At 42.2% G+C, this 1,153,433-nt stretch overlaps 6 protein-coding genes and 2 non-coding genes across 15 annotated transcripts; 1 reads left to right on the top strand and 7 right to left on the bottom strand.

The window, feature by feature from the left end:
• Positions 1–185,322: 185,322 nt before the first annotated feature.
• UTRN (utrophin) lies at positions 185,323–825,870 on the bottom strand. Of its 3 annotated transcripts, XM_060240558.1 has the most exons (76): positions 825,290–825,870; positions 818,989–819,145; positions 729,962–730,023; positions 714,900–714,992; positions 709,357–709,434; positions 704,300–704,392; positions 701,681–701,853; positions 700,056–700,171; positions 699,269–699,423; positions 686,550–686,750; positions 684,829–685,010; positions 683,122–683,272; positions 681,671–681,790; positions 676,756–676,857; positions 674,286–674,393; positions 673,406–673,585; positions 671,653–671,816; positions 669,534–669,657; positions 668,426–668,513; positions 664,520–664,761; positions 664,205–664,385; positions 662,299–662,447; positions 658,104–658,316; positions 650,051–650,164; positions 640,343–640,489; positions 638,441–638,611; positions 636,818–636,997; positions 636,276–636,410; positions 634,504–634,653; positions 630,666–630,827; positions 630,292–630,420; positions 629,747–629,920; positions 624,287–624,442; positions 623,325–623,495; positions 620,599–620,778; positions 617,881–618,009; positions 617,549–617,719; positions 609,265–609,420; positions 608,226–608,363; positions 605,918–606,046; positions 595,980–596,165; positions 593,593–593,765; positions 587,249–587,399; positions 585,374–585,549; positions 584,331–584,466; positions 582,594–582,743; positions 578,213–578,297; positions 576,680–576,888; positions 572,924–573,041; positions 571,494–571,699; positions 569,571–569,725; positions 549,054–549,243; positions 413,661–413,833; positions 386,317–386,473; positions 346,576–346,705; positions 329,234–329,502; positions 326,777–326,923; positions 322,686–322,764; positions 311,126–311,186; positions 302,939–303,000; positions 297,395–297,469; positions 272,772–272,973; positions 259,835–259,920; positions 258,128–258,285; positions 256,524–256,690; positions 250,046–250,157; positions 234,235–234,371; positions 233,309–233,347; positions 232,915–232,980; positions 230,032–230,097; positions 223,808–223,966; positions 215,950–216,193; positions 199,021–199,128; positions 196,242–196,335; positions 187,622–187,644; positions 185,323–187,284 (listed from the first exon to the last, which is right to left on the bottom strand). In XM_060240558.1, the coding sequence occupies exons 2-76, from the start codon at positions 819,065–819,067 to the stop codon at positions 187,276–187,278; spliced, it is 10,404 nt and encodes a 3,467-aa protein (XP_060096541.1). In that variant the 5' UTR covers positions 819,068–819,145; positions 825,290–825,870; the 3' UTR covers positions 185,323–187,275. The 3 variants fall into 3 exon arrangements, with proteins under 3 accessions (XP_060096541.1, XP_060096523.1, XP_060096531.1); XM_060240540.1 differs by lacking the exons at positions 549,054–549,243; positions 569,571–569,725; positions 571,494–571,699; ... (47 more) ...; positions 818,989–819,145; positions 825,290–825,870 and adding an exon at positions 533,739–534,236; XM_060240548.1 differs by lacking the exons at positions 549,054–549,243; positions 569,571–569,725; positions 571,494–571,699; ... (47 more) ...; positions 818,989–819,145; positions 825,290–825,870 and adding an exon at positions 429,511–429,576.
• A 24,511-nt stretch (positions 825,871–850,381) lies between these two features.
• TRNAL-UAA (transfer RNA leucine (anticodon UAA)) lies at positions 850,382–850,464 on the bottom strand. Its single transcript has one exon. It is a non-coding gene; the product is annotated as a tRNA-Leu (tRNA).
• Positions 850,465–868,681: 18,217 nt separating this feature from the next.
• Positions 868,682–891,581, bottom strand: STX11 (syntaxin 11). Its single transcript, XM_060258926.1, has 2 exons — positions 891,510–891,581; positions 868,682–869,645 (listed from the first exon to the last, which is right to left on the bottom strand). The coding sequence occupies exon 2, from the start codon at positions 869,638–869,640 to the stop codon at positions 868,774–868,776; it is 867 nt and encodes a 288-aa protein (XP_060114909.1). The 5' UTR covers positions 869,641–869,645; positions 891,510–891,581; the 3' UTR covers positions 868,682–868,773.
• Positions 891,582–924,330: 32,749 nt separating this feature from the next.
• On the top strand, positions 924,331–924,646 carry SF3B5 (splicing factor 3b subunit 5). The gene has a single exon (XM_060240515.1). The coding sequence runs from the start codon at positions 924,346–924,348 to the stop codon at positions 924,604–924,606; it is 261 nt and encodes an 86-aa protein (XP_060096498.1). The 5' UTR covers positions 924,331–924,345; the 3' UTR covers positions 924,607–924,646.
• Positions 924,647–926,675: 2,029 nt separating this feature from the next.
• Positions 926,676–942,341, bottom strand: ZC2HC1B (zinc finger C2HC-type containing 1B). The gene is made up of 8 exons (XM_060238472.1): positions 942,317–942,341; positions 942,031–942,095; positions 938,945–939,064; positions 937,692–937,827; positions 936,364–936,494; positions 934,880–934,985; positions 928,257–928,326; positions 926,676–926,833 (listed from the first exon to the last, which is right to left on the bottom strand). The coding sequence occupies exons 1-8, from the start codon at positions 942,339–942,341 to the stop codon at positions 926,809–926,811; spliced, it is 678 nt and encodes a 225-aa protein (XP_060094455.1). The 3' UTR covers positions 926,676–926,808.
• On the bottom strand, positions 933,870–933,936 carry TRNAP-AGG (transfer RNA proline (anticodon AGG)). Its single transcript has one exon. It is a non-coding gene; the product is annotated as a tRNA-Pro (tRNA).
• A 5,914-nt stretch (positions 942,342–948,255) lies between the features above and the next one.
• Positions 948,256–963,339, bottom strand: LTV1 (LTV1 ribosome biogenesis factor). Its single transcript, XM_060240527.1, has 11 exons — positions 963,011–963,339; positions 960,254–960,385; positions 959,672–959,863; positions 957,154–957,241; positions 955,732–955,876; positions 955,187–955,433; positions 951,235–951,362; positions 950,451–950,596; positions 950,126–950,178; positions 949,263–949,463; positions 948,256–948,882 (listed from the first exon to the last, which is right to left on the bottom strand). The coding sequence occupies exons 1-11, from the start codon at positions 963,011–963,013 to the stop codon at positions 948,769–948,771; spliced, it is 1,449 nt and encodes a 482-aa protein (XP_060096510.1). The 5' UTR covers positions 963,014–963,339; the 3' UTR covers positions 948,256–948,768.
• A 6,352-nt stretch (positions 963,340–969,691) lies between these two features.
• Positions 969,692–1,148,716, bottom strand: PHACTR2 (phosphatase and actin regulator 2). 6 transcript variants are annotated; one of them, XM_060240455.1, is made up of 13 exons: positions 1,148,536–1,148,716; positions 1,023,196–1,023,363; positions 1,007,784–1,007,864; positions 1,005,153–1,005,308; positions 999,362–999,598; positions 993,884–994,430; positions 992,764–992,954; positions 985,331–985,487; positions 983,521–983,576; positions 978,430–978,491; positions 974,835–974,976; positions 971,382–971,454; positions 969,692–969,894 (listed from the first exon to the last, which is right to left on the bottom strand). In XM_060240455.1, exons 1-13 carry the CDS (start codon positions 1,148,699–1,148,701, stop codon positions 969,879–969,881), a joined length of 2,052 nt encoding a protein of 683 aa, XP_060096438.1. In that variant the 5' UTR covers positions 1,148,702–1,148,716; the 3' UTR covers positions 969,692–969,878. The 6 variants fall into 6 exon arrangements, with proteins under 6 accessions (XP_060096438.1, XP_060096466.1, XP_060096457.1 ...); XM_060240483.1 differs by lacking the exon at positions 1,148,536–1,148,716 and adding an exon at positions 1,098,247–1,098,381; XM_060240474.1 differs by lacking the exon at positions 1,148,536–1,148,716 and adding an exon at positions 1,053,589–1,054,037.
• Positions 1,148,717–1,153,433: the final 4,717 nt, after the last annotated feature.

Genomic DNA, 1,153,433 nt, shown 5'->3' with positions numbered 1-1,153,433 from the left:
TATAAATTTTAAATTAATTGGTGCAGATTGTGTTTTACCTTGATGTAAACTGCCCTATAATCTGATGTAATCTCTCATGGATTGCTGCCTTGTCGTGGCGAGAGGGCTTGTGTGGTTCAGTGAGGCTGTGGGCTATGCCATGCAGGGCCACCCAAGATGGACAGGTCACAGCTGAGAACCCAAAATAAATGTGATCCACTGGAGAAGGAAATGGCAAACCACTCCAGTATCCTTGCCAAGAAAACCCCATGAACAGAAACAAAAGGTTAATAGATATGGCACTGGAAGATGAGCCCCTCAGGTCAGAAGGTGCCCAATATGCTACTGGGGAACAGCATTCAAGTAACCACAGAAAGAGTGAAGTGGCGGGGCCAAAGCTGAAAGGACGCTCAGCTGTGGATGTGTCTGATGGTGAAAGGAAAGTCCAATGCTGCAGAGAACAATACTGCATCGGAACATGGAATATAAGATCTATGAATCAAGATAAGCTAGATGTAGTCAAACAAGAGATGGCAAGACTAAACATCGACATCTTGGGAATCAGTGAACTAAAATGGATGGGAATGGGTGAATTTAACTCAGAGGATCACTACATCTATTATTGTGGCCAAGATTCCCATAGAAGAAATGGTGTTGCCTTTATAGTTAACAAGAGAGTGAGGAAGGCAGTAATGAGATACAGTCTCAAAAATGACAGAATGATCTCGGTCCATATCCAAGGCAAACCATTCGGTATCACATTAATCCAGGTCTATGCCCCAACCACTGATGCAGAAGAGGCTGAAGTGGACCAGTTCTATGAAGATCTACAACACCTTCTAGAATTAACACCAAAAAAAAATGTCCTCCTCATCATAGGGGACTGGAATTCCGAAGTAGGAAGTCAAAAGGTGACCGGAATAACTGACAAGTTTGGCCTTGGAGAACAAAATGAACCCGGGCAAAGGCTAATAGAGTTTTATCAAGAGAACAAGCTGGTCATAGTGAACACCCTCTTCCAACAACCTAAAAGGTGACTCTACACGTGGACATCACCTGATGAGCAACACAGAAATCAGATTGATTATATACTCTGCAGTCAAAGATGGAGAAGCTCCTTACAGTCAGCAAAAACAAGACCTTGAGCTGACTGCGACTCAGATCACGAGCTACTCATCACAAAATTCAGGCTTAAACTGAAGAAAACTGGGGAAGCCATTAGGCCATTCAGGTTTGACCTTGATCACATCCCTTATGAATATACAGTGGAGGTGAAGAATAGGTTTAAGGAACTAGAGTTGATAGACAGAGTGCCTGCAGAACTATGGACGGAGGTTCATAACAGAAGGCAGCGATCAACACCATCCCAAAGAAAAAGAAATGCAAGAAAGCTAAGTGGCTGTCTGATGCTTTACAAATAGCTGAGGAAAGAAGGAAAGTGAAAGGCAAAGGTGAAAAGGAAAGATTCACCCATGTCAGAACTTGTATCTGTTATGCATGCTGAGCTTGGTGATATTAGCCTAACCGACTCCATATTGTAACTGCCTACTAATCCTATGTCCTTGTAGTCAGGCCTACTAACCAAATGCTTTGCATTTCAAACAAACTGTAACCACTGAAGGGTGACAGATAGCCTCTGGAAAACATCTGTAGGTGTCCTTTGAAGCTAGCCTGCCAGAGCATCACAGCAGGGCTCCTTCCTCCTCCATGGAGATAAGGGACCCTGGGAACAGACAACTGCCTCCCAGAGTGTGAGAAATGGTTTTATTGTTTCTGTTACAACTGCATAAAGAATGTATCGATAGCTGAACCCGTTATCATAGTCAACTTGTGCTTTCCCTGAACACAGTTCTCAATAAATGTCTTATACTTTTGAAACAATGTAATGAGTTTCGTTTGAAGTTCTTCAAGTTCTGACAACCCAACTGAATGCAGATTTCCAGAGAACAGCGAGAGATAAGGAAAACTTCCTGAAGGAACAATGCAAAGCGATAGAGGAAAATAATAGAATGGGAAGGACAAGAGATCTATTCAAGAAGATTGGAGAAGTCAAGGAAACGTTTTGTGCAAAGATGGCCATGATAAAGGACAAAAATGGTAGGGACCTAACAGAAGCAGAAGAGATAAGGAAGAGGTGGCAAGAATACACAGAAGCATTATACAAAAAGGATCTGAATGTCCCAGACAACCATGACATTGAAATCGATGACCTTGAGCCAGACATCCTGGAGTGTGAAGTCAAATGGGCTTTAGAAAGCATTACTAACAACAAAGCGAGTGGAGATGATGGTATCCCAGTTGAGCTACTGAAAGTCCTAAAAGATTATGCTGCTAAAGTGATGAACACTTAAAGTGATGTCAACAAATCTGGAAAACACAAAAGTGGCCACAGGATTGGAAAAGATCAGTTTATATTCCAATCCCAAAGAAGGTAATGCTAAGGAATGTTCAAACTATCGCACCATTGCACTAATTTCACATGCCAGCAAAATCATGTTAAAGATCCTACAAGCGAGGCTTCAGCAATATGTAGATCAGGAACTACCAGAAGTTCAGTCTGGGTTTCAGAGAGGCAGAGGAACTAGAGATCAAATTGCCAATATTTGATGGATTATGGAGAAAGCACAGGAGTATCAGAAAAACGTCTATTTCTGCTTCATTGACTATGCTAAAGCCTTTGATTGTGTGGATCGCAAAAAACTGTGGCAAGTCCTTAAAGAGATGGGAGTACCAGACTACCTCACATGTCTCCTGAGAAACTTGTATAAGGGTCAAGAAGCAACTGTCAGAACAGGATATGGAACAACTGATTGGTTTAGAATAAGAAAAGGAGTTTGACAAGGATGTATATTGTCAAACTGCTGATTTAATTTATATGCAGAGTACATCATGCGGAATGCTGGCCTGAATGAAGAACAAGCTGGAATTAAGATTGCTGCTGGCCTTACAAACATGCCCCCTCCCTACACCTAACTTTCTACTGCAGAAGTTCACTGGGAGAATCTGCTGGGCTTGTTGTATGCCTGCTTTGCTGTTTTCCCCACCATTGAAATCTATGGCAGATGAGGATATCTCATTGAATTAGACCCCTTGGTCCAATCTTTTTGAAACTTTCTTCTTTTGGGAAGAGGCTCCAGCATCTACACTGCAAATGTGGTGCCTCTACCCCAAATGCCTCCCCCCCACCCACAGCCCACTGAATATACCCCAGGAGGTTTACCACTGACTAATAGCCCCATAGAGCATAATAGAGCCAAAACATTAGGGATTCCCAAATTTTACCCAAACTGCAATACAATATTGAAACTGGAATTTGGGTTTTCAAGGCAATACTAAATTTTTAAAACTCCAAACACCTAAAATCCAAAAAAGAAAAATTCTTGCAGATCCCTACTTCTTGCCATTCAAATAATTAACTAACCAAGACCCCCGTGACAGTTTCCAACACCAGAATGCACAAAAAACAACAATACAAAATAATACAGAATAATGAAAAAACAGTGAATTAATCATACATTGTAGGAGACACTGTCAATATGTGAAGACAGAAAATACAGTGCCCAGTGAAGCAAAGCAGAACTTCCATAAACAAAATGTATAACCCAAAATCTTTCTGACACAAATGGTCAGTGAGGGGAGTAGGAGAGCAGCACATAAACAGGAAGGCCATTCATTTCAGACCACAAAGGCAATTAAGAAGGGGAGAGCAGAAAGACTGATGTATAAATCTAAAACACATCATTCTGCAACCGCTACTTGAAAGAAGAAGCAATTTAACTGAGTACAGAGAGTAAGCACATTTTACGGAAACAAAATTAAAGGAAGAAGATTGGACTCTATAATGCTAGCACTTTTTAAGAGTACTAATTACATGAACAAATGAATGAAATGTGTGTCTTTCTCAAGCGGAAGGAGGAAAAACACAGCTGTGAGTATCGCTGTTTACGTATATTAGGCTCTGATCATGTGGTTTGTTGGTGAGCTGCTGCAAACATTCCTGGTGGCTTGCAGTAGCCGGCAGGCAAACCACTGTGTGGGGGCCAACCCATGAAGTGAGGTAGTATACACAACATGATTCACTGCATGGAAATTCCCAATTCACTGTATTTTAAGAAAGAACATGTAAGATCAAGATCAATTTTCTCTACTTCAATATAAAAATAATATTTGATAATTCACTTTTCTTTATAATATCTGCTGATTGAGGTAGATACTTCACACTGTATGGAATGGATGATCTACAATGACTGTTGTCATCTCTTTTTTGATTCCATATTGCCAATTGGTTTGGTCCACCTTATTGCTGTCATTTAATATTCTTTTGTTGCTTCTACAGGATTTTGATATATGTGTTATTCATACACAATTGACACAAAATAACATTTATAGTTTAGTGTTAATCTGAATGAGAAACTTTCAGCATGAAAAAAACAACATGGTACAAAAATATTTGAATGTTCACTTCTCACAAGGGGGAAGCAAAATTGGGATATTCAGTCTAGGAATTCTCAAACACCTACCAGTTCACCTCATGTTCTGTTTGCCAGTAATGAACAGGCAGATGATTTTTCAAGGATTGGTTCAACTGTTTGTTAGCCCACTTGTGGCTGTTCAGAAGATTGCTTCACTGTATTCTGCCCTATACATACAATCAGGGCTTTTTTCTTCTTCTTTTTTGTAGCAGGAACTCCTTTGCATATTAGGCTACATCCCCCTGATGTAGCCAATCTTCCAAGAGCTTACAGGGCTCTTCTTACATCTGTCCTGGGGCCTGTTTTGTTCAACGTCTTTATAAATGATTTGGATGAAGGAATAGAGAGAATAATTACATTTGCAGATGATACTAAATTGGGAGGGGTTGCTAGCACAGTTGAAGACAGAAACAAGATACAGGGTGATCTTGAAAGGCTGAGAAACTGGGCTGAAATCAATAAAATGAATTTTAACAGGGATAAATGTAACGTTCTGCATTTAGGTAGGAAAAATCTAATGCATGGTTGTAGTATGGGGGAGACTTCTCTTAGCAGTAGTATGTGTGAAAATGATCTATGGGTCTTAGTAGACCATATGGTGAACATGAGTCAACAGCGTGATGTGGTGGTTAAAAAGGCAAATGCAATTTTGGGCTGTATCAACAGAAGTATAGTGTCCAGATCACGTGAAGTGATGGTATCACTTTACTCTGCTCTGGTAAGACCTCACCTGGAGTATTGTGTTCAGTTTTGGGCACCACGTTTTAAGAATAGATCCAGAGGAGGGCAACAAAGATGGTGATGGGGCTGAAGACCAAGTCCTAAGAGGAAAAGTTGAAGGAGCTGGGCATGTTTAGTCTGGAGAGGAGGTGGCTTAGAGGTGATATGATCAATATCTTCAAGTACTTGAAGGGCTGTCATATAGAGGATGATGCAGAATTGTTTTCTGTGGCCCCAGAAGGTAGAACCAGAACCAACAGGTTGAAATCAAAAGAGTTTCTGGCTTAACATTAGGAAGAACTTCCTGACCATGAGAACAGTTCCTCAGTGCAACACGCTTCCTCAGGAGGTGGTGGGTTCTCCTTCCTTGGAGGTTTTTAAACAGAGGCTAGATGGCCATCTGCAGGGCAGGCACATGGGAGTAGGCCAACTAGGCAGCCGTCCGGCGCCGCTAACTTCCCAACCTTGCAGAGGCTCTGCAAGGTTGGGAAGAAAGCGGGTGTGCTCAGAGCCAATGGCTTCCCCCCGACTTCACCAAAGCTCCTCATTCCCTGCCCCCTGACTTCGTCGAAGCTCCCCACCCCCATCTCCCAACCTCACTGTTGGCATCCCCCCCCCCCCCGCATCAGCAAAGATCAGTGAGGTGGCATGGCAGCCAACATGCTCAGAGCCTGTCGCTCTGAGTGCATCCAGAGCTTCAGTGAGGCTTCAGTGAGGTCGGGGGGGGGGAGCAGGAAGCGAGTGCACTCAGAGCCAGTGACTCTGAGCATGCCCACTGTCTTCCCCCACTGCCATGCCACCTCACTGATCTTTGCTGACGCGGGGGGGGGGGAATGCCAACAGTGAGGTTGGGAGATGGGGGTGGGGAGCTTCAACGAAGTTGGGGGGCAGGGCCTGATGATGTCACTTTCTTTAAAAAGGGGGGGGGCAGGGAGCAGATTTCGTCCTGGGGCGCTGGAAACCCCAGCACTGGGCCTGGCCATCTGACAGCAATGAGGATCCCGTGAATTTAGGAATTTAGGCATTTGTGAATTTCCTGTATTGTGCAGGGGGTTAGACTAGATGATCCTGGGGGTCCTTTCTAACTCTATGATTCTGTGATCAAGGTTTTCTGGTCTAACATGCAAAGGAATTCCTCCTGCTACAAAAAAAAAAAGCCCTGCATATAGTACAGCACAATTAGTTTTATCATGTGTGCACTTTCTCACATAGCCTCACACAGCATATTGTCTGCTGTTCCGCTCAGCGGGCAATGGTTTAAATAGGTAAATGAACTCAATGCAAAAACCCCATGAAAACCTGTTTGGCAGGCATTCCTGGATGTTTTGCATGAACTGAACAGGCAGGGTGATTTGGTCACATTTGACCAACACCTACAAACACTGTAACAAAGCAGGAGTCAAGTTGCACCTTTAAGACCAACCAATTTTTATTTAGAACATAAGCTTTCATGTGCTCTTAAGCACACTTCATCAGACGAGGAATCCAGCACAGTGAGCAAAGCCATACATAGCTGAGCAGAGCCATACATAGCTGGTAGGCAGTGGCCCAGAATGCAACATGGTACAGATTTAAGAACCAATGACAGTGAAGTAAAATTATCTGGTAGGCAGTGGTTTAGAATGTATTTATATTGACATACTCAAAATAGGGATATTGGCTGTATATCTCATTACATATGCTTTACCCATTTTCACTATATTTTATTGTATTCCTTTTTCCTATGGCAAACTAGAATTATGTTTACATGTTAAAAAGTAAATTAGGTTGGCAAGAACATCACTATCATATGTATTTCTCTTTTAGCTGTATTGACACACTCAAACAGAGACTTTGGTTGCTTATCCCACTACATATATTGAACCCATCTCCCTTTGTCATTAACTGACAATCTCACATTTTGACATACTACTGTTTTGTTGCTTTTGCATGCTCATGCTACTCAGATCAAAGGTTTGCTCAATTTGCTAATTTTACTATTCTGTCATTGTACCATTATGCATTCTAAACCACTGCCTACCAGAAAATTTTACTTCACTGTCATTGGTTCTTAAATCTGTACCATGTTGCATTCTGGGCCACTGCCTACCAGCTATGTATGGCTCTGCTCAGCTATGTACGGCTTTGCTCACTGTGCTGGATTCCTCATCTGATGAAGTGTGCTTAAGAGCACACGAAAGCTTACATTCTAAATAAAAATTGGTTGGTCTTAAAGGTGAAACTTGACTCCTGCTTTGTTCAACTGCTTCAGACCAACACAGCTGCCCACTTGGATCTATCTACAAACTCTCTAAGTTCAACTATTGAACATATTCATGGTGAAATTCACAGCATCCTTAATTCAATCAAACCTCATGCTTGCAAAAATTACATTTCATGGTAGGGCCGTGCCCAGTTATCTTATTCCTAGGGAATGTGCTATCACAGATCCCTTGTAAAATAAGCTAGCATAGAACATTAAAAAAAAATTCATGAATTCTCAGGGTTGAAAGAAATGATCATGTCTGGAGGTAATCTATGACTACTCAATTTCTGATATAAAAGAATTTACATTTTATTATATGTTGGACAATAATGCAAGTTATATAGTTGTTGCAAAGTACTTATAACACAAGCCAACATGTACCAGCAAGGTTCTTTCAGTGTTTATTCTGAAGTCCATTAAATGGAGGAAATCTGTAGAGAATTAAATTGGTTTTTGCTAATTAAGACATTACCAGAAGTTTGGGTTTTTCTCTCTTTCTCTCATGGGTTTATCATTTTACAATATACATAGTGCAGTCGCATTACCAAAATTCTTTTTGTTGTTGGGAATCACTTTTCTTCCTCCTTTTGTTTGGGTTTGTTCGGGTACTTAATTTCTAAGGCAGCTCTAAAGTTTCTGTAAAAACCAAGAGATAACTATAAAAATGCAGAATCGTTTTAAAAGTAGACTTTTGTATGCACTATAACCTTGCACATAAATGCTCCACCAGAATATTGAACATCCTCATATAAATCACTTGTAAGGAATGGAATCTTAAGTAACTTCAAATGAGTTACTGTTAGATTATGGGTACTTAAAGCTGTCTTCATCAGTGTCTCATTCCTTTTGTATCATGACCAATTAATTTAGCTGATATGGACTAAACTACAAGGAAGATTGTGAAATGTAACTCACAGTTCAGCTGCTTAATTTAGCTCTGCTTAATTATTAGCAAATATCCTTCAAATTTGATTGCATTAGCAATACAGCCCAATCATCATGGGTATGGGAGAATCACTCCAGATATATATTTTTTAAATTGAATATATAGAATTAAAAAGAGTCCTTAGGCAATCTCTTGCTGGGGATCTTCAGACATGATTATGCATTATCAAAATATCTCAAAGGTGTTGGGGGACATGGCTGGACTATAACAGTAGGATTATAACAGAAATGGGTGGAGCCTTCCTCCCTAGCTTCCAAACACTGAAGGTGATTCAAAATGGCTACCATTGTACATGGGCTCCTCTGTCCATATGACAGGAATTCCCACAGTGTGTCATTCATTATGCATATTATTGTCAGTTGTGAGTTTAGTTTACAAGTGAAAATGTAAATGAGTGGCAGGGCAGTCTGACCCAGAATTAGGGTGTTGGTTTAAAGTCTATAGACTGGGTGCCTCTGACTAAATGTGCAGTACCTTATGTCAAGGGCAATGAGAATTACATCTTTTTGCAAGCAGAGGAGACTGACACAGCTGTTGCCAACCAGCACATCAAGGTGAAAAGAAGGCAGAGAAGAAAGCATGCATAAGCTGTCAAAAAGAAAAATCCAAATAAATTGGTACTTGTCCTCCATTAACTTTAGTATCTAGCTAACAGAAGATGGAACATTTTACCCTCAATACTTCTCCATGTCATCCTCAGTGTTTGCTTCACTGCTTCAGTCCCTGCTGATTTATGGGCGATTTAAAGATAATGCGGTTCTGCCATTGGCATAAAAATGATTTCTCTCCTCCTACACAACTCAGTATAGTAATGCTAGATGGACAGAAGGCAAAGAAGTTTCAGAAAAGCCATGAGACTGTGCTATACTTAAGAGTTCTAATGATCTTTGAAGGATCTGTGCTGAGCCATCTCACTGACAGAATATCTTCTGATGAAAAACAAAGAACATTCAGTGTGTCACTATCAAATTAGCCCCAGTCAGAGGAGAGTGCCTGGAAAGCTGTGAATTCCATTTAACAAAGCAAGTTCATCAAGGAGTGCTTGCTCATAGTGGCTAAGAATAATAATAACCCATTGGAATAGATATTTATGATTAAAGGTGCTGCACCCATTTAAATCAATGGATGCCTTGCAACTGAATTCTGTGCTATGTATGTGATGCTACTCCATAGCCTACTTTAAAGATGTTCTTACAGAAGCAAAAAAGGAAAAGGAAAGGAAAGATCCCCTATGCAAGCACCAGTCGTTTCTAACTCTGGGGTGACACTGCTTTCACAACGTTTTCATGGCAGACTTTTTACAGGGTGGTTTGCCATTGCCTTCCCCAGTCATCTACACTTTCCCCACAGCAAGCTGGGTACTCATTTTACCAACCTCAGAAGGATGGAAGGCTGAGTCAACCTCAAGCCAGCTACCTGAACCCAGTTTCTGCTGGGATCGAACTCAGGTCAAGAGCAGAGCTTAGGCCTGAAGTACTGCAGCTTTAAAACTCTGTGCCACGGGGCTCAAGATTGCATCCAAAGCTGCTTCTAAGCCTCGTACATGATCACTTGCTTGTTAATCAATTCAGAACACTAGCAGTTCTATAATAACAATTGCTAATGTAGATAGGAATTAATACTTTACTTAGATGCACTTTTTCAAAGAGCATGGGAGAAAAGGATACTTTAAAAGATCCTTATTTCAAGTCTAATAAGATTGTTGAATGTTATGGATAACTTATCAGGATTATGTGTTCTTGAAGATGTACCTTTATATAGATCTATGCAATACAGAAGAACAATTAGAACACAACGGAAAAATGAAGACATAAAAGGAAAAGTATCTGTTCTGTTCTCTCTGTTCTGAATGTATTATAGATCATCTGAGTGCTCCTGATAATTCCATCATCATTTGGACTATAAAAAGTTCGAATTAGAGCTAGAGTGCAAGAACACCTCAAGCCCTTGACAGTATTTTGGGGTCACCAGTGAAAGTCTGCAATATGATAGATGATTCAAGAGTCAGCAGTATAGTTGCTGAGGGCAACTAACAACATTAAGCCTTACTTGACTAAATGCATAACATGTGGAGAGTCAGAAATTGCTATGGGATGCGGTATGAAATGTCCCATAGTTATTCTGGGAGCACTGTTTTCGCACCCTTTTTGCTGGTGGATGCGCGATTTCTAGCTTTTTTCTTTTTCGGAACGTCAGGCTAAGATCGCTATAGCACTATAGCATGATGGTGATGTCTCAAAACAGCACCATCATTGGTATGCCTGGGCTCCATTGAGATGCCTGAGATTGCGGACATGTTTCTGTTTTCTTCTTCCTGGTTGCAATTAAATTTGGAACCAGTGCTCTATCTCTTTGACTTCACAGCAATTGCTCTCTATTTTCAAACTGGAGAACGGACTGCTAATTACCATCACCTGCACCACTTCCATAAGAAGTCTCAATACTGTTGTGATGGAAACCATGACTATTAGAACAATAGAACTAATAGAACAATAGCCTTCCACACAAACCACTCACCAACTACAACCCACAGAAATCTGTGGCTCCCCCCCCCCCTGACATTTATACCTGTTGCAGCTTGGCACAAGTCTCTTTCAAGCCAATAGCCTGCGGCATAGATGGGTTCACATCAGGCTGGGTTAGCAACATCTGTCTCACCAATCACTGTTGGTCTGTTCTCCTGCTGAAACTTGCTGCCCTATGGGCATCCCCTCTCCAGGTGGCAACAGCCCCACCCCCCAAATGTGCCTCAGAGTCACCTACAAACCAATCACATTCCCCTGATTCCTATGTGGGCATGGAAGTGATAGCAACAGGTGACAGACCAATGCCTGGTGCCCTGATCTCCGGCTTGAACTGTGTATCTAATGGGGCACTTGTTACCAAGTGTCAGCAGCAGCAGGCATCTCAGTGGAGCCCAAGCATCCCAATGGTATTGCTATTTTGAAACATTGCTATAGCACTATAGTGATCTTAGCCCGACATTCCAAAAAATGGAGAAATGTTTTGTGATAAGCCTTACTGCAGATGTAAAGAGCTGGAGTGCATGTTTGAGGAGTGCATAAAAGAGACTGTTAGCAAATGTTATGGTTATGATCTCTCTCCCTCTCTCTCTCAGCTATCCACCTTATATTTAGCAATGATTAGAAGTTACTTGCACATTATAAAGTTTGCATCAAACTACATAACTTGCAGTGGCTTTGGTCTCCTTGAAGTTGCCTATTATATTAAATATGCTATGAACCTATTCCTTTCAAAGAATGAAGCTCCACAGACATTAAATTTTAAATTCATCCAGAAACTGTCAACCAGTCATAAAGGCCAGGCTATCAGCCACAACAGTGTCTTTCTGACACTCCCTTTTCTGGAATAAGGCTCTATGGAAAACTGGAAGACTAATGTCTTTAGGATGTGTGACACCTCAGAAAACACATTTATGATTCACTGCTTCTCTTTTTGTAAACACTGGTTCTGGTTCTACACTTAAAACCAAATGCATACAGGCAATAACTCAAGCAGACCACATATCAGAACAGCTGCTCTGTTTCATTATCCAGTGGTTCTTTCCCAGTTGAGAGTATAGAGGGCTGGGAATAGACAGGCTATGACTGGGGTTTCCAATTCTGGGTTGGGAAATTTCTGGAGGTTTTTTGGGGGTAGAACTGGGGGATAATGCTATAGAATCCACACACATAAAGCTGCCTTGTACTGAACCAGTGACGCCTAGGTGTGTGGCCTAATATGTGAATGAATTTCTTAATAAAACTTTGTTGGTCTTAAAAGTGCCACTGGACTCAAACATGTTCAGCTAGAATGTGTGTCTATCTGTCCTTATATCTCAGAGAATGGAGTGATTTCAGATGCCAAATGACAATAGCAGGCAAATGACAATAGCAAGTGAATGACAATAGCAGGCGTGATTGAATTAGACATAATGTGCAGAGGAGCAGTAGGCTTGGAGAAATAAGCATTGGTAATGAGACAGGAAACCTAGGTCTCAATTGACATCTGCTACTCCTCTGCGTATCACACCTAATCCAATCATGCCTGCTGTTGTCATTTGCCTGCTATTGTCATTCAGCATCTGAAATCACTCTACTCTCTAAGGTATAAGGACAGATGGACTCATATTCCCACTGTATCTGAAGAAGTGAGTACTGACTCACAAAAGCTCATACCCTGCCACAAATTTTGTTAGTCTTTAAGGTGCTACTGGACTCTTGCTCTTGTCTATTGCTATAGACTGACTAACATGGCTACCTATTTTGATCCATCTCCAAGAAATTATAGAGGGGAACAGTTGCCAGTAATCCAAGTGCAAACCATGTGCATGTTTATGCCAGTGCACTAAAAGAACTGGTCAGGATTCTCCTGTGTATATTTATTACCTATTATAAGACCTTATGTATGCCATTTTGAAATAAAGGACTTGCAACAGCTAGTCTTTTAGCCAGCAGATACTTTATGGATTATTAATTGACACATCAGTTATCAGCAATCTTAAACTGCAGATTTTCAGTTATGCAAATAGATTTCCCTATATTGGCTAGTTGTTGATCTCTTGCTCTGAATTTAGATGTGATTTGGGTCTTTAATTATAAAAGGTTGCTGACCCCTGCAGTAAGGTATGTGCTATGCTTAATTTTAATTTGTTGCCTGAAGATGGCATACATTACATCTGCAGCAAGTATAAATTGGTTAGAAGAGAAGGCAAGAATGGTACAGCAGCAAGTTTCTGTGTCTTGTCTTATTAGATAAGATGAGAAGTTCTTGGACAGGAGACAGGGTGCACTGCAGTGAGAACAAAAAAAGGAGCAGACAGGCAAGGATGAAGAAGGAATCTGTATGATGGAGAAAACTGCATAGAAGACAGTTATGTCCAGAGCTGGAGGATAAGAAGACATTCTGCATCACTTGAACTAATTAGCCTTTCAGATCTTTCTGATAACAGTGTCTGTTGTGTATCCTTGTAAGTCACAACAGACTGCCATATCATAAGGAAGGTTTTCAGTGTATCATGGACAGAGATGGAAACAAATTAGAATAGGTTTGCAGGAGGGATGCAAAAATGGTCCAATGTCTGGAAAACAAGTAGTAAAAGAAAAAGTTGAAGGAAATGGTATGTTTAGTCTGAGAAAGAGAATTGAGAGAAGACAAGATTAAGCTCATAAGAAATCCAAAGGACAATCACATAGAAGGGACAAAGATTTTTTCACTGTTCCATGTTAGCAGAGCAATAAATAATAAACCAATCTGACACATATTCACACTTCTGAAACATCGTTCATGAATGGGACTGTTTTGCAGTTGAAAGTAGGTTTCAGAAGGTAATGCTGAGGAACTGTTGCTCAGGCCCTTGGCCTTTTGCCTGTGAGGTCCCACGAGGCTTTGTCTTTTCTCCTATGCTCTTTAGCATCTACATGAAACTACTGAGTGAGATCAATCCAGAGATTTGGGTTGAGTTGTCACCAATATGCAGATGACACTCAGCTGTATCTCACATTTCTGGCAGACCTAAAGGAGGCTGCAGAAACCCTTAACTGGTTCCTGGAGGCTGTTTTGGTGTGGATACACACTAATGAACTAGCTTAATCCTGACAAGACAAAAGCACTGTTGGTGGTGGGTGGTCTGACCCAGCATTTAAAGTGCCACTTATTCTGGTGGGAGTTGCACTCCAAGGATCAGGTCTGTAATGAGTGCTGTTGGAGATTTAAAAAAAAAAAAAGACCAAGGCCAATGATACAAGCTAAAGGAGACCACTGTACTTGTACTCTTGTTAAAGAAACAAACACAAGACAAACAGATTCCCCTGAAGAAAGTTGTTGGCAAAATAGGTTGGGAATTTGTACTGAGTAATAAAATCTATTTTTACTTTATTTACACCATCAACTCTGGTCTTATTTTTTATGTTTTATTGGCTAGTGTGGTCCTTTTATTTTCTCCTTGTGAGCGCTTTCAGAACAAAGCCTACTGCTGGATAAATAGATGACAGCTGTGGCCAGGAGTGCCTTTTATCACCTTCATCTGGTTAGCAAGCTGTGGCTTTTCTTGGGCAGGAAAGATCTGGCCACTGCAGTACATGTCCTGGCAGATTAGATTACTGCAATGTGTTCTATGCGGGGCTACCCTTGAAACATGTTTGCTAACTTCAGGTGGTACAGAATGCTGCAGTCAGGATGCTGGCTAGAGAAGGTCATAAAGACCGTATCACTCCATCCTTCATCCATCTAGACTTGCTCTCATTTTTTCCCTAGGCCCAATTCAAGGTGCTGGTATTGAACGTTAAAGCTCTGTATGTCTTGGGACCAGTATACGTGAAGGATTACCTATTTCCATACGAACCTACCTGACAATAATGGTCATCATCTGAAGCCTTGCTTTGGGTGCCCCAGAGAGGGCCTTCTATTTAAGCTTTCTGAGATTAGATAGGTGGTAACCCAAGAGAGGGCCTTCTCAATCATGGCGCCAAAACTATGAAACTCTCTGTCAGTATTTTGTCTGTCATTCTCTCAGTGATCCCTCCTTCTGTGCTATGTTTTTCAATTACTGTTTTTTCCCCCTATGCTTTTAAATATCTGTTTTAGTTTTGGCTTTAATTGTTTTTATGACGTGTTTATTATATGGCTGTTTAACTGTTTGCTGGCTTGGTGGCCCTGATAGATCAGAAACACAGAATATAAATTTTGTAATAGATGTTAAATAAACTGTGTAGATGGTGGAGGCTACCATCAAGCCCCCTCCATTCGTGAGTTATATGTTCAAGATAGCTGAGTAATCAGGGGCAGGGGGTGGGAATTGATTCCAATCAACCAAACTCCAATCGCACAGAGACACAGCTGGGAACCAATGCATCTACTTATTGAATATTATCAGTCATAGAATCTTGAAAGCAAGGCAGATGAATGTGATTCCCACCTGTCTTATTCCAGCAAGGATCTGAGACTTTTAAAGCAGCACTGTCCAACTGCAGGATCATAGATAGAGCTGTCCTTATTGCAGCTTGCTTATGAAAGTGGCAACTGTATTGATCAAGTAGTTGACAGTGAATTAGCTTGCAAAGATGCAAGAAGAAGGCTAAATCAGGAGAAATGTTAACTCCATAGTAGTAGTAGTAGTAGTAGTAAAAGAAGAAGAAGAAGAAGAAGATGATGATGATATTGGATTTATATCCCGCACTCCACTCTGAATCTCAGAGTCTCAGTGGCTTACAATCTCCTTTACTTTCCGTCCCCACAACAGATATCTGGTGACGTAGGTGAGGTAGGTCCTTTCAAGGACAGCTCCGTCAGAGCTATGGCTGACCCAAGGCCATTCCAGCAGCTGCAAGTGGAGGAGTAGGGAATCAAACCTGGTTCTCCCAGATAAGAGTCCACACACTTAACTACTACATCAAACTGGCTATATGTCCACTGATCAAGGCAACTGTTGGTCAATGTTGTGCTATCAGCATGTGGTTGCCAACACTATAAATAGAATCCATCCTGACCTTCCCTCATGTTCAATGACTGCCTGCAACATCCCTAAAGATAGAATAACAGTCATGAGTAATGTTTTGCAGTAGAAGCAAACAGTAAGTAGACTCTATAATTCATGCTCATATTGCTCAGCTCCTCCCTCCCCTTTGGGATTTTCACATGGTGGGATATAATTGTTGGGGGACAGGGTGTAGCAACTAAGCCAATATCTACCAATCCCTTGTAAAGAGATGTAATTGAGCTGAACCTGCATTTTCTTTGAAGTCTTCTCCATTTTGCTAAGATTGTGTAGGGTGATAGAAACCATAAGTGTTTGGCCAGCAGTAGCAAAAGTTACAGTAAAGTGGTAGTAACTTAGAACTCTGGTTGTGCTCAGTCACTTGCAGGCTTGGTTGCACTGGCGTGTCATCATCACACTGCCAGTATGATGATATACAGTTATCATATTGGCAAGACCTTTATCCTCTATGCACTGCCATATTTACTGCTGGTGGCTGTTGAGTGTAAGAGGACTGTTGAAGCAATACACATAGTAGGTACATAGGGAACATGAAGATATGCTTGAAGCAATCACACTTTGCGATATAGGACCCTCCATTGCTTTCACATATGGACCTATTGTCCTTGCATCCCTAGTTAGAAGCATGGAAGCTCCTGTGATGTTTCTGTCTTCAGTGGATGAGCCAGCTGCTGCTCTTCCTGGGCAGAAAAGATGTACAACATACACTGTTGTAGATGACCTGGTAACATCCAGATAAGATTACTGCAATCCATTCTACATGGGACTGGCTGGAAGTTACAGCTGGTACATAATATTGCAGCCAGAATGTTGACTGGAAGATATCCTATGACCCATACCAGTCCAGTCTTGGTCCATCTAGACTGGGTCCCAGTTTGCTTCTGGGCTCAATTCTACATGTTGATACTGACATAAAAAGCCCTATATGGCTTAGAGCCAGCATACCTGAAGGACTGCCTTCTCCCATATGAACACACAAACACATGTACACAGAGGGGCTGTGGCTCAGTAGTAGAGCATCTGCTTGGCATGCAGAAGGTCCCAGATCCAATCCCTGGTATCTCCAGTTAAAAGATCTGGTGGTAGGTGATGTGAAAGGCCTTTGCCTGAGACCTTGGAGAGCCACTGACAGCCTGAGTAAATGATGCTGACTTTGATGGACCAAGGGTCTGATTCAGTATAAGGCAGCTACATGTGTTCATGTGAACCTATCTGTCCACACATGTCATTTTCTGAAGCCCTGCTTTAGGTGTCCTTGCCTGCTGAAACTAGATGGATGGCAACCTGAGAAAGGGCCTTCTCAGATATGGCACCAAAACTTTGGAACTCTCTCCCCAGGGAGATCCATCTGTCTCCTATTGTTGTCATCTACCAGCAAGTGAAGACTTTTTTTGTCTCATTTGACACACCCCAAAAAACGGTTATTGTCCCTCCTCCCTGGTTGTGTTATGTGTTTTTATGGAACTAATTATTTTATATAAACTCTATTTTAAATGATGTTTTATTGTCCTAACTATGTTGCTATTGAAATGTTTTAATGTTTTGATGTTTGTCGCCTTAGGAGAACCTATTTGGGTTAGGGTGGCCAGACCGTCCCGGGCGCCCGGGAATGTCCCGGTTCTGGCCCCCTATTCCCGCATCCCGGGCTGGCTATACCGAGACCATTTAGAGGTCCCGGTTTAGCCAGCCCCGGAGGCGGTGGGCCGCGGGCGCCGGCGGGGAAGGCGGCGAGTGAAGGAGGGAGCGTCCCTGCGCGTGCGCAGGGCCCCTGCGCAAGCGCAGGGACACTCCCTCCCTCACTCGCCGCCTTCCCCGCCCGCGCGCGGGGCCCGGCGGCGGTGGTGGAGGCCTCTTCGTGGCATCTGCTGGTCGCTGGAAGCCCTCCAGAGACTCTGGAGGGCCTCCAGCGACCAGCGGAGGCCGCGGAGCAGCCGGCGCTGGTCCCGGAAGGCCTTCCAGAGACTCTGGAAGGCCTTCCGGGACCAGCGCCGACCAGCGAAGGCCTCTCCGCAGCCTCCGCTGGTCGCTGGGAGCCCTCCAGAGACTCTGGAGGGCCCCCAGCGACCAGCGGAGGCCGCGGAGAGGCCGCGGAGCAGCCGGCGCTGGTCCCGGAAGGCCTTCCAGAGACTCTGGAAGGCCTCCCGGGACCAGCGCCGACCAGCGAAGGCCTCTCCGCGGCCTCCGCTGGTCGCTGGGGGCCCTCCAGAGACTCTGGAGGGCCACCAGCGACCAGCGGAGGCCGCGGAGAGGCCGCGGAGCAGCCGGCGCTGGTCCCGGAAGGCCTTCCAGAGACCCTGGAAGGCCTTCCGGGACCAGCGCCGACCAGCGAAGGCCTCTCCGCGGCCTCCGCTGGTCGCTGGGGGCCCTCCAGAGACTCTGGAGGGCCCCCAGCGACCAGCGGAGGCCGCGGAGCAGCCGGCGCTGGTCCCGGAAGGCCTTCCAGAGACTCTGGAAGGCCTTCCGGGACAGCGCCGACCAGCGAAGGCCTCTCCGCGGCCTCCGCTGGTCGCTGGGGGCCCTCCAGAGACTCTGGAGGGCCCCCAGCGACCAGCGGAGGCCGCGGAGAGGCCGCGGAGCAGCCGGCGCTGGTCCCGGAAGGCCTTCCAGAGACTCTGGAAGGCCTTCCGGGACCAGCGCCAACCAGCGAAGGCCTCTCCGCGGCCTCCGCTGGTCGCTGGGGGCCCTCCAGAGACTCTGGAGGGCCCCCAGCGACCAGCGGAGGCCGCGGAGAGGCTGCGGAGCAGCCGGCGCTGGTCCCGGAAGGCCTTCCAGAGACTCTGGAAGGCCTTCCGGGACCAGCGCCGACCAGCGAAGGCCTCTCCGCGGCCTCCGCTGGTTGCTGGAGGCTTGCCTGGCTGCTGCGCCGCTGCCCGCCCCCGTCCCGCTCAGCTGCTCGGCGGCTGGGCCCTCCAGTGCAGGTGGAGGCCGGGGAGGGCATCGGAGAGTCCGGCGCTGGTCGTTGGAGGCCCTCCAGCGACCAGCGCCGGCCTCTCCGCCGCCGCTGGACTCGCCGCCGCCGCCCGACTCGCCGCCGCCGCTGGACTCTCCGCCGACCGCCACCCTGGAAGCAGGTAAGGGGGCCGAAAGCGGGGGGGGCCTTCCTTTCTTCCCTCCCTCTTCCCTTCTTTCCTTTCTTCCTTTCTTCCTTCCTTCCCTCCCTTCCTTCCCTCCCTTCCTTCCTTCCCTTCCTTCCCTTCCTTCCCTCCCTCCCTCCTCCCTTCCTTCCTTTCTTTCTTCCTTCCCTCCCTTCCTTCCCTCCCTCCCTCCCTCCTCCCTTCCTTCCTTCCTTCCTTCCCTTCCGTTCCCTTCCCTTCCCTCCTCCCTTCCCTTCCCTCCTCCCTTCCCTTCCCTCCTCCCTTCCTTCCCTCCTTATGTTCTTATGTGACACAGAGTGTTGGACTGAATGGGCCACTGGCCTGATCCAACAGGGCTTCTCTTATGTTCTTCTGTGACACAGAGTGTTGGACTGGATGGGCCACTGGCCTGATCCAACAAGGCTTCTCTTATGTTCTTCTGTGACACAGAGTGTTGGACTGGAGGGGCCACTGGCCTGATGCAACAGGGCTTCTCTTATGTTCTTATGTGACCAGAGTGGTGGACTGGATGAGCCATTGGTCTGATGCAACAGGGCTTCTCTTATATTTTTATGTGGCACAGAGTGTTGGACTGGAGGAGCCACTGGCCTGATGCAACAGGGCTTCTCTTATATTCTTATGTGGCACAGAGTGTTGGACTGGAGGGGCCACTGGCCTGATGCAACAGGGCTTCTCTTATGTTCTTATGTGACCAGAGTGGTGGACTGGATGAGCCATTGGTCTGATGCAACAGGGTTTCTCTTATATTTTTATGTGGCACAGAGTGTTGGACTGGAGGGGCCACTGGCCTGATGCAACAGGGCTTCTCTTATATTCTTATGTGGCACAGAGTGTTGGACTGGAGGGGCCACTGGCCTGATGCAACAGGGCTTCTCTTATGTTCTTATGTGACACAAAGTGTTGGACTGGATGGGCCACTGGCCTGATCCAACAAGGCTTCTCTTATGTTCTTCTGTGACACAGAGTGTTGGACTGGAGGGGCCACTGGCCTGATGCAACAGGGCTTCTCTTATGTTCTTATGTGGCACAGAGTGTTGGACTGGAGGGGCCACTGGCCTGATGCAACAGGGCTTCTTTTATGTTCTTATGTGACACAGAGTGTTGGACTGGAGGGGCCACTGGCCTGATGCAACAGGGCTTCACTTATGTTCTTATGTGACACAGACTGTTGGACTGGAGGGGCCATTGGCCTGATCCAACAGGGCTGTAATTGAAAGTTGCACTTACATTGGTCAGCTGTGGCAATCAGATATGAGCCAGTGACCTGGTCTATCTGGCTTGACACGAAATGACTTGAATGCCTGCCAGACCAGTTTATATCAGAGAAGGGGCTTTGGTTCCATGGCAGGGCATGTGCTTGGAATGCAGAGGGTCCCAGGTTCAATCCCTTGCATCTCCAGGTTAAAAAAAACAGCCAGTTAGGTAGTAGGTAATGTGAAAGACCTGTATGCTGCCAGATAATGCTCATAATGGACCAGTGGTCTGATTCAGTATAAGGAAGCTTCATGTGTTCACATATTTTTCAGAACACAGCATTTATTTATGGCTGATTTTTATGAATTTGTCTGATTTAATTGTCTGTTTAAACCGGTTGAAAAATTGCCTCCTGTCCACAGCAAGCAAATATATGAATGTGTCCAGCAGGTGTTCCATAATTATTTCTCATCTGTGCTCTTAAAGCTGCATAGTGCATAGTGAAATCCCTCTTGAATCCTGGAGGCTACACCCTTTGATCTAGCATCAAGCAGAGCTAGGCAATTCCAACACTTCCAACACTACATCTACTTAAAAGCAGAAAGCACACACAGCCTGCTCACAAATTAAATCACCTGCTGACTTACATACCTTTCCTGAAACAAGTGCCACTGAAACCCAGGAGAAATATTTCCAAGTGAATGTGTTTAGATTCTAGAGTCTCTAGTGAGAGAAACTTCTTGACAATAAGAATGAAGAAATGCTCGCACGCCATCAATCCCCACAAACTGTGACACTGGAACCCCACTAAAATTCACATTTCCAGAATCACACAACTGTGAAGTTCTCCATCTTTACATCCTGATGGCCAGCAACACAAGGAGGAAAGTGAAAAACAAGCAGGTTCTCTAATACAGAATCTGTTATCCTGTTTATCACTAGTTAACTAATGTCAACCTGTACTGAGTGCCTTAGCCTTGTTATTTGAGTAACCATTCACCTCGTTATTGAGTAACCAGAAGAGGCTGTGCTATTAAGGTAATAGCCATAGTTTCCAAGTAGGCCTGGATCATTTCAGCTCTTGCTCTAAGAATTTGTCACAATTGCTGTGTGTAATCTGTTACCCATAATACCAGTCTGCCCAGTGTAAACATTGCTCTGAGTACCACAAAGAACTTGGTCAGCTTAGCAAAACTGATTCTAATACATAATGCTATTTTAGGGTTAAATTATATAGCAGGGGTGGTCAAACTGCGACTCAGGAGCTACATGCGGCTCTCAAAGCCCCCACCGCCCTGTTGGCCAGCTTACAGAAGGCATTCCCTTCTCCAAGTCAAGCCAGTCAAGATTCGGGGCTTGGAGAACGCATTTAAAATTGCCTCCCTCATTCCCTCCCTCTTGCTCTATCACTTTCTCTTCCTCATATTCATGTCCTGCGGCTCTCAAACATCTGACATTTATTCTATGTGACTGTTATGTTAAGCAAATTTGGCCACCCCTGTTATAGAGCCTACTTCTACTAGTTAATGCCCCATCTTTCAAAAAAACCATTTTGAATCATTCTACATAGACAGAAAGCAACTGCAAATGCTTTACATAAGAAGCATATAATAATCTTTAATACAAGCAGCAACATAAAGAAATATGTGAAAGTGCCATCCATGCAGGCATCTTTTAAAGTGAAGTGGCCCTGGGATGATTGTGGCTGAACGTTAGTCTTTAAGCTTTGTATTTGAATAAAGGATGTTTCACTGATTTTTCTTTATGAGGATGGGTTGGGGAAATTGTGGAAGAGTGTGGGGATTAGCAGAAACAGCAGAATATGAAGAAAGCAATATTCCTAATGGCCTTCAGTTAGGACCCACAGCAGGTTTACCTCTGGTTGTGCAAAACACATACATACTGTGATTTTTTGTGGTAGAACTACTAGTTTTGTCACAAGTACATGCATTGCGAAACAAGGATCAATATACTTTGTGTTGCTTTTTATATTTGTAATGTTATACTTAATGGGTTTTCGATGCTGAATTGTACAAATGTTAGGCAGATAGCAATTTACCCTGTTTCCCCCTGCTACAAAAACCAGTGTGGGGGGGAAACAGGGAGTTGGGGGAGTGCAAACATGTGCACCAGTGTACAATGTCACTTCCTCTGAAAAAAGGGAAGTTATATCATGACATCTGAGGGCCCCTCTAAGCTTTTCCTCAAACTATATAGTTCAAAACAGAACTTTGGTGTATCCTAGAGCACTGTCTTGACATCATGACATCACTTCAGGGTGGTTTTTTTGGTCAGCAATGGCATTGTATTTGGGGAATAGCCCAGTGCATGTGCTTCCGGCAGGTGGCGCGGGGGAAATGATGTCACAGGAAGTGATGTCGCTTCCTGCTTCCGGCAGGTGGCGCGGGGGAAATGATGTCACAGGAAGTGATGTCGCTTCCTGCTTCCGGCAGGTGGCGCGGGGGAAATGATGTCACAGGAAGTGACATAACTTCCTGTTTCTGGTGGTGGCGTGATGTCACAGGAAGTGGCGTCACTTCCTGTTTCCGGCGGCGCGCGCACTTCGCGCGCGCGCGCCCCTACCTTCCCCCCTTCCCAGGTGTCCCTGGCTGGCCTTCAGACATTATGGCCACCCTATTTTGGGTAGAAAGGTGGAACTGAAATCCTTTGAATTTTTTTTTAAAAAAATGAGAATTGCTTCTGCTATGCCAGGATTGCTACTAGTATAACCTTAGAACTCAGAAACTTTCCAGGTATAATTAGAAAGCCACTGAAAATCTGTAACTTTCTGTTTCTGGACCTAATTTCAATTTTGGGGGAGGAGGGGTTACTCTGACATAGGGGCAGGGACTAAGCCCTGTTCTTCCTCTGATACCTGTGACATGGCCCAGTTGTATGTACATGATGTCAGAGTTATATCAGTGCAGTACTGGCAGGGTCCCAGTTCACCTTGACGCATCTTTATGTTCCCATATATTAGTGTTATGCTGGCATTAGTCTTAGTATCCTAAACCATTGAGAGACATGGCTTAGGACTCTGCTGTTTGTTACTTTCTGTGACCTTAAAAAACATTTCATCAATAAATGGAACATCTAAAAATTTCTAGTGCTACTCCTACATCTATAAATAAATCTAATTCCATATATTTTACTAACAGCTCCATCTAATAGCTGATTTTTCCCAGGGGTAACTATAGTTCACAGATTTTTTTAAAAAGTTTCCTACTTATGATGTTTTATTGCTTCTTAGAAAGTCCTGCACGTTATATTGGCAGCAATATGACCTTCCATCCCTTCATAATAGTATGAAGAAAGATACCTTCAAAACAAGGCATTGCAAAAGGAGTGTCATGAGTTTACAAAAGACTTCAAAACATATTACCTGAAAAAATGTTATATCCTTTTTCAGCAGTAGCACAGGACCACCACTTATTGCTCTAATCAAGTAAAAGAATTATTCTTTAAGCCAAATTGTGCTTTGGCATTCCTTGGAGGCTATGAAGTGCACAGAGAATAAAGACAAGTGAGACTTCACTACCTGCAATGTTATGTCAGTGTAATTTACTTCAGGTCTGATTCCAACATCTCCCATGCCTGTTTGCTGCAAGATAAATATGTCACTTTCCCACACCTTGCCAGGTGTTCTTATCTGTAGGTTATCTTTTCCTTCCACATTTTCAGTTGGAATAAACTAGACTGAAGTAAAGCTATAGTGCAGGGGTGGCCAACAGTAGCTCTCCAGATGTTTTTGCCTACAACTCCCATCAACCCCAGCCAGCATGACCAATGGCTGGGGCTGATGGGAGTTGTAGGCAAAAAACATCTGGAGAGCTACCATTGGCCACCCCTGCTATAGTGCATTATTAAATGAAAAACTGGCCACAGCATTGTTCCATTATTTTGTTCTCTTATGTACACACACAAAGTCACACATACCATTGTTGCATTTGCATCTACTTATTTCTACTTTTATTTGAGCTACTTCAATGCTATGCTTTTTCACTATTGTCCACATGTAGCTACTTCAGTGTGATGCTATTTCAGTTTAGTATTGTCTACATGTACCATTCTGTTGCAAAGCAACCACATTAAAGCAAAGTCATAAATTAATCCCCTCTGTCACCATAAGAATGTGCCTTTCATCAAACATTCTGTTACCAAGGAACAGCAGCTCTATGGCCAAAACCCATTCCCTGTATGGATAAAAAAATCCATACAATAGGGCCTGCCACAACTATGATTTCTCAGTCTACAAATGCAGAGAAACCTCCAGAGTTGCACCTTGTTTTTGTTTTGTTTTTTAACTTAATATAGCAATATCCAAGTTGATAATGACATCTGCACATGTTCAGAAATTATGAGGGGGGGGTGACTGGGGAGAATGTTCTGAGTACAATAGCTATGGTGAGCAAAAGGAAGTTAGGAGTGGGGACAAGCTGGAGGAAGAAGATCCAATGGTGATGGTAGAAACATTAGCAGGAAACCTGGAGCTATGGTGAGTGAAGAATGGTGGTGGAGGGGGGAAAGGGGAGCAGAAAGGTTGAGAAAAAGGCAGCCCTGGTTTCAGGGAAACAGGGAAAGCAGAACAAAATTTGAGCCCAGTGGCACCTTTAAGACCAGCAAAGTTTTGTTTGCAGCATAAGCTTTTGTGTGCATGCACACTTTGTCAGAGTGCTTTTGGAGGAGTCTAGAGCTTGGATTTCCCTTCCCCCATACATCTTTGTGGGTTCTCCTTTGTCATACAGGCTTACATTTAACATCTTATAAAAACCTCAGAAGTAATCAAAAATCCTTCCAATATACAAGGGAATAGAGCTGTTCATCCACAAAAGAACATCTGGTGAAAATGAGCATGCTGCATATAATCATAGGAACAGTTTTCTACCTAAGGGAAGAACTCTTCCTCTGTTGTTGTTTTTTCACTTCTAGAATAATATGGCAATCAAAAAACAAACCAAATCAGCCCTGAGTATGTGAGATGAAAGCACAATCTCAGGAGAATTGCATTTAAAATAAATCAGCACTGTAAAACCAAACTATCATAAGCACAGCACTGGAATTGAAAAATCATATGCTTAAGAAAAACAAAGTAACTGACATAGATTAGTGAGTGAGAATAGTCTACAATCATCAGACTGGGGGAACATGAACAGAAAGACTTCTATCAAAAGCCTTGCATGGATTTTGCCTAACATATTCATATTTTATTTTTCCATATCAGCAAACTCATGCCTCAGGAAAATGAATGCCAGTTTAGAGCTGTACAGTAAAGATAATAATGAGAAGGAAACAGATTCCACCTGCTGCCCATAGTTAACAAGGAAGTCCTTTAAAACAGAGATACTAGCAATAAAACCATGAGAGCTAATAATGACTAAATTAAAAAAAACCTGCCAAATTTAAAAGCTGCCTTCAAAATGCAAGTCGACATGAGCAAACTGTCAGTGGAGTAGAAAAAATTAATAGATATAGCAGTCGTAAGGTCTTACCCATAATGCCTATCATTTTAAAAACCGTTAGTTTCCTGGCAGCCATCTTAATCAAAATTTTCCATATTACTCTTTTTGTGTGTGCATGTATACACACACACAAACAGAACAATCAATCATTCACTATGTAAGTCACCTATTGCAATTAGCCTTCCTTCAGCAATGTTATTTGTTTTGCAGTAATTAATAATGTTGGTTAGTCTTCATTTGACTGAATAAAATCACTGAACAACCTCATCCTCATTAGCATGTGTGACAATTTTTGATTAAAGACATAAGGACACATTTTGTCTGTTTGTATCAATTACCTATCAGTTATTTTAAAGAAAAATGATGGGGGAGGGTCCATTTTTTGTAAGGAGAGAAAATTAGCCTGAGAGTTCTTTCCCATACTGATGTGTTACTGCTGACAGTCTAATTAGCCTCTTTGTATCCTAAAAGGATGGGCAGGGGTGTGAATGGGAAGAAACCAAACCATATTAACGGAGTGACTGACAATGACAGATGAAGGGAGTAGTAAATTAGCATCTGTTTTCTTTGATGCTGCTAACCCAAATGAAGCTTCCAGTTTTTGATATTTCCAATAATTATCACTTGGAGGAGGGTGCAACCCCGATGATATAAATTCATTTGAAGTGCAATGCTAATGGTTCCCATACAGTCTCAAAAAAGGAATCTATCTTGACCTATAAAAGACAACTGGCAGGCACAATAGAAAGAAGAAGTTGCACTGAGACAGCATCTGATATTCTATCCACTTTGCAACAGGCATATCCAGGGGTCATTTTGTAGAAAAATAGGTGGTGGAGCTCATCCAGGGATTGTGTTGGAAATCAGTCCTAAAATGGCTGACTGACTCCATCTTAGTAATAGTAATGTTGTTTCTGCAATGTCATGCTGAGTCATGCTGCATCATGGCCCAGCTGTTACCTGTTACTGAGGTAAGGTGGAATGACCTCACCTGTAATTAGGCTTTGTGCTGACTCACAGAGCTGATGCAACCTCTGGTGAGCTTGCATGATTGATGTGTGTATTTAGGGAAGCTCAGTGAGCTTGCTCTTCCTGCCTGTAAGGATTATGGGTACTGTGAGACTCACCGTCTGGGTGGCAGCGAACACTGCTGGTGTTGATCCTGTGCCACTGTGCTTGGATCGTGCTGTGTATACTTACTGGTGTATCTTACTGTGTATACTTACTGGTGTACTGTTATCTACTAAAGTGTGTACTGATTACTGTGTATGACCTTGGCCTGGCAACAACTCTGAATATTGGATACTGCCATGGTAAATATATTCCACTGTTGAATACAGTTGTCTCTCTTGTCTATTAATTCCTGTGTTTGCCTGTCCCTCTTCTTCAGTGTCTTCTGCTGCGTGCAAATTCTCTAACAGATTGTCATGCACCTGCACCTACTATTCAATGGACAAGGAGGTGGAACTCTCAGAAGGAGGAGGTGGAACTCTCAGAAAGGTTCAGGAACGGTGCTCCTGTGAGCTCCCACTGAATCTGAGGCCTGGGCATATCCCTATTTGCCAACATGGAACAGAAACAATAATTCACATGATGTTAACACAATTTCCATAGAAAAGAAAAGGATTCTTGGCCACTGAGACAGCTCATGGTTATATCAAAAAATGTCCTTCATTAACACAAACACAAAAAAGACATAGTAAGTCAATATTATTCTGAAGCTGAAAGAGAAGATTAATGCAATACATGGAACAAAAATAAAGCCATAAAAGTGGTTTACTATACAGCCAGCAGGGACATGGTATGGTGTAGCATTTAGATCCAGGTTAGGAAGACCTGGATTCAAATCCCTACTCTGGTGATTTGTGTATAGTTCCAAACAAACAGTATTTTGAGTTGTTGTAATTTGTGCCATTGCTAGTTTTAAGCATAGCAGCTAGCTGCAAACTGGAGGAGGAGGAGGAGACTGGATTTATATCTTGCCTTTCATTCAGAGTCCAGAGTGGCTTACAATCTCCTTCCCTTCCTCTCCCCACAACAGATACCCTGTGAGGTAGGTGGGGCTGAGAGAACTCTTGAGAACTGCTCTTGAGAAAACAGCTATGAGATAACTGTGACTGACCCAGTCACCCAGCTGCTGCATGTGGAGGACTGGGGAATCAAACCCGGTTCTCCCAGATTAGAGTCTGCACTCTTAACCATTGCACCAAAATAGCTCTCATATACATCTTGAGGAACACAGCAGGTTTTGGATGATAGACAAGCAAGGAAACAAATCTTTCATCTTCCCCACTACTATCTCTGCAGCAAGATCAAGACAACCAATGAAAGCAACTCTTTGTAAGTTAATTTTCTTTTGGGTAGACTGGACAGATGGCACTGGGGATGACTACAGAAAAGCAGTACAAAAACATGCTTGCATAAAACATTTGTGATGTTACTTGCAAGAATTTTGAATGCTCAATAAAAGCAAACTTTTTTTTCTTTATGCAGCAACCCCAGACTTACCCAGGGACTCTTTTGCGTGTCTGGATGAGGAGGGGGAGAGAGAAGGTGACACTCCTTTGGCTCTTAGGCCAGTGGTATGGTCAAGCAATTGCTGGGCAGGCTGCTGTGACTGTGTGAACCCTCTGTCACCCCCTCCTCCCAGCCTGGCCAATCAGATGCATCCTGATGTTTTCTGGGGAGAGGTGAGTCTTGGCTGGTGGACCTTGCAGAGCCAGTTTTCCTTCATGTCTGCCTGCTAAGCATAAAAGGGCCCCTGCCATCCCATCCGACTGCTTGGCCTCATAGTTTCACTTGGCCTTGTGATTTCAATGCAGGGATCACAGTGTAAATTACATACTGTCCAGAATCTGAAGTTTTGCCCCGGACTACGGACTCAGTCAACCTCCTCCCAAACATGGGCAAACCTGTTGCCACCAGCCCACATAATAACAAAGAGCTGACCAACACACATTCCTCCGGCATGGAACCCCCACTTGATGCCCCACGATGACTGGTTAACACCACTGTTGACACAGATGGAGCTGAGGGAATTCTACCAGCCCCACCCCCCTGTTAAAGAGCCAACTTCTGGGTTAGAGAGCCATAGTATTATAGAATCATGGAGATTGGGGGAGAAGATGGTAGCAGAGGGTGGGGGAGAAGGTGGGAGCGGGGATGAAAATTTAATGTTTGGTATGTGTATACACCAGGAAGGAGGAGCCCATAGCTGGAGATGCCAGAGGGACAGAGAGAGTAAGGAAAGGCTTGGGTGGTGGCTGCAAGGGATTACAGCTGATGTTAACCTCCCTGCAGCCACGGTCTGAGGTGTTGCATACCAACAATAAAGCATGTCCTGGAGCCTCTAAGACCTCCCTCCACCGAACCTGGACCCTCAGGACCTGGCATATACTAAATACAAATAACAACCATTGTGATATATGTTCCCTTCAAAATCTCTCATCCTCTCAGTGCCACTACCAGAGAGCATTTACCAGCATAATTCAGAAGGTTTTTGCATCTGATTAGAGAAGAGATACAGGACTGGCTTCCTCCTAAACTATACACTGAAGTAGCATTGAAAGCATGTGGCTGTTAATCAGGAATGGCTTGCTCCTAGTAAAAATTGCAGAGAGCATTTAGCCAGCAAAATCCAGAAGGCTTGTGCATCTGGTAAGAGAAAAGGTTCGGGACTGGCTTGCTCCTAAATTAATATATGAATTGAAAGCATTTTGCCATTAAAAGGAATGACTTGCTCCTAATATAAATATTGTAGAGAGCATTTTGCCAGTAAAATCCAGAAGGCTTTTGCATCTGGTTAGAGAAGTTCAGGACTATCTTAAGGTCCTAATATAAATATAAACACTTAAGTGGTACTGAGATAAGAGATTTTGAAGAAAATAAAAATGTTGCAGAGAGCATTAACACTGAACTGTAACAAGAGGCTAACTCTGAAGGAAACAGAAATACTACTGAGGAAGTTTTTTTTAAAAAGAAATGAGCCTATATCCAGGTGCTCATTGGATGGAGCTTTCTTGTAATATTGTAATGTTGTTCTTCCTTATAATGTGTACAAAAGATTATATGACTCTTTAAAAGGTTTTACTAAACATTGTTAGCCTGTATATCACAGTGTTTGCTTCTTGTATCATCTACCGACTAGGGCAGACACTTGGGTCTGCAAGGATCATTGCACATCACCTTGGTTGGTGTGAGAGGAATGATCCAGGACTCCTTTTTACCCACTGTTCTTAAAGGAGTCCTTCTTACCTTTTACAGCTTCCATTACTCTGTTTCTTAACCATGCAGGCCTTTTCTTATACCTGTTTGTGCCTTTCCTAACTTGTGGTATATATTTTGTCTGAGCTTCTAGAATTGTAGTTTTAAATAGCCTCCAAGCTTCCCCAAGGGTTTTGACTGTATTTACCTTTCCTTTCAGTTTCCTCTTCACATGCCTCCTCATCTCAGAGAATTTACCCCTTTTAAAGTTAAATGTGGTTGTGCCGGTCTTTTGGGGCAACTCTCTATTTATACAAATGGTGAAATCAATAATGTTATGGTCACTGCTCCCAAGCGGTGCGATCACTTTTACATCTCTCATCAAGTCTTGGGCATTACTTAGGACCAATTTTTTTAAAAAAGTTCTCTTCCCTTCACTGGCAGCTGAAAACTCCTTTGTAATAACATCAGTTGGCTTTGAGCTGCTGTTTGTGGCTCCTTTTCTCAGACATTACAGTGCAGAATTAAGGTTTCTAGGCTGGCTGCTGTGGGAAGGGACTTCTCAGCTTTGGGCTTTATTGTTTGGCATCATACGGGAGGGTTACTCCTTCCAGGCTCTCCCAGCCCCAACGATCGATGGTATTGAATGTGCCAGTCTGGCGTGGGATATCGGAGAGGGGTTGGCAATCTGGGTGGTGTACCGTCCGCCTAACGCACCAGCCAGCGCCTTACCATCCCTGATGGAGGCGATGGCGGGCTGGGCGTTGGAGTACCCAGGGCTTATGGTCATGGGTGACTTCAATGTCCATGCTGACGACGCAGCCTCCAATTGGGAAATGGATCTAGTGTCTTCCATGGTGACACTAGGACTCTCTCAATTTGTTACGACTCCTACGCATCAGGCAGGGCACATACTAGACTTGATCTTTGCGTCCGGGATTCGGGTGAACGATATCGCGATGGAGGCGGTGCCATGGTCGGATCACCTAGCCCTCAAGGCCCATATGGAGACGCTGCCTCAACCCTGTAAGGGCGGAGAGCCTATTTTGGCTCACCCGTGGAGCCTGATGGACCCTTTATGGTTCCAAATGGCTCTACAGGATCCCTGGCCCTCTGGCGATTCCCTTGATGTCCTGGTTGATGCCTGGCAAGATTGGCTATCCAGGGCGATCAACGAGATCGCACCCCGACGCCCTCTGCGCCCTCGTTGAGGCTGGCTCCATGGTATACCTTGGAGTTACGTCAGCTGAAACAAGGGCTCAGACGACTAGAGAGGCAGTGGCGGCACACTCGTGATGAAACGACGAGAACATCCTATAGAACGTTTATGAGGTCTTATGAGATGGCAGTCAAGGCCGCGAAGAAAAATTACTTCGCAGCCAGGATTGCGTCTGCAAATTCTCACCTGGCACAATTGTTTAGAATAATTGGACACTTAACTACACTGCCTCAAGGCAGACCAAATGGCGCACACTAGATTGTGGGGTGCCTCAGGGAGCAGTTCTCTCACCGATGCTATTTAATATCTATATGTGCCCCCTTGCCCAGATTGCCTGGAGGTATGGGCTTGGGTGTCACCAATATGCAGATGACACCCAGCTCTATCTGCTAATGGATGGCCAGCCTGGCTGCATCCCAGGGAATTTGGACCTGGCACTGCAGGCCATGGCAACTAGGCTAAGGCTGTGTGGGTTGAAGCTGAATCCAGTGAAGACAGAAGTCCTTTGCGTGGGTCGGGGCGCTCTGGGGAGGGAAATACCTCTCCCAATTTTTGATGGGTCAGGAGCTTGGGAGTTCTACTGGAGCCTTCACTATCAATGGAGGCCCAGATAGCAGCCACTGCTAAGTCAGCCTTTTTTCATTTAAGGCGGGCAAGGCAGTTGGCCCCTTTCCTAGCGCGCCGGTACCTAGCAATAGTGATTCATGCTACGGTCACCTCGAGACTGGATTACTGTAATGCCCTCTACATGGGGCTGCCTCTGTGCCGAACCCGGAAGCTGCAGCTGGTGCAGAACACAGTGGCTAGGCTGCTACTGGGGCTCCCAAAATGGGAGCACATACAGCCAGGGCTGCGCGGGCTGCACTGGTTGCCAGTTACATACCGGATTCATTACAAAGTGCTGGTTATTACCTTTAAAGCCCTATATGGCTGAGGACCTGCCTACCTGAGGGACCATCTTTCCCCATATGAACCCCAAAGAGCACCTGCTGACTATCCCCGGGCCGAAGGAAGCAAAACTACAGAGTACTCGCATGTGGGCTTTCTCCGTTGTAGCTCCACACCTATGGAACCAGCTCCCGGAAGAAGTGCGGGCCCTGCGGGACTTTGAACAGTTCCGCAGGGCCTGCAAGACCATCCTCTTCAGGATGGCCTATACCGATTAAAAGATAGAGAGACTGCTTAAGTGATTTTTACCATCTGTTAAAATAGCACCAGGATGTTAATTTTATTAATTTTAGAATTTTAATTAAATTGTTAAATTAGCTATTGCTTTTAAATATTATTGTATAACTTACTGTATTGATTTAATGTTGTTAGCCACCCTGAGCCTGCTCCGGCAGGGAGGGCGGGATATAAATAAAATGATTGATTGATTGATTGATCTCATTGATGAAATACAAATTTTATCCTAGCATTTTTCCTGTAGTCTTTGTTGAGCTGAACTCTTGTATTTCTCATCTCCACCCCCCCCCCCCCACCAAACTGGCTATCCCATTCTCATCAGATCTTAGGCGCTAAGCAGAATAGTACATGGATAGGAGACCACTGAGGAAGCCCAGGGTTGCTACACAAAGGCAGGCAGTAGCAAACCACCTCTGAATGTCTCTTGCCGCGAAAATCCTACAGCATCACCATACGTTGGCTGTGACTTTATAGCAATAAAATAAGAATATTTTTTTAAAAAAAATTCCATCACTCTAGAAAAAGTCCATCAAATATCATTATGTGTTTACACTATGCCAACCTTTTCCTAAAGTGAGTGCTTTCAGCAGAAGTCCATTCTGCTCAGCAGTAGTTGTCCTTGTAGTAAACAAAGTGGTGGTTCTGTTTGGTCAGTCAGTTCAGCAAGAAAGAGTCCTGTTTGTTTCTGTGAGTGGAACTTGTTTGCTGGACAGAGAGATAGAAGTTAGTAGAACAGTTAATTGGAAACAGAAGTAGTTGGTGGCCTATTAAAGAATGTGTATGTACTAGAAGAGCTAGGATAGCATTTTTGAAAGCTGTTGAACAGTACATAATGAAATTTATGCAAAGAGATGACAAGGCTTGCTTCCTTACTGAAGTGGTGGGAAACTTTTCTTAGGGGTAGGGAGACCAGACTCTTTGAACCAATTTTCAATTTGTACACCTTTGTCTCTGAATTCTAGTTAAGGCAGCTATACCAACAGTTCTGGATTTGTCTTCATACTCTTCTTCAGCTTTCAGTAGAGCCTTTCTGGACTTCCTCAAACCTTTTGTGTCTCCTTATTTAGGGATGTATGAGGATACTGATCCAACGGGAACTTAAATGAGAAATCCATCTTTTGACATGAATACTTTTCAGAATGAATTCAGGAGTGGCCACATTCTGGGCTAGAAATGGAGAGACCATGGTTTCAGATGCCATGTATCATGGAGGCATTGGAACATATCCAGAGAGAATAAAGCTGGGATTCATGGTGTGTATTTGAACTGGACTGTAGAATCTGTTCTAGAAATTAAAATCCACTCCAGACCTGGACTAGAATATGATAAATTTCTGCCAACTCTGTCCAAATGCTTCCCCTGCTCATTACAATCTCTTTGAGCGTTTTCGCACTGACCTTAATCGGCAGCGACGCCCCTCTTCACCACGCAGGATCTGCGTGGATTTTGCACCAATTGCCGCGGAGCACCCGGAAGAGCCGCAAAGTCCTGCGGCTTTTGTGGCACAAATGCAAACCGCCAAAAACCAGTTTCCATTTGCGCCACAAAAGCCGCGGGACTTTGTGGCTCTTCCGGGTGCTCCGCGGCAATTGGTGCGAAATCCGCGCAGATCCTGCGCGGTGAAGAGGGGCGTCGCTGCCGATTAAGGTCAGTGCGAAAACGCCCTATGTCTCCTTTAACTTTCATTACCCATGTTCCTAATTCCTTCCCTTTCCCTTTGTTTCTCATCCTTATTCATTGTGCTGCACGTGACTATCTCACTGGTCTCTCCAGTAATTCTGACTTTATTTTTCTGCTATTCTTTGTGTAAGGGTCTGCTTTCATCCCTGTTCTGTTTTAGCCATTCCAGACAGTTCAGCAGAAGCAATATAGACTCCATCAGGGCTGGCCCCACCTGGCAGCCAACTATAATCAGTGTTTCAAATGAACACAGACATGAATCTGCCATATACATGAAGGAAAAATATAAGAGGTGCCATTTTTTACTTTTGCCCCCTATATATATATATATATATATATATATATATATATATATATATATATATATATGTATGTATGTATGTAGATCCGGCCCTGAGAACAGGGTCTGAAGGTCAGAGAGGTTAAGCTTAATATGAATAATGTGCATTCAATTATAGTTTACTTAATATAAGATCAAACAATTACTGGCTGGCAGCATAGCCCCTCTTAGAATTGTACCTTCTCAGTGTAACCCTTTTAACTTAAACAAGGGTGGTTCATAACAGTGTTAGTGGACATGGAGTTGTTACACCATTCAAACATGAACTGATACGTAAACATTTTTTTAATTATTCAAAGATATGGAAAACAGTACAAATCATTTTGACTGAAAGAATGTTAAAATAATGATCAAATAATGTACTGAGCATTCCTAAAGTCAGTATGATAGATGAAGTAAGTCTCTGGGCCCTACATACAAATTTCAGGGAGTTCAAGTTTAGAGATGGGCAGGAACTGGGAAAATGGTAGTTCATGTTGGCTCATGGTTCATTTGACTGCATGAACCACGAACTTACATGAACCACCATTTCCCTGAAGTGGTTTGTTTGGTTCATTTGGTTCAGAAGGTGGTAGACCACCCCCTGATGACTAAGAGATGTCAAACTCACCGGGAGTCTTCAGAAAGCTCTCCTTCCCCTACCTACCACGTTTGGTGAAGATTGGATTTGGAATGCCCAAGTTATAGCCTCCCAAACCAGGTGCCCCAGAAAAGCTCAGCTCCAGTTTCAAGTTCAGTCCCTGAAACCACAGCAAAGAACACCTTCCCATCTGGGACAGGTGTTTAAAAGATTGTCCAACTACTCTCACAACAGCTAACCCTTCTCTCTTCATGCTGCAAAGAGAAAGCAGCTGAGCCATGATGTGGTGTTATACTGTATATAATCTGCTCCCATAGAGCAGAATAGTTGCCCTGTGGTTGGCTCACAGAGCTGCCAATCAAGCTGAAGACAACTGCTTTGGGTATTTCTGGGGCTCTCCACAAATCCACCCCTAGTGTTTCCTAGGAATTGATTTAACTGGTGCCAGTCTGTCTGGAAAATGAACTGCAAAAATGAACTACCCAAACCTCCATGGGGAAAAAGGTGATTTCTTTTTGGATTTGGGCATGACAAAACCAAATGAACCAGTTCAAAGCAAACCACAAACTGAGCCAGTTCATTCTTGAACCATTGTTCATTTTTCAGTTCATGCCCATCCCTAATCCATATGCTTTCTCTGGATGAATTGTTAGAAATATCTCTTTATAGCCAGTGTTTAGTTTGGGTGTTTGTGGAGGTCTCTCTTCCTTAGTGTCTCTGGGGAGAACTTTTTCTTACTGCAGGAGAACTCTAATAAACAAAAGAGCCCACTGGTGGCCACTCTTCTGCCAATTTCTCAATTGCTTAACAGGTTGTCTTGTTCTCTGAACAACTGCACTTCTTCAGTAGTAACCTATTACTTCATTTTTTAAAAAAACAACAAAACCCTCATTTTTCTTTCCTCCTGAGGAATAGATCAACTCTTTCTCTTTTGTCCTCAGGCAATCCTACAGAGATCTCTCCAGAAATCTTGCTAGATGAAAAGTAGTGGGTCAAATGCTATAGTGATTCCAGCATAGCTCTTTTATTAGCAAAAAACAAACTGAAAACATACATGGCTAGCCACAATTATACACACACAAACTCCACCCAGAGCAAACCTCCAGCAATAAACAGCCCAATAGAAAAACAGGAATTCAGAACCCTCATTTACATGGATTTCATTCAAATGAATATTACCTAATTGGTTGGCTCACCGAGGGTGGCCACTCTGAGTGTAGTTGCAAGTAGTCGCTCCAACAAAGGGTCTTCATTTGAAGCTCCCAGTACACTACACCCCTCCCCCCTAAGACAGGGTTGGACCTGTTTACATACATAATCCTGCAGATAGCAGGGTGGAGCCCGCACACACTGAGAACGTCTTAATTCATTGCTATCTGTTGGTGAGCAAGAGTCCAGTGGTGCTGACTACACTGGTGTTGGTGCTTCGTTGCTTTCCTCTGCAACGTTGCTTTCCTCTGGGCATGGCATTATTGGTAGAACTGGAACTGGCTGTGAGGCTGTCTCTTCTGCACTGGGTGCTGCTGTGAGTTCCAGTGCACTTGTCACAGGGTTGCCTCTGAATGAAGCCGTCCTCTCTGGCCATCTGTGCCAAAGCTGATCCAGATGATGCCGTAACTTCTGGCCACCAGGTGTAGCCACTCTTTCCAGTCACCCTTTCTACCATTGCTGGCACCCAAGCCAGGCCTTTGCTGTAGCTGGAGGCATAGACCATGTCTCCTGGCTAAAACACTCACACCTCTTTTATTTAGTTAGTTAGTTAGTTTTCTATCCTGCCATCTCCCCAAGTGGACTCAGGGCGGCTAACAATAAATTAAAAACACAATTTGAGGTTATAATTTAAAAACAATAGAATTAACAATTAAAATACATTCATGGTGCTACTTAAGAATTTCCGATATAGGCAGAATCATAACTTTCTGGCTGTGAGGTTGTCTCCAGTTCTGCGGGTTGTGGAGGCCCTCTAGTGATAGGTTCAGGAGCAATCGGTCAAGAGTTGTGGTGAGCCTACTGTTCATTAGCAGCTCTGCTGGGCTGCAACCCATTGTGGAGGGGAACATGATGCTCTGCTGTAACAGGAAAGCAGCCAATCGGGAATGCCAGTCTCCCTGGGCGATCTGGCAGAGACTGATGCCAGATGACATTGTTGGCCACGAAGTGCTAGAACTCTGCTGATGTGAACTGGGTCCTGTTGTCAGACACAATGGTGTCTGAAAGTCTGTGCATTGTGAAAAGATGGCAGAGTGCATGAACAACAATGGTGGTGGACATGGTGGATACCAGAACTACCTCTAACCACTTGGAGAAAGAATCCGCCATGAACAGGAACGTCTGTCCCCAAAAAGGACCAGCAAAGCCTATGTGGAGTCAGGACCATGGTGCACATGCCAACTCCCACAGGCATACTGGAGCTTGAGCCAACCTCTTTTAGGATAAACTGTAAGATGAATTTTGTGGTAATATTTTTGTCTGTTTTCTTTTGCTTTAATGATGTAAAAAGCTGGAAAATTTAATTGAAGTAATAAAATATTATATATATATATAAAAAGATTCCTGGCATGCCTGAGAGGGACAGACCCATTCTTCAATGGCTTTGTCCATGCCAGGCCACCATATGTAGCTGCGAGTGAGCACCTTCATGCTCACGATGCCCGGGTGGCCAACATGCAGTGCCTTCTGTCACAGCTTGGGCAGAATGATGATCCTGTTTCCCCAAAGCAGGCAGCCCTTGTGTACATAAAGTTCATGCTGCCTGGAGCTGAAGGGCTGGAACTCTTAGGCCATGCAGCCCTCCAGCCAGCCCCTCCACACCCAGTTGAGCACACGAGCTAGAGTGCAATCCTTGGCTAAGTGTGCTGCAACATTGGAGGTGCAGAGCAGCAGATGAGGCAGGTCCTTGATCAGGAGGATGCAATGGGCCAGAGATGGATTGACTACAAGGTTGGGAAATGGAAGGCAGATGAGAATGTTGATGTGGCCTAATGCCTTGCCTGACCGGTGCTGAAGCTTGTATGAGTAGGCTGAGAAGAAAACAGTCTACTGCAGCATCCAGGGTGACAGGATCTGTGGCATCTGGTGGTCCAATGCAAAGAGGCCCAGCAACTGCTTGTGGTCTGTTGCGATGATAAAGCTCTGGCTTTACAGGTAGTTGTGGGACTTCTTGACTCCCAGCAATGATCGCCAGGGCTTCCTTGTCGATCTGCGCATAGTTGAACTCTGCAGACAACAGCATCCTGGAGAATTAGGTGATGGGGGCCTCCCATCCATGGGCTTCTTGTGGCTGAGAATGGCCCCAATGCCATACAGTGAGGTGTTGCAAGCAAGGATGAGGAGCTTCCACTTGTCAAAGTGGGTAAGGACACTCTTGGACAATAAGTGTTCCTTTACGTCAGAGAATGCTGCAGCTTCTTTCTGCCCTCAGGCCCAGGGGGCAAAAGATTCCAGAAGCCAATGCAGAGGCTCTGTGAGGGATGCCTTGTTGGGCAAAAAGGCATGACAAAAGTTCAATAGCCCCAGGAAGGACTGCAGCTCCCTCTCGGACTTGGGTGCAGGCACACTGTGGATGACTTGTACCTTGGATGGAGTCAGGTGGATGCCAACTGTGTCCATAAGGAATCCCAGGAATTTGACACTGGGAATGCCAAACTAGCATTTCTCTCACTTTACCTTCAGACCCGCATCCTGTAGCTTGTGGAGAACAGCTCGGAGTCTCTCGGTGAATTCAGCCTCAGAGCTTCCAGCAATCAAGACATCATCAAAATAAGGGATGACGCCCAGAATCCCACAGAGGAAACCTTCCATAAGGCTCTGGAAGATCTTGGGTATGATGTTGACATCAAACCACAAATGCTTGACTTTGAACACACTCCTTTGTGTCACAATCATCTGGTCCTTGGTGGTGGTGTCATCAGTTTGTAGTTGCTGGTAGGCCTGGACAAGATCAGGTTTAGCAAAGACCTTCCCACCATTCAGCAACACCAGGAGGTGGCTCACAAGAGGCACTGGATAGTGTTTTTGCAATGTCTTGTTAACTGTGCACTTGTAGTCTGCACAGATCATAACCATGCCATTAGGCTTGAGCAGCGTGATGATGGGCAACTCCCACTTAACGTGCAGAACTGGCTCCAGGACTCCCTCGTTGATCAATCATTCCAGCTCCTTGTTGACCTTCAACTTGAGTGAAAAGAGGACTCAGCGAGCCTTCAAGCAGATAGGTGCCACAGCTGGGTTGAGGCTGAAGGAGAGACTAACTGGTGTACTTTCCCAAGGAATCATCAAACATAGCGGGGAATTCACTGCAGATGGACATAGCATCAACATGGCTGATCTGTTGGATTCTGGTCACGATGATTTCCAATGGTTGGAACCATTCCAGGTCAAGCAGGCTCTGTAGGCGGCTACAGACAACCACCAAATGAAACAGCCCTTTAAAATCCTTGTAGGCAACATGGAACATGCCAATGCCCAAGGCTAGTACTTAGCAGCCCTGGAAGTCCTTGAGGAGCAAATCGAACAGTTCAAGGCAGTGGCCAGATGACTTGGGGCAGATGCACTGGAACGTACTGAAGGAGATGATGAACAGTGCAGACTCAGAGTCAACTTTCATTTCACAGGGCACATTCTGCATCCTTACTGTCACCTTGATCTTAGTGCACATTGATGGTTGTAATGTCAGAATGGGGATGCCGTTGGTCTTGGCCAGCATGGCAGAACATAGAGATAGGATATGGCAGTCTTAATGGTGAACATAAGTCTTCCTGGACATCGGCAGTGACTTGCATCTTGATCTCGGTGACACGTCACAGGACTGAGTGGAGCAGCAGGTGTGGGTGATGTGCCCATTTTTCCACAGTTCCAGCATTGTGCATCCCAGAACTGGCACATCTTCCTCTGGTAGGACCCTTTGCTGCTGGTTCAAGGAACCCTCTGGAAGGATTGCATCCCCTAGCACTTCCGGCTGGTGACTTCCATGCACAGAACTTCCTCATCATCCATATCCATCGAGGACAAGTCCTCAATGTATCCCTGCTTCAGTCTTGCGAGAAGGAGGTGGGCTGCGTGTCTGGCGGACTTTCATCGAGTGTTCTGCTGCCTTGGCAGTGATGTCCTCCGCATATGCATTCATGAACTTCAGGACTTTCTTCATGAAAAATCATCACTGAAGCTTCTTGTTATGGAGGCCACACACCAAGTGGTCACAAAGAGTCTCCTTGAGGTTGGAGAACTCATACAGACATGCAGCTTTACATAGGATAGTCACGAAAGTGGCGATCAACTCAACCACAGCCTGGTCTTGCTTGTAGAAGGTGTAGCAGTAAGCTATCCTGAAGGGCCAAGGTACAAAGTGGTCTTGAAGTTTGGCCTTGATCACATCAAATGTAACTGCATGGAACTCTTCCAGAGCCATGAAAGCCCAGATGATTTTGAAGGTAGATTACTCACGGATGCTGAGGAATGTGACTTTGGCATATCCAGAATCAGTGCTCTTGTTCACCATGAGAAGAAACTGGAACTGGGAGATGTAGGAGTAGCAATCCTCGGCAGCAGCATCAAACAGTTCAAAATGGCCTTTGGCGGTCTTGTTGACTACCCAATGGAGCACCTAAGTGATTGGGTGCCAGTTGGATGAGGTGACAATTCCCCACCAGCAAGTGATTTTGCTCAGTGATTCAGCTCTGTCCTTGGGGCTGCATACCAAGCAACAGTTCAGTGATTCAGCTCTTGGGGCTGTATACCTAGGCAACATCCCATCCACATCACCAGTGAAAAGTAGTGGGTCAGATGTTATAGTGATTCCAGCATGCCTCTTTATTAGAAAAACCCAACTGAAAACACACATGGCCAGCCGCAATTATAAACCTAAAAACTCCACCCAAAGCACACCTCCAGCAATAAACAATTCAATTAAAAAACAGGCACTCAGAACCCTCATTTGCATGGGTTTCATTCAAATAGATGTTACCTGATTGGCTGGCTCAGCAAGAGTAGCTGATCTGAATGCAGTTGCAAGAAGCCTCTCCAACAAAGGGTCTTCGTTTGAAGCTCCCAGTACTCTACACTAGATGACATTGGGGTGGATCCTACCAATCCACTGAGCAAAGTTTGAAGCCTTCCTTCAGCCTGGGTATCATTCCTCCAACCTAAGTGGGTCTTCCTCTAATGTCAGTATTTCTAAACCAAGACCTACTGTAGAATGGAAAGACTAGAATTGTTTTAATAATAAATAGAACATATATTGAGGGCTTATATCAGTTTTTACATGACAGCCACTTATCTGAATGACTTTAGTTACTGAATGTTTGACTCGACCTTTAGTTTATTTTGTAGTTCTCCATTTGCTATTCTAATCATTGTAAAACTTATAATGCAATAAAAGATAAACATCAGGACACCCTATATGTGATTGCATCGAATTATATAAGAAATATGATCCTAAGCAATATTACTGATACAGTTTTTCTTAATATAGTAGTCCACACCGTTCATTTAATTTTTAAAATTTATTTCAAATTATATCCTGCCCTTCCCCTAAGTGGGTTCAGAGCAGGCTACATCAATACAGTAAAACAATAAAAACAATTACAATATATATTAGACAATAAAACAGTTAAAACAATTTAAATTTATAATATTCCAATCATGGGATGACATTGTGCTGGTTGTAGTATTAATGCCTGATCTGGGAATGGTTGGACCAAAAGTGAGCTATGTAATCTTGGTAGTAACCTAGCATCCAAAGCTGCAACAGGGAGTCCAACTGGTAGATGCCCACCACCTCAACCATAGGACTGGTGGAACAGCTCCATTTTACGGACCCCACAAAACTGTAACAAGTCTTTCAGGGCCCTGATGTTAGCCGTAAGCATTGTTATATCACCTATATGCCCTGTTCATACATGTACTTTATGAAGGGCTTAGCCAGGCTGCACTGCAGCAAGAGCAGCTCACAATTACACTGGGCACTTGTGATATTGGAACTTTGGAAACTCTGTGCTCAACTTGGCACACAGAGAATGGAGTCTGGCCTCACATTGGTCAAGCTGACCCAGCTCTCAGACATGCTGTGACCCCCCCCCCCCCCAAGAACAGCACCTACAAGCCTCTAGCAATACAGAGAAGTAGGCTTCCATCTTATCTCTGACTAAAGTGTGATCCTCAGGCTTGGGAGAAAGCAAGCACCTAGCTAATCTTACCATCCTTTCACCCTGCAGAAAATGCATAAACTAAGAAAAGTCCTTTTCACTTCAACACCTCTGAGTGTTTCTATATCAATATTTCCTACCAATACCCTGTCTCCAACTCCCAATTCTCCTGCTCCACCTCAACTATTAATTGTTTTCTTGCTTCTCTTCAAATAATCTAATCACCTTACTTAGTTTCATTCTTATCCCATCACCATTCTAGAAATGGGCTATCAGCAAATATAAGGCACACTCATCACCCATCACCCGGCTTCCTGAGATCCTTTGCCTGTCTCAGCAAAAGCTAACACAACCCCAGATCTATTCATACATTGTTCCAAGGTACATCCTGACCACTTATGACTCAGGATATATTTTTGCCTACTTAGGGAGGCACTCTGGACATGCTCTGTGTATCTAGTGTTGGTGCCTTCAGACTTGCAACCCCACACTCTTTTGGGGTACCCTCCACAGTAGAGTGCTGGCTGTTCTGCTGCTCTTCTCCATGGACTTCAACCCTTCAGGACAGATAAATATGATTTATTTTTCTCCCCACAAATCAATCTATCTATCTATCTGTCTGTCTGTCTGTCTGTCTGTCTGTCTATTAGAATTATTACCAGTATACACTAAGAGGCATCTCACTCCTAAAGCTCTACCTGAGTCTTGCTTCTGCTAATTCCCCCCATAAAAAAGAGGAGACCTCCCCCCTCTGGGACACATACAGGGCTCTCTGGGGCACATATATATCTATCCAAGGCCACATAGGTCTTTTAAGGTCATCACCAACACCTTGAAGTGACTCTGGTACTCGACTGGTAGCTGGTGCAACTGGCAGAGTACTAGTTGGACTTGTGCCTACATGAGCTTTGCAGTCAGCAGTGCTCTGTGCTTTACACCAACTGAAGTTTCTGGATCAGCCTCAGGGGCAAGCCCACATAGAATGAGTTGCAGTAATCCAGTCTGGAAGTGACCACTACATGGGTCACTGTAGCCAAGTCCTGGGGGGAAAGATAGGGCATCAGCAGCCTGATCTGCCAAAGATGATAAAAAGTAGACCTGAGCCTCCATATAGAGTGAGGCATCCAGGATCACCCCCAAGCTTCTCACTTTCTGGGCCCACACCAATGGCACCCCATCCAGGGTAGGGAGCCTGATCCCTGAATCAACCCCCTCCAGCTCAGGTACAGGAGTTCCATGTTAAAAGGATTTAGCTTCAACTGACTCTGCCATAAGCACTCAGACATGTCCTCCAAAGCCCTGTCCAAACTTTCTGGGGCAGAGTCAGGGCAGCCATCCAACAGCTGATAGAGCCGGGTATCATCAGCATATTACACTCAACACAATAGTACAGAAAAATAACTTTAGCATTCAGAAACATTATTAAACTTTTCAGGTATAATTAGAAAGTCACTGAAAATAGATCACTTTCTGTTCTTGAATTGCATTTCATTTTCCCTTTGGGTACATATGCTTAATCTTTCCTTATTAATATTTATATATTTCTAGTTTCAAAAAGGTGAATGCTTGAAATCTTTTGTTAATTTCTCTCTTTTAATTGTTGCAAGTAAATTACTTGTTTTTCTTCATTTGTGCATGCAGATATCTGTCTGCCTTGTGAGTGCATGTAATGAACACACTTGTTCGTTCTTCATTAGCACCTGTCAGATAAATGCATGAAGCACTTCATTCTTCTTCATTAATGTCATTCTCTTCTGAACAGCAGAGAGCACAATTTGATCTTTTTACATAGTGAGATAAGTCTCTGTTTTTAATAATGAAGTACCCAGCACATTTGAGAACATGGCTAGACTTTTCAACAAGCAATTTAAATAATAAATTAGCAAACTGGGACATAACTCTTTATGTAATATTCACCAATTTGCACAAAGTCCTGATCTATGCAGTGGGGTGGGGGGGGGGACTGTCAGAAGGAATCTGAACTGGTGGTAATCAAGAATCTTGGTGGAAATTCAAGGGCCCATAGTTGAGATCATGCTGGTTAAATGCTGCTTTAATAAGAAAAAAAATCAAAATCTATCAGAGAGCCCAGCATGTTTAATTATATTCTTGTAATGTCCACATGTGTTTCCCAGAATAATAACTGGAAAGTTCATTATCTGTCCAGCATAACTGACAATTGTGGTTCTTGGAAACCAGTTATACATTTGCTCTTGCTAGCTTACCTTTTAACTTTAAAATAAATGACTATAGTAGCCTGATAACCCAATCACAGGACTTGTTGCTCTTACAGTAAAGTCCATAAGACTACTTCATTGGTAGAAAGCCACAACAGGGAAACATTGCACCAGAACCCACACTTGGTATTGCAGAGAAGTAGTCACTGCACTTGCTTCAAGCAACACTCTTCTGCACAAAGCACAAAAGACCAGCAGAAAAGGCAGTATCTGATACCCCCGTGTCCAGGAGGAGTTTAAGGAAGGACAAACTCAAATAATAATTCAGTCATTAAGTATGAATACGGTGTGTGAACACTAAATAAAACAGATTTTTTTTTTAGCAAGGCTTTTTAATTTGTGCATGTGCACTCTTGCACTGACACCAGGAAATTGTGGTGGGGTTCTTTTTGGCAGGGATAGTATGGTGAAGGCAAGCACTACAATGTAAGGCACTGATGATCCTTCTTTTTATTATGCATCACCATAGTTGCCTTGTGTGACGGAACGGCCCTGGTTTGCCTGCCAGACCCCGTTCCCCTTTTTGGAGGGAGCTATTTCTCCTCTGGCCACTTGGGCTCGCTGCCACCACCTGCTCAGTCTAGGGGTTCGGATTGAGAGGAACAGGACTCCCAATCCCCCTCTCCAGCTCTGAGGCCAGGCCTCAAGGTCCTCTGCCACCCTGTACTTGGGTATCACAGAGGCCACAGCACTTCTTCAGGGAACCCCTGGAGGATTGGCACCCTATACAACTATTGGCCTTCCCCCTTTCCCCGGGGCCCCCTTCATAAAGCAGCATGGGGAAGGGGGAAGGCCGGTAGTTGAATAGGGTGCCAATCCTCCAGGGGTTCCCTGAAGAAGTGCTGTGGCCTCTGTGATACCCAAGTACAGGGTGGCAGAGGACCTTGAGGCCTGGCCTCAGAGCTGGAGAGGGGGAGTCCTGTTCCTCTCAGTCCGAACCCCTGGACTGAGCAGGTGGTGGCAGTGAGCCCAAGTGGCCAGAGGAGAAATAGCTCCCTCCAAAAAGGGGAACGGGGTCTGGCAGGCAAACCAGGGCCGTTCCGTCACACCTTGCACTATGCTCCATATTTACTGGAATGGATCCAGTTATGGATAAGAAGGAAGTGGCAATTGTTTTTATATCAAAAGTTACAATTTACATTTACAGAAAGATTTACTCCAGCAGTCATGGTGGTTATCAAGATTGAGGTTAAAGTAGTCAGCTTCTGAGCATACTCCAACAGTGGCTTCACCCTTGACTAGGAATGTTCACACAAATATATCCAGTGCAAAAATATACCCAAGAACAACCTTACTGGTGTTTTTGGTTATATCTGAATCAGAATACACATCAGAGTACCCCTGCCAAAGCCAGTAAATCAAAGCCAATATATTCAGATTTAAACTTTAAAGCTCTCCAAGGTAGCTTCTCCCACCTTTGCAGATTTCCAAGACAACAGGAGGGAGAGGGAAAAGAGGCAGTTGTCACAGGCAAATGGGATCCCACATTAGGATAGAACAGATGTTAGTGTGTGTCCTTGTGTGTATCTGTGTCAGACATCAGTGCCTTACCAGGTCTTCCTGGCTGACTCTGGTTCTGCTGGACTTCTGTGGATTTATAAAGGTTCTGTTAGGACTTGCAAAAGTGTCCTCTACCAGTTTAATTTCTTCTGAGATTCTTTGGTTTGACATTGCTTCTGTTTGTCTTGGCAAATTGACTTCTTTTGTCCAGTCTCAGGGCAACTGGCAGTTGGAGTCAGGTTCTTTCTGGCAGGGATAGCAGAAAGCCTGTTATTGTTGTTGACAATTTTACCCTGCCTTTCTGTCCCATAGGGTTATCAAATTAAAACATACAAATTAAAATATTGGGTGCTTTCACACATGCTAAATAATGCAATTTCAATCCAATTCAGCAATTATTTGCATGTGGATTTTGACATTTCACACAGTAGAATCCAGTTGCAAAGTGCATTGAAAGTGGATTGAAAGGGCACTATTTAGTGTATGTGAAAGCATTGATCTTAAAAGCCATTTAAAACTGATACCAAGATATGTGGCAGGGCCAGATTGATCTTTTCCCTTACCATGATGGTTCTAGATGGAGAGAAAAGGTGCAATCTCCCATTAGTCCTCATTCCTTTGGCTGGTAACAGCGTGTATTTTCTTCTATCTTAGCCAGTACACCAGGAATCCCTAATGTGGTGTTTTTAGAAAGTGGATGGGGCCAAGTGTGGCTTTTGCCCAGCAAGACTTCTGATTGGCCATTGTAGGTTTGATTGGCTATGCAGATTTTTAGAAGCATTGCTTTGGTAGCAGGATGTCCATTGTGCAACTGAAGATAAGATATTTTGTGACTGTTCCCAACGCACTGTATCAGAATTCCCAAAGTGCCCACAGAATCGAAAAGGTTGGGGACCCCTGCAGTATACAATAACTATTTTCCCCTGAGTTGGACATTCCATATAATCAGACTGATGATTTGTTCATAGTTCCAAATGGAACTATTTTGAATGACTTTAAACAATGCCATTGATGGTATTAAGCAACACATGTGAAATCTGGTATCACCTTTAGGAAGCATTCAAGGCAAGATATGAGGATGATAGACTGGCAAATAAAAACTGGTAAACTCAGTACAAAATTAGTGATTGCACAACATACACTATCCCGAGTGCATTACTAAGTGCTGACTGATGAAAGAAAGCTATGCTTCTATATAGAGAGAAATTAGAAATTTCTACTCAAAATGAATCTAGTTGTGACATATGAGTAGATCCTGCGATGGCAGGGCAGCAGCAGGAGAGAGCATACAGCATGACTGGGGAGGAGGGGGGCAGAAGTGATGTGTTGAGATTGGAAAAGCCAACTGACCAGCTGGGAAATTTAAAAGCTGGCTGTGATGAAGTGGGGGAGGCTGCTGGAGTCACAGAAAGGGAGGTGGCAAAAGAACTAGCAGGGAGACCATGAAACAGAAGCCTGACAGGACATGCATTCAAGCAAAGAGCTCTCCAGGGCTGGGCAAGGAGGCCAGGCTGGACACTCAGAAGCTGATTAACAACACATGGGAGAGGCTGAAGCACAGAGAGAGAAGATTAAAAAAGGAAAAACAGGACTGATGGTAAAGAAGAAACAGAATGAGAAAAGGCTGGGGGAAGGAACTAATGAGGACATCGGAAGAGAGACACATGAAGTGTGTCAAGCATCTTGTTTCTTTTATGAAATGCCTGCATTGATAACTGTTTTCCAATGTATCGCACATCAAAGCTATGTAACCTTTGTCTTAGTTCTCACTTGTAGCAAATGCAGGAATGTCCTCTTTGAAGATAAAACCTTCCTGGGAACACTTTCTCAGGCTCAAGTCTGAACCCAGGATGTAGCTAAACTGTCAAGTCTGCAGATTCAATAACGAGTCGATGTAGATACAAAGAAACTAGTTTATTGATACTGGATACTTATGGCCTAAGCCAAGGCTTGAAGAGACTGAAACCATACAGTAAATACATTGCATATAAAGAGTACTTCAAAAGCATTCCTACGGGCAGGGAAATTGTGCAGGGGACATTCACACATAGATGTTACTAATACATTCTCATGTTGATTAGGCGTATTGGCCTTGATGTTTTACCAGGCTCCTACGACTCCCCCCGGGCCTGAGCTGAGAAGGTTCAGATAAGACTTTTCACACATCACCATTTCAAAGCAGGGAGAGTTTCTAAGAAAAGGGAGGGAGAACTGTATAGAGGCACTAGCAACATTTGGTTCTACTTTGGTTCTACCCAGCATGCTCTTTGGTTGAGCCAGAGTCATATTCAGACTTGAAAATAGAAGATAACATAGCAAGCGTGTGAATTTTCTCACACTGGATTAGAATTCCTGAGTTCCCTTTGATGTGCCCCTTAAAGCTGGTACTCTTGAGGTACGATGTATCACTTCCAATCTGCTGCTTATACGAGCACAATGGATTATCAATAAACCAATACTTTGTTTCAAAATCAAGGACTGGTTATTTTGAGATCTAATGCTTGACAAAGTGAGGGAGGTGGTGGCCCATAGTAATTGAATGTGTGCTCTAAACTTGTTGTAATACAAAAGTGTGCAAAGCAGATGGTTATATTTGTGCTGTAACCTGGGATGGTGGTATTGCAAGTTTGGCAGACATCCTGGTCTGAGACCACTGCTAAGGTCACATTAGACAATGGTGAAACCAAGATGCTGTAAAGTTGCCAGTTGCCCCACACCAGGCAATATCAGTTGCTCAAGACTGAGGCATCATTAAATCAGTAAAATATACCATTATCACCAAATTCCAAGGGCACTATGTTTCTATTTCATCAGGAGGTTAAACTGCAAGCTGTTGCAGCTCAAAAAGAACAAAGTGCAGACCTTCAAAAACATGTATTTGCAGCATGAGCATTCATTAATTCCTCTGCCTGGAGAGGTCAAAGACCAGTTCAGGCATTTTCAAAAAGGGTTCAATCAGCATGTAGACAGAGAATTAGGATTATGCCTGTTATTTCCTCCCTAGGCTCACTGGCCTTTATTTGTGAGCAAAGTAGGAAGCTATAGATATAACCTATTTCCTGTGTTATTCATTGTGCAGACTGAGACCATTTTCGCGCACAGCTTACCACGAGGTCACATTCCTGTTCTCTCCACAGCGTCCGTCGGATTTCCCATTATCTGCGCTGAGGTTACAGGAAGTGCTGCAGCTTTTGCGTAGCAAATGTAAACGGCTAAAACCCAGTTTACGTTTGCTGCACAAAAGCCGCAGCACTTCCTGTAACTCCGGCGCAGATAATGGGAAATCCAACAGACGCTGCGGAGAGAACAGGAATGTGACCGCATGGTAAGCTGTGTGCGAAAACAGTCCAGATCAAAATATGGCCCTGATCAGTACATGAATAGCAGGAGCAATTGGTATGATCCAAATTCTCCATTCCTTGCATTGATGTACCCAGATTTAGAAAGCCAGGATAAGGCTTATGTTGCTATCAGACAAACATTATCTGAAAGTTTTCTCAGGATATTAATGTTTTTGTTTCAATATTTTTCAAAAATGAACATATGAAGCTGCCTTATACTGAATCAGACCCTTGGTCCATCAAAGTTAGTATTGTCTTCTCAGACTGGCAGCGGCTCTCCAGGGTCTCAAGCTGAGATTTTTCACACCTATTTGCCTGGACCCTTTTTTGGAGATGCCAGGGATTGAACCTGGGACCTTCTGCTTCCCAAGCAGATACTCTACGACTGAGCCACTGTCCCTGTTGAAGAAGATTTTTATAAATTTTACTAATTATTTTTATATGTTCCCAAAAGTAATTTATTAAAAGGGCAGTCCTGTAAATAAAAACCAGTTTCTCTGTCCTTGTTATATCTTGATTTTAGCTGGGCCATTGACCACCAATATAAAGTAGTATTTTGGGTTCTTAAAATCTCATCTGACTTCAACACACCCGTATTATCTAAAATGTCTTTATACCTTATTATTTCTTTCCGCTTAAACAATCTCTGTTGGGAGAATGCTTCCAGAGGGGCAACCCAATTAGGTATCTTGTAATAAATTTTCCTTTTCAGTTTATTCTAAGTCAAAAGCAAAGATTTTCTTATTAAATGATTTTGAAAGTACTTATGACCAATGCCGTACCATAAAAAAGCATACATTTTGTAAATATTTAAGTATATCTACAGTATATAATGTAAAGTAGTGAGTCTACAGCTTGTATAACAGTGTAAATGTGCTGTCCCCTCAGAATTACGCAACACACAGCCATTAATGTCTAAACTGCTGGCAACAAAATTGAGTACACCCCTAAGTGATAATGTCCAAATGGGGCCCAAGTAGCCGTTTTCCCTCCCTGGTGTCATGTGACTTGTTAGTGGTACAAGGTATCAGGTGTGAAGGGGGAGCAGGTTATCGCTCTCACTCCCTCATACTGGTCACTGGAAATTCCACATGGCACCTCATGCAATGAACTCTCTGAGGATCTGAAAAAATGAATTGTTGCTCTACATAAAGATGGCCTAGGCTATAAGAAGATTGCCAAGATCCTGAAACTGAGCTGCAGCACGGTAACCAAGATCATACAGCGGTTTAACAGGACAGGTTCCACTCAGAAGTGGCCTCACCATGGTTGACCAAAGAAGTTGAGTGCCCGTGCTCAGCATCATATCCAGAGGTTGGCTTTGGGAAATAAATGTCTGAGTGCTGCCAGCATTGCTACAGAGGCTGAAGGGGTGGGGGTCAGCCTGTCAGTGCTCAGACCATACGCCGCACGCTCCATCAAATTAGTCTGCAGGGCTGTTGTCCCAGAAGGAAGCCTCTTCTAAAGATGATGCACAAGAAAGCCCACAAACGGTTTGTGCAGACAAGCAGACTAAGGACATGGATTTCTGGAACCATGTCCTGTGGTCTGATGAGACCAAGATAAACTTATTTGGTTCAGATGGTGTCAAGCGTATGTGGCGGCAACCAGGCGAGGAGTACAAAGACAAGTGTGTCTTGCCTACAGTCAGGCATGGTGGTGAGAATGTCATGGTCTGGGGCTGCATGAGTGCTGCCGGCACTGGGGAGCTACAGTTCATTGCGGGAACCATGAATGCCAACATGTACAGTGACATAAGCAGAGCATGATCCCCTCCCTTTAGAGACTGGGCCGCAGGGCAGTATTTCAACATGATAATGACCCCAAACACATCTCCAAAATGACCACTACCTTGCTAAAGAAGCTGAGGGTAAAGGGATGGACTGGCCAAGCATGTCTCCAGACCTAAACCCTATTGAGCATCTGTGGGGCATCCTGAAACGGAAGATGGAGGTGCGCAAGGTCTCTAACGTCCACCAGTTACATGACATCATCATGGAGGAGTGGAAGAGGACTCCAGTGGCAACTTGTGAAGCTCTGGTGAACTCTATGCCCGAGAGGTTAAGGCAGTGTTGGAAAATAATGGTGGCCACACAAAATATTGACTTTCTCCAGTAGAACACGGCACTTGATCCCGAAAGATTCTACAAACCCTAATGATGTTACCAGCCATGAAAACCTGAAATCTTTGATAAAATATTGACACTTTGAGCCCCATTTGGACATTATCACTTAGGGGTGTACTCACTTTTGTTGCCAGCAATTTAGACATTAATGGCTGTGTGTTGCGTAATTCTGAGGGGACAGCACATTTACGCTGTTATATAAGCTGTAGACTCGCTACTTTACATTGTAACCAAGTGTCATTTCTTCAGTGTTGTCGCATGAAAAGATATACTTAAATATTTACAAAATGTGAGGGGGTGTACTCACTTCTGTGACATACTGTATGCATATCATGTCTACTGTAAAGGCAACATTAGTATATGAATAGAATACTCCCCTTCAAAATCATTGAAGTGGAAGTCTGATGCTGCCCTATCTAATTTACATTTCCATGTACTTTAACTGGAAGAGTCATAGCCTATATACATGAATCTCCCCCACAGTTAATATACTACTCAACTTATTTGTATGTGGCTATCTATAAATCACAACATATAGCATAGGAAGTTTTTCTATATTTCTAAATTACATAATATTGGGAACATGGTTGTTGACCTTTATAAAGTATACCTCATGATTCAAAATACTGAATAACTTGAAAAAAGCTCCAGCAGTACAAAGTATTCAATAAACTTTCATGACAGATTATTCTGTTCATTAATATACTATACATTTTTGTCCATTTTGAAATGGAATAGATATTTTCTAAAATAATTATTTTATAAACATTTTCTGGCTCCCACCCAACAACAGGCCGACCAACCATGCCATTGGGGGGCCTCTTTGCCACCGCATAAGCAACAGGGCACCCTGATAGTTTTGGGTGCTTGCTAATGGCTGGCTCTACTGCCACCCAGGCAATCTTTGCCTTGTGCTTGGTCACCTTTGTCAGTCATCTTTGGACCACCAGTCACTGATCAGGCACTCGAATAATCTTTGGGCAATGGCAACCCACAGTCTTGAGCTTGGGTCTCTAATAATACTAACCCACAGACTGCATGGGATGGTGTGCCAGCTCAGCCTCCTTTGATGCCTTCAGCACCCTGGGGTGGCTGGGGCTATCCATCACCATGGGGTTCATCTTATGCAGTGGTTCCTACTAAGGCATTGCCGTTTGGCAACTTAGTTTTGCCTTTGGGAAATCATTTGCTGCAGGCCACTAAGGACAAAATACGTAGAGATGAATTCATTGACCATTTTTTTCCTGCTATATAGAGAGTTGGAAAAAAAGGACAAGGAGGACCTTGATAGAAAAAAGGAAAAAAATAAGTGTCATAAAGTTGACAGAACCTGGGCTAATTGGGTGCCAGGGTTCATAATCTACACAGGCCTAATTTTGAGGTTGCAGTCCTGAAGGGCTGCTTTTCTATACCAGTATATTGACATCATATACAAGGTTTATACTGGCTTTACCAGCCCTGCCTAGTTACAATATAATGGAGAATTCTTTATGTGGGCTGCCATGAATCCATCCCTTCTGTAGGACTAAATTTAGTCACAACTCTGGCTGCAAGTGATGTCCTCAGTGAGGCCTAATTTGGGTGACCAGCCTGACAGTGGTCATGTGGTTCATCACTTATCAGCTGCATCTGGGTCCTGCAGTACTTCGGGACAGGCAGTTCAACTCTGCTAGCTCTGCTGGGAGTATGGTTCTTAAGGGGTATGCAGCAGAAAGTTGTGCCTGTATAAGCACGAGTGCCCTCTCTGTGGGGGGTGGGTGGGTTGGGGAGTTCCATTCTTTCACAGTGTTCTCAAGGGGGAAACCATATAGAGAACTGCATAGGCAGGGTGGCAGCAGCTCCAACCAACCTGCTGATAAAGGGTCCCAGCCCAATAAGAGTGAGAGTTATTGAAGCTTGGCTTCATAGTTACCCTAAGAGGGAAGATCGAGTTTATTTGTTGAATGGCTTCACATTTGGTTTTAGAATTCCATTTCAAGGTGCTAGAACCCCATTTATGGCCAACAATCTTTAGTCAGTTAAAAGGGACTTCCCCACTGAGAGCCAGTTTGGTGTAGTGGTTAAGTGTGAGGACTCTAATCTGGGAGAACTGGGTTTGATTCCCCACTCCTCCACTTACAGCCGCTGGAATGGTCTTGGGTTAGCCATAGCTATCGCAGTTGTTCTTGAAAGGCAGCTGCTGTGAGAGCCCTCTCAACCCCAACTACCTCACAGGGTGTCTGTTGTGAAGATATAGGAGATTGTAGTAAAAGGTAAAGGTAGTCCCCTGTGCAAGCACCAGTCGTTTCTGACTCTGGGGTGACGTTGCTTTCACAGCAGACTTTTTATGGGGTGGTTTGCAATTGCCTTCCCCAGTCATCTACACTTTCCCCCCAGCAAGCTGGGTACTCATTTTACCGACCTCGGAAGGATGGAAGGCTGAGTCGACCTGGAGCCGGCTACCTGAACCAGCTTTCACTGGGATCAAACTCAGGTCGTGAGCAGAGGGCTCCGACTGCAGTACTGCAGCTTTACTGAAGTGTGGGGTATAAATCTGCAGTCTTCTTCTTCTTCTTCTTCACCAGTACCCAAGCTACAGAATTCCCCTTTGGATATAGTGCCTAAAAAGACACCTGGTGAATACCAGTTAATTCACTACTTATCCTACCCTCGAGGTGAGTCGGTCAATGATTACTTGTAAACTGTGCACATCTTTTGACCAAGCCATGTGCATAGTGCAACTCTGTGGGATGGGTGCTGAGTTGGCAGAATGTGATAGCAAGTAGCCTTCTGCCTCCTTCCTGTGCACCTTCTGTATTTTGAGCTGGGATTTTCCTTTGACGATTCTACATAGACAGGGCCTTTATGGGGTGCTCAGTTTTGAGCACTTTAGTTCCTTTTTGAAATGGGTTTTGGATGACACGACTCAAAACATCACATGCTACTTGGACAATTTTCTGTTTGTATGTTCTCAGGGCACAGGCCAATGTGCACAGCTGCTTGTTGCTTTCACTGAGCTATCTGAGGAACTTGGAGTTCCTTTGACTCATGAAAAAAAAATGAAGGCCATGTCCAGCAGTTTATGTTCCTAGGGGTAGAATTAGACATTCTGTCACAGACATCACACCTGCCAAGGAACAAAATACTGGGTCTTCAAGTTTTGTGTCCCTGAGAAAAGCCATTCTACAGAGTTGGAGCAACTGGTAGGGCACCTTGCTTGCAAAGTGGTGGATCCCAGAAAGGCCTTTTTGCAAAGGCTCTGTGATGCTATGGCTGGATTTTGCCTCCCACACTATAGGATGAGGATTTCCAGTGGGTTATGTGCTGACCTTTTGGTATGGCAGGAGTTTTTAGGCTCCTTCAATGGGGTTGCCTTCTGGAGAGATGAGTTGAAGCTTGAGGCTAAATCACATCCAATGCTGGAGGATTTCAAGGTTTCTGAGTCTACTTTCATGGACATTGGTGCATGGAGGACTTGCCAAATGACTGGATGGCAGCAGGATGCACTAGGGGCCTTATTTACCTTGAATTTTTTCCTATATTGGTAGCAGTTTGGTTGTGGGGGGAGGAACTGGCTGACCACACTGTGCACTTTTGGTGTAATAATTTGGCTGTGGTACATGTCATTAATTCCCTCACATCCAAGTCTTCAAAGGTTATGAGGTTGATCTGTGCTTTTACTCTATGCTGCCTTGGACTTAACATCTTATTTTTTTGCCTGGGGTGGACAATAGGGTGGCTGATGCTCAGTCTCACAAACAGATGGAGAGGTTTCATCAGATTACCCCAGATGCTGATTGTCTTCCAGCAAGGATGCCCCTGGAGCTATGGCTGATTGGAGGGTTGAGGCCAGCAGAGCAATAGGGCTGGTCATCACTCCTAGCACTAGAAGGTCATACAAATGTGCAGTTCGTTTGAAGGGTTTAGAGGTGAAGAAGGGTATCATAAGTATTGGCCTGTTCCAGTTCATTCATGTGCAATACATTTTCATCCATTTTGAAATGGAATAGATGATATTTTCTGTTATAATTATTTTATAAACATATAGGAATACAATTGGAATGCCAGCAAATAGAGGATGTAAATTGGCTTGTAATGAAATCTGATACAAAGATTGGTCTTTTTAAGGTAAGTAAATAATTGTATTTTCAGAAAATCAGTTTTTCAGCTTTAAGTGTTATATCCAGTTTTCACCATTTGATGTCCCAGCAAAAATGATAATTGTATAGGAACAGCAGGTACAATTGCAAAGTAATTAGAGATGATGCTGCATTAATAGACTCTGAAAGAATGATAGAAGCTGGGGGATCAGATATGGAAAAGACGTATCTTGCTAGAAGACAAGAAAGCACTAAATTGACACAGATATATCAAAATATATAGATATATTATTCAGAAACAATCAGCACTGCCATGAGCTAGCTAGGAAAAACAAAGCATGTGCTAAACTCAGAGTAGCTGTTCTGCTTTGCTCTGTGCCCATAAATACTACATAGAGTAATGTTGACAGGTCCAACATCTCTGAGAGCAGGTTGGAAGGGTGTGTGCACCACAAGCACAACAGCAGGCTCTGCCTGAGGTTTCATAGATCAAGGCTTCAAACTACAGCTTCGACATAATATCTCTACTAATGTAGTAGAGTTCCTAATTAAAAGGACACCAATGCCAGAGTCACTAATTACCTCAACAGCCAATTAGGGGAGCCTGTAATTTCCCAGAGAGATTAAAAAATCAATGAAAGAAGAGCAGAGTACAGTTTGATTTAAAGTGGTTTTTAAGTTAATCATTAAGAATACATCTGCCATTCATCATAAAATATAAAATGAGACTTTTTATTTACTTTTTCCTAGATCTAGGCTTATCTGCAGTATTCACAGATGAGGGACAAAGAGGGAGAAAATGCCTATCCTTTTCATCAGCTTTATGACATTTTTGCTAAATAACATACTGAATTATAAAATCTCAGTCCTGAGCCACACAAGAAGGGTATAGCCATTTGAATACTGAACTACAAACAGAAAGGCTTAGTTTCAATTTGTGCTCTGCCATGAAGATCATACCATTGTTTTTTAAAAAGGCTGTTCTGGGTATTAATCAAAAAGTCATCTGAAGAGGGAAGCTTGTTGGTGAACAAAGTTGAATTCCTTTTGCAATAAGACTGTGTTGCATGATTATTAAAGTACAAGCAATGGCTGATCCTTCTTTCCTTCTCAAGACTGCTTGGAAAAAATCCTTTGTACTTGAAGGATCAGCTTCCTGACATTGCTTTAATGTTGACACAAAGAAGGTTTCAAGCAATGTATCCATAGTAAATATTAATGCTATACTTGAAATCATAGCTTCTTTATTGTCTGAGATGCATTTGAAGAAAGACCTGGAAATATAAACAGGCTCTGAGAGCTACACAGCTGGAACTGTCAGAATGCAGATGAAAAGCTTCGATTTCATCAGCCATCTCCAGTCTGATGAGAAAGTCACAATAGTTGCTCTTTACTCAATTTTTGCCATGGATATGAAGAAGCAGAAAGAGCAGGTCCATGCTGGACAACAAATTAAAGATATGCCCTTTAATATTAATGTTGCAGGAGGACTCATTTAAATGAAGGTGATTACATCTCCCGTGAGCCTTTTTACATTCCCAATTGCAGCTGAACATTGTTGTAATTATCTGCGTAATGGTTGGTGTCTGACCTATAAGGCAGTTCCTAACTAGGCAGTCTCAGAATGACAGCTCTTTAACTGGCCTTACATTTTTACACAGTCATGTTTGTTCTTTGTAGAAAGAACCATCTGAGCATAATATTTAAAAACTTCCAGTGAACCAGTAAAAAATAACATTTGCATGGAGATTACTGGGTTTTAAATAATGACCAGATAGAAAAAATAATAATAATTTGACTGACAAGTAATGTCTCTTCTGGGAATTACTTGCCAAGGCAAAGTAATTATGATGCACCATTCATTGATAAGGGGAGTAAGCCTTCAGTTCAATCAACATCTTTCAGCTGACCAGTTTATGCAGCAGACATGACAAGGTTTATAGGATCACAGAGCTCTTCATCAGAGAGCAAAAGTCAGAGTAAAGTAGTATGAGCTAAACTTATATATACAGCCATATTCTATGACTTTGTCAGTATACTAGTAATCAATACTTTAACACATTGCCATTGTTATATGGAGGAAGCTGGAAATAGCATCTATCTGCTGATTTCTCCATATTGGGACATTATTATGAAATACACCTGTAAGGTTCTTCTGTTTGGTATGTCACACACAAATGAGGGGAAACAACCTAAGGGGGCAGAAAAGCAGGTCTATTAAGCTTCCTTAAAATCTATTTTACAAAATCATCCCAATCCTCTGTAATAATAATAATACTTTTTATTTATATCCTGCCCTCCCCGCCGAAGCAGGCTCAGGGCGGCTCACAACATATTAATTCAATATAATACAATAAAATCATATAATTCAATAAATACTACATTATAAAACCATTGTTTAAATCAACATTCCAATTAAAATTAACATTTATAGTGCTAAATTTCAGGTTTTTAATAAATTGATGGCGGAATACAACAGCAGTGAATCTATCGTTAACTCAGCATTCAGCGAAGGCCATCTTAAAAAGAGTAGTCTTGCAGGCCCTGCGGAATTGCTCAAGACTCCGCAGGGCCTGCACTTCATCCGGAAGTTGATTCCACAGGTGTGGAGCTGTGATAGAGAAGGCCCGTTCCCTTGTGTTCTTCAATTTGGCCTCCCTCAGCCCAGGGATGTTCAGCTGGTTCTTTCCCACTGACCTCAGTGCTGTCTGGGGTTCGTATAGGGAGAGACGGTCCCTCAGGTAGGCAGGCCCTCGACCATATAGGGCTTTAAAGGTAATAACCAGCACTTTGTACCGAACCCGGTATGCAACCGGCAGCCAGTGCAGCCTGCGCAACCCCAGCTGTATGTGCTCCCACTTCGGGAGCCCTAACAATAGCCTATCCACTGCGTTCTGCACCAGCTACATCTTCCAGGTTCGGCACAAAGGCAGCCCCATGTAGAGGCCATTACAGTAATCCAGTCTTGAGGTGACCGTTGCATGGATCACTGTTGCTAGGTCCTGGCGCTCGAGGAAGAGAACCAACTGCCTCGCCCGTCTAAGATGAAAAAACACGGACTTGGCAGTGGCCGCTATCTGAGCCTCCATTGACAATGAAGGCTCCAGTAGGACCCCCAAGCTCTTGACCCGGTGTGCTGCTTTCAGTGACACACTGTCAAAAAATGGGAGAGGAATTTCTCCTCCCAGAGCGCCATGACCCAAGCAAAGGACCTCCGTCTTCATTGGATTCAGCTTCAACTCACTCAGCCTGAGCCAACCTGCCACGGCTTGCAGCGCCAGGTCCAGGTTTTTTGGGATGCAGTCAGGCCGGCCATCCATTAGTAGATAGAGCTGGGTGTCATCCGCATATTGATGACACCCCAGCCCATACCTCCAGGCAATCTGGGCAAGGGGGCGCATGTAGATGTTAAATAACATTGGAGAGAGAACTGCTCCCTGCGGCACCCCACAATCTAGCGAGTGCCTCTGGGACAGCTCTCCCCCAATTGCCATCCTTTGTCCCCGTCCATCAAGGAAGGAGGAAAGCCACTGTAAGGCCAACCCCCTGATCCCTGCGTCGGCGAGCCGACAGGTCAGTAACTGATGGTCGACCGTGTTGAACGCGGCCGACAGGTCTAACAACATCAGCACTGCCATGCCGCCTCAATCCAGATGCCACTGGAGATCATCCACCAAGGCGACCAGCACTGTCTCTTTCCCATGGCCTGGGCAGAAGCCGGACTGGTAAGGATCTAAGATGGAAGCGTCATCCAGAAAACCCTGCAACTGTAGCGCTACTGCCCTCTCGATAATTTTACCTAAAAATGGTAAATTTGAGACCAGTTGCTAATTTGCCAATTCGGCCGGGTCTGCTGTACTCTTTTTCAAGAGAGGGCAGACCATAGCCTCTTTCAGAGGTGTTGGAAATTGCCCCTCTGAGAGGGATCTATTTACAATGTCCCGTAAAGGACATGTAAGCTCCCTCTGGCAAGATTTAATCAGCCAAGAGGGGCATGGGTCCAGATCACAAGTTGTTGGATGTACAGTAGAGAGAATTCCATCAACTTCCCCCAGGCTAAGTGTGTCAAAATGATCCAGAACTGAACCAGAAGACAGGCACGGAGCCTCAGGATCTTGTACTGTATCCAATGTGGCGGGAACGTCCTGGCGGAGTGATGTGATTTTATCTGCAAAATTTTTTGCAAAAGCCTCACAGCCTATCTCTAATTCTCTCACATTTGCTCTGCCTTGAGGCAGTGTTGTAAGGTTCCTAATTATATTAAATAATTGTGCTGGGCACAAATTTGCAGATGCAATCCCAGCCGCAAAATAGTCCTTCTTTGCGGCTTTGACTGCCATCTCATAAGACCTCGTAAATGTTCTGTAGGATATTCTCATCACTTTGTCATGAGTATGCCGCCACTGCCTCTCTAGTCGTCTGAGCCCTTGTTTCAACTGCCGTAGCTCCATGGTGTACCATGCAGCCAGCCTCACACGAGGGCGCAGAGGATGTCGGGGTGCGATCTTGTTGGTGGCCCTGGATAGCCAGCCATGCCAAGCCTCAACCAGGTCATAAAGGAAATCGCCAGGGATCCCGCAGGGCCATTTGGAACCGCTCAGGGGCCATCAGACTCCGCGGGTGAGCCAAAATAGGCTCTCCACCCATACAGGGTTGGGGCGGCGCCTTCACACGGGCCTTGAGGGCAAGGTGATCTGACCATGGCACTGCTTCTGCGGCAATATCGTCCACCAAAATCCCAGACGCAAAGATCAAATCTAACATGTGACCAGCCTGGTGTGGGGGAATTGTAACAAATTGGGAGAGTCCCAGTGTCGCCATGGAAAACACTAGGCTTATTGCCAGATTGGAGGCCGTGTCATCGGCATGGACATTGAAATCACGCAGGACCATTAGCCCTGGTTATTCCAATGCCCAGCCTGCCATGGCCTCCATCAGGAATGGTAAGGCACTGGCCGGTGCGTTAGGCGGACGGTACACCAGCCAGATTGCCAACCCCTCCCCAACGTCCCATGCCAGTCCAGCACATTCAATATTATTGATGGTTGGGGCCGGGAGAGCCCAGAAGGAGTAATCCTCCCGTATGAATAGTGCCACCCCTCCCCCCCACCCGCTAGTCCGTGATTGGTGAAAGACTGAGTAACCCAGGGGAGTCATCTGAGAGAGAGCCACCGTCTCCCCATCTTGCACCCAGATCTCAATCACACAAGCCAAGTCCATATTCTGCTTGAGCAGGAACTCCCTAAGGATTGAAGTCTTATTATTTATGGACCTGGCATTACATAACACCAATGACCGAGGCGGATTATTCCTCTTAGCCCCACTACCCGTTACCATCGGGATGGGACGCAGACTGGAAGGAGGCCGAGCACTGTTTCGTCTCCATCTCCTTCCCTTATAATTCTGACTGCTCCCACCGTCATACCTTCCCCTCCCCAGGAGCACTGGAATCCCCAGGTTGGGCATCCACACCTGTGTCCGGTGTGGCCATCGCTAATACCAGGATGACCTCACCCCCACCTATATTATCTTAAAACTTAACCCCCCCACTCCCCACTTCAAAAACCCCAATTGTCCGGCACACTCCTAATTTAATCAATAGTTAATTTAATTAAAAAGACCCACCCTAAAACTCCCCTCTAATTGATTAGCCAAAAAATAGTTAATTTCATCAATAACATATTAATAAATAAATAAATTCCCCCAATTTCAATCCCCAACAATTAATATGTTAAAAAATATATGTATAAATAGATCTGCAGTGCTAAGCAATTAAATAGTATCTAATTAAATAACTAATAACTATTCTAATCCATTTAGTGTATTTTCTTTTAGGCTGTGCAAAAAGATCTCTCATCATTTGTCAAGATGTTCTCCAATAAAACTAAATTTATCTTGGTCTATGAAAATAAAGTCTCCAAATGGAAAAAAAAGTACTTTCATTACTCCATCCCAAAGTGAAGGAGCATACAGTTACTTTTGTCATTTTGATTGGGAAAAATTTCAAAGTGAGAGTTCCATATGACATTGCCAAGCTAGAATTTATCATCAAACTGTATTCTATTCTGCTCCCATATGAACCTACTTGTTCACTCTGGTCATCTTTGGAGGTTTTGCTTTAGCTGTCCCTAACATCTGAGAAAGATAGGTAGTAACTTGAGAAAAGACTTGGTCATGGCACCAAAACTTTGGAACTCCTTCCCCAGGGAGATTCATCTGTCTCCCCTGATCAGTGTCTTCCACCAGCATGTGAAGGTTTTTTGTTTGGTTTGGTAAAACCCCATAATGATTATTTGCCCTCCTCCCTGCTTTTGATACTATTTATGTGTTTTTATCAAATGGTTTTATAACTTTAATTGTTTTTAATTGTTCAAGTTTTTTAAAATGTTCATCACTTTGGGGGGGACCATGATTGGGTAGAAAGGCAACATTAAAACTTTTTAAATAAATAAACGAACAAACAAATGAGTTTTTTCCTCCTACAGGTGATAAACTGGAACCGTGAAGATCTTTGTGAATGAGTGTCTCTGTTCTTATCTGGTGTACACATGGAATTGGAACACTGTACAATTGTATTTACAATTGTAACCCACCCTAATGTGAACAAGAGCCGCCTATTGTTCACTTATATGCAGACATCGTGATCATGAGTTTAGTTGTCAGGGTGCCTGGAGTTTCAACTCACACACATCTGTTCTAAGATGTGGGTTTTACCCACCATTTTCTGAGAGACTTATGTGGATAATAAAAGCCTCAGATTTACAGCAGCACTCTCTATCTCTGAATGGGTGCTAGCTAGGAGTGAAGACAAACTCCCAGCCGCTCCGTGCGTACACAATCTTGGCCGTTGTAGTGGAAGAAGTTGCGCCGCCATGAGCTGTCCAGTCAAGAGGTTTCCAGCCCTTTTCCAGGAAAGCCATGTTCCAAGGCTAACATCACCAGCGACCATTTTCCTGCACAGCCAGACTCCATGATGGAGAAATGAGAGCATCACGTATCCAACAGCTGCTTCAAACATCTGCATAAGGCAATCGTGCTTATTTTAGGCGTGTATCCTGTTGGGACTGCCCAAGCTTTTGTCAAACAGAACCGTAGACAAAAGACAGTGCCCGCCAGAGGAGTAAGAAGAGGAAGAACAGTCTTAATCCAGAGCCAGAGCTATTGTGTAAATTGGGTGTCACCTTAGATATCAATTAGGCTCTCTATTGTCACTTTAGGTAAGTTTGTATAGCTTGGTTTTAATCCCCTCCACCCATGATTCACCCATGCCTTGCCCAAACTGTCACTTTGGAGCCTCCCCTTTTCTGAGGTAATGCACCATGTGATGCAGCATCATGTCCCACCTGACCCCATGTCATAATCCTCTGGACCTCCTACCCCCTAAGGGCTCAAGGTAAACCTTATAACCTCTGACCCAGCACCTCAGAAGTGTGCATCTGACAATACCCCTACCCTGCTATTTAGATACACTCCCCATACCTGATCAGTTGAGGGTCCTTCCCCCATCTTCCTTGTTCGTCGCCCTTGGAGCCTTCCTCTAAGACTACAATAGGTAATTATCACCCTGTTTGTCCATCCCAGTGTTTACCCCTGTACAGTTTCATGCTGTTTTTCCTAGACCTGTATGTGTGTTGTATGATTTTACATCCTTGTATGGTTTTCTTTATTTCATAATAAAATCCCTTGATTATTGGACAACATCTCCTCGTTATTGGGTGACTTCCAAAGGAGACATCTTCTGTATACACAGATCCTTGTTCTCGCTAAAAAGCCTTGTTGCCTACCAAACTAATTCCCCAAACCTAATTTTAGAGCAATTTGGCTAACACTAAGCCTGTTCTAAGGGAAGGGCGGGCTAAAAATCAAATAAATAAATAAATATTTCATGGTCCTTTTCATCCCCCTCCTCCACTTACCTTCCCTCCCCTATTCATCTCCCAAATGAGTTTAATATTTCATTCATAGAAGTGGGCGGTTGCTCATGAAAGCTTGTGCCACATTAATCTGTTAATTTTTAAAGTGCCAAAAAAATCTTTGTACATTTTAATGATTACTATGGAGTCCAGCAGATCCAACCTACTGTTTTTAAAAATCATAACAACAATCTATTTCTTATTTAAAAATGTTTATTCAGCCTCTTCGAAACAGTAAAGAACTAGGTAATAAGATGTATATCCCTCCTAAAGGTTATTATTGCACAGGGGGGAATTAAATCTTGAATATCAGTTTAAAAGCTGTGACAGGAAGTGCAAGAGTCTAGTCATTTATGTTCTGTTTAAAAAATTGTCAGTCGGCGGGGGCGGAGCGTCGCTGGCTCATGGCGGACGCGTTCTGAGGTAGCTCCCAAGCTATCCCCCTGATGTCGAACTCCTAACAGCTCCAGACTTCGTTGCTATAGCCCTTCTAATGGGACAACAAACAAAACATAAGAAGAAATCAAATCCCAAAGGAGGAAAATCTGTGGCTGACTTCTTTAAGCCAGAAACTTCGGAAAAGGTCAGTTTCCCCCTCACTAGATCAGCATCAAAGATGGCCACCAGCAACCCCCCCTCCCCGGCATCGGAACATGAAGAGGAGAGAGCTCCAATATGCAAACGGGACCTGGAGGGTCTAAAGACCGATATACATCGGTTCTTCACAGAATCTATGGAAAACTTCTTAAAACCTATCCAGTCCCGAATGCAAGAACTCTCAGAAGAACTAACAGTCACCGCCAAACTGGCAGAACAAACAGCTGAAGCCGCGCTGGGGCTAAAAGAGGACATCAAAGCAATGAAAAAATACGAGTCCCAGCTGGAGAACAGAATTGCAATACTGGAACAGCGCCATAGAGCCGCCAACCTCAAATTTAGAGGGATAGAGGAGGGGGAGGAAAGAGACTCTGAACTGTCCATATTTATGAACAAATGGCTAACAAAGGCATTAAAAAAGGAGGAGGGAAACTCAACCGCGATCGCGAAGGCACAAAGACTTGGCACAATGGCGACTGCAAGGTACGGGAGGCCACGGGACATACTAGTGACTTTCGTCTCCCCATCAACCAGAGACACGATCTTAAGAGAGGTGAGGCGCCATGGAGCTCTCACCTTTAAAGGCAAAACTGTAATAGCTCTCCTGGATCTACCCCCAGAAGCCCTGGCGAAACGGAGGAAACTCAAGCCCTTCGTCACCAAACTTCACGACGCGAACATACGCTTCAGATGGAGCCCCTCATCCGACATCATAGTTTTCAAAAATGGCGCTCCACTGAAAGCGCACAACAACGAGACCGGAAGAGAAATGCTGAACGCACTGGCCATCAAACTATCTCCAGCCGAAGAAGAAGCCCTAGCCAAAGCAGACGATACCGGAGAAAACCTACCTACTGGACTCTGAATAGCTGTAAAGGGCCCCCTGTGTTAAGCTCGCTGGCGTCGCCTACTCCCGCCGGGCGCCACATCCTTCCAGCGCGCCTTCCAGCAAAGACATCACAGCGACGCCTAAGCAAGGTCGTACGGCCCCTATTATGGTCGAACGCCTCTATTGTAACTAAGTTGAAATCCTTCAGGAAGCCTACCCCTGTTTCAATGGTGCCGAGTGCAAGAAAAGAGTGATTGGTGGTGAGAAAGAATGGGATCTTAGCCTGGAGGGGGATGAGGGTGGGGGGGGAGCGTGTGTGAATGGAGGTGAGAGGGACTGGAGCGTGAATGCAGCGTGAAAGGCGCGGAGCCCCTATCGGGACGGAAGGTGGCCGGCAGGTCGTAGATGCTTTTATCCCCATTAGCGATGTTGAACCCCCACCGCCGCCTGAAGGAAACTTTGTCTGTCGGAGGAGCGAGCGCGGAGGGCAGGGGAGGGAATGAGTGCGAACGGGGAATGTAGGTGTGACTGGTGTCGATCTAGAGACGAAGGAATTCAACCAAAGGCTATCATAGATGTCTTCTCGCCGGCTGGTTTTGCTGGGCCTCCCCGGGGCGCTCCTTCCCTCACCCCCTGGTTTTGCGCTCCTCGCTTGCCTCCCTTCCCCTCGCCCCGGGGCGGGCCCCCTGCTGGGCGCGCCCGCTCGGCTCCCTCGCTGCCCCCCCCGCGCCCTCCGCCGCCGTCCCCCTCTCTCGTGCCCCCAGCCCGGCTGCTCCGATCGGGGGGGCGGCGATCGCCCCCGGCGTGCGCTGCCCGGGCTCCGCCTGCGCGGGAGGGGGGGGGGCGGCGGCGGCGGCCTCCGCTCGGGGGCCGTCGCGGAAGTACACTCGCCTCTGGCCCTTCTGGGCGGGCGGGGCCGGGTTGGCGCGCGCCGGGGGGGGTGGGGGCGGGGGGCGGCGGGCGGCGGGGGGGCGGTGGGCCGGGGGGGCGCGCTCGGGGGGGGCGGCGTGGGGGTGGGGGGTGGGGGGCGGCGGGACGGGGGTGTGGGCGGGGGGGCCCGGGGGGGTGGGGTGGGATCAGCCGGCGGGGAGGGTAGAGAATTGACTGCACCAACAAACTACCTCTTTACTAGTAACGGAGTGAAAAGAAGCATGCTAAATAAGCCTAATACAGAGATGGGCACAAGAAATGTGAGTGAGGGTGGAAGAATGATACGTAGCTATATTGGTATTATAGAAACGCACCATCTAATATGGTAATCCTAAAACCAGGCTACCCTGCAGCTTTAATGCTACATAGCTTGTACGGGAAGACCATAGGGGGCGCTGTACCACAAGGCTTGTTGTCCCAGACCTCACCAGAATACTCAAGAGGACTGGAAAGGTACTTCTACGTATAACTAAAGAGGGGGGGGGCGTGGGAGCCACAATGCAGACTGTGTACACCTATTCGAATTTGATTATTGCTCCCCAACAAGAGCGAAACAGTTTCACTTTAAGGGAGTACACGGAGTACTTCTCCCTTGGTCTCCCAGCTCAGGGAGTGGTGAAACTTCTCCCCTGAAGGGGGGTGGTTGTGATTATTTGCACTAGCTACAAAAAGTGGTATAGTGACCTTTTTAGCAGACCCCCGACCCAGCTGCCTCCAAGCTAAGGGGGCAGAGTTCTGGACCCTAGTGTAAGGGGGGAGAGTAAAGACAGACAATCCCCAACCTAGTAACACATTTCTCTCCCCTCCACAACCAAAGGGGGGCATAGAGTTAGTTAGTTAGTTAGAGTTTAGTTGTTTGTTATTGACCGTTTAATACCCGGGCACCTAGGCCCTGGTAAGCTCAATATAGATACATGGCCGAACACATGAAAATAGCCTCCTGGAATTGCAGGGGATTTCAAAACCCTATAAAACGCAAACGTATCTCTAATTACCTAGAAAAGAAGAAACTCAATATCGTGTGCTTGCAGGAAACTCACATTAAAGAGAAACACATCAGCGTCCTCAAATCACGGTGGTTTGTGCAAACATTCCAAGCTCCCGGTACCTCCAAAGCAAGAGGGGTAGCTATTCTTATCTCTAAAAATACTCCCTTTGTCTGCTCTCAAACCAAACATGACCCAATGGGTAGATTCCTGTTCATCAAAGGCACACTAGATGGAACACCTACCACAATAGCCTCAATCTACGCCCCTAATTCTGGGCAGATTGAGTTCCTCGAAAAAACACTCTTAGAATTGCAAAACTTCCAAGAAGGCGATGTACTAATCGGAGGAGACCTCAACATGATAGCTGACACCATGCTAGATAAATCAAACCACCATAGAGCGTTAAAGGACCAAACCTCCACCTCAAAACTGGGCACGATCCTTAACAACTTTAACTTACTAGACACATGGCGCAATCTACACCCCAAAGCTAGAGACTACTCTTTCTTCTCGCCAGTACATAACTCCTACTCAAGAATTGACTATATACTTGTATCCCAGTCCCTAATCAACAGCATAACATACGCAGACCATGATATTAGAAACATCTCAGACCACTCTATGGTGGAATGCAAATTATCAACCCAGGCTACTGATGGAAAGGGCCCTAGCTGGTCTCTAAACAAGCTTCTACTGTCCAATGAACAGGCATGCCAAAAGATAGAACAACAAATACAGACATACTTCGAGCTTAACACCAACTGCGGGGCCCCTCAAGCGGTCGTATGGGACGCCTTCAAAGCGGTTATGAGAGGCAATCTCATATCTATCTCGGCAGCCTGCAACAAAGCTCGCAAAAAAGCCATAGTAGACCTAAACTTACACATTGCAGAACTCCAACATAGACATCAAATCTATGGGGGGAAAAAAACCTTAAGAAAACTAGACCAAGCTAGAAAGCAACTAGAACTTCTGGAGTCTTCCTCCATACAGAAGTCATCCCTATACCTCAAGCACAGATATGTAACCAAAACTTCAAAATCAATTAGATATCTGAAATTCCGTACAGCCCAAAAAAATCCAACTAACGCTATCTATGCCATAAGAGACGCAAACGGAACCCTCCACTCATCTTCTAAGGAGATCTCAAGGGCCTTTCTTGAATACTATAAAAAGCTTTATGAATCTGGGAAGCCTAATAGTCAGAACATTGAAAACTATCTACGATCAATCAATTTTAACTCAACCCTCACAGCAGAACATGCAGACTTCCTAGATAGGCCGTTCAACCTTACAGAATTAACTACGGCCCTCTCCAAAATTAAAAACAACAAAGCCACTGGCAGGGACGGCTTTCCCTCGGAATTTTATAAGCTATTTAAAACGACTTTATCAAATCCCCTTCTAGAGACTTGTAACACAGTACTGAGGGATGGCCAGCTCCCCTCTAGCTGGGCGGAGTCACGTACGATTCTCATTCCTAAACAAGGCAAGGACAAGCTCAACCCCGCATCTTATAGACCCATCTCAATTTTAAATCACGACTTCAAAATCTTTTCCTCCATGCTGGCGGAGCGGTTAAAAAAAATCATCACACACTACATCCATCCCGACCAAGCTGGCTTTATGCCAGGCCGCTCCATCACGGATAATATCCGCAAAACACTAAATCTGATACACAAGGCAAAGCTGTCCCCATCCCCTTCTCTGATTCTCTCGCTAGACGCTGAGAAAGCCTTTGACAAAGTGGAGGTCAACTACCTAAAGACCCTACTACAACTTATGAACTTTGGCCCAAGCTTTCGTAAAGCTATATCTGCGATATACAGTGCCCCATCGACGCAGATACTTACCAACTCCTTTAGGTCTGAGGACCTGTATCTATGTAGAGGTACCAGACAGGGATGCCCCCTTTCGCCCCTATTATTTGCCCTATCGGTAGAGCCCTTAGCCCACCTTACCAGAACCTCCAGAGAAATCTCAGGCATCCAAGTCGACGAACACGAATATAAAACAAGCCTCTTCGCAGACGATATGGTGTTCTACCTAACCAACCCCTGCACCTCCTTGAGCCACCTCAAAACCAGCCTGGACGAATTCGGCAAACACTCTGGGTTCTCTATAAATTACACTAAATCAGAAATCTATCCTATTAACATTCCTGCAAACCTCCAAGCAACAATAAAATCCTCCCAGCCTTTCAAATGGGTAACAAAGTCATGGAGGCACCTGGGCATCCAAATCCCATTGAAAGTAGAGGAGCTATTCCGAGCCAACTATGGCCCCTTAGCCAGCTCTATGACCGCGTCCTTATCGGCGTGGGCAAAACTCAACTTCTCCCTATTAGAAAAAATAGACCTCCTCAAGTCCTTCCTGCTTCCACGTCTACTGTTCTTATTTCAAAACCTACCAATCCCAATCCCCAAGAAGGAGCTCTCCAAATGGCAAGCACAGTGGTCAGCCTTCCTCTGGAATCACAGGAAACCTAGAATTGCTCTAGCACTATTGACTAGACCATATAACTTGGGAGGGCTGGCCGCCCCCTTAATAGATAAGTACTTCTTGGCTGCACAATTGAGGGTAATTGTCTTATACGCCTCGCCACATCCCCAACCCGCCTGGGTCCAAATTGAAAAGGCAAATCTACCCACCCTACATCTACATGAGTTTATCTGGTCCCCGAGGGCAGACAGAAGGGAGTATCCAATTTCAAACCCATTTCTAAAATTTACTATACAACTCTGGGACCAATGGAGAAACACCATAACACCAGCGTCATCCCCGGTTATGGCATTTCTGGGTCAGTCCTGGTTCCCCCCGGGTAAAGACAAGTCCCAATTCAGAGCCTGGAGGGAGAAAAACATTTTCAAACTAACTGACATCACGATGAATGGAAAATTGTGCACTCACTCCCAGCTGGAAAATAAATTTAAGACCACTATCCCATGGTACCAATATGCACAAATCCACCATGCATTACACCAAGTAATACCCATCGTGATGCAAAATAGACCACTGAACCAAGTAGAGAAGCTAATCAGTAAAGGTAACACCTCTATAAAAGGAGTTATATCTATGATCTACACCCTCTTAAACCAAAAAATGTGGACGAGCCCGTCTACCCAGCAAAACAACTGGCAAAAAGACTGCTCAGTCTCAATCAGTGATGACCAATGGAATCGGCTTTGGATATCGCCTTTATTTAAATCCAAATCACTTTACTTTCGACTCCAAAACTATAAGATATTTGCAAGGTGGTACGCAACCCCCCTAAAACTGTTTAAGGCCAGGGTGAAAGCCGACCCCCTATGCTGGAGGGGGTGTGGGCTACCAGGCTCATTTATCCACTGTTGGTGGGAGTGTCCAAAGATACACAAATTTTGGAAGTCTATCCTGGAAACGACATCCAAAATAATAGGGGTCAGTATCCCTTGCACACCCGCAGTAGTCCTGTTAAACCTATGGCCGGATCAGAAGCTCCCAACCTTGAAACAGGAACTAGTTGCATTGCTTTTCCTAGCAGGCAAAATAACTATAGCCTCATACTGGAAACAACCTGATAGCCCACCACTCCAGAACTGGTGCAAAAAGGTGTGGGATATCTTGATACAGGATAAATTGACAACGGCTATCGCTATGCTAGACAATACCAAAGAGGGAGATTGGTTTCTACAAAAATGGTTTGACTTCCTTAAACACGTGAATAGTGCTGATACTATGTTCGGGAAAATGCCGGCAAAATATGTGAACTTCACAATATATTAACACTGAAGTGGACACAACCTATTGATCACTAACTTTCTGTTGTATTTGCACTCTGCGAGAGATTTCTCTTTGCTGTAAAAACTGTTTAACAACAACGAATGTGACGGCTCATGTAAGGTTATGTCATGGACCCCGTGTTGGGGTGTGTTGTAGTTGTTATTTAAAATGCCAATAAAAATTTAAAAAAAAAAAAAAAAAAAAAAAATTGTCAGTCATACTATAATGGCATGCAAAATTTGCTACTAAAAGACACTGAATATCAAAAGAGACAGAAATGAAGTAAAATATATATAAATTAAGAAATAACAAGAAGCTGAAAGAAGTAAATGTCTGGTCCTCACAAAAATTATTCCTGTTACAGCAATTACCACATATCCAGAAATTATTTTTTTTTAAAATCAGCAGACTTTATTTATTTACTGCTTTTTGCCTGCATTATTTCAGGTGTGTCTCCAGGGGAGATAAAAATATGTGAAGTGTGGCCCATTAGTACAACATCAGTAATGGAAACAACACACCAAATGTTGCCTAATGGGAATTGAATGGAAAGTACAATTTAAAAGCCACTGAAAAGGACAGCCCTGCAGGAGACTGACTGGTTATTGAATTTTCCAAATATACTAGAAAGAAATTGAATCATTTTTTAAACCTAATGTAAGAGGAGTGTTCTCTTTCAGGTGACCTCTTTGATATGATAAGGAATGCTCTAATAATTTGCATGTTCAAATAAGGCCATGAAACAGCCTCTAGTGTACCCCAAGACTGACTAATGGATGTCACTGACAAGAGACTGGTGTAAAAAATCTTTATGAAGGAAAAGTAGGGCAGAGTGAGGCAAACTGACAAAAAAAGAGTAACCTTGGTTTTGAGAAATGTGAAAACAACTGTATATTTTGAACAAGAGTAAGATTTGCTGCCAGTCTGAGAAGAAATATGCAATTTAACTGGCAAATAAACCTTTGGCAAATAAACCTGGCTTACTTTAATTTCAAGGCACACAAAGCATATGTCAGAACTGAATATGATTACCATTTTTTAGAATAAGCTTTTTGATTGAAGAATATTACATCTTTGAGAAAACTGAAATCACACCAAGCATTATCATGTTCAGAACCTTAACTCTGAAACACTGCTTTCAGATAAGCATTACAAATGTCACTTCCTATCATGTCACATTTTAAATTAAAAATACTATTAGTAATACTAACTTTTGTATTTCCTTATGTATTATCCTTCCTTCACAGATATAACACAATTCTGATTTGTATATATATAATTATATTTCTTTTATCATATTGTCTGGCAATGATAATAACCAAAACCACAGGTGTTCAATGGACACATATTTTACAAAAAGTATTAGCCTCAGTGTTGAAGGAGTTAACATTTAACAGCAACCAAAAATGAGGGAGACCTACACAGGGCTGGTTTCTTTTCTTTGCTAAAAGAAATCAGCATTTTCTACTGCAATCTGTATATTGTTAGACTGGTTATATTCCATTGAAGTCAATGGGGTTTATGCAGTTGAACAGTATACAAAATTGAAGCCATTGGCTCTGCTCCAGACTCCCAATTTCTGCTGTGCTGTTGGCTCTTTCCACATATGAATTACTTCCCCAGAATGACTATTTTATGTAGGCTTGGTAATCACCTTATTCTGAAATGGATGCCAAATGAACCGCACTGACCTGTCCATTCTGCCATCACCTGGCACACAGCCCTCTGGGCCATCAATTGTTGGTTGTCTCTTGACACCCAATAATTAGCACATCAATTTCCTGTCTCATATTTCTGGGAAAGGGGGAAGAATGCATTGCACTTGTTTCTTACTTTGTACAAACTGTTTTCTTCATTGGCATATTCATGACTTTTTGCTACCTTTCCCCCACTGAAACTTTCTGACTGGTTCAATGGCAAGTTGCTTGGCTCAGCTAGGTGCAGAAGTTGCAAGCTATAAAACAGAATGAAGTTGAAAGCAACCATGAATATTCATTGAACATGTGCGGGAGACTATAAGGATGCTACAAAAACATCCTGGTGTGAATGGAGACATTGGTTGGGTATATGAACAGTAGGCAGCATAAATATATGGTTCAGGAGTTTTAAATATGAACGAAAGGGAAATTGGTCTATCTTCACTCTTTTTCTTTGCTAAATAGCCAATCAAGCATGTTTTAAGGAGGCATACATTTTCCAAGTGAGTGAAATTGTTTATTTCATTATGACATGATCCACATGTGGAAATTCCAAAGGAAGATTTGGAAACATTTAAATTCTTCACTGTTCAAAGGCTGAACACTGCAATGTTCTAGGCAGTCCGAATTTTACCTCCATATAGATTGTTAGCACACTGTGAGATCTTAAGGTCCCAGATGTGGACTAGATTCTAAAGATTAAATACAGCTATCATTTCTTGGCAGTTTGGACTGAATAAGAGATTGGCAAAATGAGCAGGAGATGAGAAGTAATGGTGCCCATTGGAACTGCAGAGGAGTATGTGACAGGAAGATTTAACTGAACGAAGTGAGAATTAACACAAATCAATGGCATCATCTTAGAGCATAGTCTTGCTCTAACAGGATTCCTATTCATATTATATTAAACTAAAATAACATCAGGGAGCTTTTCATGTAAGGGCATTATTTGACAAGATTATCCTAGTACAAGATATAAAATTAAAACTTCATTCAATTTATATAACAAGTAATCCACTATATAAGAACAAACATTAATATTATATTAGATTTTCTTTTAATTGCATTGGAAAATGGTGTCAGATCCCACTGTTCAGCGTCTTAATCAAGCACATGTTCTGTGTGAAGAAATTGCACAAACCTGAAAGCTTGCTGTGATCTTGGCAGTGGCCTCAGACCAGGGTTCCTGCCAGCCCCATAGCCAAACTTTTTTTTGGGGGGGGGTGGTATTGGGACTGCTGGCAAGGTAGGCTTCCCAATCCCCAGGTCCCAGCGAGGGATCCCCCGGTTTTACAGGCTTCCCCCTGTCCCCAGCCAGCTGGCCAGTCGGGGGAAGCCACTCCCCCACAGCCACCAGTACCTCTAGAGCTCCTGCAGGTTAAGAGAGCCAGTGTGGTGTATTGGTGAAGTGCATGGACTCTTATCTGGGAGAACCGGGTTTGATTCCACACTCCTCCACTTGCACCTGCTGGAATGGCCTTGGGTTAGCCATAGCTATTGCAGAGGTTGTCCTTGAAAGGGCAGCTGCTGTGAGAGCCCTCTCAGCCCCACCCACCTCACAGGGTGTCTTTTGTGGAGGGGAGAAGATAAAGGAGATTGTGAGCCGCTCTGAGTCTCTGATTCAGAGAGAAGAGTGATAAATAAATCTGCAATTCTTCTTCTTCTTCTTCAAACAGGTCCCATTTTAAAATGCCTCTTTGTGTGTGTGTGTGCCTTTTTAAATTTGAGCAGGGAGCAGGAAGTACTGCATGGGGAAGCGTAGAAGCAGAGCTTCTGTTTGTTTTGCTTTCGTTTCACAGAGAGAGAGAGAGCAGCGTAGCCCCTGTAATTGTCAGATGTCGTTGTGGAGGAACTAGACCCAGTGAGTGAGAGAGAGAGAATACTTTTTAGAAGTCTTTGTAGGGGAGGCAGTAATAGTGTGTGTCTGCCTCTGTGCTTGTTTTGCATTGTTTTCAGAGTCTTTGTATAGGAGCCTGCTTATGGGATAGAGGAAAACTCCACCTCTCTCTCTTTTGCTTGCCTTTGTTAGGCTGTGTTAGGCTGAAGAAGTTCCTATGAGTAAGATCACAAAAATATGAGCTTGCAAACTCTATGCATTTTGGCTGCTTTTTGTGTGTTTACACTTTCATTTACTAGAATTGCAGCTGTTGGGGGCTGAAGAAATGATGACTATTCAGGTGAACACTGCTGTATTTTTATGCATTTATTTTGGAAAGTCTCTGGCTCTGCCCCAAAGTCTCCTGCCTCCACCCCCAAAGTCCCCAGATATTTTCTGAATTAGACTTGGCAACCCTACGGCAAGGAGAGAGGGTGAACTTACCATCATTACTGGAAGCTCCATCTGCACAGCAGCTCACCCTGGAGCATTCCAATGGCAGGGGAGACTTGAGCTCAACACACACACACACCCCCGCCCAAGTGGCTCAGGCTCCCATTGAGAAGCTGGCTGCAGAAGCAGGAAGACTCAACAAAAAGCCGTGCCTCCCCCTCCCCTCCTTCTCTGCCAGGATTGCCACATGGCTTTGCTAAGTCTTCCGTCTTCCACAGCTGGAATCAGGAAGACCTGGTGAGGCTGTGTTTAGGCTGCACCTCTCCCTCCACTCCTGTTTGGCCACAGGCAGAAGCAGGAAGACCTGGCAAGCCCACACAGTGATCTTGGTCAAACAGGGGGGGAGGGAAGGCACAAGGTCTTTGAGGAGCATGGCACCCAAAACTGAGGGACCCCCGTTCACACCAGGTAGGTGTTTGGCATCCTGTGAGGGAGTATCACATTCCTAGGCATTCCCATGGCTACAGGCCTGGTTCCTGCCAAATTTGTAGGACCATCCTCCCAGAGTACTCCTAGGCCACTCTAGTACATGTATAACATTTTCCTATGCCCCCCTTCACCTTCCTTTTGCAGCAGGCCTACTGCACACATTCAGCTGCTCAGTACCATCAGACTCTCTCCCAATGTTCTCATCAGCCTGTTCCCCTCCCAGTTTTTTCTTGTGTTCTGCTCAGCCAGTTTCCTTTTACCACACCCAGTCCTGACTTTTCCTTTCAGTCCTCTCACTCCCTGCTTCATCTATCTGCTGGCCTCTCCTTTATGTCATTATACAACTCCTGAGCATCCTGCTGGACCTCCACATGAAGCCTTCAGTGAGCTCTCCACAACCACACTCTGGCCCTGTTCACATAGCGTGTTGAGTCTGTATTAAACTGACCCAGTTCTGATCTGAATATCTTTGTTCCGGATATTATCGATCAGACTGCCATATTGCAATTCGAATCACTCCGCAGTGAAATCATCGAATCACTCTGTGGTAAAACCACCATCTTCTGCTGTCCACATGGCAGCACCATGCAGCTCTCTTATGGCAACTGTAAACCAGATGTGTGAGGCTCCTTTTGCTCTGGAACAGCCTTCAGACATCCAGAAGTTGGTTAATATCACAGCAGAACTATCCAGACAGAGAAAACTACAAGGTGAAACCAGACAACTCAAAAAATACCACAAAGGAGCAGGTAAGAAAATAATCTGGTTTAGAGAAGAATTGGAGGGGGGGGGGTGACAACGATTGGCTACCAGGAGGCAGATGTTGTTGTCTGATCAGCCACTTTTAATCCAGTAGGAAACAGCAGTGACAACTGATTAAACTGTGCATCTGAACAGGCCCTCTCTGTGTCACTCCTGCCCAATGTTTCTTCTGTGGCTGCCAACTCTTCAGCTACATCTCCTTATGCAACTCCAGTAGCCTCCTCTTGCTTCTTGCACAACCAGCCTTTAAACTCTGTAGCTAGCCAGCTAGCTTCCACATTCCCAACAGTATGTCACTTCCAGCCCAATCACCCTCCTTTCATGCTGCATGCCGCCTCTGACTTCACAGGGCCTACTGATGTGTCACATTTGCAATAGATGTTACCCAACAGCAGCTTGAATGTACCTAGTTTCTTCTTATTATTGTCTGGAATTAGTGTGGCAACTTCCCCTGTAATAACTACAAGCCAAAGGAAGAATTATCAGGTGCAACAGGGCTGCAAAACTGAAATCAGATATCAGTATCTCTAGAGTTTTGTTCTGCATGTCATCTTAGTTGCTGCTTTCAGGAAATAGGTGTTGGCTCACCCTCATCTTTACAATAGCATCTTGAAGAGCTGCAGAGGAAGTACAACCTGCCAGAACTGAACCAATGAGAGCTTCGGAGAGCAGCTATCTGACCTCAAAAAGACCTTGCGCACAGTGATACAACTGCAGCCTCTAAGGTTCAGTCTATGCAACTTACCCATAGTCTTTACTGTGCCATTTCAGCCAATCCTAATTCCTGAGTCTTGAAGGTTTGACTTTGTGGTCTTTTCTATGTTTTGGACCACTTGTGGATTCCTGATTTCCAGTCTAACTGTGCTTCTGTCATGACATTTTGTTCCATAGACTATCTGAACATTGTCTTGATTTGGATTTCTCCAGCCCAAGTGACCTTCCATCTCTGTGCTTGGCAGTTATATAATCAAAGTGCCATCTATTATCGTTTAGTAGTTTCTGACTTTCTTGTTGGAAGCATATAGGTTTAATTATACTGACAAATTAAATGGCCCAATTTTCTGAGTTTTCCAATTGGCAGCAGTTGGGTGAGATTCAGCAAAAAACTTGCTGTAGTTGTTCAACAATATGTAACATGGCACTGACAGTCTGCAATAACATAACTAAAACAGTCCTTCTCAGATTGGGAGCAGGGACTCAAAAAGTGGATCATGATGACACGTGGATGGGTCACTAAGCCAGGAAGCAGGAGGAGGAACAGGGAGACAGGGGTCTAAAAAGCTCAATGGCAACTTTGGGCTTACTTCTGCATAAGAACATAAGAGAAGCCATGTTGGATCAGGCCAATGGCCCATCCAGTCCAACATTGTCACACAGTGGTCAAAAAAACAGGTGTCATCCGGAGGTCCACCAGTGAGGCCAGGACACTAGAAGCCCTCCCACTGTTGCCCCCTCCCCAAAGCACCAAGAATACAGAGTTTCATCTATAACTAGTGGCTAATAGCCACTGATTGACCTCTGCTCCATATGTTTATCCAATCCCCTCTTGAAGCAGTCCATGCTTATAGCTGGCACCACCTCCTGTGGCAGAGAATTCCATGTGTTAATCACTCTTTGGATGAAGAAGTACTTCCTTTTATCCATTCTAACCCAAATGCTCTGCAATTTCATTGCGTGTCCATAAGTTCTTGTATTGTGAGGAAACCGGTGGGTGCCATAGAGCAGCTGCAGAGATTGACCACACCCCATTTCATCAAATGAAACCACGAGGGGGGGATGAGCCTATTCAGATATGGCACGGGAGATCTAGCCAATCCGGGAGGTGACTGGCTGGCCAGGTAGGGCAGAAACGCCATTACGGGGTCAGTCTTTCCCAAAGCAAAGTTTCTGGACCTGGCCCTGAGACGGGGTGGATTTGCCCTGTCAGAAAGCTTGCATTGCAAGCTCAATGCAACCAATGCTTTATGATGTATGTAATGGTGCAGATCAGCTTTTGTGTAAATAAAGTCCCAGTTTAATCCATAACTTGTGTGGCGTTTCATTTGAGGGGTGGGTGGGCAAAGGGAGAAAAGTACTTCTTTCTCTACCTTCTCTATCCCACACATAATCTTGTAAACCTCTACCATGTCACCCCTCAGTCAATGTTTCTCCAAGCTAAGGAGCCTCAAGTGCTTTAACCTTTCTTCATAGGGAAAGTGTTCCAACCCTTTAATAATTCTAGTGCCCTTTTCTGCACTTTTTCCAACGTTATAATATCTTTTTTTGAGGTGTAGTGACCAGACTTGTACACAGTATTCCAAATGAGGCTGCACCACCAATTTATACAGGGGCTTCATGATACTGGCTGATTTGTTTTCAATTCCCTTCCTAATAATTCCCAGCATGGCATTAGCCTTTTTTTATTGCAGTCGCACACCGTCTCGACATTTTCAGTGAGTTATCTACCATGACTCCAAGATCTCTCTCTTGGTCAGTCTCCACCAGCTCAGACCCCACAAACATGCATAATGTGTAGATGATCAGGATATTACAACCTAATTTTCTTAAGTGACCACTGTGTCAAGCAGCACACCCAAGCTGCAAACTTGATTTTTAACCCCACCTAAGTCAGGATTGTTCTCACATCCCTAGTCTGCCTTCTATTAACCCAGAGAACCTTTGTCTTTTCAGGCTTAAGTTTCAGCTCATTCACCCTCATCCAGTCCATTACTGACTCCAACAATCAGATTAGAACATCAGCAGCTTCCTCTGCATTACGTGAAAAGAAAGGGAGAGCTTAATTTCATCTGCATATTGGTGACACTTCAGCCCAAACCTGATCTCCACTGCCAGTGACTTCATGTAGATACTAAAAAGTATGGGAGATAAGACTGAACCCTGAGAAACTCCACAGGCTAACAGTCAAGGGGCAGAGCAGGAATCCCCCAGCACTGGCCTCCCAGATAGGACTTGAACCACCTTAACATGATGCCCCTTCGTTCTAATACCAAAAGGAGGCCCAGCAGGATATCATAGTCAATGGAATCAAAACCCACGGAGAAATCCAGCAGAACTAGCAGGGTCACACTCCTCTGTCTAGTTCTGGTTAAAAGTCACTATGTAGTCAGAATCCAGTTCCCTGGGCTTATGCTGTAAGAGACCCTGAACCACACTGAACAGATCTGATGGAAGGTTAAAAAGGTAAAGGTAGTCCCTGTGCAAGCACCAGTCATTTCCAACTCTGGGGTGACATTGCATCATGACGTTTTCACGACAGACTTTTTACGGGGTAGTTTGCCATTGCCTTCCCCAGTCATCTACACTTTACCCCCAGCAAGCTGGGCAACCTTGGAAGGATGGAAGACTGAGTAAACCTTGAGCTGGCTACCTGAACCCAGCTTCCACCAGGATCAAACTCAGGTTGTGAGCATAGATTGGACTGCAGTACTGCAGCTTATCAGTTGTGACAGAGGAATACTGCTTTTTCAATGCCAACAGCACCATTACTCAGACAACAGATGTAACTGCCATCTGTTCACAAAAATTTCCCAATTATTAAGCAAAGGATGAGGGCAAGGTCCTCAGGAAGATCTATGGAATAGGAGGGTGAAAAAAAGATTGCAAATGATGAAATGGAGAGGAGAATGGTGTAGGTCACTGTTGTGAAGAAAACCTAAAACTGAAGTGAGCCACTTTAGGTTGCCATTGTCAAGAAAGGTGGAGTATGAGTGAATTAAATAAATCAATAAATAAGGATTTGCCTATGTGCATTCTGAAAGTGCTTTGGCTGCCACAGAATCAGCTATATTGATCCAACAACCTTTGTACAAGGCATTTGGTATATGGCAACTCCTTAAACTAGAAACTGGCATTATATAGAAATTTGTCTTGTGATAACACTTAAGCAATGTTGATGATATATGGAAGCTATATGAGCATTCTTAATAAATGTATCTGTTCATTTTGGAAAAGTTAGAGCAATCTAGGACTGTTACTGCTTATTTTTTCATAAAACATCTTTGTGAAATCAGAGAGAACTAGGAATAAGGCCCATTGTGAAGAAAAATACAACAGGCTCTAGGCTCTGGGAAAGTGCCCACCACCCTTGCTGTCTTCCCATCCACCCAAGTGAAGGCATTCATTCTCCCACCCCTCCACCCCCACACCTCAAGTGGAGCTGATCTCTGCAATCTGGAGAGCAGTTGTAATTCTGAGTGGTCTCCAGCCCTCACCTGGAGATTGCCAACAATCATTTTCCAGGAGGAAATGGCTGATTTGGAAGGTGCAGTCTATGGCATTGTACGTCTCTGAGGCCCCACCCCTCCTCAAACCCTACTCCAGGCTCCACCCCTCAAATCTCCAGGAATTTCCCAACCTGGAGTTGGCAATCACACTGGTTGTCATAGGGGGCTGCAGCTGAACAGGAGCAAGCAGTGAGACCTTATTAAGTCATGCCAGTCAGGTGGCATCAAGTCACCCAGAGGGCACTGCCAGGCCTAGGGTAGCCAGCCTCCAGGTGGAGCCTGAAGATCTCCTGGGATCACAACTGAACTCCAGACAACAGATCTCTCTCCCCCTGGAGAAAATAACTGCTTTGGAGGGTGGACTCTATGGCATTCTATTCAGTAGAGGGCTCTCCCTTTACTAACAGAAGCAATTTGGTTGCCTAGCAACAGCATCTGGCTAGCAATTTTCTTAGGCTGAGGCAGGAGGGAGGGAGGGGTGACAGGAAAGAGGTTGTCCTTTCTGAAGTTGGTTGACACAGAGAAGTGTCGGAGATTGTCTCTGAGGTAAGACTATTTTGGTGGTTTGTTCAGTGTTCCCGGGCCTGCATTAGGCTGAGGACAGGGGAGTCAGCCAGTGGGAACCCAGAGTGGTGACTGACACATGATGGGCCAATGGTTTGTTGAGTGCACTCATCAGCCAATTGGAGCACTTCATTTGGCCGCCACCATAAGGGAATTGTTATTTATGATTAGGACTGGATACTGAAATGTGTTTTTAAATATTTACTGAGTTTTAGTTTCAAAGTTTGATTTTAATTATTTATGATAGTGATAAAAGTTATTAGTTTTTAAAGTACATTTGATTTTCATTTCTATTTTCAATGGAAAAAACACTTCTGATGGTAACTTGTTTTGTTTTCCACTCAATTAGGATGACAAGAGTCTGCACTCCTGACAAAATTAACCCATTTGGCCAAAGTTCAGACAGACTGGATTAAGGGTCAGTGTTTTATCAGCAATTAAATTCTAGCTTGCAGATCAATTATAGAGAGGCATGACAACACTGGCATTGAAGTGAGTTTTCACTGAATTCCCAGGACCTCTAGCGATGGGTCATAGTGATCAACCCTGCCTTTCCATCAAAGCCATGCTATGTTTTTAGCCCAGCCCAGCTGGCTTCCAGGATTAGATTCAGGATGAGACAAAATCTTTCAAGCGTGGAGTATGTGTTTTGTTCTTGTTTGTATGCTCTATAGTTATTTTAAAAATGAGCCCAGCATTGGCTTAGCCTGGTGGCTCCAACACTGCTTTCTGTGGCCCACCTCATTTGGCAAACTATATTGGTTGGCCAGCTATACTTTGTGAGGCACATGCTGAGGGACTGCTGCTTTGCCCCTTGGCTTCTGGCTGATGGAATATCTCAAGGTTTTATTGCATTGCCCATGCTTTTCAACATTTATGTAAAGCCCCTGAGAGACATCACCTTGAGATTTGGGCTGAGTTGCCATCAACGTACAGATGACATTCAGCTCTGTCTTGCAATATCACCAAGTAATAAACCATCTTACAATTTGCAAAAATATATTACAAGGATTGTGTACAACACATAATAAACAATACAATATTGATATTGTTTATTATGTGTTGAACACAATCTTTGTAATATATTTTTGCAAACTGTAAGACTATGTATTACTTGGTGGCTTTGATCAACCTACTAGTTACACCAAGTGCCCTTCAAGCAGCTGTCTTGCAATACCAGCAGATCCCAGAGAGGCAATGAAAAGTGTGAAGTGGTGCCCGGAGGCAGTTTTTGAATAGATGAGGGCTAACAACCTGATACTTGATCCCAACAAAACAGAAGTGCTACTGGTGGAGGAAAGGTCTGATGGAGGGAATGGGTTATCCCTTATTATGGATGGAGTTGCACTCCCCCTAAAAGAGCAACTTCATAGTTTGGGGGTAATTCTGGCCCTGGGTCACCTGTTGAAAAAACAGTCGGTAGCAGTAGCCAGGGGTGCTTTTCACCAGCTTCAGCTAGTGAGCCAACTGTGACCCTTCCTGGGCAGAAAAGATCTTGCCACTGTGGTCCATGGCTTGGTAACATCTAGATTAGATTACTGCAATGCAATACTCCCTTTAAACTGTGGAGTCTTGTGAGCAAAAATTCTACTTTGTGAGCTACTGGCATTAAAGTTGTGAGCCATTGTGTTATGTATCTGGACTCAAGGGAAGACTTTGGTGTTTCCGCCTGGCTCATTGGAGTCATACGAACTGAGCTTGGGGACTTGGGAACAAAGCGCTGTAGGATTCAAACCCCCGCAGCCCAGGACCAATCACAAGCCCCCACCGGTTTGAATGACATAATAACATGCTTGTGCGGGAACCCAGAGATGTATATAAGTTCGGCCCATGGGCCCCAACACCAGTCTTGTATTGTAACCTTTTACTATGTGATTCCTATTAAAGAGCTTGTTATCACTCACTCCAAGACTCTGCCATGCTTAGAACCCATTATATTATAGTGGCGATGAAGGAGGGATCTGGATGAGCGAGGTCCAGGGCAACCCGGCACCACCAAGTGCACTGAGCTCCAGCGCCAAGTGCACTGAGGCCGCACAACAGGCACCGCCGCCCAGCCCGATCATGGCCACCACGTCCAGATTGCAAAACTCCATTCCGGAGTTCGACATGGCACAGCCCAAGGCCTGGGAAGCCTGGGTCAAAAGACTCAAGTACCACCTTGTGGCACAGCAAATCAAGGATGATGAACATGAAATTAAGAAGGCCATCCTGCTGAGCAACTGCGGCATCGCCACGCTACAGCTAGCGAAGGGCTTGGTCGCACCATAGATGCTCGAGGTGTCATCCTTCAACAAGATCATCGAGGCGCTGACTGGCCATTTCGTCCCAAAGCCTACTCTCCTCACCCAAAAGCTACAGTTCCTCAACAGCTTCCAGGAGCCAAACAAGACCGTAGGAACCTTCCTAGCCCACCTGCGAGACTTGGGCAGGAAGGCGGAGTACAGTGCACAATTGGAAGAGAACCTGCTCGTGAAGTTCACTCACGGCCTCAGGGACGGGAAGGAACATCGGAAAATCGCAACCGAATCAAAGCCAACCTTGGAGAAGGCCCTACAAATAGCCACCGCTGCCGAGGATGCGCAAAAAGAGAAAGCCCGCCAGCCAGGGACCAACACCCACCAGCTGCGACCGGCCACAGAATCAGACGACTCAGACAGGGATGACACCCTCAAGCTGCACCAGGCAACCCAACAAAAGCGTAGGCCACGAGCAACAGAATTGATCACACCCAAGACCTGCGCCAGCTGTGAGGAGCCACACGAATGGAGCACGTGCAAGTTTAGGAACATGACCTGCCACACATGCAAGTTTAGGAACATGCCCTGCCACACAAATTTTAAATTTATCAGAATTTTAATGTTAAATGTAACTTTGTTTTTTGTATAACTGAATGATGTTGTTAGCCGCCCTGAGCCTGCTCCGGCGGGGAGGGCGGGATATAAATAAAATTACCTACCTACCTACCTACCATGTGGGAAGGCTGGGCACATAGCTCAGGTGTGCCGATCGGCGGCACTGTGCCAAGGAAAACTTCCTTGCCAACAGAATGGCCACCACCACGAGGTCACACTAGTGGACGACATCCAGGCACTCACCACTTCAGGGACCCAGGTATGCTAGTTGCCCATTCCCTCCCCAGATAAATACTACGTGACTGTGTTTATGGAAGGCAAGCCCTGCAAAATGGAGGTAGACTCTGGGGCGGGCCAGACGATCATTTTGGCCCACACATTCAGGGAGATGTGCCCCAGGGGGGAAGCTCAATTAAAACCAACCTCATTCCTTGTCCAGGACTTTCAAAAGCAGGAGGCTGCAGTTTGGGGAGTGGGCCTGGTCCACGTTAGGTATGGAAAGTTCAAGGGCAAGCTCCCCCTCATCATGGTGGAGGGCAATCTGTGCAGCCTTCTAGGTTGGTTCTGGTTCCAGGCACTGGGCATCCAAGTGACGGGGATCCATTACACCCCCGTTCAAAGGGACTTTCAAAGGGTGTGCAAAGAGTTCCCTGCGGTTTTTGACGGAACTCTGGGGACATACACCGGGGCTCCCGTAGCCTTACAACTAGACCCCAACGTGCAGCCCATATGGCTGAAGGCCAGGTGAGTGCCACTAGCTCTCAGGCCCAAGATCGAAGAGAAGCTGCACTGCCTCGTGCCCCAAGGGGTTCTGAAACCAGTCACTAATGCAAAGTGGGAGACTCCCATAGTAACCTCAATCAAACCCAATGGCAGCATACGCATCTGCGCTGACTATAAATGCACAATAAATAAGGCGTTGCAAGGCCATGCATACCCCGTTCCAGTGGTGAGCCATGTTCTAGCATCCCTAGCTGTCAAGCATGCGGTTTCAATGACGAGTCGAGCTTGATACAAAACTACGTTTATTGATAGACCGATACTTTCAGTGTAACAGATTCTTGAGAGTGATGCTACAAATACATTGATACAATACTTTTAAGGCTTACTTCAAAAGGATTCCAAAAGGTGGGGGCGAGGGATAGCTCTCACACACAAACTATCATAAATGTCTACATTCTCATGGCGTTATCAGGACTCTGTCCTTGCTTTTCCCAGATGTGTCGCACTCCCTAACAGGAATGTACGGGAAGGTGCTGATTACTTCTTCTCAAGTTAGTTTTGTTTCTCTCAACTTCTACTTTGCAAGCAATAAAGCGAGAAGGGGGAGAGGAAAGAATAACAGGGCTAACAGACCTTGGTCCTCCAAGATATTCCACAGACCAGTGTTATGGAGGACCCTAAAACAATCAATTATCAATGGAATTTTACCATGTTTGACACTAGCGGGAGCAAAAGTCTTAGGGAAACTGGATTTGGCACAAACGTACCAACAGCTCCCTGTGGGCACAGTCACAGCAGAAGCGCAAACTATCGTAACGCACCGGGGGGGCCTTCAAAGTTAGACGCTTGCAGTTCGGGGTCAGCATGGCTCTGGGACTGTTTCAAAATTTAATGGATTCCCTTCTTAAAGGCATCCTCGGGGTACAGCCATTCTTCAACAATGATTGAGGCAGCCACCGAAGACAAATTTGGCAACTGCCTCTGAATGGTGTTACAGAGTTTCGAGGGGGCAGGGTTAAAGATAAAATGGAAAAAATGTGTATTGCGGGTGTCCACCATAGATTTTTTGGGGTACACGGTGGACACAAGCCTTACGGGGTCGGCGCCATGTTGGCCCACAGGCTGCCGGATGGGCGCGAGGTCCCGGTAGCCTATTATTTAAGGACCTTACAAAAACCGGAGCTAAACTACGCTCAAATAGACAAAGATGGCCTGGCTATTGTGGCAGGGGTAAAAAAATTCTACAATTTTTTTTCCCAGGGTTTGGCATCTCAAGATCAGTGGGGGTCCACAGAGCTCACTCTTGTTGGCCCCCACGAACCAGGCGGTTGGAGGGATGCCACAGCTGTGGTGTCCCCAGAAAGACTTTGGAGGAGTCTTCTGATAGCAAAGGTCTCGACAGAAGGCAGAAAAACAGCGGCGGCTGATCTCTGTTCCTTCTGTTTGCCCTGAAGCTCTACCATTGTGGCAGCCATGATGGCAGAAAGAGATGAATACCCGACTGCTTTTTCTTCTCTAACAAGCTTTTACTACAGCATACTTCTACCTTAAACATTGAAATGTTATCCTGCAAGTAAGTCTTTCTCTTTACTACGACCAACTAAGGGATCTTTTGTTATAATGCCAACTGGGAGTATTCAAAAGGAAAAGGCGAAAGGAAGGAGATCCCACCTCCCTTTTTCCCCAAGGGCGGCTTCTGAAAGACAATGAACAAATCTAGCAACCATTAAGAATGCAAATGGGACTGAGTAAGAAATTCAAACAGATTCGGCTCACAATGAAATAAGCTACAATGAGAATATTATTTTACCTTAATACAGTCTGAATAAAAGTCTGACATTTTCAAGAGGAATACTTGTGATATTTGATTTGTATTGAATTGATTACAACTGGACTGTAAGAGAAAAGCACAGAGCTGGAGGTGAATTAGAAAGGCAGATTACTTGGGACTTTGAACTGGCTTTTAACTTTGTTTTTTTTCAGTCTGAGCTAAACCACAGAGAAGATGAAGTCTAAATCTGAAATACGTGATAAAAAAAGATATCATGGTTGACATATCTTCATTAAAGCAAGACGGTTTGGAGACTTTATCAGCTTTAATAAAATGGACATATGCACCAAAGGGAGAAAAAGCAGACTACTTTAAGAAATCCAAATTTTGGAAAGCATTCAGAAAGAAGGGATTATAAACTGTTGCTCTTTCGTCTAACCGGTTAACATGGAATTAATAAAAGGGACTTGTGCGACTTTTAGCGGATTGAAAGGGACAATCGAGACCTATTGAGATGTGTGGCTTTGAAATGGCAATGAGATTTTTAGAATTCAAATGTGTTCTCTCTATTTGTTTTTGGTGCTACAGATTGCATGTTCCCAGAGCTAAACAGAGTAATTAACAGAGGGAAAGTTATATAGGTGTATTATTTTTACCAGGGGTAAAAATAAATAAGGGTGAAAGAGGAGGCTGTTTTTATTTAAGGATTTTCTCCCTTTTATTCTACAAAGGCAAACAGAGCAATTTAATAGAGAGTGAATTATAGAGAATATATGACTTTTTATTTGGAAAACATATATGCAACAATAAGTATGGAAAATTATGTTGCCATTGCATATTAAACTGGTGACCCTTTTCTCTTTCTTTCCAGTTTTTTAAAAGATTATGGAAATGGGAGATACAGTCTCCAAAACCTAATGAAACTAAATATTCAAATACTTAATTCAGATAAGCAATTAGTTTGGGTCAAATTATAAAAGTAGATGCCACAGGTACTTGAAATATTTGAAAGATCTGTTCCTGGTTATTTTTATATTGGTTTTTTGTTTTCTTTTAACAACAGATTCCATTGATATCGAAATAGATAAGCTATGCTATGCTAAATTTTATTTTGGCCTTTTGTTATTCTTATCTTTCCTCTCTTATTTTTGAAATAATTAAAGAAGTATTAAGGTTTAAAGACTATGGCCATCTTCTCTGTTTATGATTATTGTTGTTGATTAAAAAGTTAGTACTTATTGCTAAGCAAGTTAAAACTTACAGAGGGTTTCATTTAGTGGCTGACTTGTTTTGCTTCTCTCAGTGTTGGTAATAAATGAATAGTTTAGATTTATATCATAAGTAATAAACAGTTAAAATATATAACAAAATAATAAGTGTAGGATGTTATGGTTGCATTGAGATAAAATTTTAAACTTACAGGTAGGGAAACTATACATGAGGTTTGTAAGGTAGAAATTTAATAGTTATTTACTGCTTCTTTTTTTCTATTGGTTAATCCTTTCTTTTTTCTTTCTTGCTTCTGTATTCCTGCACTATTTTCCCTCTTTTTATACTGAAATTCAATAAAAAATTTGAAATGATAAAAAAATTCCATGATTACCTGTATGGCCGCCCTTCACGATTTTGACGGACCACAAGCCCCTACTGGGCCTGTTTGCCCCGACCGACAAACTCCCCAAATGCTTTTGCCACAAGTGTTGAGGTGGTCTATCTTCCTGGAGGGTTATCTGTACAACCTTAAGTACCGCCAGGGAAAGTGATGGGTCACGCTGATGCTCTGAGCCACCTGCCGCTGCCCTCCATGGACTCAGACTCAGCCTGGTGTTCCAAATCATGTCACTGGAAGCCCTCCTGGACCACCCGGTGCATGCAAAGGACATTGCCTACTGCTCTTCCAAGGACAAAACTCTCTTCTGAGTTCTGAACTGGGTGTGGAGGGGGTGGCCAGAAGGACAGGTGGTTCTCGGAATTCTCTGCATTTGCATCCCGCTGGGACGAACTGTCTGTGCATAAAGGGTGCCTGTTGTGGGGAAGTAGGGTGGTGGTGCCACTGGTACTACAGCAGCGAGTCCTAACACTGCTGCACGAAAACCATCCGGGAATTGTACACATGAAGGCGCTGGCCCACAGCTATGTATGGTGACCAGGAATTGACAACGCCATTGAATCCTGGATGGCCCGATGTCAGCCATGCCAGGAGACTCGTCCGGCGCTGCTCCACGTCCCGGCCCAACAGTAGGAGTCCACTCGCAAACCCTGGTCCCACCTGCACCTCGACTTCACAGGGCCCTTCCAGTGGCATGTATTCTTCCTTATTGTGGACTCCTACTCCAAATGGCTAGAGGTAGTGCCAGTGGCCTCCACCTCTTCTCAAGTGGCATTAGGGGCACTACGCAGGGTATTCGCCACACATGGCCTCCCTGACACGTTGGTATCGGACAATGGGACGGTCTTCACCTCGACCGAGTTTCAAGATTTCTGTGGCTGAAATGTAATAAGAACATAAGGTCAGCCCCCTTTCACCCAGCCACAAATGACCAAGCGGAAAGAATGGTGCGGGCTACAAAGGAAATGCTCTGCTGAATCATATACAGGGAGTAAGAAGCACACCTCACTGAGTGCCTCTTAGCGCAACATTCCACCCCCAGTACGGTCACCGGCCACAGCCCAGCAGAGCTTCTCATGGGCCAGCAGCTGACAACCCTTCTGGATCGCATGCATTCAGACCGCGCAACTGACCTGCAAAAGGTACCAGAGGCGGTCCAGGCCCCCCCCGGGGGTTCGACACAGGGGACTTAGTATTTGCCAAAAACTTTGGGGGGGACCAGCATGTATACCAGCACAAGTATCCTGAGTACTAGGGGCCGTCATGTACGAAGTCACCTCAGAGAGGGGGTTCACGATAAGGCGACACATTGATCAAATACATGTGCGAGAGGTGCCCGGGGGGAGAGACGAGGACAAGAATGCAACCTCCCCGGTTCCTGCTCATGGCAAAACAATCCCTGAGCCAGAGGAAGCAGAAGAGGAAGCAGATGTTGTTAGCCGCCCTGAGCCTGCCTCGGCGGGGAGGGCGGGATATAAATAAAATTTTATTATTATTATTATTATTATTATTATTAAGAGACAGCAGCTACACCCATGCCAGAACCAGCGGAACAAACGGGACCACCATCAGCGCCAGAAACCTCGGAGGACCCCGTCCAGCCGGCGGATTTCCCCTCAGCACCAGGGCTTCCACCAGCAATGCCAGAAGAAACTGCATCACCGCCAACCCTTGTGCTCAGGCGGTCGACGCGAAAGCACTGCAAGCCCGTGTACCTAAAAGACTATGTCCAATAGGGGCTTGCGAACTAAGGGGGGAGGGATGTTATGTATGTGGACTCAAGGGAAGACTTTGGTGTTTCCACTCATTGGAGCCATATGAACTGAGCTTGGGGACTTGGGAACAAAGGGCTGTAGGATTCAAACCCCCGCAGCCCAGGACCAATCACAAGCCCCCGCTGGTTTGAATGACCCAATAACATGCTTGTGTGGGAACCCAGAGATGTATATAAGTTCGGCCCATGGGCCCCAACACCAGTCTTGTATTGTAACCTTTTACTATGTGATTCCTATTAAATAGCTTGTTATTACTCACTCCGAGACTCTGCCATGCTTAGAACCCACTATATTATACACTGCATAAATTAATTTGCTCTGGGGCCATTTTTCCTGAGCAAAGATAAAAATGTGTGAGCCAGAGGCTAAAAAACTGTGAGCTAGCTCATACTAACTCAGCTTAGAGGAAACATTGCTGCAATGTACTCTACATGGGACTGCCCTTGAAAACTATGAAATAGCAAAGTTTATTGATGGTGAAAACACAAGGGGATTTTTGAGGAATCCCAAAATGACTTTTCCAAATTGGTTGAATGGTAATAAAGCAGCAGATGAAATTCAATATAAAGAATGCGAAGGGTGCTCATCATGAGAAAAGAATCCTAATTTCACATATGCACTAATTGGGTCTGAACTAGTGATGGCAGCCCAGGAAGGTAAATCTTGGAGCGTTTTCGCACTCACCTTCAGCCGGCGCGACGCCCCTCTTCACCGCGCAGGATCTGCGCGGATTTCGCACTTAAAGCCTCGGAGCAGCCGAAAGAGCCGGAAACTCCCGGCGCAAAAGCCATGCAAACGGAAACTGCTTTTTGGCGGTTTACGTTTGCGCCACAAAAGCGCCGGGAGTTTCCGGCTCTTCCGGCTGCTCCGCGGCTTTACGTGCGAAATCCGCACAGATCCTGCACGGTGAAGAGGGGGGTCGCGCCGGCTGAAGGTGAGTGCGAAAATGCCCTTGGAGTTGTATTGAGCAGCTCACGGAAAACACTAAGTTGGTGTGCAGCAGTAATTTTTTTAAATGCAAATTCTAGGCTGTGATTTAGAACTACCAATATAGCAAAGTATAGGCTATTGTACTGCCTCTTTGGGAATACTGTGTACCATTTTGGTGACTATTCTAAAAAGATATTGGCAAGCTGGAAAAAGTCCAGAAAAGGGTAACAAAAATGATCAAGGGGGTGGAGCACTTGCCTATAAGCCAAGGCTGAAGCATCTGCTAGGGTGGGGGGAGCAGTTTAGAAAAAAAAATGACTGAGAGATGAGAAGATAGAAATCTATAAATGCTTGCGCTCTGCCTCTTTCTACTGCCATCTTATGTGACTATGAAAAACAGTTAATGTCTAAGCAGACATCCCTATAAATTATCCATTCCATCCATTTAAGATAGCTAAATCTATAGCTAAATGACCCACAATATCTATAATGAATCATGGTTTGTAACTATCATTTGTGCAGTTTTAGTCTTTATTACATTAGTAGTTTGAAATGTTCTACCATTCAGTTTTAGGTATTTTTACTAGCTGCATTATTCTAAAGGTTGTGTAGGGATAGAAGACTGTTTGAGTTATTCTAAATAAATAAATGTCCTTAGAAAAAGTACATTAGAATCAGTGGATGGCCTTGTTTTAAAATAGCAAACATCAAAAGGATCATTTGTCTATTTACCTGTTTCAGATTTAGACTTTTCACTGTCCTATTGTGACATTCATTAGCCTTGTTCTGGGAACCAAGACACACCTTCTGTTATATTTAAAAGCTTTATCACTATCTTGGCAGGTGTCAACTATTCCTCTTAGCTAGGTTTAGAGATTATTTTACTGATAAATGATTCCCATCAGCTCCCAACACTGCAGCCCACTATTAAAATAATAGCACAGTTTTAAAGGAGAAAATGTAATCCTTACAAGGATAAAATTGCACCCAGTCCATTGATAAATTTACATCATTACGGCATAATGCTATCTGATGCTAAATGTTTGCAGATAGGATCACTTCTGAGCATCCTAATGTGATCTTGTGCTTGAATTGTGAATACTTAGGGCAGCTAATACCTCATTTCTGCAAACTGTGATAGTTTGCTCTTCTCTCAATTTTATAAGGTCAAATGAAACCAAGCTTTACTTTTTCACATCTCTGCCACTGGTTTTCAGATAATTGTTCCTAGTTCAAAGGAATCTTTCATTAGAAGAAAGTAAATGCTTTCACTGAAGGTGGAGGGGTTATTTTATAGGGCAAGTAAACAACAATAATTGGGAACTTGAAATGTTCTTACTTTGAGGGAGAGGGGAGAGAGTTCTTTACTGTAACCTTATATAATGTGCCTGGTTCAACTGTGTTGCCGAAAAGCATTAAAAACAAAAAAGCCAATAATGGATGCGTGAAGAGCGTGAAATTGGACGTTCTTTCCATACTTATCGCCCACATACATATTTCTAACTAATAGAGGCAGTCTACCATTAACTATATATCTATAAATGGAAAAAAACCCTTAAAGAAAACAACTGTAATGTTGATGGTTTTACAGGGAAACTTCATGAAAACTACAAAATTCATTACATGCTATTAAAGAAAATCGAATTCTCTGTAGAGCACCTTCTTGTGCTAATTAAAGAATTCCAGGTCTCCACACACCATGTCTGCTATAGAATAATTTTATTTCAGTTGTTGCAAAAAGGACATTGAAGTTTCCTGTAAATCAAATCTTGAGTAAATCATAAAGAGTTGTCAATAAAAACAGAAGTGCAAAATGGTTTAACTTTCTCTCCCTCAAGGCTTTCAAGAGGTATCAGCAATAAATCTGCTTCTAAATCACAGTAATTTATTAGGCTTCTTAAAAGATATGCTAACTTGATGTTTGAAAATGTGTAAGTAATAATAAAGGGCAAACTTCCTGATTTAATAAGACGGTACTACATTAACAAGATCCTTTGAAAACTACTCAATAAATTAAGTTATTCAGAATCTATTGTAGTACCTTCAAGTATTATCAAATGGAAATATTGAAGGATCCATCATAATGGGCAAACAAAAATATGAATTTCCAGTTAACTGGCAGATGTGATTTCAATGTGATTGTGACTCAGAATGGAGCAGGGAATGAGAATGGTGGTGGAGAGTACTGTCAAGTTGCAGCCAACTTATGGCAACCCATTGGGTTTTCAGTGTAAGAATCAACCATATGCAGCAACCCAAGACTTCCCATCCAAATACTAACCAAGACTGACCTTGCTTAGCTTCTGAGATCTGATAAGATCTGGCCTGAGTTTGTGTATGTGCATATGTGTGTAGAATACCCTCAAGTTGCTAACCTCAGAAGGCTTTTAAGGCAAGAGATTAGACAGAGATGGTTTGTCACAGGGGACAAGATCAGGCTATACCAGGGGTGGGGAACAGTGACTGTCCAGATGTTTTTTTGCCTACAACTCCCATCAGCCCCAGCCAGCATGGCCAATGGCTGGGACTGATGGGAGCTGTAGGCAAAAAAATATCTGGAGAGCCTCTGTTCCCCACTCCTAGGCTATACGATACCATTCCACATCCCCCAGGAACAGAAATACAAGCAAGAAAAGCAATTTTTAAAAAAGATAAATTCCTCACATCACATGGACAGGAACCGTAGTACATACAGGAACATGCCCAGCTTGATTTATTTGTAAGCCCTGTTGAAGGAAATGAGGTTTAAAACAGCTGTGACTGTATTATCCAGTCAGCCTCCCACCTCCTCCCTGTTAACCCCAGGGACTTTTGCCTGATTAGTTTCAAGTTTCTGGATTCTTGGTATGTGGATAAGCTGGATTTGGTGAAGGGAGAATCACACCTGCTAGCACTGCAGGTATTAATCATCCTGGTTTTGTCCTGTACTAACTGTACATTGCGAGAGCTTCAGTCCTTGGTGGGTCACCTGAACTTTGTGTGCTGAGTTGTCATCCTGGCAGGGCTTGGTGTGAGTCACCTCCAGCGCTTCAATGGCACATCACCATATAAATGTGACTAAGGGCATGAAAGAGGACCTTAGGATGTGGTTGGCTTTTCTTTCTAACTATAATGGAATCACCATTTGGCAGATGTCATTGGACTTGACCAGCAGCATCCAGATTTGTTCTGAGATAGTGGGCAGCACTGGCTTTTGGGTGTACTTTAACAGGCATTGGTGTGCCAGCTGGTGACCGCCCGAGTGGGTTGGAACGGGAATTGAATAAGACCTTGCCTTTTTGGAACTGTTTCCCATTTTAGTGGCAGCTGTTATATGGGGTGATAAGTTCTGGAGTTTTCATTTTATTTATACCCACCCTATCCCACAAGTGGGCTCAGGTTGTCTTACAAACAGAAACCCATCAAAACAATAAAAACAATAAAAGCAGTAAAATGATGTATGGCACAATAAAACAGTATCAAAAACCCTTGCTTCATGTCAGACAGATATGGGTACCCCACAAAGCTCCATTGTCCAATTCATATCCAGCAGGGCACAGGAGAAGGGGCCATGAACAGAAGAGGCCAAAAGGATTGAACGTCTACCACATCAATTAAAAGTCTGATGGAAACCAAGACACACCTCCAATTTGCAGAGGCTCTACAGAACTGTAGTCAGGGCCTTGATCTTGAGTGGGACCATGTTTCACCAGATTGGAGCAAGGGCCAAAAAAGCCCTTGCCCTTGTTGAGGCTAATTGGATGTCCTTTGAGCCCAGAGACCACCAGGAATAGGAGGGTGAAATTTTGGTGCAACTATCAGGCAGTTGTGAGGGTGATGAATAAGCAAACCTCATGCTCCAAGCACATGATTGCCTTGTTCAGCATCTGGTATTGGTCTGCCCATCAGCCTACATAACGTTTTCTGCACACCACATATCTAGTATTGATAACAGCATTGTGGATGTCTTGTCTTGCCTCCAGTATGAGAGGTTCTGCAGCTTGGTGCCAGAAGCCAACTGCCCTCCAGACTCATTCCCTGAGGATCTCTGGGAACTTGAGAAAATTTAATAATGCAAGGGCTATTCCACTCTCTTGCTCTGTCAACCTTCTTCTCCTATGCAGCAGCTACCTTGGTCTTCTCGGCCTTCTTAATGGATATCAATGGTCTGGATGCTTGGCCTGTTTCACTGGATTTGGTTATTACATTGCCCACTTGCATGGGCAAAGCCTTGTGCCCAGGACTATCCAAGTGCACATGGCCACCATTACATTTTCTAGCAAAGCTAATGGGTTCCCTGACCCATGCAATACCTCCAAGGCCTGCAAGGCAGTTGAGAGGTGATGGAGGCTCCATCCTAGGGCACCTCAACCTCACAGGTCCTGTCCAAACTAGTTATGAAGCTACCGACCATTTTTGTCACCTTAAAATGCTGTTTTGTACAAAGCAGCCTTCACATTAGCCTTTTTGGGGCTCTGTGGGTGGGAGAACTAGTGACTGGCTCTAGAATAGACACCAGTCACTGCCCTCTGGGGGTTGGTGACCTCTCACTGAGCAGGACCAGAGTCTCCTTAGTCATCAGACAGTCAAAGACTGATCAGCAGGCTCAGGGGACTCATTTAAGCTTGGTCCAGCTCCCTGGGGGTGGCCTATGCCCAGTTTGGGCTCCTCAGGGCTTCTTGGTGATATGTCAACAGAAGCCAGGCTCCCCTATTCATCCACAGGGATGGCTCCTTCCTCATGAATTATCAGTTCACTGTGGTTTTGCAAGCTAACGTGGCCACCTTGGGACTTACCCAGGGGACTTTGGGCCCCACTCTTTCTGGATGGGGGCAGCAACTATAGCTTCCAGTCTGGGCATGACACCTATGCTCAGAGATCTACTGGACTTAAGTATGGCTGCTTCTGGTCCCTGGCATTTAACACGGACTCTTTACCATAGCGGCCCCGTGGCGCAGAGTGGTAAAGCAGCAGTACTGTTGTCTGAACTCTCTGCTCACAACCTGAGTTCAATTCCAGCAGAAGCTGAATTCAGGTAGCCAGCCCAAGGTTGATCAGCCTTCCATCCTTCCAAGGTTGGTAAAATGATTACCCAGCTTGCTGGGGGGAAAGTGTAAAAGACTGGGGAAGGCAATGGCAAACCACCCCATAAAAAGTGCCATGAAAACATTGTGAAAGCAACATCACCCCAGAGTCAGAAACAACTGGTGCATGCAGAGGGGACCTTTTCTTTCCTTTACCATTGACTCCTTCAGTTTGAGGGGTATGACAGCTGTCAGCCTGGATTTGTAGACACAAAATTGTGCATTGGGTGAGCATTTATATTACTATGCTGGGTTGGAGCAGGACCTCACCTGCAAGATAAGGTGGAAGTCACTTGGTTGATGAGTGAGGGATGAAGTGGGATGCCCTTCTCCCTAGGATGTGGTCCCATTTAGTAAACCATGGGGCTCCTGATGTGCTGGTGATATGACTAGTGAGAACAACTTGGGAACCTGCTCTGGCATTAATTTGGTGTACTGGGCCATGGATGACCTGCATACATTGGAGAATGAATTCCCAGCAGTGACTTCTGGTCAGATGGGCTACAGCATCTCAGATGGCGAGGGGCACACTCTGCAGACAAGGTCAAATTGGTGAGGCAGAAGGTGACCAAGTAGCTGGGTAGGATTGTGGAAGCTATGGGAGGCCACTGGATTCATCATCCAGACATTTCAATACTACTAGATGCCCTGTTTCACCCTGATGGAGTTCATTTATATGACTGGGGATGAATATCTGGCAGCATAGCATTAGAGATGCCCTATGCACTTGGCTACAGCTGTAGAAGCATTGGTGGGAGCTGGCAGTCAGAGGCCCAACTATTGTGGGGCCCGATCGATTCTCAGAAAAGCCAACCTCTGTGCCCATTTTCCTGAAACTGTAAATTGGGATAGTATGTAGTTGGGTATAGAGGAATTCTTTGCCTTGCGTGCCTGTCTTGGCCTCTCCCCTTGATGCTGGGGCTGCAAATGGAATTTTGAGTTAGGCAGATTCAGGGCTGAAGTTATTGCGTGTGTTTCTGTGAGCATGACTCCTTTGTTACAAGTTTTAAATTGTGACTGAGCAGGCTTTAGAACCTTATGTCCTCTGTAAAGTTCTTAATGCAGATTTCTTACTTTCTTACCCTTTCGCCCACACAACACTCTGCCAGTAAAGATGGGGGGGGGGGGAGTTTCTAACTTTCCCTTTAATTAAAATGTACTGAGCAAGGCAGCATCACTTCCTACTGGGCATCACTCTGCTGATTTCTGGTAGCAATTTATAATCTGAGTCACTTGCTAGCAGAGACAGAAGTCCCTGAGGCTGACCTCTCTTTTCCCAAGCCAGATTTCACGCTGTTGCATTTTTCCTGTAATAAGACCTAACTTTTAAAAGCAGTTGGAATAGTTGTAAATGGGTTAGATAAATTTATATCCCCATGAGAATACCTATTGCATTCCTGGCCATACTTCTTGAGCATTTGGTTAAAATTTTAATAAACACCCCATTAGATTAGAGCCTGAATTGCTTTCATCTCTAAAAAGCATTGTTGTCATTCTAATAGCTTTTTCTTTAGTTCTATTGCTGAGGGAAAAGAATTTACCAGCATAATAAAAATAATTTCAGAAAATAAACCTTATTTAGCAGACAAATGTTGTTGTTGTTCAGGCTAAAAGATGAAGACACATCACTTAGATAAAAATAAAGAGCTCAAATAGGTGATAGGATTAGATAATAAAGGAACAGCTTCCTCTAAAGTTTCAGGGAATTTGTGACCTTTATTTGGGGAGGATAAATCAGTATTTTACTTCTCCCTATAAGATATCCTTGTTCATTGAATGCTCTTTTCTCCCTCATCCATTTATTTTTCTTCTTGCTTCATTCTTTTCCAATTATTGACTCACTAAGATACTTTAAAAACTATTTCATAACAAACAAAATATATTTCATTGCACATTGTGATTTACAGTAAATGTGACAGTGCTCTGGGTGCAGTGAGCACAGACAGGAAGGAGAAAAAATTAATATTGTCTAAAAGCGAAGGAAGGGACCAGACATATAACATAAAGGCTATACATGAGTTCTCCTTTTTCAAAAAAAATCCAATCAGGTAAGAATGTTATGAGCAAATGCCACATCTGCAGAATGATTGATAAAGGGCAACTTATTGATAGTTTAAAGTCTCCCTAACAAGAATATGTCCATAGATCATACAGAGAATTTGGATTCAAAATCCAATCAGAACAAGAAACAAGGCTAGTTTCCCAAAATACTCTCACTATTCATCCCCAACATGTCATCTCTTGCCTGCCAAAAAGTGTTCACCAGCCTCAGTCTTACAGGCAGCTACCCCTTCACACCTGAGCTTCTTTATAAAGTCTTCAATACCTAATTTATTTAAACTCATTATGTTAGTGCTTGACCTCTAAGGATGTAAATGTTGCAAAATGAATTGCAGGGGGGGGGGGGCGTGGTGTGTGTGATCCACAATGTATTAACATGTCTCTGGGTAGTAACACTGTCATCCAACATTCAACATGAAGGCCACACATTTGGCCAGTAGGTGCAGAGGCTCATTTGACTTGGCATCCTTCCATTGGGTACCCTAAATCTGGATTATCTTCATGTCAATACCTATGCCTATGTCATATTGGGTATAAAAACCCTTGTTTTCTCTGTATTTGGCAGAGAACTGCCTGGTATTCTGGGATTTGTTGCCTTAGCAGTGGTCTCTCTGTTTACCATAATAAACATCAGGTTTTTTTCTTCCTTCTTTGAAAGCCAGTTTGTATTTTCAATATATTTTATTCAGTTTAGAATGAAAGGAATAGGGAGTACGGAAAGGAAAGGGGGAGGGAAGGAAGTTAATCATCTTATTTTCTGCATCATACGTCTATAAACTATTATTCCATTCGTCCATTATTTACATAATCAAACTTACAAAAGTATGAACATTCTGCTAATTTGCACATAATCTTATAATAATACAGGGATAAAAGGCAATATGTAACTTTTATAAAACAAAGATTAGATTGATACATTCAACCAGTCATAAAATGGTTTCCACATGTGCTTTACATCTTTCGTAGACTTCCGCTTTAAAAGAGATGAAATTTCCATTTCCACTGCCTGTAGGATCTTATCTATCTTGCTTCTTTGGTACTTCCTGCTGTTTCCAATTTTGCGCAACCAGAATTCTTGCGGCTGTTATAATATGCATCATCAAATGTCTATTTTCCTTTGTGTAGTCTGTTGAGAGGATATTCAATTAAAAAAACTTCTGGTTTGAATTGAACCTGTGTTTTCAGTATTTTTTCTAACAATTCATGGACCATAATCCAATATTTCTTAATAACATCATAAGTCCACCACATATGATAAAACATGCCCACCTGAGAAATACATTTCCAGCACTTATTTGGGACAGTAATTTACATATTAGAGTTTGTCAGGGGTTATGTACCATCTGTAAAACATGTTATATATTTTTTTTTTCCTTATAGGTGACCGCCCTAGTAAATGTTATATTAAATTTCCATAATGCTTCTCATGCCCCCATTTTGATATTATAACCTAGGTTCTGTGCCAATTTAATCATACAAACTTTAACTTCTTTATCTTGCATCTTCATTTGGAGAAGCAATGAATATTTTTTTAAAAAAATTAAGTGCTGCTGTGGCCCTAATATTATTTTGTCAAATCCTTGTTGTTCAGTGGCAAAACTTACTTTTGTCTTTAGTATAACACGATTCAAGTTGTAGTTTTGTCCACCAATCAAAAGAGACATTGTATACCTTTAATTCTTCTTGTGATTTTAGTTCATTATTGTCCTTTAAGAGATTTTCATATTTAAGTATAATGTTTGGAGTCAGTAATGTCAGTTAGACAAAAGCTTCCATTTGTGAAACCAACTTCGGGATTTTTGTATAAATCTTTGGCTTTAGCTAGTCCCATACCAAACTTAAGCGATTTTCTTATGAGGTGATTTTTAAAACATCTGTGTCCATCTGGTTTCTGATACCACAAAAATGAATGCCATCCTTTCATAAGACCTTCTAAAGTAAGTAATCTATCCTTCAGTAGTATCCAATCTCTCACCCAGGTTAATGCACAGGCTTTGTAATATAATTGCCAGTCCGATAATGCAAATCCAGCTTTTTCTTTGAAGTCTTGTAAAGCTTTCAGTTTTATCCTTGGTTTTTTCTCCTGCCAAATAAACTTTGTGGTTAGTTTATTTAGTTCTTGAAAGAAAGATTTGGGTAACACTATAGGGATAGTTTGGGGAAAAAATAATACCCTTGGTAGTATATTCATTTTGATTGTTGCAATTCTTCCCATAAGAGATATGTTCAGATCTTTCCAAGTCTCCAGATCTGTTATTATTTCCTTCAACAATTTTTCATAATAATCTTTCTATAAATTGCTGACTTTGTTAGAAAGCTGAATGCCAAGGTATTTAACCTTCTTTTCATGCGCAAATCCTATTTCTTGTTGAAGATTTTTTATTTGTTCATCTGTCATTTTTTTTTGTTAAGAATTTAGTTTTTTGGTAATTAATTCTCATTCCTGCCACCTCACCAAAGTGTTAAGATTTGTCTCTAGCTATTTGATAGAACCTTCAGAGTGCTCTAGAATAAAAACCAAATTGTTTGCAAAGGCTCTAAGTTTATACTTTTCACCTCTGATTAAGGTGCCTTTATATTTGTATTCTCTCATCTGATTATTTAATGATTCAGAGTAAGAATAAACAGTAGTGGCAATAGCAGACAACCTTGTCTTGTACCCTTCTGAATTGGAATTGAGTCTGTTAATTCCCCATTTGCAGTCTGGTGAGAATAAATAGTTTGAATTCTCTTTTAAAAATTCATACCACAGTCCATGAATTCAAGTTGTTGCAACATAAATTGCCAATTAACATTATCAAATGCTTTCTCTGCATCCAAGAAGATTAGTGCCATCTGCTTGTCTGGGTGAGTTTCATAATATTCTAGAACATTACATATTACTCAAACATTATCACCCTTATGTCTTTTAGGAAGAAATCCTGCTTGATCCAAATGGATAACTTCAACTAGTACTTTTATTTTATTTATTTATTTTGTACATTTATAGCCCACCCTTTCCCGTGAGGGGCTCAGGGTGGATTCCAACAAGCTAAAACATTAAAACCAACAATAAAACATCAAAATAGTTAAAACAATTAAACCAATGCATTAAGTCAATCTTAAAATGGCATGCATGGTATAAGCACTTGAGGCGTAATTATTGTGGGCAGCCTAAGTTGTCGCAAGATGTCAACAGTATTGGCCCCAAATGAAGTGGCAGTCATTGCTGGGAGGCCAGTTGGATGGTGTAGTAGTGTGAGGATGTTCGCTTGCCTTAACCGTAGACCTCGCAGAACAGCTCCGTTTTACAGGCCCTCCAGAATGGTAACAAATCTGGAAGGGCCCAAATCTCTGTAGGGAGCTGATTCCACCAGATCAGGGCCAGGGCTGAAAAGGCCGTGGCCCTGGTCAAGGCAAGCCAGATGTCCTTTGGGCCAGGGATGGTCAAAAGATGTTGGCTGGCCGATCACAATGGCCTTTGCAGCTCATATAGGGAGAGATGGTCCCTCAGGTATGCCAGTCCCAGGCCGCGCAAGGCTTTAAACATCACTACTAAAACCTTGAAGCAGATCTTGTACTCGATAGGTAGCCAGTGCAGACTGCGCAGCATTGGCCGATAGCTTGCCCGTAAAGGCAATTCAGTAAACAATCGTGCTGCTGCATTCTGCACCAGCTGGAGTTTCCAGATCAGTCCCAAGGGCAAGCCTGTGTAGAGCAAGTTACAGTAGTCCAACCTGGAAGTGATTGTTGCATGGATCACTGTAGCTAAGTCCCGAGGAGCCAGATAGGGTACTAGTTGTTTGGCCTGCCGAAGATGGTAGAAAGCAGATCATGCAACAGCTGTGACCTGGGCCTCCATAGAAACGGTGGCATTGAGTATTACACCCAGACTCCTCACCTTCTGAGCTGGCACAAGAGGTGCGCCATCCAGGGTGGAGAGCTGGTTGCCTAGTCTTGGCCGCCAGTGACTCATGAACAGGGCCTCCATCTTAATTGGATTAAGCTTCAGTCAGCTCAGTTGAAGCCAACCAGCCACTGTTTCCAATGCCCTGGTCAGATGGTTTGGGGCAGAGTCTGACTGGCCATCCATCATCAGATAGAGCTGGGTGGCATCTGCATACTGGTGACATCCCAGCCCAAAACCTCTGGCAATCTGGGCAAGGGGGTGCATGTAGATGTTAAACATCATTGGCAAGAGAATAGCTCTAGTGGATAATGCAGTGAGGTCTGCCAATTGCCACCCTTTGTCCCTGACCATGGAGAAAGGAGGAAAACCACTGTAAGGCTGACCCCTGAACTCCAATGTCGGCAAGGCTTTCTTAACTTTCTTAAAACATTGTCTAAAATAGTTGCAAAAATTGTATAGTCCACATTTAGATAGTTGCAAAAATTGTATAGTCCACATTTAGATAGTTGCAAAAATTGTATAATCCAAATTGGTCTCTAGTTTCTAATCTCTTTTAAGTCTATTGCTTCTTTGGGGATCAAAGAGATAGTAACTTCTTGCCAAAAGATTGGAATTGCACCTTCTTCATCTATTTTGTCCAAAAGGAAGTGAAAAACAATCTTCAAACACTGTAGTATTCTACAGGGATACCATCTGGAGCAGGTGCTTTGCCTTCCTATGCAAAAGCATTTCTATTGCCTCCACCAACTCTTTCGTTGTTATGGGATCATTCAAAACTTTGTGTTGTTCCTCTGAAGGTTTCCGGACTATGCTGAGAAATATAATTTTTCTGAGCTTCTTTATCCATCTGTGTGCTTTTATATAATTTTTTATAGTATTGCTCAATTATCTTTCCCATCTCTTTCTTTGTAAATCTTTCTACATTGTCATATCCTCTAAGTGCTGTAATAATTCATTTTGCATATTCTTTTTTCAGTCCGTATGTCAACCATCTTCCCAGTTTGTTAGCATTTTTAAAGTAATTTTGTTTAGCTAATTTCATCTTCCTTTCTATGTCTTCCATCAATAAAAGGTTTAATTGATGCTGTAGCAATTTTATTTTCATTTGTAATTCTATCCTTTTAGGTTGTGACTTAAGTTCTTTTTCAGTTTCTCTCAATTTCATATTTAAATTTTGACTCTGTTTTAACCTTTCTTTCTTGCGTTTGGAGTATCTGATTCCAAGCCCCTGAAAATGCTTTACTAATATCCCAGACTGTCTGAACAGTCACATCTTGGGTCATATTTTGTTTGAAGAAAAAGTCAAGTTCTTTTTGGTGTCTTGAATGAAATCTTTATCTTTCAGGAGCTGTATATTCAAATGCCACCTTCCTTTTCTCTGAGACTTATTCCATCTGATAGTTAAGGGACTGTGATCTGATATTAGTTTTGGATGAATTTCTATTTGATCCAGATCCTTCATCATATCAGATGTCATCCAACACATGTCAATTCTAGACCAGGATTGATGTCTATGAGAATAGTAGGTGAAATCTTGTGTTGATGGGAATCTGGTTCTCCATGCATCTCCTTTGGATTTCATCCTTGATACTGTTTTTCTATCCAAATCTTTGTTAAAAATAGCATTAAAATCACGAATTAAACAATATTCAGCATAGTCAAGGTCAGCTTCTGATATTAATCAAAGTAGAAGTTAGCTTGGTGATCATTTGGTGCATAAATATTGGTCAACAATATTTTCCCCCTTCTATATCTAGTTCCAAGAACAGCATTCTCCCATCCTCTGAGGTAAATAGAAGTTGTGGATTAAAGTTTGCTTTAATATAGCATGCCACTCAGCCCTTTTTTTGCTTCAGGTCTGAGGCCAAAAATAATATTCCTAGTTTTTTATTTTGCAATAGATGTTGATCCTTTTGAATCAAATGAGTCTCTTGTAGGCAGATTATATCTGCTTTAAATTTGGTTAGGTATGCAAAAGTTTTTTTTTCTTTTTATAGGTGAATTGAGTCCATTTACATTAAGAGAATACTGATTTGTTCCTTGGCCATTATGCTGGATTCTTATCACTACCCTTTTTATCTTTGGTTATTTGAGATCTTGTCTTACATCCTTTTCACCCCTGTACTTGATCTTTTTCATCTTCTGATGAGTCTGATTGACTGATCGCCCTTCCTTCACATGTTCTCATTTACTTTTCTTCTTCTCTTTCCCGGCATATTTCTCAAGAAAGTGTTCCACTTTAAAAATTGAAGTAATTCTGTGTCTTTTCCCTTGAAAGGTAAAGATGAGCCCTTCTGGGGTTAACTAAGTATAAAAGACGTCAGTTCTTGATATTCTTTTCTTTTTTTCCCTCATTGTCCAAGGAATCTCTTTCAGGACTCTCACAGTTTCCCCTCCTACTTTTATTGGTTGAATTTTACTCTGCTTAAGTACAAGGTCTCTTACTTTCTTCCTAGCAAACCTGATATATTCTTCCCTCAGTAAAGCATTCTTCTGGGCAAAGCAGAGGAAACATGAAAAGCTAAGTCAATTTCCTTGTCCATATCCAGATCTTCTTGTATTCTTTCTGAAAATGCCTTCAACATTAACTTAACAAGATCTTCTGATTTATCCTCTGCGGCGGTGAAGGACAGCATGGACAGTAATTCTAGGGCAATGGGTTTATCTCTAGAACTACTGTCCATATTGTCCACCACAGTCCAAATTAAATTAAAAACAGGTTGCTAGATATTGAGCGCCAAGACCTATGCAGTCTGGCTAAGAAAACTTGTTCCCCACTGAGCTTTGAGATCCCTCTTAATACTGGGAAAATGACCTCATATCTATCCATCTTGCAGGTGCCACAGCAGTGTAGAGCTTTTTCCCTTGCAATGCCATGCCCTCTGTCATTCTTTATGGCAGATTTAACAAGACAGCCTACTCAGTCAGATACTGCCTCTGTAAACAAAAATGTGTGGAGTCAATTACTCATATTCTTCTTTACTGTAATTTGTATACACCTCTTCACCACAAGTATTTACATCCTCTTTTAGTTAGCGTGGTTAATTGTTCTGATGCACTTAAGGTCTATATACTTTTGAATGATTCTTCATCTAGTGTCACTGAGAAGGTGGCTACGTTTCTTTACTCTGTTTTAAAGACACATCAGGAGATCTCATAGAAACAATTTATTAGGGGTATGCAAAAGAAAAAAAATTCAGAAATATTCAGATTCAGGGGTATTCGGGGCTAAAAAATACAGGAGGCTGTATATCTCCTAATAGCAGATTCGAAAGCCGAATCTGATTTGGGAGATATATGGCTATTCCCGAATATATGGCCCCATTATACCCTATGGGCCATTGAAATCAATGGCAAAATAGAGTATAATGAAGTGCAAATGGGGGGCAGAGGGTTTGTGCTAGAGGCTCCAAATTTTCAGGGAAGCTTCAGGAGACTCTCTTGTACAGAACTCCCAAGTTTCAAAAAGATTGGACCAAGGGTCCAATTCTGTGGGCACCCAAAGAGGGTGCCCCTATCTCTCCATTATTCTCTATGGGCCATTGAAGTCAATGGCAAAATAGAGTATAATGAAGTGTGGCTGGGGGGCAGGAGGTTTGAGGCAGAGGTCCCAAATTTGCAGGGCAGCTGCAAGGGCCTCTCCCCTACATAACTGCCAAGTCTCAAAAAGTTTGGAGCAGGGGTCCCATTCTAGGGGCACCCAAAAAGGCCCATTTCTCCCAATGCTGGGGAGAAAACAGTTTTCTCACAGTGATGACAATGGGAAAACTGATTCTGGGGAGCAGAGGGTTTGAGCGAGAGCCCCCAAATCTGCAAAGCAGCTTCATGGGCCTCTCCCCCACAGGCAGTGCCATGTCCCCAAGCAGAACCAGTGCCACCGTGCTACTGCCATTGGCACAAAGTACATTAGATCAAACTTAAGAATCTCTCTCAGTCAAAAATTGGGATGCAGGCTCTCTGCAAGGACTGCTGCACAGAACCAGTGCATTGAATGAACTATTGCCATGCAGCAGAGATGGGGCATGAACTTCCTGCATGTCAAGTATCTGCCCACTGAACCACAGCCCCACAGAAGAAATACTTGTGTGGAATCCCTCAACACTCCACGTGTTGTTTGTCACTGAAACTGGAGCACTTGGGTTTTAAAAGAAGCTGATGAAAAAACAAGGCTGCTCAAGGGGAACCTTGACTGAAATGCCAAGTGGCATGCAAATATCACCTCTGCTCTTCTTTTAAAAGCAAGTAACTTGGAAACCTGTCACTGCACTGTGCTTATTCTAGTTCTTTAATGTGTGGCCCAGCTATTACCTTGCATTCTTATAATAGCAATTATTCTACTAGTTACAGCTATTGAGACTAGGGAAGGTAGTTTTGAAAAATGTAATTCTCTTCTGATTACTCTGTTGTGTCACACAAAGGATGGTACTTCATCATAGCGTACAACACTCTTGTAACAGTGCTCTGTGTCAGATGCCTTGGCTAAGGCTTCTATAGCAAATGAAATGAAAAATGAAAATGAAGGCAGACTCCTGGTTAAATGCAATTGCCTGCTTACCAGGCAGCACTTACAAATATGTTGTGCACATGGAAGAGAGGAAAAATTTAAGAGTACACACAATTGGCCAATTTATCTTTGTAACTATATAATTTGAAGGATCATTTAGAAGCTAAAAATTAAATCATACAGTATTTTATTGTTAATGTCCAGTAGTGCTTGACTGCAACCTAAGTCATTTAGTCCTGATATTCAACCTTAAGAATGTGACCTGGAACCTCAAATTGTTGAATACTTATCTGTGATGGACAGACTAGGTTCTGCCTTTCCTTAGGAGGCACCAGTGGAAGCTGATGGAATGTTGGTGAGACATTTGATGAACCATTAATTCAGTTAATGAAAGAAGCAATAAACTTGAGCCAGCATGTAGCAGAACAGCAGTTTGATGCTTACTCAGAGAAAACCCACGTAACAAAGAATTTCAAATGCAAGAGGACCCCCCAGACTAATTGGGTTCCCTTAGAGGAAGCCATTTCAGTGCTAAGTTTTGCTTTCTCCTGCTCCAAAGTAGGAAGAAAAAAGACCCTAAAATGGCTGCCATCCATTTAAATGAAACAGCTGACAGGCAGCTCTGCTCCTCAGCTGCTAGGTTTAAATGGCTGGTCCAGCAGCTCGGGTTTGATATAGCTGAAAGCACCCAAATAAAAGCTGAATAAAATCAGCTTTTGGGGGCTCAGCTATATCGATAGCCAAATATAAACCTCTAATAGACATCAAAGAATTCAGGTTTTTACGGCTGGTAACATCATTAGGGTTTGTAGAATCTTTCGGGATCAAGTGCCGTGTTCTACTGGAGAAAGTTTTCCTTCCAGACGTTTCGTTCTCAGCTGCGGAGAACATCCTCAGTGGCGTTGCAGCCGGAGCAGGCGCTCAGAACTTCTTGGCTGCTGTGCATTGAGTGGTATGCACACTGCTCAATGCACAGCAGCCAAGAAGGTCTGAGCGCCTGCTCCGGCTGCAACGCCACTGAGGATGTTCTCCGCAGCTGAGAACGAAACGTCTGGAAGGAAAACTTTCTCCAGTAGAACACGGCACTTGATCCCGAAAGATTCTACAAATTCTAATAGACAATTTCCACTCATATTGCTTTTGTTGGGGAGTTAATCCCCCTGATGTTTTCTAATTTATTTGATTCTATGCCCTCTTAGATGTATAATGCAACACCTGTCCCAACCTGTCTGTCCCTGTCCTGCCTATAAAGTTTATACCTAGGATTGACTGTATCACATAGATTTTCCAATTCCACTATGTTTCTAAGATACCTACTATATGTAAATTTTCATTGAGCACCAAGCACTCTTCAGCAATGCCAACCTCAGTGCCTCAGCAGAGTGGTGGGGTGCATGGCACCCCAGGCAGGCTCCCTGACCACCACCACCCCCCGCTGCCCACCACCATCACCCCCTGCCACCTCCCACCCTCCCTCTGCAGTGCCAAGCTCCATAACCCCCCCCTTAATCAGAGGAGCATGCTGCTATGAGGACTGGCCCTACTGGCTTTGAGGTGGCCGGCATCTGAGCGTTCTTTGAAGAGCACGCTGGAGGAGGCTTCTCTCCCCTCCTTTCCAGAACTGGAAGTGAGGGGGGAGCAAAATCTCTTCCAGCTTTCTCTTCAAAGAACACACAGATGCCAGTCACCTCAAAGCAACAATCCCTGTTTCCCCTTAACTCTCATGCTCCCTTGACAGTGGTGGGGCTTCCGTTCTTGGAGTGCGACAGATCTAACAAGTCTCTGAGAGTCTTCTCTGTGTGCCTGACTGTCTCTGCTTCTCCAAGTCAGCCACCTTGGCCTCAAGGGTGTGAAATCTGTTCTCTGAGAACTAGGAGCTCCTTGCACTGAGCACACATCCATGACTTCTGTCCAGCTGACAGATAGCCATAAATGTTGCACTAAGTACAATACATTTGATAATCCCAAACCCCCTATATACTTCCGGGGTTGAAGCTTGGTGAGCTGTCCTGTTTCCCTGTGTGGGGCAGACCAGGATCTTTGTTTTTGGACAGAAAAGGCTTTATAAAGCCTACTGTCTACTTTTTCCAGTAAAGAAAATTGTCTATGGCATGCATGTTTATTTCGAGGGGGGTTCACTTTAGCTGACGAATGATCCCAGGAGGGGAGTTTTTTTGGCTTTGAAGATTCCCCCGATGAAGAATTGCATTCTATCACCTACAAAGAATCCTTGGAGTCATTAAATTGACATAAACTCACTAAGGCTTCAACTTCCTATGGACTATAACAACATCTGAGATAAAGTGGACGGGAATAATGAGAGAATAGACGTCGTTAATAAGGTAACGATCCTTATCTGTTACTCCGGGTGCAATTTAAGCTTGTTAAAAGAACTATTTTTCAAAGTGGAAAATCAAGGAGAAGTGGAAGGGAGTAGAAGTGGTTTCTTTGGACTTAAAAGAAAGCAGAAAAGTGCAGAAAAATACTTGCTGTTATGGATTCCTGTGGCTTCGGAAAAAAACCCCAGTCATAACAAAGCTGCAGTCTCTCTCCTCAAAACAGGAAGTGACGCTTTCTGCAATCATTATGAGATTTCAATGCTAGAGAGTCAGGAAGTAAGTGTGGAGAGAAGAGGAGCATCCAAGTATCCGGATACTTGCAAGAGTCAGTAACCATAGAAAAACATTGGAGGCTAATTACAGAAAGGTCAAAATATTTTCACTAAATAACTTGAAAGTGGACTATAAAAGGATTCAATATATATATAAACAATCCCCTAAGGGCTAAATAACATGGACTATGTGCTTGAAATTGGAAAATAAGCCCTAGAGGGTAAAAGGAAAACTTTTTTTAAAAGAGAGGCTTGGAACTTTAAAAATTAATATCTTGAGCTAGGAAGCTTTGAGGATGGCGTTTTTAGGCTTGATGAAAAGGGCATGCTCTGTTCTGTTAAATGCAACTATCAGATTGGGGTTTGAAGATACCAATTAAAAACCCATTATTTGTAATGGGCAATCAGTAATGTCTGAGTAAAAGTTGGAATCAAGAATTACAAGGTTAAGAGCTGCCTTAGTGAGAGAGGGTAAAATGTCTAAACAAGTTTATGTTCAACTGTATGATATGGAAAGAAGAATATTGAAGGCAATGAGTGATTTAATAACTGAAAGTGAGAAGAAATTAACTAAGGAAATAAACTCCAGTGCTGAAGAGGTAAAGAAAGAATTTAAGAAGGAAATTGATGACCTAAGGAAAGAGTCCCAAGCAATAGCTAAAAAGACTGTTGACACAGAAGTGAAAATTAGAGATCAAGATGCCACCATTAAGAAAATGCAAGAAAAAGCAATACTACAAGACTGTAAGTTGATGGAGAATATGATTCGGCTAAGGGGAGTGCCTGAGAATGAACAGGAGGATGTGAAGATTCACATTGTCACAATTACAGCTGAATTTTTGGAAGAAGATCCAGAGGAGATGGAGCATTTATGTGATTATGCATACAGAGTCAATTCAGAGCTTGCCAGAAAGCGGAAACTACCCAGGGATGTAGTGAAACAACTTTGGATAATGATTCAACAGGAGATCTCGAAAATCTTGGGTTATAATATTAGGAGAGCACCAGATGTCTTTCTGGTGGGTTTACAAATGGAAAGCTTTCCGAAGCAAGACAGAACATTGTTGTGGTATTTGCTTTTAGCTGCGAGAACACTGTATGCGCAAATGTGAAAGCAAGATAGAATACCTGAAAAATGGGACTGGGCCTTAAAGGTTCTTAACTGGAGTGAAATGGACAAACTTACTAGAATCTTAAATGACAATAATTTGGAGAAGTTTAAAGAAGACTGGAGTAAATTTCAAAGTTACGTGGAAATATAATGTAGGATGAAGAGTCATTTAGTCATTTATGACAACATTAATTGAACCTTAAATGATAAAGAAGAATTGTGACTATTTAGTTAGTAAGATATAGTTACATGGTAATTATACATATATGAGTTAAGATAAGAATAAGATAGCTGGAATTCCGGAGCTGATTTTATAACTATGAGTTTTGTGCGTAATGAATACCAAGCGAATTATAGAGAAGAGGTTATTGAAAAATTACTTTTTGTATAAAAATTTTATAATGGTGAAAAGATATTTAATAGTGTTTGATAGCATTAATTGAACTTTTAATGATAAAGAGGAATTGTGATATTGTGATAAAAGCATTAGCAGAATATGGTTATTTGGTAAACCTATATGTATGAGAGTTAAGATAAGACTAAGATAGGGGGAACTCTGGAACTGAATCAATAACTATGAGTGTTGTGTTTAATAAGTGCTAAGTGATTATTAGAGAATAGGTTAGTGATTATTAGAGAATAGGTTAGTGAATGATAATTTTTTTTAAAGATTTTACAAGTGTGAATTTACCTTTAATATGCTTTTAATTTGTGTTAAGTACCGGCGGAGGTCATGAATAAGAGTGGGGGGGGGAGGAAAGTATGTAATATGTTGGAGAAATATATTTGAATTTGTAGAGATGAATTTATTTCAATATATTGCAAAATAAAAAGTTTGGTCACAAAAAAAAAAAAAGATAATCCCAAACCCCTGTTGGCATTCTACCTTCATAATTGCTTTCCAGACCTTTTTAATAGATTTCCTATTTATGTAGATGTTGAATAAAATAAAATAAATAGATCTGTTTGTTGAAAGTGTGATTCCCCTTTTAGTGACGTGTAGTGACTAGTGCTTTGGCTTCCTCACCCTGCTGCTAAAATCGCACATCTGCTAAACTCACCTGTCTATTGCAGAGCTTGAATTATATAAACTGATTTCTCCCTAATATTAAATACAGGTCATCCCAGGTTTCAAACATCTTGGTATTATTTAAGCTAATTCATAAGACAAGGTACAGAAATTGAGATATTTCAGCCCTTATAGTCAATAGTATCAGTTTTAGTTGCAATGGAATTAAAGTCATGAGAAAATTAATCTGGGCAAAATATAAAAAACGTTAGACAGCTGTTCCATCACTAGCATTACAAAACAATCATCAAGTGAAGTTATTTAATTCCATGCCATGGAAGGTGTCTGTTACACATGTCCAATAGTTAAAATTCTATTTAAATGGAAAGTACTTTTTTTCCAGTTCAGTTAGCAATCTTATCCATCATACAGATTTCTTCTGTATGATAGAAGCTGCTAGTTCTAGTAAATGCTAATTAAAAATGTATGTTATTATGCCATTTTATAAAACATGCAGAATAACCTTTAGATTCCCCTCTCCAATAGGCCTAGTTTTTCAAATTTAATTTGAAATAATCTCATGACTTGTGGAAATCTACTCAGAGGATGGTGTATGATGTTTACTGTTTCATGGAGCCAGTTGTTTCTTCCCACCAAAGAGACAGAGTAAAGAGGAAGTCTATGCAACAATAGAATAGATAATCTACTTTGATAAATACCATACAAGAAAAAATAAGTTTTAAAGTTTCCAAATAGGAAATACATTCTTATCTGATTTCCCCCTATGTAGCTTCTTTTAAGGTTCAATATGGTAGCATTTGTCTTACCTTAAGGCAGAATATTTATTTATTTATTTATTTAATTCCATTTTTATCCCACCCTTCCCGCCTAGACGGGCTCAGGGTCGCTTACATGGTCATGCAAGTGCATGAGTATAGACATATAGTATGACATAAAAACCATAAAACAGTTTAAAAACATAAAAAATTGACATTTCGGTGCTATAATCTTAATAGAAGCAGCTGTGGTCATAGAGGAAGAATAATTTAGACTTTATAGCCTGACTGACAGAAGGGTATTTTCTGCACTATGTAGGATTTCAAAGAAAAGCATGAAAAGACTGAGTTCAGATGGATGGTGTTGTGTGTGCATACTGTCTTCAAGTCTGCACATAAATTTGGACATTGTGCAACAAGCAGGGCATTTCATACCCATAGCATTGCAACTAGCCTGGCATCCTATTTTCAGTGGCAGCCAATGAGATTCTTCTGGGAAATCCAAATACAAGGTATGAATGTAACAGCCTTCCTGTGATGTTTGCCCAACAGCAACTGCTATTCCAGAGGGTTTCTGCCTCTGAACATCAGGACTCAATTTAATTACTAACTGTAATGAGGTAGAAACAGCTGTTAAACAGAAGAACAGTCCAAACAATTTATTGGGGTTCTATAAACCCCAATCACAGAGGCAAGCAGCTTTTTAGATTTCTCCCCATATCTTTTAAACGGGAATCAATGATTTTAGAAATGCCTAAATGCCAAAAAGAAAAGGTGGATATTCCAAATAGCCGAGTGATACCTATCTTAATTGCATTCTCTTGCTCATAATCCCTTCAGGTGGTTTTAGTAACAAAAAAGTCAGTGTAGCTCCAATTCTTTTTCAATTAAAATTTGAGATTAATTAGCATATTATTTTAGTATTAATGGATTGGCAATTTGTGACTCACTAAAAACATAATGGCTCCCACCATTACCTTTTATGATAATCTCTAATATTAATGTTCCTTGCATCTTCAAAAGGGCCATGGCAATCACTTGCTAAAAGAGATAGGTTTCAGAAAATGATTTTGAGGGCAGAAAACACAGGGACTAAAAAGACCATTTAGTATTTAAGTGGAAGTAGATGTTAAAATCTGGCTCTTCTCCAAGGCCTAATACTTGCTTCTCATCAGCTTTCTCCAAGGATTTGTGGTTAGGGTTATTCCTTCTCCGCTATTATATCCGTTCTTCCCTTGTACAAACTGTGTAAGGACACAGGCATGGATGCTGAGAATTGAATAGATAAGCAAAGGCACATCAGATGTATTCCTGATTTTTTCCATCTACCATAAAACATAGAATGTTAAAGTACACTTTAATTTTGGCTTACAAGGCAAAAATTTTATTTAAATACTTATATTAGAACACTGAATTATTTCCTTGCACTCTTACACTCCTGTTCTTTCCCTTTCTAGCTAACTCATTATAATTTCATGAGTACCCTTTGATGTATGTACTAGACAGAACACAAAATTAAAGGCCATATATTTTGAAAACTTGAAAGAGAAAAGGAACATGCTCTGCCTTGTGACTTTAAGTGTCTCGTCTGCTGACCCTCAGTAACCAGTCTTTTCATGCAGAATATTTCATGGTTTTGACACATGGAGATTCACTGTGTTACTAAAATCAGAATAAAAACATGCAACACAGAATAATTTTCATTTTGTTAACTACTGATGGCTGTCTTGGATTATGAGTAACAAAAAGTGAGAAACACAGTAAATGGATAATGGAACAAAAAACTCTTACCACACTGTGTGTAAACTGTATATGATAAATAAATTGATTATGGAATAAATTTATAGAAAATCACATACAATGCTGTAAATACAGGGCAAACAAATTACAACGGCAAACTCAATTTACAACAGAGAGTCCGCAGTGACACAACTTAATTCATGTTGCATAGAAAACATTGGGACACAGTCCAGTTGTTCAACTAAGAACACAGTGTTGTAGAATAATCCTGGGTATTTCAATCTGCATTTAATTCACATTTCCAGGGAATTCAAGTATGAGGATGATCCCAAAGTATTGTTCCCAACCTCTAGATGTTGGTCCCAGCAATGGGCGAGCCAGCTAACAATAGCCACATTTCACACAGGCTTTATCGAAGTGGGAGCTGATTCTTCAATAATAAACAAAGGTATTTTTTAACAGAAGATCAGAAATTTACTTAAATTGATTTTGCTGCAAGATATTTTACATGTGGCAATGCTCAAAACTCTAAAAGATATTGTTTTCTATGCAACACAGATTATATTGTGTTATTGTGGACTGTCTGTTGTAAATTGAGTATTGGATTTGTAATTTGCTTGCCCTGTATTTACATCACTGTACGTCAAGCTTTTTATAAATTTATTCCCTAATCAAGTTATTTATAATACTTAGTTTACATTAAAAAATTGTGAAATCTTATTCATTTGTGTGGGGGGTTTTTTGTTTCATTATGGCTACCTTGCATTAGGTACCCAGCAGCAAAATAACCAACATATAATTTCAAAAAAGGAGGGAAACCTAAATCAGGGATAAAAACAGGATGGCCAGGCTAAAAGGCAAGTTGAGGTCAGGAAGCAGTAGGTATAAAGTGAATATAACATGATACTGTAGGGTGAGAAAACTGACTGGGACCAAATGGTGCTGAATGGATTCAGCATCACAAGCTCTACATAAGGCTTAAAGATACCTTTTTAGGCAAGGATACGCCTTTAAGTTCCCAGTATAGAAGGACAATGTAGAAGAGGTTTGATAGGCCTTCTGCTCTCAAACTTTTAAAAAGTGGATGATACCAGAATTACAGTAATGCTGTGACAAGGCAACCACCTTAGTATTCACCCACTGAAACAACCACCCTGTTGCTTCGGTTGTCAAAATTTCCCTTCAGCAAATGGCACGGTAGGAACAAGTGAAGATTTAAACACTTTTGCCTGCTGTTGGAAAGGTTCCCTGGCAGATCAAATAAACTTAAATTAGATTATCTTCTGTCAGACAGGAACCACCAAACAACAAGACAGGTGGTTAGGTTTGGTTCCCAAGTGTATAAGGAACACAAAAAGCGAGACAAATAGGCCAAACTGTAAATCTTTTAACAATTTTTAAAGTGACCTTTTAAAATGGTCTAAAGAATTGATTCATAATCTTTTAAATTCTTTTTTACTGTCATAACCCTTAAATTATCAAAATATAACATGCAGATTCTTTGTGGGACTTTTTATAAGGTATTTCTAAGGTTGCTCTAAATGACTAAAATGTTCTGGTCAATGACTAATAATAATAAACTGAACTGAACTGAACAATTTTTGATTTATTTGAACAGACTGGCAGGGAAGGAAAACAATATGTACATAGGGTTTGGGATTAGGAATACGTAGGCAGACAGTAAAAAAAAAACTAAACGTAGAACTATCTCTGAGATTGCTGACTTCATAATAGACAATTTTACACTTAAAGTTGTTTGACTTTGACTGATTTATTTATTTCTGTCAATTTGTAGTCCGCTTTTTCCCATCTTGTTCCAGAATTGGATTAAAACGTTTGGAGCAAGAACACACAGGAACACAATTCAGGCTGGCTTGGTGTCAGGGGCTGTGGCCTAATATGCAAATGAGTTCCTGCTGGGCTTTTTCTACAAAAAAAGCCTCGCACAAAACAATGGTGATGTCAGGGGTGTGGCCTAATATGTAAATGAGCACCTGCTGGGCTTTTTCTACCAACAAAGCCCTCATCCTACGATCTTGAGATTGTGCTCAGTGTTTTCCATTTTGGTTAAGACTAAGGTCTTCCCCAGACCCTTTTTCTTTGGCAAGACTGTTCTTACCTTCCCTTTGAGATAAATAACCTGGGACTTTGGCATTTGAGGGCCTTTCAGTGCCAACTAAAATTCCCTCTCAAGATGTGGTTCTTTGTTTTACACACAGAGACTTAACTTTGGGAACAGGCCTCCACCAGAGTCTCTTGTATATTCTAAGCGACTCCACACTGACACTGACAGACTCCACTTTAATTGGCTTTTCTCACATGACAGAGCGTCTCAAGCAACCACTCCCTTCTCCATCCAGTCCCCAACTCTTCTTCTCTCCAGCTGCTCTCTCCAACTGCCTAATTGACCTCCTTTCTCAACAGTTAACTGCGATTCCCCAATCAGAGTGAGTTCCATTAGCCGTCATTCATTTGCACTGCTTCTAAGCATGGATATGCCTGTGGTGTGTCACAAATGGCAAACCACCATTACATTTAAAAGACAATTATTTTAAGTATAGGAAATGGCCACATCATTAATCACTAATGATGCTGCCAACATCGAACAACAGGTCTCTGTGACATTTGTGTAATAGTATTCCACATAGAACTCATAATAGCGCTGGACACATAGAGCTGAAGGTTGGCATTTTCCTCATGGTACTTCAGTTGGAATGCTCAGACCCCTAGCCATATTCTCACTGGAAGGGTACTTCATTGAGGAAATTCATCTAACTGCAGTGCAAGAAATTAGTAACAACTGAGCATTTTCTGAGATAATACTGAATAGCGAGTATAGTTCAAAATTTGTTGCTATGACTGTTGCTATGGTTAGTTATAAAAACAAGGTAAGTTAGAAGTATAGCTGTATCTTCAGATTCAGGGTTGATTTCTGAAGGGATGCTTTTCCATCCAGTTTTCCTTTTGGGCAACGGGATCTTTCCATCTGTTTCCTTGAACAGTTAGCTACTGCACTTCCTTTTGAACCTTTGCACAGTTAGTGCCTCTTTTAACTAGGCAGAGCTCCTCTTTTACCGCTTCCACATTGACTTAACCCACTTCAATGGTTATTGCCCAGAGAGAATGGTTATTGCCCAGAAATCTCAAAGGGAAATCCATTCATTGGCAGACTTATGGTTATATGAACAAGAATATGGAGCTTTAATAAAACCATCTGGTGTTTTGTGTAGGAGACTGCCACACTGACTGGATCCTACTATAAATATTCAAAATGAGGCTGAGGTGTTCATTTATAATTCTCTCACATTAGTCATAGAAAACTGGGAAAGCTTCATACAGTGGATTCATGATCCTAACTAGCACATCCAATGGCACCAAATAATCACTCACCCATGGCTTGAGCTGTTCTCTCTGCTGCTGTCATTCAATGCACAAATCTGTCTCTTCATGTTGCTATTCTCTTCATTTGTTATCCAACTGCAAAAAAGTATCTGTCATAATAAACTACATTTATGTGACACTTTAACCATGGCAGGGATGCAGAATAAATGCTGAATTCTAAGAATGCAGCAAGTTTAAGCAGGGTGTTACCTAAAGGCAATATGTGATATACATGTAAGAGGCATCTGCTCACTTCGTCAGTATCTAATTTTGTTAGTCTTTAAGATGCTATTGGAGTCAGTTTTCTACAACTACAGACAGACTAACATGGCTATCCATCCTTAAGAATTTTGAGAGCTAGAAAAAACATAAGGCAAAGGAAATAAATCATGTTTGCAGATAAAAATTGGATAACCCACTCAGTAAAATAATCCAGTCTGGTTATTTAGTCCTTCTAATTCTTGAAAGCTGTGTTTGATTTGAAGACATTTTACTTTTATTAGAACTGCTTCTATCTCACCTTTGCATTTATATACTCTTAACTAAGCTTGAACAAATTTGAAAGAAGAATTACTTCCTTAAATCCTGCCAACTGCCATGGACACCATTTAGGTTGCCCCAGAGTATCTTGTCAGACAACCTGATCTCCAAAGAGCTACATTTGACAACAGCTCAAGCCTTGCAAATGGAATCTCTGGGTTCTTTTTGAAGATCGGGTTCCATTATTCAACTGCATTATAGAAGAAGGCAGAATATGAAACATCTAATCACCTAGGAGGGGTGTTTATCTGACAGTTTTATTGCCACTGCGTGCTTCCTCTGCCTCACCCTTTGGAATTTATTTGGTAGCTGATGGGCACTTTTATTGTTGAGAGCAATAGAGGAGCTGACTGTTGGACTTTTCTACTGTGTATTGTTTAGGCTGCTTGTGGACAGCAGTATCAATTATGCTACTATAAGCCTTTGTGCTAACTTTTATTATTTTCTGGCTATAAGTACACAGTGGCATTCTTTATGCTGACTGTAAGACTTCAGTGCTACTTTGTATTGGATTTTGCAGCTTGGAAACTGTATATTGAAAACTGTAAAAAGGTTTTGGGTTGTAACCACCAACTCAATTGTGTTATGGCCATGTTTATCAACAATTATTATTGCAGAAGTACCAAATAGTATGATTAGTATTTCTGAATTTCTGATGTTTTTCCTTTGGCAGTTTTTGTATTGTGAATTCCATATATACTAAGGGTTCCCATAACTGATGACATGGAGAAATGTGGCAATGACACCATGTTCAACTACCACTCCCTTGAAATACATTGCATTTCATTGATTTGAATTTGCCACCAACTCTTTCTAAAATGATGATACATTAAAGTTCATTTCCAATGTAATTCCAGGGTCCACTGGATTTTCAGTGTTCATTTCTTTTTAAGTATTAAAATCTCATCTGCTAAATTTATAAATTGAAAAGTAAACTTAGTTGTGCATTTCCACATTTTTTGCTTCTCTGTCTATTATCTTCAGTTTATGATAGTATCCTTTACATTAAATCTTTTTTTTATTGTCCAAGAACCACATTAGCTAATCTCCCTAGTCCACAGTCTGGATATTGTGTTTTTATTGTATTTTAACCATCTTAGACACTTTAATGGAAATATTGGGTAGAATTTTTAAAAACTAAATAAAGTAATCCTCAAATCATCCAAGCAATTTCTCAGATTTTCATTTCAGGGTGATGTACCAGTTCCTCCATATTGCCATTAAATCCTTAATGGCCTTGACACTGTTTAAAATATTCATAAGTAAAGCAGCTCATTATCAGTATTGATAATGATTATTTATACTTTGATACTCAGGTATGATACTCCCAAAGTAGTCTATCTGGGCACAGAGACCTTAATGGAAAATCCATTCCACATTTTCTTTGCAGCTTTGCAAGCCCAGAATTACTTCCGGCTTCAGTCTGCAAAGACAAGGAGGAAGGAGCTGGGAACTTTGTCAGACTCAGAGCTTCAAAGTCCAGCAGTCAGCTCCTCTATTGCTCTCAACAATAAAAGTGTCCATCAGCTCCCAAGGTGAGAACAGGAGGGGAAGAAAAGAGACCTGCAGGCCTGATTAAAGCCCTGGGAAGGCTGGTTCTGGCCCATGGGCCAGACATTTGACACCCCTGTGACACTCAGTATTGATACTCACTGGTTACAGGAAATGAGTGGAGATGGTGCTTCGCTTATGTTCATCCATCTTGTAATGAAGATGAAGATATTGAATTTATATCCCGCCCTCCACTCCGAAGAGTCTCAGAGCGGCTCACAATCTCCTTTACCTTCCTCCCCCACAATAGACACCCTGTGAGGTGGGTGGGGCTGGAGAGGGCTCTCACAGCAGCTGCCCTTTCAAGGACAACCTCTGCCAGAGCTATGGCTGACCCAAGGCCATAATAGGGTTTTTCCTCCTTTAACTGCAAGGACAATACCATTTGGTTGCTGGCCATCTTCCAATTTTTGACCTATAGTATCATAAAATGAAGAATTCATTGTTTTGAGTATATTATTTCATTGGTCAGATATTTCTGTCTCAATATCTGTGAAATGATTCTCTATGCTGAGCAGTTCTTTTCCCCACTGTAATACTGAGAACTGGCATCTATTTTATGTGCTTGATTTCTGCATATACTGTCTAACAACTTCTAAGGGCAGAGTTGAGCAATTGGCCACAGCCAGTTCAGAAGACAAGCAACAGATCTTCAGATCAGCCACAGATATTACCCCAAAAGGCATGTTTAAATAAAAGGCAAATAGAATATGAGGGGCTAATAAAAGAAAAACAAAAACATAAAAGCAAATAAAATTAGATTATTTCCACCTTCCAAAAAATCATATACTCTGGAATCAAATCAAAGTTCATAGAATCTCCTTGTTCTACACAAATCATACTTGCTCCTTTTATGCAAATGTCTCAGTTTGAAACCTGTTTTTCATTTTATTCTTTAAAACTAGATTTATCTCTCTTTAATTTAATGTCCCCTGAGGGATTAATGTTACAAAAGCAAACATCAGGAGGTAAATTTTCTGTTATAGATTATGGACAGCATAAATACACATGGAGAATAGATAGGAGAACTAACAGTTTAAGAAGGAATTAATCAATAAATAATAAAACAGAGATTACCAGATTTTTATTATAACCCAAGAATAGATAATAAGAAAAATAAATATAGTAGAAACATATGCAGAAATCCTATTGATGTGTTGACAAACCTAGTTTTGATGAGTGGCAGTTCCCAGTAGGTAATCACTAGTACTCATCTGCTCTTTTATATTATCTGTAAAGAAAAAATACAAAATCACATAGTATGTAAACCTTTAAACACAAATTGTGTGTCAATACTGAAAAACTCAGCCACTGTCCTTTTTTAGAAATGTACAGCCATGCAGTAATACATTGGACTTAAAGTGTCTTTGTGAGTTATGTTTTCCTTAATTGTCCCCCTCAAGGGACTCTAGTATTATATTGTGGGGTACAAACTGAGATCAATCCTTGCCATATACTAATTGTCCCAGAATTTGGAAGGCAAGATGCTAGTGTTAATGTAGCTGAAGAGCTGAAAGAGAGTATTAAAACTACTTAGATTTTTATTCCTGGAAACCTGGGAGACATTTCTTCTAGACAGGTACATTTCTGGATTTCTCAGGTGACATATTTTAAACTGATAGGTTTTAGTACTTTGAAAAGTCTTCAGTGCAAATGTAGAACAATATACAAATCAACATAGCACTATAGTTGTTTCACTTGATTTGGACATGTGGTTTTGTGGCATGGTTTCTGGTGGCATGTAGCCATTGCCCCCCCAGTCGGAATGAAGAGGCAGACACAGGAATTGGGATTAAAACCGGGCCGCTTTATTAACACATAACACAGTAACTGGCAGGGGGTGAAACTGAACCAGACAAGCCCTGGGGTCAACACCTGGACCCCGCCTTGTCCAAAGGGCGAGCCACCCTGCCCCCAGCACAAGCCCGCCGTAATCGGGTTGTAGCTGAGCGGCCAGGCCTCCAGCCATCACCTTCTGGGCTGGCATCGATCCCCATGGAAGGATCCAACCAGGTGAGGCTCCGAGTGATCTGCATCACCGCACTGAGCCGTGTAGCCCATCTACGGTTCCTGCAGACCACCGCACCGACGGTGCTAGGCCATACGTGCTCCCCTGGAAAACCCAGTGGCCAAACCCTCCAGCCTGCGACCTTAACAATTACCAATAACAAACTAAACTAACCGGCAGTACAAGGTAGGCAAAAAACACCCCCACAATAGCCAATTGTGTGGAGATGAAAAAATTCCTACCTGGCCCCTAATAAGGCGACCGGCATACGCCTGTACTACCGAAAGGGACGGGTGGGCGGGCAGAGAGCCAAAGGAACTGCCTGCGGAGAGGGCGGGGGCCGGGGCTTATATAGCCCCGGCTCCACGCCTGAAGCAAACCCCGTATGTGGGGTGATGCTGCCCCTCCCTCCTTCCGGGGCGGCAAAGGCGGCCCCAGCCTGAGCGCCGGCAAGCCGGCTTGGCTGGGAGGGCCGGACGTTTTCTGTCTGCCTTTCTACAACACCATCTTTCTGCCGTTCATTTTACTGGCACTAGATCTCTAATTTCAAAGCAAAAGAAAGGTTAAAATGAAGTTGTCCATTTCACTACATTTTTGTTTTGTGGGAAGAGAACCAATATTCATTTAACTTTAAAAATAACAAATTAAATATATACTTTTGCTGCTTCAGTCCTTGGCTCATGGCAATATGCCTCATTCAGAATATCTGTTCTTAATACTAGGGCTTTAGCCATGGCATTAGAGTAGAGGAAAGGGCTAGTGACCATGACAAACTACAGAGTGCACTCCTCTCCCAACTAAATGTAGAGATCCAGCACAGCACAGTTTCAAAAGAAGGGCTTCCTGATTAGAAAGTGATGTTTGCGGAGGTGCTTGAGCCTAGTCATTTCTTTTTCTAGAAATTAAGCACTGCTGCTAGAGTTACCAAATTCCAGGTGGGGTACAACTCACTCTCACATGGTATTACAGCTTCAATTTTTAATTTTGTAATAATGTTGGCTTCTCACCCCTTTAAATGAAAAATGAACAGTGTGTCTGGTCACAACTATACAGCTATACAGTTTTGAACTGTATCATTATTTATCAAAATTATTGCTTAAAACAACAATAATGTGTATTTTTAAAAAGAATGATAATAATACAGAAAGAAAAACAGAGAACAGAGAGAGAGAGTCAGAGAGAGAGAAAGAGTCACTTTTAACAGCATATGGGATTCAAAATCAATATTGCACAACTGTAATGCGGCAGCTTTTGCATTTTATATGAAACTAATGAGAGCTGTATAGGCTTTTTTAGGGGATTACTAGAATGTGGACGTTACAGTAAATTAGGGTTTGTAGAATCTTTCGGGCTCAAGTGCCGTGTTCTACTGGAGAAAGTTTTCCTTCCAGACATTTCGTTCTCAGCTGCGGAGAACATCCTCAGTGGCGTTGCAGCCGGAGCAGGTGCTCTGACCTTCTTGGCTGCTGTGCATTGAGTGAGACCAGGGCTCTCCAGCAGCCCTGGCCTCACTCAATGCACAGCAGCCAAGAAGGTCAGAGCGCCTGCTCCGGCTGCAACGCCACTGAGGATGTTCTCCGCAGCTGAGAACGAAACGTCTGGAAGGAAAACTTTCTCCAGTAGAACACGGCACTTGAGCCCGAAAGATTCTACAAACCAAATCTTTGGTTACAGTAAATGCTTATACACATTATTGTTGTTTTAAGCAATACGCTGTAATACCATTTATGATATGCAGATAGTCACAATTTGCAATGTTATAAGCAAATATTACTAAGGTAGTGTTGTGAATGCCTAACTGCTTAATAAGTACTATACATTGTGTAAAAAATAAAATTTCTTTATTGGGTGATTCATATTGTGGCAAGCACTCTCAGACCACAGAACTAAACTTTTTAAAAAATGTCCATTGCTTTGAAGTGTGAGGGAAACTAATTACTTTAAAACATATAACAAACAGACACAGCCAATACAAACCGGGGCTGCCAACAGCGCTTATAAAAACTTTCCCTCCTCTATTTTCTCCTCATAACAACCCTGTAAGGTTAGGCTGAAAGGGAGAGTGATTAGCCCCAGGTTATGCCCTGAGTCTGTTTGCGAAGAGGGTGGGATATAAAGACAAAGTAAGTAAATAAATAAAAAACAAAATTACCACCTAGCAGGGTATCTTAGCAGAGTGGGGGTTTCAAATTTGGGTCTCCCAGATTCCAGTCTAACACTTTAACCGCTATGACACACTGACTCTAGAAATTGTGCCAGTGGATTTCTCTGAGATGGATATATTTGGAGATCCTTAATAAGAATTATAAGGCTTTTCTTTTTAGGGCAAAGTACAGAAATCTTTTTGTCATTTGCCAAGATTCTTTTGGGTGTATTGTTGAGCCTGCTCCTAGCTTTGGCTTCTGTTTATATCTGTTTGGGTGGGGGACTCAGAAAATATATGGCAACTTGACTCTGAAAATATATTGCATGAGAACCTAATTTCCTCGCTTCTCTCTGTTTATCTTGTCCGGTCTAAGCTATGTCAGCTTTAATAATATCCATATTTTGTCAACATTCTTGTTGAACCGCAGGTGTGTACTCTCCTACGTCTGAGAGGTATACATTTCTACACTTCTCACCATAAAATCACTGGCCTTGAGCAGTTGACCTTTTAGGACAGTTTGTGGGGTTAAATACTTTTGTCTCACAGTTAGCAATATATAAGATCGATCAAATTAGAAGGTGGGAAACAATACCTTGGGAAAGACCAGTTTCCCAGACACAGTTCTGTGAGAACTCTTGTTTTGACAGCCAGAGCTAGATTCTCCAGCCTGGAGACTGGTAACCTCCCTGTGCTTGCAGAGGACGAGAGACAGTTTTCATAATCATCTGAGAACAGGCTGCTGAAACTGTAGGTGTTTGCAATTAATAATTAACGAGGCAGTGTTATTAGAATGGGTTGCAGAACTAGTCATGAATGTCTTTGCAACAGTTCCCCCCCGTAAAACACACTGAGAACATAAGAGCATAAAAGAAGCCATGTTGGATCAGGCCTATGGCCCATCCAATCCAACACTCTGTATCACACAGTGCCCAATATATGTGTGTGTACGTACACACACACACACATATATATAAACTGTGGCTAATAGCCACTGTTGGACCTCTGCTCCATATTTTTATCCAATCCCCTCTTAAAGCAGGCTATGCTTGTAGCTGCCACCACCTCCTGCGGCGGTGAATTCCACATGTTAATCACCACACATTGCCATTCTTAAAAAGGGATCAAGTAAGTAACAGTGACTTTAAGCGTGCACCAAGTTGTGAAACACAAGTTCCAGATCATAATAAGAACATGAGAGAAGCCGTGTTGGATCAGGCCAACACGCTGTATCACACAGTGGCAAAAAAACAAAAAAAAACCCCATGTTCCATCAGAAGGTTCACAAGTGGTGCTAGAAGCCCTTCCACTTTGCCCCCCCAAGCACCAAGAATACAGAGCATCACTGCCCCCAGACTGTTCCAATAAAATGCTGTGGCTAATAGCCGCTGATGGACCTCTGCTCCATATTTTTATCCAATCCCCTCTTGAAGCTGGCTATGCATGTAGCCTCCACCACCTCCCGTGGCAGTGAATTCCACATGTTAATCACCACACATTGCCAATCTTAAAAAGGGATCAAGTAATTAACAGTGACTTTAAGAGTGCACCAAGTTGTGAAACACAAGTTGCAGATCATGATAAGAACATAAGAGAAGCCATGTTGGATCAGGCCAACACTCTGTGTCACACAGTGGCCAATATATATATATACACACACACACACATTGTGGCTAACAGCCTCTGCTCCATATTTTCATCTAACCCCCCCCCCCTCTTGAAGCTGACTACGCTTGTAGCCTCCACCACCTCCTGTGGCGGTGAATTCCACATGTTAATCACCCTTTGGGTGAAGAAGTACTTTCTTTTATTTGTTTTAACCTGACTGATCAGCAATTTCATTGAATGCCCACGAGTTCTTGTATTGTGAGAAAGGGACTTCTTTCTCTGCTTTCTCCATCCCATGCATAATCTTGTAAACCTCTATCGTGTCACCCCGCAGTCGACATTTCTCCGAGCTAAAGAGCCCCAAGCATTTTAACCTTTCTTCATAGGGAAAGTGTTCCAAACCTTTAATCGTTCTAGTTGCACTTTTCTACACTTTTTTCCAATGCTATAATACCCCTTTTGAGGTGCAGTGACCAGAACTGCACACAGTATTCCAAATGAGCCCACACCATCGATTTATACAGGGGGGCATTATGATACCGGCTTTGTTTTCAATCCCCTTCCTAATAATTCCCAGCATGGCGTTGGCCTTTTTTATTGCAATTGCACACTGTCTTGACATTTTCAGTGAGTTATCTACCATGACCCCAAGATCTCTCTCTTGGTCAGTCTCTACCGGTTCACACCCCATCAACTTGTATTTGTAGCCGGGATTCTTGGCCCCAATGTGCATTACTTTGCACTTGGCCACATTGAACCTCATCTGCCACGTTGTCGCCCACTCACCCAGCCTCAACAGACTCCTTTGGAGTGCCTCACAATCCTCTCTGGTTCTCACCACCCTGAACAATTTAGTGTCATCTGCAAACTTGGACACTTTGCTGCTTACTCGCGACTCCGGATCATTAATGAACAAGTTAAAGAGCATGAGTTGTATCAACACGCAACCTGATGCAACCTGATGTTAAAGGGACGTGTTACACGTATAAGGTTAGTCGTGTTCAGTTTTAAAGCCATCATTTTATCCGTTGGGTATGTCTCCTCTCCAAACTATGTCCGCTTAGAACCGTTGCATCTCCACAATTCTCTAAATAACGTCTGTGTTGCAAAACATGCTTTCCCCAAACAATATGAAACCAGCTACACCTGTGGCTGACCCTCCTTTCCACCTTAGGAAACATCCGGCATTCCTTGGGGTGGGCGGATACTTAGCCTCCCATCGGGGACTGTTGCGTCACTCCCCCATAAGAAAACATACGACGTTCATTTTTTATGTGTGCGCGCGCATGTGTGGACAGGGCAGCTGTCACTTTGATGATGATAGGGGCCTCCTTTCTATTACTAACGTGGCTCTGTCTGCTTGCCTCACCCCCCTGCAGCTTTCCTGCCAAGATTTTAAGACACACACACACATTCAGAAACACAAACAGTCGCAAGCCTCTTCTAAACCTGCTGAAGTTTGAAGGCACATGGTGGTTGTTGGGGTGGGGATTCCCCCCACCAGCCAGCTGGCTGGCGGCTGGGAGGAGCCTGAAAAATTGGGGATCCCCCATCTGGACCTGGGAACTGGCAAGACTAGTATCTTGGGCAGTGTGCTTATCACTGCAATGTCTATAGCTTCAATACTGCTTGCCCTGCCATGTCTCATAACAATGCCCACCTCAGGCACCTCTCCACTACCACCTCACTCTGCTGAGTTGCCCAGGGCTCTCTCTTGAGCCCATATCCATTTGGCATTTCCCTTGGATCACAGAAAGTGTTATGTTTGGGCTTGTTTTCTTGTACCTTGCTGAATAGCAACTGACTGGGTGGCATGCCTGGACTTGTTCTCCAAAACACGGTGGGATCTTGGAGTTTAGAAAAATAGACCACTAAGATTGTACAATCAGCAGGCCAATTGAACAGACTGCTACAGACAACCAATAGGATGCCTGGGGTCAGTTTAAACCTGCCAATAGTGGGTGGAGTTTTAGTGTATATAACCAGGCTGAGGTCTGTGTGTTGCATGTTAGTTTTGCTTGAACCAGAATAAAAGGAGCTGATCATTGTGCTTGGTGTCCTCATCCTTACAATTGAAGCCAGTATATAATATTTGCAGACGCAATCTTGGCCGCAAAGTTTCTGGATGATGCTTCCATCTAGACCCACACCAGTCCGGCTTCTGCCTGGGCCATGGGATGGAAACAGTGCTCGTCGCCCTAGTGGATGATCTCCAGCAGCATCTGGACCGAGGCGGTTCGGCAGTGCTGCTGCTGTTAGACCTATTGGCTGTGTTCAATACAGTCAACCACCAGTTACTGACCTGCCGCCTCGCTGACGCAGGGATTCAGGGGCTGGCCTTAAAGTGGCTTTCCTCTTTCCTGGATGGTCAGGGACAAAGGGTGGCAATTGGGGGAGAGCTGTCCCAGAGATACCCACTTAATTGTGGGTTGCTTCAGGGGGCGGTGCTTTCCCTGATGTTGTTTAACATGTACATGTGCCCCCTTGCCCAGATGGCAAGGTATGGGCTGGGTTGCCACCAGTATGCTGATGACACCCAGCTCTATCTACTGATGGACGGCCTGGTGACGTCCCAGAAAATCTGGACCAGGCGCTGCAAGCCATGGCAGGCTGGCTCAGGCAGAGTAGGTTGAAGTTGAATCCAGTGAAGACAGAGGTTCTGTGCCTGAGCCGTGGCAGCCTAGGACGGGAAATTCCCCTACCGGTCTTTGATGGTGCGCCACTGAGAACAGTGCGCAGGGTCAAGAGCCTGGGGGTGCTACTGGAGCCTTCCTTGTCAATGGAGGTCCAGATAGCAGCTGCTGCTAAATCCGCCTTTTTTCATTTGAGACGGGCGAGGCAGTTGGCTCCCTTCCTGGAGCACGATGACCTGGCAACAGTGATCCATGCAATGGTCACCTCGAGGCTAGACTACTGTAATGCCCTCTACATGGGGCTGCCCTTGTGCCAAACCCGGAAACTGCAGCTAGTGCAGAACGCAGCGGCCAGACTGTTAATGGAACTCCCTAAATGGGAGCACATACAGCCTAGGCTGCGGGAACTGCACTGGCTGCAAATTGTGTACCAGATTCGTTACAAGGTGCTGGTTACTACCTTTAAAGCCCTCTATGGCCAAGGACCTGCTACCTTAGGGACCATCTCTCGCCATATGTTCCCCAGAGAATACTGCGCTCCAGCTCGCAAAATCTGCTAACAATCCATGGGCCAAAGGAGGCCAAATCAAAAATGACACGAGAGAGGGCCTTCTCAGTTACAGTTCCCTGCTGGTGGAACCAGTTACCAGAAGAGGTACGGGCCTTGCGGGACCTTAACCAGTTCTGCCGGGCCTGCAAGACCATCCTCTTCCAGCTGGCTTTTTAATGTGGAATTATTATACCATCACTATGTAAAGCTATATTATATCTGTAGCACCAAACTAATCTGTGGTTTTAAATTTTGGTTTTATTGATGTTTTAATGTTCAATTGATGAATAATTGTAAATTTGGCTACTTTATTTTATTTTGTTTTATTATTGTACTATTGTATATTGTATTTTATACTATTTGAGCCGCCCTGAGCCTGCTTCAGCGGGGAGGGAGGGATATAAATTAAAAATTATTATTATTATTATTATTATTATCATCATCATCAAGTTGTTTTCTATTTATGGTGATCTTATGAACTGATGACCTCCAAAACATCCTAACATGAACACGTCTTGCAAACTTGAGGGCTGTGGTTTCCTGGATTGAGTCTATCCATCTCATGCTGAGTCTTCCTCATTGTCTCTTTTCCTGCATTGCTTAGAGGCATACTAATAGAGCACAGATGAAGGGAAAAGACATTTCTACAAGGCGCTAAATTTCTACAAGGCCACTTCAGATCATCACAAACAAAGAAACCCAGCAAGCATCACCTTCAGCTAACTCACAGTTCACTTTTGTCTCCATACAGTCTGCCAGGACTTAATTCTCAGACATGTAAGCAAACTGTCCATCAAGGATGTATCTACAGCCATTAAAACACAATAAGTATTAAATCTCTGATTCCCATCCAGAATCACTTTAGGCAAAACCATAATGAAAGATCATTTGCCATAAATCAAAGAACAAACTCCCAACTTGTTTTGGTGCTGGTTTGAAATCTTACCCACTCCTACTAAAATAAAGAGATGAGCAGGTACTGGATGTCTTTTATTAGAGTTAAAATATCCATTGTATTCAATTTTCTCTTTCATTACACACACCACATCATCTATTTAATGCCCCTCCCCAAAAAAGTAGACACTTGTCAATAACAATCAGCTGACAGAGTTTAAGAAATTTTTGCCTGCTCATGCTAATAATACGCTACAGAAACTGCAGCAATAAACTGCAGCAATATGGGATATACAAGGCCTCTCAGGCAGTGCCAGCATCAGCAGTGGACAGGGTGGGGTTGAGGCCTATCCCTGCCATGAAATTTGTGGGTTTTTTCTCACACTGCAAACTTCACACCACAGTAAAGTGGTGAATGGCAACTTGATTACTTTATGGTGATGGATACTGAACTCTCACCAAGGTGCCAAAGGACAAATTTGCTCTCTCTGTCCACACACATTCCCACGCTTTTTGTTAACAGCTAGCCAGTGTACAGCAAGGACAATTTTCTGGAATTTCTGCATGTCATGGATACAACAGGAAAAGGCCTTGCAGGCATTGTATTCAACAGGGTGACAGAAAAGTGTTGCTTGCTGGTGTGTAATATTTGTGGCCAGTGCTGTGATAAAGTGCTAAAGTTCACAACACCATTTATCTGTCCCCAGCCCAAAGGAAGTCAAGCTGGCTTCAACTACAGCCAGGGTTTTTCCAGCTCTGGCTCCTATGCTATGGAATGGGCTGTCAAAGGAGACCAGGCCCTGTGGGACTTGTTTCAATTCTGTAGAGCCTGTGAGATAGAGCTTTTCCAGATGGCCTTCAGCTAATACCTTGATGCTTCTGGCTAGAGTGTTTGGTCTCCCTGTGGGTCTTTCACAATAAGAATTTTCTGAGATCAGCAGGCCACATGGCCACTATTATGATTAACTGTAGTCTGCTGTATACGACTCCTATTTTATAGTATGGTATATTATTTTATTGATATGTAATTATTTTATTGAATTTACTGTAGTGATTTTAATATTGTTGAATGCTGTTCCAAGCTGTTTCAGGAGAAACGGGATATAAATGTACAGAAATGAATGAATGAATGAATGAACACAAGCCATTGTTCTGGGGCCAGAAGTGTATGTGTGTGGGGAACCCTCAAGCTTTCTTTTAACCACATTCTTCCCACTCTGTTGTATTGGTGCATGCTGCAAACAGTTCAGGTGAGGCAAATTATTTTTTTGTAATATTTCATTGCATGCATTTGTTTTTCTGTTGAGCAACAATATGGGTGTTTTTACATTCAGTTTTGATCCAGAGTTATTGAGTATTCAAATCGCCTGCCACTGTTCCACTTTAATTATTTCCTTTTTACATTTGTGGATTTGCTGCCCTCATTTTGCGGAGCTAGACTTCTGTATTGCAGCTCATGCACAGACTGCTGATGTCAGTTATAGGAACTGCAGAGACATGGTTCTGAGACATCACATTTTATCCTGAAGCCTGATTGCTGCATTCTGCAGGTCTTTCCAATATTTACAGTTTCCTTATTACTCTATGATGTGGATTATTGTGAGCAAAAATTAAATTTTGTGAGATGAGCTATAATCAGGGCAGCCAAAATACTATTGCTTAGTACAGGGATGTATACAATTGCTTAGAAATCATCACCATACAAATGTAAATTGAGGCAAGCAATGAGATGTAAAAATTTCAAGTGCTGTCAATTCTCATGCAAATTGGTGGCACCTTGTGGCTTTCAAAAGGACAGGGAGTAGGGTCTGAAAATACAGAGAAAAATTTCTACAACCATTCATTTGATATGCCTCTTGAGAAATGTACAGATCAAAACTACGTAGTTTCAAGAAAAATGAGGCAACAGCAGAGTCGGCACCCATTTCGCCTAAACAAATGTACATGTTTCGGGAAGCAACAATGCAAGACTGTTGTGAGCATGTTCTGTAGTGTAAAAGGTGAGTTTCCAACAAACTGTCAGTGTAAAAACACCCTTTGCCTAGTAGCATTTGCTGAAACGAATCCTGAAAGGTCAGGATTCTCAGACATCTTAGAATGCTACATGTTGGAGTAGATACTGTCAAATTGGTTTTGCTAGAATTACCATAACTAGTTGAGGCATTATAGGTGCTTTCTCATGGCACACATCTTGATTAGCATTGGTACATAACACAGAGGTTTCTAGCTTGCAAAGGATTCATTCTATATACTCCTGAACCTGCACCAGTCATTTCCCCAGAAAACAATTTCCTAGAGGCACCTTTTTGAGGGGACTGTAACACAGACCCCATAAATCCAATCTTCAACAAATTTGGAGGAAAAGTAGAGGACAGTTAACCAGAGATTCCCTGTATCAGAGAGTCAGCCAGAGATCTTATTCATTTCTAAACCACCAGAACCTGCACCTGTTATTTCTGCTATTTCCCCAGAAAGCACTTTCCTAGGGCACCTTCTTTTAGGGGCTATAACTCAGACCCTGTAAATTCAATCCTCACCAAACTTGGAGGGCAGATAGCAGAGTCAGTTGGAGATCTTCTATGAGCTTTGGTGTCTCTAGCTTTATCAAGAAAAAGAAGAATAAAGAACTGAAAAGGTTGAATGTAAAAAACACCCATGAGCTTCATGAACCTCACAAACCAAACCAGTTCATTTAGCCCCAAAAAGTGTGCAGTCCCCATGTGTGCCTGCAAATGGTTCATAGTTTGCAAACTGGGCATGCCATGAACTGAATTGCATTTTCCTGGTTCATGCCCATCCCTAGACAGTTTTTATTGAGTAACCACTTCACTTTTTAAGAACTCAAGAACTGCCTTGCTAGATGTGATCAAGGTCTATCCAGTCCAGCATTCTGTGCTGAGCAGTGGCCAGCAAAATGCCTCTAGAATCTCATGAACATGGATGAAAGCCATATCTACCTGGTAATCCATATATTTTAGTGGCTCAAAAAAAGTGTTACCGCTAGGGCTTTTTTTGTAGCAGGAACTCCTGAATTTATATAAGCCTTTAATTCTTTCAAAATCTGTTTTCCTACATCTGTTCTTTATTTAAATTTCTTGGAGGATTAACTACACCAGGGGTGTGTGCAGTCAATCAAGTAAGCTGTTCGCAAGCTATGTAGGCTTTGAATGTCAACACCAGCACCCTGAATTGTGCCCAGAAACAGATCAAGAGGCAGCATAGATATACCAAGACTGGAGTGAAATGGGCCCTACAAACCACTCCTGTCAACATCCTGGCTGCAGCATTCTACACCATTTGAAGTTTCCAAACACTATTCAAGTGTTTGCTCACAGAGCACATTGCAGAAATCTAATCTAGATATAGAATATCTTTGACTGAATTTAAATAAAGAACAGATGTAGGAAAACAGATTTTGAAAGAATCAAAGGTTTATATATTAATCAGTATAAACCACTACTGAGCATGGGGGAGAGCAAAAACTATTTTTAAAGTACATGGGTTTTGAGGAAAGGTATGAAAGGTCTTTTAGAGGTGCAGAGATTACAAATCAACAAATTAACATGCAAAATACTCTCCAGACAAATAAAATACTTTGACTTCACAGGAACTTTTTCAGTTTGTTATAATCTTTTATTCCAAAACTTTCACGATAAAGAATAAAGAACTGAAAAGGCTTAAAGGCAAACTAGAGCGAGAAGAACAAAACACTGAGATCAGGGTACAATCAATGGGAGAAAATTTGGTCATTAATATCTCTAATTGGACTGTGAGAAACAAAAAAGGTGAGATAGGTCCAAAACACAGATTCCTTTGACTCAACCACACTATTTTCACTTATTTTCCCCTGTTCAATTTATTTTGTATGATCTTATTAAACAGGTTATGCAATGTTAATCCATGCAATCACCACAACAAATCCTACAACTTCCCCAGGGAGGGAAAGAGAGATTTTTTTGGGGGGGGTGGGAATCGGTTTGCCTGAAAATAAGTGATAACATTAGCAGGGCCATAGCTAGCGTTCTTTATTAGGTGGAGTTCCAGACAGAAGCAAACTCTCCCTAGATCATTGGCACTGGAGAACAACTTAGTCCATAAGAACATAAGAAGAGCCCTGTTGGATCAGACTGATGGTCCATCTAGTCCAGCATCCTGTCTCAGAGTGGCCAACCAATTCCTCTGGACAGCCAACAACAGCACATTAAGGCTGAGTCCTTCCCCTGATGTTGCCTCCTGGCCTTGAGATTCAGAGGTTTAGTGACTGGGGAAAGTGTAAGGTTTCCTTCAGGCACCATGACTAGTAGCCACTAATAGACCCATCCTCCATGATTCTATCTAATCTTTTAAAGCTGTTTATTTCTGTGGCCATAACTACATCCTCTGGCTGCAAATTCCACAGTTTAATCACTTGCTTTGTATTTCTTTTGTCTGTCCTGAATCTACTGCCCATCAGCTTCATTGGATGCCCTTAAATTCTAGTATTTTTGGAGGGGGGGGGATTTCTCTTTTTCAGCTCTCTCCATCTCTCCACATAAATTTATAAACCTCTATCATCTCCTTCCCTTTAGTCATCTATTTTCTAAACTGAAAAGTCCCAGACTCTTCAGCATTTCTTCATAGGGAAGGTGCTCCAATCCTCCCCTATCTAATTAAATAACTAATAACAATTCTAATCCATTTAGTGTATTTTCTTTTAGGCTGTGCAAAAAGATCTCTCATCATTTGTCAAGATGTTCTCCAATAAAACTAAATTTATCTTGGTCTATGAAAATAAAGTCTCCAAATGGAAAAAAAAAGTACTTTCATTACTCCATCCCAAAGTGAAGGAGCATGCAGTTACTTTTGTCATTTTGATTGGGAAAAATTTCAAAGTGAGAGTTCCATATGACATTGCCAAGCTACTAATTTTACCAACCTCGGAAGGATGGAAGGCTGAGTCAACCTGGAGCCAGTTACCTGAACCCAGCTTTTTCTGGGATCGAACTCAGGTCATGAGCAGAGAGTTTGGACTGCAGTACTGCAGCTTTACCACTCTGTACCACTCTGTGCCACAGGGCTCCTTAAACATTTATTAGGTTTATATATTTTACATACTATACATCAGGGCTTTTTTGGTAGCAGGAATTCCTTTGCATATTAGGCCACACACTCCTGAGGTAGCCAGCCCTCCTGGAGTTTACAGTAGGCCTTGTACTAAGAGCCCTGTAAGCTCTTGGAGGATTGGCTACATCAGAGGTGTGTGACCTAATATGCAAAGGAGTTCCTGCTACAAAAAAACCCCTGGTATACACAGTTTTTTGTTTGTCATTCTTTACTGTGTATCTCACTGGTGTGTGGTGTGTTTCCTACACTGATGCATCCTGGCAATGAATGAAGTCTTCTGCCATTCCTGGGTTCAGGACTGGGGATGGAACTTCTGCAGCAAGCCACAGTTCCAGGCCCAGTGAAGGCAACCTAAGTGGAGGCAGCTTCTTGTGGTGCGGGGGGAGGTCAAAGTTATTTGCCTCAACTACCAAAAACCATTGGGCAAGCCTTGAAGATAAAAGCATTGTTTGGAGGAAGTTTACCAAAGTCCTCCAGCCTTCATAATTAAGAAAAAAATCTGTTAATTTCCACAATTTTAGTATTATTGGCTACTTAGTTATACTAAACAGCTTTATTTGTTTAGAAAGGGAAGTTATTAATATTTTTGCTTTTAAGAAAGGCCATTAGAGTTGATTTGTAATTCTCATGAGGGCTTTCCATGAACCAAGGTCAAATTTTGCCTGATCTCCAAAGTCAATTATTTATTCACTTTTTATTTATTTCTTTTTGTAATACTAAAAATATATTAAAAGCTAAACTGTTGGCAAGGCTCCTTATAAAAGAGTATGACTGCAATCCTAATTGATTTCAGTGGGATTGAAATAATGTGGTTTTCGGACTCACCGCCTCTTTCATTTACTCTCTCATATTTCAAAAGCAACAAGTTCAAATCCTATAAGAATTAACTGGTTTTAATTAAAAATACATCAAACAGTCCAAGAGTTAACTAAATCATAACATTTTAAAATTGCAATTAGTTTTATCATTCAAAAATATTTACCATCTAATACAGTTTGTTTTTAGTAGGCAAGCCCTAGAGATATATTTTAGATTTAAATGGGGAGCATAATTTTAAGTCTTTAAGAACAAACTTTTTTTAAAAAAAAATTATCTTTTACCTCAGTTGATTAAAAATAGAAAGAACAGTATATTCCTTTTAGCAAATGTATTTTAAACTCTGCATCTTGTTCTCTCCAAAGGCAGAAACTTGCTAATTCTCTGGTGAGAAGCATAACAGAGAGCCAATATGCTGAGGTGAAAACAGGCCACATAACTCTTTTTTAAAAATCTCTCAGCAGTGTGGTTTAAAAGCTCCTAGCATGAGCATTGCATGCTGGGTGAGCTGTGCCCAGCCCACTTGCCAGTTGAAAAAAAATCAGAAAAATGGTGACATTATTGCCCCTAGCTATTGCCTGGAGGAACATCCACAACATTCATGTATATTGACTCAGTAACCTGGGTTACCACCAGCCAGAAGTGAAAAACACAAAACTCCAGAACTAACTCCAAACAATGTCGTTAATCTCTGAGCCAATTACTACATTTTTCGCTGTTAAACAATTTTATTAATAATATATGGTAACAATATCTGTTTATATCATTACTATCCCTAACCCATATGATATTTTCTAATCCCCCCTCCCTCCATTACTAGACTCCCGCCGAAGTTATATATTTAAGTTCACTTAAAAAGGTACCCTTAACCAATCAAAATTCAATTTCTCCCTTTTCTCATACTCATTATTAAAAAATTGTTCAATGTCTTTTTACATTCCACTCTTTCTCTATATATCCTTTAAATTTCTTCCACTCCCTTTTAAACACTTCCAAATCATAGTCTCTTAAAGTTCTTGTTAACTTGTCCATCTCACTCCACAATAAAACTTTCACAATCCAGTCCCATTTCTCTGGTATTTTTTCTTGTTTCCACAACTGCGCATACAGTGTCCTAGCAGCTGAGAGCAAGTACCAAATTAGAGTTCTATCTTCTTTTGGAATTTTTTCCATTTGTAATCCCAACAGAAAAGTCTCTGCAACTTTCTTAAAATCATATCCCAAAATTTTAGATATTTCTTGTATCATCTGCCAGAACTTTTTCGCTTTTCCACAAGTCCACCACATATGATAAAAAGAACCTTCATGTTTCTTACATTTCCAACATCTATCCAACATCTTTTACTCATCTTTGCCAGTTTTTTTGGAGTCATATACCACCTATACATCATCTTGAAACAGTTCTCTTTATTACTCTGACATGTTGATATTCTCATAAAGTTCTTCCAAAGATATTCCCATGTATCCATCTGTATTTCCTTATTTACATTAATTGCCCATTTAATCATTTGAGATTTTACTACTTCTTCTTCTGTAGACCATTTCAACAGTAATTTATATATTTTCGATATTAATTTTTCATTATCTCCAAACAGAACCTTTTCCAATTCCGTTTGCTCACGTCTAATTCCAACAGATTTAATATCATTCTCCATCAAACTTTTTATTTGTTGCATTTGAAATCAATCATACCTGTTGTTTAACTCTTCGGCAGATTTTAATTCAACTTTATCACCTTGGATCTTTAGCAGTTGATTATATGACAACCCTCTCTCTTCATCAGATTCAACTGTTATTTTTATTACTTCTGCTGGCACTATCCATAACGGCTTTCTTTCATCACCATATTTTTTGTATTTTATTTTTTGTATGTTGATATTCTCATAAAGTTCTTCCAAAGATATTCCCATGTATCCATCTGTATTTCCTTATTTACATTAATTGCCCATTTAATCATTTGAGATTTTACTACTTCTTCTTCTGTAGACCATTTCAACAGTAATTTATATATTTTCGATATTAATTTTTCATTATCTCCAAACAGAACCTTTTCCAATTCCGTTTGCTCACGTCTAATTCCAACAGATTTAATATCATTCTCCATCAAACTTTTTATTTGTTGCATTTGAAATCAATCATACCTGTTGTTTAACTCTTCGGCATATTTTAATTCAACTTTATCACCTTGGATCTTTAGCAGTTGATTATATGACAACCCTCTCTCTTCATCAGATTCAACTGTTATTTTTATTACTTCTGCTGGCACTATCCATAACGGCTTTCTTTCATCACCATATTTTTTGTATTTTATTTTTTGTATGTTGATATTCTCATAAAGTTCTTCCAAAGATATTCCCATGTATCCATCTGTATTTCCTTATTTACATTAATTGCCCATTTAATCATTTGAGATTTTACTACTTCTTCTTCTGTAGACCTTTTCAACAGTAATTTATATATTTTCGATATTAATTTTTCATTATCTCCAAACAGAACCTTTTCCAATTCCGTTTGCTCACGTCTAATTCTAACAGATTTAATATCATTCTCCATCAAACTTTTTATTTGTTGCATTTGAAACCAATCATACCTGTTGTTTAACTCTTCGGCAGATTTTAATTCAACTTTATCACCTTGGATCTTTAGCAGTTGATTATATGACAACCCTCTCTCTTCATCAGATTCAACTGTTATTTTTATTACTTCTGCTGGCACTATCCATAACGGCTTTCTTTCATCACCATATTTTTTGTATTTTATCCATGTATTTAGCAAGTTGTTTCTAATATAATGGTGAGAAAAAAGACCATCCATCTTTTTTTCCCATAGTACATATAAGCATGCCAGCTGAATTTATTTCCATGAGCTTCTAACAATAAAAGCTTTTTATTTAACAGCATCAACCAATCCTTTATCCACGTCAAACAAACTGCATCATGATATAGTCTTAAATCTGGAAGTTGAAATCCTCCCCTCTCTTTAGCATCCATTAAAATTTTCATCTTAATCCTTGTTTTTTTCCCAGCCCATACAAATTCTGAAATCTTCCTTTGCCATTTGTTAAATTTTTTACTATCTTTCACAATTGGAATAGTTTGGAACAAATACATTATTCTTAGCAAAATGTTCATCTTAATTGCAGCAGTCCTACCCAACAAAGACAGATTAAGTCTATTCCATTTCATCTTATCTTCATCCATCTTACGCCATAACTTTTCATAGTTGTTTTTGTACAAATCAATATCCTTCATTGTTATTTCTAGACCTAAATATTTAACTTTAGAAGTGACTTCACATCCCGTCAAACTCTGCAATTCTTTCTGTTTATTTAGTTGCATATTTTTACATAAAAATTTTGATTTCTCTTTATTTATATAGAGTCCTGCTATTTCTCCATATTCTTTTATCTTAGCTAACAACAAAGGTACCACTTGTATCGGATTTTCAGTTATAAACACAATATCGTCTGCAAATGCTTTATATTTGTAAGAAAATCCTCTAATTTTCAATCCTTCTATCTCTTTGTCGTCTTGCATTTGCATTAGCAGAATTTCAAGAGACATTATAAATAACAATGGTGAAAGCGGACATACTTGTATTGTACCTTTGCTCACCTTCATTTCATTTGTAAGATCTGCATTTATACACAATTTTGTGTGTTGTTCCATATATATTGCTTTTGTCATTTTTATAAAATACTTTCCCAGATTCATTTTTTCCATTACTGCAAACATAAAGTCCCAATTCAAATTATCAAAGGCTTTTTCTGCATCTACAAAAAATAATGTCGCCTCTTTTTCTGGATGTTTCTCATAATATTCTACAATATTTACAACAGTTCTTACATTGTCTCTTATTTGCCTTTTAGGGAGAAATCCCGCTTGATCTTCCTTTATAAAATTAATCAAATATTGCTTAAGTCATTCTGCCAAGATTCTTGTATATATCTTATAGTCATTGTTTAATAATGAAATTGGTCTATAATTCTTTACATTTGTGACATCTCTATCTTCCTTGGGAATCAACGAGATTACAGCTTCTTTCCAAGTATTTGGAATTTTCCCTTTTATTCTTATCGTTATTCTTATTGTTCATCAATTTTTGCAATTTTGGTACCATCTCATCTTTGAGAATTTTATAAAATTTAGTTATATATCCATCTGGCCCAGGAGCCTTACCTACTTTTATTACATTTATTGCTGCTTCAATTTCAATTTTTTCTAATGGATCATTCAAAATCTTTTTCATATACTCAGTCAAGGGGGCTATTTTAATATTTCATAAATACTCTTCCATTTTTTCTTTTTTTTATTTTCACACCTTTGAATAAATTAGCATATTATTTAAAAATTCTCTTTTAATTCCTTCTTGGTCTACAATCTCTTTTCCGCTAACCACGATTTTATTGATAATTTTATTTTCTTTCTTTTTCTTCAGTTGTCAAGCTAAATACTTCCCAGGTTTATTCGCACCTTAAAACGATTTTTGTTGCAAACTTTTTAAATTCCATTCTAATTCTTTATTCAACAAATATCTTACTTGGGCTTGTAATATAGTAATTTCCCTTATTAATTTCTTTTTCCCTGGTCTTTTTCTTAGTTCACCTTCTTTTTTCTTTATTTCATTTTGAATGTCCAACATCTGCTTTTCTTTTGTCCTTTTATCTTTATTATTCAATGTAATCAATAGTCCTCTCATTACTGCTTTGAAAGTATCCCAAACTGTCTGGAATTCTATATCATCAGTATCATTTGTTTGGAAAAAAGCTGTAGTTTCTTTTTCTAGAAATGTCACAATGTCCTTATCTTATAGCAAATCCTCATTTATTCTCCATCTTCTTGTTTTCTTTTGCAGTTTTGTAGCCCAAAATATTGGATTATGATCTGCACATACCTTTGGTAGAATCTCTACTTTTCTAGTTATGAGGCCCAAGCTTTTAGAGCCCCATAGCATATCAATTATAGAAAAAGTATTATGTCTTGCTGAAAAGAAAGTATAGTCTCTTAGTTCAGGGTTAAATTTTCTCCAAATATCCTCCAAACTTTTTTGTTTAACCAACTCAAAAAATGATTTTGGCAGTCTCCCTTCGTTATTATTGCTCTTTTGGCCAGACCTATCTATATTGTTTTGTATTGTTCCATTAAAATCACCCATCACCAAGATCTGGTCATAGAACACTTCATCCAACTGTTGATTAATGTCTTTTAAAAAAACATCTTTTGCTCCATTAGGTACATATAGCCCTAATAACAACGTTTTCTTTGCATCCATCATCACTTCCACTGCTATATATCTTCCGTCTTTATCTTTAAATATCAATTTTGGTTCTAATTGTTCTTTAATGTAAAAGACCACATCCCTTTTCTTTTGATCCACCAATGGAAAAAATTCCAACCCCAATTGTTTGTTCCACAAACATTTGTAATCCTTTTGTTGTATATAAACTTCCTGTAAACAAATTCTATTACATTTTTTGCTCTTTAAAATAAGACTGATTTCATCCTTCTCCTACCTTCCTGGGCTGAGATATTGATTTTTAACAGTTTTTGGCAATTTTCCCTTCTTCAAAATGACGATCGCAAATTCTCTATGGTTAAAAATTCCTAGCAAAGACCTTCTTCTTGCTCCTCTCACCTTCAGCTTTTACTTCCTGGTTCACTGAGCCCAGTTCATGTTCTCCAAATATCGCGGTCTTTAAGATGCTTGTCATGTTGATTGAAGTGCACCTTCAGCTTTTACTTCCTGGTTCACTGAGCCTAGTTCACGTTCTCCAAATATCGCGGTCTTTAGGATACTTGTTACGTTGATTGCAAGTGCAGAGCCATAACATCAAGACATACGTCAGTGACCACAGGTATTCAAAACAACTTTTTTCATTCCCAGATTCTATCAAAGTCTTTAATTTAACAGAGTCCAAATTTCAAGTTTCCTCTTCCTCCCCTTTCTTTCTTTGTTATTCGATTTTTCCCACCTTCCAATGTTATTTAGATTAGCTTAGAAAGGTCTCGGAGCAAGAGATCATAATCAAAGTACCTTTAACAGCTATGCCTCTTAAACTTCGGTCTTGTCGCTTCTCAGATGTTTATCAGTCCCAAAAGAGAGTGAGATCCAGACAGGCTTATGCCAATTAAATGGCTCTTTAATCCTTTGTAGATGTTGAACGACGCCACTTTTCTCTGCCGGTCCTCAAAGCTTCAGAAATATCCCCTCCGAGATAAATCATCAGCTGAGGTTAATCGGCTCAAAGTCTTCTGTGCGTAATCCTGGGCAAATCTCTATCTGAGAAATGCAGGCAGGAAGCCCCAAAAGGGCTTCTTTCTACCCTGAACAAAGAATTAAGTTTTCCCCTTATTCAGGAGACGTCAGCTCTGTTGGATTCTCAAACCGGAAGAGTCCCAATTACTACATTTTTGTGTGTGTAGAAGTGAAACAGTTGGCCTAGTTGACATAATTTATTGTGTGAAGCCAGAATAGATTGGATGCAAAATACTCCGAGTGGAGTTCTGCTTACAAAACAAATTTTCCCATCCTGCTGCTGCTCCACATAATAAGGGATGCCTAGGAATAGAACTGGTGAAATGTGAGCTTTGGATCCAATCCAGAATTTTTCAGTGAAACTCAGAAACATCATTTTCATTTAGTAGGCATGCTTAAACTGCATAGATGATACACTTGTAGGTTGTTGAGCGTGGATACAGACTGTTATTTAACACACTGTTGCATATGACAGAATGCATGAGCAGTTCCTCCATAGTCCCCTCCACACACACACACATGCATGCACACAATGTCTGTTAAGGCAAAGTAGGGAGGTGGTGGCAGAACAACAATGTGACATGGCAGGAGCAGTGAGGGGGGCACTGTTCATACCTCTGATTGGCCTCACCACCCACAATCTGCTCAGGACCCCTCTTCCCAGGTGTTCAGTAGGTCTTAACACCATCTTTACATTCTAGATGGAGGACATGCCTCAGGCCAGCTTGTGAGTTTGTAGACAAGGTAAAATATTTCCCCCATGGACTTTCTAGTCCCCAATGCACAGCTATGCATACAGGGATAAACAGTGAAAATTATACTAAGCCGTCAAGAGACTGAGTACCTGTTAAGAGTCTGGTAAGGCTCAAATCCACCCCAGTTCATAAAAATTCAACTTCACTATACTTAAAAAGAAAATTATCTCTGTTAAATTAAACTTTCATTACTAGGGGAGGAAATGCAAAACTTCACTGACAAATTTACAAAATTATTTTAGAATGGCAATTCTCTGCTCACTTGACTTCAGCTCCTTTTCTTGGAAAAGCAAAAGGAAGATTAACAATTTAGCTGCTCTTTAATCATTGAATTGAATTTCTGAATAATTTGCTTACAGGATTTTGGGAAGCTGTTATTGTTCACATATGTATTAGGTGCATCCTCATGCGCTCATGCCTTTTAGATTATTTTACTTCTTTCCAGACTCAGGATCTGAAACTACAGTCTGAAGTTGATCGCTGCTCTAGGGTTAAGTAGAAATGCTATTACCTGTATCTGTAGTTAATACCAGCAGTCAGCATTGGATGGGTGATGACTCAGAGTGGAACACACACTTTGCATGCAAAAGATCTCAGGTTCAACCCCCAGCATTTCCAATTTAAAAAACTCTTGAGTAGCAGGTATTAGAAAAGACCTCTGCATGAGACCCTGGAGAGTCATTGCCAGTCAACATAGACAACACTGAGCTAGATACACTAGAAGTCTGACTGAGTATAAAACAGCTGTCATTCTACAATTAACTACAGTTAATTCCAGAAGAGGTAATTTCTGCCCCAGAAAGTAGGGAGCATGCAATTGCACAGCCATTCCTGGTTGCTCAGCCATAGTGGTTAATAAAAACATTTAAGCAATTGGCAGTATTCACTCTTTGGTCAGCTGGTTGTCTCTCATATTTGCTTCTCTTAAAAATGTTCAGAGAAAAGAGTAGAACTAATTCTGCTGCTTGAACCACCACCAGAGAATTAATCCTCACAACTATTCTGTGAGGAAGACCCAGAAGAACAGCACAGGAAAAAAAGCTTTCAGAAAATGTTATACAAATTTTCTTGTATCAAAACAGAAAGAACACGGAAAAGTTATTAGATTTTTCATCACACTTTGGAGAATCAAACTTAAGTGAAGGCTTCTCTGAGTTCATAAAGATCATTTGAAAAGTTTTTGTTTCAAAGCTACACCCTCATGATTATGATACACTCTATGCCAGGTGTTTCCATCTTGTGCTGGTTCCTAAAAAACAAACCATTATGTTTAATAGTACCTACTGGTGTAGATGGTGGAGCCATTACCGCTATTTTTAGTACAGCCCATGCTTTGTTGAGCTTCATGGCTTCCACAAATGCAAGGTCTTGAGGGAGAACATATTTTGTGCACGACATGAAAACACCCCATTAACATGGAAAACCAAGACTGCTCCACAGAAGGAAGACATGAAATGGCAGCTGTGAATTTAACAATGACACAAACTAATATAGCATGGAACATAAACTCTTGTATTAAAGGAGAAAAAACTCCCATCAGTACAGCCAAATGCCCCCTTAGTGCCACACTCCATTAAAAGATCCCCCAGGACAGGTATTGTGCATTTGGCATTTCCTATGCCTGTAACCTTTGAAGGGATGCTAAAGAAAAAATATTGAAAGGTCCCAGTGCTCTGGCCTTGGCATTCTCAGGGATCAAGCAAGCCACCCTTATTTTTTCAGGAGCTCTGGAAAAGCACTGACAATTCCTATATCACCAAGAGCAGTTGCTTTTGTCTGACAGATGAGAAAACCAACCCTACCATGTGGAGCCATTTCCCTGCTATGCAGGGTCATTCCCTGCTATTTCCGAGCCATTTGCTGGGGTTTAGCCAGAACTTTTCTACTTTCCAGAGCACAGCCAAGTTAGAATAATCTAGACCTATTTCCTAGAAGCACAGAGACGCCTGTCTCTCTGGAAAGAAAAGTATCTTATTGTGTCAGCAAGAGATAGCCAGGAGAGCATCACCCTTGAAAGTCATTGTTACAGAGGGACAAGACCCTTTGGAAACCTACCTTAGGGAAAATTATCGAGCCAAGAGTCCAGATAATACCAGGGAAGGGCCCAATCTGTTCTGTTACCAGCAATGTTTTTAAGTCTCTTATTTTTAATGGGGAAATTAGCTAAGAGACTTGGGCCGAGGTCAGACGCACATAAACTGACGAAATGGGCATGGATGAAAGCCAGATGCATGTCGGATTTTATGTGGTTGTCCAAACATCAACATCTGGCAATGGTCGTTGGCTCGTTCATGTCCCGAACTGCCACGACTGACACACGGACTTTTTTGATAGTACATTAAATCCAGAATAAGAATGCTTCTGACGACTCCCGCGTGTACTTTCTATGTTTGCACGCTACATTGTAGCCGACTCGTCGCAAGCGCACATCCACTTCCCTGTGAGAGCCCACTCCAAATGATATCGTTGCGCCAGCAATTGTTGACTCAGCCTTCCATCCTTCCGAGGTCGGTAAAATGAGTACCCAGCTTGCTGGGGGGGGGGAGTGTAATGACCGGGGAAGGCAATGACAAACCACCCTGTAAAAGGTCTGCTGTGAAAAATTTGTGAAAGCAGCGTCACCCCAGAGTCAAAAACGATTGGTGCTTGCACAGGGGACCTTTCCTAAATGGGAGGGGGGCAGATCACCCACATTTTCTGTCTCCCTGCCAGGGGAGGAGGATGACCCACCTTTGCGATTTCCCAGCCAGGCAGAGAGACAGCAAAGAGCGTTGCTGTGCGCTCCCCCATTTAAACACCACGGTGGGGTGTTTAAATGGGGGGGGGGAGGAAGATCCCGCACCTTTGCTATCTCCCTGCCAGGCAGAGAGACAGCAAAGAGAGTTGCCGTGCACCCCCCCTTTTAAACACCACGGCAGGGTGTTTAAATGGGGGGAGGGGAGGGGAGGAAGATCCTGCACCTTTGCTATCTCCCTGCCAGGCAGAGAGACAGCAAAGAGAGTTGCAGTGCACCCCCCCTTTTAAACACCATGGCAGGGTGTTTAAATGGGGGGGAGGAAGATCCCGCACCTTTGCTATCTCCCCGCTAGGCGGAGAGACAGCAAAGAGAACTCCTGGGCTTCTCTTTCCTTTCCGGGTGTTTAAATGGGGGGGGGGGGCAGATCTCCCACCTTTTCTGGCACCTTTAAAAAAAAAAGCCAAGCACGATATCCCATGGTACTGTGCTTGCGTGAGTGTGGAATGCCATCTCAAAAAATGAGGTCCAGTTGAGCACTCTGATCGACCAGTGACGGGACCCACATGGGATAGAACGGTAGCCTGGCTGTTGTCTTTTCGGGAAATTGGTTGTGCAGATTATAATAGAGGCGTGTTGCAGATGGATTTAATGGTGAGTGTGACCGTACCCCTGGTAGAGCGAATTAGGAGCGAAGGATCTTTGCTTTCAATGATACGGAGTTCGTGTTTTCAGCCAAGAATAGTCCAAGCAGTGGTATTTTATAGTGTTTTGCTCAAATAAATGTAGGTGTTGCGATACAATCATTCCATTACACATAAATAATATAAGCATACACAAAACCTAAGAAATAAAGAGGTGAGATATAGCAAAGGGAAGACACACAGGGCATACTACCTTTCCAGGTGTGCAGAGGTCCATTTGGGGCTTGAAGATGAAGGCATGCACGGCCATGTGCCATGACTGAGAGACCCCCCCTTACTTAGGGTAATGGAGAGGGAACAATCTGGTTACATGGTCTCCAGGCAGAGAGAGAGACATCAAGCATGGCTTGCAGTCCTGTATGTAATCTTTGGAGGGGGTGAGACCAACCCAGAAAAGGGGCTGACTTGTGTGGTGGGTAATGGTCTATTCTGGGTATCTGATTAGGTGCCCACCTTAAGCCAATGAGTAGAGCAGACTCTGGTCACCTGGATGGATCTTCAGGTAACAATAGTGGGCTGATTTAGTAATTTCCTCCCAATAGGTTACAAAAGGTCAGGATATGTGTTAATGGTTTGGGCGGTTCAGCAAAGATACCCCTGGGGAGAAGCAAGCATAGAAAACAAAGAATCTGCCCAGATGTCAGACATTACCATAGCAATAGACAAAGAGAAATTGAGTCACAGAAAAAGCCAAGGAGATGGCTGATTGATCAGTAGCTGAGGATTAGGGTGTGAACAATACTTACCAGCAGTTCCCATGTTATTATGCATCCTGTTTGGGTGGAGGTGTTGGGGGGGGTGGGGGGGTGGAATAGGTGAGACTACACTGAGAGACAGAATTCAGGCGCCAACCAGAACTAGCTCTCGGTAGGATCCGCTTCACTTTAGATGGAGTGTTTTCTTGGCCTGTTTTCTGGTTGAACTCCATTTTGTTGCCCGGAATAGGAGACCCACTCTCTCTCTCTAGGCACTGGGGTTCTCCATTTTATCAGGCAGCACCTCTCAGTAACAGTTCCACCCTCTCAAAACACCTCCAGCACTCACTGAACACACAGAACATGCAGATATATACATGTTCAGCATGACTAGTATGATGCAATGCAGGTGTTAGGAAATATTAGTTTGAACACACTATAAAAGGAGGCAAGCAACAGCAAACGGTTGGCCTTTCTCTGGCTAAGACGAGTTGCTGCCAGCCTAGCCTCTGACCCATGGACATCATAGCAACATGACTTGACAGGACAGGTATACTTTGCTTTCTCTGTGTGTGGCTCTGCAACAAAGATTTTTCTGACTCAGTAGGTGGTAGGACTTGCCTTTGGGAAGACTTGCTGGCAGCGCTCTTCCTATTACTTAATAAACTGTGCTTTAATTGTGAATCTGTTTCTGTGTTTCTTTGGGCAAAGATGAATAGTCTGAACTTCCTAACAGTTCATGATCCTGTCCTCACTGGGTGAGGCCTGATCCAGCTCATTCTCACAGAGGCTGTTACATAATTTGACTGCTTTGAGAATCCCTCTTGGGTGAAAGCATTAACTGATGGGACTATCTGCTGCAGGCCACCCCTATAAGGTAAGGCAGAACACAATTTTTATCTAATACTATAATAATATTTTTTAATTTATATCCCGCCCTCCCTGCCGAAGCAGGCTTAGGGTAGCTTACATAGCATAAAATACAACATTACAATAGTACAATAATAAAATACCCCAATTACATAATAGTTATGTTCCTTAATTAAATATACAATTACGTTAAAAACATCAATTAAACTAACAATTTAAAACCACAATTTAATTTGGTGCTACGATCTTGATATAACACAGTTTTTCAAGACGAAGGTACAATAATTCCACATTAAAAAGCCAGCTGGAAGAGGATGGTCTTGCAGGCCCGGCGGAACTGGTTGAGGTTCCGCAAGGCCCGTACCTCTTCTGGTAACTGGTTCCACCAGTGGGGGGCTGTAATCAAGAAAGCCCTCTCCCTCGTAACTTTCAATTTGGCCTCCTTCGGCCCAGGGATGATCAGCAGATTTTGCGAGCTAGATCTCAGTACTCTCTGGGGAACATATGGGGAGAGACGGTCCCTAAGGTAGGCAGGTCCTCGGCCATATAGGGCTTTAAAGGTAATAACCAGCACCTTGTAACGAATCCGGTACACAATTGGCAGCCAGTGCAGTTCCTGTAGCCTAGGCTATATATGCTCCCACTTAGGGAGTTCCATTAACAGTGTAACTGCTGCATTCTGCACTAGCTGTAGTTTCCGGGTTCGGCACAGCAGCAGCCCCATATAGAGGGCATTACAGTAGTCTAACCTCAAGGTGATCGTTGCATGGATCACTGTTGCCAGGTCATCACGCTCTAGGAAGGGAGCCAACTGCCTCGCCCACCTAAGATGAAAAAGGTAGATTTAGCAGTGGCTGCTATCTGGGCTTCCATTGACAAAGAAGACTCCAGTAGCACCCCCAGGCTCCTGACCCTGCGCACTGTTTTCAGTGGCACACCATCAAAAACTGGTAGGGAAATTTCCCTTTCCAGACTGCCATGGCTCAGGCAAAGGACGTCTATCTTCGCTGGATTCAACTTCAACCTACTCAGCCTAAGCCAACCTGCCATGGCTTGCAACACCAGGTCCAGATTTCTGGGACATCATCAGTCTGGCCGTCCATCAGTAGATAGAGCTGGGTGTCATCAGCGTACTAGTGGCAACCCAGCCCAACCTCCAGGCAATCTGGGCAAGGGGGTGCATGTAGATGTTAAACAACATCAGGGAGAGAACCGCCCCCTGAGGCACCCCACAATTAAGTAAGTACCTCTGGGACAGTTCTCCCCCCAATCGCCACCCTTTGTCCCTGACCATCAAGGAAAGAGGAAAGCCATTGCAAGGCCAGCCCCTGAATCCCTGCGTTGGCGAAGCGGTGGTGGTCAACCATATCGAATGCAGCCAATAGGTCTAACAGCACTGCCAAACCACCTTGATCCAGGTGCCGCTGGAAATCATCCACGAGGGCGACAAGCACTGTCTCCGTTCCATGGCCCAGGTGGAAGCCGGACTGGTGTGGATCTAGGATGGAAGCGTCATCCAGAAAGCTCTGCAATTGTAACGCCACTGCCCTCTCAATAATTTTGCCCAAAAAGGGCAAATTTGAGACCGGCCGGTAATGTGCCAATTTGGTCAGGTCTGATGTAACCTTTTTCAAGAGGGGGCGGACCACAGCCTCTTTAAGAGGTGTTGGAAAAAGACCCTCCGAGAGGGATCTATTTACGATGTCTGTAATAATACTTGCATGCTAGACCAAATATTTGTCACACACAAACCCCCAAGGATTAATCCTCCACTGATATGGTGGAAGTTGCCAATAATTTAAATTATGTAATTTAGACATCCTTATAAAAAACATAGAAAATGTGAATTTATACGGAATCCTTAATGGCTGGGAGGGGAAAGCCATTAAGGAAGCTAGGAGAATACTGTATTTGTTTGACAATAAGTGCTAAATCTACTTTTCCTTTAGTCTACCCATCATGCGATTAAGCCCTAAATTGATCACAAGGAACCATTCCCGTACTGCACAGGAAGGAGAGGGATACCACTGCTAATCATGAACTAAGGGGAAATTTCCATTTACTTCCAAACATACTGGTAGGATGGAAGCCAAGTACTTTTCCACAGCCTTTGTTAATTCAAAGCTTTTATGCAAAGCCTCAAAATATTTTTTCTTTGCCCTTAAAAGCAATCAGTGTTTCATTTGCAGGTGTTTCCCCAGGTCTTCTCTCCCTGCCCATGACTAGGGATGTGTATTCATGTAAAAGTGAGCTGAAAATACGAAAAACTGCCTGCAACACCTTAAGACTCCACTGTAGAGATTCACTGGTTTGACACTGATCCTGTTGGGCTTGCACTGCCATAATGGCACTGAGTTCTGATGGGCTTCTGCACGTTGCAGTTAGACCTGTTAGGCTTGCAGAAGTGCCCGCCATCTTGAGTTTCCACTGTAGAGATTCTCTGGTTTGGGTTTGGTTCTGTTTGGTTTGGGATTACTGAATTCTGGGTTCTGCAATGACTCTGCTGGACTTGTTGGTTTTTCCATGGGAGGTATTTAATGAGTGATTTATTGCTTGCAGTCATGGCTTCTGCCCTGGAAGCAGCTTGAAGGTGTCCCCCCAAGGGGGAATGGTTTAGGACACCCTGCTCAGGGCCCCATGGAATCAGACCCCTTTGTCCAATCTACAAAAAATTTGGGGTTAATTAAAGATATGGCACCAGCAGCAGCTCCACTGTGATTCTGGTGTCTGTACCTTTAAAAACAACATACACCAAGCCAACTGGAAATTTTCCCATGGGAAATAATGGACCGGAATCTGAATACCATACTGGTATTTGAGAATACTGGAAACATCGATTTTGAGTGGTCCAGAATACCTGAATCTGATTTTTTGTTTTTTTGCACAATGCTACTCATGACACATCCATGCCTTGGAATGTTTCCCTTTTCCCTTAAACACATGCAGCTTCCATTGCAGCCACAGGAAAATATACACAATTTTTTACACAAATCTTGCTTCCAGCAGTGCTTAGCCAAGGCTGCCACAGTCCCTCAGTATTCCAGGTACACTTGCAGGATCTACATGGAACATTCTCCACCTTGTCCTATATCTTTAAAGAGCTAAACCAGGCTCCCAGATAAGGATGCCATCTAGACATCGGGGAAGGACGGTGGCTCAGTGGTAGAGCATCTGCTTGGGAAGCAGAAGGTCCCAGGTTCAATCCCCGGCATCTCCAAAAAAGGGTCCAGGCAAATAGGTGTGAAAAACCTCAGCTTGAGACCCTGGAGAGCCGCTGCCAGTCTGAGAAGACAATACTGACTTTGATGGATCAAACGTCTGATTCAGTATAAGGCAGCTTCATATGTTCATAGACCCCATTTGGTCCATTCTGTTCACAAGCATACACTCAAGTTGGTTGCTTAGAGCAGGTGTTCTACTAATATCCTGATCCACTTTGCTCAGCTCCTTGGGTACTCAGTTTACTAGTTATTTGTGTGCCTCTAGCCTATCCTGCCACACCCCACCACCCTACTAGGTATTTATTACATTCTGACAGAGAACAGGTACTTGAAACTGGGCCTTCCCAATCCAACATTCCAACTATCTCTCAGTGAGTCCCTATGTAGAACCGCATAGAGGAATAGTCCACATGCTGCAAAATGCTTCTTAAGTAATTTTATGCATCTCAGTAAGGAAACACCAATGTTGTGAATGGCAACCTTACTTACAAACTTATTTTAAACACCACTGCACAAAAGTAAGCATTAGTTATTCAAATGAAATTTAATTCCAATAATTATGTTTTGGCAGCCCACTGCTTTCTTCCCATTGGTCAATACATGGTCAATCTACCTTTTCTTCAGTGGAAATCCACATACATTAATAATTTCAAAAACCTGCATGTTTTGCAGGTGAAAAGCTTCTATAGTACTTCTGGAAAGCAATGCATAATGAATAGATTTCCATAAAATTAATATAAAGGAAAACATAGCATGCAATCTGAAGATGGATTATACTCACAGAGGAAATTCTTCAGGAAGTGGTCTCTCATATAATGTTATGTGAAATGCCTAGCATGATTATACTTAATGGTTATAAATGTGAACCTGTACAAATCTAGAGATGTTGCAGTAATCTGCCAGGTTCAGTTTCTAATGCAGATACTGTTGCTGCTCTGCACTTACCTTTTGTCCAATTCTATCCAATTTATTTTCCATCAAGAAAAAGGAAATCAGTCTCTGTATGCAAAAACTTTTTCACGAGGCAGGTGGGAAGGAGACCAAAAAAAGCAGATGGATGTGCACCTCAGTGTTCTGGGCTCTGTCTTCTTTATGATTCATAAAGCTAGCATGGGAAAGATCTATGGTAGTTCTATTATATTTCTACACACATATGTAATCAACCCTAACTAAAACGCAATGTCTAACTTTAGCTATGAGTTGCTTTGTGGGTTCCTCTCCTTCAAATATCTTAGCAAAGGAAAAAAATGTAATTGCACTTGTGGCTGAAATGGAAAATTAGCTATTGAAAAAGAAAATGTGTACATTACTAGTTTACATCATACATTCAGAAATCATTTTTTGCAACAGCATGTTGTTCTTAGTATGAAATGATTATCCAATTTTTTTAAAATTATCTTTGAAATTGTTTTTTTTAAATCCTAGCATTTTATGGATCAAAAAGTAGTGTGTGTTTTTTTTAAAAAAAATAATGAACTGATGGCTGATTAGGTCTACAAACTAAATTACACAGCAGAGGAAGGGGGCTAGAAATCCATCCTTAAAACAGCACACATTTTTGAATGCATTTAGTTCTCTGTACACATATTGCCACTGTCAGATAATTGGCAGCAACACTGATGAAGTGTTCCCATGGGGGGGGGGCACTGAATCTAGCCCCTAGTTGCCTTCCAAAGCAGCTAGCTATCAATAGCACTGATTATTTGTCAGAGGATATATACCCTCATACCAATTCCTTGATCACATCTGGAACAACATGTGTTGCATCAATTTTTGTCTGCAATTCTTCATTCAATTTGGGGTGCATTTGTGGAAGCTTGTACATTAGCAATGTAATGCCCACAGTTCTACATTACACATAAGAATAGACAGACTGGCAAGAATTCTGATTGTCAAAAGAATGTGTAATGATAGGGCTTGATTCTTAAGCAGCGACAGTGAAGTCACACTTTAGGAAGGCAACTTCCCTCCTGTGTGTGTGTTTGGGGAGGTCACTGGACCCTCAGGAACAGTATGAGAGTCAACGTGGGATGCTATAGTACAAGGGAAGAATTGGCAAAAATCAGCCTCCCCCCCCTAAACCAAGAGAAATGCTGTTCTATTTAAAACCTTTCTTGTGCCAAAGGAAAGACAGGTTGCTTACCTGTAACTGCAGATCTTTGAGTGGTCATCTGTGCATTCACACTTATGGGATATAGCGCCTGTGCTGATCCCCCGAATTGGTACCTAAAAAGCCCAGGATTTTTCGCACTCGGCACCAGTGGGCATGCGCAGACGTCCCAGTACGCATGCTCACCGGAGCCAGCGTGAGGATCCCGCCATTTCCTTCTTGACCGCTGGAAGCCCCTAACATAGGGAGACCGTCAGCAGTGGGGAAGGAGGGCGGGTAGTGTGAATGCACAGATGACCACTTGAAGATCTACAGTTACCGGTAAGAAACTTGTCTATCTTCTTTGTGGTCTCTGTGCTTCACACTCATGGAAGATTAGCAAGCAAGACATACCATGGAGGTGGGAAGACAGTCAACCAGAAGAAACAGCTTGCAGCACCACAGCTCCCAGACGAGTCCTCTGCTGAGCATGCACATCCAGAGCGTAGTGCTTCATGAAAGCATGCGGAGAGGACCAGGTGGCAGCCTTGCACACATCTGTCAAGGAAACACCCTTCAGGAATGTCACCGACATCGCCATCGCTCTAGTAGAGTGTCCACGAATGGGCCCAGGCAATGGCTTCTTTGCCAGCAAGTAGCACAGTTTAATAGTCTCAGTGAGCCACTTTGAAAGCCGCTGAGATGAAATTCTGGAGCCCAACTTAGGAGCAGCATAAGAAACAAAAAGATGCTGGTCCTGACGAAAATTCTTAGAACAACTCAAATAAAACAGTAATGCACGCTTAACATCCAAAGTGTGCCACCGACATTCCTCATCCGAGGAAGGCGTGGGATAAAACGTGGGTAACCAAACGTCAACTTGAGGTGAAACTGGAAAACCACCTTGGGAAGAAAAGAAACATCAGGAGCCAACGACACTCTGGACTCATGAAAAACTAAATATGGATGGTCACAAGGCATAGCCATGAGCTCCCCTACACGGTGTGCCGACGTGATTGCCACCAGAAAAGCAGTCTTCCAGGACAGAAGCTGTAGAGAACAGGTTGCCATTGGTTCAAATGGAAGCTGAGTCAACCTGTCTAATATTAAAGACAAATCCCACAACCGTGGGGGTGATTTTGACGGGGGATGCAATCTGAGTAGTCCTTTTAGAAACCTCTTCGAATGAGGATAAGCAAAAACTGAATGCCCTTCAACAGACTCATGGTACGCTGATATTGCTGATAAATAAACTTTAACAGAAGAAAAGAAAAGTCCAGCATCCACCAAAGATAACAGAAAGTCAAAAATCACTGATAGACCCACCCGTTTGGGTGAGACTGTAGGGTTAGCCAAAAACTGAAGAAACTTCCCCCACTTCCTGTCATAGGAAGCACAGGTAAACAACTTTCTACTATTTAGAAAGACGTGTTGGACTCTGCTGGAGAACTCACAGGGTCGATGAACCACATCATCAGCTTCAGATGTGATGAAACACGTGTCTGTCCCGGGCCGACAGAAGGTCTGGTTTTGCCAGAAACTGATAAAAAAAAACCCTCGCTAATTGAAGCAAGATCGGGAACCAGTTCTGCCGAGGCCACCACGGTGTCACTAGAATGCACCATGGTCTCTCTCTCGCAATTTTGTTGACAACCCTTGTCAGCAACAGCAGAGGCAGAAACAGATATAGGAACCAATCGTTCCACAGGAACATCAGGCCGTCTCCCAATGACTCTGGATCCGTGCCCCCCCTGGAACAGAACAGAGAACACTTCCGATTCCTGGCTGTGGCAAACACATCCACCTGAGGATACCCCCAGAGCTGAAACACGGGTTGAAGGAAGCACCACTGCATCTCCCACTCGTGCAGAGATGCTGCTCCTCTGCTCAACGAATCTGCCTGCAGATTGAGCACCCCTGGAAGATGCGCAGCCTTCATGTAGATGCCATGCTCCAGGCATTCCATCCACAGTTCTATTGTTAACACACAGAGCCGTCGAGAGACTGTCCCACCCTGCCTGTTGACATAACAAAGGGCTGTAGTATTGTCCGTCAACAGGGCCACTGCCTTCCCCGTCAGAGTAGTGTCACCACTATAACTGCTTCTCAGGTGGTTTGGAAATTCATAAACAAATAGCTTTTCTTATAAACCTTGGTGTCTTTCCTTTGGGTATCCCCTGCCCATGGCAAAATAATGTTCTCTATACTACTACCAAACCTCTGTCAGTCCTTTGCACCCAGTCACCCTAGTTAAAGAATCACTGCTGGGCTCAAGTGATAATGAAAGAGAAGGAACACCTAACCATCACTCCCTGAGGAAATTAGGAACAGATGAAACCTGAAAAGACCAAGTCATGCACTTCGGTTAGTGCTTTAATTGCTCTTTATTTGGCATCTTCTACCAATAGCTCAACAGTACTGTCTGCCTAACAAAAGAGCTCCATTCTAGCACAAGGGGAAGTCTGAAACTATTCAAAAATCAAGGAAAATTGAATTTAAGGAGTAGGAGATGGAGGTGCACAATGAATAATCCCTTGCAAGCTACCAATTCTTCTGTGAGTGTCCCTGATGTAGTAAACAAGATAAAACAAAGCCTATCCTTGCAAAATCACATTTAAAGAACACATTGATTTCTGAACAAACTAGATTGACAGAAAAATCGTTAATAGTAACAGATAAGTTGCAAACACCATTAACTCAAATGATTTTTTTTAAGCTCACCTGAACTTTCACTGCTTCCCAACTGATCCTTAATTAATCTTCTGTCCTGTAATCACTTCTGGAAATTTAATTTGGAGAGGAATATTACCAAGCTTGCTTAGTGCTTGCCACTATGCATGTATTCCTGGACAGATTTTACACCAGTGATCTTAATGAAAGCAATGAGGAACTGGGGGGGAAACTGTAAGCTGCATTATCTTGTCCCCTCTTTCCAGACTTGCTGAAGAGTTACACCCAATGTAAAAATCACACACTATAATGCCTCTCTGAGATACTTGTATATTAGAATCCAAATGAAACAAAGGCCAAAATGTCCAGTCCAAAGCCTACCAAATGCATCATAGAGAAAAGTACAGAGGAAAGAGATTGTTTGGCGTCACAACTATTATGTATTTTTGAGGGGAGGTTATTGCCCTGCAACAGCACACAAATCTCTGACACCACCCTTCCTCCTTTACTAAGCTAATCAAGCCTTAAACATTAATATACAGAAGCACTTGATTTATTGGCAGCTGAATTCTCTGATAGCATTGTTCATGTGTGGTAATACACAATTTTTGTCTATGATGGCTCATTTGCATTTTGCATTCATCAAAAAATAAACAGGTTGAACCATCCATAAACTGCAGAACTTCTGTTTGACAGATTAAAGTACTCATGGCCACAGCATACTGAGAACAATGCTCCTTTATGTTCATTGTTAAACACCAACCCAGGACAGGCAGTTATCTTGGGATAACTAATGGGGATGTGCAAATTTTTGGAGGGGGTTTGGTCTAGTATACTGGATTCCCAAAATATCAGTATTCCAGATATTCCTGAATTCCAAATACCAGTATGATATTCAGATTTGGGTTGTTTTAGGGTTTCTAGATTTTTTGGGCCCATTATTTCCTATGAGAAAATTTTCCAGGTGTCTGTTTTTAAAGGTACATGCATCAAAATTTCAGCAGAGCTGCTGGAGACTGTCATTTAGATAACCACCAAATTTCAAGTTAATTGGACCAAGGGGTCCAATTTTATTGGGCTCCTGAACAGAGTGCCCCCAGCCATTTTCCATTATTTCATGGGGGGGGGGGGAGAAACCCCTGCAAAAAGCCATGTCTGCAGGTAGCAGTCACTGGCTGATAACAGACAGAAAGTTTGAGGTGACCCAGAGATGCCTCAGAAACTGACATGAAAAACCCTTCCAAACACGCACATCTGCCACTCACCCCCATCCTGTACTCACCCCATCCTCTGCCGTCCTCAGAGTGGCTCAAAAAGCTACCACTGTTGAAGTGGTGGCAAATTTCTGAGTCGCACACCAGTCACCTCTTCAGTGTCTGGATGTGAAAGCGAGCATGCGAGGTGTCTTGGTAGTGTGAACCAACCAAGCTGCCCAAGCTTCCAGCTTTTTTCATTTAAAATATTTTGGTTTCAAGCACATAGGAAAAATTGGGAAAAAATAAACCCGAATCAAGCTGCAGCAATGGTGCGCAACAGCTATCTGATTGCACCAAAGTCACTCTGCGGACGGGATGGTTTGTGGGGGAGTGTGTGGACGCTTTGGGATGCTTTTTTGAGCCAGCCCAATTTGGGATGCCTCCGATCTGTCCCAGTGCCCATCTGTTATCAGCCACTGAAGTCCAACAGAGCCATTGCAGAACTCATTGATCCCAGTCGAACCACAAGCAAATGTGCCAAGCCAAACAGAACCGTAATCAAACTAGAGAATCTCTGCAGTGGAAACTGAAGGGGGGGGAGGTTGCAAGTCCAGCACAACCATTTGTGATGTACAGAATGCCCAGCAGAGCCAGTGCCAAACTCCTTTTGAGTTTGGCAGTACAAACTCAAAAGGAATGATGTCAAACCAGAGATTCTCTGCAGTAGAAACTGAAAGGGGATGTGGGGAGGGGGGTTTGCAAGCTCAGGACAACCATTCACAATGAGGGGGAAACCACACCCTGGACTGTGTTCTGAAGGAAAAGCCAGTAGTTTCTTAGCTTTTCTCTATCTCTTCACAGTTATCAATTGTTCTTGTACTTTCCCTATACAATAGCAGCTTCTCTTTCCTATTAATTTCTTGTTTAACAAACCAGTTAACTACATGCAACTTAGTTTCAGAAACTAGCTGGTTTGATCTGGAGTAGGATTAAAGTCCAGTAGCACCTTAGATACAAAGAAGATTTTTCGGGTATAAACTTTTGAAAGTCAAAGTTCACTTTGTCAGATACGAGTAGGAATGACAATCTCCAAGTCTTTATATCTCAGTCAGAAGGTGGGAGGGGTGTTGAACACATACAAGAACAGATCTATATGGACACATCAGAAGAACCTTGACCAAGCATTTTTTAATCTTCTACCCAAAATACAAAATCCTGGTAATCCAGGATTTCTTGTTTTCTCAGATATAGACACCATCACTGTAGGGGTATCTGGAAACATGGGTGCTATTCTAAGACTCAGTGTCATCCAAGTCCCCATTTATGTGTGAGACACCAGAGACTTCCTGAGAAAAGAATGACCTGTTAACAATCTTCCAGGAAACACTATTTTGTTCAGCATGGATGCTGAGTCTCTATATACCAGAAAATGAGCTACAAGCTCTTAGGAACACCATCTCTGACAACACAACAGCTGACCTTGTTATTGAGCTTTACCCATTTGTCCTCACCTGCAACTACTTCAGATTGGTGAAGTTTTATTCCTTCAGAACTATGGTACGGCCATGAGCACTCACATGACACCAAAATATATCTACTTTTTCATGGCTGACCCAGAGTAGCACTTCCTCAGCTCCCATCCGTTAATACCATGTAGTGCACCTACCCAGCGGTTAGACCTCCAGCACTCTCCCGGCTTCCTGGTGGGAGGCTGGTCTGGAAACTCTGACGGAAGGGACACTCTTAGTTAATATTAACAAAATAGGAAGCCAGTCACTCTTGCCACTCTTGTTCATGATAGGCTGCCACCAGGCTTGTTTGGTCCAGAAATGCAGAGCACAGGCCTCCTCTGCTTCCTCTGGGACATTGACCATGAGTACAGGTTTTATCTCCCGAGAGCCAAAAATTTCCCGGGTTCACTCACTGTTAATAGGGCTAAAAGGCAACTGGAAAGCTTCTGCAAACCCCAGACAAACACACCACTCAAGGAAATACTTAATAAAAGTTTATTGACAGTGCAAAGCCATACCAAAATATTATGTGAACAGAAAATAAAAAAGAGACTTCAATTCCCTCTAGCTAAAGTACCTTAGTCATCATAGCATCAGTCATCAGACAAAGTCTTGAAGCACAGCCAGTTTCCAATAGAGACAGTCAGCTTACAGCAGTTCAAAGGCAAATCAAAATATCAGTCCATCCAGCAGTTTCAGGGTTTCCCCAAATAGCAAGAGCACCCTACAGCATCACTGCCACAGGTCTAAGTTTAGACAAAAGAAGGGGAAACTTTCCCTTCTTTTAACCGTTCCTAAAAACCTCTGCCCTGGGCACTAATTGCCACTTAGACCTAACAAATGGATTCAGCTGATCCCAATAAGCTGGTTGGGGAGTTTGAAATATGTAAATAAGAAATTTGACAGATGGAAATGAGAGCTGAATTGACTGATATTCACATGTTCGGCCATTGCACAGGAACCCCCACCCAACTTCAACTATCCAAAGTCCTTGAAAGGACAATCTGAGCCACAGAGTCTGCAGGTGGCCATATCAAACTCAGGAATGTAAACTAATGACTGGGCTTCACAAGAAAGTAAACACCATCTCTCTTCCCTACCAGGGCTTAAAAGGTACAGGCCACAGACTTGGACTAAACAGCAAAACAACAACAAAACCCAGTTACTACAAACCCCCTTATATTTGAGATTTATTGATGATATGTTTATCATCTGAACACATGGGAGAGTTTTCACCAGGTCTACAGCAATTTCCACCCCACCATCAACCTGGCTATGAATCAATCTACACAAGACGTACATTTTCTACCACCACTGTACAAATACATAATGGAAGCATAAAAACTGCCATTTACTAGAACCTACTGATTGCCAAGCATATCTATATGCCTCCAATCACCATCCTAAACACACCAAATGATCCATTGTCTACACCAGGGGTGTCAAACATGCAGTTTGGAGACCGAATCAGCCCCCCAGAGAGCTCCCATCAGGTCCCCAAGCAATTGGCTGTTATCTGCTTCCTTCTTCCTATATCTTGCTTATTTTGCAAGGCTTGCTTAATTGCATAGGAGCTACAGAGCAAAACCTCTATTTTCTCCATTGGCTGAGGCTCCTCCCTTGGGAGGAAAGGGGGAGGAATAGCTTGCTTTGCCAGGCTCTTACAATTGCACAGCAGAGCTACTGAGCCAAGCCTCTCTTCCTTCTATTGGCTAAGGCTCCTCCCCTTATCCCCTGGGGAACTGTTCTGTGTCAATATGCAGAAAGTAAACTACAGAATGGATGATGTCACTTCCAGTGATGTTAGGAGTGTGGCCTAATAAACCTCTCTTCCTTCTATTGGCTAAGGCTCCTCCCTCCATCCCCTGGGGAACGAAGGAAAGAGTCAGAGCTTCCTTTGCCCAGCTCCCTGGATCCCATGGGAGAAATACAAAGAAAGCATATTTAAAACCAATGAGTGCTAACATTTTAAGCATGTTTTAAGTTTTTTAAAGTATATATTTGGGTTTGTCTGTGTTCTTTGTAAAATTTATATCTCTGCTACCTAATTTTAAGTAGGTATCACATGGCCTGGCCCGGCATAGCTCAGCCCAACTCAACATGGCCCGGCCCAACAATGTCTCATTTATGTCAGATCCAGCCCTCATAACAAATGAGTTTGACACCCCTAGTCTACACTACAGCTGTATTTGTTCTGGTCCCTCAGACAGAGATTCTTACCTGCAGGATCTACAACAAACATTTTTGGAATTACAATATTCAGGGCTTTTTTTGAACAGGAATGCAATTTTTGCTGGCTTGGCCAGGGCTCTGGCTCAAAAAAAAAGTCTCCAGCAGAGGGAATGCACTAGGCGGTCATGTGCTCCCAGACTACATGCTCCATCCTCTTGGCTACCTCCAGCCTCCAACAGGCTCATGAAGAGAGCGAGAGATGCAGAGCTACCCATGAATGCCCTCTCCTGGGAGAAGCTGAGCTTGCCACTGCCCACTCCACCACACATGGCCCTCTCTCTGGCTGCGTTTTTTTTGGGGGGGGGGCGGTGAAACAAAGTTTCTTGTTCGGCTGTGTGAGAACACACATCCATGAAATGCAGCTGATGGGACTGTACTGTTCTGTGTCAATATGCAGAAAGTAAACTACAGAATGGATGATGTCACTTCTGGTGATGTTAGGAGTATGGCCTAATATGCAAATGCATTCCTGCTGGGCTTTTTCTACAAAAAAGCCCTGACAATACCTACTTGTTGTAGTAAAGAAACAGATCAACAAAGCCAGAATTATATCAAGGGAAATAAATGAAATAACAACAGGGGAAACAAATGAAATAACAACAGAATACCACTGGTGGTCACTTACAGCTCTCAGATCAAACCAGTTCAATGCATCAATGACCTACAATCTATTCTGACAATTACATTTCTTTCTCACAGATGTTGGGAGGCAAACCTTTCCTTGCCCACAGACAGCCTCCTAACCTTAAACAACTTCTCACCCACAGCCTTCCTAACATGGACACAGACTTCCTAACATGGACACAGACTCTGGGAACAGGCCTGAAACAAACTAAGATGCCAACTCTGTCCCCATATCCACTCTGACAACAATCATTGGATCTAACAACACCAGTCATCCCATTTCAGGTTCATGTGTTCATCTTCCAATGTTATATATGCCTTCAAATGTCAGCAAGGTCCTTCCATTCTCTAGGGTGGAGATTCTACGGGAGATTGCAATGCAAGATTGCTGAACCTGAGTTCAATCACAAGTTCAGAACAATGGACCTCCCCCACCAGGGTTGAATAGTGACATAGGATATTTATCTCACTGGAGATGCTAATTTTCTGACACCAAGTCTTTCCCCTCTGTTCTAACGAAGCTGATAACAACATGCACCATACCACTGCATCCTGGGTTCCTACTTTACAACACTTCTCCCACCTTCTGATTGGGATACACAGACTTATAGATTTCCATTCCTACTTGTATCTGAGCTTTGAATCTCAAAAGCTTATATTCTGAACAACTTGTTGGTGCTAGTGGACTCAAATTTAACTGTTCTACATGTAACTTGTAGAGCTTGCTTACATTTTCATTGCTTTCCTCAGTCTGACTATCTTGTCAATCTTGCTGCAAGTTTCAAATGAGATGTTGGATTTGTGCAAAGTCACATGGTCAAGGAATTTTGCCTTTCTAATATCATCTTCATATTAGTCCTAAAATGACCTCTTTGCAAAAAAACCTCTTATCTTGAATCTCCTATCTGTCATCCAGAGATAACTGGTATCTTCTAGAGAACAATTACCTCCACAACTGCACAGTAATTGCATTCAGAACGGGGATAGTTATTTAAATTTCAATGCATGAAAATAGATATCTGCCCATTGGTGGCTGAAGGACTGTCTTACTACTAGCACATAATCATAGTCTTTGAAAAGATTCTGATTTAGCATCCTTAGCTAAGCAGGTGCATCTGAAATTTACAAGCTGCTCATAATTTTGATTCATAACAGTAACTAGATTTTATGGGGCATGACTTGCTACATTAACTTTCATATATTTAACCATCATCATCTACTATTTAATGCAGATGCAGGAAGTTATGGCATCCAAACACAAGTTTATGGCTGATTACTTTTATATGAAGGGACCTCCCCCTCCAACAGAGTTTCTATGTTTCATTTATGCAGCCAGATGCAGCAATATTTATAATTCACTGCTTTTTGACCAGGACAGTCACAAATCTAGCACTGTGATGTAGAACAGAAACACACTACTGGAATCAGGTTGCAAAATTGCCAGCTAGATTGCGGTTCTTCACCCAGCTTCTCCAGGGTTGCCCTTCACAAAACATTAATAGTCCCGGTGTTGAAACTATATCCATGAAAGAAATTTAGAGATGGGCACGGACCAAATTACAAACCAAAATTCAACATGAACTGGGCCCAGTTTGTGGTTCGTGCCATCCTGCCCCCATGAATGTCCCACAAATCTCCCTGGTGGCTTTTGGAGGCTCATGTGGTTCATTTCAGCAGACACACTGGGGCCAGCAGCAGGGCTTGGAGAAGGCATTTAAACAGAATATGGATCCCTTTAAAAAGCTTTTGCAAGCCACACTATTGCTGAAGAGTGTCTCATAAGTTAACTCAAAAGACATTTAAATGCCTTCTGAGTCCATTTGTGAGTCACTCAATTTAAAGGAACTAACTGTGGCAGCATGACTCACAAGTGAACTCAGAAGGCTTCTGAATTCACTTATGAGTCACACAGCAGTGGCATGGCTTGCAAAAGCCATTTAAAGGGAACCCTTTGAATAGCTTTTGCAAGCCACTCCACATCACAAACCACAGATCTTGAACCAGTTGGTTAAATAGTTCATGGAGGTTTGTGGTTTCCTGGTCCATGCCCATCCCTAGTCTTTAAATACCCACACATTTAAACATTTGAAGAAGAAGATATTGTATTTAAGAAGAAGATATTGGATTTAAAACAGAAACAGAAATGTTGCTTTCTTAGGAGATTCACTAAATGTAAGCAAAACCATAGTATTTTGGTGAACAGTATTATTGCTGTAATAAATGGATGCAATAACATGTAATTTACATGTGAAAGACAGACGTAAAATAATAGAAATAAGCTAACATGCTGAACCAGGGTCCCCAACTTTGAATCTAACTATACTTACAGAATTTTGAGAAAGGGGGGTAGGCATCACCACTAAAGACTGCCATGGAGGAGGAGAGCCAATCACAGACCTAGGAAATTCCACAACTTTGGGGAGGTTCCAAGCCAATTGTGACCCTATGACACAGGAAGCAGATTCACAAATAAGCCCTTCTTCAAGATACAAAAGTTATGTCTCTTCTAAAGCTGTCTGTTTCCTTCCTGTAGAAATGGAGAAAATCTGGGATTGTAGTTAAAATGCAAGCCTTTGCTTTTGGAAGGGGGATAATAAGAATATGTGAAACCGAGGATAATAAACTGAACAGAAACGCAAAACAGATCACTCTAACTGACACAAAGGAGAGCAAGGACAAACATAAATTGACCTACATCTTTTAGAAATTACCATTGGCTGAATAATCATGAGACTATATTAAACAGGCTTTCAGGAAAATTGGATTACATATGAGAAAAGTCCTTCCTTGTTATCTAATGTGTGTACTGTCATACAACAATCCTTCCTCCAGGCCAAACTGCAGGGCACCACAAACAAATCTCTGCTGTTCTAGCAACAGTCCTAAGAAGCATTACGTCTGAAAATAAGCCAATAGAACCATATGCTGTCAAGGTAAAAAATACTGTGCAATTACTCCTTGCTGCTGAAATAGATGATACATCATTGTTAAGGAAACTTGGAAGAGAAAGTGATTTTTTTCTGCTACAGCTAAGGGGAAAATTATTCTTTTTAAATTCATATCAGGACCAAAAATATTCTTCATTTCGAATGTCTGTCTTTCCATGACCAATGAAACAAGTTAATGATGTATTTATATGTATACCACCATGAGTAGGTGGTAACATATACGTAATCCTCTTACATAAAAGATTTGCTGCTCGGGGTTTGTTTCTTTCTCCTTTTTTAATTTTTTTCCCAAGGCACCTAACTTCATGCAACACAGGGCTGCTTCTGAAAATGGCTGTCTTCGCAGAAAGGTTTCTTCTATCTCCCCCCTCCCCCTGTTCAGTTTAGGCAGGCATGATTGTGATGTGCTTTCTTCTGCCCCACTAAACAAGGATGTGAAGCATAGGTTAGGAAACATACTATATAATGAAGTCAAAGGAAAGGGTAAGTGAAACTAGCCATTATGAAAAGGAAGAATTTAACTCGGCTCTGCTGTTTGTCCATGCTGTTTCACCCAAAGTGCAATAAATTGTGGCAAAAACAGAGGGGAGTCTTGTGAATCTCATGAAGTGTCCTTTCTTTTTGCCTCATAATCCAAGCACTGGGCACAGTCTAGTTAACAAGCTGCCTATTCTGAAGTGGCTGAATTTTCTATACAATTGTTTCCAAGCAATTTTATGCAGGGACACAAAAGCTTATACCCAGAATTAAAGTTTGTTGGTATTAAAAGTGCCAGTGGGCTCAAAAATTGTTTGAAAGTATAGTTTGCTATAATTTAATACTCTTATTTTAAAAGAAACATTTGCTCCCAAATTTCTGATTTCATATTTGCCCACTCAAATAGATACATGACACAAATTAGCAGGGGCTCGCTTTCTGCTGTGGGGCAGTTGCCAACACTGTGTAGTGGGGTTTTTGGCTCACTTAGCTAGGTCATTTCTGCTGAGGCAGATTTTATGTGTTAGTGGCTGAGTGCTGAAGCTTCCTATTAATATGCTTGCAGCAGGTTGCTAATGCCATTTAATCTCTATTAGAATATTAAACCAATAAAAGTGTCATTTAAATACCTTTATAAATTCTCATATTTAATTTCCAGGAGTCAGAGCTTAAGTTAACAGCTTAAATTTCTAATTCTGCTTTCTTGGTTGCTATGGTTTCACCACAACCAATATTAACGAACAAATATATGGACTTTAGAAGTTCTATTAAACACAGCAGAAAAGCATGCAAATATGTTTATAAAATACCTGGAGACTACTGCCCTGTTCAAGGAAATATGCCTCACCTCCCAGGGCTGTCCTATCTATTTCATTGGAGGAGGCTATTCTACACACACAAAAGAGATGAAAGCATGTGTTTTCCATTTATGTGAATGGGAACAGCCTGCAAACATTGTACTTCCAGTGTATACAGTAATGCACGTACTGGGCAGTGATCAGGTGTCCAAGTGAGACATGAACTATAACTTGTAGGGTTGCCAACTCCAGGTTGGGAAAGTCCTGTCATCAGGGTCTCCTCTTTTTGTGGGGGAATTAGCATTGGGAGACTTAGGCAGAGCTAATTTGGAGTGGTTTCTAACCAAGTATATACCAAGGTCCAGTTTCAGAAAGAAGACTCCATATTGAAATAGTTTTAAATGTTTACTTGGAAAAATGTGTCGAAATACAATCACACTTGAAGCATTCAAAAATACACACAATCAAGAAAACTAAGAAAATTAGGGGTGAGAAATAGATACGTTGAGGGATTGTTACAGAGGCAATATTATCTGTCTAGAACAGAGGTGGCCGATGGTAGCTCTCCAGATGTTTTTTTGCCTACAACTTCCATCAGCCCCAGCCATTGGCCATGCTGACTGGGGCTGATGGGAGTTGTAGGCAAAAAACATCTGGAGAGCTACCATTGGCCACCCCTAGTCTAGAAGTTCAGATGTCCGTGAGGAAAAATGGAGATGAGGATATGCATGACCAATGTGATAGATCAAAGAGCCCTAATTACTAAGAGTAACGGGGGTACAATCTATCTTGGTGCCCACGGATTGCATGATGGGGCCAAGTTTGCTTTCAGGTTTTCTGTTTGGAGGGGTGGTGTTCCCTCCTGGGAAATGATCAAGTTAATGATTGTTGATGGGCTTTCCAGGGTGTTTTGAATGGATTCCCGGTTTGAAACAAAAGGTGGGAATGGGATCCTGATCAATAATGGTGCAATGTTTGAGATTAATTTTGTCTTGGTTCTCTGGGGAATGAGGCAGGAAGGAAAGGGGTTTGTGCGATGATAGGGGTTTTGTATACATGAGGGGATTAGACATATGCTGCTAGCCAGCTATAGAAATACAGACACTATACCTGGAAGAACCCATTGTTCTTGACATTCCATCTCAGGGTGAGGTGGAAGGGGACCCGAACTATCCTTGAAGGGTGTCTGTTTTGCAACTTTAGACAGAAACCCTTTTCAGAGAGCCTTGGCAGAGAGCTTGTCCTGTTTTTGCAGGATCTCTGGTTCAGGTAAGAACATGGGGGCTCCATTGTTTATTGGGGTACTTCCATGCCTCTTGCCTACAGTCCTGGAAATTCGTTGCTGGATCCTGGGGAGGGAAGGGACTTCAGTAGAGTATATGTCATAGAGTCCATCCTCCAAAGCAGCCATTTTCTCCAGAGGAACTGATCTCTGTAGTCTGAATATCAGTTGTACTTCCAGGAAATTTCTAGCCCCCTAATTATAAGTACAGTGTCCACAATACCCTAGCTGACAGCATTTCCACAACACTTTTGCATGGAGTGTCATGAGAGAAACTGCCAAAGGAAATTAATTGCTTATAGAACAAAAGAGACAGCCAGACAAATATATGCATGAATTAACTCAATGCTCCACCTGACAGTCTTTGCAACAAGCATTTTATCCTAAGAGGGATGGGAGGGAAGAAATTCCCATAGTAGAAAATCTCTTAAAATTAAACATAATGTTAAGGTTGATTTTAGAGATTTGTCGTATCAGCTGACATTTTTTGACCCACAGTTCATCTAAGATGTACAAAAAATGTGGGTAGGAAATCAAACATACATAAAAATCTAGTAGGAACCTGCAGCAGCAAGATCTTGAAATCCTTTCATTCCAATATGATTCTATTAAATGCTATGGAAACCCTTAAATGAAAGGTCTTAGCATGGTGATTGAAGCCATTTAGGATGTTGCCAGAGCAATGGAGGGCCATTCATTTGGGCAAATGGAGCAGTGTCCCACCAGCTCAGCCTGACCCCTCCAGCCTGCCTCCTTAACTGTCCATATCAGAATGCAAGGCATGTTTGTCTTTTTGTCTGTTTAACTCAGCACGGCAAGCAAGTCTCTCCCTACAGAGGCCTTTCCCTCCCATCAATCCAGGAGCATCTGTACTGATACATTAGATCATTGGTCAGGGACCATGTTTTCATGGCTTCCTCTAAGTCTCTGTTTAGTCAGTGGATCTAGAAGAATCCACTGACTGGTCCTCTCAATTTTTGTTGTTTCCCAGTGAGGGGCGAAATATTGTCCAGTCATAAGATTTCATTCATGGTAAATTAAAGGTGTTTTGTACATGTTCTCAATCATCTCATAACATTTCTGATACCTTTCTGAAAAAGCTTACCTTTTGAAACAAAAGGTATTGGGATGCTAAAAATTTCCTTGTTGAAACTAATCTGGTTGGGACTGGTTGTATACAGCTACAAAAAAAAAAAGTAGGGAGGGGAATGACTTCTACAAGTGGCCCAAAACCTCTATGCTTTGCATTACTTTAGAACATCTTATTGAGCTATTGATAACATTGAGAACTATGATGCTTCTAGCCTTCTGTAGTGTGTTAACTAGTGGGGTTTAATGCTGGAGGAAAGCATGTGCCAGAATTTATCTCCTGTATTCAGTATGCCTACTGGTTGTAAACAGCATTGCAAAGGGAGAGGCTGGATTAGATTGGCAGATAGGGATGAGTGAGTAAAGCTGGAAAAAAGTTTCTAGAATGTCTTCTAAATGTATCTGGTGCAAAGGAGGAGGATGGGGACAAAACTAGAATTAGTTGGCTCCACCTATTGTTGATTCTGGCTCCACCTGCCCCCTTCCCTGCCCCCTGCTGCCCCAGTCCTACTGGTAGCGGCCACCACCCCATGGACAGGTCAGTAACAAAAAACTCCCCCTTTCTCCCCTAGCCCTTATATCTTTAGGTTTCTGATGAGAAGGCACAAAGTGAGATGCTTTTCTGCCAGTGTATGCTATTATTATAGCAGCAGGAAGGAATTAGTCACAATATTCACCCACTGAATTTTTGAAGTTAGTCAAGCTGCAGCAGGAAGGTCATAAAAGAGGCGACCTTTACAAAAAAAGATGGCACTTTCATGGAAAAATGAAAATAAAATAAGGCAAGTTGCCTAAAAGTGCAGTTTAAAAAGTCCTCACTGAATAGCAACACTTTGGAGCAGTGTGTGTAGGAGCTGAAAAGAAAATGTAAAGCAATTTTATTTAACCATTTGCACACCCTAAATGTGCCATTGAATTAAAGCGTGACCAATGAGACTTTTATCACTATGTTGCAGTGCAGCTATAAAGGCAACCGTGCTGGCCATAAAGAGCAGGGATTGCTCCAGTTTGCATTCCTGGCCCTATTAAGTTGTCCTAGAATGGCTACACATTAAATACTGTGATAGAATGAATAGATAACTTACCTCTCATAGATTTCTACAATAAACGGCAAGGGAGTAGGTTTCCAAGCTTCTTTATGTGTCATTAAAAACAATGGAACAATAGTTTATTACCATTGTGGAATAGTAAATTGTCCCACGCTATTTGTTTGGGATGTTTTAATTTAAAATTCTTCTGTCATGCCTCAAAAGATGCTAACAGCAGCAGTTTAAAATCAAAATGTAATATAAACTAATCAAATAATCAAACCTAGATACTAATAGTAATCTAAACCACACCAACAGAGACATACACATCAGATACACTACAAAGATAATCAGGGGTCATTTTGTAGAAAAAGCTTTCCAGGAACTCATTAGCATAACTTATTTGCATAAGTTATTTGCATATGCCGCACCGCCTGACATCACCGGAAGTGTGTCAGCAGGCAACACCCACTGCTCAGGCTCCACCCCAAAATCTCCAGGTATTTCCTAACTCAGAGCTGGCAATCTGGAGAAAAATTGCCTGCGCTACAGAAAGCAACTCACTCTTCAAAGTCCTCAATATCTCAGCACCATGATACAGCAATGTGCATCACACAGAAAACAGCAAGAAAAGACTTCCATCAAAACTACATCCTGCAGCAAAAATCCAACTTTCTCTTACTTTCCTGAAGTTTTTGAACTGTGTCTGTTCCTGAGATCCTATTCTGGCATACAAGATCCAGAAGCAGTCACTGGATAAGCAAAAGCAGCTCACCTGTCACAAACAGCCTGGCTCCCATTGCATTCATTCAACAGCTACCACTACAAACTCTTTCACAGAGAGATGTATTTGACAAGCAATAGCTCCTTCATTTTGAGACAAATAGAGGAGGGGAGGGAGAGAGACAGATGAGAGGAAAGACTGAAAGAGGTGGGAATAGAGAGAGAGAATAGATGGAGGAAGGAAGGAGAGACTTGAGGCAGCTTGTAGGGAGGAGGTCTTGGCCACCAATGACTGGCTCTTTGCCTCCTGTGAAGGGGGGGGGGAGGAATTCCCATGAGAAGACAAAGGATGTATGCCAGCCAGAGTTACTTTTGAGGGAGGGAAAGATGGTGGAAAGAAGGCAAGGGGAGATAGAGAAAGGAAGGGAGGGAGTGAGAGAGCCGTCTCACTCTGCACTCCAAACTTTTGTAACTCACATCCCAGGGAGATTATCTGGCTGTTGTTTGCAACAGCTCTTGAAAACAACCCTTTTCTGGAAAGTCTTTTAGGAGTCCACAAAGTCAAGGCTGGTTTCCCTGACTGGGACTCGCCACTTCTTTTTGGCTTACACCATTTTTTTTCATGGTTAATTTTATTTTGCACTAATTTGATTGGTCCAGTAAAAGGCCTTACATTGATTTTGTTCTTGTTTCTGTAACTTTATTTTGCTAGTAGGGCTGTACACACACACATACACACAAAATTCAGTAATATCCAGATACGGAAATATTCAGGGCCAAACTATCCAGAATTCCAAATATTTCTGAATAACACAGATTAAAATAAATACTTTAATCCTGGCCAGGCCAGAGCCATCCCCCCCCCCCCCAGCAACCCAGCCCCCAATAGAAAACCACCCACCAAAAGCAGGAGGAAAACTCAAGGTTTTAAAAAAGTTAAAAATAAAAACCTGCTTCTAATCTGAACAGAAATCCCCGCATAAACACAAAAAAGGAGTCATCTCACCAGATGAAGTCCTCTAGTCCAGTAGTACAGCCAGAAACTCCAGCAGCCAAGTCCGGGCCACAGAGATCAGAGCACTGCCAAAGGGCACAGGAGCTCACTCACAGTCTCTCTATGGCAAGTTGGCAACACAGCAGCAGTAGCAATGGAGATTAGGTTTGCCCTTCCCCCTTCTTTGCTGGAGCAAACAACAGCCCTGAGCCATGGATTTTGCAAAATGCATGGCTGTGATTGGATTAACTGTACTCATTGGATTGTTTTTAATGTTGTTAAGTTTAGTGTTTAATGTTTTATATTGTTAAATTTAAAGGCTTTTAACTACTGTATGTTTTTATAAAATGTTGTTAGCCGCCCTGAGCCTGCCGAGGTGGGGAGGGCGGGATATAAATAAAAATTATTATTATTATTATTATTATTATTATTATTATTATTATTATTATTAGGGGGCCCCTCCTCCTCTTCCCCCAAGCCAGAGGTGGTGGGGCCCGATGAACTAGCTGATACTGTAGCCTGTGAAGCTCTAGCAGTCTGCAACAGCAGACTTGAAGAGACAGAGGACTTCACCATGTGCGTGGCTTTATAAGGTAGTAAATAAATAAATAAATTTTATCTTCTCTCCAGGAACTTCATCCCTATGCGTTCCCCCTGGAAATGAGCCCTGAAGATAATCAATACAACTAAGGTAACTAATGTTGATTGTGTATTTTTTAACTTGAAATATATTATTATGCTGGTAGGTTCAAATTGTTCATAAAGTTTTCATTATCTGTAAATCACCTTGAGCACCTTGGCTAGACAGAGCTATAAATGATTTAAATAAAGCAGCCAACAAGAGCAGTAACAAGGCCCAGAGACTTCCTCTGCAATGACACTCCATAGTCTTGTCAGCACAACTGAAAAAGCCTTGTTTATGTCCCAAGATGCTGTACCTTATTACCCAGTGTGCTTCCTGTCATATGTATTCTTAGACACATGTGGGGCCAGTGTAGCTTAGTGGTTCATTCACAATCAAAGCAGTTTCCTGACAGAATGGACTCCAGTTTGAGACTCTTTTCCAAAGCCACAACCAGTTTGGGGGAATTAAGTTCAGTGGCAGTGGGAAACCTCTTCCCACTTCCACAGCTAAGCTAGCTTGGAAAACTGACACACTTGACAACTGGGGGGACTAGAATATATGATTTAGTGATCTTTACCTGGATATCAGGCAAGACAGTCTAAAAGTGCCTCTAATAGGCTATCAGTAATCTTTTCTAAAGCAACATTTAGAATTTATTGATGGAAAAAGAGGAGTACAGGAATTGAAAAATTGAGCATAAGAACACTGCTTTGTTGTATTTAAAGGGACTGGGACCATAGCCATGGCGAGGCATCTTGTGGCCACCCCCCAACTTTCCAGCCACACACCACAAGTCCCAGTGAGCCTGTGCCTCTCCGACAGTCCAAAAGGTGAGAGGGAGGTCGTTTTCCTACTTCTCTGAATCTCTGATGAGCTAGCTGATACTGATTCAGAGAGAAGGGCGGGGTATAAATCTGCAGTCTTCTTCTTCTGCAGCTGACTTCTAATACCAGGTACTACCAGGTACTAAATGCATTAGAGAGAAAACCTTTTTTTATTTCTCTATTGCTAAGCTATAGAGACTATACTGCACAGTGATATCTTTTTTAAAAAACTTTTTGAATAAACCTTTATATATTATTACAAAGGTCTGCTTTGTGTGCATCTACATTGACGACCCACAGGGCTGGGTGCTGTTCAAGCAGTAAGGCTTGGTGACCCAGGGAACCCAGGCATGAGTCTCTGACAGTCTGTGGGGATACAGTTAGAAAAGTTAGAGACCCTGATCTCCTATATGTGTTACCAGAAATGCTGGGGGTCTCCACTTTTTGATGGAAAAGGTAGCCCTTGGTAGAGCTGTTTTTGGAGCAGGGAAATTTCCACTTATAATATGAAGGTCCAGTATCAGAAGGAAGACTCCAGGGTTAAAATATTTCAAATAGTTTACTAGAAATATATGTAGGAATACAATCACACATAAGCAATCACAATACACACAATCAAGAGGCTAAGGAAATCAGGGGTGAGGAATAGAGTTAGTAAAATGTGGATTGGATCCTGTTACTGTTAGGTGGATCTGTAACTGGTTGACAGGTCACACCCAAAGAATGCTTGTGAATGGTTCCTCATCCTCTTGAAGAGGAGTGACAAGTGGAGTGCCTCAAGGATCTGTCCTGGGGCCTGTTTTGTTCAAAATTATTTGGATGAAGGAATAGAGGGAATGCTTATTAAATCTGCAGATGATACTAAATTCGGAGGGGTTGAAATACAGTAAAAGACAGAAACAGGATACAGGATTATCTTGACAGGCTGGAAAACTGCATTGAAACAAAAAAAATGAATTTTAACAGGGATAAATGTAAAGTTCTGCATTTAGGTAGGAAAAATCCAATACATGATTATACAATGAGGGAGACTTGCCTTAGCAATAGTATGTGCAAAAAGGATCTAAGGGTCTTAGCAGACTATACACTGAACATGAGTCAACAGTGTGATGTGATGGCTAAAAAGACAAATGCAATTTTGTGCTGTATCAACAGAAGTATAGTGTCCAGATCACGTGAAGTGATGGTATCACTTTACTCTGCTCTGGTAAGACCTCAGCTGGAGTATTGTGTTCAGTTTTGGGCACCATATTGTAAGAACGATATAGACAAACTAGAACAGGGACAGAGGAGGGCAATGAAGATGGTGAGGGATCTGGAGACCAAGTCCTATGAAGAAAGGTTGAAGGAACTGGGCATGTTTAGCCTGGAAAGGAGGTGACTGAGAGGTGATATGATCACCATCTTCAAGTCCTTGAAGGGCTGTCATATAGAGGATGGTGTGGAACTGTTTTCTGTGGCCCCAGAAGGTAGGACCAGAACCAATGGGTTGAAATTAAATCAAAAGAGTTTCCAGCTCAACATTAGGAAGAACTTCCTGACCATTAGAGCAGTTTCTCAATGGAACAGGCTTCCTCAGGATGTGGTGGACTCTCCTTCCTTGAAGGTTTTTAAACAGAGGCTAGATGGCCATCTGTCAGCAATGAGGATCCTGTGAATTTAGGGGGAGGTATTTGTGAGTTTCCTGCATTGTGCAGGGGGTTGGACTAGATAACCCATGAGATCCCTTCCAACTCTATGGTTCTATGACTTTTAGGAATTACAGAGGTAATATTTACCTAATCCAGATGTGCAGAAGTCCATGTAGAAATTATATCTAATTTAAAAGTAGATTGAAATATGGAGAATGGAGAGTTAGCCACAACCTACTGAATTCCACTCAGATTTCTTTACCTTTCACATGACTACTAGAGCCTTTTAAAAACAGTTTTCAGTCTGCCCAAATAGTTTTCCATCTACCCAGAAAGACTAGATATGAGATCCACATACCTGTGTGCCACCCTGAGCTGCCCCACTGAACAGTCCACTTTTACCTTAAATGACCAGAGACAGAGCAAGATCTTATGCTGCTTAAAGAACCTCTAAACCCCTTAGATCTCCATGAAACAGCTTTCCCCCCTCTGGTTCTCCATCTCCTTTCAAGTATTCTAAGTGTTCTTTTTTTAAAGGAATAGAAAAAAAATGATTGTACTGTTCTTCCACCTACTTATCCCTGGCCTCAGTCTAATTTACTAGAAGGCAAGTTAAGAACATAAGAAGAGCCAATAGTCCATCAAATCCAGCATCTTGTCTCACACAGTAGCCAACCAATTCCTCTGGACAGCTAACAACAGGGCACAGAAGCTGAGGCCTTCTCTTGACATTCTTCCCAATATGATTCCATCACAATCTAAACAGATCCATTCACATTTTGCAATACAAGAAATCTTTATTTCTGCTCTCAGCATGTCTACATTCTTTTGCAACAATGTGCCCATTTTGCATGCAGTATTCTGAATTTAAGATTTGAATATTTGTATAATTTGCAAAGGGATGATGTAGTGGCAGATAGGAGTAGGGTTGCCAAGTCCAATTTCGGAAATATTTGGGGACTTTGGGGGTGGAGCCAGGAGACTTTGGGGGTGGAGCCAGGAGACACTGGGGTGGAGCTAGGGGGAGGGGGGGACGGATGCCGCCGCCTGTTCTCCGCTCACCGTAGCTGCTCCTCCGAGATGGGCTCAGGCTGAGCCCATCTCGGAGGAGCAGCTAAAATGAAGCCGAGAAGAGGCGGCCCTGCTCTTCCAGCAGTTTCTGCAGGAAACACCGCTAGGCAACTGGGCCTCCGAGGACGGTGTGCGGCCGCAGAAGCCACCCGCCCCGTCTCAGGGAAGCCGCGAAGGCAGCAGAGAAGGGAGGGCGGCAAGGACAACCCACCGGGCCTCGGCAGCTCCATCCCCCCGGCCTCCCTCCCTCCCGTGCCGCGGCGGGGCAGGGCAGGGCGCTCACTCACCTGGGGTTGCTGGGACTTGGGGGGGCGGCGGCGATGGCTGTGCTGCTGGAGGCGGCTGACCACGTGGTTGGTGTAAAGGACGGGCTTGAGGGTGCGCAAGCACTATGGGCGCAACGGGCGGGGCGTGGAGACCTTCTGCTACGGCTGGCCGCAGCGCTCGCGCACCCTCAAGCCCGTCCTTTACACCGACCGCGTGGTCAGCCGCCTCCAGCAGCACAGCCGCCGATGAGGAGCACATGGAGCGCGAGCGCAGGCGGCCCCCTCAACCCCCGCCGGTGATGCTGTTCACCCCCAGCATCTTCCCTGGCAGCCCCCGACGCCGCCAGCAGCAGCAGCAGGAGGACGCCGCTTCTCCCCCCGCTTCCGTTTTTTGGGGGAGCGGGGGAAGAGGCTCAAAAACCTGGGGTCCCCCGCTAGAGCGGGAGGGTTGGGACCCCTAGATAGGAGACATAGGTAAGCAAAGGACATGAACTCTGAGAGAGATTTTCATCTACAAACAAAAATCCCTACTACACTTCCTTAAATATTCAACATTTTGAAAATATGACTAAGGATCTATTATCATAAATTACATCTGTTGCACAGCTAGTGTTACCAACTGGCACATTGGTGGGAAAATATGGAGGGCAGGGATATGCTCTTCAGTGTCATACCAACATGTGACATCACTTCTGGCATCAAAACTGTATTATTAAGCCACAGTGAATCCGAGAGTTTCACATCAGTGCAATGATGTCAATTCCAGTTTTGTGCCGAAGTAATGTCACACATTTGCATGACACTGAATTGTGCCCCATGTTTCCATCACTGGCCTGTCAAACCTAGGCCTCCTAATCAGTCATCCACCCATGCACTCAGAATGCAACGTATAAATGTGGCTATGGCACACTAATCACATACTGACCCACTGTAGGTAAGACTGAAAGAGAATTGCTGATCCAAGATCACCCAGTGACAGTTAGCTTCATGACTGAATGAAGTTTTTGATCAAAATCAAACATTCTAATCACTACATCACACACCCTTTATGAAATAGTAACATTTTAAATGAAATGCATGATCTTAGATTATTTGTATAAATTAAATAGGTGGACATTTATTAGGTATTAAAATATTTATATCCCATGCCTTCCTTCAAGGTGGCTTACAATAATCGTTTTTTAAAAATTCCAGTTGAAAGCAGAAAAAAAAAATTGTAAACCCCAAATCTGATGCCATGTACAAGTCTACATCTTCAGAGGATGGACAACCACTGCTATGATAGAGGTAGAGGGAGATACTTGTGTGAAGACTGATTTTGACTGTGTATGAGGAACCACAAATACAAACAGGTGCTACTTATGTAGTTCCTTGCTAGAGCTTGTAGGTACAATGCCATTTCCTGGTCAGAAAATAACCAATAACATTGTTCAGCTGTTTAAGAGAAGCAGGGGCTTTTTAAAGTTGACTTACTTCGTTCTCCCTGAACATCTGGTTTCTGGTTATTTGACTGCTATTCATCTATGTAATAGATTTATGTTATATATTAGGAATAAGGCCCGTTGTGAAGAAAAATACAACAGGCTCTAGAAGGAGGCTCTGGGTGAGTCCCAGCCTCTCAAGTGAAGGCATTGACTCCCCCCACCTCAAGGAGAGCTGATCCCTGCCATCTAGAGAGAAGTTGCAAATCTGAGTGATTGCCAGTGGTTCCACAGTAGGAAATGGCATTGTACCTCTCTAAGGTCCTATCCCTCCTCAAACCCCACCCTCTCCAGGCTCCACCCCTTAAATCTCCAGGAATCTCCTAACCTGGAGTTGACAATCCTATCTCCTTCCATTTATCTGCCCTCTGACTTCAGGTTTCCATTGCCTTCTCCCTTCCTGCAACCTCTACATAGGAAAAGGACAGTCTTTCTTCACAGAGTGGGGGGGGACAAAGCAGCTTACAGCATTCTCCTCTCCCCCCCCCCCCTTTGATCTGAACAACAACCCCATAAGGCAGGTTAGGCTGAAAGCTTGTGACGGGTCTGGAATCACCCAGTCAGCTTCCACAGCCCTCACCTGGAGACTGGCAACAGTGGTTCCCCAGGAGGAAAGGCCTCTCCCTCAGAGGCCTGAGGTGATACCTTAGGAATTTCTGACCAACCCAGAAACGTATCACTAAAGGCCTCTGGGTGACTTCCCCCCAGCCTTGCTGTCTTCCCACCCAATGAAGGCATTCACTCCCCCCCCCCCCACGGGGAACTGATCTCTGGAAAGGGGGAAGCCTGTTCACCTGCTACTGTGGAACTGGTCCCTCCCTGCCGAGAATGAACATTCCTTTTGTGTCATTGACAAGAAATAACTGCTACTATTTTGTCTCATGAACATGTCTCTCAAGGTTTACTGTTTGCTTCGCACCAGCGTTGTTTGTGTGTGTGGGGAGACGGACTGTCCTGAACTTCCTACAATGGGCCCTGAGCAGACACAGTAGTGATCAGTAAGCCCCCAAGAGAACCTGTCAGCAGACAACTCTCTCCCTCAAAGGTCAGTGGCCTTCTGGTGGGGATCTTGCCTGACACGGCTGGTGGTGGGTGGGGGAGAGCAGAATTAGCCAATGGCATGCCAGAGACAGAGTGTGAGCCAATCTTGTGTAGGCCACATCCAACCAATGAAAATTCTCAGATTTGCCACCTCATTTGGGCTTTTAATTATTACTGATGATGGTATATCTTTTTTAGTCTGCAGGGATCTTTGGGATTCTGACACAATGTGGTAGGTGCAGCCATAAAATGTCTGCCACAGCTTACCTTCAGTCACAAAGTAATGATGCTTGCACTCAGGCCTCAGATTCAGCAGGAGCTCACAGGAGCACAGCTCCTGAACCTTTCTGACGGTTCCCCCTCTTCCTTCCCACCTACCTTGTCCATTGAATAGTAGGTACAGCTTCATAACAATCCCTGGATTAGGAGAGCTGGCAGCCAACCAGCCACCAGGGACTTTGCCATGCCCCCAGCAGCCCTCATTAACTCCTGGAGAAGCCTACACCACCTGTTCCACTTCTTATGTGATTTTGGGCAGCAGGTGGTTGCTGGCCTTTTGACTGGGGGGGTTGCCCAGGAGAGCCGCAGGCAAGTGAGGCCTGCTTGGGTTGGCTGTATCTCTAGCCAGCCCAAGCAGGCCTCACTCACCTGGGGCTCTCCTTTCTTGCATTGGGTTGCTTTTGGCTGGGGGGGGGGTGGCATATGGTAATGAGTTATGCTAATGAGCTCTGCCACCTATTTTTCTACAAAACAACCCCTGCTTTTACAGTACACGCAGTTGCTACCAACATTTTAAAAAAAAAATGTACAGCAAATCAGAAGCCTTGCTGGAGAAAAGCCCCACTTTGCCCTGCCCACTTTGTAAAAACACTTGGTGGGTATTAGGAAAAGTGTTGGCAAATGCCATGGCAGCCACAGTACCACAAGTGCCGTGACATCCTAGTTTATAGATTTAGGACTGTCAAATTATCAGTTTTAATTGGAATGGCTAACACTCAGTTATAAATACTAACATACTTCTGAACAGCTGTGTATCTTCTCTGCAGGGCAAATCAGTTTTCTTCTCTATTTTTTTGCCTTCAGTAATTTAGGTTCTTCTATTAAAAATGTAGGTGATTTTTAATCTACAATTGACATCGTCATTCACTGACTAATACTTTTATCCTAGTTTACATAACTCCAATGTGATTAAATAATATATATTAAACATATGGTTTCTGCCTGTCATGTTTTTAATTAACATTAAGCATCTAGTAATGTTTTCAAGACCAATTAGCTAAGCCCATAATAGAAATAAATTCTTACCAGAAAACTTCTGAATCCAGGTTGCAAGTTTTGCAACTTCAAGTAGAAAAAGTATTTCATAGATATGCTCATCATTTATTACGCTCTTTCAGGATAATGAAGTTTGAGTCCAATAACATCTTTAAGACTAACAAAATTTTATTCACGGTATAAGCTTTTGTATGTAAGCACACTTTGTCAGATACCTTGCTTGCACATGAAAGCTTATACCAGGGGTGGCCGAACTGTGGCTCAGGAGCCATATGTGGCTTTTTCACACATTTTGTGTGGCTCTCAAAGCCCATACCACCCCATTGGCTGGCTTGGAGAAGGCATTTCTCTCTAACTCACTTATCTAAGCCAAGCCAGTTTGGAGAATGCATTTAAAGTTACTTTCTTTCCACCGCTCCCATCTATTTGCCTTCCTTCCTTCCTTCCTTCCTTCCTTCCTTCCTTCCTTCCTTCCTTCCTTCCTTCCTTCCTTCCTTCCTTCCTTCCTTCCTTCTTGTCTTGCGGTTCTCAAACATCTGATGTTCATTCTATGTGGCTCTTATGTTAAGCAAGTTTGGCCACACCTGGCTCATACCTTGAATAAATCTTTGTTGGTCTTAAAGGTGCCACAGGACTCAAACTTTGTTCTGCTGCTTCAGACCAACATAGCTACCCCACCTGACTCTTTCAGGATATGTGCCTTGATAACAATAGATAAAACTATAATAAGAAATTATATCTGAGGTACAATATTTTTGGTGTCATTTTTTTCAGATCTTTATTAGCAGTGAAATGGATGTTGCATTTTGGTTACTGGGATTATTTTTAAAATAGTGGATTATTAATTACATAGCAATTCTAAACTATTTAATTCTAAACAATCTAAGCTACAAATACAAGTTGATGGGGTGTGAACTGGCAGAGACTGACCAAGAGAGAGATCTTGGGGTCGTGGTAGATAACTCACTGAAAATGTCAAGACAGTGTGCAATTGCAATAAAAAAGGCCAACGCCATGCTGGGAATTATTAGGAAGGGAATTGATAAATCAGCCAGTATCATAATGCCCCTGTATAAATCGATGGTGCGGTCTCATTTGGAGTAATGTGCAGTTCCGGTCACCGCACCTCAAAAAGGATATTATAGCATTGGAGAAACGCCGACTGCGGGGTGACATGATAGAGGTTTACAAGATAATGCATGGGATGGAGAAAGTAGAGAATGAAGTCCTTTTCTCCCTTTCTCACAATACAAGAACTGGTGGGCATTCGATGAAATTGCTGAGCAGTCAGATTAAAACGGATAAAAGGAAGTACTTCTTCACCCAAAGGGTGATTAACATGTAGAATTCACTGCCACAGGAGGTGGTGGTGGCTACAAGAATAGCCAGCTTCAAGAGGGGATTGGATAAAAATATGGAGCAGAGGTCCATCAGTGGCTATTAGCCACAGTGTGTGTGTGTATATATATAAATTGTTTTTGGCCACTGTGTGACACAGAGTGTTGGACTCGATGGGCCATTGGCCTGATCCAACATGGCTTCTCTTATGTTCTAATGTTCTTATTTTTGAGTGTGCTGAAAATGGTTACAATCAGGGTCCATAGCCAAACACTATTACCTATCAACTACTTCCCAACTTGTGGGAATCAGAGTCATTCCTGTCTCCATGCTTCCATAGTTCATTCAACTGATTCCCAGGCATGTCTGGGACCAATTTGGTCCTTTCCTTTTAATCTCTAAGGTGACATGGAACAGCCCATAGGAAATAACATCTGGAAGACCTTGCCTCCATAGGAAAAGGAAAGGAAGGGTCCCCTGTGCAAGCACCAGTCGTTTCCAACTCTGGGGTGACGTCGCATCATGGCGTTTTCACGGCAGACTTTTTACAGGGTGGTTTGCCATTGTCTTCCCCAGTCATCTACACTTTACTCCCAGCAAGCTGGGTACTCATTTTACCGACCTCCGAAGGATGGAAGCCTGAGCCGGCTACCTGAAACCAGCTTCTGCTGGAATCGAACTCAGGTTGTGAGCAGAGAGTTCAGACTGCAGTACTGCAGCTTTACCGCTCTGCGTCACGAAGCTTCATTGCCTCCATAGACTTGGTCTAAAAAGTAAAGGTAGTCACCTGTGCAAGCACCAGTCGTTTTCGACTCTGGTGGTCTACCGGACTATAAATTATTGGGTTCAATTGTTCCATAGTGCCTGATCTCTGTACATTTTCTAGCAGCCAGATCTTCCCATTGAAAATAATTGCTTATTAACATTTAAAGAGACCAGATATCAACAAACAGCCATTTGTTGAGATCAGTTTCCTCTTTTTCCCTTCCTCTCTAATCCTGGCCTTCCCCAAACCCTAAACACTCCTGAAATTCTGGGAAATAAATTGTCATTTCTCCCAGAATTTCAGGAGTGTTTGGGTTTATTTCTGAGCTATTTGGGTTTATTTCTGAGCTCAGAATAGCTAATTTCAGAAATATTTTTTGTGTTAGGAATATCGAAATGCACACAAAATGCAAACAAATTCATCTGTAAACAGGTGTGGCAGCAGAAACGGGGACAGAGGGGGCGAGGGAGGAAAAAAAATGAAGCTGGTCCCAGCAAACAGCCATTGGTTGGCACCTGATTCCTTCGAATTTCCTAGGGACAATCTGGCCTGTAGACAAATGAATCCAGGAACTCACCTGCCATTTTCCAGCTCTTGGGGAAGGCCCTGCAACTTCCAGTGCTAGCAGCTGTCAAGCATCGATATTTCTCAATAATCAGTCTTTTGTTATTGAATCAAAAGTTGCTTTATTGTAGAAATTCCATAGCTTTGCCGAGGAAAGAATCCTTGGAAGTAATGACGTATACAGATTTACATAGTTACTTTATAGGATAGCTTCAAAGGATACCATACAGATGCAATTTGAGTCATGGGTTCAAAGGTTACTACAAAGTATCTATTTTATTCCTAAGGAATGCAGGCTATTAAAAACATCTCCCTTTCTCACACTTTCTCTGAGAGCAAATAAGACCTGTCTGTGTGAATCTGGGGGAGAGGCGCATCACACTGTTACCAGCAAGGCTAACCTAAACATCCTTGGGCCAGATGGATTTATTACTTGCCTTAGGTTGTAAAAGAAGGGGGGAGCAGGAGAGGTTGGTGTTCTGCTCTTTGTCTTAGGGTCCATCGTGGCACACAGAAATATGCATGCCTGACAGCAGCTATGTGTGTAACCAAAACTGAGGCTTTTCTGTTCCTTCTAACTTTTCCCCAAGGGGGCAGTATAAAAGCTACTGTATATCCCTTGCAATATAATATGACAGCACCCTGGTTCTCTTTTGGTTCTGTCAAGAAACCTAAGTATTTGTATACTCAATGTCTGTATGTTTATAAGGGTTTCAGGATTTGCACCAGCAGTGTGTCAAAGCTAATAGGCACTTAAGTAGTCCCAGGTTGAGACAAACTGGATGCACCTGGATGCACCTGTCAGCCCACAAATGACATAGATTGTTTAGATCTAGCCTTGACAGGTTAGAATCCAGAGTCAAGGCTAGATGACAGCTTGTAAATTAGATCTTGTCAGTGATTGGCTGACCAATCAGCCAGCCTGGATAAAATCAGGAGCTTCTACTTTTCCAAGCCAGAAGTCTTTTCTAAGAGATCTAGGAGAAGGTAACAGCACAACCAGGTGAATGAGGACGGGACTTTGGAAGACGTCTCTCTGGTGTTGTGAGCCTGACAGCAGAAAAGCGTCAGTAAGTATTAGTTTAGGGAATTAGTCAACTACTACACAGTTCAGTGTAGGGAGATAGGCAAATTGCCTACAGGTTTTGTTTAAATGTTCCTTTGCGCACAGTATGTTTTTTATTGGTTTTTATCATCCCATTTTGTGTTTCCCTTTCCCCTTTATCTTATGAATAAAGTTTGTATATTTTTCTATAGGTTTTGCCTTTTACGTGGTAGACCTGGGACCTGGTAACACCCTGACCAAAAAGAACCTACGTAACATTTTATTAAGTTTATTATTTATATTAGCATGCTTCAGTTCTCACTTGAGTCCACATACATTACATTACTATAAATCAGCAGCTGGGCATTTTAGTAACAATAACAACAACAGCTGTGGGTTCCCCTCTTGTGTGTGTCCTTGACAGGATCAAATGAAGCTCATCCCATTGGCGTAGGCTCAGCTTTTCCCAAAATGATGCCCTGTTCCCATCAAATCTAAACCGATCTTTCCAGCACTACTGTCTTATCCACACAACGAGACTTCTCAAATTAGGGTATCTTGCTGGATCTGAGTGTGGAAAGCTACCATTTAATATCCTACCCGGCAAACTACATTTAGCCCCCAAGCAAGTCTGTCTGCATTTCTGTAGGATACTTAAGAGTACATAAATCACAGCAGAAATAGTGACATGTGTGTGTTTAGATTCTAGTAAAAAGTTTACTAAAAGAATTGGGAAGCATTACATGGGAAATACATATGGTACTTACCTTAAAAGCTGGTACTTACCTTCAAAGTCCTATATGGTCAGGGGCCAGCATACCTTTGGGACTGCCTCTCCCTGTATTAGGCTTCCCAATCCCCAGGTCCCAGTGGGGGATCCCCCAGTTTTACAGGCTTTCCCTGCCCCCAGCCAGCTGGCCGGCAGGGGAAGCCCCGCCTCCACAGCCACCATGCAGCTCTAGATCTTGGGCAGGCTTAGAAACCTGCAAACAGGTCCATTTCAAAATGTGTGTGTGTCTGTGTGCCTTTAAAGTTGAGCAGGAAGTACTTCATGGTAAGGATCAGCAACACAGTCCCTCGGTTTGTTTTGCTTTCATTTCAGAGCAACTAAGTGTGTGGGAGAGAGAGAGAGAGCAGCGTAGCCCCTGTTCTTTTCAGATGTCATTGTGGAGGAACCAGACCCAGTAAGTGTGTGAGTGTGTGTGAGAAAGGGTTGTCAATCCCCAGGTTTGGAGCCCCTCCCCCCCGGCTTTAGGGTCATCAGAAAGTGGCCAGGGGGTGGGGGAGGGAAATGTCCACTGGGCAATTATTCCCTATGGAGAACCATTCCCATAGGGAATAATGAGGAATTGATCCGTGGGTATCGGGGGCTCTGTTTTTTGAGGTAGAGGCACCAAATTTTCAGTGTAGCATCTAGTGCCTCTCCCCAAAATACCCCCCAAAACGATTGGACCAGGGGGTCCAATTCTATGAGTTCCAAAAGAAGGTGCCCCTAGCCTTCATTATTTCCTATGGAAGGAAGGCATTTAAAAACGTGTTCTGTCCCTTTAAATGTGATGGCCAGAACTCCCTTGGATTTTATGATGATATTGGATTTATATCCCGCCCAGCACTCCGAAGAGTCTCAGAGCGGCTCACAATCTCCTTTACCTTCCTCCCCCACAACAGACACCCTGTGAGGTGGGTGGGGCTGAGAGGGCTCTCACAGCAGCTGCCCTTTCAAGGACAACCTCTGCTAGGGCTATGGCTGACCCAAGGCCATTCTAGCAGGTGCAAGTGGAGGAGTGGGGAATCAAACCCGGTTCTCCCAGATAAGAGTCCGCACACTTAACCACTACACCAAACTGGTTTAATTATGCTTGTCGCACCCTTGCTTCTGGCTCCACCCCCAAAGTCCCCTGATATTTCTTGAATTGGATTTGGAACCCTACTGTAGCCAGAGTAGATTTAAGACTCCACTAACCATTTCATATGACCCAGGTCAGGTTGGCCTCCTGATCTGACATGTGGTACACATAGCAACATGAAACTCTCATTCCCAAGCACTGCAGGGCTGGTTTCTGCTCACAAAGATGATGCAGGAGGAGGAGAGATTTCAGCCTTTCTTCCTGTGTCATTTTCTTGAGTCAAAATGAATGCATCACATATAGCCCCCCATTGGGGCAAACAAAGCTCCTGTGACCATTACAGCTTGAGAAAACAATGGAGGAGTCTGGGGCATACTGAAAGTAAGAAACAGCCCTGGAAAACCACCTCCAAAGGAGGAGAGAGATAGGAATAGGCAGTCTGCTTACACAAATGGCAGTGTGCCACCTTACTTACCCCACATGGGGCTTGAAGGGTGTGTGTACTCATCTATCACTATGCATTGGGCTTGAGCATCACTTCCCTCACCATGCAGAGGGCTTGGGAGACTATTGCTGTCCTCAACCATAGGCCTGGTGGAACATCTCTGTCTTACAGGCCCTGCAAAAGGGTAACAAATCTGGCAAAGCCCATACCTCCACAGGGGGCTGATTCCACCAGGTTGGGGCCAGGGCTGAAAAGGCTCTGGCCCTAGTCGAGGCAAGTTGGATGTGCTTAGGGCCAGGGATGACCAAAAGGTGTTGGTTGGCTGATCCTAGCGTTCTTCGGGGCTCATATGGGAAGAGGTGGTCCCGCAGGTATGTCGGTCCCAGGCCACGTAAGGCTTTGAATGTCAATACTAAAACCCTGAAACAGATCTGGTACTCAACCGGTAACTAGTGCAGTGCGTACAGCATCGGTCGGCTGCTTGCCCATACAGACAATCCAGTTAAGAACTGCGCTGCCGCATTTTGCACCAGTTGAAGTTTCCAGATCAGCCTCAGGGGCAAGCCTACACAAAGCGAGTTACAGTAGTCCAACCTGGAAGTGACCATTGCATGGATCACTGTAGCTAGGTCTTGGAATGTCAGATAGGGCATCAGCTGTTTGGCCTGATGCAGATGGTGAAAGGCAGATTGTGCAACTGTTATGACCTGGGCCTCCATAGAAAGGGAGGCATCCAGTGTCCCCCCAGACTCCTCAACTTCTGAGCTGGCACCAAAGGGGTGCCATCTAGGGTGGGTAGTCGGATGCCCAATCCTGGTCCCCCCCATACCCATGTACAGCACCTCCATCTTAGTTGGATTTAGCTTCAGCCAGCTTAACTGCAACCAACCTGCCACGGCTTCCAACGCCCTGGTTAGATGGTCTGAGGCGGCGTCCGAATGGCCGTCCATCAGTAGATAGAGCTGGGTGTCATCTGCATATTGGTGACCACCCAGCCCAAAACCTTGTGCAATCTGGGCAAGAGGGCGCATGTAGATGTTAAACATCATTTAGGGGAGGGACGGTGGCTCAGTGGTAGAGCATCTGCTTGGGAAGCAGAAGGTCCCAGGTTCAATCCCTGGCATCTCCAAAAAAGGGTCCAGGCAAATAGGTGTGAAAAACCTCAGCTTGAGACCCTGGAGAGCCGCTGCCAGTCTGAGAAGACAATACTGACTTTGATGGACCAAGGGTCTGATTCAGTATAAGGCAGCTTCATATGTTCATATATTGGTGAGAGAATAGCTTCCTGAGGCACACCACATTTGAATGGATGCCGCCAAAAGGTCTGCTCACCAATCGCCACCCTTTGTCCCTGACCATGGAGAAAGGAGGAAAGCCACCCCTTAATCTCTGACGTCGGCAAGGCAGATTAAAATCATAATCGACCGTGTCAAATGCTGCTGAGAGATCTAATAACAATAGCAGCACTGACCCGCCTTGATCCAGATGCCTTCTAAGGTAATCTGTGAAGGTGACCAGAGCAGTCTCCATCCCATGACCAGGGCAGAAGCCGGACTAGAAGGGACCAAAAAGATGCATCTTATAAGTTTTGTAATTATGGAAACTGGCAGTGTTGTCATCAGGCAGCATTTCCTTGATGAACATGCTCTCTTCGAGCATATGGACTCTTATGGATTTAAACAAGATGCATACTGGTAAATCCTTGTAGATGACTGCTAAACTGCTAGGAGCTGATTAAGGCAAAGTTTAGTGTGTTTAATGTTAAGTTTTCAAAAATCATACTGGCTATAAATTGCATTTCCTAACAAAATAAAGAACAGTGTATTAGGAATGAATGCTGCTGAGTGCAAGCTAGTGAATTTTAGAGATCATGTTCCAGCTCTGTCACTGAATAAGGGTTTCATATATTCATACTTTCAATATTAATAGCATACTTTAAACCAAGTTCACCAACTGGTGACTTGCATTTAAAATCTGCCACCAGCCAAGATTGATTACTGGCAGTGTGGATTGGTGAAGACAGAAAATGGCATAAAAATATGCACTGATTTACTGAGGTGTATTTTTCTGCTGCATATTTTATTTTCATAAAGGCACCTTGAAGCCTGAAATGCTCCTACACAGGGAACAAGCCTTTAAATGTTGTTTACTTCTAAGATGAAAAACAGCCTTTACTTAAAAGTTAATTTTATTCAGTGTGAAAGTCAGACCATGTAACCAGATTAGAAAAGGGAAGTGTGAGTTTAATATCACAGTTTAATAGCACAGCACCAAAAAAAAAACAACCCTACAACTTCTTTGAGATGTTACTGCAACATATTTCTTTTATTTATCAGAGGGAGAATGTTACAATGTAATATTTAAGTAGTTTTTACATGACAGCAGAGAAGAGGACAGAATTTGCATACAAACATAGGCAGAAAACAATTCATACGTAACCTTTCAGTCATCATAAAAAAGCCACCAAATCTATTACTGAGACCTTTGTTGTTAAGTATTTTTTAAAAGGGATTGGTTCTTGTTTTGTTTTTTGCTTCAATGTAATCCACTAAAGGACAACACATGACAAAAAACATTGACCTGTTTCCAATACTAAATATAAAAAAGGAAAGGAAAAGTGTCTGAGGTAGAAAGGTGGTCATGGCTTTCCTTTTCTGCAAAACTTTTCTTCCTTCTCAAAATATCTATACCAAAATATATTTCTTTCTAGATGAAAAATCCAATATTAACCTCCCATTTCTCCCTTGCTTTTGGCAAAACTCCCTCCCTGCAAAAAAAATAATACTTATCATTTATATAGCACTTTGAACCATCAGAGCATTAAAGATACATTATATAATTTGAGGCTTATAACACTCTGAGAGGTAGCTGTTACCAGCTCTACTTCAGAGATGAGAAAACTGAGTGGTGACATCAGCATCAGGAACTGTAAGCATCACACCAGGACTACAGTTCCTATTTTGATTTCATTATTGATGTGGGATTCTCCACTTGGCATTTTCTTGCAGAAGACAACTGGTCTAAAAATCTCTCCACTTTGCATTTGGGCATAAATGTTAATAAAATCAAAGTGGATTTTCCCTAGTACTATTTAGATACTTAAAAGATGCATATTGCACAAGTGCAACTTGCTGAGTGCAACTTACTGAATTTAATGACCTCATTTGCTTGCACAAATCTACACACTCAATGGTGAAGGAAAAGTGCCCAGTATCTTGTCATAGGCTGTGGCTAACCTTCTCATTAATCTCCCTGCTTTAAAACATGTATGCTAAGGAAGCCATTTGAAAATACACACAAGAAGATGCTGGTTGGAATTTTCCAGACAACTTTTGTGATGTAAGGACAAAACAGACTAAGCAGACTAAGCTTCTCAAGTTATATACATTTCTAAAAGCAAACTCAAATAATAGCAAATCTGGGCTTTTGCATTTGATGATTTAACAAAAAGCCTTAACAAAAAGAATTTGGCACAAAATTAGACCATTGTCTTTCCTGTGTGGATAACCAACATCACATAAATTCAGAATGGTTGTATTAAATAAAATCCAAATGGACATTCACTCACATTACAAGACAAATGAAAGTCCGGGGGGGGGGGGGATACCCTTCTGCATTCAGTTGGGAAAAGAATTCACTAGCATACAATTTTAGTTCCAGTGGTTATTGTAGCTAAATGTCTTGTTAGCTGGAGCATGTACTCCTAGATGGCCATAAAATGATTTTTGTCATAAACTAATAGTATAGTTATGAGAAATTGATATTTGTTCACAGTTTGAAATGAATACTATTAGACTAGATATAAATAAACCAGTGCAGAGCAGTATGTGTGTCAGCAGAGAAGATACTCCAAATTGCAAATGCAAAAAGCTGAGAGGAATGTATAATGTAATGCTTTGCAGCAATATAAAAAATGGATATAAATCCGCACCCCCATTCCTGATACTATATATCATATAAATCAATGGCATATGTATAACCATTTCCAAATACTCTATTGTTTGTTAATTTACAGTTGCATAGAGAGGGAAGGAAAGGGAAAGCAAACACTTTTTTAAAAAAACCACAACATCCTTATCTTTGGGTAATTCAAGTGTTTTCCTATTTGAAGTAAAAACACACAGAGCTAAAGAGTATGTTACAAGGTCCCATGCAGCCATCTGATTACTGGAACTTGTTGTTGGCATTTGTAGAAAAAGGGCTGTATTTGAAATCAGGAAGAACAAGCTGTCTTCAGACTGAAAACTTTACATTGCCTGAATTTAAGAGAAAAAACAGGTACAGCATTACTAACCACAGGTGTCCTTAGATGTGTTATCACCCAACACAAATGTTTAGAGCCCAATTCCAGAAAGGTTTTCATTTTTGACTACATTAAATAAATGGCTAAAAGTGTTATAGCACATTTTAAAGAAAGTTACGTATACCAGAGGAGGGAAGGCGGCATGGTATAGCCCCCATTCATTGAGATCCAATGAATTGTCAGGCATGCCAAACCCACCATCTCATCTAGTTTCTGCTTTGACAAGTCCTAGAAAGCATTATACACACACACACACATATACACAATTTATATATCAATACACATCATACCTGTGGTCTGCCAGCAAGATTTGCTGTAAATAAAAAAATATATATATATTTGCAATAAAATGGGAGCAGTCAAGAATTAAGATAAAAAAACAATTTGTATTTAAAATATGATACCAAAAAATAGCTCACCAGCAGTTTAAGAATATTTTACATTTTACTTCCCGACTTCTTAAATTCTAAATATCTAAACAATCATTTTAATCTTAGACCTTTTTATATCACTCTGCTGTCATAATGCTGTCTGGGTTGCATAATCATGTTAGAATCATGGAATCATATAGTTGGAAGGGCTCTCCAGGTCATCTAGTCCAACACCCTGTACAATGCAGGAAATTCATACATACCTTCCTTGGGCCCCCAGTTACTCCTGCTCCATGCCCAGAAGATGCAACCCGCCTCCCCGGCTTTTTGGCCAAACTGGCCTGGAAAAAATTGCTTCCTGACCCCAAATGGCAATCAGCATTTCATTGATGTGTTAAATAAATTGTTCTAGATTATATTTTCATTTAATTTGCTTCTAGTATGGCTACTATTCTATGTTGTAAAATCTTGAAATGACATTGAATGAAAATATAAGATGAACAGTGCACAGAAGACCTTAAACTCAACACGCTGCAGAGCAAAGGCCAGGATAACAAACAACACTGATGAAAAAACCCTTATTAACCATTGATGATGCACCTACTTTTGAAAGGGGCATTGACTGGTATAGAAGGGATGGTCTTGTTTCAACTTTGTATATGGCATAGAAATTGTTCCCTTTTTCAGATTCAGCCGACCTAGCAATAATAATCCAAGGTACAAAAACCCTGAGACTGAACTATTGTAACTCACTACTTGAAGACTTGCAAGCCTCAACCAGTACAGAATACTGCAGGTAGACTGTTGACAGGGATTAAATATTTTGAATTTATTACTCCAAATTTAAGATCACTACCCTGTCTGCTGATGTCTCTATAAGTGAGAGAGAGGACCTGATGTGTGCAACGGTCATGCTCTTACCTACTTATATAGCCTGGTAGAGGGTGTAGAGGTGAGTGGAAAGGGGTATCACAAATAAGCTTGCTCTTTTTATTTGTACAGTATTTCTGTGAATTTTTTTACCTGTTTTAATGATGCAAGTTGCTTTGGGTCCTATTAATCTGTAGAAAAGTGGGGTATAAATATTTTAAATAAATAAAAATTGCATGTGAAGCTTTGTCAAGTCATTTATTTTAATGGCCACCACAAATAAAATATAATTTGCCCTTTACCACAGTATAGAAGAGTTAAGTCTCTTTCAATTTATAATAGGAGCTGATAAATACTGGCCTAATGACATCAAATGGCATTGCTAGTTTAAAATAAGGCACTCAGATCTGAATTAGAAGTGGGGCATGGGCATTTATCTGTAGCTAGCACTAGACCCTGGGGATCCATTCCAACAAACCAGCTTGTAATTTGCTTTCTAGTTGTGCATAAAGTGTATCCTCTCTGACGTACTTCTTCAAAGAAGGGGAAAACACACGAGAGATAAAGGGAATGTTTAATAGAGTTCAGTACAGACTGGACGATATAATAGGATTTGATTTAATCTTAGTACTTTGCATAAGATTATGCACTTTAAAAGCCTCAGCTTTTACAAATGGCCAATGCATTTACTTTTATGGCCACTGCAGAAGAAGAAGTACAAAATTGTTACTGAACCACAAACAATTGAAAATGTAGTTTCTCATCTATTTTGATATTATGAAATTATGGTTTAAAATGATCAAAACAACAGTTATCCGAAATGACTTCTCCGTAAAGAAGAAAGTTGCATAGTGCTCTGAGGACTGATTTAAATACAAGCAAAGCAAGAGAGAACAACTGTCTGGTTCTTATCTGTCTTTGTGAATGGAAAATGAATGAACAATTAAGAGCTGTAATCAATCATTCCAGTGACATAAATAAGATACAAAGCACTCTTGGACCCATTTCTGAGGGACATTTTCATGCCATATTAGAATCTATGGCTGATAAATGCATAGTTCCTCTACTCTGTTAGCTTAGCCAAGATCTTTCCATACTCATGCAGAAACTATAAATTTAAGAACATCTAAGTATTTCAGCTGTTACTTGTTTGTGTACTAGAAAAAGTAAGTAGAGGCTCATTGTCTACTTTGCAATTGCTATCAAACCTAAAAACCAATGTGCCAAGTGTCATTGTGAGGCCATCCAAGTTCAAAGCAGAAATATCCTATTTCAAAATACAGTGAAATAACTGACAACAACCCACCCACCCCTTAAAAAAAAGAAGAAACAAAAACACAGTTTTGGCTCATCCATGGCTTTACTTTGACCTCTGTTCACTGAGTTATAACTAAAATTATTATTTATTTATTTACTTACTTATTTCATTAATCCCCAGTAGGGACCCAAAGCAGCTTATATTGTTCTCTCCTCTATTTTCTCCTCACAACAACCCTGTGAGATAGGTTAGGCTGAGAGTGAGTGACAGGTCCAAGGCCATGCATCGTTTCCATGGCAGAGGTGGGATTTGAACCTTAGTCTCCCGGATCCTAGTCTGACATTCTAACCACTGCACTACACTACATTAGATGTTTAAATACTCATCTATCATGCCTATTTAAGATCAGAAGAGTGGTTAAATGGGCCCAATCACTGTAAGCTGCAGTACATTCTTGGCTTTATGTCAAAATCATCTCTATGGTCCAATTTAAACACTCCTGAGTTAAACTTATCAAAATTTATACATTTGCACAATGATGATAAAGTGCTCCAAGGTACTATTTTTTTTTAAATTTCTCTAAGAGCAACTGAATGAACAAGGTCTAAGTCTAATTGGATATTTGGAATACTTTATATCACTGATATGGTGGAACAAGGAAGAGGTGCTGACTAGGGGCGTGCAAAATTTTGGTATTTTTTGGATTCAGGTGTACTGACTATTTGGGAAATAATCAGGATTGATGAATTTATTCAGTTCCATTATGCCCTATGGAGACCATATATGTGGGAATATACCTTGGCATATACTTCTACCATATGATGACTTCATGTGTAGCCCTGTTCACAAGTTATCAGTATTATTACTACTACTAGAAATAAGGCCCATGGTGAACAAAAATACAATGGGCTCTAGAAAGAGGCTCCGGGCAAGTGCCCTCTCCCCCTTGGTGTCTTCCCACCCAAGTGAAGGCATTTACTCCCCCCCCCCCATCCTTGGTGGTTTTTTTTGTTTTTTTGAGGCCTGGCTTGGTTGTGTTATTTATTTATTTATTTATTTATATTTTGGCTTATATCTCGCCCTTCCCACCGAAGTGGCTCAGGGCGGCTTACAACACAATAAACCCACATAAATTCAGTTTAAAACATTAACATAATAAGGTTAAAACCATAATTAATAAGACATAAAAAGATAAAAACCAGCGGTCTATTAAATGCATTTTAGTTCCATCCAAAATATTTCACAGTGTCAGTTAGTTGTTGTAGGCCTGCCGGAAGAGGACTGTCTTACAGGCCCTGCGGAACTGCCCTAGGTCCCGCAGGGCCCTCACCTCTTCCGGCAGCTGGTTCCACCAGTAAGGCGCTGTTACCGAGAAGGCCCGATCCCTGGTGGATTTCAGACGGGCCTCCTTTGGCCCGGGGATTACTAACAGGTTTTGTGAACCCGATCGTAGTACTCTCTGGGGAACATGTGGGGAGAGACGGTCCCTAAGGTAGGCAGGTCCTAGGCCATATAGGGCTTTAAAGGTGATGACCAACACCTTGTACCGGACTCAGAATGTTATTGGCAGCCAGTGCAGATCCCGAAGTCCCGACCGAATGTGCTCCCATCTTGGGAGCCCTAATAGCAGCCGGGCAGCGGCATTCTGCACTAACTGCAGCTTCCGGGTTCGGCACAAGGGTAGCCCCATGTAGAGGGCATTACAGTAGTCCAACCTCGAGGTGACTGTGGCATGAATCACTGTTGCTAGGTCGTCGCGTTCCAGGAAAGGGGCCAGCTGCCTCGCCCGCCTAAGATGAAAGAATGTGGACTTGGCAGTGGATGCTATTTGAGCCTCCATTGTCAATGAAGGCTCCAATAGTACCCCCAGACTCCTGACCCTGCACCGCTATCAACGGCGCGCCGTCAAAAACTGGCAGGGAGATTTCCCCGCAGCGACCCAAGCAAAGGACCTCTGTCTTCGCAGGATTCAGCTTTAGCCCACTCAGCCTAAGCCACCTAGCCACTGCTTGTAACGCCCGGTCCAGATTTTCTGGGGTGCAGGCAGGCCGGCCGTCCATAAGTAGATAGAGCTGGGTGTCATCAGCATATTGATGACAGCCCAGCCCATACCTTCGGGTAATCTGGGCAAGGGGGCGCATATAGATGTTAAATAACATCGGGGAAAGTACCGCCCCTTGAGGCACCCTGCAATCAAGCACGTGTCTCCGGGACAGTTCGTCCCCAATCGCCACCCTTTGTCCCCGACCGTCAAGGAAAGAGGAAAGCCATTGCAAGGCCAGCCCCTGAATCCCTGCGTCGGCAAGGCGGCAGGCCAGAAGCCGATGGTCGACCATATCGAACGCTGCCGATAGGTCTAACAACATCAGCACCGCCGAGCCGCCTTGATCCAGATGCCGCTGAAGGTCATCCACCAGGGCGACCAGCACTGTCTCCATCCCATGGCCCGGGCGGAAGCCAGACTGGCAGGAGTCAAGGACAGAAGCGTCCTCCAGGAAACTCTGTAGCTGCAATGCCACTGCCCTCTCAATAAGTTTGCCCAAAAAGGGCAAATTCGAGACCGGCCGATAGTGTGCCAATTCGGCCGGATCTAACATTGTTTTTTTCAAGAGGGGGCGGACCACTGCCTCTTTAAGCGCTGATGGGAAATGTCCCTCCAATAGGGATCTATTTATGATATCCCGTATAGGATATCTTAGCTCCCTCTGGCAGGTCTTAATAAGCCAGGAGGGGCACGGGTCCAATTTACAAGTTGCTGGGCGTGCAGATAGGAGGATCCTGTCAACTTCTTCCAGGCTGAGCGCACTGAAGCCGTCCAGAACACGATCCGAAGACAGGCACGGAGCCTCAGGTTCGCTAACTGTATCTAAGATGGCAGGGAAGTCGGAACGCAGCGATGCGATTTTATCTGCAAAGAAATTCGCAAAAGCCTCACAGCCAATTTCCAATTCATTAGAATTTGATCTGCCCTGTGGCAGTGTTGTAAGAGTCCGAATTGTGTTGAACAGTTGTGCCGGGCGCGAAGTTGCAGACGCAATCTCCGCCGCAAAGTATGTTTTCTTTGCGACCTTGACTGCCATCTCATAGGACTTTATAAACTCACTATAAGATGTTCGAATCGCTTCGTCTCGAGTACGCCGCCACTGCTTCTCTAGTCGTCTGAGTCCCCGTTTCAGGCGCCGCAACTCCTGGTTATACCAAGGTGTCGGCTTTGAACGAGGGCGCAGAGGACGCCTAGGTGCGATCTCATCGATGGCCCCGGCGAGCCTATCGTTCCAAGACTCCACCAGGTCATCGAGGGAATCGCCAGGGGGCCAGGGATCCCGCAGAGCTGTCAGGAACCGTTCTGGGTCCATCAGGCTCCGCGGGCAAGCTAAAATGAGCTTGCCGCCCAAACGGGCTTGGGGTGGGACGTCCACACGAGCCTTAAGGGCATAGTGATCTGACCATGGCACTGCTATAGAAGCAAGATCGTTCACTAAGACTCCCGCCGCGAAGACCAAGTCTAACATGTGTCCCGCCTGGTGAGTGGGTGTCGTAACTACTTGGGAGAGTCCTAGTGTCGCCATGGAAGACACTAGGTCCATCACCTGATTGGAGGTCACGTCATCGGCGTGGACATTGAAGTCACCCAGGATCAAAAGCCTCAGGTGATCCAATGCCCATCCTGCTGCGGCCTCCATCAGGGATAGTAAGGCGCTGGCCGGTGCGTTAGGCGGTCGGTACAACAGCCAGATCGCCAACCCCTCCCCGACATCCCACGCCAGACCGGCACATTCAATGCCCTTGATCTCCGGGGCCGGGAGGGCCCGGAAGGAGTAAGCCTCTCGTATGAACAGAGCCACCCCTCCCCCCCACCCGCTAGTCCATGACTGGTGAAAGACCGAGTATCCCGGGGGCGCCATCTGGGAGAGAGCTACAGTCTCCCCATCGCGCACCCAGGTCTCGGTCACGCATGCCAGGTCCATGTCCTGCTCAAGCAGGAATTCCCGAAGGATGGAGGTCTTATTGTTGATGGACCTGGCATTACATAACACCAGTGACGGAGGCGAGTAATTTCGCCTTGCCCCACTACCTGTCACCATCGGGATGGGATGCAGGCTGGAAGGTGGTCGAGCACTATCTTGTCTCAATCCCCTTCCCTTACATTTCCGCCTGTTCCCACCGTCATACCTTCCCCTCCCCAGGAGTACCGGAATCCCCAGACCAGTCATCTCTTACTGGTATCCACCAGTCCTTCTACTGACAAGATGTTATCTCTTTTCAACCCTCCCAACTCCAATTGGCCTATCAATAAATTACCCACTAATATTCTAATAGTTATTTAATGTAAAATCCTCCCAACCCATCCAATTCACTAGCTAACAATAATAAATTATAAATCCAATTGGCTCCTTAATTAAAACCTTCAATCATTATCCCTCTTTACATTAATTTGCCATAAATAATCCTTTAAATTAGCTAGTCAGTAAAATCAATTTAAATAACCAATAAATTAGTCCAATCTTAATAATTTGGGAGATAGAGTCCAGTGGGTAGGGGGGCACAAATTTATACTAACTAAAGTGCCAGAGACAATAAAGTGCAAATGGTCTTAATAGTCTTAATTAACTAAAGTGCTGTTGTTTTTTAAATAACAGTTATTTTAAGGTGCTGATGACAATAGGGTGCAAATGGTCTTAATGGTATGTCATAGAGTATATGTCTCAAGGTGACCGTTTTCTGTAGAGGAACTGATCAGCTTTCCATCTCCCCCCAATAGCCTCCACCTAGGAAAAGTACAGTAGGGACCAAAGCAGGAGGGAAAGCACCTCAGCAGGGTATAATGACACAGACTTCACCCTGCAAAGCAGCCATATTCTACAGGGGAACTGATCTCTGCCACCTTGGTTGCCTAGCAGCAGCCTCTGACTAGCAGCTTCCCCAGTGATCCAATCCTTGTTTGTCCTGGGGTAAGGCTGAAGGGAAGAGGGAGAGAGGGATTGACAGGAAAGAGGCGACAGCCATGGTGTCTGAGCAAACACTCCTAATGGGGGCAGGCCTTGCTGCCTAGTTGCATTATGATGCCAGCAGTGGCAGCTCCCTGGCTATTTTGGCTGCATGTGCTCTGGAGACTGCATGTGCTGGGAGGCCATCCATGTGGGCTGCTGATGGGGTGATAGAGGCCTGTTGCTGGTGGTGGCTGCAACACCTTTCATGAGGCCTCAGTAGAGCAGCAGCCCTTTTTGAGGCTGGTTGACAGAGAGGATCCAGAAAAGCATCAGAGATGTGTCTGTTTCTGAGGTAAGACTGTTTTGGTGGTTTGTTCAGCATTCCTTGGCCTGCAGTAGGTGGAGGCAGGGGAGTCAGCCAATGGGAGGCCAGAGATGCTGACTGAGCCATAATGGGCCAGTAGTTTATGGAGTGCATGGAGAGCCAATGTGAGAGCGCCATTTGGCCACCACCAGAGGGAAATTATTATCTATGATTACTGTTATTATTGTGAATTGTTATAGCCATATATTTAACTGCTAGATGATGTTCTGCAATTCAAGGGCTAGCCATTCTTGGGAACTGCAGCTGGAACTCAAGATGGTATACACAGGAGCCACCCTGAGCCCGCCTCGGTGGGGAGGGCGGGATATAAATCAAATAAATAAATAAATTAAAAGTTTTCCAATGCAGGTATTGACCATACCCAGACCTGATTATTTAGTGTTAGCAAAGTGCCTTTATCATGTGCCTTCTAAACATTCTCTACAATCTAAGTTTACATCTGATCCAGCTAGCAACAGAAGAAGAAAGCTGGGGCATTGCCTTACAAAGAGTTTTAGTTCTGCTTATAAGGCATTTAGTGAAATCTTTTGCTGTGCTTGTAATATAACAAAAAAAAACCCCATTATTTCTGAAGCAAAAGAATTTGTGATTTTTTAAAAATGCATTACAATGAACAATTTTTTCTGAAGTTGCTTGACTAACGGCCTGTCTGAAAAGGTCAGAAAAGTTCCCAACGTTTTAAAGTTCTGTAAACTATTATGTAAGACAAAATTGTTTAGGAGGATATTTGTATAAAGATAACATAAAGATATCATAAAGATATTATAATGGAATGGTTCTGGAAGGTACTTTTATAAAGGGAACGGGACTGTGTGTTGTGTATAGTATGTATTAGCTATTGGGTGCATGTATTAGCCTGCCCTTACTGCATTGTTTTCTACTTATATAATACTATCTACTGCACTGTTTACCTTACTGTCTCTGAACCTATGCTTAGTTGCAGACCTCTGCAGTCCTAGTCATACAACATTGTTTATCACATGTCTCATTCTATAGGCTGTATCAGTTTGCACTATGTAATACAACCAGAGTTTCAGTGAGAAAATTGGACTGTAAATATAAATAAATAAATAAATAAATAAAAATAATACTTACTGCGACAAGATGGAAATGTGCTGTTGATTTGTTCCATGACATCAGTTAGATCTGTACTGGTATCATGAGGTGGGACTAACAAGTCATCTACACCAGCAAAAATAATCATATGCAATGACTTTAATAATAAAGCAGCAGCATTTTAAAGACTTTGAAAACTGTTTCTACTGTCCTTATCATCAAGGCTTTCACATTTTAAAATATTGTGCAATTTAAAACATCTTTCATTTGATATGTACAAGAAATGCTCATTGTTAAATTGCTAGAAAAAGGTAACAAAAGTTATTGATGTTTAGCTATCATTTCTACATTATAAAATTGTACCTGATACAATACCAAAAAGATTTGCTGTTCAATTATATTCCTAGATCAACTGGAGATTTCCATGGGTGGAAGACATTTATTCTTGAAGAGTATGACTTTTCCTACCCTCCCCCCCTCTTTCCTGCCGCAGTACAAAACATCTACTCAAAATGCCACTTTCAGGGGAAAGAAGACCTCCCCATAAACATCATGTGGGGAGAGTCAGAGGACTGCACTGCAAGGGAGAAGCAGTGAAAAAAATCCCTCACTCCTTCTGTATGCAGAAATCCTACAGGGATTCAAGTAATTATTTTATCAAGCAGTAACAGCCGCAATTACATAAATTACTACACCTCAGAAATTCAGTGTTCACATATAGACACTGATGGGAGGACTTCTGAAAAAGAAACAGTGGCGGAGAGGTAAAAATGATCTGTTGCTATATGCCACAAATCCATGCCCTCATGCTCGCAGGAATTATCCCTGCATGTAGAGAACTGAGCATAGGTGCTGGTCTTCAGACTGCTGGGCCTTTGAGCTTATTTCAAAAAACAGTCCAGTGATTTCCAAAGTTTTCACAAAGTTACTGAAAATTTAGACCAGCAGTAGGTAGGCTTCCTGCTTGGTTTGGTGTAGTGGTTAAGTGCGTGGACTCTTATCTGGGAGACCTGGGTTTGATTCCCCACTCCTCCACTTGCACCTGCTGGAATGGCCTTGGGTTAGCCATAGTTATCACAGGAGTTGTCCTTGCAAGGGCAGCTGCTGGGAGAGCCCTCTCAGCCCCACCCACCTTACAGGGTATCTGTTGTGAGGGAGGAAAATAGATTGTGAGCTGCTCTGAGTGGAGGGTGGAATATAAATCCAATGTCTTCTTCTTCCCAGTAGCACACCTGAACATTGTGCTCAGCATGTGGGGCCAGTGCTTCTCTCAAGGAACCACAGTGATAGTCTGGGACATCTGCAGGGGCTGTTGAGATGGGACAAGCTGATGGTATTGCTTATAGACATTATTACTTCCCAGGTTCATGTAGCCAGCACCTAGCGAAAATGAGACCCCAAAGTGCTGGCAAAACTGCTGAGGCTTGGCTTCCTTCCAGTGCGCTCAGCCAAGAACAACTGTAAGGGCTAGTCACCATTAAGCATTCATGCTGTTGGGTTTATCAGTTTTCTTAGCCTGTGAGTTTTTATAGACCCCTGACCTGGCATGCTAAAAGCAATGTGCTTGTTTTAACTACATTCACGTGTCGCTTTTGGCAGTTAAGAGAACCGTCCTTGGGTGTCTCCCTAATGGATTTCAACTTTCTGGTGCCAATTAGCTAAGCATGTCCTGATTGGCTGATCAGATCATGGGCTGAGGCAAGGACATCTGAAAACATGCCTCACTTGGGGGAGTAGGAGACCAGTTATTCCATCAGCAGCTGCGAAGGGGCAGCTGTTGTCAATCATCCCACAATGTGGACTGCCTGGCACAGGATGGACTTTCTTTTTCCAGCCTGTGGGCAAGAACTGTGTGGTTGACCTGCATCTGATGAGCAACTTATATTTCCTTCACATGTGTCTTAGGAATGCTTCCAGTCCAGCATACACTCTTTGTAACTTGAGCAGTTTAGTAAACTGGAGCTTTTCCTATCTTGTGGTATCTGGAGTTACTTACTGAGAGCTTGCAGAAAACCTCAGAGGAGAACCTGGGGAAGTGAAAATCCTCTGGGAACAGGTCTAGATTCCTTGAGGCTCCTGGCTGGGCCAGGTGGCTGTGGTTTCAGTGCCTGGGAGCAGAAGTAGGGTTCTTTAGGACCATACAAAAACCCTCTTCTCTCCCCTGCCTTTTGTTTGCTAACACACCAAGATCTTCATAGGTAAAACCTGTATTTTTTTCAGAACCCATGAATTAGACACATTTTTAATGTTGTCTCTTCTACCCTCTGTTTGTATTATGTGACACATCACTTAAATTTAGCCAGTAAGTCAAGGATATTCACACTGTTTGGAAGGTGAATCTCTTAAGTCATTCTGTGCAATACATACACCTATTCAAAAATCTTAGGTTTCTCTTTATTGCCAAAATTGAATACACAACAAGGGCCTAAAAATACCAATGTACATTTTGTAATAATTCCAACTTCAATAGAAGCAGAATAGTTCTCAAAGGAATGTTGAACTGAAAGTCAAACTGTTCCCATTTAAACCTTTCTTATAGAACAAATCTAGTACTTATCTTAGATATGATCCAAAGCCCCCCATTAATAAGTTTTTTACATGTTCTCTGTTAATGTTTGGTTCTTGATGTGTATAAGGTTTAAATGGTCAGCACATCATCACATAAACACAGAGACCAAAAAACAAACAGGTGTTTGCCTGGTGTAAAATCCTCCACATCCACCTATACTTTCTTAAAAGGAGCTTGCTTCTAATGTAAAGTCTTTAGAAATCCTTTCACAAATATAACACAACCTTTGGGCTGATCAAGTTACTCACCCGTTTGATTAAATTGTGAACTGGTGTCCTGATCAGGTGAATAGCTGAGTGCAGAATGCTGAGGTGAAGCACAAGAAGAGCCACTATTAATTCTGGAATCTGTGTCCGGCTAAAGATTCAAGATTTAAGAACAAATCAGATTTTCAAAAAAACAGTCCAGTAATTTCCAAAGTTTTCACAAAGTTATTGAAAATTTAGACCAAGGGTGAGCTTCTTGCCTCCCAGCAGCACACCTGAATATCCTGCTCAGCATGCAGGGTCAGTTCTTCACCCAAGGAACCACAGTGGTAGTCTGGGACATCTGCAGGCTAAAAAAATGTATTTAAAAGGTGTCCAACCACACTTGAAAAAATTGATATAATCTATTACCAATGGTTTGGATCCAACTGCACATGAACAGAAGTGTAAAGGGATGGATATTTCCCCATCCTTCCCCCAGAAGTACCATCTGACACATGAAAAGCCAGCTTTCAGAGTTTCGAGATATTTCCTGCACAAAATACCATGAGGCATGGGGAACAGAATCACAGAGTTGGAAGGGACCTCAAGTGTCATCTAGTCAACCCCCTGAACAATGCAGGAAACTCACAAATACCTCCCACTAAATTCACAGGATCCTCACTGCTATCAGATGGCCATCTAGCCTCTGTTTATAAACCTCCAAGGAAGGAGAGCCCACCACCTCCGAGGAAGCCTGTTCCACAGAGGAACTGCTCTAACGGTCAGGAAGTTCTTCCTAGTGTTGAGCCGGAAACTCTTTTGATTTAATTTCAACCCATTGGTTCTGGTCCTACCTTCTGGGGCCACAGAAAACAATTCCACACCATCCTCTATATGACAGCCCTTCAAGTACTTGAAGATGGTGATCATATCACCTCTCAGCCACCTCCTCGCCAGGCTAAACATGCCCAGCTCCTTCAACCTTTCTTCATAGGACTTGGTCTCCAGACCCCTCACCATCTTTGTGGCCCTCCTCTGGACCTGTTCCAGCTTGTCTATATCCTTCTTAAAATGTGGTGCCCAAAACTGAACACAATACTCCAGGTGAGATCTTACCAGAGCAGAGTAAAGCGATACCATCACTTCACATGATCTGGACACTATACGTCTGTTGATACAGCCCAAAATTGCATTTGCCTTTTTAGCCACCACATATGAACATATGAACATATGAAGCTGCCTTATACTGAATCAGACCTTTGGTCCATCAAAGTCAGTATTGTCTTCTCAGACTGGCAGCGGCTCTCCAGGGTCTCAAGCTGAGGTTTTTCACACCTATTTGCCTGGACCCTTTTTTGGAGATGCCAGGGATTGAACTTGGGACCTTCTGCTTCCCAAGCAGATGCTCTACCACTGAGCCACCATCCCTCACATGACTGATGTTCAGCATACGATCCACTAAGACCCTGAGATCCTTTTAGCACATACTACTGCTAAGACAAGTCTCCCTCATCGTATAACCAAGCATTGGATTTTTCCTACCTAAATGCAGAACTTTACATTTATCCCTGTTAAAAAATCATTTTATTGACTGTTTTCCAGCCTGTCAAGATAATCCTGTATCCTGCTTTTTGTTTTCTACTGTATTTGCAACCCCTCCCAATTTAGTATCATTGGCAAATTTAATAAGCATTCCCTCTATTCCTTCATCCAAATCATTTATAAAGATGTTGAACAAAACAGGTCCCAGGACAAATCCTTGAGGCACTCCACTTGTCACCCCTCTCCAAGAGATGAGGAACCATTCACAAGTACTCTTTGGGTGCAATCTGTCAACCAGTTACAGATCCACCTAACAGTAACAGGATCCAAACCAGAATTTACCAACTTGTCAACAAGGAGAGTATGTGGAACCTTATCAAAAGCCTTACTGAAATCAAAATAAATGATGTCTACAGCATTCCCCTGATCCAGCAAGGTAGTCACTTTCTCAAAAAAAGAGATCAGGTTAGTCTGACATAACTTGTTCTTGAGAAACCCATGCTGGCTCTTAGTAATCACAGCCATCCTTTCTAAATGTTCCAGGACTGACTGTTTAATTATTTGTTCAAAAATATTTCCAGGAATAGACATCAAGCTGATGGGTCGGCAGTTACCCGGATCCTCCTTTTCCCCCTTCTTGAAGATGGGGACAACATTCACCCACCTCCAATCTTCTGGCACTTCTCCTGTTCTCCAAGAGTTCTCAAAAATAATAGCCAGAGGCTCAGAAATTTCATCTGCAAGCTCTTTTAGAACCCTTGGATGTAGTTCATCTGGCCCTGAGGACTTAGTTTAGGATGTAGTTCATCTGGCCCTGAGAGCCAGTTTGGTGTAGTGGTTAAGTGTGCGGACTCTTATCAGGGAGAACCGCATTTGATTCCCCACTCCTCCGCTTGCTTCTGCTGGAATGGCCTTGAGTCAGCCATAGCTCTCGCAGGAGTTGTCCTTGAAAAGGCAGCTGCTGTGAGAGCCCTCTCAGCCCCACCCACCTCACAGGGTGTCTGTTGTGGGGGGAGAGGGTCTCTGATTCAGAGAGAAGGGTGGGGTATAAATCTGCAATTATTCTTCTTCTAGTTTCATTTAAAGAAACTAGGTGTTTATGTACTATCCCTATGCTGATCCTAGGTTGAAACTCCATACCCTCTTTATATGTTCTGTTTTTGCCATGTTGAGCACTGTTTTCCTCAGAAGAGATGACTGAGGAAAAGTAGGAATTGAGCAGTTCTGCACTCTTTCCATTACCTGTTACAATTTCACTTTCCTGCCCTCGCAATTGGCCTACCATGTCCTTGCTCTTTTTCCTACTCTGAACATAACCCTTTTTTGTTGTTTTTAGCATCTCTGGCCAGCCTAAGCTCATACTGAGCTTTAGCTTTCCTAACGTTTTCTCTACAAGCACCGGTGATTTGTTCATATTCATCCTTGGTTATAAGGCCCTTCTTCCAGTTCCTAAAGGATTATTTTTTATTTCTCAAGTCTTTAGATAGCTGTTTATGGAGCCACCTCGGCTTCTTTTAGCTTCTTCCATTTTTTCTTCTCATAGGAATTGTCTGTGATCGCGCTTTCAATATTTCGCTTTTAATAAATTCCTGCCCCTCTTGAACCCCCATCTTCCTAAGTATTTCTGACCATGGGATTTTACCCAGCATAGTTCTAAGTTCGCTTTTCTGATTCAGTTAGGAGATTCAGTTAGGAGGAAGAATGAGGAAAAAAAATTGCCCCCTTCCCCTCCACTAGCAAAGCACTTTACTTAAGGTATGCAACATTCTAAATATACTGCTTAAGTTAAAGAGGTTGATCTCTTTGTGCCAGAGCTGTCATGTTCTGACTGTAACAAGTTTCAAGAAGACACATGACTGGTTGTTATGGAAGATAGCTAAGGATCCTTGAGCTTGTGACCCCCTCCTCCCTCCCCCTCAGAAATATATTTTTCAGCAAATCATATTTTTTCATATGTCCTAATCACAAACTATGTGATGACTGCACTTTTCATACTTGTACATGCATCCCTATTCCTAGGAGTTAAAACACACTTTCCTTCCCTTTCTATTTAGCTCAGGAATGTTCCATCCCACAGGATTGGTTTTAGAAGGCTCATTTTTTTTCCTAAGTGTCCCTTCAAAAAAACTTTTTTATTATTACTGGGGGTAGGAAAAGAGATTCTCCCAAGTTCCCTTCTATTGCATCTAATAAAGTGGCAGCTTCATCTACCATTTTAAACTTTTTTTAATCCCTCGGAAATTATCTAACTTCTGTGGGAACTTGTCTGTAAACCTGTTCTAAACCTATTAATTGCTTCAGTTCTTCAAATGACTCAACTTTACTTTTCTCAACCCATCTGTTTAAGGCTCTGCCCAAACTGCAACCTAGCCATGCATACATTTTGCTCTGCTTTCTTTTAATTTCCCTGAAAGCTTTTTTACTTTGTTCAGCAGTCAGTCCAAATCTAAGTTTGACCCTCTCCTTAAAAAGCAAATAATTTGAGGGTTCCTCATCTGTGAGTAAATTTCACTCAGTCCTCCACAAATCTGTAGGTCCAAATAAATATTCTACCATTATCTTGGATCCCAAAATCATGATACTTCCTTCAAAGCTCAAGAGAAATGCCTCCACAATGATAACATGGAAATTTATTTTGTTCCACTGAGATATTTCCCCATCACTATGTGCAAGGGAACAATTCTGTCCTTAGTTTCCTTCATCTTTATATTATACATTTCTCAGCTTCCCCCTCTTGCTGTGCCATTTTAGTCTTTTCCGCCTCAATTCTGGCTAATTCTAATTTTTGTTCTTTTTCAGTATCTGTATCTGTTGTTCTTTCTCAGCTTCAATTCTGGCTTTCTCAGCTTCTATCTTTGCCAGTTCTGTTTTCATTCTCATAATTTCTACCTCCCGACTAGGATTTTCCTCAGAAGTTGTTTCCTCTCCCCAACTATCCTGATGCACCTCTCTAGGTCTACAAGGTGGCCCCATTTCTGACAGGAATTATGTGGTAATTCCTCACAGATTTATAAGATATTTTTCATTTGATGGGATTTCTATCCCACCCATCCTGCCAATGCAGGCTTAGGGTGGGTTACAGACATAAGTAAATTACAATATCACAACAAAAAACGAAATGCACCATGTACAACATACAAATTGTAAAACAGCAAGACAGCAGTATCTCCTTGAGTCTGCTCACTAACATTCAAATTTCAGGGTCATATGAGAACAGGTCTGCACAGATTTACAGCATATTTACAGCAGGAGGGGTTGATGTTACCATATATCCATGGCCTCAATTAAAAGCCTGGCAGAAGAGCTTCATCTTACAGACCCTGCATAACTGTACTAAGTCCTGCAGGGCCCTGATCTCCATGGGGAGCATGTTCCACCAGATTGGAGACAGAGCCAAAAAGACCCTGGCCCGAGTTGAAGTCAGATGGACCTCTTTTAGACTGGGGACTACCAGTCTATATTGATCAGCCGATCTTAAGGCCGTTTGTGGGACATATTGGGAGATGCGATCCCATAGGTATGTTGGTCCCTGACCATTCAGGTCCCTGAAGGTTAACACTAAAACCTTGAACCTGATCCAAAACTCTATCGGCTGCCAGTGCACTCCACAAAGGACCAGCTGAATATGTGCCCATAAAGGCATCACAGACAGCAAGTACAATGCTGCATTCTGCACCAGCTGTAACTTCTGCATTAGACACAAGTGTAGGCCCATGTAGAGCGAGTTACAACAGTCTAATCTGGAAGTGACCATTGCATGGATCACTTTAGCCAAGTTGCAAGAAGAGAGACAGGGAACTAGCTGCCCAACTTGCTGAAGATGGAAAAGGCAGATTTGGCAGCCATTATGACCCGGCATCCAGGACCACAGCTAGGCTCCAGACCCTGGATGCAGGCATTAGATGCCCCATGCAGAGAAAAAAAACAGATTTCTCCACCTAAATGCCTGCTGCTCAGGTACACGACCTCCATCTTTAAAGAAGAAGAAGAAGACTTCAGATTTATATCCCACCCTTCTCTCTGAATCAGAGACTCAGAGCGGCTTACAATCTCCTACATCTTTTCTCCCCACAACAGACATCCTGTGAGATGGGTGGGGCTGAAAGGGCTCTCACAGCAGCTGCCCTTTCAAGGACAACTTCTGCGATAGCTATAGCTATGGCTAACCCAAGGCCATTCCAGCAGGTGCAAGTGGAGGAGTGGGGAATCCAACCCGGTTCTCCCAGATAAGAGTCCGCACACTTAACCACTACACCAAACTGGCTCTCTTGATGGATCCAGTTTCAGCTGGCTCTGCCTCAACCTAGCAGCCATGGCCCCCAACAAGATGTATGGGGCCAAATCTGGCCGTCTATCCATTAACAGCTGGGTGTCATCTGCAGTAGTTGTCTTGAGGTTTTAACAACTCTTTAGGTCTCTAAAGGCCATTTCTAACCATACCAGACTAGGGATATCTACACTCTTCAGAGCTAACTTCCTGTTTAACTGGATAGGGAATTTTCTTCTCGCTCTAGAAGATCTATCCCCTTTCCTTTGCTCGAGTGGGAGACTTTGTCTACTTCCCAAACTTCCTTGCCAACTTTCCCCAGTTCTGTCTGTGTTAAATCTCTCTCAGTAAGGGCTGAATTCTGAAACTGTCAGTACTTGACTCTTCTCACCTAGGGCTGAAATCAGACTGTCAGTCAAGGCAGATATCTGACTGAATCTCTCCTCAGCAAGCAGCTCTCTCTGTTCAGCTGATGCTAATAAGATTGCTTTGAGCTGCTTGTCACTCAAGGTTTTCTTTTTCTGTGAAGAATTAACTAGAGATATGCATTCAGTTTACTTGAATTTTTTTTTAAAAAAAGCACCATAGTATTTTCTAGGTTTTTTAAAGCTGAAAAGAAACTAGAGTTTCTTTTTGACTACTGATATAGGTGAATCCAAATAAAAGCCAATATTATTTGGCTTTTATTCAGGCTCACCTATGAATAAAAGCCTGGGTTCACTCATTTTTTCACACTGTGGTGGTCATGGCGTGGCTTGGATAAGGCATTCCAAAGGCCCTGTTTAATTGCCTTCTCTAAGCCACACCGCTGCACGACTTACTGAGTGAACTAGTTAGAAGGAATTAAATAGATGTCTTTAAATGCCTTTTCCTCCTCCATTTAAAGTAATGAAAGATAGCACACCTTCTTTGGGGGCCATAGATTTGGACTCCCTGGTCCAATCTTTTTAAAACTGGGGAGAGGGGGTTGAGGAGAAGCTCCAGCAGCTATGCTGGAAATTTGGCATCTCTACCTCCCTTTGCATCTAAGAAAGGAAGGAAGGAAGGAAATGACTTCTGCTGCTTAAGATTTGTGAATCAATGACTTCTAAAGGTACAAAAGGAAAGGAAAAGGAAAGGTGCCTCTACCTCAAAAACCAGCTTTCACAGAGCCCCAAATTGATTCTCTTATACCCTTATGGGGGCTAATGGTCCTTCTAGGGTATAATAGAGCTGAAAAAATGTGGGTTTCCTTAATATTTCCTGGGACATTGGGTTTTGGGAATATTGGAAAATACCAATATTTTTCAGGTTCAATATACCGGAACCTGAAAAATGCCATTTTTGAACACCCCTAGAATTAATCCTTCACAGTCTTTTATCTGTTTACACAGCACTTCTAGGCTTTTAAAAGTGCAGCCCATCCTACCCCGCTTCCTTTCAAACCAGAAGTAAACATGGTTTGGAGGGAACAGACCAAGATGTAGTTTGCGACTGAAAGATAATGTCAAACTATAGTTTGCTATGAAATCTGAGCCATATGCAAGGAAATAAGAGAATGGAGCACATGAACCTATCAATTTTCCAAGCTTGCTCCTCCTGTAACAACAGACCACAGGTTGTTGCTTTTATATGATGTTACATCTAGAGCCACAGTTACTTTTCCAGTCAGTTAAATACATATATTACACGCCTGGACAGCAGGGAAGAACATGCTGACTATCCCTGGGCCAAAGGAGGCAAAATTACAGAGTACACGGGCACGGGCCTTCTCTGTTATAGCCCCGTGCCTTTGGAATCAACTTCTGGAGGAAGTACGGGCCCTGCGGAATTTGGACCAATTCCGCAGGGCCTGTAAGACCATTCTTTTCAAGCAGGCTTTTGTAGACGTTGATAGGATGGCTATTTAATCCACCAACGATTTATCTAGTGACCCCTGCCATAATATAAGTGTACAGAATAACATCAGGAAGATCACCGCCGTTTAAACTATGGAACGACCCAGACAGTTGGAACTGGTTTTTAGATGGTTGTTTTAAATTAATGTATAATTTAAATGTTGTTTTAAATCACCTTATATTGTATATTGTATAATTTTATTGAACTGTTGTTAGCCGCCCTGAGCCTGCCTAGGCGGGGAGGGCGGGATATAAATAAAATTTATTATTATTATTATAGTAAAAGTTAATTATATTTTTCTTTAGGTGTCACAAATGTTATACTAGAATATTATTCCCAGTGATGAATATATATTATTTTCTTTTTAACTGGAACTGTGTATTTATTAATTCATGTCCAATGGTATTGCTTCTGTTTTCCTAGTCTAGCTACCTGTCATGGCTTAGCCTAAGACAAGCACTGCTGGGGACTCCTCAGGAGAAAGAGACTCCTGGGGTGAAAAAAGAGCTTTGTGTACCCAGAACAGAACCCACTGAAAATGAAGAGCTGCAGTCTAATCAAGGCTCACAGCCAGCATCTGATTGAGAGCCACCAACACCTAGCCTCAAAGCTGCAAGTGAGACTCAGTTGATTGAGATCAGTCCAGCAGGATCACCTCCAGACGGGCTCAGAAGGAAACTACAAGCAAGACGACAGAGTGCATGGTTCCTGGACCATAGATAGCTGCTTGCGGATGACTGCCTGGGGTAGTTACTCCCAAGCAGCTGGCTGCTAACAAGGGCTTGTTAGGAAGTGCCTACAAAAACCAGTTCTGGGAGCCTGCATGTTATAGAAGCAACAAGTCACTAACCTCTTCACTCTGACTACAGTTCTGAAACTGCTCCTGTGATCCTTGGAATAGCTCTTCACTTTGAATCTGGAATCTTCCTCCCTGCACTTACGAATGACTCAGCAGGAGCTCACAGGAGCATAGCTCCTGAACCTTTCTGACAGCTCCCCCTCTTCCTCCCCACCTATCTTGTCCATTGAATAGTGGGTGCAGCTTAATAACAATCCCTGGATTAGAAGAGCGGGCAGCCACCAGGGGCTATGCCACACCCCCAGCAGCCCTCATTAACCCCTGGAGAAGCCTGCACTACACTTTCTCCGCTCCTTATGTGATTTTGAGCAGCGGGTGGCTTGCTGGCCTTTTGACTGGGGGTGGAGGCCCAGGAGAGCCTCAGGCGAGCAAGGCCTGCTTGGGCTGGCTGGATCTCTAGCCAGCCCAAGCAGGCCTCGCTTGCCTGGGGCTCTCCTTTCTTGCATTGGGTTGCTTTTGGCTAGGAAGGGGGTGGCAAATACCAATGAGTTATACCAGGGGTAACCAAGGGTAGCTCTCCAGATGTTTTTTGCCTACAACTCACATCAGCCCCAGCCAGCATGGCCAATGGCTGGGGCTGATGGGAGTTGTACTCAATAGGTAGCCAGTGCAGTTTACGCAGCACAGCATGGATCCATGTCTTTACAGGTGACGATGTCAACATCAGTGCTGCAGCATTCTGCACCAGCTGGAGTTTCTGAAGGAGGGTCAAGGGCAGCTCCACGTAGAGAGAGTTACAATAATCTAGCCTGGAAGTGACCATTGGATGAGTCACTGTGGCCTGGTCGCGGGGGGCGAGATATGGGACCAACTGTCCGACCTGCCTCAGATGGAAAAAGGCCGATCTGGCAGTGGTCTCCATAGTCAGAGAAGCATCCAGGAATACCCCCAAGCTCTTCACCCTCAACGTGAGCATCAATGGAGCTCCATCAAAGGATGGGAGCTTGATCTCTGATCCCAGCCCCCTGTAACCTAGGCATAGGACCTCCGTCTTAGACGGATTCAATTTCAGCCGGCTCTGTTGCAACCAACCAGCCATGGCTTGCAATGCCCTACCCAGTTCCTCCGGGGCTGAGTCTGGGCGGTCATCCTTCAGCAGATAAGAGCTGGGTGTCATCTGCATATTGATGATACCCCAGCCCATACCTCCGGATAATCTGGGCAAGGGAGTGCATATAGATGTTGAATAACATTGGGGAAAGAACTGATCCCTGCGGCATGCCACACTGTAATGGGTGCTGCTGGAATAATTCACCCCCAAGCACCACCCTCTGTCCCTGCCCTTGGAGAAAGGAGACCAGCCATTGTAGGGCTAGCCCCTGTATTCTACAAAATGACCTCTGGACCTCAGACTATTGGATCATGCTTTCTGTATAATATTCTGAACTGGACTCTACTGTCTTGGTAACTGAACTTTGGACTGGGCTGACTCTGAATTTTAACTTGGACTGACTTTTGAGTCTTGACACTAGGAAGCATTTTTGTGAGTTTTCAACAACATTTATCTGATTATTCGCCTCAGTATATAGAATCTGTTCACCTCTTGAAAATAAAAACAGATTCTGTACACAAACCCTGAGTGTAAAATTCCAAAATAATTAAGTAGCATTTTATAGGCAATAATTTTTTTTCTCAAGATGATTTCAAACAACAATTTTATATTTCACTGTGACTCTCTCACAAAGGAATGGGAGACTTCCAGAGCTTTCATATCATAAAGATTGATCTAGCACTAATGGAAAATATCGTGGGGACATAAAATCCTTAGCCATAAGTTATCATCATCAGCCTCTATTCGTATCTTATTCCCATTAGCACATCTTATTTCAACAAAAGATAAAATACAAAAGATAAATTGAGGTTATAGAACTGGGGGAAGGGAGGATCTGAAGTTTGTCCCTTTTTATGTATTACGAAATTCATGTAATCTACAGAGATTCAGATTTTTCATACAGAATGCCTGAACAGGTATTCACTGTGTCTAGTAGGAAAAGTACTGAAAAAGCAGGTGACACTGTTTCATTATTTCTTTCTCTTTATAATTAACACGTCTTTGTCAAAGCTGCCATATGCCAGCTCTGCTTCACCTCCATGTTTGACATTGTAATCAATCTTTTGGATAAAAATGACAGGAATCCTGACAGCTACTAATCCTTTGGGCTTCTAAAATAAAAATAGCAAGGACACCTGAAACAAGTAAGTTCCTATGTAAAAGAATGTAAAATATTCCTGCTTACAATATTCCATATGGTGTTGTTTATTGCTATAAAAGGGATTTAACAGAAGGGGTTTTTTTACAGAATTTTGAGAGAATTCACCCATCTTGACAGTTTATTAACCTAATCAACATTCTTGAGTCAATAGACCTCAGTAATAAAAACTATTTACAGATGATGCGGAAGCAGGAAAAAACCCTACCTAAGCAGTTAACTTTCAAATTAATATAGTTCTCAAGTTTTAATAATTTCTATCTTACATATTGGACAAAGGGAAAGACAGGTTGCTTACCTGTAACTGTAGATCTTCGAGTGGTCATCTGTGCATTCACACTCATGGGATAGTGCGCCTGCGCCGATCCCCGAATCGGTATCTGAAAAAGCCCGGGATTTTTCCGCGCTCGGCGCCAATGAGCATGCGCAAGCGACCCACTGCGCATGCCCACCAGCGCCCGCGCGGCAATCCCGCCAGTTCCTCCCTGACCGCAGAAAGCCCCTTTACTGAAGAGAGACCGTCAGCAGCGGGGAAGGAGGGCGGGTAGTGTGAATGCACAGATGACCACTCGAAGATCTACAGTTACAGGTAAGCAACCTGTCTATCTTCTTCGTGGTCTCTGTGCCTCACACTCATGGGAGATTAGCAAGCAAAGCATACCTGGAGGCGGGAAGACGGTCAGCCTGAAGAAACAGCTTGCAACACCGCAGCTCCCAACCGAGTCCTCTGCTGAGCATGCACGTCCAGCGCGTAGTGCTTCATGAAGGCATGCGGAGAAGACCAGGTAGCCGCCTTGCAGACATCGGAAAGGGACACACCCTTCAGGAATGCCACCGACGTGGCCATCGCCCTTGTGGAGTGTCCACGAACAGGTCCAGGTAGAGGCTTCTTAGCCAACAAATAACAAAGTCTGATCGTCTCAGTGAGCCATTTGGACAGTCTCTGAGAAGAAATTTTGGACCCTAACTTTGGGGCAGAGTAGGAGACAAAAAGTTGATTGTCCTTACGAAAACCCCGTGAACGGTTTAGATAAAACAGGAGGGCACGCTTAACATCTAACGCGTGCAGTCTGCGTTCCTCATCCGAGGAAGGGCTAGGGTAAAAGGTGGGCAACCAAACCTCTAAGTTAAGGTGAAACTGGGAAACCACTTTCGGGAGAAAAGTAATGTCCGGGGCCAGAGAGACCCCAGCCTCTCTAAAGGCAAGGTATGGGTAGTCACACCGCATCGCTGTGAGCTCCCCTGCACGACGTGCCGAAGTGATGGCAACTAAAAATGCAGTCTTCCAAGACAAAAGTTGCAGGGAACATGTCGCCATAGGCTCAAAGGGGCGACGAGTCAACTTGTCCAGGACCAAAGTCAAGTCCCACAGCTGTGGAGGGGATCTAGACGGGGGATGAAGGCGGAACAATCCCTTCATAAATCTCTTGGACTGCGGGTGAGCAAAGACAGAGTAACCCTCAACTGAATCATGAAAAGCAGAAATAGCTGCTAAATAGACCTTAATGGATGAGAATACCAGCCCCTCATCCACCAAGGACAAAAGAAAGTCAAAAACTGTGGGCAGCCCAACAGTGTCAGGTGACATTGGAGAGTCAACCACAAAGTCACTGAACTTTTTCCACTTCCTCTCGTAAGAGGCACGGGTGGAAGGTTTCCTGCTACTCTGGAGCACTTGCTGAACCCTGGTGGAGAAGTCTAGTGGTCGATGAACCACGCTGTCAGCTTCAGGTGCGGCACGTTGTGATGGAGCACGTGCCCTCCCTGGGCCGACAACAGGTCCGGTTCTGCCGGGAACTGGTAAAAGGTCCCCCTCGACTGCTGGAGCAGAATCGAGAACCAGCCCTGACGGGGCCACCACGGGGTCACCAGAATGCAACGTGGCTTCTCCTGCACTAACTTGTGGACCACCCTCGTTAGCAAAGGTAAGGGCGGGAACATGTACAGGAACCAGCCCTCCCACCGAAGTAGAAGTCCGTCTCCCAAGGAAGCCGGATCCGCACCTCCCCTGGCACAGAACAATGGGCACTTCTTGTTCTGCGCTGTGGCGAAAGCATCCAGCTGTGGGTAGCCCCAGAGTTGGAACACCGGCTCTAGGAACCTCCATTGCAGTTCCCATTCGTGTGGGGAGGCTCCACCCCTGCTGAGAGAGTCCGCCTGTATGTTGAGGACCCCCGGCAGATGTGTAGCTTTTACAAAAATGTCCCACTGGAGACACTCCTCCCAGAGATCCATCGCCAGCGAGCATAGCCTGCGAGACACTGTCCCCCCCTGTCTGTTTATATAGCACAGGGCAGTGGTATTGTCCGTAAGCAATGCCACAGTCTGTCCCACCAGCAGTGGACGGAACGATCGAAGGGCAAAGTGAACTGCTAGCAGTTCCAGGTAGTTTATATGGCACCGGCTCAGTTTCGGTGGCCACTTGCCTCCCACACACAGCTCCTCCAGGTGGGCTCCCCACCCCCACATGGAGGCATCGGTAGCGATGGTTACTGTAGGGGTCGGCAGATGAAAAGGGGCCCCTTGACGGATGTTGCTCTCTGTTCCCCACCATTGCAGGGAGCGGAGAGTCCCGGGTGGAATGGTGAACCTCTTTCGAGGTGAGTCTCTGAGAGGCCGAAAGTGGCGCAAGAACCAAATCTGTAGGCCTCTCATGTGCAGTCTTGCGAAACGTAGCACGCTTGTCGTCGCGGCCATCAACCCCAGCATCCGCTGGAGCTGCTGAGCCGTGCCCCACCGCCGCCTTTGAAGTAGCTGCACCAGATTGATGATGTCCTTCGCTCTCTGCGAAGGGAGGAACGCTCGATGTTGTTGAGTGTCCAACAGAGCCCCTATGAATTGAACTGTCTTTGAGGGAGTGAGATGGGATTTCTCCAGGTTGACTTGCAGCCCCAGGGTGCCAAGAAGACGCAGAGTGGTAGCGATGTGGGTTGTTAGACTCTCCCTCGACTTCGCCACAAGAAGCCAGTCGTCGATGTATGGGAAGACAACGACTCCCTGCAGACGAAGATGGGCAGCCACCACACTCATCAGCTTCGTGAACACCCGAGGAGCAGTAGACAGTCCAAACGGCAGGGCCCTGAATTGGAAGTGACGAGCACCCACTGCAAACCGTAGGAAACGCCTGAACTCGGGATGGATGCTGACATGAAAATAAGCATCCTTGAGGTCCAGGGTCGCCATCCAGTCTCCCTGATTGATGAGGGGCAGGATCGTTTGCAGCGTAGCCATTCTGAACTTCTGGTACAGAATAAATTTGTTCAGACTCCGAAGGTCCATGATAGGCCTTAGGCCCCCGTCCCTTTTGGGAACCAGAAAGTACCGGGAGTAGAAGCCTCCCGTCCTGGCCTCCGGTGGAACTACCTCTATGGCTTGTTTCTGTAGGAGGTTGTTCACCTCCGCCAGCAGAGGTGGGGAAGGGGGAGTGGTGACTACCACGGACTGGTTTGGGGTCTGAACAAACTCTATTTTGTAGCCCTCTTCTATGATGGACAGAGCCCACCTGTCTGTGGAGATCAACTCCCAGGCAGGCAGGAAAGGGCGTAGGCGGATGGATGAATTCCCAACGGGGACGACGACGCGTGCTTGGAAGAAGTCAAACCCCCTGCTTCTGGGAGCGAACCCCCTTCGACTTGCTGGGCGGTTGTGATCCATAACGGTTCCTGCCGTTACCCGAGTAGGGTGATCGCTCGGACTGGGCAGGGCGAGGACGCCATTGCTCAGGAGAGAACTTCTGATAAGGCTTCTTGGTCCAGGGTTTGGACCATTGCTTGGATTTGGAAGCCTTAGGAGCAGATTGGACACCCAAGTTCTTAGAGGTTTTAACACTCTTGTCGAACTCTTGCAGCGCCGAGTCAGTTGTGGTGCTGAAGAGCCCGTCACCCTCGAACAGCAGATCTTCGATGAAGGTCTTAGTGTCCTGGTGGAGTGTGGTAGACCTGAGCCAGGAGTGCCGTCGGATACAGACTGCAGACGTAATCTGTTTGGCCGAGGCTTCAACCATATGTTTTGCTGCGGCCAGTTGTTGTCTGGCCACAGCGAGACCTTCTTTTTGTAGCCTGGTTGCAGCAGCCCTCTTTTCCTCAGTTAACGAGGAAAGGAAGGGGGAAAGTTGTTCCCACACGGCATACTGATATCTAGCCATGCAGGCGGCATAGTTAGACACCTTTATGCCGAGTGCCCCCGCGGAGTAGACCTTGCGGCCCATTCCATCAATCTTCCTCCCTTCTTTGTCCGGTGGGGAGGAGTGGACCTTCCTTGCCTTCGAAGAGGAGGAGACGACCACCGAGTTCGGGCGCGGATGGGTGAACAAGAACTCAGCCCCAGTCTCTTGGACCCTATACATATGGTCCAGCCGTTTCGAAGAGACCGGCGTCGAGGAGGGTCGCGCCCAAGGCTCTTTGACCACCTGGAGGATCACCTTGGTCACTGGCAGGGCAACCGCAGTGGATGTGTTCCTTTGCATTATATCGAACACATTGTCGTCCACTACTGGCTCCGGTTGCGTCACAGGCAGCTTGAGGGTGGCGGCAATCCGCTTCACAAGGTCCCCATAGGACTTCAGATCCTCCGACGGCGAGATCGGAAGATCCTCGGCCGTCTGGGAACCCGGTGAAGGCTCCAATCCCTGGACTTCACTCTCCGACTCCGACGACGAGGAGTCCTTGTGTGTGGAGTGCTCCGAGAGCATCGGGGTCGATTCTCGCGGTGGAAGGATCGGTGGTCTTCGATCCACATCTACCGGAACCAACTGTCGATCCGGGGGAACCGACGCCGACGCAGAGGCCTTCCGAGACCGATGGGATACCCTCGACACCAATGAAAATTGGGATGCTTGCTCCCAATCGTGGTAGTCGTCCGGGTACCAACGACAGGTCTCGTACCGGGAGTAGGGAGGCTGCCACCTGCGTTGCTCCCACAGTGGTATCGGGAAGCGTTGAGGAGGATAGAATGTGTCTCGCCTGACTCGAGGCTTGAACGGTGGGTCGATCACCGGTGCCGACGCATCAACCTCCGAGGTCGATTCGCTTTCGGAGCGACGACGGGAGCCCGAAGATGAAGACCGTTGGGTTAAGTCGATTTCCGGCTCTTGTTCCGACGCCGACAGGCGCTGCTGGTCAGCTGGGCTACGGCGCGGAGGCGTCCGAGGTTTTTTCGGAGGTTTTGCCGACGTCGATGTCGACGCACCGCCCGATGGGGAAGGAGTGCGGGGTCGCTTTCGCTTCTCCTTCGACTTCGCCTTTTTCGGAGGTCGGGTCCCCGAATCCTCCTGGCGCTTTTTAGCGGGCGTATCCACCGCGCCCTCAAGGGAGCGTTTCGTGGAGCCACGCTGTTCCGGCGAGTCCAAAGTCCGTATCGGAGCCGCATCGGCCGATGCGAGCTCCAGGGCCGGGGTTTCGGACGACTTCGGTGCCGATACCTCCATCGGTCGATGGGGTGTAAGCGCCGATTCGATCAGTGCTGCAGATAATCGAGCCGCCCGGTTCTTCCTCGTCTGCTTCGAAAAGCGGAGACAATGCGGACACGAGTCTACTCGGTGGGCCTCTCCCAGGCACAGTAGACACAGGGAATGACCGTCTGGAGGGGCGATCTTCTTCCCACACGCACGACAGCGTTTGAAAAACCCCCAGCGACTTTCCATAGAAAGTAGCCGCAAAAAAACTCCCCAGAACAATCTGAGAGAGAAAAAGAGGAGTGGGGGAAAAGCGCGGGCGAAGCGCCCCGAAGGGCCGTCAGGCGGGCGAACACAAAACGCTTTTTTTTTTTTTTTTTCTAACTAACTAACTAACAACTATGAACTACAACTAACTACTAAACAACAACGGTAAACGGGCTAGAACGAGAAGAAAAGGCGAAGCCAAAAAACTTCTCACCGACCGGGGAAACGGAAAGGTAAACCTCTCAGCGCAGCAGTCAGAAAGGAACTGGCGGGATTGCCGCGCGGGCGCTGGTGGGCATGCGCAGTGGGTCGCTTGCGCATGCTCATTGGCGCCGAGCGCGGAAAAATCCCGGGCTTTTTCAGATACCGATTCGGGGATCGGCGCAGGCGCACTATCCCATGAGTGTGAGGCACAGAGACCACGAAGAAGATCTTAACAAAATTGAAGAATACAAAAATAGGTTTGTTTACAGAAGTTCTGTGAAATAGCATAGAAAACTGAAAATGGATATTTTGAAGAAGAAAAGTACCCACCACCACACACTAAACAACTCTTGTTATCGGGAGTGCTGTACCTGCTCAAGCAGCTGTCGCAGCCGATGAAGCTGAGATTCCAGCTGCTTATTGTGATCTTCTAAAATCTGCATTCTAGCCTCTAGACGACCTTTGTGTTGCCGTAAGAGTTTGGCCTCTGCAATGAGCTCAGCGTCTTCAGATGTGTGCTGAGGTGACACGGCAGAGTCTGGGGGTGAGCTGAGTGCATTTATTCCCCTTCGAAGATGCTGTTCCTTTAACTGCTCATATTCTGCTTGAAGCATCCTAGACCCAGTATTAAAAGAACAAGAATTACTTCTTGGAAGTACATGGCAATGAGTCTGCATTCTGTCAGTGAGTATATCCTATCTTACAGTTGTGGAACTATGTCACAAAATTATTGTATGGGCTAACTCATGCTTCACTTTGGATCACCAAATGAAACATAAGAACATAAGAGAAGCCATGTTGGATCAGGCCAATGGCCCATCCAGTCCAACGCTCTGTTACACAGTGATCAAAAAAACCAGCTACCATCAGGAGGCCAACCAGTGGGGCCAAGACACTAGAAGCCCTCCCACTGTTGCCCCCATCAAGCACCAAAAATACCGAGCATCACTTGCCTCAGACAGTTCCATGTATATCTTGTTTAGACAAGCTTTTAGTGGATAGAGACCAGGAAATTAACTTAAAGGTGGCATCATTTACAGCGCAGGCCATAAGATACCAGAAACAGCTCATAGGTGGAAATAATTATTTTAAACCTAACATTTTAGACTAGAAATTTTGGAAATTATATGCCCAATTTTAAATTGTGTTTTTCTTGAACTGTACATTTTGTAATATGGATGTTATGTTGCTATTTGTTGCTGTTATTTTATGGGTCTTTGACTGTATTAAACATTGATGATGATGATCTATATCTTGTGGCTAGTAGTCACTGAGGGACCATTGCTCCATATGTTTATCCAGTCCCCTCTTGATCTATGCTTGTAGCAGCCAGCACCTATTGTGGCAGTAAATTCAAAGTATTAATCACTCTACAATTCATATAAAGATGCTAACTGTATCTTCTAATGCACCAAATAAGGCTACAATCTTACAACAATTAAAGGGTCCTTATTGTGAAAAGCACCTCAATGCAACTGAGGACTATTTCTCATGTGCATTTATATCACTTGATCACTCTATGTATCAGTTCACACATAATGTATAATATGGTTTAATTAAACCAGGGGTGGGGAATCTCCATCCCGAGGGCCATATGCGGCCCTTGAGGTCACTTGGTGTGGCCCTTGGGGATTGCTGGGCCAAACCAAGCCATGTAGCAGCCTCCCTGGGGCCTGGCTGGCCAGTGAGGGTCGTGGGGCCCAGCTGCACTGTGCAGCAGCCTCCCTGGGGCCTGGCTGTCTGGCTGGCCGGAATTGCTGCAGGTCCTGGAAAAGTTACTGTCACAGTTCAGTTTGCACTTGATTATCCCAGATGGTGTGGCCTAATATGCTAATAAGTGTGTAACCTAATATGCTAATATTAGGGGATGTGGTCTAATATACTATTGAATTCCTGCTGGGCTTTTTCTACAAAAAAGCCCTGGACCTATGCATTTGCCTATGGTGGCGGACCTGGTGTCTGTCTGTGTGTGTGTGTGTGCGCGCGCGCGCCAGATTGGGCTCTCCCTACATGACTTCAAATAGAAAAACAATTATTTGCATTAATTTTGCTGGCCTGAATCATTCTCCCTTGGTGGAGCACTGTTTTTTAAGTTGATAATTTTTTATGGTCCGCGAATGATGTTATAAATATCCATGTGGCCCTTGGCAGAAAAGAGGATCCCCACCCCTAAATTAAACTTACAGTTAATTGACCATCTCAACTTGTGCAACCAATGTTGCTACAGTTCCTCAAACCAGAATATGCTTTATTAACTACTAGGAATAAGGCCTGTTTGTGAGGGAAAATACAACAGGCTCTAAAAAGAGGCTCTGGGTGAATGCACCCCCACCCTTGCTGTCTTCCCACCCATCCAAGGTGGCTGTTTTCTGTAGGGGAACTGATCTGACGTCAGCTTTCCATATCTTCCCCTCTCTCTGCAGCCTCCATCTAGGAAAAGTACAGCCTTTGTCCACAGTGAGGACCAAAGCAGCTTACAGCATTCCCCTCTCTCCCTTTTGATTGGCATGCCAACCCTGTGAGGTAGGTTAGGCTGAAAGTCTGTGTTTGGTTCAAAATCACAGTGTGGAACAAAGCAGGAGAGAAGCAATCTCAGAAGGGTATAATGACAGAGTCCAGCCTGCAAAGCAGCCATTTTCTCCAGGAGATCTGGTCTCTGCCATCTGGAGAGCAGCTGTAATTCTGAGTGATCTCTGGCTCTCACCTGGAGACTGGCAACAATGACTGCCCAGGATGAAATGGCTGGTTTGGAGGGTGGAGTCTATGGTGTACCTGTCTAAGGTTCCCCCTTTCAAACCTCACCCTTTCCAGGCTCCACCCCTCATATCTCCAGGAGTTTCCTAACCTGGAGTTGGCAACCCTATCTCCTTCCCTTTATCTGCCTCTCTGGCTTCAAGTTTCCATATCCTCCCCTCTTTCTGCAGCCTCTACCAAGGAAAAGCAGTCTTTCTCCACAGTGGGTGGGATTCAAAGCAGCTCATGTCATTCTCCTTTCCCCCTTTCAATCTGTACAACAACCCTGTGAGGTAAGTTAGGCTGCAAGTCTGTGAGTGGCCCGAAATCACTCAGTCAGCTTCCACAGCAAGAACCTGGGTCTGGCAGACCCCTAACTCCTATGCTATCCTCAAACTCCTCCACAGAATCTCTAGGAATTTCCCACCAATCTGGAACTGGCAGCCCTAGTCAGGACTGGCCCCAATGAGTACTTCCTCAAAGGCGTTTAGTGATACCTTTCATATCAACAGTCTTTCTCTAATAACATTGTTGGTCTTAAGTACTGGACTTCAATCTCTCTCACTCATTTTCCCTCCCTATCTCTCTCGCTGTATCTGGTCTGCTGCTATGAGGCACTATTTTCCCACCTGTCTCTGGCTGTTTCCCTTCCAGAGAAGGAGAGAGAGGAGCCCTCAGCCAATTGAGGGAATGCTTTCTCTGTCTTTTTCCTTCCTTCTCTCCCAGCCAACCAAGGGAAGGCTTTCTTCTCTCCTCTGCAAAGCAGTGATTCAATCCTTGTCTGTCCTGGAGCTGGAGGATGGGGGTTGCTCTCCATTGATATTGAGTGACAGGAAGCTCAACCAATGGGAGATTAGGTGAACCGTGAACTGTCTGGAGAATTATATTATAGGGGAGATACTTAATCTGTACTGCTATTGTTTACTTCATTTATAGTGCCTCTTGCCTTTCTCACTAAGCCTCAAAATAGATTAGAAAACATAAAAACTATGCAATCAGTCATCACAAGGCATCTGATGAACAATGAAGCAGGACTAGGATTACAAAATTAGGAGACAATGCAGACAAAAATCCCCCTCACTAACAAATGACATACCATGAAGAACGCAGAAAATTGGTCACAAAAGTAGAAGACAGCAAAAGCAAGAAATGTATATTATAAAAAGTACAATAGATTACAATTCTTCTCCATTTATAAAAAGCACAGTCCATTATACCATAGTCCTATTTTTGAAAAAAAAAATGCACTCCTAAATATTTCAGTTTTACACATTCTGTGGAATTAACGGAGAGCAGGATGGCTTGGGACATCTTGTTCATCAGTCTGTAAAATCAGACTCCTTTTGTCCAACCCTTTTCAAACCTGGAGGATTTTCAGATGAGAGGGAAGATTTGCTATCCAACAATGTCTGTCCTATTTTCTGCACAAGCAACTTGCTCCAGACAGACCCCCTATTGTCCTCAATAGGAAAAAAATAGAAATTAGGATGGCTAAGAGTACCTTGTTCAGAAGTGGGGAGCCTTCAGTGGAGAGGAGGTCTTGGCTCTTTGCAAATTTGGTCCAATTTGCTCTATAAATACATACCCATTCCAGACACCCCCCTCCACCCAAGATCCCCTACAGAAAACAGCAGACACATAAATAAAATAAATCCAAGCTGACATAGGGATACCTGAGGATTAAGAATTACGGAATTGGTGGTCCTTCACCCCCAATTTCAAACCCAAATTTTACCAGTTTTTTTTCCAAAATGCACACTGCTAAGGAAGTCAGGAAGATGAATAGATCAATTATGATGCAGTTTTCCTTATCCAAATTCCAGATATGGAGGGGCATGCTTTATCTTTATTTCCACTACATCACTGACTGCCCACATGATTTGACTGTGAAGTGTCAACAAAAGGGATGGAAACTAGTTAAAAGGGTCAAAATCACTGATTTTATTGATTAAAATAAAAAAAAAAACTGGCCAAAACATTACTGAATTTCAGCCTATTGATAAATTAAATTATTTATTTATTACTTTCGTTTTCTATTCCACCCTCTCCGCAAGCAGACTCAGGGTGGCGAATAACCAACTAAAACACAATTTAAGGTTACAATTTAAAAACAGTAAAATTAATAATTAAAATACATTTCATGATGCTACTCAAAATTTCAGTATAGATGGGATCATAGCTTTCTTTCTTCTGGCAGTGATCCTATGGTGATCATAATTCCTCATAAGTGATGTTGCTCAGCAGTAAACTGAACTTAAAGTAATCAAAAATTATCATTATCTGATCTCCACCATTCCCATAGCCAGCAATCGCAAACTTTTTTATTGAAAAAAATATGAAGATAGGACAAGTTTTCATTATTGTACAAAATTTAAGGCAAAAAAGATTCCGTTTTAAAAATAATTGTATACTACGGATAATAAAACAGCAAAAAGGTTTTGGGCTGGAGTGTCATCAGTAAGCTGATGATATCTAGCTTTATCTGTTGATGAATGGCCAGCTGGATACTGCCCCATCAGTTTCGGCTAAGGGGTTGGAAGCCGTGGTGGGATGGTTAAAGCAGAGCTAGCTGAGATTGAATACTACTGAGGTTTTGTGGCTGGGCAGAGAGGATTTTGGGCCGGAGTGCCAACTTCCAGCACTTGATTGCATGCCCTTAATGTTGGCACCAACTGTTGAGGGTATGGGTGTGATTTTGGATGCCTCCTTATCAATAGAGGCCCAGGTCACAAATATTGCCAGACTGGCATTTTTTCAGCTATGCTAGGTCAAACAACTAACCTACTTCCTGTCCCACCCTGACCTAGCCACAGTAATCCATGCAACAGTCTTCCATGTGACTTAACGACAGTGATCCACGCTATGGTCACCTCAAGATTGGATTACTGCAATGCCCTCTACATGGGGCTGCCCTTCTCTCGAACCCGAAAGCTTCAACTAGTGCAGATGTGGCAGCCAGGCTGCTACTGGGACTTCCCTTACAAGAGCACATTCAACCTGGGCTGAAAGCACTGCACTGGTTGCCTATTGCATACTGGGTTCATTTCAAGGTGCTGGTCCTTACCTTTAAGGCTCTATATGGCCAGGGACCTACATACCTTAGGGACTGCCTTTCCTCACATGTTCCCCAGAGAGCACTACGGTCTGGATCACAAAATCTGCTTTCAATCCCCAGCCCCAAGGAGGCCAGGCTCATGACAACTAGAACCAGGGCCTTCTCTGTAGTGGCCCCACGCTGGTGGAACGAGTTGCTGGAAGAAGTTAGGGCCCTGCAAGAGCTCATACAGTTCCACAGGGCCTGTAAGATGGCACTCTTCCACTAGGCAAACTAGATTGCTGGCCACTACAGTCCTCAGGAAACATCTGGACCATCTCTCGCAAGCTGCCCTGTAGCAGCAGTGGAAAGGACAATCTAAGATCTGCCTACAGAGAACATCTTTGAATTTAAGACCAGCTTCCTTAGGTCTTTATGCTTTTTGTGGCAAAATGCCCAATTATCTATCAGACCTAACCACTCCAAGTCATCGCAGGGCATTTATGTTGGCTAGACTAAACGCGTTTCCCTCCAAAGTTTTACAAGGGAGATATCAGCGAGTCCCTTTAGCTGAGACTTTGCTCCTGTGGAGCAAATATCCCTGACTCAATCCAGCATATATTGCTTGATTGTTCTTTATACCATAACCTCCGTAAAGATTTATTTGGCAAGCTTTCTTTTTCTCCAGATTTGTCTATTCTGCCACCCTGTTATTATTTATTGAGTGATACTGAGGGGGTGATTAGTGAGGCTGTGGCAAAATTTCTGGCTGACATCCTTAAATTTAATTCTGACCATGTTTGAATGCATCTGTAAGCTCGGTTTTATTTTGATTTTATCTCCAATGTTTAAATTTTTATATTGTGTATTTTTATCTGAATCTATTATGTCATTAAAGGTTTGATATGGTGATTTAAGACCATAGCATCAAAATATTAACTTTTCTCTGTTTTTAAACTGTTTTATGGTTTTTATGTCTTTTATATGTTTTATACTTATGCATACACATGAGTGTGTAAGCCGCCCTGAGCCCACTTCGGCGGGGAGGGCGGGATATAAGTGGAATTAATTAAATAAATAAATACTGAAACTTGCTCTGTGTGGGCCTGCCCTTGAGGCTGACCCAGAAACTCCAGCTGGTACAGAATGCAACAGTGTGGGCCCTCAAAGGGATCCTGCAAACAGCACACATTTGACCTGTGCAGTGCTGGTTACCAGCTGAGCACTGGATCATGTTTAAGGTTTTGATGCTTACCCTTTTAAGACCCCTGATGGTCTGGGACCCAAGAATCTTCAGGACCACCTCTCATGGTATATCCCCCCAAAGGGCATTACTGTTTACTGTTTGGTGTGGAGAGCCAGTTTGGTGTAGTGGTTAAGTGTGCGGACTCTTATCTGGGAGAACCGGGTTTGATTCCCCACTCCTCCACTTGCACCTGCTAGCATGGCCTTGAGTCAGCCATAGCTCTGGCAGAGTTTGTCCTTGAAAGGGCAGCTGCTGTGAGAGAGCCCTCTCCAGCCCCACCCACCTCACAGGGTGTCTGTTGTGGGGGAGGAAGGTAAAGGAGATTGTGAGCTGCTCTGAGACTCTTCGGAGTGGAGGGCGGGATACAGATTCAATATCTTCTTCATCTTCTAAATCCAATATTTACTGTTAAGAGCTTGCTTGTGGTCAACTAGGGCCAGGGCCTTGACCCCAACCTGGTAGAACCCTCTGCCAAGTAATATATGTGCCATGCGGGACTTGATGCAGTCCTGCAGGGCATGTAAGGCAGAGATGTTCCATCAGACGTTCAGTTGAAGACAGCAATGGAATTCACCTGGCTGGTACTCCCCCCACCCCGCAAGATGGTAGCATAATTAGAAATGTAGATTGCTATGTAAGAAAATTTGACTGATATTTTATTGGAATTGTAATGTTTAACTTTTAACCTATATAACATGTTTATTACTGTACACTGCTGAACCCTGTTTACTGGGAATGGGCACAATAAAAATCAAATTTAATAAAAATAATAAAACATTAAAATCATACACAAAATGATCATTATGAGAACAAAACACAACTACTGTAAGGTAAGATTTATCTTTGCTTTTACTTTTATCTTTGGCTTTTTTGCAGAAAAAAAGAAGTTATTAACTAACTGTTTTGTTTTTCAATAGTTTTCTGCCCTGTAGCCATAAGCATTTTTTATTGTTCTCTTCTTTCCCCCAGAATACAGTAATGAACCCTCTCCCCCAATTTGCATTCACAAACACAAAGAAATACTGACTTTACTGACTAGGTTTAAAAAAAAAAAAAAACCCTGACAAATTAATGACAAAGAGAAAAAACTTTTACTGATTTTACTGACCATTTCCCACCTCTTTATGGCCTTCATACAACCATGTTTCAAATATATAAGCATAGATTAAGATACACTAATGAAACACAGAAGAATCATAAGGAAAGATGTTGGTACCTTTGCTCATCCTCAAGGTCAGCAATGATACGTTCAAGTTCTCCTCGTTCTTCCCTCTCTACTGACTTTAAGATCTGCACTGGACTCTGTGGCTGACTCACAGGTGACTCTCCTCCCAGAGTTTGACAGTACTGCTGAATAAGGGCATGCTCGTCTTCCCTAATAACAAAAAAGCTTGCATAAATATATTTTATATGAACCAAGTATAATTAAATTGATGTCAGTTGTTTAAATAAAACAATAAGTAAAGTCAGGATGAATTTACACAATATATAGACTTATAGTTGAAACCGCACAAGCAGTTGCTTAAAGATGCAGAACTCTGATATCATGAGCTTAAAGGAAGATGAACTTGTTTATCATAAATGATCACATTAATCACTGTTTGAATGGATGATGAGAATTTGCTGTTACTGTCCAAAATTATGTTTCTAAAGTACACATTTATTTATATAGTTATCCCTCAACCCTGTAAGCCTTTACCCATGATGCAGCTTCCAAACAATCAAATCCAAACACAGTGGGTTGGATCCCACAAAACATTCCTCATTGTGCAACAATGTATGCATAGGCTGAAACACAAAAACACTGAAAGTAGCTCTTGTGCTAAGTCAGCTTGACTGTATTTTGCAAGACAAAGCACACAATGTATTTTTGCAAACCCCTCCCCCATAATGACATTCTTCAATCAAATCATATAACATTTCTAATAGCCTTTTGATTTTTGTACACAGTAACACTGCTTTGAAATGAAAACTGAGTGCCTGATTCTACAATAGCTCTTGTGCAATGTCTTGCGCAAAATTTCTCTTCCTGTTTTGTATGAAAGGATCCAAATCACTTAAAGCATAACAATTGTAAAATAAATATGAGGACCAAAAAGAAAAAAAAGTATGCAGTTGGTATGGAATAATAGTGGGACAAAGATACTTGAAGCACAATCTAATCTGATAAACTACTGCTTTTCAACTGAGGTTAACACTGTATGTATGCCCTGCCTTCTCTTCCACCAGTGGCAGCGGTGAGTCAGGCTAATTTAAGTGGCACAGCCTTTATGGCGCCCCAGATTATGGCATTTGGCCTGGTGCTGGTTTGGTTGACGTTCTGGTGTCAAATGAAAACACGTCTTCACTCAGGTTTTCTGTTAATTAGTTTTTGTTTTACTTGGTTTGTGCTTGTTTTGTTGCTTAATAATTTAACCTATCCTCTCCATTTAAGTATTTTACCTTTTCATGTTGTGCTGTTTTGTGGTTGACCATGATTCATTTTAACTGTTTTACTGTTTATATTCTGCCTTTCTTTTAATGCAGGTTTTCAAAGCAGATTTTAATGCTTTGATGTTGTTGTCTTCTATTCATTCATTTGTTTGTTCGTTCATTCATTCATTCTAGGAAGAGTGGCTTTTTACTAGTACAATTTTCTTTTGAATGGATTATGTTATAAACTGCCCCAACAGACTTTGGGATGAAAAATCAGAAATTTACAAAACAAACAAATATTTTATTTATTTTATTTTATCAAATCTATATCCCGCCCTCCCCTAATGGGCTCAGGGCAGCTCTCTCATGTGAACAAATTGAGAGGAATGGACAATAAAGGAATCGTTTTATTTTCAGGTAAACAAAAACAGCACATGTACCTTGTGTTAAGGGGGGTGTATGTGTGAAAAGTTATCCCTGCAATTAGGTACTTTGGATATCTGCATACTCAACTAAAAGCCTTTCTCTGCACAGCTGCTTTCCTAGCAATCAACACAAGATCTTTTAAAAATTTTAATTATGAGCTAATAGAAATCACTTAATCATATCAGACTGAAAAGAAAATACATTTTTAGATTAAACTTGGAAGAAGAAACAGAGAAAGACATAACAAACTACTAGAGGTAACAAGACAGGCAACCATAGATATGGAAGGATTCTATATTATACATGTCAATAATAGCTAGAACGATAAATGCACTACTTCCTTCACAGTCATAGTCAAAAAGATCAAACCACAGTGAACACTATCATAAACATTTCTTTCCATCACACAGTTTCAGATTAGTCAAGGGAGTCGTCATATGGTGATAATGGGCCAAGCACCCACTAGGGAGGCCTCAGGCAACTGCCCAAGTCACCAGAAAGTGAGAGTCCAAGGGCAGCCCCAGCCCTAGCACCACCATTTGGGTCACCAGCCTGGGGCTCATTTTCCTGCTGATGTGGTGGGGAAAAGGGGAGGGGATGCACTGGAACCAGAAGTGATAAGCAATGTTCTAGAAACCCCCAAATATCTGTGGTTTAGAATGGTTCCTAGAATTTCACCCAGACGTTATATCACTTCCTGGCTTAGATGCAATCCTTTCACTTTCCCCCATTGCACTGGAAGGCATTTGAACCCCAAGCAGCTCAGCCAATCGGTTGCTCAGTGTGCTTGCAGGGTTGGATAGACAATGAGGGAATGAGTGGGACAGCTGAAGATGTGAAAGCCCTTAGGCTAGCCCTGATGGTGATCAGAATGAGATGGGGGGGAAACTCCTATTCTGCTGGAAGAGTTTTCCACACTAAGTTTAAAGCAACTATTTTGAAAAACAGTTAAGACCATAAGTCAGAAGCAACCTGACAGCACATAAATACAGGAATAGAAATTGTTAAAGTAAGTTGAGCAAATTCTGTCACATTGACAGGAGAACAACCGAAGAATTACTTAAAACTAAGTTTTGGTTTTGAGTGATCTGAAAATTGTTTGCAAACAACTTGATGAGTATGACTGTGCGTATACACACAAAGGGAGAGAGGGAGGGGAAAACAGACAGGGAAAGGAAGAGAAAAAGAGAGAAATTAGTGTACCTTCCCTTTTACCTATTGGATATTGATTCAGAGCTTTGCTGCTGACAGATAATTCTAGTAGATACAAAGAAGATTTATTGGTCTCAGTATCCCAATATGGATATACTGGGGAAAACTGTCAAGTACAACCATATAAAAATGTTCCCAACAACAGATTCATAACATAACTATTTTATTAAAATATGAGCTAGATTCAGTGTCACTTCTTTTTAATTTAGTGGTTTCCAAGTTAGTCCGGAATATGCAGCTTTCTTATTATCATTCTTCAGTTTACAACACTATTCTCACAAGTATAGCTGATTTTGCTACCACATTGTTATCAGCTGAAATTTTACAGCAGTGGAAGTGTCAATTTAGTTTGAGGACTTTTTATGGTACTTAAAAATTATGAAGAATAAGAATTACTGCTCTGAAACATTTAAATGCATAGAGCCACTGGCAACTTAACACTCAGCTGCTGGGTGAACAAGAAGTGTAGTAAAATAATTTTAAACTGCACTGAAGAATCTGATTACAGTCATCATCTCTGCTAAAAATAAAGATAATCTGAAACAATCTCTTTAAATTATAGACTACAACTATTGCTTTTGAACATCCAGTCATGTCCAAAACAGCATTATTCTAAGGAGCACAGTATAAATATACTGAGGAGGAATTTCAAGTGAGTACATAGAACTGAACTTCAAGGTTATCCTAATTTTTTAAAAACCCATTACTAGAAAACAGTGGTCTTTAGAGTTCATTTCAAATATCAATATTAAGGTGGCTATTAAAGCCTGTGTTATGCAGTTCGTTTGAGGCTGGAACCCGGTTTTTAAACACATGTGCTCATGCACACATACAGACAAACAGGGGTCATTTTGTAGAAAAACAGGTGGTGGAGCTCATCCAGGGATGTTATGCAGCTGCACATACTATTCAATGGACAAGGAGGTGGAACTATTAGAAGGAGGAGGAGGAACTCTCAGAAAGGTTCAGGAGCTGTGCTACTGTGAGCTCCCACTGAATCCGAGGCCTGCAGACACACATCTCCCATGACTTCAGACCCACCTCTAAAGAACAAATTTTCAAATATAAACTTAGGTAAAACTCTTAATTATGGTAGCATCTGCATCAGTTAGTATGAAAAGGGCCCTAGACTCAAAGCAAAGATGATATCAATGCAGCCTGAATAGAAACTATCCCTGATTGCACCTTCTCCAAGATGCATCCAAAATGGGAAATGTCGCTGAGATTTTTGAGAAACTACATGGGGTTTTTATTATTGGCTGTGTAACCATTCATCATTAAATAGATATGTATACTATGTGCAGTATGTGAAGAATAACATTTCATAGAAAAAATCAAGGGAAATAATTCACTTAGCTTCAAACAGAGTAGGTTAATGCTAAATGGTTAGTGTACAGAAAATTTTAATCTCATGCTTCAAATACATTAAATACAGAAAAACTGATTTTCATATCCAGTTTAATCTAACAAAAGAATTGCACACATGATGAAAGTAATTCCTGCCGACATTTGCTGTGCTTTTTCATCACAAACGGATGAAAAATAAAGCATGCAGCATATTTATGCCTTTTAAATGAACCACAAACTTTTGAAAAGTTTCTTCAGGGTGAGTTCATCTTTTATATTAACTACAAGTTTATGTAGAAATAGTGCTGGCTCCCTGTTAAACTGAGAGGCAGTGATGAGCAATTAATAGTATGTCTTGTTTGTCCTGACCTCTGTGGTGAAGGTCACTAACAGTGTAATCCTAAACAGATCTGCTCAGAATTATACTTATGTCTGCTTGATGGGATTGATTACCAGGAAAGTGTTCTTACAATTGTACTGTGAGTATGAGCTTGCCTTCATCTTTTGGCTCCACCTCACAGCATCCTCATTTATCCAATCCTGTCTTCCTTTGGGGAAGGGCAGGATACAAACATGATCAAAATTAGCTGCTATATACTCAAACCTCCAGTAATGTACTGCAAACAATATTAACAAAAAAAAAAAATGCAATCTCATGAATTCAAAGCACAAATTCAAAACTGTTCCTCTCTCCCTTCTACTCCAATGTCTCTTAACTGTTTATATAATCAGCTAAAAATACTTCCCCCCCCAAAAATCCAGCCGCATTAGCAGCAAGGCTGTTTCTAAAGGATGCTAAACAAAGTTTGAATCTACTGGTACCTTTAAGACCAGCAAAGTTTAATCCTGGGTATAAGCTTTCATGTGCATGCACACTTCATCAGATACTATCTACTATATTATCTGAAGTGTGCATGCACATGAAAGCTTATACCCAAAATTAAATGTTGCTGGTCTTAAAGGTGCAATTGGACTCAAAATTTGTTCAGTTATTTTGGACCAACACAGCTACCCATCTGAATCTATCTAAAGGATACTGGCAACCCTAACACATCCCTAACATGTGAACTGCACATCCCTAACATGCGTAGACTCTGGGCGTTCATACTTTTGCAAAATAGGACTGCGTTTCCGAAATGTTAACCATCAACAGAGGCAGAATTTTTCCTTTTATCAAACCTATATTTTACTCATTCTAACCTTATTTGCATTATACATTGCTACCAAAGGAAAATACATGCAAGCACTTATTTCGTAGCTACATCCAGTTTTGAAAACCAGAATTTACACCACAGTGGCAAAAGTATAAGGTTTTATGCTTGTAAAGTAAATGATTTAATATAACTCTCCAGTTCATTATTTTCTCAGATCAAAACATTGTTCTGCTGTTGCCCCTATGCTGGTGCTCAACTTGTGATTGAATATAGAGAAGACAAAATGAAAATGGGTTTTGCATTAAGTAATACAGCATGATAACACTTTTAACACCCACCCACCTCCAAAAGCTAAGAGATGTGTGGCAGGAATCTACTGGCAGGAACTTTCCTTTTAGACTATGTTTTCTGAGCAACAAATGCTGTTTTGCAATAATCCTCTCATCTTTACTAAATTACACCTTCAGCTAATTAACCACCACTAATTTTATATCACTATTATGTATTATCAGTTCGGGTTATTATTATATGTGGCATTATTTTTATTTATTTAAATGTTTATTAGGGTACTTCCCCAGTGCAGAACTCGTATCGTCTTACTCCTGTCCTTGCCAGATTCCACACAGTACAATTTAAAAGAGAGATTCTTTAAAAATTATCTCTGTACAACTTGACTGGCCCTTAACAACAAAGTTCTCATGGAAAAAAGTTCTCTCCAGTCCTTTCCCAAGCCAAAGTTCTTGTAATGCCTCAGGTGTGACCAAGCAACTGGCCTTCCTGAGCCCTGGCTGGAAAGCCTAACTTAATGTAGATCACTAGGAAGTTCTAACTATTACCTACTTGTTGGAATTCTCTCCTACCGATGAACTTATCAGCATCTACTTACACACTTCCTGTGGTGGAACTACCATCTGTAAGAAAGGAACCATTGGTCTGTTCCATCTGGGCTAGCCTAGAAGAGAAATGGGACCTTAGACAAAGAGTAACAAGACCAACCTTCATTCCATTTGAGTCTATTTCACATTAGACATTTCTTCCTTCAATAATTCACACCAAGGAACATGGATTTTTGACTACCTTAGTTTTTATGTTTATCTTATTTAAAATGTAGTAATTTTTTCTGCATCATGTCATCCTTTCTACATAACTACTAACAGATTATTCTCCTAGTTCTTAGTGCTGTTTCATTAAGATCCATCTTCAGCCTCATGTGATAAAACCTTCACACAAGCACATGTCCCCAGTTTTTTCAATTAACTGTACAGCTCAAACTCATAGGGATACAAGCACAACTAAGCTAACATCCTTGCGCTGTGTATGCTCCCACATGGACAAGTAACTGAACTAGGATAATAATGTGGAAATACGTCCCATGGACATCAATAATACCTTTGGAGATAGGAAATATTATACTTCTACCATCATACCATCATACCAAACCTTTAATGGCATAATAGATTCAGATAAAAATACACAGAATATAAAAATTTAAACATTGGAGATAAAATCAAAATAAAACCGAGCTTACAGATACATTCAAACATGGTCAGAATTAAATTTAAGGATGTCAGCCAGAAATTTTGCCACAGCCTCACTAACCACCCCCTCAGTATCACTCAATAAATAATAACAGGGTGGCAGAATAGACAAATCTGGAGAAAAAGAAAGCTTGCCAAATAAATCTTTACGGAGGTTATGGTAAAAAGAACAATCAAGCAATATATGCTGGATTGAGTCAGGGGTATTCGCTCCACAGGAGCAAAGTCTGTCGGCTAAAGGGACTCGCTGATATCTCCCTTGTAAAACTTTGGAGGGAAACGCGTTTAGTCTGGCCAACATAAATGCCCTGCGATGACTTGGAGTGGTTAGGTCTGATAGATAATTGGGCATTTTGCCACAAAAAGCATAAAGACCTAAGGAAGCTGGAGAGCAAGTATAAGGGAGAGTTGGCCGTAATTTCGTTTCCTCCAATTCCCACAGTCTCAGTTTAATACATCTGAAGATATATGACTCTTCAGAGGTAGAAAAATCATCTACCTCTAACCCCAATTGATTATACTTCTATTTAGGGAAATCTGATAGAGAAACAGATGACAGGATAGTCAGATGAAAAAGAAAGTTTACTTTGGAAAGACATTGTATATCCAGTGTACAGTATTTACCATTTTGTTTAAATGAAAACATTTTTATATCACCGTTGACATTAGAAGATCTCATATAAGATGTTGTGAATGCATTTGTTTTGAATGCCTGGACCATATTGTGAATGCCAGGTCTATTAATAAGAAGACCTTGATGCTGCATCAGCTGTGAGGGTTTTGTGAGCTTTTTCAAGGAAAAAGTCTTGTAATCTCCCAGCCAATTCAGATACAGCAAGTGAACTAAAGGCCCTTTGGTCATCTTTGATAGTTTCATTGGGCCCTCCCAGTCGATTAGACAGGATCCTGGGTGCTGTTAGGCTGTCTACATGCCTCTTAGACCTGTGTTCCTCCTGGCTGGTAAAAGTCAGTGGGGAGAGGACATGGGGCCTCCTGGTGGACATTATTAACCTGTCCCTAGATTTAGGGGTCTACCCAGAGGGTTTAAAAGAGGCTGTAGTTGTTCTGCTCCTAAAAAAGCCAACTGGGCCTTTGGATCCTTCCAATTTTTGCCCATTCCTTAATGGGCAAGATGATTGAGAGAGCGGTTGCAGAGCAGCTCCAGAGTTTTCTGAATGACACATCAGACCTGGATCCATTCCAATCTGGTGGTGTCCCAGCTCCCGACTCTTGATGGGATGCCCATAAGACTCGCGTCTACCATTAAGAGTTTGGGTGTGATCCTGGATGCCTCTCTGACAATGGAGGTCCAGGTCACAAATGTTGCCAGACTGGCATTTTTTCAATTGCACCAGGTCAGGCAACTAGCCTTGTACCTGTCCTGCCCCGACCTAGCCTCTGTAATCCATGCAACAGACACCTTTAGGCTGTACTGTAACTTGCTCTATGTGAGCCTACCCTTGAGACTAACCTGGAAACTCCAACTGGCACACAATGCAAAGGCACAGGTCCTTAATAATAATAATAATAATGATAATAAATTTATTTTTATATCCCGCCCTCCCCTGCCAAAGGCAGGCTCAGGGCGGCTAACACGACACGGTATACACCATGATTACAATAAAATACAATATTACTACAGAACAATTAAAATAGATAAATTAAGTTAAACTTAGATAAACAGAATAGACCATTATAAATTACAAGTTCCGGTGCTTACAGGGACATCACACACAGCACATATCCATTCTGTGCTGTGTGAGCTACACTGGCTTTCAGTGGAATACCAGATCAGGTTCAGTTTTTCTGCCCTGGTCCCAACCTGGTGGAACTCTGCCTTATAACATCCATGCCCTGTGGGACCTGCTTCAATTCCATAGGGCTTGCAAGGTAGAGATGTTCCACCAAGCATTTGGTTTAGGACAGTGATGGTTCCATCCTGACACTTCCCCTCCCCCAGTAAGATAGAAGTTACTGTTACTGGTTTTGTGCTATCTTTTGTTGCACTTGTTTATTACTGATTTTTAAATCTGTTCTTAAGAATGTTTTAGTATGTTTTATTTTTATGTTGCATACTGCTCTGAGCCTGACTCTGCTGGGGAAGGGCAGCTGAAAAATCTAATTATATTTATCTTTGTACAACCAAGGAAATAGATTTAAAAGAATATTCCATTCTGTAACCCCAGTCCATTTTCGTGCAATTAAAGTCGTCTTTCCCCCTTGCTTCTTACCTGTTGGCATATTGCTCAATCCTGGAGTGAGTGTCATCATGAAACAGTTGGGGGGATTGGGAAGGGCTACCAAACAAAATAAAAAGGGGGAGGGAAATGAAAAGAAATCAACACTAGTTGACCAACATCTCATTTACAAAAAAAAAAACAGTTTAAGATATTAATAAAGAACCTGATATTTCTGAGGGGTTCATGTAAATATAATAGCAATAACTCAACATTAAAAAAACCCTATTCTTTTGGCAATTTCTACAGTTCATCTCTCATTGGAATAGTTAGGAGATGCAGAGGATCACAATTATTCATGAAAAGGAGCATGAACTAATTTTAATAGAATAAGCAATAGAAATTATTGGAAGAGTGTACCCAGCAGATAAGCACTGCATGTACTTACTCATATTGCTCTGGCCACAAACTAATAAGTGTAATTGGTCTGCAAGAAAAAAGAAAGAAATGTAGAACAAAATTATAACGTGCGAATAGTGGTGGGAATGCACAACTTCTTTATTCTTTTGTCCTCACAGAAACATTACTTTTGTGTTTACTGCTACACAGAAGGAGACTGATATGCAATCTATGAGAGATAGGACACAAGCCTTCGGTAAAAAGAAGAGCAGCAAATAAATCTGAAAACTTCTCCTTTCATCCCACAGCAAAAAATCTTTGTTAACTGAAAGCCTTATGTAATTCTATAAATCACTAGGAATGTCTATCTCTCTCTAGAACACTGAGTTTACAAGACCACTGCTTATCATTGTTAGGTAACAGTTCAGTTTTTCTTTCTCCAGTTTGAATCAATTCAAGTAAGTAGGAATCTTAAAGAGTTTGAAATGTTTGGATACTGTTGAGCAAGAATGGAGTGGAAAGGCTAATTTCAGTAGGTATTACATCAGTGTAATGATGCAATAATATAGACACAAGGTAAACTTTAGAGGAAGATACTGGACCAGACCATCTGACATTACAGCCACCAATATTCTTGTTTTATATAATTATGTTTTGAACTAAAATAGATAAAGTATATTTTTCATTTATTCTTTTTTCAAACAAAGTATAGTAACACTGACCATAAACGATAAGCACATTTACCCTCGTCAATGTATTGAGAAAAATAACTACATGCTTAACTTATTCTTACCCTTTTCAGAAAGACAGCTCGGTTTGTTCAATTGTAACTTAGATTTATCATGAAAAACAACTATCACTGTAACTAAATATTAAGCACACAATTTTCACTCTTATGGACTGCACCAATGCTTGCAGAAGGTTCTTATGACAGAATATTCTGTGCAGAAGAGACTAGTCTGTATTCAAACTTACGTTTCCAGATTGTCACCTTCGAGAACTGTTTGAACTGGCAGGTAGCCAAGCCGAGGGTGTTTAGCAAAATACTTCTTCGATCTGAACTTATTCTTTAGCACCTTGGTGAAATCTCGGACATCTTCTCCTGATGTTGTCTATGAAAAAATTAGAGATCAAATTAAACATACACATTTCTAGTGTTGGCTAATGCCTTATGTTACAATGTCAACTCAAGACCAGTGGCAAAGTACAAATGAAAATTACTTTTAAGAGGTGGTAACTAAAATCAAACTTTTAAAGGCTGAACACAAAATAGATAAGGAAATCAAAAGCCTGCATCTAAATAGAAACCCTATTTCTTTTATTGCTTTTCTAGCTGACCAATATTTAATTTATATAAAATATATACACATTTTTAAAGATTTAAGACTATGACTTGTAACAAAAAAACCTATAAGTAGCATAAGCATAATAACCAACACATTATATTCAAAAGGTACAGGTAAATTAATCACAAACATTAGAAACCTTTTTTTAACGCACAAAGTACTTTATATTTTAGACAGGGTCAGAAGGTGCCAGAGTGTTGTCCTGTCCTGTTACCTGGGATTTCAATTTATCCAGTCTGAGAATGTGGACAGGATTCTTCGAAACCTGCTTTTATGATCCTTGCCTTTCCTGGCTATCTAAATCTGCTGCCAGGCAGGGCCTGGCTGACTGCATCTAAGAGGTATTTAGTTAATCCTCCTCCAGAAGGGGGTAGTTGCCCCAGCCTTGAAAGAGGCTACGGTGCTCCCAAATCTAAAGACGACTAACCTGGACCCAGGAGAGCTCAATAACTATTAACCAGTCTTAACAGACAACCTGTGAGGTAGGTGGGGCTGAGAGAGCTCTCACAGAAGCTGCCTTTTCAAGGACAACTCTGCAAGAGCTATAGCTGACCCAAGGCCATTCCAGCAGCTGCAAGTGGAGGAGTGGGGAATCAAACCCGGTTCTTTCAGATAAGCGTCCACACACTTAACCACTACAGCAAACTGGCTATTTCTTTATGGATTGGGAAGCACTGGTCTGTGGTGGTTCTGGTCCTGCTGGAAGGGTAGATTTCAGAAAGTGGTTCTAGGTACTGCTGCTCAGCCCTTTGGCCTGTGGTTTGGGGGGTTCCACAGGGTTCCATTCTGTCCTCTGTTTAACATCTACACAAAACCACTGGGTGAGGCCACCTTGAGCTGGACTGTCACCAACATGCAGATGATACTCAGCCCAATCTCACACGTCCAGCTGATCCCAGGAAGGCTGTAGAAACCTTCAATGTGGCCTGGAAGAATTTTTGGAGCACATGGGGGAGAATAAAGTAGATCTTAATCCCAACAAAATGAAAGTGCTACTGGTAAGTAGAAGGTCTGACTTAGATTTAAGGTGTCACCAATTCTGGATGAGGTTGCATTCCCCTTAGAGAACAGGTCCATAATCTGGGGGTGCCCTTGGCTCAGTACAACTCTTGGAGAAGCAGGTGGCAGCTGTAGTCAAGAGTCCCTTTTACCAGCTTCAACTGGTTAGCCAGCTGTGGCCTTCCCTGGGCAGGAAAGATCTGGCCATTGTGGTACCTGCTCTGGTTACATCTAGATAAAGATTACTGTGCTCTATGTGGGGCTGCCCTTGAGAAGTGCTTGGAAACTTCAATTGGTGCAGAATGCTGCAGCCAGGATGCTGACTGGAGTGGGCTATACCAGTCCAGTCTATACCAGTCCAGTCTACTTTCGGACTATACCAGTCCAGTCTTCTTCCGTCTGGGTGCAATTCAAGGTACTGGTGCTGATATTTAAAGGCCTATGCAGTTTGGAACCAACATAACTGAAGGACTTCCTACTGCCTTACGAACTTATCTGACCTCTGCAGTCATTTTCTGTGTAAACCAATTTTTATTATTTTTGCAACATATTGAAAAATATACTTCTAACATAACCCAAATATAATCCACCAATATATTACAAATTTTCCTCCCCCCTCACCTCTAACTCATGACCTCCACCGGTATTTAAAATATATAAAAAACATTCTAAAGATAAAATTCATAATTATAGAATCTTCATTAAAAATTACCATTATTTTAACTCTGAAAAAGGTTGTTGTGCTTTATCCTCTACTTAATTCTTATTTATCTAGCTTAAATCACAATATCAATAATCACAATTCTTCTCTTCTCTTTAAAAGTTTAGTTATTGTTGTCAAAAACCACTAAATGTTTCTTCACTTTCCATTGTTTCTCCACATATTTTTGAAACTTCTCCCAGTCTTCTTTAAATTTCTCCAAATTACAGTCTTTTAAGATTCTAGTAAGTTTGTCCATTTCACTCCAGTTTAGTACTTTTAAGACCCAGTCCCATTTTTTCTGGTATTTTGTTTTGCTTCCACAATTGCGTGTACAATGTTTTCACAGCTGAAAGCAAATACCACAACAATGTCCTGTCTCGCTTTGGAAAGCTTTCCATTTGTAATCCCACCAGAAAGACATCCGGTTCTCTCTTAATATTATATCCCAAGATTTTCGAAATCTCTTGCTGAATCATAAGCCAAAATTGTTTCGCCTTTTCGCAAGTCCACCATATATGGTAGAAAGAACCTTCATGTTTTTTACATTTCCAGCACCTATCAGAAGCTTGATTGTTCATTTTTGCTAATTTTTAGGTGTCATATACCACCTATACAGCATTTAAAAACAGTTCTCTTTTATATTATAGCATGTCGATATTCTCATAGAGTTCTTCCATAGGTGTTCCCATGTCTCTATTTGTATTTCCTTGTTAAAGTTTATTGCCCATTTAATCATTTGAGGTTTCACCACCTCCTCTTCTGTAGACCATTTCAGTAACAGTTTATAAGTCCTTGAAATCAATTTTTCATTTTCACCCAACAGCATTTTTTCCATTTCTGTTTGTTCATGCCATATACCAGTATTCCTAATATCATTCTCTACCAAGCTTTTAATTTGTTGCAGTTGAAACCAATTAAACATATCTTGCAACTCTTTGGCCGATTTCAATTCTACTTTGCCTCCATGAATCTTTAGCAGTTGTTTGTATGATACATATTTTTCTTCTTGTATATTTGTAGACAACTTTATAACTTCTGTTGGCACAATCCAAAGTGGTTTTCTCTCATCACCATATTTACTATATTTTTTCCAAGTATTCAACAAGTTTCTTTTTATGTAATGATGTGAGAAAAAACCATCCATCTTTTCCTTCCCATAATACATATAAGCATGCAAACCAAAAACCTTCCTATGGCCTTCTAATGCCAATAATTTTCTGTTAAGTTATACATTCCTTAATCCATACCAGATAAACTGCATCATGGTATAACCTTAAATCAGGTAATTGGAAGCCACCCCTCTCTTTCGCTTATGTCAGAATTTTCATTTTAATTCTTGGTTTTTTGCCCAGCCATACAAATTCTGAAATCTTTCTTTGCCAAAGATTAAATTGTTTCTTATTTTTCACTATTGGGATAGTTTGAAAAGAAACCCATAATTCTTGGTAGAACATTCATTTTAACTGCAGATATTCTCCCCAGCATAGATAAATTCAATTTGTTCCACTTTATCATAGCCTCTTAAATTTTATGCCAAAGCTTTTCATAATTGTTCTTGTATAAATCAATATTTCTCATCGTGATCTCTACACCTAAATATTTAACTTTTGAGGTGACTTCATATCCATTAGCATTTTGTAGCTCTTTCTGTTTGCTTAGTGACAAATGCTAGGGACAGCACTGCTTGCTCCACACGGAGAGGGGCCTAGAAAAGGTGGCCTAAACAAAGCTCGTCTCCTCCACCCCAGTTGGCTAGCCGCGGTCAACGGGCATCCTTACTTGCGGCAAAAAATAACGACAAAGAAAAGGCATGCACCTGCCTCACAAAGTGTGCAAAGACTAAAGCTTGCGTGTTGGAACATCAGAACCATGCTTGACACAGTAGACAGTGGTCACCCTGAACGACGCTCTGCTCTAGTTGCCCACGAACTTCTCAGGTTGAATATCGACATAGCAGCTCTCAGTGAGGTCCGTTTCCCTGAGGAAGGTAGTCTTCAAGAACATGGTGCTGGCTATACCCTCAACTGGTCAGGTAAGTCAAAGGCTGAGAGCCGCCTTTCTGGCGTTGGCTTCATGGTCAGGAACTCCATTGCCTCCAAACTCGAAAACCTGCCAACAGGTCACTCAGATCGCATCATGTCCATGCGCCTCCCACTTCAAAACAAGCGGCATGCAACACTCTTCAGTGTGTATGCCCCAACCCTTCAAGCAGATCCTGCAGAAAAGAACAAGTTCTATGCTGATCTACACAACCTCGTACGGAAGACCCCTATAGAGGACAAGGTGATCATCCTTGGCGACTTCAATGCCAGAGTAGGTAAAGACTCGGAAGCCTGGAAAGGAGTACTTGGCAAACACGGCATTGGCAACTGCAATTGACAACGGGCGCCTCCTGCTAGAATTCTGCATGGAGCACCAGCTCACCATCACCAACACTATCTTCCAGCAGAAGAACAGTCTGAAGACAACCTGGATGCACCCACGGTCCAAGCACTGGCACCTTATCGACTACATTCTGGTGCGCCAGAGAGACCTTCGAGATGTCTTACACACCCGAGTAATGCCCAGTGCAGAATGTCATACGGATCATCGTCTTGTACGCTGCAATCTCCGTCTTCACTTTAAACCCACACCCAGGAGAGGAGGTATCCCTCGGAGGAAGTTTCAGGTTGGCAGTCTCCAGTCAGCCGAAGTTAAAGCTGCCTTCCAGGCAAAACTCCAGTCAAGAATTGAGGACCCCAGTTGCCCCACAGACCCTTCCCCAGAAGCACTCTGGGAACACCTAAAAACTACCATCCTGCAGATCTCTGAAGAAGTCCTCGGGTTCTCCACAAGGAAGAACAAGGACTGGTTTGATGAGAACAATCAAGAGATCCAAGATTTACTGGCAAAAAAGAGATCTGCCTACCAAGCACATCTTGCTCAGCCCTCCTGTCCTGGGAAAAAAGCAACCTTTCGCGCTGTATGTAGCAATCTCCAGTGCAAGCTTCGAGACATTCAGAACGAGTGGTGGACCAAGCTTGCTGAGAGAACCCAGCTGTGTGCAGACACTGGTGATTTAAGAGGGTTCTATGAAGCCCTGAAGGCAGTATATGGTCCATCATATCAGACTCAGAGTCCCTTGCGTAGTGCAGACGGCCAAGTGCTCCTCACAGACAAGGCATCCATATTAAACCGGTGGTCGGAGTATTTTCAGGTTCTCTTCAGTGCCAACCGCGTAGTTCAAGATTCAGCAATTCACCTCACCCCACTTCAACCAGTGAAAACAGAGTTGGATGAGATCCCCACTCTAGAAGAGACTGTTAAAGCCATCAAGCAACTGAAAAGTGGCAAGGCAGCAGGAGTTGATGGAATTCCACCAGAGATCTGGAAGCATGGGGGCACAGTACTACATAGCTCACTTCACAAAGTACTTGTCACCTGCTGGGAACAAGGCAAATTACCACAGGACTTTCGTGATGCAATCATCATCACCCTATACAAGAACAAAGGGGAAAAGTCAGACTGCTCCAACTACCGGGGGATAACCCTGCTCTCCATCGCAGGCAAAATCCTTGCCAGAATACTCCTGAACAGACTGGTGCCCGCCATTGCAGAAGAACTCCTCCCAGAGAGCCAGTGCGGCTTCAGAGCTAACAGGAGCACCACCGACATGGTATTTGTTCTCAGGCAGCTCCAAGAAAAATGCAGGGAACAAAACAAGGCTCTGTATGTGACTTTTGTTGACCTTACCAAAGCTTTCGATACCATTAGCAGGAAAGGCCTGTGGCAAATCTTGGAACATTTAGGATGTCCCCCAAGGTTCCTCAGCATGATCATCCAGCTACACGAAGACCAGCGAGGCCAAGTCAGACACTGCAACGACCTCTCGGAGACCTTCCCAATAGGCACAGGTGTAAAGCAAGGCTGCGTTCTCGCGCCAACTCTCTTTACGATCTTCTTTAGCATGATGCTTCAAAGAGCCGCAGTAGATCTAGATGATGACGATGGTGTCTACATCCGCTATCGCACCGATGGCAGCCTGTTCAACCTGAGGCGACTAAAGGCCCACTCCAAGACAATGGAAAAACTCATCCGAGAGCTACTGTTTGCTGATGATGCTGCACTCGTCTCCCACTCGGTATCAGCTCTGCAGCATATGACATCCTGCTTTGCAGAGGCTGCCAAGCTATTCGGCCTAGAAGTTAGTCTGAAGAAGACAGAAGTTCTCCACCAGCCTGCACCCCAGGAAGATTATCACCCTCCCTGCATCACTGTGGGTGAATCAGTTCTGAAGCCAGTCCAGCAGTTCAGCTACCTGGGGTGCATCATTTTCTCAGATGCTAAGATCGACAAGGAGATTGACAACAGGCTGGCAAAGGCAAACCGTGCCTTTGGCCGACTGCACAAAAGAGTGTGGAGCAACAAGCATCTGAAAAAAAGGCACAAAGATTAATGTTTACAAAGCGGTTGTAATGACAACCCTCATCTACGGCTCCGAATCGTGGGTTTTATACCGTCATCACCTGCGACTCCTTGAGCGCTTTCATCAGCGCTGCCTTCGCACCATCCTCAACATCCACTGGAGTGACTTTGTGACCAACACTGAAGTTCTCCAGCGGGCGGAGGTTACCAGCATCGAGGCACTGCTGTTGAAGACGCAGCTGCGCTGGGCAGGGCATATTTCTAGGATGGAAAACCACCGCCTTCCCAAGATTGCCCTGTATGGCGAACTCTCCACCGGCCATCGAAATAGAGGGGCACCAAAGAAGAGGTACAAGGACTCCTTGAAGAAATCCCTTGGCACCTGTCGCATCAACCATCACCAGTGGTCTGACCAAGCCTCAGATCGCAAAGCATGGAGGCACACCATCCACCAGGCTGTATCTTCTTTTGAGAACGCACGCATAGAAGAAGAAGAAGAAGATATTGGATTTATATCCCGCCCTCCACTCCGAAGAGTCTCAGAGCGGCTCACAATCTCCTTTACCTTCCTCCCCCACAACAGACACCCTGTGAGGTGGGTGGGGCTGGAGAGGGCTCTCACAGCAGCTGCCCTTTCAAGGACAACCTCTGCCAGGGCTATGGCTGACCCAAGGCCATGCTAGCAGGTGCAAGTGGAGGAGTGGGGAATCAAACCCGGTTCTCCCAGATAAGAGTCCGCACACTTAACCACTACACCAAACTGGCTCTCCAGCTGGTCTTGAGGACAAAAGGAGATTGAGGAAGAATCGCACTGCTACAGCACCAACCCTAAATCAGACTTTTCCCTGCAGCCACTGTGGCCGGACCTGCCTGTCCCGCATTGGTCTTGTCAGCCACCAGCAAGCCTGCAGCAGACGTGGACTATTGCACCCTTCTTAAATCTTCGTTCGCGAAGCCAAGCCGAGAGAGAGTGACAAATTCTTACTAAGGATTTTCGATTTTTCTTTGTTTATATAAAAAACCCACCAGTTCATACTTTTTAATTTTATTTAACAACAAGGGTGTCACTTGTAATGGATTTTCATTAATAAACATCACATCGTCCGCAAAGGCCCTATACTTATAGGAAAAACCTTTCAACTTCAATCCCTCTATTTCTTTATCCTCTTCAATTTGCATCAACAAGACCTCTACAGTCATTATAAATAACAACGGAGATAGAGGGCAACCCTGTCTTGTGTCTTTGGTAATTGTCATTTGTTCTGTCAAGTCATCATTCACACAGAGTTTAGCTTGTTGTTCTGTATATATTGCCTTGATCATCCTTATAAAATCACCTCCTAGTTTCATTTTTTCCATCATAGCAAACATAAAGTCCCAATTAAGATTATCAAAAGCTTTTTCTGCATCCGCAAGAAATAAAGCCACCTTTTTCTCTGGATGCTTTCATAATATTCTACAATGTCAATTACTGTTCTAATATTGTCTCTTATTTGCCTTCTGGGGAGAAAACCTGCTTATTCCTCTTGAATAGAAATGTTCAAATGCTGCTAGAATTTTAGCAAATATTTTATAGTCATCATTCAGTAGTGAAATCGGTCTATAATTCTTAACATCCGTGACATCTCTTTCCTCTTTCGGTATCAATGAAATTATTGCTTCTTTCCATGTATTTGGCACCATCCCATCTTGACTAATACTGTTCATCAGTTTTTGAAGTTTAGGTACTAGTACTTCTACCAGAACTTTATAAAATTTTGCTGAGAAGCCGTCGGGACCCGGAGCTTTTCCTAGTTTCATTGAACAAATTGCTGCTTCTATTTCTACTTTTTCAATTGGTTCATTCAAGGTTTTTTCCATGTTTTCTTTTAGGGGTTTCACTTTTATTCTTTGCAGGTAAACTTCTATTTTCTCTTTATTTACTTGTTGACCTTTAAATAGTTTAGCATAAAATTTGTAAAACTCCCTTTTAATTCCGGCTTGATCCACAATGTCTTTACCCTCCGAAAAAATTCTATTTATGAATTTTTTTCTCCCTTTTTTTCTTCAGTTGCCAAGCCAAGTATTTTTTCGGCTTATTAGCGCCTTCAAATGACTTCTGCTGTAGCCTTTTTAAATTCCACCCTACCTCTTTATTCAATAAGTGTCTCAATTGGTTCTGCAAAATAGTAATTTCCCGCAATATTTTCTTTCCCCCGGTCTTTTTTTCAGTTCATTTTCTTTTTTACCTATTTCTATTTGTAAGTCCATCAATTGTTTTTCTTTAGCTCTTTTATCTTTATTGTTCAATGTAATTAGTATTCCTCTCATTACAGCTTTGTACGCGTCCCATACGGTCTGAATTTTAACATCTTGATTTTCATTCATTTGGAAAAAAGCTTTAGTTTCTCTTTCAAGAGCTTTCACTGTTTCTACTTTTTGCAATGTCTTCATTTAACCTCCATCTTCTCGTATTTTTTCTTTCTTTTGCTAACCACATTAATGGATTGTGGTCTGCACCTATTTTTGGAAGAATCTCTATTTTATTAGGTATCAGTCCAAAATCCTTCATGGACCATATCATATCAGTTCTTGAGAAGGAGTTATGCCTTGCTGAAAAAAAAGTATAGTCATGCATTTTAGGATTAAATTTTCTCCATATATCTTCCAGACTTTCTTGCTATGTAAGTTCAAAAAATGACCTTGGTAGCTTACCATCTTTGTTCTTTTTATTTCCAGATCTGTCCAAAAAGTTATTGATAGTTCCATTAAAGTCTCCCATTAGTATTACTTGATCATAAGTCACTTTGTCTAATTGTTGCATTGTCTTTAAAAATCAATTTTGGCTCCAATTCTTTTTTAATATAAAAAACCACTTTCTTTTTTTCTTGAGCTAGTGAAAAAAATTCTTCTCCAAGAGATTTGTTCCATAAAAATTTGTAATCCAATTGCTTAATATGTACTTCTTGTAGACAAACTATATTACATTTCTGTTTTTTAATCCAATGGAAAGTTGCTTTCCTTTTTTGCAGTGAATTAAGTCCATTTACATTCCAAGAAATTAATTTGTAATCCATAATGATTCTTCAATTATTCTGTATCCCCAAACTCTTTATTGTCTGCAAAAAACTTCTCCATGCCTTGAGTATCTATTATTGTCATTCTCAGTCTTTTATACTCAAAGCTAAGACCTTCAGGTAAGATCCATCTGTATCTTATTCCCTTCTCTCTTAGCTTATTTGTCAATTTCTTGAATTGTCTTCTGTCACTAATAACCTTCCTCGGCAGCTCCTTCATTATCCGTACTCTGCTTTCCTCCACAACCATTGGGCTCGCAAATGGTTGACTTAAGATCCTTCCCACCATGTCCCTTGAAGTAAACTTTACTACCACGTCCCTTGGTAACTTGCGCTTTCTAGCAAATTCTGAGTTGACCCTGTATACATAGTCACACAAATGTCCCATCACCTCAGGGTCATCTCCCATAAAGTCAGCAATGATTGTAGCAATGTACTTCTTTAGATCCTCTTGGTCTTTTTCAGGCACTCCCCTTAGGCGAATCATATTCTCCATTAACTTACAATCTTGTAGTATTGCATTATCTTGCATCTTCTTAATAGTAGCATCTTGATCTTTAATTTTAACTTCTATCTCCTCTGTCTTTTTAGCTGTTGCTTGACACTCCTTTCTGAGCTCATCAATCTCTTTTTTAATCTCTTTCTTGACTTCCTCAGCACTGGAGTTTATTTCTTTAACTTCTTCTCACTTCCAGTTATTACATCTTTCATTACCTTCACCAGTCTTGCCTCCATAGCATCCAGTTGTTCTTGAACTTGTTTAGCCATTTTCCCTTCTCCCAACGAGGCTGCTCTTAGATGTGTAACCCTTGGTCCCAGCTTCTGATCAGACATCACTGTGCTCCCATTGCATAAAATGGGTTCTTAGGTTGACCTCACCAAACCACAATCTGATGCCAGATTTCAATACATTAGAGCATGCCCTTTCCAGCAAGCCCCAAATCGCCATCTTCTGAGCTTCCTAGCTCCAGATATTAATTTTTAAAGTTCCTAATTTTTCCAAAATGGCAGCCGCGATATTTCCAAGCCTCTTTTTAAAAAAGTTTTCCTTTTTCCCCTAGGGCATATTATTTATTTTCAAACAAATAGTTCAAGCTGTTTTACCTTTTGGGGATGATTTGTGTCAGTTTTGTAATTTTTTAAAGTCCAGTTCCAATTTATTTTATGTAAAACCTTTGACCTTTCTGTAAAGGTTGCTGATGTTTCTCTATGGTTCCTGGCTCTAGAGAAGACCTGGATGCTTAAAGATTCCTCTTCTTTCAATTCTTACTTCCTGACTCTCTGGCAGTGAAGTCTCGTTCTTGATGGTTGTAGATCCCGCGATAGTTAAAAAAAGTCACTTCCTGTCTCGTATTCAGAGTCTGCAGCTGTGTTATGGCTGGGTTTTTTTTCAAAGCCACAAGAATTCCAAACAATTATTTTTCTGCACTTTTCTGCTTGCTCTTAACTCCAAAAATTCCACTTTTACCCCCTTCCACTTCTCCTTGATTTTATGCTCTTGTAAATAGTTCCAGATCTTAAATCTTTTGTTTTAACAGTCTTAGTTTAGTCCCGTAGTGATAGATAAGAATCTTTTACCTTAACAAAGTCTATTCTTCTTTACATCGTCCACTTTGCCTTCAGATGTTATTATAGTCCATAGAAAGCTGGAATCTTGATGAGTTTGTGTCAATTTAATGACTCCGGAGATTCTTTGTAGACAATGGAATGCAATTCTTCATCGGGGATTCTTCAAAGCAGAAAAGAAACCCCTCCTGGGATCTCTTGTCAGCCAAAGTAAGTCCCCTCAAAATTTTCAAGCATGTCTTAAACAGATTCCTTTACTGGAAAATGTAGGCAGCAGGTGTTAGAATGCCTTGTATGCCCAAAACAAAGATTCCGGTCTGCTCCTCCAGAAAGAAGCAGGTCAGCTCACCATGTTTCAGCCCCGGAAGCCCACCTCTGTAGTCATTTTCAAGCCAAACTTTTGCTAAGTCCGGTTCCCAGAAGACGACTTCCTGACAAACCTCAAATATTGGGTTGGTTGTTGCAGATGGAGCTAGTCTTCTAGGTTGGAAATGCAGCAGCTAGAATACCACTTGCAGCTGGTAAAAGGTGTTCTGGGCAATTTCTGACACTTGGCCAAACAGCACTGACCACTCTGACACTGGAATTTTGCAAGCTAAACTGAAACAGCCTAAGAAAGTAATGTAAACAACACAGCATCCTCAAATGTAATGCCAACTTCTGAAATGGTAACAAAAGGTGTAAAAAAGAAGGCTGCAACCTGTAAATTCTCTCCAGACCCCAATTAGCCTGAAATTACCAAGTTCTTCTTAAGAAAAGGGTACAACTCCCAGCAATCATTTTAACCTATCAAAAACAAAGCAAACAGTGCAGCTAAAATACTGTAATAAGATCCTTCTAGAAAGGATTCATCTTAAAAAATCATGTAACATATTCTTGGCCTTCTTATAAAATGGTCTGTTGTCCTTGTGTTATTTCCAAATAATTCTGGAAGGTTTTAAGATTGGTTTATTGGTTTTTAAGGTGCTGCATGCACAAAATCTATTTCACTTTACTTGACTTATTGCTCTATTTGTTCTTAGCCAGAAATGAAAAGTGCTGAAGTTGACCTTTTTTCAATTCCATAATTTCCCTTTGAGGCTTAAAACTAGACGGTAGCTTTCCCTCTCCCTGCCTTTATACACCTTCACCATGGAGTTCAGTCACTTCTGTTTTGAACTTCATTGTGTTCAAACAACTGAACATTTTAAATTACACAAAGACCTTTTTTAACCTACCTTTCCCTGGTGCTTGAAACTTTATACTAAAGCAGACTTTTAAATAAATGTTCACAATTGCTTTTGTGTTGATTTATTTAAGGGAGCTGACAGGCAATGCAAGTTGCAAGTTATGCAGGGCAGGAATTTTGTAATTAACTCATAATTCCAACAGATTGATCAGTCCATAAATTGCAGTATAAAGCACTGACAAACGCAAATACCTACTGTCTTAGAGAACCAGTCTGGTCTAGTGGTTAAGTGCGCGGACTCTTATCTGGGACAACCAGGTTTGATTCTCCACTCCTACACTTGCAGTTGCTGGAATGGCCTTGAGTCAGTCATAGCTCTCACAGAAGTTGTCCTTAAAAGGGCAGCTTGGTGTAGTGGTTAAGTGCGCTGATTCTTCTCTGGGAAAACCAGGTTTGATTCTCCACTCCTCCACTTGCAGTGGCTGGAATGGCCTTGGGTCAGCCATAGCTCTCATAGAAGTTGTCATTGAAAGGGCAGCTGCTGTGAGAGCCGTCTCAGCCCCACCCACCTCACAGGGTGTCTGTTGTGGGGGAGGAAGATAAAGGAGATTGTGAGCTGCTCTGAGACTCTGAGATTCAGAGTGGAGGGCGGATTATAACTCCAATGTCTTCTTCTTACACATTAGATTGGAATGTATGACTTTGCTTATACAAGTGCATAGCCAATCTACAGCAGAAGGCTCCTTACATTGGGGGAAAAGCTCACCATTCAGTAGTGAAGTAGTATGATCAAAGCTGCCGCCTTGAGAGATATCGAATATCAGTCATGAAATGGAGTATGCCTCAGTATTATTTATGTCATGCTACTGTCTACAATAGAAGGCAGCTGTGGATATAATCCTCAACCACCACCACCATCACCACACTTGTACTGAACACTAAAATAAGGGAATGGTTCCTTCTGCAATAGATGTGATCAGTTTTTAGCGGCTTTGATTCCCTGTATTCCTCTAGATGATGATGATGATGATGATGATATTGGACTTATATCTCACCCTATACTCTGAATCTCAGAGTCTCATAGTGGTCACAATCTCCTTTTACCTTCCCCCTCCCACAACAGACACCCAGTGAGGTAGGTGGGGCTGAGAGAGCTCTCACAGCAGCTGCCCTTTCAAGGACAACTCCTACAAGGCCTTTGGCTGACCCAAGGCCATTCCAGCAGCTGCAAGTGGAGAAGTGGGGAATCAAACCCAGTTCTCCCATATAAAAGTCTGCGCACTTAACCACTATACCAAACTGGCTCTCTAGGTTAATAGGAGTGTGCATTTTTAGCAGTATTTTTTTGGTTTGGGTCTATAGGACCCCCCCCCCCTCAAAAAACAGAAGAAGAAAGAAACAGATTTCCAAACAAATTCCAGATCCCAATACCAGTATTGTATTCAGGTCTGGGTTTGGGGGGGTTTTTTGCAATTCCAATTTTTTTGGGTCCAATAAACCTGAAAAATAGAAAAATGTTCAAAAAGCAAAAACAGGTTAATTTAGCTATAGGGTACTCAAGTATACATCCTGAGAATCCATCTTGCTTTGCTTTCATTTAGAATTTTACTCTTGAAAACAAAACAAGCAACAAATTGCTGTGCTATAGGATAACTCTAGCCAGTTTTCACTGGGATAGACCTTCACTTCTGTGCAGTATTTTTCACATATATATGCTCCCTGAATCTCTTTTTGGGTTCCTGGTATTTTTTAAAATTCAATTTATTCAAACACATCTATGGGTAAACATCACAAAATAAGGCACCCATGCATTAGTAGGAGACTTTATATTCTAACTGTTCTCCCAAAAAAATTGCTAATGCACTGGAATTAAACAAGCTACATCTTGGAGAATATGGGTTGGATCTCACAGACATACAAGAAAGGGGACATCATTTTTCGACTATTCCCCCTGTCCTGTGTCAGTCCTCAAATTCTATCTTCATGGTGTTTCTGGGAGTTCCCTCATCCCACTTTACGCTGCAGTGGGAGAGCAGAGACAGGGAAGTTACATTTCTGTTCATGAAATGTAGATGGGAACCCAACTCTATATATCCAGTGAAGGAAATTAACATTTGCCTAGACACATAGGCTTGTAAATTGTATCCAATGAATGTGAAATGTTATCTATACTGATAGCTCAACTTGTTCAGAATCTGGCAGCCATTTATTGTCAGGGACTAGACAACAAGAACACATCTTGCCTATTTTAAAAGACCTGCATAAGGCTACCAGGTGGTTTCTGAATTCAACTTAAGGTAATAGCATTTGAAGTCTTCCATTGTTTGTAACACACATATTTGAAGGACATGTTTCCATACAGTATAGCTGGTAGACACCTTCCCAATTCAAGACGGCCTACTTGGCAACTGCTAGAGCAGGGGTCGCCAAACTTGCTTAATGCAAGAGCCAGATAGAATAAATGTCAGATGTTTGAGAGCTACAATACATGAATATCAGCAGTACTGGCCCTAGGGCACATGGCACCAGGTGGGCTGTCTGCCCACTGCCCCCCCCCCCTCTGCAGTGCTGCAATGTGGCGCCATGCTCTGCTGCCCCCCTGCACACTCAGAGGAGCACCGCTATGATCAGCCCTACCCGCTTCAACACCTGGGCATCTGAGCGTTCTCTTAAGAGAGTGCTGGAGGAGGCTTCCCCCCTCCCTTTTGGAACCAAAGGGAGGGGGAGAAGCCTCCTCCAGCGCTGTCTTAAGAGACCGCCCAGTTGCCCGGCTGCATTGAAGCGGGTAGGGCTGATCCTAGTGGCACTCCTCTGAACACGGGGGCGGGGGGGGGGGGGGGGAAAGCGCAGTGCTGCATTGTGCTGCACTAGGGAACGGAAGGGAGGGGGGATGGGTTGGGTCTTTTCCAGGATTGTGTGGTCTTTGGAGGTGGACTCAATGCAGCAACCACTATGCAACTTGCTACTACATGATTGGCGTAACTCACCCAGGTCTGGCTGCTTGCTACTATTCAACAGCAGCTACGTCCTAATCACCAATGTGTTTGTAGTAGTTAGATTTTCAGACTAGGATCCACAAAATCCAGGTCTGAATCTCCACTGTAGCTCTGAAACTCACTGTGTAACTTTGTGCCAGTCACATACTTTCAACTTATTATCAAATTAACCTGCCTTACAGGTTGTGAAGATAAAATAGAAGACAGTGATTTAAACTGCTTTGGATAACTGCTAAGGAAACCATGCTATAAAAGAAGTAAATAGTAAATATATCCAAAGGACCTGATGATCACAAGAAACATTTAGAATGAGCCTAAAGTAGATGTCTAAGTTGCAGCATAGGTCCATTTTTGAAGCCATAACATCCTTTACCTGCGTGAAGTTATACTCCATAAAAATGTATTGTTGACTTCAACATTTTAAGCTTGAATTTTTTTAAAAAATAGTTTCTTTATTAAGACAGACCACATGTCAAAGAAAAGAGAAGGGCATAGTATGGAATGTCTAAGAACAATCCATTAGAAAGAGTCAGTAAATCAGTACTCACTGGTATACAATACTCCACCATTGGGTAATGTAATTTATGACCTTTTGCTGTACGACCAGAGAAGAAACAACTCTGGCAGACATCATAGTTAAAATGTTTCAGGCTCCGATACCTGTGGATACAATGGAAGAATGATGAAGCCTTCTATCTGTGGAAGAGTCAAAGCTTTTTGGCTGAACTCCATAGGCTATTCAATTTGATCTAAATCTTTAAATAATCTTAGGCTGGGTCCAGACCAGCAGCTTGGGGCTCATGGGAGGTGTCCCAAATCGGGCCAGCTCACTCCCCTGCAAAGCGTCTGTATCCCGTGTGAGAGGCTCTTTGGTGTGGTCAGAAAGCTGTAGCACACCATCCCCTCAGCTTGTGTTTCTTTCCCCCCATTCATTTCAGTGATCATACGCATATGCACCCATGCACCTATGCGCTTGGAAGCAATGTATATTTTTTTAAAGCCAGAAGTGGCTTGGGGCAGTCTGCCAATCTACCTAACTTGCATGCTGTGGCGTTCCAATGCTGGAAAGGCGGATGGTGTGTGGTGCAAAAAATTTGCTACCACTTCGGAAGTCATAGCTTTTTGAACCATCTCAGAGATGCCTAAGGACAAGGTGAATACGGGAGTGGGATTGGAGGCAGATGATTTTTTGATCCATCTGGGAACCATCCTTGTGTTGGCTTAAAATGCCAGTCTGGACCCAGCCTTTTTGTCTATCTTTGCTACCCTTAGGGTATGTATCATTGCATGCAGTGCTAGTGTGATGTCTTACAACAATGCTACTACATCAAGATATGTGATATTAGATAAAAAGGTAAAGGTAGTCCTCTGTGCAAGCACCAGTCGTTTTTGACTCTGGGGTGATGTTGCTTTCACAACATTTTCATGGCAGACTTTTTATGGAGTGGTTTGACATTGCCTTCCCCAGTCATCTACACTCCCCCCCCCCCCCCAGCAAGCTGAGTACTCATTTTACCGACCTTGGAAGGCTGGAAGGCTGAGTCAACCTTGAGCCAGCTACCTGAACCAGCTTTCACTGGGACTGAACTCAGGTCGAGAGCAGAGGGCTGCGACAGCAGTGCTGCAGCTTTACCACTCTGCACCACGGGGCTCTTTGTTTTAGATAGGTTAAGCTAATAGGTTAAGCTGTCCAATCAAGCAGAAACAAAGGGAGTAACTTTTTAATCATGTGCTTTAAAAGTGTCTTTAAATTCTGGAATCTTTCCACTATCAGAAATAGTATACAAGACTGGGTGCAATCTTTACCAGATTCAGCAAAACTGTTTTAGTACAGTTAGTGCTTTGTACAAATCATTTTAATCATTTATGAGCAAGGCAGAACATGCCACAAAGTATCATTTGACTAGCTTTATGATTATGTTCAGTGGTTTTTGGCAATGCAGACATGTTCTGTGTAACCAGTCACTACACCAGACTATATATGTAATTCTTAGCAAAGTAAAACTTCCATGAAAGTGCTTCATAAAGTGAACTTTACAGAAGCACATTTTAGTAAAAAACTTGCACATATGAATTTGCAGTTGCCAAAAAGAGAACTGTTATATGCACTTCCTTCTTCAGCTACACTACAGTATATCATTTCTTAAAAGCAAGATAGAAAGGTAAGGTATCTATTCTCAGCTATAGCCATGAGCATGACAGAAGTTGTATAAGTGCAAGATAATTTTATATTTATCTATTTTAAATCACATTTCAGATACCTTTCTGAAAACAATTCATTAAAGTGTTAATGATACCATATCCTTCTTAAGCTGAAGATTCCTTATACAAGATGAGGATCAAGAAAAACCAAAATATTTGCCTAAACAATCAGGAGATCTATTTCTGAAGTATTATTGATTCTTGTCTAATGCTTTGTCTGAAGGTGCAAAAAATGTTTCTACCTATTTTCATACAACATTACTGATTCATCTATTTTGACAACTAAGTCAAGCTACCATAGCTTATGGATTGGCCTGACTTCAAGTAATCAGACAAATGTTAGTGAATTTAAGTAAACCATAGTTTTGCCCAATGTCTGAACCATTAACTGAACCATGCCTCCCATGGGAGATTTAGAAGGTTCGTGGACACTTCCTGCCCACTTGGCTTCCCCAGGCACCAAGCAGCTAGAGGGAGCCTGAGGAAGCCAAGGGGAGGCAGTTTACTCTGCCTTCCCTTGAACCCTTAGCCAATCCTGTGGGGAGTGTTCTCCCTGTAGGATGAGCTGTTGAACAGGCTTTGCTGTGCTGCACAGTTAAAACCAGGTAGTGAAGCAGAGACGGCAAAGAAGCTGGTCCTGCAGGGAGACGTCTTTCCACAGGACTGGTTGTTCTACAGGTTCCGCTGGGCTGCCCAAGCTGAGCCCGCATGGAGAGGTCTCTCCAATCTTTCTTTGCTTCCCCAGTCAGCCTGCCAGGGCTAGCTGGTGAAGAGAAGAAAGATTGCTCCATTGCATCCTATGGACCCATAGAATGCAATGGAAAAATTGGGCCACAGCTGCACTGTGACCATAAAAAAGAGATTTAAACTTTAACTCCCTTTTCTGGGGGTCACACCACAGCTGTGTATAAAATGGGTCCATAGGATACAATGGAGAGCTCTTGGGCTGGAGAAGGGAGGGGGTGGCATTTAAATTTCGCCCCCTCCCCCAGCCATAATGAACCATGAATCCCCAAACAAATAGTTCATTGTTTATTCTGTTCATGAAATCAAACAAACCACAAAATGAAATGAACCAATCTTTCCCTTGGTTTGTGCCCATCCCTAGTCTAAACTAAGCCAATGAGTATCCAGCTATACCAACTCTAGATAACTGTCATCTCTCTTGCTACAATGAGCCCAATATTCTTCATTTTTTAAGTTTCATACTGAGGAATTCAAAGATGCTCCTGACCCTGGGATGTACAAAATAATAACAAGTGAATAAGGACACATAGCAGTTCACTCAATAAACTGGTAGAGTTGTATACAGTAAGTATGCATTTATATTCATTAATAACTGACAGTGTTACACATAAAAAATAACTCATCAGACTATTAGTCTTATCAAGGTCAGTAATGTCTACTCTGACTGGCAGTGACTCCCTTTCACATCACCTAGTACCAGATCCTTTTAACGGGAGATGCTGAGGGATGTTTAAACTGAATGGCTGGTGCTGTATCTGAGCCACAGAACAGAAATGATTAACAGCCAGGAAAATATTTTGAAGAAAATTAAAGAATGAGACTTCAACACAGCACAGAAATGTCCTACTAGATTGTAAATAATATATGGTACTGAAACCAGAGGGCAATATGTGCTGTTAAAGATCTTAGCTTCTCTGTCATCGATGCCAGAGTTAAGTTTTATACAAATTATGGCGTTTCATCAACACAAACAATATTCCTTTTCTAATAAATTCTGTAGAGTGAAAAAAAAGGATAGAAGGGATGAGCAGTGCAATATATGTGATTTCAGCAGTCAAATGAAATTAAAAGAATTTTGAACATTAAAAATGCAGGTCATATTCTTTTCCATAGCAGGCTCTGCTTAATACAGTCATACCTGGGGCAGACAGACTACCATCTAGAATTGACCAATTGTTTTAGTCAACTTCAGCCAGTATTGGTGCACTATATAGCTAGATTTAATGTAGATGTCTGCTTTTTTGTTTTCTGATGCATGAATATATGATTATAATTTAGAGGGTTACATTTAGAGATGCTGAACCAGCTGTTTCAATATTTTATGCATAGCCTTCTTTTTATTACCTTCACTGTTATATTATTGGCCGTATAATTCACCTTTACGATTGGATGCTGTGAAATTCAGCATACTGCATATCAAAAGAAAAGTAGCCACCTTCATATTCACTTTGTGCTCTAGATATGTGACTTTTCATCTTTTCTTTTTCTTTTGCTTCAAAAGAGAATGGTGGCAAGTTTTATATACTTTTGTAGAGTAGGTGCCTTTAGCATACATGGATTTTTGCCTTGTAATGAGGGGGTGGGGGAAGCAATCTGAAGGGAAAGACTTGTGGAACCCACCCAAATATAAAGGGCAAATGATCCATTACATGATATCAGGTGTTAATCAGAAATCTACAGTGGTTTCAGGAGTAATAAATCAGTAAGAAGCAAATATAGACCTATAATAAGGCAGTAAGTTAAAGGTTCCTATTCTCTAGAAAACAATAAGATAGAAGTGGAGACAGTAATGCCATAAAACTAGATGCTTTTTATATCGTTATCTGCCTAAAGGAGTGGAGATTCATGCCAGGACATCATACTTTTCAGTTACTTAAAATGATTTAATGGAGAAACCACTTGGAGTTTGTTATTTTGTTTTGGTTTTAACTGAAAATGTTTTTAACTATTATTGCAAGCCACTGTGAGGAAAAGCTGAATATAAATGTTTCAGTTAATAAATACAAACATATCACTTTTATGTGTTTCAATTTTTAGTAAACACTAGAACCTTTGGGAAACATCTTTTGAAATATTAATATACTGAACTCTCTAATGTCTGTAGTAGCTGACAAAATAACTCTTGAAACAATTTATCAATCAAAATATAAATGCTAAGTGAAAAAATGAAAACCATTAAGGCAACAATCTGTGTCATAGATTAGAGAAGAAAAAATAAAAATAGAACTTAAAAAATCTAACAAATCTAACAAAAATCTAACAATCTAACAAAAATCTAAAGTGCCACAAATAGTACATGTAGAAGGAATATATTATGATAGCAGTGCTTAGGTAAGAAGAAGTGGTATGTAATTTAATTACAATACATATGGACTGATGGAAACCCAATCCCCAAAAAGAAAAATATGCCATTCATTCTGAACATGGGTTCTACTGCACCAGCGGAGCAAGACACATCTGAAACACTGTAGGAAAACAACATAAGCAGATCAAAATTCTTACAAAACTGTAGAAGACAGGGAGATAGTATAGGTTATATCAGGGGTGAAAAAAAATGGAAAAGTTTGTTTAACTGTAAGTAGGATGGAAGTCAACTGATGTTCTATCTAATACCAAACACTTAATCAATCAGTCATTTATTACAATCATGGACCAGCAGAATAAAACACATATAAGCAGAGTGGTTACAAGGTTTATATATACAGTTTTCCATTAAGAGAATTTTTTTTAAAAAACAAGACTGTGTCACTAAACTGACACTGTACTTCAGTAGGCTGAAAGATAAACAGAATCTCCCAACTCTGTCTGAGGTTCTAGATTTATTTATGTTATTTAAGTTATTTATAGTCCACTTTTCTCTCAAGGTGGATTACACAGAGTGAGTCAGTACAGTCAACAAAATGGGACATTCAATAGCCAATGCATTAGGATTTTAGAAGTCTGGAGCCACCAGAAAGAATTGAAACATAGCATAAGTATTAACATGACACATTAAGCATATCTGAAAATCACACAGCAGGATACTGCTTACGATAAGCTATACACAGTAATACAGATCACTGTCCTTAATCATTTATTCAAGCAAGTTTGTGAACCATTTTGTACAATGCAACCTATTGCCTGTGCAGAAAAGCTCTCTTCAACCATTTGGTTTTGCACAGTTTTGGGCAAAGCAGGAGAGTGGGAGCTCTTCAGGCAGGCCATTCCATAAGGTAGGAGCCACAATGCAGAAAGTATGTATACCAGTAATTAATTTTGCCCTTTTGCAAGTTAGCACCTGCAGAAGCCCCTGCTGAAATGAGCAAAGTTGTTGTGGCAGAACATAAGAGGAAATAAGAAGAACCAAGGCCATGAAGGGATTTATATTTGATAACCAATACATTAAGCAGAGCCTGGTAACAAATGGGCATCCAATGGAGAGTCCGCAGAATGGGAGTAATATGAATACATCTAGCTTCCAATAACAGCTGAGCTGAGCCATTCCAGACCAGTTGGAGTTTCCAAGTTGATTTTGAGGGAAGACCAATGTACAGTAGCCTAGTCTTGTTACTGTGGCATGGATCCAGGTGGTCAGTCAGCCATATCAAGATAAGGGGCCATCTTATTGGCTAGGCTGAGTTGGGAGAAAGCATTTTTTGCACCTGCATTAACTTGTATGATGACACAGGCCTGTTCCCTCACTCAGACTGAGCTGAAGACTGTGATTATTTGTCACCTCAGAGTTATATTTGTCTTCACCTCAAGACATTTTACTCCTGATTTCACCTGACCTTCTTCTCCTCTACACTGAATAAAATATTTCCCCTAGGTTTTTTCTTCCTTTCTTTATTTTCTTCTTATCTGAAGACATATGACTGTCCCACCCTACTACTTTATTGTATTTTGATGCTTGCTCAGTCCAGAAACTTGAGGGAAGAGACAATATCATCCTCTTAATCAAGATGGGAACACATTCCTGTCATCACTCAACTATTGAGATACAATGTCAGCCAGGAATATGTAGCAGAAACAGGATGTTATAATCCATCAGTTTATTCATTAAACTGTTAGGAAGACACAGCATTTTATTCAGCTTACCTAAAGCCAACTATTGGGCACTCCTTGCAGATGTTGCACTTGGCCTGATGTTTTGCTGTTTCTGCAGCTGCCACTCTGTGCAGAACAGGTAACCACACCATTGATTGAGGCTCCAGATGCATCCAATCTATAAATTGCTTTACACAGATTTCTGGTTTGTTATTGTTCTGATGAATGAGAACAAGATGAAAAAAAAATACTTGAATGTGTATTTCTACATGTTTTACCCCATTACTTTCTAAACAAAGAAACTGCCCCAATCTCAGTCCTTCCCAAATTGGGTAAAACTTTGCTTTTTGCTTGTGTTCATGACAGCTTATGCTAAAAACTACAGGCTAGCAACAAAAACAACCAAAAACATTTAAACCACCCCATACAAGTACAGCACCCAGCAGAAAGATTAACATCCATTAATCACTGAAATGTCTTTCAGAAGATTTTACATTCCCTATTTAATAAATGGGCTTTCCAGTTCTTTCCCAAAAGAACATAGGTTAGATGGCATAACTGAAAAAAGCAAATGGCCTAACTAAACAAGAACAGATCTGTTGGGTCAAAGGGATTCCCAGAAGAGTCCACAAGGTTGACGTATGCTGGAACGGGTTCAGCTCTGTTGGCATGGGTTCAGCTCTGGTGGAAAAGGGCTATAAAGATAAAAACCAGCACTTTCAACTGAACCCAAAGCAATTTCGCAGCCAGTGAAGCTCTGTCTAAGGTTGCCAGTCCCCAGGTCTCAGCAGGGGGTTTCCCCATCCCCAAACAGCTACATTGCTGTATGACATCCCCAACACCATGATATCACTGTACCATGGACATTGCATAGTGATGCACTGCTTTTTTGGCAAACTCTATGGTTCTGAAGGTAAATACCACAGAATTCTGCCCCCAAATCAGTGTCATTTGTGATATCACCTGTGTGATGATGTCACTTTCAGGTGATGTCATCATGGTGGGAAATCCCCCCACAGTGACAGAGAGGGGACCTGGCAACCCTCAGAACAGAATCAGTACTAGCTTGATATACAGATTCACAGTGACGGGGAGGCTGTGCTAATTGAAACCTCTGGACTTCTTTAAAGGCTGCTTCACAAGGAGCATACTATAATATTTAAGCTTGCCGGTTACAGCAGCACAGATTAACTTCTATTACTTTTCACTAGATTATCACTAGTGAAGATGCAAAGATGTATTTTGCATGAGATAGAGAAGTAGATGCACAAGCTGGAACTCAATCTTTGCTCATGTGGAAGCTCCATGAAAATATTGAAGACCCTGTAGATGTAAGAAGCCCCGAAAGCCCAGTCTCAGAAATATCTTTTAAATTATAATCCTTCACATGACATTCCACAAAACAGTAATTATGCTTCTGTGCTACAACTACAAGCCGATTTATTTTTCTCCATCTTTCATAGAGTAATGCCTTTAACAATTATATGGATCACTGATTTACGTGAAACTATAGTTCTACATACCTATTTTTTCCCCTTTAAAAATTGTTGTGTTTCCAAATGCCTAACATGATTTGGGCCTGATAACAGAAAAGCCTGAATATCTCAAGGATGTATTTAAACCTTACAGAATGAAAGTGGGGCTAAATTTATTACCTGCTGAAAACAGCTGCGGACACTAGGTTCAATATTACTGCCTCCGAAAGCAGCTACTTCACCAAGCTGTCGTGGGATTTGGATAGCATCATGAAGCAATAAGCCAAGCTGCCTCTGGTCACACATTTCTGTAGGTCCTGCAATTTCCTTAAAGAGATCTGGAATACATGCAAGAAAGAAGTTTCTCTGTTTATCTTTGTATTAGCAATTTTAGAAGTAGCAATTCCATCCTGCACACAAGCAAAATGTTTCCTGCTTCAAAGTAATTATGACTGTGAAACTCTCATTAAAAATATTCAATTAAACTATTCTTAATAATGGTGTGATTTCACATCTACAATGTCATCAAGCTAACAGGCATTAAGAAACCAACATGGCTCAAAAATACTAGTAAAGCCTCTGAATAAATTCTTTTTACTCCATCTTGAATTATCTAGAATTTTCTAGCATTACACACCAAGTATTGAGAGTGAAAACAGATGCCAACTAGACCTATTTCAGATTGACATTCTGCAAATTAAGAAGCACAAGTGTTGGCTATTAAATCAGGAATTTCCTTAAATCAGGCTATTAAATCAGGAATTTCCATTGCACTGCACTGCATGTTTGATATTGATTAAAATTATTTATGTCCCATCTCTCAATTTAGGTGGTTCTGTCATCGAAAGTAAATCAGTATTAGCTATTTTATTGATCCATTAGCTATATTTGTAGTCCACCTTTCAATCATATTAGCTTCAGATGTGGTTTACAATAAAACAAAGTAAAGTCATCCAAATCTTATCAAAGACAGTTTTTTTTAAAAAAAAGAAAAATAAGATGCAGGGCTTAAAATAAACCAGTTTAAGTCTCCAGTATCAAAAAGCACTGAAACAGTAGCAGATGCTTCCAACAATGTGTGCTCTCTACTTGATCTGAAGCAAAGTACACACCAGAGGCTATACAGCCCATTTAACTGATTTGATGCAGTATAGTGTTCACAATAGGTCCTGAAAGGAATGACATTTACGGTGTAACCTGTCATAAGTCACAATGTAGAACACTCACAAAATAAGGAAAAGTCTGATAATCACCAAGCTTTTGATTTTAAAATAAAGTTTGTTTCACAATATAACATTTTGAAGACCCTTTGCTATATTTTGTGGCATATATAGCTGATGGAATCAATTTTTAACACAAAATTACATGTGATCTTTGTAATAACACCAACTTAAATTCTTGTCAAAGCATGAGTATTATAATGGCTTATTTGTTTCCAGGATGATAAGGATGTTATTCCTACTATGTACAGGAAAATGGTAAAATATATACTTTCACTTACAGAGCTGTGGTTCTAGACCATCACCACAAATTAAAGCAGTACAAGTAGTTTCCATGTGTGAATGGAAACAAATTACCCTTATGTTCACTGGCAATAAAAACAGTCTGAGGAAGTAAGTTCCGGGAGAGTAAATTCTCAGAAAATTCCCAACACAGAGCAGTGATAATAACGCTACATAGAACAATGAATGTTTCAAGCCTTTCTACACAAGCTAGGAAAAACTAGTTTTCTCATTCTCTGCCAGAAGGAGTACCTGAACCTACGTATGTTGCCACAATTAAATGGTTAATGAAATTTAATACAACTACTGTTGTTTTTTTACTAAATTATTGTTAAACTATACACATTCAAAGAAAAAGGGAAGCCCCCTTAACAGTTATACTCACATCTGTACTTCTCCTCTAAAAGGCCCTTAGAAAGAGACATCAAGCCAATCTTTAGGGACTGCACTCTGATTTTTCCAGTACGACCACTAAAATTTTAATAAAAATAATATTAACTATTTGGCAGATTATGGCATAGTTTAATTAAAACAACAAAAGAGTTAGTGAGTATATCTGATACACATTAGTGGCTTATCACATCAATAATTTTCCTTTGCACAGGTTCCTCGGTATATACACTAAATATGTCCATTCTCTACAAACCTTTAATATCAATTATTATGTATTACATATACATAGCATAGCATCACATCATGTTCTAATAATGAAATTCACAAAGTTGCACACAGCTGAGGACCACATTACACAGTATGACAGGGTCTCTGAAGATGTCCAGAGTAAACAGGTTGGTTTATATAGAGAAAGCAATCTTAGTTAAGGCATGTTGGTCCCAGAACTTCTCTTCCAACATCTTTTAGGGCAGATTTCCAAATTACCCTTATGTTCACTGGCAATAAAAGAAGTCTGAGGAAGTAAGTTCTGGGAGAATAAATTCTCAGAAAATTCCTCAAGTTTTACACATATGGCTCCAGATCACAGTCTAACAATGAGCAGCTAATTAAAATTAAAAGCTAATTGAGGTTTCCGGGTTTTGATAATGGCGGATTGAGCTGCTTCTCAGCCGAGGAGCAGACCAGAACCTCTGTTCTGGGCAGAGAAGGTGATCGCAACACCTGCTGCCTACTTCTTCCAGGCAGGGAGAAGGCCAAGATATGCATATCAAGTTCTGAGGGGATTTACTTTGGCTGACGAGGGACTCCAGTGGGGTTCCTTTTTGGCTTTGAAGAGTCCCCCGAGAAGGACTGCATTCAATCATCTACAGAGGATCCCTGAGGTCATTAAGTTGACTTAAATCCATCAAGATTCAAAGCTTCTTTGAGACTGATTAACATCTATTTTTGAAAAGAGCAGTGTGTAGAAGGATATCAGCATTGAAGGTAAAAGATCTATATCTATCACTCCGGGACTAATATAAGACTAATTTAAAATAAAAACAAAGATCTGGATTCAAATATACCATCTTAAATTAAGGAAGATAAACGAGGGGTAAAAATTGGGACTGGTAATATTGGAAGAATAATATTATAAAGGGAAAAACAAATATTGTTTTGAATACCTGTGGTCGGGAGCAGACAACCCCCTCCGAGAAGAAATGCTGACTTGGTGAATACAACACAGGAAATGTCATGGAAATAACACGAGACTTCTTAACCATTGAAAATGAGACTTCATGGCAAGAAAGGAAGGAAGGAGCCATTAAGAGAAGAAAAAATAACAAGCCTCCCAGCCCTCTCTAGGACCTCAAATCATAGAAAAGTACTAGCGGCCATTACAAAAAGGTCAAAATTTTAAAAAATTAATTAAAAGAAAATGGGACATTGAAAAATAGTGTAGCTGGCTGATATTGTTTTTAAAAGGTGAGATTTACTGGATTATATGTTTAGAATCAACTTTGGTGAAGTTTTGGAGAAAAAAGGAAAAAAAACTTTTAAAAAAAACAGAAAAGTCGCGGATGCCATTTTGAAGGATTTTTTAAAAAAAATTAAAATCTGGACTTAGGATCATCAGAGAATGGGGATTTGGGGCTTATATAAAAGGGCATGGTCCAATCTATAAGACTGAGTACTTGAAATTTGAATCTGAGAGGTCAACTTTAGAGCCTATTTAAGCAATGGGCAAACAGTGATGTCTGTGCAAAAACCAGCTACAAAGCAGATCCGAATGAGGGCTGGGTCACTTGAAGAGAAAAAATGGCCAAATGGCAAGATGCAATGGATGCTATGGAAGCAAGATTGGCAAAGATAATAAAGGAATCAAAGAAAGAAAGAAAGAAAGAAAGAAAGAAAGAAAGAAAGAAAGAAAGAAAGAAAGAAAGAAAGAAAGAAAGAAAGAAAGAAAGAAAGAAAGAAAGAAAGAAAGAAAGAACTAAAAAAAAAGACATTGAGTTCAGTGCGGAAGAAATTTAAAAAGAAATTTAAAAAGACACTGAAGATCTTAGAAAAGATTCTCAAGCAGCATTAAAGAAAGTTCAAGAGGTGAAAGATCAAGGTATAAGAATGGACACAGTGGATTCCACTATTCAAAAAATGCAGGAGAAGCATTACTACTAAATTGTAAATTAATGGAAAATCAGGTACGGTTAAGAAGGGTGCCTGAATCTACTGAGACTGACTTAAAGACATATATAATAAAAATTACTGCTGAATTTCTAGAAGAAGACCCAGATGAAACGAACCATTTCTATGACTACATTTACAAGGTATATTCGCAATACGCCAAAAGAAACAAGCTATCAAGAGATGTGGTGGAGAGATTTGTGACAAGAGATATGGTGGGAAAGATTCTGAGTAAACAATTTGAGAGCACACTGGAGGTGGATGGCAGTAGAGTAAGAATCATGAAAGAATTGCCAAGGAAAGTCATCAACGATAGGAGGCTCTATAAAAAGTTGACAGAAAAGTTGAGAGAAAAAGAAATGAGATACAGATGGGAACTCCCAGAGAGCTTAAGTTTTGAATTTAAAGGACGGAGATTTACCATCACAAACACTCAGGAAATGATAAAGTTTTTGGGGCAGCATAAGGACTTTGGGGGAACAGATCAAGAATAAATACCATTATGGATTAAAAAATAATATCTTGGAATGTAAATGGACTTAATTCACCACAAAAAAGAAGGGCAACCTTTCACTGGATTGGGAAACAAAAATGTAACATAATTTGCCTGCAAGAAGTACATATCAAACAAACGGATTATAAATTTTTATGAAACAAACAACTTGGCATGGAATTTTGCTCAATGGCCAAGAAAAAAAAAGAGGCATAGTTTTTTACATCAAACAAGAATTAGATGCAAAATTAATTTTTAAAGATGATAATAGTAGATATATTGCAGTGGAAGTGACATTGAACTACAAAAGAACTTTGTTGTTGGGAATATATGCCCCAAATGGAGCAAAATACTCTTTTTTTTAAAGATATCTTGCAACTAGACCAAGTGGTGCATGAGCAAATATGATAATGGGAGACTTTAATGGCACAGTTAAAAATATTCTGGACAGATCGGGAAAAAAAATAATGAAGGAAAATGACCAAAGTCATTCTTTGAATTGGTGAAACAAGAAAGTTTAGAAGATATTTGGAGGAAGTTAAACCCCAAAGAATGTGACTATACTTATTTTTCAGCAAAGCATAATTCTTTCTCTAAAATTGACATGATATGGACTACAAAAGATCTTGGACTATTAACGAAAAAAATAGGGCTACTTCCTAAAATAAGGGCAAATCACAATCCAATAATGTGGTCTGCAAAGTCAGGGAAAAGGACTCCAAGGTGGCGGATAAATGAAGACTTGCTATGAAAACAGGAGATAGTGGTGTCTCTGGAAAAGGAAACCAAATGCTTCTTCCAAATAAATGAAAATGAGGACACTCAATTTCAAATTGTGTGGGATGCCTATAAAGCAGTAATGAGGGGCATTTTAATTACATTGAACAATAAAGAGAAAAGAGCCAAAAATAAGCAAATGATGGATATTCAGAAAAAAATTGGAAAAAAGGAGAAGGAGCTTAAAAAGCTCCTGGGAAAAAGAAAATTATAAGAGAGATAACAATACTACAAAGCCAACTGAGACATTTACTGAATAAAGAAATGGAATGGAGTTTAAAAAGACTTCAACAGAAATCTTTTGAAGGAGCAAATAAACCTGGAAAATATCTTGCTTGGCAAATGAAAAAAAGAAGGGAGAATAAACTAATTAACAAAATTGTGTCGAAAGGAAAAGATGTTGATCATGAAAGAATTAAAAGGAAATTTTATAAATATTATGCCAAGCTATTTAAAAGTCAAAGCGTAGATAAGAAAGAAATTGATGTGTAACTACAGAAAATCAAGGTAAATTCCTTAACGGAAAATATGGAGGTGTTGAATAAACCAGTTGAGAAAGGAGAAATTGAGGAGGTGATTAATTCAATAAAAATAGGAAAAGCACCTGGTCCATATGGCTTTACAGCAAAATGTTATAAAGTCCTCACGCAGACGTTATTACCAAAACTTCAGAAATTGATAAACATTATAAGAATATCATTAGGGTTTGTAGAATCTTTTGGGCTCAATAATAAGAATAGATGGGAAAATTCTCAATACATGGAAAGAAGCAGTAATTTTTTTTTATTCCAATAGAAGACAGAGATGCTACAAACAAATGTGAAAAATTACAGACCAATTTTATTACTTAACAAAGACTACAAAATATATGCAAGAATTTTAGCAGAACAACTTAAACAGCATTTGAATAGTTTTATTAAAGAAGAGCAAGCAGAATTTCTGCCCAAGAGACAAATTAGAAACAATATTAGAACAGTTATAATAATTGAATACTATGAAAAACACCCTGAGAAAGAAGTAGCATTATTTTTTGCAGACGCTGAGAAAGCATTTGATAATGTGCATTGGGACTTTATATTTGCAGTGATGGAGAAACTGAGACTGGGAGATGACTTTATAAGAATGGTAAAAGCGATATATTTTGAACAATCAGCAAGGCTCTGTATTAATGCAGATTTAACGGAAAAAATGATAATAAATAAAGGAACTAGACAAGGTTGCCCTTTATCTCCATTGATATTTATAATGACTTTAGAGGTTTTCTTAATTCAACTCCAAGACAACAAAGAGATAGAGGGACTGAAAATGAAAGGTTTTTCTTATAAGTACAAAGCATTTGCAGATGATGTGATGTTTATAAATGAGAATCCCACTCATGTAACACCATTGTTGCTTCGTAAGATACAAGAATATGAACTGGCAAGTTTTTATATAAATAAAAAAAAATCGAAAATTATGTGTAAAAATATGTCAAAAGATAAACAGGAAGATCTGCAGAGGTTAACAGAGTGTGAAATTACCTCTAAAGTAAAATACTTAGGGGTGGAAATAACAATGAAAAATATTGATTTGTATAAAAATAATTATGAGAAACTTTGGCATAAGATCGATGGAGATATGATAAAATGGAATAAACGGAATCTGTCTATGTTGGGAAGAATTTCGGCAATTAAGATGAATGTCTTACCGAGAATTATGTTCCTGTTTCAAACAATTCCAATAGTAAAAGACAACGAACAATTTAATAAATGGCAAAGGAAACTTTCAGAATTCGTATGGGCCGGGAAAAAACCAATAATTAAAATGAAAATTTTGACAGATGCGAAAGAAAGGGGCGGATTTCAATTACCTAATTTAAAACTGTATCATTATGCAGTATGCCTGGGGTGGATTAAGGAATGGATGACATTACAAAACAGAAAGCTACAAGCATTAGAAGGTCATGGAAATATTTTTGGGTGGCATGCCTATATGTATTATGGGAAAAATAAGATGGATGGCTTCTTTCACATCACTATATCAGAAGTAATCTGGGGATTCCAGTGCTCCTGAAGAGGGGAAGGTATGACGGTGGGAGCAGACAAATTTATAAGGGAAGGGGGCAGAGACAAAACAGTGTTCGACCTTCCAGTCTGCGTCCCATCCTGACGGTGACAGGTAGTGGGACCAAGAGGAATAGCCCACCTCCGTCATTGGTGTTATGTAACGTCAGGTCCATAAATAATAAGACCTCGATCCTTAGGAAGTTCCTCCTTAAGCAGGATATGGACCTGGCTTGCGTGACCGAGACCTGGCTGCAAGATGGGGAGATGGTGGCGCTCTCCCAGATGACCCCCCCCGGGTTACTCGGTCTTTCACCAATCACGGACTAGTGGGCGGGGGGAGAGGTGGCGCTATTCATACGGGAGGATTACTCCTTCCGGGCTCTCCCGGCCCCGACGATCAATGGTATAGAATGTGCCGGTCTGGCGTGGGATGTGGGGGAGGGGTTGGCGATCTGGCTGGTGTACCGTCCGCCTAATGCACCAGCCAGCGCCTTACCATCCCTGATGGAGGTCGTGGCAGGCTGGGCGTTGGAATACCCAAGGCTTCTTGGTCCTGGGTGATTTCAATGTCCATGCCGATGACGCGGCCTCCAGTCAGGCGATGGGCCTAGTGTCTTCCATGGTGACACTGGGACTCTTCCAATTTGTTACCACTACCACTCATCAGGCAGGACACATGTTAGATTTGGTCTTTGTGGCTGGGGTTTTGGTGGACGGTATTACCACTGAGGCAGTGCCATGGTCGGACCATTTTGCCCTCAAGGCTTGTGTGAATGCGCCGCCCCAACCCTGTACGGGCGGCAAGCCTATTTTGGCTCACCCGCGGAGCCTGATGGACCCTGAGCGGTTCCAAATGGCTTTGCGGGATCCCTGCCCCCCTGGCAATTCCCTTGATGATCTGGTTGAGGTTTGGCATGGCCAGCTATCCAGGGCCATCAATGAGATCGCACCCTGGCGCCTTCTGCGCCCTCGCGTTAAGCGGTCTCCATGGTACACCCCAGAGTTGCGACAGCTGAAACAAGAACTCAGACGGCTAGAGGCAGTGGTGGCATGATGAAGCGACGAGAACATCTTATAGAACGTTTATGAGGTCTTATGAGATGGCAGTTAAAGCCGCAAAGAAGGACTACTTTGTGGCTAAGATTGCGTCTGCAAATTCGCGCCCGGCACAATTATTTAGGATAATTGGGAACCTTAGAACACTGCCTCAGGGCAGATCAAATCTGAGAGAATTAGAGATTGGCTGTGAGGCTTTTGCAAAAATTTTTGCAGACAAAATCACGTCGCTCTGCCATAACCTTCCTGCCACATTGGATACAGTGCAAGAACTCAAGGCTCCATGCCTGTCTTCTGGTTCAGTTTTCGATCACTTTGACATACGTAGCCTGGGGGAAGTTGACGGAATTCTCTACTGTATGCTCAACAACTTGTGATCTGGACCCATGCCCTCTTGGCTGATTAAATCTTGTCAAAGGGAACTTAGATGTCCTATATGGGACATCATAAATAGATCCCTCTCAGAGGGGCGTTTTCCAACACCTCTTAAAGAGGCTATGGTCCGCCCTCCCTTGAAAAAGCGTACAGCAGATCCGCCCGAATTGGCAAATTACCGACCCGTCTCCAATTTACCATTTTTGGGTAAAATTATTGCGAGGACAGTAGTGTTACAGTTGCAGGGCTTTCTGGATGACGCTTCCATCTTAGATCCTTGCCAGTCTGGCTTCCGCCCGGGTCATGAGACGGAGACAGTGTTGGTCGCTTTGGTAGATGACCTCCAGTGGCATCTGGACCAAGGCGGCTTGGCGGTGCTGATGTTGTTAGATCTGTCGGCCATGTTCGACATGGTCGACCATCGGTTACTGACCCACCGGCTTGCCGACATAGGGATCAGGGGGTTGGCCTTACAGTGGCTTTCCTCCTTCCTTGATGGATGGGGACAAAGGGTGGCAATTGGGGGAGAGCTGTCCCAGAGGCACTCACTAGATTGTGGGATGCCACAAGGAGCCGTCCTCTGTCCGATGTTATTTAACATCTATATGCACCCCCTTGCCCAGATTGCCCAGAGGTATGGGCTTGGGTGTCACCAATATGCGGATGACACCCAACTCTATCTGCTAATGGACGGTCAGCCTGACGGCGTCCCACAAAATCTGGACCTAGCTTTGCAAGTCGTGGCAAGTTGGCTCAGGCTGAGTAGGTTGAAGCTGAATCCAACGAAGACGGAGGTCCTTTGCTTGGGTCGTGGCACTCCAGGGAGAGAAATCCCCCTCCCAGTTTTTGATAGTGTGTCACTGAAAGCAGCACACAGAGTCAAGAGCTTGGAGGTTCTACTGAAGCCTTCGTTGTTAATGGAGGCCCAGATAGTGGCCACTGCCAAATCTGCGTTTTTTCATCTGAGACAGGCGAGGCAGTTGGCCCCCTTCCTGGAGCGTCATGACTTAGCAACAGTAATCCATGCAACGGTCACCTTGAGAATGGATTACTGTAATGCTTTCTACATGGGGCTGCCTTTGTGCCGAACCTGTAAGCTGCAGCTGGTGCAGAACACCGCGGCTAGGCTGTTATTAGGGCTCCCGAAGTGGGAGCACATACAGTCGGGGCTGCGTGAGCTGCACTGGCTGCCGGTTGTATATCGGGTTTGTTACAAAGTGCTGGTTATTACCTTTAAAGCCCAATATGGCCGAGGGCCTGTCTACCTTAGGGACCGTCTCTCCTCATATGAGCCCCAGAGAGTATTGAGGTCAGCAGGGAAAAACTGGTTGACAATCCCTGGGCTAAAGGAGGCCAAATTGAAGACCACAGGAGAACGAGGCTTTTTGTTGGTAGCTCCACAGTGGTGGAATCAAGTTCCGGATGAAGTGTGGGCCCTGCAGAGTCTTGATCAATTCCACAGGGCCTGTAAGACCACTCTTTTTAAGATGGCCTTCGCCTAAATATGGAGTTAAGTTAGATCTGCTGTCGATGTTTCCGCCACTAAATTTAGTGAAGGTTTGAGATGCAGCACCATAAGTCTTAATTTTAATGGTTTTATTAATGTATTATTTATTGAATATGAATGTTTTGTTTTATATTGCATATTGTTATATATTGATTTACATGTTGTGAGCCCCCCTGAGCCGACTCAAGAGACCAGACACATAAAGCCCAAGAGGCCAACCTAATTAGAGTTTGAAAAGTGAAGAATATAAGAACTGTGGACCCTGAGATACTTCAGTGAACCTCTGTATTGTAAAGCCTGAACTGTTTAGCAACTGTTATTCATCCAAGATACAAAATAGCCTATGTAAATACATCCCTTCACCCCAGCTGAAGACTGTGTGTAAATAAAAATCTGTGGTTAACCGTTAAGTTCTCTGGTGCCTGAGTATTTGGGAATCAGCAGCAAATCAGCAGAGGTCCCCTACGTACATAGTTATCCATCTATCTGAAAATAAAAGAGAAGCCTGAAGAGACTAGAAATCCTTATTATACCCACCCCCTTTTCTCAGTAGTCGTGAGGTAAAATCAGAAGGAAGAAACAAAGTCTGCAGGAGGGGCTGGGGTGCCATAAGTGGTGCAGGGCGGTCATAACATCTATGACCAACACCGGTTAGTAAGTTCGCAATCTTTTATTTCTTATCAACTGAAGAGTAGTTTACAGGTGAGGAAGCAAAGACAAACTCCAACTGCAACCCAGTTCCTTTCTTTTCCTCCAGTTTTCCTGAGCCAACCACTGGTGTCATTACTAGCCATTCAACTTTCTTCATCTTTGTTCTCCGTCCAGTCATAGATACCCTGTCACAAGCTTTCCTAGTAACAGACTCCTGTATCAGCCTGCAACCTCTCTTCCCCTGCCACAGCTTCCCTTATATCTTTTGCCTACCACCTCCTGTCTTTCTCTAACTGCTTCATCAGGGAACTCTGAACACTTTCCCCATCAGTGCCCTCAGAACACATTGTAGCTACCACCAATTCCTGTGGCAATGAATTCCAGACTAAAATGGATCCAAAAAATCAGTCTCTTAAAATAACCCCAGCAGCTAGGAAGCAACCATCCACTCTAGTACCTTGCCAAAGAATTAAAGACTGGAGACTGGCTTGATGTTCTCCAACACTGTAGGGCTTAGGGAGGTCCTCTCCCCCCACCCAAACAGATCTAATAACTGCCTCCTTGACCACGGGTGGCATAACTCCCGCTCTCACTGAAATATGTGCCACTCCCCTTACCAGCTCAGCCAGAAATATCTGTACTGCACCATTACTTTCTCTTTTGTCCTTTTCCACCTGCTGATCTCCCTGTATCACTCAGCAATCCACTTCCATTTCCCCCCCTGTTCATACCACAATACTGTCTCCTCTTTCTTCTGTACTATCACAATCTCTAAAGTCATCTTTTCTCCATGCACCTCTCAACTCTCATCCCACATTTCTCTGGATTCTTCTTTCATCACTGCCTTCATGTTCCTTAGTGGTATTACTCCCTTATTTTTCCTTGCTGAGGTCCTGCACCAAATATTTTCTCTCTTCTCAAAGCTTGCAAACTGACTGAAATAGGTGTGCTAGATGGAAAGGCTGGGTCACCACCACAGGCTATGAAAAACATATGTGAATTCTACCACAAGTTCACTTGAACAAGTGAGAAGTGGAACACTGACATAATAAAGCAGCCATTTCCCCACCATACTCCTATTTTGTATGGATATGTCTTTAAAGTCTCTGCAAATTTGACAAAGACCACCAAGTATGAACATATGAAATTGTCTCTTCGCTATCACAGGTCAATGGCTTTTATTAAATATGCAATATAAATAAACTATTTTAGGTTAATAATATATTTTAAGGATGTGGTTTTAGTAAAACAATCTGCTAGTGACATCTTCTAAATGAGTCTTCAAGCCTCCAATTGGCAGGAGTAGATATGTAAGAGTTTGCTGTTGTTCATAAAGGGTAGAATGCCCATAAATTATACTTTCAATACTGACTAAAGATGTTTGGAATAAACACCAGATGGGTTTATATTTAAAGCAGGTTTATGTTTAAAATTCAAATATTGATCTATTACATAACCCCCAAGTCCCTGGGGGGGGGGGGGGGAGTTTAAAGTTAAATAGCCATCTCTTGTCTTCATTGACCTAATATGAGGAATAAATGATCCTTGATGTGCTAGAAATACAAAGTACAATAGTTTTTGCTGTCAATTGTTTTTGTTGTATGCCCTACAAAGGCCATAAACATCAGTAAGCATGCCTTACTAAACACAATTCTTCAGTTTCTGAACTAATTAAATTTCAGAATAATGGTATATAAGGAATGGGTGAAATTTGCAGGCAAGTTAATTATTCCTAACATTATATACATGACAATATAAACAACAGACATAGCAAAAGAGACCATCTCAGGCCCTTTTCAAAACTGTCAAGACAACATTTGGAGCCAAAATGATGGTGGTCCAGAATCAAGCAGGTTATGATGTAAAACATACATTAAAATGCTATCTTGTGTACAGTACTTTGGAATTATAGATGTGTTGAATATGGCTTGCACAGAAATAGAAACTCCAGGGATTGCGTACTAGGCAAGAACTGATTGGGAACTGGCGACAGCTGAGATGGACTATCTTTACTGCTTGGTGGCAAATCTAAGGAAGAAGCAAGAAAACACTGGTAGCCATTATATGTTTGGTTGGATACTTCAGGCTGATTTTCTGAACGAGACTAGCTAATGTGAATTTTTACTGTTTACTGTTGTATAAATATTGAGAATATGGTCCAATCTAGATAAGCATAAGCGTGAACTTACAATATTCATATAATATTGGTTATTTTGACTCTATTTTGAACTTATTGAAACACTCTATGGCCTTTCTATTTTTAATGATATATCGACATGCAGAATGTACTATTTTCTTTTTATCTATGTATTGTCTACCTTTGTCCCATTTCTATTCCCATTTCCCCTTCTTTTTATGGAAACTCAATAAAGCTTTAAAATCAGGAATTACAGATATGCCTAAAACTTAAACCTAAAACCCACAATTCCAGCATAGAAATGATAACATAGAGAAGTTTGTCAATTAACATTTTCATTTTTTTCTTTAAGTAATTTTTTTCCTTCTTTGTGAAGTTTCAAATATGAAGATTTCAGCAGCACTATTATCTGGTCATTTAAAATGGTATAAACTTTGATGAAGCTTAATTATGACAATAAGAATCACTCTCTGTCCAAGAAACGTATGTGGAAATAGCATTAACCTATAGTAGATTTTTAAGCTGCAAAAACATGTTTAGTTTTTCTTCAAATTTGTGAATGAGTGGAATTCATAAAAAATAACTACCATTAAAGCAGGACTCAGATTCAGTGGGAGCTCACAGGAGCACAGCTCCTGAACATTTCTGAGAGTTCCACCTCCTTGTCCATTGAATAGTATGTGCAGCTGCATAACAATCCCTGGATGAGCTCCGCCACCTATTTTTTTTACAAAATAACCCCTGCATGAAAGTACTTCCTTTTAAAACTGAATTGTTTAAATTCAAGTTGTTTCATTGTAAAGTAATAGTTGCTGACACGTTTATCTAATTTATATTCTGCTTTAACTGAACTATGAATTTATATATTATATGTAGTGAGCTTATCTCACTGAAGTCTACAATTGATTGATTTCTATTACTTCTACTACTACTTCTACTACAGAGGTAAATAACTGAGATGACCTTAGCTCTAGCCATATCAAATGAGAACTGTGCACTGCAATTATCTTGATACAGTTAGCAACTTTTTAACATGTTAGTTGATGCATTATACAAGCAACATTTGATTGCATTACCTTACCTTTTCATCCCCACCCCCCAAACATGGCATACAAGTAGTTGGAAGAGTTAATATAAGGTAATGGGTGTCTTAGAATTGCAATATGTACATTATAGCTCAGATTCAGCAGAACCATAGAGTTGAAAGGGACCTCCAGGGTCATCTAGTCCAACCCGCTGCATAATGCAAGAAACTCACAAATACCTTTCCCCTGTATGATTCTATCCTGTAAAAAGGACCAAAGCTCTTATAACTATGCTGATTTTCCTTCGAGTGCAGACTTTGTTACATCTCTCTTTAAAGGCCCCAGTCCTTAGAAGGATGCGCAAGGTGTGGGTGGGAGCTCTAGGGACTACAGTGAAAATGGAGAGAGCGAGAGCCATGAACTCATTCCCATTAAGCATTTGTTGGATCCAGCAATTTTTTTTTCTTAAGGGGAAAAATCAAGAACTCTTCAGTTAGAGATTTTCATTCCATAGAAATGCACAATACAGAGCTCAGTGTATATGGAAGTGTTCTAGTTTTGACCATAAAATAGACTCAGCTGTGCTTAGCTCTCATCCTCTTTTCATATATATCAACAGAAACACATTGTTGTGTACACAGACTCATTCTACAAGCCCATGAATGTTGTCTGTTTCATGCTGGCACCCTGTACTTACGTATCATAAACATTCAGCAGCCAATTGAGACACATATCAACACAGAGTGGAACGTTCACCAGTTCTTTGTGCTTTTCTTCCATTCCACTGTAAATTGTAGTGAGACAGCTAACCACATCCTGGACACTGAGGAGCTGGTCATTTTGGTACAACTTGTGCTGTATGAAAGCTTCATTTGTTGCATTTAAGTCCAACAGGTCCACTAGCAAAGGAATAAAACAGAGAAAATACAAATAAATGGCATTTCACTCTGGCAAGGTTTTGTATTTGAACCTAACTCCAAAATATGGCTCAAAAAATCTTTAAAATGTCCCAAGGAAAAAAGAGGGTTACCCCTGAAACTTGCAGAAAAATATTCAATTTAAAAATGGATAAAATAAAACATTTTCCAAAAATAGAACAATTTTCAAATAAAGAGATCTCTTATGATTAACTCACTATATAGCAGCTATTTTGGATTGCTGCCTTATGCAATTTCAGAGACCTGTGGTTGCCTAAATAATATAAAATGGTTGATTCAGAGGTGAGTAGGGGCTGAAACTATGTCTGAAAAATACCTTGTCAGTAATTTTTGGGTATATTTGGAATCTGAAAGGTATCCGGGTGTTTGTTTGTTTGCTTGTGAAAACAAAACAATAAACTTGGATATATTCTGGAATTAACAGGTATATCCAAAAACAGTTGAGAAGCAGGATTAGATTGCTCCCACCTTTCAGCTGTTTGTAAGGCTTCTACTGCAGCCCCTTTACAGTTTAAGGAGACTGCAGAAGACAACCTGAGGATCAACAGTGCAAGTGGGGAGTAGATTACTTCTCACTGGCTCAGCTTTAGGCTGGCTTCAGCCAGGCATCACAAGAAGCCAGCCCTAGGATTAGCTGTGCCCACAAGGAGCCGATTGCTCCCCACTGGTTCACTTTGGCCCCCACTGCTGGCTTTTCCTGAAGCCCAGTTTAAACCAGACTGCATGAGAAGTCAGCCCCAGGCTTTTTTAAAACCATTTTTTTCTTCTCAGGATTACTGGGCCTGAAAAAATTCAGGATTTAAAAAAAATAAATAAATCCTGGATTCCAATACTGTACCAGTATTGGGATTCAGGATTTTTTGAGAATCCTAAAAAAATTTCAGGTTCAATAAACCCAAACTGAAGAATACCAGTAAAAAAAAAATAATTGCACACTCCTAGAGGTGAGTTAGGGGGGAAAGAGGAAAGACAAGAGGAAGCATGGGATCATGAAGCAAAGATGGATAGAGGAAAGATAAATGGATCCGATGGTTCAAAGAAGTGGGAAATGGGGGCTGAAAGGAAGATCTTGAGGAAAAGTGGCAGATGACAGGAAACCGAGAAAGATGAGAGGTGGGAACTTGGGAAGGCAAGGAAGGATGGGGCTGGAAGTGGGAGGGAAGGCTGACATGAGTCCTCAGTTTTTGTTGCATTAACGGTTTCTTGTACAAAAGTGTGAAATTGTACATCAGAAATCCAATAATGTAGTTCTAATGCCAAAGTGATGTTTGATTCTAACAAATGATCATGCCAAATTTTGTAATACGTAATATGTTCATAATGTTCAGCTATATTATGAATAAGCACCATTATTGCTTATTCAATAAAGAACTTATGCCCTCATAAGTTCTTCTCTGGTTCAGAACATTAAATGTGATTCCCTGCATAAGCACTCAGCAGACTCAAAGCCATCTGCTTTTTAGACACATGTGCAGAAATTCTGCAAACTTGTACATGTACTGGCTAATTATGTGAACTTCTAAAATGGCCACATAGTTTAAAAGGAAAGCCATTCCATTCTACATGATCATATACATTGGTCTAAACCACAGAACTGCAGCATCTAGATTCAAATCTATTGCAATAATGCAGAAGACACTAAACAAAATTCTGAGGAAGAAAAATAATGATTTGAATGCACACAGCATTCAGCAGTGTTCATGTGCCAATAATCCAACTGATGGAGATCTCTTAGAAAAAAAGCAACCTTTTCCTGAACACTTATTGAAAGACTTTGTAAATCACTTATTATTATTTCTGGGAAGAGCCTGAAGATTGGTTTCAAATTACTTCATGACCTAGCTATAGCAGTAATGGAAATATACCCATATGCATTGATAGGCATCCCCAAAGAAAGCTCACATTTCAGCTACAAGGTTTCTTTTGGATGGCAACATGAATGGGTGCTGGTGCCAAGAAGTATCTTTAGTTATAACAGCAATTATGAGAAACTAATTATCATCCAGACAATGAGATAGAAGTGAAATAGCTGATCATGAATTTTTCCAAGTAGTCTTAAAGTAATAAAAAGATGCATTTCATGGAATAGAAGAGTTTAAATCAGAAATTGATAGAATAATCTTTCACGAAAAATTGCTGAAAATTTAGCAAAAGGTGATAGGTTTTGGGTATCCTTTTCACTGTATGAATGAATTCACATAATCATGAAGTGTACTTCAGAAGTCCTTGGGTTGTCAACCTCCTTTCTCCCTTCCATTCACTTGCAAAGACTGATGAGATATTCTGGTTTAGAAAAAATCACAATTTGTCATGACAATTAGGCACTTAACAAACTGCGATTTCTTCAGAACCCGAAACAGTAGTCTTTAATTTGAGTTTGTAGGCAAGGAGTTTGTTAAAGCACCCAATTTGGAAGTTAAAGTACAATCTTTCAGTCTCAGCATGGTATGATGGGGAGGGGAGGCAATATGTAACTGCCAATGTTCATGGTGTGACCTGGAGTGTAAGCCTAAATGCCCTAAAAATGAGGTTGGGGAATTATCAGGTGGGCACCTGGCTCACTAGGGATCTTTTACCAATGTATACAAGAACACATGTCCAGAAAAGTAATGCTTAAATATTTGGGACTCTAATTTGGTAAAGTCAATTATAATTTATTGGAGAAAAATACAGACTTCCATACAAGATAAAATACTCATAAAATCACACATACATTCCTAAGAAATATAGATAGATCGATAGGGGAACAATGAGGGTAGACATACAGGGTAATATTTACCTATCATAGCTTCCAAGGAAGGCTCCAATGGTGACAAGAGAGGGTGTGGGTGAGGGGCCCGAAACTGATCAGGAATCGGGGATGGATCTATACAGCGGGGATTGAGATACTGATAGATACACACCCAAGTAAAAGTTGGGTCAGAGGTTAAATAAACTATTGCTGACCCTCAGGGGATGGGAGGAAAAAGGGGCGGTTCTGCAATGACCATAAGGGCTGGACTTATGCAGTAGCCAATGGGGAGTTGATTGGTGACACCTTATTGGGTGTTGGGGCTGACCAATCAACTTGCTGGGTAGGTTGTTACCTGGAGAGGCTTTCATATTGAAAAGTACCCAGGGGAGGCTCCAAAGTTACCACTGTGTAGAAGAATGGGAAAATGACTGTAAAAAGGGGCACTTCAAACAAACACTATGGTGACAACAGGTATTCAAATTGGTGCCTAGGTAACACCCGGTTTAGACAAAAGCCTTGGCACTGGCTGGGGATGGTTGTCCTCTTCTCTAGTCTCCTTCTTGGCACCAGCCTTTGTTCTGGGTTCCGTTGATCAAAGGAAGCGACTGCCGAACATTTAAACAGTCTTTTGGGTTGATGGGTCAACCAAAGGTGACATCCGATGTGGGCGTGAGCCTTTAGTCCTGCTAAAATGGAAGTAAGCCTGTTGGGAAGATGTCTGCATGTGGTATTAGCCTTCCATGGTGGATTCCATGGTCAGTGCTTCATAACCGTTCGCCTGGACAGCTCCCTGGCGGCGCAGCTTCTTCCACTCCATGGCTGATTCTCTGAACGACAGGAAGACGTTCTTTTTGCTTATAGACACTCTATACCGGTTTAGAGTGTCCAGTTACCTCACGACTCTTTGTACAACACAAGTCCTGGAAAGGCATGCTCACACTGTCTGGCCAAACGAGCGTAAGTCACCTTCTCCCGGTGCACTGGCACCCATGATGGTATCTATAATGTTCAGAACAAGGGGGCTTTCCTCACAATTCCCCCCCTCAAGACCTATGTCACCGTCTGGCGACGAGGTCTTGAAATAATATAATGTTCGTAGAAGTTGTTTACAGGCGGCGAATCCACGTAGTGCCAAGTGTCTACTGGGGTGTACCTTCTATCTAAAAAGGGTTGGAGCCGCTAGCCTAAACTACTCAAAAATCATTTTTTGTGTTCCAATGGGCCTCAGGACACTTCCTTAAAAGCCATGATTCGGATGTTGGCTACATTGTATATCACACAGTATTCATAAAAGTACTACATCATCATAAAGGCACAAGTTACAAAAGATCCAAATATTCGGGGTTACATTCAAATTCATACATCCTATAGCTAGGCTAATACAAAGTTCTCCTATCTACTTCTAACTTTTGTTCTTCAGTTTCTTCTTCCCCACCCCCCTCAGTACGTTTATCATTCTGGGGTTGGAAGAGGCTCTCTTGCATATCCTGGCTTGTCGGACGTCTTGTTCTGGAGGGGAGGAGGTAGAGGGCGCCGGGCAACGAGCAACAATCATCCCACACACACACACACACACACCCCAGTATCCCAAGATGCCCAAAGTGAAGCCAGAGCCTCTGCAGAGCATGCTCAATGCGGGGTCTCCGACTCCTTCCGAGTCCATTCGTGTCTAAGTTCACATGGTTTGGGGACACCCTATCCTGAGGGGTCTCTACACATTTATGCAAACAATGGGAGGAAAAAGGATCCTGGAAAAAAATGTACACACTCCTTGTCTTGGGTTTACATGTTTTTGGAAAAAATACACACAATAAGCATAACATCTCCTACATGACCAGGTCCTAAAATGATTTGTTTCTTTTTGCACCCATTCACTCCTATTTGGAAGTGAGTTGGTGTCCATGTATTCAAGCCTTTGAGGCAGTGGGGGTTATGTTCTCCAGAAAGCTCCAGCCATTGAGCTAGCAGCCCGAACCAGGGAGTATGGCACCGAGAGGCCTCTTCCATTGCACTGGGTTCATAAGAACATAAGAGAATCATAAGAACATAAGAGAAGCCATGTTGGATCAGGCCAACGGCCCATCAAGTCCAACACTCTGTGTCACACAGTGGCAAAAATTTTTATATACACACATACACTGTGGCTAATAGCCACTGATGGACCTGTGCTCCATATTTTTATCTAAACCCTTCTTGAAGGTGGCTATACTTGTGGCCGCCACCACCTCCTGTGGCAGTGAATTCCACATGTTAATCACCCTTTGGGTGAAGAAGTACTTCCTTTTATCCGTTTTAACCTGTCTGCTCAGCAATTTCATCGAATGCCCACGAGTTCTTGTATTGTGAGAAAGGGAGAAAAGTACTTCTTTCTCTACTTTCTCCATCCCATGCATTATCTTGTAAACCTCTATCATGTCACCCCGCAGTCGACGTTTCTCCAAGCTAAAGAGTCCCAAGCGTTTCAACCTTTCTTCATAGGGAAAGTGCTCCAGCCCTTTAATCATTCTAGTTGCCCTTCTCTGGACTTTCTCCAATGCTATAATATCCTTTTTGAGGTGCGGCGACCAGAACTGCACACAGTACTCCAAATGAGACCGCACCATCGATTTATACAGGGGCATTATGATACTGGCTGATTTGTTTTCAATTCCCTTCCTAATAATTCCCAGCATGGCGTTGGCCTTTTTTATTGCAAACACACACTGTCTTGACATTTTCAGTGAGTTATCTACCATGACCCCAAGATCTCTCTCTTGGTCAGTCTCTGCCAGTTCACACCCCATCAACTTGTATTTGTAGCTGGGATTCTTGGCCCCAATGTGCATTACTTTGCACTTGGCCACATTGAACCGCATCTGCCACGTTGACGCCCACTCACCCAGCCTCAACAGATCCCTTTGGAGTTCCTCACAATCCTCTCTGGTTCTCACCACCCTGAACAATTTAGTGTCATCCGCAAACTTGGCCACTTCACTGCTCACTCCCAACTCTAAATCATTTATGAACAAGTTAAAGAGCATGGGACCCAGTACCGAGCCCTGCGGCACCCCACTGCTTACCGTCCTCCACTGCAAAGACTGCCCATTTATACTCACTCTCTGCTTCCTATTACTCAGCCAGTTTTTGATCCACAAGAGGACCTGTCCTTTTACTCCATGACTCTCAAGCTTTCTAAGGAGCCTTTGATGAGGAACTTTATCAAAAGCTTTCTGGAAGTCAAGGTAAACAACACCTATTGGGTCTCCTTTGTCCACATGTTTGTTCACCCCCTCAAAGAAATGTAACAGGTTAGTGAGGCAAGATCTTCCCTTGCAGAACCCATGCTGAGTCTTCCTCAATAAGTGGGTTCCTCAAGAAGTGGGTTCGCGGAAGTTAGCTCAATGCACTGCTTTTCCATTTTTAACTAGAGCCTTTGTGACTCTGGAGGGCCCTCTTTTAGGGCCGACTTGGAGTCTCTCCCTGGATGGGAGGGGGAGACTCCCCCTTTACTTGGTGAAAAAAAGAATGGTACATTCCTAGATCCAAGCCGTCACTCAGTCCAAGATCCGTCCCTCCATCAGTCAGTTTTGGCTGGACAGGGGAGGGATCTGGGTTGTCTTATGCTAACCATTTCCTATACATGTGCAGCCATTCCCAGAGTCTACTGGACATAGCTTGATCATAGGCAGGAAAATGCTAATGAATTTCTGCAAAGCATTCTGGTATGTTTATTTCCTTAACCACTTAAACCTGACAGTACAGTGGAAGATATGAGTGGTGGGCATTTTGAGTGGGACTGATACTGCTTGGGGCGGACTTCTCCGAACCCACATAGCAATGGCGGAGGCCTGGCCTCCCTGCCTCTTGCTCCTGGTGGCTCTGTGCTCTTGTCTCACTCTAAAGCACACGCACCACAAAATATACACCACAAACGGTGACAACTAGTTTGGACCCACACTCCTTGGTTCGGACCTCACAATTTCTTCAAAGCCGGCCCTTTTTAAGGGCTGGCACTCTTTTCTCAGTAACAAATAGACTTACAAATAAACATATACGGTCTGAATTACATTTCAGTTACCTCTCCCACACGGGAGATGGCAACAGGCAACCTTCTACTTCATGTATCTTGCTAACTGCTGCCTCTTACTGGCAGACTAGGCGCTCTACTAAGGCGCCACGGAGGGAGTTGCATGCTATGGTCTGGTACCGGAGGAGGAGTTATGTAAATTCTGTTTTGCCCGGCGATAGATTTTTCAGACTTCGGCCAGGGTATATCGATCACATCTACCCTCCAGGACCCTTCTTTGTACATCCATGACACCGGAGCCACTGTACTCAGAGCTTTTGGACATTAACTTTCAATCACTGTGACAGGCAAGAATATTTCTCTGCCTGATCACGCTAGGGATGACCGGGCTAAGCCATTCTTCCCTCCCAGGGGCTCATGTGCGCCATTACAAACTCCAGGTGCCCTTGCACTTTGGCACCTGATGAAGAATCTGTTCTGGCCCTTTGAGACCCCGGAGGAGCGGAACTTTTAGCTGGAGTTCCGTGCTCCGGAGGACAAGTATCACTACCTGCCCTTTTTTAACCCTCAGGGCCGTTTTTACGGCCCGCCCTTCTTTTGATGAAAAATAGAAATGAAACAATCATGACCCGGGGACTCCCTCTCCCAGCTTCCCCGGTCCCTGTGCGTCAGAGCATATGCAGAGCGTGTTTATGCAAATGAGTCTCGATGGGGGCAGGGTGGGAAAAGAGCGCCTGGGTAATTTGTAGAAAGAAAAAGAGAAAAATACCCTTAGGTGTCCATTCCTTTGAGAAAGACTGCTGTCCCCATGACTGTGACTTTGTAACTTCCCCTTGTGCTTATTTCCACCCTCTCTTTAACTTGAAAGTTCGTTGAGGGGCTAGGGCTTTCTGTGGGAAGGCGACTATGCCATTCTTCTGGCTCCCCTTCTCGTCGTCAGGGCTTAATGGGCCGGAACAGTCCTCCGCCAGGTCTCCTTCAGGGCGGCACGGCTGTAAGAAATGTTTAAAAAGGCCCTTGGTTGCCACAGCTGTGCTATAAGACATTCCCTGGAGTCTGCATAGGGGCAGAACAGTTTCTCTCTTAGGTGCCGATCACCCTTGAGAGGTCCAATTTTTTCTCCTGGGCTATCAAGCCCACCCTTTATTTTGTAAAAGTTAGAGAACAGAGAGAGAGGAGGGAGAGATTAAAAAAAACCTGATCGTCCATTCCTATTGCATTGTTAGGTGGGAGGGACTCCATTCACCCTACTCCCTTGCGCCCAGGCCGTGGGTTGGGGCATGTGCAGAGTGTGTTCATGCAAATGGGCCAAAACCCGAGGCAGCCTGGGGGCAAGGAGTACGGCGTGGTTATTCCAGAAAAACAGACCGGACCGCTGATCTCACTTCATGGAACGGGCTATTCCTGAAGGCTTAGGGCCGGTGTAGACAGTTGGTCTCAAAATAGTTTTTTCCTGCTTAACCTCAAAGCGAGTCATTGGATACGGACCGCCCAGGGAGAAACGGCTACGCCATACTTCCTGGTTCGGTTCCCCATATCTAGCCTGGATCCCTTCCGCAGTTATGCGAGCAAGGGCTGCACATCCAGGCGCTCTGTGGGTCAGAACAAATTCTCTGCCAGGTCCTTCCAATGGCACCCCCCCCATGGATGCAACTTCTCCCCCTCTCCATTTCCCTGCTATACTTCAGGGTCATGGATTGCCGGGAGGATTGTAGAGTTGTTTGTTAGATTCCTGGATGGCTCAAAGGGCCAAAACAGCTTCGGTCCAGGAATCAAACGCTGGCCATTGTAGTGATGAGTTACTTTGTGGGACGCTAGCACTCCAAAGCTGCAATTTAAGTCTCCACACCAAGATCCCTCACTAGTTGGGGTACCTGGAGTTTGTTCTACCCATTTTAAATTCCCCCCCCCTTTCCTTCCTACCCCTTAGGGCTGACAAGCCCACCCTTCACTTGGTGAAAGATAGACTTGGGATAAAACTATTAAGGGAAGGTACGCTTAAGGACTTCATTTCCCATTGTCCTTCGCTTCCCTGCCAAGAGCTAGAGCATGTGCAGAGGGGGATCATGCAAATGCCTCAGCCTGTGGGTACCTGGGAGCGGCAAAGTGATAGCTTTTACAAAAACCCCCCTCTTATGTGGGGGTAATAAAAGAAGGGAAGGTTCCCAAAACCTTTGGGTAACGTAGGGAGAACTGATACATGGGGAGGAATTGGTCTGACCTCGGCCTCTTCATGACCTTGTGGTCAGACGCTAGGAGAGGGGCATCGGAGAAAGGGTGGGGAATTTAAGCCTAAGACCGTGCCAGTCCCTTCTGCCGTTGGGCTTGCAGGGCTGCACAACCGGGGTCTCAAAGGGTCAGAGGTTGCACGGCTACTCAGACCTGTGGCCGATTATTGTGTGTTGATCCCGTGACTTCTAAACTTCCCAAGAGTCTGGAGTTTATCTCCCTCTTGCTGGCATACTCTCCGGTTCGGATCCCCCCCCCCCTAACTAGGGCCCTTAGGCCCTTCATTAAAACGTAAAAGACAGATCTTTGGGAAGGGAAAGAAATTCTCGTTGCTGTGCCTCTGCTAATGTGATTCCTCCAGTGGCCGGCCAGGGAATATGCTGCACAATAGGCAACGGGCATTCGTGCTCTTCCCCAGTTACAATAAGACCATAGGGCGAAGGGGAGAATCTGACCAAAAAGCACAAACGTCACTGGCTCTCCTGCAAGATGTAAGTGCCACTAGCTATGCCGTCATCCATGACAAGAGATGCAGTGGAATAGATGCCATTGGCTCAAAGGGGGGTTTCATTAGTTGGCTCAGAGCAAGGGATAAGCTCCATGTGGGTTGCAGTTGACGAATTGGAGGTTGAAGATGTAAAATGACCTTCAGGAAAGCTTTTGTTGCGGAATGGGAGAAGACAGTGTGTCCTTCAATATGAGAATGAAAGGCTGAGATAGCCAAGTGAACCTTTAGGGAGGAACAGGTCAGACCTGAGTTACACAAGGATAAGGTGTAGGTCAGAATTTGAGCTATGGAAGATGATTCAGGAAGAAAATCATGTAAAGCAGCGTACATTGAGAAGCGCTTCCACTTTTGCAAGTAGGACTTTCTAGTGGAAGGTTTTCTGGCATTGAGTAAAACATGTCTGACTTCTGAAGGAAAATGTAGAAACTGATTCTCCAGGCAGTCAGTCGCAGAAGTCCTGGGTCGTGGTGCAGGACTTTGCCATCCTGTTGAGAGAGGAGATCTCAAACCTGAAATACACTGTTTGAGAGAAAGATGAAGGCTTTGTTGAAGTTGAGGAGATGCAACGAGGTAGGTGTATCCCGAACGGCAGTTAGAAAGAAACTGGGTGGGTGGAGCGCCTTCCCCTTGCTCCAGGCATGCGCAGTGGATGCCTGCTCCCCAGACCGAGAGGGAATGCGTGCCAAAATAAACGCCTAGGCTAGCTTTAAATTCTCCGAGGTCGGGTTCATTCCAGGCAGAAAACCCATGTGTGGGACTGCACAGAGACCATGATGAAGAGCCCATTTACTCCTAGTAATTTGTTTCTCCCAACTGCTCTCAGCTCATGCTTTCATTTCACTTTTTAAAACTGCAGACTCTTTTTCAAAATATCCTTCTTGGAAGGAGTCATCCTTTCATCTCTTTTGCATAGTTCTTCAATGTTCTGTTCCCAATGTTGCTTTATTTTGTGTCAGTCACAGTTCTCTCAAGAGCAGTTCTCTCAGCCCCAAAGGGCGTCTGTTGTGGGGAGACGAAGGGAAGGAGATTGTAAGCAACTCAGACTCCAAGTGAAGAGTGGGATATAAATCCAACTCTTCTTCTTCTAAAACTCTTTGTAATTTTCTTACTGAACATATCCTAATCCAGTCCACTTTACTTTTCTCACTCCCAGGACTGCAACGTTTAAACGTTCCATTTCTCATTTTATACCTTGATTCATACTTCTTACATTTAATGTTCCTATTATGTGCGTCAAACAACTTTGGACTTCCTTTTGCATCCATTCTTGTCAACAACTGAGTGTCCTTTTGGCTTTAGCCCAGTTGTGTCATTAAAGAATGGTGCTAGTCATATTTGTCCTCAGCTGTTCCTCAGTAGCTGATTGAGTGCCATTTCATTTCCCAGAACTATATTTTTTTTTTGTTTTGGATTATGTCATCAGTGTTTACCATTGCCTTCTTCAGTGCAGTACTAACTGGGGTGAGCTGAAGTGGCACTGCTGTTGTCTACAAAAGATCCTCCACTAGTGCCACCTTCCACTACTGCTGCTGCCCAGTAGCTACCCTTCAAGAATTTGCCATCCCCATCACAAGTGGAGCTGTCTGTTCTCTTCTGCTGATGTGGCCATTGATCCCTGAAGTGGATGAATACATCTTACTCTGTTGTCTCAGCCATGACCATTCCACTTTGAGTGATTCTGCTAGGAGTTTAGACCTACTTATGGTATTGTTCTTAGCTTCACTGACACACACAAACACCCCCCCATAAGATGTGTAGTCCAAGAGTGGGAATATCATGCTTGATGAAAAAGAAATACGTACCAGAAAACTATATATTTGGAAGATGGGTAGGAAATTTTAGTGGACAGTTCAAAAACAATTTGAGACTTGCAGCTACGTTGTAGTTTCAAACAAGACAATTTTACTCTGAACTTTCAATTTCAACACAAGCCTTTAAAATGGTATTTTGAAGGCAGTTGAAGCTGCTTTCAGGTTTATGACAAAGAACAAGACGAACAAAGAAGCACTGACTTCAAGTGGGTACCCTCCTAAGTATCATGGGATAAGAGAAAGAACCATTTCAATCTACTGTCTCCTCTCCTCTATCACAACCCCCTTGTCTTTTTTCCTAAAATGAAGGCACCAGTTCTTTAGCCTTTCATCAAAGAAAAGGTGTTATGACATCCTGATCACTTTTGTTGCCCTTTTGTAGTTCTGCGATATCAATTTTAGAGATAGGGAAGCCAGATCTATATGCAGCATTCCAGATATGGCTGCATGAAAGATCTGAGGAATTAAGAGTATCAGTTGCTGTGTTTTCAACTCCTTTCTTAATACCCCCCTACAATAAAATAGCTGCAACAGCTGTAGTTGCACACTGAACTATGACCCACAAAATCCATTTCCTGGTCAGTTACCACTAGTGCTGACCCTCACTATTGTATAGTGAATTTACATTAAACTTCAGCTGTATTCCCATCCCTCCCATTTTTTCTATTAGAGTTCCACACAATCTGCTTGGTTTTATCATGGTGAATTGTTTGGTATGATGTGCAAATCTGGCGATTTCATGGTCGATCTCATTCCAAATACTTTATGAACAAACTGAATAGCACCAGTCCTAGATCAGATTCTTGAAAGAATCTCATCTGTTAGTTCCCTCTGTTGTGAAAACTCTATTTAACCCATGCTTCCAGATGTAAATATGGAATGTGTCTGCTGCAACTATCTCTTAGACACCATCAAAGCCAAGCAGTAGTGTAACTTTCATATAGGGAAATTTTTTCCCATAAATTAAATGTAGATAGCTTATAAAGGTGTCAGTCTGGGTAACACTTCAGAAAAGCTAATGCACTAAGGAAAGAAAGTGTCAGATTGAATCACTTACAATAGAGGGTTATCATCTGACTGTTAGACATAACAAATTGCTGTCACAGCTTAACAGAGAAAAACTGCAAGGACAAATCTGAAGTTACAGTCTCAGTGCCTCTGCCAACAACAGGTTCTTCAGCCTTTTGTGCTGTAAGTGTAAAAACTATTATTTTCCTTTAAAACTTCAAGGAGGCAATAGTTTCCAAAAATACCTTAGTTTAAAAAAAAAGCCTTCCCTGGTGAAGCGTAATTTGGTCAAGTGTAGGCCTATGACATGCCTGCCATTCTTGGGCAAGTTAATTGAGTGGATGGGAGTAGAACAACCGCAGACATGCTAGAGTGATGCTTCTGCCTTTTACCCCATGTCATTGGTCTGATTATGAGACAGATAAAACATTAGTCACAGTGACTGATTTCAGATCAGTTAAATATTCTGTATTGACTTTGCTAGATCTATCAGAAGCCACTGACATTTTTCTTTCTTTACATTATTTCTAGCCTACCATTCTCACTGATACTCAAGGTGAATTATATAGTATAAGTCAAATACAGTCAACAAGATGGGAAATCCCCAGACAGCTCCTTAAGGAGTGCTTCCCAGCCGAGAAGCCCCCTCAACTACCCTTCAAACAGAGTTCCCTCTCGAGAAATGAAAGGGAGCTCCGCTTCACTCGGCCATCTTGCCGGAAGTCGCTCCGAAGCCTGGGGGGCTTTCTGGAAGTGGGAGTGGAACGGAGGTTCCGCAACCAGTGCCAGTTCTCCCCCTGACCGCTACCCTATTCAACACCCTGGTGCTGAACTGGGCTGCCAGAGAAGGGGGTGTGGAGAGGAAGCGAAACTCCCTTAAGAACATCCCGAAGTGAGTCTTTTCAGAGGGGCCCTGTTACCTTTGCAAATCAATGCAGACCGACGGCGACCCACGAGAGAGGAAGGCGAGCTGAGAGCGGTGGTTGCTGGAGAGCTGGGGCCGGTGAGCCGCGGCGCGGCTTGTGTGTGCTGGGCGAAGTTGTGAGCAGCTGATGTGGCATGGCGGCTTTGCGACGGCTTGCGGAGGCTTGGTGAGTGAGCGACGGGGAGCGGCGGAGGAGGCGTTGTGACAGCCATGAAGGGGAAGCAGAAGGGGAAGGAGAGAGTTTGGGGGACCAGGAGGAAAAGATCTCTGAGCTCCACGAGACTAAGAGGCTGGTATCGGTGTCGGGGCAAAAGAACTGCGGGAGGAGACAAAGCGACGGGGAAACTGTCTGTAATGGCGGACGTGCTGGAAGTTTTCTTCCAGAAAGAAGAGCGCAGGAGGTGTAGGAGATGAGCCGCGGCAGACTGTATTTCCAAGAATTCTATCCCCCCCCTCTCTTCCCTCTTAATCCAGTTTGTGCCTTTACTGCTTCTATGGCTGCAACAACTTTGTTTTTCACTTTCTTTCGAAGAAGATCAGTTTCTTTCGAAGAGGATTAGTTTTGTCTCCTTGTGTATGGGAGCGTTCTAGGGAAAGGTTTAAAGGGCGAAGCGGCAGTTCTGAGCGGCTTCGGCTGCCCTTCGCTGAAGACTGGGGTTGACGCTGACAAGCACTTGGAATAGAATCAGACGTATAATTGGGTCATTACTTAACCCTTTGGCGTACAAGAGTCAAGGATCGTTTAGATCTCTGAGGAACTTTGGATTTTCTTTGAGCCTTCAGAGTATCAGAACTTTTGGAACTCTAGAAACAAAAATCTTAGAACTTAGAACATGGAAGGAAAGTTAATGGACATCAGTTATTAACAAGGAAGAAGGAAGAAAGAGTAAGAGAGAGAACGACTGTGTAACATTTTATTAATCATTATTCTTGTTTTTTAATAACAGAACTAGTGTTCTTTCTTTTCCATTGTTTTGTTATTACCCCCCCCCCTTCATCACTAATAGCCTACTGTTAAGCTTATATAACTTTGTTACCAAAGTGTTGCCTCAAACGAATTGAACTAAACCTTGCATTTTGTTGTTTTATTGATTATTGGTTGCCCTATTGCCTTATTGAATTGCTGACTGTACTTACTGAATTGCCTTATTGAATACTGATTACTTTATTGTCATATAGATTTATTGAGTTATTGAAATTTGGATATATCCCTTAAAATTGGGTTAAAATTATTAGGTGGGTGGTTGTTGTTGATGAATTAAGGAACTGAGAGTACAGTAAAATAACAAGCAAGACTCTGCTACTATCAACATGACAGAAACAAAGATTAAAAAATATTTGCAAGGCACTCCCCCTGCTGGGGGAAGTAAGGTAGTTCCAGTTTCTGTCAACCAAGATTCTTTGGAAAAACTACAGAATACTGTCACAGCTGGATTCAAACAGAACCAAGAGGCTCTGGATGGGCTGAAAACAGACTTGATGAGTCAGATCAAGAAAACAAATGACCAGTTGGTAGAGTTCCAAAAGCAGCTGTTAGCTAACACACAACAAGTTCATGGTTTAACGGCTAAAGTTGAGAGAATGGAAGATCGAGGTAAACAAACATCCAATATAGTCAGAGAAAACCAAACAGGACTAATGGAGTTGGAAGAACGAGTGATGAGACTGGAAATGGAGAAGGCTGCAACTATTCTCCGCTTTCAAAACCTACCAGAAGAAAAGGAGGAAGACATAATCAGTAAAATTACAGATATTTTAATAGTTGATGAAGAAGAACTATTGGAAGAAGGCCCAAGGGATATCTTTTGGGCCAAAAGAGTGTCTTCAAACTACACAAGAAAATTTAAACTTCCTAGGGAGGTGCATGTGAAGTTTGTCCGTCCAGAAACCACGGAAAGGATTCTGCGAAAAGCAAGAGAATGTGAGATCAATTGGAAGGGAATAAAGATTAAAATTTTGAAAGAGATACCTTGGAGTGTGCGACAACGGAGATTCAAATTCAAGAAATTGTCTACCTGGTTAATGAAACATGACATTCAGTTCAGATGGCTTATTCCGCAAGGCCTCTTTTTCACATTCCAAGCCAAGAGATATAACATCACTACAGAGGCAAAGATGGAAGAATTCTGTGATGAGTTCGTGAAGCGAAATGGATCTGAGTCAGGAGAAGAACAAGAAGTAGAAGGAGCTAAGAAACCTACAGATGACGAGTCTCCTAAAAAGAAACCAGAGAAGGCCAAAACTAGGCTCCAGGGCAGGAAAAACTTAGCTAAGATACCTGGTAGTATTGATCTACCAAAATGAATTCTAAGATGGAAACTAAAATACTTTCTTTGAACGTCAATGGCTTAAATGAACCTGGAAAGAGGAAGAGAACTTTTCAGCAACTGAAAAAATCTGGTGCGCAAATTATCTGTTTGCAAGAAACTCATATTAAGAAAGATAATGGAAAGTATTTGGAAAACAAGAAATTGGGCACTTTATACTCTTCATGTGATCCTGTTAAAAAAGAAGAAGGGGGTAGCTATTTTTGTATCTCATCACATTAAGTCTAGCTGCCTATATTCGGATGAACAAGGAAGAATTATCATAGTCGAGTTGGAATTAAATGGCTTCAAAATAATTCTTGGGAATATTTATGCCCCTAACAAAAACCAGGAAAAATTTTACCAAGCACTATACCTTAAACTTAGAGAATTTGATTCTGACAGGTATTGTATTGTTGGAGATTACAATGCAATATTTGACATCAAAATGGACAAAAAATATGATGATCCCATAAAAAAAAAAGAAGAATCGGAATTTATTTTTAACTCTTTCCTGAAAATGGCTGAAGAATTAAACTTAGTGGATGCCTGGAGAACAAAAATCCGAATACAACAGATTTTACTTTTTACTCGCATTCGCATAAATCCTGGTCCAGAATAGACATGTCATGGGTATCCTTGAGTATGATATTGTCTATCAATCAAGTTGACATTCTCCCTCAATCGTATGCTGATCATAGCCCAATTTTGTTAACTTTTCAGGAACAGTCAAGAAACCCTCGCTGGTCTTTAAATTTGCAAATATTAAAAGAAACTCAATTTTTGGAGGCAGCTAAAAAAGAGATTCAGGAATTCTTCAAACTTAACTTGGAGAAAGATACAAAGATGCCAGTCATATGGGATGCATTCAAGGCCTTTTTCAGAGGAGTTGCTATCAGATATTCAACGAAGAGGAAGAGAGAACAAAGAAAATCTTATAATGAACTTATAACAAAATTGAGCCATTATGAGAAACAACAGAAAACTGGTAACCCAAGGGAGGTAAAGGCCAAAATTATCTCGATCCAACATCAGATAAATATTCTTTTGGCAGAAGAAATTGAGAAGAAATTAAAATGGACAAGACAAAATTATTTTGAAAATGCTAACAAAGTGAGCAGATGGCTGGCCTATAGACTGAAGAAGGAAAAGGAGAAGATGATTATAAAAATGCTGAAAAACAAAGTTAAGGAGGACGTGTTTCAAAATTCTCAAATGAAAGATATTATTCAAAATTTTTACCGGAATTTGTATAAGGAGCAAAAGATCGTACAGCTAAAACAAGAAGATTATATAAATTTTTACTGGAATTTGTATAAGGAGCAAAAGATCGTACAGCTAAAACAAGAAGATTATATAAAGGGAGTCAAAATGAGACGATTAACAAGGGAACAACAAGCAAGTTTGGAGAACCCCATCTCAATCCAGGAAATTGCTGATGTGATTAGAACTAAAAAAAGTAACAAGACTCCAGGTCCAGATGGCCTTCCGATTGAGTTTTTTAGAGCCTTTGAAGATTTATTATTGATACCCTTCAATAAAGTAATTGAGAACACCTATGATACAGGCGAGATCCCAGATTCTTGGAAAGAAGCTCTGATTACGCTCATTCATAAAGAAGGGACTGATGCATCGGAAATTAAAAATTATAGACCAATTTCACTCTTGAATAGCGACTATAAGATCTTTGCAGCAATATTAGCAAACAGATTAAAGAAAGTAATAGCTGGTTTAATTCATGAAGATCAAACGGGCTTTGTCCCAGGACGTCTAATGAACCAGAACGTGAGGCTACTTCTAAATGCGATTGAATATTACAGGGATCACCCTGATAAAGAATTTGCAGGTATCTTAGTCGATGCGGAAAAGGCGTTTGACAATGTTAATTGGAACTTTATTAAAGTGACATTGGCCGCGATTGGTTGTGGTGAAAGATATCGCAGAATGGTCGAAGCGGTTTATTCGAAGCAGGCAGCGAAAGTGAGCTTCAATGGAGTGATGTCCGACTCAATAGAAATAGAACAAGGTACGAGGCAGGGATGCCCGTTATCTCCCTTGCTCTTTATTTTGACGTTAGAACCGTTAATCAAGAAGATTAGAGAAGATCCCCAAATTCAAGGAACTAGGATAAACAACGTGGAATTCAAGACTTTGGCTTTCGCGGACGATTTAGTATTTACTTTGGAACAACCTGTTTCTTCGATAGTTTTTTTGAAACAAAGATTGAGAGAATTTGGAGAAATATCTGATTTTAAACTGAATGTTTCCAAGACTAAAATTTTAGCGAAAAATATGGTGAAAGCCCAAATTGAATCCTTAGAACAACTTTCAGGATTTAAGCATGAAAAAAAGATAAAATATCTCGGAATTTATTTGACAAGTGACTCAAAGACTTTGTATAGAGATAACTATGAAAAAATATTGAAAGAAATCCGCAATGACTTAATTAATTGGAAAGACCTTCAAATATCGTTTTTAGGTAGAATTGCCACAATAAAAATGAACATTCTTCCAAGAATTTTATTTCTCTTCCAAACAATCCCAATTATTTTACCCAAACTATTTTTCCAGCAACTTAATTCTATGACTAAGACGTTTATTTGGCAAGGCAAGAATGCCAGAATAAAATTGAAAGTTCTACAAGATAGTAAACTAAGAGGCGGTCTTGCTCTTCCGGATTGGAACTTGTACTATAAGGCTAGTTGTATTCCCTGGTTAAGAGACTGGTGTAAGCTAGACAATAAAAGATTACTGACCATCGAGGGCGCGGGTCTGGGGGAAGGTTGGCATAATTACATGTGGTATCACACGCCTATAAAGACCGGCCGTTTCCTCAGGCACGAAATAAGAAGATCCTTGTATAAGACTTGGGAAGAAATCAAAGTACATTACACTTATACTCCAAAGTGGCTATCCCCGATAGAAGCCTTGACTCATCCTAATTTGTATAATTGGGATAACCCACAAGATTATGCCTATCTGTTGAATAATCAGAATGAGTTGATTGAGGAAGAGCTCTCTAAGCTAAACTGGTGGTTACAGTGTCAACTGAAATCAAGATTTCAGAAGGACAAGGAAAGGGGCTTTTTGAATAAGCCAATTGAATTGGATCTTATTCTAGAGACTAAAAAGAAGATAATCTCCAAGGTGTATGATTGGTTACTCCAAGTTAAGATGCAAGACGAAGTTGTAAAAGAAGCATGGATCCATTGGCTGAAGGACTTCGGCTACAATATAGCCCTAGATGAATGGGAAAAACTATGGAAACAGAACTTAAAATTAATAAAACCAGCAGATCTCAAAGAAAATTTATATAAAATGGTATATAGATGGTACCTTACACCAGACAGACTGGCTAAAATCTATCCCACATATTCAAACAAATGCTGGAAGTGTCGTGAAGCTAAAGGGTCGTTGTTTCACATTTGGTGGCAATGTAAAGATGCAAGAAAATACTGGACCCAAGTTAATATATGGATTCAAAGAATCTTGAATATACATATTAACCATGTGCCAGAGTTGTATCTCCTGAACATTTGTAGACAAAACTTTCCTATGATAAAACTGAAACTGCTACTGTACATAGTTACTATCGCCAGAATACTTTATGCCAAGTATTGGAAGACTGACAGAATTCCTAACAGAGATGAATTTATTAACAAGCTGTTGGACGCCGCAGAATCTGATTTAATGTCCACAAGATTAAGAGATGGTAATGTCCAAAAATGCCAGGAGGAATGGGACCCTATTTATAAATGGGTTAAAAGTAAAGGTTTTGACATGGAGTAATAATATTTTCCCTTTGTTTTGCAAACCCTCTCCATCTCCTAGTGTGTTTGAGTGGGTGGTTGTATAGTTGTTAGATTTATTATTGTGTTTTGAATGTATTGGGCATTGAAGTGTTATGAATGCTCTGTTTTTTTTCAATGTATTGCGCATTGATGTGTTCTTGAATGTTTTGTGTTTGTAATTTTGATAATGTTGATGGTATTGGTGCTTGTTCTATGTCCATTTCTTGTGTGTCAATGTGTTTTCACTTTTTGTGTGTTAATTCCTTTTCTAATAAAAACCCTTTAAAATTAAAAAAAAAAAACCAAGATGGGAAATCCAACAAACAGTGCAATATGGTTTGGATTGCAGAAATCCGAAAGCAAGCAAAATTCTTAAAACAAAACTGAAAACAACCCTGTAGTCCATTTTATTACACTGATTAGGAAGGACATAAGGGTTACAGACCTGGCACTCCAGAAGATTTGGTCTTTTTCTCTGGCAGGACAGTAGGAGGCACAGAAATGGTTGTCTGGTATCTTAAACCAAGGTGTGCCCCAACGGTTCATTTTGTCACCTATATTGTTTACCATACTCATCAGACCATTAAATGAGAGCCTTGTGAGGAAAAAAACCCTTACAGAACATCGTGATTACCAGCTTGGTTGCCAGAACACCTGGAGTAGTGACTCACACACGTCTGGCCAGAGAGTGTGGGTAAACCTATCCAGGGGCAAAAGGGACTTATGCAGTACAAGCAGCCATAACGATACAAAGGCACTCTAGACTGGTACAAGAGTGCTCACCAGGAGAATGGAAGGCTTCCCGTCGTTCCGTATGACAGCCATCCCAGCATTGGAGCAGAGGAAACTGCGCCGCCAGGAGCTATCCATGCGAACGGTTATGAAGTTTTGACCATGGAATCCACCGTGGAGGGCTAACACCACACACAGCCATCTTCCTACCAGGCTTGACTCCATTCCAGCGAAGCGAATGGCTCACGCACACACCAGATGTCACCTATGCCTGCAAGCAACCCACCCACCTCAGGAGTGGTTAATCGTCCAACCGCCACTTTCTTTGTTTAACGGAACTCTAGACAAAGACTGGTGCCCAGAAGAAGACAGAAGAAGAGGAAGACCATCTTCAGCCAGAGCCAAGTTCCTTTGTATAGACTGGGTGTTACCTAGACCATGATTTGACTCTCTATAGTCATCCTTTTAGATAAATCCAATAGACCTAAGCATCTCCCCACCCAAGTAATCTTTCCATTCTTCTCCCCAACTGTCACTCTGGAGCCTCCCCCTGGTCCATTTCAACCTGAAAGTTCACTCAGGTATCCAGGACAGTCCATTGGTCAGGAGCAAGCACCCAATTAGGTAACACCAATGAACTTCCCATTGGCTATCATAGTAGTCCAGCCCTTATGGTCACTGCGAAGCCTCTCCTTTTTGTGAGGTCACGCACCTCCCATCCCCTAAGGGCTCAAGAGAGTCCTTATAATCTGTGGACTAGCTACCCACAGGTGTGCTTCTAGCAGTATCCCAATTTCCGCTGCATAGATCCATCCCCAATTCTAAGGCCAAGTTTCGGGTCCCTTCTCCCACTTCCTCGCTTGTTGCCATTGGAGCCTTCCTCGAAGACTACGATAGGTAAATATCGCCCTGTTTGTCTACCCATGTGTTCCCCTATCTATCTATTTATTTTCCTTAGGACTGAATGTGTGTTTTGATGAGTATTTTATCTTGTATGGAAGCCTATATTTTTCTTAATAAATTATAATTGTTTTACTTAATTAGAGTCCCTAATATTTTAAGCATTACTTTTCTGGACGTGGAATCCTGTATACACAGGTAAAAAGATCCTGAGTGAACCAGGTGCCCACCTGACAATTCCTCAACCTCGTTTTGAGGGCATTTTGGCTTACAGCCTCTAGAGTTTTGCAACAAGGTGTCATACTTGAACAACTGCCTCTCCTGCTCAGTTTAGCTTCTTTTAGTGGTGCTTTCTGTTTGACATTATTAGACACCAGGAGAAGGGACAGAAGCATGTTATATAATTTTAAATAAATAAATATGCTGATGATACCTAGCTATGTTTTAATTAAACCCTCAAATGTGGCTGTTTGTGTCATAAATCCTGAACAGTTTAGTGTGTGGGACAGCTGAAATTTAGTCCTGACGGTCAGTAGAACTAATATTTTAGAACACTGACCTTCATCCCTTAGATGCCTTCATACCCTAGATGCCTGATTTCTTCTTTTTCTGCATATATGAGCAGTTCTAGACACAAAACTATTTTTTAAAATAAATTCTTTAAAAACATACATACAAAGAGGGGGGGAAATTCAATGGAGTAAGAGAGATAATATTAGACGATAGTAAGTAAAAAGAAAAAATACATATTCCAAGCCCACATAAAATTTATTATAACCTATAACAGTCAATATTCGCTTTCTTGCTCCATTGCTTTGTTGACCCTTTTTGTATGGCTATTGGTATAGCCTTTGCTGCCTTTTTCCTTTACAAACAAAGTCTTGGCAAATAGTATTTTTTTTCCACCTATGTTTGGTTAAGAAACTGTCCTCTTTTTTTGGCTCAGTTGATCAGGTCACATTGATCCACACTTGTAATCTCTACTCTAGATCAATTTCCCCTCTAAGCTCTGCAGTGTTGTGAGCAAAAATTCTACCCCATGAGCAAAAAAATGCTAGTAGCATTAAGGCTGTGAGCAAGTCTACATTTGAGTATTGTGAAAATTAGTTTTTTAGAAGACTACTTCCATAACCTTGTAAAAATCTCAAAATACATTCTTTTAATAGCACCATAATGTTAATTTTTAATATAAATTGATTTAATGATGGTTTTATCTGATTGCAATTATTGTGTATTATGGTTTTACTGTGTATTGTATTTATATGTTGTGAGCCGCCCTGAGCCTGCCTCGGCGGGGAGGGCGGGATATAAATAAAAAAATATTATTATTATTATTAAGTTATATTTAAACTACATTTTAAGAATAATTTAAACAAGTCAAATTCCACTCACCCCAGTCTACTACATTAGTAGATCTGTACTCCGAAGAACAGGTCTGCTAACTCTTCCACTATATTGGTAGACCTGGCCTCTGAAGAACAGGTCTATCCACCCCTTTTCCACTATATTGGTAGACTTGGCCTCAGACTGTCACCCTGTGCTGAGCCTTAGAAAACATAGAACCACTTAAGGAAGGGAACTATTGCAGACTTCTTCGTTTAGGGCAACATGACAACCAGCATTACAAGTATAACAGAGGAGGAACAATCAATGTCAGAACCTTGTCTAACCTAACAAACAGGAAGTTGCTTAAATGTTTTCATCCTGCCCAAACTACTTATTTATTCAAATATTTAAATCCCACTTTTTGCTGTGACTCAAGGCAGCTTACAAATCATACTGAAAAGTGTACTTTTTTGTTGTTCAGTTGCATAGTCGAGTCCAACTCTTTGCAACCGCATGGACCAAGTCACACCAGGCCCTCCGATCTTCCACCATCCTCCGAAGTCTGCTCAAATTTATGTTAGTCACATCAGTAACGCTGTCCAGCCATCTCATCTTTTGCTGTCCCCTTCTTCTTTTGCCTTCTGTCTTTACTAGCATCAGGATTTTCTCCAGTGAGTGCTCCCTTCTCATTTGGTGGCCAAAGTATTTGAGTTTCAGCTTCAGCAGCTAACCTTCCAGGGAACAGTCAGGGTTGATTTCCCTTAGGACTGACTAATTTGATCTTCTTGAAGTCCAAGGGACTCTCAAGAGTCTTCTCCAGCACCACATGATTGTGCAAAAAAAATTTTCTGGCTCCATTGTAGCCTATGGGGACCATTATACTCAATGGCCCCATGGGCTACAATGAAGAATTGATCTGGGTATATCTGGTGGGGTGTGTGCTTTGAGGTAGAGGTGCCAAATTTGCAGCATAATTACTGGGGCCTCTCTTCAAAGACCTCCCAAGTTTCAAAACATTTGGGCCAGGGGTCCAATTCTATAAGGCCCCAGAAGGAGGTTCCCCCATCCTCCATTGTTTTCAATGCGGCTTGTGAGTTGAAGCAGAAATCCCTTGAGCTGGCTGTTAAAATGTTGTGTGCCAGTGCCTCCTAGCACAGTTTAAAGGGAACTATGCTCCTGATTATTCTAATATGCCCTAAGTAAAGTAATCCTAAAGATCAACTCTGAAGCTTTAAGTGGTGCAAAATATGACCGCTCATTTGCTCACTGGGGCATAATTTGATCATAAAGTCACAACATAGAAGCAATTGTGGTGGCTTCCTAGTTACTTCTGGGTTCATTGCTGATTATTACCTACATAAAGCCACTCAGCAATGTCTGACTATTTCTTATCAAGGGTAGGCTGGCTGACCTCAGCACAACCAGTCTTATCTTCACGGTTACTTGGAACAGCCTCACTGATACTGTATATCACATTCCATTTTTATTTAGCCTTTTGGAAAGCCAGTAAAACCTGGCTATTCCAGCATGGTTTCTGCTGATAATCAATGAATTGAAAAATTATCTTATACTGAGATGCTATTAATTACTAAACGTTGACCTAAAATTGTACTAAAACAGACTGCTTAAGTCACGTAGAGTCTTCAGCTGTTTTTACAGTGGGGAAAAGGTGCTGCAATGTATTTCAATGAAGTGGAGGTAAGATAGGTAGATCCTACAAGAGAAGGATTCAAAAACATAACCCATCACTTGCAGTATGAAATAATATAACCCACTAACTGCTGCACCATGTGAGTGATAATAATTTATTGTTGCCGTGAGTATCTCAACATCTTAGCAAATATTTTTCTCCATTTCCTCCTGAATTTTGGTTCTTTGGTGGTGGGGGGGAGAAATTCTACTGTACAAGTTTGTCCTTTCTGCCTTTGCCTATATTTATTCACAACAACAGCTTATGCTCAAAGCAGTTACACCTGAGGAATGAATGACAACTAAGTAAATAGGAATTCATCTTTGGGAATAACATGGTTAAGGCTAGGTATGCTTTGTCTCCTTATCCCTATTAGTTCAGAGAGAAATTAACAAGTGTTGAGAGGAAAAACTTACAACACAATGCTTTTTGTAGTCTCCGGATTTTTATGGCCGTACGGTAAGCAGAGAAACGTACATTGTTCAAATCAGCTGAAATAAGGCAGAAGATAAAATATTAGCATATGTTAAGGAAATATAATTCAACTGCTGGCATCTCAAAATGAAAGAAGATACAGGAAAAGGAATGAACATGACAGCTTCAAAGTACATTTCTGATCAAACGATAGAAGAGGTGATGACCACTTGTTTAAATGCTTCCCCATTCACCCAGGTACTGCTCACTGATAAACAGTGTCCATTCAGTTGAGAGAACATCTTAAAAAAAAAACCCTTGCAGCTGCTTTAAGAGAGAAAATATTTAATTTCTGGGATTCATTTAAAACTCATTTGGAAAACAAATCTTACTTATTAAATATGACAGGTTTCATTGCAGCAATGCCAGCTGAAATACATTCCAAACCTCAGAAATTGACACCAAGTATATTTAATTTGAAAATTAATATTTGATTGCACAGGAAGATAGGCTCCCATGTGTTGATTTGTGTGTGCATGGGTGTGTGAAAGTGTTAAAATATAATCACTATTTAATAAAAACGAAAGCAAAACATTGTTTTAAAGGGTAAATCTCTTAAGACATCATTTAAAACAGGGGTCCCCAACCCCCGGGGTATGGACCGGTACCGGTCCATGGCCTGTTAGCAACCGTGCCGCAGAGACCTTCACCTACTCCATATTTAAAGACCCCCATGGGGGGCAGGGATGAGGGGCAGCCAAAACCCCAGCATCCCCAACCCTACTGGTCCGTGGAAAAATTGTCTTCCACAAAACCGATCCCTGGTGCCAAAAAGGTTGGGGGCCACTGACTTCAGAGAGGTCTGAGAGAGAGCAGAGCAACTCTGAGATAAGCTGAGACAGCTGGGGAAGTTGCTGAGAATTTCTGAGTTTGGTGACTGCTGAAAATTCTGAGTTGTGGTTGCTGGGGAACTGCTGTTTGTTTGGTTGAGTGCGCTGAAGGTGATTGAAAGTGATTGGTGCTGATTGATTAGGAGTGGCTGTGTGCCCCACCCTCTTTGCATTGTTAAGCTAGCTACTCATTTTACCAACCTCGGAAGAATGGAAGGCTGAGTCAACCATGAGCTGACTACCTGAACCCAACTTCCACCGGGATTGAACTCAGGTCGTGAGCAGAGCTTGGACTTCAGTACTGTAGCTTACCACTCTGTGCCATGTGGCTCTTAAAGAACCACAACCTGCCTGCTATTATAAACTCTTTCAAATAAAAATTTAAATTAACTTTGTCCCAAACAATGGGCAAAAAATAAGTCCTTCTAAGGGAGGCCATTGCATAGCCTGGGCACCAGCACGGGCATTTAGCCTGGCTTCCAGATCAGGAACTTGAATGCTAACTGTAACTAATATCTACTGACACCACAACCTAAAGCTATTTAGTTCTTTATAAGTCAATACAACTCTGAATTGCTCTCAGAAATGATCCCAACTCCAACAGATCCTTTAATTGAAACTTTTTACAAGGATTTCTATTATTGGTCAGCATTTGAGCATGAATAGTTGTAAAAGCGTCTCTAAGATGCAAATTTGATCCCAAGGAAGAATACCATCATCTTGTCTGGGAACATCAACTACTTGTCAGCAAATCTATGCCTGAATTGAGTTTCAGCTTCTTAGCACTCATCCAATCCATTACTAGTTCCAGGATGTTTACAATATGCATTGTTACAAGTTAATTAAATGAAAAGGAGTACAACTGAGCACCAACAATGCACAGATGACACAACTGAATGATCTTTTCTAATAGTTTCATGGACATATGACATAGCACAGGAGACAAGATGGAACCCGGAGGTTTAATAGGTCTGTACAGAGCATAAGTGTTCCAATGTCACCTTTTAAGGCAGGGCTACCAAACTCCTGGCCTACCCAGGGCTTCAATCAGACCCGCAGCAATTTTCTCCCCATCCTGTCCTCATGCTTCGAAACTCCGAGGCTGCCAATGATGTTCTCAGGTCCTTCTGCCTTGACTTTGCTGACTTCTGGGCTTGGAAAGCTGCAAGGAAAACATGGAATGGATTTTCCATTAAAGTCTGCACCCAGAGACCTTAATGGAAAATCCATTCCATGTTTTCCTTGCAACTTTGTGATGTAATGTATTTAAATAGAGTGCAGGTAAGACAGTTTAACTTTTTTTGCAGCATTTATGGCCAGCTGAAGCTGCTTGCAAAAATGGTTGATGCTTTGAGTCAGCTTGTCTGTGCTGAATGGACCTGAGAACTGGTGCCTAGTGAGTACTCTAACCTGGGAACTCATAGCCATATTATACTGGAAAGCTATTGTCTATCTGAGTAGACCTGGGGGGCGGGGAAGCTTGCAAAGCCCAGCCATTTAATTTTTCCTAGATTCAGAGCATTTCATATTTTTAGTTTCTGTTGTGATCCTTGTGTTTTTTTCTTCATGTTTCACTTTAAAAATTGCATTGCCAAATCCCAGTATTTTGCCACCTTTCCATTTTAAACTAAATATCTCAAGAGTTTTAAGAATGTTTGTATTTTAAGTTAAAATAATCTCTTTAAGTATGTTTATCTGTATCCTTTATAAAGTTTATATCTGCACTACCTGGCATTCCATTTTATGACATGCATGGCTCAGCCCCACAAAGTCCCATTTGTGTCAGATCTGGCCCTTGTAACAAATGAGTTTGACATCACTGTTCTAAGATCTTCCATGAGTAGGCATACAACTACCAGAGTGAAGTGCTTTTCCAGACAAGTGATCCAGAAAATACTATGATCAATTATCTAAAAATCTAGTGAGAAATTCAAGAACATAAAAAAGGACCATATTCCCCTTTTTCCAGAAAAATTGTCAATCCAGGGTGACCAAGGCAGCTTCAGTCCCAAAGGTGGGGCAGAAACCTGACTGCGATGGTTCAAGAAAATATGGGATGTATCTGCTACAACTATCTCTTAGAAAAATAACTTGTGATATTGTTATGAATTGTAAATGTAATAGTTAATAATCAGCTCAAGACATATTGAAGTGAACTTGTATAGTGAACGTTATGTATTAGCATTATCTATTTCAATGAAAAAGAGGTTAGAAAGTTTTTGCACAATTAACAGATTGATAGAAAAACTTGGTGCATCATTAACGGTATACAGTGAGAGCATCTACTTAAATACAATTTAATAAACCATTACAGTAAGCCACTGTTGCACAGATACAACTCTGGAATCACAGCTAGATAAAAAAAAATTAAAAGGGGGGCAACTCAACTTAAGACATGGCTGTGATTTATGAGGGTCAAGCTGTCAAAATAAATTATTATTAAAAAACGGTTAAAAATGGTCCAAATACCAGACTCTTGGAAATTTGTACATACAGAGATAATAGCTACTTTTGATGAAAGTGACAACACATCCATACACGTTGCATATTTAATACCAGTGCAAAACAATTTGGAGAGTATGAGCCATGAGAGAATATTCCTGGCCTACTGAGTAAACTTTCAGTAATTGTACATCATATGAGAAAGCAACACCAGGCTTGAAAGAAAATATTTTAAAAATAATTTTACTCCTAGATGACTGCTGTTTTATAATAGTAATATTGACCACTGAGGAAGGTCCTTGGGGGCTGAAACGCATATAGTCTATTGATCATGTTATTCATCAATTGTATATGTGTAACTATTATTTCTGTATGTACAAAGTTTCAAGAATTTGATATTTGGACCATTCTTAACCTATTTTATCTTTTACTAATGCGTACATCAGTGTTTCCCAACCTTTTGGATATAGTGGTACCCTTGACCTTGCTCTTATATCTCATGGTACACTTGAGGAAAACACCCATTTTTAAAAAATTGATTTATTTTCTAGTTACATGAGAGACATAATAGTTTATTGCTGTTAAGTTTGTTTATTCATTAATTAATGATGTGAAAATAAATGTAATTCAAACTAATTAAATGAAGACAGAATAGTATGATATTTTAAAATTCTTCAAAGCACACAACAGACGCAAGTTACAACAGTAATGTTAATGAACTGTTCTGAATGTGATTCATAAATGTCCACCAAACTGTAACACAAAAATTTTCAGTGTCAGAACTGATGCTAGTCTGGAATGTGAATATAACACCATCAGACCAGTTTGGGTTCATTCAAATATAACTGGCATCAGAAGAAAGCAAATCTTTAACTGAATGCTTCTTCTAGCCAGTGTAGTCTTTACATTCAAAGTTCCAGTGTGGGTTCTTAAAATCAATATGAGTAGTATGTAGGAAAAAACAGGTTAGCAGTGCAATCCTAAATGGAGTCTCATCCTTCTAAATTCATCGATGTCAGTGGGTTTAGGCTGTGACTGCTTAACAGTATGGTTAGCCCCTGATAGGGTGCACCACAACTTTGCAGCCATTCATCCTAGAGCGGCTACTCCAAAATAAACCTAATTAGAAAACATGTCTAAATACTCTGTGCTATTCTTTCAGATCATTAAAAGTAAATGGGAGCTGAGGAGATGACCTGCCTGGGAGAGTTGTGCTGCAACTTAGTGCAACTCATGGGAGAATCTCTCCCCACACCAATGAGGGAGAGGGTCCATTTTGCACCAGTTTGCCACCCACCATTTTAGGTGCCTTAGAGAAGAGAGGCAGAGCTCTTGCCATCACTTACGAGACTGCCTGCACGGCACCTGCTCTCTGCCTCACCTCCCCGTCCCCTGAACCCACTTATCTCCCAGTAGTCCCAGCTCTGTGCACTTGCCTTGCCTCGCTCCCTCTTACTCCCTCTGTGCAAGTGGAATCACACCCAGCAGCCTCAAGAGCCCTGGCCCCCGAGGTCCACCCAGCCAACTTTCCCCCGCACATCCTCCTCGTGGCACAGAATGTTGCTGAACTTACCAGTCTGCTGTCAACTCAATACTATGGCCGGAGGTCAGTCCAAGGGATGGAGGAGGAGGAAAGGAGTCGAGTGATCTGCCTGGTGGTGTGGCGAAAAAGGGACAGAGGAGCAGGGCATCGGCAGCAGTAGCAGCAGGTGACACATGCTGCTCTGCTCCTTGCCTGCTGCTGATTGGCTCAGTGTGCACAAAAAGAAGGATGCAGAGGAGGTGGGGCAGGCAGAACCTCCTTGTGTATGCATACAGCAGCGCTGCCAACCTTGTGTGCGTGCGTTTTTTTGAGTTTTATTTATTTATTTAGTAGGCTTATATTCCGCCTTTTTCCATAAACGGGCTCAGCCCTGCACCTGACCAGCCTGGTCGGAGGGAGGTGGCAGGTGGAGGGGGTTGGCTGGCATCACAGTACTTCTACATCTCGCAGCACCCCTAGGAAGTGTTCGTGGTACCCCAAGGTACCACAGTACCCTGGTTGGGAATCACTGGTGTACTCCATAATAAATATTTGCATTTTTATGTTATTTTGACAGCTTGACCATCATAAATCACAGCCAGATATGCAGTGAAAAGGTTCTTCAATAACATAATTGGATAAACACTTCAGCTGTTAGTTGTTTTTTTAAATAAAAGTAAAAGCTTGCTTACCTAATGATTGGAAGAGTTCAGTCATTTTCGGGTGATCCCAGCAGGTTGTTTGAGTCCGGTGACTGTGTGAGAAAGAATCATGCATATTTTCAGCCACCAAAGAACAAAGTCCTTTAATCAGCTTTAATACCGATTTACAAACGGACAGGATCCAAGGACCCATGCAACTAGGTCTTCAAAATGAGGGGAAATGGGGACATGCATTTACATTAGTAGTCTCAGAGATAAAACTATAAAGTCAGCTTTTGCTCCTCCCCTACTGGTTTTCTAACTCTGACAATGACAACCTTAAAAGCACATTGAAACTAGTAAGTGAAATATATATTTTAAAAGCAGAGGTTATTTTTTACCCAGTTCAAATAATGGAGCATCAATTGAACTTCTACAATGCAACATTCCATCTTATATGCAGCTTGGCTTCCTCATAATCAAATTGTGGTTTCTGTTATATAAATACCTTATGTTTTGATTCTAGTACTGAGGTTATCCAAAGCTAAATTTGAGCTTTTGGGGTAGCCTGAAGCAGTTTAGAGGTAGATTCTGAGCTTCCTTTTCCAGGGAGCAATTTCTAAACCTTCTGTTTGATGTAGTGGTTAAGTGTGCAGACTCTTATCTGGGAGAACTGGGTTTGATTCTCCACTCCTCCACTTGCAGCTGCTGGAATGGCCTTGAGCCAACCATAGCTCTCATAGAAGTTGTCCTTGAAAGGGCAGCTTCTGGGAGAGCTCTCTCAGCCCCACCTACTTCACAGGATGCCTGTTGTGGGGGAGGAAGGTAAAGGAGATTGTAAGCTGCTCTGAGACTCTGAGCTTCAGAGTGACGGGCAGGGTATAAATCCAATATCATCATCTTCTTTTCAAACTTTTACACCTATTACAGTGACTCTGATATAAAATTTAAGTTTCCTATCTGCATGTAGTGTTTTGAGGCATAATTTGATCTCTGATTTTGAGAAGAATATTTACAAGTATCGTTCTTTTTGCTGTGAAAAAGCTGAAAAATTGGTTATCCATTTTGACTGTTTTGTGTCCTCTCATTTCAAGTGAAAGAACTACCAACTAGAAGAATATTACTCGGAGTTCAAGATCATTCACACTGGCTGCAAGTTTGTTTCCATGCTCAGTTCAAGGTGTGGTCATGTGAAGCTTTGAAGTCCTTCATGACCTGGGATCTGTGATAATTTCTCCACACCATTTATGTGACTATATGCTTTCAGAGGATCTGCAAAAAAGCGCTCTTTCATCGTGCCTTCAGCAGCCCTTAAGTGAAGGCCGAGCCTTCCTTTATTTTATCTACATTTCTTGTTGAGCCCAGTTAAGTGGAAGAAAAGTAAGATATAAATAGTTAAATAATAACTGTTCTGTTTTCATATATTGGTGGTAATTGCTATACCAAATTTCAGGGCACTAGCTTACTGAGAAATACCTCAGCTTGCAAGTTTGTGAAGAATAACACCCTCTCACTCTAACACATACACTTAGTGATATATGTGCACAAAATTACACCCTGTCAAATCAATTTATTTAAAACCAAGTAACTAAACGTCATTATTTTCTCCTGAATGTAAGCATTTCCCCAATATTCCTAACACAAACTACAAATGAAAAATAGCAGCATAGATAGATATATACTCATCTTACAAAGTGACCTTTAACTTTCTCTCATGCTCAGGATCATAGAGTAATTAGTTTAATATGCTACTACACTTTGTTTTATAGCATTCCAAAGCAATGAATATTATAATTTAATCCACCATTTAACCCATCAAGATCTTTTGTATCCAGCCATACTAGTAAGATAAATTTAGCTTTCAAATCTACTGCCATCCATTGCTTAGCTTCTGTTTCTATATATTAATGGTCTAGAAGATTCATCATTCCTGTACAAATTTAAATCTGATTAATTAATTTTACTAGACCTGTTTTATATGACACCCTTAAAATTGTCACTGTGGTCCAATATTATCAAGTGGCAAATTAAGTATGATTTCTCTCAGCTTAACTTTGCGAACGAAGATTTAAGAAAGGTGCAGTAGTCCATGTCTGCTGCAGGCTCGCTGGTGGCTGACAAGACCAATGCGGGACAGGCAGATCCGGCCACAGTGGCTGCAGGGAAAAGTCTGATTTGGGGTTGGTGCTGTAGCAGTACGATTCTTCCTCAATCTCCTTTTGTCCTCAAGACCAGCTATGCGTGCATTCTCAAAGGAAGAGACAGCCTGGTGGATGGTGTGCCTCCATGCTTTGCGATCTGAGGCTAGGTCAGACCACTGGTGATGGTTAATGCAACAGGTACCAAGGGATTTCTTCAAGGAGTCCTTGAACCTCTTCTTCAAGTATGATTTAATGAAGCAGTAAACCATATTTTTTCCTTTTGCTTAAACTTTTTAAAATCTGAAAAAAATGCTTTTTTCCTTCTTTTTAATTTTTTGTAACATTTGCCTGTTGAAGGTTCCAAAGAACTAAGAAACTTGCATGTTTTCTGTCATTTAGACTGGCATCAATAAAAAGTATTACATGATTTTGTTTCTTTTTCTGGATTTTGCATGCATGAATATAGCTGTTTACAACTATGAGAAACTTGGACCACACTGGACTGCGTGGGGAAGGGTGGCCACAGAAATGTGATTTGGTGCAGCAGAGCAGGGTACTAGAATGGAGAAGGAGAGAGCTGAGGCTGGTGGCTGGAGCCTCCCACTGATTCCCAGCTGAAAGTAGAGTCTGGGCTTCTAGGTCTCTCAGGCTTTAGATGTAGAGAGAAAGGGGCTGTGTGCTCCCAGGTCCTTCTCCTTCCATCAAGGAGCTCCTACTGTCTGTCTTTGTGGCCAGAGATGGGGGGAAGCCTCAAACACCTCCTCATTGGCTTGAGGCTGAGAGGGTTTAAATAGGCTCTCAAAGCCTTTACATGCTGCACCCCCTACTGCTTGGGCCAATCAGGCTTCCTCCAGCTGGGACCCCAATCCCTTGTCCTCTTCTGACCAATCAGATTCATGACTGGGTCTCCTCCCCTTGGCTCAATGTGCCCCCCCCATTCCTGCTGGCCAATTGGGCTGCAGAGGTGTGATTGACACAGTCCAGCCAAAACCCCACTAATCATCTGTGCGACAGGCACCAGTCTCTATCATTGAGCAGTCTCTCTGACATGGCCTGTTGGACCTCCTGGGTAAATGGGGACATTAACTGGAATGGGGTGGGATGCCTTGCCCACTCCTGACAACCTTATTCTAGATGTACACTGTAAGTAATTCATAAAATGAAGGAACAAAATTCACCAGGAAGTTATATTATGGGAAACTCAATGAAAAGAAATAGAACTGAGCAGCAGCACACCCATGATCTTTTACAAGTCTAGCAAATTTTAAATGGAGACTCAATTGGAAAAGCAGCAGTAAATTTTGTGCCACATGACAATATTGTCTTTTAAAATTGAATTCCACGGAGATTTTTGAGCACCATATCCATGTACTTCATGACCTATCATGATGTTCAGAAATTAATGCACATGCAGAATTTGTGGATAGAAATGACTCCTTAATCCAATCTTCTGACTGTTACTATGGGGAGAAACAAAAATTAGGAAAATAACATACAGCATGGCCCCAAATGAATCCATATGTTTCCAAGTCTCTGCTGAAAGGCTGATGTAGGGTCGAACTAATCAGAGTGGATTTATAACTAGAGAAAAAATAACATGGGACAACGGAACAGGGTAAGGGTCATCCAAGCACATGGAGATTTCTTTTGATTATATGGTCAGACAACTATCACTTATTACAGATATTCTAAAAACTCATATTTCTATTATGTAACTATGTACGTGGAGGGCCTGACCTGGATAGCCCAGACTAGCCTGATCTCTTCAGATCTCAGAAGCTAATACTAGCTCTGGCTAGTATTTAGATGAGACCTTCAAGGAATAACAGGATAGTGACACAGAGACAGCAATGGCAAACCATTGAAATTGAAAACCCTATGGGGTTACCATAAATTGGCTGTGGCTTGATTGCATGTTCCACCACCAACATGTACATACAGATCTGGTACTCAGAACAGGAATAAATGTAACAATACCTAAGGTTTTAATGCCATATGATTATTATTCTCAAAACTTCAAGAAGCAGAAGGTAATATTCAATTGTACCGTATAGATTTTTTCATAAAGGTAAATATATGTTGTTCATAACATACTCAAGCAGCTATTAAACCACTAAACTGTGTGGAGTTGATATAAACTGATGTACGTTCAAAGACATGGTCTGGTAAATACTACCTTGACTATTCCTTGATTTCTTTATAAACCCAGAGAAATCTGTACTTATTGATTCATAGTAAAATAAAATGCTACTGCTCTCTGTTTCAGAACAAAAAATGCTAATATCTTGAAAACAGTGATTTGCTGATGGGTTGTGCTAGAATTTCCATGTGTAATAAATAGATGTCCTGGAATACATTAAAAATATCAGATTAAGAATTACTGATACATTGTGGTTTGCTCTTTGCTTTTCTGCATTTTGAGTTGAAATACTCCTTTGCTTGAAAAAAGCATTTTACTGATCTAGTATAAGGATCATTCAGTTTCAACAAAGCAGGAGTCAAGGTGCACCTTTAAGATCAACCAAATTTTATTTAGAACGTAAGCTTTCGTGCGCTCTTAAGCACACTTCATCATATGAGGAATTCAGCACAGTGAGCAAAGCCACAGTGGGCTTTGCTCACTGTGCTGGATTCCTCGTCTGATGAAGTATGCTTAAGAGCACACGAAAGCTTACGTTCTAAATAAAATTTGGTTGGTCTTAAAGGTGCAACTTGACTCCTGCTTTGTTCAACTGCTTCAGACCAACACGGCTGCCTGCTTGGATCTATTCAATTTCAAGTAAGTTTTATAGGTTAAGAGTAATTTAGAAAAACTACAAGCAAAGCACAATTCTTAGTAGTTACTTAACAGATCTATTTTATGCAATCTAGAGCAGACTGCTGCTGCTGAGCCCCCCTGCCACGGGCTTAGGACTGCAGTAGGACAGGGCCATTCAGTTGTTCAGTTTCAAGTAAGTTTTATAGGTTAAGAGTAATTTAGAAAAACTACAAGCAATGCACAATTCTTAGTAGTTACTTAACAGATCTATTTTATGCAATCTAGAGCTAACTGCTGCTGAGCCCCCCTGCAACGAGTTTAGGACTGCAGTAGGACAGGGCCATTCAGTTGTTGCCAGCCCGACAGCAGATTCACTTCAATATCAATCAAAAAAGTTGGGGAATTCTTGCAATGAACAGTGTTTTTCTTAAATATATGGGATGGGATAAGGACAAAATTGGCATTTTTCCTGGTTCCCTCTTCGTACAGCATATCCAATTCATTATATTTCTAGTGTTCCTTATCCCCCAGGACCAGCATTTCATGGAGATCAGTGGGCTGCAATGGGAGGAAATGGTAAGAATTCCATTCTACCACTGGAAAATTTGGCCTAGATACAACTCACAGCCTTAACTCATTTTGATTCTTTTCTCATGTAAAAATCCAGAGCAAATTCTAAAAGTTTCCAAAATATGAAAACTGTATTTTTAGAATTTTACTAAAAAACTTAATCTGCAGAAATCAGAAACGTGAAAGTTACGCTAAATGCAATACTACTGTCCAAAAAACTATAGTATTAGACATATTCTTGAAATATAGGGATGGGCACAGACTAGGAAATTTCAGTTTGGTTTGCAAACTGAACCAGAACCAGTTTGAATTTAAAAAGGCTGCTGGGGGCCAAGAGGCTCAAAAATCAGAACAGATCTCTCCAGCTGACTTTCCTCTACATGCCCACCAAGTTTGGTGAAAACTGGACTTTGGAGATCCAAGTTAGAGACCCTCAAACAATGAGTCCCTGGACAGTGCTAAAGAAGCAAATGAAGACAAAGAAGCAGTAGGTGATGATGATGATGATGCTAAATAGATTAGAAGTAATCAGCCAATGTTTAAACTGTCTAACACAACAAAATCGGTATACAGCTAAATTGTTTCTTAAAGTACCTCCCAGATAAACTAACCTGTACACTTCAATATTTTAGGCAAATGTTAACATAATCCAGCACAGCACACACTGTTCTTTGAACTATCCAAGTTCTCTAGCTCAAACTGTACTTTGATCACCTCTAAAGTACACTCTAGAGATCAATCTAAAGTGCATTTTTCCCCAGCAGCTCCCTGCACCCCTGAAAAAACCACTGTCAAGAGTCCAGACTCCTTACAGCAATATGCCTTGCAGAAATATTGGCTAAAAATGTCCTCAATATCACTTTCAGACAAGCTTCTCATCCATTTATAGACCTTTCTCTGCTGGCACATGAGTGAGCGGGAGGTGATTTCTGCAGATGCCCTGTGATACTACCCAATGTTCACAAATGCTTGGGGATCTATAACATAGAATGATTTAAAACTAAACTGATCTTCCAATCTTCCCATGAGAAGAATGAAGATGCATCTAGGAGAGTGAGTACAAAATGAATTCTAACTACTATCAAAGCAAGCTACTGCATGTAAAATAAGCTACTTAATTACACGATATCATCAACAAAGCTTCACTTGGAATAAGATTTATCAAACTGATGAGTAAAGAAATAGGCACAGAAGAAGTCATTTGTAGAGGCAGAGATGACTGATCCTTGGGCAAATTGCTTTAACATTATGAAATGCCATTCATTACAAAAAACACATGGAAATGAAGAATTACAGCATCAGAGTCATCAGAAGAGCATCCTAATCATGAAGAATACAATCTGTAAAAGCATGCCTATAGAACCTTAGAAATTACCTGCCTGCCAAATTCTCTAGGAAACTAGTGCACATTTACTTTATGATACAGGAGAATTTTGCATTCCAAACTCTTGCTCACTTTTCTTAGATAAACAACAGATTTTAAATATTAAGGTAAGAGGTGGTATACAAAGTATAAAACACAAGACCTGGACTCGGGTTATGCTTTTACAGTCAACTAGTGCATCTACAAAGGATTTAACTCCTCAAGATTTAAAAGGCCATTTCTAAACACACGAGACCAGGGATCTCTGCTCTACTCATCAGAGCTATTAATGCTAGGAGAAGTTGAAAGCGGCAGGAAAAGAAGACGACTCAACATGAGATGGAGCTACTCAATAATAGAAGCCATGGCTCTCAGTCTGCAAGACCTGAGAAGGTGATAAATGATAGAATGGTTTCGAGGTCATTTATTCATAGGATCTTCATAAGTCAGAAGCAATTTGATGGCACAAAACGCACACACATAACAGGATTGCACAAAACACACAGCATTGTAAACTAATAACTTTTAATTGCATTTGGAATGATTTAAGCATATTTCTCCACTAAAATCAATAGTTTGTTGGGGTTTTTTGGTTGAGTCATGGTCACAATGTTTGCATTGAAGCTTTAATTTACAATACTCCTTGTGATGTAATGACTGAATAATGGGCATCATACATTTGGGGGGTAGAGCTGTAAAACAGAATGTCTACAGTAAAACAATGAAGAAATATACATATTGTATTGTAAAAGAAGCAGAAAAAGAACGCTACACTGGATATTGTCTCTTCTGTTCCAAATCTTAAACAGGAAAACACTGTCTACATATCCCATTCTTACTTTAATGTAAGTTTCTAAAGATGTTACTAGTGTCTTATTATCCTGGAAGACACACTAACAAAATTTGTGGTAGGGTATGAGCATTCATGAGTCATGAAGAACAACATCTGAAGAAGTGAGTAGTGAGTCATGAAATGCTCATAACCATATCACATTTTTTTAGTCTTTAAGATGCTTCTGGACTCTTATTCTTTTCTAGTATTATCTTGGAAGTCTGTTTTTATTATTCAGGTCTTTTTTCCAGCATATTTTATCAGCATATTTCTAATTTAATGCACAACTGGCATTATTAACTTAATGGCACTTCAGATATGACTAAGTAGGTACTTACTGTAAATATTTGTGAGACAAAGGATTGCTGCTGAGACATGGGTTTTTTGTTTACCATAACTACTTGCACTGAAGAAAAGACGAATCCCATCAAAACACATATACAAGTTCAACTAGAGAGACGAATTATAGTAGCTTTCTGCTTGATAGCATGAGGAGAGGCAGCTGAGAATTAATAGAACTAAAACACTGTACGTTTCTCTAATACAATTACAGCAACAATAAAGGCCAGCTTACTTGATGTAGTAAGGAACTTTGTTATGTGAAACTGATCTCTGCCATGGTAGCTCCACTGAAGCTGTAAAGACAAAAAAAGGATGTAATTATGTAACTGACAGAGACAATATAACTTTGCTTTAAGATTAGACTCAATTGTAGGCAAGCAAAAATCCAATAAACATGCTTTTTAGTCTTCCACCAATACCAGTCTTGTCTATGTAACCTAACTTTAAGATACTGTTACAGATATAGCCAGAAATATAGGGGAGGCAATGAAAGAAACAAATACTGTGATGTACTGGTTAACAATGTTTAATAAAACCATTTAAAAACCTTTCAAATATCTTTTTGTACTTCACTAGAAATAACAATTTCAGTTAACAATATTATCACAGAGGTCCATTCTTACATTCCAATATTACAAGAAAGGTCCTATGAGCACCCAGATATAGATTCATTTCGTCAATAGACTTCCTCAGGAGTAATCCTTCCTGTATTTCTTCCAGGGTTACCAGACTCTTATAACAACCCAATATTAATGCTCTTCTGCAATATCTTCTATCTTAAGTTTTCTCATCCACTCAATGACACTTAAGTGCATATATTTATATTAGGAGCTTTAACCAGTCCAAACTTATTCATTTAACCAGATGCACAAGCCTTCTGTAGTTTGCTGGCCAATAGCTCTCTGCAGACATCATTTAGATTAAAAAGTAGCAAGAATGAACTAACATTTTGTATATATTCTAAGAAGACATTTTAAGTATAAACAGGCTTCATTTTGGGCCAGAGAGGCCCACTGTGCCCACATGGCCCACCATGCTTCTCTGGAAGCTCTCTGTGTCCTCCCTCCCTACCTCCACCTTCCCCTCAGCCTTTGCCTGGCATGGCCACTCCCAGGGCAGTGGTGAGTGGCTGCTCTTTTTTGCAGGGGGTGGGGGTGGCAGACAGAGAGCACCTGGCTGTGCCAGGTCTTCCGCAGCCTCCGGTGGCCGGGAGAGGCCTAGGCCCAGCATGGCATCTCCCAGGGAGGTGGCAGATAGTTGCTCCTTCTTGCAGGTGTGGGGAGGCAACTGGAGAGTGCCTGTGCCATGCCAGGAAATGGCATCAGAATGCTGAAGAGGCTTTCTTTTTACTATTAGAACCAGTATCAGAATGTTGTTAAATCTGTTGTCAGAAAATCTGTGTTGGCAATCAAAATCTTCTTTGGTAAGTCCCGATTCAACAATTACTGAAGTCAGGGTGTGTGGCATATGCAAATGAGCAAATGAGTTATGCTAATGAGCTCCAGCACCTGTTTTTTTCAAAATGACATGAGTATAGATAACCTCGTATGGTGTTTGAAGTTATAACAAGTAGGGCCTGCTCATGCTCCTCATGGTGGGGACTCATTTCCCAAAAACAATTTCTCACCAGGCTCTTTTGCAGTTGCCACTCACTGACTCCCCCTCTACTTTTAATGGTTTGTGAAGGCTTCCTCACCCCTCACCTTGCCAAACATGTGGAGAGCTAGGGAAGCTGTCAAGTATCCCTAGTTGGGGAAGAAATGCAGAGACCCAGAAGCAAGTCAGACAGAGCATGGCCTGCCTCGCCTCCGCTTGCCTCCGCTTGGTATAATGTGTTGTGAGTGTAATCTATGTTTAGAATGTAATATATTTGCTTTAATTTTTTTTTTTTAAAAAAAAGATTAGAATGGAAACAGAGACTCTGTAATAGTATTTACTACTGTACTATACCCAGAATGAGCCTATAGCATTAATGAGGTTCACCTCTGGCTAGGATTTAAATGATCTGGTACAGGAATGCTAACTAGATGCCTAGGGTATCTTAAGTGCACATCTATATATCAATCAGGCCTGACCAGAGTAATCCAGACCAATATGTGTTGCTAATGTGTTTTGCTAAACAGCAGCACTATAAACATATGGATATGGTGCACTTGTAGACATAAGGCTAGTGGTTAAGGGACTATATACAGATGTTAGGACCCACTGGGAAAAGATTTCGAGTGTTCAAGGGGAAGCAATAGTCTGTTCTTGATTTTCTATCACAAACTCTCCGGTAGTCAGTTTAGTCCCTGTTGCAGGCTGAACTATCTGACAGCCAAACATGACCTTGTAATCTCAGACAATGTAGAAAAAAGGTTTCTCCTCTGAGATGGTATCACAAGAGGATCTGAATTCTCTGAATACCAGAGGTTTGTGTAAACCTTGATCAAGCCAAGGCTCTTCAAGGATGAGCTCAGCATGGGAAAGAGCAAGACAACCCAATAACAAAGATATAATATAGTCTTAGAGATTCATGGTCAGACCACTCAGTGTCAAATGGGATATGACAGAGATAAGGAAAAAGAGAACGTATTTCTGTTCTTCAGCAAAGGCTGGCAGACATCCATGGACATAAAAAGAAGCATATAAAGTATGGTCAGCTATGTCAACCCAGCTACAAAAGGCAAAACATGAATTAAAAAAATCCACAATCCAATTTTTTTTAAAAAACACAGAAAATTCAGTCTCATCAGAATATAATATGCACAACAGATGTAATAATTATGAGCTGTCATAGGCTTACTGTCAAATATATTTTTAATGTATTTATGTCATTTATAGTCCTCTTTCTCTTTGAGACTCAACGTAGATTACACAGCAATTCCATGATAGCATTTAAATCAACGAGAGAGGTCTAGGACTGATAGACAATTTAAAAACTAATAAGTCACCAGGCCCAGATGGCACACATCCGAGAGTTCCAGAAGAACTCAAAGGTGAAATTGTGGAACTCCTGACAAAAATATGTACTCTTTCACTAAAATCTGCCTCCATTCCTGAGGACTGGAATATAGCTAATGTCACCCCCATTTTTAAAAAGGGTTCCAGAGGAGATCTGGGAAATTACAGGCCAGTCAGTTTGACTTCAATACCAGGAAAGTTAGTGGAGACTGTTATTAAAGAGAGGATTAGTAGGCACACTGATGAACAAAAATTGTTGAGGAAGACTCAGCATGGGTTCTGTAAGGGAAGATCTTGTCTCACTAACCTGTTAAAAGTTCTTTGAGGGGGTGAACAAACATGTAGACAAAGGGGACTGAATAGATGTTGTTTACCTTAACTTTCAGAAAGGTTTTGATAAAGTTACTCATCAAAAGCTCCTAAGTAAGCTCAAGAGTCATGGGGTAAAAGGACAAGTTCTCTTGTGAATCAAAAACTGCCTAATTAATAGGAAACAGTGAGTATAAATGGGCAATTTTCGCAGTAGAGTGTGGTAAGCAGTGGGGTGCCACAGGGCTCAGTACTGGGTCCAATTGCTTTTAAACATGTTCATTAATGATTTGGAGTTGGGAGTAAGCAGTGAAGTGACTAAGTTTGTGGATGACACTAAATGTTCAGGTTGGTGAGAACCAGAGATTGTGAGGCACTCCAAAAGGATCTGTCGAGGCTGGGCATCAATATGGCAAATGAGGTTCAAAGTGGCCAAGTGCAAGTAATGCACATTGGGGTCAAAAATCCTAACTATAAATACATATTGATGGGATGTGAACTGGAGAAGACTGACCAAGAGAGAGATCTTGGGGTCATGGTAGATAACTCACTGAAAATGTTGAGACAGTGTGCGACTGCAATAAAAAAGGCCAATGCTATGCTGGGAATTATTAGGAAGGGATAGTGCAGCCTTACTTGGAGTACTGTGCACAATTCTGGTCACCACACCTCAAGAAAGATATTATAGCTTTGGAAGAAGTCCAGAAAAGGACAACCAGAATGATTAAAGGGTTGGAACACTGTCCCTATGAAGAAATATTAAAACACTTAGGGCTCTTTAGCTTGGAGAAACGTCGACTGAGGGGTGACGATAGAGGTTTACAAGATTATGCATGGAATAGAGAAGGCAGAGAAAGAAGTACTTTTCTCCCTTTCTTACAATACGGGAACTCGTGGACATGCAATGAAATTGCTGAGCAGTTGGATTAGAACGGATAAAAATAAGTACTTCTTCACCCAAAGGGTGATTAACACATGGAATTCACTGCCACAGGAGGTGGCGGTGGCTACAAGCATAGCCAGCTTCAAGAGGGGATTGAATAAACATATGGAGCAGAGGTCCATATGTATTGTTGGAACTCTCCATCTGGGGCAAGTGATGTTCTGTATTTTAGGTGCTTGGGAGAGGCAACAGTGTGAGGGCTTCTGGTATCCTGGCCCCACTGATGGACCTCCTGATGGCACCTGGGTTTTTTGGCCACTGTGTGACACAGAGTGTTGGACTGGATGAGCCACTGGCCTGATCCACAGTGGCTTCGCTTATGTTCTTATGAATCGGACATCCAATAAACCATGAAATAGAGATTTGGCTTGCAGAAATCTAAAAACAGGGCTGAAACCAAGCTGAAACAAAGAATAAACACTAACATGACACATCTAAAGGTGGAGTGCAGAAATCAGCAGACTCATACTTATAACAATAGAAAGTACATACTAGACCAGTCGTGCAGACCACAGTTCCTATCCCTTTACGAAAGCATCTTTCTGAAACATTTCATTACAGGAATAACAAATATGTAACATTCATACAATTAAAAACATGAAGGTGCTAAATGAAAAAGTAAACACTGGGTCAAGAAAGGAAAAGGTCAACAAACAAGAACACACACACTCCTATTCCAGATTAATGCTGCATCAGACAATAATCTGGTGATGTCCAATAACTAACACACATTGCTTTTAACCTAGTGGTAAGCTCCCACTTCCACTAGCGCCATGGAGCATACTGATAAATATCAGCAACAGAGGGACCAGTCATCACCTGATCATTTAGCAACTGACTGGTAGAAACACCTGGGACAGCTATACCTTCTGAGACAAGTCTAGGGGAAAAAAACGTAAGAGGAATGCCAAGAACAAACCCTAACATGACAAAAAAATTCTTAAAAGGTGACTGAGGCTTGGGGACATTGTCACCACTACCAAGTTATCTTTATAGAAGGAGTCAAATCTAGTAAAAGTTACTGCCTAGAGTTGCCAGTCTCCAGGTAAAGCCTGGAGATCTCTCGCTTTTACAACTGATCTCCAGCTGACAAAGATCAGCCCCCCTGGAGAAAATGGCTGCTTTGAAGGGTGAACTCTATGGCATTGCACCATGCTGAGGTACCACTCCCCAAACCCTGCCATCTCCTGGATCCACCCCAAAGTCTCCAGGTATTTTCTATCCCAGACCTGGCAACCCTATCTCTGCCCAGGGCTGGAAACCGTCATATGCCCCATAATAGGTTAACCCTACATCAGCCAGTCACCCTGCAGTGGCTGATTAATAACCTTCCAAGGGCGGCAGGAACCACCATTGTGTGTTCAGAGGCTCCAAAGAACAAGTAATTGGACACTCTCCCAGATGCCAGGACTATGAACCCTTTATCAACAAAAAACCTTGTCATACTGCACAAGAGAGGTTGCACTTAGCTGGCAGGAAAATCTCCTGCCCATTGCCCAGCAGGATCACAAGAAGGTGTCAAACCCCGAACTAGACTCATATAAGTTAAGAGAGTCATAGAGTCACAGAGTTGGAAGGGGCCATATGGCTATCTAGTCCAACCCTTGCTCAATAAAAGATCAGCCTCTAGAGCATCCCTGACAAGTTTTTGTCCAGTAAGGGGAAGCTTGCCACCTCCCTAGGTAGCTGATTCCACTGTTGAACAACTCTCACTGTAAAAGAGTTTTTCCTAATATCCAGCCAGTGTCAAGTGCCTTCCCATGATATATTGTTATGTGATATGCCTGGGTATTTTGAGCAGAATGTGAAACCGAGTATTATTCATGTTGCTTTGCTCCCCCCACGCTTCGTTTGCTGTTATCTGTATAACATATTATAGAAGACACTCTGCCGACTTGAGACAACACCTCAAGGCCATTGCTAAAGCAAAAGTGATAACCACCTGCATTCCCAGGACATTGGGAGGGAGGGGGATAATCTCCCGCCTAAGATCCCTGCCAAGCTTTCCTGCTATTAATTGAATACGTAACAGTTTTGCAGTATCTATATATACTGGAGCCATATTGCCTAGGGTCTTTAGTCTTAGCAAAAACCTGTAGTGCCTTAAGGACTGTCAGCAATAAACTTGACCTTTTCCATGATTGGTGTGAGTTGCTGAACTGCCAGGGTCTTGACAGCCAGTACCTTCCCACGCTTAATTTAAACCCATTATTGTGAGTCCTCTCCTCTATTGCCAACAAGAACAAGTCCCTGCCCTCCTTTAAGTGATGGCCCTTCAAAGAGAGCAATCATGTATCCCCCCCTCTCAACCGCCTCCTCTCTAGACTGAACATTCCCAAGTTATTCAACCTTTCCTTATAGGGCTTGGTCTTCAGGCCCCTGCTCATTCTCATTGCTCTCCTCTGCACTTGCTCCATTCTGTCCACATCCTTTTGAAGTGAAGCTTCCAGAACTGCACACAATACTCCAGATGAGGCCTGACCAAGGGAATGTACAGCAGGACTATAACACCTTGCAATTTGGATGTTATGCCTCTGTTGATACACCCCAAGATCACATTACCCTTTTTGGTCACTGCATCACACTGACTACTCATATTTAATTTATGGTCTACCCATATCCCAAGATCTTGTTCACACACACTGCTACCCAAAACTCCACATTTTTGTTACCCAGGTATTGAACTCAGCACTAATTCTTGTTAAGTTGCATCTTGTTCAGATCTGCTCACTTTTCCATTGTCTTCACATCTTGTTGAATTCAAATTTTTCTTGTGTGTTTGCTGCTCCTTCCAATTTGGTGTCATCTTCCCCCCATACACACACTTTCATCTAGATCAGGGGTGGCCAATGGTAGCTCTCCAGATGTTTTTGCCTACAACTCCCATCAGCCCCAGTCAGCATGGCCAATGGCTGGGGCTGATGGGAGTTGTAGGCAAAAAACATCTGGAGAGCTACTGTTGGCCACCCCTGATCTAGATCATTTATAAGCATATTAAAAAGTACCAAGCCCAGAACTGAGCCCTGTGGCAATGCACTGGACACCTCCCTCCATTCAGATGAAATGCCACTGACAAATGCTCTTTGAGTGTGGTTCTCCAACAAGTTTTCCATCCACCTAACTATCCTAGAGCAGTCCACAGCCCTCTAATTTACCCATCAGAACATCATGGGTAACTCTGTCAAAACCTTTACTGAAATCCAGGTAAATAACACCAATAGCATTCACTTGATCCAGTAAACTCGTCACTCAATCAAAAAAGGACCTGTTGAGGATAAATCCATTGCGGACTCCCCCAGATCACCAAGCTGTCCTTTAGATGCTTGCAGATTGATCCCTCTAAAATCAGCTCTAGTATCTTCCCTGGGACAGAGATCAGACTGGCTGGTCTGTAGTTTCCTGGGTCCCTCCTCCCTTTTAAAAAGATTGGGATAGCATCTGTCCTCCTCCAGTCTTTTGGCATGTCTCCCATTTCCCAAGAAGTCTGGAAGATGATGGACAAAGGCTCTGCAAGATCTCTAGAAAGTTCTTTGAGCACTCTCAGGTGCATACCATCTAAGCCTGCTTCGGTGGGGAGGGTGGGATATAAATTAAAAATTATTATTATTATACCATCTGGCCCAGGGGATCTGTACTCATTCAATGCAGCCAGGTGCATCTCAGTTACCTCTCTGTCCATGTCAACAAGCAGCCCATATACTGTGTCTTGCCTACTACCATCTCTAGATGAGTCTGTTTTCTTCTTCAAGGAAAAAACTGAGGCGAAATAGGCATTAAGCCTTGTCTGCATTCTCTCAGTCTTGTCACAAGTTTCTCCATTTTCACCCAACAGTGAGCCCATCACCTCTTTTATCTTGCATTTGCTCCTCACATATCTGAAGATTTTTTTTTTGTTGTAGCAAGCCTCCCTGGCCAGCTTTAGCTCACTGGGAGCTTTGGCCTCTCTGATGGTGACTTTCACTGCATAGCAACAAACAGATACTCTTCTGTAGAGGTATGCTTGCCTCTTTTCCTTAAACATTTCCTTTTTCTCTCTTAGCACATCATGGAATTCTATGTTCATCCACATTGGCTTCTTAGATTCCCTACCATGTTTCTTTTTTGTTGGCTTGAGCTTGCAAGAGCTCTTGTTTTTAAGAAAGCCTACCCTTCACTTGGTCTTTTCCCTTCCAGCAGTCTTGCCCATTGAATGAGTCTCGTCATGCCTCTGAGTTTATTAAAGTCTGTCCCACTGTGTGGTTATGAACTTCCTTGGTCCCCCACAGCAACAGGAATTCTAGCAGGACATGGTAACTTCCCCTTAAAGTCCCCACCACCTTCACCTTATCTACCATCTTTTGCCTGTTGGACAATATAACTCAAGTATGGCTGAGCCCCTCAGAGCTTTCTCTACCATTTGATGAATGAAGTTGTTGGCCAGACAGGTCAGGAACATGCATGACCATGGACATTCTAAAGAGTTTGTCTCCCAGCATACATTAGGGAAGTTATTATTATTATTAATTAAATTTATGAATCGCCTCATCCCGGCCAATGTCGGGCTATAGGAGATGTACAACAAAAGGTACACATAAAACCAATAATTTAAACAGTTGCAACCCATTCAAGTAACCCATAACTACAAGGTCATGTTGTTTGGAATACCCTGTCAAGCTGTTCTAGGAGGGCAACATTCACCTCCTCATCTTGGTCAGGAGGTCTGTAGCACAGTTCAAGCCACAATGCTGTTTGTCCTCCCTTCTCTTATCCTCACCCAGATACTTTGCTGGCACCTTTCTCTAGTATCTACCAACAAACAAACCTTCTCCTCACATATAGCACCACTCCACCTTCTCTTCCACCCTTTCAGTTTCTCTTGAACAGCTCGTATCCATCCACTACTATGTTCCAGTCATGGGAATCATCCCACCAAGTCTCTGTAATACCTACTAAATCAAATCCCTCTGCCAGTATTAGAAGCTCATTCTCTTCATTCTTATTGCCCCAGTTTTGGACATTGATGCATAGACTCCTGAAACCCTGCACCTTTGGCTCTGTTGGAACTAGCCCTCCCAGGTGGGCCTCTGTTGTTTGTTCTCCTTCATTTAAATTCCGATGTTGGTCATCTCCTTCCCCTTGTGGTGTCAGTTTAAAGCCCTCTTGATGAATCTCCCAGGTTTCTGCCAAACATATTCTTCCCTGATCTTCACAGGTGAAGTCCACTGCATACTAGTAGGTTGTCATCCATAAAACCTAGCCAATTGTCCCAGAATCCAAATCGCTCCTGCTGGCACCACCAATGCAGCCAGTGGTTCACTTTCATTATTGTCTGCTCCTGTTGTATTCCCCTTCCTATGATAGGAAGGAGTAAAGAGAACACCACCTGCACACCCATTCTCTTTAGCTTCCTTCTGAGAGCATCACTGTCAGTCTTAATGCTTTAAATGGTGTTCATTGTTGTGTTGTTGGTTCCCCCATGAACCATCACTAAATGGGTTTGATGAGTTTCGAGTTCCTATCTATCTATAATATCTTTAATTTTGCCCCTGGCAAGCAACACACCTCTCAGGCCAGGGAGTCAGCTATGACCAACACCTTCCTTTTCCTTCACATGCCATTTCTTTGTATCACCCAGTCCACCTCCCTTTGTTGTGTTTGTGATACTTCCTCTGGCAGTGTTTCAATCTCTACCTTCACCACAAGGGCCTGGAATAAATTCCTTAGTTCTAATGGCTGAGTGATTTCTTGTTCCACACCTTTAGGGTCAGGCTGTAGTGCTCTGAGGAGTCTTGTTAACACAGTCTACCACACTGTTATCCCTTTGACTAGTCTCTCCTTTCTTATACAGGACATCAAGTTAATAAAATCCTCTCCTTCCTTGATTTCATGGAGAGTAATAATCCTTTCTTATAGGCTCCAAGCCTTCTCCTCTAAGAAGTGTAGTCCATCTTGTCCTCTGGGAGGAAGACAAACATGGCACACTCTCCACAAGTCCATGAGCATTCATCATCACTTCCCAAGTGGATTCTTGCACCTAGAAATAACTTGGTGTGTTGATGCACCTTGAAACTCAGAGAACTGACCAAATGGTTACTTGAGCCAAAAGTGGTAAAGCACAAATAATGTAAAATTCTCTTAACTACTGATGGGATCTCCAGGCCCAAGATGATGGGGGGCACCTTTTTGAAACCTGGTAGTTCTTTTGAGGCTCCATAGCTGCACCACAAATTGGTGCCTCTACTTCAACCCCCGCCCCCCAGATCACTGAATATATCCAAGGATAGCGTTACCATTGACTTTAATGGTCCCCATAGGGTATAATAGACCTGAAAAAAATTGAGATTCCTGATTATTACCAGATCCAGATACCATAACGGTATTTGGATTTGGGAATATCAGGACATATCAACATTTTTAAGGCTCAATATACTGGGGGGGGGGGGGGGGAAACATTTTTCCCTGCACACCCCTAGTAAGCATACATACCCTAACTCAGGGGTATCGAACATGCTGCCCGAGGGCCGAATCAGGCCCCTGGAGGGCTCTTATCAGGCCTCCGAGCAACTAGCTGTCGTCTGCTTCCTTCTCCCTCTCTCTTGCCCTCCCACTATATCTCAACTTGCTTTGCAAGGCTTGCTCAATTGCACAGGAGCTACAGAGCAAAACTTCATTTTTCTCCATTGGTTGAGGCATGTACCCCTCCTGGCCCCTGGGGAGGGGAGGAAAAGAGCCAGAGCTTCCTTTGCCCAGTTCCCTGGATCCCATGGGAGAAATACAAAGAAAGCATCTTTAAAACCAACAAGGGCTAATGTTTTAAGCATGTTTTAATTTTTTTTAAAAAATCTTCAGTCGTGTTTGTCTGTGCCCTTTAAAAAGTTTATATCTCTGCTACCTAATCTTAAATAGGTACGCACATGACCCAGCCCAACATAGCCCGGCATGGCCTGACAAGGTCTCATTTATGTCAGATCTGGCCCTCATAACAAATGAGTTCGACACCCCTGCCCTAACTGATGTTGTTCTGGACGATTAGAGCTGGACTATGGAAATACGGGAATGCTGTATGTAATTAAGATTGTAAATAATCTAAACTTGAATATGTTAATTTTTAGAGTCTTTGACTGCTTTTAATTTGTAAGCTGCTGCAATTGTAATGGTCAAAGGCTTTATGCAATAAAATTTTTACTACTACTACTACCCTAAAAAGGTAAAGGTAGTCCCCTGTGCAAGCACCTGTCGTTTCCGACTCTGGGGTGATGTTGCTTTCACAACATTTTCACAGCAGACTTTTTACGGGGTGGTTTGCCATTGCCTTCCCCAGTCATCTACACTTTCCCCCCAGCAAGCTGGGTACTCATTTTACCGACCTCGGAAGGAGGGAAGGCTGAGTCAACCTGAGCCGGCTACCTGAAACTAGCTTCTGCTGGGATCGAACTCAGGTCGTGAGCAGAGAGTTCAGACTGCACTACTGCAGCTTTACCACTCTGCACCATGGGGTACTATTACCCTACTCAGATAAATATAGTAAGTAAAATTTGATGCTATTAAGTACCTCTGTTATCTGCAATTGGGTTCTCTGTCTCTCAAAATCATATTATAAAAAATAACTAACACTTACTGGAAAGAAAATTTTGAGATGAAGGGCCACACTCCCAGTGTGCTTCCTGTAGTTCTTTAAGGCGATCATCTACAGATACCTGTATTTACAAACACAGATAAAAGCAAACAATATTTTCAGCTGATCATGCAAAGCACCCATCCTGATGGACAACTACTTACAACCACTTTTAGCAAATGGCCTTTAGGTATATCAGAGATTATTTTCTGTGTCCGATTTATATATATCTCTAGTTTTTTTAATGTTTAAATATAAGCTAATAATGTTCACCCTGCAAGCAACACAAATCAATAACAAAAATGGTTTTTATAGTAACTAACAATATTCATTGAAATTTCTGCTTTTCTCCCTTCTTCCCTTATCCAAATGTCTGCAGTCAGCAGGCCTCATTTTGATTGTATTGATCTCACAGATGCCTTTACAAGGAACCACTTTGAAGCATGCTGTTTGCTGGTTGTCAAGATGTGCAGATACCCTCCTGTTTTACTAATTAAACTGTACTTGCACATCCAGCAGGAGCCTAACTGCTTAGTCAAATCTGACTTCAAGAGGAGGACTCTGAGGCAACGGCACACTGGATTGGTCCCTGTTCTGGCTTCTCCTATATATTCTTTAAACTCAACGGCCACAATCAGGTAAAAAGTGAGATACAAGGTTTGATTAAAGTTTTGGTAGAATGTATGCTATGTGTTCCCTAAAGGTGTCTTATATGGAAACTTGCTAGAGTAAAGGTATAATTAAGGTAAATAAACATCACTTGTTCCTAGCTATTTGACTAGACAGACAAGACCCAGATGGAAAAGAACAACAAAGGTTTATTTAACAGAAAAAAAGTATTTAACAGGGCAAAAGCTTTGTGAGGATAGTTTCAATACATAGTATGAAACTGGTTTTCAACTTCACCCCCATAGGTTTCCAATTAAAGTAACCAATTTGTAGTCGAGTCTCAATTAACATAAATAAACCTTGAGGAGAGATTTTATTCCCCTTTATCCAGACAGGTTACCTTAGCTTAAAAAGTTTAACTGGAACCTATTTCCTAACAAATTGGATCCTCTCCAGATTTAAAGTTGCTCTTTTAACACAGAGAACTCCTGTCCACATAACCTGTACACATCAGATCTTTAACAGAATGCTTATTTGTTTCACTAGAGCAATGACAGATCTTTAACAGGATGCTTGTTTCACTAAACGTGCTCTCTTCCCTAGGCCAACCCTTAACTAAAAACCAAACAAAAATCTGTTTAAGATGACACAAAGGAACTTCAAAGGAACAGTAAAACAGTTGTTTTACTGCAAAGGAATTTCAAAAACAGAATGGAGAGAGAAATTGCTGAATTACAAATTATTATGAAACTTGGAACAAACACTTCCCCAGGACTGAGCAGGGATATTGGTTTTTTATCTCATTACAGATGCTAAACCCACGCTCACTGAGTATAGTTATACATCCACAGTATTTCAATGTATTTCTCTTTTAGAATAGTGTATCAGAATAATTTTTTGTATTATAAAAATAGGGATATTGGCTGTTTACCTCATTACATATACTTAACCCATTTAAATGGGTTTTTTTGTATTATTTTTTTCTAATGCCAAACTAGAATGTTTACATGTTAAATAGTAAATAAGGTGGACAAGAACATCACTATCCAATGTATTTCTCTTTTAGCTGTATTGACATACACAAATAGGAATATTGGCTGTTTATCTCATTACATATACTAAACCCATCTTCCACTATATTTTAATGTATTTTTCTTCTAATGACAAACTATATGTATGTTACACGTTAAAAGGTAAATTAGTTGGATGGGAAAAACTACTCAGAAAGTAACACCCTCTTTTTGACCCAGGTTTATATAATAGAGCGATTGACAGACATTCTCACATTTTGACATATTACTGTTTTATTACTTTCACATGCTCATGCTACCCAGATCAAAGGTTTGCTCACTTTTTTTTTACTATTCTGTCATTGGATCTTAAATCTGTATCATTTTGCATTCTAAACCACTGCCTACCAGCTATATATAGCCCTGTTCACTGTACCAGATTCCTTGTCTGATGAATTGTGCTTGGAGCACATGAAAGCTTACGTTCTGAATAAAACTCTGTTGGTCTTGAAGGTGAACTTGACTCCTACTTTGTTCTACTGCTTCAGACCAACACGGCTGCCCACTTGGATCTAACTCCTATTCAGAGCCACCAAAATTCTCTGTTTGAGGAAAACCTTTTTTTCTCTTCATCTCTTAAGCTGATGCTGGCTCATTCCTCCCACCTAGAGGAGTTCCAGGGCCTCTGACTGGCTGACAATCACTTACATTTGGGTGAAGCCAAAATCACAATGACTGGTTCAGAGCCTTGGATTTTTGGGCAAGACTGCCATAGCTTCTGCCACAATTGGAATCTGACTAGTATGTTGCAGCAGCTGCTGTGTTTGATTTAGATTTGAGAGTATAGGTTCTAATGCTACCTCTGTTATGATGCTTGGATGAGTCACTCTCAGCTTATTCTTGATTCAATTATCCTACCATACAAGGTTGCTGGAAGATAAACTGAGGCAGATATTAATTAGTCAGAATTGCATATTACTGGAGTTCAAGTTCCCTGGCTTTTGCAAACTTTTTTTTCTTAATCACTAGTTCCAGTAAATACATCTCAGATCATACATGCATTTTAAAAAGCCTAAGTAATACTACATGATAACTTATGTTAAAAGTAAAAATAAAAGAATTGTGGGGACAGGACAATTTAAATGCTGACTTACAAAAATGCTAATAACTTTGATTTGTAATTTATTTATTTATTTATACTTTTATCCCGCCCTCTCTGCAAGTGGACTTAAGAGGCAATCAATTCAGATATCTACAATTACAATTTAAAAATGATAAAATGCAATTTAAAAACATTTTATGGTGCTGTTCAGTTTCAATATAGGCGGGATCTTTCTTTCTTCTAACAGTGATCCTATAATAGGCTTCCCAACCCTCCCGCTCTGGCGGGAGTCCCCTGGGTTTGCAGCCTCATCTCCCGGTCTTCAAGAAGTGGGAAGCGGGGGGTGGGGGGTGGAGGGGGGGGGAGAACATACCTGTAGGCTTCATTATAGAGCTCCTGAGCCGTTTGTAAAATGTCTGCCCCTTTAAGGCTGGGCAGGGAGCAGGAAGGGCTTGGGAGAACAGCCCCGCCCTTTCTTTTGCTTTCGCTTTCACAGCAAGAGTTCTCCGGAAGAAGATCTGGTAAGTGTGTGTGTGTGTGAGAGAGAGAGAGAGAGAGGGAGGGGGCAGGAGATTCTCTGGTTTGGAGGCCCTCCCCCCTTTTAGAAAGCGTGGGGGGGGAGGGAAATGTCTACTGGGCATTCTATTATCCCCTATGGAGAACGATTCCCATAGGGAATAATAGGGAATTCATCCATTGGTATTGGGGGCTCTGGGGGGGCTATTTTTTGAGGTAGAGGCACCAAATTTTTAGTATAACATCTAGTGCCTCTCCCCAAAATACCCCCCAAGTTTCAAAATGATTGGACCAGAGGGTCCAATTCTATGAGCCCCAAAAGATGGTGCCCCTATACTTCATTATTTCCTATGGAAGAAAGGAATTTTAAAAGGTGTGCTGTCCCTTTAAATGTGATGGCCAGAACTCCCTTGGAGTTCAATTATGCTTGTCACATCCTTGTTCTTGGTTCCACCCCCAATGTCTCCTGGCTCCACCCCCAAAGTCTCCTGGCTCCGCCCCCAAAGTCCCCAGATTTTTCTTTAATTGGACTTGGCAACCCTATCCTATAATGATTATTCTGAAGAATAATAAAGAAGATTCTGAAGAATAGAGATTATTCTGAAATATACATTGATAGAAATACTGCTATTATACTGATGTAAAATATGTCTTTGGAGGTTAATTCTGTCACCCTGTGTGAACTGAATTGTAGAAGATAGCAGAAAATGTAGGTTATCAATCAAAAAAGAAAGGGAGAAGGACTTCTTCATTGCATGTAGCTTTTAAAACAGACAGGGAATAATGATAATAGGAAAAAGAAAAAATGACACTGTCTATACCAGGTTCCTAATTTACTGAAGACAAGAAGAGAATACCTGTAAAAGTTTCCAGCGCATATTGAGGTCATCTAGCTGTCGTGATATCTTTAATGATGGATGAAGGTCAAGTGGAGAGAGTTGACTAGATAAATCATTTACTGCTTTAACTTTCAAGTTGATTGGTGCAATTTCTTCCCTAAAAGCCTAGAAAGGTAAACATACACCTATATTTAATGAAACAATTTAAAGAGCAGTCTCATTTCACACAAATCACATATAAACACTCATTTCTTTTCTCTGTGTGATGGTTCTCATCCACTGAATTCCCTCTGATGCTTTATGTGTTACAGTAAACACCAAAAATTTAGTAAATTTGCTACTGTGGGTTGTGAGAGAAAATATCTGAAATCCCCAAAGTTTACTGGGATACAATGAAACCATAAGAAAATTAGAAAGATAATCAATCGAGGTCATTAAAAAGTTCTTGAGACTCAGCAATGTGTTAGAATGTACTGAATCTCAAGATACATTCAAGGCCTCTCATAGCATGCCTAGTGAATTGCACAATGTTTTTGTAAACCATGAAAATTAGGATGAAACAAGAAAAGCATTTGTCATTCTGTTGTATTTCCAGGCAATCAACAGATTTCTCAGCACTCTCCCAACCCCATCACAGTTTCTGGCCATTCAATTCCAACATTCATTTAGCTTTTTGTTTACTAACACGCCCTCATAATCCTCAACAGATGCTGCTGTTTTTCATACACTGAAAACTTAATAAATTCCTTTCTACCTTATTTTACGCAAATGTCATTAAGTACAAAGAACTTCTTAAAGACAGAAAGAAGCATTCTCATCAGTTTACAAAAGCTTTTATGTTTGTATTAAAATTAAAATGAGAAAGGCAGAGGATATACAGCTTTATATCAATAGTGACAAAGATATAAATCAAATTTGACCAAAATCTGTGAGGATATAAATCAAATTTGACTGAGTTCAGTTTACTCAGTATGTGAAAGCAAGAGTGAAACATAGGAAGGGTGTCTTGCATTTTGTGTGATGCTACATTATGGTGCAACAATCCAATCTCTTTTTAACATCTATGAGCTGATGTGCAATAAGCCTGTAGCTCTTTATAGTCCAGTGCTAAAATATCCAGTGACTTCAGAATTGTGTTCTCATTCTCTGCCTTGCAGTTTTTCACAATTCCCAGGTTTGGAGAAGTGCAAAACAGGAAAGCATAACCTTGAGTGGTGCAAGATGTTGCAAGTTTAATCAAATACTTTTAATAGGATGTCAGACTCTGGCATTGGGCTGGAGTCCAGAGCTGTCTCTTTCTCTAGGGTTCCTTTAGTCAAGCTCGCCCTGAGGGAAGAACCTAAGAAAAGAGTGAGGAGGGGAGGTGTTACAGCACTCTCTTCCCTCTCTCACTCTTGCCAGTAGCCTCTCTTTAGTTGCCTTAGATGAAGACTGGCCCTTCCTCCCTGGTTCTCCCAGGATGCAATTGTAAAAGACTGCTTGGGGGCTAGGCAACTCTGGCCTTATCCACTCTCTGTATCCAAGGGGATAGGCCTATGGGAGTGATGAGTCCAAAAGACCCAATTGGCAGCTGCCTACCTGGGATCCCATTTTCCCTGCCCTTCACTGTTTTACTTCTGAACCCCGCTGGCCTAATGAGGTTACTGCAGCCTGCTTCCTGCTCCACAGAAGCCTTCCTGGCTCCCACAAAAGAGGAGGAACGGGCTATCACTTGTGGTGGGTTCTGCTGCTCCTCTTCCACGCTTGTTGCCTCGTCCCTCAGCTATGACCCTTGGGGGTTGTCTGCTGGCTGGCCCAGGCCTGCCTGGCATCTCTGGGCATTGTGGTGAACTGGGAAGCTGCTCCTGCAGCATCGCAGTGGGCTTCTGAGGTCCTCCCTTTGGCATGGTCTGGAGGCTTCTATCTCCTCAGAAGTAAGTGTGGGAGGCAGGAGGTGTTACTCCAGACACAGTTATTTTGTTTCATACCCACAAAGGCACCAGACTTTAAAAGATTATTGCTGTATTTAGAATTCTACTTCCAAAATGGTATCAGAACAGGATAACAAGTATGCAACAAGTTATTCAATCTAATTAAACCCATTAAATGGTCATTTTCCAGTAGGAAATAAGTTCCATAGCTATTCCTGTTGGTTATCACTATTTGCAAACAGCTCTAGGCATTCAGAGAACCAATCCTTTGTGCTGCACAACCTCCCACTAGTCATGCTTTCCTTCCTGCATCTAACCCTCATGCTGCTTTGTTATCCTCCTGTGACCATACTGCCACTAAAATAATTCTGTAAGATTTGTTCAAGATGAAATATAAGAAGTAAGGAAAAACCTGCACATATTATATTGGTTTTCCTAATCTCTGCTGGTCACAGGAATGCCAGGGCACAGATTATGAGCACCTCCTTAAATTTAAGCACATTTTAATATTCCACAAATGCCTTAGTTCAACATATGTTACACTCAAAAGGAGCTTTGTGCTTACTGTCATTTTATCAATGTGATCCTGCAAAGAGTCAACTAGTATCTCTCCAACAGGTTTCAAGCCATTCTGTGCAGTCTCTGCCTCTCTCAAATCAGCATCCACATCATCAATAGAACATTGCAAGTCTTTCAACTTCTCTAGTGCTTTGTCCACTTGTTTCTGCCAGCTGTTGGCACAGGTATTCAGGCTTTCCCATTTCTCTTTCACTTCCACAGACTGCTTACGCATTGCTTTAGCAATCTTCTGGGCTTTTTCTTCAGGAGTCAGTTCTATAATGGACAACATTTCAATGTCAATATTACTGAAGATTGGAAAGAACTGCAATCACATAAAATTGAACAGATTTATGACAACCACATCCTAAGACTACTGCAGCAATTCTCAGCCTTATTTGTGGTACCTGGTGTGCTTTCACAGGTTTTTGAAACTAAACCAAAACAATAAGGATGCCTTTCCAAAACTGTGAAAAATATTCATGGAAATTTTGTTTTACATACATTAGAGAATTGTGTGAAAGAAGCATCAGAACTACCATATAAGCCATCTACTCAACTACCTGACCATTACAGACATCTTCAGAGGTCCTGCTCAGGTGTCTCAGCCTTCTGAAATCAGGCAAATGACAAGCCAGGAGAGAAACGCCTTGGTCATGGCACCAAAACTCTGGAACTATCTTCCAGGAAATGTGTCTGCCCCATTCTGTTGCCATTTTTCACCAGCTGGTGAAGGCTTTTTTGTTTTGTTCAACATTCCCTTAGTGATCCCTCCCTCATGAGCAATAATTCAATTATTATTTGTATGTGTTTGTATGTCTTTTAACTCTGATTTCAGTTTTTTTAATGATCTATGTTGGGGAGGGTAATGGTTTTAAGATGTGATTTTATTATGTATGTTTTAATTTAATTTGTTAGTCTCCTTGGTGGCCCTTATGAGGTGAGAAAGGTGGGATATAAATTTGGTTAAATAAATACTATATGTACCTCTCCACAGTTTTTCCAACAGAGTGATAAAAGAGAGGACATCATGTGGAAAATTTCTCTCCTCTTTGTTACATATCTGGGATAACAAAAGAACAAAACTGTTACTAATTTATCACTATTCTTTTAGATAAAAAATGGTTCAAACCAGATTTACTTGACAAATCTAAACTTGAAGAGAAATTAGGTACAACTCCTTGTTTTGTTCTTTTGTTATCCCGGATATGTAACAAAGAGGAGAGAAATTTGCGTTTTTGGAATGTTCCAAAAAGTTAATGAGTGACCTATTCATTGTAAAAGGACGAAACCAGATTCAAAGTTACAGAGATTCCACAGAAGTTCTAACTAATAAGAAATTTGTTTGCAGTGAGTTTTTTTTGGAGCAACTTTTCATTTCTTTGCCTTATAACAAGCTGAAGTGGTAACATACAGTGTATCCATACTTCGTTATGATTTTCCTCTTTATGTGGTATGAAGTCCATCCATTTCTTAAATGGGACTCTACATTATCATCACTTCACCAGCTGCTCAGAAAGTACAGGCATGTTTATTAATCCATCTATTTGCTAGAGAAGAAAATACAATGTGGACTTTTTGTCAGAAGACTGTAAAGTAGAAAATAACTCAATGTTCCCTTGAGCCAGTATCACCAACTTGAAATAATTTTACCATAGTTACAAAAAGTGTGTGTGTGTGTGGGGGGGGGAAACCTCCACAAAACTGATTTACAGTTGGGTCTTAACCACTAGAAATCCAGTTTTGAGGAAAATATTTTTAGTTCTCAGTAACAGAGAAAATCAAAAGACAAATGTCCAAGTCACTGATAAAAAATTGAAGAAATTAAGAACAGAACCCTGTGGCAGCTCCATTTGAAATATCCTTGGAAACTGAGGTGTTACTGATGATGAATACAACATATGTATAGTTCTCCAAAAGCTGTGAGTCCATCTGACTATCCCACCATCTAACTTGAATTTAACCAGTTTGTAAACAAAAATATCACACAGTTTGCAAACAAATATATTGTGATGCTAAAATAATGATATAAATTCATTGCATTCCCATCATCCACAATCAAAAGAAAAGAGTTAACTTTAATCTGGCAGGATTTACTCTTAACAAATGCATAATGGTTTATACTAATCACAGCAAAAGAATCTAAAAGAGTAGGTAGACACAGAAAACCAAATTTATACACTGTTCGCATGGAATGGAAGTTAAGGAGGCAGACATTAATACAATTTCCATGCTTTGGAAGCATGAATCAAGTCCATGGGAATCCTTAAATTACCGTATTTTTCGCACCATAAGGCGCTCCGGAGGATAGGACGCACCTTACTCCTGGGGGGCGATCCGCTGCCTCTGCCTCCGATCCGGCGCTTCCCCCGCGCCTGCTTGCTTGGCTCCATCTTCTTCAGGCAAGCACTGGGATCGCTCCACGTGGCCCCAGCGCTTCGCAAGCGCCGGCTGCGGAGGGGGCAGCGTGCTTCCTACTTGCCTGTGTCCCTGCCTTCAGCTGTGATGTTTAAAGCAAGCGCTGGGATCGCTCCCTCCCCCCTCCGATCCCAGCGCTTGCTTTAAACATCACAGCTGAAGGCAGGAGCACAGGCAAGTAGGAAGCACCCGCCCCCTCCGCAAACGCAGCGCTTTGCGAGCGCCGGCTGTGGAGAGGGCAGCGTGCTTCCTACTTCCCTGTGTGCCTGCCTTCAGCTGTGATGTTTAAAGCAAGCGCTGGGATCGCTCCCTCCCCCCTCTGATCCCAGCGCTTGCTTTAAACATCACAGCTGAAGGCAGGCACACAGGGAAGTAGGAAGCACGCTGCCCTCGCCACAGCCAGCGCTGGGGCCACGTGGAGCGATCCCAGCACTTGCCTGAAGAAGATGGAGCCAGGCAGGCAGGCGCGGGGAAGCGCCGGATCGGAGGAAGAGGCAGCAGATTGCCCCCCCCCCCCGAAGGTACGTACCTTCGGACTATAAGACGCACACACTTCCCCCACACACACTTTTTTTTGGGGGGGGGGAAGTGCGTCTTATAGTCCGAAAAATACGGTAATTTCATGTTGTTATTGTTAAACTCTGTACCCATCACAATAAAAAGATACTACTTAGTATTCCTTGACCCAAGTATAACATTAAATGGGGTTGCACTTACCTGCAGTTGTTGTACATTAAGTGGTTTTCTATGCAGGCACACAAGGGACTGTAGGGGTATGCAGGCCAGCCTTGAAGGTGAAAATTTCACTAGCTTTCTTTCTAGTGCTTTCTACAGTGCTAGGATCTCACCCTCCCAGCTTATAGCTGATCTTTTTGCTTAAACCAACATGTGACCAAGGGAGCACGCTCCTTCCCTCAGACCATTTACCATTTACAGAGTGAGGCAATGGGCTCCCCCCATCCTGATAAGCAAGCATCTTTGGTGACATGACAGGGAATTCCAAAAGAACAGCCTTTAAATAGGTTGCCCTAGCAGAACCACCATGCCAGGGACCTGTCAATAACATAGGGCAGAGAGAAGCACTTCTGTTAGGAATGGTAGGAAGGATCAAACTGATGGGGGGGAGGGAGGGAGGGAACCCAGTTCTGCAATGATCTCATATGCAGCATAGCAAACTGCACCACCAACAAAGTAAATGCCATCAGGCCCAGAAACCTCTGGATAGGAAAAGCTGATTGGAATCTGCATTTATGAAAGAGCCCAATTTCCATCTGCAATGCCTGGACTCTTGAGTCCAGAAAGAATGCTTTCCCCTAAAGGGAATCTAGAAGAGCCCCTATAAAAATTATGGAGTGGGTTGGTCATAATTTGAATTTCTCTGCCTGTTCACCTTGAGGCCCAAGGAATTTAAGATGGAAAGTGCTAGGGAAACATGGTCAACCAACATAGATTCAGATTGTGTTACTAAACGCCAATTGTCTAAAAACAGGTAGATTGTAAACACTAGCAAGCTAAAGTGTGGCACTACCACTGATATGCATTGAGCAAAGACTCTTGGTGCTGTGACTAACCCAAACTGCAATACTGCACACTGAAAGGGCATCAACACTGCCCCCCCTTGAAAAAAAATGCAGATACCTCTGTCGCTCTGAATGAATGGAGATATGGAAGTATGTATCTTAAATATCCAGTATGGCAAACCAACAGTTCAGCCCATTTCCTTCCATCTTACTTATCTTTGATGAAATAATGGGAATAAAATCCTTGCTGTAGCTCTTCCTGGGGGACAGATTGAATTGCCTGTTTGCCTGGCAACTAGGTGATTTCCTCTCTCAATTCCAGAGGAGGCCTAGGTAGGTAAGGGAAGCGAGGGCTGGATGATGGGGAGAAATTCTAAATAATAACCCAAAATGACTTTGGAGAGAACCCAGGAGTCTTTTGTAATGACCTTCCAGACATCAAAGAGTGTAGCTAACCTTTAATCAAACCTAAGGGATGCAATTGTGTTCATACCAAGTCACTGGAATGTTTTCTCTGTTAGTAAGATTCCTGAACAATTGATTTAGCCTCTTATAGGTTAAGGTTTATTGGATTTATACCCCGCTCTCCCCACCGAAGCAGGCTCAGGGCGGCTTATTTCGAGACTTCTTTTGTTGTCTCTTCTTACCCTGTTGTTGCCCTCCATACTGGGGGTGATAATGAAGCTGGTGGAGAGGCTGATATCAAAATCATGATTGGGAGCAGTGGGAGTGCCTCAGGAAGTACTCAGGTTTGAATGATGACAGCTGGCCTGTAATCCTCAAAGTTTGGGTTGTTAGTTTATTCCTACACCTCTTGTATGGGGATTCATCAGTCTGAGCACTAAACAAGTCCTTCCTGTCAAAAAGAATTTCTTCCATCTTGGCCCATGTTTCAGTAGGAAGGGCAGTTGTATGCAACCAGAGTGTCATCTGAGAAGTACTGCTGAAGCTATAGTCCAGCTAGAGCATTTGACAGCTGTTCATTCAATCTTATACCCTCGGCTTCAAACAACTTTGCTAAGAAGTTTTTATTGTTAGAAAGGGCATGCTAGTATGCAGACAAGAGTTCCCAAAGAAATAACTCATACCATGGCATAATAGCACTATAGCTAGCCACCTGAAAAGCTACAGCCCCCACAGAGTAAACTTTCATGCCTAGACCCCATCTAGCTTCCTCCCATCTTTATCCGATGGTGAGGAATGAGTTCCTCCTGTGGTTGGAAGGCATGACGTCTGCCACTAGGGAATTAGCAGGATGGTACATTCAGTTCTCCTGCTGGACCCTGTACATGTTTTCCAATTTGTGTGCCAAGGCACACAGAGAAGCCCGCCTGGCACAGACAGACTTTGCAGTCTCTAGCAGGCCTTGAAGCATTGGGAAAGCAATCTGATCTGACAAGCTGGAGTATGCCACCTAAAGTATAGGATCTGACAGCTTTGGATCTGAGCAGACAACTGCAAAAATCATCCTGGTCAACCGCTCTGTATAGAGCCTTAAGACTTCCATGAGTGACACTGGCATTGAATTCCCTATCTTCTTGTTTGGGGATGGAGTTAGCATCAGAGTGAATTGGGAATCCCTCCTCAGAGCTGGAGCCATCTGGTGACAGAAGGAGCTCTGATAGAGCTCCTGGTGTTGAAGGGATCACCATCAGATCAGAGTCAACAGCTGCTGAACCACAGGGTGGAACTTTATTTGCTGGATACCTGGAGTGCTCAACTGAAGTAAATGCATAGGGGTTGGAGGGCAGGAATACCAAGGAAATTGCAAGAACACAGTATGGCTTTCACTTCTCCTGGGGCTTTATAACATGGCCTGATAGTGTTGGGTGTCTGATCTCTTGCATGTCATCCTTGGAGGCTCTTAGCTTGCTCAGCATAAGGTGACAAGGTACTGAGAGGAGGGCGAACAACATCATACTCTCAGGCTTCAAATCAAGCACCTTTGGTTAGACAATGGTTAGAAGTTAGACATGCTGGATGAATGTTTTCACTTCTTTGGAGGTGGTTTGGAAGTGCTTCTTGAAACCAAGACCAACCTATGACTATGCCAGGTCTGAGGGAGGAGCTGATGATTCAGTCAACAGAATGAAGGCCTTGAAGAAAAAAATCCCTTCAAAATGAAAATCTCCTCAAAAGACATAAGAACGCCATGGTGGACTGAGGGAAGGAGCCCTCTTCGCCCCTCAGTCACATGTTGGTTTAAGTTGGAAGATCCAATGTGAGCCAGGAGAGGCGGAGTGCTCCTAGAGCTGTAGAAAACTCAAGAAAGAAAGCTACTAAATTTTTCATCTTCACAGTTGGCCTGTGGGTATACATAGTCCCACATCTGCCTGCACAGAAGCCACAAAGATGAACATCCAGTTAGATGAGGTGTTTATAATCTCCTAATTGAATGACACTTTATACACATGCACCTTTTTGATTTTAAAGCTACTAACCTCCAAACTGGCTTTATGATTTTAAAGCTACTAAAAATACTATAATAAAACTGTTTTATGGTGGCTGCCACACATCTTATTTAAATCAGTAATATGCAACCATGCCAGATGGCAATTGATGTAAATAAAGTATATACATGTAAATTACTTGTTATAAATATTTCTTTTATGATTTATGATTTCGTATTTGTAATTAAAGGATGAAACAGATGGTGCATGCTTAATATAAAATGTCATACTCATCAAAATATCCTTTGCTACTACATAATTAATTGCTATTATCAGGGAGATTTTGTGAATATAAACCACATTGCTTCCAAAATCCTTCACATTTGTTGAGTATTTTAAAAATCTCTTTTTAAAATAGTTCTTGATTTGTCCCTGTGTTGTTTAAAATTCTTGCAAAATCAAGAGTTGGTCAACTGTTATATTCTGCTTTTGTAGCTCTGTGGAGATGAATCTACAGGTTGACTGCCTGCAAGGTAGGTAGAATGGGCACAAGTTTGCCCCAGACTTTGCATGATCACAGAATCATTTGCATAGTGGGAACACAGGGAAGAAGTGTCTGCACATACACACCCTTCCCTGTGATCAGTGACACATGGCTTTCCAAATGTTGATGATCATGGAAAGAGAGTATATGTATGCACGTTCTCCACACATTCACACTGTGTAGTTGCCTTATCAATTGTATGAAGGTGAGGGATGAGGCCAATGCACTCTTTCTTGATCTCTTTCCCTGCTTGGTCAGTTAATGTACAAAGTTAGTATGACAATAAGTACTAAGCTAAGAAAGCTATTTGTGCATACCAGGTGTATATGCATACCCACTAGTGTAGGAAAGTAAGTTAAAATGCTCTAAATATTTTTTTAAAAAATCTATGCTACGTAGGTGTTGCTGAACACCCCAAAAACAAATTGTCTACAAAGAGGTAGGGTGGTGTCAGCTACCAAGTTAGGCTCTGAAGTCAAATCTTTCTTGTTGCTCTTTAATGCTTCTATTTATTTATTATACTTTATTTGTATCCAGCCTTTCTTCCATCCCTGAACCCATGTTCTGAGAATTCTAAGCACATGGGATCACTTACAGCAATCTCTGGTTTGTCATATCTTTTAAAACAATTGCTTTATTCTTGCAGTGACCCCCCCCCCTCAAATAATGGCCTTTTGGAACCCTTGTTTATTAATAAGGGAAAATACCAAGATAATAATCTATGAGTATGAGACTCAAATCGTAACTATACCCTTGATGTGAAATTAATTACAATCTTTGAAATGTTCACTTTTATATAAGTATAACAAGCATCAATAAAGTTGAAAGGAATAAGAGCATTTTCAAAATGTTTTATCCTTTAATCTACAAAATCCAGCATCTGACATGACAAGTTTTTATCTGTGTACTGCACAAAGAAGCTGAAAATTCAAAGACAAGAAAAGAGGAAAGCATAGTGCTATTGTCATGGTGAAATCTCTGGGAAATGAAAAATACAGAGCACAATTGCTCTTCAAAAAGGAGGTCTGTCAAATCAAGGAGGTTTAAAGAGTCCATGTAAGTAGAATTAGTTGGTCCAAGTATGAGTTTACGTGACAAGCCTAGTGAAAAGGTGAATTGTATCAGCTAAGTCACATGGTTCAGAATACGTTATTCTTATTTCCTTACGTGGCTAGTCATTTGTTATCAGCTGGGCACAAAAGTTTCCCTCTTCTTTGCTTGAGACATCCTAAACTTCACACCATAGCTTTAACCCACCAATTACAAGACAGCTGGGGGGGGGATCTTTCATTAGTCCTTGCATGGGGTCCTCAGAACCTACTGGCATGAAGCAGAAAGAATCAGATCATAAGAACACTTTTGTTCCTGCTGTTTGCTTCAAAGTATCAGTGTGCTGTCTCCCCAAGGGATGGGATTTTGTCTCATTTTTACTTCAAAGAGAAATCTGTGTGGCATTTTCAGACCTCTTTTCCATAATAGCCATCCAGGAAAAAAAATGAGTAGAGAAGTTTATGTTTGTGTGTGTTAACTGCCATCAAGCAGCTTTCAACTTATGGCAACCCTATGAATTAATAACCTCCAAACTGTCCTATCATTAACAACCTTGCTCAAGTTTACAAAACTGTGATCCATGGCTTCCTTTAGTGAGTCAATCAAACTCATATTGAGCCTTCCTCTTTTCCTGGGGCCTTCAACTTCTATTATTTTCTCTCTCAGGGACTCTTGTCTTAGAATGTGACCAAAGTGCAATAGCTTCAGTTTTATCATTTTAGCTTCTAGTGCGTGTTCAGGCTTGATCAAGAATTCACTTACTTGGGGATTTTTGGCAGTCCATGGTATCCATAAAACTCTTCTCCAACACTACATTTCAAAGGAATCTCTTTTTTTTTCCTGTCAGCTTTCTTCACTGTCCACTTTTCATACCCATACATAGTAATGGGGAATACTATGGCAGGAACCATCTTGATCTTGGTCGCCAGTGACACATCCTCACACTTAAGAATCTCTTCTAGCTCCTTCATGGCAGCCATTCCCAGTCTCAACTGCCTTCTGATTCCTTGAGTTTGTGTGCAATATCCCTTTTAGTTGATGATGGAGCCAAGGAATAGAAAATCTTGAACAGTTTCAATTTCTTCATCCTCAGTCTTAAAGTTGTGTAACTCCCCAGGAATCATTGCTTTTGTCTTCTTAGTGTTCAGCTGTAATCCTGGCTTTGGCACTTTCTTCTTTAACCTTGATCAGTAGTAGTTTCAAGTCTTCACTATTTTCTGCCAGTAATGTGGTATCATCTGCATTTCTCAATGTGTTAATTTTCCTTCTACCAGTTTTCACTCCACCATTTAAATCTCATCCACTTTTCCTTATGATATGCTCTCTATATACAGATTGAACAGACAGGGAGATAAAATACATCCTCATCTGACACCTTTGCCAACTGGAAACCATTCTGTTTCTCCACATTCTGTCCTAACAATAACCTCTTGTCTAAAGTACAGGTTGTGCATCAAAACAGTTGCTGTGGCATACAATATGTCACAGAAGTCAGTATATTTTGTAAATATTTAAGTATATCTTTTCATATGACAATACTGAAGAAATGACACTTGGCTACAATGTAAAGTAGTGAGTCTACAGCTTGTATAGCAGTGTAAATGTGCTGTACCCTTAGAATTACGCAACACACGGCCATTAATGTCTAAACTGCTGCCAACAAAAGTTAGTACACCCCTAAGTGATAATGTCCAAATGGGGCCCAAAGTATCAATATTTTGTGTGGCCACCATTATTTTCCAGCACTGCATTAACCCTCTTGGGCATAGAGTACACCAGAGCTTCACAAGTTGCCACTGGAGTCCTCTTCCACTCCTCCATGATGACGTCATGTAGCTGGTGGATGTTAAAGACTTTGTGCACCTCCACCTTCCATTTCAGGATGCCCCACAGATGCTCAATAGGGTTTAAATCTGGAGACATGCTTGGCCAATCCATCACCTTTACCCTCAGCTTCTTTAGCAAGGCAGTGGTCATTTTGGAGGTGTGTTTGGGGTCGTTATCATGTTGGAATACTGCCCTGTGGCCCAGTCTCCAAAAGGAGGAGATCATGCTCTGCTTCAGTATGTCACAGTACATGTTGGCATTCATGGTTCCCTCAATGAACTGTAGCTCCCCAGTGCTGGCAGCACTCATGCAGTCCCAGACCATGACATTCCCACCACCATGCTTGACTGTAGGCAAGACACACTTGTCTTTGTACTCCTCACCTGGTTGCCGCCACACACGCTTGACACCATCTGAACCAAATAAGTTTATCTTGGTCTCATCGGACCATAGGACAAGGTTCCAGAAATCCATGTCCTTAGTCTGCTTGTCTGCAGCAAACCGTTTGTGGGCCTTCTCGTGCATCATCTTTAGAAGAGGCTTCCTTCTGGGAGGACAGCCCTGCAGACCAATTTGATGCAGCATGCGGTATGGTCTGAGCACTGACAGGCTGACCCCCCCCCCACCCGCTTCAACCTCTGTAGCAATGCTGGCAGCACTCATACGTCTATTTTCCAAAGCCAACCTCTGGATATGACACTGAGCACGGGCACTCAACTTCTTTGGTCGACCATGGCGAGGCTTCTTCTGAGTGGAACTTGTCCTGCTAAACCGCTGTATGGTCTTGGCCACCGTGCTGCAGCTCAGTTTCAGGGTCTTGGCAATCTTATAGCCTAGGCCATTCTTATGTCGAGCAACAATTCATTTTTTCAGATCCTCAGAGAGTTCATTGCCATGAGGTGCCATGTGGAACTTCCAGTGACCAGTATGAGGGAGTGAGAGTGATAACCTGCTTCCCCTTCACACCTCATACCTTGTACCACTAATGAGTCACATGACACCAGGGAGGGAAAACGGCTACTTGGGCCCCATTTGGACATTATCACTTAGGAGTGTACTCACTTTTGTTGCCAGCAGTTTAGACATTAATGGCTGTGTATTGCGTAATTTTGAGGGGACAGCACATTTACACTCTTATACAAGCTGTAGACTCACTACTTTACATTGTAGCCAAATGTCATTTCTTCAGTGTTGTCACATGAAAAGATATACTTAAATATTTACAAAATATGAGGAGGTGTACTCACTTCTGTGACATACTGGATCTATTTCTTTTAAACCAGCCATAGCTTTTCCATGATCTACACAGTCAAAAATTTAGCTGTAATCTATGAAAAACAGGCTACTATTCTTCTGAAATTCTCCCATATGCTCCAGTAACCAACAAAAATTTACAATGAGATCTCTAGTGCATCTTCTTTTCTGAATCCAGTTTGAACGTATCTTCCTTTTTTTGTTGTTCTCTTCTGTTTCTTTACACTGTTTGTTATAGTAGTTTTCTTTGTCTCTGTGTGTAGATCAGTGGAACATTGCTTTTAGACTTCTAATTCTATTTCTGTCACCTTTTACATTTGATTCTCGTTTACCTTTAGCAATTTTATGACTTTCATCAGCCATCCATCAAAGCTTTTCACTTCTTTTAGGAATAGTCTTTGTGCATTCTTCCTTAATAGTATCTCGCGTTTCAACCCCTAATTCCTCTGGTTCATGTTCACTTGAACATAGTAATGCAAATCTGTTTGGTTTTAAAAGTTTTCAGGAATGTTGCTTAGATTATATTTTGACACTATGGATGCTTTGGTGGTTTTTTCATCAGTTTTATACTAATTTTTGATATCAACAGTTCCTGGCACTGTTGCCTCCTGGTCTTGTTTTAGCAGAGAAAATAGAGTTTCTCCACCTTCTGCTTCCAATTGCGTAACCTATTTGATTTCTACTTTGGTGATCTCCACATATATAGTAATCTGTTTGGTCACCTGAAACATTTTTATAATGAACAACCTGCTGTCGTCACAGAATTCTATGAGTCGCTCTCCTGCTTCATTTCATGTTCACAGCCCAAAGCTTCCAACAATATTGCTTTTGTTTCCTACTTTTGAGTTCCAGTCATCTATGATTATCCTTGTGCTCCAGTGACCAACATCTGCTGGTGGTCCCAGGCCCAAGAGAGATCTGACTGTCCTCGACTTGGGCCAAGGCTTTCTCTGTTCTGGCCCAACCTGATGGAACTATCTGCCAATCTCCATCCAGGCCCTGTGGGAATTACTACCATTCCACAAGGCCTGCAAAGCAGAGATGTTCCACCAGGTATTTGGTTGAAGACAGTTATGATTTACATTCGGCACACTCACTTCCGCTCACACTCCCGTGTGTGATAGCGGCACCACCTGGACTTGACATTGTCTTGTTTTTAGTGAATCTGATATGTTTTAGCGCTGTTTAACTTAAGTTTTAACTGTTTTTTAAATGCAGTTTCCTGTAAACTGCCCCGAGCCCAGTCTTCTGGAAGGGTGGTCAAAAATGCAATAAAATAAATAAATACATTACAATGAATCCTAAAATCTACCACCAACAGGAACAACTCTCTGGATTAGGAAATATTAGGAAAAGGACTGAAAATAAAACGGCCACTATTATAATCCCAGAGGGGTTTTTTTTGGGGGGGGGGATTGCCACCTTCTGAGTATGGAGCATGGAGGGGTGTGTGTGGGGGAAATAAATAGTGGTGAATTTCCTGCATTGTGTGACAGGTTGGACTAGATGAACCTGGAGGTTCCTTCCAACCCTATGATTCTATAATGCCCCTGTATAGATTTATGGTGCAGCCTCATCTTGAATACTGTCTACAGTTCTGGTCACTGTATCTCAAAAAAGGACACTGGAGAGCTAGAAAAAGTACAGAGAAGGGAGATCAAGATGATTAGGGGGTTGAAGCACCTTCCCTGTGAGGAAAGACTGAAGAGTCTGGAACTTTGAAAAGTTTAGGGAAGAGATGATTAATGGGGACATGATGGAGGTTTATAAAATTATGAATGGGGTGGAGAGAGCTGACAAAGATAAATTTTTCTTTCTCTCCCAAAATACTAGAACTCGAGGCCATCCAGCGAAGTTCATGGGTAATAGATTCAGGATGGACAAAAGGAAATACTTCTTTATATAAACAGTGATTAGAATGTGGAATTCACTGTCAGAGGATGTAGTGATGGCTACAGGAATAATCAGTTTTAAAAGGGAATTAGACAAATTCATAGATAATAGATCTATCAGTGGATACTTGCCACGGTTAATGAGGCGAACCTTCATGTTCAGAAGCACTAAACCTCTGTATCCCAGAGCCAGGAGGCAACATCAGGGGAAGTTCTCGGGCCTTATGCCCTCTTGTTCGCCCTGCAGAAGAACTGGCTGGCCACTGTGTGAGACAGGATGCTGGATTAGATTGGCCATTGGTCTCATTCGGCAGGGCTCTACTTATGTTTTCTTGAGAGAGAAAAACAGCTTCACATACACACACAAACCTCTTCACCACTTTAAGGTGTGTGTCTGGGGGGGGGGGCGTGTTATGTCATCATGTATTCTTAATTAGGTGTACTAGGTAAACAATTTGAAGCTTCAGGGCCTTCAAAATTGTAGTTTGTTTTAATTCTTTTATAAATATTGTTAATTGTAAAGAAATCAGGTGTTAATTAGGTAATGCAAACTTCAATATCTTAAAATGGAGAAACTTACTAATGCATCAAACCCTAACTTCATAGACTCTATTGTATAAATAGACTCTACTGCATTAATAGATTCAATTGTGTAAATACTACTGATTTCTATCATATGTTATGGAACATATTTTAATATTCGGGAAATATTACACATGCAAAATCCCATTAAAGCTACCTAATGTAGCATGGCATCTTCTTGGGTGTTCAAAACAGCAAGAGTCAAGTTCTAATGAAAGAGCCTAACAAGAACTAGACAAGGAAAAAATATTCATTTCTTTTAACTCAAAATGGGAATACAATAGAAAAACTGAAATACAAGACAAAATATTAAGCTGAAAGTTGGCTGTATGTAATAATGAATTTCCTATAGCACAAGTTGTTCCCAATTAACATACTGTAAAAGTAAGAGAGAACAAAAAGCCCATGATAGTTGATTGAAACACAGTTTTTAAGTGGCACAATATTTTATACTACCTATCACATATGAATGGATCTTTTAAATAAATTAAATGGTGATCAATATTATTAATATCATGCTATCTTATTAAAGGTAAAGGTGTGCAAGCACCAGTCATTTTCGACTCTGGGGTAATGTTGCTTTCACAACGTTTTCATGGCAGGCTTTTTTTTATAGGGTGGTTTGCCATTGCCTTCCCCAGTCATCTACACTTTCCCCCCAGCAAGCTGGGTACTCATTTTACTATCCTTGGAAGGATGGAAGGCTGAGTCAACCTGGAGCCAGCTACCTGAACCAGATTTCGCTGGGATCGAATTCAGGTCGTGAGCAGAGGGCTCCGACTGCAGTACTGCAGCTTTACCATTCTGTGCCATGGGGCTCTCTTATTAGGAAGCATCATTTCAAAATTGTTTTTGTTTTTATTCATTTATACCACTTTTATGCTGCCTTTCCACCCAGCTTAGGGTCCCCACTCCAAGGACAAACAATCAAAATCATTAAAACAGCCTTTAAAAAAATAGAATAAAACAATTAAAAACACCACATACATAGTGAAAACACATACAAAGGAAGGCAAATCAGTTAAATTAACAAATTAAATAGATAAGTCTTCACCCGCTGATGGAACGCAATGACAGAGAGGGACAGATGGATCTCCCTGGAGATAATTTTGGTGACAAGATTGAGAATACTTCTTCTTGGTTTGCCATCCATCTAGTTTTAGAGGTGTGAACACCAAAGAAGAGCCCCTGAAGGTAACTGAAGGTGTCAGGTAGGATCATACAGGAGTAGCCAGTCTTTACACTGTGTTGGTACCAACATATATATGACTTTAAAGTTCAATACCAGCACTTTGAATTGGGCCTGTAAGCTAACTGGTAGCCAATGTAGACAGGACAACACTGAAGTGATGTGGTTTTTTGATCCACTCCAGTTAGTATTCTGGCTGTAGCATTCTGCACCAACTGTAGTTTTTGAACACACTTCAAAGACAGCTCCACATACAGCACACTGCAGTAGATCATTCTAGATGTTATGATGGTATGTACCACAATGGCAAGACTTTCTAAATACAACATAAGAACATAAGAGAAGCCATGTTGGATCAGGCCAACGGCCCATCAAGTCCAACACTCTGTGTCACACAGTGGCAAAAAAATTTATATACACACATACACTGTGGCTAATAGCCACTGATGGACATATGCTCCATATTTTTATCTAAACCCCTCTTGAAGGTGGCTATACTTGTGGCTGCCACCACCTACTGTGGCAGTGAATTCCACATGTTAATCACCCTTTGGGTGAAGAAGTACTTCCTTTTATCCGTTTTAACCTTTCTGCTCAGCAATTTCATCGAATGCCCACGAGTTCTTGTATTGTGAGAAAGGGAGAAAAGTACTTCTTTCTCTACTTTCTCCATCCCATGCATTATCTTGTAAACCTCTATCATGTCACCCCGCAGTCGACGTTTCTCCAAGCTAAAGAGTCCCAAGCGTTTCAACCTTTCTTCATAGGGAAAGTGCTCCAGCCCTTTAATCATTCTAGTTGCCCTTTTCTGGACTTTCTCCAATGCTATAATATCCTTTTTGAGGTGCCGCGACCAGAACTGCACACAGTACTCCAAATGAGACCGCACAATAGGGAAGTACAAATTGTACTACCCTATTGTTTAAGCTGCTAGTCTAACCTGGCATATGGTATATAGACTCAATTTTTTTCTTTACTTTCTATTTATATACTGACCTGACACTTTGACAGAACCCTGTGATCAAAATAAGGGGCAGCCATGTCTTCTGAAATGACTGGGAAAGTATGACAGCATGACTAGTTTGGGATTACAGTTTCAAACTTTTTGATATTTTGAATCTGAATTCTACATCTACCTACAGCTTTTACTTTAATTCTCAAATTGATTCTGCTTTTGGTTTTGAAGCGTGTGGGACTTTGGGATACATGCATCCTTTTTTCAATCCTTCCTTTACAGACTTGACTATATTACAGTTTTCTTAGAAACTGAAATGTCTATTGTATATTAGCTACATCCACTACACAAGAGTTGTTCCTCTTCTAAAAGCAATATTTCAAAAGCAATAGTTCAAACTTGAGAAGCTGCTCCTCTTCTGTAGTGCTAATATACTCCAATTTAATTATCTCAGACTTTCACCTCTAATTTTGCCATTAAATTATTACAACAAAATCATAATATCAATGATCCAGTGACTAAGTGATGGCTTATCTATTTAAATTTCAGCTGTTATGAGCAAGATACTTTTGATGGTCTGGGATACTATGATAGTTGTTAGGGAATGGAAGCCCTCCCCTCCCCTTTGGCTCTTATTGTTAGGTCATAATTGGTTATAAGAAAGTCATGATTTGTAAGCTATCTCAAGAAATCTGGTCAAGAGCATGGGAGGGCAATGTTTTAAATCATTACATAATTTGGTATTTTAGTTATCATGTCTCTACAAACATGTTACACCAACCTGCATTCTCATATTCTCAAGTAATGTTTGCAGTCTTAATTATAGCATCTTCCACAACTACATATAAGAATCTACGGGACCATCTCCTCTGTTATGTCCCCAAGAGAGAGTTGTACTCCTTAGCAATTTGCTGGTGGTTTCTGGCCCCAAAGTCAGCCTGCTGTCCTTGGCCAGGGCTTTTTTGGTCCTGGCTCCAGCCTGGTGGAACTCTGCCAAACACATCAGGGCCCTGTAGGATCTGATGCAATTCTGCTGGGCCTGCAAGGCAGGGATGGTCCACCAAGCCTTTGGTAGAGGACAGTGACAGTTTCCATCTTGGCTGGCACCCTCTCCTGCTATCTACATCTAACTTGCCCACTTCTCCCCCACCTCTGAAGTATCCTGCAGTCAGAACTGGGTTTAATTAGCACCCACCATCTGATTCTTAAAATGTCCTGTTAATGTTTTGTTTTATCTTGTTGCTGTTCTTATGGATACTGTACATCACCATAGCCCTGCAGCATCAGGGATTGGGCAATTCATAAATGCAATAAAAATAATAATAACAACAACAACAACAATAATGATTGAAATTGTCAAGAAGAGAACCTGAATATTGTGTTTATCAAATTTTATAGTAACATAAAATATGCATAAAGAATATTTATAAAAGTACCATTTGTAAAACTCCCTGGCTTCTCAGCAAAAGTCCTAATGTATAATGCACACTAAAATTATCTCCTCCTGATACTACTAAAGCTTTACTTTCTCTAGAAGGCACATTTTAAGTTCCCAGGAACATCTTTTCATCCACTTATAATGATATAGCCTTTCTTGTTGACACATTGCATATGAATCAAAATAATTTGTATTTATTCAACAAAAGCAATATTTTCAACTTGAGAAATTTGGGTATTTCATTTTGTACTCTAAAGTTATTACTAATCTGAAAAATGATAAACACTGACCTGACTTTGAAAGTAAGTTTTTTCTTGGTTCTTCAGGCCCTTCAATTGGTTGATCAGCAAGGAATACTCGTGCTTGGTCTACAGCATTTAGAATAGCTTGCTCTTTATCTTTTAGTTCACGTTGTAGTCCCTTTCCAAAAGAAAAATAAAGCAATCACATGTAAACCACAGGCATATGAAGCTACCCTATGAAGTAAGATCACTGGTTCTCCAAGCTCAGTGCCATCCATTCTTTCCCAGCATTTGCTTCTGAGTCTCTTTAACTGGATATGATAGGAATTAAACCCACAATCAGACACATGCAAAGTGTGTACTCTGTCACTGAGTCACAACGTCTCCCAGCCTAACACTTCAGACAAAAGAAAAAGTAGAAGGCCAGCAGTACCTTTAAGACCAACAATGATTTATTCAGAATGTAAGCTTTCATATGCATGCATACTTCATCAGACAATGGAATGAGATACAGTAAGCAGAGCTACGTATAGGTGGTGGGCAGTGGTTAAGAATGCAAAATGGTACAAGGTTAGAATCCAATGGCAAAATAGTGAAATTAACAAATTGAAAGAAGATTTGGTCTGATTTGGTCTGTGTGGGAAACCAATAAAACAGTAGCATGTCAGAATGGGATAATGATGGTGAGAGTGTCATAAGGCAATACACGCAAGTCTATTAATTGCTCTATTGCAGGAGTGTCAAATATGTGGTGTGGGGGCCAAATCAGGCCCCTGAGCAACTGGCTGTCATCTACTTCCTTCTCCCTATATCTTGCTTCGTTCTGCATCACAGCTTGCTTTGCAAGGCTTGCTCAATTACACAGGAGCTACAGAGCAAAACTTCTATTTTCTCCATTGGCTGAGGCTCCTCCCTTGGGGAGGAAGGGGGGGGAGGCAGAGCTTGATTTCCAGCCTCTCTCAATTGCACAGCAGAGCTACTGAGACAGGCCTCTCTTCCTTCTATTGGTTGAGGCTTCCACCCCCCCCCCCCAGTCCCCTGGGAAAGAAAGGAAAGAGCCACAGCTTCCTTTGTCCAGTTCCCTAGATCCCATGGGAGAAATATAAAGAAAGCACTTTTAAGACCACCGAGTGCTAACGTTTTAAGCATGTTTTAATTTAATTGTGTTTGTGTCCTTTATAAAGTTTATATCTCTGCTACCTAATCTTAAATAGGTACGCATATGGCCCAACCCAACCCGACATGGCCCGGCACAACCCAACATGGCCCAACTCAACAAAGTCTCATTTATGTTAGATCCAGCCCTAATAACAAATGAATTTGACACCCCTGCTCTATTGTTTGCAAGTCTGGGTTAAACTTAGAACATGTCTTTTCCAGAGGTGTTCCTGCCCACCTAATTTACTTTTTAACATGTAACATACATTATGTCCACCTAATTTACTTTTTAACATGTAGCATACTTTATAAACATCATTCTAGTTTGCCATTAGAAAAAATACATAAAATATAGTGGAAGATGGGTTTAGATAAACAGCCAATATCCTTTTTGAGTATGTCAATACAAAAAACATTATTCTGATACATTATTCTAAAAGAGAAATACATTGGAATACTGTGGATCAGGGCTTTTTTTGTAGCAGGAACTCCTTTGCTTTTTAGGCCACACACCCCTGATGTAGCCAATCCTCTTGGAGTTTACAGTAGGCCCTGTACTAAGAGCCCTGTAAGCTCTTGGTGGATTGGCTACATCAGGGGTGCATGGCCTAATATGCAAAGGAGCTCCTGCTACAGAAGACGTTCTGCATCTATAGAGGATAATTAAAATATCCACTACTATCTTCATTTGATTGTAGTTATATCAGAAAATTGTAAGTGATACCAAGTAAAAATGTAAGAGAAAGTTATTCTTTAATGCACCCCCCAAAAAATCTGAAAGGAATTAAAAAGTTATACAAGAACTCAGAATACTATACTCATGCCAGCTTTTGAAACATTTTAAAATTATATTTGAAGAGTAAAAGAAAGAACCAAGTAATGTTGGGCTACACCTGGTTTGTACTAAGCTCTCTTCTATGACTGAGTGCAAAATGTACAAGAGGGCAGCTAGCATTCCAGCACTGGCACTGCTAGGAGCTGTGTGATGAGCCAACTGCCTGTTGTACAACACTGTCAGGTCTTAGGCTTAGTAAAGGACAGAACAATTATTATGAAGAATATATCACCCTTGTTTCATGTGAAGTTTCTGACTTGTGGGAAAGAACAGTTAGTGGCCAGGTAAGAGATTACCTGCCTAGTAATTGTGCAAGATATAAAGCCTGTTCTGGTAGATCAGTGAAACAAATTTTATAACATGGACCTTGCTTTATGCCAGGAATATGGGCACAAACTGATTGATCTATCCACCTTGGTAGAAGTAATTTTAAATTGTTGTATGTCATAAATTTAAAACTCCTCTTAATGGTAAAAACTGAAGCTGAAATTTGATCCCAACAAAACAAAGGTGCTACTGGTGGAAAGGAGAGTCTAAACAAAGTTCAGAATAGCCAAAGGTTACAAACATCAATAGTTATGGACTAAAGTAAACATGTTTATTTTAAAAACAAATAAAAATCTAGTTTTATTCAGAATGTAAGCTTTCGTGTGCATGCACACTTCATCATGAAATGGGGTACAGTGAGCAGAGTTACATATAGCTGGTGGGCAGTGGTTAAGCATGCAAAATAGTACTAAGAATCTATGGCAAAATAGTACCATTAAAAAAATTGAAAGAACAACCAGTTTGGTTTCGATACCATTTGTTGTGTTGGAAAACAGCAAAGTCAATACACATGTCAGAATTGAAGAGTGAGAATGTCACAATGCAGTAAACGCAGTCTGTTAATTGCTCTATAGCTCCTCAAGCCTGAGGAGGACTGAGAACATGTTTTTCTCAGAGGTGTTCCTATCCACCTAGTTTACTTTTTAACATGTAGCATGTATTATAAACATCATTCTAGCATCAGCTGGTGGGCTAGCTGAGGTCATTCCAGAGATAACTACAACATACTCTACCTGGGGCTGCTCCTGAATAGCATCTGGAAACTACAATTAGTACAGAGTGCTGTAGCAAGAATGGTAATTGAAGTGGGTCTTAGGGAACGTATCACTCCAGTCTTGGCTCCCAAACTGCTTTGGGACCAAAGCAATGTTCCCTCTAAGCTGCAGTCTTGTGAGCAAAAATGCTACTTTGTGAGCTACTGGCATTAAAGTTGTGAGCTGCTGCATGAATTAGTGCGCTCTGGGGTCATCCTTCCTGATCTAAGACAAAATTCTGTGAGCTGGAGGCTAAAAATCTGTGAGCTACCTCACACTAACTCAGCTTAGAGGGAACACTGGGCCAAAGTAAGGAGCTGGTATCGACCTTTAAAGCCCTATACAGCTTGGAACCAGCCTACCTGAAGGACTACCTATTCACATAACCACTCTAGTTGTCTTCAGAGTCCTGGCTTCAAAGCACCTTCTTGGTCATAGGGCTGACACTTTGGAACTCTCTCAAGGTCTTCTATCAGCAGGTGAAGACTTTTCTGTTTGACATCCTCTTGCTAAACCTTAATTACCTCCTCCCTGCTTTGTTGTTTGTTGTTTTTTATGTATTTGTATGTTTTATTTGTTTCAAATACATAAAAATCAACAAAGCAGGGAGGAGGTAATACATAAAAGGGAGGGTTTTTTAAAATGCTTGATATGTTTGAATGTTTGCCACCTTGGAAATTCTGAATTGAGTGGAAAGGTGGCAGAGAAATGTTTTAAATAAATAAACAATCTAAATAAATAAATATGACCTAAAATAACATCACTATCAGTGACATGGGACAGTTTTTAGAAGCACTTATTTGGCCTTTTTCATTTTCAAGAAATGAATTAAACACACTGCTCTGTCAGACTGTTTGGCCACACATTTATTTTGCTGGATAGTAAACAGAGATAATAAGACGTGTATACTGTGCAGCAAAAAACTGAAATAGTATTTTATGCCAAAACCACATCTGTAGTACATATGAGAAAATTCTGGTTACGTATTTTATGGTTCTATCAATTTTACAAGCCTGCATTTAACTGAAAATGAGAACTATTAACAGAAAATAAAAATGAGGCAAGAAATTTAAAGACTATGAAAAGGTATGAAATAGCCATTTTATTATTTCATTTTATTTTTTTTATATCAGTAGCATATTTCACAGAGTTTTTTAGTATAATTTTCAGAAAAACAATTTGTTGACATTAACATCCCAGAAGACTTCATGGATAAGGCACAGTGTATTTATATTTTATATAATCTATGTCCATACATGGAATTTGTAACACAGCATGCCCACTTTTTTTTTTAAGGAGGAGGGTGTCCACACAACACTTTTTCTTATTCTGAGCAGGATGCATGTGACTCCCAGGCTTTCTCCCTCAAGCCTAAGCAAAGGAAATGCAGTGTGGCTGTGTGCTCAACTTCTGTGTGGATGCTTTGGACAGGAAAAATCTGGATACTGTGGTATATGCCCTGGCTACTAGATTACAATACTGCAATGTATTTTATATGGAGCTGCCCTTGAAACATGTTTGGAACCTTCAGTTACAGAATGCTGGAGGCGGGAGTATATTATAGGATCCACTGAAGTGGACCGTAGAGACCATGTCACTCCAGTCTTGATCCATCAACACTGACTTAGAATTTGTTTCTTGGCACAATTCAAGGTGCTGGTCTTGGCCTTCAAAGTCCTATATGGTTTGGGAGCAACATATCTGAAAGGATGTCCAAACCCTTATGAACCTACCCAACAGATACAGTAATCTTTGGAAGCTCTACTTTGGGTACCCCTGCCTTCTGGGATTAGGTGGGTAGCAACCTGGAGATGACCAGCTCAGTCATGGCTCTGGAACTGTTTCTTCAGAGAGATCTGTCTGTCCTCCCCTGGTGCTATCTTCCACCACCAGCAGAAGATGTTTTGTTTCATCTTACATTTCCTCAATAATCCCTACTTTCTAACCAATGTTTTATGCTTTGGATGTATTTTAACTCTTTTACACTCTTTTAAAAGTTATTTTAATGAGATATCTTTGCGCTGCAGGTTTATGTTAATGGTTTTATAATTCTATCATGTATATTTTAAATTGTTAGCAGCCTTGGCGGCCACTGGGAGAGTAGAAACAAGGCATACAAATTTTGTAAATAAATAAATAATAAAGTGACGCTCTGCAAAGTGAAGGGGCTGGGATGCAGGGAGAGCAGCCCTGTGTTGCAGGGAAGGGGATGCGAGGAGCTGTTCCCACCTCACTCTGCTCACTACTCCTTTTACAGGGGGGACACCTTTGCTCACACCTGTGTGAAAGCATACATGTACAGAAACGTTTGTTGTTGTTGTTTTAATATTAGAACTTACCAGCAGCGAACTAAAACAACCATTCTTAAATCTAGACATCTTCACCATATATTCTAATAGCAAAGCATGGCCTCATCAGAGCATACTTAAATCCAGAAATTAGAATGGACATGACACATCATCCAATGAATTTGAAAAATACCTCAGGCTTGCAGAAAATCTGAAATCTTTAAAATCTTTTAACAATATATATTGCCTGATTAAAACAAACCCAAACAAATAAAAGCAGTGCCTGCAGCTTTAATAAACAAATAACTTCAGTGGCTGTTTGCAGGCAACCACAGCAGTTTGGCCACCATTCCACACTTGGTTTCTGCTTGGCTTCTGTAAGTATAAGGCAGGCAGAGGGCCTTTTCAGGGCTGTTTAGCATTTGAGGGAGGACTCATTGTGTCCAGGTCTGGCTGCAACCACCAAACAACTTGATACCACTGAACTACCTGTCTCACCAAGGCCTTCCTCCTTGCTGTTCAACAGCAACCACCCCATGAAAATCAGTGTGGTATCATGTTTTCATATGGGAACCTTTAAACCCCATTCTGCTATGATTAACTCAGGCACAAAAATGCACTTTCAATATGGATACAGCAGAAATGGGAAGAGCACATGCAGATAAGAATCCGAAGAACCATGCAACTATGCATACTCAAGGAGATCTTGGGTTTTTATTTTAACTCCTGACCTGGATAGCCAAGGCTAGCCCAATCTCATCAGATCTCAGAAACTAAGTAGGCACAGGCGGCGCGTGGGAGTGGGTTATGTAGGCTGCTGCCTGGCTAAGGGGTGCCGCTAGGTGCCCCCTCCCCACACGCTGTCTGCTGTCCCACCACCCCTTTTGCCTGTCCAAGACCTGGGCAGATGAAAGAGGCAGCAATGTGAGGAAAGGCAGCCTTGGAGCAAGGCAGAGGTGCCATGCCACCTCTTTTGCTTGTCTGGGACTAAAGTGGCAGCACCGCAGCAACCCACCATTTAAATACCCCTGCCAATCAGCTGATCGGTGGGAGTCTTTAAATGGGAGGGCGGAGGCAAAAGCAGCCCCACCTCTCCCCATTTAAAGACCTCCATGAGGGGACAGGGGGCACAGGTGGGGCAGCGGCCTGGGGCAGCAAAAACTCCAGTGTCACCTCTGTAAGTAGGATGGGAGACTACCAAGGAATACCAGGGTTGCTACACAGATCCAGGCAATGGCAAACCACCTCTGAATGTCTCTTGCCTTGAAAATCCTAAAGGGTTGCCAAAAGTCAGCTATGACTTGATGGCGACAGACAGATAGATAGAGAGGATGGATGGATGGATGGATGGATGGATGGATGGATGGATGGATGGATGGATGGATGGATGGATGATAAATGGATGGAAGGATGGATGGATAGATGGACAGATGGACGATAGATGAAAGACAGGCAGGCAGACAGAACCTCTCTATGACACAGGGCTAACTACTTATGAAACTGAGGTCACTTTAAAAAGCCACACTGCATAATGATATGCTGGGGGAATTGGTTTTTTTAATCCAAAATCTCATGAGGCATGTCCAAATCCCTTAGACATACCTAAAGCAGTTCTCCAATTTTCTGACATTGATAAGAGTCAATAGTTTGTTGTTGTTACTGCTGCAGTTCAACTATTTTTCTGGATAAAAGGAATCCATACTGAATTAAACTATGATATTAAAATAAACTTGCAAACCATTATTTTATCTTGGGCCAAGAAATGTGTATTATAAATGAAATCAGACAACAAATTTATTTTAAAAATCCACAATGATTTTGCCATCTATTTTCAAGAGTAGAATTTTCCTACCAAATCCTGAAAAATATAGCTGCTTTATTTTAACTGAGGGAATATATTTGCAATACAATTTCCAACATTTCCTCAAAATGCGTTCCAACAAAACTTTTATTAGAAATAGTTATGTACAGTTTCTGATTGACGTTTGCCATATCACATTTTTATTCCTTTTAGTCATAAATCACAATGCAGGAGCTTCACTTTTTCTATTTTGTAAAGATGTATTGCATATTATGATATAAAACATTCCTAGACAGAACAAAAGCCCACTAACAAAACAAAACAAACGCCTCACAAGTAGTAAGTCATTTGCAGCCTTACACACATTTCCCCAAGGCTTAATGTTGAACAAAAAGGCTACTGAAGGCTGCTAAAAAAATTTGATAGCCAAAGGCAAAGCCATTTTCAATATGAAAACATGGGGGACGGATGAGAAACTGATCTTACCACCTAGATCAGTTTTATTAGGCAACAACACAGTGAAGTAAAAGTACATTTTATTGAAACCTGAATCTGTTTGTTCTCTCACAGGCTTATATCCCAATACAGTCTATTCACACTGGCGTTATACAGAGCCATGCATTGGGGGAATGTATCCTTTTATAGTTCTCAAGCCTCTGGGGTTGTATGACTGAGAAAAAGCATTTTTATATGACTTAAAAGAAAGCAATTCCGTCAGAATGCTTGGTTGTAACACAAAGTCCATGTTATAACGAACTATGCTTTAGAGGGCAATACCAATGAATTCCATCAACAATCCCTCTTTTACGAAGTGAACTGCAAAGTCACCTTGCAAAAAGACTAACATGCACCCCACCAGCTCTCCCTGATTCATCACTTTATGCTCAAGGAAATGCCAGGGAGAAAGGGTATGTTGTGAACCAGCCAGAAAGGGCACCAGCAGTGAGACACACCCCTCCATTCTCATCACAAAAAATAAATCTTTAAATGTGAATCAACAATTTAATTAAAATTCAAGTTCCAAAGTAGAACTAAGAACTTCAAGCATCATATTCATATTATTTTAAAGATTATGCTTATCAATCATTTAACCAGTATATGAAGATTTGTGCAAAAATAAAATTAGTTCATTAGATAATCTATTAACATTCATATACTAGCTTTTTTTTACATGGGCAATAGGATAGCATTGCATACAAGGCTGTAGCCAGGATTTCATGTTTGGTGGGGCCCTCAGCAGCATTTTTTGTTTGGCCCTAAACACTTTCTCCCCTTTTAAAGTAAAGTGACAGCCCGCACCCCTCATTTGTCTAACTCAGCAAACCTTCCAGGAGGGTTTGGCTGCAAGTAGGCTCCCCCCCTCCCATGCCAATCTGAAGCCCCTATAGTAGCAATGCTGCAGTTGTTCAGAGCAGTGGCAAGTAGTGGTAAGCAAAGGGGGCACATTGGAGGCCTTCCAATGGAGGTGCCATACAGATGGAAGGGGAGAAGTTGGAATGGCCTGGCCCCACCTGGGCCCCACTGTAGCTACAGGCCTGATTACATAAATCAGGGGTGACCAAAGGTAGCTCTCCAGATGTTTTTTTGCCTACAGCTCCCATCAGCCCCAGCCATTGGCCATCTGGCTGGGGCTGATGGGAGCTGTAGGCAAAAAACATCTGGAGAGCTACCGTTGGCCACCCCTGGCATAAATGATTCACAAAGTTACTTAGGTACTGTGGTCTACACTAGCTATATAGTTTGCTGCAAATTGGATCCTACTAAGTAATCTTCAACCATTTTATGCATCATATTAACACATGCCTTGCTTCAAAATTCTGTTTTTTAAACTTCTGATTGATTCTACAATCCAAATCCTATTTCATTGTTTACTGAATGTAATCTCATCTGGTTAATTGTATTGGCTCACTCTGTTATCCACCTTGAGTCTCAGTGACAAAGACGGACTATAAATAATGTAAATATATTAAATATATTAAAAATAAGTATAAGCCCTACGTCAATGGTAGAAGTTTTTAATTCACTACCTGTAATGCATTAAGTTATATAAACAACCTAACGTTTGCTATAGTGACACCAGTATTAACACTTTATGAATAAAATCAGATACTGTAGACATCAGACATAGGTCTATCACCATTCACAGCTCAGTGTTGTATCTTACATTAGCACAACAGCCTCTTTCACTGGTCATTATGAAGTACTGGTAAGAAACTGACTGAAGTGCCACCTCCTATTTTTTGCTTCCATTACAAAAGAGAAAGTAGGTGTAAGAAATATATTAATTTCACCCAAGATATTATCTATTATTTCTTCCCATCATGAATAGCTCAGATTAGCTATGCAGGATCTCTCACAGTTACTACTTGGATGGAAGACCACCAAGAAAGATGAAGGTTGCTATGCAGAGGAAGATGAAGGTTGCTATGCAGAGGAAGGCAATGGCAAACCACCTCTGCACATCTGTTGCCTAGAAAAACCTATGTGGGATTGCCATATATTAACTGTAACTTGATGGCACTTAATTATTATTAACAAACTTCACAGGACGTGATTTTTTCTTTAGAAAGTAAAAATATCTGTTGAGTGAATTAAGAAACTCATTTCATAGTCCCTTAAAATGTTTGCAGATACACTGATTCATTTTCAGTTGATATGCCCACTATGCCAATTTCCCAGTGATCCAAGTCTATGATCTACTAATCCATATATGTAACTTAATACTAAATTCTGTGCTGTCCCAGAAGACTGGAGAGTAAAAAATGTTACATTGATTTTTATAAAAGGGGTTCAGAGGGGAACCATGGAATTAAAGGCCAGTTAGCCCAACATGTCTGTCTCAGGCAAATTAGCAGGAATTATAATCAAAGGAAATTGGCTGTGTGATTTCCCCAGGCAGATAAAGCACAGAATATGGCAATTTATGAGCACCATTTTAAAATCACAGTTGGTACAACACTGAGAAGTTTCCTTTTGAGCCATAACAACAATGTGGAAAACCAATTTTCTTCTTTAAATGTAGTTTATCCCTCACTATAATGCCTGCTGATAGCAAAACAAATTTGAGAAAACAAATCTCCTCAGCCTCGGAAAAAAAGGTGAAGAAAAACAGAGAACATCAATGGAGATCCTCTCTTTGCAGTGGCAAAAAAATAATTAAGGCAGTAGCACCCTCCTCCTGGTCACGTGATGCTTTTGGCAGCAAAATGCCAGAAGGATGTGGGGCACTCCTAGTCTGTTAGAAAGCTCTGGAAATCTTTTCCTGCAGCAGTCTTGCACAAACACAGGCCCAATATGGAACTGAAAGAAGCCTACATTAATTTTTAAGTTATTTCAGAACAGGAAACATGTATCCCTTAAGGATGGAAATTAGTAGTGTAAGCACTAAATGCACAAACAAAAGGATAATAACTGAAGGCTGTAGAATAGAAGAAATTAAAATCTATAAAACTATCTGTCCGTCCATCCATCCCAATTGATTTGCTGACAGCAGAACAAAAATAATTATTTAACCTTAGTAATAAGGATTAATGTAAACACATTAAAATTACACAGAATGCCTATATTATTTCCCCCCTAAAACTGTGAAGAATGGTACTGATAATTCTAAATTCAAGATGCATTTTTGTTGCTACATGTATAGATCAGAGGTTCCTCCATGCCTATGAAACCCTCAAAGGGTGGGAAGCTATGACTGAAATCAGATGAGTGGCTTGGCACAGTCTGGCTGTGCCTCTAATTTGGTCTGGTTTTGGTTTTTTCCCCCCATAACAGGACAGTTGTGATCAGACATCAGATGTTGTGTTGATCACCATGGCTACCAGCAGCTCTTCTGTGGCACTGAGCCCGCTGCTGCTGCCTTCCTGCTGGCCTCCCGCTCTGGTCCTATGTGTCCACTTCGCCTCTCTTCACTGTTCTACCTGTCCTGCTGCTACACCTGAGCAGGATTGGCTACTTCACCTACCAGGCCCCACTGGACCTAGTGCTCAGCCCTTCTCTTTCGACAGCATCATTGGGCATAGCGTCAGCCCTGCCACCAGCAGCTGCACTTCCTCATCCACCATCCTGCCCACTTACTCTTGGTATTAAGTGGTATTATTCAAGCCCTGGGCAAATAACTGCTTATGAGCTCATCACTAAAAGAAAAATGACAAAACAGGAAATGAAAGATCAGACATCCCAAAAGGCTTCACTCCTCAAGAGAGCAAACAAACACCAGCAGAAGTGCTGTGAAACTGGTAGGATAACTAAATACTGGGCTTTCTGCAGTGTTGGGGAAGTTGGGGTGAGCACAGGGACCTGATGACTGGGAAATAGAAGACAGATGTGGCTATCTGGATGTGCATGTTAGATCCACTGGGGAGAAGCAACAAAGAAAATTCTCTTCTTTGCATAATACCTCTCTCGGCTTGGCTTCGCGAACGAAGATTTAAGAAGGGTGCAATAGTCCACGTCTGCTGCAGGCTCGCTGGTGGCTGACAAGACCAATGCGGGACAGGCAGGTCCGGCCACAGTGGCTGCAGGGAAAAGTCTGATTTAGGGTTGGTGCTGTAGCAGTGCGATTCTTCCTCAATCTCCTTTTGTCCTCAAGACCAGCTATGTGTGCGTTCTCAAAGGAAGAGACAGCCTGGTGGATGGTGTGCCTCCATGCTTTGCGATCTGAGGCTAGGTCAGACCACTAGTGATGGTTGATGCGACAGGTGCCAAGGGATTTCTTCAAGGAGTCCTTGTACCTCTTCTTTGGTGCCCCTCTATTTCGATGGCCGGTGGAGAGTTCGCCATACAGGGCAATCTTGGGAAGGCGGTGGTTTTCCATCCTAGAAATATGCCCTGCCCAGCGCAGCTGCGTCTTCAGCAGCAGTGCCTCGATGCTGGTAACCTCCGCCCGCTTGAGGACTTCAGTGTTGGTCACAAAGTCACTCCAGTGGATGTTGAGGATGGTGCGAAGGCAGCGCTGATGAAAGCGCTCGAGGAGTCGCAGGTGATGACGGTATAAAACCCACGATTCGGAGCCGTAGATGAGGGTTGTCATCACAACCGCTTTGTAAACATTGATCTTTGTGCCTTTTTTCAGATGCTTGTTGCTCCACACCCTTTTGTGCAGTCGGCCAAATGCACGGTTTGCCTTTGCCAGCCTGTTGTCAATCTCCTTGACACTCCAATATAAAAAGCACAGGACCCCTAATTGTTATTTTGCCCACAAGATTAAGCCTCTTGCTGACTTGTTCAAAAACAACAGTCTTACACTGAACAGCCATGGATAGCTCATGCATGGATCAAAAAGCCCCACAACAATGCAATCCAGGACAACAATATAAGATACACTGCACAGGTTTGTAGAAAAAAATTGAAGAATTAGCCCTGCCCTCCAGGTTAAGCAATGTCTACACATTGGTTTGTTTTTTAAGGAGTATGGGCAGCACACTGGGTGGCCACAACAACACAAAATGCTGCAGGAAAACATAGTGACAGTGCCCACTTCAAGCAGGCAAGAAGGAGAAGCTGGCAACCAGGGATAAAGATGCTGAACAAGAGTAGGAGGAAGAAAGTGGACCTTTCTCTTCTCACCATCTGTTGTCTAATCTCTCTGTCTTTGGGTTGATGCACATATTACTACATGAAATCTGCATGAATTTGCTTTGTATAATGTGCAGTGTTTCCAAGATTCAGATATTTAATAAATCTCAATTTGGGACTAGAAAACACAATAGTGGGAGAATGACAAAGGTCAGAGAGATGAGAGGCTGGGTCATGGGGAAGATGAAAAACAAGCATTAAGCTGCAACGTAACTTGTAAAAGGAGACCACACATCTCTCAAAGGAAGATCCAGCTACCACATTCCTTACACATGCTCATGATAAAAGGGAAGATTGTATCCATGAACCTGAACATTAGATCCTTCTATGGCAGATTAAAAGTAATGTTCATGTATTGTTTAAACCGTTCTGCCAAGATTCTTGTATATATTTTATAGTCATTATTTAATAACAAAATTTGTCTATAATTTGATAAATCTTATAAAGGAAGATCAAGCGGGGTTTTTTCCCAAAAGGCAAATAAGAGACAATATCAGAACTGTTGTAAATATTGTAGAATATTATGAAAGACATCCAGAAAAGGAAGTAGCATTATTCTTTGCGGACGCAGGGAAAGCATTTGACAATTTAAACTGGGATTTTATGTTTGCAGTAATGGAGAAAATGGAGCTAGGAGAAAGCTTTATAAGAATGATAAAAGCAATATATACTGAACAACGTGCAAGGCTATGTATAAATGGTGATCTTACGAAGACTTGATAATTAATAAAGGTACAAGACAAGGTTGTCCACTTTCCCCACTGTTGTTTATAATGACTCTTGAAATATTACTGATGCAAATTCAAGAAGATAAAGAAATAGAAGGATTAAAAGTAAAAGGATTTACTTACAAATACAAAGCATTTGCAGATGATATAATGTTTATAAATGAAAACCCCATACAAGTCACACCTTTGTTGTTAGCCAAAATACAAGAATATGGGGACTTTGTATTAATAAAGAAAAATCAAAACTTCTATGTAAAAATATGCAAATAAATAAGCAAAAAGAATTGCAGAGACTAACAGGCTGTGAAGTTACCTCCAAGGTAAAATATTTGGGTGTGGAGATAACAATGAAGAATATTGATTTGTTCAAAAATAATTATGAGAAGCTATGGCGTAAAATGGATGAAGATATGTTAAACTGGAATAAACTTAATTTGTCACTGTTGGGTAGAATAGCTGCAATTAAAATGAATATTCTACCAAGAATAATGTATTTGTTTCAAACTATTCCGATTGTGAAAGACAGTAAATGATCTAATAGATGGCAAAGAAAAATTTCAGCGTTTGTGTGGGCGGGGAAGAAACCAAGAATTAAAATGAAAATTTTAACAGATGCAGAAGAGAGAGGCGGATTTCAATTACCAGACTTAAAATTATATCATGAAGCAGTTTGCTTAGTATGGATAAAAGAATGGATAATGTTGTTAAACAAAAAACGCTTAGTGTTGGAAGGTCATGGAAATAAATTTGGCTGGCACGCTTATATGTATTATGGGAAAAAAAGATAGATGGCTTTTTCTTTCACCATTATATAAGAAACAGCTTGCTAAATACATGGATGAAATATAAGAAATATGGAGATGAGAGAAAACCGTCATGGATAGTGCCAGCCGAAGTGATAAAAATAACAGCTGAGAAAAGTGGTTGTCATATAATCAACTATTAAAAATACAAAGTGGCAAAATAGAATTGAAAACTGCTGAAGAGCTGAATAATAAATATGATTGGTTTCAAATGCAACAAATAAAGAGCTTGGTGGAGAATGGCATTAAAACTGAAGAAATAAGAAAAGAGCAAACAGAAATGGAAAAAGTTCTGCTTGGAGACAACGAAAAATTAATTTCAAAATTATATAAATTACTTTTAAAATGGTCTACGAAAGATGAAATAGTGAAATCTCAAATGATTGTGGGCAATTAATGTAAATAAATACAGATGGAAACTTGTGAATATTTGTGGAATAACTCTATGAAGCTTTCGATGTGTCATAGTATTAAAGAGAACTGTTTTAAAATGATGTATAGATGGTATATGACTCCTAAGAAATTGGCAAAGATGAATAATAAGATGCCAGACAGATGTTAAAAATGTAAAAAACATGAAGGTTCTTTCTACCATATGTGGTGGACTTGTGAAAGAGCAAAAAAGTATTGGCAGATGATTCAACAAGAAATTTCTAGAATCTTGGAATATGAATTTAAGAAAGTTGCAGAGACTTTTCTGTTGGGATTACAAATGGAAAAATTTCCAAAAGAAGATAGAACTGTGATTTGGTACTTGCTTTCAGCTGCTAGGACATTATATGCGCAGTTGTGGAAGCAAGAAAAAATACCAGAAAAGTGGGACTGGACTTTAAAAATTATGACATGGAGTGAAATGGACAAATTAACAAGAATTTTAAGAGACTATGATTTAGAACTTTTTAAGAGGGAGTAGAAAAGAAGATATGTAGAAAAAGAGTGGAAAATAAAAGGGCATTGGACAATTTTTGATAATGATTAAGTCTTAGAAAAAAGAAGAATATTAATTTTTGTTTTTATTAGTTAAGGGTACCTTTAAATATTAGTACTTTAAGTAAATAACACTGGTGGGGGTCAAGTAACGGGGGGAGGGGTGGGTAGAAAGTAATAAATGGGATAGATAAAAGAAGTTATTAATGATGCAAAAAATATAATTTATTACCATATGTTACCAAATAAAATTGTTTTAAAACTAAAAAGTAATGTTCATGTGATATGCTGGCTACTCAATACCAACAGTTCACAGAATGGTACTAAACAAATTTATAAACAGAGTGGCATTTCCACAGGGCACCAATTTCTTTCAGCTTGAATTCTAATACAAGTTATTTGCCTGGGAGTTGATAAACATTTTTATATGGATCACTAAATTACAAGATACATTATTTTGCCATTTAACTATTTCACCTTCATACTTTTGATTTTATGAGGAGTTTCCCAAGTAATGGGTTTAATAAAACTTATCGGGAAAAACACTCAGTGATGTTAGCTTTTGGTTGCCCTCAATTCTTTTTGTGGGCATGTTGTACTATAAAACATGCGACTAGATCAATTTATACAAATTAGCGTAGTGAAGTTTTGAAGAAAGGTCTCAACTTGTAATAGTAACTCAATAATTGACATTAACTCTGCTTGAAGCACAACAACAGAGTGATTTTCAACTGACATTATGTGGGAAAACATTTAATAAGAAGAGACACTATAAAGGCTCAATTGCAGTGAATGACAGTAAATTGGATTACTACTTGGAAAACACATTTCCATTAAATAAGCTGATATTCAGCAAGTTTGACTGCACAGGTCTACATATTGCTAACAAAAGAAACTTTGTTGAGAACTAACTTACTTCCTTGAGGAAAAGCAGAGTCCAATAGGACTACAACGTCTTTCACACATACTATTTGTCCCAGGTTCAATGCTTTTGGGAAGCATTTTTTTTCTGCTTCCTCATTAGGCTTCCCAACCCCTCCGCCCTGGCGGGGGACCCCAGAATTTGCAGCCCCCTCCCCTGCTCTCCAAAAATATGGAAGCGGGAGGGTGGGGGGAACTGCTTCCCGTGCCGCCGCCGAGTCAGCTGACCAGAGGGGGAAGCCCTGCCCCCAGAGGATTATGGGCAGCTGAGGAAGGCATGATGGGCAGCTGATCCTCTGCTCCGTTGCTGCTGGCCGGGCTTGCCGCCTTGGCGCCCGCAGCCACTCCGCAGGCGACGACGGCTCCAGCCGCATCACCACCCCCCGCGCCCTCGTTTCCTACCACAGGCCGCAGCAGAGCCACTTCGGGAAACCCCCGGCGGAGCGGGCGCTTTTGGAGCTTCAGCTCCCCTTCAGGTAAGGGAGGAGCCTCCCGCCCCGGGGGAGGGGGGGCACAACACGACCCCCTGACCCCCTCGGCTGCCTCGTTCAGAGCTGGGCTCTGATATTAGTTTGGCTGGATGCCGGGTTCCCATCGGCTGGCGGCTTGGGACAGAAGATCACCGTTAACGACGTGACCTTGCTGCCTTTTTATCGCTTCCCGACTCCTTGAGCTCGGTCCATTGCAAGTGGGATCAGGGTGGATTAGGAGGAGAAATCGGGAAACCGCCATTGAGCAACTTTCGTTTCTGGATGGGCCTGCCTGCCTACCTGCTTTTTCTTGCTTGCTTCCTCTTCAACCCTTTAAAGCTTCGTTTCCCTTTTTTGAAGTTTGTGTGATTTCCCCTCTTCCGCCGAGATGCCGACTTCACACATTGTTTCCAAAGAGCGTGAATGCCCAGTTGCAAAATTAATCCTTGGGAATTCCCGAACTTTCACGCGTAGGCGTGTTGTGGTGTTGTCGTTGTGGCTCTGTGTATGTATGTGTGTGATTTTAAATCCGCATATGGTGAGGTGATGCCGATGATGTTTATGATGTCGTTTGATGCCTGTGATGATGACATGCCAGGCCCCCGCCTCCCCCATCCTTTCCCTCTCTGGGGCTAAAAGGCTGAGGGCATTCTGGCGGGGTTAAATGTTAACAAATGATCAGAGGTAGTTTGTGATTGCCTGAAGTGACCCTGGACTTCCTTGGTGGTCTCCCATCCAAGTACTAACCAGGGCTGACCCTGCTTAGCTTCTGAGATCTGCCAAGATCCACATGTCACTTGAGGACTTATCACCAGCTTTAAGAGGGGATTGGATAAAAATATGGAGCAGAGGTCCATCAGTGGCATAATTGTCCATCTTGGAGTTCAATTATGCTTGTCATACCCTTGTTCCTGGCTCCACCCCAATGTCTCCTGGCTCCACCCCCAAAGTCCCCAGATATTTCTTGAATTGGACTTGGCAACCCTATTCCTCATGCACCTCCAGGAATTTCCTCAGCTTTTCTCTTATATTTCTCAAACTTACTTTGCTCTGAAGTTTTGGGAAAGATTGCAGTGAAGCCTGGATGGCTGCTGTGTGGGTGGGAATATCCAGATTTTCTGGTCCACATGGCAAGATTTTTCCTAACCCTCTCCCCACAACAGCCATTTCCTGTGCCACCACAGGAAGCATTTTTTTAAAAATATCAGCACTAAAATATTGTATTGCTATATCGTTATACAGTGTAAGATGTAGCAGTACAGAAATCTCTTAAAAGAAATCACAATACTGATTTCAAGGCCCAGTCAGACACAATTCTGCCTCAACTAATGGTAGGAGAACCCTGCACTCTTCAACTCCCTTTTTGGATTTGGAGCTATCATGGTACAGGTTTTAGATCTGCCCTGCTGGTTTGTTTCACTTGATTTAATTCAACTTGCAGTTTGCAAACCCATTCCTAGTCCTTTTTCTTAACTAACCATGTTGGAAATTTCATTAGATATTGTACCCCACTCTTATTACTACATGATTAAACATAATAGATAGTGCAGTCTACAAACAGAAGTTGGAACTTAAACAGTAGAGGTATGGAGATTTCTGTAATTTTGTAATTCACAAATGCATTGTAAAAAAAAAAAACTATTAGGAACTTTGTCATTAAATGTGTAAACTGAAACAAATCCCTGTTAGCACTATTTATTAACGCTGCTAAAATAGTCCAGCTTTTTCCAAACACATCTTTTTTGGGGAAATAATATATTTGTTATTTATAATATTTCTATGCAGCTTCTCCAGGAAACCCGCTCAAGGCACCTTAATTCTAAGGCTGGTATTTCTAAGTTATCTGAAGGATTTTTTAAAGCCTCATGCAATTATAACATTCTCCCAAAGCATCCGTGTCAGCTATAATATAATATTAAAATTTACCACAAATCATTAAAAACAAATGCCCTGCAAGATTGAATGAAGAAAAATATTTAATCAATAAGACTGTCATTCAGATTACTATGAATTAAGAAAGAATTACTTTAATAGTGATAATTACATATTGTTATCCCAGAATATACGTGTACTTATGCTTTATTAATCTTAAAATGCTTTAGAGTTCTGAAGTGTTTGAACTGAACTGAATGGTATTAAAGAGTTATGAAATTATGAAGTCTAAAAAAGTGACATGGTATGATCTCGTTAATAGCATTTCCAAATCTACCACATATTCTGCATTCTAATAGCAGTATAAATCTCTTTTTCATTCTGTACCAAGAGCAGAAATGAAGGTCTCCTCTTCCTTCAGATCCCTTAAGTCAAACTACCAACCACTCTGCTGTCCAAATATAAGGGTCTTTGAAAACTGCAACTTAGGAGGAAATAAACCTGAATTTGTTTATGCACTAGACTAACATGTGGACACTCTAGCAAACAGAAATTTGACTGAAGGCTTCAGAAAAAGGTTTGTTGTGATATATTAATTCACTTCTGGTTTATGGGGAGGAACAAAGTCTTGTTAACTTGTGGTGATCCAGATTTATGAATAAGTTGAGAAATTTGTAATCATATCACAATGTAACTAGAACACAACCTAAGAAAGGATAGCACCACTATGCACAGTTAAAAGAAACAAGTCCAGAAAACTCTAAAGAGAGTTTACCTATGCAGTATAGACAATCATGCATGCAAACCTAGCTTTCCTTTCCTTCAGTGGAGAAATGCTGCAGCAAAGACGAACATTTGTCTAACTAGCTCATCTATATATATCCCTTTTTTGGGAATCACACTACATGGAAAGTATAAAAATAGATAAAATGTATTAGAAAATAAATACAGTAATTATTGTTATACTATGGGTGCTATCAAACAAGAGATTTGACCTGACCTAGCTATGCCTCCCATTTGAATTAAATGTGCACGATCACACAAGCACATATGCCCTTCAAGCCACACCCATTCTCACCCCATCTCCAGATGCCTCCTATCTGGATTAAAAAGCCACCTGGATCTTCCCGGTAGTTTCCACCTGAATCGCATTTAGGTCGCATATTTGCTGGCTGTCTGAAAGCCGGGTGCAACTCATAAGAGGAAAAGCAGTGTGATCATGCCAAGCCATTTCAGGTGCGTTCGTGGTTTTATTCCCTCTAACCCCACTCCAAGGAGTGCTTCTGCACCTCTCTGCTTGAACACATACACCAGGGGACATTAAAAAAAAAAAAAAACTTTCCATGCTGGGTCTGTGGTTGAGGTGTGCTAGTAGTGTGAATGGCCAACCACAAACCGCTGTCATGATCTGCTGCTTCAACAACGGCTGTCTGATAGCCCAGAAAAGTACCAAACTCAATTGGCATTTTTGGAGCCAAGAGAATATCACGCCAATTTCCCAGTGTGATAGCGCTCCACATGTTGCACAAAAACTGAGTGTAAAGGAATTATCCTTCAGTAGCCTACACATGTATCATGACTGGTTCACTTATACAAACTTCTCATCTGTCTTTCCAAATGGCAGAATCTGCAGTTGCTGTTTTTAAACAGTTCCCCAGGATTCTTATTGCAAGTATTGAACCAGTTTAGGCTTTCATGTTTATTTGCAAGGAAACAGCACATTAGGGAACACAGCTAAACACAGCCAGGAGCAACATTAAAGTAGAAAACATTCACTGAGATTCTAATTTAAATCTTCGAACGCATGAAGTTGCCTTATATGAAGTCAGAAAAGTGGCTAACCTATAGTGCAATCCTAAAAAGGCGGCTTTCTAAATCCATTGGGTTTGTTCTATTTAGGATTACACTGTTAGACTAGATCTAAACAGCTAAATGCACAAGCAGGTTCTTTTCACCAAATAATACCAATCACTTCATTCACCCACCCTATCATTCTGTATATACAAATTAAACTAATGTTTGCATTCTTGGCTTCTTTCCTCCCTCTGAAGAACAGATTCAGATAAAACATTTTGGAGCACAGCACCTTAGGAAGATAGAAGTGACTAACAGCACAATCCTAAGGGGGATGGGGTGGAATTGACTCAGGGAGCTGACTGACCCTAACACCAGTTGTCAGTGCAGGGAACTAGTACTGCTGCGCTGCTCTTTTGTGCTGATGCAGTTCCAGTGCAAACCCCTATGCCAGCATCCATGTGGGTGTTCCAGGGGGTGTGGAATAATAATAATAATACTATAAAGAAAAACACATCCAGAAGTAAATATATCTAAACAATTGAAACTGGGCATTACTTTCTCACGTTATGTGGTTGCTGAAAATTTATGAAGTGGACCATGGATAACTTCTCATGGTGACTGTGCATGTACAACAAAATATACCACTGAAGATTTTGTTGTCCATGTACAGTTACCTTGAGTAGTTATCCATAGCCTACTTCATACATTTTCTGCAACTGCACAATATATGAGAAAGCAACACCTGGCTTCAGTTTTTTATATATATTTACTTCTGGATGTATATTTCTTTATAATAGTATTACTGACCACTGAGGAAGGCCCTTGTGGACAAAATGCATATGGTCCTATTGGTCATTTGATATTTTCAACCCTTGCAGCTGTGCGCCCTACGACTTGTAGGTTGGGCCCGTGCCCGTCTTGGCTTATAAAGTCTAGCCAGACGGGCTGCGTGAACCACTACAAGGTATTATCAACAGGTCCCTGATTGAAGGGATCTTTCCCACACCTCTTAAAGAGGCAGTGGTCCGTCCCCTCTTAAAAAACCCATCAGCAGACCCGGCCATATTGGCTAACTATCAGCCGGTGTCAAACCTTCCCTTTTTGGGTAAGGTTATAGAGCGGGCGGTGGCAATTCAGCTGCAGGGATTCCTGGAGGACACTTCCGCACTGGATCCATTCCAGTCCGGCTTCCGGCCAGGTCATGGGACAGAGACAGTTCTGGTCGCTTTCATAGATGACCTCATGCGACATCTGGATCAGGGCGGCTCTGCAGTGCTGTTATTATTAGATCTGTCAGCCGCTTTTGATACGGTTGACCATCAGCTACTGACTAGCCGCCTTGCCGATGTGGGGATTCAGGGATCTGCCTTACAGTGGCTGACCTCTTTTCTCCAAGATCGGGGACAAAGGGTGGTGATAGGGGAGGAAGCATCCCAGAGGCACTCTCTTAGCTGTGGGGTGCTGCAGGGAGCGGTCCTATCCCTGATGCTATTTAATATCTATATGTGCCCCCTTGCACAGATTGTCAGGAGGTATGGACTGGGCTGCCATCAATACGCGGATGACACCCAGCTCTATCTATTGATGGGTGGCCAGTCTGACTGTACCCTGGAAAAGAACATAGAGATGCAGGGGTATGTCAAACAATGGAACAGCCCTGTTTTCCACGCAAGAGCACACATAGCCCATGCAGAGATGGCAAGGTGCCCCAGCATCTCCTTGGGACAACAGCTGGGTTTTGGGACCTGCCAGAGAGCAGAGTGCAATGTTTGCTTGGATTGATGTTCTCCAGGCACTTATTTCAGTGGGGGGGGGGGGGCACCCAGAAACAGACCTAAGGGATCTCCAGAATTCTCTGGGGAAGAGTGCACACCAATTGGTTTGTATGGATTGGGTTGGCATGAACAAACCAGTTTGAAAGGGCCACCACTAGTGTTTGCCTTGGACAACTCTATTTTGCCATTCCAAGCAGAGCTGGTCAATTTCAGGTGGTCTTTCACTATGTAGGCCTGGAAAGGCTAACTGGATCCAGCAACCTGGCCATGTTTTGGGTATGAGAGCCAGTTTGGTGCAGTGTTTAAGTGTGCAGACTCTTATCTGGGAGAACCAGGTTTGATTCCCCTCTCTTCCACTTGCACCTGCTGGAATGGCCTTGGGTCAGCCATAGCTCTTGCAGAGTTGTCCTTAAAAGGGCAGCTTCTGGGAGACCTCTCTTAGCCTCACCTACCTCATAAGGTGTCTGTTGTGGGGGGAGAAGATAAAGGAGATTGTAAGCTGCTCTAAGACTCTGAGATTCAGAGAGAAGGGTGGGGTATAAATCTAAGGTCTTCTTCTTATGATAATGAGGCGTCAGAGTGAGAAAAAACCATGGAGAATGGACACCATTGGGGGCCACTTGCAAAAAATGCCATGGCTATTGTCTGCAATAGGCTTCTGGATAGGTCTTCTGGTGAAAATGGCTACAATAATTAAAAACACAGCTACTGCAAAGTGGTGTGCATGGACTCAGCTGCCTGTTCTCATCCTGGAGCCAAGTGCCCTTGGAGTTAGGAGCATCCACCCTTCATGAGGTGGGTGCAGAGGATTGCATAGTGGAGGGATCAGCTATCCATATGGATGAGCAAGTTCTTCCATGCCCCAGTGTGGCTGGACACTCAGAAAGATGTCCTTTGCCATCATCAGTAAGTCCACATCCTTTTGTTGTTGGTTTGTTGAGACTCACAGATTCCTAGCTCTGTCACTGTTTTCCCTTCCCCTTTTCAGAGGAAAGTAATACAGTTAAACAAAAGAACTTGAAACCCAGGGTGGGTCATTGAAAGGCACAGCTCTCTGACTGCCCGTGATCCAATGACCATTCTTTCCACACCCACGTATCGGGTGCCCCAGAATGCCCTAAGGATGAACAGGGACTGTAGCCTGTAATTGCTACTACAGTAGTTCACACCTTCATATCCCAAGGGCCATGCCCATGTGCATGGGGATATGGTGCAAACCAGGAGGGGTCATCCCTGACACTAACTTCCCAGTATATGGATGCCATGTTGATGTGGTGGTAACCCTATCCCTGTGAGTTCACTGAGACACCTGGCAAAGTTGGTCTCTTTAAGGGAAGAGGAGCATGCTGCTGACAGCAAATGAGACTCCTACAGTCCCCACCTCACTCTGCCCTCTGTCTTGACTTGGTTCCCTTGCCACTTGATCTGATTAGTCCTGGCTGTCTATCATGCTGCCACTGCCTTGCAATAACACCACCACAAAACACAGAAGAACAGTTGCCACAGACGATACCACAGCAGCACCTAGGAAAAATAAAAATAGCTCAATTATCTCAACCAGCCAACATATCCCCATAGAGAAAGGACTAGCAGCACCACAGTTGCACCACAAATGGCCTCTGCAGCACAGGTGCAGCAGAGGATTGCTCTGCCCCTGTTCATTCTCATGCCTATCAAAACCAGATGATGCAAAACAGAAAGAATGCCAACCAAATATGCAAAATCTATCATTCTGCTAAAATGTCACAACTTAGACAGTAATAGAAAGTTGCTTTTTACATCTTGAGAGAGAACTAGATTTTTAAAAGGAGAGATTAAAAGAGAATATGAACTGTTCAAGTAGATATTTTAACAGGAAGAACTAGGAATAGGGATGGGCATGAACTGGGAAAATGGAAGTTCATCCTCATTTGTGATTTGTGGGATCTCATGAACCCTGAACCTTTATGAACCTTCCAATTTACTGAACCAGTTCATTTTGTGAGATTCATGATGTGATAGAACAGCCCCCTGCAAGCTAGAGATGCTAAAGCAAGTCTCCAGCTGACTGTCCTTTACCTGCTAAAACTAAGATGAAGGGCAAGCACAGTAAGGGCAGCTGATGATGTTAAGCCCAGTGGTGGGGAGGATGGCCAGAGGCATGGAATTTGAGGATCCTAAAGTGCAAAAGAGAGGGACCCTGCAGAATGCCTGGGGATGAAAAGGGGCAGGCAAAGCAAGGATAGCTGATGATGTTAAGCGTTGGGGGGGGGGGGTGCCCAGAAGAGAGGAAGTTGAGGATCCAGGGTCTAAAGTGCAAAAGTGATGGCCCTTTAGGAGGCCTAGAGGGTGAAAAGCTGGAAAATAAAGACAATTGTCAGGCAGAGCAAGGGCAGCTGATGTTAAGCCGGGGGTGGGGGAGGGTGTTGTCCAGAGGAATGGGTCCAAAGGGCAAAAGGGGGGAAGAAATTGAGGGTTCAAAAATCCCACTGAGAGGGTGGGTCTTCAGCCAAGGAACTCACTTACTGAGCCTCTCTGCTTGACTTGGACAAAAAGGTGCCTCAGAACCCTGAGTAAGCACCAAATACCCCCAACTCCACTGTTTTCACACCAAGGAATGACTTCTAGTTCTCTTTCCTCTTTGTCTATATGTCCAAGTGAGCAGCCATGTGCGTCTGAAGCAGTAGAACAAAGTTTGAGACCAGTGGCGCCTTTTGTTGATCTTTAAAGATGCCAATTGTAAATAATCTATAAAGTTCTTGGGGACTAACAGATGTATGAAGTATGGTCTTCAGTGCACATGCTATGATTGCTAACCCTGGCAGACATGAAAGAAATGGCAGTCTATTGGAGAAAACAGAGGATACAACAAGTCTGTGCCTTGATGGCTGCAAAGGGATCTTAACCATCAAGAAGGAACAACAGATCTGGCTGACAGATCACACCCAAAGAGTGCTTGTGAATGGTTTCTCATCTTCTTGGAGAGGAGAGACAAATGGAGTGCTTCAAGGATGTGTCCTGGGGTGTTTGTTCAACATCTTTATAAATCATTTAGATAAAGGAATTGAGGGAATGTTTATTAAATTTGCAGATGAGACTAAATTGGGAGGGGTTGCAAATACAATAGAAAGGATACAGGATGACTTTGGCAGGCTAGAAAACTGCGCAAAAACCAATAAAATGAATTTTAACAGGGATAAATGTGAAGTTCTGCATTTAGATAGGAAAAATCCAATGCATGGTTATATGATGGGGAAGACTTGTCTTGGCAACAGTATGTGTGAAAAGGATCTAGGGGTCTTAGGGGACCATACGCTGAAAATGAGTCAACAGTGTGATGTGGTGGCTAAAAAGGCAAATGCAAAAGTATCTGTCCAGATCATGTGAAGTGATGGCATCACTTTACTCTGTTCTGGTAAGACCTCACCTGGAGCACTGGGTTCAGTTTTGGGCATCACATTTTAAGAAGGATATAGATAAACTGGAATTGGTCCAGAGGAGGGCGACTAAGACATTCTATGAAGAAAGGTTGAGGCAGCTGGGTATGTTTAGCCTGAAGAGGAGATGGCTGAGAGATGATGTGATCATCAGCTTCAAGTACTTGAAGGGCTGTATAGAGGATGGTGCAGAATTGTTTTCTGTGGCCCCAGAAGGTAGGACCAGAACCAATGGGTTGAAATTACATCTGAAGAGTTTCCTGCTCAACAGTAGGAAGAACTTCCTGACAGAGGGGTTTCTCAGTGGAACAGGCTTCCTCGGGAGGTGGTGGGCTCTCCTTCCTTGGAGGTTTATACAGAGGTCAGATGGCCTTCTGACAGCAATGCTGACCCTGTGGATTTAGAGGGAGGTGTTTGTGAATTTCCTGCATTGTGCAGAGGGTTGGACTAGATGACCCTAGGGGTCCCTTCCAACACTATAATTCTATGATTACATTATTTTTATTAATAATACGACTATAAATATTCTTAATATTATAAAATAATATTATTTTAATAATAATCACAAGAACAAAATTTATATCCCTCTTTCAGCCCTCACAGGGGCCACTATAGTGGTTAACCCAGCAAAGCGTACATGATAAAAATCATATTTTAAAGCCATTAAAATCAACCCCCTAATGCACATCATTAAAACAAACTGAAAACAGAATTTAAACATGCACAAGACTTTAAACAACAATTAAAACAATTAACACTTTTAAAGATGTTATTTGGTAGGGCACATACAGTGTCCTATTCATACAGAATGGCTACTGCACATGTCCAGAGGATCTTGAGTATCACACACTCTCAGTAGGTGTATTTGTATACTTTAGAAAAAGACTAAAGACATACGAATACTGGAGCTGAAAGTTTCCTCTGAAAACTTCTAGGATATCCAATTTATATTTCTGATTGCATTCTGCATTGGTGCTAGTTCTGCCAACTATATTACTTGTACTTAGGGCTTTTTTTGTAGAAAAAGCCCAGCAGGAACTCATTAGCATATTAGACCACACCCCCTGACATCACCAGAAGGGTGTCATCCAGCCACACCCATCTCATAGAGTTTATGGTGATTGATGCTGGAAGTTCTAGAGAGAGTAGACACTATAGTCACTTCAGCAGACAAACATCACATGTACCTTAGCTTTAAAGCAGTTTCCAACAGTTACCAGAGGTTGCTATGTTGCTAATTTTTTAAACAAAAAAAAACACAACACTGAGAAACTCAGGAATGTGTGTGTTTAAATTTCTGAACATGCTCTGAGGAATAAAGGAAGCTGACATAGAAGGGTTTTTCATATACCTTCAAAAGGTGGGAAATTAATTATAAAGCAAAAGTATAAAAAGGGGAAATGTCTCATTTAACATCAGAAGCCTCCCCCTCCCCCCCAGCACTCCAGAAAACCTGTGTCTTTTGCTTCTCAAGATTCTGGAATCAATGAGCTTCTAAGGGTACAAAAGGAAAAGGAAATCATAATGCACTAATACCAGTGGAAAACACAAATGTATATGAAAAAAATGAAACCTGAAGGGAGAAATTAATATTTCTAAAAAAGTTATTTGAATATTTGAAACTGTTTTCAAAGACTGACTACCAATAGGAAACTCACTCAGTAAGAAAAGGGGTACCTGAAGGAGATATCTAAATATAACATTTAAAAGAGAGAACATTCACTAGCAGACTACAAATCATCCAAATAGTTGTTCAACTCCTCCCTCCCCAAAGCAAAAGGAAGAAACACAGAGAATAACTGTGACAAGGCGGAATAACCATGTTCAAATCAAACAAAGTCACCCTAAGTATTAAGAACCATTTAAAGCAGAGTGACACAAAGGTCTGAGAAAAGAACTCTGAAGTGGGAAGACAATAATAATGCTAATGATATCAAAAAGAAATAATATAGAAGAAACTTAAGGATAGCTCAAGGAATTAAGACACACACACATATACACAGAGCAGCCAAATAAACACAACAGGCACACAGGAGAGTTGTTGAATGTAACCATGTTTCAAACAAGTTCTTCAGACTAACAAAGGGAAACCAAAGGTCCAAGTTTATTATTTACTCTTTCTAACAGTGCAAACAACTTCTGAAAGGAATATAAAACAAATGGAAGGACTGGGCTAGTTGCTCTTTCTTACAGCTTCAGAGTTCACTGGAAACAGCCATGTTGTTCTGCCGGCTTCCTCTGCCCCCATTCAGGCTCCTACATGCTTAAAGGCACACATACCTTCCAAAAAGGAAGTCCTTCTCAGGCTGCTTCTAGCCTTCTGACTTGGAAAGGTTCATGGTGGCTGTGGGCTTTCCCCGCAGTCCAGCTGGCTGGCGGAGGGGAGGAACCACCAAAACTGGGACCTGGGGACTGGCAAGACTAGGAGGCATAATAATAATAATCACCACAGTTTACAGATCCGATGCATATTAATCCATCTATTTCTTTAGCAAATTCTCTCCACGTTGACGCTAAGTCATGGCAATGTGAACATCGAGGGGAATAGAAATTTATAAACCACAGTTCTCCAGAATTTACAGCAGCATCAAACTCTCCACTGTCCAGTGTTATGATTTCGGGATCGTCAACATAAATCCCAAAATCGTAGCAATAATAGTGCCAGCTTTCATATCCACCTCCTTGCTGGTGATCTTCCAGGCCTTTCTCACCATATTTGTCATACCTTCTGCAGATCTTCATCTTTCAACACTTCATAAGCTCAGTTTATTTTCAAGAAGTTTTCATGTGCTGCTGGGTCATTCTGATTCTTATCAGTATACAACTTCAGTGCCAACTTCTTGAAAGCCTGTCTTATCTCTCTACTTGTGGCTTCTCTACATATTTCAAACAAACTGTAGAAGTCTTGATCAGGGCAAACAAAGGCAATCAGACACACTAAAAGTAAAAGGAAGAAGATTCTTTTAAAGTTTCTGGTGAGTTTTCCTTTGGTTAAGAAATGCTCCATTATGAGTGTCTGGGTAGCACAAATCTGAAGAGTCTCTTTGTGGGATTTTTCACAGTCATAATCCACTGATGTTCAAGTACTTCTCAAAGAAATGCCACCGGTGGCTGCGGCAACAGTGTGTGTGGGTCCCTCCTACTGGCTTTGCTGGGAGGAGGAGGCGGGGGAGGAAACTGGTGTGGAAAAGGAGACGGAGGAGGAGGCGTGCGCGGAGTAAGCTGGGGTGGCGGCAAGAGGGGAAGACCGCAAAGTGCCTGCTTTCTCAAAGTCACACAATTATTATTATCATCATTATTATTTGATGTACAACAGTAAAATCAGTAACATTATATATATATATATATATATATATATATATATATATATATAATCAATTACATTAAAAATTACAAACCCTAATGGCGTTTTTCAAGTGCTCTTACTCAGTTATTGGATCACATCAGGGGTGGGGGGATCCCCCCCAAGTGGGGGTGGAGAGGAAAAGGTGCCAGGATGGCAACCATTGTTGTCTTCATGCAAAGGCTTGGCGGAACATCTCTGCCTTACCGGCCCTGCGAAACTGTAAAAGATCCCACAGGGCCCTGATGTCTTCTGGCAGAGCATTCCACCAAGTTGGGCCAGGACTTGAGAGATGGGCCTCTTGTTTATCTCTAGTCTGAGGAAAGGAATGTGCTGAAATTGGAGAAAAGCTGTGCAAGGAGTCTTGCACCAGGAGCTACAAATGGGGTGAAGGGTTGGTATGCAGAAAGATAAGATAAAGGGAAATTTGGGAGGGGGGAATGTACTTATGGCTTGGGGAATGCGCGGTATTGTTAGATTAGAATGTGAGGGGACCAGCCAATTGGAGGGTCTCACAGGCTTTAGGCTTTTTGCATAAACTATATAATAAGCTGTGCTGCGTCACAGAAGCAGAGTCGGTGGGTGGATTTTTCTCTGCCTTCGACTCTCCATGCATTTCAATTCATGCTTTTCAAATAAACGATCCTTGCTGGACCCAACCGTGTGAGTGTTTACTGTCAGGGGGACAGTTCTTTCTGGGTTAGAGTCCCAGGTCACAACTCTACACGTGTCAGACTGAAAAAGCCCTGGCACTTGTTGAGGACAGCCGGGCCTCTTTCAGGCCAGGGATCACCAGCAGATTTTGACTACTGGAGCACAGTGCCCTTCCAGGGGCACAGTGGAGGAGGCAGTCCCGTAGATATATCCGTCCCAGACTGCTTAAGGCCTTAAAAGTTATAACCAAACCCTTGAATCTGACCTGGTACTCAACTAGCAACCTGTGTAGCTGGCACAGCACAGGTAAAATATGTGCCATCCGTGGCGTTCTTGTCAGGACTTGCGCTGCCGCATTCTGAACCCGTTGGAAGCTTCCAGATCAGACTCAAGGGTAGGCCAGCATAGAGCGAGTTACAGTACTCTAGTCTGGATGTGACTATTGCATGGATTACTGTGGCTAGGTCTGAGCAAGATAGGAGGGGAGCCAGCTGCCGGGCTTGGAGAATTGGAGAAAGCAGACTTGGAGAGGGCAGGCACTTCAAGAGACAGTCCCCTAAGTGCCTGCCTTCTCTCCAAGCCTGCTGGAATGCTCTCTCAGCCAGTCGGAACACTCTTCACCCCGGCAGGAACTCCATTCCTGTGAGTTCTGGCTCAAAAAAAGCCCTGTTTGTACTTACGATCCAGATGTTTAAAGAAACGTGGCATATCATTTCCTATTGCCCCTTAATTCAGCCTGTTTTATGAGTGAATACATTTTTTGGTTCTTACTGCAAAACTGATGTATTTTGGTACTACAAAAAGCTGCATAACAACATTTAGGAAAGAAACAGATTTTTTTTAACTGTGTGCATGGTCCCACCAATGCCTTGCTTATGTTTTATTTATACTAGCTCATATATTTGCCACCAAACCAGCTCTACAACAGACTAGGAGACTAATGGCTTATTATCCAAATTGTGTTATGCAATCACAGGATAGGGAAAGCACCTACCATGGGATAAAGTGGTAATACTGATGACAGAAAGATTATAAAGCTTTATGACGTTAAAACAATTTGGAAAAACATGTATTTATTAATGACTACTATTTTCCAATGTCACTATCTCTTGTGTCTGTAGAGTCTCCATATATAAACTTCTTTACAAAAAAACATAACTGCTCATAATACAACTTAAGGAACAAATTAAGACAACGAATATATTTTTCTAGTGCTCAAGCACATTGTGGTAGCACCCAAATGAATCAAGCAAACAAATTTAAAATTGGATTTAATCATGCTCATTTGCATAGTACTTTTAAAGCAATACTCTAGGGAAACTGAACAGAAGGACAGAACCATTAAATGAACAACATTGAACAAAAAAACTGTCATTTATTTTGAAGTGAGAACAACAAATTAAACTGTAAGAAGTTGCCAAAGATATAACTCCAAGTAATGGAACTAAATACAGCCAAGCGGATGGGCATGATAATTATAACCTAAGAGAGCCACAAAGAACTTGAGGGGAAAGGACTTCCCATTCCCCCTACTTTTGCTTCTTTCCCCTCTCCCCCATCCTTTTGCTCTCTCTCTCTCTCCCCCCTTCCTCTTATTTAATACAGTCTCTCTTTCTTCCTCTCTACCTCTCTTCTCTCTCTTTTTTGCCCTCCCCCACGCTTTTGTCTCTCACTCTCTTTCACCCTCTCCTCCTGAGCTTGGCTGTTGGGCCAGTAACTTATTAGGCTGGTTGCCTGCCAGTAGCACCACTGCAGCTGCTTATCCCTTGTCTGAATGCTCACCTGGCTTACATGGTGGGGAGATGGCAGCAGCTCATACTTCCCCTTGCCCACTCATTGAGGAATGGACGAACTAGCTTCTAATGCAGGGTATGGTGACTCTGTCTCCTGCTGCCCCTCTTCTTGAAGCACTGCCACATCAAAGGTGAGCCACAATAAATGCCCATTCATGCCCCACCCACCAGCTGGAAGAGGAGTGGCAGGACTGGTTTCAATACTCTTGGTGGCTGCTTCTCCCCCACCCACTGCTGCCTCATGGATGGCTCCCCACCCAGCTGGTGGCACCTGTAAGTTAAACTCTGTTGTGGCGGGGGGGGGGGGGGGTGAGAATCGCTTTTGGTGTTAACATATGGAATTTTTTGCAATCCTGAGGGAAACCCTCAAGCTTGGAGGAAAATGTCCCTTTTTTTCAAATGGCAGAAAATCTCCCTTTTCTCAGCATACTGATCAGGAATGAATAAAGAACAAAAATTAGATATTGTCAACAAGTGACTAAAAGTATGCAAAATGTAATACTATATTGTCTGGAAACTGTTTTGGCATCAGGATACTGTTATTATTCTGAAAAAATAACTACTAAAGAACAGCGATAGTCAATACAACTTTATAGGAGACAACATTATTTATTTTATTTACAGAATTTATAACCTGCCCTTCTGACCTGTGAAGGAGCTGACGTCCTTCAATCACATTTTGTGTGATGTGAGAGGGGTGCTACCTGCATCAGCAACTAAACTGATTATCCTTCTTTACTACTGTTTTCATTCTTGTACCCTCTATCCCCAATCATTTGTTTCTGAACATTTGTTTCTTAATAGTTCATTTGATCCATTTGATGCCTATGTGAATTAATAATTATTGCTTGGATAGTAAAACAAAATCACAGTAGTAAATAATAATATGAATAACAATTATTTTAGGATCAAACAAAATAAAATGGAACCACAGATTACCAGTGTCTTTAAAAGCTATTTTTCAGGTATCTCATGTATGGTATACTAGACCCCAATTCAGAACAGGACTATGCTGGTGGGAGAGAGTTCTAATCCTTCATCATTGCAGTTTCATCTACAGAACCACTCCTGCAGGTCTTACAAGGAATATAAATTGGACTAGTAAGATTGTATGGGAGCAGTTTTGATATGCAAAACTGTGGAGGGTGTCAAGAATTGACCTGAATTGAAGTCCAGGTTATATAGACAAACACTTACATACAAGCAGTATGTAAGTGTTTGTCTATATAACCTGGACTTCAATTCAGCAATAGCCTTGGTCTGTAGATGTTTTTTGGATGTGTATCTAGGACATGGTTAAGTCTTTAGGTAGAAACAGCTCTGAATAATATGCACCTGTAAACTGTGCTCACTTGGGAACTGTCAAGACGATATAAGGGAGGGAGACCAAGACAGGTCAGTGCTCGCTCACCCTCCAATCTGTGTCCCATCCCAATGGTGACAGGGAGTAGGGCCAGGAAGAATAACCCGCCTCCGTCATTGGTGTTATGCAATGCCAGGTCCATTAATAATAAGAATTCTGTCCTTCGAGAGTTCCTAATCGAACAGGACATGGACCTGGCATGCGTGACCGAAACTTGGGTCTGAGAGGGAGATAAATTAGCTCTCTCACAAACAGCTCCACCAGGTTATTCAGTCTTTCACCAATCGCACACTAGCGGGCGGGGGGGGGAGGAGTAGCATTATTTGTACGGAGGCTTACTCCTTCAGGGCTCTCCCGGCCCAAAAGATCGAAGGTATTGAATGTGCTGGCTTGGCACTGGAGGCTGGAGAGGGATTGGTGATCTGGCTGGTATACCGTACGCCTAACGCACCAGTCAGTGCCTTACCGTCCCTACTCGAAGCGGCGACGGGCTGGGCGTTGGAGCACCCAAGGCTGGTGATCCTGGGTGACTTCAACGTCCGTGCTGATGACCCGGCCTCTAGTCAGGCGACGGTCCTGGTGTCATCCATGGCAACACTAGGACTCTCTCAGTTTGTTGCAGCCCCCACCCACCAGGCCGGTCACATGTTAGACCTGGTCTTTGCGGCCAGGGTTACGGTGGACGATATAACCACTGAAGTGGAGAGGGATTGGTGATCTGGCTGGTATACCGTACGCCTAACGCACCAGTCAGTGCCTTACCGTCCCTACTCGAAGCGGCGACGGGCTGGGCGTTGGAGCACCCAAGGCTGGTGATCCTGGGTGACTTCAACGTCCGTGCTGATGACCCGGCCTCTAGTCAGGCGACGGTCCTGGTGTCATCCATGGCAACACTAGGACTCTCTCAGTTTGTTGCAGCCCCCACCCACCAGGCCGGTCACATGTTAGACCTGGTCTTTGCGGCCAGGGTTACGGTGGACGATATAACCACTGAAGTGGTGCTGTGGTCGGACCACCTCGCCCTTAGGGCTCGTATAGATATGCCACCCCAAACCTGTTTAGGCGACGAGCCTATTATGGCTCGCCCCCGGAACGGTTCCAATCGGTCCTGCGGGATCCCTGGCCCTCTGGCGATTCCCTCAATGGCCTGGTTGAGATATGGAACGCTCAACTTTCTAGGGCCATTGACGAGATCGCACCTCGACGCCCTCTACAGCCTCGGAGTAGGCTGGCTCCATGGTACACTCCGGAGTTGCGTCAGCTGAAACAAGGTCTCAGATGGCTAGAGAGGCAATGGTGACGCACCCGTGATGAAGTGACAAGAACATCTTATAGGACGTTTATGAGGTCCTATGAGATGGCAATCAAGGCCGCAAAGAAAACATACTTTGCGACCAAGATTGCGTCTGCAAATTCGCGTCCGGCACAATTGTTTAAGATAATTTGGAATCTTACTACATTGCCACAAGGCAAGCCAAATGTTAAGGAATTGGAAATAGGCTGTGAGGCTTTTGCAAAATTTTTTGCAGACAAGGTCCAATCACTCTTTGAGGGGGTGAACAAACATGTGGACAAAGGAGACCCAATAGATGTTGTTTACCTTGACTTCCAGAAAGCTTTTGATAAAGTTCCTCATCAAAGGCTCCTTAGAAAGCTTGAGAGTCATGGAGTAAAAGGACAGGTCTTCTTGTGGATCAAAAACTGGCTGAGTAATAGGAAGCAGAGAGTGAGTATAAATGGGCAGTCTTCGCAGTGGAGGACGGTAAGCAGTGGGGTGCCGCAGGGCTCGGTACTGGGTCCCATGCTCTTTAACTTGTTCATAAATGATTTAGAGTTGGGAGTGAGCAGTGAAGTGGCCAAGTTTGCGGATGACACTAAATTGTTCAGGGTGGTGAGAACCAGAGATCCCAAAGGGATCTGTTGAGGCTGGGTGAGTGGGCGTCAACGTGGCAGATGCGGTTCAATGTGGCCAAGTGCAAAGTAATGCACATTGGGGCCAAGAATCCCAGCTACAAATACAAGTTGATGGGGTGTGAACTGGCAGAGACTGACCAAGAGAGAGATCTTGGGGTCGTGGTAGATAACTCACTGAAAATGTCAAGACAGTGTGCGTTTGCAATAAAAAAGGCCAACGCCATGCTGGGAATTATTAGGAAGGGAATTGAAAACAAATCAGCCAGTGTCATAATGCCCCTGTATAAATCGATGGTGCGGTCTCATTTGGAGTACTGTGTGCAGTTCTGGTCGCCGCACCTCAAAAAGGATATTATAGCATTGGAGAAAGTCCAGAGAAGGGCAACTAGAATGATTAAAGGGCTGGAGCACTTTCCCTATGAAGAAAGGTTGAAACGCTTGGGACTCTTTAGCTTGGAGAAAGGTCGACTGCGGGGTGACATGATAGAGGTTTACAAGATAATGCATGGGATGGAGAAAGTAGAGAAAGAATTACTTTTCTCCCTTTCTCACAATACGAGAACTCGTGGGCATTCGATGAAATTGCTGAGCAGACAGGTTAAAACGGATAAAAGGAAGTACTTCTTCACCCAAAGGGTGATTAACATGTGGAATTCACTGCCACAGGAGGTGGTGGCGGCCACAAGTATAGCCACCTTCAAGAAGGGTTTAGATAAAAATATGGAGCACAGATCCATCAGTGGCTATTAACCACAGTGTATGTGTGTATATAAATTTTTTTGCCACTGTGTGACACAGAGTGTTGGACTTGATGGGCCGTTAGCCTGATCCAACATGGCTTCTCTTATGTTCTTACGTTCTTACTCCGCCATGACTGCCCGGCCATATTAGATACAGTGAGTGAACTCGAGGCTCCGTGCGTGTCTTCTAATTCGACCCTGGACTGCTTTGACCCACTCAGCTTGGAGGAGGTTGACAGAATCCTTGTAACTGCATGCCCTACTACATGCGATCTGGACCCATGCCCCTCCTGGTTAATTAAGGCCTGCCGGGAGGAGTTAGGATGTCCTATACGGGACATCATAAATAGATCTGTTTCGGAGGGCTATTTTCCAATGCCCCTGAAGGAGGCAGTGGTCCGCCCTCTCCTGAAAAAGGTTACATCAGATCCGGCCGAATTGACTCATTACCGGCCGGTCTCAAATTTGCCCTTTTTGGGCAAAATTATCGAGAGGGCTGTGGCGTTGCAGATGCAGGGCTTTCTGGATGACACTTCCACCTTGAATCCATATCAGTCCGGCTTCCTTCCGGGCCACGGGGTGGAGACAGTGTTGGTCGCCCTCATGGATGACCTCCGGCGACATCTGGATCAAAGCGGCTTGGCGGTCTTGCTGTTGCTAGACCTATCGGCTGCGTTCGATATGGTCGATCATCAGCTGCTGACCCGCCGCCTCGCCGACGCAAAAATTCGGGGGCTAGCCTTACAGTGGCTTTCCTCCTTCCTTGAAGGTCGGGGACAAAGGGTGGCGGTTGGAGGAGAGATGTCCCGGAGACACCTACTTAATTGTGGGGTGCCTCAGGGGGCAGTTCTCTCCCCAATGTTGTTTAATATCTTTATGCGCCCCCTTGCCCAGATTGCCTGGAGACATGGGCTGGGTTGCCATCAGTACGCTGATGACACCCAGCTCTATCTATTGATAGGCGGCCGGACCGCTGACACCCCTATAAATTTGGACCGGGCATTGCAGGCCATGGCAGACTGGATCAGGCTGAGTGGGCTGAAGCTGAACCCAGCGAAGAGAGAGGTCCTTTGCATGGATCGCTGCGGGCTGGGAGGGGAGATCTCCCTACCGGCCTTTGACGGTGCGTCACTGATACCAGTGCGCAGGGTCAAAAGCCTGGGAGTGCTACTGGAGTCCTCCCTGACAATGGAGGCACAGATAGCAGCCACTGCGAAATCCGCCTTCTTCCATCTTAGAAGGGCGAGTGTCACAGGCTGGGGCCAGGCCAGGCGAAGTCCAGGGGCAGTCCAAGGTCTGTAGCTGGGTAGCAAGGAGGGTCCAAAGCGCCAAAACCGAATCACAGTCCAGGTATCGTAGGTCAGAGGTTCAGAAGCCGAAGTCAGGGGGTCCAGAAGTCAATGCCAGAGTCAGGGGGTCCAGAAGCCGAAGTCAGAAGCCGAAGTGGATGCTAGTGACTAGTTGCTTCCACAAAGCCTTCTCTCAAAGCCCACAGCTATATAGCCCTCTGCTGTCTGTTGCCCATTTGGGCTAATTGCTGACTCAGAGGGCAGCCAGGATCCTGCTGAGACTCAAGCACCCTCGCTCCTAGAAGGGCCAGAATCCTTTCAAAACTCAGGGCTCAGGGAGCGTCTTGCTCGTGAGCGTGCCGCCCTCCTCCGATCCCTGAGGTCCTGACAAGGCGGTCACGCACACGAGCCACCCGAGAGGGCGAGGCAGGGGGGCTTGGATCCTCTCCAGCAGGAGGCAGGGGCACTGGTGCAGGTCGCTGGGGCACCGTTTCTTCTGCAGGCTCGGCTTCTTCTGCAGGGCCCCCAGCACCCATGACAGCGAGACAGTTGGCCCCCTTCCTAGAACGTAGTGACCCAGCAACAGTGATCCATGCAACGGTCACCTCGAGACTAGACTACTGTAATGCCCTCTACATGGGGCTGCCCTTGTGCCGAACTCAGAAGTTGCAGCTAGTGCAGAATGCGGCGGCCAGGCTGCTACTGGGACTACCTCGGTTGGAACATGTGCGGCCTGGGCTGAAGGAACTGCACTGGCTTCCAATTATATTCCGACTTCGCTACAAGGTGCTGGTTATTACCTTTAAAGCCCTATATGGCCGAGGACCTGCCTACCTTAGGGACCGCCTCTCCCCACATGTTCCCCAGAGAGCACTAAGATCTAGCTCCCAAAGCCTTTTAAGGATCCCTGGACCAAAGGAGGCCAAACTGAAAGTTACAAGGGAGCAGGCCTTCTCCATAATGGCCCCCCCACTGGTGGAATCAACTACCGGAGGAAGTGCGAGCCCTGCAGGACTTTAATCAGTTCCGCAGGGCTTGCAAAACCACCCTCTTTCTGCAAGCATATAAGGAGCCCTGAAAGCGATATCTAGCCATCGGAATACATCTATTGAACATAGCACCTTAATTTATTGTAGTTTTAACTTTTTATGTAACCGTTTTTTTAAATGTACTTATTAACTGTATTTTAAAATTGTTTTATGCGAATCATGGTTATACCATGTCTTGTTAGCCGCCCTGAGCCTGCTTCGGCGGGGAGGGCGGGATACAAATAAAAGTTTATTATTATTATTATTATTATTATTATTATTATTAGTTGACTGACTGTTGCCCATCTAGCTTTAACAGCTAACTTTGACAGTTCTAGATCTAGATGAGCTAAGGTCAATTGTTTAATTAGCTGGGCACAATGGGTGCGGTCACATTCACCATTAAATCCATCTGCAACGCGCCTCTATTATAATCCGCACAACTAATTTCCCGATCAGAAAACAGCCAGGCTACCGTTCTATCCCATGTGGGTCCCGTCGCTGGTCGATCAGAGTGCTCAACCGGACCTCATTTTTTGAGATGGCTTTCCACGCTCGTGCAAGCACAGTACCATGGGATATCGTGCTTGGCTTTTTTTTTTAAAGGTGCCAGAAAAGGTGGGCGATCTGCCCCCCCCCCCTTTAAACACCCGAAAAGGAAAGGGAAGCCCAGGAGTTCTCTTTGCTGTCTCTCTGGCGGGGAGATAGCAAAGGTGTGGGATCTTCCTCCCCCCCATTTAAACACCCTGCCGTGGTGTTTAAATGGGGGGGGGCGCATGGCAACTCTCTTTGCAGGGAGACAGCAAATGTGGGTGATCTTCCCCTTCCCCATTTAGGAAAGGTCCCCTGTGCAAGCACCAGTCGTTTTCAACTCTGGGGTGATGCGGCTTTCACAAAGTTTTTACGGCAGATCTTTTACAGGGTGGTTTGCCATTGCCTTCCCTGGTCATTACACTTCCCCCCCACCAGCAAGCTGGGTACTCATTTTACCGACCTCGGAAGGATGGAAGGCTGAGTCAACAATTGCTGGCGCAATGATATCATTTGGAGCGGGCTCTCGCAGGGAAGCGGATGTGCACTTGCGACAAGTCGGCTACAAGTGCATAATTCTAATTTGGGGTACTACTGAACCCAAAATACAGAAAAAAGATTTTAGTACTGTTCCCATGTTTAAATAGATGGACCAAAATTTATTATCTCCATTTTATAGAAAGGTGGAACTGTAGCACTTTAATCTGTAACCTATAATATTTTAATTGTTTATTTAACTTAATTTGAATGTAATTTAACTATGTATTAATTGTCTTTTATAGTAATGATTGCATTTTATTGTAATCATGGTATATTCCATGTCCTGTGAGCCGCCCTGAGCCCGCCTCGGCGGGGGAGGGCGGGATATAAGAATAAATTTATTATTATTATTTATGGTTTTGTGGGTTTTCACTCCACATTGATGACAGACAAATTTATTCCTCTCCAGCATGAATGGAAAGCAGACTGGCATGTTTTGCAGCAAAGCTGGCTACACACACCAATAAACTGTTCTTTTTCTGTCTCTTTCATGTAATATTTAAGAATTTTCTACAATTTTTTAAAAAATAAAGGTGCCATATGAATAAATACATGAACATTCACATTCTTTGGGAAACATAGCCACCAAGGATTGTGTACTGTGCACAGGCAGCATTGCAGCAAAAGCTGCAGAACCAATTAAGCCATGCTCACCTTATCAGTAGAAATGACTCTGTGACAACCACCATTTAAAACATATCTGTATTTAGCTGGGCAGCTAAGATCTATGTCTCTCTTGAACCTTTGGCGAGCTTGTAAAAGAGAACTTCAGAATAGCCTTTGGCTCAAGAGAATTGTTTTGGGGTGTCTTGAAAGACAACACTCTACGCTGGAGTTTATGTAACTTTTTCAGTTGGTTGTTTTAATTCAGTTATTCTGATCTTATTGTTACTGTCTTTGGTTGCTACGCATTATATGAGAGAAAGATGAGAGATTTATATTTTAAATAAATCCCAGATCTTTCTTTTTACATGTTAATAGAAAACAAAACAGAAATCCATTAATTTTCACAGTTGATTGTCTCTAAGCAGATATAAAAGTTGCATAAAACCCTAATACAGCACACAAAAGATGTATCAGTTTAGAAACTTCTTCTAATGTGTATTATATGGCAAATAATGTACATTAAATGGCAAAAACTCACCTTACAGTGGTCATACTGTTGTTGCAAAGTTGGAACATCTCCACCAATAGGCATTTGCTCTTTTAGCTCTTCATCTTTCAGATTCAGCCATTTGAGAAGCTCTTCCAGTGATGTCAACAATTTATTCCACTTCTCCGCACTTGCCTCCAAGTGAGCCCTACGATAACATACAGAAAATCTTGGATTGCATTAAGGATGTACTACATTTTAAAGGATAAGCCCTACACCAATATGAATTGAGAATGCAAACAGCTGCTCAACTAGTCTACTGAACTCAACAACGTGAAAATTGCACATGCAAAGCAGAACAATCTAATCTGAAAGGGTGCAGTATGTCAATGTGAGAATAATACCTTAATTAATGGTATATCATATATAAAATCCTGTGGCCTAAATATTGAAATGAATGAAGGAAATTCTTATTTTCTATTTTTATTCAGGGTTCTAAACTACAAAAACCCCAGCAAGAACTCATTTGCATAATCAGGTCACACCCCCTGGTGCCAAGCTAACTGGAACTGTATTCCTGTGTGTTCCTGCTCAAAAAATGCCCTGGTTCTAAATACTACAACCCTATGCAAGTTAACAAGTAGCAAAAGTTTATGCTACTTCTGTATCATGTATCGCACTTACCATCAACAGAAAGAAAATGAAATTCTTTAAAATCAGGAGCCCACATTTCTATGAAAGGCTGATATGCAGAATATCAGAGGCACAAAGAAGGTTGAAGTTGACCAGCTGAATACACAAACTGCATAAACCCATATCATTTAATATGTTGCTGAATCAATCATTTTCTCAGCGTTGTGCTGTAATTCAGCTAACAGAACACACTATTAGTGCAACTACTCATAATGCCAGAATCTCTTCTCCCTCTGCGGCCTATTTGCAACTACAGCCAGCAGGAAATGTCATCACATCCTCTCTCTCGGCTTGGCTTCGCGAACGAAGATTTAAGAAGGGTGCAATAGTCCACGTCTGCTGCAGGCTCGCTGGTGGCTGACAAGACCAATGCGGGACAGGCAGGTCCGGCCACAGTGGCTGCAGGGAAAAGTCTGATTTAGGGTTGGTGCTGTAGCAGTGCGATTCTTCCTCAATCTCCTTTTGTCCTCAAGACCAGCTATGCGTGCGTTCTCAAAGGAAGAGACAGCCTGGTGGATGGTGTGTCTCCATGCTTTGCGATCTGAGGCTAGGTCAGACCACTGGTGATGGTTGATGCGACAGGTGCCAAGGGATTTCTTCAAGGAGTCCTTGTACCTCTTCTTTGGTGCCCCTCTATTTCGATGGCCGGTGGAGAGTTCGCCATACAGGGCAATCTTGGGAAGGCGGTGGTTTTCCACCCTAGAAATATGCCCTGCCCAGCGCAGCTGCGTCTTCAGCAGCAGTGCCTCGATACTGGTAACCTCCGCCCGCTTGAGGACTTCAGTGTTGGTCACAAAATCACTCCAGTGGATGTTGAGGATGGTGCGAAGGCAGCGCTGATGAAAGCGCTCGAGGAGTCGCAGGTGATGACGGATGATCACATCCTGACACAAGGAAATTGTTGTACTCTTCTCAGATCACTTTCTATTGTTTCTGTTAGTATGTGATGATGATCACATCCTAACACAAGGAAATTGTTGTACTCTTCTCAGATCACTTTCTATTGTTTCTGTTAGTACACCTAAATGCATTTTAGAGTGTAGATTTGGGTGGTTTCATATTTTATTTATTTTATTCATCTTATACCCCCGCCCTCCCCGCACAGCAGTCTCAGGGTGGGTTACACAAGAAATGAAAAAATAAAATAATTAAAAGAGACTTCAGTTATGACATAGAATAACTAAAAAACAAAGAAAACATTAAACCCAGATTTGAACTAGGCTTAAAAACTCTGACTCGACAGTGATGACCTATCAATCCAGAAATAGAACCTGATCACTGAAATGGGGGGGGGGGGAGGCTGACAGCAAGTGATACCCACTACCTCAATTAAAGGCCAGGTGAAAGAGCTGTGTCTTACAGGCAGGGCCGGTTCACCCACTAGGCAAACTAGGTGGTTGCACTCCGTCGCGCTCCCCCCCATCAGAGCGCTCCGCGCCTGGGCTTATCACCTTCAATGCAGCTGGTGGCAGGCATCTACTCCTTTGAAGAGCCCACAGAAGGAGACTTTGCTCTCCCTCACTTCCGGTTCCTGGAAGGAGGGGAGGAAAGCCTCCTTCCATGAGCTCATTAAAGGAGTTGATGCCGTGCCACAAGCTGCATCGAAGGCAGTAAGCCCAGGCGCAGAGCACTCTGATGGGGGGGGGCGACGGAGCACAGTGCTGCCTTGCAGCACTGCAAAGGGTGGGCAGTGGTGGGGGGCAGCAGCGGGGGAGGGAGGCAGGCAGCCTAACTGCGGCGCCATGCGCCCTTGGGCCAGCACTGCTTACAGGCCCTGCAGAACTGAAACCAGTTCTACAGGGCACAGATCTCCAGTGGCAACTCATTCCACCAGGCAGAGGCCATGGCTGTAAAGGCCATGGTTCTAGCTGAGGCCAGTTGGACTTCTGTGGGGCTAGGGGCCACCAGAGGATGTTGAGTTGCTGATCTTAAGAACCTATAGGGCTCATGTGGGGAGAAGTGGACCCAAAGGTATACTGATTCCTGGCTTTATAGGGCTTTAAAGGTAAGAACTAGCATCTTCATTCACATCCAGTACTTGATAGGCAGCCAGTGCAGTTCACGCAGCACAGGATGGATCTGCACCCGCATGGGCAACAACATCAACATACATGCCACTGTATTCTGCACCAGCTCGAGTTTCTTGACAGGGCCAAGGGCAGCCCCACATAGAGAGAGTTACAATAATCTAACATGGAAGTAATCATGTGGATCACTGTGGCAAGGTCAATGGGGATGAGATATGGGATCAACTGCCTGATCCCCCTCAGATGAAAAAAGGCCAATCTGGGCCGCCATAGTCAAACAGGCATCCAGGAATACTCCCAGGCTCTTCACCCCCAACAGAGGCACCAGTGGAGCCTCATCGAAGGATGGTACCCTGATCTCTGATCCCAATCCCCTATAGCCCAGGCACAGGACATCTGTCTTCAGTGGATTCAGTCTCAGCCAGCTCTGTTGCAACCATCCAGCCACAGCTTGCAATGCCCTACCCAGTTCTTCTGGGGCTGAGCCCAGGTGGCCATCCATTAGCAGACAGAGCTGGGTGTCATCTGCATATTGGTGACACCCCAGTCCATATCTCTGGATGATCTGGGTGAGGGGGCACATGTAGGTGGTAAGTAACATTGGGAAAAGAATTGCTCCCTGTGACACACCACATTCTAATGGTTGCTGCTGGGAGAGTTATCCCCCAAGTTGAGAGGGAGAGTTGTCCCCCAAGTTGCTGCTGGGAGAGTTGTCCCTGAACCTGGAGAAAGGAGACCATCCCCTATAAGGCAAGCCCCCATATCCCTGCATTGATGATGTGGTGGGCCAACACATCATGGTCAACCATATCAAACACTGCCAACAGATCGAGAAGTATCATCAGCGCCAAGCTGCCTTGATCCAGACGCCTTTGGAGATCATCCACCAAGGTGACCAACACCGTCTCTGCCCCATGGGCAGGTTGAAAGCCAGATTGGAAGGGATCCAGAATGTCAGCATCCTACATGAAAGCCTGGAGCTGTGTTGCCACTGCCTTCTCCACTACTTACACAGGGATGGCAAGTTTGAGACTGAGCAGTAGTTTGCAAGGAAAATAGGGTCCAAAGATGGTTTCTTCAGGAGAGTATGGACCACTGCCTCCTTCAAGGCCCTGGCAATGTCCCCATTGATAGGGACAAGTTGATAATCTCTTGTACTGCATGCTTTGACCAGTCACAAAGGGCACGGATCAAAGGGGCAAGTGGTAGGTTTCACAGCTGCCAGGGTCTTGTCCGCTTCATCTTGGGAAAGCAGGCTGAAACAATCCAAAACTGGACCTGAAGATAGTGAAGGGGCTTCCAGTTCCCTTACTGATAATCAGGGGTGTCCAACTCATTTATTATGAGGGCCAGACATAAATGAGACCTCGTCAGGCTGGGTCATGTATGCCATAAAATGTAATGCCAGGTAGCACAGATAAAAGCTTTATAAAGGGCACAGACAAACACAATTAGAGATTTTTAAAACTTAAATAGGACATGCTTAAAACATTAGCACACTTGCAATATTTTGTTTAACAGTCTCTGATAACTGACACAGTATTACTGCATCAAAAACTGGAGACAATGAGCTGTAGCAATCTTGAGTATGCTGTTCAGGTGTTGTTCAGGTATGCATCTGTAAATTGCAAAACTACTTTTAATTTACTGACATTCATTTCAGAAATCTCATGGTCAATGCTTTGATCCTATGACCCAGAGGAAAACATAAAATGACTGGGCATTGTGAGCTTTTCTACATAAGCTGCTTCATCTGCTGGTCAAGAACATGTGAAGGTACCACGGCACAAACTGAGGGCTGTGTGTTTATCTACAAAACTGTAGTCCTCCCTAGAAAAATAACTGCAGATCCTATGAGACAGTGCAGGAACAGAGATACAGGCCATGTACAGTGGTCTGTACCAGCCTACTATCTGAGAAGTCTAAGTTCAAAAGCCCCAAACAATCAAAGGAAATCAAAGGAAAATGGGAAACAAAATCAAAGGAAATGTGCTGGGTAAACTTGGGCTGGACACACACTCTCAGTCTCATCCTGGCTTGCTGTTATTCCTCTTCTCAACAGTTTGCACACTTTCCCATTGAGAAAGACTGGACCATGAGAGCACGAATAAAGATAGAGGCAAACTCAGTTAAACCCATAACAAGCCCTATACACACACACACACACACACACAGAATCTTTCTGTAGCAAGGCAAAAACAAAACCTTCATACCTTCAACAAAATGTCGCTAGTCTTAAAAGTGCTTTCTTTGCATCTCTCCGGACAGAGGGAACTTGGCAAAGGAAGCTCTTTCTCTCCTTCCCCTGGAGATGAGGAGTGGGAAGAGCCTCAGCCACTAGAAGAAAATGAGGATTGGCTCAGCAGCTCTGCAATTTGATTGACTGAGCCTGGAAAACTTAACCACCCTGCAGTGATTACAGAGCTACAGATCCAAGCTCCTCTATTGGCCAAGGATCCTCCTCTCTCCTCCTCCCTTTGGGAAAGGAGAGGGGGGAAAGGGAAAGAGCAAGTAAGGCTGCTTTGCTGGCTGGCGTAGTCCATGAGAAAAACACAAAATGACCAAAGGAAGCAGGAGAGGGAGAAGGAAGCAGACAATGTCCAATTGCTGGCGGGCCTGATTGGATTCCTCTGGGGGACAGATCTGGCCCACGGGCCATACATTTGACACCCCTGATCTAGCAAGTGTCCCGCTTGATGTGTGGGAGTTGAAACAACTTGGGAAAGCCTCAGTGCTGCTATGGATGACACTAGATCCTTAATCTGGGAAGTGGTCACATTCTCGGCATGGACACTGAAGTCTCCCAGAAATAACAGTCTGGGATACCCCAATGCCTAGGCAGATACAGCCTCCATCAGGCAAGGTAGGACACTGACTGGTGTGTTAGTTGGATGGTACACTGTGTCTTCTAGAATGGATGGAAGTATGCATCTATTTAGTGAGAACTGAATATAGACCTCCAATTTAACTCCATCCAGTTGATGATATTTATTTGGTCTAAGACATTTCTTTAGTAAACAACGTTACTTCTACAACATGTTGCGTAGGCTATCGAACAGCCTTTCTTAATCTCCTATTAGCTCAGTATGTAGTAATATATCATACATTTTATTTTTCCTTTAAAAGATTAAGCATTCCAAACTATATGAGCTATGCATATAGTCATTACCGATTCCAGAGATTTGTCATTTAGAGTGTCTTTGACAGGACTTTATCTGTTATCATGTAAAGGCATACCTGGCTTAACTCATACCTCAGACGTAATTGTTGTTTCATTACAAGAAAAAATCTAAGCAAGAATGGTCAGCAACCAAGAAAATCATTTACATAAAGAAAGAAAACTATATAAAAAGAAGTCTGTTTCAAAAGATGGAATAAGAGAATATTTAAAAAATACCCCAATCACGAAGTTGACACCTGATTTTTTAAATCAATAACAATTCAATTCAAGAAATCTTGCAGGCAATTAAAATATAAAAAGGATAAAGAACCAGGCCCATAATGGGCTGACAGCAATGTATCATAAAAACTTTGAAGAGGTCCTTGAAAGGGCAGCTGCTGTGAGAGCCCTCTCAGCCCCATCCACCTCACAGGGTGTTTGTTGTGGGGGGAGATGATAAAGGAGATTGTAAACTGCTTTGAGTCTCTGATTCAGAGAGAAGGGTGGGGTATAAATCTGTAATTCTTCTTCATGATACAATTACAAAAAGTTATGAATGAGATAAAAGACGGAAAGACAGTATTTCAAATGTGACAAGAGGTGTATATAACGTTACTATATAAAGAAAGCAAAGAAACCCAAAGGCTCATGACTATAAATTACTGGCAAGAGACATTTTGTACAAAATTACAAATATATTATTCCAAGTACTGAGATACAACATTCAAAATGTGCAAATAAACATAAACAACTCAATGTGTGTTTTTTCTTTCTTTTTGTACAAACTGGTTTTTGCCAGTAATTTATAGTCTTGAGCCTTTGGGCTTCCTCTTTCTGTGCTTACTATATAAAGAAGGCAGTGATGCAATGCAACCACAGTCATATAGACCTATTTCTTTATTGAATGTAGATTACAAAATGCATACCAAGTTGAATACATATGTATCAAATGGGCATTGTACCCAAGAGGTACATGAAAGATAATATATAATTTATAAAATATAAATTATAAATCCCTCAGCGGGGAGGGTGGGGTATAAATCGAATTCAACATAAACATTAAACATAAACATAATAGACACTACTGAATTTGTGAATAAGGGAAAAAAACCCAGCATTTTTTATTTTTGGATGCAGAGAAAGTATTTGATAATATAACATATCCTTTTCTACTGAATGTACTTCAGAATATGGGCTGTGGTCTGGAATTCTCGAACTGGATGTAAGGCATATACTAAAGCCAACAAGCAAAGACAGATAAATAAATATGCTTGGAATGGCAGAAACCAATAATAAATTTTAAAATAATCTAATCTGAGAAAAAGAGAGGAGGGTTAGAAGTTACAAATATAAAATTATATTATCAAGCAGCAGGTCTGGTTTGGATTGCAGACTGGATTAAAAATCCAAGGCAAGAATAGTAAAATATTTATCAGCAGACACAGATGAAGGTTTACATAATTATTTATGGATAAAGAAATCAACAGTAATGGCGAAATTAACACTTTATTTGAGAAACAGGTCAATTTCAAAATCTGAGGAAAGATGTAGCGTCTATTATGTAAGCAGGAAACAAACTTAGAATGAGAATAGTTTTTAAAATTGTATATAAATGTATTGCAATGCATATAAATGTATTACAATGTAGAAGCAGAATGAGAAGAAGTTATGAATATAAATATGGATTTTGAGCAAAAAACCCCTTATATTTTGAGAGATGCAGTAGACTCTCCTTTAAATTTTGGTATATTAAAAGCTATAGCTAGTGTGAAGAAATGATGAATATGTAACAGAATATGAAGTTAAAGATGAAATTAATAATACAGTTGGAAAACAGACAATGGAATTTGAGATTTAAGATGTTTGAAGTGAGGATTAATGTATTTTATACAAAATGACATTAAAATTATAATGAAGAGAGTGTTGGGGAGATTTTCACTACTGTTTTCTACATTCTTTTCTATCTTGTCTTTTAAAATAAAAATGTACATAAAGACAATAAAATTAAAAGGAAGGAAGGACACACTGCTAGAACATCTGGTATTATGTAGAAAACTAGTGAATTTGATCTCTATGGATAAACAGTGGCACGGCTGTATCCTGCGGCATCTGTATAGACTATGAATATGAACTGTATTGGGAATGTACCCACTTGACCAGACTGACGAAAACCTCTCTATTTATGTGCACTAAAAACCCCATTCTCTGCAAAGTAATTGGTTAACCACCATATGAAACAAGATGCTGGATTAGTTGGACCATAAGTGTAATCCAACAGTGCTCTTATTTTGTTCTTACCATACCACACCTATCTGAGGCTGGCAGAATTTTGATTAAATCAGCCATATGTCTTTCAGCCTTTACTAAAGGTAAGGTACTAGGCAAGAATGGTACTAGTAAGCCTTTATTAAAGGTAAGGTACTTAGGAATTTTGTCACTCCATCCCTGCCTCCCAAGAGACAAAAATTCAGTTTGCCCCTCCCATGTGATCCTGATCTAAACCATGTATCTAATTTTGTAATTTTGTTTGTACACGTATTTATGGGTACTAGGATACACTTCATACATCTGATGAAATAAGCAGTAATCCAAAAACTTCTTACGGAGTTTAAGTGTACACATTGCATAGTGTAAGAGTGCTTTAATTATGAACTAGTATTATTCTCTCTCTCTCTCTCGACTTGACTTCACGAACGAAGATTTAAGAAAGGTGCAGTAGTCTACGTCAGCTGCAGGCTCGCTGGTGGCCAACAAGACCAATGCGGGACAGGCAGGTCCGGCCACAGCAGCTGCAGGGAAAAGTCTGATTTGGGGTTGGTGCTGTAGCAGTACGATTCTTCCTCAATCTCCTTTTGTCCTCAAGACCAGCTATGCGTGCGTTCTCAAAGGAAGAGACAGCCTGGTGGATGGTGTGCCTCCATGCTTTGCGATCTGAGGCTAGGTCAGACTACTGGTGATGGTTAATGCAACAGGTATCTTCAAGGAGTCCTTGTACCTCTTCTTTGATGCCCCTCTATTTCGATGGCCGGTGGAAAGTTCGCCATACAGGGCAAACTTGGGAAGGCGGTGGTTTTCCATCCTGGAGATATGCCCTGCCCAGCGCAGCTGCGTCTTCAACAGCAATGCCTCGATGCTTGTAACCTCCGCCTGCTTGAGGACTTCAGTGTTGGTCACAAAGTCACTCCAGTGGATGTTGAGGATGGTGCGAAGGCAGCGCTGATGAAAGCGCTCAAGGAGTCGCAGGTGATGATGGTATAAAACCCATGATTCGGAGCCGTAGATGAGGGTTGTCATCACAACCGCTTTGTAAACATTGATCTTTGTGCCTTTTTTCAGATGCTTGTTGCTCCACACCCTTTTATGCAGTCGGCCAAATGCACGGTTTGCCTTTGCCAGTCTATTGTCAATCTCCTTGTCGATCTTGGCGTCTGAGATGATGCACCCCAGGTAGCTGAACTGCTGGACTGTCTTCAAAACTGATTCACCCACAGTGATGCAAGGAGGGTGATAATCTTCCTGGGGTGCAGGCTGGTGGAGAACTTCTGTCTTCTTCGGACTAACTTCTAGGCCGAATAGCTTGGCAGCCTCTGCAAAGCAGGACATCATATGCTGCAGAGCTGATACCGAGTGGGAGACAAGTGCAGCATCATCAGCAAACAGTAGCTCTCGGATAAGTTTTTCCATTGTCTTGGAGTGGGCCTTTAGTTGCCTCAGGCTGAACAGGCTGCCATCGGTGCGATAGCGGATGTAGACACCATCGTCATCATCTAAATCTACTGCAGCTCTTTGAAGCATCATGCTAAAGAAGATCTTAAAGAGAGCTGGCGCGAGAACACAGCCTTGCTTTATACCTGTGCCTATTGGGAAGGGCTCCGAGAGATCGTTGCAGTGTCTGACTTGGCCTCGCTGGATGACCATACTGAGGAACCTTGGGGGACATCCTAAATGTTCCAAGATTTGCCACAGGCCGTTCCTGCTAACAGTATCAAAAGCTTTGTTAAGGTCGACAAAAGTCACACATAGACCCTTGTTCTGTTCCCTGCATTTCTCTTGGAGCTGCCTGAGAACAAATACCATGTCGGTGGTGCTCCTGTTAGCTCTGAAACCACACTGGCTCTCTGGGAGAAGTTCTTCTGCAATGGTGGGCACCAGTCTGTTAAGGAGTATTCTAGCAAGGATTTTGCCTGCGATGGAGAGCAGGGTTATCCCCCGGTAGTTGGAGCATTATTACTGTATGCTTAATATCATGACTGCTTGGTTGTACAAGTTATTTTTTCCAGTCTCTCTGATTTCAAATTCACAGTTTCTGTACTTCTTCCAAACACACTCAACAAACCTGTCACTTTGTTAAAGGTCACATTAAAAGCCTGGATGGGCTGTACAGCCAGGTATAGATGCTAAGTCAGTGGCTGTTTGGAGTGTGAGATAGAAGAACCAACACGTTCTTACTTGTGCTTTAGGCCAATTTTGTGTGAAGTTGGGACTAAAATGGAGAGTGGGTTTATTCATATGTACACATGTCTAAAGTACACACATGGTAACATGGTGCTCTGCATATTCTTCAACAGGGCAAGCAAAGTTTTCTAGTGTGTTACACATGACTTGACCACATGGTTATGAAAGAGAGTTGCTTGTTTTCTTTAATTGATTCTGGCTGTGATCTAGGTAACATAGCAACATCAACTTCCCAGATGGAACAGTGTATTTAAGTTACTCCTCAAGCAACATTTTTGACAGAAACAACTTGCCATTCGAAATCTAAAATTGTAGCCTTTGCAAATAGACCCAAGGTACATCATTGGAAGATAAACGATAGGGCTATTGAACAGACACGCTGCTTTAAGTACCCAGGGGTAGTCTTTCAGGCCTCAGGGGCCAGGAAGGCACATGTGGAATATGTCATAACAAGTGCAGCAAAAAGTTCAGGAGCCATAGAGAAATTCTCCGAAGTCCAATTCAAGATGCTGGTTATATCCAAATTCCAAATTCTATTGGACCTCCGGGGGGCAGAACGTGGTGGCTGCAGTTAAGGTCTTTAAGGCCAAGGCCCTCGCCCAAATTCTATATGGAGCACCCTTGAGTATAACACCATATCAGCATCTCTGGTATTTAGCGGAGAAAGTGCAATCAAAGTTCCTTAGGCATATACTACAAGTCCCTCCATGTGCTCCCAACTCATTTATCAGAGTAGAAACGGGTATGGTCACTGTGAAAGCAAGACTGTGGATTGCTGCTATTCTTTACTGGTATAAACTAATGACTCAGCCCACCAGTTTGGCGGGGCTGATAGCAAGAGACGAATTTGTGCCTCCGTGGATTAGAGAAACGGAGTCCAAGTTGGGTTATTATGGACTATCTAAACAATATTTGCTCAACATGGAGTACAATCTGGTCAAACCCTTTCTTAAACAGAGAATCTTGGATGTCGAAAGACAGCATGATTTGAATCAGCTTAAAGGTTATTTACCAGGAATAGAGGAGCTACATAAAATAACACCGATGCCATACTTGCATAATCTTGATAAAGTTGAGTATAGGAGAGCATTTACCCTTCTCAGACTTGATATGTTACCGTCAGCTATTATTGAAGGCAGATACACAGGACAACCATACGAGGAGAGATTGTGTATTTGTGGGGACAAGAAACCGGAAGATAGGGAACATGTATTATTCCAATGTAAATTATATCAGTGTATTAGGGCCGACTATATACTCCCGATCTGTTCCAGTGTCCCTGGGAGAAATATTAGATATCAGCTAGACTAATTATTGGCGGATAGGAATAGGACTAGTGTTCTGGAGGGAAATTATATCATACTGTGCATGTTTTATTCTGATTATTGTTTTACCTGATTGTATTTTATTAAGTTATTTGTATTTAATTTGACTGGTCTATGACCGTATTAAACTTGACTTGACCACATGGTTATGAAAGAGAGTTGCTTGTTTTCTTTAATTGATTCTGGCTGTGATCTAGGTAACATAGCAACATCAACTCCCCAGATGGAACAGTGTATTTAAGTTACTCCTCAAGCAACATTTTTGTCAGAAACAACTTGCCATGTGTGAAAACTGTAAACTAATGTACTACAGAAGGATTTCTTAAAAAGAATGAAATATTCTTACACCTTTCACTTACAGCTCCCTGTCTGAAAGTAATATTCACCAAATAAATCCCAAGCTCAGTTCAGCATGAATATTCAGACAGCAGAGAATCTAGAATGAGAATAAAGATGCATACTGGCCTTCCCGAGCCTAAAGGAACTATTTCTGTGGCCCTGGTTTTTGCAGGGTAAAGACTGCCAGTTGAATGCCTCTTGCTGGCAAAGCAATCTTGATCCCTGGAAATATATTTTTCAGTACTCTCCAGTGGTCTATCTAGCAGCACTTATCTGTAGCTTGTTCTGTCTCTTAAATCTGTACCACTTTATCCAACTGAAAGGAATAAAACCACATTACTCCCGTGCAAAAGGCCAGCACTCTTCTCATACACCATTTGAGGCCACTTCAGCTTGTGTTAAGGGTTTAAGAGGCACATGAGGCATCTGCTAGCTTGGCAGAGAAGGTGAAATAACTGCTTAGTGCTCCTTTCCAGTCAGGGCTGGCGAAAAAGAATTCATGACTAGAAATCTTTATTTCATCAAATGAATCGAGGAATGACCAACTATAAGACCCTAAATGCACACAAAGGAGAATGAGTAAGAGCTATACCCTAGATCTAATATGTGTGAGTTTTCCAGACCTTATATTTCAGGTAAGGCTCAAGGTAACAAGTAATTTATGACAGATGTGAATGAGGCTCTAAGATGAGGGAAAGACAGATACCATTTAGAAGATGGAAAGAGTAAACACAGTATAGCAGAAAGAGAGTCAGGTTTCACCATGGAGACTTGATTTTGCAGCACTGAAGTTTGCTGAGTAACCTTGAACTATCTTCTATATCATTAATCTATCTTGCTGGGTTATTGTGATAATGAGATAATAGCAAAATGTTAAAATGGGATAATAGCATTGTATGCCACCTAGAGTGCAGTGCAGGGCAAGAATAATAAATAGATAAAATAAACACCTAAGGCAACTCCCCCCCCCCTTACCCCTAATTACATGCTTAGAAAGGATTAAAAGCCCATCCACCCCTGTCCAGCCTTTTGCCATAGAACCGGGGAAGTAACAAACAGTTCTCCTCATACCAACACATACACTTCAGACTACAAAAAGATCAGAAGAAAGCAGTTATATTGCAGAAAGCAACTGCAAACAAAACTTATGTTTAGCTGTATACCAAGTCTGATATGCAAGCAATCTTTTGTTGTTCTAAGGATTATTTATTTGTGCATTACTGTTCATATTTCAGTACTTGTAGTGAACTCTCTTATTCTGCTTGAAGCAGCTTGGTGGTTGTCATCTCTGGATTTCACCCACAACAAACACAGTGGATAAATGTAATCTGAACATCTTGTTCCATGGCTATACACAAATTGAACAAACTATAAAGGTATTTTAAACAGGGGTTTTACACACCCTTCATAATAATAATCGATACCTCACCCACAGGATCCCATGTGGAAATTAATGACTGGTTGAAGTAAATGACTTGAGGGCAACTTGAGCCATTTATTTTTCTCAAATGATCATTAATCCCAAAAAAAGACTAAACTGCTCAATTGTTACTGCTAGAACTTTGCAGCTGCTGATTAAAGTATTAACATATAAATGGTTCCTCATCTGTTTCTTGTCGATTTGTGAGGGAGGGTTATGGAAGTTAGACATTAATATTATTTGGTTCAACTACTTACATGTGCCATGCCAACCTTGCAAGCTCTTTCTGAAAAAAGGAGTTGCTCAGTTTGGGTACAGTGACCCACAAATTCTAGCTTTAAGCAAACAACTATTTTATTTTACTGTTAATCTACAATATGCTTGGCTGGGTTTTGAACCCAGATAGCAAACAGCTTCTTCTTTGGATAATCCTCTGAAAACAGCAAAACAAATGTTCCCAATCAAAGTGGTCTGCTACCCTCACAATTAAAACTGGATGCCTAGACTATCAGTGTTGCAGGTAGGCATTTACAATAAGATTCCTCGTAACTGCTGTTTCCAAAACCTATGTATTTGCATCATTTCCATTGTAGTTATGGTTTATATAATTTACATATCACCTCTCCATTAATAATTTCTACCACGGCTTTTTTTTGTAGCAGGAACTGCTTTGCATATTAGGCCACATCCCCATAATTTAGCTAATCCTCCAGGGCCTATTGTAAGCTCTTGAGAGGATTGGCTACATCATGGGGTGTGTGGCCTAATATGCAAAGGAGTTCCTGCTACAAGCCCTGGGTTCTGCTAACAGTCTCCACTGATTCCTTAAAATATAAAATAACACCAACTCTAAAATAAGAATCAACCAATCATAAAACTGTAAAATGACACAACAAAGCAGCAAACAAAACCAAGCTAACCATAAAATCACTATGCAGCAAGTACTAACCAAACAAAAGTGCACATTAGTTAAAAGTCCCCATGACACCTCTACCCAAAACAAATCTAGACAAGATTCCAGATGCAGGGAAAGGGCTGAAGGCATTCCAAAGGCAAGAAGCAAACACTGAGAAGGACTGACTCCTTCTGGCCATCCCCCTCAACAGTGAAGACAAGGATGGGCACAGAGTACCCAAAAAAGGTCCTGTGTAGCTTAACTGCCATGCTTGGGCAAGCCTATACAAGAGTGATTGATCCTTAAAGCACTCTGACTCCAAGACAAGCAACCATTACAGATCTATTACTCATCCTAGCTTTCAGATTCTTAGAATGTCCTATCTTAGTGCTTACTATGTGTTTCACAGTCCTATTAACCTGTCACAGATTTTAACTTTAAATCACTGTTTAGGATGTTTTCACCCAGTAGGCTTGGGCATTTGCTTTTAGGTTCCTGTGTAAATCTGCAAGCATGCATTTTCACTGTTCTAGCTAACTTATAGTTTTCAGCCTTGAAGGATAACTTATGAATAAATGGCTTTATGCCCAGAATAAATCCAAGAACAAATGGAACAGAATTTACAATAATTATTCTTTGAGATGCTCAGAGGTGTCTTACATCATGCCTTTAGAGGTCACAAATCAGAAGGTTTAGTAAAATCATGTGTCAGTCTATGTAATATCATATACCCTTAGGGCTATCATTGAAGAAGATTCAGAAGCTGCAGCTAGTGCAGAATGCTGCAGCTAGACTCCTGGTCAAAGCCAGCTACTAGGAGCATGTATCCCTGACACTTCAGAATTGCACTGGTTACCAATCCACTCCCAAGTCCAATTCAAGATGCTGGTTATATCCGAATTCCAAACCTTTAATGATATAACAATTGCAAATAAGAGTACACAGAATGCCAGAAGTTACATAGGAGATAAAATAAATAAAAAACAGAGATTATTATCAGATTTACATTTAAGAATGTCAGCCAAAAATTTTGCCACAGCCTCCGTAACCTCCCACTCAGTGTCATTCAGTAAATAATGACAGGGTGGCAGAGTAGATGGTTCTGGGGACAAAGAAAGCTTGCAAGATAGTTCCATATGGAGATTATGATATATGGAACAATCAAGCAATATATGCTGAACTGAGTCAGGAATATTAGCTCCACAGGTACAGAGTCTATCACATAAAGGTACTCGATGATATCTCCCCTGTAAGACTTTGGAGGGGAACGTGTTTAGTCTAGCCAACATGATTGCCCTGCGATGACTTGGAATGGTTAAGTCTGATAAATAATGGGGCATTTTACCACAAAAAACATTGAGACCTAAGGATGCTGGGGAGCAGGTATAAGGGTCTGTTGGGCATAGTTTCATTTTCTCCAGCTCCAACAATCTCAGTTTAATATATTTGAAGATATATGACTCATCAGATGTAAGAAAATAGTCAACTGCTATCCCCAACTGGTTAAGTTTGGACATAGGAACTGCTGACCAGGATGAGTTATATAGATCACTTTTCAGACAATCAAGAAGGCTGTTAGGATCCATTCTAAAATGAATTTTGAGCCGGAATTTAAATGTTGCAATCCAGGCTTTTGTCTCCACCAAAGACTGACCCACTTCAGAGGAGAGCACAGTAGGACACACATTTTGGCAAAACAAGAATTTGTCTGAAGAATGAGGCTTGAGTGTCCTCCACTTTCCTATTAAATGCAGAGATCCATATAGGGATACCATAGAGAATTTGGGCTAGTGTTTTAGGTTTGGACTCTTTAATTGCTGCCAGAACTGCCTGGTTGCCCCTTGCAAAGAAATTTTTTTTTATTTGAGCAACTGAACATTTAGCCAAGTTGATGGTCTTGTTACGATGTGGTATCCTGCTTAACTTGTGGTTAAAAGTGATCCCCAAATATTCAAAAAAAAGTTTGCTCAATTGTTGAGTTGCCAATAAACAATCTCTGTGGGTGCCAGCAATTTGAAAAGACTACTACTTTAGATTTGGCATAATTAATAGAGAGTGAATTAGAGTGGCAATAGTCATAGAAGGCATTCAGATACCTTTGCAGGCCCACTCTTGTACCAGAGAGGATGGTAGTATCATCAGCATAAAGTAATACGGGGACCGCTTGGCCTGCTAGTTTGGGTGGATGACCATTCATAGGGTTCAAAAATTGAGCCAGGTCAGTTAGAAATAAGTTAAAAAGATACGGGGCCAGCACGCAACCTTGTTTAACCCTCTTTAACATTGGGATTTTGCTAGTCAGGCCACCACTAGAAGAAAATTTCACTTGGCAAAATGTATTGGAATGAAGTTTCCTCAAAAAAAAAAACAGCAGATGAGGGTCCATTCCCAAGTTTCCTAGCTTAGACCATAGTTGAGCTCTAGCTACTGAATCAAATATACTCTTCAGGTCAATAAAGGCAGCATATAATTTGTTAGTTCCAGTGTGCATATATTTTTCTGCAAGGAAGGCCAAGAGTACAGCAATGGTCCATAGCAGATCTGCCTTTGAAAAAGCCAATTTGTTCAGGACCTATTATGTTATCAAGTTGTATCCAATCAATTAATCGGAGTTCCAAATGTTTGGCATACAACTTGCCCACTATAGACAATAAACTAATGAGGTGGAAATGTTCTGGTAACTCCAACCCCCCTTTTTTGTAGAATGGGATAATTATAGAATCAAGCCAAGAGTCTGAGATGGAACCATGCAGATCAATGAAAGTGAATAGTTTTGCAACGGGCAAGAGCCACCAGTCAGCAAACTTTGTGAAAACCTCCGCAGGAAGGCCATCAGGGCCCGGTGCTTTACCCACTTTTAAACCCTTAAATAAATCACCAATCATCCAGAGTTACTGGATGCCAGACCGGCATTATCAGTAACAACGGGGTTTACTAAGATAGGAGGGGATACACATGGAGTAGCAAATATGTTAGAGAAGTAATCAACCCATGTTTGCACAGAGATAGTTGGGTCAGTAACAGAATTGTTTTTTAGATTACCCAAAATGATTCTGCAGAAGGTCTTATTATCATTAGATATTATTGAGTGGTAAAGTTGGTCCCATTTATTCTGAAAGAAAACTTTCTTTTTAGATGTGATAAGCTCCAAGTAGGCTTTCTTACAAGCAATATAGGCTTTAATTTTTATTGGGTCTTCAGAGTGACAGGACTCTTTAAACAGTGCTCTTAGTTTTTGTTTCCGAGCTAAACAGTCTGTGTCAAACCAGCTAGAGAAATTGGATCTACACAAAATCACGGGTTTAGCTTTGGCACCACAGCAATCAATTAATAATGACAATCCTGAAAGGATTCTATCGTCAGATTCAGCATTTATGATTGAATCCCTTAGTCTGAACAGCGCTTCAGAGCCAAAAAGGAAAGAAAACTCCCTTTCTAGGGCTGGGGACAACTTAATTTTTTAAAAAAATGTTCTCAGAGCCTGTCACAGATTGGGAAGATGATACTGTAATAACCTCCAGATCCAATCTTAAAGATAATATCAAGGGCAGATGGTCACTTTCTGTGCACGAATCTATAGAAATGTTATCAATAGACGGCAAAAGACTGGATGCACCTAAAAAATGATCCTTCACACTGCGCCCCATGAGGGAAAAAAGGTAAAATCAATTGCAGCCGGAAATTTGGAAAGACCATTAAATATTATAACATTATGTGCTATGCAGAATTCAATTAATCTAGGACCTGCCTTGTTGATTAGAAAAGCTTTGGAACAATGGGGCAAACAATTGTAGCGGGAAGGATTCAACTGCTTTAAAACCAAAATGTGAGATCCATTTCTGATTATTACTGCCTATTCGAGCATTAAAATCACCAAAAATCATGAGCTGAGTGGTATGGAATTTCCGAGACAAAGATGTAACATATTCAGAAAATTTCTCCCAAACAGCAACTAACTCCAACTCTCCATTAAAAGGGGCTAGGTAAACATTAATCACAACTAGAGTCAGTGCTGGGGAGGACAACAATAAAGCCTGGGCAAGTGGCGGGCAGGGGTCCAATAGGACCACGGTAAATGGTAAGTTGGATTTCACCAAAGCAGCCAGGCCTGCTATGCAGTGACCTGTAGAGCGAGTTCTGTAGGCAGGGAGATTAAAAACTTTAAAATCCATCAGTCTAAAACTGTCTTCCATCCATGTTCCTGAAGCAAGACACAGTCAAAGGATTTTAAAAAGTCCAAAAAAATCTGAATCATTCACTTTACTCTTCCACCCAGCTATGTTCCAGGAGATAATATGGATATTCTGTGTGGCTTCCCTTGCTGGTAGTTAGTCAAGTATTGGATATCCTTTCTAGCACCCTGGAATCAGTGAAAATACAACCATTATGTTGGGGCGCTCTTAAGCCAGTTAGAGAGACTTCCAAAGTCAAATCAATTAAATCAGCTGATGGGAGACAGGGAGTTGTCAGAAGGATCCATCAGATTTGAATCTAAGGGAGAGGGGTTTATGACAGGGTCATTTAAGAGGCCAGCCATGTAGGGGATTCTAATGCCCTTAGAGTTATAGTTGATTCAGAGAACTGATTTCCCTGGCTCTGTAGACCTTTGCAGCTGCCTTTGTTGTTCTTTTGCAGGAAGGCTCCCAAATGACTGCAGTGGGTCACGTTCTATTGAGACGCTGAGGGAACTGTGCATCACATCCATAGAGGGCTGTACTGATGACATTATCAAACTCATGGTTTGATTTGGATTAACCGGAGCATACTCTAGGTTCCTTAAAACACATCGAAAACTGCTTTGTCACTGAAGGTGAAGCCTTCTTCCAAAGATGAGGATTACTTCGCATACTCCTCGAGGACAGGTTAGGCAGCGGAGCATTAGTTTGAGAGTTAATAAAGGAACACACAGGGAAAACCCCCTTTGACCACAAGTACTTCTTTTGCCTCAAAATTAATGAAGGAATGTTGGGGGATTGAAAAGTAAGCAAAATTCACTGCATTTGAGACCGATCGTTAAGTGATTTGATGGTAATCAAGTCAATTTTGTGATAGTTCATTCACAGAGATGAGATTTAACTAAATGTTTACATCTCCAGCATGGAGTCTTCCCACCATAGGGACAAACTGTGATGCACACCTTATTAGGTTGTAGAAAAACAGGTTGCTTACCTGTAACTGATGATCTTCGAGTGGTCATCTGTGCAGTCACACACATGGGTCTTGCCGCAGGCAACGGATCCATACCTCGGAGCTCCAATAGCTCGCCTATAGCGTTTTTTGGCGCGCTTCCCTCCCGCCCCGGGGAGCAGGCACCGACCGCGCATGCCTGGAGCGGGGGGGGGAGCGGCCATCCCACTCAGTTTCTTCCCTTCCGCCGCCCGGACAACACCAACTTTCTTCTCCAACCCAACTGACCCAGGACAGAGAGCCCTGCATTCCCTGGATGTCAGAAGAGCTTTATCCTTCTATCTTGCTCGTACACAACCTTTCCGTAAGGACCCTAATCTGTTTGTGGCCTACGGTAAACCTCACAAGGGACACAAACTTTCTACCCAGAGGCTATCTAAGTGGGTAGTGAGTGCCATCAGGTTGTGCTACGAACTGGCTAAACAGCCTATACCCGAAGGCCTTAAGGCACACTCTACCAGAGCGGTCTCGACGTCTTCGGCATTCCTACAAGGGGTTTCCCTAGAGGACATTTGTGCTGCTGCATCGTGGTCCTCTCCTTCCACGTTCGTCTCCCATTACGCGTTGGACGTTCGTGCGCTATAGGCGAGCTATTGGAGCTCCGAGGTATTGATCCGTTGCCTGCGGCAAGACCCATGTGTGGGACTGCACAGAGACCACGAAGAAGATCCAATTGTTGCATGTTCATTTTATTGTCCACTATGTCATTAGACTCCTTATAGGAGCCCCGGGGATCCACATCATGTGCTGCAGATGGACACTCCTTTAAAGGGTTTGAAGCTCCGATAGAGGTATCGCCGAACTGGGCTGAGTGAACTTTATTCAATAGCCCTGGCAGTCTCTTTATTTTCAAAGAAAGGTCAAGAATTTGATCTTCCATTCCCTTTAGTTTTTTTAAAAATACACTCCACAGTGCTTGCAATCAGGGTAATTGGGGAGAACTCGTTAGAAGACACAGATCTTTCTTCATTATCACAGCATATTTATGGCTCATGCTGTCTCTGCTGCGCCTTTAAAAACCTCACCCCAGATTGGAGTTGAGTGTCTTCATGGTCAGACATGGTCAATTCTTCCTCTTCTGCTGACTCTAATGCATCATCCAGAGGGGAGAAGCGATTTGATGTTTTAATGGCAAATAACGGCAGAGCAGATTCGGACTTCTTATTTAAAGTAAAAAAGTTTTCTATCTTAGACTGTTTGCCAACTCCTCCACTTCTCTTGGCTGCTTGCCTGAAACCATTAGGAGAATTCAGTTGGCTGGCAATCAGCGCTGTTCTGATAAAATAATATAAATAAAAACAAAAAACAGACACCTAAAGTCTTAAAACTTACAGATATAAGCCACAAGGTCTGCTAAGAATATCTTGACATGTCTTTAAAAGCCAAATTCTGTCAGAGCCAATGCTGTAGCCATCTGCACTCTGCCATCTTGTCTCCGGTTTACCAGATTATCATCCTTTAAAGCCCTCGATGGCTTGGGACTGAGATATCTGAAGATTCATGATGCAGTGCATAAAAATGAAAGCTCAGACCCAGAATTAAACTTGGTTGGTCTTAAAGATGCCGCTGGACTCAAACTTTGTTATAATTCAGTGAAATCTGCCTTTTCTCTTTCTGGCAATGCTCTGGGTAATGTTCTGAAACACAAGCTTTTTTTTCTCCCTAAAAAGTCAACTTAGGGAAAAGAGGAATAACAAGGATCTAGGGGGCTTAGTGAATCAAACACTGAACATGAGTCAACAGTGTGATGCGGTGGCTAAAAAGACAAATGCAATCTTGGGCTGTATCAACAGAAGTATAGTGTCCAGATCACGTGATGTGATGGTATCGCTTTACTCTGCTCTGGTAAGACCTCACCTGGAGTATTGTGTTCAGTTTTGGGCACCACATTTTAAGAAGGATATAGACAAGCTGGAATGGGTCCAGACGACGATGAAGATGGTGAGGCGTCTGGAGACCAGTGGTGTAGGGAGGGGGGGCGGGGGCGCGGGTCGCCCCAGGTCTGGGGGGTCTGGGGGGCCCCTTGGCAATGCCAAGGGGCCCCTCAGAAGCCGGCTGCCTGGCGTCCCCACCGCCGGGAAGGACTGAGGAGGCCGACATGTCCGACAACGGCTTTGACCGGACTCCTGGCGCGGGTCGAGACCGAGGTAGAGGCAGCAGCCTGCTGGCTCCCGAGAGCGGAGCCGGCTTTGCAACCACGGCCTGGAGGGCCCGCATCTTCTACCGGGAAGGCGGCTCCAGGCGCCTCGAGATCCTGAGTGCTGCAGAGCAGGCGGGGGGGCGGGCCAGGCAGGTCACGTGCCACTAAGGCCTCCAGAGCCCCGCCCCCTCTGGGGCAGCTTAGGTCCTCTACGGCTGGCCCCGCCCTTTGTGGGCGGAGCTCCTGAGGCGAGCGAGGGTGCCTGTTGCCTTAGCCTTAATGGTGGCCTCGAACGGCGCCGGCGTCTCCCCCTCGGCGCTTTCCCCAGCCACTGCCGGCCCTCCCGGGACAGGCGCCGCAGCCACGTCCCTCGAGCCCTGGCAACGGCAGCGCTGTTAAGAAAAGGCGGGTGGCCGCCCCGGGCGGAGCCGCTCCCAGACTCGGCTCTCAGGTAACCGCCCTGGAGAGTGTGCGCCTGCGCGTGGGAAAGGGTCGGGCCTCGAGACGAGCAGAGCCGCGCATGCGTGCTGAGGAAAGGGTTCCGTCCTTTCCAGGCCATGAAAAGGGGCTTTGGAGGCGGGGAGGAGCTCTGCCCCGAAGAACAAAGCAGCAGCCAAGTTCAGCTTTAAGACCAACTCAGTTTTAATCAGAATGTAAGCTTTCGTATGCTTACATTCTGAATAAAACTCAGTTGGTCTTAAAGCTGAACTTGGCTACTGCTTTGTTCTGTTGCTTCAGACCAACACGGCTGCCTGCTGGGATCTGTCTGCCCCGAAGAGGCTGCAGTTCGCAGGTCTGGCTTTCTCTGCACGCATTTGTCATTGTGGGTTTTAGCTTTCCGAGCCACTGCTGCAGCTCCGTGGTGCTTAGTTGGGAGGAACCGCGCTGAGCTCAGTGGGACTTCTCAGCATGAAAAGGTGTGCAAGGCGTTGGATCCTTACGTGTCACCTTGTAATGTCTGAATCGGACATGGCGTGTGCAGTGCGAGGTAGCCCAGGGAACTCTTTTCTCAGCAGTACCGTGGAAAGTAAAGACTTGGACTCCCGCTTTCTGGTTCCGACGTTGTATCTGGTGTTTTGCCTTGGAGTAAGGCTTGAAAGGCCATGGGCTACTCACTGTGAATTAAGAGTGGCTGGGAATGGACGTTTTAGTTTATTTATTTGCTTTATTTATAGTCCAGCTTTCTCAATGTGAATGAAGGCAGATTTCATGGTGTAAATCGATACAGTCAATAGAATGGGGCAGCCAGTAAGTGATGTAATGGGATTAGGAAATGAAACTTAAAACCGGGTAAAAATCTGGAACAAAACAAACGTGGCATATTAAATGATGCAGAGATGACATAATAGGGTAATGCATACTGCAACAGATAGTAGGTATTGCATGAGGTGGCATCACCCATAGTGTTTGTCCCTTAATGAAAGCATTCTTCTGGAGCCATTCCTTTATAATAAAGCACTACTCAGTTTTACATAAAGTTTAATCCTTGGTGTAAACTGTTATATGCATGCACATGAAAGTTTATACCAAGAATTAAACTTTGTTGGTCTTTAAAGGGCCACTGGACTCAAAAACTTTGCTCTGCTGCTTTAGATCAACAAGCCTACCTGCTTGAATCAGTTTTGCACAGTTTGCTAATGTGCATTTTGCAAGGCAGTGCAGGGAAACAAGAACATGCTTTAGACCATCTTGGAGTGTCATCTGTTGCTATTACAAGTGGCATGGGGTAGGATCTGGCTCTGTATGCAGTTAAATGAAGTTATGAAGTAAATGCAGCTTACTCCACAGGGAAAAGCTGGAAAACAAATGTGGCTATATTGTTTGCAGGTCCTTGAATGGGATATAACACATGTATATTAGATATGTACGGTATTTATTTATTATATTAATAGTCCACCCTTCTCACTGAGACTCTGAGCAAATTACACTGTTTACATTGATGTAGTCAATATGATGAGACATCTAAGAAGCATTGAACTAGGACTAGAAAGCTGGTTTTAGGTAACCGGCTCAAGATTGACTTAGCCTTCCATCCTTCCAAGGTCAGTAAAATGAGTCCCCAGCTTGCTGCGGGGGAAAGTGTAGATGGCTGTGGAAAGCAATGGCAAACCACCACATAAAAAGTCTGCCATGAAAACATGGCGAGGCGGGCAGCTGCCGGGGCCATGCTGCGCCGCTCCAACAGGGGGGCTCTCTCCGCCCGCCTGCGAGCCCAAGGGCCTCCCTGCCCTGCCCTGCGCGCCACGAGGAGGCGCCGCCAGTTGCTAGGGCGAGCTGGTCCTTGTCTCCGGCGAGGCAGCCCGGGGAGCACGCTGCTGCGCTCCACGCGGCGCGCAAGGGGCCTGCGCTGCTGCCGGCCACCGAGGTCATAGAGCGGGAGCCGGGGCGGGGGTGGCCGTGCCCCACATACGCGTCCCCGAGACCTGAGGTGGCCGTGGGGCAGGACCCCCGCAGCAGCCCCGTCGCCAAGGGGGCTTCACTGCACCTCCACGTGGCAACCCAAAAGACACACACAGGGATCTAATTGCAGGGGTGGCCCACGGCAGCTCTCCAGATGTTTTTTTTGCCTACCACTCCCATCAGCCCCAGCCAGGTTATCAATTACATGACCTAGATCGCACCAGCAGTGCCATCTTGGGGGGGTGCCGCCCCCAAAGTGACATCACTTCCTGTTTCCCCCCCCAAAAAAAAGTGGTGGCCATTTTGGGGAAGTTACATCACTTCCTGTTTCCAGCAGGGCTCCCTCGCAAGTGGTGGCCATCTTGCGGAAGTGACATCACCGGAAGTGACATCATATCCTGTTTCTGGCGGCGTGCACACACGTAGGGGGGCCCACATAAATCTTGGGCCCCGGGCCCCCAAAGCCCTAGCTACGCCCCTGCTGGAGACCAAGTCCTATGAGGAAAGGTTGAAGGAGCTGGAGAAGTTTAGCCTGGAGAAGAGACAGCTGCTATGATCACCATCTTCAAGTACTTGAAGGGCTGTCATATAGAGTATGGTGTAGAATTGTTTTCTGTGGCCCCGGAAGGTAGGACCAGAACCAATGGGTCGAAATTAAATCAAAAGAGTTTCCAGCTCAACATTAGGAAGAACTTCCTGACTGTTAGAGCGATTCCTCTGTGGAACAGGCTTTCTCGGGAGGTGGTGGGCTCTCCTTCCTTGGAGGTTTTTAAACAGAGGCTAAATGGCCATCTGACAGCAATGATGATCCTGTGAATTTAGGGGGAAGTGTTTGTGAGTTTCCTGCATTGTGCAGGAGTAGGACTAGATGACCCTAGAGGTCCCTTCCAACTCTATGATTCTATGTATGCTTAACATAAGATTAATTTCTATGTGGTATTCCAGTGTTTGTGCTATCTGCTTAATCTTTTGTTTAATAAGTTCTAAGATTTTTATATAAAATCTTTAAATATTGCATTGACTTTTTTGGGCTGGAAAATACAGCATTTCACTTTGAAACAAACCTCAATATATGTGAACCACACTTTCTCAATGATGAACTAAGTCATCTGAACCATGCACTTCAAGCAAATGGCTACTCCAAGACTGAAATCAGAAGAGTAATTAAACCAAGGATTTAACAAACAACTGAGGGAAAACGGTCTCCCACAGGAAATGTGTTTTTGCCATATATCAAAGGAATTACTGATCAGATGGGAAAACTTATGAAAAAACAACAATATACAAACAATATTCAGACCCACCAGAAAAATACAACAGATGCTACGATCAACAAAGGACAGAAGAGACCCCCTCACTTCTGCAAGAATATACTGCATACCCTGCAGTTGTGAACAGGTTTATATCAGGATCACACAATGTAGCATCCAGACAAATAAAAAAACATGAAAGACACTGCAAACTAGGCCAATCTGAAAAATCAGCAGTGACTGAACTCAAACAGGACACAGTATCTTATTCCAAGACACTGTAATGCTAGACAACACATCCAATTACCATGTCCGATTACACATGGAAGCCACTGAAATCCACAAACATAAACAAAATTTCAGCAGGAAAGAAGAGTTTAAAAATGAATAAGAAATGGTTTTCAGTCTTGGAACAGCTTACAACAGCACTACTGATAAGATTAGAATTCTAACAGACATCCCATATGCAAAGAACCTCCTCAGGAAAGCTCCATATACAAAAGAACCTCCTCAGGGAAACTCATCCATTAATATGTCCCAACCTGGGAAATTCCTACAATACAATGACTCAGCCCTAACCCACCTTCCTGAGTAGATATAAATTTCTACCATTTCTTTTTCTTTTCTCACTTTGAGACAGAGAGAATTCTATCTTTCTGTGTTATACCCCTGAGGATGCTGGTCACAGCTGCTGGTGAAACGTCAAGTACTACTATGCCAAGACCAAGGCCATACAGCCCAGAAAACCTACAACTAATGAACTCCACCCATGAAAGCTTTTGACAACAAACCTCAATAACTTCATTAGAGATTGAGGGCTGTGTCCTGCAAAGATCAAATGTTGTAAGGGAGTAGTAAGTCATCACATAGCATGTGATTTAGCAGTGAATGCATTTCTTTAATTCAGTCAAAGAGATTTTACTCTCCATGTGGCTATTTAAAGTAATGTCCCAACACAAAGTAGCTCCCAGAAATCATCCTAACTCCATCTGTCTTCTTGCCTTTGTAGTCCTGCTTTTCATGGATTTGTTGCTCTTACATATCACCTTCACTCTTTGCCATTCAGAAACTCCTACCAACTGTTCGTCTCTTTCATGGTCCCAACCTGATCTGATTCAGAAACCCTGACCTGCTTCAGAAATGCTAATTTTTCTAAATCCATGCTTACAATCAGCTATCCTCACTGTGCTGTGATAATAATGCCACTGTATTAACATTCAACAGGGCTAAACTTCTCAAAAGCTTAAGCGTGAGAACAGATAATAAGTGCAATCTAACAGCTGGCCTTCCAGAGTGAGGAATTTAAAAATTTTAATGTTTAATATTACTTTTAGTAAGCAAGTTTTGCAGGGGCAACAAAGTTCTGGTGACATTTCTTCCCCATCACATCTTGAAGAATGATGACATCAACAAGTTTTTGGGGGGGAGGGAGGGGGGTTGACTGCTGTTATTCTGCTTCTCCATTTGCAGCACTTGAAGGAAAATGCCCCAAATAAAGATTTACAGAGGTTATACATCTCATGGTCAATGAAGTCACGAATTTAAATAAATACATGATTTCTGAGTGTAAGTGTAACCCCCTTGCAGGTGAGGAATCAGTAGGAAGGAAGTGTAGAAGACTGAAATGACCCATCCACTCTCACATTGTGCATTAGTAGGGGGGCTGGATTGAATATCATAGAATTGGAAGGTACCTCTGGGACCTCTAGGCAACCCCCTGAACAAAGCAGGAACTTCACAAATACCTCCCCCACACACATACATCCCCAGTGATCCCTGCTCCATGCCCAGAAGATGGCAAAAGCCTCCAGGATCCCTGGCTAAACTGGTCTGGAGAATATTAATGTATCCTTTGTCTCAATGCCATTCTACACACTGCATGGTAGCAAATATGTAAGCAACATATTTAGTATCCTACAAGCAACAAAGACCAGCAGCTAATCTACACTCCTTGATCCATGTACCTGTGCGGCAACATGAAACAAGTTACACTTTGATGTTTACACATAAAATGCTTTGTATGTTCAGGTTAAGATTTCAATTTACTAATGTTTATTAATATTACTAATAACATTATTAATATTTTACTCATATTATATCTTACCTGATGCTGGCAGACTTTGCTCTCAAGTCATTCCAACGCTGGTTCATGTCATCAATACGATGCTGTAGCAGTGCAGCCTCTTCAGTGTTTCCCAAGGCTTTTACCATCTTCTGCCTATTTCCATCAATGCTTTTGAAAATATCATTGTGAGCATCAATTTCAGCCTGGATGTCCTAGAAAAACAAAAGCAAACATTATGCCCCATTGCGTTGGTCCTGTATCAAAACTGAAGCTAATTTTAAAATATTTAACTTCCCCCTTCTCCAAATCCTTCCTTCAGGGGTGTCGAACTCATTTGTTATAAAGGCCGGATCTGAGATAAATGAGACCTTGTCAGGCAGGGTCATGTGTGTCATAAAATGCAATACCGGGTAGCAGAGATATAAACTCTATAAAGGACACAAACACAATTAAAGATTTTTTTAAAACTTAAAATAAAATATGCTTAAAGCATTACCACTTTTGCCCCTTGTGGAGGTGCACACATTGTTGCTGCACACCACCTCTTTCACCTGCCGAGGACCCAAAGGTGAAGGGGGTGGCAGGGCATTTCTCCGCCACTTGAAGGCTGCCTTCATTTGCAAAGGCAGGCAGCCTCAGAGCGGTGCATATGTCACCACCGCCTCTCTTACCTGCCTGGGATGCAGGCAGACACCCAGTGCTAGGGCCTTGGGCACACCAGGCCAGCACCTGCCCCATGCCCCCCACACACACCTGCCCTGCTGCCACACTCTCACCCATGGGGAGAGCAGGCAATGTGACATGGATGGAGGGCTGGGCAGGCTCCAGGTGAGCCAGGCCTGTGCAGTGTGCTCTTGGAGGCAATACAGCACCTCCAAGAGCACACTGCGGAGGCGTTCTCCTCTAAGTCATGCTCAGAGAAGCCTCACCTATAACCCACCCGGCTGCTTTCAGCTTGAAGGCAAGAGCAGCCAGGCAGGGCGTGTTCTTCTCCAAGCTGGGCTTCCCTTGCAAGGAGGAGAGCACATGCCAATGCGCCTCTGAGCAGTGCACCTAGCGACTTCCTGAATCAGTGCTCTAACAAGCAAACCATGAGACTTCGGGGAGGAGTTTGAAAAACCAGAGGGAAAGTTCTACAATTACAATCTTAGATCTGGATGTTCAGGAAAACTTCTGTTCAAAAGTAAAGTGAGGGGCAACTCCCGGGTGAAACTGTTTTTGATGCCCATTTAACAAACTGAGTGTAGAGGAGATTGGAAAATGCAAAGCAAGACAGAAGTGAAGATGATATGCAATGTAGATGATCACTTTAAAATGAGCACTTAGAGAGGATCTTCGGCCAAGTGTAGGAACAGCCAAATGTAGGGACAGCCTAAGAGAGAGACAGACAGACAGACAGAGAATGAGAGGAATGAATAAAGTGAGAGTTATGTAAAAGTTTGGAAGAAAGGAATATAATAAAGGGAAAGGAAGGAAGGGAGACAGAGAATTACAGGAAGACAGGCAAGCAGGCAGGAAGGTAGGCAGCCATTAGAAGCTTACCTTTCACCCCCTCCCACTTGCAGGTGGGGGGGAGCAAAAGGGAACCTTCAAATGGCTTCCTGCCTCTTAAAGCAAGCAGCCCCCTTTAGCCTAATTTGAATAGAAAGTGAAGATTATTTGCAGGTGGAAAGGGGACTTGAGTATAGAGACTATAGAATATAGAGAGTCTGTTTCTGTTGCTGAACTTCCCCCTCTCCCTGTTGTGATGGAACATTCCTTTTCTGTCTGTTGAAGAGATTTAACTGTTTTCTGCCAGAGTTTGCTTCAGTGTATACAGTTATGATGTTGAATGTTACTCAAGCAAGTAAGTCTGCCACATGATATTAGTTCACACTGGATTCAACCACAGACTGCTATACATGAAGAGGTGGAATACTGCCCCATAAGGAGGAGTTTCTGGCATATTTATAAATAGAATATATATACACCTCACCTTCTGAACAGTAGGAGCAGGGGTGTGTGTACTGGGTGAGTGCAACTTTGGTAGGGAGTGTTAGTTGGAGGCGGCAAAATGGTGGCAGCATTGTTTGGGGGGGGGGGGGATGGACTGAGGGGAGGCAGTAGTGATCAGTAAGGCTCCAGGAAAACCTCTCAGCAGAGAACTGTCTCCCTCAGACATCAGAAGGTGACTAGTGGGGGTTTGGCCTGACAGGGCCAGCAGTAGGCGAGTCACAAAGATGCTACCCAATGACAGAGGAGTGGTGACAGAGTGCAAGGCCACTCCTGTGGTAGCCACAACTTCCAATAAAAATTGAGGGATGAGCCAACACATTAGGCTTTTATTATATCTACGATATAATACATGTATATGTAAACAAATATGGATAAGTATGTATACTGAAAAGCATAAGGTACATATCCACTACCAATCCTCCAAAATAATGTGTAGATAAAATAAAGGTGACAATATTACAATTATATTTTTTAAGATGTAATTTTATTTGGTAGATGGTCAAATAGCAGAGAAGACCAGAGTAGAACAGGTTCTCAAGATTCCCAAACTTGTTGAGCCTGTGAGAACTTTTAGAATTCTGAGAACAGAGAATGTGCACCACCACATAATGGCTGCTATGAAAGGCTGAGGCCAATCAGAAAAAGGCTGCAATAGGGTTCTGTGGTCAATCACAAAAGGTCAAGAAGCTGTAAGCCAACTATTCTCCTACTATGAAGCACACTGTTTCTGGGTCCTCCAGCTCCAGTGAGGTGGAAGAAAGATAGAAAGGGCTATTTTATTTTAGAGAAGCACATGGGCACACCAGAAAACTGTCTGTGGATATCATGGTGGCAACAAGTACCAGGTTGAGGATCCCGGAGCTAGATGGAGCCCTCAAACACAATCTTGCCTTTGATAGCCCTCATACCACATTATTTTTCAAATTGTAAGATTTCACGGTTCAATGTTATATCTCCTGGTTTATGTACACTATATGTAATCGCACATATTTGTGTGTGATGTGCAACACAGAAGTATAAATGGCTCCATAATAATGCACCCTTTCCTGCTAAATGGTGCAAAATTTACACTACAGCATGCCACTCCCAGAATCCGAGCCACTTTTTGGGGGGTGGGGGGGTGGAAGAATGCACCTTGAGAAGACAGGCATTTAAGAAGTTAACCACCCCAGTTTTATCAAATAAAAAAAAAAGGAAAAAGAAAAACATTTATTTTTTTCACACGTGAAACAAACAACACTACCCTACTGGGAGAAAAATCCAGAGATGCTTCCCAGCATATAGGGAAGAATATTTAAGTAGATAAATACAAGTCTAGAGAAAAGTCATGGGAATATACTGTGTGTCTCTATGTGATTAATCAGTGACGATTATTACAGGAACTTTGTGGTACTGCAAACACAATCTTCCTTTTGTGGAAGCAAATTCAACAAGTCCAGAATCCCTTGAAGATCTTATTCTTTTAAATTCTATTCAGCATGTTCCCTGTTATCCCAAGCGAGCTTTTACACAGTGGCCCATGAGGATATCATTGCATTTACAAACGGCTGTTAAAGACATGGCAGGCTTTTTTTTTTTCTACTCCTGTTCATTTACAGTACTATAAAATGCATAATTACCCTTGTTAGAGGAAAGAAAACAGATGCACAGACGAACATATCTCTGGGAAAATACGGCATGCTTCATCAAAGGCCTATACGGAAATAAAACTTGAAATTGTTTGTTCCTTCAGATTCTGGGGGGGGGAGGGGTACAAACAAGTATTTCACATTGCAATCCAATGCAGTGTTACTCTAGCTTAAATTCAATTAAATCAGTGGTTTAGAATGGCTTAGAGCAGGGATATCAAACATGCGGGCCACATCTGGCCCACCCTGGGCTCAAATTCATCCCCCAAGCAACTTCCTTCTCCTGCTGGTATCTCCATGATTACTGCCTCTCTGCATATCAAACCTAATCCAATCAAGCCTGCTATTATCATTCACCTGCTAATGCCATTTGACATCTGAAATAACCTTTATAAAGTTCATATCTCTGGTACCTCATGTTACATTTTATTGACGCATGGCCCAGCCCAACAAAATGACATTTATGTTGGATCCGATCGTAACAAATGAGTTTAACACCTCTGGTTTAGAGTGGTCTACAATGTATTTATTAATTTATTTAAGACTAGTAATAAGGCCCATTGTGAAGAAAAATACAATGGGCTCTAGAAAGAAGCTCTGAGTGCCCCCCCACCCTTGCTGTCTTCTACCGACTCAAGTGAAGGCATGCACTTCCCCCCATACCCGAAGGGGAGCTGGTGTCTGTCATCTGGAGAGCAGTTGTAATTCTGAATGATTTCCAGCCCTCACCTGCAGATTGGCAACAGTGGTTCCCCAGGAGGAAATAGTATTGTATCTGTCTGTGGTCTCATCCCTCCTCAAACCCCACCCCTTAAATCTCCAGGAATTTCCTAACCTGAAGTTGGCAACTATATCTCCTTCCCTTTATCAGTCCCTCTTTCAGCTTTCCATTGCCTTCCCCCTTCCTGCAGTTTCTATATAGAAAAAGGACAATCTTTCTTCACACTGGTGGTGGTGGTGGGGAGACCAAAGCAGCTTACATCATTCTCCTCTTCGCATTTTGATCTGCACAACCTTGTAAGTTAGGTTAGGCTGAAAGTCTGTGACTGGCCCAAGATCACCCAGTCAGCTTCCACAGCAAAAACCTGGGTCTGGCAAACCCCACTCTGAAGCCCCCGTCCCAGTTCACTTACCTCCTCACCCTTGCTGTCTTCCCATCTTCCTCCCCCCCCATCACACACACACATATGCGCATGTATGTCCCTGTATTTGTGGTGGCTCAAAGTCCTGAAACAGGTCCAGAATGCCAAGAAAGAAGAATAATTGGGGGGGGGGATGCAGGGGAGCATGACAGCGGTCACACAGAAACTGAAGCACATCATTCCTTTTGTTTGCAGTGCATTGTTGCCACTTTTTCCTGTCATATCCAGCCTTGTGGTGTTTAGTATCAGTGTGAGCTTGGGGCATGATTATTATTATTATTTTGGCCTGGCCTGGTTGTGTTATAGAGTATGCACCTCAAGGCAGTTATTTTCTGTAGGGGAATTTAACTAATTTCAGTTTTGCATCTTCTCCCCCCCTACCTGCAGCCTCTACCTAGTAAAAGTACAGTCTTTCTCCACAATGGGGACCAAAGCAGGAAGGAAGCAACCTCAGCAGGGTATGACACAGCCCTCACCTGGAGATTGGCAACAATGGTTCTCCTGACAGAAATGTCTAGTTTTGACCCATTGTGAAGAAATACAATGGGCTCTAGAAAGAAACTCTGGGTGAGTGCCCCCCACCCTTGATGTCTTCTACCCACCCAAGCAGGTACGCAAAAAGGAATAAGGGATTTGTGTGCGTGCAAGGGGAGCATGATGATAGTCACACAGACAATGAAGTACATCAGGTGTGGCCAATGGTAGCTCTCCAGATGTTTTTTGCCTACAACTCCCATCAGCCCCAGTCAGCATGGCCAATGGCTGGGGCTGATGGGAGTTGTAGGCAAAAAACATCTGTAGCGCTACTGTTGGCCACCCCTGAAGTACATAATTCCTTTTGTTTGCAGTGCATTGTTGCCACCTTTTCCTGTCATATCCAGCCTTGTGTTTAGCATCAGTATGAGCTTGTGGCTTTTTTTTTGGCCTGGCCTGGTTGTGTTATAGAGTATGCACCTCAAGGTACGTATTTTCTGTAGGGGATTTTATCTGATTTCAGTTTTCCATCTTCTCCACCCTCCCTACAGCACCTACTTAGTAAAAGTGCAGTCTTTTTCCACAATGGCAACAAAAGCAGGAAGCAAGAGACCTCAGCAGGATATAATGACACAGCCCTCATCTGGAGAATGGCAACAATGGTTCTCCAGGAAGAAATGGCTAATTTTGAGAGTGGATTCTATACTATGGTACCTGTCTGAGGTCCTAACCTTTCTCGCTCCCCTCCAGGCCCCACCCACCAAATCTCCAGGAATTTCCCAACCTGGAGTTGGCAACTGCTAAGTCACACTGTCTGTCATGGGGGGGGGGGCACTGCTGCTGAACAGGAGCAAGCAGCAGGGCCTAGTTAAGTCATGCCATCCGGGTGGCATCAAGTTACCCAGAGGGTGCTGCCAGGCCTAGGGTAGCCAACCTCCAGGTGGAGCCTGAAGATCTCCTGGGATCAGAACTGAATTCCAGACAACAGATTTCTCTCCCCATCCTGGAGAAAATGACTGTGGACTGTATGCTATTAAGCATGTGAGGCACTATATTCTCTGAAGAACATAGGAAAAAAATATGTTTCATCGCTGAGCAAGGAGTTCTTACCAATGGTAAGGAGGAAGAGTCTGGTTTTTGTCAGATTTTATAATTTTTATTGTTTTTAACAACAAAAAGAAGCATAAGCATAGATACAGAAAAAAAGTACAAATATATCAGTTATAATTCTACCTCCAAATAAAATATCCAATTCGTTCTATCTGCAAGCATAGAGTTCTCCATATATTTTACCATCTTTATCTTTCATTATAAAACATTTTTACTAAACTATTATTTGCAATACAAATCTAAACAATTCTTCTTCAACACAGATAAGTATAATCAAGTCAGAGCAATCTCAATATGGAACTGGCTGATTTGGCTTAACCATGTTGAAAACACAGACTAGTTTGTTAGTTTAACAATATCCTCACTAACATAAACACAAAAAATTCATATCTTTATCCTTAAGAAGCTTAAAGAAAAATACAATATAGTATTTTGTCTACCTCAATATAAACAGTTTCTCCTGGGAGGCATACTAAAAACAAATCTGCCAGTTTACATAATAACTGTGCTGTCTGCCCTTTTAACAATTAATCCAACTCTTATATAACCCTATTGGTCTAGGAAATACAACTTATTATAACCCAAAAATAAAAATCACATGCCCGTTCTTATTGAGAGTTCCATACCCAACTACCCACAAAGAAAGACATTTCAAGAAACCCTTCTTGCTAAAAAGAAATCTGTTTCCTGATTTATAACTAATATGCACTTTCTCTCTCCTTAATACAGCCTGAGAACAATATCTTTATCCTTAACAGGCTAGAAATAGAGCACAATAATTTATCTATTATAGACAATTTCTTCAACAAACATATTAGAAGGAGATACACTAATTTACAAAATAATTATGATGTCTACCTTCTTAACAATTATAGATTAACTTGTAGGATTACCCATATCAATAACAAACATAAAAAGTTAATATCATTATCTGTTAAAGACAAGTTCACCAATTTATCAAATAATTATGCCGTCTGCCTTCTGAAAAACTGATCTAGATTAACTATTTTTATATAAAATTCTTTTCAAAGACTTTTTAGTCCTTTAGCTTTTATATCCATATTATTTTAGACAAGACAACTTATTATAGCCCCCCCCAAAAAAGAAAAAAGAATCTCACTTAGCCTTCTAATATCACGTATCAGATTTTCTTACAAAGTCCATATTCAACTATCCACAGAGAGAGATCTAGTTCAGGAGGCTCTTCTTTCTGAAAGATTTCCACATCATGATTTTCTGGTTAAAATGCACCTTCTTACTTCTTAATGCAGTCATCCCTCTCGAAGAAAGTGAGAAAAATTTCACAGCCTTTGTTCTTCTCGACATAACTTCAGTCAGTCTCCATTTCCAGTCTTCTTTTTAAATTACGCCATAGGGTTTCATTTTGATTTTCTTTTGTTCTTTTCCCAACGAGTCACTCTCCCATTTCAATTCCACAGATGTCACCAGGTTCTCTTTAGCACTCTGCTCATGTAGATTTGAGATTTCGCTAGCTTTCAGCACAAAAGCTCCCATTTGTTTCTTAACCAATTCTGTCAATAAACCAAGATCTTGCCTCAGAGAATTCAAACTGCTTAAAATATCTTTTTTGTGAAAAATTTCACTTAGCAAAGCCATTTTTCTCTGTCAGCAAACTCAGTCCATTAATCTAGGTTGAAAAGTAGCTCAAAGTCCCAGATCGTCCTTCCCAATCTCCTCCAACTGAAGTTTTGAGTGTTAGAGTATGAATTTAAATCAGATGACAAGGAGAAATCCCTCTAACAAGTATCTCATTTTGTTCAGACCGGATTGCAGCCAAATAATAATCTCTTTAACAAATATCCAATTATAATCCAGGTCAATTTAAGTATCCATATCAGGTTAATTCAAATTGTTCCAAAAAGCATCCCAGTGCCTATCAAACTTCAACCCTTCCTCCCTACACCATTGTCTCATCCACGTATTGAGACTAATTTGTGCCTGTCTCTCCTGCCCTGCATGTGGAACAGGTAGTATTTCTGAGAAGGCTATCTTGGAGGTCCTGGCCTTGAGTCTCCTGCCTAGCAGCCTAAATTTTTCCTTCAGGACCTCACGACTGCATTTCCCCACATCGTTGGTGCTGACATGTACCACAACTACTGGCTCCTCCCCAGCACTGTCAATCAGCCTATCTACAACATGCATAATGTCCACTACCTTCGAAACAGGCAGGCAAGTCATCATACAGTCAGTACGCGGTTTTGCCACTCAGTTGTCTACTTGCCTAAGGATCTAATCACCAACTACCAAGAGCCCCCCCCCCCTTGCCCGCCCAATGATGGTTCTTTGGCGTGAAAGGATACTTGTTCACCTACTGAAGAAGAGGTTCCTTCTGAGGGCATATTCCTCTTATTCTCAGCACGGTGCCCTGTTCCCTCTCAATCCTCATGCTCACTAGCAGCAGCAGGGCTACCATTTTCAGGGTGGGACACATCTAACACATCCCTGAGAGTCTTCTCTGAGTGCCTATCTGACTGTCTCTGCTTCTCCAGGTCAGCCACCTCGGCCTCAAGGATGTGAACTCATTCCCTGAGGACCAAGAGCTCCTTGTATTGAGCACACACCCAAGACTTCTATCCAGTGGGCAGATAGTCATACATGTGACAGTGCAATACACTGGATTGTCCCCATCCCCCTGCTGGCATTCTGCCTTCATATCTGTTTTTAAAATATATATATCCCCCCTTTAACACCTTTTGTGTTTATGTGGCTCTCCTTGTGGGAAATCTACTTACTTTATTGGGAACACAAAGAAACTAGGGTCCCTGGTCCTTTCTGGGCTTCTTACAGAGCCCCCAGGCTAGGAGCCACAGGCCAAGAGCCCTTTAGCTCTTGCCCTCTGGCGAGCTGCAGCCTTATAAATGCAAAGAGGGTGGGGTCAGCAGTCAGCCCCAGGCAACACATACTCTCAAAGAGCAACAATCAGCTACAATCACCCACAGTCTACTCAAAACAAAAGAACAGCAGTTCCCCAAAACCACACAAACTCAGACTCTCAGCAACTTCCCCCAGATGTTTAGAAAAGGCAATTAAGAAGGCAAACACTCACCCTTGCATCAGCACACCTTTCCTGCTCTCTCCCAGAGCTCAACTGTGCTCAGCCTCTGGCAAGGTGCAGCCTTATAAATGCAAAGAGGGTGGAGCCAGTAGTCAGTCCCAGGCAACACAGTCACTCCCAGTAGGCATCAATTGCCTGCTGCAATCACCTACAGCTCACTCAAAACAAACAAACATCAGTTCCCCAGGAACCACACAAACTCAGACTCTCCCCTGCCATAGAGCAACAACCAACTGATCCCCCCCAGCTGTTAAGAAAAAGCAGGAAAAAAAGGCAAACACTCACCCTTTCAGCAGCACACCTTTCCCGCTCTCTCCCAGAGCTCAAGTGAGCTCAGTATAGAACTTTTTAATGCCATCATGCTTCATCATGATGGACTGCTTGCATGAGCACGTTTATGCTAATTTGACAAGGCAAAAGGGGGTGGGTGGGAAGGGCTAGTGACATCGGTGAGTAATGAAGATTCCATTTCTACTTTCTTCCATGCTGCTTGCTACAGTGGAAGGATGTTCTCACATCCCCTTGTGGAAACAGCCCAAATAACACTGATTTATAGTAAGCGGCGTAACCAAAAGGATTTTTCAAAATGATGGCTTGCCAAAGAGACTGAAATAGATGTTTCTTCTTCATGAAAGGCATTATAAAGTAAATAAGTAAATCTCCCCCTCAAAAGATTAATTCTTAACACTGTTCCTGCAAAAGTAGAGTAGAAATTAGCAACTGCTCCTATTATAAGTTGCCAGGGTTCCCTATGAGTAGGAGCAGAGCCTATGGACTAGTGTTAATGTATGTGCTGCAGGTCTCGGTTCACTCCCTGGTCTCTCCTAGTCTCTGGTACTAGGAAGCATCATTCTCTACTTGAGACCCTGATACAGTTGCTGCTAATTGGAAAAAAATATTAACCTAGACAGTATGCTGCTCAGATTTGAAGTATAACAGCCTGATATTGAGGCATAGTCTTCATTTTTACTGTCTTTCCACCTCATTGGAATCATTCAGGTAGGAAACAAATCTCTCAACTCATAAACTGCCCAAGGAATCATTGATGTTCTTTTAGTCCTTTCATATTCCACCCTTTAGGTCATAAACCTTTGTGCAAGGATTTACTGATCTTTTGGTTTTGTACCTTGGTTCAAGACTGACTTATTAAATAAGTAAATTAATTGCTACTTCTTGGGGATGGTGGGTCAGTGGTAGAGCATCTGCTTGGGAAGGAGAAGGTTCAATCCCTGGCATCTCCAAAAAAGGGTCCAGGCAAATAGGTGTGAAAAACCTCAGCTTGAGACCCTGGAGAGCCGCTGCCAGTCTGAGAAGACAATACTGACTTTGATGGACCAAGGGTCTGATTCAGTATAAGGCAGCTTCATATGTTCATATGTTCTTTTACAAAGCTCAAAGCAACAACAATTTAATTTGTTTCACAAATTATCCTCATTCTCAGGAACACGTGCGCACACAAAACAGTTTGTGCTATCAAATCCCAGTTTAATTCACTAAGTAAATAAGGTGCTCAGTGCCCAAAAGAATCTGGACCTGTTTAATAAAAATGTAAATAGCTTAAACACATCTATATGCAATAGGAAAGGCAAAGGCATCAAACGAAACATTCATGCCTGAGAATTTTCTTTATTAGAACAAAAATGTGGCAGATATGCAACTTGAAAGCATTACCTTCTGTGGGAATCTCCTCCAGGTAACAGTCAAAAACTTGCCAAAGCTATTTGAACTGTTGACCTTTTTATTTACAACCAAAAGTGTAAAACTCTTTTTGGTAGCAACTGATAGCTTGATCAACTACAATCAAACAGATCTACTTCTTCCAGACAGAAGAAATCAGGGGCATCTCCATTTGATCAAAGTGAACAGGGCTCACTGTCATTGATAAAGCACCTTGCACTCTGTAGGGCAGGCCAAACAGTTAACAGCATTTTGAATCCAGGGGTTATGTAAACTACCTGCTATAAATCAGCTACAATTTTACCTATGTGTCAAATTACAGATTTCAGGGTAGCAAGGGGAAGAGTATATTAATGGCCTACTTTCCCCCTACAAATTGGGTTGGAGGGACCTGCTGCAGAAAGTGGGGGGAAATTATAGAAATGGCCACAAAACCCTCAATTCAAACACTTTGCTAGTCTCAAAAAGAACCCTGATTTTTAAAATAATTTCCTCATATCTTGGCCCTGTTAATAAGCAGGCAGGGTTAGGATGGTTGGCAAGAAGATAAAGCCTGTGATAGGAGACAGCTGGGATCCTCCCAGGGGAAGAATCTGAGCAGACATGAGAACATGTGGCTGTGAGGGAGTCTTGAAGGAAGAAGGCAAGGAGAGAGGGGAGAATTGGGATGCCAGAGAAATGAGTTGCCCTTCCACAGAGAGAGATACCTAATACTCTACTCACTCACTGTCAGCAAGAGCAATATAGAGGAAGGCAGAACCTTCAGAACCAGAAGCCCAGCGTCTGATAAAGGGAGCAGGAACGGCAGGGTCTGTCTCATCAGACAGACTTGTTATGGAAAAGGGCAGCATTGGTTGTAAGGGAGTAAACTGTTTGTTGTTACCACTAATTGGTGTGCTATTAAAAAGAGAGGAAGGAGAAGGGGGACAGAGGACATTTGGGCTGCAAACACATGTGAGGCCCCCGGGTCTAGGATCACAAGATTATAAAGATAAATCCAGGTTCTAGTGAAAAGATATTGGTTATCTATTAGGCTTGCCAAACCCAGGTTGGAAAATTCCTGAAGATTTGAGGGGCAGATGGGGTTTGGGGAGGGAAGGCATCTCAGCAGGGTATTATGGCTATGGAGTCTACTGTCAAAATAGCCATTTCCTCCAAGGAAATTGATCATGCAGCCTGGAGGTTTGCAACCATATAATCTATTAGTATGCTGTTTTTAATATAACAAATTTAAGTGAAATAAAGCTGCAGTACTGCAGTCCTAAGCTCTGCTCACGACCTGAGTTCGATCCTGGCAGAAGCTGGGTTCAGGTAGCTGGCTCAAGGTTGACTCAGCCTCCCATCCTTCTGAAGTCGGTAAAATGAGCTTGCTGGGGGGGGGTGTAGATTACTGGGGAAGGCAATGGCAAACCACCCTGTAAAAAGTCTGCCGTGAAAACGTTGTGAAAGCAACATCACTCCAGAGTCAGAAATGAATGGTGCATGCACAGGGGACTACCTTTACCTTTTATGCTTTGATAGGCATGTAACAACCACTCAGGATGGAAAGAATGCTGAATGGGAGGCAAAAACTGAAAGCTGTCAAATCTAACCGTTACTGTTTGGGGAGAGAAAAGGGTCTGATGGCTGAAGGGATCAGAGCGTCTAGAGATCTGTCTCAGGGATAGCATTCTGGTTAAGTGTTTAAGATTGATGAATAGTGATCTTAATTGGGAAGGTGTCTTTACCCTGGAATTATTGTGACTGGAATGTTTGGCTCATTTGATTAACTATTGAAGGTTCCGGCATACGGGATTTAACATAAACATTTGTCAGTCAGAGCTGGAGGTGGCTGTAGGCTCTGAAGGGATTTGGTTAAGTTGTATATAAGCACTTCTATAACAGCTTTTCTCAGAGAATGAAATATCTACCTCAACAGAAGGCTGTGAAGCTACATTGCTGCAGCACCATTCTTGAGAGTTAAATACTTCCAAGCAAATAATAAACAAATTGTACTCCTGCTTCCTGTGTCTCAGTCAAAATTATAAATTTTATATCACTCTTTGCACACACACACACCCCTTTGGCACTATAATCAGCCTAGGTTGTATTATTTTAATACACAGTAAATGGTAATTTTTCTGTCAAAAATAATTCCCAAAATATAGGGCCCATCACACCACTGTGATACCCCAGCTCATTCAACATTTCCTTGCAGGACTTAGTTTCCAGACCCCTCACCATCCTCTGGACAAATTCCAGCTTGTCTATATTCTTCTTAAATCGTGGTGCCCAAAATTGAACACAATACTCTAGGTTAGGTCTAAGCAGAGCAGAGTAAAGCTATACCATTACTGGACACTATGGTTCTATTGATATTATATTGGCCTTTTTAGCTACTGCATCACACTGCTGACTCATGTTCAATGTAAGATGTTGTAAGCTACTTGAGAATACCAGTCAAAATGGAAGATACAAATAAGCTGAAGATAAAACCTCTTATGAAACTGATGGTTCAGTGTCAAATCCAAGCAGAAATTACATTGTTCGGGGGGGGGGGGGGAGTTGCAGCCTCAAGATGGAAAACTGGACTTGCCAAAATAATTTGAGTTGAATACTTTGTAATTAAATGATTGCATTCTTTTTGGGAGAGATTTGCCAACAAAGCCTATCCTTTGCCTGCAGATCTAATCTTCAAAGACAATTTACAGAGGTGTGAAAACTTTTTAAATTGCTTAAATAAAGGATTTGTTTTTGTTGATGTTGGTAACACATGGTAGTTCTTGTCTTTGGCAATAGAATCAGCAACAAATCATCATACCGCATCATAAATTTGCTAATATAGTGTTAGACATGCAGCACTAGGAATGAGGAAAGCAAAAGAACATCCCACTTGCGTGTAATACGACTCCACATGGATGGACAATTCAAGTTTCTGAAAACACCATCTGGCTTTTGCATAATTGCAGCAGTGATGCCCTTATGATTCTTTCCTTAGGAGATTTAGCACCAACATTACAAAATTAGAAGGCAATTTAGTATCCCAGATATCCAAAATAATTGGGTCCCTGGCAATCAAAACAGTGATCATGAGAGCTATTTTATCAAAAAGGAATATCTGCAGTAACCCAGTGAAAAGCTCACATCCAAATGCAACAAGTGTAACTAGCATCACTAGGAGCAATGTATACACACACACACACACACACATATATATTCAAAACACAGAAAACTAATTGTAAGCAAATAGCACAGCTACACAGGCATATTATTTGAATAATAATTTATAATTTTCCCCTTTGATTAAAAATGTTATATTAATTCATTTAATGCTAAACATTTTAAGCACTTGAGTACAAAAATAGAATGGGAATTGGGAGAAAGATACGAAGGACTAGAGCTGGAAGTGTGTGAACACCAGATCTCCCTAGACCATGAGAAAACAGACATAGCACAGGAGTTAACCTTCCAGCTACATCAATAAGTTTCTGGAGACTGGGATATTTAAGGATTCAGCTTACTAACTTTAAGTATGTTGAGGCTTTTAAAATTAATATCTGCAATTACAGTACAAAGTCCACCTATTGGAAATAATTGCTGGGTCTCAGAGGTGAAGATGGTGATTAATTAAGAGTACGTATGCTAAAGAAATCTGAAAAAATGGCTGTCACATATTCAATTATCTGGTGCTTCTACAATTTTTTTTGTAATTTAGAGCAAAATTTTTTTGTAATTTAGAGCAATGGGTTTGAGATTAAATTTGCATGTGGAAGCCATTATATAGTGCAACTTCCAAGACACCATAACTGAATAAATGCCATATACACTTGTTGATCTCTTCCACAGTAAGATCATTCTACAACTTGTCTTAACTGGTTTGCCTCTCTCTTTTAAGGATTTAGATACACCCTGAAATTTTCACCTTCATAAAGCAAGCAATACCTACTCTTGCAACAAGAATGACTACAGGAATGCTATCTTTGCAATATTCAAGTAAAATGTTAAACAGTTTTTTTAAAGAGATGCATACCATCTTCAAATTATATTACAAATTTAATGTTACAAATTGCTTATGCACAAATCTTACACATTGTGTGTGTCTATATTGTATTAGTTTAAAACATTTAAAGATTCAAGACAAAAACTTTACTTTTCCCTTTTGCTTTATAGGTTTAACCTGTGCTACACATTTCTCATAAAGAAACAAAATAAAAATCAAGGAAGTAAGCAGAAATACAGAGTTTGCTGCTTCAATACAAAGCACAAAAAGCAAACACATTTCTGCCATTTGGGTCAAAACATACACTTTAATGAATGCAAATGTAATAAATGGGGAAAAATAGTACCCATATTTTCTGAAATTGCTCTTGACTGGTAAGAGAAGGATTTGAGAGGTGAAACAGAGGGGAAAGGGGGAGGGGGAGAAAATTTCCCTGTTTGATGAAGGCACTGTAGTAGTTGCAACTTGCAAATCTTTTAAAAAGTCTGTTACCTTGACCACAATAGCTTTCATAAAATTCAGCAAAAGGTTACAACATGTTTCAATTAATGGCTAGCATGAGATCCACTCATGGAAAAAAGATCCCTTTTTATAACTGGGCACCGCTGAATAGTTGTTACTTATTAAGAAAGCAAAAATATCAGTATGATGAAACAAATACTGCAACACTACCCTCACAAGCAGAACAAAAAAATGAACTGAACAATACACTCTGTTCATCTATGGGACAGTAGGGATTCCCCCAGGCAATGGAGCTTTTTTAAAAAAGAAAATAAAAACAAATACTTAAAACTCGCCTTCTTCATACCTTTTCAAATGTTGTCAGCACTTCCCGTAAGCTGAAGTTCAGGCCAATCATTCTTCACTGTCTCATTGATACCTACATCTTCCTAATAAAGGTTTTCAAATCAAAAATCTGTTGCCTTAAGAAAGTGCACACAAACATACATATATTTCCAACTATACCTCTTGAAAGTTCTTTGGAAAATCCCAATCATGCATCTCTCTTGCTCTGCATTCCTTCAGAAGTAGCATAGGCCGCAACATTTTGTTGCCCCACTATGCCCAGCTGTTGTCAGGCAGGGTAGTTCAGAGTGAGCAAACTTAATATTACTTTTTCTGTTAACAAAGCTGATCTGTTTTTCTCCTTTAACTGTCTCACTAGACCGCCCAGGATTCCCTTTTGCTCACCTCACTAATGATCTGCAGGCCCAAAATATTTTTTTCTCCTGGGCCTCAAGCTCAAAGTTTGGTCTCAATTACACTCCGCAAATGACACTATATCCTCATGGTATGTAGACAAAAAGATGGGAAACTGCCACTGTTTCTTCATTTACAAACAACTTTCACTTAAAAAAAAAAAAGTTTTGTCCAGCAATCAACAGCCAACTTGTGACAAAAGTTGAAGAAGAATTAATTGTTCTTCAGTCTGAAGAAAAACCATCATCAGAGGCTGGGTAAGAAGCTACCTCTTGTTCTTTCATATGCTCATTCTTTCCCAGTCACCAGCAAACTACTGTTGCTATGGTAATAACCAAGCCAGTTTCAGCCCATTTCCATCTGCTTGACTAGCCTAGGGGATGCTGTACAGCTTTCCACTGGAACAAAAAAAAAAGTTGATTGCTTTGTTTCAGCAAATCCCAGCAAAAACTTACAATATAGTCTCTCTGACCTTCGCAGGGGGGCAATTTATCCTTAAGATCCCCCTGGAGCTCTGGCAACAATGTGACAATCCATCCCTAGGATTTGTTTATTATTTTAATCAGCGTCCTCCCTTCTACCACCCCTAGTTTTCCTCTGAAGTTAAGCACACTCCCACTTCCTGGAGGCCACCCTCCCTTTCTGCAAAAATTTCAGTACCTATAGTGCAATGGAAAATCCTGGACCACCAACTCCTGCTATTTTACAACTTCTCCATTCTCTTTGTCCAAAACAAACCCAAATGTTCAGTCTGACTGAATATGCCTGTTAAAACAAACACCCCAAATGAAAACTGCACAAAAGCCCACTACCAACAAATGTTTTAACTAACAGTGACGGCAACAAAGCTGGCTGTTACTTTGCTCCCATTACCTCAGACTCAACACATGCAGATAGTTTTCATATGAGGCTTTTTGCTCTCATTTCAGCAGGAAACCTGACACCTGGAGTTTGGCTACTAGGAAATAACTTCCGTTTAAAAAATATTTCCATTTGAACGAGAGAGCAAGTTTGCATATTTTAATTATTTTAAATGTTTTCTTTAACTCAAGCCTACAGCATTCTCTACAAAAAGCAATTTCTGAATGTTGATCAGCCAAAAATCTCTCCCAGAATTATGGCTGTTAATCATATCAATGCAGTCAAAACTTATCAATAGATTATTTCCTCCCACCTTGAACATTGCCACTGAATTAAGTCTCTGAATTAATCATTGTCAGAAGCAGGGCTTTTTCTGTAGAAAAAAAAAAGGAATTCATTTGAATAATAGCCCACACCCCATGATGTCAGCATTGCTTTGCACAGGGCTTTTTTTGTAGAAAATGCCCAGCAGGAACTAATTTGCATATTAGGTCACACACACACCCTGGCACCAAGCCAGCCAGAACTCCGTTCCTGTTAGGGTTGCCAATCCCCAGGTGGAGGCAGGGGATCCCCTGGTTTGGAGGCCCTCCCCCTGCTTCAGGGTCGTCAGAAAGCGGGGGGAGGGGAGGAAAATGTCTGCTGGGAACTCTGTTATTCCCTATGAAGATTTATTCCCATAGAAAATAATGCAGAATTGATCCACGGATATCTGGAGCTCTGGGGGGGCTGTTTCTTAAGGTAAAGGCACCAAATTTTCTGCACAGCATCTAGTGCCTCTCCCCAAAATATCCCTCAAGTTTCAAAACGATTGGACCAGGGGGTACAATTCTATGAGCCCCAAAAGAAGGTGCCCCTATCCTTCATTATTTCCTCTGGAAGGAAGGCACTGAAAAGGTGTGCGGTCGCTTTAAATGTGATGGCCAGAACTCCCTTTGAAGTTCCATGATGCTTGTCACAGCCTTGATCTTGGCTCCACCCCTAATGTCTCCTGGCTCCACCCCCAAAATCCCCAGATATTTCTTAAATTGGACTTGGCAACCCTAGTTCCTGTTCAAAACAAGATCTGGTCAGAAGAATGCTACTTGGAAAACAAAAACAAAAGACTAACATGGGTACTTGTAAAATAGTGGTAGAAATAGTAAAGGGAAATGATATATGCAGGGCTTTTTTGTAGAAAAAGCCTAGCAGGAACTCATTAGCCTATTAGGCCACACACCCTGACATCACCAGAAGTATAAACAATATAACAATAAATGTTCTCATTCATGGGCTCAGAGCTTTTTGAACAAAATGTCTTCAAGACTGAGTATAGTCCACCTTTGGTCTGACACGTGAGACACCTATTTATAGGGTGGGGGTTAAGGGAATGGTTTGTGTGCATGTGAAATAGGCCTGTGATCCACAGAACAATTTGGCCAGGCTAATAAGTGGAGGTCCTCCTTAGAGACAATTGGATGGCTATTCGATCTCAGTAAGATTTTACTGGCACCAGGAGATTTCAGGGGAAACAAAACACAGGGATTATATCTTCATGAAGCTTTTAAAAGTCTGTGAAAATAATTGCATTAAATTGTGATGCTTATGACTACACACTTTAAACAAGTTAGGGTTAATACGTGGAGAACAAGTTTAAGGGCAGTTATACAATATTGTGCCCACACACCCATTTAATTACATTTATTGACTATGTTTTATCTCCTTTCCTCCAAAAGGCACAGCACACATTATTCTCCCTCCCCCCCACTTATCTTTCAACCTGTGAAGCAGGCCAGACTAAGAAGTAGTGATCAGCCCAACCTCATCCAGGGAGAACCATGTTCAAGCATGGATATTTTAATCCAGGTCTCCCAGATTCTAGCTGAACATGTTCAGCATTAACCAGCACTGCCTGTTCATCACAAGTACTGGAGAACAAACAATGGGGAATACCATGATGCCCTTCCTATAACCTCCCAGAAGCATCTGCCTAACAAACACTGAAAACTTCAGTGCCTTTGGGGTCTGATCCAACAGAGCTGTTCTAATGTACACAAGTACACACTTAATATTCAGAGGTTGTATACTGCACATGATTAAGGGCTGATAAGAAATATTACTATATCATGTTTATTAACTTCACTGAGTACTTGGATGATCACTGTCAGAATACAGAATGATAACTATATGAACTATTTATTTTATGTAGCACAATTTTTTTTCTTCCTCCTCTGTTTTGTATTCTGTGGATAAGTAAACTAAAGAAATTAAACATTTGTTGTTGACCTAGACTGGGGTTTCCTAACCTTTCTGAGCTTTCAGGCACCTTGGAATTCTGACACAGGGTTGTGGGAGCAATCAAAAACTGGCTGCTGCAGGAGGTGAAACCAATGACATAATAGCTGCCATAACAGTCAAAGACAACCACAAAATGTCAGGGAGTGATGTAATGCATAACTTTAACAGTAGCTTTTCAACATTTCAGGCAGAATATCTGTTTAATGGAATACCTTTTAAAATATTTTCTTGTGTACATACAGCACGATTTGAAGATAAAATCTTTGTGCTGTGGTGGCAGCTGCTGCCAAAACAACTTTTAAAGTATCTGCACAATCAATCATATCTCCAACAGCCAATTAGAACTCTTGCTGGGCAAGAGTCCCACATGGCCCAGCCCACTTTTAAAAAAAATTGACAGGTACAAAAAAGTGTCTATAGGCACAGTGGCATCCCTAGGCACCAAGCTGGGGACACCTGACCTAGACCTGCTGAAGAAGATAGTTTCCCCAAATGATAGAGCACAAAACTGGTATGTTGTCAGTGGAGAAGCCTGGCAGCTTCTGCTGCCAACAAAAATCAAATGTAGGAAAATGGTAGTCAAATTACTTGATGCTTAGTCTCTTGACAAAGGCTGTGAAGCAGAATCCTGTGGCATGACATGAATACAGAAATAGCAGATTTTACCCTGTTTTGCTTATAGCAAGGGGAAAAAAAGAATCAAGAGAACCCATATAAGAGGACCTGTAATGTTTGCTATACATACCCTATTGCAGGGGTGTCAAACATACTGCTTGCAACCTGGATCTGGCCCTGCAGATCTCGGATTCAGCCCACGAGCAACTTCCTTCTTCTGCGTCCTTTTCCAGTGCTGCTACTACAGTCACACCATAGATTGCTTTCCTCCCCAGCTCCCTCAGTGGCTCTTTGTTTCCTGTTTCTTGCCTCTTGCCTCCCTTCCCACCCTCGTAGGCACAGAGAGAGAGAGAGACAGAGCTCCCTCAGTGGCTGGTACCTCCTTTGTACAGGTGAGATACAAAGACAAGCCCTCCCCCCCCCCCACACACACACAGAGCTTCTGCTTCTTTCTCCAGGACTGATCCTCTTCTTTTGGGGAAGAAGGGAGGGAACAAAGTTGGGATCCCATAGAAGCTTTAAGACCAACATTTTATTCCAGATATAAGCTTCTCTGCCCAAGCACACTTCTTCGTATGGAGGGAGAAAGGACGGTGGGTGGGTGAATTCTTTTGACAAACATCATTTATTAGGGTTTGTAGAATCTTTCGGGCTCAAGTGCCGTGTTCTACTGGAGAAAGTTTTCCTTCCAGACATTTCGTTCTCAGCTGCGGATAACATCCTCAGTGGCGTTGCAGCCGGAGCAGGCCCTCTGACCTTCTTGGCTGCTGTGCATTGTCTACATTAGAAAGGACCTCATCCATCAAAAGCAAGATCTTCAACTTTGGTTTTAAGCTCAGGCTGAGGAGATGTTCCCCAAAGCCAGGAATGACGTTGGAGAGCTACAGATGTAGTGAACACTCTTGAAGAGGAAGAAAGTGTGCTTCAAGGAAATGAATTACTGACAGGCTACGGATTTGAGTTCTTGGATGATGGCTGAGCAGTGGGGCTCAGCAGTGTTTGGCAGATTTGACAAGAGGGGTGATAAGCGATTTGGCAAATTAAAACTGTACGCCGAGAAATAGGCCAAGTAGGTATGCAGTTTACTTAGAGTGGTCATAGTGGAATAAAGCTTGCAGCCGAAAACTTCAAGTTTGTGCCCCTCCTGATCAGATGGAGTAGGATGGCATGATGGTTTAAATTTTGAGGAGGAATGTATAATCATGGAATTAAGTGATGGATGAGAGAAGAGAAATTTTGCATCAGTAGATTGGACATGATACAAAGCATCAAGGTGCCTAGGCGTTGGTGGGATGGATGCAGGAGTGTCCCAGGCTTGCACAAGCTTATACACTAGGTCGGTGACATCAGGCTTGTCTGCGTGGACTGAAATATGTAGGGCCTCAGACATTCTAGTTAGCATCTCCATGTATGGTTTAGCCCCTTCTGAGGGTGATAGTGGACTGGGTGGAGGAAAGTCCTGAGGTTGGGTCAGGAGCCAGAGAGTCACCGATCCCAGAGGACGATGTAGAGGATGCATCTGAAGAGGCATCCACCAGGTCCTTGGGCAGAGTGTCTTTAGGCAAGAAGTTATCAGGCATATAGACAGGTTCTTGGACAGGTTCTGGTAGTTGCAAAGGTGCTCCTGCAGCAGCAGAGGGCTTGGCAATGTTGTAAGGCGTAAGCGTCGGTGGCTGAGATGTCTGGACAAAAGAAGCAGCCGCACAAAGCAAGCAAACCTTATCTTGACGCTCCATATCTGTGCAGCCGAAACAGGGTTTCTCCTGAGCTTCTACATGGTGGTGAGCTTTGGCATTCTTTTGTGGATAGTGCCATCGATACCATCGCTCATAAGTCCAAGGAGCTGGTGTCCTTGACGGGGTAGGTGTCGGGAAATAGCGACAGTGCTGTGAGAATCGGTACCTGGGTAAGGAGCACAATCTTGTATGTCTAGGACCTAGACGGGAGATCCTAGAAGCCAAACGGGATCGCCTATGGGCTGTCCTAGATGATCTCAAAGTCGAGTGTCGATGCCTGGAGACAGAGTGTAGATGCCTGAAAAAGGAGCGCTAATGTCTGGAAGCTCTCGAAATCAAGCGTCAATTCCTTGAGCTCTGGATGTTCTGGAAGTGGACCACTGATGCCTAGATACTTCAGATGTTGAACATTGATGTCTAGAGTCAGAATGGCTCCAACACTGGGAACGGGAATGAGATGCATGACATGAACGTGTTATAGACATCGAGTGGTCCTGTTAATCTCTGCAAGTGGCAAGCTGCACCAGAAGTCGAGGAGAAATGTTAGGAAGTTCCCAAAATCAAATCAAACGTTCTTGAGTTGAAAGCTGCATGTCCATGTGTTGAGGAATCGACGAGGTCAAGTCAAGCACTTTATTGATGGAAGCCGCACCAGAGAGTAAGGCACTGGTATCAAAGGTCTCATTATTAGGAATCAGAATAACCACTGAAGCGGTGGAGTCTAGTGGAGGCGGTTGAGTTAAGGCGTCAGATCTAGCCACCATAGACCGTGACACAGTTTGAGAGGTTTGGAGGGCTTGTATGGAAGTCGACTCCATTTGAGCTTGTGTATCAGTTGAATTCGTGGTGTCAGAAGGTTGTGACAGTTCCTTGGAAGTCGAGGATTTCGAAGCCGTGACTCAATCCTTCGATTCCTTATCAGACTTGTGCTTCTTTTTGTGAGATGCTGCCAACGAAGCCAAATCTCCCTGCTCTTGGGGAGGGGGGCAGTGATGATCTTGAAGTGTCAGAGGGCATAAGAGACGCTTCTAGAAGATAGCTTCAGAGTCTGGCAGCTCAATTTTTTCGCATTTGCTTTCCAAAGCCATGACAAAGAATACAACTGTTGACTTTATGCCCTTCCCCCAGGCACAAAAGGCAATAAGAATGCCCATTCGTAGAGGGGAGTTAGTTGACAAAGAGTCTGCATAAGGAGTGAAGAAGCATGCTTAGATCTTAGATCTGAGTCTGACAGCCAGTGACAGCTGCATCATGTGAGCTGGAGTCAGATGTACAGTGACTCAGCAATTTGTACATTGCTCCCATTGGCTGGCTGTTGTATAAATGTAGATAAGTGCCTTTGGCTTTTTCCCTTGAGGATTATTGGATGTATGGCGAAGCACTTTGTTAATTTGTTCCAGTATCTGTATATAGTCACTGTTGTAGATAACTGTATAATACACACTGCTTTGATACAAGCCGGAGTGTGTGTGTGTCTTCTTGCGCGGTCTACTGGAAGAGTCAGCAGTAAGCTCAACTCAGCCACACCGAGAGAGTTTTGCCCGGCACGTAAGGCACCTTTTTAAAAATGTGGTTGTCCCTCTTTTGACTGCCAGGGTGAGGGGTGTGTGTGGAAGGAACGGAAACCAGAGGGTCCTTTTTGTTTTGTTTTAGTAGACGACGATAAGAAGTGGAAGAAAAATGATGAAGTTTGAAGGAAGAGAGGCGGTAAAGACGCTGAAGTAAAACACTGAGGTAAGGCGCTAAAGCAACAAGGTCCGGTAAAGGCAGCGGTGAAAAAGAAACTGAGTGGGAGATGGAGCTCCTCCCACATTCTAGGCATGCGCACTGTGTGCCTGCTTCTCAGAGCGGGGAAGGAGCCTGCCACAAACATGCTACGCTGCTACTGGAGTTCTCTGAGGTCGGCTTCGAGCAAGGGCCCAATCCCATGCATGGGAGTGCATAGGGACCACAAAGAAGATCAAATGAATCTGACACCTCTGATCTATTGTACACAGCCACACTCTGCTCTTTTGTATATAGCCCATACAGAATATAACTGAAGATTTAGATGTTGAAAGGACCAAACTGTTACCAGGATAGATCTTAATGTGCAGTCCGCAGATTTCTACTTACTGGTCCACAATATACACACTAACACAACACTTACATTATCCACTACTTGCTAATATGTAAGACAACAGATGCACACATAGACAGCGCAGCAAATCAGTGCACAGAAATTTTTATCAAGCTACAGAACAGCCACAAAAACCGAAAGCTTTAGAGAGTTAAGGATAAGTGAGCACAAGTCAACCTAGCAGGATCAATAAAACTGAAATTACCTAGAAAAAAAAATAAACACATTCCATTGCCTCCAAAAGGAAAAATGCCTGATAGACTCTGACATGACCCTACAGCTCTAAAGTTGAATTAAAGTAGAGAAACCATCTTATTGAGTTTTGAAAATATTCTTCACATGAGTCTTGCCACCCAATTTTGTTTTGAGGCCATAAGAAAGTAAGATGATAAGCCACAGGGACTGCCTATGAAATGTAGCCTTGGTATCTCTGAGATAGGGATAAACAGGCTAATGAAACACTAATATGTAGCCTGACATCTTAAGGCATCTCCCTTGAAAACTAATTCTCTCTTTTTTTTTATCCAAAGTTAAATTCAAATGTTATAAAATGCAGAAAGCCTGAAGATAGATAAGCACATTTACAATAGCACAACTCTCAAAAGATGATAACAAAATAATTCAACAGTCATTCTTAAGGAGTGGGGGGGGGGGGGTGTTTGATTTTTTTTCTAGTAAACAAACACATTACGTTTCAGCTAAACAAGTCAGAGGAGTCAAAGAATTATCTTCTTCAAAAATGTTTTAGTTAATTATGGGGTTCTGTACTTTCTCACATGTTTAATAATTATATTAGACCATTAAATGTGAAAATCTGGAGCTTCAGGTTTGGGTAGAAGTAGCTTACTCTACTGAATCAATACCTGGATATAGTGATCCTGATGAACAAGCCAAAACTAAATTCAGAAAAGACAGAGAGAGGTGAATTTTTTCAGAAAAACTGATGATCTAAAAGGCACTGGCTTGTTTTTCTCAGTGTATTTCTTGTCTATCTTAGAGTGTTCCTAGCTGATCAAGTAAAGGACTTGATGGTGCTCTTGGTCCTCCCTTCTTGCTTTCTGAAAATTAGGCTGAAACTATAGCTAGGAGTGCTGCAATTGACCTCTAAATTATCCTAACCTTCTGGACAGAATTGACTTAGCTATGCTGACCCAAGCTAATGTAACATGATCTATGCAGTGATGCCTGGAAGACAATTTAGACATTTCAGCTAGTGTAAAATGGAGATGAATGCACATAAACCAGTAAATGCATTAACATAACAAAATAGGAAATCTAAGCTGGGGAAAACATGTGAGCCCAATAACTTCCAAAGCTCATTCTTGTAAGGACAAACAACATTACATTTCAGATTGTTTTATATCACAGGACTCACTTAGGAATGTCTCTTCTGCAGTCATGCTAAAAAGATCCAGCAGACTTTCCCATTTTTCCCTTCTTCATTGTTTCCTACCGCTTATTTGAAATCTGACAGAATATTTAAAATTTATTTTTCAGTTTTTTATCACAGTGTCTGGTAGTGACTGTGATGAGCTTTTTTGCTCCTTTTTCTTCTTAAAAACTAATTACAAACCCCTATGTTCAACCCCTCTCAGATATACAAGCCCTGCCAGAGACAATTAGTAATAAACAGTAGTTTATTACTGATAAACTACAAAGAACGGAACACATACTAAATCTAGCAGAAGGTATCCATTCTACATTATCATTTAAAGAAGAAATTTTCAGATTTATTATTCAGCCAATCAGCAAAAAGAAGCAGGCTCTACAACTTTTGTTCTGTAGCCTGCCAGGCAGAACCTTGTCAATTACTTTGAACATAACCAGAAAGGGGTGAAAGATGACCAAGTAATTCTGAAGCTTGTGTCTAATTTTACTATGCCTTGTTCACTTTGACTCATTTTTGTTTTCAGCTCCTCTCAGGACATGAATACTGACTTTTATTAACACCTAAAATCCTACTAAAGATCCTTTCATGCCACATTGAGGGGCCTCTCCAGATGATCAGCTTTTAGTACAATAAATGTGCAGCTGCTACCAATTTGTGGAACAAAATCCAGACATTTCCCCTGAAGGATGAAATAGTGTTGCAGGGATATTGCATTTCCCCAGCACTGAACACCCTATATTTTGTTTTTGACAGAGATGAGATCTTCCTTGAATGCAGCACACTTGTTGTATGGGATGAAGGTTGACACAACTGCCATAAGCACTGTAAATGGAAAAGAGCAACATAACCCCTTGTCTTTATTGATTTGTTACTTGTTCAGGATTAATGCATCCATTGCTTTGCAGGCTAGCACTAGGCTCAAATATAGGAATACCCACTAATTCTAAAAACAAACAAACAGAAACAAACAAACAGCTCTGCCAAACAGCACTGCCTGTCATTATTAACTTTTTGTGGTCATTTCATTCAGTTCTTTGAAAGTTTTCCATTTCCCCACTTTCACACTGAAGTCTACATACATACATATCTCTATACATAAACCTATCCATTTATACGTTCACTGGTTTGCAATATTACCCTTGCCTGAGATATGGTGTTCTGCACATACACCTAAATTTTCCTGGCCCATCTTTCCCACTGCAGCGCCTTGGTATCCAAACACTCCTCCTAAAGTACATCTAGGACAGGATTCCGTGCAAGGGCAAAGGGCTATTGCAGCATATTGCTTATGTGGAACCAGCATATTGCTTATTGGAATCTCACTGGAGCCCAGCCTTAGGATGTTAACTTCCAGAACTATAATACAAAGTTTAAACCCATGATGATATTCATTTACTAATGCATTGATTCTTAGAACTTATTCAGACAACTTTGTGCTATTACCATCTAAGTTTTCTTTTTCTGTGAAAATTCTGCACAACTCAAGTGCCACATAAACGAAGCACAAATGCTGGTATTGTTTAGAGGTTAGGTGAAAGAACTTTGTCTGAGACCCCAAATAGCAGCTGTTAGTCTGAATAGACAATACTGGCCTTGAGGGACCACTAATTCAGTATAAGGCAGTTTCAAGTATTCATGTACTCTATAGGTGTTTAAAGCTAGTGCCCATCTGTCCTCTAAAAATAAAGCAAGATCAACACTTTAACACACTTAAGGGTCTGAAACCTGTTTATTACTGCATGTTTATATAGAATAATTATTATTGGTTTACTAATGAATGAATCAAACATTTAGTGGTAAATTTGTATTTGAGACATACATTTGTTGTTTTTTCAGTGTACACACAACATTCTGTCAACAATGTTATTATAAATAAAAGTTGTTTATTATTATTAATTATGTACCTTGTGTACAATTTTAAGAGCAGTATCTTGTTAAGGAGATAATAAGACTACAAACATTTTTTTCATTAAATAAGTTTGGATTGCACCCATTAAAATTAAGCACTTCTGAGTCCTGTAGAATTTAATGGGAGATGTAATTTTCCTTGATAAAGAAATTCAGTATAAATGAGACAGCTGACTATACATCAGGCTTTCTGCAATATCAACTAGTCCCTTCAGAGTGGTAATCTTGTAATTCACTTTATGATCTAAGTTCAGATCAGTTAGAAAATAAATATTTATTATCAAGAAGATGTGGCAAAAATAAAATTGAGCATATGTAAGTGGTTACTTAAGGGTCTACTGTTCTGAGGAGTTCTCTCAGCACAGGCAAGTGCATTCTTACCCATTCTTAATTTCACACATCATATAGCCTGTCTGAAGTGGTTTCATGAAACCTGTTGATAGCAAGGTTGGCCTAGCAGTTAAGCGGTTGGACTCTTATCTGGGAGAACCAGGTTTCATTCCCCTCTCTTCCACCTGCACCTGCTAGAGTAACTTTGATCAGTCATAAACAAGGCCAGACCACCCACTAGGTGATTTAGGTGATCATCCAGGGCACTGCCAGTCCAGGGGTGCAGAATTGGACCCCCCTGGACTGGCAGGGCTTTCTTCCTGCTTTTACACCCTGGGGTGCAAAAGAAGAAAAAATATTCTCCCCTGCCTCTTGGAGTCTCCGAGAGGTGCAGACAGTGGGGCTCTCTTCCTGATTTTGCACACTGGGTGCAAAGGCAGGAAAAAGATTCCCCCCACACCTCTCAGAGCCTCCAACATGCATTGGTGGCAGGGCTTTCTTCCTGCTTTTGCACCCTGAGGTGCAAAAGCAGGAAAAAGATCTCCACCCCCCATGCCCTGGGGTGCAAAAGCAGCAAAAAGATAACTTCACCCTATGCCTCTTGGAGTCTCTGAGAGGCGCGGGCTGGTGGGGCAACCGTTTCTCTGGGGTTGGGCTGCAGTGGCAGCCCAATCTTTCCATACTATCCTATGGGCCCATAAGACAGAATGGAGAGATCAGGCTGCCACTAAGGCATGACGCTAGAAAGGGGGTTTAAACTCTGAGCCCATAGGACAGAATTGTCAAGAAAGTGTTTCTTGTCAATGATTTTATGCTATTTGGTTGCAGTGTCGTCATAGTAATGCTTAGCATATATAATACGATTTATCACCGCTTTTCAGGGAGGTTATTTAACACAGGTAACCTTAGACCGGAACATAGTGCACAGAGGCTTCATACGAGAAACGCCGCATCCTTTTTCTCTGACCTTGATGACCAGACACTTATCAGGACTTCTGGAGAAATAGTTTTGAGTTTAATTTTCAGGAGAAAGATACCTAACACAGCTTGGGGGAGTGAGGGTGGGTTATGGGAATATGTTTCAAATGCTTTTGCTTCTTTTTTCTGAGAACCTAGAATTGCTTGTGCATACTAACTGCCATGCAAAGTGTGTAAGTATCTGACCCCACTATAGGTGGGCAGTTCTAAAGAAAACGTCTTTTGCTGTGAACATGTATCTCTTGGCTGTTGTAGATTTTCCAAGCTGTGTGGCCGTGGTCTTGGTATTGTGAGACCTGATGTTTCGGCAGCAACTGTGACTGGCATCCTCAGAGGTGTAACCCAGAAAACTGGAGTGCTCTCCAAATTGAGAAGAAGATGGTAGGCTTGTAATTTATATCTACTCAGGCAGGGGTAGGGCTGAGTCATTATCTTGTGACATGCCTACCAACTTCTTCTCATTTTGATCCAGAGAGAACTCCAGTTTTCTGGGTTACACCTCTGAGGATGCCATTCACAGTTGCTGCCGAAACATCAGGTCTCACAATGCCAACACCATGGCCACACAGCCCAGAAAATCTACAACAGACAATGGATTCCAGCCATGAAAGCCTTCGAAAACTTAACATGCATCTCCTTCAATAAACACCTTATTTGATTTAAATCAAAGAGGCTGAGTTGATGAGAGCTGCACAGAAGCTGACAAGAATGGAGAGATAAGACCAGAGGGGGTTAGATAAAAATATGGAGCAGAGGTCCATCAGTGGCTATTAGCCACAGCGTGTGTGTGTGTGTGTATGTGTGTGTGTGTATATATATATATATATATATATTCATTTTAGTGGAGGCTTGGGTTGTGCTTTATTTAGGCAGCCACTCTAGGGCAGCTTTGGGTGCCTGAGATTTTTGGTTAATTGCTGCTTGCGCCTGTAAAGCAAGCTTATTAACGGATTTTACTGCTTTGTTGATTAGCCATGCCTAAGGGACAGGGCAAATCCAAGGGCAAAAGCCCTGCACCGAGACGGCAGCGGCCTGTTCCTAAGCGCTCAGCACCTTTGCCTTCATCGTCTGATGAGGAGGATGGATCTTTTGTGCAGTCTGTTTTAGACAGAATAGCAGCCTTGGAGGGTTTGTGTGGGAAGCGGATGGTTTTATTGGGTGACCTGGCTTCTAAGGCAAATAAGCGGGCTGCTAAGAAGCACTTCCAGGAAGAAATCCTTAATCGCTTGTCTTCCCTTGAAAGCAGGTCTTCTGCGGACAAAACGGAGGGTGCGTCCCCTCTTCCAGTGGAGGTGCCCGACGCGGATGCCATGCAGAGTTGGCAGTTGGGTAGGGGTGAGTTTGCACAACACACTACCACAGCTTGGCCCTGGGGGATGTCTGCCACCTTCGGGCCGATTGCCAATAGCCAGCCTGCAGCTTTTACTAATCCCCAGCCTTGGGCTTGGGGTATTAACCTGGCTAGCCCTTGGGGAGGCCTGCCTGGCCAGTTCCCCGGAACGCCATATGGTGGCTGGGGGGGTTTCTTATCCTTGGGGTCCATCATATTCCGCTGTGCCGGCTAAGGTTTTACATTTTGGTGATCTGGCCTTACCTCTTGGTGATCACTTGTTGCTGGCTACCAAGGATAAGATACTGAAAGGGGAATTCATGGACCTATTTTCTCTGCTCTATAGGGAGCTAGAGAAAAAGGCCAAAGACGATTTGGATGACCAGGAAAAGGAAAAAATCAAGAGGCGTAAAGTGGATAGGACATGGGTGAATTGGGTGCCTGGGTTTATTATTCACGCTGGAATTATTGTCTGGTCACAGCCATGGAGGGCCACTTCCCTTTTTCAATATTTTGACATCATTTATAAAAGCTACAGCAGCTTTACCAGCCTGGCCTGGCTGCAATATGAGGAGTTCAGGATGAGGGCGGCTTTGAACCCGACCATTCAGTGGGATCAGATTAAGCCGCAGCTCTGGCTGCAGGTTATGTCTCCAGCTGACCTAACCTGGGCGATAGATCAGATAGTGGGCATGTTGTGCAGTGCACAGCCGTTGCTTCTGGCACCCGCAGCAGTGTGGGGCAGGTGGTTCAACCCCGCCTGCTTTGCTGGGAGTTTGGGTCACAAGGGGTCTGTGAGGAAAAAGAACTGCCCATACAAACATGAGTGCCCTCTCTGCCGGGGGTCTCATTCCTTCATGAATTGTTCCAGGGGTAGACACAGGTAGGGATAGCGCAAGCAGGGCTCGGGAGGGGCAGATAAGCCATTTGGTAAAGGGTCCCACCCCAATAAGGGTGACAGTGCTTGAGGCATGGCTCTGTGATTATCCAAAGGATGAAGATCAGCTTTATTTGTTAAATGGTTTTAGGTTCGGGTTTAGAATTCCTTTTCAGGGCTCCAGAAGGTGGTTTATGGCCAATAATTTGAAGTCTGTTATAGGGATGGAGCACATAGTTCGTAAGAAGATTGGGAAGGAATCAGCCAATGGTAGGATGGTTGGCCCATTTTCCACACCCCGTGTGTACCTTGAGGGTCTCACCGTTGGGCATTGTGCCTAAAAAAGCCCCAGGAGAGTTCAGATTGATTCACCATTTATCTTACCCTCATGGGGAATCAGTGAATGATGCCATACCAGAATATTTGTGTACTGTGCAGTACACATCCTTTGACCAAGCAGTGCAAATGGTAAGGCATTGTGGGGTAGGGGCTGAGTTGGCAAAGTGAGACATAAAGTCCGCCTTTCACCTCCTACCGGTTCACCCTGGGGATTTTGAATTGCTGGGTTTTCATTTTGAAGGGCAGTTTTACATGAACAGGGCCCTGCCCATGGGGTGTTCTGTTTCTTGTGTGGCCTTTGAGCGCTTTAGCTCCTTTTTAGAACGGGTGGTACGTCGCAGGGCTCATTTGAGCACAGCGGTGCATTATCTGGACAACTTTTTGTTTGCGGGCCCATTGGGTTCTGGTCAGTGTGCCGATTTGATGGTGGCCTTTACAGCACTGTTGGCGGAGCTAGGCATTCCTCTAGCCCATGAGAAGACGGAGGGCCCTACCCAGCAGTTGATGTTTTTAGGTGTGGAACTAGATTCATGCCAGCAAACTTCATGCCTTCCAAGGATAAAATTTTATGTTTGCAAGAGTTGGTCGATCAGTTTTTGCTGAGGCGGAAGGTGATCTTGAGAGAGCTGCAGCAGCTGGTGGGGCACTTAAATTTTGCTTGTAAGGTGATAGCGCCTAGTCGCCCCTTTTTGAGGAGGTTGTGTGATGCAATGGGTGGATTACGCCAGCCGCATCACCGAATCAGGATTTCAACGCAGCATGAGGGAGGACCCTGTACTATGGAAGAAGTTTCTAACCTCCTTTAATGGTGTCTCCTTCTGGAAGACTGAGTTACAGCTGGAGGTTGACCTGCAAATAGCATCAGACGCAGCTGGGTCCCTTGGGTTTGGTGTCTTCTTTAGCGGACATTGGGGTGTGGAGGAATGGCCCCAGGAATGGGGAGATGCGGGGTGGAACAGAGATTTGACTTTCTTGGAGTTCTTCCCGATCTTGGTAGCTGTCTGGTTGTGGGGGGACGAGTTGGCAAACCACACAGTCCACTTTTGGTGTGACAACCTAGCCGTGGTGCATGTTATCAATTCCCTCACTTCCAAATCCCCCAGGGTGATGAGGCTGGTGCGGGCCTTCACTCTCCATTGCCTGAGGCTTAATATTTTATTTTTTGCCAGGCATGTGCCTGGGGTGGCTAATGGAGTGGCTGACGCTCTCTCTCGCAAACAGATGCAGAGGTTTTGCCAGCTGGCCCCAGATGCAGATCTTCTGACAATGATGCCCCCAGGATATGGATGATTGGCGGACTGAGACTGGCAGGGCAATGTCTCGCCATTGCTCCTAGTACCAGAAAATCATACAACAGGGCAGTATGCCAGTTCAAAACTTTTAAGAGCAAAGTTGGTTACAAAAGGGAGTGGCCCCTTCCGGTGGAGCAATTACTCCACTATAGTGTATCTTTAAGGCTCAGGGGTTTAGCAGTACGATCTATTCGGGGCCGGCTGTCTGCGTTGGCCTTCGCTAGTAAGGCTTTGGATTTCCAGGAGCATACCGGTGACTTCCGCATTAAGAAAATGTTGGAAGGTTGGTCCAGAGAAGTTGGGTCCTGCCGTGATTCTTGGCGACCCTGTTTGTCAAGTCGGCTGATTCAATAACGAGACCTTGTTGATACAAAGTAGCTAGTTTATTGATATCATTGTTCTCGACTACAAGGAGATTGAAAGACTGAGGATCATACAGTAGAATGTAATCATATAAGGTACACTTCAAAGGGATTCTTGAGGGAGGGGGGTACTATGCAGGGCACATTCACACATTGATGTTGCAACTTTGTTCTCAGGCCTGAACTGGCCTTGAGCGTCTCCTCCCCCAGCACTCGGCCTGAGAAGGCACCACAATCTCTTTCACATATTCCCATTTCAAAGCAAACTACATAACAAAAGGAAGGAGGGGGGAAAAGGAGAGTTCAAGCTAGCAGCATTGGCTGTTACCCAGGATGCTTTTCTCCTGAACCAAAGATGGAATACAGACTTGACCAGAATTAAAGCAGACTTGACACTGTTCGCCTGCAGTTCTTAGAGATTTATGATCGGTCTAGGGCCAGGTGTGTGTTTCAGAGTATGAAATGCTGCTCTTTCACGCCGCTTCTCTCATGGCATTCTTCAGGGCTCTTCGGGTAAGTGAGCTAGTGGCTCAGTCCAAACGAGATGTTTCAGGGAGGGCCTTGATGGCCCAAGACATTCGTCTGGCTGGCAGATCTGTATATGTTAGAGTTCGCCGTTCCAAGACCGATCAGCTGCAACAGGGGGACACTTTTAGTTTAGGTTCCTGTTCTGATGTCGAGATCTGTCCTGTAGCGGCTTTAACGCGCTACATGGTTGCTCGTGGTTTTGGTAAGAGCTTTTTGTTCCGTCACGGGGACTGTAGTCCCTTGACAAAGCATCAGTTTTGGACTGTGATGTGCAAGGCCCTTGCTATGCTGGGCCTGTCGGGAGTTAAGTTTGGTACCCATTCCTTCCGTATAGGAGCAGCATCTACTGCAGCTGCCCTAGGTTATTCCCCGCCTTCCATTCAGAAGCTGGGTAGGTAGCGCTCCTTGGCCTATAAGGGCTATGTTCGCCCTCTTGCACTGCAGTAATTGGCATCACGTTATTGGGGCTATGTTATTCATCGTTTCTTCTTTTCTCAGGTGCTGTGGTGCGTGGAGAGAGACGACATGTCCTCATATGTGGACACGGCTTCGTGTTTTGGGCTGCCCATCAGGCAGGAGACATTGGCCAGCTGGGGCTCAGCAAGTGGGCTACCATTGAATGGCGTGGACGGCGGGGTCTCCATTGGTCGGGCCTGTTGCCCCTCTTGTTTGAAGATGTGATGGTACATCTGGGTGGTAATGATTTAGGCCTGCTCAAGGGGAAAGCCCTTGTGTTACAGGTCAAAGATGACTTTAGAGTCATCAAGAGGCATTGGCCGCAGGCTTTGATCGTGTAGTCAGCCATGATCCCACGCCGGGTATGGCGTGCAGCTTGGAACCCACAGGCGATTGAGAAAGCTCACCACAAAGCTAATTTGGAACTTTAAAAAGCCCTCGAGGGGGGTTTGGGCCAATTTCTTCCTCACCCTGGAATCCAGGCTGATTGCGCGGATTTATACAGGAGCGATGGCGTACATCTGTCGGTCAAGGGTAATGACGCCTTTTTAGAGGATTTGAAACTTGGGTTTCAGGAAGTGTTAGGTATTTAGTGGGCGTGGCTGCCTAAGTAGAGGCTTGGCCTTGCAGTGGCTGGGTTTTGGCCTAAACTTCCATTATGCAGCTCGGTGAGCACCTGTAGCACCCCATTTTGGGGGCACGGGGTCTCGCTAAATCATTCCTGGACGGTGTGGGACAGTTGAGTGATGAAGCAGACTGCCTTGGGTTTGCATGGATTGATTCACCCATTAGCCGTGCAGTTGGGGGTTGGAACTCCAGGGCATAATCTTTGCTGGGCCACCTGGGTATGAGCCGTGTAGTTTGGCCAGACCTAGGGGATGGGTGGCTTGCCTGTCATGCAGCAGGGGAGGGGTATTTCGTCCCCTGGCCCTGCCATGCTGCCTGTTATGTTATAGCCCTTGTGTTATTGTAATAAATAAATAAAGTGGCCCCTTAGTACCCAAACCCTTGTGTCCAACTCTTCCTTCCATCTGGGGGGGCAACAGACTTTCAACCCTTTCTCTGGGGTTGCGCTGCATCAGCAGCCCAATCTATCCATTCTATACTATGGGTCCATGGGACAGAATTGGTTATCAGTGCGAAAGAAAGGGGCACAAGTAGTTAGCTTTGTCTAGGGTCTAGGTCCGGCCCTGGTCAAAACTCTCTCAGAGTTGTTTTGCTTGGAGAGCTCTCTCAGTCCCCACCTGCCTCACAGGGTGTCCGTTGTGGCAAAGGGAAGGAAAAGCTGCTCTGCGACTCCAAGTGAAGCGTGGGGCATAAAATCCAGTCTCCTCTTCCTATGTTATGAAGATCGACGGGGAGTATGCACAGATTCTTAAATTTATAATCACAGAGTATGAAGAGCATTTAACTAGAAGAATTAGATTTATACTGCAAGTCCTATTAATTTAAACATATGAAATTACTGATCAAGCTAAACAGTTGTAAAACAGAAGGTTCCACACATTAACATTAAACTATTTTAATTCTGTTGCATGTACCCAATTTTATTCCAGAACTGAGATGTAGCTGAACCTTGACACATTCATTTAACTGCAGTTATGCAGCTAAAATCATGTTAACCAACCTGTTTGGTTCCTAAGCACAGAGAATGTGGCTGTTAATAATGCTATGGACGTCTAGTTTGCACTTACCAACTTTGCCCAAAACAGCAAACAACAACCAACAACAAAACAAATGTGCTACAATGCTTTGCCATGAAGAGGTTCCTGAAATAATCTGCAATTTCCCGTCTCCTCTCTTTTTTCTATTCAAATTGGCAGGTGTCTGTGTCTCAGTAAATACAAAGTTAATCTTGAACCTTTCCTGAGACTCTGAAGCATCCCAACTACTCTGTAAAACAGATATGCTCTTAGAGATAATCACAAGCTTATAAAACCATTTACTTCCTTCTCTGAATATAATTATATTTTTAAATAGCAGCAATAATCACCCCATATCTAACACATTTACCCAAGTACCCTAACACTGCTTTAAGTAAAACTTTGCAAAAACAATTGCTCTGTTCCTACATCAGTGATTGAATATGAAGAATACACAGACTGCTGATAGAAGATAACATGACAATTTTGTGAGAGATCAGGGTACCACTGTAATGTGAGTGAAGCAGAATAAGACCATACAACAGCCATAGATGGCTACAGCTTTCAAATAGATGATGCTCTCTCTTGATCTAACAAAGCCTTGTGGTCTCCATTTCAAGAAAGGGAGGAAAGCTCAGTAAAAGGGAAGGCCAACAAAGCCATAGAACACTTTTGAGAGAAAAAGACAAAAACGAGGTTAATTAAAGGGAGTTTTTTGCCAATCTTGCATTTTGGCACAATCATAATAAGCAAGTGCCCTTTAAAAGAAAGCATATCCCTCATGACATCAGGACATAAATTTCACAATTTATATTTAAAGAAATCTGTGATTTTTTCTCAAATTTCCTTACATAGAAGGTATGCTTTATATTTGTTAAAGTTTTTAAGATATGGAAGTGTTAGTTATTTATGAATTACTGTCTCCTAACATAATGGCAGCAATATGGTGTCATCACACTCTACTAAACTGAAAAATTATCTAGCTCGAGAGTTTTGACTGCTAATTTTTAAATATTTTATTAATCTTCCCAAATAAATGTTGGACCATATGGCTTGATGTTTTTGCTAGCAAGTGTGCTCATTTAGCAGCAAGCCTCTAAGAAACAGAAAACTAGTAAAAATGTGTTATACAGCCTTCTCCTTGGCATTCTCTGAAAGCCAGTGTAAAACACCTTCTTAAAAGGACTTTATGAAAAAGATCCCTTAAGGCAGATTCCTTTGATACTGAATGTAACGCTCCATTTTGATGTCAGAATTCTGGACAATATCTCCATGAGCAATACAGAAGACCAGAGAAAAGAGAAAACACATATTTTTCATTGCTGCTCTTTAGGGGAGGGAAGTTACTGGTGTGAAAATGTTCTGATTTGTCTCCCAGAAGGAATGCAAATAAGAGTAAGAGAGAAGTGGCATTAAATGGTATTTGGCATTACTTCATAGTTTTCTTTGTGAAATTCATTATACGTAGAGAAAAAAATGGCTGCACTCTGACCCATTTTTCAAATAGGTCTAATTGGGGTTTTGCCAGAGATAGACTAAAATACTTCAAAACTGTTTTCATCTTTCATAGGTGCCAAGAAACTACAATGTACCTCTTCTCCCAATAGGATAATATGACCACGGAACAGAAGTATACCCACAGACTTCAGTCGGGATGCTCAAATGGCTAGAACTGGCTTTAGAACAGTGGTTCCTACCAGGGGCCACCTTGTAGAAAAATAAGTGGTGGAGCTCATCCAGGGATTATTATGCAGCTGCACCTACTATTAAATGGACAAGGTGGGGAGGAGGAGGGGAAACCTTCAGAAAGGTTCAGGAGCTGTGCTCCTGTGAGCTCCTGCTGAATCTGAGGCCTGGTTCCCACCATGTTTCTCTATGGTTTCACTTCTGGTTTTGGCCAGGAAATGATGTTACAACATCAACATTACATGTTTTTTTCTTCACTTTCTCCTGCCTAGCAAGGAGTAGTGGGAGACATGGCAATTTTACCTCACCCCTAATTTAGTAAGACTCTTTTAAATATACAATATGTAAGGCTTTATAGTCTTTTTGAAGGAAATAATGGTTTTTAAAAGTTTGGAAGTTAACAGAACAATAGCATCTGTAAAGACTTCGCCTTAAGCACACCTACAAAATGCCAGACAACTTTTCCACTATAGCTAGGAACTGGTTATAAGACATACTCAAAGGTAAACTAGCATGTAATTTAATCTTAAGCAATCTAGTTAAAAATAGCTGCTGGGTTGTATATTATGCACAGCCTGTGGAAGATGCTGGCAGAGATAGATCTCCCATCTCTCCTTTCCTAACACCCTTCTGTGAGCTACAAAGGATGATGCATGCTCAAGGCCCCCACATGGATAAAACCCAAGTAACACAGACAACTACACTGAAAGGGTAAGCAGGCAAAAACAGCCATGATGTTTCTGCAAGCACAGAAGAAGATGCAGAAAAGATAATAATATTGTCTCTTTCCCACTGCAGCTGCCTGCATTACATTGACTTTTTGTCCATACCAGCCCTGTAACCCCCAGGATCATCTTTTTGTGGACTGTTGGGGGACAGGTAAGGCAAGATTGTTTTCATGAAATGTTATGCTAGTTGTTTCATCGCATAGACAGAAACCAGCAATCCCCACATCTCATTTCCTGGAAAATTCGAATCTTGGTGAATATACAATATCAGTCACTATTATCACAACAGAAAATTCATGCAGTAATATAAAAAATCTAGTAATATAAAAAGTCTAGAAATTCATGCAGTAATATAAAAAGTGCTTCGTTTGAGTGCAATGTAATTTTTAAAAATTGCTTTTAATCATGTGCTATTTTTAGGACTTTCAAAGCTGATAACAAAAGCTAATTTTGATTTGCTTCAGTATAGCTTTGTATTCTGTCATTAAGTAATTAAATGGATACTATCGTCACCCAAAGAGAAGTAAAGACTCCAAATACCTTTCAACAGTAGCAGGAATAAAAACAGGAAAATAATGGATTTTCATTCTAAAAGGCCAAATCAGCTTTTATTATATACATTTAAAATGTGTGCCTGGAACATACATTTTTATACTTAGTTTGAAAAATTCTTCTTTTAAATAAAAACTTGGAAAAAGATTGTCCCCTATTTGAACCAAGATAATTTATTTTTGCATCAGATTCATTTCTGATGTAAATATGCAAAATTAATTTTCCTGTTACCTTCATGCTTACTGTCTTGCATTGTGAAATACAATTCATTTCCTACACTCAGCACAGACTTTGCATAGACATCTAACTCTTGCACAAGCTAATTGAAATTAGCACTACTGGGATGGATTCTACCATTCCACTCAAATGTAAGGAGCCTTCCTCTAGCAGGAAGAGGAAGGTCCTGTACTTAAAGTGAAATCAGTGGACGAAGGGTAAACTGTTTACATAGTACAGCAGAATTAGTATGGTAGACTCAAGCACATTGTCATTTTGGAACTGGAGTATGTTTATCTGAATTAGACAGGGGCACTAGATGGATGGGAAACCACTTTCACAATAAGGTGCAGGGTGCCTATTTTTTTTTAACCTAATTTATACCTAATTTATAACTGTAATTTAATTGTATTTTAATTTGTCTTATTGTATTGATTGTATTTTATTGGAATCATGGTTGTTCCATGTCTGTGAGCCGCCCTGAACCTGCCTTTGGCGGAAGAGGGCAGGATACAAAAATAAATTTATTATTATTATTATTATTTAGATCCTTGCACTAACCTTTTTTTTTTTTAAAGTCAATAATTAGAAGGGACATGTTCTACTTACTTTTATTTAGCTCGTTTGACCAACGGTCTTAAGCTTAAGAAAGACCAAAATAAAAATTGTAGGATCAGTTAGTATTACATAGGATAATTAGAACAGATCCAATAAACATCAGATACCATGAAAATAATACAAAAACATAAATTCTGAATTGTCATAATATAAAAACCATAGAACCATAAAAGCATTAGAGAAGATTAAAATTCCTAAATATAATTAATACAGGGCCTAAGAGTTAATAAAAGATTAAGATGGGATAGATTAGATAGAGTAAACTTTACGTTAAGGTCTCCAAAATCATGAACTGATTGTAATCTAAAATCCTAGTAAATCATATAATCAAACCATCATTTCTTTACAGATAACTTACAGAGATTATTATCGCCAGATATTCTGCACCAGAACAAGTTATTTCAGGATCAAAATCTGCCAATAGTTGGTGTAAAACACTAGTATATGGAGATGTGGATGAGAGAGGAGGGCTTTATTTTTCTGCCAGACTTGGAGTATGGCTTCTAGAAAGATATTTTTAAGTGGAATAAAATGTTTAGTTCCTTGGCTGACCCATAATATTTCCTGACAAGATTGTGGCATCAAATGGAATTTTTCAATATGCTTCCACCCTGCCAGATAACAGTTATTATAGAACTTACTAATTGGCTAATATTATACTCTGATGGTATGTTCTTAAGTCTGGAACAGCCAACCTCCTTGTTTAAATGGCATTTTGAGTGTAAGAAAATTTATCCTTGGGCATTTATACTGTCAAATGAATTCTGTGAACTCTTTCTGCTAATTTCTTAAGCTTATCAGGCACTTGTATCAGTAAAGCTCTCATCACAAAGAAAAGTTTAGGGAATATAAAGCTTTAAACTAAGGCTATTTGTTCCAATAAGGAGAGTCATTGGGAGCTCCACTGTCCTAGTGTGTCTACCAGGGCAAGGTTTATCCTACTTCCAGACTTAGCAGAGAGCATAGTTAACCAGATTTAGAGATGTCACCTCTCAGGGATCCTTAAAAGAAAAGGCAAAACTGGAAGAGGAACATTCAATTACCCTTCTGTGATTCAAATACCTCCAACTGAACAGCCTTCTCACCTTACTACATGCCATATACCCAATTCGTTCATTGTATACAAAAGTTGAAAAATGATTAGTGAGTGAATTACTACCTAGTAAAGGGCTCACTTCTAAATTTTATAAGATGCTTTTGGACAATGCCAAATTATTATTCTATTAATAAACATGGCAGGCAAACTTCCGAAAGGGCTCACACAATGGACTCAGTTTTTGAATACTCCAGCCTACACCTCTAAATGTCTTAACATTTACTTCTGAATTACAAAGTCATATCTTGTTGGTATTTAACTCCAGGAACTCTCTCGCATATCATTTCATCCGTTCCTTCAACCTGCTGGAAAATGTGTGGAAAAAGGGTTCCCTAATTCATTGCTGGTGGGAATGTTCTGAAATCCAAAAGTTCTGGAATATAATATAGATCAAATTAAGGAGAGTACAGAGTATGATATCCCAAGGTCTCTAGAAGCATTCCTTTTCCACCCTGACTCCTCCTCAGAGTATCAAAACTAAATTTATACCAACATTAAAACCATCATGGCCTATCCTGGCAAACATTACAAGTCATTTTCACCTATTGTCTTGAACTGGGAATCTATTCAGATACCCAGGAAAGACACATCAGTGACCATTAAGAGCCATCATAGCTCTAGGAGAGTCTGCACCCCTCCAAAGATTATAAAACATAAGAGCAAACTTACCTTCTTGTTCAATCTGGGCACATAGGTTGTTCCCCCATTACTCTAAGTAATGGGCCTCAGACATGGCACAATGCTTATCTCCATCTTTAATTTCTCAATGGACATGGCAGTGCTTATCTCCATCTTTAATTTCTCAATGGACATCTGCACATTCGGAACAGGTAATATCACCCTCTTAAACAATCCATAAAATTCCCTATTGCTCATCTCCTAGCTCTTGTGTGTTTTTGTGCTGCTTGTATGTTTTTGTACATATTTTTCTAAGTAAACATTTAAAAAAACTATTTTTTAACTCTAGAGTCTTCCTTCTGGTACTGGACCTTTGTACTATTGGTAAAAGATCAGCTCCTAAGCTGTACCAGGGTCATCCTCTGCTAATTCCCCACATAAAGAGAGGAGGCCCCCAGCAATTTTGCTAACAGGAGATCAATTTAGGATTTTGAAACAATGAATCTCCAGGCACCGGGACCACCTCATTTGATTTGAGGAAAGATCTACAAGCTAAGGGCAGTTCCGTTATAGGATCAATTTTAGATGGAGAGCCCTTTCTAATATTTCCGAGAGAGGTCACTAGGGTCTGAAGGCAATTTATCGGAGCATCTTGTTCTAATAGTGAGAGGACACTAAAGGAGGATAGGAGACCAGCTTCCACCTCCATCCCAGCAGTTTCTGGGTTTATTAAAGCCTCTATAAGTTCAAAACAAAAAGAAAACAAATGCTCTGGGAGTATTGGAACATGTGGGTTGTGGCCTTCACAGGATAGGGTAATTGTGGGGGATCAAGTAAAGCAATCAACACCCAAGGAGTCAGATGTTCCTACAGTTTTCACCCTACCCTGTGGTTTCAAACTTCCATGTCTTGCCTGGATTTAGATTCATGCACAGCAGTTTCCAGACTAGAAGATTCTTTAAATGCCTTCAAAACTCAACCCCATACTCAGCATAGTTGGAATAATGTGTAAGTACATGGGCCAGAATTTGATTAGAGCAAAATAGTAAAAGAAAATATTTGTTATGCAAGGGACTGGGAATTCATTTCACCTTAACAAGGTCAATGAAAAGATGGATCAGTTTTAAGAAAAAAAGCCAAGTGTCTACCGGCTCATTGTTAACATTTACTACTACACAGTTAGGCTTATAAATTAAAGAGACAACCTCCTTTGGCCTCCTATTAGGGGCAGTTACAGATTTCCCTTCATATTTCAGCATCATGTCCTGAGCCCTCCCACAGTTCTTATGTTGATGAGTTCTTGGAAGTTCTTGATGGATGAACAGACTTATCAGTGAACCACTCCTTCCTAGGAGATCCAGTTTGGTGTAGTAGTTAAGTGTACGGACTCTTATCTGGGAGAACCAGGTTTGATTCCCCACTCCTCCACTTGCACCTGCTGGCATGGCCTTAGGTCAGCCATAGCTCTGGCAGAGGTTGTCCTTGAAAGGGCAGCTGCTGTGAGAGCCCTCTCCAGCCCCACCCACCTCACAGGGTGTCTGTTGTGGGGGAGGAAGGTAAAGGAGGTTGTGAGCTGCTCTGAGACTCTTCGGAGTGGAGGGCGGGATATAAATCCAATATCATCATCATCATCTTCTTCTTCTTCTTCTTCTTCTTCTTCTTCTTCTTCTTCTTCTTCTTCTTCTTCTTCTTCTTCTTCTTCTTCTTCTTCTTCTTCTTCTTCTTCTTCTTCTTCTTCTTCTTCTTCTTCTTCTTCTTCTTCTTCTTCTTCTTCTTCTTCTTCCTCTTCTTGAGAGATGATCTATAATCATAACCAGCTTTTCATAGATTTTTTTGCAGCATCTTTCAATTATGTGCATCTGGGTTACTAAAAGGCCTATTCCTCAGATTTTCCAGGATGGCATAGTGGGGATGATGAGCACAAATAATGGATTATTGTACCATTGTTTGACATCAGTGTCTGTTTCAACGAACAAGCATCCTCTTCCATGGCCAGACAGTCAAATTAGTTCAAGTGTTTAATTTTTTTTTTTGGGGGGGGAGGGGTTGAAAAGCCTGGTTTGTTTGTTCACTGGGGTTTTCCTTCTCAAACCCAGACACTTGAACATATATGAACATATGAAACTGCCTTATACTGAATCAGACCTTTGGTCCATGAAAGTCAGTATTGTCTTCTCAGACTGGCAGCGGCTCTCCAGGGTCTCAAGCTGAGGTTTTTCACACCTATTTGCCTGGACCCTTTTTTGGAGATGCCAGGGATTAAACCTGGGACCTTCTGCTTCCCAAGCAGATGCTCTACCACTGAGCCACCGTCCCTTCCCTTAGCTTATCACAGGAGGAAAATAGCTCATAAATTAAAAAAAAAAATCCTTAATCTTAACCCCCTCTTTAATAGCACAATTACATATGCTGAAAATATCCCCAGTGACATTGCCGATGAAAATGCTACTCAATGTTAACAAGTAGCCGCTGGGCACTCCAAGATAAAAAAATTAAAGTACAACTAAGGTTGAAGGAGCTTTGAGTATTTCTTCTTACCTGGGGTATTTGTTGTTTCACTATTTCTCTTTTCTATTGCTTTTAGATTGACAGTAGGCTTATCTCAAACAATTGAGGAGTGAAACAATTTTCACATCTAATTTGTCTTGTTTGAGAAAAGATTCCCGTTTGCTACTTCTTGCAGATAATGTCGTTAAGAGTCATAAAACTTGAAGATCACAGCAATTAAGTCCAAAGTTCACTCTAAACAATCTACAACATTTCCTATGACTGAAAAGTAGTCTGTAGGCTGAAAACGGACATCATAGGAAGAAAAATCAGCTTATCAAGAGCAAAGCAGAAGGAGCTTAAAATTGATTGTCTGCTCCAGTTGCCATCTTAGAATCTTCTGATTGTTCTCAAGCAGGAAGATTGTATTGTTTCTCCAATTCTCTTCATCCCCAAACAATTGCTGAACAAGATTTTAATGTCTGGAGAGCCAGTTTGGTGTAGTGGTTAAGTGTGTGGACTCTAATCTGGGAGAACCAGGTTTGATTCCCCACTTCTCAACTTGCACCTGCTGGAATGGTCTTGGGTCAGCCATAGCTCTCACAGGAGTTGTCCTTGAAAGGGCAGCTGCTGTGAGAACCCTCTCAGCCCCACCCACCTCACATGGTGTCTGTTGTGGGGGGAGAAAATATAGGAGATTATAAGCCGCTCTGAGTCTCTGATTCAGAGAGAAGGGCAGGGTATAAATCTGCAATTCTTCTTATTCTTTAAAAAGGTCACCACACATCCACCTCCTAGGTGCAATGAATGCACTATAACTGGCTATATGTACTTATCACTTGTCCCAATATCATCTTCTACTTCTTCAGCAAGTAATACTATAGCACTGATGGTTGAACACTTCAGTTTCCTCTATGCCCCTGCATCCCCTACTACCTCAATTGTCATTCCAGTGGTTCACAATGCATTATCCACACCACAACTAAACATCTGTTATTTTGACAGTGGAATACATTCATACATCCTCCCAACACAGTTCAGCATGAGAAGCCTTTCTTTAAACTGAAGGGACCCACACTACTTATGATTTTAGGGAACTAGGTTTGTTTTCAGATATAAACTTTCCCTTCAATTACAAGATCTTCTTAGGGTAGAACATGCAAACACTGGGTTTGCTGCTGTAAGGTAAGTTTTCTGCTGAGCAAGAAGAACACAGATTACTGAGGTAGACTGATTTGGCATGTATACCAACGCATGGTTGAAGAAGGCTGGGTGTAAAATCTGATCCAGCTGTGCCCTCCGGTTTTTCTGTACAGAAACAGGCTAAGCTAAAGGGGCAGGGAGGTAGAATTGTGGTGGTTAATCATGATTCCATCCATTTATCAGAATGCCTCCTCCAATGGTCTGCCAGTTGTTAAGTGTTCCTGAAGGTATATGAATGAGGCAGGAATTCTGCCAATGTGCCATTCACATTGCTGCCTAGCTGTGTCTCTTCCTTAACTAGCTGAGCAGGTCATAGGCAAGCTGGTGGAGACTAGGTGTACAAAAAAAGTTTTTTCTCCGAATTCTGGTATATTGGAGCAAGAAAACCCAAACACATAGGATTATCAATTTTTCAGAATCCAAATACTGGCATGGTATTTGGATCTCGGTTTTATTCAAGAATCTGATATTATTTGTCTCCATTACAGGCTATGGGGAAATTATGGTGGAGCAGCTGTTTTTAAGCTAAATTACCAAAATTGCTCCATAGCTGCACAAAAGAACCCCCAAATTTCAAGTTGATTGAGTCAAGGTGTGCACCAGGGTCACTAAACAAACTGCTCTTATCCACCCTACATCAACCACTGGTCAATGATTCTCATGCAAGAACCAATGACAAGCCCAAGAGAACCAATACAGAACCCAGGATTTGCAGAACCCAGGAATCCCAGCACAATCACAAGCCAATGTGGCAAGCCCAACAGAACTAATGTCAAACCAGAAAATCTCAGCAAAGAAACGTTCAAGCAAAGGGGCCACTTTTGCAATTGCAACAGAATCAATATCTAACCAGAGAATCCCAGCAGGGAATCAGGACCAATGTGGCAGTGCAAGCCCTACAGAACCAGAGAAGCCCAGGTTTTTTTAGAACTAAGGGCAATCCACAGGAGCCCTGAAGAAGAATCTAAAGCAAAGGGGGTCAGTTTTGCAAGCCCAGCAGAATCAAAGTCAATCCACGGAAATCCAGCAGAATAATCTCAAGCAGCCGGGGGCGGGGGGAGGGACATACTTCGGCAAATCCAGCAGAGAAGTACTTCTGCAAATCCAGTTGAGCAGTCATTTCAGAGAAGTGTAGCAAAATAATCTCAAACAAAAAGGACACTTTTGCAAGCCCAGCAGAACCAACATCAGCCCAGAGAAGCCCAGCAGAACTATCTCAAGCAAGGAAGCATACTTTTGCATGCCCAACAGAATAAACGTCATCCCAGAGAAGCCCAGCAAAACAATCTTAAGCAAGGAGTGGGGGCACTTTTGCAAGCACAATAGAAGTTATGACAATCCACAGAAGCCCAGAAGAATGATCACAAGCAAGGGGGCCACTTTTGCATGCTGAGCGGAACAAATGTCAACCCTGAGAAGTCCAGCAAAATAAAGAGAACTCAAAACAGTTCAACACATCATCAATGACTTACAACCTCTATTGGACAGTGACAGATCTCTTTCAAAAGTACTGTGGGGCAAACCTTTTCTTGCATACAGACAGCCCAGCCCCTCAATATCAAACAACTCCTCACCCACAAGAATACTGCATCTCATTTCAGCATGTTCACCTGTACCAGAGCTTGCAAAAAACCCAAATGCCAACTTTGCTCAGACAACACAATCAGTGGACCTAACAACATTAACTACACCATCTTAGGCTCATTCACTTGTTCATCTTCCAACATTATATATGCCACTGAATGCCAGCAATGCCTTTCAGTTCTCTACTTAGGGCAAAGAGGACAAACCCTATCCCAAAGGATAAATGGATATGAATCTGACATCAGGAATTAAAAAACTGAGAAACCTGTAGGAGAACACTTCAACCTTCCACTACATTCAATGTGTGACCTCAGAGTAGCTGTTTAACTGCAAGGGAACTTCAAGAACAGAATGGAGAGGAAAACTGCTGAATTGCGAGTTATTATGAAACTAGGAACAAACACCTCCCCAGGACTGAACAGGGATACTGGGTTCTTATCTCATTACGTATGCTAAACTAATTATCATCAAGTACAGCTATATGTCCACAGTACTTCAATGTATTTCTCTTTTAGAATAGTGTATCAGAATAATGTCTTTTTTATACTGACAAACTTAAATAAGGGATAGTGATTTTTTTTCTAATTACATAAACTAAACCCACCTTCCACTATATTCTAATGTATTCTTTTTTTGTATTCACAATCTGGAATGATGTTTATAACGTATGCTACATGTTAAAAAGTAAATTAAATGGAGAGGAAAACCTCTGAGAAAAACAAGTTCTCAGTTTAACCCAGGCTTGAAGAGAAATAGGGCAATGAACAGACTCTGCATTTATTGCCTCGTGACACTCTCATTCTACAATTCTGACATGTTTAATGCCTTTGTTATTTTGCCACACAAATGTTATCCAGACCAAATGTTGTTCTTTCAATTTTCACCCACACCACCCTACTCTTTCCCAAGACTAAATTGTATGAGTTCTTCGCAACACCAGAGACAGGCCAAACAACCAGGTACTCAGTTCTTTTGCAGAGGTAGATTTAACAACTCTGCCATGCTATCAGGCAGAACTACCCTTCAAACTGTCTGCTCTTTTGCTGAGGCAGACCCAAACTATCACTGTACTCTCTTCTGAGGGAGAGATGAACTAAGATTGTATCTGTGTTTCCAGCCAACATTCCATTCCCCTTCTGAGAGGTGACTGGATGCTGGAGCAGCCCTCTCATAGGCCCTTTTCACACTTACCAGTGGAAGCCGGAAGTGAGTCGGTATTGTGCCGCCTTGCAGTAATCCGAGACAGGGATGAAAGTTTTCAGACACACGCTTTTTTTTCCCGATAGGGTTCCGTGATTGAAGCGAGCCATTTCACACTGTTCCGCTCTTATCTCGCTTCCACCAGCACGAGCTGTTTTCGCCTGCCGGCTCGCGATCTCCAGCTTAATTTTTTTTTTTTTTTGGAACGTCGGGCAAAGATCGCTATAGCGACGTATCACAACAGCAACACCATAGAGATGGCTAGGCTCTATTGAGATAAGTTACCAGGTTTCAGCGGCGGCAATATCTGGCATCTTAATGGAGCCCAGACATCCCTATGGTGATGCTGTTGTGATACATCACTATAGCGCTATAGCGATCTTAGCCCAACGTTCCAAAAAAAAAAAAAAGCCGGAGATCATGCGCGCCGGCGGGAGAAAAAGGGCGCGAAAACTGCTCCCGGGTTAGATACTGGACATTTCACACAGCATCCCATAGCGATTTCAACCCGGAAGAAGGGGTTGAAAAGTGGAAAAAGCTGCTCTTTGTTAGTAACGACTCAGGCATGCCTCACTACCGGGACAGCCGCGGGACTGTGTGAAAAGGTGAGAGTATTCCGGTAGCAGCCAGTTACTGAATCGGGTCTGTCTGAAATGCCAGCAGAAACCCATTACTGATCAGTAACTGACCAGCTGGCATACCGGAATACTTAGGCTGTGTGAAAAAGATCATAGACTCAGAGATTAAATATCTGAGGGGCTGTTTTTCCCTTCAGGGGCAGGACTGTCCTGTCTATCATACACAGCAGTTGTTCTCTTCCATATGATACACTAGGGGAGCATTGCTCTTCAAACTATGCCCACTCAGTGCTACTGCTATATGGATTTTACTAGTGTTTATTGATCCATAAAATGTTTTACAGACTTGTATGTGGTTCCCTTCCGTTAAATAAAATAAGATGGATGATTATTATATTTGGCAGAGAACAATTGAGAGTTAAATGATGCAGTCTTACAATGCATAAATGACCTACCAAACTAAAAAATATTAAAACTCAGTAGCTATTCATCTAAAACTGCCTTATTTTGGTGAATATTACCCACAGAGTACCAAAACTTGGCAGAATGTATTGCCACATATAATGCTAAGAAACACTAGCACTAAATTAGGGAGGGGAGATACACCACTTGGATATGTATTCATTTATTAATTACTGGGGGGGGGGGATAAGCGAGAGTCTTATTTGATATTTTCAATATTATAATGAAAATGACCAGATTATTGTTATTATTTACAAAACATATATCATACATTTCTGCCCTCACAAAAGCCACCATGGCTAACAATTTAAAGCATACATGACAAAAATCACATTTTAAAACCATTAAAAGCACCCCCCCGGCAGGCAGTTCAAATATACAAAAACTTTTTGAACTGGATTTATATACATGGAATAGAGTGAAATGTGAAGGCCTATAATTTATCACAGAAGTGAACATAATTCTAGAATGCTTAAATGCTCCACTAGTTTCTGAGATAATCAGCTGCACTGGGCAGAACCAGAACTTCTACAGTAAATCAATTTAAGGTGTGGAAAACATGTATTAATTCAAGTTCTGACAACTATGATTTTATGAGCAAGAGGATAAAAGACCAAGGCTCAAAATTTCCTAGAAAAAAATGCGTATGTTTGTCTTTAGGGAAACCAGACTTAGGCAATTTAGCACAGGGACAAGCAAATTAATTAGGCCCTAACAGTTTGATACCTCAGTAATAAAACTGAGCAGCATGACCTTCCACCTCTGAACAGCATAATCAAAGTAGTCTTGACAACATTCAATGACTGAACTAACTGCACTGGATTTCCTTTTTGAGCTTTTCTTTTTAACAACTTGACTGGCTTGTACTTCAAAGTGAAATTATTATTAGCTTCTGCATCATCTGCCAAAAAATTAACAGCAGGTGGAACATGTCATAATATTACCAAACAAATCAATCTGAATGATGTTGCTAAGATACAATTCTCCGCTAAGATGTTTAGAAGACCCTAGATCTGCAGGCTTGCTTTTTCATGCTAGAAAATGTTTCCCTTTGAATGCTCACACTCTACTTACATGTTCTAATAAAAGGACAAAGTACCTGGAATCTCCGTATAATCTAAGATGATGACTCTTAGAGATTTTAGGCATATAAAGTGCACCTGTTTATTAAAAATCTACAACAGTATTTAAACAAAGGTCTGATCTGACTTTTTTTCACATTGCTACAGAATGGGAAATTCATCTCAGAAAGCAACAGAGATTAAAAGTAGTATGATTCTATAACCCTATTGGGACATATGATTCCTGCCCATCAGATTGGAGAAAACATCAAAATTAGACAGCCAGATACATTTTAGTCTCTTTTTCAACTGAAACTTCCTGGGAAATAAAGGGCTTAAGCAGTTTGAATAGCTAATCTCCTCTCAACACATCTGCTCACTGCTACTCTCCCTGTGGCCCCTAGCTACGGGGCTGCTGCCAGGGCCAGATCTACAGGGGGGCAGAGGGGGTGTTTTGCCCCCGGCGCTGCTAAAGGGGGGCATCAAATTGGGTGCCTCCCCCCCAGGAAGGGGAGTGAAAGATCGGCTTCTTTTGCACCATCAACCGGCCCGCTGGAATCCCTTCCGTTGTCTCATCTGCAATGATATAGAAATAAATAATCGCTCCCTCCCGGCTGCTTTTCTTCTCTTCCCCCCCCCCCCCCGCACTCCACCCCAGCCCCTTCCCATTGGCACCTGGTTGTACACACCTCCCCGACAGCATAACCGGTTGTGTGTGTTGGGGTGGGAGGGACGGAGGTAAGAATCTGGTGGGCTATCTCCTCCCTCCCTTCAGAAGTGCTTTCATCTCCCCCCCCAAAAAAAAAACAGCCTCTGCTCTGCATGAAAAAGCCCTTTGCCAGCAGTTTGACAATTGCAGTTCATTCCTGCAGCTCATCAAAGTAAAGCAGGTGAGAAAAAAATCCAGGCTGATCATTTGCTGCTACCAAAACAGAGAACAAAAAGAAGAGTCGCTTTCTCTATTCCACCTCTGGGATTCTTCCACAAACAAGACCCGCTTGCTCTCTCCAAGACCCCCACTCCCTGTCCCTCCACCCTTTCCAGACTTAGAGCCAACAAGCCCAAAGGGAAGATCATGGATATGCTGGTAAGAGAGTCTCAAAGAAGTCAGTGATTGACTTGCATTGGAGTAAGTTTTTAGGGTAAAAGTCGGATCTACATGGATCCTCATGAATTCATATGATTTTTACATTGAAATGAAATCAAACAACCATCATGCTGTAGATCCTGTCTTAGACTATAGGCAGCACCAGAAAAATCATGCCGCCACAACAGTGGAAAAACATGTTTCCAAACCACAGATCCTCATGGATCTTCATGATTTTTGCTTCAGATCCCCCCAAGCTCACCATCAATTCTTATATTGTGTCCATGGGCAGGGTTTGAACCCCAGAGATTGTAGATTCACAGCTTCGTGGCAGCACCATGGACCAAAAACTTGGTTCTGAATCACGGATCCTCATGGATCCTCATGATTTTTGCTTTGGGCCACCCCAAGCTCACCATCCAATCATATATCATGTCCATGGGCAGAGTTTGCACCACAGAAATCATGGATCCATGGCTTCGTGGCAGCACCATGGACCAAAACTTAATTTGAACCACGAATCCTCATGGATCCTCATGATCTTTGCTTTTGATACCCCCAAGCTCACTATCCAATCACATATCCTGTCCAAGGGCAGAGTTTGAACCACAGAAATCGTGGATCCATGGCTTCGTGGCAGCACCATGGACCAGAAACTTGGCTTAGAACCACAGATCCTCATGATTTTTGCTTTGGCCCACCCCAAGTTAGAGACTTGTGGTTTATTCCATCCCTAAATGGGATGCTAGGTGCATTTGCCCCCCCAGTCAGAATGAAGAGACTGACACAGTGTGTTGGATAAAAACCCGGGCCGCTTTATTGAAACATAACTTGAACGATAAGGATGGCAAGAGGTATAGGCCTACAAGAACAAGCCCTGGGGTCAAAACACAGGACCCCGCCTTGTCCAGAAGGGCGAGCCACCTTGCCCCCAGCACACGGCCACTACCATCTGACTGGTGCTGAGCGGCCAGGCCCAAACTCCACCTCCACCTCTGTCGGCATCAATCACTCAGGAAAGATCCGCCCAGGTGAGGCTTTGTCGTGATCTGCACTCCCAGCATTGAGCCGTGAAGCCCATCTACTGTTCATACAGACCACCTGCACCCACTGGTGCAGAGCCATAGGTGCTCCCCTGAAAAGGCTGTAGCCAATACCTCATCCTGCCAAGCGACCAAATCTACCTAACCTCACCCCATACTCCCTACACTATCCTGCAGTACAAGGTAGGCAAAAAACAGATTCACACAGGCCAATTCCGTGAAAATGAAAAAATTCCTACCTGGCCCCTAATAAGGCGACCGGTAAAACCTGTACTGCATAGGGCGGGCAGGTGGGCCGAGAGCCACGAGAGAACTGCGCAGCACGGGCGGGAGCCCTGGCTTAATAGCCCTGACTCCATGCCCACTCCTTGAACTCCCGGATGGCCGGGAAGCCGACGTCAGCCTCCCTCCTTCTGGGAGGGCAAAGCACGGCCGCCAGCCTATGACTGGCGTTGCCAGTGCGGCCGGGAAGGGGCTGATCAGTAGAAGAAAAATTAGGGAGACTTTTGGCTGGAGTCAATTTGGAGGTTACTTTGGCTGTTGTGAATTTCACATGTTATAGCAAGTAGAAAATGATTTTAAGATTATATTTTTTGCCTGGCTTAAATGGAATGTGGCAGTATTCAAAACTCATAAATTAAAAGAGTTGTTTCATTTAAGTTAAATTAACGCTTAGGGAGGTAAAACAATTGCACTGATGGCTAAAGAACAAGGGAAACTTCAAACAAAGTGGCCAAATATGAGAAAAAACAGAATCAAATCTACCCTATTCACAGTAAGTCAAGATCATTTATTCACAATGTCATGTGGAAGAACTTTTCTAGGTTATAACAGGCCTCTCCTCTCAGACCCTGAGGCTATAGACTCAGAAAATGTATACTTTGTATAGGCTTACTGTGGCTCTTCAGTAATGCATTTCAAAAATAAAATTGATGTCATCTACTGTACCTTGGATGCCACAGTTAGTTCAGTTTAATTTCAGGATGCTACTAGATAGCATGTATAGATGTCTTTCACTAATTAAGTCTGATGAAGTAGACTTATTTAAAACTGTGATTAAGGTCCATTGTGGAGAAAAATACAATGGGCTCTAGAGAGAGGCAGTGGGCAAATGCTCCCCCACCCTTGCTATCTTCCCACCCACCCATGTCAAGGCATCCATTCTCCCCCCGCCATACACACACACCTCAAGGGGAACTGATATCTGTCATCTGGAGAGCTGTTGTAATTCTGAGTGATCTGAAGATTGGCAGCATTGGTTCCCAAGAGAAAATGACTGATTTGGAGGGTCGAGTCTACAGCATTGCACCTGTCTGAGGTCCCACCTCTCTTCAAACCCACCATCTCTGGGCCCCACCCCTCAAATCTCCAGGAATTTCCCAACCTGGAGTTGGCAACTGCTAAGTCACACTGTCTGTCATGGGGGGGGGCACTGCTGCTGAACAGGAGCAAGCAGCCAGGTCTCGTTAGGTCATGCCAGTCAGGTGGCATTAAGTTACCCAGAGGGTGCTGCCAGGCTTGGGTAACCAAACTCCAGGTGGAGGCTGAAGATCTCCTGGGATCACAACCAGTGTTCCCTCTAAGCTGAGTTAGCGTGAGCTAGCTCACAGATTTTTAGCCTCCAGATCACACATTTTTGTCTTAGCTCAGGAAGGATGACCACAGAGCACAACAATTAAGTAGCAGTTTACATCTTTAATGCCAGTAGCCCACAACTTTAATACCAGTAGCTCACAAAGTAGAATTTTGCTTACAATGCCATAGAGCTCACATTCCAAAGCATCCATTTTATCCAAGGGAATTTATTTCGATAGTCTGGAGATTAGGTGTAATTCTGAGGGGATCCCCACGTCCCACCTGGAGGTTGGCATTCCTACCAGAACTACATTTGAGAAATTAGACCACAATAAGAACATAAGAGGAGCCATGCTGGATCAGGCCAGTGGCGCATCCAGTCCAACACTCTGTGCTACACAGTAGAAGAGGAGGACCTATGATCAACAAATCACCTAACAGCTTTTCCCCAAACAGACTTGGGACTCCAGTTCAACAATGGAAGGCTCATTGAAAGCAACAGGAATGTGAAACACTGGGGGTGGGGGGCTTGAAAAGGTTTTTTACAATTACACATTGCTCAGAAGTTCATTAAATTATAATGCATTAATCAGTTCACTTAACTGCTAATGAAACCGAAATCAAATTACTGTACTTGCCTCTTAATTAAAATGTGGTATGTTTACAATTGTTAACTGGCTTCACACACAAATTCCTGTTCACAAATGTCCATTGCTCAGAATTTTTAGGCATTCAACAGAGCCTTTTATTATTCAGTCAGCCACTGATATAAAATGCAATAAAACTGAAACAACTGCCTGAGCTTTTTATTGTGTGGTATGATGTACACAAGCCTATGCTACCACTTTTAAAAAAGCATTCAGGATGTTGTGTTAAAACAGGGGATCTGAAAATGTTGTCCTAACTAACTGCATTTCTACAGTAGTAAATCAAACTATGTAAACCATCCCATAATGATTTATGAAGCAATTACAAACCAATAATACATTTTTATTATTGTATTATCCTCCAGGGTTATACACAATAGTCTGGCGAATGTGAGAAGAAGGAGAAGGAGAAGAAGAAGGAGAAGAAGATGATGATGATGATATTGGATTTATATCCCGCCCTCCATTCCGAATCTCAGAGTCTCAAAGCGACTCACAATCTCCTTTATCTTCCTCCCCCACAACAGACACCCTGTGAGGTTGGTGGGGCTGAGAGAGCTCTTGCAGCAGCTGTACTTTCAAGGACAACTTCTGCCAGAGCTATGGCTGACCCAAGGCCATTCCAGGATGTGCAAGTGGAGGAGTGGGGAATCAAACCCAGTTCTCCCAGAAAAGAGTCTGCACACTTAACCACCAAACTTGTCAAAAGTACAAAATAAGTTAGACTTTGCAACTTTAGTCAATACAACTTCACTGAGGAATGTCTTTTTCAATAAATACCTGTAAGTAATTTGCTTGTACATTTAAAAAACCCAAAATATTATCATCCCTATGTTTAGGCCCTTTAAATCAACAGAATGACATGAATTTCACAATGCATGAACTTAACGGTTAAAGAGAACAGTGTTTCAGTTTACTGTAACAATGTGCTTTCAGAATATTAACTTTGTTCCTGAACAAAAACAGGCAGCAAGCTATTTCTAGATACTCTGAATTATATCTATTAATTTTGAGATATACATAGCAGACCACAAGCTTATTATAACCATAGTTCCAAGCCTTAATGATGCAAAAAGGGTGCAGAACTGATGTAGCGAGAGATCATACATAACAGAAACAGAGGCTTCTAAACCACAGTTTAAAGATACCATATTTAAAGGGTTATTACTAATACTAGACAGGTTTAAAAAAACATCTCTTATTATTAGCTTAAAAAAAAAACACAATTGTCCAAGGAATTGAGCACTCACATATGTAAAAGGCAAACACATTCACTCATTTGCTTGCATCATTCCTAAATCATCAAAGTCAGTATGGTGGGGTATCACACTAGGATTTGGGAGGAAAGGAAAGGTTCCCTGTGCAAGCACCAGTCACTTCCAACTCTGGGGTGACGTTTCACAGCAGACTTTTTACGGCGTGGTTTGCCATTGCTTTCCCCAGTCATCTACACTTCCCCCCCAGAAAGCTGGGTACTCATTTTACCAATCTCGAAAGGATGGAAGGCTGAGTCAACCTCGAGCCAGCTCCCTGAAAACCCAGCTTCCACCGGGGATTGAACTCAGGTCGTGAGCAGAGCTTAGGACTGCAGTACTGCAGCTTTAAAAATCTGTGCCACGTGGCTCTTTTAGCATTTGAGAGACCCGGGTTCAAATAACCATTTTGCCATGGAAACTTGTTCAGTAACTTTGGGCTATTCACATACTCTTATCTTAGACTCACAGGTAAATTTGATAATAAAATAAAGTATGCACAATGATGTAAACCAGTTTGGGCTCCCACCAGGAAGAAAGCAGAATATAAATGATGTCAAAAGAAATAAATTTAGTTATATATATAGGTATTTTAATTAGGTGCATGTTTCTGCTTTTGTTATTGTCTAGACTGATCAGTATCAGATTGTATGTGATAAAGACCCACCAATTACCTGCAGCACCATAATTTTATGAAACAGGATACTCATTAGCTCAAAAACTTATTCACTGCTGCTGGCTTAAACAGCTTGGGTATAAAGTTTACAAGACAAAACTAGAAGGAACTAGCAAGTAGAACATTAACATGGTTCATGACCAGAAAAAAATTAATAGATGAAAAATTATGTATTTGCCTCACTTGATTTCTTGTAAATTATTTAATTAGAATTTGATGACCTACAACTGATTATGTGAACTAGCTTCATTAAAGATTGTCCAAAATGGCATGAAACTTCTCTTTGTGTTGTTTGATCTGCATTGCCTCGTCCAGTCAAGCTTATTAATACTTTGGGAATGCAGTCATCAACTGATAGAAAGCTAAAGATTGATCTATCTTCTAACTTCTAACTGATCTATCTTCTAAATCCAGTATGCACTGGAATACTTTACTCCCAATTTTTAGTGTTATTTGCGGTTTATAAAGCAAAGCAAATATCTGAACAATGTTCTCATTTTTAACTAGTTTGCGATCCTAATAAATCACTGAAATAGATACATTTTTGTAGGGTTTTTGTTGTAGAAAAAGCCCAGCAGGAACTTATTTGCATATTAGGCCACACCCTATGACATCACCATTGTTTCACATAGAGCTTTTTGTAGAAAAAGCCCAGCAAGGTCTAATTTGCATATTGGGCCACACCCCGTGACACCAAGCCAGCTGGAACTGCGTTCCTGCTCAAAAAAAGCCCTGTATTTTTGCGTTCACCATCCCAACCAGCTTGTGAGTACTTCAAGCTGCATGGTAGTGCTTTGATTAAACCAATTACACACTAACACCTGCAAATTAAAACACACATATTGAATTAAACAAACAATGCAGAATTCACAATCTATTTTCAGGGGCATTAGCCAGTAAGCCACAACTGGGGTGGAACAAAGAGAAATGACTATACACATAGTATAAAACACCGGTACATAATTTAATAGTACATCTAGAAGTATTAAAATATAATTAACAATAGCAGTCCTATGGTTCAGCATGTAAGTATCTAATCCCAATATAAAGACAAATGACCATTTACAAAATGCAAGTTTAAAAATACATATTGCCTCCATATGCAAGAACCAACACCAAACATGTTTCTGCCCCTGACCTTACTCAGTGGTACAAGTCATTGCCCCATGTTTTCCCTATCCTCTCACTTGAGAGGGTTTGAAAGGGTAGATTACTATGGTGATTGTTTTTCAGTTGTACCTGAGTAGGCCATTGGAATTTGAGCATTTCTGATTGAACCTAAGAAGGTAAATACTGCACTATCTAGTTTTTTCAGTTGGCTATATACCATTTTTCTAAAACAAGATTTTTAAAAAATTGCAATTGTTGAGTAATATATTTATGCAGGGGTAATTTTGTAGAAAAACAGGTGGTGGAGCTCATCCAGGGATTGTTATGCAGCTGCACATACTATTCAATGGGCAAGGAGATGGAACTCTCAGAAGGAGGAGCTGGAACTCTCAGAAGGAGGTGGAACTCTCAGAAAGGTTCAGGAGCTGTGCTCCTGTGAGCTCCCACTGAATATGAGGCCTATATTTATGCGCATTTTAAAGCCATGGGCAAAAGAAACATTTTGCATCTTGATAAATTGCCCATGCTGGATCACTGGAAAATCAGGTTATCACTTACTCCATGGGCAAACATCTAAGTGTAAGGTAAGTGTATTTTGAGATTTAAACTCATTTTGTTTCCCATCAGACATTTAGATACTTTCTTTTTTTTTTTCTTTTTTCTTTTCAATTTCAGGCCCATTCTTTGTATGGTCAGTTTTCTGTATGTTAATTTAATGGAGTGCTTACTTTGACTTATAGGAGCCCCGTGGCACAGAGTGTTAAAACCGCAGTACTGCAGTCCTAAGCTCTGCTCACAACCTGAGTTCAATCCCTGGTGGAAGCTAAGTTTTCAGGTAGCCGGCTCGAGGTTGACTCAGCCTTCCATCCTTCCGAGGTCAGTAAAATGAGTACTCAGCTTGCTGGAGGGGAAATGTAGATGACTGGGGAAGGCAATGGCAAACCACCCCATAAAAAGTCTGCCGTGAAAACATTGTGAAAGCAACGTCACCCCAGAGTCAGAAGCGACGGGTGCTTGCACAGGGGACCTTACCTCTCTTAGTTTGACTTATACCACTGAGAAAGGCCAGGGACCAAAATGCTTTTGCTACTGGTTCTTGCATATGGAGACACTATGTACTTTTGAACCTGTATTTTTGTAAATGGCCATTTGTTTTTATATTGGGATTAGGTACTTATATACCAAACTATAGAACTGTTGTTTATAATTATATTTTAGCACTTCTGGGTGTACTATTAAGTGATATACCAGTGTTATGTATATTTGTACAAGTCAGTCAGTCAGTCAGTCAGTCAGTTTAATACGGCTCTATGTACAACGTGCATAGTTATATTTTATTTTGTTTTTATTTGTTCCAACCTTTGTTGTTACTGTTCTCATGCGGGGTTGTGTTTCTGGTTGTACTCAGCCAAGGACAGCGCTGGGGCTTCTGGAGCAAGGGGCAAGGCACTGCCTCGCACCCCCTGATCAGTCCTCCTGGGTCTGCACAAACCCAGGAGGGCTGGGGGGTGCACATATGCTTGCCTCTGAGGCATTTGTGATGCCTCTGAGGTGAGCAACCCCCCCTGCATGCCACCACTACCCTAGCCCTCCCAGGTCTGCACAGACCCAGGAGGGCTGGGCAGCATGTGGTGCGTTTGCTCTTCGGCTCCAAGGCATTTGGAAATTGCAAAAAAATTCTCATGTTGTTCAAAAGTTAGCAGAACTAGTCAAACTTAAAAATTAAAAAAGATAGAGACATTTACATTCTTATGGTGAGCCTTTTCACATTACTGTTCTAAACTGGATGTTATCAGTCATTGGCCCAAGTAAAGCGATACAGGGACAGCAGTTTCACACAGCGAATGTCCTTCCATTAATGAGCAGTCTGAAGTGATCTGGCCATTTCAAACAGTGCCAGCAGTGCAATTTCCCTGCCCCTTTTCACTACAAGTGCATGATTCCCTTCTGAGCTTTTTTTCAACACAATTCTTATTTGACCACTAAATGAATATCGCAAGTCAGTGTCATAGTGAAATCTTAGAGAAGACTAGACTCTTAACCTCTTTTGCTTTGCCTCCCCTTCAATACACGGGGAAAATGCAAACTTCTTTAAATGCAGATTTTCATGACAGTAGCCCCATTGGCTCTAGCACATTTACTCTTGTGTCAATCATGGGTGGCTCTCAATAGCAACTTGGACCCAGAAAACTTGGCAATCCGATCATACTGGATTGTTATCAGACCTGTTATCTTTTTCCTCTTATGGACTTAAAACTTATGGACTTAAAACTATTTTCAGATTCTCTTGCATTTATTGGGGGGGGGGGCGGTGCATGCACACATGTGCCTTCATTGCAACCCATGTCTGATAACAACCCAGTGTGCGTGGAAGGATTGCCAGGTCCTTCTTGGCTAAAGCGGGGGGCGAGTAGGGTTGCCAGCTCCAGGCAGGGAAACTCCTGGCAACCCTTCCAGGATGGAGATTTTCGGACGGAGTCTGGGGAGGACAGGGACCTCTGTGAGGTACAATGCCATACAGTCCACCTTCCAAAGCATTCATTTTCTCCAGAGCAACTGATCTCTGTAGTCTGGTTAACATTCCCCACCCCCCAACACAAATTGAAACTTTCCCCCATAAACTATGTCCAAAAAAAGAGTTTTCTGGGTCAGAGTTGCTGTCTGAGAGCCACCCATGATTGACACAAGAGTAAATGTGCTGAAGTCAATGGGGCTAATTTCATTAAAATCTACACATGCTTTTCCTCATGTATTGAAGGAACAGAGCTAACACAAAGGAGGCTGGGAGTCCAGGCATCTCTATGGTGCCGCCATGACAGCTAGGTGCTATATTGCTTGCATGGTTTAGTGCTCACATTAAGAATAGTTTTTAAAAAAGACACCTCAGAGAGAGACCGTGCATGCATAGTAAAAAGAGATAAGGAAAGAAACCGACATTGCAGCAATGCCACCGGGCATTTCTCACAGCATACCCCAACAATTCAGAAGTGGAAGAAGAGGGCTGAAAAACAGAAGACAGCAATTGACATCAGCAACAACTCAGGCATGCTTCTCCAATTGGACACAAGTGGGTTTGTTTCAACTGGTAAATTAATTCTGTTAGCAGCCAGTTACTAAAATGGGTCTGCCTAAAGTGACAGGACAATTCCATTAGTAATCATACTAAAATGGAAAAGATAGGCTGTCTGAAAAGAGCAGGTGTCATTACTGACTATTGCACTTGCACCTACTTGGAAAACCAAAAATGCAAACCTAACTGGAATCACAGAGCAACCAATCAGGGTTCTTTGATATAATTCCCTAATGTACAGCAAATAAAAAACAAATTATACATATCAAATATTATTTCCAGTGGCACACAAATCAGGCTTGTAATTCCAATTACCAAAATGATAAAGAGGTGGTGTCTGGGCACACATACTGCAAGAAGGCACTAAATTATGAAAGATCTGCCTTAGATCAATAAAGCTTGGAAACGATAGTTCTGCGAATGTTTATGTTCTGATGAATCTGCAGTAACAAACTACCAGATGAAACATCTCCATTTCACAGAACACTGTAGGAGAGTTGATAGAAGCTTGTTCAATCAAAAAGAGCTGGGGACATTCCATTTCATATTAAAATATTTGTTCTACATTGACTCAACTTAATGGCAGGAAAGTTTGTATGAACTTTCTACCACCTTCAGCTGGTACAGTTAAAATGTGTAAAATTAATGACCATATTAGATACAATAGAATATACCACTGGGTGCAATCCCCCTGCTCTAGTTTTTTACACCAAAACAAAAACAAATGTGCCCAAACAATTACAAAGTCTCTATTTCATTAGAAAAATATATATACACAAATACCCCATGAACAATAAGGGGTAGGTTCTATGACAATAAAGTCCATAAATTCATGTGGCAACAAAATTGCTCCTGAGTAGCTGAGGAACCAGTTCCCCTCAAAAGAAAGCTCCAAAGGTTGATATAGCCTTAACATGCCTGCCGACTTCTTGGTACAAATTTCACATTAAGATGCCTTCTTGTAGAGCCAATCCTGAATGAAATTTTTAACAGAAATATTTCTCCACTTTTCTTTATGAATAGTAAATTACATGGCTCAGTTTTAACAGGTGAGGCTTTTACTGCAAAGAAAGAAGCAAATTCTAGAATTGTGAAACAGTCACAAACTGACATAGGGAAAATTGGAATGATAAATGTTACAAAAAGGAAAAAAATATCAACTTAAAAAGCAAAGCTAGACTTAAATTGTAATGGAGTAATTGCTACAGAAGGTCGCTAGTTCTACTAGAATAGCTATTATTATAGATAGCAATTATATCATGAAAGCCAATTTTCAAAGGTTTTACCTAGCTGATATAGTAAAAGGTAAAGGTAGTCCCCTGTGCAAGCACCAGGAGTTTCCAACTCTGGGGTGACGTCACATCATGGTGTTTTCACAGCAGACTTTTTATGGGGTGGTTTGCCATTGCTTTCCCCAGTCATCTACACTTTCCCCCCCAACCCAGCAAGCTGGGTACTCATTTTACCGACCTCAGAAGGATGGAAGGCTGAGTCAACCTGGAGCCAGCTTCAGCCGGGATCAAACTCAGATCTTGAGCAGAGCTTGGACTGCAGTACTGTAGCTTTAACACTCTGTGCCACGGTGGGTACTTATGGACCCTGCCATACTGTTTGAAAAACAGGATGGCATAGTGACTAGGAGCACCTTCTATCAGCTGCATTTACTTCACCAACTCTCTCATTATCTAGGCTAAGCCAATCTGGCCATGTGTATCCATGGTTGGATTACTGCAACATACTTTGTGTAGGATTGCCTCGAAACCAACCAAATACAACTAGACCAGAATGCAGTAGCTTGAGCATTTTCAGCAGCTAGCCACTGGGAACACATTGCCCATTTTGAAACAGCTACACAGGCTGTCATTCTGTTCCAAAGTTCTATTTAATGCACTGGTTATGACTTTGAAGGCTCTTCATGAGCTGGGACACAGATATTTGAAAAACTATCTCCTTCCATACATCCCTGTGTGCCAACTATGATCATCAGGCAGCCATCTGTTAGCTATCCCACCACTTAGTGTGGCTCATCTGACATCAACCAGAGTCTAGCTCTTTTCCATCGTGGCTTTCACTTTGTGTAACAGACTCCCTGAGAAGTGGATTTCAGGAGGTGCTGCCAGGCCTGCCTGTTGGCCAGAGCTTTTGAGAACAGTTTAAATTTGCAGGCATCTTTTAAGAGGAGGAGCGATCTGGAGTTGGTTAATATATTTTTGGCTTTAAACAAAATATGTCATTAATTATTATTGTAAACAGCCCTGAACCGCAAGGAAAGTCAGGATATAAATGTTTTAATAAATAAACACAGATATAAGAGAAACTGTGTTTCAATACGCTTTACCGAAAAGATTACCTCTTATACCTGCGTTTTTTGCTTCCTGGATCTCTTGAGTTCTGGGATGTTTGCATGTGGCAACACTGGAATAAAAAGACAGGAGGCAATTTTCCATTTAAGGAGTTAGCTGCTTCTCTCCAGGCTTCAGTCATGCAGCAGTGACTCCACAAACAGACAGTGACACCAAGGTACTGCAGGAGGTTATTCCTAATAAACAGACTGATCGCTTTCTTGATTGACCAGTAACATACAAAATTAAGAGCTCAACAGGATTTACAAGAAGTAATTAATTTACTGATCTGACTATATTCTGGTAGATAAATAATACTGGTTATCAGAAGAACTAAAAAAATCCCAGAGCCATCCTGGCTTTTAAAAAGAATTTATCTCTAGCAGCCAGAACCATCGCTGCTTGGCTGCAGGGATGTCTTTGCCTCCCTGGAGAGAAAAGGGAGGACTTCTGCTGCCCTTTTGGGTGCAATTTTGAGGGGGTGGAGCTTGCTGCTGTAACAGCAGCACCATCTGCCCCCTACCTCAGTCTTCAACAGACGATTGGTGGAGGCAGGGGAGCTTTTAGCTCACTCCTGCTTGGATCGTCTCAGTTTCCCTTAAGCAGAGATCGGGTGGCTGAGAGGGCTGGGCAGGAGTGTTTTTCAGTCGCTCCTGCTTTGACTTGTCAGTTTCACTCCCTGCTTTCCTGCAGGCTGTACTGATCGGGTGTCTGATAAGGCCCCGAGGCCTTTCTTTCCTCTGCACTGTTACAGTGAGCTGGAGATCAGGGCTGCTGATAAGGCCCCTGCTAATGCGATGGCGTGGGATCAGCACAGGAGAGATGGCTCTCTAATTAACGGCCTCTTTAAACTTCACACACCCTGTCTTCCCTCCTCCCTCTCTTTTTTTTCTTCTTAAGAAGGGGATTTGGCATTGTGCTGGTGGTATTGGAACTCTTCTTAAAGGGGTGGGGAGGCTGGATTTTTGGCGGCTTCCTTTGCTACCTCATTGCTTGTGGGTTATCACCCCCCCCCCTTTTTTTGGTTCTGGGTCACTGCCATTTTTTTGCACTCTTTTCTGTTGTTAAAAGATTGGGTAGTGTGTGCTGAGAAAAGCCAAACGTCAGTTTGGTGTAGTGGTTAAGTGTGCAGACTCTTATCTGGGAGAACCAGGTTTGATTCCCCACTCCTCCACTTGCGCCTGCTGAAATGGCCTTGGGTCAACCATAGCTCTGGCAGAGGTTGTCCTTGAAAGGACAGCTGCTGTAAGAGCTCTCTCAGCCCCACCCACCTCACAGGGTGTCTGTTGTGGGGGAGGAAGATAATGGATATTGTGAGCCGCTCTGAGACTCTGAGATTCAGAGTGGAGGGCGGGATATAGATCCAATGTCGTTTTCTTCTTGGTTTGCAGAGGACCTTAGCTGCCTTGCTGGATAGGCATCTTTGGCCTTCTGAGGCCAAGTGGGGCTGTGTTGGCCATTTTAGGCTCCCCTTGCGTTTTTTCTTTCTTGGGTAAGAGGGCAGCCATTTTAGGGACAGTAGAGCAGCAGGCGTTATCAGCTTCTCTGTTGGCTTTATTTCAGGAACAAAGGGAAAAGCCATTTTTAGTGCTCTGTAGCAGCAGCCATTTTAGTGCCAATTTTTGAGTGGCTTTGCTCTTAGTTGGGTTTGCGGGTATTGTTAAAATGCCTGGTTTTAAAAAATAAGGCACAGGGAGATCCAAGCGAAAACATCCCGCACCTAAGGCGCCACCTAAAAGGCCATCTCCCCCCTTTATCATCCAGCTGACAAGGGTGATGAGGTGGTAAATAGGGTCATTTTGCAGCGGTTTAGGACACTGGAGCAGGCATCTGGCATTCCTCACCCACAGGGCTCAGATGATGGGGAAAATCCTAAGGCCATGTTTCAAGCGGATATTTTAACCAGGTTGTCTATCCTTGAGGGCAGGTCTGCTGGAAATGTTGCTGGAGGAGCCAGGGGGTCCCGATGGCTCAGACTGGGGTGCCGGTCCACTTCGTATGGATGCTGGAAAAGGGTCAGCACTGGTATTGGTTGGATCTGAGGGTAAGGCTGGAAACACTATGTATTCATACCCTGGACTGGCTTGGCCATGGGAGCCCATTGGGCCCTGCCACTGCAGCAGCGCCCAGTGTTGCCACAGGGGCTTCTGGTACCTTCCCCTCTCCTGGCATGGGTACATGGCAAGCTTGGTCTTGGTCAGCTGGGCAGTTTGGCTTCTATGTGGTTTGGCCAGTAGCTGGGCAGCAAGGTATGCCAGGTCCCATGTTGGGGGGATGGGGATTTCCTTCTCCTTTGAGTGCTTCTTATGGGTCTGATCCCTTTTACTGCCTTGCCTTTTGTGGACTTAGCTTTCCCCTTAGGTGATCATTTGTTGCCTGCAACAAAAGATAACATTTTAAAGGGTGAATATGTGGATATTTTCTCCTTCCTGTTCCATGAGCTGAAGAAGAAAGGCAAGGAGGATTTAGATGATAAGGAGAAAGAGAAGCTGAAGAAGCAGAGAGTAGACAGCACCTTGGCCAATTGACTTTCTGGGTTTTTCATATATGCTGGCTGATAGCACGCTCTTGGTGGAGAATATACAATGTTTAATTGGCCCACTTGGCTCCAATATGACTAGGAGTTCCAAAAGTGAGCTGCCTTATACCCTTCCCTGCAGTGAAACCACATCCACCAGCAGCTTTAGCTGCAGGTCTTGTCCCCTGCGTGACCAAACTTTGGCAACCGCTCTGATAGCGGCCATTTGGTTGCCAGGACATCTGTGACTTCTTCATCTTCTTTCTGCAGTTCGGCGGGGCAGGCTGTTCAGCCCCGCTTGCTTTGCTGGGAGTTTGGGTCCCAGGGAGTGTGCAATAAGAAGGCTTGCCAGTACAGGCATGAAGGCCCCATGTGAGGTGGCTCTCACTCCTTTAGTAACTTCCCCAGAGCCAGGACACATAAGGGCCAAAAGAGGCAGGATGGGGGTTGGATGTTCATGACAGATTTCATTATTATTTTTACCTTGTTTAGCTTTGTTTCTTTTATTTTGATCTCCTAAACGACTCACCATGACCTAATGCTGCTGGGGAAAACTTACACTATAACCAGTGTACACCTTACATGAGGAAGGTGGGGACTTAAAAAAAACAGGTTGCTTATCTGTAACTGATGATCTTCGAGTGGTCATCTGTGCAGTCACACACATGGGTTTTCCGCCTGGAACGAACCCGACGTCGAATTCAAAGCTAGCCTAGGCGTTTATTTTGGCACGCATTCCCTATCGGTCTGGTGAACAGGCATCCACTGCACATGCCTGGAGCAAGGGGAAGGCACTCCACCCACCCAGTTTCTTCTAACCGCTGTATAGAGGAAAAAATGTTAATAGAGTAGAGCATAAACCAGCAGCGGGGAAGGCTGGGCGGGCATGTGTGACTGCACAGATGACCACTCGAAGATTATCAGTTACAGGTAAGCAACCTGTTTATTTCATCATGGACTCTGTGCAGTCCCACACATGAGTGACTGGTAAGCTAAAATGCACAGAGGCGGGTGCTGGTCCTGTAATAGAAGAGCACGTGTTAATCATGCATATAGAAATAAGAAGAATTGTACATACAAGGCAAGAGACTGGAGGCGTCAGTCAAAAATGGAACGAAGTACAGCTTGCCTGAAGGATACGTCCTGCCGAGCATGAGCCTCTAAGGCATAGTGCATGGCAAATGTAGATGGAGAAGACCAGACCGCAGCGGCACAGATGTCCTCCATTGGTACACCTCTACAGAAGGCTGATGATGTGGAAAGGGCTCGAGTGGAATGAGCTCGCAGGTGTTCAGGCACAGGCTGTTTAGCCAGTTGGTAGCATAAGGCAATGGCAGCCACAATCCACTTTGAAAATCTCTGGGTTGAGATTTTGTATCCCTGCTTAAGAGTTCTGTAGGCCTCAAAGAGTCTCAGGTCCTTATGGAAAGGACATGTCCTTTTAATATAGTAAGCAAGGGCCCTACATACGTCAAGATTGTGTAGGGTCCATTGACAGGCATCACTAGGTTTTTGAAAGAAAGAAGGTAGGGTGGTTGACTTTCCCAGGTGATACGGTGAGACGACTTTCGGTAAAAACACAGGGTCAGGGCGTACAGTCACTCTGTCATGGTGGAAGACAGTATATGAAGGATCTGTCCGAAAAGCACTAACGTCACTGACTCTCCTGCCAGACGTGAGTGCCACTAGCAACGCCGTCTTCCATGACAAGAGATGCAGTGGGATGGATGCCATCGGCTCAAAGGGGGGCTTCATTAGAACAAGAGATAAGCTCCATGTTGGTTGCAGTTGGCGAATTGGAGGTTGAAGATGTAAAATGCCCTTAAGGAAGGCTTTTGTTGCAGAATAGGAGAAGACAGTGCGTCCTTCAATGTGTGGATGAAAGGCTGAGATAGCAGCCAAGTGAACCTTTAGGGAGGAGTAGGTCAGACCTGAGTTTGACAAGGATAAGGTGTAGGTCAGAATTTGAGCTATGGATGATGATTCAGGAAGAAAGTTGTGTAGAGCATCGTACGCTGAGAAGCGCTTCCACTTTTGCAAGTAGGATTTTCTAGTGGAAGGTTTTCTGGCATTAAGTAGGACATGTCTGACTTCTGAGGGAAAATTTAGAAACTGGTTCTCCAGGCAGTCAATCGCAGGAGTCCCGGGTTGTGGTACAGGTCTTTGCCGTCCTGTTGAGAGATCAGATCGCGAACTTGGGGGAAGCGATGAAACACACTGTTTGAGAGAAGAAGCAGGGTGGTGAACCATGGTTGGCGGGGTCACCAAGGAGTGATAAGGATACAGTTGGTCCGGTCCAGCCGGATTTTCTGTAGCATTCTCGTTATCAGTGGGATAGGAGGGAACAGGTAATGTAGTGGTCCCGACCACGAGCGGAGGAAGGCATCTCCCGCGGATTGCGTGGATGGAGGGCCTCAAGTATAGAAATGTGGGCATTGAGCATTGTCCGGAGAGGCAAAGACGTCTATCGCTGGAACCCCCAACGTCTTGAAGACTACCCGCAGATAATGATGGTTGAGGGTCCATTCGTGGTCGTTCACAAGGCGACGACTTAGTGTGTCTGCTTGAACATTCAGGATTCCCAGCAAATGTACGGCTGTTAGGAATATGTTGTGAGCAATGCTCCAATGCCAGAGGAATAAGGCCCATCTGCAAAGGCGGACAGAAGCAGTGCACCTCCCTGACGGTTGATGTAAAATACAGTTGCCACGTTGTCCAAGGTGACCTGGATGTGCTGACCGTGAATGGATGGGAGAAATGACTTGAGTGCTCTGTGGACTGCCAAGAGTTCCAGACAGTTGATATGAAGGGATCTCTCGTAGGCTGTCCACTGTCCTTGCACTGTTAGTGTCCCGAAGTGGGCTCACCAACCCCATCTCAAGGCATCAGTTGTGACAATGGCTGACGGGGCGACCGTATGAACGGCATTCCAGTTAGAAGATGATGTGCCACCTTCCACCATTCCAGAGTTGGAAGAATGTAGTGTGGAACGGTGAGTAGAGTCATTTGGTGTTGTCAATGTGGGCGGAACACCCAGACGAACCATAATTGTAGAGGACGCATGCGGAGTCTCGCAAAACACAGGACAGAAGTTGTGGCCGCCATAAGTCCCAGCGTATGTTGAAAGATGAAGGTTGTTTGGGTAGGGTGCAATGTGATGGTAGCAGCCAGAGATTGAATGTGATGAATCCTGTCTGCAGGGAGGTAGGCCCTGTGTGATACAGTTGATAGTCGTGCACCTATGAACTGAATGTCCTGTGTAGGGGTCAGGCTGGACTTTGTCAGGTTGACCTGAAGACCCAATGAAGACAGGAGAGACAGAACGGTTGAAATGTCGTTTTGAAGTTGCTCTTTGGATTGGGCCACAATGAGCCAGGGTATGTAAGGGTATATGGAAATTTTTTGTTGACGGAGCATCGCCCCACCACTGCAATGCACTTTGTGAAGACTCTTGGTGCAGTCAAAAGGCCGAAGGGAAAGGAACAGAACTGGTAGTGTTGGTCCCTGACAGCGAACCGCAAGAATTTTCTGTGGTGATGGCTGATGGTAAGGTGGAAATAGGCGTCTTGGAGGTCTATCAGTGCCATCCAAGCATCTTTTGGAATCAGTGGTAGGATAGACTGCAGGGTTATCATGCGGAATTTCTTCTAAAGGATATGGCGATTGAGCTTGCGGAGATCCAGTATTGGACGTTGTCCCCCATCTCTCTTTGGAACCAGGAAATATCAAGAATAGAACCCTGTGCGATGGAACTGCGGTGGGACTGGTTCTATGGCTGCCTTGTCCAGCAAGGTGGAGATCTCTTCCTGAAGAGGGAGGGATGGGGGAGTGCGTATGAATCGATGGGACCTTGGGGGCGAGTCGAACTCTATGGTGTAGCCCCTGTGGATGATCTCCAGGACCCAGGAATCCAATGTTATGGATTCCCACATGGGGTAAAATGGATGCAGTCTTGTGATGTCAGTTCGGTGTTGTGGTTGGAGAGGAGGTGGTATTATGAAGTCAAAGAGGCTGTTTTGAAGCTGGAGTCGCCTTCTTTGTGGTCTGTGCACGAGGTCTGATGGAAGGGCTGTTTGGCTGGTGGGGCTTTGTGCTTCCAGAAGTCAGCCTGTCTAGGTGAGCGAGGACGTTTATAATAGGATAGTTTCCAGATTCCCTATCTATTAGGTTGAGGCTGTTGTTGATTGACTCCTAATCTCCTAGCCCTTTTTCTGTCATCAACAGTGGTCAGGATGTCATCAGTTGTAGCACTGATGAGGCCCTGGCCGTCGAAGGGTAAATCTTCAATTTTAAATTTGATATCTGGCTGCAATGAGGAGGAACGGAGCCAGGCATGACGGCGCAAGGAGATGGACGTGGCCATGGTTTTGGATGAACAAGCAACAGAGTGACGAACCGAATTGATTTGCTGTTTGCTGACTCTAGCAAGCTCTTGTAGGATTTGCGATGCTTGTTTCTGAGCAAAGTCAGGCAGAGATGGAACCATAGCAGTAAGTTGGGATGTCAATTAAAGGTGTAGGCCAAAAAGTATGCCAAGTAATTATGAATTTTATAAGGTGTAGTCGAAAGGGAATAAATTTTTCTTCCCAAGGTGTCTAGTTTTTTTCCTTCCTTCTCAGGTGGGACTGGATGACGTATTTGCTTGGATTTAGACGAGGAGTGCACAATCATGGAATTTGGTGCAGGGTGGTTAAAAAAAAATCTGGAGTCTGGGGCATGGATTTTGTATAGGGATTCGATACTCTGATGTTGGTGGAACTGATGCGGGCTTACCCCAAGCTTCCTTTAAGCCTTCTTCTTAAAGGGAGCATAGGGAGGAAGGAGCCTATGCTTCTTAAAGGGAGCATAGGGAGGAAGGAGCCTGCCAGCAGGTCCGCATGGACTAGATCATGTACTATATCTGATACTCTTGGTAGGTCAGTGGTGAGTTTTATGTTAAGAGAGTATTAGCCATGTTAGTAAGCAGGTCTAAGTAAGCCTTGGATCCTTCAGATGGTGAGAGATCAGCCTGTTTGGTAATGTCAGAGATGGGTGATGCTGGTGCAGATGCTGTAGATTGAGAAGAGCCCGAGTGTTCAGCTTTGGAGTCCTCTGGAACATCAACGGGAGTCATAGGTTGGTCGTATGCAGGCTTGGTCGGTTTCGAAATAGCCTTACTCGGAGGCATAGCCTGGTTAGGTTGGGTTATCTGCTGTTCTGATGGGGCCGAGAAGGCAGATGTTGAAGGTGCTGATAAGGCGGTTAGAAAGAAACTGGGTGGGTGGAGCGCCTTCCCCTCACTCCAGGCATGCGTAGTGGATGCCTGCTCCCCAGACCGAGAGGCAATGCACGCCAACATAAAAGCCTAGGCTAGCTTTGAATTCTCCGAGGTCGGGTTCGTTCCAGGTGGAAAACCCATATGTGGGACTACACAGAGACCACAATGAAGATAAATGAGAATCTGATTGAAAACACTGGAAAACTACTGCAGCATTATCGAAATAAGAGACAGCGCACAAAAATGAGTGAATTTTCCATACTAAATGGGAGGAGGGGGATCTTTGTTTTTCCTTAATTCTCTAGAAGATGTATCAGGCACCATAAAACAAATTTCAAACCCAAATTATTGTGTTGGGTACACTACAAATAAATTATCAAAATAGTTAGAAATATGTACACAACATAAATTTCCAATGCTGCTTGCCTTTGTTATTTCCTTCATCATTATGCCTTTGGTTGTTGTCATCATTATATAGCTTGGCTAGAACAAATTAATCTTGTCACAGTGTAACCCAAATTACCTCAGTGCACATCTGCATATAGCATTGTGAGTTTAAAGCTGAAATGTGAAGCAGGATCAAAGACAAAACATGGTTTATATAATTATAACAATGAATACAGGTAGTTTTCATAAGGGGAAATCTGTGTAAACTGAAACTGAGATGCCTTGTTTTTAATGTGGTACTGCATAACATAGGAAGAAATTTGTTTTCCAAAAACTCAGTGATGTTAGAAGTCTTACATTTGTAGCAGAGAAACACCCACCAAGCAACCTACCTTTTATCTACCTTCCCTTTCAGCTGTGTTATTTATTTGCTTCATTTATATCCCACTTGTTCTACAATGGTGACTTAAAGCAGGTTATATCATTCTCCTCTCTTCCATTTTATCCTATGATGTAAGTTGGGCTGGGAATGTGTGACTCTAGGTCACCCAAGTGAGTTTCAAAAGCATAGTGGGTATCTGAACCTGAGTCTTACAGATCCTCACTTGAAACTCTAACCCCTATAGCACACTGGTTATTATGGGGTAGATGTTGTTGAACAGTAGCAAGCAGCTAGGCCTGGGTAAGTAATATATCAAGAGACTGATAGAAAGCTGCCTGGTGGTTGCTGGATGGCTTGACTCTAATGAATCCTTCCTCAAAGGCCAAAACTGACCTGGAAAGGGCCTTGCCCCTCCACCCCCTTAACATAAATCCAAGCTTGAAGTCCAGCAATATTGTTGTGGGTAGGGATGGGCATGAATTAAACCACAAAGCAAAATCTGTCATGAATTTTGCTCTGCTACTTGCAGGGCCACAAACCATGAACCAGCTCAGTTTACAAACTGGCCTCCTGGCTCAGTTTGGTTCATGGCTCAGCCACAAACCACAAATCAAACTGCATTCTCCCAATACATTTTCATCCCTAGTTGTGGGTATCTAAATGGCCATTGAGGGCATTTGTCTCTTAAAGGTAAAGTCATGGCCACCTCTGACCAGTTCAGTGACTCTTGTAGTTCCTGGAAGAAGAGCCTAAGGAGCCAAGTCTAACAGTTAAGGGAGTCCAAAAGGACTGGAGGGACCAGCTCTGAGGAGATGCCTGCCGACAATGTGCTAGCAGGACCAGAGGCCAACCTGACTGACCTTGCAAGGAAAACTTGCTACTGGCACCTTAAATAATCACCAAGCCTCTACAAGGCAGGGATCAAACGCAGGCTCAAAGGTCCCCAGTATCCGCTCCCAATCTGCAGGAACAGACATAGCGGAAGAGCCATAGTAGCACAAAGGAACTGAATTGCCAGACAGGCTGCACACAGTCTCTGTGGAATTGGAGCAGCACACTAGAAGTACCCCCTTGCAGGATCCTGGCCAGAACACAGTTACAGCCCCATGAGTTCCAGCAACTGCCAGCAGTGCAGCTGGGCCCAGTCACCTCCCAATCTACTTTGTCTGAGGCCTGGGGAGCAAAACTCCCTTTAAGCCGTCTTGTGACAAAAAGCCACTTTGTAACCTACTGACTTTAAAGTTGTGAGCTACTGCATAAATTAGTTTGCTCTGAGGCCATTTTTCCTGCACTAAGACAAAAATGTGTGAGCCAGAGGCTAAAAACAGTAAACTAGCTCACACTAACTCAGCTTATAAGGAACATATATGGGAAGACTGCTTTTCTGGATCAGCCAGTCCACCAAGAGTGTGTTACGAGCTAACGGCCTGGCCAGCCCCTGGGCCAGGTACCCAGTATCTCCTTGAAGGAAATCTGACTGAGACTGATTGTGGAGTTCAGGACATCTATAGGTTCTGCTTCGATTATTTAAGGGTTTTTAATCCCTCAGTGGGGTTTTATATAATATTTCATTTTTTTCTGAAAACTTCAGATTTTTTTCAGGTTTCTGTCTTGTCTGCTCATGGCTCCAGTCTCTTGACTTAAGTATCCAAAAAGCTGGAGATTATGATAGTCATTGATATTAACCACAATTATCCTTGCTCAGTACTTTATTTTCCCATGACAACCACTTCTAGTATTTGTTGCTTTGGTTCAAGGGATTCCAACATCCTCCCCACCAGACTAGGTTGAAATGATAATGGAACAGAGTGGCCTAGAAGCTGAATGATTATTGATATCAACAAACCTTGCAACCCAGATACATATCCTATAGATGTATTTGGGGGAGCTGTTTTTTTATGGTTTTAAAATGTGATTTTATCATGCATGTTTTAAATTGTTAGCTGCCTTGGTGACCCTTGTAAGGCAGAAGGCAAGGTGCAGATTTGGTCAAATAATAAATACTATTTTTTGGCTAACCAATAATTGCTTGTTTTCTTTTTGTTGCAACTTGGGCAGAAGGATTAGTGTAGCTATGGAAAGACTTCTACCATTCTGAGTAGAATGGCAGGCCCCCCAGGAGTGTCTTGTCATATAAGACTCACACAGCAATACAGTTGCCTATCTGGAGTGCTCAAAAGTAAGACACAACCAACAGAGTTATATGAGAATCCAGTGAGAAACCAACCACACAAGTCGCACTCAGGTCTGGGGGTAGGGGTGCCCGTGTCCCTAGGCCGAGCCTTTAACTTCCGCCCCTTCTTTTTTTATGTTTGCTCGCGAAGCGCACAGCTGCCCGGATGATGTCACAATGACGTCACTACCACACCCCCAGCCTCTTCTGAAGCATCCCAATCCTTGGAAGGCTTCAGAAGAGAGGAAGGGGGCAGCACGCTTCGAGCCAGTCGGCTGGCTCAAACTCTTCCAAAGCCTCCAGAGCATCGGGAGTCTCTGGAAAGGGGGGGGGAGTGGGCACACTCCGTATATATGGGGGGGTGGTTAAATGTGGGGAGAAGAGGAGTGCTTTCAGAGGAGGAATGATGTCCCCTGAATTTTTGGAGACACTGGAGGCTGTCCAGGGTGGACATGGGGGTCGGGGCATGCCCTGGAAGCGCTCAATCAAACAGCTAGCATGGACTGTGCGTGCTGAGTGCAACTTTCCCCTCTCTCTCCTTCCCCCTCACCCGAGTTTTGTTCCCCAGCTTTGTGTGCTGCACATTGATTGAGCCCTGCTGCTAGGGCCCCTTTTCTTTGCAACCGCTAAGAAGTCAAGAGCATCCTCGCTCGCCTGGCCTTTTATGGCCTCCGTTTGTTAGCCCGCTGACACTGGCCCTTAAAAAGTTTAGCATGCAAAACACTGAAACATGGGCGCCACAAAAGCCCCCAAGAAGGGCAGGGAGAGAGAGTGCGGGAGATGGAGATATCTGCGCACGCCATCCTCCCCGCCACATCTCTGGTGGGGTCCAAAACTGGCTGATGTCTCAGGTTTATTTTGCAAGCAGTGCCCAGCGCTCTGGATCCCAGCTGCAATCACTCAGGGCTGCTGTGCATGCTCTTAAGTCCAGGCTCATGACTGTGGGGCAATTTGGTTGGTCTTTATTGAAAGTGACCATTGTCAATGGATTTTTCTCTGAAACCTCCTGCAATCCATCTTTTCTGATTGTAGAGCCACTAATTTACAAGAAGATCAGAGGCTCAGTTGATCCAGATCTGTGTTCCAGCAAACCTTCTCTCCCCCCCCACCCCACGCCTGCCACTCCGAGCCAGTTGGCTCGGACTCTTCTAAAGCCTCCTTAGCTCGGGAGGCTTCAAAAGAGTGGGGCACATGGGGGGAGGCAGTGAGAAGTGCAGGGAGGCAGCGGGCGAGCACAGGGAAACATGGGGAGGCAGCGGGCGAGCATGGGGAGGTGGCGGGAAGCACCGAGAAGCAGTGGGTGTGGAGAGAGGGGGTGCCTCATGGTGTCCCGAGGCCAAGTGGTGCCCGAGGCGGCCGCCTAGTTGGCCGACTCCCATGCACCGGGCCTGGTCGCACTCTAGGGTCTTCATATATTCCAGATTTCTGAAAGCATCACATGACAGAACTTTTATTGGTGGCAAAAGTTAACTGAGCTCTCAGAATGCACCGTCTTCTAGTCCTTCTCAGTGCTTGCATTGCTTTCTTAAACATCTTTTGGCAGCAAAGGATGGTTAACCACCAAAAGGACCAACCAAGAAGGGGGGGAAGTCTTTGGGATACATACATTCTGGTATCTTTTCTTGCCTAGTTCTCTTTCTCTAAATAATCATTTCCTCAGTGATAGGATGAGAACTCATTTGTTCAAAAAAGGATCATTTGGAGAGCCTTAACATCACAACGGGATGCTAAAATCAGGGGGGGAGGAAAGTGGTCTTCTGATGGGTAAATATTAGAAAGTCAGTTTTCAATCATTTAACAGATAAATACTCACATATTGACAACACTGACCAGAAAACTATAAAAACCGTCTCAGACAGACCTTCTCCATTTATAAAAGGCTACTCAAGTATTCTCACTGCCTGCCAGCAACAGTGCCAAACATCTCAGGAGCAATACAAAATAGAGGCATTATAATAAGATCAATTATGAACAGCTAAATTACTCAGGGATGATGGCAGAACACCAGAAAATTAAATACAAATAAATTGCACAATCATACAGTGACCTGAAGAACAGAATCTTTCAAAAGCCTTGCCTCTCTGGAGCTATTTCAGAAAGGTTATTTGAGTTCAGGTTCTTCTCTCCTGGCAAAACATAACTCAAACACTGTCCTCACCACTCACAAATGCATTCCATTATTTTAATATCAAATTTGAAGATTATGTGTTCGGTGATTAAGGTTTTAAGCACTTAGACTTAATGCAGTGCACTTAGTGCCTATGAAACAATTTTTTTCTCTCTCTTGTTCTCAAGCAACACTTTTCTTTTACGATGTTTGTTATAATGCAAGAAACCCAAACTTACTCTAAGGCTCTGTTATTTATAAAGACCATTGTGATTCTGTCCTGCTGACACAGTAACTAAATATTAGTGAAAATTACCTGAACATTTTATAAAAGAATTTTAATGCCATGATGGGCTGCTGCATTTGAAAAAATCCCACGCACTGTTAAAACATATTTCTAAACACAGTACTGATGCTCACTGGGCAGTTCTCTACATTTGCTGTCCTACAAAATTTACTGCAAAGATTTCTTCCTCCCCCTGCCATAAGCTCATATAAATGGAACTCATAAACTTCTTTCCCTTGGTATGGTAAAGTAAAAAGAGCTGGATACTATTACTGATATTTCTAAAAGTGTATACTATGTTAGAACTGGGGAAGAGAGGAGTACGGTATATTTCCCTTTCCCTCTAAAATTTGAATGCTCTCCTTTTTCTCTTCATTTCTCCAGCTCTACCACACACACAAAATTCTATGGTCTGATTTCCTGGAAGCAACCAGATACCTAGCAAATAAAATGCTATTCTAGAGAAGGCATATTTACCACCCATTTATAAAGAAGAGGAACAGGATGTTTAAATTAAGGACAGCTAGAATAGGAAGCGTGGTAGCAACTTGAATAGGCCAGAGCAGCATCACAAGAGTAAGCAGCTCCTCCTAATTCATTTTTTTTTTAGATTTTAAAAAATCTTTACTGGGCACATTTTAGTGTAGCCACTCCTCTCCCGCTAACGTCTACTTCCTGCAGCAGAGAGCTACATGCACTAGAATTCTTAACTTAACAACCAACCATGAAGTAAGAAGGGATGTTCAAAAATCTAAAAAGCCCAAACCCACAGTTAGCCCTCCATTTGAAGACTTGGAAGAGGAATACACACAGAACCTTGTATCTTGTTTCAGCCACTCAGGGTAGCTAAATTCTATACCACCCTATAGGCAAACTTCACTTTCCAAGAGCTGCCTAGTGATGCTTCAGTTCTTTCTGGTGATTCCAGATTTCTAAAATCCTAATGCATTGATTATAAATGCCTAGGGTTGCCATCCTCCCAGTGGTGCTGGGGAAACCTCAGATTTTCAGGACTTCAGCCCACTCTCACCCCCAAATAGGGACGTAACTGTGTGATGTCCCCAATGTGATGACATCACTTGGAAGTGATGTCATCATACCAGGAATGTCATGTGGGCACTCTGGTATTTGGGCAAACTCTATGGTTTTGAAGTTGAAAAAACTACATAAAGTTTGCCCAAACACCAGAGCATCCTTGGTACAATTTCCCTGGCACAACATCACTTTCGAGTTCTGGGAGATGTCATAGTGCTGGGGACATCACGTGATGCCCATGCCCATCCCCTGCTCCAGCCAAGGTAAGGCCTGGCAACCCTATAAATGCCCCATTTTATTATTGAACTGACTCAATAAGTACAATCCGCCTTGAGCCCCTGTGAGAAAGGTGGTCCATAAATAACATAAGTAAGTAAATAAAAATGAGCAGTACCAGTGCAAGATATTCAGCGGGGGTGGGGGGTATCCTACCCCCAGTTCCCTTTTCCTGCTGCCATTCCCACAACCAGCAGGAGAAACAAAATTAAAAATCACTGTCAGTTTGACAGTATTGCATTATTTTTGGAGAAAACCCAAATGATGTCAGTCTACTCTAGGAATCACCAAAAATCCTATGACAGAACACAGAAGTGATATAACACTGTTGTACCAATGGCACACCCATTTCCCCACCCCACCCCATATGCCCACCAGTTGCCAAACACCAGCAGGCAACCCTAGTAAGCAGGTTGGGTTGATATCATCCTTGTCCTAAGTAGGAGGAACCTTGTCTAAATACATAGAAGTTAGGAAAGCAGCAAAGAATTCTCCCCTTCCTCGTAATCTGAGAATAAGGGTTTAATCTTTTACAATTCACAGAAACAATTAAATGTGAAAAGGACAAACAGCATTTAAAACTGTAGCAGGTAGAGCCATACCATGAAAAAACAAACAACTCTGAACTACAGGAATTGTTTGTTTTGCTTCTGTAAATGTTGTTAAGAGCACAGAGACTAGAGATCTTTTAAGGATCATTTGCACTGGGGAGACTTGCTAGTCAAATTGTGAGTCACTGTTTACCTTACAAGCCTGTGGCAGGACTAATAGTGAACCTTTCTGAAGATTATAACTTAAAACCTTCTCACCATCCCCACTGCTATGCTATGAGCCTAGAAAAATAAACACACTATTGCACAATGAAAATGATCTGGCACCCAGCAGGAGATGGGAGGTTGCCAATCTTGTGTGTGCTGCGGTGTCACCATAGTGTTTCCAGCAATTCCTAGAGCAACAGCGTGATTTCCAGGTTTTCTCCAGAAATGACATCATGTCACATGAAACCAGAACCATTTTTTAAATCCCGCCATCCAAAGGATGCATGCAGGATGCATGCATAGCAGGAGACCTTGGAACTCTAGGACTTACTCCTGCAAAAATCAATGGGATAAATTAATTTAAGTGTACAAGCAAATATTTCAAAGCCTGGACTATTAAGGCATCCCAAACCCCAAAAGATTCCCTTCCACCATTCTGTTCTTGCATGGTCTTTACCAGACTGGCTTCTGCACCTCCCTTCTCTAATCGATCACTATCAATCTTTTCACGTAACACAAGGATGGATTTTTTTCTGCATTTAGTTAATACACAGTTACATTTTTTCTGTGTGCCTGGTGACTTCTCCAAATAAATATAGACTCCTTGCTTTGTTTGTGTTTGATCCCCTTATGTTGCTTTCATCATTCAGAAATGGGGCCAACCAGCTTAGAATTAAACATAGTGCTCTAAATATGAACATAATTACTTTTATTTATTATTGGATTTATTAATCTTCTATCCCTGCTACAGCAGGGATCTGGAGGTGTAAAACAGAGATAAAAACATCAAACATAAATAAACAATTAAAATAACAATTATTTACAGCCTAAAATCAGATGGTAAAATCCTAATTATTATAGTTGCAGACTGCCAGCCACTTCATGGGTGGGGGAAAGAGGGCAAGACAAGTGTGGAGAGCAAAATAGGGTGCAAGTCAAGATGATAAGCATCACTGTCCTCAACTAAAAGCGTGGTGGAACATCACAGCCTTACAGGCCCTGTGGAATTTCAAAAGATACTGCAGGGCCCTGATGGCTCCACCAGGTTGGGGCCAGAACTGAAAAGATTGTGGCTCTGGTTGAGGACAGCCAGATGTCCTTGGGGCTGGAGACCACCAGCAGTTTGCTGTCCAAGGAGCATAACACTCTCCTGGGGACTCCTGGGGACATAATGGAGGAGACGATCTCATGGATACATTAGTTCCTGACTGCTCAAGGTCTTAAAGGTCAATACCAGAACCGTGAACTTTACTCAGTACTCCACTGGGAGCCAGTGCAGATCATGCAGCAACTGATGTATATGCATCATCAATGACGTTCCCATCAGGACTGGCACTGCCACATTCCAGATTAGTTGGAGCTTAAAGTGAGTTACGGTAGTCTAGCCTGGAGATGACTGTTGTGTGGATTACTGTGGCTAGGTCAGGGCATGACAGGAAAGGGGTCAATTGCTAAGCCTGGTGCAGATGAAAAGACACCAGCCTGATGATGTGTGTGACTTGGGCCTCCATAGCCAAGGAGACATCCAAGAATACTCCCAAACTCTTGACGGGCTATGCCAGTGCACCACATCAAGAGCAGGTAATCTGTGTCCCAATCCTGAGCCTCACCCCCCAGTCACATAACCTCCATCTTAGCTGGATTCAGTTTCAATCTGCTCTGTTTTAGCCACTCAATCAGGGCCTCCAAACCCGCAACCAAATTCAGTGGAGCAGCATCCAGTTGGCCGCCCAACAGCAGATACAGTTGGGTGTCATCAGCGTACCAGTGACACCCAAGCCCAAAACTCCATACCAGCTGGGCAAGCGGGCATATATGGATGTTAAACAACATCAGGAAGAGAAGTGCCCAATGTTGACATTCAGGAACACTGGAAGCCTTCAGATCTGAGTTATTCTAGTATCTTGCTGTTTTCATTTTCTTGCACAGTGAGATAGGAAACTGAGAATACATACACATGACAAGAATGTTACCTTCCACAACAGTTCCGGCCAAACAAGATTACCATGATGGGCATTTCTTTGCACTGCAATTTCCACATTTTCCACTCTTGGTATCCCAGCCTCTTGTCTTAAGACTATATTGGATGTAGATTTTGGTACATTAAATGGTGCTCTGGGGAATTTAGATTGCACTTTCTCTAATTCTCTGTAATTGTTGTTGTTATTTAAAATGGCTTGCATCCTGTGAGTAAATTGAGTCAGCACATGAGAAAAAAGCTTTAAGGCTGCTGGTACCAAACCTAGACCCTCATTTCTGAAGAAATGCATTGGCATTTCCCTCTGCTGTGTTAATTATAGAAATTGCAGTCTGTGACTATGAGATATTGTTTATTGTTACTGCTGGTCAATTGACCATAATAAATTGGAACTGGAAACTAAAAGAATGATTATAAAAGATCACCCCTTAATAGTATAACAAAATATCTAAATCAATAAATAGAAAACAACTGGTTCTCATAGAGAGACAATTAATGCTCTTTCAAGACATCTGTTCTATTCCACAAAGCAAACCAATGGATTACTTGTAGACACACTCAGAACCAAAGATCTCTGAGGCCACTTTACTGTATTGTAAAGCACTTCAGCTCTGTGAAGACCCAAGCAGGAGCCCATCCATTCCCACACACAAATTACAGCAGGCCATTATTTACCCAAAACTACAGGGTGTGGGCTAGAAGAGCTAACCCTCTTTCCTCCTCTGCATTTTAACTCATCGCTTGAAGCATGCTTTCTCCTGGCCAGGCTTTGGTACTAGATGCCAGCTGAGTTAGGAGAAAATGCTGAAAGAACTGCAGGTAGTGAGCTAAGGTACATAAGGTATAGCTCTCATTCTGAACTTCATCCCAATAGCTGGAGGAGTATGAGTTACAATCTCAAAATGTAAATGACTCCTCATTAAACAACTGACTCCATACTGTCAAACTATAGAAGTACCCAATCCAGTTCTCTTTTTTTTGTTTTCACACTCCTAGCTATGAACAGCCTGTAGGGCTGCAGCCTTATTTTATGACTCAACACACTGCCAATGATCCAAGTTCCTAATAAAAGTGAACAAACAAATGTAACATCTACAGCTTGCCCCTCAGAGAGAGACAATTAATGCTCTCTTTCAAGACATCTGTTCTATTCCACTAAGCAGACCAATGGATTAGAGGAACAATAATAATTATCTGTAGACACATTCATTTACATGGTTCATTTAATGAAATCATTTTGCAGTGTAAAACCTGTATTGAGTGACTAAGCCTTTAACATACATGATCTTCAAAAAGCATTTGCCAAAAAACCTGAAGTTTGAACACATGCTGATTCTTCACTGAAGAACAGAATTTGAATGTAATTTCTATTTAGGATTATTTTAGTATTGACTGATGGGGATACAACACATTCATTCTAGAACAGATTACATCCATTTAAAAAATCTTCATCCCCAAGGCTCAATAACTGTGTTTGCCTCTTCCTCCCTCTGTTTTTACGATGTTAAGCTGGGGAAAGCACCTTCCGGGCACTTTAAAAGCTCACTCCCTCCCCCACTCCGCTGATCAGCAGTGACAAGCAACCCACTGAACAAGCAAGGCTGCCCTTGCCTCCGGCCCTTGTTCAGTGGGTTGCTCGTAACCGCTGATCAGCCGGGGGGAGGGGGGTGTTGAGCTTTAAAAGAGCCTGAAAGGCACTTTCCCTGGCTTAACATCATAAAAACAGAGGGAGGAGGAAGCTTTGCAGAGGGGGGGGGGATGCGGGCCACCACGGGGAGGGGAGCGAGGCTGACGGCCCAGTTGCTGATGGGCCACGGACCAGGTCCAGGGTTTGGGTACCCCTGTCCTAGTGGATGACATGCACCAGGAGATACACAAGGGAGTGCAAATGGTATAAGCTGCTTTGCATCCTCGTTGTGAAGAAAGGTAGGCGTGACGGTAATGAAAGGGTTAACAAGAAAACTAAGGACGCATAGAGCCTGCGTCAGGTGATCTGAGGGTGGGGGCCAGAGTGCTCAGAACTCTCAGAGGTGATTGACAGCTAACTGCTGAGGGCAGTTAGTGACAGACAAAGTCTGAGGGAGACTGCTGAAGAGAGCAGTTGGTCTGAGGAGCTGAGACAGGAGCTGAGGAGAGTCTTCGAGAGAAGCAAAGCTCACTGTTCACTCTATAAAGGCAGCCACGGGGCTGTGTGTGACTAGAGAAGAGTCACAGTAAAAGACCTGAGAGGTCACAGAAACAGAGACACTTCTCTTAAGAGCTAAAGAGGTGGTTGAGGGAAAGATGTGGGTCTAGAAATCTGAAGGGCTGGGAGAAGAGACACCAGTCGACTTAAGGGACTTGGCACATTATACCCAAGAGGCCAACCCAGAATAGTGTTGGAGAGTGAAAGCTGTATGATCTGTGAAACCTGAAAGACCTAAGCGAAATTGATATTATAAAGCCTAAACTACGAAGAAACTGTTAACTGTTTGAGATACAATATAGCCCATGTATATATTTCCCATTCCCCAGTTGAAAACGGTGTGTGTACATTAATAAATTTCTGTGGTTTACTTTAAAGTTCTGTGGTGCCAATATATTGGGAAAACTATCAAAGCTGCTGTGGTCCCCTACAAACTGAGTTTATATTCATCTGAAAGCAAAACAAAAACCCCGAAGAGACTAGTAGTGAGAAATCCATATTACATCCCCCCTTGCGTTTCAGTCGTGAGGTAAAATTCAAAAGGAAGAACTGAGGCGGAAGAGGGGCTGGGGTAGCCATAAGCCGCATATAGAAGCGATCCAGTGAGACCGCGAGGTGCGCTGCTATAGTAGGATATAAATAAACAAACACACAAAGTTGTCTTGGTTGAATCAGACCATGGGTACAACAAGGTCAGTATTGTCTACTCAGAGTGGCTGTGACTCCCCAGGGTCTTAGACTGGGGTTCTTCACATCTCCTATGACATGATACTCATGGGAGATGATGAAGACTGAACCTCAGAGCTTCTGCATGCCAAGCAGATGCTCAATCACTGAACCAAGCAGATGTTCAATCACTGAACCACAGCCCCTTTCCTATATAAAGCTGAAGACTTAACAGGAAGAGAGATACAAGACAGGTTGGTTTGGAAAGGAGAGAATGGAACAGGCAAAGATGAAATAATGTAGGGAATGTCAGATGAAGAGAAAGAGGAAAGAGTATACACAAGGGGATGCAGTGCAGAATGATTACCATAAGTCCTTCTGGGTTCCCTGCTTGTCTATTTCTGTTTTTGAGATTTCAATCTTTTCCTTGAAGTATGAAACTCACAACCTGATCAAAGAACCATAGAATCATAGTTGGAAAGGACCTCCAGGGTCATCTAGTCCAACCCTTTGCACAATGCAGGATATTCACAAATACCTCCACCACACATATACATCCCCAGTGACCCCTGCTCCATGCCTAGAAGATGGCAAAAACCTTCAGGATCCCTTGCCTAACTGGCCTGAAGAAAAATTGCTGATTGACCCCACAGTGGCAATGAGCATTTCCCTGGGCATATAAGGAAGGGCCACCAGAACTAACCACTGAGGCAACCCTTCCTGTCCTCCTCATGAACTGCCTAAGTTCACAGAATCAGCATTGCTATCAGATGGACATCTAGCCTCTGTTTAAAAACCTCCAAAGAAAGAGAGCCCACCACCTCCCGAGGAAGCCTGTTCCACTGAGGAACTATTCTGTCAGGAAGTTCTTCCTAATGTTTAGTTGAAAACTCTTCTGATTTAATTTGAAACCATTGGTTCTGGTCCGACCTTCTGGGACAACAGAAATAAAACTCCACATCATCCTCGAAGTGACATCCCTCTGAGTACTTGAAGATGGTGATCATATCACCTCTCAGTCATCTTCTCTGCAGGCTAAACATACCCAGCTACTTCAGCCTTTCCTCATAGACCTGATCTCCAGACCCCTCACATTCCAGCTTGTCTATAGCCTTCTTAAATTCTGGTGCCAAAAGCTGAACACAGTACTCTAGGTGAGGTCTAACCAGAGCAGAGTAAAGCGATACCACCACTTCACATGATCTGGGTGGAATGCACATGCTCTAGAGGAAGAAGCCTCGGCTTGTCCCTCTCCGGACAAGAAAAGAGATTAAGACCGAAAGATAAGTAAATATTGAAGTTACAGGGTCATAATATTTGGCAGACAAGCTAGAGAAATCAAAGAAGCAAAAGGCGTGCTTAGGAGAGAATTAGAAGCTAAAAGAAGGGAGTATTTGGCAAAACCGATAAGGAACGGAGGTGGTGATTAACAGTTCAGAAATGGCTGCCACACCAGTTAAACAGCTTTCGAAACAGATAGCACAATATCAGGCATTAATGATACAATCTCAGAACAAGATTGAAGGAACTATTGTGGAAGTAAAAAATGAAGTCAGTCAGATAAACAAAGAACTGCAAGATATTAAGCAACTGGCTAACAAGGCAGATAAGACGGCTTCAGTAAATAAGAAGGATATAACTCATTTAAAGGAACAAAATAAGGGCCTTTCTGACAGAGCAAGAAGGGCAAACCTTATCGTCCATAGCATTTCGGAAGACATTGATTCACAACATTTGGAAAACGGGATGATTAAATGGATTTCAAAACAACAAACAGGAGTAACGATCAGTGCTGACCACGTAGAAAGAGTTCATAGGTTAAGAAGCAGAAGATCTGGAGGAGAGCCTAGACCACTAATAATTAAATTTGCAAGAGAAAAAGTGCAAGTGCAAATGTTTTTGGCTTTGAAGAAAAAGAAGGGTCTGGAATTTAAAGGGAAAAGGGTATTTGTAAGACACTTCACATGATCTGGACACTATACTTCTCTTGATACAGCCCAAAATCACATTGACCTTTTTAGCCACCACATCACAAAGCTGAGTCATGTTCAGTGTATGGTAAGCATTCCCTCTATTCCTTCATCCAAATCATTTATAAAGATGTTGAACAAAACAGATTCCAGGACATACCACTGAGGCACGCTACCTGTCATTCCTCTCCAAGAGGATGAGGAACCATTACCAAGCACTCTTTGGGTGAAATCTGTCAAACAGTTACAGATCCACCTTCACCTGAATCAACAGTGGCCAATTGGCAGGATCAATTGCCAAATATAATTGCCAAATTGGGCAAATTAATTAATTGCCAAATTGGGCAGAACTGCTCAATTCCTACTTTTCCTCAGTCTTCTCTTCTGAGGGAAACAGTGCTCAACATTGCAAAAACAGAATATATAATGAGGGCATGGAGTTGCAACCTAGGATCAGCAAGGGGTAGTACATAAACACCTAGTTTCTTTAAATGAAACCAAGTCCTCATGACCAGATGAACTGCATCCAAGGGTACTGAAAGAACTCCTACCACAACGGGTCTTATTCCTAGTCCTTCACACCTCCACAAAAAGCTTTCAATATGTCTCCACATGAAGTAGATAGGCATGTAGAAAGATCCAGGTGGGAAGCCATGTTGGTGGGCTGGAGAAGTAGAACAAAGCAGGAGTCAAGTAGCACCTTTAAGACCCACAAACTTTTATTCAGAATGTAAGCTTTCGTGTGCATGCACACTTCTTCAGACAAGGAAGTGTGCATGCACATGAAAGCTTACATTCTGAATAAAAGTTTGTTGGTCTTAAAGGTACTACTTGACTCCTGCTTTGTTCTAGATAGGCATGTGGTTCTTAACCTACAAAGTGCTTCAGAGGGATTGTGTTGTTGATGACATAGAATTAACTCATACAGAGTTTATTAGTGTGTCCAATTCTATTGACAGATTCAGTTCTAACTGTGGATATCTCTTCCACTATCCATAAAGCATTAACAACTTATATTTCCAAGTCTTTTGGCTCTATTTTATACAATTCCCCCCCCCCTCTTTTTATGTATGTGTACTCACATGCCAACACACATAAGCCTCTACCTTTTATTTATCTAATTTTGACAAGCGAAATTCATGAAAGCTTAAAACTATATTTACTGCAACAGGATTGTTGGTTGTTTTTTTTTAAATATTAGCAAGGGAGATATAAAAACAAACATATACACTATAATAACATACAAGAGACTAACATTATCACCCTGAGTCAGAGCCACTTTATACAATGCTGATGAGCAACAATTGTGTGGTACTCCTGCATTACATCTGGCAATGGTGCTTGTTGCTAACGTAACACTTGAAACTACTCAGACTCTGCCATTAATCTGCTACAACAACCACTACAGTTTGTTTTAAATGTAGCTGTTAACACAATGACATTTAGAATCAAGCTTTTAATATAGTCCAGCCTGGAAATTCTTTCCTACAGTTATGCTTAGAGATGTGAAGGCTCGGGGAAAAAAATGGGGAAAAAATGGGAAAAAAAACCATTTTTCCCCGTTTTTTTCTTGAAGCCTTTTTTGTTTTTTTTCGAATAATTGGAAAAATTGAAAAAAAGGAAAGGAAAAAATTGATTATGGAACATTTTATTTTAACACGATGAATAAAATATTTTAAGACAAGGCGTTCAAATATTTTCCAAATCATTTCTAAAAAATATGTATGGTATCAGATTATTCTAATTTCTGTGCAGTCAGGACAACCAAGTCCTAGGTCATGCCCATTAATTGAAACTTAGTCCTACACTCCCTTTCTATATACTTCCCCCCTCTTCAATTCTTTTTTTGAGAATGAGTTTTTTATTTTTATTTAATACTGTGAAGAGGAAATATGAATAATTTTTACTTCTGGGTTTTTAAAAACTGTTTTGTGGAGGTGTTTTTGTCTGTTTCATATAAACTAGTGAACAGTTCAGGAGATTGTTGCTCCATTTGTTACAATTAAAAATAAATATTATTTAAAAAGTAAATTCTTTGTAATAATTGTTTGGACACACTATATTTTTAATGTGCTAGTTGAGATAATTTCATGCCAAGTAAAATTGTCCATAGGCATATTCTATGTTCCTAAAGTAACAGAATGACTTTCAATCTGGAAAAGAAAAAAGAAGTGCTAATGTAGCATTTTTTTTCCAACTTTTCCGAACATTTCTGTTTTTTCCTGAAAAAAAGGGGGGTTTTTACAAGCTTCAAAATTTTCGGAAGTTTTCTATCTCTAGTTGTGCTCATGGGACATACTGAAAGACTAAAAGAGATACAAAGCTACCGTATTTTTCGCACCATAAGGCGCTCCAGAGGATAGGACGCACCTTCCTCCTGGGGGGCGATCCGCTGCCTCTTCTTCCGATCCGGCGCTTCCCCCGCACCTGCTTGCCTGGCTTCATCTTCTTCAGGCAAGCGCTGGGATCGCTCCACGTGGCCCCAGCGCTTCGCAAGTGCCGGCTGCGGAGGGGGCAGCGTGCTTCCTACTTGCCTGTGTCCCTGCCTTCAGCTGTGATGTTTAAAGCAAGCGCTGGGATCGCTCCCTCCCCCCTCCAATCCCAGCGCTTGCTTAAAACATCACAGCTGAAGGCAGGAACACAGGCAAGTAGGAAGCACCCACCCCCTCCGCAAACGCAGTGCTTTGCGAGCGCCGGCTGTGGCGAGGGCAGCGTACTTCCTACTTCCCTGTGTGCCTGCCTTCAGCTGTGATGTTTAAAGCAAGCGCTGGGATCAGAGGGGGGAGGGAGAGATCCCAGCGCTTGCTTTAAACATCACAGCTGAAGGCAGGCACACAGGGAAGTAGGAAGTACGCTGCCCTCGCCACAGCCGGCGCTCGCAAAGCGCTGCGTTTGCAGAGGGGGTGGGTGCTTCCTACTTGCCTGTGCTCCTGTCTTCAGCTGTGAGGTTTAAAGCAAGCGCTGGGATCAGAGGGGGGAGGGAGCGATCCCAGCGGTTGCTTTAAACATCACAGCTGAAGGCAGGGACACAGGCAAGTAGGAAGCACGCTGCCCCCTCCACAGCCGGCGCTTGCAAAGCGCTGGGGCCACGTGGAGCGATCCCAGCGCTTGCCTGAAGAAGATGGAGCCAGGCAGGCAGGCACGGGGAAGCGCCGGATCGGAGGAAGAGGCAGCAGATCCCCCCCCCCCGAAGGTACGTACCTTCGGACTATAAGACGCACACACTTCCCCCCCACACTTTTTTTTTGGGGGGGAGTGCGTCTTATAGTCCAAAAAATACGGTAACTACAACACTGGGAGAAAACACTCAACACAAAAAAGTTATATTGCCTTTTGTATACCTTTTCCCCGGCAAGTGATCTGAGAAACTTGGCCAAAAATTAAAATACTTGTTTTTAATGTTGATGTATTCTGCAGATGCCACTTAAAACAGCATATATTTGTCAAATGAGTAATTTGAAGATAAGACAGTTTCAAATACACAGGATTTCAGCATTTTAAACTAATGACTTCTTTTCAGTTCCTTATAGTTGCAACAGTACAGAAAACTGTTGCAGTATGAAGAAATAATTATTTGATACCAATTAAGACTAATACGTTGAATGTTATTTATGGCATAGTTTGCTAAAGCATTCTGTGATTAATTTTATGAGGAAGAATTTGCCTTCTAAGGCAGAAATTGGGGTGCGGGGGGAGATATTTATATATGGTAAATTATGTCTCAGATATATGCAGGGATTTTTTTCTAGGGAAATGCAGCGGAACAGGGTTCTGGAACCTGTTTGTGGAAACAAAATTGTCAAAAAATGTCTAAAAATTCATGAGGGGCACCTGTGTGTTTCTCCTTCATTTCCCTCTTGAGGGCTCCAGAACCTCTTTTTCCAAGAAAAAAAAAGTTCTGGTTATGCGTTCTTCCTTCTGCCACCATCCAAGTTTACTTCTGGCACTTCAGGCAAGAACTGAAACAAGATACTGAAAAATCATTGAGAAGTGTTTGATTAACAGACTATCAAAGAGCACAGAAAAAGCTGCAAGCAAAACTTTTATAATTGCTAGGGGAAAGTTATGGAATGACCAAAGACACAGGACACAGTGAAGACATTTGTACTCATGCAGCAACAGATAAAAATCCAGTAAATTGCAAGTGACTTAACTATTAATATTAATTGTGGCAGCTTAGGGTTTCCAGGTCTGACTCAGAAAATATCAGGTGACTTTGGTGGTGGAGCCAGGAACAAGGCTGTAACAAGCATGACTGAACTTCAAAGGGAGTTCTGGCCATAACATCTAAAGGGACCGTGCTCCTTTTAAATGCCTTCCCTTTGTTGGAAATAATGTAGGATGGAACACCTTCTTTTGGGGCTCATAGAATTAGAACTCCAGGTCCTATCTTTTTGAAACTTTGGAAGTTTTTTGAGGAGAGGCATCAGATGCTATGCTGAAAATTTGGTCCCTCTACCTAAAAAAAAATAGCACCCCAGAGCCCCAGATCGATTCTCCACTATACACTATGGGAACCAGTCTCCATAGGATATAATGGAGTGCCCAGTGGACATTTCCTCCCCCCGCATGCTTTCTGATAACCCTGAAGTGGGGAGAGGACCTCCAAACCAGGGGATCGTCTGCCCCCTACTAGGGATTGGCTACCATAGAGAAACCACGGAAAAGTTAAAGTAAGGAGAACCCAACTCCTTTATCCAACTGGGGATTGGCAACCCTATCAGGTTGCTGCATACTATTATTCTTTGATACAGCTACCAAGATCTTCTATTTTCAGCTGACGTATATATCTAGAATTCATTTTCTTTTTCCACACTACCAAATGTTTAGTCCATTCTCTTATTGTTGGGTCCCCACCCCCCACTGATTACTCCAGCATTCTTCTCCTACTTTTACTACTAAACCTAAATTTGACTGGAAACCACAAGACAACTTAACATAAAATTTCAACAGTTACTTGGTGGTTATCATGGGAAAGAAAAGCTTTACAGCAAAGACTATTGGATATTTTTCATGCAATCCTGCATGTTTGTTCTAATAACTCAGGAGTCAGCTTGGTATAGTGGTTAAGAGTGGAAGACTCTAATCTGGAGAACCAGGTTCAATTTCCCATTTCTCCACTTGCAGCCAGCTGGGTGACCTTGAGCAAGTCACAGCAGCACTCTCTGCCTAAAAATAAGCATAACTCGCCACCTAGTGCTGCCAAAAAGAGCTACAGCTTCAGACAGCTAATCAATCATTCGGGATCTCCTAGCTATTCCACACACAATGCCATGTAATAATTTTTATTTTATTTTGTCCTACAACTGACTTGGAGGACACCACAGGGTTCCACATTATTTCTCATGTTGCTTAACATCTATGTAAAGCCCCTTAAATGAGATCATCTGAAATTCTGGAGTAGACTGTCAGCAGTAATACTTATGACAGTGAGCAATATATTACCTTGAACAAACCCACTGTGTCCATCCTGGCCTAGTGTCTGTACACAGTGGGTTAATGGCTGAAAGAAGACAAATTGTATCTGAATCCAAGAAAGACAGAGGTGGTGCTTTGCAAAGCCACCGTTTATATGGGATTAAAGCTGCAGTACTGCAGTTCTAAGCTCTGCTCATGGCCTGAGTTCGATCCCTGGCGGAAGCTGGGTTTTCAGATAGCCGGCTTGAGGTTGACTCAGCCTTCCATCCTTCCGAGGTCAGTAAAATGAGTACCCAGCTAGCTGGGGGAAAAGTGTAGATGACTGGGAAAGGCAATGGCAAACCACCCTGTAAAAAGTCTGCCGTGAAAACGTTGTGAAAGCAACGTCACCTCAGAGTCGGAAACGACTGGTGCTTGCACAGGGCACCTTTCCTTTTACTCTTCCTGTTACTGATACTGTGCAACTCTTGCTGAAAGACACTGTTAATAATTTGGAAGTCTTACTGGATCCTATTCTGCTGGAGAAACAGGTGTCCATGGTAATGTGAAATGCCTTATTCAAGCTGTATTTAGTTAGGAAGCTTGATCCCTGTTTGTAGCTGTTTGATATGGCCATACTGATCCCTGTTTCAGTAACCTGGAGACCTTACATATGAATACACAATGCAGTGGCAACACATACCTTATACAAAATCTGAATCATACAAGGAAATTATGGAAGTGACTTCTGAATACATAGATACTATACTATATCTGATGAAGTGTGCTTGTTCACAAAAGCTTATACAATGAATAAAACTCTGTCTTAAAAGTGCCACTGGACCCAAACTTTATTCTAGTGCTTTAGACCAACAAGCCTACTTCATTTGATATACTATGTTTGATTGAAGCTAAAGAATTCTTTTTTTTTTGGGGGGGGGGGGTTTAAAACCACCTTCACAACAAATCTCATATTCCATTTCTGTTTGTGTTATTGGTCAAAATATATTCCAGACTTCCACTGGCTTCAGCTTTATTGCTTCTATTTCTCCTATTGATGTCCCACTAGATTGAAGACTAATGAGCTGACTCCTTGCACTAAGCTGCTCACAGTGACAGTTGATAGAATTTGTAACATTTGACAATAATTCAATTACACCTAATTATACAACTGTATATAATAAGGTATTGATTCAGGTGACAAAAGTTATCTCTTTCCAGCAGGTCCTCAGCAGTTTCCCTGCCCTGATTATTGGACAAATCCAACATAACCTTTCATTCTTTCTGCATGACTTTTATCCCTTACTAAGATATTGCTGCAGGGTTACTGACAGAATTCAAACAAATTCTTTATCCACATTTGGCTGCAAACTGAAGCTATACCACCTGTCAGGACAGTCACCTCAACATTCTACTACCAGTAAAGTAACATGCTAACATACTCTGATAGGGGACAGCTTATATGGAACAGCCCTGCAGCCAAGGAAGTATATTAGAGACAAAACTTTAGAGAGACTACAATTTTGTTTCTGTTTAAACAATGCATTAACATTATTCTAAGGCAATTTCCACCTTTGATTTCACCAAGTCAAATAATCTAATCTTTTCAAAAGTCCCCACACCCGAGGCTGTTAAATTCGCAAGCAGAGACCTTGGTATATCAAACAGGAAAATGTAGCCAGTTTGCCTTGAAGGGGGGAAAGTTTAGACTGGGGAAGGCACCTATGAAAGATAGCAGTAGGGTGACCATAATGTCTGAAGGCCAGCCAGGGACACCTTGGAGGGGGTGGAAGGTAGGGGTGCGCCGCCGGAAACAGGAAGTGACGTCACTTCCGGTGACGGCACTTCCGGTGACGTCATGCCACCGCCGGAAACAGGAAGTGACACCACTTCCTGTGACATCATTTCCCGCGTCACCTGCCGGAAACGGGAAGTGACATCACTTCCTGTGGCATCACTTCCCCCAAATGACGTCATTTCCCCCAAATGCCACTGCCGGAAACAGGAAGTGACTTCACAGCACTTCCTGTGACGTCCCCAAAAATCCCCCAAATATCACCGCCGGAAACAATTTTGTTCTCAAATCCTCTATATACTTCATCAGTATATGGGATAAGGCACTTTCTCAACTGTGCTGCATAATGCAGCCTATTTATTTTGTCCTGTTTGCTCTGGTGGCTCTATCTGCACCACCTTCATCACTTTCAGGGTGTGGATCCCCCAGTGGGGTGGTCTCGCGACTCCCTCCGCCGGCTGTTTCTGATAGCCCTGCGCCCCCTCTTTCATTTGATATGTGTCCCATGCGGGTGCCACCCTCCCGCCAGGAGATGTGTTTCGAGAGTGTTTCGAGCCCGTCCCTGTGGCATCGGTCCCATCGTCACAAACACAAACTCCAGTCACAAACACAAAGCTCCCTTACACTGAATCAGTGCTTGGGTCCACCAAAGTCAGTATTGTCTACTCCAGTCACAAACACAAAGCTCCCTTACACTGAATCAGTGCTTGGGTCCACCAAAGTCAGTATTGTCCACTCCAGTCACAAACACAAAGCTCCCTTACACTGAATCAGTGCTTGGGTCCACCAAAGTCAGTATTGTCACATAAGAACATAAGAGAAGCCCTGTTGGATCAGGCCAGTGGCCCATCCAGTCCAACACTCTGCGTCACATAAGAACATAAGAGAAGCCCTGTTGGATCAGGCCAGTGGCCCATCCAGTCCAACACACTGTGTCACATAAGAACATAAGAGAAGCCCTGTTGGATCAGGCCAGTGGCCTATTCAGTCAGGAAGGGAGGGAGGGAGGGAGGGAGGGAGGGAGGGAAGGAAGGAAGGAAGGAAGGAAGGAAGGAAGGAAGGAAGGAAGGAAGGAAGGAAGGAAGGAAGGAAGGAAGGAAGGAAGGAAGGAAGGAAGGAAGGAAGGAAGGAAGGGAGGAGGGAGGGAGGGAGGGAAGGAAGGAAGAAAGGGAGGGAGGGAAGGAAGGAAGGAAGGAAGGAAGGAGGGAGGGAGGGAGGGAGGAAGGAAGGAGGGAGGGAGGGAGGGAAGGAAGGAAGGAAGGAAGGAAGGAAGGAAGGAAGGAAGGAAGGAAGGAGGGAAGGGAGGGAGGGAGGGAGGAGGGAGGGAAGGAAGGAAGGAAGGAAGGGAGGAGGGAGGGAGGGAAGGAAGGGAGGAGGGAGGGAAGGAGGGAAGAAAGGAAGGAAGGGAGGAGGGAGGGAAGGAAGGAAGAAAGGAAGGAGGGAGGGAGGAAGGAGGGAAGGAAAGAAGGAAGGCCAGCCGCCCCCCCCGCCAGCTTCCCCCCCCCGCTTTTGGCTTACCTGGATCCAGGGTGGTGGCGGCCTCTCCTCCGGGCTGCTGGCGGGGCTGGCGGCGGCTGCGGAGGCCGGAGAGGCCGGCGCTGGTCTCTGGAGGCCTCCAGGGACCAGCGCTGGCCTCTCCACGCTGCCTCCGCTGGTCTCTGGAGGCCTCCAGGGACCAGCGCAGGCCTCTCCACGATGCCTCCGCTGGTCTCTGGAGGCCTCCAGGGACCAGCGCCGGCCTCTCCACGAAGCCTCCGCTGGCCTCTGGAGGCCTCCAGGGACCAGCGCCGGCCTCTCCACGATGCCTCCGCTGGCCTCTGGAGGCCTCCAAGGACCAGCGCCGGCCTCTCCACGATGCCTCCGCTGGCCTCTGGAGGCCTCCAGGGACCAGCGCCGGCCTCTCCACGATGCCTCCGCTGGCCTCTGGAGGCCTCCAGGGACCAGCGCCGGCCTCTCCACGATGCCTCCGCTGGCCTCTGGAGGCCTCCAGGGACCAGCGCCGGCCTCTCCACGATGCCTCCGCTGGCCTCTGGAGCCCTCCAGGGACCAGCGCCGGCCTCTCCACGCTGCCGGCGCTGGCTTCTGGAGGCCTCCAGGGACCAGCGCCGGCCTCTCCGGACCCCGCGCGCGGGCGGGGAGTGAGGCAGCCAGCGTCCCTGTGCGTGCGCACACCGCTGTGCGCACGCGCAGGGACGCTGGCTGCCTCACTCCCCGCCTTCCCGGCCCGCGCGCGCAGCCCGCCGGCTCCCCGCTGGCTATACCGGGACTTTGTAATGGTCCCGGTATAGGCAGCCCGGGAGCCGGGAATTGGTGGCCAGAACCGGGAAAGTTCCGGGAGACCGGGACGGTCTGGCCACCCTAGACAGCAGGCCACTAAAAACTTTTCTAAAGATCAGAAATTCCAGCTGAAACAACTCTGCATTGACCCACAAAATGTATATATTTTGTTCGTATCTAACCTTTAGTCAAGAAATTCAGATAATATTCCCAACCATGTAGAATCTTATAATTACTTCTGACAATACTGTTGGCCTTAGAGAACTCAGGTAGTCATGCAAATCTATATATATAAAAACAAGTGTCCTGACTGATAATCAAGACCTAGCCCAAATCCCCGGACCTGGAAGCCCAAAACTCAGGGAGTGCATTCCTTCCAAGACATCAATGCCCACTAAGAAGGGATTTTTAGAAATTCGCCCCCCTAAGTGGGTGAAAAGTGGTAAAATGTGTTTTCCTAATGGTGTAAAGCTTTCCTGTGTGCCTGCCAGCCTGCTGCCTGCTGCCTGCTTCCGCCCTCCACCCTCCATTGGTCAGGCGTGGAGCTCTATGTTCTGAGATGGCAATCAATTAACAGAGTGCAGACAGTTGAAGCACACCCTTCTCTCTGATTGCTCAGCTGTGCAGCTCTGTGTTCTAAGGTAAACATCAGTTAACAGCAGCCCTGGCCCCCACCCCCCACCGCAACTCTATTCCCATGCAGCCTGATGGTGTCACTGGAAGTGACATCATCAGGACGGCGCGCTTTGCGCAAGAGTTCTTTCTTGGCTCTGAGCCGAGAAAGATGCTCAGCCCGCCCCGTGCCCAGCCCTCTCCTGCTTCAGAGGGAGCTGGGAAAAGGCCACATCCTTCTTTCTTTGCAAGAAAGAAGAACGCGGCCTCTTCCCATCTCCCTTTAAAGCGGGAGAGGGCTGGGAAAGGGGCGGGCTGAGCCGTGTGTACAGAAAGAATACCCAGCTTGGCCCAGCCCTCTCCTGCTTCAGAGGGAGCCGTGAGCAATCAGAGCGAAGAAAGAAGGACGGGCTCTGCCCAGCTCCCTCTGAAGTGTGAGAAGGCTGGGCAAGGGGTGAGCCGAGCTGAGCGTTCAGATTGCTTGGAGTGAAGGAAGGACGACTCAAAGTATAAGGGTCAGCATGAGCGGGACAGGGAGGGGCGCCCACAACGAGGTGGCAGCTCCTGCAACGAGGTGGCACCTTAGGCAGCTGCCAACCTCGCCTACTCCCATGTGCTGGCCCTAGTTAACAGAGACTGTAGTCAGTTGAACAGCTCTCCTGACTGATTCATCAACACCCAGTCCAACCACCTGGACCTGTGTAATAATACTGCTTCTGCTGCTAGTGCTACTAGGAAGCACATAGGGTTGCCTATTCCATGTTGGAAAATTCCTGGAGATTTGAGGGGTGGAGCATGGAGAGGGTGGGGTTTGAGGAGGGGTGGGACCTCAGACAGATACAATGCCATAGACTCCACCCTCCAGACCAGCCACTTCCTCCTGGGGAACCATCATTGCCACTCTCCAGATGCGGGTTGGAGATCACTCAGAATTACAACTGCTCTCCAGATGACAGAGTTTAGCTCCCCTGGAGAAAATGGCTGCTTTGCAGGCTGGACTCTGTGTCCTTATACCCTGCTGAGGTTACTTCCCTCCTGCTTTGTTCCGCACTGTGAGCTGAGATCACTCACAGACTTTCAGCCTAACCTACCTCATAGGATTGCTGTGCAGACCAAAAGGGGAAGTCAGCTCTAAACCAGAATAGGCATTTTTTTCAATAACAGTTGGTATGGCAATTGAGTTTCTAAACCAGAACACCCTTCCTACCTACCTACAACAAACAAACAAAAATTAAGGTGGTTAAATGCCATAGCAAAGCACAGGTTTCAGGCTAGTCATATATTTGTTTACTGCATTTCACTGTACTATAAAAGAAACAAAGACTGCCAAGACAACTTACAGAAATTTAAATTACAGATAGTACTTGGGGAAGCAATCAAAGCAGCTTTTAACCACCTTGCCAGTTTATGCAGAAAAGTTATGGACTTCTTGCTAGCACCCTAGGATCTGAACTGCAAGAGGATGGCAGACATACTTCAAATTCCATGGAACTGAGGACAACCATCCTTGAAATTCTGAGACTACATCACTGAACTGGTCTGTTTGGATGGGAAAGATACTCAGGCAAATTGTTTTAAATTTCCCATGTACCTTGAAAAAGAAGCTATTTTCTACTACAACAGTGGTCACTATATCTCGTAGGTTTATTTTCAAAGGTGTCACTGGCTTCCAGTGTAACCTCTAAGCTGGTTTACTGTGAGCTAGCTCAGAGTTTTTTAGCCTCTGGCTCACACGTTTTTGTCTTAGCTCAGGAAAAATTGTCCCAGAGCAAACTAATTTATGTAGTAATTCACAACTTTAATGCCTGTAGCTCACAAAGTAGAATTTTTCCCCACGAGTTCACAGCTTAGACAGAGTATTGTTTGCTTTTCTCTTCTACAAATGGAATGCAGAAAAAAACCTTTAAAGTAAAATAGAGAGATACACATATTTGCCAAATTCTGATTCCATATAATATCTAAAAGGAAATGCAATGATTTCTTAACTTTTTCCACAGACAGCTATTCTCAGCAACAACACCAGACTATTATTTAGAAATCATAGATTCAGCACTTCTGTAGGACTGTTGTGCTCCTGCTGTTCTAGCACTTCTGAAAGAACTTCTGCAGTTGACTTCATCAACAGTCTTTTTATTTCTTCCTGAACATAATGGTTGGGTGGGTGCTGCAAGAAGACTTTAAACACTTCACTTAGAAATATGCATATCAGTACCAACAATGGCCCTGGTGGAGTAGAAAACAGTGGCCACAGTGTGGTACTAATCAAACCTTGAACTGTACTACATTGCGGGAGAGGAAACAAAAGTCAAGTGTTTAGAATCACCCAGGAATATGAATGCGTACACAATTCCTGCCTCTTTCATCATCCCAACAACAAATGCCTATACTAGCAGATCTTATCTCTTTCAAACAAGAACTAGTATAGGAGACTAAAGCTAACAGCAGCAGCAACAACAGAACTTGTTTTCTCCTTAGGAGTGAGGAGTAGGGTTGCTTGGCTTTCCATACATCTGGCTTAACATGGAAAAAATACTGCCTCACCAATGCAGCACTATAACTCAGCAAACACCTAAAGAAATTTAAAGCACTCAGCTTCCCTGCTAAGCAGCCCCAGTTTGTCACAAAGGTCAAAATACTTAAGAGATGGGGAAAATTTTATCATGATTTTGAAGTCAGAGTGCAAATCTCTAAAGGTAAAACATACCATGCAAAAATATGAGTGCTAAGACCTACCCAATGTGGACAGACATGGCACTTAATAGATCATCTGCTATAGTGCTATCAAAACATTTTCACTAATAGAACAGAGTATCTGAACACTTGAAAGGTTGATTCACCTGTTCTATTATACAAATTCATGTCCACAAAAAGGGGTTGTAAGTACTGACTGGATAATGAATGGGGTTTTAAATAAACAAATATTTTAAAATGCAAGCTAATTACAGGATGCAAAAGTAACAGAAAATAGCTGACCTCCATATAAGCACATGTGACATCTTAAACCAAGAGCCTATTTTTGAGATTTTTTTCATATTTTACTAAGCACTCATGGGAAAAATTATCCTTTCATTGTAAGAATACAATTCTGCACTAATAATATTTGCATGCAGGCAATCAAGGAGCTTTCTTTAGGTGCATTCATTTTTCAAAAGACAAAAAGCCTCCTGTGAACCAGAGCCTGTTGAGTGAAACACAGACTACATGAAACTAAGAATAGACTTCTTTTTTAATCAAAATCACCTGAGGACGCATTTGTGTTGTTCAGCTGCAAGTGACAGAGTAATACATTGTAAAACCCCACCACTTGCTACTGCTGATAAGCTTTTATTTTATAAGGAGGAGGGGGAAAGATTCTTCATTTCAAAAGAAAAATTGTCATCATAAAGCTTGGTGACTTGCTGGGAGATCACTGAATTTTCATTGTGCCTCTCAGGGAAGTCTGAAGGAGCCTAACTAGAGATAACACATAGCCTAGGAAAATCTGCATTGTTCTATCGAACAGCTTCTAGAAATTTCTCTGAACAAGCTAGAAAGCAGAGACTACAAAAATGGTGAACCTGATGTATTAGTGTCTTCTGTTGTCTGAACATTACTGGCTGAAGGTGAAAGTTAAGATGCCTACCTCCCTCTGTGAGGCAAAGGGATTTGTTAGGATGGTCCCTTCCCAGATGCTGATGGATCCAGAGGTTCTTGTATCAGCATGGAATGCTGGTTTGCAGAGTGGTATTAACAGCGTTGCTCCTTCATGCCCTTAACAAGGAACTGGGGACTATGGAGAGACTCCTAAAGCACTGTTGGCAGAAAACTCATGCTGAATCAGAAGGAACACCTTACAGAGCTCATTTAAACACCTAAGAGGTGACAGCGATAGCTGCAGTGGCTTTCTTTTCCCCTACCATACATAATTATTTCAAACAGCCTAGGGCTCAATATCATCCAGGCCTAACACTATTTATTCCAAACTGAATATTATCCTGTGTCAATGTTGTTCTATTATTTGTTGATAAAAGTCTCTCTCATCCAATCTGACTTAGATGCCAGTTTGATATTAGATTCTATGCTGAGTGTATATTGTCAGAGTTCTAAGGATAGTTTCAGTTGATCTACCTGAGTGCTAGGGGTGGTGAAAGCCATTCTTGCGAACTGGATCCTTGATCATCTTGGCTATTAAAATCATGCTTCAAAAAGTGATACCTCTCTTGGGAAAGATTATTAATATGACCTTCTTCTAAAAGAGTTTTCTTCAGTGCTGAAACAGGCTTTGCTTAGACCTCTTAAGATTAGACCTCAGCTTTGGATAAGAGGCATGTAGGCAACTATTGACCTATATCCAAACCCCCTTTCTGCACAAGGTGATTGATAGGACAGAGCAAGTGTGGTAATTTCTGGATAAAAAATCTGCTCTTCAATTTCCGACCTGGTTCCAGACTGGGTTTTAGACCTGAAGCAGCACTATTGGTCTTGGTGAATTATCTCCAGCTTCAAGTGTATAAGGGCAATCCATCACTGCTGATATTGCTAGACTTATCAGCAGCATATTATATGGTCAACAAAGATATTTGGGTGGACCAACTGTAATCAATGTGTGAGATAAAAGGGACAGCCTATAACTGGTTACAGTCATTTGTTGCTGGCAGGAAGTAAACATTTATCATAGGAGAGGCAGAATAAGCCAATTTGGATCTGGTTTGTAGGATGCTCCAAGAACACATTTTATTCACAGTGCTCTTTAATTTAATTGAAAATTGAATTCAGTCAAGATCATCAGGCGCTTCAGAGTGGGTTATTATCAATATGTTGCTTACATCAAAATTTACATATCACTCACTACCTGAGCCATCCAGAGCAGTAGTGAAGGTTCTGCACCAGTCTCAAATCTGTGGTCAAGTGGGCAAGTGGGCAAAAAAAAACACTGAAGCTTTATGTAGACAAGAAAAACATAATGTTGGAAGACAAAGTGTTTAGCTGGTATTGATCTACCTTGGAAGGCATTAAACATTCCACACTAGATTAAGAGCCTAGGGGTGCAATCTTGTTGATGAATAAACATGCTGGTGCTACAGTGAAATCATCATCTTTCAATTACATCTGGATCATAAACTAGTCCCTTATTTAGAATTCTCTGGCACAGTCATGTCAGACTAACCTCATCTTTTTTTTTTAGAAAGTTACTACCTTGCTGGATAAGGGGAATACTGTAGACATAGTTTATCTTGATTTCAGTAAGGTTTTTGATAAGACTCCACATCATATTCTTGTTGACAAGTTAGTAAATTGTGGTTTGGATCCTGTTACTGTTAGGTGGATCTCTAACTGGTTGACAGATTGTTTATGCTTGTTAATGGTTCCCCATTCTCTTGGAGAGGAGTAACAAGTGGAGTGCCTCAAGGATCTGTGCTGGGACCTGATTTGTTCAACAACTTCATAAATGATTTAGATGAAGGAACAGGGGGAATGCTTACTAAATCTGAAGACAATGCTAAATTAGGATAGGTTGCAAATACAGTAGAAGATAGAGACAGGATACAAGATGACCTAGACAGGCTGGAAAACTGAGCAAAAACAAATAAAATGAATTTTAACACAGATAAATGTAAAGTTCAGTATTTAGGCAAAAAAATAAAATAAAATGCATCATTATAGGATGGGGGAGACTTGTCTTGGCAGTAGTATGTGTGAAAAAAATCTAGGGGTCTTAGTGGACCATACACTGAACATGAGTCAGAAATGTGATGCTGCAGTTTAAAAAGTAAATGCAATTTTGGGCTGTACCCAACAGAAGTATCATGTCCAGATCATGCAAAGTGATTGTTTTACTCTGCTCTGGTTACACCTCACCTAGAGAACTCTGTACAGTTTTGGGCACCACGATTTAAGAAAGATATAGACAAGCTGGAACATGTCCAGAGGAGGGCAACAAAGATGTTGAGGCGTCTGGAGACCAAGTCCTATGAGGAAAAGTTGAATGAGCTGGGTATGTTTAGCCTGGAGAGATGACTGAGAGGTAATATAATAACCATCTTCATGTACTTGAAAGCCTGTCAATGTAAAGGCTGGTGCAGAGTTATTTTCTGTTGCCCTGGAAGGTCAGACCAGAACCAACAGCTTGAAATTAAATCATGAGATTTTTCAACTAAGCATTAGTAAGAACTTCCTGACAGCTATAGAGTTCCTCAGGGGAACAGGCTTCCTCAGGAGGTGGTGGGCTCTCCTTCTTTGAAGGTTTTTAGAGACAGGCTAGAAGGTCATCTGACAGCAATGCTGATTCTGTGAGCTCAGGCAGATCATGAAAAGGAGGGCAGGAAGGGTCGCAACAGTGCTTAGTTCTTGTGGCCCCTTCTTACACATCCAGTTTGCCACTTTGGGTGATAAGCAGCAATTTTTCTTTAAGCCAGTTTTGCCAGAGACCCTGGAGAGCTCCCCGTCCCCCATCTTCTAGGGGGACTAGGAATCACTATGGGTGGGTGGGGGGGGTACTTATGAATATCCTGCATTGTGCAGGGGGTTGGACTAGATGACCATAGAAGTACCATTTCAGTTATATGATTCTATGATTTGGCAACAAGTCATGAGAATTCTCCATAGTAGGCTTGTTCTCTAGAATGGTAGACTAGAGTAGGTGAAGCAGAGCTGGAAAAAGTACAGAAGAGGGCAACCAAGATGACTACAAGTCTGGATCATATTTGCTATTAGGAAAGACTGAAGAGTCTAGGTTTTTTCAGTTTAGAAAAGAGGCTACTAAGGAGGAACATAACTGAGGTTTATAAAATGATGCACAATGTAGGTAGGACACAATGGACAATGAGAACTTTTTCTCCCTCTCCCAGAATACTAGAACTAGAGGGCATCCGATGAAGTTAATGGGCAACAGATTCAGAATGGACAAAAGAAAACACTTCTTTACTCAACAAGTGATTAAAATCTGGCATTTGCTGCCAGAGGACGTAGTGATTGCCACACACATAGTTGGCTTTAAAAGAAGTTTAGGCAGATTTAAAAGGGGATTAGACAGGTAGGTCTATCGGTAGCTACTAGCCATGGTGACTAATGGCAAGCCCATCATTCAGAGGCAGCAAACCTCTGAATACTAGTGCCATAGGCCTTGGCCTCTGAGCCCTACCACTGGCCCTTAAGAGTAACTGGTTGGCCCCAGGAGAGACATGATGCTGGACCACTGATCTGATCCAAAAAGACTCTTGTGTTTAATATCCACTGTAGGCATACTTCTATCCTCAATCTGGTTTGTTTGAGAAGTCGTACCAGACCTGACAGATTACTAATCTGATTGGAAAACATTATTGGCTATTAAAATTATAGAAGTCAATACAATGAGAATTGTTAGCATCGTAACACTATAAGTAGAATTTAGGCAGTGACAGGAAAACATCAACAAAACAAGCTAAATTAGCTTATAAATTGGCTTAGTCAATCAATGTCACTTTAGGAAATACTGTATATTATATTTTAAGACATACTGGCAACCAGGGCTTTTTTCCTGGGAGAATGTGCAGGAATGGCATTCCAGAACCTCTTCATGGAAACAAAATTCTCAAAAAAATGTCTAAAAGTGCATGAGGGGCACCAGAAGAGAACGACAGTCTTTGATTCAACAAAGTATATTAAAACACGGTTGCTTCAAGGACATCATTCAGTGTTATGCACCAAAAGCAAGATCCAAAAAAGAACTGAGGAAGTGGTGACATGTCTAAGTTTTGAAAATGCTTTAAAGTAGAAGACTGTAGCGCATAAAATAATACTGTTTCAAAGAATCCTGTGAATTTATCCTTCATTTCCCTCTTGAGATTTCCAGCACCTCTTTTCCTCAGAAAAAAAAGCCCTGTTAACAACTAACAGTAAATTGACATTATCAATAAGCTCTGGTTTACACATGTTGTTCCATGATACTTTCCCACATTTCTTGGTTATTGGCAAGCTACAGTTAGCCTTTTTGTTCAAATCAGCAATCTATATTTTGCTGCTAGCCATGGAAAGATGGTAAGGTTTCAAGGGTTTTCCCCCTAGAAAACTATTTTTCCTTTGAGGAAAAAAAAAATGGCCATTTATGACCAATCTAAACTACAAGCAGCTGATTGTGTCAGTATCCTTTCCTGGGTTACATATGCAATGAATATCAGGTGGAACTTAACTGAGAACATCAACAGCTTTCATACCAGCACTTAATATTTCTGGAGGTTATCAGAGATGGCTTGAAAAATGCCCTGTTAAAAGTAAGCTTACACAAGAAGCAATCCTGTACTTTATAAGGAAACACAAATCACTATATATGAAGTAGCTAAGCAAGTTAAGGAAAGCATAGTGTATAATTTTTAACAAAGTCAGAAAGAAAAAGAGCAGTTCCTTGTTTACAAGCAGAACAGTATAAATAGCAATGGGTTTTAAGTTACCAGATATTATGATTTTTAAAAAAGTTTCAACATAATACAGCAGTCCAACAGAGTAACAACCTGCCAAGCAAGGCTATTATGTCTACTGCAAGTGAGAAAGACTAAAAATGGAACCAAATTGCATACTGGGTCCTTATCTATGCCTAAGATTCTGTTATTTTATAAACATATCAAAACATCAGCATTGTTGGAACCCAATACTGCAACAAGAGAAAAATACATGTCTTACACAGACAATTGGTCTACCTATTGACAACACTAACAAATATTCTATATCAGAATTAAAGCATCTCTAAAGAACAAGCCCCTTTAGGATCAAAGCTATGGTATAAATATATCTGGGTAATTATGTTCCACCAATGCATTCTGCAGCTGACACATTAACTTTGAGGGTCTGCAAAAACTATAGAAGAGGAACAATCTTGAAATTAATCTCATCTTCACAACCAAAATCTCCTTCTACTAGTTCCTTGAGCAGCCTAAAGTCTTCTCACCCTTCCTGTTTTTCTCTTACTGATAACCAGTTTCTATTAACAAGTCATGTCTTCCGGAGCTTCAGACTATTTCGGAAGGGTCTTTTTTTCCTGCTGGATAATATACACAAAGTCATTTTTTTCCTGCTACCTGAAGTCTCAAAATATGTAGAGACCCCTGCATTGTCTGTTAATGGCTTGGGTTTGTGGCTTTCATCATCCACTTGGGAATCAGGCAATTTACAATTCCAGAGGAACTGTGCAGCACTCACAAACAACAAAACAATGCCATAAAAGTATAAAATAGATTTATTATTATTTATTAAATTGGATTTTTAAACTGACCTCTCCAATAAAACAGGGCTCAGGGTGGTATACATTAAAAATTACATGAAATTAACATCTAATAACATTCATAAATAACATTTACTTTTAAAAACCAAGTTATAGGTTTTACTCAATAGATGGCAATAGAACTGCTAGGAAATATGACACCACAGCCAGATGGTAAAAACATCACTGTCCTCAGCCAAACCCCTTACAGGAAATTTCTGCCTTACATGCCCTGCAGAACTGCATTAGGTCTCACAAGACACAGATGTTATTTGGCAGAGAGATCCACCAGGTTGGGGCCAGGATGGAAAACACTCTGGCCCTGGTCAGGGGCAGCTGGATGGCTCTCAGGCTGGGAACCACCAGAAGTGCAGTCCTCTTCAGGGGGTATACTGGAAGAGGCAGTCCCAAAGTATGTGGGTCCTTGAGTGTTAGTAGCTTTAAGGTTTAGTACCATAACCTTGGACCTGATTAAGTATTCCACTGGAAACCAGTGCAGCTCTTGCAGCACAGGTTTAATACGGTCATATGCAGAGTCCTTGTAAGGCCCTATACCACTCAACTCTGGATCAGTTAGAGTTTCTAGGATAGCAGCCCTACATAGAAACAGTTACAGTAGTCAAGTTCGGAAGTGACCATCATGTGGACTGCTGTAGCTGGGCTTGGATGGGACATATAGGGGGCCAGTTGCCTGACCTGGTGTGCCTGAGAAACACCAGTCTGGCAACATTGATAACCTGGGCCTCTACTGATATGGATGTATCCAGAATCACACCCAGGCCCTTGACTGTTGGTGCAGGTAACAGGAGCACATCATTAAGGCCAAGGAGTCAACACCCTAACCCCTAAGTCCCCCCTGCCCAGCTACAGAATCTTCGTCTTTGCAGGATTCAATCTTTGCCAGCTTTGTTTCAGCCATCCCACCACAATCTCCATACCCTCAGCCAAGTTTGCTGGGGCAGCATCCACCGATCAACAAATGATCAACAAATGATGAAAGTTATTTTAAAATGCAGCAAATACCATACCAAATGCCTAAACAGCTACACCCCTCCCCCCACCACTGTTTCAGCACCTGATAAGGCACTGAGAGACGAATAAGAGTACTATGCTGCAGGCTTGACCAGTCCCTCACAGAATTTTTAAAATTACTTCAATGTGGTGTTCTCATGGTGGCCTCATGGATGCCATCACATCTAGTTTGGCCCAGTGAGAAGGATGCGCCTGTAGTCCTTTTCACACTAGATCAGTGATCTGTTCTTACTATTCTCTGCTGTGTGTGATTTTTGCAATACATTGTCTAACACAAGAGGAAGCTATACCTACTAGTTTGAGGCATAGACAGTTCACTCATGATGGAGAGCTAGAACTGCACCTAGCTCACCACACTCTGGGAAACAGATTAAAACAGATGTTAGTTTTACAGCAACGTTACACCTGTCAGGATAAACAGACAGTATGTTGTCTATCTGTAAACTAGATTATGTTCTAATGACCCACTGCCTTGCTGACATTGGAGTTCAGCAGGTTGCCTTACAGTGGTTTTCCTCCTTTCTCCATGGTCGGGGACAAAGGGTGACCCTTGACGAGCAGACCTCCAGACCCATTTGAGTGTGGTGTACTGCAGGGAGCTATTCTCTTGCCAATGATGTTTAACATCTATATGTGCCCCCTTGCCCAGATTGTGCAAGGTTTTGGGCTGGGTTGTCACCAATATACAGATGACACCCAGTTCTATCTGTTGATGGATGATCACTCTTCTGACCAGGGCTTTAGAAGTCATGGCTGGATGATTGTGACAAAGCAGGATGAAGCTCAATCCAGCTAAGATGGAGGTCCTGTACCTGAACTGAGGGAGATTAGAGTTGGGCTTCTGACTCCCAACCCTGGACTGTGCATCTCTTGTGCCGGCTCAGAAGGTGAAGAGTCTGGGAGTGATACTGGATTCCTCACTTACCATGGAGTCCCAGGTCACAGCAGTTGCTCAATCTGCCTTCTATTAACTTCAGCAGGTAAAACAGCTGACGCCCTATCTATCTCCCCAGGATTTAGTTACAGTGATCCATGCAATGGTCACTTCCAGGTTGGATTACTGTAACTCACTCCATGCAGGCTTGCCCTTGGGGCTGATCTGGAAACTCCAGCTAGTGCAAAATGCGGTAGCATGGCTGTTAACTGCATTGCCTTCCCAGGCAAGCATTTGGCTGATGCTGTGCCAACTGCACTGGCTACCAATGGAGTACCGGATTCGCTTCAAGGTTCTGGTACTGACGTTGAAAGCCTTACACGGTCTGGGACCTACATACCTGAGGGACCTTTCCCCATATACACCCCAGAAGTCATTGTGATCTGCTACACAACACATTCTGATCACCCCTGGCCCAAAGGACATCCGACTTGCCTTGACCAGGGCTTTTCTGGCCCTGGCCCCTGCCTAGTGGAATCAGATCACTATGGAGATCCAGGCCCTACCTGAGCTACTACCATTCTGTAGAGTCCGTAAGATGGAGCTATTCTGCCAGGCTTTTGGTTGAGGCAGCAGGCATCCTATTCCAGCTACTATTCCATCAGTTTGCCTCCCTTGTTGTGACATCATCCTATACTGTGGTTCTATCTTACCTATTATTACCATCATTTTATTTTTGAGCCAATAATCGTTTATTCTGTAAAATGTGCCCTTCCCACCTGTGATGCACGTTATTTATTGTTCTATTGTTCTGACTTTGTTCAAATTTAATGCACTGTTTTTAGTTCTGAATTGTAGGCTTTTATTGCTATTAGTTTATGCTGTGATCCAACCGGAGCCCGTTTACAGAAAGGGTGGAATATAATAATAATAATAATAATAATAATAATAATAATAATAATAATAATAATAATAATAATAATAATACTTTTTATTTATATCCCGCCCTCCCCGCACAAGCAGGCTCAGGATGGCTCACAACGTATAAATGCAATACAATAAAATCATACATAGCAATAAAATCATCATAAATTGATTTACAAATTACATTAAAAATATAAGCCTAATAAATAAAAAAAATAAGATCTATAAAGTGGCCCTCAGCAAACAAAGAAGGGAAAGATGGTGTGTATTATTTTTTTTTCATCTCAAAAGCTCTCCATGAAGGGTACTATGCATAAGGTGGTATTCATCAGATCTTCCAGCTTTTCTGCTGATGAAAAAGGAAAGAACAGTCCCTTTGAATAACTCAAAAAAAGCCATGCTGAAAATCATGGTTCCTGCATTTAAAAAAGCCAACATGGGGCAGGACCTGTAGAAAGGAATGGGACAATGAGAATGTGTGACAAAGAAAGGTGGGTCCAAACCTACATTGAGTTATATTCAGGGGGAAAGTCCATTTATGAAAGAAGTGTTGTGAATTTTTACAAGCAAATAAAAACACCAACAGTTTGCTAAAATTATATAATCCCACATAACCTTGCTGTATTCTATTATATTAAGCACACTGAAAATGAAGGACAGAGAAAAGGGCAGTTTCTGTAGAGCAAAAATAGCAGCAATAAAAATATACCAGAAGGTCACATATTAGATATTGATCTAGTAACCAGAGATATCAGGTTCAGTTTGCTAATCCGTACTTGCCACTTAATACTACTCTGTATCTGTATAATTCTGATGTGCCACAACAAAAACTTTTAGAAATCTAGGACTGACATATGTGTTTAAATCCAGAAATGCTTAATATCTACATCCTTTCCATAGGTGTTTGTTTCCAAGAATTTAACAGTTAAACATATAAAACTTTTTAAATACATATCCTTCAATACCAGTCATTTTCCATCAGCATCCATGGCTTTTAAGTTTACAATGGAGGGTGATGAAGATGGTGAGGAGTCTGGAGACCAAGTCCCATGAAGAAAGGGTTGAAGGAGCTGGGTATGTTTAGCTAGGAGAGGAGGCAGCTGAGTGGTGATACAATCACCATCTTTAAGTACTTGAAGAGTTGTCATATAGAGGATGGTGTGGAATTGTTTTCTGTTGCTCCAGAATGTACTAACCAGTGGGTTGAAATTAAATCAGAAGAGTTTCCAGCTCAACATTAGAAAGAACTTCCTGACAGTTAGAGCAGTTTCTCAGTGGAACAGGCTTTCACAGGAGGTGGTGGGCTCGTCTTCCTTGGAGGTTTTTAAACAAAAGCTAGATGGCCATCTAACAGCAATGCTGATCCTGTGAACTTAGGGGGAAGTATTTGTGAATTTTCTGCATTGTGCAGGAGGTTGGACTAGATGACCCTGGGATCCCTTCCAACTCTATGATTATATAATCTTGGAAATATTTACAATGAGTCCTGTTACTTGCAACAATTTCTCTGCGGCATTGATATCCTATTTTTACATAGCAACTTCAACTTGTCATCAATGTTAACATTGTTACATTTTGAAATCAAGTTGGAAAGGTTCCAAAGATCTTCTACATCCAACCAAAGGTACAATAAACTGCATCCAAATAATGCAACATAGATTTGTCTTTTCTTGAAACCTTTACTGTTTAATAATTTAAATTCCAAGAAAGGTTAAACAAGAAAAATTTCCTGATGATTAGCATTTTAATTGCTTACCACAGATATGGGTTAAATCACCCATGTAAAAATAAATTCTTCATGGACACACAAATGAAGATTATTTCAAAACCAAATTAGACATGCCAAGGGAATTCACATGTATTGATATTACCTGTTCATGTCTATAAAGGGACACACAGGCATTTCTTATTTATTGAGTACATTTGAGTATTAGTAAAATTAAACACAAAACAAAGTGTGAGGAAAGGAGGTAATTCCTGCCTTTTCTCAATATTGCTATATTCAGCTACTTTTAGTATTTTTCTCTTTGCATGGACTGGTTGGGAAGAAAAGTACAGAAGGCATCAGAGAATGGCAAGTTCTCTGACTGATTAGGAGTGGCTGTTGACTGATAGATTAGGAGTGGCTGTGTTCCTGGGGCAGACTGAGGTCCCACGCTCTTTGCATTATTAAGCTGCACCTTTTGCCAGAGGCGCAAGCCTTTGGAGTGAGCTGGAGGGCGCGAGCTAAAGGGCCCTTGGCCTGTGGCTCTTAGCCTGGAGGCTGTGTAAGGACCAGGATCCCTATTGTCCTTGTGTTCCCAATAAGGTAAGTAGACCCTCCAGAAGGAGAGCCTCATAAACAAACAGGATTTAAAACGGGACTGTATAGTTTAAAAAAATTATCATGAAGGTAGAATGCAGCAGGGGCGTAGGGGCTTTCCAGTGTTTTGCACTGTCACATGTATGGCTATCTGCCCACAGGAAAGAAGTCTTGGGTGTGTGCTCAATGCAAGGAGCTCCTGGTCCTCAGGGAACAAGTTCGTACCCTTGAGGCCGAGGTGACTGGCCTGGAGAAGCAGAGACAGTCAGTTAGGCACTCGAAGAAGACTCTCAGGGACATATTAGATGAGCCCCACTCTGAACGTGGCAGCCCCTTTGCTGCCAGGGAGCATGAGGGTCGAGAGGGAACAGGGCACCGTTCTGAGGATAAGGGGAATGCGCACTCAGAAGGGACCTCTTCTTCAGTTGGTGTGCGGGTATCCTTTCGTGCAAAGGAACCATCCCTGGGCAGGGAGAGAGAGGGGGTCTTGATAGTTGCTGATTCGATCCTTAGGCAAGTAGACAGCTGGATGGCAAAACCGCATACTGACCATATGGTGACTTGCCTGCCTGGTGCAAAGGTAGCAGACATTACGCGTGTTATAGATAGGCTGATAGACAGTGCTGGGGAGGAACCAGTGGTTGGCACCAACAATGTGGGGAAATGCAGTTGTGAGGTCCTGAAGGAAAACTTTAGGCTGCTAACTTGGAGACTTAAGGCCAGGACCTCCAAGGTAGCCTTCTCAAAAGTGCTACCTGTTCCACGTGCAGGGCTGGAGAGACAGGCACAAATTAGAAGTCTCAACATGTGGATGAGATGATGGTGTAGGGAGGAAGGGTTTAAGTTTGTTAGGCACTGGGATGCTTTCTGGAACAAATGGGAGCTGTACAAAAGAGACGGTCTCCACCTGTCCCCAGATGGAACCAGGCTGCTGGCGCTTAAAATCAAAAAGGTGGCAGAGCAGTTTTTAAAGTAAATCTTAGGGGAAAGCTGACAGGAGATGAAATGTCTCTGGATCGGGAGGACTCATCTCAAAGAGATGACGGGTTAGCTGTTACATTTCTACCGGGTAATGGATCAAAGTTGTCCACTGAGATGGTGACAAATAGTATGGACTGTCTGCCAAAGTCTTGAGGCGGCAGGAGGAAGGTGGTGAGCCTAGCTTACCTGGGAAATTATAGATGTTTGTACACAAATGCTAGAAGTGCTCAAAGTAAAATTGGTGAGTTGGAATGTTTAGTGTTGGGAGAAAACATAGACAATGTGGGAATTTCAGAAACTTGGTGGAATGAAGAGAATCAATGGGACATGGTGATCCCTGGATATAAGTTATATCGGAAGGATAGGGAGGGAAGGGTTGGAGGTGGGGTGGCTCTGTATGTCAGAGAGGGTATACAGTCCAGTAAGACTGAGGTCAGAGAATTAGATTCCCTTCTAGAAATGCTTTGGGTTGAAATAGAGGGCCCAAAAGGAAATTTAACTATGGGAGTTTGTTATCGCCCACCAAATCAAAAGATAGAGGATGATTATAACATGATGGAAGGATTAAAGATAGCGGCTAAATTAAAATTGTGTCATAGTAGGTGATTTTAACTATCCGCAGATTGATTGGGTCAATATGTGTTCAGGTCAAGAGAAAGAGATTGAGTTTCTTGATGCTCTCAATGACTGTGCTATGGAGCAGATGGTCACAGAACCTACCAGGGACGATCCTGGATTTGGTCCTAAGTAATGCCCAAGACTTGGTGAGAGATGTAAAAGTGATCACACCGCTTGGGAGCAGTGACCATAACGTTATTGATTCCACCATGTGTATAAATAGGGAGTTGCCCCAAAAGACCAGCACAACCACGCTTAACTTTAAAAGGGGTAAATTCTCTGAGATGAGGAGGCATGTGAAGAGGAAACTGAAAGGAAAGGTAAATACAGTCAAAACCCTTGGGGAAGCTTGGAAACTAATTAAAATTACAATTTTAGAAGCTCAGATAAAATATATACCACAAGTTACGAAAGGCACAAACAGGTGTAAGAAAAGGCCTGCATGGTTAACAAACAAAGTAATGGAAGCTGTAAAAGGTAAGAAGGACTCATTTAAGCAGTGGAAGGCTAGTCCAACTGAGATTAATAAAAGGGAACACCGGCTGTGGCAAATCAAATGCAAGACTGTGATCAGGCAGGCAAAAAGGGACAATGAGGAGCATATTGCAAAAAACAAAGACCAACAATAAAAATTTCTTCAAATATATTAGAAGCAGGAAACCAGCCAGGGAGGCAGTGGGGCCCTTGGATGACCAAAGGGTAAAAGGATTACTGAAGGAGGAAAGGGAAATGTCTGAAAAGCTGAATGCATTTTTTGCCTCCATTTTCAGTGTGGAAGATGAGAAGTGTTTGCCCGCCCCAGAACCGCTAATTTTGGAAGAGGTGTTAAAAGACCTGAGTCAGATTGAGGTGACAAGAGAGAAGGTCCTACAACTGATTGACAAATTAAAAACTAATAAGTCACCAGTTCTGCATGGCATACATCCAAGAGTTCTGAAAGAACTCAAAGTTGAACGTGCGGATCTCCTGACAAAAATATGTAATGTTTCATTGAAATCTGCCTCCGTTCCTGAGGACTGGAAGGTAGCAAATGTCACCCCCATCTTTAAAAAGGGTTCCAAAGGAGATCTGGGAAATTACAGGCCAGTCAATCTGACTTCAATATCGGGAAAGTTGGTAGAAACCATTATCAAGGACAGAATGAGTAGGCACATTGATGTACACAAGTTATTGGGGAAGACTCAGCATAATAATAATAATACTTTTTATTTATATCCCGCCCTCCCCGCACAAGCAGGCTCAGGGCGGCTCATATTGTATAAGTGCAATACAATAAAATCATACATAGCAATAAAATCATCATAAATCAATTTACAAGTAACATTAAAATTAACATTAAGGTGCTAAAATAGGTCTTTCATAAGTTCAGTGGGAAGAAAAAAGAAAACATACAGTGACACTATCTTAGTTCGGTATGGGTGAAGGCTATTTTGAAGAGGTAGGTCTTACAGGCCCTGCGGAATTGGTCTAAACATCGCAGGGCCCGTACCTCCTCCGGGAGTTGATTCCACAGCAGTGGGGCCGCAATGGAGAAGGCCCGATCCTGGGTGGTCTTTAATCTGGCCTCCCTTGGCCCAGGGATATTCAGCTGGTGCATTCCAGCTGACCTCAGTGCTCTCTGGGGCTCATATGGGGAGAGACGGTCCCTCAGGTAGGCAGGCCCTCAGCCATATAGGGCTTTAAAGGTCATGACCAGCACCTTGTAACGGTAGACTACTGGCAGCCAGTGCAGTCCGCGCAGCCCTGGCTGCATGTGCTCCCATCTTGGGAACCCCAATAGCAACCTAGCCACTGCGTTCTGCACCAGCTGCAACCACCGAGTTCGGCACAAGGGCAGCCCCATGTAGAGGGCGTTGCAGTAATCCAGTCTCGAGGTGACTGTAGCATGAATCACCGTTGCCAGGTCCTGGCATTCCAGGAAGGGGCCAACTGCTTTGCCCGCCGGAGATGAAAAAACGCGGACTTGGCAGTGGCCGCTATCTGTGCCTCCATTGATAATGAAGGCTCCAGAAGAACCCCCAAGCTCTTGACCCTGTGGGCCGCTTTCAGCGGCACACCATCAAGAGCTGGCAAGGGGATTTCCCTTCCCGGGGCACAGCGACCCAAGCAAAGGACCTCCGTCTTCGCTGGATTCAACTTCAGCCCACTCAGCCTGAGCCAACCAGCCACGGCCTGCAATGCAAGGTCCAGGTTTTCTGGGACGCAGTCAGGTCGGCCATCCATTAATAGATAGAGCTGGGTGTCATCTGCATATTGATGGCACCCAAGCCCAAAGCTCCGAGCAATCTGGGCAAGGGGGCGCATGTAGATGTTAAACAACATCGGAGAGAGAACTGCCCCTTGTGGCACTCCACACACTAGTGGGTGCCTCCGGGACAGCTCTCCCCCAATTGCCACCCTTTGTCCCCAACCATCAAGGAAGGAGGAGAGCCACTGTAAGGCCGACCCCCTAATCCCTGCGTCGGCGAGCCAGCGGGCCAGTAACCGATGGTCGACCGTGTCGAATGCAGCCGACAGATCTAACAACATCAGCACCGCCACGCCGCCTCGATCCAGATGCCACTGGAGGTCTGGAGCATGGGTTCTGTAAGGGAAGATCTTGCCTCACTAACCTGTTACATTTCTTTGAAGGGGGTGAACAAACAAGGGGGACCCAAAAGATGTTGATTACCTTGACTTCCAGAAAGCTTTTGATAAAGTTCCTCAACAGAGGCTCCGTAGTAAGCTCAAGAGTCATGGAGTAAAAGGACAGGTACTCTTGTGGATCAAAACCTGGCTAATTAATAGGAAGCAGAGAGTGAGTATAAATGGGCAGTCTTTGCAGTGGAAGACGGTAAGTAGTGGGGTGCCACAGGGCTCAGTACTGGGTCCCATGCTCTTTAACTTGTTCATTAATGATTTGGAGTTGAGAGTAAGCAGTGAAGTGGCCACGTTTGCAGATGATACTAAATTGTTCAGGGTGGTGAGAACCAGAGAGGATTGTGAGGAACTCCAAAGAGATCTGTTGAGGCTGGGTGAGTGGGCATCAACGTGGCAGATGAGGTTTATTATGGCCAAGTGCATTGAGGCCAAGAATCCCAGCTACAAATACAAGTTGATGGGGTGTGAACTGGCAGAAACTGACCAAGAGAGAGATCTTGGGGTCGTGGTAGATACCTCACTGAAAATGTCAAGACAGTGTGCAATTGCAATAAAAAAGGCCAACGTCATGCTGGGAATTATTAGGAAGGGAACTGAAAACAAATCAGCCAGTATCATAATGCCCCTGTATAAATCGATGGTGCAGTCTCATTTGGAATACTGTGTACAGTTCTAGTCACCGCACCTCAAAAAGGATATTATACCACTGGAAAAAGTGAAGAAAAGGGCAACTAGAAAGATTAAAGATTTGGAACACTTTCCATAAGAAGAAAGGTTAAAACGCTTGGGGCTCTTTAGCTTGGAGAAACGTCGACTGCGGGGTGACATGATAGAGGTTTACAAGATTATGCATGGGATGGAGAAAGTAGAGAAAGAAGTACTTTTCTCCCTTTCTCACAATACAAGAACTCGTGGGCATTCAATGAAATTGCTGAGCAGTCAGGTTAAAATGGATAAAAGGAAGTACTTCTTCACCCAAAGGGAGATTAACATGTGGAATTAAGTGCCACAGGAGGTGGTGGTGGCTACAAGCATAGCCAGCTTTAAGATGGGATTGGATAAAATTATGGAGCAGAGGTCCATCAGTGGCTATTAGCCACAGTATATATATACTGTGTGTGTACACACACATATATTGGCCACTGTGTGACACAGAGTACGAACACACTTTAAGCATATACATCCACACATATATTGGCCACTGTGTGGCACAGAGTGTTGGACTGGATGGACCATTGGCCTGATCCAACATGGCTTCTCTTATGTTCTTATGTTCTTAAGTTAAGGTGGAAGAAAAGGTAAGTTTAAGCTTCCTTTAGCTATGAACCCATTTTTGGTTTCAAAAAAATCACCCCACCCTGTTTTAGACACAATGTGTGTAGACATGTATAAATATGTATGTAGCACCAGCCCACGGATATCTGGTGCCTTAGGCAAATTACTTCACTGCCTCCCATTGCTTACCTTCCTACACCTGTATCACAATCCCTATGGAAGGAGACAGAGGAGGATCAGGTTCACTAGAGGTTGTAACTTGCCACTGTGGACCCCAAACATCATGGGGCGGAGAGGTGAAGCAGCAACAGGACTAGTTTCGGCAACCCTCCACCTCTACTTCCCTAGACAATTGCCTAGATCCCGTCAAGTTCTGCACAGTAATTATCAATTTCACTCCTTTGATGTAAATCAAATTAGACTTTATTTTTGAATGATATGCATGGTCACAGCAAGGACTGGCTTTGCTGAAACTGAATGGCATTGGTCAGTTCACCTTTATAACTGACAACAATCCATTAATTATGCAGTGCTTCAGGTGCACAAATTCTGGTGGGCTTCATATTCAAAGAAAGACACCTTAGCCATCCCCCCCCACACACACAGTTCACAGTCTTTTCCCAAAGTGAAAGTTGGAAATTCCAGCCGGTGAAATAAGTGGTGACCTTCACATCTCTCAAAAGAATGTGTGTTGTCAGCTGGGGTAGAATGGTTATTTATACATTGTTACAAAAGTATTTTGGCCACCAAATGAGAAGGGAGCACTCACTGGAGAAGATCCTGATGCTAGGAAAGACAGAAGGCAAAAGAAGAAGGGGACGGCACAAGATGAGATGGCTGGACAATGTTACTGATGTAACAAACACGAATTTGAGCAGACTTCGGAGGATGGTGGAAGACAGGAGGGCCTGGCATGACTTTGTCCATGGGGTCGCAAAGAGTTGGACTCGACTGTGCGACTGAACAACAACAACAACAACAAAAGTACTGATTAAGGTAACGCAAAGTACGAGCACACTTTAAGCATTATAATACCAAAAAGACGAAAGCGGGCCTCTACAAACCTACACAGGCATGGCAAAACACAGATTTTGACAGCTGCACTTATTGGACATGCCAATCCTGAACACTCTAATCCCCCCGCCACACCTAGTTTAATCATCTGATTGCAGAGTTCTAAGATTTTTGTTTGTTTACTCCTTAGCAGATTTAATAGACTGTTTTCACAGAGCTCCTATAGTTACTTCTCCTTGAAGCTTATAGCTCTTCTTCAGTTCCTTCAACAACTTTAAAGTAGCTCCAGATTTTTAATAGCTTCATAATAAACAATAGCTAAAGGCTCACCACCACAAGAGAAAAAGGAAGCATGGAGAGAATTCCAGTCCCTAATCACATCCATCTGCTTCTCTTTCTGCAGTTTGTACCCTTCCATCAAGCACAGAGACCATCGCCTTATGCAGAGCAAAAAACATAGCAGACTATATTGAAAACCATTCACTTTGTCCCTTTGAATTAAACAGGCCATTAGCAAAAAAGCCAACTTTTATCTGCAGTGTTCAATCAAGGGTTCTGTGTCATGATCACACATTAAGGAATTCTGTCAAATAATTCTGATATAGATAAAATTTGTTTTTTTTGCCATCTCTAAAATGAACTCCTCCAAATTGTCCAGAATTCTACATCTGTAAAGAAATCTGCCCTTCTCATAAAGTGGCCATCATTTTACAGGTTCACAATTTTTGCATAGCTTTCACATTAACATATATTCTTTTAAAACTTGAATTCTGTTGCCAAAAAAAGGTTAATTTTTATATATTATGCAATGATATGAAAGCCTGAAAGAGCTTGGTTCTGCTGTGTTATTTATCTCCACAACCAAGGAAATGGATAACTTGTATAAGTTATCATGTGTCATTTCAAGAGTGAAGATTAATGTCATACCAGAACTAAGCTTTCAGACATTTCCACGTACATATTTTCTCATTTAAAAAGGTAAAGGTATTCCCCTGTGCAAGCACCAGTCGTTTCCGACTCTGGGGTGACGCTGCTTTCACAACGTTTTCACAGCAGACTTTTTACAGGGTGGTTTGCCATTGCCTTCCCCAGTTATCTACACTTTCCCCCCAGCAAGCTGGGTAATAATTTTACCAACCTCGGAAGGATGAAAGACTGAGTCAACCTGAGCCGGCTACATGAAACCAGCTTCCACTGGGATCAAACTCAGGTCGTGAGCAGAGGGTTCAGACTGCAGTACTGCAGCTTTACCACTTTGCGCCACGGGGCTCCATATTTTCTTATTTACTTTGCTATAAAAGGTATGCTTTTCAGAAGAATATTAATCTCTTTTTAACTCCATCTGCCTTTCCTACTCTTGTCATCTTTGCAAAAAGCGACTTAGCAGTTTATGATACAAAGTATGACTACTCCTAAATGAGTTACTTGCACTGCAAGGTACACTATTAGTATAATGTGTTTGGAAATCTCTCGCATTTCTTTCTCACTAAGCAAAGTTTTCCAAACCCACAACTCCAGCAAGCCTCTATCAAGTATTGGTTCAATGGATAAGAGCTAGTGAACTGAAAACTAGGCAAAGGATCTCAAAGATATCAACTGTGAGTGAAACAAATCTATGAAAGCTGTTCTTAATATTTCATGGGCTTCAACACACACACACACAAAGCAACAGCACAACACAAATGTAATAGTCAACTTTGCCTCCGCACAGCTCACTTCTTTACCATGTATGTTTTCAATGAGCTCCTGGCCAGTCCTAAACACATTGTCTTCACTTTCCATTCTCAGAAGCTGAGGCACAAATGAAGACAACAATGCTCCTTGCCTGCCACATACATCCTTGAGACCCAGTCAAGGAAAAATTAAATATTAACTAACAGAGTTTCTCCTCCTCTGATGCCACCTGCAGCATCAGGATAGGGGCAACTAACATTTGGAGAACAAATTTACATTATCTATCAGGAGGACTGATAGTGCACTGAAAAAAAAATACTCCAGGTACTGAAAAGGCAACTGATGGAAGAGCACAAATAAGAATAATGAAGACTGTTCACCCCACCCCCACCCAACACCTTCCCCCAGTGTTGCCACTCACATTATGCTAAAAATGCTGGAAAAACTTACCAGACATTGTACAGTTCTAATATTTCAGTTATAACATATAAAAAGTTTTGACAGGGTTTTTTAAAAGAAAGCTGTTGCCAATAATTTATCCTTCACCACATAGTTCTGAAAGCTATTTTACTATTCGCTCAAGGAATTTTTAATTAGTCTCTCCCCAAAGGGGACTCAAGGTAGGTTACAACACAAACATAGTATCTGATAAACAATACAATCTTAAAAGTAATAAAATACAGCTCTAACATAACTGTCTAACATCCACATGCACAACCACAAGACCTTTAAATGCTATTCGAAATAGTTTCACCTCATATGCAGTAAAATGTATATTGACTCTGAATTTCCAATATTGTTTTATGTTAGCAATATTCTAAATTTGATGTCAGTGGCTTTCACCCATCTTTCTTTAAATTTCGGGGGGGGGGGGAGATTTTACACTCCTTACATGTTACAATTACATTTATGTCTAAATGAAGAGAGATTTAGGAACAAATCAAGCATTTGCATTGCTAAGACTTTTGGCATGCTGACTATACTGGAAATAAATGTTACCACCACAGTGGCTATATTTTTTAGCATAGCAGTCTATGCATAATGAAGCAGCCCCGTGGCACAGAGTGGTAAAGCAGCAGTACTGCAGTACTGTGATCTGAACTCTCTGCTCACAACCTGAGTTCGATCCCAGTGAAAGCTGGTTCAGGTAGCCAGCCCAAAGTTGACTCAGCCCTCCATCCTTCCAAGGTCGGTAAAATGAGTACCCAGCTTGCTGGGGGGAAAGTGTAAAAGGCAATGGCAAACCACCCCGTAAAAAGTCTGCCGTGAAAATGTTGTGAAAGCAATGTTACCTCAGAGTCAGAAACGACTGGTGCTTGCACAGGGGACCTTTCCTTTCTATGCATAACATTATAATCATGATTACAGTAAAAAGAATATGGACTTCTGGTGCATAACACTGATAACACTTCCACTGTTTGTTTTGTTCCATTCTAGAAATAATAGAATGAACATACTATGCCGTAGCACAATTAGTTACTTCCTTGAAGTTACTTTAAATTTGTGGTCTATGTTAGATTCTCTCCTGCAAGCAACTGTGCTCTATGGCTGTGATCATATATCACTGCCTTACATTGACACCTGGTGGAAGAGGTTGGGATTGTAAAATATATTTCCTATTAGCAACTGTTTGAGAATTACACCCAAGCAAACTTAGAAAGTCCAAAACCAAATAACAAACATCAGTGTGTAATTTAAAATGATGTGACTTTTCCATTAGAAAATGATCATTTTGAACACAAGTTTTATGTCCAGTTAAATGGTCCAGACTGCACAAATTTCTAGGCAATGCTACATGTTCCCATTCTTTTTTTTAATGTTTACTTTGAAGACTTCATAGCAAATCTATTTATCACTGTGCTCAAGTAATAATTACTTCTAATTTCATTTTTTCAAGACTAGCTCTCTTCCTTGGATTGTAAGATTGATTTAATAAACAAAAGCTTATAAATCTTATAAATAAATTACAATTGCACTTGCTTAATTCATACATTGTACTAACATTTGGATCTATCCATGTAATTGAGAATGAGAATGTTCCTTCTGAAGAAGAATGAGTATTTCCTTTCCTTAATATCAGTGGATTGTTTATTCTTTGAAGTGAGTGAAATCAAATCCCTAATGGTAGCCATGTTGAAGTAAGTTGTATTAATATAAACTGGAAATGTTCTTATTCACTGTGTGGCTTGTGAAACCATTAGGAAATCAGAATGACCCTATGAAGACAGTGAAAAGCAAAAGCAGTTTAGAAATCTTAACCTTTCCTATATAACTTTTGAGAACAGCAGGATTAAATGAGGAATACCCAAGATGCTGGGAAATCTCAGTTTCCTTCTATAGATTTCCAGTGAAAAAATGTACTTGAATATAAAGTCTCACAACAATTAACTCTTAAATAGAAATGCCCTACAGTATTAATAAATTAATGGTTTTACCAGATCAAGTCAAACAGTTTTCACTGTGATGCCAATCATTGTCCCTCTTCTTTTACCACTATTGTAATAGTCTTCTAAAGTTATGAAAAAGAATCCACCAGTTATCGAACCAGAGGAAGAATCTGTTCTGTCTGTCAACATGGCTATACTAGCAATGTATTTAAAAATTTTCTAACAACAGACAAAAGCACTCAGTTGATTTTCAAGTTAAGCAGCATTAATAAAGTAGCTTGACATCTCAAAGCATTCTGTTATAGCAACCATCTCCAATCACGTGCACAACCAAAGTTCCCCAACAGTACAGAATGCATGGAGCAGCAATTCAGGTTCCAAAAGGCAACCAAAAAAAAATAGCACAAACAGTACAATTGCTTTGAAGACACTGAAGCACTTTGGATTTTTCAGGGAAGGAAAAGCAAATCATGAACTAAATATTACCTGTTATCCTGTTCATATTTGCATTAGAAAAACAATATAACACAATAGATGCACTGCTGCTTACAAACCCGCTGAAACAAAAAACTACATTAAAGTTTTGTAAACTAAAAAGCAGGAATGAAACTGTACAACATCATTATCATTTATTTATTATTAGATGCTGGTAACATAACAATTGCTAGTCAGACCTTTTATTCAGAACTGTACTGCATAAAGATGTACTAAGTGGAAATTCAAGGAGCATCTTTCCAGTTATGGCTAAAAAAAATAAGCTGTCAATATCAATAAACCAGCTGTTTGAAAAAATACTTCTAAAACCTAACCCACAATAGACCAAAGCTCAGAATGAATTCCTATCAAAATACTCATCAAATGTATAGTGTTTTCCTGAAACAAAAAAAGATTTACTTTTTGATGTTTACTTACTTTGCAAAGCTTCTGATAACGTGGAGACGAAACTGCCATTCTCTGCAAGCGATGCAACAATACCACAACTTTTTGCAGAGATGTTCTCACCACAGCCATCATCTTAAGTTTGCCACACTTCTGAAGACACCTCAAAATATGCATTATAAATGAAGAGCAACTATCATTTCCTCTTGGTCACTGGACAATGATTTGCCAGCTCTCTGAGCATGCTCGCTCCCAGGGCAGCTGTTCCGAGTGACAGACTTAAAGGCAGAGGCGGTTGACATAGTGTTAAGCATCTCTTCGTTTAAAAAGCCAAATACACACAAAAACAAAAGCTTGCCTGCATCCTCGAAGCCTGCATTTGCTCAGCTCAGCAGGTCCACAGAAAGGAAGTTGTTGATCAGACGAATATGCCTGCTATGAAACAGGGAGCGAACTACATACCACTGAAGGTTTGCTAACTGCTGGTTTAGAGCTTCAGAGAAAAGGAGAATCCCATTGGAAAGACTGCCCTGAAATAATTACAACAGTACTCCTCCTGGATATGCTTCATACAGAGAGAGAGAGAGACAGAGAGAGACAGAGAGAGAGGATGGCATTCTCTCCCTCACTCTGGAGAAAGATGCTCTCTCGCTCATACTAAAAGCAGATCTGGCAGAGCTGTAGAGCAAGTGAATAATACAGTGTGCAATAAATCTTATGAGAAGAGCAGAGGGATACCTGCCCTAATTATATCAGCCATACATTAAAGACTAATAAATCACACAGTGGCACCTCTCAAAAGCTAGATTATCTTGAACAAAAGGAAAATCTACAGGGGACAAAACCCATCCTGTGAAAACTCTCATAAAGCTAATTTGCTTGGAGAGCTCCCAAAATAATATTTCTGCATATGAAAACAGAACTATTATTTCCAATTAGAACCTTTCTCTGATAGGTCATTCAGATAACAGACAACTAGCTATAATTTAAGCACTATACTATTTTAGTTATTAATTAATTATTCCTATGTTTCACAGCAGAATATTCACAGTGCTAAACCTTGATAAGTTTATTGTTTAAATAATTCATGCCATAATATGGCAATTCTTTTGCAGCCAGCATCATACCAACAATATGTTTCAAATGTAGCAGAATGTTAACATATGCTATTTTATTCTTCACCAAATAGGTATCCTATTGAATAATGAGATCTAGAGATCTTTGGTCAGGAGAGGATATTTAAAGACCAACAATTAAATTATGTTGGGGCCTGTCTAAATTTGCTTTTAGATTAAGATTTTTTTTAATCTTAAATTGCTCTATTGAAAATGATACTCCAGGTGAATTTACATTCATGGCAGGATCCAAGTCTAGCACAATTGATTATATATTAGTCTGTAGAGCCCTGTTTTCTTTGGTGGAGAAATTTCAGGTGCTTCCATATTTGGAGGGGGACCACATTCCTTTGTTTCTATAGTTTCATCCAGATTTCAATGACCCCCATTTGACATCCCTATATTCTACTCTTGTACAACCTACAGAACAGTTTGGCTGCTGTGTAAGATGGTCCCCCAAATTAGCTCAGCGCCTAAAAGAGATCCTAACCTCTGGAAATTTGTTAAATCCTTGTCAATCATCAGGAACTCCTTTGACTGTTTAAGACCCCATAGATATATATGAAAATTTCATACAAAAATAAATCCTTTTCTTTTCTACTCCCATACAGATAAGTCTACTAAAACTTATAACCCTTCCAAACCATGGGTCAATCAAAGTTGTGCTACAGCAAAAAAAAAAAAAAAAATGCTTTGAATAGGATCTACCAGCAATATTTGACTGCTGATGAGGTTAAACAATATGTTCTTTCCCAACTGTTGATCAAAAAGAAAAAGAAAAAATAATATAAACTGTTTCTACAATGCAGAAAGAATATTCCAGAGAAGTCTGGGGAGATCTCATTAAGGCAGCAAAAGATAAAAAATACACCTCTTTTTTAGAAGTTAGTTACAGGCAGAGAGTCACTGGAGCTAAATTTCCAATAACTTCTTGCATTCCACTGGAATGGATGGATGGCTTTCCTTTTTTAGAGAGATGCACAAAGACAATGCTCAAACTCCCTTGCTGGTACTGAATCTCATACTGGCCAGCTGAAGAACGCTAAAGCCCCAGGATCTGATGGTATTCCACCAGAACTCCTGAAAGCAAATAAGGACTGGCAGGCTTCCTTTTTAGCTGCTCTCTTTACATACATTAATTATTCGGGCCATATTCCCAAGTCTTGGGATATGGTTATAGTAGTTTTCTTTTATAAAAAATAAAAGAAGGGAGATTCATCCAACTATTGGCCAATTAGTCTGCTGAACATCATAAATAAACTCTACACAAGACACCTTTTAGATTAATGTTAAAATTAGTTAGAGCAAGAAAACATCCTGGCAGCTGAGCAGGTGGGTTTTAGATCTACGCTTGACCACTGCCTCATTCTACAGCACCTTATCAGGAAATATTCAGCAAGGAGTGCAACTTCACTCTATGCCACTTTTGTCAATCTTAAATCTGCATTTGACTCAGTGTCTAAGCCCCAGCAATGGAATAAGCTCTTGAATTCAACTATAGACAGACTCCTGTTCATAATTTGGTCTCTACATGATCAAACTTTCTTAAGAGACGCAATAGATACAAACATCTTACTAATCATATAAAAACCTATAGAGGTGTCAGGCAAGGATATCTTTTAGCACCTGTGCTGTTTATCTTTTATATAAATAAGTAGCTAAATGGCTTAAACCCTCTGAATTTTATCCTCCCAAGCTTGCAAATCGGCATACATCGGTATTATTATATGCTGATGATACAATGATACTCTCTAGAACTCCTGTTGGTCCGAGGAGAACTCTTAGGAAACTCACCATGTTTTGAGATAATGAACTCCTTACAATGAGTTATCATAAAAATTGTAGCTTTTGAGAGCACCCTAAAACCTGGGACTTGGGTGATTAACAGCCATCAGATTGACCAAATCAATCGTTTCAAATATCTTGGTGTAGTTCTACAGGCTTTGGGCTCTAGAGTTAATCATAGCAAGTATGTCACTGATCAAGGAGAAAAATCACCAAACTCCATAGCAAAATTTCTTTGACTTCATGGGGCAGGGGTGGGGGACTATGTTCCTGCAGCCCTTAAATTATATAAAGCGAAGGAAACCGCCATCAGAAAAAGCAAACATAGCACTAGCACTTTTAAAAATTAACTAATTTAATTTTAAAGCTTAACCAGATTTTAACTAAATGCTGATAATGTTTAATGTAGTTTTATTTACTTGTATAATTTAACTCTGAACCATGTTGTTAGCCGCCCTGAGCCTGCTCCGGCGGGGAGGGCGGGATACAAATAAAATTTGTTGTTGTTGTTGTAAAGCCAAAACTCAAGCACAAATGCTACAGGAAAAATTCCTATGACTGCCTATTTCATGTTTTTGACCCCAAGAAAGAGTACAAAGTTTTTAAGAGCTGTTTCACAAGTCCCCAGATGTGTATCCAATGCCTAGATAAGACCTCAAGACAGGTATTATAAGAGTTGGAGCCAGAGCATGTATCCTATCCATCTACATGTCATCTCAGCCCCCAAGCCCTTTGATATCTCAAGATAACTTCCAATATAGTTTCCTTAAGGCTGTTTAAAGCCATAACAACAGAATTGGTTTCTCTCCTCAAGTACTTTTATCTTGTGGAACTGAACAAGCAAATAGGTTAATTAAACAAAGAACCGAACACCAATCTGACATCTCCAGCATATCTAACCTTATTGTGGAGTCAAATGTCAAAAATACTGTCAAGCTGGCAGCCTATTTGACTTCTTTGGAAGTAAACAATTTTAGAATATTGTTTACTTTGCCAAAGTTCCATTATATATCCCTATCTAGAAGGTTTGTGTACATACCCATTAAGGAAGGTCAAGTCTATAGAGCACATGCTCTTTAGTTGCCCATATTATAAGAAGGCTTACTTGGAGATTATTTCCCCACTGCTGGATAAGATTCCTGGTTACACAAACAAAGCTAGTCTTGAAAAATCCCATATTATAGGATGGGGGAGATTTGTCTTAGCAGTAGTATGTGCAAAAAGGATCTAGGGGTCTTAGTGGATCATACGCTGAACATGAGTCAACAGTGTGATGCGGTGGCTAAAATGGCAAATGCAATCTGGGGCTGTATCAACAGAAGTGTAGGGTCCAGATCACGTGTCCAGATCGCTTTACTCTGCTCTGGTAAGACCTCACCTGGAGTACTGTGCTCAGTTTTGGGCACCACATTTTAAGAAGGATATAGACAAGCTGGAACGGGTCCAGACGAGGGCGACGAAGATGGTGAGGAGTCTGGAGACCAAGTCCTATGAGGAAAGGTTGAAGGAGCTGGGGATGTTTAGCTTGGAGAGGAAATGGCTGAGAGGTAATATGATCACCATCTTCAAGTACTTGAAGGGCTGTCATATAGAGGATGGTGTGGAATTGTTTTCTGTGGCCCCAGAAGATAGGACCAGAACCAATGGGTTGAAATTAAATCAAAAGAGTTTCCGGCTCAACATTAGGAAGAACTTCCTGACCGTTAGAGCAATTCCTCAGTGGGACAGGCTTCATCGGGAGATGGTGAGCTTTCCTTCCTTGGGGGTTTTTAAACAGAGGCTAGATGGCCATCTGACAGCAATGAAGATTCTGTGAATCTGGGGTAGGTATTTGAGGGTTCCCTGCATTGTGCAGGGGGTTGGACTAGATGACCCTGGAGGTCCCTTCCAACTCTATGATTCTAAGTAAAAAATACACGGGCTTAAAAAGCAACAGCAAAACCATAAAAAAACAGTTGAAAGATAGCTCAACTAGGGCTCTTTGGAGCAGTCCCTTTAAACCAGACCACCCAGAAGAATTCACAAGGGAGCTAATCCTGTAGGGAGAAATCTCCCCACAGGCTCAGCTGGGACTCTGCTGAGTTGCCAGGTTTAAACTGGACTGCCTAACAGAACCTACCATGAGCCAGTCCTATGGGGAGAACTTGCATCACAGGCTGGGCTGGAGCTCTACTGGACAGCCCAGTTTAATCCAGCATGCCCAATAGAGCTGGCTGAGCAGCCACTCTGCAGGCAGAGCTCTCCCCACAGGCTCCACTGGGGGTCTCTTCAGCAATTCAGTCAAACAGCCCCAGTTGAGCTGGGAGGATTCCTCCCCCTCGGCTGTTTTGCAAGATGTATTCTGCAGTCCCTTTAAACACCCCCCTCCAGTTTAAAGGGACTGCAGAACAAAGCTCCAAAGCAGCTGAGCAGCAGGAGTAATCTGCTCAGCCCCTCAGCTGTTGTTTGAGGTAGCTGGTAATTCCAAACTATATCTAGGATTTGGGGGTGGATTTTTTTCAGTTCTCCTGAAAAATCCTGGATACATCTGGGATGCCAAAATATCCCTCAAAATACTGATAAGGTGTTATTGGGTATATTTTCAGTTCAGGTAGACCCAAATGCACACCCCTAGACTAAACCAAGATGGGGGACATAACTTATCAGCAAAGAACTAGCCCAAACAGAGATAAATGCTGGGACCACCAACAATCTGACTCATGATTTTAAGGAAGAGTGTACTTGTGGTAATTTTGCTCCACTTTTATTTTCACATTTATTTGTATAAGCTGATATTCTTATAAGTTCTCATCACTTAACTTTCAGAACATAGTCAGTTATCACACATTGATCCACATTTTTTTTTCATTTTTGCTTTTGCTCCCAAATTAGAAAATGCATATTTCTTGAGAAATCCAAACAGAGGATGCATGGAACAATGCAAGACCTTTTTAGTCTCACAAACATTAAGCCATGTATGGGTCACTTAATGTCCAACCCAGTACTTTGCATTAGGCCTTTTGCTTGTTTGTTTAAGTTTGTTGCTTCTAAGTTCATTCACCACCATCATAAATGGGGCAAATTAAAAACCAAAATGCCCTTTCCTTTCTCAAGGCAGAGATTAGCTAAATGTTGCTTTATACTGGCTCTTTTAGTATTGAAGGATATGTTAATAATTTATTGAATATGAAATTCTATGTTTGGGAAGTACTTTAAAAAAAGAACATTATAAAATATACACATTTCTCCCGAAAGTCTCAAACACAATACCTGATCCCATACCTGATTTTATGGGATCTACTGGTTGCTATTGAGCATGCTCAGTGTCAGTGTATTTATATTTATACAACAATTTCATTTGCTATGCATTCACTTTCTTAATATCATTGTTACATGCAGAGTCTTCTTTCTTCCTTCAGGTGTCTCTAATGTATATTTTTCATGGTGATATTTTATTATTTCCCCACAAGCATATGACATTACTTAAGAAATAACTCTCAGCCACCCTAAGATCCCTTCACTCAATATTACTGTTCTATTATTTTCTTCTTGGTGTGACACAGGCCCATAGCTATAAGGGGGACTGTGGGGGCACAGCCCCCTGACTTCTGAGCGAGGCGGTGGAGAAGTCGCTTGTGCGGCCCTTTAACTGCAGGGGGAGCTGGGGCTGCTTCTGCTGCCAGCCTGTTTCTACACTCAGGGTTGGTTCTGATTTTAGGAGTATTGAATCTGCCTGCAGACAACTCCTGTTCAAAAGTATTCTTGTAAAGTGAGGAGCAACTCTGGGGTGAAATTGCTTTCGGTGTCAATTCAAGAAAATGAGTGTAGATGCCTTAAGATAATGCAAAGCAAGACAGAAGTGAGGGCAGTAGGCAATGTAGACGAACATTTTAAATGCACACCAAGAGAGGATTTTCTGTCAAGTGTAGAAACAGCCACTGTCTCCCATGATTCCTTCTCTACATGTTATTCACATTCTCCATGTGTTTTCTGAAGTTTGGAACAAATTGACCCCATTGGTTCTCAAGCCTTCTTAAACAGAATGCTATTTTCTAGAACATGGCAAAAGCTTTTTTGACAGTCTTTTTTTTTAACTAATTATGATTTTAGTCCATTTCATTAGTATAGAATTATTTAACTTTATTCTGCAATCCATAAATTTGCTATTGCTACATCCTAGCTTATATCAACATTTCTTTTCAAAATTCTCATTGTTCTTAACACCCAGTTTGGAGTCTGAATCAATTTGTTCTTGGAGTCTGAATCAATTTGTTCATTGCAGTTTAAAGCTCTTTCTACCTTAATGCCAAGAACAAAACTTGAGTTGTTCTTTCCTAGCCTATGCCTAGTTTCTGGCCAGCAGTCCTCAACTCTGTATTAAAGAAGATGATGATATTGGATTTATATGCCACCCTATACTTTGAATCTTAAGAGTCTCAGAGCAGTTACAATCTCCTTTACCTTCCCCCCCTCACAACAGACACCCTGTGAGGTAGGTGGGGCTGAGAGAGCTCTTGCAGCAGCTGCCCTTTCAAGGACAACTCCTAGAAGAGCTATGGCTGACCCAAGACCATTCCAGCCACTGCAAGTGGAGGAGTGGGGAATCAAACCCAGTTTTCCCAGATAAGAGTCTGCATACTTAACCACTACACCAAACTGTTTCCTCTAACATATACCATATTCTCATTTAACTAAACCCCTTTTTTTAATTCTAATCCCTATTTAATCCTATGACACATACAGGAAAATCAGGTTAAACTAACCCCAGAACAATTACTAGTAGTGCCACAGACATTTTAGAAAACTCAAAAGCAAATCACTAAGTAGCCAAACTCATGATGGATTACCAGTGTAAATCAGTACAGTCAGAAGGATAGGACATCCAATAAGCAATGTAATAGGATTAAGATATAGAAATTAAACAAAGTAAAAATATGGAACAAAGCTGAAACAAACCTTAAATATTAACATGGCATACTAAATGATTCAGGAAATTACTTAATAGGATATTTGCATAAACAGGATGAAACATACAGCAACAGATAGTATGCACAATAAACAGTAGTAGAAGATGATGATTTTGGATTTATATCCTGCCCTATACTCTGAATCTTAGAGTCTCAGAGTGGTCACAATCTCCTCTACCTTCCCCCCACCACCACAACAACAAACACCCTGTGAGGTAGGTGGGGCTGAGAGTGTTTTTACAGCAGCTGCCCTTTCAAGGACAGCTTCTATGAAAACTATGGCTGACCCAAGGCCATCTCAGCAGGTGCAAGTGGAGGAGTGGGGAATCAAACCTGGCTTTCCCAGGTAAGAGTCCACGCACTTAACCACTACACCAAACTGGCTCTTCCCCTTGATTAAATATTTTTTTCTGAATCAATTATATTATAATAAAGCCCTGTTGTCTTTGTCAAAATGCCCTTAATAATTCAATTTTGAATAGTTTGAAAAATGACACAAGAGTGGGAATCTTCCTGATCTCGTTAGGCAAGCCATTCCAAAAGGTGGGGGTCACAAGACAAAATATGCATGTACAGATGGTTGTTGATTGGCATCTGCAAAAGACGCTGCTCAGATGTGTGAAGCTGCCATGGCAGATCATAGAGTGAGGCAGTTCTGGTCCAAGGCCATGAAGGGTTTTATATGTGATAGCCAACACGTGGAATGCAGCCTGGTAAATGATGTGCAGCCAATAGAGTAACTCCAGAATGGGAGTAATGTGTATGTTCCACCTAGCTCCTAATAATGATCAAGTTGCAGCATTCTGCATCCACTGTCTTCAAGTTGACTCTGAAGGGCAACCCAAGTAGAGTGCACTACAGGAGTCTAGTCTTGATGTTTGTTAGCTCTGTTCCTGCTGCACTCAAGCTATACCAGGCTAAAACCCTAGCCCAGCTCTTATATGGGACAATATTAGGCTCATCATCCTCATGCTTCGCTTCCTTGGAATTAGTGCAATCTAAGTTTATAAGGGTGCTTTTATGACTCCCCAGATGTGTTTCCAATGCAAGCTTGTGCTTGGAATCTGGCTTGATTAAAAGAGAAGCCAGGGCTAGCCTAGCCTCCATTAATTTTTGGCTCAAATTAAATTATTGCCCCCAAGGATTGCCATCATTAGTCCTTCAGGATGGCTTTCGATCTTCTTGGTTAACAGCAGTCCACCATAAATTGATGAGCCACATTCTCTTCTAGATATAGGTTTAGACCAGGCAAAAGTCATCATTAGGCAGAGGGTTCTCGATACCAAATGGCAATAAAATCTCAGTGAAGTGCCAAGTTTTCTGCCACCAGATAATTCTAGATTCATTGTAGCGCCAGCAGCGTATCTCTTATCGTAGAGCCTTTTCCAGTTTTAGAGGGGAAATATAGAAAGATCCCTAAGAATGAGCAGGGACCATTGAAACTGTTGAACATGTTCTCCTCTCCTCTCATGCCAATTTTACCAGGAGATATAGGAGAGATTAATTAGTCATGGCTATTCAAGTCTTTCTGATTTTGAGATCACTAGGAAGTTTCTTATGGATGTGAACCCACAGATTACAAGTCCTTGTGGAAGGTTCTTTTCAACTGCATGTAAAGTTCGCGAAGATATATTATGTTCTGAAGCTAAATTTTATTTGCTATTTTATATATCTTATTTCCTACTGTTATCTTGCAATACTTGAATATTTTGTAAATATTTTAGCTTTGTTTTTAGCTTTTGCTATTTTTTTAATTTGTGCTGATCATTGACCATATTAAAATCAAACGAATGAACAAACGCTCTGGACCCCTTCTCCCACTCACACTGGTCTTAGTGCTAGATGAACAGGACTCTTAGTTACTATGGACTTACATTACCAAAAAGCACAAACCAACCTGCTTATATGGACATTCAGCTTTGTTGGATACAGAGCATTTGGGTTTAAACACCAGCCCAATGTGAACTATGGTACAGTGACTGAAACCCAGCTTCCAGACAGTTCCCCTGTCTGACCCAGCTACTGGGATGATTGTTTGAGCTTCTCACACCAAGAAGTTCTCCAGGTCGGGCTTCCCTGAAATCTGCCAGCCCCACAAATTGAAAACTGCACTCCTGTCATCTGAAGACAGTGCTAGAAAGCAGCTCTCCCAGAAGCCACGTTTCTGTGATGTCCTAAAACAACAACTCTGGTTCTTGCCCAGCGCCATGAGGGTGAGACGAGAGCCCCACGTACTCTGGATGTGTCAGGGAGATGCAAATGGAGAAGCCAACAAATAGAAGTGGTATCCTCACACATGGATAAAAGAATCATTCTGCCAGACAGCCAAGGCAATAGTTCACACAATACCTCTCCAGCCAGAAGGACTGTTTTTCAGTCACTTCCCCATTGTGTTTGGCTCTGGTGTTACAAAATATAGTGATTTGACACTAGGTTATTCCATTATATTTCTTTGTTTTAGCAAAGTTTTCAATACGTAAACACATCATGGCCCAATAATCCTTTTTCCAAACTCCTGGGAGCCTCCCCCTTAGGTGATGTCAGTGGTCACATGTAATGATGTCAGGTGTCACCGGACAGTGCCCGAGGATATGAATTTGGCTATAATAAGGCTGGGTTTTGAGCATTCCAGCGTGTCTCTTGTGGTATCCCTAGCTTGCTGCTTGAGCTACCCCCAAATACCTGATCAGTATTGGGCCCTTTTATTGGCGAGTTATGTTGCTCATTTCTTGTTTCCCCCTTTCCTTATCATCATTGATATCAGTCCACGCTCCTGGATTTTTCAAGACTGGTAAAGTATTTACCATGTCTGTGTTTTGACCCTATGTGTTTCTCTATCCAATTTTCCTGCTATTTATTCCTAGGACTGTATGTTTGCTAGTGTGATTTATTTCCTGTATGCTTGATCTATTTTTCTAATAAAAACCATTTTAGTTCAGCATCCATCTCCTCGTTATTTCAGGGTTTCCTGGGTAAACTGCCTCCTGTATACATAGGATATTGACCTCACACATTTTGCCAACTTTGCCCACCTTTATAAATTCCCCATACCTCACCAGAGGGCAATTTGGCTACCATGTTACCATGACATGGATCCAGATGGCCAGACTGGCTGACAAAGTACAGAGACATGTTCCAGGCTGAACTAAACTGATAAAGAGCATTTTTGAAGCTGCATTAACTTCTTCAGGAGTAATGTTGGATCCAATAACTTCTTGATACAGTCAGCTGAAGCCCATGAAAGCTGGAAAGAACAATGTATTTCAAGATGAAATGTAACATCTACCTCATCCTATTAGCCTAAAAATCATTGTTTTTTGAGGTCACTAAATCCAGTTTTTAGGGTCTTCTCAATATAATATGCTTTTTTGTACTTTTAATGGAAAAAATGACAGGAAAATTGCAGTATGGAATTGCTAATTTATACTTGATGCAAAATGAAACAGGAAAAACAAAAGATTTAAAGACAATGCTATCCCAGTAAAAATTTGAGCTGAAGGAGCATGTCCTTTGGCTTATCTTCAAAACCTGAAAACTAAATGTGTGCCTCAACTGAGATACAGGAGTAGGGATGGACACAAATCTCATTTTGAACCTAATCTCATCATGAACACTGCCAGTTTTTTAGTATGCAAACCAGAAGTTCATGCCCATCACTATCCACAACCTTCCCAAGACGCTACACATGATTTCTGTGAGGTTCATAGGATTCATGTTGGGAAGGGGGGGGGACAAGAGGGATCACTGAAATTGTTTGCATCTATGTCCCTTTCATTCCATCTCCCCCCCCCCCCCCACTTCCAAGCATTCCCTCTAAGTGGCTTTTGAAAGAACGTGTTGCATGCAAGTGAGTCCAGCCACTTGGACTTCACTTGCTTACAGCACCCACTTGCAAAAACCATTTAAAGCAAACATTTCCTTTAAATGCTTTTGCAAGATCTCCGCCCCCCCCCCCCCCCAATTCCATTCTGCTGCCTCAGAGAGCTGCCACCAGCAGCAGAAAGGAGATACTGAACCTCACAAACACAGGTGGTTCAGTAAACAGGGAGGTTTGGGGATTGGGTGACCTCATGAACCACAAAGAACCTTATTCATGCCCATCCCTATACAGGAGACATTTCAGCAAGTCCCAAACTGTTGATACAAACGTATTAGCTATTTTTGTTTTACCTTATAAATTATACAGGTAATAAAACAGAAAGAACTATTGTTGATGACTCTTCCTTTAAAAGTCATGATGAAAATAAATGAAAATAGTCAAGTTCCCTTATCATAAGTACAAATCATGAAATAGTAATCAATCATTTGATGTGGAATATGCTATTCACTCATGAGCACAGCAAATCATAAATAGACTACAGTGTATCTGACAGCAGAAGAAAACAAAATTATTTTTGTAGTTATATAGATTATCGCTGCAAGCCACTATCTATGAAACAAAATTTACTAGAAAGAATTCATTACATTCAAATGATAGTCTAAAGGAAGTAACTGTAGCCTACAAACTCACATAGTTCATTCTCCTATTGCTTTGAATGAAACCTGATTTAAAAATAAACTGTTCTGTTTTTATTTCAGCTATGCCTGTGAGAAAAAAGTCTTCTCAAATGTAAGCATTCCGATTTTAGAAACTGAGATTATATTCAGTGTTTGAGTTTATTGTACTGACATTTTCAATTAAAGGTTTCACAAGAAATTTCCCCCAACGAAGTCATACAATCCCCCAACTTCTTCCAATGAAGTCAAACAGTCACCCAACAAGCCATACAATATGCCACTTAAAACTATTGTACTCCGTAGACTCATTGGCTGCATTCAGATGCTAAACCATGATCTGACAAAACTTCGTGAAATCCAAATATTGGTCACCATACTAAATCTGGCCAGAAAGAGGGCCATAAACAGGATTTTCACTAGTGAGACCTTATCTAGGAATCCTGACTTGTAACAACTCAAGTTAGTTAAATTTAAATGCAGCAACGCCAGCTTGCTCAGTGGTACCACTCCCAGGGTACAGTGTCATGGCTTCAAAACACAAACAAAGCCCTACCACTACTCCTACAGTCAGCTGTCACTGGCAGCAAACTAACCATGATCTCCAAAATGATAAAGACATCTAAACTGTCCACACATTATGGAATGCAAATTATTGTTTTGTGTTTGTACAACAGAGAGAAGAACAAACGTATAAATTGCCTTGCTGCCTCAGACAAAAGGTCCATCTAGTCCACAGCTCTGATATTCTACAGATGATGATACTATGTTCCTTGGGAATGAGTTCAGGGGTTGTTTCCTCCATCCTTACTGCCCTTCCTTGACAATGAAGATAAATTTATGACTGAACCTGTACATTGGAGATCCTAGATTAATTTGAATACAGGATCTCCCTGACTATATGAGATATTTGATTCACTTAAAAGGATAACTAGGTAGTCTTTCACTAGCAAATCAGAACTATGCTATCTTCTGAAGAGAGTAATCCAAACAAGCAGCACAGAGAAATCGATTTATTTATTGCAGAAAAAAAGTCAAGTTTTGTTGTTGCTAACACAGCGCACTGCTTCAGATCATTACTTTTCCAATGGGCTATTTCAGATACTTCCTTTACACTTCCTAATAATATAAAAAGTACTATCGGACCTCTCAAAAGAGCATGGATAGCCCAAGGCTTTTTGCTGACTCAAGCAAATGTACTCTAAGATCCCTCCCAATGTCACAGTGTCGTAATCGAATGCTGGAACCAGCATCCACTTTGATGGAGAAAGTACCCCAGGGGAGTCTTTTCAATACATTGCCATGTTTCACTAACATCCCTAAACATGTCACTGATGCTGGTGAAAGCACCATCAAATCACAGCTGACTTATGGCAACCCCATAGGGTTTTCAAGGCAAGAAATATTCAGAGGTGGTTTCCCACTGCCTGCCTCTAAATGGCAACCCTGGAGACACAGAACAAAGCATTCGAGCATTATTTTGAAGGTGAAATCTCAACCACAAAAAATATTTTTACTGGCAAATGTGAAAGGAGCAGAACCTGAATACACAGCTAGTACACTAGAAAATGTTGAGACTACATTACACCAAATAATGAAGAAAAATTATTGAAAGAAAAAATGTATTAAAATATTAAGAAATGAAGAGGGTACCTATGAAGAGTTTGTAGGACAAAGAATTCCAAACTTTTATTTTATATTTATGCTTTTCTCTTAATATTTGCAAAAAAAGGTAACTGTATTCAACTAAGCTAATGAACTACTCCCCCCCAAACTGGATAATACTCTCTATAGAGTATTTTGCCACTGCCTACCAAAACATTAGTAGGAACACGGAATTTCAAAAAGGAAAGGAGGCAAACTGAGTATGCCCAACAACACAAATTCCTCAGCAACAATGATAAACAAATGTAGCTTTAAAAATTACTTTGAGAGCCATTTATTTCACAAAACATTTTTAAAATACATTTGTCTTGAAATAATTTTAATTGAAGAGGTGTTGTATTTTGTGTAGTTCAAAAGTTTAATTCTAATACTTAGAATGGCTAAATAGTTCATTCTCCCATATCAACAAGTGTGAGAACAAGTTTTGAATGAGCTTAGGCTTCAAACTGCTTTCTTCTGTTGTCCCATAGTACACTGGCTAAGCATTAACATGGAAAATCTGGAGACTTTAATAGACAATGGACCACTAACATTACATTATATGTTTTTGGAAACAACAAGAAAGCAGAAAAAGGAAAAAGGCAAGTCTGACTGAATAAATGAACCAAGCAATTCTGTACTAAAACGTACAATTACTTTCTCATGGCACAGTCCTAAACAGAGCTACACCCTTCCAAGTTCACTGAAATCAGTAGGCTCAAAGGGATGTAACTCTGCTTAAGATTGCCCTGTCAATCTGTACAGCATAAATTATTTGTGGATATTACAAAATCTAATGCTGAAGTATGTTCATATTATTGCTGCGTATCTTTCTTCCAAAATTTATGGCTAGAAGGCAGACTGGAAATGAATGATGTCATACAAGACAGAAATGTCTTATTTGATTAGGAATAAGTTCAGCCATGTGCTATGCTTTCTTATACAATCCACACCTCTTAGGAACCATCCTTACCAATAAAAAGAGAAAAGGAGAAATTTCTGCTAATCCATAACAACTGGCCACCAAGTCTACTTAGTCTTACTGTTTGACAAGAAAAACAACAGTAGGTAATTTTGGTAGTCCAGAGGAATGCTAGGTTTCTTAGAGATTCTTACAGAGACAAAACTTAGACCATTGTATAAGATGGAAAACACTATGATTCTTTCAGTCATAGATCTGGAACAACCCTAACAGAAATTCTTATGCTATCACCCCGTTTCAAGAAGGTTACAAAAAGTTTGGAAAGTATCACTGAGAGCCAGAATAGCTGTTAAGTTTGATTTACTGTAGAAGATGTATGCTTATTGTAAAATGTATGCTTTCTTTTAAAAAAGTACATTCAGTATTAACATCAATTTCTTACCTCTATCTGTTTCTTTAATTCCCTTTTAGAAATACTGTCCTGTGCAGCATTTTCTTGTCGCGATGCATCTGCAAGGACATTAACTGTAGCTTCTGCTTCTTGCATCCACTTGAGAAAGCTCTCTAGATCTTTTAGCGAGACTTGTACTAGTTTTAATTCGGTGTCCAAGGCATTCTGCCTATTACCAGCTCTAGGGAGTAAAACAAAACAAATTACATCAGATAATGTGCAAAGAAACAAATAATTCATGCAAGGCAAATAGGTAATATTTATTTCATGCGGTATGTCTCATGATCTCCAAATGATGTATGTATATATTCATATGAAAAATGCTAATGCTTATGTAAGCAATTCAATAAATATGAGCATACCTTCAACATTTTTTATGAAGGCGTACAGAATGGAATATTGAGAAAACAGCAAAGATAAGGAGGGAAATAGAGGAGACAAATTTAAGACAAAAATCTTAATATGAAACAATAATTGACATCAGAAACAGAGACCACTATAACATGACTAAAAGCTCAAAGGCTGTTAGAAATACAAAAGAGGACCAAGAAACATTAATCAGCATAACAAAGTGAGAATTAAAGAGAATGATCAAGCTAATGCCCAAGAACTTAACTTATGTTGAAGAGTGAAGTCGGAGACCACACAGAAAATTCAGCCTGGCACATTAAATTTGAGATTGTCCAGCACTGCAACAGAAGGAACTAGAAATGTAACTAGAAATGTCAGTAAGAACAAGGACAGAGGAGGAGGAAACAGAAACATCATTGTAGATAAGTTTGTCTTTGAATGCCAAAAGAAGGAATGTATTAGCCAAAAAAGGGCTAGTACAAATACTAAAACAAGCGATCCAAGAATTAAGTCTTAAGGAATGCCAGCAGAAAAACACACTGATAAAAGCACCAACCATTAGTAGAAATTTTATTAGAATAAATTGTGACAGAAAGATTGAAATCAAGAAAGTACTAGTAACTCCTTGACAATGAGAGCTAAGAAGCAGAGAGGGATCAGACATGTCAAAGGCTAATGAAAAATAGAGAAGAGTAATAGAAAATAATAATAATAATAATAATATTTTATTTTTATATCCCGCCCTCCCCGCCAGGCGGGCTCAGGGCGGCTAACAGGCACGGGAATCCCATGATTCTTATTGGACAGTATAACAGACATGGGAGTCCCATGATTCATAAAACATAATAATTTGACATTAATTACAAATAGTTATTTAAAATACATAAAAACAAATAAAATATAATAAGATATATTAAGGTAGGTGCTAGAATGATGTAATCCAGATGTATTTAGGATGGCTAAATATCTGTTTAGGATGGCTAAATAGAGCTTATCATTATTTATTTAGCAGTTTATGATCTGTAACAGCATACAATGCAAATAATGGCCTCAGTTGTTGGTACTGAAGTGTTTTGCAGAAAGAGCAGTAGAGTTTTGCTTCTAAAGAAACACTTGCTTATGCAGAGAAAACTGCATTTTTCAGAGAATGGGTTATTAAAGCAGTGTTGTCTTCACCCTTAATTCACAGTGTTTTCTTCTTGTCATCTCCCCATGCTCCTCAGGATAGTGCTGCTGTTTTTCCTCTGCTCTGCAGCAGCCCAGATAAAAATACTCCTCTCAAGATGCTAGGAGTGGGAAGTGGGACTCAGGCCAAGCTCTCTCCTTTCTGATTCCTTCTCCTTCCTGAAAACAGCAAGGGGGCTTGGATAGGTAAGATTGAGATGGTGTTTATAATCCTGCTGACCCAGCTATTATAGCTACTGTTGTACTTCCATCTCTCCATAGCATCCTTCATTAAAAAAAATCTAAAATTCTTCAAAGCAGATCCAGTAGAACATTACAGTAAAAAAAACGACAAAGAAAAAAAGTACTTTCAGCATGAAAGAGAAGACCAATTGGAACAACAATGGGAATTCTATTACTTATTAACAATAAGGAAAATCACAGCACTTTAAATTAGGAAGGGACAACACCAAAAGATATATTTTCAATCACTCTTTTTGGAATAAAGGAACAAAAGGAGCATTAGTTCTCAAAAAGAAGGGCAAGAACTGGATCAAGAGGATGTAGTGAGTTTAAAAAAGAAGAGAAACACCATCAGGGGAAAGGGAGACAATGAGAAAAGAAAGAAGTGCATGAACAAGTAAGCTCTTGGAATCAAATGAGAAGAAAAATAGTGAGGAATGAACTGAAGAATAGGCAAAGAAGAATCTCAGAAGATGCTTGGGACCACCTTGTTGAAACATCAGGAAAAGCATCAGCTGGAGTCCACAAGTTGCAGCCCTATCTCAACAGACACAACAGCTCCTGCAAATCACAGCTGGCTGGTGAATTTTTTTTTGGGGGGGGGGGGTGGATTGAGTACAAGGTCCACAGATTGGCTTGGACTATTGTGGGTTTGGTTGATTCTAGGGTGTGGGTTGTGTGTGTGCGCACTATAAATCTGCTGCACAGCTGGTTAGATCCTCCCCTAAGTGGAGAGGAAAACCACAGTAAGATGCAAGATGTGTCTAGGTGACCAGGGAATCCTTGTAAGATGGGGAGGTGGAAGCCATGGCAGGGGGCAGAGAGCCAGGTTTAGAAGGAAACCAAGATGTGGACATGCTTGGTCCCCTTCTAATCTCCTTCCCATCCCAAGGAATAATGGTGTGCAAACTGAGACTTCTTTGCCTTCCTCTTTAAGCTTGATGTTGTGCAATGTCAAGATTGATTATGCATAACATTGCCTCCCTTGAAGAACTTATTAGGAAAGGCAATTTGGATCTGACATGCTTGACTGTGATCTGGGTGGAAAAGGATGAAGTGGAGACTCTCAGCTGACTCCCCCAGGATACTTGGTCCTTCATCAACCACGAACAGCAAAGGAGGGGGGGTGGCAATTCTCATTAGAAATTATTTCTCCTTTGAGCAGCTTTGTACACCAAACATCACTGACACTGAATGTGTAGGCTTGGAGTGGGGTGCCAGGGAGAAGGTGGGAATCTTTCTGGCTTACCTTCCACCCAGCTTACCAGCTGACGCCCCTGCTGAGGTTGGCTGAGGCAGTGGCAGAATAGGTATTGCATACCCCAAACTGATCGTTTTGGGGGACTTTAATGCTCACACAACACTGCCTTGTCTTGTAGTGTCTTAGAAATTATTACTGACATTGCATCATTAGGACTTTCTCAGGTCGTATTGGCCCCCATGCACAGGACAGGCCCAGGGCCAGCCCATGCAGTAGGCAGACCTAGGCAGCTGCCTGGGGTGTGGACCTGGGGTGGGTGCCAGTTCGGCCTCCCAGCTGCCCTTGTCTCCGAGACGAGGGAAATAGCCAGCAAAGATGAGCACAGGAGCCTCACGGTGTGCTCTGAGGTGCAGCCGCGCTGCCGCTGTATTCACCATCACCAAGGAGGGGGTGGGGACAGGGCACCTTGCCAGGGGCATGGGCTTGTGGCAGCTCCATAGAGCTGGCACTGGGCATGCCATACACTGGATCTAATCTTCTGTGCAGTAATTGATCTGGATTCAGTGGCGCTTAGCAAAATGGTGCCATGGGCTGATCATTACATTGTGAAAGTTAGTTTCAGATCTGCCTCCTCTTCTGCAGGGGCAGCAAGCTTATTTATGTTCAACCATGGAGACTCATGGACCCAATCAGATTCCAACACTCTGTGGAATTTGTCTGGCTCTGCTGGCAGCTTTCCAGGCCTTTTAGGAGGCCATTGACTGAGTTGCCCCCAGTGCCCTCTTTGCCCCCATTCTACCTTGACTCCCTGGTATATGGATGAACTAAGGATGTTAAATAGGAGATTTAGATGGCTACAGCAGTACTGATGATGAACTTATGATGAAGCAACAAGAACATATTATAGAACCTGCTTGAAGACCTATGAAGTGGCAGTGAAGGCAGCAAAGCACTCTTACTTCTCTACCTCCATTGCATTTGTCATGTCACATCCAGATCAATTGTTCAGAGTCCTTAAGCAATTGGACACCCCTCCAGCAGCTCTGAAGGCAGATAAAAATTTGGCTATTCACTGTAACACATTTGTGATTTTTTTCAGTCTTGCTTCTTCACCTGGATTTAGCTGCCAGATTTGGAGTCAGTAAGAATCTTAGGGCCCTGTCTGCGCAATCAATTCCATTTCTGGACTCCTTCAACTCACTCTCCCAGGCAGATGTTGATAGTGTCCTATTGTCTGTGTGTAGCCTACTACCTGATCATTGGATCCTTGCCCTTCCTGGTTGGTGAAAACTTTCAGAGAAGTGGTAGGAAGAGCTTTGGGAGACATAAATTTCTCACTCTCCCAGAGCTCTTTCCCTAGCCCCCTCAATGAGGCCCTGGTGACACCCCTCCTGAAAAAGTCATTCTTACATGAGAGGGACCTAGCCAATTACCACCCAATATCTCAGCTTCCAATCTGGGAAAGGTGACTGAACGAGCAGCAGCTGAACAGCTCCAGAAATTCCTGGATGAGATATCTGCCCTAGATCTCTTCCAGTCTGGTTACTGGCCAGGATTCAAGACTGAGACAGCTCTGGTTGCTCATCTCCAGTTACACCTTGATGTAGCTCCAGGAAGTGTCCACAAAATAGCAACTTTTCCAGAAATCAGATGATTTTGAGCAATATATACTGGATTGTAAATGAGTTTTGGATAGTGTAAAAACTGAGCTCCATGTCATAGATGTGAAGGACATTGACCCAGTTATAATTCAGTCTCACTTTGATGTGCATGGTAAGGTAATGCTATGGTTGGATTTTCTTTGCCCTTTCATGCGTATTGTTTCCTTTTGTTGTGAAGATACGTGCTTCTTTATATCAGCTGAAATGAATACTCCCAACTGTCTGAACTGTAGTATCTCTGGTTACGCTTTGATGCAGGCGGGATGGTGCTACTGACTCTGTTGAATTTGTCAACTTCCTTTGACACAGTGGTCCTCATCAACCACCTAGCCTCCCTGGATGTGAGGGATACAGCCTTGAGCTGGTTCTCCTCATTTCTCCAGTGTCAGTCCCAGAGGGTAATCATGGGTAAAGAGAGGTTGACACTGCTGGCCTAACCTGTGGAGTTCTTCAGAGGTACATTCTTTCCCCAGTGTTATTTAACATCTATACACACCCTCTTGTGGAGATTGTTAGGAGGTTTAGAGTGGGTTGCCATCAATATGGAGAGAAAGCCACAAAGCTCCCAGCCAAAATTTCTAGGAAAAATGCTTTACTACAATAAAGGAGTGTGGTAATACTCTATATGAAAATAGCTCAAAAGTAAACTGTATATCATTCACACTGGCCAGACAATCAACAGCTCAATATTTACATACAAGTTGACTGGAAGACTTAAACTCCCTTAGCTTGGGGTATAGCTGCACACACTTCACTATGAAAGTCATACATAGTCTTGCATATCACACAGAAGTCAAGTCTTTACAGTGGAGATTACTCCCTTCTAAAAGCTCCGATGAATGTCCAATGTTTCCGCATGTTCCAACAACAGATCGCTAGCTGAATAAAGCCATTTCACGAGAGCTTCAGTCAAAACATTTTGTGAGTCCCTGGCCCATTCACCTGATGAAGTCCTTGTGAAACACCTTTATTTAGCTTTATTTCAATCCAAACATGTGAGGACATCAGAGTTCATTTATGGACATTCATGATAGCTTTTAGAAGGGAGCAGATCTCCACTGTAAGGCTTGACTCTGGTGTGATATGCAAGTCTGTGTATGACTTTTATATTGAAGTGTGTGCAGCTATATCCCAAGCTAATGGGTTTAAGTGTTCAAGTCAGTTTGTATGTAAATATTAAGCTGTTGATTGTCTGGCCGGTGTGAATGATATACAGTTTACTTTTGAGATATTTTCATATAAAGTATTCTCACACTCCTTTATTGTAGTAAAGCGTTTTTCCTAGAAATTTGGCCATGTGCTTTTTTGGCTTTCTGGTTTTGGCCACCTGCCTGAATGCAGTGGTGGAATGGCTAGGTAAGAGTTGGTTGACACTAAATCCATTTAAGATAGAGATCATATGTTTGGGGACGCCTGGACTGCTGGAGTGGCCATTTTTACCAACTTTTGATGGGATCAACTTTCTTCGGTTGACTGTCAGGATTTTTGGGGCATGGCTTGATTTTTTGTTATCCATGGACAAGCATGTCAAAAGACATGTTCCCTATTTGTCTTGGGAGGTTCTTGCCACAATAATTTAAGCAGTGGTCACTTTGATACTGAACTAATGTTACATGATCTACACAGGACTACTTTTAAAGTGGTCCAGAACACAGCTGACAGATTGCTGACAGGAGTGTCCTGGTCAGCACACATTACACTTATCCTACGGCAGCTGCAGTGGTTCCCAATTAGTTACCAGTACCAATTCAAAGTGTTGGTATTTATCTTTAAAGCCCTAAGTGGCCTGGCACTCTCATACCTTCAGAGACTTCTCTGATCTTCATCTTGGCATTTATTGAAAATCCCTGGTCCATGAACCTTCTATCAACAAAGGCAAGGGCTTTCCCAATAATGGCCCTGACCTGAGGAACCAGCTGCTTGAAGAGGGACATATCTTGCAGTAACTCCCTAGATTCTGCAGGGCATGCAAGGTCTTTTGGTGGCCTTTGGATGATTGTGATCCACCAGGCAGCTGGTTTGCTTCAGCTGCATATTCACCATCCATGCATCCTACTCTGCTTGATAGGGGATAGATTTTTAATTGGGGATAGATTTTTAATTGTTTTATACTTTTAAAATTTATTTATTGTATCTTTCATACTGTTTTTATTGGGTGTATTTTATATGCTGATAGCTGCCAGGAGTCCCATTCAGAGGAAGAGGAGGAGCAAACAGATGCTGAAGATTATATAAAGCAGATGAATAAGAGGAAAGCGTAACTTAACCAAGTGAGCCTAGCACTCTAAGGCATTATGATGCTCTGACTCAGAAAATAACAATATAAAACAGAACACATGAAGCTGATGAGAAGTGGGATGAAGAATTCAAAAGGAAATGGAAATATAGGAGATTAAAATATAGGTACCGAACAAGAAAAGGCTTCAGCAGCATCCTATGAGAGAAAGTTTGTCTAAAAGGAGTAAGGGGAAAACAAATAAACCGGATATCAAGATGAGAGAAAACAGCAAGAAAACAGCTTTTTACAGTGAATGAAAACAACTCTGTACAATGGGATATCCTATAACCTGAAATAACACATATATTCTTTGTTTTATCACTTTAAGGATAATGTATATTTAAGCTTCTTTATTATACTGGAAATATTCTAAAGGTTTGGAAAATATCTGGCAAAGTTATAACCTTAATTGACTCACATGTTTCCAAACTGAGAAACCCTCACACAATATGATCCCCTTAGAGAATGTAATTTCATTTCTGTGAATCATTTTATTGATAATCTTCTGGAAGAGATGCCATTTTAAAAAAATTTCCTGCCAAAAGCCTATAGCAAACACGCATGCCAAACTGCAGCACCATAAAATACAATCTTTTCTTGGCATTAATTGAAATGTTGGGGGGGGGGGGGTATTTTTGAGAAATTATATCATATAACAGTGACGTGTTTTTAAAAAACAGTTGTTTAAAATCTGAAAGCCCATTTGCCAAAAAATGTTCTAAAAGCCAAAGATTTGTAGATTTGCCCCAGAGGCTATGTTCTCCCTCCCACTGAAAACTGCCAGTCTCCCCCACATTCAGTGTTTATGTACATTGCTCTTCGAGAGACAATTCCAAGAATGCAGTTCAATAAGTAACAATTATGCACATCTCCCTCTCAAAACACTGATATTATTACTGAATAAATAAATATGAAACAGCTTTCATTAGCATAATGCAAGGAAGACCACTAAATTTTAAATATCATATTAGGTTGGATCCAAGCAGGGCCAGCATGACACATTAGGCCAGGTAGACAGCTGCCCAGGGTGCTACCTGGCCACAGGGGTGGGTGGCAGGCACCTCTCTGTCCCCAGTGCCCCTTCCCAGCTGCCACCACATTTACCCTTGCAGTCATCCACCTCTCTGCCACCCTCCTCCAGCTTGCTGTCCAGTCTGGTGGCCTAAGGGCAGCAGTGGGGGGGGGGAAGGGGCTGAACAGGGGCTGTAAGGTGGCAGGTGCACTGTGGCAAGGGAGGGCTGGCTCCAAGTGCCTCCAAGCACAAAAGCCAACCCCACACAGCCTTCCCAGGTCTGTGCACAAACCCGGGAAGGCTGAGCAGGAACAGTGGGGCAGCTCGTGTGCTTGGAGCCAGCCCTCTGTTGCCATCTACGGCGCCAAAAACCCTGGAGTCAGTGTTGGAGCTAAAGGACCACATGCAAAACTCTACTCATAGTATAGAACTGTCTCCTCCTTTCCACTGCACATCCTGCACAACCCAAACAAAGAATTAGGGGTGTAACCTGTGCATCTGCACCAGCAAGTGGAAAAAAATCCCCTCTCCTCTTGCACAATCAGACATGCAATTTAACACTTGCAAAAGAGATCATTGCCTACATGATTTCTACTTCCAGCACAAAGAAGCTATGGATAATACAGATTTGGGGTTGGCTCCAAGGACTTGCATTTGCTAAGCGAAGGTTCTTTTTCCAGTTGAACCTTCACAAACAGCAGAATAGAATCCTTGGACCCAGATCTTTGTCTACTGTTACAACAGCAAGTATATATTTTATTAGGGTTGTTAGCCAGCTAAAGAAACTAAGACTAACTATCTTTAACTAATTAATTTGATTAATCAATCTTAAATTCATTTTCAAATTACCAAGGCCTCATTGCAAGTGCCTTTATGAGAGAAACCCTAAAACCTTACTAGGACTAAAGATTGCCGCCTAGAGAAGTTTGAATCTTGGGTTTACATTAGAATAACCTACTCATTTTTATTCCACAGTGGATCATGCTGCCAGACTTAATGTATTTTGTACATGTCACTCTGATTTAGACCAGACCACCTATTTGTTACGGAAGTTCAGCGTCATTACCAGGTGCTTGATGGGGTTAGGAATCTATATTTCACAAGTCTGATTGGTAACAGTAGCCTCTGATATCAGAAAAGGGGCTTTGCGTGGGATTGGTGAAACCAGCTCCTCACTTTAAGAGAGGAAACTGGCTTAGATCCAGTTCCATTGATCACAAATATCTGGACATCTGGGATTTTTCCCTGCCTTCAGTGGAAACTGGGGAGGTTGGGTATGGGGGGGGCGGTTAAAGGCTCCGCAAGAGACTGCTTAGGGGTTAAGGACTCCTCCAACATTACTACAAGGAATTCTGTCATGCTCTGAAGAAGCCTACAGCCTAGGTAAAATGTACTTAGCTGAATTAGTTCAAGTATATTGCTTTTTATTTTGTGTTCTTGTGTTTCCCCCTCCCCCTATATTTTGTTCTGCCCTCTGTCCACCCATTTATGTACCCAACCATCCTTTCCCCTTTCCTCCTCTTTAAGAATAAAACTTTTTTCACAAAGAACAATCTATTTCTCTAGGATGGTTCTCTGAATCTGTTTTAGAATCATAGAGTTGGAAGGGACCTCCAGGGTCATCTAGTCCAACCCCCTGCACAATGCAGGAAACCCACATATACATACCCAAAATGCACAGGATCTTCATCGCTGTCAGATGGCCATCTGTTTAAAAACCTCCAAGGAAGGATTTATTATCTTAATTTTTCCCCATGGCCCTCTTTTATTTTATTTGTCTAATTCACAAGTTCTAGCCTTCTCCTGTATTTATCATACCATCCTTTTAGGATGAGTCATCTACAATTGAAGGATCCCCAGCTCCTATCAGCTTTCCTCTAGAAGTTAGTTTTAAAAGCTGTTGTGTCATCTTTTTGATATTATAAGTGCCAGTAGCCTGGTTCCCTTTTGGTTCAAGTGGAGTCTCTCTTCAGCTTGTCCTTGAAAATTTCCCATTGTCCAATAATGTTTCCCAACACGAGGGCTTTTTTCACTCTCAGGTTAAATCTGCATATTCTATAACACTACCATTAGCATCCAAAATTAGTTTAAAAGGTATTAAAACATTTTATACTTCGATCTCCCCTCTTTTCTCCCAATTTTTCATAAATCTCATTATCCTTATTGTATGCTGGGCCGGGGTTTTCTTTATAAAGAACTGTCAGCATTATAAAATATTAGTTTCTAAGGGGAAGCCAAAAATTATGGACTGCTGGAAGTAGTCCTCAAAAGAATGGAGAACTTGAGCTTCTTTTCTAAGAGTTCTCTTTTAAAACTCAAGAAAGTAGAAGTGCTTATGTAAAGCAGAGCTTATTTTGATTCAGGCAATTCAACAGCCACTGGCATTAAAAAGATTTCTCTCTAAAATTTGAGATTCTATATAAATTGGATATGCTTCACAGAGGTTAATATATTTTATGCTTTAGGGCTAAGACCTTAGTAATTTATCAGAATCTCCATAACCTCAATAATTTATTAAATTCTTTGTCCTCGTTTTTTCAGTCATTCTTTCCTGAACTTAATCTTGATGTTTATTTGAAAATATTGCTATAGAAACAAATTCTTAATTTGGAGGGGGGGAAAGTAAAGGAAGAATTTTAAAATTACTTCTAGTAATTGAAGGAGTTTATTGCAATAACTACTTCACTGGTATATATTTATTCAGTACTTACCAAGAGAATGCATGAAAGTTTTTAGACCTTTTTGATTAGCTGTAGTTATAGAGAACCCAAAGCATTGACTTCTTTACCTTGTAGAGGTCCTTGTCATGTGTTATAGAATAACCGATCATGATTTTGGATGGCCAGATTTGAACACTCCGCTGTTATTTGCCATTTTCCATGTTCATGTGTGTGTTTTTCCTTTTTGATGTGGTGTATGTACTGGTGAAAATTTAATGCTGATAGTAGGCAGGGAAGAGATATAAAGGGAATAGTGAAAAGCTTGCTGAAAAATTTGCTGCAGCATTAAAAATGGCATCTCCAGGTTTAGAGATACCTGTGGTGATCTCTTTCTGGGAACAAATTGCAAGTGGCAGTTTCAACCATCCAGTCTGTTCAGCCACATGCTTCTAGGATTCTTTCAAGGGTCGGAGATGGAATGCTGATTGTAATCAAATACAGGGCCATTGGCTCTCAAACATCTGATGCTTATTCTATGTGGCTCTTATGTTAAGCACATTTGGCCACCCTGATTTGCAATTCTTCTTGAAGATGGGAAAAGAGTCAAGAAGCAAACTAGCTGGGATCCAAAAGAAGTAAGGATCCTTAGACTGAGAAATGAGGTACAAGGTTCTAAGATGACAGTCAAAAAGTTTCCAAGCCACAGCAGGCTTGGAATACCACTTTTTCCCAAAAGTAAGATTACCCTGAATATTTTGTTTTTTGTTCAGTCGCACAGTCAAGTCCGACTCTTTGTGACCCCATGGAAAAAGTCACACCAGGCCCTCCTGTCTTCCACAATCCTCCGAAGTCTGCTCAAATTGGTGTAAGTAACACTGTCCAGCCATCTCATCTTTTGCCATCTCCTTCTTCTTTTGCCTTCTGTCTTTCCTAGCATCAGGATCTTCTCCAAGGAGTGCTCCCTTCTCATTTGGTGGCCAAAGTATTTGAGCTTCAGCTTCAGCATCTGACCTTCCAGTGAACAGTCTGGGTTGATTTCCCTTAGGACTGACTGATTTGATCTTCTTGCAGTCCAAGGGACTCTCAAGAGTCTTCTCCAGCACCACATCTCAAAAGCATCTATTCTTCTGCACTCGGCCTTCCTTATGGTCCAGCTCTCACAGCCATACATTTCTACTGGGAATATCATCGCTTTAACTATACGGACTTTTGTTGGCAGGGTGATGTCTCTACTTTTTCTTACTGCCCAGGTTCGCCATAGCTGTCCTCCCAAGGAGCAAACGTCTTTTAATTTCATGGCTACAGCCACCATCTGCAGTGATTTTGGAGACCCTACAAAAGGAGGTTATACATAAAAGCCAATGGCCCTGTATTTGAAACAAGCCTGTCTTAAAAAGCAGCTTTTTTAAATTGCATAGTAATCAAACCCATAGACTAGACTTTGCATTGGAACTCTTTGCAAACAATATTGAATCATGCTGTTTCAAATTTTAAAAGGAAGGAGATTGGCTTTTTAAACCCACCCTCCACCTGCCCAAGACCTGGACTGCTAGGTAAAGACCTCTCCATATACATAATGCTTCCTGTTAACTAGAAAATCACACTTTTCCAACAGTGTTGTATCATCAGTCCAACAGGGTCATCTTCATCTTTTCCTTGTCTAAAATGTCCACAGTCTCAAAACAGCTAGGTGAGACTGGTGTAGATGATAGTTTTGCCCATGGGGCTTTGACTGCTTGCAGGAGTATGGAGGTCATCAGTAGGGCCACTGGGATTGATGCATCTCTCTGTACTATGTCAGACACCGTGTCGGTGACGACGGGTTGAAGTTGTGAGATTGGTAGGAAAAGCACTTGAGCCATGCACTTGACAAAGTCCCTGTATGCTGTGAGTTCTTCTGAAGGGGAGACTGGAGCCTCTTCGGTGATGTGTTGCGGTGGGGATGGCTCTGCGTTGGAGTCTGGTAGTTCTGGCTGCTCGGTATCAGAGTCCACGTCGGAAAGGGATGTCGAGGAGTCGCTATCTGATAGTTTCACGGGCTGTTGAGGTGGAGTTTTTAGTTTTGACGGTCGGGTCGGAACCTTCTTGGGTTTTGGAGGAGCCAGTTCCTTGGGAGTTTTTGATGCCAGGGTCTCCAGTGCTTTGTGAGGGTCCCTATGGCAGGAATGGCAAGAGACCACTGATTGAGTGTCCCAATCTGGTGGTGGACATGTGAGCCATGGGAATGCGGGTGGCATAGGGTATGCTCCATAAAGGTATTGCCACTGTCTTTTGTCCCAGCTGGGGGGTGGGGGTGGTGGCAGAGGCGGTGGAGGAGGTTCCTCTACCGGCTTCGGTACTGAGGGCTCCCATGGTTGCTCAAGTTGTCAAAGTGGAGTCTTCTTGGGGTTTCAACATGGGGTCTTCGGTTTTGGTTGTGGGCTAATTTCTGTTTCCAATGAGACAGGAGTTCCAGGTTTGCTGGGTGAGGTTGATCTTAAAATCCGAGATGTTTATGTCCTGGGTTTGAAGTTCTGTCTGCGTCAGTTGATGAATAGGCGAGTCTATAAGTCGGATAGGCTTATCCTTCGTATGTTTTTTGGCAGGAGTGGAGGTATCTGAGTCAGTGGCCAAGGTCAGGCGTTTCAGCACCGATCAGTCAGCATCGGATTGAGCTGGCATCAAAGGTGTCGATGTGGAAAGATTCAACGTCGATGCAAGACTGGAGTCTGATTGAGATGCCATTGAAAGGGTACTAAGTGTGGCTTCCAGTAAGGTGGTACGAAGTCGCACTGCTCGGTTTTTTTTAGTTCGGCAGGAAAATTTCACATAATGGGTGCAAGTCTCTGACTTATGGTCTTCCCTAAGACAGAAGTCATGGCTGTCGGATGGTGGAAGCTTGCTGCTGCACTTTTACAGCACTTAAAACACCCCCAGAGTTTTTCCATGCAATGGTGGCAGGGTGGGGCTGGGAGTGGGAAGTTGCCTCCCCAAGTGGGGAGGGAAGGGAAAGCCTTCCTTTTTAAGCCTTTATTGGCATATATCTGATTATAAACAAACAAATAAACAGTTACAGAAATAATAAAAGAATCATATACAGCTATATATTGGACAATTGATCCTTGATTACCAGACTCAAGAATAAAGCAACCCTTTCAGTTATTTCAGATGACAAATCATTCAGAAGATGGCAAACCTTTACAATGTCTGAGCAGCCTGTCATATTGAACAGAACTGGATCTAGAAACCTAAGGCGTATAGTATCATATAGGGGACAATAAAGAAGAATATGGGACAATGAGTCAACTTGTTTTAAATTACATATACATAGTCTTAATGAAAGTGGGATTTTTTTATATCTACCATAGGTAACTGCTGATGGGATTGTATTGCATCTAGCAAGGGTAAAAGCTCTACGCAATTTTGGAACATGGAGAGTTGATAAATAAGAAGGCAGATGACCAATAGTTGGGGAAATTCCAAAATTCAGAGGGGAGCAAGATTTGTTCGCAGCACTCATTAGTTTTTGTAACTCATTATCTAAAATTCTGTGTTTAATTACATAGTATGCATTTGTAAGAGGAAGCATGTAAAGAGAATCCATAGACAAACCTAAGGTGATTATTTTCCTCCCTATGCAGGAAATCCATTTGGACGAGGAGGATTCAGACAGCTTTTGATATAAATAACTCCCACAGTTGGCAGAATAGTGACACATAGCCAATATTTGATTGATATAAGCCATGCTCTAGTTTCTAACATATTGAGGCCTGTTTCTAGACAAAGAGAGGCATATGAGACGCAGCATGGTAGGCCCATGATTATCCTAGCAAATTTGGACTAAACTCTTTTGATATCAGTCCCAAAGGCACTATTCCAAGTTGGAATACCATGCAATAACTGTGGGATTACTTTGGCCTTATAGATTTTTAAAGCCGCTGGAACAAACTGGTTGCCTCTATTTAAAAAAAAACGGAAAATGGATGATGCAGTAATGGCTGCTAAATTAACTGCAGCTTTATGGTGACATGACCAGGACATATTGTAACTAAAATGGAGACCTAGGTATTTAAAATTCCTGACCTGTTCTATTTCTTTCCCATTGAATAGCCATTTGTGGATTTTATAAGAGCAAAAACCAGAATCTTAGATTTTTCGTAATTCAGATGCAGTTTGTTTTCTTGAAAAAAACTAAGACATCTATTCAACAGTCGTCTAAGCTCAACCCTCATATGAGAAAGGAGTACTGTGTCATTCATGTATAGCAAGATGGGTACACGTGTAGAGCCCAATTTTGGGGGGTGGCAGTCTACTTCTGTTAGTACATGAGCCAAATCATTGAGAAATAAATTGAATAAAAAAGGAACAAGCATGCATCATTGTTTAACTCCTTTATTGAAGGGAATTTTAGGTGTCAGTTCCCCAATAGTTGAAGTTTTGATTTGGCAAGCGGTGGAGGAATGTAGAGTTATGATTAGTTTGAGAAGTCTCTTATCAATGCCCAGTTGATGGAGTTTAATCCATAGTCGCTCTCTATCTACAGAGTCGAATGCCCCTTTAAGGTCCAAAAAAGCTGCATAAAGTTTGGAATTCCTAGAGGTAGTATATTTGTCAGCCAGATGTGCTAGAGTGATACAATGATCTACAGTAGATATACCCTTACTAAACACAATTTGTTCAGGGCCTAAGACTCTTTGCTGGGACATCCAAGAAGTTAATTTAGTTAATAGATGCTTGGCGTATAGTTTGCCTATAATGGAAAGAAGGCTGATTGGCGTGTAATTAGAAGGAATTGTACAGTCACCCCGTGACTTAGTCTCATTAGTTTGGGTTTTCTTTCAGTTGAAGATTGGAAGGCGAGTTTGAAAAGAAAAAAGATAAGGCGATCGACGAGAGGAGAGTACCGACAAGAGAATTAAGCTCCTATCTGGTCAGAAAGGAACTGGCGGGATCCTTGTGCCCATCCCAGTGGGCATGCGCAGTGGAGGCACCGCGTATGCTGACTGGGAAGGGTACAAAAATCATTTTTTCTAGGCTTTAGAAGTACTGATTGGGATAGGCGCAGGTGCACTATATCCAATCAGTGAGGAGCACAGACACCATAAAGAAGATACAGTGATTCTGAACTTGATTCTGCTAGTCCGTCCCACCCCCGGCCACCAGTGGGGGACAGGGGATGGGGTTGCCAGATATAGGTAGGAAAACTCCTGGAGATTGGGGACAAAGCTAGGGGAGAACAGGGATCACAGTGAGGTATGCCATAGTGTCCACCTTCAAAAGCATCCATTTTCTGCAGGGGAACTGATCTCTGTAGTCTAGAAATGAGCTGTAATTCCAGGGTATCCCCCAGTACCACCTGGAGGGCCTGCATTTCTATGAGTGGAACTTAAAACCTGGTGAGAAATATAGCTGTTGTTGTGCTGCTTGTGAGCAGTGATCACAGTGCTATTACACTGAGCATTCAAGGCAATCAAAAGTTGCCCCCAAATTTTGAAACACTCACTTTGATTTTAAAAGAGGGAACTTCACAAAAAGTATGGGATTAATCAAAAGACCCAAAGTCAATAAAAAATTAAGTGTGTGTGGGGGGGTGTGTGTTTAAGACCCAAAGTCTACAATTTATAGCAACCTTTAAATGAAGTACTGGAAGTGTTTCTTAAGACAGCCAGAATGGTGCAATGTTTTGAGGGTTGCACTTGCACTAGTACTCAGGGAGACCTGATTTCAAACCTACACTCATCATAATGTGCACTGGGAGATTAGGGCAGTCACTCTCTCAGAAAATTCTTGAGAGAGCAAATGAATGGAGAATTATGGAAACCACCCCCTAGTCCCTAGGAGTAAGACTGGGACAAAATATTATAGATGTTCCTATTTGCATAGTGGAAAAAAAATCAATATAAAACTTAATAATTTTTTAAAAGACCATGCTGAATGCTAACAAAAAATTTTTTAAAGACATGCTTGATCGAACACTACAAAATGCAGCAAGGGACTACAATTTTCTAAGCAGTGGACAGAGAAAGTTAACAGCAAGTCATATGATGTTTTCATCTGATATTTAAATTCAATCGGGGGCAAAGGGAATATTTGACTGCTAGCCAATAGCAACTCTCAGCTGCTCTGTATCCAGACAGTTCAATAGGGACTAGATGAACTTCACAATGCAAATGGTAAATAGAATCTAAATAGGCTATGAAGATGCAAGATTATCTTCATGTGCCAATCTGCCTTTGTAGATAGGGGGCATTTTTGCATAGGATATCATCTCCAAATGGCATTATCCATTCCCACTGCAGTCAAGATCTAGTGCCATATATTTTATGGCATGTTTCCAAACAAGACTGTTTGTTCACTTTTGTCATCAAAGCCTGTTCCTCTGTTTGGCTCCATTTGAAATCATTTTAAAATTGACTGTTCCCATCACTATGCCCCAATGAAAGTGACTTCATGCTGAATCACCTCAAAATTATTGGCCAGAGTTCTACCTAGAAATGTCTGTGCCAAAATAAATTAGTTATATACTATTCTAATATTATGTATCACGTTACTCTACAAAAATGCTACAGCCATCATTACCGTGCAAGCAATATGAAATAAATTAATGGAACCATATTTTTATTCAGATGTCCCTAACACAATATACATTTGACTAAGGATTTGGAATACATATCTTTCAAGTTAGAAACATTATAGTTAATACAGAAATCCAAGACCAGTCACTAAGTGAAAAAAGAGCTGACAACCAAACTCTCTAAATGCTAACCAACTGCAGGAAATTCTGAAATTAGAATGGACTTAGTACAGATAAAAGAAGAAGATGATATTGGATTTATATCCCGCCCTCCACTCCAAAGAGTCTCAGAGCAGCTCACAATCTCCTTTACCTTCCTCCCCCACAACAAACACCCTGTGAGGTGGGTGGGGCTGGAGAGGGCTCTCACAGCAGCTGCCCTTTCAAGGACAACCTCTGCCAGAGCTATGGCTAACCCAAGGCCATTCCAGCAGGTGCAAGTGGAGGAGTGGGGAATCAAACCCGGTTCTCCCAGATAAGAGTCCGCACACTTAATCACTACACCAAACCGGCTCTCAGAACTGATAGAATATCTGAAGTCATGAAAAAAGAGACATGAAAACAAACAATCTACACATTCCTAGAGGAAACCTGCTTCAGGCTAAAGGAAAACTGTTCAAGGTAACAAAGCATACTATTTCTACAGGCAGAACCATATATGTTGAAGATATTGTGAGTGAACATTGTAAAATTTATTTTCAAACTGGAAAAATCACTAACTATCTTCCTTTTAGGACCACATGTGTAGCTTCTCTAACTGGAAACACCAAATAAGTAAATAACAGTAGCAAAGCACTGTATAATCAGGTTTCCTTAATGAAGGCAAAAGACTGCCCTCACAAAGATTAATAATATGGTGGAGGATGTAAAACCATGAGATCATTTTCACTAGGCTTTTGATTCCTAAGATTACAAGCCCATAACAATATTCAAGCATGTGGTCTGATCTGCCCATAATATTTTCCTTTCATCTACCTGCCTCAGTCAGATGATAACACTGAGAACACTACCAGATTTTATTTTAGTTACAAAGGAGATATAAATACTTGTTTTTCAACTCCAGGAGGTTTCCACATGACAAACTGGACACATTCATATCTAGAAATGAGATGAAAGTGGAAGGAGGCTTTTTCACAATTCAAAAAGCAACCTCACTATAAATGATTTTTTAAATGAGCACTTCAAAAAGGAGTGTTTCAAATCAGCAAGAATAGCCCTCACTCTGAATAGGCTACCTTATGTCATCATGTAGCTAAATCTGATTGCCAACATGGCATTGCATTATCATCCTGCTCAGTACACGATTCCCAAATTGGTGGGTTCACCTTTACGACTAATCTAAGAAGTATTGCTCTTAGTCTGGATTGGTACACTTGGATTGTCCTCGGCAGTAGCCCCACAGATAAATTTAATCAGTTTCATAGCACTGTGGCATAATTTTGTTCATTCTGATCAACTGTTTTATGAGACTATTTGAATATGATGAAAATGCACTGGAAAAAAGTGCAACGCGATGGAAAAAGATAACTAATCAGTTCAGGGAGAGGGGGAAATGTTTTTTCAACCTCTCTCCCCCAAAGCAAATGGTCTGACCTAAAAATCAAAATAGGAGAATTTATAATGCATGATGTAATATCTATGGAACTATTATTTATTCATCTAGAAAATTTCTGTACCTCTTCTCCAAAGAACCCACTCAAATCTGCTCATCAGGTAAAAGTCGGTAAAATATAAATAATCATAAAAACCATTTAAAAGAAAATTAAGACACCAGTCAGAACACAGCATAAAACATTTATCAGTTTAAAAAGTGTCACAAAAAGTTCTCAGGCTAGAAACAGACTGCAAAACCATTTTATAAAACCAATCGCCTTAATGAAAGCCTAGGTAAAAAGAAATGTTTTGGCCTGGAACCTAAAAGAGAACTGAGTAGGCAGCAGGTGAGAATCAAAGAGAAGTGAGGTGCCACCACAGTCTCTAGTCACCACCCATGTAATGTTTCCATGCAGGGGCAAAGAGAGTTGAGCTTGTAAGTAAGATCTTAACTGGCGGAGGAGATGATGGTCCTTCAAGTAATTTCAGCCCAAGCTGTAAAGTTAATAAATAGCCCTTTGAAATATGCCCGGAAACAAGTGGGTAGCCAGTAGAAGTCTTTTGGTACCAGTTGAAGTTTCTAGACAAAGGTAGCCTCATATAGATGTGTGGATGTGATCAAAACATGGATCATTATTTACCCAGTTATGGTTTGTCCATTAACACAGTCTGTGAGGGAGTTTCTAATTATCCATTGACAAATTAGTACAGTAAAAGGTGCATTCTCCACAGAGTGGCCTCTATGACATATATCCTCTTTAACAGGGGAAATCGGCCTGAGTGACCTCAGAACCAGTTGTTCAGATATTAGAACTTCCTTTGGTTGGGTGGTAGAGCCTGGCAAACAAAGCTTCCTTGTTTCTCTAGCATTTAGGTATTGACTAGGGCCACAGCACAAGGGGGGGCTCCCTGCATAACCCTAAAAGAAGGGTCCCTTTAAAGGACTCTGGGAGTGTGTTTGGGCAACAGTTGTGTTTTTTGTCTCTTCCAGCCTTCAAATTAGCTCTCTTTCCTTGGTCAACCCCCAAATGGAGGGCTGGGGGGTTCTTTGTCAGCAGTTGGTCAGTCAGCTGCACCCATAGTACCCAGCCAGGCTGCACCAAGATCTGAGGAAACTGTACTCAATAAAGGTGTGACCTGAATTTCTCACAGTCCAGTGTGCCTCTGTTATTCTTCTGTCCCTCTACTCATCCCATTCCAGACACAATGAGACTCAGCTGTGATCAGTTTATTAGGCTGATACTAAGCACTTTTAGTCAGAGAATAATCTACAAGTAATATAGAGAACACTGTACCACCAACTAACATTTAGGTGGCCAGGGTGTTACACTGGGTCTATTCGGTAACTATGATGCATCAAATCTGCTTTGATACAAACTTGGCAGCTACTTTTTAGAGTTGATTTCAGGCTACAAATCTCTTAGTTTTCTTACAGCATAGTCTATATTTACAAAGCTCCAATAAGTTACTTCATTATTTGTGTGGGTTTAAAATATTGTAAACTTCTGAAACGCTGAGGCTGCATCTGGAGGTCATGGCTACTTTGAATCTGACTTTGGATAAGTTAAACATCCTTAAACTACATAAAGTCCTGTAGGACCTACCCTGAGAGGGTTGGGAGAATCTAGGCAAGCAACCTCTGTGTTTTACCCTACATTTATGGAGTATTGGAGTTCTCTCATTAATTAGACATTCTTGCTATAGTGATATGAAAACTCCTGATACAGATGACTCACATGTACACCTCTGATATGTCAATTATTTGCTAAGCACAACATTTATTTACACATACCTTTGCCGCAGATTAATCCATGAGGTATTCAAGTGATCCATGATTTCCCTAACCTTTCTTGTGTCATCATCACGATAATCCTGAAGGAGCTTACTGGACAGATCATTGAATGAGTTCATATTAGTATCTCCTTTATGTAGCTCTTGTATTAGCTTCTAAAAAACAATTTCAGAGTAATTAATGCCCATTACAAAAAGAAAGTAAACACATCAGAGTCAACCAAAATCAATAAATGCTCTCTCATGTGGGACTTAAACAGCACTACTATCAGTGCTGATCATGTGTGCTCTCCTGCCTTCTTTGGTTTTACATATTCCGAGTCCTATTGTCCCTATATAGATTTTCTGATCATACCAACCTACAGAAGAGCCTTCTTTTTAGCCAGGTTTAATGTGCTCCCTACTGCTGTTCTTAGTGGGCACTACATGAGAAAGCCGTATTCTGAGAGATTATGTGGTTGTTGATCCGGCTCTGCTGAAACTGTAGAACATGTGGTTTTTGCTTGCCAAAAGTATAACTACTTAAGAAAACAGTTTATTGACCCACTGATTTCCAATATTGATCTGCCTGTGGCAAATAAGCTCCAGTTTTTGCTTGGTGGCTTTGATCTAACCATCACAGCTTCAGTTGTAAAATTTCTTCTGGGAGTGTTTAGATTTAAGAGACAAGAGGAGGATTTTAAGAAAATGGGAAATGATGTTTTATGTTGTGCACTTTGCTGAGTCTAAACGTTTATTTTGAAAAATCTGTAAAATCTATATTATTGATGATTTTTCTATTTTATTGCCATTTGCTTATGACCAAATGTTCTGTGAGCAATATATATATGTGTGTGTGTGTGTGTGAACTGGTGAAGGGACTCAGGGAGTGCTAATGGTCCACAGGTTAGGGGGCACAATACTTATCTTTTCCCTCGGTGCTGGCAACCTACGCTACACCACTGATGTAAGGGTAGAGAAAGGAAATTATGGACCACTGCCACAAGTGAATTAAAACTTCATGATGGAGCAGGGAATTAACAAAATAGCTCCAAACATCTCTAGAATATTTCTTCTGCTAATGATAATTGCTAAATCTACAACCATCCTCTTTCTAGTGATTCATAACTTGGAGCTCCTATTTAAATTACTTTGAAGTTAACACTGATTGAATTAATAATTTTATGGCAAGTATCTTAACTATTCATGACCTTTTTAAAAAATCTTAATGATAGTGTCACATAACTCTGGGCTCTTCTATAGCATACCAGAATACAAAACTTACAGTTTGTTTTATAGTGTTGGGTTAGATATTATTGGAAAATCTTGCCTCAGTAAAACAAGTTGGATTAAATGTTCTTGAGAATACACCACAGTTCTGACACTTTTTTGATTCATTATGATCAAAACCTACATTGCCAATATTTATTCCTACTACATAACTTTTCCTGGGATCCCACAATATTATGACACAGAAAAACACAAAAAATAATTTTGACTTTACATATTCTAGGAAAGATGGAAAACTGAATACTGTGAATACTTGGGGGGAAATTATTCAATAACAAGTTGCTGAAGAAACAGGCTTTTGGAGGACGTGAGAGTAAAACTTTTTCAGAAGACACATCATCTATACTTTGTGGGGAAAGGCCAGTTCAGAATGGAATGCCAGTAATAGACTGGTACTCATTAAATTAAATGCATCACACCCATAGAACAGCAAGAAGAAGTGTTCTAATTTTTGCTTCTCTGCACTGAGCCCAGTTTCCATGTGCAGGAAGCTGTTATGAAAGCATAACCTCCTTAAGATTTTGACAAGATACCATGAGGGTTCTACTGCATTTTTCCCTGCACACACAAAAGCTCTAAGGCAGAAGGAAACTATTAAGTTGAAGTTGCAAACTTGACATTCTGGAGTTAAATTAGATAGCATGTTCAAACGTACTTTGTTTTCAGAAATCTGTTTGATAAGCATCTCTTTAGGAGACTGCAAAAGGGCATGCAGACAGATCTCGTATTTTTCAATAAGCTTCTCCATTTCTTGCTTCTGGTCATCCCACTTCATGCTGTCAGAAAGCATGCATCTTAACTGCTGTTGCCGTACTTCTACTCCATGCTGAGTACTGTCCCACTGAGCCTTAACCTTCTCCACTGTAAGAGACAAAGCAAAAAAATAACTATGTATGAGCATGTCATTATAATCAAGAAACTCTCAAAGAAAATAACTAAGTACTGAATTTTTGATGTGCTTTCATACACACACAACTCTCATTCGTACCCCCATTTAATAGATAATATGGAGAAGAGAGCTGTAGCCATAGTATATTTGCATTTTTCCCCTACCTCATACACACACAACCTCCTCACATACGTACAATTCTGGTTCACCCAGAAGTGAACTGGAAGTGGATGAATGGACCAATGAACCATGGTATGGTCTATAAAAACCATGGGGTCCATGGTCTGGGGGATTCGTGAACCCCATGGACCCTGGACCTCCATGGACTGGGGTTTTTTGCTGGACCAGGCCCATCCCTACAAGGGACTCCAGATACAGGGCAAAATGCTCCTTTGGGAAAGCTAATTCATCACCCCCCCCCCCAAAAAAAAAACATGGTGGGTTCGGAGTTGGTCAGTGATTTGGGAGAAACTTGATAAGTTTACCTGAGGTGAACCATGGGCATGAATGGTGCTTTGATGACCTGGTAAGTACCATATGGGAAAAGCTACTGGGCTTGATGAACAGTATTAAGTGTTGCTTAACTAGGGTAAATGGGTGAGGAGAAATGAGGCTGGGTCTGGATGTGGTTAATCTGAGGTGAGGAGACAGTTTTCTTTGGATACCTATTGTCTTAAATTATATGCATTTCTCTAGGGTGGAGAAGAAGTTATTAGCTGGCCAGCCACTCTTTCCCACACTTCTAAACTATATATCCAGACTTGTATCTGGCTGACATCTATTTTGTGTAATTTTGGGCCAGGTAGTGTATTGCATATGTGATATTTGAGATGATATTGTATGAAGAGTGTTTATGGTTTTCTAGCTATAAACTGCCCCTCAGCAAGAGAAGGGGCTGTCTGCTAACACAAACATCTAAAAAGCTAGCCAACAGGCACAATTTGAAAGTATTTTTGTTATTCAGCCTAATAGATTCCATCCATCAAAAGTTTCAATATCACACTGTGTTTTCCTCAGATTTATCAAGGTCCATTTATGATTTATCAGACTTGTCCAGGTTTCAAGGACCACACAAGATCTGGTCCCTGACTATCCAGTGACTGTTGAAAACACAAATTTGTTACTCTCCCCCTCATACATATTTCAGAATTACTTTAATCCCCTTCTCCCCATACTTCTCCCAAAAAGAAACATACATTTTTCTGTGATTGCTGTCCTAATATCAGAACTTGAGGTTTTGTTTTTCAAATTCTGAGCCAAGGTAAAAACGGAATCCAGCTGTGGATAGCGCAGTTCTAAATCTTCATTTGTTATCTGTTAAAAAATTGAAAATATAAATATTTGTTTTTGAAGAATATAGAACTATAACATATTTACCTTTTCCTTCCTCCAAACAGCTTGAAGAATAAGACATATTCTCCTTCCTTCTTTTCAGCTTCTGTGAGATAGGCCAGGCTGAAAAAGTATCACTGGCCTGGTCATCCAGCCATTTTCATGAAGAGTGGGGGGATCTGAACATGGATCTTTCCATGCCTAGTTCCTGGGACATGAACCATTAAAATATGGGCTCAGACAGATTGAGTTTTGTTTTGTTTTTTGGGGGGGTGTTCATTTTAACTTTCCAGTTCAATTCCATTTTATACCTTAACTTTAAAAAGTGGTTTGGTAAATGGTTCAGATACTTGGGATCATCTTAGATTGCAGTTTGATTGCAATCAAGCTTAGAATGCATGAAAAAGATCACACTGTCCAGCCCACCAGCTATGATTACCCTCACAAGCCCTGCTCTCTATGCCCTCACCTCTGAAGTTGCAGCTGGCAAAAGGGACAGGGCTTTTTCATCAGGGACAGTTGAGTTGCCAGTCTCCAGGTGGGGACTGGAATTATCCAGAATTATGATTTATTACCAGATCACAGAGATCAATTCTCCTGGAGAAAATGGCAGCTTCAGAGGGCTGAATCTGTGGCAACACATCCTTGATGAACTCCCTCCCTTCTGCAAACTGCACCCTCCTCAGGCTCTGCTTACAAATTTCCATAAGTTTTTCTACCCAAAGTCCAACCCTGTACCTCACCTATGGAATGCCATTCCCCTTGAGGCTCACCCTGCAACTGTTCTACAAGGCCAAAAGGTTTTGTTTTGTTTTACTCATATTTTTAATTAAGGGTCTGATCATTTTCAAATTTCTGGAGCATGTGTGTGTGTGTATACATACACAAACAGATTGTTTTCACTATATTCCATATATATAAACAAAGTCTTCTTTCCTTTTAAAATATGGAATCCTTACCCGCAAGGGACCCAACCCCCTTTGGGTTGTTTTTTCTTTCAAGAAGTCCCACCAGTTGGGCAAAACTTTACCCTGTTTGGTAGAATGGCACCAAGGGGTGACTACAGTGCCAAGAAAACACAACAAGCTTTTAGATTCAGTTCAAGAATCTTCCTCACTGAGCAGGAAAAGCCAAATGGATAATTTAACACCAGGAAGACTGCTAGTTCAGATCCTGTTTGCAGACTCTCCTGCTTCTCCACTTTTCATATAACTCACTAGAGGGGTTTTTTGTAGAAAAGGCCCAGCAGGAACTCATTTGCATATTAGGCCACACTCCCTGACATCACTATTGTTTCACACAGGGCTTTTTGTAGAAAAAGTCCAGCAGGAACTTATTTGCATATCAGGCCCTGACACCAAGCCAGCCCGAACTTTGTCCCTGTGTATTCCTGCTAAAAAAAAAAAAACCCTGTAGCTCACTGAAAAACACAGCCCTTGAAATACACTTGGCACTTACTTTACTCTCTGTTAAGCAACAGGCCCAAGTGTTTGTGTTTTTAGCCAGGCTTTTAAGAAACTAAAGTGTTCCACTTATCATTATTTTATGTCTAGCCTGAAAACAGTTGCATTATTGTGTTTTTTAGGCTGGTCTATTCTATGTATTTTTATTGGCTATTTGTATTGGTATATTTAATTTATTTTGTTTTATAGATATTGGTATGATTTGTTTCTATTGGGTTTTTTGCTGGTTTCTTAGCTCTAGTTTATTAGTATAGTTTTTAGCAGGTCTGGAGAGCTGGCATACAAATCTTCTAAATCAGTGGTTCCCAACCTTTTTGGCACCAGGGACCAGTTTCATGGAAGACAATTTTTCCACGGATCGGTGTGGGGGGGGGGGGTACTGGGGTTTTTGCAACACCAGGCTGACCCCTCACCCATGCCCCATCCCTGTCCCCCCATGGGGATCTTTAAATGGGGGGGTAGGCAAAGGTAGCTGCCATTCTGCTTCTACTGCCCGCCTGGGACCTGGGCGGATCAAAGAGGTGATGTTTTGGAGCGAGGCCACCCTGCCTCTTTCATCTGCCTGGATCCTGGGCAAGGGAAAGGGGTAGTGCAGCGCCTCTGCCTCGTCCCGCAGCCCAGTTACTAATAGGCCACGGACCAGTACTGGTCTGTGGCCCAGGGGTTGAGGACCCCTGTTCTAAATAAATTAATAGTACAGTTTTTTTTCAAATATAGGTGGAACAAAGCTCTAACTACCCCACAAAATAATCTCCAGAGCATCTGACTATTCATCATATATTTTGAAGAAGTTACTGATTTAAAACATTTCAATATAGCTTTTCCACCCAATTCAGAGTTCCCAAATTACCACTTTTTATATTTGAGGGTATATTCTCTAAATTTTCTAATCTCAATACACATTACACCACACTAATTATTGATCTGTTTTAATATCAAGAGAATAATCGCTTAATCAATTCTATTATAAAGCTACTTTTAAAACACTGGTGTATTTTATTATTTCTGCACATACAGTAATAACCAAAATCACCCTAAATTCATCCATCCATTACATTAATCCTCATGAACCTGTTATTTTCAGAGTATCTTCTCATGGCTTTCCCATCATTTACTTGGACAATATGAACACATGCAGGAATGAATCACAGTGAAATTCATATTGATGTATTAGGCTACAGTCTGCAAACCTGCATGCTTTATATATTTCACTAGGATAGTCACCTAATCTCTGTTTCAAAGAACGTTTTTCTTCTGCCTGCCCCCATTCCACTACATCCTATAAACTAGCACTCTTATAATTCCAAACACTTGTAATACTTCCATTTCTATAGAACTTATTCTACTGAAACATAATTTTCATATTACAAGACTTCTTTCACCTAGAAAGTGACTGAAACAGAAATTGCCATAATGAAAAAGTGTTCTATTAGAAATAGAAGTTATATGTCCAGAGACAGACAGCTTAAAAGATTATTGGAATTACTATTGTAACATTGCACTACAAATATTACTGCAGTGGTACACTGGGAAATTAAGTTGACTGTATTGTGCTATATTTTAAAGCCTTTCCTAAAGCTATTAGTTACTAGTTTTCTCCACTTTTTCTGCATTGCTAGTATCAAAGAAATTGTCCACATAAATGTGTAACTACTTTCCCATTCGTTTAAACTACCACAATTTTAAATGCCAACACAAATATCCATATACCTCTTTAAACTAAATCACAGGATACTTATGGCTGGATTGCAATGATTAACAGCTACTGGGCAAGGCAATTAACCTACATTAAATGAATTTCATTATTTTAACTTGAATGCACTGAAACTATTTTGTAGATAATGATCATTGTTCAGAAAGGTGAACCCGAACGGAATACCATATGCTAAGTTACAGCAGTAAACATGCATAAATAAAAAGCATGACTAGGAGTTATTTTAAAGTTGGTTTTAAAACAAGGCAACCCTGAGGCTATATAGGGCAGAACAATTTCAGAAACATAGTATCCAAAATCAGGTTCTCTTCAGAAACTACATGTTTCAACTTACAATGAATACTATTACTAACTACAAGAGGATCTCTTTCCACCAACAGAAAGCAAGGACAGCACAAGACATTACTGAGAATTCAAAACAGATGTATTATGACAACACATACTTTCATTCGTGCAATGGTTCGATTGATTTCTTCAGCATTTCCCACAGTAACTATGTTGGACTTCAACATCTGGTCAATCAATGCCAGCCAGTCAGCCAGTTCTGTTGTAGTTTTATCCAGATCAGCAGGTGCAGAAGTTTCCTGCTGTGTCTGAGCAGCACTTTCATAGGCAGAGGATACTAGCACCATTTTTGGGAGAAGAGAGTAACCTAAATCAACACAACATAATTTGCCCAGTTCAGAACTTTTTTTCCAATGAAAAGGGAAGGATTTTTTCATAAGTTTAAGAATCCACTCTGCATCTTCCTTTATCCTCACCTCGATGGCTAAATAGTCTAAAGGCTTTAGTTCTAAATGTGTTAAATGGCTGCTTCTTACAGTTAGCAACACATCATTTGGCCTATTCCCCTGCAGGTCCAGAATGGTTGAGGGAAGACTGTCACCACCTAGAATGATACATTTATCTTGCCAAGCTCATTGAGGCATTGGAAATTCACTGCCTGATATCCATTACCCAAGAAGCTTAGAAACATTTAAATACTGAGTGGGCAAAAACGACACACCATTAAGCTATTACAGAGTCTCAGCCTGCAGCTGCTCCTAGTTTACTAGCCTACTGAGGAACGAAAGAATTCAAAAATCAGTTGGTGGGCAGAATACCACTGAAACATGAACAAGCATCAGCTGCTGATTCCTTGAATTATACAAGTGGAACAGTAATGTAAAACTTCTAAAGGATAACATAAGAGCTTTTTGTTCATTATGAAGACTTCAGTATCTTTCTTTTATTAAGTACAAACCATCGCAAGCCCGATTTCTTTAAATATTTAATTTTACTCTGTTCTCCTTTGCACAGACAGGGTAGCCACTTGTGCCAACCTGATAAACAAGGGGCAGAGGCTGGCTGCAGCTGGCACACAACTACTACTACTACTCCTCCTGGGGGCACATGGTATTGGCAGAGCCTCAGGAAAGGGAGAGACAGGCAGACACTAGCCCAGACTGGTTGCAGCTCTAATAAATTATCCACTGGGGGGGGGGGGACAGGGAGAGGCAGGACAGAAGATAATGCCCAAGAAGGACTCCAGCACATGGGGGGGGGATGTCCTTAAACATTAAAATCCATTTGGAAAACAGCAGTGGGGAAATGGAAAAGCTGCCCCCCCCAATAAATCACATTAAAAAGTCTCCCCACCACCACCATACAGCATGAAAGACACAAAGTGGGAGGGGGATAAAGAAACATTCATGGGGGGGGGTGGCATCCTCCCTGCATCCATCTGTCCTGGGGAAGCCTTTTCATTAGCAGAAATCATCGGTGTCTTCCTTGTCGTCCTTCAGGCCCTTCTTTAAATACATCTGGACGCATAGACTTAATTACTCAGTATCATGTTCTTCTAACAGAAATAGCACCTTATGTGTTTTTCCTCTTCATGATCAAAGCAACTTTATAATAGTTTTTTTTTCTTTTGACAAAGTGGCAAAAATATTTAGCATCTCTCCCAGAGAAACAAATTTCTGTTCACAGCTTACCAGGAGTCTTTGTCTGTGGCACAAGATAAGGCTTATGTACATATGCCTGCAGTTCTCTCACTCTGTTGGGTGCTTCTCTGATCACCTAAGTGAAAAATAAATTAAAAACACTTTCAAGCTAAGAACAAAGGATAATATCATTATGGATTCAAATCTAAATACACTATTACTATATAGACAGCTGAGAATGGAACTCCCTTTTCAGATTATCATATTTATCCTCTCAGCAAGAAGCCTAGAGATGAAAGGACAGCATCTGGTTCCAGAATGGATCTGGGCTTTATTTGCATGAATGGAATTTGCCCATCTGAGTCTGTACATGAATCATCTGCCTATCTTCAGAGTGCAAAGAAAAGTCTGCTTACACAAGGCAAACAATGTCCCCAAAGGTGTCCAGGACACAGATGGGCAACAACAAATACACAACATGGTATATTATGTGAAGTACATGCTCTCCTGACAGTTGTGTTATTAAGACTGAAGCCCTGTGGAGACTAATCATATCAACAATGGACAGTGTGTGTCTTAGAAGGAAGGTGAAGAACTCCAGGATTTATGGTGGTGTTCTCATCAATCTATCCTATAAGTAATAATAAACTACAGAGAAAGAAAAGAAAACTCCAGATGAAATAAATGGTGATGGAGTGAGTGGTCAAGAGAGGTTTGGTTTCTGGGACCATGTCCAAAGCTTTTTATATGAAGGACTACAAGAGAGAGATGGGCTGCACCTCATGAGGGCAGGGAAGAATTTGTTTGGCGGGAAAACTGTGGGCTAGATGATTGTACCATCTGTAGATCTAAAGCTGGTCAGAAAACCATGCTGAAAAAGTGTGACGTGAGCCAAGTAGTACCCAATAGATAGAATGAATACGTATCATATTTGCAAAAGAGATAAAAACAGAGAGCAATAGCTAGCACCTTAAAAGACAGAAATAAAACTCAAAATCACTTTGACAGACAAGAACACTAGACTGAAATTTATAAAATAAAACTTAACAGAAAAAAATGTGAAATTTTGTGTTCAGGAACAAATAAAAAGTATAAATACATAGTAATAATGCATGAGAAAATTATCTAGGATTGTGATTGGTCACAAGGTGAACATGAGTCAGCAGCGTGATGAGACAAAAAGGCTAATAAGATTTTATGCTGAATTAACCAACCCATCATTTACAGGTCATAAGAATATTTCATTCCATGATACAGACCTCATCTGGAACACAGTGTGCAGATATGAATGTTAAGGTTGTCAACACACTGAAACAGGTTGAGAGAATGGCAAAAAAGTGACTGGGAGTTGGAAAACAAATTCTACAGCGAAAGGCAGAAGAAATTGTGTATATTTAAACTGAAGAAGAGAAGAATGAGGGAAGACATTTTTTGTTGTTGTTCAGTCACACAGTCAAGTCCGACTCTTTGCGACCCCACGGACCTAGTCACGCCAGGCCCTTCTGTCTTCCACCATCCTCTGAAGTCTGCTCAAATCCGTATTAGTTACATCAGTAATGCTATCCAACCATCTCATCATTTGCCATCCCCTTCTTCTTTTGCCTTCTGTCTTTCCCAGCATCAGGATCTTCTCCAGGGAGTGCTCCCTTCTCATTTGGTGGCTTCAGCTTCAGCATCTGACCTTCTAGGGAACAGTCAGGGTTGATTTTCCTTAGGACTGACTGATTTGATCTTCTTGCAGTCCAAAGACTCTCAAGAGTCTTCTCCAGCACCACATCTCAAAAGCATCTATTCTTTCTTCGTTCAGCCTTCCTTATGGTCCAGCTCTCACAGCCATACATTGCTACTGGGAACACCATCGCTTTGACTATACAGACTTTTGTTGGCAGGGTGATGTCTCTACTTGCTATTATACTGCCTAAGTTTGCCATAGCTGTCCTCCCAAGGCGCAAACGTCTTTTAATTTCATGGCTACAGTCACCATCTTCAGTGATCCTGGATCCCAGAAATGTGAAGTCTGTCATAACTTCCATGTCTTCCCCTTCTATTCGCTGAGGAGTGATGGGGCCGGATGCCATGATCTTAAGTTTTTTTGGTGTTGAGTTTCAAGCCTACTTTTGTGCTCTCCTCTTTTACCCTCAACAAGAGGTTCTTTAGGTCCTCTTCACTTTCTGCCATTAGAGTGGTATCATCTGCATGAGGTTGTTCATGTTTTTCCCGGCAATCTTAATTCTGGTTTATGCTTCATCCAGGCCAGCATTCCACACAATGTACTCTGCATATAAATTCAATAAGCAGGGTGAGAATATATATCCTTGTCAAACTCCTTTTCCTATTCTAAACCAATCAGTTGTTCCATATCCCGTTCTGACAGTTGCTTCTTGACCTTAATACATGTGAGGTGGGCTGGTACTCCCATCTCTTTAAGAACTTGCCACAGTTTGTTGTGATCCACATAATCAAAGGCTTTAGTGCAGTCAATGAAGCAGAAATAGATGTGCTTTCTCCATAATCCAGCGAATGTTGGCGATTTGATCTCTAGTTCCTCTACCTCTCTGAAACCCAGATTGAACTTCTGGTAGTTCCCAATCTACATACTGCTGAAGCCTAGCTTGTAGGATCTTTAACATGACCTTGCTGGCATGGGAAATGAGTGCGATAGTTTGAACATTCTGTGGCATTACCCTTCTTTGGGACTGGAATATAAACTGACCATTTCCAATCCTATGGCCACTACTGCATTTTCCAAATTTGCTGACATATTGTGTGCATCGCTTTAACAGCATACTCTTTTAGGACTCTGAATAGCTCAACTGGGATACCGTCATCTCCACTCGTTTTGCTGTTAGTTAATGCTTTCAAAGGCCCATTTGGCTTCACACTCCAGGATGTCTAGCTCAAGATCAGCAATATCACTGTCATGGTTGTCAAGGACATTGAGATCCTTCTTGCGTAATTCTTCTGGGTATTCTTGCCAACTCTTCCTAATCTCTTCTGCTTCTGTTAGGTCCCTACCATTTTTGTCCTTTATCATGGCCATCTTTAGATGAAACGTTCCCTTGATTTCTCCAATTTTCTTGAAGAGATCTCTTGTCCTTCCCATTCTATTACTTTTCTCTATTGCTTTGCATTGTTCCTTCAGGAAGGCCTCCTTATCTCTCCATGTTGTTCTCTGAAAATCTGCATTCAGTTGGGTGAATCTTTCCTTTTCACCTTTGTGCTCTTCAAATACGCAAAGAGAGAAAAGACTTGTTTTCTGCTGTTTCACAAGGAAAGACTACCTCTAATAGGCTTCAGTTACAAGAAGATACTTTAGTTGAATACTAATATAAATTTTCTAACAGAAATAATAGCTTGACAAATGAACCAATGAGAGGGGCTCTAACTTGCTGGAGATCTTCAAACAGAGGCTACTGAACATGGTAGGCCAATTTAACCCTTCCATAAATCTTATAAAACTAGGATAAATACAATTTTGACATAGGACTAAAAAGTAATACATTATAAAGAAATACAGATGGAGCCATTACTGGGTGGCAAAAGGAAAGGAGATAGGAAAAATGCAGTCACTCTAGTTATTGTGAGCACAGTGGCGTGAGATGATGTGAGACACAGAGCCTCCAATCCAAATTTCTTCTCAGCTACAAGCTCACTGGGTGGTCTTCTGCCTCAGTACTGTCTTACTCCAATCACAATATTGGGATAATAATGAATCACAGTGCAAAGCTAGTGTAAGAATGACTGGCATTGTGTTTATGAAAGGCTTTAACACTTAGGAAAAGTGCTGTGTTAACAATATGTACCTAAATGAGGGATACAATTATAAGATAATACATGAGACTGTGTGCACACTACCTCCAGAATATTTTGATATGTGCTTGAAAATGATACTTATTACACAAACTTGGTAACCACTTCTCTGCTCTTATTAAGCTCACGATCAGTTTTAAAAGACACGTTTCACAAATGGTATTCATCCCTGCTATACTAGATTTCAGTTATTTTCTAGAGGGCCCAGTGAGGGGTTTCATATTATTAATGCAGTAGCAATACTGAAGTTAAGCAAGGGAGGAGATTATCAGAACCTGGATGAAACAGAATTGAGTGTTTGATGATGACTACTCTTAGCTTTCTAATATAAGCATACTAACCATTTAGGAGTTTACTTCAAACTGGAAAAATGATTTAAAACTCATTTTTAGGATATGTGTTATTGATACTCTGCATGTAGCAGAAAACAAAAGGAAGTGATTGCTCAAGACTCTAAGAATAGAAAAGTTTCAATCAGAATCTTATTTTGATACTAACAGATCCTGCTAATCCCTCCCCACTCCCAGCTAAGCAGTCGTATGTACCTTGCAAGATCCAGTCAATATGAATACATAGAATGCTTGCTCTTGCTGATTACAAAAATATTAACTAGAATATATACCTTATTCCACTTAGCAGTCAGAGTCTTCAGTCTATCAGAAATACGCTCTTTTTCTTGAGGACTAATGTTTTTATTTAAAAGGAGCTCTTGTTCATTTCTATTTAGCCACTGAAGCTTTTCGCCTTCTTTGTCCATCTCTTCAATCAAACTCTACAAAAGTTAAGAAGGTTCTTAAGGTCCAAAGGTAGCTAACTGTTTTTTTTAAATTTATATTGAATGTATGCTGAGACTCCACAGAAGCAAAACATGTCACAGAAAAAAGTACTGATCCATAATTTATATCAGAAGCTCATTTGTTTAAAACAAAACTCTAGTTTATACAGAATATAAAATTATGACAATTATGCAGTAACTAGGAATAAGGCCTGTTGTGAAAAAAATACAATGAGCTCTAGAAAGAGGCTCTGGGCAAGTGCCCCCTGACCCTTGCTGTCTTTCCACCCACCCAAGTGAAGGCATTCATTCCCCCCACACTTCAAAGGGAGCTGATCTCTGCCATCTGGAGAGCAGTTGTCATTTTGAGTGATCTGCAACCCTCACCTGGAGATTGGCAACAGTGGTTTCCAGGAGGAAATGGCTGATTTGGAGTGTGGAGTCTATGGCATTGTACCCTTCTGAGGTCCCACCCCTCCTCAAACTCTACCCTCTCTGGGGTGCACCCCTCAAATCTCCAGGAATTTCCCAACCTGAAGCTGGCAACTGCTGAGTCACATTGGCTGTCATAGTGGGGTTGCTGCTAAACAGAAGCAAGCAGCCAGACCTAGTTAAGTCATGCCAGAGTCAGGTGGCATCAAGTCATCCAAAGGAAGCTGTCAAGCCTAGGGTAGCCAAGCTCCAGGTGGAGCCGAAAAGATCTCCTGGAATCACAACTGAGTGACAGGAAGGAGGAGGCTGCCATGGCCTCTGAGGAAATGCTTTGTGAGGCTGCAGTAGAGCGGCAGCCCTTTCTGACATCAGTTGATGAAGAAGACACAGAGAAGCATTGAAGATGTATCTGTAAGATGAAGTAAAACTGTTTTGGAGGTTTGTTCAGTGTTCCTGGACCTGCAGTAGACAGGGGACAAGGGAGTCAGACAATGGGAACCCAGAGGTACTAATTGACACATGATGGCCAATGGTTTGTTGAATACACCCTTCAGCCAATGGGAACACTCCATTTGGCCACCACCATAGGATAATTATTATCTCTGATGCCTGAAAAAATTATCAGAAACTGTAAGAATTGCTAAATGTATCATCCTAATTATGTTAAACAACAAGCAGAATGAACTTATAGAATTCATATAGATAACAAAATTCAGCTAGATTGATGCAAAAGTCTGATATTGCCACAGTTACATGTATGTTTGACAAAAGTTGTTTTTTTAAGAATATTTTGTCCTATCACAGGACAAACACTAACAAAACACATTACTCTGTCACTAGATAAGAATCTGACTTACTTCTCTAATTGGTTTTAGATAGAATGACCAGAAGTTAATAAAGAATTAAACTGATCACCACAGTTTACTATGAAGTAGCAGTTTGAGCATCAAAAGGTCCTCCCAGCCTTTAATATCAGACAGCAAAACTAATAGAATGTAAATCACACTTAGCTTTGTGTTCAGTGGCAATCACTAACTGCTATCCAGTAGTACACTGCAGTCTCTGAATTCAACACTTGACATGACCCAGTAAAAAGTAACAATGAGCTATCAATGCAAACGTGAAACAAAGCTTTTTAGAAATTAAACTTGCCATTAATTGCAGCAGCTTTTCCTCATGGCTAACTGTAGATTTCTCATCTTGAGTATTTTCAATATTTTCTACCCAGCAACTAAGCTCTTCTAGTTTTCTTGTATAGTCGATCACTTGTTGATTATCTCCTATCAGTCTGAATGACAAACCCCAAAATGGAAAAAAGAACAAAACCACCACTAGTGAAACAAGTGTGAAAGCAGCAGAATATACATCACCTAAAACTCACTAATATACATCTATATATACATATACTATGTATACACATATAAACTGTATACTAGACTATTAAGAGCAGTTCAGGTATACAAAAAGGGGGAAACCACTTAACATTGCATATTCTTTACCTCATCCTCAAAGTGGGGGGGAAAACTGCCTAAAAATTCCTAGCAGTCCTTCTGGATTATACGGATTCCAGCAGTATTCCTTTTTCACATGTAGACATTCAGAGAATGTGTGCACAGTTCACCTCACCTTTTCAGCTTCAGTATATTTCCAAGCAGTATTTTCTAATGGTTTTGATATAGACAATGAACAGCCAACAGAGGGGGGAAAGGACTCACATCCATAAAACTAGCTTTCCATTTTATTTTTATGGGAGGAAATCACGTTTTAAAACAAAAGGATACATACAATTCAAATCCAGCCAGACATTTATCTGGAGCATATAGCCTCCCTCCAAAAGTGCACTGAAAGCATCTTCCAAAAAAAACAAAACAAAAAAACCTAAATCACTTAGGACAGTGTACACAACTTACTTATCAAAGATGGAAGGCAATTCTAAACCATCAGCACACATGGTACATATATATAAATGAACAAACACATTATTAAAGCTAAAGAAAAATATGGAACAAGTATCTGTGTTTGTTATAAAAAACAAGTCAGAACTACTAATTGCACAAAAGTAGTCCTGGGAAACATTATAGAATCAGAGCATGAAAGTGTCGGAAATTCAGACTAATTGAAATGTGCAACACTATTTGGAGCCTCTAAAAAAACAATGCTTCTGAGATTCCCAAAATCCTGATTGACTGAATTACCTCTGCTGTCTTTTCATGACCTCAGCAGTGACTACTTCCCAACGTTTTCTTAATCCTGATAGCTTCTCTTTCAGGAAGCTTCCGTCTGAAGTGGAAAGTTTCTGTATGATTCCTTCTCCTGTTCTGTTTAATGTCAAAAAGCTGGTCTGATGGCTGCTGACTCCCTCTTCAAGTTCCTGTCACAAATAGGAAAACCAAACTGAATTTTATTTCCTACTCTTGAGGCTGATATGTAAGCTTGAAACATTGATTGGGCATAGGAAGGAAGGAAGGAAGGAAGGAAGGAAGGAAGGAAGGAAGGAAGGAAGGAAGGATCATTTGTTTAAATGAATTAACTGAGCTCTCTTTATTAAGAGCAATCTAATATATTCATAAATATTAACCTACTGACCGATGAAGGCTGAGAAACAGACAAATTAACTCAAGCCAATCTGAAATCTGAAACATAGCTAGTGTCAGAAAATAGATATTAAACATACATAAAAATGAATGTTATGTATATTAAATGTATATTTAAAACATAATGTATATTAAATGTATATTAAATGTATACATTAAAATATATTAAATGTTACCTACATGTTTTATTTTGCATATGTACTGGTTTGTCTCCGAATCAGTGCCTCCCCATTCTTTGCAGCCTTACAAAAATTCATTTACCATAAATAATCAGCCCAGAGGGATAACTGGATGAGCTGTACACATAGGATTTTTTTTTGTTTTGGATTATGTAGGCAGAATTTTAAATATAAACAGAAAACTGCATTTGAGGTTGCTAGCTTCACCAGAAATAGTTTTAGTTTTCCATACAGGTATTACAGACATTAAAAGAATTTGTCTTAGAGGCTACTTCATCTAGATGTCCTGTTACACTTCACACGTTATAATCACACAGTCTTGAATGTACTCTGCTTTGTCCCTTTTGTTAAGACTAAGATCTGTTTACTAGACCCCTTCTCCTCTGGCAAGACTGTTACTCTCTTCTCATTAAGAGCAACAACTGTCTTTTGGCGCGTTTAGAACCTTTCAAGGCCACCTCTAAACTTTTTGTGAAATCCTTCTCTTCCAGATGAATAATCTTTGTACACTGGACCTTAAACTTAGAACTGGAGAACTACAATTCCCTCTCAAGATGTGTGTTTGCTTTTCACACAGAGACTGTTTAACTTTTTGGGAACAGTCCCTGACCAGGGCCTCTTCTAGGTTCAAAGTCACACCACTCTGGCTCTGACCCAGACTCTGCTTTAGGAATAGGCTCCGCTCACATTAGAGAGACTCTCAAAAGCAACCACTCTCTGATCCATACACTCTCCAACTACTTCAATTCTCTCTCTCCAGCTGCTTCAACCAACTCCGTAACTGTCCCCTCTTGACAGTTAGCAGAAGTTCCCTCAATCAGAGTGAGTTCTATATTAGCTGTCACTCCTATGCCTGCATAAACCTGCTGTCCATCACATATGTGCTTAAATTTTTATAGATGTAAGGTGCAATCCAGCCCAAATCAAGACTTGGGCAAGGTTATATCTTCATATCTAGATGAGATTAAAACATTCAGAGGGAATATTAACATTGTGAAAACAATGCAGACATGCAATAAAAATCCAGATAACTGAAGTTTCATTCAGTATCTTAAAACCACCTGCATAACTTCTGGATACAGCGTAACATTGTCTTCTAAAGTATCTTATATTTATAGAAGGAAATGGCATTTCCTTTCATTTAGTTGATTAAATGAAAAGATAACTATTAACATTAACATTATTATTCACACTTTTTAAAGAAAAAAGTGTTTGCTCAGTCTATTTCAGATCCCATACTTTTGAGCCCAAACTATGGAATTCAAAATAGACTAACATATGCCTGGTTTGTACATACCTGCTGGTGTATTCTTGCCATTTCTATGTTCATGCTAACATCTGGAGTTTGCACCACAGTCAACAGCCCTTCAGCTTCTGCTAACCACTGTGAGAGATCATTGAGATCACAATGGAACTGTCTCCACTCTTCCACAGACTTATCAAAGGAACTGCACGAAACAAGACCAGGAGAGCAAATACAATATTATTTCCTATGTGCATTTTGTGCATCACTGAAATAAACACCTACTATATGTCACATCTACTGTTTTTATAGAACACTTTGTCTTATAAGGACAAATGAAGTAAACATATTTCTATTAACCTAAGATAATAAAATATAAAATTTCCATTTTTAATCGCAAGGAAATAAATATCAATCCAGTGTATTAGATTCAACTTTTAAAAACTCTACTGACACATGAAAATGTAAAATAAAAACACCATTGGGTTTTAAAAGATAAGGAAAACAGTAAAAAAATTTAAACACTGGAGTTCAACTATTCAATCAACATACATCTACATCTATAGTAATTTTTTTTCAGGCCCAAGCTCAGTTAAGCAACCTTCATAACAGAGGGGCAATCTTCCCAGTCCTAGCCTAATGCTCTACTGATCACACCACACTGCTTCCACAGAGCTACTCTTGCCTTCTTACTCCTTAAAAAGAAAACTAGCAGACATGCATAACAAACTACAGTTGCTGCTTGCTTCCTTTACTACCTCTAAGTAGACTCTATGAATGTTATCCTGAGCTCCCTTGGATTACCTGGCTGTTGGCAAACCACCACAATATATCCAAGCCAAAGTAAATAGGCATGAAAATGACAGGAAAGACTAGGACATTCTGCCCTTTCCGCTCAGACATTTCACTGGATTCTTTAATATATTTGTCCCACTGCCCTTAAATCTTGCCTGTGAAGAAGATGAAGCTGCCGTGTCCTGCTTGGCAAGTCATCACTAGCAGACAAGAGCACAGCAAGAAGCTAAAGGAAGGAAGGTGGTGTATCTCATGGAAAGTGCCATCAATAGCCCTATGTTTTTACACAGCTAACTTTTTCTGTTATTGTGGCCTATGCCCACATTCATTTGTCCAGAAGGCCTGCCTGCTACTGAATAAATTTAAGATTTAGTTACACAGATATAATAATCACAATGGAAAAGTCAAGTATAAACTATAGTTCAAAATTAGCATCTATCAACAATTCACAATTTGTTGGGCAGCTTAAAACTGTAGTTTAAAAAACGTAATCTAGCATGATGTCAGAATGCAGCCACTAACTCCCATCAGAGAACTCAGCAGACAACACAGAAATGTGTTAACAGGATGGATACAAAATTTCTACTAGCACAAGTACTCCTTACACACTACTCCACCATCATGAGCGTAACGTGCCATCAAGTTGCTGTCAACTTATGCCCATCCCAGTAAGGGGCTTTCAAGGCAAATGAGAAGCACATGTAGTTTGCCATTGCCTTCCTCTCAGAACCTTCCTTGGGAGGGTCTCCCTTCCAAGCACTGACCCTGCTTAGCTTCCAAGATCAGACAAGATTGGGGTGTACTGTACTGCCTTCCCTCAATGCTCTACTATTAGTAGAATGGAAAATTTAGATTCGAACCAATATATTTAAAGATAGAAATTTAAAAACAGGTTGTTTACCTGTAACTGATGATCTTTGAGTGGTCATCTGTGCATTCACACTGATGGTATATAGCGCACCTGCGCCAATCCCGATCGGTACTTCTAAAGCCTAGGAAAGAGGATTTTCATGCCCTTCCCAGTCAGCATGCGTGGCACCTCCCCAACGCATGCCCACTGGGACAGGCACAAGGATCCCACCAGTTCCTTCTGACCTGAACGAGGACCAACAACAGTGGGGAAGGCAGGCGGGTAGTGTGAATGCACAGATGACCACTGTTTATCTTCTTCATGGTCTCACTGATAAGAGATCAGCAAGCAAGTCAGAGACCTACCTGGAGAAGGGTGCTAGAGATACTCAGACACGCACTGCCTGCAAGACTGCTCTGCCCACTGGAGTTCCTTGAGCGCAACAAATATCCAGAGCATAGTGACATATAAAGGTGTGGGGTGTCACCCATGTAGCCACTCTGCAGATGTCCATTAAGGGAACCCCTCTGAGGAAAGCAGTAGAAGCCACTAGTGTCTGAGTGCACTTGGCACAAACACGTCCTGGGAGAGGGCGTTTCGCCAGCAGACAGCACAGCTTTATCATCTCGACAATCCATTTTGACAGATGCTGGGAAGAGATGCCCTGCCCTAGTGTCTTGGTAGCGTAGGACATGAAGAGAGAAGGGGGCTTCCTTGTGCTTTGTGTGGGGTGAAGATAGAAAGATAAGGCCCTGCACACATTCAGAGTGTGAAGACACCTCTCCTCAGTGGTGGCCGGGTTCGGGTGGAAGGTAGGGAGAACAATCTCCACCAATAAGTGGAAGTCTAAGATTACCTTGGGGAGGAAATCCAAGACAGAAAATAGGCAGGCTCCATCTGGAGTGAAGGAGATGTAGGGTGGGTCACAGTGGAGGGCTCTGAGTTCTCCTACTCTCCAAGATGATATAATCACACCAGAAATGCCATCTTCCAGGCCAGTAGGTGAGGGGAGCATGTGGCCATAGGCTCAAAGGGACTGAGAGTTAGGTGGTTGAGCACCAATGGTAAGTCCCAAGGAGTGGCTGTACGTCTGCTTCTGGGAGAAAGGCAAGCAAGACCCTTCAGAAATCTCTTAATGGATGAGTGGGCAAAAATTGAAAACCCTTCTACAAGTTCATGTGATGCTGAGATAGCAGCAATGTACACTCGAAGTGATGAGAAGGTCAGTCCTCTGTCAAGTAGGGAAAGAAGAAAACTGAACACAATCAGTAACAGTGACCCCTTAAGGGAACTATATACAGTGTTGACTAAAGGCATTCCACTTGAGCACATAGGACTTCCTAGTGGAGGGTCATCTGCTATTTAACATAACATGCTATATTCGGTTCTAAATGGTCATCACTTCAGCTGCCACGCTGTAAGAATCAAATGTGGTACGTTGTGGTGGCGAAGGCACCCTCCATGTGCCAACAGAAATTCAGATTCCAGTGGGAAGTGGTGGAATGTTTGGTTGGACAGCTGGAGGGTAGACAGAAACCAAGGTTGCCTTGGCAACCAGGGGGTAATCAGAATTCCGGCAGGTTTCTGTACTCATATTTTGGCTACAACTCTGGTCAAGAGTGGCACGAGGGGGGGAGGAATAGGTGCTTTCCTGTGCCACGGGTAGAGTTGACTGTCTCCCAGTGAAGTTGGGCCATAACCCCCTCTGGAGAAAAACCTCCGTTTCCTGTTGTCTCGGATAGTGAAGACATCGATGTCCAAGTGATCTCACCTCTCAAAGAGGTGTTCATGATATTTCCAGTTGAGTTCCCACTCATGGAAGGAGGAGCTCCCCTGCTCAGAGCATCCACTGTGGTGTTCTGGATACCCGGAAGGTGAGTAGTTACTGGGTGTATGTCCCAGTGGAGGCAGTCGTCCCATATGTGGAGCGCTAGTTGACAGAGGCTGCATGAGACCGTGCCCCCATTTGTTCATATATAATAGAGCATTGCAGTGTTGTCTGTCAGGAAGGACACCACCTGCCCACTGAGAAGGCAGTGGAAGGCACAAAAAGCATACTTGATCACCAGGAGCGTGAGGTAGTTGATATGGCAGTTCAAAAGGTGAGGTTCCCAAGGGGTCCCTATGCAGAGGCTGCCGAGGGGGGGCTCCCCATCCCCAAAGGGAGGCATCCATAGTGACTGTTAGTGAAGAAGCAGGAAGCTGAAACAGCACTCTCCTTGTAAGGTTGTATTCTTACTCCCACCCAGTGAGGGAGTGCAGCACATCCGAGGGTAGAATCAGACATCAAGACTGGAGATATCAAACGGGTTTGAAGATTTACACAAATCACAGCTGCAGTGGCCTCATGTGATGGTGGGCATGGAGGAGCACCACTGCGGTTGCTGCCATGAGGCCTAGCAAGCATTGTATCTGAAGTGCCAAGGCATCGCCCTGGCTGCGAAGGGTAGTGATGAGCACAATCAGAGCTGAGAGGGAGAAATACTCTGCAAAGAGGGGAATCTAGAATGGCTCCAATGAACTGCATTCAGGTAAGATGAGCAATGGATGGCCTCTTTTCTCCAAGGTCGGGGGCAAAAGGTGGTGATAGGGGAAGAATCATCCCAAAGGCACCCACTTATATGTGGTATGCCACAAGGTGCGGTTTTGTCCCCAATGTTATTTAACATCTATATGCACCCCTCCTATATGCCCAGATTGTCAGGAGGTATGGGCTGAGATGTCACCAATATGCAGATGACACCCAGCTCTATCTATTGATGGGTGGCCAGTCCGACTGTACCCCAGAAAACCTAGATCTGGCTCTTCAAGCCTTAGCATCTTGGCTCAGACTGAATCGGCTAAAGTTGAATCCAATGAAGATGGAGGTTCTCTATCTGAGCCGGGGTGGTCCGGGAAGGGAGATCCCTTTGCTGGCTCTTGACAGAGTGCCACTAATACTGGCCCCTAAAGTCAAGAGCTTGAGAGTGCTCCTGGAGTCCTCCCTGGCAACGGAGGCCCAGGTAGCAGCCACTACCAAATTCGCCTTTTTTCACCTCCAGCGGGTACGGCTGCTGGCCCCTTTTCTGGAGTATGATGATTTAGCAATAGTGATCCATGCTACAGTCACTTCGAGAATAGATCACTGTAACGCTCTCTACATGGGGCTACCCTTGACCCTGACTCAGAAACTACAGCTAGTGCAGAACACTTCAGCACGGCTGTTAATGGGGCAAGTGGGGGGGGGGGGAGGGGAAAAACTCACACACTGCTAAGCAAGTGTCTGTTTATATTGCAGGTTGAGAATGAAGAGGAAAGACAAAGGTGAAGAAGTGGTTGAAAAATCAGCAAAAAAGAAGTACTGATGAGAAACGGGAGGAAGAGCCTATCCATGCGGTGGTCAGAAAGAAACTGGCGGGATCCTCATTCCCTTCCCAGTGGGCATGCGCGGGGGAGGCGCCACGCATGCCAACTGAGAAGGGCACGAAAATTCTCTTTTCTAGGCTTTAGAAGTACTGATCAGGATCAGTGCAGGCACACCATATCCCGTCAGCGTGAAGCACAGGGACCATGAAGAAGATGCATTTGTTCACAACTGCTTAGTAGAGCATAATGGAGTCAAATATCCAAAATGTAGATCTAATTAATTTAGACATTATTTAAATTTAATCCGCATCAAAGTCATTATTAATCATGGCAAACATTGCTACTAAAAAAGCAGCTGTACTTGTTTACTATTAGTTTTACAGAAAAAATCAATTCTCCATAATAGAAGAAATGTTGACAAATATGATACACAGGCTGATTTACACTCTCTGAATCATACAAAATAAAAACCTGGAGCAGTGATCCAGTTCATACATAATGGCCAAAATTGATTTCATGCTTACATGTTCCCACCTTCCCTCACCCAAATTCATTATAGTTCAGGTACACCATATTTGGTCTCAATCACGAACTGGAATTCATTTCAAAACTTGCCTTTTAATTCTGATATGGTAGAAATTATAATGTTGGCAAACTACAGTTTTCATTCTGAAGTTGTGTCAAACTATTTGTCCAAACCAGGAAGTGAAGAAAAGAATCAGGGGAGGCAGCACATGACTCAAAACCTATTTATGAGACTTTTAAAATGGTCTGGATGTTGGATATCAGCTAGGCCATAACATTAAAAGTGTTTTCAAACTTCCAAGTCAAAAGGAAAAACAAGCCCAGTCACATTTCCAGTTCCATGCAACTTTTTAAAATACTGATAAAACACAAGAAATAGACAAATCTGATAGTAAGTCAAACTGTGAATTTTTAATTTCACTTTTTAAGCTAGAAAATTGGTTCAGCTGCTTATTTTTATTCAGTAATTGAAAATATCAAAATTTCTGAAAGAATACCAGGGTTTATTATCCATTTAGTCAGATATACAGATTCACAGAGAAAACAAAAGTTGTTTTTCCTAACCTTTACTATAGATTAAGCATTACAAATTAGAGTACTTTGTATTTATTATCAAGTCTTTGAAATATCTATTAGAAGATTATCTACACTATTGTTCCAAGATGTAACTTGCTTTCAATGTTAGGTAAGTAATGTTATAGCTGTTATTAATAAAGCTGGGATGAGCTGTTAAACAACTGAATGCTCAATAGAGAAAAAAACAAATTCACCTCCACCATTCTGGATGTACCTTGATTCTCCTCATAGAAAATACGACAGCAGTTTTTCTTGCTGGAGAGAAGGGACAGAGAGCAGCACAGAATACACAAGTCCTATTACTCACCATTTGCGATCATTATACATCCTGTTAATTCTGTCCCATTCTGCATTCAGTTGGGTAAGTGAATCCCCTATTTGAAGAGCTTCAGATCCAGATGCCTCTAGTATAACATCAGGTTGCTTTTCATGAATAACTGCAATCTGATCCCCGAGTTTGTCCAGCAGGTCTTTTACATTCTGTAAAACAAAACAAAAGACAAGTACTCAGAGGAAAAGGGAGTAATAGCACCCCTTCCAAAATTACTGCAATTTGAGAAATGAAAGCCTTTGTTCAGGATGGCAAAACATAGCAATATCTTAGATACAAAATGCATGCAAGAAATCTGTATTAAGCAAAAATTATACCCAACAAGTTTTGCAATAACTTTCTACCAGGGACAAACAAAATTGTTTCCTTCTGTATTTGTTTGGCTGTGTACTTTCATTCTTTCAAGAAAGGCTTGCCCTAAAGACTGCAGTAGTTCTCCCTTTCTGACAGGCTCCATCCAGACAATTTTTTTAATAAACAAACATTTCAAATCAAAAGACTCTCTTTCTTTCTGACACTAAATGTAGTGTCTGAACAGAGAGACGTTGCTTTGATTTCATCACCCTCTGGAGATGCAACTGCCAGATTCAAGTAAATCTGCAAAGGCAACCACCAGATTCAAGTGCATCCACTAGTATTGCACATCCAGGTTGACTGCAGAAAATTCTACCTAAATAGGACTAGTATGCATGTCATATACATAGTTGCTTTGACATTGCAATCCTGTGAATTAATGACCTCCAAAACATCCTATCATTAACAGCCCTGGTCGCGTCTTGCAACCTGTGGCTTTCTTTATTGAATCAATTCATCTCATATTGGGTCTTCCTCTTTACCTACTGCCTTAAGATGACTTAAACAGTCAGGTAATTCTAGCTCAATATCGTGTCCTCTGGCTGGCAGCTGTGTTCCATAGTTTCAGAGTCTGCCCCCACCCCCCTCCCCAATTCCCCCTGCACTACACAGGATCCATGACTAGGGATAGGCACAGCCCTAAAAATGGTGGTTCTGTTCATTTCAGGGTTTGGGCCGGCCTCCAAACCAAACCCAAAATGGAACTGAGCCAAATGGACCCCACCCAAACTCAACCAGTCGTGGCAGTTCAGTTCCCTGTTTCTCCCGGTCATGGAAAGTCACAGCTGGAAGAAGGGGGGGAGGCAATTGTCCTAGAATGGACTTCTTTTACCCCTTTCTCCTGGAGTGCTCACTGCAGCCAGGAGAAAGGGGGTGGGCATCACCCTTGGAGGGACTCCCTTCCACATTTCTCCTGGCGTGATTTGCCATAACCAGGAGAAAAGGGGGCAGGGATTGCCCTGCAAGAAACTTCCTTCTAAATTTCTACAGGCATGGCTCTCCCCACCCAGGAGAGAGGAGGTGGAGATCACCCCTGGAAGGGACTTTCTTCCACCTTTCTCCCAGCTGCAGATCACCCTGTCCATGCTGCCAGGAGAAAGGGAGACAGGACTGCCTGGAAAGGTGCTTTCCATCTCTATTGGGCAGCCAGGAGAAAAGGTGATGGGATCACCATGGAAGAAGCTTCCCATCTCCCTCTCTTCTGGTCATACAGCCAGGAAAAAAAGGAGATGAGATCACCTGGAAAGATGCTTTCCATCCCTCTCTGTCCTGACCATGTGGCCAGGAGAAAGGGGAATAGGATCCCTTGGGAAGGTGCTTCCAATCTCCCTCACTCTTGGAAACAGTGAGAAAGTGAGAAGGAAGTGAGACAGGATCACCTGGGAAGAGGCTTCCCATCTCCCTCTCTCCTGGACACACAGCCAGGAGGAAAGGAAGTATGATGGCCTATCCCTAGCCATTTAAACCAAACAGCTGAGTGGCAGGGAGCTCCTACCCATCAGCTGTTTCTTGTGAACAGCAGAACACAGGGGTAAACCCCTACATTGTGCTCTTTGTAAAGTGTCACAAAGCACAATTAACTATCCCCAAAATTTCGAAGACATGAATTGCGTTTCATCAGTTTGTGAACCTCAGTTCACGAACTCCAAATTGGCCAAAATATGCTTTGAACTCCAGTTTGTCATCTGGTTCATGCTCATCCCTATCCTTGACTTGGGAGATGCCAGGGATTCAAAATGTAACCTATACCATATGAAGCCTGGGGTGCTTTACTACTGAACACAGCCATTCATAAAGTTAACATAAACACAGTACTATGATACTGTGACCATACTAGGGAAATAAGTATCTAGGAACAACTGATTTCAATCATCAAGACTTCATTGAACCAGTTTTGTAACCAAGGAAAATGTCTTGACCTCACCTGGATTATATGTTATCGAAGTTATAATTACTCAATAAGTACTGTTTTTGTTCTTTAATCTAATATATGTTTCAGTCCCTAATACCTTTAAAGAATCTTCCTGAGTAGAAAAATCTTCATAGATACCATCATGAAGTTCTGGGGCATTAAGCAAGAGCTCAGCATCAGCCACAGCCAGCAAAATTTTGTTTATTTCAACCAGGTATTCTGCAGGGAATGGAAATGTTCTGATTATCGATGAATAAGGTCCTTGAATCCTCTGGGGAGTTACCTGAGGAGGGGAAAAAGGTAACTCAAATTACTTTAATTTAGTTAATTTAGCTTACTCTATTGATTTCTATTTTAAAACAGGACTTTTTATAAAGAAGATGCATTGTTGAGGCTATGGTTAAAGCCTGCTTCACTTTGGAAGCTTGAACATATTACTAAAAAACAAAACCAAGTCTGGAAAGGATGTGTTTTTGTTTGTACATCTGATAGTACCTGAGGTTATGCGAGGGAAACAGAGAAACATTGTCAGTTCTTGTCTCTATGCAGAGAAATAAGTTGGATGTAATGAGAAGAAAGGAAATCGGTGTGTACTGGACAACCATGGGGAGGTCAGTAGTTTCATGGGAACTGCTATTTAGACTTCGTTCCTGAACATAAGGTCTGGAAGATGCCTGTTTTCCTGCATCTGCAAATGCTCTTTTTCCCAACTTCAGAGTGGGAATCTGTATCTTAATAAATATTACAGCCTTTCAGGTCATTAACAGCCCCAAAGCTGTTTTCAAAGTGTACAGCCCACCTTAAACTGCAGAGATGCAGTCCCTTCCTATATCTAGATGAATGGTTAATTGCTGTGTATTTAGAAGATGTTCAAAATAAGTATTTGGCAACAAAGTTAAGCTTAAATTGTGAAAGTCAAAACTGGTTCCAACAAAGCAAACACAATTCACAGGTTCCACTTTAGATGTGACACAAAGAACAACAAAGTATCAGATACAGTAATCTATGTGGGAGATTTCATGATACACCATTTCAGCCTTCTTACAATGGTCCAATCCACAAAACTGTGAATGAGACTTGAGCTGAACTAGTTTACTGGCATGGCATGTTCAATGAAGCAGAATCAGAAAAACGATTTAACACCCCAAGAGCATGTACATACTCCCTGGAGTGGTGGACCAGTTAGCAGAACACACTCTCCAAGCTTTCTTTGGCAGTGTTTTCCATCAAGTCATTCTTACAACCAGTGCTTCAGTGGAACTTTTTAGCTGCTATGGTGATACACTTATTGTATGAGGCCACACAATAACTAAGGTCTGGTCTTGAGTTGAGAATATTCTTCATACAAAACTGTTGCAATTAAAAACAGTAAAGAATGTACTTTTTGTGAAAATAAAGCGAGGAGTTACCAAACAACAAGCAGATACAACATCTCAGTGCAACAAGAGTTTGGGGATACCACATTAATCATCAATGTGCATTTCAAAAACAGTAAATATGTGAAATTGTGACTATACAGGACACCCTACCTATATTCAAAAAAAATTCCCTTGAGATAACTTGTAAAAGGACACAATCCAAAGTGCTACATGTTTGGTTCTCTGGACGCAGAAGAACCATGATTATTTCAAGATGCTTTTCAGATACAATGCAGGGCAGTTTTTTTGTGCAATTGTATACACAATTCATTTTGCTTGCACTGTCCTGGGTAAGAAACATGTGATTACCAAGTTAATAATGATGTAAAGCAATTAGTTTATACTGTTGCCTCATGAGAAAACCTTACATGTCACACTCAAATATTTCACCATAACTTTCAGTCACAACATCTATGAGAACAGAATATTTGGTTATGAATGAGGAATTTTCATATTATTAGGAACTAACAGATGAAACCCTTAACAGGGCAGTATTAATATTAAAAAAAAAATTTAAAAACCAGATTGGGTACTAAAGAAGGATTAGCCTGAAAACATGTCAGTTACTACCATTTATTTATTTATTTATTTATCTATCTTATTTTATTGAATTTATATCCCGCCCTCCCTGCCAAAGCAGGCTCATTTAGGATGCAGGTTCAGTTTTCCATGAATGAATAAAGCAGAAATCTGTATTTGCTTAAACTGAATCTAAACATTGTGTAAAGAAATCAATGAATATATATCCACCAGTTCAGCAGTCAATACCTGAATATAGCTTACCTTTAATGTTTTCCCATTTTATGCTAAATCCTCTCCCCTTAGCAACATTGCTATCTCACAGCAAAAGTAAAGTTAGTAGTTGCAGTTACCTTCCCATGCAGAGTCAGCAAAAAGAATATGTTACAACATGACTCTTCTTTGCAGAAGGGTAAAATTGCTCTGTAGCAGAATTTTGAGGTTTTCCTTTGAGTTTCATATTAACCAGCATATGGTATTGCCACTCTTTTTCCCCTAATTGGATACTGAAAGGATTATATTGTTCTATGTTCAGAGAACCCAGAATTTAGACAAAATCTACATCTTTTAATTTGTTACAATAGTAATTAAATGCCATCAAGTCACAACCGACTCATGGCCATCCATATGCAGTTCTCAAGGCAAGAGATGAGCAGAGGTGGTATGTCATTGCCTTACTCTGAATAGCAATCTGTCTTCTCTGGTGGTCTCCCAAGCAGGTGAAGAGCTTTCTGTTTTGTGGCACCTTTAAGACCAACAAAGTTTAATTCTGGACTCAAGCTCTGCTTCAGTTGTTATTGAGTAAGATAAAAGGGAGAAAGGAGAATCTGCTGAATTTAATTGCACATTTGTTGCTTCTTGTAATTAGAGAATGTTATAAGTTAACAGTGCAGTGCCATTTGCAAGTGAAGACTCATTTAACCAGGCACAGGTATCATTGGCAGTTCCTTGGAAAAGAAATTCTGTAAACACCATCAAGCATTAACTGGTAGATAAACTGAAAGGAGAGAGGCAGAAGCTGGAAAGGCAGTTCTCCACAGTTTGTTTTTCCTGAGAGTCATGCCCACCATCCTCATTGTGAGACTGCAAGAGGACAAAACAATGAAAATGGGATTGCACTTCTTGATGCTACTTAAGTGGTCTTCTGTACGGTCAAACATCCCTCTGACCTTTCCCACCGTCCCCTCTCTTCGTTGGCTGTTTTCTGAGACACAGATGGGAAGGTGGAGCATTCTTTCCTGCCACTAGCACATCATGGGAACTACTAAAGTCCATTAACTGGGCTCATACAGAAATGGCTGTGAAAATTATTGCCTCCAGGCAGAACCAGTATAAATTAACAGCAACCTGGACAACTCTGGTAAGCAACAACAAGCATATAAGCTGGACCAAAGGTATAGTTGGTAACTCTTCATACCAACTATACTTCTATATGATCATGACCCAACAGGGACCACTTGCTCTGAAACTGTTCACCAGCAACTAGACAACAGCCCAATGTTCCGCAACCTACAGAGTTTCACATAACTCCCAGCAGTTATTTACCCACAGTGACAACTCTTTACAAAAGTTGCTGTTTATTACTAATTTGTGACCACTTCTTTTAAGATACATTAAAAATTAGTTCTGGTATTTCACTGTGGAAAAATAATATTACGGATGGGAGCTGAGGAATCTCAGTAGCACCAAATATGACTTAAAAGGGACTACAGAGTAGAAAACCCATGACTGGGTGTCTTTTAGAAAAATAGCAACTGAAACTGAAGGATTATTTCATTGCAGCCACATTGGGGAATTTTTCCCCAATTATTTCATTGCAGCCACTATTTCCACTATGCCATTTTTCCAACTTACACAGTCTTCTTCAAGCCATTGTTAACCTAGAAGGGGGGGGGGGGTTTACAGGCAGGTACTGACAAAATTGGTCACTAAGTTAAATGGACTTTAGGCATCATTATTCTATGTTATGTGAGTACCATCCTGTACTCCTCTCCTTAATTGGTCCAGTGATACAGAAGAGTCCAATACTGATGCCTTTAATCAGGGGTCAGTGGGGGCAGAGCTCTCCAGAGCACCATTCTGAAAGTTCTTGTCCCCACCTCCCGAGCCCACTGCTGCTCTGGCTCCCTCCAAATTGGTTGCAGAGCACAACATGAGAGCCTGCACCATTCGCCTACTAGGCAGCAAGGCTGTCGGCAGCACAACCTCATGCCTTTCTCCCTCAGAGATTCTGCTTAGCTGCCCCCAACTGTCTTGCTCCTGTGACGGGGAATTGCAGAGTTGAGCCAGCGAGGTGCTGTGCCAGCTCTTTCTCACCCGACTGCTTCCATTTCCCTCCCAAACTTGACGGCATTTGACTCTAACACAAACGTGACTTGCCAAGCCTCCTCCCTCGGGGCTCCTTCGACTGGTGCTGCTGGGCTTTTCTCTACCTGCCCAGAGAAGCTGGCCTAAAAAGGAGGGGAATGGGGGACAAGATAGCAAAATTGAGGCAAATCAAGAGAGAGAAGCAGAAATAGTTGTAAAAGGGAGCAGGAATGAAAAGGAAAGTCCTGAAGCAAGGCCCCAGACATGTGAGGCTATAGGAAGCCTTTGGAGGAGAATGTAGGACTGGGAGAGCACTCTCTGACACAAGGTGCTTTGATGGATCCAGAGGGCGCTTTGGGGGCTGTGGAATCAAAAGGAGAAGCTGCAGCTTGGGGGTAAGGTGGCACAAGGCTGAGCAGTTTCAGGTGCAGAAGAGAAAGGGACATTCCAGTGGGGGAAGCAGCACTCAGCTGCTTCATCAGAGTCTTTCATCCATGCAACTCCATCTTGTTGGAGGGAGAGACAGGATAAAATGAAAGATACTGACTGACCATCAGCCTGCATTGACTGCTTGCAAAGGTCCAGTGGTTAGGGAGGCGGAGGGCAGCTGTCGCAGGAACCAGTTAACAGCATCACTGGCTTGATCACTGGTAGGGTGAAGCAGTGCAGCAGCCTCAAGCAAGAGATTCTGGGCTCTGCTAAAAAGTCTGTCAGTTACTCAATATTCTTTGAAATGCTGGGAGAGAGGGGATATAACATTTGCAATGTAATACCAATCTAAGCAGTTTATTTATTTGATTTGTTCCTCACCTTTCTCCCCAGAGGAGACCCAAAGCAGCTTCTATCATTTTCCTCTCCTCCATTTTATCCTCACAATAACCCTGTGAGGTAGGTTAGACTGAGAGTCTGAGCAACTGGTCTAAGGCCACCCAGAAAGGTTCTATAGCAGTGTGGGGATTCAAACCTGGGTCTCCCAGATCCTAGTCAGACAAGACATCACAGCTGTCCTCCTAATTCTAAATAGAGCTGCACATCTCTTAAGATTGATGACTACAGAGGGTGTCTTAATGTATGTTCCCTAATAATTTAACTTTCCTAATAATTTAATACTAATTTAATGTCAGGAGAAATAAATTGGATTTCTAGATACTCTTAATGACTATGCCATGGAACAGATGGTGGCAAAGTCTACCAAGAGAGAGGAGATCTTGGACTTGGTCCTAAGAAATGCTCAAGACCTGGTGAGAGATCTAAGACATGGTGAGGATTTTTGGCTCCAATGTGCATTACTTTGCACTTGACCACGTTGAACCTCCTTTGCTAATTTGAAGCCCACTTGCCCAGCCTTGACAGATCCCTTTGGAGTGCCTCACAATTGTCCCTGGTTATCACCACCCTGTAAAGTTTACCGTCATCCACAAATTTAGCCACTTCACTGCTTACTCCCAACTCCATATCAATAATGAACAAGTTAAAAAGCAACAGACGCAGTACTGAGCCCTGCAGCACCCCACTGCTTACCGTCTTCCACTGCGAAGATTGCCCATTTATACTTACTCCCTGCTTCCTATTAATTAGCCAGTTTTTGATCCACAAGAGGACTTGTCCTTTTACCCCATGACTATTGAGCTTACTTACGAGCCTTTGATGAGGAACTTTATCAAAAGCTTTCTGGAAGCCAAGGTAAACAAATATCTATTGACTCCCATTTGTTCACCCCCTCAAAAAACACTAACAGGTTAGTGAGACAAGATCTACCCTTACAGAACCCATGCTAAGTCTTCTTCAACAGCTTTTGTTCATTAATGTGCCTACTAATTCTCTCGTGAATAATTGTTTCCACCAACTTTCCCAGTATTGATGTCAGACTGACTAGCCTGTAATTTCCTGAATCTCCTTTGGAACCCTTTTTAAAGATGGGGTGACATTAGCTACCTTTCAGTCCTCTGGAATGGAGGCCAAGGCACAGACAGGGTGTGTTCGCTCTGGAAAAGGCTGCAGGAGAGAAGGCAGCAGGAGAGATCCCTTACCCAAGGTGGTGAATTTTGGTATTAGAGGAAGGGAATAGTCTAGCTAAATGCGTCAGGGCTCCTGTTTATTTGCACCCACCTTTATTGTATGTATTGTTCACTCACTTATTACCTGATCACTGTAAACAAACTGTTGATGTTGTTATCCTGCCTGAGTCCTCACCTCTCCTTGGTCACAGTCAGGGATCGTTTTGTAGAAAAATAGGTGGTGGAGCTCATCCAGGGATTGTTATGCAGCTGCACATACTATTCAATAGACAAGGAGGTGGAACTCTCAGAAGGAGGAGGTGGAACTCTCAGAAAGGTGCAGGAGCTGTGCTCCTGTGAGCTCCCACTGAATCTGAGGCCTGGTCACGGTTAAGAGATATCTACTAATAAAAAAGACAGGGGTGGTTGGGTGTTCTCGGCCCTCCCATGCAGACCCTTACCAGAGCGGTGGCAACCAGTAGCAGGCCCTCCTAGGCCCCTGCTGTGTGGCAGCACTTTTTGCCTCTGTCTTCACTGTGGAAGATGCGAGGTGCTATCACTGATTTCAGGAAAAGTGTTGAAAGACCTAAGTCAGATTGAGGTGACAAGAGAGGAAGTCCTATGACTGATGGATAAATTAAAAATTTACAAATCAGCAGGTCCAGATGGCATCCAAGAGTTTTGAAGTAACTCAAATGTGAATTTGTGGATCTCCTGACAAAAAAAATATGCAATCTGTTACTAAATTTTGCCTCCATTCTCAAGGACTGGAAGGTAGTTAAAGTAATCCCCATCTTTCAAAAATGTTCCACAGCAAAAGTTATTGAGGAATAATCATCATGGATTCTGTAAGAGAAGATCTTGGCTCACTAACCTTTTAGAGTTAAAGAACTGGGGGTGACCAAACATGTAGATAAGGGTGACCAGTAGATATAGTTTACCTAGGCTTCCAGAAAGCTTTTAATAATGTTCCTCATCAAAGTTCTTCATCAAAGGCTCCTAAGTAAACTCAGCAGTCATGTGATAAGAGGACAAGCTCTCTTGTGGATTAAAAACTGATTAACTGAGTACAAATGGGCAGTTTTCACAGTGGAAGGTAGTAAGCAGTGGGGTACAGCAGGGCTTAGTAATAGGCCCAATACTTTTTAACTTGCTCAGTAATGGGTTGGAGTTGAGAGGAAGCAGTGAAGTGGTTAAGTATGCAGATGACACTAAGTTGTTCAGGGCAATGAGAACCAGGGAGGACTGTGAGGAGGGATCTGTCAAGGGTGGGTGAGTGGGTGTCAATGTGGCAAATGAGATTCAGCATGGGCAAGTGCACACTGGAATAAAAAATACTAACTATAAATATATGTTGATGGGGTTCAAACTGGTGGTAACTGAGCAGGAGAGAGATCTTGGAGTTGTAGATAACTCACTGTAGATGCCAACAGTATGTGACTACAACAAAAAAAGCAAATGCTATGCTCAGAATTATTAGGAAGGGGAATGAAAACAAATCAGCCAGTATCACAATGCCCCTGTATAAATCTATAGAGGTGTGACATGATAAAGGGTGACATGATAAGTGGTTTACAAAATTATGCATGCAATAGAGAAGGTAAAAAAAGAAGTACTTTTCTCCCTTTCTCACAATACAAGAATTCATGAGCATTCAATGAAATTAATGAGCAGAAGGTTTAGGACAGATAAAAGGAAGTACTTCACCCAAAGAGTAATTAACACATGGAATTCTCTGATGCAGGAAGTCATGGTGGCTGCAGGCACAGGCAGCTTCAAGAGGGGATTAGATAAACATATGGAACAGAGATCCATCAGTGGTTATTAACCATAAGGTATAGATGGGACACTGTGTCTAGGCAGTGATGTTCTGTGTTCTTGGTGCTTGGGCTGGCAACAGTGGGAGGACTTCTGAAGTTCTGGCCCTGCTGGTGGACCTTCTGCTGGCACCTGGGTTTTGGCCACTGTTTGACACAGAGTGTTGGACTGGATGGGCCATTAGACTGATCCAACATGGCTTCTCTTACACTCTTATGTTCTTAGTTTGTTGTTCAGAAGAGAGAGAAATTATACAAAAAAGGATGCTGTTTACAATTATAGTCTTCTATTATCCATCCATCAGTAAATTTCTCGTAATTAGTATGAGCACCTTGTGATTTCTTTCCTAATGTATAAGGGTTCTTGCATAAGAACATAAGAGAAGCCATCAGAGAACATAAGAGAAGCGTCAGCGTGGCAGATGCGGTTCAGTGTGGCCAAGTGCAAAGTAATGCACATTGGGGCCAAAAATCCCAGCTTCAAATACCAGTTGATGGGGTGTGAACTGGCAGAGACTGACCAAGAGAGAGATCTTGGGATCATGGTAGATAACTCACTGAAAATGTCAAGACAGTGTGCGTTTGCAATAAAAAAGGTCAACGCCATGCTTGGAATTATTAGGAAGGGAATTGAAAACAAATCAGCCAGTATCGTAATGCCCCTGTATAAATCGATGGTGCGATCTCATTTGGAGTACTGTGTGCAGTTCTGGTCGCCGCACCTCTAAAAGGATATTATAGCATTGGAGAAAGTCCAGAAAAGGGCAACTAGAATGATTAAAGGGCTGGAACATTTTCCCTATGAAGAAAGGTTAAAACGCTTGGGACTCTTTATCTTGGAGAAACGTCGACTGCGGGGTGACATGATAGAGGTTTACAAGATAATGCATGGGATGGAGAAAGTAGAGAAAGAAGTACTTTTCTCCCTTTCTCACAATACAAGAACTCATGGGCATTCGATGAAATTGCTGAGAAGACAGGTTAAAACGGATAAAAGGAAGTACTTCTTCACCCAAAGGGTGATTAACATGTGGAATTCACTGCCACAGGAGGTGGTGGCAGCCACAAGCATAGCCACCTTCAAGAGGGGTTTAGATAAAAATATGGAGCAGAGGTCCATCAGTGGCTATTAGCCATGTGGAATTCACTGCCACAGGAGGTGGTGGCAGCCACAAGCATAGCCACCTTCAAGAGGGGTTTAGATAAAAATATGGAGCAGAGGTCCATCAGTGGCTATTAGCCACAGTGTGTAAATATATATATATAATTTTTTTTTGCCACTGTGTGACACAGAGTGTTGGACTGGATGGGCCATTGGCCTGATCTAACATGGCTTCTCTTATGTTCTTATGTTGGATCAGGCCAATGGCCCATCCAGTCCAACATTCTGTGTCACACAGTGGCCAAACACCCAAGTGCCATCAAGAGGTCCACCAGTGGGGCTAGAAGCTAACACCCATTCAACTTAAATACTCTTACTAAACATGGAACATCTATATTATAAAGTTCATGGGCAGTTTCATGGATTATACAGTAGGAACTACTGCTGTGTTTATTATGGTGTTTCCATATAAAGGATGAATGTCCTGTATACATGCATTCCTAAACAAAACTGGACATTATTTATGAACTGTGACTGGACCAGTTCTGAGACTGACTAAAATAGTACTTCAATTCAAGGCATGCCCTCTTTTTATTCAAAAACATTAACCTTAAAGACAGATTGTTTACTGATGGCTTTACTAAACACTTTTGTATTTTATGGCATTAAAACACTATAAAAACAACGAACAACATAATGGAGTGCAAACTGCATATAGAGGCAAAAAGCTGACCTAGAAAATATCTTGCCTGATTCTAGCTAAGTATATCTACTGACAGATCCTCCCTCTGATTTTTAAAAAAAGTGGTCAATAGCACCTGGATCAGTAAGTGATAACAAAAGGAGAAACAGTTGTCACAGTAAAAAGTATCTACCTGTAGTTTCTGCTCGTCAGCTTTCTGTAGTCCATCTGTTTCATTAAGCCAGTTCAGCAGACTGTCTTGGTCAGTCTTATGCTGTGACAATGAAGGAGAGATCTTTCCCCTTTGCAAAGACCATAGTTCCTATAACCAAATGAAGAAAAGTGGTTAAGGGGACAAGACAAAAAAAGGCAATGTATGCAGAAATCCAGGTATCTGACTTCATTGCCTGTGGTTTGGTCCTTAACACTTAAACCAACAAGAAAATGTAAAAGATGCTTCCTGTAAGACGAGATGCTACCACTGTCACTAGCAAAGAAAACGGGATTCTGGAGTAGAAGCAGTTCAAAGCCCTGTACTCTACTGATTACAGTAACAGTCTCAATATTCCAGCAAACTATTGAATCCAGTGACCCAAATGCCCTTCAAGCTTCAGCAGCGCATGCACTTCTCCTTTACCCACTGGAAGTTGTAAAGGAGATATGTACAAGATACCACCAACTAGAAAGGAGAACTAGGGGAGAGACACAGTACAGATAATTTATTATTATCCATTTACAAAATGTATACCCATGAAACTTAATCCTGACAAAATGGAGGCATTACTAGAGTGTGTGGGAAGGAAGTTTTGACCATGGAATTCAGATATCTCCTGTTCTGGATGCATCTTCACAGTTTGGGGATTATGCTGGATCTGGGGCTCCTGTGGCTGTTCCTGGACAGGAAAGATCTTCCCACTGTGGTGCATATCTTGGTAACATTTAGATTAGATTATTGCAGTGCACTCTACATGGGGCTGCTCTTGAAGACTGTCTGGAAGCTACACTTGGTAAAAATATTGTGGCTAGAATGTTGACTGTGGGTTATTGGATTATATTAATCCAACCTTTTTTGCTCCTAATCCACTTCAGACACAATCCAAGATGCTGGTATTAACTTTCAAAGCCCTATATAGCTTGGGGCCAGTCTTCATTAAGTATTGAAGAGCACCCTCAAACTATGGACCTGTTCCTTAAGGCCTAGGTCAGGCCTTTCACACACCAATAGCCCTTCCATCCAGTCAGGATTAAGTTTCAGTTTGTTACCCACATCCAGGGCTCTTTTTTTAGCAGGAGCTCCTCTGCATATTAGGCCACGCCCCCCTGATGTAGCCAATCCTCCAAGAGCTTGCAGGGCTCTTAGTACAGGGTCTACTGTAAGCTCCAGGAGGATTGGCTACATCAGGGGTGTGTGGCCTAATATGCAAAGGAGCTCCTGCTAGAAAAAGAGCCCTGCCCACATCCACTAAAAAACCTGCACCCAGACACCGGTTCAGGGTTTCTACAACCAGCCCAGAATTGGCTGGAAGTGAGATAAGCTCATCCACATATTGGAGACAACCCATCCCACATCTCTGGAAGACCTCACCCAGTAGTTTCATGAAGATGTTGAAGAGCACAGTGGAAAAGTTGAACCCTTCTGGAACTGCCCATACCAAAAACCATGGGGCTGAAAAGAAGCACAACCAGGCTTGAAACTAGATTGGAAAGGATCCAAGCAATCCACTTCACCCAGTAATGCTGAAGTAGCCCAGCCACTACCTGTTCAATCACTTTATTTAAAAGTGGAACAGTTGACACTGGTCAATAGTTATTGAAATCTGTGTCCAAGGTAGGTTTGTTTAGTAGTAGACAAACCAGACCCTGTTTCAAGGCTGGGGAAACTACCCCCTCAATCAAGGAGGTACTACCTCTTGAACTCCCAAGTGACAACCAACCAGCCAGCCCCTCTCCCCCCACCCCACACACACACATCAGGAAAGGCACTTAAATCTGACAGGGAGGGGCTGGCTGACAGGCACTCTATGATACAGTTACCCTCACATTTCTCTCTGACTGCTATGTAGGCTTTTCTCTCTTGCAGCATTTGCTTCTTTTGCCACTGGCAAAATTCAGTGTTTTTCAAGGAGCCCTTGCGCACAAAGATGAGCTAGTAAGTGCTTCAGAAGAGAAATATATCTGCAGCAGCCAAAGAGAAGCACATGGGGAGCGATGAGTTAAGAACCAAGCTAAAAAGTTTCAGGGTCCTGCTGGAAAGGCTATAATTTACATATCAAAAAGGGACTGCTTAGGATCATAATGCAGATATTTGGGGGACACCTGGAATAGTGAACCTAATGCTGAATATAAATCTCAATTTGATAACAAAATCTGGACATGGATACGTATAACATACTGGCAGACTTTTCTGATGCACATAGCCATGTGTGGCAGGACACCACTGGGGGCAGGACAGGCGTTAGTGTCTGAGAGTTCCCTCACTGTTCCCAATAGCCTCAACTGACCTTGTTGCTGCTATGCCTTGTCTGCAGAAACAGGAGCTGCAAACGGATTTTTTCTCGTCTGCTGTCTTCTGCAAGTTGCTGTAGTAACTGTTCACCTCTTTGTAGAACTTCTTCAACTTGAGCCCTCTCTTCATCCATCTAAATTTATTCAAACATAAAATTACAGAACAATTACCATTCTTTAAGAGCCAAATCTTTTAAATGGAGATAGTGACTTGATTTGGTCATGTTAAAAATGAGCCAGAAAGCTCTCTGGATAAAACATTTTTTCAGCTTCCTTCTTTCACTCACATACATGGGACATATTTGATATAAAGAGACCACTCAACAGTTAATCACAGCAGCATGAGTTCACAACTGATGTGCATATGCAATTGAAGGAAAACTGTCCACACAAGTATAATTCATATTGGATGATATGCTTATGCATTTTGTACTCTGGCTAGTTTTTTTAAAAAGCCTTTTGGAAAATGGACATAAGGTATTTATGTCCTAAGCAATTTTCAACTGAAAAACAAAAACTACAGTTCCATGGGTGAAACTGAGGATGACCCTTTTATACCTAGTACCAAAGCAGTGGAATAGTTCTCAGTACGGTACAGAGACAGCAGTCCTTTTAGGCTGAATGCAGAGCTGCCAATATGAAGTAAAGAAAGTTCCTATTCTCTTTGTAAAATTCACCACAGTTCCTTCCATTACTGTGAAGCCCCAGGCTACATGGAAGGAATCACAGAATGACTAGCCTCCTGCAAAATGCACAAAATTCAATGCTAGCAAACCTGACAAGCAGGCTATAGGGACTATTTGAAATAGCAAGTAAGATGGCTCGCAGCAACCACTTTATATAATGGATTATACTTTCAATATATATATATTCCAAGTTTTATGACTGTGCCAAAAAGAAGATTTATGCATTTACAAAAGGTTCCAAATTTGATTCTTGAGAAATAAGTAAGAGCCAGAACATTGCTGTATTTATTGAAGTGAACAGTGAGTGAAGGGCATGTTCTAAAAAAAATGTTATCCTATGCTCACAAACCTTTTCATCTTCATCATTTGATACCATGTGCTTTTCCACAACAGTCAGCATGTCCTGTAGCTCACACTCAAACTTATCCAAAACTGTGGAATCCACTACAGTTCCATGGGGCTCTTGCTTGGTTTGTACTTTATGACCCTCCCCATTGAAAAGCATCTGCAATATATGCAAACACAAACAGAGCATACAAGAATTAGCCAACAATTTCAATTCACAGATATATCATTTCCCTCTCCCCAGGCCATGTATCAGTTCATTAATCAATTCACCTTGCCCAAAACCTCTAAATGCCTCCTTGATCTACCACTTCCTGGCTTCTGGTTGCCTTTCACTCACCACTGTCACTCGATTCCATCACAGTCAAGCCATCTTTTCTTGTTTCTGTTCTAATGCTAGCATGCCACAGTTTCCCAGATATCCATCTCTTAACCTATTCCTCCTTCTCAAACTACCATCTAATTTTCTTCCTAATCTTTGCCCCTCTAAAAGCACTCATCTCAACTTTCTCTCACTAATCTCTTGACCTACAATATCAGTCCTGCCCTCTATTAAAACTTCTCCTCTCTGGATCATTCTGAGATCCCCATACCTTTAGCCAGAACTCTGCCTCCAAAATGTTTCCTGTCTCATCACTCTGGTCCTATGACACAGCCTTTAAATCCCTACTCTGGCCTCCTGTTAAGGTCAGATCAAACAAATCATCTGAAGGATCTGGAAGCATTCAGAAGTTTGTGGAGCTGGCAGGGCAGATCACAGGTAGGATACCATCAAGATACATAAACAAAGAAATAAGGATATGTAAAGCCATAGAGTGCTTTAAAACTAAAGACAAAGAACTCTTCCCTTTATCCCTTCTTGTGCCTTACACCTCCAGCTGTCTCCCACAGTACTTACGTGGGCATCAACATGGCAAATGAGGTTCAAAGTGGCCAAGTGCAAAGTAATGCACATTGGGGCCAAAAATCCTAACTAAATACATGTTGATGGGTCCAAACTGGCGGAGACTGACCAATAGAGAGATCTTGGAGTCATGGTAGATAACTCACTGAAAATGTCAAGACAATGTGTGACTTCAATAAAAAAAAAAAAGGCCAACACGATGCTAGGGATAATTAGGAAGGGAATTGAAAACAAATCAGCCAGTATCATAATGCCCCTGTATAAATTGATGGTACGGCCTCATTTGGAATACTGTGCACAATTCTGGTCACCATATCTCAAAAAAGATATTACAGCATTGGGAAAAGTGCAGAAAAGGGCAACTAGAATTTAAGGGTTGGAATGCTTACTCTATGGAGAAAGGTTAAAGCACCTGGGGCTCTTTAGCTGAAGAAACAATGACTGAGGGGCGACATGATTATGCATGGGATAGAGAAGGTAGAGAAAGAAACTTTTCTTCCTTTCTCACAAAACAAGACCTCATGGGCACTCAATGAAATTGCTCAGCAGTCAGGTTAGAACGGATAAAAGGAAGTATTTCTACAGCCTCTACCTAGGAAAAGTAAAGTATTTCTCTACAATTAGGACAAAAGCAGCTTCCATCATTTTATATTTATTTATTTTTATTTTATAAATTTATAGTCCACCTTTTCCCATAATGGGCTCAGGGTGGATCACAACATGGTAAAACAATTAAAACCAGCAATAAAACAATTAAGCAGTTAAAACAATTAAACCATTAGATCAAAATTAATTTAAGGCAGTACGGATGGTGTGAGCACATTAATTAAGACATGATTGTCACAGGTGACTTGGATATCCATTGATGACATTTTTATGGTCTGGACACATGGTAAAGAAGCCACCAGGCATTCAATGACTTTTACCCCACCATCAACCTGACAATGAACACCAGTCTATGCAAGAAATACATTTTCTGGACACCACTGTTAAAATACACAATGGATGCACAGACACTACCTTATACCAGAAACCTACTGACCAACACACATACCTGCATGCATCCAGCTACCATCCCAAACATGCCAAATGTTCCATTGTCTACAGCCAGGCTCTACGCTACAGCTGCATTTGTTCCAATCCTGCTGACAGAGATTCTCACCTGAGGGATCTACAACAAACCTTTTTGGAACTAAAGTACCCACCTGATGAAGTCAGGAAACAGATTAACAAAGCCAGAATGATACCAAGAGAAAACCTTTTACAAGACAGACCCCAAAAAGACAGTAACAGAACACCACTAGTGGTCACACTCAACTCCCAACTGAAAACAGTTCAACGTATCATCAACAACTTACAACCTCTACTGGATAGTGACAGCTCTCTTTCAAAAGTACTGGGGGGTAAACCTTTTCTTGCACACAGACATTCCCCTAATCTCAAACAACTCCTCACCCACAACAATACAACATCTCATCTGAGCATGGACACTGCTACCCCAGCTTGCAGTAAATCCAAGTACCAACTTTGCTACCACATACACCCAGAAAACACAATTACTAGACCTAACAGCATTAACTACACAGTCTCAGGCTCATTCACTTGTTTATCTTTCAACACTATATTTGCAATTAAATGCCAACAATGCCCTTCAGTTCTCTACATAGGACAAACAGGGCAAACCCTCCGCCAAAGGATAAATGGACACAAATCTGACATCAGGAATTACAGAACTTAGAAGCCTGTGAGGGAACACTTTAACCTTCCAAAGTATTCAATGGGTGACCTCAAAGTAGCTGTTTTACTGCAAAGGAACTTCAAGAACAGAATGGAGTGAGAAATTGCTGAATTACAAATAATTATGAAACGTGGAACAAACACCTCCCCAGGACTGAACAGGGATATTGGTTTTTCATTTCATTACAGATGCTAAACCCACTCTCACTGAGTATAGTTATACATCCACAGTATTCCAATGTATTTCTCTTTTAGAATAGTGTATCAGAATAATTTTTTGTATACATACTTTTTATATGACATACTCAAAATAGGGATATTGGCTGTTTATCATATTACATATACTTAGCCCATTTTCACTATATTTTACTGTATTCTTTTTTTTTTTTTCCTAATGGCAAACTAGAATTATGTTTACATGTTAAAAAGTAAATTAGGTGGACAAGAACATCACTATCCAATGTATTTCTCTTTTAGGTGTATTGACATACTCAAACAGGGATATTGGTTGTTTATCCCATTACATATACTGAACCCATCTCCCACTATATTTTAATGTATTTTTCTTCTAGTGGCAAACTATGTGTATGTTATGTGTTAAAAGGTAAATTAGTTGGATGGCCCAGGCTTATAATAAAAGAGTCATTAACAGACATTCTCACCTTTTGACATATTACTGTTTTATAGCTTTTGCATGTTCATGCTAATCAGATCAAAGATTTGCTCAATTTGTTAATTTTACTATTCTGTCATTGGATCTTAAATTTGTACCATTTTGCATTCTAAACCACTGCCTACCAGATAATTTTACTATTCTGTCACTGGATCTTAAATTTGTATCATTTTGCATTCTGAGTCACTGCCTACCAGCTATGAGTGGTTCTGCTCACTGTACCGGATTCCTCGTCTGATGAAGTGTGCTTAGAGCACACGAAAGCTTATGTTCTGAATAAAACTAAGTTGGTCTTAAAGGTGCAACTTGACTCCTATTTTGGATATTTAAAGAATGTCAACAGTATCAGCCCAATTTTAGCAATCAAGATGGGAATCAGTGGTGGGAGGCCAGTTGGATGGTGTACTGAAATGAGGATGCCCACTTGCCTCAACCATAGACCTGGTGGAACAGCTCCATTTTACAGGCCCTCCGGAATGGTAACAAATCCGGTAGGGCCCAAATCTCCTTAGGGAGCTGATTCCACCAGGTCGGGGCCAGGGCCAAGAAAGCCTTGGCCCTGGCCCTGGTTGAGTCAAGCCGGACGTCCCTTGGGCCAGGGATGGTCAAAAGATGTTGACTGGCTGATTGTAATGACGTCTGGGGCTCATATCGGGAGAGACGGTCCCATAGATATGCTAATCCCAGGCCACGCAAGGCTTTAAACATCAGTACTAGAACCTTGAAGCGGATCCAGTACTCAGCTGCAAACTGTGCAGCATGGGCGGACTGCTTGCCTGTAAAGGCAATTCAGTCAGCAATCATGCTGCTGCATTTTGCACCAGCTGGAGTTTCCAGATAAGTCTCAAGGGCAAGCCCACGTAGAGTGAGTTACAGTAGTCCAAGTGGCTGTTGCATGGATCACTGTAGCTAAGTCCTGAGGAGCCAGATAGGGCACTAATTGTTTGACCTGCCAAAGATGGTGAAAGGCAGATTGTGCAACAGCTGTGACCTGGGCCTCCATAGAAAGGGTGGCATCCAGTATCACACCAAAACTCCTCAGCTTCTGAGCTGGCACAAGAGGTGCACCATCCAGGGTGGGGAGTCGGATGCCTGGTCTTAGCTTCCCACGACTGGACCTCCATCTTGGTTGGATTAAGCTTCAGCCAGCTCAGTTGTAACCAATCAGCCACTGCTTCCAACGCCCTGGTTAGATGGTCTGGGGTAGAGTCTGGGTGGCCGTCCATCAACAGATAGAGCTGGGTGTCATCTGCATACTGGTGACAACCCAGCCCAAAACCTCTGGCAATCTGGGCAAGGGGGTGCATATAGAGAGAACAGCAAGAGAATAGCTCCCTGCAGTACACCACACTCTAGTGGATAACACAGGGAGGTCTGCTTGCCAATTGCCACCTTTTGTCCCCGACCATGGAGAAAGGAGGAAAACCAGTGTTATCCCAACCAGATCCAGTGTTATCCCAGCCCAAAAGACCAAATCAAGCGTATGGCCGGCCTGGTGAGTGGGAGCCTAAACAATCTGGCTGAGTCCTAGTGTCTCCATGGATGACACCAGGTCCTGAGCCTGCAAGGATGCTGCATCATCAGCATGGACACTGAAATCCCCCAGGATTAACAGCTTGAGGAAGTCCAGTGCCCAGGTCGATACCACATCCAGCAGGGCAGGTAGGCTCTCTGGGAGTGTGTTAGGCGACTGGTACATCACCCAGATGGCCAAACTCTCCTCAGCTTCCCATACCAGACCGACAAATTCAATGCCCGTGATGTTTGGGGTGGGAAGTGCCCTGAAAGAGACAGGCTCACGAATGAGCACTGCAAAGCACCCACCCCACCGGTCCTCGATTGGTGAAGGACTGAGAACCTATGTGAGGTAAGCTGGTTCAGGGCAACAGACTCGCTCTCCCAAACCCAGATCTCCATCGCACACGACAGATCTATCTTTTGCTCCACAAAATAATCTTGTATAGATCTTATTATTGATAGACCTGGCATTAATCAACACCAATGTCGGAGCCAGGTAAATTATCCTAGTCCCACAACCGACATTCTCCTCTCTCCCTTTTGATCCGCACAACAGCCCTGTGAGGTACATTAGGCTGAAAGTCTGTGACTGGTCTGGAATCACAGTGTGGACCAAAGCAGGGGAGGAACCAAAGCAGCTTGCATCATTGTCCTCTCCCACCCCACTTTCAAGAACCCCGTGAAGTAGGTTAGGCTGAAAGTCTATGACTGGTCCAAGATCACCCACAGCAAGAACCTGGGTCTGGCAGACCCTGCTCTGAATCCCTAACTCCTATGCCACACTGGTGTCATGGGGGGCTGCTGCTGAACAGCAGCAAGCAGCCAGGCCTAGGGTAGCCAGCCTTTACGTGAAGCCTAAAGATCTCCTGGTATCACAACTGAACTCCAGACAACAAATTTCTCTCCCCCTGGAAAAAATAACTGCTTTGGAAGGTGGATTGTATGGCATTATATTCAGCTCTCCCCTCCCCAAATTCTACCCTCCTCAAACTCCATCACAAAATCTCCAGGAATTTCTCACCATTCTGGAACTAGCATCTCTTGTCAGGACAGGCCCCAATGAGTTCTCCTTCAAAAGCCTTTGGTGATACCTTTCAGACCACTTTCTCTCTGATAATGTTGTTGGTCTTAAGCACAGGACTTCTCTCTCTCTCCCCCCCCCCTTCATTTCCACTTCCCCTCTCTATCTCTCTCTCTGTAGCTGGTCTGCTGCCATGGGACACCATATTCTCCCTGCCTCTGGCTATTCCCCTTCCAGAAGAGGAAAGGGAGGAGCCTGCAGCCAATCAAGGGAAGGCTTTCTCTGGCTCTTTCCCTCCTCTTCCCTCAGCCAATCGAGGGAAGGCTTTCTTTTTCTCTCCTCTTTGAAGCAGTGGCTCAATCCTTGTCTGCTTGGGGCTGGAGGGTAGGGGTTTCTATCCATTGAGAGTGAGCGACAGGCCGCTCAGCCAATGAGAGGTTAGATGAACCGTGGCCAGACTGTGTGAAGAATTATATTATAGAGGAGATACTTTATTTTAAATGTTGTTTTAATGTTAAAATGCTTTATTGTTTTGATGCTCACCACACTGGGGACCTTATTTGGATAGAAAAAAAGTACAGAGGTGCTGTAAATAAACAACAAATAAATCTTGGATCTTCTCCATGAGACTGAATAGACATTCTGGACCTTGGGAGAGAGCAGAGTAACCAATGGTATGGTTGACAGTATAGAAAGATGAAGGATGGAAGCTCCAACTGAGGCACAATGGACATGATGTCGCATTATAAAGTGGGTACAGAGGCTGACTAGCCTTGGACCATATGTGGTAGAGCTGGAAGGGATTCTGCTGTGAAGCTGAAGCAGAGTAAATCTCTTCTTAGAATACACCATAATATATGCTGCCGGGGGGGGGGGGGTTGGAATGAATCCAGCATCAGTTTTACTATCTTTCTTGCCAGTATGATACAGAAAGTGCCAAATGATATGTTGGTTCTGCCAGACTTTCAACCAAGAGAAGGTAAAGGTCTGCTTAATAAATTTTAAGCAATGCAGGCAATTCTGCATTCCCCTGAATGCAAAAGATGCTTGGTATGACCATCAGTAGTTGGCAACTTGATCCCACAAATAACATTACAAAGAAGCCTTCTGTGCCATAAAGATTTATGGAAAAAAATGGTGCAAATTAAAATGATAAAAAGAGTGAGTTTGCCAAATGCAGAGAATCAAAAACAACTCAAAACAGCATCCAAAACCTTTACTCACTATGTATCCTCTTTTTTGAGAGAAGGTATACCTCACAAAAGTTGGAGCTCCTCACAAGGTCTCAGTTTTGGTAGCTGAAAAGTGAGCAGGAAGCATGGCTCCAGCCTCTCTGAGCATGTGTTGCTCCCAGTACATGGAACCCGCAGCCTCCTCACCCCAAAATAATTTTACCTTATCATTAGAAGCTATACACACTCAACTCCCATCACCACATGAGGAAAATCAATGCATAATTTTTCCTGATTATGGTCAACACCCATCTCAAAAAAAAAAATAACAAATAAGAAATACAACATTAGCTCACTGATAAATAAATACCTATTGTCAGCAGTTTTAGTGCAACACATATATCTTATGATCTAGATATAACTGGCTATGATCTAGATATAACTGACTAGCATTGGCTATGATCTAGATCAGGGGTGGGGAACCTTTTTTCTGCCAAGGGCCATATGGATATTTATAACATCATTCACGGGCCATAAAAAATTATCAACTTAAAAAACAGTGCTCCACCAAGGAAGAATGATTCAGGCCAGCAAAATTAATGCAAATAATTGTTTTTCTATTTGAAGTAATGTGGGGAGAGCCTAATCTGGCACGCACACACACACACACAGATACCCGGCCCACCGCCCTAGACAAATGCATAGGTACAGGTCTTTTTTGTAGAAAAAGTTCAGCAGGAACTCAGTAGCATATTAGGCCACATCCCCTAATATTAGCATATTAGGTCACACACTTATTAGCATATTAGGCCACACCATCTGGGATAATCAAGTGTAAACTGAACTGTGACAGTAACTTTTCCAGGACCTGCAGCAATTCTGGCCAGCCAGCCAGGTCCCAGGAAGGCTGCCACACAGTACATCTGGGCCTTGTGATCCCTGCCTAGTCCTGGGGAGGCTGCTGCACAGTGCGGCTGGGCCCCACAACCCTCATTGGCCAACCAGGCTCCAAGGAGGTTGCCACATGGCTTAGTTCGGCCCAGCAATCCCAAGGGCCATACCAAGTGACCTCAAGGGCCACATACGGCCCTCGGGATGGAGGTTTCCCTCCCCTTATCTAAATATAACTAACTAGCAATGGCTTAACAGAGAAGAGGCAAGAAATCCCTTTTTAAAAAAAGATTCTTGCACATTTTTTTAAACAAAATCTGTTTCCTGGAATTATTAAGTGACATTCTTGTTTTACAGTTACTCTTTCCTCACCTTCGCACTCCTGATATGCTGTGATACCTTTTCAAAGTTCCTGTTCAATTCAGCCAGCTTTGGTTCTACAAGTTCACAGCATGACATGCCACGTCCATTCATCAAGATAATAGCTTGGTCACGCACATTATCCACTCTCAAGCTAACTTCATCCAATTCTGACGCAAGACGCTAGAAGACAGGAAAGAAAACAGCATCAGTTTAGTACACAGCAGGGTCAAATTGGGAAGGAGTGTGGAATGGGAGAAATCAACCAAGAAATCTGACTGGGTATGAATACAGAATGTGTTATTACTGTGCAAAGCACATCAGTAAAACGTTATATTTGCCACCTTCACTGTCTCATCTTTCTTGCTGGCTGGCTTTTTCTCAATTTCATCCAACAGGGCTTCAGCTTGGTAGAGCCAAGTGCTTATATGGGCAACATTTTCATCAAAAATCTCTAGTTGACTTTGGTGATTCTGGAAAGTAAGAGCAAAAAAATAAATCAAAGGAAAGTACCCAGTGAAAGACCAGGGAAAATGCAAATGCTGTAGCTATTTTGACCGAAAACACTTTACAGTGGACAGTCAAAAATCTAAATGAATAAAGGTGTTCAAAACTGTCAATTCCAAGACCACTAAATGAACTAAAATAAAAACACATATTGAAGACCAATTTAGATTCAAATACCAAAAGCCCTAAATCTTTTCCAGATTTGCCTCCCCTGCTTCCAAGCCTTTGATCCAGGAAAGTATGTTATCTTTTTTTCTAGCAGATCTCTTCTTTCTTGAGCATAAAAAATATGTGGGTATCATTTGCATTCCTATTTCAAAAGGGGAGAGGGCAAAAGTCTGATATGCTAAAAATATGATGTTATTAAGAGAGTCTAAAGCTGTTCTCAAGAACTCTTGATGTCAGTTCTTCTACTGGATAAAGTCAAAGGAAGCTGGTCATTAAGTTCTCATAAGATTGGCAGAAAGCAATTTATTATGAATAATGATTTCAGAGATACAGACAGATAGAATATGATTTATCATCTTTTGGAGAGATGATTCACAGAACTCCTCTTTTTCCCCCCTTTAAATCATTCATTCTGAAGCCAATACTGTACAACAATGGTTTTGATACTTCAAGGGTATGGCGAAAGAAGCAAATTAACTGTTTTAACGCTGCAGGGACAACTGTAAGTGCAGCAAGTCTAAACTTTTGAGAGGGTTTTGAGGCCATTTGCTGATGCTACACTTGGTTAGGAATGTTCAGATAGCTCACTGTACATAAGTAGTATTTATTAGGTTTGTGGGATGTTTTAATTGTTTGATGTTCTTGCATTGTTGTTTTTATTTATTTTATTCAATTTGTTAGTTGCCCTTCCCTAAGAATAGGACTCAGAGTGGCTGACATCAGGAACACACACAATAAATAAGATTAAAATGGCATTAAAATACTTAAAAAAAAAAAACCACCATCACTGTAACATTCAGATGACAGAAAAATCTCCCGTACCCACCGGCCCCCTGGGTGTCAGGAGTTTGGAAGGATAAGGAGGGAGGTGGGGGGTATGAGAGTGCCAGACCATTGCTTTCCTTAGTCAAATGCCTGGTGAAACATCTCAGCATTGTAAACCCATCCCCCATGGAAAGGTAGTAAATCCCGTAGTGTGTGGATGTTCTCAGGCAGAGAGTTCCACCAGGTGGGGGGCTAAGACTAAAAAGGCCCTAGCCCTAGTTGAGCACAACCGGATCTCTTTCAGGCTGGCGACCACCAGAAGGTTCTTATTGGTAGAATGTAATGTTCTTCCAGGGGCATACTGAGAGAGGCGAGCCTGAAGATGGGTCCCTGACTGCTAAGGGTTTCATTTTTGTTACCTACCTTTGATCCCAGTGGCAAAAGACAAAAGCGGGCTTATGTATTATAAATAAATATGTATTTTATGACATTGTGATGTAAGCAATGAGTACCCCAACTGAAGGCATCAGCTCGCATTTTCAAGACTTCAAGCATAACATCAAGGGGACTTGCTAGCATGTAGGGATGGGCACAAACTGGTTCACAGCTGACCTGTTAGGTTTAAATGGCTGTGAGGCAGGGGAAAGCAAAAGCTACCAGTGAAATGGCTGCCAGCCATTTAAACCTACTAGCGGGGTGGGTCCACCCATCAGCTGTTAGGTTTAAATGGCTGCAAGCCATTAAACCCATTAGTTTTGCTTCTAAGTGGGGAAAGTGAAACAGACAGGTTCAATGAATGGCAGCCATTGAATCCTTCCTGGAAAATCTCCTGGGAAAGGGGGGATCTGAACTCGCCAGTTCAGTTTAGGGCCTTTTGGCTCAATTTGAGGTTTGGTTTGGGGGCCACCACAAACTCTAAACCAAACTGCATTTTTTGGATTCATGCCCATCTCTACTAGCACATTATGTTCCAACCTCCACAAATTCAAAGGATCATCTTCTAATTCCAGAGATAGCTCCAATATGCCATGATTATTCACTACAGCTAAGCATCTCACGTTCAAAGCAGATTTAAAATATCAGAGTTTCAAAGTTTTAATCTTTAATATTCACATTGCCACATTACTTAGCAAATACACAATTTGAATTCTTCATCCTTTGAGCAAATTGAGATAGAAGTATTTATTAGGTTTGTCTCCTCACAGATATACCTTCACTTTCAAAACTTACTTCCTTACAAAGGAAAATATTTCAGAATTAATTCGATATAACAAGTTGAGGTGACGGATTACTTGAAAAGTGGATTAGATAGATTCGTGGATGTACAACATAGGACTTTATAGTTTGATAAGATTTTAACATTCAAGATAGCCACAGGTGAAAGCAATTATTTCTGTGCTCCTGTTATGAACCATCCGGATGGCCATTGTGGAAACAGGATGTTGGATTAGGTGGTCCACTGGTCTGTCCAGTACATTACTTCTTATTTTCTTATACTGTCAAGTACATCTTACTTTATTAACATGCTCTGGATGCTTTAACAAAAGATACATAACTTTATTATTTAAAGACAATTGAAACACAGCAAATATCATAATATACCACGTGTATATATTGCTTACTAGAAGTGTGTTGCACCAGTCATCTGTCCATGTCCGAACTCTACTCCAGCCAGCATTAAGAATACAGAGCTTCTCTTCCAAAATCATCTCACTACCTTCTACCAGAGTCTGAAGTACAGCACTGCTCTCCGTTATACTGTTTAGATCAGCTTTCCTTCTTTCCAGTTCTCGTAGAATGTTCTAGAGGGAACAGAAACATTGGTCCACCAAATGCCTCAGGATTACATGCAAGATGTTAAAAGCATTCCCATCCTGTGAAGATGCTCTCTGGCCAGTTCCATATAATATTATATATTTGCTGCAGCTAACCCCAACCACTGGAGATTTAAATATTTAATTAGCTTTGTCAGCAACATACCTAATCCACAATATTCTAAAAAAATTTCATCATTTAACATTCTATTTAATACAAAAAGGATCTGGAGAATGACAGTCACTGCCCTGCATTTCAATGAACAAATATGTCTATATATCTACTCAGTTATAAAAATTGTGTACTTCATAGTCCCTCCATCAAATGTTAATCAGATGTTATACTTTATTATATAGGCACTAGACAACAGTCATATAAAGTTTCCAACTTTTCATAGGGAACTGGGAAACATAAACTATCCATCTGTTATGGTCCAATTCAAGTTCCACTTATGCATGTCTCCTGAATTGAAACAAATGTTTCACAGTTCTTTCCTCTATAATGTACACTTTTGTTGTATGGTGGGTACTTAAATCAGTGACTGCTACAGCAGAGAGTCTCTTTCCCATGTTAAATTATTTGTGGAGTATAAGCTCAGAGACTACTGCAATATATCACATATTCAAATGTTTAATAGTACTTAATTATTGTATAAACTCTAGCAAGCTTAATTTTCAGACAACAATCCTATATAGCCACTTCTAATGTGAGAAAGTCTTACAGATTTGTTTTCTTGCAAAATGCACTCAGGTACGTCAAGGACGCAAAAGTCATTCCACAGATCCATGTTCTTGTTCTATACACAAATCCTTCAAATTATACTTTGTGGCTAACTCACAAGAATATTCCTACAATGTTAGACCAAGTATGGGACTATTGATAAATACCCTCACCTTGTAAGAGAATTTACACATTGTGCTATTTCTTTATAAAGGTATATTATTATATTGTGTACCCAATACACAACAGTAACCAATACACAACAGTACTTCTTATAGGCAGATGACTTTTTGCACTCAATTAGACAAATAACTGACTAACCATGATGTTCTGTAAAATAGCAATCTGTAATTGAGGCAAGCAATTATATTAAACAGCAGTACTGCATTAATAAAAAAAGAAGAACTCTACTGAACACTTAATCTAACATATTTGTACTTTTGCCTGTTGCAATTCAACGGTTTGCAAAGGCAAAAAAGTTTTTAAATGTCTTCTAAAAGAAGATTTAAAAGACATTTCAAGGTATTAAACTAACCAGGTCAACACTGAAAGAAAAGGCAGTAATGGAAGTGTGGCAATGCAATGTACTACAAAGATTATAAATATCTGATAAAGTAGATGGGAAGAATTTATCATTTGGTATAACTGATTTGTTGCTTTTAGATACATTAAAATCTTTATATAGTTAAATAAAATAGATTAAATTATTATTGATAAGGTTCTTTGCGCACAATAATGCAAATATTAACTGCTCATATTATAACAAATGAACTTTCAGTTGTGCTACAGTGGAGTTTAATTTCAGGATGGTTTAACTACTCCACTGTTAATACTATAAAGTAGCTACAGATTGAATAATTAATCCCTTTACAAATAATGTAATTCCATCTCTAGACAACAAAATGCTTGAAAATTTCTCTGTGATTTTACAAACTTGATTGCGTACTATAGGCACAGAGGATAAAACAATGCAGTCTTAATACCCATGTGCCATATATTGTAATGGTTTTGAAACAGACACTATGGAAAACAAATGCCAAAGATTCTAAACTACCAGCTACAGCCATCAAAGCATTTATGTTTTGATGACTGTAGCTGTTGACTGCCATCTGCACACTAATGAAATGATTAAAAATTGTTCCAAAACCCTTCTTCAAAAGTTACATTCTCCTCTTAATGTAAACCAGCCACAATCAAATGCATAAATAAGTGCTATGGATGGTTCCTGAACTACTCTTCTGATATGCAATAGACCCTAAATATGTTTTCCAGTTCCTTTACCACAGCTGAAAAGAAGAAACTACTAGTCAAATTACTTGCAGGGATTCTAGCAGACTTTTAAAATGATTTTATAAACAGGATCTTTGTATTCATGATGAAGTTTTATGGATGGATTTTAAGGGACAAAGCCACGACAAGTTGATCAACAAATTACTTCAAAAGACAGAATTCTATTTGTGGTTCTCCTTGATTAGAAAGTTATAGCATCTACCCTATTCACATTCTATATATTTAGCAGATATTTAAGGACACAGGAAAAACTGATTTACAAATGAAACATCAGACTGAAAGCATAACATACACTAAAATCTCACACCATTATAAGCTTACCAAAAGGTTCACACTTCCAAACAATTCCTGACTCTAGCAAAGCTTCAAGAGCTTCACTCTACAGGTCAGGACAGTGGTTCGGGGATGGGGGCAGTCTACTAAATCTCCTGTGTAGTTTCCAAATCTGATACAATGAGAATACTTTGGGTCTGGGGGGTGGTGGTGACAATAGTCTCTAGGAACAAAAGATACTTGTTCTTACTTTAGCCCACACAATTTCAGTGTCTAGGGCAGCAAGCAAACTCTGTGTGGTGGACTTGTGCACTAATTCAGCTTCTGTAGCCTCCAGCCATTTTGACAAAGAGAAAGACTCTTCTTTGAGTTTTCGTGACAGATGCAATGCCTGTTCCAGATCTTGCTTTCCTTCTGTAACCTGTATGAAGAAGTCAGAAAAAAAATAAATTATCTCTGAAGATAAAGAATGCCACTACAAAACAAGGAGGAGAGCATTAATGAAATAATACTATAGACAGCCCTAACTACTTTTGTTTCTACTCTTCTGCAGCCTCCAGCCTACCAGATGAACCATAATCAACTTTGAAGGCAAAGAAGGCGAAGGTGAAGAAGAGGAGGAATAGGAGATTGGATTTATACCCCACCCTTCACTATCCAAAGGAGTCTCAGAGCAATTTACAATCTTCTTTCCCTTCCCCTCCCCACAACAGACACCCTGTGAGGTAGGTGGGGCTGAAAGAGCTCTCCCATAACAGCTCTTGAGCAGAACAGCTCTGCGAGAACTTGTCTGACCCAAGGTCACATCAGTAGGTGCATGTTGAGGAGTAGGGAATCAAACCGAGTTCTCCCAGATAAGAGTCCATGCACTTAACCACTATGCCCAAATGGCTCTTTTTAGCTTCTTTTGGAGTAGAAGACTGATGCCATTACACATGTATAACTGTCAGCACATTGTTCAAAAACTGGCAGAGTTGGGGGTGAGGCTTCAAAGAATGACTCCTGTACACCTTAGGAAAAGTGAACGACATGCAGAACACATGAAAGGAATTACATTAACTTCCACTGCTTACCATCCTAACACTGCTTAATGAACTATTACCATTCAACAGGATATAGCAATCTGCTATAGAGCAAGCGCAGAAAACTGGTGAAATTTGTTATATGCAATGAAACAAAAATTCATTTAGAGTAGTACAAGACAACTCTTACCTGTGCACCTAGATCATTATAAAGAAATTTCAATGCTGTAAGTTGTTCATCCATAATTTTTGGGTTGTCAGTTTGTTGCTTTTGTACAATTTGCCTTCCTGTTTTAATCACAGTCTCTACTTCAAGCTTTACTTCACTCAGGGTCTTATAGAGTTTCTAGAACCAAGACAATTTAATAATAGCAGTTTCTTCACTTTCAAATCACTAATCATATTACTCATATTACATCGCACAGGAGTGCTTACATTTACCATTTCAAGAGGTAGCAGTTCAATTTAGACATCATGACCGTGCCTTAGCTTGGCTCTTGTAAATGAGCTGCAAGATCATGCACTCCAGCTTCTTCTTGAACAGAAAAACAGGTTGCTTACCTGTAACAGATTATCTTCCAGTGGTCATCTGTGCATTCACACCCATGGGATGAAGCACCAGCGCCGATCCCCGATCGGTAGTACCAAAGTCCAGGATTTTTCAGCGACCGCCTCCTGTGAGCATGCACAACAGCCCCACTGTGCATGCTCCCAGACATGGGTGCGACGATCCCACCAGTTCCTTCGGACCACCCCAGTTCAAGAATGACCGGTAGCAGAGGGGAAGGAGGGCAGGAGATGTGAGTGCACGGATGACCACTCGAAGATTATCAGTTACAGGTAAGCAACCTGTTTATCTTCTTCATGGTCTCTGTGCTTCACACCCATGGGAGAGTAGCAAGCTAGGCTTACCTGGAGGTGGGAGCTGACAGTCATGCCAACAGAACTGATTGAAGAATTAGGTTGCCCAACTGTGCTCTATGATGCCTCCGAATGTCCATGGCGTAGTGCCGCATGAAGGCATGAGGTGACGCCCACGTGGCTGCTATGCAGATGTCAGCCAAGGAAGCACCTTTAAGAAGCGTTGTGGACGTGGCCAAGGCCCGAGTAGAGTGGGCACGGATTGGACCTGGCAAGGGTCGCTTTGCTAACAGGTAGCACAACTTGATGGCCTCAGAAATCCACATAGAAACTCTATGTAGTGGAACTAAAAAGTCCCTCTCCTTCAAAGGGGAGATCCTCCACCCAGGACCTGGTATCGGAATGCAGTGCCGTAGATCACAGCCAGGAGCAGCGCCTCAGGGTGACCGCAGACATCAAGGTCTTTGCAGCTGTGTCCACCATATGTTTAGAGGCCATCAGCTGATGCTTTGCTAGAAAGAAGCCTTCCTTCTGAAACTCCTTAGCCACAGCTCGCTTTTCTTCTGAGAGCATTGCAGGAGTGAAGAGATCTGCTCCCAGAGGGAATATTTGTATCTGGCCATACAGGTGGAGTAGTTGGAGATTTTTATACCAAGGGCACCCGCCGAGTGGAACCTCCTACCGAAGTTGTCAATCCTCTTCCCCTCCTTATCAGGGAGTCTTTTTGGCATTTGAAGAGAATACGACGACCAAGTTAGGGCGGGGGTGGCAAAACAGAAATTCCGAGCCTTGCTCCTGGATCCGACACATATGATCCATCCTCCTGAAAGAGATGGGAGTAGACACGGGCTTCTGCCAGGGTTCCTTGATGGTCTGAAGTATGACCTTAGTTATAGGCAGGGCCACCGTTGTGGAAGTGTCCTTCTGCATAATGTCAAAGACGGTCGATGACTGGTTGGGGTTGTACAATCGGTAAGGAGAGGGTCTGCGCCATATGTTTGACTAGTTTTCCATACGATTTTAGGTCCTCAGAAGGAGAGATTGGAAGGTCCTTTGCTGCCCAAGGGTCCGGAGAAGAATCTGTGAGCTGTGGGTGCCATTCCACCTCAGACTCAGACGCTGAGTAGGATGAGGAATCACTGTCTTTCGCCCTCTCAGGTAAGCAGGGTGCATCTGAAACGATCTCTGTTGTATGTGATGTACAAGCCTGGACTTTTCGCCCAGAGATCAGCACCGACAGCGGGGTCAATGTTGAGGCCGATGGCTCCTGTTGGTCCCAAGGAGAACGATGGGAAACTCGAGAGCGATGCAAAGCCTCTGAACACTGATCCCAGTCGGGGTTCTGTGGGGGATACCACAGGTATGGAGCTTGATATGGAAAGCCCCCAAAGGGATAGGACCACTGCCTCAGGTCCCAGCTTGGTGGCAGAGGAGGGCGGTGAAAAGGGTCAGGCAGCTCTGGTGCCTGATCCTGCAGTGCTGCAGGCTGCACCAATGGGGCCGATCAGTCCTTGGGGTGCTTGGTGTCGTGCTCCAACGGCAAGCCGGAATGGCTACTCCCCTGAGAAGCGTCCTTTGGGGAGATCGATCTCTGCATCAGGTCAATCTCCAGGTCCAAGCCGGAGAGGGAGATAGGCTGGGTGTCGCCCGGGCCCAAGGGGCTCTTTGATCGTGCCGGGGAAGCCAGGAGCTGCTAAGGTGGAAGAACCAGAACAATCATCAGGTCTGGGAACCCTCTTTGGTGGCGGGGAAGGAGTACAGTGTTCCTGGTGCCTATGCTTCTCCTTCTTGTGTTTCTTCGCCTCCTGAAAGAATGCTCGCCTTTACCCTTAGTCTTTTTTGCTGGGGTAGAAGGTTCCGATGCCGACACCAAGCCCACACGCTGGGGGGGGGGGGTTGGTGCTAAACAGCTGAGTCGACTGACTCGCTGCCAACGTCATCAGAGCCGTAGATATCAATGCCATCTGCAGAGTGAGGGCTGATTTGAGTAATGCCGCCAAAAGTCTTGCCGCTCTGTTTTTTCTCGTCTGCTTCGAGAACTTCAAGCAGTGATGGCAGGTTTCCACTCTGTGTCCCTCTCCCAAGCAAAGCAGACAGAGGGAATGTCTGTCAGGAGGGGGAATTTTGCTTCCGCAGTGAAGACAACGTTTAAAGAAACCCCAACGCTTTTCCGTAGACATACAAAGTAGCGGCGGGAGGGGGGGCGGGAAGACCCCGAAGGGTAACAACTAATACTACTCTGTTTTTTTAAAAAAACAACTAACAACTAACTAGGGGAAAACTACAGGGAATACCCGGAGAGAACAAGGTAAGTAGCGACTGGAGAAGTCCAGAACGTGACTGTCCGACGCGGCGGTCAAGAAGAAACTGCCAGGATCGTTGCACCCGCATCTGGGAGCATGCACAGTGGGGCTGTTGCACATGCTCACAGGAGGCAGTCACTGAAAAATCCTGGACTTTGGTACTACTGATCGGGGTTTGGTGCTGTTGCTTCATCCCATGGGTGTGATGCACAGAGACCACGAAGAAGATTAGTGGCTTCCTCCACTTTTTGATTTGTGGAAACCACTGCTTGCTGTGATGTATACAATGGGCAATTTGTGCTTACCATCAACCAGCCTGTCTCAAAGTATGAATTAGAAATCCATTCAGATGACAGTTTCCTATTCAGGTCAGCAGGGAAATTGTATTCAACACTAACTCTAGCCTACTTGTTATTTTATGGCAACTATCATTACCAGTGAACCAAGAACTGGAGGAAGGAACAATATGCACATAGGAAAGTAGGACCATTGTAGCACAGAGGGTCCTAATGGCATGGTGTGGCCTTCCTATTAGAACTGAGTGGCCATGACCACTCTTTTAGTAGTGTTCCTTCCCACCACTGCTGCCCTGGCCAGTTCTCACCCTACACTGATACTGATTGCATTGGAGGGCCGGCATAGGAGACGCGAGCCTCTGGTGCTATTTTACCCACCAATCACCTGATCGGTGGGGGGGGGGGAGCTTTAAATCACCTGGGAAGCCGCAGTAGTCCATCACCCCCTCCTGGGCATTGAAATGGTATGGGAAAGAGAGGGGGGGGAGGCTGGGGAGCGCAGTCCTTAGGCAAATGAGGGATCTGACTAGGACATGGGGAGGGCAACTCCCGCCCTGCCGGCACCCTAGGCAAATGCCTAGTTTGCCTAATGGATGACCTGACCCTGCCCACAAGGCAAAAAGCTCTTCAGGAAGCTGGTTTCTCAGGTTGGGGTCACTACTGAGAAAACCCTCACCCTTCTTGACACAAGATAGACAGTTAGTGGACCTTCAATAAATGCCAAGATGAAGACAGGAGAAGACAGGAAGTATCATGCCAGGAAAGGCAGTCCTGAAGGTGTGAGAGTTCCAGGCCATTTAGGGCTCTAAAGGTAAGTATCAATACTTTGAATTGGCATTAGGCAATGCTAAGCAGTTCCCTACGGGTGCACCCCTGTGGGGAAGGTGCTGAATTGGGTGCCTCCCTTTCTGGCAGTGGTGGGGGAGCCAGTGAGCTGGCATGGCTATGATCTGGACATCCGGACTGCAGCCCCTACAGCCAGGTCGCACCATGCAGGGCCAGGGCACTCAGCATAGCCACCGGTGGTGGCACTGAAAGAAGCTTTTCCCTGCCGTCTCTCAGGTAAGGTGTCAAGGCAAGATTGGCACCTGTGGGGGGGAGGACTGGGAGTGGGAAACAATTTTCACCCACAAGTGGGGGGAGAACAGGGGTGGGGGCAGGGGAGTCAGGGCAGGGGAGTGCTTTTGCCCTAGCGCTGGCACTGAAGATAGGCATTATATGTGCTGACAAGGACACTCCTGTCAGCAATCTGGCAGCTGTGTTCTGGACCACCTGCAATTTCCAGAGCATCCAAAGATAGCCCTGAGTTGAGTAGTTCAGTGTCAAGGTGACCACTCCATAAATTGTTGTGGCAAGGTCCTCCCAAGACAGATAGGAAGTCAGTTGGCAGTTGGCAGGCCCAGAATAGATGGTAAAATGTAGTGTTTGACACCAAGGACACATGTTTGTCCACAAAGAAAAAGAATCAAGCCATAACCCCCTAACTCCTGACTAAATCAACTGTATAAAGCTGAACCCCATCAAAGGTCAGTAGAAGTGGTCAACTCAGAGGTCCAGGCTCCCCCACCCATGTGATCTTTGTCTTAGATGGATTTAGCTTCAACCAACTCTCACCTAGCCATTCCACCACTGCATTCAGGCAGGAGGCCAACACCAGAATTCCAGCTACCAGTCACTCCTTAAATACGAGGTAGAGCTGGGTGGCACCTGCATATTGATGGCACTTTACTTCAAACCTCCTGACAATCTCCAAAAGAGGGTACGTACAGATGTTAAATAATATTGGGGAGAGAATCGACCCTGTGGAACTCCACAGGTTAGGGCCAGCAGTGACAACCTCTCTCCACTCATGATTAGCCTCGGGGATCAACCCTGGGAAATGAGAAGAACCAGTTCAAGGCTGTACCCCTCACACCCAGGGAGGTTAGGTGGTTGATGGGGACCAAATGGTACCCTGAGTCAAAGGAAGCTGACCAATCGAACATGGTCAGTAGCACCATCCCCCCTGCATCAAGGTGTAACCAGAGATGCTACAGTTCAGACAGTAGGAGTATTTATTTCAACTGATATTCAGAAGTACATATCTTCATAACAAAAGGAAACAATACACATAAAAATTGTTTATTACAAAAAAAAAGGAAACAATACACATGAAAGGGGAAAGAAAATCCAACAATAGTATTATCTTACCATGCATTTATCAAAGTGAGACTGAATTATATCTGGGTCAATGTCCTTCACATCCATGACATGGAGCTCAACTTTTACACTATCCAAAACTCGTTTACAATCCAACATACGTTGCTCAAAATTGGCTGGTTTCTGGAAAAGTTGATACTTTGTGGACACTTCCCGCAATTTCCTCTATTTATAAGAGAATTCAAAAACAAGTTTATAATTCTAACAACAAAGAAACTAAGGCAATTTTAAAAATCACATTTTGCATTACCATTAACACCCATTTTGAATAATTTCAAAATTGATGAGTCTGTCCCATAAAAACATGTCAATAAGAGTAGTAGCAATAATAATGTCTATAAAACATGTTTTTTTTTCTAAAATAACAATTCTAGGCCATCCATCTCCTTTTTGTTGACCCAAATGCAAGGAATGTCTTACAATAATTTTCATTTGATAACTGAACTGAAATGGATTTTAGGCTTTTTGCTTTATTGTATTCAATGTATTCCAGTAAAGAAGCAAAATTTACAATGGCAAAGATTTCTGATAATTACCTGCAAGGCATCCAAAAGAGACCCTCCACGAGGAGATCTACTTTCAGGGGAGGCTGGCATCAGTGATCGCACATTCCTTTTTACCTCTTCCAAGATGGATTCATGAGCAGCAATCTCAGCTTGGATTTTCTGCCAAGTAATTCAAAGAGGGGGGAAAAACCAGCTTGTGGCAAATATCAGCCTAACTAACAATAAATCATAAGTTCCTTATGAATGCAATGTCTACATCAGTCATGCTGCTGTAATGATAGTCTACTGCATCCTCCTCCACACACACATACGCACACATAAAGCTAAATTACAGTACAGGCCCCCTTCGTGAGGCAATCTATCATCCTACACCTCAAAATCCTGAGTCAACAACAAAAAAATACCTGTGCCTCCTGAGGTATTTGGAAGGCATCTATTCTGTCAGTCAAATATGAAGTTAGCTGCCTATCCAGATCCTTTAAGCTTTCCTGTAAGTCTTGCAACTTGCGTTCCATTTCCCGCATCATCTGAAGCTGCTGTTCCAAACAAATCTGCCTGCTCACTGCCTAAACAGAGGAGCAAAAGAATAAATTGCACAACACAAATGTTTTGAAAGTTCCACACATAAATCTGAAACAAAATGAAACTTGCACTATATTCTTCCGGGTCCTTTCTTGTTGCCATGAGCCACACTGAACCATTCCACCATGAGACCTGCTTTAGAGCAGGGTTGACCAAACTTGCTTAACGTAAGAGCCACAGAGAATAAACATCAGATGTTTGAGTGCCACAAGACATGAACATCAGAGGAAGGAAAGGAGGGAGGGAGGGGTGGAAAGAAATCAACTTTATCTTTAAATACATTTGCCAAGCTTCTGGCTGGCTTTGCTTGGAAAAGTGATTTAAATAAACAAATGCCTTCTGCAAGCTTGCTGATGGGGGAGGGGCTTCAATAGCCACCCAACATGTGTGCATTAGAGTCTCCTAACAAAGATGTATACCTTATCACCTCATCCCATTGTTATCTCTCTTCCAAATACTGTTGCCTCCAGAGTGTCCTTGTGGCCCCACCTTACATTATTTCAGATGCCAAAATTGCAGGGGAAATCCATCCAAGTTTACTATTATAACAGGGTCTTTCAATTAAGCTAGGATTTCCCCTAAAGTGCTCTCAAGAGAAAGTGGCCTGGTTGTTTGAATGCTCCAGGAGAACATTTCCCAAGGTTCCTTTGCCTGACCCAGCAGCAGTCCTCCAACTCCAGGTTTGCAGGACCATAACCAAAGTTCTCAGCATCTCCCATATAATGCAGAGTTCCCTGGAAAGCCCATCACCTCAAACTCTTGTGTTAACAGTCATTAAGCAAGTCTGCCATTCAAGTAACCCAACTATCCTGCCTAGATTATCATTCTGTCTCCTGTTGCCATACCTTCTATCCAATCTCCTCCCCATGACTATAGCTGCACATTTTTCATCTCTCTCTCTCTTTTTTTTGTTATGTTATTTTTTAAAACATTCAAGATTCATAAACAGGAATCTGAAAGCAGCAACCAAAATTTTACCAACAGGCAGCCAGAGCCTGCACTTTAGGCCCGATGCCATTGCAGTTCCTAATTCTGCACCAAATTTGGCCAACAGCAAGATTTCCCATTGGAGCCCATTTAATAAGGGCACAGCAAGCTCTCCATTCTTAGTTCTTTTCCCAGCCTTTCCTCTATTGCAGGACTAACACCTTCCTCAAGGCAGGTGGAGTATGCTTTTCTCCTTCTCCCATTCTGCTTCCCTTCCTGAAAATCATCTTCTATATTTTCCTATCTGTTTCCTTCTCTTACCTCCTTCCTCTTCTGATCTTGCTGGTTAGCCTTTAAAGCCAATCAGCCTTCTCCACAGCATCTTCACTTAGCTAGGGACTCCTTTCCTTTTTCATTCAAAAATCCATCCTTGTTTATCTTACCATTATCTTTTGGTCCCTTTCTGGCAACTCCTCCTCTCTTTAGGTTTTTTTGTTTTCTCCTGGACTGGCCACATGGGAAAGACACAGCTTGGATACAAGTAAACTTTAAGTTTAACGTAACACAGATCTTATTGTATTGTCACATATAAATGACTGCTGTATTGTTGATTTGCTTATTGTATTGTTTCCATTCTGATTGCCTACTTTATGCAGTACCACCACAGGGCAATACAGTTATCCTCTGGTTAAATATCTCTCTCTCTCCACCTTCCATTCTTCATTTCCCAGGAATTAAAAATGGGAACCAGGTACATACACCACAGACTAAAAAAATCCTCTTCTGTCCCAAAATTCAGGTTTTAGTTTTTCATGTGCAAGGGATACAAACAATAGGCCTGACATAGGGACTGATCTGGATAACAACATATAAAAGAACAGCACACAGGTGGATAGATCGAGAACAGCTAGAGCATGAAACTTACAAGGAAGTGTTACATCATTCTTCTAAATCAGGGGTGGCCAGATGTTTTTTGTCTACAACTCCCATCAGCCCCAGTCAGCATGGCCAATGGCTGGGGCTGATGGGAGTTGTAGACAAAAAACATCTGGAAAATTACCATTGGCCACCCCTGTTCTAAATCACAGAACAAAAAGGCCAAAATGGACAACAGCTTTCTGACCTTAAGTAAGATTTTCTGTTAAATACTACTTACACACTCAAATTCAAAAGGTCAGTGAATAGTACTTACCCCAAAATAAAGGATAGGCACTTTTTAAAACTACTTTAATAATTCACAACCTGTTCTCATAACAAATGGTGTAAAGCAGAACAACATCCAAAGGAAACAAAGTGCTGCAGATGTTAAGAGTCATTCTCACAAAAGATCAGGCATTCTGGCTCTAACAACACAGGCTTGTATTGTAACACAATAGCAAAGTCCCTCCCTTATGGAATGATTATGTTTAGTTATGAGGTTTACAAAGCCTTGAACAAAATTCATAGACATGATTGCAAATTCTAAATTACACATCCCAGCATAAAGGGCTGGATCCTAGTTACTGACGTGGAAGCAAGGATTGTTGCTGTTCTCCTTTCTGACCACAGGAAAATAGATTCCCAGGTCACAGGACCTGCATGGATTATCAGCAATGTAAGTTAGGAGAGCCCTGATCTGCATGACCCAGGCTAGCCTGATCTCATCATATCTTGGAAGCTAAGTGGGGAGAAACCTGGTTAGAATTTGGATAAGAGACAAAGGCAGGCAACGGCAAACCACCTCTGTTTGTCTCTTGCAATGAAAACCCTTCAAGGTAACCATAAACTGGCTGAGATTTGAAAGCACTTTCCACCACCAAATTATGAGATCTGCTGTCTGGAAGTGAAAGCTTCCTCCTCTTCTTCTGCCAGTTATGTTTTGTATGACTGCCCCTTTTCCATTGTACCCACCTAATCTGAATGGCTATATGTGCATGAAAAAATCATGATCCAAGAATTTACTTTCCAAGGGTTTAGATGGGACTGCAGGAACATGGAAAGATTCTCATTCCTTCTGCTGGCATTAGTTAGGATGAAAAGTCAGTTAAAATGGCAGTAGTTAAAATGAAAAGTTATGATTTATAAAACTGATTTGATTGGACTACAAGGAAAGGCAAATGTAATGATCCTACTGTTAACTGAGACATCTGTGCCCTTCTAGTAGAATCTTACCAGTCGCTGAAGTTATTTAGAATCACCAGCCACAGCTTAATCTATAACCTAGGAAGCACTCCTATTTACCCCAACTGTGTCCTAATTACCAATCTGTTTATATAATCTGTAGGAAAGGAACAGATATATAGATATAGATAGATAGGAAGAAACTTAAAATCTTATCATTAATTGTTTTACCTATGATAGTCTGCAAGGGACACAAAAATACTGCATAGAAGGCCAGTGCATAGTGTTTGGCTTCTTGGGTGTCAAGAAATGCAAATCCAGTATTTATTTATTTAAAAAATTATTAGCCTCTCCTTTCCCCTTTGTGAAACTCAAGGCAACTTACAATAGACATTAAAATATATATATTATAAAAAGCACAATAAAAATAAAACAATTATAAAACCCCATAAAATCACAATTTAAAAACAACTACTAGGACTACCAATAAATAAAAACTAAATCAGTCAAAAGCAGTCCCAAATAAATCTATTGTGTACTAATGATTTCTGTCAGCTAGTTACAGATAGTTCAAACCTACCCAAAGGTATTGAAAACAAATGATTCCTCCTAATTATGTATACTAATTCTTACCAAATGGCTTAGTTCTTCATAACGCGCATTGAAAGCTTCCAATTTTTCACTGATGATTTCATCAAGAATTCCTCCATCAATCAATGTTTGGCCAAGTTCCCGAATCTGAGTCCGATTATCAGCTGGATGGCGCAGGACAGACTCCAGTGACTAATGAGAAGAAAGTTAAATCAAAATTTGGGTGCCGATAGTCAAGCTCTCATAATGTACTGGGACTGACATGTCATCCCAGCATTTTAGAAGAATGCACAGCATGTCCATCAGCAGACCTTACCACATTCAGCAGTTATTGTAACTGCCAATTAAACTATGTCTATAAGGGATAACACAAAATATATCTCTATCAATAAAACAAAACAGGGACCTTCTTCACATGCTGGTGTTATTCCTGATTTTTTTGGGAGTCGATCCACAAGCACTGGAATCAATTTGGACAGGGCTGTTAGACATATCTATCCTCCCCATGCATTTTTACAGTTGCGGAGACCATTTATTGTTTACCACATGTGGCTTAAATAATGAGGATTGTCAAGGGAGGGTGCTGTCATCATCACGTTGTTATCAGTGGTGTCACAACACCCACCTACCCAATTTTTAAAAAAATATCAATATAATGCTGTAATGTTGTAAGTTTAAGTCTCTGTCTCTTTCCTTCATGGAGATTTACAGAAAAAGGCATATCTCTGAGAAGCAAAAGGCTAGAGCCTTATATGTTGCAAAAAAAATGAAAGCTGGGAATTCAGAGAACCTGCTTAAACTATCATTTAACACTACAGAATTGTATCAATATTTTAGAGCCTTTTTTAAAAAAAAAAGGTGAAATCACTGTCTTGGGGGTGGTGGTGAGGGCATGCTTTAACAATGATGACAGTCCAGTCATTGAAAAGTGAGCTGCATGTGGATGAGAGTGGGCAAGACAAAAACAACCAATAGAAACATTATATGCTATAAAAAGTTGACTCGAAATTGGCTTCCAGAAAAAACATCTGGGTAAAAGCAGTCTCAAAAGACCTGAAAAGATCTGGGTGGAAAGCAAGAAGTGAAAACTAAAGACACAAAAATGCATGAAGAAATCAGGGGTTAAATCACAGCAGTATGGGATCAGAATTGATTTTTAAAATGTGGGAATACCCTAAATATCAAAATGTAAACAATTTGGGAGGGCATGTTTTGTTAAAAAATACATTTGTACCCTCAGTAGCAACTCCCATTCCTGCACTTATTAGTGGGAGGTGAGAGGTCTTAAAGGGAACAAAACATTTGAGTGCATTCCCTGTTTAGGCAATGTCAGTTCCCAGCATACCATTCTCAAATCTCTACCAACCCTAGTATCTTTCAGGGACCACCAGCAACAACTATGTCTCTTTGAGTTGTGACAGCAGTCTCAAACAGAGAGTGCTGCACTGGCACATTTTTTTTAAATCATGCCTTTAAATTGCTATATGCTATGAAGCTGCTAACAGCCAATAATTTTGCTATCTATTGATGTCACTGAGGAGAAATAAAGCTAGCCCAAAGAAAAGAATTTCAATATGAACAAACAGGAGCAGAATGAGTAAACGTTTTCACTTAAATGTTCATGCTAAATATTTGACTCAGTCCTACAGAAAAGCTGTTAATCATTATAAAGGCTACGATAAGTCATTTATTCATTACTGTCATGTTCTCTCTGAAGATTGTGATGGAGAATTTGATCTTTTAAAATTAGTCCATATAGATTTGCTATCTTTTCCCTGGGCACAGATTAACTTTATACATTGTCCACACAGTACCTCTAAGGCCTCATTGACAGCATCTGCTTTATCTGGCAAGTTTTCGGTGCTTTTCATCCTATCTTCCACAGTATTCAGCCATGTAGTTTCTAAGTCCAGATAGTGAAGTAACTCAATCCAGCATGACCATACTTCCTGAGGATAAAGAGTGTGGGAGGGACCTTAATACATTTTAAAAATTCAGTGTAGTTAATACTGCTGTTCATCAATAACTGAAATCATTGCAGGCAACAACAGTCCAGTATTAGAAAATCCAACCACCTCTGCATTATTATACTCTCTTATCTGTGCCATTTTCTTTACTCTGTGCTCATTTTGTTGTATGTTGTATACAATGTTGTATGCTCCCAATAAACCTGGGAATAATCCTTTAGAACCTGGGTATTTCAAAACATGGGCATTATACAAGGTAATTTTAATTCACATTCTAAAGAAAAAGCACAACACAGAAACAGGTATCAAGTTTGTTTACGGGGAAAGAGCCTTTTACGCAGGTTCATGGTAGGTTATGGGGTATATGAAAGGGCACTCTATGGGCATACCTCCAATGTGTGACATTTCCCTCGAATCCTATTGCAGAGGAGTTGGTAATTCTCCAACACAAGATTAAGTTCACTTGTTAAGTCTTGACCACCAGATGGCAGTTTAGCAGCTAGCATCTTGATGTTGTCTTTCAGAATCTTCACCCGCACTTCTTTCTGCAGCACATCCTCTTTTGCTCTCTGATCAAAGAAAGCAAATGCTGACCAAGCTCATCCTCATTCAAAGTCATGGCTCTCACACAGAAAATAAGCCTCCACTACTAATTAAATTACTCGGATAAAACACAAATTATTATTTCCAATTTTATTATAATACAAGCGGCCCATCATGGCAGCTCACAGGTTTTATAAAATTTCACTAGAGTTCAATTATATTCCTCAGACATTTGTATCTCTGGTTGTGATTTTTTTAATGCTAAGAAAGAACAAAAAAATGCTGAGCAAAGAACATGCTAGGTGCTGGAAGGGGGGGGGGGGACAGCAGCCACCTAAACCATTCGTAATTATCTCATCAGATTTCACAAAACTTGCAACTTTGATCAAGCTTTCTCCTTTCCCTTTTTACATTTGTTTCTTTAACCTTCCTCCAAGCAGCTCAGGAATGCACAGTGTGATTATCATATTTTATTCACATAACCGCCCCAAATTACCCTGAGCAACTATAGGCTTAAGACCATCACATAAAGTTTACTGCCATTTGAATTTTGAACCCAAGTCTCTCCAGGCAAGGACAGCAGTTCTCATACTGTACTCATACTAGACACTTATGCTCCACCCACATCCACTAACAGTTCCTCCTCTGATCCAGCTTAATTGAGCTCCCAAGAGGCCCACAAGCCACTCTGTTTGGAAGCTCCCATTAAATTGCAAGGGGGTACTGTTCTCACATATAGAAGCAGCCAAAGTCATCTAAAACTGGCCACACCAGGATACATGGACAATCTGTGGTTTCTCTTTGAAAGTGTCAATTAATATGTACTGAAAGATACTGAAGTATAGTGACAAAAAATAAACAGCTAATGTTTTTATATTCATAATGTTATAAATCAGATTAGACGAAAAATGCATTAAGTCTTACTGTAAGCTTGAGCTCTTACAGCCCAAGCTTCATCTCCAGTTCTCTCATAATGCTGAATTATCAGAATGAATGAATGAATGTATCATAATGCTGAATTAGGTATATAACTCTACTTAGGCAAGCTTCCCCTAAACACCATGCCGTAGGCGGAACCAACAAACCAAGATAGGCAAGTGGTATCCTCAGCATATATGCTTGCAGTCCTGCTCCCAAATGTGATTATAGCACTTTATAATTCAATTCTATTTCTTCCTAATACCAAAAGTTTAGACATGGCTCCATGTAAATGCTTGCTTGTCTACCTACAAAACTTTGGAGAAGAGCATTTTCTTAAAAACCTGTCAATTTCTTCCTCTCATACCTACTTTGTTTCCAAACATGGAATAATTTTTTAATATATGTTAAGCAAATGTTTTAAAAGTATGTTCTAGAAACCTACAACTACTTAACAAAAAGCTATGTTTTAATTAATAATGAATAGTATAAACTCAAGCTTAGTGACTTAGAAAACTTTAATACAGTCAAGCTTTCCTATTATTTCTTACCTTCATTTCCTCCACTGCATTTTCCAGCTCATCTGGAGTCTTGTATTCAAAATCTCTCTCTAAATAATCCTCTTCAGCTTGAGTCATCCATTCTTGCATCTCTGCCAAATCTTTCTTTAGGTTTACAGCTTTTTCCTGACTCTCAGATAACTGATTTTTCTGATTAATGATCTAGCAAGTCAACAGAAAACAGCCCAGAGGATGTTATTATTAAAAGTTATTTGCATCATTCAAGTAGGCCTTAAGAAAGATATGTGAAGGGAAATATAAAACATCAGAGCATTGAAATTTTAAACAGCTTAGTTTTCAGATAGCATTTTCTTCTTAAAACATGGATGGACTTATCAAACAGTAGAAAGTGATAGAATCACAGAGTCAGAAGAAACCTCCAGGGACATTTAGTTCAACCTCTTGCACAATGTAAGAAATTCACAAATACTTCCCTCTAAATTCACAGGATTAGCATTGCTTTCAGATGTTCATCCTCCAAAGAAGTAGATCCCACCACCTCCCAAGGAAGGCTGTTCCACTGATGAACCACTCTAACTGTCAGGAAGTTTTTCCTAATATTTAGCCGAAACCTTTCCAATTCACTGGTTCTGGTTCAATTTCAACCCACTGGTTCTGGTCTGACCATTTTTCAACAAATGTAAACCAAGATCTTATATCTACTGGTTGAGGCAGATGTACTTGAAAGCTATTCTAGCTATATAAAGATGCATATTGTAGGTTCAAGTACAAACAAATTCATTATTGCAAATCATCACAGTGTGAAAAACAACCATCCCACTGTATGGTGATGAGAGCATTGATTCTTATTCCGGGGGGCGGGGGAGAGAGAACTTCTGTTTACAAAGATCAACATAGCCATAACAAACACTGATAGGATATTTCACTTAATCTGGAGAAGCCACTGGCTGAAAGACCTGAATTTTGAAGAACAACATTTAAGGGAATGAATGAAAAGAAAAAAATCATGAGTAAAAGTTAGTTTCAGCCTATAAAGGCATGATACAAACTTGGCTAGGATTGTATGAAAAGGCAAATCAAATCAGTTCCTCTTCAACAAACAAATTTTCTGTTGAAGATTAGCTAGTCAGGTATTCATTTTACCTTCTGCACTTATACAGAAAACCTAAAAGCTAACAGGGGTTGGGAAGGAAACTGGTTGTTTAGAAAATGCCAAAAAAAAGAAGTCCACTTACACACTTGGTAGAGGATATGTCTACATGGACATTATAAACAAAAATAATATATGTGAATATCTGGTCTTCAGGTGTTTAACTGGCAATGTAGATTAAGAAGGTAATGGAGTAAAAGAGAATTTACAAGCATGCTACCTAACATTTAAAACTTTATCCTTCTAATGAAGCTACATTGAAATGATATATGCTATTATCTATACAATACTTCAGGACTTCAGAAATTTCTCTTATATGCATTGTACTTATATTACTATGTAGTATTTACACTGTAAAATGTCTGAAGCACATTAGTCAGAATTCCCCATCACCAGCAGTGAAGATGCAGACTGAGGTGGAAAAGCAGTGAGTCACATAAATCCAGCTTGCAAGTTCAAGACTGAGATTAGAAACAACCTGAAGCCCACTCAACAAAAGTATACAATTCTAGCTACAATGCTGTATCAGTAGGGCCCATCAGTTTTATGGGTTTACTATTAAATGGTTTTAAATGGCTTATTATATTCAAGTGGATTTTTTTTTTGCCTTATTGCAAGATTATTGTAGAAGTCCAAGGGTCCTGTTACACAAGGGTGCTGTATCACAACTAAAGTTTATCCATGTAATGTACACAATATATCTACTATTATGAATGCCAACTAACAATCTAGATAACGCATAAAACAAAACAAAAAAACCCCCAAAACTATCAGTTACTAACCTGTTTGCTCAATTTTTCCCACAGAGCTTGAATATCTGTCAGCTTAGACTTCACCAAGGCATTTACAGGTTGGCTTCTTAAACTGGACTCTATCTCTTTCATTTCTTTTAGAGACAGCTCCGTCTTTTCCATTTCAGTAACAAGCAGCTGAACAGAGGTAGGAAAAATGGTTGTAATATTTTTCTTTCAGAATGCAGGCTTATTTACTGCCTATTTTTTTATTTATTTGGTGCATTTATCTTGCCCTACCTCAAGAAGCTCAAGGCAGCTGTGACGGAAAGCAATGGGTTAAGCATAAACTGAAGACGCACAGGGCTGCGTCAGGTGACCTGAGGGTGGGGGCAAAGTGCTCGGAGCTCTCAGGGAGGGGAAAAAAAAGTAGTTGAGTGAGAGAAACTGCTGAGGCAGGAGTTCAGTCAGTCGGAGTCTGACAGAGTGGAGGCCTGTCAGAGAAGTCTGTCAGTGGGGACCTGACAGAGACTGAGAGGGTCAGTTCGAGCCTGCCAGAAGGGCTGAGAGGGCAGCTGATCCTGTGAAGAAGCTGGAGACGGAGACGGGGAAGTCTTCCAGAGACTGCCAGCTGGACAAAACCAGCCAAGAGGGCTGTGTGTGTGTGAGTCAGTTAAGACCGGAATGGTCACAGACACCGGGAAACTACTCTAAAGATCTAGTGAGGAGGTTGAGGGAGTGGATGTGGGTCTGAGACACCAAGAAGGGCTGAGAGGAGAGACTCCAGTCGAGGGGTGAGACTAGACACATCAATCCCAAGAGGCCAGACCTTGGCTAGAGGTGGAGAGTGAGTTGAAGGGAAACTGTGAACCGTGTAACTGTGAAAGACTCAAGAAAGTAAAAGTGATTGAAAAGCCTGAAACAACAGAACAAACGTATAAGCCTGTGTAAATATCTCCCATATCCCCAGTTAAGACTTTTTGTTACAATAAATCTGTGGTTTAAGTTAAAGTTCTCGTGAGCCTATATATTTTGTGGGAAGAACAACCAAAGCTGCTGTGGTCCCATCAAATAAACAAGTAAAAATACCCCGAAGAGACTGAAATATAGAGATCCAGTGAGGCCGTGAGGCGGGCGCTGCTATAATTGGTTGCCAGCGTCGGGATTTCGAAGAAAAACCCCAAAATAAGTGTCACTAAGAGACACAGAAAGTAGAGGGACACTGCAGTAAGGGAATTAAGACAGATTTGTGAAAAATTCCTGTCAGAAATGGCTCCTCCTAAGAGAACTACCACAGCCACGGGGGATGGGCAGACACAAAAAGAGATTCCTGAGGAGAATCCTAGTCAGAGCATAGAGGCTATGAAAATACAGTTGGAATTGGCCAGAATAGAGGCAGAAAAAGAAATTCAGATGGCCAAAATTCAATCAGAGAGAGAACAAAGGGAAAGAGAAGCAGAAAGAGAGAAAGAATTGCAGATGGCTAAGCTGGAATCAGAAAGAGAAAATAGAGAAAGAGAAAAAGGAATGGAAATGGCAAGGCTGGAATCAGAGAGAGAACAAAGAGAGAGAGAACATGAGGAAAAAATGTACAGTTTGAAACTCCAGGAGATTCAGGGAAGGCCTGAGTTTCAACGTGATACTAGAAATAAGAGGCGACTCACAGTAGAACAAAAGAAATTCCCCAAGTACCAAAAAGGGGATGATGTAGAAGCTTTTTTGTTTAATTTTGAAAGAACATGTAAAGATTTAAGAGTTGCTGATGAGGACAGAATGATTTATTTGAGACCTCAGATCTGTGGAGAGTTGAGTGAAATCTACTCTGAACTGAGGGATGAGGAAACTTCTGACTATCAATTGTACAAGGAAAGGGTCAGAGTCCGCTTTGGCTTAACAGCAGAGCAAAGCAGGAAAAAATTTAGAGAAATCAGAAGAAAGCCTGGGGAAACATACTCTCAACTAGGTTGTCGGTTAGACAGAGCCCTGAACAGATGGGTGGAAGGGAGTAAAGTTTCCACTTTAGAGGACCTGAAAAACTTAGTGGGCTTGGAACAGTTTTATAACCAAGTCCCCTCTCAGTATAGGTGGGTTCTGAGAGACAAGAAATTGAAAACAGTAGAAGAAGCAGCTGTGATTCTAGATGAGATTGAATCAGATCTAGGGAGATCAATGTGGACTGCTCCAACTAAAAAACCCCGAGTCTGGAACTCTCCAGAGAAGTCTGGGGCGGGTAACAACAACCCTGCAAAGCGGTACAGTCCACCTCCATACAGGAAGACTCAGGCTGCTTGTTTCCAATGTGGGGCAATAGGGCACTATGCCAGAACTTGCCCAGAAAAAGGAAAAAAGACCCCACCAACTAAGACAGTTAAAATGGTGCAAGGTCAACAGAAAGAAGTGGAAACAAACCCCTCACTTCCAGAGAACACACCACCAGAAAGACTCACTAGTGTTCTGAAAGTGTGGAAGGTACAGGAAAGCTTGAGTGAGGAATATACTGAGACTGTGACAGTAAATGACGAGGAAGTCAAGGCTTATAGGGACACAGGGGCGCAGGTTTCCCTAGTACAGCCAGAATTAGTAAAAAGTCATCAGTATTTGCCTGGGAAATCTTACACCATAAAAGGCATTAAAGGACCTACATTTGAAGTGGCCCTGGCAGAAGTTCCTATCAAGTATAGAGAGTTCCAAGGTGATTGGATTGTGGGAGTCCTGAGTGACATAGGAACATCGCTTTTATTGGGCAATGATTTAGCCTCTGAGTTAAAGAGACAGCAAGCTAATCCTGTCAACATTGTTACAAGAAGCAGGCCAGAGGCAGCACCTGAGGTGTGTGTACAGCAACCAGCAGAAGAAGAGGAAACAATGTTGCAGACCATCCCTGCTGCAGAATTCCTCAGAGAGCAGCAACAAGATGACAGCCTGAAGGAACTATGGCAGAGAACTGGGGTGAGTGATACTGAGATCACCATTGAACACCCATGCCAATTTAAAGTGATAGACCAGAAACTATACCGGGTGGCCTTAAAAAGAAAACATAACATAGTATGGGAAAGAAAGAAGCAATTAGTCCTGCCAAGAAAGTATAGAATGCAAGTGTTGGATTTGGCTCATGCATCACCCATGGCCTCTCACCTTGGCATCAATAAGACAATGGACCGAGTGCAAGAACGGTTCTTTTGGCCAAATATGGGCAAGGACATAAGGGCTTTCTGTAAATCGTGTCAGGCCTGCTAAATGGTGGGGAAAGCTCTAGACAAAACTAAGGGTCTATTACAGCCAGTCCTTATAGTCACAGAAGCCTTTGGGAAGATAGGAGTAGATATTGTTGGTCCTATCTCCAGAGTGACCAGAAGGGGAAACAAGTACATCCTGACCATCGTAGATTATGCCACCAAGTTTCCAGAAGCGGTTCCACTTAAGGACATTGAGGCAAAGACAGTGGCGGAAGCCCTATTGAATGTGTTTTCAAGATTGGGTTTTCCAAAAGAGATGGTGACTGATTTAGGCACCACATTTATGTCAAATGTGATGCAAGAATTATTAAGAGCTTGTGGAATCTGGCATGTGACCACAACGGCATACCACCCACAAGCAAATGGACTCAATGAAAGGTTTAATGGCACCCTGAACCATATGCTAAAGACTTACGCATACAAGCATCCCAACGATTGGGACCAGAGGTTGCAACACCTGCTCTTCGGGTACAGGGAGGTACCCCAAGAAAGTTCCGGGTTCAGCCCATTTGAACTGTTGTATGGAAGGCAAGCCAGAGGACCCCTTGATGTTCTGAAAGAGGCGTGGTCCGGGAACGAGGACGTCCAGGAGACAGATGTCATCTCTTACCTACACGAACTACAACAGCATCTGCAGGAGGTGAGGACTCCAAGGCCAGAGACAGAGAGTTCAAGCCAGGAGACAGAGTACTGGTTTTGAAGCCCAGGAAGAAGAACAAGTTAGATGTGGCCTGGGAGGGACCTTATACCATCGCCCATAAGATCTCCAACGTGAACTATGTAGTGAATCTAAGTGAAGATGGGGAACAATGTAAAGTGTTCCATGTAAACATGCTAAAACCTTATTTTGACAGGGGTAATTTGGTTTTAATTGCAAAGAAGGGAGTGAGTGAGGGAACTGAATTGTCGGGTTGGGGGAAAATATCCCAGGAGGAAACCATTAATGAGGTTCAGTTCGCCCCTTCTCTTAATGGGGAACAGAGAGGCCAGTTACAAACAATATTGGGAGGGTACAAAACAATTTTTTCAGATGTACCAGGGAAGACAAACTTAGCGTGTCACAAGATTGACACAGGGGATTCGAGGCCTGTAGCACTCCAACCATATAGAGTGACCGGCCCGAATGCCAAGTATGTACAGCAGGAGGTAGAAGAAATGTTGAAATTGGGTTTAATTATACCATCAGAAAGTCCGTGGGCCTCACCTGTAGTCCTAGTACCCAAACCGGACAAAACTATGAGGTTTTGTGTGGACTACAGGAGGTTGAATAAAATCACAGTACCGGATATGTATCCAATGCCTTGCATAGATGAGTTGGTCGAGACAATTGGAGCTGCCAATTTTATTACCACCTTAGATTTGACAAAAGGTTATTGGCAGGTAGCTATGGATCCTAAAGATCAGCAGAAAACAGCTTTTGTCACCAAAGAGGGACTCTTTGAGTTTACTGTGTTACCATTTGGGTTAAGGAATGCTCCCTCCACATTCCAGAGAGTAATTGATAAGATGCTAGTAGGACTGAAAGAATTTGCGCTTGCATATATTGACGATATTGCTATTTACAGTGCTACATGGAAGGAACATTTGCAGCATGTGGCCATTGTGTTACAACGAGTGAAAGATGCGGGTCTCACCATCAAAGCATCTAAGTGTCAACTAGCCATGGCCGAGGTTAAGTATTTAGGGCATGTGCTAGGTGGAGGTAAGATCAAAGCAGATTGGGGAAAGGTGCAAGCCATACATGAGTGGCCCAGACCCAAAACCAAGAAGGAAATTCGAGCATTTTTGGGCGTAGTAGGATACTACAGGAGGTTTATACCTGAGTTTAGCACGATAGCAGCACCGCTATGTGAGTGCACCAAGAAGAAGAACCCTGATCCAGTAATCTGGAATGCAGAGTGTCAACAAGCGTATGAACATCTGAAAGTGGTTCTGACCACTGAGCCAGTGTTGAGAACTCCAGAGTTTTCAAAGGAGTTTACCCTCTTTACCGATGCATCTAATGTTGGGGTAGGTGCAACATTAAGTCAGCAAGGAGAGGAAGGACTGTATCATCCAGTTCTGTATCTGAGTAGAAAGTTATTGGACCGAGAGCAACACCTCTCAGTAATTGAAAAAGAGTGTTTAGCGATTGTGTGGACAATAGGTAAATTGAAACCATACCTATGGGGAAGGAAGTTTACACTGTGTACAGATCATTCTCCCCTGAAATGGTTGAACCAGGTTAAAGATACGAACAGCAAACTCATAAGGTGGAGTTTACAGCTCCAAGATTACAACTTTGACATCCAGCATATCCCTGGGAAGCAAAATGTGATTGCTGATGCACTGTCAAGAAGAATGTAAAGTTTGAAGAGTCTGTTTGTATAGTAGTGTTAAAGAATATTAGTCTGTATAACTGATGAAGAATGCATATAATTTTGAAGTTGGGGTTATAACAAAAGTGTGGTGTTATAATATAGTGTAACCCAAGCAAGTGTGCCCATGTCCCATTGCTCAGCAAAAGGCTGAGACCTTTCGCCTTGCGCAATGTCTCAAAAGGGGGAGGGACATGTGACGGAAAGCAATGGGTTAAGCATAAACTGAAGACGCACAGGGCTGCGTCAGGTGACCTGAGGGTGGGGGCAAAGTGCTCGGAGCTCTCAGAGAGGGGGAAAAAAAAGTAGTTGAGTGAGAGAAACTGCTGAGGCAGGAGTTCAGTCAGTCGGAGTCTGACAGAGTGGAGGCCTGTCAGAGAAGTCTGTCAGTGGGGACCTGACAGAGACTGAGAGGGTCAGTTCGAGCCTGCCAGAAGGGCTGAGAGGGCAGCTGATCCTGTGAAGAAGCTGGAGACGGAGACGGGGAAGTCTTCCAGAGACTGCCAGCTGGACAAAACCAGCCAAGAGGGCTGTGTGTGTGTGAGTCAGTTAAGACCGGAATGGTCACAGACACCAGGAAACTACTCTAAAGATCTAGTGAGGAGGTTGAGGGAGTGGATGTGGGTCTGAGACACCAAGAAGGGCTGAGAGGAGAGACTCCAGTCGAGGGGTGAGACTAGACACATCAATCCCAAGAGGCCAGACCTTGGCTAGAGGTGGAGAGTGAGTTGAAGGGAAACTGTGAACCGTGTAACTGTGAAAGACTCAAGAAAGTAAAAGTGATCGAAAAGCCTGAAACAACAGAACAAACGTATAAGCCTGTGTAAATATCTCCCATATCCCCAGTTAAGACTTTTTGTTACAATAAATCTGTGGTTTAAGTTAAAAGTTCTCGTGAGCCTATATATTTTGTGGGAAGAACAACCAAAGCTGCTGTGGTCCCATCAAATAAACAAGTAAAAATACCCCGAAGAGACTGAAATATAGAGATCCAGTGAGGCCGTGAGGCGGGCGCTGCTATAGCAGCATACATCCTACCACTTGCTCTATTTTACTCTCACAATAACTCTGTGAGGTAGGTAAGGCTAAGTGTGAGCGTGACTGGCCCAAGGACACTCAGCAAGCTTTACGGCAGAGTTGAGATCTAGGGTTGCAAGCTCCCAGATCCCAGCAGAGCTTCCCCTGCTTTTGAAATCTTTGATCAGGGGAAACTCCACCCCCCAAAGGAACTGCACACTGTGACATTCCTGATGTGATGATCTCACTTCCAGGTGATGTTGAAGGAGGGAGGACCCCTGAATAATTAATTAATACCCCTATAATTATAATAAATGAAAATATGTTCTTGCCTTTAGAAGCAAAAAGGTGTCTGATGCAATGTGATAGAAGCAGACAGCCTCCAATGGGTGTGAGTTGCAGATGTATATTGGATAACAAAGAAGGCCTAGTGGGGAAGCTCCTTGCTGAAAGCTGATAAGGCAGATGGGAAGGGGGAAATGGAAAAGTACTAGAAGAGGGGATGGAGGAATGTTGAATCAGATAACTGGGGAGGATCTGCTTGCTGAGCTTGCTTTATGCTTAAAAAGGATGGTCTGAGAAGTGTGGGGGGGGGGGTTCAGTATTTTTGGGAGCCTTGCTGCTAAATTGGACCCTGCTATTGGTGCCAATAGTAAAACCTCATTTCAATCAGTAAGTGTGCGGCCTCGTTATTCCACTGCTACAATGTCACTGGGGGCCAGGAATGCTCTGGTATTTGGGCAATCTCTATGGTTCTGAGGACAAAAAAACACGTAGACATTCCCCCAAATACCAGGGTATCCCTGACATGACGACGTCAATACTGAGTGATGTTGGGGACAACACACAAGGTTCCCACCCGCCCCCAGAATGCCTTCTCAAATCCTCCACACCTGATGGGAGAAGGGACCCAGCAATCCTACTGGGATTTGAACCTCCCAGATTCTAGAGTCATAGTGTGGCTATCAATGCCATTTTAGAAGTAACTGTCATTCCCTAAAAATGGGCTTGAGGCCCCAATCCAGATAGCATGTGTGGCACAGTGGCCACAGGAACTCTTGTTCCCTGCCCACAGTGCCTTTTCAGGTGCAGAAATAGCCCCCTTAGGCAGTTTCAGCACATGAAAAGGTGTGGGAGGAGGTTAACAAGAGCTCCTGGGGCCACCATGCCAAACAGCAGCAGTCCTCTTGTGGATTAAAAAATGATTAATTAACAGGAAACAGAGAGTGAGTATAAATGGGCAATTTTCACAGTGGAAAGTGGTAAGCAGCGGAGTATTGTAGGGCTTCGGAGTAGGTCTGGTACTTTTTAACTTGTTCATTAATGATTTGGAGTTGGGAGTCACCAATGAAGTGCCTAGGTTTGCAGATGACACTAAATTGTTCAAGATGGTGAGAACCAGGTAGGACTGTGAGGCGCTCTAGGGGGATCTGCCAAGGCCTAGTGAATGGATGTCAATGTAACAAATGAGGTTCAATGTGGGCAGGTGCAAAGTAATGCACACTGGAACCAAAAATCCTAACTATAAATATACTTTGATAAGGCCCAAACTGGCTGTAACTGACCAGGAGAGAGATCTTGGGAGTTGTGGTAGATAACTCACTGATAATGTTGACTCCATGTGCAACTGCAATTAAAAAGGCAACTACTATGTTGGGTATTATTAGGAAAGAGACTGAAAACAAATCAGCCCGTATTATAATGCCCCTGTATAAATCTATGGTGTGGCTTCATTTGGAATATTGTGCACAGTTTTGGTCACCACACCTCAAAAAAGATATAGCATTGGAAAAGGTGCAGAAAAGGCCAACTAAAATGATTACGAGGATAGGAGGATATGAGCACCTTCCTTACAGTCAGCAAAAATAAGATTTGGAGCTGACTGCAGCTCAGATCATGAGCTACTCATCGCAAAATTAAGGCTTAAACTGAAGAAAACTGGGGGAGTCATTAGGTCATTCAGGTTTGACCTTGATCACAACCCTTCAGAAATTTCTCTTATATACAGTGGAGGTGAAGAATAGGTTTAAGGAACTAGCTAGACAGAGTGTCTGAAGAACTATGGACGGAGGTTCGGGACATTGTAAAGAAGGCAGCAACCAGCACCATCCCAAAGAAAAAGAAATGCAAGAAAGCAAAGTGGCTGTCTGCTGAGGCTTTACAAATAGCTGAGGAAAGAAGGAAAGCAAAAGGCAAAGGTGAAAAGGAAAAATTCACCCAACTGAATGCAGATTTCCAGAGAACAGCAAGGAGAGATAAAGAGGCCTTCCTGAAGGAACAATGCAAAGCAACAGAGGAAAATAATAGAATGGGAAGGACAAGAGATCTCTTCAAGAAAATTGGAGAAATCAAGGGAACCTTTTGTGCAAAGATGGCCATGATAAAGGGCAAAAACGGTAGGGACCTAACAGAAGCAGAAGAGATTAGGAAGAGGTGGCAAGAATACACAGAAGAATTATACAAGACGGATCTCAATGTCCTTGACAACCATGAAATCGCTGACCCAGAGCCTTAGACCTTAGAAAGCATTACTAACAACAAAGTGAGTGGAGATGACAGTATCCCAGTTGAGCTATTCAAAGTCCTAAAATACAATTCTGTTAAAGTGATGCACACATTATGTCAGCAAATTTGAAAAATGCAACATACTAGACACAGTCTTCTTTACAGTCCTAAAATACTTCAACAGGCCTTAAGTATTTTGACAAATAACCTTTTGAACAAAATGCCACTAAAGTGAAACCTCCCAACATTTTGAATTAATGCCACACGAATCAATTATGCAATTTGTACATAGCTAGGCAGGGTAAAATCCAAATAATTTCAAGGGCATTCCGAAAGGTATGTAAATGAAGTGGTCAGGATTGCATCATGCCTCCTTCTCTGTAAGAACTCTATATTTATAGCATGGGACAGTATACCCACATTGTAACAATGAGCTATCTGAGAAGCCTGTCAAGAATTTTTGAAGCAAGGTTCAAAAACAACACTTCACAATTCTAAAGAATACAAACATATTTTACCTACCCTTTTCCCTTGTTGACTACAAGAAGAAAGCTCTATCGGTTAGTCTACAAGCAACACTTATAAAGAATACCAGAATACCAAACAATTAATAAACAACACTACTGATTATCAGAAGAGTTTACCATGCATTGATCTAGCTGCCTTTGAAGTCCTTCAGGATCCCTTTGGATGGTTTGCTCTTTTATTAAAAAGTCTTTAACCCGATCCAGCCACTTTTGAACCAGTTTTGAATCAGTCTGAAATTAAGTAAAGTTAAGAAATATTAAGAATTGTGATGAATAAGACAGAACTTATTTTGGGAAAATGGAAACAAGGGGGGAGTAGTAATTAGAATACATTTTCTCATATTTTGAACTTCAAGCTCCTACGGCTATTGGTAAACTTCAAAAATCCAGCCATAGAATCAAAGAACCAAATATTGGAGAGATTATGCCTAGAGGCATTACTTGCTTAATGTAAGAGCCACACAGAATAAACATCAGATGTTTGAGAGCCACAAGACATGAATGTCAGGGGAGAGAGAAGTGGAAAGAAAGCAACTTTAAATGCATTATCCAGCTGGCTTGGGTTGGAGAAGTGATTTAAAGACAGAAATGCCTTCTCTGAGGTGGCCAATGGGTTGGTGGAACTTCAAGAGCCACACAATGTGAAAGAGCCACATGCGGCTCCCGAGCCACAGTTTGGCCACCCCTGGCTAGAGGGAGGAAATCCAGGTCATTGGAAGGCTGACAGACGATGGTATGACTTTCAAGGCACCTCTATCAGCTTAGGCAAAAATATGTTTAGTAACACAAAACTGAGCTGTGACCAAGAGCAATATTTTATCTTACATAACCACCTTTTAAAGGATATGTGTTCTGCAAGCAATATTCTATTTATTTGTATTCTAGTACAGAGAAGCAATTTATGTCCAGGTTATCATTATTTTTGTTCTACCTCCAGCTTTAGCCAGTTTTTCAAGCTAACTTTAATATATTGAAAACAGAAATCACTTTCAAAAACAGATGGTAAAATAATCATTACATCCTCTAATATCGGCTGTTTATTTTATGTCCAGAACTTGATTTTCACTCTTTGCAGCTCACTGAAACTGCCCTTATCAAAATCAACGGTCATTTTTTTTCTGCCAAATCCAAGGCCTCTGTTCTATTGTTGCCTTCTTTCACTTGCCTGCCATCTTTGCTACAAGTAGTAGAAACACTATTCTCCTTTATGCCTTAAATTTCTACCGTCATTAACAATAAATCATGAAGAATATAAGCATTTGTACAGAGATTTTAGTATTTATTCCTTCATATGCAATAGAGAGTAGTGGCAGCACAGTTACAGGGGGTTTTGGATGATGCTTCCGTGCTAGACCTATTTCAGTCTGACTTCCGTCAAGGTCATGGGACGGAGACGGTACTGGTCGCCCTCATGGATGATCTCGAGACATCTGGATTGGGGCGGCTTGGCAGTGCTGTTGTTGATAGACCTGTATTTGACACAGTCGACCATCAGCTACTGTCCCACCACCTCGCTGACATGAGGATTCAGGAGTCTGCCCTTCAATGGCTTACCTCTTTTCTCCAAGGCCAGAGACAAAGGGTGGCAATAGGGAAGCAATCATCCCAGAGACATCCACTTGTATGTGAGGTGCCTCTGGGGGCGGTTCTCTTCATGTTGTTTAACATCTATATGCACCCCCTTGCCCAGATTATCCGGAGATATGGGCTGGGTTGTCACCAGTATGCAGATGACACCCAGCTCTATCTATTGATGGGAGGCCAGTCCAGCTGTGCCCTGGAAGATCTGGACCTGGCATTGCAAGCCGTAGTGAAATGGCTCAGGCAGAGTCAACTTAAAATGAATCCAATGATGACAGGTGTTCTGTGCCTTAGCCACCGTGGCCTGGGTAAAGAGATCCCTTTGCCAGCCTTTGATGGGATGCCACCAGTGCCAGCATTGAGGGACAAGACCTTAGAGGTGCTCCTGGAGCCTTTGTTAACAATGGAGACCCAGGTAGCAGCCACTGCCAAATCTGCATTTTTTCATCTTAGACAGATAAGGCAGTTGGCTCCAAACCTGGAGCGTAATGACTTGGCAACAGTGATCCATGTGACGGTCACCTCGAGAATAGACTACTGTAACACCCTCTATATGGGGCTGTGGAGGATGCAACTGGTGCAAAACGCAACAGCCAGGTTGCTATTGGAGCTACCTGTATGGGAGCACATCCAACCTGCGTTGGAAACGTTACACTGGTTGCCTGTGGCATTCCGGATTCGTTTCAAGGTGCTGGTCATAACCTTTAAAGCCCTATATGGCCTGGGACCTGTCTACTTTTGGGACCACCTCTCCCCTACGTTCAGGGTCCCAAAATCATCTTCAGATTCCTGGGCTGAAAGAAGTTCAATTGTCCACCACTAGAGCCAGAGCATTTTCGACAATAGCCCCCGCTCTGTGGAATGCCCTCCCTGAAAACATCAGGGCCCTGCGGGACCTGCTGTCAAGCATGCGGGTTCAATGACGAGTTGAAGTTGATACAAAGACTACGTTTATTGATAGACTGATACTTTTGGTAACAGGTTCTTGAGAGTAATGCTGAACACACATTGATACAATACTTTTAAGGCCTACTTCAAAGGGATTCCAAGGGATGGGGTTGCGGGGTAGCATAAACTAGCATAAATATCTACATTCCCATAGCTTTATCAGGACCATGTCCTTACTTTCCCCAGATGTCTCTTACTCCCTTACAGGAATTTATGGGAAGGTGCTGATTACTTGGTTTCAGTTCTCACTACTTCTAATTATGAGTCATAAAACCAAGGCAGGGGGAAGGGAAAGAATAACAAGCTAGCAAAGTTGGATCTTCCATGATACTTCACAGACCAGGTAAGGAAGGACCCCTAAACAATCAATTACCAATGGAATTTCACCATGCTTGACACCTGCCACAGTTCCGCCAGGCCTGTAAGACTGAACTATTTAAGCTTTCCTTCAATAGTTAAGGGAAGGTAGCAAATACAGATATTCAGAATCATCGATTTGCATCTTGGATTTTATGGTTAAAGTGTGTGGATTGATTTTGTTGTATATTGTTTTTAATATTCGATGTGATTTTTAACTGTTGTTAGCCACCCTGAGCCTGTTGGGGGGGGGGATATAAATTTGATAAAACAAACAAACAAACTAGCTGTAATCCTTATATCAGCTCTGGAAGACAAATGATTTATTACACCATCACCATGACTGCTGACAGAGACAGGCTGAGACTAAGAGTGGTTTTATATGATGGCTGGATGAGATCTGAACAGACATTCAAATTACAGTTGCCTTAAGCCACTATGCTACTAATCATTCATTCATAATAATATTTCCACAGAGGGAGAGCCAGTTTGGTGTAGTGGTTAAGTGTATGGACTCTTATCTGGAAGAACTGGGTTTGATTCCCCACTCCTCCACTTACAGCTGCTGGAATGGCCTTGGGTTAGCCATAGCTATTGCAGAAGTTGTCCTTGAAAGGGCAGCTACTGTCAGAGCCTTCTCAGCCCCACCCACCTCACAGGTTGCCTGTTGTGGGGGGAGAAGATATAGGAGACTGTAAGCCGCTCTGAGTCTCTGATTCAGAGAGAAGGGCAGGGTATAAATCTGCAGTCTTCTTCGGCTGCTCTGTTCCCACTCCCATTCACTGGGGTCCTTCAGGGATCTCCACTCTTCTTGCAGTGGTTCATTTACTCCTGAATTTCTCTGGTTCTAAGTACCACCTGTATGTTGTTAACTCTCAACTCTATGCCAGAACTTTCCCTCTCCAATCTTACTTCTCCAACAATCTTATACTTCTACTTGAAGATTTATTTGCTGTCACAAACTCATTATGCCCAAGACTGAAAAAAATTTTCCTCCCAAGTCTTCTCCTCATAGACTCATGATGTCATCATTCTCCCTGTTGACAAGGAATGAACCCTTGACTAACTCTTCCCAATTCAACCCAAGAGACGTCTGTCCTTATAGCACTGTGAAAAGACAGCCTTTTCTCTCCACTCACCCTTAGGGAAAACTCTGGCTCATGTTCTAGAAATTTTCTACCTTTGTCTCTCATATTTATACAGAAGCATGCCAAACTGATTATTTTCTCTAAACATTCTGTGCTTAACCCTTTTCAATCTGGTTTTCCTCCAGGTCATGGGGTGGAGAAGGTTCTAGTTGCCCTCATAGATGACCTCCAGAGGCAGGACCAAGGGTCTGATTCAGTATAAGGCAGCTTCATATGTTCATCTGGATAAGAGATGGCTTGGCTGTACTGATGCTTCTAGATCTATCGGTCGCATTTGATACGGTCAACCATCAGTTGCTGACCCGCCGCCTTTCCGATGCTGGAATACAGGGGTTGGTCTCACAGTGGCTCTCCTCTTTCCAGCAGGATTGGGGACAAAGGGTGGCGATAGGGGAGGAACTCTCCCAACGGCACCCACTTGTATGTGGTGTGCCACAAGGGGCAGTTCTCTCCCCGATGTTGTTCAACACCTACATGTTCCCCCTTGCCAGACTGCCCAGAGGTTTGGGCTGGGATGTCATCAGTATGCAGATGACACCCAGCTCTATCTGTTGATAGGTGGCTGGTCCAACTCCTCCCCGGAAGTTCTGTCCATGACACTTCATGCTATGGCAGGGTGGCTCAGGCAGAGTCAACTGAAATTCAATCCAACGAAGATGGAGGTCCTGTACCTAAGTCGTGGCGGTCCAGGATCTGAGATCCTATTATCGACCTTCAATGGGGCACCACTTATACCGGCGCCCAAGGTTAAAAACTTAGAGGTACTGCTGGATCCCTCTTTAACTATGGAGGTCTAGGCAGTGGCCACTGCCAGATCAGTCTTTTATCATCTTCGGCTCGTAAGGCAGTTGGTCCCCTACCTCGAATGCAATGACTTAGTGACAGTGTTCCATGCCTAGAAATGTGAAGGCCCAAGAGGAAAAAAGGAAAAATTCGGGAAAAAAAGTTTTTTTCCGGGGGTTTTCCTGAAGCCTTTTTTGGTTTTTTTCCGAAAAATTGGAAAAATTGAAAAAAATAAAAGAAATTGATTATGGAAAGTTTTATTTTAACATGATGAATAAAATATTTTAGGACAAGGTGTTTGAATATTTTCCAAATAATTTCTAAAAAATATGTATGGTATCAGATTATTCTAACTTCTGTGCACTGAGGACAAGCAAGTCCTTTTTGGCCCTGGCACTGGCGGAACTCTCTACTTGATGATAACTGGGCCCTGTGGGCCTTAACGCAGTTCAGGACCTACAAGACAGAGATGTTTCACCAGGCCTATGCCTGAGGACAGCAATGACTGCCATTGAGCTTGGCTTCCTCCATTCTCTCTCTTCCCTATGCAAAATTATATAAAATGTTTTCAAAATCCCACTAAGCTTGGCTCCCTTCATTTCTGCCTCTCTTATGGCAAAGAGTCTTAAGATGCCATTCTGAATAGCTGTTTTATCACTGCCTATTGTTTTAACAGTTCAATTAATTTACAGTTAACTTGCATTGTATTTGTTGACATGACATGCAAAACCCTGAGCACTATATAGGGAACGACGGTCTAAAAATAAATAAAAACCATGCAACAGTCACCTCCAGACTAGAATTCTGTAACTCACTCTACATTGGCCTACCCCTGAGACTGACCTGGAAATTTCAATGAGTCCATAATGCAGCAGTGCAGGTCCCAGGAGGAATGTCACAGACGGCACATATACAACCAGTGCTGTGCCAGCTACAATGTCTCCTGGTTGAGTATCAAGTCAGATTCAAGGTACTGGTTGTGACATTCAAGACACTGAGCAGTCTGGGACCAACGTATCTGCAGGACCTCCTCCTCCGTTATGACTCTGGTAGAGTGTTATGCTCTGCTGGCAGCAATTTGTTGGTGATCCCCAACCCCAAAGAGCTCCAGCTGTCATCGACAAAAACCACAGTTTTCTCTGCTCTGGCTCCAACCTGGTGGGATTCTCTGCCAGAGGAAATCTGGGCTCTGTGGGATCTTATGCAATTCTGCAGGGCCTGTAAGGCACAGGCTTTTGATTGAGGACAGTAGTGGATGGCACCCTTCCTTCCTCCCCCCCCCCCCAAAGCGTCATCCTCCCTCCCCCCAGAATGCTCCAATATTCTGAATGAAGAATAAAATTCCCAGAATGCCATTGGGATTTTAGAAGTCTATTGTTTTAATTTGTATTGTTGTATTGTTTTAATCTATATGCTGGTTTTACTTGATGTACATTGCCCAGAGCCCCGCTTAGGCCAGGATGTGGCAATTCAGCAAATTAATAATAATAATAACAACAACAAAACAACAAAACAACTACTATTAGTATTATTATTATTCCAAGCATACCATCATTTTGTTCTAATTTCTCCGCTCTAGCGACTGATATATATCTGCCAATGATATCTGCTGCTTCAGTTCCACCACCCTCACTTGTATGAAGGTGTCGTTCTTCCTTAAACAATTCTACCTTTTGACCCTGGGTATCTTCCACAATATGACAACATTCTCACAATGGCTCTCACAATATGATTGTGATTAGGATGTCAGATTAGGATCTCAGAGACTCAAGTTCATATCTCCACTCTGCCATGAAAGCTTGCTGGGTTTCAGGACAATCACACAAGAAACTTATTTTGAACAAGGCCATTGGTCCATCAAGGTCAGTATTTACTCAGATTTTCAGCAGTTCATCACAGTCCTTCACATCACCTAGTACCTGATCCTTAACTGGAGATGCCAGGCATTGAACCTAGCGAGCAGATGCTCCACCACTGAGCCATGGTCCATCCATTCATCCTAACCTTCCTAACAGAATTGTTTTGAGGATATAATAGAGGGGAGGAGAACAATGTAAGTCACTTTGGGGTATAAATGAGGTAAATAAATATTAAAGAGAATTTCTGAAACAGCATCTCTTTCCGTATATGACTGCACCCACACCCTGAGGCCCTCTGTAGGAGTCTTGTTGTAGCCCCTAGAGCCAGAAACTCTTCCTTTATGGCATCCTCCCTGTGGAAAGCTACTAGTTAACTCAATTTTGAGGAACATTGAGAGAATCTTTAATTTTAGAAACATTTTTAATGTTTATACTGGCATGGGTATCAGATTAAACTTTTAATGGTGTATAGAGTATATTCCATCTAGGTACAGATGGAACTCTCTGTCTGGGGCAAGTGATGCTCTGTATTCTTGATGCTGGGAGGGGGGGCAATGGAGGGAGGGCCCCGATGGCATCTGCCACTATGTGACAGACTGGATGGGCCACTGGCCTGATCCAACATGGCTACTCATGCCCTTTATGCTTCTTGTTCCATTTTAACTTGTACTGAGTTTAAAATACCAGTATATATTTATAGTAAGAGCCCCGTGGCACAGAGTGGTGAAGCTGCAGTACTGCAGTCTGAGCTCCCTGCTCACGACCTGAGTTCGATCCCAGCAGAAGCTGGGTCCAGATAGCAAGCTCCAGGTTGACTCAGCCTTCCATCCTTCCGAGGTTGGTAAAATGAGTACCCAGCTTGCTGGGGAGGAAGTGTAGATGACTGGGGAAGGCAATGGCAAACCACCCCGTAAAAAGTCTGCCATGAAAACGTTGTGAAAAAAACATCACCCCAGAGTCGGAAATGACTGGTGCTTTACTACCTTTATATATCTATAGTAAGTTAGCTTTCCAGGATCTGACAAGATTGAGCTAGCATACAGTAATAAAAACTAGCTCAGTTAAACCATACCTAGAAAGAATGGTTAAATAGAATTGAATTTATCTTTCACATGAAACAAAACTAATTCTTTTGCAACAAAAACCCCAATACTATATATAGCAAATGGTTTTCTAAAGAGAAATCTTTCTCATCAGTAGGAGTAATCTTTCTCATCAATAGGAGCAATGGATTTTTTTAAAATTAAAATCCAAGCACAAACAATCAAGCTTACCCTTAGATGCCACACACAGAAATCAATCCATAGCAATCATATACGCTGCCCCAGCATGATCCAACCCAAATAACCCTAATGACATCTTTTGGGAATTATTTCCACAATAATCAACATTACAATCTATTGCATCACAAAAACTTCAGGATACAAAGAGCATATGCCATTAATTTAGGTATTTAAATACATTTTACATAAATCTAGATCGTTAAATACTTGCCTCAAATACTCTCAGTTTGGAAGCTGTTTCTTCCAGCAAGTGTACATCTTTAGAAACCTTCATTTTCAACTTGTCCCTGCACCCCTGCAAACATTTTAATTCTTGCATGTAGATCTTTGATTTATCATCAGAAATGGTTTTCTCCAAGACCTGTGTGTCTGCAGCAAGTCTATCTATAATAGTTTTCTGATTTTCTAGAGTTTCACAAACTGCCTGTTGAAAGAGCATCACAACAATGCATTTAATATTTGCACAAGAAGTGGGAAATGTATAGTCTCTGCATCAGCCCAGTATGTTACCCCTTACCAAAATGAGATGGGGCTTTATTAGGTATGAATCAACACAACACAATGAGTTTGATATTTCAGATTTGAAGCACACAAATATTCAAGGCTGCCCCCCAACCCTTCATACATATCTGAATATTCCCGCTGCAGACCAGTTCAAATATAGGACAGCTGTATGATAAACTGAGAAAAAAGATCTTGGGAGAAAGACAATATGCAATCCAGATACAGCTTAAAGGCCATGCCTACCACTGTTATTTTATAATGTTATTGGGAGCTTAACAAGGTCCAGCATAAACTTCCAAAAGCCATTAACAAGGATAACCATGGCACTTGAGAGAAAAGGCATCTCTCTGAAATGATGACTTTCAGTCAGTGGAAATTTGGGCAGAGACCTCTACCATTGACGGCTCCTAAGTTGACTAGGATGCAGATTTAATATGGAAGCTACATATGGCATTGAAAGATTTCAAGTTAGACAAAGGGGCACAAGGGCAGGGTGTCTGATTTGCCAAGTGGGAGAAACCTGTGTGTAAGATGCACAAGTAGTTTGTAGTCTTCTTCTACCTGATTGAAGCCATTAAATATACAAACACCATGAAAAGAGAACAGAAACAGAACATGATAATTGCTTGTCCAGCCACCCTATCCTTCTTGCCTCACAAAAAAACACAGCTTATTAACAGCTGTGCCAGAAAACAGCAAACCCAACTGTTAATCTAGAAAAATTTTGGCCCCAGGTTCATCCAGTTACTGCTTCCATCTTTGATCAAAATGGATTTCAGACCCTGATTCTGTTTAGTTTGTCATCATCAATTGTGACTTTTGCTGAGACTGCAATGATACAGCTCCAAGTGATTATGCAGTACATAAGGAACATCTAACTACAAGTAACTGTAAACACTGGAAAACTATTTCTTAGCATTGAGAGAAAACTTTCAGTCAGGGGAATAACTTGTCTAAAGCTTGTCCAAATTGATTTTTACCCCTTCCACCAAAGGACCTCAATTGTGCTTGGCCCTACGTGTAATTATGGGGTAAGGATTGATGGATTTTTTTTTTTTACTGTATCTTGTGAAATTGTTTCAATGGCTTTGGAAAATTTTGTGGATTCAGTTAAAAGAGCCCGGAAACTAATGTGTCAACTGGAATATTAACTTTGCCAGCTTAGTTAAGCAGCTGCTGAGACACCATGATAACCAAATTGCACAGGACTGAGTTCTACATATTTAGAATCACAGAGTCATAGAGTTGGAAGGGACCTCCAGGGTCATCTAGTCCAACCCCCTGCACAATGCAGGAAACCCACAAATACCTACCCCAAATTCACAAGATCTTCATTGCTGTCAGATGGCCATCTAGCGTCTGTTTAAAAACCCCCAAGGAAGGAGAGCCCACTACCTCCCGAGGAAGCCTGTTCCACTGAGGAATCGCTCTAACGGTCAGGAAGTTTTTCCTAATGTTGAGCTGGAAACTCTTTTGATTTAATTTCAATCCACTGGTTCTGGTCCTACCTCCCGGGGACACAGAAAACAATTCCACACCATCCTCTATATGACAGCCCCTCAAGTACTTGAAGATGGTGATCCTATCACCTCTCAGCCACCTCCTCTCCAGGCTAAACATCCCCATCTCCTTCAACCTTTCCTCATAGGACTTGGTCTACAGACCCCTCAACATCTTCGTCGCCCTCCTCTGGCCCCGTTCCAGCTTATCTATATCCTTCTTAAAATGTGGTGCTCAAAACTGAACACAATACTCCAGGTGAGGTCTTAGCAGAGCAGAGGAAAGCAATACCATCACATCATGTGATCTGGACACTATACTTCTGTTGATACAGCCCAAAACTGAATTTGCCTTTTTAGCCACCACATCACACTGTTGACTCATGTTCAGCGTATGATCCACTAAGACCCCTAGATCCTTTTTGCGCATACTACTGCTAAGACAAGTCTCCCCCATCCTATAACCATGCATTGGATTTTTCCTACCTAAATGCAGAACTTTACATTTATCCCTGTTAAAATTCATTTTACTGATTTTAGCCCAGTGTTCCAGCCTGTCAAGGTCATCCTGTATCCTGTTTCTGTCTTCTTCTGTGTTTGCAACCCCTCCCAATTTAGTATCATCTGCAAATTTAATAAGCATTCCCTCTATTCCTTCATCCAAATCATTGATAAAGTTATTGAACAAAACAGGTCCCAGGACAGATCCTTGAGGCACTCCACTTGTCACTCCTCTCCAAGAGGATGAAGAATCATTCACTTTGGGTGCGATCTGTCAACCAGTTACAGATCCACCTAACAGTAATGGATCCAAACCACATTTTACCAACTTGTCAACAAATATAGTATGTGGAACCTTATCAAAAGCCTTACTGAAATCAAGATAAACAATGTCTACAGCATTCCCCTGATCCAGTTAGATAGTCACTTTCTCAAAAAAAGAGATCAGGTTAGTCTGACATGACTTGTTCTTGAGAAATCCATGCTGGCTCTTAGTAAGCACATCCATTCTTTCTAAATGTTCCAGGACCGACTGTTTGAATATTTGTTCTAAAACTTTTCCAGGTATAGACGTCAAGCTGATGGGTCGGTAGTTACTCGGATCGTCTTTCTTCCCCTTCTAGAAGATGGGGACAACATTCGCCCACCTCCAACCTTCTGGCACCTCTCCTGTTCTGCAAGAATTCTCAAAAATACTAGCCAGAGGTTCAGAAATTACATCCGCAAGCTCTTTTAGAACCCTTGGATGCAATTCATCTGGCCCTGAGGACTTAGTTTTATTTAAAGAAACTAGGTGTTTATGTACTACCCCTATGCTGATCCTAGGTTGGAACTTCATACCCTCCTTATATGTTCTGTTTTTGCCATGTTGAGCACCGTTTCCCTCAGAAGAGAAGACTGAGGAAAAGTAGGAATTGAGCAGTTCCGCCCTCTCTTCATTACTTGTTACAATTTCACTTCCTTGCTCTCGCAATGGGCCTACCATGTCCTTGCTCTTTTTCTTACTCTGAACATAAGAAAAGAACCCTTTAGTTGGCTAATATGTATTGTTTGCTTTCATGTTTGCAACCTTTTGTTCCAAGTGTATTTAAAATGCAGAGTTCATGGTTCATCTGCCTACTGCCTAAAATGTCCTTTACTGGGGATTCAGAACTATTCTATAGACGCATGTTTTATTTGATTATGTACACCCTGTTTAAGTATCTATACAATTCATAGTCTGTATTGTTTTCTGTAGCCATCTGCAATCTTTCTGATGCCTTTTCATATATGCTCATCTATCATACATGAGATTTAATTTGCTTTTGTACCATATCTTTCAATAAACGTCTTAATTCATTATTACTAACACTCTGGAATCTGTGTCTTCCTACCAACAGTGGTGTATTCACAACTGATAAGAACCCATAGGAACAGAGGCCTTCTGCTTAAGGAGACTGAATTAATACCAGCTACAGCTAAGCAAAATATTTCAGCTAATACTCACTTATCTTTTGGTGCCCTCTTCTGAGGAAGGAACTTTTTCAAGTATGTATTTTGGATGCACCACTCCTTGGCCTCTTTCCTTACATCTAAAACTACTTCAAGGCTGTGATCACACACACTAAATAATGCAGTTTCAATCCACTTTTAGTCCACTTTCCAACTGAATTTTACTGTGTGAACTAGCAAAATCCAGCTGGAAAGTACTTTGAAAGTGGATTGAAACTGCATTATGTAGGGTGTGTGATTGCAGCCATTGAATACATTTTGCTTTTCACAGCTTTTTTACCAAGCACCTGATTTCACATATAAAATTGTATGGGAGATGTGGGAGAAACCAAATGAATTGCTGTTTCCCCTCTTCACTTAGAGAACACATCAGTCATGCTTCCAAACTCAAGACACAAAAAGTAAACCTACCTTTATCTGTTGCAAAGCTCTCTCTGCTTTACTGAAATCAATCACAGAGCTCATGATGGATTGCTCCCTGCTTTCCAATTCATTCAGTTCATCCTTTATTTTCTTTAAAGCATCCAAATAATCTTTGGAAGGCTGGCTTTCCAATTCAGCTTTAAAATAAAATGTTAAAATTAACTCAGCAACTTGTTTATAAATGATGAACAGGGAATTATGTTTTTTTAAAAATACAAAGTAATAATACAAAGTTCTCCCTCCTCTTGACTGCATATCTGAGATCAGTATACTTATTCAGGCATTCATCTCACAGACATGAAGGAAAATATGCAAGGCCCTTCAGAATGCTATGTGAAGGTGTTTCTTACAACATTCTAAAAGGGCTTGTATAATTTGCCCCAAATTAGAGTATGTCTTCCATGAAATGATTTCTTTGGTGAATGAGGAAGTGACTATCTTACAAGTGGAACTTCTTAATATATCAGACTACTTCAGATTTTAATAAGGTGTACGAGTACATAAAAAAGTGGGAGCCATAATGGAGTAGTGGTTAGAATGTCAGATTAAGACGACTTTGGATCCCTGATTTCAAATCCCACTAAGCCATGAAGCTCAAATGTATTCATCATCTGGACAGTCGTTTTCATTCAGTTTAATCACACTTTTCTGGCCTCAGTTGCCAGCACCAGTAGACCCAGAAGAAACTGCAAAAAGGAAATACATCTAGATGTCACCCATTGCCCAAATATTAATGTATAAATATTTTTAAACCTACACATCATTAATGTTCAAAATATCTAAATCACCATTAATTTCAGACTACATGCCTGTAAAGAGGCTTTCATGCCTGGTGAAAATATTTCCCATGAATTAACCATGGATAAGTATCACCTCCAGGGCTTTTTTTTTAGCAGGAACGCACAGGAACGCAGTGCCGGCTGGCTTGGTGTCATGGGGTGTGGCCTAATATGTAAATGAATTCCTACTGGGCTTTTTCTACAAAAAGCCCTATATGAAACAACAGTGATATCAGGGGGTGTGGCCTAATATGCAAATGAGTTCCTGCTGGGCCTTTTCTACCAAAAAAAGTCCTGAGAACCTCCCATTGGTGGCAGAAAATAAAGGGTACAAATCAATTACAAAAACAGTGCAAACAGCACAAAGTCAACTTTTAAAAGTTGTTTGAAATATGGAGGCAGTCTTTAAAAAAACAACTGTTCTAATATGTTGGTTTTATTAGACAGGCTGATGCTTATCATTTTTTGTTTATTGCTAAGTTTAAGTAACATTTTATTTATGTGGTTTCATCAACCTGTGTGGTTCAAGCATCCCATCAGCTAGGATACAAATTAAATTATTATTTCAATGATAATTTAACTGACTGCACTGAATTTTTACATATTTCCTGAGTCTGGGACATTCTAAATTTTTCTATAAACCAAGACAGTATAAGTTGAGAGCACTATATTTGTTTTTTTTAAAACACACACACAGCTACGAAACCAAGCCCATAGAGAAAACAATCTTGAAACAAAAAATAATGAATGCTAATGAGCAGACACAATATATGCATTTTGACCTCCCATTAAGTTGAAAAATACTTTTTTATTTTTTCTAGATGGTTTGGAATTACCAGCAACAAATTCCTTTTGCCTATAAAGCAACAATCTAAGTGATCCCTTTCTAAAGAAAATATATTTGATGTTGCAAATGGGAGGGATACCTTTTTTTAAATAAAGTGTTACAAATTCTGTGCTTCCAAATAAAGTGATCACATTATCACAGCAGCCAAAATCTAAGTCCTTAGACTTTTGATATTGGAAGGGGGAGTAACATGGTATGACAAAAGGAGAAAAAAAATCCACCACCACCACCACCACCCCAAGGTGGGAGAAGTCAAAAGGAAATTCACCTTTTTGCCAGTGCTGGTGCCGTTCTTCCAACTTCTGTTGGGCAGACATGAAGCGATCAATCAAAGAGTTGAGGCTATCTTCAATAAAATTTGGAACAGCAGGGTAAGATGCCAGGGCCTTAGCCCTAGTTTTCAAGTGTTCAATTTGAGGATGCAGACTTAGTAAGTAAGTGAGCTCCCTCTGTAGATGCACACAGATAGAAAGATTAGCCATTTAATTAACACTGAGTTTAAAAGGTCCAACAAATTTGACCTCAAAAGCAAATTAGTTATGCCTTATGAATAACCAAAAAATAGTAAGTTTGCTAAAATTACCTGGCATGATTCCTTTAGAGCTGTTAAATGTTGCTTTGGTGATGATGAAGCAGATCTGTCTTTCAGCCACAATTCTTTTTCAGTCACAGCCTTATCAAATTCACCCAGTTCCCTAAAATACATGTTTATTTCATCCTGGCAGTTCACTTTTCTTGTTACTTCTTCCAGATACCCAGATGCTCCCTTCCACTCCAACAATAGCTTCTCTAGGGAATTTGATACATTCTCAGTAGGAAGCCCTTCTGAACAGGCAAAAGAAATAAATCATAGTGAATACTACATACCAAAACATATACAGTCATCTTGCACAAAACGCCAAAACAATAATTCTATTCCTATTAAATGACAACTATCCACACCAAAATGAAAAGTCAAACAGATTCCTGACTTGTCTTACTAACAACTTCAGTTTCCAGAAAGTGAAGAAGGAAACAAGGGGATCCGCTATCTTGGATTTGATTCTCACCAACAAGGAAGAATTGATAGAAGAAGTGGAAATAGTGGGCACCCTGGGCAGTAGTGACCATGTGACTTTGGAATTTACAGTCTTAGGGAAGGGAAAAGCTATACACAGTCATGCTTATAGGTTGGATATCAGAAAGGCAAACTTCAATAAACTTAGAACTATGCTGGGTAAAATCCCATGGTCAGAAATACTTAGGAAGAAGGGCGTTCAGGATGGGTGGGAGTTTCTTAAAAGCGAAATACTGAAAGCACAATCACAGATGAGTCCTATGAGAAGAAAAAATGAAAAAAGCCTTAAAAAGTCGAGTTGGCTCCATAAACAGCTCTCTAAAGAATTGAGAAATAAAAAAGACTCCTTTAGGAATTGGAAGGAGGGCCTCATAACCAAAGAGGAATAGAAACAAATCACCAGTGCTTGTAGAGAAAAAGTTAGGAAAGCTAAAGCTCAGTATGAGCTTAGGCTGGCCAAAGATGCTAAAAACAACAAAAAAAGGGTTCTTTTCTTATGTTCAGAGTAAGAAAAAGAGCAAGGACATGGTAGGCTCATTGCAAGGGCAAGAAAGTGAAATTTTAACAGGTAATGAAGAATGGGTGGAACTGCTCAATTCTTACTTTTCCCCAGTCTCCTCTTCTGATGGAAACGGTGCTCAACATGGCAAAAACAGAACATATAAGAAGAGTATGAAGTTCCAACCTAGGATCAGCATAGGGGTAGTACATAAACACCTAGTTTCTTTAAATAAAACTAAGTCCTCAGGGCCAGATGAATTGCATCCAAGGGTTGTAAAAGAGCTTGCGGATGTAATTTCTGAACCTCTGGCTAGTATTTTTGAGAATTCTTGGAGAACGGAGAGGTGCCGGAAGACTGATAGATCACACCCGAAGAGTGCTTGTGAATGGTTCCTCATCCTCTTGGAGAGAAGTGACAAGTGGAGTGCCTCAAGGATCTGTCCTAGGAGCTGTTTTGTTCAACATCTTTATCAATGATTTGGATGAAGGAATAGAGGGAATGCTTATTAAATTTGCCAATGGTACCAAATTGGGAGTGGTTGCAAATGCAGTAGAAGACAGGAACAGGATACAGAATGACCTTGACAGGCTGGAACACTGGGCTAAAATCAATAAAATGAATTTTAACAGGGATAAATGTAAAGTTCTGCATTTAGGTAGGAAAAATCCAATGTACGGTTATACGATGAAGGAGACTTGTCTTAGCAAGAGTATGTGCAAAAAGGATCTAGCGGTCTTAGCAGACCATACACTGAACATGAGTCAACAGTGTGATGCGATAGCTAGAAAGGCAAATGCAATTTTGAGCTGTATCAACAGAAGTATAGTGTCCAGATCACGTGAAGTGATGGTATCGCTTTACTCTACTCTGCTAAGACCTCACCTGGAGTATTGGGTTCAGTTTTGTGCACCACATTTTAAGAAGGATATAGACAAGCTGGAACGGGTCCAGAGGAGGGCGACGAAGATGGTGAAGGGTCTGTAGACCAAGTCCTATGAAGAAAGGTTGAAGGAGCTGGGTATGTTTAGCCTGGAGAGGAGGCGGCTGAGAGGTGATAGGATCACCATCTTCAAGTACTTGAAGGGCTGTCATATAGAAGATGGTGTGGAATTGTTTTCTTGGCTCCAGAAGGTAGGACCAGAACCAATGGGTTGAAATTAAATCAAAAGAGTTTCCGGCTCAAAATTAGGAAGAACCTCCTGACAGAGCGATTTCTCAGTGGAACAGGCTTCCTTGGGAGGTGGTGCTCTCAGAGATTTTTAAATAGAGGCTAGATGGCCATCTGACAGCAATGATCATCCTGTGAATTTAGGGGGAGGTATTTGTGAGTTTCCTGCATTGTGCAGAGGGTTGGACTAGATGACCCAGGAGGTCCCTTCCAATTCTATGATTCTATAATCCCCTTTTAAAATTGTTTGTGTTTGTGGCCAATGTTTTCTGACAATACCACACCCTTACTCACTCAAACATTAACAAAGAAAAGAATGGAGGAAATGGAGGAAGTTACACCAGCATGGGACTGAGTTGACATCCTATGCAGTTTACAGACTAGCTTTAGGATTGTGTCCCAAGCACTCTGGCTCAGAGCCCAACTGAAAATACAATCTGAGTTTCTTGAAAGAAGAACGGTGTCTAAATAAATATCATCAACCTAGACCACCCCCCCCCCCCCAAAAAAAAAAACCTAGATGAGAATCTGAGCAATCCAACAGTATGGGCTAAAATTATATTGTCCACATAACATTTATTTGTTCTATTGACAATTATTTGTTCTATTAACAATTGACATCATGCTATCTTTGATGATTTGCATCTTTCAATGGATAAGATTATTTTATTATGACTAACCTAACATTGGTACCTATATCAACTTCCATTGCTTAAATGTTATCAGCCTGCCCAAACTGCTTATTTTTGGGCAGATTGATAACATTTAAACAATGGAAGTTGATATTTATATCTCACTTTTCCCTGTGACTGAAGCAGGGCCAGCGTATGAGAGTAAGCAAGATAGGCGGCCGCCTCAGGTGACGCTTCGCCTACAGGTGCCACCTCTCCCACCGCTCCACTGCTCTTAGCTTTCCTGGTCACAGACCCCAGAAGCTGAGAGTGGCAGAACTGCTTGCCAGTTTGTGCTCTCTTCCAAGCCTGGCTTCCTAGCTGGGCTCAGAGAAGAGCTGCCGCACTCTGAAGCTGCATCCCCTGAAAAGGGAGACAGCCTCAGAGCAAGGCACAGAAATCCTATGGCCCTTTCCCCCGCCCATCAGCCGGGCGGAGGAAGGAGGTGGCACAGTGTTGCTCTGAAGCTGCCTCTCCTGCAAGGCACAGCAGTCCCGCAGCCCCATTCCCGCATTTGGCAGCTGGGTGGATGAAAGGAACCACGCAGCCTCACTCAGACTCCCCATGGGGGGAGGGCGCAGCTGTGTAGGCAACCTGGGGCAGCAAAAGCCCCAGCACTGCCCCTGGACTCAAGGCAACTTACAAATCATACTGAAAAGCATAAGGGGGCATGAAAAAAAATCCAACCCCCCGCCCGGCTCCATTATAGCCTAGGGGGACCATTATAGTCAGTTGGCATCATAGGCTATAATGGAGAATCAATCTGGTGGGAGCTGATTTTTAAGGTAGAGGCACCAACTTTGCAACATAGCTGCTAGTGCCTCTCCTCAAAAAACCACCCAAATTTCAAAAGATTGGACCATGGGGTCCAATTCTATGGGCCCTAAAAAGAGGTGTCCCAATTGTTTCTGGTGGAGGAGGAAAACATCTTCTCAGTTCACTTGTGAGCTGAGGCAAAAACCCCTGTGCTGCTGGTTAAAATTTTGTGTGCCTGCTCCGGGAACTTTGCTCCTGATTACTTCAGATTTTGTCTGAAGAGATTACTGCAAAGAACTGGTGTATTTCTTCTATCAAATCATGACGGTAATTACCTTTTCCCAGTTGTTTCAGCAGATTTTGTCCACTCTGGCTCAGTTCATCTAATATTTTCTTTTTTGCAGTCCATTCTTTTTCTATTATCTGTTAACAGAAACATTGCAACAGTGAAGACAAATAATATCAATATAAATTTAATTGGTCTATGCCTTTAAGCTAGCAGGATGGAAGACCATATATGAACCATATGCCATCCTTGTTGGCACCTACTTTACTCTCTTTAAGGCAGCAAGCCAAAGCATTACTTTCCACCCAGACTTTAACTTTTAGCAGTTTTATGGTATGTATCTAGTCTAAGGACTATTTTGTGTGAAATTAGTTGTAGTATGCTGTTTTTATTCCTTTTCTTTTACTCCCTCACTACTTTTGAAATCTTTACTTAAATTAGATTTCAGCAATCCAAATTAGACATTCAAGACTGCTATCTCCTTGGAACTATTCCAGCACACAAAGCAAGTCTTATAATTCTATTGAATAATCTGAAGAGATTTGTCTTGCATGAATTTTTTTAAGCACCACCATGTTCCCTTTATACAAGTTGGTCTTCTGCCAGGCTATCATGTCGCATTAATTTCATATGAGAGGTCGTTTGTCAAGACTAGACAATTGTAGTGATGTAGTTTATTAAGCTATTTAAAATCAACATATGCTGGCTTTGGAAAAAAAACTAATTATTTAAGCTATAGAATATTTTGATCTCTTTCTCAGCAGGACTCAGAGAAAGATTACGAACTGGCCATAAATCTCAATTTTTCCAACAGATTAGAAGAGGACTCCTATAGGGTTTATTTCCAACAATGAGCTCCCTAGAAAACACAGTCCCTCAAACAATACACAGTTTCTCTTTCTAAACACAAAAGAGAAATTACAAATTACTGGGAGGAAATCCTCAGGAAATTTCTTAGCAAGTCCTGCCACAAATTCAATAGCACTGCTTAGAGCCAACACAGTGAATTACATGTTAGTCTAAGACTTTACAGATGTTAAATAATTGAATTAAATCCACAGCAAGCTTCCAGATCAGACTATACTTCCAGCTGATAGCAAGCTTAAGCTGACAAAATAACTGATTCATTGAAAATGAATCTCCACTTCCCACTTTACCTTCAGCTTCTCTTTTATGTCTGAAGTATCTCTTATCTTCCTATATTCTTTGATCTCTATGGCCTGAATGGCAATTTTTGATTTCGAAATCCAGTTCAACAGCTCAGCAATTTCAGAATTAAGCCTAGTATAAGAGGTTGAATGATACTGTTAGTCATTTCTCCACCATTTCAGCCTTTAGCAACTCCTTAAGAGTCCATTGTGTCTAGTCAAGTTGGAGATAACACAAGCACAGTACACACAAGGTACCAATGGGTAACACTCTACACATGATGAATGTAAAGAAATGCATACAGAAGGGCAGCAGCACCAAGTATGCTGCCCCCACCCCCAAGACATACACCCAAGACTGAGCACATTGGAATTCTCACCCACCAACATGCACACATAGGCATAATTGCCCCCTTGGCTCACTATGAACATTGACCCATTATACAGATGTCACATGTACAGGACTAGAACTGTCATCTCAAAGCAATAACAACAACATGTCTTGACTGCCTGAACAATCCTGAGCAAGTATGTTACCAAGCATGTAAAAAGAATTCACATAGCTTCCTGTCACAAATAGAAACTACCTGCTGTCAAACATATAGACTGCAGTTTCTACATACATACTCGCCTCCGTCTTCTGCTTGAAAATAGATAAACCTAAAGACTTTCTGACATAGTCAGGGCTCCTTTATTGAGTATGATAGAAATCTTAATGGGCTAAAATCATGGCCCAAATAATATAAAAACGTGAATTAAAACTTTGCAGTACTTGACCCACAGTTAATCCAAACTAAACTGTATTTACTTTTTGAAAATGTGTAATAAAATTAGAATTATTTAATAGGAATTGGCACAAAACAAACTATGAACCGTGATTCATGCACAAATTGGGCCAGTTCATGTTCTGTTTCAAACCAGTTTGGGATAAAGTACTTCCCACAAACCCTCTCGAACCTCCCAAAACTCCCATGGAGGTTTGTTAGGTTCAGGAAGGGTTTGTTCCTTTCTCTCCAAGTCTTGCACACCTCAGGCAACCCACGGCTGCAAGGCTCCTGGGATTGGCTTTCCTAGGCATGCAGTGGGGTGCTTGGGGAAGCCAAGGGAAGGCAGTTTAAACTGCCCCCTCCATGCCTCAACTTCCCTAAGAATTGCACAGTCATGGGGCACTTGAGGAAGTTGATCCTGAGATGGAAGACAGTTCAAGCTTCCCTCCCTCCTAGCTGAGCCTACCCAAGGGAGACCTCTCCCCACAGGATCAGCTATCTTGTTTCAATCAGACAGTCCAGCAGAGTCCCAGGTGAGCCCATGGGGAGACCCTTCCCCCAGTCTACTTCCCCAGCTGGCCTGTTTCAAACTCCTCCTTCTAGATTCGTGCCGCAGCAGCAGCATGATCTCTCCATTGTATCCTATGGGCCCACAGGGTACAATGGAGATATCTGGGATGGAGAAAGGAGGGAGAGGCATTTAAATGCCTCCCCCTCCCTCCCCCAGTCATGCAGAAAGGAATGGGAGGCTGAGCAGGTCAATTTTACTCCCCTGGACTTGGAAGCTCACTGGGAGCTCTCTGGGGACCAGATGAACTAGACAAACCAACAAACCATTAAATTGTTGATGCAAACAAACAAACCACAAAACAAACCAAAACACCAGTTCAGGCAATCAAACCAGCCACCATTTTCTTGGTTCATGCCAATTCCTATTATTTATACATAAAACTTTTTAAAAAATGCAACTGCAGCAGCCACAATAATATACTATACTACTCTGATCAAGGCCAACATAGTGGACTGCTATAGCTGCTATCACTACTGAAATATTCGATCCCTCTCATCAGAAGGATGGGCCAGCCAGGATAGCAAAAGCAACACTCAGAACAGCAATTGATGAGAGTGGGGACAATAACTATTTCCTAATCCTTATTTGCAAGTTTCATTTTAATAACTGTCTGCTTTGAAAAATCCACAAAATATTGTGTGATTGTTTGAAAGACATCCTACTACATGGTTTGAAGAAAGGCAATATTTGGCATAACACAATTATAAAAATTCATACTGAAAGAGAAAGGGAGCTGAAAAGACTTCACTTCTTAGACAAAAACTACGAAACCAAAGTAAAATATGCTTACCTTTTTTTAGCCTCTAAGTCTACACTGATTTGTTTTTTCTTTGGAGGAGGAAGAGGTGGAAACTGTTCCTCCTTTGCAGGTTTTTGCTCTTTGACAATAACTGTCTCTGTGATGATTTTCTGTGATATTTGTCCCATGCCAACATTTCCTACTGCCTGAGAAACCTAAAAAAGTAATCAGCGGTGATCAAAATTATCCAGCAACATAAAAATAAATAGAAATTTTTTATCATCACAATTTCAAGTAATAACAGTAACACCCTTCAGTTTAGGAATGACCCAGACAAAATTTCATTTATTTCATTAGGAAAAGTAAAATAGGCTCATAGTTTCCTTCCATTTAATTCAAATAAGTCTTATACCATGGATGGAAGATTCCTTTTATTTAAAAGAACAATACTCAGAAAGAAAATACCCCAAACAAAAAATCATTTAAAATCAGACCTCTACCCCTTCCAGCTCAGTATTTTCTATTTGACAAACCGCAGGCATTCAAAACATAGCAGAAAATCTTTCCCAGCCAGGTAACTGATACCCTTTTAGAAGAGCTGTTGAACATTGAACCTGGAGCCTTCCAGTTTGGGATTCAGGATGGTTCCCAAACCAAACCCCAAACTGAATCAAAAATGCCCTGAACTGGAAAGTTTGTGTCCCTCTTTCTCCCAGCCACAGCCAGAAGAACGTTGGGGGGGGGGGGGGCGAATGCCCTGGAGTGGTTAAATGCCTGGTAGTCATTTATCCTCTATATTCACTCCACTTCACATGGAGAGCAAAATTGAGTGGTTTAATGGCTCACAGTCATTTAAACCTAACAGGTGAGCTGCAGACCTGCATTGCTCAGCTGTTGGGTTTAAATGGCCCAAACAGCTGAACCAGACAAAAGTCCAGTAAATGTCTGGGGAAGGCACCTTTCCCAAACATCAGCTCAGGGGCTCCAAACTGGGCCAAGTTCATGTTGAATTTTGGCTCATGAACCAGTTCATGACCATCCCTACTAGAGGCCTCTCTCTAAACTTTTATAAGCTCTGGAAGCCTTACAGTGATTGTATGATGTAACTGAGTTTATACTTTCTGCCATCAATGTTTATATTATAAATCCATAACCATCCACCTGGGATGGCCTGAGTCTAGCAGAAGCTGTCAGCAAAGGCTTTCAGAATGCTGGGCTACTGCTGTTTGTGCAAAACAAAAGAGACGCTATGTTCTGTTTAAGCAAAACTTCACTTTAGTTGGACATACTTGTTTACTGTGATAAAAGACAATGATGTAAGAGTCTAACCCAATTAGCCAATGCCTAATCCAGGGGTGGCCAAGCTTGCTTAACGTAAGAGCCACACAGAAGCCGCAGGAGGGAAGGAGGGAGGGAGGAAAGGTGGAAAGAAAGCAACTTTAACTTTAAATGCATTCTTCAAGCTGCTGGCTGGTTTGGCTTGTAGAAGTGATTTATAGAGACAAGTGCTTTCTTCAAGGCAGTGGGGGCTTTGAGAGCCAAACAATACATGTGAAAAAGCCAAATGCGGCTCCCAAGCCACAGTTTGGCCACCCCTGGCCAAAGTATCAGCAAGAAAAGTGAAACTGAGAGTGTGAAACTACTATTTTTGAACAGTTTTTACCAATTTATTCATACTTTGTTTTTTTTTAAAAAAAAACTAGCTTCCAGATGTTTTCTTGAAAAGATCTGTGTTTGAACATCCACACTTATACACTGTTAATATCCAGGAGCTAAAAAGAGATGGCAATATTTTTGTGGTTACCTCTTTAGAACAGTGTTCAAGTTTCTGAACTAAAGCGTCCCAGCTCTGTGTTAGTTCTTCCAGATCATTCTCAATTTTCATTGATACTTTCTCATTGTTGAGTAGTTGCGCCACATCTTGTGCCACCTCACTCAGCTGATCTAACATCTGACGTTTCATTCCCAAATCTTCTTTCAAAATCTGACAGTAAAATAATGTTAGCAATTTCCCTTTAGGTATTTTGTTCAAGCTTTACAAATTAAACAAGACATGACATAAAACTATGGCATAAGTAATTACCCTGCATGGGACAGAAAAGATATTACTTGTGAGCACGGAAGAGATTAAGTTCCATTTGGTTGCCATTATCCAGCTAATCTGTCCCTTTTTTAAAAAAAAAAATTAAAATTAAAATACATGTAGCTTCATTCTTGCACCATTTTCATACATACTAGCACATAATCTGTTTAACTGGAGAAAAAGGCAGACTGTATAGCATTATACCCCACGGAGATCCCATCTTCCTCAGGCTCCACCCCCAAAATCTCCAGGCACTCCCCAACAAACCTACAGTTTGCAAATCTACAGATAGTTAAGCACACTACTTACAGGGGAACTTTTGTGACATGGAATGTGGCCTACATCCTCCATTTCTAGAAGTTCACAGACTACTATGCCAAATTGAGCATATTGCACATTTCTTCAGCCACATGTCTCCCTTAAATTTAGAGAATAATTTAAGAAGTTGCTTTAAAATTCATTGGACCATAAAATTAATATTTAGAATGGAAACTTGATACTATCCCAGCACTGCCAGAATATCAAACTAGTACTGAGGACAGAACAGGAAGTAATATTTAATGTTATAGAGCGAGTTTCAAATGCAAAGAGTCATACTCACTGCCAGCTTTCGAACATTCACCCCAAGCTCATTTTGATCTTTGAAGCTGCTTGTTTGTATTTTGTTTAAAGCTTCTTCTTTTTCAACTAACCAGGCTTTCAACAAGCACTGCACAGAGAAACAAAGATGTTGCATGAGTATCTACAGACTTCTCTGAATCTCTGTTAATCATCACCATCATCCTGATACATTAATTGCAACATTTGCTTTGGAATCACACAGTGTTTTGTTCCATTTATTGATCCTAGTAACAAAAAAGCTGGGCTAAAAGCTGCCTTCTATTTTCCAACAAAAAGGAGAAAAACACTACTTACAGGTGAACTTTTGTGACATGGAATGTGGCCTACATTCTCCATTTCTAGAAGTTCACAGACTACTATGCCAAATTAGTCAGTCATAACCAGGAGTCTCTGTAAACTCAATTTCATAACGTGCAAGAATAACAGCATAATGAACATTCATAAGGGTGCATTTGAGATCTAGGTAGGCTTTTCCATGTAGGTTTTAATATTATAACCATGCTTTTCCTCACTTCACATTTCACTGGCAATATTAAGTTTTTCACAAATTGATGATCTCTTCTTCAATACTCATAAGGCTGTGGCTGTTCATTGCTTTCTTACTCAACCATCCCTAATTGCCAAAATTTATCATTAAAAACTTTATATAAAAAGACACTCTGACATTGCCAAAAACTTAGGTTGGAACAGGCCATGGCTCTTGGGTTGCCAAGTCCATTCAAGAAATATCTGGGGACTTTGAGGGATGGAGCCAGGAGACTTTGGAGGTGGAGCCAGGAGACATTGGGAGCGGAGCCAGGAACAATGGTGTGACAAGCATAATTGAACTCCAATTAAATGATTACCATTAATCTATTAGGAAACTAAAAAGCAGCACCTGAAGACACCAGTGTAGTGAAAAAAAAGATCTTTCCTCCAGCCCTAATACTGGGTAAGCCAGCCTGCCTGACCGACTCTTCCCAAGAATCAGTGCAATATAAACAGGGCCTTTTTATTTTTTAAGAAAAAGCCCAGCAGGAACTCAGTTGCATATTGGGCCACACCCCCTGATGCCAAGCCACCCAGAACTGTGTTCCTGTGCATTCCTGCTAAAAAAAACCCCTCTGAATATAAATCTCACTCAAAATGATAAAATTCACTTCTATGAACAATTACATTTATTAAGATTATTTTCTTGTATTCCATTATACTAGCCTATTAATCTTAAACGTATTTACACATATGATTAATAAACTGCATTTAATATTGTCAGTGCAGTGTTTGTAGACTATTTCCAATAACCACTTATTTCCAATAAGTCAGTGCAGTGTTTGTAGACTATTTCCATTGCTTAATACAATCCTTTGAATGTACTATTGCTTGTATACTATTACTTTACTATGATTGATGCTGTTCAGCTCCTCAGTGGTCTTAAACACACAAAAGAATCATAGTTTTGAAACATATTGGATGCTATCTATATGTAATACTGACTTATAGTCAAGGAAAGCAGCAGGCGAACCGCTTATCTTTACCTCACCCATCATGCAGATAACTAGACTCTGACAGTAAACAAGACAGAAAGACTTATTCACTAATCTTGTAGCACCATGAACTCATAAATAATTCTAAACACATTGTAATTATTGATCACCACCAGAAGACATTCATACTTAGATACCAGAAAAATCACTTATATATTCAAGACAGTGAAAATTAATTCTTCATGTGACAGTGATAAAAAAAATGAGAGGCAGCAAATGTTTTTAAGCATTTCCACAAAGACCACTATACTATGAAAATCCCTGGAGGTATTGCTGAGATTGTGGGCATCTAGTAGAGTGGAACAGAGAAGATCCACAACAGTTGTGCTAGCATATTGCTGGATCCAACCCAAAGTGTGCTTCCTTTGACCCAGCAGTCATATGATCCTTCTTTACATATGAGTTCCATATAACACAACTAACTGCCATTTGTCTCTCAGAAAGTTGTGGGGGGGATCACTTCCTTACCAAGATTCCTTGAGAATGTAAGAATAGAAATTTAGTAGAAGTCTCATGAACAGACTTATTAAAGCAAAATTGTTATTTCTAAATCCCTCTTTATGCAATGCCAATTTAAAACTGGCCCTATTAGTAGAACATTCCTATAAAGAGTTACTTCAGCCTAAACTATTTGGAATCAATGGGCTTAGTCTGAAGAAGCTCTCGTTAGTATCCCACTATAAAACAAATAAAGGTCATAGCCTTAGAAATTAATTCCCTAGAATACAGGGCTAGCTATATTCTTTTTGTCAAATAATCCTAGAAAGTTTAGGAAGCTGTTCTGCCAACTTTTTCGAGTATTTCTTGCTTAATGTAAATATTATGCATTTGGGTAAAATCTCCCAAAGAGAGAGACCTCGAATTTTAGGAGAAAAGATAAGTATAATTATAAATAGAATGAAAATAAGGTATAAATCTAAATCTTACCTGTTCTTCCAAGAGTCCCTGCCACAAGATATTAATCTCTTGGAGTTTGAGCCATCGCTCCTCAGTCCAACGACAAACTGCTGTCCAGCGTTCACCAAGTTTCTGGAAATAACAAAACAGACCATGTTTTTCCCTCTTGGAAACTGATAAAAAACTAAAATAAGCAAAAGAATAATTATTCCAGGCTTGTATTTATTTTTAAAAAATTGTTTAGTTTTTTACCTCCGGTCAAGTTTTCAAAATATTATACCATATTTACTCTAAAGGAAGATTACCCTGAATGAAATCATCACTATACCACCCTAAAAAGTTGCAATTCTCTAATTCCTTGACACAACAGTGAGACAACCCCCTCTTCTGATTGCAAAAACACAGTCCATGGCCCTGTTCACACAGCGTGTTGAGTCTGTGTTAAACTGACCCGGTTGTGTTCCAAATATCTTTGTTCCGGATATTATCTATCAGACTGCCATACTGCAATTTGAATCACTCCGCGATGAAACCGTCTTCTGCTGTCCACATGACAGCACCATGCAGTTCTTTTTCCCCCCTCCACTATTATGCACATGCACGTAGGTTAAAACATGTGTTTATGCGGTTATGCATACATCGCTAAGTAGTAAAAAAAAATGGCGACCGTAAACTGGATGTCTGAGGCTCCTTTTGCTCTGGGACAGCCTTCAGACATCCGGAAGTTGGTTAATATTGCAGCAGAACTATCCAGACAGAGAAAACTACGAGATGAAACCAGAGAACTCAAAAAACACCACAAAGGAGCAGGTAACAAAATCATCCGGTTCTGAGAAGGATGGGGGGGGGGGCTATCACGAGTTAATACTGGGAGGCAGATGTTGCTGTCTGATCAGCCACTTTAAATCCAGAAGGAAACAGCAGCAACATCTGATTATACTGTGCATCTGAACAGGGCCCATGGGTGTCAAACGTGACCCGCAGACTGCATCCAGCCCATGCATAGATCCTATTCATCCCTTAAACAACTGCCTGGTTCCTGCTTCTTTTTCCAGTTCTGCTTCCACTGAATCACAGCTTCCTTTGTCAGACTCTCTAAACCACACAGGAGAGACAGATAGGCAAACCTCTGCATTGGCTCTCCCATCCTCCTTCCAGGGGGAGCTAGGGAATGAGCCAGAGCTTGTTTCTTGGCCAGGCTGCCTCAATCACACAGGTAACAAAAGCAAGACTTTCTTCCCTCCCATTGGCTGAGGCTCCTACCCTTCCTCCCCTTTACTTGACTGCCTTAATCGCACAGGAGAAATACAAAGTGCCTTTAAGACCAACAAAAATTTATTCAAGGTATGAGGCTTTTGTGTGCCTTGTTACAGTGCGCGTGTTTTGTTGGTCTCGTTATGTTGTGTGTGTGTGCTGTTGGGCTCATCATGCAGGGTCTCTTAGGCGCAACTGGGTTTGCTTCCTCTTTATCACTATATTCATATCCTCATGATCCAGTCTTTCTCAGTAGGAAAGCAAAGTTTAGATGATCAATAATAACAAGTCAGTGATATGGATTAAGCTGAGAGTATGTGTCCAGACCAAGTTCACCCAGCACATTTCCTATGTAGACTGGGGATTTTGAATTCATACTTCCCAGATAGCAGGCTAATACTGACTACTATACATGGCTCTCTGTTCTTGCACTGCCTTGTAGGAGTTGCAGTTATTTTTCTGGGAAGACTATCGTTCTGTAAAAAAAACACATAGCCCTCACTTTGTGTCATAATGCCTTCACATGTTTTTCAGCCATTACAGAGAATGTTTCTTGTTCATTCAGCCTAAGAGGAATGCTCATTGGCTCAGTTCCTTCAAGATAGTATTTCAGCAGGGTTTATTCCCTGCCTGCATTTTGTATGTCTTTTAATGTAATAAGGCACTTTGTATTTTGCATGTATCTTATATATCACTATACATATTTTGGTAAAAAAACAGATCCTGTTTACATTCTTCAAGGCTGCTTTTGTATTTCTGGCTGGTTATATTTTGGCAACCTTCTCCTTGCTTGTTTGACAGAAGTTCCAGGAATGGCAGAATTCTTTCCCATAAGAAAAGCTGGTAACCAGCCATGATGGTCTCATAATTGGAAATTTTGAAACCCAACACTGAAGAAGAATATAGTTTCCATCCCAGAACATTCAGCTTTCATTCCTCTCTATCCATGGGAGCACAGTTGTAAATCTGACAGCCTCAGGGAAGACTGTGAGAGATGAGTTGTTAAGTAGTTAATGAGCTCCTTTTTTGATCCTGGAAAAAGGGTTCCATTCTTCTAAAAATGGATTGGAGAGATGCAGGCTTCTGCCACAGTTCCTTTGTAAGGTCCTCCAGACACTACAACATAAGGAACACAATAATACCAGGGGATGCTGAATAGAGGCAACTCAATGTCTTATCTTTTGGTTTGTGTTCAGAAGTGATGACTTCTGTTTCAAGGGACTGAGACATATGGATCATTTGTTCTCCATACATTCTGAGGCCTTCCGTAAGAGAAGCTGGAGAGCGCTCATCGACCCTCTTGTCCAGACTTGGATCTGAGGCAATGTTGGATCTGTCAGATTCAACAGTAGCATCCTCTTGCCTCTCAGGAGGTATAGGAGAGCGAGGTCTAGATGACAGTTTTGCAGAAGGCAAATACAAGGAAACCCAATGGGGGAGGGATATAAATTTGTATCCCTAGGATGAGCGAAGCTGTCATCCCATTCTTCAAATAGCAAGGAGATGTCATGTACAGGTGCAATGGTCATCACACAGGCAGTTGAAGCTGAGACCATGGAACCATGGTCATTTATTCTAGTCCAGAATCACACTGGACTTGACCAGCTGATAAGCCCGCTTCTACTTTCCCATCTGAGATCAAGACTGGAAGGGATCTCAGACCCAAGAATGGAGTCCTAGGCTTCTCCTGTATGACAGCCAGTATGGTATAGTGGTTAAGAGCAGCAGACTTTAATCTGGAGAACCAGGTTTGATTCCCCACTTCTCCACATGCAACTGCTGGGTGACCATGGGTCAGTCACAGCTGTCTCAAAACTGTTTTCTCAACAGCAGTTCTCTCAGAGCTTTCTCAGTCCCACCTACCTCACACTGTGGGGAGAACAAGGGAAGGAGATTGCAAGAAGCTCTGAAATTCCAAGTGAAGGGTAGGGTATAAATCCAACTCTTCTTGTTGTTGTTGTGTAGGGTTGGAGTAGGCTCAGGACTGAGAATAGGAGCACATTGTTGAAAAGCAAATTTGTGTTTGTCCTTAGCCTTGGACATAGTCTGCACCCTATTGGCTAGTTGTTCAGAAGAAGTGCAATGAGCTGGAGGAGAGCATGACCTGGATCAGTCTCATTGCAACAAGGATCCAGAAGATGGAGCCAAACACATCTATTCCAAGGATGGGGAATTGGACATTTTTCCCAGGGCCAATTTGGATTTACTTATTTATTTGATTTATATCCCGCCCTCCCCACTGAAGCAGGCTGAGGGCGACTTACACTTGGAGGCTCTGGAGCTTTGAGGACTTTCTCCCACAATGCTGCTCTGACACCCTACCCCCACTCAAGCTTTGGGAGTGAAGCTTGGCAGGTCTTACATGTGGGGATGTTGTGCCCCTCACCCATAGGTCACATTTGTTGGTTTAGGTCATCTTCGCCCTGCCACTGGTACATTTTTTTAAAGGGCTTTCTGAGCCATGGTATAAACTCAGAGGCCAGAATAACTCCAATGAACCAGGAAAGCATTTCTTCACCGACGCAAAAAACTGCAGACTCCAAGAAGACAACCTTCTCTTTCAGCAACAAAAGAGGAACTGAGGGTGGCGACAAAGCTGCATGGGAGCACATGGTTCCTGGGAAGGAACAAGCTTCTGACTTAGGCATGCAGCACCACCAAGAGGCTTTTAGCTGAAAAACCTCTCCAATGGCAGGCCTGCTCATGCACAGTCCTTATGTGGAACTGTACAGAAGGAATTCTTCATTCAAAGGAGTGAAGGGGGAGTGGACATGTGAAAATCTGAGGCCCATTCCCAATTTCACACTGGGCAGCAGTTGAGAGGATACCATAGTAAACCAAAAAATGACTTAAAATAAATTACAGCAAGCAGCAGCAAGGGGCTTCAGTTGCATGTATAGAAGACTGGAAAATCTGATTAGATTGGATTTCAGTAACAAAACAGGATACCCAATCCCTCAGATTGTTTTATCAGATTTAATCCCATTCCAAAGGATTTCCAATTAGCAGTTTGAACAAGTTAGAATTCAAGATTGTATTCAGCCAGAGATAGCTCTGTATGTTCCAGATTGTTTCTCCAAGCCCAAAAAGATGCACTTCAGGGCTCAGAGACTTGATCCAAGTACTTGGAGAACCACGTCTAAATGCCTAGATTGGACATTTTTCCTGCAATTTCTAGAGACACTGGAGGAGATGGCTAAAAGGGAAAGCAAGGTGAAGACCATTCTGTTTCCACTCCCAGGGCTCTGCATTTTGGTATTCACATGTGCCTGGGAACAGACAGGGAACAAACACTACATGGGACGGAATCACAGGAATCCATTATTCCTTTCATTTTTTTTTGTCTAAGAAAAGAAAATATATTCATTCACTTGAAATAAATCTTTGCTACACTAGCAACACCTGTTCACCCACTAGTGCATTATATATCAACATGGCTACAAATATTTTTCTCTGTTCACATCAAGAATCTGCCAGAATGAGACTATTTCACTGCAAGTGAAAAACATGGCTAAAATATTACATGAGGAAACAAAAGAGCCAAACTTTTTAGCAGTCCTCTAAAAAGCAAGTTAAAGCAGTTGAGAGCTTTAGTGTTATAGTCACAATACAGTAGTCACGCACATTCAATTACATCAACAGCAGTATCAATTACAGTGCCACATCAACTGGAATATAAAATCCCACTCACCTGCAGTTGCTCCTCCAGTAGAACCGTGGCACTCTCACCACTGTTTTCATCTACAATGACCACCATGTGGGTGAGTGAGTTTACTTTAACCTGCTCTGCTTCAAGATCATTCTGTAGACTCTGAAATTATTGATTCAATAGTTACTAAGACCAGAAGTGAACATTTTATTTCATTTGCTTCTGCCAGCTATATGAGAAAATAAGGGCTTGGTTCAGGCTGATATTTCCGCAGAACAAAAGGGGTTTCCATTCATGGAACAGGATTTGCTTGCCTCCTTCCTCACACTCTGTGTGTGTGTGTAAAAAGTGCCATCAAGTCACAGTCGACTTATGGTGACCCTAGGGTTTCAAAGCACGTATAGCCCAGAAATGCTGCTCATGCGTAAAATGAGACCCCAAGGGAAAACACTGGAAGCAAGTTGAAAGTCTAAAGTGGGAGAGATGAAATCAGCAAAAATCACACAAATTCTAGTCCATTAGAAAGCCTCATGCTGGATCCAAGCCATTGTCCAAAAACACTAATGTGGTCTGGTCACCCACACTCTACATGCTAATCTCTTGCTTCTGGACTTGCAGCTAGGGGGCACCTGCTTATATAATTATTATCTTTGCGAACATTTCATTATGGGTAAACAAATGGAAAGTCAAATTCATTTGTTTTAATTATGTTACTACGAATCTGCAATTTGACTTTATTTACAATACAGAAGAAGACTGAAAACTGCAGGGCAATTGAAATGTTAAATACCTTCTGAAAGCTGATAGTTTATGCAATATTGACAAGCCTGATCATTTTTATTCTTTTTTGGTCACTGACTGAACCTGAGACAAGTGCAGGACTTTTTAGTAGAAAAGGCCCAGCAGGGACTCATTTGCATATTAGGCCGCACGCCCTGACATCACCACTATTTCACACAGAAGGAACTTATTTGCATATTAATTCATGCCCCCCCCTGATGCCAAGCCAGCCGGATCTGCCTTCCTGTGCATTCCTGCTCAAAAAAAGCCCTGAATCATGGAAGACTTTTGTAGCCCACAGCCATACTCGTTGCTCCATACACTCACAAGAATATCAGGAAACTACTTCCATGTACAAAGACTGTTCCTGACATTAATTTAACATTAATCATAGGTGATCAATGCTCATTAATAACTTCTTTATATTTTGAAGGGATGTTCCAGAAAACTGGTTTAGAATCATAACCACTACTGAGTCTGGAGCATAGTCATGATTCTTTGTTAAAGGAAACTGTTTCTAACCAGTGTTGCCCTTCAACCTCAAAGCACATAGCAGGTCTGCTCGTCACAAAGAGAGACTCAAATCTTAACCGAAAAAAAAAAGAGGGAAGTTTCTAGAGTAAGAACTCCACTAGAAAGTCAATTAGAAAACTTGTGCCACTACAGTGTAATTTTTTTGCCTATTGTATTTGCTAAAGCAAGGAAGAAAATACTTTATGTTCATCCATCTGCTGTTGAAAGGACTCCAAACTGTCAACTAAGCACCAAGATTCCATCTTATGAATGCGTTCTTCTGTAACAGTCAACCAGTCAGACAGCTGCTGCAATTGTTTCTTCTGTAATTCCATCAATACATCATGGAGGCTGTTTGTTTATTTAAAAAAAACAAAGATGGACAGAGTTATTACATCATCTTAAAAAAGGGTACTAGTATAAAGATAAAAGTATCAATAAAAGTAAATAAAATACTATGTTTAAGTAACATTAAAGTCCAAGTTTATTTGAATGTAACAATCAAGACAGCTTTGTGTAACATGCACACAAAGCTATCTTGCTTCTGTTGAACGGAAATATTTTAAAATGAAAATTACCAAAATAAGTTCTCCTTTCAGGGCATATCAGATTTAGGACATATTTATACTTACCATCAGATTTCCAAAAAACTTGTTTCAGCTAAAGTCTGTTAATAACAAACGTCATTTTATCTCTGCATTTTTCAGCAGCACACAGCTTGGTTCAGTCTGCTAAGTCACCTGCTTTGCTACTGAGTAGGAATGGATATAAGCAGGGATGGAAATCTAGCAGGAGCTCCTTTGAATATTAGGCCACACACCCCTAATGCAACCAATCCTCCAAGAGCTTACAAAAAAGACCCTTGTCTTGGAGGATTGGCTACATCAGGGGGTGGAGCCTAATATGCAAAGGATTCCTGCTAGAATTCCACCCCTGGGCATAAGCCAACCCACAAAGCAAAAGTAGTTATGAATTTTGCCCTGTACGTTAATCATGAACCAAAATTCATCACGCATCTACCATTCTGAGCTTCCACAAACTTTTCAAGTAGTTCGTAACTGTTCATGCATAGAGCAGAGGTTTAAAGGGACTCCAAAACAGCTGCGAAAGCCACAAAAACAGCCTGCTCCCTACTATTCAGCTGTTTCACACTTTCTTGTGCAGTCCCTTTAAAGTGTTTTTCACACTTCCTGCAAACCCCACTGAAAGGGACTACAGTCTCTTTCAATGGAAGTTGTGGGGCCATGAACCATGAACTGGTTCTGTTCATGAACAAACCTCGATTGATTCAGTTCATGATCAGTTCATGCTTTGGCCACGAACTGACACAAATTGCATTTTTCCAGTTTGTGCCCTTCCCTACTACTGAGAACATTACTATTGTTCTTCTCTCATTAAGGCCCACTGTGTCTGGAGTACATGTGCTAATTCATGAGCCAATATATAGAAAATGCTAACCTTATTCTAAATCTAGGCTGCCACCCTTTGACTGTGTCACCAGTGTTCCCAAACTCCATCATTTTGCTCCAGTTTAACCACTCCACACATCAGCTCAACAGATTTAACAGGTTAGCATGCCACAGAATTGGTTGTAGTGTGTTTCATATGTATGTATGTATATACATACAGACACACAGACACACACACACACACAAACATATATATGTTGGTGGGAAAGGTATTGAAAAAGGTTTTCTATATAAATCAGTTTAGAGAACCCCCATGTTTGTATGGCAATACCTCAGACTCCATTTCTTTACTAATTTTTTTCCAAGGCAATTTAAGTGAGCCACAGAGAAGAGTAATTAGTGCTGTATCATATAACTCTGAAGTCCACTCAGCTCAGAGTAAAAAATAAACACCATACATGAAATTACAGCTGGAAAACTGGTCTGAATATCACTCACCGAGATTGCCGATCCATGCTTTCAACCCTTAGAGCCTCCCATCGAGAGTTGAGCAAAGTCATTTGCTCTTGGATTTCACTTTCCTCCTCTTCTGACAGATTGCCTTGGGCTATCAACTGATTACCAGCCTGCAGAACACTACCCACACTGCTCTGATGTGCAGTCAACTCCATCATAAAACCCTAGGAAGAAAAGAAAGATTACCAAACTTTGTGACTTTATGTAACCTTAGACCTACAAATTAGTGAATATTTCTATAAACAGGTAATATTTAAACTAAAACAATGAAAAATAACCTAGGACCATCCAAGGAAAAGTCCTAAGATATTTCCCTTCTCCCAGGGAAGTTCACCAAAACACAAAGGCCAGGTGAAAAGAACAGTGCAATTAGATGACTTGGTTTGTTGAATGACCACCCCAAATACTGAAGGCAAACAAATTGTGAAGTTTTCAGAAACAGTTTGTGATGTGGCAGGCAGTTTTGCTACTCCAAGTCAGAAATATTACTAGCTTTTTTGGCAGTAGCTCTCTGGAACCTTCCCAGTGTTTCAGGATGTTAAAAGACCATGGGCCAGATTATGAGTTATGTCCACTACAAAAACCAAACAGAAGCTACATTAGCCATCCTTCAAAGCTGCTGGCACAACCTCAAGATCAGTCACATGTAGTAGCCCCAGAATAAAGGCTGACATCACCAAAAAGATACATGGCAGAAAAAAGGCTGTCAGGCAGGTATGACACAGTGCAAATCACTGCAAACAAGATGAGGCACCCGATAAGGAATATAATAGGATTAGAATTGAACAAAGCTAAAGCGAAGTGTAAGTATTAACATTATATGTTACTCAGAAATTACATAACAGGATAATACATACAGCAACAGATAGTATGCACTATACACAGTAGCATAGTCCCTTTTCCTTTATTAAAGCATGTTCCTGAACCATTATGCTATAATATAACCATATTAGCTTTGTAAAATACTCTCCTAAATAATTCAGTTTTGTGTAGCTTGTGAAATAGCAAGAGTGGGGGCCTTAAATAGATTTGTTTTAGAAGGTATTTATTTTAAAGAAATAACATACGTGTTTTGAGAACATGTCATTTTGTGGGTGCATAAAATTTGTCCTTAATGTAGCTCAATTTTCAAGTGAAAGGGTAAATGTGAACATATTTCCATCTGTCTCTGTCTCTATATCTCTTTCTCTCTGTGTGTTTGTAAAAGTAAAACCCTTAAACCCATGACAGAGGTACGTACATAAATGAAAAGATAACAGGAGCATCACTAAAAATGACCCAAGTATGCACAAGCTCACTCCACAACAATCTGACAAGGAATGATGTCACCACATCTATATACTATTAGCAATGTGTGGCACCTATCTGTAGATACCTAAATCTGCAGACCAGGGCCACCATACACTAAATAGATTTTACAGCAAACTAGGGGGACTCCTCCAGGTTTGAAAAAAAAAAAAACCCTGAAATGTTCAAAGAAATTCACAGAGGAGGGTTAATTTTCTCAAAAGAAAAATAGCATTGTCTGGTTTCTTTTATATCAATATCATGGTTTCTCTTTGCATTCCCAGGAAAGCTGCAGGAACACTTTTTGTGATGCCCCTAGAAGCCCACTACATATGGCTTCTGGGCTGTATAAGGCTATCAAAAATACATGTACAACCTTGCTTAAAAGCTCACACCGCCCCTCCCCAGAAACCTACTTCATGCATAGCAAACTGCTCCTTGACTTCCTCAACATCATCAGATATGTCTTCCTGCTCTTGGAATGTATCTTCAGCAGACAGCAACCAGGTAAGAACATCTTCCAGAGCTACTTGGTAGCTATCCAAGTCCATGTCCACTTCTGTCACTGTACTGGGCGTTTCTGCTCTTGAATCCCCAAGGTCATCAGATACTACACACTAAAATGCACAAAAAATGGCAACTATGACATTGAGCAATAATACCTATAACTTCGCACATAGCGATAATACCTATGTCTCACTTATGGATTTAAAATTGAGTGCACCCTTTCTATTCAGTAGGACACTCAAGGCACTGACCATTTAAATATGCATTAAAAACCATTTTTATAAAACAGTTCACATACTGTTGGACACAAGCAACTGAAAACAAACAAGCAGGAAGGTCAGTAGGAGTATGCCAGACAACAGTCTTCACACCCACTGGCAGAAGAAAGTAATCAAGAGGGACAGACGAATCTTCCTGGAGAAGAAATGCCGCTAATTTTGGTGCCACAGCTGAGAAAGGCCTTTCTCTGGTTGCCACTTGTCTAGCCTCAGATGGCACTGGCACCCAAAGCTGGACCCCTGAATGTGAATTAATAGTTCAAGTAGAAGGCAGTTTTTAAGTTATAAGGTTTCAGGCCATATAAGGCTTTAAAGGCCAATGTTAGCACCCTGAATTGGTCCCACAAGCAGACTGGATGGCAGTGTAGATGAGAAACACTAAAGTGACATGAAACCTACAACAGACTCCAGATGGCTCACTGCAGTATTCTGTAGCAATGTACTTTCTGAATACTCTTCAATGGCAGGCCCATGTAAAATGCTTCGTAAAAATTTAATCTAGGTGTTACCAGACATGTACCACAGTACCAACATCTTTCTTAGTCAGGAAACACTGAAGCTAATAGAAGACACTCTTGCCCATCATTGCCACCTCTCTATCCAACTAGAAGACCAGCTCATCAGCACCCCACACTGTGAACCTGATATTTCAGGAAGAGGGCAACCCCATATAGTACAGGGGATTCCTTAGATCCACAGTCAGGCCTTCTGTCCCACAGTAGCATCTCCACATTGCCAAGCAGTTGGCTGATGCTGCACAGTTTACTCTGGCTACCAATCGAGTCCCGGATCCACTTCAAGGTTTTGGTACTGATATTTAAAGCCTTACGTAGCCTGGGACCGGCATACCTCCAGGACCGTCTCTCCCCATATGAGCCCCAGAGGTCATTACAATCGACCACTCAACATCTCCTGACCATCCCTGGCCCAAGGGATGTCCGGTTTGCCTCGACCAGGATCAGGGCTTTTTCGTCCCTGGCCCTGACCTTGTGGAATCAGCTCCCTGTGGAGGTGCAGGTCCTACCAGATTTGTTGCCATTCCGGAGGGTCTGTAAGATGGAGCTGTTCCGCCAGGCCTATGGCTAAGGCAAGCGGACGTCTTTATCCTATTATACCATCTAAATTGGCCTCCCTGCACTGATTGCTCAAAATCGGGTCGATACAGTTGATATTTTTGGACACCTAGGCTGGGACAAGTATGCCTCACTTGATGTGTCCACACCTTCCATGACTGAATCGCCATCCATGCTGCCTTAAACTAATTCTGAGCTGCAGCTTAACTGTTTTACTTTTAATCTTTTAATCTGTTTTAACTGTTTGATTGTTTTACTATTTATCTGTTAGATTGCCTATTGTTAGTTTTAATGGTTTACCATGTTGAAATTCGCCCTGAGCCCAACATGGGAAAAGGAGAACTACAAATTGACAGAAATACATAAATAAGATTAAGCTTCATTTACTGGCCCTCCCAGCCCAAAACTGCCTCCAGACATCAGTTCTAAGATTCCACAGCCTCACTAGGATCCAGTGGAAGCATGAGATCGACTGTCATCCACATACTGGTGACAACTCATTCCAAAATTTCATTGACCCCTACCAGCAGTTTCATGTAAGTATTGAAAAAATATGGGAGACACAAGCAACATCAGCTTATTTTGCTGTATATATGTATCATAACATCATGTGAAACATAACTTGCATTAAAGCAGATGTGTGTAAACCACAAGCATTTGAAGTACTTGCAAATGGTATCCACACATGACAGTCATGTGAAGTGAAACCTGTTATCAGGAGAAAACTAGGCCTCAGAGGTAGACTTTGGACATTCAACTCATGGGAGAAACAGGAAGAATGAGTGAGCTCATGCATCACACTTATTTTAACACCCAAAACAGGGATCAGTATCAAAACTCCCCATGGCAAAGATATAAGGTTCCACTTCAGACACTAAACTGAATTACTTTTTTTTTAAAAGCTTGAGCTAATTATGTTTGCCTCCCCTAATAGCCTAAAGCTGTCTCAGTAACTAACTAGAAAATAGCTAGCAAGAAGCTGTTAACCTACATATGTAAGAGCTGTGCAGATACACAAGAACAGAGAAAAGTGCAATCATGCAAGTTGCATATTTTCATATTTCTTGGAACAAATTTGAATCTTGGAACAAATTTGAATCTTTCACCATAGACCATACACAGAGGACCAAATCAGTTTTGATTATATGCACTATATTTGTAAAGGAAGCTGTATATGTGTGGGCAATTCTGGGTTCTGAATGCAGGAGTGCATGAGCTGGGTAGCAAACTGTTTCTACAAGCATACCTCCCACACAAATGCAGCCCTTTGCAACACACACAAAAAATCCAGAACTGGAGAAGGAGGGAGCCAGTCCCAGAAATTTGCCCTGGTCAAGTATGTACCTACTACATTCCTGAAAACATAGAGCAATGCAATGCATAAGCATTAGTTCAGGGTCCAAAGTGAGGATTTTGTCCTGTCTTATCCTAATGGAATTCTCTCTGGAAAATTATTAGGAGAGCTAAGCCATCATTCAATTATGAAAGAATCTTAAGAAGACAGCAGAAGCATGTATAAACACACCACTTGCGTTCTCTGATATGCATTCTATGGGTTCACTTATTTCCTCCAAAAAGCATTCATTCAGAGACCCAAACAGGATTCAGCCTTCATTCACAAATTAAGGAATCTCTTGAAGTCCACATTCACGGACTCTGACCCTAACCTCCCCGCCGCCCCCCAAATAACATGCAGTTTAGCACCTATACATTTAGTTTTGAAGATGATATTGGATTTATATCCCACCCTGCACTCCGAAGAGTCTCAGAGAGGCTCACAATCTCCTTTACCTTCCTCCCCCACAACAGACACCCTGTGGGTGGGGTTGGAGAGGGCTCTCACAGCAGCTGCCCTTTCAAGGACAACCTCTGCCAGAGCTATGGCTGACCCAAGGCCATGCTAGCAGGTGCAAGTGGAGGAGTGGGGAATCAAACCTGGTTCTCCCAGATAAGAGTCCGCACACTTAACCACTACACCAAACTGGCTCTTGCTTTTAATTAGCTCATTTTCTTAATTCATTAGTACCATAAAGATATAATATTTCCATACCATGTTAGAAATTTTAGATTTTATATATTTTAATTGGTTTTTAACTGTTGATTGTGTTTTATGATGTAACCCTCCCTGAGCCTGTTCTACGGGAAGGGTGTGCTAAAAATCAAATCAAATAATAAATAAATTGTCTTAGCTTTCACAGTTGTTAATGATCTTATAGTGTCATACATGTTTACACAAAAATGAAAATGGTTTCTATTCAAAATAAGCTTCCAATATATGAAAACTGCTTAACAAGATATTTGACAAAATTAATCTAACTATTCTGTACAAATATTAATAATAGAGGAAATATGAACATAGGAACATAAGAGAAGCCATGTTGGATCAGGCCAATGGCCCATCCAGTCCAACACTTTGTGTCATACAGTGGCCAAAAACAAACAAAAAAACCCAACTGCCATCAGGAGGTTTATAAGTGGGGGTAGAAGCCCTTCCACTTTGCCCCCCCCCAAGTACCAAGAATACAGAGCATCACTGCCCCAGACAGAGAGCCAATGATATGCTGTGGCTAATAGCCACTGATGGACATCTGCTCCATATGTTCATCTAATCCCCTCTTGAAGCTGGCTATGCTTGTAATTGCCGCCACCTCCTGTGGCAGTTAATCACCCTTAATCACACATGTTAATCACCCTTTGGATGAAGAAGTATTTCCTTTTATCCGTTCTAACCCGACTGCTCAGCAATTTCATTGAATGCCCATGAGTTCTTGTATTGTGAGAAAGGGAGAAAAGTACTTCTTTCTCTACTTTCTCCATCCCATGCATAATCTTGCAAACCTATCATGTCACCCCACAGTCGACGTTTCTCCAAACATTTTAACCTTTTTTCATAGAGAAAGTGTTCCAAACCTTTAATCATTCCAGTTGCTCTTTTCTGGACTTTTTCCAATGCTATAATATCCTTTTTGAGGTGAGATGACCAGAATTGTACACAGTATTCCAAATGAGATTGCACTATCAATTTATATAGGGGCATTATGAGACTGACGGATTTGTTTTCAATTCCCTTCCTAATCATTCCCAGAATGACATTGGCCTTTTTTATTGCAATCACACACTGTCTTGACATTTTCAGTGAGTTATCTATCATGACCCCAAGATCTCTCTCTTAGTCAGTATCTGCCATCAACTTGTATTTATAGCTAGGATTTTTGGCCCCAATGTGCGTTACTTTGCATTTGGCCACAATGAATCTCATCTGCCACGTTGACATCCATTCACCCAGCCTAAAAAGATCCCTTTGGAGTGCCTCACAATCCTCTCTGGTTGTAGGACCTCCTCTCTTGTCACCTCAATCTGGCTCAGGTCCTTCAACACCCCTTCCAAAATTAGCAGTTCTGGAGTGGGCAAACACTTCTCATCTTCCACAGTGAAGACGGAGGCAAAAAATGCATTCAGCTTCTCAGCCATTTCCCTATCCTCCTTCAGTAATCCTTTGACCCTATTGGTCATCCAAGGGCCCCACTGCTCCCTGGCTGGTTTCCTGCTTCTAATATATTTGAAGAAATTTTTATTGTTGGTCTTTATGCTTTTTGCAATATGGTCCTCAAGTCCCTTTTTGCCTGCCTGATCACAGTCTTGCATTTGATCTGCCACAGCCTATGTTCCCTTTTATGGGACTAGCTTTCCACCGATTAAAAGAATCCTTCTTAACTTTTACAGCTTCCATTACTTTGTTTGTTAACCATACAGGCTTTTTCTTATACCTAGAATCATAGAAACATAGAGTTAGAAGGGACCTCCAGGGTCATCTAGTCCAACCCCTGCACAATGCAGAAAACTCACAAATACCTACCCCAAATTCACAGGATCTTCATAACTGTCAGATGACCATCTAGTCTCTGTTTAAAAACCTCCAAGCAAGGAGAGCTCATTACCTCCCGAGGAAGCCTGTTCCACTAAGAAAACGCTCCAATAGTCAGGAAGTTCTTCCTAATGTTGAGCCGGAAACTCTTTTGATTTAATTTCAACCCATTGGTTCTGGTCCTACCTTCCGGGGCCACAGAAAACAATTCAACACCATCCTGACAGCCCTTCAAGTACTTGAAGATGGTGATCATATCACCTCTCAGCCACCTCCTCTCCAAGCCAAACATCCCCAACTCCTTCAACCTTTCCTCGTAACACCTGGTCTCCAAACCCCTCACCATCTTTGTCGCCCTCCTCTGGACCCGTTCCAGCTTGTCTATATCCTTCTTAAAATGTGGTGCCCAAAACTGAACACAATACTCCAGGTGAGGTCTTACCAGAGCAGAGTAAAGCAATACCATCAACATCACATGATCTGGACACTATATTTCTGTTGATAGAGCCCAAAATTGCATTTGCCTATTTAGCCACCACATCACACTGTTGACTCATGTTTAGCTAAGACCCCTAGATCTTCTTCTCACATACTGCTGCTAAGACAAGTCTCTCCCATCCTATAACTATGCATGGGATTTTTCCCACCTAATTGCAGAACTTTACATTTATCCCTGTTGAAATCCATTTTATTGGTTTTAGCCCAGTTTTCCAGCCTGTCAAAGTCATCCTGTATCCTGTTTCTGTCTTCTACTGTATTTGCAACCCTCCCAATTTAGTATCATTGGCAAATTTAGTAAGCAATCCCTCTATTCCTTCATCCAAATCGTTTATAAAGATGTTGAACAAAACAGGTCCCAGGACAGATCCTTGAGCCACTCCACTTGTCACTCTTTGGGTGCGATCTGTCAACCAGTTACAGATCCACCTAATGGTAACAGGATCCAAACCACATTTTACCATCTTGTCAACAAAGATAGTATGTGGGACCTTATCAAAAACCTTACTGGAATCAAGATAAACGATGTCTACAGCATTCCCCTGATCCAGCAAGGTAGTCACTTTCTCAAAAGAAGAGATCAGGTTAGTTTGACGTGACTTGTTCTTGAGAAATTCATGCTGACTCTTAGTAATCACATCCATTCTTTCTAAATGTTCCAGGACTGACTGATTATTTGTTCTAAAACTTTTCCAGGTATAGACATCAAGCTGATGGGTCGGTAGTTACCCGGATCCTTTTCCCCCCCCTTCTTCTCCTGATTGTGCCTTTGCTAAATTGTGGTATATATTTTATCTGAGCTTCTAGGATTGTAGTTTTAAATAGCCTCCAAGCTTCCCCAAGGGTTTTGATCGTATTTACCTTTCCTTTCAGTTTCCTCTTCACATGCCTCCTCATCTCAGAGAATTTACCTCTTTTAAAGTTGAAAATGGTTGTGCTGGTCTTTTTGGGCAACCCCCTATTTATACTAATTGTGAAATCAATAACATTATGGTCACTGCTCCCAAGCAGAGCAATCACTTTTACATCTCTCACCAGGTTTGGGGCATTGGGATTTCAACGTCCATGCTGACGATGCGGCGTCCATACAGGCACAGGACTTAGTGTCCTCCATGGAGACACTGGGACTCAGCCAGATTATATCGACCTTCACACACCAGCCTGGGCACACGTTGGATTTGGTTTTCGGTGCAGGGATAACATCTGATCTGATATCTATCATTCCAGTTTCATGGTCAGATAATTATGCCCTGAAAGTCCGATTTGACTTGCAGCCCTCCTCCTGGTTAGGCGGCAGGCAAATTTACGCTCACTCTTGGAGCCAATTGGACTCAGAGTGGCTTCAAGAAGCTCTGTGGGATCCGACGTCCCCTGGTGGGTCGTTAGTGGAAGACTGGTATTCCTGGTTCTCTGCTGCCATTGACAACATCACCCCCCAGCGCCCTCTTCGTCGCCGTACCAAATCAGCTCCATGGTGTACCCTGGAGCTGAAGATGATGAAATGGCAATTTAGACAGCTAGAGCAAGTATGGCGGAGATCTTATGACAAGGAGTCCAGAACTTCTTATACAGCATTTATGAAAGCCTATGAGAAGGCAGTGAAGTCTGCGAAGAAGGAATTCTACGCAGCCTCCATTGCATCTGCAAAGTTGCGCCCGGGCCAATTATTTAGGACAACTCGATCATTGACTACAATGCCTATGGGCAATTCAAAAGTTAGAGAATTGGATATAGGCTGTGAGGCTTTTGCGACCTATTTTGCAGATAAGATCTCGACTCTCCGCCACAACCTCCTGGCCATGATTGATACAGTACGGGAACTGTAAGCCTGTTGCCTGTCTTCGGGTCCTATACTGGATCATTTCAGCAGTCTTAATAGGGAAGGTGTGGGCAAGATCTTGATTGCAATGAAGCCAACCACTTGTCCACTAGACCCATTTCCATCCTGGCTTATTAAGGCGGGTGGTGGGGGAGGATAACCAGGGCTCATTAGCCAATATTATCAATCTATCCTTGGAAACAGGGACATTCCCGGCTAAACTTAGAGGCAGTGGTCCATCCACTTCTGAAAAAACCAGTGGTCCATCCACTTCTGAAAAAACCAGCAATTCTCTAACTTTTGAATTGCCCATAGGCATTGTAGTCAATGATCGATCCAGGAAATTACAGGCCAGTCAGTCTGACTTCAATACCGGGAAAGTTGGTAGAAACCATTATCAAGGACAGAATGAGTAGGCACATTGATGAACACGGGTTATTGAGGAAGACTCAGCATGGGTTCCGCAAGGGAAGATCTTGCCTCACTAACCTTTTACATTTCTTTGAGGGGTGAACAAACATGTGGACAAAGGCGACCCGATAGATGTTGTTTACCTTGACTTCCAGAAAGCTTTTGATAAAGTTCCGCATCAAAGGCTCCTTAGAAAACTTGAGAGTCATGGAGTAAAAGGACAGGTCCTCTTGTGGATCAAAAACTGGTTTAGTAATAGGAAGCAGAGAGTCAGTATAAATGGGCAGTCTTCGCAGTGGAGGACGGTAAGCAGTGGGGTGCCGCAGGGCTCGGTACTGGGTCCCATGCTCTTTAACTTGTTCATAAATGATTTAGAGTTGGGAGTGAGCAGTGAAGTGGCCAAGTTTGCGGATGACACTAAATTGTTCAGGGTGGTGAGAACCAGAGAGGATTGTGAGGAACTCCAAAGGGATCTGTTGAGGCTGGGTGAGTGGGCGTCAACGTGGCAGATGCGGTTCAATGTGGCCAAGTGCAAAGTAATGCACATTGGGGCCAAGAATCCCAGCTACAAATACAAGTTGATGAGGTGTGAACTGGCAGAGACTGACCAAGAGAGAGATCTTGGGGTCGTGGTAGATAACTCACTGAAAATATCAAGACAGTGTGCATCTGCAATAAAAAAGGCCAACGCCATGCTGGGAATTATTAGGAAGGGAATTGAAAACAAATCAGCCAGTATCATAATGCCCCTGTATAAATCGATGGTGCGGTCTCATTTGGAGTACTGTGTGCAGTTCTGGTCGCCGCACCTCAAAAAGGATATTATAGCATTGGAGAAAGTCCAGAGAAGGGCAACTAGAATGATTAAAGGGCTGGAACACTTTCCCTATGAAGAAAGGTTGAAACGCTTGCGACTCTTTAGCTTGGAGAAACGTCGACTGCGGGGTGACATGATAGAGGTTTACAAGATAATGCATGGGATGGAGAAAGTAGAGAAAGAAGTACTTTTCTCCCTTTCTCACAATACAAGAACTCCTGGGCATTCGATGAAATTGCTGAGCAGAAAGGTTAAAATGGATAAAAGGAAGTACTTCTTCACCCAAAGGGTGATTAACATGTGGAATTCACTGCCACAGGAGGTGGTGGCGGCCACAAGTATAGCCACCTTCAAGAGGGGTTTAGATAAAAATATGGAGCACAGGTCCATCAGTGGCTATTAGCCACAGTGTATGTGTGTATATAAAATTTTTTGCCACTGTGTGACACAGAGTGTTGGACTTGATGGGCCGTTGGCCTGATCCAACATGGCTTCTCTTATGTTCTTATGTAAAAAAGCTTTGGGCCCAACAGTCCTGGCCAATTACAGCCCAGTCTCAAATTTACCATTCCTGGGTAAGGTAATTGAGAAAGCGGTGGCAAAACAGTTTCAAGCATTCTTGGAGGATAACTCTACCCTTGATCCCTTCCAGTCTGGCTTCCATCCTGGTCATGGGACAGAAACGGCTTTGGTCGCCCTCACAGATGACCTTAGATGGCACCTGGACCAAGGCAGGTCAGCGCTGCTGTTGTTGTTAAATCTCTCAGCAGTGTTTGACACAGTCAATTGTGATCTAATGACCCACCGCCTTGCCGACATTGGAGTTCAAGCGATAGCCTTTCAGTGGCTCTCTTCCTTTCTCCATGGTCGGGGACAAAGGGTGGCAATTGGTGAGCAGAACTCGCTGCGGCACCCACTTGAATGTGGTTTGCCGCAGGGAGCAATTCTCTCACCAAAGATGTTTAACATCTATATGTGTCCCCTTGCCCAGACTGCCAGAGGTTTGGGGGGGGGGGTTGTCACCAATATGCAGATGACACCCAGCTCTATCTGTTGATGGATGGCCGGCCAGATGCTGCCCCAGACTATCTAACCAGGGCCTTAGAAGCCGTGGCAGAATGGTTGCAGTTAAGCTGGCTGAAGCTTAATCCAACTAAGACGGAGGTCCTGTACCTGGGTCCGGGGGGGGGGGGGGAGGGAGGAGGCCAGGATCGGGCATCTGACTTTCCACCTTAGATGGTGCCCCTTTTGTGCCAGCCCAGCAGGTGAGGAGTTTGGGGGTGATACTGGATACCTCCCTTTCCATGGAGGCCCAGGTCACTGCAGTTGCGCGTTCTGCCTTTTATCATCTTCAGCAGGCCAGGCCGCTGGTGCCCTATCTGACCTCTCAGGACCTAGCTACAGTGATTCATGCAACGGACGCTTCCAGGTTGAACTACTGTAACTTGCTCTACACAGGCTTGCCCCTGAGACTGATCCAGAAACTCCAATGAGTGCAAGGCGCAAAGGCGCGGCTTCTGACTGGATTGCCTTTACGGGTAAACAGTCAAACAATGCTATGCGCATTGCACTGGTTACCGATTGAGTACCGGATCCGCTTCAGGGTTTTAGTATTGACATTCAAAGCCTTACATGGCCTGAGACCGACGTACCTGAGGGACTGCCTCTCCCCATATGAGCCCCGAAGGCAGCTACAATCTGTCAATCAACATCTTCTGGTCATCCCTGGCCCAAGCATCGTCCGTCTTGCCTCGAACATCCCGGTGGAATCAGCTCCCGATGGAGATATGGGCCCTACCGGATTTGTTACCTTTCCGGAGGGCCTGTAAAACAGAGCTGTTCCGCCAGGCATTCGGCTGAGGCAGGCAGACGCCCCTGGGCTACTGCCTAAACCATTGGTCATCCTCCCCCACAGTGATCTGAACAGTGATCTGAACTGCCATATCAGGGCCACTAATTTACCCCAATCTGTATTATCAGTCCGCCACTTTGTTACGCTATACTGTATTGTGTGCTATGTTAATTGTATTTATTGGCTTTTATTGGTTTTTATTGGTTTTATTGCATTGCATTTATTGCATTATGTGTTGATTGTATATGTATGTGATCCACCCTGAGCCACTTGGGTTAGGACAGAATATAAATGAACCAAAATAAATATAAATAAATAAATTACTTAGCACCAAATGCAGGATTGCGCCACCCCTGATAGGTTCTGTGACCATCTGCTCCACAGCACAGTTATTGAGAACATCTAGAAATTTCATCTCCTGTCGGCTTTCCCCCAAGATTTAGTTTAAAAACTGCTCTGCCACCTTTTTTATTTTAAGGGCCAGCAGCCTGGTTCCTTCTAGGAACAAGTGGGGACCGTCTCTTTTGTACAGCTCCCATTTGTTCCAGAAAGCATCCCAGTGTCTAACAAACTTAAACCCTTCCTCCCTACACCATCATCTCATCCACACATTGAGACTTCTAATTTGTGCCTGTCTCTCCTGCCCTGCACGTGGAACAGGTAGCACTTCTGAGAAGGCTACCTTGGAGGTCCTGGCCTTAAGTCTCCTACCTAGCAGCCTAAATTCTTCCTCCAGGACCTCACAACTGCATTTCCCCACATCGCTGGTGCCAACATGCACCACGACCACTGGTTTCTCCCCAGCACTGTCTATCAGCCTATCTACAACAACGTAATGTCCGCTACCTTCGTACCAGGCAAGCAAGTCACCATACGATCAGTACGTGGTTTTGCCACCCAGCTGTCTACTTGCCTAAGGATCGAATCACAAACTACCAAGACCGCCCCCTCCCTGCCTGCCCAGGGATGGTTCCTTGGCGCGAAAGGATACCCGCTCACCAACTGAAGAAGAGGTCCCTTCTGAGGGTGCATTCCCCTTATCCTCAGCATGGTGCCCTGTTCCCTCTAGACCCTCATGTTCCCTGGCAGCAACGGTGCTGCCATGTTCAGAGTGGGGCTCATCTAACACGTCCCCGAGAGTCTTCTCTGAGTGCCTAACTGACTGTCTCTGCTTCTCCAAATCAGCCACCTCAGCCTCAAGGGTACGAACTCGTTCCCTGAGGACCAAGAGCTCCTTGCATCGAGCACACACCCAAGACTTCTGTCCTGTGGGCAGACAGTCATACATGTGACACTCAGTGCAAAACACTAGAAACCCCCCATCCCACTGTTGGCATTCTACTTTTTTGCAAATATTGTATAGCTACTTTTAGTTTTGTTTAAACTTTAAAAAATTCCACTTGCATAAAAACAAATGTTAGTCTGTGATGTCAACTTTACAAAACTATAGGAATACGTTCTATAAAGTGTTGCAAAAAACTGAACCAAACTGTTTCTGGAGAAACTTTGTGATGTCATAGAATATTTTTATGCAACAGAACAAAACATATTTCAAAATCATTTTAGATGTGTCTTTTTATTAGTTCTACTCTACAGAGAGACTTCAGTGGTAAAAATATCCTGCCCTTTCTAAGTATCGACTTGTGTAACAGGTCTAGCTTCCAGAGGGCTGTACATAGTATGCAGCCCCAAACCTGATACATCTACAAGCTCAGGTCTCTGACAAGTACTTGGCAAAGCATCCCATCAGACACTTGAAATATTAATTTGTGTACAGACTTTCAGCCAGATCTCACTGAGATCTTTGCTTGTGACATTAAAAACTTGGCTTATAGTTTGTATGACCATGGAAGACAATCAAATTACAAGCAAACAGTTGCAGCAATAAAAGTGAAGGATATGTACAACCATGCACTCAAGGAGAACCACTCCTCAAGGTAGGAACAATAAGTAATTAGACTGAAAGTCCAGTACAATATGGAAGCCTTGGATATCAAGGCATTAGCACACAGCACCTGCATGTCCCCTTCTTCACATTCTTTTCTGTATTTCCTTGGAAGAGTCTCAACTTCTCTAATGTCTTCCATGGTAACTTGCTGAGGAAGAACCTCAAACAAGGATGTCAAGTACATGATAATGGATTTCTTGTCAGGAAGTTGTACAGCAACATCTGAAAAATAAATGTTTATTGGATGTTCTTATAGACAATTATAGTGAAATCATGCCCAGAGCACAGAACTACTTTTACTTATTCAGTTACATTTATGTTGCAAATACCTTGTATAACCATATCTATAAATGTTCTAGTGGGCTGCTGTGTTATCTGTCATCCTCACCAACAACTTACAGTTATCAGTGAAAACCTAACTCACATATTTCTACTAATGAAATTGTAGGCATCAATTCCCCTCCCACCATAACACTATTTCAAAATACTGTTTTATCATCCTCAATTGATACTTGCAGCAATTTGGAAGAGAAGGCTTTTTCACTACTTGAATCAGCTTAACACAGATTAATTAGTATCATTATGAAGATTAGGGAAATTCTATCAGCTGGTCACAAAACCGCAGAGATTATGAGTTCACATAAATAACATGCAATATGTTTTTTCAAAGATCCTAAATGATCTGGCTGCACTGTAATAGAATCCTACTTATATAGAAAACCAATCTCAAACAATTAGAATCATGTATAAACGCTGCTATCATATGTACACAAGACACAACTACTAGGTAGCTACATTAAAAATAAAGCAAATAGTGTAATATGAATACTCCACTGCATAGCATTATACTGTACCTTCAGGATCTAATAATTTTTCTATCCCCAGGTGATTTTTAGCTATGTTGAAGGCATGCTCTAGTTTTTCAATAGGGGTCATTTTAGTTATTCTATCCCAGCTAAATAGTTCAGGTCTGAAAACAAAGAACATGAGAATAAAATAATTACCAAGTTCATAAACCTAGAAATTGCAACCACAAAAACAAACAACCCTGTTTATATAGTACTTGGAATGTTCAAAGTGATTTACATACATTATAAGGACAAAAAGTCAACCCTGCTGTTCATCTGGTCCAGCATTTTGTTTCACATAGTGACTAACAAGCTGTCCTAAAGCAAAGAGGCCAACGAGCACAGAAGGCAGTGTTCCCTTGATGCTACCTTTTAGCACTGGTTTTCAGAGATAACTGCATATAAATAAGTTTTCCTTTATTCACTATGGCTAGTAGCCACTGATGGACCCATTCTCCATCAATCTGTGAATTCCTTTCTAAAACCATCTTTGCTCATTGTCATATGTGCTGTGCTATACATCCATTAGCACTGAATTCCAGAACACAATTCTTCGTTGAGTAAAGTACTTTCTTTAGTCCATCTTGAATCTTTTGCCATGAACTTTAACAGGTGTCTGAGTTCTCGTATTGTGGTATCTTCCACAATTTGATGTGCTTACAATCCAACCCAACAACCTTTATCCAGATAAACAAGTTGCGACCAAAAGTCAAAGAAAACCTTCAGTCTTAAGGTAGCTAGCTGGCTATGAGTTACCTGTTCCAGTCATGACAATTTTGAGCTGGAATTGAGTAAAAAAAAAAAAAAAAGGTAGTCCCCTGTGCAAGCACCAGTCGTTTCCAACTCTAGGGTGACGTTGCTTTCACAATGTTTTCACAGTAGACTTTTTACAGGGTGGTTTGCCATTACCTTCCCCAGTCATCTACACTTTCCCCCCAGCAAGCTGGGTACTCATTTTACCGACCTCGGAAGGATGGAAGGCTGATTCAACCTGGAGCTGGCTACCTGAACCAGCTTTCGCTGGGATCGAACTCAGGTCGTGAGCAGAGGGCTCCGACTGCAGTACTGCAGCTTAATCACTCTGCGCCACATGTGCTTTTTCCTCAGTACATATCCACAAACAACAATATTAGTTTTATCATCAGAAGTTTCATTGCTTCAGTTAGCACAACACTACAGTACTGAACTTGAAATAAAGCAAGAAAGAAATTATTTACCTTTAATTTGTATATATGAACTAATGGGATATTAGTATTCATCTCAGGTTTAGTTAAAATTCTAGAAATTCTTTTACTTTTTCCTACGCATTTTTTAAAAACAAAAGCCATTATTGCCATTAGCTGTTCCTTACTCAAATTAACAGTCACTACGCAAGAAAAAGCCATCTCTCTCTCTCTCTCTAGTTAATATATGCCAAGTGGGCTTTAGAACAATTTCAAGTATTTTGTTTTCTGGAAAATAGGAGGAAGAACAAAAGGCTTCATGCTCAAAATGTTGGGAATTTTCCTTCTGTTATCATTCGTTACTGGTATTTAAAAAAAAATTCACATGAAGCAATATTCATCCCTCTGATACAAATATTCTGAAAATATTTATTTCACTAACACAGTATTTTACAAGTATCTATTTACCTGTGTCTGTGAATCACCGCATTGAAGGCAAGTCCATCTGACCAGCTTGTGGTGAAGTTTAGAACATTGACCTGACTATAAGGCCTGGTAGACTGTCTCACCCAGCTCAATAGGATTTTTTCACTGTTTGTTTGCTGCAAGTCTGACATTATATCTTTCATAACATCTTTGACCTGAAAGAAACACACATAAAAGGTCTTCAAGTACATATATAAAACATGGGCCTAAAATATAAACATATACATCTAGGTTCTTAAAAGGAGAATCAACCAAGCCTATGCACCCCAGCAACCAAATCATCATGCCTTGTTTTTTCTTCCCTCCTCTTCCCACTGTGTGAACCCACAAGAGAGATCTATATGTCCTCATCTGCAATTTACCCCTACTTCCCTTTGCTTTTAACCTATACCTTGGCATTATGCTACTTTCCTTTTCTCCTTCTATTCCTCATGGACACATTTGGCTACTCAGTCTCCCTAGAACTTTATGATATGTCCATTCAATCTTTTTGTCTCCATCCAGTCTTCCCCTTTTTACCATATCTACAGCAACTACTTTCACTCTTCTTTTCCTCTCCTTGGAAACACCATATACACATTTACAGGTGGGGCCTGCTTGTGCTAGCAATGGGGTGGGTAAACTAGTCAAAATAACCATTTCCACTAGGAATTGTTCCTTTTTTCTTCACTGCCTTCTGGATTTGTATGATTTTTACTTCACGATCTGCCTCCTCTCCTAGGAAGCAGAGAGTGAGTATAAATGGGCAGTCTTCGCAGTGGAGGACGGTAAGCAGTGGGGTGCCGCAGGGCTCGGTACTGGGTCCCATGCTCTTTAACTTGTTCATAAATGATTTAGAGTTGGGAGTGAGCAGTGAAGTGGCCAAGTTTGCGGATGACACTAAATTGTTCAGGGTGGTGAGAACCAGAGAGGATTGTGAGGAACTCCAAAAGGATCTGTTGAGGCTGGGTGAGTGGGCGTCAACGTGGCAGATGTGGTTCAATGTGGCCAAGTGCAAAGTAATGCACATTGGGGCTAAGAATCCCAGCTACAAATACAAGTTGATGGGGTGTGAACTGGCAGAGACTGATCAAGAGAGAGATCTTGGGGTCATGATAGATAACTCACTGAAAGTGTCAAGACAGTGTGCGTTTGCAATAAAAAAGGCCAATGCCATGCTGGGAATTATTAGGAAGGGAATTGAAAACAAATCAGCCAGTATCATAATGCCCCTGTATAAATCGATGGTGCGGTCTCATTTGGAGTACTGTGTGCAGTTCTGGTCGCCGCACCTCAAAAAGGATATTATAGCTTTAGAGAAGGTGCAGAGAAGGGCAACTAGAATGATTAAAGGGCTGGAGCACTTTCCCTATGAAGAAAGGTTGAAACGCTTGGGACTCTTTAGCTTGGAGAAACGTCGACTGCGGGGTGACATGATAGAGGTTTACAAGATAATGCATGGAATGGAGAAAGTAGAGAAAGAAGTACTTTTCTCCCTTTCTCACAATACAAGAACTCGTGGGCATTCGATGAAATTGCTGAGCAGAAAGGTTAAAACGGATAAAAGGAAGTACTTCTTCACCCAAAGGGTGATTAACATGTGGAATTCACTGCCACAGGAGGTGGTGGCGGCCACAAGTATAGCCACCTTCAAGAGGGGTTTAGATAAAAATATGGAGCACAGGTCCATCAGTGGCTATTAGCCACAGTGTATGTGTGTATATAACATTTTTTGCCACTGTGTGACACAGAGTGTTGGACTTGATGGGCCGTTGGCCTGATCCAACATGGCTTCTCTTATGTTCTTATGTTCTTGCTTCCCTATCTGCTACTATATTCAGTAAATATCAATCTAGTTACAGAAATCTTTGACTTTCTCTCTTCTATCATCCCAAGGGCACACTTGTTTATATGTAGATGTATGATCTGCCAAGCTAGAGATAGGGATGAATACATACAGCCAGATGCATGAGTTCCTTCCTTCCATATTTTTCCTGAGTGGCAGTAAAACTATTCCATATACCACCAACTTTCTGGGCTGTTCAGGAACTCCTTTACTTTTATTTGGGAAAGGACAAACTACATTTTTGTCATTGTTTTACACAATGAGCACAGCTTGGCTTCTCTATCTCACATCCAGAAAGATCACCTTAGTTCAAGCATAAACTTGCCTTGTGCTACAAAGATACAGCAATGTTAGGAACCATTTATCCCACTCTTCAAATAACATATGTAATACCAATAAATCAAACTTGATTGAGTTCACCTGAAAGCATGACTAGAAAATTAAACATGGGATTCAAGATCAGAAGTATTTCTGATCTATTTTATTTATGAATTCACAGTCAATGTGGGATCAAAAGCTAAATTAAAAAATAACCTCTTTGGTTATGTTCAAGCTCTACTTTGCACACATCAGTGCTCTCTTTGTCTACAGCTACAAGACATATGATCCACATTATAAGCAGTTCTTATGCTTTCAGGACTGGTTTACTACGTGACACAAGAAAACTGCACTTGCCAAATGCATCATATGGCCCTTTAGGTTACACGAGAAATATTATAATGCAAATTCATTATTCATGCAAGCTTGAAAGAAAACAAAGCACCTGCTTCCCTTACCTGCCAGTGCAAAATTATGCTCCACAGTAACCCAAGAGTCAGTTTGTGATTTCCATCAACAATGTCAGTTCCTCCTATGTTCACCAACTCCACCTGAAAACATTATAACATCTATGTTAAATACTAATTCTTAACAATTTTAGTTCACCTCATCCCTTCCCCATCTAAAGTATTTATTTTGTATTTCATTTCAATTTTCAAGCAAATGGTATAGATAATGTAATTTTACATTTTAAACATGCTGTCAAAATCATGTGCATGTCCAAGCAGGCATTCAAATTACATTTACAAATCAGTTTTCATTCAAATATTTAGAAATAAAACAAAAATCATTATGCTGAGGTCCAGTAGACCACAGATACTATTACCAAGGGTGTCTAGAAATATAATTGCACAGTAAGCAACATGAGGGAGCTTCCTGTATACATCACAAAAGCAGAAAAAACATTCCTGAACACTGTCACCAGTACAGGGAGGCAGTATGCCTCTTTAAAAGCCAATAAAATACAGACATATACACGCCCTTCCCTGCTCACCACATCTCACCATAAAATGTTTGCTCTACAAAGATACAAAATGAGTACTCTTACTCATGAATAAAAACTTTGAAAAGACATTGATAGTGGGAGGCAGCAGAGTAAGAATTATGAAGGAGTTGCCAAGGCAAGTGATAAGTGATAGAAGAACATATAAAAAACTGACAGAAAAATTACGGGACAATGAAATGAGGTTTAGGTGGATAATACCTGAAGGTTTGAGTTTTGAACTTCAGGGGAAAAGAATCACAATTACAAATGCACAGGAACTGTGTAGATTTTATGAACATAAAGAATTTGCACCTTGATGGATTACAAATTATTGTCTTGGAATGTAAATGGACTAAATTCACCACAAAAAAGAACAACATTTCATTGGATTAAAAAGCAAAATTGTAATATAGTTTGTTTACAAGAAGTGCATATTAAACAAAAGGATTACAAATTTTTATGGAATAAACAATTGGGGTTAGAATTTTTTTCATTGGCTGAACAGAAGAAAAGGGGAGTGATTTTTTATATTAAACAAGAACTGGAGCCAAAATTAGTGTTTAAAGATAAAGATGGAAGATTTGTAGCAGTAGAAATAATATTAAATGCAAAAAAACCGATGTTATTGGGACTGTATGCGCCTAATGGTGCAAAGGATGCTTTTTTAAAAGACATTATACAACAATTTGATGAACTGACTTATGACCAAGTTTTGATAATGGAAGACTTTAATGGAACAATTAAGAACTCTCTGGATAGGTCTGGGGGGGGGGGCGGAATAACAAAGAAGGAAAATTGCCAAAGTCTTTTTCTGAATTGGTCAAACAAGAAAATTTGGAGGACATATGGAGGAAATTTAACCCTGAAGTGCGGGACTATACCTTTTTTTCAGCAAGACATAAAACTTTTTCTAGAATTGACATGTTGTGGGACACTAAAGACTTAGGTCTTATAACAAGGAAAATAGAGATTTTACCTAAAATTGGGGCTGACCATAACCCAATAATGCGGATTACAAAATTGTCTAAGAAGTTGAGAAGATGGAGACAGAATGAAGATTTACTACAGAATAAAGAAATAGTGACATACCTAGAAAATGAAACTACAACTTTTTTTCAAATGAATGATAAAGAGCATATAGAATTTCAGATGGTCTGGGATGCCTATAAAGCAGTAATGAGAGGAGTATTGATTACCTTGAATAATAAAGATAAGAGAGCAAAAGAAAAATAGTTGTTGGACATTCAAAATGAAATAAAGAAAAAAGAAGGGGAGTTGAGAAAAAGGCCAGGGAAAAAGAAAATTATAAGGGAAATTACAATATTACAATGCAAATGAGACATTTGTTAAATAAAGAATTGGAATGGAATTTGAAAAGACTGCAGCAGAAATCTTTTGAGGGAGGAAATAAACCTGGAAAGTATTTGGCTTGGCAACTGAAGAAAAAGAGAGAAAATAAAATTATTAATAAAATTGTGGTAGATGGAAGAGAGGTGGTTAGCCAAGAGGGAATAAAAAGAGAATTTTTTAAGTATTATGCCAAGTTGTTTAAAAGTGTCAAAATAAAGAAAGAAAAGATGGATGAGTATCTACAAAAGATAAAAATAGAACCCTTAACAGAAAATATGCAAAAAGTTTTGAATGATCCAATTGAAAAAATAGAAATTGAAGCTGCAATTAATGCAATGAAAAACGGAAAGGCACCTAGGCCAGATGGATATACAGTTAAATATTTTAAAACCTTTAAAGATGAGTTAACACCGAAATTGCAGAAGCTGATGAACATGATAAGAATAAAAGGGAAAATAACAAACACATGGAAGGAAGCTGTTATTTCGTTGATACCAAAGGAAGATAGAGATGTCACGAATGCAAAAAACTATAGACCAATTTTGTTATTAAATAATGACTATAAAATATATACAAGAATCTTGGCAGAACGGCTTAAACAAGATTTGATAAATTTTATAAAGGAAGATCAAGCGGGGTTTCTTCCCAAAAGGCAAATAAGAGACAATATCAGAAATGTTGTAAATATTGTAGAATATTATGAAAGACATCCAGAAAAGGAAGTAGCATTATTCTTTGCGGATGCAGAGAAAGCATTTGACAATTTAAACTGGGACTTTATGTTTATAGTAATGGAGAAAATGGAGTTGGGAGAAAGCTTTATAAGAATGATAAAAGCAATATATACTGAACAACATGCAAGGCTATGTATAAACGCAGACCTTACAGAAGATATGATAATTAGCAAAGGTACAAGACAAGACTGTCCGCTTTCCCCATTGTTGTTTATAATGACTCTTGAAATATTACTGATGCAGATCCAAGAAGATAAAGAAATAGAAGGATTAAGAAAAAAAGGATTTACTTACAAATATAGAGCATTTGTTGATAATATAATGTTTATAAATGAAAACCCCATACAAGTCACACCTTTGTTAATAGCCAAAATACAAGAATATGGTGAGTTGGTGGGACTTTGTATTAATAAAGAAAAATCAAAATTTCTATGAAAAAATATGCAAGTAAGCAAGCAAAAGGAGTTACAAAAGCTAACAGGTTGTGAAGTTACTTCGAAGGTAAAATATTTGGGTGTGGAGATAACAATGAAGAATATTGATCTATTTAAAAATAATTATGAGAAGCTATGGCATAAAATGGATGAAGATATGTTAAAATGGAACAAACTTAATTTGTCATTGCTGGGTAGAATAGCTGCAATTAAAATGAATACTCTACCAAGAATAATGTATTTGTTTCAAACTATTCCTATTGTGAAAGAAAGTAAACGATTTGATAAATGGCGAAGAAAAATTTCAGAATTTGTGTGGGCTGGGAAGAAACCAAGGATCAAAATGAAAATTTTGACAGATGCAAAAGAGAGAGGTGGATTTCAACTACTGAATTTAAAATTATATCAGGAAGCAGTTTGTTTAGCGTGGATAAAATAATGGATAAAGCTGTTAAACAAAAAACTCTTAGTGCTAGAAGGTCACAGAAATAAATTTGGCTGGCACACGTATTTGTATTATGGAAAAAAGAAGATGGGTGGTTTTTTCTCTTACCATTATATAAGAAATAATTTGCTAAATACATGAATGAAATACAAGAAATATGGGGATGAGAGAAAAGAGTTATGGATAGTGCCAGCTGAAGCAATAAAAATAACGGCTGAGATAGGTGAAGAAAAGTGGTTGTCATATAATCAATTATTAAAAATACAAAGCAAAATAGAACTGAAAACTGCTGAAGAGCTGAATAATAAATATGATTGGTTCCAAATGCAACAAATAAAGAGTTTGGTGGATAATGATACCAAAACTGAAGGAATAAGAAAAGAACAAACAGAAATGGAAAAAGTTCTGCTTTGAGATAATGAAAAATTAATTTCAAAATATATAAATTGCTGTTAAAATGGTCTACGGAGGATGAAGTAGTGAAATCTCAAATGATTAAATGGGCAATTAATGTAAATAAAGAAATACAGATGGAAACTTGGGAACACTTGTGGAAGAAGTGTAATAGTATTAAAGAGAACTGTTTCAAAATGATGTATAGATGGTATATGACTCCTAAAAAATTGGCAAAGATGAACAATAAGATGCCAGATAGATGTTGGAAATGTAAAAAACATGGTTCTTTCTACCATATGTGGTGGAAAGGGCAAAAAAGTATTGGCAGATGACTCAGCAAGAAATTTCTAATTTCTTGGGATATGAATTTAAGAAAGTTGCAGACTTTTCTGTTGGGATTACAAATTGAAAAGTTTCCAAAAGAAGATAGAACTGTAATTTGGTACTTGCTTTCAGCTGCTAGGACATTATATGCGCAGTTGTGAAAGCAAGAAAAAATACCAGAGAAATTGGATTGGATTATAAAAGTTATGACATGGAGTGAAATGGACAAATTAACAAGAATATTAAGAGACTATGATTTAGAAGTTTTTAAGACGGAGTGGGAAAAGTTTAGAAGATATGTAGAAAAAGAGTGGAAAATAAAAGGACATTGGACAATTTTTGATAATGGTTAAGTTTTAGAAAGAAGAATATAAGTTTTTGTTTTAATAGTTTTAATAATTTTGTCCTTGAAAAGGCAGCTGCTGTGAGAGCCCTCTCCAGCCCCACCCACCTCACAGGGTGTCTGTTGTGGGGGAGGAAGGTAAAGGAGATTGTGAGCCGCTCTGAGACTCTTCGGAGTGGAGGGCAGGATATAAATCCAATATCTTCTTCTTCTTCTATGAGACCATGAGCTACAGGGTCCAAAGTCTACAGAAATTCTCACCCTCGGGAATTCAGGAACAAGAAATACAAGTGCACTCTAATTATAAATGAACTATCATCACAAGTACACCTAAATCTGGGAATTAAGATGTAGATGTGTTGAGTTTTATTAATTAATTCTAGCTTCCAAGTTTTTAGAATACAGTTGAACACAATGCAGTTTGAATGCAGTTTAGGCTTATAGTTACAATATCAACTTTAGTTTTCAGGGAAACGAATAAATAACCAGATCACAAAAACTTACATTGTTCTGATGTAAAAGCTGAAGCACTTTATTTACATTATTCAGGGCATGGACTCTTGTAGATCCACGTTCTTTGATCTTTAAAAACAAAATACATGCTGTTAAATAATAATAAGTAAAACTAAGGTTGATAATTTTGCTTTTATTGTATACTGTTTAACAATCAGCAGTGAGGAAAGGAAGACAAAAAGGAACCCTACTGAATATCAGAATTTTTTTTTTTAAATCTAGTTGACTACGTATCTAATTATTTTACCCAAGCCAAAGTAGTTCTGCTGAAAAGGCTACAGCAACTGCTTTTTAAATAAAGTAATAATTTTAACAGAAATATATGCAATTTAGCTAGACATGTTTTGTCACATTATTTTAACACTCACTGTTATAATCAAGAGCCTGCTGCTACAGACTATAGATATATCCATTGGGGTGGTCTGGCATTCTTTCTTTGAAAAGTAAAGCTCACTCCCACAAGCCATATCACAAACTGATTTGGCTAGTCTCAATTTTGAAAGAGTACTACCATGTGGCTGCTTTTGACTGAAACAAGTCCAAATCTTCTTTAAGCATATGGAACTAAGTGGATGGTCCTTTGGATCCTGACCAAGAAACTTTGTTCAGGGTATAAGATGCCATTTTTCAGCATATTTATATGTACTTTCAAATCATAGTTTATATCTACCTATTCAAAAAAAGAAAACCATCCTACATAAATTGTTCCTATAAATTGAGGAACTGTCCATTATTACATGCCTGTAATTTATGAGAAATAACATTAACACTAACACCTTCTAAAGGTACAAGTGAATCTTTATTATTATTATTATTATTTGTTTATTTATATTCCGCCCGTTCCCCCAATGGGGGCTCAGAGCTGAGTACATAAAATAAAATAAAATCACAATAAAATCATAATGAAACTAATTACAACAATTCATTAAGTACAACAAAATAATTCAGCAAGATGGTATAGCACAAGTAGTACCATAATACAGCACCAGTAGAGCAGTAGGGCAGTAGGGGGAAGCCAACTGATCGATGGATTGATGCCTGCTGCAAGACCACGAGACAGTACGACTTTTCAAGAGATTTTAAAAATAATAATAATAAGGAACTACCAGTATTTAGAACAGGGATGTTAAACATATGGCCCAGGGACAGAACCAGCCTGTCCAGGGCTTTAATCCTACCAGTGGGTAGAACACACCCCATGACACCCCCATCCCATTAAATAGCTAGATTTACTGTCAATTAAACATGTACGGAATCACCCTTTAAATCTAAGAAACAAGAGGGAATACCATGCATACATTTTCCCTCTTTTTTTAAAAAAAATATGCAGGCTGAGGCAAGTATGCACATGTGAAGCTAAATGCCTTCATCCCTCTATTGGTGAAGGAGTGAAGGAGGGGTGAAGAGAAGAAAAGCTGAGTTTGAGAACAGGAAGAGTAGTTTTAACACATGCACAGCTGTATTTAAAGAGATAAATAGGGAGAGTGTGAGTGTACAGTGCAACTGCATTTGCTGGTCCCATCAGCCTCTATTAACGGAGCCCCATCCTCCTTGGCATGGAGGCTGAAAGCATCATACAGGGTTGATGTCCCCCATCCCCCACTGTGGAAACACTGTCTACTCCCTCCTACACAAAAAAAAGTATGCCTGCTTAATCACACAGAAGTCCCGTAATTTCAATAATCTTCCTAGAATTCAGCTCCAGCACACACCTCCCTCTTCAAAGAACCGAGAAAAGTGTCTGCAGGGCAGGGGGAAGAGGGAGCATTTCCTTCTTTCTTTGGGAAAGCCTCCACCTGGCAGGCACGTTAGAAAGGTGGGACTTCCCTTTGGGAGGAAGGGAAGGGCCAATCTGGCAAAGTGGTTCAAAATGGGGGCAGTTTGCTTGCACTGAGAGGCATGGCGAGAGCAGGCGGATTGGTAGGATTGCACTGCTGTTTGTGGACCAGGAGCACTTCCTAGGTGGAGAACTACAGGTGCAACCCCAGAAATTTCCCGCTCGCTTTGCTTTCCTTCCTTGATCACAACCCAGCCTCTTTGCTCCCATCTCCTGCTCAAGAAAAAGAACCAGCAGCTTTGCTGTAGCTGGACTTCTGCAGAATGGGAAAGCCCTTGGCTGTTTATTCCCACAGCCTCCCAGCTAGTTCTGGCTGTGTGGTGCACTAATCTGCTCCTGTAAACAAAGGAAGATTGTAAGATTTCCAAGTCAAAAGCCTGTGAGGCGTCACTTCTACATGCAAGAAGAGTGAGTACTTTATGTTGTCAAAGGCTTTCATGGCCGGAGTTCATTAGTTGTAGATTTTTTGGGCTGTATGGCTGTGGTCTTGGCATTGTGAGGCCTGACATTTCACCAGCAACTGTGACTGGCATCCTCAGAGATATAACCCAGAAAACTGGAGTTCTCTCTGGGTCAAAGTGAGATGAAGATGGTAGGCAGGTAATTTATATCTACTCAGGATGGTGGGGTATGGCTGAGTCGTCATCTTGTAGGTGTTTCCCAGACTGTGACATGCTAATGGAGAAGCTTTCCTGAGGAGGTTCTTTTGTATATGGATTTACTATTGAAATTCTAATCTTATCTGTAGTGCTGTTGTAAGCTGTAGAACATTTTGTGTTTTTTAGGACTGGAAACCATGCCCTATTCATTTTTAAACTCTCTTCCTTCTTGTTGAAATTGTGTTTATGGTTTCAATTGCATCCCTGTATAATCTAACACAGTAATTGGATGTGTTGTCCAGTTTTACAGTGTCTTGGAATAAGATACTGTGTCCTGTTTGAGTTACGCTATGTTCAGCCACTGCTGAGTTTTCAGGTTGGCCAAGTCTGCAGTGCCTTTCCTGTTCTTTTATTCTTGTCTGGATGCTACACTGTGTGGTCCCGATGTAAACCTGTCAACAACTGCAGGGTATGCAGTGCACTCCTGCAGAAATGAAAGGGTCTCTTCTGTCTTTTGCTGATTGTAGCATCTGTTATATTTTTCCTGGTGGGTCTGAATACTGTTTGTAGGTTTTGTTTCTTCATATGTTCTTCCATCTGATCAGTGATTCCTTTGATATATGGCAAAAACACCTTGTTTGTTGGAGACTGTTTTTCTTCAGTTGTTTGTTTAATCCGTGGTTTAATCGCTCTTCTGATTTCATTCTTGGAGTAGCCATTTGCTTGAAGTGCGTGGTTTAGATTACTTAGTTCATCATAGAGAAAATGCGGTTCGCATATCCACCTTGCAGAGTCTACTAATGTTTTGATTATGCCTCTTTTTTGTTGAGGGTAGTGATTGGAGTTTTTGTGTAAATAACAATCTGTGTGAGTTGGTTTTCTGTAAACTTTGTGACTTAATTGAAGGTTAGCTTCCTGAGTAGATATAAATTACCTGCCTACCATATTCTTCTCACTTTGACCCAGAGAAAACTCCAGTTTTAAGGGTTATACCTCTGAGGTTGCCAGTCAAGGGTGCTGGCGAAATGTCAGGTCTCACAAATGTCAGGTCTCACAAGACCACAGCCATGCAGCCCAGAAAATCTACAACAACTAGTGAGTACTTTGTTCACAGTTCCCTTCTCTTGAATACATTCCCTGTTGCGCGAAACTAACACAGCCAGCAAAGAGCCTGGCTAGAACCTACAGTTCTAATAGGGCGAGTGTGAGAAAGGAGGAACCAAAATAAGAGGAATGAATCACAAGAGCAGAGTGGCAGAAATAGCAGCAGGAACAGTGGATCCACAACGTCCCCCCTCCCAAATGTACCCTTTGCTCTCACCATGCTGTACTTCACCACTTCCCACCAAAATAGTTTGGCTTCGTAGGGTTGGCCTTAGCTGGATGCTTGAATTTTTGAATTTAAGCCATGGTAATGTATTGTCCATCCGGGGGTGGCACAGTTAGGGAAGGGAGTGGGAAGTCAACAAGTCCAAACACCACGCACTCCATCCTTCAGAGCAGTCATTTTCTCCAAGGGAGCTGATCTCTGTAGTCTGGAGGTCAGTTTTAATTCCAGAAGATCTCCAGGCTCCACCGGGAGTTTGGCAATCCTATTTATAGCTCCACTCAACAAAGTCCTATTTATGTCAGATCTGGCCTTCATGAGTCTGATACCCCTGATTTAGAAGGCAATCATAGCCTAAACTAGTAAAAGGCCAAATTATCATGAAGTCATGGAAATAGCTTCAAGGTGACACCTGTTCTTGACAAACTTCCAGCTTCGTTTTTCCTTATTCTTAATAATATTATCCACACAGTTGCAATTTTCCAGCATGGCATTCTCTAGGTATTCATATATTATTTCATAAGGTCTTGGACATACCCCTAAATCACACCATATTTTCTACAAAAATGTGTGAGCTTGTACCTATTACTGGGAAATAGTGGACAATCTCACCATGACAAGTATTCAGTTTTATAAACTATTAGTGTATATTAAGCATAGTGAAAACGTCCACATGGCATATAAATGTTAATTACTTATATTATCAATTCCTCTTTAAAAAATGTGGGTCATCTTAGATATTCATACCAGAAGTGAAAGTGCTACATCACATCGGTACTGTGCATGTACAAGATCTAAAATTCTGACCAGTCCCATTAATTTTATTGGGTCACTACCTGAGAGTCTAACAACCGTTAGGAAATGATTACACATGAATTTTCTTCCACTGAAAAACTGCACTGGAAATCCATCAAAGGAAGACTGCATAACTTACATCAGCACAGCTGATTAAATCAGATTCCCCCCTCCCCCCGGTAAAACAGTAGTTTTGTTTTTAACACCAACTGTAAAGACTAAAAATATGTTTTTTTAAAAAAATCTGTCCGGATTCTAAGACAATCACAAAAATCTCAAAGACTACCTGCAAGCTGATGTTTTGATCTACCTGAAGGATTTAAACTTTTTTATTTATTTACAAAACATAGGTCCCACCTTTCTGTCCAATAAGGGCCACCAAGAGAGCTAACAATTTTAAGCAAAGCATCACAAAAACAAATCATAAAACAAATTAAGCCCCAAGCTAAAATATACAAAAAAACAGAAAAAAAAACAAATAAACATAGTGCAGTGAGGAGGAGTTACTGAGAGAACACCAGTGACTCTCCAGAGTGAGGAAACAAAATAAAAAATCTTCACCTGCTGGCAGAAGACAGTGATAGAAAGGGACAAATACATATCTCCTGGTATGGCAGTTCCATCATTTTGGTGTCACAACTGAGAAGACCTTCTCTGGCTTTGCCATCTGGCAAACCTCAGAGCAAGGACACCCAAAGCAGAGCCTCAGAAGATGACCAAGAAGTCTAGTAATTTCATATGAGAGATAGCAGTCCTTAAAGTATGTTGGTCCCAAACCATATAGGGCTTTAAAGGTCAGCACCAGCACCTTGAATTGGAGTCAGTCTGAGACAAGACTGGAATGATATGATTCCTGCCAATCACACTGAACATAAATGTTCAACTACTGTAGGCAAATAACTGTGGCAGTGTACTAAAAAAAAAACCCAAGCTATCAATATTGTCATGCCTGATACAAATTAAATGTTTTACCTACCAGTGGACTACCAGTGAGACCTTCCAAGAGATCCAAGAGTTTCTTCCCATCTCGAAGATCTGTGAACATGTCCTTTATTGGTGGCTTTCCACACTGTAAAACAAAATTAAACCTTTAGTTTTAGTTAAAAGCTTTTAAAGCTTAAGAAAGAAAGCATGCAATAGTGGTTAGAGTGCTACTCTAGGATTAATTTCTTTTTAATTTCTTTAATTTCATTTATTTAGTCAACCTTTCTCTCCAATGGGAAGTGACTTACTTAACTCTCTTTTCCTTCATTTTATTTGTACAACAAAACTCAGGTTAGGCTGAACATATGTGACTGGACCAAGGTCACTCAGCAAGCTTCCAGTCTGACACAGTCATTATACTATACTGGATTCATGGGAAACCGGCTCCAACATCCACTTTGCTGTAGAATTTCACTGGCAACTCTATTCTTTCCTTCACCCAGCCATCATGGGAGTTTGCAACTTCCCCCCTGCTTATTTGCTTATAAGACTGCCTCCATGAAATCAGCCTGAGAACTGCCCTGACAGTGTTTTTACTGGCTTTTTGGTGTCTGAATTTTTTATTTATAACTTTAATTTCTAGGCCATCGTCCCCCAAAGTATTGAGGCTCAGGGCACTGTACAACATCTCATAAAAATATTCATATTGAAATTAAACACAATAGACAATAAAACTATAAAATATCAGTTCAAAATTCACTCTAAGTGGCACCTAGAATGGGCCAAATTAAATTCTCAACCCAGTGGGGAAAAGTGCCAGACTGATTAAAAACTGTTGCTGTCCTCAACCCTAAGCCTGGTGGAACACCACTATATTGCAAGCTCAGCAGAATTGCATTAGGTTCTGCAGAGCATGTATGTTATTTGAAAGCTAGGTTGAAGTTGAAGCTAGGTTGGAACCAGAGCCAAAAAAGCTTTGGCTCTGTTTGAGGACAGTCGGACATTTTTCAGGCCAGGTATCACCAGTAGATTTTTCTCAGCTGAGCATAACTCTCTTTGGGGGATATGCTAGGAGAGGCAGTCCCAAAGGTATACTGGTCCCACTGATAAAGAGACATCCAGAAACACACCTAAGTTTTTGATAGTAGGGACCTGTTTTAGGGCAAACCAGAAGTTGGCACCCCAACCTAGAATTCCCCCCAACCACAGAACCTCCATCTTTGATGGATTCAGTCTCAGCTGGCCCTGCTTTAACCACTCAACCACAGCCTTCAACCCTTCAGCCAAATTGTTCAAGGCAGGGTCAGGCCAGTTGTCCATCAACAAATATAGCTGGGTATCATCAGCATATTGACAACAGCCCAGTCCAAAACTCCACACCAACTAGGCAAGGTGGTGCATATAGAACTGCCCCCTGAGGTACCCCACACACAGTGGATATTGAGAGACATCCTCTCTCCCAATACTACTCAACCTTGGAGAAACAAGGTGAGCCACTGCAAGGCAATCCTACACTCTTAAGTCAGCAAGGGAGTGAGCCAACCAAGCATGGTCAACTATATTGAATGCTGCTGTCAGACTGAGCAGCAACAGCAGCGCTGACCCGCCTTAATCCAACTGTATGCAAAGACCATCTGTGAGGGCAACCAGCACAGACTCTGTCTCATGGACAGGGTGGAAGCCAAACTGGAATGTGTCTAGGGATGATGTATCCTCCAGGAAACTCTGAAGCTGCTCAGCTGCCACTCTCTCAATTACTTTACCCAGAAATGAAAGATTCAAGACTGGACAGTAATTGGAAGGATCAATAGCATCCAATAATGGTTTCTGTAAGAGCCTCCAACAATCAAATTAAAAGGGAATGAATGGGTTGGCCCTTCTTATATCTGTTATCTTTTCTGCTGACTACTGATTTACTTATTTGTTTTACCTGCAGGGATGAAGGGGGGAAAAGAGCAAAAGACAACAAATGGTATAAACTAGAAGTTTAGCAAGAAATTGATTTCTGGTTCATCTTGTACAGTACAAATTATGCATTTCAGTATCATGCAGCCACGCCATGGGAATCTGATGTGGAAAACCATTCACAACACAGAAAGGTCAGCATGCAGGGTAAAACAACAGTTCCACTGAATGAATTTCAGCATATTTTGCCAGCCCAGCATCTAAATTTAGAAAGACTTTTTCCCCAAAAAAAATTTTTATACAAAAGAAAGCGTTTCTTTTTCCCAGTTATTCAAGGAGTACAATGAAGCACTTATTCTTTGATAGAGCTTCATTTTGCTGAATTGGCCATGTTCCTTTAAAAAACACTGAAGTAAACAGAAAACCACAATTGGGAAATTTCAGCATGTAAAAGAGATTGGAAGTAAAAATGGAAGTAAATAGGAACAATTATATTCATTTCACAGCTTGCCTAACAAAAGAACACGAACACAATTTAATTCTTAAAATACAGTGCAATGTTTAAGGAATTAAGGAAGTCTGTAATTGTAAACTTCCTTACTTAGAAATTACATCCAGGAGAAAGAAAGAAATATGTTCTGAAGACTCAAGTATTAGATGGCTGAGCCTGACCAGTCAATATTCCACCATCTTTACAGGGTACATACAATTTCCACTCAACAACCATCACACTTCTGCACTGTCCCCAGCAACAGTTTAAAAGTTTAAAAAGCTCAACAGTAATTTGTTAGCACAAAAGATGTTTAATTAAAGACTAACAGTAGCTAAATTTTGCTTTCTAGAAAATAATCTATTTGTTTAAAAACACTATATGTATGAAACACAGATTTCAACAATTTTCCCAGTCCTCAAAACAAAAGGCTTTGTTGTAAATAACTAACATTTGGCTAGTCATGATGCCTGACTACCTAAGTTTTGTTTACAGACTATTTATTTATTTGATCTGATTTGATTTTTATCCCGCCCTCCCCGCCGACAGTTAAATTAATAAGTACTAAAATTACACATTCAGTAATAAAACAATATTCAATGGTTAAAACAGAATACTGAATTGGTTCTATTCCCATGGCGACGGCCCTCTTCCACTTCTCTTAGGTACCGGTGTCGAGCCAATTAAATGCCAGCCGGAAGAGGACAGTCTTGCAGGCCCTGCGGAAGGCCCTCACTTCATCTGGGTTCCGCAAGGCCCTCACTTCAACTGGCAGTTGGTTCCACCAGCGGGGGGCTGCAACTGAGAAGGCCCTGTCTCTGGTTGATTTTAATCAGGCCTCCTTCGGCCCGGGGATTACTAATAGGTTTTGTGATCTCGATCTGAGTACTCTCTGGGGAACATGTGGGGAGAGACGGTCCCTAAGGTAGGCGGGTCCTAGGCCATATAGGGCTTTAAAGGTAATAACCAGCACCTTATAACGAATCTGGTATACTATTGGCAGCCAGTGCAGTTCCTGCAGTCCCGGCTGAATGTGCTCCCACCTGGAGAGCCCCAGTAACAGTCTGGTGGCCGCGTTCTGCACTAGCTGCAGCTTCCAGGTTTGGCACAAGGGCAGCCCCATGTAGAGGGCATTACAGTAGTCCAGCCTCGAGGTGACCATCACATGGATCACTACTGCCAGGTCACTGCGCTCCAGGAAGGGGACCAGCTGCCTTGCCTGCCTAAGATGGAAAAATGTGGATTTAGCAGTGGCTGCTATCTGAGCCTCCATTGTCAAGGCAGGCTTCAGTAGCACCCCCAAGCTCTTGATCTTGTGCACCATTGCCAGTCAAAAGCCGGTAGGGGAATTTCCCTTCCCAGACTGCCATGACTCAGGCAGACAACCTCCGTCTTCGCTGGACTGAGCTTCAATCTACTCAGCCTAAGCCATCCAGCCACGGCTTGTAGCACCAGGTCCAAATTTTCTGGGACACAGTCAGGCCGTCCGTCGATCAGTAGATAGAGCTGGGTGTCATCAGCATACTGGTAACAACCCAACCCATACCTCCGAGCAATCTGGGCAAGATGTAGATGTTGAACAACACTGGGGAGAGCACCGCCCCCTGAGCCACCCCGTAGTCAAGTGCATGCCCCGGGACAATTCACCCCCAATTGCCACCCTTTGTCCCCAACCATCAAGGAAAGAGGAAAGCCATTGCAAGGCCAACCCCTAAATCCCTGCGTCAGCGAGACAGCGGGTCAGCAACTGATGGTCGACCGTATTGAACGCCGCCAATAGGTCCAACAACATCAGTACCGCCGAGCCGCCTCGATCCAGATGCCACTGGAGGTCATCCACCAAGGCAACCAGCACTGTCTCTGTCCCGTGACCTCGGCGGAAGCCGGGCTGGTGAGGGTCTAGGACAGAAACGTCATCCAGAAACTGTAGCACTATTGCCCTCTCGATAATTTTACCCAAAAAGGGTAAATTCAAGACCAGCCGGTAATGTGCCAATTCGGCCGGGTCTGATGTTGGTTTTTTCAGGAGACGGTGGACCACAGCCTCTTTAAGAGGTGTTGAAAAATGCCCTTCCACAACGGATCTATTTACGATATCCCATATAGGATATCTGAGCTCCCTCTGGCAAGCTTTAATTAGCAAGAAGGGGCAAGGGTCCAAATCACAAGTTGTTGGGCATACAGTAGAGAGGATTCTGTCAACTTCCTCCAGGCTGAGTGTATTGAAGCCATCCAGAACTGAACCAGAAGACAGGCACGGGGCCTCGAGTTCACATACTGTCTCCAATGTGGCGGGGAGGTCGTGGAAGAGCGATGAGATCTTATCTGCAAAAAAGTTAACAAAAGCCTCACAGCCCATCTCCAATTCCCTAGAATTTGTCCTGCCTTGTGGCTGTGTTGTAAGGGTCTGAATTGTGTTAAACAATTGTGCCAGGCGCGAAATTGCAGATGCAATCTTGGCTGCAAAGTAAGTTTTCTTTGTGGCTTTGACTGCCATCTCATAGGACCTCGTAAACTCTCTATAAGATGTTCTAGTCATTTCGTCTCGAGTACGCCATTGCCTCTCTAGCCGTCTGAGTCCTCGTTTCATCTGCCGCGACTCCAGGTTGTACCATGATGCTACCTTAGTGTGAGGGCGCAGAGAACACCGAGGTGCGATCTCATCGATGGCTCTGGAGAGTCTGTCATGCCAAGACTCAACCAGGTCATCCAGAAAATTGCCATGGGGCCAGGAATCCCGTAGAGCCATTTGGAACCGTTCGGGGTCCATCTGGCTCTGCGGGCCAGCTAAAATGTGCTCACCGCCTAAACGGGCTTGGGGTGGAACATTCACACAAGTCTTGAGGGCATAGTGGTCCGACCATGGCACTGCTTTAGCAGTAATACTGTCCACTACAACTCCCGCCGCAAAGACCACATTTCAAAGGAATCAACTTTCTTCCTGTCAGCCTTCTTCATTTCATTCTCCAGCTTTCACAGAGACACAGAAAATAAACGTCTGATGTTGGAGGGAGGGAGGAACGAACAAACAAACATATATGGGGAGGGATACATGGATAGAAAGCCATTTTAGCTTTAAACGCATTCTCCAAGCCCCTAACTGGCTTGGCTTAAAGAAGTGATTTAGAGAGAGAAATGCCTTCTCCAAGCTAGCTACAGGGTGGTGGGGACTTCAAGAGCCACACAATATGTGTGAAAGAGCCACATGTGGCTCCTGAGCTGCAGTTTGGCCACCCCTGTGCTATAAGTGATTTACACCAGGATTTTTCCAGCTCCTTCATGGTTAAACTTTCCAGTCTCAATTTACCCCTGATTTATTTCGGCTGATAACAGAGCTGATCGGAATAGAAGATCTTGAACAATTTCAGTTTCCGCATCGTCAGCCTTACCCAGTAGTCATTACTTTTGCCTTCTTGATGTTTGGCAGTAATCTTGTTTTGGCATTTTCTGCCTTAATCTTTAATAGGAGCCATTTCAGGTCTTCACTTGTTTCTGCCAGTGATGTGGTGTCATCTGCATATCTCTCAGTGTTAATTTATTCTTATCATTCCCCCCCCCCATTTATTTGTTGATCTGAGGACCTGAGAAATTAAAGCCAAAATTTATCAAGGAGATAATTTATAAGATGTTAAATTGTATTTTTTTTATTTTTAATCAAATCTTTTCTAAAATGTCTTTTTAAAAATGTTATTCCAGTCATACACCACCCTAATGTTCATAACTGAGTCCAGTTCCCCATGCTGCAATCTCATCCTATAATACCTGAGTTACAAACGTGTAACTATTTAAGTATGGTTGTTAAGTTCCTCCAAGCAACCAGTGGGGGAAGGAGGGTGTACCAGGAGCAGGGAAGAACTCTTGCCATTTCTGCAATGTGCCTCCATTACCCAGAAGTGATACAGGCATGTCAGGGGGGGATTCTCTGGTTTTTGTGCAAAACTCTATGGTACAATTAGCCTCTACCACAGAGGTTTTGCCAAAACCCAGAGTGTTGTCCCTGACATCCTTGGCATCCCTAAGTTGCATCTGGGTCACATAGGCAAGAAATGCTGGGGGTTCCTCCCTTTTGGGAGGTAATTCCCCCCACTGGCCAGGTGACTGGTTGCAAAATGGGGCCTGGAAGTAGAAGATCCCCACCCTCATTGGGTGATCTGGCATCCCTATATTTAAGGGACCTAAAAATTCTAAATAAGCAAATTCTAAATAAGCATTATGGCCACTTTGCACAAAACTGTTAAGATAAAAAAAATGAACTGCATATCCTTAACACATAATTAGGAGGGTGATTATATGGCTATTTAGGAAAAGCAAACAGAAGTTAATATAATTAATTTGGATCATCTGCATCAAGTGATCAAGAGATGTGTAGTATTTTAGCAGAAAAGAGCTTTTTATTCTGAGACTCTGCACTTCACAATGCAGCTGGGTTCCTTTGAGCCAAGGAACAGACCCTTCTCTTCTGTGCTTATCCAAATTGTTATAGTTTGAAATATGAAAATCTAAACTGTTACTAATGATGACTAGAACCCATACAAAACAGATCTACATATATCTGATTAGCACTTCATTGCAATTGAAAGGAAATGGTGGCCCATTCCTAAGGAAATAAACTTCACTCTATAAGGCAAAGCAGAATTTTTTAAATCATAAGATCAAACTGTGAGCACTTCCAACTGATATCGATTATAGGCTACAACTGTGTCTAACTACATCAGTGCTAAGTGATGAATATTCACTCAATAGAAGAGACTCTGCAAGAGAATGGACCTAGAGAATGGAGAAGCTGATTGAAGTATATTGTCACATAATTAGGAAGGGGGAAAGTATAATTTGGGACATCTTCCAACAGTAGGGGTTCCTGGCTAGAGTAATCCAGGCATGCTCGCCCAGGATTTCTGCCCAACAGCATGCTGGAGGCAGGGCCATGCTGCTTGAAGGCCTGAGGTAAAGAGACTCTATTTTCACCTCTTTCCTTTCCCACAGTGATGATTTTAATGAAAACTTCTAACATTCAAACCACAAACTATTATTTGTTCTGTTCCACACAACAACCCAGAATTCCAGCCTCTTTTATAGTAGTTTGTGTTTCAGTGAAAGCAACCAACTATAGCTTCCTATCAGTCTGGAAATCTTATTAACCAACCACACATGGTGGGTGAAGGAAATGCTCAAACCAAAGGCTCATTCCTACAGAAACAAGCTCCGTTTTATCATTATGCATGAATGATATGATTTTACATATTATATTTGCTATTAATTAGTATTACATCTGTACAAAAGTACAGCTGTTCTACATTAATTCTAAACTTCAAATGGTTAATATCTGAGCCTAGACCAATGCTATTTTACTACTTTTGTTTCTGATTGTGTATCAAGATCACTTTCATTGAACTCAGCTAAGTTTCCTGTCAGAACTTTGAACTAAATAATAAGACTGAATCTGATTATTTTAACAAGATCTTGAAATGTAATTTCCCATCTTCAAAGAAATCTCTAAGTGATCAGCCGGTATCTAAATTATCTTTTGTATTGCTACTTCAAGGAGATAATCTTCTCTATGAGGCTATGACCCAACTACTTCAAAGGGATTTTTCTTAGACCCTGACAAAGCCTATAGCACAATATCAATGCTGTGTAGACAAAAAAAATTAATCTCTAGAATTTATACAAGGACAATCATTTTAAGTGAGAACTAACTCTCACCTACCACCTACCCTGAACTATATTATTACTGATCCAGCTGTGTTTGTCTGAAGCAGTAGAACAAAGAATCAAGTGGTACCTTTAAGATCAACAAAGTTTTATTCAAGGTATGAGCTTTTGTATGCACGTACACTTCTTCAGTGCACATGAAAGCTCATACATTGAATAAAATTTTGTGTCCCTACTGTACTCTAACTTTGTTCCGTATTATTACTGAGACAGAATATTATTGCATTTGACATGGCATTTTCAGACATTTCCTAAATATGTTTCTTCATTTTACTGTGGCCATACCAGACTCTAAAATATTAGGTAACTTGTATGCCCAGTCCTCAGATTTTTCAGTAAATTAAGTTGGAAAATCACTAGTGTAGGCATCTATCAGTAAATGACAGTCTGAAGATCTTTCCTTTCTTTCAATGTGCAAATGAAAGGTACAGAATTCAATGAGTTATTCAGATTTCAGGCATTAGTACCTTTACCTGTCTCCTGTAATATGGTAGTACAAGACCCAAAAAACATAAAGTAAGTTTAAGTTACCCATTGCAAATTGACTATAATTCAAGGTTAACTGCTTCTGCCCCGTAACAGCTCCAGTTGCCTCTTCAGTAATTCTTTGTGATCAGAAGCCCAGCTTCTTGAGCAAAATATTTTGAGTGAAGTATTCAAAGGTTGCCAACATTGTCTCTACTCTGTTATTCACAGAGGTGAGGTGTTCATATATTCCAATTACTGTTTAAGCTGTTAGTAAGCATTGTTTTGTCACAAAAAGTTGTTGGTCTTGATTAGCACATTCATTTAACATTTTCTTTAGTTTATCTTTAAGAAGTTCCTGGTTAGGTAAAGAAACTTCTCCCAGAGAATGTAAGCTATCAGCCAAAGAGGGGAGATTGTCTCAAGTATTGTATCTCTGTTATCTGTAGAAGTTGTAGTAAGGTCTCCTTTTAGAAGATAGAATTTGTCTTTTTTTAGGGCCCAGCAGACCTTGAAGGCAGAGAGACCAGTTATGTTTTTTTGTTGCCCATATTAATTGAAGAGAAATACTCACCAGCTGCTCTGTTTAACACCAAAGCACTGGGACACTGAAGCACCTGGGCACTAAAACACCAAATCTGCAGAAAGGTACTACTTCATATCAGCAGTTCAACTTCCAAGGACAAAACAGCAGCAAGAGGTGATAGTTTAAAGATTTAAAAACCTTCTGAGGGAGAGGATATATTTATTTACAAAGAAGCTGTGGCACACAGAGATACCATGGCACCATGAATGACGATGAACTTATTTACAAACCTAGCAAGACTGTGTTTTTTCACCTGTAACTTTTCCCAGGAATGGTCACTATGTTGTTTTATGTATATTTAAGCTTTGCACAGAAATGACATAGGATGTGTCTCTTGTATTTTATTGCCTTTTAACTGCACTGTTCACATTTTTTCTATGTATATATTTCTGCCTACTTTTCAACTGAGGATAAACCTTGCATCTGATGAAATTGATTCTAGCCCATAATGCATCTATATAGTTAAAAGTGCCATAAAACCTCCTTATTTTTTCTGCAACACAACTGCTTCTCTGGAATCTATTAGCAATAAGCTGAATTCAGCAGGGGAGGTATTCATTCAAACATATTTTAAGTACACTTAAAAGAGTGTTAGCCCAGGAAGCCTCAAATTATTTTTCCTTTTACATCCACCTTTATATCCAATATCCAACTGTCTAGGCCCTCACTGTTGCTGGATTAACAAGAGGCTCTTTCTATAGCTCTAAATGACACAAAATCACCTGACATTACAGTAACAAATACTTTAAATTATGTTTCCACTTTACAGAGCTTCATGTATGGAATGGAAGCAAAATAAAAAATATATTCAATGGTACAAAACAGTATGGACCTTAAACATTTCAAATGTATGCTCAATGAAGTGCAAACCACTTCTGAAGTGGCTTATGCTATTATGTTAAGGCTTATTTTAAAAGACCATCAAATTATGTTTTCAATTTTCCTGCACATTGAATTTTTATATATGTTTTAACACAAACCTATTGTCCTTTAACACACACAATCAAAAGGTATGCAGTGATTTTATGGTTAACATTCAAAAGCAATTAAAATGTCCACTGATTAAACAATAATGCTTTAACAAATCCCTTGTGATTTTACATCCATAAGTTTACATTTCACTTAATAGAAGTACCATAAAGTCACACTCTGACTCACTCGTGGATATTTCTCTACTATCAAAGCCCTAATGATCCTAGTGTTGACTCCTGGGTATTAAATTTTATCCCATGGAAACAGTTTTTTTCCTGAAGATATTTTTTCATCTAAAATCCTGTTGCCTGTCTGGCAGAACATTATAAAGAAATAACACATGATCCTCTCTGCCTCATCATGATATTCCCCAAATAAAGCCACTAGATTAATGTGAATTACTTCACCTAAACTAGTATATGTATCATGCAAGTAAATTAGTCATCTCTTGCATCTAAGGTGCAACAACTCAAGTGTCATTGTACAACAGAGGTTTTAACTATGGTGTTACAGCTCAATTGACCTGACAGAGATGATTTTGTTACTAGGGGTTCTGACATGATGCTATAGGCTAAATTAACCTGACAGAGATGATCAGCCATACCCCTACGCAAAACTATATTTGATCTCATGTCCACTGTAAGCCCAACCCAAGTGAAATGCTATACAGTCCTATTCACTTCTTTGGCACCACAGACTGTACCATCTGTAACTACTGCATGACAAACAGGACTATGTCCACTTGTTTTGAAGCACTGAACTTCAAGCGTATTTCCTGCACATGACATGGCCCTGTGCCTAGATGGACACATCACTTTTTCCAAGATATGCACAAGGCTAGGCATATTGTTATTTACCAATGCTGTAGTCTGATGGCTCCAACCTGGTGGAACTCTGCCACATGACACCAGAGCCCTGCGGGACTTAATTCAATTCCACAGGGCCTTCAAGGTAGAGATGTTCTGCCAGACTTTTGGTTGAGGACAGCAACAGATCTAACTTGGCTGGCACCTCCCATCCCCCCTTTCTCTTTTTCATCTTTTCCGCTGTCTCTTCTGTCCCCTACCCATGAGGCAACATGGTCCAGAACCACTTGGGAAAAAAATTATCTAGAGTTTGTTTTTTTAATAAATAATGAGTATTTTAAAGCTTAAGATATATTATAGTTTTAACGCTTTTATGATGTATTTTAATTATTGTTCATAACCCAGAGCCCGGTGAACTCAAGGACTGGGTGATTCAAAAATTGAAAATATAAATAAATCATGGCTGGAACAGATACACATACACTTTTTTGTGATAATACTAGGGTTAACAGAAGCAGAAAGAGAGGTATTCTTTCCAAATGCAACTCACCACACTATGGCATAGAGAGAGAAAAAACAATGTATTTGGCTCTTCTTGCAGTCTATGTATTCCACCTCTGGTAACTAGTTGCACAGCAGTCCTAGGTTCTGAAATCATATTCTGGCTAGTCCTGAAAACACTCCTGGTTCATCTCTATCATTCTATCCTCTCCTCTCTCCTTTAGACAGCTAAACCAATGCCAGTTACCAATGATCGAAAACACTACGTTACTTATGAAACTGTGTGTATGGAAGAGAAAACGCAAAGCACACAGTGTGAACAAAATCATATTATTAATCAGGATCCAATTATGTTACGTAGGTGTGTAATAAAATCAAATTGTGAGTCTCCTATAGGCAAAACAGCTTTTGTTGAGGCTGACACACAGCAGAGAAGAGGGACAGCAGAATGCTTTCATCTGCTTTTCTGATACAACTACTCTTCTCAAGCCTGTTACATCAGAACACATCTTGAAATTCATAAGGACTTCCTTGAGAAGCTAGTGCAGAGGGAAAATATTGGATGGTACAAACGCTAAGCATATACACTCACTATTTCCCTGCTACAAATCATCCTCTCTAGCAGCTGGTTGAGAAATAATCTGTCATCAAGGCTTTATTACATGCCTTTGCAGAAGTCTTAAGAGCCAAACTACAAATTGCATGCAGTGTTATGATCATACTAGGAATAAGGCCCATTGTGAGGGAAAATACAATGGGTTATAGAGTGCCCCCCCTCTTGCTGTCTTCAGTTTGGTGTAGTAGTTAAGTGCATGGACTCTTTTCTGGAAGAACTGGGTTTGATTCCCCACTTCTCCACATGCACCTGCTGGTAAGGCCTTGGTCAGTCATAACTCTCTCAGAGCTGCTCTGCTCAAAGAGCAGTTCTGGGAAACCTCTCTCAGCTCTACCTACCTCACAGGGTGTCAGTTGTGGGGAGGGAAAAGGAAAGGAGACTGTAAGCAACTCTGAGACTCCTTCAGGTAGTAAAGGGTGGGGTATAAATCCATTCTTCTCCTTCTTCCCACCCAAGTGAAGGCATTCACTCCCTCCACCTTAGTATCTTCTCACCCACCCATTTCCCAACTTCTCACCCCCACCCTGTTCTAACTACCCCCCACACCCCAACCACCTCTTCCTCTCAACTACCCCCAGAGCCTTGGCATTTCACTACTCACCCCACCCATGATATTCACTCACTCCACCCTTGCTATCTTCCCACCCACCCACCAACCCTTGGTCTTCACTCACCCCCACTCTTGCTGTCTTCCGAACCCACTCTGCAGCTGAACAGATACTGGCTTCCCTTGCATGTGTGTGTCCCTGTGTCTGTGATGACTGAAAGCCCTGAAAGATGCCCAGAATGCAGATAAGGAAGACAAATTATGGGGGTCCAGGGGGCATGATGACAGGCATTGAAGCTCAGCATTCCTTTTGTCTGCAGTGCATCATTGCCGCCTTTTCCTCTCATATTCAGCCTTGTGGCATTTAGCATCAGTGTAAGCTTAATGGGGTGGCCTGGAGGTTTGGGGGGGCTGGAATAGCTGTGTTATGGCATACCATGAAGACTTCAGCTTTCCATCCCTTCCCCCCTCCCTGCAGCCTCTACCTAGGAAAAATACAGTCTTTCTCCACAGTGGGGACCAAAGCAGGAGGGAAGCAACCTCAGCAGGGTATAAGGACACAGAATCCACCCTACAAAGCAGCCATTTTCTCCAAGGGAGCTGTTCTCTGCCATCCAGAGAGCATCTGTAATTCTGAGTGATCCCCAGTTCTCACCTGGAGATTGACAACAATGGTTCTCCAGGCAGAAATGGCTGGTTCGGAGGGTGGAGTCTATGTATTGTACCTATCTGAGGTCCCACACTTCCTCAAACCACACTCTCTCCAAGCTCCATGCCTCAAATCTCCAGGAATTTTCCAACCTGGAGTTGACAACCCTATCTCCTTCTTAGCCAAACATCAACCTACTTTCATCTGCCCTTCTGACTTCAGCTTTCCATTTTCTCCCCCCTCCCGGCAGCCTCTACCCAGGAAAAGTACAGTCTTTATCCACAGTGAGAACCAAAGCAGATTACATCATCATCCTCTTTTGATCAGCACAACAACCCTGTGAAGTAGGTTAGGCTGAAAGTCTGAAATTAGTCCAAAATCACCCAGTCAGCTTCCACAGCAAGGACCTCAGTCTGGCAGACCCTGCTCAGAAGCAGTTTGATGCAGTGGTTAAGTGCGCGGACTGATTCCCCAATCCTCCATATGCATCTGCTGATGTGATCTTGAGTCAGTCACAAGTTCTTACAGAGCTGTTCTACTCAAGAGCAGTTCTGAGAGCGCTCTCTCAGTTCCACCTACCTGACAGGGTTGTCCCTGACACTCCTTCAGCTAGTAAAGGTTTGCGTATAAATCCAAACTCTTCTTTTTCTTTTTCTAACTCCTATACCACACTGGCTGTCATAGGGGGGCTGCTGCTGAACAGCTGCAAGCAGCCAGGTCTATGGCAGCCAACCTCCAGGTGAAGCCAGAAGATCTCCTGGTATCACAACTGAACTCCAGACAACAGATCTCTCTCCCTCTGGACGGTGGACTCTATGGCATTATATTCAGCTGAGGCTCCTCCCTTTACTGACAGATCCAAGCTTAGTTGCCTAACAACAGCCACTGCCTAGCAGCTTCCCCAGCAGCTCAATCCTCATCTGTCCTGGAGCAAGGCTGAGAGGAGGAGGGAGAGAATGAGTGACAGGAAAGAGGCGGCCACCATGGCCTCTGAGTAAACACTCCTGGCAGGGTCAGGCTTTGCCACCTAGTTGCATTACCACCTTCATTCCCTGTCTCTTCGCCCTCTCCCTACCCCAGCTGCCTACTTTATCTTCCAAATGCCACAGAAAGTGGGTAGGCAACAGCGGGCGGGAGTGGACTCAACCAATGGAACACAACAGAACTTGAGTTGCAGTTGATGGGCCAATGGCTGATGGAGTGCACACTGCAGTCAATGGGAGAGCCAGAAAGTGCCAATACAACCTGATATGTTTATTTTTCCTGGTTGTGTGCTGATTATAATTAAAACATACAAAATAACTGAATCTGTGAGCACATTTCCTATTTAGTAAAGTAACAGGATTAAAATGTCTGCCATTCTTCTTACTCAAGAAATACAGCTAATAATTTTTAGTATGCGGACAAGTGGTAGAACAGGATCTATGCAGTGAGCTAGAAATAGATCTATGCAGAGAGCTAGTACAACACAAGCTTATCAGTTTTGCTTGGTCAGCATGGACGTTCACTGAATGTTTCATCAAGCCTTCCTATGAGGGCGGTCAACAAATCCATTTTAATGCATTCAGGATATAGTATGCAGAGTTCAACCATATTATGACAACATCACGTTCTCCAAATACCAATAAGTGCCAAGCTGCAACTGAATGAATGAATGAATTGAATAAATGAATTTCATCATGTGTCACAAATTCTTTTTTAAATGGGCATTAGCTCAACTGTATTGTCTGCTGTTAAATGTAAAATCTCTTTGGTTCAGGAAGGAGAAGGAGAATTTATACTGTATGCTAGCTAACACAGAGAGTTTTCTGATGTATAAAGCTAGATTTTCTAACCAGATGTCAGAACTTTCAAGACATACTTACCTTAGAAAAGCGAGAATTTATCCATTTTGTGAAAGTTTTCTTTTGTACATCATTATGTTCATCTAGAAAACAAAGAGAATATATGTTAAAAAGTATATCTCAGACTTGCTAAATGACACTGAACCAATACGGAGAACATTTTAGGAATAATTCATTTCATTATTTCCCACAGAAAATCTGAACGAGCATCCTCTGATTGGAAAAAGTCATTGTTTTAAGTGATCAAATTAGTCTATGCCTCTTTCATAAAACCAACAAATTCGAAAAAGGTGAACTCACAAAATGTGACTGATCAAGTCAAGCCAGTCTAGAGATTTACACCCTTTTCCAGAGCCTAGCATAAAGATTACTGAAAGGTAACAAAACAGATTCAGTGTCTTAACTATACCCTGAAAAACTTGTTGACCTTTAAAATACTGCTGGACTCAAAATCTTGCTCTTCACTGCACACCAACCCAGCTATGGACCTGAAAATGTTTTAATTATTTTTAACTAGGATCATAAATAGTCTGTGCAATCATGTGAATTTCCTGCATTGTGCAGGGGGTTGAACTAGATGACCCTGGAGGTCCCTTCCAACTCTATGATTCTATGTGTGCCCTCCTCTCTTCATAAATAGAAATACATCTTACTAATGTAGCATTTAACCTGCTCCTTCATTTATCGGGGGCTGGAGCAGGAGGTCTGCTCCAACTCTATGGCTCTATTCATTTACTTAATTTATACCCTACTTTGTTCCCCAACTGGAACTAGGCTGACAGCTCTGAGTTGAGAAATATATGGAGATTTGGGAGGTAAAGTCTGGGAAGGGTGGGATTTGGGGAGGGATTCAGCAAGGCATAATGTCATAGAATCCACCCTCCAAAGCAGTCATTTTCTCCAGGGCAACTGATCTTGGTAGTCTGGAGACCAACTGTGAAAGCAGGCGATCTCCAAGTGCTACCTGGAGGTTGGTAACCCTAACATTTTGGGACCTAAAGTGGTTTACAACATTCTTCTCTCCTCCATCTTACTTGTGCAACAACCCTGTGAGGTAGGTTAGGCTGAAAGTACATAACTGGCCCAAGGTCACTTACAAAACTTTTATAGCAGAGTGGGGATTCCCAGATCTTAGTCTGATACTCCAACTACTACATAACATTGAGTATTAGTCTCCATATACTGTTGGGCTCAGCATGGGCAATAGGTAATTCTCATCTGAATTTAAGTACTAGGTTCAAATTAAAGGGGGAGATACAGAAAAACCCTACACAAGCAGGAAGAATTTTGTTTCCTTTTTCATAAGCTAAGGAAACTGGGTTCTTATACATCTTTGTGTTCCTTGCAGCAGTGTCACCAAGAATCTGTAGTAAATCACAGGAATGTACCTTAACCTCCTAACATATCATGCTCCAGCTAGAAAAGAGAACCAAACCTCAGTAATGGAGTCCATGCTTATTAGAAAAGAAATCAAATGAAAGAAATAATCCTTTCTTTGCTTGATAATACTCACCAACCATGAAACACATTGCATCAAGAAATTTACAATATTTTATTTATAATGTTCAAACAGAAAAAAAAATGGATTTCATTCTACACATATACAAAGAACTTGGTTTCGAAAATCCACACTCAAAACAACTAAACTTTCCCAAACTCCACAGATTTCTGACTCTGTCATGCAGTTAAAACAAATTGTGTATTGATATGAATAACAAGTACTTTAAGGAGGTATTACAGATCAAGGAAAGCAGAAAACTAGGCAATATACATGCTTCTGCTTGCTAATAAAAATATTTTTGTGACAAAGAAAATGAATTTTCTATGAGAATAATAAAAACTGTCACATTCACTTTTTCTGCCTAAGTTCATAATTAGTATCTTTGGGGTAGATTATAAATTTATCTCTTCAAAAATAAAGGATCAGAGTGGAAAGAAGGAAGCATACACAATGCAGATTGGTTACTGGAGATAAATAAGCAATAAGCAGAAGGGTTATGTGTAACGCCAATGAAGGATAAAGTTTTATGTCATTAATTTCATCTATAAACCAGAGGTGGATTAGCATAACCCTGTCTTGAAGATAGAAAGGTACCCTTTACCAAGATTTGATGGCGTATTTGCAATCCTGTCAGGAGGGAAAATGACTCAGCAAGATCAAAGGCCTCCTTGCAGATGGAAGCAGAAGATGATTCCAAAGTAGGGTTGCCAGGCCCAACTCAGGAAATACCTGGGGACTTTGGGGGTGGAGCCTGGAGACTTTCCCATTTATTTAAATAAAAAAATACAGCACTGCAGTTCCCCTGAATACAGTCTTATTTCTTTGTCCTTTTTTTGCCTTCAAAGGATTCCCCAGCAGCTGCACTTCTACTAAATGAAAGTATAATTTGTCACACCCCCACAAGTTCTTTGTCAGGCTTTGGTACTATTTCCAAGCATGGCTTTATTAAAGAACACACACTCTCACAAAGCAGCCAAAATAAATACAGTTTGCAAGCCACACTTTTGTGATCTCATTGGGGCATGGTATAAATTGCTTTACTCATGGGAGCTGCTGAATGTAAAAATCTGCTTTATTTCAACCAACTTCTTCAGACTAACACAGAAAAATGAAAGTAAGGAAGAGAGAAGTCTAGGGGTGAAATTTTCCTCCATCACATAATCAGGTTCTAGTTAATACAAAACAGAAAGACTATGCTCTGTTCCTTTCTCATACACTTCACACACTCAATGGGGAAGAGCCACAGGGCTCTGTCTGTTTGTCCCCTCCAATGAAGCTTTCATCCTGCCCAGATTCAAAGATGCAAACACATTCCCAATTTGCAGGCTTCTTCTAAAATGTCCTGCCGAGATTAAAAGGGCTGTTGGGGTGGAGCTTCCCCCACAGGCCACCTAGCCAGCGGCAGGGAAGAGCCTGTAAACCAGGGGATCCCCTGCCCAGACCTCATCATCAACGCTTCAAAAGCACTACATCAATATAACATATTAGTATTTGATATTGCATCAGCTCCAGCTACCTGGCAAAGCACAATGGATCAAGTTTTGCAAGATGTCACAAGAACTCAGCGCTATCTGAAAAGTATTGTGACAACTGAAGGTAATGAAGAACATTTAAAGATTTTGCAAATGGTACTGGAAAAAGTAGATGAATATGTGTTAACGGCCATTCAATTAAATAGAGTCAGTAACATACTCCAGACACATTACAGATGTACATGGCTTACATAAGTGCCCAAAGAAAATACAGGTAATTCTTAGGGCTTGTTAACTACATCAGGTTAATTTGTGCCAAACTTGGCAAGTGTATTGCACTCACTGAACTGCTTGCTACAAAAGGACCAAAAGTAGTATAGTATGGTCACGTGTCTATGAAAAGCCTTCTTACAAGCCAAGAAGTTGGCTGACATCTGACAATACACTGATGCACTATGATCCATCTCTGCCCATTAACCTAGCATATGATGCTTCTTCACATAGAAAAGGGGCAGTAATATCTCATGTGATGCTTGATAATCAAGAGGGGCCAAAAGCATTTGCCTCCAGATTGAACTATGGACAGATAGATACAGAGGCATTTTCTAACTTGGGGTGTAAAGAAATTCAGCCAGTATCATTGGCCACCAGCCTCTAGTTTCTATCCTGATTCCATTAAAAGGAATTTCCTTAACAGCTGCAGCTCATATGCAATGATGGGTTCTTTTGAGCAGGCTACACTTACAACACTGAATACAAGAGATGAATGGCACCGGCAAATACAAATGGCCTCTCATATTTATCAATAGCATCTAAAGAGCAGCCTGAGGTGGAATCTGTTAATTTTGTCAATTTGTCTCAGTTTTAATGTACCCCCACAAATCAGTATGGCTGAACAGGAAATTAAGACCCTGTATTTTATTAAGCAACACTCAAAACCTGCTTATGTCAAATTTGCATTTCTGTTTTATCTACTAGTTTTACTTATTGTGTTTGTTAGTGAATAAAATATGCTTAACCATGAATCCAGCCTTGTATGGAACTTACTGTGAACAGCATGATTAACAGCAAGTATCTTACACTATCAATTGCTTGAGAAAAAAAACTGTAAGACTGGCAAGTTATTTTGCCATTTTATACTTTTCTCATAGCTCACTAGCCTAGTTGTCCATGTGTAGCCTTTCAGCCCTTAAAAATCTGCTAAGCCTTTAAATTAATTGAGTGATAATTATTCTGCAGCATTTGCATGTAGTACAGCCAGAAGATCCAAACACTGTCAGCCTTAAGTTCTTTTAGGTGGCAAGCTAGACTTATTGGGGGGCTGAAAGAGCTCTGAGAGCTGTAACTGACCCAAGGTCACCCAACTGGCTTCATATGGAAGAAAGCAGTATTGAACCTTATTTTCCAGATTAGAGTTTGCTGCTCTTAACCAAGACACCATGCTGTCTTTAAATACTTGGTGGCTCAGAGTTTTCAAAAGGTTCAATCAGTATGACTTCCAGGGCAGGAAAATGCCGAGATGAGCTGCTTCTCATAAAGGGAACAGGCTGGAACTTCTGTTCGGGGTAGTGGAAGGCAAATTAATGCCTACTGCCTACTTTTCTCAGTCAGAGATTAGTCCAAGATATGCAAAGAAAACTTTGAGGAGATTTACCTTGGCTAAAAGGGAGTCCTGGGGGGGGGGGGCTCCTTTGAGGGGTCTCAGGAGAAGAGTTGCATTTTCATCATCTGCAGAAATTTCCAGAGTCATTTATTTGACATAAGCTCGACAGAATCCTAACCTTCTTGGACATTACTAAACATCTAAAGCTACACAAGACCGGTGTGGATCTGGATAACTTGTAGAAAAGGTAGAGATTACTATCTTTCATTCTGGGACTATTTAAAGTTAAACAGAATACATTCAAAAGGTGGGAAATGGAAATCTAGAAAGTTTGGAAGAAGAAGGGATGAAGAGGTAAAATTTGGACTCTTTAAATTTAAAGGACAGTGCTAAAAAGTGAGAAGGAATTTATTGTTTGGTCTACTTGCGGTTTTGAAAAAAGAGCACCATCGTCACAGACCTGCAGCGTATACAGTCAACACAGGAAGTACGTCAAGTATCGTGAGATCTCTCTACCAGCAAAAACGGGATTTGGTGGCAAGAAAGCAGAAAGTATTAGATGAAAAGCCTACTCTAGGACTATAATACCATAGAAAAACATCAGCGGCCATTGCAAGAAGGTCAAAATTAAAATAATAATTTTAAGATGTTCAGGACATTAATAATTGTTGGAAATAATTGAGATGGTGATGAAAAGATTAATACTATCGGACATTATTGTCAATATTGGACTTCAGAAGCTTTTAAAGGAAAAAAATTTAAATTGAAGTAGAAAGTCACGACCGCCATTTTGAAAGAAATAAAAATTTCAAAAATTAATATCTCAGCCTAGGAGGCTCTGAGTATGGCGAAATTAGGCTTGTTGGAAAAAGCAAGCTCTAATCTTTTGAATTTGATAATTGAATTTTAATTTGGTGAGAACAAAATTTTTGGTGTTTTTAAATATCAGAGCATAAGCAAACCCGTACAAGGGCTACCTCTCTGGAGAAAATGCAGGAACAATTAGAAGCAATGGAGGCTAGAAAGATGAAAGGTATGAAAGACATGATAACTGCCTCTAAGAAATAAATTATAGAAGAGATTAAAAAAGATACTGAAGATCTCAGAAATGAGACTGAGGAAACATCTAGAGAAAGTGCAGGAGGCAGAAGGGCGAATGAAAGTACATGATTCCACCTTGTTGAAAATACAGGAAAAAGTGGCAATCCATGATTGCAAATTGATGGAAACTCAGATACGTCTGAGAGGAGTACCTGAAAGGGAAGAGAGTGACTTGAAAGAATATATAATAAAATAATTGCAGAATTTTTGGAGGAAGATCCTGAAGAGTCTAAAAATATGTATGACTATATATACAGAGTGAACTCATTCTATGCCAAAAAAAATAATCTACCAAGAGATGTGGTCATAAGATATATGACAAAAGAAATGGTGGGAAAGATTATGAACAAAATTTTTGAAAAGACATTGATTGTGGCAAGTAGCAGAGTAAGAATCATGAAGGAATTACCAAGGCAAGTGATAAATGACAGAAGAACATACAAAAAACTCACAGAGAAATTACAGAACAATGAAATGAGGTATAGATGGATAATACCTGAAGGTTTGAGCTTTGAACTTCAGGGAAAAAGAACCACAATTACAAATGAACAAGAACTGCGTAGATTTTATGAAGAACATAAAGAATTTGCACCATGATGGATTACAAATTATTATCTTGGAATGTAAATGGACTAAATTCACCACAAAAAAGAAGGGCAACATTTCATTGGATTAAAAAGCAAAATTGTAATATAGTTTGTCTACAAGAAGTACATATAAAACAGAAAGATTATAAATTTTTATGGAATAAACAATTGGGATTAGAATTTTATTCCCTGGCTGAGGAGAAGAAAAGGGGAGTGATTTTTTATGTTAAACAGGAATTGGATCCGAAATTAATATTTAAAGATAAAAATGGAAGATTTGTAGCAGTAGAAATAAATTTGAATGGGGAAAAAACGTTATTGGTATGCGCCAAATGGAGCGAAAGATGTGTTTGTTTGTTTTTTTTTGGAGTTTAAACTTTTTATTAATTAAAAACAAAAATACATTCCAACAAACATCAACTATAATACTAATAACCATAGAATCTACCTTACAAGCCAACCTGTTATGAATACAATATGCAGAGTGTATTTCTAATATAAAGCAAAAGTTAAATACTTATCCGGTAATTTACACAATGTTTTTTGTTCAGATTGTACATAAGCAAAAAAGTGAAACCATTTCTCTACAAACATGTTTTTATCTAGACCTTTATCTGATGCTTCAGAATTTTTTATGGTAGTAGCCAGCTTATCCATTACTACTAGGTCCCAAATTTTTAGAAACCAATTACGTTTAGAAGGCAAGACAGGGGCTTTCCAATGGTGAGCTATTAATAATTTTGCGGCTAAAATAAGCATTGAAGCCAATTCATGTTTATGCTTAGGCATTTCCCCATTTTTCCAAAGGTTAAGCAAAATGGAGTCGGGGGTGAAGGGCACTTTGTGATCAATTATACGTTCAACAGTGGGCAAAATTTTCCTCCAGAATTCCATCACAACAGGGCATTCCCACCAGCAATGAATAAATGAGCCCTGGAAGCCACACCCTCTCCAGCATTTGGCATCTTTTGATCTTTTGGCGTAGAAAATCTGTAGCGGTGTCAGGTACCATCTGGAGAAAATTTTAAAGTTTTGTAGCCTCAAATTCAATATGGGGGTATGAAATAAATAAGATGACCAGAGTTTAGACCAACATTCTAAACTGATAGTAGTCCCACAATCCTTGTTCCAAGCCTTCATAATTGAGCTGTCTAAAGGCATGTTTAAATTACTTAGTTCTTTATAGATAACAGCAGTCTTTCCTTTCATTTTGGGTATCGGGTCCATTATGGCTTCTTCAAATGCTTTCAAAGGTCTATTTAATTGAGACAAAATATTTGGGTTGTGCAATAAATGATGTAACTGATTGTATTGCAACCAGTCGGCCCGAAAGAGATATTTTCTTTCCAGGTTCTTTAATGGTCTCATTGAATTATTTATAATTAGGTGTTTAAATCTGAGTATACCTGCCACTCTCCAGTTCTTAAAACTTAATTGTCTTTTGCTGCAGGGAACCAGTCCTGCCCCAAGAAAACTGTTGCTGGAGAGGGATGGGGTGCTAATAAATTTCTATATCTGTCCCAAATATTCAGGGTTAATTTCAGAAAAGGATTCAATTGAAGACTAGAATTACGTGGATTAGGCTTGTTCCAAATTATTTCATACAATAAATTTGGTTCAATAAAGGAATGCTCTATACGTACCCAATCCTTATCAATTTGAGGAACAGCGTATAGCAAAACATATTTTAGTTGGAAAGATGTGTTTTTTAAGGATATTACACAACAACTTGATGAACTGACGTATGATCAAGTTTTGATAATGGGGGACTTTAATGGAACAATTCAGAATGTATTGGATAGATCTGGACAAAATAATAATAAAGAAGGAAAATTGCCCCAAAAAAATTTTGAACAAATTTTTGAAATTTTCTTGGTTATACAAGAAAATCTGGAAGATATATGGAGGAAATTTAACCCTGATGTACAGGACTATACATTCTTTTCAGCAAGACATAACTCTTTTTCTAGAATTGACATGTTGTGGGGCACTAAGGATTTGGGCCTTATAACAAAGAAAATTGAGATTTTGCCTAAAATAGGAGCTGTTCATAACCCAATAATGTGGATTACAAATTCGTTGAAAAAATCAAGAAGATGGAGATTAAGTGAAGATTTACTACAGAATAAAGAAATAGTGACATCTCTAGAAAACGAGACTAAAGCTTTCTTCCAAATAAACGATAGAGAAGATATTGAATTCCAGACGGTGTGGGATGCCTATAAGGCAGTAATGAGAGGAATATTGATAACACTGGACAACAAAGATAAGAGGGCAAAAGATAAACAGATGTTGGACATTCAAAATGAAATAAAGAAAAAAGAAGGTGAATTAAAGAAAAGGCCAGGGGAAAAGAAAATTATGAGAGAGATCACAATATTACAACCACAAATGAGAAATTTGTTAAATAAAGATTTGGAATGGAATTTGAAAAAATTACAGCAAAAGTCTTTTGAAGGAGCAAATAAACCTGGAAAGTACCTGGCCTGGCAATTGAAAAAAACGAGAGAAAGTAAAATTATTAGTAAGATTGTGGTGGAAGGAAGAGAGATGGTGGATCAAGAAGGAATAAAAAGAGAATTTTTTAAATATAGTGCTAAACTATTTAAGGGTGTTAAAATAAAGAAAGAAAAAATGGAACTATGTTTACAAAATATTAAAATAGCATCCTTAAGAAAAAATATGAAAAAGGTTTTAAATGTGCCAATTGAAAGAATAGAGATTGAAGCAGCAATTAATGCAATGAAAATTGGAAAAGCTCCTGGGCCAGATGGATACACAGCTAAACTTTGTAAAACATTTAAAGAGGAATTATTACCGAAGCTCCAAAAATTGATGAACATGATAAGATTAAAAGGTAAAATACCAAATACATGGAAGGAAGCAGTGATTTCGTTAATTCCAGAAGAAGATAGAGATGTAAAAAATTATAGACCGATTTCATTATTGAATAATGACTGATTGATTTGTTTAAAAATACTTATGAGAAGCTATGGCGTAAAATGGATGAAGACATGATAAAATGGAATAAACATAATTACTGCAATTAAAATGAACATTTTACCAAGAATAATGTATTTATTTCAAACTATTCCAATTGTGAAGGACAATAAACAGTTTAACAGATGGCAGAGGAAGATTTCAGAATTTGTGTGGGTGGGGAGGAAACCAAGGATCAAAATGAACATTTTAACAGATGCAAAAGAGAGAGCAAGATTCCAATTACCAGATTTAAAACCATATCATGAAGCAGTCTGCTTAGTGTGGATAAAAGAATGGGTGATGCTACTAAACAGAAAACTTTTGGTGTCATGGAAATAAATTCAGCTGGCACGCTTATATGTACTATGGAAAATAGAAGATGGATGGTTTTTTCTCTCACCATTATATAAGAAATAATCTGTTGAATACGTGGATGAAATATAAGAAATATGGTGATGTAAGGAAACCGTTATGGATAGTGCCAGCAGAAGTGATAAAAATAACGGATGAAGTGGGTGAGGAAAAGTGGTTGTCATATAATCAGCTATTAAAAATACAAAGCGGTAAAATAGAGCTGAACACTGCGAAAGAGTTGAACAACAAATATGATTGGTTTCAAATGCAACAAATAAAGAGTTTGGTGGAAAAAGACATTAAAACTGAAGGAATAATAAAAGAACAAACAGAAATCGAAATAGCTCTGCTTGGAGATAATGAAAAATCAATTTCAAAATTATATAAACTGCTTTTGAAATGATCTACAGAAGATGAAGTAGTGAAATCTCAAATGATTAAGTGGGCAATTAATGTAAATAAAGAAATACAGATGGAAACTTGGGAATATCTTTGGAAGAATTCTATAAAGCTTTCAACATGTCAAAGTATTAAAGAGAACGGTTTTAAAATGATGTACAGGTGGTACATAACTTCTAAAAAGTTGGCAAAGATGAACAGTAAGATGCCAGATAGATGTTGGAAGTGTAAAAGACATGAAGGTTCTTTTTACCATATGTGGTGGACTTGTGAAGAGCAAAAAAGTATTGGAAGATGATTCAACAAGAAATATCTAAGATCTTGGGATATGAAATCAAGAAAGTTGCAGAGACTTTTCAGTTGGGATTATATATGGAAAAATTTCCAAAAGAAGATAGAACTATAATTTGGTACTTGCTCTCAGCTGCTAGAACATTGTATGTGCAGCTGTGGAAGCAAGAAAGAATACCAGAGAAATGAGATTGGATTATAAAAGTTATAACATGGAGTGAAATGGACAAATTGACAAGAATTTTAAGAGACTATGATCTAGAAACTTTTAAATTGGAGTGGAAATTGACAAGAATTTTAAGAGACTATGATCTAGAAACTTTTAAATTGGAGTGGAAGAAGTTTAGAAGTTATACAGAAAAAGAGTGGAAAATAAAATGACATTGGACAATTTTTGATAATGATTAAGTCTTAAAAGAAAGAAAAATAGAAATTTTTGTTTTATTAGTTAAGAGTACCTTTAAATATTAGAATTTTAAGTATATAACACCGGCAGGGGACAAGTAACAGGGGGAGGAGGGGTTAGAAAAGTAATATATGGGATAGTAAAAAAGAAGTAATTAATAATGCAAGAATTTATTGTTACCATATGTTATTGAAATTATTTTTTTAAAAAAGGTTCAATCAGTAATAACAACTCCCACCAAAATATGGTTCACATTAGCAGGCAAACAAAAGCATTTTAAATGAATTATCTGACATGAGCACCTCTTTTACAGATTTTATCCTACATTATATTACTTTGACGTTTATAAGACAGCAACAGATCCAAGCAAAATGGACTATGTTCTAATTAAGCTTTCATTAACCTCAATGGATTAGCTGTCAACTGAGCCACTTAACCCCAAGACAGAGTTCCCTGCTTGATTAACTGTCATAGTGGGCTCATAAATTCCATTCTACCAATTGATAGGGAAGGAACTCATGACTTGGTTCCAAGGATGATCTAAGTCTTGAGAAAAGTTAGATCTCCCTGTTTACACTTGGTGCTATACTAGAAAAGTGGAACTAAATCTGAAGATAGTTTTTTTCTCCTAAATATAACATACAACCTATTGTGCAATGAGAAGAACTTGTACAATATGTAAATTTCCATGGAACAGTATCCCAGGGCTTTTCCCCCTCCTTCTTTGGAAACCCTGTAACTTAGTGTATTGGAATACACATTATTGAAACTACACACATGGGCAAAGAATGACTGCTTCCATTGGTAGTGCACCGGAAAACCTTTTGCTATATTGTGGTTAAAAACAAAACAATGGAAAAGGCATGTAGCTCCTTAGGAGAGGGTGCCAGTACTCATACATACTGACTTGATTACCACAAATGAGAAACTACTTTTAAGTATGGCTGGCAAAAAGAATCAAGACAGAAATACAACTTGGTTTCCAGTTTTATTTGGAAAATCTGCCACTCTTAGGGTTGCTAGGTTCTGCCCTCTTGCCAGTGGGGATATTTAAAGGGCATTCTTAGAGGGGGCAAGGACATCATGTGACATCTCCAAAAATGCAGAAGTGACATCATTGCATGGCTATGCTCTGGTTTGAGGCTCTGATACCGCATCTATACACATAACAAAATTAGGTGGTCATGAGGAAAAAGGGTGAGCTGTGCCCACTTCAGTCTGCCAAATAGGGATTTCAAAGTTCTTTCATATTAATAATTCTAAGTGGAAATCTAGCACAATATGCAAAGGGCTTGCCTAGAACTAAGGTGTACTTAGCGTACATGGTGTACTTAGCATGTGTTGGTTGTATAAATGTCAGTCAGCATTACTATGATGTGAAGGTTTGTTTTTAAAATCTCAATGGGTTGTTCTCCCAGAGTTCTAGAGGCTTTTTATTCCACAAGTCATTGTTAGTAATGGCTAGGTTTTTAAAGGAAATTTTAGAAGACAGTGTTTTAGAAGGAGAACTATAGGTACAGACAGATAAGGTAGTTTCCAGGCTCTATTCTTTCATATGGTTTGGAGTAAGAATTCTGTGTTGGAAGATACCAAAAACCTTGTTCCCTGTGAACATAATCTAAATGTTCAGAGTGTTACACATTAAAAGTACCATGTAAAACCATCTGTAAAATCAAGTGGATTCCTAAAAGTGTTATGTTTTGTGCACGCGTGTGTGTGTGTATATATGCAATACATAACAATATATATACTGCAAGCTCTCCTGTATGGTCCCAGAGCAGATGGCAAGCTACCAAGTTCACCTTGTGATACCAAATATACATGGTTATATAAATATATATAACTTCCAAACTCATCAAAACAAGTCAACCATGAGAAAACAATGCTCTATCTCTGATAAGTGCATTGTTTAGACTAGCTCATTCTATTATCTCATTCTGCTGCATATATAAACCAACCTTAAACTTTGATAAGTTGAGGATCTTCGAGGTGGTCTACTATCATTCAAATACTATCTCTTACGGTTACAATGGCTCATCAACCAATGACAGACTTAGCAGCTGGATAGCAAGTAAAAGAATAGACAAGAAAAACTTATGTTACAAGGAAGACAGTCCTAGATTCTGCATGACCCTAAGTCTTCAAGAAGAGATTAAACACAATCATTCAAACTAAGTACACACATTTCAACCTTTGTATTGATAAGAAAGCTGAAGAAGCAGAACAAAATTCAGTTACTCAAACTTCTTTGTCCTTGAGGGCTTGTTCCGTTTATGATGAAGTCAACATTTAAACCATGAACCCTATTAAATATACATACATGGAGACTCACAGATTTCAGGATATTTGTTTGATATGCAATAACATTCAATAATACACATGTTCACATTGCTCATATAGTATGCTCTCTATTCAATTACATCCCTTCACAAACACACACAATTCAACAGAAACCACCACTACAATAAGAAGTGCTTACTCTCATATCTGCGGCAAACTTTATATATATATTACTTCACAGAACAAAGTAGGACTCAAGTTGCACCTTTAAGACCAACAAAGTTTTATTCAGAATGTAAGCTTTTGTGTGCTAAAAGCACACTTCATCTGACAATGAAATGGGGTACAGTGAGCAGAGTTACATATAACTGATGGGCAGTGGTTAAGCAAGCAAAATCGTACTTTAGTTTGGGTGAACATATTCATGGGTGCTAGCAAACAGCCACTAGGGGGCCACAGTTTTAGTGGCTGTTTGCGTCAGGCATTTCTTCTCCTGGAGGGGTCGAGGGTGATAGGGCTTCTAGGAGGGGGTTGCAAGCTAATATACTAACCAGGCTGTCTATCCTTGAGGGCAGGTCTGGTGGAATTGTAGCCGACAGGGATGCTGGTTCCAGTGGTACAGATGTGGGTGCTGTGTCAGCGGCTGGAGCATCTGGAGTAGGATCGTCTTTGATTCCTACTGGATTTGGAGGTAAGTCCAGGAACAATTGGCAGGCTGGTGTTGGGCAGGCGTGGCCATGGGGACCATGGGGTCCTGCCTTGATGGCTGGGCAGGGTTATCCTGCTGTGAGTTTGAGGGTGGCTGCTTCCTCTGGGTCGGGGTCCCTGTCGAATTGGGCTTGGCCTAGCAGGCAAGGTGGCCCTTGCGAGGCTTGCCCGGGTGTGGAGCACCTAGGTATGGCGGGTTCTCTTATGGGCGCACCTTCTCCTTATGGGATGGTGCCTTTTACATCTTTGCCCTTTGGGGATGTCACCCTGCCATTAGGGGATCACTTGCTTCCGTCAACCAGGGGGGGAAATCCTGAAAGTGGAGTATATGGACATTTTTTCTCTGCTCTTTCGAGAGTTGGAGAAAAAAGATAAGGAGGAATTGGATGAGGAGAAGGAGAAATTAAAAAAGCGAAAGGTGGATAGGACTCGGGCAAATTGGCTTCCGGGGTTTTGTATTTATGCCGGGGTGATTGCCCCGGCGCAGCCTTGGCGGGCAGCTGCCCTTTTTCCAATATTTAGATATCATTTATAAGGCCTACATGGGATTTAGCGGCCCTGCCTGGTTGCAGTACGATCAGGAATTTCGGATGAGGGCTGCCCTGTATCCGTCTCTTCAATGGGACCATATCCATCAGCAGCTGTGGCTGCAGGTCATGTCTCTGGCTAGGCCTAACTTGGGTGATCGCTCTGATAGCGGTCACCTGGTCAGCAGGTCATCTACAACATCTTCGATGTCATCAGGCTCTCCCCGCGGTTCAGCGGGGCAGGCGGTTCAACCACGCTTGCTCTGCTGGGAATTTGACTCTCTGGGAGAGTGTTGCAGGAAGGCTTGCAGTTCAAGCACAAATGCCCCATGTGCGGTGGGTCCCACTCCTTTGACAGCTGCCCCAGAGCTCAGGGACGTAAGAATGCAAATAAGCCTGGTGAGTGTAGAGGATCCTATCAAACTAGAAAAGGGGCCCAGCCCGATAAGGGTGGGGTCTCTTGAGCATTGGCTGTCGAGGTACCAACGAAGGGCAGATAGTTCGTATTTGTTGAAAGGTTTTAAAGTTGGTTTTAGCATCCCTTTTCAGGGGCCTCGAGTCCCATTTATATCTGGGAACCTTAAGTGAGTTAAGGGGTTGGAACAGGTTGTTAGAGACAAGATTGCCAAGGAGTTGGCGGAGGGTAGGACCTTGGGTCCCTTTTCACATCCTCCAGTGGGTACTCTTAGGGTTTTGCCGTTGGGCATGGTGCCAAAAAAGGCACCTGGTGAATTTTGTTTGATTCACCATCTCTCCTTCCCCAGGGAGAGGTCTGTGAACAATGGGATTCCCGAGTGCTTATGCTCAGTTAGGTATACTAGCTTTGATCAGGCGGTAGCCGTGGTGAGGTGCTGCAGGGTAGGCGCTGAGTTGGCAAAATGTGATATTAAATCTGCATTTCACCTTCTACCAGTACATCCCAATGATTTTGAGCTTCTGGGGTTTTCTTTTGAGGGCCAGTTTTACATGGACAGAGCATTGCCAATGGACAGCTCTGTATCATGTTCTGCTTTCAAGTGTTTTAGCACATTCTTGGAATGGGCTGTGCGGGAGAAAGTGCGTTTACAGGAGGTCATTTATTACTTGGATGACTACCTTTTTGTGGGTCCCAAGGAGACTGGGCGTTGTGGGCTGCTGCTGTCTGGCTTTATAGAGCTAGCGGCAGAGCTTGGGGTCCCTTTGGCTCCAGAGAAAGCGGAGAGTCCGACCCAAAAGTTGACATTTTCGGGGATCGAGATTGAGACTGTGGCGCAGCTGTCCAGGGTACCTCTTCAAAAAATAGTTGAATTGAGGACTAGGATTTTTGCCTTTCTTCTTAAAAAGAAGGTTACCTTGTTAGAGTTGCAACAGTTAGAGGGGCATCTCAACTTTGCGTGCAAAGTAGTTGCTCCGGGGAGGGCTTTTCTTAGAAAGCTCTGTGATGCTATGACAGGATTACGCTTGCCTCAGCGTAGAACATGGGTTACCTGCAGCATGAGGGATGATTTGAGGGTTTGGTAGAAAATTTTGGAGTCCTTCAATGGAGTCTCCTTCTGGAGAGAGGCCTTGAGGCTTGAAGCTGAGCTTCAGGCCATGTCTGTTGCTGCAGGGTCTTTGGGCTTTGGAGTCTATTTCCGCAGACATTGGTGTGCAGATCCAACGAGAAGGTGTTGCTACGGATGCAGTAATGCAGGAGAGGCCATTGCAGTGACCATCTGCCAGGCATAGCCAGACAGTGACCACGCGGCGTTCACTACACTGGGAGAGGAGAGGCTATGTATTGCGCATACACTTTCCCTGGGGGGGTAGGATACCCAGAGGGAGTCCACCCCCGTTTTTCACAGAGTTTGCTACGTCATGGTGCGACCAAATTGTCCGACGGTATAACCGGTTGGGCAGGCTGGGCCCACCAACCTCGCCAGCCTAAGAGAAGGAAAACTCTAACATCAAACCCGGGCAGATAGAGCTCGTTAATCTAACACCTACCACCTGGAGGACTCGCTGCCGGCGTCCCGGCTTACTGGGCCATGGCAGATGACCCCCAGGTTAAAGGGTGGAGCCAGTACCGCGCACACTGCGCTTCACCTAAAAAATTCCTCTGCACAGGCCTGAAGGGCATAGCCACATACACAACCCACAATGCATCAAGTCCTGCAGCGATGGGCAAGGGGCGAAACGGCAGGTGGAAGGTGCCACTGGAAGCCGCAGTCCCGATCCTGCATGTAGGCGGTTCAGGGTATTGGTCGCCTGATGCTAACCCAGAGACGAAAGCATTTTTCGGCAGCACCCTGAACAACCAAGCCGCCTTATCTAGGGACAGCACTGCTTGCTCCACACGGAGAGGGGCCTAGAAAAGGTGGCCTAAACAAAGCTCGTCTCCTCCACCCCAGTTGGCTAGCCGCGGTCAACGGGCATCCTTACTTGCAGTCAAAAAATAACAACAAAGAAAAGGCATGCACCTGCCTCACAAAGTGTGCAAAGACTAAAGCTTGCATGTTGGAACATCAGAACCATGCTTGACACAGTAGACAGAGGTCGCCCTGAACGACGCTCTGCTCTAGTTGCCCACGAACTTCTCAGGTTGAATATCGACATAGCAGCTCTCAGTGAGGTCCGTTTCCCTGAGGAAGGTAGTCTTCAAGAACACGGTGCTGGCTATACCCTCTACTGGTCGGGTAAGTCAAAGGCTGAGAGCCGCCTTTCTGGCGTTGGCTTCATGGTCAGGAACTCCATTGCCTCCAAACTCGAAAACCTGCCAACAGGTCACTCAGATCGCATCATGTCCATGCGCCTCCCACTTCAAAACAAGCAGCATGCAACACTCTTCAGTGTGTATGCCCCAACCCTTCAAGCAGATCCTGCAGAAAAGAACAAGTTCTATGCTGATCTACGCAACCTCGTACGGAAGACCCCTACAGAGGACAAGGTGATCATCCTTGGCGACTTCAATGCCAGAGTAGGTAAAGACTCGGAAGCCTGGAAAGGAGTACTTGGCAAACACGGCATTGGCAACTGCAATGACAACGGGCGCCTCCTGCTAGAATTCTGCATGGAGCACCAGATCACCATCACCAACACTATCTTCCAGCAGAAGAACAGTCTGAAGACAACCTGGATGCACCCACGGTCCAAGCACTGGCACCTTATCGACTACATTCTGGTGCGCCAGAGAGACCTTCGAGATGTCTTACACACCCGAGTAATGCCCAGTGCAGAATGTCATACGGATCATCATCTTGTACGCTGCAATCTCCGTCTTCACTTTAAACCCACACCCAGGAGAGGAGGTATCCCTCGGAGGAAGTATCAGGTTGGCAGTCTCCAGTCAGCCGAAGTTAAAGCTGCCTTCCAGGCAAAACTCCAGTCAAGAATTGAGGACCCCAGTTGCCCCACAGACCCTTCTCCAGAAGCACTCTGGGAACACCTAAAAACTACCGTCCTGCAGATCTCTGAAGAAGTCCTCGGGTTCTCCACAAGGAAGAACAAGGACTGGTTTGATGAGAACAATCAAGAGATCCAAGATTTACTGGCGAAAAAGAGATCTGCCTACCAAGCACATCTTGCTCAGCCCTCCTGTCCTGGGAAAAAAGCAACCTTTCGCGCTGCATGTAGCAACCTCCAGCGCAAGCTTCGAGACATTCAGAACGATTGGTGGACCAAGCTTGCAGAGAGAACCCAGCTGTGTGCAGACACTGGTGATTTAAGAGGGTTCTACGAAGCCCTGAAGGCAGTATATGGCCCATCATATCAGGCTCAGAGTCCCTTGCGTAGTGCAGATGGCCAAGTGCTCCTCACAGACAAGGCATCCATACTGAACCGGTGGTCGGAGTATTTTCAGGTTCTCTTCAGTGCCAACCGCGTAGTTCAAGATTCAGCAATCCACCTCACCCCACTTCAACCGGTGAAAACAGAGTTGGATGAGATCCCCACCCTAGAAGAGACTGTTAAAGCCATCAAGCAACTGAAAAGTGGCAAGGCAGCAGGAGTTGATGGAATTCCACCAGAGATCTGGAAGCATGGGGGCACAGTACTACATAGCTCACTTCACAAAGTACTTGTCACCTGCTGGGAACAAGGCAAATTACCACAGGATTTTCGCGATGCAATCATCATCACCCTATACAAGAACAAAGGGGAAAAGTCAGACTGCTCCAACTACCGGGGGATAACCCTGCTCTCCATCGCAGGCAAAATCCTTGCCAGAATACTCCTGAACAGACTGGTGCCCACCATTGCAGAAGAACTCCTCCCAGAGAGCCAGTGCGGCTTCAGAGCTAACAGGAGCACCACCGACATGGTATTTGTTCTCAGGCAGCTCCAAGAGAAATGCAGGGAACAGAACAAGGCTCTGTATGTGACTTTTGTCGACCTTACCAAAGCTTTCGATACCGTTAGCAGGAAAGGCCTGTGGCAAATCTTGGAACGTTTAGGATCTCCCCCAAGGTTCCTCAGCATGATCATCCAGCTACACGAAGACCAGCGAGGCCAAGTCAGACACTGCAACGACCTCTCGGAGCCCTTCCCAATAGGCACAGGTGTAAAGCAAGGCTGCGTTCTCGCGCCAACTCTCTTTACGATCTTCTTTAGCATGATGCTTCAAAGAGCCACAGTAGATCTAGATGAGGACGATGGTGTCTACATCCGCTATCGCACCGATGGCAGCCTGTTCAACCTGAGGCGACTAAAGGCACACTCCAAGACAATGGAAAAACTCATCCGAGAGCTACTGTTTGCTGATGATGCTGCACTCGTCTCCCACTCGGTATCAGCTCTGCAGCATATGACGTCCTGCTTTGCAGAGGCTGCCAAGCTATTCGGCCTAGAAGTTAGTCTGAAGAAGACAGAAGTTCTCCACCAGCCTGCACCCCAGGAAGATTATCACCCTCCCTGCATCACTGTGGGTGAATCAGTTCTGAAGACAGTCCAGCAGTTCAGCTACCTGGGGTGCATCATCTCCTCAGATGCCAAGATCGACAAGGAGATTGACAACAGGCTGGCAAAGGCAAACCGTGCATTTGGCCGACTGCACAAAAGAGTGTGGAGCAACAAGCATCTGAAAAAAGGCACAAAGATCAATGTTTACAAAGCAGTTGTGATGACAACCCTCATCTATGGCTCCGAATCGTGGGTTTTATACCGTCATCACCTGCGACTCCTTGAGCGCTTTCATCAGCGCTGCCTTCGCACCATCCTCAACATCCACTGGAGTGACTTTGTGACCAACACTGAAGTCCTCAAGCGGGCAGAGGTTACCAGCATCGAGGCACTGCTGTTGAAGACGCAGCTGCGCTGGGCAGGGCATATTTCTAGGATGGAAAACCACCGCCTTCCCAAGATTGCCCTGTATGGCGAACTCTCCACCGGCCATCGAAATAGAGGAGCACCAAAGAAGAGGTACAAGGACTCCTTGAAGAAATCCCTTAGCACCTGTCACATCAACCATCACCAGTGGTCTGACCTAGCCTCAGATCGCAAAGCATGGAGGCACACCATCCACCAGGCTGTCTCTTCCTTTGAGAACACACGCATAGCTGGTCTTGAGGACAAAAGGAGATTGAGGAAGAATCGCACTGCTACAGGACCAACCCTAAATCAGACTTTTCCCTGCAGCTGCTGTGGCCGGACCTGCCTGTCCCATATTGGTCTTGTCAGCCACCAGCGAGCCTGCAGCAAACGTGGACTATTGCACCCTTCTTAAATCTTCGTTCGCGAAGCCAAGCCGAGAGAGGGTGAGAATGGGTTTAGCATGTATAATGAGATAAGAAACCAATATCCCTGTTCAATCCCAGTAAGGTGTTTGTTCCAAACAATAAAAATATATCGATGTATTGCAGGTATAAGAGAGATATGAGTGGGAGGGAGTCTAGGAAGAATTGCTCCAAGTTAGCTATAAAAATGTTAGCATATTGTGGGGCCATGCAGGTGTCCATGGCTGTAACATCACTAAAACTGAAGTGGTTATGGGTAAGAACAAAATGGCAGAGTTTGGTGACAAAGTCAGCTGTGTTTTTGTCAGAAATTATATTCCTTATGGCCTATAATCCATCTTGGTGTGAGATGCTGGTTTACAGAGATTCCTCATCCATGGTAGCTAAGATAGTATTCTCTGGTAGGTTGTTCAAAGACTGTATTTTCCTCAGAAAATCCGAGGTATCACAAACATAACTAGGAGCACTAGTGGCATAGGAGAATAGAGTCCATATATCCAGATACCCCCTCAGTAATAGTGCCTATCCCTGAGACAATGGGGCATCCCAGGTTGCCAGGTTTGTGTATTTGGGGTAAAATATAAAGGGTATCTGTTCCTAAATGTTCAGTGGTAATTCCTTTGTAATCTTGTTTAGTTCTTTTTTGTATTCCTGTATAGGATCTGAGTCCAGATGTTTGTTAAAAAAAACCACAGTATTTGGGAGTTATCATTGAGCCTCCTGGATGTCATCTGATGTACTGATAATGACAACAGCTCCTCCTTTGTCTGCTTCTTTAAATATTGTTCCTGGGACTGTCTATGGCCTTCCTTTCAGCATGGTTGAGATTCTGTTGTGCACAGCATTGTCTGATTTGAACTCTATGACGAAAGCAATCTGCTTATCAACCAAGTGAGGCATTGCGACCCTCAGGAGGAGTTTATGTGGAGTTTTTTTTCTTTGTAGTGTTGTTTTGATGGTATGTGGTTGTGAGTACCCTGTTCATTGGTGGGTCTCCAATAGAGTGTGTGATGGTATGTTGTGAAGACGTTGCATGTTCTTCCTTGTTCTGTTCATGTGTATGTTAGAAATATTCCTTTAGGCAAAGATGGTGGAGAAAGGTTTCCAGGTCCCCACAGAACTGAATCATCTGTGTGAATTTGGTGGGGTAGAATGAAAGTCCATGTGAAAGAACCAACTCCTCTGAAGGACTGAATCAGTGTTGCAACAGCTTAACAATATTCATGGTGGAGTTCTTGTTCTTCTGTTTAGCAGTCTGCAGGTTAGAGTACTTTTTATTTTTTTCTATTTCAGCAGTTCCAGTTGGGAGCGGTAGGGTATTAAAGATTCTGTTTCTACAAATGTTGCTGTGTCCATAGCCATTATTATTCAGTTTTATTTCTAGTTGTAAAAGTTGCTGGGTTTATGATAAATGTGTGTTAGTTTGAAAATCAAAACACTGAGTTTCTTGTTGAAGCAATTTTACATTTGCTTGCCAAGCCACAAATATGCATTTATTGATTTGAATCCTCTTCCCCAACTCTCCAATTAAAAAAAAGTAATTTAGGAGAGGGATCTAAGTAGCAAGGGTTACACTTCATTTGTAGGAATACACTCCAGTTGTTCACTTAGCACCTTTTTAGTTCTAGATGCAAGGTGAAAACTTTTTAGTTTGCTCAGCTTTTGTTTCAATTGAGGTCTCATCTGATTACCATTGCAAGGGACTGTATTACTATCTGATTTTAATAACATATTTGGGTTGTATTAGCTGAAAACCCCACATGCTGAAAGTTCTTCCAGAATACAATTGAAAACAACCCAGATATATATTTTACTATAAATGTCCAGGACAGAGAGAGGCTAAATACTGTACTTTATATCATTATAAAGCTGTACGAACTATTAATTCAATCTTTTCATTAATTTTAAATTAGTGTTTAAATCCCTTCATTGAAAAATACAGATTGATAGTATATATTTTAAATATTTATGAACTGATTCAGGACAATCCTATTGAATTAGTTCATGTAGAGTGTAGATGAGCAAAAACTCATTTGTATTAGAGATTACTGGACAATACAATCACTGTCAGGTTTCATGCCCTACTCCTTTGCCAAAGCAGGATTAGAACTGAAAGTATGGCTTAGGCAGGCTTCCTAAACAAGAATAAACAGGAATCTTCTGGCTAACACAGAATACATTTTCTTATAGAAAATGAATCTGTGCGGAAATGTAATATATTTCAGTAGTCTACCTCCATATCAAACCGTTGCTCTGGAAAGCTGTCATGCATTCACTTTCAACTTTCATTAAATAACTGCTTCTTCAAAATGTATTTTTACATAGCTTGGGAAAGTGCATGAGGTAGACTCCGCTGCACATACTTGCAATGTAGCTTTAGATGCATCACTGCAAACTATTGTATCTCCTTCATTTATCATCCGCTTTACTGCTACATAGATAATAGCTTTTAAAAGAAATCATAAGAACAAACAATCTAATAACCTGCATTAAAGTGGAATCATTTACAGTACTATTATTGGGGGGTGGGGGAAAGAAACAAAGCTTAATTTCAGCTACATGCAATTTTTCATAAGTGCTTAAGCATCTTTGACTTAATTGTTCCCAAAAGACTGCTCAAAAATTCCTGTTGTGCTTGAGAGAAGCTAGCTGTTCATCATGGTGTGGTGTAGTTTAGTGGTCACAGTGTTAGGTTGTGAACTGAGACCCAAATTTGAATGCCCAATCTGCCATGGAAACTTGTTAGGTGACGTTGGCCAGTCACAGGCCAATCTACCCTACCATATTGTGGTAAGAAGAGGAGGAAAATACAACCTACTTTCATATCTGATGAAGGCTCTCAAAAGTTCATACCTCAAAAATCTTGTTGGTCTCCAAGGTGCTACAGAACTCTAAGATAAGCCACTTTGGTTATGCATTGGGGGGAAAGGCGAGTATAAGTGAAGTTAATTATCATATGGCAGGATACCCAGGAGATCCTAATATTCCCTGGCAACCAGAAGTTCTAGTTTAGAGATGTTGAACTCATTTATTATGAGGGCCAGATCTGACATAAGTGTCACTTTGATGGGCCAGGCCATGCGTACCATAAAATGCAACATGAGATACCAGAGATATAAACTTTATAAAGGTCATTTCAGATGTCAAATTGCAAACAGCAGGTGAATAACAGCATGCTTGATTGGATTAGGTGTGATAGGAATTAAGTCTGATATGCGGAAGGATACATAGGTGTGGAGATACCAGCACTGGTAATGAAACAGGAAACCTAGATCTCAATTCCACCCACAAGGATGCAAAAAATAAATGGACATAAGCCTGATATTAGAAACCACAACATTCAGTTGCTGACCTAAGAGTAGCAGTGTTCTTACAAAGGAGTTTCAAAGGGTGATTAGAAAGAGAGACTGCTGAATTGTAGTAGATAATAAAGCTCAAGGCAATGTATCCTCGTGGACTGAACTGAGAGCTAGTTTTCCTGTCTCATTACCAATGTGTGCTATTATCATTTGGCATCTGAAGTCACTCCACTCTCCAAGATAGGACCAATCCAAGTGTTCTAATTCCTGATCAGGGTCTTTTTGAAAGAAAATAAATCCAGAAATCCAATCTTTTAAAAAAAAAACACTCTTTTTTCATAAAACAGCAAAATAATTTCCTCAGTGTACATTGCATTTGTCAGAATAATCTGTCCATTCTCCTTCCCTCCCTCCTTCCGAAGAGGAAGTGTGCTTGGGTATCAGAGCTTATCCAGATACCATCCCAGTTAATCTGGTCAAAGGACTGGAGGCAGTGGTAGGATGGCTAAAGCAGAGCCAGTCAGAGCTGAATTCTTCTAAAACAGAGGTTCTGTTGCTTGGACATGAGGATGCCAGAGTGAGGCCCCAACTCCCAGCACTGGACAGTATGCCCCTGAAGCTGGCAAGTATTGCCCAAAGCTTGAGGGTGATCCTAGATGCCTTGCTGACAATGGAAACCCAAGTTTCCAATATTACCAGGCTGGCATTTTACCAACTATACCATGTCAGGCAACTGGCTCCCAACCTGCCCACTGCAATCCATGCCACTGTCATCTCCTGGATGATTACTGTAACTCACTCTATGCAGCCCTATCCTTGAGACTGACCTGGAAGCTCCAACTGGAGCAGAATGTCACTGCCTGGGTCCTCATGCACAGCTCACATTATTCCTGTCTGGTGGGAGCTACATTGGCTTTGGGTGGAGTACTGGATCAGATTCAAGGTGCTGGTATTAACCTTTAAGGCTCGTAACAGCCAGGGACCCACATACCTTCAGGACCACCTCTCCAAGAGTGCCTTGTGCTTTAGTGACGAACAACTGCTGGTGGTCCCTGGCTTGGGCGACATCTGGCTGTCCTGGACTCAGACCAGGGCTTTCTCTGCCCTGGCCCCAATCTGGTGGAACTCTCTGCCAATTTCCATCTAGGCCCTGCAGGAATTATTACCATTAAAATTACCAGGTGGGTGGGGCTGGAGAGGGCTCTCACAGCAGCTGCCCTTTCAAGGACAACCTCTGCTAGAGCTATGGTTGACCCAAGGCCATGCTAGCAGGTGCAAGTGGAGGAGTGGGGAATCAAACCTGGTTCTCCCAAATAAGAGTCCACACACTTAACCACTACACCAAACTGGCTCTCCACACGAAACTGGCTCACCAATGAAACACTGTTGATCTTGAAGCTGCCATCATGGGACTCCCTTTCCTCCCCCTTCCTTCCTCCCCAAAAGAGGAACAGCAGCCCCGGAGAAGGAAGCAGAAGCTCTGTGTGTGTGTGCACATAAGAGAGAGAAAGAGAGGCTGCGTGAAGCAGCCATAGAGCTGTGTGCATGAATGTGTGTGGGAGAGAGATGTAGGCAGGCAGGCAAGAGACAGGAAGCAAAGAGCCACTGAGGGAGCTGGGGGGGAAGCAAGCTACAGTGTGGTTCCAGCAGCCACCCTGGAAAGGAAGCAAAAGAACTAAATTGCTTGGGAAACAGATCTGACCCTTGCACAGACTTAAGTATAGCCCACAGGTCATATGTCTGATACCCAGGCCTGTAGCCACAGGGTGGGGGGCCAGGCTGCTCTATTAAAAAGCCCCTTCCCTCCGTAGGGTCCCTCCATTGGAGAGCCTTCAGAACTGGAGGAAAGGGAAGGGGGGAGAGAGAGCACAAGCACAAGAGAGAGAAGAGCAGAAGAGAGCGACAATGAGGGGGAGAGATTGAGGGAAAGAGTGAGTGACAGCGAGGGAAAAAGAGAGGGCAACAGCAAGAAAGTAAGAGAGAGAGTGGGAAAAAGAAAGAGTGAAAGAGAACCCTGCCCTGCCCAGCGGCACACAAACTGCTGGGGGGATTCTGAACCCTGAGCAGCCGGCCCCCTTCCTGTCTGGGCTGCTTTGAAGAGATGCTTCTGAGAGTGGCATCCCAGAGCAGAAAAAGTGTCTTGGGCTGTGCACACCCAACGTGGGGGCTTTGCCCTCCTCCTCTCCTCCCGAAGAGCAGGCCCAGTCAGAGACGGGTATGCGGGAGGGGGGACCACAGATCCCAGTGAAAGAGGTGGACTTGCTGAGCGGCTCCCACCAGATAAACCACCTCTGCGCCACTGCCCCCCTCTGTTTTTGCTGCACCATCACAAGGACACTCCTCCCTTCCAGCACTCATCCCTCCTGGCACTAAAGGCAGCAAGAGAGAGCAACAGCGAGAGAGCTAGAAAGAGAGAGCAAGGGGGAAAGTGAGAGAGGGCATGATAGAGGGTAACAGCAAGAAAGAGAATAGGAGAGACAGCTGGGGAAGGTGGGGGGTGAGCATGAGGGGTGCCTTGACAGCATTTCTCCCCCCCCCCCCCGGTCAGACTCTGCGGCCTGCTGCAAGCAGCTCGGGCAAGCAGAGGCTTTCTCATGAGTAGTAGGGGGAAGTGACACTTGCCTGGAGCTGGGGAGAGGCTGAAAACAGAACTGGGAAGCAGCCCGGCCCCGCAGCCCCTCCACCAAAATTTTTCTCTCCTGAGCCTTTCCACCCCAAATTTTCTGGCTACGGGCCTGCTGACACCCCTGTTCTAGCTCTTTTAGTGTTATTCACCACTAGGTGGTAACCTAGGGCACTTTCACACACACTAAATAACACACTTTAAATCCATTTTCAGTGCCCTTTGCAACTGGATTTTACTGTGCGAAATGGCAAGATCTACTTGCAAATGGTCACTGAAGTGGATTGAAACTGCATTATTTAGCATGTGTGAAAGGACCCCTAGATTTGTTTTTAAGGCAAGAAATGTTTCAGAGGTGGTTTGCCATTGCCTACCTCTGCATCACAGCTCTGGTATTCCTTGGAAGCTGCCCTTCCAAATACTAGCCGGGATCAACCCTTCATAGCTTCTGAGATCTGACAAGATCAGGCTAGCCAGGGCTATCCAAGTCAAGGCAGTAAAGTAAATAAATAATACAGGCATACAATAGTTTCAGGTGGGTAGCTGTGTTCATCTGAAGACACAGAACAAAGTTTGAATCCAGTGGCAGCTTTAAGGTCAACCAAATTTTACTCTGGGTATAAGCTTTTGTGTGCCCACATGAAATCTGAAGAAGCATATGTGCACATACCTAGAATAAAATTTCATTGATCTTAAGGGTATCAATGGACTCATACATACAACATATTTTTTCCAAACAGTTTCTATGGAAAAGATGGTCAAGATTACCTCCTAGTGATTCCAGAGCTTTATTTTTTTTTATTGTAGCAAGATGTCTTCCTAAATAAAATTTTAAATTGCTCTAATGCATTATGAACAAAATGTGTGGGGTTTTTTTACTCAACAGCTACAAAACAATTCAGGACCAAAGCTCTAGCAAATGGAGAATGGAAAAAAAATCTATGAAGGCTTATGAAAGCTCACATCTTTCAGTCTCAAACTGAAGGGATCTGATGTTAAGAAAAACACAGGATGAGGCATTATGATAAACACCCTCCAGTTATTTCCAAGTTCCTACTGGCAGAGCACCCCCTATCCTGACAGTAAGGAACTTTTCACAACCTGAGGCAGAATATAAGGAACCCAAACTCCTTTGTTTAAACCTCCTTTTTTTTAAGAATAGACAACTGACCTGAAAATCCAGCACTATTAGTATAAGGAACCAAGGAAACCCAAGCACTCTGGGGCCAATCCTAGTAATTTTCTATCTGCAGTACATTGTTGTTGTTGTTCAGTCGCACAGTCAATTCCGACTCTTTGTGATCCCATGGACCTAGTCATGCCAAGCCCTCTTGTCTTCCACCATCCTCTGAAGTCTGCTCAAATTCATGTTAGTTACATCAGTAACACTGCCCAGCCATCTCATCTTTTGCCGTTCCCTTCTTCTTTTGCCTTCTGTCTTTCCCAGCATCAGGATCTTCTCCAGTGAGTGCTCCCTTCTCATTTGGTGGCCAAAGTATTTGAGTTTCAGCTTCAGCATTTGACCTTCCAAGGAACAGTTAGGGTTGATTTCCCTTAGGACTGACTGATTTGATCTTCTTGCAGTCCAAGGGACTCTCAAGATTCTTCTCCAGCACCACAGCTCGAATGCATCCATTCTTCTGCGCTTGGCCTTCCTTATGGTCCACCTTTCACAGCCATACATTACTACTGGGAATACCATCGCTTTGACTATACCGACTTTTGTTGGCAGGGTGATGCACCTGCTTTTTATTATACTGCCCAGGTTCACCATAGCTGTCCTCCCAAGGAGCAAACGTCTTTTAATTTCATAGCTATAGTCACCATCTGCAGTGATCTTGGATACCAGAAATGTGAAGTCTGTCGCTACTTCCATGTCTTCTCCTTCTATTTGCCAAGGAGTGATGGGGCTGGATGCCATGATCTTAGTTTTTTTGATGTTGAGTTTCAAGCCTACTTTTGTGCTCTCCTCTTTCATCCTCAACAAGAGGTTCTTTCAGTCCTCCTCACTTTCTGCCATTAGAGTAGTATCATCTGTATATCTGAGGTTGTTGATGTTTTTCCTGGCGATCTTAATTCCGGCTTGTGCTTCATCCAGGCCAGCATTCCTCATGATGTACTCTGCATATAAATTAAATACGCAGGGTGACAATATACATCCTTGTCGAACTCCTTTTCCTATTCTAAACCAATCAGTTGTTCCATATCCCGTTCTGCCAGTTGCTTCTTGACCCTTACACGGGTTTCTCAGGAGACATGTGAAGTGGTCTGGTACTCCCATCTCTTTAAGGACTTGCCACAGTTTGTTGTGATCCACATAATCAAAGGTTTTCGCATAGTCAATGAAGCAGAAAATAGACTTTTTCTGGTATTCCCGTGCTTTCTCCATAATCCAGTGTTGGCAATTTGATCTCTAGTTCCTCTACCTCTCTGAAACCCAGCTTGAACTTCTGGCAGTTCCCGATCTACATACTGCTGAAGCCTAACTTGTAAGATCTTTAACATGACCTTGCTGGCATGTGAAATGAGTGCAATGGTGCGATAGTTTGAACATTCCTTGGCATTGCCCTTCTTTGGGATTGGAATACAAAATGACCTGTTCTAATCCTGTGGCCACTGTTGAATTTTCCAAATTTGTTGACATAATGTGTGCATCACTTTAACATCATCGTCTTTTAGGACTTTGAATAGCTCAACTGCAGTACCATATGCATGTATTAACCTAACAGTTTCTTGTTCTTAATTTTCACCAGCCAGTCACTCATTGTACATTTAGCACACTGTGACTTCAAGAGAAAACAGATGGAAGAGCAGATGCTCATCACTGTGATTGGGGAATTCAAAAAGATCCTTTATCCCAGAATGTAGCATAAATCAGAACAGCATGGAAAGACTTCTTGCAATCGGCAGTGTTAACATCAAAGCCAAAACAGTCCTGGGATTTGAACAGAAAAATACCACATCCTTCAAATACTTGATATTCAAGTATAACATAGGATGTAGCATAATTATATGGCCATATTCTTCAGGAAGTTTTTAAAGTTTTTTATAAATGCAGATGAGGAGAAAATGCTTGGAATAAGCCTTGTTATACGCATACTTCTTATCAATAAACATGACTACTAAGAAGACTAGGTAAAATGACCTCCAGAAGTACACTGCAATGCAATTGTTCAGACAAGGAGTCAATAATATGCACTTTGTCCTGGTATCCAAGAATTTGCAAGATCTTTTCAAAGGACAAGAAACCCTTCATTTAAAATGCCACATGAAATAAACCAAAATAGGAAGCTACATAGCAGCAGTAAAGTGACATGCAAGCTAGAGCCTGAGAGTAGGAAGGAACTCACAACTCTTCTCCTAAAACAGAGGTTTCCAAACTTTTTTGGCCTAACGCCCCCTTTTCAGAAAAAAAATTACTCAGTGCCCCCCTGGAAATCGACCTTCAAGAAGTGAACTAAAAGATGCGGTGACATATTTGTACACAGGGTAAACAAGGATGTTGTAAAAAAGACACTTTGAAGCTAGAAATTCTAAAATTTATTTATTTATTTATTTATTTGGAATTTATATCCCGCCCTTCCCACGAATTATTTTATAAAATCAACCATAGTAACATTTGCATACACAGAGAATTTTTGAAATGTCTTTATAATTATTTTCCCACCCTCCTTGCAAGTGGGCTCAAGGCAAGTAACAATTGAAACATAGTATACAATGCATCACTTCCATCATACAGAACAAAGCAACAAAACCAATGGAGGTAAAATATGCATGTAGCACTGAAAAGGAAAAGCAACAGGAAGTCTTGAGTTAAATTCACAAATTAGTTCTGGCTTGCAAAACGGTGTTGTCAGTTAAGTCCTACTTCTCAGTCTAGCTCATCCACTTCTCTTTCAAATAGATTCAGTTCCAACAAACTGGCAGCCCTGAAGTCTCCAACTTGAAAGATATGCACACAGAAAATTGATAACAAAGGATAATATTAAAATAAAAATAGAGTATAATGGAGAATTGATCCATGGGTATCTGGGGCTCTGGGAGGGCTGTTTTTTTAGGTAGAGGCACCAAATGTTCAGCATAGCATCCAGTGCCGCTACTCAAAACACCAAGTTTCAAAGCAGTTGGACCAAGGGTTCCATTTCTAGGAGGCCCCAAAGAAGGGGCCCCTATCCTTCATTGTTTCAAATGGGAGGAAGGCATTTAAACAATGTGCAGTCACTTTAAATGTGATTGCCAGAACTCCCTTCAGAGTTCAATTGTGCTTGTCACAACCTTGCTCCTGGCTCCACCCCAAGGTCTCCTGGCTCTACCCCTAAAATCTCCAGATATTTATTGAGTCAGACTTGGAAACTCTGCCTGACTTGAATTGTATTGCTGAGGAAGAAACTGCAAGCAACCTTGAGAAGCTGCTAGATGTAGCAAGTATTAGCTAGGATAGGCTTGCAAGGTTTTTTGTTTCTGTGTTTCTTGTATGTCTGTACACCTGTATTTTTTATTCTGTCTTGTAAATAAACTGCATTCTTCTTATATTTTAAGTGGAAGGAGTTCTGGTCCTCATTACTAGTCAAATTAGGTGAATTTGCACTAAGCAGCAGACAAAAAGGAACACTCTATCTTTGTTAATGGAAATTTTTCTCTACATTAGAAATTCTGGATACTTCCCAGAAACATGTTTTGACACCTCCCTCCCTCTCCCTCTCTTCTCTCTTTATGCTTCCACCGCCCCCTTATTTTTATTCACCGCCCCCCAACTGAACCCAAGGCTACTACCGCCCCCCTGGATCATTCCAGCACCCCCCAGGGAGCAATATCGCCGACTTTGGGAAACACTGTCCTAAAAAGCTTTTGTGTTTCCAATATTTTACTAGCTTATTACTTAACACAAAGGCTGGGCTTCTCTGATTACAAATGTTTTTCATACAAGCAGTTTATCTAGAAACCTACAACACATGCAAGTCAATAGCAAATAACTTGTGAAAGGACTGAACAAAAAAAACTCTAAAACCTTAGTAATGCCTATAATCAGATAGTTACACTATTCTGTGTCTTCTTTTCATATTGTCATGCTGGCTCTTATTACCACACAAGCCTTTCTGTGGTTGTAGAAGAAAAGAACACGACAAATGCCACCCTAGCCTTATAAAAGATATGTGTTCGGTTCACTGAATGATATGAGACAAACTAGCAGTTTGTACCAAAGTGTATTGATTTTATATTTTTGTTCCTTAATCTATAGCCTGCTTTTGTCACTGGGACTCAAAGCAGATTGAACAGTGTAAATCAATGCAACCAATAGGATGAGACATCCAATAAAGCAATCTAATAGGAATCAGATTGTAGAAATCCAAAGCAAATTCATAAAATATTGCACATGATATGCTAATACAGAAAATTGTATTAACACAAGTATAAAGCAATGCAGTAGGAGTAAAATAATACATACAGCAAACAGATGATACACACTATTTCTGCATTTGAGATTTTACACACATCGTTTCATATTGATTTAATGCCTATGTGACAAAAATTTGAAGCATAATTCTATTGTGCAGCAATTTTTTGCCAATGCTTTTTATTTTTCAAAATTTTCAAATACATCTTAAAATATTACTGTGAAAAACTAGCTATTAAATATACACAGTGTTTGTAATTCTTAAAGCACTTGTATTTACAGAATTAAAGCTTTTTTATATTTTTCTTTTAGTTACCATGAACATAGAGTATTTTATTATTTCAGGGATTTTGGTATGGTTTTGTAAATATTCTAATATAGAACATAAGAACATAAGAGAAGCCATGTTAGATCAGGCCAATGGCCCATCCAGTCCAACATTCTGTGTCACACAGCGGCCAAATATATATATATATATATATATATATATATATATATATATATATATATATATATATATATATATATATATATATATATACACACACACACACACACACACACACACTGTGGCTAATAGCCACTGATGGACCTCTGCTCCATATTTTTATCTAACCCCTTCTTGAAGGTGGCTATGCTTGTGGATGCCACCACCTCCTGTGGCAGTGAATTCCACATGTTAATCACCCTTTGGGTGAAGAAGTACTTCCTTTTATCCGTTTTAACCTGTCTGCTCAGCAATTTCATCGAATGCCCACGAGTTCTTGTATTGTGAGAAAGGGAGAAAAGTACTTCTTTCTCTACCATATTGCTACAAAATCCATTTTGTCTGGTTCTGTGTAGCTCTCATCAACTCAGCCTCTTTGATTTGAATCAAATAAGGACTTTATTGAAAAGATACATGTTCACAGCAAGACATTCTTGGTTAGAACTGACCTCACAGGGTAAGGCCAGACACTTATATTCTAGGTATGACAGTTAATGACCTCAGCATATCAGACAGGCAAAAGCAGTGCCAAGAAGCGTTTCAATTATTATGTGTTCAATCCCTCCCCCAGCAGCCGCTCAGTGTCCTTCTGTGAAAATAAAACTTCAAACCATTCTTTCCAGAAAATCAGATAACCACCTGCGTTTCAAGGCCAGATGCCTGTGAGCACATTCCAGTCCACTCCAAAATTACATAATGAGCAGTGCAAAGCAAGACTAAGCACTGTTAGTCCTGGACCTCCTCTCCAACTATTATGGACTTTAGTTCTCTGGCTCTCAGGCCAAACCCACCATGGACATTCAGCTTCAATGGACTACAACCTTATGGCTCCTATGAGAATCTCACTGTGGATAGTGATTTTGCCTCTTATACTATGGACATTCAGCCTCACTTAATAGTCCACATTGGGGCTGGCACAAGGGCCATTTAGTTTATATGGACTAAACAGCCGTGTTTCCAGATAGGCCTCAGCAAGCTTCCTGACTGCGCCTGTTACTGCATGACTGCTTATGCCTACCATGACAAAAGGACTCCAGACTGCAGTTCCCAGACAAGCTGCTCAGCCCAGCAGAACAGAAATTGCATCCCTGTCATCAAGAAGATAGCGCCAGAAGCAGCTTTAATAGAAGCCATGTTCCTGAGATGTCCCAAAAGAACACTCATTCCTGCAAACTGCCATGCAGAGAAGATATCTCCATCACATATCCTTACACAATAAACCATCATTGAAGATGATAGTTGGTCAACAGTTCCATCCTGTCACGTAGCCCTTTTCCATTGTTTTCCACAAGGTGTTACAATAGGGACCAATTCTTCTCTAAATTGACCACTCTGGTTTCTTTGATTAGAATACAGTTTGCACTCGGCAAAACCATCATCACCTTTTGTCTTATTTCCTGGGAGCCATCTCTGGGCTTATGTCATCTACCATATTACTCTGCCTCAGGATATGAAATTGGCTATAAGGTGGCCGGATTCTTGACCAGTCAGGTGTGTCTGACAGTACCTCTACCTTGCTGTTGGAGCCACCCCCAATTTCTGATCAGTATTGGGCCCATTATTGTGAGTGATACTGGTCATCTCTTGCTCCCCCTCACCTTATCATCGTCACTAGAGGATCATTTGTCAAGAGAGACAGTATTGCCCTGTAAGTCTTCCTTCATATGTCCCTATCCATTTTCCTACCTATTTTTCCAAGTTCTGTGTGAATAATTGATAATTGAGTTTTCTTGTGTGCATGAATAATTTTCCTAATATTTTTAGTACACCAATCTAATATTTTTAGTACACCAATCTCATTTAAAGAGGGTTCCTGGATGCACTGACTCCTGTATACACAGGTTATGTAAAAGGCAGATATGAAAGACATATGTTATATGAAATGCAGGTTTCACATTCCCTGTATTAATAATAAACATTGGCAGATGTCTGACATAAAGTTAGAGCTGCCAAGCCCCCAGTCCGGGTGGGGGTTCCCTGCCCGGGAGGTTACCAACGTGCCCGCCCACATTGGGCCAGTGGGGGAACCTCCCCGACGTCATCAGTGTGATGACATCACCCAGAAGTGATATCATCATGCAGACGCTGTCACACACAATAGGTACCACAGAGTTTTCCCCTTGCAAATGGCTAGAGCGTCCGGGAAAACCATAGAGTTTTCCTGGAAACGCCTAGAGCAGCTGCAAGTGACATCAACAGTGCAATGACATCACTTCTGGGTGACGTCTCCGCATGCACATGAAAGTCCCCCGCCGGGCAACGTTGAAGACTTGGCAACCCTAAAGTCAATGGCAAGAAGTCTCTGTATAGATGTGTTCAGGAATTGTGTTTTTTCCCCCAAAATAAACCTTGCTTTTGTGTAAAGATGCTTTGTTTTGTCCTGGTTATTCAGAACCATAGCCACAGTCTCACAATAAATTCCACCACTATTCACTGAAGAAATATATTACCCTGATACAATTCAAAGAAGAGAAGTTGTAAGGTTATAAAGTCATCCATAGCGCTAAATCAGTTTTACTTTTGCCTATAACTCTTTACACTTTGGATGAGAATGGGAACAGGTAGGAGACTGAAAACCACTTTTATCAAAGTTCTGAGAGCAATAAGAATCTGAAGTCCCTGAGCAGTCTATGTCCATGCCTCAGTCCACATGTAATAAACTGTTGTATCACTATGAGGAGTAATCTAGGGCCTACTCTAGAGTACTCTATTAGCTAATCAGAGATATGCAAGCAACAGCATGGCAGATGATTTTTTAAAAGTATTTTGTGTACAATGAGATTACAGTTGTGTTAACACAGTCTACAGCAATGATGCTTTCATATGTTTCTAATGATCTAATCCTGTAAGTAAAACCCACAAAAATGTAATATTTAAACACAGAACGTCTAAATGTGTTTGCTTCAAGGAAATTATGGTCCCATATATTTATTTATTTCCAGAGCCAGTCATAAATGCCAAATGCCGAAGCACTTGGTACAGATAACTGTTGCCATATTGATCTGAATACACAATAGATTAAATTTTATGCCGTTCTCATTATGTAATACCATTCTCTAAACAGATTTAAAGTGGCATATTATGTCTCATACTTCTTTGTATTGTCCCTGCCTTTTTTAATCCTAGTCCTATTGAACTGTTTATCTTTTTTGTTTCAGGCCCTGGCTCATTCAACCTGGTGGAACTCTTGGCCAAATGACATCTGTGCCCTGAAGGACTTAGTTCAGTTCTGCAGGGCCTGTAAAGCAGAGATGTTCCTCCAGGCCTACAGTTGAAGACAGCAACACTTTTTATTTAGCCTTGTCTTTCTTTCTCCCCCTTGGGGTAAAGACAAATCTGGTTTTTAGATGGCACCTGGAATGATGATTGTATCTGTTTTGTGTCTGTTTCATTGTTTTAAATGCTATTACTGTATATCTTTGAATGTTGTACACTATCCTGAGCCTCCACCCAAGTATGGGGGAGGGTGGTTTAGAGATTGAATTTATAAATAAAAATAAATCTCATTCAAACTAGCATGCTATTTGACTGCATTGTTTATACTGTGTAATAAATTCTACTTTCAGCCATCCAAGTGCTTTTGGAAAGTCATCTGTTAAATTACAATCTTAACTATATATAATAGGAAACCAATCTTACTGAGTGTGAAGGCACAGTGTGAGCAGCTGGGGTGCTGCTCTTAACTCTTTTACTCTTCTCCTGACTTTCCCTTTCCCTTGCCATCATATTGACACCTTGCTAGCTAGTGTAATAAACTTCAAACTTACCATAAAAGCAGAACCAAGTAAATGCTACCTATATTTGTTAAGATCATGTTGCTGTCTCTGCTACTGCCAATCCCCTTTTAATAAAAAAAAGTTGTCCATCAACACAGACTTTGTTAAACAGAAGGCACTCCTATCCAGACAGAGACAAGAAAAAGAACCTTTAATTAACTTTGGTGCAATGCTATTCACATTCCAGAGCTCTATTTAGAGGCAACATGGGTGCTCAACAAGAATCTTCTTTCTAAACCAGACCTTAACTTTAAACCATCTCAGGCATGGCTATAAAAAGCTATAATTCATCACTTTAAAAAAAAAAAGGATCTTGGAAATGAATATGTACTTTGTTTCCTTTATTTTGGAATTATAATGTAAGCAAACTGGATTGGTCTGTTCTTACACAGATGTTCTTATTCACAGTAAAAAAAACAATCCAAAATTTACTATATCTTTTAGTAAAATTAAAAAGCATGTTAGTCAAGTTAGGATCTTCCTTGAATTTTTATAGCAAGAAATAAAACCCAACTTTTACTCTCTCTTTTTTTTTAACAGTACACAAGGAATTAATCTCAAACAAAAAAAACATTTGGTCTTAGAGAAGAGTTAAGACACAAAATTGTAAATATATTCCACAGGTGAAGTGCAGACATTCAATCTACTTTTTTATTCTCTTTTTTAAATTAAAGTTTAAAAAAATATATTCACAAAATCTTAACCCTTTAAAGTCCCCCTCCCCCCAGACAAAATCCTATAACAACACATCTACATCATTATCCTAGGATCAGATTCAGACAGGCAAAATTCAAGAAGTAGATACAATATGATCAACATAAAAAGCTGCAAAATAAACTCCCTACATAGAGAATAAATACTGACACGTTCAAAAGAGGCTCAGTTTATAGAATCCATGGAATGCACCTAATTTTTCATGAATACAGTTCTAGGGAGCTATACTCTTTCCCACTTTTTTCCCCCTTCCCTTTCTCTTTTTTGCTGTTCATATCATCATTCGTATTTTTTTAAATAAACGACATGTTATTAAAGATAATTAATGAATACTAATAAACAGCATATAACTTACAAGACAGTGTCATATTACAAAGATCCGAATGTTCCATGAATACACCACAAATAATGTTTTGGAGAAAGAATAAATAAATATGTAATTCTTTTTATTAAAAAGAAGGGGGGGGAGAGAGAGATGGAAGCCAAACACTCAAGAGATGAGTCCCATAGTCATATAGAGATTTAAAATGCAGCCTAGAGTGACAGGAGTGATTAGAAGGGAGGAGATTATGTTCTGACAAATAATTTAGTGCAAGGGTCCAAATAGAGACAAATTCATTATAAATCCTCTGAGTTATCAATATTATGATTCACAAAAGTTGAAATTTTGTACATGATAAATTGTCCCCATATTCCCATGTTCTCTTAACCTTCGCTCTCTTCTTAAACCAGTTCTCTTAGCCTTAGTTCTTTTAACCCAAGTAGCAGAGTCTGAAATCTGGCAAGGACGATCCTGAAAGAAAAAGTGCTAGGCAGGAATCCTGCTGTACAGAATCTGTGTGAAAAGAGAAATGTCACTTGTGCAAATTTCAGAAAAATCAGAAGTAAAAATGGTAACCACTTCCCTCAGCAAGCACTGATACGCATCCTAAGCAATGGAGCTGACTCTGGGCAGTGAACACTTTCTCAATTCTGATGTATTGTATCAGTGGTTCTTAAAATGTGGGTCAAAACCAAATAGCAGATTACAACTATTGTGCAAATTAAAGCTAGTGGGGAGGGGATGGAATAAACTTGAGATTGGAGAGTAAATTCTGAAAGGCTGGATGACAAATTTAGGCTTGCATCTGCTTAATTTGAAAAAACTTTGCTGAACAGGGTGGCTAGATCCATCCCACTAAAAAACCAAACTGATTTGATTTGAAGGAAAACAGAGCAATCCTGTCCAAACTAATCAAACTGAAATAACTGGCCTTAGTAGGGAGCAACTTAGATAGAACTGCACTTTAAATCTTTCGGCAAAGGTATTTAATATGATGCCTCCTTCCTTCACTGTTTTTCAGCAGTCATATGAAAGTTCTTTTCGATGCTTCTACTCACTATCAAAGGCTGATGTGCAACATTTTATTATGTCACTACTTAAAATTATTGTAGCCACAAGCTATTATACACCAAAATGTTGAGAAAAAATATTTTGAATTTTTACCAATGCCTTTTAAAATCCTCAGATAAAATGAAGTCCGTTTTTTTAATGTAGCGCATACTGAACTTTTGAACAATGACTCATCTTCCTCCTTAACACAATTACAACTTGATTCCATTAGTATGTTCAAGTAACAGAATAGTCTGCCTCACATTTTATAATAGATAGCCATTACATAATACATGCTCTTCTGAATCCCCATCTGCATAAATAACTCATTTACCAAGTGTCAACTTCTGAACATTTGACAAGTGCATCAGGATGCAAATGGTGACTTCTATCAAGAAAGACCAGCCTTCTACACTTGGAATGCAAAAACAGGCAATTCACAAACAAAAACCAGACAATATTCCTGTAAATATAAATAGTTAATATCAATTTATGATTACTATACTGTTTGAGGTAGTAAATGTAAAATAATAAAAATTAAACTGACCTAGTAAAATACGTTAAATTTAACTTGAATTACCCCTATATCTCCCACCAAATCAGGCATGTTTATTTTAAAACAATGGCATTCATTAAATGAACACAGGAGTAAATGTTTTGAAAAGAGTTGCCAAGTCCAATTCAAGAAATACCTGGGGACTTTGGGGGTGGAGCCAAAAGACTTTGGGGATGGAGCCAGGATCATGGCTGTGAGAAGCATAACTGAACTCCAAAGGGAGTTCTGGCCATCACATTTAAAGGGGCTGCACACCTTTTAAATGCTTTCCTACATTGAAAGTAATGAAGGATGGGACATCTTCTTTGAGGGCTGATAGAATTGGACCCCCTAGTCCAATCATTTTGAAATTTGGAGGATGTTTTGAGGAGAGGCATTTGATGCTATGCTGCAAATTTGGTATCTCCACCTCAAAAAAATAAGGCCCCCCAAGAGCCCCAGATACCTGTAAATCAATTCTCCATTATACCCTATGAGAATTGGTCTCCATAGGGAATAATGGAGTGCCCAGCAGACATTTCCCTCTCCCCTCCCCTGCTTTCTGATGGCCCTGAAGCGGGGAGAGGGCCTCCAGGGGATCCCCTGCCCGCACCTGGGGATTGGCAACCCTAATTTTGAAGCATTCTGCTAATTGCCATGTTTCCTGCCAGTGAGTAAAAAAAAAAGCACTGCAAGATATTCCAAAAAGTACAGTCAACTTTGAGTTACCACATTCAGATTGTTCTATATATTTTAAAAAGTCACAAGCAGGAAGTTAAACTACTTTTTTATTTTAGAAGTATGGAATAACTTGCTTAGTATCAAATCAAGTTTAAGTAGAGTTGCCAATCCCCAGTTGGGGGGAGGAGAATCCCCTGGTTTGGAGGCCCTCTCCCTGCATCAGGGTTATCAGAAACCGGGTGGGGGGTGTCTGCTGGGCACTCCATTATATCCTATGGAGACCAATTCCCATAGGGATAATGGTGAACTGATCCATGGGTATCTGGTGCTCTGGGGGGCCTGTTTGAGGTAGAGGCACCAAATTTTCATTATTTCCAAAGAGAGGGAAGGCATTTAAATGTGACTGCCAGAACTCCCTTCAGAGTTCAATCATGCTTGTCACACCCTTGGGTCCTGGTTTCACCCCCAAAGTCTCCTGGCTCCACCCCCAAAGTTTCCAGATCTTTCTTGAGTCAGACCTGGCAATCCTGGTTTTAAAACTGCTTATATTCACAATTGAGCCTATTCTGCAAAATCCCCAGAGATTGGGTTTCTGTATCTACTACCAGTAATAACAAAGTGAGTCTCAAGGAACACTCAGCAGCTTCCTTCCCAGTCCAGTGACTTGAGATTTTAAAGATGACTGGGAATGAACACTAAGCCCATCATTCAAAACATAACCTCAACGGGTGCAAATACTTCCCTTGTCCTTGCTTCCACAAAAATATTCCTATGCTATTTAACCACATTAAAATCAAGTATGCAACTCTGTGTAGAATTATAACATTCGCATTCTCTCTGAAGGTCTTAAAATAGGGTTTATGATCAGTAATAGGACACAAGGCATTGCAGTGGCTCAACTTTCTACAATACCTTTTTTACAAAAATGCACCATTACAAAGTATCACACAACGTAAGGCATGTGCTAATATAGGAACACATTAGCTTTGAACTTTCACAAGTTCTAACAAGGAGAAATATCACACAAATATGCAGTGCAGGAATGTATGATTTTAGAAGAGACTCCACTGAGGTTCATAATTCTTTGGTAACTGACCTTTTACCTAATCTGAATGAAGCCCTCCCTGCCACTCTCCTACTTTATTCAAGATGATATTTCTTTTCAAAACAATTTCTCACATTTTTGTTAATTTAAACTTATTCCAACATTAAAATGTTGTTTTTGTGAGACATGATTTCTCCTTGCAGAAAACTGTAAAATGCATATCTCTTTTTAGCGTTTGCATATCTCTAACTTCTGCGGAAAGGTACAACCAACAGCTAGAGTCCTAAACTCTAAATAATTCCAAATAATCCAATTATTACTAAAAGCAGCAAGACTTTCAAGTAATTATTTTAGGATCAGAGTCCATGATCTTTAGTTATTTTTTAAGTATCAGAGTTCATGATCTTTATTTTGTAAGTATGGATATACTCTGGCAGGAAGCACTTAAGGCTTAAGTGGGCAAATGTGATGCTTTTATCAAGAAAAGATGAAAACCATATCCAGACAACACCTTTTTTTCAGATGCAACATTTCCACAGTTTGAAAGATCAGGAACATGCCACTGTCTTATGCAAATTCTATCTTTTTATAAACACATGTGCAAATTCCATCTTTTTATAAACAAACCATAATATGCAGTGATAACCAAATCAAGCAAACAATATTTTGCCTTTGAATCAGAGAAATCATGTTTCAGACCCCAGTTTGGATGAAAATGCTGCTTTGATCAAACTGTAGTTTGCCCTATTTAGATATAAAAGCAAAATGGATTATTTGCTGAAGAGTTATCTGACAAAAAATACTTAAGAGCATGATTCACACAATGATGCCATGGATTTTTGCCATTAACAATATGTTAATGCTCAATATGTTTTGCCATTAACAGGAGCTCGATAAGTAATGCTCAGAATGAGCACAACAGTGCATGAATGCTCACAGACTACAAGGTCATCCTACTACATGAATGCTCACAGACTACTACAAGGTCATCAGACTACAAGGTCATCCTACTGTCTTCGTGCAGAGAAATCCCCATATGAAAATAGCTCCAGAGAAAAATTTTGCCATACCATTCCTAACATGGACAAATGTTTTTGGCTCTACTGCTGGAAACTTTTGACTGGCTCCAAACATCGATGTTTGCATAGCTGCTTAAGTTCTCATCTACTGTGATGAGAACATTGGTCTATCTTCCTCTCCTTTTAGAGTATCTGCTGTCTAGATGCTTGGAATCCTGCCTTGAGTGCTAAGACCAGGTATCCAAAATGTGGCAGTCGTAGGCACCATATCCAACACCCTTCCTGGTGTCCAAGTGTTTAAAGCGGGCTGGGCCATGTGGGGCTCTTACCCAGCAAGACTTCTGAATGGCCACTGCAAATCTGATTAACTGCGCAGATATTTCCAAAATTGCTTAGGACACAACTGCTACCTGCTACTGCTACCACTGAACAAGGTTCTTTGTTGCTGAAAGGAGGCAATATGTATACAAGAAAATATCTGAAAACAATATGTTAATTTTAAAAGGCATTCTGTTAAACAAAGCTTTAGCCTATAATGTTGAAGACATGCTATTAGAGTTATGCATGACATCACTTCCTTTATGGCTTGCTCTACCTCCAGCAGCAGCCATTCTGTGGTCAGCTCCACCACCCTGTGTCAGAATTCCAAAGATGTCCACAGGCTCAAAAGGTCTTAGACCAGAGGTAGCCAAACTTGCTTAATTTAAGAGCCACATAGAATGTCAGGTGTTTGAGAGCCACAAGACAGGAGGAAGGAGGAAGGAGATGAAGGAGGAAGGTGGGGAGGGGGAGGGAGGGTAGAAAGAAAGCACCTTTAACTTTAAACGCATTCTCCAAGCCACCAGCTGGGTTTGGCTTAAAGAAGTGATTTAAAGATACAAATGCCTTCTCCAAGTTGGCCAACAGGGTGGTGGGGGCTTTGAGAGCCTTAGAACTATTAGAAGCCTCCGTCACTCTTCACCTCTGGCTGCGCCATTCTGAGCAGACTTGTATAAAGTTTGGATCTCTGGAGTAACTAACTATTTAACTGGGTTTCTAATTATGAGGTACTGACAGAGTATGCTAGATATTATTTTGACTACTTGAGAAGTGCTAATTCCCCAGCACTGATATTTGTATTATTTACCTTAATAAGCTTCATTTCTAGTTTCACTTTATCTAGACCTCAGTGTTCCTTCCAGTCCTTCTTTCCACACACTGCCACTTAGTTACAGGACACTGCCTAGACTAAAAGTGAAAGATTCATTACACTGTGTGTAGAATTTAAGCCAGGAGCCTCTAAGAGTGAGAAGTAGCAGAAAGAAGATTGTTCAGGCCAGCTGTGTGCAAATTTGGCCTCAAACTGAAAAGTAGGCATTTCACATTTACATATGTCCACTGTATATCTGCCTCCTAAACACACAGTGTGATAATTTCACTATACAGTGCCATTTTATAGTGGCTTTTAGCTGGTAGCATTTCCCCAAAGCATCTCTCAGACTCTTATATAGCAGTGAATGCAATTGACAAGAACTTTTGTAGTACAATGCAGTCCAAGAACATAATTTTCCAAACAGAGAAGTACGTTTTTCCACTGATAAGTGAAAGTTAAATTTCTTTGGCTATGAAGCATTAAAATGAATGCCAGTGTGTACTCACTTTGAAGCACTTCCTGATGTTCATTTTTCGTGTTCCAGTGAAGTGCTACAGCTTTTACTCAGGGCCGGATTAACAATTAAGCAAACGAGGCACTTGCATATGGGCCCCCATGCCTTTAGGGGGCCGGGCCAGCTTTTCCCCCCGCAGCTAATTTGCCTCTTCCTCCATCAGCCCCTTCTACTCAGCTTTCCTGCCTCGCCTCCTCACCATCACTTCCCCCTTCGTCCGCCCCCTCCCTCCCCGTCGCTTTCCTCGTTGTTGCTTCGCTGTTCGTCCACTTCCCTCTTCACCTGACCCCTCCCCATTGTTTCCTTCTTTGTCTACCTGCCCCGCCTCCTCCCCATCTGCCAGCTCAGCCCCAGGGAAACTCATCTCTGGAGCAAGAAAACCACTTCTGCGTTCGCCGGGCTTGCAAGGCACTTTCAGCCAAGTCAGGTGGGGAAGAAAGGGAAGCCGTTGCAAAACTCCATCTGGGCTCTGGTTGAGTGGTGGGCAGCGGGCACAGGACACTCCCCCCACCCAAAAGCAGAAATCCGAATTACCTGCAGAAAAAAAAGTGAGAAAGCCAGCCAGGCAAGCCGGCTGTCAGGCTCGCCTGCCCTTGAGCAGCTCCTCAGCCCCTCTTCTGCATCTGGCAGCGTCAGGCCAGCCATCACTTTAACTTCTGGAGGGAGCTGGGGGCTGCTTTTACTGCAGGCTCCACCCACTGTTTTAGCGGCAGGGAAGGAAAGCAGGGTGGTGACCAAAGTGACAGGGAGGGAAGAGAAGGGTCTTCTCTTCCTTCCCTGCTGCTGCCCTCCATTCTCCGCCATTAAAATAGCCTGTGCAGAAGCAGCCCCCCACCTCCTGGTGCAGTTAAAGGGCAGCTGCTATGAGATCCCTCTCAGCCCCACCCACCTCACAGGGTGTTTGTTGTGGGGGAGGAAGGTAAAGGAGATTGTGAGCTGCTCTGAGACTCTCTGGAGTGGAGGGCGGGATATAATCCAATATCTTCTTCTTCCAATGATCAACTATTTTGCCGGCTCTTTAACTAGCAGGGGGGCTGGGACTGCTTCTGCCTCCAGCACCGCACACTATTTTAATGGCGGGGAAGGGGGGGAGGGTGGTGGTGGGGAAAGCAGTAGAGACAAGAGGGAAGCTCTTCCTTGCCTGCCCCTCGCCACCACCCTCCTTTCCTCACCTTTAAAATAGTGCGCTGGGCTGGAGACAGAAGCAGCCCCAGGCTAGTTAAGGAAAAAGGAAAGGAAAGGTCCCTTGTGCAAGCACCAGTCATTTCCAACTCTGGGGTGACGTAGCTCTCACAACGTTTTCACAGCAGATTTTTTACGGGGTGGTTTGTCATTGCCTGCCCCAGTCATCTATACTTTCCCTCCAGCAAGCTGGGTACTCATTTTACCGACCTCGGAAGGATGGAAGGCTGAGTCAACCTCGAGCCAGCTCCCTGAAAACCCAGCTTCCGCCGGGGATCAAACTCAGATCATGAGCAGAGTTCATGAAACAACTGATCATCAGGCCCTTTAGCAGGGGAGGAGATGTGGGGGGCTGCTTCTGCCCTCATCACCGGTTTCTCTTGGACTTTTCCCCTCCTTCCCAGCCCCGATCATGGCCGCTTCTCCCCCCTCCTTCCAGCCCCCAGCCCCAGCTTCTCCTGACCTCTTCCCCTCCATCCCAGCCCTGATCACCTCCGCTTCTCCCCGCCTCCTTTCCCTTCCTCCCACCCCGATCACAGCCAGTTCTCCTGGCCTCTGCTGCTTGCCTCCTCCCTGTCCCGTGAGTAGACCTGTGCCTGCTGCCTACTCGCAAGTAGCCCCACACCTGCCACTTACTCGAGGGACTACTCATGAGTAGGCAGCAGGCAAGGGGCTACTTGAGAGTAGCTGGCAGTTCTGGTGACTGGGGCAGAGAGGGAGAGCAACTAGAGGGAAGGTCATGTGGGGCGCTGGGGGCCCCCCCAAAAAATGTAAGTGCCCCTCCCCCGACCTTCCAAATCCTGGCTACGGCCCTGCAGTTTAGGAAATTCCTGGAGCTGGGGGCTGTGCCTCGGGCAGGAGGGAGATGAATGGATTCCTAGATCCACCCTTGAAAGTGGCCATTTACTCTGGGTAAATTCTGGAGATCAGTTGTCTTTCCCAGAGAACTCCAGCCCCCTGACAGCGGTCCTAATTCAGCACTGTGACTTCCCCCCCCAATCATTACTTACTGTAATATATATACCCTGCCCCCTTTCTCCCCAGCAGGGATTCAAACTGGCTCACAACATTTTTCTCCCCTCCTTCATTTTTATCTTCACAACTTGTGAAGGTAGGTTAAGCTGAGAGTGACTCTGGGTCTTAAGCAGGTCTACTCAGAATCCTACTCTGGTCTATTCAATGGGACCTACTCCCAGGAAGTCTGGCACCATCAATGCTATATTCTCCATGGCAGCAGAAAGCACTGCCTGACTTTGTGCATTCTTCCTTCCTTCCTTTATTTATTTTTATTTACTGCAAGTGTGGAGTAGTGGTTAAGAGTGTCAGGCTAGGTTCTGGGAGGCCCAGGTTCAAATCTCCGCTCTGCCATGGAAGCTTGCTGGGTGACCTTGCCTTGGCCCAGTTACACACACATTCTCAGCCTAACCTACTTCACAGGATTGTTGTAAGGATAAAATGAAGAAGAGAAGAATGATGTAAGCTGCTTCGGGTCTTTACTAGGGAGAAAGATGGGATATAACTTGAGTAAACAGATGATACAAAAAATGTGTGAGCTTTCGAGGTTCACTGATAAAGAATTCTGGAGAAAGCTTGAGCAATATTGGGAGTCATTTGGATTGAACCGAATAAAAAGTATGATGTGGCTATTGTTTTTGCATTCTAGATGAGGACTGTAACCTAGTTCAAAGGTTCCTTCCTTCCTGTCTTGCAGCTCTCAAATATCTGACAATTCCACACCATCCTCTATATGACAGCCCTTCAAGTACTTTAAGATGGTGATCATGTCACCTCTCAGCCGCCTCCTCTCCAAGCTAAACAGGCCCAGCTCCTTCAACCTTTCTTCATAGGACTTGGTCCCCAAACCCCTCACCATCTTCGTCACCCTCCTCTGGACCCGTTCCAGCTTGTCTATATACTTCTTAAAATGCGGTGCCCAAAACTGAACACAATACTCCACGTGAGGTCATACCAGAGCAGAGTAAAGTGATGCCATCACTTCACGTGATCTTAACACTATACTTCTGTTAATACAACCCAGTATTTTTAGCCACCAGTGCCTGCAGGCTGCAGTGGGAGCCACAGGCTGCGGGGCAGGTGCTCCAACACTTGAGATAATTTGCGAGGGGACCTCAAGATTTCAACTGCCTAGGGGACTCCACAGGGTTTAATCTGGCCCTGCTTTTACTGCTCATCTATTATGCTAAGAGCATCCACACAACTGTGCAATGCTGAGAAAGATCCACAGGAATCTTATTAGGTACTGACTTCCAGCAATTTGAAAAGTATATGCCAATGTGATTAGGGCTACAGCTAATAAACTAGTGCTGGGAAATATAAATTTGAAATATTTTTCAACCCTAAAATTTTAGTCAAAGGACAAAATCATGGATCCCAAATCCAACAGCAACATGATTCTGCTTTCACTACAGCAGATTAGTACTGAATCTCTACTACTTAGAGATCTTTGTTGCAAAGTGATAAATGAGTATTATGGGATAATAATATATAAAGTGAAAGAATATTGCAATCATATGTACATTTATATGCACCACTAAAAGTTTGATGTGGCAGATGAACAATTACGGACAGAAAACATTTTTAGTTATAAAAATACACATGAACATATTTTCTATCTTGCGGATGGATTTTTGCAACATATACCACATTGTACATCAGACAGCAAATCATAGCTCTTTAGGGCTGGTGAACTTGGACACTCCTTAAACATGATGTATCTACAATTTTCAGCTAACAGCTGGTGCTAGAAATCCCACTACTTCAGAGGAACAGTTGAGTCACACCAGTCTCCTGAAGCCCTAGCAACAGAAGAATGAAAAATGAGTTTACGATGTCTAATTCAGATCCAACCTGTAGACTGTAAACAATCCAGCAAAGACGGCTGCTCATTAGATCAGCTACAAGTGAAGCCAAATCTCACCACCAAGGGAACTGGAATTGGAAAGGAAAGAGGAAGTAAAGAGTGACTGCAATGGAATTAATGTACACTACAGAGAAAAAAGGCAGCAGCAGGTGTGGGCCTTCTTCACAGACGTTGCTTGCATACTAGTTTACTACAACATATGCACATTTTTACCATGACAAACTAAATCAATGACAATTTAATACACTGCTAACATTTCAGAGAGAGAGAGAGATAACTGAATCATTGTTGAGCTCAAGCATTATATCGCTGGTCAATGCTTGTCCTATTTTCATATAGAAAGTTTTGCTTATAGAAAGTTATACACATGGTTACACACAGTTGTATTATGATCTGAGTCCACCCCTTGCAGATCAATTTTAGATATTCTCTGGCGCTGGTCTACGGCATTTTAGTAAGAAAATATTTTCAACTAAAATGACATGAGTCAGACAAGAAGAGCCACATTTATTCATGTTCCTTTACCACTTTCTATAACAAAAGACAACAGGTCCTGAATCTTCTTCCCACATTACCATCCCATATTCTATTCTTCCAAGAACTCTGCTCCATAACCTAGCTTTTCTCAGGGCTAGAGAAAAATGCTCTACCAGTAGAATGCAGCAAGGTAAGCAGGGCTGGCTCCCCCGCTAGGCAAACTAGGCAGTTGCCTAGGGCGCCGGCAGGGCAGGGGCGGCAAAATCAGCCTCCCCCACCACAACCACCTAGTTTGCCCCCCACCTCCTCCTCCCTCCCTTCCCCAGCGATTGGAAAAACAGTGCCATGGGGCCGCACTCCCCGTCTGTCAGGTACAGCGTCCTGAAAGGGTGGTCCTGCGGCTGCTGATTCCTCCCCCCCACACTTCCTGGATCGAGAAGAGTCAGCTCAGCAGCAGCGGGACCGCCCTTTCAGGACGCTGCTCCTGACAGTCTGGGAGCACGGCCCCGTGACGCAGTTTTTCTGATCGTTATTGGGAGGGGGGCTTTGAAATTAACATGCAGTGGGAAGGGAGGAGAAGGAGGTGGGAGGGGGCTTTAGATAGCCAGAACACCACACTAGAGCCCATTCCAGCTTTGAAATTAACATGCTGTGGGGAAGGGATAGAGGAGGCGGCGGCATGGGAAGAAGGGGTGCCGCAGAGCGGGGGGAGGTCAGGCAGCGAGTCGGCCTAGGGCACCATGGGATGTCGGACTGCCCCTGAAGGTAAGGCAAGGCAGCTCCCCTCATCTGCACATACCATTTACTGTACAAAGTATAGTTATGTGACATCACACAGCCAATTCAGAATGAGGACAGAAACAATTCCCTTACATTGAACAGGCACTAAGAACAGACTTGGGCTGCATGCACTTTTATCCTTGTTCTCTGACCATTCAACTCAATCAGGAACAAGTCTTGAATTTTCCTAAATAGCATTTCCAATTTAAGCATCAACAAGATACCTGCCGGAAACTAGTGGTAGTTACTGATTTCTATAGGAGAAAGTAAAAAGACATCTGCAGCCCTATTCAGATGTAATACCAAGCCATGAATCCATCTTAAGTCAAACCATGTCCTCCCATTTTTGTTTCCATTGCAAACTATGGTTTGCACAACTGTATAATTTTTTCCCAGTTAACACATTACAAAATAGGAAAAAAGAGAATCGTAGTGCAAAAAGGAAAGAGGGTTGTTTGTATCACATCACACCATCTATATCAAGTCTTCTTCTCAACACCATGAATCCCTACAACATCCCACACACTAAACCACAACAAAAAGAAACCTACTGCTGCAACTTTGCCTGACATTACAGGATGCATGTTAATTTGGACTTCCAGGAAACTTTTTGTATATACAGCACTTTCAGGAGATGAGACATCTTCCTTGAAAGTAAATAAGGTAGTTTTTCCAGCAAACTCCCCTGCCCAATATGCCCAGCGACAGCACCTGAACACAGCTACGATCTGTCTCTTACTCTTTGTTTCCTCTCTTTGCCTGTCCTACCTCTGAGAATTCAAGGAGGGACACTGGACTCCCCCTTTCACCATCCCATCCCCACCTGGACCACCAACAACAACTCCGTGAACTGGCTCAAGCTGAGAGAGTGGTCATAGGTGACCCAGGTAACAGGGTCGTAGCTCAGGAAAAGGGGTGCCTGAACCTGGCTCTCCAAAATCCCCCTGCCCCCAGTTCTTATCCTTCCTGCATTTCCCATAAAAGCAGTGGGGCTAAGGGGAAGGCCTAATGGAAAGTTTCTGAAACCTCCTTAGACTGCTTTTTGTCCTCCCATAACCCCTTTTCCATCATGGGCTGAGAACAGGTTGGGGGGGAGAAGGGAGGTTGCCATCACCCACTCTCCCTGACTCTCACTCTGCCTCCCAACTTCACAGATGTTTAGATGTGCACCAGCAACAGTGGCACCCCTTTTTTCCCTTTGCTCCTCCACTCACTTCCAGGGCCAGGATATCTCTCCTCTCAGAGTGGAACACACAAGGCAGCGCAGTTGTCTCCCAATCCAAATGCCAGCCTTCCTCCTCCTCTGTTCCCCACCAGTCCCATCCCTTCATTGCTGCTCCATGTGTCCACTCTAGTCAACTGTCCTCACAGTTGCCATCTGAAAAAACAAGAAACTGGTTGGTGCAGCAGTGGTAGCTCTGGCTGTTCAGCTCCACCCTCCATATAGTAGCTTTGCCAAGCTTCACTAAACTGCAGTTGGATGAGACGGGAGAAAAAAACACTCTGCCTCCTCTTTCTCTGCTTTCACTTCCATTCTCCTCACTATTTTATCTCAGCCCCTCAGCCCCACAACCTAGCCCTTTCTTTTCTATTCCTTCAACCATACTTCACCATGTGTGCCTGCTCATCACCACTTCACCATATATTTGACATCCTGATCTAGTCACTTTTCTAAGTTAAGCACAAAAGACAGGATCAGCTCCTGTGAAAATCAGCATAAACTCACAAGCAATTCCTATAAGAGAAATATCTGAGCTTCTAAAACTACTCCAAGACTTCTAAAGCGAAGGCTGGGAATCAGGACTACTTAAAAATAATTAGCTTCTATTTTATGCCATATCTAGGGTTAAATTAACAATATATAGTTAATGCTAACCATGCCTAACTACTACATCTGCAGCAGGCCTGTGACAGAAGCCCAGCATGTTCTAGAGCAGGGGTCCCCAACCCCCCGGTCCGTGGACCAGTACCGGTCCATGGCCTGTTTGCAACCGGGCCATAAGTTGTATAATTATTTCATTATATATTACAATATGGTAATAAGAAGACGACGACATTGGATTTATATCCTGCCCTCCACTACGAATCTCAGAGTGGCTCACAATCTCCTTTATCTTCTTCCCCCACAACAGACACCCTGTGAGGTAGATGGGGCTGAGAGAGCTAACAGGAGCTGCCCTTTCAAGGATAACTCTGCCAGAGCTATGGCTGACCCAAGGCCATTCCAGCAGCTCCAAATGGAGGAGTGGGGAATCAAACCCAGTTCTCCCAGATAAGAGTCCGTACACTTAACTACCACACCAAAATAAAGTGCACAATAGTATCATCCCAAACCATTGCGTTGCCCCCTCCCCCTGGTCCATGCGAAAATTGTCTTCCACCAAACCGGTCCCTGGTGCCAAAAAAGGTTGGGAATCACTGTTCTAGAAAGACAACACATTAGCCAAAACAAAGGCAGCACACTAGCAAATCTTTGAAAGATTCTCTCTGACTAAAAGAGCACATATGTTTTAAATACAAAAATGTGTTGAATTACAAAAACAAATGACAAAAAAGTAGCATACAGTATGTTCTGGCAAGGTTCCTAGACCTTCTTTACAAAGGCAGCCTCAGTTCTGCGGGCCAACTACAACTGCCGCCACAAAAACCACTGTACTTATTTTGAGGTTGCCAAAGTGGGTGGAGGGCTGTTGTTGTTTTTTAATGCTACAGCTCAAATGTAATATTTTCCAGAATTTCTCTTTTACTGCTTTCCCAGCAGCTCAAAGCCAGGGTGGCACCTGGAGAAGGGGTGGGCTTCCCCCCCACACACAACAAAAGCACTGGAATATACATAAAAATAAGAAAAGAAAGGAGCAGAAAACTAAAGCATGGGCTTTCAAGTTCAAAAGCAGAGCGAAAGGAGAGACTGAGAAACTAACAGCCACGTTATCCTGTTTCAACCAAAAAACAGAGTCTTGTGGCACCTAAAAAATTAACAGTATCATCATCATCAGTTATAAATAAAAGCCCAACTGTGGTGGCAGTTCTGAGGATTTTCATTCGATGGATGTTGCCTGCACAAGATTGGCTCACACTGTCTCTGCCGTGCCATTGGCTGATTCTGCTCTCCCCCACCCACCACTGGCCCCATCAGGCAAGAACCCCAACAGAAGGCAACTGACCTTCGAGGGAGACAGTTCTCTGCTGACAGGGGACTTACTGATCAGTACTGCATCTTCTCAGGGCCTGTTGTACGAAGTCCAGGACAGTCCATCTGAGAGCGGGCATGGCGGTGCAAGAGGGGGATGGCAGCGCTGGAGCACAAGAGTGGGCAAGGCGGCGCCACAGCACGAGAGCAGGCAGAGCAGTGTGAAAGTGGGCAAGGCAGCACCAAGGCACCAAAGTGGGCAAGGTGGTCTGAGAGCACAGAAGCCAGCCGCATGAGAGTGGGCAGGGCAATGCCATGGCACAAGAGCGGGCAAGGTGCCGCTGCAGTGCGTGTGTGTATATAAATAAAACCCTTACGTGCTGGCATTTTCCAGCTCTCCCATTGGCTGTGGTGCATCCACATCACCCATTTGCAGATCAAGGGTGGGAGGACTGAATGCCTTCACTTGGGTGAGTGGGAAGACAGCAAGGGTGGGGGGGCACTTGCACAGGGCCTCCTTCTAGAGCCCACTGTATTCTTCTCAAGAACGGCCTTATTCCTAGTCTACAATAAATCAACAAGCAATCCTAGCAGAAGCCAAGCCTCTTTGGACATTTTAATGTTGCTCTTAACTATACCTATTATCAGACACCCAGCATATTTTGTTTAGCCACTTTATTACAGATCCTGCCCTGCCCCTTCTTTCTGGCCTGCATGCCATGGCATGGAGGTTTTTTTGTTCTTGTTGGAAAGAATTCTATCAACACAGCATGACTTCCTCACCTCTCCTCCCTTCACTGCAGTACAAAATGCCCCCTGGAATGCTGTACCTGAGGAACTCCTCATCCCCAGGAGCAGTATTTCCATCAACAGAAACACTCCATGGGATTCAAGCTTCTGTCTTGACATTTTGACACATTCTCCTAGTCTTGTCTTCTATTTCTGAGAACAAATAGTTAACATAAGGTCACATTTAGGTTACTTGTTCCTGGAATACAAAGCTGAGGATCTTAAGGAGGAGCTCTCTTTATGGGGAAGAAAGTATAGCAGTAGGTAAGCAGTAAATTACTTTTGACTAACAGTGTACTGGGTGGAGCAACTTCTAGCCTATACAACGGCCTACCTAGACATACAAGATCCCATGTCTGAGGAAGAAACAGACCCGTCCAATTTAAAGTTTGCAGTAAAGCACAAAATTCCAATACATGGAGGTGACCACTGCACATGTGCATCCCCAGGGCTGCTGAGTGTTATCATGAGCCCCCAAGACAAAGATTCCAACCCCTCCCCCACCCACACACACACCCCTAACCCTGATTCAAACCAAATATCATAACAAATCACTCAGCATCTTGATACCATAAATAGAACTGTAATTGTTCATTATTAAAGGAAAACAAACAGGGTTATTAAATAGATTTCATTTAATTTATGTTACAATCCAAGAGTGTGAAACTTACGGCCTGCAGGCTGTAACTGTCCCACCCATGGCTTTGACCCACAGCTCTTTTCTTCCCCCTCCCCTGCCTGTCCTCATCTCTTAAAGATAAAGGCAGCCAAAGTTTTCAGCTCCCTCAGCCTTGTTTTTGCCTGCTTTGACAGAAAGCTCTTCCAGGCTTGCAAAGCTGAAAAAAAATATGGAATGGATTTTCCATTAAGGTCTCTGCGGCCAGATAAATTACTCTGGGACTGTTTCTAGCAACAGAGTCTGTGTTCTGGAACTGGAATGACAGGGCGCAGAGTGGAATAACAGCCCCTTGGATTAGCAGCAGTGTTCTGGGAATGGAATTCCACTTTTGGGGACCCTCATTCCTACCACAGAATGCTTCCGCTACTCTCAGGGACTGTCATTTCACTCTGGGGGCGGTTGTTCCCGTCCCAGAGTAGACTATCTGGGCCCCAAGATCTTAATGGAAAATCCATTCCACATTTTCTTTGCAACTTTGTCTGTGCTGCAATGTATTTCAATTGTGTGGAGCTCACGTAGTTTTATTTTTCAGTGTTTGTATGCTAGCTGAAGCTGTTACTTACTGGAGTTGTCTCGTTGCAAATAAATGGTTGATGTTTCGAGCCAGCTTGTCTCTGATGAATGGACTTGAGAACTGGTGCCTAGTGAGTACTCTAACCTGGGAACCCACATCCAATGGGGGACATTACACTGGAGAGCCACCGCAACTCTGAATAGACTCAGGGGGAAGGGGGAGAAGCTTGCACTGCCCAGCCATTTCATGTTTTACTAGGCCGAGCATATTATATTTTTAGTTTCTGCTGTGATCCTTGTGCTTCTTCTTGATGTTTTATTTTTAAAATTCAATTCCCAAATTCCAATATTCCCCAACTTTTCCATGTTAAGCAGGCGTCTTGAGGGAAGGAAAATCTGGGAAAGAAAATATCCCAAGACTTTTAAGTATGTTTATAGTTTAAGTAAAAAATAACTTGTGTTTTGTGTAATTGTGCTTGTATCCATTATAAAGTTTATATCCCCACTACCTGGCATTACATTTCATGACATGCATGGCCTGGTCCCCCAAAGTCCCACTTATGTCAGATCCATCCATTATAATAAATGAGTTCGACACCCCCAAGTTACATTATGTAGACCACAACAGGATACCACACAAAGCACCCTAGAATCATATGGGAAACACTTACTGAAAAATCTGCCATTGGCAGGAGCTTTGAAAGAGCTCTCATATTCTGACTGGTCCAAAAAGGGAACTGTTTGTGATAAATCCTTGAAAATAAGGGTATGAAGGGCGCAAATCACTGCCATGCTTCTGCCAAGCCTAGATACACGCTGCTGTGGGAAAGGGAGCAGAGTTTCCAGGCAGCAGCCTCCTGGGGAAACTAAGGTGCTGGAACCTGGTAAGATGACATCACACTGATGTTATTCCCAGAAAAAACCTGAAGTGACATAATAGATACCCTGGAATTTACAATATGGTTTTGCCAAAGAGTTTTTGTGAATTCCAGGGCATCTACTATTCTGGTTTTTAACCAAAGTGTGCTGGTACAACATGCTAGTACACACTCCATCTTCACACACACCCAGTACTTGAGGCAGTGGTAGAAAATCACCAAGATGCTGGGAGGTCTCCACTATGGTAGGAGGTGTGGCAACCCTCAAGGGCATGGAGATAATACATCTCTCAGAATGAGAGTTCTCTGAAGATTGTGGTTAGTTAGTTAAAAAATTATATTTTTCTTTTGTTTTCTACACTGTAGTTTCATCTTTTCCAACTGTGTGTAAAAACCACTGCAATTTGTCCATAGCTATGAGGGAAAAAAATTAGTACTCTTATTTTTCTTCCTCCCCCTGCCTCCAGAAACAGTCACTTCAAACATATTACTATATGCTTGAAGGGAGGGGGTGGTAGGGATCCTGTCCTTGTTATACACACATGCATGAAGGGATGAAGTGCTCACTGACTTGGAGCAATCTGATTAATCAACTTCTTCAGATGGTGGCAGGGAAGGTACTGAAGGTACATCTCTACAGTCCAAGAAAAAAGGGGTGACACAGGTGAACAAGAACCCCAGTGATTAAGCAAAATCTTCTGATCAACAGACTTTTAGCTTTTAATTTGGAAAGGTTGAAACCACACAATCCTGTTCGATGAGTCATCTCTTGTGAGGGAGTGGGAATGGGGGAAGTATCCTAAAAAAGCTCCACTGAAAATTGAATTCCAGTATAGCTTGATTTTCAGCTGTGCCAAGCAACTCAACTCAGTATCCTGGAGGCAGAAATAAATGTTTCTGCTGAACAAACCGGGATTTTTGAATTTGGATGCTATGAGAAACCATAGTATTAACCACAGAATAAGCAAAATAATAACTGCTGTTGAATCCTGGTTTAACATTGACCAAACTATAGTTGGCTGGGCAGTCTGCACCCAGACATCCTGGTAAAATGGAGCTTAATCACGCATGCACACATCTCACTTCAGACTGCAGGTGAGAATACAGTTGAGCACTTCTCCATGCACCACATGCTGGGAAGAAGTACTCTAAGAACATAAGAGAAGCCATGTTGGATCAGGCCAATGGCCCATCCAGTCCAACACTTTGTATCACACAGTGGCCAATATACACAAACACACACACACACACACACACACTGTGGCTAATAGCCGCTGATGGACCTCTGCTCCATATTTTTATCCAATCCCCTCTTGAAGCTGGCTATGCTTGTAGCCGCCGCCACCTCCTGTGGCAGTGAATTCCACATGTTAATCACCCTTTGGGTGAAGAAGTACTTCTTTTTATCCGTTTTACCCTGACTGCTCAGCAATTTCATTGAATGCCCACGAATTCTTGTATTCTCTAGCCTAGCCTTTTTTCAGACCTCCAAGTTTTGAATAAGCAAGTTTTACACAGAGAACCATTCAGTCATAAGAACGCTTAGCTGAAATGGTACCGCCCCACACAAAGATTTATCACTTCATTGAGAGCCAGGACACAGTTATTACAAAAAGGTTTTTAAACTGACACAGAGTAAAAGTTTAACAGACCTTATTAATGGTTGGATTTGTTTGGTTAATAAGGAAACCAGAAGCAGAAGTAACAGTTGCTCCTGATCTTGACTATGAATTCTAATTACCTACATAAAATGTTGCCTTAGAATGGCAGTGAAATGGTATGTGAATAGACACAATTTAATTTAGAGCACTGCTTAAACTGGAATTTTACATGCAACACACACCCTGTATCCAGATTAAAAAGCAAAACAAGTCAAGTGTGACACCAGAGACAGAGGGTATGTTGGTGAAACAGAAGTTGTTTTAGAGAAGTCTAAATACAGCTAGGTCTTCATCTAGCAGCATTTTATAAATAAAGCCATTTTTACAACCAGGTCTCTTCTTCTGACTTACATAGCTGCAAACTTTCTGGATTGGCCCAGCTTCCTTCTTCAAAGTTAATACATTTTTCATTTCTAATGCTGGCTCCCTCCAGTCTGGGCAGGCTGCCATGCAGGAACAAGGGCCATTCTGAATAGGACAGCTTGAAAAGATTAAAGGAGAGAATATTCTACAAAATGGCTGCTCCAAAATTCCAGAGTTTACTCTGAAAGGAGGACCCCACCCTTGGCCACAAAAATACTACACAGATACTTGACAAATAACAGGGTTGATACTTTCTGAAAGCCTCAAGTAGGGGATAAAGAAACCAGCACATTAAAAAGCTACCAAATTATAGTCAAGATGACATTAATAAAAATATATGAACTCTCTCTCCTCACCACTTTCTCATTCAAAATTAAAATGCTACTAATTAAGTTTGGGACTGTGTTGTGCATCTGCAAGTGAGGACACCAACACAGGCCCAAACTCCAGATCCTTCTAGTGCTGTTAAAAAACTGCATGCACCTAGAGGGACTTTTTTCCAGTTTTTCCTCTGTACCATTTACTTTTAGTTCATCATGGCTAACAGAAGCTGATAGGCCTATCCTCCAATATACTGCATAATCCTCTCTTAAAGTTGTAAATGCTTCCCTGGCAGTGAATTCCATATTTTAATCATTTGTTGAATAAAGTAGCATTTCCTTGTGTCCATCCTGAATGTACTGCCCATCAGCTTAATTAAATGCTGAGGGAACCAAGGTTGGCTGCATAGCAACAGCCACTGCCTATCAGCATCCTCAGTGGCCCAAACGTTGTCTCTCCGGGGGCTGGCAGTAGGCAGGGGAGAAGAGCAGAGTCAGCCAATGCCACACAAGTGCACATGAGTGATGTTTGATGGGCCAATGGTTGATGGAGTGCACCCACAGCCAATGGGCGAGCCAGAAAGTGACAATACCATAGCAATACATTTCATTATATACACACACACAGAGATAGAATAAATTACCTCAATTTGACTCAATTCTTCATTCCTGAAAATAGTTGCTCTGATATGGATACATGCCCTACTTTCCACAGTACTCACTTTTGTGGCCAGAAGTTTAGACATTAATGGCTGTGTTGCGTAATTTTGAAGAGACAGCACATTTACACTTTTATACAAGCTACTACCTTACATTGAAGCCAAGTGTCATTTCTTCAGTGTTGTCACATGAAAAGATATACTTAAATACTTACAAAATGTGAGGGGGTGTATTCACTTCTGTGACATACTGTATCAGTAAAGCTTCGCCTATGCCTTTATAGCCAAAGTCTATCTTAGTGTTACTTGGCAAAACCTCACAGACACCTCTTTGTCTTCCTTTCGGCATCAAATATGCAAGTATGTTACAAGGACAGACTTTTCCTTTATGGAGGTCATGCCATAAGTGAAAGTAAAACCCACAGACAACATTAAGTAATTCAGGAAAGCTCAGGCTCTCTCCCCCCCGCCCCCTCCAGACCTTCTAATACATAACTTTACAAAACAGTTCACGGAGAACCCATCTCCATATCTTCTGAAAAGTGGCCATTCCCAGCCTCCGTCTCCAGATGGTGAAGAGGAAGGAGGGGAAGGGCCTTGCATTCCCAGGAAGCCACTAGCATCTTGACTGTGAGAGATAAGCTAACCTTTTACAAACCATCTCAAGAACATTATATATTCAGTACAGCACAACCCCATAACATACTATGTAGCAAGACAATAACAGTTGCTTGTAAAACCATTCAAAAAGGAATGCATGACAGCAGCATGGATCCTGACAGCATCATCCCCAGGATGTGTTCAAAGTGCACAGTTCAGATGAGTCAGCATCTAGCTCTACTCACCCGTATTCATTCTTCTCACCTAGAATGATCAACAGTTCTGCCAGACAATTTGCTTTGGGCCTTCCATAAGTGTGGGGATGGGAATGTGTTGTTTTTGCATGGCTTTATTTAGATCCCTGAGAAGTTTCTGATGGTGCCTTTCTTTTTTTCCAATAAAACTGACTAGGATGTAGGTCTATTCTCTCTCAGGCCAACTCCTAGTCATGGCCAAAGTAACGGTGCCAATGCTATAATATGCCATTCCACTTCTCCATGCAACATTCCCTAGCCAGACACACTCAGGCCCCAAAGCCTATGGTAAAACCACCACAAGGACAGCACCAATCACTCATAATTAATCGTTAGCTTCCAGTCCATATTGATCTGTTGTGTTCAACACAATAACTGTAGCAAGCATATAACCCAGCTCCTGGTCTCTCTTTCGCAACAGATATTGTTTTGATTAAATAAGTACAAACATAAATTAAACATTATTTCCAAGTCATGGGTATTTGAAACAGCTCTTAGCGATTACTAAAAGCTTAGAAGACTTGTCAAACAAGACCTGCTACCATTATCAAAAAGGTAAATTGTAATTACAGGATCAGCTATCATTAAACTAGAATTAAAGAAAACCCCATTTAACATATTACCTTGCAGAACTTTTCATTATGAAAGTATAATTACAACTCCTGCTCATTATCCTGTAATGAAAGTTACACAGCTATAAACTGATGCAATCTGGGGGAAGAGGAGAGAAACAGACTATAATGTTGAGATGGTTATGTTAATACATACAAATCTGACCAAGGCAATCCATATTGATGATATGAAAAGTAACATTATGTATCTTAAATATAATCTATTTTTACCAATTGCTTCTAGTTAATAGACTGCATCTTCATCTGCACTCAGATGCAGCAGAAGCCTGAGAAACAGTTGAGAGGCCGGAACAATCTGCTCCTGCCTCTCTGTTGTTTTAGGATCTACCAGAAATTTCCAAATATATTGGGGAATTGTTTGGACTTTTTTTCCAGTTTTCACATGAAAATCTGAATACATTTGGTAAACTGAAATATTTTCAATTTGGGTAAATCGAAATGTACACCACTAATGTCCAGATTTTCATATCTGCCAGATAATGCATGTTTTGCAGGGCTGTTGTGTAGCTGATCCCCCAGCCATCAGCAACAATGTTGTTCTTTTGATCTTTTGCTTACTTGGGTATCCAAGTAAGCACTGTTGTCTGGCCAATCACAGAGCAGTGCTATTTTTTGAAACTGCTCTCTGTAGGGCAAGAGAAACTTTTTAAGGAGTCTGCCTGGCTGGACTTCTCCATTGCTGCTGTGCTGGTGTGTGCTGGTGTGAGAGAGAGATTGTGCTGTGCTGGCCCTTGGCCTCCGCTGCTGCTGCTCTCTCTCAGCCTTACCAGACTTGCCTGGAGTAGAGAAGACGTCTAAGGTAAGACAGTCTTGGGGTTCTTGCTTTTATTTTAGTTGGTAAAAGGACTTTTTAAGACTCAGAGTCCCTTTACTTATCCAGATTTGGGTGGTGCGTAGCTTATTTGGGGTTAGGGGGTTCTGCTGGGGGAGGGGGCCTGGGTGGGGGGGGGGTTTTTTGCCAATTTGCCCATATCTTACTTTAGTGAGAGGACTTTTAAAACTGCAGTGTCCTTTTACTTTTCCTGATTTGGGTGGCTTGGATTTCTTGGGGTTAGGGTGAAAGGTTTTTTTGGGGGGGGAGGGGTTGGTAAAGTTCCTGTATTGTTAAAAGTTAATTTTTTTGCTATTTTAAAAGGATTCTGTGTTTGATTTGTTGCTGCTGTGTTGTGCTGCTGTTGTTCCTTTTCTCTTCTGGTTCTGGTTCTGGTTCTTTGTGGGGGGGGGCTGTTTGGTCTAATTTTCATTGTTTAAAAGGCCACTTTTTTAACAGTTGAGTTTCTTGGCCTTCTCCTGTTGTCCCTTTTCTTGGTTCTGGTTTGGGACGGGGGGAAGCTGGCACCTGGGTGAGAGACCCAGAACCAGCAGGCTTGTTGTGCTTGGCCAGCTCTCCCCATGTTGTTTGGGGCAGGGCTGGAGAGCTGGCATCTGTATATTGTGTGTTCTGTGGCAGGGAAGCTGGCACCTGGGTGAGAGACCCAGAACCAGCAGGCTTGTTGTGCTTGGCCAGCTCTCCCCGTGTTGTTTAGGGCAGGGCTGGAGAGCTGGCATCTGTAGATTGTGTGTTCTGTGGCAGGGAAGCTGGCACCTGGGTGAGAGACCCAGAACCAGCAGGCTTGTTGTGCTTGGCCAGCTCTCCCCGTGTTGTTTGGGGCAGGGCTGGAGATCTGGCATCTGTAGATTGTGTGTTCTGTGGCAGGGAAGCTGGCACCTGGGTGAGAGACCCAGAGCCAGCATGCTTGTTGTGCTTGGCCAGCTCTCCCCGCGTTCTTTGGGGCAGGGCTGGAGAGCTGGCATCTGGGTTTGCTGCAGCCAGGTCTGCAGAGCAGACCTTGAGCAGATTGTGTTTTGTGTGGCAGGGTTCATAGAGTAGATAGATGTATATAGTGCATTTGGGTCCTATAGAGATTCTCCGGTGTGAAGTTAGGTTTGGCTTTGGGTGCCCCAGGAATTGGACCCCCTGGCCCAATCTTTTTGGGACTTGGGGGGTTTGTAGGGGAGTCCCCTGCAGGTCCCCTGCAATTTTGGGGGCTCTCCCTCAAACCCCCTCCCCTCCAGGCGGCTTCAAATATACCTTATTTGCCATTGATTTCAATGGCCCATAGGGTATAAGGGGGCCGTATATTCGGAAATAGCCGCGCATCAACCGTATATGCGGCTATTCCGACTATGGAATTCAGAAATATACAGGATTCCATATTTTTTCCGCCGTATACTTCCAAATCCATGTGCTACCAATTTTTTTTTTTTTTGCACATCCCTACTCCAGTTCAAGAAAACTACTAACTTCAAACTTATGTATCTTCCCCATCCCTATCCCAATTTCTGTATTTAACATCAGCCTAGAAAGTAGTTCTAGGAAAGTCAAAACCTTTTCATTATTTTGTTACCTAAATCAGAGCAGGGTTTGCCAGACCCAGCTTCTTGCTATGGAAGCTAACTGGGTGATTTCAGACCAGTCTCACAGGGTTCTTGTGCAAATCAAAAGGGGAAGAGGAGAATGATGGAAGCTGCTTTGGTCCCCACTGCAGAAAAAGGCTGTAGTTTTCCTATTTAGAGGCTGCAGTGAGGGAGGAGGAGATGGAAAGCAACCTATCCCGATCTGTTTTGCCCCCCATCCCTTCTTTCTCAATCTAAGCCCCCTTCTCTGATAACCTACTCCACTTCTCCCCACTTTATCCATTCCCAACAGCTGCCTTCTCAACAAACCTTGCCTCCTTCTATCTTTCTCTTCCCTCCTCTGCCCCCTGCCAAGGCCATGACACTCACCCACAGCAATTTTCTAGCACCCGGCTGTTGTATTTCTCCCTACAACAGGCTTATTACTAATAGTATATAGATTTACCTGGTGAAGTTATTTACCAGCTGTGCCATGAGAAGTTTAAATTGTCGATTTCCACACATAACACCTCTATTAAGGGGAAGGACAATTTTCTCCAGGCACCTCTACAGCTGTACTTGTTCTGGTGACACCTCTTTCCACCACCCCAATACAATTTACAGTTTCAACTAGTGTAGGTGTGTGTCTTCAATTCAGGCAGATCATGAGGGGGTGGGAAGAAATGAGCTAGTGTGTGGCTCTTGTGGCATGTTCTTAAATGCCTTGGGTAATGGTTATTGCAACTCTGAGGTCAGGAAGGAATTTTCCTCCAGGCTAGATTGCCCAGAGATCCTGGACGATTCTTTGCCTTCCTCTGTGCATAAAGCAGGGGTTGCGGGGGGGGGGGGGGAGTAGTTGTGAATTTACGGCATTGTGCAGAGGGGTTGGACTAGATAATCCTTGAGGTCCTTTCTAGCTCTATGTTTCTACTGCTACCATTGTATAAATAAAGGGAATTTTCCACTCATGAAGTTTCTTGTAAGCTTAGCTTTCAACCACTCCCAGGGATTGGGTAATGGCTATCAACTTCCCCTTCTCTTTGGGTACACATGAATCAAACAGGGGCTATAACATGGGTAACAGAGGTTTGTCCAACAATACAAAAAAAAAGCAGAAACATATTAAGGAAACTATTATTGTAAGTCACCTTGAGCCACCAGGAAAGGCAGAGTATATTTTAATTTAAAAAGGAATAAACACAGAAGTCACCAAAGAGGTCAATAATTCCAAATCCCCACTCAGACACATTTTTTTTCAGATGCAACGTAAGAGCTCTACAAACCTCAGTACTTTAGAAGACACATTTAAAAGGGAAAGGGTGTTATTTCTAACTTGGAGTTGGTATCTGACAAACCATTACGTTGCTATATTAAGCACCTTGCTCTCTGTCCTACACGAAAGTCACTCCATGGGTTCAGGACTCTTCCCAAAGTGGAAGGTTCGAAACTGTGCAGTTTTGTGCAGGAATATATACACACTTCTCAAGCCTTCCAGCATGTTTTATGAAGAACACAGAGCATGTTTTGTCTGGCTGCATGTCTCATCACCTGGCTCAAAGAATTAGATGATCAGACAAAATGGATCCCCTCAAAGATTCACAGGGAGAAATCATTTGGAAATCTTACCCAGGCCCTCGAAATCTCTTCTTCTATGATTCTCAAAGTTAACAGAGTCCTGACATCTACAGAACAAAATTCAAGTTTAGTGGCACCTTCAAGACCAACCAAGTTTTATTCAAGGTATAAGCTTTTGTGTGCACACACACTTCTTCAGATTTTCTGAAATGAAAGTTACCAGGCCATACAGGGCTTTTTTTGAGCAGGAATGCTCAGGAATGCAGTTGCAGCTGGCTTAGTGTCAGGGAGTGTGGCTAATGTGCAAATGAGTTCCTGCTGAGCTTTTTCTACAAAAAAAGCCCTAGGATGAGCAGCAAATTAACATACAACTTCATGAAGATGTGTAACAGATTTAAGGATCAAACAGAAATAATAACTTATATTAGTACTTATGGTCACCATTTGTTTGGATTTAATACCCACAGGGAAACACAGTAAAGCAAAAAAATATATCAGAATCGGAGAAAGATGTGTAAATGTACCCTTCTTAACTGTGGGATGCTGAGAGTAATTAACTGAGCCTCTGTTGTTACACTCCATCTCTCTTCTCTCAAACATGGAGGTAACCAGAGGCATCCTTTTCTTTAAGATGGGGTGATTAGTTGTGCAGTGTTATGTCTCCCCTATCACCAGACCAAAGAAATACAATCTACCATTCCAAATTACATTACATCATACTATTCAATGCATTACATTACAATCACTATTTCAATCAACTATTCCTAATAAGGAATACAATTTTAAAATATATAGAGAAAAAGAGGATATATAGCCCTTCTTGGTGAGAATACAGAATTAAGGACTGAATGAGATTAGCATATGTAGTGAGATAAAAAACCAATATCCCTGTTAATTTCCGGGGGGGGGGGGGCTGTCCTGAGTGTTATAACAACTTTTAATTCAACTATTTCCGTTTCCAATCCATTCCTGAAGTTCCTTTGCAATAAAAAAAGTTCTGCTACTTCAGACCAGAGGTGGCCAAACTGCAGCTCGGGAGCTACATGTGGCTCTTTCATACATATTGTGTGGCTCTCAAAGCCCCCACCACCCCGTTAGCCAGCTTGGAGAAGGCATTTCTCTCTTTAAATCACTTTTCCAAGCCAGTCAGCAGCTTTGAAAATGCACTTAAAGTTAAAGTTGTTTTCCTTACAGCTCTCAAGTATCTAATGTTTATTCTATGTGATTCTTACACTAAGCAAGTTCAGCCATCCCTGCTTCAGACCAACATAGCTAAACACATCTTCACTGATTTCTACACTCCTTTACCTCTTCAAGTCCTTTCAAGATACCACCTCTCTGTGGGATTTTTAGTTCTTTATCATGATATTTTGAAGTTATTTCTTCACAAATGTCCAGTTACATTCTTCTGCATACCTGGCATTTGTAGAGATGTCTACCTAGTCAATGGGTAGTCTAATCACCATTAGATCAGGTACATTAAAAACACTTGAAGGTAAGAATGTAATGTCACCTCTAATTCTCTCATCCAAACTGTACTTAAAGTTGATACTCTTTGTCTTGCGGAATTAGAGTTCTGTAAATACAGTCCTCACCCCCCCTAAAAAAAAAAAAAACTACAATTTTTAGGCAAGATTTTTTTAACTGAAGCTTCATTATTAGTAAGACTTCAGCTCCTTTAAGATAAAGACTCTAAACTACAGTTCTCTTCCTTATTGCTATCGGGAAAACTCTCTATTGGTTCACATTTTTACCCTTATTAAAGCCTTTCTGTCTTCTTTAGTAGTTGATTAAAGTGGGTGACATGATCTATTCCCAATATCTTCTACTCAGGGATACTATGATTTCCACATACACATTCAATGGACTGAAGGACTGGGGGGGGAAACTGGGTTTAAGATTACTGGTGCAGAGAGAGAAGGCTGGGGGGGAGGGAGAGATGATGGCTAATACTGTGAAAATTACAAGTATAACTTATTTATGTATACATTCTATTTCTAATCTGCCCTTCCCTGCACAGCAAGGCTTTGAACAGGGTACATCACAATAATTAAAAACATAACTTTATAATAATAAAATAATCATTCCATCAACAGTGGCTCTCAATAAAATCAAAATTAAAGCACTGCAGATAGTAATAGTATAAAATTTAGATGAGAGGGAACAGAACCACAAGAACAAGGGCAGTCCTCTTCAGCATTGCTATCCCTGCCCATATACCTGGTGGAACAACTCTGTCTTACAGGTCCTGCAAATTTGTTTCAGATCCGCTAGACAGAGAATTCCACCAGGTAGGGGCCAGGGCCAAAAAGGCTGATCGGCACTAGCTTAGCGTAATGCTCTTTGAAGGACGTATCAGAAAAGATGGTCCCATAGATACACACTGGTCCCAGACCAAAATAAGTTAAATGAGCCTGGTTTAATCTAATGGATCAATACCCTATATAGACATAATTTAAATTGCATCAGTCCTGCATGATTTTTGCAAGCTTCCTATGTTTAACATATCACATGAAGAATCAGTTTTGATATTGTAAATATAACAAAAGCTGAATGTGTTGGTTTGATCCTCAATTTTTATTTGAAGTTGTGGCTACCACAGGAGCGGCTTTGCACTCTGTCCCTACTCCCCCCTATCATTGGGAAGCCTCACTGTGACCCGCCTACTGCTGGCCCTGTCAGGTCAGAACCCCATCAGTAAGTTGCTGACCTTTGAGCGAGACAGTTCTCTGCTGAGAGATTCTCCTGGGGCCTTACTGATTACTACTGCCTCTCTTCAGTCTATCTCCCCACCCCAAACAAAACTGCTACCACTTTGTCACCTTCAACTAACACTCCTTGCCAACGTTGCACTTGCCCAGTACACACACCCTGCCTCTACTGTTTGAGAGTTGAGGTATATATATTCTATTTATAAATATGCCAGAAACTCCTCCTTATGGGGCAATATTCCACCTCTTCATTTACAGCACAGTCCGCAGCTGAATGCTTAAGTAACATTTAACAACGTTTAATAACTACATACACCAAAGCAAACTGACAGAAAACAGTTAAAACGTCTTCAACTGAAAGGGAATATTCCATCACAATGGGGGGAGGGGGAAGTTCAGCAGCAGCAAAAACCGACTCTATACTGACTCTGTATCACCTTTCCACCTGCAAATACTCTTCACTCTTTCTATTCAAATTAGGCTACAGTGGGCTGCTTGCTTTATGAGGCAGGAAGCCATTAGAAGGCTCTTTCACTCCTCCTCCCCACCTGCAAGTGGGAAGGGGTGAACAGCAGGCTTCTAATGTCTGCCTGCCTTCTTGTTTGCCTGTCTTCCTGTCACTTCTCTGTCTCCCTGTCTTCCTTCATTCCTTTCCCTTTATTTTATTCCTTTCTCCCAAACTTTAACATTACTCTCACTTCATTCATTCCTCTCATTCTTTCTTTGTCTTTTTCTTTCATTCTGTCTATTTTCCTTCTTTTTATTTCTCTAACAAGCCTCATTTTGGGCAGGAGTTCACACAAGTAAAGTTTCAGAACCTCTAAATTTTATTGCGCTCTTTTTCTTAACACCGCCCCCTCCCCCCAAATACTTGCTTCTGGGCTCCATTGTTCAAACCCCCTGTGAGAATTTTGCTGAACTCTAAGATTTGACAAACTTTCTAATATTTTTCCCCACACAAAAATGGGGAAATAACTAAAACATATAAAGCAGACAGATGCAAATCTTCATCATGCCACTGTGGCTACATAGGATAAAGTAATTTTAAAAGTATGATGGGAGCAAGATGACAATTATAATCAGGGGTTATTTTGTAAAAAAAAAAGGCAGTGGAGTTAATTAGCATAACTCATTAGCATATGCCACCCCAGCCAACCCAAGCAGGCCTTGATTGCCTGCGGCTCTCCTTGGCTGCCTTCCCACCAAGTCAAAAGGCCAGCAAGCCACCCACCACCCAAAATCCCGCAAGTGGAGAAATGGTGGTACGGGCTTCCCCAGGGGTTAATGAGGGCTGCTGAGGGTAGGGCAAAGCTCCTGGTGACTGGCTGGCTGTCTACACACTCTCCTAATCCAGGGATTGTTATGCAGCTGCACCTACTAATCAATGGACAAGGTAGGTGGGGAGGAGGTGTGACAAGCATAACTAAACTGCAAAGGGAGTTCTGGTCATCAAATTTAAAGGGATCGCACACCTTTTAATTGCCTTCCCTCCACTGGAAATAATGAAAGATAAGGGGAGCTTTTGGGGGGCTCAGAGAACCCCTTGGTAGAATATTTTTTGAAATTTGGACAGTTTTTTGAGGAGAGGCACCAGATGCTATGCTGCAAATTTGGTGCCTCTACCTCAAAAAGCAACTCCCCTACAGCCCCAGATATCCACAGATCAATTCTCCATTATACCCAGTGGGAATTGGTCTCCACAGGGAATAATGAAGTACCCAGCAGACATTTCCCTCCCTCCCACACACACACTTTCTGATGACCCTCAAGTAGGGGGAGAGCCTCCAAACTGGGGGATTCCCTGCCCCTACCGGGGGATTGGCAACCCTACTTTCAATGCACCTCCAGTGCACTTTCTAACTGGATTTTATTGTGTGAACTGGCAAAATCCATATGGAAAGTGCTTTGAAACTGAATTGAAACTGCATTATTTAATGTGTGTGATTGCAGCCTCTGTCTAACTTCCTTCCTTCCATTTCTCTTTGGCTGTTTCTACACTTGGCAGAAAATCCTGTCTTTGTGCGCATTTAAAAGTAATTGTCTACATTGCATATCTGTCACTTCTGTCTTGCTTTGCATTTTCTTAAGTCTTCTATATATTTTTTTAATGTGCAACAAAAACGCTTTCATCCTGGAGTTGTCCTGCAGTTCTCAAGAGTGCTTTTGAACAGTGTTCCTGAACATGCAGATCTAAGTTTGTAATTGTAGAACTTTACCTCTGAGTTTTAAAACTCCTCCCCAAAGCCCCATCCATCGTTCACTTGCGAGAGCACTGATTCAGGAAGTCACTAGGTGCGCTGCACAACTGCGTCGATGTGTGCTCTCCTCTGAGCAGGGCTTCCCTTACAAGGAAAGCCCAGCTCATAGAAGAATGTGCCCTGCTGTTGCCAGGAGGCACTGCCTACCTGTAGGAGTACCCCACTTGAGCTAAGGGGACTTCATGTTAAACAAAATGGAGTCTGACCAGAAACAGACCAAGAAATACTTCATACAAAATGGAGTAAAGCAGAGAGGTTGTTCTAGTCCCACCCAAAGGCTCCCTCCATACACAGCCCTCTCCCCCACCCAAACAGAGTGCATAATAACAATGGGGACTGCTGGTAAGTATTGTTCACACACTAATCCTCAACTACTGATTAATCAGCCACCTCCCTGGCTCTTTGCAGCAACTCAGCTTAACTTTGTCTAATGCTATGGTAATGTCTGACACCTATACAAATTCTTTGTTCTCTATGCTTGCCTCTCCCCAGGGGTATCTTTGCTGAACCACCCAAGCTATTAACACATATCCTGACCTATTGTAACCTATCAGGCGGATATCACTAAATCAGCCCCACTATTGTTACCTGAAGATCCATCCAGATGACCAGAGTCAGTTCTGCTCATTGGCCTGAGGTGGGCACCCAATCAGGCACCCAGAATAGACTAAACACTGCCCACCAACAAGCCAGCCCCTTTTTGGGAGGACCTCTTCCTTTCCAAAACATTATAACACGAGAAAAAGCTCTCTCTCTCTCTCTCTGTCTGAGCAACATGTAACCAGATTGTCCCCCCACTACTCTAAGGGGGCCCTCAGACATGGAATACGGCAGTGCATGTCTACATCTTCAAGTTGTAACTGGACCTCACCACATCTGGATCAGGTGAATATCACCCTCTTCAAGACCCCCCAATTCCTCTATTGATAACCTCTACCCTTCCTAGCTTCTTGATTGCCTGTATTGTGTATTTGTGTGTGTGAACGTATTCTTTTACATATTTTAAGTAAACATTATAAAATATATTTGCCTGGAGTATTCTTCTCTGAAAACCAACCTCCGTATCATTGAAGTAAAGATCCTTTGCTCCTAATTCGCTCTACCTGAAACTGAATCCAGCGAAGACAGAAGTCCTTTGTCTGGGTCGAGGCGCCCAGGAAGGTGAAATACCTCTCCCGGTCTTCGACGGGGCGCCGCTGAAAGCGGCGCACTGGGTTAGGAGTCTGGGAGTTTTACTGGAGCCTTCATTATCAATGGAGGCCCAGATTGCAGCCACTGCCAAGTCAGCCTTTTTCCACCTGAGGCGGGCAAGGCAGTTGGCTCCCTTCCTAGAGAGCCAAGATCTGGCAACGGTACTTCATGCAACGGTCACCTCGAGACTGGATTACTGTAATGCCCTCTACATGGGGCTGCCTCTGTACCGAACCCGGAAGCTGCAGCTGGTGCAGAACTCAGCGGCCAGACTGTTGCTGGGGCTCCCTAAATGGGAGCACATACAGCCTGGACTGTGCGAGCTGCACTGGCTGCCAGTTATATACCGGGTTCGTTACAAAGTGCTGGTCATTACCTTTAAAGCCCTATATGGTCGAGGACCTGTCTACCTTAGGGACCGTCTCTCCCCATATGAACCCCAGAGAGCACTGAGGTCAGCTGGAAAAAACTTGACCACCCCCGGACCAAGAGAGGTGAAGCTGCAATGCACCCGCAATCGGGCCTTCTCCTCTGTAGCCCCGAACCTATGGAACCAACTTCCAGAGGAAATGCGGGCCCTGCGGGACCTTGAACAATTCCGCAGGGCCTGCAAGACCTTCCTCTTCCGACTGGCTTTCGCTGACGAAGAAAGAAATTGCTAATGATTACCGCCATCATAAAAGAACAAATAGCATTAGCACTTTTATCAATTTAATTAATTAATTTTAAACTTATCAGAATTTTTAATGTTAATGTTTAATGTTAAATGTAACCTTGTCTTTTGTATAATGGAAATTTGAATTATGTTGTTAGCCGCCCTGAGCCTGCTCCGGCGGGGAGGGCGGGATATAAATAAAATTATCTATCTATCTATCTATCTATCTATCTACCTACCTACCTACCTACCTACCTACCTACCTACCTACCCACCCTCTAGCTAATTTCCTCATTCTAAAAAGGAGGCTCAAAGCATTTCCTGTAACACAGCCTGGCTGCTCTCACATTCAAGGTGAAGGGAGCCGAGCGGGGTGTTGGCACTGCTTCTCCAAACTGGACTTCCCTGCCAGGGAGGCCCAACTCAGAGAAGAACGCAGCCTCCAAGTGGCAGAGAGGTGCCCCGCCACCCTCTTCAGCTGCCCAGGTCCCAGGCAGGTGAAAGAGGCAGCACACGGCAGCAATGTGTGCACTGCCACGCGGGGGCAGGAATTCTTGCCTGGGGCTTCCTTCTTTTTAAATATATAAGTAAAACTCCGCAAAAGGTGAGGAGCATATTTTTAAATGTAGAAGCATTTTGAATGATGCGAGTTTGTAGCAGGGGGATTCACTGCTCAGTAGATCTGAAGAAAAGCTGAATGGCTTTTCTCCCCATCTTTTCCCTACCATTCTTTCTCTGTCTCTTTCATTCTGTTTGTCTTTCTTCCTGCCACCCACACATTCATCAGCCCTCTCCCAAATATTTTTTCTAGGGCCCATTATATTGCTTCCTACAACGGGCTTTACTGCTAATAAATACAATGAAAAGGAGGAGGCAAATCAAGTTGCACCCAGGAGAGCCCTGGCAAAAGAAGCCAACAAAACATAAAGACACTCTGTCTAGCAAGGCAAAAAGCTCATATTTTGAATAAAACTTCCTATCAATGTCCTACCTGTCTAGAAATTGATAGAAATTATCGTTTTCCCACAGTTTCTAATTTTTCCTCCAGAAGGATACCAGGTTTTCCCTGGAAGTGAAAAAATGCTGTTCTGATGACGATGATTTTTAAAATTACTTTTTCTCCTGTCAGTCAACAGAAGGGCAGCAGTGGTTGCCAATGGAAGGTCTCCTGCCATAGTAAGCAACCTGGCAACCCTAGTTCAATATCTTACCCATCTTCAGGGTGTGACCATCAGTCACCATCAGGAAGTGGGACATACTCAGGAGGGTCCTCCTAATTTATAATGGACTTTTGTCGATTCTCACCTATAAATACCTCAAACTGAACCCAGAAATTAATTTGCAACCATGAATAGAGTGACTTCAGAACACGTGTAATATGTATACCCTATTTATCTCCCAATAATAATTGAGCTGTATCAATTGGAAATTTCCATGTTGCCTTCAAAGGCAAACCACATAGAGTACATTACAAGGTTACTATGCCTCAAGGTTAATAAACATGGCCAGATCAGCCAGTCAAGAAAGGGAGCCACCTTTCAAGCTAAATGAAATTAAGGAAGTTTTTTTTTTCAGCTGAATTAACTTGCTTCTGGGGCAGAAATGCCGGGTCCTGAAATCCTGTTCATTAGTACTAATCACAGATGATCACTTGCATGTTAACAAATTACAATGAGTAAATTCTTCTTTACAGTCAGCTTGGCATTTTCTTTCATTAACCAGGAGACAGAAAATATAAAATGCTATCTAAAATTACTGTTGCTAACCAACTGCCAACAGTAACTTATGAGCTTAAAAGCACCAGTCTTCCATAAGACCTCAAATTAGATTTCAAGTAGTACACTTATTTCATTTTTTAAAACCCAGTTGTTTCATCATTTTGTTACTATTTGATGCTTTTAAATCTCTGAAGAACAATTTTCAAATAATCAGTCCAAAAAGAAAAAGAGACATATACAATTCCCATATATCATCCTTTATTTAAAGCATTTTAATAAGTTGCATGCTCTTTGATACTGGCCAAGGGGAAAACAGACTTCCAAATTTATTAACACAGTATGTCCTGAAGTATCTCCTGTGTTTCTTTTTTAAACTTCTGCAGAGTCACATCATCTCTGTGCTACACTGATAAGCTAGAAAGGTATGTAAATGCTTAAAGGGGATGGGGATAGAAGGAAGGAACATTTGGCCTCTACCACATAGCATTAATGGTGACCAAGAAAACACTAGGTTTGTCACAATGAAAGCAAATAATATACAGTGTAGGAGATTTCACAGGATTAGGGCATCTAACACTACTTGAACCTGAAAGTGTGGGCACAGTTAACTTTTGTTCTCCACACAGCAAATTGTTTCCCCTATGCTCTCTCCCACTCAGCAGTCCAAAGACTACTAATTAACACAATGCAAGGCTCACAAAGCCAACTGTGTTATTTTTTTCTCCTGGAATTTGAGGGGGTAAGGATAACTTTCAGTGAGAAAAGCAAGTAGACTCACAACTGCCTTGCATAACATTAAATTGACGTGTATATTAATGCCAAGAGAACATAATTAAAAAGCTTCTTTGCTAGTTTAAATTCACCCTGTAGGATGAATTCAAATGATACGGTAAAATGTTTACAGAGTAAAAGTTTTAATTGTTTTTCCTTCATCAGGGAAAAGGGGCTTTGTCAATTCTCATGTAATGATCATTCTAGCCATATTCAAGATTTTCTATCTTCTACAAATTTGGAACCGTATTACAATGTCCAGAATGAATCTATATAATTATATGTGTTTATCTGTATAATGCATACATGTTAGCCTAGGAAGAAGAATGCACAAGCAAAGGGCTTATGCTCATAGTGAAAGAGCACAATAACCTGAGAAGCCCTCTGTTATATATCTGTTACTATGGCAAAGAAAATACAGTATACATATGACCAGTGCTCCCTCTAAGCTGAGTGTGAGCTAGCTCACAGATTTTTAGCCTCCAGTTCACACATTTTTGTCTTAGCTCAGGAAGGATAATCCCAAAGCACACTAATTTATGCAGTAGCTCAAAACTTTAATGCCAGAAGCTCACAATGCCATTAGCTCATAAGGTAGAATTTTTGCTCACAAGACTCTGCAGTTTAGAGGGAACATTGTACAGTATATGACTGTAATAAATAATCTACTGCCTACTGAGACTTATTGTAAGGTGATTCTAATTTAAAATGCTGATGGGCAAAAAAGGGTGCTTGTGTAAACTAGGATGTGCACCACCTGTCCAATAAATGTCTAATATTCATATAATTGTTTTATTTTTTTGTTATTTGGATAACACTATTTATACCAGTTGATAAACTGCCAACACAAAAGTTTTGTGCCTTTTCAGTAAACACAAAATAAAAAATGACAAATCCAGTTACAACTGATTTATTTAGGCAATGCTTCTTTTTTTTGTGACCAAACTTTTTATTTTGCAATATATTGAGATAAATTCATCTCTACAAATTCAAATATATTTCTCCAATACATTACATATTTTCCTCCCCCCCTCTTATTCGTGACCTCCGCCAGTACTTAAAACAAATTAAAAGCATATTAAAGGTAAATTCACACTTGTAAAATCTTTAAAAAGAAAAAAAAATTATCATTCGCTAACCTATTCTCTAATAATCACTTAGCACTTATTAAACACAACGCTCATAGTTATTGATTCAGTTCCAGAGTTCCCCCTATCTTAGTCTTATCTTAACTCTCATATATATATGTTTACCAAATAACCATGTTCTACTAATGCTTTTATCACAATATCACAATTCCTCTTTATCATTAAAAGTTCAATTAATGTTATCAAACACTACTAAATATCTTTTCACCATTATAAAATTTTTATACAAAAAGTAATTTTTCAATAACCTTTTCTCTATAATTCGCTTGGTATTCATTACGCACAAAACTCATAGTTATAAAATCAACTCCGGAATTCCAGCTATCTTATTCTTATCTTAACTCATATATGTATAATTACCATGTAACTATATCTTACTAACTAAATAATCACAATTCCTCTTTATCATTTAAAGTTCAGTTAATGTTGTCATAAAAGACTAAATGACTCTTCACCCTCCATTATATTTCCACGTAACTTTGGGATTTACTCCAGTCTTCTTTAAACTTCTCCAAATTATGTCATTTAAGATTCTAGTAAGTTTGTCCATTTCACTCCAGTTAAGAACCTTTAAGGCCCAGTCCCATTTTTCAGGTATTCTATCTTGCTTCCACATTTGTGCATACAGTGTTCTCGCAGCTGAAAGCAAATACCACAACAATGTTCTGTCTTGCTTCGGAAAGCTTTCCATTTGTAATCCCACCAGAAAGACATCTGGTGCTTTCCTAATGTTATAACCCAAGATTTTCGAGATCTCCTGTTGAATCATTATCCAAAATTGTTTCACAACATCCCTGGGTAGTTTACGCTTTCTGGCAAGCTCTGAATTGACTCTGTATGCATCATCACATAAACGCTCCATCTCCTCCGGATTTTCTTCCAAAAATTCAGCTGTAATTGTGACAATATGAGTCTTCACATCCTCTTGTTCATTCTCAGGCACTCCCCTTAGCTGAATCATATTCTCCATCAACTTTGAGTTTTGAAGGACTTCATTCTAAGGACTTCATTCTAAGGTTTGTGGGGCTGCCTAAAATTTTAAGGTGTGATAGCTAGGGAACTGCTCTTTGTTTGGTTGACTGCTCTTTGTTTGGTTGACTGGCCTAAGGGTGAAAGAGATTAAGAGTGATTGCTGCTGATTGCTGAGGAGTGCCTCTACTCCACTCTCTTTGCATTTTAAGCTGCGCCTTGCCAAAGGGCGCAGAGCTAAAGGGCTCTTGGCCTGTGGCTCTTCGCCTAGGGGCTCCCTAAGGGCCAGGAACCCAGATCCCTGATTTCCTTGTTCTCCAAATAAGGTAAGTTCCCAATAAGGTAAGTTGAGGTAAGGTAAGTTGACCCTCCAGAAGGGGAGCCACTTAAACAAACAGCATTTAAAGAGGACTGTATATTTTTATATATATATATATATATATATATATATATATATATATATATATATATATATATATATATATATATATATATATATATCTCATGAAGATAGAATGCCAGCAGGGGGTTGGGGGCTTTCCAGTGTTTTGCACTGAGTGTCACATGTATGACTATCTGCCCAAAGGACAGAAGTCTTGGGTGTGTGCTCGATGCAAGGAGCTCCTGGTCCTCAGGGAACGAGTTCGTACCCTTGAGGCCGAGGTGACTGCCCTGGAGAAGCAGAGACGGTCAGTTAGGCACTTGGGGAAGACTCTCGGGGGCGTATTAGATGAGCCCCGCTCTGAACGTAGCAGCCCCGTTGCTGCCAGAGAGCGAGAGGGTCGAGAGGGAACAGGGCACCGTGCTGAGGACAAGGGGAATGCGCCCTCAGAAGGGACCTCTTCTTCGGTTGGTGAGCGGGAATCCTTTCGCGCCAAGGAACCATCCCTGAGCAGGGGGAGAGGTAGTTGGTGATTCGATCCTTAGGCAAGTAGACAGCTGGGTGGCAAAACCGCGTACTGACCGTATGGTGACTTGCCTGCCTGGTGCGAAGGTAGCGGATATTACGCGTGTAGTAGATAGACTAATAGACAGTGCTGGGGAGGAGCCTGTGGTCGTGGTGCATGTTGGCACCAACGATGTGGGGAAATGCAGTCGTGAGGTCCTGGAGGAAAAATTTAGGCTGCTAGGCGGGAGACTTAAGGCCAGGACCTCCAAGGTAGCCTTCTCGGAAGTGCTACCTGTTCCACGTGCAGGGCAGGAGAGACAGGCACAAATTAGAAGTCTCAATGTGTGGATGAGACGATGATGTAAGGAGGAAGGGTTTAAGTTTGTTAGGCACTGGGATGCTTTCTGGAACAAGCGGGAGCTGTACAAAAGAGATGGTCTCCACTTGTCCCCAGATGGAACCAGGCTGCTGGCGCTTAAAATCAAAAAGGTGGCAGAGCAGTTTTTAAACTAAATCTTGGGGGAAAGCCGACAGGAGATGATCTTGGGGTTGTGGTAGATAACTCACTGAAAATGTCAAGACAGTGTGGTTTGCAATAAAAAGGCCAACGCCATGCTGGGAATTATTAGGAAGGGAATTGAAAACAAATCAGCCAGTATCATAATGCCCCTGTATAAATCGATGGTGCGGTCTCATTTGGAGTACTGTGTGCAGTTCTGGTCGCCGCACCTCAAAAAGGATATTATAGCATTGGAGAAAGTCCAGAGAAGGGCAACTAGAATGATTAAAGGGCTGGAGCACTTTCCCTATGAAGAAAGGTTGAAACGCTTGGGACTCTTTAGCTTGGAGAAACGTCGACTGCGGGGTGACATGATAGAGGTTTACAAGATAATGCATGGGATGGAGAAAGCAGAGAAAGAAGTACTTTTCTCCCTTTCTCACAATACAAGAACTCGTGGGCATTCGATGAAATTGCTGAGCAGAAAGGTTAAAACGGATAAAAGGAAGTACTTCTTCACCCAAAGGGTGATTAACATGTGGAATTCACTGCCACAGGAGGTGGTGGCGGCCACAAGTATAGCCACCTTCAAGAGGGGTTTAGATAAAAATATGGAGCACAGGTCCATTAGTGGCTATTAGCCACAGTGTATGTGTGTATATAAAATTTTTTGCCACTGTGTGACACAGAGTGTAGGACTTGATGGGCCGTTGGCCTGATCCAACATGGCTTCTCTTATGTTCTTAACTTACAGTCTTGTAGTATTGCTTTTTCTTGCATTTTCTTAATGGTGGCATCTTGATCTCTAATTTTCACTTCTGTGTCAACAGTCTTTTTAGCTATTGCTTGAGACTCTTTCCTTAGGTCATCAATTTCCTTCTTAAATTCTTTCTTTACCTCTTCAGCACTGGAGTTTATTTCCTTAGTTAATTTCTTCTCCCTTCCAGTTATTAAATCACTCATTGTCTTCAATATTCTTCCTTCCATAGCGTACAATTGATCATAAACTTGTTTAGACATTTTACCCTCTCTCACTAAGGCAGCTCTTAACTTTATAATTCTTGATTCCAACTTTTACTCAGATATTACTGATTGTCCATTACAAATAATGGGTTTTTAATTGGTATCTTCACTCCCCAATCTGATAGTTGCATTTAACAGAACAGAGCATGCCCTTTTCAACAAGCCTAAAAACGCCGTCCTCGAAGCTTCCTAGCTCAAGATATTAATTTTTAAAGTTCCAAGCCTCTCTTTTTAAAAAGTTTTCCTTTTACCCTCTAGGGCTTATTTTCCAATTTCAAGCACATAGTCCCTGTTATTTAGCCCTTAGGGGATTGTTTATATAAATTTTGAATCCTTTTATAGTCCACTTTCAAGTTATTTAGTGAAAATATTTTGGCCTTTCTGTAATTAGCCTCCAATGTTTCTCTATGGTTACTGACTCTTGCAAGCATCCAGATACTTGGATGCTCCTCCTCACTCCACACTTCCGGACTCTCTAGCATTGAAGTCTCATAATGATTGCAGAAAATGTCACTTCCTGTTTTGAGGAGAGAGACTGCAGCTTTGTTATGACTGGGGGGTTTTTTCCGAAGCCACAGGAATTCATAACAGCAAGTATTTTTCTGCACTTTTCTGCTTTCTTTTGAGTCCAAAAAAACCACTTCTACCCCCTTCCACTTCTCCTTGATTTTCCACTTTGAAAAATAGTTCTGGGTCCCAGATCTTCCCTTTTAACAAGCTTAAATTGAACCCGGAGTAGCAGATAAGGATCGTTACCTTATTAATGACGTCTATTCTCTCATTATCCCGTCCACTTTATCTCAGATGTTGTTATAGTCCATAGGAAGTTGAAGCCTTAGTGAGTTTATGTCAATTTAATGACTCCAAGGATTCTTTGTAGGCGATAGAATGCAATTCTTCATCGGGGGAATCTTCAAAGCAGAAAAAAAAAACCCTCCTGGGATCTTTCGTCAGCCAAAGTGAATCCCCCTCGAAATAAACATGTATGCCGTAGACAATTTCCTTTACTGGAAAAAGTAGACAGTAGGCTTTATAAAGCCTTTTCTGTCCAAAAACAAAGATCCTGGTCTGCCCCACACAGGGAGACAGGTCAGCTCACCAAGCTTCAACCTTGGAAGCCATGAAGGCAATGCTTCTTGACAATAAAAATTCTCATTTTAAATTTTTAATTTGAATCTTCATTTTTTAATCAATTTATGTTGACATGAAGAAAAGGTTAAATTATATCAGGGGTTTGTCTTGGCATGCTAGTTATGCCTGAGTTTTCACATTCCTTTAAATATGTGTGTGACATATGAATAGGGAAATTACTTATGTTTACTGGAACCCATTAAACTTAGAATTCCAGAAAGGAAGACAGAAGAATCACATACAGTCAAGACTTATAAAATCTAAGAGGATTATTCCAGAATGGCAGCTTGCCCTTACTATTTCAGTAACCTTCAAATAAGCAATAGGAAGCATCTAAGCAGCAGATCGTAAACCACCCCCAGTATCTGTACAATCTCCACATTCAATTGCCAAGCCATGGCTTTTATTTCAGGAAAAAACCTCCTTGCTGCTGATAAATCAAGAATATCTGGAGTTTGTAAAAATTTAAACATTATACTTAGTTAAAAGTAGATAACCTCCTTAGCATCACACATATTTCAAACACCATATTTTTATCACTTATCTCTGTTAAGTGTCAAATTTATTTTAACTGATGATCCAAAACACTTAAGATCTGTCACTTTACTTGTACATATATCAGTGTCTAATGGGGCCACAGCCTGTGTGCAAACTATGCTGATGACATGGTTTGTAAAAAACAATTATGTGTTTGCATGTATTACTCTGTGGTCCTCAGTTCTAATCAACTGACTTGTACATAAACAATTCCTGCTCCCCAGAAATGTTACTGTCATTCATTACAAGAACTAACAAAGCACAGATGTCAAGATGAGGAACAAGCAGGAATTTGCCCAAAGATGGTGAATCATGCAGCAAACCCACAGCAGCTCCAGATGATGTAAAAGTATACTCTAAAAATACAGATGTTTAAGAATCTTTCCACCAACACATAGTTTACATCAGAATCATAATGCATATAATGCACTTCATCTACGTAGCATCTCACATAATGTACAAAGCAAGAAAATTATAGTGTGTTATAACGCAACTTGCTCTTACATAATCTATTTAGCAAGAGAACCCAAATCTTCACCTTGGTATAAATACTTAAAGAATGATCATTTAAGAGCCTCTTATTTGGTTAATATCACTGCATACAGTTTAAGAGAAGCTTTTACAGCATTGTGATCTCAGACTATGACAACAGAAGTACTGACAGGAAGATATCCAAAAATCCACCTGGATCAATGTATTTGTCTATGCAGAACTTCTGTAGAAGATCTATTTCACTGTGTAATGGTTTGTCCATTATATTCAGATCCTAGAAGCAGATTCCTATCTGGAATACTAAGTCATCTATACAATCTTTCCAACAGTGATAAGCTAATTTATCTGTTGTTGGTTGTGAACCCTCTGGTCTCTCATAGGGTAACACTCTGCATTAGCAGCAAGAAAAACCAGAGCAAAGATGGTTCTTAGGATTAAATCTCATTGGGATGTAATGCACTGACACAGTAATACAGTAATGATTGCAAATGGAATTTCACAATGCTGTCTATTTTTAATTTGAGGTATTTTAGACATTTTAGATTTTGTATAACCAAATTTAATAACTGAATGTAGTTTTTATAATATTAGGCATGTAATTTCTCTTATTATTTTTCTTTCTTCTATTAATTTAAAGAGTCAATAGCCATATACAATACACTATCAACTATTTAACAAGAAGTACCAGCCCAGGCTAGCCTGACCCTGTCAAATCTCAGAAGCTAGTATTTGGATGGGAGACTACCAAGGAACATCAAGGTCATGACCCACAGCCAGGCCATGGCAAACCATCTCTGAATGTGTCCTGCCTTGAAAATCCTACAGAGTCACCATAAGTCTGCTGCATCTTGACTGTTAAACAATAACATCACAACCAAATCGGTACATTAAAAAGATATGGAACGGAAAAATGGCAGCATACTATGTCATATGACAAGCATTCACCAATACCAAAGGAACAGCTACTACAGTGTGCACTGTCCATAACTGCACTTACATAGAACTGGAGACTGAAATTAATAGACTTTGAGCATGTCTACCTCTACAATAAGCAGCAACCCTGGAATAATAACTTCTGATGTTTCCACATAATTTTTTCCGCATGCTGATTTTTTGTTGCATGAGCGGAAGGAATCACACACACACATAGAGTTAACACACAGTAAACAAGAATATCTTTTTTCTTTTCCTAGCTCCAATGGGGAAATGTGAGCAGAGAATCCACCTAGATACTTGACCCACAGCTACTACTGGGAAAGGGTGCAGTTAAACTCCACTTTCAGAATAGGACACAGCAACTTGCTGTCATGCAACATTTCACCCTATCCTTTAAAAGGCTTTTCTACATTCCTTGCCAACACACATTGTAGAATTACAGAACAATTCAGTAAGAAAGGTGGGGGGGAAGTTCCAGACTTTGGGAAGCTTTTAAAATTGCAGCCACATCTGTGATTCTGTGCAGTAAAGCAAAGGGGAAAGAAGCAGCAACAAATAAAGTGACAGCTAATATAAGTGGATCCTGTTCTCCATCTAGTTGATGCTAATATCACAGTGATTATATGCTTTTGCACCCCTACACAGGTGCAGGAGTGAAACATTTCTAGTACCAACCAAATTTATGGAGATATATATTTCAATAATTATATGAAGATACCTACCAAAAAAAGAGGTTCAGCACCACTACTTAAAATGAATAAAATGTTACTACTATGGATTATTACCTATTTGTTCAAGAACCTTCAATACATCTTTAAAAAAGACGGATGAAATTGACTTTGAAGAATACTGAAGCAGCTTCTATTCCCACAAGACAGCCTCATGTGCCTAGCAAGCATATAAAGAGAAATAATCAGGAAGATTTTTTTAGTAGAACAAAGTTGGAGTTAGTAGAACAAAGTTTTGTTTTAGTAAGCAAACTGACATCCTTAAGACCAACAAAGTTTTATTCTAGGTATAAGCTTTCATGTGCACACACACTTCTCCAGATATCCAGGTGTGCATTTACATAAGAAGCTCCTTCCCAAAACCAAAGGAGGCTAACCATCATCAGTTTAAATTTTGAGGGCTCCCCCCCCTCAAAAAATAACATAGGTACTAGTTCAAAGTTCTCCAAGAGAAGGGAAACAGTGATCATGAGAGATTTCAATTACCCAGATATCTGTTGGAAGCCCAACTCTGCTAAAAATGAAAGGTCAAATAGATTCCTGACTTGTCTTGCTGAGAACTTCCTTTTCCAGAAAGTGAAGGAGGAAACAAGGGGATTTGCTATCTTGGACTTGATTCTCGCCAACAAGGAAGAATTGATTGAAGAAGTGGAAATAGCGGGAATCCTGGGCAGTAGTGATTATGGAATTAACAGTTTTAGGGAAGGGGAAAGCTATATGTAGTCAGACTTATAGGTTGGACTTCAGAAAGACAAACTTTGACAAACTTAGAACTATGCTTGGTAAAATCACAGTCAAAAACACTTGGGAAGAAGGGGGTTCAAGAGGGGTGGGAATTTCTTAAAAGCGAAATAGTGAAAGTGCAATCACAGACAATTCATATGAGAAGAAAAAATGGAAGAAGCCGAGTTGGCTCCATAAACAGCTCTCTAAAGACTTGAGAAATAAAAAAGACTCCTTTAGGAATTGGAAGGAGGACCTTATAACCAAGGATGAATATAATCACCAGTGCTCATAGAGAAAAAGTTAGGAAAGCGAAAGCTCAGTATGAGCTTCAGCTGGCCAAAGATGCTAAAAACAACAAAAAAGGGTTCTTTTCTTATGTTCCGAGTAAGAAAAAGAGCAAGGACATGGTAGGCCAATTGTGAGGGCAAGAAAGTGAAATTGTAACAGGTAATGAAGAGAGTGCAGAACTGCTCAATTCCTACTTTTCCTCAGTCTTCTTTTCTGAGGGAAACTGTGCTCAACATGGCAAAACAGAACATATAAGGAGGGTATGGAGTTGCAACCTAGGATCAGCATAGGGGTAGTACATTAACACCTAGTTTCTTTAAATGAAACCAAGTCCTCGGGGCCAGATGAACTGCATCCAAGGGTACTAAAAGAGCTTGTGGATGTAATTTCTGAGCCTCTGGCTATTATTTTTGAGAATTCTTGGAGAACAGGAGAGATGCCAGAAGATTGGAGGTAGGCGAATGTTGTCCCCATTTTCAAGAAGGGGAAAAAGGAGGATCCTGGTTACTGACCTGTCAGCTTGACATCTATACCTGGAAAAGTTTTAGAACAAATCATCAAACAGTCAGTCCTGGAACATTTAGAAAGGATGGCTGTGATTACTAAGAGACAGCATGGATTTCTCAAGAACAAGTCATGTCAGACTAACCTGATCTCTTTTTTTCAGAAAGTGACTATCTTGCTGGATCAGGGAAATGCTGTAGACATAGTTTATCTTGATTTAAGTAAGGCTTCTGATAAGGTTCCACATACTATCCTTGTTGACAAGTTGGTAAAATGTGGTTTGGATCCTGTTACTGTTAGGTGGATCTGTAACTGGTTGACAGATCGCACCCAAAGAGTGCTTGTGAATGGTTCCTCATCCTCTTGGAGAGGAGTGACAAGTGGAGTGCCTCAAGGATCTGTCCCGGGACCTGTTTTGTTCAACAACTTTATAAATGATTTGGATGAAGGAATGCTTATTAAATTTGCAGATGTTACAAAATTGGGAGGGGTTGCAAATACAGTAGAAGACAGGAACAGGCTACAGGATGACTGACAGGCTGGAAAACTGGGCTGAAACCAATAAAATAAATTTTAACAGGGAGAAATGTAAAGTTCTCCATTTAGGCAGGAAAAATCCAATGCATAGTTATAAGATGGGGGAGACTTGTCTTAGCAATAGGATGTGCGAAAAGGATCTAGGGGTCTTATTGGATCATTCGCTGAACATGAGTCAACAGTGTGATGCGGTGGCTAAAAAGGCAAATGCAATTTTGGGCTGTATCAATAGAAGTATAGTGTCCAGATCACGTGAAGTGATGATATCGCTTTACTCTGCTCTGGTAAAACCTCATCTGGAGTATTGTGTTCAGTTTTGGGCACCACATTTTAAGAAGGATATAGACAAACTGGAACGGGTTCAGAGGAGAGCGACAAAGATGGTGAGGGGTCTGGAGACCAAGTCCTATGAAGAAAGGCTGAAGGAGCTGGGCACATTTAGCTTGGAGAGGTGGCAGCAGAAAGGTGATATGATCACCATCTTCAAGTACTTGAAGGGCTGTCATTCAGAGGATGGTGTGGAATTGTTTTCAGTGGCCCCAGAAGGTGGACCAGAACCAATGGGTTGAAATTAAATAAAGAGAGTTCACAGCTCAACATTAGGAAGAACTTCCTGACTGTTAAGAGCAGTTCCTCAGTGGAACAGGCTTCCTCGGGAGGTGGTGGGCTCTCCTTCCTTGGAGGTTTTTAAACAGAGGCTAGATGGCCATCTGACAGCAATGAAGATCTTGTGAATTTAGGGGGAGATATTTGAGAGTTTCCTGCATTGTGCAGGGGGTTGGACTAGATGACTCTGGAAGTCCCTTCCAACTCTATGATTCTAAATGTTTTAAGAAACAGAACATTTCCCATACTAATTGAAATTGGGTTTTTTTCTAACATACCTAACGTCTATTAGATACTATCTAAAAATAACAATTTAATTTCAAAGTTAACATTTGGAAGTGTTATTTAACACTGTAAAAAGGAATATCTGATGTGTATAGTAGTCATTGCTAAGGAAGAGATATATGATAAGACATTTTATGTAAACAAAGAGGGAAGGCGATAGAAGTGTTTGGCAGAAGAAGTTAAACTAATTCTTAACTATGTCATAGCATAAGAGGTAACTTCACATCAATTGTCTGATATACAGAGGCTTTGTTTTCTAGAATCAGCTTTTCCAGAACCCTATGATTGAAGTCATAAACTTTGTAGAATCAGCTAGTTTTCAACATCTGATATACTTTCCAAATGGTCCAAAGCTCTAATCAGGTTTTAATGCTCTTCTCCAGGACTGCTTTGGAGTGTGCCCTGCTTTATTCCTAGAACTTACATCAAATCCTGATTCCACAAATTATTAAAAGCATATATCTACTATGCAGGAGTTTCTTATAAGCTTCAATGTTTTTCTTTAATTCTCTTCTATTTTTGTTTTTTTTTAATGTGCATATGTGTGAGAGTGTGTGTCTGCACACCTGGAAGTCATGGCAATCTCTGAAGATTGACCCCTACTGGGAGCATGGAGGATATTCCAAGAGGTGGCTGAATAAAGCCTGCCCCTGACTCCCTCCCAGCTGCTATTCCAAGGTCTCCCATCCAAGTACTTGCCAGAGTTGGCTCTGCTTAGCTTCCAAGATCTGACAAGATCAGGTTTGCTTGGGGTATCACATTCCAGATTTTCCTTGCAACTTTGTCTTTGCTGCAATGTGTTTCAATGGAGTCAAGCTCAGTTTCACTTTCCAGCATTGCTATGGCCAGCTGAAGCTGTTGGTTCCTGGAGTTGTGCCCTTGCTTTGAGCCAGCTTATCTTTGATGAATGGACCTGAGAACTGGTGCCTAGTGAGGAAGAGGAACAACAACAGGAGGGAGGAGGAGGGGGGAGGAGGAGGAAAAGGAGGAGGAGAAGATGATGACGACGAAGATGCCGAAGACGACGACGATGCAGGGGGAGGAGAAGACGAAGATGATGATGAAGACATCCAAACTGATGCCGAAGAGGAAATGTTACAGTGAAGAGCCATTGCCAATGAGTAGACCCGGACGGGGGGCAGGAATCTTGCAATGCCCAGTCATTTCATTGTTTTCCCAAGCTCAAAGCATTTTATATTCTTAGTTTTTGCTATTTCCCTTGTGCTGTTTCTTGATGTTTTTATTTCTAATATTGCATTGCCAGATCCCATTATTCCACTTCAATTTCAAACAAAACATTGCAAGAGTTTTAAGCATGCTTGTATTTTTTAAAAAAAATAATCTTTAACTGTATTTCTCCATATCCTTTATAAAGTTTAAATCTCCACTACCTGGCATTACATTATATGCATGGCCCAGCACCACATAGTCCCACATGTCAGATCCATCCCTCCTAACAAATGAGTTCTACAGTTTTTTTCAAATTTCACCTTGAATAATGAGACTGCTTATTGCAGTTGAGAAGCTACAGAGCTTGAAGCGAAACTAGCCACTTCTCATGTCACTGGTATTCCAGTCTTTAGCATTAGCTCTCTACACCAAACCCAGATCAAGTAGCAAAACGAATGCATACAAGAAATATGTGAACAAGTAGTCACTATTAGTATTTTTCTACTGAAATTAGCAACTTTTAGCATAATTTAGGTGTTTTCTTACATGATTCAGAAGCAAAAAAAATCAACTCATAATTGCTCATTTCCCCCTTCAACTTTACACAATCAAATAATTAAAGCTTCAGATTTTAAAACTGTACGTACTCAGATTGTCTATTTAGGATTCAGTGGTACTAGCACCACTCACACATTTTAACCTTTTGCTTTAGTTATATCCTTTCCATGCTGTCATTTACTGACAGTCTAACATACCACTGGGGAGGGGGGAATAAACTATTACCTCTATATTACTGTCTTTAGTTCCTTAAAATTATGAAAACATCCTCCTTATGCAAAGCAACATCTTGAGTGAGCTTGATTTAAGACTCAAACTAGAAAAGCAGTATTTTCTCCTATGAAGCCTTATATTCCTTCCTTCCTGAAGGTAAGATTAAATTAAAAACTTTTTTCTAAGTCATCTATATAACTCTATTATGCTGAGACACATTTTTGTAGACCCAGTTCCATTTTTCAAGTGTCTTTTTTTCTCCTTATAAATGCAGTTCATATTTTTAAAACCTTCAGCAAATCAATTTACAAATAAAAACTGTGACCAGTGCCTATTTCATTATCCACTAGCAATGAAAAGTTATGCAACTATACTGGCTTCCTCTATAGATCAAAGGGCAAAGCTTCACTGAACACTAAGACTGACGTTTCAGGCACACATCTGAAAACAAGTTTAAATCACATCAATGAGAATTACATCCAAGTATGTCACTGACTCCAATCCTGGTTAAGCAGCAAAAACATGACACTTTGCCTACTCCTCTTACAGATTACAACCAGTATCAAGGTTAGCAGGGGTTGTTGGGGGGTTTTTTGAGAGGGGGGTATCTGTACAAATTATACAATTGATAAATCAGACATATAAATGGTGGCATAATGACTGCCCTTTAGCTGAAAGTCCTCCAACAAAGAACATACCCATTTCATTAAGGGACATTTCACTGATGGAGTAGTAAAGCATTCCTTTCCTTTGACATTCCACTCTTTGGAGCAATCATGATGAAAAGTACAGATGTCAAACCTGAAAACTATCCTTTAATTTGCTGTCTGGGGTATTTTGAAGAACTATGCCCTTTTCATTATGAAATCCCCTCCCAGGTCCCATTAACTTCTCAGGTAAAAAAGCAATAAAGAACTAAGATTTATGACAACACACAAGAGAACATACAAGAGCTATCGACCGGTGTCTAATTTACCGTTTCTAGGTAAAATTATTGAGAGGGCTGTGGCGTTGCAGCTTCAGAGGTTTCTGGATGACGCTTCTGTCCTGGACCCATGTCAGTCGGGCTTCCGGCCGGGCCATGGGACGGAGACGGTGCTGGTCGCCTTGGTGGATGACCTCCAACGGCAACTGGACCGAGGCGGCGTTGCGGTGCTGATGTTGTTAGATCTGTCGGCTGCATTCGATACAGTCGACCATCGGCTACTGACGCGCCGCCTCGCCGACATTGGGGTTGAGGGGTCGGCCTTGCAATGGCTTTCCTCCTTTCTCCTAGGTCGGGGACAGAGGGTGGCTATTGGGGGGGAACGGTCCCGGAGGCGCACACTGGATTGCGGGGTGCCTCAGGGAGCAGTTCTCTCCCCGATGTTGTTCAACATCTATATGCGCCCCCTCGCCCAGATTGCCCGGCGGTTTGGGCTGGGTTGCCATCAATATGCAGATGACACCCAGCTCTATCTACTAATGGACGGCTGGCCCGACTCCGCACCAGGGAATCTCGACCGGGCTTTACAGGCTGTTGCGACATGGCTCAGGCTGAGTGGGCTGAAACTGAACCCAGCGAAGACAGAGGTCCTTTGCGTGGGTCGCGGCGCTCTGGGAAGGGAAATAGCTCTCCCGGCCTTCGATGGTGCGCTATTGAAAGCAGCGCGCCAGGTAAAGAGCCTGGGTGTTTTACTGGAGCCTTCACTATCAATGGAGGCCCAGATAGCAGCCACTGCCAAGTCAGCATTCTTCCATCTGAAGCGGGCAAGGCAGTTGGCCCCTTTCCTCGAGCGCCGGGACCTCGCAACAGTGATCCACGCAACGGTCACCTCAAGATTAGACTACTGTAATGCCCTCTACTTGGGGCTACCTCTGTGCCGGACTCGGAGACTGCAGCTAGTGCAGAACGCGGCAGCCAGGCTGTTGCTGGGGCTCCCAAAACGGGAGCATATACAGCCGGGGCTGCGTGAACTGCACTGGCTGCCGATTGTATACCGAGTCCAGTACAAAGTGTTGGTCGTTACCTTTAAAGCCTTATATGGCCGAGGACCTGCCTACCTGAGGGACCGTCTTTCCCCATACGAACCCCAGAGAGCACTGAGGTCAGTCGGGAAAAATCTAATGACCATCCCCGGGCCGAAGGAGATAAAATATCAGAGCACCAGAGCACGGGCATTCTCGATTGCGGCTCCTACTCTGTGGAACCGACTCCCCGAGGAGGTGCGGGCCCTGCGGAACCTTGAGCAGTTCCGCAGGGCCTGCAAGACCGTCCTTTTCAAATTTGCACACCCGGACTGTTAGGAAGATCAGAAATTAAGGAGCCGCCAACGCGGTTGAAGAACTATACCGCAGAATAACTGTATTTATTGAACTGGTTTTTAATGTTATTAAGTTTATTGTTGATGTTTTATATTGTTAAACTTAAAGGTTTTATTATTATTATTGTATGTTTTTATAAAATGTTGTTAGCCGCCCTGAGCCTGCTGAGGTGGGGAGGGCGGGATAGAAATAAAATTTATTATTATTATATTATTATTATTATAAGAGGTGAAACACAATAATTCAGGTGTTTGAAAGAAGAGTTTTCAAGATTTTTTCTTTATATTAGCTTAAGTAATTGTACCACTGCCAAGCAGAATGATAAAGTTTACAGAACCATTTAAACTGGAAATTAAAAGAAAACACAGGACACCTTTTTCAGATCAATATGACATAACCCTGAACACAACAAAATCCTTTTCAAAAGGAACTACAACTACAGAGAACTCTTATTAGATTGCTTTAGAGAGACTTCAATTGATAGTTCTGAAAAAAAACTGCAAACTTGTTTCTCAAATGGCAAGAACAGAGCTCTCGTTACATTTGTAATAAAAAGCAGAGTAAACATAAACATGATACAAATGCTAACCAAATGTCTATTTGAAGGATAAAAAGTAACAGGTACGGTATATACAAGCTTCTCTTCAGTTAGAGATAACTGTTTAAAGGCTGCAGTTTTGAAATTAGTGAAATTTGCATGTAAATAAGCATCCAATTGGCAATGTAAATGAAACACAAACATTAAGTGCTAATAGGACACATCTACTACAGGAATCCAGCGTACCTACTTGTGCATTCCAAATGGTTTCAGATTTTGAAATGCTTTACTGCTGTGTAGGGAGAGTTGCAGAGTGTTCAGATCACAAGGGATACACCTTGTGGCCCAAAGCTTTGGCACCCTTAATCAGCCCTCCCAGAACACCATCTAGGGACTCTGGACCTCTCACTACAATTAACAAGGACTCTGTTATTACTATGGAAATGACAGCACCTTGGCTCAGTGGAAAGGCATTATTTTCAAAGAAAAATCAGTGCCTCTCAGTAAAGCCAACACTGCAAGGAGCATAGGGGAGGTTATACCCCACCTCTCAGTTCAGAAAATAGCTGGCATTCTGACCCTTCTCCAAACAGTCACATGCACCACAAGGGGCCAGGTATCATCATGGAGCAATCCCTAGAGTCATGCACTACTATACTGTATAAGTTGAACATCATAGATACACAATAATATATCCAATTTTGAATCAGGATCATGAGTTATATATTGAAAACCCAACACATTGGAGGCAAATCAGAAGCAAGCATCAAGTTTTCAGAAAAATTACAACCTTTTTTAAAAAAACCTGGGATATTCACAACAACTCCAAAACTGGAGACATACTATCTACATAAGTGTAGACAATGTAAAGGATCTCAGCCAGTGGGAATGGGAATGAAAACAACCTCTTGGGTTAATGAGATGAGGACAGGAAAGAAGTCAGACAAAATAGTGGTGGTGGCAGCAGAAAGAGAAAGCTTTGCTTTTTTCTTTCCATTTTCAAGATTGGCAGACTGTCTATAGCAATGGAAAAGAGCAAGAGTACATATGGAGCAGAATGGATAAACATATGGAGCAGAGGTCCATCAGTGGCTATTAGCCACAAGGTATAGATGGAACTGTCTGTCTGGGGCAGTGATGCTCTTTATTCTTGGTGCTGGGGGGGCAGCAGTGGGAGGGCTTTTAGTGTCCTGGCCCCACTGGTGGACCTCCTGATGGCACCTGTTTTTTTTTTGGGGGGGGGACGGTTTGCCACTGTGTGACAGAATGTTGGACCGGATGGGCCACTGGCCTAATCCAACATGGCTTCTCATGTTCTTTGATGTAATCTTGCTTTTAGACTCCTAAGAAGTAAATGGCACTTTTGTTGTTCTTGTTACAGTGAACTCCCCCAGAAAATATTACTGACTACTTTTATGACTTACCAGATCGGGATTTAATGATGTTGCTGAACTCATTGTGGTCTCCTTCAGGTCCTGCATCTGTATCTAAAACCTTAGCCATCTTTTCTGTTTACAGTTTGAAATTGCTCTGCAGAATAATCTCTTCACTCAGCTCTCACTATTGCTCTGTAATAGATACCTGAAACAAAATATAAAAATATGTAAATAGCATGTAGCAGCAAATACAAGATTGTATATACTGGAGCTACAAATACTTCCATACTTCCATATTTCCTGCCTCCACTTTTTAAACTTTAGAACATTCAAATCCCAGCCACCAGTTTGCTGGGGTTTTCTAAAATCCCAATAGTCAATTTGTTTTCTAATCCAATTATAGACTTCTGTGATAAGAGAGATCCAAGAAACAGCTTGGAGTCAACAAGACTATCTTTTCAGAAGCATGCATTTGAATTTGTGATACAATGTAGTATATTGGTCATTTTTTAAAAAAATCAACATAAAATGTTCCTATCTAAATTATTTTTAAAGTGCTGCAAAATTTAAGGAATTCCCAATCCACCACAATCAGCAATGCATATATCTACTACCAGAGTTATTTCTAAATTTATCCCTTATACAAATACAAAAATATTTAGGCTTTATTTAAAAGCACTACCCTCATCACTTGCATTTCATAGCAATCTTGGCTCAATCCAAAAACACAGTCTGGGAGTGGTTGGATTGGCTTCCTTATTTATGTACAAGTTACAAAGGAAGCAGTTTTCCAGCTGTTCCAAAAGCTGCCTGGATCAGTTTGGGAAGCTCTGCTAAAGTTACAGTGTGGGTAGTTACTTGTCTCTTGCCTAGATTGGCCACAGCTGGAATTTCAACAGAGTCTCTTAAACTGTAGCCCTGTTCTTCCCTCCTTCCACACTGTTCATGTATACTCTGAATTCAGAATTCTCCTGTAGAAAGGAGAAGACTATAACACTAATCCACTAGCTACTTTATGCATTATTAATATTTCTTTCCCCACCCTAACCCAAGGGCTCAGGATAGCATACAATATAACCTCCTTTTGTTTTATTATAATCACCATATCAGGTTCAAAAGGGCTGGGAAAGAGACCTGCTCAAGGCCACCCAGCAAGTGCAGATCTGAACCTGAGAGTATGCCCCACATACTCTTTTCCAAAAGCATCAGGGAGAGAGGGCATCAGAATACAAGATATTTGTGAGATGAGAGTATCAGCTCAGCCTTTTGCTTTCCACATGTGGCTGTTTCAGCTGTCAGGCATGACTGTCAAAACCAAGTTTCACATGTATAATCAGTACGGATTCCACCCACCTCAGCTTTCCCAGCTGTCTATAGGCAGCAACCACACCATCACTGCAAGAAACCTCTATTCATAACCCAAGCCGCCTTTCAAAGGTGTTGCCACGACTTTCTACTAGAGAGCATTTTGGAGACCCTCCCTCAGAATCAGTTACCATGCCAAGTTTGCACATGGATCCAGATTACACAAATGCAGACAGTCCATCTTAACCCTTCCTTCTTAGCTACCCCAAGCTCTCCTTTGCTTGAGCAGCAGCCAACACCTGTTCAGGAGTCATCTTGCTTCGAAGCAGAGTAAGCAAGGCTTTTTAATTAAAAATCCATCCATAAAAGGCTTCTAAACTGAAAAATTATACCACTGCTTTTCTGAATTAAATAACCAATGACGCTCCCTCTGTCGGAGCGGGAGTAGCAGAGTGAGGGAGATGACTTGCCCGACACAGGGCTTCAGGAAAGAAAATCAGGCAGACACGTGCAACTAGTGCCAAAAGGTGTATTAACATATATACACAACAAGTGCTCTCTTGTGCAGTCTATACAATATCACCTCCACGGACAAAGTGCTTCGCCTAACCACCATCTCACAGGGAGAGACCTGTGTGATGCACACACAGATCATATATAGTCCAAGCAGCCAATCCTGGCCGTGCTGACTCAGCAGATTGCATCACTTGGCTTCTGCCGGCTCAAGCCGGTCTGCTGATCAGGTCACTGTGACCTAGCCTGGCAGCTAGATCACCAGCTGTCATACTGTAGCTGTCAGACTGGGTTTATGTAGATTCTTGCTCCAACACACCTCCTAATCTATTTAAACCCAGTGCACCAAAACACTTTACACAGTTTACATACATGTCCACCAGCAACATTACAGTTCATATTTACGTAGCTCGGAACCCTTTCCGGAATTCGTTCAGGAACTCATCATGATTGTAAAACACATCATCGTGTTCCTGTTCAGCCAGCTCTTTCAGACGCTTGGCTTCAGCCTCCTTCTCCCTTGCCTCGCACTCTGCCACCCAGGCTTTCCATTTCTTAGCCTTTTCTTTTAACATTTCCTCAAATCCGGGTGGGTCTGGATTGACAGTCAGAGTGACATAGGGACACTTGTACCTAGCGGGACGTTGGCCTTTGGTGGACCTGGCAGACACCCGTGGCCCTGTGCTTGGACCAGCTTTGTCTTCTTCGGGTTGCTCTGTTCCCACCTCCTGGGCTGGTTGCTCTGCCCCTGTAATTGGGTGTTGAACCTCCTGACTCTCACACTTTACCTCCAGTTCCTGCATTTGAGGCTCTGCCTCCTGACTCTGCTCGTCAGGCTCTGTGCCAGCATTCGGCTCACCTTCTCCAGCCCCACTGGGTGCCACCTCCTGGGCTGGAGTTCTGGGCTGCGCTCCAACATCGTTATCGCTACTTGGCAGCAGGACAAATTGTTTCTGCAAGGAGTGCAACCTTGGCCAGCTGCTTTCTTCATTGAACTGGGCACTCTTACTAAGTGTTATCTTGCATTTGCTATTGCAGAAACGATAACACCTGGCCCTTGGCTTGTAGCCCAGAAAAATTAGGCTCTCTGCCCGGACATCCCCCTCCCCGCTACTCGTGGAGTGGATGCCAACCCGAGCCCGTGACCCAAAGACTTTTAAAGAACTCAAATCTGGGGTCTTGTTCAACAGTAACCTGTAAGGCACATTTTTCACAGTATTACACCAAACCCTATTTTGCAAAAAAACAGCTGCATGTATGGTTTCTGCCCAATAGGTCATTGGCAGTTGTGCATCCTCTAACATGCAATACATCACATTCTGCAATACAGCCCCATGCCCATTTTCTCGGGGCGTTGCCGGGTTCGTCAGACGGTGGGCGATGCCCTTGTTCTCCAGCCAACGTTTCATCTGGTTAGATAAGAATTCCCCCCCTCTGTCGGTTTGTACAGCCAGGAGATTAACCCCTAATTGTCTCTCCACTGCTTTGACCCACTTGGTGAATGTCTTATACACCTCAGACTTATGCACCATGGTGAAAACCCACGCGTACCTCGTGTGGTCGTCGGTGGCCACCAAGCAGTATCTCCTCCCCGACAGACTCTTTGGCAATGGGCCAATAACGTCTAAATGGACTAGTTCCAGGGCTCGTGTGCTTTCCCTTGAGCTTTCTTTAGCAACAGCACACGCCTTGCTTTTGGTCTTCTTGCAGACCTGGCAATCCAAGTAACATTTGCAAGGGTTTACTTTCAAACTAGGCACAAGCTCCAGGGTTTTCTTTAACGCCCTAAATCCGCAGTGCCCAAGTCTCCTATGGAGCAAATGTATACAATTATTGTGCACAGGCTCATTCGACACCTGAGCCACCTGGGCACAATCACTCTGGACCACATACAGTTTACCTTCCCTCTTTCCTGTCACAAGCAACTTTCCCCCACCTCCCAGGATTTTGCAGCAGGTTTTCTCAAATCTCACCTGGTATCCCTGGTCAAACAGTGTGCTAACACTCAACAGGTTAGACTGCAGTGAGGGTACATACAACACATTTTGCAACATACATTTCAGTGCAGGAAATTCCACATTGCCTGAGCGAACAGAATTGGCAGTGGTCCCATCAGCCAATCTCACATACTTATGCTCAGGACTGTCAATGTTTTTCAACAACTCCTTCTCGCAGCAGAGATGGCTCGTTGCCCCGGAGTCTAAAATCCAAGCAGACCCTGTGCTCTCTACTGCAGACGTGACCAGCCGGGTTGCTTCCTCACACGGGCTGGCGGTCCTCCGCTCTCGCCGCACACGCCCCCGCCTCTTCTCCCTCTCAGGGCAAGCTCGGAGCAGGTGCTGCGACGACCCGCATCCATAGCAGCGACGGACTGCAAACGCAGTCGGCTCCACTTCCTCCACCTTCGGACGCCTGCCAGCAGCAAAAGCTGGCTCATTCTTGGCTGTCTTCCCGGACACACCGATAACAGCACGCTGCCCGGCCGACACCCCCGGACAGCTCACGGCCGCAATTCTCTCTTGGAAGTCAAGCAGGTGGGCACAGACGTATTCCATGGTCAGGGTCGCTACGTCCACCGTCTCCAGAGAAGTTATCAGGGGAGTGTACTCAGGTGGCAACGACGACAGCAAAATGTACACTCTGTCGTCTGGAGCTACAGTCTTGCCTCTTGCCTCCAGCTCAACGAAACAGTCCGTTAGCCGTTTGATGTGATCTTTCACACACCCTCCAGCCGGCATAACGGTGCGGAACATCCTCCTTGTCAAGGCCATGAGGGAACCAGCAGTGGTGCTAACATGCACCGCACTCAACGCGTCCCAGGCAGCCTTGGGAGTGTCCTTCCCTCGCACATAAACCAGCTGGTCATCTCCTATAGACAGCACTATGTTGGCCAGTGCCTTATCCGATAACACAGTCTCGGCAGGAGATAAGTCAGCAGGGGGGTTACTCACGAACAGCCATTGCCCTTCACGCTTGAGGTAGTGTTGCATTCTCAGGCTCCACACCGCGTAGTTGGCTGAGGTGAGCTTCTCAACGGCTACTCCAAGCTGTTGCTGAGCCATCGTGCCGACTCCTCCTCACGGCTGGCTGCCGACGTCCCTCTGGCTCTCAAACAGAGAACGGTGGTGCTTCTGTGTCCTTCACCGGCGTTCCTCGCCTCCGGCTCTTTCCAAACTCACAGTCAGCTCAACTCTCAACTCTCTCCTCCGCGCAGCGGAACCGCCCTGGGCCCATAACCCTGTCGGAGCGGGAGTAGCAGAGTGAGGGAGATGACTTGCCCGACACAGGGCTTCAGGAAAGAAAATCAGGCAGACACGTGCAACTAGTGCCAAAAGGTGTATTAACATATATACACAACAAGTGCTCTCTTGTGCAGTCTATACAATATCACCTCCACGGACAAAGTGCTTCGCCTAACCACCATCTCACAGGGAGAGACCTGTGTGATGCACACACAGATCATATATAGTCCAAGCAGCCAATCCTGGCCGTGCTGACTCAGCAGATTGCATCACTTGGCTTCTGCCGGCTCAAGCCGGTCTGCTGATCAGGTCACTGTGACCTAGCCTGGCAGCTAGATCACCAGCTGTCATACTGTAGCTGTCAGACTGGGTTTATGTAGATTCTTGCTCCAACACCCTCAAGCTACTACTTAGATATTGCCAGGAAAGAGAATCAGTGTAACATGCAGCAATTAATCACCACCACTCCAGAGAAGGAAGCAGCAGGTGGCTCTCCCACTCACTTTACAGGGTCACTCCACTGTCTGCATATACAGACATGGGGCCACCACCATTTCAATGGTTATCAAGAGGCCACAGGCTAATCCAACAAATTATTTCATTTATTTCTTCCACACTTGTCCACAAGAAGAATGAAATAATGCCTGCCTACATGATAGCAAATAACTTTAATTTTGGAGCATAAATGAGGCACCAGCAACCTTTCTGTGATGTTTTTAAATCTTGCAGAAGTGAGAAAGAAGGGTTTTCATGTTATTTGTTGCAGTGGGGGCACCCAGGCTCCAAACAACTTGAGGGGGATACAGCCCTGTTTTGTTTTTGTTTTTTTAAAAACCTGTTAGCATCCTGGCAACACAGCTAAATTTTGAGTAACCACAGATCCACACTGCAAATTAAATGGAACATTTCAGTGGCCCTCTAAATCGGTTAGCCTCCTGTTCCTTCATGTCATAAGATAAACTGGAGCACTCCAGGAATGCGGTGGAAGCTGACACCGTCCATGCTTTATTTATTATTTGGGGGAGGGGGGTTGCAAAAACCTGTGAATCGGACAAACCGCACTTTCCACGTGGCTCAAAGTCCTTTTAAATAACCTTCCCTAGAGACTGTTCCTTTCGGTGAAAAAAAAACGGATCTCGTTACAAAACAATCAGGCAACACTTTATGTTTCTCTATACCTGCTCAGATAGGAAAGGAAACAACCGGGCTGCCCTTTTGTCCTCCTAGTGATCCAAGCCGAGGACGACTCGCATTACTCTTTCCCTTCCGTCAATTATTCAACAGCTTACCTGTTGGAAACCTCCTTGCCCGCCAGTCAGTCAAATCCCAGGGTCCATGCCGTGCACCGTTTCAGGTGGAGTTTTCCTCAAAAGTCCAATGCTAAACCGGAGCAAGAGCTGAGAGCAGTCCTCCAAAATTAGCTCACACAACTAGCTAAAAGGAAAAGTCAGCCCGAAAGGGGGGGGGGGGGGGGGCTTAACGTGAATTCGTTTTTGTGCAATGTAAATTCCTCGACCGCCTCCTTCCTTCGCTCTCCTCGAGCCGGGGGGGGGGAGGGGGGGAGGGAGGAAACGCCTCTCCCACTGCCTCCTCCCGCACAGGCGGGCTCAACGCTGGAGTGGCAAGTTTGGCTGCTGTGGCTGTACAACTACTCCTCAGGGCCCTGGGATGCCTCCTTTTGTTATTAGGCGAGAACGAGGGTGGAAGGATAAAGCCAGCCAGCCAGCCTGAGGCTGCCTCTTACCTGGGTGCTTTTCTGCCTCTCGCATGCAACCCAAGAGGTGCGGCTGAAGCTGACAAGACGACCATACCCAATTTAGTGACTCTCGCAACTACTTTTTGTTGCGTTTTAAACTTTCTTCCCGGAACCCAGAGCGCACGCGCGCATAGTCCTTTGCTCCCGCAGTGCCTCTCCCGCCCTTCTCGGACCGAAGTTGCTACACTCGAGCGCTGGGAACGTGGCGCGTGGTGTCATGTGATATTCTTGCGCTGTCAATCAACTGGAACAACTCTCATGTGCCTGGGACGTCCGACTTGTTTCGCCCCTGAAGATCGGGAGGATCCTGTTCTCTCTTATAAAACCGGGATTTTCCACTTCAGCCATTAGGCGTTTTTCCCTAGTAAATGTTCTTTAGGTGCCTAGGCTTTAAACTGTCATGTATCATAAAATGACTTGGAGGTGGGCCGTTAGCGGGTAAGCAGGGCTTCTTTAAAGGCAAACTTAAAACTAGGTTTGCCAAGTGTGGCCTGGGAAATTTCTATAGATTTGAGGGTGGTTCCTGGGGAGGAGAGGGCTTGAGGTGGGGATGGAGTTCAGCAAAGTTCGAGCTTGTCTGAAGCGGTCCTTTCCTCCAGCGGAGCTGAACTCTAGGGTAGAAATCAGTTGTAATGGGGGGAGGGGACTGCAGGCCCCACTTTGGGGTTGTAACCCTATTGGTGACTGCAGTTCACACATATAGCACAACTTACTCTTACGTACCCATGCGTTTTCCTTGTGTGCGTAGGGTGACCATAATGTCTGAAGGCCAGCCAGGGACACCTTGGGGGGGAAGGGGGGAGGCAGGGGCGCGCGCGAAGCGCGCGTGCTGCCGGAAACAGGAAGTGACGTCACGTCCGGTGACGTCACTTCCGGTGATGTCATGCCACCGCCGGAAACAGGAAGTGACACCACTTCCTGTGACATCATTTTCCCCGCGTCACCTGCCGGAAACGGGAAGTGACATCACTTCCTGTGACATCACTTCCCCCAAATGACATCATTTCCCCCAAATGCCACTGCTGGAAACAGGAAGTGACTTCACAGCACTTCCTGTGACATCCCCCAAAATCCCCCAAATATCACCGCCGGAAACAATTTTGTTCTCAAATCCTGTATATACTTCATCAGTATATGGGATAAGGCACTTTCTCAACTGTGCTGCATAATGCAGCCTATTTATTTTGTCCGGTTTGTTCTGTTGGCTCTATCTGCGCCACCTTCATCACTTTCGGGGTGTGGATCCCCCAGTGGGGTGGTCTCCCGACTCCCTCCGCCGGCTGTTTCTGATAGCCCTGTGCCCCCTCTTTCATTTGATATGTGTCCCGTGCGGGTGCCACCCTCCCGCCGGGAGATGCCGCAAAATGAGCCCCCTTGAGGCTTATGGCGGCAGGGCTCGGGGGAAGCGAGCTAGACTGTTGTTCTTTTGAAGGGTTATAGAGTGTTTCGAGCCCGTCCCTGTGGCATCGGTCCCATCATTGTGGGACCCAGGGGGCCGGTGCAGCGGCCCGCCGAAGCAGCCTGTCACTAATAACACAGGTCGAGATGCAGGACAGGAACCCGGAAGTGACCAACAGGCTGCTTCAGCGGGCCGCTGCGCCGGCCCCCTGGGCCCTACAACGATGGGACCAATGCCACAGGGACGGGCTCGAAACACTCTATAACCCCTCAAAAGAACAGCAGTCTAGCTCGCATCCCCCGAGCCCTGCCGCCATAAGCCTCAAAGGGGCTCATTTTGTGGCATCTCCCAGTGGGAGGGTGGCACCCGCACGGGACACATATCAAATGAAAGAGGGGGCGCAGGGCTATCAGAAACAGCCGGCGGAGGGAGTCGGGAGACCACCCCACTGGGGGATCCACACCCCGAAAGTGATGAAGGTGGCGCAGATAGAGCCAACAGAGCAAACAGGACAAAATAAATAGGCTGCATTATGCAGCACAGTTGAGAAAGTGCCTTATCCCATATACTGATGAAGTAAATACAGGATCTGAGAACAAAATTGCACCAGAAGACACAAACACAAAGCTCCCTTACACTGAATCAGTGCTTGGGTCCACCAAAGTCAGTATTGTCCACTCCAGTCACAAACACAAAGCTCCCTTACACTGAATCAGTGCTTGGGTCCACCAAAGTCAGTATTGTCACATAAGAACATAAGAGAAGCCATGTTGGATCAGGCCAATGGCCCATCCAGTCCAACACTCTGCGTCACATAAGAACATAACAGAAGCGCTGTTGGATCAGGCCAGTGGCCCATCCAGTCCAACACTCTGCGTCACATAAGAACATAACAGAAGCCCTGTTGGATCAGGCCAGTGGCCCATCCAGTCCAACACTCTGCGTCACATAAGAACATAACAGAAGCCCTGTTGGATCAGGCCAGTGGCCCATCCAGTCCAACACTCTGCGTCACATAAGAACATAAGAGAAGCCCTGTTGGATCAGGCCAGTGGCCCATCCAGTCCAACACTCTGTGTCACATAAGAACATAAGAGAAGCCCTTTTGGATCAGGCCAGTGGCCCATTCAGTCCAACACTCTGTGTCACATAAGAACATAAGGAGGGAGGGAGCGAGGGAGGGAAGGAAGGAAGGAAGGAAGGAAGGAAGGGAGGGAGGGAGGGAGGGGGGAGGGAAGGAAGACCGCCCCCTCCCGCCAGCCCCCCCCGCTTTCGGCCCCCACCCTCCCTGCTTACCTTCTTCCAGGGTGGGTGACGGCCTCTCCTCCCGGCGGCTGGTGCTGCTGGCGAGGCTGGCGGCAGCTGCAGAGGCCGGGGAGGGCCTCCGCTGGTCTCTGGAGGACCTCCAGCGACCAGCGCCGGCCTCTCTGCGGCCTCCGCGGGTCGGTGCTGGTCGCTGGAGGCCCTCCAGAGTCTCTGGAAAGCCTTCCGGGACCAGCACCGGCTGCTGCGCGGCCTCTCCACGGCCTCCGCTGGTCGCTGGAGGCCCTCCAGAGTCTCTGGAGGGCCTCCAGCGACCAGCGGAGGCCGCGGAGAGGCCTTCGCTGGTTGGCGCTGGTCCCGGAAGGCCCTCCAGAGTCTCTGGAAGGCCTTCCGGGACCAGCGCCGGCTGCTCCGCGGCCTCCGCTGGTCGCTGGAGACCCTCCAGAGTCTCTGGAGGGCCTCCAGCGACCAGCGGAGGCCGCGGAGAGGCCTTCGCTGGTCGGCGCTGGTCCCGGAAGGCCCTCCAGAGTCTCTGGAAGGCCTTCCGGGACCAGCGCCGGCTGCTCTGCGGCCTCTCCGCGGCCTCCGCTGGTCGCTGGAGGCCCTCCAGAGTCTCTGGAAGGCCTTCCGGGACCAGCGCCGGCTGCTCCGCGGCCTCCGCTGGTCGCTGGAGGCCCTCCAGAGTCTCTGGAGGGCCTCCAGCGACCAGCGGAGGCCGCGGAGAGGCCGCGGAGCAGCCGGCGCTGGTCCCGGAAGGCCCTCCAGAGTCTCTGGAAGGCCTTCCGGGACCAGCGTCGGCTGCTCCGCGGCCTCTCCGCAGCCTCCGCTGGTCACTGGAGGCCCTCCAGAGTCTCTGGAGGGCCTCCAGCGACCAGCGGAGGCCGCGGAGAGGCCTTTGCTGGTCGGCGCTGGTCCCGGAAGGCCCTCCAGAGTCTCTCTCCCTCACTCGCCGCCTTCCCCACCGGCCCCCACGGCCCACCGCCTCCAGGGCTGGCTAAACCGGGACCTCTAAATGGTCCCGGTATAGCCAGCCCGGGAGGCGGGAATAGGGGGCCAGAACCGGGACATTCCCGGGCGCCCGGGACGGTCTGGCCACCCTATGTGTGCGTATATACTTGCTCAGTGGTCTAGAGTCACATAATATGTCACTATGTCAAAATTACTCAGTTCTTGAAATAGTTTCCATTGCTCTCTTCTGTTATCCTAACAACAACCCTGTGAAGCACATCTGGGTGAGAGTGTATGACTGCCCCACGTCACTTAACATGCTTCTATGGCAAAGTGGAAATTCAAACCATGGTCTCCCAGATCCTAGTCTGCTGCTCTAACCACTGCACCAGACTGGTTCTCTAAAGGGTTGCCAAGTCCAATTTAAGAAATATCTGGGGACTTTGGGGGTGGAGCCAGGAGACTTTGGGGTGGAGTCAGGAGACATTAGGGGTGGAGCCAAGATCAAGGCTGTGACAAACATAATTGAACTCCAAAGGGAGTTGTGGCCCTCGCATTTAAAGGGATGGCACACTTTTTCAATTCCTCCCTTCCATAGGAAATAATGAAGGATAGGGGCACCTTCTTTTGGGGCTCATAGAATTGGACCCCCTGGTCCAATCTTTTTGAAACTTGGGGGTTATTTTGGGGAGAGGCACTAGATGCTATACTGAAAATTTGGTGCCTCTACCTCAAAAAACGGCCCCCTCCCTGAGCCCCAGATCAATTCTCTATGATTTGCCTTGTAGTTAGCAACATTTTGCTCACTTCCCTTCCCCCCCTTTTCATATTCATCACCTTACATTTTAAATATGGTTTTTCTTTTTATGAATTTGATGTTATCATGGTAACTTTGCACCCACGGACAAAACCTTCTTTTGGACTCCCCAAGGAAGGTCACTAAGAAAATCCAGGCGTTCTTAATATGTATAAGAGTCTTTCAAGAGGCAGAAAAGATTGTTTAGTTTCCAGGGGAGGAAGGGAAGGGAGCGGGCAAAGGGGAGCGGGGCCAATCACCTGCCTGGCTGGGCTTGGCAACATTCAAGGGCGGGCCGTCGGAGACCTTCGGGGTGGAGTCTTGGGGAGGGGGCGTCAGGATCCAGCCAGCCAGCCGTGCTGCCAGCAAGGAAGAGGCTCTGCCTGGTGGTAGGGTCTCCTCAGGAGGAGAGGGGGGGCTGCCCAGGGAAGGGGTTGGGAGCGCGCTAGGACGGGAGCTGCTGCGCTTCTCCCGAGCTCTGGCGCCTTCGCCTTCCCCCCACCCCCGACAGCTCCCTCCCTCCCGTCCCCTGCCCTCTTTGCCATTTGGGTTCGCCCTCCAGAGCGCCCCCCTCTGGCTGGTCTTGAGGAGAAGTGGGAGTCGCCCTCTCCCGTGGCTGCGCTCCACTCCGAAGATTCTCAAAGCAGCTCACAATTGCCTTTCCCTTCCTCCCCCACAACAGAGACCCTTACACTTAAGAGATCCGCACACTTAACCACTACACCAAACTGGCAGGGACTCCTCGGGAGGAGAGAGAGGGACTGCCTCTTTGGCGGCGCGCTGGGCAGGGGCGCTCCTGCTGGGCCGTGTGTGTTTGTGTGCTGCTATAGCAGCGCCCACCTCACGTCCTCACTGGATCTCTATATTTTCGTCTCTTCGGGGTATTTTTACTTGTTCTGTTGATGGGACCCCAGCAGCTTTGTTTATTCTTCCCACAAAATATATAGGCTCACGAGAACTTTAACTTAAACCACAGATTTATTGTAACAAAAAGTCTTAACTGGGGATATGGGAGATATTTACACAGGCTTATACGTTTGTTCTGTTTCAGGCTTTTCAATCACTTTTACTTTCTTGGATCTTTCACAGTTACACAGTTCACCGTTCCCTTTAACTCACTCTCCACCTCTAGCCAAGGTCTGGCCTCTTGGGACTGATGTGTCTAGTCTCACCCCTCGACCGGAGTCTCTCCTCTCAGCCCTTCTTGGTGTCTCAGACCCACATCCACTCCCTCAACCTCCTCACTAGATCTTTAGAGTAGTTTCCCGGTGTCTGTGACCATTCTGGTCTTAACTGACTCACACACAGCCCTCTTGGCTGGTTTTGTCCAGCTGGCAGTCTCTGGAAGACTTCCCCGTCTCCGTCTCCAGCTTCTTCACAGGATCAACTGCCCTCTTAGCCCTTCTGGCCGGCATGAACTGACCCTCTCAGTCTCTGTCAGGTCCCCACTGACAGACTTCTCTGACAGGCCTCCACTCTGTCAGACTCCAACTGACTGAACTCCTGCCTCAGCAGTTTCCCTCACTCAACTAACTTTTTTTCCCTCCCTGAGAGCTCAGAGCACTTTGCCCCCACCCTCAGGTCACCTGACGCAGCCCTGTGCGTCTTCAGCTTATGCTTAACCCATTGCTTTCCGTCACAGCTGCCCTTCTCCGGTCCAGAGCTCCTGCACGTTGGCCTCCCCCGCCCCCACCGCAAAGGCTCCCTCCCTCCCTCCCGTCCCCTTCCCTCCTTGCCTTTTGGAGCCTTCTTGATCGAGAGGCCAGTGGGCTCCTGAGCGCCCCTCCGGCTGGCCCGGGGGGAAGGAAAGGGGGGGTTGCCCTTTGTGGCCGGCGGGGCCTTGGAGCGCAGCAGGGCGCGGAGGGGGGGGAGGAGCCAGCCAGCAGGTGCCCGGGCCATGCTGCGCTCGAGGCACAGCCTGTGCCTGGCGGTAGGGTCTCCTCGGGAGGAGCAAGAGGGGCTCCCTCCCGCACCGTTTCCTGAGGAATGGCTTGTGGTAGGGTTGCCGTTTCCCCCTTCTCCCCCCGCTTCCATTTTGGGGGGGAGCGGGAGAAGAGGGTGGAAATCCTGGGGTCCCCCGCCAGGGCGGGAGGGTTGGGACCCCTAGTTCTCTATATGCTTTCAACAAAAAATATGTATGATTGAAGCTTTATGTTTCCAGGAAACTGGATGCAATGTAATGTGTGAACATCAAATGTGTGTCTTTTTTTAGTAGGCTTCCCAATCCCCGGGTCCCAGCAGGGGATCCCCCGTTTTTACAGGCTTCCTGCCCCCATCCAGCAGGCCGGTGGTGGAAGCCCTGCCCCTACAGTCACCATGTAGTTTGAGAGCCCCTGAAGGTTTAGAAACCTGCAAACATGTCTGTTTTTAAAATGTGTGCCTTTAAGGCTGAGCAGAAAGCAGAAAACAGGAAGTGCTTCATGGGAAAGGGTCAGTAACAGTTTCGTTGGAGAACGGCCCCTCCCTTTGTTTTGCTTTCAGTTTTCAGAGCAAGTAAAGTTCTGCAGGAACAAGACCCAGTAAGTATTTGTGTGAGAGAGAGGGGGAGGGGGCAGGGGAGTCCCTGGTTTGGAGGCCCTCCCCACGCTTTAGAAAGCGTGGGGGGGAGAGAAATGTCTACTGGGCACTCTATTATTCCCTATGGAGAACGATTCCCATAGGGAATAATGGGGAATTAATCTGCAGGTATTGGGGGCTATTTTTTGAGATAGAAGCACCAAATCTTTAGTATAGCATCTAGTACCTCTCCCCAAAATATCCCCCACGTTTCAAAACGATTGGACCAGGGGGTCCAATTCTATGAGCCCCAAAAGATGGTGCCCCTAAACTTCATTGTTTCCTATGGAAGAAAGGCATTTAAAAAGGTGTGCTGTCCCTTTAAATGTGATGGCCAGAACTCCCTTAGAGTTCAGTTATGCTTGTCACACCCTTGTTCCTGGCTCCACCCCCAAAGTCCCCAGATATTTCTTGAATTGGACTTGGCAACCCTACTTTTTAGAAAGGTTAAAAACATAGGGAACCTGCTGGCTATTGTGGCCTCCTAATGCTGAAGATATATGCAGTAGTATTGCCATATTAAAATATCCAAATCATATAATACTAAGTTTACACACCACTGGTGTAGTGGGGGGGGGGGGGGGGAGACTTTGTGTAGAGTACAAATGCAGGTGTAAGTGTAAATAAAGTAACTGTACATTCAAATGACCCAGTTTGTATATGTAAATATAAAGCGTCCTATATCACACATACATTTTGTATCAGCTTAGCTTGTATAAGATATATCACCTCAAGACTAAAATAACACTTGAAAAGTTGTCATCCGACATTTAAGGGAGACAAACCCAGGTAGGCAGCTGTGTTGGTCTGAAGCAATAGAACAAAGTTAGAATCCAATGGCATAAATAGTATTAAGTGAGAATCTAACTTTTAGCACATGAAAGCTTACATTCTCAACAACACTTTGTTGGTCTTAAAGGTGCTACTGCCTAGACTCCAACTTTGTTCAGTGAGACAAAACCTCTTTAATTTAAGGGCCTTCTCAATCCAAGCCCCCTGCTGGTGGAACCAGCTACCAGATGGCCTTGCAGAACCTGGTGCAGTTCTGCAAGGCCTGCAAGTCTGTCCTCTTCCGGCTGGCATACAATTGACTGGCACCAGTATTTAAGAGCTGTGAAAGAAGGCCGTCGCCATCAGAATAGCACCAATTTAATAGTCTGTTTTTCTGTTTTAATTGTTTTAACTGTTTTAATCATTGTTATTTATTACCTAATATGTATTTTTAAAGCTTATTAATTTTATTGTTTCTGGGGTCTTATGCTGTAAGCTGCCCTGAGCCTGCTTCGGTGGGGAGGGCAAGGTATAAATCAAATAAATAAATAAATAATTTTAAGTGAAAATGACAATAATGGTTCCTCTTTAATTTATGAGTATAACAATTCTGTCCCATATCCTCTCAGGTCATACAGTTATAGGACCCAGTAATATCATATTAATCAATTTTGGCTTCTTCTGCAATGTAATATATGCCATTACTTGTCAATACTACCCTTCTGGATGAAGGGTAGGATAAGATAGGATGAAGAATACTACCATTACTTGTCAATACTACCCTTCTGGATGAAGGGTAGGATAAGATAGGATGAAGAATACTACCCTTCTGGATGAAGGGTAGGATAAGATAGGATGAAGAGCTCAATCACTGTGTAAACCAATAAATAGATACATTTTTTTTTTTAAAAATGGCAATATTCAAAAACATTGGGGAGAAGTTGTCATTCTCCCAGGATATGCTGTTGCTTATATCATTCCTTCTTTACTGGAGTCACCATTTGCTGGTGTGGTGATACTATTTATTTTAGCAGGCTTGACTTAAGAACCTTGGTGTGCTTACTCACTGTAGGTCCCAATGTTTTAAGATTATGTTTTGTAGATATTAATTAATTAATTTAGCTATACCTTTACAAAAGTCTCTGTACTGCCCTATTGAATCTGCTTTATATGTTTTACACTCAAGATATTTCAGGTGGGTGGCCATATTGGTCTGAAGTAGCAGAACAAAGTTTCAGTCCAGTGGCATCTTTAAGACCAACAATAAAATAAAACTTTGTTGGTCTTAAAGGTGCCACTGGACTCAAACTATTAATTACTTCAGATGTAATTCTATAACATCCTTTGTATCTGCTTATCTCATTCCATCCTGCACTAGCTTTTTACATTCTGTCTATCTAACAACAGTTGGGAGCATCTCACACCCACAATGAGTGAACTGACTGGATCTTATTTTGAATTATCCTCTCTTTGTAACATTCCCACCCCATATAATTTACACTCCTATGCCCTTGAGGAATTAAATTATGGCTCATGAAAACTTTTGCTGAAATAAATTTTGTTAGTCTTTGAGGTGCTGGGTGGTTTAACCAAACAGGGGCCTAGTCAATAAATGAAGGTTAACAGAGAGGGAGAGTGTTTTGTTAGGGAACTGGATAAGTTTCTTTCTCAGCAGAAATAATATAATTTGGAGATTATATGTATAAAAGTTAATTAGTAAAGAGTGGAAGTAAATTTAAAATAGTTTGAATTATTGGTGAAATTATATTATTATTTTAAGGCTATGTACTTCAGGCTGCAGATTATTGCCTGGTTTTTGTGTTGTCCAATTTTTTAAACATACTTCCTTCTGCAAAAGGAGGGTAAAGAAAGAAAAAAGGCTGCAGACGTTAGATTTGGATGACCACAAAGTTTTTACAAGCAAGAGCCAGTGGTTGTATGAACTCAAACTATTGGTTGCAATTTGCTGTTTATGGTTATGCCTACGTTTTTGGCTATAGAAATCTTTGTTGAATTATTCTGTATGGCAGAGTTCTACTTACGGTACCTGCAGAAATTCTGTTTTAATTATTTTTTTTCTTGCAGGTTTTTTTCTTCATTTAGCTCTGTAGAACCCCACAAACATAGGTTATACTAATATAGTTACTCCTCTAGCACACCCCCTGACATCACCATTGTTTCACATAGGGCTTTTTTGTAGAAAACGCCCAGCAGGGACTCAGTTGCATATCAGGCCATACCCCTAAAGCCAAGCCAACTGGAACTGTGTTTCTGTGCATTCCTGCTCAAAAAATTCCCTCCTCGAAGTAGATATAGATTATTGGTCAGTACAATCAGTTTATTGACACAGTTTTGTGATCACATTTATCCCCTTTTGTGGAAATATTAATTACAAGTTTGTAGGAGTCTCTTGATCAGTCTAGTATTTCAGCAATCACAACAGATTTTTTTTCTCATTCCCACATAATTAATCATTTTCTTTTCTTTATGCAGCAGTGATTTGCTCTTGCACACTCTCTCTCTTTCTGTAGGTAGCTGCTGCCTATTCTTGGCTACAGGGCTGAACAAAAATTTTCATGCTGTACACCCTCCTAGAAAAAAAACAGGGCGGAATGTTGGAATGTGTAGAGGTTGTACATGTCTTGTGACTGCTCAAGATTATTGTATGCTACTTGGAAAGTTAGTAAGCTTGGCCACCCCTGGCATTAGCAGTATGAAAAGAAAAGATGAAAAGGCCCAGTTGGCAACTAGCCAGCACTCTTCTGTTTGATATAGAGCTGAGCTAAAGTTTTACTTAGAACTTCTGGCTCAGTCCAGGAGCAGTTAATCACAACTTAGTCCCATTAAATACAGAGGGCTTATTAGATGTTACTAAATTATAACCAGTTTTAGTAGAACTAACTTTAGCTGGATTCACATTTTTGTTTCATAATTGTATATACTCTTGTCTGTTCTGTATTCACACAGCATCTCATTTTGGAACTATTAAAATATCCAGCTTGTGTTGAACTTTTGGCCAGTACAAGCTTCCACAAAATATAAAGCTGAGTTAGCTTCCTTATTAATATTATTGGCAGCAGCCAAGCTTTTGTTGACTCAGCAGTGGAAAACAAACAAAATTCCTACTTTAAAACAGTGGTTTTCAAAGGTTTAGGAGATTGCTGTGATTGATAAAACAGTGATGCAGCTAGTTATTGCTGAAATGCCTACTAAGAAAAATGATTTTGTTGAAAAATGGTTTGGTTTTTTTGCTTATATATAATCTAATTTTAGTGAAATGTGTGCCTTACCAAAAAAGTATTTGAGTTTTGTATTCTATTAATGTTACCACGACTTGAATGAGTAATTGTTTTACTGTGAAGAAGATATTGGTTGAAATCATTTTTGCATTTTATAATTTATCATTTATGTCTTTTTGTTGTTTGTATTTTTAAATTTGTAAAATTTTAATGTGTTTATATAATATTTTAAAAAATTAAAACCCTTTACATTTAAAATATCCAGCTTGATAATACCATGTTTGACAGCATGAAGTCTAAAACTCCCTTGGGCTCCTACAGAAGTAGCTGGACCCTAGCCAAAAGTACATTTCTCTGCTTGTTTCTTGTTATGAGTCTCGCATTCTTTGTTTTCTTCCTTTATTAAAGACTATTTACTGAAAACTGATTCATAAGAAAAATTGAGGTACTATTTGTGTCAAATATTCACAGTCCTGTTAAGATAAAGTACCTGAATTAAAGGTGTGCCATGAACCCAGTAATGAAGTTAATTGGTCAATAATCATCCTGTGTAAAGATCAAACAGGTATTTGTGATCCTGTAGAATAGAAGCTGCTTTTAATACATTTATGTGACCATATCCAATTTGGGTTATCTTCCCTTAGAATTTTTAAATGCATTGATCAGTCAAAATGTGTCCCACTACAGCTAAACATGAACATGACCTGTGAAGAAAGAATGCAAACTATGCATTCCTACAGAAGAGATCACAGCAGATAACCACTTAACCAGAAATATGGTATTATGATAGAATAGCTGAGTATTAAGAAGGGACTACTAAAATTATTCTCCAGTCTCAAGGCACACAAACACTAGAGGTAGCTGTGAGAAAAACTAATAAATGCAGCGCCTCTTGGATATATTTATTTCTCATTGTCTTGTTTAGTTATTTATTCATTTGTATCCCACCCAAAGCAACATACATCATTCCCCTCTCCTCCATTTTATCCTGACAACCAAACCTGTGGTGTTAGACTAAGAGTGTGTAATTGGACCAACACCATCCAGCAAGCTTCCATGGTAGAGAGGGGATCTGGTCTCCCAGGTCCTAGTCCAATGCTCTAATCACTACGCGACACTTTTATACTTTATAATTGCCAAGCACAGAAGAATAGATGCTTTTGAGCTGTGGTGCTGGAGAAGACTCTTGAGAGTCCCTTGGACTGCAAGAAGATCAAATCAGTTCTATGGGAAATCTACCCAGACCGTTCCCTGGAAGGTCAGATGCTGAAGCTGAAGCTCAAATAGTTTGGCCACCAAATGTGAAGGGAGCACTCACTGGAGAAGATCCTGATGCTGGGAAAGACAAAAGGCAAAAGAAGAAGAGGACGGCAAAAGATGAGATGGCTGGACAGTGTTACTGATGTAACAAACACGAATTTGAGCAGACTTCGGAGGATGGTGGAATACAGGAGGGCGTGGCGTGACTTTGTCCGTGGGGTCGCAAAGAGTCGGACTCGACTGTGTGACTGAACAACAACAACAAATTACTATTAAATATATGTGTCATAATAAGTGTTGTGAAAAAAATATAGACTGCCTTGAGAGTGTTCCCCAAAGCCTAGATACACGTTTTATATAAATAATAAATGTAGTCTTTCACCTAGTAGTCTTTTGGACTTGTTAAGTGAAGTTCCATTCCCCTTCTATGCAAAAGTGTGGTTTGATGGTAGCATATAGATCAACTTTTCTTGCCGCTCCTAGTGGAAAGAATGTCATTTAATATTCTCCCATTGGCCAATTAGTCCATTTCCCAAGCTGTTTCTCCACCTGTGTGGTTCCAGATGTGTATTTATAGGCATACAGATGTAATCTGGGAGAAAATCTGGGAGTGCTTTGAAATACCATCCAGTGGGGGAAAGACTCAATATGCCTCTCTCCTCCACTCAGAATGGCAACTTCCTGAGTATCTTTTTCTTTGTTAAGAAAACTGCTAGAGCTTTTTCTCACGTATATATCTCTTAGCTTTCAAATTCTAAATCTGGTTTTAATGGAAAAGCAGACTCCTTCTTGCTATAATGATACACTTGGTACTTAGTGATTTATTATCGTTGCAAAATATAACAAGTCCCATAAGGACATTATATAGAGATATCATTAATGAGTGGTTATAACCAATACCAGTTTGCTTTCATGTCAGAATCCTATTATCTAAGCTAGATAATTTTAACTAGCAACATAACAATTCTCTTTGGATAATAAGCATTTGTTTAGTACTATAAGTTTAGGTTGAATGTCTTTCCATTATATGTTATTGTTCCATTTGCTTTAAAATTGCTTTGTCTTCAGACTGTGTAAGAGTTATGTTTTATACTGGAAATATAGCTGTACAACAAATTGCCATTTGTGTCTTGTTGAAGTGACTACACTTTAGTACTTACCAAAGGAAACTGAATCCTTCTTGTAAATTATATAGAAAAACAGAGATAATTACATAGATCTGGCTCCTAAGTAATTGGAGTTTAATCTGATATACAGAATTGCAGCTAGTTTACATGCAGGTTATTTTAAGCAATTTTATTAATACCAGTAAATATATCTAATTCTCAACATGGCCCTATCTGTGAATATTTATGACCCCATATGGAGTCATAGACAGGCCAAACAGATCTTTCCAGAAATCCCAGTAGAATCCCAGGTTTGCAGGAAAATCTGAAATCTCAAATATATATATTTGGAGGGGTTTGATCTTCCAAAATAATTAGGGTTGCCAGGTCCAGCTCACGAAATATCTGGGAAATTTGGGGGTGGAGCCAGGAGCAAGGTTGTGAAGCTCAATTGAACTCTGAAGGGCGTTCTGGCCATCACATTTAAGGGACCATGTTCCTTTTAAATAACTTCCTTCCATAGGAAATATTGAAGAACGGAGACAACTTTTTTGGGGGGAAGGCTCATAAAATTGGACTCCCTGGTTCAATCTTTTTGAAACTTTGGGGGGGGGGGGAATGTTGAGGAGAAACACCAGATGCTATGCTGAAAATTTGGTGCCTCTACCTCAAAAACACAACCCTCCTCTCAGAAACTAAAGAAGACCTGTAATATTTGATCAAGAAAATCAAAGAAGAAAGTAAGAAGTTTGACCTCTTCCTAAAAATCAAAAAGACCGAGATCATGACCACTGAGGAGAACAGAAACATCAAAATAACAGTTGATGATGAAGATATTGAATATGTGGAAGAGTTTACTTTCTTAGAATCACCGATCAAGCAGCAAATGCAATGCAGAAATAAAACGTCGAATTATGCTGCATTGTGCAGCAATTATAAACATTAATCAAATATGGAAGAGCAAAGACATCAGCCTAGCAACCAAATGTAGATTAGTCTGTACTATTGTGTTCCCCATAGCAACCTAGGGCTGCAAAAGTTGGACCATGAATAATAATAATATATTTTATTTATATCCCGCCCTCCCTGCCGAAGCAGGCTCAGGGCGGCTCACAACATGTAAAACTTACAATTTACAATATAAAACATTTTCCAAAACAATATATGTAATTTACTAATTAAAACCATATAATTACAATATTAAAAACATAAAATTACAATAAGAATTAACATTTTCAGTGCTATACTCTAGATGTTCTTCTCGGTAGTTTATGATGGCCGAATATAGTGGATCAATCCACATTTAAGTGAACGCCATTTGAAAAAGGTTAGTCTTGCAGGCCCTGTGGAATTGATCAAGACTCTGCAGGGCCCGCACTTCATCCAGTAGTTGGTTCCACCAGTGTGGAGCTACGATTGAAAAAAACCTTTCACGTGTACTCTTCAATTTGGCCTCCTTGTCAGCCAATTTTGTATACTGGATCTCAGTACTCTCTGGGGCACATATGGGGAGAGACGGTCCCTAAGGTTGGCAGTTGCTCGGCCATATAGGGCTTTAAAGGTAATAAACAGCACTTTGTAACGAATCCGGTATACAATGGGCAGCCAGTGCAGCTCGCTATTATTAGGGCTCCCAAAGTGGGAGCCCTGGCTGTATGTGCTCCCACTTTGGGAGCCCTAATAATAGCCTAGCCGCCACATTCTGCACCAGCTGCAGCTTCCGGGTTCGGCACAAGGGCAGCCCCATGTAGAGGGCATTACAGTAATCCAATCTCGAGGTGACCATTATGTGGATCACTGTTGCCAAGTCGTGACGCTCTAGGAAAGGGGCCAACTGCCCTGCCCGCCTAAGATGGAAAAAAGTGGATTTGGCAGTGGCTGCTATCTGGGCCTCCATTGACAAGGAAGGCTCCTGTAGAACCCCCAAGCTCTTGACCTGGTGTGCCACTTTCAATGGCGCACCGTCAAAAACTGGAAGGGGAATTTCCCTTCCCAGACTGCCACAGCCCAGGCAAAGGGCCTCTGTCTTTGATGGATTCAGCTTCAACCTACTCAGCCTGAGCCAATCTGCCACAACTTGCAATGCTAGGTCCAGATTTTTTGGGACGCAGTCAGGCCAACCGTCTATTAGTAAATAGAGCTGGGTATCATCCGCATATTGATGACACCCAAGCCCATATCTCCGGGCAATCTGGGCAAGGGGGCGCATGTAGATGTTAAATAACATCGGAGAGAGCACTGCCCCTTGTGGTACCCCCAAATCCCTGTGTCGCGAGGCGGCAGGTCAGCAGCCAATGATAGACCATATTGAAGCCAATTGATCCAACAATATCAGCACTGCCACACCACCTCAATCAAGATGCCTCTGGAGATCATTCACCAAGGCAGCCAGCACTGTCTCCATCCCATGACCCGGGCAGAAACCGGACTGATGAGGATCTAAGATGGAAGCATCATCCAGAAAACTCTGCAATTGTAACGCTACTGCCCTCTCAATGATTTTACCAAAAAATGGTAAATTTGAGACCGGCCGATAATGTGCCAATTCGACCGGATCTGATGTAATCTTTTTCAGGAGAGGGCAGACCACCTTTAAGAGGTGTTGGAAAATGGCCCTCTGAGAGGGATCTATTTATGATGTCCCATATAGGACATCTAAGTTCCCTGTGGCGGAATTTAATTAGCCAAGAGGAACATGGGTCCAAATCGCAAGTTGTTGGGCGTACAGTGGAGAGGATTCCGTCAACTTCCCCCAAGCTAAGTGTGTCAAAGTGATCCAGGACTGAACCAGAAGACAGGCACGGAGCCTCGAGTTCTTGTACTGTATCCAATGTGGCGGGGAGGTCGTGGCAAAGCGATGTGATGTTATCTGCAAAGAATTTTGCAAAAGCCTCGCAGCCAATCTCTAATTCTCTAGCATTTGGTTTGCCTTGAGGCAGTGTTGTAAGGTTCCCAATTATCCTAAACAATTGTGCTGGGTGCGAATTTGCAGATGCAATCTTAGCCGCAAAGTAATCCTTAGTGGCTTTGACTGCCATCTCATAGGACCTCATAAACTATAAGATGTTCTCGTCACTTCGTCTCGAGTACGCCGCCATTGCCTCTCTAACCGTCTGAGCTCTTGTTTCAGCTGCCACAGCTCCGAGGTATACCATGAAGCCAGCTTAACACGAGGGCGCAGAGGGCGTCGAGGTGTGATCTCGTTGATGGCCCTGGATAGTCGGCCATGCCAAGACTCAACCAGGTCATCAAGGGAATCACCAGGGATCCCACAGAGCCATTTGGAACCGCTCAGGGTCCATTAGACTCCGCGGGCGAGCCAAAATAGGCTCTCCGCCCATACAGGGTTGGGATGGTGCATCAATACGAGTCTTGAGGGCAAAGTGGTCCAACCATGGCACCGCCTCAGCGGTAATACCGTCCACCAGAACCCCAGCCACAAAGACCAAATCTAACATGTGACCCACCTGGTGAGTGGGTGTTGTAACAAATTGGGAGAGTCCTAGCATCACCATGGAAGACACTAGGTCCATCGCCTGACTGGAGGTCGCGTCATTGGCATGGACATTGAAATCACCCAGGATCACAAGCCTTGGGTATTCCAATGCCCAGTCTCTTACGGCCTCCATCAGGGATAGTAAGGCGCTGGCCAGTGTGTTAGATCACCAATCCCTCCCCCACATCCCACACCAGACCGGCACATTCTATACCATTGATTGTTGGAGCCAGGAGAGCCTGGAAGGAGTAATCCTCTCGTATGAATAGCGCCACTCCTCCTCCCCCCACTCGCTAGTCCGTGATTGGTGAAAGACCACGTATCCTGGGGGGGTCATCTGGGAGAGAGCTACAGTCTCCCCATCCCGCACCCAGGTCTCGGTCACACAAGCCAGGTCCACATCCTGCTTAAGCAGGAACTCCCTAAGGGTCAAGGTCTTGTTATTTATGGACCTGGCATTACATAACACCAATGACAGAGTCGGGGCATTCCGCTTGACCCCACTACCTGTCACCGTCGGGATGGGACGCAGACTGGAAGGGGGCCAGGCACTATTTTGTCTTGGCCTCCTTCTCTTATAATTCTGTCTGCTCCCACCGTCATACCTTCCCCTCCCCAGGAGTACTGGAATCCCCAGGTCGGGCATCCTCACTGGTGATCGGTATGACCCTTACCAATGTGGGTACAGCCACCCTCACCACTCTATATTAGATGTTAAAACTTCCAACCCCATCTTCCCTCACCAATCAGATTGGCTAGCTCACTAATAATTTAATTCTAACAATTAATTTAAAAATCCCATCCCTATAATCTCCCCTCTAATTGATTAGCTAAAAATCTTAATCAGTAGCTCCTTAATAGATAAAACCCTCCCAATTAATATCCTCCCTCAATTAATTTGCTAAAAATATATATAAATTTCATCAAAGCTAAACAATTAACAAGATCCAATTAATTAACTAAAAACAATTTCCCCCCAATCATTTTAGTAGCCAGCAATATAATTCTATGTTCATCTTGGTGAGTAGAGAAGGTTAAAAGTCAGTAGATAAGAGCACTGTGGTATTAAAGTGCCACATGTTATCCTTTTTTATTGTAGTGCAGTTTGCTTTTTTAGAGTGAAGCTGTTCATAAAGTGTTCTTAAAGTGCGGTCTAAGGTGCAATTTTTTTAAGTGTGGTAGTGTTGTCTAAGGGCCCAGCGGACCCAGGATAGCTCAGGCGACCCGGGGGGGGGGGGGGAGCCTCCCCCGTATCCTCCCAAGCCGTCCAGATTTCCAGCTGGTGACTTGCCACAGGTTCTACAGCTTTCTTGGGGTTGTAGCCCAGTCATCCTGCAGCCCAGTGCACCAGGCCTCCACACGCCACTTGGGTCCAGAACAGGGCCTCATAGTCGTGAGGCTCCCGGTCATCAGTTTAGCTGAACGTCTGCACCTCAAGCAAGACAGGAGGAAAATCAACTCATTTGAGCTGTGGTGCTCGAGGAGGCTCGTACACATTCCTTAGATAGCAAAGGTAGCAAGTAGTGGAGCACAAAAAAACAGACATGCTATTGGTTGGAAAAAATCACTAAACTGAGATTGACTTATTTTGGCGATGTCATGTGGAAGACTAGAAAAAGCAATTATGCTTGGATTGGTTAGCAGCAAAAGGAAACCAGACCGCCAAAGAATACAGTGGCTAGACACGATAAAAGTCGACACCAGCTTGAACATGGCACAAAGAAACAATACAGGATGTGGAGAGAGTTGGCCCACAGAATTGCCAAGATTCTGACATGACTGAATGGTTAACAACAACCTTTTAAAAAAAAACCCTCCTGAGCCCCAGAAACCCATAGATTGATTCTTCATTATACCCTATGGGGACCAGTCTGAGCAGACATTTCCCCTGCCCTTGCCTTCTGATAACCCTAAAGCAGGGGGATGGCTGTCCTGGAGCAGGGTGACAAAGCAGGGATGTTGTGTATGTAGACTTATGGTATGTTCCTGTAAGACTGTTCCTGCCTGGCTCATTGAAGCCTTTAGGATTGAGCTAGGGGACTCTGGAACAATGGACAGCAAGATCAAAATCCCTGCTGCCTTGGCCCAATCAGAGGCCCCTTGCAGGTTCAAATGCCCCAATGATGTCCTAGCGTGGGAACCTTGAACTGTATATAGTTGGCCCTGTTGGCTGTAGTCTTCAGTCTTCTAGTTCAGCCATTACCATGCTGTACTGAATAAAGAGAGCTATGATCACGAATAAAGAGAGCCATGATAGTGGGTGTCTCCTTCATGCATTGAACCCACTATATTATAAATACTAATCAAGTTCATTAGTCAAAGGTCATACACAAGGGAGGGCAGCTGAGAATTCAGGGAACAAGGTGCAAGCAGGTCCAAGAGGCACAGTTGAGCAGGTCTGTGGGTCAAAGCCAGGAGTTGAGACATCACAAGAAGTATTAGGGTCAGGTGCTGTGGTCACGATGTCTCCAGAATGTTAAGTTGCTCCCATGCCTAAGCTGTCTGAAGTTTTTTATTTACTTTCAATTTATATCCCACCCATTCCAAACGGACTCAGGGCGGCTAACAATCAGAATAAAACCAACATCTCAATTTCAGGTATAAAACTAAGACATAATAATTTACAATTTAAAACAATTTAAAAACAAAATATTGGCGCTTTGCAGAATATTAAAAGCCTAGGCGACTCAGATCATACTAGGCCTTCCATTTATCTGTTGGTAGTCTTTTTGGTGGAATTGCCCAGTAGCAGTCCCATGTTTTATGGGTAGTTCACAGCTGGGTCTTGTTGAACTTGCAGGGAGCCATCTGTTTGGCTCATTAGCCTCAGGTACTCCTCCTGACTTGGTAAATACTGGGCTGCGAGGTGCACACTCTGTCTCCTCTTGAGGAGCTCCAAGTGCGCCCGTCACCTCCTGCGTTCCCCTGGCTCTGGGGAAAGGAGAACAAGGCAGCCTTTCCTGAATCCTGGATTGGTGGCTTACTGCCTGTTGGGGTTTCCTCCTCTGTGGTCTCAGTGCCCATGGGGCTAGGGTCCACACTGTCCTTAGCAACTTCAGCAACTGGTGCCTGAGGGCCTGCTTCTGCCACCTCAGAGTCAATGACAGGGGTGGTAACAGGCTCAGCTGGCCAAGCATCAACATCAGCTGCTGCAAGCTGCTGACCCATGACAAGGGCCTCCAAATCAGGGGATGTTGTGTATGTACATGAACTTGATTAATATCTATAATATAGCGGGTTCAATGCATGAAGGAGACGCCCACCATCATGGCTCTCTTTATTCGTGATCATAGCTCTCTTTATTCAGTACAGCATGGTAACGACTGAACTAGAAGACTGAAGACTAGGGCCAACGGGGCCAACTATATACAGTTCAAGGTTCCCACGCTAGGGCATCATTGGCAATCCTAAAAATAATAGAAGCAGCACCTGTAGTTTTAAGGGGGGAAATGCTGTTGCTAGGGCACTACAACAGTATCGCCAGAATTCCAGCCTTAGCTTCTGACAATTAAAGGTGGGACTGTTTTGGCCTTTGAAGGAGAACTCATCAGGGTCAGACCTAGCAGCAACCACCAGGCAACCTGCTGCCACCTAACCTGAATGACTTACCCAGTCTTGGCTGATTGCTAACAATCAACAACAGCCACCCCATGAAAGCCAGTATGCTGTGGTGGATAGAGTTTTGAATTAGAATCTAGGTGACCCAGGTTTGAACCCCCATTCTACTGCAGAAGCTCCAGCTCAATGGGTGACATTGGGTCAGTTACACATTCTTAGCCTAACATACCTCACAGGGTACTGAGGACAAAATGGAGGATAAGAGAATGGTGTAAGGTTCTTTGGGTCCCCATTAAGAAGAAAGATGGGGTATACATGGAGTAAATAAATAAGTATAGCTGAAGATGGTGGACATATAAAAGATTGGTAGATAAAGGAAGTGTGGAAAGGTAGCGATACGGGTGTTGCCAGGAGGAGGAAATACTGTGGGGAGGTGGATACAAGGAAAACTGAGGTGCCCACCTGCAAGTCTTTGTGGATTTTCTTCCATGCAACTGGGTCCAGCCCGGTCTTAGCTATGTAGCAGAGGAGCACTATGCATGATGGACTGACAACATGTTTACTTAGGCAACAGAAAGCAGAAAATGCACCTATCTATGCAATTTTTCATGTGGTCCACCATGCATTTAGAACACTTTTTATCTTTCTGTAGCAGTGCCTTCTCATGCACTATTAGCATGCCACCAGAAAAAAACACCATGGTGCAGAGTGGTAAGCAGCAGTACTGCAGTCCAAGCTCTGCTCATGATCCCTGTGGAAGCTGGGTTCAGGTAGCCGGCTCAAGGTTGGCTCAGCCTTCCATCCTTCCGAGGTCGGTAAAATGAGTACCCAGCTTGCTGGGGGTAAAGTGTAGATGACTGGGTAAGGCCATGGCAAACCACTCCGTAAAAAGTCTGTCATGAAAAAGTCATGATGCAATGTCACCCCAGAGTCGGAAACCACTGGTGCTTGCACACCTTTACCTTTTTAGAAAAAAGTAATGCAGGCAAATCAATGGTACACAGAGGCTGAAAGATATTTAAGACTTTTTTCATGATATGCTAGACCATGGGAGCTCTGCATAGTGAACTATTTTACCCAGTTCTTGCAGCTCATATAGATTGATAGACCCATGATTCTGTAACAGAAAATTACAATTTGATTGCCACAGATCTTTATGTAATAGTGTTCTAATACTTATTATCATACATAGCCACTAGATGTCACTCTTCTTAACACATTTGAAATTCAGTAGTCTTGTTAAGGAAATTAATTTCTGGGAATAACTAAAAAGTGCTGTCAGCACTTTGAATTATTAATTCAACCCTGAAATTCACATGGATGCAATACAGGCCAGAGCCTCTATTGCAAAGAATACAGAGTTTCAAAAGATGCAGGTTTTCTCACCTGGCATGACAAGCTGCCAAAATTACCCTTTTGGACAAATATTCAGGGCGCAGCAGAAATGCTGTCCTCTCTTGTTCTATATATTCCAAACCAAGAATTATGGGTTTTAAAAAATCAGAGTGTATTCTTTTGTATAAGATTTCTGAAATATTAACTGGAACATTTTCACAGTGTTCTAAACATAGGTTATCATGGTATCACTAGGACTTACCTGGTATTCTGTTTATAATGCCAAGCTCACCTATGTTAGAACACAATTGAAGGTGTGCAAAGTGCTATTTCCATCTTTGCACTATAAACCCAAGCTATGTTTTTACAGTGAACTTTTAATTTGTGTGTGATTTTTACCATTTTACCAATGGACTCTGGTGTTTGTGTCCTTGCAGCTGGTTGAGTCACCTTTGAGTCTAAGTAAATAAGGCAGAATCTAAATGTTTTTAAATTAATGAATGAATGAATAAAATCCCACATTCATGATCTTTTGCATGATATTGTGGAAGTTGAACATGTTCAAGTCCTCTCTATTATGAACCTTGCTGGCTTAGGCAAGTACTGTCTTATCAGTTTATCTTACATCACTGAGCTGCTGTAACTTGAAAATGCTCACCTTTTGAGGAAAAGATACAGGTAAATAAGGGCTTCCTAGACAGAGGCCCTGGTTCTCAGGAAAGGTTGGCCTTCACTTTGGATACTTTGTTGCCCCAAAGAAGGGTCAAGTGCAATTTATATTTGTTAATAATTGTATATCAAGTAATAACTAAAACACATGGCTATCAAAGAACAATGTAGGTTTCGAGGCAAGAGAGGAAGCATACTGGGGGCAGTGCTGGCACCACCCAGAAGTGGCATATTTGTCGGGGGACACCCAAACAGAACCGAGCAGAAGCTCGATGAGGGTTTGAGGTCCAGGGTTCAGGTCTGTGTTCAACCCTACTATATACCAGTAAGGTCCCTCCCCAGGCTCCAGCCCAAAAAACTCCAGGTATTTCCAGTTGGCAATCTTAAAGCACATGCCTTAGTTTTGCAAAACAACTACTTTCAGATTCTCCTTCTCCTTCCACCAATGCCATATCTTAACATTTTGTGAAACCCTTGCTTTAAAACCGTTTATTCTTAACAAGGATCTATATATCCTCCCACCCCCATCTAACAAGTTAGGAGCCAAATGGTGGCATTCTGAGCTTTGGCTAGTCCTGTCTGCATTTGCAATGACTTTTCACAGTCTGTAGAGCAGAGTTCACTCCTCACTGAGAATAAAAGTCTAGATCTTCCATGTCTCCCTGAGGCTCTTTAAAAAGTGGCACACAGCAAATAGGAATTAAAGCTCACAGTAAGGAATTAAAGCTCACTCATGTGTGATCTATGTATTATATGAGTCTGTCATAAATACAGATCATAGATAAAATTGTCATGTCTAGAGTACTATTTTGATGTCTTAATTTTTTTTTTTTTACTTATGGCTTGGGAGAGAGGAACTTTTGATAATGTAGCATAATTGGTGGTCGTCAACAGAATAAATGTTAAGAACCACTGTTTGTCTTCCAACATTGTGTATCCCGTTAAATGGCAATAATGCCCTTTGGTTCTCTACATAGGGCAAAGAGGTTAAACTTAAACCCTACACCAAGGATAAATGGACACAAATCTGACATCAAGAATCACAAGACTCAGAAACCTGTAGGAGAATGCTTCAGCCTTCCAGGACATTCAATGGGTGACCTCAAAGTAGCTGTTTTATTGCAAAGGAACTTCAGGAACAGACTGGAAAGGAAAATTGCTGAGTTGCAAGTTATTACAATAACCCTCCCCCCACATAACAGGTATATTGGTTTCTTATCTCACTACATAGGCTAATCTGATTCAGTTCTTGCATCTGTATTCTCATCAAGAAGGGCTATGCATCCTCTCTATTTTATTGTATTTCTTATTTGGAGTAGTAGATTGGAATATGATTGTAATGTAATGTAATGAATAGTAGAATGTAATGTAATTTGGAATGGTAGATCAGAATGTATTTCTCTGGTCTGGTGACAGAAGAGATATAACTGCACAACCAATCATCCCACCTTAAAGAGAAGCATGCTGTTAGATATCTCTATGCTTGAGAGGAGACAGATGGAGCGTAACAACAGGGTCTCAGTTAATTACTCTCAGCATTTCACAATTAAGAAGGGTATATTTACATATTAGTCTCCAAATTTTGATATATTTATTTGCTCCACTATGTCCCCCCTCCTCCCTCAAATTAAATCCAAACAAACGGTGACCATATAAACTAAGCTGGTTTGGTCCCTGCATCTGTTAAACATCTTCATTATTTTGTATGCTAATTTCCTGCTCACCCTTTAGTTAGATGTAGGACCTGGTAACTTCCATTTCAATGTACCTGAGGAAGCGTGCGTGCCCACAGAAGCTTATACCTTGATTAAAACTTGTTTAGTATAAAAGGTGCCACTGAACTCGAATTTTGCTTTAATTGCTGTTCATATACAAATGGCAGGGTATCATCGCTACGGAGCCTTATTATTGGTTGTGGAAGTTCCAACAGCAGTCCTTGTCGTTACAGCTTCGCGGAGGTCGAATTAAAATAATTTAAGTGGCGAGGTCTCTTTTTATTTTGATTTAGAAGCCCAGCGGCGTTGCAAATCTGACTGTATGAGTCTTTACTTCAATTCATGTTGCACAGGCGCTGAAGCAGCGGGGAGAGGCTCCACCCGTAGCTCCATTCTCTCCGGCACTGCGGAATCCCCGAGAGCCATTCAAAGGCTGAAGTTTAACAGGATGGCTTCCGCATGTTTTAGGTGCTTTCATCTTTAATTTAATGAGAGCTGGGTGAAAAAAACCAACTACCAGGAGTGGGGTTCGAACCCACGCGGACATGCGTCCATTGGATCTTAAGTCCAACGCCTTAACCACTCGGCCATCCTGGTGCGGGTACAAAGCTTTCAGGCAGGCACTCTTACATAGAACAAAGGAACGTGCGGTGAGCTCATCAGTTTCAACGAGCCCTCGAAATTGCCTGGCTTAAGCCGAATAGAAACGTCAGAATTTCCAGAAGCTCCAGCGCCTTTCCTTTTTCTTTCCCCGCTCCTTTTGCCAGCCTTTCAACGCTCTTTGTTCGGAGCACGGGAAGGCGCAGAAAACACAGTAAGCGACCGGGACGTGGATTTCAGCCAAACAAAAAAGGAGGCGGAAGGGAGGCTCTACGAGGCGTGCTGCTGAGAGCATACTAAAGCACGTACGGTGCAACCGGCCTGCCTGCAGAGCCCCATCTGTATAAATAACCATCCTGTTGCCCCAAAGTGTAGAACGAACCATATTTTAAAAGTCCTTTAAAAATGTACCCATACAAAAGGCTCTTCTGAGTCCACCTTTCCAAGGAGTTACTTTCTAAATAACCACCCTTGAAGTACTTGAATTGGTTTCACTTCTGCGAGTATGATCCTATGTGAGCATTTGGAAATACGGCCTTGGAAGCTCACTCTCCTGCGACCACACATGCGTGCCCAAGAAGCAGTTAACACTCGGCTTTCTCAAACTGCAACCCGCCCCCTTCATACCACGTGGCAAACTGCTTTTGAAACGAACTCGTAAAACAAATTGCGATATATGGCATTGAAAGATAGGGGAGAACTCTAAACTACCGCTTTAGATCCTTCCCGGACTTTTTATTTTTCCTCCCCTCTCCAAGTTTTCAACTTTTAAATCACACTGGAGCACTAGCTTGCCAGCCTCCAGGTGGAGCCTGGAGATCTCCCGCTTTTACAACTCGTCTCCAGCTGGCAGGGATCAGTTCCCCTGGAAAAAATGGCTGCTTTGAAGGGTGGACTTCACGGCATTGTACCATGCTGAGGCCCCTCCCCAAACCTGTCCCTCTCCTGGATCCACCCCCGAAGTCTCCAGGTATTTTCCAACACAGGCCTGAGAACCCTAGTTGAGATGCAGCAGGATACCAAATAAACAACACTGTACACGCTTTTATCAAGATGCAGGTCCTTCCAGGGCGTGGCGGGGTGGGGGGTGGGGACAGATCTGTGCCACAAGAAAATCTTAGCCCAGTTACACTTTCTCAGAGTTGCTGTGGGGATAAAATGAAGGAGAGGACTACGATGTAAACTGCTTTGGGTCCCCATTGTGAAGAGGGGGGGGGGATAAATGAACAAAAAATATAACTGAAGCTGGTGGGAGGCAAATCAAACAGAAAAAGGTGAAGAATGTGGTAATGTCAGCATATTTCTGTTTACAGGAAATACACCCTGCCAGTACGACACACAGTTTACAAAGATTACTGGATTATTACCTCTGGTTTAAAGGAACAGGAATTCAACCTGTTCTGCAGAGGGATGCAGTGCCCTTGAAGAAGCAAGTATTAACTTGAAGATTTTGCTGGACCTGGGTTTACTGCTGGATAAGCAAGACCCATTTCAGTCCGGCTTCCGGCCAGGCCATGGGACGGAGACGGTACTGGTCGCCCTCATGGATGATCTCTTGAGACATCTGGACTGGGGCGGCTCAGCAGTGCTGTTCTTGTTAGATCTGTCGACTGCGTTTGACACAGTTGACCACCAGCTCCTGTCCCACCCCCTCGCTGATGTGGGGATTTAGGGCTCTGCCCTTCAATGGCTAACCCCTTTTCTCCAAGGCTGGAAACAAAGGGTGACTATAGGAGAGCAGTCGTCCCAGAGGCACCCTCTTGTATGTGGTGTCCCTCAGGGAACGGTTCTCTCCCAGATGTTTAACATCTATATGCACCCCCTTGCCCAGATTGTCCGGAGATACAAGATGAGTTGTCACCAGTATGCAGATGATACCCAGCTGTATCTATTGTTGGGAGGCCAGTTCAGCTACAGTCTGGAAGATCTGGACCTAGCATTGCAAGCCATAGCAGAGTTGACTGAAATTGAATCCAGCGAAGACAGAAGTCCTGTGCCTAAGTCACAGTGACCTGGGTGGGGAAATCCTCTTGCCAGCCTTTGATGGGACACTATTAGCACCAGCGTCAAGGGTCAAGAGCTTGAGGGTGCTCCTGGAGCCTTTGCTGACAATGGAGACCCAGGAAGCTGCCACTGCCAAATCCATTCTGGATTCGCTTCAAGGTGCTGGTTATAACCTTTAAAGTCCTGTATGGCACTACATTCAGAGTCTCAAAATCTCCTTAAGATCCCTGGACCGAAAGAAGCTCAATTGTCCACAACCACAGCCAGAGTGTTCTTGGTAATACCCCCCACTTCATGGAATGCCCTCCCTGAAAACATCAGGGCCCTGCAGGACCTGCCATAGTTCCACAAGGCCTGTAAGACTGAATTATTCAAACTCGCCTTCAATGGTTAGGGGGAGGTGGCTACTACCTTAAAGCACTGACAATCTCACTGAACTGATATAATGGAAATTAGAAACTTGCCTTTTCCAAGTTGGAGGCTTTGAGAACCACACAATATGTGTAAAAGAGCTGCATGTGGCTCCCAAGCCATAGTTTGGCCACCTCTGCTCTACTGTAACAAACATAGCAGATAAATTCACTAAGAGCAGTCAAGAAGCATGACCTTTGTCTTTAGAAGTCAATCTAAAAGTATATATCTAAATAAATAATAAATATTTGCAAGACTAACTGGGTAGCTTAGCATGGTGAACTGGCTATTTTACACCCACAGAATCAGATTCAGGTGAGTAGCCATGTTGGTGTGAAGTAGCAGGAAAAAAATTGAGTCCATGTGTAGGGGTACAGGAACAAGTATCAGACATCACGCTGGCAAACCACGTGACTTGCCTGTGCTACCTGTACCCTGCAGGGCCCCAACCGAAACTGCTTCGTATGCATGAACTTTGCCCCGTCACTGCACTGTTGCAAAAAAGGTCATCAATCATTACCTGAGCCAACGCCTGGTTTCCGAGGATAAATAAAGCGAGCGCTCCTGGCTCAAGGAGCAGCTTTTTACCCCACGGTCATCTCGTCTGGCTTCTTGGCTCCCACAGTATCTTGACTCCCACAGCTCCTTGACTCCCACAGCTGGTGACCCCGACGTGATCAGCTCCCGGCTCCTGCTCACCCGACCCTTCGGTCTTCACGGTGCACCAATTTCAGGTGAGTATGGGGGAAACGTTGTCTAAGGAACAGGTAGTGCATGCAGATGAACTAAGGAAATTATGTCAGTCACAGCAGCCAGACAGATGCCCGTCAGGGAAAGAGATCCTTGAGCTCCTGCGGGAGATAGACTGCCAGTGTCCATGGTATCCACAATGTGGTTCCATGAAGCCCAGTGACTGGGGGAAAATCGGGGCGGAATTAAAACAGGAACCCCGCGCTCCTATGTCTCTGCTCATAACCTGGCAGCGGATTCATCATGCTATTTGCCAGTTCACTCCGGCTGAGAACATCCTCTGTAAGCCCCCTGAGACGTCGGGTGAACCCCCTCCTTATCTCTACCCGGCCCTGGCCCCTTGGTCAGAGGCCTCAGCTCCCGTGGGAGCTCCCCAGACGGTTGTGTCTCCCAGTGAGCCGCTGGGCTCAGTCCTCCCAGTGCCCCAGTCCTCTCCCGCCATCCTTCTCAGTCCCTTAGAATGCTCCTTGGCTCGAGCCCGAGAGGCTATTCAGCGGCAGCTCGACAACATCGAGGCGCAGAGCGAACTGCTGGTTAAATTAGGCTATGAAAATGCTAACACTGATTGCAAGCGGGTGCTAAGTTCAGTTATAAGCCGCCCTGGGTATACATTGGCTGACATGCTAACCGCGTGTGCAGAGGTTGGGTCTAAGCAGCACGAGATGGCCTTACTGGCAGCTGCCCTCCGAGGTGGGGGGCGACCCAAGAAACCCACTGGCAATTGTTTCCAATGTGGGAAACCCGGCCACTACAAAGCTCAGTGTCGCTCCCGCACTGTACAAGGAGGTACTGCAGCTAACAGACCTTCCAAGAAGTGCCCAAAATGTGGTAAAAGATATCATTGGGCCAATCAATGCCGCTCTGTCCCATCAAGCAATACGGAGCGAAAAAACTCTTAGGCGGGCCCTCTCCTAGCCCAAGCCCAAAGGGAGAGTCGCTCCTCTGGACCTTGGTGACTGCGTCTGCTGTTAAGCAACCCTTGCCAGGAGAGGTAGTCACCTTGCCCGTCCTTCTGCCCTCTGAATTTCCTGCTGAGGCAGTGTTGATCTTACCCTTACAGGAAATGGGGGAGCAAGGAGTGTTCATCATCCCTGCCTGCGAGGAGGCCCCCCCCCAGGGGTGCCGCTCCTTGTGCAGGCATGGAGCCAACTCCCTTTTTCGTTTCCTTCTGATACTCCTGTTGTTCATGCGCTCCCCATAAGGGGGCGCGAGGGTGGAAATAGTGTGGAAATATTTTTGTGCTATTTTGAATTCTCATCTCCTGATTTTGGGTCTAAAAGATATAATTTCAAAAGTCTTTCATTACCAAACCTTTTTCTAATATTGCAGTCTCTCACAGACAGCCTCTCCCCAGCCAGAGAAATACCTGGATGGAAGATGTGCATACTACTTTGTTTTTGTAAGGTCGCCAGTCTCCAGGTGGGACCTGGAGGTCTCTCCCGAAATCATAGCCTTTTCCCCAATACATTGAGGCTAAAGCCTCTGGAGGGAATAGGTGTCCAAGGAAATGCACTGCATGCCTTGTGATTTTCACATTTGATTCACTATTTCAGGAATCTCCAGCCTGGAGCTGGCATCCCAAAGTTCTACTTACAGCCAATCCTTCTCCGCTGGAGAGACTCCTCTGCCTGTAAACTGCCCTAATACCAGGAGTAATCCTAGGTTAATAATTTTCTAGTGACTGGTAAACCCTTTTAAAATAGTCAGCCTATGATTTCCATTGTTCTAAGGAAATGGTGCACCTAATAGAGAATCCTTTTTGTTATTTCTAGTAGTTTTCTTATACAGGGCAATGTTTTAAACTTTACCTCACAAATTTTGGTTTCTACAAGAAGTATAGGACATCTGTACACTCCCTTGGGGTAAAATTACCCTCTCCCTGTGCTTTTTCTCTCTTAAGCCTCAGGAACTAATACTCTTGTTTTTTGGCAGAATTCCTGAAAGTTCTTGGTCTCCATTAGAAATCTGGATTCCTCAAATGTATTTCAACTATTGATATCTTCATTTGCCCTCTGCATGTCATTTGTAGTTATGTTCCATCTATGATCAATCTTCCCCTTTCTAGCTATTTGGTGCAGCTTGAGTTTTAATTGTTGTTTAATCCAGTCTGCCTGTGGAAAGAGGTATCCACATGTTCTTAAAAGGCCCCACCTTGTGGGCTCAGTATATCTTGTTAGAGTCAGACTTTTCTGAGTGAACACCCTTTTCTATTTTCCATGTTCTCAAGGAAATGAGCCATAACCTGTTAGATTCTTAATGTAGATCCCTCAGGGTTCATTTCTGATCATGATTTTCTTCTTGCTACTAAATGTCCTTTTGTGTTATTTTTGCCTCAATAAAGGCCCTTCAATTTAAGTCTTGTTGTCTTATGCTCAACTTTTGGTCTCCTTGGTATTACTGACAGCGTGTTGCCTTCCAGCAACACATTCTTTGCACTCTGTGTATGCACAGAGGAAACTCATTCTCTGGCACAAGCCTTACACCTGGAGCATTGTGCCATCATCCTAGTTCTACCTTTTACTCCATAAAAGGTCTCTTCTTAAAGGGATATGCTTTCGTGCTTCTAGTCTTTCTTTTGACTTGTCCTTGCAACAACTCAGCATTTTAATCTTGGTCCTACAGATGCCTTGACACATCTTTTCTCTTTTTTATGCATTGTTTTAGTGTGTCTATCAAGGTATTAACCATGATTTGATTTCTAGGATTTTGTAACCGTTTTGTTAAGTTTACTCATCTTTTCTTTCAATATAGATGTGCAGGGGATCTGGACCTGCACATCAAATCTACTGCATGCTCAGTAGTTCTAAAGGTTGTTGATAGTCCTGTTAAGAATTGTTTTATGTATGTGTAACCATTATGTTCCTTTTCAGAATCCTTGTTTTGTTAAGTTTTTGTTGAAATCTATGCTCACATGTGAGACCCCCATGCCAAGATCGTTTTAGCTGACCTAGCCCAGAGAAACACTGGATTTAGTGGGACCTGATCAGCTCACTAGTGTCCAGGTTTTTAATTTCTCTGATCTAGCTCACCTATCATATAAAGCTAGCTAGCATTGTTCTATTGAGGCCTCAGTTTTTGTTTTTGAAGTTTTTATATTGTTTTGACAATTTATTATATTCCAAGGCTATAGCAAAGGTTTTCTTTTGTCTCTTTTTTATGGAACTATTTTCATCATATGGGGGACGCCCCAACCTATGGTCATTTTCCTGGATTGTGCACAATGTTTTATTTTAAGTTTTATGTTGCAACAAAGAATATTTTGGGTTGTGTTTTCTGTATTGTGTATGTTACTTTCCTCCCTTGACAAGGAAGAAGCCTCCTGAAGTCCTGAATGCTTAGTGTACTAGGCAAACCTGCCCAATGCAGGCCCCTAACATGACATATGTAAGCTTGTGACGTAAAAGCTCACTGGTCACCATACTCTGGACAGGAGGACACTTTACTACTTGCTTTTTAAGACTCCTTTCTTCATGGTTGAATGTATGCATTTTTGATCTGCTTTCACTGCTCCCTACACTGGTACGGAGTCATCTCCATGTTGTCATGTGTGAATGTTTTTGGTTCCTTTTTGGGTTTTTTCCTCAAGCCCCCTGTTGCTGTATGGACCATCGGTGATACCGGCAGGACAGCACCGTTGCCACTTCTATGCTGGGTTACAGGAGGAATTCCCTTTTGGCAACCATAAAGACACATTTCATTGGGTGCTAGGGGGGGTGGGCAGGCTCTTTAGTTCACCCTCCCCTAGGCCTTTCACATACCCAATAGGTCCATGGCAGAAGATCCTCTTCCAACCCCAGTATAAGAAGCTTCTCAACGAGGGGAGCACGTGAAACGGGTTATTTCTCATTTTGTCCGCGCCATGGCTGTTATGGGTCGTCCTGCCACCCTCAAACCAGACAATGGCCCTGCTTCCTGTAGCTCCGCCTTTGCTGAATTTTGTGGCCGCTGGCACGTTCGGCATCTCTACGGTATTCCCTTTAATTCCACAGGTCAAGCTATTGTGGAGCGTGCCAACCGTACCTTGAAAGCTGCCCTGGCTGTTCTTGAAAAACAGAAAGGGGGAGAATCCCCCTCCGCTGTTTCCTGTGACATGCTCTGAGCACAAACCTTTTTATTGTTTGTTGTTGGTTCCAGTCAATGCAGAACTCGTTAATCAGTTAATCAGTCTCCTCCTCAGAATTTGTGGGTTCGACACGCTGCGTATATGTTTTGGCATCATGGTACTAATGTTACACTTGTATATGAACCCCCCATGTCTGTTTCCTCTATGTCTTTCCTGCCCACCCCCTTTCAAGCTCCAGAAATAGTATTAGCCCAATTACAGAACTTAAATCGATCCTATATGTTTACCAACCCATTGGAGGACGATGTTAATGCTACTCGCTTTCGCATGTTTCATTACCAATATGCCTTACCAGGACTGTGCTTTTGCTGCGGCGCTACAAATAACGCCTTTTCCAAGTGGAAGGGACTTGCTGATGGGAACGAACATTGGCTTAGTCGCAAGAATCAGACTCATTGTAGTGATCGATTCTGGGTGGGAGGCGGTAATAACATGAACTGTAATTCTTCTTATAATGTTAATATTTCCCTCATGAATTCTACTTGGGACATGCTTCATGTCACTTTTCCATTCTTGTTTCCAAATGTTTCAACCTTTACCCCCGGGTCCATTTGTAGTGGGTGGATCATAAAAGACCCCAATTTATGGTTCTTCTGGGGTACGGGGCGGGCAGCCGCTGCAAGTCTCACAGGCATTTTAACCTTAGGCGGCTATTCTAATATAGTAGCGCAGGAGAACCGTGCTTCCATCATTGGACTCACCTGCCGTCTAGAACAATCCATTAATGCAACTACCTCCATCATTCGTGACCTACAGAAGGAGATCTTCAGTCTGCACCAAATACAGTTGCAGCACCGGCTTGCCCTGGACTATCTGTTGGCACGCCAAGGAGGGTTTTGCAAGATTGTTGGGCCAGCAGCCTGTGAGGTACGGTTTCAAGACTTCAACCGAACCATCGAGGAAGAGTTGAAGCACTTGCACAACCTCATTGCGGATAATGCACTCCGTCCTGATTGGGACCCTTTTGCTTGGCTAACCTCCCTGCTTCCAGACCCTACTTGGCTCCGACAATTGATTTGTGCCATAATTGTAATTGTTGTTCTTTTAATCATTGCCTGTTGTTGTATTCAGTGCCTTCCTAATTTGCTGCAAATATGTACACGTTCTAAGGAAACATGGCAACGGCGTGCATTGTATTATGCTTATTATCAGCTTAAAAACAAAAAGGGGGAGATGTAGGGGTACAGGAACAAGTATCAGACATCACGCTGGCAAACCACGTGACTTGCCTGTGCTACCTGTACCCTGCAGGGCCCCAACCGAAACTGCTTCGTATGCATGAACTTTGCCCCGTCACTGCACTGTTGCAAAAAAGGTCATCAATCATTACCTGAGCCAACGCCTGGTTTCCGAGGATAAATAAAGCGAGCGCTCCTGGCTCAAGGAGCAGCTTTTTACCCCACGGTCATCTCGTCTGGCTTCTTGGCTCCCACAGTATCTTGACTCCCACAGCTCCTTGACTCCCACATCCATGGTACCTTTAAAACCAACAAAATTTTATTCAAGGTATAAGCTTTTGTGTGCAAGCACACTATCTGAAGAAGCTTATGCTTTGAATAGAGTTCTGTTGTTCTTAAAGATGCCACGGGACTCAGACTTTGTTCACCCACACAATGAGACAATTTAACTCAGGTTTAATTATCTTGCAATAGCAACCACTCAAAGAATCTGTATCCACAGTCCTTACCATGGATTGAAATCTCACTCTACCTGGAAGAGTTTGCATAAGATGGGGTGGGGGGTATTCACTGTTTCTTTGATGCATAACTACTTGGATAGTGACAACTACAGGTTGAATACGGTGCCTTAATATGCACCTAAATGAGGCCACAGCTGTATCTGAAAGTAAAGGGGATCTGTTATATCTAGCCATTAATTCTTGAGTACTATTTTTAAGATGAGTTTAGTGTCAGTTTCCTATTTTGATTTTGAACAAGGAAAAAAACATACAGTGATATGATGCAAAGCATTTCCTGGCAAAACTGTGGTTTCGTTAAGGAAATGAAAAACCGTTTAGAAGTGACCTAACAAACTGCAAGAATAAAGAGCCCCCTAGGTCACCAGCAAGCAAAAAAAACAAAACACAAAGCAAATTTCTGACAAAAGGACTTAAAACTGTTAGCCATTTTCATTTTATATTCATCTTTTATTTTCATCTTGAGACATAGCCCATACCCATTTAAGTTAATGGCACAAATTGCACAGCTTTTGTAGTTCCCAGATTGCACCAGTTCATTATTCTGTCATTTATAAAAAAACCTTTTTGTCAGCAAATAGTATTCTTTAATTTAAAAAAATGTTGTTCTGGAGAAAAGGTTTGCACATACAAATGTGTGTGCATAGGTGGAATGTGTTCTTTAACATGGGTACCTGTCCAGTTTCACATTTTATCTACAGTATGACAAATGTCACTGCAGCACCTTGAAAACTAATTAATTTGTTTTTGCATAAGCCTTCATGAGCTAGAGCCTGCTTTATCTGTTGCACGTGTCTAGAGGATGAACTATAGTTCTTTGAATCCTAAATCACAATAAATAGTCTTGAAGTGTCACATGACTTGGCTGTTTTTACTCTAGCAGTCTTACATATCTGTCCTTCTGGACTTGAATTCAGAATCAGGGGGGTGGGGTGAGAGAGACTGAGAAGCTGGGGTCCTGATGCAGTAATAATACTGAGTTAAGCAGACCGTTTATCTGACTGATACCCTCATCTGTGAGCTCCAGAGATTTATTGTGATGCACTCCCACAAAACTGGTATTTGCCATGTAGCATGCATATTAAACTGCCTCCAAGCACACTGACACCCCATTACACTGTAGTTTCATGCACTGAGCACTAGAATGAGTAAACCAATTATAAAAGGCATTGAAGTACAGTGTGTGCATTTTAACAGATAGCAAGAGACTCTATTGGAAACCTTTACAGTACCATCCTAAGCAAAATTACACCCTTTTAAGTCCATTTGACTCTGCATAGGATAGCACTGCTGGAAGCTAAGACCCCCAAGGCAACCCTAATTTGCACGTGCAAATTAAACCCTGATTTAAACCCCATTTGAATTGTAATGAAATAAGAAAGGAGAAGGCAGGGTAGGGTAGAATAGGATTCACCAGAATGGGGCAGAGTAACAGATCTAATTCAACCATGACAATAACACTTTGCATCCATTTCTTCATTTACAAATATCTCCTATTTCTTGTGACTGCTTATTTAGAAACCAATCAGATTGATGCTTTCTTCCCTGGGTGCATTTCTCTCTTCAGATTCCATTTACAATATAACAATCTATTCTGTCCAAAGCTTACCTTTGTTGTAAACATCTAGAGAGAAATTATCTTAAATGGCAAACAGAGTGGCTGCTGTGTTAGTGTTATGCAACAAAAGAATTAAGGTAATGTGCCTTTCTCATCACTAACACGTAAGGGGTCAGACATTTACATACTTATGCAATGTACAGGTTTTTGTGTATTAGAGTTGCCCTGGTTTTTGAAGTAGTGACAGATAACCAACTCTCTGAGTGGCTGAAAGGTTTTCTGAGTTATTGTATTATGATAGACACCAAGGGCTTATTGATGTGGTCTTTACGCGATTTTATCAGTCAGAACAGGCAATGATCCCGGGTACAAGTAGCAGCCTTAACAGATCTCAGAATCCTGTCAACATCCATCATGGAACTTGGGTCAAAAAGGTCCATAAATATACCAGATGATGTATTAGACACTTCCTCTGACTGACCTATGTTATAACTGGCACATAACTCAGACAGCATTCATGATATATTATCAGCAAAGAACTTTGCAAAAGCATCCAACTAATTTTGCTATTCCTGAGACAATAAACACTTTAATTTAGGAGTAAACAAATATTGAGATTGATGCAGTGGTAGCTGATGCAATGGTAGCAGAATTAAAGCTCCAAAGCCACCTCTAACATATTGGGGTGGGGGTGAGATCAGGTATTGAAACCAATATTTACTCCCAGTCAGAAAGAATATCAATGCTCCAGTTTCAAGGTATGACAGGGAAAAATTAAATACCGTTTTACCTAGTGAATGTTGCTTTCAGTTCCAGGCCCTTATTTTTTTCCCTTTAAGTCAATGAATATAAGAAAGTCAACAATAATGTCTTCTCCACATAGTCCTTGAGATGATGAAAAGTTAATTTGCACATATTCCAAGATAGGCTTTCACAACACAGCATTGTGTAGAACTAGTGGCTAACAACCAATAAGGACATGCAGTCACTTTATATAGGACCAATACAAAACCCATTGGCTGATGCATTCATACTGATTTGGGAAACATGGGGTTCAATCTAGTCAAGGAGTGCACATGAAGCTTGCTGGTTGACCTTGGGCCAGTCATACATTCTTAGCTAACTTACCTTCCAGAGTTGTTACAGAAATAAAAATGGAGGAGAGGGAAGTAAGCCACCTTGGGTCCACATGGCAGTAAAAAAAAAAGGTAGGGTACAAATGAAGTAACTACTATAATGCTGAAGCTGGCCTCTGTACATGCATCTTCCATGTTAAGTGTGGGAAAATGCTTACTTTGAACTGTCAAAAGGGCAAAGCATGAAAGCTTGTTCTCATAAAACATTGTTTAAGAAACTTGCTTCCTATAACACCCTTCTGAAACGAGGTAAGACTTGTTTACAGGGTACTTGTTTATGTGACAAGAATTAAGCTTCATTGGACTTCCGGGGGGAGGAAAATGTCGAGCTGAGCTGCTTCTCATAATGGGAGCAGGCTGGAACTTCTGTTTGGGGTAGTGGAAGGCAAATTAATGCCTACTGCCTAATTTTCTCAGTCAGAGATTAGTCCAAGATATGCACAGGAAACTTTGAGGAGATTTACCTTGGCTAAAAGAGAGTCCCAGGGGGGGGCTCCTTTGAGGGGTCTCCAGGAAGAGTTGCACTTTCATAATCTGCAGAAGTTTTCAGAGTCATTTATTTGACATAAACGCAACAGAATCCTAACCTTCTTGGACATTGCTAAACATCTAAAGCTACGCAAGACCGGTGGAAACTTGGATAATTGGAAGAGAAGGTACAGATTACTATATTTCATTCTGGGACTATTTACAGCTTAATGGAATAAATTTAAATGGTGGGAAATGAAAATCTAGAAAGTTTGGAAGAAGAAGGGAGGAAGAGCTGAAATATGGACTTTGTAAATATAAAGGATAGTGCTAAAAAGTGGAAAGGAATTTATTGTTTGGTCTACTTGCGGTTTTGAAAAAAGAGCACGATCGTCACAGACCTGCAGCACATTCAAGCAACACAGGAAGTACGTCAAGTATCATAAGATCTCCTTACCAGGGTGAATGAGACTACGTGGCAAGTAAAGCAGGAAGTAGTGGATGGAAAACCTACTCTAGGAATATAACACCATTGAGAAACATCAGTGGCCACTGCTTGGAGGTCCAAATTAATATAATGTTTTTAAAGTGTTCGGGACATTAAAAATTGTTGGAATTAATTAAGAGGATAAGAAGATAAATATTATTGGACATTATTTGTGTGGTCTTCAGACATTTTTAAAAGGGGAAAAAATTGTAAGGGGCAGCAAAAAGTCGCGACCGCATTTTGAAAGATTTAAAAACTTTTAAAATAAATATCTTGACTTTGGGAGCTCGGAGGATGGTGAAATTAGGCTTGTTATAAAAGGCAAGTCCTATTCTTTTGAATTTGATAGTTGAAGTTGAAATTGGTGAGGTCCAAATTTTCGGTGTTTTTAAATGTCATAACACAAGCAACCCCATACTAGGGCTACTTCATTGGGAAAAATGCAGGACCAATTAGAGGCAATGGAGGCCAGAATGATGTGAAAAACCTCAGCTTGAGACCCTGGAGAGCCGCTGCCAGTCTGAGAAGACAATACTGACTTTGATGGGCCAAAGGTCTGATTCAGTATAAGGCAGCTTCATATCTTCTTCTTCGTATCATGAATAAAAATTTTGAAAAGACATTGATAGTGGGAGGCAGCAGAGTAAGAATCATGAAGGAGTTGCCAAGGCAAGTGGTAAATGATAGAAGAACATATAAAAAACTGACAGAAAAACTAAGAGACAAGGGAATAAGGTTTAGATGGATAATACCTGAAGGTTTGAGTTTTGAACTTCAGGGGAAAAGAATTACAATTACAAATGTACAGGAAATGCATAGATTTTATGAAGAAAATAAAGAATTTGCACCATGAATGATCCAATTGAAAAAATAGAAATTGAAGCAGCAATCAACACAATGGAAAATGGAAAAGCACCTGGGCCAGATGGATATACAGCTAAATTTTTTAAAACATTCAAAGAGGAATTAGTACCAAAGTTGCAGAAGTTGATGAATACGATAAGAATAAAAGGGAAAATACCAAATACATGGAAAGAAGCTGTTATTTCGATACCCAAAAAATTATAGACCAATTTTGTTACTAAATAATGACTATAAAATATATACAAGAATCTTGGCAGAACGGCTTAAACAACATCTGATAAATTTTATAAAGGAAGAACAAGTGGGGTTTCTTCCCAAAAGGCAAATAAGAGACAATATTAGAACTGTTGTAAATATTGTAGAATATTATGAAAGACATCCAGAAAAAGAAGTAGCATTATTCTTTGCAGATGCAGAGAAAGCATTTGACAATTTAAACTGGGACTTCATGTTTGCAGTAATGGGAAAAATGGAGCTTGGAGAAAGCTTTATAAGAATGATAAAAGCAATATATTCTGAACAAAGTGCAAGGTTATGTATAAATGCAGATCTTACAGAAGATATGAAAATCAGTAAAGGTACAAGACAAGGTTGTCCACTTTCACCATTGTTGTTTATAATGACTCTTAAAATGTTATTGATGCAGATACAAGAAGAAAAAGATATAGAAGGATTAAGAATAAAAGGATTCACTTACAAATACAGAGCTTTTGCTGATTATATAATGTTTATAAATAAAAACCCCATACAAGTTACACCTCTGTTAGCTAAAATACAAGAATATGGGGAGTTGGCTGGACTTTGTATTAATAGAGAAAAATCAAAAATTTTGTGTAAAAATATGCAGATAAACAAACAACAAGAATTGCAGAAACTAACGGGCTGCGAAGTCACCTCCAAGGTAAAATATCTCGGGGTGGAGATAACAATGAAGAATACTGATCTGTTTAAAAATAATTATGAGAAGTTATGGCGTAAAATGGATGAAGACATACTAAAATGGAACAAGCTCAATGACAAATAATGTATTTGGGTAGAGTAGCTGCAATTAAAATGAATATTCTACCAAGAATAATGTATTTGTTTCAAACTATTCCTATTGTGAAGGATAGTAAACAATTTGATAAATGGCGAAGAAAAATTTTAGAATTTGTGTGCGCTGGGAAGAAACCAAGGATTAAAATGAAAATTTTGACAGATGCAAAACAGCGAGGTGGATTTCAACTACCGAATTTAAGATTATATCAGGAAGCAGTTTGCTTAGTGTGGATAAAAGAATGGATAACGCTGTTAAACAGAAGACTTTTAGTGTTGGAAGGTCACGGAAATAAATTTGGCTGGCACGCATATTTGTATTATGGAAAAAAGAAGATGGATGGTTTTTTCTCTCACCATTATATAAGAAACAATTTGTTAAGTACATGGATGAAATATAAGAAGTATGGAGATGAGAGAAGACCATTATGGATAGTACCGGTGGAAGTAATAAAAATAACAGCTGAGATAGGGGAAGAAAAGTGGTTGTCATATAGTCAATTATTAAAAATACAAAGTGGCAAATAGAACTGAAAACTGCTGAAGAGTTCTTCAATCCCATTGCTTCGGGAATAGATTTATAGTAATTCTCAACTGTTTGCTGTTTTGAAATCACACACACCTACATTTTTAAACACTTTAAGATCTAAGGGGGGGAAGAAGTTGACTATATGATGGATTACGGAGGCCAGCTACAGTATTTAATCTTTGGCTAAAAACCAGAATAACTGGTTCTTGCTAACAGAACACTTGTGTATGAAAGTGAGTGAAGGCATTTCCATAGCAGACTCGCTGTTGAAGCTCTATATGCCTGTTTTAACCTGTATTACTTAAATGAAACTACTCATTTGACCCAGTGGCCTTGAGCAGTAACATACTAACAAAATTAAAACAATCCTAATAACCAGGACTTTTGTTGTAGCAGGAACGCCTTTGTACATTAGGCCACACACCCCTGATGTAACCAATTCTCCTGGAACTTACAGTAATAAAAGCCCTGTAAACTAATGGAGGATTGGCTACCTCAGGGGGTGTGGCCTAATATGCAAAGGAGTCCCTTCTACAAAAAAAGCTCTGCTAATAACCCATCTCCAGTCCAGACTCCAATTCATGATTTACGCACATTATTATCTTGCTATAGCATGGGGGCAGAACACTTTGCAACAGCAAAAGCAGTTTTGTGGTCAATAACTGCTAGAACACTCTCTGTTTCTCTTCCATAGGTATGTTTGCCCTCACTTTGAAGACACCTCAACCCAGCAAACAAGCAAAGGTCCCACCCAAAATATAACAACATACAAAGCACTAAATATTGCACAATAATACATATATTACTAAAGAAATTACAAAAATTACATGAAAGTAATACAGAAAAGTATACCAGGCAACATATACATGCTACAAAAAACTAGAGCATCAAAGCCAACAAGCAAACCATATATCAAAATTCACATTAATTATAGAAAAAAGATCCTCCACAGGAACTTCAAAGGGTTCTTTGTAAAGTTTCTATCTCTGCTACCTAATTTTAAATAGGAACATGCCTGGCCCAACAAGGTCTCATTTATGTTCGATCCAGCTCCCATAACAAATGAGTCTGACACCCCTGAAGAGCCACATAAAATAAACGTCAGATGTTTGAGAGCCACAAGACATGAATGATAGATGTTTAAAAGTTTCAGGACAGGGAGGGAGGAAAATAGATGGGGGAGGAAGAGGTAGAAAGAAAGCAGTTTTAACTTTAAATGTGTTCTCCAAGCCCCCAGCTGGCTTGGCTTGGAGAAGTGATTTAAAGAGACAAATGCCTTCTCGAAACCTGCCAATGGGGTGGTGGGGGCTTCGAGAGCCACACAATATGTGTTAAAGAGCCACATGTAGGCTCCCAAGCCACAGTTTGGTGGGGCTCCCTGGAAACCTTCCCTTCCAGGAAGCCCCACCAAACAATGGGCACATCCACAAACCAATTGCCCTTTCATCACACCCCCTCCAGCCTAGAAATAGCAGCTCTCCAGCTGCCCTGGCCCCACTCAATGCACAGCAGCCAAGAAGGTCAGAGCGCCTGCTCCGGCTGCAATGCCACTGAGGATGTTCTCCGCAGCTGAGAACAAAATGTCTGGAAGGAAAACTTTCTCCAGTAGAACATGGCACTTGAGCCCAAAAGATTCTACAAACCCTAATTCAGGAAAGGCCTTTAGATATGAGAAACCTAAGTGGGGGGGAGGGGGAGAGCTCATTCTGCATGCTTTATCATAAAAGCTCAAGAGATCCAGTTCATACAAACAGCTCAAAATCAACATCTGAGTAACTTTCATCCCAGTTTACCTCAGGCCCTCAATCTGAATTCCCAGAAAGAGGTACCATATTATAATCCAAAATTGTTTTTTTTTTAACTTTCATTGTGTTGATGTAGAAGAACTATCAGCTAAGACTATATTAAATATTGAAAGGTATTTGTTCATATTAAGAGCACAATATAAAATATTCAATTTCTTAAAAATTTTATTATAAATCAAAATAGCAGGAAGTTATATAATACTCCAGGGGGAGTTATCTTAAAACAGTAATACAACAAAAACAGTAATTCAGTAAAAAAAAAAAAAAGACTCCCCAGTGATAGCAACTCAATTGTGAAATTCTTTTTGAAGTTGGTAGTTGTACAGTTGATAACTGATGTTCTGGGTTCACACATTTTCTACTTTGGCCACCTGCAAAAGCATGAGAACTAGAATGCCTGAAGACTGTAGGGTTCCCTCCTCCACGGAGAGCCAGGCTAGCCTAATCTCCTCAGATCTCGGAAGCTAAGCAGGGTTGATGCTGCCTAGTATTTGGATGGCAGACCAGAATACCAGGGTTGTGACGTGGATGCAAGCAATGGAAAACCACTTCTGAACATCTCTTAGAAAGCCCTACAGTGTCACCATAAGTCAGCTGTGACTTGATGGCACTTTCTACCACCATAAATTATCACATATGAGTGGTCTGAGGAGGTTTAAAAGCCACCTCTGCTGCCAGCTTCACTTTTACTCCACATAGTTCTCCAGTTCTCTAAACAGAATCACACAAGGCTCATAGCCTCTGTCCTGTCCTCTTCTGAGGCTTTTCCTTCAATCTATCTGCAAGTTGTGGACTTGTACACCATTATTAGTAGGGACGGTGGCTCAGTGGTAGAGCATCTGCTTGGTAAGCAGAAGGTCCCAGGTTCAATCCTTGGCATCTCCAACTAAAAAGGGTCCAGGCAAGTAGGCATGAAAACCCTCAGCTTGAGACCCTGGAGAGCCGCTGCCAGTCTGAGTAGACAATACTGACTTTGATGGACCAGGGGTCTGATTCTGTATAAGGCAGCTTCATATGTTCATTATTAGCAATGACATCCTTCTCCCATCTCTTCTTTTTCATCCTTCTCTGCATTCATCAAGCCTCTTGTAAGTGAAAATGCTATCAGAGCAAAGTTAACAATTTCCTTCATATAATAACCAAAATAAATTTATACCCTTTTTGTGGAATATGCACAATAAGCATGCCTATAAAAATAAGTATCTTCTATTTACAATAATTTATGTACCAGAACTCTAGAATCGTGTTTACAAGAATTGTCTTAAAATTATTATCCAGACTCCTGCTCCTTTATGGTTCAGTAGTAGCTTCATCCTCTTTTTTTTTCCTCCAAGAAACTGCCATTGAATTGGCCATAATACTAACAACTTTATTATAAAATATATAGTTATTTGAATGTTCCCCACATCATTGATCTAGTGATTTAAGGACAATGAACAATTATCCCTTGAAGCATTTTAAACAACAGCAGATGATTGTTCGGAATGGATGTTTCCTTCTATATTCTAAGGCTCTCCTCACTTCACCTTTTGCTTCTCCAACATAGTCTTTAATATTTTGCACATTGAGCTCAATGACATTAAATGTATCCGCCTGCTCTTCCACCAACAGTGCTACTTGCAAGAAGAGTTCATGGACCTCCCTTATTCGACACTCCAACTTCATTAGCTCTTTATGTCGGGTCTCTATCTCATTTAAGGCTGAACGAGCTCCCTTGATATCAGAAAGAAGGTTCTCAGAGAAAACATCCCACCTGCCTTGCTCAATCATGTCCTCTATCTGGTTCCCAGATACATCCTTGCCCATGATCTCTAGCTGTCGCTGAATCCTGGTCTTGCAGTTCTCCCGCTGGTTCATCTCTGTTTCATTGTATTCAAACATAGCTTCTTGAAAGGTATACATTAGATCAACATAGTGGTCCTTTGATACACGAGCTATGACACAGTTGGAACCATATTTCATTTCTGCATCTTCACTGAAGTCTCTCAAAGCCTGAAGTTTCCTGTGGATGTCTTCTCCACGGGCCTTTATGTCTTTTGCAATTGTGTTGGTATCACGTTTTATGCTGCTGAGGCGGCGCATAGATGTAAGAAAGCGGGCGTTTTGTTTGCTCAGGCGCCGAACATCTGCTTTCAGGTGCTCATTGTTGGTTCGAATTACTTGAATGTCTTTGTAAAGACTTGCTAAGGCATAATCTGTCTCAAACAGAAGGGTTTCACGATGTAATTGTAAGTCATCATCCACAACAGGAGTATGTTGACTATAAAGCCTTGATAGCTCATGAAGCTCAAAGAGTCGGTCTCTCATTTTGTCTAAAGGCAAGAAAAAAATAAAAATACAGAAATAATTTTAAAAGTGAAGCCTTTCTTAACTGGCCTAAATAGGTAAGAGATTTGGTACTTTTTACTAGAACTACATATATAGTAGCTCTGACATATTATTCAATGCTGTAAATCCTATATCCTGTTTACTGTTCAGAATATGCTCCATTACAGCAACAGGAAGGAAACACTTAAATCATCAATCAAAATGTAGATCATTCATGAAAACTGAAGCTAAAAAACTGAAGCACTGATTATTATCTACACTCAGAGATTTTCCATCACTAACTTAAATTAAGCGTGAGATATAAGGGAGCCAAGTCAGTTTATCAATTCAGAAGTGGCATTTCCAGTTTAAAATGAAAGTTTTTGTGGGAGTGGGTAGGAATGATATAACAAAAGTTAACAAATGGTATGACAGAATGGTATAACAAATGCTAATGGTATAAAAGCTAACAAAATTTCTCGCAAAGGATTTTATAGGAGTTGTTAATTCTACAAAAATATTACATGCTTACATATGGAGTTCTCTGTCTCTCCAAGACCAAGTTCAATTCAAACTGTGTGATCTAAACTGAACCAAGAAAGCACCAGTGTTTAATGCCCTGCTCTTCCCTGTAGCCTTTTGGCAGACTATATGGATCTACACATTCATTCCTACACATAATCATCAATATTGACCAAGGCCACACCAAATCCTAACTGGTCCAAAGTATGTAGGAAAAGATTTGTACTTCCCTTTCAGTGGGAAGTACTGGTAAAAGTGCATAATTGGGATAGGAGCACCTTCTCTATCAGGTAAGGTTTTCTCTAAACAAAACCAAGGGGCGGGGGACATTTATTTATTTATTTATAAAATTTATAAAATTTTCCATGGGGCAGAGAAATTGTACAGTGAAGAACGTATCCTTTTCTCATAATACTAGAACTTGAGGGCATGCAATGAAGCTGATATGCAGTAGATTTGAGGTTACACAAATGAAAATACCTCTTCACTGTAAGGGTAATCAACTGGTTGAATTAGTTGTCACACCTTGTAGTGATACTCAGTTAGTTGCTTGCTACCATGTGGAATAGGGTATTCCTGGACCATTGCTCAGACTCAGCACAGCTAGTCTTATGCTGATATTCAGTGTGGACTTTGTGTCCAGCATCTAACGCTTTCACTACATCTAACAACCCCCTGCAAGATGGTTTCCACACCTCGCCTGCTACCTCTCATCTTGCTCCTGCTTTCCAGGAAAAAAGTTACCCACACACCCCCTAAGAGAGAATTCACTTCTTCCCCATGTTACCTCTTCTTTCATATTCCTTGCCCCATATAATCCATGTAAAGACATTACAATTCCTGAAATATATGATCAGCATAAGATGAGGAGAAATACAAGGAGATATCCAATGAGTGTAGGGCATAGTTTGGTTCCTGGAAAATTAAAGATGATTTTCCCACATTCAAGGAACAGTATGTTATGGATATTAAAAATGTATGCTGGGAAAGGTCATGAAGACAGCTTTAAATTATCACATACCTTGTAGATAGTTCCTGTATAATACCATGCATAGTGGGCAGGCTTAAGGCAGAGAATAGTGTGAGCTTTGCACATATAAGAGAAGCTTTCAAAACATTGTCTCAGTGTGCCTTATATCTTTTTCCCAAATTCATAGGTAAAAGGTAAAGGTAGTTCCCTGTGCAAGCACCAGTCATTTCTGATTCTGGGGTGATGTAACTTTCATGATGTTTTCATGGGAGGCTTTTTACAGAGTGGTTTGCCATTGCCTTCCTCAGTCATTTACACTTTACCCTCAGCAAGCTGGGTACTCATTTTACCGACCTCAGAAGGATGGAAGGCTGAGTCAACCTTGAGCTGGCTACCTGAACTCAGCTTCCACCAGGATCAAACTCAGGTCATGAGCGGAGCTTGGACTGCAGTACTGTAGCTTACCACTCTGCACCATAGCGCTCTTCATAGGTATATGAGTAGTCATAAGAACTGAATGAAATAGCTTCCATGTGAATGATGAATCAAAACCACAAGCAGCATTTGTGGAATACTTAAAGGGCAGATTTAGAAATTTGAAAAGGATATGTTGCAATATCATTGCACCACAGAATACCAGGAATACCTGGTTAGATAATTGTTTCAGGCAGAATTGGCTTTAATCAGATCACATGTGACAGAGATTTTGAACGAAAGAAATATAAAAGTCAAGAAAACGACATATGTAGTGTATCTAGTTGCAAAGCAAATGTCTACCATGAATATATCCAGGGAATCTAAAAGGGAGTATGGAAGATAAAACAGGCTCACTACCAAGGGTAGAGACTCCAGACCTTTGCAGAAGTAGCTGGTGGAAGGACTGGCAGGAACAACAGTAGATCTGAGTAATGGAAAGGGCCACTCAACAGAACATGCAAAAAATTTCTTTTCCATCCCTCTCTGCCGTAACTGTACCTCTCTTGCAAATATCTGTGGGTCTCAACTTTTTTCTGAGATGGAAAGTATTAGTTTTCATGGTTAATTCAGTGCAGTGTGCTATGTGTCAATGTAGCGCGGCTTACTATGAAACAGTAAAAATATAAGCAAGGTAGTCTACATATTGGAAGTTATTCAGTACAAAGTACTTTTAAAGTGCCAAATATTTAACTACAACTCACTCACCATAGTGCCATGGCATTCATTTGGAACACTGAAAGGCATCAGGAGGTTCATTTCTTATGAGCCAACTGAGTAAAATATTGCCTTCTCCTGGGTGTAGGGCAGGGGTCACTAGGGGAGTGGGGGGAATAGCTGTGACTTTCCTGCATTGTACAGACGGTTGGACTAGATGACAATTGGATGGAGGTCCCTTTCAGCTCAATGTTTTTATGTTTCTTTGTAGATTATTTGGTAAAAAGACTTGAGACTTCCCCCACTTTTTAAGCTCAGCATTTGGCAAAGGGACCTTCCTGTGGGCACAACCTGCTTTTCCTTTAAAAAAATACACCTCTGACTTAAGTCAAGGATGTCAGGAATTTATTTAGTACACTTTTATTCCACCCTCCCTCCAAGGTGCTCTGACCAGCATACACAGGTCTCCCTTCCTTGTGGTATCCTTACAATAACTTCATGAGGTAGGTAAATTAGGTTAAGAGAGGACAAATGGCCCAAGGTCATCCACTGAACTTTATGGCAATTTGCGGATTCTATTCCAACACTATAACCACTACATCACACTGGCTCTCCGTAGCATGGAATGTGGTATGGCTAGGCATGTCGGGTGGGTCAGAACTTTAAATATTAAAAGGCAGACTCAGAATAAACAACAGTGAATGCTGTGTACAAGGATAAGTGACCTGGTAGCTAAGTAGTACAGCCTTTCTTTCCATTTTTGCACCTGGTGGTGCTTCTGTCTACTAGAGTTCATCTCACAATAGGCCACTTCACAATCTCAAGATGCCCCAGGAGTGTAACACTGGTTATTTCACATGCTACCATTGGAAGTTATAGCAAGTGCTCTTTATGATGAATGATGTGGCTAATTACGGTAGGAGAAGAGACTGAAATTATTTCCAGGATCTTGCTCCGTAGCATAAAGACTTGTTCTCACAAACAGCAAATAAGGAGGGGGAAACTGTATCTGAACTGTACTCCTTCATACTGCTTGCATGCAGGCCTGTACCTACAGAAGAAGAAGAAGACTGCAGATTTATACCCCGCCCTTCTCCCTAAATCAGAGACTCGGAGCGGCTTACAATCTCCTATATCTTCTCCCCCCCCCCACAACAGACACCCTGTGAGGTGGGTGGGGCTGAGAGGGCTCTCACAGCAGCTGCCCTTTCAAGGACAACTCCTGAGGGAGCTGTGGCTGACCCAAGGCCATTCCAGCAGGTGGAAGTGGAGGAGTGGGGAATCAAACCCGGTTCTCCCAGATGAGTCCGCGCACTTAACCACTACACCAAACTGGCTCTCCTACAGGAGGGCCTACAGGGACTCTGCCCCCTGATTTCCTCTTGGGTGCCCCCAACCTTCCCTTCTTTCTCCCTCCCCCCTGCCGCCACCACGGGGGTGAAAGCTGAAAGGCTGGGGGCCATCCCCTCCCCCATGATTTAAATTGCATGGGAGGGGTACCCAGGAGCAGCCACTTCCTCTCCTTCTTCCTCTCTTGGTTTTTATATGATTGTTAGCAGCCCTGAGTCCATTTGGAATGGGCGGGATATAAATGGAAAGTAAATAAATGCCATTTAAAGGGCCCTCAAGTGGTGTTGGTGGCGGGGTGGTGGTGGGAGGGAAGGTCAGGCACCTTGAGTCAGGTGCCCTGAGTGGTGGCTGTGGCCAGGGAAGGGGCGCTACTAAGTGCCCCCCTACTTTTTTACATGCCCCCCAACTTTTAAAATCCTGGCTATGGGCCTACTTGCATGCCTGACTATTCTTCCATGCCCATATTTCCCTGCAACTGAGAATATAATATCAAGGACTGCAGCATGTGTGCAATGTGCTCAGAGCCACAACTGCAGTTACCAAGGCCACATGGTTTATTATTCCACTTACATATGAGAATGCATTCTCATCTAAGCATCAATACCACATCAAGGGTAACTTGCTGTCAAATGCTGGATAAATGAAGCATGTCAAAAGAGAGGAGGTGGTTTTAATGTGTAAACACATGTAAACACAATGGAATCTTTCCCCTCACACACACACACACACACACACACACTACTGTGTGCCCCTGAAGGAAAGTCAAGACCTACTGTCTAATTTAACCAGGGATCCACAAAGCCACTCTTTCGTATTCCCTATTGGCAAGTGATTTTCTCCTTCACACTTTTACTGGTCAGCTTAGGTCAGCTAATAATTCCTTCCAACTATTCTGTTGACCAACTGCAGCTGGCTTCCTTAAGGGAAGGGTCTTATAGCTGGATAGTTTACCAACACTAGTAACAAAATTACACAACTATTATATTTAAAATGGCAATTGATTAAAAATAACTATTGACCTTGTAATTCTAAAGGTTTCAAAGAGTGATTGATTAATATCATCATGGGGTAATTTTTCAAACTGGAATATCCTGTTTTAATATGTTTTATTTTTGTTACTCTTTTATTCTTAGCATATGTAAATTACCTCAAAATTATTGGAAGCAGAGGAATATGAATTTCTAAAAAAAAGAATGCTCCCCCCCTTTCAGTTCTGTGTGAATTGCAGAGAATGCAAAGGAAAGGAAAAGATCTCTCTCTCCCACCCCACTCAGTCAGCAGGATTCATGTCACTTCTTGTCTTTGCCACCGTCCAACAAAAGGTAAACTAGAATGTGTCCTAATAAGTACAGAGCACTGGAGAAAAAGGGATTAGACATTACAAGTAGAGATTTTGCCAAACACAAGCAACACAGCTCTTTTCTCTCCGTCCCCCAATATATGTTGAAGTGTTATGGAAGCTGCCATTCTGACTTCCCTAAATGCTCAGTGGCTACATAACTAGAGCATGCTTTTTTTCCTGTCCTCTGGTATATATAGTGCTCTTTGAGAGGTAAGAGTCAGGGGTCACCACAAATAATGCTGACTAGTAAGGCTAGCCAAGATCTGTGGATCCTTAAACTAAATTTTAGAAGTTTTATGAGAATAGTGATGAGGTCACACCTTAGTTGTAAACGTGTTTGTTTAGATTTAGGTGAAACCTGGTCAAGTCAAGTCAAGTCAGCCTTTATTGGCATAAAATATATAAATGTATATATTAGAGCAAATTGTTTTTTAAAAAAAAGATAAAATGGAACGATTGCATACATATACATCAGGAAAAGCATAAACAAACTATTTCTATGAGATCCTCTAACGTGCCTTTAAAACAGAATAAAGAAACTTAGCCACTTTCTCAGTGACACTAGATAAAGTATTGTTCTTAAGATTATAGACCTTAAGTGCATCAGAACAATCAACCATGCTAACTAAAAGAGGATGTAAATACTTGTGATGAAGATCTGTATACAAATTACAATAAAGAAGAATATGAGTAACTGACTCCACACATTTTTGCTTACAGAGACAGTATCTGACTGAGTAGGCTGTCTTGTTAAATCTGCCATAAGAAATGGCAGAGAGCATGGCGTTGCATCTGGCAAGGGAAAAAGCTCTACGCTGCTGCAGCACCTGCAAGACGGATAGATATGAGGCCATTTTCTCAGTACTAAGAGAGATCTCAAAACTCAGTGGGGAACAAGTTTTCTTAGCCAGACCTTATATGTCTTGGTGCTCAGTATCTAACAACCTGTTTTTAATTTGTTGGACTGCGGTGGTGAAGGACAGCATGGACAATAGTTCTAGGGATAAACCCATTGCTTTTATTTTTCTTTAAATTTGTGCTGACCAATTTGACAAATTAAATTCAGAGAGCATTTGAGAGATATAGCTCCCCGGTTCAGCGTTGTAATGCAAGTGTAGCCAGAATTTGAAGGTCATGAGCCATGCACTAGCAACCATTAAAGACATGCCAGTTTCTAAGCAGATAACTGCATATGGGACACATTTTGGCATGCCCAGAATTTTACGCAAGAATTTGGATTGGACACGTTGGATAGTACCGTCATAAGATCCAATCCAGATTGGGATGCCATACAGAAGTTGTGAAATCACTTTGGCTTTGAATATTTTTATGGCAGCTGGCACAAATTGGTTACCTCTGCCATAAAAAAGTGAGCGATAGCAGATGCACTAATGTTAGCTATCTTCACTGAATACTTGCGATGGGTAGACCAAGTAACATTACATTGAAAATATATTTAAAATACTTGACTTGCTCTATCTCTTTACCATCAATAACCCATCTGTAAAGTCTCCACTTTTTTTGAGAAAACTAAGATTTTGGACTTCTCATAATTGAGAAGTAAAATACAGAACACAAGATTTTGGACTTCTCATAATTGAGAAGTAAAATACAGAACACAACGGGACAACAGACATCTTAAGCCCACTCTAGAGCAGGACAACAGCACCTTATCATCAGCATAAAGTAACAAGGGTACATGTAATGCACCAAGTTTTGGACTATGGCAGTCGGGACCAGACAACTGAATAGCCAGGTCATTAAGAAAGAGATTGAATAAAAAGGCAGCCAAAATGCAACCCTGTTTGACACCCTTATTGGTAGCAATCTCGATGTTAGGTTGCCTGCTAATGAGCATTTGATCTGGCAGGTGGTAGAAGTGTGTAATCTCTTAATAAGCATAAGGAGTCTTTTATCCATGTTTAGTTTATCTAGCTTACTCCAGAGGAGGTTCCTGTCAACTGAATCAAATGCGCCTTTTAAATCTAAAAAAGCAACAAATAATTTCTGGTTACTATGCACAGTGTACTTGTTGACTAGATGGGATAGGGTAATGCAGTGGTCTAAAGTGGTCTTCCCTTTGCAGAAGCCCAACTGTTCAGGGCCTAGAATTTTTTCCTGCAACATCCGGAAACTGAGCTTGACTAATAGATGTTTGGAGTAAAGCTTGCCAATGATGGAGAGTAGGCTAATCGGCCTGTAATTGGCAGGGTTAGTGTGACCACCTTTTTTGTATAGCGGGACCACTATTGTATTCAACCATGCCAAGGGAATAATGCTGACTAGTAAAGCTAGCCAAGATCTGTGGAACCTTAAACTAAATTTTAGAAGTTTTATGAGAATCGTGATGAGGTCACACCTTAGTTGTAAATGTGTTTGTTTAGATTTAGGTGAAACCTAGTCTAGTCAGACAGGACTCACAAGTAATTAGCAATTGGTGCTTTGCTTTGTATGGAAAACAAGGACTAAAAGTTCAAACACTGACTGTCCTGCTGGACTAGTTTTTAAAGTTTCCTTTCAGGATCAACAAAGAATATATACTATTTTTCCGGTCTCAAGTGCTTTTGCATTGGGGGATGGCAGAATGGTCCTGCTGTATTCTACTATCCATGGTTTTCCCAACACCTGAAGAAGCTTTCTCCCGCTTCTCTCAAGTAACCACTGCCACCACCTGACCTTTGTAAGGAATTGTTCACTGGGAGGGTCAGGATTCCCAACCTCCCTTCCAAGTTCTGAGGCATTGCCTCTTTCTCTCCTGCTGCCCAGTGCCAGGTCACCATGGGGACCACTGACTGCCTTGTGTGCCCTTGGAGTCAGGGCTTTTTTTTCCTGTGGGAATATGGCAGAATGGATTTCTAAAATCTCATTGTAGAAACAAAATAAAAAAAAAATGTTTAAAAGTTCATGAGTGCCCATGTGTTTCTCCTTCATTTCCCTCTTTTTTTTTTCCTTTTTTTTATTTTATTGTGTCTCAAATATTACATTACATAGAATACATTTCCAATTCTCTTATGACACCATTTTTACCCCTATTTATATCCCTCCCCCCCACCAAGTGACCATACTAAAGTTACAATTAAATTTTTAACCATGAGCACACTTTTCCCAATTTTTCAAATATAGCTTTGTTGGCTTCCCCCTTAAATACCCATGAGAAGTATATATCCCATTTCTCTTTTATCTCTTCAATTTTTCTATCCCATATCTTATCTTGTTTTAAACATTCTAATATGTCTGATTGTATATATTCATACAAATAATTGTTCCATCTTTCCAGGGTCCATTTTAAGCTCTCCTTCCAACCATATGCTATCACTGCATGTGCTGCTAATATCATTGCTTTGAAAATGCTCTGGTTTTGTTTCTCAATGTTATTGTTTTCCAGTACCCCCATAAATAACAACTCCCCATCTATATCAATATTAAACTTACATGCCCCCACTATTTTTCCCCGAATTTTCCCCCAAAACTCTATAACCTTGGGGCACTCCCACCATAAGTGGGAGTACCACCCTTCTTTTGCATTACAGTGCCAACAATTTGGTTTCATCCCTTTAATCATATATGCCAATTGAGCCGGCGTCCTATACCATTTCAAGATTATCTTCCTTTCAAGTTCTCTATATTTCTCTATCTTAATTTTCTTCAAATTCATCATTAACTTATTCACCTCCTCATCAGTTATTTGTTTTTCTTTATTCCATTTGTTCTTTAAGGTTCTATACATGAACTCCTTATCTTTTACCAATTCAAGGTAAATAATCCCTGACAGTCCTTTCTTCCTTTCATCCACATATAGTGCCTTTTCTATAAAATTGTCATCTCTTTTAATAGCATCTTTATACTTTTCTTGTCGGATTGTTTGATATAATCCCATTAGATTTAACCAATATTGTTTCCCTATCTTACAGTTCAACTCCTGAAGTGGTAATAAGGCCCCTTGGCTATTGTACAAATCCTTGACTCTTATTATGTCTTCCCTTTGCAGCTCTTCATAGAATTTTGGGTTCATCTCTTTTTCCCAGATATCCTTAAGTGGGGTCCATTTCGAGGTTAAAGGCATTAAGATCTTTTTCCACCTCTTCCACACAATTAAAGCTATTTTTCTTGGACCTTCGGTTTGTATCATTACCTTTTTTATCTCTCTCGTGTAAATTCCACTACTACCTGCTCCCTTATTGACTGCAGATTCAAGTCTTACCCATTTATCCCCTTTCCTCCATTCTAACTCCATCAGTGCTTTCAACTGAACTGCATCATAATAAGCTTGTAAATATGGAACTCCCCATCCTAATTCATCTTGGGGCATATATATCAACTTTTTTTGTATTCTTGCTTTTTTCCGACCAAAGACCCAATTTTTAATATGTTCATCCCATTTCCTTATCGTTTCCTGATCTAATCTTATAGGAAGTACTTGAAATAAATATAGCAGCTTTGGGAGTATAAACATTTTTATTGCTCTAATTTTCCCTAGGATACTCAAATTTTTGTTCTTCCATTCCTTCAATTTCTTTAAAATCTTTAACCACACCTTATTATAATTCATTTTTTGTAGCCTCTCTATATTTTTATTAAGATAAACTCCTAAATATTTAATTTTGCTAACTCCTGATTTCATCCCCGTTAAGGCTAATATTGCCTTCTTGGTTTCCCCACCTACATTAATAAACATTATTTCTGATTTCTTAATGTTTATTCCAAGTCCCGAACATAACTTAAAATCTTCTAAAATAACTAACAATTCTCGTATTGCCTGCAGTGGATTACTTATTGTCAACAAAATATCATCCGCAAAAAGGTTTAATTTCAATTCTTCCTTACCTATTTGAAATCCCTGAATTCTACCACTATTTCGTATCCTATCTGCTAGGGGTTCAATTGCTAATGCAAATAACAAAGGAGATAATGGGCAACCTTGCTTTACTCCTCTCTGTATCGAAATTTCTCTAGAGTGCCCATCATTTATTCTAATTACTGCTTTACCCCCCCTATAGATTTCCCTTACAACATTTAAAAAGGGCCCATCAAAACCAAAGTTTTCCAATACCTGCATTAAATAATTGTGATTTACCGTATCAAACGCCTTATACACATCTAATTTTAACAAGGCCAAAGTTTTCTTATCCTTACAGAACAAAACATTCAATATATTTCTCAATGGATCTGCAATAAATCTACCTCTAACAAAACCATATTGATCTTCCTTAATCAAGTTTGGTAAATATTTTTCTAGTCTATTAGCTAGAATTTTTGTAAATATTTTATAGTCTTGATTCATCAGGCTAATTGGCCTATATGAATTTATTTCTAGGGGATCCTTCTGAGGCTTCAAAATTGGTAAAATTTCAGCTTTTTTCCATGAATCTGGTATTTTCCCCCCTTTTAAAATATAATTAAATAAACTTTGCATTTCTGGTATTATTAACTCTGCCATTTCTTTATAATATTCTGCCGTAAAACCATCCAAACCAGGGGATTTCCTGTTTTTTAACCTTTTTAATACCTCTATTATTTCCTGCCGGGTAATTTCTTTATTCAGGCTCTCTCTCTGTTCTATCGTTAATTTATTATCTAGCTGTTCCTCGAATCTTTGGTTTTCTCCCAAATTGAATAGTTGTTGATAAAATGTAGCAAATTCCTCTCTTATCCGAGCATTTTTAAAAAATTGTTTATCCCCATTTCCCTTAATACATCCAATTTTTTGTTTTTCCTTTTTCATCTTTAAATAATTCGCCATTCTTCTCATTGTATTTATATTAATTCTATGGTACTCATTCTTAACTAATATATCCTTTTTCCACATAGATAATGAATCCAAGTTCTCTAAATCTTTTTTAAGTTTTTTGAATAATTCATATGACTGCCTATTATAATTTCCCTGTAGGTCTTTCTGTATTCGTTTAATCTCATTTACTATCCTACTTCTTTCCTTATTATTTTCCTTTCTAATTCTAATTTCCTTAGCTATATAAGCTCCTCTTATAACTGCCTTAGCCGCATCCCAAACTACTCCTTCTGTGGCTGAATTCCTATTTTCTCTAAAATAGCATTCTATATCCCTTCTTAAGTCCATCCGATCTTTTCCTGTCAAGGGCAGATATGCCTTATATTTCCAAGTAAACTCTTTTCTCTCTTCACTTATTCTAAATTGCACCCTTAAAGGAGCGTGGTCCGAAATCCATAATGGCTCAGTTACTGCCTTCATCACCTCTAACTCATTTGATTCCTTTACTAAAATATAATCTATATATGAAAAAGTCTTAAATCTATTAGAAAAATATGTAGGTTGAGAATTGTTTCCTTCATATGTGAACACATCTTTCAATTTCCATTTCTTAAATTTCAAGGTTTTACTTTTCTTAAAATCATAATTCATATCCCCTGCCACTACCACATCCCCTTCATAAAAGTTCTGCAATTTCTGGAATACCTTATTTAAGAAGCTTACCTGACCCATATTTGGGGCATAGATAGATACTATTGTAAACTTCCTACTATTCAACTTAAATTTCAAAAAAACATATCTTCCCTCTAAATCAGATATTTGATCCAGTACTTCTAACTTCAAGCTAGAATGTGTAAGTATCGCTACCCCTCTTGCCTTCCTAGTTCCTCTTGCTTCCACCCTTGTTTCCCATAGTGTAGAGTTTAGTAGGGGTTTTTTATCTTTTTTACCTTTATGGGTCTCCTGGAGACACACTATATCTATTCCCTGTTTTTTTAGCATATTTTTCAATCTATACCTTTTTAAATCTGAAGCCAGCCCATTTATATTTAAAGATAATATTTTAATTGTCTCAACCATTTTCCTTTGTAAATTTCACACATATGTGCTCATTTCTATCCTCTCTTACTTTGATGGTCACTACCTTTCCCCTTCCCCCTCCCCGAAGAAGAACCCTCAAAGGGTGTACAGGTGGCATAACCTCCTGACCTCTTCGTTGCTAAGTTGGGGTCCACGTTCCTTTCCCTTCCTCCCTATCTAATTAATATAACTCATTTCAATATTTCTCTATAAGCCATCTTATTCCAAAAAAAAAAAAAAAAGATTTTTTTAAAGTAAATTGAAAGCAATATTAAATTTCCTTGGAGACTCTCATTACTAAGAGCCCCCAGTGTCTTTTCTCAGACGCTTTGGCTTGCTTTGCAGTGTCTGACTCGACTCTCCTTCTTCTTCACTGCTACTTGAAGTGTTCTCACAAGGTTCCTGTTGCTCATCTTCTTGCTCCTCCACATTTCCTGGTTCTAACGGCCTCATGTTGATTCCCAATCTCTCCAACATTTTTCTTGCCTCTTCTGGATTTTTAGCTCGCAGCAGCTTGCCTTCTTTAAAAACCAAAATCACTGCCGGGTAACCCCATGAAAATAATATTCCATTTTCAACAAGACTTTGCGTATAAGGTCTTAGTATTGCTCTTTGCTGGAGTGTCTCTGGAGAGAGGTCCTGTCTTACTATAACTTTATTATCATCAAACTGTAAATCCTTCTGAAGTTTCAAACATTTATAAATATTGTCCCTTATTTTCTCTCTTGCAAAAGCCATAATAACATCCCTTGGCTTTGCTCCCAGGCTTGGCTTGGGGCGGAGAGATCTGTGTACTCTTTCTATATCTTCCGTTTGTATCCTTAAATCATATCGCTCAAGCCATTCCAGTAGTTTTGATTCAAGGTCTTTCTGTGTAATCTCTTCAGGGATGCCTGATAAGCGAATGTTTCTTCTCCTTTGACGATCGCTTACAAACGCTAATTTGCTCGTTAGCTCTTTAATTTTGTCTTCATTAACTTGAGCTTTTTTGGCTGCCTTATCAGCCACCTTTTTTATGTTCTTAATTTCTATAGCCATCTGTCTCAGGTCTGTTTTAAGAGCTTTAATATCGCCCCTTACATTCTGTTCTGAAGAAGCAATGAGCTGTGTTAAATCCTTCAGCTCCTTTTTAGTCGCCATGTTCTCTTCTCGCTTTCTGGCCTCCTCCCAGGGAGCGGAGAGTAAAGAGATGATAAGAAATCACACTTCCAAAGACTCACTCTGATTGATGCCCTCCAGGTCTTGCTTCCTTTCACAAATATTTCAAACTGTTTTCAGAAGTTTATCTCTCTTCTTCGATGGCTTAATAACAAATTTCTCCGGGAGTACGTTCTGGGAGCGTCTTAACCGATTTGACGCATGCGTGGTTCCCCCTCCTTCATTTCCCTCTTGAAAGTTCCACCACTTCTTTAAAAAAAAAACAAAAAAAACCCCCTGCTTGGATTAAAAGCTCCTTGACAACTGACTGCCTTCATCCTGGCGCTCCTTTTAAAATAATGTGTCCAAAACAATGGAGGTCTATGTGGTACAGAGAACCACTACCAGCACCAAAAATTATATAGTATTAATTAAAAAGAAAATGTCCACAAGCATCCTTATAGCACAGCACCAGACTGAGCAAGGGATTAAAAAGAAATGGGTAAAATGAAATTCTGCTGTCCCTTCTCTCTTTTCATGCCCTATCAAATGTTAAAATATTGGACAGGCACTTTAGCTTAGGAAGTTACAGCTATCTACAGACCGCCATTACCTTGAAACTTCTTCCAGCTCTACTGGCCAGTACATGCTTAATGGTCACCTCCTCCAGACCTAGGGCTGCCAAGCCCCCGGTCTGGGCAGGGGCTCCCCTGCTCGGGAGGTTCCCACCCTGCTGGTCCTCATTGGGCCAGTGGGGGGAACCTCCCCCTATGACGCCAGTATGATGACATCACCCAGTAGTGATGGCATTGCTCCAGCAATGCCATGCAGTGGCCCCTCTAGGCATTTCCGGGGAAAACTCTATGGTTTTCCCAGATGCTCTAGCCATCTGGGAGGGAAATCTCTATGGTACAATAGGTAATTCTAACTGCCTTGCATGCGTGAAAGTCCCTCGCTCTGGGAGGAAGAGGACTTGGCAACCCTATCCAGACCTCAGTTAAGAGTTCTGTCTGCTCTGATGGACTCAGTGAAGGTTTTGCTCATTTCAGACCTTCAAAGAAAAAAGTGCATTTCTTCACAGGGGGAGATGATTTATTGTTAGAGATAAAATGGTACTACTACCTCCAGTTCTGCAGCTGGAAGAATGGGAGAAGCTTGGCGGCTTCCTGCTATTAGGAGAGATGAAAGGCAGGTTTGCTTTCTAAAAGTTTATCAGTAATATCATCTACAAGCCCTCTGGCTCTCTTGCATCCAGCTATATGAAGGACCCTTCCATCTCTCCCTTCAGGTCCTTGGGCTGCATTGAAGGCTACTCCTAAAGATAGCCCAATTTTGGGGAGTAAGTTGTTGGGCAAATTGAATTGAAACATGATTGAAAAGGGGTCTCTGAGAAGCCCCGAGGCATGCAAAGGACCGCCCCCCTTGAGGATCCTTTTGATCTGGGCAAATGAGTTCAACCTAAGTCAGCAAAAGAAGAAAGCTAAAGACATCTTTTAAAATTCATTCTACCTGACCTGTATATCTTTTGGGTGGCACCTTATCAAACTGTATTTCAGAACTCAAGACTACTATCACTACTACAAAGAATGAATCAGTATTAAGGTGTCTGAAGGGGCATACAATTATATAAGAGACAGTGTATGTTCATAATTAAAAGTGGAATACTTCTTGAAATTATAACTAATAGTATGGAGGAGGGAAGAGAAAATGACATTAATTTGCACAATTTGATCCAGCTACTTAGGCCCTAGAAATTATGCATATTATGGTACAAAATTAGGGTTGCCAAGTCCAATTCAAGAAATATCTGGGGACTTTGGGGGTGGAGCCAGGAGACTTTGGGGGTGGAGCCAGGAGACATCGGGGTGGAGCCAGGAATAAGGGTGTGACAAGCATAATTGAACTCCAAGGGAGTTCTGGCCATCACATTTAAAGGAACCGCAAACCTTTTTAAATGTCTTCCTTCCATAGGAAATAATGAAAGATAGGGGCATTTTCTTTTGGGGCTCATAGAATGGGACCCCCTGGTCCAATCGTTTTGAAACTTGGGAGATACTTTGGGGAGAGTCACTAGATACTATACTGAAAATTTGGTGCCTCTACCTCAAAAAACAGCTCCCCCAGAGCCCCCAAAACCTCCAGATCAATTCCCTATTATACCCTATGAGAATCAATCTCCACATAGAGAATAATGCTCAGCAGACGTGTCCCCGTCCTCCCCCCCATTTCTGGCGACTCTGAAGGGGATGCTGCCAACTTCTTCAAAGTAACACAGACACTCCATCCCAAGAGGAAGCCTTTCAATCAGCGACTGAAGCCTCCGGAGGTAGAAACGCACATGGTCCAGACTCCCCAAGGAGATGCCACCTGGCAGCCGGAGAGGATGCAAGGACTACAAGTCCCATCATGCACCTCGCAAAGGGAGGCCGGACTGGAGCGAATAGCAGCCGGCGGTGGGCGGGTCTTTGTGACTCGGAGGAAGGGAGAAGCCTGAAGCCAGGCAGGGAAAGAGACACTGCGCCATTCCACCCCCCACCCCCGCTATCAGATTTTTAGAGAGCGGGGGATTAGGCTGCTAATTCAGGGGTCCCCCAGCAGGGCGGGGGGGTTGGGAAGCCTATACAAAATGTATACAGATTACTGTAACTTAGCAAGTGAAAACACAAGTATCTGATTTTACTGATTGTTCCTGGAATCTAGTGTCCAAATAATCTCATCTATTCCTTTCAGTAACCCTTAAACACACATGTACAACTTGTATAATGCAAATCATGTCACACAGCCTCTACCTTTCTATGTTAACCACAACATTACTCATAACAGCTAAATGGTGCAGTATGCAGATGAGATCACTAATCACTGACTCAGTGTTATAACTACATTATCTAACTACTCACCACATTATACACAGTCAAGTGACTGTAAAGCTCATGAATACAATATTCACGGGTGCTAATTATATAATGAAAAAAGTTATCACATGAGTACTAACACATTTCTACAGTTACTAGTCACAAACTCTCAGACCATCTTAATTATTTTTCCTTTATGTATGCCTCAAATTTTCCATTAACAATAATTTATAACAAAAGAGTACCTGTAAACTTTAAGATGGTGGGATTACCATTGTCAAAGCAACAGAGCTTATTCTGAGTTTCTGTTTCCCTCCCCATATAGATATGCCCCTTAACGTTTCCTGTTGAATTATGTAGACTTCCTTTTCAAGGACACTCAATAATTTGTTTTAAATATTCTAACCTCTGTAAAATTACTCTTGGAAAAGGATATTGGAAAAGGAACATTACTACAAATAAAAAGGAGTGGTTGGAGAAATGAAAGGAATATGTACAGTTAACTAACCTGTATGTTACATGGTAAAAGATAAGTTTGAGAAATGGATTATTATTAAACTTAACTTAATGACGTCTATATTAATTGTTTGTAGAATTGAAGGTGAATTTGTAATCTAATTTTCTTTTTACTTAATAAAATTTGTTTGTGTGTGTGTGTTTTTCTAAAAGAGATATACCGTATGTATGTTGGGACTTTCAAGGAAGTTCTAAAGGTATTATTAAATGGATATTTTTCTGGAAAAAAAGACATTAGATTTTGTTCTTAAACTATAAACCATTCTAAAAATAGGGTTGCAAGCCTCCAAGTGGGGCCTGGAGATCTTCCGCTTTTACAACTGATCTTCCTTGGAGAAAATGGCTGCTTTGAAGAGTGGACTCTATGGCACTGAAACCTGCTGAGGCTCCTCCCATCCTTTCCCCTGCCCTCTCCCAGATCCACCCCCAAAATCTCTAGGTATTTTCCAATAGCATCCTGGCAACCTGCTAAAATAGTACATGAAGAATACTGCAAATAATATTTTTGGAGGAGGTGACTCACTCTAATAGGGTTGCCAGGTCCAACTCAAGAAATATCTGGGGACTTTGGGGGTGGAGCCAAGAGTAAGGGTGTGACTGAACTCCAAAGGGAGTTCTGGCCATCACATTTAAAGGGACCACACACCTTTTAAATGCCTTCCCATCATTTGGAAATAATGAAGGATAGGGGCACCTTCTTTTGGGGCTCATAGAATTGAAACTTGGGAGTGTTTTGAGGAGTGACACTGGATGCTATGCTGAATATTTGGAGCCTCTAACTCAAGAAACAGCCCTCCCAGAACCCCTGATACCCACAAATCAATTCATTATACCCTATAAGAATAGGTCTCCATAGGGTATAATGGAGTGCCCAGCAGACATTTCCCTCCCCCTCCCCGCTTTCTGATAACCCTGAAGTGGGGAGAGAGCCTCCAAACCAGATTGTCCCCTGCCCCCGCCTGTGGATTAAGTAACACAACAAGAGAACCATGGTGGTAGGTAGCAAGAAAATAAAGCGCAAAGCTTCCGTGATTACCAGCCTCAGACACTAAAGAAACAATAACAATATTATCAAAAGCTCAGTGTATTCTATGTAACATAAAGTACAGACACAACTTGCTTTATGTTACATAGAATACACTAAGCTTTTGATAATATTGTTATTGTTTCTTTAGTGTCTGAGGGTGGTAATCACGGAAGCTTTGTGATTTATTTTCTTGCTACTCACCTGTGGATTGGCAACCCTACACCCTAAGCAAGGGGTCTCCAACCCTTTTGAGCTTGTGGGCACATTGAGAATTCTGATACAGCATGGCAGACACAGCAAAAAAAATGGTTGCCACTTGCCACAGGAGGCAGAGCCAGCCATGAAATGATTGTCACGGATTAACTTCAATAACACAATGTAGATCCTTGTGTACATCATGTAGTTCAAATCTCCAATAGTCAACCAGAAGCCTTGCTAGGCAAAAACTCGACCTGGCCCTGCCCGCTTCCAAAAAACACTTGGTGGGTGCCAGAAAAAGTATTGTTGGGTACCATGGTGCCCACAGGAACCACACTGGGGACCCTGGCCTTAAGCTTACTGGAAGATTAGAATGAGTATTTTGAATGAAGGGGGAGGGGAACCCCAACAACAGTAAAACAGAGCTATAGCAGAAGTCTATGAAGGACTGTGAAGTTAGCAGCCAACCTGCCAGCTATGCAAGATGTTCCTTCTAAAGAAGGTAATTTGAAGAAAGCAGTGTCTTACTATTATATAATTAAATTGCATGCAGTTACAACTTCTTAAAAATACTAAGCTAAGGATATACTGAAACCGTACAGGAAGTTGTATATCCTTTCAAATCACTTTTGCTCATAAAGAACAGTATTTGCTCACTTTGTATTTCATCCTTTGGCGCCAAAGAGTGTAAAGGATAAAATGCTTAGGGGTCAGCAATTTTTCTCCAGGCCCGTTTGGCAAGGGATCCTGGAGGTTTTTGCCATCTTCTGGGAATAGAGCAGGGGTCACTGGGGATATAAGGGGATGTAGAGCGGGGGTCACTGAGGATGTATGGGGGGGAGGTATTTGTGAATTTCCTGCACTCTTCAGGGGGTTGGACTAGATGACCTTGGAGGTCCCCTCCAACTCAATGATTCTATGATTCTACTAACTCAAAATATAACTTAAAGAAAAAAAGTTAGCAGTTGCAATTTCTGGAGGAAACAGGGCATCAACAGTTTTTCACTCACCCACTTATCCTGTGGAAAATTCACAGCTGCTGTTATGATATGTCAAGTCTTCAGGTTCGTGAGGAAACAAATTTTGTCAGTTAATTCTGTTAACAGAATCTATAAAACTCCAGTCATTTTAAGGGTACATCATTGTTACGGGTAACATGGTACAGAAGAAGCAATAGTGGTGATCTTAGGAGTTGGACTACAACACACCTGAATGCTTGCTCACATATTTCATCCCTCTGTTATATTCCCTAAGCCATGGCCAGCCTACATGGAATGATCATTACATTCACCTAAGTGCTGTGATTTACTCTTTGCCTTTTGTTGTTATGAGAAATATTCACATATATGGAAGAAAGCACAGCCTGTACTCTAGAGTTAGAGATGTGACACAGTGCAGAAATTAATGAAGTAATATTTTGTATCTACATGGGAGCATGAATACACACACACATATCAGTGAACAATGAGAGCAGGCAACAACAGCATCCACACCTATTATTCTGGTACTGCTTGTTGATGTGGCTATTGCACCTCCTCTTTTCCTGTGTTACATCCAGGTTTATTTGCTTATTTGTTTTGAGCAGGAACACAGTTCTGGCTAACTTGGCATCAGGGGGCATGGCCTAATATGCAAATTAGTTCCTGTTGGGCTTTTTCTACAAAAACCCTGTGTGAAACAATGGTGACATAAGGGGGTGTGGCCTAATATGCATTTTAAAGGGCCAGGGAGGAGATACAGAGCTTGTATGGATGTTCATGTCTAATAGAGGGAGCATGTCTCATGTGGACAAAAATCCCTACATTGAAGCAGTCTTTGTTTCTGAATTGGGCCTGTGTTTTCTAAGGTATTTGTGAATTTCCTGCATTGTGCAGAGGACTGGAGTAAATGACTCTGGAGGTCCCTTCCAGCTCTATGATTCTATGACCCTCATGAGGTCATGTCCATATTCTAAAAAATTCTGACCCCTGAAGAGCTTCCACCCACACACATTGAAAAATACTGTACTAAAACAAGAAATCAACCGAACACTACAAATATCTGAGGTGAAAAGAAATCACAAAGGTTAAAACTACATATTATAGAATTGGATATAGAATTGGATAGTTAGGCTGCAGTTTTGATACAGAATTTAACTGGGGTGACCTTGAGCCAGTAACACTCTCTCAGCTTAACCTACCTCTCAAGAGTTACTGTAAGGATAAAATGAAGGAGAGGAGAATGATGTAAGCCATTTTGAGTACCCAATGGGGAGAAAGGTGAGGTATAAATGAATTAAACAATTTCAACCACAAACTCATCTTTTAACAAGAATAGCAATTTTGTTAAGGTTTTTAGCCTACAATGAAGTGAAGTAAAGTGATGAAGAAAGAATCAAAAGAAGAGTTTGATTTAATTTGTGGGTAAATATTTTAGAGATATTTCATGTTTGGATTATCATGTGGTTATTCTACTCTGTAAGAATGCAGCAACATGCCAATACCCATATTTTCTAGGAGTTCACTGATTCAATTAACTTTGCATCCATGTAAATATTTCAGCATAGGATTCAATGCAGATTATGGGGTTTTTCATGATTTAGTATTATAATATAATAAGAGAACTCTGAACTGGTAAAATTATATCCAGGTTTTCCTTGCAAGAATCAGTGACTTATCTTCAAACACTAACCAAGGCCATGTCCGCATCCACTTCAGCAATCCTATAATATTATGTTTTTCGTGACCAATCACTGAAAACAGAATAAAAGTCTACCAGATCACCAAAATAAGTGTGTACAATGTTGCAGTGTTAGTTTCATTTTCATTAGACTCTTGTGAAGTCTGCAACTCTAGGCACGCTTAGTTTAGAATACATCTCAAAGAACGTGGGGAGATCTATTTCTGAATAAGTGTTTTTTGATCAAGGTTCCCCGATTGTACAACTGCAGATTCCTAACAAAGTAAATGACAAAATTTGTATTAACTTCGTGTGTGTGTGTAAATGAACATCATAGCTACACACAACATCTGTCTTTTTTAGTACTTACCAAATTTAGCCATCCAGGAACCACATGCTAGAATTACAGGAAATGACCTACTACTTAATTATGGAAACTTGCTATGGAGATGGTAGGTATCCAACCACTAGGTAATACTACTCAGTTTGGTTTCTACTCTGCCAACTTTGTTGATATTGGGACTATGGCATTTTTCTTTACTTCTGCTCTCTGTTTAACAAGGAGATCTGGAGACAGATCTGAATTATACCTGGCTTTTAAATCTTTAAAGGAAGATCAGCCACTGTACTTTCATCTTTGTATCTTTCGGTAAAACAGACTTAATTTTAGTCCCTAGCACATCTCATCTGCTATCACACATCCTCTTGCTCCATCTTAAAGTGGTGACAATCCGCAAAACCTGGCTTTTACTCCCATACCTGACACACACTTCAGAGGAAACCTAATAGAAGGCTTCTTTCACTTCTCTGTCATGTTTTAGTTGGCTCTTATCATCCCCTCCCCACCCCCACTAACAACTTCCAGATAATCAGGACTGCGCTCCATATAAACAATGACCAGATGGGCCAGTGGGATCCCTTCCCCACCTTCCTACTGAGTTGAACTTTTAAAAAAATCAAGAGAAATAAGTATTGTTAATCATATTAAGATTCCCACACAGCCTCAAGCTCAGCCGCCTGCTCGGGGGAAACCTTGCAGCCGCTTCAGCATCTGCCGCATTACTTGGTTCCTCAAAGTGTAGACAGGGCAACTTCCTCGCAGCAACCTGCTGAAGGCTTGCCGCACCGAGTTACACCCACTGGTCGCGTAAAGGCTATTCCTTTTCTTTCCCGAGATGCGCTTTCCACTGCCAGAATACGAGAGGCGCAGCATCAGGTGTGTGTCCTTGTTCTGCTCGAGACAAACTCACTCCAGAGCTTTCGTCTCGTGCTAGAAGGTATCCTTTAGGGGTCGACCTAGAAGCAGCCAGCACACCCTCACATCAGGCCAGGGTCCCATAAAAGCGTGAAGGACGTACCACAGCATAGGCCAAGACGCGAGGAAACCGGCACTCGAGTCGCTGCTGCTCCAAGAGAACGCGAGCCTCGTGGAAGACGCTGTCAACTTAGCCCTCGTGGGAGTTGTACCATTACTTGACTCGCCCCAACCCCTTGGTTCCACCTCCTTGTAGCTCATTGGTTGCCGCGGTTGCCTCTCTCCCCCACCCAGGTGATGAGTGACATCGCGGTGTGTGGAGGCTCGTCAGTAGGAGACCGATTAGGAGAAACGCAGGACTCCCTGATAACAATGGAAATAATGACGGAGCTGTCGAATATGCCCTGTAAACCCGTGTGGCAGTCCCGCCTGAAATTCTTGGCAAAGTTTTCTTGACTGATCGCTAGGATAGTTCCTCCTACGTCAATCTTGGTGTATTACCCGCCCTCTTTTTTAAAAAAAAATCGTGCACCTCCGACTGAGCACCATAGGGCTAGGAAGATTTCTTTTTATTCAAGGTGTACAGTTTAAAAGAAGAGTTGTACAGGAAAGTGTGTCTGGCAGGTCATGGTAGGAACGTCTTTCTTTGGTGAAGGGGAAGGTTTCAGCTTTTAGAGATCCGGGACCTGTTCTGGGCATGCCCAAATTCTGTGCATCCCTTAACAACTGGATAAGAGCTGCTGTTCATGCTCCAGGCACATTCAGATTTTGCTTCCTCTCACCAGATGCATGCTTATGCTTATACCCTGAGTGATATAACAGTTCATTAAATATACAAGAGTTGGCCCAGATCCTGCTTTTTCATTTTCTCTTCCAAGTTTCAGTACTTCTGTGTTCCACGTCCATTAACTGAGTCTATCTACTATCCTCAGACTGATGCATCACTAATGTTGAATCTCCATTTTTATCTGTAACCATGCATTGCAAAAATGGCTAAATCCCAAAGATTAAAATTACCTCAGAGTAAATTTCAAGTAAGTGGGACTACCTTCTGAGGGGAAAAAATTGAGAGTTTGGGCTCTATGAGACAGATCTCTGCACGGCAGCACAGGATTTATGCATTTCCGTTTACAACTTGCAATGCACTGAAATGCAATCCATTCCCACATAAAGTTTAAAAGTACATCTGTACATTAGGTCACCACCTGCATCCTCACTAACAGAAAACATGGCTCATATGGGGTTCATTCTAGTTTTGCATCCTTTGCTCCTGGAAACAGAACAAGATAACAGAATTCTAGGGTAAAGGCACATGTCATGTTTTTTAAAGTAGTAGGGCTATTTGGAAATAGCATATATTCTAAACATACTTTCTAGCACTCAGCTATGAAAGAACAACAGCTCTGAGAGGTTTAAAAGAGCCAGTTCTGTGTGCTGTGCTGTTTTTTTGGCTCCATGTGATACTTCCAAGAAACCTAATGCTGTATTTATAAACAATAGTTCTCTTTCTTTAATAAAATTAATACATAAACAATACGTGAATGTTCATGTGGAGCTTTTAAAAGGAGACTTGCTCACATGAAGCATAGGGATTGGAGAAGTAAGAATCATGACTGAGCTTGCATTAAATTCACTGATCTGAACAATTTCATTTCATATGAATCTAGGCTCATCTTGCAGTCCATAGGTCCCCAACTGTTTCAGCCTGGACAACACCTTTGGAATTCTGATACAGTCTGGTGGGTGGATCAACCACAACCCCAGCTTACCTTCAGTGAAGGTCTTTGTGCTGAACTGGCAGCAGCTGCTGCTGAAGCATTTTTCAAAGTCTGCACAAGCAATCAAATCTCCAGTGGCCGAACTAAAACTCTGCTGAGAAAAAACTCCATCTAGCCTTGCCCACTTTCTAAAAACTCTTGGTGGGCATCAGAAAAGGTGTCAGTGGGTGCCATGACACTCACAGGTATCACATGGGGGACCCTTGCTATAGTTAACGGACATTGTGTGAACTCTTTTTTTTTTTTAATTGACCTGTCTTCACTATTAATGGAGCATGCAGAATTCTCACCAAGTAGAAATCTACACTTGCCAGTTTTTGGGACAATACTTATAAACATTGGCACATTTGTTTCCCTCCTCCAATCATTCCCAGATGGTACCTGAATCTATGTGGACAAATAAACACCTGGGTCAAGGGAGCTGCAGTAAGCAGGGAAAATCAGACAAATCACTCCCCTATTGCTCATCAGGCTCAGAGCCTTTCACTATAACTAGCCATATCCTCAAAGTACATATTTAGAAGAGAGTCATATTGAGTTCAATGGGATTTACTTTCTTGTATCATTAGGACTGATGCCACATGGTTATATTAATGCTGTTTCTTTGAATAAAACATTGCTATCTCCCATCCTTAAATATATCTCTAAAGCTATGCAGAAGCTCCAATGCACAGATGGCACTCTAAATAGGCAAGGGTTTATTTCCTTGTGATAGGAGATGCTACCTGATGCACACAGGATTACAACTTAGTATGCAGAAGAAAATGAGGAAACTCCTGCACACATGAAGCTCTGTATTCATCTTAAGATTCACTATATATACCACAACTGTTGGATCAGGATATTATGTGAAAACAAGGCAAGTTTACTTGAAAAGGCTGCTATGTGGAAGCAGCTTGAAGTTGCAGTTCACACATAGTGGTTCACAGCGTGGCAGTGGTGGTTGATCCATGTTTTGCAAGGCAAGCAGCTTCCATATTGGAGCCATTTTCAGCAAAACACACATGTCATTGGAACTGTAATGAAACATAGCGTGCATGAGAACTTTTTAAATCCAAGGTTTTTAAAAAGTTTAATCACTGTGTTAAATTATCGGTTACTCTGGATTGCAAAACACAATGAGGAAGGGAGACTTGGTCACAGATCACATTTATTCTCTGGGAAATGATGGCTTATTTTTGTGAAATCATGGGGCATCAATCATGTCTTGCAAAGTGGAGGGGAATTTTCAGATTACTAAATTCTCCCTTATTTCTTCAATGGTTACACTTACAGGATGTTCTTTTTTTTCTTTTTTTGGAAGTTCTGTGGTTATGCTGGCTTCTAAACAAGGAGATTGTTGATATGATTGACATAGTAAAAGCTGGAGAATTCCTGAAGACTCCAAATCTGATTCTTGCACAGATCCTAAAATATGGCTTGATAGATACAGTAATAAAACAATTACTGCCTACAGAAGTCATGATACAATGAACTATATAGCTGATTCTATGCATGTTTGGTGATAAACCCTACTGAACTGAATGCAATTTATTTACAGGTAATCCACAATAACCTACATTTCTTTTGTTCTAGGAAGTATGGGGGCTTAATTCAGAGTACAGGGTGGGATATAAATCAAATATCTTCCTCTTCTTCTTCTTCTTAATCCCCCCTCCCCCGGTTGGTTTGAGATTCAGAGTATAGGGCGGGATATAAATCCAATATCATCATCTTCTTCTTAATCCCCGCCTCCCAGGTTAGTTTGGTTTGCTATTGTTTGTTTGGTTTAGTGTAGTGGTTGACCTGTGTCATTCCCCAAACTTTTCCCTTGAGAAATGCTTTTTAGCCTTTTTTTTTTGTGACTGCATAAATTTTGAAAGGAAATGCACAATAAATAACAAAGCACCTTGTTTTTAAAATCATAAACTGAATCCACAGTTTCCACATTGCAGGCCTTTGTTCCTTGATGTCAAATTGAGAATAATAATGAATGTAGAGGCAGTAGCAGGTTCACTAAATGCCCTGGTTCTAGAGTTTGTTGCCAATACAAGGTTGGGAAACTCCTGGAGATGTGGGGGTGGAGCCTAACGAGAATGAGGTTTGGGGGAAGGAGGGACCTCAGCTGGGTATAATGCCACCCTCCAAAGCAACCGTTTTCTCCAGGGGAAGTGAGTGATCTATACTTTTTGGAGATCAGTTGTCATCCTGGGAAATCTCCAGGTCCCACCTGCAGGACAGTCATAGTAGCTCTCATTTGTGCCCCTGTTTCTACAGTATGTTTGAATGAAACCTGTCTGGCTCAGATGACCTGACAAGATTTAGAGGAAGTATGGCACAATTTAATGCTAGCAACTGGGAACTAAGTAAGAGTGAACTGTTGAAAAGGCCAGTAGGAAGGGTGCACTTGACTGACCTTATTAAATAATTGATTCACTTATTCATTTATGCACATTCTTTATAGTTCACTTTTCTCACATGGACTCAAGGCGGATTACACAGAGTCAGTACAATCAACAAAATGGGACGTTCTTATTTATTTTATGCATATAATTAATTTATACCCCACCTTTCTCTCAAATAGGGACCTGAAGCAGCTTACTTCATTCTCCTCTCCTCCATTTTATCCTTACAGCAACCCTGTGAGATAGGTTAGGCCAGGGGTGTTGAACTCATGAAGGCCGGATGTCTCATAAATGAAACCTTGTCAAACTGGGCCATGTGTGTCATAAAATGTAATGCCAGGGAGCAAAGATATAAACTTTAATAAGGACACAGAAAAACACAATTAAAGATCTTTAAAAACCTAAAATGAAATATGCTTAAAAGAGTAGTACTCTTGCAATATTTTGTTTAACAGTTTCTGATAACTGACACTTCTTGCTCTGAATTATTGTTTCAAAATCTGGATACAATGTCTATACTATAGCAATCTTGAGTATGCTGTTCAGGTGTTGTTCACGTGTGTGTCTGTAAGTTGCAAACCTACTTTTAATTTACTAACATTCATTACAGAAATCTCATGGTCAATGCTTTCAGCCTAAGACCCAGGGGAAAACGTGAAATGGCTGGGCATTGTGAACATTTGTACATAAGTTGTTTCATGTGCTGGTCAGCCAATGGAGAAAACAGAGGCTTTGCTCTGTAGTTTCTGCACAATTGAGCAAGCCTGGCAAAGCAAGTGGTGATGCAGAAGGAAGCAAGAGAGAGAGAAGGAAGCAGATGACAGTGAGTTACTCGTGGGCCTGATAGGAGCCCTCTGGAGGCCTGATCAGGCCTTTAGGCCGCATGTTTGACACCCCTGGGTTACACTGAGAAGGTGTGAGTGGCCCAAGATCACCCAGCAAGCTTCCATGGCATGACTGAGGATCCTAGCCTGGGTCTCCTAGAAACTCTTAATCACTCCACCACAAATGCACTAGGATTGTAGAAGTCTGGAACTATCCAGAAATCTGAAAGATAGAACTGATACATAGCATAAGTATCCACATGACACATTATGCAGTGAAAAAATTACATAATAGGATCCCGCTTATTGTTATACAACAATACAGTTATTGTTATCTATATTGTTATACAACAATATAGAAGTCCCTAAGCATTTATGCAAGTAAGTTTGCAAACAACTATGTCAATACAGCTCCATTACCTGTGCAAAAATGCCTTCTTGAATAACTTAGTTTAGGCAATGTGAATTTTGAGAGTTGCAAGAAGACACAGATGCCTGTTAATTAAAGAATATAAGGATATAATTGTGGAATGCTGAGGACAAGGTTAGAAGCATTGTTTCCTTAAAGTTTTGAAGGCATGGTCTCACCTACTTGAGAAGCAATTAGTAACAACGCTGTTCAGGATGGAGGAGGAGTCCAGGTAAAGGCAGTCTAGAAAGTAATAATGATGAGCCATTACAAGAAGCAAAGTAGCAGGGAACAAAGCAATGAACTCAAGAAGTGATTTAATGCTCCATAATGGACGGCACCAGATAGCAGTGAAATGAATGGTGTGGACTACACACAGTGCACCAGAAAATGTCAGTACCCAATGGACCTAAGAACACTTAGGGAGTAAACCCCATTCAATAGCATGGCACTCACTTCTGAACAGACCTGATTAAGATTGCTAAGAGTAGAAAAATCTCTTTTAGGTTGTGACTGTGCACATCTATCTCTAAAGAGCTCACCTCACATGTCCCCTAAGAAACCTGTATAAGGGTCAAGAAGCAACTGTCAAAACAGGATAAAGAACAACTTATTGGTTTAGAATAGGAAAAGGAGTTCGACAAGGATGTATATTGTCACCCTGCTTATTTAATTTATATGCAGAGTACATAATGCGAAATGATGGCCTGGATGAAGCACAAGCTGGAATTAAGATTGCTGGGAAAAACATCAACAATCTCAGATATGCAGATGACACCACTCTAATGGCAGAAAGTGAGAGGACCTAAAGAACCTCTTGTTGAGGGTGAAAGAGGAGAGCACAAAAGTAGGCTTGAAACTCAACATCAAAAAAACTAAGATCATGGCATCCGGCCCCATCACACCTTGGCAAATAGAAGGGGAAGACGTGGAAGTAGTGACAGACTTCACATTTCTGGGATCCAAGATCACTGCATATGGTAACTGTAGCCAGGAAATTAAAAGACGTTTGCTCCTTTGGAGGACAGCTATGGTGAACCTGGGCAGTATAATAAAAAGTGGAGACATCACCCTGCCAACAAAAGTCCGTATAGTTAAAGCAATGTATGGCTGTGAGAGTTGGACCATAAGAAAGGTCGAGCGCAGAAGAATAGATGCTTTTGAGATGTGGTCCTGGAGAAGAATCTTGAGAGTCTCTTGGACTGCAAGAAGATCAAATCAGTCAGTCCTGAGGGAAATCAACCCAGACTGTTCCCTGAAAGGTCAGATGCTGAAGCTGAAGCTCAAATATTTTGGCCACCAAATGAGAAGGGAGCACTCACTGGAGAAGATCCTGATGCTGGGAAAGATGGAAGGCAAAAGATGAGATGGCTGGACAGCTTTACTGATGTAACAAACCCGAATTTGAGCAGACTTCGGAGGATGGTAGAAGACAGAAGGGCCTGGCGTGACTTTGTCCATGGGTTCGCAAAGAGTTGGACTCAACTGTGCAAGTGAACAACAAAAAATCTCTAAAGAGTGTATCCATGCCCTGGTCTACAAATCATGTACACCTTTATGGATTGGAAACTAAACTGAAAGCCAAAGCAAGCAGCTTGTGAAAGCTCTCCACCCCTCAAAATGTATTGGAAAGAGTAGTTGAGGTTCCACCCCTCACCACATATATTCTTATTAACAGGACTTTTTTGTAGAAAAAGCCCAGCAGGAACTCATTGCTTATTAGGCCACACCCCCTGATGTCACCATTGTTTCACACAGGGGTTTTGTGTAGACAAAGCCCAGCAGGAAATTATTTGAATATTAAGCCACACCCCCTGAGACAAGCCAGTCGGAACTGCGTTCCTGTGCGTTCCTGCAAACCCCCCCCCCCCCCTTGCTTATTAGTATGAAATTAATATGAAAGCAGTATGAAATTAATCTGAAATCAGTTAGTATTAAGTGGTGTACATTTATGTAGGACTAGAGCATCATTCAAACATTCATCTCTTTGTTAGGAGCATATGCTAATAACATAAGTGTAATTAGCTCAGCAGGAATGTCTTTGTCACCAGTCTGTGTATCACTGATTACAGTAACACAGATGATCTCCACATGGTAATATGGTACTGTCCCATATACATATCTTCTGGTTGATTAGACATTTGCCAGGGGTTCAGTTCAAGACACTGGAGCACATTCCTGTCTGATTGCCTGTGAGGCTTAAGAGAGATGCATACTTTCATGCATTGCTGAACAAAGGCTTGAGGCAATGTGGGTTTGGTTGTCCAGACCTTGCTACAGAGCCTGATCTTGTCACTGTAGTACAGGAGGGACCTCTGTATTGGCTTAAAATATTTTCCAAAACCAAATGAAAACATTTGTTGGTACTCATTCAAGAACAGAGTTCTGTCATCTAGGAGTAACATGGATAAAGTGGTTTCTGACTCATGAAAGTTTGTCACAATGAAGTTGTAAGTCCTTAAAGTGCCACAAGATTCTTTGTTGTTTTGACAGCAGTACATTGACATAACTACCTTTCTGGCATTTTTTAATGATGCCCAGAAGGCGTTCCAAGTGAAATCTGTAAGTTGCCTGACAACTGTGAAGTAATATAACTTCAGCTATGACATTATCTAAGGAGCTTGTGTTGGACAGTGCAGAGAAAAATTCCCATGTGGTGTCATACCAACAGATCACCAGTATTCTGTCTTCAACAGAGAGGGCTTCTTCATTCTGTCACTAGATTCACCCTGATGCATGGTATAAATAATTGATTCAATGATTTTAGGTTTTTTAGTTCTTTCTCTTAAATCTGCCACTGCCAAATTCACTGGATAATTCTTAGTTCTTTCTTGAAAGAATGTAACTTTTCCCAATACACACTCTTCACACCACTCATGATTTTATAAAACCCTGGCATGTGCCACAAAGTTGTGGGTTTTTGTTTTTTTTAAATAGAACTATCTGAATATTGTGTTTTTAAAAGTTGCCTTGAATCCTGTCAGAATAAAGTTTAAATAAATGAAATAATAAAATGAGCCATCATTCTGAACATTTTGTTGCTTCTTCTGTACTTTCTCAAGTTTCATTATGAGGGCAGCAGAAACAGCATATTGTTGGGAGGAAGAAGTGGGCAGATACAAAAACACTGATTAGATAGAACTAGAGTTGCCAACTTCAGGTTGGGAAATTCCTGGAGATTTGGGGGTGCATCCTGCTGAGTGTGGGGTTTGGTCAGGGGAGGAAACTTAGTGGGATATGATGCCACAGAGTCTACCCTCTGAAGTAGCCATTTTCTCCAGGGCAACTGATCTTTGTAGCCTCAAGACCTGGCAACCCTAAGTAGAACACTAATTTTAAAACAATGTGCTAGTGAGAACAGTTAGTGTATCATGAAAAATGAATTAATCAAAGCTGTCCACAGAGGTCTGCTGCATTACTCCATGATTCATTTCTTCTACAGAGGGCAAGTCATTCTGTTGCAGATTTGCATCAGGTGTGAGTGACTGGATCCTTCTGTCACTCCTGACTGAGATAAACAGTAGAATTACCTATCCTCAAAAGTAGCTGCTTGTCGCATCTCTGCGTGAGGCTTGGCTCTAAGCTTGCCTCCTTCACATCAGGAGGTTTGCCGATAGCAGTGACTCATCCAGGAACATACCAGAGTGTGAGCAATTCTTACTTTCACACAGTCTGGCTCTAACAGCAAATCTTTATTGGGTATAATTTGTACATTAGCTCCACTTTTTATTCAAGAAAAAGGCATGCCTGAGGGCCAAACAAGTTGAGGCACTGGAGAGCTGAAGTTTGATCTGCTGTCTTTTAAAATGTATATAAATTGTAGCTATGGGGAACATAACTGGATTGGGACAGCAACACTAGCAGTGCCATCCTAATTATTTATTTTTATTTTATCAGACTTATATCCTGTCCTACCCTACAACTGGGCTCAGGGCAGTTACAACATATAGAAAACATAATAACATTAAAACATATAATCTAAAAACCAAATTTGAAACAGTCAGAAACAAGTTGGTAGCTAAACAAACAACTTCAGACAGTCCATAATGGCTCCTGCAAGATGTTAGATGATAATTAATAGCGCCTGATATCTACCATGCCCTGTTTACAGTTCTGAAACAGAGTAACATATGGGGTGCTAAGGCAGATGCTGTGAGTAGGGGAGGCCAAGATGATTAAACATCCATTACCTCAACCCAAGGCCTGGTGGATCAGCTCCATTTTAAAGGTCATACACATGAACACACATGAATACATGAAGCTGCCTTATACTGAATCAGACCCTTGGTCCATCAAAGTCAGTATTGTCTACTCAGACTGGCAGCGGCTCTCCAGGGTCTCAAGCTGAGGTTTTTCACACCCATTTGTCTGGACCCTTTTATACGGAACTGTAACAAGTCCCTCAGGGCCCTGATGTCAGATGGAAGCATGTTCCACCAGGCCAAGGCTAGGGCAAAAAAGACCTGGCCCTGGTCAAGGCTAAATGGACATCTTTTGAGCCAGGGACTCCCTGGGGCACATACAGGGAGAGAGAGGCCCATACGTATGCTGGTCCCTCGTTGTATAGGGCTTTGAATGTCAGTACCATAACCTTTAACTGGATCTGGTACTCAGTTGGCAGACAGCACAGCTGGCATAGCACACCTGCACAGACATTGCCATCAGCAAGTGCACTGCTGCAGTTTCTGGGTCAGATTCAAGGGCAGCTTCACATAGAGTGAGTTACAGTAATCCAGCCCTGAAGTGACCATTGCATGGATCATCTAGCTAAGTCCTGGGTGGTGAGATAGGGAACTAGTTGTGTGTCCAATTGAAAATGATAAAAGGTTGACATGGGGAAAGTGGTGACCTGGGTCTCCATCAAAAGTGAGGCATCCAGGATCACCCAGAGGCTTTTCATCCTTGGTGCTGGCATCAGTCGTGCCCCACCAAGCATTGGGAGCTGGATTTCTGACCCCAAGTCCCCATGGCTCAGGTACAGGACCTCTATCTTCATTGGATTTAATTTCAGCTGGCCCTGCTGTAACCATCCAGCCAGAGTCTCCAATGGCCTGTCCAAAACACTTGGGGGGAGTCCTGCCAGCTGTCCATCATCGGATAAAGCTGGGTGTCATCAGCATACTGATGGCAACCCAGCCCAAATCCCTGACCAGATGGATGAGGGAGCACATATAGATGTTGAACAGCATTGGAGAGAGGATTGCCCTCTACGGCACACTGCATTCAAGTGGGTACCACTGAATTACTGTCTCCTTAAGTACCACCCTCTGTCCCTAACCATGGAAAAAGGAGATAAGCCATTGTAGAACAGCCCCCCATATCTCTGCATTGGTAAGGCAGTGGATCAAAAGACCATGATCAATCCTAAATAATTAGGATTGCTATCAGATCAAGAAGCAGCAGCACTGACCTGCCTTGATCCAGGCATCTCCATAGATCATCTGTAAGGGTAACCAATGCAGTATCGGTCCCATGGCCAGGGTGGAAGCCATACTGGAATGGATCCAGAATGGAGGCATCATCCAAGAAGACCTGCAGCTGATCAGTCACCTTGCCCAGAAACAGGAGATTCAAAACCAAGCCGTAGTTGGCAAGGAGGTCCAATTAGGCTTTTCCAACAGCAGATACATCACTTCCTCCTCCAGACCCCATGGGAATATCCGCAAAGACAAGGATATGTTGATAATCTTTCTCACACACCATTTCTGCAAGCCTTGATCAGCCTAGATGGACTTGGGTCAGGGAGGCAAGTGGTGAGCTTCACAGCTAAAACAATCTTGTCCACCTCCTCCTGAGACAGCTGACAGAAGCAGTCCAAAACCAGACCCAAGAATGGACAAGGGGCTTCCAGTTCCCTTACTGTATCAACTGTGGCTGTGAGGTCCTGGCAGAGCAATACCTTGTCTGCAAAATAGTTCACAAATAGCTAATAGCCTATTCTTATCATTTAAGGCAAGGCAGTTAATGACCAAATTGTCCTAAATAATTGGGCTGGGTGAGAGCTCACAGATGCAGTGGAGGTCACATAGAAATTATTCTTACCAGCCTTCACTGCCATCTCATAGGCTTTCATAAATATCCTATAAGATGTTCTCACAGTTTCATCATGAGCATGCATCCACCCTCACTCTAGCCATCTCAGCTCTCATTTCATCTTCTGTAGCTCCAAGGTATACCACAGGGCTAGTTTAGAACAAGAACAGAGAGGACACCATGGGGTGATTTAATCGCCAGCCTCAGAGACCTCACTATGACAATCCTCCACTAGCTCATTCAGTGAACCACCAGTGGGCATCAGATCCTGCAGAGCATTCTGGAACCTGCACTCCTAAGAGGAGTGATACCCTTCAAAGGACTTAGCATGCAATTCTGCTTTAGGTGACAATTGGTAGTGGTGAACTCTTTCCTCTCCATCTTTTTTTGTATGTTTTCTTTTTTAGGGCAAATAGCATTACCAGAACTCTACATTGGGAAAAAGATGTAGAAGGAAAAGGTTAACCTACTTTGCTCAATCCCAGTCAAAGCCATACACATCGTGGCTGCTATAAGTTCAAAGATCAAGGATCTTAACTGGCTTGTCTGTTTGGCCCTTAACTATCTGACACTAGAGAGACGTTGATAAGGCCCTAATGGCTGATGGAGGGGTAAAGAAAAGCAGCAACCTTTCTTACTAATTTGCCCCTAATTCTTATTTACTTTCCTCCTATTTGGTCACATGTTCTTCTTTGAAATAGAGAAAAGCTAATTAGGTCTCATTAGAGATCTATAAGTGGGGGGGCATGAGACTCAAAGGGAGAGGGAATCCCATATCTCCCCCAAACACACACAGTGCTGAGCCTAGCAAGGCTCTAGGCCCTACCACCTACCACTGAGTCTAGCTGCCAGCATTCTCCTCAACTGCAACTGCACTTGCTGAAGCTGCCTGCATCTGGGCCCACAGCAGCACCACCCCCTATATATTTTATTTGAGATTTTTCTGCAAACTGGGGAAGTCCCCTGAGTTTGCAGGAAAACCTGTTTAGCATTGGTGTGGCCCCAATCCAGATTTAGGTATCCTCAGACAGGGACCACACATCGCTATTAGTATATAGATATTTTATTTCTATATTATAGCATGTTTCAATATTTCTCAATCTGCCAGAAGATTGTGTTCCTTCTAACTAAAACTTGTTTCCTTTTAATTCACCTTCTCATTTTTATGAGTAATTTCTCTTGAGGTTCAGTATGACTGAGTTGGATTTTGGGTAGTTTCCCAACCACAAAAATGTTGAATGTAATGGGTTATATTCAAACAGACTCATCTGAAGAGCTATGTTTGCTTAATACTGGTTTATGTGCTGCACAAATAATAATGACATATACTAAGATCTTTCCTACACATTTCTGCTCCTTTTTTCTAATAGAGGGAAGATATACATATGTTTGTACAAAGGAATGTTCAGTTGCTTCCACTAGTTAATAAGGAAACAGTTGTGTGAGCAGTGTTCTCCCGGGTGGAATAGATAATTGAAATTTGGTGTTTTTACCATACAGCTCAATAACACTTATTCTCTTGTAACCTGACCCAATTTAGGTTTAAATCAAGGTTACCCCTCCTTTTGTAGGTTCCAAATTGTGCTACTACAAGGGACAATCATTTAGAAGTCCAAATACATGGCCATCTTGGCTAGTGTCCATTGCTAAGAGTATTTTTCAAACATGTGTTTCAGTTATTTAAAATTCAGGGTCAATTGGCTTTTATAGTTAGCAGATATTATAGCACAAGAATATGTCATGCTTCTGAATAGTTGTCAAAAATTCTAAAATAATAATTGATGAAGGAGGAAGATTACCTTTTGACATGTTCATGTTGATTTTACTGCATTAATTTTCTAAGCATTCCTGTGGACTGTCTGGCAATCAGGACTGGATTAACAATTAGGCCAAGTAGGTACTGGCCTATGGGCCCCCACACCTTTAGGGGCCCCAAGCCAGCTCCCCCCCATTCCACCCCCTGCTTGCGGTCCTCAGAGCCTGCATGCGCAGCCAGCAGCTGAGCTGCTCTTTGACCAACTTTCCTGGTGCAGCTGCTGTGGGCATTGTTTTACTGAGTTTGCCTCTCTCTGCCTCTCCCCCGCAGCTTTGTCAAAGGGGCTTTTGAGAAGGTGCCTGATGGGTGCAAGTGGGGGCCATGGACAGTGGGGCGGGCACTCCAACTCTGAGATAATTTGCAAGGCCCCCCCCAAAATTTTTTTGACTGCCTAGGGGCCTCCACAGGGTTTAATCCAGCACTGCTAGCAATTGCTACAAATATTTGAAATCAATTCTTATTGAATTAATGTATGCAATGGCGTTTAATTGTAAGTGGAAGTTTCTTGACATATGCTAATATAATTTTTGACTATCTTTTACTTTTAATTAACTATTGAAATTCGTATTACTACTTGATTGTTGTTGATGTGAATTAGATTATTTTATGTAAGTAAAGATCAAACAAAATTTTGGTTAATGAGTGGGCAGCAAATCTCTCAAATAAATGAAATGTCACCTCAATGCTCTTTGGTATGCCGATGACACCCAGTTGTACTCTGACTAGGCCAGCAGCTGCTGTTGTCTCTGTGCTGGCTCAGTGTCTGAATATGGTAGTCAACTGACTGAGGGAGAACAAACTGAAACTGAATCCAGATTTGATGGAGGGGATGGAGGGTGATTGGGGCACTGTTTTAAATAGGCTTGTGCTTCCTGCCATTGATGCTGTGTATCTTTCACTAAAAGACAGTTAAGAACTTGGGAGTCTTGCTGAATCTTGGTCTCTAGTTGAAGAAACAGGTGCCAGTGACAGCACAAAAATGTTTTTCTCTACTACATAGAGTTAGGAAGCTGGCTCCCTTTTTGCTGTTCTGGCCATGCTGATCCATCCTTCAGTAACTATGAGGCTGTAACATACTCTAGCCATAGGACTGGCTAGTTTGAAGTCAATCTGGAAATTGCAGGTGGTACAAGATGTAGCAACATATTTGTTATCTGAGGCTTGCCACCAGGACAATGTCACTCCTCTTTTGAGATCCCTTCAATGGCTCCTGAACAGTTTTGGAATCCAAAGCTGGTCCCATCTTTAAAACCTTTCATGACCTGGGGCCCACAAATTTGAAAGACTGTATCTCTGCACGTGTTCCTATGCAGCAGCTTTGCACTGCTCAGTCAGGTGTGCTGGCAGTACCTCCCTTATCTAAGTCATGCTTGGCAACAGTTTGAACCTAAGCTTTCTTAGTGGCTGCCCAATACCTCCGGAACAGCCTCTTAGAAGAGGCTGGGAGCTCCTATCCTCCTGGCTTTCTGACAGACTGCGAAACAGAACTAATCTAGAGAGCTTTGGGGACAACTTCAGTCTAGATAAATGGAAAATATCCTGCTGGTAGGGGCATATAGTGTTTTTTAGATTGCTCCTTAATATTATGTATTTGTTGTTTCAGTGTTCATTCTGCTTTAGATTGTTGTCAAATTGTTTTTAGATTTTGTCAATTACATTGGTTCCTGAGATACTTAGGAGAAAGAAAAGCATCAACATATGTTAAATAAAATAAATAAATTAGATACAGTATTGCACTTAGTTGCACTGAAATCAATGGGACAAGGTATCTGCTGATGACTTACAAGTGCTATCCTAAATAGAGTCAGGCTCTTCTAATCAGGGGTCGCTTTGTAGAAAAATAGGTGGTGGAGCTCATCCAGGAATTGTTATGCAGTTGCACTTACTATTCAATGGACAAGGTGGGAAGGAGGAGGGGGAACCCTCAGAAGAGTTCAGGAGCTATGCTCCTATGAGTTCCTGCTGAATCCAAGGCCTGCTTCTAATACAGTCAATTAAGGCAGTAAGCTGGGCATCCAACAGCTTAGGATGGCACTGTGTGTCATGGGTACTGGGGACCCTGCAGAAGAAGCTGAGCCTGCGGAAGAAACTGTGCCCCTGCCACCTGCACCAGTGCCCCTGCCTCCTGCTGGAGAAGATCCAAGCCCCCCTGCCTCGCCCTCTCGGGTGGCTTGTGTGCGTGACCGCCTTCGTCAGGACCTCAGGGATCGGAGGAGGGCAGCACGCTCACGAGCAAGACGCGCCCTGAGTTTTGAAAGGATTCTGGCCCTTCTAGGAGTGAGGATGCTTGAGTCTCAGCAGGATCCTGGCTGCCTCTCTGAGCCAGCAATTAGCCCAAATGGGCAACAGACAGCAGAGGGCTATATAACTGTGGGCTTTGGGAGGAGGCTTTGTGGAAGCAACTAGTCACTTACCTGACGTTCTAGCATCCACTTCCGCTTTTGGCTTTGGCTTCTGAACCTCTGACCTGCGATACCTGGACTGTGATTTGGTTTTGGCGCCATGGACCCTCTTTGCTCACCGGCTATAGACCTTGGACTGCCCCTGGACTTTGCCTGACCCGGCCCCAGTCCGTGACACTGTGGTGATGGAAAGTGCTGTCAATTCTAAATAAACTTTATATATTTTTTTTAAAAAGGAAGTGCTGTTAAGTTGGATCCCACTTGTGATGACCCCACAGAGTGGGGGTGACTCACTGCCTGCCACCCCATGCCCTGGCATGTGATATGGGGATTTCTGCAATGGGAACGGAGAATCAGCAGCAACATGTGAGCAGATGTGTTTTTCTTCTCAAGGAACAGGAAGTCTTGATCCAGTCCTTTAGAGTCTTACTTTAAGTTCTGTTCCCAGACCACTCATTCATTATCTATGCTAAAAATAGAGTATAACACATATGTGTTATAGACAAAGTGACCCGAACATCTTATAGAGAGAGTTTGAAGACCTATGAGATGGCAATCAAATCCGCAAAGAAGACTTACTTTGCGGCTAAGATTGCGTCCGCAACTTCGCGCCCGGCACAATTGTTTGAGATAATTCGAGATCTGACTACCCTGCACCAGGGCAGACCAAATTCTAGTGAATTGGAGATAGGCTGTGAGGCTTTTGCGAACTATTTTGTGGACAAGATCACATCACTCCGCCTCGACCTCCCCGTCAACTTTGAGACAGTTAACGCAACCGAGGCCCCGAGCATGTCTTCGGATGATATCCTGGACGGTTTCAGCCCCCTCAGCCTGGAGGAAGTCGACAGGATCCTCTCATCTGCCCGCCCAACAACTTGTAAATTGGACCCATGCCCTTCCTGGCTTATTAAATCTTGCCAGGGGGATCTCAGATATCCTATACGGGATATCATAAACAGATCCCTAACGGAAGGGCTTTTTCCAGCGCCACTTAAAGAGGCTGTGGTCCGTCCCCTCCTAAAAAAACCATCTCTAGACCCGGCCCAATTGGCACACTATAGGCCGGTCTCAAACCTGCCCTTTTTGGGCAAACTTATTGAGAGGGCAGTGGCGAGGCAGCTACAGACTTTCCTGGAGGACGCTTCCATCCTCGACCCACTTCAGTCCGGCTTTCGCCCAGGTCATGGGACGGAGACGGTGTTGGTTGCCCTGGTAGATGACCCTCAACGGCATCTGGATCGGGGTGGCTCGGCAGTACTGATGCTGTTGGACCTATCGGCGGCATTCGATACGGTCGACCATCAGTTGCTGACTTGCCGCCTCGCCGACACGGGGATTCAGGGGCTCGCCTTGCAGTGGCTTTCCTCTTTCCTTGAAGGTCGGGGACAAAGGGTCGCGATTGGGGGGGAACTATCCCAGAGGCTCTCACTTAACTGTGGGGTGCCCCAGGGAGCAGTTCTCTCCCCGATGTTATTTAACATCTATATGCGGCCTCTTGCCCAGATTGCCCGAAGGTATGGGCTGGGGTGCCACCAGTATGCTGATGACACCCAGCTCTATCTACTCATGGACGGCCGACCGGTCTGCGCCCCAGATAACCTAGATCGGGCATTACAGGCCGTGGCTGAGTGGCTCAGACTGAGTGGACTGACACTGAATCCTGCGAAGACAGAGGTCCTTTGTTTGGGCCGTCGGGGGCCGGGGGGGGGAAATCCCCCTGCCAGCTTTTGGCGGTGTTCTGCTGAGGCCGGCGGACAGGGTCAAGAGCTTGGGGGTGCTACTGGAGCCGTCCCTAAATATGGAGGCTCAGATAGCGACCACTGCCAAGTCTGCATTTTTTCATCTTAGACGGGCAAGGCAGTTGGCCCCCTTCCTGGACCCCGACGACCTAGCAACAGTGATCCATGCTACGGTCACCTCGAGGTTGGATTACTGCAATGCCCTCTACATGGGGCTGCCCCTGTGCCGGACCCGGAAATTGCAGCTGGTGCAGAATGCCGCGGCCCGGCTGTTATTGGGCCTCCTAAGATGGGGGCACATCCGGCCGGGTCTTCGGGCTCTGCACTGGCTTCCAATAATATACCGAGTCCGGTACAAGGTGCTGGTCATTACCTTTAAAGCCCTATATGATCTGGGACCTGCCTACCTGAGGGACCGTCTCTCCCCACACGTTCCCCAGAGAGTACTGAGGTCTGGGACCCAAAATCTTCTCACCATCCCCGGGCCCAAGGAAGTGCGTCTCAAAACAACTAGAGACAGGGCCTTTTCCACAATGGCCCCTATGTGGTGGAACCAGCTACCTGAAGAGGTGAAGGCCCTGCGGGATCTTACTCAGTTCCGCAGGGCCTGTAAGACGACCCTCTTCCGGTTAGCCTACGCCTGATTGGACAAATGTAGCTTTCTAGATTTTTTGTGATTATACTGTATAGTTTCAATGTAAAAATTTTAAGGTTTTTAGGTTTTAAATGCTTGATTTTAAATGTAATAACTTTGTTCCGATTTTATTGTTTTATTGTTTGTTGTAAGCCGCCCTGAGCCACTTGTGGGAAGGGCAGGATATAAGTTACGGAATAAAATATATATATATCTTCCACTTGAAACATAATTTCTGTGGTAGTGATACAAAAGTTGAGTTCAGCAGCATCTAGATATGGGCAGTCAATTGGCAAGGTAAAAATGATGCCTACAGTTTACTAGTAAGGAAAATAACTTAGTGAGGTGCCAGTCTACAAAAAGGCCCCCAATATTCCTGCTTGGCTCCAAATGGCAACCAACTAATCCCATGATACTGAGGAGATGGGGTTTGGCTCTAATAGCTGTAAATGGCTCTTTCTCCTGAAGATTAACTGCTGGCCCTGGAGATTTTCTGGTAGTTATGCAGGTAAAACTTTCAATTCTGAGAGATACCAAGAAAGGCCCAGATACTTGCAGAAGTTTAATGTAATAATAGATGAATCAGTTGTCAATGTTTTGATGTATTTAAATTTTGGATTATAGTACTGTATTATGTTTAATTTATGTAAGCTGTTTTGAGTGCTGTAACATAGAAAAGAAAAAATATTTTGCATCCATCTACTTCATTTTACATTTTATGTTTAAGATTGCTGTAGTATAATTAGACAACAACACATACTGGGTAATAATTAAAAGCCAAAAACATGTAGCAAACTGTTTTAACTTTAAAACAGAGAGGTTCACAAAAAATCAGACCAGCAATAAAAACTTTATTGAATTGAGAGCTGTGTCTTCATCAAAAGTCTTTCATTCTCTTAATAATGACTAGGGATGCCAGCCCTTGGTTGACAATCCCCAGGAAGTAATAGTAACTTCCTGTTTTAAAACAGGTAAAATTATAAGGATTTTTGAAATTCCTAGAGTGTCATGACATTAATTTCCATTTCAAAAATCTCTGATTTTACCCTTGAGATTTTAAAAATTCCTAGCGCATCATGCTATCACTTCTAGATCTGAAACTTTATGTAACTTTCCACTACTCCCTCTCTCCCCCTTTTCTTTCCGTTTGCTCTTTAGGTGAGGGGGGGGGACAGGGACCATCACTGTGAGGTCCCCTACTACTTCCAGGTAAGTGGCATTCCTAATGGCTCCACTGACAAAAGAGGAAGAAGGGATCAGTTTGTATCCCTCCCCTCCAACTTTGGCCTCCAAATTTATGTGGCTATTAGTCTATGTAGGTCCTGTGAATCAGAGAGAACTGCTGTGTGGGAGAAGAATATAGGAAAAAATTCATGACCATCAACATCTAGTATCCTTTACTTTTCACATAATGAAGAAAAAATTGACTCATAAGGTATTCAAACCTAATGCTAAATTTTCAGATTTGCCATTCCAATATATATCTAATATTATGCACATGGCAGACCTTCCTCAGTGGTGGCACCCCAATTTGAAACCTCTCCAAAGGTTTGAGTTTCATTGTCAGGAAAATGTGTTTTTATTTAGCTGCTCTTTGTCTAGCTACTCTTATCTGGCTACCAAATGCTGCTATTTATATTTTCTCTGTTGTTTTAGAGGTATTTGGTGGGGGAGGGGGCACAGAATGCAGTGGGAAAAGGAAAATTGCCTTCTTCAGTTTTAAAGTCCAAACTGTTGAAAGGACCAGAAATGCAAAGTACCAGGGTCATACAGAGGGAGAAGTAGGAATTACTTGCTATCCTGAAGTTTGAAAAATGAAATATGATTGCCTTTTCCCCAATATATAAAATAAAACAATGCATCACAGTTAAACAATATATACATTATCAAATCAAGTAAATTAACACTATTTGGCTTATTTTAATAGGAAAGTAGGAATTGAAGCATGGCTGAAATTTAAGGATTTCAGTAAAGGTTGATCAAGTAAGGTTGCCAGTCCCCCAGAGGGAGTGGGGAACCCCTGCTTTCAAAGTCTCTTGTCTACTGCTGGCCAGTTGGACAGTGGGGGAATCCCTCCCCCAACTGACCTTTTCAGGCCAACTTCCAGTTTAGGGCCTACTTCTGGTTTCAGGCCTACTTCCTGTTGGGCATGATGCTCTGGTTTTGGGGCAAAACTCTATGGTCTGAAAGTGAATTTACCACAGAGTTTTGCCCAAAAACCAGAGTGTCACCCCTGACTGGAAGTAGGCACAGGATTGGAAGTAGGTATGAAAATGCCAAACATCACTTCTGGTCTACCAGAAGGACATTAGGAGACCCCGTCTGGCCTGGTAAGTCAACCTGGCAACCCTAATGATCAGCAAATTTTCCAGACATGCAAATCTTTTGTTGATGGACCAGGATTCAACATAGTATCCTTCACTTTTCACATGATGAAGAAAAAATTGACTGTATAACATTGTGCAGAGGACAATTAAAGAATGTTTCAGTCCCTTAAAAAGACCTGTCTGAATATTATATGCCAAGACTGAACACTGTAGTGAGTCAAAGAAAAGTTCTGTCCCGAATGAAGGATGAAGCAATTGTCAGATAATTACCACATAAAATATATTAGGGTTTGTTGCAGCACCACTGAGGATGTTCTCCGCAGCTGAGAACGAAACGTCTGGAAGGAAAACTTTCTCCAGTAGAACACGGCACTTGAGCCCGAAAGATTCTACAAACCCTAATGATGTTACCAGCCGTGAAAACCTGAAATCTTTGATAACATAAAATATAGTTTGTGAAAGCCACACATTCTGCAAAGTTTGCAATGGCTGAGCTTGAATGGATGTTAACTGAAAAACACTAATGAAAATTCCTGTTCTAAAGCCTATAGACTACACTAATCATAAGCAATATATCTAATTCTCAATGTGGTCCCAGCTATGGATACTATCTGGAGACTGGAGCCATGACAGACAAGACAGATCTTTGTACAATCTACAATCTTAAGAAAAGCCCCAGGTTTGCAGAAAAACCAGAAATCCCAAAAGAAAAATTGGGAGGTTAACCTCCCCCCAAATAACACAAACAGCACCTAAAGTTTTAAGAAATGCATGCGCACAGTGGCCATTGCTAGGAACCACACAATATTGCCAGCCTTCAAGGTTTGGTTTCTTTCAGTAAAAGGTGCAGGGAGAGCCCTTTCCAGGACTTTTGGCCTCTGAGGGAAGACTCGAGTCGCATAGAAATACAAATTCAAATGTGTCCATTTTCTTCAAGCCAGAATGCCAAAAAAGGTGAGGAAAAAAACCTATTCTGATGCCAAGATTATAGATGAAAAAGTCTTTCAATGTGGCTGTTTCTTTTCAGAGTAGTCCTAAAGTCAAGAACTCATACAATTTTAGTGTCCTGTCCAGGGAAGACTTGGGGGACTTAAGTCCCTGTCTAACAAGCTGTCGACTCCTTGCTTGTTTCACTTGGAACTTTATCAAAGTCAAGACTCTAAATAATATAAAAATATTATTCAAAAGACAGTCCTATAATGCAATACTATATTCAGTCCCCCAGAATGACATGTCATACTTACTAACAAAGAAAAGTTTATTCATATAGCAATACTTCTCAACAATTCATTCAGGACAGATGGCATTCATTCATTATCGTCAGTTTCCAAACCAGAAACATAAAGTCTTTTAAAACACTAATTACTTGCAGGTGTCAAAGAATTAAAGGCACATAGCCTAAATAGAACCACATATGCCTGACATATATTGCAATTTGCCATTTATAATATTAATTCATACAAGGAAGTGGTATTAATTCATACAAAGTTGCACTATTGCATACCCCATTTTTATAAAAAGCATGCAAAATCCAGTGCTAGGTTAAACTCATATGGGACGACAGTATTTAATCTAAAGGTCCATGTGGACTCTTCCTTTAATAAGGTTTTTAATATTTGCCATTTATAATAATAATTCATACAAGGAAGTGCTACTAATTCATACAAAGTTGCTGTCACAAGCTGGGGCTGAGTCAGGCAAAGTCCAGGGGCAGTCCAAGGTCAGCAACTCGTGAGCAAGGAGGGTCCAAGGCGCCAAAACAGAATCATAATCCAGGTATCACAGGTCAGAGGTTCAGAAGCCGAAGTCAGGGGGTCCAGAGGTCCAAGCCAAAGTCAGGAATCCAAAAGCCAAAGTCAAGAGCCGGAGTGGATGCTAGGATGTCAGGTATGTGACTAGTTGCTTCCACAAAGCCTCCTCCCAAAGCCCACAGCTATATAGCCCTCTGCTGCCTGTTGCTCATTTGGGCTAATTGCTGTCTCAGAGCAGCAGCCAGGATCCTGCCGAAACTTAAGCATCCTCACACTTAGAAGGGCCAGAATCCTTTCACCACTCAGGGCTCAGGGAGCGTCTTGCTTGTGAGCGTGCCGCCCTCCTCCGATCCCTGAGGTCCTGACGAAGGCGGTCACGCACACGAGCCACCCGAGAGGGCGAGGCAGGGGGGCTTGGATCTTCTTCAGCAGGAGGCAGGGGCACTGGTGCAGGTGGCAGGGGCACAGTTCCTTCTGCAGGCTCTGCAGGCTCGGTTTCTTCTGCAGGGTCCCCAGCACCCATGACAGTTGCACTATTGCATACCCCATTTTTATAAAAAGCATGCAAAATCCGGTGCTAGGTTAAACTTATATGGGACGACAGTATTTAATCTAAAGGTCCATTTGGACTCTTCCTTTAATAAGGTTTTTTTAAACATCATCAAAGGACCCCCCCAAGATTGATATTTGTACAACACAAAATATTTAAAGGAGTCATACATATGTAATTTCTCTTTAAAATGCAACTAAGGGAGTTTCTGCCACATCATTGCATATTCTACAGTGATGTTCCAATATCCTGGTATGCACTGGACATGTAGTACTTCCCATGTATTGCATGCCACAATCACATAATATCAACTATACCACATTTTTGCTGACACAGGTGGTAAAACTATTCAAAAATATAGTTCTCCCTCCGGGGGGGGGGTGGAATGTAGGATCTGATCTTGAGGACATACCAGACATCTGCCACATGGAAAATGTCCTGCTAGTCCATCAGGTATAGCTGTAGGTGTTTGCAATTCGAGTGCACCAGGGTGTCCCTAACACTTCTAGTTCTCCTGAATCCTACTCTCAGGGGTAACTTACACCCTGGGATGTCATAAATGCCAATATTTTAAAAGAACCCTGCGGATCTGATTAGATAGGGATGTGTAGTCCAAACCCCATGGAAGTGTATTCTGTGCATTCCTGATGTGGTCTTGAAAAAGTTCAGCCCAGTTAGCAGCCACAGCCTTCTGTCTCGGTCAGGGTAACGCCAGTTTTTAAAATCCTGTGCCAAGATCCCACTGTCTTCCTTGAAATGTTCTTCATTAGTAGAATTTCCCCTTCTGTGGCAAAATTGTCTGTAGAGGAGATTCTTCCAAAGGTGGCAAGGGTAGAAAGAATGGAAGTGTAAAAACAAACTTTTATCTGTACTCTTTTTATAGGTATGTACTGCCAATTTGTTGTTACCAACTCTATAGACTACAGCATCCAGGAATAGTATAGACTCCCTATCCCACTGGTGTGCAGATCTAATATTTGGATGTAATGAGTTCATCCAGTTCACAAAGGCTTGAGCCTCAACCGTATCCCTTATAATCAAAAAGAGATAATGTATAAAGTGCTTGAAAAAAATTATTCCATCAAAATAAGGATTACATGCTGGATTACAGTACCCGCTTCATTAAATTATGGATATTATAGCATATGTTTAGAATTAGAAATGGTGTTAATAAGGCTCTTTATTTTTTGCTGTTTTAAAATTATCATCTAACATTTGATCTAGTGGGTAATAACAAACTTTCAGAGTTAAGCTTCCTTTTGGGCCCACTGTTTCCACCCATATTGTTTCTGTAATCTTATTTCTTTTAGATTTTCTGTTTCACAGGATTACATACCCTCTTTGGCATAGCCACTTCACCTCCAACCTTTCCCTCCCTCTCCCTCTGATATAATTTATACCAGGAATCACTGTATCCCACTGATCATCCTCCTCCCATCAAGTTTCCAAATGCCCCAAAAGTCTATGTTCTCCTCTGTCATTAGGCATTCCAGCTCCTGCATTCTACTTTAAGTATTTACATATAAACATCTATAATTCCTCAGACGCATTAAGCCTGCAACCTTCCTCCTATGGCCTCTAGACCTTGCCAGGCAGTCAATATTGTTTGTCACCCTCTCAGTGGCCAGTTGTAATCCAGTTCCCTCTAGAATAGTAATATCTCTCCGAGATGAGTCATCCCAAACGAGAGACATTTAATCTCCTCTCAGCTTTTTCCAGGATTTAGTTTAATAATAATAATAATAATTTTTTATTTATACCCCGCCCTCCCCGCCGAAGCAGGCTCAGGGCGGCTTACAAGGCATGATATAAATATCATGGTATAAAAATAAAACAAAATAATACAGTCAATAAACAGAACAATATAAATTATATAATATATAAGTTAACATTAAAATAATTAATCTAAAAACAGTATAAAGGTGCTACCGTCGCAGTATATACAAGATGGCTTGATGATAATTCCAGGTTTATCTTAAAAGGCTAGTTGGAAGAGGGCGGTTTTGCAAGCCCTACGGAACTGGTTAAGATCCCATAGGGCCAGCACCTCTTCTGGTAGCTGATTCCACCATTGGGGTGCTTTTATAGAAAAGGCCTGCTCCCTGGTTGTTTTTAATTTGCTCTCCTTGGGCCCAGGGATTTCCAAGAGATTTTGTGAGCTGGAATGCAGTGCTCTCTGGGGAACATCTGGAGAGAGGCTGTCCCTAAGGTAGGCAGGTCCTCGGCCATAGAGGGCTTTAAAGGTGATAACCAGCACCTTGTAACGAACTCGGTAGACAATTGGCAGCCAGTGCAGTTCCCACAGCCTAGGCCGTACATGTTCCCACTGAGGTAGTCCCACTAGCAGTCTGGCCGCTGCATTCTGCACTAGCAGCAGTTTCCGAGTTCGGTACAGGGGCAGCCCCATGTAGAGGGCAGTAGTCTAGCCTCGAGGTGACCGTCGCATAGATCACTGTTGCCAGGTTGCGGCGTTCCAGGAAGGGGGCCAACTGCCTCGCCCGCCTAAGATGGAAGAAGGCAGATTTGGCAGTGGATTTAAAAACTGCTCTGCCACCTTTTTGATTTTAAGCACCAGCAGCCTGGTTTCTTTTCAGGACAAATGGAGTTTGTACTCCATTTCTCTTTTGTACAGGACTTGGGTCTTTCAAAAAGCATCCCAGTGTCTAATAAACTTAAACGCTTCCTCCCTACACCATCATCTCATTCATGCATTGAGACTCCTAATTTTTGCCCATCTAGCTGGTCCTGTGCATGGAACAGGTAGCACTTCTGAGAAGGCTACCTGGCAGGCTATCATATAAATACTGTTGGACTCCATACTTGATAGTTCAAAAACAAAAGAACTGTGGAGTTGCCTGCTCAAGTCTGATGGTAGCACTTTTCCAATCCTCAGATATTAGACAGACAGGGTATGCTCATAACCAGTAGTTTTATACAGTTATGAAGATAGGGTTGCTAGCTCTGGCTTGGAAAATTACTGGAGATGTAAGGGTGGTGCCTGGGAGAGATGGAGTTGGGGAGCAGGGGGAGCTCAACAGGAATACAATATTATAGATTTTACCTTTTGCAGCTGCCATTTTATGTAGGGGAACTGATCTCGGTAGTCTGAAAACAATTTATATTTCCAGGAGCACTTTGCGTCCCTCCTGGAGGTTGGAAACCCTATATGAGGCTTGTAGCCTCTATTTAAGGTTTTACTGACTATCTACATTCTTTTAAGAGAAGGCCTTTGGTTTTTCCTGTTTCTTTTCCTTCCTGGTTTTGTACATTTGGACACCACTGAAGAGCATATCCATGAAAGTAAAATCCAGCATTTAAAATGCTGCTGTGACCATGAGAAGAAACTACTCCACAATGAGACAGTGTGCTGGAATCAGTTAGTCGTTGAGGGGAATTGGCCATTAAAGCCACCAAGAATAGCCTGTGGGATTAGGGTTCCCATTCTCCTGCTGGTGGCAGGGTTTCCCCCAATTTTGGGGCCTCCAACCTGCTGCCACGGGTAATACCTCTCCTGGGTGCATATTGCACTTATCCCTTCTGGAAGCATTACCATTCTTTCTTCCTGAGAAGAAATAAGTATACGACAATATACTAATACATTGTTTGCTGTCTGATTGAATTGCATTTCATTGTTTGTATTCTGCCTTGAGTCTGTGAGGAAGGCGGGATGATGATGAAATGTATTGGATGGCCTCTGCCAGTGTTGTATATATCTTCTTAAATTAGTTGTGGTGTATGTAAATAAACTATTGGCATCATCTTTTATTGTTAAAGCAAAATGTGATGGCAGTATGATTTTCAAATTAACGCTGCATATTTGTGGTGGTGTGTTTTTTTATGGCATGCTTTGAAGCTATGGATTATGCTAGATGTGTGAGCTAAGTAGAACAAGTCTGGTGGAGTTCTCTATTGATGCTTTAAATTAGACTGGGGGGGGGCAGCTGGATTGCTTTCTATTTAAACAGAGAGAGTGCCTTCTGTCTGCTTAGAAAAACCCCACCAGAGTGGTCAGGTTCTTTATTATTTTGGGTACAAGTGAACATATGTTTTGTTTCCACCAGTAGGATTCTACAGCGTTCTTGGTACTTTATCCAAAATCTTCTTGTGGTCATAAATGACTTTGAAGTTTGTTATTGTTATTCCCTGAGAGAAAAGTACAAGAATTGTTTTGTTGTGACAGGAAGAGGTAGGGTTTTGGTGCAGTGTGCTGGAAGTGACATCGTAGGAAGGGATGGAGCTTGGCAATTGACATCATTTGACCTTTGACTTGGAAGTGACATCACAGGATGTGACATCACAAAATTATGTCATATCCTTGCTCCTTGTTCCACCCCCAAAGTCCCCAGATAGATCCTGAGTCAGACTTGGCAACCCTATGCCCTCCACGGAGTCACCCAGTGCTTAGAGCCATTCCACTACATAGACCACCCCAAGGTTTAGCACCTAGATTAGGTGATGACTCCAGAGAACACATGGGGGTGGGGTCTAAAATGGAACTGTTTCTTTGTTTGGATGTTCCTTTTTTCTTGGTTGGGAACTCTGAGCAGCATGTGTTTTGCTATAAAGGATGATAGAGGGGGATGATTCAGGTAGGTAACCATGTTAGTCTGAAGCAACAGGACAAAGTTTGAGGCTAGTGGCACCTTTAAGATGAACAAAGTTTAATTCTGGGTATAAGCTTTCATATGCATGCATGAAATTAAAATACCCAGAATTAAACTTTGTTCATCTTAAAGGCGTCACTGGACTCAAACTTTGTTTTAGAGGGGAATGATGTGAGATGCAGATGCATGAAGGCGAGGGCATCCTGCATCTGCCCTGATCAGATGCAACATAGATTGTAAGCACTTCAATTAGAATCTTTTCGTTGTTCTTCATGTGCCTAGATCCTGACCCTTGCAAAACCCTGAATTTCTGCCATATAAAGTTTTGTTTAATCTGAGAGAATCTCCACAAGTCCTTACCCACCTGCTTGGCATGTTCCCTGGCATGCTACTCTTTCCAGTGTGGTTCAGGCAATCATACTAGAGAAAGGAGCCTGAATACTACCTAAAATGGAGGCAGCAACCAAAAAGCTGTGGAGTCTTGTGAGCAAAAATTCTACTTTGTGAGTTACTGGCATTAAAGTTGTGAGCTACTGCATAAATTAATTTGCTCTGGGGCCATTTGTCCAGTGCTAAGACAAAACTGTATGAGCTGGAGGCTAAAAAAAATCCTCAGCTTAGAGGGAACACTGGTTGTCAAGTCTGTATTAGAAAATGCCTGGAGACTTTTGAGGTGGAGCCAGGAGAGGGCAGGGTTTGGGGAAGGGAGGGGCTTCAGCATGGTACAATGCTATAGACTCCACCCTTCAAAGCAGCCATTTTCTCTAGGGGAGCTGATATCTGCCGGCTGGAGATCAGTTGTAAAAGCGGGAGATCTCCAGGCCCCACCTGGAGGCTTGCAATCTTACATGTGACAGAGGTCACAACACAAGGACTCCGTACTAATAATGTAAACTAGTGGACCAGAGTACATCCAGTCTCCAAATGAACTATTCTGGTCAGCCATATCAAGGAGTGAGTGACATTGGTAAACTAGGCTTCCCAATCCCCAGGTCCCAGAGGGGGATCCCCCGGTTTTACAGGCTTCCCCCCTCCCCCAGCCAGCTGGCCAGCGGGGGAAGCCCCGCCCCCAGAGCCATCATGCACCTCCATGAACGATTCCCATAGGGAATGATGGGGAATTGAACTGCGGGTATCGGGGGCTCTGAAGGGGGCTGTTTTTTGAGATAGAGGCACCAAATTTTCCGTATAGCATCTAGTGCCTCTTCCCAAAATACCTACCAAGTTTCAAAAAGATTGGACTAGGGGGTCCAATTCTATGAGCCCCAAAAGAAGGTGCCCCTATCCTTCATTATTTCCTATGGAAGGAAGGCATTTAAAAATTTATGCAGCCTCTTTAAATGTGATGGCCAGAACTCCCTTGGAGTTCAATTATGCTTGTCACACCCTTGCTCTTGGCTCTGCCACAATGTCTCCTGGCTCCACCCCCAAAGTCCCCAGATATTTCTTAAATTGGACTTGGCAACCCTATGGTAAACCCAAAACAAGGCTATCTCCTGGAATTACAACTGATCTCCAGATGATCGAGATCAGTTGAACTGGTGAAAATGGCTACTTTGAACAGTGGATTCTATGGCATTATGCTCCACGGAGTTCCCTTCCCTCCCCAAACCCCACCTTCCCCATGATACATTTCCAAATTACCAACATAGAGTTTTATTTATTAATTTAAAATTCATTTTATTCCATCTTTTCAGGGTCCACAATCCTACCTTAAGCTTGCATGTAAATTTTTTATTAACTGTCTCAGAAGTCTTTTCTACTGAATCACTTGCATGTTTACAGTTGGATTTTAACTTCACATGGAATAAAGATATTAGAGTTTTGTAAAGATAAGGATATTGAATCCAGTTATCAGTTCATGCAAAAAAAAGAGTGGACATGATAAACATGTGCCTTGTTGATGATAGGCTTTGCTGTAGATTACATATTGTACAGTGCTGTTGAACTCAGTGGCCTTAGAAGGGTGTATGTAACTCTGTTAATGGTTGCATTATTCAACTGCTTTCTGTGTTGCCTTCATCAGTTATTCAACTGCTTTCTATGTTCTGCCTTCATCAGAAATGGAGGCCATGTTTACATGAAAATTTATTTCACTTTAAAAACCATTTGTTTTCACTGAGAGATTTAGATAACTGTAATTGCAACATTTCATATTACAAGTGTCCAATAGTATATACTGATTATTTAAGGTTTTTATGACATGATGATGCACTGAAATACAGGGTTAAGTCATACAAAAATTCCCAACTATCTTGCTTTTTTCTTCTTCACATGAAATTACCATGAAGATGCAATCATGAGGAGGATGTGATGTGTACACCAGCAATGTATGTGTAAACTTTGCAGAGATTTTTGATATTCTTTCTAAATATACTGGTGGTGTGAAAGACTTGCAGCAGTCTCCATGAAATATTCCATTAATTATTAATTTGCATTAATTAAAGTGTTTAGTGTGCAAGCTTTGCAATTTTGAAGTTTAAGGCTGAATTCCTTGCCTTGTGGGTACTGATGTTTCTAGTATCAGGGCAAATAGTTCCGGGTTATGTGAACATTATTTAAAATAAGAAGACAGCACTGTGGGAAAGGGTTAGGAACCAACCAATCTGCCCACTCCCAAAGATTGTTATTAATATAAAATTATTCGTTACGTGGAGACTTTATATCTTACATTTTTATTTATTTAAAAATATTCACAATAAATACAGTTATATCACTTATAGCAGAACATCCACTTTTTTAAAGTTCAGGGGGGGAAACTGCACAAAAATTCATTTCAAATGGTGTACATGTCAGCTGCTAAAAACACCCAATCATCCTATCACCCTTATTTCTGTTAGTGTGGTTTCCTTGAGCATTGCACCACCAGATGATCTCAGATAAGGAATTCTGACATCTAGAGGGCATTTAGGCTAACTGCAGAGGCAAAACTGCATGTGACCCCTCATATCATGTTTATTTTCTATTGTCAGGGATTTTAATCATTCCAGAGGCTTAACTCTGTTGATCTGCTGGAATCTTTTGGCACCTTAAAAATTGACAAAATTTTATTCTAGTATAAGCATTCATGGTTTAGACCCCACTTTTTAAAATGCTACAGAATGAACCTTCACTTTGCATTTATTTTACATAAATCTGCAGTGAACAACAGAGTTAACTGTAATAATGTAAAATTAAAATATAACCAGGAAGAAGTGTGAATACATTTAACTGGTTATGCTAAGCTATTTGGGATGGCTTTGGTACTGCAGGTTTTATTAAGTTAGTTGTAGTTATATGAGCCCCGTGGTGCAGAATGGTAAACTGCAGTACTGTAGTTCAAGCTCTGCTCACGACCTGAGTTCTATCCTGGCGAAAGCTGGGTTCAGGTAGCCAACCTCAAGGTTGACTCAGCCTTAAAGTGTAGATGACTGGGGAAGGCAATGGCAAACCACCCCGTAAAAGGTCTGCTGTGAAAACATTGTGATGCAACGTCATCCCAGAGTTGGAAACGACTGGTGCTTGCACAGGGGGCTACCTTTTTTATAGAATTTTTAAGCACTGGTTTAAACCCACAGGAAATTGTGAAACCATTGATTAAATCCCAATTCGGCCAGTTCCCAATTTCAAGTTTTTTTAAAAAATCTTAACACTTAGGTAGGAATAGAGAGTTCTGACAGTTTGAAATGATCTTCCCCTGATTTCTGAATATGATTATTTTAATGTCAGATTTGTGTACATTTCTCCTTTCCACGTGAATGGATCTATTTATTCTATAGAAAGAACAGCAGAGTATTGTTGACACATGATGGCATATATCACATTGGGGAATGAACCAAAGTCTGATGTTATACTGCTAATATTCTTGAGTATTGTATCAGTGGGCATGGGGACAGATTTGTATCTGCATTGTTGCAAGGTGTAGGTAACCTAGAGTTGCTGGCCTCCAGGTGGGGCCTGGAGATCTCCCGCTTTTATAACTGATCTCCAGCTGGCAGAAATCAGCTCCCCTGGAGAAAATGGCTGCTATGGCATTGTACCATGTTGAGGCCCCTCACCAAACCCCACTCTCTCTCGGATCCACCCCCAAGTCTCCAGGTATTTTCCAACACAGACCTGGCAACAATAAGGTAACATTTGGGGTTTGTTTGTATGTAAGGTGAACCATTTTTGTTTTCAGTTTGAGGGCTGTCTGTCAGCAAAGAAAAGCATGCCAACCAGGGCCTGTGAAAAAGAAGTTTACAGGATGATCTGTAGTTCATTGATGATTTGTTGTACTGGTCTGAACTGGGAGGTGCAGATGCCAACCACCAGCTGATATAGGGTTGCCAAGACCAATTCAAGAAATATCTGGGGACTTTGGGGGTAGAGCCAGGAGACTTTGGGGATGAAGCCAGGAGCAAGATTGTGACAAGCATAATTGAACTCCAAAGGGAGTTCTGGCCATCACATTTAAAGGGACCATATACCATTTAAATGCCTTCTCCTCATTGGAAATAATGAAGGATAGGGGCACCTTTTTCTGGGGCTCATAGAATTGGACTCCCTGGTCCAATCCTTTTGAAATTTGGAAGGTATTTTGGGGAGAGGCACTGGATGCTATGCTGAAAATTTGGTGTCTCTACCTCAAAAAACAGCCCCCCCCCCACTCAAGCCTCAGATACCTGCAGATCAATTCTCCATTATACTGTGGGAATCGATCTCCATAGGGAATAATGGAGTGTGCAGCAGACATTTCCCTCCCCGTCCTGCTTTCTGATGACTCTGAAGTAAGGGGAGGGCCTCCAAACCGAGGAATCCCCTGCCCCTACCTGGGGATTGGCAACCCTAAACTGATAATTTGATTACAGGGAGCATAAACTCGTGGGCATTCAATGAAATTGCTGAGCAGTCAGGTTAAAACGCATAGAAGGAAGTACTTCTTCACCCAAAGGGTGATTAACATGCGGAATTCACTGCCACAGGAGGTGGTGGCGGCTACAAGCATAGCCAGCTTTAAGAGGGGGTTAGATAAAAATATGGAGCAGAGGTCCATCAGTGGCTAAACCTAAATTTCTATTAAGAAAAAAGCTCAAGTCTCAATCTTGCTGGAGAACCATAATTTTCTTACACGGATGCATACAATTTAGAAACCAATACTAAGCAGAATCCTATTCAGTGGGGATTACTCCCAGAAAAGTGCTTACCAGGGAGCAGGAGGGCATTTAGTCTCAGAAGCATAACTTGGTTTTATAGTACTTCACATGGTATGGTATGGGCTCTAGCTACAAGAAACAGGAGGATGAAGATTTTTTTATACCTTTGCACTTCTTCTCTGAGGCATCCTTTAAAAATCTGTGCACAGGCAGGATAAGTAAACTTTTAAAAAATATATAAACAGCCTCCGTTCAAAGACTACCAGCCCCATGATGCAATATGAGCGTCTCTCAATACAAACCGACAACAGTTAGCAACGTTGCTAGAGGAAAAGTAAAGCGAGGGCTGAGGAAGGGAGAAACAGCCTTCCAACTTCACTAAGCTCCTCCCACCCTTTCGCAGAGGGTTGCGATAGGACATCAGCTCAAGAAGAAGCTTTTCGAGAGGAAGGGGAAGTGTTTGCGCAGGCTTCCCGAATCTCTTCCGGCCACCATTTTGGGAGAGCGGTAGAGAGCCACGTTTTTTCCCCTCGCTCGCCAGTTTTGCGGTGCCGCCTCCTGTTTCCGCACCATGACGGACCGGTACACGATTCACAGCCAGTTGGAGCACCTGCAGTCCAAGTACATCGGGACGGGCCACGCGGACACCACCAAGTGGGAGTGGCTGGTGAACCAGCACCGGGACTCTTATTGCTCCTACATGGGCCACTTCGACCTGCTCAACTACTTCGCTATCGCCGAGAACGAGAGCAAGGCGCGGGTCCGCTTCAACCTCATGGAGAAGATGCTGCAGCCGTGCGGGCCTCCCGCCGACAAGCCCGATGAGTCCTAAGGTGGGCCCCGATCGTTTGGTTTTGCGCTTCCTTAAGAGAGAGAGACTGCCGTAGTCGACCGGCCGGCGTTTGCTGGAAGGGACTGAAAAGCTTGCTGACACCTCTGCCTAGTGGGCCGACACGAACCTGACTTTTCCTGGCCAAGGCGGCCCTATCTGGAACCGGTCGCATCGGACTGCCTTAATACTGTCTCTTTTTTTTCAGCATGTCGGGGAGCGATGTGATTTGGGAGTTTCACCAACTTGCTGCCGCAAAAGTGTGACCGGGCACGTCGGCGATTGAGGCAACTGCAGTGGCCTCCCTGACTTTCTTAGGCATACAAGACAAATGGCTTGCTTCAAGGACACTTCACGTTTTGTTTTTGTTTTTTAATACAAAGGAGCTTGTAGCGTTGGAGGCGGTGGGGGGGGGCTGAGTTTTGGTGATATTCTTTTAATAAATGCCTCCCGAGTGTTTAATCCTTTTGTGTGAAACACTTAAATCATAATAGCAAGCGTCGCTAAAACTGTTATTGGTAGGGGAGCTGTAATGAATGGGGAGCAATCAAGGAGAATGTACAAGATGAAATGTGGTGGAAAACTAGTCTCAAATAATTGTAGGCAGAAATATATTGGGATGCTCTTGTTTCTGCTAAGGACTGCTCTTGAAATTCTTATTGAAAGGGCTGAATGTTAAGAGATGTTTTGTAATCTGCATCTTTTAGCCAGAAACTTCATTCAAGTTGCTTTTTACTCTCAGTTCACTGAAATGTATTTTTTAAAAGTACTGAAGTGATTAAAGGTGATTTTTAAAAAGTGCTATCTTTTTATTAAAATATCTAGAAAGATGGTATTTTTTAAAAAATCATCTGCTATTGAATAGGGGGTGTGAGGGTTATTGAACAAACCAGAAAGTTATGCGTTTTTTTCAGTTGTTGTTCTTTATGGGACACAGAACATGCTAAGAAATCTATCTTTTTGCCATTTATTTTAGCAATCTAAAATGGTTAAATTTACATTTTCAGTCACAACATGTTGAATTGAATGTGTAGCAGTACTAGGATGATTTGATGGAGCTGGGGATGCACAGCAGTCTTGCACTGCCACAGGTATAAAATTCTACCTCTGTTAATCCATTGGTACATCTAGGGTTTCCAGTATGATTAAAATTGTTCAGTTCCTTTTCACCTCCCCTCAAAGATGTTGGTATTCAGTGTGGATTTTTTTTTTTAGCAACCTCACTTCAAAAAAGATGCAAACAGAATGGAACGTGTGCAGAGAACAGTGAAGATGATCAGGGGCCTGAAAACCAAGCCGTATGAGGGAAAGGGACTTGGGGAAATCAGTCTGGAGAAGAGGAGGTGGGAGGGGGGCATGATTGCTCTCTTTAAGTGAAAGGCTGTCACCTTAGAGGATTGCAGGGAGCTGTTCCTATTGGCAGCAGAGGTGAGAACTTGCAATAATGCATTTACATTACAGGTGGAAAAATTCTGGGTATTAAGAAGATTTTTTTTTTAATAGTAAGAATAGTTCAGCAGTGGAATCAGCTGCTTGGAGAGACTCCCCTCACTGGCAGTCTTCAAGCAGGAGCTGAACAAACTCTTTCCAAGGATATTTTAGGTTGATCCTGTGTTGAGCAGGGGATTGGACTAGATGGCCTCTATGACTGGGGAAGGCAATGGCAAACCACCCCATAAAAAGTCTGCCATGAAAACGCTGTGATGCAACGTCACACCAGAGTTGGAAATGATTGCTCCTTTCACAGGAAACTACCTTCACCTTTATGGTGCCTTCCAACTCTGATTCTAGTGCACTCTTATGTGATATATCTTTTTTTTCTTTTCCATGGTTTTTGGGAATGTGCCCTCTTAGTTTTTGTAATGGTTTCATTGCTTTTTATGTCCTTCCTGCTGTAATCTGCCTAGCTAAAAAATATTTGTGAATAAATAATGTATTTTTCTCCCACTCCTATGATGAAATCTACTTTAGTGAGTAATCCCAAATGGACTCAAGAACAGGTCTTGTTTGAAGTCACTTCTGCAATTTGATCCAATCTCTATGGAAAAAACTGAGTCAAGTTCTACAAATCATGATCTTTCATTCTTTATTATTGTGATCCATCATTCAAGCTTTTTGAAATGCTGGATTTCATTTGCGCAGGGCTCCTCCAGTTACAGTACTACAAAAAGTACAGTACTTTGCTGCCATACAAAACATGCAGTCCTATTTTCTGCCCTGTGCTGGAACCCTGAAAGCAGTAGAGTAGTTGGTTACTTGGGCTGTGAAATAAAAACAGCTCATTGTGTGTCTGTGTAAGGCTTTACTCCAGATATTTATTTATTATTTATTACTTTACATTTATATCCCGCCCTCTCCGCAAGCGGACTCAGGGCGGCTTACAGTATCATAAAAACAATCAATTCCATAAAACATATAAAACCATAAAACATTTATCAAGTTAAAAACTTGATAGGGGCTGTTTTTTTCTCAGTTAAACTAGTCTCTAGTTTTAGTTGGTGCATATACAAATGCTTAGGGCAGGGAGTTGATTGGATGCCCTAAGAGACTCCTACTAAGGATTAGATATGTTACAACTTAACATCATTAGAATGCCTTCTACAAATATATCCCATGTAGTAATATCTCGGAAAGCAGACTGGAAATAATACAATGTGGTCACAACAGAATTTAGAAACAGTGATGTTGCATACAAGAAGGGAAAGGGCTGTGAAGGAGCAGAGCCCTTAAACAAAGGGGAAGTTTAAAAGTTCAATATAAAAATACACAAAACAATTCAGAGGAGTTTGCACATCGTGGAGAGTGTGTATAAAGGGAAAAGGGTATGAGAGTATTACTGAAGGCAATCGGCTCTGTCATGTAAGCTGCTTCACAATGAAGAAATTGGTATTGAGGTGATTAACAGTGCATTCCCAAGGTTTTCCTGGGAGTATTCTCCATTGAGTACTGTAAAAGCAAGTTTCATGCTTGAAACCCACCATGTAAATGTAATTTTCCCTATAACTATTTCTTGAACTGGAGGCTATCCAAGAATTTCAGATGGGGCTAGATAGTTGCCTAGATGAGACAGTACATATATTCGCACTGCTCTATGTGGGTGTGGAATGATTTTACATTTCAGCATTTTTCTGTATATAAATTTCTTTACAATTGTTATTTCTTAAAGCAGAGAAGAGGAGGAGCTTTGTCAGCTGTAATAATTCTAGTAGGGTAACCTCGTTAGGGTGCTGTAAATTGACTTCTGCTAAAAACTAACATTTTATTCTATCATAAACTTACAGACTAGCACTAAGTTTGTCAGATACAGTCTGATGAATTGCATCTGATGTTGAGTGTTTGGTCCATGAGACCTTATCTTTGAGTAAAGACTTGTTAGTATCTCCAAGACTCTTACTTAATTTTGTCAGCTGAATTTCACAGCTCTTTGTCAGCTGAATTTCACAGCTCTTTGTTAGGGCCTTTGAACCCAGTTTTCTGGAATACTATTCTGTTTATACATACTATTAGTAATTTGCTTTTGAATTAGTAGATACTATAATTTAAGCAAACAGTCTTACAGAGCTGTGTGTATGAAACCAACAGTAAGGGTCTTAAGCATGCTTACCTCTAGTAGGCATATAACCCATAGAGCTACACAATGACATATTTCTTACCCAGCCCCTTTCCCATAAGGAATAGGTGTTTTTTTCTGTGCTGGTCCAGCAGAAGGTTCTGCAGCATATCCTTAAAAATAACCATCAGAAACACTGTTGTAAATGCATATGCAGAAATACATTCTAAGCATAGTCTTGGAAAAGCCAAACAATACTTCGTAGATTTCCAGTTTTCATGGCACTTCATGTAAATTATCACTGTTAACCTTACAATACCAGGTAAAATGAGCTGAGGATGAGTGTGTAACTTGCATAAGGCTACCTAGTGAGCTTGCTCCTGAAATAAGATTTGAATTGACTTTCTGGATCAGTGGAGGAAGGTAACCTGGTATGGGTTGTGCTTTGTCCTTGCTCCATGGGCAGGGCATATGCAAATTTCTTGCAAACCTTTCACTATCCTGTGGAGGTGCTCCACCTCTCCTGTCCATGCCCTACTGCTTCCACTTCTACCCCAGCTTGCTTATAAAAAGTGCAGGCAAAAAGACCTTTAAAATTGATGGCCTCCACCTCTCACATTGGCAGCTGTGGTGGAAAGTATATTAAGTTGTCCCAGATGCAGAGGTGGAAAATAGTCAATTGAGTAAAAGTCATTTCCCCCCACCCCCATCTTGTTTTTTTAAGGTCAGTGAAGTCAGTGTTTTTGTGACTGCAGTTTGTGGGGTTTTAAAATTTTTGTTACTGCATTGTGACCCTTTGACTAGTTTCCACTCCTGAGGTAACTGCTGAGGGGCCCTGTGAGGATGGTAGGGGCCCTGATCAGGCTGTGGGTACGGCCCATCCTGAGGCCACCTCTCCTGGTCTCCCTGCCTGCCTGGCCCTTGCCTTGGTGCACCCTGCCTGGACAGTGGATGCCATTGTGCTTCTCTCCCCCCTCCCTGCTTCTTTTCCCCAGGCCTGGCCTCAGCACCACATGGGAGGGCGGAGGGTGATGTTGATTGGCCAGAAAGGCGTGGGGAGAAGAGCAGGCTGAGGCGCTTTTTTGTCAGGGTTTTTTTTTTAATTTGGTCAATAAAATCAGTAATTTTGACCCTTTGACTAGTTTCCACCTGTGCAGATGGAACAATACCCCACAGTGGCTATCAATTGAGCCACCAAGAGAGAAAAGGTTGGCTGCACTTCCCCTTGAGACCTTGGCACTAGCCTCTGCAACATCAGTGCCTGTCCTTCAGCTGCCACTTTCTTCTCCCCTACCTAGGCATTATCAGGGCAGCTGGCCCTCTTTCATTCTGAAGTACCAGTGGTGAACAGGCCCATTGACAGAGCGCTTGGGCCACCCTGAGCGCTCAAGGTAAACGTCACTGGCCGTGTGCGCTTTGGGTGCGAGGAGGCAGGCGTGAGGCGACAGACGGCAGCAGGCACAGGGAGGTGGATGGCAGCGGGCGCAGGGAGACAGAGGGCAGTGGGTGCGAGGAGAGGGGGCATCTCATGGCTCCCCTAGGCCAAGTGGCGCCCGAGGCGGCAGCCTGCTTAGCCTACTCCCACACACCGGCCCTTGGGACAGGGCTAAACCAGGCTTAAAGGTCTAGTGCAAAATTGGTCAGCCTCCTACAGCTCTCCTTTTCCCCATTGTCCTCAGCAGGGCTTCACTTACCAACCCTTTGTCCCTAAATCATGCCTGTTCATGAAGGATGTTAGGTGCAATCTGAGAGGGAAAGATGCAAGGAAATAAATGATGCCACAGTAACCAGGAAGATCCCTCTTCTTGTAAACCTTCTCCCCCAAAAGGAGGGTAAACTTGCAGCCCTAGCCATTCCTCATAGGAGTCTCCTATTCGCTTGATCACAGAACTACTCAGGAGCAGTTCATTTAGCTCTTCTAGGGCTGCAGACTGGGCAGCAGCCCATGAGGTAGGCACTCTGCTGTGTCCTTGGTCTCCACAGCTAGACAGTCTGCCTCCTCTGGCCATTCTGAGTCAGTGTACTACAACTCTGCTTCAGTCTCCACAGTTCAGCTTAGGAAGAGAGGGGAGAGGTCAGGAATATACCACTTATGGACCAATCTGTGCCAGCTTTTTTACTTGGGAGGACCTTCCACTCCTTTCTGGGGAAGGCCACTCTGGCTTAAGGATCTGCAGGATTAACTGTTCTTCATCTGACTCCAGTTCTTCATCTTCTGCTGTTGTACTCACCCTTGCCAAAGTATGGTATGGTTGCCATCCTCCAGGTAGAACCTGGAGATCTCCCAGAATCACAGCTGAACTCCAGACAACATAGATCTGTCCCCTTGGAGGAAATTACTGTTTTGGAGGGTGGATTTTATGGCATTATATTTGGCTTAGGCTCCTATAACCCTGTCTTCCTCGGACTCCACCACAAAACCTCCAGGAATTTTCCAGCCTGGAGCTGGCAACTTTAAAGTACAGGCAGGGACAGAGTGTGGAGAGCTGGCCCTTTCCATCTCCAATGCACTTGTGGTGGATGGTCTGTCTACAGCTCAATTCAAGCCCTGTCCCATCAGCTCAATTTCTATAGCTCAGAGCAAATGCAGCCGCCCCTGCTTGTGCAGAGCATCCACACTCAGCCAAGAAATCTTGAAGATGAAGATATTGGATTTATACTCCGCCCTTACTCTGAGTCTCAGAGTGGCTTACAATCTCCTTTACCTTCCTACCCCACAACAGACACCCTGTGAGGTGAGTGGGGCTGAGAGAGCTCTCACAGAAGCTGCCCTTCTCTTTAGGTCCTAGCCTCTAACCTGTTCAGGTGCCAACAGGACCTCTTTAAGATCAACAGAGTTTCTAGGTTCTCTGGGGATATTGGACCAGATGAAGTCCTTGCGGAGATCAAGGGGTAAAAGAATCCAGTGCCCTCTTCTTTCAAACAAGATGGGAAAAGATCAGATCAGATAAAACTTCCTTTCTGCATCCAGAGTATTCTTTTGGCAAGGGGACTCCACTAGTTAGCTTGGAACAAATCCTGATTAATCTCAACTGCACAACTAAGGGCTCCTCAGTACTTTACAAGACTTGGCTGGGCATGTTCTAGACCTCCATTGCCTGAAGAGCAGGTCTCTCTTCTCCCTAGGTTCCAACAGACCAGTGCAACATCAACATAAGCTCCAAGCCACCAGATCCCATGGCAGAACCAAGCCATGGTCCCAGTTCCAAAGATGGGATGTTATCCATGACCTTCTCTATTCCAGAACTGAGATCTGCTAGAGCTAGTCTTTCTGCACACATTTTCCTAGGGAAGCAAGCTGAAGTACTGTCCCCAGCCAGGTATCTTTTCAACATCACTATCCCAAAATATCGGATAGCTTTCTCAAAAGCACGACTCAATGCACTTTTCTCTTCGGTGCTTTTGGGACGTTACGCTGGGCACCCATATCTGGAAAGATTGTGCCCCTGTAATTGCAATGAAGTTGAAACAACTCTCCACATCGTTTTGCACTGCCCAAATTACAATGACTTGAGGGCAAGATTAATCTCTCCGATTCTTGGGTCCTTGGCGGGCAGGCAGGAGGATGAGCAAATTGCCTTCCTCCTGTCTGACGCTCATTCTGATGTTTCATCTAAGATTGCCCATTTCTGTTATGCTGCTCAGTTGGAAAGGAGGGAAACTGAGAATGTTAATCTTGGTTATGAGTTTTAACAATATGTGTAATAGTAGGAGTCAGGAATTTTGTGTAAGAGGTGATGGGTTTGTTTTTATGATTTTGTTTTTGTTTGTATTAAGCTGGTCGGATGACCGTGAATAAAGAACTACTACTTCTCTATTCCATCGATTGTGCCTAGGAAGCACAGTGCTTGGAGACCGTCCCTAGATCTACAATGTTCTCAGAAGGCAAGAAGGGGGGATTGGTATGGAGATCCTCCAACTCACAGTAGAGGTTCTCCTGGCAGGGGACTTCTTGGCCTCTAGATTTGCATGAGGTGGACTTGTAAGTTTCCCATGCATCCAAGCACTAGGCAGTGCCCTAGCTTGCATACCAATGCCAACACCTTTATTATGAAGCCACTATATGGGGGCTGTCCCCTCACTCAAATCTTCACCCTGTTGTTGATGGTTTTAACAGTGGTCATATCAGATCATGAAGTATATGTTTATATTCAGGCCACTGTACAGATGACAGGATCCCTGGGACATTCATTCACTTTACAGGTCTTCCACATCCACAGGTCCTGGTTTCACCAGATAGTCACTCCCATTCTCAGGCCATCCATCTGGGGATATCAATTGATGCTGCTTGATCCTCTAACACCTTCCAAGAAAAAAATGTTACTTCATTCTCAGGCAGCAATAGCTCCTTTCTGATATCTGAAGAACTGGTGGCTCTGATACAAATATTGGGCCCTGTGTTCTCCTACCTAGTAACTGTGCCATGGTTCCAATTCCACTCCTGTCCCTTTTAAAGGTTCCAACTGCATTTTCAGGGGGGCATCCTCCACCATCATTACTATTTCCCATGAATGCTGCTCTACAATGTTCTCAAAAGGCAAGAAGGGGGGATTGGTATGGAGATCCTCCAACTCACAGTGGAGGTTCTCCTGGCAGGGGACTAATTGGCCTCTAGATTTGCATGAGTTGGTGGCTCAAGAACTCCCACCTGGTGGGAGGCACCCTAAAACCTCTCCAAGCAGAAATGTCATGGAAACCAGTTTAAGTATATTCTGCTATCACCTGGTAGTTTCCCAAATAATGTGGTACAACATGGAAACAGGGCACAGCATCTAGTAAGGAGCAAAGAGTTATCTCACTTGCGCTATTCTCTTCCTGCTCATGAGAGATTTTTACTCCCTCATCTTCACCAACAGACAGTGAACACCATCTCAATCATCAGAGCTGCAAGGTCTCACTCCCTGTGATAGAATGTGACACTACTACTTCAGTGGGAAGAGTTCCATCTTTTTGTCATCAAGCTCCACATCTTCAGGCAGACTAGCTCAGTAAGTGAGATCTGGATCTAGGTGAGGGACTCAAAATTCCAGAATCTTCTGTGCAGTGACCAGGAGGCAGAATGTACCCTGACTGGTCTTCCTGGCATCCCCAACCAATTACATCATCCCAAAGTTACAGCCTTCCAAAGGGAAAGCAGCCCTAGCCAGTCCTTACACTCTCTATGGTTTCATTTCATGAAATTGCGCAGGATGTTAACAATTCTACAAAATTCCATAGGATGCTAATAGTTCTACTTAAAGTTCTCTCAAACCTTTGAATTCTGCTGCATTGAGAATTCAAGCATTCAAAGTAGCTTCTCATGCCATAAACCTCAGCAGGGAAGGCTTCAAAGTTCAGAGATGAGCTTTGTTCTCACAATTCCCTCTTTCTTGCCATCTGTTAACTCTTCATTCCACAGGGACTAGGACATCTATCTGTCCTCAATCCCAGCCATCCTAGGGAATGGGTTTAGCATAAGTTAAAGGTCTGGGGAACTCACCATATCTACCTGTGGGAATAATAACAGCCTTCATATATATGGATTCTTTGATCACATTCTTACCCAATAATAGGGGAAAGGTGGCATCACTGTACATATGAACATGAACATATGAAGCTGCCTTATACTGAATCAGACCTTTGGTCCATCAAAGTCAGTATTGTCTTCTCAGACTGGCAGCGGCTCTCCAGGGTCTCAAGCTGAGGTTTTTCACACCTATTTGCCTGGACCCTTTTTTGGAGATGCCAGGGATTGAACCTGGGACCTTCTGCTTCCTAAGCAGATGCTCTACCACTGAGCCACCGTCCCGCCCCCTAAAACTTATCCAGATGCATCAGAGCATGCATTTTCCTGGTTTATGGCAGTCAACCTCGCCCATCAACATATACAGAGAGAGAGATTTTTGCTACACTGGCCGCTACATATACACGTTTCTCCACCAATATCCATCCATCTCTTATGTGATTGCTGATAGAGAGATGGATCTCTCTCCATTAGAAACCTGGCAAGGCATGAACTGTAGAGGTAGAGAAACCTCTTCAGGACTGAGCCTTTGCAAGAAATTTGCATATTCACTGTCCGTGGAGCAAGGAGGAGGCACAACCCGTACAAAGCATATACCTTCCAATCCAATGATGAGAAGAAATCTTAACAGTACGGTAAGTCCAATTCTCAGATCTAAGTTAATTCTCCAGCTCCTGGCTTATTTTAGCATCAAATTTAATTACGCTTAATGCTTTTCTATTGAATTAACTGGAATTTTAAAATGTTTGACTGTAACTGAATCTTTCCCAACTCATTTTCTGAAGTTTCTTTAATAAAAAGGTTCTTCTTAAAGTCAGCATGGCCCCATTTTAAAATACCAGGCAAATACAACAGTATGCAACAGAATGATTTAGGAAGTACTCATATATATCCCTGCCTTTTAGCCAAAAGATGGGCTGTCAGTGAAGTTTACACACTTAACCTACAAATAAATCTATTTTAAAAACTGAACAATTGAAAACACAGTATGGAACTTATCATAAAAGCTAAAAGAAGCATCACAATGTGCTGTATATATTATTAGCATAGTTCTAATAGTCAGCTCATATATTTTGATGCAAAAATATAATATATAATTGATGCAAAAATGTTCAGGAAACAGCAGTAGTAATTAGAATCTCTTCCAGCTCTTGAGATGCATAGTGGAACTTCCTTATGTCCTTTTTAAACATTGATTTGACATTTTCTGGACTAGTCCTGACCTATTTCAGATTGGCTTGGATTGGTGCCCTCTTGTGGCCTGTTCTGGAGCAGAGTTCCCACAGCACTTGTTAAAGTTGGTTCTTTTTTGGAAGTTGTTTGTTTTCCCTGAAAAGAGAGGCACGAAAGAGTTCTAGAGGAAGGGTAGACAATCCCTGGCACACGGGCAACCAAAGTGAGCCCTTGTGAGGCTGGTATTGCTGCTGCATGGAGGAGAAAATAATGGGCATAACTTATTCTCCCAAATATCTCCCAGATCTCCACAACTACTAGCCAAACCCAAGGCAAATCCCTGAGGCACTAGCAGCCATGATGGTGTTGTTGGGTTTGCTCCCAGGCATTTGGTCAAATACAACTCTCTTCTCTCCCATCTCCTTTGTTTGCCAAGCACACAAAAAATCTTAATTGGTAGATGTTGTTTTTGGCACTTGTCTACAGCAGGGACAGGCAAAATACATTTTACTACGCTTCTCTCCAAGCAGCCCAAGAAGGTAATTTTGTTTTACTCTCAAAACAGCAGCATGAAGTAAGTTAGTGTTTACTTCAAGGGCACCCACTTTGAGCTTCATTGCTGAATGGGAGTTTAAACCATGTCTGGTATAACTTTACCGTACTAGTTTTCAGATCCCTTGGCACAGATGGCAGTGCTGCAATTCATTCTTACTGTATAATTCAGTCTGTTGCATTTAGCATCTGGAACAAACATTGTGTTTTATCCAACCCTGACCCACTTTCTTTAAAAAGCGTGCTATGTGTTATGTTCTAGTACTAGGGTATAATGCAAAGCCTACACTTTAGGGGAAATAATGTCCTAGTACTGAGATGTCCTGATCTGGATGGTCCAGGCTAGCCCAGTCTCATTAGATCTCAGAAGCTAAGCAGGGTCAGTTCTGGTTAGTATTCAGATGGAAGACCACCAAAGAATACCAGCATCACTACACAGAGGCAGGTAAATCTCTTGCTTTCAAAACTCTACAGGGTTGCAATAAGTTGGTTATGATTTGATGGCACTTTCCATCACCACTACCACTGGGATGGATCCCACAGCTCCATTCTGATAATAGTGGAGCTCTAGGAGCTTTCTCCTAGAACTCTTTTCTCTGATTTATCTTGATCATTCTTTTCTATAGGTCATTGCAGATGGAAGACAACCTTTGGAAATCACTTGTATCCTTCATTTAATGAACTACCCTGGGAGGATAGGTATTACATGCTTCATTGACAAGAGTTTAAAATTCCATAGAAAAGAAGGCAAAAGAAGGTAGTACTTAGAATTCAAGGGAACAAAGCGGCAAAAATAATTTGTTGGAAAGAAGGCATTGTACTTTCAAGTTGTTTCAACATTTATTTGCCGGGCAAAATATATTTACCTTATTTTTGAAGCTGAATATACCTATGAATGAAAGTGAAACACCTGGAAGAAGAATGAGATGAAATGAAAAATAAATAGCCTACTGAAATTGGATAAAAAGTCCATATTACTCACAGGTCCCTTTTTGGCTCCCTTCTGGCCTGGTGCAAAGGCATGCCTGGCTGCTTGTTCTTTGCAGAAATTGATGTGCCTTTCTGCAGCAGTCTCATTAAACCTTCTCATGCAGTAAGGGCACTGAATATAATCTAGATATAACAAGAGAACAGTAGTTATTAAACAAAAAAATAATGTGATACTTAGGAAATGCTATCAGTGTTGTTGTAAACTAATGTTATCTATTTTGTTGAGTACAGTATAGACTTTGTTGCCAAGTATCCTTAGCTCAGACACTTGGAAGAATAATGCAAGCTTTCAATTCATATATGTGTGTAAACATAAATGTGCAAAAACTCAGTGAGGAATCAAAAGTTACCTAATATGCAGCTGTATGGAGGGCAAAGTGAGCCCGTTTACAGGAAAAAGCAGAATATAAGCCTACTAAATAAATAAATAAAGTTTATTAGGTTTGAAATTATCTATGTCATACCAAAGTAGAGAAAGAAGTACTTTTCTCCCTTTCTCACAATACGAGAACTCGTGGGCATTTGATGAAATTGCTGAGCAGACAGGTTAAAACGGATAAAAGGAAGTACTTCTTCACCCAAAGGGTGATTAACATGTGGAATTCACTGCCACAGGAGGTGGTGGCGGCCACAAGCATGGCCACCTTCAAGAGGGGGTTAGATAAAAATATGGAGCAGAGGTCCATCAGTGGCTATTAGCCACAGTGTGTGTATATATATATATATATATATATATATTTGGCCGCTGTGTGACACAGAATGTTGGACTGGATGGGCCATTGGCCTGATCTAACATGGCTTCTCTTATGTTCTTATGTTCAAATGTTCTAATAGTTAGCTTTTTTCTCATTTCAGATGAACCAAGTGCAAATTGTAGGTTGTTGGAATGATTTAAGTTTGGCTCTCTTTGGTGCATCTGATACTTTCCAGAGGTTTCATTTATGAAGCTGCTTCCAACCCCCTGAACTGTTATTTAAACTCCATTGACTTAAAATATGTGGTTTTAAAAAGATAAAAATACAGTGTGTGACTCAGCACTAGATTGCATTTATACTGTAGTCGTGTTTAGTCCTCACAATTTGTTTTAAGTCTGGGGGATATTGTATTAATAGTTGGACAATTGTGGTTCCACATTCGGAACATAGATATCTGTGATCTGAAGTAGGACCAGATCAAAAAATCATGTTCTGCAGCTGGAAGAAACATAATTACCATAAATATGACAAATTTGTGTAGTAATCTGAGTCCGGGTCTCCCTAGTCCTAGTGTGATGCTTTAACAGCTGACCACGTTGGCATTGTTAGTGGGCAAGCAGACTACCTGGATTAATGGTTGGAGGTGGTGGTGGTGGCAGGGGCCGGCCTTCTTTCATGGCTATAGTGGCAAGTTTGGCAGCTCGGATTGTAGTAATGAAATTCTCATGCTGTTGTCTCCAGTTAGATTTTTTCTCTTGGTTCTGAAAAGAAAACATGTGGCTCTATACAAAATGTAGCTGTTATCACCAAAGGCAACTGTACTACATTATTGGGGAGAGAGGAATCAAGAGAAGATAAATGCTATTAAACAAGGACCAAGACGACATTTTTCTATCCTTCTCTTTCTATAGAAAACAAGAGCTCCAGGGATGTTTCTTCCTCTGTTGATTCCAAAACAGGTTATTGTTTAAACTATTTTTTCCCCTATTTTTCTTCTGTCTGCTTAAGCATACAATTCCTGTGGCCCTTTCTTCAAATTTTCACAAAAGAACAATCTCTAAAGGCCAGCAGCTCTCAAAGTATGTATGTATATCTTTGTGGTTCATACAGTAGGTACATCATTGCTGTTTATTCCATACTAGTATTATGCTTGGACATGTACTAAAGAAATAAATGCAAGAGTCCATGTCCAGCAAACCTGTTTTTGTTTGTTTGTGTTAGGTGCTGTCAAGCCACTTCTAACCTATGTTGACCCTATGAATTAATGACTTCCAAAATGTTCTATCACTAAGTGTTGCACAGGTCTTGCCAGCTGAGTCCTGTGGCCTCCTTGATTGAGTCAATCCATCTCACCTAAATTATGTGAAAGCAGCTGACAAAGGGTGTGGCAGTGAATACCATCTGCTCCCATGGAGCAGAATAGAAGCTCTGTGATGGACTCTCAGAGCTGCCAGTCAAGCTATGGACAATTGCTATGGGCATTTCTAGGGCTCCCAGAAGTCCACCTCCAGCATTGCCTAGGAATCAGTGCCAGGCTGTCTGGAAAAATGAACCAATAACGAACTACCTTGAAAAATGGCAGGTTTGCTTTCCAGTTTGTGCATATGATGAAACAAACTGGTTCAGAGTGAACCACAAATTGGCCATTATGAGCACAATTTGCAATTAACGGTTCATTTCATGCCCATGCCTAGTAGTAACCCTTATGAACTGTTTGCCCCCCTTCTCTATAGCTCATCATTCTTTCTCTGTGTAAAGAATTATTTCCTCCTCCAAAGCCATATGTGTCCTGTAACATTAGAATACTGAGATATTTGTTAGAATCCATTTGCCCAATTTTTTTTTTGAATGGTTATCAAATGCTTAATTTGAAAATACCTTTGGTGGTGGCTTCCTCTTTACTGTTGGAATTTCACTTCCTTGTAGTCGTTGTTTTAAGGAATTGAATGGCTTACGCTTTTTGTTGAAAACTTTTCTGCATATTGGCTCATGCCTCAACTAGGACATAAAACAGACAAAGGAAGTCATACAGCAAAGCTGCATGAGCTTGTGTTGCTATTTTAAGCTTTAAAAGGTATTAGACAAAGGTATTTTTGATTTCCTGTGTTTATGTTCAGTCTGTCAAGTGCAGGGGGAGGATCCAGTGAGTAGTGTGCTTATCTCTGTAGTAAGGGTGAAAGTATGATGGTATGGGCTGGTACTGAGAACTGGTATAAAGCAGACCAAGTGGTAGCTTCAAGTTTCTGCTTCAAACCCCTTGAGAAAGGCAGCACTAGTAAGAAATTTAACTTAGTTTAACCCATCTCCAAACTACAGACATCAGTTCCCCTGGAGAAAATGAATGCTTTGAAGGGTAGTCTCTGTGGCATTGTGCCTCACTAAAGTTCCTGTCCTTCCCAGGCTTCACCTCCAAATCTTCAGGAGCTTCCCAACCTGGAGCTGTTAACCCAATCCTCCCACCCTCCTGCCAGTGGCCATGAGGGACCTGGCAACCCTAGTGGGATTTATTTTTAGGTATAAGAGAGAATGATAAGCAGTATACTTGTTCTCTTTTTCTTTCATTTTGTTCTAGTTTATGAAATGCCCACAATGTCTGCACTAGTGATGGATGATTTGGTGGGAAAGTGAAAGAATGCTTTGTAATGGCCTGAAGAACTTTTAGAATGTGTATATTTGAGCCCCATTTAGTAATTACATTTTACCCCATCAATGAAAAACAGCATTTTTCACTGCCTTTGTTTATTATTAATTACATTTATAGTCAGTCTTTTCCCAATCTGGAGCTCACAGTGACATGTGTGGGGTTCACGGACAGCCTCTCAGGCAGGCACGGACCTACTGGTAAGATATCCTAATCAGGCATCTTTGAACCACACCTCTTGTCTAAATTATTTTGGTTACATGCTATCTTGAACAGTGTTTGATGCCCAGAGTAACAAACAGGAATTACCCATTTCCCACACAAATGGCCCTATCAACTTGCTGGTAATGGCTGTTGAGAAACAATGATTGGTAACAATTAAATTAACAAACAGGTTGAGACTGAGAATGTTATTTTAATGTAAATACATTAGTTTTGCCTTCAATGTTTTCAAGGCAAATGACATTTAGAGGTGGTTTTCCATTGCCTGTCTCTGCATATTTCTTGGTAGTCTCCTATCCAAATATTTACCAGGGCCAACCCTATTGAGCTTCCAAGATATGCCAAGATCAAGCTAGTCTGGGCTATTCATAGGGTTGCCAAGTCCAATTCAAGAAATATCTGGGGACTTTGGGGGTGGAGCCGGGAGACATTAGGGGTGGAGCCAAGATCAAGGCTGTGACAAGCATAATTGAACTCTAAGGGAGTTCTGGCCATCACATTTAAAGGGATGGCACACCTTTTCAATTCCTTCCTTCCATAGGAAATAATGAAGGGTAGGGGCACCTTCTTTTGGGGCTCATAGAATTGGACCCTCTGGTCCAATCTTTTTGAAACTTGGGGGGTATTTTGGGGAGAGGCACTAAATGCTATACTGAAAATTGGTGCCTCTACCCCAAAAAACAGCCCCCCCAGAGCCCCAGATACTCGCGGATCAATTCTCCATGATTTTCTATGAGAATAAATCTCAATAGGGAATAATAGAGTTCCCAGCAGACATTTCCCTCCCCTCCCCCCGCTTTCTGATGACCCTGAAGCGGGGGGAGGATCTCCAAACCGGGGGATCCCCTGCCCCCACCTGGGGATTGGCAACCCTAGCTATTCAGGTCAGGGTACGTAAATGTTTGCAGGTGTTTAAAGGCCATTTTAAAAAGACCACCTTGCAGATCTGAAGGATGATCTATGATATAACAAACTAGTGAGTGTCCACTTGAGGGGTGAACAGCTAATTTAATGTGTATCAAGTTAGAAAATGAGAAATATATGGCCACAGTCACACTTCTTGAAGAATGTACTCTATTAATACAGAATCATGTAGGTATTACACAAGTCTGAGAATAAAATTGTCCTGGATTTTGGGCCCTCATGGTTGTAAAGAAAAATGTGATAATGGATATATATATATTTTTTTGGAAAGTGGTATGTGTAAGGCTTCCAGGCAATGATTGGGCCTCAGGCACCCCAGGCTGGCACCTGCCCTGCACCCCCTCCCACCCATGCCTGCCCTGCCACTGAACTCCCACTATGGGGAGAACAGGCAATGCAGTGTGGAAGGAGGGCTGGGCGGGCTCCGGCTAAGCCAGGCCTGCGCAGTGCACTCTCGGAGGCATGGAGCACCTTCAAGAGCACACTGCAGAGGCATTTTCCTCCGAGTCATGCTCAGAGAAGCCATGCTGATGCCCTGCCCAGCTTCTTTCACCTTGAGTTAGTTGTGACTTGATGGTACTTTCTGCCACCGGCAGGTTCCAAAAGGGAGGTCCATGGCTTAGCTGTTGCCATATGGACAGCCGTCTGAAGAATACGGCTGGTCCACAGAAGTATACTGGGAGAGGTGGCTTGATAGGAATGAGAACCCTAGGCACTAGGGCTTCAGCAGTCATAATAACTAGCTCTTTGAATTGGCCCACAGGCAAATAGGTACCCAGTGTAATTGATGCAGCACTAGACATGTTTTGAGCAGTTAACTGTAGGCAAGATCCTCACTGCCACATTTTGTACTGACTGAAGCTGTTGAGACATTGTTAAAGGCAATTCCACATTCAGGACATTATAGTAGTCCATTCTGGAGGTAACAGTAGCATGGATCAGTGTGGCTAGGTCTTCAGAGTTTGGGTCTTATGAACAAGGTGTAACTGAGAGAAGGTCTTCCTAGCAACAACTCTGGCCTATTTTTGTCAACAAAGCTGGGCACAAGAGCACCCCTACTTTTTTCTATTAGCTTCTTGCTTGCTATGCTTTTAATAATATTTATAAAGTGCTAACATTTTATCTATCCTCTTAAATTCCTTTATTTTACTTATAAACATACATAGCAAAATTTTACCAGAGCATCCTGTACAAAACGTCTTCCACAGATGTCACAAGGAATCAAATTATGGCTGTTAAAATCTGTATGGAATTAAGAATATCAATTAAAACTCCTTTGGGCTTTCCAGCTGGCCAAGAAATATTACACACCGTGGCACTTACACCCTTACAGTCTAATCAGTATGTTTATGCAAAATTTGCCCACACTAATTCAAAAGCATAAGCATGCACTGGATTGATTGGCTATGGTGGCACGATCTGGAAGTGGGCTCAGAAGGCCTTTAAATGCCTCCTGAGCTCACTTGCATTGCCCTGCTGTGGTGGCATGACCCAGAATCTGAACCCACTTCTGAGTCACACTGCATCATGGACTTCACAAATTTGAACTAGTTCATAAACTGGGAGTCTGTGGAAGTTTGTGGCTCATGGAACTCATGAACCACAAACCTCCAAGGGCCTCCGTTTTTCCAGTCCATCCCCATCCCTACTTAGGTGCATCCAATGAAACTTGTTACACCTGTTGCATATAAGCCACAAGTAATGGTTCACTCTAGCACCTTCCAAGTGCCTTTGATACAAGTATGAATAAACATTGATCATCTTCATTACTACACCAGGATTTCAAGGAATGAACTGAGCAATTTGCTATAAAAATAGAGTGAACTCCCTTTTGTACCAAGGACTAATTGCATGGTTGTTTATGAGTTAATATATGTTCATGATTTCTTATGTTGTTGATTTAGTTTATTTAGAGACGGAAGCTGGTTTTCGCGGTAAGCTGTGCGTTTTGTATTTTCCATTCATTCTTTGCCGTGATTCTCTCAGTATATTGAAAAATAGTTTCAGGCAGGGCTTTTTTTTGTAGGAAAAGCCCAGCAGGAGCTTATTTGAATATTAGGCTACGCCCCCTGACACCAAGCCAGCAGGAACTGTGTTCCTCTGCATTCCTACTCAAAAAAAGCCCTGGTTTCAGGACAAAAGCAAACCTTCCTTAATCAGTAAGTAATTAAACTAGAATTCACTGTCAATCAAGGCAGTGATGTTCAGAAGCACAGATAGCTTTAAAGGGGACCAGATGGATTCCTGGAAGAGAGGTCCATCAGTGGCTACTAACCATGGTGGTTGAAGGGAGCCTCAATCTACAGTCAGCAGATATTTGAATATCAGTGCTGGAAGGCAGCAGCAACTGGTGAGGACCTCTGTGTCCTTTGTGTTTGACCCTTCATGGCAACTAGTTGGCTGCTTTGTGAAACAGTATTCTGGACTAGATGGACCAATGTTTGATCCAACAGGCTCTTACATTCTTATTCCTGTTGTATCATTGGAAGGCAATAAGTTTGCAGTATGCAAAACAAGATAAAGTCTGATATACCATGTAATTATGTTTTCTATCAAAACATTCACAGCATGCAGGTAAGGGAGCTGTTAAGACTCTCCCGGGTAACCTGATTTAATTAGGTGTGGTCCTATTCTAGCTCCAGGCCAGAATTTAATCTTTATTCAGGTTTATTCATCAGTCTGCTCAAGTCAATTATGGTTTCAAGATATAAATTTAGCAAGTATCAAATAGTCCAGACAATCTTTACTCAGATATAGGCAGACATTATCAAAATTTTTCAGTGGAAAGGATAAAGTCAGCTTCAATTCAAACTAACACTATTTACTACATAGTGCATACCTGTGTTACTTGCTCCCTTCCCAGGAACCTGACTCATTTCAAAGCACAGCAGTTTTAAATTCCCTCTGCACTGTTCTTTCAAGGAGAGAGGAGCACTAAGCGTACTTTACTGTTACTTGTCCAGCCCCTTCAGATGCAAAAGCCTACCTTAAATGTCATTGGCTAGCAGATTAAACTATTGTGACACACATAGCCCCTCCATCATCTAGTGATGTAGATGAACAACTTCACAGGAAATTAAACAGAAAACTGAACTCTTTCTTCTACTGGACAGCTATTAATGGGTTTTCTAGTTGTACAACATAAATAGGCCTCCTTTTGAATACGGAAGCTCAATATAGTTATTTAACAAAATCACAGAAACATTGAACGCAGACCAGGAATTTAGGTGACCAGACAAGTCAAAAGTTACCAACTTGGGTTCAGTTGGACAGAAATTTGCTCTTGATCTTATTAATGCACAAAGGCAAAATGCATTACTGATGCCATAAAGTATGGTGGACATACCACTGCCTTTAGATGACTCAAAATCAATGAAATTTTCCAACCATGGATTGGAAATAATTTGACTTTGTAGCATAATGAAATAAGACAAAACATGTTAGAAAAGGTATTTTATCATAGCTGGGACAAGTGTTCCCTCTAAGCTGAGTTAGTGTGAATTAGCTCACAGATTTTTGTCTTAGCTCAGGAAGGATGACCCCAGAGCACACTAATTTATGCATTAGCTCACAACTTTAATGCCAGTAGCTCACAAAGTAGAATTTTTGCTCACAAGACTCTGAAGCTTAGAGGGAACATTGGTGGGACATATCCTAATTCAGCTGAAGTTCATTAAATAGCTGGCACAATTTCCATGGGAAAAATATTACAATATTGTAAAAATCACAGCCAGAATTAATTTACATTTAACCCTCTAACAACAGTGTAAATAATTTTAAAAAAACAACAACCATTTTCTACTCCAACCCAAATTCAGTGTATCTTGGAGTCAGTGTTCTCTCTAAGCTGCAGTCTTGTGAGCAAAAATTCTACTTTGTGAGCTACTGGCATTAAAGTTGTGAGCTAATGGGGTCATCCTTCCTGAGCTAACACAAAAATGTGTGAGCTGGAGGCTAAAAATCTGTGAGCTAGCTCACGCTAACTCAGCTTAGAGGGAGCACTGCCTGGAGGAGAAAAGTGTTTCACAGTACTAAAACATCTGGAGCTTGAAAACCCACTTTGACATAAGGCAGATTGTGTTTTGCATAGAGGCACTCCTCCCCTTTTGCACATTGAATAGTATTGGTTCCTTTACAAAGCTATAGCTTTTTTTTATTATTTTGGAACAACAAAAACTATAGTTTGAACCTAAAATAATTATTATATTCTGATAGCAAAGTTGGCAAATTTTTGGATACTTAAATCTGGTGGCTGGAGCTGTGAATGAGCAAGACAGATCTTTCTGCAAATCTAAATAAGGGCCCCAGGTTTCTAGAAAAATGTGAAATCTAAAAAAGATACATTGAGGAGTTTAAAATATGCAAACATAATAAAAAGGTCCAGGTGGGAAATTCCTGGAAATCTTGTGGTAAAGTCTCAGGAGGGCAGGATTTGGAGAGGGGAGAGGCCACATCATGGTATAGTGCCACAAGTCCATCCTCCAATGCAGCCATTTCCTCCAGGGAGACAAATTTCTGTCATCAGGAATTCAGTTGTAATTGTCATCTGGAATTCAGTTGCAATTCTGTGGGATCTCCAAGTCCCACATGGAGGCTGGCAACCCTAGGCCTGAAAGCAACCTCTGAGTGACTTGATACCAGCTGACTTGTATGATTCAATTAGGCCTGCCTACTTTCTGTTCAGTAGCAGCCACCCTATGAAAGCCAGTGTAGGGTTGCAGTCAGAGCTTCAGAGCAGGGTCTGTGAGACCCAGATTCAGATTCTCATCTTGTTGTGGAAGCTCACTGGGTGACTTGGACCAGTCACAAATTTTCAGCCTAACCTACCTCACAGGGTTGTTGTGCTGATAAAAAGCTACTTTGGTCTCCAATGTGGAGAAAGGCTGTCATTTTCCTAGGTAGAGGCTGCAGAGGGGAAGGAGGCAGAAAGTTGGAGACAGAGGGGCAGATAAAGGTAGGTTGGCTGTTGGATGGGAAGGTAGTGTTGCCAACTCCAGGATGGGAAATTTCTGCCAACCCCCAGGAGAGGGCTGGATATAATCTGGAATTGTAACTGAAATCCAGCTGACAGAGATCAGTTCCCCTAGAGAAAATAGCTGCTTTAGAGGGTGGACTTTATGGCAGTGTACCCTGCTGAGCTCACTTCCCTCTCCAAATCTCATTCTTCCAAGGCTCCATCCCCAAATCTTCAAGAATTTCCCAGCCTGGAGCTGGCACCCCAAAGGGTAACTGATCTCTGTAGTTAGGAGATCCATTGATTTCTGGAGAGCCACCACTGCTGTGGGACTGAAGAAGCAGCTGGGAGCACTGCTACCACCACTGGGAGGGGGAGGAAGCAGGCACAAGGCTGGGAGAGTGATGGTGGGCAGAAGGGAGAAAGCAAAGAAGGGGGAAATGGGATAGCCACTCCCAGAAGTTTCTTGCTTGAGTTTCTTGCTTGTCTTATATTCTAATAGCCAATTCAGCCAAATCTGAGCTTAAATCCAGTGACTGGAGCTGCAAATAGGCAAGACAGGTCTTTATAGAAACATGAAAAATGCCCAGCCTTGTAGAATTTGGAATAAAAACATGTTTATTAAAAAAACAGAAAAAGCTTTGTGGCTTTACAGATTTCCTACACGGCTGTTGCTAGGCTACCACATTCTAGGCTTGGTTTCTGTGACTAAAGGTGGGGACGGAGAAGGGTCCTTTCTAGTTTTCTTTTGGCCTTTGAGGGAAGACTTCAGACCAAGGCCTGGCAGCAACCACTGGGTGACTTGACACCACTCAACTTGCATGATTCAACTAGGCCTGACTGCTTGCTACTGTTCAACAGTAGCCACTCCATGATAGCCAGTGTGGTGTAGTAGTTAAATCTTCAGAGTACTGTTTGGGAGATCTAGGTTTGAATTCCCATCATTTATTTAACTAATACCCCACCAGATCCCAGGAGTGGGCTCAGGGTGGCTGACAACATAAAAGCAGGCACAAGTTGTGGAAGCTCACTGAATGATTTTGGGTACTTGCATACTTTCAACTTAACCTACCTCACAGGATGTTAGGATAAAAAGGAGGAAACGAGAACAATCTAAGTTGCTTTGGCCCCCCCTGTAGAGATAGGGTATAAATGAAGTAAATTAGTAAATGTAGCTGAATATGGGAAGCAGATAAAAGGTAGGTTGGTTAACAGTGGTGGGCAGAAAGAGAAAGATTGATGAGGTGGAGAGGCAGAAGAGACAGGCATGGAGTAAGAAAAGAAATGGCAGGAGGGAGAAAGTGAGACACTGAGAGAAGTAGGGAGAGAAGAGAGAAAGCAAAGAAGCCACTCCCAGATTCCCATGTTCAGCTATATTTATTAATTTACTTCATTTATACCCTATCTTCCTCCAGAGTGGGGCCAAAGCAGCTTAGATTGTTTTCCTCTCCTCCTTTTAATCCTCACAACATGCTGTTGAAAGTATGTAGGTTGAAAGGACAGAATGAGGCAGGGAAAGGGGAGAGGATATGGGGGTTGCCAGGAGGGAACCAAGAAATAAGAGTGTAGGGGGGGATACAGGGAGCTCCAGTGGTGGTATGCCCTCACCCACAAGTCCCTGAGGGTTCCCTACCATGCAAGTTGGCCTGGACCAGTGGCCACCACCAAATAGAATTTTGCCATAGTTTTCCTAAACAGAGGCTGCTGGGGTGGGGGTGGGGAGAGGGAAAGGTGAAGACTGGGGTAGATAAAGGTAGGTTGGTTGCTGGGTGAGAAGGAGAGAAGGAAGCAGGAAAAGGGGAGAGGCTAGGGGGACTTTCAGGAATGGGAAAGAGGAAATAGTAGGTTCCCAGTAGTAGACAACAAACAACACGAATTACAAAGAAAAACATGTAAAATTAATCATTCTTAATGTTTTTGATATATAATAATAATAATAAATTTCATTTATACCCCGCCCTCCCCCGCCAAAGCAGGCTCCTCTCCTCCTTTTTAGAGTGGTTTGTCACTAGCCCGCTAATTTCTCTCCCTGTGGTGTGGTAAATGTATTCAGGTTGTCAAGAAAGGCTTGACAAGACCACTTAAAATAGTTCCTCATATCAGAGATTTCTTAACAACTCTTGGGGCTCTTCTGTATGCAATTACATTACAAAACAACTCATCTCCAGTGGTAAAATGCATAGATTTCTGGGGTGCCTTATTTTTCCCAGGGTACTTTTTTTTTTAAAGAAAGTGAACTGTAAGTACTTTGGAGACATTGTTTAGTGCAATACAGGTGACCATGTAATAAGAGGAAAAACTAGAGCCACTTTTCTTTCTGTCTAATATCCCAAATCCTACTGCAAAATGATTGAAACTGGATTAAGAAATTGTGTCAATTTTTAAACTTCTACCAGTGCATCACATTTTTATCCCACCTGTTCTCCAAGAAGCTCAGGACAGCATAAATGATTTTTCTTACTCAATTTTACTTATACGAAAACATCTTTGAACACTTTGGCCATTTACAATATTAGATAAATAACTTTTAAGTATGTATCTTTACTATAGACAAATTATGAGGTTGTGCAATTCCAATCGAAGCCCAGTTAAAACCAAAAGGGTTTATACTGATTCCACACAGGATCACACTGTAAATCAGCATATGACTTCCTCTTTTCAGGAGTGATAATCCACAAATCATGGGATTTTCATAGGATTTTACATGTTACATTGTTAACAAACAGTAGTTATCTCACTTCTTTCCTAGTGGCATTTTTGATTCTTCTAGAATTATCTGGTTTTCCAGATTGTGAGTTACAATGCAGCAGCATACAGCACAAGAATAATCAAATAATATGTCTTTATGCAGAGTCCACACTATTTTGTACCAAATATTGGGTAACAATTTTGCTTGAAGATATTCTTCTGTGCCAGAACAGAAGGGTTTCCAGAGATAACAATAAAGGACAATTAATCTGATCATGACAATTTGAATCCTTGAATGTTCTGTTGCAGGTTGAGCAGCTCTTTCTGTTGCCTTGTTTTCTCATGTTTGAAGGCTATTTTGTTTGCTTTCTTCTCTATCCTGCGTTCCTGTTGAGAGAAATTAGTATACTGATATCCTTATGCATAGAAAACTCGCATAATTTAACTTTTTATGAGTTGGACTGGGTCATTTAACTATTTTCAATAAAAGTTATAGCAAATATGACAGACACTAATACATCTTCCATAACTACTATGCAGCAGATGCAGAGCACACATTGTTTTCTTTGATGTGCTCATGCTAGAGGGATACTGCATAAGGATGGACAACATCACGAAGTCAACAGCACCCTACTACCAGTCCAACATATTCCAGTTCTTCACTTCTCCGTTTTACACTCAAAATTTAAATTAAATTAAATAAGCTTGCAGTGAAACAGCATTTTTGTACTGACAGTCATTACTAAACAGGAAAAAAATATAGTTACTTTGCGTTCTTCTTTGATAGCTTGTTTTCTGGCTTTGTGATCTTCTTTACTTTCATTTTTGGGACGTGGTTTTGTGGATACTCTTGGCAGGTCACTGTCATTAATCATCTGCATGCACTCCACCTGCTTAGCTGTAAGTCCCCTTTTAGGCAAAACATCCAGCAGGATTCCAGTCTTATGGGACACTTTGATTGGTTTGGGCTTAAAAAAAAAGCATACACCATGGTTAGCAAGCTGGCTTACTTTGCCAATATGAAACTTCTCCATTTCATTAATAATCCAATGACTTAAGTTTCCTCAGAGAACTATGCAGTTGCCCAGGCCAAATTCATTTGTCAGATCCCAAAATAAATTCAGCAGACACCTAATGTTCAAATCAAATGTTCAAGCAAAACAATTTAAAAATCAAGTGTGAAAAAAATTAAATGCCACTTTTAGTTTTAAAGCCATCTACAAAATGTATTAATCTTTGTTTGTTGGTACTTTTTCTGAAAAATGTTGGTCCGTTACGAAGTAGGGTAGTACCAGGCATTCCATAAGATAAAATTATTTACTGAAGCAGCGCTCATGATTACTATTTGCTATAGTATCAAATTGCTTTAGAAAAGAGTGGTTAGGAAAATGTGCTTTCAGTCTGAATGTGCATGCAATAATATGTGATGCTACAACAGAAAACAAAGGAGACAGCCAGTGTCAATTAGTTGTTCTGGAGCCAGTGATAAGCAAATCTAAAAAATCTCCTTTGTTGTCCCCAAAATAATGTAAATACTTTAATCTCAATCTCTCTCTTTTAATCTCTCTATATAAACTAATCACATTCACTATAAAAGTTTAACATGGTATAGAATGGAAATCTAATTTACCTTTTGTGGAACTTCAATAAGTTTTGGATGATTATATAAGGTTGAATAGGTACCTGAATGAGAAAAACATGTAAGGGTAACCATTAAAGGAATTCCCCTGCTCCCAAATTATAAAAGATTGCTATAAATTGTAATCACCTATTGCAAAACATTACATGGTGTTAATCCACCAAAGACTTGCCTTGATAATAAAACCATGTACCTATCAGATATGTACAGCACAGCAGAAACAGTATTAAAAATCATAACCTTTTTAGTCTGAACAAGAGTAGAATCATAATCTTGCACTGTTTACTCATTTGGGAAAAATGCATTAAATACTCACTTAAAATGGATTCGCAATCCCATTTTTCTTTAGGCTCCTCTATAATTAAAGTTACAACTTCTTCTTGTTCTTCATCTGCTTTTTCTATCTTATTCAAGAACAGCTCTGAATCCTCTGCGATTTCAAGGTCATCTAGTTTCACACAGCTTATAGACACACACAAAAGGCACATGGAAACTTTAACTGAACTATAACTCAACTATAAAATGAACTATAAAATGTTATATTTATAACATAACCTGTAAATCAAAAACAGATTTTATAGTAATCACAGTTGGTATATATGCAGTATAAGGGCACAAAAGGCATATTATGTTTTGGAAGAAGGTATAGTATTTTGCTCTCCATATGCAAGCCACAATAAAATATGCTGGTTTAAATTGGACCTGAAATAGCATATAAATCTAATGTTTACTAGCTGCATGTCTAGGTATTAGAACTTTCCCATCCAGGAATATATTACTGGCAGATAGATCTGATCAGTTCCTACTTCATTGTTTCCTCTTTACTGTAAAGAAAGCAAAGCTCACCTGCATCTATAAAAATACATGTTATTTGACAAACCCAGATACTACTGGATATGCTTAGGAACTTGAGGCAATATAACTGGGAACTGAGTGATGAACATAGCAGACCTGAGAACTACAGCACTCCTGGTACCCAATGTGGCAAACAAGCCTATAATCCAATAACTTGTAGACCACGTGAGGAGTTCTTTGAGACCCACAAACCCAATGCATAAGGCTACTCATGAATTACCAAAAAACAAGAATGGTCTACATACTCTTTTGCCTTTTCTTTGTAGTAGTCATTCAAGACTTCCTGTAGCCGAGCACTGTCACTTTCAATGAAGCCTTCCAGTTCTGCATTATCTAATGCTCCAATTTCATCATCATCAAATTGCTCAAAAAACTAAAAAACCAAAACCATAGTATTACCGTGAATGCAACAGAAATTAATCACTCCTGGATGATGTATGTATATATTGGTGGCATTTTCCAAGCCTGGTTAACTGGATGAGATCCATCTGTTAGATAAAGGCCCCAAACCTCCTGTCTGCTTATCAAAAAATGTCTGTTGATTTGTGAATGTTATTTTGCATATCTGCCCCTTATGGATGTTAATTACTTCACAGAAGTACAGCTGACTTCCTTATGTATCTTATTTCATCCTGCAGTAGGTTGCACAATTTGTTGTCAATAACTTTTTGGATTGGGTCTTGTTTCGAACCTAAATCAGCCTGATGGATTTACACTGCAATGCAATGTGAGTGAGCTCTGACTCATGAAAGCTTATGCTGGATACATTTTGTTCTTTGAGATGCTACTGGATTCTTGTTTCATTCTGTAACACAGACTAACATGGAATGAACTCCCCAGCAGAAAATATATGGTTAGAGACACTGAGCCCTAAACATTATTTAGAAGTGGAGATGTACTACTACCCACTTGATCAAATCTTGAGACTGATCTCAGTATGGAGAAGGAAATAAGGGAGGTGACTAACACAGATGATGTTGTGAAACTAAGTTATTTCAGCTATCCTCACATTGACTAGGTAAACAGTGCTCAAATCCTGCTGTAGAAATGGGATTTTTAGACACCATAAATGACTGAGCACTGGAACAGTTGGTCACAGAGCTAACCAGAGGGGCAGTGATCTTGGACTTGGATCTGAGTGAGGTTTAAGTGTTCCCCGTGTTGGGAACACTGACCACAATGCTATTCACCATTCATGTTAAATGGAAGTGTCCCTTGAAGTTCAAAAACACTAACTTTTGATTTCAAAACAAGGAACTTGAGAAAAATGAGGGGACTAGACAGAAGGAAAGAGAAACTTAAGACACACAAATCCATAAATGATGCTTGGAAGCTATTTAAAACCAGCCTAATGAAGTCCAGATAGAATGCATTCCCCAGATTTGGAAAAGTACTGCCAAATTTAAAACAATGCCTACACAGTTAAGTCATAAAAGGCAAAAAAGGTTTCTTTTTGAAAGTGGAAGATCTGTCCCAATGAAGTGAACATTAAAGAGAAGGTTCAGATAATAAGGCATGCAAAAAGGAATGTGAGGCCTGAATTGCTAAAAGCATCAAGACAAAGAATGAACATTTTTAAATGACTTCTGGAGCAGGAAACCAGCTAAAGAGGCAGCTGAGACTTTATATGGCCAAGGAATAAAAAAGATTGCTAAAGAAAGATGAGGCGATAGCAGAAAAGCTAAAATAATTTTGTGCATCTATGTTCACTGTGAAAAATGTGGGGCATGTACTCAGGCCAGGGATTATTTTCAGGAAGGGAGTCTGAAGAGCTCAGTTAAATTGACAGGATGGGAGATGAAATTCCAGATCTACAGGCAAAATTAAAACCAATAATTCTCCAGGCCCTGATAGCATAAAACTAAAATAAGAAATTGTTGATCTACTAACCAGTTTGGTGTAGTGGTTAAGTGCACAGACTCTTATCTGGAAGAACCAGGTTTGAATCCCCACTCCTCCACTTGCAGCTGCTGGAATGCCCTTGGGTTAGCCATAACACTCTCAGAGCTGTCCTTGAAAGAGCAGCTTTTGTGAGAGCTCTCACAGCCCCACCCACCTCACAGGGTGTCTGTTGTGGGGGAGGGAGGTAAAGGAGATTGTGAGCCGCTCTGAGATTCAGACTTAAGGGTGGGGTATAAATCCAATATAATCATCATCTTCTATATGTAACTTAAGACAAACTCATATGACATTCAGGGGTAATTTGCTACTGCCTGCTTCTGCATAGCAACTCTGGACTTACTTGGTGGTCTCCCATCCACACACTACAGCACGCTAAAACTTCAATAATCAGGGATCCAGAAACTTTCCTAGATGATGACCTTCCTTCTTACAGGTAGATGTGGGGAAGCCTGTCCTGGGTTACAGAATGCACTTGGAAATAAGTGTACAACATCTCCATTGTCTCTATATTCCCACAGTAAGAAATTTGAGCAGTGAAAAAAATCATAGTTTTGGGAACAGTGGCTGTATGATAGCCAACACAATATAATGGTTAATACCAGATTGGGATTTGGGAGATCCAGATTCAAGCTCCTACTGTGCTATGGAAGTTTGCTGATTGACCTTGGCCCAGTCACACACACCAAGACCCTTATTTATCTTACAGGGTTGTTGTTAAAAGAGAAGAGTGATGTAAGCTGCTTTGGGTTCCCATTTGGGAGAAAGGTGGGAATAAATGAAGGAAATAAATTATTATAGTTAAAAAAAAACCTATGGTGTCTTGTATCCTGCAACTTACACTATGTCACAGAAGTGAGTACACCTCGCATTTTGTAAATATTTAAGCATATCTTTTCATGTGACAACACTGAAGAAATGACACTTGGCTACAATGTAAAGTAGTGAGTCTACAGCTTGTATAACAGTGTAAATGTGCTGTCCCCTCAGAATTACGCAACACACAGCCATTCATGTCTAAACTGCTGGCAACAAAAGTGAGTACACCCCTAAGTGATAATATCCAAATGGGGCCCAAAGGGTCAATATTTTGTGTGGCCACCATTATCTTCCAGCACTGCCTTAACCCTCTTGGGCATAAAGTTCACCAGAACTTCACAGGTTGTCACTGGAGTCCTCTTCCACTCCTCCATGACGACGCCATGTAGCTGGTGGATGTTAGAGACCTTGCGCACATCCACCTTCCATTTCAGAATGCCCCACAGATGCTCAATACGGTTTAGGTCTGGAGACATGCTTGGCCAGTCCATCACCTTTACCCTCAGCTTCTTTAGCAAGGCAGTGGTCGTTTTGGAGATGTGTTTGGGGTCGTTATCATGTTGGAATACCGCCCTGCGGCCCAGTCTCCGAAGGGAGGGGATCATGATCTGCTTCAGTATGTCACAGGACATGTTGGCATTCATGGTTCCCTCAATGAACTGTAGCTCCCCAGTGCCGACAGCACTCGTGCAGCCCCAGACCATGACATTCCCACCACCATGCTTGATTGTAGGCAAGACACACTTGTCTTTGTGCTCCTCACCTGGTTGCCGCCACACACGCTTGACACCATCTGAACCAAGTAAGTTTATCTTGGTCTCATCGGACCACAGGACATGGTTCCAGAAATCCATGCCCTTAGTCTGCTTGTCTGCAGCAAACCATTTGCAGGCTTTCTTGTGCATCATCTTTAGAAGAGGCTTCCTTCTGGGATGACAGCCCTGCAGACCAATTTGATGCAGCGTGTGGCGTATGGTCTAAGCACTGACAGGCTAACCCCCCACCCCTTCAGCCTCTGTAGCAATGTCATGGTTTGGGGCTGCATGAGTGCTGCTCGCACTGCGGAGCTACAGTTAATTGAGGGAACCAATGCCCAAGAAGGTTAAGGCAGTGCTGGAAAATAATGGTGGCCACACAAAATATTGACCCTTTGGGCCCCATTTGGACATTATCACTTAGGGATGTACTCACTTTTGTGGTCAGCAATTTAGACATTAATGGCTCTTTGTTGCGTAATTTTGAGGGGACAGCACATTTACACAGTTATACAAGTTGTAGACTCACTATTTTACATTGTAGTCAAGTGTCATTTCTTCAGTGTTGTCACATGAAAAGATATACATAAATATTTACAAAATGTGAGGGGGTGTACTCACTTCTGTGACATACTGTATATCCTGGGATCTTTAGAACAAATTAGTTCAAGCTGAGAAATAGTTTACAGGGGTGCTAAAGGGTTTGCCAGAATGATTTCTTCACCTTCTCAAATCTCTCATCCAGAAGAGTCAACTGTTCATTTCTTTTTATTACTGAGGAGGTCATGGAGTATTCTGTGAATCGGCTTTTGGTCTCTTCTTGCATGAAAAGAAATTCTTTCATCTCTCCTCCAATTTCATTGTCATCTGACAAAGGACCCTCAGACTCTCCATCACTACAAATGTTCTTTCCATCCATCTCGTCTTCCTCCATGTCCTCCCATTCATCTTCATCTCCAGATTTAGATTCCCTGTGAAGAGCATAAAAACAACAAAAAACCCCACATTTGCTATATGGCATCTATGGCACTCTTCTCACATCACTATTCTGATAACTGCATGACATACTACTGTTTACCTGTATTGTAGCTGGAAAAAGGAAAGTAAGGTAATTTTCATGACTGAAAAACTAAGAGGGGTTGAGCCCAGACTGTGGTCACTGCCATAGAGAATTAGACATCATTATTATTTCACCTAGTAGCAGGGTTTCCCTCTTTTCTTCCCACTGCAATTAACAAACAATGCAATAATATCTTTCCATTTCATTACCAATAACCTTCCTTTTCTTGCTCTATGCTCCCAGGTTTATTGGCATTTAAAATGAAGTCATCCTCGAGAAGATTATTTGGATCATCAAAATCAAAATCATCATCAAGTGCAGCGACAATGTCAGGGTCAAAATCCAACCTGGGCCCTAATGAAAGATAAAATCACATTTGAATAAAGTTAAAGCCTCCAAACCATTTTATTGCTAACATTCACTGTTTGTGTGAGTCATGACTGATAACAATTTGACAGTGGAGAGAGACCAAAGAAGTTTCCATTATTTTGAATACAGAACAAGCTACTTAAGTCTGTGCCCCTTCAGTTTTTCACAGGTTTTTTTTCCGTATAAAAATAACATCCTGCCTTTCCTTGTGGCTCCAAGTAGCTTACAAATCATGATTTAAAACATACAGAATAAAGTAAACATCACCTTAAAACTGCCTGCAATCTCTAACTCTTTAAAAGCCCTGGCAAATAATATGGCCTTGCAGTGCCTGCTGAAAATCTGAGATGGTAACTCTCTCAACTCTGCAGGAACCCTGTCCCACAAAGTGGAATCTACTATGGAAGTGTACAGGCTGATGTCAAGTGGGTTGTCATAAGTGGAGAAACAACTAGTAGGTAGCAACTGGACGACCACAACTGGCACATGGGACATATGGGAAGAAATAGATATTTGGGTCTGAGGCTGTGAAGGGCTTTAAAGGTCATAATCAGCATACTGAACTGAACTCAGGAATAAACTGGTAGCAAATGCAGCTGTTTTAAGACTGGAGGGATCTGTTCCCATCAACTAGCCCCTGACAATAAACTGGACTGCTGAATTTTGAACTAGCTGCAGTTTCTGGGTTGGCTTCAAGAACAGCCCAAAGTATAATGCATCAGCATAGTCTGTTGGCTAAGCCTAAGAAAGGAGAGAGTTGGCAACCCCAATGCAGATGACAAAAAGCATCTTCAGCCACTATACCAATCTGTTTATCAAACAGCACAGGTGGGTCTATGAGCACACCCAAACTCTTAATCTTATGAACATATGAACATATGAAGCTGCCTTCTACTGAATCAGACCCTTGGTCCATCAAAGTCAGTATTGTCTTCTCAGACTGGCAGCGGCTCTCCAGGGTCTCAAGCTGAGGTTTTTCACACCTATTTGCCTGGACCCTTTTTTGGAGATGCCGGGGATTGAACCTGGGACCTTCTGCTTCCCAAGCAGATGCTCTACCACTGAGCCACCATCCCTCCCAATCTTCTCTTTTGCAATCTTCTCTGCAAAAGTCAACTCCATTCCATTCAGAACAAAGGGATCAACAACCCTTCTTTTAAAAAAAAAAAAAATCTGCCCTCCAAACCTGATTACCTGCATCGTAGCAACAACAATATATTAAGGACAGGTTATATGAAACAAAGATAGCTTAAATTTAGTACCTGAAACAGGAGCGGCTTTATTTAATAGTCCTACATCCTCTTCAAATTCTGATGCAAACACTGATGAGGGCAAATTTATAGTGGGAGTCTAAAGGGGAAAAAAAAGAAATATCAGCCCTTTCTTTAAAATAACTCTCAAGATACAAAACTCTCTGAAAAAAGAACTTTTGCTTTTTAATAGGTGTGATTCAGTTGATACTCAGTTCTTTCTACTGAAATTTAAGAATCAGTGTGCAAGCGTTGGTGTCTTTCAAAGAGAAAAGTGCCTGTATAAGAAGCTATTCAATATAAATCTTTTCCTAGTACTTACGTCTACAAGTTAAGAGAGACAACAAATCAGGATCCTACATGCATATCCTGGAATAGTTGTATATGTATTCACTTGGCAAGATTTCAAAAAGGGACCCTGATATTTGTTAACCACTGCCAATCACCAGTGTGCTGGCCTAAGCCATGACCAGGACAACTCTTTTTCTCCCTCCTCAAGAGAAAAGAAGAAACAGCAAAAGTTGCACCTAATTGTATGGGACCACTGAGAAAAGGACAAGGTTTTCAGGATATGAGGAAATTACTCTCTTTTCTAGTGTACAAGTGGTTGAGCAGTGGAATTGGCTGCATAGGGCAGTAGTGAGCTCCCCTCCCTGGCAGTCGTCAAGCAGCAGCTGAATGAACACGTGTCAGAGGCGTAGGCTGATCCTGCATTGAGCAGGGGGTTGGATTAGATGAAATGTGTTGACCCTTCCAGCTCTATGATTCTATGACTCCAGTACCAAAATTTCAAAATAAAGCATGCAGGGGGAAAAAAGGTAAAGGTAGTCCCCTGTGCAAGCACCAGTCGTTTCCAACTCTGGGTTGATGTCACATCATAATGTTTTCACAGCAGACTTTTTATGGGGTGGTTTGCCATTAAGTGGTACTTAATTATTTTACTTTATATCCTCCTTTTCTCCTAAACACCTTTGCAGCTGCCTGTCCTGTTCTTGGAACTTCCACAGCACATAGCTAGGAAAGCTTCTGGAAGACTTGCTGGTTATGCAGATTTAATTTTTTACTTGAATTTTTATCTCAAATTAGTTAGCTGTGTTGCTACATTCGTGTGTATGAACACTTGCCTTTTATCCCCTCACTGACGACAAACAACCAAAGAGTGAAAGTATGAAGGAGTGCTAAATGAACACTCACATACTACAGTATTGAATTCTAATAGAGATCCTAAAGCGGTAACCTGCATCAACACCTAGCAACAACCTCCCTTCAAGTCCCCACCCTTTCTATATAGAATGCCAATTTCCTGCATCAAACTGGATAGTGAGGCTCTCTACCTCTGATGGAGAGGGTGTGTTTTGCCTCTCCCTAAGAGTGATCAATGAGAGCTAATGGAATGTTAGGGACAGACAGTTGAAAAACAGCAGTCCAGAGGGAAGCTGGCAGCTAGGGAGTTGAGAGGGAAACTGGCTGAGTGAAACTGTGGGAAACAGCTGCTTAGAGCTGGCTGGAAAGAGCTGATTTGTGATAAAGGATCCTAATTGCAGGAACAGGGAAACATCTGTAAAGTTCAATTGGAAACAAAACATAACATCTATTTTATTTTCTTCAGTGTTATGTTCAAACCGTAAATAAAAGTTAACTCCTTGTTTAAATCTGTGGGCTGTGTGTCACAGGGAAAGAAACACACAAGCATACACAAAAGTGAAGACCTTGGTCTATATATGTTTAAGGATATGAATAAATGGTGGGGGTATGTGATTGGAACAGTGTATGAACCCCAACTCCAATAACTAACTGAAGTGTTTGAGTGAAGGTCTGTTAATAAAGCACTGGGCTACCCTATCTGCTGATGTCTCTATGAATGAGCAAGAGGTGTGAAATGGTCATGGCTCTCATATTTTTAAAAAGACAAGAAGGGTAGCAAATGTGATGCCTAACATAATTGTAACCCGAGCTAAGATAATGTCGCTGTGTATGTTTCTTCTCTTCTACTGAATTAAGATTAGCACCTTAATGTTAATTTTAATGTAACTGCATATTAATTTTACTGTTTTATGTGATTTTATTATATTGTATTGCATTCCTATGTTGTGAGCCGCCCTGAGCCTGCTTGTGCGGGGAGGGCGGGATACAAATAAAAAGTTATTATTATTATTATTATTATAACCCTGAACATGAGAGACAGGTGAAGAGGGTGGTAGGCACACTGAGTGTGTGGAAAGGGGGCATCACAAGTTGCATAACTGAAAAAGAACCAAACAGAAAATAACATAACCAGTTTCTAGGTAATTAATTCCTAATATCTGTTAACAGGAGATCAAAATCAGTTAACCATTAGTTTATCTGTACAAAATATGAAAAACAACCAGCAGACATCCTAAGTATTTACGTCACACATTTTCAGGAAATTCTACACACTTAGCTTCAGACTTTCTGTCTTTTATTTTGGTTTGATTCATTTGCTGGATAGCCACATGAGAAAGGCAAAAAACAGTAACAATAACTATCACCACCATTTGTATGCGCTTACTGGAATGTGCTGAATTTCCTCTTCAACCTCCCCTTCTTTCGTCACTATAATCCTGCCTTGTTGGCTTTGCATGCTTGATGGAACAAGCTCAGGCATTCCAGAAGCTTCTTTGAGATGTTGCAAGTAATCATAGTCATCATCAAAGAAGATTCCATATTTCCTCTGTTCTTCTCTCTGTTTTTCATCATTTCCCTGTTTTTTAAAAAAGTTAACAAATTTGTCCAGCATTATTAACTTACAGTTAGATCACTCTAGTAGAGATTTGCAAAAAGAATAAATACAAACACAATCCTTCAGGGAAAGGAGACAGGTTAGACACAATTAATGTTCTTCACCACTCTTGTGGCAGAGGTGATGGAACTCAAAAGGTGAATTTTAGGATTCCACACCTAGAAAGGTTAGCCTCTTTCAGTCTTAAACACTCAAGAACAATATATTATGGCATACTGCAAAAAAAATTTAAAGAAGGTCTAAGAAATACACAAGCTCTCAAACAAGTATTATCCTAGCACAATTAGTCAAAATAGCAAACTGGAAACCAATTATTCAATCAGTCCTCTGAACTGTAAATTCTACAGTTACCTCCTGCGCAGGCAAAAGAATTCTCTGGGGTGCAGTTTCATCTGCTGTCAAAGGGTCCTTCTGACTTCGGTGTACTAAATGAAATGTTACAGCCTTTTTCTTTTCTATGAAAGGTTTCTTCCGTCTGTGAGGCTGCAAGACAAAAGTGAGTTAACTTCTGCTATAAAAATATATACCTTTTAAATCTAAACATATGGACTGTGAATACTATGAGTTATCTACAGTACAGAAAAGGCACGACTGAAATATTTCTGAACTATAACATGCCTTCCTAATGGAGGAAATGAAGCCCACCCCCATATTCACTCTATAGACCAAAGATTTCAAACTCATTTGTCACAAGGCCTGGATCTGACATAAATGTTACTTTGTTGGGTCAGACCATCTGTGCCATAAATGTAATGCCGGATATGGAGATATTAACTTTATAAATGACACAGGAGAACCCAATTAACAGTATTTTTATTCAAAATACAAACAAAAGCAATTGATTCCTAGGAGTGAAAGCAATTGATTTACTGGGGGATTCACAAAGGCCCTGATAAATGTAGTTAATCATATGCAGGACTAGTTCCCACCTCCCTCTCTCTCTCTCTTTTTGTATATATAGCACTTTTAGGAGATGGATCATCTTCTTTGCAAGTAAATAGGTAGCTTATCAGCATCACCACTCCATATGCCTACCCTCAGCAGCCAAACATGGCTACAATCTGTTTCTACTCTTTGTTTCCTGTCTTCCCCTGTCCTATGTCTGAGCCTCTTGAGGAGGCACACCAGACTTCCCCTTCTACCACCTCTTCCCCCCACCTCTGCGAAGACTGAGTGACTGACCCTGGGTGATCCAGACGACAGGGTCCTGGCTTGGGGGAGAGTGCAGTATCTGAACCTGGCTCTCCCAGATCCCCCACTACCAGTTCTCAACCCTCCTGCATTTCCCACAGAAGCTGTAGGGCTGAGGGGAAGGCCTGATGAAGAGTGCAAAACCTACAAGGGGTGCTTTTTATCCTCCTGTAATGCCTTTTTCTTAATGGGCTGAGAACAGGTGTGTGAGAGAAGGGAGGTCACCCCCCCACCCCCCCAAAAAATTCACTCTGCCTCCCAGCTCTGTGGCTGTTCAGACATACAGTGGCCACATCAGCAACCCTTTCCCCCTTTGCTCCTCCACTCGCTTTTGAGGCTGGGACATCTTTTCCCTCAGAGCAGCACTCATAAGACAGCTCAGTTGTCTCCCAATCCCAATCCACATGCTGAGTGCACCACTCCATGCCCTTGCTTTTGCCCACTCCACTCACTGTCACTGTGGCAGAGGGAGTGCTGGCCACTTGGCTCCATCCCCCAACATGAAGTGGCTTCACCAGTTCTCATTTCATGTTGTGCTGCTGTCCATGCTGGAGTCCAAGCACTACACACATGGCAGTCATGGTTCTATTTTGTAAGGCACACAGCATTCTTTATCAGAGCCTTAAGGTCTACTCACTTGCGGCAAGAGGCACCAATAAGATCCATATTACATCACAAGTTTCCTATATAATGCTAATTAGAATAAAGCTAGAAATGCAGTTAGCAGGGTTGGGGGTTGAGTGACTTATCAGGATAAGCCTAAACCAGGATCATGGCAATGTCACTTCTGCCACTCAGCAGAAGAGATGTCACTACATTGCTGGTGATGCTCTGGTATTTGGGCAAAAATTTTACAGTAAAAACCCTTTTTATCACAGAGTTTTTGCCCAAATAGCTCAGGCTTTTTGTCCAAATACCATAACATCTCTGCAATTGGGGGGGGGAGAGTTATAAATGGGTTTCTCACTGTATATTCAACAAAGCTGCAACTGACTTCCCAGAAATACTCCCATGTAATAAACAGTGTAGAATTTTTGTCTCAAGAAAAATTGGTTTTCAGCAGTTGCAATAATTAATCTAAGAATTAGGTAGTGCCTAGCTGTCACTTCTGCCTAGGAACTTATTAGATGGCATCTCTCATATCCTCATACAAGAATATGGCCATTGGCCTACCTTACAGGGCTGTTCTTACAGAGCATGTACATATGTCTTATACACTGAAAACACTATGTTAACATGTCACATGCTAAAAAGTAAATTAGTTGGACAGGAACACCTCTGGGAAAGACCTACTTAGTTTAACTCAGACTTGCAAGCAATAGAGCAATTAACAGACTGCATTTATTACTATGATACTCTCATCATCATGCTCCCATTCTGGCGTGTTACTGTTTTATTGGTTTCCCATGTAAATGCTATCCGGACCAAATGTTCCTTCAATTTGTTAATTTCACTATTTTGCCACTGGATTCTAACTTTTTGCCACTTTGCATTCTTAACCACTGGCCACTAACTATATCTAGCTCTCCTCACTGTACCCCATTCCACTGTCTAAAGAAGTATGCATGCATACGAAAGCTTACAGTCTGAATAAAACTTTGTTGATCTTAAAGGTGTTACTGGACTCCTACTTTGTTCTATTGCTTCAGACCAACGCGGCTGCCCACTTGGATTTAACTAAGTTAACTGTTGTTACTATTACTACAAATGGCACAGCATGCATGACAAGGTGATGTTCCCTGCCATCTTCACCCCTAACCAGTACAGAACATTTTTAAAAAACCCTTTTAAAAAGGGGCCAGGGTGATACTGTTCTCCTCACTCCCTCATGCCCACGAAGGGACAAAGTCCACCAAAGAGGCTGCAGCCTGCCCAAGAACACGACTCAAAGCCCGCCCTTCCCCCGACCCAACTTACCATCACGTGTTCTGCCCCCCAGGACCCCGAAAGTTAACTACACAGACAGCACGCCCGGTGGGCCTCGCGAGCACACTTCCGGTTCCGCCAAGGCATTTCCTCTCGCGTATTGCCATTCTTCTTTTCCTATTTCCTTAGTTCCGCTGTCGCCATCTTGGAAGAAACCAAGTAATACCAGACGAATGGGGGGGGGGGTCATACTTTTTTCGCACTGACACCGACTGAGGAGTGCTGATGTCGACAAGATTTATTTTTAAGATACCCGACAGCGCAACTTTAATTCCCATGAAGTGAAAAAGTCTCCTTCTGTGCTTCTGTTTTAGTTGCGCGACGGAAAAGGGAGGCTATGTGAAATTCAGTTCTGCCGTCCCGAGGGGCGGGGAGGTAGGCAAGAGCCAGCATGCAGTGGACTCTTCTGGTCTAAAATGGAACCGGTTGCTGACTCTTAATAATTTTTGTGTCCTTTTTCTGGCCGTGTGATGCTAAGAATGCAAGAGTGCACCACAGAGCTGTTCAAGAACAGTCACGCCACAGCCTGGCCTCGTAAAGGATTCTGGCCAGTGGCAGCTCTCAGCGTTCCGTCTGGGTGCTTCTAACCTTTTCTTACCTCTTTTCCGTCACAATGATGTAGGGACAGGATCTTTTAAATCCCCTCTGGCTATTGAGGACACCTGCATGAGAGTAAGGCTTGAGCGTACGATTTGGCTGCAAGCAATTTTCAGTTAAGGTGCTATGTAATTCATTCATTCGATTTCTGAACCGCCCTTCCCTTAAACGGGCTCATGGTGGTATACACCATTCTAATACAATTCCAAAACATCATAGTAAATTTGCATAATTAAACTTATAAATAATTTTAAATTAGGTCAATGAATTCAGTGATCGCTTTTTAAATTTTTATATTTATTAAAACTTGCGTATTCTGGTTTATTATAAACATATGCTTTGGCTGAAGGGAGCTTAAAGTACATAATTAAAACATTAATTTTAATTTAAAGAGAGTCAGTTTGGTGTAGTGGTTAAGTGCGCGGACTATTTGGGAGAACTGGGTTTGATTCCCCACTCCTCCATATGTAGCTGCTGGGTCAACTTGGGTTAGTCACAAGTTCTCACAGAGCTGTTCCTCTCAAGAGCAGTAGTGGGAGAACGCTCTCAGCCAGGGCTGATGCTAGACTTTCTGGTGCCCTAGGTGAATCACCCACTAGCACCTCCCCATTATTAAAAAAATATACAGAAAATGAAGAGTGCCAAGCTTGAAACTTTTCACATTTTAATTTATTGATTTTTAATTTTTTTAAAAAATGTGGTAAGTTATTTAAAAAATTGTGGGAATAAGTGCTTGCTGGCTATGCCAGGAAGGAGGATGGCGGGATAGGATAAAGTGGGAGGCCACATCACACATTAGGGAGGGGGGGGGGCGGCTTGGCTTTGTTGAGGGCAGCTTGGTGATGAAAGAGGACAAGGTGACAGTAGTCAGGATCCAGAGTCATCATGCCAGTGGTGCCCTCTGGGCCAGGTGGCCCCCTAGGCAACTGCCTACTTTGCCTACTCCCATGCACCAGCTCTGCTCTCAGCTCCACCAACCTCACAGGGTTCTGTTATGGGGAGTGGAAGGGAAAAGGGTTTGTAAACTGCTCCAAGACTCTGAGTGAAGGGTGGGGTATAAATCCAATCGCTTCTTCTTAAACAACAAAAAAATATATCCCCTCCTCCCCTAAAGTCCAATAAAATATTACCATGTTACCTTACATACACAATAATTCTACCCAGAAAATCCTCATGATGAAAAAAACGTATAGTTCAAGAACAAAGATCGCACTGGCTAGAAAATAACCCATTACCATTTTCATTCATGAGGTCAGGGGTAGGTATTAAGGCGCCTACTTTGCATGCAAGAGCAGTTGCCCTCCCTGCTTCAGCCATTTATAGTAGCAGAAGTGAGGCGTTTCTGAGTAACTCCTTCAACATTTCTCTAGAACCAGGGAGAAGGCATTAGCACACTGTCTTTTGCTGTGCTGGCATAACACCTGCTGAAAGCTGTATGAAAGGCACAACTGCACCCCATCCTCTTCCTCAGCATATGTCTGTTTACATACATGCCATAACAGGGTTGCAAAACATAAAAACTGATTAAGAATATGCACTCAAGTGGATTTTGTTGTTTCATCCAATGTGGTGTACACTGTCATCCAGTGTGGTGTACAATGTCAGACTAGTATCTGGGAGACCTGGGTTGGAGTCCCCAGTTGGGTCATGGAAGCTCATTGAGTGACCTAGGGCCAGTCACACTCTTCCAGCCTAACTCACCTCACAGGGTTGTTGTGAAGATAAAACGGAGAATAAAATGAGAAGTTAGGGTATAAATGAAGTAAAATAAAATCCAGTTTGCAAAGTGCATTGAAAGTGGATTCGAAGTATATTATTCAGCATGCGTGAAAGTGCATTAAAAAGGCAGAAACCACATGATTAATTTTAGCCACCTAGTTAGAGTGGCTAAAGTGGCACAGAGTGGTAAAGCTGCAGTACTGCAGTCCTAAGCTCTGCTCACGACCTGAGTTCAATCCTGATGGAAGCTGGGTTCAGGTAGCCGGCTTGAGGTTGACTCAGCCTTCCATCCTTCTAAGATCGGTAAAATGAGTACCCAGCTTGCTGGGGTGAAAGCGTAGATGACTGGGGAAGGCAATGGCAAACCACCCTGTAAAAAGTCTGCCGTGAAAACATTGTGAAAGCAACATCACCCCCGAGTCGGAAACGACTGGTGCTTGCACAGGGGACTGCCGTTACCTTTTTAGTTAGAAATAGGCATAAGTTATATAGTTCTCACTGTCCTTGTGACTTCTCTTATGGCAAGAGTATCCTGTGAACTGGGGAGATTCACAATTCCTGACAACAAGAACCACATGACTAGCATATCCTTCAAGCACCACCCCCAACACATGGAAACAATAATACGTAACTTTTTAAAATTACCACAGGATCAAAGGTTGTCTTTTCCCTACTACTGAGAGGTTGCTTTTGAATTGTGAGCCAGTGTTCAACAGTGGCATGACCCATTCCATTGCTCAAGTTTTACATGTTGACCTAGTCACATAGACTGAACCCCTCCACATCCTTGATATAGGTCATCATGAGCAACTTGTGTTGCATGGTAAACATTTTATATTGGGTCCATAGTAAAGATGATCATTTTGCAACTTCTAAACAAACTGCCCCCTTTCCTGAAACACAGAGCATTGGGGGAGTGCTCAGAAGAGCCACATTTGATTCTAGAGTCACCGAGATCACTGCCCTAGGGTCTTTTTCAAATGATTACAAATTTGATTTTCCTCTCCAAAGTTGTATAGTTTCCATTTGAAATGTTACGGTGTGCACTATTTCACCTTGTACTACAGCAGTGGTGGCCAAACTGGGGCTCTGGAGCCACATGTGGTTTTCACACATATTGGCTCCTGGAGGTCAAGGAAGAACTTACTGTAGGCTTACTCTCAAGTGTGCTTGGCATTGGGACCTCAGTCAGCCTCTGAGTGCTGACCCATAGGTAGGTGACTGTTTCCACCATGTGTGAAGTGGGAAAGGAGGGGTAAATAGGCCTGCAAGTTCTTCTCCACCACCACAGAGGTCACCCAGAGACCTAGAGCAACGAAAGAGCATATTTGTTCTGCAAGATAGGAGATTGAGAATAAGGTCAAGGGAAGCAAATCTACATCTTTTGTTGTTGCTATAAATCTGGTAGAGTTAGAGACACAACCTCCAGCTTGCAATCTGGCAAACCTAAGCAGAAATCAGTTGATGAAAAACTTCTCTATACAAGGAAGTTGAATAGTGGAGAAAATTCCACCTGCTAATTTCTGCTTGTTATACAACTGTGTAGCTGTAGCTGAAGTCCCCCTGCAGCTTGCTCAGATGGGAGAACTGGAGGATACATTAACTGATTGCTCTGATATTATTGTGATAGCATTACAAAACAAATTTCAGTGCTCTTACTAATTGGATGGGATGTGGCTCAAGGGATGTAACAACAATGGGGAATCTGTAGAAAGTGTTCTAACTTCTTTTATTGGGAGTTGTGTGAATGTGAAAAGAGCTTGCACAAGAGAGGAGTGGAAGCAATTCTTATTAGTTCTATTCTGCTCCCCTGCTGCATCCATAGTTTCCAAGGGGTCTCCTCAAGAGTAGATTTTACATGGAAAAAGATTGATGCATTGGAAAATGGCAATCCCTTCCATAATCTCGGTCTTTTTGCAGTGTGTAGGATCCTGCCCCGCATTAGCAGCTACTCCTATGTTTACTTAAAACAACAACAACAAACAGCTGACAATTTTTCACTCTGTAACTAAAGCCAAAAGAATAAAACAGAAGTTCTGAGGGTAAAAAACCCCAAAACAACCATAGAGACCATTTATTGCCTGAAAAAAATACATATACTTTATAATTAAGAACTTAAAAGGGCACATGGACAAAAATAAACTGTAGTATATACATTAAAAGGATAAATAGCACATATATATTGTAATACTGCAATACATGCCCTTGAGTATTTCAGGCCCAGAAATTTCACTGTGTACTTTAAAAGGATAAATAAGTGCTAAGGAAAGCCATTTTTAGTGTAAACAATGTAATAGGCTTATAACAAGCCACCATAATTAGGGCCAATGTAATAAAAGTACATATTGTCTTTCACATCACCTCATACTATTTAAACTTAACTAATAATATATTCACAAATACAATTACAAGATAGTATAAAAGTACACAATTTGCTTCATATTATTCACACAACAGATACAAGCTGTAGATTCCAAGGTCTTTTTGGAGTCTTCACAATGCCCTTGAGAATTTATTGGTACACAGAACACAGTCCCTCTGTGTGAGGTTACAGTGCCCGCCTGGAGATTCCCAGAGGCCACAACAGAGCCCCATTAATAACCTAAGAAGAACCTGCTGGATCAAACCAGTGGTCCTTCTAATCTAGCATTCTTACACAGAGGCTAACCAGTTGTCCTGGAGGCAAAGAGGGCATAGAGGCTGAGGCCCTCCCCTACTACTGTCTCCACCTTCTCAGCATACATGCACAAGGATACTTAGCTTGCCAGGCCTTATTGGAATACATGATCTTTGTCCTCCTCCCATATTGCTCTCGGTTTTCCCTCAACTTAACTGAACAAGGTATGGTGGGATACATGTCAGACACATCTAGGTCTCATGCTACAGGCTGTTCAAGTGTAATGTATATACACACCAAGCTGGGGCCATAAGGAAGAACAGTTCTGTTACTCCCTATGTTGACCTTTCATGTGCAGGCACAATTATCATACAGGGAAGAATTTTGATCATGATTTTTTTTCTTTTCAGTCCTAAAGGGGTAGGCAATATGGTGCCCACAGAATCTAGGCAGACTGCCAGTACTTTTACCCTGGAAAAGAATCCCTCCCCTTTTCTGCTCTGGAGCAGCCAAACACTGGTGTGTAGGCACATGGCAGCAGCATGCAGCTGCACAACTCTGAAAGGACATATAGAGACTCCAGACCCAATGTAATCTAATTCAATCTGAAGAATCCTGAGCTACTCTGCCTCACCCCCCCTCCCAAGCATATAGTCTCAGTTCAGACATCACACAGAACCATGGTTTTAAGTACCTATAGTTAGTATGACTGAATGCAGACCACTCCAGTAACTATAGTTTTTTAGGATCTTGTTGGTTTAGTAACCACAGTTCTTAACAATTGATGTAGAATACAGACATTATGGCTTATGTCTAGTTAAATATTTTGGCTTGTTCTTTAGTGATGACTTTTCAGGCTACAGAGAAGGAAATGAAACCAACACTTGCCAATGCAAACCAGTATTTGAGTGACCAGTATTTTGTCCTGGTTTCACAATCTAACCTTAAGCTATGGCTTTATGTCTGAATTCAGCCATTACTAGCTGCAGCCCAGAACTATTTGATAATCTCTTTTGGTCAGTTTCATTTCTGATTTTGGCTTCAAAATCTGATTGTCAGCACTGTCTGCCCAAGAAAGATTAGAAGTCATCATGATGGTTGTGACTTGAAAAGCAGTTTTTTAAAATGTTTCAAAACCTGATTTTTTTGTTGTTGCTTTCTTGCTGTCTTTCCTCAATATATTGCCCAAACTGATACATGATAATGGATGGGGGACCTGAAATTTTCCTTTACGTTTCTATATAAAACCCCTATCTGTGTTGCAATCCAGTTACCTGCTTGAAGGTTCTATTGACATACCAATAGCACTTACACAGACCTGTGATCAAGACTGCACGCTTAATGTACTTTTGAAAAGCAGGATAATTTGTAAATACATCTATGAATTGTTCTTAAACTAATTACTGGAAAATTCCTGTTTTGTAAGTTCAATTGATGAAAAAAGGTCTTTGGTGGTTTTCCACCAGAATATTACAATCCGAGTATTCTGGAACAGATACAAATAGAATTCCTGACATTCATGAATTTTCATTTTCAAGTAGTCAAGAAATACCAGGATCTACATATAGTATGAAGTTGCTTCCATGAAGAATACTAATAATTTTGTTCATTCTGCTACCCCTCCACACACTTGAAAGTGAATGATTATTATTATTACAATTGTCTTCTGTTTTTCTTTTTCTGACAAACAGCTAATGAGAAGAGATTTGTAACAAGTGGCTCTGAATAAGAGAGTTGCTAGGCCACTTCTTCTTTTATTGTTTTGCCACATCCACATTTCTTCCAAGTAATTGTTAAACATGAGGGCCACATTCTTCAGTGATTTCAGGCAGACATTGCAGGTCCCATGCATTCTCAGTTCTTCAGGATGGTCTGCTATCCCCAGGAAAGATTTTCACATCTAGACTACATATTATTTTCAAACCATTAAGGACGGTGAAACCTGCAGTTGAGTAAAACATGTATATTTATCTTTATTTGTCTCTTACTCCATTGTTACCCCAATCAGAACATGCTGTATTAGCATTTCCTAAATAAAAGTTTCCTCCCCTAAAGACTTGCTGTTTTAATAACTCAAAGTTCCATTTCACTGATCAAACCAAGACCACCACATTCAAACACTTTCCATACCCAGATCTATACTCCTCTCTCTTATAATTAAGTTTCCTAAGACTCTGACCCACCCCTCTCCTCTCCCTTCATCCACTCAGTTTACTGAACGTACCATCGTTATTGTTAATCGGATTTTGATGTTATTGAATATTTTCTGTAAGCAACTTTGCAGACAGTTGTAATATGGATAGGTAGCATTTAATTAAAATAAAAATAAGATTTCACACTGGGTTTTAGAATCATTCACCCACTACTCTCCCCTGCCTAAAAATCTCAGAAATGGTGAGCTGCACAGAAACAAATCACCAGTTTCATTGGGGTAGCGCAAACAGCATTTGCGCCTTTTTGCAGTAAATAAGTAAATGGTGATGATTTTAAAATAAAAATTATTTTAACAAATATAAATGAGAATAGTAATTGACTACTAATGAATTTTGAATGGTCTTCTTTATAAATAGCTTGAAGACACATTTCACCCATGTTTAAGCTTGAATGGCTGAGAAAACATGTAGTTGCTCTTTTGCTCTCCACGTATTGTTGGATATGGAATAGTCATCTAATGAATACAAGGATTAAAAATGAAATGTGAGTGGTTGCTTAATTTTTTTCAATGATTTAACATTTATAATTTAGTTTGATCCCTTAAAAAAATCTTAATGGGAACTAGAGATGCTAGCATCTAGGTGGGACCTGGGGATTCCCTGGAATTTCAACTCATCTCCAGACTAGAAACATCAGTTCCTCTGGAGAAAATGGATGTTTTGGAGGGTGGGATCCATGCCATTGTAACCAGCTGAGGTCCCTGTCCTCCCTAGGCTCTGCCCCCAAATCTCCAGTAGTTTCCCAACCTGGAGCTGACAACCCTACTGTCTACTGTTTGCCAGTGGCCCAGAGGGACCTAGCAATGCTAATGGATTAACAGATTATGCTTGAAGTGATTTAATAATGCAATGCAAGAACTATGTAATATACAGATTGTTATTTTAATCTAAGGCTGTATGACATGCTTGCACCACCTGTGCCACCCCTCTGCCCAAAATAGTCTATCAGCCAATCATTAATTATCTAAATAAGAGTAGACAACACTGAACTAGGTGGAGCAATGGGCTGATATGATGTAATGAAGTTTTATATGGTTGTTGAGTTCTCAGATTTTTGTATATTATGATATTCATCAGATGGTAAACCAATTACCAATGATTAGCGTGGTCCTGTTTGCTTAAATAAGTCACTTGCTTAAATAAGATCTAATTCTAGAAGTCTCCAGGCATGCAAGAAAATATTGTCGTCTACAAATATAAAGCTTTATTTTGATACCTTGTAAAATGTCGACTCTCTTCATGTACTTCCATTTCCGTGCTTTTAAATTCATTTAATTCTTTCCGTATTGCTGCCTAATTTAAACCAAACAACATGAGTTAGATAGTTCTTAAATGGAAGTAATAATAGTATCACTTTCCTTGAACTATGCTATAAACAGGGTATATTTTATGAACAGTGTTCTAATTTTTATGACTTTTACTGTAAGACCTCTTCTGTGCTATTCTTATCTCAGTTCATTCGTGTGTATTTGTTTGTCTGTGTGTGCGTGTGCGCATGCTAATTCAATCTGCAAGTGCTCCCTGGTGCTGCTTTTGTTCCAACCTCTCATAATACAGGATGATACATAACTTCATCTAGAAAAGGTGTGGTTAGGTTACTACAGATGTGTCCTCACAATCTCCACTGACCTGTATCCTCTAACTAGGTGCATGGCCTAACACTTTCCATTTACTTTGATAAAACAGAGGACATGGTACACAAGGCCCCCCCTCCAATATTTACTTTAATAAATAAGGAGCAGCCTTCTGTAAGTTACAATAACTTACATTTTTTTCTTGCAAAATTCATTTTCTTTCCCATATTCTAGGAGAATTATTTTTCTCATGTCTGTTTTTAAAAACAGCATTATAAATTATTGCAATAAAGGGGAAAAAACATAGAAAATGGCACTAGTGGGAAAAGCTGGGAAGGGCAGTTGCAGAAAAATAATTTTTCATTCAAAGCAGCTACCTGTTTAATGTACATCAGCAGAGGAGATTATTTGCAGCCTACAGGCCAGGAGGAGTGAATGACTAATGCTTAGCAATTGGACAAGCTGCAGGATTCCTGCCTCTACTGCCAGAGGACAAACTTTTAGGCATACAAAACAAATGATTTTCATCCGGAAAGTAGCTATATTAGTTTTATCTAAGAAGGGGCAAAATGCTTAGACATCACAGGGCTGCTTCTCAGATGGAAGATATTAAAGCACAGCAGTCATTTAGAGTACATGGATAATAATGAACACTGAAATTGGAGAAAGACAGTAGTCAATTTGCATTCTCTTCATTTATTCTACAGTAATTTCTTTAAAAGGCGGCCTGTCTACACACACTCAGAGGCATTAGCACAAATACTCTTAAGTCTAGAATAATCACTGCTTTTAGCTGCTTCTGTTTTTAAAAATACATCTCAATAATCTGCTATAAAAAGCATCTCATTAGAAGCACACCTCTTCCAGTGCAGGGCAGAATGACAGCACAGCAAATATGCAATATTGCTATAATGACAGCTCAGACTACAGCCTTCTGTTGTAACAGATTATTATTTTACAGAATCCTTTGGGTGATCTTGAAGTACGGGGTTACAGCAACAGCAGAGTAAACAATTATGGTCTGCTACAGCCATCATCTTGTTATACTGGAACATGTTTGCAGCCCAAAGTACTAGGCTTGCATCTCTTCCTCTTTCTCCTGGTAATATTTAGCAATGCCAAATACAAAACACTACTGTACTGTCACTGTTCAAAATGTTTCCTTCTATCCTGTAAGTAGCACACAATGAAGTGGAGGGGGCCAGAACTGTATAGTGGTTTGAGGGAACAACTTGGATCTGACAAACCGAGGTTTGAATCCCAGTTCTGCCAAGGAAGCCAACTACATGCCCTTGGACCAGCCTAAACTACCTTGCAGATTTGTTGTTGTGAAGAAAAGACAGAGGAGAGGAAAACAACATTGTCAATCATTTTGGGTCCCCATTGGGGACAGAGTAGGGAACAAATAACTATATAAATAAACTCCATGCAGTTTGCCTTATATAAATGCTTTGGGACAAAGGGAAGAACTGCTGCTTTTGGAGTCACTAAATGGCAGCCATGCATTGTGCAGGGGGTTGGACTAGAGGACCCTGGAGACTCTTTCCAACTCTATGAGTCTATGTCTGGTTATCGTCTTAGCTGTAGAAAGTTCAGAAAGTTCTAGCTGAGATTGAAATCTCCCAGTTCTTCATACAGGGAGGGAAAAAGTGGAGGAGAAATAGTCCCATCTTTCTGATACCAATTTTGCAGTAGGGTTTGTTCCAGATGGAGAGCCCTTTTGCCCACAGTGCTTCTCTCTGTTTTCATACAAGCTGCCATGGAGCAGTGGGTTGGTGCACCACTCTCCCGTGGCAAGTAGAAACTGCTTGTAAGAGGATCTTGCTTGCTGCGGGAAAGTGGCATGCCAACTCGCAGCTCCGTGGCACCTTGTGCGAAAACAGAGAGAAGCACTGTGGGCAAAAGGGCTCTGCACCTGGAACAAGCCTAGTGCGCAATCCGTCTGTATCTTCAAAAACAGTAGTTCTCAGCCAGTAACAAACATACTATTGATGGGACACAGTGTTTTCATTGCAGTGACCAAGAATCCACTCTCCCTCAATTGACATGTCCATTTGCAAGAGTGACATGGTGTGTCATGGCAACCCTACCTGCCACCAATTATCCTTTTTTGACCTTTTAGCATGCTAGCTGTTATTTTGGACACTTAATGTTTCTCCTAATCCCTCTTTCTCCCCTACTCACTAGCAAGTGTCTTTGACATGTTGCTTTCTACCTACTAGCCATGGACTATCCACTGCACTATTGCAAGTCTTTTATGTCCTTAAAACTTAGAAGAAGAAGATTAGAAGATATTGGATTTATATCCTGCCCTCCACTCCGAAGAGTCTCAGAGCGGCTCACAATCTCCTTTACCTTCCTCCCCCACAACAGACACCCTGTGAGGTGGGTGGGGCTGGAGAGGGCTCTCACAGCAGCTGCCCTTTCAAGGACAACCTCTGCCAGAGCTATGGCTGACCCAAGGCCATGCTAGCAGGTGCAAGTGGAGGAGTGGGGAATCAAACCCGGTTCTCCCAGATAAATCCACACACTTCACCACTACACCAAACTTACCGTAATGATAGGTACTATAACAGAATGCCTGTAATCATATAAGTATCCATTTTGTTTCTATTACATCGGGACCCAGATACTTTGACAGAGTGAGTGGTGGGACATAATACACAAAAGGATGGGGACTACTGCTCTAAAGTATCAAGTTCAGAGAGGGAAGGCAAGAGGAGAAGCAGAGCGATACTGACGTGTCTGTGAGATCTTACTGGATGGCTATAACTTGCTTCTTCCAAACAAAACAGAACTGGAGATCACAAACAGCAGCCAGAGATTGTGAATAGGGATCATAGTAGCACTCATACCTTTCTTGTACATCATTGCCTAATGGTGTGGTACTCCCATTTGAATGAAATGCCATAAGAGAAAGACTGCTAAGAAAACAGTAGTGTTCAAAACAAGATTAAGTGTACATTTCCTTGCAAATGAATATGCTCCATCATGGCTGAGAGGGACAACGGTTACATGCATTGTCAGGAGTTTCTGCTACAAATAAGAGTGAATCACAGAGACATAAAGTTGCTCTTAAAACAAATATTTGTCACTTGCCTTGTCTGCAGGTGTTAACCTTGCCCAAGGCTTGTCGGCACGACGGTCATAATCTGGAGAATCTGTCACTTCCACATACTCATGAAAACGTAAGATTCTCCTTGCTTGAAGTTCAGCCACTGTTGGCCTCAGACTTAGCTATAAAAAGGGTAAATATAAATGTAATAATCCGAAGAAAAACTTAGGGCATGCAGTTACCTTGAATAGATTTTTAAAGGAAGAATATCACTTGTAAATGTCTAAAAAAAGAGAAATCAATCTAGGAGTATCAACCAAAAACAGAATATAGCATAACCTGATTTCTCACTAGATTATAAAACTTGACCAAGCATTACATGTATATGCTTAATTCTTTACTGTGAAGACTTAGGTTTGTTTCACATGTAGCACCTATTTGGCATCATATGAGCAGCGCACAAGCTTATATAAGTCCCCTCCCCTGCATACACTCTGATTCATTTCTCTTTGCAGCGGTTGCTAGCTAACTATGGTTTTTATATGGCACAGCTATTATGGATACCTATAGGGTTGAAACTTAATTGAGTTGTCAAGCTAGTCTTCAATCTACTGTAGGCCATGGCTTTGCCAAGGAGATACTGCAACCTATTGATAATTATGGAAAATACTCAGGGGTAGAAAAAGAGTTGCCACCCAATGCTCCATCTAAACTATGGAGTGTTGTGAGCAAAATTCTGCTTTGTGAGTTGTGAGACAGCAATTTGGCTACTGTATAAATTAGTTTGCTCTGGGGCCATCTTTCCTGAACTAAGACAAAAATATGTGAGCCAGAAGCTAAAAAACTGCGAGCTAGCTTACACTAATTCAGCTTAAAGGGGATACTGGCCACCACTGTGTCTCTTTCCATCTCTTCCCACTATTATTTTAACACAACACATTTGATATGCTCACTCTCCAGACCCCCACCTTACTTAATTGGCTGTTGATCGCAGTGAAGCAAACAGTTAGTGACTTCACATCTAGCTGAACATACCATAGCATTATGCAGGAAAGGACAGCAATATGTTCCCCAATCCCCCCTCCAGTATCAATAGCACATTTTACATACTGCCCAGTTGACTGAATGACCTATTTTAGATATAACAGCTAAACCATGGCTTCAAATCATAGTTTCCAAGTTAATAAAAAAGTCCTTATAGAAATAAAAACAAATGTTAGTATCTATATATGAACAAATACTATTTGTTTCCCTGGTCCCCAGAGGGCTGATTTTAATTAAAGGAAGAAAGAGAAGGAACAAGGCAGGATAGATCAGCAGATACAAAACTGACATCAAAACTTCCACCTGTTGAACACATTTTATAATGGAAGAGAACTGTTCCAGTTTTTTCTTTCCACCATTACTATTTCAGTGGAAAGGGCTCTCTTGATTCCATATAAATAGCATACTGAGTTCCCTGCAAGTTACTCTCTTTGTCTGAGCTTGGCTAATTCACATTAAAACTAGACATTTTCAGTTATTTCTCGTGTCTGCTATTTAGTGATTGTTAAAGTTTCCCCTCTGTTCCCTTTCCTTTAAGGAGTAGCCAGGGGTAGCCAGAGGGGGTACAGAGCCCAAGACCTATTTAACAGAGAGGTGGTGGGAAGTATCAGCAATGGGGAATTCTCCTTCCCAGTGTTCTCCCCCCTCCCACTTTTGATGAGCTGCCACAATGGGCAGACATTATGCTGTGTCATCCCACAAAGCCCCACACTTCTGGCAATGAAAGCCTCACTGTGGGGCTTGGTACAATGGAGCTTGTGTAGCAGTACCCTCTGCTTCTCCCCAGGAAGAAGGAAGGAAGGTGGTGAAAAGTGGGCATGTACATACACTGGGGTGTCTCGCTCCAGCTCCAAATTCCTAGTTGTGGCACTGGCTGGAACTGTGGAGCTTGGAAGGAGTGCTACTGCACCCCCACCTCACAGTGCTCCTGCTTTGTGCTGGCCCACAGCATAGCAGGGCACCACCCCTGGTGTGGCTTCAAGACTGGGACTTGCATGGCCCCATGCCATCACTCTCCTTCCATGCTGCCTAAGGCAGGCACTGCAAATAATAAAAAAATGTGCCTGGTAGAGAACAGCCTATGTGGAGACAGCCCAGTGCTCATCTAGAGCCTGGTTTTGTAGAGCCTCAGGGCCAAGCTGAGAAGCACAAGATGTAACGAAGTGGCTGCCCTTCTGGAGCACATGAGAGGAAAGCGAACTCCCCACCATGAACGATTACTGATCAATGACAAACTACCAGCCGCCCTGCTATCAATTGGTTGGCAACCAATCAGGAGAGGTCGGCACATGCCCTCTCTGTTCAGCAGCCTGCCTGCTGGAGATGCCAAATGTCTTATTTTGCATGCTTTGCTATGAAAGAACCCCCTTGGAGGTACAACTATTTCCCCATGTTTGCAGTAGTAACTTTGCAGATATTACAACATACAACTTTTCTGTAGATTACTGAGCCTTTTGGTTAGTTGTCTGTAAAACTAGGGCCTTTTCTGGCATCACTGAAACTGGGGCGAGAGGTACAGTCCCTAAGAATGTCGTCCCAATTGGATAGTGAATAAAGGAATTATTGCAAGATGTGTTTTTAACTGAAACTGGCAGAAGCAAAAACAAATACAAGAACTACACAAACACACACAATAATGAAATGGAAAAATCACATCCTGAGGTGTAGGTATAAAGAGACTTGAAGCGCTATGTTTCTCATTATTTTGCTCTCAGAACTCTTCTCAGTTTTCATTCTAGTTCTTAATCACTACCATTTTGTACAAGAAAGCACATCTAAACACTTAAAAAATATCAGTCAACTTCAGAGAAGCTAGCAATTTGGATACTGCATTGGTTCAGGGAACTGCAGTATGCAAGCAGCAGCATGCAAATACATCAGGTGCAGTTTCTTCTGGAGCTGTTCCTTTGCCAAAATCTAAGCAAATTTCAACACTCCCCCAAATTTCAAGTATGTCAATGGAGGTTCTATGTGGCATGTCATTTTTTAGGTGAAAAATAATGCACTAAGCACCTGTGATTGTCAGGGCCAAGCAGCAATTCTCTGGAAGATGGCTGCAGTGTGCACTTTAATAGGAAGGTGGGTTTCACTGCAGACAAAGCAGTACAGTAAATCTTATCTTTGTTTACGAATGGAAAACATAGGTTTCCAAGGATGGTTAACTGGTTGAACCTGAGCCACCACATTTTTTATAGAAGTTTTATAAAAGTTGCATAAAATATATCTGCCATTAACTTGGGCTCTGCTTCTACAAACTACATGAACAAGATCTTCAGGATGATGTCCTATGACAATGTGTTTACTATGAATGTCATGTTTTATAGTCATACCCTAACCCTAACCACTGCATAGGTAATGTGGTACCTATTCCAATTAGTAAGTATCATATATCCAGCCAACTGGATTGTTTACTATTGGCAGATATGTGATGAACAGGGAAGAATACAAGCAGAACTCCTTCAGAGTCAAGGTTTCGTGTGATGGCTGACTATACTGTAATTACGTTTTAAAAGCCAGCTTGCAGTGATAGAAAGCAGGTGCACAAGTCCTGTTTCTATCTATTGTGCGCACATGCAAGACAAGTTACATACCTTTCTGCTGAGACTGCGCTTTAGTTCTCTTTTAGCTTCTTGCTCCTCTTCTTCATTCTTTTCTATTTTTAGTTTGGGTGGGGGGGGAGACAGCACATGTAAAAGGTGTCTTAATTATATGTCAGATGTATGTGGTCAATATAACAGAAATACGTTTGTATTCTAGCTCACTCCAGTTAACTCATTTTAAATTTCTTCCTTTTAATCCCTGCAGTATTCCTCAGCCATCCTAACATACAAATAATAGAGATAGGGTGCTCACTATCATTTCCAAGCCTCAAAATCACAAGCCCAAATATCTGCATTTACAGTCTGACTTTTGACTTTGGGTGAACAGTATATTTCTGTTTCTCCCTTTATTCGATCTTACCTTCCCTGACTCCAGAGCTGTCCCTGGGCCTGGAATGCTTCTAGCTGAATGCTCTGGTGTGTTTTTTTTGACAGCATCTGTGCTTGCTTTCACACTACTAGGGTGGGGGAAGACAGATATACTCTCAGAAGACACTATCCTATCTTTGTTCAGTTAATCAGACAATTGAGGATAAAGCCTTGTATGGCTAGCCCAGAAATTGAGCTCATTATGATAAAGCATTGTAACTAACACAGTACAGCTAGGAGTAGCAACAGACTGAGGAGGGATGGTGGCTCAGTGGTAGAGCATCTGCTTGGTAAGCAGAAGGTCCCAGGTTCAATCCCCGGCATCTCCAACTAAAAAGGGTCCAGGCAAAGAGGCATGAAAAACCTCAGCTTGAGACCTGCTGCCAGTCTGAGTAGGCAATACTGACTTTGATGTCTGATTCAGTATAAGGCAGGTTCATATGTTCATAAGTCAGTCATAGTATCAGCTGAAGCTGCTGCTGGTTGAAACAAACTGGGTAGGAACTGGGAGGGGAGCTTTCTGTTACCAGAGACTGGGGGAGGGGGTGAGATTGCTCTGTATCACCTATAACAGCCTCCATAGTTCATGAATATACTAGATATTGTTAAGAAGTACAATGACTCTTTCCTTCTTCAGTCACTTTGGCAGTAGGAGTAGAGAAGGCTCTTGTCAGGCACCCAGGGGCGGCACTAGGGTTTCTGCCACTTCAGGCCACTGCCCCCCATCCCTGCCTCCTCATGGGGGGATCTGAGAGCCAGTTTGGTGTAGTGGTTAAGTGTGCAGACTCTTATCTGGGAGAACCAGGTTTGATTCCCCACTCCTCCACTTGCAGCTGCTGGAATGGCCTTGGGTTAGCCTCTGGCAGAGGTTGTCCTTGAAAGGGCAGCTGCTGTGAGAGCCCTCTCAGCCCCACCCACCTCACAGGGCATCTTGTGGGGGAGAAGATACAGGAGATTGTAAGCTGCTCTGAGTCTCTGATTCAGAGAGAAGGGCGGAGTATAAATCTGCAATTCTTCTTCTTCTTTAAATGGGAGGGAGGTGAGGCTGCTTCTGCCACCTCCCTGCTAGACGGAGAAGAGGCAGAAACAGCCGATCTGCCTCCCCCCTCCTATTTAAATGGTGAGGAGGCAGGTTGGCGCAGCACCGCCTCTTTCGTCTGCCTGGTCCTGGGCGAGTGAAAGAGGTGGCATGGTGCCTCTGCCTCGATCCAAGGCTGCCTTTCCTTGCAGCGGAGGCAGTCTCAGAGTGAGGTTGTGCCACCTCTTTTGTCTGCCCAGGTCACAGGTGGGTGAAAGAGATGGCGTGGCACCTTGCCTCACTTTTCCTTGCAGTGGAGGCAGCCTCAGAGCAAGGTTTCACTGCCTGTTTCATCTGCCTGGGTCTCAGGTGGGCAGAAGGGGTGGCGAAGTATGGGCAGCGTGTGGGGAGGGGGCGCTTAGTGGTGCCCCATAGGCCGAGCAGTACCCCAGGCAGCTGCCTACATAGCTTACTCCCATGCACTGGCCGTGCAGATGCCTGAGGAGGGGGAAGGCAGTGGACACAATAGCACAGTTAACATGTAATGACAAATAATGGATTGTCATTATAGGAGTATGCGGCTGGGTAGCTCCTTGGGCTTGCTCATTGCTGGTTTGTGGGTTACATCTTACTACAAATTTTAGTCCATGTTTGCAGAGAATAGGAGGAAAATAATGTTTCAGATGAAATCACAAAATATGGTTTCCAGAAAAAGTGGAAGTTTTTCATTATTGAGGCATATATAAAGGGTGGCAAAAGTAGACATGCAAGTCAGAGGGTCATCCAGACCTATTCCTAACAAGCCATGGTTTGTCATTACATATTAAATTATGCCAATATCAGCAGGATGTCTGCTCACTGCGGAAGCCACTGCTACAAATATGGCAGAACTATTCAATCCTCCTTCTTGAATGCTAGAAATGTAAAATAAATCTCCTCCTTCCTTTGGTTGCCAACTACCAGCCAAATACAAAAGATGGTGCATTTCAGACAGATGTCTAAGGTTTTCTGCGTTTTAAACTGTGTCCCAATCTATTTGTGTGCTTAAAATCATGCCACAAAAAGCACTCCTGAGATCTGTAACATCAGAATTACAACTCATAAAAGAAAAACCAGAAGCCAGCAATCCCAAACATGAACAACAGCAGCAAAGTTCATATGGATAAACATATGGAGCAGAGGTCCATCAGTGGCTATTAGCCATAGTGTATTGTTGGAACTCTTTGTCTGGGGCAGTGATGCTCCGTATTCTTGGTGCTTGGGGCGGCGGGGTGGGCGCAGTGGGAGGGCTTCTAGTGCCCTGGCCCACTGATTGACCTCCTGATGGCACCTGGGGGTTTTGGTCACTGTGTGACAGAGTGACTGGATGGGCCATTGGCCTGATCCAACATGGCTTCTCTTATATTCTTAAATTTTGTAAAGCCATCTAAAACCAAATATAGTCAACCTCATGGAAGGCTGGTTAATAGTTTAGGATCTCTCACAACTGATGCAGCTATTTCATGTTTGTTAAAATATCTTCATACCAGTAATCCAGCACTAATAATTTTCAATTGCTTTCATCTCTCAATATTTAAGATGTGAACTGTTTTGATTAACCCCAGTAGACTAGATGCCCCTTGCAACTTTAATGTTATTGGCTGGATAAAATAATTACATCTCATCCTGGTTCTGGATGGAGGCAGATGAAGCAATAAAGTAAAATATAAACTAAAAATTTGGTTTTAGACCAGGACACTTTTTGTCATTACTGAGAAAACACCACCAGAGGATACTTTATACAATCAACATAGTCTATTGACAGCGTGAAAGAGAATCCATCTTGGCTGAGTTGTGGTTTTATTAAAGTGAGTTTGCACTTTCTTCACCACAACCAATAGCTGTTGTCATGGTCCTATGCCTAGTGTGGCCTACAGGCTCCAGGGAAACCTTTATTGGAGTAGTAACTAGGCCAACATTTCCCAGGATCCCTTCTGTCCCTCTGATTGGGTGGGCAGATGTTTAGGAGGGAAAACTTGCCCAGTGAAGAACAGAGGGGTGGAACCTGGGAGGAAACAATAAAAGGATTAGCTATAGAGGGAAGGTTGTTCTCTCTAGAGAGGCTGCAGTCAAAGGCGTTCTCTCTGGAAAGGCTGGGCTGGAAAGAAGGCTGCATTCAGGAGGGTTCCCTCATCCAGAGTGGTGAGTCAGTTGGAATTAGAAGAATGGAATGTATAGTTAGTCACATCAGGGCTTTTTATTTTGCTTTGTACAAACTTTGATGTTTACATGATTACTATAGCACTAAAAGTTACAACCTATGTTTGCTCTTGAGCACTTACAATAAACTTGTTGTTGTTATACTGCCTGGGTTTGCACATCTCTTTGCTTAAAGATAAAAGGTGCTTGCTGAGAAGGAAGACATGGTCAGGTGGGTGCTCCCAGACTGACCCATACCAGAGTGGTGGCGACAGCCAGTAGAAGCCCTTCCTGGTCCCCTGCTAGTGACAGCTGCAGTCCAGTCTACCAAAAAGATGACAAGAACAGGCAGGGTGATGATGTGGTAGCTGCAGATGAGTTGCACGTTTCGCGTGCAACCACTGCCCTGTGAGAACACTTCAGTCCAGATGTCATGAACCCACTTGGTCTCTATGGCAGCTTGGCCCCATGATATGTAACCTCTGAAGTATAGATATAATGATTTAATTTTAATTTAATTTTAATTTGCAATTTATACCCTGCCCTAACCGGCAAAGCGGGATGGAGTTTTTTATACAAAGGTATATTACAATTCATTAAAATTGACAGGGTTTTATATCTCTTCATTTGTCTCAAAGACTATGCAGTGTTGTAGTCTAATATAATCAAGGAGCATAAAGCTAAATTTTTCATTGTGTCCCTGTGGGGATTAGTTATGTTTAGATTATTTTGTATGCTTGATAGGGAAATGAAAAAGGAAAGACAAACAGAGCTCTGGGATACTGGAATGCTATCGAAAGTCTGCTTGTTTTACATCCTAAGATAATGGTTAGTATTTTGCAGCTCTTACATTACATTTCACCAAGGTTTCTAAAAAAGCCAGCTTTGCTAAGAGAGTCAACTCCAGACACTAAGACTCCACAGCTGTAATCTTCTAAATGCAAATGATCACTAACTAAACTCCCTGTAAAGCAAATACAGAAAGTTAACCACCTTATTATGATGCAATCCTGTAGAGTCCCTGCATGAGAAGCATGCTGTGGTCACAAAACATGATGCATGATTTAAGTCACTGTGCAGGATACTATTATAAACTATCCACTTTCATTTGCTGTACTTCAGAATTCCAGATGAGTCTCCAAAGTAGCAAAAATTCCTTGGCCTAAACTTCAAGGTGTCAATATTGTTGGTATGATCCTGCAGTGTCCAACTGCTTCCAGTGAAACAAAATGAAAACATAAATACTTCCTGTATTTTTCTTACAATACCTTTGCATGAAAGAACCAAGCTTCCAAAAGACAATGAAAAGTTAATGGCATTCAAGAGAATGCTGATTTAGATACAGCAAAGTAACAGGAAATACTTTAGCCTATTCCACTTTTGCTTTATTAACAGTGAACATTAAAAGTGTATTAAAAAACTCAAGTATGATTACTCTCATAATGTAAACTTGTTATTACTTGCTTTATTTAAAAAAAATGCTTATATTTTTCTCAATTACAAATTAAAATGCTTACGCTTCAGGATGTTTCTTTGTTCTAATTCTTCAGAAGTAGGCCTCTGGCTAAGCCTCCTGCAATAAACAAACAAACAAAAGCCATTAAGGCATAAAATTGCAAAGTTTCAGCTATTCAAGAGGGGCCTGGTTTTCAAACTGTCCAGGGCCACAGACTAGCTCCAATCCAGCCCAATCAGCCCCAGCTCATTCCTGGTGAGACACAGCTGCCTGGGCCCTGAACAGCACTTACTGGGAGGAGCAGAACAAGGAAAAAGCGGAAGCCCTGGGGACAAACTGAAAGAGGCAGGAGGTGGCAACTGTGGAGAATGGGGCCAGGAACACTACAGCCAGGCCACCGGTACAGCCTGCCGGAAATCATGCAGAGAGGCCTTACCAGGGCCCACTACAGCCAGAAATGGCAACAGGGCCTGGGGAGCTGGAGAATGATCTGGCCATTCTGGCAGCAGTCCACAGGGGACAGCTTAAGAGGGACAGGCACAGGTGAGTCAAAGAGGGAAGTGGGGGAGAGTCACAACTTAGTGCCCCAGAACAGTCCTGTAAGGGAGCTGGAAGGGGATGGCTGACCCCAAAGGTGGTGGAGTCTAGCCTTTCCACCTTTAATCTCTGTAGGAAGGGATACAAACTAGGCAAGATTAGCCCAGGACCAGAGGAAGAAGAGTTCATTTAAAAGGGAACTCTTCTGAATAGGCCTGGGGTAAGGAGGACTGAGCCACAGTGGCACCTGACAGAGCTAGTCATGGAAAGAAAGAAAACCCAGGTGGCAGAATCCTCTGTCCTTCCCATTCTGAGGTCTGTGGGGGAATACTCCTGACCCCAAACGGGATGGTGGAGGGCAGGAAGGCCACACCAGGCTGGGAGGAGGCTCACACAAACAAACTTTCAAATTCCCATTTTCAATTAGCAGCTGTACATACTATAACTTAGGTGCTGAACTGAGGAAACATTTTTTCACAACTTCAGATATGCAACTATAAAACTGCTTTTGTACAAACCAATAATATGCCTGTTTATAAGCCAGTAAAACTGTGCAAGCTTTAAAAAGAAAACAAAGAATACCAGCATCTGACTTAACTGAAATAGAATGAGAAATCCATTCATTTACAGAGAAAACTCACTGTTTAATGGGCTCAGCAAATGCAGTGAGGGGGTCCTATTTAGGAAGCGAATAATTTAAAAGCCAGACTATATGTTCAAGGCTAAATGCTCTTTAATTCTCAAGTAACTCCATAAGTAACATCAAAGTTGAACAAGTCAATGCAAGTTTTGTTTTAAACCAAAGAAATTATTCAGTGGTATGTATGAAGCGCTGAGTTTTCTAGCACACTCTAGCTTGTTATGTAACAGAGTAAAATTTTCTAGCTTGTTATGTAACAGAGTAAAATTTGAAAACCCTACAGTTAAAATGAAGTGTGTTTTGGCTCCCAAAATCTTATAACCTAGAAAATTTTGTTGCTCTCTAAGGCACTACTTTACTTGAATTTTGTGCAGTTAAAATTATTCATCTTTAAAATCTGAAAAAGGACAAGTTTGCTCTAGGAGAGAAAGTGGGTCTGGAAAGTGATCGTGATTGATGAACAGTAGTCTAATTGTTAAAATCAAAATAATCAGTGAGCTCCTTCTATTTTATTAAAAGCAAAAAGATAGCCAGATCCAACTCTAACATTGTAGGTGGGTTTCCTTTTGTGCTGTTAGGATGGACCTTCAGCTAAAAAACCCCCTGAGAAGCAACACCTTATTATTACCAGATCCCATGCCCTCTGTTCATTCTTTGCCTACTTCCCAAACTTGCTCCCATTACACCTAGATACCTCACTAGCTTTGTGCCAATCTGCTGTCTGATTTCCTGCCTCTCCTCTTCAGATGTTCTCTGCAAGATGTTTTTGTCTTCCAGTTCTTTTTTTGATGGTCGGTTGCCAATTTTGATTGCAAGAGTATCCCTGCGACGAATTTTACTTGCTAAAGAGCCTGGAAGCAGGAATGGGGGAGAAGGGAACAAGAGTGAACAAGAAGGTTTATGAAAGAGAGAGATTTTATTCTTTAATGTTCAAATTTCAAATTACAGTTCCCAGCAAAGGCCTTTTAAATGCAACACATGTACACCTTCTACCTTTTTGTCCCTTTCAATAGAAGAATTTTAATTAATATCAGAAGTGGATTAATTTCAACCTATTTCATGTCATCAAGAGAGTTTGAGTAACTTAGAAAAGAACAACCTGCTAGCTGGTTATAGACAGAAAGATCACAAGCTTTTCCTGATGCCACAATTTGGTATATAATCCCTGCTTTAGTATGTGAGATGAATATATTTTCCATAATATTTCATTTTTTCTCCATTTTTTCTTAATGCCTTTCATTATTCAAAAAGTATTACTATATATTTTCCAATAAAAATAATGTTTACTGCACAGTACTCAGATGAAAGATCACTTGTTTTCTAAATCATATTCAACAAGTGCCATGATATTTTTGTTGGAAATATGTATCTGTTTTGTATGTCCTTTGCAATGTTCTAAAGTTCCGGTCATTATAGGGTTAACACTGCCTGATTCCCTATTGTCTGCATGACCTGGGAAGAAGATACTGGCTGCTGTCAATCAAGGTTTAGAAGCGGGAAACATGTTTTGTCTGTTTGGTCAGTTAGTCAGGTGACTTCCTTTGTTCAGGCAGAGAGGTCAATAAGAAGGAGGAAGTAGCTTCCATTAAGCACATGATCTTCTAGTGTAAGCATGTAGTTCTATAGTGTTTGTTATTTTCATCTCCTATTACCCTTTCCCTGTAGAAATAAATATGTTTTTGCTTTTTCATGTTAAATGCCTCTCAATGATTATTTGATCCAGAAATCCATCAGACTGTTTGAGATAAGGAAACAGAATTTCAAACAGAAATCCCTAACAATTTTGATATCCAAATCCTTTTCTCTTATGAGAAGGGAACTTTATATGCGCAAACAATCCAGCTTGGCCTGTGGAGATGAAAAGGCAGGGCTACAAAGAAAGGAGCAGTTTTGATTCTCAGTATGGAATGGTGTATGGTGATTTGATTCCCAGCGGTTCATCCTCTAGTCTAATCCATGCTGTTTCTCAAAACTCCTTTTTAACTTCTCTGATATAAATAAATGCTTGTCATTAACACCTTTAGAAAAACAAAGTGCTTATTTGGAGAGCCTTGTGAGAGCAAACCCTGCTTGCTACACTTGGTCACGTCCTCTCCAACAGGAATCCCAGTGCTGGAGAGTAAGAGCTTAATAAGATGCATTGGAGTTCATGGAAACTTATAATATTCAAATCCACAGTTAATACAAACACCAGCCATAATAATGATGATGGTGAGACACATTTTGGCTTGGATCCTAATCCTTTTTTCTGCAGTTATTCTGGTGCTAAGTACTTTGTGCTTAATGCAAGATGATGAACACAAAGCAGCAAATGAGGGAGGTATGTACTCATCAACAGAGCAACACCTCCACAACACTGTGAAAATTGAAGGAAACATTAGGGTCTAAGCTGTTAGTTAAATAACAGGTTATATGTATACTAGTAATAAGGCCTAGTGTAGGGGAAAATACTGTTATCTGTCCCTCTGACTTCAGCTTTCAATCTTCTCCCCCCTCCCTGCAGCCTCTACATTGGAAAAGTACAGTCTTTCTTCACAGTGAGGACTAAAGCAGCTCACGTCATTCTTCTCTTCCCTTTTTGATCTGCACAACAACCCTGTGAGGTAGGTCAGGTTGAAAGTCTCTGAGTGGTCCAAAATCACCCAGTTAGCTTCCACAGCAAGAACCTGGGTCTGGCATACCCTGCTCTGAAGTACTAACTCCTATGCCATACTGGCTGCCATATGGGGCTGTTGATGAACAGTAGCAAGCAGTTAGGCTTAGGGTAACCAGGGCTTTTTTTGTGGCAGGAACTCCTATACATATCAGGCCACACACCCCTGATGTAGCCAATCCTCCTGGAGCTTACAGGGCTCTTAGTACAGGGTCTCCTGTAAGCTCCAGGAGGATTGGCTACATCAGGGGTGTGTGGCCTGATATGCAAAGGAGTTCCTGCTACAAAAAATCCCTGAGGGTAACCAACTTCCAGGTGGAACCTGGAGATCTCCTGGTATCACCACTGATTCCAAACAGCAGATCTCTCTTCCCCTGGAGAAAATAACTGCTTTGGAGGGTAGACTCTATGGCACTATATTCAGCTGAGGCCTCTCCCTTTACTGACAAAACCAAGGTTGGTTACCTAGCAACAGCCACTGCCTAGCAGTTTCCGCAATGGCCCAATCCTCGTCTGTCCTGGGGCAAGGCTGAGGGGAGGAGGGACGGAGTAGCAGCAAAGAGGCAGCCCCCGTGGCCTCTGAGGAAAAGCTGCCAGCAGGCCAGGCCTTGCTATCTAGTCACATTACCACCTTCATTACCTGTCTCTTCACTGTCTCCCTGCCATTGCTGCCTACTTTCTCTTCCGAATGCCACAGAGACTGGGTAGGGGACAGCGGGCGGGAGAGAAGAGTTGACTCAACCAATGGGACACAACAGAACTGGAGTGGCGGTTAATGGACCAATGGCTGATGGAGTGCAGACAACAGCCAGTGGGAGAGTCAGAAAGTACCAACACGCTTGGCGTTTTATATAAGTAAAGACAGTTGTAGTTATATTTCCACTCTACCACTATTAATAAATATACTTGATATATTGGAGTAACTTTGCTAACAGTGCTATTCTACTGGAGCAGTAACAGCAGTGGTGTACATCAGGGGTGGCCAACAGTAGCTCTCCAGAAGTTTTTTGCCTACAACTCCCATCAGTCCCAGCCATTGGCCATGCTGGCTGGGGCTGATGGGAGCTGTAGGCAAAAAAAATCTGGAGAGCTACCGTTGGCCACCCCTGGTGTACATAAAACTACTTCCGCTTGTACTAGACATTACCCTTTCAACACCAATGAACCCAGTAACCTAGCATTATCTAGCCATAAACATATGAACCCAGTAACCTAGCATTTTCTAGCCATAAACATATATTTCTTCTGGTAGCAACCTGATTTTATGTATCAGAAATACATTTGGGAAGATTCACTTACAAAGCAGACTTGGGTGGAATTTCTGCACATTGCATGAATACACAACACATAAAACCCCTCCACACTCTACAGTTATGCCATGCTACAATGAGTATCAGACCAGTTGCTCCCTTGCTTCTATGCCAGTCCTAGGGCATGGAGGCCAGGAAAGTATACATCTCCTTGTTTTGCAATACAGATACAAACAATGTTCAACGTAAGGATAATAACCTTACTTATTTTTGTAATATGTGCAGTCTTTCAGGCCTGCTTCTTAAGATACAGTTTAAGCCTGGCTTCCAATACCAGATTATAACATAAAAGCATTTTACATAAGGCACAAAGAATACATCACGTATATTTTATATTTTACAGCCTTTTCAATCAAAATACTTACAAGAGGTAACCAGAAAAAGATTCAGGTTCCTTGCAGGGATTATTTTAAAAGGGAAAAGTCATGAAATGTACATCCATGCACAAAAGACCTGATTTTTTACTTGGACATCAGATTTCTAAGTACAACAAGCTGCCCTGTCAGAACCAAAGTGCAGTCTCCTTCTCAAAAGGTGAAGAGACTGAAGACTCAGCAAAGGAGGCAGCTAACATCACCACAGAAGGAGGCAGCTGGACACTCCTAAGAACCTCCTTTGATATCCAGGGGAGTCCCACAACTCTGAGTCAGCCTGCTCACCCTGGGATATAGCCCTTCCAATTCAGATTTGGATCCTGAACCCTCCACCCTGAATGTTCTGCTGAACCAAAAGTCTCTCACTCACCTGTCTCTCAAGCCTCTTAAAAGCCTTGAATCACCTCAGCCCCATCACAGTACTCACCACATAACCAGTGTTTCTGGAGGGGAGAGACCTGAAAAGGCTCATTTCAGCTTCAGCCTTTGCTGGAACAACATCCATGCTACACTGTTGACTCTAGCTGCTGTAACTTGATTCCTGCCTTGATTCTTGGACCTCAGCCTCAAGCATCTTACAGGATGAAGAATGAACAAGCTCTCAGGTCTCTGCCTAGTTTATGTTTCATCTGATGAAAATACAGAGACAACCTCATGCTAAGACTTCATACTGTCAAATATAACACTGAATTCTACATCCTGCACTTGAAAGAGAAGTGGTAAAACCAAAGTGACAAGTGTACCTAGTATCTTCTCTGTGGTCCAGGCAATGTTTTTTCTAAGCTGTGAAGTTTTGCGTGCAAAATTTTTCTTTTGTGAGCTACTGCATAAATTAGCTTGCTCTGGTGCCATTATTCCTGAGCTAAGACAAAAACATGTGAGCCAGCAGCTAAAAAGCTGTGAGCTAGCTCACACTAACTCAGCTTAGAGGGAATACTGAGATTAACGGCAAGAACTGCACCAAGACTAGTCTGCCTCTATCTCATCTGGATACCATCTCTTCCACTATGCACCTGCACAGCAGCTCTGTTCCTTAAACCCAGCTTTACAGGTTTTTTTCTGTTGTAAGAAGGCAAGGATAGCCACTGGTCATTGTTAGGCTTTCTCTGTGGTTGTCCCCACATGATGTAATCCCCTTCTGAAGCATATTGCAAAGGCATTATTGACCAAGGCTTTTTTTGGAGGGGGGAGCAGGAGTGCACAGGAGTGGAGTTCTGCCTGGGCTGTTCAGGGCTCTGGCTGGCATGCTGGGGAAGGTGTGGTGAGACATCTTCAAATGCCTCCCTGATGGCTTCAGCCTTCTGCATCATCCCTGCTGCAGCGGGCATGCTGGGGAAAGCACAGGAGAGCTCCTGCTGGGCCTTTTCTATATAAAAAAGCCCTGGTTATGACAGACTCCTGTGTCTTTCCAACTCTCAGGAAGATTTGTCCTGCCAACAGTTCCCCACAGTGACTTGAGTTGCCCTATAGTAGTGTCTATCTCTACTGAAATAAACTTAAACTGTCCCACCCTTTGTTTAGAAATTGGTGTAAGCTTTTACTCAACACAGGAACTCAAGGGAAAATACAGGAGCTGTCTTTTCTTTTATATATATATATATATATATATATATATATATATATATATATGTATGTATGTATGTATGTATGTATATATATATATTTATATATATGTATGTATGGGTCAAGGTTTAGGGATTGCTGAAGTAGCAACTTTCTAAAATATATAAATTCTTAGAATATTCAAGAAACTGTAACTGTAGTTTAGTTCAGCTCTAATACAGGTCAGTTGAGCTCTAATTTTAATTTAGTTCAGCTCTTAATAATGTTTATTCCGGAGAAAAATGTTTGCTTATAGTTCCTAGATTTCTCCCCTTAGAAATCTGGTTTCTCCCTTCAGATATTACAGTTTCCAAGTAATTCTTGAGGTTGTCTAAAACTTAATCTCTCTCTACTCCAGAGACCCAGGTGCTCCTCAGAGCAACCCCTATTCACTGGCAGAAATTAATAAGCAATAATAACTTTTCCTAATTGGCTTGATTGGGAGTTTCCATCTAACTACCCAGTCAACATTTGCCAAATCGATTTCCAGTTAAATTGTCTGAGTAAAGCAGTTTTGTAGGTTTCATGACTGAGAATTTGAATTCTCTTTCAGGAGAGTTCAGCTGTAGTAAAGACCAAGAAGTCTCTCTTCTTCTCTCTTCAGAAGAACCTTTCTGACTATCCCATCAGAAAACACATATTCATTGTCTCCTCCCTCGGAAACCAACTCTTTAGCTACTGAGCCAGACAGATCAAATTCAAAAGACCCTTTTCCGTCCAGAACAGCTGTTTTTATTTCTCTCGCAGCTGATGCTCTCCTAGGAGCATGTAGAGCAACTGATCACATTAGCTCCCCATTCAAGGGAAGATTAGCTCTTGAACTCCCTGATTCTCTGAGACAAGCAAGATTATAAAAGCCTGCTTTCCTAGTGCAATCCATCACAGGTGTCCACTTTGCAGAATTTCTGGAGCCAGGGTCAAACAGAACTATTTTGTAAAGCTTTTCCAGCTCATGGCTTAATTGACTGTGTGACTCAGCTGAGCCTATGAGAGTGCTGCTCCAACATCCAATCACCTTTCAGAAGTGGGATGGATTGTTGGAGGGAAGCACATAGACAGTCTTAGTTCAGGTTTGCCTCAGAAGAGAGTGCAATGATTGTCTGGGTCTGCCTCAGCAACAGAGCAGTTTTATGGGTACCTCTGCCTAGTAGTGTGGCAGCATGGCTTAACTCTACCTCTGGAAGAGGATAGAGTACCTCATTGTTAGGCCTATCTCTGGTGATCTTGTACCATTTAGTCAGACCTTGTTCCATTCAGTCTGACTCTTGGGGAAGGGCAGGCTTATCTAGGTGGAATCCTGTGTATGTGAACATTTTCAACCGTGTGGCTAGTCAGTAAAAATTGGTTTCTCCCTGCAAGTATTAAACAGAAATCATGCCACACTCTGAAGCCATAACTAGCTTAAATGTATATGCCTCCGCCAAGTTTCTTCTTTGACTGTCCGGAGACCTGTGCTGCTGGTGTATTCTTTAAAATCAACTTTCTTGACCACCATGAAAATTAACTCATGGCAGCAAACCCAAAGCCTACATATGCTACCCTAAGAACATCATGTGGCTATGGGGAAAGTTTACAGTGCAAAATAACCTGATTTCCCAAAATTATAAGGAGCTGTGTGGGTCCCCTCAACTGGCAGAGAGGGCCTGTCACTGATTCTGGCTTGTGGTTGGGTTGGACTTGGTTCTAATGAATACCAAAATATATTTTAAAGGTATCAATGTAAGACATCTTTGGTCCACTGGAAAAGGGCTGACTAAAAGGGACAAGAAGAAATTCGTCAGTTAGTGGTATGGCAATGACAAGCTAAAGAGATACAGAGGAACTGTTAATCTTGAGATACACAGTGTCCTTTATAGAAAACATCAGCTATATTCCAAAAGCATGTGAAATGCTCTACCAGCCACACTAACAAGCCTGTAATTTTCCTTCATATAAATCTAAATATGACTCCAGGGTACATTCTAGATCAATCAGAAAGAAGTATGCATACTTTTTAAAAAAGTCTTCCAAGATTATTAGGTTTAACTGTCATACTTAAAGATCTGTTCTATCAGATTGTCAAATACTGGCTGGAGGGTCCCAAAACAAAGTTTGTTTGTTTTTTCCGTTGACAAAGCAGTAACATTTTCTGCTCAACACTACAAGTTGTCCTTTTCCATTGCAAAATTCTGTTGCAAAAGCAACTTACTTTCACTACCTGCATCATCATCTTCGTCATCATCTGTGTAGAGTATTGGCCCATCTGAATCTGAGTCACTGGTGTGATTCTCTTTACTGCTTTCACTTTCTGGAGTGTTCAAAGCTTCAGAAGATTCATCTGTCAATTCAGGACTTTCTGGGCCAGGGCTCTCTTTTTCATGGTCTTCATTGGTAACAGAACTAGACCCATTTAAAAACAAACAGTGGCATCAATATAAACTCTATGCACATAAGAGTCACTTTGTCAAGCTATCTCATCCTTAACGTTACCATGTCAAGGTAAAGTGAAATAAGAGGCATTGGTGGACACCCCCTCCCCAAAATAAATCCCTTTGACTTCTTGTTGTCTTTTGATGACTTTATTGCTGACTTATAGCTTGTGTCAGTAAGCCTTCTGGATCCTGCAGCCTACTTCTTTCAAATGGACCACTAAGGACAGGGATACACTACCCAGAGCTCTCAAACCCTCTGTTCACTACCACTGGCTAAAGAGCCAAGGGTCTCTGGGTGGTTCCACTCCCTTCCTTCCAGAAAAAAAAACATCATTTCAGGAAAGGCCCTAGCCATTGTCCAGAGAAGAAACAGCTGCTGGGATCCCACTGTCCTGCCAGATCAATGAGATCAATAGCCACTTGCCCAAGGTCTGTAGACATGAGATGAAGGACACTCTGGTATCTGTCACTGTCCAGAAGTTTAAGGGCTACTGGGTAAAAAAGGAGTTGTATTGTATTTAATCTATTGTTTGCAAGCTACCTTGACTGAAAGCTGAAGTACACATTTTAAAAATAACAAATGGAAATTTCAGAGAATCAAGGCCATCCTGGCAGTTGGGATGCCACCAGATCAAATATCAGAAAAGTTTCCAGTTCTTATAAATGCTCAGGTCATAGAGGAACAGTATCACCAACTATATGTATGGTCTTGAATTGTTATTTTGAAGTCTGATACAGATTTGAGAGTCAAGGCAGCTTAAGTTATTTTGAAAGATGTAGGTTAACACTTATACTTTAAAACAATAATAATAATAATTTGTCAACTATTTTTCTCTCCCCCAAATCTTACTGTTTTGTGTCCCAAATTATCAGAACCAACAGAGCACATAGCCTTACCATTGTGCATCTTCTCCCTCAATTTCCAAGCTATTGTCTGAAACAGCACGACTTGAGTAGGTTTCATTATCTCCTTCAGTTTTCATATGAAGAACATCAGAATCTGTGCCAGGAACAGACAGGCCTAGTTCATTGCTAACTGGCACATCTTGTGTATCTGAAAAACCAGTGGGCTGAGAGCCTGGCGATGGGATGGATGGAGGAAGAGGAGGTGGAACAGCAGGGGGAGGTGAAGGAACAGTATCTGTGTTAGGCTTGTTTGTATCTTCAGTTTCAAGAACAATGCAGAAAGTCTCATCTGGATTAGAGGCTTCTGCCTTTGTTTCTGAGTTGTCCATTCTTGATTTTGAAGCAGGAGAAATGTCCCCATCTGCAGGTTTTCGTGTAGTCACCTGTTTTCCAACCTTTTTCTTATCCCTAGGAATTCCTTTGCCTGTTTTGATTGATGATAGCTCCTTAGAGGTCTTAGTGCGAGATGATGATGATGATGATGATGGAGATGAAGAAGACTTGGAGGCTTGCACTTTTTTTACATGGGACGAACTAGCTGAAACAAGACAACACATAAACGTCTTGATCTCAAAAAACATTTTTAAACACTGTGTTGAGTGTTAATATATTGTACTTTTACAATTTTCAAATGTAGCTTTCGGTACTGAAGCTAAAACTGAAAGGTAAATAAGCAGCATTCATTGCACATGTATAGTAAGAGTATAAATATCTCTGAGAGGGCACACATGTGTTTAACCATAATTAACAGCAGAAAGCAGGATCCTGGATCCAGAGCTTCCTCTCTGGAGTGTGAATTGTCCTCTTTCCTTCCTTCAGTATTGGCACTAATGTTAGCCATAGTTAAGTATAACCAAGGTTGTTGCTTCCAGGACTTTAAGCTGGTTAACAAACCCTGCTTAAGATTAATAGTGGGGCTGATGTATCTCTTTATGTTTTAAAGACCAGTAGGGCAGAAAGGGGAGAAGAAGAAAGCACAGTCCCTCAGTTAATTCCCACAATTAAGAAATCATAAATGATGTGTGCATGCCAGCTAATTGACAGAATGTATGAAGAGACAGGCATAGAGCTGGGGAATTTCATTTCCCACAGTTTGGGAACAGAAATGTTCCCAGTGCTATTTTTAGAAATCTAGTTGTTGAAAGATAAAAATAAATTTTAAAAATACCTTTCAAATTTGATGCACAAAGTGCTGTACTTCCATGAGGCCGTTGGCACCTCAGTTATTTTAAGTTGCTAAAACTAAGACAAAATGCTTATATTTACTGTCTATTATTGTGCCTCTAAGGAAGTGTAGGCACCTTTATATAAATGAGGCTCACTGATTTGTTAAATAAAAACCTGAGATCTCTGAATGCTTAATGAAGGAATAGGATTATCACCCATATTATTCCTAATATGCTTGGGGGGAAATCAGAAATAAGGAAGTAAGTATTAATGCCTAGGTACATGTGTTCTAAGTCTATATATAAAGATTGCACATCTTTATATATCACATTCGTCCATAGTTAAGGGTAGCAATTTCAGAACAAGGTGTTGTTTGCTTAAGTGTAATTAATTCACAAATGATATTTTGGCATGTTCTGTTTCTGAAAATGTCAAGTGGGAGACCTTAATTTCACCGGCCCTTTCCTGTTGTGTCCATCTTTACCCCATCTCAGTCTACCTGCTGCAACCTGGCCCTTTCCTATCTTTCCTCCTTGCTACAAATGGATCAGTTTCCATCTGTCCTATTCCCTCCTGTTGCTTGCCCCCTTTCTTATTCCTGCTTCTGTATATGTCCATGGTTCTGTTGTGTTTGGTTCCCCCCCTTCCCTGATAGTTAGACGACTGCTTTAGTATTGGATGCCATTTGTGGTTTTATAGCAACTCAAAATGGTTTTATAGCAACTCAAATTCTTTTTTTTGTTATGTGTAAAAAAAAATACATTATTTTCAGTTTTTTTAAAAAATGAATTTCATTCATATTTTGTATATTTTTTTCCAGCAGAAACCTACACCATAGCTCAGGATGGCCCCCTTTTCGTGGATTACTAAATCCAGATGGTGAGATCACATATTGTTATTCATTATGCCCTAAAAGTCCTATTGGACCTGCAGCCCTCCTCCTGTTAAGGCGGCAAGCGGATTTATGCTTGCCCGTGGAGCCAACTGGACCCTGAGCGGCTTTGGAAAGCTCTGTGGGATCCAATGCCTCCTGGCAGGTTGCTAGATGAGCAAGTTGAGGACTGGTATTCCCGGCTCTCTACAACCATCAATGGCATTGCTGCCTGATGTCGCACCAAAATGGCTCCACGGTATACCCTGGAGCTGCAGAGGATGAAGCGGCAACTTAAGACAGCTAGAGCAAGTGTGGCGATGTTCTTATGACAAGGAGTCAAGAACTTCTTATAGAACATTTATGAAGGTCTATGAGAAGGCAGTGAAGTCTGCAAAGAGGGAATTCTATGTGGCCTCCATTGCGTCTGCGAAACTGCACCCAGCCCAATTATTTAGGACAATTTGATCATTAACTACAGTGCCAATAGGAAACCAAAAGGTTAGGGAATTGGACATTGGCTGTGAGGCTTTTGCAACTTATTTCGCAGATAAAGTCCTGACTCTCCGCCAGGATCTCCCAGTCACAGTTTATACAGGATGGGAACTGGAAGCCTATTGTCCATCTTCTGGCCCTTATTTGGCCCACTTCAATCGACTTTCTCTGGAAGATGTGGACAGGATCTTGGCTGCAGTGAAGCCTACCACCTGTCACCTGGACCCATGCCCATCTTGGCTTGTCAAAGCAGGTGGTGCTGATGTCTGGAGCCCTCTGATTGACATTGTTAATCTGTCCCTGTCAGTTAGGCTCAAAGAAGCAGTGGTGCGTCAGCTTTTAAAGAAGCAATCTTTGGACCCTATGGTCCTGGCCAATTACTTCCCAGTTTTGAAGCTTCCATTTCCGGGCAAAGAAATTGAGAAGGCGGTGCTGGAACAGTTTCAAACATTCCTGGAGGATACTTCTATCCTTGACCCTTTCCAGTCCGGCTTTCACCCTGGTCATGGCACAGAAACTGTTTTGGTTGCCCTTACAGATGACCTCAGAAGGCATCTGGATCAAGGCAGGTCAGCGCTGCTGTTAGGGTTAGATCTTTCAGCAGTGTTTGACACGGTTGATTACGATCTAATGACGAGGCCAACATTAGAGTTTAGGGGGTTGCCTTACAGTGGTTTTCCTTCTTTCTCTGTGGTCGGAGACAAAGGGTGGCTCTTGGTGAGCAGACCTCCATGTGTCACCCCCTTGAATGTGGCGTACCACAGGGAGCTATTCTTTCGCCAATAATGTTCAACATCTATATGTGCCCCCTTGCCCAGACTGCTCGAGGTTTTGGGCTGGGTTATTGTCAATATGTGGATGATACTCAGCTTTATCTGCTGATGGATGGCCAATCAGATTCTGCCCCAGATCATCTGACTAGGGCTCTAGAAGCTGTAACAAAGCCGGCTGAAGCTCAATCCAGCTAAGACGGAGGTCCTGTACCTGAACTGAGGTGGATTGGAGTCGGACCCCCAACTCCCAACCCTGGACGGTGCAATCTCTTGTGCCAGCGCAGAAGTTGAAGAGTCTGGGAGTGATACTGGATGCCTCAGTTACCATAGAGGCCCAGGTCAGCAGTCGCTTGATCTGCCTTCTATCATCTTTGGCAGGTCAGACAGCTGGCGCCCTATCTATCCCCCCCGGATTTAGCTACAGTGATCCATGCAACGGTCACTTCTAGGCTGGACTACTATAACTCGCTCTACACAGGCTTGTTCTTGGGGCTGATCTGGAAATTCCAGCAAATTCCTGGTGCAAAATTCCTGGTGCAAAATGCGGCAGGACAGCTGTTAACTCCATTGCCTTTATGGGCAAGCATTCAGCCGGTGCTGCATGAATTGCACTGGCTACTGATTGAGTATTGGATCTGCTTCAGGGTTTTGGTACTGCACCAATTGCACTGGCTTTGGGGTTTGGTACTGCACCAATTGCACTGGCTACCGATTGAGTACTGGATCTGCTTCAGGGTTTTGGTACTGATGTTCAAAGCCTTACATGGCCTGGGACCAACATACTTGTGGGACCGCCTTTCCCCATATATGCCCTGGAGGTCATTGCAGTCTGCTACACAACACCTCCTGACCACCCCTGGCCCAAACGACATCTGTCTTGCCTCAACCAGGGCCAGGGCTTTCTCAGCTCTGGCCCCTGCCTGGTGGAAGCAGCTCCCTATGGAGATCTGGGCCCTACCTGAGTTATTACCATTTTGTAGGGCCTGTAAGATGGAGCTATTCCACCAGGCTTTTAGTTGAGGCTGCAGGTGTCCTATTCTTAGCAACTATTCCATCAGTTGGCCTCCCTTGTTGTGACATCATGCTTTACAGCCTTGTTGTGATGATGAATCTTATTATTAACCCCATCACTTCTTCTTGGGCCAAAAACTGCTGTATTTTGTGAAATGTGCCCTTCCCACCTGTGATGCACCTTATTTCATTCTATTGAACATATGAAGCTGCCTTATACTGAATCAGACCTTTGGTCCATCAAAGTCAGTATTGTCTACTCAGACTGGCAGCGGCTCTCCAGGGTCTCAAGCTAAGGTTTTTCAGACCTATTTGCCTGGACCCTTTTTTGGAGATGCCAGGGATTGAACCTGGGACCTTCTGCTTCCCAAGCAGATGCTCTACCACTGAGCCACCGTCCCTCCCTTATTGTCCTATTGTTTTGGTTTTTTATTGTATTTAAATTGTAGGGTTTTTTATTGTTCAATTTATGTTGCGATCCGCCCTGCGCCCATTATGGAAAAGGGCGGAATGTAAGTCAAATAAATGTTACGTAGTCAGATATGAATCAGATCTCTTGCTCTCAAAATATATTTAATGCAACTCTCAAAAGTAAATTATCCTTTTGTCTTTTTTGATATTGTGTTTTCAAAGGTACCGCCATGACTAACAAAGGCAACAAACAACATTATTTTAACCAGCATTTTGCAGGATTCTAGTATGAGCTTGATAACCACAAAAGCATGCTCTGATTGTGTGCCAACGGCCATATGCTGCCTATGCATGCATTATGAAGACAGCAGAAAATACAACTGCTGTAATATTATCACATGCACAGAAAATAAGTGACATCTGTCTTCTTTTATGTAGCCCAATTCTCATTCAGAACTATGCCTGCTGTTGATAATCAGGATGTAACACAGTATCATGATCCATAGATCAGGGTGTGCTGGGAAGCATAGAGAATGGCATTTATTAGATGGAAAATTGGCTTTAGGTAGTATTTTCTGAAGTGGAGCACAAAGTCAATGGATAATTAGTAATTTGTGCAGACATGTGTCTTCAGTGTTTTCAATGTTTAATGCAAATAATAAGCACCATAAATCCAAAGCCACACAACCTAAGGCGAATACCATATACCATGCATTGGGGAATGACCCACACGTTACTCACCAGCTTCTCGATTCACATTGCGACTTGCTGGCTTGGGAGGTGGGGCAGAGGCCTGCTTAGCAGGCACCTTGCCTTTTTTTTTAGCATGTGGCACTTCATTAGTCTTATGGCTAGTGGTAGCAGCAGCAGCATTTTTTGGAGGTATGGTTGCTTTTTTAGCTTTAGGCTTAGATTTAGGCGGTGCTGATGGCAGAGCACGGGGTGCTGATGTTTCAGGATCTTTGAGAACAGGTTTATCTACAAATGACAAAGTGAACAGAAAGCAACTGACACAAACAGATGATAACAGGCAACACACAGATACAAGCTCTTTTTGGTGCTGCACTACCTCTTGAGAATGAGAATGTGCTTTACATTGGTGTATTAAAATTGCTTCCAAATCAAAGAAAGTAGGCTTACCAGTTGCCTGTTTCTGGCAGGAGGGGTCCCATTGGTATGCCACCCTCCTACCCCTACTCCCCAGACTACTGGGAGAAAGGTCCATGGGTAGAAATGATGTGTAATGTCACATCCACCCAAAGCCATGGATGTGATTTAAGCACACTGGGAGATGCTCTAGCTGTCCCCCAAAACTCCATAAAGTCTCCAGCCCCACCCTCTAAAGATCTCAGAAACAATGGCCACGTGCCTGACACCCCTAACAGAGAGCCAGGGCTGTGTAGTGATTAGACTAAGTTCAGATTCACACTCTGCCATGAAACTCACTGTGTGCCCTTGGGCTAGTTATTATCTTCAACCCTTTAGTTTGTTAGGAGGATACAATGGGGAAAGGGCATGGACACAGATTCTTTGCAGAAGGGTTGGATTAAAAATTTAATAGGATACTGAGTCTTTCATTGCTTTTCCCAGATCCACAATCATCAAGTGAGTCAGAATAGCTTTCAAAAATGTTAAGAGATAACATTCTTTTTCGCACAATTGTTAGCTTCATCGAAGGAGGAGAGTCTCTGCTGAGGGTTGGTGTGACTACAGTTACATCAGAGACATTTCTCAAGAAATCCTATCTAAATTTTCTCCAGTCCTTACTCCTTTGTTATACCTCTGATCCCCTCTCAAGAGATAGGCAGCATACTTATTAGTAACAATTAGCATATGAAAATGAGCATGTTAGACCCTATGCATACCTGGTTAGTAGTGGTGGCATGCAAACACACCTTTTCGCAGTTTGACCATCAAGAGCTCTCCCCTTCTTCATTTTTGAGGTTACCAATCAATTTATTTCAGCTGCCTCTTTTTGTTAACTCTTAAGGACCAAATGAAGTCTTTGCTATAACCTCCCCCTCCTCCACCCCATTTACTATCATACAGGATAGCAATAATTTATACTCACAATGCTCCTCAATACATGCTGGGTAAAAAGAGGTTTTTTTAGTTTGTTCTTTTTACAGAGCATGCCATTTCACAAACCTGACAACAGATTTACAAGCAGTCTAGGGCAAGATCTCTTATTCTGCATACACTAAATAATAATTTACCCCAAATACAAACATATGAAAACCTGTCAGCAGGTTCTCATTTTGCTAGTACAAGAGAAGAACTTCTTTTCAAACATGCCTGTTGGATGGCTGACACACCATCATTATTATTGACAGCAACAGTTACAAAATGTAAAAAGCATCTGCAAGATAACAAATATCAGATGGATTTAAAGTTTCTAGCATTGTTTAGCCACATACAAGACAACTTAGAATTTCAGTGTTTTAAAAACACTCTAAGCTCATTCTTTGCTGTTTGTACTAGCACACTGAGGTCTAATCACTAAAGTATTTAGGATTTCATTACTATAGCAGGTTTGTTTGCTTTATTGCTATTTGTACACAAGAAAAAGAATTAAGATACACAAATCAGATCTAAATAAAGTTAAGGGCACTTAAGCACTACTGAGATAACATGCAACACATTTATGTGCAAATAACTAAGGGCAAGACGATAGTTGTAATGTTATGTTTTAATTCCCCATATTTAGAGAGAAAATATTTATATACTGAACCCCAAAATTCTCAAACAATAAAGACACACAAAGCCAACTGCTACAGACTTAAGTGAAGATCTACCCTCTTCTCCATCTTCATGTGTACACCATATTACAGCTCATCTATCCACCTTTAATGTCTTCTCAGAGGAATGATATCCCTCATCATCAGTTAGCATCATCTTTAATATTTCTGTTTGCTTTGATAGCTTTATATGGCCAGAGACAACTCTGACTCATTTTGGCAAGTTTACTGTAAGGGTCTCATTTTCTTACCAAATACATTTGAGAAAACTTAAAGTAGCCATGCTGAATCAGACCAGAATGGCCAATCATATGCCCCTTGGAAAGTCTATGACCAAGCAGTGAAGCTGAAGGCCTCTCCCCTGTTGTCTTTAGCATTTCCATTAAAGGTTTTCTGAACAAGCCTTTGATGGTCCTGTCTAGGCATGGGCATGAACCAGGGAAACGGTGGTTTGTTTTGTGATTCATTTGATTTCTAAAGTGGTACGTGGTTTGTTTGGTTCAGGAGGTGTAAAACTCACTGGGAGTCTTCAGCAGGCTCTCTTCCACCTGCCCTCCAAGTTTTGTAAAGACTGGATTTGGAATGTCTGAGTTATAGCCCCCCAAAGCAGGTGCCCCCAGGAAAGCTCAGCTTCAGCTCTCAAGACAACTAACTCTTCTCTCTTTGTGCTGCAGAATAGGAGCTTCATGATTGGCTTCTGAAGCTGCCAATCAAGCTGCTATGGGGGTTTCTTGGGCTCCCAGAAGTCCACCCCCCAGAATTGCCTAGGAACTGATTGAACCTGTGCCAGACTGTCTGTGAAAACAAACTGCAAAACGGAACCAAATGAATCACCAAAGTCCAAACCAGTTCAGAACGAACCATGAATTGGCCCAATTCATGCATCGGTTCATGCCCATACCTAGTCCTGTCATTCATTAATGGATCTAATTCCCTTTTAATGCTGTCCAAGTTAGTGCCATCACTACATCCTATGGAAGTAAATTCCCCTAGCTAATTACTCATGGGATGAAATAGTACTTAACTTTCATTATTACAGAAATCAGCCATTACATTTCTAGGAACTCTCTAATTCAAATGGCATTTCAAGGAACTTCTTTGCACTGATATCATAGTGATTAAAAGCAGACTATAGAATAGCAACAGGTTGCTCATAAATGCTGCATATGCATTATCACACACTTTCATTTTGATAATCTGAAATTACACATACTTTCATTTTGATAATCTGGGATTGCCAATAATTTCTGATCCTGCACTAACAACTAATAATCTAATAGTAAACTGGCTGGCCTCTGTGCATAATCCATGATACCTGGGAACAAAGTAAGGGCCTCTGTTTTCTCAACAGATTCCTAATATATGCAGAAAAAGATGACTTTGTAAATCAATCAAAAGAAAAGGACAGAAAATGTCTGAGGACTGAATATGCCCAGGAGGGATGGACTGTTGAGTGTAACTGTATGGCAAGTAAGGGGGAGAAAACACACACACATACACACACAGAGAGGAAGGAGAAATCAGTCTGTCCAAGTTCCAGTGTGTTTAGAGAATTCTAGTGGGGAAGATTTTGGAAAGTGGGTTTCCAAATTCTCTCTCCCCCTTCCCCTGCTTCATTTCTTCACAAGCTTCCAAACTGTACCCTTCTAACAAAAGCAGAGCAAATAGAGCCCACAAAAAAGAGAAGTTCTGGCCTACCAAGAGAACCTGCCCGATATTCAGAAAAGTATAAACTTCCTATGGGGGAGCTCCCCCAAAATACAGAACAAGGACCGTACATGCATGCCATTTCATTGTACTATCAAGTCCTGGTAACAAGAGAGCAGAACAAAGGTACAAGCCCTGACTCTGACCCTTGGCCATGAAACTGAAGGGAAGCAAGTAGCTTACAAGTGGTTTCTCTTTAGTTGTTGGGGGATGGAATTGAAGTTTCCCACACATCCCCTTCCCAAGAAGAAGCATTGAGGAATTTCTTCTGAATGTCAAAAGGCAGCCAGAAGAAAGCAGGGCTCCCTGCACAACTACTCACTTCATGGTTCAGTGTAGTGCTGAAGAAGAAATTGAAAACTGATGGCACAGTGGGAGCAAGTAATGGGATTTTCACTCCCCATAGAGTCCGGATTACCCACATATACAGATTACAATGTCAATTTCTTCTATAACGTTGCATAAATAAGTCATAACAACCTTCCCTGCCCCACCAAACAATTTTGATGGCAGGTTTTGGGCATTAAAGTATAACTTGCTTAGTTACCTTTAATACACTGCTACTAAGAGAGAGAGCAGTCAAAATCCCTAGAAATCTATTGTTGAAAACATTTTTAAAAACCTTTATTGTTGGATCAGACCAATAATTCTGTCTTGTGCAGCATTCATTCTCTGACAGTGGCCTGCCAAATGCTTCTGGGAAGCCCATAAGAAGAGCATGAAGACAATGGCCCTCTCCTATTGATTGTTCCCAGCATTTGATATTTAGCAGTATACATCATTTACTCAACCAAAGTTCCATTAGCTATCACGAACAATAGTCATTGATAGACATATCCTTTTATATTAATTTGTCTGCTGCTTTTACAAAAACAAGATAGTGATCATCACTAAATCTTGTAGTACTAAAAGTACTCTTTTCAAAATGGAATAAATAATGATGGGATCACTATCATTTTAGATCTGGTGAAAAACAGGGTACTAAAGTAACAAATGAGGCATCATAACCTTTTAGGACATCAGTAGAGTTTTAAATTAAGACACAAAACACCATTCAAACAGTTGTTATATTTAATCAAACTGTTGGTATTACTAGAAGTAATTCTGATTCACAGAAGAAGTAGATTCCTTAAAAAAACCCAAAACCTTGCAAAAGTAGTATTAATGATGTTACAGTCATTTAAGAAATAAAGAATAGCTATGACCAATGCCTAACATTTTTCTTCTCTAGCAGAAAGTTAGTAATTCCATTTTCCTTTGCAGGTGAATTTACTTGTCCGCAAGTTTGTTAAATACAGTAGTTTTCCTACTGTAGCGCAGAATATAATACATACATTTGTCTAAGGCTACATAGAAAATAGGCCCATAAGCTACAATAAAGAAATGGAATGCCCCACTAGTACTATACCCTGTAATACCAGATCCTTAATGGCAAATAGTATTGGGGGAGGGGTACTGTCTTCATGCCTTGTTTGTAGGTTTTCAAGAAGCATTTGGTTGGCCACTGTAGGAAACGGAATACTGGACTAGATGTATGCTTTGTCTAATCCAGCACAGCTCTTTTTATTTCTTCCACAGATTGGTCACATGCACAGGGTCCCAATCACTAATCATAGAATAGTCAAGGCTATTGGGAACAATCTATTGACTGTAGAAGACAATGGAGAATTTTGATTCCAGATCACTTCCAAAATCCATGCACAGAATAATTCATTTTTTTCTCTTATTCTTTATTCACTGCATACACCAACACACATGCTTGCAACAGATTCTGGCCAATGTTTTATTTTTTAAAAAACCAATGTACTGTATATTTTAATATTGGCTTTGTTTGATTTTAATTTATGCCAATAAAGGTGTTGACTGACTTACTGACACATGTTTTATTTAAAAATCCTATTTCTGTTAGAGATGAAGTCACTTTTCTTACAGTTATCTTGCTCCCCATCCGCCCCTGCCTGTACAGCCACTGTTGCATTTGAGTTCCTCATTACAGACAGAGGTAACTTCATAGTATGTACTTGTGTCAGATTATGTTCTGGTTTTGTAAATGGAAAACCAATCCAGGCAAGATGCTTTTTAAGTACCTTTTTTGTTCTCTTTTTTCTCCTCTAGAGTGGGTGGCTTTGTTAATTTGGAACTGTTGTCTTCAGCAGTCTTTATGTTTTCTTCCTGTATGGCTTCTTCACCTATGACTATTGTGTGTCCATTGGAGATTTCATAGTTTATGGTTACATCTCCACCTGAAATCAAAACAATGTATTTAAGACCTTCTCACATGAGGTAGCTTTTTTTTAAAGTGTGCTTTCAAAATGCATAACAATAAATAACATGATTTAATGACACAAAGTGTTCTACAACTACAGTTGCTAAAAGGAAGATTTACATGACAGTAGTTTCCAATACACTTAACAATGAAATCAGGATTTTATGGGATCATGACAACTGTATCAGGTATTAACCTGTCTTACCTCTCAAAAATGTAAAACATTGTTGAGGCAATAATTTATTTTTAAAATTATGTATGCTGGTCTTCAATTATCAGTGTCTCAGGATGGCAAGCAATATAAAAACCTATAACTGAAGATCTACTAATCATCAGAAAATTTAAAAATCAATGTCTCTAAAATCTGTAGAAGAGATATTCTTCTACATTAATCCATTTCCCAAAGGGATGAAAAAACAAATTAATACTAGTTACTTCTCTGGGAAAATAAAAAAAAAATTGCCCATTGTCTCAGAGGATTAGACACCAAGGAAGCAACTTAAATAAAGACATTCCATAGGCAAGGAGCCACTACAGAAAAGGCCCTATTTTCTGGTAGCTATTTTCTGGGAAAAAAAAAAAAAAAATTGCCCATTGTCTCAGAGGATTAGACACCAAGGAAGCAACTTAAATAAAGACATTCCATAGGCAAGGAGCCACTACAGAAAAGGCCCTATTTTCTGGCAGCTATTTTCTGGGAAAATAAAAAAAAAATTGCCCATTGTCTCAGAGGATTAGACACCAAGGAAGCAACTTAAATAAAGACATTCCATAGGCAAGGAGCCACTACAGAAAAGGCCCTATTTTCTGGTAGCTACCCAACTTATTTCCAAAGGAAGGGAGGGGGGACACTGAGTAGGACCGTGGCAGATGAACTGATTTAAAAGGTAAGCCCATATGGAAGTAAATGGTGCTTTAGGTACTGTGATCCCCAACTGTTTAGAGCTTTAAAAGTAAATTATCCGCACTTTGAATTGTGACAGGTAACAAACAGGCAACCAATAAAGTTTGTTAAAGAATATAACAGAAATGTGACCCCAGTAATTAGAGCCAATCAGCAGTCTAGTTTTGCATTCCCAACCGAAGTTGACGTATGTCTTCAAACCCCTAAACCAACAAAATACTAAAGCCAGCCTGCCAAGCTAATTAGTCTCTGTAAAAATAGCTGGAAGAATATCACTATAAATTTACCTTCTGTGCAACATGATTAACTGACATTAAACAGAGATCCATATCTCAAAATGTCTTCCTCAAAGTCAGAGTAAGAGAGAGAAAAATAAATAGGCAGAGACCTGAGCAATCTCAAGTGTGAATGTGTTATAATAATCAGATACTAAGTGCACAATCCTGTTGTCTGCGGAAAGAAGGATGCAGTGTCTGCAGAGTCACTTTCTGTGGTTGGGCATCACGTGATGGTAAAAGGCAGAGAGGACAGAGGAGAAGGCTGATCCAGTACATTTTCCTCTTCCATGTATCTACTCAGCTCACCAACACCCCACTGACATTCCAGGCATACTGAGGCCTGGAAGGTTCCTGCACACCTGCCATGGCAGGCCCCTTTGCATACTCTGCACATTTGGAGGGTAGGATTTCATCTTTTATCAATAAGATAAAAACATGAAAATCTTCAGTAAGGGGACAGGGAAAGTGAGTTTCAATGTGTGTGTGTGTGTGTGAATATACCTGAAGCCAATGTTTCAATGCTGTGGGAACAGCCCAGCTTCAGCTGTTCTATTCTTATACTAAAACTGCTCTTTTGCCTTATCCACATAAATAGTGGATTTCTTAGATTAGTGCCTCTGAGGTAAACTTAGAAAACAGAAAGATAAGGTGAACTCAGAGGTACTTTTTGCACAGGAGCATTTTTCAGTGCCAAAGGCAGGAACAGTATGGGCATTTTCGCACTGACCTTTTACTGGCGCGACCACCCTCCTCACGCCGGCGGATCTGCAGGGATTTCGCACCAGAAGCGCCGGCGCAGCCAAAAGAGCCTGCTACTTCCGTCGCGAAACCCGCTCAAACGTTTTCCTGCTTCTTGGCGGTTTCCGTTTGAGCGGGTTTCGCGACGGAAGTTGCCGGCTCTTTTGGCTGCGCCGGCGCTTCTGGTGCGAAATCCCTGCAGATCCGCCGGCGTGAGGAGGGTGGTCGCGCCAGTAAAAGGTCAGTGCGAAATCAGCCTATGTTTGATGCCCTCGTCCAAAACTCACCCTCAACACTGTTACACAAAACACAGCATGGCACACTCCCCTCCCCACGCTTCTAATCCAACAATCTGTCACAAGGTGGTCCACGTGAGGTTCTGCCATGAGAATACAGTTCAGTCCCCTCAACCTAAATAATAGCAGATTGTTTTGCACTTGTGGTGCCCTCAGGTGACTCTTTTGCTGCAACCAAGTGTGAATCTAAGTTGGAGGGCAACAGTTTATACTACATGTTATAGAATCTGTATCACCTTGCTCAGTTATTTCCTTCAGGACACCCCTTCTTATCAGCTCCTCTCTGCTTTGCCTGGTTGATATCTTTCTTTCCAGCACTTAAAAAAAGAAAAGAAAAGGGCAAAAGTTACGACATCCATTCCATTAAAATAAAATCCAGGGAAAAAAACTATGCAAAATATCACTATGTGCAGTACAAGTCTCTTCCAAACAAATTCTTAACTAAAGAGAAATGATGTATCCCATAGAACAGCAGTACTGCTTGATATTTTGTTCATAAATCCAGTTAATACTTCTGGGCCTACAGAGGATAAAACTATTATTAAGGAGCCTTGTGATGATTGATTCATACCATCTCTCTTTAGGCATTAGTAGTCTGTGTTTTTGTATTACAGGGATACATTCTATGTAGCCAAACTGAAAACCTGGGGTACATATGTGCTTGTGGCCAAGTCATCTGAAAGTTCTATTAAATGTGTGTGCCATGTGCTATGATAAACAGACACCTTGGAAGCTGAGTGTTCCATCATGTAACTAATGGCTATCTTCAAGCCTTCCCTAATGTGTTAAGGGTCTCAAGATCTTTGAATTTTACTTATGAGTCAGTGATGGCTGTACAAGGGTGGTCCATCAAAACTGTAAACCATGCAGCTTTCTGTATAGTCTTGTTTTAGTTTCCAAGACCTTAGCACAAATCTTTATTATCCAACATAACAGAAAAAGAAAAATGCAGAAACACAAACCAATTATCCTAATTATTAGGCAGCTTGGTTGTGTGGCAGCCAGTATAAGGAGTCCCAAGGGAGATATAGTATCTGTATACAAACTACTTATGTGATGCAAGAGAATCACATGATCAGGAACTTATAAAGTTTCTGACGCAAGAAAAGAACCAACCACAGGGAAGCAGCAGCCATGGGCTTAGTACCTATGATACAGTTTCATTGGTGCAGTGGCAACTTTTTTTGACAGAATGGCTTTTCCATGTGGGGAGAGGGAAGAGAAGGTGATTTTTGCCAATTCTCCCCTCCTGCTACAGACTCTCACTTCACTCCTGCACAATTTCTTTGGATCTGACCCATGGGGACATAATTTTAGAGTTGCTGTCAAAGGCAGCGGTGGGGAAATTCTCTAATTCTAGCATGAATCTGTTCATGATGTTTAGGATTCAACCATGATTTATAAATTCGATCACAACAATGCGATCCACAAAATACTCACTTTTGCTGCACCTTATTAAAAACTGGAATACACCAATTGAGATCAAGTACAAGTAATATCATTTGTGGCTTGTTGATTCTCCATGTTGACTATCTGGACATCAGTCCCCACTTGGGCCTGTCAGAAAATAATTGCTAAACTAATATTCTCAATGCAATTATGAAATGTTTGATTCTGTCTTTAACCCTCTTACATTCTCATCTTTCTATTACTGATGATGGTTTGGCTTCTTACTTTCCTTAAGTATTATCCAAAGCAAACTCTAGTGGATTATTTCATGCTGTCTCCTCCACAACTGCTTCTCTATCCCCAATCTAGGTACATAAACCATCATAAACCATCCATCTCTCCCACCAGCATTTCTAAGATTTAACTGTGCCACATGTAGCCTCTCCATTTCTCATCTCTTAATCTCTGTTCTCCTTCTCAGTCAAAAGAGTTACAGGACATCAGTGAGCTGGATATATTTTAAATACTTTAAAATGGCCAAACAAGCAAGCAGGAGAGCTTTGTATTAGGCTCTGAGCATGTGCACGTGTTTTGTGGAGTTGCAGCTGTCTCCTCAGTACTGTTTGTTGTTCCAGTCATCATTCATGCACATCTGTTCTTGATCACTTTCTCTTCATCATTCCTTTTTAGTTTGGCTTTTTAACAAGCTTCTATAAACACAGTTTTTCTCTTTGGTTTATCCTAATCTGTTTATTTTCTCCTTTTTTGCATTATTTTTAAAAAAGCTCAAGTGGTAGCAACCAATTTTTTCATAGCGTATGGATTTAGAATGTTCCATTCTTTTCTAAGCAAGTATACACATTTTTTCTCACTCACAGAACCTTTTAATGTCTCCCTTCTCATCCTTTGTATGTCTTGTTTGCTTAGACAATGAACCACCTGAAATCATCTGCTTTTACTTTCTAAAGAAACTTAATCATATAAAACTATAATCACAGTGTACCAAGTGAAAATACCCCAAATACAGCACACAAAAACCTGGTTGCAGACAGTATCTTCAAATTTAAATGTATTAGTTAATATATAGTGTCTTTACCTTTACCTTTTTAGTGTCTTCAAGTCCAGTGATGCATAAAATAGTAGCATTGTAAAAATACTGTGTACTGTAGCTCTGCAAAGAACCTGGTCTCAGGAAACACAAATTCACAGTGCTGGACCCAGTCCACTGCAAACTGAGCTACTTCCAATATTAAATCCCACATCCTCCAGAATCTTCCTTACCCTTCCCACTGCAAAGCTCTATGCCTGCTGTAAAACTATCTAGAAGGCTTGGGGTGATGGAAGAGGCTGCAACAAAGGGGAATCAACAGAAATAGCCCCTCCATGTTACTGCCAATGTTCTTGCCCTTCATGCTGCAGCTCCTCAGGTCATGTGCTGCTCCCAGTTCTCAGGAGCAGCTTTTCAGGAGCTGAAGGGGAAATGGTATAAACTTGCTCCATTAGCAGTGAGTTAGAAATAATATTCATGATTGGGGTTACCAGGTCCAACTCAAGAAATATCTGGGGACTTTGGGGGTGGAGCCAGGAGCAAGGGTGTGACAAGCACAACTGAACTCCAAAGGGAATTCTGGCAATCACATTTATTCAGCTTGATGAATCACTCTGTCCTAGCTAGTGCCAGGCTCTAGGCAATGTATAACAGAGGATGAAAATACATACATTTAACCAATAAAACCAATTCAGTTAAAAGCAAATACAAATCTCGACGGTGTCTTATTCAAGTGCTGCAAATCCAAATTTCCAGATGCTGCACTGGGGTGGGGGGGAGACCCCTGAAAAGAGGATGAAGGAGAGAGGTATCAGCTCAGCAGCTATCACTTTCCTTAGGCAAAAACCTGGTGGAACCTCTGCCTTACAAACCCTGCAAAACTGTAAAAGCACCCCAGCCCCTCACCCCGGGGGAAATTCCTAGCTACAGGCCTGGGTTGCTCTGAGGAGAACCCGGGCCTGGATTAGAGAGTGATTAAGTTTTGGACTATCTCAGGAGTTACTAGGAAACTGTAATATCTGATTCCCTACCTGCTTAATAAAATCTTCTTTTTGAAAGTTAAACTGCCTCAAGTGCCATTTCAACAAAGGTTTAAATATAAGACAAGACATGGCTTGGGACTTGGATACCAGAAGGACTGTCTTCTCCAATATGTTCCTGCATGGAAATTAAGATCACAGGGAGAGGCCCTTCTGACTGTTTCATCAACCAAAAAGCTTGTTTGGCAGGTACAGCCCCACAATTATGGAACAAGAAGATGAAGGCATTCACAGGGCATGCATGGCTTGCTACATGCACTCTGAAAAGAGATGCATCCTTACCCAGCATATTGACATATTCCGGTTAAATCATAAGCAATAGAATAAATAGTTGTACATTAGTTTGTAAGTTAAACCAATATTGCTCTCCATGAGTATGTAGTTTTTCTTTAAATAATCATCAGTAGGTGTTTGGGAGGTTGTACAAAAACTGCGTTAAAATGGGGGCCATCCATTTACTAAAGTTTGCAAACTGCTGTTTTAAAACATTCTATTTTCAGCCAGTGAAATCACTTCCTATAGTAGTGGTATTGTACTAAGATTGGAGGGACCTGGGATCAAATTTCTACTCAGCCATGAAGCTCAGTAGGCTGGCCGGCTGACCAGCCAGTCGGTTTCTCAAGCTCAGTTAACTGTCAGGGTTGTTGTGGAGACAAGCCTGCAGAACCATTCATGCTGCCCTGAACTCATTGGAGAAAGGAGACAGATATTTCTGTTCCAAATTTTGATATTGAAAATCTCAAGTTGTGCTCTTGAGGGTTTTTCTACAAGCCAGGTTCCTGCACACCATTTTTTGTAGAAAAAGCAGGAGCTCATTTGCATATTAGGCCATGCCATCTGGCCCAGGAGCACATGGCTACCTAGGGTTGCCAAGTCTAACTCACAAAACACCTGGGGGATTTGGGGGTGGAGCCAGGAAACTTTCCCATTTCTTAAAACAAATAAAAATACAGCAGTGCAGTTCCTCTGAATATAGTCTTCATTTCCCCAGCAGCTGGGTGCACTTCCACTGTCTCTCTTACACACACACACTCACACACACAACAGCCAAAATAAACACAGTTTGGAAGCACACACTTTGTGGTCTCACTGGGGCAATTTACTCACCAATTTACTCTGCAAAACAAGCAAAAGACGGACTGAGCTGCTTCCCTTCCTCCTTCCTACATTGTTTTGCAGGCTCACCCCACCCTCATTTAGCCCAGCTGAAGATTTAAGGGCACACACACCTTTCAAAGAGCAAACTGGCCCAGTGTCTTCTTAAGCCTTCTGAGCTTTGAAGGCACATGGCAGCTGTTGGGGCAGGGCTTCCCCTAGCCAGCCAGCTAACTAGGGGCTGGAAAGAGTCTGCCAATCCGGGAGATCCCCCGCTGGGACCTGGGTTTAGCAAATCCATGGCTACCGCATGGTGGGTTGGGCAAGCCGGAGCCCTGGCCAGACCAGGTTGAGCTCCCCTCCTGTGCACTCCAGCAGAAAAGAAGCCCTTCTGTACATTATGATGACTGCCAGTACCCCAGTCAAATCATGCCTTCTTTAACTCAAAATGTTATTATGAATAGATACAATAATTTAACTTAGTTTTGTTTTACACAGTACATGAATTACACATCACAAGTGAGACAAGTTTGCCTTGTCTCACACATTCAGTGCTAATATTTACACACTGCCTGCAATGTATAGAGTGTGTTACTAAACTGCACAAGAAACAGCAAGAATGTGCCCCCCAATGAACAAAGGATCTAAATCTGTTAATGAAGAAAGCAACAGTGGAAAGCGGGTGGGGAAGAAATGTCCACATGAAAATCTAATGTTGTTGTATTTAAACTTGGTTACATTTGACAATGAGTATTAAGTGTTAAACCAACGAAAGCAATAGTGAATTTTGAAGGAAAGGGGAGAAGAGAAACAAAGTGAAACATATACATGAACATGAAAGGCTTTCCAGTCAGAACAAGCTGCTGGATGCTATGAAGTCCAATTGCTTCTGCTGCCAATTACTGTACATGCACAACAGGATTTGCCCTTCAGGTAACTTTAATGATAATATCCACTCTGTCAGGCAACTGTGTGGAAAGTATTAAAACCCTTCTGCAAAAGGGCTAGCATTAAGTGATGTGAAACTTGGTTTCAAAGCAATTTCAGGAACAGGGAAGAGAGAAAGGGCTAAGGTGTGCTATTTTCCTGCCTCCATTCTATTTATTCACATAGTGAAAGAAAAAGAAAGGGAACACAAAAAGAGAGGAGGAAAAGGAGCAATCTGGATTTTCTGTTTCAGGTACTAAAATACACCCTGCACTTACAGACCAATCCTTAGCACAGTTACTTCCTTCTAAGTCCATTGAAGTCAACTGCTTTAGAAGGGTGTACTCAGTTTATGATTTAGTTCAGTTAGTACTGAACTAAGCCCATTTGCCCTTCCCATTTTATCGTGCACACCCATCCACTTAAAGTCTCAACCCCGCCCCCCCCCCCCCAGCTTTTTAGAAACTCACGGAGTTGAGATGGTAAGTTATATGGACCTCCTATGCAAAAGAAACAAACAAATGTAGATCAAGCAAGATCAGGTAGCTTACATTTATTACTGTATCTTGATAATGTGAAATAGATGAAATCCAACACAAGAAAACAATAATATGTTGGTGAAGGTCATTTACTGGAGAAATGCAGTACCTGAAAATCTGCCAAAGTGCTACATGTGATATATTTGCTTTTATGAAGCAATTTTTAAAATTGTTGTGGTATTAAAATTTAGAATAAGGAACATAAAATCAAAGGTTTCAAAAACACACTCTGAGACAATCTGCTTTAAGCTGGCATTTGGGAATCCATATAATTGGAAAATGTCATTCTCTCTCATTTTAAGTAAATACCATGTTAAAAATAAAAAATTCTGCAAGATTTAATATTAGAGTATCCAAGCTTTAATTCATGGGGAACACATTAGGAGACAACAGGAAAACAACAAGGTCTGTGAAAGTCTGGCAAACCCTAGTGGAAGATATCTTACCACATATTACTATTTTGATATCCATGTATGCAACTCCCTCCCCCTGGTGTGTTAGTGCTTTAGTGCAGTGGTCCCCAACCCCCAGGCCATGGACTGGTGCCAGTCCGTGGCCTGCTAGCAACCAGGCCGCAGAGTGAGGTAGAGACCTTTGCCTACTCCTCATTTAATCTTTAAATGAGGGCAGAGACAGGGTGCGGCCATGGAGGCAGCCTGGGGCAGCAAAAACCCCAGCACCCCCACCGTTCCGTGAAAAAATTATCTTCCACAAAGCTGGTCCTTGGTGCCAAAAAGGTTGGGGGCCACTGCTTTAGGGGATCTATGGCTTTACTTAATCATTTTGGCATCTTTGTTAACCCACACGTCCTCACAGAATTGTAATGGTATGTTGTGATAGCTTAAATAGAAAATTTTCAAGTCAGAAGGCCCCACTGCAAATCTATACAATGCAGGCCTTTCCATAGGATAAGGATTATCTTGAAGGGTCATACCCATTTTATTTTTAGCTTCCTTGCAATTTACTTGCAGGTGGCATAGGTCTGATGATCCTTTTTTAGTTGAATGCATTATTACTGTTTCATTTTCCTTTCAAAAGTCCCCATATTGGGCTCAAAGCTGCTTAAACCTCAGACCCCTTGAATTATCCATTCTTGTTTTTAAATGACAGTTCAAGATGCTGGACAACTTCCAGAAGCATGGCTTTAGTCTTCCCAAGACCCAGAGAATCTCCATATAGTTGTTTTTCCCCCTCCTCTGAGATGTCAATGTTTGATGTAATCAGGACCAGAAATGGTTTCTGTTCAGATCCTCTCATCCCACACAGTTTCTTTCTAAGGCTCTTTGAAGGGGCATCTGTTTTATTCTAAGATATAAACTAGTAACTCCTTTTTTAAAAGCAGAAACTGACAGTAAAAAGTTCAAGATAGTTCCATAAGTTTGGGGGAAGGGAGAAGAGAGTTTTGCTTGCTTTATTTTGAATGCATGGGTACTTCTGAAACATGAATTTCAAGATCTACAGCATAGAAAATATGTAACATAAAGAAAAATTGTAGTAATAATTCCCACACAGCACAATTTATTTCTATATCTAATTCTTCAGCTTTTTAACTGTTTGTAATGTGATGTTTATTTATTTTTCTGTAAGAGATTTCCACCCAAGGCTCCTTGATGTTTTACAGTGCATGGTATGCTCCAGAAGCCATATACAGAGCTGTTAGACCAGGGGTGTCAAACTCATTTGTTATGAGGGCCAAATCAGACATAAATGAGACCTTGAGGGGCCAGGGCATGTCGAGTTGGGCCGAGCCATGTTGGACCGGGCCATGTGTGTACCTATTTAAGATTAGGTAGCAGAGATATAAATTTTTATAAAGAACACAGACAAACTCAAATATATTTTTTAAGAAACGTAAAACCTGCCTAAAACGCTAGCACTCATTGGTCTTAAAGGTGCTTTCTTTGTATTTCTCCCATGGGATCCAGGGAGCTGGGCAAAGGAAGCTGTGGCTCTTTCCTTCCTTCCCCAGGGGAAGCCTCAGTCAATAGAAGGAAGAGAGGTTTGGCTCAATAGCTCTGCTGTGCGAGTGAAAGAACCTGGCAAAGCAAGCTATTCCTCCCCCCTGGCAAAGCAAACTGTTATTCAGAAGAAAGCAAGAGAGAGGAAGAAGGAAGGAAGCAGATGACAGCCAGTTGCTCGGGGGCCTAATAGGAGCCCTCCGGGGGCCTGATTCAGCCCCCAAACTGCATGTTTGACACTCCTGTGTTAAACCCTTCTCCCCACCTATAGCTAAGATCCAAAACTAAACATTACAAGCAGACGCATGCAACATTCACCCATGTCTTTTTTTAAAAAAAACAAAAAAACTCCCAGGCTTAGACACATGAACCCACAAAGCTGCCTTATACCAAATCAGGTCATCAAAATCAGTATTGTCTACTCAGACTGGCAGCAGCTCTCCAGGGTCTCAGGCTGAGGTCTTTCATATCAACTGTTGCCTGGTCCTTTAACTGGAGATGCTGGGGACCAAGCTTGGAACCTTCTACATGGCAAGCAGATACGTTATCCCCCCCCCCTTCAACTGGAACCAGAAGAGTAGCAAGAGGAGAGGTACTTAACCCTTTTGTCACTCAGGCTCTCTTCCCTAACTGAATATTGATTCTTCAAGTGGGGAAAGGAATGAGTTCAAGCAGGAGAACCCCACCAGGAAGGAAAGGGTTAAGTATGTCCCCAGAGGTGAATTTCTGTTTTCTCAAGTTGCTTTTATTTCTTAAAAACAGGGGAAGTGATGGCTACATTGGTCCACAGCAAAATCAAATACCTTCTGTTAAGACCCATCAGAATAATTGTGTGAAAACTTGCAAATTCCACACAACTCTTCATCAGGCTGACTATCAGAAGAGTGCTGGCAGACTTGAAAACATTTGATATTTTGGTTGGTCTTAATAATAGGTGTTACATGGGTTTTGGTTTTGGATTCTGTATGCAACAGCTAACTGGGCACATTCCAAGTATCCTTAGTAAAATATGCTATAAATACATTTCAAATATCCTTTCCCCCAGCCAAGAAAAAAAAGCTAAATAACAGTAGCTCTGCCCCGAAGACCTGCACTTTGTGTCAGGCTCTTATCTCCAGAATTATGAGTTTGAGACCCCTGAAGTCTAACAGGGATTCATATGGACAATTAGAGTCACTTTCTCTAAGGAAGAAAATCCTGAAAATTTTAAAATTTTTTTTGGGGAACATCTTCCATTTACATTTTTGCTCTGGGATTTCTACAGTTAAACAAAGCATGAAAGCAACCTTATTGTAAGATGAGGCATCTAGTTTTCACATTATAGAGAAATACCATGTAAGTACATTCTGAAAATGGCTTTTAGAGAAACGGTCACTGACCATCAACAGTGTAAAGAACAAAACGATTAATGCCTGCCTACCTACTTTACAGAGATGTTTCCAGGAATGGTGATGCTTCTATCATGATTTACCATCTAGGCAGAATTATTTGAAGAGCTTCAGAAGTTATTCATATTGATTTTACTATTATTAGGAACTAAGGGGTCTATAATGGAAAATGATAGATCCATCTTTTTTTTAAATCCCACTTAGAAATAAAATGTTCCTGGCCACAGTACAATAGTTTTACATTATCACACAGTTGTTGTTGTTTTTTTGGTCAAAATGCATTTTTCATTTAACTGTCTGTCCAAGTTTGGGTAAACTTCCTAACCTGATTGCATTAATGGCAAAGTGCATAGAGAAGAAGCTATACAACTTTGTCCTCATAGGAAAGTGTCAAATGTACAATAATAAACAATAATTTAGACCCAGAGCAAAATTTCCACTTGTCCTAGAGCTCTTGCACAAGTGAAAATACAACAAAAAAACCCACAGTTGCTGCTTGTGCTAAGTGAAAAACTGTATCTTCAATTGTGTTTCTGCTTGTGCATAATATTGTACAACCAGTTTCAGGGCATTATAATATACAAGGGGAACCTCAGATCTCTTCCCCCTGTTAGCTTTCTTTCTCCCCTGTCACTGATGCCAGGCCTGTAGCTCCTCTCCTCCCCTCCTCTCCCCTCCACTGCCTCAGGGACCAGCACAGCTCTCAGCCTCTGCCAATGGGTCCACCATGGCTTCTGCCCTCCTCCACCACAGATTCCCCCCCTTACTGCTGCTCTTCCACTGATTGATCACTGTGGCTCCCTGCTCCATAACCACCTCTGTCACCATCAATCTTGGACTTTGGTAACAGAGGAGGAAACAGGTGCACGTGCACGGACAATGCTTTTATTTTGGGGAGGATTTAATCCCCCAACATATTAAAAAAATAATTTTAATGTTATTAAAGATACAAAAGAAGTTAATACAAACAGACACCATACATGGTGTGAATGATAATATACAGAGTTAACAGTAAAGACAACGAAAATAAAATGCTAAACTAACATACAACTAAAATAAAAACCACCCCTTAACTTTCACTTTTTATAACAGTGCAATACAGAGCAAGTTAAATCAAGTTGAGAAGAAACACAATGCAAAATTCTAGAATATAACTTTCAAGAACAGAACAATCTTATGACAATCATATAATGTATTAACCAGGGCTGGCTTGCCCACTAGGCAAATTAGGCATTTGCCTAGGTGCCAGGTGGGAGGGCGTCGAATTGGGTTCTCCCCCCCCCTCTCCCGGCACCCAAGACAAAGGCCTAATTGCCACAGGGCAGTTAGGCAGCGGTGGTGGTGGGCAGACCACCTCCCCACCCAGCACGCTCAGATGCCAGCCTCATTCTTACTCGCTTTGGCAGGCATCAGAATAGTGCTCTCTCTTAATAGAGAGCAGAATGAGGCTTCACTCCCCTCTTCCTTCCTGTTCCAGAAGGGAGGGGTGAGAGCGAAGCCTCTTCCTGCTTTCTATTAAGAGAAGGGTGTATTGCAATGCCGGCTGAAGTGGGTAAGCACGAGACTAGCGTCACTACTCTGAGAGTGCCAGGGATGGGGGGGGGGCAGGTGGCCTGCCTGCCATGCTCTGAGTAGCAACGCTAGTCTCATGCTTACCCACTTCGACCGGCATTGCAATACACCCTTCTCTTAATAGAAAGCAGGAAGAGGCTTCGCTCTCATCGCCCCTTCCGGAACAGGAAGGGAGGGGGGAGCAAAGCCTCATTCTGCTCACTATTAAGAGAGTAGAATACAATCCGAGAATCTATATAATTGAATCAACATGTAAGTATGATATTTTTTCACTGGAAGAGCGTTGGTGGTGTCTGAATGTCCTGATATTTTTGTATAATATTTTCTTTTGTTGGTGGTCCCAGGTCTGATGAAGACTGGAAAGAAACAAGCACTTAATCGGTTGGCTTATCAGCACACTACTTTGGGACTTGAATGTACATGTTTTGGACATTTGGACTGGTTTCTATATATTTCTTAGTAAATTGGTCACTAGCTTGTATTTTTTGTTGTGTTATCCACTATTGAGAGCATTATTCTGATGCCTGCTGAAGCAGGTAAGTGTGAGGCTGATGTCTGAACGCGCTGTGGGGGGTGGGGGTGGAGTGGAGTGGCGCCCCAGAGAAAAGGGGAGGGGGTTGGCCCAGGGGTGTGCAGGAAGTATCTTCCCCCTTTGCCACCACTTCTCCCGGCCTCCTTCCCCTCCCTCCTCACCCCAAAGGGGTGGCAGGGAGATTGGGTGGAGGGCAGTGGGTGGCAGCGGGTGGCAAGGCTGTCTGGGGTGCTGCAGGCCCTAGGGCCAGTTCTGGTATTAACATTGCCCCAGAGGAACAGGTCATAATAGCAACACATCTTTGTTGACCCTGTTTTTGTAAATAGAGTTAGCATAGAAGAAGAAAATTGCAGATTTTTACCTTGCCCTTCTCTCTAAATCAGAGACTCAGAGCAGCTTACAATCTCCTATATCTTCTCCCCCAGCAACAGACAACCTGTGAGGTGGGTGGGGCTGAGAGGGCTCTCACAATAGCTGCCCTTTCAAGGACAACTCCTGCGATAGCTATGGCTAACCCAAGGCCATTCCAGCAGCTGTAAATGGAGGAGTGGGGAATCAAACCCGGTTCTCCCAGTTAAGAGTCCACACACTTAACCACTACACTAAACTGGCTCTGCATAGAGCAGATAGCCAGTGGGAACTTATTTGCATATTAGGCCACACCCTGTGACATCACCATTGTTTCACACAGGGCTTTTTGTATAAAAAGTCAAGCAGGAACTCATTTGCATATTAGGCCACACCCCCTGAAGCCAAGCCAGTCAGAACTCTATTCCTGAGCGTTTCTGCTCAAAAAAAGCCCTGCATATGGCAACATAATTTAAATAAGCTTGTTAAGGGTCTCTCTGGTTTAAGCCAGTAGGAATCTTATCCATGACAATATAATCCCAAATTTTAGAGGACCAGGAATCAAGGGTTAAACCTTTAGAATCTTTCCAATTTTGGACTATAACTGTTTTTGCTGCCATGAGAAGCTGAGTTATTAAAGACCTCTTTGGTGGGGTTAAATGAAGATCAGACCATCTGGGTTTTCTAGGTTATCATTGTTGGTTATGTCTTTGATCTGAACTTAAATATGTCTCCAAAAAGCTCTTTTTGACAATTTCCACCAGCTGTGGATATACAATGCCTTGACACCACAGTTTCTCCAGCAGAGGGATGAGCATTGAGGAATAATATGAGAAAGGTGTTGCGGATCAGTTTGTAGTTCTGCTGAGATATATTTGTTGCCTAGCGTAAGGCTTCCGAGTCCCATTGGTGAACTGTTAGTAGGTTACAGCCTTTATGCCACAATGTGGAATAAGAGGCACAGATAATAATAGTATCTGGTAAATATGCGAGATCAGGCCTTTATTGTTATTTTGGATCAAAGTATCATTGATTCAAAGTTGGTTGGCAGTTGCTGGCACCTTGGATTTTAGAGTCATACATGAGGGGGTGGACTTGAAAATATTTGAACCAATGCATTGGAGATATTAATTTGTATGGTCTAATTGGGCCTTAGGTAAAATTTCCTTTTTGATTGGAGAGGATGTCAAAGAAGTAAACCAATGAGGCCTGTCTTCAGCTTGAAAAGGAGTCAGGTAGTTGAGCTGGAGAGAACCACCTCTGTCCCAAGAAGGTCAAAATTATGGAGATGCTTGGAGCCAACTGGTGTTATTCGAGATCCCAAGCGGCTAGTAGTGATTTAATAAATGGATTTACAAATTGCCAGCTGTATCCCTCTTTTTTTTAAGCCAAAGCAACTCATAATATCTAAGGAGAGTAAAATGAGACTATTTTTGTCCATATCACGAAAGGTTTGAAATACAATAATTTGGCCATGTTTGCCAATATCATAGCCTAATAATAATAAATAATTTCAGGGTAAGCCAGCTCCCCTTTGAATTTTGATCTACACATTGTGGAAAGTTTAATCTTAGATACATTTCCAGATAAACTCTGTTAGTTCCTTTTGCTATCTCCATAATAAGAAAAGTGGAATGTCTATGGGAAGAGCACGAAACAAATATAGTAACTTTGTAAAAACAAAATATTTAATAACCTTAATTCGTTCAAGCCAAGATAAGTTTATTCCATTGCTTCAACATTTTAGTCACCTCTGAAAAGACCACCTTATAATTGACATTAATTAGATCAGTCAGCTTTAGAGGAATAATTATGCCTATATAAGACCAAGTTTTGATAACCCAGTTACCCTATATACTCGAGTATAAGCCTAGTTTTTCTGCCCAAATTTTGGGCAGAAAAAACCCCTCCTCGGCTTATACTCGAGTCACTATTCCGCCCGCATCCCCGGAATTCCAAGGACAGCTAAAGCTGCCCCCTGCTCTCCTCTCCTCAGTGAAGGGGGAGGGGTCGTGCTGGGACTGGTGTTTTCAGTCTGACCAGAAATGACTTCTGCCTTGGTATTGTTGATTTGTGTTCTGCACCACCATTCTCCTCATCTTTCATTGCAAGCAGCATTGTGGCCTTACCTGCCACAGGAATAGTAACTGCTGCGTTTCCCACCCTCGGCTTATACTCGAGTCAATAAGTTTTCCCAGATTTTGGGGTAAAATTAGAAGCCTCGGCTTATATTCGGGTCGACTTATACTCGAGTATATACGGTATATGAGTATGTGGTAGTAATAACCTGTTGAGTAGAGGTAGTCAATTTGAAAGGATATAAAACTGGAGTTGGATGGATTTACAGTTAAATCTGACACCATGCTGAACATAGTGAAAATGCCTTGAAGTTCTTTGAGTGATTGTAATGGATAGGATAAAGAACAAAGTCATCAGCAAATATACTAATTTTAAAAATGTTGTCCTGAATATTAATGTCTTGAATTTAGTTAGATTGTCATATTAAACCCCCAATGCATTTTTAATGTTTTCAGATTTTTCTGCAAACCTGAGCCATCCCTCACATTTGCAGAACCATTTTTGTTTTATTTCCGCCTAGGTCCAATCCACATATTTAAGTATCCACAGATGAGCCCATACTAGGGTTGCCTGGTTTCTCCTGGCAACATGCAAGAGATGGGGGGGGGGGAGAGAGACTTACTGGGAGCAGCAGGGAAACCCATCCAATATATAGTGATGTGTCCATGTCGTTGCTCACATGACCTGGAAGTGACATCATCACATCCAAGATGTTGGGGCAACTTCCACCATGGGGTCCGGCAACTCTTGCCCATACTTGACTATGAGACATGTGATAGGGAGGAAAACACTAGGTGTTGCACAAGATAAAACAAAGAAGAAACTGTGGTCCAAAACAACTGCAGAAATCAAAGTTCTTTGTATCCTAAGCCCACATAATATCAGGTCAAACAATCACTATATGAGTTTATTAAGAAAACCCAGATCCAGGGAACCATCTGTAAGCGACTTGGAGGCCTACGTGACAACCTGATGACCTTTTCTGATAACCTGGAGAACATTTACCTCATCACAGAGAGAGCGGTGGGGGGGGAGAGACCCCAAGACATAAAAATGCTAGAAATTATTAATTTTGGATATTTTCTAAATTACAAGAATTCCAGTTGGCCATCCAGAGGCTTGTACTTGCACTGCAGATTGTAAACCTGAGATGTAAGGCCTTGATAGTCATCTAATTATTTTTAACATATATTTTTCTCATTTTTCTATAAGCAAAGGACCACGAAATAAATGACATAGTGGTAGAGCCACAATATTGAAATGAAGAGGTTGCTGGCTGCTTCATAAAGAAATGAGGTTCAACAACTGAGTTTCTCCTTCTGCTGTTACCAGCCAATATTGACTACTGATACTGTTTTTTCCTATGTTACTCCCACGGTACTGGATATGAATGAGGAAAGCAGCTGGAAAAACAAGTGTTTCATTTCTAGTTTGATTGTTACTACCTGAATCTCTCTACTTTGATTCAATATTGATTCAGGCAACTTTTGACAAAACAGGTAGGTTCAAGGAAACCTGATAAAATCAACAACTTCTGAAAGGATAATCAAGGAAAACATTAAAAAGGTTCAAATCAGAGAGAAAATTCACTAACACTTGAGACATTAGGAACGAAGACCTAATTGCATGGTTGTTTGGATTGGGTCCAATGCAATTAACAATATTAATATCAATATTAAATAAATATTAATGCTTTCCAGGCATCACATATTTGCTAGTTTGAACAACCATACCTGCTGATGTTTCTCTAAATGTTTCACTTGTCTTCTTTTTCCGCCATTTCCAAGGTTTAAAGATTTTGCCAATGCTGGAAAGTTTGCCTTTCCTCTTGAAAGGAGGAGTTCGGGATCCGGAGGTTGGCCCATCTGAATTTGCAATTGATGCTTTATCTATCCCATCAACTATACAAATAAAAAAAGACCAGTTAGAAATTTTTTTAAAAAAAAATATGTTGCTGAAATCTGTAGGACAGTGGTCAGATTCAAAACACCTTCTAAATTTTGTTTGATCTCTCAATCACAGGCACAATGAATGGAAAACACAAATGGAAGTACTACACAAAGAATAAGCCCAGGAAGCATGTTCTCCCTCAGAAAGCCCTGAAATACCGTTCTATTAACTTTCTAAATATGAGCATTTTAATCCCATCTTTCCTCCTAGGAGCTCAGACTGGCATATTTATTTATTTATTACATTCAATTTATATCCCGCCCTCTCCGCAAGCGGCATAGATATGCTGTCATCAGTCTTTCAGTTATCCTTATAAACAAAGCAGCTGTTCTCAGGACTCTAAAATACTCAGCCTCCCCCCGCCCCCCTCCAGTTGCACAAAAGTGCCTTGGTGCCATAAGTGTCACAGGCAATGTCTTGATCTGCTTTTACAGTTTGGCAATAAGAAGCAGCAAAAAAATGTTTTTCTTTTTAAATCCTTGCTGAGTGCACACAAACAAAAGCTAATTTAGTCCTTTCTCTTAGAAATTCACATACCAACAATCCATACAACATTTTCTAGATTTAATATGTAATTTGTAATTTTAATGTAATTAACGGAAAATAGTGTTAACTACTTGGTGGTAGAGAAAAGTGCCATCAAGTTGCAGCCAATTTATAGTGACCTCATAGGGTTATCATGGCAAGAGACATTCAGAGGTGGTTTGTCATTGCCAGCTTCTGCATCCTGACCCTGAACTTCCTTGGTGGTCTGCCATCCAAATACTAACCAGGGCTGACTCTACTTAGCTTCCAAGAGCTGATGAGATTGGGTTAGCCTGACTCATTCAGGTAATGTTAAATAGTTAAGAGCGTTTAATTTTCTCTGCATTACATCCACTGAGAATAGTACAAAAATAATACTTGCAGTATTAATGAATAGCTGGTGAATAAGTGCTGCTATAGTTTCCTATTGTTTGCAGTCAACAAGACTATTTGCTGTCCTGATCGCACTGGTTTTTAAACTCCTTCCTTTCAGTTCAGTACTTGCTTCCCTTTGCTGTAACTATCAAAAGAGGCAATGACTCACAATCTTATCTAACAACAAAAAAATCTGTTGAATTGCTACTTTATACTGAAATATATCATGTGTATTTACTGTATTCTCTTTATTGTTAAATAAGGTTGTGAAGTTTTCTGAAATCCTTACTAACCTGATGCCAAAAATAAGGATTCCAGTTTTGACAAAGGAATGAAAAAGCTGGTTCAACTGGTAGATGCGTCATTCTTTGGTTCTGCGTCATCATCTGTTAATGCAGCTCTTAACATGTTAAGTATTCATCAGAGCCATTTAATGCAGCAGAAATAGCAAAAAAAAAGTAGAGAAATGCAAGCTATTTCTACACAGCAACCATTTTCTGGACACCTCTTGCAGTGACAACAATGTACCTAACAGCAATTTATCCTGCAGTTGCCTGCCTCAGCCCCCCATGGGCATCTTCTCCCACCACACACCATCGGAGGGATTCTGTCTATATGTAGTTTAAGAAGCAGAAACTGCTAGATCACTACAGCACAATACAGAGAGCCAGGGCTTTTTTTGTAGAAAAAGCCCAGCAGGAACTCATTTGCTTATTAGGCCACAACCTCTGATGTCACCATTGTTTCACAAAGAGCTTTTTGTTGAAAAAAACCAGCAAGAACTCATTTGCATATAAGACCACACCCCCTAGCAATAAGCCAACCGGAACTGCATTCCTGTGTGTCCCTGCTCAAGAAAAGCCCTGCTGAGAGCAATCTACTGCCATAATCAGTAGTGGTCACCTTTGGAATTCAAACAAATCACAAAAATGGCTGCTGCTGAAAGTTAGGGTTGCCAAGTCCAATTCAAGAAATATCTGGGGACTTTGGGGGTGGAGCCAGGAGACTTTGGGGGTGGAGCCAGGAGACATCGGGGCGGAGCCAGGAATAAGGGTGTGACAAGCATAATTGAACTCCAAGGGAGTTCTGGCCATCACATTTAAAGGAACCGCACACCTTTTAAAATGTCTTCCTTCCATAGAAAATAATGAAGGATAGGGGCACCTTCTTTTGGGGCTCACAGAACGGGACCCCCTGGTCCAATCGATTGAAATTTGGGAGATACTTTGGGGAGAGTCACTAGATACTATACTGAAAATTTGGTGCCTCTACCTCAAAAAACAGCTCCCCCAGAGCCCCCGAAACCTCCAGATCAATTCCCCATTATACCCTATGAGAATCAATCTCCACATAGAGAATAATGCTCAGCAGACGTGTCCCCACCTATTTCTGGCGACTATGAAGGGGATGCTGCCAACTTCTTCAAAGTAACACAGACACACCATCCCAAGAGGAAGCCTTTCAATCAGCAACTGAAGCCTCCAGAGGTAGAAACGCACATGGTCCAGACTCCCCAAGGAGATGCCACCCGGCAGCCGGAGAGGATGCAAGGACTACAAGTCCCAGCATGCACCTCGCGAAGGGAGGCCGGACTGGAGCGAATAGCAGGCCGGCAGTGGGCAGGTCTTTGTGACTTGGAGGAAGGGAGAAGCCTGAAGCCAGGCAGGGAAAGAGACACTGCACTGTTCACCCCCACCCCACCCCCGCTATCAGATTTTTAGAGAGCGGGGGATTAGGCTGCTAATCCAGGGGTCCCCCGGCAGGGCGGGGGGGGGGGAGTTGGGAAGCCTACTGAAAGTAGAGCCAATCACAAAATGTCAGGGATCAAGGTTATATAAAAGTCTAATAGTAACTCTTCAGACAGAGGCTCTGTTTAACAAGATGCACAGCCGATCAGAAGCCCTGTTGGGAAAAAGCTGCAACTAGCTCTGCCTACTTTCTAAAGCACTTGGTGGGCACCAGCAAAGATGTTGGTGGCTGTCATGGCACCACAGAAACCATGTTGGGGATCACTGGCCTACTAGCTCCTCTGACTTCCTGATAATTTTAAAAAAATAAAAGCAAGTCCCTATTCCTTTTTGTTGTCCACAAATTTCTCTGGATTACATTTTTAAAAAACCTGAGGAAACCGTCGTCAGAAAGAATGGCAGTCATGGGGGGGCTGAAGCAAGAAAAATGGTGCCAATGTGAGTAGGACTTTCAAAAATTTGCATCTTCCTATCCACACTGCATGGAAAGGCATCTTAACTGCAATCTTTTGAAAGGTTTGGGAGAGAATGCATCAAAGCAGGGGAAAATCCAGAAGGTAAATGATTAGGGAGTATAGGGGCAATGTTATGGGAGTGCTCTAAAAAAACAAAATGCTGTAGTTTTGATCTCAAATTTAAGGAAACTGTGTGGAAGCAATCAATGTCGAAGTAGAAAAGAGAACTATTTATTGTTCAGTAGCTTGTTTCCATATATTTTAGATTTTTGCTATGCCCTTCAAGGCTCCTCTGCATATAGTTGCTATACTGGGCTGGACTGAGCCCATGAAAAGCATGACATCGGTGGTGACATGAAGAAAGAAGAAATCTTCATCTTTGTTGTATGTGAGGAGAAGGATGTCACATATAAAAATTCATCACCTGATGGGATGAGTTTTCAGGGGCAAACTAACCTTAGTTTAGTGGGATTCAGAATTTATAAATGTCCATTTTACTTAGGGCTGCCAACTCTGGTCTAGAGAACACCTACAGATTTGGGGGCAGTGCCTATGGAGGGGTTAGGGGAGGGATTTCACCTAGAAGTTGCCATTTTCTCCAGTGGAACAGATGAGTTATAATTTTTTTGAGGGGAACTCTCTGGGGATCAGCTGTGATTCCAGCAGAACTCCAGCTCCCCACATAGAGGCTGGCAGCCCTAGGTCTGACTCGGTTCAATGAGAAGAAAAACTTGCAGACTCTGAATATTTGGATACCTGATTAGAATTTGTTTTTGATGCTATCAGATCCAATAGAACAAACTTCTGCAGAGTTAAATTAGAAATACTCCAATATAAAAATTCTTAGAAAACAACCACCCACTTCCATGCCCACTTTTTTTCTTCTTAGACCAGAAAATAAATAATTAATTTCTGCTGCACTTCCCCTCAGAATAGTGCAACCGGCTTCTATGCATTTTTCTTCACCTTGCTTTAAAACCGTTAACTTCAGGAAGTTCTTTCATGAGCAAAGTGTTCTGACAGCATTTTAATTAAGGGAAAAGGAAAAGCTTGGATATTAACGTGGGTGGTTGAATTGCAGTTTCCAGATGGGGCTACCAATGTGGCAAAATGTTAATTAGACTGCCTGCTACAGAAGAGATTAAGAGTGTAGGTAGTGGTGCTTGCAAGTGAATCCTGACTTTTGCCTTAATACAGAGAGAAAAGGGTAGAGAAGTCTCTTTCTGTCACCTTGAGATTGCAGCAAAGATAAAGAGGAAGCACACTCTCCTCTCTATTTCAGTGTTTGATGGTAATGTTATTTTTTCAAAAAAGCTTCCCCTGCCCAGACAGCATACTCACTCACTCAAAAGCCTTTATTGGCATATATCAGATTATAAACAAAGATAAACAGATACAGAAATAACAAAAACAGTCATATGCAGCTATACATTGGACAATCGATCCTTGATTACCAGACTCAAGAATAAAGCAACCTTTTCAGTTATTTCAGATGACAAATCATTCAGAAGCCGGCAAACCTTTACAGTGTCTGAGCAGCCTGTCATATTGAACAAAATTAGATCTAGAAACCTAAGGTGTATAATATCATATAGGGCAGGGATCCCCAACCCCCAGTCCGTGGACCGGTACCAGTCCGTGGCCTGTTAGCAACCAGGCTGTGAGCTGTATAATTATTTCATTATATATTATAGTAATAATAAAAATAAGAAGACGATGACATTGGATTTATATCCTGCCCTCCACTCCAAATTTCAGAGTCTCAGAGTGGCTTACAATCTCCTTTACCTTCCTCTCCCACAACAGACACCCTGTGAGGTGGATGGGGCTGAGAGAGCTCTCCCAGAAGCTGCCCTTTCAAGGACAACTCTGAGAGCTATGGCTGACCAAGGCCATTGCAGCAGCTGCAAGTGGAGGAGTGGGGAATCAAACCCAGTTCTCCCTGATAAGAGTCTGCACACTTAACCACCATGCCAAACTAATAAAGTACACAATTGTATCATCCTGAAACCATCGCCCCCACCCCAGTCCCTGGAAAAATTGTCTTCCACAAAACTGGTCCCTGGTGCTGAAAAGGTTGGGGACCACTGATATAGGGGACAATAAAGAAGAATAGCATACAACACCCAATAACCAATGCAATAGGACTGGGATTGCAGAACTAAAAACAGTGCAAACTGAAAACAAAGATGCACATGGATATTAACTCCCATATGTAATGATAGAAATTCATGTCAATGTTTCCAGAATGGAAGCTGTGATTGTAACTATGGAGTTCTTAGAACACTAAGGGCCTGTTTAGACGCACAGTTTAATCAGTTGTTGCTGCTGTTTCCTACTGGATTAAAAGTGTCTGATCAGAAAGCAACATCTGCCTCCCGGTAGTCAATTGTTGTCGCGCCCCCCCCCCCAATCCTTCTCCAAACCGGATTGTTTTGTTATCTGTTCCTTTGCGGTGTTTTTTGAGTTGTCCGGTTTCACCTCGTAGTTTTCTCCATCTGGATAGTTCTGCTGCTATATTAACCAACTTCCAGATGTCTGAAAACTGCCCCAGAGCAAAAGGAGCCTCAGACATCCAGTTTATGGTCACCATTTTTTTTTACTACTTAGCGATATGCACATAATCGCATAACCACATAATGTTTTCTGGCCTATGTGCATGTGCGCATAATGTGCTTGTGCACACAATAGTGGGGGAAACAAAAAAAAACCTGCATGGTGCTCCCGTATGGATGGCAGAAGACCGTTTCACCACGGAGTGATTCGAATTGCAGTATGGCAATCTGATCGATAATATCTGGAACAAAGATATTCGGAACAGAACCGGGTCAGTTTAACATGAACTCAACACGTTGTGTGAACAGGGCCTAAGAGTATTTACTATGCAAATGTATAGTGTATTGGGACACTTAGTGTAGAGGGAGATTTTGATCTGATTAATGATACTCTGCCTAAATCCTTTTAGTCTCTTCTTTTACAAATTGTTTTAAAGCTCCAATATTTTTATTAGGGTTTGTAGAATCTTTCGGGCTCAAGTGCCGTGTTCTACTGGAGAAAGTTTTCCTTCCAGACATTTCGTTCTCAGCTGCGGAGAACATCCTCAGTGGCGTTGCAGCCGGAGCAGGCGCTCTGACCTTCTTGGCTGCTGTGCATTGAGTGGGGCCAGGGCTGCTGGAGAGCTATTTCTAGGCTGGAGGGGTGTGATGAAAGGGCAATTGGTTTGTGGATGTGCCCATTGTTTGGTGGGGCTTCCTGGAAGGGTAGTGATAAGGAAACTGAAATTTGATAACTCCAATATTTTCTTAGATACAGGGCTTTTTTTAGCAGGAATGCACAGGAATGCAGTTCTAGCTGGCTTGGCATCAGGGTGTGTGGCCTAATATGTAAATAAGTTCCTGCTAAGATGTATAATAATACCCTAACTTAACAAATCAGTGCCACATATATCTATAATGGATAGATATGATGGATAAGGATTTACACTTTATTCCATTTCCAGATTGTTTTTCATATACGTTTTTCTAAAAGTGTAACACTAATCAGAATGTAGAGGGAATATTCAGAAATGACACAGAGCTACAATCTTGTTTTAAAAGCAAAAGCTGTTTTGCTTCCCGCCTCCCTTCTCCCCCCCCCCCCCCCCGGCTTCCAGTCAGATCTCACTAACTGGAGAGCCAAACAGTTGGATTGGTTCAGTCAAACTCCTCTCAAGTACTTTCATTTCCTAGTTTTCTAAAATCTGAACAAGATAGAACAGGGGTGTCAAACATGCAGCCTGGGGACTGAATCAGGCCCTTGGAGGGCTCCTATCAGGCCCCCAAGCAATTGGCTCTTGTCTGCTTCCTTCTCCCTCTCTCTTGCTTCCTTCTGCATCTCACCTTGCTTTGCAAGGCTTGCTCAATCGCACAGGAGCAACGGAGCAAAATCTTGATTTTCTCCATTGGTTGAGGCTCCTTCTTCTTCTGGTCCCCTGGGGAGGGAGGGAAAGAGCCAGAGCTTCCTTTGCCCAGTTCCATGGATCCCACGGGAGAAATACAAAGAAAGCACCTATAAGACCAACAAGTGCTAATGTTTTAAGCATGTTTCATTTTAAGGTGCGTTTTTTTAAATCGTATTTGTCTGTGTCCTTTTAAAAGTTTATGTCTCTGCTACGTAATCATAAATAGATACACACATGGCCTGGCATAGCACAGCCTGGCCCGGCCCGACAAGGTCTCATTTATGTCAGATCCGGCCCTCATAACAAATGAGTTTGACACCCCTGGAAGATTACTTACATCCAGCAACTTTCTCAATGAAATCTCCGTTTCCCCTGGGTTATTTGCCCTGAAGTGGATGCTTCTGGGAAGTAGGTTTTCCTGTTTTCTCTCTGGCTTCTGCTCATTTACTGGACATGCAAACCAAGAGGGATGAACACAGTGATGTTAGGTACAGGAGAGAACCATGTTCTACTAAAGAATAAATTAGTTATGTGAAGTTGTTTCTGAACAATGCTGAAACCCTTTACAGAATATACTTCTGAAAACTAGATGCAATAAATGCAGGATGTCTCATTATCTTCAGTGCTTAGCACTACATAGTTTATAATGTACAACAAACATTCTTGCAGTTTACAATATACATTTACATAAAGGCAATTGCCAATTTACAATTTAATGAAAGAGTCCACTTCAAAGAGCACCGCTAATGCCCTTTGGAGAAACTGACTAACTGCACTTATACTGCTGTGAGCATTGGTTCCAGATAATATGAAGTGAATGATCAAATTAAGGCTGACACCGAAACACGGCTTTGTAAACCTAGGGAACGTGTTATCAGCTGCACTTCATATCAGCTACATGTATAAAGACATTGCCTTAATTTTCTGCAAAGCAACCTTGACTTTGTTGGCAACATCATTACTGATTTGGAGAAGCTTTTTCACATCTATCAGGACTTCGCATCTTTTGGAGTCTTCGTTCTGAGTGGACTTTTTCATTAAATTGTAAATTGGCAGTTGCCTTTATGTAAATGTATATTGTAAACTGCAAGGATGTTTGTTGTACATTATAAACTATGTAGTGCTAAGCACTAAACATAATGAGACATCCTGCATTTATTGCATCTAGTTTTCAGAAGTATATTCTGTAAAGGGTTTCAGCATTGTTCAGAAACAACTTCACATAACTAATTTATTCTTTAGTAGAACACGGTTCTCCCTTGTTCACTGGACAGCAGAAGCCATTGTGCAATGTCATTATGTCACTTCCAAGTGCCTAGAAGTGATGGCATGGCCTCATGCAGCACTCTAGGAATTCTCCTAATCTCTATGGTTTTTCCAAAGTGAATTACGGAAATTCCCAGAACATTGCACAATACTGTTTTCCCACAATACAATACCGTGGTGTTTATGCCCCTCCATATTTGAGGGTTTGGGGAGGGAAGGGACTTCAAGCACTTAAAAGTCCATCTTTCAAACTGGCCATTTTCTCCAAGTGAACTCATCTATGTCACCTGGAGCTCAGGCATAATCCCAGAAGATCTCCAGCTACCACCTGGAGGTTGGCAATATTACCAGTGGCCTTGTCAAAAACTTCTCAGGGCTGCAACTATTTTATTGCTCTTTTAATTTGCTAAAATTCTCTAACTGGTCAAATAACTTTATTGCGGCTTCAATGTATTTTGCTGTGGTTGGTCCTTGTGCCTTTACTGCTATTTTAACCATATTGCTGCTACTTTACTGATAGTACTGTTTTTATATGTACATTTCATTTATTTTGTAAACTACCTTGGTCATGTTTGTAAATAAACATTCTTAAACTGGTATGTTCTTTAGAATTACTTAATAAATAACACAACCTGTGCAGCAGTTTTGTAACATAAGTGCATATAAATTGTCCTTTTATTTCGATCACTGAACTATTTTTTCCAACATCTGTTGGCAATATCACACATTGAACTCTCTACTTCATTGAACTCTCTATCTGGCCTATAATCCATGTTTTTTCAGGGGACACCAAGGCATTTGTGCCAAGAAAAAAAGGTAACAGAATAGTAACATTAATTAAAATAACCTCTGCTTCATTTCTTAACACTGTTGTTCGCTGAACAAAATCATACAGATATCTCCCCCCTTCCCCATCAGTTAGGACATTATTCAGCTTGATTATTCCATATAATCCAACATTGCTTGCTCTTCAATAGCAATCATGCCTAAAATGCTCTTTGACTCATTATCCTAGGTTAAACCAAATGTAGAGAGTTCCAAGTGGCAGATTGTTTTAAGCAAGTAAATGTATGTTGAATACTCATAAACACCCTCCAAAAAGATGCAGTTTTAAAAAATCTGGGACCTGAGTAAGACACCAGCACATTCCCCCTATGTCATCCCAAATCACAAGCAACGCTTGTAGAAGAGGTGCCACTCAACTTTTTACCTATCATGTGTGTACCCATCACTATGCAACCTGGTCCTGTGTTCTCAGCAAGATGGGTGTGTGTAACCATCACCATTACAAGCAGGTCAGTATTGTATTATCAGTCAACTCAATAGCACAATAGCTGTTCTTTTGAAACTATTAAACATAGGATATATGACAGCATGTCTATAAATTGCAGTTTGCAATTTTTACATTTATAAATTTACTTACTATATTTAATTATGAACAGAACAATACTTTCACATTTTCTGTTTAAGAACAACTGGGGCCTTGTCAAAGCCAATGATGGCTTCTTTACCACACAGCACAGAAAATCAAACCCCTTGCAGATTTTTTTTTATTTGGCATCACATTTCAGAGTAAACAGCTGTTTCATTTAATGTTTCATATTCTCTACTAAGAAAGGAGAGTGACAAGTAGATTGCAAGGGGGGGGAATCTATTCAGTGCTTCTTTTCATTCAACTTCTTTACCTAACACATAGACTGATTTCAAAGGAAAAAAAATATCACGAACTGTATAGAGATTCAGTGGTATTTTAAAGTGTTTTAAGAATTATAATCTCCACTTAAGCAACAATCATTAAAAAAAACCAATTCCAGCACTGACATCATAAACTGTAATTGCAAAAATCAAAATTATAGAAGGGTTTGCTTTATAGAGATTTAATGACATTAATTTTATATTATCTGTGTTTTTAATTTTTTAATGGAATGTGGCCAAGGAACAACTACGCAAAACTCTATTTCCTTCCCCCACTCCAGCTGTCAGCACATCACAGCCCCATCCAGCTCCCTCCCCACTGCAGAAACTGTTAGATAAGAGATTTGCTGGCTTTATTAGGATTTCATGCATATCCCTATTTTTGAAGTTATGGAGTTTTAATGTGCAAATTCACCTTAATTATCTTTCCATTCCACCTGATATAAATGAATGGTGGTGTGGAAGGGTGTCTGAGACAAGCAAATGGCCAAACTAGACATGCCAAATCTATGTATTTAAGCCCAAATCAAAGAGAAAACAAAGTGGCGGCCATGATTTAAATGGAGTGTTTAAATGCTTGGGGTTAAATGGCAGGCATCTTTTAAGAGATTTGGAGTTTGCTATTTTATTTTTTGTTTTTAAACAGAAAATATTTTAACTATTATTGTAAGGAAAGGTAATATATAAATGTTTTAATAAATTAATATTTAAAGTACAAAAAGGACATGTGAGAAGAATATGAAAACTCCCCACCCCCTTGATTGCTTGTCTTAGGGTTGTACTTCTCACCTGATAGCCCACTCAGTTCTCCAAATCAGACATCCACCATTTCGTCTCTAAGTGATTGAAGAAGATAAGGATGGCTTAAACACATGGATCTGCTGCTTTCATCTCTAATCTAACTATCCATGTCTCTGTACTCGTGTGCACAACTGCAAAAAGAGGGGCCCGTCCCTCTGAGCAAAGAGATATTTATATGCTTAACTCTGGCTGAACATGCCCTTATACTTAAGAAAATAATCTTGAAACAGTAACTGTAGGCCAGACACCACAAACCTAGGACAGGATAGTACTGGCAATTACCTAAATGTCTCCTCTCCTATTTACCAACAAAACACATAAATTCTACTAAATAATAAATTCCCTCATATTGAATTATTAATTATTATGTATGTCAGGATCTAAATATATGTTATGTTTCCCTCATGTCCTCCCCACGGCTACCAAAAGAACTTTCAATCAGACATATACTACAAGTTTCATGCTCAAAACTCAGTTCCCAGGCATGCAGGGGGGCGAATTGCATTGAGACCACAGTGTGCAGGGAGAAGGCTCAAGCCTTCTCCTCCCACCACCATTTTCCTGACCTTAAATAACCCCAAGAAGCAGCTATTTATCATACTAGGGAAACCTATGTGCTGACATTAGTAGCCCTAGGTTTCTTCAGCAGGGTAAACCAGCACCACCTGGAACGATTTCAGGTTGGGAAAACAGCACAAGAGGAAAGAGTGCTGATTCAAATCAGGTCCCTGCATGCCTGAGAACTAAGTTCTGACAATGGAACTCCTAAGCTATGTGTGATCAAAAGTCCTTGTTGTTGACATGAGAAGGAAGCAAGAACAATACAGTTTATAGTTGAAGCCTTCCAAAAATGTAAATTACTTCAAGATTACTTTTAAATCTATAAGCAAAGTAGGATAAGAGGGTAGAGCCAGGTAATTTATAAGCAAAGTAAGATAAGAGGGTAGATCCAGGTGGCAGCTATGTTGGTCTGAAGCAGCAGAACGAAGTTTGAGTCCAATGGCACCTTTAAGACCAACAAATTATTTGGAGTTGAGAGTAGGCAGTGAAGTGGCCAAGTTTGCAGATGACACTAAATTGTTCAGGGTGGTAAGAACCAGAGAGGATTGTGAGGAATTCCAAAGGGATCTGTTGAGGCTGGGTGAGTGGGCATCAACATGGCAGATGCGGTTCAATGTGGCCAAGTGCAAAGTAATGCACATTGGGGCCAAGAATCCCAGCTACAAATACAAGTTGATGGGGTGTGAACTGGCAGAGACTGATCAAGAGAGAGATCTTGGGGTCGTGGTAGATAACTCACTGAAAATGTCAAGACAGTGTGCGATTGCAATAAAAAAGGCCAACGCCATGCTGGGAATTATTAGGAAGGGAATTGAAAACAAATCAGCCGGTATCATAATGCCCCTGTATAAATCAATGGTGCGGTCTCATTTGGAATACTGTGTGTAATTCTGGTCACCGCACCTCAAAAAGGATATTATAGCATTGGAAAAAGTGCAGAAAAGAGCAACTAGAATGATTAAAGGTTTGGAACACTTTCCCTATGAAGAAAGGTTAAAATGCTTGAGGCTCTTTAGCTTGGAGAAACGTCAACTGCGGGGTGACATGATAGAGGTTTACAAGATTATGCATGGGATGGAGAAGGTAGAGAAAGAAGTACTTTTCTCCCTTTCTCACAATACAAGAACTCGTGGGCATTCAATGAGATTGCTGAGCAGTCGGGTTAGAACGGATAAAGGGAGGTACTTCTTCACCCAAAGGGTGATTAACATGTGGAATTCACTGCCACAGGAGGCGGCGGCTACAAGCATAGCCAGCTTCAAGAGGGGTTTAGATAAAAATATGGAGCAGAGGTCCATCAGTGGCTATTAGCCACAGTGTGTGTGTGTGTGTGTGTGTATGTATATATATATATATATATATATACACACACACACACACACACACACATAATTTTTTTGGCCACTGTGTGACACAGAGTGTTGGACTGGATGGGCCATTGGCCAGATCCAATATGGCTTCTCTTATGTTCTCATGTCGTGCGCAGCACATGTGGACCCCCGTGTTCTTGGCCCTCTCCCGCTTTGAAGCAGGAGAGAGCCGGGCACCTTCCCGCCAACTTGAGCCGGAAGACAGTGAGCGTGCTCAAGAGCTGGAAGACAGTGGGCGTGCTCAGAGCTAGTGACTCTGACCACACTCACTCCCCGCCCCCACATCTTGCCAAGGCTTCCAAAGCCTCCGTCACCCAACCCCCTAGGCTGATCCTTACCCTCCCCCCGCCCTCCCTCTGTCGTGGCACTACAAGCCAGGCCACACTCTCCCCCCCCCCCACTGCTGTTGCTGCCAGCTTCAATGTGGCTGCGTGTGACTTCTAAGCCTTTGAAGGGCCCGTGGGAGGAAAGTTTGCTCTCCCTCCTTCCTGGAACTGGAAGTGAGGGGGAGCGAATTCTCCTATCGTGGGTCCTTCAAAGGCTTAGAAGCTGCATGCAGCCACATTGAAGCTGGTAAGAACCAGCCTAGGCTTGGCAGGGGGGGTGGGGTGAGTGGAGCGCAGTGCTGGAAGGGAGGGAGGGAGGAGGGGGTGGCGGTGGGGGGGGGTGAGGCGAGCGGAGTTTGGCTTCCAGCGCCACAAAGGAAGGGAGGGAGGGAGGGGGAGGGGCCGAGGGGCACAGCAGATCATGTCACAGGCTGGGGCCGGGTCAGGCAAAGTCCAGGGGCAGTCCAAGGTCTGTAGCTGGTGAGCAAAGAGGGTCCAAGGCGCCAAAACCGAATCACAGTCCAGGTATCGCAGGTCAGAGGTTCAGAAGCCGAAGTCAGGGGGTCCAGAAGTCAAAGCCAAAGTCAGGGGGTCCAGAAGCCAAAGTCAAAAGCCGAAGTGGATGCTAGAACATCAGGTAAGTGACTAGTTGCTTCCACAAAGCCTCCTCCCAAAGCCCACAGCGATATAGCCCTCTGCTGTCTGTTGCCCATTTGAGCTAATTGCTGGCTCAGAGAGGCAGCCAGGATCCTGCTGAGACTCAAGCATCCTCACTCCTAGAAGGGCCAGAATCCTTTCAAAACTCAGGGCGCATCTTGCTCATGAGCGTGCCGCCCTCCTCCGATCCCTGAGGTCCTGACGAAGGCGGTCACGCACACGAGCCACCCGAGAGGGCGAGGGAGGGGGGCTTGGATCTTCTCCAGCAGGAGGCAGGGGCACTGGTGCAGGTGGCAGGGGCACAGTTTCTTCTGCAGGCTCAGCTTTTTCTGCAGGGTCCCCAGCACCCATGACAGATCATGACAGAGGGAGGCACCCCTGTGGGAGCCAGACCCCTAGGCGGTTGCCTAGTTCGCCAACTCCTACGCGCCGGCCCTGTATATTTACATATTTTCTGTTGACACCTATGAATACTATCTAATGTTAAAAAAAGGATTTATATTGGTAATATGTGTAATGCTAAAAAAGGATTTATATTTGTATTTTAATGCAATCAAAATACTTAATTTTCAACATGGCCCCACGTACTTAAATCTGAAGAACTGGACCATGAACCAACAAGGAAGATCTTTCTACAAACATAAGAAAAGCCCCAAGTTTGCAGGAAAAAAACCTGAAATCATAAAAAACATATTGGGGGAGTTAATCCCTCCAAAAATAACAGAAGCAGCATCTGTACCTTTAAGAAATGAATGTCCCCTCAGTGCCTGCTCAATTGTTAGGCCAAATGCCCTCAAAACGAGGTTGGGGAATTAGTTTAATGGACACTTGGCTTTAATAGGAATCTTTTTATCAATGTATACCAGGCTCAACCATTCAGAGAGTGATGCTCGATAAACTGGACTCTAATTTAATAAAATCAATTGTAATTTATTTGAAATAATAGTTCTTTCACACAAGGTAAAAATACAAAACAATCACACATTCACACAGGCCTAAAGAAATATAGATAGATCGATAGGGGTACATATAAGGATGAACATACAGGGTGATACTACCTCTCGCAGACTCCAAGGAAGACTCCGATGGCGACGAATGAGGGAATGGGGGAATGGACCCGAAACTGATCAGGAATCGGGGATGGATCTATACAGCGGGTATTGGGGGTTGCTGAATAGAAAGCACACATGAGTGGAGTTGGGTCAGAGGTTAAATAGACTCCCTCAGACCCTTCAGGGGCTGGGAGGTCTTGGGGAGGAGCAGGGGGAGGCTCTATGATGAACAAGGAGGCAGGACATTAGCAGAGCCAATGGTAAGTCCCTTGCTGACACCTAATTGGATGCCAGTTTGGGCCAATGAACTTCACCTTAGTCCGGTGAACCTGGAAATTTCCAAGCTGCAATGCTGCCTGGGGCGGCTCCAAGGTATTAGACTGGGGTGAGAATGGGAATGGCTGGATACTTAAGGTTAAATGGGATTATCTGGGAAGGTGACAATAGGGAATCAAATACTGGCCTAGGTATCACCCGGGTTAGACAAAAGACTTGGTTGAGACAGGAGATGGTTTTCCTTTTATCTCATCTTCTGCTGGCAGGATCCATTGTCTAGGGTTCTGCTAAACAATCAGGACTAACAGTTGGGCTATTAATCCATTCATGAGGCAAATGGGTTGCTTGCAGGCAAAGGGTGACACATGGTGATTACGTGATCTTCCCACTGAGAAGGAATGAGTCCAGCCTGGCAGGGTATGCTTGGATCAGGAAAGCAAGATGGATTCTGCTGTTAGCCTTTGGTTCATGGAGACAGGCTGGAAACATGGTGGCCTGGCTTCTTCCACTGCAGTGGCCAAGACTGGGCACACAAGGAGCAGCTGGAGCATGTCTGTAGTTCTGACTAACACCCTTCGGAGATGTAGAATGCAAAGCTGCCACATAAGCCTTAGAAGCTGTGAGCAAAGTCCACTTCTTAGAGCAGATGTGTGAGAGCCAAATCTCCAGGCACCCTGGCAACCATACTGGTGGTCATGATGTCCATGTGTATGAAAAGTAGGGGGCTTTTCCTCACACAATGACCACTGCTTGTCAACCACAAGAGTACTGCCAGCCAGGCTGTTCATAAATTTTGGGGGAAGGTCCTTTTCAGGGCTGTTCTGGCCTTTGAGGGAGGACTCATCAGGACCAGGCTGGCCAGCAAATTCAGAGATTCTTACTACCACACATTGTTCCACAGCCACCGCCTCATGAAAGCCAATGAGATGCAGAGGTTAGAATTTCAGATTAGGATCTGGAGACTCAGATTTGAATCTCCTCTCTGTCATGGAAGCTTGATGGGTAACCTTGGACCATACACGTACTCTCAGCCTAACCCACCTCACAAGGTTGTTGTGAGTACACTATGGAAGCATAACTTATAAATATAGCTGAATATGAGGCAGATAAAATGTTGGTCAGTTGGTGGGTGGGAACAAGAAAAGGAAGCAGAGAAAGGTGCAGAGATAGGGGCTGCCAGGAAGAGGGAAAAAGAGAAAATAGTGTAGGGAGGAGTATATAGGGGAATGTGAGGTGTTCTCCGGAGGTCCTTGTTGGTTCCCAATCTCTACTCACTTCACAACTTGGCCCTGCTCAATGGCTGGCAACTGGCACTGTCCAATTGAGGCAGAGTTCTTCCTGGGAATAAGCTGCCAGGAAGAGGAAAGGAGGGAATGCTGAAGATGGAGATTCGGGAGTCTGCACTGGATGCCTATCGTGTACCAAATCCGCTTCAAAGTCCGCTTTAAAGTTCTATATGGCCAAGGACCTGTCTATCAAAGGGACCGCCTTTCCCCGTATATACCCCAGAGAGCACTGCGTCAACATCTGTTATCCATCTCGGGACCACTGGGAAAAGTCCTGGTGGGCTGATAGCCAGGGGCAGTCCTATACAAGAGTTTTGTCTTGATGTAGTGGCCTTGGCTCTGGATGAGTCACCAGCTGGTGTTCCTTCTATAGGGAGTGTCATGATCCTATGCCTAGTGAGTAGGCTTGCCAATCCCCTGGTCCCAGTGGGGGATCCCCTGGTTTTTCAGGCTCCTACCCACACCCACCCAGCTGCCCGTAGTTTCTAGGAATAACAGTGAAAACTCAGGAACACATACTAGGTTTTGTTGGTACATGGAGCCAATTAGCATAAGAAAATTCAAGACTGAGCCCTTAGCTTCTTTTACATCACGAATCAAGAGCCAAACAGTACTATAATAGGGCTAGAACACATGATATTTTCACACACACAAACCAAGGGAGAAAAATTCCATCTGTGATGATAAACCTCTTCTTAACAACCTGAGATTGCCGGCAGGTTCTCAGTACACATACACATAGTAAAATAGACATATGCAAAATTTTTATACATGAAAAGGTATCTTATTTTGTTCTGTACTCGTGAACACCCACATTAAGAAAATATTATGTTTTCAGCAGCTCCAGCATTGATATTTAAGTCTTGGCTGGAATCATTAGAATCTTTATAAAGCCAAAATAAAACACATCACATTAAGAAGGCAGGCTATATAGTTTTTTAGTGCATGAATTAGGTTCAGTCAACCATGTCAGAGAATCACAACAAAAGACTCCATAAAACTGCAAACATCACTATCCCTTTGGACATATTTAGGCACCAAAGGCCACACACCTACTTGTTCAGCCCTACTATCTCAAGAAATAGTGATTATAGACATGGTAGGGTTGCCATCTGGTCAGTGAGAAGAGCTAAGAGTCAATAATAGTAGGAGGAATGAGTCACAACTGGTGGATCGTTCTGGCAGGTCTAGTGTGGAACCTTTTTTGTGTGATCAAGCAATGGAATCCAGTATATTTTGGTGCATCGGAGGGCAAAGTTTCATGGATCAGGCAATAGGGTCAGCAAGAAAAATGTAAATTCTGCTTCGACAAAACACAGTCTTCAGTTGCCTAGGCTTTTGCATGTAGTGCATGTTAGAATGTAGGGTATGTTAGAAAGTTAGCATCCTTTCATAATGGGAAACCTCTGGCAGGAGCTGGCAACCCAGGCTGCCCCCCTGTCCATGCCACATCCCTGCCCCCAATGGGGGTCTTTAAATGGGAGGGAGACTGGGGCTGTGTCTGCCTCCCTCTCCCATTTAAAGACCCCCACCAATCAGCTGATAGGTGGAGGTCTATAAATGAGGGGTAGGCTAAGGTCACAGCAGTGCTGCCCCTTCTGCTGGCCAGGTGGACGAAAGAGGCGGTATGGCCTCACTCCAAGGCTGCCTCCCCTGCAAGGGGAGGCAGCTTTGGAGCAAGACCGTGCCACCTCTTTAGTCTGGGACTGCTCTGCCTCACTCCGTGGCCCAGTTGTTATCAGGCCACGGACTGGTACCAGTCCATGGCCCATGGTTGGGGACCCCTGCTCTAGACCAATGGTCCCCAACTGTTTTGATATGAAGATCCATGAGGCCAAATTTACTTAGTGTGGGGATCCACTTTAAAACGGCAGTATGGACAAAGCAATAAAAAAAGAAAGCCTGGGACCCACTTGCACAGGCCTTGACCTACTTTGGGCTGGGGGGGAGACCTGCAGGTTAGAGAATGCAACTCCAGACTAAGCCTGTATCCAGGAAGCTCAGCCACTGCTTCTCCACTGCACATTTGCTGTTGAGGGGAAGTGGGCAGATGATGGTATTTTTAACCCTTTCTCCCACCACAGCTTTTCCCTCTCAGATGCTCTTTCTCCCCACATGACACAAAAAGAAATGTATCTTGGTTGTGGGAAAACAAATAAAACAAAGATGAATCAAGCAGGGCTTTTTTTCTGGAAAAAAAGGTGCCAGAACTCTCAAGAGGGAAATGAAAGAGAAACACATGAGATTCTTTGAAACAATGTTATTTTCATGTGCTATGAACTTACTTCTACTTTAAAACAGTTCCTAAACGTTTGACATGTCACCAACTTCCTCAGTTCTTTTTCGAATCTTGCTTTTGGTGCCTCATGCTGAATGACCTTGAAGCAACTGCATTTTAACATACTTTGTTGGATCAAAGACTGTTAAAGGGAGGTCCAACAATTTTTTATAAACAATAAAGATGTTATGTTTTTAACTGACAAGGAGGACCTTTTTGGAGTAACAATCAGATTCACTAGGGAAAATCTTTCACACTCACTGGAGGAAGTAGCTATTGTATTGAGGGCAGCCTGGTGCCCCTCATTAACTTTTAAGCATTTTTTGGGGGAATTTTGTTTCCACAAAGAGGTGTCTTAACTCTGTTCCAGTGCGTTCCCCCATAAAAAAGAAAAGAAAAAAGCCCTGGAATCAAGGCTTCTGTCCTGTCCACCACTTCTCTGAGCAAACAACCCTATTCCTTCATCATATCATAGTGGAAAAAGTAGCGCCTAGAGTTCCCATACCTATGTTTGCTACCAGCTGTAGTCCCATCTCAGAAGGGGCCACTGCATGGTTCCATCAATTTCTCTGCTTATCCAAAGAGCTCAAAAGGCTGAGAGGATATTACATCGAAAGGCTGTCAGTAGATCTGCCCTCCTTCTCCCAGCTAGTGTTATAAAAGCATATTTGAACTGAACCACAAGCAGCAGGTCTTGCCACCACAGCAATATGTATGGTTGTGGAAGCAGAGGAAAGAGTGAAAAAAACAAACAGGCTATATCAGTCCAGAAATAGCTAACCAACCAGATGGATAATCATACCCTCTCCTCTCATAATGTACTCTCATAATTAATCTTTGACTTTTATGACTACAAATGGGAAAGATATTTACTGGTTCCTCCGCTAATATGAGCTTTATTTGTTACTGAGAAAAAGACAGAAATGCAGAAGCTCTGTTCTCTCTTAAAATGTCAGGTCAGATAAGATCACAATTGCAGGCTAACACATGTAGGAGTAAGCCAAAATGTAAACCAAAGAGAAAAAGAAGTTTTGTGTTCCAGGAATTTGTGTGTGTATAAGGTTTGGTTACAGTTGCTCACTATACCAGACACACTTTCATAAAAATTGTGCTCACGTTCTTGTGATAAGAGCCCCGTGGTGCAGAGTGGTAAAGCTGGAGTACTGCAGTCTGAACTCTCTGCTCACAACCTGAGTTCGATCCCAGCAGAAGCTGGTTTCAGGTAGCCGGCTATGGTTGACTCAGCCTTCCATCCTTCTGAGATCAGTAAAATGAGAACCCAGCTTGCCGGGAGGAAAGTGCAGATGGCTGGGGAAGGCAACGGCGAACCTTCCCGTATAAAGTCTGCCGTGAAAACGTTATGAAAGCAATGTCAGCCCAGAGTCAGAAACGACTGGTGCTGGCACAGGGGACTACCTTTACCCTTTTTTTTTTTCTTGTGATAAGGTTGCTAATCCCCAGTTGGAGGCAGGGGATCCTGTGGTTTGGAGGCCCTCACCCCATTTCAGTGTCATCAGAAAATGGGGGGGGGGGAATGTCTGCTGAGTGCTCCATTATAACCTATGGAGACTGGTTGCCATAGACTGTAATAGAGAATCAATCCATGGGTATCAGGGGCTTTGGGAGAAGGGGGAGCTGTTTTTTGAGGTAGATGCACCACATTTTCAGCATAGCATCTGGTGCCTTTCCTCACCTCCCCCCTAGTTTCAAAACAATTAGACCAGGGGGTCCGATTCTCTGAGCCCCAAATTAAGGTGCACCTTTCCTCCATTATTTCCAATGAAGAGAAAACTTTTGAAAGAAGTGCAGTCCCTTTAACAGCGCAGTCCCTTTGGAGTTCAGTCATGCTTGTCACATCCTTGCTCCTGGCTCCACCCCCAAAGCCCCCAGATATTTATTGAGTCAGACCTGGCAACCCTATCTTGTGATGGTGAACAATTGTTGCCATTTTGGTTTGATAGAACCTGTCCCAATTGCCTTTGCTAGATCCAAAATGCTCTACCAGATTTTACAAAAATGTCTAGACGAAAATGAGAGTTGGATTGGTAAAAGGAATGTGACGCTGGAACTAGCTACTGAGCATGACTGAATTGTAGCCTTGTGAAACTGTCTAGTTTACTGAGGCAACAAGACTATTATATTGTATAATTTTTAAGTAATTAAGGTTGCAGTGTAAACAATAGCTACCTTCATAGCAATTTCTTCACACCATCTTTCATTTCAACTCGTCAATCAAGCCTCTTTCCCATCTCCAACCCCTTATCTCACAGGAAAAGCTGCTGCTTGCATTCCCTTTTGCATAGTATTTTGTTTTCCTTCCTAAGCTTGCTCTAAAGTTCTACCTCCCAGGTCTTTGGGTAGATCATATACATTCTCCTTCATTTCAGCTTCAACCAGAGTCCTGTTTATACAGGCTGCAAATCACCTGAACTCTGGCCATAACTGATCATTACTGGCACATTCCACCTACTGAGGAATTATCTAAACAGGGATGTGTGTATATAGTTTTTTCCACTGTCGCTGTAGCTGCTGATGCAGTACACCGGCAACAAGGCTTCCACAAGGCAGTTTTCCCTGCCCCAGTTAGGATTGCCAAGTCCCCAGACTTCACATATGCAATGCAATGATGTCACCTGGAAGTGACGTCATTGTGCCAGCGATGTTGCGCAGCGGCTGCTCTAGGCATTTCCAAGAAAACGCTATGGTTTTCCCAGAAGCTCTAGCCATGGGGGGGGGGAAACTCTATGGTACCTATTGTACTATAGAGTTTCCCCTCCCAAACGGCTAGAGCATCCAGGAAAACCATAGAGCTCTCCCGGAAATGCCTAGAGCAGCCGCTGCACACCATCGCAGGTGTGATGATGTCACTTCCAGGTGACATCACTGCGCTGACGACATCACTTCTGGGTGACATCACCATGCCGACGACGTCAGGGGAGGTCCCCCCCTGAACCTCCTGGGCAGGGGAAGTCCCGTCCTGAACCAGGGGCTTGGCAGCCCTAGCCCAGTCCCCCCAGCAGCATGCCCCACTTCACCTGGATTGATTTTTAGGGTTTTTTTTTAAATTGGCAATTGAATATCATTACAATATTGTAACAATCTGTATATCAAGTTCTCTGGAATCCCAGTTTTCATTCAGAAGTCTCTGGCCCCTTTAGTTGCACAGAAATGCCTTTCCCCTTATATCTTCACAATGAAATGGGATAGAGACTTTCAATGAAAGTTGATAATTCAGAGAACCTATTACACATTCTAATATTCAACTGTATCCAATATACGTAACGCAGAAACAGTGTTCATAAACAACTGATAACATTTTATTTTTCAGCGATATCTAAAGGCAGTGTATTTAGGCTACTTATAAAAGAAGCAAAACATTTCCTGTTATAGATAACAAACTTACACACTATGCTCTTAAATTAGGGCTCTTTTACCTTATACTCTAATAGAACAGTTTCCAGTTTTAATAACAAGGCTCACACACTCTATTTTTCTTAGATCTTATACAATTTTACACCTGCTAGATTCTAAGCTAGATGCTTAAGCATGCCAGAAGCAAAATGCTTTTCTCGCATCTTAGATTCTCCTTAAACTTTTCTGATCTAAAATATTATTATGGCTGCTAATCTTACAAGCTTATAGGCGTCAAGTGATTTTAAGTGCTTCAAACAGTATAGAAATGAGTAAATCTTTTATGGGTTGCTTTCATAAAGGGGCCAACTCCAAAATTTTTTGCAACACCCATTATTTAAAAAGGTGGCATGAGAAGAAAATGGCTACTGTAGGAACGTGGGCAAGGAAAATGGCTGCTGTGTGGGAGCAATAACATCTAAACTTTCCCACCCACACAGCAGTGCTGTGATCTCTCCCAAAATTCTGCATCAAAGTAGGTTTAGAAAAGTTTGGTGAAAAGTCAGGGAACCCCTAGGAAGTACACAAATATGCCACAATGACATGAAGAAGGGTTGCCAGGTCCAATCTTCTCTCCAGTGGGGGAATTTGAGGGCATTCTAGGAGGGGACGATGTGATGACATTATGCAAAGTGACATCATTACGTTCCAGACGCAGTACATACACGCCCCTGCTTTTTTCCAACCATTTCAATGGAGCTTTCCCTTTAAATGGTTGGGGGGAAAGTGAGGGCCATGTTCACCTGCCCTGCAAGATGCTAGGTCCTCCTTGGAAAGAGCAGGTGCCACGCCTGCCTGCCCTGAAAGAGGCTAGCTTCTGCAGGTATGCAATTTTCAGTTACAATGAGCCATTTTATCAGAATTAGACCCATGTGCCAAAGTTGTACACAACTCAGAAGTACACACAGTTCTTCATCCATAAACTGATTCAATACTCTACAATCCACTTTACAATTCTCATTATTAGCAATTCCACTTAAAATCTGGGATAAAGTAGAATATAAAATGATAAATGATTTGCAATATGGACTGCAACCCCACACAGCGTATGTACTCCAGTTTGCTTTTTGTATTGAGGTTGTCTCTTAACACACTTGATCTACAATTCCGAACTCTCTGGCAAAGTGGTTGATGGGTATGTTTTTCCCAGCTACTTGTATCCTGTGTGTGCACTACTGGCATCTATTAGGACAACTTCCTGGATAGCCAAATATTGTCCTTGGACCCATTCTGTGACACGCACAGAAATTTTTACCCATTAACTGCTGAAAGGTATGCTGTTATCCATACAGAATAACAGAAGATACATGTAAGATATCCATTTGTTCACTGGTACTTGCGTTATTCTTAAACCTTTCCAATAGACAAAGCAGTAGACAAATGCACTTTTAAGACCAACTAAGTTTTATTCAGAATGTAAGCTTTCGTATGCTCTTAAGCAGACTGCTTTGTTCTATTGCTTCAGACCAACACGGCTGCCTACTGGGATCATTCCAATAGACACTCACTAGCTGCTCCAAAAATATTATTTTACAGAAAACAAAGACTACCTTGGCATTTTAGCTGTAAGTAGCTGCTAGTGACATGGTTGCCTGGTCAGAACGAGACTAACTTCCTCTGTGTGCACATAGGAAAAATGCTTTTGCTGCATTCATAAACAGGAAGTCCCCCACCCCAAGAGAACTAAAACTGAACTGGTTGAGAAGCAAACTAACTTTTGACCTAAGATAATGCCTTCATTGACTGCCAAGTGAAACAAATAGTGGAGTCTATGGACTAATAACCATTTGGTTGCGGCATAAAGGAAACAGATTTTTAGTTTGGTCTTCTTGAAGCCAGAAAATGTCATTAACAAAACAGAAAGTTTTGGTTACAAGATGACAAATGCCAAGGAATCCAAACATCACTGTACCAGTGTGTGATGTAGCTTTGCTCTTTGTGAGCATAAAAGGTGCTTTGGATCTAAGTAAGTGAGAAAAGCTTTTAAATGTATTTTGGCAGCTGGACACAAAAGGAAATAAATGTTATGTGATGAGTCAGCTTTCTGGTTTTGATTTACCTTGAATCCCATTTTATACTGGAAACTTTCAGAAGAGCTTACAGAGAATCACCATCACCAAACTACATAAAAATGCAATTCAGGCTGTTTCCACATGGATGTTTTTGTTTCAATTGTGCATCTTACTGGAGAATCCATGCAATGTTGGCTCCTAATTATCCACTGTATTTTCTCCCACTTTGTTGCAGGCTTGCCCTATACTGGTTTGGTACAAACTTTTGGAAATACTGCTGTCAAAGTGCCTTTGTATGCTGCGCGGGTAGTATGAAGATATGCATTTTTGCAGGTTCCACCCATATTGGTGTCATTTTCCTTGGCTCAGTCCCCTGAACCACCAGATGGTTTTTCCAAAATGTCAATTACCATTTTTACACTGGGGTATGTCATAGCTTATAAATTAAATTTATAGCTTAATAACTGGCATATAGCTGTAGCTTAATGGTATGTCTGTTATCTCCATTGGCATGTGGGGCTGTGGCAGCTGCAGGTAGCTGGGACAAGTACAAGGAGAACTGGTGCATGGATGCTCTGCTGCTGATGTGAGTGCCTCTTCATGAGGCACACAGAATCACTGGTGCACCCTCAGATACAATCTCACAGTAATGAAGACAGTTTGTGTTAAAAAAAAATCAAGAGACTTACTAATTTAGGGAAGTCCTGCCTTAAGAACAAGTATGGTGTAGTGTTCAAGTGGACTACAACAGAGGAGATTCAAGTTCAAATCATCACTTTGCAAAAATGAAGTACTAAAATACAATAAGTGCTATCCAAAATAGGGGTGTACTGTACAAATTGAACACCTAAACCCACATTATGAAAAAACGTGTAACAAGCATACAATTAGAAACAATGTTCAATATACCAATAAAACAGAAAACAATTGACTATAAATGTATAATGCAACAAAAACATGTAAAAGGAGTTAACACACATGACAAACAGATTGCCAAATCTTCATCAGAAAGATTCTGTATTGCCCTGTTTATCCAGACTGTGTTTTAAAAGGATGCATAGTTTTTGCTGCCTTTTTTTTTGGAGCAGGAATGCAGTTCCAGCTAACTTGGCATCAGGGTGAGTGGCCTAATATGCAAATGAGTTCCCGCTGGGCTTTTTCTACCAAAAATGCCCTGGTTTTGCCCACATACAAAACAAAATACCATGAGCAGGTCAAAACACAAATGACCACAGCAGAACTACAAATGGAAAAAATTTCAATTCAAAAGAACTCCAAGTACACAAAAATATGGAGCTGAATTGACTGGATGCAATATACCTTGATATACCTTCTTATACTTTTTTCATTTTTGCATTTCTTGAGGATGTTTCTTTTGGGATAGGAAAACCACACACTCAACCAAAAGCCTCTGGGAATAAATATTTACCTGGCACTGGTGACATGACAAATCTGAAATAAGTTGAAGTCAACAATGGTGCACCACAACTGAAAAACTACCGCCCTCAGCTAAGCTCTGAAAAGGAGGGCCAAGGCCTTAGATGCCAATCTCAAAGTGTGGGGAAGATAATAATGAAGAGGATGGTCCAAAACTATTACAGCTTTAAATATTCAAAGGACTTTGAATTTGGTCTGGAAACAAACAGGAAACCAATTCAGTTGTGCTAACATGTGGTTGACATGATCACTATAGCTGAAACCAGTCAACATTGCTGCCAAAGCACTCTACACTAACTGCAGCTTCATAGAATCATAGGCTCATCTAATCTAACCCTTCGAAGTCAATCTAACATAATGCATACTATGGCAACCCACTATGGGTATGACCAAAACGTGGGTAATCATGACCAAATCTTGCCTCTTAAGGGCTACAGTCAATTAAGAGCACTGCGTGTTAAAGGAAATCAATGTCTAAATCTGAAGATCTGAATCCAGCAGCATTCTCAAGATGCTGTTCCTTCGGCGAATATACAGTCCTACCCAGAACCCTCAATCTTGGATTGGCACCATTATTAGCCAACAGCACCAACATCTTACCTGGCCTGAGTTGGACTAAAAAACTGAATCCATATCAGCACCTCTGCCCCCCACTCCCACAGCTATACAATTTGGCCCTTTATGATCTTAAAATATGGGGTAGTGCAAACAGGAGAGTGCATGTTGAGCATGTCCAGTAGTCAACATTAGAGTAAACGCAGGAAAGAAAGCAGTTATATATGCTAAATTTGGGTGTACCAGCCACACCCACAGAGATTTATACATGTGGCATAATCGTCAAAATGCTACCCTAGGATCTGGGAGATGTGTGTTTCAACCTCCAGTCAGCCATGAAGGTCATGGGTGACCTGCATGCTGTCTCATGTCCTCAGCCTACTTCACATAGATATTCTAAACATAAGGAAGAGCCATGTATGCTGTCAAGAGTTCCTTGAAGGAAGGGCAGGATATAAGTGTAGTAGCCACATAAGCAGTTTAAAAAAAAATTAAAAGAACTCTTCCAAGTTGTCCATGGTTAGACCTCCTTTAAAAAAAAATCTCTATCATCCAACTTCTCCCTAAAACTGTCACTGCATTTAACAATGAGGATGTTTCCTCTCCACAGTCAGATCTTAAGTCCCTGAAATTTTATTTGTTATTAATATAGTTCTATATACCCATATGGCTGATCCTTGTGGTTCCACATGGACACCTAGGTATTCTCACAGGAGAATCTAATTATACAACTGCCATGTGTGGAAAAGGGATTAGGTCACCAAGCAAGTTGCGTGTGTTCACTCAGAAAATCGCTTTTGCTTGGATGCTTCTAGTTTAATCTAGTATTGACACTTCCACCCTTTAAAAGATCTGTTGCAAGACATAAATGTTTCCTTCAGCCATCCAAATTGCAGCAGGTATCAGAAGCACCACAATCTTTTAGCTAGCCAGAATGGCAAATTCAAATTTGTTGGAGCAGTCTTTATCCAAGAACAACTCATTAGCCTACTTGGTCTAAAGACTGGTATCATTTAGACAGAATATTTGAAACAGACTTGCTAGGGAGATAATACAAGTCACAAGTATATTTTCAGATGGGTGAACAACAGGTTGCGGAGAGAATTGGAACAGGCCAATGGACCACCAAATCTGCAAAAGTCTCTCTCTCCCTCCCCCCTCCAAGGATGCAAAGTATATTTTTAATATGCCAGGCATATTGAAAATATATATCCTTTCAAAGGGCAATGATGGCATGCTCCACATGCTCACAAACACCTCTTTACTTCCATAAAACTGCCACTGCTGTGAAAGTCTAGAAAAGAGATATTTATACTTCCCCAACAGATATTGCAGCCATCCTTGCGGTCTGCTTTTAGGACCTTGGATTTGATAAGTCTGTAAGTACAGAATTTGATTTTCCTCTGGTTTGAGTTTTGGAAACCTCAATTCACTTGAAAAGGCATTTTCCAGCAAACTCATTTCTTTGATTTCGGAACTTCAGTTTTTGTGGGTAAAAAGTTAGCTTAATCATTTTTAGCAAGTTTGGTTTTTAGGATGAAACTGTCTGTCACCAAAGCATAGCAGTGGACTAAGGGCTGCTTCAACAGAAAGGTTTAAATCAGATTTGGCATCCAAACTAAAGAAGGTTTTTTAAAGCATTCACACAACATTGCTCCCCAGTCACCCACTTCTTTTGCTGTGATAAACAGGACTTATATTTTTGCAGGTCTTGTCCACATATTAGCACCATTTTCCTTGCCTCAGCCTTGCCCCCCTGTAGTTGCTCCCCCACTGAAGGAATTTTTCTTAAAATTAGCCATGGGCATATTGACAGGAGGGGTGGAACTGTAAGGGGGTTAGGCAAAAAAATTGCAGGAGAAACTGCCATGTGAATGCTCCAATGCAACTGCTGAATCATTGCATTGTGGTGGATGCAGTCCTGGTAAGTAACTGGCACCTTTTGAGACAACTACATATCCTCAGGAATGCTCCTCAATCTCCACCTGCCTGTCCTGCCCCCTGAGTTTCTTGAACCAAAGATCAAAAGCTTAGTTCACTGCTAATCATAATCTCACTGAAGCATTCTTGTTTCGCCCCTTCCTGTCTAGTTTCCTTGGAAGATATCTGAAGAGAGATCCTGATCAGACTGCACAAGAAGAAATCTCCCTCATTGTGGCACACCCTGCCCTATTCCCTACCTTTCTTCCAGGAGTGCAGACAGATTGGACCAGTAGAGTGGGCAAATGAGGGGAGAAATCATCCTCTTGTTCTGGTCTTACATGAAGTGATGAAGTAGAGACTGCTCAAATTAATCAAAACTACAAAGAATACATAGTTATTATGTACAAACACGCCTTAAACTGCCAAGCTTTGTATAATTAATGACCAACACCACACAGCACCACAAAATTCCCATCATCATAAGAAAAAGTCTGAATTAGTTTCCAGTCTTCTGTGGTCACAACAGACTTTTGCTTTAACAGAATAGCCATTAAAACACAAATACAAGCAGCTCCCCAAACCAAGCCACATGGCGGTTTCAAAAGCAGTTTAGAAGGAAAGTGAAGAACCACTAAATATACGGAGCTAGATTGATTTATTCCACTCAAGATTTATATTACTTAAGAATTCGGCATTATTTGAAATGACAAAAGCAGAGAAAATAGGAAGCACAAGTACATTACATTTCCTGTTCATCCATACCTTATTACACACACACTATATATAGCAGCTAATAATGGATGCTTCATTCATCTGCTGAAGTAAACTCTGACTTGCAAAGGTTTACGGTGGAATAACTTTTGTTAATCTGCTAGTTCAGGAGTCTAGCAATACCTTTAAAGACTAACAGAAAAGCTTAACTCTTGTTTAGGATGGCATTAGTCTATTGACTTTGATGGACTTTGGTGATTTAACTCTGCTTAAGACTGTGGTATCTCTCTATAACTGTCCTATGGTCATCCTCTCTGAAGCTGAACTAATGTAAGAGCTATTTACAAATGTTCTGGGTGAAGGAGGCAGGAAATCATAACTACACATTGACAAGAGGTACCATCACCCATACATCCACAGAAATTGTGTGTTTTGTTTTGCACTCCACCATGCTGAGTTACTTCAGCTGCGGTTGCATTTTTATTCTAGGAAAAACTGATAAAATCACCTTACACTTAAGTGGACGGGGGAGCTGGGGTGGTTTTAATATAAAGATGAGCATTGTGATTGTAATGAACATTTTGGTTTTCTAGTTTTTAGATTTTATGTGCATTTTCCATAAACACAGTTTTAATGGAAAACAGGGACCATTAACATTTCAAAATATCATATAATGAACAATAATTTGAATTGCACATTCTGCAAACAGAATAATTTTTGAAAGTCAATTTATTTAAAAATTCTCAAAGGTAAAAAAACTAACAAATTCTTTTGTTTTTACCATTTTCATTTTATCAGAGCAAAGGGTTAACAATGCATGGCAGACTTATTATCAATCAATTAAATTTTACGAAAAAATTAATTGGCTGTGTGTGAAGCAAAATTATTTCAGAGCTGGGATATGTCTGAATAATTTTGTACTTTGAGAGAGGAAGGCTTGTTAAAAAAAAAAAGCAGAGGCACATTCACTAAGCCTCCATCAACAATGCAAATACATGATAGGAAAACATGCTTGTAACAATAAAAACAAGATCTTGTAAAAGGAGAAGTTGGGCGTAGACAGCGACGCTACACATGCTTCAAATCTCAGCAACAAAGCACGAGCTTTTTGCTTTTTTTTTAACTTCTCGAACATCCCTCGATTGTACTAATACACTAAGGTGTGCCTCTCCTCAAGACCCATTTGTGCTTACTTCCCTCTTCAACTCTTCCAAGAAACAAAACATGTAATCCAAAATGACAGAAAGTCATCCTTTGAGAGAGCAAGCAAGCGCAAGCGAGCTGCTCCTTTAAGAGAAACTCTCGCTCGCTATAATCCCAGAGGCATTCTACTTTTCGTTTGACAAAGAAACCAGTATATAATCCTAGTGGCCAATTTGGCCATCACACACAGGAATCTGAAAACAAGACCTTGTTTAAACGAATGCTAGTGGGTCCTCTTAAAGCTACAAAATCACCACACACACGTTCGTGGGGGTGGGGGGAATCATCCAGGCAGATTCCGAGTCCTACTCACCACTTGCATGCTCAGAGAGAGTAGAGACTGATGTCTGGCCCATCCCTTGCCCTGGGCGAGGGCTGGGGGTCCAACAATCAGGCAGCTCGTTTAGTCCTTTGGTAACGTCTCCTCTCCCACTGAAGTTTCCGAGGGCTCATTTCACCTTTTCCCTGCTCTTGCCGTTGAAAGACCAGCCTCCGCCTTACAACTTCTGCCTCCTCTGGCTCGCTAGTTGTAAACCCTCCTCCTCCTGCTGCTGCAGCCCAACTCAGACTGTTCCTGTTTAGCTGAATGCCTGTCATTCCTCTATGCAGATTACTAGGGACAAAGGTCATGGGGAGGGAGTCCCCAGCTGGTACCGCCACACCAAGCTCCCGCTCATCACCCCACAACAGTAGCAGTTTGTAGCTTTAAGCTCCTCTCCACTCCCACACAAAGAATTCAGTGTTAAACGATCCCATAGGGCTTGAATGAGAAAGAATACAGTACTTAGCCATGGTATTTAAATTTAACAAGGTCCTGTTTTCTTTAAGGTGCTTATCCCTATTTAGTTTCCCAACCTCAAGGGGCTGAACTCACTCTCCCCCCCTGATGGTGCTACTTACAGTACAGAGAAGTTCATTCATTCTCTTTCACTTGCCCTCTCTCACAAACAGAGCCATATATACTTGCTATAACTATTTGATCTTGTTAATCTCTCCATATATTATGGACATTTTCATTGCTTAGATCATGCACCTTTTTATGAATGGCTGTTAACCAAAAACATCTGAAGACACTTGCAAAAAGGGCAGCTCTATTTTTAAGCCTTTAAGTTTACCAAGCCTGTTCCCTGAAAAGGTAAACATCTATTCATCCAGTTGCCTAACAGATCAGTAGACAGAAACACTGGATTTAAAGACTGAGAACTGCAGAATGTTCTATACTAATTATTTGTATTGTAACTATGTTATCTAAGAGGCCTTATTGAATATAGATTCCTGGTTTTACCTATGACTGAAAAGGTAATAATAAAAATGAATACTAGCGCAGACAAAATATGAAATTGTGTGCCACTATTTTCAGAGACACAGACTAGAAAAATCTGATGGTAACCTCAAATTGGGTTTGTCCCTTAACAAAATCAAACATGAATAATTATTTGTGTCTTGTATAGTTTACTTCTGGACTTCCTTGCTTACTACTACTAGACAGATGTCAGTGAGCAAAGGAGGCAGTGTTTTTTTTGAGCAGGAACACAGTTCAGGCTGGCTTGGTGCCAGGGGGTATGGCCTAATATGTAAATGAGTCCCTCCTGGGCTTTTTCTACAAAAAAGCCCTGTGTGAAACAATAGTGATGTCAGGGGGTGTGGCCTAACACGCAACTAAGTTCCTGTTGGGCTTTTTCTACTAAAAAAAGGAAGTATCAGTTCAGTTTTCTGTACAATTTATTTACCAGGTCAGAGAGGAAATATGGTAGATGCCTCTTCAAGTTATTTTTCAAATAAATTTTGCTGTTTAAATTGTGCAGTGTTTTTAACCTTATTAAGCCACAACTACATATTTACTAGGATTGTGCGCTTGGTATATACCTTACTGGTATTTTTTTTGGGGGGGGGGGTATTTATTCAAAATAGCTCCCCCCCCCCAAAAAAAGGTCAATATTATTTGGCTTTTATTTGGATGTGGCTAGAAGGTATTTAATAATAACAATGACAATAATTTTTAATTTATATCCCACCCTCCCTGCCGAAGCAGGCTCAGTTTAAATGCCTTCTGAGCTTGCCAAGTCATACTGTGGCAATGGTGAGACTTGGTGAGTGAACTCAGAAGGCATTTAAAGTTTAAATGCCTTTTGAACTCTCTGAGTCATGCCACTGCAGCAAGTGAACTCCGAAGGCATTTGAAGTGTAAATGCCTTCTGAACTCTCCAAGTCATGGCAAGACTCAGCGAGTGAACTCAGATGCCATTATTATACAAATAGGGTATAATGGACTTCAGAAGGCATTTAAACCTTAAATGCCTTCTGATGGTTCCCACAGGCATAGGGTATAACGGATGGGGGACGGATGGTGGCTCAGTGGTAGAGCATCTGCTTGGGAAGCGGAAGGTCCCAGGTTCAATCCCTGGCATCTCCAAAAAAGGGTCCAGGCAAATAGGTGTGAAAAACCTCAGCATGAGACCCTGGAGAGCTGCTGCCAGTCTGAGAAGACAATACTGACTTTGATGGACCAAAGGTCTGATTCAGTATAAGGCAGCTTCATATGTTCATATATGTTCATCAAATAAATTTGGGATTTGGGAATACCAATATTTTTCAGGCCCAATAGACTCCAATGGGGGGAAAACCAAATTTTGGGGGCATACCCCTAATATTTACAAGTGTTATTGAAAATATAAATTCCCTAATTAAAAAAAACAACTGTATTTGGAGGTTCTATATGTCCCTTCTTCATAAGAGATGCCCTTCATTTTAAAAAGTCACAATGCTGCAGGAGACTTGTAGAGGGTCCTTATAAAATACTCAATTAACTATTCTTAGTTGGAAATTAATTTCCATTACAAAATATTATTTCAACCTTGCCCCATGATTTCCAGTTTAAAGTATTACCTCACTGGTATGTGAGGGCTAGCCCAGGGGTGGCCAAACTATGGCTCAGGAGCCACATGTGGCTCTTTCACACATATTGTGTCGCTCTCAAAGCCCTCGCTGCTCTGTCAGCCAACTTGGAAAAGGCATTTGTCTCTTTAAATCACTTCTCCAAGTCAAGCCAGCCAGCAGCTTATAGAATGCATTTAAAGCTAAAGTTGCTTTCTTTCCACTTCCACCTCCCCATCTATTTTCCTTCCTTGAGTCTACCTACTCTCAAACATCTGATGTTCATGTCTTGCGGCTCTCAAACATCTGATGTTTTTTCTATGTGGCTCTTACGTTAAACAAGTTTGGGCACTTCTGGGCTAGCTAGACATTATGCTAAGCACATGACTTCAAGTGAAAATGGAAACTACATATCTGTTCCCCCGTTGTTCTCCATAATACCTATTAGCACAATTTACTCATTCATTGTTTTCCTATTATCTACATCATCAGCAGGGGTGAGATGAAGAAAATGGACCATGGTGATATTAGGGTTCAGATAAATTATACTAGAGATTACAGAGGGAGAAGGGAAGTGACAACATTTTTGGTGGAAGCTCGTGTGTTTATGAAATATTTGTTTTGTGAATGGTTTGCCTGAACACAATGAAAATGCTCTACCTGAATAAATATAAATACAAGACTGGAATTGTTGCCTAAAATGAGCCTGTATCCATGTTAGCAGTTAGACCCCTCCTCTCATGGAAGGAGCAGTTTAGTGCATAGAAAGAGAAACACCCTTCATGCAATATCACCTCAAAAACCATAACTATGAAACACTGTCTGGCCCAAAAAGACACAAAATGGAAACCAGTCTGAAGCCAAGCCTGGGAAAATATTTCTGAAGGTAAAGTCAGAGAGCTAGCTGACTAACAACCCTCTCCCCACCCTAAAGAGATACATAATTAAGAACAATAGGTTTACCAAGAAACAATGACCACACCTTGGTCTAATTGCATCAGCTTCAGCCTTGCTTCCCCCTGTCCCATTTTACCCCAATTTAGCAACACTTAACCCATATTAAAAAGTCTGCCAAAAAAAATCATGATGTTACATCACCGCATGGGTCAGTAATGACTCAGTGCTTGCAGAGGGGACTGGTTTTACCTTTAACCTTATTCATAAAGCCTGACAGTTTCCCCATCTAGCCATCAATGAGTCATCAAGAGTCATTTACACCTATAATCCACCTCAGGTCAGCCCATCAAGCATAATTTACATCTCAGGAAATCTCATCAAATTTCTTATGGCCCATTGTCAATTCCCAAGCAACCAATCAAATTATTGTTTTGGGGGCACACATGTCTGCCTGCCCTCAGGCCACATTTTGCCCTATATCTGGTGAACCCAGACATCAGTTGGGGTGTGTGTATGTTCTGAGTGCCATACTTTACACCCTCACTTGCATGTGGGCCCTCTCTCCACTTTCCTCCATGAAATGCTGGTCACTTCACTGCTGCCTCCATGCACCTCTATCTTTGGGACTGGTAATTGTATAACCTTCCTCAAAAATGCTTTCTCCTTCTCCTCCCTTAATTTTCCTCTTAGTTAGCTTGTTTGTTTTTAAGTGTTTTGTGCCCTTTTATTTCTCTTTTAATAGAAAAGTTTTCTGGTTGAACATCATAGAATCAGAGAGTTGGAAGGGACCTCCAGGGTCATCTAGTCCAACCTTCTTATTTTGGCAAGTCTCTGTAAAAATCCCTGTAAACATTGATGGAGATCCCAGTTACCCACCTCTCACTTTGTCTCTTGAAGCTAATTTCCCCAATTAAATAGTAGACTGCCTCTTTGGGCTCCAGCATTCATGTGGTATGACTGACCATCTGGCATTGTTTTCTGGATGCTCCCACTAAGTTTACAAGATGAAAATAGTCCACATATGATCATGTATCTGGGCCTCATTGCAGCCCCCTTTATTTGGGCAGATGCTTTATCTACAGTGGTTGCCCTAAATTCTCACATTCACAATAATGCTTTCACAAACGTTTTCTAAGACAACTAAATACAAACTATGTAGACCTTTGAGGCAGGTAAACATAAATGCTATTTCTCCTTATGTTGATTTCCATTGTTTTAGATCTTATATAGGAAAGAAAGGTTCAGTGTTCATGTGCTTATATGTGTTATATAGTAAAACTCTAACTTAAATGGCTGTTGGTTTTCCTGGAACACTTTCCTGGAACTGATTTCATTCATTTCCACAACAGTGTTTTACAGTGAGTTAGATTGGAACATAAGGTTTCATGGGCAGCTTAACAGTTTCTATTCACATTTTTAAAAGCCCGTAGAAGATCTGAAACAGTTGGGGAATTTAAAAAAATACGTTTTATCCCACCCTTCCCCCAGGAAGCTCTGGTGGTATGTACAGTATGTCACAGAAGTGAGTACACCCCCTCACATTTTGTACATATTTAAGTATATCTTTTCATGTGACAACACTGAAGAAATGACACTTGGCTACAATGTAAAGCAGTGAGTCTACAGCTTGTATAACAGCGTAAATGTGCTGTCCCTTCAGAATTACGCAACACACAGACATTAATGTCTAAACTGCTGGCAACAAAAGTGAGTACACCCCTAAGTGATAATGTCCAAATGGGGCCCAAAGGGTCAATATTTTGTGTGGCCACCATTAGTTTTCCAGCACTGCCTTAACCCTCTTGGACATAGAGTTCACCAGAGCTTCACAGGTTGCCACTGGAGTCCTCTTCCACTCCTCCATGATGACGTCACATAGCTGGTGGATGTTAGAGACCTTGTGCACCTCCACCTTCCATTTCAGGATGCCCCGCAGATGCTCAATAGGGTTTAGGTCTGGAGACATGCTTGGCCAGTCCATCACCTTTACCCTCAGCTTCTTTAGCAAGGCAGTGGTCGTATTGGAGATGTGTTTGGGGTCGTTATCATGTTGGAATACTGCCCTGCGGCCCAGTCTCCGAAGGAAGGGGATCATGCTGTGCTTCAGTATATTAAAGTACATGTTGGCATTTATGTTTCCCTCAATGAACTGTAGCTCCCCAGTGCTGGCAGCACTCATGAAGCCCCAGACCATGACATTCCCACCACCATTCTTGACTGTAGGCAAGACACACTTGTCTTTGTACTCCTCACCTGGTTGCCGCCACACACACTTGACACCATCTGAACCAAGTAAGTTTATCTTGGTCTCATCGGACCACAGGACATGGTTCCAGAAATCCATGTCCTTAATCTGCCTGTCTGCAGCAAACCATTTGCAGGCTTTCTTGTGCATCATCTTTAGAAGAGGCTTCCTTCTGGGATGACAGCCCTGCAGACCAATTTGCTGCAGTGTGCGGCGTATGGTCTGAGCACTGACAGGCTGACCCCCCACCCCTTCAGCCTCTGTAGCAATGCTGGCAGCGCTCATACATCTGTTTCCCAAAGCCAGCCTCTGGATATGATGCTGAGCATGGGCACTCAACTTCTTTGGTCGACCATGGCGAGGCTTCTTCTGAGTGGAACCTGTCCTATTAAACCGCAGTATGGTCTTGGCCACAGTGCTGCAGCTCAGTTTCAGGGTCTTGGCAATCTTCTTATAGCCTAGGCCATCTTTATGTAGAGCAAAAATTCATTTTTCAAATCCTCAGAGAGTTCATTGCCATGTGGAACTTCCAGTGACCAGTATGAGGTAGTGATAGCGATAACCTGCTCTCCCTTCACACCTGATACCTTGTACCACTAATGAATCACATGACACCAGGAAGGGAAAACAGCTACTTGGGCCCCATTTGGACATTATCACTTAGGGGTGTACTCACTTTTGTTGCCAGCAGTTTAGACATTAATGACTGTGTGTTGCGTAATTTTGAGGGGACAGCACATTTACAGTGTTATACAAGCTGTTTAAACTGTTATAAAAGACTCACTACTTTACATTGTAACCAAGTGTCATTTCTACAGTGTTGCAAATGAAAAGATATACTTAAATATTTACAAAATGTGAGGGGGTGTACTCACTTCTGTGACATACTGTATGATTCTGTCTCTAATTTATTCTGATAGGCTCAGAGATAACGATGGGATCAGTGTTGCTCAGTGAGCTTCAATGAATGGTGATGTGGACCAATGCCTCTTCAGTTCTAATGTGACAATAACCACTATGTTGCAGGACAAGAATATTTTTAAAAGAATAAATTCATATTAAAAATGGATTGGCAAAGATGACTTTATACTTTGTTTTGTTTACATTACATATTTTCTACAAACAGTTTTCATTCATTTCCACGACAGTGTTTTACAGTGAATTAGATTGTTGGTTCATCTAGTTCAGTATTGCTTATTCTGACAGGCAGAAGCTGTCCAGTGTCTGAGGCAAAGCAAGGTCTTTCCTGCTACTTGATGAATTCACCAATTCACAATGTTATAGAGTACACAAGTTGATGTTGGTGTCTCCATTGTAACTTGCAGGTTCTTCTCAGTTCTTCCACATGCAACATCAGATTCCGTAAGTGACTGTAATGCTTTAGATCACCCTCTACACCATTTTCCTGACCTGAAACAGCCAGTGTGGTTAAGTGTTGGACTTGGACTAGGATCTGGGAGACCCAGGTCTGAATCTTCCCTTGTGCCATGTAAACAGAGGCGTCACTAGGGTGGGTTGCACCCTGGGCTGTAACTGATTCAAGTCACCCCCCCCCATTGGGCATCACCCCTTTTGGAGGGCTGCGTCACCCCCTCCGCACACAACCCCGCCCACTTCACATGGCCCCTCCCTCATCCGTAATCCAAGATACCAGTTTTGCAGCATTTAAGTTTCCCCCACTCACCCACACGCTTTTAGCTGAGCCAGCGGCAGCGCGGCCCCGGTTTCAGAATCCCGGCCAGCCCACACACAGCAGCAGCGTTCTAGTCCCAGGGCCAGCCCCTTCCTGTTGGGGGGGACCATGGGTCAGTGCCTGGGGCCAATGAGAATGCTCTGGGGGAGGGCCGATGGCCCCCTTGGCCCCGCCCTAGTGACGCCGCTGCATGTAAACTCACTAGGTGGGTGACTTTGGAATAGTCATACTCTCTCAGTCTAACTTACCTCACAGGGTGGTTGTGAGAATAAAATGAAGGACAGAATTATGTAAGCCACTTCTGGAAGATCTCCTTCTCCTCAGTTCCCCGGTTCATATAGTTCCCAGCAGTTTATACAGTTATGGAGTATTGCATCAAGGGCAGGAATGTAGCTTTTTAGCATCTTTTGGTGGGGACTGCCTTCACCTCTGAATCTAGGAATGATTTCCTTGGACATGAAGACTCCCAAAACTTATTTATGAACATGCAAAAATGTATGTAGACTGAATAAAGCAAGAAACATAATTTTGGCATTACCTATAACTTGTATGGTGATTATGGTGAAGTCTGAAGATGCAGCTAGATCCTCTTAAATGTATTTGTTTAGGAAAAAATGCCTTTTTAAACTTGAAAGCAGTAAATATAAGATACAGTCTCAAAGCTAGCTGGCAATGGCTGCTAGCACAGCTACTATATAAAATGTAATGAGTTGGACTGTAGAGAGGCTTCTTTTGAATGTATTCATACAGGCTTAAGCAAGAAGTGGAACAATTAGAGTTTATTATACAAACTGTTTTACTGCCTTTGAAGGTATAATAATAACCAATATGATCAATATTCCCCAGACTATATTTCTATATTTTCTTCCATTTATAAATTCCAGTGGGATAGCCATATTACTGTGTTGCAGCAAAAACAGAAAGCGTTGGTGCCTTTGAGTTTCACAAGATTCGTTTTTGTTTTCAATTACAAAAGGAAGTAGTAGAAGAGAAAACACTGCACTACACCAAAAGCATTGGTGCTTTTGGGTTTCACAAGATTTCTTTCTGTTCTCAATTGCAAAAGGAAGCGACAGCACTGTATTTACTAAGAGTGCTGTACAAATAAGAAAGTCTTTTGGGAGCAGATGAGCCGCTACATGGGCGCAGGAAGGGTTTGCGCCGACGTATGACCGATGCCACCACAGTGGAGGGGAGTTACATGGGTGGGGGGCCGCCCCAGCGCCACTCTGCCTGAGGGCTGCACCTGAGCGTGGGCGGAAGGTAGGCGGAGCGCGGCATTCAGGTGGAGGAGGGGGTGGAGTTGGGGTCATGGCCAGGCTTAGGCGGCTTCCTGAGCAGTTTGGCCCATGACATGCCCCCCCCAAGAGGCACAATGTTATGCATGTCCCATAGGCACTCGTTGAAACCAAAAACAAGGTTGCCTCTGCGGAAGCTCAGAAACCCCTTAGGAAGCGGCATGATTGCCTTCCCAATCCCCTCACGCCTTGGGCAGACGAGCCCCCTCTCCAGCACCCAATCGTGGTCTCCCCCCTTCTAGAAATACTTCTGCTCTGACATCACACAACTCAGTTGTTAGGGAGAGGAGCATGTGGCGGAAAGCTCTGCTGGCGAGTTCCCGGCCATAAAGTCTTAGAGAGAGGGACAGGCAGACACGTTGGTGACGGGTTTTGCACTGCACGGTTGCTTTGACAGTATCTTTGACTTGTGATGGGGAGAGAGAGGTCTCTCCCCTGGGGCTAACTGCTCTTGTTTCCAGATCTCCACAGGTTCTGGGCTCCTGGAGGCTCTACATGCGAGGATTGTCGCACATTACTGGGTAAGTTCCTCTGCCCCCCCCCCGGCCTCCCCCTCCCCTCGCTCTCGACCGCTCGGTGTGTGAGCGTCTCTGGGACTTGAACCAGGCAGTGGGCTCTGGCAGGGGCATTTGCTGACCCCGCTCCCCTGTGCTGCCGCCTGCTCCCTTCCCTTGGTCTGCCCTCTGCCGCGTTCCCAACCCCTGGCAGGGCATGATGTGTGTGTTGCAGCTGCCCTGTTGCGAGACATGGGTCAGAGACTGTCCCATTAAGAGAGTGCCCAGTTGAAATGCAGCCTGCTCTTCCAGCCGCCGCCCCTGCAGGTGCTTTTGATCTCTGTCTCCATTTTGCAGGTGGGACTCCAACAAAGAGGCTTCCGCGGGTGTCGCTCCACCGCCCCCCACTCCCTCAACTGTTTCTGCCCGCTGCTCTGGATGGAGCCCCGCCCACGGTGAGACTGCCCAGCGTGCACCAGGGAGACTGTGCACCAGGGAGACTGTTGCACTCTGTTCCATAAAAATAAAGTGCCCTCTGTTGTCTCTCCTGCTTGGCATCTGCTGCATGTTTCCTGGGCAACCCCTCCCTCCCATCAATGGCATCTCAAAGGGAATGCCTAGGAGGGTGGGCAAACTAGGTTTGGGGGGGAACGGTCTATGAGCTGCCACGTTTCCCCCCACATGGCTGGACAGGGGAGGGGGAGTGCTGCCCCTCAGCCTGCCCAGGCTGGCAGCCTACCCGACCCCACAGGGCTGTTGTGTGTAAGGCACTAAGAGGGGGCTGATGAAGTGGACTCAGAGTTCTGCGGCTGATGCACTCGCACTCTGAGTTCTGCGGCCCCTGGGGGAGGTGTTCTGTGCACATGGCATGGGGCGTCAGGGCAACACAGGGGGTCTCTGGGGGGTGTCTACTGCTGGGCTGCTCACTCCCAGACACACATTCCAGCCGCTGTCTATGACAGCGAACTCCTGCACTTGGTACTTCCTGCTTGTCTGCCTGCCATTGGCAGAGTCTCTGACAGCGGGAGGGTGTGAAGGGATTGACGGCTTCTCCGTAGTCCCTCGCCACCAAGCTAGGCTTCTCATGCGTGCATGCCCAGCCTCACTCCTATTCTCTCCCCGTGTTTGGTGGGACGTCTCTCCTTTGCCTTTGATGGTCTGCCCATAATTGGCTCTGTTCTCTGTTTGGGGGCGGGTTGGGGATGGCTATCAGCCTCTTTGGGGCCGCCTCTCCCCATCCCTGACTGTCATGAGCCGCGGTGCATGCACCAGGACTGGCCAATGGGCGGGGGATGGGCTGGCCGTCCCCGCCAGCTGCGTCTGCCTCCCTTGCGTACCCAGCGGCGTTGCCATGGTGACCATCTCCCTCACGGCAAGCTATGCCTCTCCCCTCCCCACGCTCCAGCATGCCGAAGTCCTCAGGAAGTCTATTAGCAGCACGGCAGCTACACCACGGCCGGCCGCCACATGTCTGGATTGGGCTGCCCGTCAGGGTTTTTTCCAGGCTTTTTGACTTATTGGCACCAAAGTATTTTACTTGTTTAATCAATTTTCTGCCAGTCCACTAATCCTCAGTTACTAAATGATCCACAAGTGCTTGAATATAATTATTTTGGTTACTTTCAATTTCATAACTGATTCTTAAAATGCAAAGAGATCTACTTCAGAAGTGACAATCAAGGGCTGATACCAAGATGAGTTCGTCCATAATACATTTTAAAGAAGCAGAGCAGGAAAGTGAAGATGGCGCAGACACACACAGAGAAATAAGTTAAGCATATGGCAGAAAAGGAGGCCTGTTGAAGGACAGCCTTTGACATCATTACTCTGGAGTATGTGCATTTTCTAGAGGTCGCAGAGTTGAACTCGACTGTGCGATTGAACAACAACAACACCTGGTAACACACAACATTTACCCAGTTCCCTAATATACATATGCCACGTACACACAAATAATTTTATTCATTTTAAATTTTTGTATCCCATTTTTCCTTTTTCTTCCAAGTTGGTTTACAGACACTACTACAAGACCAAGAAATACAATTAACATAAAAATATAATTACTTTATAAAAATCACTCACAAAGCAAAGAGAACAACATACACTACAACAGAAAGGCTGCTAAAATATTTTTCAATTAATATTCAGTTTAAAACAATATGCGTCATGAGAGAGTCTTCTGAAAAAGAAGAGCATAAAAGGTTTTCTACACGGGCTCTGGTAATCCATTCCACAATACAAAGGCAACAATTGAAGAGGCCTGGGAGTAGAAAAGACAGAACACCCCACACAAGAAGAAGGGACTGAAAAGAAAAAATGCTGCAAAGGATGTAGCTGGGATTACTGCAAATTCATAGCAGCTGGGACACATACGACCCCTCTTCTCTACCACACATTTACTTTTAGCAGATAATTTCAGTCCCCTGGCTAATCTCAGAATGGCCAAAGTAGTGTAACTCACTCAGTGGCTCACAAAGAGCCAAAATCTAATTTACTATCATTCAGAAAAGTCACATGACTACTATATACCCTGTGGGCCACTCCGCCAAACACACACACACGCACAATAATATAAACTACAACTATTAATATTAAATATATAGCTATAATATTTTAAATTACCAGAGTACTTCTGAGCATGCAGGGTTGTCTGTCTTTACCATTGTTAAACTTTAATAGCCAGTCCATGTGCATCTGGGATGAGAAGGATTTCCCTCTTTGCCTTCTCATTCTCTCCTCAGAGGCATAGCGACTCAGACAAGACAGTGCTCCACTGTGTGGCCAACTTGCTTTTTTTCCTGGGTGGCTGCTGTAGTAGTGGTTTTACTGTCTCTTCCCTGTGGCCAGCTTGCTCTCCTCCAGAAAGCTGCCTGTAGGTTGAGATGAGAGTCTGAAGACCGAGGGGGAGGGAGGTGTTGAAGAGGATGGGCCTTTTACATCCATCAATGACTCACAGTTCAGAGAGGTTATTACTTACCTGTCTTCCAGTACCTGAAGTGTTTCAAGGTAGCAACCACAAGCCCTATCAAGTAATTGCCTTGCCTGCTTTCCTGGAATTTGGGGTGGCTGCCGCATTGGGGAATGGTGCTCAGAAGAGCCACAAGTGCCATGTCAAAGAGCCACATGGGGTTCCAAGCCAATGAATGGGTATCCCTGGGCCAAGGACTGTCACAACCACATAGAAGTTAATAGGAGCCAGTCTGGTGCTGTGAATAAGACTGGTGAACTTTAATCTGGAGAACTGGGTTTGATTCCCCATTACTCCACATGCAGTTGCTGGGTGACATTAGGGTGGCCATAATATCTGCAGGCCAGCCAGGGACACCTTGAGGGGGGAAGGATTGTGTGTGCGTGCGCGCTCCGCCAAAAACAGGAAGTGATGTCACTTCCGGTGATGTCATGCCACCTGCCGGAAACAGGAAGTGACATCACTTCCTGTGACATCATTTCCCCGCGCCGCCTGCCGGAAGCAGGAAGTGACATCACTTCCTGTGACATCATTTCCCCCAAATGACATCATTTTCCCCAAATGCCACTGCCGGAAACAGGAAGTGACTTCACAGCACTTCCTGTGACGTCCCAAAAATCCCCCAAATATCACCGCCGGAAACACCAAGATTATTTATAGAGAGAGAAAGGGGGAAATAAAGTTAAATAAAACTCTTTTTTTACTTTTTTCAAAGTGAGAAGACTAGAGAGAACGGGTTCCACGCTGAGAAGCCAGTCAGATTCCAGTGAGATTCCAGCGAGACTGTGCTGCATAATGCAGCCTATTTATTTTGTCCTGTTTGCTCTGTTGGCTCTATCTGCGCCACCTTCATCACTTTCGGGGTGTGGATCCCCCAGTGGGGTGGTCTCCCGACTCCCTCCGCCGGCTGTTTCTGATAGCCCTGCACCCCTTCTTTCATTTGATATGTGTCCTGTGTGGGTGCCACCCTCCCGCCGGGAGATGCCGCAAAATGAGCCCCCTTGAGGCTTATGGCGGCAGGGCTCGGGGGAAGCGAGCTAGACTGCTGTTCTTTTGAGGGGTTATAGAGTGTTTCAAGCCCGTCCCTGCGGCATTGGTCCCATCATTGTGGGACCCAGGGGGCCGGCGCAGCGGCCCGCCGAAGCAGCCTGTCACTAATAACACAGGTCGAGATGCAGGACAGGAACCCGGAAGTGACCGACAGGCTGCTTCAGCGGGCCGCTGCGCCGGCCCCCTGGGTCCCACAATGATGGGACTGATGCCACAGGGACGGGCTCGAAACACTCTATAACCCCTCAAAAGAACAGCAGTCTAGCTCGCTTCCCCCGAGCCCTGCCGCCATAAGCCTCAAGGGGGCTCATTTTGCGGCATCTCCCGGAGGGAGGGTGGCACCCGCACGGGACACATATCAAATGAAAGAGGGGGCGCAGGGCTATCAGAAACAGCTGGCGGAGGGAGTCGGGAGACCACCCCACTGGGGGATCCACACCCCAAAAGTGATGAAGGTGGCACAGATAGAGCCAACAGAGCCAACAGGACAAAATAAATAGGCTGCATTATGCAGCACAGTTGAGAAAGTGCCTTATCCCATATACTGATGAAGTAAATACAGGATTTGAGAACAAAATTGCACCAGAAGACACAAACACAAAGCTCCCTTACACTGAATCAGTGCTTGGGTCCACCAAAGTCCAGGGGTGGCCAGAGTTGGTTAACAAAAGAGCAACACACAATAAAGGTCAGATGTTTGAGAGCCGCAAGACATGAACATCGGATATTTGAGAGCCACGGAAGGAAGGAAGGGAGGAAGGAAGGAAGGAAGGAAGGAGGGAAGGAAGGAGGGAGGAAGGAAGGAAGGAGGGAGGGAAGGAGGGAAGGAAGGAAGAAAGGAAGGAAGGAGGGAGGAAGGAGGGAGGGAAGGAAGGGAGGAGGGAGGGAAGGAAGGAAGAAAGGAAGGAGGGAGGGAGGAAGGAGGGAGGGAGGGAAGGAAGGGAGGAGGGAGGGAAGAAGGGAAGAAAGGAAGGAGGGAGGGAAGGAAGGGAGGAGGGAGGGAGGAGGGAGGGAAGGAAGGGAGGAGGGAGGGAGGAGGGAGGGAAGGAAGGGAGGAGGGAGGGAAGGAAGGAAGAAAGGAAGGAAGGAGGGAGGGAAGGGAGGGAGGAGGGAGGGAGGGAAGGAAGGGAGGAGGGAAGGAGGGAGGGAGGAAGGAGGGAGGGAAGGAAGGGAAGGAAGGGAGGAGGGAGGGAAGGAAGGAAGGCCGGCCGCCCCCTCCTGCCAGCCGCCCCCCCCGCTTTTGGCCCCCTCCCTCCCTGCCTGCCTGCTTACCTTCTTCCAGGGCGGGTGGCGGCCTCCCCTCCGGGCGGGCTTCCTTCCTTCCTTCCTGCGCCAGGAGGCGCAGTGGCGGCTGGTGCTGCTGGCGGGGCTGGCGGCGGCTGCGAAGGCCAGGGAGGCGGCGGAGAGGCCGGCGCTGATCGCTGGAGGGCCTCCAGGGACCAGCGCCGGCCTCTCCGCCGCCTCCGCTGGTCTCTGGAGGGCCTCCAGGGACCAGCGCCGGCCTCTCCGCCGCCTCCGCTGGTCTCTGGAGGGCCTCCAGGGACCAGCGCCGGCCTCTCCGCTGGTCTCTGGAGACCCTCCAGGGACCAGCGCCGGCCTCTCCGCGGCCTCCGCTGGTCTCTGGAGGCCCTCCAGGGACCAGCGCCGGCCTCTCCGCTGCCTCCGCTGGTCTCTGGAGGCACTCCAGGGACCAGCGCCGGCCTCTTTGCGGCCTCCGCTGGTCTCTGGAGGGCCTCCAGGGACCAGCGCCGGCCTCTCCGTGGCCTCCGCTGGTCTCTGGAGGGCCTCCAGGGACCAGCGCCGGCCTCTCCGTGGCCTCCGCTGGTCTCTGGAGGCCCTCCAGGGACCAGTGCCGGCCTCTCCGCTGCCTCCGCTGGTCTCTGGGGGGCCTCCAGGGACCAGCGCAGGCCTCTCCGCCGCCTCCCCGGCCTCCGCCACCGGGCCCCGCGCGCGAGCGGGGAAGGCGGCGAGTGAGGGAGCCAGCGTCCCTGCGCGTGTGCATGGCTTTGTGGCGGGCCCCGCGCATGCGCAGAGCCCGCCACACCGCTGTGCGCACGCACAGGGACGCTGGCTCCCTCACTCGCCGCCTTCCCCGCCCGCGCAGCCCGCTGGCTCTCCGCTGGCTAAACCGGGACTTTTAATGGTCCCGGTATAGCCAGCCCGGGAGGCGGGAATTGGGGGCCAGAACCGGGACTTTCCCGGGTGACCGGGACGGTCTGGCCACCCTATGGGTCAGTCACAGCTCTCTCAGCCCCACCTACCTCACAGGTGTCTGTTGTGGAGAGATGAAGGGAAGGAGATTGTAACCCACTTTGAGACTCTGAGTGAAGGGTGGGGTATAAAAACCAAGTTCTCCTCCCCCCCCCACCACTGCCACTTCCATTAGGGTTGCCAGGTCTTACCCTCATGCTCACTTTGTACGCATGGTGTAATGAAGTGACATCATCTGCTGGGCACATCACACAGGGATGCTCTAGCAATCTGGGTAAAAAACTCTATGGTGACATCATCGTGCCAGACACATTGGGCACAATGGAGCTCTTTGGGGCAGGGATCCTCCCACTGGTCAGCTCCATGCAGGCAGGTTGAGTGCCTCAAAACCAGGGGAACTCTTTTTGCTTTTGGCTGGTGGGGGGCAGCATATGCTAATGTTATGTTAATGAGCTCCACCACCTATTTTGTCCTTATCCATATGGAAATATTCATTGCTAAGGAATAAACTCACACTATCTAAATCCATACTGACAGTACACAAGAACTATGAAAACAGTAAAAAAAAAAAATCCCAGTGTAATCAATATTTTTTGAAAAACCCAAAGGAGCACAATACTGCTATTGTATCAGATATTCTGAAAGCACATAGCAGATACTATTGAAAATGAAGCTGAAATAAAATGCAGCAAATCTGTTCTACATTTGTAAAACTAGGCTTGCCAGTCCCCAGGTCCCAGAGGGGAATCCCCCTAGTTTTGTAGGCTCTTTCCCACCAGCAGCCATCTGGTCCACAGGGGAAAGCCCCTTCCCAACAGCCACCTTTAGAATATGCTTGCAACGGTTTGTGTTTTGGATTGTGTGTATGCCTTTAAATCTCAGCTGCAGGAAAGGAAGGGGTGGGGCAAGCAGGCAAAGCCACCAGTGTGTGAAGAGCTGTGAGAAAGGCAGAGAGCAGAGTCCCTCTGTTTTGCATTCGCTTCAGAAGTAATTTCTATAGTAAAATGGATAGAGTTAGCTAGAACCTGATTATGGGATGGAGGAAACCTCCACCCTCTAGGCTGCTCTCCTTGTCTCTTCCTGTCTGAAGAAGCTGGTTAAAATACAGAAGACTGTTACATTCAGCAACTCCCATGTGTAAATTGCCCCAGGGAGATCACAAAAGTGTGGGCTTGCAGACTCTGTTTATTTTGGCTGTTTTGTGAGTCTGTGTGCATGTCTCTTTAAAAAGCCATGCTTTGAAATGCTTCCAAAGCCTGACAAGGGGGATTTATGAGGGTATGACAAATTTCACTTTCATTTAGTGGAAGTGCAGCTGCCAGGGAACTGCACTGCTGTATATTTATTTAGGGAATGGGAAAGTCTCCTGGCTCCACCCCTAAAGTCTCCTGGCTCTACCCCCAAAGTCCCCAGATATTTTCCTGAGTCAGACCTGGCAACGCTATGTAAAATTCTCCATACTGGCACGGCATGAGAATAATTCATCGCAAAAAAAAAAAAAGTTGAATAATTCCAAATTAGGCAGGTACTACATGATTAACTTTTCTCTTCTGAATGGTAAAAAAGCCCAAGGGTCACCATAGCTCCAGTGAGACCTTGTATGTGTCTTTGTAATTTTATTTTGTTTACAAAAATATACAAGCAGACACCATGGAAGCTTATCTTCTTTCTGAAGCTCTTTGGAGGAAGAAATTCTATAACCACTGGGCAGCTCAGTTGTTCTTAGGGTGTTTCATATCAAAGATACACTTGTATGGGATCCAGAAATCTTCCTTTAGTGCTCCTGTTTCAAGGAAAATACACCCTCCCAAGGGTCAAATTAATTGTGGCACATTGTGTACAATAGCGGCTGAGTTCCTTTCAGTGGAAATGAGGCAAAGTGCAGGGGTTCTCGATCTCTCATAGCCAATCCCAGTGAATCTTTTTCACATAAAATATATTTTGATAAAAGCATACACAAGTGTGTCCATACTTCTCTGCATCTATTCAGCTTTTAAATTTCAATTTAAAATGTTAACATATAAATAGTACTATTTTTTTTTTTGTCAAGAGCCTAGGACTCTTTAACTGCAGTTTCAGAGTTTACATGTACAGAAAATTACATATCTTGTCCCTACAAGTTATAGTAAGCCTGTAGAAACAGACGGTTTTAGGAGAAATTATTGTATAAGATGTATTAGAAGTAGTAGACTGCTGCTACAAAGTCACACAGCAGCACTAATTTCTGTGGACAGCTTTCAAGAAAAGCTATATGGACTATGCCCATTTCAGAATGTGTCACATATATGGAAATATTAGTATCTATCTATATCTACTATATTGTGAGGATCATACAATAGACAATGTTAAAATAGCTCTCATATTACAATGTGCAGATATTTTGAAGGTGCTGTTTTAAATGAATAACCATTTTACAACTAATGCAATTTCTCACAGCATCTGTCTAAAGGAAAAAGCACAGATGCAAAGAACTGGATACAATTTTATTTTTATATATGTATTTATAAATGCAGGCTGGGCAACAGGATCTACATACTCCAGGTTTTAATTCCTACTGCATTTGATTTTCAAAACTAAGAATAGTTACTTTGGAAGCAAGTTCCACTGCTTTGCAGTCATTTTAAAAATCAAAACAAAATTTAGGAGCAAGGCAAATTCAAGCACATGCTTTCCTCCAACCAAAGTCTGCTATTTTACTGGACAATAAACCCTCCGGAAACAGTATTCAAAATACAAAGGAAGTCTGCACTTACAGTTTAGAATTCCAAGTAAGGTCTTCTGAAACTATGAAACTGGCATTATAAGTAGATGAAGCTTTATTTTAAAAAAATCAGAGTTTTTCAAAGCGTCATTCGCTTTGATGACAACTAAGTTATTGTTTTTATATCTGAATACAGGTAGAACTATTTGCATTTATAAACACTACCCATTAGTGCTTTTACTTGGTCAGCAGCTTGACTTCAGAATTTTTAAAAGGATGCTTTCTAATACCATGTCAAGAATGCCTCATCATTTTTTATTTTATATCAAGCCGCTGGACTTAAGAGATTTCATTTTCATCTGTGCTGTTTAATTTGTTAGTATCTATAAATCCTAATGTTAACAACGATTGGAATTGTTGAATTTCTCACCTTTGATGGGCTTAGTGCCCCCCCTACTTTAAGTAACTGTGCAAGAAAAACAGGAACAATAGAAAAATAATTAAGAAGTGAATTTAAGTAAGCATGCATAGAGCGGGATACCCAGTGGCTGTCTTTTGTTATTGTTGTTTTAAAATCAGTGTTATAAAATCAGTGCTACAAGGTATCACACTGTTATTTTAGGGAGTTTTCTGCATGCATTTTAAATATCTATATATCTGCCTTCAATAGTGCAGCACTGACAATAAGTCCTCATGCAAATCAGTTCATTCTGTATTATTAACCATTAGGCAATAGGCTTATAGTCAATAACAATAGGCAAGCAGCCCTTTTTAAAGTTAATGAAAGAACCCTGACTATTTAATGCTGTGTGTAATTCAACTGATGGAAGTCAGACTATTTAAAAGTCCCATCTGACATTAAATCAAGACATTGTAGAATAACTGGAGCATGGTATCATATACTTGGGACCAAATGCCTAATTTAGTTTTCAAATATTCTGTTTTACATCATGGTTGCATCACAGTTAGATTGTAATATAAACATAATGGTGGACTTTTAAGACCAACTAAGTTTTATTCAGAATGTAAGCTTTCGTATGCTCTTAAACAGACTTCATCAGACAAAATGGGAATGGCAAGCAGCAATTCTTAATATAAGTGGGCAGCAAGTTGGCATATAGAATCATGGGAATATTTTTAGCAGATTAAAAGAATCACAAATAGGGCTCTGTGTTTGTTAGCGTTAGGACGAAGCAGGGCTGAAACAACACTGAAGGGTGATAAAAAACAGACTGCTGTTGTAGGTGCAAAGTGCCATAAATCTAGGTAACATTCTGGCTCTGTTAGTTTAAACAGAGGGCATGGTTTCTCAAGAGGTTATAACATTCATTATAGTTTGCCATTAGAAAAAAAAGGAAGACATTAAAATACAGTGGAGGATGGGTATATGCAATATGCAATAAGTATATGCAATAAGACAAACAGCCAATATCCCCCATTTGAGTATGTCAATACAAAAAAACAAAAAACAAAAAAAAAAGCCAAATGTTCTGATACACTGTTCTAAAAGAGAAATTATAAGTTAGCCATTAGAAAAATAGGGTGCATTAAAGTAAGGTGGGTTAGTATATGTAATGAGACAAACAGCCCACATCCCTTATTTGAGCATGTCAAAAAACCCCAAAACATTATTCTGATACACTGTTCTAAAAGAGAAATACATTGGAACACTGTGGATGCACAGCTATACTCAGTGAGAGTTGGTTTAGCATATGTAATGAGATAAAAAACCAATATCCCTATTCAGTCCTGGGGAGGTGTTTGTTCCAAGTTTCATGATAATTTTGAATTCATTAATTTCTCTTTCCACTCTGTTCTTAAAGTTCCTTTGAAGTAAAACAGCTACTTTGAGGTCACCTATTGAATGTTCGGAAAGGTTAAAGTGTTCTTCAGCAGGTTTCTCAGTTCTGTAATTCCTGATGTCAGATTTGTGTTCATTTATCCTTTGGCGTAAGGTATGTCCTGTTTGCCCTATGTAGAGTATAGCTGTGCATCCACAGTGTTCCAATGTATTTCTCTTTTAGAACAGTGTATCAGAATAATGTTGGGTTTTTTACATGCTCAAATGAGGGATTTGGGCTGTTTGTCTAATTACATATACTAACGCCACTCAAAGAGGCTGTGGTCCGTCCCCTCCTAAAAAAACCATCTTTAGATCCGGCCCAATTGGCACATTATCGGCCGGTTTCTAATTTGCCCTTTTTGGGTAAACTTATTGAGAGGGCAGTGGCGATGCAATTACAGAATTTCCTGGAGGACGCTTCCATCCTTGACCCATTTCAGTCCGGCTTCCGCCCGGGACACGGGACGGAGACAGTGTTGGTCGCCCTAGTAGATGACCTTCAACGGCATCTGGATCGGGGTGGCTCGGCGGTGCTGATGCTGTTAGACCTGTCGGCGGCGTTCGACACGGTCGACCATCGGCTACTGACGTGCCGCCTCGCCGACGCGGGGATTCAGGGGTTGGCCTTACAGTGGCTTTCCTCTTTCCTGGAAGGTCGGGGACAAAAGGTTGCAGTAGGGGGGGAGCTATCCCAGAGGCACACACTTGATTGTGGTGTGCCCCAGGGGGCGGTTCTCTCCCCGATGTTATTCAACATCTACATGCGGCCTCTTGCCCAGATAGCCTGAAGGTATGGGCTGGGGTGTCACCAGTATGCTGATGACACCCAGCTCTATCTACTGATGGACGGCTGGCCGGTCTGCGCCCCGGAAAATCTGGACCGGGCATTACAGGCCGTGGCGGAGTGGCTCAGACTGAGTGGGCTGAAGCTAAATCCTACGAAGACAGAGGTCCTTTGCTTGGGTCGCCGCGGCCCGGGGGGGGGATCCCCCTGCCAGCTTTTGACGGTGCGCCGCTGATGGCGGCGGACAGAGTCAGGAGCTTGGGGGTGCTGTTGGAGCCTTCCTTAAAGATGGAGGCTCAGATAGCAGCCGCTGCCAAGTCCGCATTTTTTCATCTTAGGCGGGCAAGGCAGCTGGCCCCCTTCCTGGAGCGCGACGACCTAGCAACAGTGATCCATGCTACGGTCACCTCGAGGTTGGACTACTGCAATGCCCTCTACATGGGGCTGCCCCTGTCCCGGACTCGAAAGCTGCAGCTGGTGCAGAATGCCGCGGCCCGGCTGTTATTGGGTCTCCCAAAGTGGGGACACATTCGGCCGGGTCTTCGGACTCTGCACTGGCTTCCAGTGATGTATCGAGTCCGGTACAAGGTGCTGGTTATTACCTTTAAAGCCCTATATGGCCTGGGACCTGCCATATTCCGCCATATTCAATTCCGCAGGGCCTGTAAGATGACCCTCTTCCGGCTAGCCTACACCTAGCCGGGATGGAACCTGACGTAACTGGCCTGCCATCTGTTTATATAAAATGATATGTTATTGGTTTTAAGCTGCATTGTTTTTATGAATTGAAATGTATTGGTTTTAATGTTTAAATGTGAAGTATTTAATTGTTTATATTTAAATTGTTAAATTGTTATTGTTGGAAGCCGCCCTGAGCCACTCGTGGGAAGGGCGGGATACAAATCCCGAATAAATAAATAAATAAATAAAATAAAAAACCCACCTTCCACTATAATGCACCCTGTTTCTCTAATGGCTAACTTATATTATTTCTCTTTTAGAACAGTGTATCAAAATATTTGTTTTTTTGTTTTTTTGTATTGACATACTCAAATGGGGAATATTGGCTGTTTGTCTTATTGCATATACTTATTGCATATTGCATATACCCATCTTCCACTGTATTTTAATGTCTTCCTTTTTTACTAATGGCAAACTATAATGAATGTTATAACCTCTTGAGAAACCATGCCCTCTGTTTAAACTAACAAAGCCAGAATGTTACCTAGATTTATGGCACTTCGCACCTACAACAGCAATCTGCTTTTTATCACTCTCCAGTGTTGTTTCAGCCCTGCTTTGTCCTAACACTAACAAACACAGATCCCTATTTGTGATTCTTTTAATCTGCTAAAAACATTCCCATGATTCTATATGCCAACTCGCTGCCCGCTTATTTTAAGAATTGTTGCTTGCCATTCCCATTTTGTCTGATGCAGTCTGTTTAGGAGCATATGAAAGCTTACATTTTGAATAAAACTTCATTGGTCTTAAAGATGCACTTGTCTATTGCTTTGTTCTATTGCTTCAGACCAATACGGCTGCCTACTGGGATCTATCATAATGGTGGACTGTTCTGCAAAAATATTTGCTCATGCTGTGTGAGTGACATATGTGGAGCTAGCCAATGTTCTACTTTACAATAAAAATGGTTTTGTAACTATGAAAGCTCACTCACTGAACCTGAGAGCAAGATGTGACAGAAGATAGAAAATACACTTTAAAAAAAGAACAGAAGCAAATAGTAAATGAAATTGAAGCAAGACCACTGAAAGCATTTGAAGACAGAACAGCAATAATAAGCTGAATACTATTCAAACATTTAATGTCCTGTATGGTCCAGATATATTTAACCTCTACAGGGGTGTGAAACTTGCAGTTCGGAAGCCGAATCAGGCCCCAAAGGGCTATCAGGCCCTCGAGCAACTGGCTATTATCTGCTTCCTTCTCCTTATATCTTGCTTCCTTCTGCATAACAGCTTGGTTTGCAAGGCTTGCTCAATTGCACAGGAGCTACAGAGCAAAACCTCTATTTTCTCCCTTGGCAGAGACTCCTTCCTTGGGAAGAAAGGGGGAAGGAATAGCTTGCTTTGCCAGGCTCTCTCAATTGCACAGCAGAGTTACTGAGCAAAGTCTCTCTTCCTTCTATGTACTGAGGCTCCTCCTTCCTCCAGCCCCCTGGGGAAGGAAGGAAAGAGCCAGAGCTTCCTTTGCCCAGTTCCCTGGATCCCATGGGAGAAATACAAAGAAAGCATCTTAAAGACCCATGAGGACTAACGTTTATAAAATTTATATTTCTGCTACCTGATCTTAAATAGGTACATACATGGCCCGACATCGCTCAGTTCGACCCAACAAAGTCCGGCCCAACCAGGTCTCATTTATGACAGATTCAGCCCTTTAATGAGTTCAGCACCCCTGCTCTAACAGATCCATGACTTTGTGGCATCTGTGACCTGGAATCATGTAATATCAGAGTCACTTGACATCAGATTCATGTGACAGGAAGAGCAATAGTCAGAGTTGTGTCTTTTTGGTGTCATAGGATTACCATAGCAGGACCAAGGTAGTCAGGGGCAGGAAACACAGTTGAACATGCGGAGGTAAAATACAGTGGGGAACAAGCAGAGGCTCAGAACAATGGAGGAATCCACACCACCACACAGTGAGTTACTCCTCTTATCATGGATGCACAGAGAGATTATGAGTGCTGCATAATTGCTCTCTATGCATATGCACTAGCAGCAAGTCCTTCCAAATGGCATCTTTAAATGGCCTTTCAACAACCCAGAAGGTGATGCAACATGAGTTGGGACTGTGGCTCAAAGGTACAGCATCTACTTGGCATGCAGAAGGTCCCAAGGTCAATCCCCAGTATCTCCAGTTAAAAGGATCAGGTAGTGAATGATATGAAAGAATCTGACCTGAGACCCTAAGCCACTCTGAGGAGACATAATAACTGTGATGGACTAAGGATACAATTCAGTATAAAGCAGCTTCATGATGCACAGGGCCATAAGATACTTAAGAAAAGTATCCCTAGCAAGGATTGGATACCATAGTTTCTGCAATGGTTCAAACAACTTCTTGCGCTGCTAATATGACTTAGTAGGACTGAACTTTCAGAAGCAATATACCACAAAGTATAGGCAATTTTCCAGTTCTAATAATCAGGAAACAGACTTGTAAATATATTTTGATTTGATTTGATTTATTACATTTATGAATCACCCAATCCCTGCCATAGCAGGACTCTGGGCAATGTACAACATATTTAAAACAATTACAATGAAGTGATTACAAAAATAAAAATAATTTTAAAAACACACCAAAGATTATAACATTGTAAAAAAACCAGATGCAAGTAATATGTCTATTCAAATTGCAGACTAGCAGTTATTTCATAGGGAGGGGGAGCAAGCTGAAGTGAACAAACAGCATGCCAGTTTGAGATGCAACTGTCGCTGTCCTCAATTAAAAGCATGGCAGAACATCTCTGCCTCACAGGATCTTGCATAAGATTCTGCAGGGCCCAGATGGAGTTTGGTAGAGACTTCCACCAGGTCTGGACCAGGACCAAAAAGGCCCTGGCCCTTGTTGAGGACAGCCAGACATCTTTAGTGCCAGGGATCACTAACAACCATGTTATTATTGTGAATGTGCAATGCCCTTCCAGGGACATACCAGAGGAAATGGTCCTACAGATACATTGGTCTCTGACCATTCAATGCCTTATAGGTCAATACCAAAACCTTGACTGTGACTCAGTATTCCACTGTGAGCCAATGCAGCTGGTGCAACACAGGTTGTATAAGTGCCATTTATGATGTTCCCATCAGGACACGTGCCACTGCATTCTGGATCAATTGGAGTTTCTGGGTCAGTTTCAAGGTCAGGCAAGCATACAGCAAGTTACAGTAGTCCAATCTGGAGGTGATCATTGCATGGATTACTGTGGCTAGGTTGGAGCGTAATAGGAAAAGGGTCAGTTGCCGAACCTGGCACAGATAAAAAAGCACCAGTTTGGTAATATGAGTGACTTGGCCCTCCATACTATGACACCAAAAAGACACAACAATGACTACTGCTTTTCGTCACATGGGTCTGATGTCAAGTGACTCTGATATTATATGATATTACAACAGATTGCTACGCAGATTATACCACTACCCTAAAACAGACAGAATTAATCACAAGTAAAAAACAAATCATCAAGTTTTAAATGTAATATTAATTTCATTTATTTTAACAAACAGTGGTCCAACTGAACATGATGTACTGACCCAACCATTACATCTTTTTACAATACAAAAATGAGGCAAAGTTCTGGTGCTGAAATGGACCAGTCATCTAGTCCATTCCCCTGTGCTAACATTGGATCCTTCACACAGCAAGCTACATCTGCCCCATACATTAAGACACATTACACATGCTATAATATATTGTAAAGAGAAAACAATAATGAGCCTGATGCCCCACCCAACAGGTGCCTACAAAGTTTTAAACCATTCCCTTTAACATCCATATTTTGCTCCTTTCCATATACCTACGGAGGAAACTGAGCAATTTGCATTATAAAGACGATTCTAGGTGAATGATTTTAAAATACATTCTGAGCATTAAGTGCATAATGAAGTATAACCAGCATGCAATGCCTACTGAGCACAAACTCAGCTGCCTTGATGTGGTATTTAAATGTTCAATAAAATATAGCCTTTCCCCTCTACAAACATTCTTTTCCCCTTGTGAAACGCCTGTTCTGTACTCAGTGTCTCTGGTTCCTTTCTCTTTTATTGTTCCTTCTACTAGATTAAGAACCACTGCTCTATTTATGTGTGTGTTTCTATTGCACTGCAGGAGGAAATGTTAATAATGAAGTTGCAGAACGCTGATTTGTAATTTTATGAAAAGCAATGTATTTGTAGAATTGAAATGCATATAGCTGCAGCAAGTTAGAAAAGTGTTATTCTGAGGGTCCTAGAGATGGAAAGAAATATTTGGTGAACATTTACTCTAGCATTATCCTTTTGAGGCCAACAGGACAGTAACACTGTGCATAGTCCATGAATTGTCTCAAAAATCAAAGTGGTTTCATTATTATCCAAGTACATTTCATCACTCTTGCTTTTTATTTTTCTTCCTTTCCTTAGCATGGGGAAAATACAGCTGTTTACTGCCTATTATGGTATAATTATTAAGAAGTGCAACTTCACCTCAGGTGGGTAGTTGAGAACAAGCAAGTGCAGAGCAGCTGTAGAATTCTGCCTAATACAAGTGCTACACCAGGGATGGCATTTTAATTCTACCCATTTCTAAGCAAATCAGTATGGATTGACAGCGCAATCCAAAATCCTGCTGCACTGGCAGGAAGGGCTTCAAATGTCCTTGTTAGCAGTGTAACATCACCACAATGTCAGTGCAATGCTATATTGGCATAATCTGATGCCAGTGTAAATCTGGTGTAGGGGCCACACTAGGACATCAGCAGGAGAAGTGCAATGCACTTGGGACTGTAATGTTTATCAACCCAGGAGCCTGTACCCATCTAGTGTGACACCACAGAAGCAAAAAAGGAGGTGTAATTTGAAATACTCCCACTAACTTCAATAGGAGAGGGACAAAACTGTTCCCATTGTTTATCCCACCTGTGCAGCCCCAACAGAGCACAGATTATAATTAATTCTGCAGCAAATCACAGCTCATCTGCAATAATATATAAATCCAAGTCAGGTACCCATATTTTAGATGACAGGGTGCATACTACAGGGCTATATCTCCCTGGCTTTATGCAATGCACACATATTATGCTTTCATTAGATCCCAGGGACAATGTGGAAACTTGACCAGATGCCTGGAGAAAGTTCAGGAGGTCTAACACGCTGAAACTTAATCCTGATTAAATGGAGGTGCTAAAGTGTGGAGGGGGGATAGGTCTGACCCAGGAACTGTTGCGTCTCCGATTCTGGATGGGATTGCACTCCCCTTAAAGGAGCAGTTCTGTTGCTTGATGGTGCTGCTGGATCTGGGCATCCTGTTGAATAAAAAATTGGCAGCAGTGGCCAGGAGAGCTTTTCACCAATTTGAGCTAGTAGGAGAGATGCTGCTGTGATGTAATACCCTGGTAACATAAAGATTAGATCACTGGAATGCACTCTGTGGGATAGCTGTTGCAGACTGTCCAGAAGCTACAGTTGGTTCAAAGTGCTGCTGCCAGAACACTGACTGGAATGGGTCAAAAAGACCATATCAGTCCAGGTTTGTTCCATCTATACCGGGTCGTTACTTGCTTCAAGGCCCAATGCAAGGTGCTGCTATTAACCTCCAAGGTTAATATACAATTGGGGGCCAGCATATTTGAAGAGCCCTGTGGCGGAGAGTGGTAAAGCTGCAGTACTGCAGTCCTAAGCTCTGCTCACGACCTGAGTTCGATCCTGGTGGAAGCTGAGTTCAGGTAGCCAAGCTCAAGGTTGACTCAGCCTTAAAGTGTAGATGACTGGGGAAGGCAATAGCAAACCACCCCGTAAAAAGTCTGCCATGGAAACATTGTGGAAGCAACATCACCCTAGAGTCAGAAATGTCTGGTGCTTGCACAGGGGACTACCTTTACCTTTTTTATATATTTAAAAAAACTCCCTACTGCCATATGAACCTACTCAATTGAACCTGGTCTTTTTCAGAAGCCCTGTTTCTAGTGCCCCTACTATCTAAGACTAGACAGGTGGTAATCCAAGAAAGGGTCTTCTTGGTTGTGGTGCCAAAACTTTGGAACTCCCTTCTCAGGAAGATTTGTCTATCTCTCTCTCTCACTATCTTCTGCTGGCAGATGAAGACTTTTTTGTTTGTTTGTTTGGTATTCACTAACTTTTAATAGCCCTCCTCCTTTTTGTGTGTGGGTTTTATGTGTTCATACATTTATTTGTATTTTAAATGCTTCTTAATGTTTGAAATGTTTGCTGCCTGGGAGACCTTGAATGGCATGGAAATGCAGCATAAAAATGTTTTTAATAACTAAGTTGGTGAAATCCCATAGCAAAAAAGGGATAGCTGGAAACAGCTGGAGGCCAGTCTGGCTGTGCTAGGCTGACACATGGCTAACCCAATGGAAAATTCAGAGGGCTACAATCTGGGCAGTAGTTTTCAAAGAAAGTGACAGTTCCAAGGATATTACAACAACAACAACTTTTATTTGTATCCCGCCCTCCCCGCCGAAGCAGGCTCAGGGCAGCTAACAACATAATTCATACATTAATTAGACAAATGGAATAAAACTACATTCAACAATTTAATTAAAATTCTGATTAAATTTAAAACTAATAAAAGTGCTAGTGCTATGTTTACTTTTATGATGGCGGTTTTCTTAACAATTTCATTCTTCTCAGAAGAGGATGGTCTTGCAGGCCCTGCGGAACTGTTCAAGGTCCCGCAGGGCCCGCATTTCCTCTGGAAGTTGGTTCCATAGGCTTGGAGCCATGGAGGAGAAAGCCCGGTTACGGGTGCTTTGCAGCTTCACCTCTTTCGGTCCAGGGATGGTCAACAGGTTTTTCCCGGCTGACCTCAGCGCTCTCTGGGGTTCATATGGGGAGAGACAGTCCCTAAGGTAGGCAGGTCCTCAACCATATAGGGCTTTAAAGGTAATGACCAGCACTTTGTAACGAACCCGGTATACAACTAGCAGCCAGTGCAGTTCGCGTAGCCCAGGTTGTATGTGCTCCCACTTGGGGAGCCCCAACAGCAGTCTGGCCGCCGCGTTCTGCACCAGCTGCAGCTTCCGGGTTCGGTACAGAGGCAGCCCCATGTAGAGGGCATTACAGTAATCCAGTCTCGAGGTGACCGTTGCATGAATCACCGTTGCCAGATCTTGACGCTCTAGGAAGGGAGCCAGCTGCTTTGCCCGCCTTAGATGGAAGAAGGCTGACTTTGCAGTGGCTGCAATCTGGGCCTCCATTGATAGTGAAGATTACCAACAATGGCAGTTTTATCAGCAAAAGCTTAGATACAGTTTACTTCCCTGGCTGGTTGCTATCACCAGACCTTGGGACTCAGTCCTTTCAGAGCAAGTCTAGTCCAGATTCCTCTTGAAGGCAGGGATGTGGCTTTTTTGAGAGAATTTGAATATTTTCTGTTTCAAATTTAAATAGTATTAGCAAGAGAAAGCAAAAGCTTCAACTATATATGACCACTGCGGTGTAGCCACACTTTATATTCCACATTTAACTAACTGAACATGATTTATTTGCAGCACAACAGCACTGACAACTATGGATAAACACTATATTTACATAGGTGGGGGCAGAAAATTTTCCATGGGAACACGGAGCATCAGAAAAAATTTCTACCATACATCAATGCCCTGACCTGGATAGCCAGGCTATAGTTTCCACATTGTCCCTGGGATCTAATGACCTGGATAGCCAGCTCGTGGAAGGTAAGCATGGTTGGCCCTGGTTAGTATTTGGATGGGAGACTGCCAAGGAAATCCAGAGTCGCTATGTATTTATTTTATTGGATTTATATCCCACCCTCCCCACCGAAGGAGTCTCAGGGTGGCTCACAACACATAACTTACAATAAAAATATTTACATTAAAAGCATTAAACAGTTTAAAATAATTTGGTGCTAATTTCAATACAGATTTAAGATGGCGTTCAATGATCTTAGCATCCACTGGGTCTAGCGTCTTGGTGGTGGTCAGCATTTCAGTTAAACACTAAATGAAACAGTGTCATCTTACAAACCTTTCAGAACTGGGCAAGGTCCCGCAAGGCTCTGACCTCCTCATGCAGTTGGTTCCACCAATGAGGGGCGGCGATTGAGAAGGCTCTTTCTCACGTTGTTTTCAGTCTTGCCTCCCTCGGCCCAGGGATCGATTACAAGTTTTGTGTCCCCAATCTAACTACCCTCTGGGAAACATGTGGGGAGAGATGGTCCCTAAGGTAAGCAGGTCCCTGGCTATATAAGGCTTTAAAGGTAATAACCAGCACCTTGTAGCGAATCCAGTATACCACTGGCAGCTAGTGCAGCCTCTGTAGCCCAGGCCGTATGTGCTTCCGCATGTACAGCCCCAAGAGCAGCCTGGCTGCCACATTTTGCACCAGTTGTAGTTTCTGGATTCAGGAGGGGGGGAGGGGACATAAGGGGATGAAGAGTAGCACTTTCTCAGTCAGTTGCTCTCACAAATGCATTTAGCATGCAGGAAGAAGCACCAGAAGGATTAGAACAAGTATTCTTTTAAAATGTAATACTCTCCTGAGGCAAGCAAAACTGGAGAGTATCCAGGACTCCTCTAATACAAGGTCATACCACACAGGACATAAAAACACAACTACATCCTCCACCTAAAACCTCTCCAGAGCCCCATCTATAACCCATAATGAGAAATGATCTTCTATGGTTTACACCAGGGATGGCCAAACTGTGGCTCTTTCACACATATTGGGTGGCTCTTGAAATCCCCACCGCCCTGTCAACTGGCTGGGAGAAGACATTTCTCTCTTTAAATCATTTCTCCAAGCCAAGTTAAAGGTATTTTCTTTCCACCTCTTCCTCTCCCCATCTATTTGCCTTCCTGCCTTTCTTCCTGTTCTCAAACATCTGACATTCATGTCTTGCGGCTCTCAAACATCTGATGTTTATTCTATGTGGCTCTTACATTAAGCAAGTTTGGCCACCCCGGTTTAGTCTTTAACACAGAGTCAGCTCAAAAAACTTCACAGCATAGAACAAACACTGAAATATTGTATTTATCTCATTTGGGCATATTACTTAGTTGATAGGTAATACATTGTAACTAAAAATGAATCCCAGATGTTCACAACAGTAAGAGATGGCTGCACTTAAGCAGAGGCCACTAACCTAATTTTTAGTGCAGCCACTGCAAAACCTCAGAATAATGTTGCCACATGAATAAAAGGGGCAATTCTTTAAGTGCCTGGCACTGCTCAAGAGGGAGGGAATCCCAAAGGAAAGGTGTCATGAAAAAAGCATTGTCTTTGATTGCTGCCTATCTCATCTTTGTAGACAGGGACATAGAGGGCAGGGCAAAGGCACCAGATATGAGCATATTCTGCAACCATGATCATGTGATGCCTTTCCAACCATCACCTCTGCACTAAATTTCTGCCGTGTTTCAAAGCCCCAAGCTCCATTGCAATGGCCAAGAGACCTAAGGGTGATGGGAAAGCTGCCTATCTAGAGTGCATCACAGTGGATGTTGGTAGAAGTAGAGTTGCGTTTCAAAGGTGGTGGAAATACAGTTCAGTTTCAAAGGAAGTAGAATTCAGTTTCAAAGCACTGGGGCTGTTTACCAGATATGGTATAATAGAAGTAGCTGGTGTTGAAGAAGGCACAGATGTTCAGTCTACTGTAGTATCTTGCTTTGGGAGTATGGAATGGAAGTAACATGTAATAGAAGATACTGCAACCTCCATGTGTCATTGGTACCAGTCAAAGGACTGGCATCTACCTTTCCTTTCTTTAGCCTGGTGCCTAATGGCCAAAACATTTCTCTTTATTAACCAGGTATTTAATTAAGGTATTCCCTCTTTTCCAAGATTTAAAATGGCCTGGTTACTTACCTGAGGATGATTTTATCTGTAACTATTTGCAGTGCTCTATTTGTTTTATTTGCTTTTATGCTCTGGATTTGTATTTATTTATTGGATTGATTTGTTTTATTGGTGTGATTTGTTTTTCTGACTTGTTTGGTTTTGTTCATTATTTTAGTAGTGAACTACCTCAAGCAGGTCTGGAAATGCAGCATATACATTTTCTAAATAAATAAATAAATAAATAGTTCTGATACAGAAGAAACTTGCTCTCACTCTTTGCAAGCTGCATTTTACCACTTCATACCTGGAGCTGATCAACCAGTTCAGCATGGGGACTACTGCCATCTATAACATCTTCAGGGAAGCAGTGCAGTTCATCAATTAACATTTCCTGCATCAATGGATCCTGTGGGGCCATAAGAAGGACTGGACTGAACTTGGAGTTTCCTACATGTGACCTCCAAAGATACCACCTCGGTTGAAATTCTCGAACCTGAGTTTTCTCATGATGAGCAGTACCACAGCAGAAAGTGTTATTACAGCATGGTGCTCCAGACTTTGATAGAATTCAAGCAGCCACTCTTGAATGTGTATGCTAAGCAGCTATGTCATGGCTATCATTTGAATGACCCCAGTGGCTAACAAGTTGGCTCTGGGAACCTTCTACTCTAGCCATGCATAGGTAATCAACAGGCTGGAGGTGAAGCCAGTGACCAATGGAGACCTAGACTATGCTACCCAGATATGACTCATGCCCTCCTCCCCAGTATACTATCATAGTATATCCTGGATATGTAAAAAAGCATTTGACTATCTGTGGCAGCACTAGTGCTCCCACACTCTATTGAATGTGGGGGAAGACATGGTGGCTAATGTGTGATAGTATTCTGTATCCAGCAAAACCGCTGCAGGTTAAGAGGATACATGCTTCTTAAGGAACATCTGTAATTTCCATTGTTGTGTGAACACAAAGTACAGAGTCAGCCTACCACAGCAGCTTCTCCATGCTAGACAACTTTCAATCAACCCTCTCAGGTTGCTAGCTCATGAGGTATGACAGCTGTTGTGTCCTAGGCTCAAATGGGAGAACTGTTACTTTTGGAGGGAACTGTTACTTTTGGAGGGAAGCTGAACAAGCCAAAGCTTGTACTCCACACCAGGGTTCCAGAGAAGGCCTAAGCGTGCCCAATCAGGGGAAGGATTGAAACATAAGTAGCCAATCAACATCTAGGCTCATACTGTACTCTGATAGGCCCTTAGGCCCCTGTAAACAGCCAATCCATGTACATAGTTAAGGACCAATCAGAAGGGGGCAAGAATTGTATAAAGGAGCGGGAGGTTTGAATAGAGCTCAGTCTGTGTTCGTGTTCCTGAAGTAAAGCTTGCTGAAATCACTCTCCGACTCTGGTCTCTTACTGCGTCGACCCCAGTACTTTACACTGGCGATGAAGGTGGGATGCCAGTAAGAACCAGCAACAGAACCAGGAACACGGAAAGGCGGCTAAATCCAAGCCATCTGGGTCCGCACCTCCGCTCTGCGCACACCCAGCTCGCAAGCCGCCCAGACATGCTGCCAAGAATGGAGGCTCCAGCCAACCTCCTACAGCCCTTTAGCATCGATCGCCCCGAGCTGTGGGACTCGTGGGTCGAAGGCTTCCAGTCATACCTGACCTTCCGGAAGATTACAGAGACTACCATGCAGAGAGCTCTGCTTATCAGTACATGTGGCACGGAGACCGTGGACTTAGCCAGGGCTCTTCTCCAACCCAGGAAGCTCTCAGAGACGCCGGTGGACGACATCATCAGCGCTCTGGAGAAGTATTTCCAGCCCCAGCCAACCAAGCTCACCCGGCACTGGGACTTCCGACAAAGGACACAGAAGGCAGGCGAAACCACCATGGCGTTCTTGACAAGCCTGCGCCGGGTGGCAAGCCGATGCAGTTTCGCAGACCTCAATGAAGCCCTGCTCGACCAGTTTGTATGGGGCTTGAGGGACGAAAAACTAGTACAGAAACTCCTGTCCCTCTCCGAGTGCGACCTAACAAAGGCAATCGACGTGGCCACCAGCTGGGAGAAGGGCAGATCAGCAGAGCCGCGGCTGACAAGACAGGCTGCGACACACCAGATCAACCCTGAACCATCTACAGAGGACTCAGACGAGGACAAAGCTCTACAAACCGGCTATCGTTCAGCAGGAAGGAAGACCACCCATGTCCCACAGGGCATGAGACACAAGACACCACCTGCATGTGCAAGTTGCGGGGGCCAGCATGAGCGGAAGACCTGCCAATTCCGGAATGCCACCTGTCGACTCTGCAACAAGGAAGGCCACATCGCCTGTGCCTGCAGATCCACATCCCGAGCATGCATCCCGCAAAGATCTGCGCACTCCAAAGGCTAGCCGGACTTCGAGACCGACGCTCTCCACGCCCACCCATACCCGGTACAGTACCTACCCTCGCCAGTCAGGCCCTCCAAAATCCGGGTCAATGTAGGGATCGGGGGGGTGCCCTGCCAAATGGAGGTGGACTCTGGGTCAGCATCATCTATTATAGCGGCAGAGACATTTTTAAAAATCCCCACCAGGCTGAGGCCTCGTCTCAGGGACCCGGGGTTTACCTTAGTGGACTTCCAGAAGAATAAGGTGCCTATCTTGGGAGTGGGCCCGGTCCCAGTCCAATACAAGGGGTTCAAGGGCCAGCTACAAGTGCTAGTGGTCAAGAACCACCTTACAAACCTTTTGGGTCTCGACTGGTTCAAGCCCCTGGGAATAGAGATCAGGGGGGTCAATAAGACTGTCGGAGTGGACTTTAACAAGGTTTGTGAAGAGTTCCTGGCCATTTTTGATGGCACCTTGGGCTGCTACACGGGTCCCCCGGTTACACTACACCTCGACCCCACAGTGCGGCCTATTAGGCTTAAAGCGCGGCGAGTTCAATTCGCGCTCAAGCCTAAAATTGAGGAGGAACTGGATAAACTGATTGCAAAGGGAATACTACAGCCTGTCACCCACGCAACCTGGGAAACTCCCATCGTGACTCCAGTCAAGCCCAGTGGGGAAGTGCGGATTTGTGCAGACTATAAGTGCACCCTCAACAAGGCTCTTCAGGCCCACGCATACCCTGTGCCCATCGTCAGCCACGTTTTAGCCACCCTAGCCGGCGCAAAATTTTTTGGCAAGTTGGACTTGGCCCAAGCTTACCAACAGCTGCCAGTGGATGAGGCCATGGCCAACGCCCAAACAATTGTGACCCACCGGGGGGCCTTTAGAGTAAAGCGGTTGCAATTTGGCGTGAGTGTGGCTCCGGGGTTGTTCCAGGAACTCATGGACTCTCTTTTAAAAGGACTTCCCGGAGTCACTCCATTCTTCGATGATGTGCTGATCACTGCAGCCTCGCCTGAAGAATTCGCCGCCCGCCTTAGAGGAGTCCTACAACGTTTTGAAACAGCCGGCCTCAAGGTCAAATGGAAGAAGTGCCTCCTGGGCGTGGATTGGGTGGAATTCCTAGGGTTCTCCATCGATGCCCAGGGGGTCCACCCCTCCGACGCCAAGCTGCGTGCCATCAGAGATGCTCCAGCGCCCACCAACAAGCAAGAACTCCAGGCCTTCCTCGGCCTCCTAAACTTTTATCATGCTTTTCTCCCCCACAAGGCAGCGGTGGCCGAACCCCTGCACCGGCTTCTAGACAAGAACCGACCCTGGGCGTGGGGCCGCCAGCACGCTAAAGCCTTCCAGGATATCAAGGGCCTCCTGATGTCCAACTCCGTCCTGGCCCATTTCGACGAGACCCTGCCCTTGGTCCTTGCATGCGACGCATCCCCTTATGGCGTGGGGGCAGTTCTGGGCCACCAACTCCCTGATGGGACCGAAGTCCCTATCGCGTACTACTCGCGGACCCTCTCGTCAGCGGAGCGGAACTACGCCCAAATCGACAAAGAAGGGTTGGCAGTTGTGGCCGGCGTCAAAAAATTTCATGATTACATCTGCGGCCGGCCCTTTACCCTCTATACGGACCATAAACCCCTCTTGGGCCTCTTTGCATCGGACCGGCAGACCCCTCAGGTGTTGTCCCCACGGGTCCTCCGTTGGTCCATTTTTCTAGCCGGCTACACTTACACCCTAGTGCATCGCCCGGGCAAGGCAATGGGCCATGCTGACGCCCTGAGCCGCTTGCCCTTGCCTGATGTGGATCCCGATCCAGCCCCGGCTCATCAGATCCTACTGATGGACATGCTTCCGGACAGGCCATTGCTCGCCCGTGACGTTGCTGCCCGCTCCGCTTGTGATCCAGTCCTCTCCCGTGTCTTGGACTGGGCGGGGAGGGGGTGGCCCAAGGGCTCGACTGGGCCGGAATTTACTCCGTTTGCAGCCCGGAAAGACGAACTATCCACCCACAAAGGCTGCCTACTATGGGGCAACAGAATCGTCATCCCCAAACCCTTGCAAGACCAAGTGCTTAGAGCCCTGCACGAGGCACACCCGGGCATAGTCCGCATGAAGGCTCTCGCACGGAGCTATGTCTGGTGGCCCGGCCTCGATGCAGAAATTGAGGCTTGGGTTAAAAGGTGCCCGACATGCCAGGTGTCAAGGCCTGACCCCCCACGTGGCCCAGTGCAACCATGGGAATCCACCAAAACCCCCTGGTCAAGACTGCATATGGACTTTGCTGGCCCCTTCCATGGGCGGACTCTACTCATACTAGTGGATTCATACTCCAAGTGGTTGGAGGTGGTCCAGGTGCCCTCGCCATCATCGCAGGCGACCATCACGGCTCTGGGGGCCATCTTTGCAACCCACGGGTTGCCAGAGACCATCGTCACCGACAACGGCACAGCATTCACGTCCGCAGTGTTCCAGGACTTCTTAGCCAGGAACCTCATCAGGCACATTCGCTCTGCCCCGTTTCATCCAGCCACCAACGGCCAGGCAGAGCGGATGGTGCGCACGGCAAAGGAGGCCTTGAACCGTCTGGGCCCCTCAGACTGGCCAAAAGACATGGCGTGTTTCCTAATGGCCTACCGGACCACACCCACCGCCTCCACAGGTCGCAGTCCAGCCGAACTCCTCATGGGCCGCCGCATCACCACCCTGCTGGACAAGCTGCACCCTGACCGAGCCCCAGACAGGTGACCGGCGCCGGAACACCTTAAAGCCCCCAGAGGGTTCTACCCAGGTGAGACAGTGTGGGCACGGAACTATGCCACCACTGGCCCCGCCTGGCTCCCTGGAAAGGTGGACCACGTCACCGGACCGGTCTCCTATGCAGTGACCTTGGAGGGTGGACATCTCCTGAGGCGACACATCGACCAACTCCGTGGTCGCCTGCCTGCCGGGGAGCCAAGGTCAGAGGCTCCAGATCCGGACAACGTAAGTCCCCGTGAGCCTGACACAGAACAGGGTTCCATGGAGCCCGCTTCGGCCCAGCAGGAGGAGACCCCTGACCGCGCAGCTGAACCCAGGTCTCCCGGGGCTGCCGTCCCAGATGTCTCCAGCTCTGCAGCCACGGAACCACCAATCGAGTCGGAACGCCCAGTCCCCTCGGAGCTCCGACGCTCGACACGAGACCGCCGCCCTCCGGCATATCTCCAGGAGTATGTCACCTGATAGCTGGAACTATGGGGGGAGGGGTGTTGTGTCCTAGGCTCAAATGGGAGAACTGTTACTTTTGGAGGGAACTGTTACTTTTGGAGGGAAGCTGAACAAGCCAAAGCTTGTACTCCACACCAGGGTTCCAGAGAAGGCCTAAGCGTGCCCAATCAGGGGAAGGATTGAAGCATAAGTAGCCAATCAACATCTAGGCTCATACTGTACCCTGATAGGCCCTTAGGCCCCTGTAAATAGCCAATCCATGTACATAGTTAAGGACCAATCAGAAGGGGGCAAGAATTGTATAAAGGAGCGGGAGGTTTGAATAGAGCTCAGTCTGTGTTCGTGTTCCTGAAGTAAAGCTTGCTGAAATCACTCTCCGACTCTGGTCTCTTACTGCGTCGACCCCAGTACTTTACAACAGCTGTCACACAAAGCCAACAACCTAGATATTTGGGACCTGTGACTCTAAAGGCCCCTGAAAATCCGCATCTGCCTTAAGATTTCTTACCAACCTCAGAATTTTCTGCAGGCAAGGCTCCTCTCTAGGGTGGCCAGGTCTGTGTTGGAAAATACCTAGAGACTTTGGGGGAGGGGGTGGATCTAGGAGAGGGTGGCGTTTAGGGAGTAGAGGGGCCTCAGCATAGTGCAGTGCCATAAAGTCTTCCCTCTAAAGCAGCCATTTTCTCCAGGATTGCTGATCTCTGCCAGCTGGGAATCAGTTGTAAAAGCAGATCTCTAGGCACTGCCTGGAGGCTAGCAAGCCTATTCTCCATTTACATTAAACCTATCCAAATTAATGTTGTGGCTGGTCCTTCTTGTTGCTTGCCCTGTTTAGTAACACAATTATTAGAGTGTTTATTGTGTCTGTTCAGCTGCTTGCTACTCTCAGAAGCCAAAAATTCCTGAGTTCTGTTTCCTTCCCTCCTTGCAAGTTGGTAACATAACAACAGTTTGACTTCATGTGCCACAAAGCAGTTCATTGGTGGGGAACTGGGAGAAAGAGCAACAGGGATGAAACCAAGAACTGATGAGGCAAGACAGGAATTATTGGTCACCTATGACGAGCCAATTCCTGGTTTCACAAACAAACCACAGCTACAGTAAACCACGGTTTTACATAGCATCTGAACCAGGTCCATGTCTTTTTTTTTTCTGGCAATAATAAAAGCTATCTGGCATGATGCAGTGAGACTGTAGAAACTGGTTCAATTCCAAGTGATTCTGGATTATGTGGACTCACTCAATCCAGTTTCTGGTTCAATTCTGGGAATCAAAGTACTTTGGTTGTCCTGCACTGTTTGTGTTAGTAGGTAGAAAAGGACACTCTTGTTGATTTTCCTGGACCTCTTGGTGGCTTTCAAATTTTTTTTTTAAAATGATATCTTTTTGGGATTCAGGGACACTACTTTGTTGTGTATCAATCAAGCAACTTGAAGAATCCTGACAATTAGCAGAGCTGGCTAATTTTTATCACCCTCTACAAATGCTGAACTATCAATCCCAAGATTAATACTAGCAGCACACTTCACTATCACATACACAAGGTTCATGCCTCTGTTGTCAAATGCTGTTTTAAAGCAATAGTAGCAAAGTTTGGCTCTAGTCCAGCCAAGCAGTTCAAACATTAGGACATTATATTTGTATTTACATGAGGTTGAAAAATGGATGGGAAAAGGATTAAAACAGAACACCCCTTATAAATTATAGTGTTTTTACAGGACCCTTGCATGCAGTGCTTCCTGAGAGGATAACATCTAATAATACTCCAGGCTTATCAACACAAAAGACAACAAACATTGCTATAACTAATAATACTGAATGGTTTAATGAATATTTCATTATTCCAGGAAAAGCTTTTAGAAGCTCACACAAAACAATTTCATAAAACTGGTTCTTTTAACCACAGAAGGAAGAACTTATGTATTTTGATCTCCAGCTAGAATGTACACACGATCCACAAGGAAATTCTTCACCATAAAAGTGGAATAAGCCAGAATGGTAAGAAATGTGTCCAGGTGATCATATTGGGAACATACCGGCTACCTGAAAATGATTGCCATACAATGGGTCTGACTCAGATATGGCTCCTGGGAGATTTGTGAGTGGCTCACAAGTCACAAGCTGCCAGTAGGTACTGAGATAGCTTGTCAAGAACATAAAGAGAGGATATTGGAAAAGATTTCACATCAGAATTTGTTTAGAAGGATCCATACTAAAACAAAATTCCACTGGTGAGAATTAGTGGCAAAAAATGCCCCCAAACCTGCAGAGATACACTGGAGGTTAAAGAGGAATTTCTTGCTCTGCTTACCAGTTATCCTTTAGCTGACTCATAATCTCTTGAGAGGATGACTTTGATACAAGACCCTGAATCACCAATGCTGATATAACCAAATTGCTATTTCTAGCCTTCTACAGCCAGAGCCAACATCCGTGCACTGACTGTTGTCTACCTCTATGTCAGAAATAGTAGCTCTGCAGGAAGCCCTGTCAGGTATATAACCAGTCACATTTTTTTAAAGAACTGGTTTACAGTTTCATTAGAAAAATCTTGGGAAAAGGGGTGGGGCTTCTTATAGAAGACCTTCATCACTTATGATGCTATTCTGGATTTCCCCCCTATTCATCTGCCTATTTTGTTTAATTGTCATAAGAACATAAGAGAAGCCATGTTGGATCAAGCCAATGGCCCATCCAGTCCAACACTCTGTGTCACACAGTGGCCCAAAATTTTATTTATATATATATATACACACACACACACACACACACACACACACACACACACGCTGTGGCTAATAGCCACTGATGGACCTCTGCTCCATATTTTTATCTAACCCCCTCTTGAAGCTGGCTATCCTTGTAGCTGCTACCACCTCCTGTGGCACTGAATTCCACATGTTAATCACCTTTTGGGTGAAGAAATACTTCCTTTTATCCGTTCTAACCCGATTGCTCAGCAATTTTATTGAATGCCCACGAGTTCTTGTATTGTGAGAAAGGGAGAAAAGTACTTCTTTCTCTACCTTCTCCATCCCATGCATAATCTTGTAAACCTCTATCATGTCACCCCGCAGTCAATGTTTCTCCAAGTTAAAGAGCCCCAAGCGTTTTAACCTTTCTTCATAGGGAAGGTGTTCCAAACCTTAAATCATTCCAGCTGCCCTCTTCTGCACTTTTTCCAATGCTATAATATCTTTTTTGAGGTGCGGTGACCAGAGTTGCACACAATATTCCAAGTGAGACTGCACCATTGATTTATACAGGGGCATTATGATACTGTCTGATTTGTTTTCAATTCCCTTCCTAATAATTCCCAGCATGGCGTTGGCCTTTTTTATTGAAATCGCACACTGTCTTGACATTTTCAGTGAGTTATCTACCATGACTCCAAGATCTATCTCTTGGTCAATCTCTGCCAGTTCACACCCCATCAACTTGTATTTGTAGCTGGGATTCTTGGCCCCAATGTGCATTACTTTGCACTTGGCCACATTGAACCTCATCTGCCACGTTGACACCCACTCACCCAGCCTCAACAGATCTCTTTGTTGTTCCTCACAATCCTCTCTGGTTCTCACCACCCTGAACGATTTAGTGTCATCTGCAAACTTGGCCACTTCACTGCTTACTCTCAACTCCAAATCATTTATGAACAAGTTAAAGAGCATGGGACCCAGTACTGAGCCCTGCGGCACTCCACTGCTTACCGTCCTCAACTGCGAAGACTGCCCATTTATACTCACTCTCTGCTTCCTATCCTGCTTTTGATCCACAAGAGGACCTGTCCTTTTGCTCCATGACTCTTGAGCTTACTAAGGAGCCTTTGATGAGGAACTTTATCAAAAGCTTTCTGGAAGTCAAGGTAAACAATATCTATCGGGTCTCCTTTGTCCACATGTTTGTTCACCCCCTCAAAGAAATGTAACAGGTTAGTGAGGCAAGATCTTCCCTTACAGAACCCATGCTGAGTCTTCCTCAATAACTCGTGTTCATCAATGTGCTTACTCATTCTGTCCTTGATAATGGTTTCTACCAACTTTCCCGGTATTGAAGTCAGACTGACTGGCCTGTAGTTTCCCGAATCTCCTCTGGAACCCTTTTTAAAGATGGGGGTGACATTTGCTACCTTCCAGTCCTCAGGAACAGATGCAGATTTCAATGAAAGATTACATATTTTTGTCAGAAGATCCGCAAGTCAACTTTGAGTTCTTTCAGAACTCTTAGATGTATGCCATCCGGACCTGGTGATTTATTAGTTTCAATTCGTCTATCAGTTGTAGGACCTCCTCTCTTGTCACCTCAATCCGACTCAGGTCTTTCAACACCCCTTCCAATATAAGTGGTTCTGGAGCAGGCAAACACTTCTCATCTTCCACAGTAAAGACAGAGGCAAAAAATGCATCCAGCTTCTCAGCCATCTCCCTACCCTCCCTACCCTCAGTAATCCTTTGAACCCCTGGTCATCCAAGAGCCCCAATGCCTCCCTGGCTGGTTTCCTGCTTCTAATTTATTTGAAGAAATTTTTATTGTTGGTCTTTATGTTTTTTGCAATATGCTCCTCATAGTCCCTTTCTGCCTGCCTAATCACAGTCTTGCATTTGATTTGAAATATTTGGACAGGTGAAATAACGCCACTGGCTGTGAAGGTTCACAGTTTCGACAACTCTAGGTCAAACCAAACCATGGTATGAAGAAACAACAAAGTTTAGTTTATAAAGTCTCTAGTCAACTTAGAAAGAACTAAAAGATTAAATGACACTCCAGTAACTTTCAAATGCCCTACTTTGGAAGTTAGATGGGTGGCAACCTGTGAAAGGGTTTTCTTGGTTGTGGCAACAAAGCTTTGGAACTCTCTTCCCAGGGAAGTTTTGTTGTCTCCCTCTATTGGTGTCTTTCAACAGTGGAAAGACTTTTTTGTTTTATCTGGCACACCCCCAGTTTCATCTGGCCCTCCTTCAGGTGTTATGTGTTTTTAATTGAATTGTATATAATTTTACATGTTTTCTAATTCCTCAAATGTTTTAATTTGCACCGTTGAGGATCATGATCAGTTGGAAAGGTAGGATAAAATGTTTCAAATGAATTAATAAGTGAATAACCCCTTGGAGATTCCAAGGGTAGCCTTGCAATCCTTAAAAAAAATAAAAACCCACCCTTGCAAACCTAAAAAAAAGCCATTCCTTTACAATCCTAGAAAGAGGCACTTCTGTTTAGGATTGCACTGCAAGTCATTTTGTTCCTCTTCTTCCACTTACCTGTCACATTCTCACGCTGTATATTTTTCTGTCTCCTCTGCCAGCAGCTGCAAATTATGTGGTCCAGAAGCAGTGCAATGCCTGAAAGTGAAACTGCACATTACAGAGAGAGATGGAAGAATGTAATATGAGGAGGCTTTTTTTTTTTTTTTGGAGGTCACTCTGCCTACTGTAATGTGTAGTTTGGCCAGGGCTTTTTTTGTAGAGAAAGCCCAGCAGGAACTCATTTGCATAGTAGGCCACACCCCCATAAGTCAAGCCAGCTGGAACTGTGTTTCTGCTCAAAAAAAGTCCTGCGTTTGGCCCTCAGGGTCTGTTTGTGTTGTTTGTCTTCTCCACACCATCTGCTTCTGTTGTTGGGATTGAGATTAGGACATGCTGTTAGTTCCACAACTGCCTAGCTCCTAACTTCTTGGTTTTCTCTCACAGTTTCTTTCTGTTAATTAAAACAGAAGTAGCCAATTCTTGATCTCTTCTGTAATAAACATTATACATGTGGACAGGAGGTAAAATACTTCCTACAGGGAAATCATTAAAAAAATTGTTGTGTCACAGATTGTGGTGCAGTTGTGAGAGCAATGGATTAGGATGGGGAGACCCAAATTCAAAATCTGCCTGTTGTGAATTTCACTGGGTGAACTGGGTTTGATCATTCTCTCAGCCTAATTTACCTCACAGTGTTCTTGTGAGGATAAAATGGAGAGATCTATGTATACTGTCTTTTGAGAAAGTGCAGGATGAAATGCTATAATAAAGAAGAAAAGACTACAGAATATGTGACAAGTTAAAGACTAAATTTCTATCAGTTCACCATGAGAGAAACAGTTCTAAAAGTTAGCAAATTATTTTCACCTGTGCTATTGCTCTTCCATAAGTTTATGTGGTATTTCGGTTGTGCATCATCAACAGAAAGATTTCCTTCTATAGACTTCTCTGGCATTTAAAGGGCATTTGGGTAGAGTTTCCCAGCCAACCACATACTTAATTGAACTGTATTTATTCCCCATTTTTAACACACACACACAAACACACACACAGCTGATCTTTTATGGGAGTTATTATGTAATGCCTACCTGCACATGACCAAGCAGTTAGCCAGTGATAGGCCCATTCAGTAATACAGGAACAAATTTATCTCCAGCCTCACCTAATTTCAGATCTGCACTTAAGTGGCTTCCTACTTTTTAATTGCAAAGTAGACAGAACAGCTATAAATGCAGTTCAAGATACGCTAAAAATTTATTCTCTTATTATATCTAACAATAGTATGTAACATTTCAGTACCAGTTAAATATAGCAATTTATATAGAAATGTAATTTTTGAAATATAAAGGAATGATGTGCTTTAATCAAAAATTGGTAATTCAGGACATATAAGCTTCCTCAGACAAAATATGCAAACACTAAAGAAAAACTGGTTTCTATGGTTTTCAAATATTAGCTTCCCTTCTGCCTCCAAAAAGCTCTGAGTCATATTTATTTTTATTCTCACAAAGAGTGGTATAACTGAATTAAAGTTATATCAGTGACATGACTTCAACCCATTATAATGAACTGCAAGATGACATTTAAAAATCAGGAACAATACACCTGCCCTTGCATTGTCGTTTTGCTTATGCTGTGCTAAGTTTGATGCTGTAGAGAATTTTTGCCTAGTCACAGAATATCACTCATGTCTTTGGGTTATAATCCAGAACTAACCAGTGTGCAAGGGGAAATGCTGCAGTTTAGCCATATTTGTAATTTTGTTGGCTGGGTTGTTTCATCAGTATCACATGTTTATTTTGAAATTTGTGTCACAGAAGATTAGAAGTTTCCTTGTTCTGTTGACATAATATAAATATATCATTGTTGTGGTTCCTATTATGTTTTGTTTGAATGTCTGTTAATGGTGTAAGAGTATAAGTAGGAGAAATTATAATCAACTGATATGCATAAATCAAACAAGAAACCAATACACATCTTTTTTAAAAAAAAGATACAAGGCATCTTGCAGTAAGTGTTTTTGTTCTGCTCAGGAGTATGCAGTGAGAATTAGATGTAATACAAACTAAAGCAGACACATAAACAGCAATATGAGAAATGTGCTCATATGGGCTAAACATTAATAAAAATTTAAATGCAAATAGTTACTGTCCAATCTTTCTAGTCCTTGTTGTATAATCTTTATTGAAGATTTTAGATCTGCTACTTAGAAAAAAGTGAATGAAATTAAAAGAAAAAAACAACTACATTGGATTTAGAATTGTATCTTTAAAAATGCATGCATGCATACAGACACACCATTTTGATAGTTAAGGCATCTTCAGGTTGTCCCTGCCGACCCGAAGTATTTGATAATTACTTATCAAATACTTTCAATCCTTGTTCTTTTAAAATGAAGAAGTAGCCTTGAAAAGTGAATTGAATGAAGACCGGTACTAAAACAACAGATGCACCAAACCCATAATGAACACACTAAGAAAACACAAATGAATCTTGTACAGTCAAGATCTAAGGTCTGATTTAGTTAACTTACTGTTGTTATCCATTGCCTCTTTCTTGTCACAGAGCTTGTGGGAGGAAAACCACAAAGTGCTCCTCTTCCTTTCTTTCCTTCAGCTCCTTGCCCTTCTCTGACTATCAGATCTTGCTGGCAGTTTGTCCATGCACTGACTGCTGCTGACATTGCCAGGGAAATTTATATCTCTTAAGGATGACAAACGCCATTAGCTCCATTATCGGCAGACGATGCAAGCCTATCAAAGAGATAGTTGGATCTCCCAAGGTATTCACTTTGGGGAGGGGAGGGGAGAAGAGGGAAGAGAAGAGAAGAGAACTCAAACCCAGCATAACCACACAGGCACTCACTGCCCAAATGCTGTACTAATGAAAGAGTTGTCAATCTGACAGAACTTTTCCTCTATTCAGTGAGAGAAAGTGACTTCAATTTTTCAGAAAGTGAAACTTTAAGAAATAAAAAGTTAATGAATCTAAAAATGCAAACTTTTTTTCCCATGTGTGACTGCAGCCTGGGTCACTCATGGGAGCAATCCTAAGCATGACTGCAGAAGTAAGTCCCATTGTATTCAGTGGGGCTTACTCCTAGTGAAGTACTCTTAGGACTACAACCTTTGTTACTTAAGGTTCTAAAAGGCTTTCCTCAGGCAGCCAAAATATAAGACAAACCAGGCAGCATAATTCACTTTTCTCCCTAGCAAGGGATAAGCCCTTCAGTTATTACGTTTTACCTGAAAGAGGCTCTGTGCTATAAGAAGTTTCATGGCAGGCAGAACTGCAGCATATGCACCATTTTTCTGCAAACAATTAAATAAGGTATATTTAGAAAAAATAAATGCTCTCACTCACATGGTGAACCACTGAACATGAATACTACTGCACAGAAATTTCAAGGGGTGCAGGATATGCTGCAATCCTGAACATCATCAAAAGAAACAGAGAAATTATCTTATTCGACAACAGCCTCCATTGGAAAAAAAACTTGAGTAGGCTACATACATGCAATATACTTAAGCTACTTCCATTATGTATACAAACAGCAAAAAACAAATACCACAGGAAACAGCTCTACTCTGCTGCATAAATATTAATGCAATGTAATGAGCAAACTCTCAGACATAACAGGACAGATGTGGTAAAGTTACAAATTAATTTCCCATACCATATCATACACTTGACCAAGTAACCTGCCAGAGTCTTATATTAATGTTCTTAAACTCCAGGTAGGGTGAGAGAGGAGATTTGGGCACAAAATATAAAAAACCTACACACACTGCTGAGTTGGGCTATCATACTCTTTCTCTGGCCCTGTGCAGAATGTATAACATGAGAGTTGAAGATCTTCCCCTTCATGTATCATGTTCAAATATAAAAATTACATCTGTAACAAGAAAGAATAATGCCCAAGGAAGACCTGAATTCAGAGAAAATATTATTTCACTAGGAACATACCATCAACTTCTCAGGTTACAGACAGGAGATGTGTTCCATTTATGGAAACAAATAGGCTAGATATAGACAACGATTTGTCCACCTGCCAGAATGGGGCAAGATAGATGGCTATTTGGATATCCTGAGCTGGCCCATAAACATTTTGGGATGTGCATCGTATTTTGATTGGAGAAAAAACACATGTGGCAATCTTAGAGTTGCCAAGTCCAATTCAAGAAATATCTGGGGATTTTGGGGGTGGAGCCAGGAGACATTGGGGGCGGAGCCAGGAACAAGAGTGTGACAAGCATAATTGAACTCCAAGAGAGTTCTGGTCATCACATTTAAAGGAACAACACACCTTTTTAAATGTCTTTCTTCCATAGGAAATAATGGATAGGGGCACCTTCTTTTGGGGCTCATAGAACTGGACCCCCTGGTCCAATCGTTTTGAAACTTGGAGGGTATTTTGGGGAGAGGCACTAGATACTATACTGAAAATGTGGTGCATCTACCTCAAAATATAGCTCCCACAGAGCCCCCGAAACCTCCAGATCAATTCCTCATTATACCCCATGAGAAACAATCTCCACATAGGGAATAATGAAGACGTTTCCCTCTACTCCACACACCACCACCCCCTTCTCGCAAATCTGATGTAGGGGATTGGCCTCTCTACTCACCAGCCAGCTTCTTCACAGCAACAAAGACACAGACACAGAAAGCTGAAGCCTTTCATCACCTCTGGAAGTGCAGAGGCACATGGTCCTTTGGAGCGGGGCAGGAAGCAGCCTGGGAAAGCTCTGGCTGCTGCGATGGAACTGGGTGGGAAGGGGAGGGGCAAGGAGAAGCTGCTGCGATCCAAGGTGAGAAGGGAAGGGAGAAGCATCGGGGATCGGTGGGAAGGGGAGAGGAGAAGCAACGTCACCCCAGAGTCGGAAACGACTGGTGCTTGCACAGGGGACTACCTTTATTTTTTTACTTCCAGCTGGAACAGGAAAAGTTAACAGATCTGGACTTGTCAAAGGCATGCAAGTCAAGGTCCAGGGAACAAGGATGCAATACACTGAAATCTGTCTCGACCAACCTCTGTTTTTAAAGCTCCAGTGGTCTTGCATTCATTCCAGAAAAGGGAATGCCAAGATAACACCAGTGACTGTCCAATTTATTCTCATACATTTTTATTTATTTTCTTAGTATCACCCTGTAGTGTTTAATTCAATGTAGTTTCCCAATATCCTCATGCTCTAGTGGCTTAAATAAATATTCCTTTTAACAATCTCAAACTGTGCTCAAAGATCTCACCCAGGATGCCTGACTGCTCATTCACACAACAGACCAGAAACTCCTGACTCAGGGATATATGTGAAGCGCTTGCACATAGCCCCTATTTGTGCCTCAAGCTACAGGTAGAATAAGGAAGGGCAGACATTGAGAGACGGTGGCTACTGAAGAAAGCAGAGACAGGGGAAAGCCAGAGCCCTCTTTCATGCATACAAATCTCAAGTAAAGACAGCAGGGAGAAATCCTCTTACAACAACCTCCTTGTTTCCCCATAAGCTAACATCTTATTGCAAGCCAAAATTGACCATCAACCAGTGCTGCCAAGGGGAAGGGACTGAGGGGTCAAAAGGGACAGGGGGGCCCAAATGAGCTGGAGGGGGCCCAAGTGAGTTGAAACCAGTTTTGTGCTGAATTCACAGGACACTGTTAATTTTTTCCCCTAATGCAATTCCACTAGGAGCATGGGGAAGGCAGAGCACAGTTAAAAGTATTCAGACTCTGCATGCTGGGTCTTTAAGGAAAGTTTACTAGAAGGCTGAGGGAAAACATTTGCTGATCAGATCCTGCTAAACTCATCAGCCAAACCAGTACTAAAGGAAGGCAAGGCCCACCAGGACAAGTTACAGTCCTTGCCAGGATGCAGCCTCCTAATAAGTTCATCATCTTCACACGTTTATGTTTTGTTTTTTCCTTTCATTCTATCTAGTGACTGCACAGCCATATATTGCAAAGTAGCAGCCCTGATAGTGTGCAGTAGCAAAAAATTTTTTAAAAATACTTTTATCATCTTTTCCTATATTTCCCTATCCTTTTCCCATTTTTTCTCCTCTTTTGTTTTGCTATCTTCCTTTCATGATGTGCCATTTGTCTGTCCCCACTCCTAACCCTCCCAACCAAGTGTCTTACATTCTTCTTCTCTCCTCCATTTTATCCTCACAACAACCCCTGTGAAATAGGTTTGGCTGAAAGTGTGTGAGGTGTCCACAGTCAACCTGCAAGCTTTCATAGCAGAGGGAGGATTTGAACCTGTTTCCCACTTCCCAGTCTGATACCTTAACCACTACACAATTTTAGCTTCCATTGCAAATTACATGTGTATGTGGGGGGAATCTGGAGATAACCTAGGCCAAGATAGTCCAATTCCTTCCATTTTTGGTCCTAGAACTCCCATGATCATCTTTTAGCTGGTGGCCAATTATGAGATTTCTAGTTTTACTAGTTTTATTTTCAGATATCTGCCAGGAATGGACAGAACAATCTACATGTGGATCTTTAGATGTATAGTAATAGCCAGCCATAAGAACATAAGAGTAGCCATGTTGAATCAGGCCAATGGCCCATCTAGTCCAACATTCTGTGTCACATAGTGGGGAAAAAACTAGGCGCCATCAGGAGGTGGGGCCAGGAGGGCTTCTGGTGTCCTGGCGTGAAGCCCGGTGGCTTGCAGGGCTTGGAGCACCTGGCGGAGGTGGAGCAGGTGGGCCTCCCAGGTGGGGCTACACACCACAATGTCATCGATATAGGCCTGAGCGAATCCCTCGCACTGGGCCAGGGCCTTGTCCACCAGCCGCTGGAACGTGGCCGCAGCCCCATTCAAGCCAAAGGGCATGCGCTTGAATTGGAACAAACCTTGTGGGGTGGTGAAGGCGGTCTTTTCCCTGTCAGCTGGGTGCATGGGCACCTGCCAATAGCCCTTGGTGAGGTCCAAGGCTGAGAGGTACCGGCCTCCCCCAGCTGGTCAATCAGGATATCCGCCCGTGGCATCGGGTAGGCATCGAATTTGGCCAGTTTGTTCACCTCCCGATAGTCCACACAGAAGCGCACGCTGCCATCGGGCTTTGGCACCAGGACCACCGGACTGCGCCACTCGCTCTGTGATGGTTCGATGACGTCGAGGCGCAACATCTCCTCCACCTCCCGGGCGAAGACGTCCCAGCGCTTCTGTGGCACGGGCCTCCAACGGACGCGAGCCACCTGGCCGGCGGGGGTTACTACTCGGTGCTTGACCAGGGTGGTCAAGCCCGGCTGGTCGGAGAACACTGTCGGGCACTCGGCCAGGACCTTCTGCAGATCCCGCTGCTGGCTGGGGGTGAGAGCGGCATCCAACACCGGGCCTCCCCCGGCACCCTCCGCGGTCGTCCAGGGCAGGGTTCCATCCTGGAGCTCGCTTGGATCTTCGGCCAAGAGCCCCTGCTCAGTCCCCGCCTCCCGCTGCACCCAGGCCTTTAGGCTGTTCACAGGGAGGGTCTTCCTTTGGCGAGCCCGGGGCCCACATTGGACCTCATACGTGAGGGGGCCTAGGACTCGGGTGACTTGAAAGGGTCCCCGCCACGGGTCCCCTTGGTTCTGGCCCATCACTCCCCTGTGGACCAGGATGTCGTCTCCCACCTGGAACCCCCGGGCCCTAGTGCCCCTGTCGTAACGCCTCTTCTGGGCTTCCTGGACTTGTGTGAGGTTCTCCCAGGCCTCCCGCCGCACATCTTCCAGGCACTCCTGTAGCTGCCTGACATATTCCTCTGGGGTCTCCTCTGGCCCTCCCCTGACTTGTACCCACTGTTCTCCGAGCAGGCCCAGGATCCCCTCCCATACAGCAGCTCGAACGGGGAATACCCCAGGGACGCTTGGGGCGTCTCTCGGATGGCAAAGACCAGCGGATCCACACAGAGATCCCAGGTGGTGGGGTGGTCGTATGCTGTCTTCCTCAGCATGGCCTTCAAGGTCTGGTTCATCCGCTCCACCAGCCCGTCAGTTTGGGGGTGGTGGACGGAGGTGAAGAGCTGCTTGATGTGCAGTGTCTGGCACACCTGTCGCATGAGGCTCGCCGTGAAGGGTGTGCCCCAGTCTGTGAGTATCTCCCGAGGCAGCCCTACATGTGTGAAGTAATGCATCAAGGCCCTGGCCACGCCAGCACTCTTCATGGTGGGCAGGGGAAGAGCCTCAGGATAACGGGTGGCGTAGTCCATGAGGACCAGGATGTAGCGGGCACCCCGAGGGGTGCGGGGTAGGGGCCCCACAAAGTCCATGGCCACCCGCTCGAACAGAACCCCCACTACCGGCAAGGGGGCTAGGGGGGCTTGCGGCTCTGCCCTAGATGTGAGGCGCTGGCAGATGTCGCAGGAGCGACAGTAGGCCTGGACCTCCCGCGCTACGGAAGGCCAGAAGAAGTTGGCTAACACCCAGGTCAGAGTATTCTTCACCCCCTGGTGGCCCGCCCATTGGTGGTCGTGGGCGCCCTTCAGAACCTCGGGCCTGTACTGGTGGGGAACCAACAGCTGCTTCCTGGGGCCCAGCCGCCCTTTTACCTCTCTGAACCAAACGCCTTCTTCCCTGATGATCCGAGGCAGGCGCCGGTTCCGGCGCTCGTCCACAACCACCCCGTCCTGGACTGCTTCGTGCCGCCGCAACACCTCCAACTCCTCATCCTCGGCCTGAGCTTCCACGAACTGCGGGTCCGCCGGCCACGTCTCTTGGCCGCTCGTCGTGGGACGTTCCGCGGTGGACGGGCCCTCCCCAGGGTCGGTATCCTCTGTCTCCCCAGCGGGGGCGGCAGCGTCATAGCCGGCCCCGGCGGGCTGGCCTGGCTGGCCGGGGTTTTCTGCCTCTACCACGTCGCCAAAACATGGAGCATCCCGCCCAAGCAGTACTGGGTAGGGCAGGCTGGTTACTTTGGCGACCGGCACGCTCCAGTAGCGGCCCAAGTACTTCAGCGGGATGGACACCACTGGGCTCCTTTCAATGTGCCCATGGACGCACTTGATGGCAGCGGTGCGGATGACAGGCAGCGGGGCAGTCACCAGGTGGGCCCGTATCATGGACAGTGAGCTGCCGCTGTCAACCATGGCCTGCAGTTGCCGCCCCCCCAAGGACACCGGAATCATCCAGGGGGGGCGAGCCCCCACCTCGACCATCTGCCAGGACACTTCCCAGCTCATGTCGCACTCCATCAGGGGGCACTCTCGCTTGAGATGGCCCCACTGGCCACAGGTGAAGCAGGGCCCTACGTCTCCTGCCATGTGGCGGGTGTCCCTCCTTCTCCCCCTCGCGGCCCCCGGGGCGTAGACTCGGTCCGGGTAATGTCGGGCGTCCTCCGAGCCCCCACCACCCAGGCGCAGCGCGGGCCGGCAGCAGCCGCGCCCGGCCTCCGCGGTCTCCAGTCCCGGGCGCCTTTCCTGGTGTTGCTCCTGGGGCGGCCCGTCCACCGGGCTAGGGAGAGCCCTTCCCTGGCTTGCTGCCCTCTGCGCGGGGGGGCAGGCTGCGGTGGTCGGCGGCCTGAAAGTTCTCCCACAGCTCCTGGACTTCACTGAGGCGGGTTGGCTTCCAGCAGGCCACCCAATGTCGGGTGAGCGGCAGCAACACCTGCAGCAGCTGCTCCACTACCACCAGCTCCACGCTGCGCCGCCCGTCGCTGGTGGTGGGGTTGAGCCAACGGGTGGTGGCGTCCTTGAGGGTTGCTATTGCCGAGCGTGGTCGAGTCTCCCCCGTCGGAAGCCAGGAACGCAGCCTCTGGCGGGGGGCCTTGGGCGTGATCTCCAGGCGGTCTAGGATGGCTGCCTTGAGCACTGTATAGTCCGCAGCCTGGGCCCGCTCCAGGGCTTTCATGGCAGCTTGGGCCTCCCCTGTCAGGTAGGGTCCCAAGATAAAGGCCCACTGCTCTCTGGGCCAACGAGCGGCCTCAGCCACTCGCTCAAATGCCTCCAGGTAGGCCTCGACATCGTCCTCCACTCCCAGCTTCGTTAGAGGGGGCCAGGGGCTCCTTCCGGCGCCAAATGGTGGTGGCCCTGTCGGCTCTGGGCGGGCTAGGAGCGCCTGGTGGAGGTCCCGCATTAGGGTGGCCTGAGCCGCCGTCTGCTGCTGGGTGACCTCCCGTAGGAGCTGCGCCTGGTGGTCTGCGAGCCACTGCCCAAATTGGGCCAAATCCACGGGGGCGGGGTTTGTGTCCATAGCTGTGCTGCGGATCCTGTCCCTCTCTCTCGCAAGGCAGCCTCAATAAGCACCGGCCAGCTTCCTCCCCGACCTCCTGCTTTCCCTTCCTTTATCCCCCCATCCCAAACCTCCCCCTTCCTGGGTTCCGCCCCTCTCTGGCTCCTCCCCCCCTTCAAAGCCCCAGATGCCCGGGAGAGGTGAGCTGGGGCTGGGCTGCCTAGGCATGCCTCGGGCGTCCCGGACCTCTGCAGCGTGCTGGGGTGTGGCGTCTCTCGCCGCCGCGGGTCAGGCAGCTCTCCTCCTCTCTGCCCAGTGCAGGGCTCAGCTTCTCCCTCTGCTCCCTGACGTCTCGCTCTGGCCAGGCTCCTCGGACCCGGAGACAGACTCGTTGGCTGAGGGGCGTCGTTCGGGTGGCTGTTAGCGCCCCGTCAGCCCACGTGAGGGGTGGGGCCGCCGCGGGGGCTTGGGAAGGTGTGGGAGGCTCTCGGGGTGGCGACGGGGGCCAGCAGCGGCTGGCAAGCGCCGGGGGGTCCCCCTTGCGCAGTCCTCGCCCGGGCTGGGCGGGACAAGCAGGAAACAAGAAGCGCTTCATGGGGAAGGGTCAGTAGCAGTTTCGTCAAAGCACAGACCCTCCGTTTGTTTTGCTTTCATTTTCAGAGCAAATAAAGTTGTGGAGGAACCCAACCCAGTAAGTGTGTGTGTGTGTGTGTGTGTGTGTGTGTGTGAGAGAGAGAGAGAGAGAGAGAGAGAGAGAGGGAGGGAGGGAGGGAGGGGGCAGGGGATTCCCTGGTTTGGAGGCCCTACCCCCACGTTAGAAAACTTTAGGAAGCGGGGGGGGGGAAATGTCTGCTGTTCCCTGTTTTGAGGTAGAGGCACCAAATTTTCAGTATAGTATCTAGTGCCTCTCCCCAAAATACCCTCCAAGTTTCAAAACGATTGGACCAGGGGGTCCAGTTCTATGAGCCCCAAAAGAAGGTGCCCCTATCCTTCATTATTTCCTATGGAAGAAAGACATTTAAAAAGGTGTGCTGTCCCTTTCAATGTGATGGCCAGAACTCCCTTTGAAGTTCAATTGTACTTGTTCCAACCTTGCTCATGACCCCACCCCCAATGTCTCCTGGCCCCACCCCCAATGTCTCCTGGCCCCACCCCCAAAGTCTCCTGGCTCCACCCTCAAAGTCCCCAGATATTTCTTGAATTGGACTTGACAACCCTAGGGGAAAACCCTGTAAACTGTAAACAGAAAGCACTCACAGATGTTCTTGCTTTCTGCTCCTCCATCCATCTGATCTTAAAAAGATGCTGATGGCTGTCATCCTGACTGACGATGTGCCATAGGACATGATGAGGAAAGTTCAGTGAGGAGGCCAACATAAGGCTAAATTGTCCTCACTTCCCAGAATTAGATGTTTTGGAAATACATTTTTTAATGTTGCAGAAATCTTCTATCATATGCAGTGTATTTATTCTGTAGTACTGGGACACAGTTCTTCAGAAGTGTTGAATTCCTTATGTATTATACTGCCATGTTTTCTTTTTGAGGATGTTTAAACATCATATCACAGTGCTAGGGTTGCCAATCCCCAGTTGGGGGGCACGGGATCTTCTGGTTTGGAGGCCTTCCTCCCGCTTCAGGGTTATCAGAAAGTAGGGGGGGATGAATGTCTGCTGGGCACTCCATTATACCCTGTGGAGACTGGTCCCCATAAGGTATAATGGAGAATTGATCTGCGGGTATCTGGGACTTGTGGGGGGGCTGTTTTTTGAGGTAGAGGCACCAGATTTTCAGCAAGGCATCCGGTGTCTCTCCTCAACACACACCCCCCGGCAAAGTTTCAAAAAGATTGGACCAGGGGTCCAATTCTCTGAGCCCCCAAATAAGGTGCACCTATACTCCATTATTTCCAATGAAGGGAAGACATTTAAAAGGAGCACAGTCCCTTTAAATGTGATGACCTGAACTCCCTTCAGAGTTCAATTGTGCTTGTCACAACCTTGTTCCTGGCTCCACCCCCAACCCAGGCAACCCTATATCACACATCTAAGTTCCAAATTATGCAGTTCCTGGAGAATTTGGGGTAGGGGGGATCAAGTTTGGGGAGGACAGGATTTGGGAAGGGAGGGACCTCAGCATGGTATAATGCCATAGATCAGGGTTACCATATTTTGAAAAGCTAAAAAGAGGATATATTTCCCAACTGACAACTTCAAACAAGTGATCTCTACAACAAATCTCTTTTTAAATACCTCTACTATTTAAGCTATGATACTTGCTATTAATTAGGAATATTCCTAACTTTCCAACCCCAGAAAAGGACATTTTCATCAGTAGTTTAAAAGAGTCCAAAAGAAGACAGACATCAAATGTGGGGAGGAACGCATGTCCTCTAAAAAGAGAACATCTGGTCGCCCTGCCATAGATTCCACCTTTCCAAACATCTATTTTTTCCAGGGGAGCTGATTTTTGTCATCTGAAGAGATCAGTCATTCCAGCAGACCTCCAAGCTCCACCTGGGGGTTGGCAACCCTATAGCACACCTTTAGTTACTGTTATAAGAAATGTCGATGCAACTTTCTGTTATTATCTGGATATATTTGAACAAAAGTTATGGATTAGCTCTCTGTCCTATTCTTAGATACGGAAAATAGCTTTTCCCTTGAGAAAGACAGGTGAGACAATTTCCCTCACAAGTGTCTTTTTATTGCTTCTCAAGGAGCGAAAAACAGGTATCTTCCTCTTCTGGAAAAGTGGGCCGGCATGTTTTTTTTAAAGGTGTACTAATTAATTCAAACATAACAAATCTAAACACTCACTGCTTAGGAGGCTCTGACTGCTTTCCTTGTATTATTTGGCAGCTGGGCAGTAGTGTGTATCCACTAATAAAATAGGGTGTCCAGATGGATGAATGATGTGTCTAGAAGCACCATACATCTTCAACAATATAAGAGTATGCCAAGAAATGATTAAACAGGGACTGGGATCTCTTTCAGGCTGTCTTCAGCATTTCTACAAAATGCCAGAGATTGATTACTTATTTTTATTCAGAAGTAAATTGTCTCAACCAAAAGGGCATTTCCTAATTTCTGGACACAGGATTGCAGTTTAGTCATTTTCCGTATGACCTCATTCCACTTAAATCTTTGCAAAAACAACCTTCATGATTGCTCATAGAGGCTGGTTACAAGAACAACGGGTTGGATCTATCCAGCTTTTCCACTCAATTTTGCTCAATGCTCCTCCTTACTACTGCTACCATTCCTCATGCTTTTCACATATGCAAGTTTCATGATTCCCCACAGTGATCACAGTGGATTCCTCCTTCCCTTTTCATCTGCAAAAAGCTGGATGAATCAACCAAATACAACATACACATTTAAATGCTTCAGAATGTTAAATTTTAATATAATGAAGCACTGCAGTCATGACTCACTACTAAGATTACACTTTCAAGAACCATAAGTGGGGGTCAGTACCCACACAAGGACCACTGTATAGTTTGCCAGAAGGGTTGGTTTTTATACTCCACTTTTCTCTACCCTAAGGAGTCTCCAAGCAACGTACAATTGCCTTCCCTTTCTCTCCCCACAATGGGCAAGGCACCTTGTTCGGTGGGTGGGGCTGAGAGAATTCTGAAAGACTGGTGACTGGCCCAAGGTCACCCAGAAGGCTTCATGGGGAGGAATGGGGGATCTCTTTTCTAAGTATTTCAAAGTAATTTTTCAAAGTAATTCTTCAGATTAGACTCTGCAGCTTTTAACCACTACACCACACTGGCTCCCTAGAAAAGGGAAGAAGAAGAAAATATTGGATTTATATCCTGCCCTCCATTCCAAATCTCAGACTGGCTCACAGTCTCATTATCTTTCTCCCCCACAACAGGCACCCTGTGAGGAGGGTGGGGCTGAGAGAACTTTTACAGAAGCTGCCCTTTCAAGGACAACTCTGCGAGAGCTATGGTTAACCCAAGGCCATTCCAGCAGCTGCAAGTGGAGGAGTGGGGAATCAAACCCGATTCTCCAGATAAGAGTCCACATACTTAACCACTTCATTAAATTGCCATCTTCCTCCTGAAGTAAAACTGTTTCCAAGTATAAAATGAAAACTTTACTTTAAAAATGTAGCTTTAATGATAGCATATTCTATAACAAACTAAATGCTATCAAGAAGGTCTGGGGTGGGATTTTTCTCAAGTGATGTCTAGTAAACACAGCACATAGTTAGTGGAATAATAAAATGTTTAGGCCTCAGGAAAAGCATAATAATTTATCACATTGATTCTTCCCCATAAAAAAAACCTGAGAGAGTTCATTCTTTTTTTTGTTTTAAATGAACATAGTGATGTTTTCATTTTGTCTCAAATATCTAAACCGTCACAGCCATCTATATGCCACCAATTTGAAAGCGGCAGTGTCATAGCTCAGACGCTGCAACAAACCATCGCTTGTTGTCATATGGAAGTCCTGGTATAGCCTGGTATTTTGAAGAGACCAAGTGGTACAGCATGCGAAATATGATAAGGCCATGATAACCTCCTACAGGACTGTGTTTTCTCCTGACTGCTAAGGTGTGGCTGTGATGGCAAACATACAGGATGGTCCTTGAATGCTGCTTGAAAAGGATACAGAACTACTACTGTAGCCACTTTCCCCATTCTTAAGCCCTGATACATCATAATGCTTGCTCCTTTAGCACATGTGCTCTGATGGCCCTGATATGTCTGCAAGGCAAACTGAACAATATCCTTCAATTTAATTAGATATTTTAAATTAGATTGCTTGGGAAAAAACAGAATCATAGAATTATAGAGTTGGAAGGGACCTCCATGGTCATCTAACCCCTTGCACAATGCAGGAAACCCACAAATACCTTCCCCTAAATTCACAGGATCGTCATTGCTGTCAGATGGCCATCTAGCCTCTGTTTAAAAACCTCCAAGGAAGGAGAGCCCACCACCTTCCGAGGAAGCCTGTTCCACTGAGGAATTGTTCTAACAGTCAGGAAGTTCTTCCTAATGTTGAGCCAGAAACTCTTTTGATTTAATTTCAACCCGTTGGTTCTGGTCCTGCCTTCATCTAAAACCCTACATCTAAAAACCTACCGTTCTTATCTTTACCACTAGTTCTCCACCACCAACCCTCCCCCACCAGATGTGCTAATAAGAAATCATACGGGCAAAAATGATCCCACTAATATTGTAATTGTTAATATTTTATTCATTCAGAGCTTCACCCTATTCCAAAAACTAGGAGATCCTGGATACTAGAATGAGAACAGCTTGCAGAGAAAATACACTTCAGGAAAACTAGAGGAAGAGGCACAGAAATTTGCAGTTCAGGAAAAGTTATAATTAGTATTGCCGTGGGCTGCAGCTTTATTAAAACACACACAATACAGTACAGCCAAGTAAAGCCACAAAAGAAAAAACCCTCTCATTTGCTGCAGAAAGAAGTGTCAACAATGCAATAGTTGGCAGTGATGCCTCTGAGTCAGCCCCACATGCCATTGTTTTTCTGTAACACCAGGGGGTAACATGCTGTTAGGAAGTGCCATGCGAAAGAATACTTCTGCCTTGGCAAAAGGTTCTGAAATTGTGATTAACTCAACAGCAAGCTGCAATTCAGGTACTATTATTACTTGAAGCCCTTAGAAGTGATGCAAAATATAGAACAACCATACATTTTATGGAAGACTGGGAGGCATTTCCCAGCTCCCTAAATGAGGCAAAGCATCATTTATTATGTGTTTTCTTTCACCAGGTTACCCATTGCAGGGTGTCACAGGAGGCTGCCAGTTCCTGTGACAGAACACAAGCCATTGCTGTTGGGGATGATGTATTCCTGGGGCAGTAACCACTGTATTGCTTTGCTTTTCTCTTCACAACAGCACTTCAAGTGCCTGCTTGGTGTGCAGCTGAGAATGCTGTAATTAGCCTTCTAATACCCAAGTTTATATTAAGGCACAAAATGAGGTGGGGGAAGGAAAGTGATACAACTTCTTTAATTTATATCCAAGACACTTGACAATTTTCAGTGAGAACACATGACTTTAAGCAGCTCTCATTTTGGGCAGGAGCTCACAGGATCGGAACTCTGGAACCTCTAAATTTTATTGTGCTCTTTCTCCCACCCCCACAAATTCTACTTGCTTCTGGGCTCCATTGTTCAAATCCCCTGTGAGAATTTTGCTGAATTCTAAGATTTGACAAACTTTCTAATATTTCCTCCCAGAAAAAATGGGAAAATAATCAAGACTATAAAGCAGACAGATGGAAATCTTCATCATGCCACTGTAACCACATAGGAGAAAGTAATTTTAAAAGTATGATGTGAGTAAGGTTTTATTATGACAGTTATAATTCTGGAAGCATTCTAAGGTAGATGATGAGCTGATATAATTTAGTACACCTTCCGGTGATGTCAGGGGATGCGTGGCATATGCAAATGAGCTATACAAATGAGTTATACTAATGAGCTCTGGCACCTCTTTTTCTACTAAATGACCCCTGTTAAGTGACAAAATTAGTCTGGTTTTTACAAGTTTTATTAAGTTTTACAGGGAATGCTGCTTTTACAGCTGCAATTATCTCCAACAACAAAGAACAGAAGAAAGGGCGATGGACATTCCCAATTGCTCCCACAACTGCATGCTAATCAGAGAATGGAACCCTTGATCTAATGGGAAGATTCATCTTGATCACCACAGATTGCAGTCACTAACTTCCCTGGAAAACAAGAAAAAACTATTAGTGGATTAATTCACTGGCAAACATCTCAATGCATGGGTATGAGCAAAAGGGCTCCTCTTCATCAGCCATTCAAAAAAGAGCAAAAATGTTCAAGGTATGTACACATTTTCCTTATATTCCCTTTCACATGCCTTCTTATGTGTCTGTGCATATCTTTGTTTTTATGTGTGTGTGTAATTCTAGCTATAATACTCCAAATCCGAATTAACCAACTTAATTTTTTAGCCTTACATTAGGGTGTATTTGATTTTTTTTAAAGAAGTTTTACAGGTAATTAAAGTCATTAAAACCCCTCATTTTAAGCAACAATTGCTAAATCTTCATTATGACTTAAGATTCACAGAAAATCACATCAAGCCAAAAGAAATTTCCCATTCAGTTTAAAAAATAAAAACCAAATAGTCTTGCTTTGGGTTTTGAACGGTCCCTTAAAAATCAAAGTTCCAAGTATTATGCCCGTTAAAGGAAAGTCTTATAGTCTTTTTCTTAAAAGCCTTCCAGGTTTTAATTCTCTTTGGTCTTGTCACAATCCTGCAGATTTAGCTTGAATCCACAAAGTTCTCCCTTCTAATCCTGACTGATTTTGCAACAAGCTTGCAAGCCATGTTGACGTTGCTTTTTTGTTTCTTTATCTCAGTGATTTGTGCTTTCTCTTTCTGCCACAAAAGTTCATGAGCCTCTTCCATTTCGCTTTTGCACAATACATTCTCAGACACTTGTATATCAGCCTCTTCCAACTCATAAGATGTCTCTTGTACACCTTGAGATGTCAAATCCTGTAAATTATTGGCTTTGCCACATTTGTCAAGAAGCTTTGTATATGATCTGTTATGAGTTCTGTTAAAGAGCCAATTCCCTGCTGAATAGAGAAGATGGTGGCCATAAAGTCCTTTTGAGTATTCATTTCAGTATGAGATGCCATCTTCCCCTCGATGTGAAACAATCCAATAGCAAAACAATTAAGACCAGGAATCTGACTTAAAATCTCAATTAGCAAATTCTTCCAAATTTTCAATTAAAAATTTTCTTCACCTGAGTTCCAAAAGAAATTAGATCAGTCCAGACAGATCACAAGATAGGTTTGTCATATAAAACGGTCTCATTGAGCCTTTCCTCATAATATACTATATTATGTTGTAAGTCCAAATGCTGTATTGTTTAATTTTTACCAAATCAATCTGTACATAAATATTCACTCCAATTTCTTTCATTTAAAATAATAACAGTTGTTGCAAGTTTGTTCTTTTAAGTTTGAAAGCTGGCCGTCCATGGGGGAGAGGATCTTAGATCTTCTTCCCCCTCTTTCTGAACAGCCAAATTTGGTATAATAGTTTAGCTGGTAGGTAACATTGCAAAAAGGACTTACTTGCAAGGCAGATTTTTGCTGATTGTAGTAGCAAACACTTTAGCATCATGCATTTCTGTTACCGGTAGTCACAGCTGGTGCCAATCAAAATGGTGATTGCAGTGGTGAGACTTCAGGGTAGACAAGGAGTCCCAGGGCTCTGCCACCGCTGAAAACCTTGGGTTTTGTCACTCCCCATGGTCAGAGACCTCTCTTCTGGAGTCCCTTCGGGTATCTGGGTGTCTGGACCCTCTCAACCCGTGCAATTTGAGGGAGGTCACAAGCGCTGTGATTCCCCCTCAATGTCGCTGCGCCGAAGCTGGAACAGGAAGTCTTTAAGTAGCAAAATTAGACATTCTGAGACAGAAGAGCTAATGATATAGGACTTCCAAGCCCCCGGGCTGGGTGGGGATTCTCCTGCCCTGGAGGTTCCCAACCCGCCAGACCACATTGTGCTGGCAAGGGGAACCTCCCCCAACATTGCTGGTGCAATGCCAGAAGCGACAACATTGCGCCGGCGACATCATGCGCCGGCTGCTCTAGCCGTTTCTGGGAAAACTCTATGGTTTTCCTGGACGCTCTAGCAATTTGGGAGAGAAAAATAGGTAAAATAGGTGTGATGATGTCACTTCTGGGTGATGTCATTGCATTGCATGCACGAAAAAGTCTCCCGCTGGAGGCCGTGGTGGGCTTGGCAACCCTATGATGATAAGAGGGACCAAATGAGACTGTTATGAAATCATTTATAACAGAATAAAAGCTAGAAGTAGCCTGCTTGGTTTATTATACTAGAGAAAACTTTAATTGGTTCAGAAATACAATTGCAGTCTCAGATAATATCTGAAGATTCATACAATCACATGGATGGTATGTGGGTGACAGCAGAATTTAAAGCACTTAAAATACTTAGTCAAGAACCTTTATTTTGCACAACAAATGCAGGAAGAGTGTCTCCTGCATGGGAGTGTGGAATTACAGCAGCACATCCCACCCACATTGACCTTTGTGTATTGATTGAACTATGAACATCAGATTTAGGGCTGCCAATCCACAGGTGAGAGAAGGGAATCCCCTGGTTTGGAAACCCTCCCCCTGTTTTAGCAGAAAGTGTGTGTGTGGGGGGGGAAGGAAATGTCCACTGGGCATAGGTAGGGTTGCCAATCCCCAGGTGGGGGCAGAGGATTCCCCGGTTTGGAGGCCCTCCCCCCGCTTCAGGGTCATCAGAAAGCAGGGGGGAGGGATGTCTGCTGGGCACTCCATTTTCTCCTATGGTGATCAATTCCCATAGGGTATAATGGAGAATTGATCTACAGGCTTTGGGAGGGGTGTTTTTTTAGGTAGATGTACCAAATTTGCAGCATAGTGTCATGGGTGCTGGGGACGGTGCAGGTGGCAGGAGCACAGTTTCTTCTGCAGGCTCAGCTTCTTCTATAGGGTCCCCAGCACCCATGACACTATGCTACAAATTTGGTACATCTACCTAAAAAAACACCCCTCCCAAAGCCACCTGCACCACTGCCCCTGCCACCGGCACCAGTGCCCCTGCCTCCTACTGGAGAAGATCCAAGCCCCCCTGCCTTGCCCTCTCGGGTGGCTCATGTGCGTGACCGTCTTCGTCAGGACCTCAGGGATCGGAGGAGGGCGGCACGCTCCCGAGCATGACGCTCCCTGAGCCCTGAGTTCTAAAAGGATCCTGGCCCCTCTAGGAGTGAGGATGCTTGAGTCTCAGCAGGATCCTGGCCGCCCTCTGAGTCAGCAATTAGTCCAAATGGGAAACTGACAGCAGAGGGCTATATAGCTTTGGGCTTTGGGAGAAGGCTTTGTGGAAGCAACTAGTCACTTACCTGACGTTCTAGCATCCACTTTGGCTTCTGACTTTGGCTTCTGGACCCCTTGACGTTGGCTTTGACTTCTGGACCCCCTGACTTTGGCTTCTGAACCTCTGACCTGCGATACCTGGACTGTGATTTGGTTTTGGCGCTTTGAACCCTTTTTGCTCACCAGCTACAGACCTTGGACTGCCCCTGGACTTCGTCTGGCCTGGCCCCAGCTCGTGACACATAGCATCTAAGGCCTCTCCCCAAAACACCCTCCAAGCTTCAAAAGGATTGGACCAGTGGGTCAATTCTATGATCCCCAAAAGAAGATGCCCCTATCCTTCATTATTTCCAATGGAGGGAAGGCATTTAAAAAGTGTGCAGTCCCTTTAAGTGTGATGGCCAGAACTTCCTTTGGAGTTCAATTGTGCTCCTGGCTCCACCCCCAATGTTTCCTGGCACCACCCCCAAAGTCTCCTGGGTTACCAAGTTCAATTCAAGAAATATCTGGGGGATTTGGGGATGGAGCCAGATTTTGGGGGTGGAGCCAGGAGCAAGGTTGAGGAGAGGCACTGGAAGCTATGCTGAAAATTTGGTGCCTCTATCTCAAAAAACAGCCCCCCAGAGCCCCAGATACCTGCAGATCAATTCTCTATTATACCCTACGGGAATCGGTCTCAATAGGAAATAATGGAGTGCCCAGCAGACATTTCCCTCCCCCCCCCCCCACTTTCTGATGACCCTGAAGCGAGGGGAGGGCCTCCAAACCAGGGGATACCCTGCCCCCACCTGGGGATTCGCAACTCTAACTGGGCACTCCATTATACCCTAGGGAGAACAATTCTCATAGGTTATAATGGAGAATTGATCTGTGGGTATCTGGGCTCGAGGGGGCTGTTTTTTAAGGTAGAGGCATATACATATTTTTAGTATAGCATATGGTGCCTCTCCTAAAAAAATAGCCCATGTTTCAAAACAATTGGACCAGGGGGTTCAATTCTATGAACCCCAGAAGAAGGGGCACCTGTCCTCCATTGTTTCAAATGAAGGGAAGACATTTAAAAGGAGTGTGGTCCCTTTAAATGTGATGGCCAGAACTCCCTTTAGAGTTCAATCATGCTTGTCACAACCTTGCTCCTGGTTTCACCCCCAAAGTCTCCTGGCTCCGCCCCCAAAGTCCCCAGATATTTCCTGAGTCAGACCTGGCAACCCTAGAACATCTACATCTACAAGCATATGCATGTACAAATGATATATATGATTAGGTACACAATCAGCAATCCAGTATACCCATTCATGCACACAGCTGGCAAGAGAGTACAGCTTTCAAATTAAGTTCTAGAGTTTCCCAGTAACATTTCACAGCTCTCTCATACTCTAAACTGTCAATACTTCTTCCTTCACAATATCTCCAGTTTTGGCAAGTACCCCAAAGGTAGGAAGTTCCAGAATTTTACAGTCTTTGACAACATCTCTTCTTAATATGCATCCTTCTCCTATCCACATATAAATAGAAATAAATCCCACTATTTTCAGTGAGACACTGGTCCCAAATCCCAATCCAATCAGAAGTCTTGCTAGCCTTCTTTAAATGGCAACATTATTTTCAATTAAGTGTTTTTAGGACTGGAGACTTTATATACTTATCATAGCTTGCTGTGGCCTCCGATCAAGAGAACCTCTGCATTGGCATGTGGAAGTGACCCTCCCAGGTCCCTCCTTTGCAACTTGATTTATATCCAGTCACTAGTACATTGCTTATAGTGCTTGAACTTAACATTCACCTAGACCTCCATGCTTTCGCAAAGTCAGTAGTCCTTCCCTTTGTTGTAATTGGGTTCTTCATCTGACTGTGATTGAAACTTCACATTGATCCAGGTTCACTTTGGTTTCCTCCGTTACTGCCAATATTATACATTATTTTATAACAGCTTCAATTTAGGTTCTATAAATTCCTACAGACACATCATATGTAACTGAAACTCTGCTCCAGTTTTGCAGAACCGCAATGTCTAAATTCTGCTTTTAAAGTTATATTTTCTAGCAGGAAAGGACTGTTTGGGGCATTTTTAAAACAATAATTTTCATACATTGAGCTAGACTGGAGTATCTACATCACACCAATCTAGTCAGATCTTGGTGACTTATGAGGGTCAGCCCTGGTTAGGATTTAGATGGGAGACCACCAAGGAAATCCAGAGTCATGATGAGCCAAAGGCAGTCAACGACAAACCATCTCTGTTTATGGCTTGAAATCCCTACAGCACTTTCCACCAATATGTTGTATTTGTGAGTGTATGTGAAATGGGAGGGAGCAATAAACAAAATTCGTCAAGAGTAAATAGAGTCCAATTTCCAAGTTGAAAATAAGTACAATCATACTTTTGGGATACATCAAACTACAGAACAACAACTGCAAAGTCAACACACGTTAATTTACAAGAGCCAGTGTAGCATAATGGATAGAATGTTGGACTAGGATCCCAGAACACCTAGGTTTGAATCTTCACTTCTATCATGGAAGCTCACTGTGAGACCTTGGGCACGTCACAAACTCTCAGCCTGGCCACAGAGTTGTTGTGAGAATGATGGGCGGAGGAGGAGCGAATGATGTCCCTGTCACTGTTATATGTAAAGAGACAGCTTATAGCATGTGCTGCAGAACAGAAAGTAGATCTGGAGGCTTAGATGATCTACATGACAGCAGGTGGCTGGCTGCCAGAGGAATTGCATCAGCCAGCAGAGTCAGCATGACACAGCAAGTTGCTGATTGGCTGTCCAATGTATAAATGTCCAGAGTAACTATAGTGTGTGTGGGTTAATGGAGCTGGAGTTGCAGCAGAGCATATTGTCAGTCAGAAGAGTGAGTGGTGTTGTAAATAAATGTATATAGTGGTTTTACAGCTACTGTGTACAACCTGTAAGCAGTAACTGATTAAAAAAGAGTGCAATGTACAAATGAATAAGTGCTGGAATGTAAAAAAGCAATGCTGTAACATTAAACAAACTTACTGTTTCAAGATGTGTGTTAAGCTGTAACTAAACTATGATTGTAAAACTGAACTGAAATGTGAACAATTCCAAACTGTAATAGCTAAATGTAAAAATGTTAAGCTAAGTGTAAAAAAGCTGAAATCTGTAAAAATGTGTATGTACATCTACACTAAACTACACGGTACTGTGTTTCCAACAGGTCTGGGAAACAAGCCAGCAAAAAGATAAGGGAAGTGCTCAGTCTGGGCAGAGAGCCAACTGAGGAGATATGGTCAGTCTGGGCAGAGTGCCAACTGATAAGAATGTGCTTGCAGGTTAATTGGCAAGCAGAGCAAAATGTGTGTGCGTTAACACAAGTGTTCAGGAGAATGGAAATACTGAACTGTAACCAATGTATATATGGGAATGTATGTAACCAAATGTATTGATGGTGAAATGATCAATATGTATAAGCAATGTTGTAATGTATGGATGACAGCACCAGCTATAACCTGAGGAGGGGTGTCACTGTTATATGTAAAGAGACAGCTTATAGCATGTGCTGCAGAACAGAAAGTAGATCTGGAGGCTTAGATGATCTACATGACAGCAGGTGGCTGGCTGCCAGAGGAATTGCATCAGCCAGCAGAGTCAGCATGACACAGCAAGTTGCTGATTGGCTGTCCAATGTATAAATGTACAGAGTAACTATAGTGTGTGTGGGTTAATGGAGTTGGAGTTGCAGCGGAGCATATTGTCAGTCAGAAGAGTGAGTGGTGTTGTAAATAAATGTATATAGTGGTTTTACAGCTACTGTGTACAACCTTCATTCTTGCGTCGCTAAGAATCACCCTCTTGGACTCTAAGCGCATCGACAGTCCCCTCCCATCAGGGATAAAAGCAGGATACAAACAAACAAACAAACAAATAAATAAATGCTGTTCTGAAGTGAGATTCAAAACATTTCTGTACCTTCAGTTGTGATGGATAATAACTAGTGGCACAGGCAGGAAAATCTCCCTTCACAGTGCACCTCAAATGCATCTTCACTGTTCACCACAGTTATTTTAAATATAATTTCAGTTCAAATCAGATACTTTACAACATTAATGCAGTATATTGACTTGGCATAACAACAAAAGGAAAAGGCAGATTCAGGATGGATACAAGTCTGTGTTTCTGGTTTTATTATCAAAACCAAAATTGCAAAGAACACTTCCAACTTAAAAGTGAGAATACTGACCCCAGTATTCACCAGGCTATATCCAACAAAGAAAGTGTCTGAATACCAGCAAAAAACCCACAGAATTTTATTTACTTAATCTACAAACTCTTTTTTTACTATACATGGAATGTATTTATTTAAAATATTTCTATGCAAACTTTCCACCCAACTCAGAGTCTCCAAAGTGGCAAACAAACATTAAACAGCATTAAAATACAAATAAATAGATACAACATTTAACGCAAATATGGCTTGCCCCTGAGAAATGTTCAGAAACTTTAATTACTACAGAATGGTGCTTCTAGGATGTTGACTGGAGTGGGTCAGAGGGACTGTATCACTCTGGTCTTGGCCCATTCTACACTGGCACCTAATTCATTTCTGGGCTCAATTCAAGGTGCTGGTTTAGAACTTTAAAGCACTATATAGTTTGGGACCAATATACTCAATGGCCCATCTATCCCTTTATGAACCCTATGATTGGTCACCTTCAGAGGCCCTGCTTTGGGTGTCCCCACCTTCTGAGATAAGATGGGAGGCAATTTGGGAGAAGGCCTTCTCAGTAGCGGCATGAAAATTCTGGAACTCTCTCCCCAGGGAGATTCATCTGTCCCCTTCTATTGCTGTCTTCTGGCAGTAGGCGAAGACTTGCTTAATTTGGCTTTCCCTCAGCAATCCTTCCTTCCTGTCCAGTGTCTTAATTCCTGTTTTTATGTCTTTGTATTTGTTATAGCTCTGTTTTTCTTTTAATGATGGGGGGGGGTTTGAATAATAGAATCACAGAATTGGAAGGGTTCATGAAGGCCATCTAGTCCAACCCCCTGCTCAATGTAGGATCAGCCTACACAGCATCCCTGACACGTGTTTGATAGAATCATAGAACTTGTGTATGGGTGGTGGCTGGTTGGATAGTTTTAATTGTTTTGAAATTTGAATTTATTATGGATGTTCTTTTAATCTGTTGGTGTGTGGTGGTGTGAGGGCAGAAAAGCGGACTATAAAATTTGTAAAATAAAAATAAGTAAATAATATGAAGGAAAGCCATTGTCACATGCTATGTAATACATATAAAACAGATATATTGACTTAGGACTGGAGTTCCAAAAACCTACCTACCACAACAAAAAAGTTATGGCAAAATTTTTCACCCACATTCATCACTAGACAAATTGTCAGAAGAACATTATGGGAACTAAAAAAAATACTGGTCACTAGTAATACATTGTTTATTAATTTGTTATGCACTCTACTTCTTCACAGGCACTCCCAATATTTGGCAAACAAGAGCAGGTTTAAAAATGTAGTAGAGGTGAGCAAAACATCCATGGTGCAAAAGAGTGAGTCAATTCAGACATCATGTCAGACCATGATGCACACTACCCTAATGTGAAAGCTCAAACCACAGTTTGGGTTCTAAACATACAGGCAAGCCATGGTTTAGAGCTGCCTGTTTGCTTTCATTTTCTGAATTAGCATTCATCTTCATAAATTCACTCTCATTTCCATGGTGCAGCAGCTGTTTGAGGTACAGTAATAACTGTAACTATAACTGTAACTGTAACTAACAGGAAGATTATCACCCTCCCTGCATCACTGTGGGTGAATCAGTACTGAAGACAGTCCAACAGTTCAGCTACCTGGGGTGCATCATCTCCTCAGATGCCAAGATTGACAAGGAGATCGACAACAGGCTGGCAAAGGCAAACCGTGCATTTGGCCGACTGCACAAAAGAGTGTGGAGCAACAAGCATCTGAAAAAAGGCACAAAGATCAATGTTTACAAAGCGGTTGTGATGACACCCCTCATCTACGGCTCCAAATCGTGGGTTTTATACCGTCATCACCTGCGACTCCTTGAGCGCTTTCATCAGCGCTGCCTTCGCACCATCCTCAACATCCACTGGAGTGACTTTGTGACCAACACTGAAGTCCTCAAGAGGGCGGAGGTTACAAGCATCGAAGCACTGCTGTTGAAGACGCAGCTGCACTGGGCAGGGCATATTTCTAGGATGGAAAACCACCGCCTTCCCAAGATTGCTCTGTATGGCGAACTTTCCACCGGCCATCGAAATAGAGGGGCACCAAAGAAGAGGTACAAGGACTCCTTGAAGAAATCCCTTGGCACCTGTCGCATCAACCATCACCAGTGGTCTGACCTAGCCTCAGATCGCAAAGCATGGAGGCACACCATCCACCAGGCTGTCTCTTCCTTTGAGAACGCACGCATAGCTGGTCTTGAGGACAAAAGGAGATTGAGGAAGAATCGCACTGCTACAGCACCAACCCCAAATCAGACTTTTCCCTGCAGCCACTGTGGCCGGACCTGCCTGTCCCGCATTGGTCTTGTCAGCCACCAGCGAGCCTGCAGCAGACGTGGACTACTGCACCCTTCTTAAATCTTCGTTCGCGAAGTCAAGCCGAGAGAGAATAACTGTAACTATGGTTTGTTGATTTAGACATTATACCAAAACCATAGTCCTCAACTATACTTTTAGGTAATGTCTGAATTGAGGCACTATAGACACACTGCTGTCGGGGATTTTAACAGGCATCCCTCTGGAAAATGAAAAGATTTGATATTTGAAATCCTCAGTATAAACATAGAGGAATGGGTGAGCTTGTATTTAGATACTGCCAATGTGCCCTCAGTCTAGGATTCACAGCAAAGCCTTCTTAAACACAGAATCCTTATCAGAGTTTATGAAGGGACAGAAGAGTACACAAGATAGTTTTCACACAGATGCTGCATGATAACAGCTCAAGCGAGAAGGGGAGGACACTTTGTAATTAACACAGTGGTGGGATTACATCAGAGTTGGTAGCTTGTGAATCATCCACTCTACAGACATAAGGTCTTTTTGTTAAAGGTCACTGTCTGATTTCATGGATAAAGCTGATGGAAACCGTGATTCACTGCTAGGTAGCCTTTTGTCCACTATAGTTAATCAATTAGAACCATATTTATATCACACCCTATAAATCCAGGCATGAGTTTGAAAACAAGAACAGCATAAACATGCATAACAAACATGACATAATCCTTAGCAGTGTCTAGTTTCTCTGAGAGATCAATAGAAAGAGGAAAACACTTGTCCAAATAGACACATATATCTGATCACACATATAGGCTTCCTCGGGAAGTGGTGGGCTCTCCTCTTTGGAGGTTTTTAAGCAGAGGCTAGATGGCCATCTGACAGCAATGCTGATTCTGTGAATTTAGGCAGATCATGAGAAGGAGGACGGGGGAGGTACTTGTGAATTTCCTGCATGGTGCAAGAGATTGGACTAGATGTCCCTGGAAATCCCTTCCAACTCTATGGTTCTATGATATACCTGATCAACAACTGTCTGTGCCTTGCTCCTCACACAGCATCTTGTCTAAAGACTAGCACGAACAATAGCTTTACATATCCCAGGTACCAGGTCACCTAGCAATTTCATTGTGACATCTAGTATTTCCAGCAATTAATTTACTGAAGCATTTCTCAGTGATTTTCAGTGGAAATAAAAAGGATTAGATCCACCCAATTTTTTCATTGGTGAAAAAGCGGAGGATGTGGTTCCCCACTAACCACCCAAAAAGTTATGTCTGGGATTGTGGGACCTGTGTGGACAAAAGCCATGTAGAATGAGAACATGTAATAAAGAGGAGATTGATCCAGCCTATAGTTTATTTATCATTTCACATCAGAATATTTTGTACTATCACGTATAAATAAACGTGCATGAGGTTCTTCTCATTACTCTTTTGCATGTAAACTTAACTTTACAAAATTCACTTCTTAACCAGTTGGTCCAGTAGTCACTTATTCAAATTATGCTTTTAAAAGTAATAATGGAATCAAGAGAAACTGGGAAGAAGTGAGGCTGATGTTAGAAGTTAGCTTTTTGTTCAGGAGATGACTATCATGGTTTCCATATATTTATTTACATGTTATGACACTTTTGTTATAGTTTTAATGACAAAGTTTTAATGACAGCAGGAATTTATTTGCATATTAGGCCATACCCCCTTACACCAAGCCAGCCGGAACCATGTACTTGTGCATTCTTGCTCAAAAAATGCCCTGGCTTTAATAAAATTATGAAAGACTGTGTAGATGCTTAGATTAGGTTCTATCATAGCACTAATTAGAAATTTGGTCATTAAAATATGAAACCCAGAAGGATAAGAAATTAGCAACCCCTGAATTTTGGGGCTGGTTCCTTTCTCTCATTCCCTATCCATCAATTCCTAGCTGTCAGTCCTGCCAGTTTGGTGTAGTGGTTAAGTGCGTGGACTTTTATCTGAGAGAACCGGATTTGATTCCCAACTCCTCCACTTGCACCTGCTGGAATGGCCTTGGGTTAGCCATAGCTCTGGCAGAGGTTGTCCTTGAAAGGGCAGCTGCTGTGAGAGCCCTCTCAGCCCCACCCACCTCACATGGTGTCTGTTGTGGGGGGAGAAGATATAGGAGATTGTAAGCCGCTCTGAGACTCTGATTTAGACAGAAGGGCAGGGTATAAATCTGCAATTCTTCTTCTTCTGTATTCTGCCAGGCATTTCTCTTAGACCCAACACTTGAAGGTAAAATACCAACTCAGGATATATCCACAGTCATTCAAGAAAACTGCTTCCTTTTGTTCTGATTCTTATTTGGTGCCACTTTATTTTATTATTTTATTTGATTAAAATATTTATATCCTGCCTTTTTTCTTGGTTCATAACCGCTCACTTTAGCAAAAAGAAGAAGAAGATGATATTGGATTTATATCTCGCCCTCCACTCCGAAGAGTTTCAGAGCGGCTCACAATCTCCTTTACCTTCCTCCCCCACAACAGACACCCTGTGAGGTGGGTGGGGCTGGAGAGGGCTCTCACAGCAGCTGCCCTTCAAGGACAACCTCTGCCAGAGCTATGGCTGACCCAAGGCCATGCTGGCAGATGCAAATGAAGGAGTGGGGAATCAAACCCAGTTCTCCCAGATAAGAGTCCACACACTTAACCACTACACCAAACTGGCTCTCCTATAGTGAACTATAATTCACTGTAATCAGATTCAGTTCATGCATTTGGCAATATGGCTCTAATCCACAAAAGCTACACTGAGTAAATCAGTTGCTCCTTATGGTGCCACAAGACTCTTCTTTTGTTTTGTTTTTTTCTGCAATATAGACTAACATGGCTATCCTACTAGAACAGGGGTGGCAAACTTGCTTAACATGAGAGCCACAAAGAATAAATGTCAGATGTTTGAGAGCTAGGAGGGAGGGAGGGTAAAAAGAAAGCAAATAGTTGGGGGAAGGGAGAGGTGGAAATAAAACGTTAGACTTTAAATGCATTCTCCAGGCTGCCAGCTGGCTTGGCTTGGAGAAATGATTTAAAGAGAAAAATACCTTTTCCAAGCCAACTGAAGGGGCAGCAGGGGCTTTGAGAGCCTGCATAATATGTGAATACGTGAAAGAGCCACATTTGGCCACCCCTGAACTAGAACAAGCAGTCAGATTGCAAAAACAATATGTTTGGTTGCAGAGATCTTTTCCTCAAGAAATTAAAGATTTATGCAGACATAAGATCTACTGTTGATCAGTGTAGCAAATACCCCATCTAGTGAGCCAGTTCTGCACAGCACCCTTCCTACATAGTTGCATATCTTCAATATACAAGTTGTTGTTCATCTGTTTACATTCATAAACCCACTTTCTCTTCCAAAGCACCAACCTTTACAAAACTGTTTCCTACAAAAATGGAAAATATATGTAACCAAGAAAAGTATGTAACCAAAAGCAGATTTCTTGTAAATGGTAAATGTGAAACATTATACCCAAGAAATGTCACAAATGAGCAAAGTGTTGTGCAAAATGATCACGGTGGGCCATGTGGAACAGGATATTGTGGAGTTGGAGACATGGGTATTCTCATCCATATTGTAAAGTAGGTATGAACCTAGAGATGTGAAGGCCAAGAGTGGGGAAGAAAAGAAGAATTTGGGCCTGCAAGACCATCCTTTTTGAGATGGCCTTCACCGATTAAAAGAGAGAGACTGCTTAAGTAATTTTACCATCTGTTGGAATAGCACTAGAATGCTAATTTTATTAATTTTAGAATTTTAATTAAATTGTTAAATCAGTTATTGTTTTTATACATTATTGTATAACTTAATGTATTGATCTAATGTTGTTAGCCGCCCTGAGCCTGCTTCGGCGAGGAGGGCGGGATATAAATAAAATGATTGATTGATTGGGGAAAAAAAATAGGGGTTTTTTTCATTTTATTTCTTTGAAGACTTTTCAGATGGAAGAGCTGGGAAATCTGGAGGAATACTTAAAAATAGTTTGATAGCAAAGTAAATACTGTATATATTAATTTATCTCCAAATTTCTGGGTTCCCCTGTGATGGACAGGCTACGTTATGCCTCTCCCTAAGAGCAACAAAGGAAAGCTGATGGGATGTTAGATAGAGGCAGTTGGAAAACAGCCGTTAAGAGAGCAGGTATGGGCTGGCAGTAAGGGAATTGGGTAGGAACTAGGAATGAGTGTAGCTGAGGCAAAGAGATGCTTAAAGTTAAATACAAATTGAAGAAGAAAAGTTGGTTTCTTTATCCTTCTGTTCACTACCCAAGGGAGTCTCAGAACATTTTACAATTGCCTTTCCTTCCTCTCCCCACACCAGACACCCTGTGAGATGGGTGGGGCTGAGAAAGCTCTGAGAGAACTGTAACTGATCCAAGATCACCTAGCTGGCTGCATGTGTAGGAGTGGGGAATGAAACCCAGTTCTCCAGATTCCAGTTCATTACTCTTAACCACTACACCAAATTGGCTCTCACTTAACCACTACACCACACTGACTTCTTTCTAACAGAAGATGCTCAAATGCTTGAATAGGGAAACAGTTCAAAAGTTCAGTGGAAAAGAAACATTGTAATCTTTACATTACTTTCTTCAGTGATATGTTCAAATCATAAATAAAAGTTAACTTTCTGTTTGTTTAACCCCTTGGACTGTCTGTTTCATGGAAACAAACACAAAGGTGAAAGATCTTGGTCTATATAGATTTTAGAATATGAATAAATGGTGGCAGTGTGTGATTGGAACAGTGTATGAGCCCACAACTCCAATAACTCATGTGAAGTGTGAGGGCCTGTTAGTAAAGGGGACTAGACTACCCTGTCTGCTGATGTCTCTCTGAATGAGAGAGAGATCCGGAGGTATGAAATGGTCATGCACTGTCTTGATTTCAAAAAGCAGTTTGCAGCTCAAGAGGAGAGAACTACATATATAACCCTGAAGTCTTTGGAGGAAAGGCAGAATACAAATGTCGCAGTAAATAATAAATAAATAACAAATAAAATTGTTTTATGGATTTGCTGTCTGCTTTCTGTGAATAGGTCTTTCACTGTGGTTTTGCCTAAAGAAACACATTTGATGAGGCCTGCAACAAAGAACGTTAATTGTTGTAGATGTTTCCTCAATGGGAACCAACTGTCAGGAGATGGTCTCTTGCCAACTCTCTTGTTCAAGCATCTCTCAAAGCATGGAGGAGATGTTATCACTAGCTGAGGAAAAGAGAACAGGATCGAGAACATGTATGGAAAAGCAGCAGTTTGGAAGAAAGGGAGAGAACTTGAGGTGGCTGAAAATGAAGGCACCCCCCCCCCACACACACACACTTCTTCTCCTTCCCTCTCCAGAGATCTGATATTAGGTAGCAGATCAGCTATCCCTCCAAGAGCATCACTGTCTCTTCCTCTACATTTATAAAGCAAAGCAAATATTACAAAGGAAGGCTGGGCAGGGTTGGCTGTCTTCACGTTCCCTGAGTCTGTGCTTAAGAAGCACAGACCCAGGGAACATGAAAGTGGCTGGGCAGCGCATGCACTCCACAGAGCACACACATGGTTAGAGCGCAGAGGCACATGGGGGGGGGTACCCGGTGACACCCCTGTAGGCCAGGTGGCACCCTAGGTGGCCACCTACCTGGCCTACTCCTACACACCGACCCTGCACCCAGGGAAGTATGTATCTTCCCTTAACAAGAAATTGCCACTGGTGCACAAGCAATATTCTCTCTCCAAGCTACCTTTTAAATTAGAAAAAGAAACGACAGTTTTAGAAAGTGAAGTGAAAGCTACACTGAGAGCAACAAATAACCAGGAGTACATTTACATGAGATATCAATAGAGCTATTCCAAGCCACAGAAATGGAGTCCATCAAAAAACTGGGATTAAAGCCAAATATCTAAGGTATGTTCTGCATGTTTATTAAAGTGTAGTCCCTTCCTTCCTAAAACAACTTAAAATACCTGAGACAGTTGAGATTAAACAGCAAATGAATATTAGCATCTGTTTTAGGTTTAGGAAGCTGGTGTAGTTGCTTATTATATCTCAATTTTAAACAGGAAATTTGAAACAAAGACATGTTTGATAACAATTGAACAAATTACTTCTGTAACAAGGAATGGAGGATTAGTGAAAATTCTCCCTTTCCCCCAGTTTCTGTATAATGATTTTAATGTAAATAAATATGCCCTTAAGACACTGGTTGATTTGGAAATTTGTCTCAAAGTGTAAGTACCCAGAACTAGTTTTTAAAAATCATTTTAGCTTATATTTTGGCTGGCATTTGCTAATATGCAAATAACTATCAGTTACTGATTGACGACTGCATGAAAAAATCATTGCGTACACGTGAAGAAATTGTTTAACATTTCAAAGCGACAATCTCCAAACATCATGCCATTTTACCTGTACGTCTCAACCCAAAAACTGCTTTTAATCCCACTGACAGTGAAAAGTAATATTAACAGGGCTTTTTTGAGCAGGAACACACAGGAATGCAGTTCCAGCTGGCTTGGGCAGAGGTTACCAGCATCGAGGCACTGCTGTTGAAGACGCAGCTGCGTTGGGCAGGGCATATTTCTAGGATGGAAAACCACCGCCTTCCCAAGATTGCCCTGTATGGCGAACTCTCCACCGGCCATCGAAATAGAGAGGCACCAAAGAAGAGGTACAAGGACTCCTTGAAGAAATCCCTTAGCACCTGTCACATCAACCATCACCAGTGGTCTGACCTAGCCTCAGATCGCAAAGCATGGAGGCACACCATCCACCAGGCTGTCTCTTCCTTTGAGAACACACGCATAGCTGGTCTTGAGGACAAAAGGAGATTGAGGAAGAATCGCACTGCTACAGGACCAACCCTAAATCAGACTTTTCCCTGCAGCCGCTGTGGCCGGACCTGCCTGTCCCACATTGGTCTTGTCAGCCACCAGCGAGCCTGCAGCAAACGTGGACTATTGCACCCTTCTTAAATCTTCGTTCGCGAAGCCAAGCCGAGAGAGAGAGGGTGCCAGGGGTGTGGCCTAATATGCAAGTGAAGTCCTGCTGAGCTTTTTCTACAAAAAACCCTGTGAGAAACAATGGTTATGTCAGGGGTGTGGCCTTATATGCAAATGAGTTCCTGCTGAGCTTTTTCTACAAAGAAAGCCCTGAATATAAGTAAGTTAAATAAACACACACAAACCATGTAGAACTGCTGCAAAGACACAGGTTTCTCACACCAACTGTAACCACAGAGTCAGTTTTAAACATGACAGCAGTGAACTCTTGTTCTTTTTCAAAACTTGAAGCCCCTGAGAAGACGTTCAAGTCTCAACACTAGTATGTTCAAATACAGTGGCGAACATACATGTAACAATGTCTGAGGCCTACGTGTTATAGAGGGATACATACAGCATCCATAATAGATTCTGTTCACAGAAATTAACCTTTCTATAAAAATCTGTATCACGGGACATGGAATACAATTCTGAATACATTTCTTTTGGAAGTTTCATAACAACCTATAACATCCTATCTTTATGGACTATGTTGCCATGGAATGAAAGGTGTGAGTCAAATACTGTCAGTCATATTTATTGGTTATAAGCCACAGGTAATCACAAAACATGCCACATGACCAGTAATGACCAGGTATTTCAACACTGGCAACAGCAATGGTGACATAGTAAGATTAAATTCTATTTCAGTCTGCTGCAGAATAGATCCTATATAAAACAATCTCTATGGCAGGGAATGTACTCAGTAGACAATTTTAAAGCAAATTTTGCAGGCTACCAAAATATACCCTATCTATTGAAATCATGCAGCAACAGGGCAGACTTTGTGTATTTAAGGCTTTGCAAGCTTTGAATAAAGGTAAAAAAATAAAAACAGATTTGCATTACTAAAGTCAAGTGAATGTGAACTGGAAGAACTATTGATTAAAACCAGCAATATTACCAAGGAAGAATGCACAAAAATTATTCCTGTAGCAAAAGGAAATGAAAAGCCTCAATGGATGACTGATGAAACTTTTAAAATTACTAAGGACAGATAAATCCAGGTGGGCAGCTATGTTGGTCTGAAGCAATAGAACAAAGTAGGAGTCCAGTAGCACCTTTAAGACCAACAAAGTTTTATTCACACTGTAAGCTTTTGTATGCATGTATACTTCTTCAGACAATTGAAAGGTGTACAGTGAGCAGAGCTACATATAGCTGGTGGACAGTGGCAGAGTTGGCGTGTCCATTAGGCAACATTCAGCAGCTGCCTCGGGCACCTGCTCTTGGGGGGGGGCATGTTGTTTCTGCTTCCTGAGGGGCCAAAGAAATCTTCCCGCCCCTCAGCCAGCAGAAACAACATGGGACTGAAAGTGCCGCCTTGTTTCTGCTTGCTGAGGGGTCGGAGAAATCTTCCAGCCCCTCAACAAGCAGAAACAAGGGTGTGATGACATCACTGTGTGATGTCATCATGCCATTCGCGTGCAAAGCGTGCACAATAATTACTGCTGGGGCACGCATCGGCAGAACCCCACGCACTGGCCCTGGGCAGTGGTTAAGAATGCAAAGTGGTACAAAGTTAGAATCCAATGGCAAAATAGTGAAATTAACAAATTGAAAGAACATTTGGTCTGGATAGTATTTGCATGGGAAGCCATTAAAAAGTAATAAAAGCTGTCTATTAATTGCTCTATTGTTTACAAGTCTGGGTTAAACAAAGGACATATTTTCCCTAGTGATATTCCTATCCACCTAATGTACTTTTTAACATGTAACATACATTATAAACATAATTCTAGTTTGCCATTAGAAAAAAAAAGGAATATATTAAAATACAGATCACCCAGCAAGCTTCTATGGCAGAGCTGGAGATCCAAAACTGATCCACTACTTTAATCGCTACATCACGCTGGCTCCATATGCTTGAGAAATGCCAAATGTTCAAATTCAGAAAAGGAAGAGAACATATTGCAAATTTATGTTGGTTACTGGATCATTCAAGAAAATTTCAGAAGAAAATTCTCTTGTGTTTCATAGATCTGTAAGCGTAAGAATGTGTCGCTGGCAACAAAAATCAAGATAATAGTATTTCTTATTGTTATGTATAAAAATTTGACCAGGAAGAAAGTAGATTTCTTTTAAATATGGTATTGGAGGGGTTTATGGATACCATGGAACACCAAAATGACAAATAATTGGACTCTAGATCTAATCAAGTCTGCAGTCTCCCTAGAAGTTTAAATGACAAAATTGAGGCTATCATACTTTTGTCGCATTATGAGCACACAAGAGTCACTGTAAAAGACAACAACACTACGAAAAGTTGAAGGCAGCAGGAAAAGAGGAAGACACAACATTAGATGGATTGCCTCAGTAAAGGAAGTTATTTAAAAAAATTGGATAATAAAAATGTTGGCAAGACTTAAGCAAGACTGTTTATTATTATTATTACTATTATTATTATTATTTTTCCCATCCTGGCTCACGTTGGGCTCTGTACAACAAATGTTAAACTATTATAGAATAATATAGAATTAAAACAACATACAGCCTACGTCAGTTAAAATTGTAAAAGTCTTAAATTCAGATGGCGCCCTACAGGTTATCTTACAACTTCCTGGACTACCAAGGTGTCCTATTGGGGGACAGCCATAGGCAACTGGAGGGAATGGAAAGAAGAAATTATAGATCATTAATTCATAGGCTTCAGAAAGTTGACTGATAAAGCAAAGAAAAGCATAAGAGTCCACTAGCATCTTAAAGATGAATGAAATTTGTGGTAGGGTATGAGCTTCGTGAGTCACTGCTCAGTTCTCCAGATTCTTCAAGGCTTTGTGATCAGAGATCTTTCTTGCTATACTGAGATCCGCAGACTTCTTCTAAAGGTTTTCACACTGTAATGCTGCTGAAAATATCACACACTGGAAACTAAACCACTCACTAAACGATGTTACACAGACTATTCAAATCAACTGTGTGGCTTTGGCATGAACCTAAATTGCTGGGTGGTGAATGAAGTGTGTTGCGATTATTATATAGGCAGGCACTACAGCTCTGTGACGGAGTACATGTTTTGGATCTAAAAGGTATTAAGGCTAGCAAAGAGCTCAGCCTGAGACCTTGGAGAGGTGCTACTAGTCAAACTAGATGTATCAATGATGTGACTAAAAAGAAGATACTTTGTATACTCAAAATATGGTACTACTCCACAGCTTATTGAAATAAATAATACATTCAGAGAATTGCCAGTGCTTTGGTGTCAGATTGCAAAGCTATTCATATTTCTGCCTCAGAGCAGTTCCTGGCATGAAAGTGGCATGAAGGATAACATGGGAAGCCAGCTCATTATTCTTACCACAATTTCTTTCAAGCCAAAATTGTGGAAGTTAAATTCAAAGCAATGTGAAATTTAGCTGATCCCATCATCCCCCTTTTAAAACAATCAATACTGGTGCTCCAACTGTGGTGCACTAATGCATATTCCTCCCAGTTGCCATTTTGAGTTAATGAGGCAACACACTTTGTGTTTATGAAACAATGCACATTTTTTCAATGCACATACATGATTTTGTATGAAGAAATGCATTCTCTCAACAAAAATAAAAGGTCCTAGTCGTGAGTAACACAGCCGTATGCGCATAGAAGTTACATACATTTACCCATTCACACAAGATAATAACGGCGTATATTTGGATGATCACACATAGAATGCACTCCCAATACATTCTTCTTCACAAGAATACTATCGTGCAATTTCCCTGAGCTTTTGGAATCTTGGCTATCTCAGCAGTTCAGCCAACTGCATACTAAAAGATATCACCTAGCTTTTTTGAGCTGTATACAATTACATACAATAGGTCTGCAATAAGACCAAATGAGGAAATACTTACAAAATGTATGTATTAACTAGGGTAATATCTTTAGACTAGCTGATGAATTGAATGACACTGTGTTTTGGGTTTTAACGATCCATGGGGATCTGAGGCTCTGAAGAAACAGTTTTTTAAGGTAGAGGCACCATGTTTTCACAATGGCATCTGGTGCCTCTCCTCAAAAAAATCCCCAAGTTTCAAAAAGATTGGACTAGGGGGTCCAAATTTATGAGCCTTGAAAGAAGGTGCCCTCATCCATTATTTCCAATAAAGGGAAGGCATTTAAAAGGTGTGTGGTCCCTTTAAATGTGATGGCCAGAACTCCCTTCAGAGTTCAACAATGCTTGTCATAACCTTGCTCCTGGCTCCATCCCCAAAGACCCCAGATATTTCTTGAGCAGGTGATTTATATGGATGCGAGAAATAACAATTAACCTGAAGAACTAAATATATACAGCAGCAAAATGCTTAAACGGATCACACAGCTAAAAGTGAAATTATTGTGGCAATAAGCACAAGTGAATTTAGCTTTCTTTTTATTTGTCTAAATCTAAAGATCATTATGGGAAGATACTGCATTTCATTCCAGACTTACAACTAGGATTGTCAATAGCCTGAATAAAAGCTCTCCTGTCTCTTTAAAAGAAGCTTACTGTGATGTTATTTACCAGGTGAAGTTATTTACCAGTGCCATGAAAAACTTCGGCCACCTATTTCCATACATTAATCCTTTATTAAAGAGGCAGGATATTTTTTCCCTCCAGGCTGCTGGCAACCCTTCTTGAATCCTGAATTAATTTCTAAGTACCACACTGTATATTTTATTGCATGCCAAACATATAAAACACATGTATTTGGAAAAATCATTCTGTTTACAGTATTCATATATTGAACATTTACACAGCTGAGGTTAGTTGGACAATCTGATAGACTATGTAGGTCAAGATACTCTCCTCTGAAAGATACAGGCATATCAAACATACAGTGGAAAATAAATTAAAAAGCAGGAATCTGAAAACTGGCTCCTTTGCCAAAGAGATGTTATAATGCAGGTTAGGAATGATTCAGTTTTTTACTGAGATACCAGAGTACTTCTACAACCCAGAAAAAGAAATTTCAAACACCCATAGTCCAGTGTATGTTTCTCACTAGAAAACAGTGAAGAAAATAAACATATACTTCTCCTCTAGCCAGGAAATTCAAATTGCAAAATAACTTAGACTAGCAAGATAAATTTTGATACACATAATCTAGAAAATTATAAGAATTTAAAAACAGGACATTTATGCATTATGTTTATTTGTCTCATAATAAAATCAAGCTTGGATTATACTACTGGCTAGTTTCAGTAGCATCAAGAAATATGCAGAATGGAAGTTGAATTTAGGACAAAGCTGGGTGTAGAATGCAGGTGCCCTTCTTATCCTCCTTGACCACAAAAAAGAAGCAACTTTGAGAAGGGGCATTTAGAGCAAAGAACTGGTGGGAGTTGCTCATTCCCTTCCTATGATTTCTGCTTCTCCATCTCAAAATGTCCTCCATGCTGATTTCCTCTTAAATGGATCCAAATGTATGTTCACTCTCACTGACAAGCATCTGAAGCTCTACAGGATGTGGTAACTTAAAGGTTAATTTTCTGTTGTGCAAGATATGCAAGAGATGGTTGTGGGATGAATGATTCATTATTAAAAATGTACTCCCCTCCCCCCAAAAAATTGTCCCTAATTTTACTACCACAAAGAAGCTATTTCAAAAATACATACACATAGATACTCTTAACCCAAATTAGCATTTTTAACTCCTCTGCTGTGAGATATGCCCAAGTAGCAGCAAATACCATATCATAGCAAAATTATGATTTGGAAATCTTTTCCTTAAAAAAAAAAGCCTCTGTTCAACTTTTAAAAACTAATTAAAATCGTATACTGATGGCATCTTAAGATCAGTCACATATTTAAATCCACCTCTCCCCCGTTCCTTGAAAGCGTGTAATATGAATGGTACCTATTTCATATGCGTTGGAACTGTAATATGATTAACACTTTCTGGCATTTAGTATTTTTAATAAAAACCTGAACAAAATTAACACTTTCTGGCATTTAGTATTTTTAATAAAAACCTGAACAAAATTAACACTTTCTGGAATTTAGTATTTTTAATAAAAACCTGAACAAAATAAACCTGGTTCCAGAATCTAAATAATCACTTTTAAATTTAATGTAAGATGACTTCCAAAAGTGCTAGTCTTGGAGCCTCATATTACTCTTCACTTCCTGTATTACAAATGTGTATTATAATCTGACAACTGTATGCACCTTATTGGCTTTTCCAACCCTGTGTTTTGGAATGAGTGCTTTAAAAAAAAAAAAAAACTTATTGAAAATGGACTGGTTAATGGAAATTTTTGACATTTAAAATGACAATGCTGTTCTGTTTAGATGCTTAAAAAGTGTGGAGAGGAAATAAAAACAATTTTAAAATAATATGAGATGCATATGTTACATGCTAGAGCAACACTGTCTCTTACAATGGATTAGTCTTACGGCACATTTGCTAAACAAATCAACCACTGTCGGTGCAACATATCTTATTAACATGCTTGAAAATTTATAGCTCATATGGTTGCAGAGATAAGCATGACAGTGGAAGGGGGACAAACAAGGAAGTGAATTATGTTGCAAAGTTTTGCTTAACAAAGATTTCAGGTTTTCACGGCTGGTAACATCATTACGGTTTGTAGAATCTTTCGGGCTCAAGTGCCGTGTTCTACTGGAGAAAGTTTTTCTTCCAGACGTTTCGTTCTCGGCTGTGGAGAACATCCTCAGTGGCGTTGCAGCTGGAGCAGGCGCTCTGACCTTCTTGGCTGCTGTGCATTGAGTGAGGCCAGGGCTGCTGGAGAGCTGCTATTTCTAGGCTGGAGGGGGTGTGGTGAAAGGGCAATAGGTTTGTAGATGTGTCCTTTATTTGGAGAGGCTTCCTGGAAGGGTAGTGATAAGGAAACGGGCTGTTGAATGTGACCATTGTTCTGTGTTAATTGCTGGGAGGGTTGGAAGGGGTGTGAAGATAAGGAAGATGGTTGTTGACTGTGCTGATTGTTCTGTGGAATATGCTGGTTCTGTGGATATGCACATCCACAAACCTATTGCCCTTTCACCACACCCCCTCCAGCCTAGAAATAGCAGCTCTCCAGCAGCCCTGGCCTCACTCAATGCACAGCAGCCAAGAAGGTCAGAGCGCCTGCTCTGGCTGCGCCACTGAGGATGTTCTCCGCAGCCGAGAACGAAACATCTGGAAGAAAAACTTTCTCCAGTAGAACACAGCACTTGAGCCCGAAAGATTCTACAAACCCTAATTTTGCTCAACAGTTGCTTTTTAGATAAACGGGAGTAATCACAGAAAGATAGTTCTCTCTCTTAGACAATGGCTTAACCTCAGTCCCTTATTTTGGAGGTTTCCATTTCCACTTGACTGAGACTATATCCTTAATTTTTAATATTTGAATCTGAAAACTGTACTAGTAATGCCAAGATATGAAAGATCTCACCTACTCTATGCTTATTTGCTCAGAAGTAAGTCCCATTGTGATCAAGGGCTTAACCCCATGTAAGTGTAGTGTTGCAGCACCCCTCTATACCACAGCCTATATAAACCAAATGATTCTAAAGCAAGCCACAAAACAAACTAGGATAGTTACAGTGCAGTCCTATTTTCTTGGGAGTAAGCACCATTAAATTAACCCAAGTAGGATTACTCTCTTTAATCAGGTCTACAGTTAAAAAGAGGTTACTGAAGACTTCCGGAAAGATGGCGTGGTGAGACGCAGTGCAATCGCTGAGCTCCGGCGTGCACTGTGATTTGGAGTGCTCCAGAGAGGTCCCTTTTCGCAGGGGGTCTCTTAAGAAGCGTCTGAAAGACGCATCGAAGCTTGGGGGAGCTGGTTGGGGGTTTGGGAGGAACGCGGAGGCGTCCCTACCACCCCAGCCTGTCCCTCGCCTGGAGCTCTCTAACGCGCGCGCTGCGCAACAACCAGGCCTCCGGGAATAGGAGCGGAGGGGGCAACTGAACTCAAGCGAGCTGCCCTGAGCTGAGATTAAATTCGAAAACTTCTAATTGTCAGCATAAACGGAATATCAAAGGAGAGACCATTGAAAGAAAAAGTACCGTCCGGCGGAGAGCGGGGAAGCGAAAGTCGGAGTAGAGGCGGCCGGCGGCGCGGTGCGGCAACGGAGAGGTGGAAGGGACCGTATAACAGGTCTGTCTGGGCGAGAGCGGCGGTGGCGGTGGCGGCTGAGTAGCTTGGGTGGAGCGGTTTAGCCAGCTACTGGAGTCCGAGGCGTTGGTGGCCCTGACCTAGACGGAGACGGCCATAGCAGAGTGTGGAGAAAGTGCCGAGACGTCGGGGCGAGTTGACGGGGAGGCGGAATGAAAGCGGGCGGTGAAGCGGCGAAGCGGAGAAACGGCAACGGCTTTGTTGAATAGAGGTGGTGAACGGAAAGTCGGGGAGTAATGGCTGGGCGCATGGACTGGAGCGAAGCAGCATGGTGAAAGATGGCGCAGAGTGGTGAGTGAAAGAGGAAGCGGCGGCGGAGAGCGGGTTAAGAGCTAAAGACTGGTGACGGGACTTTAGAAGGTTGCGGGAAAGAGAAAAACGACTAATAAAACTGAAAAAGAAAGAGAAGGAGAGACAGAGAGAGAGAGAAAGAGAGATAAAATCAAGGCTTATCAAGAGAGGGAGAGGCAGTTCTTAGCAGGGAACACTGCGGCTGTCCCTCCCTTGAAGAAAGGGTGAGAAATAAAAGGATATAAAAACCAGAGAAATAGAGACAGAGACTAAGACTATATATAATAACTCTCCCGGAGTAGATTGTAAACGGCTAAATAAAAGGGGAGAAAGAAGACAGAAGACAGAAGAAAGAAAGAAGAAGATAAGAAGCTAAAAATAAGAAGAAAGAAGAAAGAAAATAAAGTAAAATTAATAAGACTGAACTCAAAATTAATAGTGGATCTTAGCTGTCAGGATTATATTGAAGTGTGAGTTGTGTTTGAGAAACTCTGAATATTATACTATATGCTAAATAATGAATGGCTAATGTGAAGAAAGGTTAGGGGAAGAGGTATTGATTTACAATTTATTACTTGCTTAGGTATTGATGAAATGAGGATTTGATTTACCAGTGAAATTGATTTATTGATTTTGGGGAAGATACGATAAAAGGAAATGGTGGGGGTTTGACTTGACTTATGTACTTAGTAGCAGCAGTTAAAGGGGCTCATAACTGCTGAATGGCCAATATATATTAATATCCTGAAGTAATATTCTGAAGTAATTGTTTTGTACTGCAAGTGAGAAGTGAAACAGAAGCTTTGGGTTCTGTGCTATGAGTAATAATTGAAACAGAAGCTATATGAAACTAGGAGAAAGTCATTTTATGTTTTTTCAGTGACCAGGAAGACTAAGAATATGGGAGATAAAGAGAAAAAAGAAAGGCAGATGGAGGCCAAAATTAAAAAAGTGGGTCAGGGCACCTCACCAGGAGGTCAAAGAACTTTACCACCAACAGATAATCAGGAAGCCATAGAAAAACTACAAGCAATAATGGTGGCAAATTTTAAGCAAAGCCAAGAAACCCTGGAAGCGATGAAAATGGACCTGATGGGGGAGATTAAAAAAACCAATGACAAAATGGACGATTTCCAAAAACAATTATTAGCAAACACACAGCAAGTGCATAGTTTGGTTGCTAAAGTAGAAAGACTGGAAGATCAAAATAAGGTCACCACAGTGACGGTGCGAGAGAATCAAGACGAATTAATGGAGTTGGAAGACAAAGTAGCAAAATTAGAAATGGAAAAGGCGGCATATGTATTAAGGTTCCAGAATATTCCAGAAGATAGGGGAGAGAACCTGGAGGAGAAAATGTTGGAGATACTAAATACAGAGGAAGAGAAATTATTGGAGGGAGGAAAGAGTGAGATTGACTGGGTAAGAAGAATATCTTCCTCCTATTCTAGAAGACACAACCTGCCAAGGGAAGTTTTAGTAAGGTTTGTTAGAAGAACAATCTGTGAGAAGATTCAAAGAAAGGCAAGAGAGGAAGGTTTATCCTGGCAAAACAGTAATATCAAAGTTTTGAAAGATGTTCCCTGGTCAGTTCGTCAAAGAAGACAAGGATATAAGAAGTTGACTAGTTGGCTATTGAAGCAGGCAATTCAATTTAGATGGCTGGTGCCAGAAGGAATCTTTTTTACGTACCAGGCCAAGAGATATAATATTACCACTCTGGAGAAAATGGAAGACTTTTGGTGCAGCTTTGTGGCTTCAAGTAACCAGAGTTCTGATATAGGGGAAGACCAAGAGGAAGAAACAGACCTGCGTGGAAAGGAAGTAGAGGACACCTATAAACTCAGAAGAGAAGGAGTCAGAACAAGACAATTCACTAAAAGAGACCAAAGAGTAACAGAAGGAAGTAAAACGATATTAGGATGAATAAAAAGACGGGATTACAGATTGTATCGGTAAATGTGAACGGTTTAAATGAACCAAAGAAGAGAAGGAGAACCTTTTTACAACTTCAGAAAACTAAAGCTCAAGTTATTTGCCTTCAGGAAACACATATAAAGGAAAGAGATAGGAAGTTTCTACAAAATAAAAGATTGGGACAGTTATATTGTTCGTGTGATGAAGGGAAAAGAAGAGGAGTAGCCATTTATGTTCATCATAATATAGATTCTAAACTGATTTATAAAGATGAAATGGGAAGGATCCTGATAATAGAAATAACAATTAACAAAAAAAAGATACTGCTTGTAAACATATACGCTCCGAACGACAAGCAAGAAATTTTTTATAAAAAGATACATGAGAAATTAGTGGAACTACAAACAGAAGCTTGTTGTATCATAGGAGACTTTAATGCCGTATTTGATCCTCAAAAAGATAAAAAATTTGAAAAGTTAAAGAAAAATCTATCACGTAGTGTCTTGCCAAAGGCCTTTCTTAAGATGGTAGAAGAGTTAAGCCTTATCGATATCTGGAGAATGAAGAACCCACAAACAGAAGATTTTACACATTTCTCACAAGCTCACAGGTGCTGGTCCAGAATCGATATGTGTTGGATGACGATAGGCCTGATTCCGCAAGTTACTCAAGCCAATATTCTCCCGAAAACATTTGCCGACCATAATCCATTGCAAGTGATGATATATTGCCCATCAAGGAATAGTCGCTGGACTTTGAATACTCAAATTTTAAAAGAAACAGCATTTTTGGAAGGGGCGAAAAAAGAAATAAAAGAATTTTTTCAGCGTAATGTGGAAGAAGATACCAGCATTCAGAATATTTGGGACACTTTCAAGGCATTCTTTAGGGGGATGGCTATTAGTTTCACGGCAAAAAGGAATCGGGAACGGATGAAGTTATACAACGAATTAGTGAAAGACTTAAAGGAGCAAGAAAGACAACAGAAAATTAAAAACACAAAAGAGATAAAAACAAAAATACAAGCTACGCAACACAGAATAAATTTATGGCTAACAGAAGAACTGGAAAGGAAAATGAAATGGACCAAGCAAAATTTTTTCGAAAATGCAAATAAAACAAGCAGATGGCTAGCATATAAACTTAAAAAGGAAAAGGAAAAAAAAATCATAAGATCGCTTATTAACCAAGAAGGTGAAGAGACTACAAAAGAAGATCAAATGGAACAAATAGTCAAAAATTTTTATCAAAATCTATACAAAAAACAGGAAATTGAAGAACAACAGCAAGAAGAATATATTCAAAGTACTAATGTGAAACCAATTACGAAAGAACAACAAGATGCAATGGATAGTTCTATTACAATCCATGAGATAATTGAAGCAATTAAGCAGCAGAAGCCTAACAAAACGCCTGGCCTGGATGGTCTTCCGGTGGAAGTATATAAAACCTTTGAAGATATACTTTTAATTCCCTATAAAAAATTGATGGAGAAAATTCAGGAGTCAGCAATAATTCCAACATCCTGGAGAGAGGCGTTGATCACACTAATTCATAAAGAAGGAACAGTGTCTAAGGAAATCAAGAACTATAGGCCAATTTCTCTCCTAAATGCAGACTACAAAATTTTCGCAACGATACTGACAAACAGATTCAAGAAAATAGTAACCAATATAGTGCAAGAAGATCAAACGGGTTTTATACCGGGAAGAATGATGCGGCAGAATTTAAGATACTTCTTGAGCATCCTGGAATACTATAGAGACCATCCGGACAAGCAATTTGCAGGAATTTCATTGGATGCTGAAAAAGCGTTCGATAACGTGAATTGGAACTTTATGAACAAAGTATTGGAAGCTATTGGTTGCGGTAAGAACTTTAAGAAACTGATTGAGGCTATATACACTAAGCAAAAGGCAAGAATTAATATAAATGGGAACAACTCTGGATTTGTGGAAATAGAACAGGGGACCAGACAAGGGTGTCCTCTTTCCCCTCTCCTTTTTGTAACTACAATAGAATTTTTGATTCAAAAAATAAGAGAAGATACTGAAATTAGAGGCCTGAAGATAAAGAATGAAGAATTCAAGATTCAAGCATTCGCAGATGACCTGTTGATTTTCTTGGAGGATCCGATCTCTTCGATTGATAAACTAAAATTGAATCTGCAACAGTTTGGAGAAGTTTCTGGATTCAAAGTTAATATACAGAAAACCAAATTTCTAACTAAAAATATGAATAAAGAACAAATTAAACAATTAGAAGATAAATCGGGCTTTAAAAAAGAGAAGAAAATTAGATATTTGGGAATTTATTTAACAAATGATGTGAAATCTCTCTATCGTGATAATTACGAAAAAATTTTAAAGGAAGTGGAAACAGATTTGGAGAAATGGCGAGTCTTGCAAATTTCCCTTTTGGGAAGGGTAGCTACAATAAAGATGAACATTCTGCCTAGAATCCTATTCCTATTCCAGATGACCCCAGTTCAACTACACAATTCGTTTTTTCAAAAACTTAATAAGATGATCTTGACTTTCATATGGCAAAACAAGAAACCAAGGATTAAGTTAAAAATCCTTCAAGAGAGTAAACTAAGAGGGGGTATGGCCTTACCAAACTGGCGCTTATATTATAAAGCCTCTTGTTTAGCCTGGGCCAGAGATTGGTGCTTGTTAGAAAATAAAAGATTGCTAGTTCTAGAGGGGGCAGGACTAACTAAAGGCTGGCACGCATACATTTGGTATCAGACCTCCACAAAAAACACCAACTTCCAGGCACATGAAGTCCGGAAAGCAATTTATAAGACTTGGTTTGAGATTAAAAAGAAAATTTATACATATACTCCATTGTGGGTCTCGCCAGTGGAAGCAACTACCCACCCTAATTTATATGATTGGAGAAATCCTCAAAACTATTCAATTTTGTTAGATACTAAAAATAATCTAGATTTGGAAGGAAATGTAATCCCGGATTGGTGGGTTAGATGCCAAATTAAGTCAATATATCAATCTGACAAAAGCGTGGGCTTTCCTAAAGAGAACAAAGTAAATGGATTTGACACAATGATACATGAACCCAAAAACCTTATTTCAAAAATGTACAGCTGGTTATTGGAGATGGAAATGCAGTCGGAAACAGTCAAAGAGAGCTGGATAAAATGGTTACAGGACTTTGGCTATTCGATCGGATTGGAAGAATGGGAAAAGGTGTGGAAATTTAATATTAAAATGACTAAATCGGTAGTCTTCAAGGAAAACCTATATAAAATGATGTATAGGTGGTATTTGACCCCAGCGAGATTAGCCAGAATAAACCCAACCTATAATGATAAATGTTGGAAATGTAAAAAAGCTAGAGGATCACTCTACCACATTTGGTGGAACTGTGAGATTGCAAAAAAATTTTGGATACAAATAAGTATATGGATTCAAAAGGTATTAAAGAAAAGGTTAAAACACTCACCCGAACTTTATCTGTTGAGTATATGCAGAGAAAACTTAACACAGGGTGAGAAAAAACTAGTAATATATATGATTACAACAGCCAGAATTCTCTTTGCAAAATATTGGAAATCCCCCCAAATTCCGTGTAAGGAAGAATTTTTGTTTAAATTACTGGAGTCTGCCGAAATGGATGTTTTAACTATAAGGTTGAGAGATGGAAACTGGCAAGAATGTATAAAGACTTGGGAGCCAGTATATACATGGGCAAAAGGTATGGGATATGACATGAGACAGTAGATTAATATTCTTATATGCTCCTAAAGCTCCTTTCACAGGTGGTGGTGGAAAATGGGTGGGGGTGGGATATGTGTTTTTTCTTTTCTTCTCTTCTCTATTGTAATGTTAATTGTTGGTAGTGTTTTTGGTTTTTGTTTGTATTGTTTTTTCTTGAATAAACATCTATAAGTGGGAAAAAAAAAAAAAAGAGGTTACTGAAAAGAAATGGAAGCAAATGGTTACTCCCAGCATACCAAGCAATTTGTTTAAAAGTGCAGAGATTGTCTGGAATAACAGGATTGATTCTGTGAGCCACTGCCAAAACTGCTTTTAGAAAGTAATATTGCTAACTAGAAATTTTTCATTTGCTTCTTCTTGCAGTAATACATGCATTTAGTAGTCCTCTTACATCTGTGAGTTGCATGCTGATGTGCAATTCTATTCATACATTTCCCCCCAGTGCTTTGATATAAGGTCGCAGAACTAATCACATTTCTCTCACATAAGCAACTGCAGATATGAGAAAAGTAACATAGGATGCAGCCTTATGAGAACTGAAGCACACATGGAGTAGTGCTTGTGTGTCTCTGGAGCTTGCAACTGGTACCTGAACCTTAATGACTAGAACACATTCAACCTGCGAACTAAACTCTTATATCTGGCTAAGCACCTGTCAACCTGTCATCTGATTCTCTACAGACTTTTTGCTCTGATTTTGTTTTGTAAAGAAAGAACTAGCATTTTCCTGTTCCCTACCACACCCTATGTAAACTGAATTCAGAGCAACAAACACTAGGCTAGCTGGTGCAACAGGCTGAATAAATATCAGCATCCTTAATGTCTGCATAAATGTTAGCCATAATCTGGATGAACTCAAAATCCATGAAGTCTATTGAATCCTCCATACCTCTGAATTAAACCTGTTCTCCTATAGCAAGCTACAGATGTTATAAACAATACACAGATGCATTCCGGTCCTGAAGAACATCTAGTACAAAGCATACTCCCTATATAGAGATTTTCTGCACTTGGAACATTGCAGTTGTTCCCAGCAATGTTACTTAACTGAGTCTTGAAATAAAGCTACAAATCTGGAAAATAACCAACCACTGCACCTTCTTCCTTAAAAAGCATTTAGATATTATAATAACCTACTTCTGCCTGTACTTTCTCAAGCTGATTCTCAATTCCAAGGAAGAAAATCAGCTCTCTCAAAACCCACATGGGATTCCTAACCTTTTGCCCAGAAGCTTATAGCAAGAAAAGTACTTGTTGCATGAATAAAGCTACAAGCCCCAAACAATTGCTGAGCATAGCCAAACATACACAAAATAAGAACATTAGATTTATTTCAGGCAAGGACTATGCTTCTTGCATTCTGTAAAATGTTGTGCATAGGGACAGCCCTGGATGAATAATAATTTGAAAGAAGCTACCACATAATTATTTTCTATATTTCCATATAGTAAAGAGCATTCCAGTTGAAATTAGCCTGCAGTCAGTTTTAAAAACTGACAACTTTTTCACAAGATGGAATTTGTTGTTGCCTGAAATATCCATGACAAACCAGCAAACAGGTGGAATTATCAGCTGTCAGTATGGATGGGCAACTGCTGGAGTCCATGATTAGCCCAAGACCCACCCGTGATAAGAGTTGTCAAAAGCCAGTCTACTTTCGATTTCTTAATAATATGAAGGCTGCTTTAAGTAAGCTAGGGGGCAGTCTCTGCTGAGTCTGTGACTGTGAAAAGGTAAGCCAGCCCCGGCTGTAAAGTGGAAAGATGAGAGGATGGGTCGCTTGCCCAGAACTGTAGTGCTTAACACTAAGGTGAACATCTCAATCAAGCTGGCCAATTGCCAAAGGCTCCATCTTTCAAGATGTGTGAACCACATGCCTAGCTCCATCCTGACTCTTCTTCTTCAGGCCACTGAGAATGGGCACTCCTCTTTCCAAGCCCCGTGACAACCTTGTGCCTTCTCTCCTTGTTGCTCACCCTTAGGATGTCAAAAAAAAGGAAGAATATCACAGCAGCAACTCCTGCTAGAAGGAAAGAGACTGTTATTCTATCCCTCAAGTCTCACTGAGGATACCTTGCCTAAGTGGTCCCAAAATTCATGAGCACTGTTAATAATGTGTAGTAAAAAAAAAAAAAAGATGAACACCTAAAGTTTCCAAACTTCAGAATGGAATTATTGTTGTCTCCACCAGAACCTATAAAGGCTCCCTGCCCATCATCCCCCCTCCACTATCTATGCAACCATATGACAAACAACCACCTGCAGTATTTCCCAGGCAGTTTCAGTACTCAGTCACTGTATAGCCTTTGTAACACCATCTTTGTTACAGGCTGGTGCTTGACATTTAGTTACCTTGAGTTCTGTGAAGGGATGGCCATCAGGTCAAGCCAAAGAGAATATTCTATTCTCTCGTGCTTGTTAGGAGTTCTTATATAGAAAGAATTATTTGCTCTCTCATCACTGGATGTCAGGTGTGAGATGGCCTGACTAATCCTAGTGTTTGGGACAGCTTGATTAATGACTTTTTTAACTTGTAGCCAACAATTAGAATCCAGTAGAACATGGCACTTGATCCCAAAATATTCTACAAACCCTAAAAACCCTAATTAGAATACAAGATGCTTAGTTTTAGCTATGCATCTTATCTTGAGGTCTGCTTTGCTATGTGTGTGGATTTGAGACCCAGTGGATAGGAGCTGAGCCTGCTATTTCTGTAAGCTTGATCACTGCTTATTAAAATCTCCTTGTAAGCAAACCTGGATCTTGCATATTGTTTCCTTGGGATTTTTGCAAATCTGGATCTCCTGGCCAGAGCCCCAAAGAATCCCCAGTCTCTGTGCTATTCTCAGACTGTACAAACCTTCTAGGAGTCATACTGGGAAACTAATGTTCATGTAGGAAAGGTGTATCAGCAGCCAAGCATCTTAGTGCTGTGAAAGGCTGTATGTAAACAAAAGCGAACTGAGTACTAACACTTTGTGATCAGCTATGAAAGTGAACTATGTGTTTTGGTAGAACTTTCATAGTGCTTTGCTGATCCTCTAAACACTAACACATATTACATCAGGGAAACATGCTACAGACAGTAAAAGTAAACTGGGAGTTAGTTGTGACTGCACAAATGAAAGACACAAACACCAAATTTATACTACCTACTATACAGGTACACAATGAAAATTCCATCTGCTTCTAACAAGGGTCCAGGCAAGTAGGCGTGAAAAACCTCCGCTTGAGACCCTGGAGAGCCGCTGCCAGTCTGAGCAGACAATACTGACTTTGATGGGCCCAGGGGGGTCTGATTCAGTAGAAGGCAGCTTCATAGGTTCATATAAGGTTTAACATTGCCAGAAGCATTTTATATAAACACATACACACACAAAATTCAAGTCTCAAGATCAAGCAAGTTACAAAAATGGAATATTGGAGCAGATGAATTATTGGATTAGTCCTATGAATTTCAACTCCAGAACTATGGTTAATTGATAAAAAGTTGGTTCTGAGATCCTTCCAGTATACCTTCAGCACATTAAAAGTGATGCATAAATAATATATTGTAGTGTTAAGGTTCAAGAGATTACATAGCTTCAGTGCAATCCTGATTGCATTGTTAATTTTCGATGTCCATCCCTATAGCAGTACTGGGAAGCATGCAATTATTTCCATTTTACTCAATGGGAACCTGACTCTTATGGAATCTCAAGTGGCCAAGATCACCCAGACAGTCTGTCTCTTTGAAAAACAAGATTTAAACAGGATTTAGAATAAGACAAGCAACACAGCTTCACATTGGTGTTTTCCACAAAGGAACAGGCTCACTTAGTTTCCCCACTGCTGTTGTGACTGACTGCCCATACAGGCTGGATTCCCCATCCCCATGATTCTCCTGCCCTAGTCTGCTGGACACAGGACACACCCTTCACACACACACAGGGCTTTCCAGGCTTCCCCCCCCCCCAAAAAAAGAACTGGCACCTGAGTATCATTATAATTCATGCATGTATAATGCGTTTCCAGATTTTACTTTTTAAACTCTCTAGTCACTTGCAGAGATATGCCTTTCCTCTTAAATCCCCACAACTTAAAAACGGGCTAGAGACATGCTATTTTTAAAATAAAAGCTGGGAATTCAGAGAATCTGATCCATACATTGCAAACTTGTTATAAAAACATTAAACATCTGGTTTTAAAACACACACACCTCAAGGTGAAGCAGGAAATGGCCATGGTGGGGACAAGGGCAGGGAAAAAGGGCTGCTGTGTGGGCAAGAATAGACAAACTCAAACTTTCCCACCCACATATCAGCTATGTTGGCTTGGCTCCAATCCTTCCCACACTTTCTCAAGAAAGCAGTTTTGGGAAATGTCAGAAAAAAAATACAGGGAAACTCCAGGTGTACGAATGCACCATGATGTGTGTGGAAGACGGAAAAGAAAAATCTACTGGGATCAAACCTGGGGCAAATAATACTTGTGGAAATAGCTATCCTGGTTCTTGGCACTAAATTGGATAACTATCAATACTTTGTTTCAGTCATTAATGTAAAGCAACCTGAACCAAGAGAAAAGGCAGGCTATAACAACAACAAAAAGATTCATTAGAATCTCAGTTCACCTGCATTGTAAAGGTAGGACTGACCACAACAAAGCATTTAACATAAATAAAGGGACAATTAGCTTGTGCAGAGCATGTGCCTCAAGGTACATCATGTTTGTCCTTAGAAACAGAAGCAAAACTGGCACCATGAGACAAGCAGAAATTCAGCATCTGACATTTTTACACCTGCTGTAAAGAGAATCAGTGTTTGGTGAATTTCTGCCCCCTGCACTAGTAACTACTACAGGCTCGGGTCCCAGAGCAAAAAAGTGAAACCTAACTGGACTGGGGACTACTTACTAATAGAATCAGTATGAGTCACAAATTCCTGATTTTATACCGGCAATTGCTGCCGCAAGAAAACCATCGTGGCTGAGGCATATGGTCAGGACGGCCAACATTTTGCCCTGGGTCTTTCAGAACTATCGGTCGCGCCAGAATTTAGCAAGAAAAAGACTCACCGTCTAATTTCTGCTTATTAGACAACAGCTAAAGGCACAAAAGCGCAGGTTGCAGGAGCGGTTCTTTGTGGCAGTTTTTTGTGAGCGCAAAGCAAGCCTCGGCTCCCTCGCCTCTTACCTGAACCCGTGAGATTCGTGTGGAGCAGGTGGCTTTTCCGGAGCGCACAGAAAGACGAGATGTCGCTCTGGGTGCGGCCCCTGTGTCCGGATTCTGTGGGGAGCAACCACCAGCGGGACGGAGGAGAAGCTGCCTCAGCTTGAGGGCTCCCCTTGCTCTCCTCCATCCCCTCGTCCTGAGCGATCCCTTACTGCCGCGGGATGAGCGAGGGGTTGAGATCGAGCCCTTCTGTCCCCTCTGAGAGAAACTGGCGTCCTCCAGCCAAGGCCAAGGCAGCAGGAGCAGCCGGCAAAACGGCTCTGTCGGAGGTGAACAGCGAGGAAGAGCAGCAGTAGAAAAGTTTTTACAGGAAGGATCCGCCCACAACTGAGCTGGCTGACTGCTGTTGCTTCTAGCTGCCTGTTTTGCTTGCTTTGTGAGCTACCAAATAGGCCTGGTCCGGATAAGGTGGTAAAAAAACTGTTCGGCTAGGGTTGGACAATTACTACAGTTGGGGTGTGTGAAGCCAGGGGAGAGTGGGGTCTGAGGAAGACAGGGACCTCAGTGGTGTATAGTGCCTGAAAGGCCACCCTCCAAACCAACCAGTTTCTCCAGGGGAACTGAACTCTGTAGTCTGGAGATCAGATGCTGGCTGGAAACTACCAGGAGATTTTGGGGGTGGAGCCTGAGAAGGGTAGGCTTTCAGAGTAAAGACTTCAGTGCAGTGTAATGCCATAGAGTCCACCTTCCAAAGTGACCATTTTCTACATGTGAGTTGATCTCTGTTGCCTGGAGATAAAATTGTAATGACAGGAGATCTCCAGCCACCACCTAGAGTTTGACACCAATAATCCCTCTAAGCTCCACAATGTTGTGAGCAGAAATTCTAGCCCTTGAGCGAAAAAAAGCTGGCAGCATTAAAGTTGTGAGCAAGTCTACATTTAAGTATGGTGTAAATTAGCATTTTAGGTTACTTGCATAACATTTGTAAAAATATCAGAATAAATTCTTTTAAATTATATTTAAACTATATTTAAATAATTTCAACATTATAAGAGAAAAGATAAATCAAATTTCACCCACTCCATTACTCTATATTAGTAGACCTGGTCTCTGGAGAACACATCTACCCACCTCTTTCCTCTATATTGGTAAGCCTAGCCTCTGGGAATAGGTTTACATAGCCCCAGAGCTTCTTTGGCAGGAATGCACAGGAATACAGTTCCAGCCGGCTTGGTGTCAGGGGATGTGGCCTAATATTGTGAATAAATTCCTGCTGGGTTTTGTCTACAAAAAAATCCTAACAATTGGAAGTTGCTTAAATGTTATCAACCTGCCCAAAGTACTTATTTATTCAAATATTTATATCCTATTTTTTCTGTTCAAGGCAGCTTACAAATTATACTGAAAAGCATAATAGGGATGTGCAACATTTTTTTCCCCATCTTCATTGTATCTTATGGGAACCATTATAGTCAATGGCCCCATAGACTATAATGGAGAATTGATTTGAGAGCCAGGCTGGTGTAGTGGTTAAGTGTGCAGACTCTAATCTGGGAGAACCAGGTTTGATTCCCCACTCCTCCACTTGCACATGCTAGCATGGCCTTGCGTCAGCCATAGCTCTGGCAGAGGTTGCCCTTGAAAGGGCAGCGGCTGTGAGAGCCCTCTCAGCCCCACTCACCTCACAGGATGTCTGTTGTGGGGGGAGAAGATATAGGAGATTGTAAACTGCTCTGAGTCTCTGATTCAGAGAGAAGGGCGGGGTATAAATCTGCAGTTGTCTTCTTCTATCGGGGGGGGGGGCTACTTTTTGAGATAGTGGCACCAAATTTGCTTTTTCATATACAGTTTGGTGTAGTGGTTAAGTGTGCAGACTCTTATCTGGGAGAACCGGGTTTGATTCCCCACTCCTCCACTTGCACCTGCTAGAATGGCCTTGGGTCAGCCATAGCTCTGGCAGAGGTTGTCCTTGAAAGGGTGGTTGAAAGAACCAGTTTGGTGTAGTGGTTAAGTGTGTAGACTCTTATCTGAGAGAACCGGGTTTGATTCCCCACTCCTCCACTTGCAGCTGCTGGAATGGCCTTGGGTCAGCCATAGCTCTGGCAGAGGTTGTCCTTGAAAGGGCAGCTGCTGTGAGAGCCCTCTCCAGCCCCACCCACCTCACAGGGTGTCTGTTGTGGGGGAGGAAGGTAAAGGAGATTGTGAGCCGCTCTGAGACTCTTCGGAGTGGAGGGCGGGATATAAATCCAATATCATCATCATCATCTTCTTCTTCTTCTTCTTCTTCTTCTTCTTCTTCTTCTTCTTCTTCTTCTTCTTCTTCTTCTTCTTCTTCTATTTTTTTTCTGGAAAAAGAGATGCCAGAACTCTCAAGATGGAAATGGAATAAAAAATAATGTGCTTTTATTACACATTATATGAATGTAGTGCTTTTCTCTATGGATATTTGAAATATACTCAGTCCCCCCAGAGTTGAAGCATATTGCCCACTTACTATCTAAAACCAGTCCAATGGAAGGGGGGGACATGACAGAGGTTTATAAAATTATTCATGGGGTGGAGAGAGTTCACAAACAGAAAATTTTCTCCCAGAATAGTGGCACTCAAGGACATCAAATGAAACTGATGAGCAGAAAATTCAGGATGGACAAAAGGAAATAGTTCTTTACAATGGAAGTGATTAAAATGTGGAATTTGCTGCCGGATGGTGTAGCGATGGCCACGGAAATAAACAGCTTTAAAAGGAATTAGATTAATGGAGGATAGGTCTATCACTGACTACTAGCTGTGGTGACCGAGGGGAACCTCCATGTTCAGAGGCACTAAATCTCTGAATTTCAGAGCCAGGAGGCAACATCAGAGGAAGGTCTCAGTCTCTATGCCCTGTTGTTGGCCCTTCAGAGGAAATGGTTGGTAGTTATACAAGACAGGATGTTGGACTATCTGTACGATTGGTCTGATCCCAGAAGGGCTCTTCTTACGTTATGCCACTATTAAAAGCTCTAGACTCGTTTTGTCAGACTTTGGATGGTGTACACAAGGTCTTTCAGAGCATTATTCTACCTGCATTTCCACAAATATATGAAGCTCACTATTAGATGCTGCGGATTCTGTACCAAAGCAGAGAACAGAACACGGGATGAGGCTCTAAAAGTGGCACAACCAATATGCTTGATAGAACTAGGGCTGCCAGCTCCAGAATGGGAAATTCCTGTAGACCTGAGGCTGGAGCTTGAAGAGGGACGTTACTAAGGTACAATGCCATAGAGTCCACCCTCCAAAGCAGCCATTTTCTCAAAAGGAATTATATTCATAGTCTAGAGAGCAGTTGTGATTCTCGGGGATCTCCAGGCCCAATCTGGAGGCTGGCAACCCTAACTTCCAAAATACCTCTGTTTAAGAATAATAAATCGGTGTACTTTCCCTGCAATATAACTTAGCATGTTTCAACATACAGTGTCTCCACGAATGTGGTTGACAAAACTGCATTCCTATCCATACTTGCAAACTCTGTGTCCCCAGTTTTAACTTTCCCCCTAATTATAGCCTTTTATAAAGCATGCACCATTAGAAGTTTCTATAATGACAGATATGCTAATGTTTTTAATTGTCTTGGTATGCTTACTAACAATTCTATGTGTAAGCCAAACATTACCCTCTGTACAGGTTTGGTATGCTCTATCTACTCTGGTTGGAGACAGCACATTTAAGCAATGTTTTGGCTTTGCCACTGGCTCTGAGTGTGGCAAAAGCAAAACAATAAGCATACTTCATATGATATTATAATGTCTCTCTTATGTATTACTAATGTATCCAATGCGACATACTCTAGATGATAAACATAAAATCAATAGCAGCATTAAAATTGCATGTTAAGTAGTCTATCCATTTCCCGAATCAGCAGTTACAGTATACAACATCTTATTCCCTTTCCTCAGTCCCTCCATCACATTTGCAGATAACAGGTGTCCCTACAAACTATTTGCTATGAAGGCCTAGGAATTCAGGCCCTGGATTTTTAAACTCTCCCCTAGTTTCACTGGTTTTTACATAAGGCTGCCTATTGCCTAGGTCTCTAAAGCTCTGTGATTCAGTTTAGAGGGATGATAGGATGCTCAGCTGAAATGTCAGGGCTGACAGCTTTCCAGATATACGCCATGGCTTCTTTGAAGGCTGCTATGTATACCTGCTTATGGTAAGTACTGAACATGTAAATAGAGATGGGATGCAACTGTAAACTGGCACTAAAAGCTCAGTTACATTTTGCATTTAGTGCATACTTAATTTTTGTAGTCAAAGGTGTTGGAAATATATATCTGTTTTGTATGTCCTTTGTAATGTTCTATAGTTCCAGTCATTATAGGGTTAACACTGTGCCTGATTCCCTATTGTCTGCATGACCTAGGAAGAAGATACTGACTGCTGTCAGTCAAGGCCTAGAAGCAGGAAAACCTGTTTTGTTTGTTTGGTCAGTTAGTCAGGTGACTTCCTTTGTTCAGGCAGAGAGGTCAAGAAGAAGGAGGAAGTGGTCTTCCATTAAGCATGTGGTCTTCTAGTGAGAGGATGTAGTTCTTTACTGTTTGTTATTTTCATCTCCCAGTACCCTTTCCCTGTAGTAATAAATATGTTTTTGCTTTTTCATGTTAAATGCCTCTCAATGATCATTTGATCCAGTGATCCATCGCACTGTTTGAGATAAAGAAATAGAATTTCAAACAGAATTCCCTAACAAAAGGCACATGGCTGTGACTCACAGCTTCTACATGGTATACTTTATAGTGATGTGTGGAAATACTACCATTTACTATTCAATATACTGTTAACAGTCCCTTACAAGTCTCAGGGTTTGGTATACTGGAAAATCTAACATTACATGGGTACTGGAATATATAGTTTAACCAAATTGTGGGTTCACA

Source organism: Heteronotia binoei, chromosome 1 (assembly GCF_032191835.1).
Source record: "Heteronotia binoei isolate CCM8104 ecotype False Entrance Well chromosome 1, APGP_CSIRO_Hbin_v1, whole genome shotgun sequence".
In the NCBI taxonomy this organism is placed as follows: Eukaryota; Metazoa; Chordata; class Lepidosauria; order Squamata; family Gekkonidae; genus Heteronotia; species Heteronotia binoei.
The sequence above is the reverse complement of the archived record's forward strand: the minus strand, read 5'-3'. Positions and strand labels throughout refer to the sequence as shown.

Coding starts and splice junctions, on each gene's coding strand:
- UTRN (XM_060240558.1), bottom strand. CDS start 819,067: ATGGCTAAGGTTTTAGATACAGATGCAGGACCTGAAGGAGACCACAAT. Junction 618,010..620,598: donor ACTGGTGCAACACACTTCTA/GTAAGCAATATA, acceptor CTTACTTTCCAG/AATCACCAAAGTCAACTAGA. Junction 256,691..258,127: donor TCCGCAGCTGTTTTCAGCAG/GTAATAAATTTA, acceptor CTCATTCATCAG/AACAATAACAAACCAGAAAT.
- STX11 (XM_060258926.1), bottom strand. CDS start 869,640: ATGAGAGACCGACTCTTTGAGCTTCATGAGCTATCAAGGCTTTATAGT.
- SF3B5 (XM_060240515.1), top strand. CDS start 924,346: ATGACGGACCGGTACACGATTCACAGCCAGTTGGAGCACCTGCAGTCC.
- ZC2HC1B (XM_060238472.1), bottom strand. CDS start 942,341: ATGCCACCACAGCAGGGCAATGCAA. Junction 934,986..936,363: donor AGGGAGCCAAAAAGGGACCT/GTGAGTAATATG, acceptor CTCTCTTTTCAG/GGAAAACAAACAACTTCCAA. Junction 928,327..934,879: donor TCCAAGCCAATCTGAAATAG/GTCAGGACTAGT, acceptor GTTATTTTTAAG/GATATGCTGCAGAACCTTCT.
- LTV1 (XM_060240527.1), bottom strand. Junction 959,864..960,253: donor TTCTTTTGCCTGCGCAGGAG/GTAACTGTAGAA, acceptor TTTAAAAAACAG/GGAAATGATGAAAAACAGAG. Junction 948,883..949,262: donor CTATCAAAGAAGAACGCAAA/GTAACTATATTT, acceptor TTCTCTCAACAG/GAACGCAGGATAGAGAAGAA.
- PHACTR2 (XM_060240455.1), bottom strand. CDS start 1,148,701: ATGGAGGAGAGCAAGGGGAGCCCTCAAGCTGAGGCAGCTTCTCCTCCG. Junction 994,431..999,361: donor CAATGTGAATCGAGAAGCTG/GTGAGTAACGTG, acceptor GTCTTGTTTCAG/CTAGTTCGTCCCATGTAAAA. Junction 971,455..974,834: donor AACACCTGCAGACAAGGCAA/GTGACAAATATT, acceptor TAAATTAGGCAG/CAATACGGAAAGAATTAAAT.